We start from the raw sequence: 1,048,333 nt of genomic DNA on the forward strand, positions 1-1,048,333 counted from the left end.
CCCCTATAGAAAGCTCGGGCGTGAGTGCTGCCTATAGTCATTGAGAGTAGACGATAAAAAAATATAAAGTACACCTTAATTGATAATTCCAATAGAAAACAGAATAGGTATGACGCGATAAAAGTAAACAAATGACAATAGTATTGATCCAAGTCGCATCACGGCCCTCTGCGACACAAATAAAAAGACAAACACGTTATTATTTCTTAGAAAGATACATTTTTAATAAAAAAAACACTTAGGTTTCATTCGCGCTTCAATAACGCTTCAAATTCTATACCGGTGGCGTCACCTAGTGACAAATGTTCAAAACGTGACAACTGTATAACAGCTGCAAACACAGCATTTTACAGAAGTACGTCTTGAAAAGTACAGATGGCGCTGTTAAAGTTGTTTCTAGTGTACGATAGATGGCAGTATAAAAAAAGATTTCAAAAATGAATTGTGTATACTTTATTGTTTTTGTACGGTTTTATTACATTGTGCAATATTCTGTAGTTTTTTGTCAAAAAAACTTTTTTCGTTGTTAAAATCCTAGATAGATACTTAATTCAAAAAGTATTCTGTTCACTGTATTACGTATTTTGAAATAATTAAAATATTGCTCTACTCGACACTAGATGGCGATGAATTGAATAAAATGACGTCACCAAGCTTTTTACTTTTGAAATGAGTACAACAACAATATTTTTTTATATCATGAAAATTAAAAAAAAAACAACTATTTATAACAAATGAGTGTTTATTCCAATTACGGCTGGTAGGTATGCACTTATACCATCGTGTTATCTCCTATTGTTAGTTTTAGAGCTTATAGAAACAGATGAGTAATTAATTAGGGATTGACTTGAAAACTAAATATTATTATAATATTTTAGAATCTGCAAGAAAAAAAAAATTCAAAATAAATAACAGAAAATAATAAATCAACAACCAAGTCCGATCTTGCGCCATCTATCGTCGAGTAGGAGAACCAGTGTGACGTCACAGCAGAGCCGGCTGACTGGTCGGACGGGATTGCGGGGTACCGTTGGGGTCAATGCCCTAACACGGTTTGTTTACGCGGGAATAAATACGTGAAAAATTTGAGAATTCCGCCATTTTGAATTATGGCGGCAGTTGCAAAGTTAGATTGAAAATCGCATTTTAATATGTCGCGGTACAGAATAGACACCTCTTAGACGGAAAGAAGGTGGGAAGGGTTAGAGAGATGTCCAGGTTGGTTAAAAAGGCCACATCGGAGGAATTAATCTAAAAAAGCAATATTGCATTTTGACATTTGCGCGTATAAAAGTAAGTGCGCAATGCAAACAAATGTCAAATAGCAATATTGCTTTTTTAGATGAATTGGCCTTTTTAATCCCAGGATGCTTACGATATCGTCTCCAAGTGAAAACCACGTAAGTGCGTTTTTGAAAAATCACATTCGAAAGCCATTTTAGTTAACAAAACCACGCAACAGCATGACAAAACATTGAGGTACTTACTTATCAATTTTTGCCCTGATTGAAAATGTAGGTTTTATTGAAGAAAATAACAGAATGCGATTTAAAATAAATATAAGGCGACTTAGAGTATAGAGTGAAAAGAGATGGCAATAGTTTGGAGAGAGAGGAAAATATTTTGCAGCCTCTTTTTTGGCAGAAGGGGGGAGGGGGGGGGGGGTAAATAAAATTTGTACCGGTGCTTCTATAAGTAATTCAACAATATCTTCCTAGCTTCCCGTACTTCAAGGGTCCGCTTCGTCAGGTCCGGTTTTTTACAGAAGCGACTGCCTGTTTGACCTTCCAACAGTTTCAACCCGCGAAGGGAAAACGCACCTACCCCCGAAATGCATTTCTCGGGAACGTGCGGTATATAACCTTCTATATATATGTAGTTATTCAAGTTATATGGCAAAATCTTTTCGTTGATTTTTAAGCTACACCTACATGAATTTCGGCCAAATAATAATAAAAAAAAACAAAAAAAGCAGCTGATTGTTCCTATTTTATGTTTCTACTCCCAGTTCAACACCTCGCAATTTTATCTTACGTAAGGATTAAAATTCAAAAATATCTTTATTTCGTATGTAACACAGTTACACTTAAAATCATCATTTTTTACATAACGAACGTCTCATCCGCCTTAAACTACTATCGAAACTAGGAATAAAAAATAAAAAAATATTTTACAGTGGGTATATTAAGTTAATATTTTTAATTCTACATATTAACGTTCCAAATATGAAATTTAAGAAGTATAATAATAATGGCGGGAAAAGGTGAAAGAAAAATAATGGAAAAGGTGAATACTGTTTATAGAATGGAATATTATAACTTGTCATATTGTTAAAATTGGGTAGTTTCTAGGTCAAAGATAAATTATGAAATTCTGATTACTAAATAAAGACAGATCTAAAGGTGCAAAAAACGTTTTCTTTTTTATTTTTAACTTATTTATGAATTTTAATAATGAAAAATGAAGTTTTCCGTGAAAACTGGTTTCGCGTTGATGTCTTTTATATGAAGATCACAACTAAGTAGGGTTACTTTAAAACATATCATATCATAATCATATTTTTTTTAATTTTTTTATTTATATTTATTAATGAGGACCTCGGTGGCGCAGCGGTAAACGCGCTCGGTCTGCGATTGTTGAAGTTAAGCAACTTTCGCAAAGGCCATAGAATGGCCATAGGATGGGTGACCGCAAAAAAAAGTTTTCATTTCGAGCATTTCATTTTGGTCCCGGCTGCATTAGCAGTCGTTAATAACCACCAATCCGCACTGGGCCCGCGTGATGGTTTAAGACCCAATCTCCCTATCCATTCATAGGGAAGGCCCGTGCCCCAGCAGTGGGGACGTTAATGGGCTGATGATGATGATTTTATCGGGATCATATTTGTTAAATGTGTTGTGTTGTGTGCGTGAAATGTGATCATTAGTCTCAATAATCAGGGGGGCTAAAAAGTCTCATTAGTCCTGATGATATCATAGTCGCGCATATAAAAGTAAGTGCGTAATGCAAACAAATGTCAAATTGCAATATTGCTTTCTGAGATGAATTGCTTCGATGTGGCCATTTTAACCCCCCTGGTACTGTCACCGGATGGCATCGCAATTTTTCATATTACTCTTCGCCCGGCATCGATACTTCTCCCTCCGATGTGTGCCACTTTGGTCACATAAGATTTTTGTATCAAGTGTCCGGGTTGTGACTGTAACCAAAACGGTCTTTACAGCCTCTCGCAAACTGTTTCCAGGAAGACCTCTACAACCCGCAGACGCTATAGGCGGCTACTGATTCCATCAAAGCCGTCTTCAAGTTGAAGGACCGGCCTCTACTCCGTTACCAGTACGCGTATCACGAAAAAAAATTACAGTTAGGCTACGTTACTCGACGCTCAGCCGCGCGGGCACGAAAAAACACCTCGGCGTCTACCGCGCCAGACGTGCGCGCTTCGTTCGAAAACCGCGGGAAAACGGACGCCGTAATTGTCAATTTGACGTTTAAGAAACTTTTTAATCTGACAGTTTTTGTTTTTAATTCCTTAGAATTCGTAGTTTTTATTCCTTTTTCTTTTGACTGATTGGAAAACTTTTTAAAATTTTGAAATTTAGTTCGTTTTTCAAAAGTGACAGTGTGGAAGTGATAATGTCCGAGTTTGGATAATAGAGTGTAAAAGTGACATTGATGGATTTTTATTTTTTTATTGAAAAGAGCAAAGGGATTTCGACAAAATGCCTAGTACTATAAGAGGTAAGTTTATGAACATTTTCAAATATGAAGTAATTATTTATAAAGAGCTTTCAATTAATGAAAATAGGATTAGAAATATACTTTTAACTAAGTTAGGTTTTAATTAAGTTCATTTCAATACATAATTTATAGAAAATGAATATGAATATTAGGCAGAGGTTTTTACTATAATTATCTGCATTTCTTTAAAAAGACACAACTGCATCCTCAGGCCTGTTGTCTTAATCGTTGTACCGGGTTAGAGCCCTCAGCGCTCACCATTTGTCCAGCCAAGTAGTTACTGCCATCTCCGGCAAATCTGCAATAAGTACCGTCAAAAAAATCTAAGAAGACTTAAAATAAAAGTATATTCAGGCTATGCCAGTCCTAGTCCCTGTATAATACCTATTATGTAATGTACTCATTAAAAGAAGATGGAAAGACGATTTGGATGGCTTTGAAGGGACTGGCGAGAGGTCAGCCTGAATCAGGAATGGTGGAAAAGAGGAGAGGCCTTTTTTCATCCTAAATAGAGGGGAGGCCTTTGCTCAGTAGTAGGACACGATAGGCCGGGGAAAAAAAGTTAATGTACAGTCATGAGCAATATAATGTACCCACTTTAGGACTCTGTCGCACTAACATATTTGACATTTAGTGAGACTTACAGTTCAATTTGTCAAAAAAGTTAATGTGACATGGTACCAAAGTGTATACATATTAATGCTCGTGACCGTACTCATTCTCGCTAAAACTTTTTACACCGTTCCAGCACCTTAAGCCAGTGATGTGCCGTTTTCGGGAATATTCCCACTTTGGGAACGATCCCGGCAGTCAAATTTATGAATAAAGAGCTTTATTGATAAGAGAGATAAGACCAGAGTACAAGAAAGAACAATTTGAAAAAGAAAAGTAGCCAGTGTCCTTGCTATTATAGAGTTTATACAACGAGAACATTCCATTCAGTGATGTGTCGTTCCAGAAATATTTCCCCCTTTTTCTTTTTTTTTCTTTTTTTTTACTGCCTAAGACTGCTTGGAAGGAATTCCTTCAAATCAAACATACCTTACTCTACTGCACAAAACTCAACTTTATCATGCACACGTAACACTCGGGTGCGATACAATCAGGCGGACTTATTGCTCTAAAGTAATTTCTTCCAGGCAACCGCTGCTGTGATACAACTAACTAAATAAACAAATTTGGACGCGAGATAGTGTAATGAAAAGAAAAAAGAACAATTTCTTCTCAGCGATAAGGCCACCTTACTACGACTGGCAATCACCGCAATGCCAATCCTCTCTCTTTTGGTAACCGCGGAGGTCAATGACCGGCATAACAGCTTTTAGGCATTGCGTTGTCGTAAACAGCTTTTAAACTTCTACTGTCTATGAACAGTCATCACACATCACTAATTTAAAAGCTACTTTTCTAGGAAAATAGGGCAGTGGTTTCCCTCTTGCCTTCCGCCCCGCAGTACTCTGTCTGACGCGAGTGGGATGGTGCTCAGAACACCAAAAACTTACATACATACATACATAAACTCACGCTCGTAGTCCCCGAAGGGGTGGGCAGAACTACAAATAATCAAGAAACTATTTGCAGCCACGTTGGACGAATAGAAAGCTCGGTTAAGCGTGGGTAATTGTTTTTTTTATTAAGATGTTAACTCTTGACTTCGTTCTTCCTCGAGGAGAAGAAGAGATCGACGGTGGAACGAGCTTACCCAGAAAATGCCTATTCACCCGTGATTTAAAGGACCCCAGGTTATAAGACACAGGAAACACCGACGCCGGCAGCCCATTCCATTCCTTGGCTGTGCGCATTATGAAAGATGAAGCGAAGCGCTTGGTGCGGATTAGTGGTATGTCAACCAAGTAAGGATGGTACTTAGTTCATCTTGCGATGGATGACCTCTGACTACCGCAATTGGGAGAGTCGTGAGCTTCGGTTATGTACAGTCATGAGCAATATAATGTACCCACTTTAGGACTCTGTCGCACTAACATATTAGACATTTAGTGAGACTTACAGTTCAATTTGTCAAAAAAGTTAATGTGACATGGTACCAAAGTGTATACATATTAATGCTCGTGACCGTACTTCCCTCAATCAGAGCTTATCACTATCGACCCATTAGGGTCGATTAATTCTTTCAAATATTCTTCCTCTCAGACGACGCCCTGAGCCGAGGTTCGCGCCCAACTGGGCACCCTCAGGCCTTGTCTTAAACGTTGTACTGGAGAGTTTTAAGCGCTCCCCATTTGTCCAGCCAAGTAGTTAATGCCATCTGCGGCAAATCTACAATAAGTCACGTCAAAAAAAAAAGAAAAAAGTATGTTATGTAAATCACAAAGTTCAATATAACCTTCCAGGGTTGATGTTCTTAGTGTTGACGGAAACTGAAGTAAGAGAAGCCATTTAAATTTCATATGCTTTAAGATTTACATTTCGTCTGTATATAGTGTACGGTCACGAGCATTAATATGTATACACTTTGGTACCATGTCACATTAACTTTTTTGACAAATTGAACTGTAAGTCTCACTAAATGTCAAATGTGTTAGTGCGACAGAGTCCTAAAGTGGGTAAGTACATTATATTGCTCATGACTGTATTAACTGTATATCATGTAAGCGCCTTTACGAATAATCAAATCACATTTGATTCTCAACAAAACCTCCATTTCTTTCAACAAGGGACTTTCCAGGCTACGTTCTTCAAAAATAACATAGATGGCGCTGCACTGTCGAGATTTAACTAAATAATAATAAAAAAATATTTAAAAAAAAATAATTATTACCTATTTCCTCATTACTCGGGTACATACATACATAAACTCACGCCTATTTCCCAACAGGGTAAGCAGAGACTACGTATAGAATTCTATGAATTCAATTCTCGGTTTTTTTTTTAATAATAATATAATCATATGCGTGTATTAGCACGGACGGATGTACTTTTCATCATCCTTCTGCCCTTATCCCACTCCAGGTGTGGTCGTCACAACATGCATATGGTCACGAGCAATAATATGTATACACTTTGGTACCATGTCACATTAACTTTTTTGACAAATTGAACTGTAAGTCTCACTGAATGTCAAATGTGTTAGTGCGGCAGAGTCCTATAGTGGGTATATTATATTGCTCAAAGCTCTGAGGAGCTCGGTGGCGCAGCGGTAAACGCGCTCGGTCTGAGATTGTTGAAGTTAAGTAACTTTCGCAAAGGCCGGTCATAGGATGGGTGACCAAAAAAAAAGATTTCATCTCGAGCTCCTCCGTGCTTCGGAAGGCACGTTAAGCCGTTGGTCCCGGCTGCATTAGCAGTCGTTAATAACCACCAATCCGCACTGGGCCCGCGTGGTGGTTTAAGGTCCGATCTCCCTATCCATCCATAGGGAAGGCCCGTGCTCCAGCAGTGGGGACGTTAATGGGCTGATGATGATATATTGCTCATGACTGTACCTCTTCCATTCATTTCTATCAGTCGTCATTTCGGTACTTATACCTTCCACATACATATTCTTCTTCACACAGTACGGTCACGAGCATTAATATGTATACACTTTGGTACCAGGTCACATTAACTTTTTTGACAAATTGAACTGTAAGTCTCACTAAATGTCAAATTGTTAGTGCGACAGAGTCCTAAAGTGGGTACATTATATTGCTCATGACTGTACATCTAGTGTTTCCTGGGTCACCTCTTGGGTGACTACGCTAATTGGGATATTGGGATGGATATCGTGAGCTTAGAAAATTTAGAACGAGGTTTTGCCCAGCAGTGGGATCTTGTAGGCTGGATTAGTAATCGTGAGTTTATGTAACCATGTGTGTGTGAGAGCCGTGGTAGCCCAGTTGGTAGAACGCTAGCCTCTCACTTTGAGGTCGCAGGTTCGAATCCAGCACAGGCCTAAACCAATGATTGTCGAATTTGTTTTCGAATTCATGTTTGGATCATAAATGATTCATCGTGAGGAATCCCACATTCAATGCATTTTCGGAGGTATGTGACCTAACCTGTATTCTGGTTTTCGTTTCGCGGGTTGGAAGGTTAGACAGGCAGTCGCTGCTGTAAAAAACCGGACCTGTCAAATCTTCAGGTTAGGTAAGCGGACCCTGTGAAAAACGGGATAATGCTAGGGAGATGATGATCGTGAGCATGTGTTATGCGTCAGAATCCCATCTCCTGCGCCTGCGCACCCGCCGATTGAATCACAACTGCGTCCGTATAAAAGCGACAGTCTCACCGCTACCCGCCCTGTACCGTTGGCAATCCCTTTCTTCATGACGTAGTGTACGGTACTCCGCTAGTGATGTACCGTGTGCGCAAGAGTCGATGGATTGTCGATAACCTTGAGACTGGTTGATTGGGTTTGTAGGTTAGGTTTATTTATTTATTCTTCAGGTAATTAACAGCTTATATAGAATACATAGTGGTTATATGACATTTTAAGGATCAAGAAAGCCAGTTACAAGTTACCAAAACAAAAAAAACAAACACACGCTATCTCTTACGACTACTCTTACTACTTTAATAAATAAATAATAATAAAATAAAATATATTTATTTACCAAAAACATTTTTAACAAGTTACACAAAGAAACAATATATGTTGAAGTTATACATAGTCAATGCTTTCCTGCCTTCTAAACTAGGGGTACCTGTGCCTTAGGAGGCAGTGTTCATCCGTGAGCTTGTTATGCTCTGAGGACAAAGAGACCTGGGCATCAAAAAGGCCACATGGAAGCAATTCATCTACATAACATAAACAGCCTATATACGTCCCACTGCTAGGCACAGGCCTCCCCTCAATCAACCGGAGGGGGTATAGAGCATACTCCACCACGCTGCTCCAATGCGGGTTGGTGGAGGTGTTTTTACGGCTAATATCCGGGACTAACGGCTTAACGCCTTCCGGAGCACGGAATCATCTTACTTTTTCAGACAATCAGGAGCTGCCTGAAAAGTCCTTACCAAACAACACAGTCACATTCGACAACCCCCACCGGGAATCGAATCCGGACCTCCAGATCGTGAGCCTAACGCTTTGTATGAGCCTAAAATTTTGCCTTGCAGGTTAACAAGACTATCTTTTAATATATTATCGCGGAGCAAAGTTGAAGTATGAACAGAATGCTCATACTTGTATGGCGCGCGAGGCGCGCACTTTAGGCCCTTCTAATGTCTTTATTTTATTCCGTGGTGAAAACCTTTTATTTTTGGAAAATTTAAGATGACATAGTTTTGTTTTTTTGTCTTTCCGTGTTTTTTTTTAATAAAAAGTGCACAGCAAAGTCTGTATCGATCGTGACCTACATTTCCGCTTATCGATAGCGCTTTATCGACGCATCGTCCCATCACTAGTGCTAGTGACGCGCTAACGGTTCAAGTTCGCCTACATACTGCTAACTGTACACCGTTATGTGGTCGCGATACGTGGGATTGCGAGATGTGCGCCTTACGGTGTGAGCAGAGGTTAGTTGACAATGGTGAACTTTTTTCTCAATTACTGATGGGAATATTCAACGTTAATGTGGGTAAAGTGGCTTTATTTTACGTTATAACGTTGTTATTGTTAATAGCTGATCGTTTGTTGTTTCAAAAAACCTGTTAACACAACAGCATCACGCCTGCATCCCCGAAAGGGCAGGCAGAGGTATTTTTTACATACAGCCACTCCCCAGCTATGTTTAAGCCCCATGTAATAAGATCTCTGAACGTAATATGATCCCTGCTTGGGAAGGCAGGTTAAGCCATTGGTCCCGGGTACTACTTACTGATGTAAGTAAGTAGTCGTTACATGAGCCATGTCAGGGGTCTTTGGCGACTCAATAGTAACCCTGACACCAGGGTTGATGAGGTTGGTACTCCACCACACAACCCACACGATAGATAAGGTCTCCGTTGTACCTCTTCTGTCTTTTTTGTTTGAGTTCTTAGCGCTCCCCGTTTGTCCGGCCAAGTAGGTAATGCCGGTAGGCAAATCTAAAATAAGTAACGTTAAAAATATCTTTGTGAAATAAAATGTTTTTGATTTGATTTTGTCAATAGGCTAGTTTCTAACAAGTCAAATCAGGTACTTTTTACTAAACGTCAAAAACGTCGTCACGAAATTACTATGGAATTTGTTTGAAATAGCACACTGTGACGTCATAGAAAAAAGTGATAAAATGACGGACTTATTATTACGTTTTTCTTATTTAAAATTCATAAATAAGTTAAATAGAAAAATGAAGTTTTTTTCGTTACTTTTAGATGTGTCTTTATTTAGTAATCAGAATTTCATAATTTATCTTAAACCTAGTACACGACCCAATTTAAAGCCATTTATAAAACATCATTCTGATTTTGAATACCTAAGTCTCTGGCCAAGTAGATAGTTAATGTCATCTGCGGCAAATCTACAATAAGTCACGTCAAAAAACAACCTAAGTTTTCAAGTGAACCTACTTTTTTTGGTTTTCCCCGAAGGGTAAGGCAAAGAGAATTATGCCCAAACAGCCATGTCTTACGTATTTTTTTCTTGATGATTGATGAAATGATGAAAGATGATGATGATGAAACCTAAGCCCCCACACTTGGAGTAGACTCCTACTCCGAACCCCAAACGAATTAACTTAAAGGTCCGCATAAACTTTCGAGTTATGAAGCGGCTTCCTGGCACGAAGCGAAAATAGGCAGATACACTTTGTTTATTGAATACTCCTATATAATAACACTCGCGAATGTCTTCCGACTAACTTAATGCGATCATTAACCACAAAACACCACTTCGTATTAATTATTTAGATTATTCAATGAAGAAAGCAACTGTCCCGTTCCCGTTTCCCGCCAAAAAGCCAAGTGAACCTACTTTAAAAAAGAGCCATATCGTGGCTGACTTTTCAAACTGACGTATGTGCATTTTTTTGCTAAAATAATTTGTATCTTCTTGGCAATAGCAAAATGTGCAAATCAGATTCGCCAAAAATTTAAGAACGTCAGTTGCCGACGTCACCAACGATATTTTTTTTTTCTTTTGCCCATTTGTAGGTCAGGCTAAGATCATAAGAACATACTGCCTAGTCTTCAGTACATTTCCTTTGCTGTTCAATTTCAATATGAAAGGTCTTCCGTAGTAATTTATTTTCTTCAAACGTAACCTGACCGCCTGCGACATTTCCACTGAACGCTGGGAGGAACTTGCTGATTTAAGACCTGAGTGGCGTCACTGTGTCAAAACAGGGGTGGCCAACTTTGAGCAAAATCGTCTGAAAGAGCTCGACGAAAAACGCCAAACACGCAAGGATCGTCCCAAACCCATCTATAACTACACCTTCAACTCGGATGGACAGCTATTCTGCCTTCAATGTGACCGGGTTTTCAGTACAAAGTTTGGCTTTGCCAGTCACATTCGAGCGCACGAGAGAAGAGACTGAGGTCGCCGTTGTCGGATACGACAAGGAGGACTATATATTTTGTCCCTCAGCGTTACAGATTCCGATGTGGTAGTAGTTTTACAGCTAGTTATATAACATGTAATTTAATTTTTGACGTTCAAAAGGCGCTAACTTTGTAAGCCAATTTTGAAAAATAAATACTTTTGAGTTTGATTTTTTTGTCATCAGCAACGATACTTTTAATTTAAATCAAACTTTTTTTTAAATCAATTCACAACTTTTTTCGCACAGACTATAAAACCTTAACCATGGGAGAGCACATCATTAAGCCACAGATAAAATACGACGTAACGGTGTCCGGCGTAGAAGCTGGTTTTTTTTAATAAAAAAAAACTAACTGATCAGGGTCAACGTCCGCTTTCGGCACGCATTCCGTATTGCAATGAATATTTTGTATGGAGATTTTTGAGAGGAAATATTTGAATGGGACTTTTATGTTTTACATTTTTAAATTCGTTTTACGTTCTGTTAAATTGGTGATTTTATATACACAAACGTATACAGCCTATATATGTCCCACTACTGGGTAAACGACCTAGGTCCATTGGTTTGAGCGTTGGGCTCGCGATCCGGAATTCCTGGGATCATATCCCGATGGGGACATATCACAAAAATCACTTTGTGATCCTTAGTTTGGTTAGGACATTACAGGCTGATCACCTGATTGTCCGAACGAAGGATGATCTGTACTTCGGAAGGCATGGTAAGCCGTTGGTTCCGGTACATACTAATGTAAGTTAAAAGTCGTTTCATGAGTCATGTCGTGGGCCTTTGGCGGCTCAATAGTAACCCTGACAACAGGGTTGATGGCGTTGGTAATCCACCTCACAACCCACACGATAAAAGAAGGCTACTGGGACCACTCAAAAAACCATGTCGCTCCACTATGGGTTGGAGGTGTTTTACAGCTAACGAGCGGGCTTTATGTGCCTTCCGAACACTTTTTCGTACAATCAGATGGTCCAAGCAGATGGTGCTATTTGATTACTACTTTGGTTATTTTTTACTAAACATTACTAAACATAAATTATGAATTAACGGTGAGGTTCAATGCCCTCTCAAAGTTAACACGTCATGTTAATTGTCCAAAAGATGTAGTATAGCGATAGCAGTCTAGACTTTATTCAGACCTATCCATAAACACCTTTTTATTTTGGTAGACGAAACAAATAAAAAAAGAAAACATAGCTTACTCGGCCATAGAGTAAAATATTTCCAGCCAAGTAGTTAATGCCACACGTGTCTTCGAAGTAACTGGAATTCATGGTCTCTGCCTACCCCAACGGGATATAGTCGTGAACTTATGTAGCATCGGTCTTATTAATATTTGGATGAGATTAAAAAATATAATTAAGATGGTGGCTGTACGGCTTTACCTTTGCCTTTCCTCAAGGGGAAAAAAATAAATACGTTTTTTTCTAAAAGTAGCAAATGGCAAATCTACCAATAAGTTAAGAGTTGTTTTCTGACTTCGACACTGGCAGAATGATCGTAATCCTAAGCGACCTATTGCCATAAAAAAATGTAATAAAGATGATATTAATGAAGACACTGATTTTTAAAGACCAAGATCAGATTTGTCATCTCAAGAAAAAAAAGTCACGTCCAAAAAAAATTTAAAAAAAATATAAACTAACCATATTAAAAAGTTGCCGTCGTAATACGCACAAACGGTCCTAATAGAGAGATACCTAGGCAAAGTCTAAAATTGACAAAAAGGATGCAACCAGTCTTGTTCGCGTCATAAAATAGAAAAGATAATAAATAATTACAATACTTTTATATCACGAAAACGTATCCAAAACCAAAATTAAAAAATAAAACATCGAACATAACCTAACCTAACTCCCCTCTCAATAAAGACCGTGACTTGTTTAAGAAAAAAAATACAGTTCCCAATTTAAAATTCGCGCCACGGCCAAAAAGCACCGTAATTTTTTTATGCGCGTTGTGCAACCAAACGCCTTCGGAGGTGAACGAACGCTTTTGGACGCGTACCGTTACCCACGTGAGCCAAGTTTTACTTTTAGACTCGTAATTTAGTACCGCTATTCGATAACAGATGGCGCAGTCGAACGTAGATTAAATAACAAATAGGTAATAATGAAGTATGGCGTAATATTTTTTGTGTGATGTGAAAAGCAAGCGAGTCCTCACAGAGAGATTACATACAAATGCATCACCGTAACCCCTAATGGGGTGGGCAGAGTCACAAGTAATCACAAGACACCTGGGGCCTGTTTTATAAATCTTACAATTATAAATTACAATGACAATTTGATATACATTGCGGAGTATGTGATCACAGTGATCACAAATATTTTGCAGTTTCAAATTAGCTACGTAATGAACACCAAATTGTCATTGTAATTTACAATTGTAAGTTTTATAAAACAGGCCCCTGATCACCTGGGGGTTAAAAAGGCCACATCGAAGCAATTCATCTAAAAAAGCAATATTAAAATTTGACATTTGCGCATACAAAAGTAAGTGCGCACTGCAAACAAATGTTAAATAGCAGTTATGTTATTTTAAGTAAATTGCCTGGGTGTAGTTACAGGGGTCATCATTTATACCCAAAGACATAGATAAAAAATGCTGTTAACCATGTTAAAAGTTTTAACGAAAGAAAACCTGTACAACGCCATCTATATTGTTCTTGAGGAACGCAGCCTGGAAAGCTCCTCATTAAATTACACATGTCACAACGTAAACTCAATACTACATCCCAATAGGGTATTCAGAAATACATCCATCGCAAGATGAACTAAGTACCCACGCCTCACCGAGCTTTCTGTTAGACCAACGTGATAGGCGAGCCGTATCGCCGTCTATAATGTCTATCTAATTACAAATGTTATATAATTAATTTGGGTGTTTGAGTTCGTGTTTACTATTTCCCTTGTTTTGGTTATCATTGGTACCTAGTCTTACATAATCATTGTTTGGGTAAAGTCAGAAAAAAAGGTCTATTTATAAATTAAGGTAGGGTTGCTAAGAAAATATGGGGAGGAAATTGGATGAATTTTAAAAAGTGGCTATATCGCCGTCTAATTTGAAAATTTACCTTCCTCCCCAAACAGAGGCAGGAAAAGATTTTCCCTCTCTCTAAACAGAGCTAGCAAAATATTACCATATTTCTTCACTTTATACTCTATTCTGTTTTATGAGATAGGTTGCAATTTAATCATTACTTTTCGTAAGATTATAATAGGCAAGTATATATAATACCAAATAATTATTATTTTACAAACATTATAAAAACGTAAATAAGTACATATATTATGAGCATTAATACTGTCTATAAAAACTATATACAGGGTGTTAGTGACATAGTAACGAATACTAACGGGGATCATTCGACCATGATTCTGAGTTGATATCAAGTGCAATTTCCTGTCGGAAAATTTATGAACATTTTAAGTAGTATTTTTTAAATTATTTTCAGTTTCATACTTTTGCGACGGAAAATTCCACTTGATATCAACTCAGAATTATGTTCTGAATCGCCCCTCAAAGTTTTCGTTACGATTTCACCTGTATGTATTATTACATTTGTAACTAAATAAATAAATGCTAATGTAATTCTGAAATATCATAGAAGGGAAGCTACAAAGAAAGATAAGAAGGGAAGACCAAGAAGAACTTACATGGAATAGATTAAAGAGAAGGTGAACGTCGTGTCTTATAAAGTGAAAGAAATGGCCTTTTGATGGACAAAAATGGAGAATGCTACACCGACAAGAGCGTGGCTCTTAAATTAGATTTATGATATAAGTAGGTATATAAACTATTCACAGAAAAGTAGCTTGGAAGTCATCATCATTTCCCCAGCATTATCCCGTTTCACAGGGTCCGCTTACCTAACCTGAAGATTTGACAGGTCCGGTAAAACCGCTTGGCAGTACGCCTAGAAATACATGCTGGAACCCCAAAAATATCTAGACCTAAAACCTACATCCTAGAACTAAACCCGAAACTAGCTCAAGGCCATATTAGCTAGGTTTTTCTTCGAACCCTACACCCGATATCAACATAAATTTGATTATATACTTTCCGTCATAGTCGACGATCGAAGAGGAGTGACAGGGACGCCGCTATAGCGAAAACAGAGACAGATATATACGAAAGAAAGGGATGGGTGTATGCAGATGGAAAGGAGCGAAGAATGGCTGCGCTGCGCATGTCAAGGCACGTGTTTTAAAGGGATGGAAGAAGCACAAGGGATGTATATCCGAAGATAGTTGTTGGGATAATATTACGTCGTATTATGTCATCGGTCGTTGAAAGTAGTTTAGTAGGTGAAGTCGTGTTTTGGCGGGATTTTGACAGTTATGTTTTGTTTTTTTAATATGTGGTCATGGGTTTAGGCTTTGAGTGAAGGTCTATTTGCGTTATTTTGGGTTTGGATGAGTAGTGGCAATTTAATCGTAGTTTCGCGTTGTTCTAACAGAAAGCTCGGTGAGGTGTGGGTACTTAGTTCATCTCTGACTACCCTAATTGGGATATAGTCGTGAGCTTATGTAAAATGATAGTATGGTTTAAATGTTGTTATATTGTTCGACTAAATATTAACATAAGTAATTATTATGTAGTTTTCCAAAATATATAAATACGATACCTACCTCTGCTTACCCCGGTGGGAAATAGGCGTGGGTTTTTGTATATATGTATTTATAAATACGATATATATATAATGGGTTAAACAATTCTTGATTTTATTTTTTTTATCAATTGGAGTGTACATATATCGACACCCACCCCCCCTTTCCCTTTCCACCACGCTGTTCTAGTACAGGTTGGTGCCGAAAAAAAATCTTCTTTTTAATTAATAGTGTGTAGAAATAAGGCCGCCGATTGTCACTTGTCACTTTTGAATTTTTTTTCATGTTGTTTTTTTTGTGCTAAGTATAAAGCGTTTTTATATTGTATTTTATAGTCTATAATTTATGTTATGTTATGTTTAAATATTTACATATTACACCTCAAACAAATAACAATAAAATACAAAAACATAAACAGTTATGATCTTATGCCGACCCGATTATAACAAAGAATACTTAAATATATATTTATTTATCTATGCAATATTCATCCTTCAATTGTCTATGGTATATGCATTTTTGTATCAGAAGAATTAAACTTACTAATTAAAAAACACAATGTATAAAAAATATCCCATAATAAAAAACAAAAACAAAAATATCCAAGTTTACATATTAAAAAACCCAAAATATAAAAAAATATCTCATAATAAAAAACCAAAAACAAAAATATCTCCGGATATATCCCTAGACCGGTTACCGGAAGTCTGCTACGCCAAGCCTACGCTGCGTCGGCGTAGCACGTAGCTGGTAGGCTTTGCAGAGGCTACGTCCGTTACGTCGCGACGTCCCTATTAGGACAAAATGCCACTTTAGCACTCCCTTGTAAAAAAAAATAAACAATGTAAAAGCAAACCTTTCCAAAATCCACCACTGCCATAAAACGCACAAAAAATAAAATAAAAATAAAGTGACCTATATGTAGGCTAAAGTAATCCGCAGTGCACCAGGATGTTATCGGTATGTGTTCAACTAATTATTGTGTGTGATAAACAGTGTTCATTAGTATACTTAACTTAAAAATCCTCGACGTATTTTTAGTACTTAGCTTCTTGTGCAATAATTATTTCGACTGATCATTCAAAGTCTGACGTCTTAGTGTTAGTTTTAGTGCGCCAAAGTGGGACGTAAAGTGAAAGTGATCAGCTGAACAACAAAGCCGACCAGGATTGCTTGTAACAAACGTATAACAGCTGTGTGTTACAACAAAGCGGGATCGTCAACAACAAAGCAGACAACAACAGAATAGAAAATTCGAAATTCAAAATAGGAATGCGCAATTTTTATTCTCTTTAACTTCTCCAAATTTAAATCCCCCTTCGAAATTTAAATTACTTCTTGTACATATTTAAAAGTTCGTTCTAGAAAAACAAAAGAAAGTGAAAAACAAGATGGCGGGCAACAATAACAATACATTAGAAGGCCAACTGACTCACGTAATCCAACATAATATGTCTCAGCCGGGAACAGAAGCCCAGGTTAGCGTTCACCAGGTGCAAAGCCCTTCTGGCAGTGGAAAAAGACACCAGATCATCATTGACATCAAACAAGACATCGACATGGATGAAATGTCCACCAGATCCTTAGCAGAGAGTGTGATGGAAACTCTGGGTGCGCGTTCAGCGACCGTCTACATTGATGATACTCAGGTCGCTGGGGAGAATTCCGATTTGGAGTCACTGACCACAGTCAATGTGATAGTGGCCAATGAGCTACCAGCTCAAGCCAGTCCTCAAGTGGTGGAGGAGGAATCAGAGCCGGTGGAGAGCCCTGGTGGGAATAGGATCGCCGTGGACAGGATCGTGGAGATGAGTGCTGCTAGTGGAGATACTGCCGCTGCTCCACCGCCCACAGCATCAGGTAAGTAGAATATGGAATAAGATACAAAAGTTTAAAAAAGTCGTTGAATATCTCGTTGTCTGGAAGAGATTGCTCGAAGACGCAACGCTGCCTTCGGATGTTTTAGTATTAAGTTAAGATTCTGCAATAAGCGAGCAATAAAAAAAATACACCATTAACAAAACAGTTACAATACAGAAATAAACCACAGAAACAAAACAAAAAGACGAAGCCTGTGGTGGATGCCCAGTCATTTAATTTTTTTTTTACAAATTAAATACATTCGCATAATACCTCAAGTAATAAATACTTTATTTTTCTGTAAACAAAAATAATATTAAATAAAACTAAAATAATTAATCGAAACTAAAAATAAAACAAAAAATACACAATTAACTAAACTTATGCTTCTATGCTGTTCTGGGAGCAAATAAAAAACATAGAACACGTTCAGCTGCTTCTCTTCCCGGGCATGTCGTAAAAACCGACAGAGGGATTGTGTCCTCTAACATGATGGACTAATGTTATGGGCGATAGGCTGATCCCTTATCACCATAAGGTTCATCATATCCATCTTTGGACTTCGTATCAACAGTGGCTGCAAGTTGTCTTTGATTACTTGTGGCTCTGCCCACCCCATTAGGGATTACGGGCGTGAGTTTATGTATGTATGTATGTAACTAAACTTAAAAAGTCCGCCTCGAGCAATTGTCGAAAAAAAAATTATATCGTTAAGTTTATAATCACTTTGCTTGCAGTCCTACTTTTAGTAAAGGTAGCCTTATACCCAAAAACGATGTCTTCCAGTCCAAACAAACTGTAATGTAGAGCGCACGTTAAGCCGTTGGTCCCGGTTACTATTTACTGATGTAAGTGAGTAATCTTTACAGGGGCCTTTGGCGGCTCAATAATAACCCTGACACAAGGGTTGATGAGGCTGTGGTAAACTACCTAACAGCCCATACGATAGAAGAAGAAGATTATTTGTTATACAATTGTTGAACCTTTCGTGTATTCATTAATTATTAACCTGTATTGGGCTGGTTTTCCCTTCGCGGGTTGGATGGTCAGACAGGGAGTGCTTTCTGTAAAAAACCGGACCTGTCAAATCTTCAAGTTAGGTAAGCGGATCCTGTGAAAAACGAGATAATGTTAGGGAGAAGATGTACAGATTTAACGTGATAATTACATAATATTTTCTCATTACTCGGGTACATAATTATTCAAAAATACAATGTAATGGCAGAAGCATATATAAAAGTAATTGCTGCTTGATATATGGATCACTTTATGTATAGAATTATGTTGCTACCTATATTGCTTCTCTTTGTTTTGATCAGAATAATAATGGGTGGATGTGTTGTGCCTGGGTGTAATAAAAAGGGTCATAATTTATACTCAAAAACATATAAAAAAGATGCATACCTACGTCTGATTACCCGAAAATCTTTACAGTCATCTATATTGTTTTTTAATGTAACCTGGTAAGTCCTACATTGAATAATCATGTCGGATTCTGATTTAATCTTCTAATCCGATTGTTGAAGCTTGAATAATCAGATTATTACAGGCAAGTATTAATCCACAACTTGTTACCTACCTTGTACCTTATTTATAATGTTAAGGGTTGTATTGGTGCTAATTCCTGTAAACACCATCTAATTTTATTTTAAGTTATACCTGTCATTTTCTTATCCGCCGAAAAGGAATGGGACGGATAATCGACAGGCATAAATTTATGGAACGCACGTCAATTTTAAGCACAAATATAAAACAACCGTCTCAAAATTTAACATTTGCCAATAACCCGACAGAATTATGTTGACAGCACACGTCAAACGGTTTGCATACCAGCGAGATACTTTTCGATTCGCCCGGGTTATTCATTAATTTACTTATTCTTCCTAAAATTTAGAGCTGTCAATCATCCGCCCCTTTTCTTTTCGGCGGATAAGAAAATGACAGGTATAACTTAAAGTAAAATTAGGAGGTGTCTGCAGGAATCGGGACCATTAATAAATTAATTTCAGCTTCGAGACTCAAGATCATGTCAATGTGACAGTGCTTATTACAAAAACAGGGCCTTGAGCATGGTTTTGAGGGTAGTCTCAGCTGAGATTAGTTTATTAATACCATCCTAACAAAATTACCTAAAGAAATTGTGGTATCCGTGACGTCATTTTCATCTATAGGCTCTATGGATTCATTGGGTAGTTTCCTAGGTGGAAGATAAATTATGAAATTCTGATTACTAAATAAAGACAGATCTAAAGAGGACAAAAACCGTTTTCTTTTTTCTATTTAACTTATTTATGAATTTTAATGCAGAAAAGCGACATTTTGTCACGTTTTTCTTAGACGTCCCAGGTTGCTTTTTCATACAAATTCCATAGTAATTTCGTGTTTTGACGTTTAGTAAAAAGTAACTGATTTGACTAGTTGGAACCTAGCCTATAGCGTATTTGACCTTATTAAAATTTCGCAAATTAAATAGAAAAAAGAAACCGTTTAATGTCACCTTTAGATGTGTTTATTTAATTAATACACATAATAGCGGGTTCTTACCGAGTTTAAAGTAGGGATATGAGACTCCCGATATTTCGACACTGTTGCAAGTGCCATGATCACGGGATGACTGATGAGATTGGGTAGATGGGATTGGACTTGTAAACTTAAAACAATGTAAACGAACAATGTAAGAGATTTTTTGTAATTATTTCTTTATATTTTGGTGCAATAAAGTGTATTGTATTGTATTGTGTTTATTTAGTTATCAGAATTTCATAATTTATCTTTGACCTCGGAAACTACCCAACTGCCCATCATGTCAGAAAGGGCTCAGCTCTCCTGTCGGATTTTACGACATGCCCGGGAAGACAAGCATCTCTACGTCTTCTATGTTTATGCTAGCCACAAAATATGATTTTCCATTGAATAAATATGTCGACGCATATAGCAGTAAAAATATTTAACAGTTAATCCCTTTAGTAGGTTAGGTAACTGTTGGAAAACCAGTTATTACATGCAGTTAGGCATCCTAGTAATTAAGTATTACTAGCTAGATAACCTAGGTACCTGGCGGCAAATTGGCGGAGCTGGCATTGACATAAACCTGCATCGATTTTGTCAATGCCGTGATTGCATCCATGGTATAAGAAGACCAGATATGCTCAAAACTAACAGCTAACATTTCAAGGTTAGCCCAGCTGACGTCATCCCACCCTACGGTCAGGAGTACTAAGTATATACTTTGAAACCATGTCGCATTAACCTTTTTGACAAATTAAACCGTAAGTCACGTTAAATGTTAGATATGATAGTGCGACAGGGTTCTAAAGTGGGTACAAGATATTGCTCATGACTGTACGTTGCCATTTCGTAAAAAATACCCACGTCCAATATTTTTAATTTACTTTGCAAGGAAATTTTGTACTTTCATTAAAAGATTTACGTACAGTTTTAATGATTTTTATATATGTGACAAATAATAGTAATTAAACACATTAGTCAGTAATTCACTTAATTTTCAATAACAAAATTTACGTCCTTGGAATGTTGGAGATACCAATTTAATTTATTTATTTATTTTATTTATTTCTTTTATTCAGGTAGTCAACAGCTTACAATTACAAATGAGATATTAACAGTGTTTAGTTTACATCGTTAAGCCAATAACAGACTACCACAGTATTAATGTGTTCAGAGTGTAACAATCAGTAACTGGATGGACAAATTAACTTAAAGTGTTTCAACAATCGATTTCCGTAACCAAAGAATGATAAAAAAAAGGAAAAAGAGAACTTCGGTTAGACTAGGATAGAATATTTATACAAAATCTAGTAGGTATAATGAAAAGGCCAGCATGCTGGCTCAGACGAGTGAACGCACTTCAATTATTTTTACTTCATTAGTTAGATACCTATAATAATAATAACATGCCACGCATCTACGACACTCATATCATACGGTGTGCGAATACGAATTTGCGGGTGTCAGTAAGTTATGAAAATAATACGATAATTCGCTACATATGTTATTTACATAAGTATATATGGACAAAGTTGTAAAAAAGATATAATTAACTATGAACTACTCATACATACATACATACATAAACTCACGCCTATTTCCCACCGGGGTAAGCAGAGACTATAGAATTCCATTTGCTTCGATCCTGACACACTTCTCTTGCTTCCTCCACATTCATCAATCGCTTCATACACGCACGCCGGTTCAGAGTAGATCGTATTGAACCTTTTCTAAGGACATCTCCAATTTGGTCATCATAAGTCCTTCTCGGTCTTCCGGTTCCGGTTCTCGGTTTTTATGAACTACTCAAAACAAGTTAATGCGGTTTTCTTCAATAGACAAAAACTGATTGGTGACTAATGGTAACACTTACGTCGTCAAGGGCTAGCAAGGGCGGCTTGTCATAGGATTGAGCATACCGTGATCCATCGCAAAATTATAGAATTGTCAATTTAAAAAAAAAAACATAAATTATGCGACGGAAAATTCCAATTGATATTAACTCAGAATAATGGTCTGAATCATCCCCCTTAGTATTCGTTACGATGTCGCTAACACCCTTTATATAACTATATTATCTAATGTTTGTTTACTTGAATTCCAGAGAAAGGTATCTGATTAATGTTGTAGGTAAGTATATCAGAGTAAATATGTCATGTACGGTCACGAGCATTAATATGTATACACTTTGGTACCATGTCACATTAACTTTTTTGACAAATTGAACTGTAAGTCTCACTAAATGTCAAATATGTTAGTGCGACAGAGCCTTAAGTGGGTATATTATATTGCTCATGACTGTACGGTTAGCAACAAAGATCATACATCATTGGGACATAGTAACTAGACAGATATAACTTTTTAATATACTTAAATTGCTTAATGTGGTTGGTTGTCAACCTCATAACCCACACGGTAGAAGGGGACAGCATTTTTTTTTACATGTAAATATTCATTTTGAACACCGTATCGACTATCGATGCAACTTACTGTCTGTTATCAAAGAGTGACCTATTTAACAATTGTGCGTACTAAATTTCGAGTGCAATTATTGTCGTTTTGTGTTTGCATACTTATCAACTGAGTGCTAAAGTTGATTGATAATAATTATGAAAGTAATAAAAATATCTACTACTTTCCCGACGACCCGATTACTCTAGCCATAGAGGCGGCCAATCAGCTCGCGACACCAAACGCTTCAGAACCCCGATACCGACCAGGCGGCGTGGTCGACGATATCCCTCATTCAGTGCTTATCGCTATCGAACCACTAGGGTCGATTAATTCTTTCAAATATTCTTCCTCTCAGACAACTGGACACCCTCAGCGCCTGTTGTCTTAAATTTTGTACCGGGTGAGAGTCCTCAGCGCTCCCCATTTGTCCAGGCAAGTAGTTAATACCATCTGCGGCAAATATAATAATAAGTCACGTCAAAAAAGAAAAAAATACTAGTAATTCAATATTAGGTACTTTCAACTGCTCCACCAATCCGCAGTGGAGCAGCGTCGTGAAGTACGCTCCATTACTCCAAGTCCTGATTGATGGAGATTGAAAGATTGACTTCATTTAAAAAGCAATGTTGCAGTTTGACATTTTCGTATATAAAAACTAAGTGCGCTCAGGCCTAAACCAATGATTGTCGAATTTGTTTTCGAATTCATGTTTGGATCATAAATGGTTATCACGTGCTCAGCGGTGAAGAAAAACGTCGTGAGGAAACCCACATTCCCGAGAAATGCATTTTCGGAGGTATGTGACCTAACCTGTATTGGGTTGGTTTTCCCTTTGCGGGTTGGTAGGTCAGACAGGCAGACGCTTCTGTAAAAAATCGGACCTGTCAAATGTTCAGGTTAGGTAAGCGGACCCTGTGAAAAACGGGATAATGCTAGGGGGATGATGAAAATTAAGTGCGCAGTGTTAACAAATAGGTAGTTACCTAATATCTATTTGCTTTATAGATCAATACTTGTTTCAATGTGACCCTTTTATACCAATGCATTGGTCTAAAAAATGTTTGAAATATAAGACAGTTCACTTATAACAGTCATAAACATGAAACTAAGTACCTGTGTTATCCTACTTTTAGGAAATTCCTGTAAAATTACAGTGTAATCACTAAGAAGAATTTATCACAAAAAATCGTTTCACCGAACTTTGACATTGGCAGAATCATCGTTCATAAACAATGCAGCCGTAAACAACAAGAAGTGAAGTGAAGTGACTTAGTACCTACCTACATCCTAGTTTAAGTAATAAAGTTGTTATAATTTAAATTCATATATAAAATATAATAATATTTTCAAAACCAAAAATGCATCTGAAAAGCTTCGCTTACGGTATGCCAGCGCCATCTAGCGGCGAGTAGCGCAAGTTCATGCCAAGTACCGCTACACCGGTACGTTCGGCTGACATACATTCGGAATAAACAGCTGATGGTGGGTCGGCCATCTTACTGTAGGGCTGTGCTTTAAGTGCTTCACGCTCACACTCGTAGCGGGGTAGAAAAATGTTGTGAAAAAGGGATAGTTGATTGATTATTTCACCACTCGCAGAATGTATTAAAGAAACGCTGATTGTTTTGCCACTTCGCGTATAATTCAGTTTTTAGTAGGTAATTACAAAGGTTACAAACACGTCCGACAATAAGAGAAGATCGATGAATACAAAATTAATTTAAAAATAGTAAAGAATTAATATTTTTTATAATCTTTTTTTTAAAAGGTATTTTTATGTTGCAATTGTCAACAGATAGATGGTAGATAACATACATACGAGTATATAGTATTGGGATATAGTCAATCAATCAATCAATCATTTATTTGCAAGAACACAAAGTTAAAGATCTTATTCTAAGTAAAACAGTGCATGTATTCAACCTGCAAGCAGGTGTGCAAATATTTATACATATACCTATTTATATTATTATTAAGACTTATTCCTATAGTTAAAGAATTCGTTGACACTATAAAAACACATATGTAATAACCATTTCGTTAAATCATGCTTAAATTCTATCATATTTAATTCCTTTAAATTTTCAGGTAAATTGTTAAAAATTATGACACACATGTTATAAACATCGTCGTGAGCTTATGTGATTTAGTTTAGGTTCTTAGACCGGGTTTCCACTGACGCGGAGATGGGCGGAGATGAGCGGAGATGTGCGGAGAAGAGCGGAGATGTGCGGATTTGACCAATCACAGCGTTCGAGAGAGCGAAAAACGAAGACGCTCTGTCACTCTCTCCCTTGTGATTGGTCGATTTCTGCGCATCTCCGCTCATCTCCGCACAGCTCCGCGTCAATGGTTTTTTTTTTATTTTTTTTTATTTATGTTTATTGAGAAAACCAACAGCATTATAAAAACATATTTAACAACACTTATTCAAATGCAGCCTTACCGTGCTAAAATTAGGGATATGACGCGGTAAGAACCCGGTATTATCTGTTTTAATCAGGGACTTTCCAGGCTAAGTTCCCCAAAAACCGTATAGATGGCGCTGTACAGATTTAACGTGATAATTACCTATTTTCTCATTGCTCGGGTACATAATTATTCAAAAATATATTGTAATGGCAGAGGTTTTTTTTATTATTAAAGAATTGTTGCTTTATATTTGGATTAGATATGGTATATAATTATGTTGCTACATATATTGCTTCTCTTTATTTTGATCAGAATAATAATGGATGGAAGATGTGTTGTGCCTGGGTGTAACAAGGGTCATCATTTATACCCAAAAACAAAGATAAAAGATGCAAATGTCTGTTATCTATGAAATTACAAGGTTAAACGAATCTACTTTGACCAGCGCCATCTCTATTTTTTTTTGAGAACTTAGACTGGAACTTCCCTTATTATGTTATTTAGTACATACCATACATAAACTGCCTATATACGTCCCACTGCTGGGCACAGGCCTCCCCTCAATCAACCGGAAGGGGTATGGAGCACACTCCACCACGCTGCTCCGCTGCGGGTTGGTGGAGGTGTTTTTACGGCTAATAACCGGGACCAACGGCTTAACGTGCCCTTCGAAGCACGGAATCATCTTACTTTTTCAGACAATCAGGTGATTCAAGCCTGAAAAGTCCTTACCAAACAAAGGACAGTCTCACAAAGTGATTTCGACAATGTCCCCATCGGGAATCGAACCCGGACCTCCAGATCGTGAGCCTAACGCTCTAACCACTAGACCACGGAGGCTGTATGTCATTTAGTATTATGCGTTAAATGTCTAAGCTGGCAACCCTAAGCGTGGGAATTCAGTGTGCATGTGTGTACGCATCCTGGATACGTTCCGTTATAAGCACCTATTGCGAACCTGTTCTCTTCTCGTCTTTTTGTTGGAAGTTGGAATGGAACGGTAAATGAAATACGTCATCGTAGTAGGTACAAACTTAATCAAATTAGATACTTTTTACGAAACGTCAAAACGAAAGACAACCAATTGAATACTGCCTTGAATACCGGGTGAGAGCCTTCAGCGCTCCCCATTTGTCCGGCCAAGTACTTAATGCCATCTGCGGCAAACCTACAATAAGTCACGTCATAAAAAAAACGTTTTTCAAATTGTTATAGTATCTGCTTAAAGGCTACGTAACAAAACCTGTAATTATATTGTCATTATTTTTTTTTTCCAGGTAAGGATTTACGACGAAACTCTGAAAATGACCATTGGTAAGCTAATTAGACAAAGACAAAACACAACATAGTATGACGCCTGTATCCCTAAAGGGGTAGGCAGATGTGAATACTCTAAACACGTATTCCTCGGCAGCTATGTTTAAGTACTAGATTAAGAATAAGAATAAAATTTTATTATTATTTATTTGTTTTTTATTTATTTATTTTTTATTATTTTGTATTCAAATATATAACATTAATAATATGTAATGAAAAATGTTTTGTGTATTTAAAATATCTATTGTTTTTTTTTAAGACAGATTTATTAAAGATTAAATAAATTTATTGCCAGTAACAATTTACATTTGCTGTAAGAACTAGGTAATTATGAATATTACAAATACGGGCGAAAGGAAATGGCTGAGCTTGTGCTGCGATGGAGCCAGGCTATGGCGCCATCCAGCGCTGGTTTTCAGTCATTTCCTCTCTCTGGGATATTGTGCGGAAGTAATTGTCAACGACAACTGATGTCAATTACAACTAGATCACATAAACAGTCTATATACGTCCCACTGCTGGGCACAGGCCCCTCAATAAACTGGAGGGGGTATGGAGCATACTCCACCACGCTGCGCCACTGCGGGTTGGCGGAGGTGTTTTTGACGGCTAATATCAACGGCTTAACGTGTTCTCCGTTTGTCGTGTGCTGTCAACTTAAGTCAGTCGGGTTATTGGCTCATCATCATCAGCCCATTAACGTCCCCACAGCTGAGGCACGGGCCTTCCATTGATGGATAGAGAGATCGGGCCTTAAACCATCACGCGGGCCCAGTGCGGATTGATGGTTATTAACGACTGCTAATGCAGCCGGAACCAACGGCTTAACGTGCCTTCCGAAGCACGGAGGAGCTCGAGATGAAAACTTTTTTTTTTGTGGCCAGCCATCCTATGACCGGCCTTTGCGAAAGTTGCTTAACTTCAACAATAGCAGACCGAGCGCGTTTACCGCTGCGCCACCGAGCTCCTCCACCGATATCCAATGTAATTTTTTATAGGGTTGTTTTAGATTTGTGTATAAAATTGTGTTCCATTTTGATGCCTGTCGATTATCCGTCCCATTCCTTTTCGGCGGATAAGAAAATGACAGGTATAACTTAAAATAAAATTAGATGGTGTGTACTGGAATAAACTTGACCGGGCCAAAGAAAAAATATAAAATGTTAATCTAGAAATAGAAGCCAGAGTAAGTTGATCAAAAATCAATTACATTTTACTTTTCGACTTATTTTCTAATTTTATTTATTAATTAATTAATAATAAGTACATCACAGCAAAACAGTACAGTAAAATATAATGTACCCACTTTAGGACTCTGTCGCATTAACATATTTGACATTTAGTGAGACTTACAGTTCAATTTGTAAAAAAAGTTAATGTGACATGGTACCAAAGTGTATACATATTAATGCTCGTGACCGTACAACCTTTGACCGCTTTTATTGATGACGTCACAGGACAGTATTTCCATACAAACTCCAAAGAAAACTTTCGTTTTGACGTTTCGTAAAAAGTTTCTCATTTAACTAGGTTGTCAAGTAGCTTATTAGCACCAATAGGTACTTACACACACATACACATACATAAACTCAGTCCCGTATGTGTCTCTAAAGTTGTGAATGGACACGACCATTTTTAAATATTAATAATTATGATTACTTTATGTAATACAATACGATTGCGCGTAGGTGCTCAAATTATGCTAAGTAACGTTTTGTTATAACTTGAGCACCATTGATCGCTTTTACTACAAAGCAGGTTCGATTTACAATGTGTAATACATACATACATAAACTCACGCCTATTTCCCACCGGAGTAAGCAGAGACTATGGAATTCCATTTGCTTCTATCCTGACACACTTCTTTTGCTTCCTCTACATTCATCAATCGCTTCATACACGCACGCCGGTTCAGAGTAGATCGTACTTAAATCTTTTCTAATGACATCTCCAATTCGGTCAATATACGTCTCATATCCCTGATTTTGACGCGGTACGAACCCGGGCGCCTCTTGCTTCAGTACGCCGAAGTGAAATGGTGGCTGAGTTCGGATAGGGACCCAGACCTACGGGGTATAACGTAGAACACTTACGCAGCCTTAGAAGCCTTACCTCGACGGTTGCAGAGACGGAGATCTTCTTCTTATCGTGTGGGTTGTGAGGTGGATTACCAACCTCATCAACCCTGATGTCAGGGTTATTATTGAAGAGCCAAAGGCCCCTGACATGGCTCATGTAACGAATACATACTTACATCAGTAAGTAGTGACCGGGACCAACAGCTTAACGTGCCTTCCGAAGCACGAATCGTCTTACTTTCGGACAATCAGGTGATCAGCCGGTAATGTCCTAACCAAATTAGGGATCACAAAGTTATTTTTGTGATATGTCCCCACCGGGATTCGAACCCGGAGCCTCCGGATCGTGAGACCAACGCTCAACCACTGGACCACAGAGGCCGTGCGGAGATGGGAGCCATCGGTACGGCAATGCAGGACGGCACGAGCAAGTCACACTATAACTTTAAAAATAAATTCATTAATAAGTTAAATATAATTTCTTTTTATTGTTTTTTAGTTGTCTTTATTTAGTAATCAGAATTTCATAATTTATCTTTAACCTAGTACACGACCCAATTGTTTGTTTGTTTTCAAAAAATATTTCTTATAAGTTTTACAACACTAAGTGACTGACACACTCAAGTTCATAGTACTTATATTAAAATTTACGTTTCGCTGGTTGAACCTTAAGGAAACTTACTACACTAGTTTTACACTTCTAGATAATATATCAATAATGCTGATAACTTATTTATTTATACGTTATAATGTATGTACACTTTAGAAAAGGCATATTTTACACGACCCAATTGATATACCGTGGTTTCCAGGATTTAAGCCCTGTTAATGGCTATAGACTCGCCCCCTATTATATGGAACTTAAACTTAGCTGGCGAGGAAACTGAGCTGGATTTAAACTGTACACTTCTGCCCACCCCTTCGGGATATAAGCGTGATGTTCAGTCTGTTTAAAATCATATGATTTTCGCAACTAACGCCGCGGTGACCTACATTCTTCCAACGCCCTTGTTCTTGCAAAATAGACCCCTCTCTTTCATCCTGCCTACCCTGATTGACAGGGACACACAAACCCCATCCCAGCAACCCGCTTGACCGGTAGGGTGGAGTATGTGGGGTGACTTTTTTAAATGGACACTGGTTTTGAATTGTGCGAATTTTGTCAAAAGAATCTCTTTAAAAAAATAGCCGATTTAGCGTTCTTTGTGAGAGAGTTTTTGTTATTCTCAGGTTGCCTGAAGGATTGATTGCAATCTTCTTCTATCGTGTGGGTTGTGAGGTGGAGTACCAACCTCATCAACCCTGGTGTCAGGGTTACTATTGAGCCGCCAAAGTCCCCTGACATGGCTCATGTAACGACTACTTACTTACATCAGTAAGTAGTAACCGTGCTAACGTGCCTTCCGAAGCTCGGAGGAGCTCGAGATGAAAACTTTTTTTTTTGTGGTCACCCATCCTATGACCGGCCTTTGCGAGAGTTGCTTAACTTCAACGATCGCAGACCGAGCGCGTTTACCGCTGCGCCACCGAGCTCCTCAATATGTGACAAGTAATAGTAATTAAATACAATTAGTCAGTAATTCGCTTAATTTTCAATAATAAAATTTACGTCCTTTGAATGTTGGAGATACCAATTTAATGGTAACACTTACTTTTTTTTTGTTTTGGTTTTCCCCGAAGGGTAAGGCAAAGGGAACTATGCCCATACAGCCATGTCTTACGTATTTTTTTCTTGATGATTAATGAAATGATGAAAGGTGATGATGATGAAACCTAAGCCCCCACCCTCGGAGTAGACTCCTACTCCGAACCCCAAACGAATTAACTCAAAAGTCCGCATAAACTTTCGAGTTATGAAGCGGCTTCTTGGCACGAAGCGAAAATAGGCAGATACACTTTGTTTATTGAATACTTACTCCGATATAATAACACTCGTGAATGTCTTCCGACTAACTTAATGCAATCATTAACCACAAAACACCACTTCGTATTAATTATTTAGATTATTCAATGAAGAAAGCAACTGTCCCGTTCCCGTTTCCCGCCAAAAAGCCGGTAACATTTACGTCATCATAGGGCTAGCAATGGCGGCTTGTCATAGGATTGAGCATACCTGGTCTTCTTATGCCATGTTTGAGCGTATGCCGGAACGTTCTTTTGTTATGGCCACATTTGGTATCGGTCACTGACCCCGATAGCGCTGTGATTACAGTTATCATTAGAAATTAGGTTACTATATCTCTGTCACTCGGACACATCGCGACTTCAACTTCATACATACATACAGTCATGAGCAATATAATGTACCCACTTTAGGACACTGTCGCACTAACATATTTGACATTTAGTGAGACTTAACAGTTCAATGTGTCGAAAAAGTTAATGTGACATGGTACCAAAGTGAATACATATTAATGCTCGTGACCGTACATAAACAGTCTATATACGTCCCACTGCTGGGCACATGCCTCCCCTCAATCAGCCGGAGGGGGTATGGAGCATACTCCACCACTCTGCTCCACTGCGGGTTGGTGGAGGTGTTTTTACGTAGACCAACGGCGTGCCCTCCGAAGCACGGAATCATCTTACTTTTTCGGACAATCAGGTGATTCAAGCCTGAAAAGTCTTTATCAAACAAAGGACAGTCTCACAAAGTGATTTCGACAATGTCCCCATCGGGAATCGAACCCGGACCTCCAGATTGTGAGCCTAACGCTCTTACCACTAGACCACACAGTTATTTGTTGGCATACATACATAAGCCATACATTTATTAGTCGTCTGTAATATTGTGGTACGTAGAGTTATTCAGGTAGCCAGCGCAAGCAGTTTATTATTTTTTTTAAAGTAGCATTGGCCCCGATTCCTGCAGACACCGCCTAATTTTATTTTAAGTTATATCCGTCATTTTCATATCCGTCGAAAAGGAAAGGGACGGATGATTCAAAGCTCTTAATTTTAGGAAGAATGAGTAAATGAATGAATAACCCGGGCGAATCAAAAAGGTATGTCGCTGGTATGCAATCCGTTTGACGTGCTGTCTACTTACCTGTGTCGGGTTATTGACTGATGTAAAATTTTTAGACGGTTGTTTTAGATTTGTCCTTAAAATTGACGTGTGTTCCATAAATTTTATGCTTGTCGATTACCCGTCCTTTTCCTTTTCGGCGGATAAGAAAATGACAGATATAACTTAAAATAAAATTAGATGGTATTTACAGGAATTAGCACCATTGTGTAAGTAATCATAATGTTTCATAACAAAATATAACAATAAATTGAAAAATCGTCTCTACATTTTTGTGACCAGAAAAAACCTATTTTATTTATTCTAGAGTGAAAAGGACAGAGTGTAGCAACCATGATTGATGTTTTTAAAACAAAAACAATATTGTCGACAGCTTTTAACCCGTCACGACTAATTCTACACACCTGTTCTAAGAGTTAACTACGATTTGGCAGAATAGATTGAATACCTTTGCCATTAAACAGCGTATTTTCGATGAGTGTTTTTTTTCTTTGCACTGTTTTTAAAATAGGAATTCACCTTTGTATAATGTAATTAATGACACTAAAAATGCAAGGGTTTGAACTGAATCTGTGTCTACGTGGGACTGGGAGGCAAATCATATTAATATAACGGGTTTAAAGAGGCCACATTGAAGCAATTAATCTAAAAAACAATTTGACATTTGCGTATATAAAAGTAAATGCGCATAATAAACAATATTGCTTTTTTTAGATAAATTGCTTCAATGGAACTGTATTAGAAATTCATATTAAAGCAGCTGCAACTCTCCTAATGACTTGTGATTCTGCCCAACGCTTTAGTGATTACGGGCATGCTTTTATGGTAAGTATGTAAGTTATTTGTAATCAAAAGTGAAAATAATATTTAATTTCCGACATTTTAATATCCTTACATAATCGATTACGAAATAGAATGCTCGAAATTTAAATAAATTAAAAAAGTAAAAGGTATTTTTTACGGCGCGTGTGTGAGAATCTTTTTAAGTAAATGGTATTTAAAGAGATTTGTTGCAAAAAGTCTAGTATTCCCATTTTAAACCTTAAGTATATTTAAAATTATTTCGGTTAACCTGAGGTAAATAAAACCCGAACTGCCAATCACAAATAGGACAAAAAACGAAAGGATTACAATCGGTAGCCTCATTGCAAAACAGCAATTTCTTCCAGACAGTCTTAGGTTCCTACCTACCCCGTTTTGATCACGAGAAGCTTATGTATGTACGAATATTCCAGAAATTTTCCCAAGTGATTATGAAATAAAATGGATAACCTGTTTTGAAATAAACGGTCTTGCATTTATTATTATTATGTAATTTTTATAAGTTGTTTTTTTTTTTATTAATAAGTGTTAGGCTTAAATATATTACGTATTATCTAAACTTATATAGAGGAATATTAAATAAATTTTGCGCTCTCGACAGAATGGCCCGTCGTCCGCGGCGCGCCAAACCTTTCGTTTTGCGCTTACAAAATTCAGTTTGTGTTGCAGAACGCTTGCGCACGGCCGCCTTCGCGCCCAAATTTTCAAATTTGGAAGCTCCGCGAAACTTTGACAATTACTTTTTTAATTAGTGTCAGTTTTTGTTTTTTAATTTCCAATTTTCGGTTTTTGACTCGCGGCCAGTGTTGAATAGAAAAAATTGTTTTTTTATTTTAAATTATCTGTTAAGGCCATAAGTGCAAGTGCCCAGTTTGGATTGACAAATGCATTGCATTGGATGTGAGTAAGATCAAGTTTTGAGATTGTTCGTCCGTTTGTCATCGCCTTATAGAGTCCGCCGTTTCATTTAAATGTACTTGCCAACTATTTCTCAACTCTGAGAACCTGTACTGTATTATAATATAATATTAACACACATTTAAAATAATGATAAAACAGATTTTTAAAATACTTACCATTTTAGCTCATCTGAAAAACAATGATTAAATCAAAATCTGACTTAAGACAAATTAAAAAAAAAAAACAAAAATAAAGCAAAGACCACACCTCCATAAATCCCGAAATTAAAAAAAATAATTGTGTGATTGTGTGTGTGTGTGCGTAATTCAAATTACCCGTATAATAATTACCCGTATAGTAATTATCTATCACGAAACTTGCAATATTCAAGGTCTTAGTTGCATGAGATCTTATTGCATAGCGTGCGAGCGAGACAAATGTACAAGCGACCTTCAGACAGAAAGAGACAGCGGACATTAGGAAACTATTGGGAAATATTATTTTTCTCTTTCGGCTTCTGAAGGGCGTTTTTTAAGCGCCTATTTTTTTAACTGTGATATCTCCTATTTTTATTTACCTTGTTTTTGGGTCGATGTTAAAAAGATTAACAATGTGAGCATACGTTATCTAAGTTGATTTTCATTTAAGAATGGAATTTTATTTCATTTTGTGAACAGCAAAAATTTTGTATAAAAACAAACCGTTTTTATAAAAAGAAACCTAATATCAGATTAAGCTTATTAAAAAAAAATACCATACATATTTTTTATTTATTTTCGAATTAGAAGTAATAAATATTTCTCTTTGGCAACGATAACAAACTTACAGTTTACTTTTTTTACATTACCTTCGCCTAAAACATTTTTAAATTAATCTCCTAAAACCTGAAAGCACCTAGGCGTGGCGATAACAAAGCCGATAAGTTCCCACGCGAGTGAATCCGAATGCATTAGCTAGTCATCTTATTAAAGAGTAATAAAAACATGAATTATCAATTAATTTATACCTAAAAGGGCCTTGCTGCACGCACAGCCTTAGCACAATACTTGACTAAACACTAATGTATTTGAGCTAGAATTTACTCATACACACATACATACATACATACATCCATACATTTACACATGACAAGCCCTTAGCCCAGTGGCGTTCGATGTACTGGTTAAAGCAATGTCAGGAGAGGTCACTTATTGGATGGGTGACCGCGTTGTAGTTTTTATATTGGTATAAAAAAATCGATATGTCAAGTCGGAGGATTTTAGGCAGCTTGAAAATTCTGATGAAGTGGCTACTATTAGTCCAAACTCCAAACACATCCACCATCTAGCAATAATGGAGTAACAGAGGTGTATGCTCCATTCATTGGATTTTTTTGTTAAGGTTTCCACAAATTTTATTAAAAAAAGAACTTGCCTACGTTTACTACTATAAAACTGCTTAATTTAAAACTACGTGTAGGTATATTATGTACGACTGTTTCAATTCTAAATTCAAACTCTGCAGGGAGTCAAAACTATTGGCAAAAAAATATTTAAAAAGAATAAGTTTTATAAATTCAATTGAATATTGATTCAATCACACCCACCCGAATTGTTACCGAAAAAAGACCCAAAAATCTCAAAATGGCGGCGCGAGTTATTTCAGCATATAGTTTTTGGACATCCGGCTGTGTGTTAGCATATCTTTTATAAATGGTTAATAATAATTACAGCATCGATCAGCCACTTTCACTTTCACGAGAGATTTTGGCAGTCAGCTTTCACTGTCGGTGGTGCAAGTGTTGAGAGATCGCGTCGTCCTTTCTCCTTGACCGCTTTCGTTTTTTTTAGCGAAGTGTATTTATTGTTGATCCTTTTATTTATACACTAGTGACTGGCCCCAGCTTTGCATGGGTACAATTCTCACCCTTGAATAAAGAATAACCCCCTCCCCCGCGCCAAAAATCAAAATCAAAATTTCTTGAAAATTGGCTTACATAGATAGCGCTTTTTGAACGTCAAAAATTAAATTACGTATTATCTAACTGGCTGTAAGACTACTACCATATCGGAAGCTGTATCGCTGAGGGAAAGACGTGGCCAGAAAACCTCCCAGCACAGAGCCCTCCTACTGTTTCATGTAAATTCGTATCGGGCTCCAACTTCAGCCCCTCTAGGTCTTTTTAATCTTAAAAGGCCGTAACCAATCAAACAGTGAAGAGTATCCCTTCGGGTATGCAGGGGTGATGTTATGTTTAGTTAATATGTGTGTTCTTATTTTATCGTGTGGGTTGTGAGGATGGATGACCAACCCCATCAACCCTGGCGTCAGGGTTACTATTGAGCTGCCAAAGGCCCCTGACATACTTACACCAGTAAGTAGAAACCGGGACCAACGGCTTAACGTGCCTTCCGAAGCACGGATCATCTTACTTCTGTCATATGTCTAATGTGTCTAATCCCCACCGTGATTCGAACCCTGGACCTCCAGATAGTGAGCTCGACGCGGAGCCACAGGATCACTAACTTGGGCCTATTAATAGCTTGTCTTGTTAAAGATGACGCGATGACGTAATGAATAGTCGGACTTCTATTTTGCTATATATGACTGTGATAGTTCTCAGCATCTAACGACACGGCTATCAAAATTTTACTCTTTAACATAGACATGTTTTAGTTAATTTTTTCGAACGTTCAGGATAATTGTTATGGACAACAGGCTGAGCCTTGTGGTCTAAAAAAGCAATATTGCTTTTTTAGATGAATTGCTTCGATGTGGTTTTTTTAACCCCCCTTGTCACCATAAGTTCATCATATCCATCTTACGACACGTCAACAGTGGCTGCAGGTTGTCTTTGATTACTTGTGACTCTGCCTGTCCCATAACACAGACGTGAGAAGGAATGCTTCGTATATATATTTATATATTTATTTATAACTATGATTACAACTGTAAGTTAATTACATTCAAGGCTAGAGTGAATAGGTATTTTCTAGGTAAGTGTGAACCACCCTAGACACCGTCACTTACCATCAGGTGAGTTTGTGGTCAAACACGAGCCTATATTATATAAAACTAAATGAAATAAAATAATCGCTTTGTGATTCTTATTGCCGGTTTGATATGGTGCGTTAATTGTCATATTATTAATGTTAAAGAAAAAAAAAACAAAAAAAAATATCGATGGGCCTAATCTCGACTGATACATCACTATACTAATTAATGAACGTCACAACACTGGCTTCAGTACTTTCACAGATCTAACTCCTACCGCGCATTGAAGCTTTCTGTAAAACATTATATTTCAATATAATCTCTAATTGTACTGAAATCAGACGTTCTCTTTCATATTAACAATCATAATTATTTGCACCAACGCTACTAAGATACTAACACTGAAACAATAAACTGTTGTGTAACATAAACAACCAAAAACACCCGTACAAACATGTCAACTAAAATTATTTTCGAAACCATAGAAAACTCAATTTACATTGTATCTAAAACCAAAAACATACATGCACTAAATTTAAAAATACTACGAGTATCGTATAGTTCTATTTTTAAAATAAAGAAATATAAAAATAAGCAATCTATAAAATATACGTTGATCTATTTGGTCTATAATTGCACAATCTTTTCCAACATAGGACCAGATACACACTTCATCATACTCACAGCTTAAACCTTACTCACAGGGTTTGCTTACCTAATCTGAAGATTTGACAGGTCCGGTTTTTTACAGAAGCGACTGCCTGTCTCACCTTCCAACCCGCGAAGGGAAAACCAGCCCAATACAGGTTAGGTCACGTACCTCCGAAACGCATTTCTCGGGAATGTTGGTTTCCTCACGATGTTTTCTTTGACCGCTAATTATTTATGATATAACATAAATACGGAAACAAGAAAATCATTAGTTTAGGCTCGTGATGGATAAAATACTTACACAAAGCTTATGTTTTACAGACGCGAACAATCAAATTAGTAGCGCATGATAAATATTATTAAACATAACACAAGCTCATAACTATATCCCGATTGGGGTAATCAGAGATGCATCTATCGCAAGATGAACTAAATATCCACACTTCACCGCGATTCGTTCTAGACCAACGTGATAGGTGGTGGCGCCTTCTCTAATGGTCGACTCAACTGTTAAGTAGTCACTTAACACATTAAAAAAATAATAAGTAATATTGTCCAGTCTAGGATATAATGCCATATGCGGCAAGTCACGTTAAAAAAAAAAAGAAAAAAAACAGCGAATTAAATGTCATTCTGCCCGCTCCCGCCTCCGCTTGCGCTCATGTCTCGTAACTGTCAAAATGACCGTCGCCTCTTGTAGGTACGCGTAATACCGCTTGCGTAACGTCTTGGCTTACACGCATGCTGATTTACATGGAGGAAAATTCCTTTTTTAAACTCGCCTTGTTTTTTTTTTATTGACAGCTTTGTAAAAGGAATGTTTTAATAAACATAATTATAAAGTTTTTCTTTTTTTGATTTGTTTAGTTTTGGGTTTGGAATGTAGGAGTTTTGGTTACTCTGTGTTTGTACTTTAGAAAGTTTAGATTGTGTTATGATTTAGACGTTAATGTCTTGTTTAATATGATTTTTAACTAACTTCACAATACTAAAATTGCGGCATAAGAATGATTGATACCGATAGCAGTATATCATCACGTCTGTATCCCTAAAGGGGTAGGCGGACGTGAATAATATACAAGCTAGTGACACTGTAAAGAAAACTTTGAGAGATATTACAGACTATTATTCTGAGTTTTAGTCTTCTTCTTAAAGTCCCTATCGGGAATCGAATCCGGAGCTCCAGGTCATGAACTCAACGCTCTAGCTACTAGACCGTGAAGGTTGTTTTGAAAAAGATATTACTTACCAACAGCCCTTTCCCCATTTGTCCGGCCAAGTAACGTCGGCGTCCGCAGCCAGTTCTACAACAAAAAAAAAGTAGGTCAAAGAACTTCAGTTAGCACTGAACTTTGCTGTAGTAAGCAAAAGTTTATTATTAAATTAACTATAACAGTGGTATCGATTCCAGTATACATCATCATCATCCCCCTAACATTATCCCGTTTTCCACAGGGTCCGCTTACCTAACCTGAAGATTTGACAGGTCCGGTTTTTTACAAAAGCGACTGCGTGTCTAACCTTCCAACCCGCGAAGGGAAAACCAGCCCAATACAGGTTAGGTCACAAATCTCCGAAAATGCATTTCTCGGGAATGTGGGTTTTTTCACGTTGTTTTCTTTCACCGCTGAGCACGTGATAATCATTTATGATCCAAATGTGATCCTGCGGCTTCAAAGTGAGAGGCAAGCGTTCTACCAACTGAGCTATCACGGCTCAATAAGGAAACTATACTACGGTCTTCTATTATACTTTCTATAATATAAATACTACATTACTTTTAGAAGATATAATTAGGCGAAATAGTGGTCCCGATTCCTGCAGACACAAATTTTATTTTAAGTTACACGTTTCATATCTCATAACATAAAGAAAGAAAGAAAGAAAGAAAGAAAAAAACATTAATTAATTTCGGACGGGATACGATAGGGTCATAACATAGTATCATGTCTATATCCCCATAGGGATAGGCAGAAGTATAGCATACTATATACACTCAGTCCTCGCCAGCTATGTATAAGTCCCATGCAATAGGGGCCCAGCCTATTGCCAACAGGGCACAAATTCTGGAAACCACATGTACTTATTTAAAAAAAAATCTACCTATGTGACTAAGAAGAGCTTACATGGAACAGATTAAAGAAAAGGTTAACGTCGTGTCTTATAGGGAAGTCAAGGAATTGGCCTTTGATAGACTGGAATGGAAAATGCTACACCGACAAGAGCGTGGCTCTTAAATTGATGATGATGATGACCTATGTGACTGCAGTTTAGGGTTTAGAACTGTATCGTATTATAATATATAAGCCATTTAGTGAGACTTCAATATCTCAAATAAGTTAATGCGACATGATTCTAAACTTTTGTACGTACTTTGTCAGTAAGACATACTAACAAAAGCTACTGGACAAAAACATCCACACTTGTATACAACGTGGTAACAGTGCTGGGGTAACATCAAAAGGAATGACATAATACCGTTCTGTACATAGTAACCGCATAGGCAGTATAGGAAAGAAGTAGCGATACCTCAACGCCACGCGGGATCGATGCCGGGCCTGCGCAGTAGCCACCGGCGCTTCCTACCACCCCCCACCCCACCTTGGAGAAGCAGAACACCCCCATTGCAACTGCAATCCAGTGCATGTGACGCGGCTAAAAGAAAAACTCTAAAAATACTACGCAGTTCGCCACTAACCCTTTGCCTTTAAAATAAAATTAAGAAAAAAAAACAAAGAGAAAATCAGAAAGGAAGAGAATTCAAAAATTTTAAAATCCGAAAATGTTCGCGAGCGCGTGTGCATTTGTTTTGAGCGTGATTTGAAATCCTGGCACAAAAGGACAAATATCGACGTTTGAACGAACTATGAAGAAGAAAAAACGCTACCAAACTTTTTTCACAGACCACAGATTAAAATACAGACCGTGAAGCACCGTGACAATATTAAAAAAAAACTACAATATTACAATACTTTGCATTTAAAATTATCACAGTTTATTAAAAATTTATATACGCAATATTTAATCACAAAAATAGTTTTTAATAAAATAAAAATAATTTAATAATTTTTCACGACTAGTGATATCCACAGTAACTTCCCAAGCAAATAAACCTAACCTGACGATCGAAATTTTAGACTGATATTATCCGAATAACTTAGTCAAAATACAAATTATAGCGTATTTACATTAGTTGACCATTTGATAAAGTTTATATAAGAATTAATAATATAGCGAACAAATATTTATAAATAGTATTAAAATTATTAAAAAAAATCGCAATATAAAAAAAATATATAACAAAGTAATACAACATTATATAATTATATATTTAAACTTAAAAAACTAGTTTAAAAAAAGTTACAAAATAAAACCGGGGATCAGTGCGTAGCCTTAAGTTAAGTTTTTTACGGACGAACAATATCAAGACGAACAATTTTTTAGTCTGTGGCGATGAAGTGCATAGAGTAGTGAAGGAACAGACGGGACGTTAGGTACAATAAGTGATGTGCTAGCGACCGTAGGCGCCGAGGCGCGATGTTGAACATGTTTGACATGTGGAACTCAGTTAGCAGTAAGCTGGACCAGTCTCACCAACCGCAACAACCGCACACTTCAGGTGGGAGCATTAAAGGTAATTTCGGCTTTCTACATACATAACACATGCAAACATCATCATCTTCCTTAGCCTTGGTCCCATTTACTTGAAGTCGGGCTTCCCTATCCTTCTTTTCCATTGAACATGGTTCAGTGCTTATACCGGCTTCTTTCGGGGCACGTTGTACCGTTGTCAGCCAAGTGGCAATGGGTCTTCCAAATATAACACAAAAAATGCGTACACAAAGACCCCGATGTCCCTCATTCAGCGTTTATCGCCATCAACTCAGCAGGATCGATTAATTCTTTCAACTGGGCAACCTCAAATTTTGCGGTCTTACATTTTGAACCGGGTGAGCCCTCAACGCTCCCCATTTGTCCGGTATTTAATGCTTTTTCAAGCAAATCTACACTAAGGGACGTCAAAAAAAATCAATTGCGGTCACAAAAACCCACACAGAACGCCTTTGCCCACTTTAGTTTCAGTTTTAAATGTGTGTGAAATAAAACGCTATTTCATTTATTTCGTCATCTCAGCGTTGTTCCGTTTTCACGGGGTCCGTTTACCTAACCTGAAGATACAAAGCCGGTTTTACAGTAGCGACATTTATTCACGCAAAATCATTTTGCAAACATATTCCGTAATCCATTCGCTATCCTCGTGGCCTAGGCTGTAACTTCTATTAAGGGCTTATTACACTACCCAATCTATCGGACCCGATTCGGATCGGGCAGTGTAGCTCATCGGTGGGCGGGGCTACGATTTCGCCATACATTATACACTTACACCCGATGCATCGTGCCCGATCGATGGGGTAATATAAAAAGCCTTTTCGCTACATTGAAGGTCTATGATAAATTACTCGTAAGTACACGATTTATGTACGAATCGGGTGTATGTAATACTGCACTTATTTTATTCCGGAGTCGGCGAAATCGATAGACACCAGCTTCTGGCCTCTGACCTTTGAATTTGAACCCGAAGAGAAAACCGGCCATTACTGAATTAAAAATAAAATTAAGTTCGTCAAGTTATACTTTCGAGTTTGACTGAGTTCGCTGCTGAAGTTTCATCGTAGAGTATATTTGATTTGCTGCTAGACGCGACTTCGTATACGTGAAATCTTTTTTCACCCGTTGGGGGATGAATTCTCCAATACCCCTTCTGAGGGCTAACCCATATTTTAAAAGGTTTTTTTACATATTTTTCTTCTTCCAGTCCCAGTGGTTTTGATTGTACCCTTTTTTGACATGATCACTGTACCTAAATTTATACACAATAAAATCATTATCTTTGTCTTTAAAATATGTACGTCCTGAAAATTGGCGTATAGCACAGATCCTGTGATTATCTAAATACAACTTCAGCGCTATCTTCGTGGCTAGGCTGTGGCGTACGTCATAGAGCACGCATTGCTGTGCCGTGCAGTAATGAAATCTTGCCTACGTCAGTGGCTTCGAGAATCACACCCCTGATTATGAAAATTAATACCCCTGTTCCATTCATCCGATTTATTTTTTAAATCTTCTTCATTCCCCATAATAAGCTTGCTGTGCAATACAGGATTTTTACACACAATAACAAAATTACAAATACTTACACCACATCATTCATATAGAATGTGGTTTTACAGAGGGTAGCATTTTACACATGCACTTTCTTTCATAAAAGGCAACCAACAAAGGTCAATTAAAGTCTCTTTGCACGATACTCCTTTCAAAAAAGTATAAACTCTTCTTTTTTAATTTAAATGAAACTGCATTCGAAATTCGTCCACTTTCACAGAGTATATTTAAGATAATAAAGGCGGTAAGGACACTAGCCACTGCCATTTCGCATGCCAGTTTTAAGAAAGCACAGTAAAGAAATCAGGTTTCTTTTTTTAAATCACGTTCCGTTGCGCAATGTCGTATAGCGCAGAACCCGTTCTGTCATTATTTGAAACTGTAGTCGTGTGAATGGAACGCTCCTTTGAATTCGCTCAATAGTGCTATAGATAGATGCGTTTTTGTTTATTTTTAAATAGCGAATAAAGTAGCTTTGTCAACTTTTTTTCTCAGTTTAGTTGTTAAAAAATAAAAATAAATTTGATATTTCACAAAATTAAAATACTTTTATGAAATTTTATAGATTTTATATTTGAAGATTTTATAAGTATTATTTAATTTCCAAACAGAAAAAAGTTGATGCCTAAATATGTAGGCATATTTTAAATAAGTACCTATTAATAAAAGCAAACTTTATACCATAAACCATTTTTGTCTCATTAAAAATAAACCGTCAGCCATATTGAAAAAACTGAACGCGCGACAAAATAACCGTGTTTTAATTAATCGGAATCTTTTTAAAACTTACGTCATGTCATGAGACGCACAACAAACGGTTACCGAATTCATAATTGGCCACTTTCTTCTCTCTTGCGTAACCGAAAGAGAAACAATTATACATTAATAAACCGGAAAAGATGGCGGCTTTCTAGATATAAAAAAAAGTTCGTGAGATTTCGTTCACGCAAGTGTAATAGATGTGAGGGGTTAAAAAAGCCACATCGAAGCAATTCACATGAAAAGGCAATATTGCAATTTGACATTCGCGCATGTAAAAGTAAGTGCGCAATGCAAACAAATGTCAAATAGCAATATTGCTTTCTTAGATGAATTGCTTCGATGTGGCCATTTTATCCCCCCTGTTCTCGCGATTTTTTTTGTCTTACCTATCTAATCTAATCCAATCTAGCCTACAAGATCCCACTGCTGGGCAAAGGCCTCCCGTTCCTCTTTCCATTTTTCACGGTCCTGTGTGTACTCCGGCCAGTCCTTCAAGCGTCCAAGTCGTCACGCCATCTCTTTCGAGGTCTACCACGACGCCTGTACCCGTCATGGGACGAAAAGCCGCCAGACTTAAATGGGAGTGGGCCGGACATGTTTGTCGCATGCACCCGGAGCGCTGGGCACGGATCTTCACGCATTGGGTGTCTTGCCTAAAACATAGAATAAATATTTATTAAAAACAAAATAATAATATTTTTTTTATTATTTTTTTATTTATTTTTTTTATTTTCAGTAAGGACCGACATAGGGATTGTATCTTTTTTTAAATGATAGACCATTATAATGACTGATCATATGTCATCAACCATAATTAATAAGAAAGCACACACATGGACAGACGTTTAAAAAAACAATAATTCAGTGAACAAGTATTTTCAGTTACCTAACACTTGCATAAAAGTCATAGTTGAGTAGCCGCCTAGTATTTTTATGGGTGACTAAATGTAATACTTGTATTGTTAGTGCAACTGTTATATTTTACTAGATCTAACTGGTATGACAAGAACAATTGTGCACTTTACTTCCTAATATACATAACTCACGTCTATAATCCCGAATGGGGTGGGCAGAGCCACAAGTTATCAAAGGCAACTTGCAGCCACTGTTGATAAGAAGTCTTAAGATGGATATGTTGTGGCCAGATCTTAGAATTGATCATTTCATGAAATGGCCATATTTCATGAATGCAAGTGCTGAAAAAAAAATACAAGTTCCACTCTGTCGGTTGATAATTTATTTCCTAAGACATTTTCGATATTATTTCGTTTACTTTAACTTAATTTGCAATAGTTTCATAGATCAGTCGTAATGTTCAAAAAAATATCTAAAAAAAAATAATTTTGTTTAGAGATGAGCTTACCTGTACTATCTGTTTTCTTTGTATGCTCCTTATGTCTGTTTTATTGTGTACAAAAAAATAAATAAAAAAATAACGAAAAACAAAGCATTAAAACATGAAATTATGTGAATTGTAAAATTGTGTACTACTTATAAATGATTATGTCATTTGAATACTTTTTAAAAATAATTTTATAATCAATATTTTTATGTATTTTGTTGGTTACAAAACATAAATAAATAAATCATTTTATGCTCAATGAAATTATAACAAATAAAATTATGCCAAACATTAGTAAACCAAAATTTTCAGTCACTAATATAAATAAGTAGCGTCCGTCCCTTTCCTTTTCGGCGGATAATAAACTGACTGTATAACTTGAAATAAAATTAGAATGTGTCTCATCATCATCAGCCCATTAACGTCCCCACTGCTGGGGCACGGGCCTTCCCTATGGATGGATAGGGAGATCGGGCCTTAAACCACCACGCGGGCCCAGTGCGGATTGATGTTATTAACAACTGCTAATGCAGCCGGGACCAACGGCTTAACGTGCCTTCCGAAGCACTGAGGAGCTCGAGATGAAAACATATTTTTTTCACCCATCCTATGACCGGCCTTTGCGAAAGTTGCTTAACTTCAACAATCGCAGACCGAGCGCGTTTACCGCTGCGCCACCGAGCTCCTCCTCCAGCTCGAAAATGTGTCTACAGTTCAGTATTTTATTATAGATATCACATCACTAATTTAAGAGCCACGCTCTTGTCGGTGTAGCGTTCTCCATCCTTGTCTATCAAAGGCCAAATCTTTGACTTCCTTAAGACACGACGCTTCTTTAATCTGTTCCATGTTTAAACTCTTAGTCCTCCCTTCCTCTCTTTCCTTGTAGCTTCCCGTCTATGATGTTTTTAATAAATTCGTCGTGTCTTATTAAGTGTCCAATCATCTTGCCTTTTCTGACCTCAGTAACTCTCAATATTACAAATCTATTTGATTAAAAGAAAAAACTTCGACCTATTTTATCAAATACCGCGTTTTGAGGTGACCACAAATTATCTAGGACACTTTAAGGTTTTTCCTTATGAATCATTTAGTTTACGAGAACACGTGAACGTAGCTTGGACAACCGGGTGAGAGCCCTAAGCGCTCCCCATTTGTCCGGCCAGGTAGTTAATACCATTATTACGTATTTCTTGATTAAAATTCATAAATATTAGTTTTTTCATTGTTAAAGCCTGTGTGTTATTCTGATGCATAAGCTACATTATTGTAAAGTTTCATTAAAATCCATTCAGTAGTTTTTGCGTGAAAGAGTAACAAACATACATACTTAATTAAATTAAGTAAATTGCAATTACAAGTTAAATTTTAAATCTGCTAATTACAAGCTTATTTCTGTTAGACAAAATAATCAATATGAAACCAATATTGCGAACGTGCAATATCTCCGTCGCAGTCATTGTACAATTATGGTCATTTTTCAAAATGTCTTTTTAGCGTAACATTTAATACATATAGATGAGGAGATCCGCAGGAGAACTAAAGTCACCGACATAGCTCGGAGAATTGCAAAGCTGAAGTGGCAGTGAGCAGGACACATAGCGAGGAGAACCGATGGCCGCTGGGGCGGAAGGGTTCTGGAGTGGCAACCACGTGTCGGACGACGCTCAGTGGGCAGGCCCGCTACAAGGTGGACCGACGATCTGGTGAAGGTCGCGGGAAGCCGCTGGATGCGGGCAGCGCAGGACCGATCGTCGTGGAGATCCTTGGGGGAGGCCTATGCCCAGCAGTGGGCGTCGTACGGCTGATGATGAGGATGACTTAATACATAGGCAGAATTGTGTTACACCCACTCCTCACCAGAGGGCTTAGCACCGTAAGCACGCGACTCTTTCTCGCCGCGACAGAGATCATCTGTCTCTTTCTGTGCGGTACTGAGAGAGAGTGACGGGTGACGTATGTCAAATCGAGAAAGAGTCGCGCGTTTACGGTGGTAAACCCGGAGCTATGTTTAAGCATAGCATGCTTTAAGTCCCATGTAATAGAGGGCGAGCCTGTCGCCATTAACCTGACGCAAATCCTTCAAATCACTTATCTATGATTCAAACCTGAATTCAAACTTATACACAGGACGTTAGTGACATCGTAACGAAAACTTTGAGGGATGATTCAGAACATGATTTTGAGTTGATATCAAGAGGATTTTGATTTATCATTTTGCCTCATTATTCGTTATGATGCCACTAACACCCTGTAAACTCGAATTCGAGCCAGATATATAGATATACATAGAATATGTTATAGCTGTGTATTATGTTGATTTTGTAATTTTTAACATTGGCTACTTAGGAATATAGTAGTGAGCTTAAATATTGTTCCATTTTTAAATATTTTTTAATATTTATTACATCAAGGGGCGTGCATTCTTTTGGTTAGTTCTCCTTTCATTCTTTTGTTACAACTCCCTCTGAATATCTGGACATTCTGGAAAACGCCCTCCGCTTTTCACTTTGCCTGCGACATATCAGGTTCCATCCGGTCTTTTTTGAATAGTCAGAATTTATTCATTTATAATAATTATTATAATTCAGCTATATTAAGTGATGTGTTCGTACATTTTTGATTTTGGTAAATATTGCAGTTTTTATAATGTAAAAAAATAAGCTTATGTAACTTTTTAATTTAGTCGTATCATCAGTTCACAGGGTCCGCTTACCCAACCTGAATATTTGACAGGTCCAGTCTTTTACAGAGGCGACTGCATGTCTGACCTTCCAACCCGCAGGGAGAACCAGCCCAATACAGTCGACGAAATTCAAAATTCTTTCTTCACCATCACTAATTTAAGAGCCACGCTCTTGTCGCTGTAGCATTTTCCATGCTACTTTTTAGGGTAAAATAGGGCAGTGGTTTCCCTCTTGCCTTCCGCCCCGCAGTACTCTGTCTGACGCGAGTGGGGTGACTCCCAGAGTAGTCTATTTCAAAGCCGTACTAGGACTCCTGTCCTCCGCCTCTGATAGTACTGACAGTTACTGCTACCCTCTGTCAGGTTCAGGTTACAGTCCCTGTGACGCGCCCCTTTCGTCCCGCATTGCCGTACTGATGGCTCCCGTCTCCGCCTCTGCAACCGTTGAAAGCTTCACCCGTATCCCTGGGCAAGGGTTCTACGTTATACCCCGTAGGCCTGGGGGGTTAAAATGGCCACATCGAAGCAATTCATCTAAAAAGCAATATTGAAATTTGACATTTGCGCATATAAAAGTAAGTGCGCAATGCAAACAAATGTCAAATAGCACTATTGATTTCTTGGATGAATTGCATCGATGTGGCCATTTTAACCGCCCTGGTCAAAATTCTGTACATGTGTTAAAATTATAAAGTGTTCTCTGACTACCCCAATCGGGATGTAGTCGTGAGCTTTTTATGTCTTTATTTCACCCTCCAACACCTATGATTCGCCAACGAAAAGTACCAGGATAGCATATACATGTGACAAGTCTAGTACTAAAGCGTTCAAGAAAAAGTTGCCTGGCCAAGACCTATATAGCGCGCTGTACCGCGACCCACACCACTTGATATTTGCACCTGCTCGCTTCTGTTCTTGGTAGGTGAATAAATTATTTATTAATTCTAAACATATTAAATTGTAGTTAAATATTACAAAATGTCAAAATAACCTAACTTAAAATTACTTAACCTAGAACCCACTCCGTGTCAAACCTGGCCCAAAAGTGCCCATGACACTAACAGCGTTACCGCGCTGGATTGCCACGGACAACCTCTGAGCCAAGTAAGACCCGGAGCGGGGGTCAAAGCCCCAAGGTGAAATTGACAAGTAATTTTCTTTTTTTTAATATTTGACTTTTGATTTTGGAAAAGATATTGCGATTTATCAACTTACTCGACTCGTGCGATGCAGGACCTCCTATGATCACTGAAAAAGAAAACCTTTATTAAGTAATCATCATCCAATGGGTACCACAGGACGGACACCGTAGACGTGGTAGACCCCGGAAACGATGGCGCGATGATCTCGACGGTTATCGAAAAGACTGGATAGAGCTCGCACAGAACCGGAATACTTGGAAAGATATGGGGGAGGCCTTTGCTCAGCAGTAGGATCATACAGGCTAATAATAATAATAATTAATTATTAAATATATATCTTGTAATGATAAAAAATAGAAAATACATTCTTAAACTTTTTTATTATTATTATTATACACAAATCATCATCAACCTAGCTTTATTCACATTATTTCACAGGGTCCGTTTACCTCACCTAAATTAGACAGGTCCGGTTTTTTTACAGAAGCGACTGTCTGTTTGACCTTCCGACCCAAAAGGGAATTCTAGTTTAACAGGTTAGGTCATATACCTCTGAAACACATTTCTCGGGTAAAATGGATTTCTTCACGATGTTTTCCGTCACCGCTGAGCACGTGATAATAATTTATGATCCAAACATGAATTCGAAAACACATTCTAAAAAAGGTCAATGATGGGTTAAAGGAATAACGTCTGTAACACTATGCAATAACGCTTCATTACGCATAAAACAGAAGAAATTATACATTGACATAACACTCTTTGTCTTTCTATCATCAAAATACTATCAAGTATCAAGATCATATGGTCGCAGTGGTCACATACGCCGCGCATGCGTGCTGCACTCGGCTAGACTAGCTTATAGGAGCGATACACCGAGGTGCGTTTACACTAGGCAGGTACTAACTACAGTTACTATACTTGACGTCATCTTTAGTGAAAACTACTTAACATCATAACCGCGAGATTTCAAACAAAGCGTTTTGGATTTTAAAACAACTTTCGGTGTTACGACTACAATCGGATGTGATTTCCGTTAACAAAACCTCGTAATAGAACAGCCTCCGTGGTCTAGTGGTTAGAATGTTAGACTCACGATCTGGAGGTCCGGGTTCGATTCCCGATGGGGACATTGTCGAAATCCCTTTGTGAGACTGTCCTTTGTTTGGTAAGGACTTTTCAAGCTTGAATTACCTGATTGTCCGAAAAAGTAAGATGATTCCGTGTTTCGGAGGGCACGTTAAGCCGTTGGTCCCGGCTATTAGCCGTAAAAACACCTCCACCAACCCGCATTGGAGCAGCGTGGTAGAGTGTGCTCCATATCCCCTCCGGTTGATTGAGGGGAGGCCTGTGCCCAGCAGTGGGACGTATAATAGGCTGTTTATGTATGTATAACCTTACTAATGAGACTTAACTAAACAACCAAGCAACTAAACACTCCCCATACAAACGCAGCACCACGCATATAATGTTATTCGCTAGTTGCATGTAACTGCGCACGTTTGTTTCCATGCGTGCGCGTGCGACCATGACGTCATGAGGGGTGGGGCGGGGTACCTGATAATGGCAATGTGACGTCACTTTAACGGGGTATTATGGTACTTATATAACATATATAGATGATTTCCGAGAAATGCATTTTGGAGGTATGTAACCTAACGTGTATTGGGCTGGTTTTCCTTTCTCGGGTTGGAAGGTCAGACAGGCAGGCGCTTCTGTAAAAAACCGGACCTGTCAAATCTTCAGGTTAGGTAAGCGGACCCTGGGAAAAACGGGATAATGCTAGGGGGATGATACATATTCCATGAGCATTTATATGAGACAAATTAAATCATAATCATAAACTGCCTATATACGTCCCACTGCTGGGCACAGGCCTCCCCTCAATCAACCGGAGGGGGTATGGAGCATACTCCACCACGCTGCTCCACTGCGGGTAAATTAAATCATATTTACATAATATTTTATCATGCAATGGCTGTACTTCTGACTACCCCAATTGGGAGAATAGGCGTGAACTAACAAGTAATAAAAAATATAATTTAAAATCAAAAAATCCACGACCAGACAAAAGGTGGAAACAGCAGACCAGCTCAGTGGTTCCAGAAGACATTAGTGTTTCAAATGTCAGATCCCACATATGCTTGCACGCAAACTGGGCGTGTAACATTCCTATCACACCTAACAAACGACCTGATGACCTTGAAGACCTGAACCGATTTCCACCAAACGTAGCTAAGAACACTCTCGACTGATATGCCTTTCAAACAAAAAAAACCGCATTCAAATCGGATCATCCGTTTAGGAGCTACGATGCCACAGACAGACACATACACATTTACACAGACACGTCAAACTTATAACACCCCGTCGTTTTTGCGTCGGGGGTTAAAATATGAAATCTATACTAAATAAAGTTTCCATGTTAAATACACACACACAAATACAGTTGAGGCTTAATTCAAATTAATTGGTAAAATTGAATACACTTAAATTTACATTATCCAAGGTGAGCTAGGTAGGTAAATAGATTAGGTACCTATTAGAATCCATAAAACTTAAATAAATAAGTAAGTAGTTTTCTTTTTTTCTTATCAGCCTCCGTGGTCTAGTGGTTAGAGCGTTAGACTCGGGGGTCCGGGTTCGATTCCCGATGGGGACATTGTCAAAATCACTTTGTGAGACTGTCCTTTGTTTGGTAAGGACTTTAAAGGCTTGAATCACCTGATTGTCCGAAAAAGTAAAATTATTCCGTGCTTCGGAGGGCACGTTAAGCCGCTGGTCCCGGCTATTAGCCGTAAAAACACCTCCACCAACCCGCATTGGAGCAGCGTGGTGGAGTATGCTCCATACCCCCTCCGGTTAATTGAGGGGAGGCCTGTGCCCAGCAGTGGGACGTGTATAGGCTGTTTATGTTATGTTAAGTAGTTTTCTTATACATCTCTATGGTTCTGTTCTGTAGTCCACCGGGTGAGAGCATTCAGCGCTCCCCATTTGTTGTAGTTAAACAAAAACTTTACAAAAAAGGTTATTATAAAGTTAGTGATTATTTAGAAGATATGAATGCATGGGATTAACTGTCTGAGAACTGATATTAGGCAGCTAAATTACTGAATTGTATACCAATATTTTATGTTTATTTTTATTTTTTTAAAGAACGTCTAGGGCCCTGTGCCGAGGTTTTTCTTGCAGCTTCTTTTCCCCGGCTATACAGGTTGTGAGAAGCTGCAGTAGTTTTAGGCGGATAAGACGTTCGTTATGTAAAATTGACGATTCAAAGTGTAACTATGTTACCTACTGAATAAAGATATTTTTGAATTTGAATTTGAATTTGTCCGGCCAAGTAGTTAATGCCATCTGCGGCAAATCTACAATAAGTCACGTCAAAAAAGAAAGGCACACACCGTCTAATTTTATTTTAAGTTAAGAAAAGGAACGGGACGGATAATCAACCGGCATAAAATTTATGGAACAAACGTCAATTTTGGGCAGGAATTTTAAAAACCCTCACAAATTTATATATTGGCTAGTAACCCGACATAATTAAATTGATAGCACACGTCAAACGGGTGGCATACCAGATGCCTATTTTATTCGTCAATCATCCATCCCTTTCCTTTTCGGCGGATAAAAAATGACGGGTATAACTTAAAATAAAATTAGGAGATGTCTGCAGGGATCGGGGCCATTCTTACAGTTGTAAGCATACAAATAGAAGCGATAGTTACATAAGTCTAATCTAATCTACAAGATCCCACTGCTGAACAAAGGCCTCCCCTTCCTCTTTCCATTTTTCGCGGTCCTGTGCGTACTCCAGTCCCTCCGGCAAGCGTCCAAGTCGTCACGCCTACGGTGCCCAGACCTGGTCATTGACAGAACGTCAACAGTCCAGGCTCAAGGTCTGACAAAGAGCGATTAAGCGTAGTGTGTTAGGTGTCAAACGAATTGATCGAGTCCGAAACACAACACTGCGCTCAAAAACGTGGGACGAAAAGCCGCCAGATTCAAATGGGATTGGGCCGGACATGTTTGTCGCATGCACCCTGAGCGGTGGGCACGGATCGTCACGCTTTGGGTGCCTCATGACGGGTACAGGCATCGTGGTAGACCTCGAAAGAGTTACTTAAGTATTTGTCATTATTATAAAAGTGAAATTCGACCTTAGTACATTTCGAAAGCGGATTGTCACTTGTTTTTGTTCATTTTGCAACTTCCCCCAAGGTGATTGAATGATTGGTTTTTTTATGAGCTGATAGGTAGAACCGGGTCAGAGGCAAGGTCGGGAAAACTAATGGTGGAGGAAACTTGAATAACTTAACTAACGTTAAAACGGCCTCCGTGGTCCAGTTGAGCGTTGGGCTCACGATCCCGGGTTCGAATCCCTTTGGGGACATGGCACAAAAATCACTATGTGATACCTAGTTTGGTTAGGACATTGCAGGCTGATCACAGTCCCAGTTGGTAGACTGCTTGCTTCTCACTTCAAGGTTGTTCAAATCCAGCACAGACCTAAATCAATGATTGTCGAATTTGTTTTCGAATTCATGTTTGGATCATAAATGATTATCACGTACTCAGAGGCGAAGGAAAACATCGTGAGGAAACCCACATTCCCGATAAATGCATTTTCGGAGATATATGACCTAACTTGTATTGGGCTGGTTTTCCCTTCGCGGGTTGGAAGATCAGGCAGAGACGGAAAATTCCACTTGATATTAACTCAGAATCATGGTCTGAATTACCCTTAAAGTTTTCGTTACGATGTCACTAGCACCTTGTATTTTGTTTCACACTAGTATTCATCTAATTTCTAAAGAATTTGTTCGTGTATGTATGTCTATCTATAATATTATACGTTCAATATTTCGTCACGTAGGTCAGCTGGAAGAAATCTCTTTGTTTAGAGATAAGCTTACCTGTACCATAGAATGTGGAATAATACTACGTATAGAAAGGCTACTCGTCGCTCCCCACCAGCGTCTGAGCTAGGTTTACCTCACCCCCTCGAATATACTTTAGACTTGAATCGTATGGCGTCAGACGTCACACACACAGATGCGCGTGTACGATAACGTCAATGTGTAGTGTCTGTGTAAAACGAGCATGTTTGTATGAAGTGTCCGGAGTATGCATGTACTGTCTGTTTTCTTTGTATGTTCCTTTCGTCCGTTTTATTGAGTGTAAATATATAAATAAACTAGATGTCGCGTGGTTCGCTCGCAGCAAGCTGCTCGCGTGTCTTGTTTTCCCGCCATTTTTTTACCGCGATAGAATTTGACCAAGACTTAAATAGGTCTCGTGAAATCAAAAAAGTTCTAGGTGCTATAGTTTTGCCAGGCCGTAGGGTGACCCCTGATGCGGAGCAGTTTTCCAAATTGACGTTCCGATCACACCCCAATACATCATTTTTACCTCTGAGACATTTTCTGGAAAAACGAAAATTTTGTATGGCGGCCATCTTGATTTTCCGCCATTTTATTTTTTTTCACCGGCGATTGGATTTGACCAAGATTTAAATACGTTGTGCGAAAAAATCATTGTTCCAGGTGCGATAGGTTAGCCAGGCCGTAGGGTGTCTCCCTGATGTGGAGCAGTTTTTCAAGATCGAGCAGTTTTTCCATACTCAACTTGACGTTTCGATCACACCTCCCATACATCATTTTTACACCCGAGGCATTTTTTAAAAAATCAAAATTTTGTATGGCGGCCATCTTGTTTTTCCGCCATTTTGTTTTTTTTTCACCGGCGATTGAATTTGACCAAGATTTAAATAGGTTTTGCGAAAAAAAATTTGATCCAGGTATAATAGTTGCGCCAGACTGTAGGGTGTCTCCCTGATGCGGAGCAGTTTTCCAAGATCTGGAAGTTTTCCCATACTCACCGGAAGATCTTGGTCACACCCCCCATACATCATTTTTACCCCCCGACACTCCTTCTGGGAGAACAACCCTGTCAGTGAGTCAGTCAGTACATGGGTTTGTAGCTATATATATTATAATAATAATAATAAACAACTCAACTTATAACATTCCATCTGGTTATCTGGTCATATGTGCCTAGGTCTCACAAATTATGTCTAGGTCCTCTTATCTTAGTCTAAATTTACTACCGAAATAGATAAACCGTTTGCATTAGTTATGCTAATATGGTGCAAAACATATATTATGTACAGTCATGAGCAATATAATTTACCCACTTTAGGACTTTGTCGCACTAACATATTTGACATTTTTAAAACACATAATAACGGGTTCTTACCGCGTTTAAATGGGGATATGAGACTCCCGATATTTCGACACTGTTGCAAGTGCCATGATCACGGGATGACTGATGAGATTGGAGTGGAGAGTAGGTAGATCGAGAGAGAGAGATATTATGTGTTTTAATTATGATAATAACCGCGTAAACTTAAAACAATATATTTGACATTTAGTGAGACTTACAAGTTCAATTTGTCAAAAAAGTTAATGTGACATGGTACCAAAGTGTACACATATTAGTGCTCGTGACCGTACATATGTGGTCTAGTGGCTGAGTGCTGGGCTCACAGTGACCTGGATTCGATCTTCTTTTTCTATCGAATAGAATAGATATAGTTTATTATAAAATTTCGCCACACACAAAAACAAGACATTAACATCATATCAAATTTCCACTAAACAATTACTTATAAAAAAGCAAGACGGATTTTCGTCGAAATGATGGTGGATCGTGTGGGTTGTGAGGTGGAGTACCAACCTCACCAACCCTGGTGTCAGGGTTATTACTGAGCCGCCAAAGACCCCTGATATGGCGCATGTATAGTTGTCTGGAAGAAATCGCTTTAAGCGATAAGGCCACAATTTGCCGTGTACGATAAGGTGCAAAAGTCCGATCAGTTTCTTGCAAAGTAATAAATTAACTGGTTGCACTTAAGACCTCCTGGTTGCATGTCGTTTCTGTAATAGACCGAAAACACCTACAAAAACATAAATTTTATAATTATGACAACTAATGGTTCATAATTTCACCACTGTTTACATATAATTCGCTGGGGTCAGTGACTGCACTTTTGCTCCTTGATTGTATCTAGTTAAGAGTCTTGTAAATATTTCCTTTTATTTTGGTGCAATATAGTATATTTGTATTTGAGCTACTGGGAATTTCCTTCGACATCATCATCATAAGCCTATTGACGTCCCCACTGCTGGGGCACGGGCCTTCCCTATGCATGGATAGGGAGATCGGGCCTTAAACCATCACGCGGACCCAGTGCGGATAGATGGTTATTAACGACTGCTAATGCAGCCGGGACCAACGGCTTAACGTGCCTTCCGAAGCACGGAGGAGCTCGAGATGAAAACTTTTTTTTTGTGGTCACCCATCCTATGACCGGCCTTTGCGAAAGTTGCTTAACTTCAACAATCGCAGATCGAGCATGTTAACCGCTGCGCCACCGAGCTCCTCCTTCGACATAATGAGTTTGAATTCATATTTGGATCGTAGATAAATTGATATCACGTGTTTTCCAGGATTTGTGCCCGGTTAATAGGTCACATGGGTCAAAGGAAATTAGAAATTGAGCAGGTAAAAGTAACACCCGGCACGCTAAATTCGGTTCAACGTTATCAATGTTCGATTTACAGTTTATTTACCTTTTTTTAAACAACTTATCCTTCTTTAAAAACTTTCACTCATTACATGTCCATAACATGCTAACCTGTTGCTCTATAATCCCTTTACATACTATACTAGCTTTTGCCCGCGACTTCGTCCGCGTGGCGTGTTATAAAATAAAGATCTTTGTGTGTGTGGGAGTGCGCATGTCAAATTTCAAGCATCTAACTTATGCAGTTTACATTTTTTTGATACAACATTTTTTTCCCGCTAACTCCTATTTTTCAAAATACAGCCATAACTAAACTTTATATTTACTAAGGTATGCATGCATGCTAGATTGAAAACATCTACTCGTATCTTACGCGGTTTAGATTTTTTCATACAAATGATTTTTCCTGCTAACTCCCGTTCCCGTGGGAATTTTGCAATATCCTGTTGCAACTAAGCTTTAAGTTTACTAAGGTACCTGCATGCCAAATTTCAAGCCTCTAACTTAAGTGGTTTAGATTTTTCATACAAAAGGATTTTCCCGCTAATTCCCGTTCCCGTGGGAATTTCGGGAATTCCTTTCTTAGTGCACCTCTACGGTACCTAAGCTACGTCCCTTCCAAATTTCAAGTGCCGTTCAGGCTGTGCGTTGATATGTCAGTCAGTCAGTTTCTCCTTTTATATATTTAGATTCACGCCCGTAACCCCTAATGCGGTAGGCAGAGTTTATTCATTCCCGCAGCATAAAGTTGGAAGTCCCTTTCCCTCCTAAATTCAATAAGATAAAGCACATAGGCGGTTTTGTGCGCGCACAGATATGTCCTTGCTGTGTTGTTCAACTTGTGACACACATTCTGTTGGCTTCACGCCGTCCGCACTCACATTGAACACTACACTCTATTACTAGTAACACAAAGTTTATTTTCTAACGAAACAAACCGCTGATTGATGCCTAGACGGCGTTTGAGCGATTGTGAAGTTTATGAAGTGGGTTATAGAGTTCGGTTTGGATATGATAGTGCAGGGAATATAGTTTTAATTGAGAGCCAAGCGTCCTGTCGCAGAAATGACGAAATTCGAATTTTGAATTTCGCGCGTTTTTCTTTTATTTTTTTTGTGGATAGGCTGTTAACCCGGATTTTTGGCGGGAAACGGGAACGGGACGGTTGCTTTCTTCATTGAATAATCTAAATAATTAATACGAAGTGGTGTTTTGTGGTTAATGATCGCATTAAGTTAGCCGGAAGACATTCGCGAGTGTTATTATGTCGGAGTATTCAGTGAACAAAGTGTATCTGCCTATTTTCGCTTCGTGCCAAGAAGCCGCTTCATAACTCGATACCTCTATTTAATAATAATAAAAGAAAACACGTAGGTATGTAAGCTTCAGCCGTGGTAGCTCAGTTATAAGAACGTTTGACTCGCACTATAATAAGGTCGCAGGTTCGAATCCCTAAAGAATAATTTACGAAATATTTTCAAAATTCAGATCATAGATGATTATCACGTGCTCGACGGTGAAGGAAAACATCGTGAGGAAACCCACATACCCGTCAAATGCGTTTCGGAGTGTGACCTAACCTGTATTGGGCTAGTTTTCCCTTCGCGGATTGGAAGGTCAGACAGGCAGTCGCTTCTTTAAAAAGCCTGTCAAATCTTCAGGTTAGGTAAGCGGACCCTGTGAAAAACGGGATAATGCTAGGGAGATGATGATGACAGCTTTACGTGCCCTCCGAAGCACGCAAGTTTCGGAAAATCGGGTGATCAGTCTTCAACGTCCTTACCCAACTAGAGACGGTGTCACAAAAAGATTTTGTTAGATGTGTTGCCACCGGGATTCGAACCCGGGACCTCCAGAGCCCACCGCTCAACCTCTGGACCACTGATTCCGTTGTATGTATGGTATGTATGTCTGTACACATCATAGGCATAGAATGAGGAATATAATACGTATAGAACGGCAACTCTCTGCTCCCCACCAGCGTGTGAGCTAGGTTTACCTCACCCCCCCTCGGTCATAGTTTAGACTTAAATCGTATGGTGTCAGACGTCACACACACAGATGCGCGTGTACGATAATGTCAATGTGTAGTGTCTGTGTAAAACGAAGTTGTTTGTATGAAGTGTCTGGAGTGTGACATAAGTAGAGATATGCACAGTTGCACAACAAAAGTTATTTGCATTTACATCTTACTAACCACTGTTATGTGATGTTACGTCAAAGTTGTCAATGGTTCTGATTCAAGTACACAAGTTTATATTAAGTTTTATCTTTTTTTACGTGACTTATTGTAGATTTGCCGCAGATGGCATTAACTACTTGGCCGGACAAATGGGGAGCGCTGAAGGCACTCACCCGGTACAACGTTTAAGACAACAGGCCTGAGGGTGCCCAGTTGGGCGCGAACCTTGGCTCAGGGCGTCGTCTGGGAGGAAGAATATTGAAAGTATTCGACCCTAGTCGGATTAAGTTATACCTGTCATTTTCTTATCCGCCGAAAAGGAAAGGGACGGGTAATCGACAGGCATAAAATTCAAACACGACAATTTTAGGCAGAAATTTAAACAACCGTTACAAAATTTTTCATTGGCCAATAACCTGACAGAATTAAGTTGACAACATAGTGTTCATTTATGATTCAGACATGAATGCGATAACAAATTCGGCAATCATTGGTTTAGGCCTGTGCTGGATTCGAACCTGCGACCTCAAAGGGAGAGGCAAGCGTTTTACCTACTGGGCTACCACGGTTATTAGATTACATCAGAATTGACAATGACAAAATATTTTAAAACCAAACGTCTCCTCTCTATCCACCCCGCAAGTCTAACCTCGCTATCTACATGCAACCAAGTATAAACCGTCCTTATGCGCCGGCGCACGTGTCGTCGCTTGCGCAACCTCAGTTGTTTGCGCTCGCTATCAACCACTTGCTGGGAGATACTTGCGTAATGAAAGGGAGTATTTTCTTCTATATTTGTTTACCAGTAAGCTTGAGATTCTGCTCACCCCAGTTAGAATATCAGCGTGATTTTATTTACGTATGTTATGTATGTGTTTAACGTCTCTCTTCAGACAGTGTCTTCTCTCGTGTGGGTTGTGAGGTGGATTGCCAACCTCATCAACCCTGGTGTCAAGGGTTACTATTGAGCCGCCAAAGACCCCTGACATAGATAGTGTCGAAATAGTAAAATCACTTTGTGATCCTTAGTTTAGTTACATTGCTGGCAGTGTAGATAAGATCGGTCATCGACCCCTCAATACACGCGACAGAAGATATTTACAAACTAGACCATACTACTGCTTGGTCTTTGTGACTTTGTGGTCCCTAGTTTGGTTAGGACATTACAGGCTGATCACCGGATTGTCCGAAAGTAAGATGATCCGTGCTTCGGAAGGCACGTTAAGCTGTTGCTCCCGGTTATTTCTTGCTGATGTAAATGAGTAGTCGTTACATGAGCCATGTTAGAAGCCTTTGGCGGCTTAATAGTAACCCTGACACCAGGGTTGATGAGATTCACAACCCAAACGATAGAAGAAGAAAAAATATTGCTATTGTGGATTGTTAAAATTTAGTTCTGCGCAATAAAGTACTTATATTTGATTTTGAAGAGGATAATAATTACACATAACCTACTCACACACATTTTACCGGCGGCGGAGGCCGCAGTTGTTCACAGTTCCTCGCGGACGAACCAAATTGCTGGATAACACCCCTCTCACGCAAGTCATGCATGTGTTAAGTTATAAAATGAATATTTAGGAACAATAGTTAGGTACCTAATAAATTAGTAAGTGATGTCAAGTTAGAAAGAGAGAAAGAAAGAAACGTTTATTATAAAGGGACACCACAGTAACAAATACAAAACAAATATATAATTTAAAACACGGAGTAACACACAACTTACAATCAAACAAAGCACATAATAAAAACAACATACATAAGTTATGTTCCTACTCTATCGAATTGGTTATATAAACTGTAATGGTAGATGTAAGTGTTTTTAATAAATAAATAAAAAAATAAATAAACATTCACACACATTTTCCCATATTATATCCCACACTCACACACACAGACAGTCACACATTTTCCTTATATTGCGCCATGCTGACTATTTTCAAGGGAAAGTCACGATGACGCATAAAGACACTACGCTATCGACATCAGCGATTCGCGTTCCCGGGAATGTTCCCACTTCGGGAATATTCTCGGCAATTTTTTTGTTTTTGACGTGACTTATTGTAGATTGGCCGCAAATGGCGTTAACTACTTGGCCGGACAAATGGGGAGCGCTGAGGGCTCAAACCCGCCAGGAAAATGAGAAGTAGCCCCGGACACTTCATACAAACAACTTCGTTTTACACAGACACTACACATTGACATTATCGTACACGCGCATCTGTGTGTGTGACGTCTGACACCATACGATTTAAGTCTAAACTATGACCGAGGGGGGTGAGGTAAACTTAGCTCACACGCTGGTGGGGAGCGGAGAGTTGCCGTTCTATACGTAGTATACTCCTTATTCTATGCGTATGATGTGTTTACAGACGTACATACATACAACGGATTCAGTGGTCCAGTGGTTGAGCGGTAAGCTCTGGAGGTCCTGGGTTCGAATCCCGGTGGCAACACATCTAACAAAATCACTTTGTGACACCTTCTCTAGTTTGGTAAGGACGTTGCAGGCTGATCACCCGATTTTCCGAAACTTGCGTGCTTCGGAGGGCACGTAAAGCTGTCATCATCATCTCCCTAGCATTATCCCGTTTTTCACAGGGTCCGCTTACCTAACCTGAAGATTTGACCTCACAATCCACATGATAAAAGAAGACTCGTTATAATATGGGAGTCTTCAAGGCTAGAGTGAATAGGCATTTACTGGGTAAGCGTGATCCTAGACCACATCCTCATTTGCCATCAGGTGAGATTGTGGTCAAACGCGAGCCTATTTTATAAAGAAAAAAACAGTGGTTTAGAGCCTTAGCCGGGATTCGAACCCATGACACTACGGTACAAGTCACGCGACCTTCGAACAGGACTATCATAGATTCCCATGTATTTGAATTTCAAACGTTTTTGAATTGAGAAGCTTTGTAACGTCATCTGCTAGCGTGCGCGCGCAGCCTTGGAGGTTCCGCATAATGAGGTTCTATTCTAGCTAGTACTGCATTCTGATCTGCACCTTATACCATAGATTGTCTTAGAGGAGTGCAGGTTCGAACCCCGGTACCGGACTCAGGCGGCCAGTTCGCGACACCAAACACTTCAGAACACCGACACCGACCCCGCCGGCATGGTCGACGATTTCCCTTATTCAGCGCTTATAATTTTAACTTTCTTAGACGACGAGATTCGCGCCCAACTGGGCACCCTCAGTTATCTTAAACTTTGTATCGGGTGAGAGCTCTCAGCGCTCCCCATTTATCCGGCCAAGTAGTTAATGCCATCTGCGGCAAATTTACAATAAGTCACGAAAAGAAATAATAAGAAAAAGGTGCTCAGCGGCGAAGGAAAACATCATGAGAAATCCCACATTCCCGGGATAATACTTTCATGTGTACCTAACCTAACCTGAGGGGCTAATAAGGCCAAATCGAAGCAATTCATCTAAAAAAGCAATATTGCTATTTGACATTTTGGGCATACGAAAGTGAGTGCGCAATGCAAACAAATTTCAAATAGCAATATTAAATAAATAAATAAATAACAAAATTAAACAATTACTTAAATAATATATAAATATTTAATAAATAATTTTATAAATAAATATTTTATAATAAATTAATTATATAAATAAATAAATAAATAAATCTTTATTTCAAGTAACCATTGACTCATATGTGTTAGCAAATGACTTATTTCTAATGTTAGTATAAAATAAAAATAACACACAATATCAGAAGCTTATAATACATTTGGGCGCGTGCAGCCCACTGCAGCGACGCAAATAGGGGCTCTCATCCCCAATCGAACAGAGAGCAATTAAGGTTGGGTTAATATTGCTTTTTTAGATGAATTGTTTCGATATGGCCTTTTTTACCCCCCAGTACTGGGCTTGATTTTCCCTCGCACAGGCTGAGATGAAGCATCACCAGATGATGTCACAAATCACGCTTGCATTCGCGTGCAAATGCAACCTTGAGGCTGTATGAATAAGTACTATATTAGCTAGTTATGTAGTCGTGAAAAAAATGATTTAATTGAGCTTGTGGCTCCTCATCTATCGCCTGCCATAATGTGGGTTGTGAGGTGGATTACCAACATCATCAACCCTGGTGTCAGGGTTATTATTGAGCCGCCAAAGGCCCCTGAAACGGCTCATGTAACGACTACTTACTTACATCAGTAAGTAGTTGTATGAGCCACAGTTTATAGCCCATATATCGTAAAGTTGGTTAAGTTGAAGTTCGTTGTCGAGTGCACATAAAGTTAAAGTTGAGAAAGTAAACAAACGTATTGTCACTATGAAGTTTTATTGCACACTAATTATAGCTAATTTACAATATCGCGCGGCGCCTAAATGTAGGTCGCCGCCTCAGCATAAAGTTATGTTCGGACGTGTCCCGTACAGTAGTAACCGGGACCAACGGCTTAACGTCCCTGCCGGAGCAGGGATCATCTTACTTTTTGGACAATCAGGTGATCAGCCTGTAATGTCCTGTAATGACGAGATTGCTTGTATGAAGTGTCCGGGGTGTGATAATGTGTAATGGCGACTGCGCGCGTCGAAGGTATGTTTTTTGAAAGAATTCCAATAAGTAAGTAAAATGTTTATTTTTCATAAAAATACAGAAAATATTGGTACAATAAAAACCCCACGAAACCAATTCCTCGGATTTTCTGTGGGAGTGGAGTTCGCTTAGTTACGAGAAATTATTAATATTCATAGAAGGGAAATTTGAAGGGAAGAGAGGAAGGGGTAGACCTAGGAAAACATTTATGAAACAAATAAAAGAGAAGGTGCAGGTCGTGTCGTATCGGGAGGTGAAGGTTTTGGCGGGAAGAAGGAGGAATGGCGATTACTCCACCGACAAGAGCGCAGCTCTTAAATAAAGAGAGAATATTCAATATCTAGCCAGCGGCGGCAATTTGCTGAATATTTTTTTTTTACTTCAAGACGCGCTAATATAAATGCCTAAAGTACGTCTGTGAGTTGCGTGAGGGCTACCGAATACGGTGAAGGTCGGTTTAGGTATAAATAGTAAATTACCTGGCTGGTATTAAGGTGTGCTTACACGGTACTTGTCTGTTACCATAGAGTAAGGAATAATACTACGCATAGAACAATAACGGCCTCCGTGGTCCAGTGGCCGAGCGTTGGGCTCACGATCCGGAGGTCCCGGGTTCGAATCCCGGTGGGGACATATCACAAAAATCACTTTATAATACCTAGTTTGGTAAGGACATTACAGGCAGATCACTTGATTGTCCAAAATTAAGATGAACCGTGCTTCGGAAGTACGCTAAGCCATTGGTCTCGGTTACTACTTACTGATGTAAGTAAGTAGTCGTTACATGAGCCATGTTAGGGGCCTTTGGCGGCTCAATAATAACCCTGACACCATGCATGTATGTAGTACCAACTTAACTAACTTACCGTGCATGCATGTTATACCATCGTAACTAACTTACCACGCATGCACGTAGTGCCAACGTAACCAACTTACCATGCATGCATGTAGTGCCAACGTAACCAACTTACCATGCATGCATGTAGTGCCAACGTAACCAACTTACCACGCATGCACGTAGTGCCAACGTAACCAACTTACCATGCATGCATGTAGTGCCAACGTAACCAACTTACCATGCATGCATGTAGTGCCAACGTAACCAACTTACCATGCATGCATGTAGTGCCAACGTAACCAACTTACCGTGCATGCATGTATAACCACCTTAACGTCTAAAACATTTACAGTAGTCAAGTCTGGTAATAATAATCGTAAACACATAAAATAATTACTTAAAACTAACTTGTTACTTGAATACCTTAGTGCTTAGGTGTTTGACTGAGTACCTAGTTATGAATTTTAAGTTATTAATAAGCTGAAACTTCGAGGTTTGTGTGGTAGAATATTTTATTTACACTAACAGCTCGACCCGGCTTCGGTAACCTAGTATTTTTTTTGACGTGACTTATTGTTAATTTGCCGCAGATGGCATTAACTACTTGGCCGGACAAATGGGGAGCGCTGAAGGCTCACACCGGCTTAACGTGCCTTCCGAAGGATCATCTTTCTTTGAACAGCCTGTAATGTAGCTTTAAGCGATAAGGCCGCCATTTGCCACGTACAGTCATGAGCAATATAATGTACCCACTTTAGGACTCTGTCGCACTAACAAATTTGACATTTAGTGAGACTTACAGTTCAATTTGTCAAAAAAGTTAATGTGACATGGTACCAAAGTGTATACATATTAATGCTCGTGACCGTACTTATTTAAGAGTCTTTTTGTAATTATTTAAAGAAAGAAAGAGAGAAATGTTTATTATAAAGACTTTATTGCACCAAAATAAATTTCTTTTTATTTTGGTGCAATAAAGTGTATTTTATTGTATTGTATTGTAATGTCCTATAACCAAACTAGGGATTACAAACTGAGTTACAAACCTATTGTTTCTATACAACACTGGTGCTAATTCCTGTAAACACCATCTGATTTTAAGTTATATCTGTCATTTTCTTATCCGTATAAAAGGAAAGGGACGGGTAATTAACAAGCATAAAATTTATGGAACACACGTCAATTTGAAGCACAAATCTAAAACAACCGTCTAAAATGTTTGCATTGGCCAATAACCCGACAGAATTATGTTGACAGCACACGTCAAACGGTTTTCATACCAGCGAGATACCTTTTTGATTCGCCCGGGTTATTCATTCATTTACTCATTCTTCATAAAAGTAAGAGCTGTGAATCATCTGTCCCTTTCCTTTTCGGTGGATAAGAAAATGACAGGTATAATTTAAAGTAAAATTAGGAGGTGTCTGCAGGAATCGGGGCCACTATACGGGTTACCAATTCAAATTCAAAAATATCTTTATTCAGTAGGTAACATAGTTACACTTTGAATCGTCAATTTTTACATAACGAACGTCTCATCCGCGTAAAACTACTGCAGCTTCTCACAACCTGTATAGCCGGGGAAAAGAAGCTGCAAGAAAAACCTCGGCACAGGGCCCTAGACGTTCTTTAAAAAAAATAAATACTGGGTAACCAGTAATAAATACTAAACATTTAAATTGATCGCCCGTTTTCTCATACATAAACAGCCTGTATACGTCCCACTGCTGGGCACAGGCCTCCCCTCAATCAACCGGAGGGGATATGGAGCATACTCCACCACGCTGCTCCAATGCGGGTTGGTGGAGGTGTTTTTACGGCTAATAGCCGGCACCAACGGCTTAACGTGCCTTCCGAAGCACGGAATCATCTTACTCTTTCGCACAATCAGGTGATTCAAGCCTGAAAAGTCCTTACCAAACAAAGGACAGTCTCACAAAGTGATTTCGACAATGTCCCCATCGGGAATCGAACCCGGACCTACAGATCGTGAGCCTAACGCTCTAACCACTAGACCACGGAGGCTGTCATACATTTCATAATTTCTGCTAGACTTTCGGTAACAATGATGTTTTAAGTGAAAGTAACACGAGTTTCATCTCTTTCGTTTTTCGTTTCGTTTGAGCGTCGGGTTCACGATCCGGAGGTCCCGGCATCAAATCCCGGTGGAGACACATCACGAAAATCGCTTTGTGATCCCTAGTTTGGTTATAGGACATTACAAACTGATCAAAGAAAGATGATCCGTGCTTCGGAAGGCACGTTAAGCGTTGGTCCCGGTTAATACTTACTGATGTAAGTTAGTAGTCGTTATATGAGCCATGTCATGCCTTTGGCGGCTCAATAGTAAACCTGACACCAGGATTGATGGGGTTGGTAATCCACCTCACAACCCACACGATAGAAGAGAAGAAGGTTGGACGCCTCGTTAACACAGACATTTTTAACCGACTTCACTTCCGTGCTTCGGAAGGCGAGTTAAGCCGTTGGTCCCGGCTATTAGCCATAAAAAACACCTCCACCGCGCATTGGAGCAGCGTGGCGGAGTATGTGACATCTGACGCCATACGATTGAAGACTAAAGTAAGACCGAGGGGGGTGAGGTAAACTTAGCTCAGCCGCTGGTGGGGAGCGGGGAGTTGGCATTCTATACGTAGTATTATTCCTTATTCTACACAGCGTTTCCCCTCAGCGGTTCATTGGAGTATGCAACAAATTATAAAATCTTATTTACACAGCTACCTTAAAGATTACGCAAACCAACGTAACGAATATAACGCGTTATAATATAACTCGTTATTTTAAAAGCTTTCTTATAAAATGCGCCGAAATACCGACTCCGCGCAACTTTCCAATTGTGTAAGAGAAAGTAGGCGCCAAAATTTGTTCTGAACGTGTGCGCGTGCGCGTGTGTGTGTTTTTATCTATGTGTGTGTAAAAAAAACGGAAGTTATCTCATGTCGAGTTTCGGATGTGAGGAAACGATTATTTTGTTTTTAATAATATGTTATTTAATTCGTCACGTAACTTCATCTGATTTTGTTAGAAATACTTATGTACATATTATATATACCTACTTGCGTCAGACAGAGTACTGTGGGGCGGAAGGCAAGAGGGAAACCACTGCCCTATTTTTCCCTAAAAAGTAACATGGATAATGCTGCACCGACAAGAGCGTGGCTCTTAAATTGATGATGATATACCTACTTACATATAAACTCACGCGCGCAACCGTAATGGGGTGCGCAGAGTCACAAGTAATAAAGGACCAGACAACTTTGGGAATCACTGCCTTTACTTGTTTATTAAATAAAATATTTTTTTTTTCAAACAAAAAATGCTAAAATTGTATGATATAGTGCGTGCTACCCCTATCAGACTTTACAAATAGTGATGTGGCGTAATAATTCGCATAACCTATACATATATAAAGAACTTTATTACCTAACCTTTAGGCAAATAAGAACAGAGTACAAAAAAGAACAATTTGAAAAAGAGAGTTTTTAACATTGCCACTTTGGGAACTGTCCCAGGAACGGTTCAAACAGTGATGTAGCGTTGAAGAGAATTTACCCAAATGTTCCAATTTCAAAAACTCTTTTTTGTTATGGGTTCTACGCATTTAGCCAAATACAAAAATAAAAACTTTTTAATAGTAAGGACACTGGCTGTTTTCCTTTTTCAATTTCTTCTTTCTTGTGCCTAAAGGCTAGGTAATAAACCTCTTTTCACATAAACTTTTCGCGTTTTTACTTCTGCGAACGGCACATCACTGTTTGTGTGGTATCCCTATCGGGCATTACGAATTACGTAGCCTGCAACGACATATGTTCCGAACGCGCCCGAAGTTTGCCGAACGCGTTCGTAACTAGGTCACATCACACGGATGTACAAGCACGCACACACACGCACGCACGCGTAGATACACGCGCGTCGAGTCTCGTGAGGCATCGCGCGCGAATTTTTATTTCTTTCTTTGTTTTCTTTTAGGGTCGTTTCAGACTGAGGGATTTTTGGGTTCGGACTGTCGGGTTTTTGTCGGATGAGAGTAAAATGTTTGTGCCATGTTGCGGTTAGTACGAAAAGTGGACAGAGTAAAATACCCTTTCTAACTTATCAAAAATCGAATTAAATATAGGTACTCTTTTTTATTTCACTGAACTTAAATTAATTAAATTTTCCTGTACCCAAAGGTTGCCTGGAAGAAATTGCTGCGTGAGGCCGCCTGTCGTGCTTTTCTCTATATGTTGTCCTTATATCTGTATTTTGTGTCCATTGTGCTCAATAAAATATTATATCTATCTTAATTAACTAAACCTAACCTAACTTATCCTTACTAAATTTCTCTAATACAGTTGAGTGGACTTTATAGACAACGAGATTCATAATAGAAAGCTCGGTGAAGTGTGGGTATTTAGTTCATCGTGCGATGAATGCACCTATGACTACCCCAATTGGGATATGCTCGTGAGCTTCTGTTATGTTATGCATGTCTAACTTATCCAGGTTTTTAATTTACCAACATTTTTGTTTGTCCGAGAGATTCTGGAACCATATTCATCCTATGTTCGGAGTACTTAAGAGAAGTTATCTTCTTACATACGTTTAAAAAATACTCAAGTTACCTAATCTCAGTTCTAAAAATATCGGCAAGTAACCGGTAACCATCGGTTAAATAATCATGAAAACCGGTCCAGTAGTAGCAGACATGATAAACACACAGACACACTTTCCCTGTTTACAATATTCAATTTATAGATTAGCGTGTAATAAGGAAAATATCGGTTTTATCTAAGGTCGTCCACACACTGAGATACTTATAGTAATGTATTGGTACCAATACTTGTAGACACCATTTAATTTTATTTAAAGTTATACCTGTCATTTTCTTATCAACCGAAAAGGAAAGGGACGGATGATTGGCAGTTGTCAATTTATTATGTATTGATAACCCGGACAAATCAAATAGGTATCTCGCTGTTATGCAACCCGTTTGACGTGTGCAACTTACTTCTGTCTGGTTATTGGCAAATATAAAATTTTAGAGGGTTGTTTTAGATTTGTGCCTTAAATTGACGTGTGTTCCATGAATTTTATGACTTTCGGTTACCCGTCCCTTTTGGAAATTTTACTAGAGTTCTATGGCGTAAGCACGAAATAAACTTATGCAACCTAAATTCCAGCGTATTTTGCACTTGTCCGGTCAAGTAGAGAATATACGAGAAAATGCCATTGACTCGTCAAAAATCTTTAACATAACATAAATACAAAACAAAAGAGAAATAGAAATAGTACAAGAGGCTTTACGACTAATATTTTTCAACATTTTGTAGGAATCTCCTATCACGTTGGTCTCACAGAAAGCTCGGTGAGGTTTGAGTGCTTTGTTCATCTTGCGATGGATGCACGTATTTCTGACTACTCCATTGGGATAAACAGTTAATGTTACGTCGTAGGAATGGCTTCAATGTATAGAAAGGATGGTGTAGTGTGTCGTGGTGGAGTATGCTCCACACCCCCTCTGGTTTAGGGGAGGCCTGTGCCCAGCAGTGGGACGTATATAGACTGTACATGTACATACATACATAAACTCACGCCTATTTCCCAAGCAATTCCATTTGCTTCGATCCTGACACACTTCTCTTGCTTCCTCCACATTCAAAAATCGTTTCGGCTGTTTATGTTATGTGTTGTGTTATAGAAAGGATTGTTAAGAACTCTTCACAGATTTTATAGTCTTTTTACATGTTTTTTTTATATTTCTTCTTTTTTGACAACGTTCTGTATCTTGGTTTTGTGTTTTACTTATGTCTTGTTGGTGAAATACAATAAAAAGCTCTCTCTAAAGCTAAGTATTTCTTTATCATTCACATAAATGAAATGAAATTTATATGAATAAAAAATAAATTATTTATTTTTTTTTTTTTTTTTTTTATTAACACCTCCACCAATCCGCATTGGAGCAGCGTGGTGGAATATGCTCCATACCCCCTCCGGTTGATTGAGGGGAGGCCTGTGCCCAGCAGTGGGACGTATATAGGCTGTTGTTGTTTTTTTATTATTATTATTTTTTTATTTTTTTTTTAATTTATATGTACAGTTCACATTATATATATATCGTTTTTTTGACGTGACTTATTGTAGATTTGCTGCAAATGGCATTAATTACTCGGTCGAAATCATTATATATCAGCTATCATCGTAGCTGACAAGGATAATATGACGTCACGTCTTTTCTAGCATGATGGCCTAGTTATAATTATTAACGATACATCGACCTGATAACCTGTCACTGAACAGTTTATCGTATCTATTTTAAGACGCGAGTTGTCCAAACAAAAGTGTTTTATATTCTTCTTTGTTTAATGCTGACCACCGTTGGGCACTGACTGAAGGTGGTATAGAGCGTAGTGAAGAATGCTCAAAGAAGCATTCAGAATCGATGGTTACAGTTTCATAAATATTCTTTGAATGAGAAATTGCGGGAATACATGAGGTTCTTGTACATTTCAAGTGACATGTTTTATGAGCAGTTTGAATTTTAAATTTTTTTGGATCTGACTAGGATGGGAAATGAATCGTGAACCTTTGATTTAGTGGTCTGGTGAAGGTGTCTAGCTAATACACAACGGAAGAGGTCATCAAAGACATTTACAAAATAAACAGCCAGTTACATCCCACTGCTGGGCACAGGTCGTCCATCAATCAATCAGAGGGAGTATGCTATGGAGTATAGTCCACCATGCTGCTCCAGCGCAGATTTGGAGGTGTGTTGAAAATAAATAGTCTGTAAACCCCTAAAACTTGACCTGCCCCAACATTGTTCCCAATGCGACTAGTGATTACGTCGATGTTATGCGCAAGCGCAAGTAGAATATAGCATGAAACAAAGTATAGTGCAGCAATGAGTCATCTAAGCATCATCGGATCAATGAAACTCAAGGCGATGATAACTTATTATCTGATTTAAATATGTACATCATAATATAATATTTGCTTAGTTTTACCAAGGTCATCTTAGTCTAAAGATTGACTTGAGGTTCTTTTTTGTCTTGACGTGACTTATTGTAGATTTGCTGCAAATGGCATTTACTTCTTCCTCCAGGGATCGCTGAGGGCTCTCACCCGGTATAAAATTTAGGACAACAGACCAGTGAATGCCCAGTTGGGCGCGAACCTCGGCTCAGGGCGTCGTGTGAGAGGATTATACTCTCAGAACAGAATTATACTTATTTGAAAGAATTAATCGACCCTTGTGGGTGGGTAATCATCATCATCATCATCAGCCCATGAACGTCCCCACTGCTGGGGCACGGGCCTTCCCTATGGATGGATAGGGAGATCGGGCCTTAAACCATCGCGCGGGCCCAGTGCGGATTGATGGTTATTAACGACTGCTAATGCAGCCGGGACCAACGGCTTAACGTGCCTTCCGAAGCACGGAGGAGCTCGAGATGAAAACTTTTTTTTGTGGTCACCCATCCTATGACCGGCCTTTGCGAAAGTTGCTTAACTTCAACAATAGCAGACCAAGCGAGTTAACCGCTGCGCCACCGAGCTCCTGGAAGGTGGGTAATATACAGTTGTAATTGTCGCTGTGCCGCAAAAGAATTCCATTAAAAAAAACATGAATTTTTTGACGGAAAATTCCACTTGATATTAACTCAGAATCTTGACTTGAATCATCTCCCTCAGTATTCGTTACGATGTCATCTAACACCCCACATAATACCTATTTGGAATTTAGGATACAAAAGCTGAAAATGTCAACTAAATCCCATAGTTTACAGTAACTGCGATAACTTGATAATTTAACTTGAAAACACAATTATCTGGCAACACCGTTACAACCATTTATCTTGCACGCAAATAGTAAGGCTGGCTGTTCACTAGACGATGGAATAACGGGACATGTCTCCAATGTCGCGAAATGTACGTAATTATTTTTATAATAGGCTAGAGGATAACTTAGGCAAATAATATACTAAGAACAAACCAAACGTCAAAACGAAAAATCAATTAGGGGTTTTAGATATTTTCTGACACTAGATTTCACTTCGTATGCTCGATAAATCGATAGTCTAACTCATTTTCTCTTTAGACAGATAGAATTCACATCTTGTGATTGGTCGAAACTACCAAGACATTGACATTTTAACCAATAACATGATAGGATTCACCTGTCAAAAAAGAATTGAAAAATTCCTTCTTTTTAAATTTAATTTTCTTCATTTTCCAGTTGTTTGGATTATGCACTGAGTCTGTTAGTATTACTTTTTTTGTTTAGATGTCGTTTAGTCCCGTATTGAATGGCTCTGGTCAAATAAATAATGCTCAGGCCAAAAAGTTAATGCCATTTGCGGCAAATCTACAATAGATCAAGTAAGTTAGTGCAAGAGGACATACCTAAATTGCTTTCGAATTTTCTTTCAATTATATTTTTATTTCTGCCCTATTGTGTATTTTCTTCAAACGTGATACTGGCAGAATTGTGACCACACAGAAGCCATTCATCAAGAATTGAATTGAATTGAATCAAGTAAGTTAGTAAGTAAGATTGCCTTTATATTACCTCCTAATTTTATTTTAAGTTATACCCGTCATTTTCGTATCCGCATAAAAGGAAAGGGACGGATGATTGTAAACTGTTAATTTTAAAATTAATAATCCGGGCGAATAAAATAGTCTAATATGCAACCCGCTGTCATAGTCAACTTGATTCTGAGGGCCAATTAAAAAATTTGGAAGGATTTTTAAAATTCCTGCATATAATTGACGTGTGTTCTATAAATTTTATGCCTATCGATTATTCGTCGCTTTGAACTTAAAATAAAATTAGATTATGATTACTGGAATTTGGCACCAATAAACAGTTAAAACAAAATAAATTAATTAATAAGTCTCGTCAAAAAAAGCATTGTAAACGTGTCTTTAGTCTCAGCTATTGCGATGACGAATATCTTTGACTTCTGAACTTTCTACCGTAACATTCAATCGGTAGTGGTTCTTAGCACACTGTTATTTGGACGTTACTGGTTAAAATTATACATACAATAAAAAGAAACAAATAAAAAATAAAAAATAACAAAAGTCATAAAAGAGAATATACTTATTATATACCAAATAAACAATTATTTTTAGTTAGGTAGTACAACAGACAAAAAAGAAAGAAAGAAATAAGAAGAAAGAGAATGATGATTCCTAAGAGAAAAGCTTGCGTGGGGGATAAAAAGTCCATATCAAAGCAATTCACCTAAAAAGCAATATTGCTATTTGAAGAAAATGACAGATATAACTTCAAATAAATTTAATTGGTGTTTATAGGAATTAGCACCATTATAATAATAATATGGGACAAATAGAATATCGTTACCGTTATAATTTGTAATATCTTCCAGAAAAAAAGCCGAATGTTGTTGTGATTTCTGCATGGGTCATGGATGTATAATGGCTTACTGTTTTAATATATTATATTGTTTTAATATGTTATATAAACGTGTCACTGTCGAAATTATTGTTTAAAAAACAGGATCCTTTTTATATTATTTTCTTTAAAGCTATAAACATTACATCCCCGATTCGCAGGATAAAGAAAACATTATCTGTAACTAGGATATAATAAAAGAAGAGAAAGCATAAAAAACAGCTATGTTTGTCTAAGAAAACTGAATTTTTTTAGCATCAGTTTCGAGAAAGTAAGATTATCCAAGAACGTCGCCGGATTATTTGCTAAAAATAAATTACCACTTAGTCACAGTTTCGAAAAGCTAATGTGTCCATAAATACACACTCTTCCGCCGGATTTTGCTGTGATTTGCATACGGATACACCTACAGACTGACAGACCATAGATTTCATTCGAATAACGTATTCATTTATTCCTATAACGGTTGAAAAACAGTAAACATATTTTTTTAGATAAAATCCGTGAAAAGTTTTGAAACTTTTAGATAATTTTAAGTCATTTAAATATAAAACAGAACAGTTGGGACAGAAGGCAAGAGGGAAACCACTGCCCTATTTTTCCCTAAAAAGTAGCATGGAGAGGAATGCTACACCGACAAGAGCGTGGCTCTTAAATTAGTGATGATGAAATATAAAACAGATAACACTTGCAGTTACAACATAAGTAATATATATAATATTTATGTATATACTTAAGTATATATTCCCCTCATTCAACCGGAGGGGTATGGAGCATACTTCACCACCTGCTCCGCTGTAGCTCCCGTGGTCTAGTAGTTTGAACTTTAAGTTTAAAATCTGGAGGCCCAGGTTTGATTCCCGATGGGGACCTTGTGGAAAATCACTTTGTCACGATGCAGGCTTGAATCACCTGATTGACCGAAAAAGTAAGATGATTTTGTGTTTCGAAAGAGACGCGGCTATTTGTCTCAAAAACACCACCAAATAAATACCTAATAATTATATCGTTTCAAATTATATAACAGAAAGCTCGGTGAGGTGCGAGTACTTAGATCATCTTACGATAGATGTATCTCTGACTACCCCATTGGGATGTAGGCGGGAGCTTGTGTTATATCATTCCAAATTGATTTATAAAACAACACAACGAAGATGTATACTATGAACCTACACAGAACGTCATTGAAGCATCTTGATAAATCTAAACATAACTTACGTACCTACTTGAGGTACATTCTCAACTCAGCTAACATTATACTAAACATACTACGTTTCAAACCATTCACAGTACAAAAGTCCACTAACCCATAAACAACCTAATACTAACCACCCCATTTCAAAAACCTTTTCTAAACGCCAAAGCATTCCCTTTTTCAGTGCTTTTAAAAAAGTACTCATTAGAGGTACCAACCTGCATTCCTGCGAAGATTAGAACCCACACTAACACACCCTTTTAAACACACACACACATACAAGACACTGTGTGAAAGATTGTGCAGGTGTGAGCGACGTGTGTGTAAAAGTGCATGTGTGAAAGTGTGCGTGTGTGTTTATGTGTGGCCACGTGAGCCATGATGTAACGCCTTCGTTGACGCCTCGCAGACATTTTTTATAGTGTGTGACGCAACATTTTTTTTATTACTGTGTGCTTAGGGAGGTTTCATATGTTTTTGTTGCTTTGGTTGACAGGTTTATGAAAGGGTTGGCGGATTTGGTTTGGTGAATTTGTGTAGTTTTTATTTTAAAAAATGGAGATGGTTTTGTGCCTAGTTTCATTTTTATGCACTTTTTAAAATATAGCAAGGAGTTTGTGCCGTAAGAATGTTACTTAAAAACACGAAAAAGGAATATTTTGAAAATATTTTTATTTAATTTACATTTTAGTTAACGTAATATGTTAGTAACTAATACTTATTAGTTCAGTATAAAGAATAAGGAAGGATGATTTTTCTATTCATAATAATAATATGTAACAGTTACTAAATCATTTCTTTAGATTTGTCTAGAATGGCACATTTATTTTTACATTATGTTTGTTCTGTAAAAACACATACAATAACTCGCATTCAACATTGCCTAATACAATTACAAATTTTTCAAAGTATGTTAAGTTAACATTCATTAACATTAATATATATGCAAACCAAATACTAAAGTCCATTTTCTTTTTTAACAGGTAAGCCACAGCGACTGAATGGAGACTAAAAAAACTGCAGGTTTGCAACGTACAAAAAAGAATGACCTATTTATAAGCAAAACACAAAAACCGGGTTGGTGTGTAGCTATCCTTATACACACACATACACAATGTATAAATAACTGTACAGCAAGGCTGCACACAGACGCAGCAAGGACAGGTCAATGCACTCTGTTGCCTTGCACGAGCGGTGCAGACTTACACATGGTTACCTAAGTTAGAAAGAGACAAGAATATCGCCTTCAGCTCCTCCCGCCAAGTGTGCAACGCCACGAGTGCGACAAAGATGACGCCATATAGAGGAAACGAGATAGCTATACAAATATTATGACTGTTATTTCATTTCCTCCGCTGTGATGCAATATGACAGTACAAGACTTTTTAAGAGATAAAGTTAATTATTTTTATAATTTTAATTAAAATAATCATATTTATTCATTCATATTTTCTCTTATTTCGTAACAGTTACTCTATATAATAGTTATTTATATAATGTAAAATATTTTTATGAATAATGTTCTTATAATTTTGCATATACTGCTATTAGGCGACTAGAACAGGATTTTGGCGGGAAAAGGACTATTATATAAGTTTCCTTTTGTTTTTAACACGGAATTCATTTCCATTCTTCCTTTAAGAAATGTATCTTTTTATTTTCGTTATTCACATTTAGCCCAATAATTTTCAGGGATTTAATTTCCTTTTATCCGATATATGATTTTAGAATAACATAACTAAAACTATTTTAAATAGGTAGTTACAATGAATGACTTTCCAGACTACTTTCCCCAAAAATAATATAGATGGCGCTGTCGAGAATAAATTGTCAACCCATTTTTTGCAGTACTCGAGTAGATAATCGTTCAAAAATACAACGCAATGATAGATAGAAGCATATAGGTACCTAACTGTACCTGGGTACCTACCTAGGTAGGTACAAAATAATTATTCCTCGATATTTGGTTCACATTTAAATATAGAATTATGTTCCTACAGATATTGCTTCTCTTTATTTTGATCAGAATAATAATGGCTGGAAAACCTATACCTATAGGCGAAAACAAAGATAAAAGATACATAGGTACCTATGTCTGATATCCATGAAATTAGGAGGTTAAACGAAGGAATTTATTTACAGCGCCATATAAATTGTTTTTGTGGAACATAGCCTGGAAATTCCCTCATTAATGAAAACATTTTGAATAAAAAAATATGACACGATATTTGAAAAAATATGATAAGTTGGTAAACAAATGAAGGAAGAATTTCGCAACAGCGCCATCTGTCATCGAATAGCGGCACTATATTTATTGGTTTTATTACTCATCGAGATTGCCCTCATTTTCGGCCAGTTCTCGCTACAGACAATCATTATTCGAATTAAATCGAGAGAAAAATCCGCACACGCAATTAGTTGAAGAGGAAAATCGATTTTGAAAACACTTCGACTACGCATGCCCTAGTTATAATATCTGACTTCTTCACAGAAACTACATCGAATCATTAGGTAGGTAGTTGAGAGTATTTCTGAAGTGCCTTTTGGATTTCGAAACTTAAACGTAACGCGCAAAGTTGCGTTGCCAAATTCGGTAAAGATTTTTAGTCAGTTTTTTACCCGGACTTAGGCCGTTTTGTGAAAAGTAAAGTTGCCCCCACACTACCATACGCATTATAAAGAAAGTTGTCCATGTGAGCTTTCTCTGTGTTACACAACTGTTACTGTGTTTCTTACTCTTTCTCACGCGTTGGGTTAGTATATGTCCGTCTCGCTCTGGCAGACGGTTATGTAATAACGGTTGTTGAGATTTTAACGCCGTAACATTTTTCTCTCGAACCGCTATGTCGTGTCAGCGATTTTGTATTGAAGATTTTTTATTATTTAACAAGGAAAAAACCTACTTATTTATAATGACTTTCCTAATATCAAACAAAAGGCATTTCTAAATATCCTATAGGAATCTTACTAGAGAAAAGTAGTGACTCAACTTTGAAATAAGCTCGGAAAAACTGTACCGAAAAACTAAGCTAAATTATTCAAAAAAAAAATCAAAACATGAAAAAGACTTGCACACATGCACATGCCCGCATAGGCCTATAAATAACGTTGCATGCTGTCGATGCAACACGCATACATAGATGATGCGTGCGAAGCGTGTCTGTGTGGCGTTCGCCTGTTCATTTCCTAGTCGTCCCGCGGGTAGCACGCTTCAGTGTGAGCCAAGCTTAAAATCGGGCGCGGAAAACAAAAACCGAACGCTTTATTACATTTAAAAAAGTGCTAAAATGTGCAGTGAAAAGTGGCCAGTGTGTTATGTGAAATTTAAAAAATAAAGTGCTTTAACCTTTTTAATTTTTTAAAATTGGAATGTTTCCAGATTTGTACTGTTGTAAGTCCACAACTCGGTTCTTATTTTGAAAATGCTGGTTGGTTACGTTTGTGAATAAAGTTATTCACTTAATTAGCGTTATAACTTTATTTGGTTATAGCGCTGTAACATTATAATAGTACAATAGAGTTTTGCGAATAAATTTCACGTTATTAACGGTTATAAACTAACTGTTAATATAACTGTGCGAAATATAACTCTGTTGCAGTTATCTGATTATTTTTGAGAAGTTTTAATTACATAAATCATTGTTAACTTCGGAGAGGCTGAATAATTTAATGTCTTTGCTCTAACCATCATTAATTATGAATGCACAAGCGGTGTTTGAATACTTTACTTTTTAATTATATAAGTATAATACTTATTATCTCTATTGCATAAGATGTGCTTAGCAGACCTTATTGCTAATAAGAAATTTCTTTTAATCAACAGTAGGAGAGTTGGTAGGTAGAATAAATTACTATCAGAAAACGATATAATATTAGTAAACAATAACTAGGTAGGTACCAACCTGTTAAATTTCGAGCAGGTTTTTTTTTAAATGGATCTTCCTACTAACATAATAAAGGACAACATAATATACTATCACGCCTTGTTCTCGAAGGGGTAGGCAGGGGAATGTTATATACACCTACTATAACTCCTACTCACTTCTATTTATTTATATATTATATAAACACTTTAACACTCATGCTTGCCATTCCAATTGGGTTGGGCAGATGTACAAATTGTGGACATTTTGCTGCCAACGTTTTAAGCATCGGTGAAGCGTGAGTACTTTGTTCATCTTGTGATAGATTAATGATTACCTCTGACTACCCCAATTAGGAGTAAAGTCATCATCATCATCTTCATATCATTATTCCGTTTTTCACATGGTTCGCTTACCTAACCTGAAGATTTGACAGGTCTGGTTTTTAGTTTTTAGTAGTCTTTGAAATAGGTAATTAGAATATTATACATTTTATATTATATTTATTTTTTCTAGTGTGGTTAGGACATTACAGGCTGATCACCTGATTGTCCAAAAGTCAGATGCTCCGTGCTTCGGTAGGCACGTTAAGCCGTTGGTCACTAATTACTGATGTAAGTGCGTAGTCGTTACATGAGTCATGTCAGGGGCCTTTGGCGGCTCAATAGTAACCCTGAGGGTTGATGAGGTTGGTAATTCACCTCATAACCCACACGATAGGAGAAGATAAATTTTATACATAACATAATTTCGCGACTACATCCCAATTGGGGTAGTCAGAGGTACATCCATCGCTAGATGAACTAAGTACCCACGCCTCGCCGAGCTTTCTGTTAGACCAACGTGATAGGTGAGCCGTATCGCCGTCTATAATGGTCGAGCCAACTATGTTAGTGTTTTATCTATAACAGTACATTCTCTTGTGAAAACCACAAGAATTGATATTGACATTAGAGGGACAGATAATAAAATAAACAATGATAAAAAAAAAACTTTCAAAGTGAAGTTGCAAATGATGGTTGTCATTCAGTTTCTATCTGTATAAATATAAAGTGTGTTAGTGATATCGTAACGAAAACTTTGAGTGGATGATTCGACCATGCTTCTGAGTTGATATCAAGTGAAATTTTCCGTCGCTGTATGAAAAAACAAATTTAAAAAGAACACAATTTTTTTATGTACGTATTTCCCGACAGGGAATTCCGCTTGAAAATAATTTCACAAAACACAAAAAAAAATTCCGATGGTAAATTGTAATTATTAGTCCTGTACCGGGGTTCGAACCAGCGCTCTCCGTTTGAGAAGCAAGCCGGTGTAACACAATTATAATCAGAAACTGTTTATAACACTGTTTATAAATAATTCGCTGAGCTCAGTGACTGCATTTTCGCTCTTTGATTGTACCTGTATCAATTTTTTTTTATACATTGATAAGACAATTCGACAACGTTTGACGCCATTTCGTAACATATTTTGTTTGCTAACCGCACCGCTATCTATTACTAGAAAACCAATATGACACACCTTTAGTTAGACCGTAAACCACATTATTTCACACATATAAACTCACGCCGCGCTCCCTAACTGGGTAGGTAGAGTCGTTGTTGGCAACATCCAACAAATTATTATTTTTTACTTTTCAATACATAAAAATGGCAATACTTTTTTCCTTCTTCTTCTACGATCAACGAACTGTGAAATGACGCAAATCGTGTGTACCTAATTATTTAATAAAACAACGTGGTCAACTCAACAAAAAAAAAAGTTTTCATCTCGAGCTCCTCCGTGCTTCGGAAGGCACGCTAAGCCGTTGGTCCCGGCTGCATTAGCAGTCGTTAATAACCATCAATCCGCACTGGGCCCGCGTGATGGTTTAAGGCCCGATCTCCCTATCCATCCATAGGGAAGGGGGAAGGCCCGTGCCCTAGCAGTGGGGACGTTAATGGGCTGATGATGATGATGGTCAACTCAAAATCGCTGTATTCTTTACCATCTTCTACACATCAGGCTGAGCACAACAACATCCTGTGTGCGACAACAAGCAATCAGAATACAAGAGGATGATCAGCGACACGCGCCTAACTAAGCTACACTCCTTAGCACATCGGCAAAAAGTCGCCAGTATGTCTGTATTCTACAGAATGCACTTCGAGGAGCGTGCCCGCGATCTACACGAGCTCATTCCATCATCCCCCTATTATCTTCGGACTTCCAGACGTACCCCGTTATGTACGTACGAAAATTATGTTGTTTATAACTTTCAATTTGTGCATTTTTCACTTACACAGTTCAGTTGGCTTGACCATTATATACGGTGATACGACTCACCTGTCGCGTTGGTCTAACAGAAAGCTCGGTGAGGTGTGGGTACATCATCACCAGCCCATTAACGTCCCCACTGCTGGGGCACGGGCCTTCCCTAAGGGTGGATAGGAAGAACGGACCTTAAACCACCACGCGGGCCCAGTGCGGATTGATGGTTATTAACGACTGCTAATGCAGCCGGGACCAACGGTTTAACGTGCCTTCCGAAGAACGGAGGAGCTCGAGATGAAAACTTTTTTTTGTGGTCACCCATCCTATGACCGGCCTTTGCGAAAGTTGCTTAACTTCAACAATCGCAGCCCGAGCGCGTTAACCGCTGCGCCACCGAGCTTTTCTGTATATATTTTTTTATTTATTGTTAAATTTATGTTGTCCTTATCTCTGTATTTTGTGTCCATTGTGCTCAATAAAGTATTTTATCTATCTATATGTACCCACTTTAGGACTCTGTCGCACTAACATATTTGACATTTAGTGAGACTTACAGTTCAATTTGTCAAAAAAGTTAATGTGACATGGTACCAAAGTGTATACATAATAATGCTCGTGACCGTACTTAGTTCATCTTGCGATGGACGTACCTCTGGCTACCCCAATTGGCACGTAGTCGTGAGTATATGTTATGCTACTTTCAACAAAACTAGTACTTTCGCAGTTGAACTGTTATGAAATGTTAAGTAAAATAGGTCATTACAACAATGATATTTCTATCCCTGTCTTTCTTTTGTGATCATCATTGGTGTGAAAAGGACAGACGTACAAGGGGACCGTTGTATAGTTCTATTATTTTCATTAATGCTTAGAAATGATAGACAGAGAGAAATCATGTTGGAGTGAGAGAGACAAAAGATTGGTTGAAAGAATCATGAGTTGAAAAAATATCCCGATCATTTTCGCCAAAATTTCCCAAACATTTTTTTTGTTATGACAACTAATAATAAAATAATTATGACAACTAATGGTTCATAATTTCACCACTGTTTACAAACAATTCGCTGGGCTCAGTGACTGAACTTTTGCTCTTTGATTGTACATCCATCGCAAGATGAACTAAGTACCCACACCTCACCGAGCTTTCTGTTAGACCAACGTGATAGGTGAGCCGTATCGCCGTCTATAATGGTCGAGCTAACCATGTTAGTGAAATCTGCACTTTAGATTAATTAATTACTCATTGAAAAGTTCGGTACCGGGGTTCGAACTTGCACTCTCCGTTTGAGAACAAGTCGGTATAACACAATTATAATCAGAAACAAGAAGTCGTCGCAGAATTAGATGCGCTTAGGCAACCTTATTTCTCAATGAATGCACTCTTGACCTAACCGACTAAACGTGATAGGTACCTAAATACATTGGACAGCAAAATTAAGTAGGTACAGTTTTAAAATTGTAATATCATACACAAAGACCATGCCCCTAGCATTATCCCGTTTTTCACAAGGTCCGCTTACCTAACCTGAAGATTTGACAGGTCCGGTTTTTTACAGAAGCGACTGCCTGTCTGACCTTCCAACCTGCGAAGGGAAAACCAGTTCAGTGTAGGTTAGGTCACATACCTCCAAAAATGCATTTCTTAAGTACACAAAGATAAACTTTTGAAATAAAAAGGACTCGAAAAAGAGTTTAATTTTGTTTATAGGTTAAAAATCCATACTAATATTTTATAAATTTAAAAATTGAGGAGCTCGGTGGCGCAGCGGTTAACGCGCTCGGACTGCGATTGTTGAAGTTAAGCAACTTTCGCAAAGGCCGGTCATAGGATGGGTGACCACAAAAAAAAAAAGTTTTCATCTCGAGCTCCTCCGTGCTTCGGAAGGCACGGTAAGCCGTTGGTCCCGGCTGCATTAGCAGTCGTTAATAACCACCAATCTGCACTGGGCCCGCGTGGTGGTTTAAGGCCCGATCTCCCTATCCATCCATAGGGAAGGCCCGTGCCCCAGCAGTGGGGACGTTAATGGGCTGGTAATGATGATGATGATGATTTTATAAATGGGAAAGTGTATATGTGTCTGCGTGTTTGTTTGTCCGTCTTTCACGGCAAAACGGAGCAACAAAATGACGTGGTTTTTTAAGTGGAGATAGTAGAAGGGATGGAGAGTGACATAGGCTACAATTCGTCTCTTTCTAACCGCCCACTTCTCTAAAATGGGGGGTGGAAGTTTGTATGGAGCATTCTACAATTTTTGACGTAGAAAGCTAAACATTTGTATGCGGATTATTTGTGACTGACATATTTTTGTTATATAAATTGTCTACAAAAAAAAACAAGAGAAAAAAGAAAAAAGAGAAGAAGCCAGAGAAGTGTGTCAGGATCGAAGCAAATGTAATTCTATAGTCTCTGCTTACCCCGGTGAAAAATAGGCGTGAATTTATGTGTGTATGTAAATTGTCTACAGTACGATCCAATCTAGACAAGGGTTCTTTTAACGAAAGCGTGAATCTGAAAGAACTTAAACTTCAAAGCCAAAAAAACCTTAATGCCGTACAAAACTCATTTTAGACCTTTTGAGGACATTTTGTATAGCACTCAAGGGCCCTCTTCCCTCAGTACCTCATGACCTTGGGAGGGACCAAAAAGTGACCCTCCGCGTGCAAATACCTACTTGCCTACTTGTAGGTTTGAAAAAATCAATACTCATGTCTATGCGGATAACTATCTATATGATATAGCGTTTAGTGGGTAATTTTAAGGGGCAATGTATTTACGTTTTTACAATAAGATTCCCATTGACATTTAATTTATTTTTGAACAGTTTTGAGACAGTAACTAAACAGAAACTTTGTAAAAAAGGTTATTATAAGGTTAGTGATTATTTAGACGATATGAACGCATGGGATTAACTGTCTGAGAACTGATATTAGGCAGCCAAATTACTAAATCGTATACTTAACAATATTTTATGATTTTTTTAAAGAACGTCTAGGGCCTTGTGCCGAGGTTTTTCTTGCAGCTTCTCTTCCCCGGCTATACAGGTTGTGAGAAGCTGCAGTAGTTTTAGGCGGATGAGAGGTTCGTTATGTAAAAATTTACGGTTCAAAGTGTAACTATGTTACCTATTGAATGAAGACATTTTTGAATTTGAATTTGAATCAGCTCGCGACAACAAACACTTCAGGACCCCGATACAGCCCCCGCAGGCGTGGTCAGTCGATTAATTCTTTCCAATATTTTCCTCTCAGACGACGCCCTGAGCCGAGGTTCGCGCCGAACTGGGCACCCTCAGACCTGTTGTCTTAAATTTTGTACCGGGTGAGACCCCTCATCGCTCCCCATGTGTCCGGCCAAGTAGTTAATGCCATTTGCGGCAAATCTACAAGAAGTCAAAATAAAAAATAAACCCATAGTGACTTAGATATACGTAGGAAAAGTATAAATTCCGCATTTATTGATCTTCGCTAACCATACTAACGCGAGTCGCATGCTAACACTCGCTGCGTTACGTTAAACGCAGAAATTACGCGCATTGTGCGCTTACGCAATATTGACTGCTACATGAGAAATCAGTGGTCTAGTGGTTAGAGTATTGGGCTCACGATCTGGAGGTCCGGGTTCGCCATTATATGAGGGATGACCAGGTGGTTGTTACAAATTGTTCTTTGATTATTTGTTCTGCCTACCCCATTAGGAATTACGGGCGTGAGGTTATGTATAAAACGATATAAGTAAAACTTTATTAAAACTTTTTTATTTTAATATGTATCTAGGTTTCATACCAATACTACCACAGAATTCAGCATTAGCATTGTTGTATTTTTTGTTATGTCGCCATCTAGTGACGAGTAGCGGAACTTCCGCAAACGCTACTTCCATTCCTACGTTTTCAACATAGTTTTATTTACAAAAATCTGTGCATTATAATTTTGAAAGACTAAAACAAGCAGTAATCTAAGCGACACAAGTGTAAAATTGTATTTTTGATGCGTATTTCATTATTCGGTCAAAGGTCATTGGCCGTTAGTACGAAAGTTTACCAAAAGATGGCGCGAACAGAAACTTCCTTGTTCCGAGGTATTTTTAGCGTAATTCTTAAACATTATATCAAACGCAGTTTTAAAACGCGTGTACGCTGTATTTATAGACACTGATAGATAAAAATTACATTAAAAGCAATACTAAATTGAAGATGAGTCACCAAAAAAAGAAAAAGAAGAAAAAAATAAAGATTCTATCGAACAAAATGCTGCTCTGCCTACCCCGCGAGGGTACAGGCGTGGTGATGTTTATCTTCATGTTAAGTAAGCGAACACCTTGAACGGATTAAGTCTCTCATAAATGTAACAACATCATAAGCTCACGACTATATCCCAATGGGGTAGTCAGACCAACGGCTTAACGTGCCTTCCGAAGCACAGAGGAGCTCGAGATGAAAACTTTTTTTTTATTGCACACATACACAAAATACAAAAGAGAAATGGAAAGAGTACAATAGACGGCCTTATTGCTAAGTAGCAATCCAAGCAACCTTTGGTACATCCATCGCAAGATGAACTAAGTACCCACACCTCACCGAGCATCCTGTTAGACCGACGTGATAGGTGAGCCGTATCGCCGTCTATAATGGTCGAGCCAACTGTGGTAGTGAAAACTGCACTTAAGATAAATTAATAACTCATTGGTGCAAGTCCGGTACCGGGAATCGAACCGGCGCTCCCCGTTTGAGAAGCAAGCCCGTGTACAGTCATGAGCAATATAATGTACCCACTTTAGGACTCTGTCACACTAACATATTTGACATTTAGTGAGACTTACAGTTCAATTTGTCAAAAAAGTTAATGTGACATGGTCATCATCACCAGCCCATTAACGTCCCCACTGCAGGGGCACAGGCCTTCCCTATGGATGGATAGAGATCGGGCTTTAAACCACCACGCGGGCCCAGTGCAGATTGGTGGTTATTAACGACTGCTAATGCAGCATGTGACATGGTACCAAAGTGTATACATATTAATGCTTTAAGCGATAAGGCCGCCATTTGCCATGTACTTAGTTTTTATTTTGGTGCAATAAAGTGTATTTGTATTGTATTGTATTGTAATGCTCGTGACCGTACCACAGGGCCACAGTGACTCAGTACTGTATGTAACATAAAAGAATCATAAACAGCCTATATACGTCCCACTGCTGGGCACAGGCCTCCCCTCAATCAACCGGAGGGGGTATGGAGCATACTCCACCACGCTGCTCCACTGTGGGTTGTTGGAGGTGTTTTTACGAGTAACAGCCGGGACCAACGGCTTAATGTGCCTTCCAAAGTAGGGAATCATCTAACTTTTTCAGTCAATCAGGTGATTCAAGCCTGCAATGCCCTTGCCAAACAAAGGACAAACAAAGTGATTTCGACAATGTCCCCATCGGGGATCGAACTGTATATAATATGTATAAACCAATGACCTAATGAAAGTACTTTATCGTTCATCTGTGTTGGTTTTGGGTCTAGACGGAAGATAAAAATATTTTGATTATATCTGTATGTACAGCCTCCGTGGTCTAGTAGTTAGAGCGTTAGGCTCACGATCTAGAGGTCCGGGTTCGATTCCCGACGGGGACATTGTCGGATTCACTTTGTGAAACTGTCCTATGTTTGGTAAGGACTTTACAGGGTTGAATCACCTGATTGTCTGAAAAAATAAGTTGATTCCGTGCTTCAGAGGGCACGTTTGGCCGTGGGTCCCGGCTATTAGCCGTAAAAATACCTTCACCAACTCGTAGTGGAGCAGCGTGGTGGAGTATGCTCCATACCCCCTCCGGTTGATTGAAGGGAGGCCTGTGCCCAGCAGTGGGACGTATATAGGCTATTTATGTTTATATTTATGTATCCAGAACTTTCGCCAACTGTATAATACCCACTTGTGGGATGTGTACTGTTACTCGATTTGGGTATGTGATTAATAAAAATCGAATACATACAATCAATTATACTTTTTTTTCTAATCCTTTCTATTTTTTATCATTGCCATTCAATACAAATTTGATGGATTATCATTACTATATCTGCTATTTATAATTCGTCATACAATTCATTAGGTGTGGACAAAAAATCTGCATGACTCATATAACTTTAATATATATTTTTCATCATATGATAGTAACACATCACGCTTGTATCCCTAAAGGAGTAGGTAGAGGTAGAGGTGTGTATTGTTTATTCCTCAACGCTTTCTGAATAGCCCACACACGTCCCATTGTTGGGCACAAGCCTCTTTTCCTTGATTGGATATGGTACAAAATTACAAATGGCAACCTTATACCTAAGAAACAATCTCTGAAAACTCTCTAATTTACTTTACCTTTAACGGGATTAGGACATTACAGGCTGATCACCTGATTGTCCAAAAAGTAAGATAATCCGAGCCTCAGAAGGCACGTTAAGCCGTTGATCCCGGTTACTACGTACTGATGAAAGTAAGTAGTCGTTACATGAGCCATGTCAGTGGCCTTTGGCGGCTCAATAGTAACCCTGACACCAGGGTTGATGAGGTTGGGAATTCATCTCACAACCCACACGGTAGAAGAAGAAGCAGAGACTATGGAATTCCATTTGCTTCGATCCTGACAACATCTCTTGCTTTCTCCACATTCATCAACCGTTTCATACACGCACGCCGGTTCAGAGTAGATCTTACTGAAACTTTTCTAAGGATATCTCTAATTTGGTCAATGTTAATCCCTCTAGGTCTTCCTCTGCCAGCCCTACCACCAACCTTCGCTTTATATAGCGCTTTCGTAATCATTATTATGCTCCATCCGCTCTACGTGTCCAAACTATCTTAACATTCCCTTCTCAATCTTAGTTACTATATCGTCTTTTACACTACACTCTCTCTCTCTTATCACACTGTTTCTCACTCTATTACTCAAACCTAAACTCATCCAAAATGTTCCTACAATGTGCTAAGTCGATTTTATTACAAGTAGCTACAAGTTTGAAGTCTGTTTATATTTAAAACTATGCGTCATAGTCATACAATAATACAGTACTAGAACCATAATGGTGGCCAGATAAGCGGGGTCACTGACACGAGTTTGGCAATGCTTTGAACTTTAGTAACGCTACTGGATAATAGGTGGCGCTGTTACGGAAGTTACACGTTTCTTGGATATTTCAGTATAAAAAATCGGGCAAGTTAATCCAACGTTTAAAAATAACCTTCTTAAGGCAATCAGTATACATCGACATAACATAACATAGTATAGCATCACGCCTGTTTTCTAGAAGGGGTAGGCAGAGATGTATTGTACACACTTTTCGTCTACCCCAATAGGAATTACCGGCGTGAATAATGTTATATTAATTAAATATCATTTAAATACCAACAGCCTCTGTGGTCCAGTGGTTGAGCGTTGGATTCACGATCTGGAGGCCCCGGGTTTGAATCCCGATGGGGATATATCACAAAAAACACTTTGTGATCCCTAGTTTGGTTAGGACATTACAGGCTGATCACCTGATGGGCCGAAAGTAAGATGATCCGTTCTTCGAAAGGCACGTTAAGCCGTTGATCTCGATTACTATTTATTTACTGATGTAAGTGAGTAGTCGTTACATGAGCCATGTCAGGGGCCTTTGGCGGCTCAATCATAACCCTGACACCAGGGTTGATGAGTCTATAAGAAGAAGAATTAAATATCACATAAAATGATTTCTTATCTATTCTGCTCACCCTGTAACTCACACGTGAAGATATTTACCTTAATTATACTCTCTCTAACGTCTATTCGTCATTAATTCTTCGAAACCAAAAATTTCCTGCTTCACAAGGAAAACATATTTTCAAAGTCAATTAATTTGTTTTCAATCAATCAATAATACTTTATTGCACAACGACATATACAAAGGACATAAACATACGAATAAAAACATAAGTACAATAGGCGGCCTTATTGCTAAATAGCAATTTCTGCCAGGCAACCTTAGGGTGAAAGAAGTTAATGCATTGGAGCACGGGCTGGTTCAATAAACATATAATGACACGAACAATAATAAAAAGAAAAATAAAATAAAATAAGAAAATAGTAATATAATAATATAATAATAATAACAAAATATGTAATATATATATACACACACATATACATACATACAAATAGCCTATACAATATAATAATACATATAAGGAGAATAAGAAAAAAACACTTGTTTTCTAATAAGTATATCTCTGACATATTTATTTAGGTCATTGACCTACTTGCTCTGTGACTAAACAGGGTAGAATACGATGAATTTGCACATTATAACGACCTTATTTTAGTTTCCTGAATCGAAAATTTCCCGTTAAATTTAATTAGTTCTTCTATCGTGTGGGTTGTGAGGTGGATTACCAACCTCATCAACCCTGGTGTGAGGGTTACTATTGAGCCGCCAAAAGCCCTTGACATGGCTCATGTAACGACTACTAACTTACAACAGTAGTAGTAACTGGGACCAACGGCTTAACGTGCCTTCCGAAGCACGGATCATCTTTCACCGACATTCATTCTAAACACATATAGTGTACCAACTATTATTGCTATCGCTTCTTACCCGACTGAGGCGGGGTTAAAAAGGTGGATTATGTTTTTTGCTATTACGGGCCCGGGAACGAATAAAAACATGACCTTTTTTGTCATTATCCCGTTTTTCACAAGGTCCGCTTACCTAACCTGAAGATTTGACAGGTCCGGTTTTTTACAGAAGCGACTGCCTGTCTGACCTTCCAACCCGCGAAGGGAAAACCAGCCCAATACAGGTTAGGTCACATACCTCCAAAATGCATTTCACGGGAATGTGGGTTTCCTCATGATGTTTTCCTTCACCGTTGAGTTCGTGTTAATCATTTATGATCCAAACATGAGTTCGAAAACAAATTCTACAATCATTGGTTGGTTGGTTGCAAGACCCGTACCGGGGATCCAACCGGCACTCATCGTTTGAGAAGCAATTCCGTGATAGAACCACAGTGACTTTTGTTCGTGAGACTGTTTTTTTTATCTATTTTTTTTTCAAGGCTTGAGCCACTCTAAGACAGACTGTGTTAGTCTTAAACAGTATTGATTGGGGCCTAGGGAGACGGTTCAAGGCTGTATGTCTAGACATGTAGGCTTTCCTTCGAAAAACAGACTAAGAAAAAAAGTATTTTCTATAATCGTAAACAGAAGAGACCTGGCTCGGTTGACCGAGACTTGAAACTCTCTGCATGTCATGGGAGCAAGCTACAGGGGCTGCAAAAGTTCGCGAGGAGTGGAAATCTGTTATTCGAGCCATACATCCCAACAGGGGATAAAAATATTATAAGAAGAGGAGTAAACAGAAGTTCAAATTAAGTAGTAAAATGTACTATCATTGGCCTCGATTCCTGCAGACACCTCCTAATTTTGCTTTAAGTTATAGCTGTCATTTTCTTATTCGCCGAAAAGGAAAGGGACGGATGATTGACAGCTCTTAATTTTAGGAAGAATGAGTAAATGAACGAATAACCCGGGCGAATCAATAAGTTATGTGGCTGGTATGCAAACCGTTTGACGTGTGCTGTCAACATAATTTTGGCGGGTTATTGGCCAATGTAAAATTGTTAGACGGTTTTTTTAGATTTGTGCTTAAAATTGACATGTGTCCCATAAATTTTATGCTTGTCGATTACCCGTCCCTTTCCTTTTCGGCGGATAAGAAAATGACAGATATAACTAAAAATAAAATTAGATGGTGTTTACAGGAATTAGCACCATTGTAAACATTTGTTTTAAATATTTGGCTACTCTGGGCGCCATCCCACTCGCGTCAGTCAGAGTGCTGCGGGGGCGGAAGGCAAGAGGGAAACCACTGTCTTATTTTTCCTTAAAAAAGCAGCATGGAGAATGCTACACCGACAAGAGTGTGGCTCTTAAAATAGTGATGAATATTTACTTAAACAGTCAACATCATGTCATAAACATCCTTATACGTCCAACATAAACATACACTCAAGACCCTATCCCAATTAAGGTAGTCAGAGGTACATACATCGCACGATGAACTAAGTCCCCACACCACACCGAGCTTTCTGTTAGACCAACGTGATAGGTGAGCCGTATCTATAATGGTCGAGTCAACTGTTACTTATAAGTACATTGTTTTAAGTTTACGCGTTTATTATCATAATTAAAGCACATAATAACGGGTTCATACTGCGTTTAAATGGGGATATGAGACTCCCGATATTTCGACACTGTTGCAAGTGCCATGATCACGGGATGATCACGGGATGTGTTACTAATTTAAAAAATCTTAGATAAGTATTTGTTTAACCTCCTGTACAATAAAATGCACTACAAAGATAACTTTAATGTGTTTAAAACGAGGGACTTTCCAGGCTAAGTTTCTCAAAAACTATATAGATGGCGCTGTACAGTTTTTCGTTCGTTTAACCTTCTAATTTCATGGATAACAGACATATGCATCTTTTATCTTTGTTTTTGGGTATAAGTGATGACCCTTGTACACACCCAGGCACAATTACATATTCCACCCATTATTATTCTGATCAAAGTAAAGAAAAGCAATATAGGTAGCAACATAATTCTATACATAATGTGATCCAAATATCAAGCAACAAATATTTTTATATATGCTTCTGCCATTACATTGTATTTTGGAATAATGATGTACAGTCATGAGCAATACAATGTACCCACTTTAGGACTCTGTCGCACTAACATATTTGACATTAAGTGAGACTTCAGTTCAATTTGTCAAAAAAGTTAATGTGACATGGTACCAAAGTGTATACATATTAATGCTCGTGACCGTACTTACCCGAGTAATGAGAAAATAGGTAATTATCACGTTAAAGCTGTTCAACGCCATCGAATATTGTTTTTGTTGAAAGTAGCCGGTTACTAATTTGACAAACACTACGTCCCACTGCTGGGCATAGACCTCGTTATGCAGCTAATTATCATTATGAAATGATTAATATTTGAATAATTCCAATAAAATTTACCTTAGATACGCTATCAGTCGCATACAACATATGGCTGGCTATCTGTATGTTTGTAAAGGTCATTCAACTATAAAAACTACCTAAAGGTTGCTTATTTACTATTGTTATACGCTACTTCGAGGAGCTCGGTGGCGCAGTGGTAAACGCGCTCGGTCTGCGATTGTTGAAGTTAAGCAACTTTCGCAAAGGCCGGTCATATGATGGATGGCCACTAAAAAAAATCATCTCGAGCTCCTCCGTGCTTAGGAAGGCACGTTAAGCCGTTGGTCCCGGCTGCATCAGCAGTCGTTAATAACCATCAATCCGCACTGGGCCCGCGTGGTGGTTTAAGGCCCGATCTCCCTATCCATCCACAGGGAAGGCCCGTGCCCCAGCAGTGGGGACGTTAATGGGCTGATGATGATGATGATACGTTACTTGATAACCCAGTTAAATGAGATATTTTTACATACATATTTCTAAATATATAAAAGGAGAATTTGACTGACTCACTGACTGACATATAAACGCACAGCCTAAACGGCTAAACGTAGGCACTTGAAATTTGGAAGGGACGTAGCTTAGGTACCGTAGAGGTGCACTAAGAAATGAATTCCCGAAATTCCCACGGGAACGGGAGTTAGCGGGAAAAAACAATATGAAAAAATCTAAACCGCGTAAGATACGAGTAGATGTTTTCAATCTAGCATGCATGCACACCTTAGTAAAAAAATGTTGAATGAAAAAATCTAAACTGCATAAGTTAGATGCTTGAAATTAATGTGTCTACACTCAGCGGGATCCCCTGTCTGGGAGACATAAGAGTGATGCAGAGCATTAGATCTGGATTTGTTCTACTGAATTATGCTGAAAACAGAATTTGTTCCGTTAAAAAAACGGAAATACAAAGTTTTCTAACCGACCTCCAGCCAGCGGGATATTTACCAAAGTTATGTTTGATGAAGTATAAATTGGTATTAACTTTTAGATGTGTATTTATTCTGTTCAACAAAACAAAAAGAATACTTCTGACATCCTTACTTCAGCTACAATCAAGCTGCAATGAAACCTCCAGTCAGCGGACTTTTTCTCTCAATGACATTCTTTTGTAACTTTTACACTAAAATAATAAAAATTAACCTATTTACGACTATAATTTCACTTAAATTACCTATTCGTACATCTAGTGCTTAAATTAAAAAGTATAAAATTTGAAAGATATTATGTGGGTAGAATATAAAAGAGTCTGCATTATAAATTTAATAAATGCACATTTATACTATCAATATTATTATCAATATGCACCTCTGACCACCCCAATTGGGATGTAGTCGTTATGTGTGTATAAATGTGATAGAAAGAAGAAATATAAAGTATTCACGTGATCTTTCATAGCAGAATTAAATCAATGACTAATCGATTTGGTATAAAAAAAAACCGCATTTTCAGTAACCGTTTTGAGGTGAACGCCCCGATGTTAACGGTTTACTGAAAAATATTTTCAACGGATTGTAATTCAGACTTTGTATTGGATGATGGGCCATAATATGAGCGATGGTGACTTGTCACCATAAGGTCCATCATATCCATCTTTGGACTTCGTATCAAGAGTGGCTGCAAGTTGTCTTGTGGCTCTGCCCATCCCATTAGAGGCCCTCGTGGTCCAATGGTTGAGCGTTGGGCTCACGAACCGGAGGTCCCGGGAATCCCAGTGGGCACATATCACAAAAATCACTTTGGGATCCCTAGGACATTACAGGCTGATCACCTGATTGTCCTAAAAGTAAGATGATCCGTGCTTCGGAAGGCACGTTAAGCCGTTGGTCCCGGTTACTACTTACTGATGTAAGTAAGTAGTCGTTACATGAGCCTTTTCAGGGGCCTTTGGCGGCTCAATAGTGACCCTGACACCAGGGTTTATGAGGTTGGTACTCCACCTCACAACCCACACGATAGAAGAAGAAGATTAGAGGCTATGTATGGATGAATGTTTACTCTTAATATACTTAAATTAAAGCGATAAATTAAGTAGGCGATACGGCTCACCTATCACGTTGGTCTAACAGGAAGCTCGGTGAGGCGTGGGTACTTAGTTCATCTTGCGATGGATGTACCTCTGACTACCCCAATTGGGTTTATGTCTATCGTAGTTGTGAGATTATGTTATAAATACAGGTTGGCCGCTGCAAGGATAATCTCTGCAGGTGGGGATACCTGGTTGCTGGTTGCGATGATTGCGAGTGTGGAGTATCACCACAAACTATGGCTTACCTTTTGTGCTGTCCTAAGTGCCCTAACACCTGCACTATTAAAGACCTTTACGAAGCCACTGACAATGCCGTAAGCGTGGCCAATTATTGGTCAGCAAAAATTTTGTACCGATCGCCATCGACTCGCAAAGAAGATGTTATAAATTAAGAATAAATTACTGAACCAACTTCTTTAAGGAAAACGTCCGTAAATAACTCCCAAAAGTGTCAAAGACCAAAATAGTCTCGTAATATAAAAACACTCTTTATTATCCATCACGCCATTTCCAAAACGAGCTGAGCAGAACGCGCGTAGTATATATAACTTGTAATATATACGGGGGCGTCGTCCGGACGATGAACTCAAGAATTTTGGGAGGTCAATGAACGACCGCGGAAAGGTGAACGTACTGCGTACATATTGCGGTACTGCTAATTTTGTGGATTTTTCGGAAAAATAGACAAAATTAGGCGGATTTTTTTAATGCAATAAAAAGAGGGTTAAAAAAGGCGACTATTCGAAAAAAGAATGTAAAAAACGCTGTGATTTTTAAGCTGTTTTTGACGAAATATGTTTGGCTTTTTGTATTTTTGCAATATATTTTTTGATTTTCTGGAACTTTCTTTCTTTTTGTTTTCTTTCTTTTTCTATAGTCTCTGCTTACTACGGTGGGAAATATGCGTGAGTTTATGTATGTATGTTAAAAAACTTAGAAATACAACTTAATAAAGTCAACACTCAAGATTGTCTTTGGAAAAACGTATCTCAATGCTTTGTTTTCAAAGCTAGAAGAGAAAATAGCATTACCTTATTTTTAGATTAGCTATATATAAAATGGATACGATAGGAAAAAAACATCTACAATTAAGTATAATCAAATCTTATTTGTTATTGCTTCGAAAGATAAGAGTAAAATCTTAAATATTTATTATTAACAACAAATCGTTTCATAAACTCCAAATAATTTAAAGTAAAACTTACATACGTTTTCAATCGCTCATAACGCAAAAACTACTGGGCCGAATTTCATAAAATTTCCACCATTTTGAAGCTAAATAGATCGCTATTAAAATAGTATTCATAATCATCATACATGTTTTTTTTTAAACATGCATGGCAGGGTTGAAAAACTGTCATTGTTATTCCGCTCGGTCATTGACCTATCAATAACACATCTTACAATGACTCGCTTCGTACATTGTTTAAGTACTATAGAGGTACAAAATTCGATTCTCGGGTGACGTTATGAAACACGTGGCGCCAAGGTCGTCAACTCCACGCTTAGCTGATTCCGGGGCGGATAGGGCTTTGCGGGTGAACTTTAACGTTATTTTTTCAGTTTTAATATAGGCCGTTATTAATATAATATGCACTGTGTACCTCTACCTACCCCTTTGGGATACAAGCGTGAAGCTGTTATGTAATATGTGGTGATAAAATATAAGTAAATTTGGAATGACTTCGAGTAAAAATTATTATAAGAATATAACAAATACATAGAACCTGCCACCATGACTTCGTATCAAGATTCTCTGCCCACCCTATTAGTGTAACAAAATTTTCTGTATTTTTTATGAATAATAAATATTTTACTTACTTACTTACTTACATGGCATACGTCCCACTATTGGGACAGGCCTCCCCTCAATCAACCGTAAGGGGTGTGGAGCATACTCCACCACGCTGCTCCACTGCGGGTTGGTGGAGGTGATTTAGAATCATCAAACTTTTTTCAAGCCTGCAATGTCCTTAAAAACAAAGTATAGTCTCAAAAAAACATAGTGAATGGCCTCCGTGGTCCAGTGGTTGAGCGTTGGGCTCACGATCCGGAGGCCCTAGGTTCGAATTCCGATGGGGACATGTCACAAAAATCACTTTGTGATCCCTACTTTGGCTAGGACATTACAGATTGATCACCTGATTGTCTGAAAGTAATATGATCCGTGCTTCGGAAGGCACGTTAAGCCGTTGGTCCCGGCCACTATTTACTGATGTAAGAGAGTAATCGTTACATGAGCCATGTCAGGGGCCTTTGGCGGCTCAATAATAACCCTGACATGGTTGATGAGGTTGGTATTCCACCTCACAACCCACACGATAAGAAGACAAAGTAATTATAAGGATGACAATTTAAAAAGTATTTATAAAGATAAGGGGAAATTACATGATAATACAACCTATGACAATACAGTTTGAAATAAGGAAGCAAATTACACTGATGATGTGCAATACTTCGGTTTGTCTATACAGGGTGTTTGTGACATCGTAACCAATACTAATTATTTTCAATTCTATACTTTTGCGATGGAAAATTCCCCTTGATATTAACTCGGAATAATGAACTGAATCATCCCTCTCAGTATTCGTTACGATGTCACTAACACCATATATAGTAACTTCCGATCTTCGAGCTTTTTTTTGACGTGACTTATTGTAGATTTGCCGCAGATGGCATTAACTACTTGGCCAGACAAATGGGGAGCGCTGAAGGCTCTCACCCGGTAGATCTTCGAGTTGATTCTATGGCTAATGTGTTGGAATAAGCGCAAATCCACAACAATTAACCCAGGTCAATAAACACAGGAACTAACCGTAGTAACCCACTTGTCTGAACTCGGCGAGTTCGCAGATATTTGGGCGTTCACCCGGCCAAGTGCGTCGACCTCTCATTTCGGCCAGTGTTTGCCAGTGACGTATGGCGAGGCAAAAGTTTGACGCATTCATCATCTTTAGTCTTTAGGCGATCCGGAGGTCCCGGGTTCGAATCCCGGCGGGGACTAGTTTGATGAGGATATTGTGATCACCTGATTGTCCGAAAGTAAGATGATCAGTGTAAACCGTTTCGGTTACTTACTGATTGAAGTACGTCGATACATGAGCCATGTCAGGGGCCTTTGGCGGGTCAATTATAACCCAGCCACCAGGGTTGATGAGGTTGCTCATCCACCTTACAACCCACACGATAGAACCTGCCACCATGACTTCGTATCAAGAGTCTCTGCCCACCCTATTAGGGATTATTGGCATGAGTAAATGTATGTACAGTACAAAAATCAAAACGAACGCTATGGAAATTTGAAACTAAAAAAACACGCTTCGTTAATTGCGTCAACCGGGATTCGAACCCAGACCAAGGTCACGGATACCAGACACTCCAAAAATACGTTAAATACCAAAAATACGTTAATCTGTACCGAAGGCCGTCGTGCCCACAGGTTGATGACCTCTCGGATTTTTTGATGATTAACACATTACTGGAATGACGAAATTTTCAACTGATGATGACGTCATCAGACTTGATGATGACAAGTCGATTTTATTCAATCGATTGCAACATTTGATGACATTTGGGATATATTAATCATTTTAATCTTCAATTTTGAAATTGGTACCTCATTTTAATTTACAATTATTAATTTAATTTATTTATTTTTACAATTTATTTAAGTTTTTTGCAATGAAGTAAATAAATAATAAAAATAATATTTTTTGCGTGGTCAAGTGCGTTTCATACCATCTCCAGTTAATTGATGGGACTGTGCTCAGCTGTGGGACGTTTAAGGCTATTTATGTTGTGTTCTTTTTTTATTTATTTAATTGTTTTAATTTTTATTCGGAAGTTTGTTTGTATGGACATTGTACTGTACTGTAATGTCCTAACTCCTAACCCGATTAGGGATGGTTTTATTTTGACGTGACTTATTGTAGACGCTACTTATCTAGAAGGGATGTTCATAATGTATTTATAACAAACAAAATTTAAACGTAATTAGTGTAAAAATACTCAATGTTTTGGCTCGAAGGACGCTGTGTGATGGTGTGATGACCGATCATCGACCTCCGCGAGTCCAAGTCACACAAAATGACGTATCGTGACGTAAACGGGGTGCCACCCCCTCGGTACGTCAAAACGTCAGGGGTCAATGATTTGTACGCACGTGATACTTTTGTACTTTTCTCTATGAGTTGTCACAACTGGTGTAGAAAAAAATATACACATAGCTATTCATAAGCTATTCATAAGGGGGGGATCTTGTTTGACTAAGGGCCGATTTGTCATTAAGTCAGCGCGGCGTCTAATCGTCGATTTCAGTGTTCCGAATTTGAATTAATTTAAAACAATATTTGGCAATTCCATTGATAAATGTTTAAATAAATAATTTTAATCATTTATTAAAATCAGATGTAAACAGATTGCTTTTGGGTTTTAAATATTTATCTATGGAATTGCAAAATTTTGTTCACAATAATTCAAATTCGGAACACTCAAATCGACAAATAGACGCTATTTGAATAATGACAAATCGGCCCTTAGTCAAATAGCGTCTATTCGTCGATTTCAGTATTCCATATTTGAATTAATTTAAAACAAATTTTTGCAATTCCATTAATAAATATTTAAATATACAATTTTAATCGTTTATTAAAAATCAGACGTAAGCAGAAAATGTGTCTATTGGAATCAGCACCATAATCCCTTATGTTAGTGCCTAAATGTTGATGACGTCAACGCATTCTAAATTCAAAACTAAATAGCTTAACACTTTTTTTCTTATCAAATAGACACAGGAAAACGCTAGAGATGTACCAAGTTATTCATACCGTGTGTAGGTCAGTTCTCGGTCAGTGACTTGTACAGATCAGTTCATTGATCGGATGAATAACCCCGCGAAACGTGTTGAACCCTGTCTACCGTACATCGTCTAGAGGAAAACGTAAACTAAATTATATTTATATCATAAATTCACGCCTGTTATTGCTATTGAGGTAGGCAGTTTTACGGTCTAGGTATATTTTGCAGTCACTTCTGGTGCCTTAAAATGGGTAGAAAATATATTGTTTGGATCGAAAAATCGTTTAATTGTTACTATGTAGCTCATAATGTCCATCTCAGGACTTCGTATCAAAAGTGGCTGCAAGTTGTCTTCTGACTTATAGCTCTGCCCAACCCATTAGGAAATAGAGTCGTATGTTTCTTTTCTAGGTAGAAGTAGCGTTAATCAATAACATAGGTAAGTCGTTATCCATCCTCTTCTCTCGTGTGGGTTGTGAGGTGAATTACCAACCTCATCAACCCTGGTGTCAAGATTACTATTGAGCCGCCAATGGCCCCTGACATGACTCATGTAACGACTACTTACTTACATCAGTAGTAACCGGGACCAACGGCTTAACGTGCCTTCCGAAGCACGGATTAATACTTGCTTTCGGTCAATCAGGTGATCAGCCTGTAATGTCCTAACCAAACTAGGGATAAAAAAGTATGTTTTGTGATATTTCCGCACCGGGATTCGAACCCGGGACCTCTGGATCGTGACCCTAACGCTCAACCACTGGACCACGGAGGCCGTTATGGGTTTAGCTATTAAAATCCGTTTCCTCTGCCCAACCCGATACGGAAACGGTTTTATAATAGTGAAGTATTAATATGACACAGAGTACTAACCCCTAACCTTATGAACTTCGGGTCATTCGCTCTAGGAAGGCCATTTGCCCATAGAATGACGGACTATTAATGACCAATATAGTAACTAACCTTGTTGTCAGGCGGTCAAAATAAGGGTGATTCCATTTTTAATTTATTTAGGACTTGAACGCTTTTACAAAGTCACGTTTTTTTAAAAAAATAAACATATAAATAAGTCATATAAATTAAGTTAAAAACGTTAATATTAAAATAACTAAGTCATTTTGTTCATGAGTCACGGAAATATGATTTTATATTGTTCATTTAGCTTAAAACAGTTTTGAAAAAAATGCCATAAAATTGATTCCTAATTCAAAAGTTTTAAAATAATTTACAATTATATTAAGTTAATTGTTGTAATATAAAATAATATATGTATCAACTTGTGAACAATAATAGTAATTCCATCTACAAACAGAACACACACTTTCTAAACCTTCCATTATTTAGTGCCATAAAAAAAAACCTTCCATTATTCTTTCAAAGAAAATTCTTTCGTTTCTTTTAAAGCGGCTCTTTCAAAGTATCGGGAAGCTGCGCGCGATAACACGCCCCACGTGGCCGGGTCATCGGCTGCCCCAGTGCGCAGTAGAGTTGAACGCACTACAGCGCGCCGCGCAAGTTTCGCGTACATTGTGCGCGCAGGTGACGAGTGTTGTACTTTGTAAGCGATTTGAAATAGGAATTCTATGCATTCCTTTTACAATTATTTGAACGAAGGCATTTTATGGTTTATTTTATTATAATTGGGTACGTTCCTAGGTCAACGATAAATTATGATATTCCGATTACTAAATAAAGACAGATCTAAAGTTGACAAAAACGTTTACTTTTTCAATTTTACTTATTTATTAATTTTATTCAAGAAAATCGTTACATTAAGTACGACATTATGTTACGTTTTTTTATGACGTCAGTGTACTTTTACATACAAATTCCATAGTAATGTCGTGTTTTGACGTTTAGTAAAAAGTAACTGATTTGACTAGTTGGAAACTAGCCTATTTATTACGAATAGTGTTTTTAAGAAATATGAAATTGATTTTAAATTTTGATCGGAACTTTGTTAAATTTTAATTTATTTATTTTATATTTTATTTTGAATTTGAGAACTTGAATTTATTTCAAAAATGAAATAAAAATGTCTATAAAGTTAATTTGGTAACCATTAACCACAAAAATTAAAGTAAAATATGAATTCAAAAATAATTATGTTATTTATTAACCGATTACATGACACGATGGAAATAATTATTATAATTACAATGTACGATTAATACGATTATGTATTTAAATTTATCTTACGACTTAAAAAATTGGCTACTAAATATTAAGCCGACTTATGGCTGGTCATATTTAGGATTACAAGATTTAAGTAGTGAGTAGCAGAAACCTACGCGTTCTTTTTTTTATAAAAAAACATACATATATATTACAAGTACGTTAGAATGATGTCATAAACACACGCAATATCTCTAAATAGTGTGTGAGTCATTTTTTTAAGCATAGATTATAAAGTTCATACCTGAACTGACATTAATTATATGGCTATACAATTCGGCTTTTTATTTGATAAAAAAAGTCGGCTAAGATGAAATCGAACCTAAATGTTGGGGTTCTCAAATAAAACTGAAATACATTTGAAAATGACAACAGGGGGGTTGAAAAGGCCACATCAAAGCAATTCATCTAAAAAAGCAATATTGCTATTTGACATTTGTTTGCATTGCGCACTTACTTTTATATGAGCAAATGTCAAATTGCAATATTGCTTTTTTAAATTAATTGCAAAAATGTGGCTATTTTAGAGCCCCTGAAGTACAATCGGCGGGCTTAATGCTAACCAGGAATTTCTTCCTAGGGTGTAGCTTTGGTCGGAGATCAAATAGAAAAATTATATTGGTTTTTGTTCGGCTTAGACTGGCTACTTCTAGATTTTATAATTTATACTTTGACCCATTGAAATATGAGTACAAACAGTATTGTAAATATAATAGGTAAATTGTAAATATATTATGTAAATAAGGAAGTTGTTACAATAAATATATTTGTAAATTTGCTTTACACCGAATGTTATTGCGAACACGGTTGACCCGGTTATGTTTCCTTAACTGCGTTTTTATTACGAACACAACAAGTTTGCTCGTGCTACTTATAGACTAACTACTTGGCCGGACGAATGGGGAGCGCGGAAGGCTCTCACCCGGTACAACGTTTAAGACAACAGGCCTGAGGGTGCCCAGTTGGGCACGAACCTCGGCTCAGGGCGTCGTCTGAGAGGAAAAATATTTGAAAGAATTAATCGACCCTAGTGGGTCAAAGTGTAACTATGTTACCTATTGGATAAAGATATTTTTGAATTTGAATTTGGATACAAAATGATATTATAATGTTTCATATCCGTTTTAATGACTTCAAGTGCTGCCTTAAGTGTGGGTTTGCCCACCTCATTAGGAATTATCGACATGAGTCTTATATACAATTTCTACCGGTTGTCCATCTATCTTATTTTTTGTATTTGACGTGACTTATTGTAGACGTGATTTACAGTAGGTATATCGTACGGTAAGTCTGTGTACCTTATAGTGAAAGCCATGTAAACGCCATTTTGAAACAGAACCAGCTATTTTCGATCGCGGTAAAAATAGGGCATTTGACTAGATAAAAACTGTAAAATGCTGATCTAGAAATAGAAGCCAGTTTAAAGATAATCAAAAATCAACCTCATTTTACTTTTCGACTTATTTGCGAATTTTATTTACGAATCAAGTAACAATGAGTGCAAATTGACCGCTTTTACAGTTCAGTATTTCCATACAAACTACAAAGAAAACTTTTTTTGGCGTTTTGTAAAAAGTACCTATCTCATTTGACCAGGTTATCGTCACCTAGGCTATTATCCCTCTCCGCCCTGCTAGGAACGTTGCCGTGAAGGCGTCGAGCCTTGACACCTACCAGGAGTCCATAGGCGTGCAAGAGTCTAAGAGAATCGATATCTAGCGAGTGTTATCTCGTTCGATATCCGCGCGGGCATTCAACCCCGAATCAGAGGTTAACGCCTTGTCTATCCGGCCAGTTGCAATTTTTGAACTTCGTATGTTTATAAGTTCACAGGCAATTTTTATTTTTAATTGTTTTCTTTTTCTATTATTTTTATTTGTGAAAGGAGTGCGTGACAGAGAAGTATAAGAATGTAGAGGTCATTGGCTTTTGATTGACATGGAAATATTTTTTGCATTTTAAATGTTATATAATTTTATAAGTAATTCGCACACACATACACACTTTTTAAAGAGGAAAATTAATTAAATTACTCTTTGAGGGCAATGACTTGTCTATTCGGTTAGTTGTAATTCTGTAAACAGTATTGTTAATAATAGTTACTTAAATTTGTGCGCTCCCCATTTGTCCGTCCAAGTAGTCAATGCCATAGATAGAAATTCAGCAATTCAGCAATTTTTTCACTTTCATTGAAACTTGTTTGTCTATCGCAAGATTTTGTTAACAAAAATAGCATCCGCATGGGATCAAAAAGGCGGTTAGACGGTCTTCAATATAAGGCGACGATATACGGAAATATGTTTCTTTTTCATATTGTTATCTACTAAACTCCACCACGCTGCTCCACCATGTGGACGCCATTTTATAAAAAAAAAACAGACCGACCACCGTCCATAACTTTCGATTGTGAGTACGTTGCGAGTTTTTGTGACCCCCGAATCTAGAGTTCAATGGCTTCAGCGCTTGCAATTTTTGAAATTGGAATGTTCACGATTTATCTCTTAAATAATTACTTATTCTTTCCTATTTGCATGTTAGTCGTATTTATTTCTTATATTAAACTTATTAATATAAATTATAATTATATTAAAATAAATTCGTTTTTATTTTTAGTTTAATTATATTTTTTATAAAAAATTTAAACAATTCGAAATTTCAAATTAGGAGTGTTACCTTTCAAATTATTTAATAAAATTATGCTTTTAAAGGTAATATCCTTAAATTATAATTATTTAACTTTATTTTAAGTTACTTTATTTTTAATGTATTTTGCAAAATGATTTTTATTTATTTTTAAGTGCTCAAGTAGATTCTGGCCGGAATACGACAAAATTAAGCTGTATAATGTGGGGATGAAGGAATGAACTCTGAAATTCGGCCAAGCGCCTATAACCCCGAACTGTGGGGTCAATGGCTCGACTAGCCACCTCTATTGAGAATTTGAGACTGACTTACTTTGCTGAGGTCATGCGTTGCAATTCTTCCTTGAATTATTGTTTGAATATTTGGTAGGAAGTATTCAAAGCATTTTATATATACGTAAACTAATAATTATAATACGTAATATCGAAAATGTATTTTTCAAATCAAGTTAAATATATCAAACTACTTAAATGCACACAAACAGAACGTATAAAAATATCTTATGATTAATATAATAATTAAAATGTATTTTTCCTATCATTATTATTCATAATTAGCTTAAATAAACACAGTCTTTGTGAAGCATTCCAGCCAGGTATATATATACTTTATGTTACATTGTGTTTATATATTGTGTTAAAATAAAATACCGAGTAAGGGAACTTACAGGATTTCTTCCGTAGTTGTTATTTTCTGACCCCAGGGTAGACAGGTGCTCTGGACTGGAAGCCGTTGATGCACTTTTTAATATATTATTTAACTTTTAATTTAACTTTTGTTTCGGATTATTTATTCAAACACAACAAGAAGTGCACCAAAAAGTAGAACGGTTAAAAATGTCACATCAAAGCCATTCACCTAAAAAAGCAATATTGCTATTTGACATTAAAATTTGTTTGCATTACGCACTTACTTTTATTTTATTTTTTTTATATATGCATAAGTATATCAAATAGCAATGTTGCTATTTTAGTTAAATTGCTTTTAACCCGCCTGAAAGCTTGTTTTTTGAAGTGAAAAATATAATACGCTTTAATCACGATTTTAAAGTTCTTGCAAAGACACAAGCCGATAGTGGTGAGGCGACTAAATATTTTTTTAAAGGCGGGGGTAGATGGAGTTTTTGGCGGGAACCAAAGGAGTTTTTGACCGGGTATCTCTATTTAATAAATAATTATGACATGACAGAAATGTAATTAGTCGAGAAACTCTAGAAAATGGAAGAGTAAATTACCTATTTAAAAAATACAAGCAGCGTATGTAGGTACAACCTACCCAAAACCGAAAATATTTTTTTTTTTCCAGTGCCCCGCCTCAACAATATAAGGGTCACTAAGTTCAGCGCATAGTTCATAGTTCGATGTACGGCTGTTGGCGCCCAATTTGAAATTCGAATTCCGATTCCGAATTCGAACTGCCGTTTTCTTTTTTAAATGAACTGGAATATGTTTTATTTTTAAATAAGTTTTTCGACCAGGAAGTGTATAGTTTTAAATAGTAAATAAGTTTATATATAAGAATGACTGGTCTGGGAATTAATAAAAAGTTAAAAACTACAGAACGTTTTTATTCAGTGTCGTTCTGTGGTTCACCGATTTGCTTCTCAAATGCAAAGCGCTGGTTCGAACCCCGACTTGCACTGAGTTATTAATTTATCTTAAGTGCAGTTTTCACTAACACAGTTGGCTCGACCATTACAGACGGCGATACGGCTCACCTATCACGTTGGTCTAACAGAACGCTTAGTGAGGTGTGGGTACTTAGTTCATCTTGTGATGGATGTACCTCTGACTACCCCGATTGGGATATAGTCGTGGGCTGGTTCTTCCTGAGCATGTCGGAAAAACCGACAATGACTATGTCCTTCCTTACATAATGAACCATTATATATTTTTTAAAGAACGTCTAGGGCCCTGTGCCGAGGTTTTTCTTGCAGCTTCTTTTCCCCGGCTATACAGGTTGTGAGAAGCTGCAGTAGTTTTAGGCGGATGAGACGTTCGTTATGTAAAAATTGACGATTCAAAGTGTAACTATGTTACCTACTGAATAAAGATATTTTTGAATTTGAATTTTATGGGCGCGAGTTTATGTTTTTATGTATATCCTATTATGCTTATTTATATTTTTTAATCAACCAATCGACGTGAATTATTACAAAATACAATTTATTATTATTGTGTAATTTGCAATTTATTATGACTTATTACAAATGCGGACATTGACTTTTAATAAAAGTAATAAATGTAATTATTAACAGCCTCTAGGTGTGGTGGTTACAGTGTTAGGCTTACGAGTTGGAAGTCCAGCTTTGATTCCCGATGGGGACATTGTCGAAAACTCTTTGTGAGACTGCCCTTTGTTTTATAAGGACATTAGAGTCTTATAGAGGTTGGACCACCGGATTGTCTGTAAAAGTAAGGCGATTCCGTGCTTCGGAAGGCACGGTTAAGACGTTGGTCCCGGGCTACTAGCTCTGAACAACTCTACCAACTCGCAGTGGAGCAGCGTGATAGAGTACGATCTATACCCCCTCCGGTCGGTCTGGTAGTCGTTTCCTGAGTCACGTCAGGGGCCTTTGGCCGCTCAATAGTAACCCTGACACCAGGGTTGATGAGGTTGGTCATCCACCTCACAACCCACACGATAGAAGAAGACCACCCCCGGTTGATTGTGGGCCTGAGATAGCAGTAACTACTTGGCCGGACAAATGGGGAGCGCGGAGTTCTCAACATAGGCCTGAGGGTGCCTGTGGTACAATACAATACAAATACACTTTATTGCACCGAAATAAAAAAAAAATACAAAAAGACTCTTAACTACGTACATGGCAACTGGCGGCTTTATCGCTTAAAGCGGTTACGCTTAGCGGTTTTTTTAAGCGGTTTAGCGATATTTGAGTGGTAACGCCAAAACCGAATCTTAACTCGCTCAATGACAAAGCACCATCGTAATCAACCGACACACGTGGACAGATCGATAGGTCGACCACCGAGAGCGAGACGGAAGATCCGTGACGTCACGTCTTCCCTCCCTTTCCCTCAAGGTCGCCGGCTCCTCGGAGGTTATTTGCTTCGGCGTTTTGGAGGGAAAAAATTTCAAGTTTTCGGGGTGTATTCTGTCATTCAGCCTTGCCTACTGAAACTTTGTCGCTATGCGGGTTCAATCAAGGACTTTCCAGGCTACGATTACCAAAACCAATATAAATGGCGCTGTTCAAATTAAAGGTAATAATTACCTGGGTCGTTCTTCTTTTTTATCGACAATGATCTGTCCTTCGCTCTGCTATGTCTCTGCTGTTTTAGAATTTTATTTAATCTTTCCATTGTCCAAAAATATAGTTATCTTATTATACTTAAAATACTAGCGAAATACTAATCGGTTCCTCGATTAGTGATTAACGTAGCTTGGTTGTTTTTCACAAAATTCTGTGACAGAGTGGTAAATCGAAATGCTGTCTCCGATGAAAAGGGCCACTCTGGCACAATATATTTTGCAATGCGCCTGCAAGGAACAGTATATTACCAAGATAAAGAGAAACACTAAATACTCCTCTACAGACACATCTCTATATGATGTTTTTTTAAATATTTATTGCCGTTATAATGAAAGATGTTAAATCCGATATAACGAGAAAATGACTTCTTATTGTCGATAAAAAAGAAGAATGACCCACCTACTTTCTCATTGCTGGGGTAGGATCACGAGTATTTATATGTATACACTTTGAAAAGAGGAGCTCGGTGGCGCAGCGGTAAACGCGCTCGGTCTACGATTGTTGAAGTTAAGCAACCTTCGCAAAGCCCGGTCATAGGATGGGTGACCGCAAAAAAAAAGTTTTCATCTCGAGCTCCTCCGTGCTTCGGAAGGCACGTTAAGCCGTTGGTGCCGGCTGCATTAGCAGTCGTTAATAACCATCAATCCGCACTGGGCCCGCGTGATGGTTTAAGGCCCGATCTCCCTATCCATCCATAGGAAGGCCCGTGCCCCAGCAGTGGGGACGTTAATGGGCTGATGATGACACTTTGAAACCATGTCTCATTAACTTTTTTGCCAAATGAAACCGCAAGTCTCATTAAATGTCAAATATTATAGTGACATTACATTAACCAAATTGGAGATGTCCTTAGAAAAGATTCAGTACGATCTACTCTGAACCGGCCTGCGTGTATGAAGCGATTGATGAATGTGGAGGAAGCAAGAGATGTGTCAGGATCGAAGCAAATGGAATTCCATAGTCTCTGCCTACCCCGGTGGGGAATAGGCGTGGGTTTATGCACGTATGTGTCATGTGAAGTATGAAAAACAGGAAATCTTTTTTTTATAGATTATGAGAGAGGTTATTCGCGGTCATTTCTGTATCGTCACTACTAATCTTCACACTATATACCTTTACAGGGTAGAGAAAGAGAGGAATGATTGTAAAATTATTAACCGCACTTCACGAATATATAATGTACTTTCCGATTCACTGAAGTTACGTCGTTATGTAATTTTCCTTCACGTTATGAACTTTACGGGGTAAAAAATTATTTTTAGGATATTTTATACAGTATAATATACCTAATAGGTATTTGATAAATAGATGAATCTAATAAAACTATCTATATCTACCTAAAAAAACGAATTTAACATTTTTTTTGATGTGTGGTTTTTATTTTCTATTAGGTATTATTATTATTTGTAAAAGTATTTGTGAAAAGAAATAAATGTAGACACAATTTGTGTGAATAGAAATTAACAAGGAAAACTAAAAAAAAATCAAAGAAAACAATAACGTAACAGAGTATTGACATTTGAAACAAATGAATACCCAAGCGATGAATACGACAAAATAAAAATAACAAAATCGCATCGCATTCATTAGTTTACCGACACTTCGCGGGGTCATTGACCTTTTGACACTAGTTACATTTTTAATTCAGTGTAATTAGTGCAAAAATGACAGATAGCGTAGTGCCGAAAATGTGCCGAATTGCGCCAAAAAATTTGCATGGCACAGACGTAACCAACCGGCCGGGGGTCATTGACATTTAACCAAAATCCACTTTGTTTGGGTACGGGTCGTCGACCTGGCGTGACGAGTTTGTCCCTGTGTGCGTGCGGCCGTCCGCACACAAACGATTACGCACACAACCTCACACTTCCTATACACACTCACGCTACTAACCACAAATTTGTCACATATTAACTCTAATTAAACACATTTTTGTACTTCGTTCCTTACTTTTGTGACCTTTAGTCTCATATTAGCTTAATAGTAAAGAAAATTCCACTTAAGAGAGACCTTCCTGGGAGTTTCGGAAGGAAAATACGCCGGTCGGGGGTACTGAACTATCACTAGAGTTAGGCGATCCGGGCCGAATGAAAAAATATATAATTTTTTCGTAGCCCGGCCGAAGATTCGTCAATGCGACGTCAGTTACGGTCGGACCGTCTGAGAGTCGACATCTCGAGTCGTGGAACCAACAGTACAAAATATTAACGTACAAATTTTTCAATTTTTATTACTTTACCATAGTGACGTGACCTGTTGACAGTGCAAAAAACAAATGACAGTGCCTTCAAGTGAAGTGACAGCCCTGGATTTTCGAAAATGGAACGTGGTGTTTAAAACTAAATAGAAAAGTTATAAATTCAAAATTCCGAACGTAATTCTTTTCTGGATTTTAGATAATTGAACGCGGTTCGGTTAGCTAAAATCTCCTTTCAACTATCCGATTGGCGATTAAAAACTCTTTCTTAGATAAAATCTTTTTTCAAATTCTCCTGTCTGCTTTTCTTTTCTTTTTACAGATACGATTTCCTTTTTAATCAATTTTATTAGTGTACGGGAACAAGTGAACTACAATAAAATAAAAAAAATAGTGCCTTAATAATAATTTAAGAAGAAAGAGAAGTAAAAATCGCAATCACGGAGGCAAAATGCGAAAACATCTGTTACTTTTTAAAAAGTTAATACCTGAAATAAATTTCGCAAAAAGAAATCTTACTTCGCCTCTCGGTCGAATCATATACATCAGTTAAAACCGACCCAACCTAGTTGAAAAGTCGGTGCCATAAAAACTTCCCAAAAAAAAAAACAGTTGCCTTAAGACAAAGTCGAACTAAAATAGCAACACCAAAAAAGTGATACATTTTTTTAAAAAAGAGATGCGAATTCGATTCGCTAAGGAGTTATACTGGCCGAAAATAAAGATAACTTAATTTTCTTCGGAAATTTGAAAAGAGAAATTATGAATAACCAGTTTCACGAGCTGTTTGGTTCGCAATGGCCACCGGATCAGCATGGAGGGCATTCGAGTGCTTCCACCATGCTCCATCAGGGGCAGATGCCCCAAATGCAACTGAAGAGGGAGCCCCACCCCGAAGGACAGGGTATTATGCCCCATATGATGCAGGATATCACCTCAGGGTCTGTGGCAGACAGCACCTCACCACCTCCCGGCAACAATGAAGCTATGTTCGGATCGTCAATTGCATCTATGTTCATGGATAAGAAAGCTGCTAATTCGATTCGAGGTATTTATATTTAATTTATATTTAATTTAATTAAAGGCTATGACAGAATTATTCAACGTTGAGCTGGGAGTGAACAGTAAAAAGAAACAGATATTGAGAATCCATATTTTCAATCAATTTATAAATTTATAATAAAGAACATAAAACTTGTTCAGCTGCCTGTCTTGCCGGGCATGTCGGGAAAACCGACAAGAGGTATCCCTCCGTGTTCCGTCCGTGGCAGACCATGATATAGGCTGATAACTTATCACCACCATAAGGTTCATCACATCCCTCTCAGGACTTCGTACCAAAAACTGCTACAAGTTGTCCCTTGATTACTTGCAGCTCTGTCCACCCCACTAACGGATTAAGAGCGCGATTCATTAATTGTATTTTGTGCCAAAAATTTATCGGTCAAATAGGGCAATGACCTCTTATCGGTCGAATTGAACTAATAGGGGATTTGATGCTTATCTGTCATGTGCTTTTTTGCTATGAATGATCAATTTTGATTATCATTGTGCGATTATGCAAAATGCATCTATCTAGAACAAAAAAATACAGGAATGAAATAATTTTTTTATATGGTAAAGGTCACTGACACTATCATCGCAAAATCTCAGAAACTTCAAGTCTCTTTAGCATGGAGGTTCCTTTTAGGACGTAGGTGCTCACTAGGAAGGGATCGTGCGAATCCGCACTTATATTATAAATGGGTTAGGTTAGGTCAATTCGTTGCTCCGTTTCGCCGTAAAAGACGGAGAAACAAACAGACAGACACACATACACTTTCCCATTTATTTCTAATATTAGTATGGATTTTATCAGCTGTATTTTTAACTTATAAACAAAAAGAAGAGTAAAAATCAATACAAAAAATGAAGTCAAGAGTAAACCCATCTTAATAAAAAAATCTTTTTCGAGTCCTTTTATTTTAAATGATTATCTTTGTGTACTTAAAACCTACATTCCCGAGAAATGCATTTTCGGAGGTATGTGATCTATCTTGTATTGGGCTGGTTTCCCCTGGAAAACTGGTTTCCCCTGGCTGGGTCGGAAGGTCAGACAGACAGTCGCTTCTGTAAAAAACCGGACCTGTCAAAATCTTCAGGTTAGGTAAGCGGACCTTGTGAAAAACGGAATAATGACAAAAAGGATATGTTTTTATTCGTTCCCGGGCCCGAAATAGCAAAAAACATAATCCAGCTTTTAGCCTCGCGTCAGTCGGGTAAGAAGCGATATCAATAATAGTTGGTACACTATGTGTGTTTAGAATGTTTGACTGATCGCTTATGTAGTACATAAACATGTGATATTATATCTAAAACACACAATTTCACTCGAACATTTATCATACTCTCTTCCGAATTAATGTGATTTATCTTTTAGTAACATTAAACACACTATTTCGTGTGTCATCTTAAAATTTAAGTATTATTTGTATTAAATATATTTTACATCCATACTACTACACACAGGACAGGAGTCCTAGTACGGCTTTGAAATAGACTACTCTGGGCGCCATCCCACTCGCGTCAGACAGAGTACTGCGGGGCGGAAGGCAAGAGGGAAACCACTGCTCTATTTTTCCCTAAAAAGTAGCATGGAGGATGCTACACCGACAAGAGCGTGGCTTTTAAATTAGTGATGATGGCTCCTTATATAAGTGCAAAACTATGATGAAAATTGGTGAAAAGAATAAACTCGGTCTCTAAAATGCCATATTGAAACATATAATTCATCATCATCATCCCCCTAGCATTGTCACGTTTTTCGCAGCGTCAGCTTACCTAACCTGAAGATTTTACAGGTCCGGTTTTTCACATTTATAAGCGATTGCCTGTCTGACCTTTCAACCCGCGAAGGAAAAACCAGCCCAATACAAGTTAGGTCACATACCTCCGAAAGTGCATTTCTCGGGAATGTGGGTTTCCTCACGATGTCTTTCTTCACTGCTGAGCACGTGATAACCATTTATGAAAATACTGAAAACCTGAAAACCAGCGCTGGATGGCGCCATAGCATGGCTTCATCGCAGCACAAGCTGAGCCATTTCCTTTTGCCCGTATGCGCAATATTCATTAAATCAAATCAAATCAAATCATTTATTTGCAGTAAATGTGGTACACTGGTTGTTATATATGACTAAATTAAAGTTTCACACATTTAACCAAAACAATATTGGTATGCAAATGCAGAGAGGTCGTGCAACATACAATTAAAATCAACACTTACATCATAATATAAAACAATATAAATACATAATACAAATTATTATATAATTTAACATTGAATTAAATTTAAATAACATACATTAATAAAGAAATAACATAATTAAAAAAGAAAATACAGTTTTATATACAATTATTACATTTTGTGATCAAGAAATTCACTGACACTATAAAAGGGATTCTCGCTCAGTAGCTTAAACAAAGATCGTTTAAACACTCTTATAGGCAGGCCTCTGATACTTTCTGGCAGTTTATTAAAGATTTTTGTACACATAAACAAACAGTTCCTCTGATAGCACGTTGTCGTACCGGGGGGTGCTACTAATCTATTTGGATATCTGTATTATTACCTAGTTCATATAGCAAATGTAAATTTTTACAGGCAATAAACTTATTTTATTCTTATTCTTATGATCCAAACATTAATATCTTGAAATCTTATCTTAAAATCATCTAAAAAAGCAATGTTATTTGAAATTTTTGCGTAAATATCGAAATGCAATGAATATGCGTACAATTAGGTCCCGGCACTATTTGACTTATGATAATAATAAATACACAATGGTGCTGATTGCAGTACACGTCATCTAAGTTTATTTCAAGATATACCTGTCATTTTCTTACCCGCTGAAAAAGAAAGGGACGGGTAATCGACAGGCGTAAAATTTATGGAACACGCGACAATTTTAGCCGGAAAAAAAAGCCCTTCCAAAATGTTATATTGGCCAATAATTATAAACCAGTCAGAAGTAAGGTTGCATTTGAGCGACATGACTGTTTTATTCGGCCGGGTTATTCATTCATTTCAAAACAATCAGTTGTCAATCATCCGTCCCTTTCCTTATTGGCGTATAAGATAATGACAGGTATAAGTTAAAATAAAATTAGTATGTGTCTGCAGGAATCGGGGCTATTGGCTTTGTACTCTCTTTAAGCCAGTTTAGAACATTAGGCTCACGATCTGAAGGTCCAGGTTCGATTCCCGATGGGGACATTGTCGAAATCACTTTGTGAGACTGTCCTTTGTTTGGTAAGGACTTTTCAGGCTTGAATCACCTGATTGTCCGAAAATAGTAAGATGATTCCGTGCTTCGGGGGGCACGTTAAGCCGTTGGTCCCGGCTATTAGAAGTAAAAACACCTCCACCATCCCGCATTGGAGCAGCGTGGTGGAGTATGCTCAATACCCCCTCCGGTTGATTGAGGGGAGGCCTGTGCCAAGCAGTGGGACGTGTATAGGTAGTTTATATAAAGCCAGTTTGAAGCCGATACACCTATTAAGCCTACATTATTTTTTCGTCAAAGTTTGTGTCTTTGCTACTTGACCAAAATCAGTATTTATTTACAATTATCCATTATCAACAATGTCCCAATTGGTTTTAAATGTTTGTGCCCTGATTTTGCTATGTTTTCCGCTATTAGCTGAGGCCTGAAGGGGCGATTTTACGTATTCGTGTTAATTGCACAAATCTAGGTTAAACAATGTTTAACGTTAATTGTTCACTAGATTATGTTTACGTAAACCTTCAAAAAAGACAAAGACAGGCTTTGGGGAACTACGTCCTTTTAACTTTTTAAGGTTGGGCAATCTGTCAACCCACAATTAAGGGTTGTCGACCCATAGGTTGACGAGTTGACAAATTGCGAAGCAACCCACAAGATACAAGGTAAGGCAGCGTTTATACAACTCTGTGTATTTAAAGAAAGAAAGAAATATTTATTACTACCGGACACCACAGACAGAGACAGACAGGTACATTACATTCAACACAGGACAGAAACCACACGGAAATCAATCCACAGAAAACAAAAAGAAAACCTGTCGCAGTATTTGTTGCTGGTGATCTAGTGAGATAGGGCTCATAAACCTAACTCTAATTAAAACATACCCGGACGATAGCACTACGTATCGAACGGCAACTCTCCGCTCCCCACCAGCGGCTGAGCCATGTTTACCTCACCCCCCTTCGATTTTACTTTAGTCTTGAACCGTATGGGCGTCAGACGTCACACACACGTGACACAGACGTCAGAGGCACTCGTGAAAAAAAAAATGTTTTTCGTTAGTTTTTGAAACTAGTACACGACCCAATTAGGTTTCCTAGGTCATAGATAAATTATGAAATTCTGATTACTAAATAAATACAGATCTAAAGATGATAATTTTTTTCTATTTAACTTATTTATGAATTTTAATAAAGAAAAAATAAGTGCGCCATTTTGTCACTTATTCTATGACGTCATAGGTTACTTTTTCTTACAAATTCCATAGTTCTTTCGTGTTTTGACGTTTAGTAAAAAGTAAGTTAGACTAGTTGGTAACTAGACTATTACATTAACTGACAGAAAAGCACAAGAAAAACGCTTTAAAAAAGCAAAACAAAGACCGGCTTTTGTTGAAAAAACATCGCTACCAGTCAAAGTGCAGTCGACATGTGGAGGGCGTTGACCTGGACACGTGCTTGGCGGATGGAGGACAGAACGGCGTAAGCGACCCAAGGCGACTTCACCCTTCACCCAAATTATTCCTTACTAGCAACCCGCCCCGGCTTCGCTCGGGTGCAATGCTGAGGAAAAAATGTAATTATTTAGTTATAAAATCCTCAAAAATAACAGTATTATACAAATACAAAAATATTTATTCGTGAATGTTGCGTGTAAGATATTACAGTGTTGTCATCAGTCTTAGCACATTCAGCCAAGAATTGGCATACGAATTTAAAATTGTCATGCATAAAACAAACTAAATCAGTATTACTCCACTATTGAATGGATGTTATTATACATATAAACCTTCCTCTTGAATCACTCTATCTATTAAAAAAAACCGCATCAAAATCCGTTGCGTAGTTTTAAAGATTTAAGCGTACATAGGGACAGAAAAAGCGACTTTGTTTTATACTATGTAGTTTCTTATTCTATGCTTTGGGTACACATTTTTTTTTTTTGACGTGACTTATTGTAGATTTGCCGCAGATGGCATTAACTACTTGGCCGGACAAATGGGGAGCGCTGAAGGCTCTCACCCGGGTTTGGGTACACAAAAATGCTTTATAATATATCCATCTTATGACTTGTTTCAATTGAGTTATCTAATCAAACATGTCTCAATCCACCCAGAAAGGGATGATAGGCGTGAGTTATATTCAATATGTTCATCTTCTCTCGTGTGGCTTGGGGCAATGACCGACTTCATCATTATGTAATGTTCATAAGCCAGTGGAACTAAAGCTGGTGATGCTGTAAATTTCAGCCAGTTAAAAAGCAGTAAAAAGAATTCGGCGTAGTCGTACCAATTGCGTTGAAAAGATTAAACTGTTCATATTGTTAGCGCTTGCATTAATTTGACAGAATACCGGTTAATACCGGTATTTTACTTCTTCTATCGTGTGGGCTGTGAGGTGGATTACCAAACCTCATCAACCCTGGTGTCAGGGTTACTATTGAACCGCCAACGCCTGACATGACTCATGTCACGACTACATACTTACATCAGTTAGTGGTAACCGAGACCAACGGCTTAACGCGCCTTCCGAAGCACAGTGATTTTTGGGTTCGAATCCCGGTAGGAACATATCACAAAAAAACATTTTAAGATCCCTAGTTTGGTTAGGACATTACAGGCTGATCACTTCATTGTCCGAAAGTAAGATGATCCGTGCTTCGGAAGGCACGTTAAGCCCGGTTACTATTTACTGATATAAGTGAGTAATCGTTACAAGGGCCATGTCAGGGGCCTTTGGCGGCTCAATCATAACCCTGACACTAGGGTTGATGGGGTTGGTATTTCATCTCATAACTCACACGATAAGAAGAACCCTGTCCCATAAACATAGGTATTCGGTTATCCTACCGGTAATAAAAATACCTTTGCTGGTTTGTCATTTGCTGGTACCGTTACCGTTAACATCACTATAGACACAATAGACTCTACACCGGTTCAAGGCCGGGCACAGATTAAACAGTTTACTCGAGTCCAGGGGAATTTCGGGACCTGTACAGTCATGAGCAATGTAATGTACCCACTTTAGAACGCTGTCGCACTATCGTATTTGATATTTAATGAGACTTGCGGTTTAATTTGTTAAAAAAGTTAATGTGACATGGTTTCAAAGTGTATCATATTAGTACTCGTGTCCGTACCAATGATGTGTCGTTCCCAAATTGAAAATATTCTCGGCACAAGTTATACAGGGTGGCCCAGAAGTTCAGGATCAAAATGAAAAATTAGATAGAGGGGCTCATTAGCTACCAGAAACACCCCCATGTATGTTCAGCAATTATTTACGGTTTAGGAGATATGACCCATTTTGTACCTTTTTCTAGATTTTCTACCTTACTTCAGAAATAATCATTTTGTCGCTATCCCTTTCTTAATAATTATTTTATTTTACTTCACAACTATGCCTAAGGCTATGTACCGCTCAATCAAAGATAAATCAAAGTCAAATTAAGTATAAAAAAAAAATTATCGGAAGTCAAAGTGAGAATTCGACCAAAATTGTTACAGTTGTTAATACTTCGCCGAAGAATAATAAACACATGAGATTGTCATGGACCCCAAAAGTATTTCTAAAAACTGCTCCATTTAATAGGCTTTTAGAAACATCCAAAAAAGTACCCTTAATACGGGCAAAAACTAAGTAATTAGCCCTCAAAGGTTGCAAGACAGACAGATTTGAAGGAAAATTTGACATTCTCATACAATGTAGCTGCTACTTTCTAACGTTGTTAAAGGTGCTCAAAGACACATTTTATTTTAGTATCTAATAGTATGAATCACCAACAGTGTTTGGGGATAACTTTTTCCTTGAAATCTATGTACCTTCATTAAAATACGAATACCAAAAGTGACTGCAAGTTTTGTCTTCGGATTTTTGCTATGTCTACCCTGTTAGCGATTATAAGCGTGATTTTTATTTACTTTTAATTGAAAATGTGTCTTTGAGCACCTTTAACAACGTTAGAAAGAAGCAGCTACATTGTATGAGAATGTCAAATTTTGAAAATGATTATTTCTGAAGTAAGGTAGAAAATCTAGAAAAAGGTACAAAATGGGGCATATCTCCTAAACCGTAAATAATTACTGAACATACATGGGGGTATTTCTGGTAGCTAATGAGCCCCTCTATCTAATTTTTCATTTTGATCCTGAACTTCTGGGCCACCCTGTATAAAAAGAGCTTTATTATCAGAGTATATACCAGAACCGGGGATTAAAAATGCCACATCGAAGCAATTCATCTAAAAAGCAATATTGCAATTTGACATTTGCGCATAAGTATGTCAAATAGCAATATTGCTTTTTTAGGTGAATTGCTTTGATGTGGCATTTTTAACCCACGAATATGTAGGATTGCGAAGGCGAAGAAGAAGGCGATTGAGGCAACCACCGTTCTACATGCCCTATCTATGGAGTAATGAAGGTGATTACTCCACAGTTTCTCGTTAAGCGGAAATACCAGAATCAGAATCAGAAAGCAATTATTACAATTTGACATTTGCGCATATAAAAGTAAGACAAATAGGAATATTGCTCTTTTTAGATGAATTGCTTCTATGTGGCCATTTTAACCTCCCTGAAGAGAATCTTATTCTGCATCTGGTACTTTCGTCTAACTCAGCTGAATCTAAGCGTTGCCAGGCTGTGTGCTAATAAATTGAAGTATGTGTTTACATTGCAGTCAGCTGATTATATTTAGATTTGGCTCAGATCAGCTGTCGGCAGTCACGTAATATTGGGTCATTGACCTGTATAACATACATGCATAAGATCACGCGTATTTCCCCATTGGGGTGGACAGGGATCACGGAAACGATTTACTACGATCCTAACACTATACTTTTGTTTCTTCTACTCTCATCTTTGCCGTATACAAACATACACTTCTTCTTCTATCGTGTGGGTTGTGAGGTGAATTACCAACCTCATCAACCCTGGTGTCAAGGTTATTGAGCCGCCAAAGGCCCGTGACATGGCTCATGCAACGACTATTTACTTACATCAGTAAGTAGTAACCGGGACCAACGGCTTAACGTGCCTTTCGAAGCACGGATCATCTTACATCTTATATATATTATATTTCGTAAGAATTATAAAAAAAACTTATTAGGAATAAAAAATAAATGCAATTTCACAGTGAGTATTAAAAGGTTTTTATGTTTTAAATTCTAATAAGGCACATCATTTTTTTTAAATAACCATGTTAAATAAGCTCTAAAAGAGCAGGTTGGTAGATTATACTCTATACCCTCTCTAGTTGAGAGGCTGAGCCCATCATTGGGACGTTTGTATGCTATTTAATTTAATTATGTCAACATAATATAGAATCACGCCTCTATCCTGGAAGGGGAAGGTAGAGGTGTATAATAGGAAAAGTAGCTGCAAGAAAAACCATGGCACAGGGCCTTCGATGTTGGTAAAATATTGTAATTGGATAGTTTCCTAGGTCAAACAAAAATATAAAATTCTTATTACTAAATAAAAACATATTATTATCCAAAGGTGACAAAAAACGTTTTCTTTTTTCTATTTAAGTAACTTATTTATGAATTTTGAATAAAAAAAATAAAAACATATTATTATCCAAAGGTGACAAAAAACGTTTTCTTTTTTCTATTTAAGTAACTTATTTATGAATTTTGAATAAAAAAAATAAAAACATATTATCCAAAGGTGACAAAAAACGTTTTCTTTTTTCTATTTAAGTAACTTATTTATGAATTTTGAATAAAAAAAATAAAAACATATTATTATCCAAAGGTGACAAAAAACGTTTTCTTTTTTCTATTTAAGTAACTTATTTATGAATTTTGAATAAAAAAAATGTAATAATAAGTGCGACATTTTATCACGTTTTTCGATGACGTCTCCTCAGGTTGCTTTTCTAATTTCGTGTTATGGCGTTTAGTAAAAAGTAACCGATTTGACTAGTTGGAAACTACCCTATTACAATTAAAAAGAAAAAGTTTTTACTATTACAATTAAAGATAAATAAAAAAAAAACAAAAAAAAAAACCAAAAAATAAAGAGAGGAAAAATCAGAGGCGATCAAATAAAAGATTAAAAAAAAATCAAGACACACCCAGTGTATTCGAGAGCGACCGATAATATGGTTCTTATCGGTCAAAACAACGTATATGCGATACGTAATGCAAAACCGACTGATGTGACGTCACGAGGTCAATGGCCTCGTGGGAAACCACCTCTATATTAGTCATTGATATATAGTCTAGAGTGTAAAACTAATAAAAGTAAAAGTTTTTTTTTATACTTAGACCAGAATCACACCTGACAGGAAGGAAAGATTTGCCATAAACTGGTACGGTCACGAGCATTAATATGTATACACTTTGGTACCATGTCACATTAACTTTTTTGACAAATTGAACTGTAAGTCTCAATAAATTTCAAATATGTTAGTGTGACAGAGTCCTTAAGTGGGTACATCATATTGCTCATGACTGTACACAGTTACTTAGTCAAAAATTCAAAAGATCTTTATTCAGTAGGTAACATAGTTACATTTTGAATCGACAATTTTTTACTTAACGAACGTCTCATCCGCCTGAAACTACTGCAGCTTCACAACCTGTATAGCCGGGGAAAAGTTGCAAGAAAAACTTCGACACAGGGCTCTTGGCGTGATGTGTATGTTATTAGGGTAGGCAGGGCCTTATTAGGAACCAGTAAGGTTATTTTGAATCGATCTCAGCTTCAGTGGTCAATTGTGACTTGTCAAAAATCAAAATCAAATTCATTAGTGTAAAGTATTTCTCAGAGATTACCCCCTCCGATTGATTGAGGTGAGGCCTGTGCCCAGCAGTGGGACGTATGTACGATGTTTATATATATGTTATGTATTTGTAAATTTTATATATTGTAATGGTTTTGTGAAAATTTTAAGTGATGTTTATGTCCAGTTTTTTTCTGAGGAGACCTTTTCTAATAAACAATTTCTATTTTTTTTTTATATATGTTATGGACGGTGGGTTGGTAATCTGTCCCCATACTAAAAAGTCCATATAGAAAGAATTTATCTAAAAAAGCAACAATGCTATTTGACGTTTAAATAGGCATTGCGCATTTACTTTTATAAGCGCAATTGTCAATTTAATCGTCCATAATTGTTCAAAATTGATGACTTTAATTTAATATGAAATTAACAAAACGTAATATCAATTATCTGTGTTCCAAATATGAATTCAAATTCACAAGTTATTAGTTACTGTAAGCCTAAAGTACATAGCCGTGAAAGTATTTTTTAAAAGAAAAAGATAAATTATCTGTCATCAATCTATCATTCTCTATAAAGACAACCTCACACAAACACATTATAATTCAAAATCTATAGAATTCAAAATTTATAATTCGCAGATGTGTAACTGGCCAGAAATAAACAAAAGAACTCGACGAAAAAACAATTTCATATTTGAATTCCGACAAATTTGTCCTTGCAGTTGTTTGAAGTTATTAGTTTTTGAAAGTGATCTTTATTGTATTTGTAATAGGAACTAGTAATGGCTGGTATCTAGGAATGTAGGCGTAGCTTAGAGCGTGCGGTTCGGACAAGCGCGGTCGTTCACCCGTGACGTCGCCCGTTAGATTAAAATTCAAATTTGGAAGACGAGCATTACCGTGGCTGGTCTAGCATGTTTCAGCGTTTTGTGGCTAGCTTAGTGAAAAAATCTGGATATTTTTTTCTAGAAAAATCCTCTGTTGTAAAGAATACTGGGTAATAATTTAATAAATCAGGCACCTTAATACATTTTAGCATCATTTCATCACAGACAAGAGTCAGGAATTGTCATTGGAGAAAAAAAGGGGAAAAGGAAGGATTTTTAACTGACTGATCCAAATAACACGTTTTAACAAATAATCGCTTTAATTTAATTTATATTCAATACACAAAATTCACGCCTATTTCCCACCGGGGTAAGCAGACACTATTAAATTCCATTACCTAGTTTCGTCCCTGACGTAATAATCGTTTAATGTGTATTGAAGAAAAATGAATCCTATATATCTTAGAATACGGTTTGATTTTAGTAGATCCTCTCTATTTTTTTTATCATAATAGAGATCCCACCTTAGACATTTCCAGACTGACAGATTTGAATTTAAAAAAGAGATTTGGTCTTACGAATTTATTTAGCATTCACTGTTTGCCCAACTCCACCGAATCGCTAAGCAAAATATCGCAAAATCGCGACCCAAATACCTTACAAATCCACACCGCAATCACAATACAGTAGACATGCGCAAGATCATGTGAATCACAAATTTTGGAGGCAAAGCTCTCTGCGGTCGGGCGTTGACCCGTGACGTCGATGGGCGGGTCTGCCTTGATAACGTTCATCTCTCAGTGTGAATGATTCTTTATTTATTGTTATGTATAATTGCATTGTACTTATTCAATGCAACATAACCTCACGACTATATCCCGATCGGGGTAGTCAGAGCTACATACAGCAGGATGAACGAAGTACCCACACCTCATCGAGCTTTCTGTTAGACTAACGGGATAGGTTAGCCGTATTGATAATAACGATCGAGCCAACTGTGTTAGTCTTCTTCTTCTATCGTGTGGGTTGTGAGGTGGATTACCAACCCCATCAACCCTGGTGTCAGGGTTACTATTCAGCCATCAAAGGCCCCTGATATGGCTCATGTAACGACTACTAACTTACATCAGTAAGTAGTAACCGGGACCAACGGCTTATCGCCCAAATAATGGTCCATCATGTATGGTTACGCCAAATGTAACAACTATTTAGCTCAGAACTGTCAGCGCTTCTCATTTGTCCAGCCAAGTAGTGTCATCTGAGGTAAGTGAGGCCCTGACCACTCCATTAGGGATCACAGGCGTGAGTTTACGTATGCACCTAAGTTCCCTTGTCTGTCAAAATCGATACCATTAAGTTACAAAAAAAGTTAAAAAAGCAAGAACAAAACCGGAAAAAATAAAAAAAAGGAACGCCCACTTTTAACGTTAGATTCCGAATTAGCATTTCCCATAACGGTGCGACAACGAAACAGCCTGTGACGTCACGCGTACAACGCACAACGCAAGTTTGAAATAAGAACGGGTCGGTGACCCCTGACGTCACAATCAGCTGACCGGTGCAACGGGCTGCGCTCTATCTCGCTCTAACTTTCGCTGTCTCTTTCTAACGCGCTCCGGGAAAAGATGAGCATGTGTTATTTTAGTGGAATTATTTTTTTGATGTGTCATAATTTCTCATTTGCGTTTACTGGCGTGCCTTTTTTTTAATAAAGAGGAAAATATTCCGATAATAAAAATGAAACATTTTTTAAATACTGGACGTATAATATACGCACGCATTAATAAAGTAAAGTAGCAAAGTTCAGTTTTTTTTTAGTAAAGTTATACTTCTATATTAACCCGAACGAATATCGAATTTGGGACCTCTAGAAGTGTCTAGTCATTACACCACAGAAGTTTTTATATTTACACATTTTGCTAATTTTTCTGCCGATTCTACAGGGGGGATGTTACAAAACTTCCTACATTAACAAAATGGCGTACGGTCGCCAAAATAATTGCGTCTTGCCACATTGTCTTGTTAAACATTTTAAACAATTGTTGTTGCAATCCTTAAACAATTGTTCGAACGGGATACATTTCCTTTTAGTTTTGCAACTCCACTTGACCGATTTAGATGGAGTTTTCACTAGCTTTGAGGTGGAGTTTCATTGCCTTTCATCTCCTTAAAAGGAAAATATTGAGTGCGTTCAGCATTTTCATCCCGAATGTATCGTGTTGGCTAGTGGTAGCCCAGTTCAAACAAACTGGTGGGTTAAAAAAACCACATAGAAGCAATTCATCTAAAAAATGATGAATTGCTTCGATGTGGCCCTTTTAACCCCCTGATCCTTATAAAAAATATTAGATGTTTTGATATTTTTTTATATAGAGTATTATCACTAATTTAAGAGCCTCGCTCTTGTCGGTGTAGCATTCTACATTCTTGTCTATTAAAGACTAATTCCTTCACCTCCTTATAAGACACGACGTTCGCCTTCTCTTTAATTTTATTTTATTTTATAAAATAATATTAGAAGGAAATTTAATTTACAACAGTTTTGTGTCAATGTGTTAATGTCTAAAGCGATTCAATTAAATGGCGTAACTTGGAAATGAATTGTCCTTTAATGATCTATTTCATTAAATATTAATAACAGTCCACGTGTAAAATACTAGTTTTTATCAGCTATAACATGTATTTATCCTACAAGTTAAGTAGGTATTATATTTTAAGTTATACCTGTCATTTTCTTATCCGCCGAAAAGGAAAGCGACGGGTAATCGACATGCATAACATTTATGGAACACACATCAAATTTAGGCAAAAATTTATCAAAATATTAAATCAAATCCAAAATTTTATATTGACGAATAACCCGACAGAATCGAGTTGACAACACACGTTAAAATTTGATTCGCCGGGATCATTCATTTAAAAATTACCAGTTGTCAATCACCCCTCCCTTTCCTTTTCGGTGCGTAAGAAAATGTCAGGTATAATTTAAAATATATTAGGAGATGTTTGCAGGAATTAGGGTCCTAATAAATAAATAAATAAATCCTCGAAAATCCTCCTGGAGTGTCTTTACAGAGAGGATTCACAAATGTCTTAAGGTTCTCCCGTAGTAATGGTATCCCTATACTTACGCTGACGAGGTGAATGACCGCGCTTCGACCTTGCGGGGAGGTCGACGAACTCACCCACTCAATTCAAAATTACAATTGTCTTATTTATATTTAGTTTTCGATTAATAGCACCTACTGCCAATTATTTTTGTCGATGAGCGAATAAATCCGATTCTAAAAATAATATTATCTTTGAGACAGCAAATGATAATACTTTTCAAGGTATTTAATGTAACAAGGTGCGGCACGCTGGGTGGTGACGATATGGTATTACGACGTGCCGGCAGAGTAGGGGAATGATTGGTGATGACGATGATAAAGTAGAAGCAACAGCAAGCAGGAATATATACAGTTTATTAAAAACACTTCACAAACAGGATAGGAATATGTACATAGTTCACAATATACACACTTCAAAAAAGAATCAAGACTTAGGAATTAGAGGGCACGGCCCTAAACAGTATAATATACTTGTTGTTTTAATGAAGGTCGGAGATGCAGTGAGTCAAAAAAGAGTAAAATGAAAGGAAATGCGAATGGAATGGAATGAGAATTTCGTAATTTAAAATGATGATGGTCAGAACAAAAGGCCAGTATGTGCAGAGTTTGTACTCTGCTACAAAGGTATATTTAGACTCAAGTATAAAATAACTTATTTTCGTCTCATATTGGATATCATCCACACTACAATAATAGTTAGGGCGGAGAGTTACCGTTCTGTACCTATTCTTTACTCTATGACAAAATAATATTATATCTACATATTATTATGTACATAAACTTACGTCTATCTCCCACCGGGGTAAGCAGAGACTATGGAATTACATTTGCTTTGATCCTTACATATTTATCTTGTTTCTTCCAAATTCATCAAATGTTTCATACACGCACGCCGGTTTAGAGTAGATCTTACTGAACATATTCTAAGGACATCTCCAATTTGGTCAATGTGCTTCTAGGTCTTCCTCTGCCAGCCCTACCACCAACCTTCGCTTTATATACCGCTTTCGTAATCCTATTATCCTTCATCCACTCTACGTGTCCAAACCAACATAACATTCCCTTCTCAATCTTAGTCACTAATCATCTTTTTCACCACATCTCTTTCTTATCACATTGTTCAGAGTTTTTTTTTGACGTGACTTATGGTAGATTTGCCGCAGATGGCATTAACTACTTGGCCGGACAAACTTGTTCAGAGTAGATCGTACTAAACCTTATGTAAGGACAACTCCAATTTGAATGTACGTCCTTCTAGGTCTTCCTCTGCCAACTCTTTATACAACCTTCAATATTATATCTAACATAACATAAACAGCCTATATACGTCCCACTGCTGGGCACAGGCCTCCCCTCAATCAAACGGAGGGGGTATGGGGCATACTCTACCACGCTGCTCCAATGCGGCTTGGTGGAAGTGTTTTTACGGCTAATAGCCGGGACCAACGGCTTAACGTGCCCTCCGAAGCACGGAATCATCTTACTTTTTCGGACAATCAGGTGATTCAAGCCTGAAAAGTCCTTATCAAACAAAGGACAGTCTCACAAAGTGATTTCGACAATGTCCCTATCGGGAATCGAACCTGGACCTGCAGGTCGTGAGCCTAACGCTCTAACCACTAGACCACCGAGGCTGTTAATATTATATCTAACTTATTTTTTCTTCTTGTTGCAGCCCAAATCGAGATAATACCATGCAAGGTGTGTGGGGACAAGTCTTCAGGCGTCCATTACGGAGTGATCACCTGCGAAGGATGCAAGGGTTTCTTCAGGCGGTCCCAGAGCACAGGTCGGCTTCATTTATTCACCATCTTTTTTTTATTCACAGTGGGGACAAAGATTGGAAAGAAAATTAGGCTAAATATTAAGGGACGAAATAGTGATATGTAAGGGGACGAAATATTTAAAATTAGGCGAAATTTTAGGGGACGAAATAGTAAAAAATTAGGTTAAATATTTGGAAACAAAACAGTGAAAATAAGGTTAAATATTTGGGGACAAAACTGAAAATTAGGCTAAATATTAGGGGATATGATAGTCAAAATTAGGCTAATTATTAAGTGATGAAATAATGAAAATTAGGCAAAATGAGGGGATAAAACAGTGAAAATTAGGCGAAATGGTAGGGGACATAATAGTGTCAAAATTAGGCTAATTATTAAGGGATTAAATAATGAAAATTAGGCGAAATTTTAGGGGACGAAATAGTAAAAAAAAAGATATGGGGAGTTGGGGACAAAGGTGACCACAGAAATTGAGTTGGAAAAATATGGAGAGAAAAAAGAGACTTATGGGGACCATAGTTAAAAATGGAGTTAGAAAGACACGTGGAGAAAGGTAGTTAAAATAATGGAATACCTAACCTGACTATTTGACAGGCCTAAACCAATGATTGTCGAATTTGTTTTCGAATTCGTGTTTGGATTATAAATGATTATCACGTGCTCAGCGGTTAAGGAAAACATCGTGAGGAAACCCATATTCCCGAGAAATGCATTTTCGGCGGTATGGGACCTAACCTGTACTGGGCTGGTTTTCCCTTCACGGGTTGGAAGGTCAGACAGGCAGTCGCTTCTGTTAAAAAACCGGACCTGTCAAATCTTCAGGTTAGGTAAGAAGATGCTGTGAAGAAGGGTGACTAATTTCAGAGCCACGCTCTTGTCGGTGTAGCATTTTCCATGCTACTTTTTAGGAAAAAATAGGGTAGTGGTTTCCTTCTTGGCTTCTGCCTCAATAGTAATTATAATATGTGGTATTAATACAGTGTATTGTTTCAGTGGTGAACTACCAGTGCCCGCGCAACAAGGCTTGTGTCGTCGACAGGGTGAACAGAAACCGGTGCCAGTACTGCCGCCTGCAGAAATGCCTCAAACTCGGGATGAGCCGTGATGGTGAGTAACTTTGTACTTAATTCAAAACTCAAAATTCAAAACTAAGAATTCAAAACTAAGAATTCAAAACTCAAAACTAAGAATTCAAAACTCAAAATTTAAAACTCAAAATTCATAATTCCAACCAACGGCTTAACGTGTCCTCTGAAGCACGGAATCATCTTACTTTTTCGGACAATCAGGTAATTCAAAAATTCAAGCCTGAAAATCTTTATCAAACAAAGGACAGTCTCACAAAGTGATTTCGACGATGTCCCCATCGGGAATCGAACCCGGACCTCCAGATCGTTGAGCCTAACGCTCTAATCACCTCTTCCTCCTGTCCATGCGAAATTCTTTCGATCTACGTACCGTCACTAACCAAAAAATCATGATTATGATTTTGGAAGTTACATAATCATGAAACTCGCTGCATAAAAATAAGACTTTGTAGAAAATAAAAGAATTCATGATTACAAAAGGCATTGCGTATAGGTACAACTTTGTGATAACGTTATCGTACTGATAAGCGGTCGTTAACCCCGCTACTGCTTCCTCATACCAACATAGTTATATATACAATTATAATACTATGTATAATGATATATAATGTGAATGTTTATAAACAAATTGAAATGTGCTTGCTAAGTCCTTTTCAATATGATTCCCAATTATAATGGTGACGAACAGTGACTGTTTTAAGTTTACGCGGTTATTATCATAATTAAAACACATAATAACGGGTTCTTAACGCCCGTAGAAAATTATGGATCTACCTACTCCACCTACTCCACATTTTTATCATTTAGGTATTAATCATTAATCTTATAATAAGCTTTTTCACATAAAGTAAGCTTCACGTGAGCTTTAAATTTATTCTCTGATAAATTAAAAATATTATCTGGCATTTTATTGTAAAACAAATGACAACTTATCCAGCAAAAAGTCTGAATTCATAATTTGTCTGCGACAGTGCATCGTATGCACATAGCCGGTCGTCGACCAACCGTACCATTGCGCAACGCTACGTAACTGCTAGTGATGGGACACCGACTGTCGCGGTATCGATAAAAATACGATAGAAAAAAATTAAGAGAAAAATATTGAACCTTATGCACACCTCGGATACTCCATACAAAAATGTAGCCTAAGGGCGCGTTCAGCGGGCCTAGCACCATAAGAACGCGACTCTTTCTCGCCGCGACAGAGATCGTCTGTCTCTTTCTGTGCAGTACTGTGAGAGGGTGACGGGTGACGGATGTCGAGGCGAGAAAGAGTCCCGCGTTTACGGTGCTAAGCCCGTAGGTGACACACGTCGACCACGCGCAGGACTCGCACATGCGCTGTGCCCGCATTACACCCGCGCACGTCCCGCGCATGCATAAACTACTAGAGACTAGACTACTTCGTTCAGTAGACATAGTGCACAGCGCGGGCGCTGTGATTCTGCTCCTCACCACTCTAATCCCCTGGTAGTTGCGGCTTCCGAATACATCCCGCTTAGGGACAGTACTGAAAAGTATCGGCGTCCAAAGGACGTAATATACGATCCCGACGACCCGATTACTCTAGCTATAGAGGCGGCAAATCGGCTCGCGACACCAAACACTTCAGGACCCCGATACCGACCCCGCCGGCGTGGTCGACGTTTTCCCTCAATCAGCGCTTACCTTTCACTTGAGATAAATTAAAGTCATTGGTACAAGTCCAGTACCGAGGATCGAACCGGCGTTCCTCGTTAGAGAACCAAACCGGTGAATCAGAATCATTTATTCAACGTAATTATCATAGATAAACTTGTTGAAGGTCAATTTAACATTTTTGAATCTACGTCATTTCGCAAGGTGTTATGCCTGAGGAGATGAAATGACAAGAAACTGCAACAGCAACACATCTTTTAAACCAATGTAGATGTACATTACAAGTTATAATAACTAGAGGAATACATTTAATACCAGTCAATGGTGTTAATTCCTGTACACATCATCTACTTTTATTTTAAGTTAAACCTGTCATTTTTTAATCCGCTGTTGTTAGAAAAGCACGCAACTAACTTCTGATAAATGTATTTCCCTGAAAAATGCCACGAAATGTTCAGCCAATTAGTTCGTGCCATGTTCACACTTCGGTGAACTCAAAACATCTCATTCGAAACAAAATGTGTGTCGACCTGCCAACCCAAATTTTGGACTTTAACACACTTGTTTTTAGGAAATTTTGACTTTGATATATTACAATGTTTTATCATTGTTACACAAGTACTTACATCAGTAAATAGGACCCGAGGTTTACTATATATTTGGCATACAATTTATTAGACAAATATCATTTTACAAACAACATTTGTCAACGTTTCATTTGACAACTAATACTTTCTCAAAACATAATATTTGGATTACAACTCTAAACATTGATCAATAGAATTTTATTGATGGTATTATATAATTTACCAAATGTTCTGTTGCAAAGTAACAGTATACAAAACAAACACTTTGTGAGATGTAGGTTTGTATATCATTTTTATATGAAATGTTGAGTTCTCAAATTAGTCTTAAATTGGCTTTTCATACGAAAATTTGGTCAATAACTTAGTATTTAGATGGGTATTAAACAAAAAGAAATAGTAATCAAATCTTAAAATAATTAATTTTTATTTGTTCATAAATTTAATTGAATTTATTTGTTCATAAATTAAATTTAACTAAAACATTTTAAATTGTAATCAAATTGTCAAATAATCAATCGATGTCGACATTCCGATTCCCCTCACTACCCTATTGTGCAATGTAAGGCGTGAAGCATAACTACGATGCGCCACACCACACGTAACATACGTGATCGACACGTTAACGTTACGTTGTACGTTTACGTAATAGCATGAAAAACTGAAACTTATTGACCTACTGGCGTGCATAATCGAAGTTGGCGTGTGAACTGAGTTTAGCGACTTGCTATGTTTTAACGTGTTTTTCCAGTCGAATTAACTTAAAGAAGCTAATGGCCCCGATTCCTGCAGACACCTCCTATTTTTATTTAAAGTTACACCTGTCTTTTTCTTATCCGCCGAAAAGGAAAGGGACGGATGATTGACTTTTTTTTTTTTTTTCACCCATGGTTACTTATACATATGTCTGTTCCATGAAATTAGGAAGGTAAGGAAAGATGGAAGGTACGGATGTAAGTACGTAGTCGTTACATGAGTCATGTCAGGGGCCCTATAATAACCCTGACACCAGGGTTGATGGGGTGGGTAATCCACCTCACAAGCCACACGATAGAAGAAGAAGTTTAAACGAATACGAAGATTAAATCTTTATAGCGTTATCTATATTGTTAACGGCCTCCGTGGTCTAGTGGTTGAGCGTTGGGCTCACGATCCGGAGGTCCCGGGTTCGAATCCCGGTGGGGACATATCACAAAAATCACTTTGTGATCCCTAGTTTGGTTAGGACATTACAGGCTGATCACCTGATTGTCCAAAAAGTAAGATGATCCGTGCTTCGGAAGGCACGTTAAGCCGTTGGTCCCGGTTACTACTTACTGATGTAAGTAAGTAGTCGTTACATGAGCCATGTCAGGGGCCTCTGGCGGCTCAATAGTAACCCTGACACCAGGGTTGATGAGGTTGGTACTCCACCTCACAACCCACACGATAGAAGAAGAAGATCTATATTGTTTTAGAGGAACGTACCTTGGAAAGTCTCTCATTGGGGTAGTCAGAGGTCCATCCGTCGCAAGATGAACTAAGTACCCACAGCTCATCGAGCTTTCCAACCGAGATGTTTAAGTCCATTGTAATTTGTTACTTTTCTTTGTTCTTTATAACAATAACACTTCATCTTTGTATTTTTCACACTGAAACTATTTCTTTTTTAATTTAGTTTTAGAACAATGTCTTCTCTGTTTATAGATACAAAGAGCTTTAAGTCTTTTTACGAGAAGCTTCTAAACTGGTTTCGACCTTGTTGAATAGAGTAGTTTCTAACTAGTCAAATCAGTTACTTTTTACTAAACGTCAAAATACGAAATTATTATGGAATTTATATTAAAAAGTCATAGAAAAACATGCTAAAATATCGGTCTTATTATTACGATTTTCTTTATTAATATTCATAAATAAGTTAAATAGAAAAACAGAAAATGTTTTTGGCCGCTGACATGACATGTAACGACTACATACTTATATCAGTAAGTAGTAACCGGGACCAACGGCTTAACGTGCCTTACGAAGCACGGATCATCTTACTTTTTGGACAATCAGGTGATCAGCCTGTAATGTCCTAACGAAACTAAGGATCACAAAGTGATTTTTGCGATATGTCCCCACCGGGATTCGACCCGAGGACCTCCGGATCGTGAGCCCAACGCTCAACCACTGGACCACGGAGGCCGTTACTACGCTATGCTTTTTTTTTGACGTGACTTATTGTAGATTTGCCGCAGATGGCATTACCTACTTGGCCGGACAAATGGGGAGCGCTGAAGGCTCTCACCCGTACAACGTTTAAGACAACAGGCCTGAGGGTGCCCAGTTGGGCGCGAACCTCGGATCAGGGCATCGTCTGAGAGGAAAAATATTTGAAAGAATTAATCGACCCTAGTGGGTCGCGATAAGCGCTGAATGAGGGAAATCGTCGACCACGCCGGCGGGGTCGGTATCGGGGTCCTGAAGTGTTTGGTGTCGCGAGCTGATTGGCTGCCTCTATGGCTAGTACCATAAATAGCCTATATACGTCCCACTGGTGGGCACAGGCCTCCTCTCAATCAACCGGAGAGGGTATGGAGCATACTCCACCACGCTGCTCATGTGTACGTAGTATTATTCCTTATTCTGTGGCAATGCGCGGGAGGAAAATTCCAAGTTATATTGTAGGAATTATTTCTTTGAAAAGAAATAAAAGCTTAAGTTCATCGACCCGTCTATACAAAGGGCTCATAGAAAACGTTAACGGGTTAGAGTTTAACAAAAATATAATATCAATTGTTCTTTAAAAGTTTCATGTTACGAAATTAGTTACGGTTTTAAGCGCCTATAGTTCAGTGGTGTCTTTGAAGTCCAAGATTCGATTTCCTGTATTAATATTTTATAGGCATGACTTTATGGAATGTTCTTACATTTATCTTTCGACAGAATTTGACAAATATTTCTTTAACGAACCGCCGTGCGTGTTTGAAACGATTGATTAATGTGGAGGAAGCAAGAGAAGTACGTCAGTATCGAAGCGAATCGAATTCCATAGTCTCTGCTTACCCCGGTGGGAAATAGGCGTGAGTTAATGTATGTATGTGTGTTTTTTAATGAACCGTGCTTCGGAAGGCACGTTAAGCCGTTGGTCCCGGTTACTACTTACTGATGTAAGTAAGTTAGTCGTTACATGAGTCATGTCAGGGGCCTTTGGCGGCTCAATAGTAACCCTGACACCAGGGTTGATGAGGTTGGTATTTCACCTCACAACCCACACGATAGAAGAAGAAGAATGAAATCGCTACCTAATCGGCTATCAATGTAGCTCTGTCTACCCTGCTAAGAACAGAAACGTAATATTGTAAGGTGAAGCCAAACCCATATAACAGTAAATATTACGTAGGTACCTACACGTCACGTCACCCATACACACATGCTCACATACACACTCATACAACGAGCATAAACGCAGAGGTCATTGTTCCACTGGGCACTGTGCCAACAACCGATCGTGTCCTCACACACACATACATACACCCATACAACCAACACACAAACAAATCTCATACAATACACATACGGCAACTTACACAGAGTTATACCACTCACACGAACGCGCGACTTAGTTCTCTAACTCACTCATAGATGGCGCTAGAAGCTAATGTTTTGGTTTTGGGAAAATGAAAAGTACTTCGTAAGTATAGGGTTTCTGTTTCCTAGGGACGTGCAGGAAAAAAATAATAGATAGGTATGTTATTAAATCTAGGCCTAGGTGTAGTTTTGTTTTGTTTAATAGTGGAATTTTTGCTTCGAGCTTTTTGCTTTTACACATCACGTTTATATCTATTGAGGTAGGCAGATTTGTCGGAATAATATTATTCGTAAGCATACATTTTAGATATTCGCGTCCAAAGATAAATGGTTACGAAAGGTACCTTTGCTAATACATTTATCAGCATTTTGTCTATATTAAAATCGACTCAATTTATCTTAAACTATTATATACATTGGTTTTTACAACTAACTTAGTTAAGCTACCTCTAAATTTTATATTTATCTTCTTCTATCGTGTGGGTTGTGAGGTGGAATACTAACCTCAGCAACCCTGGTGTCAGGGTTATTACTGAGCCTCCAAAGGCCCCTTGGCGTGGTTCATGTAACGATTACTCATTTACATCAGTAAGTAGTAACCGAGACCAACGGCTTAACGTGCCTTTCGATTCACGGATCATCTTACTATCTCATATTTATCTCATCAGACGATAGATGCAATATAAAATTATTTTTTTACACCATGTTTTAGTCAAATAAAAAGTAATAGCGCTAACCTAATTACGTTAGTTCCGCTACTCGACACCTGTGGCGCTCATTCCCATACAACACTTCACACGAAAAAAGTACGCAGAAAAAACAGATACGCGTCTTCAATACGTAACAGACTTCAATGATACTGTTGCAACATACTGCACTGTGTTACAATGGCGGCGTATAGACTCAAATTACTTTGGTAACACGAACAAAAAGTAGGATTGTGTAATAATGAGCAGTGAGGATCAATGAGTAATCTTCTTATCATGTGGGTTGTGACGTGGATTACCAACCTCATCAACCCTGGTATCAGGGTTACTATTGAGCCGCTGACATGGCCCATGTAACTACTTCATCACCAGCCCATTAACGTCCCCACTGCTGGGGCACGGGCCTTCCCTATGGATGGATAGGGAGATCGGGCTTTAAACCACCACGCAGGCCCAATGCGGATTGGTGGTTATTAACGACTGCTAATGCAGCCGGGACCAACGACTTAACGTGCCTTCCGAAGCACGGAGGAGTTCGAGATGAAAACTTTTTTTTGTGGTCACCCATCCTATGACCGGCCTTTGCGAAAGTTGCTTAACTTCAACAATCGCAGACCGAGCGCGTTAACCGCTGCGCCACCGAGCTCCTCAACTATGTAACTACTTACTATACATCATAAGTAGTAACTGGGACCAACGGCTTAACGTGCCTTACAAAGGATCATCTTACTTTCGGACAATGGAGTGATCAGCCTGTAAAATCGTAATCAAACTAGGGCCCACAGAGTAATTTTTGTAATATGTCCCCGCCGGGATTCGAGTCTAGGACCTCTGGACCGTGAGCCCAATGCTCAAACACTGGACCACGGAGGCCGTTATAATGAGTAGCTATGACTAATAAACAAACACATACACTCATTAAAAAAAAAAAAAAAAATCTTGTAATAAACTAATCGAACCATATCTCTCTTTCCAGCCGTGAAATTTGGTCGGATGTCGAAGAAACAACGCGAGAAAGTGGAGGATGAGGTGAGGTTCCACCGAGCTCAGATGCGAGCCACCGCCGACTCCGCCCCTGACAGCGTCTACGATGCCCAGCAGCAGACACCTAGCTCCAGTGACCAATTCCACAGCCATTACAACGGGTAAGTTTCGAAACTTAAAAATCATTTCTCCAGACAAGTAGTTAATGTCAAAATAATAATCATTTATTAAATAAAAATACATAAAAAAGTACATTCCATTCAACTACAATTGTAAAAACACACATTATTAAAAACAAAATATAAAATAAGAATAAAAAGCTATAAATAAAAAATGTCCTCCAGCTCACCACATCGAGGCAAAGTCCCCAGAATACTGGCCACGTTGCCTCTCTGCACCGCCAAACTGACCCTTTGGGCAAAATAACTGCCTGCTTTAGCGTCTTCTGGACCCCATGGGCCCAACGTTTCATGTCAAAAGTAAAACATAAGACACTGTTCGATCCCCAATAGTCCCCGACTAACTCTTACCTCCAGTAACCAGTTCCACAGCCATTACAACGTATGAATTCAACAACTGAAAGGATCCCTTTGTTCGGACAAGTAATGCCATAAGTAAAAAAAAGACAAAAAGAAAAGAAAGGATCCTGTCCCATCCCCGATAGTATCGTGACTAACTCTTAAATGATGGCGGATCGACGCAGTTTTGCCCCTAACTTATTCCAGATCAAGCCTCATTTTACCCCTGGTCAAGCCCCGATGTACCCCAGACCCGCAGTACCCCTAATTTTCTAGCGACCAACCCCTGAGAAGCGAAATTAATAAAAATAAGTACAATTTATTTATTTTTTATATAAAAAAGAAAGAATGCAGGTTGCTACAACCACAATACACTTTTCACAAGTCCCAACGTAGATATTTTGTTGCAAAAAAAAAAATATAATCTTTTTGCCAATGTTGTTCAGAATCTTTAGCAAATTGATCCTTAAAACTTGCAAGGGTGAAAAACACCAAAACATTGAACTGATTTGAATGAAAATTGGCACATAGATCGAACCCCAAAACGGTCTTAAGTATCAGTGAAGAAGTTACATCATTTCTTTCCAGGGACACAGTTATTAATATAATTCCACGTTACATAAAGGTGCCTTATATTAAATAAGTCACCAAACTGTGGCCAAAATCCATGCAAATGAACAGCTAGGTACAGCAATATAACAGTGGACGTTAATATTCCTCACAATACTACATTAAAATCATTCAAACCATTCGCAGACAGTATAGAATTTGTGTCGTGTCGCGTGTTTGAAGGCACTAAGCGTTTATAAACTTCGCAATGCTAAAACTTACCTATAAAAAAGCATAGAAAATGACAGTAGAGAACCGTTGTTTCCCGTGATCGACTGCGTACCGGCAGTTATTTTAACGGAGTCGTGAGTTACTAACGGTACCGGCAGCGCCATCTCCCGCCGAGTAGCGGTACTAAGCGCTTCTTGTAAGCGATAACAGGTGGCGATGTTAATTACTGTGAACTGCATTGAGATTGAGATGGTATAGATAGCAGGAAAGTAAGAAAAAAAGAAAGATTTTGTTATTAGAACCTCTAGTGGTTAGAGCGTAGAGCGGGTTCGATTTCCGATGGGGCCATTGTCGAAATAACTTAGCGAGTCTGTCCTTTGTTTGGTAAGGACTTTGCAGGCTTAAATCACCCGATTGTTTGAAAAACTAAGATGATTCCTCGCTTCGGTTATTATTGAGCTGCCAAAGGCATGAAAGAAAAAGAGACATATGGGAGATTACAAGAGGCAACCTTATTCCCAAGTAGCAATTTCAAGTGTCTCGGTTTTTTTTATTTACTGGGTCATCTTGTCTGTTTCAGCTATCCCGGTTACAGCTCACCGTATAGTTATAACAGCGCCGGACCCGCGCTCTCAGACATGCCGATCCAACCGCCGCCTGCGCAGACCCAGCAGTACGACGTCACAGACTACCGCGTCGACTCGACCACGTATGAAACCAAGCCCACTGGTGGGTTCCTTGACGCTGATTTCATTGGGCATGGTGAGTTGACTTTGATGCTTTTATTTATTTAAATATCCCGAGAAATGAGTTCCGGAGGTAATTAAATTAAAGAGGAGGAGGAAATTGAAAAAATAAAATAAAAAGAAAATCCTCAACTGATAACAGTCTCCCCAAGCGTTCCTTTCCTTAAACTAACATAGCATACCATCCGAACTAACGGCCTCCGTGGTCCAGTGGTTGACCATTAGGCTCACGATGGTCCCGGGCTCGAATCCCGGTGGGGACATATCACAAAAATCACATTGTGATCCCTAGTTTGGTTAGAACATTTCAGGCTGATCACCTGATTGTCCAAAAGTAAGATGCGTGCTTCGGAAGGCACGTTAAGCCGTTGGTTCCGGTCGCTACTTACTGACGTAAGTTAGTAGTTGACATGAGCCATGTCAGGGGCCTTTGGCGGCTCAATAATAAGCCTGACACCAGGTTTGATGGGGTTATTAATCCACCTCGCAACCCACACGATAGAAGAAGTAATTTAGTAACTTAGAAGTAACTTAGTTAAGTTTAGTAAGTTAATAGTGTGTGGTATAAGTGAATTTTTAGTATTTTAGTGGGTGGAGGGTACTTGTTGTAAATGCTGGTAAACAAAATTAGGGAATGAGCGCGAGACGCCAACATACAACGGTTGTAGTTCGACGATAGTATTAAAGTGTATATGTATGTAATTTTGTTTATAAATAAATTAAAAAAAGGCCAGAACTAACACACGCCCTTCCCGTAGACGACCAGCAACAGAAAAGCACGACAATCGTCCGACCTTCAGGCTCAACATCAACCACGACATCCACATCAACAACCACCCTCAACACCATCGACATTTCCCGTACGAGATCTGTCCAGGAGTTCGACAGATATAAGGAAACGCGCATCCAGTCGCCAGCCTCTATGACCAGCGTGATTAACATCAAGCAAGAAATCAAACCGGAGACTTCGATTGGCGTCGACAACTTAGTCGCGAGCTATGTTGACTCTACGACATTCTTGCACAGTCCTTCCACTATCCAACACAGTCCAATGGACATACAAAATTCTGTGTTAGTCAGTGGGCAAAGCTCTGTATCCTTGACGAGCGACGAACTAAGCCCAGACGACCTGACCTCGAGTAGTGGACATTCACGATTAATGGACCCGTTAAACATGAATATGTCGGCTGCAATGGGTATGGTTAATCCAAACGCAGTGACGAACAGAAGACATCAGGGGTCGAGCCACAGTGGAAATGATGAGCTACCGTGTAAGTTTGCTGATCACTTCGGCTTAGCTGACGAGTTATATTTTTAGCTGACGAGTTATTTTTTTAGCCGACGAGTTATTTTTTTAGCTACCAAGTTATTTTTTAGCTAACGAATTAATTTGCTGATTTTTGTTTTTATAGCTAAATTTTTATTACTCGTACCTTTTTTTGTAGATATATTATTATTTTTATGTACATTTATGTTGTAATTTTAAGTAGGTAAGCAGTATTGAAATTTGAAAACTGGATTTAAAGATTTAATTGAAATATTACATTATAATCAACGAATAACAGAGTCAACAAATAATATAAAAATAAGTACTTAAAGAATTAAATAATATATTTTCAACGTCGTCTTATATTGAAAACTACGTAAGCGACTTTTATGTAAGCGAATCTCGCAATAGACAATCTAGGTTCAACCCAGGTAAAAAATTGTGGTCTCAATTTTTACCCGGATTGAAATTAATTACTGAAAATCTAATCCAAAAGTGATTTCTTAAAAACGCGCTTACGTGGTTTTCACATATACGGTCACGAGCATTAATATGTATACACTTTGGTACCATGTCACATTAACTTTTTTGACAAATTGAACTGTAAGTCTCACTAAATGTCAAATATGTTAGTACGACAGAGTCCTAAAGTGGGTACATTATATTGCTCATGACTGTACAATGTGACGATAAATTACCACTAAAATATTTGACATATTTATTAGTGATGCGGTGGGATTTTTTTCAACATTATACCATTTTTACCAATTGTTATATAGTAAAGCGGCTTCGAGGCGGGGGACTGAAAATAAAAAAATACCCGTCACGCTCACGTTCTTTTGGGTTGCACAGTGGAATATTCTTAAAAACTGATCACTATTTTTTGCAACAGTTTAAAACAAAGCTATTTATTCTTAACTGCTGGGCACATGTATATTTTATAAATATAAAATGTAACTTTACGTCTATGAACCCTATGGCGATAAACACTTGATAGATGATAAATTTTTGATTTCTAACTTAAAAACTGATGACGTTCACTACGTGGCCGGCCAAATGTGGAGCGCCTATATGGAACTATGTAGATATTATTTACCGTATCATCATTACCGATTGTCGGAAAGGATTATGCATTTGAGCAAATCTTTGTTGCTCATTGTGTGGCGTGTTCCCGAAGTTGTATAGATTGTCACCGTCCTCTTGTCTTTCGGGATTTCTCATTACTATAATGGGTATCGGCAGTGGAAACGCGAGGCAACACGGCAATATACAAGCTGGAAATGAAAAATATACTAAGTATATTCTCACAAATACTGAAAATACATTATTAAGTATTTTTATTAGCCCTATTTTTCCCTAAAAAAGTAGCATGGAGAATGCTACGCCGACAAGAGCGTGGCCCTTAAATTAGTGATGTGATGAGCTGAACATCCGATTATCCGAAAGTAAGATGATCCGTGTTTTGGAGGGCACATGAAGCAGTCGAGCCCGGCTATAGTCATTCCATGAGCCTTTGACTCAATAACAATTTTGACACCAGGGTTGATGAGGTCGGTTACTGATCTCACAACCCATAAGAGAGAAGGATAAGTGTGAGTTTTATATACTTTATATACTTACGCCAGCAAGCAACTAGACAGGACCCTAATAAAAATGCTGAGACGGGGTCTAATGCCATGTCTATCGAATTCCACTGTACAACATCTTCATAACCAACAAAGCTCCGGCAGTCGCTAATATAAACTGTTGCATCTGCCGCATCCTAAATGATTCATATTTAAAACTAATTTTATTATAAAATGTTTGTTTTTACGTAAAATCACGGTTGTAGAATTTTTATGTCATATTGACGTTGAGATATTGGCGAGTATGTTAAAGGAGATTTTCCAAAAAAGTTTTTTGTTACTAACCGTTGAAAAGTAGTTGGAATAGCTAAAATATAAAGGCTAGCTTCAAATAAAATTAAAATTAATTTTGCAATTTATAACGTAGCTTGTAGTATTTTTTTATTTTATTTGTTGTACTTAATTATGTATGATATACTTACGTGATATTTTTAGACTATTACGTTACCATTTTTATGTTGTTTTTGTGTTTTATATCTAGACACTATTTTTTTATGTATTTTTTGTTAAGTATACCATTTTAGTGTCTGTTTTTTATTTATGAATTAGTTTGTATGATAATTTAAGAATAATGGAATTTCTTCGGCATTTGGCGCCTTATTTCTGTGTTTATTTCCATCCTACTATATGTTATTTTAATCTGTCACTTCATATTTTAGTTTTTTAGAATTTTATTTTATTAAAAATATGTTTTTTTATTATTTTGCAGCGGAAGGCGACATCAGTAAGGTGTTGGTAAAGAGTCTGGCAGAGGCGCATGCAAATACCAACCCTAAGTTGGAATACATACATGAGATGTTCCGAAAGCCGCCTGATGTCTCCAAGTGAGTTTAGTTTTTTTTTATATTTAGTATTCAGGATCAATACTACAAATATTGAATACTAGTTATAATGAACAGATTTTTAACTTTTTAAATATTACCGCTCCAGATATTACTTAACATTGTTAATCAGTATAAATCCACAAGTACAACGGATCTACGGTTTCCACTTCAGTATAGAATAGAATGGAATAACTTTATTCCCAAAACAGTGAAGGTTACAAAAGCATTTCCATAAATTAAGATTAACAATTTGTGACTAGTAGCTAACACTGCCCAGGGAAATGGGACTGACTCAGCATATTGTTGCTAAGAGTATGGTACGAGTACCCACTCTCACCAACACTGATATAGTATAAGCTGAATCATATTTTGTTACTGGCAATAAAATTTGAACAGACAAAAAAGAAACATACAAAGATAACAAACCCCTATTCTCTTTTACTTATACAAGGCCCCTGGCGGGTTAATAATAGCCTTGACACCAAGGTTGTTGAGGTTGGTAATCCACCTCATAACCCCCATGATCACGATAGAAGAATGTATATATTTTAAGTAAAGCGCTTATACCCTGTCTCCTGTATTTGGATAACGAAATATGCAGATCGATGTGGAATCTTTCCACGGTTAAAAAGCGTGGTATTTATTTTGTGAGGAAACTTTTCGTTTTTGAGATTTTCAAAAGAACCCCGAAAGTCCGGATACAGGATTCTAAACAGCGTCCTTTTCTAAATCAAAATCTGTTTCGCCAGGCTGCTGTTTTACAACTCGATGAGCTACGAGGAAATGTGGCTGGACTGCGCAGACAAGCTGACAGGAATGATACAGAACATAATTGAGTTCGCCAAACTCATCCCTGGGTTCATGAAGCTCACGCAGGATGATCAGATCCTGCTGCTTAAGTCTGGTAAGTAATATTAACGATTAGTTCACTACAATTCGTGATTACATCTCAAAAGAGATCATCAGTGCTATGTTGTTATGCGTGGTGTTATATTGTCAAGTTACGTTATATTGAGGTTTTTGGTCTATAATTTCACCAGCTGCTGGTCCGAATTTTTGAAACCACTACGGGTTCGGGTCTCTGTACCATAAAAGTTTGCTTCATATTAATTTCTCAATCCATGGTGAAGTAAAAGTGGTGGAAAGCTCGAGAAAAAAATATTTTCCGGGGTTTATGCCTTAAACTTAACCTATGCTTTTTTAAATCTTATCTTAGAAGCTGGGTTTAGTTATAAAAAACTGGACCTGTCAAATTTTCAGGTTAGGTAAGCGGACCCTGTGAAAAACGGGATGTCGCTAGGGAGATGATGATTGGATTATGATAACATACTGTAAATGTTATGATGATATATACTATTTATTTATTATTTATTTACATTTCGCGACTTTACAGTGCAGAAGCGCCAATGCGCCGTGAAACTTTAAATATAAACTATATAAAACATATTTAATTTTCACACATCATTCATCATCTCGCAGAACCTCAGACACTCGCGACACACATACGTCCACTCACTCACAAACAGATCACACTCTGGTGCTGTTGCAAGGAGTGAGTGGAGTGTGTGACTATAAAAATAAATAAATATTATTGTGTTCAGGATCATTCGAGCTGGCAATTGTGAGGCTGTCGCGGCTGATAGACGTAAACAGAGACCAGGTGCTGTACGGAGACGTCGTGCTTCCCATCCGGGAGTGTGTTCATGCACGGTAAGATTAGTTTGTTATAATCTAAATGTTTTTTTTTATAGCGCTCATTGGGAAACTCAGAAAGAGAAAACTAAAAAAAATAAAATTTGGAAAATTAAGTCCCTTTCGAGTCAGATTTCTTTCGATTTAATTTTATCTTTGTAATATAATCTAGTATATAAAATTTTACAGCTGGGTATAGGTCACCGACAGAGTATTACAAGACCACGTAAAATGGAAAGAGGAAGATTTGTATGACACATTTTTGTTAACTCTAGTTATAGCCTATAGAAAATTACCCCAAGCTCGGTAGAAAAGAAACTTATCTCAAAATTCTCGTAAAATTATAATAAATAAATTAAAAAGGACGCGATCCCGAACTCAATGGCAGACGCATTATATTAATTTGCAATGTAATGTATTTTGTCTAAATAAATATTAGTGACTATGAAATTAAAAAATAAAACTTATGTAATTACCATAGCCTAATCTCCTATCAAGAGATCGAATTTCTTTTTTTGTTCATTCAAAACTTTCAGTTTGTCGGTGCTTTGAATTATTGTTTTTTCATTTATTGTAAAAAATTTTTCTTTTTTAAGTGATCCTCGCGACATGGCATTGGTGGTCGGCATCTTCGACGCGGCGAAGACCATCGCTCGGCTTAAGCTGACAGAGACTGAACTGGCTTTGTATCAGAGCCTGGTGTTACTGTGGCCAGGTAAGGGAAACTTATGATTTTATTATAATAATAATATTTTCTCTATAAAAAAAAAATGACGATCGAAATTGTACGGACACTTATTAATTTATTTCGTGATTATTGTAGAAAAAAAATCAATCATCTCATTTTTTTATTGCATCACTTTCTGCAAGGATATTTAATTACTTTTTGTTGACATATTATTTTATTTAAAACCGTATGAGTATTAAATATTTCCCCTTTGTGAGTATACTCAGAGTGGTTGAAAAGGCCACATTGAATCAATTCACTTAAAAAAGCAATATTATTACATTTGTAGACATTGCACTCTTATTAAAGATTTTGGATGAATTGCTTTGACGTAGCCTTTTTAGATCCTCAGGCCATAAAAACCACAGCAAAAATACACTATTTTTTTTTTCACACTACAGAACGGCACGGAGTCCGCGGCAACCCTGAGATTCAGTGTCTGTTCAACATGTCTATGGCGGCCATGCGTCACGAAATCGAGACCAACCACGCGCCGATCAAGGGTGACGTCACAGTACTAGATACCCTACTCGCTAAAATACCCACCTTCAGGTAAGTATACTTATGTATTTATTTATTTATTGTATTTTTAAGAATTGTCACAGTTGGCTCCACCATTATAGACGGCGATACGGATCACCTATCACGTTGGTCTAACAGAAAGCTCAGTGAGGCGTGGGTACTTAGTTCATCTTGCGACCGTTGTACCTTTTCCTACCCTAAATATAAACAGGCAAATACTTTTTTAGTGCTGGTGGTATAAGTTGGAAATGATGACTTACCCAGTCCGTTGGGCCACCTAGAACAAAACAATTTATTTTTAGAAAAAGCTGAATGTTTATACTATTACATAAGAGTAAATAGGCAGGGAGAAAGCAGTGGGGCGAGGTACACCAAGGCACTGTGATCGGCACATGCTCAACTGGTGGACCGAAACACCACATTGAAACAATTCATATAAAAAACATTGCTTCTTAGATTAATTGCTTCAATATGGCCTTTTAGGGCCTCCCGGTAGACCTGTCTCTCCCAGTAACTTCTCCAGACATGCGGGAACTCTAATTTGGTAGTTATTTAACATCATATTATTACACGAAAAGTTCAGTGTACAAGTAGAACAGAAGTACAATAGGCGGCGTTATTGCTAAATAGCAATTTTTTCCAGGCAATTTGAAGGCGAAATTAACTTAGTGATATAAACTGAAACTTTTATACTATTGTTGTTTATTTGCAGAGAACTATCGCTGATGCATTTGGAGGCCCTCTGCCGCTTCAAAGCGGCCCACCCACACCACGTGTTTCCAGCACTGTACAAGGAACTCTTCTCTTTAGACAGTGTATTAGACTACACTCACGGATAAACATTCAATGAAAGTATACATATATATCATATATTGTCCATGGACGTTACTTTCCCGAACTGTAGACTCTATAGTTCCCCTTTCGCCGATGATTTTTTCACCGCGCGAACTATATTTTTCAAAGACTCGACAGCTATTATTTTGTCAATATATAAATGGAATATATATATAAAAATAAAGACACTTATATTTGTTAATCTATTTATAATAATTGTATGTATGTACTCTGAGACTGTTAACGTATAAGTACGTACGTACAAGAGAATATTTAATGTTTTATTTAATTTGAATCTAAGGTTAGGTGTCTTTAGGTTTTATATGTATATTAATATACGTATTACACTGTTATATATTTTTTTGTTGAACAACAAAATTGTAGAGTGGTGGAAATACGTGTACATTGATTTCGCGTTGTATATATAAATATATAATCAAGTTTTTACGACTTTGTTGTATATGTGTATATGGACGCAGCGTAATTTAATAATTATCATAAAGTGTATCTAACTTTGATGAAAAAATAATAATTATTATTATATAAAGAATATAATAATAATAGAAATAGAGTTTTTATTAAGAAATAAATAAAGGAGTTATAAATGATGTAGCGTTATAAAGATCACACAATTCTTTTAAGCGAAACGTTAAAATAGGACATTTTTTTATAATTTTTAACAGATTTTTTTAAAGAATCGTAACTTGTTATTTATTTCAAATGATTATTATTATTGATGTTTTTCTTCAATGTAGATGTCGGTTAAGTTGTATTATAAGAATACAAAATACTGCCCAATTTTGTAAGTTTATGTTGGCTTATACAATACGGAGCGATGGATTTTTCAAAAAGTCTATTATGTAACGTATTAAATAAAGTAATATAAATAAGTTGACGTAACGTATTATGTGCGGTGCAGAACAAAATTACAGTCGAACATTTTGTTTATTTTAATGGAGTATCATTAGCAGGCAATTTTCTTCGTATGATGATTTGATCTCAATTATTTGCTCGGTCTATGCTTGGGTGCCATGTTCGTGATGTGCATAATAATTTAAAATATAAAGAGCAAGCAATGCATAATATAACAGTGTTGTATTTTTTATAATCAGTTGGAAAAATAAACTTTTTTAATTACAAAGAAGTTCTGACATCATCCTAAGCTTTGTATGAATCAGTCATCATTTATTTAATGATTTTTAAATAAACTTTTTCATAAGTACAATTTTTCAATGTAAAAACGCAATCGTACAATATATTAACAATTAAAAAAATAAAGAAAAGTACATAATGTGGTCATCAAGTGCATAAAATTACAAACCTATCGCTTTTGTATTTTGATTTTCGTTTTGAATATGTATATATTATTTTTATCAAAACTTAAGTTTTTGGTTCGTTTTTTTAATTGTTGTATGAGAATATGTTCATATCTTTTCAGTAATCCAATTGCCTGCTATATCAATTAGTTTTATCGGTAACAATCAAATTTTGCTAACACTTAAAATAAGTTTTGTCGAATAGCCTTTTACTATAGACTGGACTATTATTAATGTTTAAAAAGTATAAATCTTAACGTATTGTAAATAGCTATTAATCATTATGTATTTTATATTAAATACCATTATAAGGTTCAATGGGTTATTTTTAATTTTTACATTCTATTCTATAAAAAAAATAAAACAAGTTTTTCACTGAAACGATGAGATAATTATCTTTGAGAATCAAGTGTAAAATTTTGTGTTTATTTTCTATATAATATAGGTATATATTTTTTGTTAAATAAAGCAATCTGTTATTGTCTATTTTATTTTCGTTTTATTTTATTTTGCATTCCCATTTTTTATTTTTTTCACCCCATTCATGCATAAATATATTGCAGTTTCACACACATATTTTTATTTTCAAATATTTATATGCAGATTTAAATAAAATAGCGTTATTCATACATAAATAGTGAGATCGACATAGATTTAAAAAATATACGGGTGGTTCAAAATATATTATTTTTATTTATAAGCATAATACATGTTACATCAATATATATTTTGCAAACATTTTTATATTTTAAAGACAACACGGATTGTTGTCATTATGAAAGATGATTTTTTTAAATAACTTTTTGTTGTATTTTCTCTATGTGCACATTTAGACGACTTTAGACATCATTTTAGCTTGCAAACAGTTACGTATGATGACAAGAGTGTTAATCCCTCAGCTTTTACTTAAGTATCCTTATACAAATTTAAAGGAACTAAAAGTACATCTTATTACGCTGACCCATTTTGGTACCTATGTGAATAATATTGCAAAATTACATAATATTATTGATATACAATTAAAATTATAAATAAATAATGACGTAATGATATTATTTTGTTAAATGTCAGGTGAGTTTGAAACGAATGAGTGCAATGTGCAATATGAGACGAAAAGTAAATGAAAAAATGTGTATTGGAATTTCTCTTGTAATTTTTTAAATTTCGGTAAAAAACGTTTTAGAGCACTAAGACTGAAAATTTGGCTGAAACCGTAATCGCCTTTGCCTATAAACTATAAAAAAACAATGTCACGTTTCCATTTTCAGAGCATTATCAATTGTCGCCGTTTTCATATTTTTAACAAACTTTTTATGCACGTTATTAATGAACTGATAGCGGAAATTATCTCCTTTTTGTATACAACGCATAAAATTGAAGCCATATGTGACTGCATAAATAAGTTTGTTAAAAGATATATCTATCTATCTGTAACTACGAGTGAACCTGCGAGGAAATTATATGAAACCGCATCATATTTTATTTTATAAAATACTAGTGACTTGACTTGAGTTTGTTTTGGTACAATTTTTAACTTATTATCAGCATTTCTCTAATAACAGGTTGGTGGTAGGGCGGGTAGAAAAGAGCTAGAAGGACGTACATTGACCAAATTGGAGATGTCCTTAGAAAAGTTTCACTACGATTTAGTCTGAACTGACGTGCGTGTACGAAATGATTGATGAATAGAAGTGTGTCAGGATCGAAGCAGGTATGTTCTCTAATAATAAACTGCCCGAGCTACCTACTGTGTAGGTATTGATTTGCCAACATTCTAATGAATAATAATATCCCTTGATTTTATTGATGAGCAATTAATTTCGGTTATAACCAGCCTCCAGTCCAGGTGAAGCGTAGGTAATTCTTGCAACGGATGTACCTCTGAATAGTCCAATTGGGAATAGAAGAGAGCTTATGTTGTAACTTTATAACCAGCCTGAAAATTATATTTGACCATCTACGAGTTTTGGGGTTACCTAATTGTTCCACTTTATTTTATTGGTGTCCCTTGCACAGATACCAGAAGTATGAACGACAGATCAGGTTATTAATCAATCAATCAATAATACCTTATTGCACAACGACATATACAAAGGACATAAACATACGAATAAAAACATAAGCACAATAGGCGGCCTTATTGCTAAACAACAATTTCTGCCAGGCAACCTTAGGGTGAAAGAAGTTAATGCATTGGAGCACGGACTGGTGCAATAAACATATAATGATACACATATAAACATATATTAATAAAAGTATGCAACTACTTTTAAGGCAAGAGATTGCTTATTAAGCGCACTGACTGTATGTCTGTCACTCAGATTTTGATTTTACATTTATTTGGATCGCTGGTTCCATATATTTCTAACTGGGTTCACATTCATTGTTGTTTTAGTTAATAAAAGGCGATGAATTTCAAAATTGCTATGTCCATTCTTCTAAAACGTAGACTTTGCAATTGGTGCAGACTTGAAGTGATGTGAAAGACTGGACTTGGTACAATAAAACAATTTATTTTTAAAATTAATATCCTCATATCATGGCTGGGATTCGAATCTCGACCGCGCGACCTCACAATCAGAGTCAAGCGTTCTTCCAACTGTATGGCTAACATGGCTCTGGTATGGTATTTTTGACATATACAACTTGTGTGCATTTCTATTGAATACAGCTTTGTCCGGCTAAGTAGTTAATGCCATCTGCGGTTAATCTAAAATATGTCACGTCATGAAAAAAAGACAGTGGACATCTTCGAATTCAAAAGATAATCAGCTTAAAAGAGAAAAATATTCCAAACTGGTGTCAATTCGAGCAACCCCCAACTTAAGTAACTCAATTTAACAGGACTTAAACTAGCATGAACATATTGTAAGTGCAGGACAGCTCTAGTTTGAGGGCTGTCAAAATAAAATTGGGTTAAGTTTGTGTCCATCCGAATGGGAACTATTGTCAATGCTTTGATTGTACTGTGAAGTATCTTTCCTCTCTTCTTCAGATTTTGAATATCTGGGAAAAATACATTATGTAAGAAGACAATTGTTTTATTGTAGCACGGACAGAAAAGTTTGTCTCTTTCGCACACGTTTGTACGGAAGATAGAGCGATAGTGATAGATATAGGGTAATCGTTTACTTGCTGGGTAGTTTTGGTAGGATATTTCTAAAACTTTTGTACTATGTTTTGCTAAATTTTCACTACAACTAAATTATAAAAATATTGAAATGTATTTTTGCCTGTTAGTTCTTAAAAGGTAGATATGTATGAGACCTTGATCGTGTGAAAAATGCGGTACGAAAAAAATAAAATGTATTATGAGGACAGGAAAGGTATCACAAAGGATTAAGGTAAGGCAATATCTACCGTTTACGCAATTATGGCATAAAATGCATCATAAAATTATAATAAATGTTGGTGGTAAAATGTATATATGAGATTCTTTTTCGAAAACATAATTATACATATACAACATAAATCGCGTATAATATACCTCCTACTGGACACAGGATTTCCCTCAACCAAAAGCATAAATACATAAAATATATAAACAAAACATAATAGAAATGCGCGATGATGTTTTTAAATCGAATCCTATATACAATTTACACCTTTTAGTTTTGGACACGTAACGGTAGCGTATGATAAATATTACAAAAAGCAAGCAACGGGGATACGAAGTAAAATGTTTTGCATGTGTACTTGTCTCGGCCGCCATTTTGAATAATGCAAAAAAGTTACAAATAAATATATGAAAAACTAAACTAATTTGGAAATAAAAAATATATAAGTACGCAAGTAAAAATGTATTCGAATATTTTTGCAATATTCGATTTGGCAAAAAAAGTATACTTTTAAAATTATTTAGTTACAATTACCTAATTTTTTACAAGTTATTAAGAACTGGTATTTTGTATGGAGTACCACGATTACGGGTAACTCAGAAATATTAATAGTAAAATTTTGTAAGCCTTGTTTTTCTATGAGAAGATTTAATTTTATATTAACGAATAATATTTGTTTGTTAATGAAAAAAAATATTAAGTATTTTTACACATTACCTGAGAACAGAGTATAAAACTTAATATATATCTATGTATAAATCAGAATATATACGAACATATTATGGTGTACTGATTTATTTAAACTGCATTAGAATATACATAAATAATTAAAAAGTACAATATTATAGTAGTAGATATTTTTTTTTTATAAATAATAAAATAAAATTTTATTTTAAAGAACAAAATTAATTAATTTTAATTCAATTTTCGAAAATATTAAAAACTATTAATTTAAAAAGTAAAAGTTACTTTAACAAGTTCGAATAAAATACTAAATACAGAATTTATCGACCCTATTTCATTTCATTCTTTTATCGACTCTTCTTTTAAATATCATACTTTACTCCAAATACTTTGGTACAACTGTATTCACATTAGAAATATAACTTATTATTCGGAGCATAAATTTTATACACCATGCATATTCCCCTTATCAATTCTTAAAGCTGTTACAGAATTAGATTTCATGAAAGTATTGAAAATAATTCATATTCTTTTCTCTAATAATAGTAGCAACAGCAAATATAACACATTATCTCCCCGAACGGGCAGGCACAGGTGTATAATATACCCACTTCTCGCCAGCTATGTTTAAGTCCTATGTATAGGGCAGCTGGAAACCACTTAATAGTGTAAAATCAACTCTCTCTATTAACAATTCCATTTTTATTGAATTTTATGTGCTCTTTAATACAATATTGTATGTCTCAGTTTACTCCAAAATGTTAATTCCAAGTCATTTCACGTCTTCCATTGTCACAGCTACAGCTCATAGACCAGACACTCCATCAAAAAATTCAGACACTAAAATGTCGTTCTTACGGTGTGCCGCTTTACCCCGAGCGTCCGAGCGGGACAGATAATCTGCGCGTGCTCTCTTACTCCTTAACGGATTACGGCTTAAATAGACTAAAGTGGCAAATCATGCTCGCTCCAAGCTCGTACAGGTGGATTGTCCCGTCTATACGTAGTAAAGTTATTTGTTTTATTCTGTTAATCGTGTTACTCTTCTCACTCAAAAGTTTGCCTGGCATATATTGCTAATTAAAGACAATAATAGTCAAACACATCATTATTATTTATTTAACTTGTTTATTAAAAAAAAATGCCGGTTGACTACTGATAGGCTGCGCCGTAGAAAATTTTAAAAGAGATTTTTTAACTTAAAAAATAAATAACAAAAACTATTTTATCCAATGTAAAATTATTTTGTATGTATATTAATTAATATTTTTTAATGTAAAAACATGTTTTGGTCAGTTTAAAAGTGTTTTTTTAATATTAAAAAACATATATAAATATATTTTAATCAGTTTGAAATAAATCAGTGCACAGGCTTTGTTGTTTTATAAAACTCATTACAAAATATTGTACCTAAGTAGATAGAGAGGAGTTTGAGAACCAATAGATGATATGTTATTGTTTTATTATTCTCGAGTCACTTGCAAGGCGGAGTGTTTTATTTCATCATCCTTTATCCTATATCTCTTGGATTGGAGATGTCCTTAGAAAAGGTTCAGTACGATCTACTCTGAACCGGCGTGCGCGTATGAAACGATTGAGTGTGGAGGAAGCAAGAGAAGTGTGTCAGGATCGAAGCAAATGGTCACATAGTCTGCTTACCCCGGTGGGAAATAGGCGTGACTTTATGTATGTATTTTCCTGTACCCAAAACTAGTACAAATATATCCTAATTAGGGTAATCAGAGATACATCCGGTCCGGGAATCGAATCCGGGAATGGTCTGTAAAAGTGGTCATTACACCACAGAAGTTTTCAAAGCTACAATAAATTAGTATCAAAGAACATCCATCAGGAATAATTCTGAGTTTGTTTAAATTAATTATTTTTATATTATTCTCCTTGTAAGTACAAAACATAATTTTCAAAATGGTAAGCTTACAACGCCATCTACAAATTACTATCAGAAGTTATGAGAGTTCAAAATGCACAGCCAACAACGCCATCTACACATTAAAATAGGAAGTAGCACCTATCAATGGAACTACTAAAAACTAAAGTACTTTAGTTTACTAGCGCCATCTGTGATCGAGTAGCATCTGAAATTTATGTAGTTGGTGGAAAACGGTCGGCAGATGGCGGTAAAAGCATGTTTAAACATTTTTTAATGTTCTAAAGGGAACTTTATACAAATAATGTCTGCGAGTTTCTTTTGACTAAAAAAAAACTGCCCTATTAGGCAATACGGGGTGTGAGTATACAGGGTGTTAGTGACATCGTAACGAAAACTTTGAGGCATGAATCTGGTCATGATTCTGAGTTGATATTAAGTGGAATTAAATTTTTCGTCGTAAAACTATAGAACTGAAAATAATTAAAAAAAAAAACACTACAATTATTATTAATATTGCCCACCTTCTAATTTATAGGTTACAGGTCATACAAAAAAAGTTATAGGTCATTGTCTTATCCGCCGAAAAGAAAAGGGACGCCAATCGACAGGCATAAAATTTATGAAACACACGTCAATTTTAGGCAGAAACTTAAAAAGCCCTCCCAAAATTTTATATTGGCCAATAACCCGATAGAATAAAGTTGACAGCACACGCCAAACGTGTTTCATATTCGTTTTAAATTTAGCAGTTGTCACATCCGGTATAACTTAAATAAAATTACGAGGTCTATGCAGGAGTCGCCAATATCTACGATTTATATCTTTAGATGTATCCGACGTTACCGTTCCCTCGCACAGCAGACCGCTTCGTCGGTTCAAAGATTAAATTTGCTGAAATTGCCAGAGTTTATAGGTAGCAGTACAGTCCTGGAAGCAGGTTTGTTTCCACAATACGAAAGATATGGAAATGAATATTTTCTTTAAAGAAAGAAAGAAACATTTATTAATCACGGACCACAGACACAGACAGACGGGTACATTACATTCAACACAGGACAGAAACCACACGGAAATCAATACACAGAAAAAATAAACAAAAAAAAAAGAAAACCAAGATCAAAAAATCATTAACAAAAAAAAAAGAAAAACAAACCAAAATCATAAAAAGAACCAAGAATCTTACTGTTGCACTATGAGAAAAAAATAATAATATAAAAATACAGAAAACATTGAAAGAAATGAACTCAAAAACACACACAGTGGACTGTCGTACCGAGTAGGCAAAAAATCAGTTACTTAAACAGAAAAAACGGAATGCTTTTTGTCAGTTCTATCTTTATTTAGTAATCAGAATTTCATTTTTTTTGACCGAGGACACTACCTAATTCAATGAGAGACTTTCCAGGCTACGTTTCTCAAAAACAACATAGATGGCGCTGTACAAATTTCCTTCGTTTAACTTTCTAATTTCATGGATAACAGACGTATGCATCTTTTATCTTTATTTTTGAGTAATCATTTATACTCACATCTTCTAACATATTAGCTCCAACCTTCATCGACTCCAAAGGAACGGCAAAGGATTGGAACTGTCTACCGTCGTCTGTTATTCCAACTCGTTATAATCTGGGTTTCTTCAAGGCTAGAGTGAATATGCATTTGATAGGTAATTGTGATCTACCCTCGACCGCATCGTCAATTACCATCAGGTGAGATTGTGGTCGAAAGCGAGCCTATTTTAATTAAAAAAAAAAACTCAAATTAGATGGCTTTTCAACCTTAATTCGATATACGAAGAGAAACTGTTAAAATACATGTACAGTCATGAGCAATATAATGTACCCACTTTAGGACTCTGTCGCACTAACATATTTGACATTTAGTGAGACTTTCAGTTCAATTTGTCAAAAAAGTTAATGTGACATGGTACCAAAGTGTATACATATTAATGCTCGTGACCGTATGCATCTTTTATCTTTGTTTTTGGGTATTAATGACCCTTTCTATTGCACCCACGCACAATTACGTAGAGAAGCAATATAGGTAGCAACATAATTCTTTACATAATCTAATCCAAATATGAAACAACAATTATATTTAAAGTTAACTACATATTTAAAGAATGCCTGATTGTGCCGGATATTGACATGTGTTACTTATTTATTATTATTATGTATAATTATTACAATTTCAATTAATAATAATTTCAATTTAATTAATTATTTATTTAAGTGGACAAATTATGTAATAATAATGATATTATGGGTGGGTGTATTAATTGTGTTGTATAATTAATATTATTGCCTGAAATAAACATTTTTTTTTTATATATGCTTCTGTCATTGTCATTACATTGTATTTTTGAATTATGTACCAATGAGAAAATAGAAAGCGCCATTTATCTAACGAAAAGCTGTTTCGCCCTGTGTACGACACAACAAAATAATGTTCAATTATTAACGCCATTCTCCCTAGCGGGTGGCAGAGGTGCTAAGTGTGCTTACCCCACTTTTGTATGAATTTACAACTTCATTGCATCACGCCTTTATCCCCGTTGGGGTAGGTAGACGTGTTTAATATACCCAAGTATACACCCACAAACCTGAGGAGCTCGGTGCGATTGTTGAAGTTAAGCAACTTTCGCAAAGGATGGTCATAGGGTGGGTGACCACAAAAAAAAGTTTTCATCTCGAGCTCCTCCGTGCTTCGGAAGGCACGTTAAGCCGTTGGGCCCGGCTGCATTAGCAGTCGTTAATAACCATCAATCCGCACTGGGCCCGCTCTCCCTATCCATCCATAGGGAAGGCCCGTTCCCCAGCAGTGGGGACGTTAATGGGCTGATGATGATGATGATGAAGAAGAAAGAATAATCGTTTCCTTCATGCCCTATCCCACAATTTTTACATATCTGCCTACCCCTACAGGGATACAGGCGTGATGTTAAAGCAAGACACTCTTTAAAACATACGAGTCGATACGTACACTATCGAGCTTAATCCATGGGCACCCTACACCCTACCATCACTAATTTAAGAGCCACGCTCTTGTCGGTGCAGCATTCTCCATGCTACTTTTTTAGGGAAAAGTAGGGCAGTGGTTTCCCTCTTGCCTTCCGCCCCGCAGTACTCTGTCTGACGCGATTGGGATGGCCCCCAGAGTAGTCTATTTCAAAGCCGTACTAGGACTCCTGTCTTCCACCTCTGAATAGTACTGACAGTTCACCCTACACTATCAAGCTCAATTCATGGGTACCCTACACGATCAAGCAATTCGTTACCCCCTCCCCGAACCATTTATTACTGCATATCAGTTCATTCTATTAAAGATATACATCGCGCTATTATAGATATATATCTTATGCCGTATGATTAGAAAAGATATTTGGCAAACATCCAACATTAAGTTGCAACGCTTTTGTACAAATAGTTTGTTTATTTATTACTAATATGACATGCCTCATGTGACGACTGTGAGTCATGTCAGGGGCCTTTGGCGGCTCAATAGCAACCTTGACACCAGGGTTGATCGGGTTGGTAATCCACCTCACAACCCACACGATAGAAGAAGAAGACTCATATGACATCTACTTAGAAAAGTGTTTCAGGATCGAAGCAAATGGAATTTCTTAGTGTCTGCTTACTCCACTGGGTAATAGGCGTGGGTTTTTGTATGTATAATATTAATCAAGTTTTAAATATAATCGACACCAGCGCCACTACCGGTGGATAATGTTACTAATTTCATGATATGATTGCCAACGTTTGGCCATATCATGAAGTAATCATGCATTTAGTTGCTCATATCGTTAAACGTTTTGTGTTCATTGATCTGGCCAAACTACATCATGATGTGGCCAAAGAATGATATTCTATTTCATGAAATGATCGAGCACATCATGACATGATCAATTCTAAGATTTGGCCACGACACCTACGTCAATGGAGCACTGACAGAAATCAGAAATAAAAATCATACTCAACGTAATTATCATGGAGAAACTTGTTGAAGGTCAATGTAACATTTTTGAATTTACGTCATTTCACAAGGTGTTATGGCTGAGGAGAAGAAATGACAAGAAACTGCAACAGCAACACATCTTTTAAATCAACGGGTACATTACAAGTTATTTAATAACTAGAGGAACACATTCAAAACCAGACATTTTTATCATTTAGGTAATCATTAATCTTATAATAAACTTTTTCACATAAAGTAAGCTTCACGTGAGCTTTTTTAATTTCTGACAAATTTAAAATATTATCTGGTACTTTATTGTAAAAACGTATGCATAACCCCAAAAAAGATGAATTTAATTTACTTAATGTAGAATTTTGAATAGCAATTTTATTTTTATTCCTTGTATTGTAAGTAACCGTTTGTACGAAAACGTTTCGCCTTAAGTCGTGATGTATTCATTGTTTTTTGCTGATGTATGGGAGTGTATGGACGTTGTGAAGCGTATGGATGGGTTTATTATACTAGCATTTGATGGCTATAACTGTATTATGACGTTTTCTTGATTACTTTATAAGGGTGCGTTACCATGGATTTTCCTTAGTTCTAATGGTATTAGGGAATGACGTTCGTTATGTAAAAATTGACGATTCAAAGTGTACCTAACTATGTAACCTATTGAATAAAGATATTTTTGAATTTGAATGCAATCCCGATCTCGCGGGATCCCGTCTAATATTTCGGGATCAATCCCGAAGCGTAACATGACGAGATCCGATTCGAGACTGACGGGATTGGGCGAAATCAGAATCATTTATTCAACGTAATTATCATGGATAAACTTGTTGAAGGTCAATGTAACATTTTTGAATTTACGTCATTTCGCAAGGTGTTATGGCTGAGGAGAAGCAATGACAAGAAACTGCAACAGCAACACATCTTTTATATCAACGAATGTCCTTGAGTTATACTTTTTGTTTTGATTATGCTGATTACGAAAAAAAACTTAATTATTTAGTTAGTAATATTGAAGAATAAAGGTTTTTATTTTCTTTCAAAATATATTTTGTTTTGATGAACCTCAAACAAACAAACAAACAAACAGTTTTCATCGTTTTCAGCCATCCTAACATAACATTTTTTTATGAACTAGATGACATCCCGAAAATTTCGATATCTCGCGGAATTGATATTTCCAATCCCGCGGGATCTCGAAGTCGAGATCTCGAGTCGGGATTGCATTCCCAAAAGGGCTTACTCGCTAAACGGAAATTTCTCAAAATGGCCAAATTTAAAAAAAAAAACTATTTATTTTTTATTTTTAGAGGTCACCATAGTTTTCTTTTTTTTTACGTGTCTCATTGTAGATTTGCCGCAGATGGCGTTAACTACTTGGCCGGCCAAATGGGGGGCGCCACAGTAACAATACAAAACAGAAGGGAAACAAATTAAACTTATCCGCGCTAACTTGCTCAACATGTTGGTCATGTTGTTGTTGTAGGCAACATGTCGCTTTTTTTTCACGTGTCTCATTGTAGATTTGCCGCAGATGGCATTAACTACTTGGCCGGCCAAATGGGGAGCGCTGAAGGCTCTCACCCGGTACAACGTTTAAGACAACAGGCCTGAGGGTGCCCAGTTGGGCGCGAACCTCGGCTCAGGGCGTTGTCTGAGAGGAAAAATATTTAAAAAAATTAATCGACCCTAGTGGGTCGATAGCGATAAGCGCTGATTGAGGGAAATTGTCGACCACGCCGGTGATATATTTATTTATTTATTTATTTGCTGTCACATGGTGTCTTAAGGTCTAATTATAGTAAAGTGTCACATATGACGCCCTGGTAAGGGCACTGCAAATTGAGGGCATTTCGTTTAACGTTAAAAATTTCAAATATTAATCATTAAATTAATTAAAATCAAATTTAAAAGAAATAGACATCATTAAACTTGTCAGGAATTAAGATAAAAGTAACTTTTAACTCACATGGCAAAAATTCAAAAACTAAGATTTATAAGTAACAACCATAAAATAATGAATATCAACAATTTAAATAAACATTAAACATGTCAAGAATTAAAATTAAAATTAACATGTCAAGGATCTGGTTACATAATATAAAATTACATATTAATTTAAAATCGGTGGGGTCGGTATCGGGGTCCTGAAGTGTTTGGTGTCGCGAGCTGATCGGCCGCCTCTATGGCTAGAGTAATCGCGTCGTCAGGATCGTATATTACGTCCTTCGACAAAATGGCGCGCGCCAAGTTTTGCCAAGTGGAAACGCGCCTTTATCCCTATATCCTCCCTACACGCTTATCATTTATTACTTCCTTATCCATCTCAGAATGGATGGACAGTGTATTTGATATGAATACTCTATCATAATGTGAATATCCTTCAAATAGAAGATAAATACATTGTTTTAAGTTTACGCGGTTATTATCATAATTAAAACACATAATAATGGGTTCTTACAGCGTTTAAAGCAGAGATATGAGACTCCCGATAAATAAATAAATTATGGATCTACCTACTCCACTCCAATCTCATCAGTCATCCCGTGATCATGGCACTTGCAACAGTGTCGAAATATCGGGAGTCTCATAACCCTGCTTTAACGCGGTAAGAACCCGTTATTATGTGTTTTAATTAAGAAGATAAATATATCTACTAGGTACACAAAATTGCTGTTAAAAGTTTTTTTTTACCTGGTTTATTGTTGATTTGAAATGGCATTAACTACTTGAACGGACAAATGGGGAGTGCTGAGGGCTCTCATACATAACATAAGGATAATACGGATAAGACGTTCTTTTGAATTTACTAACGTAAATTCGACGAAAGTAATTTTTGACTTTCAATTGTATTTGAACGCAAGCAAACCCGTGTATGTCCACTAGCTAGCTAATAAAGAAGATTCCAGTTTTATTACGCCACGAACGGACAGACAGCTTTAATTAAGGTGGCTACACATTATCGTATAGCTTCAATGAACCTACTGATGAATTGCCCGGTAAGCGTGTCTACCTTTATACAGGATGGGTTGTCGTGAAAACGGTTAGAATAAAAAAATATATCTTTTGTAAAATTAGGTTTAAGTAGGTTAAAATTATAAATATACAGGGTGTTAGTGACATCGTAACGAATACTAAGGGGGATGATTTAGACCATGATTCTGAGTTGATAATCAAGTGAAATTTTCCGTCGCAAAATTCATGTCAATGTTTTTGGTTTTTTAAAATTATTTTCATTTCAATACTACAGACCGACGTTTTGAGTATCAGACCGATGGTTTCGAAGCGATCTTACGCAAAAAAACTGGCTCCCTGCTCACCAGGTTGGGAAACAGCCCCAACAGCATCCTGAAGACATTAGCTGATCGATACACATCGCCGCTTTGGAGATGTTTTGTGCGTAGGGTGACGATCACGGGAACTTACCCGTTCACGTGATGGTCATGAATGCGTGCAAAATATAATTTTCATTACTAACAATAGTTTCATAAGTCACTTCTTACTAACATAATATGGATGTATTTTTTTTGATCTGAAATAATCAATTTTATTTATTTTATTTTAATACTTTTGCTATGGAAAATTCTTCACTTGATAATCATAATGAGCTGGATCATCCCTTTTAGTATTCGTTACGATGTCACTTACACCCCGTACAAAGTACGTACAGGTAGCCTTACATGTAGACCGTATGGGTTGACACCGTAACGAATACTGATTGGGACGACTTAAACCATGATTATTAGTTAATATCTAGTGGAATTTTCCGTCGCAAAATTCATGTATTTTTTAATTATTTTCAGTTCCATACTTTTGCGACGGAAAATTCACATTGATATCTCATCACCATCATCAATTTAAGAGCCACGCTCTTGTCTGTGCAGCAATTTCCATGCTACTTTTTAGGGAAAAATAGGGCAGTGGTTTCCCTCTTGCCTTCCGCCGCGCAGTACTCTGTCTGACGCAGGTGGGGTGGCGCCCAGAGTAGTCCATTACAAAGCCATACTAGGACTCCTGTCCTCCGCCTCTGAATAGTACTAACAGTTACTGCTGTCCTCTGTCAGGTTCCAGGTTACAGTCCCTGTGACTTGCCCCGTCCGTCCTGCATTGCCGTACCGATGGCTCCTATCTTCGCCTCTGCAATCGTTGAGGTCTTCACCCGTATCCCTGGGCAAGGGTTCTACGTTATACCCTGTCGGTCTGGGTCCCTATTCGAACTCAGCCACCATCTCACTCCGGCCTACTGGAGTAAGAGGCGCTCACCTCCGCGGCAAGGACGCGCCAAACAGGAATTGCCCCAGTGGAGGGCAGAGAAAATGACTGTCACCCCTGGGGCCGGGTTAATGGTCTTGTATGGAACCAAGACCAAAGGAGACATTGATATCTACTCAGAATTTATTATGGTCTGAATTATCCATCAAAGTTTTCGTTACGATGTCACTCACTATCACCCTACGGATTTCCGAATTACGTACATACATACATACATAAACTCACGCCCGTAATCCCTAATGGGGTGGGCAGAGCCACAAGTAATCAAAGACAACTTGCAGCCACTGTTGATACGAATTCCAAAGATGGATATGATGAACCTTATGGTGATAAGGGATCAGCCTATCGCCCATAACATTAGTCCATCATGTTAGAGGACACAATCCCTCTGTCGGTTTTTACGACATGCCCGGGAAAAGAAGCAGCTGAACGTGTTCTATGTTTTTTATATGCTCCCAGAACAGCATAGAAGCAATCCGAATTACGTAATAATGAATTAAGAAACTGAAGTATTGTAAAATCCTACCTTCTTGGATATGGACGGATCCTCTTGTTGACGTCAGCTCTCGCCACCTCTCCGGCGGGGTACCGGCATGTAATCACATTAGTCCACTTTTGTACTTGATTATAATCTATTATTCACACACAAGAGAGTCACTGTCATTTTCTGCTTCTCAAGAGGGGAGAGCAGGTTCGATTCCCGGTAGGTACCGGATTTGCACTAATGAGTTATTAATTTATCATCATCATCAGCATTGTCCCGTTTCCACAGGGTCCACTTACCTAACCTGAAGATTTGACAGGTCCGGTAAGTTATTAATTTATCATAAGCACAATTTTCACTGTATTCTTCTTATCGTGTGGGTTATGGGGTAGATTACCAACCTCATCAACCCTGGTATCATGGTTATTGACCCGCCAAAGGCCCCTGACATGACTGACGTAGACTCGTCTCATGACTATCAAAGTTCGTTATACGAGTATCGTCTATTACAGAAGGCGATACGGCTCACTTTAGTATTAACAAAGGTCGGTGAAATGCGGGTAGTTTGATTTATCTTGCGCTGTACGACTACCCCATAAGTCAATATAGTCGTGTGCTTGTTGTTATTAGCTATTTATCTTTTAGACGTGAGATTATAATATTATTTACTATTATTGCAAACACTTTATCACTCGCGTTAGCGCAAAAAATTGCGTATTTTAAAAGTACTTAACACTTTTTTTCCCCGCGCAGAATGTTCTGCCTCCGAGACCTACAAAGGTACTAAACACCATCACCACGAGAAGCGCAACATCGCCGCAGCAAGCCATTCCTGGCTTGTGATTAGTCGGAGCGTTTGAGTGCGTCGATGACGCTCTGCTATTGGTCGAAATTCCAACAATAAGACAGTAAACTTAATCGTTGCGTATCGAAAGCCTACATGAGGAATGGCGCGAAAATTTTAAAAATGGAATAATGTATGTGGTTACGAAAATGTATGTTTATATCAATCCTGGCTTGTGATTGGTCGCAAAGTTTGAGTGCGTCGATAACGCTCTGCTATTGTTCGAAATTCCAACAACTTAACCGTTGCGTATCGAAAGCCTACATGAAGAATTTTTTTAAAATTGGAATAAAGTCAAATTATTAAAAAAATAAAATTATTCCAAATTCGGGTACATAATTATAGCTACGATTATGGTATGTATATGTTTACAACCAGTTCAGTGTGTATCGCATCTTTGTATGGAAGAAATTGCAAAAAAGCGATAAGCCTTCTTTAAAAAATAAACCTCGTAATGAGGTACTTTCCAGGCTACGTTCAACAAAAACAATATAGATGGCGTTGTAAAGCTTTAACTTGATAATTACCTAATTTTCCATTACCATACTACGAAATGATTTATATACATATATATAACAAAACATAACATAAACATAAACTGCCTATATACGTCCCACTGCTGGGCACAGGCCTCCCCTCAATCAACCGGAGGGGGTATGGAGCATATAACAAAACATTACAGTCAAAACAAAAATACACATTATATAAAATAGACAATGGTGCTAATTCCTGTAAATACCATCTAATTTTATTTTAAGTTATATCTGTCATTTTCTTATCCGCCGAAAAGGAAAGGGATAGGTAATCGACAAGCATAAAATTTATGGAACACACGTCAATTTTAAGCACAAATCTAAACCAACCGTCTAAAAATTTTACATCCGTCAATAACCCGACACAGTTAAGTAGACAGCACGTCAAACGGAATGCATACCAGCGACATACCTTTTGATTCGCCCGGGTTATTCATTCATTTACTCATTCTTCCTAAAATTAAGAGCTGTGTATGTGAATATGAAAATGACGGATATAACTTAAAATAAAATTAGGCGGTGTCTGCAGGAATCGGGGCCATTAACAATCTACTATTTATAAAAATCTAGGTATTTAAACTTAAAAAAAAGAAAAAAAAACATTTCGTAAATTTGTATGGTATTTGTCACGATGATAAAGGGTATTTAAATTTTCCATTATTGAGTCGGGTATGTATATAATTATTGCAAAATACAATGTAATGGCAGAAGCATATATAAAAGTAATTGTTGCTTGATATTTGGATCACATTATGTACCTATAGAATTATGTTGCTACCTATATTGCTTCTCTTTGTTTTCATCAGGATAATAATGGGTGGATGGACGTTGTAATTGTGCCTGGGTGTAATAACAAGGGTCATCATTTATACTCAAAAACAAAGACAAAATATGCATATTATGTCTGTTATCCATGAAATTAGAAGGTTACAAGAAGGCAAGTCTGTACAGTCATGAGCAATATAATGTACCCACTTTAGGACTCTGTCGCACTAACATATTTGACATTTAATGAGACTTACAGTTCAATTTGTCAAAAAAGTTAATGTGACATGGTACCAAAGTGTATACATATTAATGCTCGTGACCGTACAGCGCCATCTATTTTTTTTTTTGGGTAACGTAGCCTGGAAAGACCCTCATTATGATGTTTTTTTTTATGAAGGCTTACCGCTTTTTTGCAATTTCTTCCATACAAAGATGCGATGCACACTGAACTGGTTGTAAACATATACACACCATAATCATAGCCATAGTCATAGCATTTAGAGCACCCGCTATACAAACCAGCGGGAAAGAGATTTATCTATAGGGTGATCGTATTGATCGGGGATAAATTAATGTCCCCTACCTGCCAATTTGTGGGTAAATAATTACCGGCTAAGGGTGACTCGGAGTAGGTAGGGTGAAAAAAAAAAAAAACAGCACCACATGAGGCTAGAGTGATTAGGCATTTGCTAGGTAAACGTGATCCACCCTAGACCACATCGTCACTACCATTATGTGAGATTCGTGTTTTTTTTTGACGTGACTTATTGTAGATTTGCCGCAGATGGCATTAACTACTTGAACGGACAAATGGGGAGCTCTCGACGGAGATCATAACTGGCAAAACAGGAAGAAAAGTTTAATAAACCTTTGGACCTCATTATGATAAATGATAGATAAAGCTTTAATGTGTAGTATCGTATTTTCAATAATCGATAAATACATACCTATGTAATAATCCCTAGTGTCATTGGTCAACGGGTAAATAAAATTAACCGTGGACCCGGTAATGGGTCGATTCACCGGGACCACGGGTAAAGATTGGTACCTATAGATAATTGTGTCTATGATCCAAAAATGACTCCATGCCCACAAAGTCGAATTCAGTGGTTCAGAGCCCTAGCTGGGAGGTTTTCTGGCCACGTCTTTGCCTCAGCGTTACAGATTCCGATGTGGTAGTAGTTTTACAGCTAGTTACATAATATGTAATTAAATTTTTTGACGTTCATTTTTTTTTTTTTTTTTTTTTTTTTTTTTTTTTTTTTTTTTTTTTTTTTTTTTTTTTGACGTGACTTATTGTAGATTTGCCGCAGATGGCATTAACTACTTGGCCGGACAAATGGGGAGCGCTGAAGGCTCTCACCCGGTACAACGTTTAAGACAACAGGCCTGAGGGTGCCCAGTTGGGCGCGAACCTCGGCTCAGGGCGTCGTCTGAGAGGAAAAATATTTGAAAGAATTAATCGACCCTAGTGGGTCGATAGCGATAAGCGCTGAATGAGGGAAGTCGTCGACCACGCCGGCGGGGTCGGTATCGGGGTCCTGAAGTGTTTGGTGTCGCGAGCTGATTGGCTGCCTCTATGGCTAGGGTAATCGGGTCGTCGGGATTTGACGTTCAAAGAGCGCCAACTTTGTAAGCCAATTTTGAAAAATAAATATTTCTTTTTTTTATTTTTTTTTTAGCTGGGATTCAAAACCGTGACATTAACACGTAAGCCACACCTTCGAATAGGGGGGTTACAATCGCCACATCTAAGCAATTCATTTAAAAAAGCAATATTGCTATTTGACATTTGTTTGCATTGCGCACTTACTTTTATATGCGCAAATGTCAAATTGCAATATTGCTTTTTTAAATGAATTGCTTCGATGTGGCCATTTTAACCTCCATGGCTAATACAATTTAAGATTTGAATAAAGAAAGGCAATTTTGATAGTAATCATTTTATATTTGAAGTCACATGATCAGTTAACAAACACAACACGATAAAATTATCAAAAAACGATACAATCCAGTCTTGTACCGTTCCCGAGAATGTTTCCAATTTGGGAACGTTCTCTACAGTAAAAAGACGCAAAACTTATGTACTTAAAAACTTTATAAAGAACTTATAAAGAACTTTACAAAGAACTGTATAAAGAACTTTATTACCTAACATTTAAGCAGATACAAATCCGCGGAGGACTGTGTTGCTCTAAAGGTGGGTTCTGACCGGTGTCACGAGGCGTATTGTACCATTCGCAGCGATCATGATAATGTTACGTCATGTGCTTAAAATCAGTGTTGATGCTCGCTACGAGCGCCTTATTTCCCTGTACTGACAGCACGAACGCTCACTGTGTAACACATTTCACATTACATATCGCCGCGTAAGTCGTAACACCAGTCAGTAACCACCTTAAGATGCCTCTTACCGATAACATCGGAGTACAAGAAAGAACAAATTGAAAAAGAAAAGCGGCCAGTGTCCTTACTATTAAAGAGTTTTTACAAGGAAGCAATCCCACTTTGGGAACATTTTCGGGAACGGCACACCACTAATACAATCACAGAGGACAAAAGAGGATGATCATTCTCATCTCTCAAAAGACGTTCACAACATGGCCAGACAAGTGGGCTAGCTCTGAGGGTGCTTTCATAAAAAAAAGTATTTGCTGTTATACATTATAAAAAATATATAAAAAATTGAATAAACTTTTTTATAGGTAAGTACCTAAAAAAAAAAAGGAAAAGGACAGTTTCATGAAAAACAAATTGATGTAAAACTCTTTTTTAATGTTTTTTTTTCTTAATAAAAAATGGCGGTTTTATGCCAGTGTCGTCATTATTAATGTTTCGGGTTGAGATTCCGTATACCTATGAACTTACAAATATCGGCTTACATTGATTATAGTGAAGGACTTTCCAATCCTCGTACCCCAAAAAAAATACAGATGGCATTGCATAACTCCAACGTGATAATTTTATTAGACTACATAATTATACAAAAATTATACAAAAATGTAATGATATAGAAATGTGATTAATAAATTGTTGCTTGATACTTGGATCAAATATGGTATAGAATTATGTTGCTACCTATATTTCTTCTCTTTATTATGATCATAATAATAATGGGTGGAAGGTGTGTTGTGCCTGGGTGTAATAACAAGGGTCATCATTTATACCCAAAAACAAAGATAAAAGATGCATAATAATAATGTCTGTTATCTATGAAATGAGAAGGTTAAATGAAGGCAACATTTTACAACGCCATCTATAGTTTTTTCGGGGAACGAACGATGCTGGAAAGGCCTTTGTTATACTACTTGACACCTTACTCAAATGGGATACTTTTTGCGAAACGTGGAAACGAAGGTTTTCTTCAGAGTTTGTGTGGAAATACCTACTGTCCTATGACGTCATCACTAAAAGCGGTCAAACGTCGTACTCATTGTTACTTAATTCGTTACTAAAATTCGAAAATACGTCGAAAAGTAAAATGGAATTGATTTTTCATCATGTTAGACTGGCTTCTATTTCTAGATTAGCATTTTATAATTTATTTATGACCCGGTCAAATATCCTATTAGTATAAAAGAGAGGTTATAATGGCTGATGAACAAACTTAAGTATTCGTATTATGTGTTTTTGTCTTGACTCGAATTCTCGGCACCAATTTCGTACATACACAGCTCATAGGATCACTAAAAAATAAAATATTTTAAGAATCAGAATCAGATTTGATTTTTTTTAAAGAAAATTGAATTACCTACTTAAATGAAAAAAAAAAATTGGTTCGAAATAATACGAATAACACAGCAAATAAATACGCGGACAAATTACAGGGTGTTAGTGACATCGTAACGAATACTCAGGGCGGTGATTCGGACCATAATTCTAAATTAATATCAAGTAGAATTTTCCGTCGGAAAAGTATGGAAATAAAAATAATTAAAAAATCATGAATTTTGCGACGGAAAATTCCTCTTGATATTAACTCAGAATTATAAACTGAATCATCACCCTCAGTATTCGTTACGGCGTCTCTAGCACTCATACCTACTCGTATGGCTACCTGTACGTATTTCTACGGGGTGAAAATGACATCGTGACGAATACTGAGGGGAATGATTCAGCTCATGATTCTCATGAGTTAATATCGAGTGGAATTTTTCACTGCGACGGAAAATTTCACTTGATATTAACTCAGAATCATGAGCCGAATCATCCCCCTGAGTATTCGTTACGATGTCACTAACACCTTGTATTATTATTATGGAAAATGGCTACCACTCCTCACCACCGCCCGCTCTTTTTGTGTTTGGTGTCCGGCATACAGGCCAAGTCGCATGGTGCTGTTTCACCACTTTCTGGTGATGGTGATGAAGCTTGTCTGAAAAACAAATAGGCACATATCATCATCTCCTTAGCGTCATCTCGTTCTTTGCAGGATCCGCTTACCTAACCTGAAGATTTAACAGGTCGAGCTTTTCCAGACGCAACTGCCTGTCTGCCCTTGCAACACGCGAAGAGAAAACCAGCCCAATACAGATTAGGGCACACATAACCTCCGAATCGCATTTCTCGGGAATGTGGGTTTCTTCACGATGTTTTCCTTCAACGATGAGCATGTGATATTAATTTATGATCCAAACATGAATTAGAAAAGAAATTAGAAAATCATTGAACATTTCGGGATCTCCCGAATAGTGCTGTTATGGTGAGCCACTTGTCCCGACCAGTCTCTGCTTGGCGAGAGCGGCGGGTTCGAATACTGGCCGAGTCAGATTTTTCCTGTCTTTCCGATTTGCGAGATTTTTTCCAAATTTCATTAATTTGAGTACGAGAGGGAAACAAGACGAGAAAGAAGATTCATTTTCTGTTAGAAATAAGTTGTGTCTTTTGTCTCTTTTCTTGTTGTTAAATGTGTTTCTGTTGTTATTCTGTGTACAATGTTTAAATTCAACTTACTTGCGACCAAATCGTCCTTTGCGTCCTTTAGGGGGTTTCGCTGCACCGGCAGCGCCAGGGGCGCCTTCTGCACCAGCCGCTCCACCAACACCAGCGGATTCTGGCGCACCACCAACACCACCCTCGCCAGCAGCCCCTGCAATGGTCTTTCGCCCAAATCGTCCCCGTCTAGCAGCGGCGGGTCCTGCTGTTGGAGAGCCTCCCGCAGCACCGCCAACGCCTGGTGCACCAGCGAGTCCTGCAGGACCAGCCCCACCGGCAGCGGGTGGTGCAACAATGGCCCTTCTGCCAAATCGACTCCGTCTAGAAGCGGCAGCACCGCCAGGTCCCGCTAGACCAGCGGCTCCTGGACTTCCAGCTACTCCCGGGGCACCACCGACACCTGGTCTCCCAGCACCAGCAACTCCTGGAGCTCCGGCCACACCGACAGCGGCTGGTGCAACAATTGCCCTTCGACCAAATCGACTTCGTCTAGGAGGGCCAGCCACTCCGGGAACTCCAGCAGTTCCTGGAGTACCACCGACACCAGCAGCACCACCAGGTCCTACGGCACCAACTGGTCCGGCCACTCCGGCCGCAGCAGGTGCAGCAATGGCCCTTCGGCCAAATCTACTCCGTCTGGGAGCGGCAGCGCCGCCGGGGCCAACGGCGCCGGGGACAGTTCCTGGAGCACCAGCGACTCCTGGAGCTACCGGTCCACCAGCAGCACCACCGACTCCCGTAGCACCGGCAGGTCCCACCGCACCGCCAGCGGCGACAATGGTCCTTCGGCCAAATCGACCCCGTCTAGCAGCGGGCCCTGCGGCTCCTCCCGGACCGACACCTCCAGGTCCGGCCATACCACCAGGTCCGGCCATACCACCAGGTCCGGCCATACCGCCAGGTCCAACTGGACCAGCCTGTCCGCCAGTAACACCGGCTGTTGCCACCCTTCGACTGAATATGCTTCTCCTCCCTTTGGCACCACCGGCTTCTGCTGCTGCGGGACCTGAAATGACATATATGCTTAAAATATACGTATAGGTGGTATAGGTGGTGGTGTTTATATATAGGTGGTGTTGTATGTTTCAGTCCTTAGCTACGGCGCATGGCGTTAAAACATGGACTTTGACTGACATCCTAAATAAAAATATCCTTCATTCTGGCGGCCTTATTGCTAAGCAGCAACTTCTCCCAGGCAACCAGTGGCAAGAAAACATTTATCACAATTTGGTGCGGCAAAACAAAAGTCCAAAAGTCTGACATCCAAAAGTTCTGGCTCGAAGTTTGTCAACGCGACATGGAACTTACTTAGGTAAGTAGTATCATAGGAATTATGACATTCTGTTTAAGTACTAAATGAAGACAGATATCAAACTGACGAGAAACAAATTATTTTTTCTATTTAACTTATTCTTGCAAATTAATCAAGAAAAACGTAATAATAAGTCTGACATTTTGTGACGCTATTCATAAAAAAACAGTTGGAGAAAAACTTTAGAAAACGGCTCGAGGGTAAAAATACTGTATGAAGAGTGTGATTAGGACTTCCAGTGAGTATGGAAAAACTTTTCGATCTTCAAAAACTCCGCATTGGGGAGACACCCTACGGCCTGGCAAAACTATCGAACCTGGAGAGCTCCAGGTTTTGAAATTCTTTTGTCGTTGAAGTCAACAACCAAGGCATAGGTATATCATAACATTGAACTTGGCTTTCATTTCATATTTATGTTTTTGTTGGGATAGAATAAATTACTTTACCTGCTGGACTACCAGGTCTTCCGCTATCATCAGTATCAGAACCACTGCCAGGAGAATCTGCGGTAAAATAAGTTATACATAAAATAGGCGTGCTCATTTCCCACTTTTTTTTTGACGTGACTTATTGTTGATTTGCCGCAGATGGCATTAACTACTTGGCCGGACAAATGGGGAGCGCTGAAGGCTCTCACCCGGTACAACGTTTAAGACAACAGGCCTGCGGGTGCCCAGTTGGCCGCGAACCTCGGGTCAGGGCGTCGTCTGAGAGGAAGACTATTTGAAAGGATTAATCGACCCTAGTGGGTCGATAGCGATAAGCGCTGAATGAGGGAAATCGTCGACCACACCGGCGGGGTCGGTATCGGGGTCCTGATCATTTCCCACGGAGGTAAGCAGAGATTAGGAAATTCCAATCGCTTCGATCCTGACACACTTCTCTTGCGTCCTCCACATTCATCAATAGTTTCACACACGCACGCCGGTTCAGAGTAAATCGTACTGATCCTTTTCTAAGGACATCTCCAATTTGGTCAATGCACGTCTAGGCTTCTGGGTTCTTGGGGTAGAAGAATAAATAATAAAAAAAGAAAATGAAAATGATGTGACGGTTTTTAAGTTTTTATACTGCACTAATGCTCTATTAAATTATCTGCCAAATAAATCGACGACACTTTGGCCATCAAAAATATCTACATTATTTAAATGTTAATGTCCACTAACACCATATAGGGAAAGTCGCCAGGGGCTTAACGTGCCTTCCGAAGCACAGAGAAATACTTAAATATGTCTTTACGGTACCACACCCCGGTCTCTCTCTCCTTATTCAAGAGCTGCGCTCTTGTCGGTGGAGTAATCGCCATTCCTCTCGTCTTCCCGCCAAAACCTTCACCCCCTTATACGACACGACCTGCACTTTCTCTTTTATTTGTTTCATAAATGTTCTCCTAGGTCTACCCCAATCACTTCATACAAATCCCCTAGTTTTATACAGACATTATACATTGCCAGTATTGTACACGCGCAACTGCGTGTATGACGTCTGAGATCCATACGAGTTAAGACTAAAGTAAGATCGAGAGGGGGTGAGGTAAACCTAGCTCAGCCGCTGGCGGGGAGCGGAGAGTTGCTTGCTCCATGGCACCTACCTTCAGTGTCCGAGTCTGTTGTGGTATCAGATTCAAGTTCATCTTCGTCCTTCTTACTAAACCAATGCCAGAACTGCCAAAGGGGTCGTTTGCGTGGTTTCGGCTGATCACATGGGGCACAAGGCCGTCTGCAATTAAACCAAGCGATATATAGGTATTAGTAGGACAGATATGTCTGCCTGTAGAAAATTATGGATCTACCTACTCCACTCCAATCTCATCAGTCATCCCGTGATCATGGCACTTGCAACAGTGTCGAAATATCGGGAGTCTCATATCCCTATTTTAAACGCGGTAAGAACCCGTTATTATGTGTTTTAATTATTAGTAGGACTGGCAGAGAAAGACGTTGAAAGACGCCTGTCTTCTAACATATTAGCTCCAACCTTCCTCGACTCCAAAAGAACGGCAAAGGATTGGAACTGTCTACCGTCGTCTGTTATTCCAACTCGTTATAATCTGGGAGTCTTCAAGGCTAGAGTGAATAGGCACATACTAGGTAAGCGTAATCCACTCTAGACCACATCCTCAATTAAATAATCTGATCCAAATATCAAGCAACAATTCTGATATATGCTTCTGCTATTACAGTATATTATTGAATAATTATGTATCCAAGTAATAAGAAAATAGGTGATTTATCATCTCCAGCAGCATTATCCCGGTTTTTGACAGGGTCCAAACATAGGTAGTCCGAAAACAAATTCGACAATCATTGGTTTAGGCCTGTGCTGAATTTGAACCTGCGACCTCAAAGTGAGATTCAGGCGTTCTACCAACTGGGCTCCCACGTAGCCTGGAAAGACCCTCATTGGGACATAGTCGTGTGCTTCTATTATCATCATCATCATCATCAGCCGTAATGCCGTATGCCAAGCAGTGGGCGTAGGCCTCCCCCAAGGATCTCCACGACGATCGGTCCTGCGCTGCCCGCATCCATCCATTTATAATCAAAGGAAACTCTTACTCTCGGAACAGTGATATCCTGTTGAAGTTGATAGACTGGGGGATGTTGATGTTGGCTTTGACTGGACAGGTGCCCTGGGCGATCTTCGAAGCGGGCGGAGGCCTGCAGATATACGATAGTTTAGCTGCTAAGAAATCTAATTATACCTGGGGGACATAATAACGGGTTCTTACCGCGTTTAAGTGGGAATATGAGACTCCTGATATTTCGACACTGTTGCAAGTGCCATGATCACGGGTAAGAACCCGTTGGTACCCGTAGGGTACGGTAAGAACCCGTTATTATGTGCTTTCATTATGATAATAACCGCGTAAACTTAAAACTAAGTATACCTTAAAACAATTCATCTCAGAAAGCAATTTTGCTATTTGACATTTGTTTGCATTGCGCACTTACTTTTTTATGCGCAAATGTCAAATTGCAATATTGCTTTCTTAGATGAATTGCTTCGATGTGGCCATTTTAACCCCCCTGTTAGTAACATCGTAACGAAAACTTTTATGGATGATTCAGGCCATGATTCTAAGTTGATATTAAGTGGAATTTCCCGTCGCAAAAGTGTGGAACGGAAAATATAATTATAATATAATTATATAATTAAAAAAACACAAATATTGTAATGAATTCTCCGATAGGAAAATCCACTTGATATTAACTCAGAATCATGGTCTGAATCATCCCCCCTTAGTATTCATTACGATGTCACTAACACCCTGTATAAAAGTGGCGTCATAGGAACTTATTTGTAATTAGAAATATTAACTAAATATAAATTAAAATGGAGATGTCCTTAGAAAAGGTTTAATACGATCTACTCTGAACCGGCTTGCGTGTATGAAGCGATTGATGAATGTGGAGGAAGCAAGAGAAGTGTGTCAGGATCGAAGCAAATGGTATTCTATAGTCTCTGCTTACCCCGGTAGGAGATAGGCTTGAGTTTATGTATGTATGTATGTATGTAGAAATATTAATATAATAAGTAATAAGTAGCTATGTACGCCGTTACTATTGTCTACATCAGACCATTTTATAATTTTAAGATTAGAGATAAGTAAATGTTTAATTTATACCATGTGGCAGTAATTTATAAATAAATACTAAGAAATATTATCGCATTCTTACCATATAGGCTTCGGGCGCTTCTTCTTTTTCCTAAAAAAAGACGAAAAAAAAACAATTAAATTAAAAGAAAAGCAAATAAAAAAAACTAATAAAAAATAACGAAACAATAAAAATATTTTAGTAAATATTTTTTTATTTTAGTTCTGTAACTGTTTTGTTTATGGTGTAAATAAAGTTTTATTTCTGATTAAATATTATACTGTTAGGACGTCATAATAAAAAAAAAACTTAACCGGAGCAGAGTAGCTACGGGACTTTTTTATGAAAAAACTTGACTAGTTACTATATCTTGGCTCAATTATTATCACATACTTAATATAGAAAAAAAAATAAAAAAAAATATACGAATTACCCCCCTACCCCCATTCCTCTGCCTACCTCTTCGGGGATACAGGAATATTGCTATGTTAATATGCGGATGCTATGTTATGGGGGCATGTCTAAGCGTCGTAATTTTTATATTTTTATATTTATTTTAGAATAAAAAAAAACTTGAAAAAGGCTTACTCTTTCTTTCGCTCAATCTCTTCAAACTCCTTTTCTGACATTCTGAAAAAAAAACATATTTTTTTTAGAAAAAGGAAGTTCTTAATTCTTGTGTCCCTTTGTGTTAAAAATAGACAAGGTCAGCTGATTATCTTCCCGAAAATACTCCACCACGGAGTAGTATGTGGAGCAGCACTTGCGGGTTGGAGTGTTTGGACTAGTAGCCCGGGACCAACAGCTTATCGTGCCTTCCGAAGCACGGATCATCTTACTTTCGGACAATCGGGTGATCAGGAATCATCATTATATTTACGGACAATCAGGTGATTAAACCTGTAATGTTCTAGCCAAACAAGGGGCAGACTCACAAAGTGCTTTTTGAAAGTGTCACCGTCGGGTATCGAACCCGGACCTCCAGATCGTGAGCCCAATACTCTAACCACTGGACCAAGGAGGTTAGGCAACTATGAATATTGCTCACCTATAGTCGACGATGCTTCTTATGCACATTACAAAGATTGATAACATGGTGAAGAAAAAAGCAACTGTCATTCCGATAAAAAAGAAATTGCAGGTACTCTGAAAAAAAAAAAACAAAAAAAAAAAACAGTCGATGAAATAAGTATGTCTGGTCCTGTGGTACAGTCATGAGCAATATCTTGTACCCGCTGTAGAACCCTGTCGCGCTATCATATTTGACATTTAGTGAGACTCACAGTTCAATTTGTCAAAAAAGTTAATGTGACAGTTGATGTGTGTGTGTGTGTGTGTGATGTGAAGTTAATGTGTGTGTTTTCTATTTCTCTTTTGTTTTGTATTTTGTTTTTTCCTGTTTGTGCAATAAAGTATTTGTTATGTTATGTTATGTGACATGGTTCCAAAGTGTGTGTGTGTGTGTGTGCAAGCGTGCGTGCGTGCGTGCGTGCGCGCGCGCGTGTGTGTGTGTAAGTTAATTAAGTTCTTTACTAATAAAATCTCCCCGCAGACTTCGTTCGTGGCATTCCGAAAGAGGCTTTCACTCCATCCACAGTCCAAATTGAACACACTCTTGCAGGATGTCATCGCGAAGTTCAGGTACTGGTGGGTAGCAGCAGGCATCAAAGGAACTAGAACAAATAAGCAAGTAACACTCCACTTGAACGGCCTCTGTGGTCCAGTGGTTGAGCGTTGGGCTCACGATCCGGAGGCCCCGTGTTCGAATCCCGGTGGGGACATATCTCAAAAATAACTTTGTGATCCCTAGTTTGGTCAGGACATTACAGGCTGATCACCTGATTGTCCAAAAAAGTAAGATGATCCGTGCTTCGGAAGGCACGTTAAGCAAGTAAACTGATGTAAGTAAGTAGTCGTTACATGAGCCGTGTTAGGGGCCTTTGGCGGCTCAAAAATATACCGTGACACTAGGGTTGATGAGGTTGGTAATTCACCTCACAAACCCACACGATAGAAGAACTCAGAATAAGGAGCTGAATCATTCCCCTCAGTATTCGTTACGATGTCACTTACGCTCCGTACAAGTGCAGTCATGAGCAATATAATGTACCCACTTTAGGACTCTGTCGCACTAACATATTTGACATTTAGTGAGACTTACAGTTCAATTTGTCAAAAAAGTTAATGTGACATGGTACCAAAGTGTATACATATTAATGCTCGTGACCGTACCTACAGGTTGTCGTACAAGTACATAATAGTGACATCGTAACGAATACTGAGGGGGATGATTCGGCTTATGATTTTGTGTTACTTTCGAGTGGAATTATCCATCTCAAATGTGAAATGTGTGTACGATCACGAGTATTAATATGTATACACTTTGATACCATGTCACATTAAGTTTTTTGACAAATTAAACCGTAAGTGTCATTAAATGTCAAATATGATAGTGCGACAGGGTTCTAAAGTGGGTACATGATATTGCTCATGACTGTACTCTAATTCAGCGACGAAAAATTCCACTTGATATCAATCAATCATTTTTATTTGCCAGAATACAATTTACAAAAGATGTTATAGTATTATAGTATGTCATAGTATTCAACCTTAACTAGAAATGCAAATATTTTTAACAATTTGAAAACAAAACTTCCAAACATAATAAATTTAAAATTTTACATTTTAAAAGACAAATAATCATTTAAATAAATCATCATTTAAGAGACAAATTATCAGCTCAGGATCATGAGCCGAATCATCCCCCTCAGTAATTTCCTGTCGGAATGTTCATGAACATTTTAGTATTTCTTTTTAATTATTTTCAGTTTCAAACTTTAGCGACGGAAAACACTTAATGTCAACTCAGAATCATGGTCTGAATCATCCCTCAAACCGTTACGATGTCACTAACACCCTGTATTTAATAACGGCCTCGGACCAGTGGTTGAACGTTGGGCTTACGATCCGGAGGTCTCGGGTTCGAATCTCGGTGGGAGTGCTTGGTCAGGACATTACAGGCTGATCATCCGATCGTTCGAAAGTAAGACGAAGGAAGGCACTGATAGTAGTCAAGTTAGTCATGAATTATGTGTTTTTTACATTTTTCCCCTCACCTTATGGTTGTCTGGAAGAAATCGCTTTAAGCGATAAGGCCGCCATTTGCCATTTACTTATTTAAGAGTCTTTTTGTAATTATTTCTTTCTATTTTGGTGCAATAAAGTGTATTTGTATTGTATTGTTCACGTGAGTATATTGATGAAAAAAGAAAAAAGTGAAAAAAAATAAATACTTTTTTTTAGAATTTCAAATGCCGTACAGACAGCTGCGCCGTATGCAACAAGCGAACTTATTGTGTTACACTGTAGATAGTATTTGATTGTGCTAATTTTTGTCTCCGATAATTCTATGCCTTTCCATTTAATCTGTGGACAATAAAGTAGATATTAGCTCATTCAGCGCTTATCGCTATCGACTTGCTAGGGTCGATTAATTCTTTCAAACCCTCTCAGACGACGCGACGCCCTGAGCTGAGGTTCGCGCCCATCTGGACACCCTCAGGCCTGTTGTCTCAAATTTTGTACTGCGTGAGAGCTCTCAACGCTCCCCATTCGTTTTATTTAATGCCATTTGCGACAAATCTAAAATAAGTCAGGACAAAAAAAAGGTAGGCAAGCCGCTTTATGGACTTAGTCCATAGACTAAGGTGCAATTTTATCATTAATTTTCGTAAAATACTACATACAAGAGGAGCTCGGTGGCGCAGCGGTTAACGCGCTCGGTCTGCGATTGTTGAAGTTAAGCAACTTTCGCAACGGCCGGTCATAGGATGGGTGACCACAAAAAAAAAAAGTTTTCATCTCGAGCTCCTCCGTGCTTCGGAAGGCACGTTAAGACGTTGGTCCCGGCTGCATTAGCAGTCGTTAATAACCATCAATCCGCACTGGGCCCGCGTGATGGTTTAAGGCCCGATCTCCCTACCCATCCATAGGGAAGGCCCGTGCCCCAGTAGTGGGGATGTTAATGGGCTGATGACTAGCCGTTTGATAAATAGCCGATCATACGTACATACATACATAAACTCACGCCTATTTCCCACCGGGGTAAGCAGAGACTATGGAATTCCATTTGCTTCGATCCTGACACACTTCTCTTGCTTCCTCCACACTCATCAATCTCTTCCATTCCTTTCTTCTATTAGGCATGTACTTACAATTTCGAATATGGTATCCATTGGATAACTGCAGGTATCACCAAGGGCGAGGATAGCTGGTATGATAGCAGTTGCGATAGCGTAATGAATTATCATACATATCACTATTGGGCACTGAAAACATTTTATTCCACCAGAATCAGAATCAGAATCATTTAACGTAACAACGTAATTATCATGGATAAACTTGTTGAAGGTCAATGTAACATTTTTGAATTTACGTCATTTCGCAAGCTGTTAGGGCTGAGGAGAAGAAATGACAAGAAACTGCAACAGCAACACATCTTTTAAATCAATGAGGGTACATTACAAGTTATTTAATAACTAGAGGAACACATTCAATACCAGACATTTTTATCATTTAGGTAATCATTAATCTTATAATAGGCTTTTTTACATAAAATAAGCTTCACGTGAGCTTTAAATTTATTCTCTGACAAATTTAAAATATTATCTGGTATTTTATTGTAAAAACGTATACATAACCCCAAAAAAGATGAATTTAATTTACTTAATCTAGAATTTTGAATTTTGAATCACCTTTGATGGGTTTGCTCCTGGCCCAGACATAAAAACTACACATAAATTAAGACATATAAATTACTAGCGACCCGCCCCGGATTCGATCGGGTGCAATGCTTAGAAAAAAAATGAAATTATTTACGACATCACATTAAAAACCTCAAAAATAACAGTATTTCTCCACAATTTAATGGATGTTATTATTACATATAAACCTTCCTCTTGAATCACTCTATCTATTAAAAAAAACCGCATCAAAATCCGTTGCGTAGTTTTAAAGATTTAAGCGTACATAGGGATATAGGGACAGAAAAAGCGACTTTGTTTTATACTATGTAGTGAAGTGCCACGATCTGTGGTCCAGTGGTTTGAGCGTTCGGCTCGCGATCCGGAGGTCCCGGGTTCAAATCCGGGGACACATCACGAAAATCACTTTGTGATCTCTAGTTTGGTTAGGACATTACAGGCTGATCACCTGATTGAAAGTAAGATGATCCGTGCTTCGGAAGGCACGTTAAGCCCGCTGTGGTACAACGGCTTGCTTCTCAATCGGGGAACGTCGGTTCGAATCCCGGTACCGGACTTGCACTAATGAGTTATTCATTTATCTAAACTAAATCAGTCTATATGCGTCCCACTGCTGGATACAGGCCTCCCCTCAGTCAACCGGAGGGGGTTGGTACGATAGGACCCCGATACCGACCCCGCCGGCGTGGTCGACGATTGTCCTCAACCAGCGCTTATCGCTATCGACCCGCTAGGGTCGATTAATTCTTTCAAATATTTTTCCTCTCAGACGACGTCCTGAGCCGAGGTTCGCGCCCAACTGGGCACCCTCAGGCCTGTTGTCTTAAGCGTTGTACGGTCACGAGCATTAATATGTATACACTTTGGTACCATGTCACATTAACTTTTTTGACAAATTAAACTGTAAGTCTCACTAAATGTCAAATATGTTAGTGCGACAGAGTCCTAAAGTGGGTACATTATATTGCTCATGACTGTGCACCGGGTAGGGAGTTAATGCCATCTGCGGCAAATCTACAATAAGTCACGTCAAAAAAAAAAGGTAAGTACGTTACTTATATCAAAAGAAAAGAAAAAATAAACTTACACAGACTTTACACAATATAGATTTGTTACGCACCACGACAGCGTATATAGTAAACAAGCATATAATGACATTTATTATGTAGAATGACGTCCCTATAACAAACGCTAAGTCTAAACCAACCCACGGTACAAGCTGGAAACAAAAAAAACCGTTTATTTTTACAAAAATTAAAGGAGCAGTATGCAACGTGTTAAGCCAGGCGCGCACTACGAGTTTTTCGCCGCGCGGCAGAAAAAAGCTGCGGCATAATGTCGCACTGTAATACTGCGCCGCTGCGGCGACTCTGCCGTCAAGTACGCGCAATACAATTTAAAACTGTTTGGTACAGTTTTACAGTGCGACATTATGCCGCTGTTTTTTTCTGCCGCGCGGCGAAAAACTCGCAATGCGCGCCTGGCCTTAAGGTGCTGATAAACTTGAGCATTTGTGCGAATGTTACAATACGAGAAGTGGTCCAATGGTTGAGCGTTGGGCTCACGATCCGGAGGTCCCCGGTTCGAATCCGGCGGAAACATATCACAAAAATCACTTTGTGATCCCTAGTTTGGTTAGGACATTACAGGCTGATCACCTGATTGTCCGGAAGTAACATGATCCGTGCTTCGGAGGGCACGTTAAGCCGTTGGCCCCGGCTATTAGCCGTAAAAACATCTCCACCAACCCGAATTGGAGCAGCGTGGTGGAGTATGCTCCATACCCCCTCCGGTTGATTGAGGGGAGGCCTGTGCCCAGCAGTGGGACGTATATAGGCTGTTTATGTTATGTTATGTAAAACTTACTTCGAGTAGCTTTATCGCGTCATCGATTTCGTTAAAAAAATACCAAAGTTTATCGTAGGCTACATTAGCCGCCGGCAGTAGGAGAGGAAATTTCGCAACGCCATCTATGAGTGTTTTAAAGGATAATAGCTGAAAATAAAAAGTTAACCTTATGCCATACTCAGGACACTTCATACAGAAATGTCATTCGGCGACAAACGCGTATGTGCGAGCGAGACATAGCACGCGTGTTCTTCCTTTTATTCTTTATTCTATGACGTGGAGACCTTTGTGGGAATCGTGGTCCCGATACCGACCCCGCCGGCGTGGTCGACGATTTCCCTCAATCAGCGCTTATCGCTACCAACCCACTAGGGTCGTAGGTCAGACGCCCTGAGCCGAGGTTCGCGCCCAACTGGGCACCCTCAGGCCTGTTGTCTTAAACGTTGTATGAGAGCCTTCAGCGCTCCCCATTTGTCCGGCCAAGTAGTTAATGCCTCGGGAATCGTGTTAACCGCTCGTTCCCGTCTTCTTCTATCGTGTGGGTTGTGAGGTGGATTACCAATCCCATCAATACTATTGAGCCGCCAAAGGCCCAGGCACGGCTCATGTAACGACTACTTACTTACATCAGGAACCGGGACCAACAGTTTAACGTTTTTTTGTGGTCACCCATCCTATGACCGGCCTTTGCGAAAGTTGCTTAACTTCAACAATCGCAGACCGAGCGCGTTTACCGCTTCGCCACCGAGCTCCTCAGTATGTATGTACTATTTTGCAAATATTACCTGCTTCTTGACCCAAGTTAGCATTGTTACAGCTAAGCCGATATAATTTATCCGGATTCTTTGCAGGGACGAATGAAGCTGGATTAAAGGGTGCATGGCGGCCATGCTTAACATCATACAGATTAAGCCCCAAAGGATAATGGTCAGCTGAAAGAAATAATGGAGTTCCAGTCCAAGTTCCTCAAAATCGTTATAATCTGGGAGTCTCTGATCCGATCCCTAGGAACCTTGCGTCTCCGTAGGGCACACACACATTCTCTCTCACACACACATACACATACACTCATCCAAACACACACACACACACACACACACACACACACACACACACACACAGTCGCACACACAAACACACACGCATTTTAGAAGTTTTACTTTTAAGTAGTAAGTAAGTTATTTTTTCTACTCCTCTACTTTAATCTGGCATTTAAATAACCAAAAAGTCTAATATAAGTACATACATAATTAAACTCTTTGAAAAAGTGTACGCTCTATGGCCTATAAAAGCATTGTTTACAAAGTGTAACTGTACTATAATGTCGCCAAAAAAGCATTGTTGTTGTTTTTTTTTTGACCTGGAAACTGGCACCTTTACTTTGTTTGGTGCCATAGATATACTATAAAAAAAAAGTATACATTTGCCGCCATTTTCCCATACCATTCAAAATTTACATCTTCATTTTTATAAATAAAATTTTTCTTTGTACTTATAATTTTTGTTTCATTTAAAATTACGTCGTCGTAGAAAAAGTATTGTATGCAACGTTGTATAACTAGGTCAAAAAATGCTCGTGGCGTCTCTTATTGCGATGTTCGCCAAGGCTCACATCGCAACTCACGCCACTCGCATTTTTTGACCCTTGCATGAACTGTTGCATAAAATACTATTATTTACCTTTTCGTTTTATAAAGTGGGATAGGAGGAAGTTGCGAGTTTTTCCCAACACAAGTGAATTATTTTACTTACTGGGAAGGCTTATTTTAAGTATTACAATGTAATTAAGCAAATAAATGACTTTTCCTTTTTCAGTCTTCAAAGCTAGAGTGAACAGGCATTTTATTTTTAAGTTTTTATATATTGTAACCCTCGGAAGCAGCGTGGTCACTCCCAACACAAGCATATCAAATTGCTTACTGGGAGGTCCACAATTTCGATATTGTAAAATACTCGAGAAAAATAAAAATTATAAAAAAAAAATTAATTATAAATTTGCTAGGTAAGCGTAATCCATCCTAGACCACCTCGTCACTTACCATCAAAAAAAAAAATCAGAAATCAGAATCATTTATGCAACGTAATTATCATGGATAAACTTGTTGAAGGTCAATGTAACATTTTAGAATGTACGTCATTTCGCAAGGTGTTATGGCTGAGGAGAAGAAATGACAAGAAACTGCAACAGCAACACACCTTTTAAACCAATGAGGGTACATTACAAGTTATTTAATAACTAGAGGAACACATTCAATACCAAACATTTTTATCATTTAGGTAGTCATTAATCTTATAATAAGCTTTTTTACATAAAGTAAGCTTCACATGAGCTTTAAATTTATTTTCTGACAAATTTAAAATATTATCTGGTATTTTATTGTAAAAACGTATATATAACCCCAAAAAAGATTGACTTAATCTAGAATTTTGAATAGCAATTTTATTTTTGTTCCTTGTATCTGTATCAAATCTGAATCACTCTTAAGCTGATCATCATTACCTCTCTAGCATTCTCCCGTTTTTCTCAGGGTCCGCTTACCTAACCTAACCTGAAGATTTAACAAGTCCGGTTTGTTACAGAAGCGACTGCCCGCGATACTGACCCCGCCGGCGTGGTCGAGATTTTCTTTATGTAGCACCAGGGTCGATTCATTCCATCGAGTATTATTCTCTCAGACAACGCCCTGATCAGAGATCCACGCCCAAATGTCTTAAACTTTGTACAGTCATGAGCAATATAATGTACCCACTTTAGGACTCTGTCGCACTAACATATTTGACATTTAGTGCGACTTACAGTTCAATTTGTCAAAAAAGTTTATGTGACATGGTACCAAAGTGTATACATATTAATGCTCGTGACCGTACCGGGTGAGAGCAATCAGCGCTCACCATCTGTCCGGCCAAGTGGTGGAAATCATTAACATACCCGACAACAGCATATCTTGGAGGCTTTTGGAGGGTGTAACTCCCTATCTTTTTTACCGCAGGTGCATATGAAAAATACTATCACCACAAGTAAAAGAATCACAACGAGTAACGCCGCAAAACCCGCACTGTATGTGACCAGACTCTGAAAGCAAATCAAATAAGTACTTAATATTTAAAAAAAAAACATACACTTATGTTAATGTGAGGAGCTTAGTGGCGCAGCGGTTAATGCGCTCGGTCTGCGATTGTTCAAAATTAAGCAACTTTCGCAAAGGCCGGTCATAGGATGGCTGACCACAGAAAAAAAAGTTTTCATCTCGAGCTCCTCCGTGCTTCGGAAGGCACGTTAAGCCGTTGGGCCCGACTGCATTAGCAGTCGTTAATAACCATCAATCCGCACTGGGCCCGCGTGATGGTTTAGGCCCGATCTCCCTATCCATCCATAGGGAAGGCCCGTGCCCCAGCAGTGGGGACGTTAACGGGCTGATAATGATGATACCTATGTTATGTTAGGTTAGTAAAGAAGGAGTAGTATGCAGCGTGTTAAGGTGCTGATAAACTTAAGCATTCACATGTAATGAGCATTTCTACGAATGTTACCATACGAGAAAAATACGACAACGTTTTAGCGAGTAACGGTCTCCGTGGTCCAGTGGTTGAGCGTTGGGCTCACGATCCGGAGGGCCTGGGTTCGAACCCCGTCGGGACATGTCACAAAAATCACTTTGTGGTCCCTAGTTTCGCTAGGACATTATAAGCTGATCACCGGATTGTCCGAGAGTAAGATGATACGTGCTTCGGAAGTCACGTTAAGCCGTTGGTCCCGGTTACTACTTACTTATGTAAGTAAGTAATCGTTACGTGAGCCATGTCAGGGGCCTTTGGCGGCTCAATAGTAACCGTGACACCAGGGTTGATGGGGTTGGTAATCTACCTAACAACCCACACGATAGAAGAAGATTAAATTACATTTAAGTATGTAGAGTTACACAATTCATTTATAACAAACATCATAGAAGGAAAAATTGAAGGGAAGAGAAGTAGGGGTAGACCTAGGAGAACATTTATGAAACAAATAAAAGAGAAGGTGCAGGGCGTGTCGTATCAGGAGATGGCGATTGCTCCACCGACTAGAACGCTACTCTTAAAATAGAGAGAGAGATTTAGTGCTTACCTGTAAATATGTAGAGTTGAGTATTTTAACCTTTGGTTCTACCTCCTTGAATTTCCAATCGTATCTCGGTATATGCGTGATTATGTTTTCTTTTAGCCACAACCCCCATACTGTATAGTTGAATAACATTTCTACCCGAAATCATACCTGGGACAAAAATACATGAATAACTAAGTCGATAAAAACTATGACCAGCGGGGTCTTCATGACAACCGTGCCGCGTGCGGCGCGAATTATATCGAGCGCTTGGACCAATAAACGATACGAATGCTATCTACGTAGATGGACGTCAAACGGCTATTGGTCAAAGCGCTCAATATCATTCGCGCCGCGCGCGGCCCTGTAACCCTGACACCAGGGTTGATGAGGTTGGTACTCCACCTCACAACCCACACGATAGAAGAACAAAACGTACAAAAGGCGTTATTATTGCTAAAGTAGCAATAACTTTTCCTATGTGTATTTTATTTTGTGCTTGTGATGCACCATAAGAAATAAATAAATAATACCAATATCTACCAGGCAACTTAAACTATTTAAACTATTTAGGTGTATTATTATATATTTTATGTTTATTTTTATTTTCTTTAAAGAACGTCTAGTGCCCTTGCTGAGGTTTTTCTTGCAGCTTCTTTTCCCCGGCTATACAGGTTGTGAGAAGCTGCAGTAGTTTTAGGCGGATGAGACGTTCGTTATGTAAAATTGACGATTCAAAGTGTAACTATGTTACCTACTGAATAAAAATATTTTTGAATTTGAATTTGAATTGAATATCATACCTTGAACGGAAGGAGTGAAAACGACTTAAGTACGTTTACGTCATTGAAAATTATTTCTCGATCATCATTTCTTGAACTGTAATTTATCGAATACTATTTTATTAATTAACAAATGTGATGTAAATTATTATTGCGATGGAAACTTCCTATCGCCCTCATGTTAGATGTTATAATGGACTGTCATACTGTCAATCACTTCACTTCACTTTGACTTCACTTTTATAGTTTATGGCAATCGGATGTTATGCCAAAGTCAAAGAGAAACTTTCACGCCACGTTCTCGAGTAAAAATATAGGTCTACCAGAATCTGATGGCATAAAAAAAGTAAAAAAATATCGATTTCCCTATGGTAATGTTAAACTGTCTCCTGTCAAGTCAAAGTACATGTTTTGTCAACAATACTGAGATTTACGACCGGGCGGACAATACTGGACACGACAGGACAAAAAAATAGAACGTAAGCAAAAGAAAAAGAAAGAAAAAAAAAAGAAAGAAAGATGAAAGTGATGAAAGAAAGAAATGAAAGTGTTCACACACTTTCGTACTATTGCATACGCTTCCTCAAAATGACATTAGTAAGGATAAACAGTAGCACAAAACCATTGTACCTCTATAAAAAGTATTTTATAATATATAATGGTGCTAATTCCTGTAAATACTATCTTATTTTATTTTAAGTTATATCTGTCATTTTCTTATCCGCCGAAAAGGAAAGGGACGGGTAATCGACAAGCATAAAATTTATGGAACACACGTCAATTTTAAGCACAAATCTAAACCAACTGTCTAAAAATTTTACATCTGTCAATAACCCGACACAGTTAAGTAGACAGCACGTCAAACGGATTGCATACCAGCGACGTACCTTTTGATTCGCCCGGGTTATTCATTCATTTACTCATTCTTCCTAAAATTAAGAGCTGTGAATCATCCGTCCCTTTCCTTTTCGACGGATATGAAAATGACGGATATAACTTAAAATAAAATTAGGCGGTGTCTGCAGGAATCGGGGCCATTGTCCATATTGTCCGTCAATAGGTAAAAAATAAAAAGTATCAAGACGTTTTCATCCAATTACCCGAGTGTTGCTTACCATAGAAATTTTATTTCCCCTTTTGCCATGAGATTCTGGTACACCTATAGTGACATCGTAACGAATACGAAGGGGGTGATTCTTTTCTGTGTCCAGCAGTGGGACGTATATAGTCTGATTATGACATTGCGCATTCACTTTTACTTACTTGTTAACCGCCTGTGTGGTCCAGTGGTCGAAACCCAATGTATTTTAAAATAAATAAATAAAAAATAAGCATAATAATATCAATTATTTTTATTATATTTATATTTATTTACTAATATAATAACGTACACTAACTTAAAACGACGTCTTTTAATTTACAAAAAATGACTAACAAAACTTTTTTTATGTATTTAATAAAATAACAAATATAATGTGAAATAAATTATCTTAATTATTATGTAGATTTACCCTATTTACATATACACATTTTTACCCCAAGGGGTATCGCGGGTAATTTATACCCTACAATTTTGGAGAAGTCAATGCTGCCAAATATAAATACAAATTTGCTTTTGTTTTATTTTGAATACTGTTTGCTGTCCTTCACTTACAATATGTATTTGAAAGAGATAGTATTAGAACTATAAAACTAAAATAAAAATTAAACATGTGTGTAAAATTAAACAATATTAATTTCTTATTTTTATTATCTATTGCGCCAATTTTTACTTAATAAATAAGTAAGTACTTAAATAAGAAAATCTTTTCGTAACCATTAAAGTTACATTACATTTTAATGAAGTGGTATTTGTTATTTTTAATATCATAAGGTACAAAGTGATGTTGATTAATTATCATATTTTTTTAAATAAATATTTGGTCAAGACAATTAAGAATTAAATTTATGAATTGTATTTACAGATTTAAATTAAAATAAATCGTCGCCTATATAGTGAAAACCACATAAGCGCCTTTTTGAATAATGACGTTCGAATTTGTTTTTTTTTTAGAGAAAACGCGCAATAGACACGCTTGTTTCGATCCAAGTATGTATATACAATTGATATTTAAGTAGAAACCCAACTTCGTACTCCAATTATCCCTTCAATATACAACAAATAAAGCCAATTTTCACATAAACTTCTCTACCAGACTCTATCACCCGTATTCTAAGATGTTCAGTCGACTCTTTCTCCACTCCACTCTGCCTCAGCTGTGCATTTTGGTATTTTAAGTTGACATCTACATCCTCGACTTGAGGACTGCTCACTAGAGTCGAGCATATCATACTGCCAACATAATAATACGAAAATTATAACGTCATGACACTCAACCTGACTGGAGTAGACTCGGGGTAAGGTTGCGGCGACGTCTAAGGGTGGTATTAATAAATATTCTCAGGTGACCCTCAAGATCATGCTCAAGTCCCTGCTTTTTATAAAAGAACTGTCATGTTGATACTGTGGCGGACCCAACTAGCTGGCCAGCTAGTTCCGCCCACATGCAACAGATGGCGCCACATTCGATAATACAGTCAACAACCAGTCGTGAAACGCGATATCGAAGTTTACACAGCAAGACGCATATATATAATTTCCAACATAACACCGTTGGATCGTCAATCCCTAGTCACACTACTTACTTGTGACTCATCATCAGCAGCCGTACGACGCCCACTGCTGGGCATAGGCCTTCCAAGGATCTCATCCAGCGGCTTCCCGCGACCTTCACCAGATCGTCGATCCACCTTGTAGCGGGCCTACCCACTAAGCGTCGTCAGACACGTGGTCGCCACTCCAGAACCCTTCCGCCCCAGCGGCCATAGGTTCTCCTCGCTATGTGTCCTGCCCACTGCCACTTCAGCTTTGCAATTCTCCGAGCTATGTCGGTGACTTTAGTTTAGGGTGTTTAGACTTTACTTGTGACTAGCGGGGTTCTATGCTCTGTTCGGTACTTCGAAAAACATCCTTTGGCGGCAGCACACCCTCGCCGCCAAAATACGATCTTGAGGACAATTTCGAAGTTGAGATTACTTTATTTTCAGCTAAGTTCGAGGTCTTTCTTGAGGTCGCCTCAACACAGGATGGATCGAGAAAGCTTCGCGTTAACATCTCAGAATGCGGATATAATTATTATCACTCTAGCATTGTGTGAATGACAGCTGTCAGAACATTTCTTAATACAGACCCAGAAAGATCGTGTGACACTTGATGACATCGGTAACAACTGTCAAAAATTACGTTTTCTGTGGCGTTATACTCTATTTATATTAGAAGGACAGAGATCTAATACATTGCTAAGTGTGAAAGAGACGAGAGATGTCACTCTAATCGTACTATATTAAATAGGGTATAGTTTTGATTGTTCCGACCCAGCAGTGCGACAATCTAGGCTAGTAAAAAAATGTTCCGATTACAACGCGCCATAACACCCTTATCGCTCTATTTGTCCCTTTTCCACAAAGCCGAACGCTGGATTTCTGTCCCGTTTACACCATGCTAAACCGCTAATAGAGATACCAATTAATTGTAACCACCACATTGATATTTACAACTACTTATTTATCTACATTAATATTAAAATTCGAGTAAGCTGGTCTTACATCGGGGTTAACGGGTGAAGACGGGGTAGGGGGTAAATAGGGGTAACGCGGGTAAGGTGGGTAGGGGTACGGGTAACCCGCGGGCAAAAGCTGCGGGTTGTGAAAGGGTAAGGGTAATCCCGGGGAGGGGTAACCGTAGGGCAAGCCGACGGACGACGCGGCAGCCTGTAGTATGGAAGCCGCGAAAGCCGGATCGCTGTAGACGGCCGCGTAAGGCCATGCTACGGCTATTCTTTGTCTCTTATCCTTCATCCGACGGTTTTGGAACCATACCTGTTGGCAAAGAAAAAGTGCTATTAGTATTTGTGGGATCAATAACCGACCCCTGTAGACCCCTGATATAACTACATACTTTACATACTTACTTACTATATACTTATTTACTACATACTTACTTAAGTAAATAATAGAGACCGAGAGAATAATAGAGAATCAAATATCCTATCTATCCTGCACAGAAAAAAAACATACAAACATTTAGAGCAACAAAAAAATGTTTAAAGTGCCTTACGAAGCACGGATCATCTTGCTTTCAGACAATCAGGTGATCAGCGTGCAATGTCTTAACCAAATTAGCGATCACAAAGTGTTTTTGCCTCTACCGGGATTCGAACTGGGCGCTACAACTGAACCACGGAGGCCGTTACATCTAATAATGATGTCGGGTTACTCATTCGTTCAAATGGTGGAATGATTCGTCAATTAGATGGCCAATAATTCACAATGCGCATTTATGGAATTATCTACAGGCCGCTAACGAGCGAAACTATGAAACAAATGTGTTAGAACACAACTTGTGAAGTAGAAGAACGTGTAAGTACTGATTTGTATACAGAGTGTTAGTGACATCGTGCCCTAACACCTGCACTATTAAAGAACTGTACTGGCCAATTATTGGTCAGCAAAAATTTAGTTTCGATCGCCATCGACTCGCAAAGAAGAAGAAGAAGTGACATCGTAACGAAAACTTTGAGGGATAATTGAGTCCATGAGTCTGAGTTGATATCAAGTGTAATTTTCATCACAAAAGTATGAAAAGAAAAACAAAAAACATCCTGAATTTCACTTGATATTAGTAAAAAAAGGTCTGAATCATTCCCTTCAGTATTCGTTACGATGTCACTAACATAATTATACAAGTATAATTATAAATAAGTCTAGTAACGGAAAACTTTAATAAATAGTTACGTACAGTGCTTCTATTTTGTTAATGTCTTTCGACAATCATCATTTTTCCGAATACAAGAGAGTTTGAATGAATTTGAATTCAAAACGTTGAAACAATAAATTACTTTGTTCTGAATTCAAATTCTGATAGGACTTGTTCGTGTACTAAGTTTAAAATAAATTATGAAATTCTGATTACTAAATACAGACAGATCTAAAACTGACGAAAACCATCTTTTTTCTCTATTTATTAACTTATTTATGAAAATGACGAGGCCTACGATGGAGCTCGCCCAGAAGGTGCCTGTTCACTCTGGCCTTGAAAGCACCCGGGTTATATGCATTCGGAAATACAGAAGACGGCAGATGAATTGCATTGATGTGGCCTTTTGAAACCCCCTTGTAGCCTTGTTGATATGAAATCGTAAGATTGATGTGATGAATCGTATATATGGCAACGGTCATCGGCCATAAAGAAAAAGCAATGGTCATTGGCGCTTCGAAGAAAAAAAGAAATAAAAATAAAATTAAATTCCAATGCGTGGAATGCCGTGTTCTACGCCAATTTAAATTTAAATTCCTCGTTCGCGCGTAAACATGTATCTGTCCAGTCATAATCTCAATTATCACGTCCACTAAAAAAGAAAACCACCGTCGAACAAAAAGATAAAAAAACATGTGTTTTTATAGCACCATTCGAATTTTACATTCCCGCTAATTTGTCGATGTGCATTAATAAAAGAAACCGACCGAATTATTCAGTAGCTGTATGGTGCTAATGAACATTAATACCGAAAAGAACGAATGAACGAAACCCAGCCAGTTATAAAAGCTATCATTAGTGACTGGCTGTATCAAAGAGCGTTCTTTGCCTGGCATCTGTTTTATGACACTTTATACCAATTAAAAACTATTAAATTAAGCGGCGGCTACCATTTGATGCGTTATAAAATGGAGATTTTTTTTGTATGTTTGTTTATTGTGATGAATCTTTATTGGCGCGTCAATAAATGTGATAACTAATCAATGAACAGGCTTTTTATTTCGTGACACTAAAGCAGACACCTATATTTGGAATGTAAACGCTAATTCCTTTTATTGTCGAAGATAACTAACTTTCATAAAGTTTATTTAAAATACCTAACAGTATTAAGAATCATATTTCTGGCAACGTTAAACAAAATCTTCCTTGCAATAATTAAAAAAGAAAATAAACAAAAAGTAATAATCTTGTCTATGGTCCGCGCGGCCATTTTGAAACGCACTCAACCCAAATTCGCGCCAATTAGCACTGAGATAGCGCGCTCACCGAACAAAAGATGTTTTAAAGGGCCTTTAGGGCTTCTTAAGGGAAACCCTTTTGTATTTACATTGTTGTATGTATTTTGCGGCGGCCATAATACCGTGTTGATGAGTTTATACAGCTTTAATGTTTCTGGGCGATGTTTGAACTGGAGAAAATTAAATGTTTTTGAATTTCGAACTAAGAAACAGGTAAAGGTAAGCATATACTGCATGTCATGTAAAGCTGGGTCCACATGAGTAAAATAAGTACTGGCCTGGGAGTATAGAAAAAACATTCTGTTCAGTGGTCTAAAACGGCCACATTAAAGCTTTTTTTGTTGCATTTTAGATGAATTTCTTTTCATTCATCTAAAATTAATATTGCAATAATTTATCATTTTCGTATATAATATTAAGTGCGCAATGTCAACAAAAGTGTTTTAGAAAATCGCCATAATGTGGCCTTTTTATTACCATTATTAGTGCGATGAGCTGATTATCGGCCACTATACGGTCCATTATTTTCATGTTAAGGCTTGTATCAAAAGAGTCCGCAAATTGTCTTGTGATTACTTGTGGGTCTATCGCGAGTTTATGCACCTAACCTAAACTAAATAACTTAAGAAATACTTAATGGGGAGTGCCGGTTCGAACCCCGGTACTGGACTTGCAACAATGAGTTATTAATTTATCTCAAGTGCAATTTTCACTAACACAGTTGGCTCGACCATTATAGACGGCGATACGGCTCACCTATCACGTTGGTCTAATAGAAAGCTCGGTGAGGTGTGAGTACTTAGTTCATCGTACGATGGATGTAGCTCTGACAAGCTCAATGAAGTCGTGAACTTATGTAATGTTGTCATATTAAGAAATACTTAAATGCCCCCGATATGTCAATATGTTACTGAATGTGTGACTTTGTTCATATGAACGATATAATTGATACCAGAGGTCGTTGGAAGCAGGACAGCGTGCAGCGTGGGCAGTCAGATATGAATGAACTAAGTGACAAGCTTACGACAGTTACGACCCCATTTGGCTCAAATTTGGTGTTTTTCATTAACGCATGAAGCGATTTTCTTCACTGAACGCCTACTATAATTACGAAGGAGTTTTGTAACTGAAATTTTTTTTAGTACTCACGAGTTTACAACATACCCTTTAAACGCTACGTAACCGAATTCCTATTACAGTATCTTTTACCTATCTTGCTGGCTGGGTTACGTAAACTGACTGTTTTTATTCCTGGGAATTCGGCGATTCTAAAGAGGCCACATTGAAGCAATTCTTTGAAATAGCCCATAATATAACGGTACGAAAAGTCAAATAGTCGATTTTCCTCATTCAGCGTTTACTGGGTACCCCTCAGAGCTCCCAATTGACCGGCCTAGTAAAGGCAATAAATCACGTCTAATGAAAGAAATATTGTCGACGTCTGGTTATCCGAAAATGGAATGTTAGGGTGTAATTAATAAGCAGCCTACCTTGATAGTTGATTCTGGCAGTTGCAGCTGCGCTGCCAGCTCGCATCGGCGCGGGCGCGACACATAGTTCTCCTTCATAAACTCCTTCTCTAGACGGGCTAATTGCTCTCGTGTGAAAGCTGTTCTGTATCTCCTGCAATAAACAATATTAATGACAATTCGGTCGTGTACTAGATTTAAGATAATGAAATTCTGATTACTAAATAAAGACACGTCTAAAACTAACGACAAAATGTTGCACTTATCATAAAAGATAAATAGAAAAAGAAACCTGTTTTGTCAATTTTAGATCTGTCTTTATTAGTAATCAGAATGTCATAATTTATCTTTGACCTAGGAAACTACCCAATTGGGTCGTGTACTAGGTTCGAGATAAATTATGAAATTCTGATTACTAAATAAAGACACGTCCAAAACTAACGTAAAACAATTTCTGTTTCCTATTTAACTTATTTATGAATTTTAAACAAGAAAAACGTAATAATAAGTCCGATATTTTATCACGTTTTTCTATCACGTCACAGTGTGCTTTTTCATACAAATTAAATAGAAATTCCGTGTTTTGACGTTTAGTAAAAAGTAACATTAGACTAGTTGAAAATTAGCCTATTATTACTTATGTTGTGATATATCTTTTTAAAATTTTATATGTTCTGTACATGCAATAAAGTATTTGTTGCGTTATGTTATTTTAGAAGACATAACATAATTAACTAATTGGACAGGTTATTTGGTTTAGGTATTTATTGATTTATTATGTTACCTTATATTAGGATCTGGCGCCGCATTTGAGTTGGTCATTTGTTCCGACTGAGGACTTAGCGATTCTGTGGAAAAAGAAAAAAAAACATCATCATCCGGACACTCCATTTTAAACATTATTATATTCCATTAACTGCTCATTTTAGGCCTAAGTTGCAGAAACTCTAGAAACCTACTTTGATCAGAGGGTCTCAATTTGAAATAAATAAATAAAATTTATTTTAGCAAAAAAATAAATAAATAAAATTGCTTCAATGTGGCCTTTTTACCCACCCAAATGAGAAACTGTAAAATTCTCTAGCAGTTCGGTACTTATTGCTAATATTTTTTTTTTATATATATTATAGGGTTAGCGATCATTTGTATTCCGGGTGAGAGCCTTCAGCGCTCCCCATTTGTCCGGCCAAGTAGTTAATGCCATCTGCGGCAAATCTACAATAAGTCACGTCAAAAAAAAAAAAAAAAAAAAAACGATCATTTGTACGGCTAAGTACTTATAAGCGATCTACAATGAGCCATGTAGAAATAATTTCTGAATTTCACATTAGGTATACACCGCGCAAAGAATATAATTATTAATAATTCTTATTATTTTTGGTTTAAAAAGAAAAGAAAGAAAAAATATTTATTCGACATACTTATTGTAAAAAAAAATATACGGTCGAATTGAGAACCTCCTCCTTTTTGGAAGTCGGTAAAAACATACTTTTTTTTATTAAGAATTTTTTTTAAGTCGGTCTCTTTCAGAGCCGTTACAAGTAGTCAATACAAAACTAATTAAGATAATAACGTGCTTAAATCGAAAACCAGAAGCTCTAAACTGCGTACTTAAACCCTTTCAGGTAAAGCGGTGCCTTTAAATAGATAACTCATAATCGACCCTTCAAGCATGCTTTTGAATTTTGATAACGATATTTTTCGGACAAAAAGTTGTTGTTATGTTAAGTTTTTTTTAATTTTTTAAAATCATTTTAAAAATACTAATCGCAATGTCATATCTGCTTTCATATTATTGACAAGTCCGATTTTTCACAAAATGATAAGTTAGTATGCTCAGGGAGGTTAAAAAAGCCATATCAAAACAATTCATTTTAAAAAAGCAATATTGCTATTTAATATTTCTTGACATTGCGCACTTATTTTTACATGCGCAAATGTCAAATAGCAATATTGCTTCTGTGTGGCCTTATTAACACCCCTGATGCCTTTTAAAATCCAAATCCCTTTGTTAAACTATTGTATTCTTGAGAATAATATTAATAATATTAACTGAAATTAATTAGAACCGCTTATTTTTTCTCCTACCCTTTCATTTATTGGCGGGAACTTGTTATTAGCATTGTCTCATGCATATTTAGTCTGTAATTCTCCAAATAATATAAAATATAATATAATAATATAATATAAATAAGCAAATTATTACAAACACGTCAGGACAATTTCTCAAGGCGTACCGCTAATGATTAGGTACCTAGAAACCGAGATTGACTCGTCATAAAACCAAGCCGAACCCGTGTTTCAGTAGCCGAAGGTGTTAATTACACGCAGTCGCTTCAAAAGCAGTACATTAACACAAAACAAACACAAATAAGCTATCCCTAATTAGATATTTTCCCAACACTGGCCACAAAGACACCGAAACTCTTTCGGCGAGCAGAAAAAAAGTAAAAATTAAAAAGAAAAAACTTGCCTATAGCAGCCGACTTTACCAATCTGATTAGTCGCTGAAGTGGTTCTAAATTTAAAAAGGGCGCCGTTATTGACAGTGGTTTAAAAAAGGTATATTGAACGCTTTTAACGTGCATTGTCTATGGTTCTAATGGCGCGTAATAGAGATGCTTCAATTGTTTTTGGGCGGTAATTTTCAGCTATATTAGTTGTGAATGATAAAATAATATCTTATAGTCATTTCGGAAATCGGAAGTGGAAAACATCGGCGTACCATAATCAAATTCAGGATGGTTTTTTTATATAAGTACTTATATAAAAACCGGTTTAAAAAAGTATTTTAAGCCGGAGCACACGTAGGAAGATTTTGATGAGGATTGAAGAAGCCAAAGTGATATACCAGCAGTTGGAATGGCGTAGTTTCCTTAATCTAGCGCGGCACGCTATGATTGTCGTTTTTTAAAGAACGTCTAGGGCCCTGTGCCGAGGTATTTCTTGCAGCTTCTTTTCCCCGGCTATACAGGTTAGAAGCTGCAGTAGTTTTAGGCGGATGAGACGTTCGTTATGTAAAAATTGACGATTCAAAGTGTAACTATGTTACCTACTGAATAAAGATATTTTTGAATTTGAATTTTGACTTTAATTTATAACTATATTGACGGAGCGACTTGCTTGACTTCATTATGCCAAAACTGCCATCATAGTGCGCCGCTAGTTAAGGGGGGTTAAAAAGGCCACATCAAAGCAATTCATCTAAAAAAGCAATATTGCTATTTGATATTTGCTTGCATTGTCCACTAACTTTTACTTTTTTAGATGAATCCAGTTCATCACGTGATGTCTGTATCTTTGACTACCCAAATGGAGAATATAGAAAAATAAATAATAAATTATAGTCGTGAGCCTACATTATTACTGTATCACGCTAATATACTTCGCACGCATGTACTGGTTTCATTGTAGCTGACATTACTAAGTGACAATATTTAATTATCACCCAATATAACAGTTGAAGGCAATAATAAAACGTTTGCAAACATCAATAAGTCGTTATGGAAAATTTATTACGAGCATAAGTGCTTTGGGCGGAATAAAGACGTTTTTTTTTATCCTCCGGCGTCTATCGCACTTGAAACGTTCCCATACTGGGTGGCGACAGAACACTTAAACATCAATTTGCAGTCTAGTCAACCTCTTTTAACGATATACAAACTTTTTCAACCTTCAACCTCTTTGATGCTATTTTTTTTATTAGCTGTGCATAGTCTATGGTCGCCAGCTGCGCTCGTGCCGCCTTGGACTTTTCAAAAAAAGAACGAGGATGCGACAAGGAGTTTAAAAAGCTTCCGTCGTTCTATTTTCAAACGGAAGGAATTATGTTTTTTATTGGTGATGGGAAACATGAGTATGGTTTTACAAGGACTCGAGTTTTTTTTTTAGCAATTTGACATGCATGACATGTTAACGTATACAAATATTCATCAGTTTCAATTTTACGAAGCAAAATAGCAATTGCTGTTTAGTGATTAGATTTGAGCATTTATTAAATTACTTTATTAACATACATACATACATAAACTCACGCCCGTAATCCCAAATGGGGTGGGCAGAGCCACAAGTAATCAAAGACAACTTGCAGCCACTGTTGATACGAAGTCCTAAGTGCCCTAAGTGTCCTAAGTCCTAAATTACTTTATTAAATTAATATTTATTAAGATACCTTAGTCATCGATTATATGATCGATGTGGCGTTTAAACCCCCCTGATTTGACTATTTAGAAACTAGCCTATAGCGTCAAAATGACCATTTCATCGTTTCGCGAGTTTAGCAAATACCTATTAATAAGTAACTTTGAAGGTAACCATTTCAAATGACAATCTCATGTCATTAAGTATGTTAAAAGGCACCGAGTCACGGCTCGGAGATATGTCGAAACCGGCTTCTTTGTTTCAAAACACACGATAATTTGACAGGTAAATACGCGGGAACATCATAATGTGTAAAGGTGAAGACATATTGCGGTGTTTTCTTCTTCCATACACACAAGTTCATACATAAAGCCACGACTGTAATCCGTAATGTGGTGGGCACAGCATGTCATAGACAAGCGCCATCTTTAAATTTAGAAAAGCATAGAGAAAAAATGGAGTAACGATGAACGACGCTTTTTTGTTTTCCCGCTCCTTATATTCATTATATTCAACAAAGTTATACCACTTCTTTATTCAAATTTCTTCAAGTCAAAAGTAAATAAATGATAACTTGCAAATACTTTTTGTATACTTTTGATATGAACTCCTAAGATGGATTATAATAATGATCCGTATGGTGATGATATCAGTCATGAGTTTATATCAAGTGGAATTTTTCGTCGCAAAATTCATGATTTTTTTGTTTTTTTTTTTTAATTATTTTCAATTCTGAAGGGGATAACTCAGACCATGATTCTGAGTTGATATTCCGAGTCACATTTCCTGCCGGAAAATTCATGAAAATTTTAGTGTTTTTTCTAATAAATTTTCAGGTCATAGAACTCAAGGTGTTAGTGATATCGTAACGAAAACGATAGGGGTAAATTCAGACCATGATTCTGATTTGATATCAAGAGGAATTTCCTTTTTTTTATTAGTTTTAGTTCCATACTTTTGCGACGGAAAATTCCACTCGATATCAACTTAGAATCATGGTCTGAATCATCCCTCAAAGTTTTCGTTACGATGTCACTAACACCACAGTATACCACGCGCTTACAGCACTAATGTACTGCCTTGAACAACCAATAATTTCGAGAACCAACAAGAAGGTAGTACGTACATTATTGAAACGTTATGAAATGCATCGTGCAGATGAAGTTAGCGTGAAAATTTGAACGTGGCAGATCATTCGAGTAATGAGTGATATATGAAATGAAATGAAATTTATTCGCCTAGAGTGGTACAAAAGATCTTAAATGTATATTGTAACAAAAAAGTCCATCAATCAAACATATAGTTTGCGAATATTAATATTAAATCACTACAAAGTCGCTTTTTCTGTCCCTATATCCCTATGTAGGGGAGAGCGGGGCTGAAAGTGCCGATTTTGGCAAATCCTTTTAAGATTCGGATAAAACAAATACTATGTCTGAAAGTAGTGGTTCATCCTAAGCCAAATTTAATCTATTTTACGAATTTAACTTCAGATTTCGCACATTTTTAATAGTTTTTATGAAAATGCGATTTTTTTATACAGAGGCGGCAAGGCACTTCCAACCCCAATCTGGGGCAAGTTGTGCCGTAGCTGAGGTCGGTTGTGCCGTTGATAATGCTGGGAGTTTGAAAATTAATTAGGAAATTAAAACACATCAGTTTTATAATAATATATTTATTCGTTATATTTTTTAATATAAATCAACAGTTTTTAAAGTTTAATTGTATATACTAAGTATTATAATAAAAAAAAAACAAGGAACCTTCTTATGTAGTTATTCAAACATAAAAACGTATTTTTAATCAATAGTTTGTACTTATTTTTATGCAAATGAGATCAATTATTAAAAATATCAGTCTATCTGGACTAGTAAACTACCTGCTATAAACAGTAAAGATTTCTCTTTTATTACTTGGTTAGGGGTTGGTTGTGCCGCGGCACAAGCAGCCCACATGAACGGCACATTTTACCCCGTTTATGATAGTGTGATATTTTGTCTCACATATAAAAATCACTGTACACAAAGCATTAAAATTACACTGCATAACAAACTAGGATAAATAACAAACATTTTACAAAAACTCACATATTAAAAGCACGAAAAATGCTAGCTTGAGACCAAAAAGTATTGAAACGAAAATATTTACTTACGTGGCGCTGGAGGACCCTCACATGCAGTTCGACTCGGTCCGCGTCGCTGACGCAATTAAAATGGCAGCCGCGTGTGCGCGACTGTTAGGCCTTACGCGACACAATACGATCGTATATCTATCTCTTTCTGTTTTTGAGATATTTGCGTCGGCACAATTTACCCCCGGCACTTTCAGCCCCGCTCTCCCCTACGCTTAAATATTTAAAACTACGCAACGGATTTCGATGCGGTTTTTTTAAATAGATAGAGTGATTCAAGAGGAAGGTTTATATGTGTAATAAAATCGTAAATAATTTCATTTTTTCCTCAGCATTGCACCCGAGCTAAGCAGGAGCGGGTCGCTAGTAATTTATAATTAAAGGAACACGCTTTAAATATAATCATTAGTATGCGCGAGTCTATGCTGTTTTCAACAACAACAAGGAACTTTCTAGGGCACATAAAATATTGATGGCGCTGTCTAACCCCTACTCCTAATTAGTTACCTATTTTCACATTTCGCGGGTACATAATTATTCAAAAATATAATGTAATTCCAGAGGCATGTAGAAAATGTTGCTTTGTATTTGGATCAGGGGAATTAAAAAGGCCACATCGAAGTAAAGCATCTAAAAAAGCAATATTGCAATTTGACGCATAAAAAAGTAAGTGCGCAATGCAAACAAATGTCAAAACGCAATATTGTAACTCTGCAGATTTGTATTATAATTATGTTGTTAGACACTTATATTGTTGATAAGCAAGTGATTCGTTCAAAATAAAACAAAAAAACTATCGCGCACAATTTTCGCGCCATACCGCAAACCAATAAACAATATTATTATCTTTTTAAACGGCACGCGTACGAATCCCATTCAGCCGCACAATTACGGCGCTAAACGGTTAATTGATAGTGGCTGTCCAATTTGCAGGCGAATAGCCCTTGTTACCGAAACCGATCGCCATTCATTTGCCAATGGCATTATCGAAAATTGCCTTTGCCACCCTAGCAGCACGCGCGCGTAATCGTATTGTATCTAATACGTTTACTGTTTATTGTCTATGACATGCATTTGGATTTGGAATGCAATTAGTGACGTGCGTTTAGGTCTTTTATAAGGGCGATTAGGGCAAATGTCAATTGGCGGTAATAGGTTAAACTTTGTCCATCTGTGGTCAATGTTTCGAAGCTTTTGTTGCGAGATTAATGAGGTGGAGACTAAGTTATCGGTTTTCTTTATACTAATTAAGCGGAATATCGATTAACATGCAAAATTTTAGGGTCGGAAAATTAAAAAAAAATATTCAAGATTAAGTAAGTATATGCATATACGCCAACCTTATTTGTTCTATTACTAACACTAAATTAAGTTGTTTATTGTTAGTTACTACGGGTCATTTCCGAAATTTATAAACTCTTCTTTTATATTAATAATTATAAAAAAAATATTTAAAAAAATTGAAATAGAGTACCGTCGTTGAGTAGTGTAATTGAGTATTAAAATGTAAGATAATTCCGTGCTTCGGAAGGCACGCTAAGCCGTTGGTCCCGGGCTACTAGTCCAAACACCACCAACCCGCAGTGGAGCAGCGTGGTGGAGTATGCTCCATACCCCCTCCGGTCGATTGAGGGGAGGCCTGCGCCCAGCAGTGGGACGTGTATAGGCTGTTTATGTTATGTATGTTGAAATAGAGTAGGTATTTGACTGGGTCAATGAAAAAACGCTAATCTAGAAACAGAAGCCGGTCTAAGAAGATGAAAAATCAATCTCATTTTTCTTTTAGACTTATTTTTCGAATTTATGTATGAATTAAGTAACATTGAGGACGACGTTTAACCACTTTTATTAGTGACGTCACAGTCAGTCCATAGACAATTTTAGTTTTTACGCTTTGCAAAAAAGTATCTCATGGCCCCGATTCCTGCAGACACCGCCTAATTTTATTTTAAGTTATATCCGTCATTTTCATATCCGTCGAAAAGGAAAGCGAGGGATGATTCATAGCTCTTAATTTTAGGAAGAATGAGTAAATGAATGAATAACCCGGGCGAATCAAAAAGGTACGTCGCTGGTATGCAATCCGTTTGACGTGCTGTCTACTTAACTGATGTAAAATTTTTAGACGGTTGGTTTAGATTTGTGCTTAAAATTGACGTGTGTTCCATAAATTTTATACTTGTCGATTACCCGTCCCTTTCCTTTTCGGCGGATAAGAAAATGACAGATATAACTTAAAATAAAATTAGATGGTATTTACAGGAATAAGCACCATTGTATAAGTTACTTAATGGTCAAATAGCCTATTGTAAAGTGATACACAAAGGCTTCCAACTAACCCAACGCTCATATAAAACAAAATCATGCAAACAAAATTAACATTCTAATCTCAATTGCCTTGGAATAAACATAAGTGTGAGCGGTGCATCCTTAGGGACTTAAACAATTTACAAGCAAAGCAAAACATTTGCCGAGTAATTATCCAATATAGCTCGTATTACATGGTCACCCTCCCTTGTCTACGAGTCGGCGAAAAGTAATGAAGATAAATATCTCAGTAGGGAGTTGCCAGCAATAAAAATACAATCACGTAGAGCCCTATTGACAACACTACCCCTACGCTAGGGTGTTGCCAATTGTAAAGTAGTAACTAAATTATACTACTGTTATTTAATAGTTGTTATGACAAATGGATTGTGTTATGATTGAGATTTGTAAAGGAATTATCGTATTGTAGGGAGTTTTATTTTTTGATATTGAAGATACTGGTGGCATTCTGAGCATGTCATAAAAAATATTAGTGGGTTATGTCCACTCATAAAGCAACACGGACAGTGATTGCAATCCGGCGTCATTTTCAATCCGATTGATTGATTAAATCAAGATGATTTTCGATTTTTAGTACAAAATAAATGAGTTAATCAAGTGTCACTGCACTTATATGTAGGTAGTTTATAAAAAATAAATCACAAATATATAAAATCGAATTTATTTCCTAACTAATGCTAAGACAAATAGACAAGAAGTAAAACAATTAAAATTTAGTAATGTAGGTAACTAGTTAATTTTACGACGTAACGAGTAGCCCAGTCTTTCTAGATTTCACTTTCACAGATAGATCAATTTATAAGTAACAATATTAATTATCAAGTAAGTAACTATAATATCTAATAATGACAAAATAGCAGAATTATTTTAACGACCTCACTTATATTACACTATTCGCGAGAAATCAGAATCGATTGCGTTTTGAATCCCTAACAATGAAAATTAAACTGTCAATTTTGGCGGGAACGCCCACGCGTGACATTTTATTTTTTCTGACCACAGATAATACAAACAATAAATATACAGCCATGGACAATTAAACGTAGCATCCGTTAATTTTGGTAGATTACCAGCTGCGGATGAAATGCTAAAATTGACATTAATTAATGTTTTTAGTTCACTTTGGGAAGATTTATTAGCCATTTAGCAGTTTATCCAATTGAATTTATTTTAAGAATTAAACAATTATAGGTAGATATTGTACCTACATTTTAAAAACGTCAACGTTAAACGTTATTGATTTATCATATGATAATTTCTTGGAATTGTCTTTTTTTTACAATACGGACAAACTTTAAAATAACTCTGTTTAGTTTTTAGGAGAACATTTGTGAAACAAATAAAAGAAAAGGTGCAGGTCGTGTCGTATCGCGAGGTGAAGGATTTGGCGGGAAGAAGAGAGGAATGGAGATTACTCCACCGAGAAGAGCGCAGCTCTTAAATAAAGAGAGAGAGATTTTTAAATTACAAATTGTATCATTCCATAGAGATTTCATGAATTATCTGTGGAAACTGTTTTGTTGTTATGCTACTTATATGTACTTACTTATTTAAATCTGTTATAAAATACAACTTTAACTTTTGACGAAACTTTTGTGGATTTATGGTTTATTCTTGTCTTTAGTTCCTTTTTGACGAAGCCTGTGGTGGATTTAATTATGTGAATTTATTATTTATTGCCATTATAATTTGAATAAATAACAATTAAATGTTAAATACAACTATTTGTTTCCCAAATAAGTAAATTAAAATAAAACAAAAATAATTGCAGTTTTCACTAACATAATTGGTTCGACCATTATAAACGGCGATACGGCTCACCTATCACGTTGGTCTAACAGAAAGCTCGGTAAGGTGTGGATACTTAGTTCATCCTACAATGGATGACCTCTGTCTACCCCATTAGGATATAGTCGTGAGCTTATATTGTTTTGAAAACATCAACTCAAGAATGACGTCATCAATAAACTTGTAAGGAAAATCATAATTAAAAAATATAAATAAGTCAAAAGCAATAAATTAGGTAGGTTTTTTTCATTTTCAATTGTTATAGTTATGTCATTTAGAAGTTATAAGTTTTTTTTTTTATAATACATAACATAGCATCACGCTTGCATCCCCGAAAGGGGTAGGCAGAGGTGTGTATATAACACCCATTCCTCGCCAGCTATGTTTAAGTCCCATGTAATAGGAGTCCGTGGTCTAGTGGTTAGAGCGCTAGGCTCACGATCTGAGGTCCGGGTTCGATTCCCGATGGGAACATTGTAATCACTTTGTGAGACTTTCCGTTGGCAAGGACTTTTCAGGCTTGAATCACCTGATTGTCCGAAAAAGTAAGATGATTCCGTGCTTCGGAGGGCACGTTAAGCCGTTGGTCCCGGTCATTAGCCGTAAAAAAACACCTCCAGCAACCCGCAGTGGAGCAGCGTGGTGGAGTATGCTCCATACCCCCTCCGGTTGATTGAGGGGAGGCCTGTGCTCAGCAGTGGGACGTATATAGGCTGTTTATGTTTATGTATGTTATGTTGTTATGTAATAGGGGGCTAGTCTATCGCCATTAACCGGGCACAAATCCTGGAAACCAAGTGATATCAATTATCTATGATCGAAAGAATCCAAACATGAATTTAAACTCATAAAGTCGAATTACTATTTCTTTTGTCCTAATTGTAGTGAGTATTTTTTTTTCTAACTAACTGTACATACGTAGGTAAGTACGTGCGGTCACGAGCATTAATATGTATACACTTTGGCACCATGTCACATTAACTTTTTTGACAAATTGACAAGTCTCACTAAATGTCAAATATGTTAGTGAGACAGAGTCCTAAAGTGGGTACATTATATTGCTCATGACTGTATATAAACTCACGCCTATTTCCCACTGGGGTAAGCAACGACTATGGAATTCCATTTTCTTCGATCCTGACACACTAATTCTAACTGTAAGTTACTTAATTACAGATTATATTTGAACAACTATTTTGAAATGACTTCGTCGGTAAATCTTCAAAAAAGACGGTTATCACCTAACGGTAAACCACCTCAGACATTAACTCGAAATATTTAAACTCAACTCTAACAATAGCATAGAACCCGTCGGCATTTTACAAAGGTTCAGTTGTAAGACATCGTCACACGGTTAATTTGTTTATGGTTTAATGGTTTAACTGAGTTTTAAAACTGTTAATAATTAAAATATTTATTTTAAATGGCGTAAGGTCAGTTTTGTAAAGGATGTAATTAAGTACTTTATATTTTTGTTATATGGTGATTTCATTTGAAAGTACTTAAATATAAAATCAAATCTTAAATGTCATAACATTACATAAATTATATAACATAACATCACGCGCATATCCCCAAAAGGGTAAGCAGAGGTATATTATTTATAGTACAAACACAAATACCAAAAAAATATACATAAGAGATATACCTAAAAGCCACGCTCATAATCCCTATGGGGGCAGGCAGACGTACAAGTGATGACGTCGTATGAGAACTTTAAAATGTTCATACCAAGACCAAGAAGAGCTTACATTGAACAGATGAAAGAGATAGGCGAACGTCTTGTCTTAAAAAGAGGTGAAATAATTAGCCTTTGATAGACAAGAACGTTGGCGCAGCGGTAAACGCGCTCGGTCTGCGATTGTTGAAGTTAAGCAACTTTCGCAAAGGCCGATCATAGGACGGGTGACCACAAAAAAAAAAGTTTTCATCTCGAGCTCCTCCGTGCTTCGGAAGACACGTTAAGCCGTTGGTCCCGGCTGCATTAGCAGTCGTTAATAACCACCAATCCGCACTGGGCCCGCGTGATGGTTTAAGGCCCGATCTCCCTATCCATCCATAGGGAAGGCCCGTGCCCCAGCAGTGGGGACGTTAATGGGCTGATGATGAGACAAGAACGTCACAGGGACTGTAACCTGGAACCTGGCAGAGGGCAGCAGTAACTGTCAGTACTATTCAGAGGCGGAGGACAGGAGTCCTAGTACGGCTTTGTAATAGACTACTCTGGGCGCCATCCCACTCGCGTCAGACAGAGTACTGCGGGGCAGAAGGCAAGAGGGAAACCACTGCTCTATTTTTCTCTACAAAAGTAGCATGGAGAATGCTTCACCGACAAGAGCGTGGCTCTTTAAATAATGATGAAAATTCTCATATAAAAGACATCAACGTAAGCACTTTCTCTATTAAATATTTCACGCACCAAAACACACTAAGTATTGAAATTTGAAATTGGTCCCGATTCCTGCAGACACCTCCTTATTTTACTTCAAGTTATACCTGTCATTTTCTCATCCGCTGAAAAGGAAAGGGACGGTTGATTGACATTTGTAAACTTTAAAGTGAATGAATAACCCGGGCGTATAAAATAGGCATGTCGCTGTTATGCAACCAGTTTGATGTGTGCCAATATAACAATTTGGAAGGGTTTTTTAAACTTCTGCTTTAAATTGACGTGTGTTCCATAAATGGTATGCCTGTCGATCACCCGTCCCTTTCCTTTTCAGTGGATAGGAAAATGACAGGTATAAGTTAAAATAAAATTAAATGGTGTATACTGGAATTACCACCAATATCGATGTACTTAAATAAAACTTGAATTATTTTAATTAAATGACAGATTACCAGACAAACCAATCATTTTATTAATAGATGCATCTCTATTGAAGCTAAATTGATTGTAAAAATAAACTCTAAACAAATAATATAGGTATTCGGTTATCATAAAAGTTTATATTGAATGTTTCACAGCGCATTGGCGCTTCTGCACTGAAAAGTCGTTAAATTTAAATAGGTAAATAAAAAAAAATATTAAAAAAGTACAAAATACGCACCTTTGCTCTTAGGAGATGAAGAAGGTGAATTATGAACCATGTCACTAAAAACGTGACCCTCTTTCAAATCCACTGATAACTCCCTTATAGACTTAGGATCCAACGAATAATTCCCAAACGCTTCCATTTTACAACACAAAAAAAGAAAAAAGTATTTAAAAATGACACTGGCTAAATACCAGTGGCTGTATGTCCTTAGCCTTTGCCGCACGAAAAAGTAAACTGTCAGATTGCGCGCCGCCTCTGCAAGTAAAAATCTATAATGTGTCGACCAATAACGGAGCGCGGTTGTCCCCCTCCCACCCTCCTAATAGGGCGGGGCGATAATCTCTTCGTCTCTTTCACTCACTAGGGATCTTGTAACGAGGTAATTTCAGCGGGAATTGGTTAGGACTGTGGTACACTTGGAGCAATGGATTTTTTATAGAACCGTATTTGACAGTATTTTTTTAAGTGATTTTGTTCTTTAAAGGGGTCAGAATTAACGAATCATAAAACAAGTAATGACTATATCGGTTAATAATTTCACAAAAAACAAATGAGAATACTTTTTCTTTAAACAAAATACGCCGCAAAATTATTATACTTATCACTAAAAGTTTAGCATTGACATATCGAAGACAAAAACTTAATTGTCCAAGAACAAATAAGTAGATAAAGTTACATTTTTATTTTTAATAACAGCACTTTTGTCATTCCATCAATTCTTTTGACGATACAATATACTTATAGATTTTAAAACTTTCTATGCTTACTTATTGAACTAGCGGCAAGCTATGAAGGCCATTTGACATTTGACCAGCTCATTTCGTGCATTTATTTAGTTCATCTTGCGATGGGAGTATCTATTACTTATAAAACGCGTAACGGTCGTGTCGAAATAGACGTTTATTTTATTTGACACATACAAATTTTAATATACAAGACATGTACGTTATAGCTCAGTAGATGGCGTTAGTGGTAAAATATAGATTATTTAGGTAAATTAATTTTAACCACCCCAATACCCCGAATAGCGATATGGTCGGGAGTTTATATGATAACGTTCTTAACTAATCTAACCTACAAGTTGTCATGTTTTCTCTCCTAATCCTATTATCCCCTGTTGGGATGTAGGGTTCTAATGACAGAATTTCACTCCTCGCGGTCTTTTGCGGTCTCTTTAGCTTGCTTCCATAACATGCCAACGAAAAAGAAGATGAGAAGGAGATGAGGAAGAAGAAGAACACACAAAAGGATATAAAGATGTTATGTTAAAAATAAAAAAATATTTTGATTAAAATTTTCATAAAATGTTCTCTCGCTGTACCACCAGCCTTATCATTTAATATAGCTAGTTCAATTTACACGGTTTCAGCGGAGTATCATAGGACGTTATTACTCGCTGAAAGATATTAATACTTCATTATAACTTTAACACCCTCGCGCTTTATTACTTACAGGGTGGGCAGGCTGGATTGAAAGTGTCGGTTGATTTAAGTTACCGTGCTTATGAAGACAGGTCAAGCTGTTGGCACCCGGTACGATATATCAAATGTTTCACTGTTATGTACAAAGGTATTTAGCTATGTGATCCTTTTAAATGTTATTTTTTTAACCGACTTCATAAAAGGAGGTTCTTTTTTAATGCGACGTTTGTCGAGAAAACCTCTGTTGTTTAAATTTTAGTGTGATTCAAAGTGTACCTAACTGAGAAGATATCAAATGAATAATATTTTTGAGTTTCAGTACGTTACGTGTTGAATAAGAGTACTTATTGCTTAATATTTGTTTACTAAACCGATTTGCACATAAATGAAACAAAATTACAGAGAAAAATAACATAGAGTAGGTATATTTCAGAGACGACCTTAAAGGCCTTTGCCACAGACTACATAAATGCTTTATGAGATAGATAAAAGCTATTGTAATAACATATTATAGTAACTTACAAAATCCTATTCTGTGATTCGCTAAAATTCGAATAAATTGACAGGGCTTGTAATTTTTTTTTAATTGTATTTGCCCGTACTGGGTAGGCAAAGGAAACGTACCCCATACAGCCAAGTTGTAGGGAGGGATATGGATTGAAAGTAGGTTACACGGTTAGGCATTTTAAATGTACACAAAACCAATCATAAAACTTAAGCAACCTCAATTTTACCGCGTAACTTCACAGAAACATTAAGTACGTGTAAAAGAAAAATGTGGAAGCAATAAACCCAAGCTAAATAACCTATGACAAATTGCAAAAGGCGACAATAATAAAAGAGAAATTGTAAGAATTTCTGCGGCCACAATACATCAGTCTGTAATTGAGCAAAGACAAAAACTTTGTGTGCCAACACTGAAAAAAAGAAACAAACAAAAAAGGTTTTATTGTCAGACCCTTCTATAGTCTACGTTCTATTGTTTTGGCGGCAATTCCTTACAAAATGGCGGACAAGGGTTTTCATTGAACAAACACGGTAGCAGAATCGTTTCCCAATAAAGTGCTACTGTTAGAAGATAATTTGTCAAAATTAAAGCGTTACAAGTTGTGACATTTTTATGTGTGTAAGCTTTTTTTCTTTTGCGATGACGAGTCGGTGGAATATCTTGATTATAGTAACAGAATTGGGTAGTTTTCTAAGTCAAAGATAAATTATGAAGTTCTGCTTAAGTGAAAAAAGACAGATCTAAAGGTGACAAAAAATGATTTATTTTATGTACTTATTTAACTTCACTTACTCATGAATTTTCGAAACTTTCAAGAAATCGAAAATTCGAAATTCGAAGTTAAGTACTTATTGTTGTTTTGTTTTATAAGTAATAATAAAAATACCTTCAATGTACTACAGCGAGTATAATTACTATAGTACCTAAAAGTCCCAGATTTAGCAAATACCGGGATTTGATACTTAAAATCAATATTGCTATTTGAGATTTGTTGACATTAGGCTCTTACTTTGAAATGCGCAAATGTCAAATTGCAATATTGCTTTTTGTCCCAAGCCTCAAAAAAATCAATATTACGATGACCAGGATGCAGACAGTTCTTTTTTTTAAAACGAGCAGTTTACTATAAACAAATACATTAACGACAGTAATAAACTATTAAAAACATCTTTTACCTCACCACCCTAACTTTAAGTGTGGCCTTTGCAAAATACCACAGTTAAATAACAGTTACCTTGTCTATTTAACTGAAGGTTCAACTTTAACAAGAACAAAGGGACCGACAAACCGGCGGTACGGACAAAAGGTGTAATAAAATAATTATATTAGAGATTGTAAAGTAAGTACTGTTACTTTTTATCGTTAAATATAATAGGGCATTTGACTGGGTCAAAGATCTTATCTTAGCCTATACGATCCCACTGCTGGGCAAAGGCCTCCCCTTGATTTTCCCACTCCTCTCGACTTTGCGCGATCTCCGGCCAATCCTTCCGATAAGCGTTGAAGTCATCACACCATCTTTTACGCGGTCTTCCTCGACTTCTATGTCCTGAGGTATCCAGTGAGTAACGACCCGTGCCCATCGCTCAAACGTGTCCGGCCCAGTCCCACTTCAGTTTGGGTCAAAGATAAATTAGGTATAAAATGCTAATCTAGACATTGCGGGCAACAGGGATTGTAACCTGGAACCTGACAGAGGGCAGCAGTAACTGTCAGTACTATTCAGAAGCGAATAACAGGAGTCCTAGTACGGCTTTGAAATAGACTACTCTGGACGCCATCCCACTCGCGTCAGACGGAGTACTGCGGGGCGGAAGGCAAGAGGGAAACCACTGCACAATTTTTCCCTAAAAAAAGCAGCATGAAGAGTATTTTGAAAATGTAACACCGACAAGAGCGTGGCTCTTAAATTAGTGATAAATCTAGAAATAGAAGCCAGTCTAATATCAAAAATCTATCTCATTTTTCTTTTGGATTTACATAACATACACACATAAACAACCTATATACGTCCCACTGCTGGGCACAGGCCTTTCCTCAATCAACCGGAGGAGGTATGGAGCATACTCCACCATGCTGCTCCAATGCGGGTCTCCAATACGGCTAATGGCCGGGACCAACGGCTTAACGTGCCCTCCGAAGCACGGAATCATCTTACCATTTCGGACAATCAGGTGATTCAAGCCTGAAATGTCCTTGTGATTTCGACAATGTCCCTATTGGGAATCGAACTTGGACCTCCAGATCGTAAGTCCAACGCTCTAACCACTATACCACGAAGGCTATTCACCTACTAATAAAAAAAAATTTATAGTGGACGGATTTATTTCCGAATATTAATTAAGTAACAATGAGTACAATGTTTGGCTGCTTTTATTGATGACGTCATTTAAACAGTATTTCCATAGAAATTCAATAGCCAATTTTCGTTTCGACGTAAAACTAATCGAAGCCCATGCGATATTGCGCTCGAAAAGCTGTAAAATTAAAACAAAAAAACTTACCGTGAGGCCTGTCATCAACCCCGTCGCTGTCGACTTCGCTCCGGACACTCCCTGGACTCGCCCTCTTCAAGTCCTCTTGCCCCTGTCCTTCAGGAAACCCTCCCATCCTCTTTTCGTAGGACATGAAAAACGGAAAATTCGGCACGCGATTTTGGTACCCCCCGTTCCAATACCCCATTTTCCCGTCCCGTATTTTCACATCTTCGTCCTCAGAATGGTCTTGAGTCCCGGAAAAATCCTGGGAAATGCTGCTCTCGATGTCGATTTCCGGGGACCGGCGATCGATGCCGACTATCGACTCGATCGAAAAGTTTTTCGACGGCAATTTCGTTTGCATCTTGCTTATTTCCGATTCCATTTTTGAACTGAACTCACTTCATACAATACTAATAAACACAATTCCTTTTTCAAAATGCACTTTTGCGAAAATGTTTTTCTTTACAGTCACTGGTCGAAAATGTTGAAAGAAAACACTGGATTCGTGATTAGGGTATCTTGGCTTGGTTACGTCCGATAGTCGGCTCTTAACTGACTGTTGTTCGTATCTCGAATTGAGAGATCTTTGGCCACGCCTTTTCCAACAGAGGGTGGATACAACGCCATTTACCCTACACCATTCAACTTTCGACCTTTAAATACCAATATTTAAAAACCATTTTCGCGTAACTTTTTCTAACCATACGCAGTGGAACAGGATTTTCGACTCTGTAATAATACAGCTAAAGATATTTTTTGTGCTTTTGTGCTATTTGTGCGACAAATAACAATAATTGCAGATCATTTATACAGTATTATGGTCATTTATGACTATGGTCCTTATGCTTATAGACAGATGAATATAATACTTGTATGGAAATATTTGCGTTTTGTGAAAAAAATGTTTGGTCTGTGGCAAAAGGATAATCGGCTACTGATTTATTCAACGGGATAATAAATAAAAACGTATCACTAAATACCGTTTGCGTATAACTTCGCTTTACACTACGTATAGAACGGCGACTCTCCGCTCCCCACCAACGGCTGAGCTAGGTTTACCTCACCCCCGGTCTTACTTTAGTCTTCAATCGTATGGCGTCAGACGTCACACACACAGATGCGCGTGTACGATAGCGTCAATGTGTAGTGTCTGTGTAAAACGTGTTTTTTTTAATAGAATAGAATATAAATTATTATAAAAGGACGCCACACACAAAGACAAGACAATAACATCACTTAAAAATTTTCACAAAACAATTACAAAAACAACGAGAAATGCTTTTCGGAGTTAATGTGACTTCTTTTCCTTCGCAGATTGGAAGGTCAGCCAGGCAGTCGCTTGTGTAAAAAAACGGGACCTGTTAAATCTTCAGGTTAGGTAAGCGGACCCTGTGAAGAACGGGATAATTCAAATTCAAAAATATCTTTATTCAGTAGGTAACATAGTTACACTTTGAATAGTAAATTTTTACATAACGAACGTCTCATCCGCCTAAAACTACTGCAGCTTCTCACAACCTGTATAGCCGGGGAAATGATGATGATTCGATCTTATGACTACCTAATAATTATCAGGTAACTTCCTTTGAATATTTTAGATTTCCTTAGAAGATTTTTAGATGTCTTTATTTAGTACTTCATCAGAATTTAATAATTTATCTCTGACCTAAGATACTACCCAGTTACTTACAAAGCGATTGACAATATTATATGCATAATAGAAGGAGTAACATTAAGAACAATGCTGTAACGAGGCTATTTACGCTAAACTCCTTTCAACAATGGAAGCGAAGAATTATTTTGCTACTGGAACTATGACGAAATACTGGAATAGTCACCACGGGGGTCCGGGTTCGTAGCTCGGTTGGTAAAACAATGTTATTGTTGGCCAGACAAATCGATTTTAGGCGGTCACAGTTTTGTGAGGTATTAGTTTTAGGTTTGGTTTACGTTTGTTTGTAGTTTGCTGACCATTAATGGTTGCCTGGAAGAAAATATTCCACGACAATAGGCAGGTTTCCAGTAAGTACCTACGTATAGTAATTTTAGTTCTGTCATCGGCCTCCGTGGTCCAATGATGAATGATGTGTGACAATTAAATATGTTTATATATTGTTTACACTTAAGTTTCATGTGTTTAATTATATTACTAATTATTTATTATGAAAGTTTATATTGAACTGCAAGCTTTTTACTTGAAGCTTGTACGCTGTAAAGTCGTGAAATGTAATTAAATAAATAAATAACGCTAAGGAGATGACGATGATTCGGTTAACCCCGATACCGACCCCGCCGGCGTGGTCGACGATTTCCCTCATTCAGCGCTTATCGCTATCGACACACCAGGATCGATTAATCCCTTCAAATATTCTTCCTCTCAGACGACGCCCTGAGCCGAGGTTCGCGCCCAACTAGGCACCCTCAGGCCTGTTGTCTTAAACGTTGTACCGGGTGAGAGCATTCAGCGCTCCCCATTTTTCCGGCCAAGTAGTTAATGCCATCTGCGGCAAATGTACAATAATGTCACGTCAAAACAAAAAAGATGATTCGGTTTTGTGACTACCTAATAATTATCGGATAACTTCTTTTGACTATGGGAAAGTTATTTTTCATAATTTTCCTAAAGTAACGTGAACGCTGTTTCTGTTTATTTTTATTTTTACCTTTGATGGGTTTTATCTTGGCCCCAGACTTGCCCGAAGGCATTGAGGAGGCCTAAGATGGAGCTCGCCCAGAAGGTGCCTGTTCCCTCTGGCCTTGAAAGCACCCGGGTTATATGCATTCGGAAATACAGAAGACGGCAAAGAATTCTACTCCCTAGCAGTGCGCATAACGAAGGACGATGCGAAGCGCTTTGATAGTGATGGAACTGTGTAAAACTGCTCATTAGCAAATCCTTTAACTAAGATACTAAGTCAAATTCGAATAGATATGATTCGACATCGGTGTAACTAAGAGCAGGTAGGAAATACAACCAAAACCATAATAGCATTCAGTACCAAAAACCATTTAACACAGGCCGTTAAGAATTTTCAAATAAACGAATAATAAAGAGCATTACGGCAATTTGTTTCGACCAATCAGAAAACGCGTTCTTTTTTCGAATCAACCAATCGTGGGCGAAGATAAAAGCTATTTTCGCATGGCAGGAAAATCCAACCGTTTTTCCATACGGACTGCGAGTTGGAAAAGCGTTTAGGGAATTTCGACCTTACTGTATTGTATAATCAGCCATCATGGAAGCCAAGGGCGATTCATGAATGCGTTTTGACAGAAAAACAGCTTACTTCGCTCAGTTTTCCACTGTGAGCGCGAGGGAGACAGAAATATACGGTTTTAAAAGTTAGAAAGAGATGTACATTGTTGTCGGTTACATCCATTCGGAGTTGGTTGTCGGGAAAGTAATTTTCTCGATTTTATTCAGCTGTGTTGTTACAATGTTGTGTTAAAGAGGATAATCCATTGAAAAGAAAAATAAAGACATTTCTTTAAATGGTAGGTATATTATATGAGATAATAAGCTAGTTTCCAACTAGACAAATCAGTTACTTTTTAATAAACGTCAAAACACGAAATTACTTTAGAGTTTGTATGAAAAAGCACCATGTGACGTCATAGAAAAACGTGATAAAATGTCGGACTTATTATTACGCTTATCGTGATTAAAATTCATAAATAAGTTAAATAGAAAAAAGGAAATGATTTTCGTTAGCTTTAGACTTGTCTTTACTTAGTAATCAGTATTTCATTATTTATCTTGAACACGACCCAATTCTATGGTAACATAATTATCATTAATTTATTTTAAATAAGTATACTAGTCAGAATGACGACAGGACAGGAAGATAGGTCGTATACAGTCAGTTAAGTTGCAAATTGCAAGAGAAAAATATAAAACGAAAGCAACTTAGCAAAAATGTAAACAAATACTTTCACTCCATCAACTCCATTTAAAATCAATCGACTTAATAAACCTGACCTTGAATATATTCAGATTACAGTTTATACTTTTCGATCAAAATAATAATGGGTGGAAGATGTGTTGTGCCTGGGTGTAATAACAAGGGTCATCATTTATACCAAAAAAACAAAGATAAAAAATGTATGTCTGTTATCCATGAAATTAGATGGTTAAACGAAGGAAAATCTGTACAGCGCAATCTATATTTTTGATTAAGTCTGTACTCTGTATAGTAAAGCGCAATAAAGATTTAACTTTAAAAACATTAATGAAGGCTATTGAAGGAATATTTACCTTACAGTACCTAATATTTTTTTGAGGCATATCCCCTCTATTCTCTCGCCAACCTCTCTGTTTACAGTTTAATAGGATATCATAAAACAATCCGCCGCTCGCCCGGCACAATGATGCCTGTTTATCCACAGCCAGTTCTAAATTACGCTAATTTTGGCGCGAAACGACCAAATGCTGCCGCCATGATGGATCCCGGTTTTGTTTTTAAAAGGTTCTTTTTGGGTGAAAGGCTTTTGTTTAGTAAGAAAATGTTGGTGGTTATTTTTTATTTATAATAGATAGAACTTTGGACAGGATAACTCACGCCCGTAATCCCAATTGGTGTAAGTAGATCTATAAAGTATAAAATTAAGTTCTAATATTACGCTCATTTTGGCGCGAAACAGATGTTAAAAGGTTTTTTTAGATGAATGATATTTTTTGTATTGTTATGAAAATATGGGTGCCGTATTACCTTATTTTATTACGTGGGTTTTGTGTCTTGGGTTAATCGGGATCGACATAAATGTTTAGCAAGCTTATGTAATGTTTGGAATCATCTTAAGAACTAGTGAATGAACTTCCGTGCATTGCATGCGGTTGTTATCGATTTAATCTGTAATTCTCTAAAATTAAAATAGTTACCAGGCTAAGTCATAAGTTTTGTAACAGTGAAACTCAACATGGTAAGACACAGGTTAAGAAGTAGTGTCATTAAAAAAAATCGGTGCAATATTTCTACGTAGCGCGTTCTCTGTTTAAACAAAACTGACCCACAAAAATTAAAACGACAATTAAATTTAAAAATTCAAAAAAAGAAGAAAGCAATAGAATCACTGGCCAGCAATAATCAAGCTTCCAGAAGGTCGTCACACATATTTACGAGCTTACAACAGAATTGTTACAATTTCTCTTGACCATAAACAACTTTTACAACTTGCTTGGCATAATGAATTGTAAACAATGCCGCGGTTGAAAACAAAAAACATTTGGGCGGGAAACATTTTGACGTAAACGTCACTTTTATTGCGTTTCGACGGCTAATTCTAATAAAAGTTTTCATGTTGACAGTAGGTATTTCACTATAAGGTTGCCTGGCAGAAATTGCTGTTTAGCAATAAGGCCAATGCTTATTTTATCCGGTTATACCTGTCCTACATGTTATTTGTGCAATAAATATTTATTGATTGATTAATGGTTAATTACTTATTTATTTTATTATTTTAGTAGGAAAGAAAATATTTAAGAAAAAAGTATACTTAATAGAAATCTAATAGACAAAAAAAATACTTGATATGACTTAACTATTGCGGATTCTTGTTAATTTTATAAAAAAATAACATTGTTATGAGCAGATTTTCTTCTTGATTTTTATAATCAAAATTGACAGTACCTATTGCATAAATTATAAATTAACTATCTACAAACAGAACTCTGTCACACTTGAAAAAAATAATAGAACGTAAACTTACTGGTATTGGAATTGGCCATCCAAACTTCAATTGTCACAAAAAGGTTCTATTTTTAAAATAATAGTTTTTTTCTACCCCGCTGAGATGATGACAAACCAGTAGCAAATGATTAGTTTCGGTCGCCATTTTAATGCATTTTTTTCTTTTTATTTATACGCAAAGGACAATACTTATTGTGCCTATTAAGGTACTCAGCTTTTGTTGAAATTTATTCTTTACTTTTCTAGTGTTAACATTTCAGTCAGTATAACAAATTGAACTTTATCAAGTTCGAGACGCTTTAAGATATTGGTGAAGGTTATTTTATTATACCCGAGATATGGAAATGACATACAATGTGTACGATACAAATCATAATAATTTAATAAACTGTACCTAAAGAGTATTATTCATTATTCTATGCCCAAAGGCTGCCTGGAAGAAGTTGTTGCATGAGCAATAAGGCCGCTTATTGTTCCTTTCTGTATCTGTTGTCCTTATCTCTGTATCATGCGTCCATAAGTATTTTGTCTATCTGTGTATCTAATTAGCATTCGTTTTTATTCGAATAAGGGTGGGAGCGCAACGCCAAGCCAAGTGCTTCGGCCAAGTAGATAAAAAAGCACTGCAATAGTAGACAGGCATCTTTAGGTTCCGATTTTTTTTTTTGACGTGACTTATTGTAGATTTGCCGCAGATGGCATTAACTACTTGGCCGGACAAATGGGGAGCGCTGAAGGCTCTCACCCAGTACAACGTTTAAGACAACAGGCCTGAGGGTGCCCAGTTGGGCGCGAACCTCGGCTCAGGGCGTCGTCTGAGAGGAAAAATTTTTGAAAGAATTAATCGACCCTAGTGGGTCGATATCGATAAGCGCTGAATGAGGGAAATCGTCGACCACGCCGGCGGGGTCGGTATCGGGGTCCTGAAGTGTTTGGTGTCGCGAGCTGATTGGCTGCCTCTATGGCTAGAGTAATCAGGTCGTCGGGATCGTATATTACGTCCTTCGGACGCCGATACTTTTCATTACCATCCCTAAGCGGGATGTATTCGGAAGCCGCAACTACCAGGGGATTTGGGTGGTGCGGAGCAGAATCGAAAAAACGTTTGGAAGCTAATTTGAGCCATTGGGCAATGGTTGGCAGACCTAGGTCAATGTGCAGATTTTCGAAGAGAGATTGCGAAGGAACCACGGAGCTCCCGTGGCTTTCCGCATGAAACGATTCGAAAATTTACCTACCCCTGTTGATTTCTCAAGAAAGAGTGACACATCCCTCACCGGACTACCGGCAAATAATCCCGGCACGGTTACTTTTTAATCCGGGTCCGCTCGTAAATACCGGATAGGGATGGGTAACGATGTCGATAAATTATTGAAAGATGTTATTGTGAGTAAACGATTGTTTGTTAAAAATAACATTATAAACTATAAAAAAAACCCGCATAAAAAGCGTCATTTAAAAATACTTTTTATTTAATTAAGTATTACTTATCTCCCTGTCCATCCATAGGGAAGGCCCGTGCCCCAGCAGTGGGGACGTTAATGGGCTGATGATGATGATACCACACATATTGTAAAGTTAATAAAATTCAAATTTTAAGTTATTTTTTTAAGTCCCAATTGCAAGTACACACGGCATTCATAACATAACAAATACTTTATTGCACAAACAGGAAAAAACAAAATGCGAAACAAAAGAGAAATAGAATGAGTACAATAGGCGGCCTTATATTAACATGATTCTGAGCTGACATCAAGTGAAATTTTCCGTCCCAAAAGCATAGAACAGAAAATATATAATAGGAGATATTTTCTGTTCTATGCTTTTGGGACGAATTTCACTTGATGTCAGCTCAGAATCATGTTCTGAATCATCCCTCAAAGTTTTCGTTCATCATCATGGCGTCCAAGCCGTGTCCGGCGGACAGCGACTCCTAAATGTCTATCCCAGGTCGTTCCGATGTGACTAATACCTGTTCACTAAGTCGCATTAGGCAGACCGAATAATATTATCGATATCGTCAATTTCCGCGTTTTCCTAGCCACATCCCTAGTCGTAATACCCAGCGGCCGGGTATCACGGATATTCCGAGCAATCATCCGGCCATTCGCACTATTTTCCCGGGAAAATGTGGCCGAGGTCCCCAGGGTGAGCCCTGATGTATCTTTTATTTCGACACGTCCGGATCCTCTTCGGTTTCCCGGTCAAAATGGCGGATGAAAGGAAAAATTGTCGTTAAACACGTATTCTGTAGGTATGTCACTTAATTATTGTTGAATAAGTATGTAAGTATATTATTATTTTTTATTTGTATTTTTTTGTTAAGTTATATTTATATTTTTTTTAGCAATAAAGCCGCCATTTACCATGTAAGTACCTAGTTAAATCTCTTTTGTAGCTATTTTATTTATGATGATGCTGATGATGTGATCCCGCCGATTTTGGCTAAGGCGACTGCATCAACTCCGACGATTGAGATTTTTTTTTTTATTTATATAGGTGCAATAAAGTATTAATATATTATTTTAACTTGAAACAGAATCAAATTTTCCTCTTTTTAAATATCTTATCCATGGATAAATTAATTAAAAGAAAATACTTACTGAATCCTTCAAGTTAAAGGTTTTGCTCCAATATCGAGGTAGGTAGGTAAATTATGTATTCTACCCATTGATTTCCTTTGATCCAAAAAGAACCCTTTTTACATATAAAATTTAACACTGGTGACCGGCACGTCTCGCGATCGCCATTTGTCGCAATAAAAAAGAAAAAAAGGATTGTCTTTGTTTGATTCCAATTTTGAATTCAATCTGCGAGGGCGGCGCATGATTTTATTTTCATGACTGTCGTGGGACGTCGCGAAGGGATGAATTGTAGGGTTGCTGCTTCATAATGGTTCGTCTGACGCATCTTGTCCTTGTTAATCTTCACGCCCGTGGTCCGTAGTGGGGTGAAGAGTCACAAGTAACGAGAGACTTTCCAGGCTTTAACGTGATAATTACCTATTTTATTAAGCACTAAATTATTCCAAAATACAATGTAATGACAGAAACATCATCATCCCCAGCCCATTAACGTCCCCACTGCTGGGGCACGGGCCTTCCCTATGGATGGATAGGGAGATCGGGCCTTAAACCACCACGCGGGCCCAGTGCGGATTGATTAACGACTGCTAATGCCGCCGGGACCAACGGCTTAACGTGCCTTCCGAAGCACGGAGGAGCTCGAGATGAAAACTTTTTTTTTGTGGTCACCCATCCTATGACCGGCCTTTGCGAAAGTTGCTTAACTTCAACAATCGCAGACCGAGCGCGTTTACCGCTGCGCCACCGAGCTCCTCAGACAGAAACATATATAAAAATAATTGTTGCTTGGTATTTGGACCACGTTATGTATAGAAGTGTGTTGCTACCTATATTGATTTTCTTTATTATGATCAGAATAATAATGGGTGGAAGATGTAATTGTACCTGGTTGTAATAAAAAGGGTCATTATTTACACCCAAAAATAAAGATAAAAGACGCATATGTATGTTATTCATTAAATTAGAAGGTTAAACGAAGGAATTTTTTTTTGTTTTTATGTTGTGTGCAATAGTATATTTGATTTGATTTGATTTGAAAATCTGTACAGCGCCATCTATATTGTTTTTAAGGAATGATAAACCATATTGTAACTGGTGATCAAATCGTCTGTATGGTCCGTCATATTAGAAAGGACACAATCCCTCTGTCGGTTTTAACGACAGGTAAGCAGCTGAACGTGTTCTATATTTTTTATTCTTTGCCAAAAAAGCACGGAAAATAGGTAAGTACTTAGTTTTTTTTTTGTTTTGGTTTTCCCCGAAGGGTAAGGCAAAGGGAACTATGCCCATACAGCCATGTCTTACGTATTTTTTTCTTGATGATTAATGAAATGATGAAAGGTGATGATGATGAAACCTAAGCCCCCACCCTCGGAGTAGACTCCTACTCCGAACCCCAAACGAATTAACTCAAAAGTCCGCATAAACTTTCGAGTTATGAAGCGGCTTCCTGGCACGAAGCGAAAATAGGCAATACACTTTGTTTATTGAATACTCCGATATAATAACACTCGCGAATGTCTTCCGACTAACTTAATGCGATCATTAACCACAAAACACCACTTCGTATTAATTATTTAGATTATTCAATGAAGAAAGCAACTGTCCCGTTCCCGTTTCCCGCCAAAAAGCCCTAACCATAGACAACCTAATCAAATGAGTTACTTCTTTACGAAACGTCAAAACGAAAGTTTCCTTCCTAGTTTGTATGGAAATACTGTCCTGAGTCCTGTGACGTCATCAATAGAAGCGGTCAAAAGTCGTACTCATTGTTACTTACTTAATTCATAAATAAAATTCGAAAATAAGTCGAAAAGTAAAATGAGATCAATTTCGATCATCTTAGACTGGCTTCTATTTCTAGATTAGCATTTTATAATTTATCTTTGACTCAGTCAAATACTCTACTGCCTTGCTGATCCCTACTTTTCACAGCAAATCGGTTTTGCTTCACCCTTACCCATTATCTACCAATTGGCAACCCTATTTTTGTTATTAATAATTTATCCCATTATTATATTAAGCTTAGCACGGATGATAACCATTATTCTGTTTTGTTTGACAATATTTATGCGTGAATGGGCTTGCGTTATTATGTTTTGATGTAGTAGGTTCATTCGTCGTTGTTTAAAAGGGCCACATTGAAGCAATTCATCTCAAAAAGCTACGATGCTATTTTACGTTTTTGGAATTGCGCACTTACTTTTATATGCGCAAATGTCGTCATCATAACTAATTTAAAAGCCACGCTCTTGTCGGTGTAGCATTCTCCATGCTACTTTTTTAGGGAAAAATAGGGCAGTGGTTTCCCTCTTTCCTTCCGCCCCGCAGTACTCTGTCTGACGCGAGTGGGATGGCGCCCAGAGAAGTCTATTCCAAAGCGGTACTAGGACTCCTGTCCAAATGTTAAGTCGCCATATTGCTTTTTTAGATAAATAGCTTTCCCCCAGAATACATAGAATACATACATAGAAGCTAGCAGCGACTTTTGATTTCTTTTTGACATGACTTATTGTTGATTTGCCGCAGACGGCATTAATTACTTGGCCGGACAAATGGGGAGCGCTGAAGGCTCTCACCCGGTACAACGTTTAAGGCAACTGAGGGTGCCCAGTTGGGCGCGAACCTCGGCTCAGGGCGTCGTCTGAGAGGAAAAATATTTGAAAAAATTAATCGACCCTAGTGGGTTGATAGCGATAAGCGCTGATTGAGGGAAATCGTCGACCACGCTGGTTGGGTCGGTATAGGGGTAGGTAGACAGTTCTAAAAGGAGACTTTTAGAAAAATAACACAACCTTTTACTTACTGCGCCGTGTCAATTCTCTTACACTTAATGTTACGGTTAAGTATAACAAAATAACAATTACGTACTACCGTAAAAGTGGTTTCAATAAAGTAATAAAGCCATTTTCTTCCGTCCTTGGTTGCTGGGGCTTTTAGTGATCCGTAGGCTAAAAGGTTAATGCCTGTAATTTTAAGTATATTTATTTGTTTATTTCGTCAACAGCATACAAAATGAATAGAATAGAATAGAATAGAATAGAATAGAATAGAAAAAGTTTATTATAAAAGGACGCCACTCACAAAAAAAGACAACAACATCATATCAAATTTCCACTAAAACAATTACAAAAAAGCAAGACGGATGTTTGTCGAAATGACCATAAGGTGGTGGTGGACGTCCTGAGATAAAAGGGCCTCACTCAGCACAAGTCGCGGCGTGAACCACGACGCTGATATTATGTGGACCCTGTTGGGTGACGCACGAACATCGTATTTCATAAACATGTGTTAATGGTGTATATATTCCAATTCAATTCCAAAATATACATTATAATATATACCAAATTATTTTAATAGAATTAGAGTGTACATAGACAAATATTATCGCAAAGATGTTACGTAAATACTTAAGGTTAGAATAAAAAAGAAAGTTATTAATATAGGTAAAACTAGTAAACAAATGTAATAATATAAACAAATACGAATTCCATGAATGTGTATTGTGTAGTCTGTCTGTGTTAGAACCTATATGTATATCGCGCGCGCCGCACCCCGACTCTAGCTCGGTCGGTAAAGTAGTTTGGTTACTACTAGTACTTACAAACAAAATTTTTTTTTTCCATTCGACCGCCGCGCCGCCGAACGGGCACAACGTGTTCCTAAAGTAAAGCGAGATTATATATTTGTAATAGAATTGCGTATATTAATTAAAAAGAAAAAATAAAGTGAATCAAATAAAGCAAATATTATACATTAAGTAACCAAATTAGAAATGAATAAGTGATGATTGATTTTAAATTAGTGACGATTTATACGAATAAATAAAAACAAATTATTATTTTCTGCGTATTTTTGTTTTGTTTGTTTATACGAAACCAATTTCACAGATTGATCATCAGTAATTTAAGAGCCACGCTCTTGTCGGTGTAGCATTCTCCATGCTACTTTTTTTAGGGAAAAATAGGGCAGTGGTTTCCCTCTTGCCTTCCGCACAGATTATCCACCCAATAATTAAACACAGCTATATAATTGTTTTAGGTCGGGGATACATGCGTGTTGATCTGTTACCTATGTTATTAGTCTAACTAGAGTATGTCATAAGAGGAAAACAAAACTATGCGGAACCGTCTATCCCTATACTCAAAAAACACCTGACATATTTTTTTTTCAGAGGCCGAATACGTCGGAGTCCCTTGCCAACCCCCTATTATGAACGCATCCATTGTGACAGATGACAAAATATTTTCCCGCCTTTACAAATATTGTCAAAAGAGCGGCAAACGGCAAAGAGCTACTATTTTTTTTCTCAAAACAAAAATGTAAAGAAAGTTGTAACTTTTACAATTTTGTGGTAAAATGTGCAATTAATATTTATTGTGGTGATATTATTTGAGGTTATGGTTGGGATTATATTATTGCGGTTGTAAAATATTCCGTCCGTTTTTATTTTAACCATATTTTTTTGACATTATTGCCTTTAGTGGAGAAAAGAAAAATATAAGTAAATAATAATTTCTTTAACGAAGCAGGCGTAAGTTGATGTATTTATTAGGTATGTCATATTGACTAGCCATCATGAAGATATATTTTAATCTGCGTAAGTAGAATCAAAATCAGGATATATTAAATAATGCTCGATCAAGCTACCTTCTAAACCGGCGAGCATGTGTGAAAAGAGTGGAAGAAACGAAAACGGCAGCGGCCTGAAGAAAAAAAGGCCTGCCTGGAAGAACTTGCCACTTACAAAGAGATTTCTTCCAGCTGAATTACGTGACGAGAGATTTATCAACGTATGTATGTGAGCAGAATGTTTCCTCAACCTCCCCCGACACAATTAACGCTCAATTCCTCCAAATCAACAGAGTCACCTGTTAAACCTAGCACCCTACACGCGATAAACCACTTATAACCGGTTAAATCTGCCTTAATCCGCTTCGAACCGCCCAAATCCGGATTAATAGTCTGTCAAATTGCCGCCGGGGGGCGCTAAATGGCACCTGTGTCGCCCCTTTGTTTGTTTTTTTTTAACGTCAACATGGATAAATGGTGGATTATGTTGTTTATTATTTTGTTTATTTAATTATTATATAGGATTATAGCGACGCGCGATGAGCTCTTTTGAAAGGGTGTTTGGTAGATAATTGTTTTTTTGTTTTGTTTGTATTTTTGTTCAACTGATGATGATGATGTCCTCCCAGACGTATCCGTCGACGATGACACCCTTAGCTGGTGTTAGCATGGGCTCTTGCATGGGCGCGAGAGTGACTAGCAAAACCAAATTTGGTTTTGAAAGTCCTGTTGCAAGAAGCACAATAGAGAGTCCCATTTGAGTTATAAGTGTAGTGGTAGAAGGGCTTGGGTCGAGTTTTTTGTGCAAGTGGTTGTTGTCGGCAGAGGAAGACTTAGAAGGACATAGATTGACCAAATTGGAGATTTTCTTAGAAAAGGTTCAGTACGATCTACTCTGAACCGTTGTGCGTATGAAACGATTGATGAATGTAGAGGAAGCAAGAGAAGTATGTCAGGGTCGAAGCAAATGGAATTCCATAGTCTCTGCTTACCCCGATGGGAAATATACCATACCATGTGTGTACGTTATGCCAGTAAGTAGGTAAACTAAAAAAAAACCGATTACTCTAGCCATAGATGCGGCCAATCAGCTCGCGACAACAGACAGTTTAAGACCCCGATACCGACCCCGTCGACGTGGTCGACGATTCTTCTCATTCAGCGCTTATCGCTATCGACCCACTAGGGTTAATTCATTCCTTGAAATCTTCAAATACAATCCTCTAAGCTAAGACGACGCCCTGACCCGAGGTTCGCGCCCAACTGGGCAATCTCAGGTCTGTTGTTTTAATTTGTCCGGTCACGAGCATTAATATGTATACACTTTGGTACATTGTCACATTAACTTTTTTGACAAATTGAACTGTAAGTCTCACTAAATGTCAAATATGTTAGTGCGACAGAGTCCTAAAGTGGGTACATTATATTGCTCATGACTGTACCCGGTTAGAGCCCTCAGCACTCCTCATCTAGTTAACCATATGCAGCAAACTTACAATAAGTCGCGTCAAAAAAAAAGAAGTAGTTACTTAACAAAAGTGTCTGTAAGATCCGTTGTATCCTTTTATAATGAATAATTTATTTCTATTCAGATGTCTTCTGAATGCTCTACCCACCCTATTAAGGATAACGGCCGCGATTTTTTTTAAGTGACTTGACATTCACTACTTGGCCAGACAAATGGAGAGCGTTGAGGAGCTCGGTGGCGCAGCGGTTAACGCGCTCGGTCTGTGACTGTTGAAGTAAAGCAACTTTCGCAAAGGCCGGTCATAGGATGGGTCACCACAAAAAAAAAGTTTTCATTTCGAGCTCCTCCGTGATTCGGAAGGCACGTTAAGCCGTTGGTCCCGGCTGCATTAGCAGTCGTTAATAACCATCAATCCGCACTGGGCCCGCGTGGTGGTTTAAGGCCCGATCTCCTTATCCATCCATAGGGAAGGCCCGTGCCCCAGCAGTGGGGACGTTAATGGGCTGATGATGATGATGATGATGATGAGGGCGCTCACCCGGTACACAATATAAGACCAGTCCAGTGGAGTTAAAAAGACCAAATCAAAAAGCAATATTGCTATTTGACATTTGTTTACATTGCGCACTTACTTTTATATGCGCAAATGTCAAATTGCAACATTGCTTTTCTAGATGAATGTGGCCTTTTTAACCCCCAGTTGGGCATTTATATAAGAAGCTAAATATGCAGTGGTATTTAGTAAAATAACTATCTATAGACATCATTTTTTTTTTTTTTTTGGTTTTCCCCGAAGGGTAAGGCATAGGGAACTATGCCCATACAGCCATGTCTGACGTATTTTTTTTCTTGATGATTAATGAAATGATGAAAGGTGATGATGATGAAACCTAAGCCCCCACCCTCGGAGTAGACTCCTACTCCGAACCCCAAACGAATTAACTCAAAAGTCCGCATAAACTTTTGAGTTATGAAGCGGCTTCCTGACACGAAGCGAAAATAGGCAGATACACTTTGTTTATTGAATACTCCAATATAATAACACTCGCGAATGTCTTCCGACTAACTTAATGCGATCATTAACCACAAAACACCACTTCGTATTAATTATTTAGATTACTCAATGAAGAAAGCAACTGTCCCGTTCCCGTTTCCCGCCAAAAAGCCCTATAGACATCAATTAAAAAACATAAGAGTCTATATAAAAAATCAAAAGCAACCAATTAGGAACTTCATACATACTCATCCATTTAATTGAGTGCTGTGTCGTTTGAACACAAACAAGGATAAAACATTAGCTGCTGAGACTTCCCTCTTACAGGGAGGGACTTAGTATAGCGCCCTCACAGGCCCTCAGGCGCCGTATAACAATAATGCAATAATGTAATCTTCTTCTTATCGTGTGCGTTGTGAGGTGGAATACCAGCCTCATCAACCCTGGTGTCAGGGTTATGATTGAGCCGCCAAAGGCCCCTGACATGGCTCATGTGACGATTACTCACTTACATCAGTAAATAGTAACCGGGACCCACTGCTTAACGTGCCTTCCGAAGCACGGATCATCTTACTTTCGGACAATCAGGTGATCAGTCTGTAATGTCCTAACCAAACTAGGGATCACAAAGTGATTTTTGTGATATCTCCCCACCGGGATTCGAACCCGGGACCTCCGAATCGTGAGTCCAATGCTCAATCATGTTTTTATAAGTAAGATGTAAGATGAGAAAAGTAAGATGATCCGTCTTCGGAAGGCACGTTAAGCCGTTGGTCCCGGTTATTATTTACTGATGTAAGTATGTAGTCATTACATGAGCCATGTCAGGGGCCTTTGGCGACTCAATAGTAACCCTGACACCAGGGTTGATGAGGTTGGTATTCCACCTCACAACCCACACGATAAAAAGAAGAAGGACTTTATCGAGTCGCGTCGCGTCGCGCTTACATAAGCGTGTTAGGTCTGCAGGGCGCAAACACCCAACTTCACCCCACTGGGGGCGCTATTGGAACTACTTACAACCCCTCCAATATTTAAGTTTTTTAACAGCTAATTGTGGTTTTATTGAACTATACTTTTAGCTGTGACATATTAGAAGCATTTAGCTTTACACCGAGCCGAAAAAAAGATGGGATGTTAGAAAAAAACCCGTCTATTTTCGTCCCTAAATGCTTTGTTAGGCTTTTAATTTAATGGGAGTGTTATTTTGTGATGATTGTGTTGTATGTCCTTTGTATGGAAGTTAACATAACATAAACTCACAACTATATCCCAATTGGGGTAGTCAGAGGTACATCCATCGCAAGATGAACCAAGTACCCACACCTCACCGAGCTGTAATGGTCGAGCCAACTGTGTTAGTGAAACTGCACTTGAGATAAATTAATAACTCATTAGTGCAAGTTCGGGGTTCGAACCGGCGTTCCCCGTTTGAGAAGCAAACCCGGCTACCACAGGATTACAGTGACAAAATAAATAAAAAATTCGGGACGAGTTTGTTGACCAACCGTGCCCACACGTGTGATTTTCAGGTTATAAGTAAATACTTATAACTTGTAAGTAAAAACTTACAACTTGGAAGCAAATACTTACAACTTTTAAGTAAATACTTCCATTCTGTAAAGCAGCTAAACGCATTCTGTTTTAGTATTCTTTGCCAGTCCAGTATAGAAGTTTAAAAGCGCTGAAAATTCGCTCTCCGCAAGGTACGATCATCTTCCCCCCCCTCCCATTTTCCCCTCAAACTCCACCTCTTCCCCCCCGAGCCGTCCGCTAGATTATATTTTAATGCAATAATTTTACGTGATCATACAGCGTTTACGAGACGCTATCATGGTATACACGGGAGAATATACGTGGGACATGTCGGAAGGTAAAATGTTTTTATTTTTTTAATTTTTTATTTTATTATTTTATTTTTCTTTATTAAGGAAACAAACAGCTTGCGCAATAGATATATAAACTTATATCGATATATATTGTCTAACATATATATTGCCATCGGTACGGCAATGCAGGACGGAAGGGGCAAGTCACAGAGACTGTAACCTGGAACCTGACAGAGGGCAGCAGTAACTGTCAGTACTATTCAGAGGCGGAGGACAGGAGTCCTAGTACGGCTTTGAAATAGACTACTCTAGAGGCAAGAGGGAAACCACTGCCCTATTATTCCCTAAAAAAGTAGCATGGAGAATGCTACACCGACAAGAGCGTGGCTCTTAAATTAGTGATGTGATGTAGGTACCCAAGTCTTGATTATATTAATTTGAAATGTCGATTCCTTACGTGTACGTACGTACACACCTGTCTGGTTTTTGTTACACATTTTTTCTTTATGTGTTTTTGTATAATAATTTAAAAAAAAACTGACTCCTGAATCCCGCAACATACCTATTAGTAGTGTCTTCATTACTATTGATATTTTTGCTAGTACTCCGTACACAATCTCACGCCCACAGTTCTCTAGGACAAATTAGGACTGCTTCCGCCATCTATTATCAAGTAGCGTCTTTAAAAAAACATGCATATTGCTATAGCTACTCACTGTTAGATGGCGCTGTTTACAGAAACTGTTTCACATGACAGTTCGGTAGATGACTCTGATTTTTAAGTGAAAGTTGTAGTTGAAAATATATATATGTATAAATAAAATATATAATATATAAATAAAATAAATTAAAATTAATAATAAATTAACACATAAACTGTAATGGCAGAATGAAACTTCTTTCTTGGTTACCATTTTATCAAAACGTCAAAATATTTTGACAAGCGTCTGACATGGATTTGTTTTGCCTGTAATTTTATCTTATCGCAAATTCTGCCGTGATTTCCGCATTCAAATTCAAAAGTTACATTTTATAATGTCTTATTAAGTTCTTCTCAGTTCCCAGCCACGATGGAACAACTTTACGCGCTCGGTGTATCTGCCATAGAAGTGATACAAGTATGGTTAGTATCGTCACATATTTACACCTCAATTTCATTAATTTTATGAATAGTTTACGACAATTTAAGCTTAAATATAAAATATTTGCTATATTTCCTTAATATCTATTGTTTCTTGGTGCCGTTACGTTTACTAAATACGTGAGAAATAAGCTTATAAAATTACGTTTAAAAGCTCTGGGATTGGCTTTTGAAATCGTGATATAACATCAAAGGAATAATAGTCAGAGAGGCAGTCGCTTCTGTAAAAACCGGACCTGTCAAATCTTCAGGTTAGGGAAGCGGACCCTGTTAATAACGGGATAATGCTAGGGAGATGATGAATCGTGATATAACATTAATAGACATACATACATACATAAACTCACGCCCGTAATCCCAAATGGGGTGGGCAGAGCCACAAGTAATCAAAGACAACTTGCAGCCACTGTTGATACCATTAATAGAACGCTTCAATTACATGTTTTCTTTAATGGGTTTCATCGTCTCAAGTATACTAGTCTATAGTATAATCTATAGCTTAGATAACCTGTCGAAATATGGCATTGCTTTAAAGTCGCTAGTGGCAATTAGTTTTTTTAAAAATCGCGAGCCACCATGGTTTCGCACGAGTAGTATATTATGTGAGTTTGAAATTGATAGTTTTAAAAATAAAATATTTTACATACTAACTTACACCCCCTATTTCACACCTATGTAACGGTTGTCTAGAAAAATAATTAATATGTTTTAATTTCTATAAGAAGTATTTTATATTTTAGTAAGTATTTTCTCTTTTGTTTTGTATTTCCTGTTTTTGCTACAAATTATTTGTTATGTAATTTTCTAGTAATTTGGAAACTCTACTAATAAAATTACAGAAGTTTCATACAAATATTGCCAAATATTTTACCCACTTAGGGGTTGAATTACACAAAATTAATTATTATTGATTTTTAATTGCTGAGATTTCATGACGAGTCACCTTTCGTTTTTATATAGATAAACTCTAACTTGCGATCGGTTTTTCAACCATAAGCAGTTTTTTGCTAAGCAGTATTGGCGTGTAAGGCATGCCCGCCCATTGTTGGGATGCCTGCATGTAGATTACTGTAGATTGCTACAGGTTATTCTGTAGATTGCTACAGGTTATAAACTCCTTACATAACAAAGAAAAATAAACACTGCTCTACAAATTAAAAAAAAAATCTTCTTACTCATAAACGTTTGCTTCTTTTTCTAAATTCAAATTACCTTCCAATATTAGTTTATGTTGCAAAAATTGTACCTGGAAAGAAAAAAATACTAAAATAAAAAAGTATATTAACACCGGCAAGGACAGAACGTCTTCAGGCTATATCCCATTGATATATCACTACCGTAGATACAACACTTGATACAAAAATGCGGCGAAAACTTGGCGCTTGTTTAGCTATACATTCGTACACAGCGGTATATACATTTAATAAAACTGTGTCAAATTAAGAAAGTACCCATCGTCTTATTACTTATATTAGCACGTGATGCTTCGTAACGCGGTCGGGTTATACTGCGACTCGGATTGACCGGGAGTACTTGTTTTAGTGTATTTTATACTAAACTAATCATTTTGGTGGCTTTTACTGCGAAAATTAAAATGTTTATACTATGATAACATGCACAATGTCATTATTTATTAGAAATATTATGATGTTCAATCCTTCGCTTTGAGCTTCTATTTTTGCAAGTTGTTACCACGCACTTCCCCGTGTTGCCAGTTCGGCGCCTAATTGTGCACTGAGGCAAAGTACTGTCAACGTCGCTATATTAACAGTGACTTTTTGAGCGCTGATGTTCAATCTACGGTGGTAGTAAATCTATGCTATATCCTGATCGTAAGCATCACTCTTAAAAAAATAATAATTTTTTTTAAGCATCATACCATTATTAAATAAAGGTCAAATTACAGGTTCGCCGACTACGAAGGCTATCTAGAGATGGTGAATGACGTCTTCAACCCGAACCACATGCTGGAGATTCTATTTCCCGTTGTATCCATCGTGGACTCCGTATTCGCTGCCCAGCTGGTCCTGTGCATGGCCTTTGGAAACTGGCTTAACGCTGTCATGAAATGGTAAGCGTTGCTTCGTACCATCCACATACATACATACACTCACATCTATTGTTGTACCGACACACGACACAGTACTAGTTGTACCGGGTGAGTTCCTTCAGCGCTCCCCATTTGCCCGGCCAAGTAGTTAATGCTATCTACGGCAAATCTACAATAAGTCACGCCAAAAATAAAAACTCATCTATTTTCGACCAGGGTAACCAGAGATTGATATGATTGGCCACCTGATACGACACGATTCATTTATAACAAACATTATAGAAGGAAAAATTAAAGGGAAGAGAGGAAGGGGTAGACCTAGGATAACATTTATGAAACAAATAAAAGAGAAGATGTAGGTCGTGTCGTATCGGGAGGTGAAGGTTTTGGCGGGAAGAAGAGAGGAATGGCGGTTACTCCACCGACAAGAGTGCAGCTCTTAAATAGAGAGAGAGAAACCAGAGACTATGAAAACATAAAAAAATCAAAATTACAGCTCGACCATTATAGACGGCGACGACTAGGCCGTGCTTCGGAAGGCACGTTAAGCCGTTGGTCCCGGTTACTACTTACTGATGTATGTAGTCGTTACATGAGCCATGTCAGGGGCCTTTGGCGGCTCAGTAATAACCCTGACACCAGGGTTGATGAGGTTGGTATTCCACCTCACAACCCACACGATAAGAAGAAGAAGACGGCGATATGGTTCACAGCCTATTACATTAGTCTAACAGAGAGCTCGGTGAGGTTTGGATAGTGAGTTCATCTTATGTACCTCTGACTACCCCAATAGGGACATAGTCGTGGCCTTGTGTTACATTACGTGTTTATTATGAATTTAAACATAAAACGTTCAGCTGCTTGTCTTCCCGGGCATGTCGTAAAAACCGACAGAGGGATTGTGTCCTCTAACATGATGGACTAATTTAAATTACTCAATTGTAAACCAATATTTTATGTTTATTTTTATTTTTTTAAAGAACTTCTAGGGCCCTGTGCCGAGGTTTTTATTACAGCTTCTTTTCCCCGGCTATACAGGTTGTGAGAAGCTGCAGTAGTTTTACGCGGATGAGACGTTCGTTATGTAAAATTGACGATTCAAAGTGTAACTATGTTACCTACTGAATAAAGATATTTTTGAATTTGAATTTGTTATGGTCGATAGGCTGATCCCTTATCACCATAAGGTTTATCATATCCAGCTTACGACATCGTATCAACAGTGGCTGCAAGTTGTCTTTGATTACTTGTGGCTCTGCCCACCCCATTAGTGATTACGGGCGTGAGTTACATAAACATAAAAAATACCTACCTTATTAATTTAATTTCCTTCCACGGACACTATGACACTGATCGTAACTCCGGATACATCAGTTCAAGCAAAAGTACTGCTCATAAATGTAGTCAAGTGATTTTTAGTTAATTAAAATTAAAAGAAAATCACTTCCCCTCGCACACTAACCACACTTAAATTTCACTCACTCACTCCACTTCGCCTTAGCCACGTTGCAACGACTGTGGTCACGGGACTACTGGCGACGCGTGTGTTTGCCACTAACAAGATGTTGTTGGTGTAACTACCCTCATTTTGCTTATATTTGTAGGATGCCACAAAACACGCAGTATCTATTTGTCCACATGCATAAGCTCATGACTATAATCCCTGATAGGGTAGGCAGCGATTGAGGAGCTCGGTGGCGCAGTGGTAAACGCGCTCGGTCTGCGTTTGTTGAAGTTAAGCAACTTTCGCAAAGGCCGGTCATAGGATGGGTGACCACAAAAAAAAGTTTTCATCTCGAGCTCCTCCGTGCTTCGGAAGGCACGTTAAGCCGTTGGTCCCGGCTGCATTAGCAGTCGTTAATAACCACCAATCCGCACTGGGCCCGCGTGGTGGTTTAAGGCCCGATCTCCCTATCCATCCATAAGGAAGGCCCGTGCTCCAGCAGTGAATGAGCGCCACCGAGCTCCTCATAAGTAAGTAAGCCACATTAAATGTCAAATATGATAGTGCGACAGTGTTCTAAAGTGGGTACATAATATTGCTCATGACTGTACAATATCTTAGTTAACATCGTTTGGCTACCAAGAAGCAAAATCATACAAATGCTAGAAAAAAGTCAAAACAGGTTTGGTCGTTATTTATATAGGGTGTTACTGACATCGTAATCAAAACTTTGAGGGATTATTCAGGCCATGATTCTGAGTTGATACCAAGTGGAATTTTCCGTCGCAAAAGTACCCATGGAACGGAAAATAATTTAAAAAACACTAAAATTTCCATGAATTTTCCGATATTATGTACTCCTATAGAAATGAAAATAATTTAAAAAATACCTACATGAATTTTGCGACGGAATATTCCACTTGATATTAACTCAGAATCATGGTCTGAATCATCACTACCACATATGTAAATTAAGTAAACATTCTTCTTGCCAGGTGGCTGGTAGAAGACAGACCATACTGGTGGATCAGAGAGACAGACTTCTACACGGGGGGGCGGAGGCCTATCCTCAAACAGTTCAGGCAGACCTGCGAGACAGGGCCTGGGTGTCCGTCCGGTCACTCGGAGACTGCCGCCATACTGCTCATACTCACAATATGCTGGGTGTCTCATCTCATGAATGATAGGTGAGTATATAATTATGTACAGAATCATACTCCGGACTTCTTTGTCCACCCCTCTTCCCAGATTAGCTGGGGTCGGGTCTCCTTACACGTCTGCGCCAGAGAACTCTGTTCTGACTTGTCTTTGTACTCAGATTTTCCACTCGAATATTTTGATATTAATATATTTTTTTTATTTGATATTTGACCATTTGGTGTTCATTACGTAGCTAATATGAAGATCCAAAATATTTGTGATCACACACTCCGCAATGTACATCAAATTGTCCTTGTACTTTACAAATGTAAGTTTTAATAAACAGGCCCCAGGTGGTCAAATATCAATTAAAAATAAATAAATAAATAAAATATTAATAATTATTATTATTATTTATTATTAATTTTGATTTTTTTGAGGCCTACCCCTCATCCACGCGGTCGATCAGGTATGTTTAAAGCCTTCTTGACGGAGTGGTCGTCTTCGCGTCTCAGGATATGGCCATACCATCGCAACCGGCTTTCTTTCACCTTTTCCACAATTGATCATACTCCGGACACTTCATACAAAACACCTCGATTTACACAGACATTACATTGACCTTATCGTACACACGCATCTGTGTGTGAAGTCTGACGCTCATGCTGAAGACTAAAGTAATTATAATTAATTATAATTCTAGGTCTTCCTCTGCCAGCCCTACCATCAGCCATCATATACGTAGTATTATTCCCTATTCTATGCTTTTATGGACAAAACCCATGCTGTTATGGTTAGTGGCTAACATTCTTGTTGCCAGAAAGTGTTACGTGTGGTGGTGGAAGTACGTGATGTACCCTGTCTGCGCCGCATCGCTGCTGAGCGTGATGCTGGCGAGACTGTTCATAGCCGTGCACTTCCCACATCAGGTCCTCGCCGGCGCGCTAGTTGGTATGCCTTGTTCATTCTATACATAACGAGGCATCACGCCTGCATTCCCGATTAAAATAAAATAAAAATAAAATAGGCAGAGCTAACAATCCATAAACTTCTTTCACCCTAAGGTTGCCTGGCAGAAGTTGCTGTTTAGCAATAAGGCCGTCTCATCATCTCCCTAGCATTATCCCGTTTTTCCCGGGGTCCGCTTACCTAACCTGAAGATTTGACAGGGTTTTTTTACAGAAGCGACAGCCTTTCTGACCTTCCAACCAGCGAAGAAAAAACCAGCCCAAAACAGGATAGGTTATAAAATGCATTTCTCGGGAATGTTTTCCTTCACCGTTGAGCACGTGATAATAATTTATGATCCAAACATGAATTCGGCCTGCCGTCTATTGTGCTTATTTTATTCGTCCAACTTCACATAAATTCGGCCCACGCCACCTAAATTCGTCCCAATTCACCTACAGTCGTTCCAATTCACATAAATTCGTCCCACGCCACCTAAATTCATCCCGATGTTTCAATCTTTTCCCAGGCGGGTTCCTCGCCCCGGCGCTATGCATCTACGTGACTGACCCGTACATATGGCAGTACGGGGTCCACGTAGAGTACGGGGTGGGTAAGACCATGGCCTGGCATGTGGCCAGTGTGGTCACCATCATTGCCATCAGCGGGGTCACGTACTACGGTTTAGTGCTGTGCGGGTTTGATCCGCAATGGACTATTAAATTGGTGAGTAAACTTCTTCTATCGTGTGGGTTGTGATTACCAACCCCATCAACCCTGGTGCCAGGGTTATTACTGAGTCGCCATAGGCTCCTGACATGACCCATGTAACGACTACGTACTTACATCAGTAAGTAGTAACCAACGATTTAACGTGCCTTCCGAAGCTCGGATCATCAAATCAAAATCAAATCAAATATACTTTATTGCACACAACATACAAAACAAATTCACACAGATGAAGATCATCTTACTTTTGGACAATCAGGTGATCAGCCTGTAATGTCCTAACCAAACTAGGGACCACAAAGTTTTTTTTGTGATATGTCCCCACCGGGAATGGAACCACTGGACCACGGAGGTCGTTGAGGAGGTCGTTTTTTTTAGATGAATTGCTTTGATGTAACGACTACATATTTACATCAGTAAGTAGTAACCGAGACCAACGGTTTAACGTGCCTTCCGAAGCTCGGATCATCTTACTTTTGGACAATCAGGTGATCAGCCTGTAATGTCCTAACCAAACTAGGGATCACAAAGTGGTTTTTGTGATTTGTCCCCACCGGGATTCGACCCCGGGACCTCCGGATCGTGAGCACAACGCTCAACCACTGGACCACGGAAGCCGGTGAGTAAATTAGAAAAATGAGTCTTGACAGACAGACGAACGGACAACAAGATATTTCCCTTTGAAGGTCAAAAGTAAGTAGACACTTATATAATAAACAACCTTATAATGTCCTATGTATACAGGGTGTTAGTTAACTCAGAATCATGGTATGAATCAACCCCCTCAGTATTCGTTACGATGTCACTAACACCCAGTATGTGTGTTGAGGGAAACCACTGCCCTATTTTTCCCTAAAAAGTAGCACGGAGAATGCTACACCGACAAAGAGCATGGCTCTCAAATTAGTGATGCGATGTGAAGTGATATCTTTTAGAGATAGGCTCGCTTTTTCGTAACATGCTGTCTTTTTTCGGTTCTGTTGACAAGTGTACGACAATTTTTTTTTTAATTTGTGTTTGTTTTTAATTGCAGGCTTTCCGCTGGTGTGAGTCTCCACAAAACATCCATGTGACCACGACGCCCATGTTCGCCCTGGCCCACTCCACCGGTTACCTGCTGGGCTGGGCGCTCACTGTCACCCCCTCAGTCGCACAGTCAGTACCTATTATGATATTAATATTAAGCGCCTGGGCGAGGAACCCGCCTGGAAAAGATGAGAAAACGGGATGAATTTAGGTGAAGTGGGGAGAATTTAGGCGCAGTGGGATGAATCTAGATGAAGTGGGACGAATTTAGGTGAAGTGGGACGTAGTATTTTAAGGGTTGTATTAATAGACTAACCTCAGCTTCGAGACTGCTCTCAAGATCGTGTCAATGCGACAGTTCTCATATAAAAACAGGGACTTGAGCATGGCCTTGAGGGCAGTCTCAGCTGAGATTAGTTTATTAATACCACCCTAAATGTAATGGGAGGAATTTGAGGAGAGGCATGTGCCCAGCAGTGGGTAGCATATTGGCTATTTATGTATGATATCGTGACTTTCAAAACTAAATTTGGTTTTGCTAGTCACGCCCGCGCCTATGCAAGAGCCCAGGCTAACACTAGCTAAGGATGTCGCCGTCGATGGATACGTCTGGGAGGACATCATCGTCAAGATATCGTGAGGAAATCACTGAGTGTTATTAATTTATCTTACATGCAGTTTTCACTAAAACAGTTGGCTCAACCATTATAGACGGCGATACGGCTCACCTATCACGTTAGTTTAACAGAAAGCTCGGTGAGGCGTGGGTACTTAGTTCATCTTATATGCTCGCCCCCTAGTGCACAATTTCGATATTGTAAAATACTGGAGAAAAATAAAAATTATATATTTTTTTTAGTGATGTGCCGTCCCAGGAATGTTCCCACTTTGGGAATGTGCCCGGCAGTAAAAGGCACAAAAATTATCTAAAAAGAGCTTTATTATCTAACCTTTAAGCACATTAGACCAGAGTACAAGAAATAACAATTTGAAAAAGAAAGTGTCCTTACTATTAACGAGCTTTTAAAAGGGGAATATTCCCAGTTTGGGAACATTCCCGGGAACGCCACATCACGTACATTTCTGCCTGTGTCCACGGGGTTTTAGGCTGGTATACTTAAATTAATTGTAATTTTATTTATTTTTTTCAGGTACCGTCACTATACAAAGTCTCGATCGCTGATAATTTCAGCTTTCACAACTACCCTCATTTACTACACGTTTAAATGTCTTCAAGACAACGTGAACAAAGAACACGCGTTACTTTTCTACTTCCAAATATTTCTCCTCTGTGCTTTAAAGGTACCGTTTCTGCTGCGAGTGGGCCCTGCAGTTGCTATGCTACCGTATTCTAAGGTTAAAAAAGATTAGATAGATAATTTGATTAGACAAATTGCACAGTCTTATTTGATAAAAACATGGCCTCAAATTACGGTGATTGGGCCATAACCAATGAGGGCCTTTCCAGCTTCATCATCATCAGCCCCTTAACGTCCCCACTGCTGGGGCACGGGCCTTCCCTATAGATGGATGGATAGGTAGATCGGGCCTTAAACCACCACGCGGGCCCAGTGCGGATTGGTGGTTATTAACGACTGCTAATGCAGCCGGGACCAACGGCTTACCGTGCCTTCCGAAGCACGGAGGAGCTCGAGATGAAAACTTTTTTTTTGTGGTCACCCATCCTATGACCGGCCTCTGCGAAAGTTGCTTTACGTCAACAATCGCAGACCGAGCGCGTTTACCGCTGCGCCACCGAGCTCCTATATAACCGAATAACTCAATACTCAGTAATTAATACTATAACACAGCATTTAACAACATTTTATTACGTTTTTTTTTTGTAACATCTGTCACACTGCATTTATGGCAAATAACGAATCTTATCTTATCTTAAAAATATGCTGTCAATAAAAAGTTATGGCTAAATGAAAAAACTACATTTTTGACATTTTTGTACGGAAATATCTTCAACCATGTACAGTCACGAGCAATATAATGTACCCACTTTAGGACTCTGTCGCACTAACATATTTGACATTTAGTGAGGCTTACAGTTCAGTTTGTCAAAAAAGTTAATGTGACATGGTACCAAAGTGTATACATATTATTGCTCGTGACCGTACCATGGACCGCAGTTGAAAGAACGCTTGACTCTAACTGTGAGGTTACAGGTTCAAATCCCATTTTCGAATTCATTTTATAAATAAAAATCACATAGATGGCGTTGTCCAGTTTAGGAACTTGTATTGTTATAAACCATAGCCTTTTTTTTTCAATATTGTTTCTGTCCAACAGGCAAAGGGAACATAGCCCATACAGCCAGTAAACCATAGCCTAAAAAATAATCATAGCAAAAAAAACAGTTTGTAGCAGCGAGATCTTCATTTAGAGCGGTACATAGAGTTCAAAACTTACATACATACATACATACATACATAAACTCACGCCCATAATCCCAAATGGGGTGGGCAGAGCCACAAGTAATCAAAGACAACTTGCAGCCACTGTTGATACGAAGTCCTAAGATGGATATGATGAACCTTACGGTGATAAGGGATCAGCCTATCGCCCATAACATTAGTCCATTATGTTAGAGGACGCAATCCCTCTGTCGGTTTTTACGACATGCCCGGGAAGACAAGCAGCTGAACGTGTTCTATGTTTTTTATTTGCTCCCAGAACAGCATAGAAGCTCAAAACTTCAAAGTCCATAAAAAAAACTTTATGGCCGAAGAGAATATCAACACTTCATAGTTTTTTTAATGGTCCGCTAACAGTACTGTCAGCATTCTAAACTCCACAACGCCATCTATAACCGTTGGTCCCGGTTACTATTTACTGATGTAAGTGAGTTATCGTTACATGAGCCATGTCATGGGCCTTTGGCGGCTCAATCATAACCCTGACAACAGGGTTGATGGGGGTTGGTAATCCACCTCACAACCCACACGATAGAAGAAGATCTGGAATGTCGCTCATTGCTGGATTCATAGACTAAGTCTAACTTTTTATGCCTCAAATTAGGAGACAGGAAACAACTCGCCCATAAAACGTACTGGGGCAGGCAGGGCCTTATCATGCTCATAATTTATTTATTGCACACTGACAAATTGATTAAGTACGTAGTATTTTTTCACGTGATATTCGTACATGACAGGTTAATGGCCAAAAATATGATTTTAGTATTAAGTTTAACATTGTTTGAGGTTCACGCGGTTATAATTAATTATCATAATTAAAACATATAATGGTGCTGATTACTATAAAACATATATTGACGTGTGTTCCATAAATTTTATGCTTGTCGATTACCCGTCCCTTTCTTTTTCGGCGGATAAGAAAGTGACAAATATAACTTAAATAAAATTAGATGGTGTCTACAGGAATTAGCACCATGATGTGTTAAAATAGGTTTGTTTTTTTTTTCTAATAGGCATAGAATAATGAATACCTAAATGATAAAAATGTCCGGTATTGAATGTGTTCCTCTAGTTATTAAATAACTTGTAATGTACCCTTTGATTTAAAAGATGTGTTGCTGTTGCAGTTTCTTGTCATTTCTCCTCAGCCATAACACCTTGCGAAATGACGTAAATTCAAAAATGTAACATTGACCTTCAACAAGTTTATCCATGATAATTACGTTGAATAAAATGATTCTGATTTCTGTAACTCCCCGCCCCCCGCCATTTCGTACCGGGCGCCTACCTCACCCCCTCTGGGTCTTACTTTAGTCTTAAATGGCCGTAAACCATCAAGCTTACTCGTGTCGGTGCGGGGCGAGGAATGTCCCTTCTCTACGTAATTCTATGCCTGCTGCAGTGACGATGTGTTCTAAGGTGAGACACGCTTACCTACCAAATGCCTATAACCTATACGCACTAGCTTCGACCACCGTGATATTTTGCTATTATAAATCTTTACAAAACTAGTTACCAATTGTTTAAGTTTACGCGGTTATTATCATAATTAAAACACATACCTACCTACCCTACCTACTCCACTCCAATCTCATCAGTCATCCCGTGATCATGGCATTTGCAACAGTGTCGAAATATCGGGAGTCTCATATCGCCATTTTAAACGCGGTAAGAACCCGTTATTATGTGTTTTAATTAGTTAGCAATTGAGGGTAAAAAATAGAAGCTCAAATGTAGGTGGCAGCACTGTTGAGTGCTCCTAAATTTTGACAGTTCATCAACACCAGCCCATTAACGTCCCCACTGCAGGGGCACGGGCCTTCCCTATGGATGGATAGGGAGATCGGGCCTTAAACCACCACGCGGGCCCAGTGCGGATTGGTGGTTATTAACGACTGCTAATGCAGCCGAGACCAACGGCTTAACGTTCCTTCCGAAGCACGGAGGAGCTCGAGATGATAACTTTTTTTTTGTGGTCGCCCATCCTATGACCGGCCTTTGCGAAAGTTGCTTAACTTCGCAGACCGTTTACCGCTGCGCCACCGAGCTCCTCAATCAATCAATAATTCTTTATTGAACAAAGACATAAGTAAAGAACATGTACGAACGAATAAACTAAGCACAATAGGCGGCCTCATTGCTAAACAGGAATTTCTGCCAGGCAACCTTAGGGTTAAAGAACTTTGACAGTTGTCCATAGGCAACTAAAATTCGTGGTAATTGCTATAAAATGTGGAGCAACGTGGAGTGAATCCCGTCTGAAGGATGAGTTACGAAAAAGAAAAAGCATCAATTGGAAAAAAGCAGTTTTGGTTGAAAATAAGTTTCTCTAAGTTGTCTTCTTTCCTATCTTTAGGGAATAAATATACTTAACACTGTGATTTTGCAGTTAAACGCTGCGAAAAGGGTTATAGTGTAAAAATATAACCAAAACAATAATATGTGTTTGTTTAGTCAAATAGTACGGGGAACTGTCAAAATTTAAGAACACTCAACAGTAGCAACACCGGGGGGGTTAAAACATCGAAGCAATTCATCTAAAAAAGCAATATTGCAATTTGACATTTGCGATGTGGCATTTTTAACCCCCCTGGTGGGAGAAATAGACAGATTTATTCTTATTCTATTATACATACCAGCAATTCAAATAGATTATTAATATTTATTTATTTTTAAAATACATTAACACACTAACATACACACACACACACACACACACATATACATTTTACATTTTAGTTCTGTGCAATAAAGTATATTTGATTTGATTAAAAATGCGTTTTTTCGTCAAACCTGAAAATGTTTATACCATCATTTTGTTATTGCTCAGTTGATTATACAGGGTGTTAGTGACATCGTAACGAAAACTTTGAGGGATGACTCAGACCATGATTCTGAGTTGACATCAAGTGGAATTTTCCGTCGCAGAAGTTTGGAACTGCAATTAATTTAAAAAAAATATGAATTTTACTGATATAATTTTATGACTTCACTTACACCCCGTACAGGTACATACAGGTAGCCATACAAGTGTGTTTGGGTGTTAGTGACACCGTAACGAAAACTTTGAGGGATGATTCAGACCATGATTCAGAGTTGATATCAAGTGGAATGCCCATGAATTTATTAGTGTTTTTTTAAATTATTTTCAGTTCTATAATGCGATGGAAAATTCCACTTGATATCAACTTAGAATCATGGTCTGAATCATCCCTCAAAGTTTTCGTTACGATGTCACTTACACCCTGTATGTTAAGATAAGTTTAGAATCAGATTAATTTGGTTGTCATTACGCGAACATTCTGTGATAACTTTGCAATACTACCTACCTCTTAAGCAAGCCACTGTTTTTCGTAAACCGATTACGAAGTTCCTGGGTTCAGGTCCCGGTGGGGTCATGTGAAAAAAACCACTTTGCTTTGCTGTTCTTAGTGAGGTTTCACAGGCTGAAATCACATCATTTTCGAAAAGCATGTTAATATTTTACGAATAAAATTATATGAGTATCCTTATAACTGAACGTCCTCTGCACAGTGTGAAAAGGGTCGATTGCGGACATGTATATTTTATTCATCCATCGTATAGATCCAGTGACGACCTTCAACTTCTGGAAAGAAACTACATCTCTATTAATTTTAGTTTTGAAGTTATTTTAAAACTCGAGAAAACTCCATAGAAACCATAGAAATGAGCTATTTCGTTTAAAATACATGATTTTGCAATGTTATAAATGGAAACGTAAAAGGGTACGTTATTTCTATTATTTCAGTCGAAAAAGAAACGAAAAAATTCATAAACGAAAAGAAGAACCGCGATTTTCCGGAAAACTAAAATATTTTTTTTTCGGTTCATCTTACTGAATTAGCATTTTTTTTAAACTTGAATAGTTTTATAGCATAATAAGACATACTACAAAAAAGAATCAGACGTGAATAATGCAGGACTTCGGAAATATTGTATTTTTATTTTTGTGATTAGGGCTGTCACTTACTCGTCGATAACTTTTGACTGCCAATTTGTAATTTTTCTAATATGAGAATAAAAATGTAGTTTATCTCTTTAATTAATAATACGTTTTAAAATTATTATATTAGATAATAATTAAGGTTATGGTTTCGTACTGTGGTCAAACCCAAGGCCTCAGTCTTATAGATTTTGCCGTCCACTTAAAATACAATATCGTACAGAGTCCACAGCTTTAATATTCGACGAAAAAAATAGAGTTGAGGGGGAAATAAAGGATCTCACTACCATTTACGCCGAAATAAGTGTAGGAAATAATGTATTTGGTGATCCAAAATTATATTTAACTCTTATTGATGGAAAAGTATTTAATGTCATTACTGAAACCAGTTCGCAGTTACGATGCGCATGTTGTGGTGCTACATGCACGGAATTTAACAACCTTGACAATATTTCCCGTAGACCAGTTAACCCAGAAACGTTGCTTCACGGACTGAGCCCCTTGCATGCATGGATTAGGATATTTGAGTTCTTACTTCATTTAGGGTATAAAAACGATCCCGCAGTACAAACATGGAGAGTACCAAAAAAATCTATTAAAAGTAAGATTGTAGAAGAGCGGAAGAAAAATATCCAAAATGAAATAAGAACACAAATGGGTTTGTTAGTAGATGTTGTTCGTCCAAATTCTGGAACAACTAACGATGGCAATACAGCTCGTAAGGCGCTATCTGATTCACATCGTAAAACCTTAGCAAACATCCTAAGTATAGAGCAATGGCTAGTAGATGATTTGCACACAATATTGGTAGTGTTATCATGTGGCTTAGATATCGATGCCGATAAATTCCACGAATTCTGTGCAACACTAGCTGCAAAATACGTGGAAAAATACAGTTGGTGTTATATGTCGGTCACATTGCATAAGATATTAGCTCACGGGAGCGAAATTATAAAAGCAAATACCTTACCAATAGTATGCTTTCTGAGCAGGCTGGAGAATCCCGCAACAAGTTAATCCCGCAACAAATAGCGATCGGCACATTGTTAATACCAGGAATAAAAATAAACTTGCTTTACAAGTCAGTCGATTACATAAGATTACTAAATATTTTAAGGGGCAATGTATACGTTTTTACAATAAGATTCCCATTGACATTCAGAATTTACCTTTCAACTGTTTTAAGACAGTAGTTAAACAAAAACTTTACAAAAAAGGTTATTATAAAGTTAGTGATTATTTAGAAGATATGAATGCATGGGATTAACTGTCTGAGAACTGATATTAGGCAGCTAAATTACTCAATTGTATACCAATATTTTGTTTATTTTTATTTTTTAAAGAACGTCTAGGGCCCTGTGCCGAGGTTTTTCTTGCAGCTTCTTTTCCCCGGCTATACAGGTTGTGAGAAGCTGCAGTAGTTTTAGGCGGTTGAGACGTTCGTTATGTAAAATTGACGATTCAAAGTGTAACTATGTTACCTACTGAATAAAGATATTTTTGAATTTGAATTTGTATTTGAGTTCTGGCGGTATGACCGTGAACATCACACAAGAAAAATGGACCGAAAATCAACAATTATTGACCTTTTCCACCGCGCTTTAGAATCGTCCTATCCGTTTCTTTCAATAAGCTCGCTGAATATACATAACAAAAAACACAAACCTTTATTTCTTTCTGATAAAGTTGTTAATCTTTTAAAACCAACAGAAAATACACGGATTGATGACGACCTACAAAATGCTTTAGCAGAAACCATTAACCTTGATAATAGTGTACAAAATGTAAATTTAAAAACTGAAATGAAATTATATTCCTTATATTCCTTTAAAATGAAGTTGCAATTATATTAAAATGGCTTATATTGTTATAGAACTATTAAACCTATGCCAATCGATAGAAAATATTAATATAAACAACAAATGTTCTTTGACAAAATGTCGTAAATGTTATACTTTCTGAGTTATTTCCGTTTGAAACACTAAACAATTTTTTTTCTTCATTTATACATTGCAAGTTTAGGTATGAGTAGCTTCACACAAAAAAGGTCGACGTCTTTTATTTAATAAGTAATAGACAAACTACGACATTAAATACATTTAAGTAGGTAGCTTTATATTTTTAGTTACTTAATATGTGTCAACCCTATTTCCATAGAAAATTAAGAAATCCTTAGAAACGTAATATCTCCGAAGTCTAACTAGTTAGGTGAGCAATTTTTTGTGATATTATTAAGATATATTTTCCTAATGTTTGAAGCATTAAATTAACTGCTAAATCGAAGACACTCAAGAGAAATAACGGTTTTTCTGAAAAACACTTAAACTGCAATATTTATTTCTATGTAGTACGTACAAAGCTGTAATTTTGTGCATAGGTATATTTCAGGGTATTACATTATAAAAAAATTACAATGTGTAAATAACATTATTAGTTTTGAAGTAATTAACAATACCTATTTTTGATGACGTCAGCAAATATTTATATACCTCTATAACTGATACACATAGCCCCATGGTTACTTCCCCGAAGTTTTAGTCCTATCCTAGACCTATCGATTAGAAATCTTAGATAAACATGTCCGAAATCGACCCTAAATTTCACACTGTGCTCTGTGATCTCGTGGTTAGAGAGTTGGTCTCTCGATCTTGCGAGGTCCCGGGTTCGATTCCCGGTAGGGACATGTGATATTTAATTAGTAGCTAGTTTAGTTAGCAGATCACTCGATTGTCCGAAAGTAAGATGGTCCGTGCTTCAGACTAAGCAGTTGGTCCTGAGTCCTGAGATGTGTAGTCGTTACATGAGCCATGTCAGGGGCCTTTGGCGGCTCAATAGTAACCCTGAGACCAGGATGAGGTTGGTACTCCACCTCACAACCCACACAAAACGTACAAGAGGCGTTCTTTTTGCTAAGTAGCAATAACTTTTCCTATGTGTATTTTATTTTGTGTTTGTGATGCACCATAAGAAATAAATAGTAGCAATATCTACCACTTAAACTATAAACTAGGGGTATTGCATATCATACCTTGAGCGGAAGCAGTGAAAACGACGACTACAGTCACGAGCATTAATATGTATACACTTTGGTACCATGTCACATTAACTTTTTTGACAAATTGAACTGTAAATCTCACTAAATGTCAAATATGTTAGTGCGACAGAGTCCTAAAGTGGGTACATTATATTGCTCATGACTGTACGTTTAAGTCTTAAACAGTGGCTAGCTTCGGTACTGTATATTATTTATTACAATTTATTATTTTTAAATGACATTATTTTTTAAATTACAATTTATTATTTATTAATTTATTATTTATTACATGTTAAAGCTTTTTCAGAGAATAAAAACTTTTATTAATATTATTTATTTTGTAAAGCAATTTTGTTTTTTAACTAATCTAAATAAATAAAAGTTCTTTTTTACTAATTGTTTTATTTTATTGACTCTTATACTAAAAGACCTAAAGAAAATATTTTGCAGATAAATTCGGGTAACTAGATGTAGGCTCCTTGCCAACCCAGTCAAATGTACATTACGATAAAATTTGAAGTATTATTTTTTATATTTACCGATGGTTGTTCAACATAATTATAAATACTAGAAAAAAAACTGATTAAGCAATATTACTTCATAAAAAGAAAATATATTAGGCTACTTGAAAACCTAGTCAAATGAGATACTTTTTACGAAACGTCAAAACGAGGTTTCTCGGGAGTTTGTATGGAAATACTGTCCTGTGACGTCATCAATAAAAGCGGTCAAACGTCGTACTCATTGTTACTTAATTCAAAAATAAAATTCGAAAATAAGTCGAAATGTAAAATGACAATGGGCACTTTTGTATGAAACTTGGTCCAAGAACCTCCACTGATGAGACTTATATGTAATGAAAGCTTATGCTTTCCCTATGATTCTGGCAAAGTTCTATCAGATTCTGTCCCGGGGTTCTTTTTTTACGGCCATGTTTGTCCTGGCTAAAAATGTGATAAAATACAGTGGGAGCTAAAATCGGCTCAAGATTTGTTGCTGGATAACTAAGTCTACATAAATAATTATGTATCATATTGTATATCATTTTAAAGAGGATCTTTTCCAGAATCCGAAAAATAAAAAAAAAACAAAAAAAGTCTTTATGTAAGCGAATTATAGTCAATTTACATCTGCAGCGCCATTGTTTCTCGGTAGCTAAGTTCAAGTTTCATGCCTTTTACCCCTTCCAAAAGTATCTTACCGATTTTTTTATATTGCTTCCTGAATTTGATCTGAGTGATAATAACAAGAAAAATAAATAGACACCTCTCCGATAGAGACCGCCTAAGCTATTGCCTATTGCAAGAAATCGTCATCATTAGCAAGTCATTTACGGTATTGCATATAAGCTTATCAGCAACTTGTTAGTAGTATAATAGTTTTTCGACAACAAATCCTGAGGTGATTTTGCACTCCACTACTGTACACTTAGGACAAACATGGCCGTAAAAAAGCCCTAGGACAGAGTTTGATAGAACTTTGCCAGAATCATAGGACAAGTATAAGCTATCATTACAATACATGCAAGTCTCACCAGTGGAGGTTCTTGGACCAAGTTCCAAGTTGCTGATAAGCTTATATGCAATACCGTAATGACTTGCTAATGATGACGATTTCTTGCAATAGACAATAGCTTAGGCGGTCTCTATCGGAGAGGTGTCTATTTATTTTTCTTGTTATTATCACTCAGATCAAATTCAGGAAGCAATATAAAAAAATCGGTAAGATACTTTTGGAAGGGGTAAAAGGCATGAAACTTGAACTTAGCTACCGAGAAACAATGGCGCTGCAGATGTAAATTGACTATAATTCGCTTACATAAAGACTTTTTTTGTTTTTTTTTATTTTTCGGATTCTGGAAAAGATCCTCTTTAAAATGATATACAATATGATACATAATTATTTATGTAGACTTAGTTATCCAGCAACAAATCGTGAGCCGATTTTAGCTTCCACTGTATTTTATCACACTTTTAGCCAGGACAAACATGGCCGTAAAAAAAGAACCCCGGGACAGAATCTGATAGAACTTTGCCAGATTCATAGGGAAAGCATAAGCTTTCATTGCATATAAGTCTCATCAGTGGAGGTTCTTGGACCAGATTCGCCCATTCTCCTTTGATTGATTTTTGATCATCTTAGACTGGCTTCTATTTCTAGATTAGCATTTTATAATTTATCTTTGACCCTATTATACACGGCAGCCTCCGTGGTCTAGTGGTTAGAGCGTTCGCGAGCGTCCGGGTTCGATTCCCGAAAGGAACATTGTCGCAATCACTGTGAGACTGCCCTTTGTTTGGTAAGGACATTGCAGGCTTGAATCACCTGACTGTCTGAAAAAGTAAGAAGATTCCGTGCTTCGGAGGGCACGTTAAGACGTTGGTCCCAGCTGGGGTAAAAATACCACAAAATAAACGAATAAAGTAAAAAAGTCTATATACTTCTCTATGGTATACAGGGTGTTAGTGACATTGTAACAAAGACTTTGATATGTGATTCTGAATCGATATCAAGCGGAATTTTGCCACTTGATACTAACTCAGAATCATGGTGTGAATTATCATCATCTCCCGTTTTTCACAGGGTCCGCTTACCTAACCTGCAGATTTGACAGGTCCGGTTTTTTACAAAAGCGATTGTCATTCTGACCTTCCAACCCGCGAAGGGAAAACCACCATGGTCTGAATCATCCCCTCAGTATTTGGTACGATGTCATTCATCATCAATTTAAGAGCCACGCTCTTGTCGGTGCAGCATTTTCCATTCCAGTCTATCAAAGGCCAATTCCTTGACTTCCCTATAGACGACGTTAACCTTTTCTTTAATCTGTTCCATGTAAGCTCTTCTTGGTCTTCCCCTTCCTGACACTAACGATGTCACTAACAAACACCCTGTATTTTGGTTTTGTCTTTTCCGCCTATTTATCATTGTCACCTTGACTTTTTTTTTTGACGTGACTTATTGTAGATTTGCCGCAGATGGCATTAACTACTTGGCCGGACAAATGGGGAGCGCTGAAGGCTCTCACCCGGTTCACCTTGACTGCAAACTCCATCACTGAACTCTGTAAAACAAATAAAAAAATATACCTTCAGTAAGTCACTGTGATGCTGTGGCACAACGGCTTGCTTCTCATCGGGGATAACCGGTTCGAAACCTGGTATCTACCGGACTTGCACCAATGAGTTACCTACCTATTATAGTTGGCTCGACGTCAAAATTTAATAACATTTGTTGGCAACCCCAGCTTCGAAATACTTATTTTGAAGAAACGGAAGGACAACAGCGCCACCTGGTGCTGTCAATGAAACTATACCTGCATAAATATCGTGTGCAACCACGAGCGCACCCATTATTTTTCCGATTTTTGAACTGTAAAGTTTGAGTCTTAAAATAAAAGTCTTTACTTATAACTAAATTCATTTATTGTCGTCCAGGTTAGGGAAAATAAGTTTTCACATTCAACCATAGAATTGAGCCGTGCTATCCCAATTGGTAGAACGCTTGCCTCTCACTTTGAGGTCGCAGGATCGAGTTCAGTACAAGCCTAAACATGATTGTCGAATTCATATTTGAATTATAAATGATTATCACGTGTTCAGCGGTGAAGGAAAACATCGTGAGGAACCCCACATTCTTCAGACTTAACCTGTATTGGGCTGGTTTTCCCTTCGCGGGTTGGAAGGTTAGACTGGCAGTCGCTTCTGTAAAAAACCAGTGAAATCTTCAGGTTAGGTAAGCGGACCCTGTGGACAACGGGATAATGCTAGGAAGACGATGAACAGTAGCAATACCTGATGTGAGAAATGGGCAGTTTTTAAATTGTGATACTGTTTTAATCTTAAGTACTTATTAGTAGTTTATTTACATAATGCTTTTGTTGTTAAATTTTTATCAACTATTGGATGTTTTAAATTTTATTTTCACTATGAAATGACCTGTTTTTAGAAGAAATAGAAGCTCTACGTTGTCTAACCTAAGATATACTTAAAATAATATTCCAATAAATAAAAAAAAATAATAATAAATAATATTTAAATCTGTAATTTTTTTGTGGTGAGATAAAATACTTAATCATTTTTATTTATTAGGGAGAATATCAAAATGTCAAGTTTGGTGGCGAACTTTTTCATTTTATTTTTAATAATATGATAATTCGCCACCAAACTTGGCACATTTTGATATTCACCCACTTCATTATGGTTCACGACATACCCATTCCAAGTGTTGTAGATCTCGTTAAAGAAGTCGGAGACCCGTTTGCGGCCCGTCCTGGCGACCTGCGGCCCGTCCCCGGCCACGTTCACATTGTCCCCGGCAGTGGCTGTGGTGCTGGCCAGACTGTCCATGATAGATATTGTGCCGTCGATCGGAACACACTCCCCAGTGCATTTGTTCTCAACCTTGTAAAAGAAAAAACTATAGTTAATTGTTGTAGTTGTGTAGGGCGGTGAAGCCGCAGGGAGGGAGCGTTATAATGGAAACGTAATTTCACATGATTACACGGATTTATTTTGATTGTAAAAACAATAGGAAATTAATGTGCCATGCCTAGTGCAGTTGACAATAGAGAGAGAGGAATGACATTTGACAATGACATTAGCTGTCAGTGTTGCATGACGTAAAATATGACATTAATTATTAACACTTTAGCTGCTAGACCCATGTGACAAATATGACCATTTGGAACCTCGAGGCGCGGTACGCACACGCGTAGCTATCGCGAAAGCTGTACCAACGAATGTGCTACCAACACGCCAACTGAGTCTCGCTGTCCACACGAATGTGCGCACCGGTAACGCGAAGTGCGTTCATACAATGCATCGACGGACCGGCCGACGCGCCACGCCGATCCTAGCAATCTCGATACATAAACTGCCTATATACGTCCCACTGCTGGGCACAAGCCTCCCCTCAATCAACCGGAGGGGGTATGGAGCATACTCCACCACGCTGCTCCACTGCGGGTTGGTGGAGGTGTTTTTACGGCTAATAGCCGGGACCAACGGCTTAACGTGCCTTCCGAAGCACGGAATCATCTTACTTTTTCGAACAATCAGGTGATTCAAGCCTGAAAAGTCCTTACCAAACAAAGGACAGTCTCACAAAGTGATTTCGACAATGACCCCATCGGGAATCGAACCTGGACCTCTAGATCGTGAGCCTAACGCTCTAACCACTAGACCACGAAGGCTGTTGTGTGTTAGGCAATCTCGATACAATAGTAGGTAGGTAGATCCAAATCACTATTTTGCCGCCAGCTAACGGCACACTCCGAACATTTCATACAAATCGTTGTTTTACACAGACACTACACATTGACGCTATGGTACACGCGCATCTGTGTGTGTGACGTCTGACGCCATACGATTGAAGACTAAAGTAAGACCGAGGGGGTGAGGTAAACCTAGCTCAGCCGCTGGTGGGGAGCGGAGAGTTGCCGTGCTATACGTAGTGTTGTTCGTTATTCTATTCTAATTCGTTAAGCTTGCTGCGTTCCGTCTGTGCGCGGGTTCTGGGCGAGCTCCATCTTAGGCCTCGTCAATGCCTTCGGGCAAGTCTGGGGCCAAGAGCAAACCCATCAAAGGTAAAAAAATGGTGCAAAATGATTTAACATACCTTAACCTCTTCTTCGCCGTCGCTCTCTTCATTATTCCTTCTAGATTTTGACTTTTTGAACAGCATTTTGATTTTATTCTTCTTGTTTCTAACTCTTGATGGACAGCCTAAATACGGGTCCACAATTGGAGTTTCCGGTACTTCTAAACAGTCAAATGCTAATGGAGAAGGTATCTCCTCTTCAATAGAAGCCACGGAAGATATTCTTGGTATGTTAAACAGTATTCTTTTCTTGCTTATCTGTCGGCTCCTGTGAGTTCTACACACTTTCTTAGGCACAGGTATGCAGCACGTATATTTGACAGCCAAAAGTATCTTATTGTAAAAATCTTCCAAGATTCTCGTGAACCATTCTGGTTGGTTTATATCGGAACTCTTCGATTTGGATTTTTTGAAAGTCGACGTGCTAGATGGCCGGTAAAGCGGACTATAATTCATAAACATCTTTCGACGTTTGATTTGTCATGATGTTGTTTAAAATATCGCTTTTCAAGGGTTTATTTAATTGATGAAGTTGCCCATAGACCTTAACCCACAAAAGTTTTACAAAGAATTACTTTCGTTAGATATTGTTTTCGGAATATGTACTTATATAAGTGTTACATGAATATTTTGCGGATAGATATTGGTGGTTAGAAATAGTGTAAAACACGAAAGATTTTTACTATTCGATTGTAACCATGATTGACGGATTAATAATGACTTTAATGACAGATTTCATTTTTAATTCCTTAGGTTGAAAAAGAGGTTAAAAGAAGAAGATTACTTATCTAAGTAGTTATAGCTTCTATCCCTGTTCTGAGTCCGAATAAAAACAAAAAACGTCACACACACAGATGCGCGTGTACGATAACGTCAATGTGTAGTGTCTGTGTAAAACGAGGTTGTTTGTTAGAAGTGTCCGGGGTGTGACATAAGGTTCATTATATCCATCTTCGGACTTCGTATCAACAGTGACTGCAAGTTTGACTGTTGTGCCTGTGCTCATCCTTTAAGGGATTACGGGCGTGAGTTTATGTACATATGGGTAGGACAGGTACATAAAAATGCTCGTACCGACCCCGCCGGCGAAGTCGACGATACATCGCTATCGACCCACTAAGGTCGATTAATTCTTTCAAATACAATCCTCTCAGACGACGCCCTGAGCCGACGCACACATATGGAACGGCAACTCTCCGCTCCCCACCAGCGTCTGAGCTAGGTTTACCTCACCCCCTCTAGAACATAGTGAATCGTATGGCGTCAGACGTCACACACACAGATGCGCGTGTACGATAACATCAATGTTTGGTGTCTGTGTAAAACGAGGTTGTTGTCTTCAATTTTTGTACCGGGTGAGAGCCCTCAGTCCCCATGAGGCAAAACCACAATAAGTCACGGCAAAAAACACCCGCCAAGTACGAATCGGACTTGCGCACGAAGGGTTCCGTACCAACGACTAGGTAAACAACTAGGTATTGATTATAGAGCATAAAAGGGCAAAAAAATCAATTGTATCTTCTTCTTATCGTGTGGGTGGAATACCAGCCTCATCAACCCTGGTGTCAGGGTTATGATTGAGACGCCAAAAGCCCCTGACACACGATAGAAGAAGAGTAAAAGGGTTTGAATACGGAACCCTAAAAATGAACTGACCGACTGACTGTCTGTAATATTGAATAGGCAATAATGAATAATTATCGCTTGGAATGCAGGTTAGGCAAATATTTTTAATTAGTAAATACCTTACTTACAAAAGATCGACGAAACTGAATTTCTGATGTAATTTTATGTTGTACATTGCACTTGTTCGAACAATGTTTTTAGATCGATGACCATTCGTTACTATTGTGCCGCCAAAGACCCCTGACACGACATGACTCATGTAACGACTACGTACTTACGTCAGCAAGTAGTAACCGGGACCAACGGCTTAACGTACCTTCCGAAGCACGGATCGTCTTACTTTCGGACAATCAGGTAATCAGCCTGTAATGTCTTAACCAAGCTAGGGATCACAAAGTGATTTTTGCAATATGTCCTCATCAGGATTCGAACCCCGTACCTCCGGATCGTGAGCCCAACGCTCAAACTGGACCACAGAAGGTATTTTTTGACGGATTGTAAATTACTTACGTCACTTAATAAGACACGACGAATTTATTAAAAACATCAAAATCAAAATCAAAAATCAAAAGTGTTTTATTGCAATTGTACAGTCCAAAAAAAAAAAAGATGTCATAGTTACATTATAAAAAGAAAAAATACAGTTCTTAGGTACAATTTAACCCAATCGGGCGTGCAACATTACATAGGTATGTACTTAAATATTACAATATTAAAATTTAATTCATAGTCAATCGGGCGTGCATCATTACATAATTATATACAATATTAAAATTAATTTATTGTCAATCTAGTGTGCAAATTAATAACCCTAGCAAACAAAGAGTCTACATATTAAAAAAAAAAATAATAATAATAATAATACTATAATACAATGTCTCGTTTATTATATAATATTATATTTATTATTCCAATCAAAATATTCTTTCAGATTATAAAAACATTTTTGTATTAGCCATTTCTTAAGACACTTTTTAAACTGTATATTATTTTCTTTTCTAATATCTATAGGTAGATGATTGAATATTTTTATTGCTGAATGATATGTGCCTTGACTAGAAATTTTTGTCCTTTTACTTGTAATCATTAATGTTGCTTTGTGTCTTAAGTTACGGTTGTTAAATTGCCTGTTATCTATCGGGAAAAAATCGTTGTGTTTTCTTACGAAAGAACATAACTCTAGTATATAGATGCATGTCAGAGTTAACAATTCCCCCTCCCTAAACAGAGGTCTGCAGCTAGTCAGATAGTCCCTTTGATAAATGGCCCTTACACATTTTTTTTGCAATCTGAATATAAGTTCAACATCTGTAGAATTACCCCAAAACACGATTCCATAACAAAGAAGCGGATATACATAACCATAATAGGCCGTGATAACTGTCCCTCTAGATGACATTTTTGCTAAGGCTTTAATGGCGTAGAGGCTGCTTCCCAGTTTAGCCTGCAATTGTTCCACATGAGATTTCCAGTTCAGGTGACTGTCCATTATTATACCCAAGAATGACGCTCTTTTTACCTGCTCTAGGCTCATGGACTGGTACTGAATTTTTAAATTAAGCGGCTGAACCTGATGAGGATGAAACTGTATGAATTTGGTTTTACTTAGATTTACTTTTAAATTAATACTATCTAACCAAGAAATCAAACAACCCAGTGTTCTATTAATTTCCGCTTCATGTTCCAAAGCATTTAGTCTCTGTCCCCTAATAAGTACCGATGTATCATCAGCAAACAGCACACAACGATGATTCAAGTGAAGTGGCAGCTCGTTTATATATATAAGGAACAACAAGGGCCCTAGTATACTCCCTTGAGGCACACCCAATTTGATTTTTTCAAACGATGACCTATATGTTTCGATGGTATTTGAGTTCCTATTAAGGGACACCACCTCCGTTGACTGTAGTCTATTGTTCAGGTATGAACTAAACCATTCCAGAGCTTTTCCACGTATACCTATATATTGTAGCTGTGTAAGCAGTATAGGATATTTGACACAATCAAAAGCCTTGCTCAGATCCAGTAAAATCACTGTTGCAGATTCTTTACTGTCTATCGCTTCCCATATGCCTTGCAGCATTTTAAATAATGCAAGAGACGTGGAGTGACCTTTCCTGAATCCGTTTTGTGAACTACTTATTATTCTATACTTATCCATAAAATTAATTACCCTCGAATACATTACCTTTTCAAATACCTTTGAAAATACTGACAATAGTGCCACAGGCCTGTAATTATTTACATCCATTTTTGAACCCTTTTTATACAGTGGTTTAATCACGGTTTTTTTAAGTTCATCCGGAAAAACTCCAGTCTCAAGGGACAAATTTATAATGTACAGCAAAGGCTCCAAAATTAAAGGTGCTGAGTTTTTTAGCACTTTTGTATGCACTTGATCAAATCCCGTGCTCTGCTTATTTTTTAAGTCTTTAATTATTTTTATAAGCTCTGGCTTATATAACGGTTTCAAATATATTGAATTAAGACTTCGTTCGGTATGTGATTTATATTGATTGATTACATTTACATTTCTGATATTTAAGTTTATATAATGGGAATTTATTTTATCACAGATTGTTTGAGGGTCTTTTGTTACCTTATTGTCAACACATAAAGATTCTAAAAAAGAAGGTACCTTACCTATTTTATTTACTGTACTGTTTATAATTTTCCATGTCGATTTTGTTCTATTGTCGCTATTTTGTATTATATTGTCATTTGATTTAATTTTGCTATATTTAATTAGTCTTTTTAATGTTTTTGTATATTTTTTATAATAATTTTGTTTAATGGCAGTTTTATTTTTTATTAACTCATAATGTAATAGTCTCTTTTTTCTACATGCCTTTCTAATAGCCTTTGTTTTCCAGTTACAAGTAGAAAGATTACTCACTTTAATCTTTTTGATCGGAAAGCAAAGGTCATACAACAGTTTATAAACCGATATGAATGAATCAAAGGCTTGATTTACACACAATTTATTTAAGACGTCTGTGAATTTTATTTCCTTAAGATATTTATTGAATATTTTCATATTGTAGTTATTAAGGTCACGCTTAAAAACATGCCAGTATTTGATTTCATATTCGTTTCTGCTCGCAAAGGTGATGCTTTGTGCTGTATGATCGGATAAGCCAGTTTGATGAACTTTTGTAGAACATGACTTTATATTCGTCGCTATATTATCAATGCATGTCGCTGTGGTCATTGTTGTTCTGGTAGCTTCGTTTATTTGTAAAGATAGGTGAAAGGACCCTAGTACACTCTGTAAATGTGTAAGTACTGATGTCTCGACTAAATTATCTATGTTAAAATCTCCCATTATTATAATCTTCTTTTTTAATCTGGATTGAGCTACAAAGAGTCTTTCTAAAGTTAATTCTAATTTATCGGTGAATGTGTTTGCTGAGCTGTTTGGACTACGATATACGCATAACACTATAAGATTAATTTGTGGAATCTCTATGCCGCAACATTCGAATACTTTATCTACGCATAGTTCTGCTATCCAATCCAAATTTCTGTACTGTACGGTATTTCTAACACAGATGCAGACCCCACCACGGCTTCCTGTCCCCCTATTGTAATTTGCCGCTAATTTAAAGTTTTTAATTTTCAGTAGATTTATATTATTATTATTTAAGTTGGTTTCTCCGAAGCACAAGATGTGAAATTGTTTATTAAAATCCTCCAAAAGTAAATCCAGCTCGTCACATTTGCCTAAAAGGCCAGCAATGTTTTGATGTAGTAGCCTAAATTCATTTGCGTTGGGAACGAAAAAAAACTGTTTGAACACCACATGAAGCAAGAGATATCTCATCTGTTTGAGTACCCCTAGACACCATCACACTTGATGTAGCAAGAGTGTTGGTCGGTTCCGTGACGTGATTTTGTTTATTCCTGCGTTCGTACGTATCATAAGATATTTTATATCCTGTACGTAAAATCTCACGGACTATATTTCCGCCTATATATTTTTTCCTATTACCATAATATCCATCAGATGCAAAACCCATGTCCAAGAAAGTACAAAAGGAAAACTGAGAACACTGAGCCCGCATATTATAATTTAACATTTGTTCCCGTAAATAACGGTTTCTAATTACTTCTGAAACAATGACATTGGTGTGCTTCAGCTTGCTTACATAAAAATACAAGTTAATCAATAGGTCAGAAGGGTTATTATCATTTTGTCCTCCAATTATAACAATATAGTCATTCTTAGTCATGTCTTTACATTGCGAAATCACGGAGTCAAGAAGTTGTCCAAGGTTTGCTCCAGGTTTGTAAAAGCAGAATACTTCGTAGTTGGATCCTAATATATTCTGGATAATGTTACGAATTCCTGTTCCTTGGTTGTCTGAGAATATTATTACACGTCGTTTCTGTATATTTATGTCACTACTTTTCATTTTAATTGTTGCATTAATTATGTCATCTGATTGTCCCAAGTTCTTATCATCTGTTTGTCCATCCTCCTGTGTTGTTATATTATCCTTGAGTTCCCTGTCGATAGGTGATGAAGAGAAGTCTTTACGGTATACTATACGTGTTGGTGTGTCAATTATGTGTTCATCAATCGATGGAGTAGATAGCACTTTAGGTTGGGACGTCGGAGTTTCACTATCTTCTTCCGAGAAATTCAATTTGGTCACATTTAGGTCTGTTCGCCTTTTTCGTTTAGTGACATTTTTTGAACTTGAAGTCGATTTGCAGATAAGAGTTAATTTTTTTATTTTAGATTCGTGAACAGCAAGGAGCTTTTTTAATTTATAACTTTCTGATATGAGATTCTCTATTTCATTTTCAGCAATAACCAATTTTTCTTTTAAGTTATTATTTTGAATTTCTAACTCTTTTACCTTTTCTAACTCTTTTAACATCATAGAAGGTAAGCTACAAGGAAAGAGAGGAAGGGATAACCAAAAAGAGCTTACATGGAACAGATTAAAGAGAAGGCGAACGCCGTGTCTTATAAAGTGAAAGAAGTGGCCTTTGATAGACAAGAATTGAGAGTGCTACACGAAGTTCGTGGGTCTCCACACGATGTTTTCCTTCACCGCTGAGCACATGATAATCATTTTATGATCCAAACATTATATAAAAACAAATTCTTTTCAAATTCTTCCAAATACTTACATCTTTTTCTTTCTTTAAGGAACAAAACAATTACATCCACTTAAATTCGTAAGTGTTATTTACCATATTAACAAACTATGCACCTGCTTGTTAAATTATTATTTTAATTTTCCGAAAATCATCATAACCTCGACTGGACCAAAAATGATGAAAATTTCACTGCAATTAGTTTGATTGGCGGTTGAACCCATGTTTAAATATTCGGTGTTACGCCCATTATATCAGGTTGGACAATGCAAGGACGTACAATATCCTTTTATAGAGTCATAGACTAAGAGCTCGCGACAAATTACACTTTTTGGGTGAATGTGATTCCCTACTACAATATTTAATATTTACGCTTTTTGCGGCGAGGGTGTGCTGCCGCACACACACACACACGCACGCACGCACGCACGCACGCACGCATGCACGCACGAACCCACGCACGCACGCACGCACGCACGCACGCACGCACGCAAACTCATTCACTATCCCCTTACACATATTACTTGCTTTATACCTAATACTTCTATTGTTACATGTCCTTTTTATAACTTAAAATTTTGTTGTATTTTTATCTTGATCTCGATATCTTTTAAGATTGTTCTAAATGTTTTAGATTCTAAGGTTTGTTATGTCCTATTTTTTTTTTAATAATTTTTAACTGTATTATTCTACTAGTAAGTTAAGTTTCCACCGGACTTGATGTATAATTTTATTAATTTTAAGCGAAAATTGTATCTCATTAAGCCACTGCGATACAAGGTGATCCCTAGTGCAGGGCTCGCTGTTAACTGTTTTAATTTTACCTTGTTTGAGTAATATAGAATTTTGTTGTTGTTTGTTGTTGATTATCTTAACGGGCAAGACATTATTATCCTAAAACAAACATTATGACACCAATCTCTTCATCTATTCCACCGTTGCGTAGCTTGGCGGTTCGACTGCGAATTTGAATACAATAACATTGTTGGTTTATAGTAGGATATTAGAACAGTTGCATTCTTTGTTCAATTACAATATTTAATATGATTGGCAGCCTTCATTGTGCTATGGTTCCGGCGTTCAGCGCATAACCTCTTCAAATAACAATAGAATACAATACAAAAACGCTTTATTGCGTTTATATGCATAAACACAACACTAAAAACAATTACAAATGTGACAGGAGAAGTACAATCGGCGGCCTTATTGCTAAATAGCAATTTCTTCCAGGCAACCTTAGGGCAAATGACGTAGAACGATATACATAAAATCAAATATATTTTATTAACGCAAACAAAACATAAGAAATACTTTATTGCGTATATTTGCACCAATCCGCAGTGGAGCAGCGTGGTGGAGTATGCTCCATACCCCCTCCGGTTGATTGAGGATATAGGGCGTTCGGTAGTGACATCGTAACGATGATTCGAGCCATGATTCTGAGTTGATATCAAGTGGAATTTTCCGTCGCAATAGTATGAAACAGAAAATAAGTAAAAAAAACACACTAAAATTTTCATGAATTTTCCGACAGCAAAATACCACTTGATATCAACTCAGAATCATGGTCTGAATCATCCCCCTCAGTATTCGTTACGTGTTACTATTACCCTGTATAGGCTGTTTATGTTATGTATGTTATTCTATGATAGGTATTATGTAAATTATGCAATTATTTCCATCTAACAGATAATTATTGTAACGAGTACCACATGCATATTTCAATGTACTTAATAAGTGAGATATCAATGTCAAATTACTACAATTATTGAATAATCAAAAAACGGCCTCTGTGGTCCAGTGGTTGAGCGTTGGACTCACGATCCGGAGGCCCCGGGTTCGAATCCCGGTGGGGACATATCACAAAAATCACTTTGTGATCCCTAGTTTGGTTAGGACATTACAGGCTGATCACCTGATTGTCCGAAAGTAAGATGATCCGTGCTTCGGAAGGCACGTTAAGCCGTTGGTCCCGGTTACTACTTACTGATGTAAGTAAGTAGTCGTTACATGAGTCATGTCAGGGGCCTTTGGCGGCTCAATAGTAACCCTGACACCAAGGTTGATGAGGTTGGTACGTCACCTCACAACCCACACGATAAGAAGAAGAATTGAATAATTTTGTTCTATGAATAGTTTAGACTTGTGTGGTATGTCTTACGAAGGTAAATGCATTTATCTATCTACTATCTAATTAGATGGAACAATAAAAAAATATATTTTTTTTGACGTGACTTATTGTAGATTTGCCGCAGATGGCATTATCTACTTGCTAACACCCTACTTACCCTACTTATATATTTTCATCTAATACCTTATACATTCATACATATTTATGTTATGATTCGATTAAACATGATTCAAATTAAATGATTTCCGGATCTCTATGTGCTTTATAATTATCTATTTAGTATGCGTTACTTACCTACCTATTTTACATAATCTAACACATTGCCAACTAGATCAATTTGTATATTATTTATGCGTTTACGCATAAAATAACATAACTGCAGCTGGATACAGGTCTGATCTCCATCAACCGCAGGGGATATGGACCATACTCCACGCTTCTTCTTCTTCTTCTTCTTCTTCTTATCGTGTGGGATATGAGGTGGAATAGCAACCTCATCAACCCTGGTGTCAGGGTTATTACTGAGCCGCCAAAGGCCCCTGACATGGCTCATATAATGACTACATAATTACATCAGTAAGTAGTAACCAGGACCAACGGCTTAACGTGCCTTCCGAAGCACGGATCATCTTACTTTCGGACAATCAGGTGATCAGCGTGTAATGCCCTAACCAAACTAGTGATCACAAAGTGATTTTTGTGATATGTCTCCACCGGGATTCGAATCAGGGGCTTCCGGATCGTGAGCCCAAAAAAAAATTGACATGTACTTAGTTAAGTCTCTTTTGTGAATATTTTCTTTTATTTTCGTGCATACATAACATACATAACATAAACAGCCTATATACGTCCCACTATAGGCCTCCCCTCAATCAACCGGAGGGGGTATGGAGCATACTCCACCACGCTGCTCCAATGCGGGTTGGTGGAGGTGTTTTTTTTTACGGCTAATGGCCAACGGCTTAACGTGCCCTCCGAAACACAGAATCATCTTACTTCTTCGGACAATCAGATGATTCAAGCCTGACAAGTCTTTACCAAACAAAGGACAGTCTCACAAAGTGATTTCGACAATGTCCCCAACAGGAATCGAACCCGGACCTCCAGATCGTGAGCCTAACGCTCTAACCACTAGACCACGGAGGCTGCTAATTTCGTGCAATATAATAGTTTATTTGTATTATGTATTTGTTTTAGTCGAATTTAATGGTTTAGAGCCCCAGCCGGGATTCGATCCCGTTACACTAGAATGTAAGTCACGCGGTCTTACTAACTGGGCTGTCACATGTCATCATCATCAGCCCATTAACGTCCCCACTGCTGGGGCACGGGCCTTCCCTATGGATGGATAGGGAGATCGGGCCTTAAACCATCACGCGGGCCCAGTGCGGATTGATGGTTATTAACGACTGCTAATACAGCCGGGACCAACGGCTTAACGTGCCTTCCGAAGCACGGAGGAGCTCGAGATGAAAACTTTTTTTTGTAGTCACCCATCCTATGACCGGCCTTTGCGAAAGTTGCTTAACTTCATCAATCGCAGACCGAGCGCGTTTACCGCTGCGCCACCGAGCTCCTCATTAAAAAGCTTAATACGATAAAAAATAAACTTGTCAATATCTTATCTCAACTATGTAAAAGACAAAAAACATGAAAATCCTCCTTAATGAAAACAAAATTGTGAGCAAAGGGCGTCCGGTAAGAAATATGCAACCTTGTCTCACCTTGACATTCAGCGGTATTCGTATGTGGAGTACAGACCGGTCCAATTTAATATTGTGACAAGGTTCTATATAGAAGTGAACCAAGAATTAAATACTTAGTTTAAAAAAACACTTAAATTCAGAGCTCCCCATGTGTCTGGCCATGTAGTGAATGTAAAGACTTTATTTAACTCAAAACGGCTTCCCTAGTCCAGTGGTCGAGCGTTGGGCTCACGATCCGCAGGTCCCGAGTTCGAATCCCGGTGGGGACTTATCACAAAACTCACTTTGTGATCTCTAGTTTTGTTAATCATGCTAGTCACCTGATTGTGCAGATTTTCATTGCGAAGGAACTACGGAGCTCCCGTGGCTTTCCGCATGAAACGATTTTGTATTAGTTACAAAATTTATTTATTTATTTATTTATTTATTTTTACAGTTTTACATTCAGCCATTACAGTAAAAACCAATTCGACTGAAACAAACACATATAAGACATAACAATTATTATTATTTAACGTGAACAATAGCGAAATGCCACATCTGTGAATTTGGCCACCGAACAGCTGTACAGATCAACGTCCGGGTTGTCCTGGGCCAGGGCGTTAAGCATCCGCATCGCGCGAGTAACCGGCGAGTACCAACCAAGATTGGTTCTCGACAGCGGGACTTTAAACATTTGCGGTTGCCGTCGCACGTTGCAATAATTGTCCGGTACATAAAGACAATGCAATGACGCGTAAGTAAATAGAAAAAAAAAAAATACTTTATACGAAAACTCACACGAAATTGGTTCCTTATAGCTTGACCGCGACCATTGTCGGCACCTGCCATCTGTAATTGCCTCCCGCATCGCACTCGATACAGATCCATACAAGCTATATTGTAGGCCGGGAGTCATACCTGAAAAAAAAATACATTAATAAATAAAATTGATTTGATTAATTTATTCTTCTTCTTCTATCGTGTGGGTTTTGAGGCGAATTACTAACCTCATCAACCCTGGTGTCAGGGTTACTATTGAGCCGCCAAAGGCCCCTGACATGACTCATTTTTAAATTATAAATTGATTTGATTTATAACGACTACGTACTTACACAGTAAGTAGTAACCGGGACCAACGGCTTAACGTGCCTTCCGAAGCACGGATCGTCTTACTTTCGGACAATCAGGTGATCAGCCTGTAATGTCCTAACCAAACTAGGGACCACAAAGTAATTTTTGTGATATGTCCCCACTGGGAATCGAACCCAGGACCTCCGGATCGTGAGTCCAACGCTCAACCACTGGACCACGGAGGCCGTTTGATTAATTTATTTTTGTAATATCTAATTAAAACACATAATACCGGATTCTTACTGCGTTAATCAGGGATATAAGACTCCCGATATTTCAACACTGTTGCAAGTGCCATGATCACGGGACGACTGTTGAAATTGGAGTGGAGTAGGTAGGTCCATAATTATCTAAGGCCAAACATATCTGTATACCCTCTTTCTTTGCCGCTTGTTGCTACATTTGATGTGAGAATGTTACATTACATTTATTTTTGACCAAATTGGAGATGTCCTTAGAAAAGATTTAGTACGATCTACTCTGAACCGGCGAGGAAACAACAGAAGTGTGTCAGGATCGAAGCAAATTAAATTCCATTATCTCTACTTACCCCGGTGGGACATAGGCGTGAGTTTATGTATGTATGTGTGTATTACATATTATATTGATCATTCTTAATTCTAATATTCTCAAATTGGAAGCGCAAATTCGAACCCCGGTACCAGACATACACAAATGAGTCATTTTGTTATATTAAGTGAATTTTTCACGAACACTGTTGGCTCGACCATTATAGACGGCGATACGGCTCACCTGTCACGTTGGTCTAACAGAAAGCTCGGTGAGGTGTGGGTACTTAGTTCATCTTGCGATGAATGTATCTCTACATAACATAAACATCCAATATTCGTCCCATTGCAAGGCACAGGACTATGGAGCATACTCCACCACGCTGCTTTGGCTGGTAACTCAGGACTAACCGCTTAACGTACCTTCCAAAGCACGGAATTATCTTATTTTTTTCAGACAACCAGGTGATTCAGCCTGCAATGTGCTTGCAAAACAGAGGACAGTCTCACAAAGTGATTTTTGACATTGTCCCCGTCGGGAACCAAACCTGGACCTCCACATCGTGAGCCCAATGCTCTAACCACTAGACCACGGAGGCTGTTGCTGATGTACCTCTGACTACCCCAATTGGGATGTAATCATGAACTTATGTTATGCATGCACCCGGCCTATGCGCATACGCCTTGCTTCCTCAATCGGTGAATGAACGACATCATTTTTTAGATTTTTTATTTCATTCTCGAAATTCTCTTTTATTGTTGTTTTATGAACTGATGCGATGTGCGCAGGAGTCGGTCAGTAAAAATAAATAAACTCATTATTTTCTTAAATCTACTTATCTTCCTGCGCATGTCAGGAAAACCTACAGAGATTGTGGTCTGTATAATATTATGAATGATTCTTATTAATATGAAGACGTGGTAGCCCAGTTGGTAGAAGGCTTGTCTCTCACTTTGAGGTCGCAGGTTCGAATCCAGCACGTGCCTAAATCAATAATTTTCGGATTTGTTTTCGTATTCATGTTTGGATCACAAATGATTAACTTGTAACTTTCAACCCCTTTTTTAACCCCTTGGGGGTTGAATTTCACAAAATCCCTGTCTTAGTGAGCACCTTCATCTTAAAAACAACCCGCATGCAAAATTTGAGACTCCCAGTACTTGTAGTTTCTGAGATTTCGTGAGTAATAATTGAGTGGTCGCTTTTATGTGTCCGAGTAGATTCTAATATGCTATCTTCTATCATGTGGGTTGTGAGGTGGATTACCAACCCCATCAACCCTGGTATCAGGGTTATTATTGAGACGCCAAAGGCCCCTGACATGGCTCATGTAATGACTACATACTTACATCGGTAAGTAGTAACCGGGACCAACGGCTCAACGTGCCTTCCGAAGCACGGATCATACAATACAATACAAATTCACTTTATTGCACCAAAATAAAAATAAATAATAACAAAAAGACTCTTAAGTAAATGGCAAATGGCGGCCTTATCGCTTAAAGCGATTTCTTCCAGACAACCATAAGGTGAGGAAAAATATAAAAAAATTGAAATATTGCGGGTACAAACTATAAGTACATCTTACCAATAAATATATGCAAATAAATATATATTATGGGTACGTATTTGAATATCTAAAATTGAAATACTTTACGTAAAAATACCTACGTTCAGAATCCCTAAAATCATTATACCTAATGGTTTATAATACCTTAGCTTATAACGCCGACTTATAAAATACCTAAGTTTAAAAAAACTAATGGACTAAATGTCTAATGTAATAAAATATCTACAGTTATAACACCAACGTTTAAAATACCCAGTGGTCAAAATACCTAAATGAATTTTTGTTGGTTATTATCGTACTTTAGTGTACTGTATTATTTCTGTACCTTTGTATTACTAAGTAGAAAATTACACTTTTATTTTTGATAACCATTATGTTGATTAAAATTTAATACTGTAATAGGTCGTGTTTCTTTTTGCTTATACCTTTTGATCTTCACATACTAACAGTATTTTGAATTTAGGTCAATAAACTTTGAGGTACATCAATTTAAGGGATTTTAAACGTAGATATTTCAAGTTTTAGCTTTATGAACTTAGGTAGCATAATCCATTTGACATTTTAAACTTGCGGTATTTTGAATTTAATTAGAAAAACCATTAGGTATAATGATTTTAGGGATTCTGAACGTAGGTATTTTTACGTAAAGTATTTCAATTTTAGAATACGTACCCAAATATATAACATACTTACAAATATGCATGTATATCTAACCTATATACATAACCTAACATACTTCAACATCATCATGTTGTAGGTTAGTCTGGAGTTATACACACAAACACACACACGTACGCACGCATGCACTCACGCACGCGCACACACACACACACACACCAATTAAATTTCTTAGTTTAAAACTTAAACATGTATACATATAGGTAACTAATGTTAAGACATCCGGGAAGTACATCTGGAGCACTGGTGATCCCGAAACACAGGCTCTGGCTTATCTCGGGCGCCAGTCTCCACTCGTACATACCCTTCAATTGTGCATTATTTTGTGAAACCCATTTATGTACATTGTGGAGAACAAAATAAAAAGATCTTTATTTATTATTTATCATCTTACTTACGGACAATCAGGAGATCAGCCTGTGATGTCCTAACCAAATTAGGGATCACAAAGTAATTTGTGTGATTTCCCCAAAGGGATAAGAACCCAGGGCCCTCCGGATCGTGAGCCCAACGCTAAACCAGTATATGTAGTCGTTACACGAGTCATGTCAGGGCCCTTTAGCGGCCCAGTAATAACCCTGACACCAGGGTTGATGAGGTTGGTATTCCACCTCACAGCCATATTGATTTGGCTGGTAAGCAGGAAAATACGGTTCATAACCCTAGAGTGGGGAGTTGCATTTACCGCCGCCTCATTAGGAATATCTAGCATCATCGAGAATCGAACCTACGCCCAATAGAGGCACGCGGAAGACTAAGCTCACACCTAGTAATGAGACTATAAAATGCTTAAGGCAATGGTAATCATTAAATGTGTGATTTGTCAACGATTTACGAATATAGCGATGCGGCATAATAGAATTCCACACGTACAGCCATGACCAATATCATGTACCCTCTTTAGAACCAGTATAGCGTGGTAAGAACCCGGTATTATGTGTTTTAATATTCCTATTTTCTTGTTTCATACTTTATAGATGTAATGACTACATACTAACATCAGTAAGTAGTAACCGGGACCAACGGCTTAACGTACCTTCCGAAGCATGGGTCAACTTACTTACGGACAATCAGGAGATCAGCTTGTGATATTCTGACCAAATTAGGGATCACAAAGCAATTTTTGTGTGATTTCCCCACAGGGATTCGAACCCAGGGCCTCCGGATCGTGAGCCCAACGCTCAACCAGTATGTAGTCGTTACATGGGTTATTTTCAAATTACATAGGACCCCGATACCGACCCCGCCGGCGGTCGACGATTTCCCAAGCTTTTCGAAGGATGTCATATACGATCCCGACCGAACCGGGTATCAGGGTTATTATAGAGCCGCCAAAGGCCCCTGACATGACTCTTTGTACGTACTTACGTCAGTAAGTAGTAACCGGGACCAACGGCTTAACGTGCCTTCCGAAGCACGGACCATCTTACTTTCGGACAATCAGGTGATCGCAGCCTGTAATGTCTTAACCAAACTAGGGATCACAAAGTGATTTTTGTGACATTTGCTTGACAAGCGGGATTTGAACCCGGGGTCTTCAGTTCGTGAACCCAACGCTCAACCACTGGACCACGGAGGTCGTATAATGGAGTGAGAGCATAGAAGCTTTCGTACATCCAAGTTACCTGATAAGTAATTAAAAGTTTTTGTAAGTGATATGTAACTGCAGATGGTACAAAAAATAAAGAATTCTTAATAAAATTAAAATGTCACGATGTAGGTAGCAAGCAATGAAGGTTGCATAGAATAGCCACTTAATTTACCTTTGTAAAATAATGTTGTTTGTACGGTCACGAGCATTAATATGTGTTGGCAACCCCAACAAAATTATATTTCATATTTTTAAGTATGGCAATACTTGCCTTCTGAATCTAGAATCTAACTAACGTGTATCGTGTGTTAAAACTTTATAATATAAAAATTAATAAAAGTGCAGTCAACAACACTGTCCAGCTGTGTTATTCCCTATTCCATTCAGCAGAGCATCGACCACACCTAGATGCCCACAATATGTATATGTCGTGGCCAGATCATAGAATTGACCATTTCATGAAATGATCGACCATTTCATGAAATGGTCGTATTTCATGAAATGGCCAACTTCAACTGACCATATCGTTGAAACGTCAGCGTTTAATGATATTTCCATCCACGTTTGGCCATATCATTAATGTAGGGTGTCCATGATAAGTGGTGTAATAAAAACGCGAAATAAGATAGGAAATAATGTATTACTCTAGTACAAAGTACAAAAATGTTTAAACGTCAATTAAAAATTAAAAAGTCGTTTTCGATTAACGGAGTGTTGATGTAGTTGACATATACGCCGTAACTGCATCTCGCTTTGAAGTCGTCGTCATATTTTTTGACACTATTTCATGCCATTGGTCATCATTCAGTATACTTTTCGTGTGTAAGATAAACATACTGGCGGCGTAGGGGTGGCCCAAGGGCCACCCCCGCCGCACCCTAACCTACTGTTATGCCTTGTAAAAATTATAAAAAAAAGGTTTATGATAATTTAAGTAAAGATCGTAGTAGGATCGTCTATATTTTTCTTTTTTAAAATTAATATCTCTTCATTCGCAGTTTTAATTATATCATATTTTGAAATCCAATAATAGTCCATTGATTTACGTAGCGTGGTCACTCGACCTTCATTATTTGCCATATAACCTAAAAATAAAAATAAAGTTGCTGTCTACTGTTAATACGAGCTTTTCTTTTCACTTTAGTGTCAAAACATTGCTTCAATGCACTTTTATCTTGTATTTGCTCATTATTATTCGTATTATTCGCGTTCACACAAGAATAATTATTGTCCGCCGCCATTATGCAAAACATAAACAAAGCGACACCAGCGCCACTACCGGTGGATAATGTTACTATTTTACGATATGATCGCTAACGTTTGGCCATATCATGAAGTAATCATGCATTTAGTTGGTCATATCGTTAAACGTTTTGTGTTCATTGATCTGGCCAAACCACATTATGATGTGGCCAACGAATGTTGTTCTATTTCATGAAATACGACCATTTCATGAAATGGTCGATCATTTCATGAAATGATCAATTCTATGATATGGCCACGATATAATACACTTTGGTACCAAATTCAAATTCAAATTATTTATTTTCAGATTAGATTAGATAAATTAAAATTAAATTATATATAAAATCAAATAAAATTAATATTATTAATAAAAATGAAATAAAATACACGAAATAAAATAAACTACATTGGTGTCCATTCGGGTGCACACAAACTTAACGGCTCAGGCCGTCGTCTGAGAGGAAGAATATTTGAAAGAATTAATCGACCCTAGCGGGTCGGTGAATACGGGGTTTTAGACTTTAAACATCGGGGTTCTGAAGTGTTTGGTGTCGCAAGCTGATTGGCCGCCTCTATGGCTAGAGTAATCGGGTCGTCGGGATCGTATATTACGTCCTTCGAAAAGCTTCGCCTTTGGTTGGCGACCTTACTGAATGTGTTTCTTCCAGGCAACCACATTCCTTACTCTTTATAATAAGGAAGGTAGAAAAACTGATATATTTTTCCATTTTACGACATATTGTATCCGAGTTCAGTTCATAAATTGACCCAAATATGGTTTTAGACCCATAACGCTTATCTTTAGACTCTATACAATAATAAAAAGAAAAAAAATGTGCAATAAAACTTTGTTTATGACGTTACAGGCAATGGAATGGCTATATACTGCCAAGTGGTAACAATTGTAAAAAAAAAGTTATTTTAAACCTATATGGTTCGATGATATCTGAAATATGACAGGCGAGAAAATGTGTCGTTAAAGGCGTTTTAAAAATGGATGGGTTCAGTATCATATACACATACGTACATACATAAAGTTAAAGTTAAAAAAAGAGCATTACGTCGGTGAGGGAGGAGTTAATAAGTAGATATAAATATTGGCCCCGATTCCTGCAGACACCGCCTAATTTTATTTTAAGTTATATCCGTCATTTTCATATCCGTCGAAAAAGAAAGGGACGGATGATTCACAGCTCTTAATTTTAGGAAGAATGAGTAAATGAATGAATAACCCGGGCGAATCAAAAGGTACGTCGCTGGTATGCAATCCGTTTGACGTGCTGTCTACTTAACTGTGTCGGGTTATTGACGGATGTCAAATTTTTAGACGGTTGGTTTAGATTTGTGCTTACAATTGACGTGTGTTCCATAAATTTTATGCTTGTCGATTACCCGTCCCTTTCCTTTTCGGCGGATAAGAAAATGACAGATATAACTTAAAATAAAATTAGATGGTATTTACAGGAATTAGCACCATTGTAATGTAATGCTCAAAATTGAATCATAAATTATTACATTACAGGGCAATGCTCCCGGTGAAAGAGTACCTTTAATTGTTGCCTAGTGAATACGGGGCTTTAGACTTTAAACATAAATTAATTTTATGCAGTTTAGCTTAACGGTCGAATAAGTATTTATTTATTCCTTTCCTGTCTGAATGACAAATTGATTTAATTACATTAATTGTAACTCTACAACTATTACATAAACTACTTTATACGATTTCTGATAAAGCACAGATTCTATTAAACTTATTTTTTTTTTATCTTTTTACTCTTTTAATGTGGAACCCTAAAAGGGTTACAAACAAAGTTTATGCGAATTTGAATTGTAAGTTAAGTGTGTAAAAGGGTTATTTTTCTATAGTTAATAGAGTGTTAGTGATTAGTATGTAAGTATAATACCTTTTTCGGAAACTGTAACTATTTGTTTTTGTGTAGTCATTTGAAATTTAAATATGCCTGGTTATAGGAGGATCAAGGTGGCAACACTGATTTTAGAGATCCTTAGACGAATGAACATATTGGCCCCGATTCCTGCAGACACCTAATTTTATTTTAAGTTATACCTGTCATTTTCTTATCCGCCGAAAAGGAAAGTGACGAGTGATTGACAACTCTTAATTTTAAAATTAATGAATAACCCACGCGATTAAATAGGCTTCTCGCTGGTATGCAACCCATTTGACGTGTGCTCCTCTTAATTATGTCGAGTTATTGGCCAATATAACAATTAGGATGGTTTAAAATCCCTGCCTAAAATGGACGTGTGTTCCATAAATCCGTCGCTGACGTCGCAAACAGACTTATCTGAAATTTTTGGCGAATCTCATTTGCACCATTTGTAATTGTCAATAAGATACAAATTATTTTAGCAAGAAATTGCAGATACGTGTGTTTGCGACGTCAGCGACGAATTTTATGCCTGTCGATTACCCGTCCCTTTCCTTTTCGGTGGATAAAAAAACGACAGGTATAACTTAAAATGAAATTAGATGGTGTTTACAGGACTCAGCGCTATTAAAAATAAATAATAATTATATTGGTGCTAATTCCTGCAGATGCCATCTAATTTTATTTTAAGTTATATCTGTCATTTTCTTATCGGCTGAAAAAGAAATAGACGGGAAATCGACAGGCATAAAATTTATGGAACACACGTCAATTTTAAGCAGAAATCTAAAACAAACGTCTAAAAATTTTACATCAGCCAATAACCCGACAGATTTAAGTAGACAGCACGTCAAACGGATTGCATACCAGCGTGATGCCTATTTCATTCGCCCGGGTGAATCATTCGTTTTAAAATTAACTTGTCGACAATCATCCGCCGTCTCTTTCCTTTTCGGCGGATAAGAAAATGACGGGTATAATTTAAAATAAATTTAGGAGATGTCTGCAGGAATCGGGGCCAATACCAGACATCCTGGAAAGAGAGTGCCCAAAATCGGGAGAAGTGGAGGAAAGAAAGAGAGGAGAGGCCTGCAGTGGGATGATGTGGGCTAGTAATAATAATTGTCTTTGGGTGCACACCAATAGTGCATACAGGGAGGGAGGGAATTCCATCAGCTTCGACCCTGACACACTTCTCTTGCTTCCACTTTCATCAATCGTTTCATACACGCACGCCGGTTCAGAGTAGATCGTACTGGACCTTTTCTAAGGACATATCCAATTTGGTCAATATACGTCCTTATAGGACTTCCTAAAAAAAAGAAAAAAGTGAAAAGAACAAAAAAAACGAAAAATGAAAAGTGAAAGTGAGTGAAGTGTGTGGTGTGTGAAATTGACAGTGAAGTGTGAGTGAAAAGTGTGTAGTTAAGTGATTTTCCGAAATAATTTTACTTCAAGTTATTTATTTAACATACATAACATAAACAGCCTATATACGTCCCACTGCTGGGCACAGGCCTCCCCTCAATCAACCGGAGGGGGTATGGAGCATACTCCACCACGCTGCTCCAATGCGGGTTGGTGGAGGTGTTTTTACGGCTAATAGCCGGGACCAACGGCTTAACGTGCCCTCCGAAGCACGGAATCATCTTACTTTTTCGGACAATCAGGTGATTCAAGCCTGAAAAGTCCTTACCAAACAAAGGACAGTCTCACAAAGTGATTTCGACAATGTCCCCATCGGGAATCGAACCCGGACCTCCAGATCGTGAGCCTAACGCTCTAACCACTAGACCACGGAGGCTGTTATTTTCCGAAACAACTTTGCTTCAAGTTATTTATTTAGTTGTAATTAATTAAATAATAATAATCGAGTTGGCTTTCAACGACTGAGGTACCTACCTATTTTTTTATTATCGACTGAGTAGGAAACACATTAAGGTTTAACTTACAATGACAAAGGGTTATCAATTAAACACATCAATGATTTCTTCTTAAGGCGTTCCGTATTTAAAGGGCAAGTACAGTAAAAAAAAGAAAAGTAAGACGAATTGATTCCGTGCTTCGGAAGACACGTTAAGCCGTTGTCCCTGTTACCCAAACCCTTCCATCGACTCACAGTGAAGCAGCGTGGTGGAGTATGCTCTATACCCCCTCCGGTTGAGGGGAGGCCTGTGCCCAGCAATGGGACGCATACAGTGAAATGCCGTTCCTGGGAATATTCCCAAAGTGGGTAATGTTCCCTTTATCATCATCATCATCACCAGCCCATTAACGTCCCCACTGCTGGGGCACGGGCCTTCCCTATGGATGAACAGGGAGATCGGGCCTTAAACCACCACGCGGGCCCAGTGCGGATTGGTGGTTATTAACCACTGCTAATGCAGCCGGGACCAACGGTTTAAACGTGCCTTCCGCAGCACGGAGGAGCTCGAGATGAAAACTTTTTTTTTGTGGTCACCCATCCTATGACCGGCCTTTGCGAAAGTTGCTTAACTTCAACAATCGCAGACCGAGCGCGTTTACCGCTGCGCCACCGAGTTCTCTTTATAAAACTCTTCAATAGTAAGAACACTGGCTGCTTTTTTTTTCAAATTCTTCTTTCTTGTACTCTTGTCTTATCTGCCTAAAGGTTGGGTAATAAAGCTCTGTATACATAAGTTTCGCTCCTTTTTACTGCCGGGAACGTTCCCAAAATGGGAACATTCTTGAAAATGGCACATTAATGGACGTATAGGCTGTTTATACAGGGTGTTAGTGACATCGTAACGAATACTCAGGGGAACGATTCAGACCATGATTCTGAGTTAATATCAGGTGGAATTTTTCGTCGCAAAATTCATGTTTTTTTTTTTAGTTTTTTAAAAATATTTTCAATTCTATACTTTTGCGATGGAAAATTCCACTTGATATTAACTCAAAATAATCAGCTGAATCATTCACCTCAGTATTCGTTACGATGTCACTTACACCCCGCACAAGTACATACGGTAGCCATACAAGTAGGTATGGGTGTTAGTGACACCGTAACGAATACTGAGGGGGATGGTTCAGACCATGATTCTGAGTTAATATTAAGTGGAATTTTCAGTCTGAATATTCATGAAAATTTTTGTGTTTTTTTTAATTATTTTTAGTTCCATACTTTTGCGACGGAAAATTCCACTTGATATCATCTCAGAATCATGGCCTCAATCACCCCTCAAAGTTTTCGTTACGATGTCACTAACACCCTGTATATGTACGGTCGACAAAACACAATGTAACACAAAACTTGTTTAGCTTCTTATCTTCCGGGACATGTCGTAAAAACCGACAGAGTGATTGTGTCCTTTCTAACATGATGGGCCACTATACATATGGGCGATGGGGTGATTATCATAAGGTTCATCATTTCCATCTTGACTTCGTATCAAGAGCTGTAAGTTTTCTTCTGATTACTATTGGATCTGCCCACCCCAGTAGGAATTACGGGCGTGAAATAAGTTCACATTCTAGTACATGTGTTGTTTTGATATTGTAATTAAGTTGTTTCACAGTTGCTTTGCAGTTAATTGTTTTAAAGTGAGTATTGTTTGTAATAGCGTGCGTGCGCAAGCCCCATTAAGGATTTAGCTACGTAACTGTAATGTGAACTGTGTTTGAGCCACTTTATTATTATTATTTTTTTATTTTATTTATTATTATTAAGCCTTACTCTATCTTTTATATTTCGCTTAATAAGCCTAGCTACCCTGAGGAGCTCGGTGGCGCAGCGGTAAACGCGCTCGGTCTGCGATTGTTGAAGTTAAGCAACTTTCGCAAAGGCCGGTCATAGGATGGGTGACCACAAAAAAAAGTTTTCATCTCGAGCTCCTCCGTGTTCGAAAGGCACCTTAAGCCGTTGGTCCCGGCTGCATTAGCAGTTGTTAATAACCACAAATCCGCACTGGGCCCGCGTGGTGGTATAAGGCTCGATCTCCCTATCCATCCATAGGGAAGGCCCGTGCCCCAGCAGTGGGGACGTTAATGGGCTGATGATGGTGAAGCCTAGCTACCCAAGGGAAACACACCAAAAAGACTTTATTCATTTAAAAAACAAAATTGGGTTGTCCTCAATAGTAACCCTGACACCAGGGTTGATGATGAGGTTGGTAAATTAAGTAAATGGAAAAAGAAAACGTTTTTTTATCACCTTTAATATCATAATTAAAACACATAATAACGGGTTCTTACCGCGTTTAAACTTTAAAATTGGGATATGAGACTCCCGATATTATTATATCCCTAATTTAAACGCGGCAAGAACCCGTTATTATGTGTTTTAATTACCTTTAGATGTTTTTATTTAGTAATCATAACATACATACATACACAGCCTATATACGTCCCACTGCTGGGCACAGGCCTCCCCTCAATCAACTGGAGGGGGTATGGAGCATACTCCACCACGCTGTTATTTAGTAATCAGAATTTTATAATTTATCTTTGACCTAGGAAGATGCCCTTTTAAGTATTTGTCAGATTATGTTTTTATCTCGTTTTCGCTGTTGACTGTACATGTCACTATAATGACATGTCTTGATAGTTGACGCCAGGATTTTTCTGTATGAGTTTTTAATATTACCGAGAAAGGTGAGTGCTCAGTAAAAGGAACGCCTTGCAATCAGTTCACTTAGGTTCGATGCCAGGAGGACGAGCTCGGTGGCGCAGCGGTAAACGCGCTCGGTCTGCGATTGTTGAAGTTAAGCAACTTTCGCAAAGGCCGGTCATAGGATGGGTGACCACAAAAAGCTCCTCCGTGCTTCGGAAGGCACGTTAAGCCGTTGGTCCCGGCTGCATTAGCAGTCGTTAACAACCATCAATCCGCACTGGGCCCGCGTGATGGTTTAAGGCCAGTTCTCCCTATCCATCCATAGGGAAGGTCCGTGCCCCAGCAGTGGGGACGTTAATGGGCTGATGATGATGAGGTTCGATGCCAGATAGTTCACAGATTAAAGAGACTTTTGTTCCCTATTGGGGTAGGCAGTGCCTCTAATTTTTACAGCCACTTTAAGCATTATGCTTACCTGTTTGTTGGGCTCACGATCCGGAGGTTCCGGGTTCGAATCTCGGTGGGGAAATAATCACAAAAATCACTTTGTAATCAGTGATGTGCCGTTCCCGGGAATGTTCCCAATTCCCTTACATCATTAAGTAGTAACCGGGACTAACAGCTTAACGTGCTTTCCGAAGTACGGATCATCTTACTTTCGGATAATCAGTCTTTACTTTAGTGATGAGCCTGTAATGTCCTAACTAAACTAGGGATCACAAAGTAATTTTTGTGATATGTCCGGGATTTGAACCCGGGACTTCCGGATCGTGAGCCCAACGCTCAACCACTCGACCACGGAGGCCGTTAAACATAATGCTTATCTATTATTAAGATTTTAGTCCAAATCAAAGTTGTTCTACCATCTGACACTTGGTTAAAATATCATGTTTGTAGTAACGTGGGAAACTCGACTCCTTATATATTCAATTCTATGTTATTAGGTTATTGTTTGTGTCTGCGCCTGCGACTCCGTTGGTGTACAATAATTGTATATGATTTGATTTGATAACGACAACAGCCCTAACCCTTGGACTTGGGTTAACTTTCCTAATCAAATCAAATACAATTATTGTACACAAACAAAACATGTACAAATATCTATAAAACATTTAGTAAGTACATAACAGGAGGGTTAAAAAGGCCACATCGAAGCAATTCATATAAAAAAGCAACCAGTGACCAGTGTAACGCCATTCCGGTCTACGACGAGCTCGCTCCTGGACTCCCAACTATCAGGTGGAACATCACAAGCCACATGGTTGCGCTTGAGCACGTCTTTGTAACGCAGATATTGCCCGCCCTGCTTTCGTTTCCCGCTAGAAAGCTCGGAATAGAAAACTGCTTTCGGCAATCTGCTGTCATCCATTCGCAAGACGTGCCCACGTGCTCTTAATTATACAACACTAGCGACCCGTCCCGGCTTCGCTCGGGTGCAATGCTGAGGAAAAAATTAAATTGTTTACGACATCACATTAAAAACCTCAAAAATAACATTATTTCTTCACTATTTAATGAATGTTATTACACATATAAACCTTCCTCTTGAATCACTCTATCTATTTAAAAAACCGCATCAAAATCCGTTGCGTAGTTTTAAAGATTTAAGCGTACATAGGGATATAGGCAGAAGGCAAGAGGGAAACCACTGCCCTATTTTTTCCCTAAAAAAGTAGCACGGAGAGTATTTTAAATGCTACACCGACAAGAGCGTTGGCTCTTAAATTGATGATGACGAGGGATATAGGGAAAGAAAAAGCAAAAAAACATCATAGAAGGAAAGCTAGAAGGAAAGAGAGGAAGGGGAAGACCAAGAAGAGCTTACATGGAACAGATTAAAGAAAAGGTTAACGTCGTGTCTTATAAGGAAGTCAAGGAATTGGCCTTTGATAGACTGGAATGGAAAATGCTACACCGACAAGAACGTGGCTCTTAAATTGATGATGATGAATCCTAACCTATTAGGTGTGTCGAGGTTCTGATGAAGCAAAGAAACAGCCTCCATGGTGTAGTGGTCAGATCGTTGGACTCACGATCTGGAGGTCCGGGTACGATTCCCGATGGGACACTGTCGAAATCACTTTTTGAAACTGTCCCTTGTTTGGCAAGGACATTGCAGGCTGATTCACCTGATTGTCCGAAAAGGTAAGATGATTCCGCGACGTCTTGTTTCTCTGCCCACCCTTATTAGGATTGCGGGTGTGATATTAATATTACTTAGGCAAGAGAATCCGCGGGTAAAATATACTTATATTTAATGAATTTGATACTTCAAACCTTGAATAGGACCTGGCTTACTTCGAATGTCGTTTTACATAAGTACATAATAATAATATAACACTTTAGTGCACACGAATTTAGAAAACATTTACCGGATAAACTTATTCTAAAGCGGGCAAATGCGGCCTTATCGCTAAGAGAGATCTCTTCCAGACAACCTTCGGCGGAGGATATAGTACACTACTACTGCTGCAGGGTAGCGCGCAAAAAAAAGTAAAAGTACTTACTTTTTTTTTAATTTTTGAAATTGTATTCTTTTTTTTAGTGTTTTTCATGATATTTATAGTTTTTTTTTCATTCATTGTATATTTTTGTATATTAGTTTTTATTTTTTTTCTCGTCATATAGCGCATTGGGTTACATTGTAATGTTGTATTTACGACTTTTATAAATAAAAATAAATAAATCTATTGCCTAGAGCGACAGTTATTTTCTATATTACCTAAAACAGATTTATATTGCGACAATCAAACGCCTACGATATCAGTATTACTGAGCATTCTACAAATATCTGCACGCTACAACGCTTTTAGGGCAGACAGGGGAACGTTTTAAGTGGAAAAAAGATATGGTTTTAAGTTTTGAACAGCCTCTGTGGTCTAGTGGTTAGAGCGTCAAGTTCACGATCTGGAGGTCTGGGTTCGATTCCCGATGGAGACATTGTCGAAATTACTTTGTGAGACTGTCCTTTGTTTGGTAAGGACTTTTCAGGCTTGAATCACCTGATTGTCCGAAAAGTAAGATGATTCCGTGCTTTGGAGTGCACGTTAAGCCGTTGGTCCCGGCTATTAGCCGTAAAACACCTCCAACCCGCATTGGAGCAGCGTGGTGGAGTACGCTCCATACCCCCTCCGGTTGATTGAGGGGAGGCCTGTGCCCAGCAGTGGGACGTATATAGGCTGTTTATGTTATGTTATAGTTTTGACTGGTTCGATCTTTTAACATAACATCACGCCTGTATCCCCAAAGGGGTTGGCAGTGGTGTATATAATACCCACTCCTCGCCAGCTATGTTTAAGTCCCATGTAATATTGGGCGAGCCTATTGCCAGTAACGGGGCACATAATCATCATCATCATCCCCCTAGCATTATCCCGTTTTTCACAGGGTCCGCTTACCTAACCTGAAGATTTGACAGGTCCGGTTTTTTACACAAGCGACTGCCCGTCTGACCTTCCAACCCGCGAAGGGAAAACCAGCCCAATACAGGTCAGGTGACATACCTCCGAAAATGCATTTCTCGGGTATGTGGGTTTTCTCACGACGTTTTCCTTCACCGCTGAGCACGTGATAAGTAATCATTTATGATCCAAACATGAATTCGAAAACAATTTCGGCTGTCATTGGTTTAGGCCTGTGCTGGATTCGAACCTGCGACCTCAAACTGAGAGGCAAGCGTTTAAAATTAACAGATGTCAATCCGTCCCTTTCCTTTTCGGTGGGTAAGAAAATGACAGGTATAACTTTTCGTCATCAGATCCCGAATCAAGGTGGGACAAAATTAAATCACAATAATCACTTAGTGATCTCTAGTTTGGTTAGGACATAACAGGCTGATCACCTGATTGTCCGAAAGTAAGATGATCCGTGCTTCGGAAGGCTCGTTAAGCCGTTGGTCCCATTTATTACTTACTGATGTAGGTACGTAGTCGTTACACGAGGCATGTCAGGGGCCTATGGCGGCTCAGTAATAACCTTGACACCAGGGTTGATGGGGTTGGTAATCCACCTCACAACCCACACGATTTGTTCCAAAAGTGGCTGATGCAATTTGTCTACTGGTTACAAGTTGCTCTGCCCACCCCATCAGAGATTATGGGCGAGTGTTTATATATGTAAATACTACAAGTAAGTTCACGCCTATTTTCAGATAGGGTCGAATAAGTCAATTCTATTTACTTTAAAAAAAAAGAAAGGTCCTGTACTTTCATAGGATCACTTGAGTTGAGTGACCGAAAATAATATAAGTACTTACACATTTTTTAATTTCGATTATTTTTTAGCTTTTTTAATTTATTTTATTTTTAACCAATGAAAAAAAATATACCAAAGAACCTAGTAGAAGGAAGAGCCGACGTTCTACAAAGGCGTCGCAGTGATCGCGCAGTATATAATGCGCAGGCGCAACACAATCCGTATCAGTCTCACTTCGCAGTCGAGAGGATATACAACATGTTCGCTAAACTGGTAAGTGGATAAACATAAATACATAAACGTAAACACCCTATATACGTCCCACTGCTGGGCACAGGCAACCGGAGATGGTATGGAGCATACTCCACCACACTGCTCCACTGCGTATTTATTGGTGGAGGTATTTTTCATGGTTAATAGCAAACACTATAACGGCTTAACAAAACAACAAAACATACATAAATTCACGCCCTTAACCCTTCCGGGGTGAGCATTCCTATAGGTACCTAAATCCAAAATTTCGCATATTTCCCTTAGAGGTAGGTAGGTAGGTTCCCAAATCCCCTGGTAGTTGCGGCTTCCGAGTACATTCCGCTTAGGGACGGTACTGAAAAGTATCGGCGCCCGAAGGACGTAATATACGATCCCGACGACCCGATTACTCTAGCCATAGAGGCGGCCAATCAGCTCGCGACACCAAACACTTCAGGGCCCCGATACCGACCCCGCCGGCGTGGTCGACGATTTCCCTCATTCAGCGCTTATCGCTATCGACCCACTAGGGTCGATTAATTCTTTCAAATATTTTTCCTCTCAGACGACGACGCCCTGAGCCGAGGTTCGCGCCCAACTGGGCACTCTTATCGCATGCTCTCCAGTTTGGAGTACTCTTACCTATGCACTATTTTAATAATCAAATATCACATCATCAGCCCATGAACGTCCCCACTGCTGGGGCACGGACCTTCCCTATGGATGGATAAGGAGATCGGGCCTTAAACCATCACGCGGGCCCAGTGCGGATTGATGGTTATTAACGACTGCTAATGCAGCCGGGACCAACGGCTTAACGTGCCTTCCGAAGCACGGAGGAGCTCGAGATGAAAACTTTTTTTGTGGCCACCCATCCTATGATCGGCCTTTGCGAAAGTTGCTTAACTTCAACAATCGCAGACCGAGCGCGTTTACCGCTGCGCCACCGAGCCCCTCTACGAAATTACTTTAATAGAAATAGTCACTAATAGACTATCGATATTGATAATTTTAGACTTTTACTATCGATAATTTTAGAGTTATCCACCCCGATATGTACCAAAGCGTGAAGATAAATAACATGGCATAGCATCTGTAGGCGCAAGGCTGTACGGGGGAGTGACGAACAAACATGTCCTGCATATATAATACTAATTAAATCATTAAACATTGATCAATTTTATATAAATAATTCATATAAGTGTTAGTAATTGGTGCATATTCGGCTTGTCACGGTGTAAGTCACATAACATAATACAGCATCACGCCTGCATCCCCGAAGGGGTAGGCAGGGGTGTTTAAATGCAGGGTGTTAGTGACATCGTAACGAAAACTGAGGGGAATATAGGAAAATTCCACTTGATATCAACTCAGAATCATAGTCTGAATTATCCCCTTCCGTATTCGTTACGGTGTCGCTAACACCCATACGTACTTGTATGGCAACCTGTATGTACTTGTATGGGGTGTGAATGACATCGTAAAGAATATTGAGAGGGATGATTCGGCTTTTTATTCTGAGATAATATCAAGTGGAATTTTCCATTGCAAAAGTACAGAATTGAACATACATACATACATAAACTCACCCCTATTTCCCACCGGGGTAAGCAGAGACTATAGAATTCCATTTGCTTCGATCCTGACACACTTCTCTTGCTTCCTCCACATTCATCAATCGCTTCATACACGCACGCCGGGTCAGAGTAGATCGTATTGAACCTTTTCTAAGGACATCTCCAATTTGGTCATCGTAAGTCCTTCTCGGTGTTCCTCTGCCAGCCCTACCATCAACTTTTGCTTTATATACCGCTTTTGCAATTCTATTATCCTTCATCCGCTCTACGTGTCCAAACCAACCTAACATTCCCTTCTCAATCCTAGTCACTACTTATATCGTCTTTTACACCACATCTCTGTCTTATCACACTGTTTCTCACTCTACAGAATTGAAAAGAATTTAAAAAAAACATGAATTTTGCGACGGAAAATTCCACTTGATATTTACTCAGAATCAAGGTCTGAATCATCCCTCTCAGTATTCGTTACGATGTCACTATTACCCTGTATATATTAAATATACCATACACTTCCGCCTGCCCCTCCCAGGGCAACAGGAGTGATAATGCGTTATTAGAGCCGCAGCGCTCCCCATTTGTCCAGCCAAGTAGTTAATGCGATATGCCAACTATACCTACGCTAAGTTGCTAGTACTCTGAAGGTATAAATTAGTAAACGGATATTCGTGTAACCGGAATAACTTGTTGAAACAATAGTGTTACTATTACCAAATCGGAACTATGCGAGTTTGGGCGTAGCTGCATACCTGTTGCATAATGCATTAGGTTTCATAGTGAACCTTTCATCATCAGTTTAAGAGCCACGCTCTTGTCGGCGCAGCATTTTCCATGCTACCTTTTTAGGGAAAAATAGGGCAGTGGTTTCCCTCTTGCCTTCCGCAGTACTCTGTTTGACGCAAGTGGGATGGCGCCCAGAGTAGTCTATTACAAAGCCGTACTAGGACTCCTGTCCTCCGCCTCTGAATAGTACTGACAGTTACTGCTGCCCTCTGTCAGGTTCCAGGTGTAGTGAACATTTAAGGTACCTATGTAACTACCTCCGTGGTCCAGGGTAATATAATAGCTGGCGAAGAATGGGAGTTATATACACCTCTGCCATACCCTTTGGGGATACAGGCGTGATGTTAGAAGATTGAACCAGTCAAAACTCAAAACCATTTTTTTTCCGACTTAAAACCTTTCCCTGTCTGTCTTAAAAGCGTTGTGGCGTGCAGATATTTGTAGAATGCTCGGTAATAGCGATATCGTAGGCGTTTGAATGTCGCAATTTAAGTCTGTTTTATGTAGAAAATGACTTTCGCTGTAGGTAAGGTAATAGATAAACAAAAATCAGGTTAATAGAAGTAAGGACTTAGAATATGAGATCCTAAAATGGTTACTTTTGGTAAATGCTATTTACAATCAAATCAAATATACTTTATTGCACAGAACTAACTACTACTATTTACTTCCGTCTTATCAAAAAATGAAATAACACTAAGTACTGTAAGGAAAACGAATTTCGAGCGCTGGCAATACTGATGGCACCGACTGGAGGTCACGTGGTCTACCATAAAACGTCACTTTCAATTCTACTTCAGCTTTGGCGCAAAACGGAAGATATTTGTTATATTTACGTGTACTTGGTAAAAATATAACCTTATTGCGTTGAATCAGTGTTTTTCTGGGCCGTCTCCTTCAGCTCAGAAGCGGGATAAAGGACTTGTACCCACGTAAGTTGTTATTAATTGACTCTAATTCGTATTTTGGTGCTGTGTTGTGAAAACCGTTACGTGATATTTTTTGGTTTGAAATGGGCCGACATAAGAAGAATAAACGTAAACATAATGACGACGATGGTGACCGCGAATCTCGTTTGCGACGTAAATTATTAAAACATATTGAAACTCGACGATTAACGGAACGTTTGTTGCAATTAGAAAAAGAAGTTTTTCGTAATCGTAATTCAATTGTGAGCGAAGCTAAAGATGCATCCGCGGGCTATAACGATACGGATAATAGTGTACTTTCCGGTACTTTTACTCCGCCACTACCGCCATCAGTTACGGAAAATGTTCAAACCAAAGGTGAGGTCATAACGGCTATGCCGTCGGTTGACATTTCGGTCCCCGCCAATAATGTGTCGTCTAATATATGCAATTCAAACCTGGACTTGGATGTAAATAATTATCGGCTGGTATCGGACTCTGCCGCGCACGGTTCAAACGTGTCTAGTTGCGCCACGGGAGGTATCGCCGTGCCGAATATCACTGCGCCGAGTTGCGCCGCGCCGAGTTGTGCCGCGCCGGTTAGCGCCGCACCTAGTTGCGCCGCGCCCATGCATGCTACGCAGGTTAACACCACTTTCGGACGCGCTGCGCTTAAGAGCGCGAATTCTATGCCGCCACCCGCACCAGCGGTACTTGCATCGGCGCCCTCGTCAATTATAGGTGCAGACAGGAATTCTGTTATCATATCGCACATAGTGCCTCCGCAGTTAAATTCAGCGCCCCCTTCTATTGCTACTTCTGCTAATCCGGGTGGATCTCAGCCGGTGCTATCACCGTACTATTCTGACACGGTAACTAAACAACAACCGTCACACTCTTCGGTAAAATATGTAGGACGTAATGACCCCGTACCCGATTTTGATCCACAAACTTCAATGATTACGATGGAGCAATGGATTAGGAAAATTGAAGGAATTTCTAATATGTACGGTTGGGACGAAAAGACGGTTATATTCAATTGTTCATCGAAACTTAAAGGCTATGCCCGCAAGTGGTATGATCAACTCACTGATTTAAATTTAAACTGGCCCGAGTGGAAAATGCGTTTGCTGACTGCTTTTCCTTCCAACCGGAGTAAACTGACGATGATGCGTGATCTTGTTAATATTGTACGTCGTCCTGAACAAGATTATTTACAATTTTATTATGACAAGCTAGCTTTGGGTAACGCTTGTGGTATACCTGAGTCCCTGGTTACGGAAGCGATCATTGGAACTATCGGTGACAAACTCGTTGAAGTCGGTGCGATTTCTGCAGGCTGTCGTGACCCATCCAACCTTTTGCGGTACTTATCGTCACTGAGGCATCCCACGCTTGTTAACACATACCATAATAAAAATAGCGGTGGTTTTGATAATTCAAAAATTAAATGCAATATATGTAAACGTCGTGGTCACTTTGCAGCAAAGTGTACACAAAAGGTTCAAGCGAAACAAGATAAATCGGCATTGGTCTGCACTTTTTGCAATAAACGTGGTCATGATGAAAATGATTGTTATACCAAAAACAAAATATGTTCCTACTGTAGTAAAACCGGGCATATTAAAGATGAATGCTTCAAGCTTAAACAACGTAATGCAAAAAATGACAAGGCTCAAACTGTCCGCGTAATTAAAGATGCTTCAGGTAGTTCTAAATATTACATGGACATAAAAATTAATGACTTACCCACATATGCATTTGTTGACTTTGGCAGTTCATGTATAACAATAACGCATTCTATTGCTCAACAATTACATTTGAACATCCAACCCTGTGAATCTGGTAATGTTATTTGCGGCTTTGGTGGTTCGAAGATAACTCCGATCGGCGAGACATTGATAAAGGTTTGTGTTGACGAAGCTTCATGTGAAGCTAAGGCTTACATAGTTCCAGATGATGCTCAAGATATTGGAGTTATCGTCGGACAACCATTTACCGAATACCCGAACGTATATGTTATTAAAACACCTACCTCGTTAAAAATATATAACGATAACTATTTGGATGTCCTACCTACGGTATGTGAAGACATTGAACGCGTAAAGTTTATTACCGATGAAGATGATCCAATTATTTTGCAACCTGGGGTAAATAAAATCGTACTCTCGTGTGCCGAACCCGTATCTGGGCCCGTTTTAATACATGCCGCGGAATATGGAACACCTAGAGCTGAATGTGTTATTCCGCAATGTGAAACTGATGTTATGGACGGGAAGGCTACAGTACATGTGATTAACATCAGTAACAGTACGTTTACTTTGCCAAGTAGTCAGTGTGTCGCACGAGCGACAATTATAGACGGAAATAATGAGTATAAAATTGGTGACAATTTGGAACCTGATGTTGTATCTGATTTAAAAGCGATATTGCGAGAATATTCTGATTGTTTCTCTGGGGATGATAGTAAGATAGGCAAGTGTTCAGTTAAAATGCACATTGAGCTAACGGACAAAAAACCTATTTATTATCGTCCGTATAGGATGTCGGTTACCGATCGCGAGAAGGTTCGTAATATTGTAAATGATTTGATAGATAAAGGCATTGTAGAGCAATCAAATTCTCCATATGCGAGCCCAGTATTACTTGTGCCGAAGAAATCAGGCGAGCCACGCATGTGCGTAGACTACCGTGCGGTGAATAAGGTCACTAAAAAGGAACGGTATCCATTGCCGTTAATCCAAGACCAATTGAACAGGTTATCTAAACAACGTGTGTTTTCTTGCCTTGATATTAAATCTGCGTATCATTGCATCCAAATAGATGACAAAAGCAAACAATTTACCGCTTTTATAACCCCCGATGGTCATTTTCAATACACGCGCATGAGTTTCGGTCTCGTGAATGCACCGTCGGTGTTCCAACGTGCAATGGATGACATATTAGGTCCGCTAAGATTCAAGTTTGCTACTGCATACCTAGATGATGTACTCGTTTATGCTGAGAATCACTCTGATGCGTTAGAACGCCTCAGGACGGTTCTGGAACGGATAAGGGACGCAAATATGACTTTACGGCTAGACAAGTGTTCTTTTCTAGTTCCTCGTATTGAGTACTTGGGCCACGAAGTTTGTAATGGTGAAGTCAGGCCATCCAAGTACAAACTTGATGCTGTGCGTGATTTTAAAGTACCCCAGAATGTTCATCAGGCGCGACAATTCATGGGCCTGGCAAATTATTTTAGAAAATATGTGCCTGGTTTTGCGTCCATTGCCCGTCCCATAACAACTCTTACGAAAAAGGATCAACCCTGGATTTGGGGTCCGGAGCAGTCGCAAGCGTTTGAGCGTATAAAGTCAATTTTGATTGCACAACCTGTTTTGGCATTGTTTAACCCTGATTATGATACACAAATTCACACGGATGCGTCTAAAATGGGTTTAGGCGGAATTTTGATGCAAAAACAGCCTGACGGTGCGTGGAAACCCGTCGCGTACGCAAGTCGTCAGACTACACCGGCCGAGCAGAAATACCACAGCTTCGAATTCGAGACGTTAGCCGTGGTTATGAGCTTAGAGAAATTCAAGGTGTATGTCTCGGGATTGAAGTTTGTCATAGTGACTGACTGCAGCGCCTTGCGTTGGACATGGTCAAAACGCGACTTGTCTCCACGTATCGCCCGCTGGTGGTTAGATGTACAACATTTTGATTTTGAAGTAGAGTATCGTGCTGGTAGATCTATGGCTCACGTGGACGCATTGAGTCGTAATCCCGCGAACACAGAAAAAGATTTAATAGAAAGCATACAACAGGATGACGACTCAATTCGTTCCACCATGGTTCAATTAAAAGATGAAATCAGTAAAGGCAATTTGACCGGGCTAGACAAAGATTACTGTATCGAGAATAACATTCTATTTCGCAAAATAAATAAAGATAAAAAGGTTGTGGTGCCACGAATATGTCGTTGGTCTCTGGTACAAAGTTTTCATGATAATAACAGTCACGTTAATTTTAATAAGACTTACGAAGCAGTGAAAGCCAAATATTGGTTTAGTGGTATGCGACGATTTATACAAAAGTATGTGCAAGGCTGTATTTCATGCCAATACGCCAAAAAACCAACGGGACGCAAAGTAGGTCTATTACATCCCATCGAAAAGGTGGCAGTACCCTTCCACACGTTGCACGTAGACCACCTTGGTCCGTTTTGTAAAGGTTCTACTGGCAAAATGCATATACTGGCTGTAATCGATGCATTTACGAGGTTTATTTGGTTAGAGGCTGTGCGTGATGTGAGTTGCAAGTTTGTGCTGCAGACTTTTGACAATTTGATAAAAACTTTTGGTGTACCAAGCCGCATTATCAGCGATCGTGGCAAAGCTTTTAATTGCAAGGATTTTAAAGATTATTGTGTGCAACGCCAAAATTAAACACGTGATGACCGCTGTTGCAAGCCCTCGCGCGAACGGGCAGGTAGAACGGTTCAACCGAACTATACTCGATGCTTTAGTAGCCTATGTTGGTGATGACCAAAACGATTGGGAAAAATATTTACCCAGAGTTCAATTGGGATTGAACTCAAATATTAACAACACTACCGGCAAAACTCCATTGGAGTTACTTTTTGGTTTTCGACCGAGACTTGTGGGTGATATCGTTGCGCCCTCCAAATCAACAGACCTAGCAGAAATGAGAGAGGTTGCTTCTACACGTTCCTCTAAATTGTCCCAACAATCGAAACGAAGCTTTGACCAAAAGAGGCGTGATGAAGCCCCTTTTAAAATAGGGGATATGGTTCTTGCAGAAAGAAAAATTATCCGCAAGGGTTTACGAAGTGGTAAATTGATGCCCCGTTTTGATGGACCATTTACCATCATTAAGGTACTGCCTCATGATCGGTATGTTATTAAAAGTGACAAAGGTCGAAGCCGATCCTATGAGAACGTGCTAGCCAGGGACAAGTTAAAACCTTTCAGAGTTGACCGGAACACTCCTCCTGATTCCGATTAAGAATGGAATCTTGTTGAGGATGATTATTAGTGTACCTACTCTTGTATTTTTTTGTCATAAGGATATTATTTGTTCATTAAATAATTTCTTATTATGATCGATCTTTACATACTTGAGCGCTAAGCCTTAAGAGGCATGATCGTAATCTGTTTTGATGGATTGGAGCTGGTGGAAGAACCTTTAGAGGTTCTCAAGCACCGCTCATTGTAAACGGTCAATTTGATGCATGCAAACCTTAAGAGGTTGGAGTGATATGTCGCGACATTGTTCTAACAGATGTGTACCTTTCGTGGGAGACCATCTTGGTTGGCTTTAAGAGGCCGCTTGTATGATATGGCATTAAGAAGCCATTGATTGTTCAGCTTTAAGAGGCTGACTGTACGCTGTGGCATTAAGAAGTCATTGACGAGGCTGGTTGTACATTACCTAGTTATTATGACATTAAGAAGTCATTCTAGTTGTCTTTCAGAGGACTTGGAGTGATAGCATTAAGAAGCTTGATATCGTTTTATGGATCATTAAGAAGATTCATTTCTTTTTCTGACGTAAACCTTAAGAGGTTGTGACGTCACCAATAGTACTACTACATCGACGGCTCCGCGAGGCGCGCAGCAGCACCAGGACGGCCGACTGTAAGGAAAACGAATTTCGAGCGCTGGCAATACTGATGGCACCGACTGGAGGTCACGTGGTCTACCATAAAACGTCACTTTCAATTCTACTTCAGCTTTGGCGCAAAACGGAAGATATTTGTTATATTTACGTGTACTTGGTAAAAATATAACCTTATTGCGTTGAATCAGTGTTTTTCTGGGCCGTCTCCTTCAGTACTTATATTTTATATTTAACAGGCTGTGGTCTAGTGGTTAGAGCGATGGGTTCACGATCTGGAGGTCCGTGTTCAATTCCCGATGGGGACATGTCTCAAGTCGAAATCTACTGTCTATTGTGCTTGTTTTATTCGTATGTTTATGTCCTTTGTATATGTTGTTGTGCAATAAAGTATTATTGATTGATTGATTGAATTTAAAACTGTTTGGTACAGTATTACAGTGCGACATTATGCCGCTGTGGAGCTCGGTGGCGCAGCGGTAAACGCGCTCGGTCTGCGATTCTTGAAGTTAAGCAACTTTCACAAAGGCCGGTCATAGGATCGGGCGACCACAAAAAAAAAGAAAATAAGTTTTCATCTAGAGCTCCTCCGTGCTTCGGAAGGCACGTTAAGCCGTTGGTCCCGGCTGCATTAGCAGTCGTTAATAACCACCAATCCGCACTGGGCCCGCGTGATGGTTTAAGGCCCGATCTCCCTATCCATCCATAGGGAAGGCCCGTGCCTCAGCAGTGGGGACGTTAATGGGCTGATGGCGCTGCTTTTTTCTGCCGCGCGGCGCGGCTTCTATTAGCTGGTTTACATGAGGTAAATCAAGCGATGAATGAAACTCTCTTCCGCCCAAGACAGTGTCGTGTCCAAAACTAAAATACTTCCTGAATATATATCTGGTAACTATTATGAAATAACGCACAAACTTGTTTCAACCGGCATATCTTTCACTGCAAGCCAAATGAGTTGGTTTAAACTAGATAGTTATCAGTTTATTGTAGGCACAGTAACATTGTACCTATGCAAACAAAGCTTAAGGTAACAAATCATAAGCTCACAACTAGGTATATCCCAATTGGGGTAGTCAATGGTACAGTCATGAGCAATATAATGTACCCATTTTAGGACTCTGAATACTACAAATTGCGATCACAGGTGTCAAGGAGACCACTGAGGAATCAGTATGTCAACCTTTTGCACCAACCAAGCGCTAAGTCCTACTTATACAAACAGAATGTTTTTAACATGAGCATTGAGGTGTATAATAAGCTCCCTAACTCTCTAAAGTTATTAAACGGCAAAATATTCAAAACCGCTCTAACAAAATGGATAATTAATTTAGGGTTCTATAGTGATGGAGAGTTTTTAGACTATAAAGATAAATAATTGCCTATATTGTTATTAACTTATTATTAGTTATTAACCGTTGACTTTTCTTTTTTAAATTTTAATTTTGACCTGTTATAACATGACACGATATTTTGGAAATGTAAATTTTAATGTTGTTGATTTTAGAAAGTTTTATGTTTTGAGTGCATGTCAATTGTTTCAAGCTAAATTTGTATTACTTATACTTTTTATTGTAAATTAATATTTGCACGCCTGCAAGCAGGCTGAATACACTAAGGACATACATATTACTTATTAAGATCATTGTACTGTGTTCATGCAAATAAACGATCTATCTATCTGTCGCACTAACATATTTGACATTTAGTGAGACTTACAGTTCAATTTGTCAAAAAAGTTAATGTGACATGGTACCAAAGTGTATACTTTAATGCTCGTGACTGTACATCCATCGCAAGATGAACTAAGTACCCACACCTCACCGAGCTTTCTGTTAGACCAACGTGATAGGTGAGCCGTATCGCTGTCTATTATGATCTAGGATGTTACTTGATGTGACGGCCTCCGTGGTCCAGTGGTTGAGCGTTGGGCTCACGATCCGGAGGTCCCAGGTTCAAATCCCGGTGGGGACATATCACAAAAACCACTTTGTGATCCCTAGTTTGCTACCTAGTTTGGTTATACATTACATCCTGATCACCTGATTGTCCAAAAAACAAGATGATCCGTGCTTCGGAAGGCACGTTAAGCCGTTGGTCCAGTTACTACTGATGTAAGTAAGTAGTCGTTACATGAGCCATGTCAGGGGCCATTCTTCTACCTCTATCGTGTGGATTGTGAGGTGGATTACCAACCGCATCAACCCTGGTGTCAGGGTTTTTACTGAGCCGCCATAGACCCCTGACATGACTCATGTAACGACTACGTACTTACATCAGTAAGTAGTAACCGGGACCAACGGCTTAACGTGCGTGTTATTTGTCCCCACCGGGATTCGAACCCGGGACCTCCGGATCGTGAGCACAACGCTCAACCACTGGACCACGGAGACTCCAGTGAGTAAAGTCCTTAAGTCGAGGGCGTGAATGTTAACTTAAAGTACAGTCGAGTGAATATCTTAGAATACACCTCGAGGGGGTGAGGATTTTTGATTTGATTTGATTCCCTCCGCTTCCAGTTCATCGTGAGCGCCGTGCTGGCGGTAGCCCTTAGCCGCGAGTACCCCGCCGGCGTGCACCCGGCCATCTGTCCAAACTACCCATACTGTGATGCGGAGACCCTCGCCCGCCACACCCCTGACGGACAACCCATCCCCGAGTGGGTGCGCAACCCTAACCTGCTCCCTGTCGCGCCTGTTGCTGCGCCCCTAGCGTGAGTATTTCAGAATTAAAAAAAAAACAAATTTTTAATAGGTAGTTTTGTTTCTGTGATAGTTTCAATTTAAACGTTGTACCGGGTGAGAGCCTTCAGCGCTCCCCATTTGTCCGGCCAAGTAGTTAATGCCATCTGCGGCAAATCTACAATAAGTCACGTCAAAAAAAAATAAAAAAATGATAGTTTCAACGCGGTCAGAAAAAAGATATTGAAAATTGAAGTTTATACATGTATATTGGAAAAGATTAATTCGTATTTTTGAATAATTATTTACCCGAATAATGAGAAATTAGGTACCTAATTTTCACGTTAAATCTGAACAGCGCCATCTATATTATTTCTGGGGAACGTAACCTGGAAATGGATTCTGGTAGGGCTCTAGCTAGAACATCACGGATAGAGAAACTGGTCGGTGTACTGCGGAACGGAAGGCGATTGGGGCAACCACCGTTCTACACGCCCTATCTATGGAGTATTGAAGGCGATTAGTCCACCGACAAGAGCGCAGCTCTTAAATAAAGAGAGAGAGAGTTTTAACGCGGTCAGAAAAAAAATATTCAAAATTGAAGATTATAATATTGGCAAAGATTCAATTCATATTTTTAGAATAATTATGTACCCGAATAATGAGAAAGGTACCAAATTTTCACGTTAAATCTGAACAGCGCCTGTATTATTTTTAGGGAACGTAGCCTGGAAAGTGAATATTACTTTTTTTCTTATTATTCGGGTACAATACACAATACAATACAATACAAAAACTCTTTATTGCACTTGAATCACATTAAAAATACACGGGTACTTACATAATTATTCAAAAATATAAAGCAATGGCAGTAGCATAATAAAAATAATTGTTGCTTGATATTCGGATCATGTTATGTATAGAATTATGTTGCTACCTATATTGCTTCTCTTTATTTTGATCAGAATAATAAAGTCCCCACTGCTGGGGCACGGGCCTTCCCTATGAATGGATAGGGAGATCGGGCCTTAAACCATCACGCGGGCCCAGTGCGGATTGATGGTTATTAACGACTGCTCATGCAACCGGGACCAACGGCTTAACGTGCCTTCCGAAGCACGGAGGAGCTCGAGATGAAAACTTTTTTTTTGTGGTCAATCATCCTATGACCGGCCTTTGCGAAAGTTGCTTAACTTCAACAATCGAAGAACTAGCGCATTTACCGCTGCGCCACCGAGCTCCTCAATCGAGCTCGAGCAATATCATGTACCCACTTTAGAACCCTGTCTCACTATCGTATTTGACATGTAATGAGACTTACGGTTTAATTTGTCAAAAAAGTTAATGTGACTTGGTTTCAAAGTGTATACATATTAGTACTCGTGAGCGTACAGCTCATTCTATATTTTTTTGGGGAACGTAGCCTGAAGAGTCCTTGATTAAAGTAGTATGGATAAAAAAGATAAAATCTCACCTATTCTGGAACACACTCACTCACTGATTCTCACTAAAAGCGGGCTATGATGGCCGTTTACAGCAATAACTAGGCTAGTTTCCAACTAGTCAAATCAGTTACTTTTCACTAAACGTCAAAACACGAAATCACTATGGAATTTGTATGAAAAAAGCAACCTGTGACATCATAGAAAAACGTCATAAAATGTCGCTTTATTTATTACATTTTTCTTTATTAAAATTCATTAACGGCCATCGTAACATGTCGCCAGCTTTACTGACAGTCGTAAGGCGATGTCTGAGAGTAAAAAATCGCATCTACCCGCTTCTTAGCTACAAAATATTTTTTGTGTAAAGAACTATGGATACAAATATAATTTATTGCACCAAAATTAAAATAAATAATCACAAAAAACAATGCTAAAAAAAACCCAGAACCGTAATTGTAATCAATCAACCTGAAAATAGTGCCAATTAATGACTCATAATGGCCCCCATTCCTACAGTTCCCCCCTAATTTTATTTTAAGTTATACCCGTCATTCTTATTCACCGAAAAGGAAAGGGACGGATGATTGACAATTGTTAATTTTAAAATGAATGAATAACCCAGGCGAATAAATTAAGCATCTTGCTGATATGCAACTCGTTTGGACGCGTAATCGACAGGCATATTTATACAACAAACGTCAATTTTAAGCAGTAATCTAAAACATCCGTCTAAAAATTTTACATTGGCCAATAACCCGATAGGGTTAAGTAGACAGCACGTCAAACGAATTGCATACCAGCGAGATGCCTATTTTATTCGCCCAGGTTATTCATTCGTTTTAAAATCAACTTATTGACAATCATCCGTCCCTTTCCTTTTCGGTGGATATGAATAACAGGTATAACTTAAAATAAAATTAAGAGCTGTCTGCAGGAATCGGGGCCCTTATATATCCAAGTAATGAGAAAATAGGTAGATTATCATGTTAAATCTCTTACAGCGCCATCTATATTATTTTTAGGGAACGTAAACTGGAAAGCCCCTCATTATCAATGATACTTTTATCTTTGCAGGCCTGCTGCTGCTCTGCCCGCCGCCCCCCGCTACCCCGCCGACTTCCCCGCCGCCCTCTGCCCCAACTACCCTTACTGCTGGTAAAACGATGAACAGCTTAGCAAACGACTTAGCAAATGCCAGATTTGAAGAAAAAAATGCTATTCTCTGATGTCACGAACAAAATTTTGCAATGCAGTTTATTTTAAGACTTAAAGTGATACGTATAGTTTTTCATATCATCGAAAGTATTAACAAGCTACTGTAACCCTGTAACGTATACTTAAATGTTTGTTAAGTTTCAATGTGCCTATCAAAGGATTGGAACGCAAACTATGGGCAGAATAAGAGTCATCAGATAATTTGTCAATTGTACATCCTTATTGTAAAATGTAAACTCGACTTTTTCTCTACTCGATTCGACCTCTGCTGAGCATTTTGGTATTTTATGTTGACATTTTACGTCCTCGATTTGAGGACTCACTGGAGTCGAGCGTGTCATACTGCCAACATAATAATACGAAATGACGTCATACGTCACTGGAGTTAACTCCAGTTAAGGTTGAGGAGCCGTCTAAGAATATCTGAGTTCGAGGAAAGCCTGGAGGTCGCCTCAACGGAGAACGGAGTCGAGAAAAGTTCGAGTGAACATTTTAGAATACAGGTATCACGACTGCTAGGTTCTACAGCAAAAAAAAAAACATTTTTATAAAGATCTCAAAACGAACTTTATTTCATAAATACTCAAAAAAATAACGTGCTATTCTAAGGAAAGTGACGTTACATTTTTTTGCATTTAAAAATAATGAAAACAGCACCTTTTAAGTCATTTTCTTTTAAAAGGATTGATTTAAAGCGGATAATTTTACATTTACTCTAGCAACACCGTCTAATCGCTTCAACTGATTGGGCGAACTTCGCTAATGTTGCCACTTTTTATGAAATCCTTTTTTTATGAAATAAAGTTCGGAAAAAATGCAATTTGGATTTAATAATCCTTAATGCAATGTGCAGTATTTTAAAGCTTTTCTTCTAGAAAATTCTGGCATTTCTCTTAAAGATTTTCACTGCCATATTATAATTTTGTAAAAATGTATATATCAAGAATGTGAAATTCGAGTAAGACGATGAGATGAAATTGGAGTTATGTAAAGAAATGTGTAGAAATTGTAAATAAAAATAATATTTTTTTTTAACCTATATTTTTTATTTCCCTATAAATCATTTTCTTACTTTAAGTACATAATAAAAAAAATATTTAGAAATGATTCAATTATGTTAGTTTTTTGCTGGACTAGGGGTAGATACTTATATTTATTTTTTTTTAAATTAAGATGGGTTTACTCTTGACTTCTTTCTTCCACGAGAAGAAGAAGAGATCGACGTTGGAACGAGCTTACCCAGAAAATGCCTATTCACCCGTGATTTAAAGGACCCCAGGTTATAAGATTCAGGAAACACCGAGGCCGGCAGCCCATATGAATGAAAACATATCTAATAACTTATCATGTGCGCTGTCAAAAAACTGACAGAGGGATTGGCTCAAACAGTAACAGGCTATCAGATATTTACTAGACATGGGACGGGTACCCGGTTTGGATCCGGTACCCGGCGAATCCGGCACTTTTGTAAGGATCTGGCCGAATACCGGATAATACGCGTGGTATCCGGCACTGCCGGGTAATTTTTTCAAAACTACATTTTAAAAATAAGTTAAGTACTTACTTCAAAACTAACATTTGTTGCAATTACACGTGTATTTAAACTGTTATGTATTCGGGCAAATTCGAAGTACCTAGAGTCAATAATTATTATAGCGATAGAACTCTAAAAAAGAGACTTCCCTACTTACTGAATAGTTTGCCTGAGAACATGCGTCGCGAACCAAATAAAAGTAAATATAAAAAAGACTTAAACAATACCTTTTAGACTCGTGTTCTAGCTAATTTATGTAATTAATTGTTAAATTTTTTTTTTTAAATAATGTGATAGATACATTAATTGTGCTCCTGCTTACCAATTACTATTAGATATGATAGACTCTATCCTGCAGACAAACTGTTTAAACAGTCTTGCAGGGCATTGACAAATTGTATATTTAGTATTATTTAATAAATAAATAATAAAAACAAAAATGACAAGTTTGGTGGCGAACTTTCATATTATTTTTTCGTGAAAAATTGGGTTCCGACGTGAAAAGGGATAGTTCTAGCTACGAGGTAACTTGTTCCTTCCGGTTACTACTTACTGATGTAAGTGAGTAATCGTTACATGAGCCACGGCAGGGGCCTTTGGCGGCTCAATAACAACCCTGACACCAGGGTTGATACATACATACATAAACTCACGCCTATTTCCCACCGGGGTAAGCAGAGACTATAGAATTCCATTTGCTTCGATCCTGACACACTTCTCTTGCTTCCTCCACATTCATCAATCGCTTCATACACGCACGCCGGTTCAGAGTAGATCGTATTGAACCTTTTCTAAGGACATCTCCAATTTGGTCATCGTAAGTCCTTCTCGGTCTTCCTCTGCCAGCCCTACCATCAACTTTCGCTTTATATACCGTTTTTGCAATCCTCCACCACCAGGGTTGATGAGGTTGGTAATTCACCTCACAACCCACACGATAGAAGAAGAGAATTGTGGATTCGCCGCAAATGGCATTAACTACTTGGCCGGACAAATGGGGAGCCACGAACAGAGTCACGCCGGTATCGGTATCGGGGAGTCCGCATTAGAAGCCATATAGGCGTGGGCGCATAGAAAACATGAATTGATACCTAGAAATTGCTGGAAAGATGATGAAAAGCGTTATGCCCCGATAATCCGCTTAATATTTGAGAATTACCGTACGGCTACTGGTTGTAATAGTGAGACAGTGTTACTATGTAAAGTCATGCGTAAAATGGTTGCTTTATAATTGACTATTTGTTTACAAGGTGTGATTCAACATAATTATAACATAATTAAACAACAACACAACATAACACACACTCATAACAACATAATAACACTATTAACAAAAACACAAAACACAATTAATTAATTAATTAATTATTTTAATTATTTTTTTTTTATTATTTATTTTAACATAATTATAGCCGTTGGTCCCGGTTACTATTTACTGATGTAAGTGAGTAATCGTTACATGAGCCATGTCAGGGGCCTTTGGCGGCTCAATTATAACCCTGACACCAGGGTTGATGAGGTTGGTATTCTACCTCACGACCCACACGATAAGAAGAAGATTATAACATAAACACCCTATATACCTAACGACCTCCGTGGTCCAGTGGTTGAGCGTTGGGCTCACGATCCGGAGGTCTTGGGTTCGATTCCCGGTGGGGACATATCACAAAAGTTACTTTGTGGTCCCTAGTTTGGTTAGGACATTACTGGCCTATCACCAGATTGTCCGAAAGTAAAATGACCCGTGCTTCGGAAGGCACATTAAGCCGTTGGTCTCGGTTACAACTTACTGATTTTTAATGATTTTTGATGTAAGTAAGTAGTCTTTCCATTTTTAAAAATAAAACTGAAATTTGATAACCCATTTAATTCATTACATCTTAATTTCCCATTTTTAAAAATAAAACTCAATATAGATACCCTATTTAATTCATTACATCTTACTTTCCATTTTTAAAAATAAAACTGAAATTAGATAACCTATTTAATTCATTACATTTTACTTTCCACTATAAAAGACACGGTGGCTTGTCTACCCTTCAACTCTGGATGTACCTTATTCATTATCTTTCCCAATCTAACCTCTTTGGCTGCTCTGACGGTTCTGTCAATGTTTTGCATGCTGTCTCTTTCGTGCAACAGACTCTTTATAAGAGTGAGCAGGTCAGGTGTAGTGTAACCGCGTTCGCTTGTTAAGCTGTCAAGTTTAACAGCTATGGCGGCGCAACTTTCTGGTGACATCTGAGATAAAGAAAAACACATTAATATAACAAAACTGAACGACTTACCACAGAAAATATTATGTATTTATCAGAATAGAATATAACGGCCTCGGTGGTCCAATGGTTGAGCGTTGGGGTTACGATCCGGAGGTTCCAGGTTCGATTCCCGATGAGGACATATCACAAAAATCACTTTGTGTTCCCTAGTTTGCTTAAGACATTACAGGCTGATCACCTGATTGTCCGAAAGTAAGTTAAGCCGTTGGTCCCGGTTACTACTTACTGATGTAAGTGAGTAGTCGCTACATGAGTCATGTCAGAGGCCTTTGGTGGCTCAATAGTAACCCTGACACCAGGGTTGATGAGGTTGATAATCCACATCACAACCCACACGATAGAAGATCAGAATATACATGAAGCTATAAAAAAACAAGGATGATGACGTGTATAGGCTGTTTACGCTTTATGTTAATAATGCTCCGAACTTTTGCGGAAAATGTACAATAAGCTCATCATCATCAATTTAAGAGCCACGCTCTTGTCGGTGTAGCATTTTCCATTCCAGTCTATCAAAGGCCAATTCCTTGACTTCCCTATAAGACATGACGTTAACCTTTTCCTTAATATGTTCCATGTAAGATCTTCTTGGTCTTCCAATTCCTCTCCTTCCTTCTAGCTTTCCTTCTATGATAAATAAATAAAATAAAATAAAAAAGTTTATTGCAGTATCTTTTGGTAAGTACATAGTTTATACTTGGGTTTGGAGCCACCTTTTAAGCATAGATATGCTTGTATTAGGTGACTCCGTTCTTCCATAACCAAGTTCGTAATTGTACCTTACACTAATTGACAAAAAAACTAAAAAAAAAAGAAAAAAGAAAAATGAAAATGATTAAAAATGAAAAGATTAGGCATGCTTTGTATTTATATCAAAATTTTTGAAATGATGTTTTTAATAAATTCGTCGTGTCCTATTAGGTGTCCAATCATCTTGCCTCTTCTGTCCTCAATAATTCTCAGTATTTTTGTTTGTACAATAAGTTACATCAAAAAAAAGTTATTAATGCATACCTTACTGACGATAGGTCTAAGGTCGTCCAAGTAGTGGTCCGCAGGTGCTTCGTTCAGGGTCCTGGATCTGAGCCAGCCGTAGTGAGATGGTTCGCATCGACTATCATGTTGGATAGCTTCTTTCATCAGCGATTTTAGCTGTCGATATAAATACTAAGTTATTTTCATTTTGTATAGGTATTCTTATTTCCATATTGGACGCCACATTAACAAACTGGCTTACCTAATTTTATTTTAAGTTATACCTGTCATTTTCTTATTCGCTGAAAAAGAAAGGGACAGGTAATCGACAGACATAAAATTTAAGAAATACACGTCAATTTTAAGCAGTAATGTAAAACAACCGTCTAAAAATTTTACATCGGCCAATAACCCGACAGACTTAAGTAGACAGCACGTCAAACGGATTGCATACCAGCGAGATGCCTATTTTATTCGCCCGGGTTATTCATTTGTTTTAAAATAACTTGTTGACAATCATCTGTCCCTTTCCTTTTCGGCGGATAAGAAAATGACGGGTACTTATAACTTAAAATAAAATTAAGAGGTGTCTGCAGGGATCGGGGCCATTATTTAACTAGCTGTGAAACTAAGTCTACCACATCGGAAGGTGTGTACAGGAATTAGCACTAATATTATAAATAAACTCACATATTCAAATAAATCCTTTGATGAGAAACGCTTTTCAGTGCCAACGATTTTTTTCTCACCGAAGAACATTATTCATTACAATTAAACTTTGGTACTTAGGAATTAAACGAACTCTCGTTCGATTCCGTAAAACAACGCGTTAGTAAATAAAGTAAACTCTGTAGTCCAATAATGTGCCGTTCCCCGGAATGTTGCCAAAGTGGGAATTTTCCCGTTGTAAAAACTTTTTAATATTAAGTACACATACATACATAACATAAATAGCCAATATACGTCCCACTGCTGTGCACAGGCCTCCCCTCAATCAACCGGAGGGGGTATGGAGCATACTCCATCACGGTACTCCAGTGCGGATTGGTGGAGGTGTTTTAACGGCTAATAGTCGGGACCAACGGCTTAACGTGCCCTCCGAAGCACGGAATAAACTTATTTTTCAGACAATCGGGCGATTCAAGCCTGTAGACCTTACCAAACAAAGGACAGTTTCACAAAGTGATTTCGACAATGTCCTCATCGGGAATCGAACTTGGACTTCCAGATCGTGAGCCTAACGCTCTAACCACTAGACCACGGAGGCTGTTAATAGTAAGGAAACTGTCTGCCTTTCTTTTTCAAATTGTTCTTTCTTGTACTCTGGTCGTATCTGCCTAAAGGTTAGGTTTAAAGTTCTATTTACATAAGTTTATCTCCCTTTTTACTGCCGGGAACTTTCCCTTTTTTTTTGACGTGACTTATTGTAGATTTGCCGCAGATGGCATTAACTACTTGGCCGGACAAACCTCGGCTCAGGGCGTCGTCTGAGAGGAAGAATATTTGAAAGAATTAATCGACCCTAGTGGGTCGATAGCGATAAGCGCTGAATGAGGGAAATCGTCGACCACGCCGGCGGGGTCGGTATCGGCGTCCTGAGGGAACTATCCCAAAGTGGGAACATTCCTAAGAACAGCACATCACTGTTAGGTACTATATTTTAATAAACTGATATCTATAATGTTTAATATGGCTACCTAATATTAATATGAGACGGTTGAAGTGGTTTCAATTTAATTAATTTCCAGGAATTTATCTTATTTACTTATCTTGTAGGTACTTATGTATGGGTTGAGTAAACTTGGGTACTTATAAATCAATATTTTATCAAACTCGGACGTATGAACATAACATAATATATACATAAACAGCCTTCATATGTATTTAAAAAATTACAAACGCTTATGTAACAGAAAAAAATACATTTTTCCTCAATTATTTTAAATTTGGCGCGAAAAAGGCTGGTCACGTGACATTTTGCCCTATGACGTCATATTTCAACAAACAAAGAAACTGTCAGTATAGGATAGTTTTTGTTTATTTTGTGAAATGTGACGTCACACGAAGCTCAATCATGGCCGCCCGTGTTTCGGGTCTTGTAATACGCAGATAAAAAAAATCGCATTTTTATTTTGTAAAAATACTTATAATATTTAACAACGATCTTATTAAAAAATAACTATTGGATAATTATCGTTAAATGATAAACTACCATATCAGACATATTTTTTTTTACTTATACCTGTATTGCACCGGCATCGACTCTAATATGTAGCAAGTTCATTCAAGGCAATAAGGCCGCCGATTGTACTTCTCTTGTCACATTTGTAATTGTTTTTAGGTGTTGTGTTTATATGTGCAATAAAGCGTTTTTGTATTGTATTGTATATTTCATATTTTGTTATAACTTTCAAGTAGGCAATTATGAGATTCCAATACCAAGTCAACCCGTCCCGGTATGGGTTACAGTGTAACCCACACCACACCCACACAGTGTGTGTGTAGTGTGTGTGTGTGTGTGTGTGCGTGTGTGGGGTGGCTGTGTGTGTGGGTGGGTACTTTTGTGTATGGGAACACAATAAAACACGATCCTTGGTTTGAAATGCACATTTATATTTCATTACAATAATGTTTTAATAATGTAATATAATGTTATAGTAATATAATAATATTTCAAACAATAATAATAATTTATATTTAATTTCTTACACTATTAAAGCTGGCACAGATTTATAATTGTATTTCTTTGCAAATATACGCTATTTTTTTAATAAATGAATTTATCTAATAGACCTCTATCATAATGCAAATAAAAACCTATAATAAATAATAACATATCTCTTTAATAAATTTAATTTTCTAAGAATAATAATTAAATTTCAACTTATAATCGACAAAAATAAAGTTTGAAAATAATACTGTTAAAAATATCTCATAATAATAATTTTGGTTTTACTTAATCCGAAAATAATAATATACTTAATAATATTTTGTAAAGTCAACAGTATAGACAACGCTTCAAGCCTTACATTTACTGAACCCGATACTTTAATTCGATATTCACTTAATCACTAACTTTAAAACATGTAACATTAAGCATAAAATCATAAAAAATTTTAAAAACATGTATTTTATACTTTATAAATAAAAAAATGAACAAAAAACGTATACTTAACAAAATACTGTTTTTACAAATGCATTTGTATTTATGCAATATCTACATAAATACACATTTTTGTTAATCTTTTTGAAAACATAAAAATAATAAAAAATAAAAAAAGCAATTCCTACATTACCATAAAAATGAGGAACTCTAAAGCGTGCGTAATATTTTGCATGTATCTAAATATATATTTTCTTACTAAAATATTATATAAATAAACAGAAAGAGGCCCCGATTCCTGCAGACACCGCCTAATTTTATTTTAGGTTATATCCGTCATTTTCGTATCCGTCGAAAAGGAAAGGGACGGATGATTCACAGCTCTTAATTTTAGGAAGAATGAGTAAATTAATGTGTCGGGTTATTGACTGACGTAAAATTTTTAGACGGTTGGTTTAGATTTGTGCTTAAAATTGACGTGTGTTCCATAAATTTTATGCTTGTCGATTACCCGTCCCTTTCCTTTTCGGCGGATAAGAAAAGGACAGATATAACTTAAAATAAAATTAGATGGTATTTACAGGAATTAGCACCAGAGTCTATGATGTGGCCAGTGATGTGGCGTTCTTGGGAATGTTCTCACTTTGGGAACGTTCCCGGCATTTTTTTTGACGTGACTTGTTGTAGATTTGCCGCAGATGGCATTAACTACTTGGCCGGACAAATGGGGAGCGCTGAAGGTTCTCACCCGGGTCCCCGGCAGTAAAAAGGCGCAAAACTTATGTAAAAAAAGCTTCATTACTAACCTTTAGGCTGATAACACCAGAGAACAAGAAAGAACAATTTGAAAAATAAAAGCAGCCAGTGTTACTAACGGCCTCCGTGGTCCAGTGGTTGGGCGTTGTGCTCACGATCCGGAGGTCCCCGGTTCGAATCCCGGTGAAGACAAATCACAAATCTTTATGATCTCTAGTTTGGTTAGGACATTACAGGCTGATCACCTGATTGTCCAAAAAGTAAAAAGATCCGTGCTTAGGAAGGCACGTGAAGCCGTTGGTCCCGGTTATTTCTTACTGATGTCAGTACGTAGTCGTTACATGAGTCATGTCAGGGGCCTATGGCGGCTCAGTAATAACCCTGACACCAGGATTGATGGGGTTCGTAATTCACCTCACAATCCACACGATAGAAGAAGAAGCCAGTGTTACTATAAAGAGTTTTTACCATAGTGGGAATGTTCCTGAGAACGGCACAACACTGTATGTAGCCATGTGATAAATATCTATCTAATATAAGCACCGACACATTACACATACAACCAAACATATTAAATGGTATTGTATTAGGTACACATAGATTTACCACTACCGTAGATTGAACATCAGCGCTCGAAAAGTGGGACGCAAAGTTACTGTTAATATAGCGACGTTGACAGTACTTTAGCTCAGTGCGCGATTAGACGCCGAACTGGCAACACGGGGAAGTGCGTGGTAAAAACTTGCAAAAATAGAAGCTCAAAGCGAAAAAGGAAGGATGGAACATCATACTTCTAATAAGTCCATATTGTCCATGTTATCATAGTATAAACATTTAATCTAATATACGTAATAACACGATGCGTGCTTTCTTAATTTGACACGATTTTACTGAATGTATATGCCGTTGTGTACGAATGTATATCTAAACAAGCGCCAAGTTTTCGCCGCACTTTGTATCAAGCGCTGTATCTACGGTAGTGGTAATAAAGGTACATTTCAAAAGCTGGCAATATTTTCAGAGGTAATAAAAAACCCACGCTTTTGTCGGTGTAGCATTCTCCATGCTACTTGTTCAGGGAAAAACAGGGCAGTAGGAAAAAAAGGACGCGGCCCAAATAGACCTGGGGCCTGTTTAATAAAACTTACAATTGTAAATTACAATGACAATATGATGTACATTGCAGAGTGTGTGATCACGAATATTTTGCAGTTTCAAATTAGCTACGTAATGAACACCAAATTGTCGTTGTAATTTACAATTGTAAGTGATTAAACAGGCCCCTGATTGACCGAAAGTTGAAAACTCTTGGCATGTCATGGGAGCAAGCTACAGAGGCAAAAGTTTTCGAGGAGGCCGAGAAGAGTTCATCCCAAAAGGTGATAAAATTTTGGAATGATAGTGAAAAATAAAAACTTTTGTACTATATTGTAAATACATTGTTTTAAGTTTACGCGGTTATTATCATAATTAAAGCACATAATAACGGGTTCTTACCGCGTTTAAATTGGGATTTGAGACGGGATGACATCCCGTGATCATGGCACTTGCAACAGTGTCGAAATATCGGGAGTCTCATATCCCCATTTAAACGCGGTAAGAACCCGTTATTATGTGCTTTGTATTGTAAATGCCTTAAAATATCGCCAACTTAAAATAAAATACAAGATACAAAAAATGCGACGTACACTAATCAAGATATTTTAAATATTTGTAATAATAACAGGACTACCTTTATAAGGTTACCTTCTACATAAGTATTACATAAATAATTTAATATTTAATTAATGGAAAACACAGATAAGTTTTATAACTATAATAACATAAATTGTAATGTATTAAGGACATTTTTCTATTTAAAATACACATTAATCTATTAAAATACTTACTATTTTTTCTATAATAATGGATTTAAAAATCCGATAAAAAAATATTTACAAAAATGGTTGCCGGATTTCAGGACGTTCTTTTTTTAACATTTATTTTTTAAAATATTCGTTTACCAATCAGATCTTCTTGGTATTAAATTATTTATAGTTTTAAAATTTTATAAAGGATTATGCCTTAGTCGTTTCTACCCCATAGTTAACTCTTTATCGGATTTTTATTACTGTTTCGTCGGTCAGTTTAATTACAAAGTGATATAATATATTAACCCGAGCACAGTGCATGTTTTATTTAAAAAATCCGGAGAAATGATCATCGAAAATGTCCGGTCGGAAGCCCAAAAGGCAGGACATGTCCAAAATAAAACGATTGGTAACCTATTTATTATTTTGTGGATTAACTAAGTCCGCTTTCGTATCTGGATACCTACTTACTTTACTATTTATTACGGTTAAAATATTTCGCGATTTTATTAACGAAAATGTTTTGCATATTTTTTGGTATACATAAATGACATTTAAAAAACCTTTAGGCATGGTCCTTTACGACTTTAAGCTTTTTTTTAATAGGCATATAATTTTTGGACTTCATTTACGATAAAATCTAATCAAAATACTTAATAATTATCATTTTTAATAATAGGTATACTTAATAGGTGTTAAAAAAGTTTTTTTTTAGATTTTAACTGCAATATTTATTTATTTTTTCATTAAAAAACATTGGCAGTTTTCTTTGGTATTGGTACTGCGTATTTTTTATTAAAATCTTTTATAACACCCCACATAACATTTAACATTTAGTGCTTAATAACATTTGGACAATTATTATAATCTAAATTATTATTAATAATAATAATATAACTTACATAATTTTTGATATAATTTTATTAATATTATTAATAAAAACATAATTAATTTAGTTTCACTTGAAGGAGACATGAATGCATGGCGTTATTTTTTATGGACTTTTTTAAAATTTCGAATGTTTAGGTAACAATTTTCAAAAAAATATTAAAAATAACCGTCATTTCGCCAATATTTTTTCTTTGTTTTAAAATATATTCGAAAGAATATCAGATATATATTTTTCCAATATTCAAAAATATGTTCAGTTTACATGCTTTTATATTTTATATCGACTGAACGGAAACTAATCTGCTACTTACAACATAATAGGGTTACCATTTCGAAATAATGAAGGCGGACATTTCAAAAAGTTCCGCCGTTGGTACAAAATAAGAAAATATTCATGTTTATAATAAAATATTACTTATAATTTGAATTATACCATTTAGTGAAAAATACGGTCATATTAATAAGCCATACAAAGTCCGAACAAATCTGGATGGATGGTTACCCTAACTTCATAATAAACGGCCACAAAAGGGAGTCGTAATGGCGCTTAATAAAAATGGCGCCTAAATTCTATAAACGATATCGGGCCTAGCATTTGACGGTATTCGTATTTTTAAAATGGACGTCTTTATGCGTAGTCTATAGCGAAAACTCCTCTAAAAGAATATATCTATTCCGGCACACATTGGTACTGATTCCAGCACACACCATCTAAGTTTTTGTTTTAAGTTATACCTGTCATTCACTTATCCGTTGAAAAGGAAAGGGACGGGCAAACGACAGGCATAAAATTTATAGAACACACGCCAATTTTAAGCAGAAGCATGAAAACCCCTTCCAAAATTTTGTACTGGCCAATAACCCGACATGCCCATTTTATCCGTCCGTCCCTTTCCTTTTCGGCGAATAAGAAAATGACGGGTATAACTTAAAATACAATTAGGAGGTGTCTGCAGGAATCGCGGCCATTTTTTAATTTTAGTTCAACAGGTTTAAAAATAAAAAAATCTTTTGCTTACAAAATGTTGATGTTACATTTGTTTGTTGATGAACTAGACGAGATCCCGAAAATTTCGGGATCTTGAAAATTTCAGGATCTCGAAAATTTTGGGATCTCGACAATTTCAGGATCTCGAATTTGCGATCTCGAGTCGGGAGTGCATTTCTTACTTAGTACATCTTGCGGTGAGTGTAGTAGCTCTCACTACTTCAATTGGGACATAGTCGCGAGCTTATGTTAGACCCGAGTCGGGATTCGAACTAGAGGTCGGCGCCGACCCAAAATTTGCCGGCGGCGGCGCGCCGACCATTTCAGATCAGATCTTTTACAAGCGTATAAAAGCTCTTACAAATCATTATTACAATTACAAAATGGACGTTTGACATTTGGTTCGATAATCGTAAAGCACGACTTTGATAGAAGCAAGAGGTTTGGAGAAATTAGTTCTGTAAGAAGCAAGCTTAGAAACAAGGACGTGGTCATAGTCGAAATTAGGGTAGATCTTCGAAAACCGGCGGTCAATATCCTTTTTTTTAACCCCCGACGCAAAAACGACGCGGTTGTTATAAGTTTGACGTGTCTGTGTAAATGTATGTGTCTGTCTGTGGCATCGTAGCTCCTAAACGGATGATCCGATTTTAATGCGGTTTTTTTGTTTGAAAGGTACAGATGAGAGTGTTCTAAGCTATGTTTGGTGGAAATCGGTTCAGGTCTTCAAGGTCATCAGGTCGTTTGTTAAGTGTGATAGGAATGTTACACGCTCAGTTTGCTTGCAAGCATATATGTATATGTGGGATAAGGTTTTTTTTGCTTTTTATAGGCTTTAGCATTTTTAACCTTTTGTCATAATAATTAAGTACTTTTCTTGGTCGGGGTTTTTTTTTTAATATTAAATTTTTTAAGTCAAATATTATTTTATCTTTTGCTAACGACCTCCGTGGTCTAGTGGTTGAGCGTTGGGCTCACGATCCGGAGGTCCCGGGTTCGTATCCCGGTGGGGACATATCAGAAAAATTACTTTGTGAAACTAGTTTGATTAGGACATTACAAGCTGATCACCCTGATTGTCTGAAAGTAAGATGATCCGTGCTTTAAGCCGCTTGTCCCGGTTACTACTGACTGATGTAAGTACGCAGTCGTTACATGAGCCATGTCAGGGGCCTTTGGCGGCTCAATAATAACCCAGACACCAGGGTTGATGAGGTTGGTAATCCACCTCACAACCCACATTTAGGCGGCCTTATCGCTAAGTAGCAATCTCTTCCAGGAAACCTGTAAGTATAGGAAATATTATGTTATATTTTATTGACTAGCGGTGTTCGAAAATCTACCTATCCTATAATAATATTTTTAAAAGATTTATGAATGAAGATATTTTAGACAAAAACACAACAACCTTTTTAGAGACGAATTTTATGAAAAAAAAAACTATATTTTTTACAATACAATTTTTTTATATTTAATTTCTTTTTCTTTTTTAATTTTAAAATAGCCGTTTTAAAAAGATTGATGTAATTTTTGTTATAAATGTTTCTAAATTGTATATTTAGGTAGGTAACAATTTTTTTGCCACATGAAAAATATTGTAAATTTTTCTTTTTAATACAAAACCGGAATGTAGGCGGATTTTTAACCGACTTCACAAAGAAGGTTATTTTATTTTTACTTAGCACACTGTTTAATGTACTTTAAACACTACTACTAACAATATAACCCGGGTTCGTCTGGGTTATATTTTTAGCCTGTTACATACATACATACATAAACTCACGCCTGTTATCCCTAATGGGTTAGGCAGTTTTTATATTATCGTTATTTATTTTTTAATTTGCCGCCTGTGGCATTCACTACTTGGCCGGACAAATGGGGAGCGCTGAGGGCTCTCACCCAATGGGGTAGGCAGAGAGACGTTTTGTATGTATGTATGAAGAAGCGTGGCCCGGGAGTGCTTATAGGCCAGATTATAGAAAACATTGTGCTAAGTTGACCAGCGGTTTAAAGAGGCCACATTAATGAATTTGTGAAATTGTGGGCAATAAAGTGTTTTTTTTTAAACTATAGTTTATCTCCTCTTTCGGAGGGTATTTACCAGAGACACGGGTCACAGACCAAGTGCCACTGGAAGGAGGGTTTAATAATTATGTATCTGTGCGTTCAGTCATGATGTCAATGTCGGAGGATAGGAATTTGCGTACTATCCGACAGGTGTTAAGGATGGCTGCTTTCTGCATGATTATTAATGCAACCCAGCTTAAAAACAGTATTTTGATTTGATATTTGCGGGATATTTAGGGTCCGCTTACCTAATCTGAAGATTTGACAGATCCTAGTTCCGGGGAAGGGAAAACCAGCCGGGAATGTGGGTTTTTCTCACGATATTTTCCTTCATCGCTGAGCATCTAAACGCATATTGGAAAAAAAATTGATAATATCATTGGTATATGCTGGGTTTCGAACCTGCGACCTCACAATGGGAGTCAAGCGTTCTTTCAACTGGGCTACCGTCAATTAACAATTTTTCGTTTTTAGATGAATTTGCTTCAATATGGCCTCTTTGACCCCCCTGATTGAGACTTGGACTTGTGTAGTTAGCAGTGGGTGAACAGCTTGAAGAACCCCCGGCCTTTCTCCGGGGCTGGGCACATCAGCATCGGCACCTGGTTCTTGTGGGTTATCGTGATCTGGAAATGCAATACAATATTATAATGAATCTGTGATAACCTGTTCGGAGAACGAGTGACTTATATGTATATGTGTGTGTGCGTGTGTGTGTGTGTGTGTGTGTGTGTGCGTGTGTGTGTGTGTGCGTATGTGTGTGTGTGCGTATGTGTGTGTGTGTGCGTATGTGTGTGTGTGTGTGCGTATGTGTGTGTGTGCGTGCATACGCGTGTGTGTGTGAAAGAGAGTGTGTGTGTGTGACACCCCTCAGCCCCTTAAAATACAAAAGTATACGATTAATTTATTTTTATTAATTTATGACTAAATTTTGATAAATTATTAATTGTTTGTGTTTGCTATGTGGGTAAAATTGTGTTATATTATATACCTATTATCTACATTAAGATCTGTATCACACAATTTAAGGCAATAAATGAAATTATATGAAACCTAGCACCGGTGTCAGGGTTATTACTGAGCCGCCAAAGGCCCCTGACATGACTCATGTATCGACAACTTACTTACGTCAGTAAGTAGTAACCGGGACCAACGGCTTAATGATAATCTTACTATAATGAATCATCTTACTTTCGGACAATCGGGTGATCAGCCTGTAATGTCCTAACCAAACATGGGACCACAAAGTATTTTTTGTGATATGTCCCCGGAATCGAACCCAGGTCCTCCGGATCGTGAGGCCAACGCCCAATTTCTGGACTACGGAGGTCGTTAGGGCCGCCACTGACTAAGTTTTACCTTGGAAGGCGGCTGCATCCAGGGCTCGCCGTCGATCTGCATGGGGAAGGTCCGCCTGGTGGTGATGGTGATGGAGCTGCACTGCGCGAGGCGGCGGCCCGACGCCCGCAGCCCAGTGCGGACCTGCCCCATGTGCAGACAATTCTCCAGCCCTATGACCTCTATTAACTTGTCGCCGATATCTGCAATGACATGAAAACGACAAAAATATTATTTAAAAAAATGTTATAATCATCTCCACAGCGTTATATACAGGTTGTTAGTGACATCACGAATGATTACAAGTTAATCATCATCATCATCATCATCAGCCCATTAACGTCCCCACTGCTGGGGCACGGGCCTTCCCTATGGATGAATAGGGAGATCGGGCCTTACCATCACGTGGGCCCAATGCGGATTGATGGTTATTAACGACTGTTAATGCAGCCGGGACCAACGTGCCTCCCGAAGCACGGAGGAGCTCGAGATGAAAACTTTTTTTGTGGTCACCCATCCTATGACCGGCCTTTTCGAAAGTTGCTTAACTTTAACGATCGCTGACCGTGCGCGTTTACCGCTGCGCCACCGAGCTCCTATCAAGTGAAATTTTCCGTCGCAAAAGTAGGTATATAGCTGAAAATAATCATCATCCATCTCGGATCATATCTCAAAGTTTTCGTTACGAACAATACTAGGTACGTATGGAACACCAACTCTCCGCTCCCCACTATAGGCTAGGTTTGCCCTGCTTGAATGGCGATTTCGTGCAATTTACCTGGTTAAAACACCGATTTAGACGATTTGCCAGGCTGGAAAGGCGATTTTAGTAAAATTGCTTCGCCAAATAGCCGATTCAGGCGATATACCTGTCGGGAAAGACGATTTAGGGCTATTTACCTTGCTGCAAAGGCAATTTCCGAGAAGTTACTTGGCTAAAAATCCGATTTAGGCGATTTACCTGGCTGGAAAGGCGATTTTATTTTGTTTTATTAATTCATTAATTCGGTTTCGTGACGAGACCCACATTTCCGAGAAATGCATTTTCGCAGGTAAGTGACCTAACCTGTACTGGGCTGGTCTTCCCTTCGCGGGTTGGAAGGTCAGACAGGCAGTCGCTTCTGTAAAAACCGGACCTGTCAAATCTTCAGGTTAGGTAGGCTAGGTTTGCCCTGCTTGAATGGCGATTTCAGGCGATTTACCAGCCTGGAAAGGCGATTTTGGTAAAATTACTTAGCCAAATAGCCGATTCAGGCGATATACCTGTCGGGAAAGGCGATTTAGGGCAATGCTAAGGAGATGATGAATTCATTAATTAGCTGACCTTGTTGTGCGTTGGGGAAGCGTCCCCGGCGGTGCGCTCCGCTGGCGCCCCACAGGTTGGACCCGCCGTGAGCGTACGGGATGTTCAGGAGAGCCACACCCTGCAGCGCTGGGCCTTTGTTCAACTCCAGCGAGTGACCATCACACTGAAATAATATTATAAAATTCACCAGCTTGCTTTTTAAATGCGAAGCGCCGGTTCGCACCCCGGTACCGGACTTGCACCAATGAGTTATTAATTTATCTTGAGTAAGTACAGTTTTCACTAAGTCGGCTCGACCACAGCCAGCGATACGGCTCAGCACCTATCACGTTTGTCTAACAGAAACAGCTCGGTGAAGTGTGGTACTGTAGCAGAGTACAAACTCTGCACATACTGGCCTTTCGTTCTGACCGTCAATCACTATAAATTACGAAATTCTCATTCTATTCCGCATTTCCTTTCATTTTACACTGACTCATTGCATCCCCGACCTTCATAAGAACAACATAAAGATATTACACTGTGTAGCTCTAGCCGTGCCCTCTTATTCTGGATTTGTTTGTGAAGTGTTATTAATAAACTGTATATATTCCTGCTTGCTGCTTGCCTCTAATTTATCATCGTTGTCACCAATCATTCCTCTACTCTGCCAGCACGCCGAGATACCATCCTCACCACCCATCGTGCCGCAATACTTAGTGCATCTTGCGATGGATGTAGCTTTGACTACCCCATTGGGATATACTCGTGAGTTTATGTTTGTTTTTATTTCAAGCAATACCCATAAAAATTTAAAGTTAAATACATACAATTAAAAAGCAGTGCCATGTTTTTGAAAATGATAATAACACGATTAATACAACCCAGCTGCGACACATACGTCAAAGGAAAAAAGAAAGAGAAAATTGCTATGCTGATTACCGTCAATATTAAAAATCTCTGTCCTTTGTTTGGCTAGGACAGTGCAGGCCGAGTCACATGGATATCCGAAAAATGATAAAAAATATTTAGGCGATTTACCTAGCGGGAAAACAGATTTCTGAATCGGTTTTTTTACCAAGTACATGGCCCAATTTACCTGGTTAAAAAACCGATTCGGGCGATTGACCTGGCTGGAAAGGCGAATTCGGATTTTATAGGTCTCAGTGATACAATGCAGAAAATAAAGTACTAACTTAAAAAACAAAGGAAAATATGCTCATACGCACCACAATATCCATATTTTCATGTAGGTTCTTGCAGCTGGCCGCGAACTGCTCCGAGGTGGCGAACTCGAAATACCACAGCTTGTTCTTCATACGAGAACTGAACTTGTCCGGGTTGCGCTCACGCTCCGTGTGGAACTTCACGCAGATCGCCGCGTCCTTGAGAAAGAAATTATAATAAGCCCCCTTCTTCTATCGAAGGACTTACATTGATAAAACACACACACACACACAAACGCACACTTACACTCGGACACACACTACTCCCAATCTAATATTATTATTATTTTTGGGTACTAGGCTTAAACTATGCTAAGATGTTTCATATTTTTATTTTCATTGATACTTTCCTTTTCAAAAAATAATTTTCTGGCCTCTTTCGTTTAGCTTCGCTTTTAAAATACAGGGTGTTAGTGACATCGTAACGAAAAAAAAAATGGAACGCCTATTTTATTGTACTAAAAACGATGGTGGGTGTTTTTCTTGTCGCAAATGTTTAATTAAGATTTTCAATTTTTACTGTGCCGCAATGTAAGTCGAACAACGCGCCACACAGACGCTAAACTTACGCGCGGCTACGTTACGCGTGCGAGATACGATGTTGATATCTAGGTAGGAGTTTTCATTCTCTTGTATTTAGATGCTTAGTAGTGGTTCAACGTTTAAAAATGTTGTTTGTTGAAGTAGAACACCTACTGCCACGATTTTTCACGCACGGTACCTACCTACCAGTTATTAAAACGTTCCTAACTTATTAACAATAAAAACCCTACTCTTGCCTTACCTTAATTGTTATTCCTTCGGATGAAGTACCTAGGTAGGTACCCTAGAACATGTCACGTCACGTAGGTATGCAACATCGCGTTTCCTCCGCGGTAGGTAGGTATGACACGCACTCACAAACACAACACCTTGCTCTTTAATAAACATCAACAATCTTCCATACTTTTGCGCAGTAAATGGTCTATGATCTATCATCATAGTCGACACTACTCATTTACAGAATGAAACAAACACTCACAAACACGAAAAAAATATCCTCGAAAAACATCACGCGATTCGGGTCAAGCTTAGTATTCGACTGAGCGGAAGCGCGCGGCGGCGTTAGCGCAAAGCATCAAAGGCGCGCCGACGACGCGCCGGCCGCGGCCGAGTCGAGCCGACGACTAGACAGAGAGAGAGAAGTATGTTTATGGTGCAAGTGACAGAGAAAGAAATAGTTTCTGTTCGTATGCCTACTTTATTGGCGAGCGTTGCCCTTGACCCGTGCGCCGGCTATTCACCTGCGCATAGCTGAAGTTGTAGATACGTTATTATTATTATTGATGACATTGATAAAATTTAATAATTAGTAATTTTTATTTGTTTATTTTAAATGTGCGTTCTATGCAGCTTAAAACACAATATGGGACTGAAAAAAATCTATTTTTTTTATGAATTTGGCGACAGGAAACTTCACTTGATACCTATCAACTCAAAGAAATACCTAGTATCTGTTCGTAATGCCTACTTTATTGGCGCGCGTTGCCCTTGATCCGTGAGGCTATTCACGTCCGAGTATCCATCAAGACAGATCAAACAAGCCCTAACTCGGAGGTCTTGCGTCCCAGGATCCTTTAATTATGTCTTAGAACCTTCTTGGCCTATGTGGTCCAGTGGTTGAGCGATGGGATGCGGAGGGTCCGAGTTCGTATTCCGGTGGGGACATATCACAAAAATCTGTTTATAAGGCCTTTGGTTGGGACGTTACAGGCTGATCACCTGATTGTCCGAAAGTAAAATGATCCGTGCTTCGGAAGGTACGTTAAGTCGTTGCTCCCGTCTACTAGGTACTTATGTAAGCACGTAGCCGTTACATGAATATTGTACACAGAACAGGATAGGTTTAATTAGTTCTTTACTGATGATTTAACAATGAGATTTAAAACCACGAATAACTTAGTACTTAGTACCTCGGTACCAACATGTAACAAGAAAAATAAGATCACTCCTCTCGGACAATTTTTTTCTTTGAACATGCCGACATTGCCTACGCGGCGGAGTTGCCGAACTATCGATAGGTAGATTATCAATTGTTGAACTTGAAAATTGTCTAAACTATCGAAAGTAGTGATAGTACATTTAGATCGATACTAGCGATAGTACCGATAGGTCTTGCTTTGTAACAATAATGGGTATTGATCTAAAAGATCTATCGATAGGTACCTACTATTGTTTTTTTTTTACCTAGGTATCGATAGAATATCGATAGGCAACACTCTGGCGGAGTGTCCGCCCAATTCTAGACGCGATCTCGCTCGATTTTTGTGTAGCGAGGTTTTGCGTAGGTACTTACATACTAAGTTGGTGGATGGTTGACATAGTAGGTAACTAATTACCTAATCTGTGGTGGTTGTGTTAGTTGGTTGTTAGTTATTCTAATGACAACAAAGAATACAATTATTTACTGTTTCAACTGTTTTAGGTAGATAATGGCCCTGATTCCTATGAGTAAATGAATGAATAACCCGGTCGAATCAAAAAGGTATCTCGCTGGTAACTTAATTCTGTCGGTTGTTTTAGATTTCTGCTTAAAATTGACGTGTATTCCATAAATTTTATGCCTGTTGATTATCCGTCCATTTAAGAATAAGAATAAAATAAATTTATAATTTACGATAGACAGAGAAAGAAATAGGATCGGTTCGTAGTGCCTACTTTGTAGGCCGCGCCGCCGCCGCGCCGCCGGCGCGCGGCGCGGGGCGCGCGGAGCGGGGCGTGCGGAGCGGGGCGCGCGGCGCGGTGCGTGTGGCCGTTGACCCGTTCGAGCAGCTGTTGTCTCCATTACATCGAAAATTTTCGATAATTTGTCATTATTGTTTTTTTTATTGAAATTTGGGTTCTATGCAGCTAAAAGCACAATATGGAATTGAAAATAATTAAAAACAAAACTCAAAATTTCATGAATTTTGCGACGGAAAATTCCACTAGATATTAACTCAGAATCATGGTCTGAATCATCCCTCTCAGTATTCGTTACGATGTCACTAACACCCAGTATATAACGGTGTTCTAGAACTCTATGGAAACCTATAAATAGCTTAAGTTTAGATAATCATCATCATCAGCCCATTAACGTCCCCACTGCTGGGGCACGGTCCTTCCCTATGGAAGGATAGGGAGATCGGGCCTTAAACCACCACGCGGGCCCAGTGCGGATTGATGGTTGTTAATGACTGCTAATGCGGCCGGGACCAACGGCTTAACGTGCCTTCCGAAGCACGGAGGAGCTCGAGATGAAAACTTTTTTTTGTGGTCACCCATCCTATGACCGGCCTTTGCGAAAGTTGCTTAACTTCAACAATCGCAGACCGAGCACGTATACCGCTGCGCCACCGAGCTCCTCAATTAGTTTAGATAATAAGTATTGTTAAATATGTTTTTATAAAGCTGTTGGTTTTCTCAATAAACATAAAATAAAATAAAATAAATTGGAGATGTCCTTAGAAAAGGTTCAGTACGAACTACTCTGAACCAGCGTGCGTGTATGAAATTATTGATGAATGTGGATGTTTTTTGACGTGACTTATTGTTGTAGATTTGCCGCAGATGGCATTAACTACCTGGGCGGACAAATGGGGAACGCACCCGGGTTATATGCATTCGGAAATACAGAAGACGGCAAAGAATTCCACTCCTAAGCAGTGCGCATAATGAAGGACGATGCGAAGCGCTTTGTGCGAATAGTTGGGATATCCACCAAATAGGGATGGAACCCGGCCGTACGTCTGGAAGTCCGAAGATAAAAGGGGGATGGTGGAATGAGCTCGTGTAGATCGCGGGCACATGCCCCGAAGTGAATATTACCTACTTTAAATCTACAATAAGTAAGCACACGATAAAACCTGGTTCCAGATTCTAGCCGACAAGCACGAGAGGCGACACAGAAGTGAGAGGGCTGATTTACCACCTATACCGTCTAATAACCCTCGACTACAATGCCAGTCGTGCGGCCGCTACTGTTGCTCTCGCATCGGACTTTACAGCCATTTTAAAAGCTGCCACAGAAACGCTGTTTGAATCATCTGATAAAGATGTAAATGTCTGTGATGATGATGATGACAATAAGTAAGGTCGAAATAGGCTGTTCAGACTTCATGATACTTACAACGCCTATAGAGAAGTAGTTGTTGATAATATTGTAAGGGACGGAGGTGGGGTGCGGCGCAGACTCCGGCATCTGGGGCTGGTCACACTGTAAAAATACAGGGTGTTTATTTATTTATTGAGTACAACTACATCATATATATATATATATATATATATATATATATATATATATATATATGAAACATTATACGAAACATATATATGAAACACATATACAGGGTGTTAGTGACATCGTAACGAATACTGCGTGATACTGATTCAGACCATGATTCTGAGTTAATATCAAGTGGAATTTTCCGTCGCAAAATTCATGATTTTTTTTAATTACCTTCAATTCTATACTTTTGCGATTGAAAATTCTTTTTGATATTAACTCAGAATAATGAGGTAAATCAGCCCCTTCAGTATTCGTTACGATGTCACTTACACCCCTTACCAGTACATACAGGTAGCCATACAAGTAGGTATGGGTGTTAGTGACACCGTAATACTGAGGGGGATGATTCAGACCATGATTCTGAGTTGATATTAAGTGGAATTTCCAGCCAGAAAATTTATGATTTTTTTATGTTTTTTAAATTATTTTCCGTTCCATACTTTTGCGACGGAAAATTCCACTTGATATCAGCTCAGAATCATGGCCTGAATAATCCCTCAAAGTTTTCGTTACGATGTCACTAACACCCTGTATGTTTATATATCAAACATATATATAAAAGATTATATATATGATGTAGTTGTATCATACTAAAATTAAGACTTATATATATGACAATTACAGTGTACATAGCATCTACAAATTAGTAATAAAATTAACACAGCAGCAGGGTGTTAGTGACATCGTAACGAAAACTCTTGAGGGATGATTCAGACCATTGTTCCGAGTAGTTATCGAGTGGATTTTTCGCTAAAGTATAAAACTGAAAATAATTTAAAAAAACACTAAAATATTCCGACATGAAGCTCCACTTGATATCAACTCAGAATCATGGTCTGAATCATACCCCTTAGTATTTGTTACGGTGTCACTATTACGCACTTGGGGTTACCTGTACGTACTTGTACAGGGTGTAAGTGACATTGTAACTAATACTTACTAAGAAATCTATCATTAGAAAATTAAGTGAATTACTGTATTTAATTCCTCCACCAACCCGCATTGGAGCAGCGTGGTGGAATATGCTCCATACCCCCTCCGGTTGATTGAGGGAAGGCCTGTGCCCAGCAGTGGGACGTATATAGGCTGTTTATGTTATGTGGAATTTTCCATCGCAAAAGTATAAAATCGAAAATAATTTAAAAAGAACACAAAAAATATCATGGATTTTGCAACCGAAAATTCCACTTGATAGGTTAAGTCACATACATACCTCCGAAAATGCATTTCTCGGGTATGTGGGTTTCCTCACGATGTTTTCCTTCACCGCTGAGCACGTGATAATCATTTATGATCTAAACATGAATTCTGGTTTAGGCCCGTGCTGGATTCGACCCTGCGACATCAAAGTGAGAGGCAACTGGGCTACCACGGGTCCTGCTATCCCGGGATTGTCAATGTAAAATCCCGAAATACCGGGATCAGAAATGAGTCTTGGGATTGAACCCACTATACCCACCTCTGTTGTTGTGTTTTCAACGAGTATCTGCCACCTATCCATCATGACGGTGCTTGCGTTGGCTATCTTGTCCAAAATCTTGTGGATCGACTCCCCTTCATACCTGAAACAGAAACGTACAGGGTGATAGTGACACCATAACGAAATCTTTACGACTTTCGAGACTATAGGTGCTGTGTACCTATCTATTTTCGCTTGGCGCCAAGAAGACGCTTCATAACTCGAAAGATTATGCGGTCTTTTGAGTTAATTCGTTTGGGGTTCGGAGTAGGAGCCTGCTCCAGAGTGGCTTAGGTTTCATCATTCATCGTCTCCACCAATTATCATTTCATAAATCATCATCAAGAAAAAAATACATAAGACTTGGCTGTATGGGCATAGTTTCCTTTGCCTTGCCTTCGGGGAAAACCAAAAACGTTATCATCATCATTTCCCTAGCATTATGGCGCTTTCCACAGGTCCTTTGACAGGTCCGGTTTTTACAGAACCAACTGCCTGTCTGGAAGGTCAGACAGCGAAGGGAAAACCAGCCCATTACAGGTTAGGTCACATACGTCCGAAAATGCATTTGGGGGATGTCGGTTTCCTCGCGATGTTATTCCTTCACCAAGCGCGTGACCCAAAAACAAAAGTGACAACTCAAAAATATGCATTCTTCAAAATTGGCTTACATAGTTAGCGCTTTATGAATGTCAAACCTTAAATTACATAATAGTGCTAATTCCTGTAAATACCATCTAATTTTATTTTAAGTTATATCTGTCATTTTCTTATCCGCCGAAAAGGAAAAGGACGGGTAATCGACAAGCATAAAATTTATGGAACACACGTCAATTTTAAGGACAAATCTAAAACATCCGTCTAAAAATTTTACATCAGTCAATAACCCGACACAGGTAAGTAGACAGCACGTTAAACGGATTGCATACCAGCGACATATCTTTTTGATTCGCCCGGGTTATTCATTCATTTACTCATTCTTCCTAAAATTAAGAGCTGTGAATCATCCGTCCCTTTCCTTTTCGACGGATATGAAAATGGCGGATATAACTTAAAATAAAATTAGGCGGTGTCTGCAGGAATCGGGGCCAATATTATGTAACTGGCTGTTAAACTACTACCACATCGGAAGCTGTATCGCTGAGGGAAAGACGTGGCCAGAAAACCTCCCAGCACAGAGCCCTCCTACTGTTTCATGTTTCATTTTTTTTTGTATATCCACTCACCCTCCGCCCCACCGCAGGCAGCGAGCCAGGTCGTTGCCTGTCCCCAGCGGCAGCACACCCACCGCCGGCTGGGCTTCCATTTGCACTTTATCTGGTATAAAAATAAAATATTATCATTAACACATTGTTTTAAGTTTACGCGGTTATTATCATAATTAAAGCACATAATAACGGGTTCTTAACCGCAAAGAAAGCGGCAAAGAAAGAGGGTAGACAGACATGTCTGCCCGTAGAAAATTATGGATCTACCTACTCCACTCCAATCTCATCAGTTATCCCGTGATCATGGCACTTGCAACAGTGTCGAAATATCGGGAGTCTCATATCCCCATTTAAACGTGGTAAGAACCCGTTATTATGTGCTTTAATTATTAACACATTCACTAATTATAAAATAAATAAAAACCATAGCTGGAAACCAAAATTCAGGTTAGGTAAGCGGACCCTGTGGAAAACGGGATAATGATAGGGAGGTGATGACGATGATGATATCAGGCAACAAGTCATCATTGCTTTTTTATTCATACCCATAGTCTCCAGGACCCAGCCCACGGTGCCGTCACCTCCGCAGCATATCACACGATAATTCTTCACGTCCTTGAACATCTGCAGACCTGCAAAACGACAAAATTACGGCATTAACTACTTGGCCGGACAAATGGGGAGCGCTGAAGGCTCTCACCCGTACAACGTTTAAGACAACAGGCCTGAGGGTGCCCAGTTGGGCGCGAACCTCGGCTCAGGGCGTCGTCTGAGAGGAAAAATATTTTAAAGAATTAGTTGACCCTAGTGGGTCAATAGTGATAAGCGCTGATTGAGGGAAATCGTCGACCACGCCGGCGGGGTCGGTATCGGGGTCCTGAAGTGTTTGGTGTCGCGAGCTGATTGGCTGCCTCTATGGCTAGAGTAATCGGGTCGTCGGGATCGTATAATACGACCTTTGGACGCCGATACTTTTCAGTACCGTCCCTAAGCGGGATGTATTCGGAAGCCGCAACTACCAGGGGATTCGGGTGGTGCGGAGCAGAATCGAAAAAACGTTTTAAAGCTAATTGAAGCCACTGGGCAATGGTTGGCAGACCTAGGTCAATGAGCAGATTTTCATTGCGAAGGAACCACGGAGCTCCCGTGGCTTTCCGCATGAAACGATTTTGTATTACCTGTAGACGGTGGATTTGAGTGGGACTCGCGAGAGCGAAAACTATCCCTGCATAGGTCATGATTGGACGGATTTATCTGCTCCTTTATGTATAAGAAGATATCAAAAACATCAATGGCCCCGATTCCTGCAGACACCTCCTAATTTTACTTTAAGTTATACCTGTCATTTTCTTATCCGCCGAAAAGGAAAGGGACGGATGATTGACAGCTCTTAATTTTAGGAAGAATGAGTAAATGAATGAATAACCCGGGCGAATCAAAAAGGCATCTCGCTGGTATGCAAACCGTTTGACGTGTGCTGTCAACATAATTCTGTCGGGTTATTGTCCAATGTTGTTGTTTCAGATTTGTGCTTAAAATTGACGTGTGTTCCATAAATTTTATGCTTGTCAATTACCCGTCCCTTTCTTTTTCAGCGGATAAGAGAATGACAGGTATAACTTGAAGTAAAATTAGATGGCGTCTGCAGGAATTAGCAGCAATATGGTAGTAAAACCAACCTTGCATAGGTCCGCCTTTAGCAATATCATGGACCTGTCTTGGATTTAAAATATACTGCAGCTTCCTCAAAACTCTTGCGCCTTGTCTGCCACCAGACTTGGGATTTATAAACACTAGTAAAGGACAACATCCGTCTGGTGGAGTGATTTGGAAGGAGATGGGGGGAGCTCTATGCTCTTTTCTGTCTTCCTTCTTCTCTTTCTCCCTCTCCTCTTTGTCTGCTGAGGCCGCGATTGAGATCGGGAGGGAGATTGAGACTGGTAAGGTTTGCTGGAAGAAAAGAAAGTTGGTTAATGGTAAAGTCCAAATGTTTGAGGTTCTGTTATATGATGAATGATGGGTGAGAATTAAATATGTTTTTATATTGTTTACACTTAAGTTTCATATGTCTAATTATATTATTGTTTATATTGAAAGGGAGGAGCTCGGTGGCGCAGCGGTTAACGCGCTCGGTCTGCGATTGTTGAAGTTAAGCAACTTTCGCAAAGGCCGGTCATAGGATGGGTGACCACAAAAAAAAAAGTTTTCATCTCGAGCTCCTCCGTGTTTCGGAAGGCACGTTAAGCCGTTGGGCCCGGCTGCATTAGCAGTCGTTAATAACCATCAATCCGCACTGTGCCCGGGGTTACTATTGAGCCGCCAATAGCCCCTGACATGGTTCATGTAACCGGGACCAACGCCACGTAACGTTACGGTCACGTTATAGTGAATGATAATGAGAAACCAGTCTGTGTTACCTGGTCAGGCTGGGGTCTGTGCGGCAGAGACCTCTGACGGTCCAGCACCAGGGGTCTGATGGCGGTGGGCGGCAGGATGTGCTTGGCGTGCCGGCCCAGGGTGCACGCGCCGCCCGCGCTGCCAACGCAGCGGTTGTGGAGCTGGGGGGGGGGGGGGGGCAATAATTAACTTCTTATTGTAACACATTCATCATCATCATCTCCCTAGCATTATCCCGCTTTCCACAGGGTTCGCTTACCTAACCTGAAGATTTGACGGGTCCGGTTTTTTTACAGAAGCGACTGCCTGTATGACTATAATCACGCGCATGTGCGTCAGGGATGTTTGCGGCGGCGCGTGTTGATGGCTTTCACGCCATCATTCGCAAACGAATCGCTTCCCTGATGTGCAGAGTGAGATGTAGCCCGAACGGCATTCTGAAGGCATTATCAGATAAGCCAGATTATCCTTTTTGGAGGCACTGGAATGCGATCTACGTGGCCTTTTAATTCTTTTAATTGTTTGTTTTTCTTAATTGGTGTGTTTTTTTTTTGTCCGTGTGTAATGTAATTATGTTGTCTGTGTGTAACTTTTTTATGGGCATAGCCTGAAATAAATGCTTTTTTTTTTTATTTTTTTTATTTTTTTATAATTGCCGTACCGATGGCTCCCATTTCGACTTTAATAAATAAAACAAATAAATACTCACCGTAATGTGACACCATCGACAATGCAAGCCAGTAATACCGTTGTATCCTTTGATCTTTTTCCGACACCGCGCGCATTTCCCGTGGCAGTTACCTGTTAAAAAATAAATACGAAAATTAAAGCCAAAATCTTTCAGATGGGTTATTTTATTTTTATAATCTACGCGTCTTCATGGCTATACAGGTTGTGGGTATCGGCGTCCGAAGGACGTAATATACGATCCCGACGACTCGATTACTCTAGCCATAGAGGCAGCCAATCAGCTCACGACATCAAACACTTCAGGACCCCGATACCGACCCCGCCGGCGTGGTCGACGATTTCCCTCATTCAGCGCTTATCGCTATCGACCCCCTAGGATCGATTAATTCTTTCAAATATTTTTCCTGTCAGACGACGCCCTGAGCCGAGGTTCGCGCCTAACTGGGCACCCTCAGGCATGTTTTATTTATTTTTATTTATTTATTTATTTATCTGTTGTCCTAAACGTTGTACCGGGTGAGAGCCTTCAGCGCTCACCATTTGTCCGTCAAATAGTTAATGCCATCTGCGGCAAATCTACAATAAGTCACGTCAAAACAAAAAAAAAACAAAAAAAAACAAGTTGTGAGAAGCTGCAGTAGTTTTAGGCGGATGAGACGTTCGTTATGTAAAAATTGACTATTCCAAGTGTAACTATGTTACCTACTGATTAAAGATATTATTGAATTTGAATTAGAGTGAATAGGCATTTGCTATGTAAGCCTGATCCACTTCAACCACATTGTCACTTACCATCGGAGATTGTGGTCAAGCGTGAGCCTATACTAATTAAAAAAAATAATTATGTAGATGATAGATCACCTTCGACCCAGTGATGCGCCAGCGCGGCGGAGGCGCGGCGCGACTTGGAGTACGTGGCGATGCACGACGCCGGCGCACGCTGCACGCAGCGCTCGTGCACCGTGAACTTGCAGACTGGAACCACATGCACAAACATACAACATAAACAGCCTATATGAACAGGGGGGTTAAAATGGCCACATCGAAGCCATTCATCTAAGAAAGCAATATTGCAATTTGACATTTGCACATATAAAAGTAAGTGCGCAATGCAAACAAATGTCAAATAATCGCAAAAGTATGGAACGGAAAATAATTTTTAAAAAAAACACAAAAATTTTCATGAATTTTCCGGCAGGAAATCTGAGGAAATTTCTGACGGAAAATTCCACTTGATATTAACACAGAATCATCGTCTGAAGCATCCCCCTGAGACGTCGCAAAATTCATGTTATTTTTTTAGTTTTTTAAAATTATTTTCAATTCTATACTTTTGCGATGGAAAATTCCACTTGATATTAACTCAGAATAATCAGCTGAATCATCCCTCTCAGTATTCGTTACGATGTCACTTACATCCCATACAAGTACATACAGTAGCCATACAAGTAGCTATGGGTGTTAGTGACACTGTAACGAATACTGAAGGGGATGATTCAGACCATGATTCTGAGTCGATATCAAGTGGAATTTCCTATCGGAGAAGTCATGAAAATTTTAGAGCTTATTTAAATTATTTTCCGTTCAATACTTTTGCGACGGAAAATTCCACTTGATATTAACTCAGAATCATGGTCTGAATCATCCGTCAAAGTTTTCGTTACGATGTCACTAACACCCTGTATATGACGCCTGCATTTTTGTCGAAAAAAAAACTTGCATTTATTTATTACAGCTGCTGATGTAAGCACAAGAAGCCAACAAAATCACCATAGACTGATTTTTTTTTATGTACCTTTGACAGAAAAATATAACCGTAATTGTTTGTGTATGTGTATAAGATTATATAATAAACTAGCTTTTACCCGCGACTTCGTCCGCGTGGATGGATTTTCCCGCTCATTCCCGTTCCCGTGGGAATTCCGGGAATTCCTTTCTTAGTGCACCTCTACGGTACCTAAGCTACGTCCATTCCAAATTTCAAGTGCCTACGTTTAGCCGTTCAGGCTGTGCGTTTTTATATGTCAGTCAGTCAGATTCTCCTTTTATATATTTAGATTACCAACTGACATATAAAAATTACCTCTAACTTAATTTAAGACTATATTTTATAAATGGCACAATGAAAAAAAAATATTATAAAATTGAAGAATGTATAAGATAAATCTGTTTAAGATTACCCGTCGTGCTACCAATATTGCATGCCTATTTTTATAAGCAAAACATGACGTACTTATTTACACTTGTTACCATGTTAAAAGTTTAGATTATGGACAATGAATACTTACAGGTTGGTATTCCACCTGTTAGGGTTCGTAATGTTTATTTTATTATTTAATTATTATTAGATTATATAACTTAATAACAGACGGAATAAAGTCGTGACTCTGTGTCACGACTTTATTATTTTTAATTTGGAACTGGCATATTATTTCATTTGTTTTTATTTTGATTTCTTCTTTTTCGAACGGGAACGTTTTCCCGCCTTTTTAAAAGGCGGTGACGTGGAATTTTGTTCGGTTGCGGTAATCTGTTATGAAGAGTTGGAGAGTTAACATTGTTTATGAATAAAACACATAATAACGGGTTCTTACCGCGTTTAAATGGGGATATGAGACTCCCGATATTTAAATGGGGATATGGTTCCGAACATTCCGATATAAAAAAAGAGGGTGGACAGATATGTCTGCCCGTAGAAAATTATGGATCTACCTACTCCACTCCAATCTCTGATCATGGCACTTGCAACAGTGTCGAAATATCGGGAGTCTCATATCCCCATTTAAACTCGGTAAGAACCCGTTATTATGTGTTTTAATTATGATAATAACCGCGTAAACTTAAAACAATGTATTGTTTATGAAAATATAACATTATTCAAGAGAATTGCTGAATTGTTCGATTACGACGAGCACCTCCCCACCTGAGAGCAGTAGTATTATCACACACCTCACAACCCACACGATAAGAAAGACTACTTACAAATACAACACAAGCCCTTCTTGCCGAGCCCGACCAGCATGTTAAGGCAGAGGTTGCAGTAGGCCGGTCTGCTGAAGTGTTTCAGTCTCCACGCGTGTTCACCATCCTCTTTGACATTCGTGTCCAACCCCAACAGGACTAGGAGCGGGATGGTTGTCATTCTGGAAATATATTATACAGGGTGTTAGTGACATCGTAACGAATACTAAGGGGGATAACTCAGACCATGATTCTGAGTTAATATCAAGTAGAATTTTCCGTGTATTGTCCCAATTACTTGGTGCATTGTCCCAAATACTTTGAATAGAATAGAATTGAATAGAAATTGTTTATTATAAAAGGACGCCACACACAAAGACAATAACTTATATTACTTATATATTTTTTTTTACAAAAGAATTACAAAAAGCATATCATCATCAATTTAAGAGCCACGCTCTTGTCGGTGTAGCATTTTCCATTCCAGTCTATCAAAGGCCAATTCCTTGACTTCCCTATAAGACACGACGTTAACCTTTTCTTTAATCTGTCCCATGTAAGCTCTTCTTGGTCTTCCCCTTCCTCTCTTTCCAAAAAGCATAGGAGAATGTTAATTACAATGATCATAAGGTGGTGGTGGACGTCCTGAGATAAAAGGGCCTCACTCAGCACAAGTCGCGGCGTGAACCACGACGCTGGTATTATGTGGACCCTGTTGGGTGAGGCACGAACGTCGTGTTTCATAAATATACGTTCGTACTTAGATTAAATATGAAATTACTTAAAATAGAATGTAGGTACACATACATACATACACATACATACATAAACTCACGCCCGTAATCCCAAATGGGGTGGGCAGAGCCACAAGTAATCAAAGACAACTTGCAGCCACTGTTGATACGAAGTCCTAAGATGGACATATAATATATTATATGTAGGTGTACATATAATATATTATACTATATATATTTTATATATTTATCACAAAAACGTATACATAAATACTTAATGTTAGTATTATAATAATAATTAATGCAAGCGGACATAGTACGCACCTGATATAAACAAATACGAATGCATAGAACATAATATATAGGAATTATATTATGTAAGACAGCCTCCGTGGTCTAGTGGTTAGAGCGTTAGGCTCACGATCTGGAGGTCCGAGTTCGATTCCCGATGGGGACATTGTCGAAATCACTTTGTGAGACTGTCCTCTGTTTGGTAAGGACTTTTCAGGCTTGAATCACCTGATTGTCCGAAAAAGTAAGATGATTCCGTGCTTCGGAGGGCACGTTAAGCCGTTGGTCCCGGCTATTAGCCGTAAAAACACCTCCACCAACCCGCAGTGGAGCAGCGTGGTGGAGTATGCTCCATACCCCCTCCGGTTGATTGAGGGGAGGCCTGTGCCCAGCAGTGGGACGTATATAGGCAGTTTATGTATTTATGTTATATTATGTAAGTATGTGTATTGTGTAGTCTGTTTGTGTTAGTATCTATCGCGCGCGCAGCTCCTCGAGTCAGCTCGGTCGGCAAAGTACCTAGTCCAATTTCTGCCAGTATAATACTTATTGATATGATATTTTTCCCATTCGACCGTCGCGCCTCCGACAGGCACGACGCATTCCGAAGAAAAAGAAACGAAATTATAATAAATTGTAATAAAATTGCACATTAAATCAAATAATAGTGAATAGTAGTAAAGCAAAAATACATATTTAAATAGGAGACAACAAATTTCGTCAAAAGCTTTGTGCGTTGTACCAAGTACTTCTTATGATATTTTAATATTCTTACCCTCCTCTCTTCCACTCATCCAAGGATACTGTCCCGTCTGCATCATAGTCGATCTCAACCATCATATCTTGAAGAATCTGAAAAAAAAAAACATCTTCAAACACACCATCACGCCGAAGGGTTAGCTTACGACTACCAATTGGTAGTCAGAGTTACCTCCGTCGCAAGATGAACTATGTACCCACGCCTAATCGAGCTTTCTGTTAGACCAACGTAATAAAAAATAAAGTTCGAGCCGTATCGATGTCTAGATAATGGTCGAGCCCAACTAAAAAAAGAATTTTTTTTTTTTTTTTTTCAAAAAAAATTATCGTGCACTATACTTACAGGCCTCAGCTCGGAAGTCTCCCAGCCCAGGTATTCCGCCACTGTCATCATCTGATTGACGATACAATCCATCTCATTGGTGTCCAGGACCCCGTTGCCATCAGTGTCGTACAGCCGAAACATGACTGGAAGAAATTGCTTTGTTACACAACTGACTTTCTTATATAAATAGCTTCGATGTGGCCATTTTAAAGGCCAAGGCTTTTTCTAGGGACCATAAAGTAATTTTTGTGATGTGTCCCCACCGGGAATCGAACCCGGGGCCTCCGGATCGTCAGAACAACGCCCAGTGGTTCACCACGGAGGTCGTTAAACTTAGTGTATATTCTTTATTCTATGCTCACATTCGAGTTTGTCCTCTGGTCTTCCAGCTTCCAGCAGTGAGAGGTAGCAGACGATGTCCTTGAGAGACACTCTCGCCGTGTGCACCTCAACTGTCGACGACCGGCGCATGAGGTGTTTGAAGTCTGAAACACAATTCATCATCATCATCAATGTAAGAGCTACGCTCTTGTCGGTGCAGCATTTTCCATGCTACTTGTTTAGACAAAATAGGGCAGTGGTTTCCCTCTTGCCTTCCGCCCCAACACAATTACCATGGCCATTTTTGACACATACATACATAGATCCCACTGCTGGGCACAATCCCTCAATCTGGTGGGTGGAGGTATGGAATACACTCCACCACGCTGCTCCACTGCGGGTTGGTGGTGGTCCTTAGGACACTAGGGATCACAGAGTTATTTTTATGATGTCTCCACCGAGATTCGAACCCGAAACCTCCGGATCGCAAGTCCAACGCTCAACCACTGGACCACAGATAACGTACTAGCCCTGCTGACACGCAACGGGGCATGAATAGCTGACCGTTGAAAAACCAAACACATTGACAATATCCTTGGATTCGTGGGGATGTTTCGGTCTTTTCTCTCTTCGTGGGGTCCTTAAGTCTTTGCTCACCTTCGATCTTAGTGTTGTGGTTGACGCGCAAGGAGTTGCTGGACTTCCTGCTGGAGTTGCGGGACACCTGGCTGTGGCTGGGGCTGGTCTCCGCGCGGCCAAGACACAGCTCGTGCGCCGAGTACGACGGGTGGGTTGTCACCGTGAACATCGGGTGAACGCTGCCTGCGAAGCAAAAGACCAACAATATAACATAAACCCACGAGTATATCTGAAATTGTGGTCGCCAACGGTACATCTATCGCAAGATGAACTAAGTACGGTCACGAGCATTAATATCCGGTAACGATACGGCTCACCTATCACGTTGGTCTAACAAAAAGCTTGGTGAGGTGTGGGTACAGTCATGAGCAATATAATGTACCCACTTTAGAACTCTGTCGCACTAACATATTTGACATTTAGTGAGACTTACAGTTCAATTTTTCAAAAAAGTAAATATGACATGGTACCAAAGTGTATACATATTAATGCTCGTGACCGTACATGGATTTTAAATTTTAACTTTTGTTTTTGTTTTAAAAATACCATGGTAGCCCAGTTGGTAGAACGCTTGCCTCTCACTTTTCAGACAGATTCGAATCCAGCACAGGCCTAAACCAATGATTGTCAAACTTGTTTTCGAATTCATGTTTGGATCTTGCATGATTATCACGTGCTCAGCGGTGAAGGAAAACATCGTGAGGAAACCCACATTCCCGAGAAATGCATTTTCGGAGGTATGTGACCTAACCTGTATAGGGCTAGCTTTCCCTTCGCGGGCTGGAAGGTCAGACAGGCAGTCGCTTTTGTAAAAAAACCGGACCTGTCAAATCTTCAGGTTAGGTAAGCGGACCCGGGATAATGCTAAGAAGATGATGACAGAGGAGCCCTACCAGTTCTACTCCGGGAGCCCTTGTCCCCGTCCACTGAATCCCCGGAGCCTTTCCCGAGCTGCTGCAGCCGCTCCGCCAGGCCATGGATCTTGGAAGCCAGGCTCAGCTTACCCTGGAAGTGTATAATTTCTTATTTATTTACACACATTTATTGCACTGACAGTTATACATCAAAAGTATGTGTTTGTGTGTAGAGGGTACAAGTGCTTGTACAGGGTGCGGGCGTGTGTATTAGGGTGCGTATGTCTGCACTGTATTTGTCCGTGCGTGTGCTTGTGCGTGCGAGTATGTGAGTGTGTGTGCGTGAGAGTGAGGGTGAAGGTGAGTGTGTGTGAACAGGGTGCGTGCGTGTGTATTAGGGTGCGTATGTCTGCACTGTATTTGTCCGTGCGTGTGCTTGTGCGTGCGAGTATGTGTGTGTGCGTGAGAGTGAGGGTGAAGGTGAGTGTGTGTGAACAGGGTGCGTGCGTGTGTATTAGGGTGCGTATGTCTGTACTGTATTTGTCCGTACGTGTGCTTGTCCGTGCGAGTATGTGAGTGAGTGTGTGTGTGAGGGTGAAGGTGAGTGTGTGTGAACAGGGTGCGGGCGTGTGTATTAGGGTGCGTGTGCCTGTATTTGTCCGTGCATGTGCTTGTGCATGCGATGGTGAGTGAGAGTGTGTGTGTGTGCATGTGAGGGCGAAATAGGGTGTGTTTGCCTGCGGCTTAATATACGTGTGCGTGTGCTTGTGTGTGTGGGCTAGTGCGTGTAAATACGTATATACGTAATGTTAGTCAGTAACCTTCATCATCTGGTGGTCTGCGTGCGCAGTGACGGCTGCGCAGCCGGCGTGGGAACTAGCCGCCGCCATCTCCCGTAACGCAGGACGCTCGCGACGCACGAACGACAGGAATAGGTGCCTGTGGGATGGAGATATCATTTAACACTGGTGCTAATTCCTGTAAATACCATCTAATTTTATTTTAAGTTATATCTGTCATTTTCTTATCCGCCGAAAAGGAAAGGGACGGGTAATCGACAAGCTTAAAATTTATGGAACACACGTCAATTTTAAGCACAAATCTAAACCAACCGTCTAAAAATTTTACGTCTGTCAATAACCCGACACAGTTAAGTAGACAGCACGTCAAACGGATTGCATACCAGCGACGTACCTTTTGATTCGCCCGGGTTATTCATTCATTTACTCATTCTTCCTAAAATTAAGAGCTGTGAATCATCCGTCCCTTTCCTTTTCGACGGATATGAAAATGACGGATATAACTTAAAATAAAATTAGGCGGTGTCTGCAGGAATCGGGGCCGTTATTTAACTATACAGGGTGTAAGTGACCCCGTCTTGCTGTTTAATAAAAGATTTACTTACAGTTTTAATGATTTTTATTATATGTGACAAGTAATAGCAATTAAATACATGAGTCAGTAATTCAATTAATTTTCAATAATAACATTTACGTCATGAAAGGGCTAGCAATGGTGGCTTCTCCTAGGATTGAGCATAGCTGGTTTTCTCATACCATGACCGTTACCAAAGAGTAAAAGAAGTAAGTTTTTTTTACCTTGAGAGCTCATCTGGCGTGGAGACCTCAAGAAACGTGTCCAGGAACCAGCGGAAACCTTCATAGTCGATATCCTGAAACAAACGCGTTACGTATATGAATAAAAAAATACATGAATACATTTAACGGGCTCTGCTGACCAGTGGTTGAGCGTTCTGCTCGCGATCCGGAAGTCCCGGGTTCGAATTCCGGTGGGGAAAATTCACTTTGTGATCCCTAGTTTGGTTATGACTATCCCTAGGCTGATCACCTGATTGTCCAGAAGATGATCCGTGCTTCGGAATGCACGAACCAGGGATTACAAAGTGATTTTTGTGATATGTCCCCACCGGGATTTGAACCCGGGGCCTCCGGATCGTGAGCCCAACGCTCAACCACTGAACCACGGAGGCCGTTCCCCTCCGGTTGATTATTCGCTCTCCATCCCTTCAACTATCGTCACTTAAAAAAACACGTCACACACACACACACACACACACACACACACACACACACACACACACGGTCACGCACACGCACACACACACACACGGTCACGCACACGCACACACACACACACACACACACACTTTCCCATTTATAATATTATTATCTATTATGGATAGGTACCTACTTACGTTACGATGTCACTAACACCCTCTATACTTCTGTCTAATTCTTCCGCGATAAAGGCGTGATGTTAAATTACGATACTGGAAGCAAGTACCTTTTATTTTTGAGTAAAAGCTTGAGGACAAGCGATTCTAAGAAGATTAGATCCAATATGGCGGAACGGCGGCGCGTTGCCTAGCAACCGAAAGAGGATTATTTACTACACAGGACATGGAGCCACAAGTTGTTTTTCGTACCGAATATTAAGTATTTAATATAAATATTAAATATGAATATTTAATCTTTTATCGTGTGGGTTGTGAGTAGAGGATTCGATCATTCTATTACCGGGTTCCGGGATCCCGGGATCCCGGTCATATTCTAGTCCCGAAATCGGGATTGAATTTAACAAATACCGGAATTTTCGGGATTATTTATTTCTCATATAAGTCAACAAAATGTGCGTGTAACGAATGTGTAAACGTGTGTAAAATATCTGCTTCTCGTCGTGTAAGTATTGATAGTTTTTTTTTCTTAACAAAAGTGCAATAATTTGTCTGAATAAATAGAGATGAAACCCAACGAGTGTCATTGTCTGTAGCTTAAGGCTATGCTTAAGCATAGACTTAAATGTTTTAGCATATAGTCTTTTTGTTGCTACTTTCTATTACCAATACAATCCCGGGACTATCCCGGGATCCCGAGATTAACTTTAGATAATCCCGAAATCCCGGGATTAGAAAACATGACCGGGAGCGAATCCTCTAGTTGTGAGGTGGATTACCAACCCCATCAACCCTGGTGTCATGGTTACTATTGAGCCGCCAAAGGCCGCTGACAACACTAATCTATATTTAATATTTACAAACAGAAGCTAAGCAAACAGAATAATAATGAGACAGGACGGAACAGGACAGGTCGCTGACATTTCGAAATGAAAGGGGTTGGCAAAACCACTAAGTAACAGAAAACGAACTGTCCGTTCGCTGCCAGTTTTGTTACGAAGTCATTTTCAAATAAAGAGTCCCACGAAAAGCATTTTCCTGTTAAATATTGCCAAGACGCGATCATGTCGCAGCGACTTACACCGAAAAGGAAAGGGACGGGTAATCGACAAGCAAAAAATTCATGGAACACACGTCAATTTTAAGCACAAATCTAAAACAACCGTCTAAAAATTTTACATTGGCCAATAACCCGATAGAATTAAGTTGACAGCACACGTCAAACGGTTTGCATACCAGCGAGATACCTTTCTGATTCGCCCGGGTTATTCATTCAATTACTCATTCTTTCTATAGTTAAGAGCTGTCAATCATCCGTCCCTTTCCTTTTCGGCGGATAAGAAAATGACAGGTATAACTTAAAGTAAAATTAGGAGGTGTCTGCCGGAATCGGGGTCAATATGTAACTGGTTATAAAACCCGGAAGCTGTATCGCTGAGGGAAAGACGTTCAAAAAAAAATATAATTCAAAAATATTCATTTTTCAAAATTGGCTTAGGTACAAAGTTAGCGCTTTTTGACCGTCAAAAAATTAAATTACATATTATGTAACTAGCTGTAAAACTACTACCACATCGGAATCTGTAACGCTGAGGGAAAGACGTGGCCAGAAAACCTCCCAGCACAGGGCCCTAGTCCTACTGTTTCATGTTTTCCTTTCTTTTCTTTTTTTTAATCCAGTTTGTATTACATAATTTATAGACTTAAATACAATGCTATTCCAATTACAGTCGGTGGAAGGAAAGTGAAAAATAAAGAGTTTATGTGACTTTATCACAGAAACAGTGTTTTATGAGCTCCCTGACAGAAGCAGGCCTGTCCACATACGCAGCACGTGGACAGCAGGACGTGGCCAGAAAACCTCTCAGCACAGGGCCCTGCTCCTACTGTTTCATTTTGTTTCATTATGTGTGTAATATGTATGTGCCGCCTCTACTTGCGGTCGGGCTTTATTGCATTCACCGCGACTTATGCTGAGCGAGGTCCTTTTATTCCGGACTCCACCGCAGATGATCGGGCCGTCAGTGCGTTGCATTTAGAATACTTAGTTTTATTATTATTGTTTTTATGATTTTGGTTTGCTTTTCTTTTTGTTTTTGATATTATTTTTTTTGTCTGTGTACTTATTGATTGGTTTCTGTCCTGTGTTAAATGTAATGTACCTGTCTGTCTGTGTCTGTGATGTCCGGAAGTAATAAATGTTTCTTTCTTTCTTTCTTTCATTCCGTGCTCTGCGTTTCGAACGTTAAACAAAAACACGGCCTTCCCGGTTTGTCAGGCGCCCATTCACTTTAACGACCTAGCTAGTGGCTTGGGCCTCCAGGGGTGGAGCGGGGCGCCTTCGGGGCTTAGCCCTGATCAGTGATGTATCGGCCCCAAATGGAACATTCCCGGCATTAAAAAGGCGCAGAACTTATGTAAAAGGAACTTTATTACCTAACCTTTCAGCAGAAGACCAGAGTACAAGAAAGAGAGAGATACAATTATCGTAGGGCTAGGTAGGTAGAGAAACTTCATATGCACAAACACGCACACTTAGACACAAACATATATACAGGCACACGACACACACACACACACACACACATACACACACACACACACACACACACACTGGGCTAACCTTGAAATGTTAGCTGTCACTTTTGAGCATATTTGGTCTTCTTATACCTTGGTCCCGTGATCATGGCACTTGCAACAGTGTTGAATTATCGGGAGTATCATATCCCTGATTAACGTATGTTATATGTATAAATAGTACACACAAAATGCCAAATAAAGCAATTCAAGAGCCACAGAATATAAATAACACTACAACACACTTCATTTAAAAAACAGAACCATTAAATCAAATCAAATCAAATATACTTTATTGCACACAACATACAAAACAAATTAACACAGATGATGATAGATACAGTACAATCTGGCGGCCTTATTGCTAAGCAGCAATTTCTTCCAGGCAACCAGTGGATAGGAAACATTATTACAATTTGGTGCGGGACAGTGCAACATCTTGTATAAAATAATAAATACTATAAATAAAAAAAAACAAATAAAAGTAAAATAAATAAATAAAAATAAAATAACAATTAACAATTTTAAAAAAGGAAAAGAGGAAGTGTGTACGGGTAAATGGGGGTTCCGTGGTGTTCAGGTCTCAGGGTCCTCTCTCTGGTTACATCCCTGCCCCTCGCAAGTCGCATAAAATAGCAATTCCAACTAATAGTAAGTAATGCCAAACGTTTGGTAACCAATCTCAATTATGGGCTCGCTTCGAAACGGCATTCGAACAATAAATAAAATACTTTTTTGTTTGTACTATTTTAGATCGCATTATCAAATCCACGATAGGAATACATACAGGATTTGAAACACCGTACAGTCATGAGCAATATAATGTACCCACTTTAGGACTCTGTCGCACTAACATATTTGACATTTAGTGAGACTTACAGTTCAATTTGTCAAAAAAGTTAATGTGACATGGTACCAAAGTGTATACATATTAATGCTCGTGACCGTACCGAATACTGAAGGGGATGATTCGGGTTATGATTCTGAGTTAATATCAAGTGGAATTTTCCGTCGCAAACTGAAAATTAAATCTAAAAATACAAACCATTTTCAAGAGTTTTGCGACGGAAAATTCCACCTGATAATAACTCAGAATAATGGTTTGAGTCATCCCTAATTAGCAAAGGCTTTTTTTACTACCTCGTTATATAATAAAGTAAAAAATTCGTATTTAAAGAGACAAATACTGAGAATTATTGAGGGCAGAAGAGGCAAGATGATTGGACACCTAATAAGACACGACGAATTTATTAAAAACATTATAGAAGGAAAGCTAGAAGTATGAGGAAGGGGAAGACCAAGAAGAGCTTACATGGAACAGATTAAAGAAAAGGTTAACGTCGTGTCTTATAGGGAAGTCAAGGAATTGGCCTATGATAGACTGGAATGGAAAACGCTACACTGACAAGAGCGTGGCTCTTAAATTGATGATGTTTACTCATTCAACTTAGTCCACACCTAGTTTAAACCTGGACTAAATTATTATAATAACTGCCTGTCTGACCTTCCAACCCGCTAAGGGAAAACCCAATACAAGTTAGATCACATACCTCCGAAAATGCATTTCTTGGGAATGTGGGTTTCCACACGATGTTTTCCTTCACATAATCATTTATGATCCAAACATGAATTCGAAAACAAATTCGACACTATTGGTTTAGGCCTGTGCTGGATTCGAACCTGCCACCTTAAAGTGAGCTTCTATATCTACGTAGTATTATTCTTTGTACTGAAGTGGTATCTAAATAGGTTTCGCGAATTATAATATGGGTTTGATAACATAGTTCATATTTCTTATCATATCGTGTTGATATTTGATTGCCACTTTACTGCATTTGATTTGATTACATTAATATAATTAATAACGCTTAAGCGAAGAATGGGATTGGGCCGGACATGTTTGTCGCATGCGCCCTGAGCGGTAGGCACGGATCGTCACGCATTGGGTGCCTCATGACTCATGACGAGTACAGGCGTCGTGGTAGACCTCGAAAGAGATGGCGTGACGACTTGGACGTTTGCCTGAGGGACTGGCTGGAGTACGCACAGGACTGCGAAAAATGGTAAGAGGAAGGGGAGGCCTTTGCCCAGCAGTGGGATCTTGTAGGCTAGATTAGACATATCATGACATAAGCTCACGACTATATCCCAATTGGGGTAGTCAGAGGTACATCCATCACAAGATGAACTAAGTACCCACGCCTCACCGAGCTTTCTGTTAGACCAACGTGATAGGTGAGCCGTATCGCCGTCTATAATGGTCGAGCCAACTGTGTTAGTGAAAACTGCATTTAGGATAAATTAATAACTCATTGGTGTAAATCTAGTGCCGGGGTTCGAAGCTGGTATACCTTCCACAGGACCACAGTCTCTTCTTCTTTTCTTGTCGATGGCAGACTTATATGGTCGTAAGACCCAGATGCCTTTCAAAAACCCAAATCCCATTGTTTAACTATTGTGTAGGGGTAGACCTAGGATAACATTTATAAAACAAATAAAAGAGAAGGTGCAGGTCGTGTCGTATCGGGAGGTGAAGGTTTTGGCGGGAAGAAGAGAGGAATGGCGGTTACTCCACCGACAAGAGCGCAGCTCTTAAATAGAGAGAGAGAACTATTGTGTCTGGAAATCCGGGCCTTACGAGGATATACCCTCCCAGAAATTGGCTAATGTATAGCATTGTTAGTAGCCAGCATCAAGTCCTTCTTCTATCGTGTGGGCTTTGAGGTGGATTACCAACCTCATCAACCCTGGTGTCAGGGTTATTATTGACCCGCCAAAGGCCCCCTGACATGGCTCATGTAACGACTACTAACTTGCATCAGTGAGTAATAACCGGGACCAACGGCTTAACGTGCTTCTGAACTACGGATCATCTGACTTTCGGACAATCAGGTGATCAGTCTGTAATGTCTTAATCAAACTAGGGATCGTAAACAGTAAATTTTGTGTTAAGTCCCCACCGGGATTCAAACCCGGGACCTCCGGATCGTGAGCCCAACGCTCAACCACTGGACCATGGAGGTCGTTAGCATCAAGTCTATAATAGTCAATATTTTCTTGTTTTATATTTTTTTAGAGCGCGATTTTTTCGTAATCTGCGTTTAGTTTGTAAACTTTTTTTTGAGTACCTACAAAAGGGCAGCCTTATTGCTCAGCCAGCAATCATTTCCAGGCAACTTATCGGTACAGGAAAACAGGATTCCCGGGATGATAAACGCGACAAAACAATATCTGTCTACTCTTAACATATTAAAACTTTTTTATTATGTACCTAGTATGTACTATTATTAGCCATCAGTACAAAAACAACTTTACAGCAAACAATATAAGCCTGAAAATAGCCCAACACAATGCCTTCGCATCTGAAAACGAATGCGTCATAGAATTTTCAAATAAAAACTTTCGATCAAGCGAATGTGGACTTTAACGAAGTAAAACAAAGTGCTAAGTCGAACGGTGGCCATTATTAGGGCCATCGATTGTGAAGAGTTCGTGACGTCATGCGGAAGCGAGAGGGGAGATGTGACGTCACATAGCTCTGTCTCTTTCTTGCAAATGAAGTTGTGAAAACGTTATCTTTGTTTTTAACTAAACGTATACAATACAGCCCATGGCATAAGAAGACCTGGAGTCTGATGTAATAAAACTTACAATTGTAAATTACAATGACAATTTGATGTACATTGCGGAGTTAGTGATCACAAATATTTTGCAGTTTCATATTAGCTACGTAATGAACACCAATTTTCGTTTTGAACGCGAAATTGTCGTTGTAATTTACAATTGTAAGTTTTATTAAACAGGCCCCTGGTATGCACAAAACTGACAGCTAGCATTTTCAAGGTTAGCCCAGCTGACGTCATCCGTACCCTGCGTTGCCATTTCGTAAAAAAAATTACCCACGTCCAATGTTTTTAATTTACTTTACAAGGAAATTTTGTACTTTTAACAAAAGATTTTATGATTTTTGTATACGTGACAAATATTAGTAATTAAATACACATAAACAGCCTATATACGTCCCACTGCTGGGCACAGGCCTCCCCTCGGTCAATCGGAGGGGGTATGGAGCATACTCCACCACGCTGCTCCAATGCGGGTTGGTGGAGGAATTAAATACAGTAATTCACTTAATTTTCAATAATGAAAACAGTTTCAGTTGATGGTAGGGCTGGCAGAGGAAGACCGAGAAGGACTTATGATGACCAAATTGGAGATGTCCTTAGAAAAGGTTCAATACGATCTACTCTGAACCGGCGTGCGTGTATGAAGCGATTGATGAATGTGGAGGAAGCAAGAGAAGTGTGTCAGGATCGAAGCAAATGGAATTCTATAGTCTCTGCTTACCCCGGTGGGAAATAGGCGTGAGTTTATGTATGTATGAAATTCGCGTCCTTGGTATGTTGGAGATACCAATTGAATGGTAACTTACGTCATCAATGGGCTAGCAATGGCGGCTTGTCATAGGATTGAGCATACCTGCGGGCTTAGCACCGTAAGCGCGCGACTCTTTCTCGCCTCGACATGCATCACCCGTCACTCTCTCACAGTACTGCACAGAAAGAGACAGACGATCTCTTCCTCTCTGTCGGGGTAAGAAAGAGTCGCGTGCTTACGGCGCCCGCTGATTGTCCAGAAGTAAGATGATCCATGCTGTAGTGTATTCGTCTCAATATAATTATATAAATAAATATCGGCTCGTTGCCACACACTACGTCTTCACTCCACCCCTGTACATACCCGTACAGTTTACTTTTTAATTGTGGCCACCGCGTAGTGCATTGCCCGAGACGACAGAATATATATGTGAATCGATTATATCGATTCAAGTATTTTATAATATATTACATATGCCTGCAGTGGGACACTGGGTGTTACTAATAATAATTACATATTTATTTATATATTTAATTATACCTACGTGTATTACAATAAGATGTGTTTATGTACTTATGTAAACACTACACATGCTTCGGAAGGCGTTAAGCTGTTGGTCCCGGTAACTACTTACTGATGTAAATAAGTAGTCGTAAGATGAGTAATGTCAGGGGCCTTTGGCGGCTCAATAGTAACTCTGAGACCAGGGTTCATGGGGTTGGTAATCCACCTCACAACCCACACGATAGAAGAACAAGGCTGTCCCCCAAAGCTTTCGTTGCGTCACTAACACCTTATATGTAGGTATGTATGTACTTTTAGATTGGGGCAGAGTCATACATACATACGTAGATACATATAGAACGGCCATGAATACAGATTGCTTATTGGGCTTTGACGGTTCCAATATTATGGTTTATTATGTCATAAAGTGAGGAGCTCGGTGGCGCAGCGGTTAACGCGCTCGGTCTGCGATTGTTGAAGTTAAGCAACTTTCGCAAAGGCCGGTCATAGGATGGGTGACCACAGAAAAAAAAAAACATCTCGAGCTTCTTTCGAAGCACGTTAAGCCGTTGGTCCCGGCTGCATTAGCAGTCGTTAATAACCATCAATCCGCACTGGGCCCGCGTGATGGTTTAAGGCCCGATCTCCCTATCCATCCATAGGGATGGCCCGTGCGCCAGCAGTGGGGACGTTAATGGGCTGGTGATGATGATGTCATGAAATAGAACACCACTTATTTACCCACCCGTCGCTGAGGTCTGTAGCCACAACCGTGACCGTATGTGGCCGCGGTGTGGTCGTGGTGTCGTGCGCATCATCATCATCAGCCCATTAACGTCCCCACTGCTGGGGCACGGGCCTTCCCTATGGATGGATAGGGAGATCGGGCCTTAAATCATCACGCGGGCCCAGTGCAGATTGATGGTTATTAACGACTGCTAATGCAGCCGGGACCAACGGCTTAACATGCCTTCCGAAGCACGGAGGAGCTCGAGATGATTTTTTTTTGTGCTCACCCATCCTATGACCGGCCTTTGCGAAAGTTGCTTAACTTCAACAATCGCAGAGCGAGCGCGTTTACCGCTGCGCCACCGAGCTCCTCAAAGGGTGTGGTGCCCAGTTGTCTCTCAAATGAGGTGTCCCGGTTCGATGCCCGATACCGAACTTGCACTAATGGGTTATTTATAGCTGACTATCGACACAGCTGTGGTTCACTAACACAGTTAGCTCGACCATTATAGACGGCGATACGACTCACCTATCACGTTGGTCTAACAGAAAGCTCGGTGAGGTGTGGTACTTACTTCATCTTCATCACACAATGTGATATTTACAGTCGTACGGCTAATCTACCACGATGGTCGATTACCCCACTGATCAATCAAATATTTTTTAACCCCGCCGGTATGGCCAACGATATCCCTCAGCGCTTATCGCTATCGGCTCACTAAAGTCGATTAATTCTTTCAAATATTCTTCCTCTCGGACGACGCCCTGAGCCGAGATCGCGCCCAACTGGGCAACCTCAGGCCTAATGTCTTAAATTTTGTACCGGGTGAGAGCCCTCGGCTCTCCAAAATTTGTCCGGCCAAGTAGTTAATGCGATCTGCGGCAAATCTACAATAAGTCAAAAAAAAATAAAAGCAGTTGCTAACGGACGTATCAGTATTTTTTTGCTACAACTGATTTTTTACTGTCTTATTGAAAATTGCAAAAAGTGCAAATCAGTTTCGCCAAAAAATGCAGATACGTCAATTCGCAATATTAGCGACGGAGTGTCAACCAACACTCATCACGAAATATCCGAATTTGAGGGAAGAAGTTTTGCGGAATCCGACCCCTTAAAGAAGTTTTTTTTTTTATAACACACTTATACACTATCATTACAGGTGATCCCCAATGCGATAGTGAAGAACATAACTAGTTAAAGGGGGTGGCAAATAATAATAATATAAAAATACTTTATTGCACACAAATTTACAAAACATTACAAACACACATACAACATACATTTTAGTAAAGTTTGTATGAAGCTGCTATATTTAATAGTAGGCTTTCCAAATTAGTAGAAAATACTCATTCATCATCTCCCTAGCATTGTCTAGCTTTTCCCACGATCCGCTTACCTAAACTGAAGATTTGACAGGTCCGGTTTCATACAGAAGCGACTGCCTGTCTGACCTTTCAACCCACGAAGGGAAAACCAGCCCAATACAGGTTAAGTCACATACGAAAATGCATTTGCAACCACATAATATAAACTAAAAGCCTTACATGACAGTGGCTCTGCCAACCATCCGACTTCTCCGTTGCCAAGGGAATTCACACCATGAGAGTGATAAACCCTTCTTCTCATCATCATCATCATCATCAGCCCATTAACGTCCCCACTGCTGGGGCACGGGCCTTCCCTATGGATGGATAGGGAGATCGGGCCTTAAACCACTGGATTGGTGGTTATTAACGACTGCTAATACAGCCGGGACCAACGGCTTAACGTGCCTTCCGAAGCACGGAGGAGCTCGAGATGAAAACTTTTTTTTTGTGGTCACCCATCCTATGACCATCCTTTGCGAAAGTTGCTTAACTTCAACAATCGCAGACCGAGCGCGTTTACCGCTGCGCCACCGAGCTCCTCAACCCTTCTTCCCAACCCTTCTTCTCACATCCAAATAATTTTTAATTTGCATTATTTTTTTTAAAACTACGCTTTCATTGTGAAAGGGGGGGTGTTTGTTTGTATGGAATTTATTTTATTTTCAAAGCTATCGACTCCAAACTAACAATATACTACCCGAGCGAAGCCAGGGCGGGTCGCACATATATAAAGTAATCTTCTATATAGGTCATGTAAATATCACTAGGTCGACCCTATTCCATTGAAAAGTGAACGTTAACAAGTGGACAATTAAGCCGAGAATCCTCCAAGACCCTCTTTCCTTGTTTACTAAGATTGAGATCCGCTAACTACATACACATAGGTAACTGACGTCACCACGAGTTGGTCTAACAGAAAGCTCGGTGAGGTGTTTCTTTTTTTTGGATTCTGCTCCGCAGCACCCAAATCCTCACCCAAATGCCCGGTGCGGTGGTACCCACCTCGCGGGGCACCGCCCTAGGGCCGCCACTGGACGACAGTTCCAAAAATTAAATAAATAAAATATTCCAACTTACCCCATCCGGGCTCTGCTTTTTGACGTCACAAAACTCTTTGAGCACATTTTGAAGTTTTTTCGTTGAGTCTGTAAAAGGAAAAGGGATATTAAAAACACGTAGGACATCAGCCATAGGTTGCCTGGAAGAAATAGTCACTTTAGCAATAAGATCGCCTCTTGTACGTTTGTTTAACTTGTAATCCTGTGTCATAATAATATTATGTTCATTTTGTGCAATAATGAATTGTATATCACTACATAGTATAAAACAAAGTCGCTTTTTCTGTCCCTTTATCCCTATGTACGCTTAAATCTTTAAAACTTCGCAACGGATTTTATTGTGGTTTTTTTCATAGATAGATTGATTCAAGACGATGGTTTATATGTATAATAACATCCATTAAATAGTGGGGCAATACAGTTATTTTTGAGGTTTTTAATATGATGTCGTAAGTATATTTTTTTTCAACATTGCACCCGAGCATTGCATAGGACCTCCGAACGCTCAAGCACTAGACCTCATCTTGTAAATAACCATCATTATAGGTACAGCTTAGGCCATCTGTCGGTTTTTACGACACGCACGTAACAATAAGCAGGTGAACGTGTTCGGTTTCAATTCACTTCCCGTCCATAATAGGAAAGTTATTATTAAATTAAATTAATGTTTAATTTGCTAATCGGTCCCTCCCCTGGCACTCTGGTATCATGTCCAATTACTTAATGCCACACAGTTAGCAGAGGGTAGGTAGTAGGTATACAAGATGTTAGTGACATCGTAACAAAACTATGAAGATATCAAATACATAAACAAGCGGCAAAGAAAGAGGGTAGACAGATAATGTCTACCCGTAGAAATTTATGGATCTCCACTCCAATCTCATCAGTCATCCCGTGATCATGGCACTTGCAAGTGTCGAAATATCGGGAGTCTCATATCCCTACTTTAAAAGCAGTAAGAACCTGTTATTATGTGTTTTAATTAAAACTATGAAGGATGATTCAGACCATGATTCTGAGTCGCGTCAGAGCCTTCAGCGCTCCCCATTTATCGGGTGAGAGCCTTCAGCGCTCCCCATTTATCAGTCGGATGAGAGCCTTCAGCGCTCCCCATTTGTCCGGCCAAGTAGTTAATGCCATCTGCGGCAAATTTACAATAAACCACGTCAAAAAAAAATGATTCTGAGTCGATATCAAGTGGAAACTTCCGCCGCAAAAGTATGGAAAGGAAAATAATTTAAAAATACACTAGAATTTTCCGACAGGAAATCCCACTTAATATCAACTCAGAAGCATGGTCTGAATCATCCCCCTTAGTATTCGTTACGATGTCGCTAACAACCTGTATACATAAAATATGCATACATATGTGCAGTTACTAGTTACCCATACAAATTAGTTCAAATTAGCTTCCAAACGTTTTTTCGATTCTGCTCCGCACCACCCAAATCCCCTGGTAGTTGCGGCTTCCGAGTACATTCCGCTTAGGGACGGTACTGAAAAGTATCGGCGCCCGAAGGACGTAATATACGATCCCGACGACCCGATTACTCTAGCCATAGAGGCAGCTAATCAGCTCACGACACCAAACACTTCAGAGCCCCGATATCGAACCCGCCGGCGTGGTCGACGATTTCCCTCATTCAGCGCTTATCGCTATCGACCCACTAGGGTCGATTAATTCTTTCAAATATTTTTCCTCTCAGACGACGCCCTGAGCCGAGGTTCGCGCCCAACTGGGCACCCTCAGGCCTGTTGTCTTAAACGTTGTACCGGGTGAGAGCCTTCAGCGCTCCCCATTTGTCCGGCCAAGTAGTTAATGCCATCTGCGGCAAATCTACAATAAGTCACGTAAAAAAAAAAAAGTTACCCATACAATACAAAATTATATGATGATAAAATGCTCTGGTAAGATCCTTCGTGGTCTAGTGCTTAGAGCGTTGCGCTCACGATGTAGACGTCCGGGTTCGATTCCCGATGGGAACATCGTCGAAATCACTTTGTGAGACTGTCCTTTGTTTGGTAACGACATTGCAGGCTTGAATCACATGACTGACCGAAAAAGTAAGATGATTCCGTGCTTCGGCGAGCACGATAAGCTGTTGGTCGCTGCATGCTGTTAGCAGTAAAAACCTCCGCAGTGGAGCATCGTAGGCGATGGTGATGATGTAAGTTATTAAGATACGGTACTCTCCGTAGCAAAGATACTTACACGAGGCTAACTCCTGTAACTGCTGGAACTCCGCTGGAGAAAGCTTGTCCCACTGAAACCCGGTGTTGGAGTTTGTCATCCCCACTGGAACAAAAAAAAGAACATTATGCTCCATACCCCTCCGGTTGATGGAAGCCTGTGCCCAGCAGTGGGACGTATTAGGTTGTTTATGACTGTGTATGTTTTAACCTTACCTATTCATTAACTAGAATCTAACCGTAATAGGGTGACCAGAGCAAGGGTAGGAGAGGGGTTGGTAGAGAGGGGAAGGGGGGGTCGGCATTAATACCATGTTAAGTGCATAAAAGTATGAATTTCTGCAGTAGTTTTTGGCGGATGAGACGTTCGTTATGTAAAAATTGACGATCCAAAATGTAACTATGTTTATTTAATTTATTTTCTTTATTAAGTATATTGAGGAGCAAGTATTGAGGAGCTCGGTGGCGCAGCGGTAAACGCGCTCGGTCTGCGATTGTTGAAGTTAAGCAACTTTCGCAAAGGCCGGTCATAGGATGGGTGACCACAAAAAAGTTTTCATCTCGAGCTCCTCCGTGCTTCGGAAGGCACGTTAAGCCGTTGGTCCCGGCTGCATTAGCAGTCGTTAATAACCATCAATCCGCACTGGGCCCACGTGGTGGTTTAAGGCCCGATCTCCCTATCCATCCATAGGGAAGGCCCGTGCCCCAGCAGTGGGGACGTTAATGGGCTGGTGATGATGATATAGGTAGTTACAATGTGCAACTTCATCATTAAGCAATTCTTCCCGCCATTTGGACGCTAATGCCTTTTTGGGAACATTTTCGTGAGCGACTCACCACTGATCATGTCCATATTTCACCATAATATCGAATGTCGGTCCGATGGTCATCCATCATCATTTTGCGTGGAAATTTTGACACATCAATAAGGTTGCTTATCTTTGACGGTATGTCGGGCCAGGAGCGAAACCAGAGGTCTATGTGCATTAAAAAGAAATCATCTTTATTTTTTTTACTGTTACTGGTTTATCTGTGGCCGCTTTTTCATGCCAAAAGTCGTTCGAGTTTCAGTAAATAGGTTCGGGCCTAGCACCGTAAGCACGTGACTCTCTCGCCGCGACAGAGATCGTCTGTCTCTTTCTGTGCAGTACTGTGAGAGAGTGACGGGTGACGTATGTCGAGGCGAGAGAGTCGCGCGCTTACGGTGCCAAGCCCGCAGGTTGTTATCGACTGTTAGGGTTCGTAATGTTTATTTTATTATTATCAGATAATATAACTTAATAACAGACGGAATAAAGTCGTGAATCTGTGCCGCGACTTTATTATTTCTAATTTAGAACTGGTATACTATTTCTTTTGTTTTTATTTTTGATTTCTTCTTTTTCGAACGGGAACGTTTTCCCGCCTTTTTGAAAGGCGATGGCGGGAATTTTGTTCGGTTGCGGCAATCTGCTATGAAGAGTTGGAGAATTGGGTCGTGTACTAGGTTCAAGATAAATTATGAAATTCTGATTACTAAATAAAGACACATCTAAAACTAACGAAAAACATTTTCTTTTTTCTATTAAACTTATTTATGAATTTTAATCAAGAAAAACGTAATAATAAGTCCGACATTTTGTCACGTTTTTCTATGACGTCACAGAGTGCTTTTTCATACAAATTCCATAGTAATTTCGTGTTTTGACGTTTAGTAAAAAGTAACTGATTTGACTAGTTGGAAACTAGCCTATTAACATTGTTTATGAAAATATAACATTATTCAAGAGAATTGCTGAATTTATTGTTTGATTAGGAGCACCTCCCCACCTGAGAGCAGTATTATCACGTGACATCGTAAATCAGTGTAGTTATTAAGTATTAGCCCATAGTTTCTTAATTTTATTTATTTGGGAAATTTACAGCGTCTTAATAGTATTACAAAAACTCATCATCATCATCAGCCCATTATCGTCCCCACTGCTGGGGCACGGGCCTTCCCTATGGATAGATAGGGAGATCGGGCCTTAAACCACCACGCGGGCCCAGTACGGATTGGTGGTTATTAACGACTGCTAATGCAGCCGGGACCAACGGCTTAACGTGCCTTCCGAAGCACGGAGGAGCTCGAGATGAAAACTTTTTTTTTTGTGGTCACCCATCCTATGACCTATATACAATTTATATTACAAAAACTAAAGTATATAAATTGGAAGGCCATTACAAACTTCCACATACAATTATAAATGTAAACAGTTTTAGCAAAGAACGGAAGATGCGCCGTATATCGATGCATCAGTATGCATAAATTGTGTTTATGTGTGTGTGTGTGTGTGTGTGCGTGAGTGCGTGCGTGCGTGCGTGCGTGCGTGCGTGCGTGCGTGTGTGCGTGCGTGCGTGCGTGTGTGCGTGCGTGCGTGCGTGCTTGTTTGTGTGTGTGTGAAAGACAGCGATGACCCCCCCAGCCCTCCGATTAGTTATAAGTTTGTTTATTTTACGTTGTTGTGAGTGGGGGCATGAATTAAATATGATTTTCTAACAGTTTTAGTCAGTCTTGACCGATGGGGCTGGCATAACAAAATTTATTAAAAGCCCTTAAGTAAATAAAAGACTAAAAAAACAAAATATGATTGTGTATACTGGTGCTAATTCCTGTAAACACCATCTAATTTTATTTTAAATTATACCTGTCATATTCTTATCCGCCGAAAAGGAAAGGGACGGGTAATCGACAAGCATAAAATTTATGGAACACACGTGAATTTTAAGCACAAATCTAAAACAGCCGTCTAAAAATTTTACATTGGCCTAGTAACCCGACATTATGTTGACAGCACACGTCAAACGGTTTGCATACCAGCGAGATACCTCTTTAATTCGCCCGGGTTATTCATTTACTCATTCTTCCTAAAATTAAGAGCTGTCAATCGGATGATTGACAGTCCCTACACAAACTGACAAATGTGCTTAAAATTGACGTGTGTTCCATAAATTTTATGCTTGTCGATTACCCGTCCCTCTCCTTTTCGGCGGATAAGAAAATGATAGGTATAACTTAAAGTAAAATTAGGAGGCGTCTGCAGGAATCGGGGCCAGTGTCCGCGATGATCCCCGCTCCGTCCCTGTGTCCATACCACTAGAATGCTACTCACGTCCCACGGTATACATAACACACATACGAACCACGCCTGTAATCCCTACAGGTATGGGCAGAATCGCAACTCGCAAGGAGACACACTTTACAAAAAAGGTTATTAGATACATATGCATGTATCTAAATTCACGCCCGTATGTATGTATGTATGTAAATTCACGCCCGTAATCCCTAATGGGGTGGGCAGAGCCACAAGTAATCAAAGACAACTTGCAGCCACTGTTGATACGATGTAAAAAAAAAAGGTTATTAACTTTACAAAAAATGTTATTATAAAGTTAGTGATTATTTAGAAGATATGAATGCAAGGGATTAACTGTCTGAGAACTGATATTAGGCAGCGAAATTACTCAATTGTATACCAATATTTTATGTTTATTTTTTTTAAAGATCGTCTAGGGCCCTGTGCCGAGGTTTTTCTTGCAGCTTCTTTTCCCCGGCTATACAGGTTGTGAGAAGCTGCAGTAGTTTTAGGCGGGTGAGACGTTCGTTATGTAAAATTGACGATTCAAAGTGTAACTATGTTAACTACTGAATAAAGATATTTTTGAATTTGAATAGTTTCTTACGTTTGCTAGTATGATACTGTGTGGTGGACACAGGGCTTTAGGCGACGAAATAATAGGTTCGTATGCCTAAAATAGAACATACTTAATATAGAGCACATACCAGGCTCTGCTCGTGTTTCTCTTAAACCCGTAATCTTCTTTTATAAGGTCTGGGAAGATATGAAATTCCTTCGCGAGCGGTCCAATATACGAGCGGACGAGATAAATTATTTTAGAAATAGAAATAGAAATGTTTTATTGCGACCATATTGTTTTATTGCTTTTGTTTTATTGTGAGGTGTGGGTAGTCGTTACATGAGCCATGTCAGGGGCCTTTGGCGGCTCAATAGTAACCCTGACACCAGTGTTGATGAGGTTAGTAATCCACCTCACAACCCACACGGTAGAAGAAGATTGATGGTTATTAACGACTGCTAATGCAGCCGGGACCAACGGCTTAACGTGCCTTCCGAAGCACGGAGGAACTCGAGATAAAAACTTTTTTTTTTGGTCACCCATCCTATGACCGGCCTTTGCGAAAGTTGCTTCAACAATCGCAGACCGAGCACGTTTACCGCTGCGCCACCGAGCTCCTCAATCCTATGCATTCATATCTTCTAAATAACCACTAACTTACAAGCACAAGCTCTACGATTTCTTGTGAATAAGTCTTTGATTTGGACCACGCGAAGACATTTGCACTTAGCTATACCGATCCCTACTGTAGGGTCAGCGAAGAGTAGCCGAGAGATCCCAGCCCTGTTGCCTTAAATTTTGTACCGGGTGAAAGCCCTCAGCGCTTTCTATTTTTCGATAAACACATTGGGATGGGTGGAATATGTAATTGTGCCTGGGTATAAAAAAGGGTCATCATTTATACCCAAAAACAAAGATAAAAGATGCGTCTATTATCCATGATAGAAGGTTGAACGAAGGAAAATCTGTACAGCGCCGTTTTTGAGGAACGTAGCCTGACATAATTATATCGTCAGAATCGATAAAATGACCGTGACAAAGTTTTACCACGTTGCGCATGGTAGCCGTACTGGTAAGAACGTGAGTTTTGTACGGACCATCCGGGGTGTGTCTCTAGATACGAGTAGATAGATCTCTCTCTCTTTATTTAAGAGCTGCGCTCTTGTCGGTGGAGTTGTTTGTTTGTTTAAAAATATCTTTATTCATAGAAAGTAAGGTATACAAATAGTTTAGATCTAGTACTAGCCTAGAATAAACAGATAAATGAGACTTACATATGTTTTGCAGGTTGTAAACACCTTTATAACACATTTCAGCACTAAACATACACTATTTTTATATCATAAAACATGCTTGTTACGTAGAATAAATTACGTTGGTAGATTTAATAAGGTATTGTGGACACTTAGCACTGAGTACACATTGTAGAATTATGAATTAATTGGAGAAATAACATTGTTAAGTAATAAAATATAAATTATATAAATAAAAACAAGGTAGCAATTAAAATATGGTCAGCGCACGGAACAAAACAACGGACCGAACCGGTCACTACGCGCAGAGCCAATAGTGTCGGTGGAGTAATCGCCTTCAATACTCCATAGAGAGGGCGTGTAGAACGGTGGTTGCCCCAATCGCCTTCCGTTCCGCAGTACACCGACCAATTTCTCAATCGGTGATGTTCTAGCTAGAGCCCTACCAGAATCCATTTCCTCGGCCTCCAACCAGTACTGATACCGCTGCTGCCCGTCATCAGGGGTGCGCTTTTGAAGTAGCGGCGCCTACTCGCTACGTCACAAGATCGTCATAGAACCTAAGTAGCATTTTATAGGTTAGCCCGTCCCAGTGAGCTACCCACTACAAAAACACAGCGACAGGATAGATAAAATACTTTATTGAGCACAATGGACACAAAGTACAGAGATCAGGACAGCATATACAGGGTGTTACTGACATCGTAACGAAAACTTTGAGCGGTGATTGAGGCCATGATTCTGAGATGGTATCAAGTGGAATTTTCCGTCGCAAAAGTATGGAACGAAAAAGACACAAAAATTTTCATGAATATTCAGACAGAAAATTCCACTTGATATCAACTCAGAATCATGGTCTGAACCATCCCCCTCAGTATTCGTTACGTTGTCACTAATACCTATACCTACTACTATGGCTACTGTATGTACTTGTGTGGGGTGTAAGTGACATCGTAACGAATACTGAGGGGGATGATTCAGCTGATTATTCTGAATTAATATCAAGTGGAATTTTCCATCGCAAAAGTATAGAATTGAAAATAATTTTAAAAAACTAAAAAAAACATGAATTTTGCGACGAAAAATTCAACCTGATATTAACTCAGAATCATGGTCTGAATCATCCCCCTGAGTATTCGTTACGATGTCACTAACACCCGTATAGAAAAGCACAACAGGCTCTAGGTTGGTGCTGACCCTAAACCTTGTGTTTAGTTCTCGCATTCTCTCTTTAGATTTACGACCCTCGTAATGAGAAACGGGCCTTCGCGTTAAGATATCTTTACAGGGTATATAGAGCACTCCTGAATAGAATTACATTGCTACTTATATTGCTTCTCTTTATTTTGATCAGAATAATAATGGGTGGATGGACAGACAAATACTGAGAATTACTGAGGACAGAAGAGGCATGATTGGACACCTAATAAAACACGACGAATTTATTAAAAACATCATAGAAGGAAAGAGAGGAATTGGAAGACCAAGAGAGCTTACATGGAACATATTAAAGAAAAGGTTAACGTCGTGTCTTATAGGGAAGTCAAGGAATTGGCCTTTGATAGACTGGAATGGAAACCGCTACACCGACAAGAGCGTGGCTCTTAAATTGATACATACATACATACATAAACTCACGCCTATTTCCCACCGGGGTAAGCAGAGACTATAGAATTCCATTTGCTTCGATCCTGACACACTTCTCTTGCTTCCTCCACATTCATCAATCGCTTCATACACGCACGCCGGTTCAGAGTAGATCGTATTGAACCTTTTCTAAGGACATCTCCAATTTGGTCATCGTAAGTCCTTCTCGGTCTTCCTCTGCCAGCCCTACCATCAACTTTCGCTTTATATACCGCTTTTGCAATCCTATTATCCTTCATCCGCTCTACGTCTCCAAACCAACCTAACATTCCCTTCTCAATCCTAGTCACTATATCGTCTTTTACACCACATCTCTGTCTTATCACAATGTTTCTCACTCTATCACTCAACTTCACACCGCAGATGCTACGCAAAGACCTCATTTCTACGGCATTGATCCTACTTTCTTAAATTGATGATGATGAATAATGGATGGGAGATGTGTTGCAATAACAAAAGTCATCATTTATACCCAAAAACATAGATAAAAGATGCATATGTCTGTTATCCGTGAATTTAGAAGGTTAAACGAAGGAAAATCTGTACAGCGCCATCTATATTGTTTTATTATTATTATTACATTTATTTCAGATTGTACTCCATATTATTGTTAGTAAGAAAAAAGGCGCTTATAAAACTATGTTAGTAAAGTAACACTAGGTAATGTCTATTTCTCGTAGGCACCAGAATTAGGCATAATAAGTACCTTCATCCAGTGTACTACGATAGGGCAGTCAACCCTCTCGGTTAACGCGCTCAGGTACATGTTGTCGCTGCCCCGCACCCTGCGCCTCAGGGAGAAGATCCGCTTGCGCACTATGGTCTCAAAACTATCCGTGCGTGCCTCAGCAAACATGCCAGATGCGCTGCAAAAGCGCGGCAGCCCCAACACTACCCTGAACGCGTTATTGTATTGGACGCGGAGAGCTCTGTATACCTTCTGAGTGTAATTGGTCCATAGACTGCACGTGTACATTGACTGGCAATAAGCCTTGAACAACATTATTTTTACTTGTTTGGTACAGCGTGCGAACCTACGAGCCAGCATATTACACCTTACGGCCAGAGCCCTACGCTCCCTCTCTATGTCCGTATCATCTGACAAGGTGTCTGTGACCCAGAGTTGTGTTTTAGAGGAACGTAGCCTGGAAAGTCCCTCATTATTTCAGCTATCAGGCATTTTTTTGTCTTCTTTTCCTGGTCTATAATCCTGTGGGTGTATCTCACCTCTGCCTACCCCTTCGAGGACACAGGCGTGATGCCATCTTATGTTAATCTGTCGGTATGTAGGTCGCAAGAACGCAAGACAAAACGTAACTTTAATTACATCCAAAAATAACTGCTTTGATCTTAATATTAAATGAAGCTGTATAAAGATTTATGGCGGCGTAAAATTAACATTGCCTTTCGTTTTGGTTTCATACAAGACCATCAACCCGGCCCAGGACAGTCATCTTCACTGCCATGAGATTCCCATTGACATTCAGAATTTACCTTTCAAATGTTTTAATAATAATAGTCCACCTTGTCGTATACGACAACGGCGACCCCAGTCTCTTCTCTCGTGCGCTCGATTGTGACTGGCAAAGCCAAACTTTGTTCTGAAAACCCGGTCACATTGGAGGCAGAATAGCTGTCCATCCGAGTTGAAGGTTCCTATAGCTACACCTTCAAATGTTTTAAGACAGTAGTTAAACAGAAACTTTACAAAAAAGGTTATTATAAAGTTAGTGATTATTTAGAAGATAATGAATGCATGGGATTAACTGTCTGAGAACTGATATTAGGCAGCTAAATTACTCAATTTTATAAAAATATTTTGTTCATTTATTTTTTTAAAGAACGTCTAGGGCCCTGTGCCGAGTTTTTTCTTGCAGCTTCTTTTCCCCGGCTATACAGGTTGTGAGAAGCTGTAGTTTTAAGCGGATGAGACGTTCGTTATGTAAAAAATGACGATTCAAAGTGTAACTATGTTACCTACAGAATAAAGATATTTTTGAATTTGAATTTGCCCTCCACTGAGGCAATTCCTGTTCGGCGCATCCTTGCCTCAGTAGACCGGAGTGAAATGGTGGCTGAGTTCAAATAGGGACCCAGACCTACGAGGTATAACATAGAACCGTGGTCCAGTGGTTGAGCGTTGGGCTCACAATCCGGAGGTCCCAGGTTCGAATCCCGGTGGGGACATATCACAAAAATCACACTTTGGTCCCTAGTTTGGTTAGGATATTACAGGCTGATCACCCGATTGTCCGAAAGGAAGATGATCCGTGCTTCGGAAGGCACGTTAAGCCGTTTGTCCCGGTTACTACTCACTGATGTAAGTATGTAGTCGTTACATGAGCCATGTCAGGGGCCTTTGGCGGCTCAGTAATAACCCTGACACCAGGGTTGATGAGGTTGTTATTCCACCTCACAACCCACACGATAAGTAGAACCCTTGCCCATGGATACGGTTTAAGACCTCAACGGTTGCAGACGCGGAAATGGAAGCCATGGGTACGGTAAATCAGGAAGGAACCTGCCTCCTTGCCGCGGCCTTAGAATAAGGAATAATACTACGTATAGAAAGGCAACTCTCCGCTTTATTTTGATCAGAATAATAAATGGGTGGGTGGATGGGTGGTATAAGCAGTCCCCGACCAAACAGCGGCAGGATTAGCAGAACGTAGTGGGTAGCTCACTGGGACGGGCTAACCTATAAAATGCTACTTAGGTTCTATGACGATCTTGTGACGTAGCGAGTAGGCGCCGCTACTTCAAAAGCGCACCCCTGATGCCGGGCAGCAGCGACAACCAGTGTTGGAGGCCGAGGAAATGGATTCTGTTAGGGCTCTAGCTAGAACATCACCGATTGAGAAATTGGTCGGTGTACTGCGGATAAAAAAACCACGGGTATATGTATAACTTAAAATAAAATTAGGAGGTGTCTGCAGGAATCGGGGCCAATTTAAGTTTACAACCTTTTTTTTTCTTATGTGTTTGCATTTTAATTGTAATTTTATGGGTCTGAGCCTAAAATAAAGATATTATTATTATTCTAAATCTATGTACTTGGCTATAGAAACATTTCTGGGTTATAGATCGTAAATAACGATCGGATCGGTAACATGTGCCAGGTATTGGGTTCGATGTCCGGTCGGACAGACTGAAAATAGCATCGTCCTATATATAGAGGCAAGCTTGTTGTTTGATTTAGGGCCCTATCTTACTAGGACACCATGATGACTCCACCAAGGTTGCGCATGTAAAAGTAAGTGCGCATTGTCAACAAAAATGTCAAAGCAACAAAGATTAAAAAGGCCACATACAGAGACTTTCCACACGACGTTCCCCAGTAAAAATATAGAGGTCGCTGAATAGATTCCGATGAGGAGCTCGGTGGCGCAGCGGTTAACGCGCTCGGTCTGCGATTGTTGAAGTTAAGCAACTTTCGCAAAGGCCGGTCATAGGATGGGTGACCACAAAAAAAAAGTTTTCATCTCGAGCTCCTCCGTGCTTCGGAAGGCACGTTAAGCCGTTGGTCCCGGCTGCATTAGCAGTCGTTAATAACCATCAATTCGCACTGGGCCCGCGTGATGGTTTAAGGCCCGATCTCCCTAGCCATCCATAGGGAAGGCCCGTGCCTCAGCAGTGGGGACGTTAATGGGCTGATGATGATGATGTATAGATTCCCCTTCGTTTAACCTTCTAATTTCATGGATAACAGACATGCAGGTTTTATCTTTAAGAGTATAAATGATGACCCTTGTTATTTCACCCAGACACAATACATCTTCCACCCATTATTATTCAGGTCAAAATAAAGAGAAGCAATACAGGTAGCAACATAATTCCAAATAAATTAACATTGCTTTTGGTTTGCCATAATAACATTGTATATGTGTGTCGTAGATTTTACCTAAATAAACTTTATTATTATTATTAACAATGAATTTGCTGTGTAATTTTAATTTTACTTTATTTTTAACCCCCGACGCAAAAACGACGGGGTGTTATAAGTTTGACGTGTCTGCAACGTGGTAGAGTATGCTCCATACCCCCCTCCGGTTTATTGAGGGGAGATCTGTGCCCAGCATTGGGACGAATATAGGCTGTTACGGATATGTTTTTACATCGGATATCCGAGTTACGAAGAGAAGAAGAGAGGAATGGCGATTACTCCACCGACAAGAGCGCAGCTCTTAAATAGAGAGAGAGAGAGAGAGAGAGAGAGAGAGAGAGATCCGAGTTACCGTTACGGAGCTCCCTAACACCCCTGCTATCTCGCTTACACTTACGCTGTAAGGCAACCTACAATAAAAATAAGTTAAGACTTTTTTATATTGTTTCGGGCTTTTTGGCGGGAAACGGGAACAGGACAGTTGCTTTCTTCATTGAATAATCTAAATAATTAATACGAAGTGGTGTTTTGTGGTTAATGATCGCATTAAGTTAGTCGGAAGACATTCGCGAGTGTTACTAGATCGGAGTATTCAATAAACAAAGTGTATCTGCCTATTTTCGCTTCGTGCCAGGAAGCCGCTTCATAACTTGAAAGTTTATGCGGACTTTTGAGTTAATTCGTTCTGGGTTCGGAGTAGGAGTCTACTCCGAGGGTGGGGGCTTAGGTTTCATCATCATCACCTTTCATCATTTCATTAATCATCAAGAAAAAAATACGTAAGACATGGCTGTATGGGCATAGTTCCCTTTGCCTTACCCTTCGGGGAAAACCAAAACAAAAAAAATATATATTGTTTCGGGGTGTGGTAAAGTGACATGAGATGTGACATGTTTCTGCTCAACCCGTTAAGGTAACGGGCGTGAGCGCACTAATAGCAACTCTGTTGTTCGTTGGGCCCCAAAATAGACCGCAACAGTTGTGGCTATTACCAACATAAACATTATGAAGTTGAGGTTATTTCTGCGTGCCTTGTCGGGCCATTAAACCGGCGGTCGGCAAATATTGTTGCTGACTTTTGTTTTTATAACACTTACCTGTGCCTTCGTGGTCTAGCGGTTAGAGCGTTAGGCTCACGATCTGGAGGTCCGGGTTCGATTCCCGATGGGGACATTGTCGAAATCACTTTGTGAGACTGTCCTTTGTTTGGTAAGGACTTTTCAGGCTTGAATCACCTGATTGTCCGAAAAAGTAAGATGATTCCGTGCTTCGGAGGGCACGTTAAGCCGTTAATTCCGGCTATTAGCTGTAAAAACACCTCCACCGACCCGCACTGGAGTAGCGCGGTGGAGTATGCTCCATACCCCCTCCGGTTGATTGAGGGGAGGCCTATGCCCAGCAGTGGGACGTATATAGGCTGTTTATGTATGTATGTTATGTTGTTTTTTTTTAATGATTTTTTATTTATTTCAACTAATATTGAGGCGGTATCAAATAACTGAGAGACCAAAAATATTATCAGCGCTATCCTCATAATACTCCACTGCAGGTTGGTGGGTGTTACCTGGCTTATAGCCGGGACTGACGGCTTAACGTGCCCTCCGAAGCACGGAAGCAAGGCTTATTTCGGGGCCCCAATCTATTGTTACACAGTATGTAACGTTCTAATACAATCTAGAGTCAAACAGGAACGGCCATATTGAAATATTCATTACTGATTTTAATCATTAAAATAGAATTTATAAGAAAATGACTGAGGAGCTCGTTGGCGCAGCGGTTAACGCGCTCGGTCTGCGATTGTTGAAGTAAAGCAACTTTCGCAAAGGCCGGCCATAGGATGGGTGACCACAAAAAGCTCCTCCGTGCTTCGGAAGGCACGTTAAGCCGTTGGTCCCGGCTGCATTAGCAGTCGTTAATAACCATCAATCCGCACTGGGCCCGCGTGATGGTTTAAGGCCCGATCTCCCTATCCATCCATAGGGAAGGCCCGTGCCCCAGCAGTGGGGACGTTAATGGGCTGATGATGATGATTATAAGAAAATTAATGAATGAATGAATGTTTCTCGCTTTGAGGTCGCAGGTTCGATCCTGCACAGACCTAAACCATTCAAACCTGTTTTAAATTCAAGTTTGGGCCCGGCTATTAACCGTAAAAACACCTCCACCAACCCGCATTGGAGCAGCGTGGTGGAGGATGCTCCATACCCCCTCCGGTTGGTTGAGGGGAGGCCTGTGCCCAGCAGTGGGACGTATATAGGCTGTTTATGTATGTTACACACAAATCCAACCTTATGATCTTAATGATAAAGGGTCTGCGAGGGTATTTAATGGTACCACAGGATCCTGACTTGTAAACTTAATGACACTTGTTTAAATTAAGTGTTTGAACGAGCTCTCAGCTAATTTAATTAAAACGATGAATGACAAACGTTGTTTCATGATTCGACAGCATTATGCATATACAGGGTGTTAGTGACTAGTGATGTTCCGAATATCCGTATCCGCGGATATTCGAGATAAAAGAAAAATCCGTATCCGTGTCCGTTACTTTTCACGCGGATCTTTTACGCATCTTTTTCAGGTGATTAAGTAGAATTATTAAATAAAAAACTATAAAATTCCACAGTGTCACACTAAACCATAACCAAAACAAAAGTACTACCCGCGCAACGAAAGTTAAAACGTGTCCAGCCTGACGTTGCGGCGAGCGAAGACGTCAACTATCGTTTCAAGGTCGCGGGCGCCGACACCAATCGAATAATATCGAATAAGAAAATAAAGATCCGTATCCGTATCCGCGGATCTTTACACTAAATATCCGTATTCCGATCCGTATCCGCGGATATACGTACATTTTTAACGATCCGGCACATCACTATTAGTGACATCGAAACGAAAACTTAGAGGGATGACTCAGACCGAATTGTAACGTTGACAGCGACTCCCCGAACGCCGACTGCTTGACATCACATCTGACATTTGCATGTACAGTTTATTAACATACAAAAATCATGTTTATTTGTTCTTATTTAACCAGTTTATTGTCAAATAAATTCAGTTTAACAATGGTCTGCCTAAACCGACGCTATAAAAGATGTAATTGCTGAACACTGCTTCCTGAGATACAGGTCTCCTAGTTTAGGTAGCAGGGTTATACTTCTGTAGCATTTGTGTGTCCTAGCTGTAGTATCCAATGTTGTGTCGATCTTTTTCTATGACAATAAACAATATTATTTTTATTTATTTATTTACATTCCACGACTTTTTACTGTGCAGAAGCGCCAATGTGCCGTGAAAATTTAAATATAAACAATATAATTAAACATATGAAACTTAGGTTTAAACAATATAAAAACATATTTAATTGTCACACATCATTCACCATCTCTCAGAACCTCAGACACTCGCGACACACATACGTCCACTCACTCACAAACAGATCATACTCTGGTCAGTTCAAAACACAATTTTAATCACACTACATAATGATTTCTGAGTTGACATAAAGTGGAATTTTCCGTCGCAAAATTAATGTTCTTTTTGCGATTTTTTAAATTATTTTCAATTCCTCATTTTGCTGAATGATGTCAACTTAGAATCATGGTCTGAATCATCCCTCTAAGTTTTCCTTACGATGTCACTAACACACTACATAAGTTAAGCACACGACTATATCCCAATTGGGGTAGTCAGACGTACATCCATGACGAACTAAGGATTGCCCGTCCCTTTCTTTTTCAGCGGATAAGAAAATGTCAAGTGTAACTTAAAATAAAATTAGATGGTGTGTAGTCATTAGCAATATCATATACCCACTTTAGAACCCTGTCGCACTATCATATTTGACATTGAATGAGACTCGCGGTTTAATTTGACAAAAAAGTTAATGTGACATGGTTTCAAAGTCTATACATATTAGTACTCGTGACCGTACAGGAATCAGTACCAATATGACAACAACTTTTTACCCGACTACAACAAAGCAAAAAGAAGATGTATGATCTATACAGTACAATTAAGGAAAAAGCAGCATAAAATACTTATTAAAATAATTAATAAAAGACAGGGAAAACAACGCAAACGCAGAACATTTAAAATTAAGTTTTACGTAAATGAGGAAAATCATTTTTGTTTTCATAGCAATCACCCGCGCGTAGCGAAACCCACAAAGAAAATGAAACCACGACATTAAAAAAATGATTATTTCAGTAACTTACACAGTAATCTATAGGCTAGGGCTAAGACCGTGTTTCCACTGACGCGAAGATGGCCGGAGAAGAGCGGAGATGTGCGGATTTGACCAATCACAGTGTTCGAGAGAGCGAAAAACGAAGACGCTCTGTCACTCTCTCCCTCACGGTGATTGGTCGATTCCTGCACATCTCCGCTCAGCTCCGCGTCAATGGAAACGCAGCCTAAGACCTACCTGGAAGGTACGCAAGATACCTGTGCCTGGTCGCCTCAAAATTCAAAATTCAAAAATATTTATTTTTCAAAATTGGCTTACAAAGTTAGCGCTTTTTGAACGTCAAAACCTAAATTACATATTATGTAACTAGCTGTAAGACTACTGTCACATCGGAATCTGTAACCTCGTATCGTCTGTAACCTTCTATGTCTATTAACAATATAAAGTGCGGGCGATCTTATGTTAACAAGAAAGGCGCTTTAACCATAAATACTGATGAAATAAGAAAGGTATAATGTAAATGTGCGTGTGCGTGTGTTCCACTAAATATACACAGACATGGATCGAAGAATATCGCATGGACAGGAGGAGTGGAATTCTCTGCCGTCTTCAGTATTTCCGAATGCATATAACCCGGGTGCTTTCAAGGCCAGAGTGAACAAGCGCCTTCTGGGCGAGCTCCATCTTAGGCCTCGTCAATGCCTTCGGGCAAGTCTGGGGCCAAGAGCAAACCCATCAAAGGTAAAAAAGGACGGTGGTGTAACGGTTACCACTATCGTCCCGGCTTCACAAGAGCTGCTACAAGTCCCGTCCGAGTCAGATTTTTTTGGACTTATTTTTTTCTTTGTAAGGAAAGGTTATTTACATTGAAATTTACTTTAAAACAGCAATTTAAACAATTCAGAAATATAATCTCCCTAGCGTTATCCCTAAAAAGAGCAAAAAAGCAAGCGGGATCAATGCCCTATTTTTCCCTAAAAAAATACCATTAAGAATGCTACACCAATCTGAAGTAACCTGAATCATAGAATAAGGAAGGCACGTTAAGCCCCCAACAACTACTTACTGATGTAAGTAAGTACTTACTGATGTAAGTAAGTACTTACTGATGTAAGTAAGTAGTTGTTACATGAGTCTAGGGTTGACACCAAGGTTGATGAAGTTGGTAATCCACCTCACAACCCACACGACAAGAAGAATGATGAAAGCGACGATATTATAGTAGGTGATCAAATAACAGGATAACAGAAGCAGTATATAAAGCGAGGGTTGGCAGAGGAAGACCTAGAACGACGTACATTGACTAAATTGGAGATGTCCGTAGAAAAGGTTCAGTACTCTGAACCGGCGTGCGTGTATGAAACGATTGATGAATGTGGAGGAGGCAAGAGAAGTGTGTCAGGATCGAAGCAAATGGAAGTCTCTGCTTACCCGGGTGGGTAATAGGCGTGAGTTTTTTTTTTTTTTTTAATTAAGATGGGTTTGCTCTTGACTTCGTTCTTCCACAAGAAGAAGAGATCGACGTTTATCGAGAGAGTTTAGGTATGTATGATCAGACTAATCAGGTTTATCATCTCCGATGTAGGTACAGTCATGAGCAATATATGTATAATGTACCCAGTTTAGGACTCTGTCGCACTAACATATTTGACATTTAGTGAGATTTACAGTTCAATTTGTCAAAAAAGTTAATGTGATATGGTACCAAAGTGTCTTAATGCTCGTGACCGTACGTACTATCGATAATGGTTTATCATGTTCGACACACAAATCCCCGTTTTCTGAAATAATGCTATTGAATTTCTTACGCTATAGGTTCATAGTTAGAGCTATGAAGGCCGTATCAACTGCCTGTATAATTGGGTGTCATTTTCACACGACACGCCTCCGTGGTCTAGTGGTTAGAGCGTCAGGCTCACAATCTGGAGGTCTGGGTTCGATTCCCGATGGGGACATGGTCGAAATCACTTTGTGAGACTGTCCTTTGTTTGGTAAGGACTTTTCAGGCTTGAATCACCTGATTGTCCGAAAAAGTAAGATGATTCCGTGCTTCGGAGGGCACGTTAAGCTGTTGGTCCCGGCTATTAGCCGTAAAAACACCTTCACCAACCCGCAGTGGAGCAGCGTGGTGGAGTATGCTCCATATCCCCTCCGGTTGATTGAGGGGAGGCCTGTGCCCAGCAGTGGGTCGTATATAGGCTGTTTGTGTGTGTGTGTGTGTGTGTGTGTTCCACACGACATCTTAATAAAGCGTAAGTAGAGTGTTAGGATCGTGGTAAGTGGAATTTCATGGTCTCTGCCGTCCCATTTGTTGAATAAACATTTTCTCTCTCTCTCACTCTCTCCCAACGGGAAATATGCGTAATCTTATGTATGTGTTAAGATGAGTGGTTTAATAGACTAGTTTCCAAGTAGTCAAATCAGTTCATCATCGTCATCATCAGCCCATTAACGTCCCCACTGCTGGGGCACGGGCCTTCCCTATGGATGGATAGGGAGATCGGGCCTTAAACCACCACGCGGGCCCAGTGCGGAGTGATGGTTATTAACGACTGCTAATGCAGCCGGGACTAGCGGCTTAACGTGCCTTCCGAAGCACGGAGGAGCTCGAGATGAACATTTTTTTTTTGTGGTCACCCATCCTATGACCGGCCTTTGCTTAACTTCAACAATCGCAGACCGAGCGCGTTTAACGCTGCGCCACCGAGCTCTTCAAAAAATCAGTTACTTTTTAATAAACGTCAAAACACGATGGAATTTGTATGAAAAAGCTCACTGGGACGTCATATACGTCTGTTATATTTATACTACATAATAAAATGTCTGTTATCCATGAAATTAGAAGTATAACTAAGGAAAATCTTTACAATGTCATCTATATTGCTTTTAAGAAACGTACAATACAATACAAATACACTTTATTGCACCAAAATAAAAAGAAATAATTACAAAAAGTCTATTAAAGTCTTATCGCTTAAAGCGATTTCTTCCAGACAACCATAAGGTGAGGAAAAAGGTAAAAAAAAATTGAAAGATTGCGGGTACAAACTATACATACAACTTAACAACAAATACATGCAAATAAATATATAACATACTTACAAATATAACATATACCTAACCTATATACATGAGGGATGGCGGAAATAAAACTTAGGTTTGCAAATAATCGTCTTTTTCTATTTTTAAAAGAATTAAAAATCCGACCCCGCACGCACACTCATCTCCAACCGCCATCACCCTCCCCGTCCCTTTCACACACACCTCTCTTTCTTCCCCATTCCATTCAGCTTACGTTCCGTTCCCACATTCGGCCGTCCTGTTACAATGACTGTCCTCAGTCATTCGTCCACACTTTCATAATGTTTCATATCTTTCAATACAATACATCACACAAACACTCTTCATACCTTCAGTCATACCTAACAAACCATCTTTGAACCTTAAATATTACAAAACATCTTATAGAAAAATTAAACATGTTACAAAACATCGTATGTAAATCATCAACACCTTAAACATCTACTTTTAAACATTTTTACTAACATCTTATGTAACAAAACATTTTATGTGAAAAACAACTTAAAAACACTTTAATTTAAATTTACAGACAGACAGCCTTACGTTATGCCTCTTGAATATATTTAGTACTTATTTGCTTACTTACATAAACTTAATACCTTTCAGACTAAACTGTAAACTAGACAAAACAAACTAAAACCATGCTAACTTCTAACTCCAAATATTCAAACACTAATAATAAAATATAAACCTTCTTTTAGTAAATTAAGACCATTTGGCCACAAAACAACAAAAAATAAAATAAAAACTGCATCCTCTTCCTGCAACAAAAATAAAAATATTACAACAATTAAATAAGAATCTTACCAAAACTCTATTCTTCTGGCCACTTCTTCATGTTATCTGCAGATGTTGAAGTCTTGACAGGACCTTCTGTACAGCTGTCAAGCTTCTCAACGTCATACCTATCATGGCCTTTATACTTTAAGATCTTGTAGGGTCCTAGGAACTTAGGCTTCAATTTAAGTCCTGTACCAAATTGTGTGCGTTTTATAGCAACAATGTCTCCAGTTTTATAAGGTAAGTGCTCCTTCCTTTTCCTATTAAAGCTCTTTGTATTTTCTTCTTGAATTCTATAAATCTGTTCTTTAGCTTGTCTTCTTAGATCTTCTCTACTTTCATTAAACATCTGTATGTATTCTTCCTGTAGTAACTCTTGTATCTTTACATCTTCTTTTACTCTCATCTTTGTACCTAAAAGCAATTCACAAGGTGTACAGTTTATGCTCCTTTGAAAAGTGCTATTGATGGCTCTCTGCACTCTACTGACATGCTTATACCAAAGGCTTGAGTTCTCTATACACAACTTGGTAAGTAATGGGATCAATATTCTATGTATTCTTTCGACTTGCCCATTGGCACGTGGAACTCCAGTGGTTATGGTTATATGCTGTATATTCTCTTCTTGACAATAGTTTGTAAACTCATGACTTGTAAATGCAGTTCCTCTATCTGTTATTATCCGTCGTGGGTTTCCAAAAGTCTGTTGGTGGATCTCTAGCTTGTTTAGAGTCTCTCGGCTTGACGTGCTTTTTGTAGGGAATAGCCAAACAAACTTAGTGAAAGCATCTACCACTGTCAGTATGTAGTTGTACTGTTTACTGGTTTGCGTCAAGGGTCCAACATGGTCCAGATGGATAGTATCCAACGGTACACTCTCCTTTTCAATAGGATGTAATAATCCATCTAGTTTTCCTTCCCTTTTAGTAGCTAGTAAACATGGAATGCATGTTACTATGAACTCTTCTAGTTTCTTATCCAATCCTGGTATGTAGTAATCTCTTTCAATCACTTCCTTCATCTTCTTCTTTGAAAAATGTCCATTGCTATGCACCTGTTTAATTACTTCTTTTTCCATCGTCTTAGGTATAACAAGTAGCTTATCTCCTTTATATAAAATGTCATTCTGTGTCCAATAATCTTTATATGTCTTTTCTTGTAGAATCTCTTTAATAGCCATGATGCCTTCATCTTGCTCCTGCGCTTGCTTTACTTTATCGTGTAATGTGGTAACTCCAACATATGGGTAACGGCTTAATGCATCAACGTGTCTCATCTTCGTTCCAGCACGGTGTTCTATCTCGAAGTCGTACTCATTGAGGAATAACACCCAACGGGCAATCTTGGCAGACAGGTCTTTCTTTTTCAATGTCAATTCAAACGCCTTGCAATCCGTGACAATCGTGAAGTGTATCCCATACAGGTACTGTCTGAACTTCCTTATGCCTTCAATGATAGCAGTTGCCTCCAGCTCATAGCTTGAATATCTGGACTGAGCTTCACTCGTCTTTCTGCTCATGTAGTGCACTGGGTGGAGACCTGTATCTGGATGATGTTGCATGAGTATAGCAGAATAGGCAATACTAGACGCATCAGTGTGTAATTCAGTCTTTAACTTTGGATTGAAAATCTTTAAAACAGGGCCTGAAGATAATCTCTCCTTTAAAATATTAAATGCTAGTCTTTGTTCGTCTTCAAATAAAAATTCTTTTTCTTTCTTTAATAAATCCGTGAGCGACTTTGATATTAAGGCATAGTTCTCAATGTACTTTCGAAAGTAGGATGTCAGCCCAACAAAACTGTGTAGTTGTTTAGTGTTTCGTGGTTCAGGGTACTTACGTACAGCTTCCGTCTTCTCTGGGCTTGGCTTTATCTCTCCATTACTGATTACGTGGCCTAGATATTCAATTTCAGGTTTGATCAAGTTTGCCTTCTTCCAGTTTATCTTAAGTCCATATTCTGCAGCCACCTTTAACACAAGCTGAAGTCGTTCGACTGCTTGTTTTTCGTCTTCTGCTGTAATTAGAATGTCATCAATAAAAATCATCATGATGCCTTGGGAAATCAAGTCCCTAAAGATAATGCTCACAAATCGCATGAAATACTTCGGGCATATGGACAGACCAAACGGAGCTCGCAGGAATTCGAACTGGCCGTGATGTGTCACAAAAGATGTATAGGGGACAGACTCTTTAGACACCTTTAAATGAAAGAAACCATTCTTAAGATCCAAAACACTAAATATCTTGGCTTCACACAGCTTATCAATCATGTCATCGATCACAGGTAGTGGAAATTCATCTTTAACTATTTTCCGGTTCAGCATTCTATAATCCACACATACCCGTACATTGCCATCTTTTTTTTTGACTAACACCAAAGGACTTGAATACTCAGAAAAACTTACTTGAATAACACCATCCTCCAGCCACTCCTTTACCTGTTGTTCAACAATCTTTTGCTCCATCAAAGACAAGCGTCGTGGTCTTTGAGCTACAGGCACGTCGTCTTTTAAAACAATCTTCAACTCAATGGGTGCATCTTTAATTTGGGTTGGATTATAATCTTCAATACACTGAAGGACTTTCCCTCTCACTGCAGGATTGACAATATGATCCACTTCTACTGTTGAATCTGAAAAACAACACAACTTAGACATCCATTCATCCCTTTCAGACAAAAACTTAACTTTGTAACCACTCATAATCATGGTAAGTTTTTGAAGTAATTCCTGGCCTAAAATCATATCAAAAGGCATAGCGTCGCTGTTTACAATATGAAATAACACATTATTATAGTTTTTGCCGTCGATCGTAATGTCCAAGTACACTTTTCCCAATGAATTCACTATCGTGCGTCCAAGTCCGGTTAAATTTAGGTTATCTTCATATTTCTCCGCTCCAATGGCAACAAAACACTGGTGAGACATCAAATTGAAGTCGCTGCCGGAGTCTATAAGCGCGTTCACTGATAAATTTTCAATTTTCACCATAATCATCGGCTTCGTAGATGAATTTCTGCCTTTGTTTTCGATTTGCATAACCTCATTTCTTTCGTGTGACGTTTGGTTGTCAAAATCAACACTGTCACTTGTCACGTCCATGTTGAAGTTCGCTGAGCGCTGTTTTACCGACGGTGTACGTGCAGTGGCGCCCTCTGAAGGTAACATTTTTGAGTGCTGTTTTACCGACGCAACTTGGTCGTTAATTTTCGGACACTGCTTTCCTATGTGTCCATAATTATTGCACCGAAAACACTTGATTCCTTTTCTGCATTTATTAGCCACATGATCCGTTTCGCCGCAATTGTAACACCTGTTCATTCGTTGCTGCAGTTGTGGCTTACTTTTCTTAGCTTGAGTTTCACTCGTAGTCTTAGCTTTATTCTTCATTTTCTCATATAGTTGTAATCTTTCCTTCAACACTGGGAACGTCGTAGCTCCATATAGAATAGACTTGTTAGGTTCATAATCGATGATTCCATCTATGACGTATTGTACAATAACATAGTCGGGAAATTTAGCTTTGCGCCCCAACTCTCTCATGATTAGCATATACTCGTAAAACGTCTCATTTCTTTGCTTCTTTCGCGCAGACATGATTTCGTGTACTTCTTTTGTGTTCATCGTGTCTGGAAACTCTTTTAAAACAGCCGTCTTCAACTCGTCGTATGTTCTGAAAACCTTCTCGCTTTTCAGCCATAGACCAGCCGTGCCAGTCAATGATCTCCGAGCGAAAACGAGCTTCTGCTGGGGTGTCCAGTCGAAGATCGCAGCGTTGTCCTCCAAGTCTTGCGCCCATTTTGAGGATGATTCGGTGTCGTCGCCGCTAAACTTTGTAATGCCGTCTAGGTATAATCCACCCATCGCCGTAGTTAGCTCGATTCCTTTATTTTCGCTCGCAGCCATTGTTCGTCGTCGTAAAAATCGTTGTTCCGTCTTGGAAATACTCTTCGTGTCGTCGTTATTATAAAATACTCGTCGTTTCGTCGTAGATTGCAAAAATACTCGTCGTATTCGTCGTAGATTGCAAAAATACTCGTCGTTTTCGTCGTAGATTTTCGAGCACGTGGCGGCGTGGTCGGCCCGCGCACCGTCTTGTAGTAATCGTCGTATTTACGCGTCGTAGCACTGGTTTTTTTTTATCCCGGACGAGCCCCCAAATTGAGGGATGGCGGAAATAAAACTTAGGTTTGCAAATAATCGTCTTTTTCTATTTTTAAAAGAATTAAAAATCCGACCCCGCACGCACACTCATCTCCAACCGCCATCACCCTCCCCGTCCCTTTCACACACACCTCTCTTTCTTCCCCATTCCATTCAGCTTACGTTCCGTTCCCACATACATAACCTAGCATATATACCTACTTATATAAATAGTACACACAAAATACCTAATAATAAGCAACTCAAGAGATTCAGACGATGACACGTAACCAGGAAAGTACCTAATTTCTTTTTTGACGTGACTTATTGTAGATTTGCCGCAGATGGCACTAACTACTTGGCCGAACCGTGTTAATTACCCGAATCTAACGCGAGCGAAGCCGCAGGCAATAGCTAGTGTTTCTATAAAAATAAAAAGAGAGAAGCTATGGAAACGAACGGCCTATGCCATGTGTGCAAAGCGTTATCTAAACCTTGAAAAAAAATTAAACAAATACACTCATCACGATATCAAATAAGAAGCTGTTATAAATATCGTAAATACCTATGGACTTAACAGGTTTTAAAAGTGGCTCAAAACGCGCATAGCAAGTACGTAACTTACTTAGGTATTTGTACTTTTTTTTGACGGTAATACGGCTAGTGGTGTGCCGTTCCCGGAAATGTTTCCAAAGCGGGAATTTTCCCGTTGTAAAAACTCATTATGATTGGCCACCTGATACGACACGATTCATTTATAACAAACATTATAGAAGGAAAAATTGAAGGGAAGAGAGGAAGGGGTAGACCTAGGATAACATTTATGAAACAAATAAAAGAGAAGGTGCAGGTCGTGTCGTATCGGGAGGTGAAGGTTTTGGCGGGAAGAAGAGAGGAATGGCGGTTACTCCACCGACAAGAGCGCAGCTCTTAAATAGAGAGAGAGAGAGAGAAAAACTCATTAATAGTAAGGACACTGCCTGCTTTTTTGTTTTAGATTGTTCTTTCTTGTACACTCTGGTCTTATTTGCCTTAAAAGTTAGGTAATCAAGTTTTTTTACATCAGTTTTACGCCTCCATATTGCCGCCCGGAACGTTCCCAAAGTGGGAAAATTCATTGGCACATCATTGGTCTAACAGAAAGCTCGGTGACGCGTGAGTACTTAGTCTGTCTTCTGATAGATGTACCTCTGACTACCCCAATTGCGATGTAGTCGCGAATTAAAATGCAATAATAATCATTGTGATCCTGTGGTACAGTCATGAGCAATATAATGTACCCACTTTAGGACTCTGTCGCACTAACATATTTGACATTTAATGAGACTTACGGTGTAATTTATCAAAAAAGTTAATGTGACATGGTTTCAAAGTGTATACATATTAGTACTCGTGACTGTACACCTTGCTTCTCAATCGGGGAGCGCCGCGCTGGTTCGAACTTCATTAACGGACATGAGATAGAAGGAAAGAGAGGAAGGGGAATCAAGAAGAGCTTACATGGAACAGATTAAAGAGAAGGCGAACGTCGTGTCTTATAAGAAAGTGAAGGAATTTGCCATTAAAGTTATTGTTCTTTAGACACCGGATGAGAGCCCTCAGCGCTCCCCATTTGTCCGGCCAAGTAGTTAATTATATAATACCATTTTCTGCAAATCTATAAAATAAGTCGTGTTAAAAAATAAAGAAGAATTCCTAGGTATTCTTTAGAAATTAGTCTAAAATCCCACCTAGGTAACTTAGCTACACAGGTACCTACCTACCTATAAAACTCGTGACCATAATCCGAAATGGGGTAGGCAGAGACAAGACAACTAGCAGCCATTCTTGGTACGCAGTCTTAGGATGGATATGATGAACTTTTTGGTGATAGGTAGGTAATTACCTAACAGCCTCCGTGGTCTAGTGGTTAGAGCGTTAGGCTCACGATCTGGAGGTCCGGGTTCGGTTCCCGATGGGGACATTGTCGAAATCACTTTGCGAGACAGTCCTTTGTTTGGTAACGACTTCAGGCTTGAATCACCTGATTGTCCCAAAAAGTAAGATGATTCCGTGCTTCGGAGGGCACGTTAAGCCGTTGGTCCCGGCTATTAGCCATAAAAACACCTCCACCAACCCGCAGTGGAGCAGCGTGGTGGAGTATGTTCCATACCCCCTCCGGTTGATTGAGGGGAGGCCTGTGCCCAGGAGTGGGACGTATATAGGCAGTTTATATTAGGTGATTACCTACCTACCTAGCTCGTCGCCCATATTATAGACAAATAGTATTTTAGAAAGAACACAGTTCCTCTTGTCAGTTTTACGAAGGTAAATTACCTACTTACATAGTGCATAGGTGCATACCTACCTACCTACATAAGATTACGCCTATTTCCCATTGGGGAAGGCAGAAACCACGGAATTTCACTACGATCTTGACACACCACTTTCGCTTCTTTCACTGTCATTAAAGACTTCATGATTCTAGGTGGGTGCCCACCTGAATTATATTTAGAAAAAATCCTTACCTTTTTCGGTGCTCCTCAAAATCGAATTTCAAATTTCAAATCCTCGGAAATAACATTGCACTTTTTTTAAACTATTTATTTTCAAGCACATGCGTTCAATATAAAAAGCCTGCCTAGAAATACTAACGTTGCAATTCACACAATCCTTTATAAATCGACAGATTTATTATCGAACTAATCTGTGGCTCGCTTTACCCACTACATTATGTAAAAATAGCATTGAATACGATAATTTAAAACTGCGATACTCCCAAAGGGGAGTTGAGAACGCTTCTTTTGATAAATCACATAGGAAAAACGGAAAATTTGCGCGGGAAAAACGAACGAACACGTCCCTTCCTTACAACGGCCGCGGCGGTACTGAACGAACCAAAACGAACGAAGTGAACTGAATTTGCTTCGAAGCTTTCAGCAAATCTATAAAGAGAAAATACACAATCGCTTCTTCTCTTTCGCTCTATCATTTTTAGTATATAGCCGTCTCCCTCGGATTCATTATCCTGTTCATTACAAAACCCGAAAACGTTCAGGAATAAAACATGAACACAAACTTCAGTTAGTCTAGTGTTAAATATTGGCAATTTCAGGCGTTTTCTTTGTATCAGTGGATATTGGGCTAAGGGGCTGGGCCAGCACGTTGGCCCAATGTCATAGAAAAATATCAATATTAGGTACGTAGGTAGGTACGTACTAAGTACAAATAGGTATCATACATTAAACTGCAAATCGGTACTGCACTTCGATGTCTTGTGAAACCAATGATCGACCTTATCAACCTTGGTTTATGCGACAACATTATGCGGAATCGTCTTAAAGGCGGCTGAAGTTCTCGAAGTTCCCCTCCAAAAGCAGGAAATAGGTAAGTGACATCTTTCGCACTAAAGGCAAAACTGGACCCGGTTCCATAATAGTGAAATTGGGGAGTGTGATAACCAAAGAGAAAATTGTTAAAAAAGCACGGTACTATAACGTAAAAAACCCTGGCAATAAATTGAACACCTCACATCTCCAACTAAAAGGCCCGGTCAAACCATTTTATATCTCAGAATGCCTGTCGCCCCAAGCCAAACGGCTTAATTACCTTGCACGTACATTTGCACAAGAGAACGGGTACAGATTTTGCTGGACCTCTTTTGGGAGTACCTACTTGCGTCAGGATGAGGGTAAACCATATGTAAAAGTCGTTTGTGAGGCGGACCTGGCTAAATTGCGTTTAGAAAAGTGACTCCCTGTAGTAATGGCTGTGCTCTTTCTGTGCTGGTTCGGGCGTTCATCATTAGTAACTACTGTTCTCTCTATGTACTCTTCCTATATACTAAAATGTTATATATATTCACTTATAAACTATCATTACAAACTTACACATATCAATTCCTACACTTATGAATGTTTAATGAAATATTTTTACTGTTTCACAAACGTATCGCAAATACTTACATTTCATATTATATTCATGGCTATGTCTCCTTTACACTATGATTGTTCATACCATTACATACACTTAATAAAAATTGAGCTTTTCAGTCTGTGTGCGCTTCCGGCTTTCTCAGGGCTAAATAGCTGTGAAATTAAGTCTATATTCTGTCTAAATGCTTGGGTTACTTGATATAATAAATACAGATATTGATAACATCTCGGTGGCATCTGCTTACAGATGTGACACTGAAGCTTGCAATGACATAATAAAAGCATCACATTATACTTTTAATATTATTACACAAAATATATGTAGCGTATATAAAAATTTTGATGGATTTATGGCTAGTATTGCACGATTGGCTTTTGTGCCAGACTGCATAATATTGACCGAATGCTGGCTTAATGAGAATAAGTCAATACCTATCCCTAGTGACTATGCCTGTCATTTTTCGAGGAAATGCCTTAACCAGAATGATGGCATTATAATATACGTGAAGCAGTCCATAGACTGCACTGTTGAAGAGCCAGAGCCTAGAGGTGCAACTTTCTTACTATTAAAAGTTAATCCAGAGATTGCCATCCTGGCTGTTTACAGATCACCATCCTTCTATAACATTGACAGTTTTCTACTCTCATTGGAAAATATTGTAAAAACTATTAAGTCCAAAAATGTTTATATTATTGGTGACATTAATATTGACATAAAAAATGAAAATTGCGACAGAAAAAGTAGTTCTTACTTAAACTTAACTAGCGAACTTGGGTTTTTACCAGGTCATACATATCCGACAAGACTCAAAAACTGTTTAGATCACGTAATGGTGAAATCTGTGTTATGCACCAAAATAGTTGTTATGGATTCCACAGTCACAGATCATGCCTCAATATTGACAAGTATAATCTTAAAAGAAAAACAAATCAAGATTCTAGATCGTATTACTATTGAGAAAATTAATTACGCTAATGCTGTCAAATGTATTGAAACTGCTGATTTCTCATTTGTTACCAGTTTATGTGATGTTGAAATGATTGCAAATCGTTTCGTAGAAATTCTATCATCTGCCATACTAACAAACTCCCACAAAACACAGGTGCCAAGGCGTAAGAAACTTCTAAAACCTTGGATTACACCTGGTTTACTTCGTTGTATCCGCCATCGTGATAAGCTGCACATTAAAGCAAAAAGGAACCAGCAAAATGAAATACTTCAAATAACATACAGACGTTACAGAAATTACTGTAATTCGCTCCTGAGAAGGCTGAAGCGACAACATGAAAAATTGCTCTTGAAATGTGCCAAAAATAATAAGGAAACTTGGAATGCCATCAAGTGTATAGCGGATATAAACCGAAATAAGTCTTCTGCTGAGAAACTAGTTTCTGGCGAGGAACCCCTCAAATCAGTAGAATATATAAATAAATATTTTTCTAACATCGGCAGAGAGTTAGCTGATAAAATTATTAATGCGGGAGGACAACCACATCATACTCATCAAGTAAAAACCAGTATGCCAAATTCCTTTGGACTTATACCACCTGACGAGTCTGAGATAGAATCCCTCATCTTAAACCTTAAAAATGATTGTGCCACTGGTTGGGACTCTATCCCTGCCCGATTTCTCAAAATGGTGAGTCACGTGATTATTCCTCCGCTAACTGTGCTATTCCAAAAATGCTTTGAACAAGGCCGATTCCCAAAAGCATTCAAAATTGCTCTTATTACTCCAGTTCACAAGGGTGGAGATCGAGACGTTATCACTAACTACAGGCCTATAGCTGTGCTCACTGCCCTTTCAAAAATTTTGGAAAAAATGTTAAATAACAGGTTACAAAAATATCTAAACCAATATAATATTCTTTCAAAGTCTCAGTACGGTTTTAGACCAGGCATAAGTGCAGAGAATGCCGTTAGTAATTTGGTAAAATGCGTGACTGATAAGTTAGATAACAAACAAAAATGTCTAGGGGTCTTTCTCGACCTAGCTAAAGCCTTCGATACCGTCTCGATACCTACGCTTGTGAACAAACTCGAGAGTATTGGATTAAGAAACTCTGCCCTACAAATTTATAAGGATTTTCTTATTGACCGGTTGCAAAGGGTTAAAATAAATGGTCTTGTCAGTTCGGATGCTAAAGTCACATTCGGGGTTCCGCAAGGAAGTGTTCTTGGTCCAAGTCTCTTTCTTATTTACATTAATGACTTATGTCAAATGTCATTTAGTAAGGGTGAATGTTTTACATACGCCGACGATACGGCTTTGATATTTTATGGGCAGACTTGGAGAGAAGCACAAAAAGCTGCCGAATCAGGCCTCGAACGGGTGTCCGACTGGCTTCACAGAAACCTACTTACCTTAAATATATTGAAATCTACATATATACAATTCCACACTGTTAAATCCCCCCCAGAAGACATAGAGCTTAGAGTCCACTCATGTGAACATAAACAACATGGTCAGTGTGCATGTCTTAAAATAAGTATATTCGATTCAGTTAGATACCTCGGCATTATTTTAGATAATCGACTTGACTGGAAACCTCACATTGTAATGACTACAGCCCGTACGCGGAAACTTATTTGGACGTTTAAAAAGCTCCGACATGTTGGAGAACTGGAACTGCTACGTACGGTGTATTTTGCCCTAGTCCAATCTATACTGGGATACTGTATAGTAGCATGGGGAGGAGCTTGTAAAACTACTTTAATACAACTAGAAAGAGCCCAAAGGTCTTTGTTAAAAACGATGACCTTCAAACCATTCAGGTATCCAACTAAATTGCTTTATGAATTTTGTGAATTGTTAACGGTTAGACAGTTATTTATTCTTAATCTAATTGTGCAAAAGCATTCAGGAACTTTATATGACCCAGAAATATGTCGTGGCAAACGTAAAATTCCAAATGTACTTCCCCTTTATTTGACTCGCACTGCCTTTGCTAGACGACAATGTGAATATCTATCGATATACTTGTACAATAAAATCAATAAAAATCTTAATATATATCCACTATCAAGAAATGAATGTAAGTCTAAATTGAAAAAATGGTTGTTATCCTTAAGTTACCACGATACTGAGGACTTGTTCGTTTGAATGTATAAAGCCGGTGCGTAATTAATTTTGAATTATAATTACTAAATAGTAATAATTACTAAAGAGTTTTGTGAGGAAAAATGATTTATATATTATGTACCTTTATATTATTATGGTTATTATATATATTGTATTATGTTTGTGTAGGTTTACATAAAACTGTATGTAAGTATGTTTAGGTTTAAAATATGATATCGTATTAATAATTACTAGCAACATATATTACTAACCTACCCCCTATGAATGTAAGTTTAATTTAATTTAGTTTTAGATTCTGTTTTTGACTTTCTGTTTTGTATATTTAAATGGGAGAAGCCACTGACCCTTGAAATACAGGTTCTTAGCCTAGTTTAGGGGTCAGAGCCTTCAAAAAATGTATTTTCTATAAGGTCAATAAAGAATTATTATTATTATTATTATTATTAGTATTGGTGCCAAGTGGCTGATGTAACGACATTATTCTTTTTTTTTTGACGTGACTTATTGTAGATTTGCCGCAAATGGCATTAACTACTTGGCCGGACAAATGGGGAGCGCTGAGGGCTCTCACCCGGTACAAAATTTAAGACAACAGGCCTAAGGTTACCCAGTTGGGCGCGAACGTCGGCTCGGCAATATTTGAAAAAAAATATCTACTCTAGGGGGTCGATAGTGATAAGCGCTGAATGAGGGAAATCGTCGACCACGCCGGGGGGGTCGGTATCGGGGTGGTGAAGTGTTTGGAGCTGATTGGCCGCCTTGAAACGGCGTCCGTGGTCCAGCGTTGGGCTCACGATCCGGAGGCCCCGGGTTCGAATCCCGGTGGGGACATATCACAAAAATCACTTTGCGATCCCTAGTTTGGTTAGGACATTACAGGGTGATGTTCGAGGGGGGAGTCGAGATAAACCTAGCTCAGCCGCTGGTGGGGGGCGGAGAGTTGCTGTTCTATACGTAGTGTTATTCCTTACTCTATGCTTAGGGTTAAACCATATTTGACAGACAGAGAGCGGCAGAAGCGATATTATCGACGAGGCGATAGCGGTTGCTCTCGCTCTAACAAATGACAGTTCTGAGTAAGAGAAGGGGTTGAGGTAAACCTAGCTCAGCCGCCAGGGGCGGAGAGTTGCCGTTCTATGTCCTAAGCTTCCAGTTTTAAAAAAATGTACGAATGCACAACGGTGTACTGGAGTTGCGCTCGCAATTAAAATTCGGCACTCGTAACAAAAGTGGCCCACGGTTCCTGGACAGTCGGTTTATTTTCGTCCTCTTGTTGTACATTTTTAATTTGACACGACCCCGTTCTTTGGCGTTTTTGGGATAAGTACAACGCAAATCGAGTTCCTTATTTAGATAGGGCAATTGACGTAGAGGATCATCCTTTTATAACACACACGACTATAGACTATTAGGCTCATTGATATACAATTGAAAATATACAAAAAAATGTGCGGCGAAAACTTGGCCCTTCTTTAGCTATACATTCGTACACAGCGGTATTCAGGGTGTTAGTGACATCGTAACGAAAACTTTGAGGGATTTATTTATTATTTATTTATTTATTTACACATACCAAAATATTATTATTACAGACATATCTCCCAATACAATAATATTTAAATGGCAATAAACAAAAAAATAAAACTATCTTACGTCAATTTAAGAATAAAAATAACATTCATAGCCATTTACTTAAAATTTAAAGGAGTAGTTAAAATAATATAAAATAATTAACACTTAACACTGATTCAGGCCATGATTCTGAGTTGATATCAAAAAGTATGGAACGGAAAATAAATTAAAAAAGCACAATAATTTTCATGAATTTTCTGACAGGAAATTCCACTTGATATCAACTCAGAATCATGGTCTGAATCATCCCCCTCAGTATTCGTTACGATGTCACTAACACCCTGTATATAGACTCAATAAAATCGTGTCAAATTAAGGAAGTACGCCATCGTCTTATTACGTATTAGCGCGTGGTGCTTGGTAACGCGCTCGGGTTTTACTACGACTCGGATTGACCGATTTCGGAACTATTCGGAACACGAAAATAATGGAGTAGACCTAAAACTTATTTTGCCCCTATTTTAGAATAGTCGTAGTCTTACTAGTTGAACTACTGGGAATTTCCTTCCCAAGGAACAGCCTCCGTGATCTAGTGGTTAGAGGTCCGGGTTCTATTCCTGATGGGGACATGGTCGAAATCACTCTGTGAGACTGTCCTTTGTTTGGTAAGGACTTTTCAGGCTTGAATCACCTGATTGTCCGAAAAAGTAAGATGATTCCGTACTTCGGAAGGCACGTTAAGCCGTTGGTCCCGGCTATTAGCCGTAAAAACACCTCCACAGTGGAGCAGCGTGGTGGAGTATGCTCCATACCCCCTCCGGTTGATTGAGGGGACACCTGTGCCCGGCAGTGGGACGTATATAAGCTGTTTATGTTATGTAGCTGAAAACTAAGTATAGACTACCCAAGCGGATTTGATACTTGATAAAAAGAAATCCTAATTATCTAGTATCAACTCCACTTGGGCAGTGTATACAGTGATGTGGCGTTCCCGCGAAAGTTTCCAAAGTGGGAATGTTCGCGTTGCAAACTCTTTAATAGGCACACTGGCTGCTTTTCTTTTTCAAATTGTTCTTTATTTGGTCCTTGTTCTTTTTTGTACTCTGGTCTATGGTAAAAGTTAAGTAATAACTCTTTTTACACAAGTTTCGCGCCTTTTTTGGAACGACATATCACTGAGTGACATATCACCTTCTTACCCACGACGGAACGGAGCAGGTATATGCGTTTAGGGTGAGAGATGTTTGTGTGTACACTTGTACAGTCATGCATGAGCAATATAATGTCCCCACTTTAGGACTCTGTCGCACTAACATATTGACATTAAGTGACACTTACAGTTCAATTTGTCAAAAAAGTTAATGTGACATGGTACCAAAGTGTATACATATTAATGCTCGTGACCGTACGTTTGTGCCATAGACTCTTATGGTTTGTGCAAAGTAATGTTCCCACCTATCTTCTAATTATTTTTTTTATTATACACATACGTAGGTACATAAACTCACGCCCGTGATCCGTTTATTATACAATCAAAGAGCAGTCACTGAGCCCAGCGAATTATTTGTAAAACAGTGGTGAAATTATGAATCAATTAGTTGTCATAATTATAAAATTTGTGTTTGTAGGTGTTTTTGGTCTATTACAGAAACGACATGTAACCAGGAGGTTTTAAATGCAACCCATTAATTAATTACTTTGCAAGAAACTGATTGGACTTTGCAGCTTATCATTTCTGCTATAGGGGGGGTTTAAAATGCCTCGATTTATTTTTAAATAACCTCCGTTTCTCTTAGACAGCTTTCATTAGCCAGGGGTCAAATAATTAATGAAACAAATAGCACTTTTATTTATTATTTTTATGTATCAAACTTTCTTGTAAATCCTAAAGTAATATTTAATGTCTCCTTCGACTTGTGCTTCCGTTGGTATCCCATCCTCCTCCACCAGCTGGTAATGCTGCTTATCAAAGGAAGGGAAGTAAGTGTCACACTGAAAGTTATTTTGTATCTCAGTTAAATAGATTTTGTCGCATTTCTCGTGGTCCATCGCCTCCTGAAATCAATAAAATCAAAAATCAAATCAATATCTAACATGGCGAAGAAAGACAGAAACTCGAGGCTTTTGAAATATGGTGTTGGAGGAGGATGGAAAGAATAAGTTGGACCGAATCCCGGTGGGGGCATATCACAAAAATCACTTTGTGATCCCTAGTTCGGTTAGGACATTACAGGCTGATCACCTGATTGTCCGAAAGTAAGACGATACGTGCTTCGGAAGGCACGTTAAGCCGTTGGTCCCGTAAAATGTAAGTACGTAGTCGCTACATGAGCCATGTCAGGGGCCTTTGGCGGCGCAATAGTTACACTGACACCAGGGTTGATGAGGTAATCCACCTCACAACCCACACGATAGAAGAAGAATGGAAGTAATTGTCAAGTCATAATAATTCTATAACACAGCCTCCGTGGTCTAGTGGTTAGAGCGTTAGGCTCACGATCTGGAGGTCCGGGTTCGATTCCCGATGGGGACATTGTCAAAATCACTTTGTGAGACTGTCGTTTGTTCGGTAAGGACTTTTCAGGCTTGAATCACCTGATTGTCCAAAAAAGTAAGATGATTCCGTGTTTCGGAGGGCACGTTAAGCCGTTGGTCCCGGCTATTAGCCGTAAAAACACCTCCACCAACCCGCAGTGGAGCAGCGTGGTGGAGTATGCTCCATACCCCCTCCGGTTGATTGAGGGGAGGCCTGTGCCCAGCAGTGGGACGTATATAGGCTGTTTATTGTTATGTAATAATTCTATGCAAAAATCTGCGACACGAGCGCCGCGGCCGTGGGAAAGTGTTCAAAATCAGAATACTTGTGCAACGTAAACTCGTCAGTATTTTTAAAGAGGTTCCGGCAGGAGCCTGGAGCTACCTTGTAAATAGCGGAGCCTCCAATGACCCATGTAGACTCTATATCGTCTCGACTCTCAATATATTTCACAGCCTCATCAAGACTTGAGAATACCAGCACTCCTTGTGGTACCTGCAACAACAATCAGAGGTTGGAGTCTTTCACATCCACACATTCAAGGTAGGTTTTCTTCTTGCAATTCCCTCAATCAGCGCTTATCGCTATCGACCCACTAGGGTCGATTAATTCTTTCAAATATTTTTCCTCTCAGACGACGCCCTGAGCCGAGGCTCGCGTCCAACTGGGCACCCTCAGGCCTGTTGTTTTTATCGTTGTACCGGGTGAGAGCCTTCAGCGCTCCCCATTTGTCTGGCGAAGTGGTTAATGCCACCTAAACCTAAACATAAGTCACGTCAAAAAAGAAAATATCTTCTTTTAACTTTTTTTTTAGGAGCTCGGTGGCGCAGCGGTTAACGCGCTCGGTCTGCGATTGTTGAAGTAAAGCAACTTTCGCAAAGGCCGGTCATAGGATGGGTGACCACAAAAAAGTTTTCATCTCGAGCTCCTCCTTGCTTCGGAAGGCACGTTAAGCCGTTGGTCCCGGCTGCATTAGCAGTCGTTAATAACCATCAATCCGCACTGGGCCCGCGTGATGGTTTCAGGCCCGATCTCCCTATCCATCCATAGGGAAGGCCCGTGCCCCAGCAGTGGGGACGTTAATGGGCTGATGATGATGACACCCTGAGTGATCATGCTAGCCTCATAGGTGATTTCGTGTACCTACCCCTTAGGCAACTTCAACTTTATGATTTATGGCAACCGTTCGTCATAGAGTAGAGAGATAGATAGATAGAATCTTTATTTAGGTTTAAGACGTTACATAAACTTATTATTATTAAAATTTGAACATATATGAATTGTAAGCTTTAAAACTAAAAAGGGTACTAGCTGGACAACCCTTAGGGTAGTAGCTACAAAACAATTGCTGCTTTTCCTTGGGGTTTTTGGCCTAGTTGCAAAGACCTTGTTATTTTATGTTAGTGGGCTCTGTTTTCCGCATTTAGACTCTAAGATGGCCCATTATGCATGTAATTGTTGACTACGTAAGCCAACCTAACTGCTTCCAGAAGCTCAGATGCCTCCTGGGGTTTTCACAGGCTTCGCGGAGCGACCCCATTCCTTTGATAATTTTTACCCATTGTGCTAACACTCCCGTGCATTCCAGGGTTACGTGGGGGGCAGTTTCTTTTGCTTCCAGACAGCCTCTGCAAAGTGGGCTGTCCGTTATCCCTAAATTAAATTGGTTGCAAAGACCTTTAGGCCATGTCTTCATTAGTCAGGGGCGGGCTTTTTGACGAGTACAGTAAATAGCACAGACTCGTGTAAATTTATTGTGCAAATTGTTTTTGATTAATTTTTTTATATGCTAATTTCAATTTTTTAAAAGCTATGTCACTGTAATTGTTCTTAACACCTACTTACTCGTTGTTCAATTTGCTGAACGTTCCGTGTAAGAACAATATTGACTCTGTTAACTAAAGGCCGATAGTTCTCCGGGATACAGTCCCATGATCTACGTCCCATAATGACAGCATTCTTCTTGTTCAAGTCTTTCACGCCCGAAGTCATTTTTGTAAAAAAAGCCATCTCTTTTCTGTAAAAGTACCATAAAATAAAAATAAATAAGTTAGATGGTCAGCCAGTTAATTTTTGAGTATTGAATAAAAAATAATTATCTATTATTATAATGCCTCCAACCCGGAGTGGAGCAGCGTGGTGGATTATGCTCCATATCCCCTCCGGTTGATAGAGGGGAGACCTGTGCCCAGCAGTGAGATGTATATAGGCTGTTTATGTTATGTATTATTATAATGACTTCTGTAACAAGATGGTCTAAGATGCAAAATAAGGCCATAGAAAACATAGAACAAAAAAAAACAAATATCCAACCAGTCTTACATTATATTAAGACTTTTTGTTTTATATTGCAAGATAAAAGTTTAAAGGTGACAGATAAGACGATAAACTTAATAAATACCTCATGAACCCTTTATGCTCCGTTCATGAGATATAGTACTCATAATCCACAAATCCCTGTTATATTTGTTGATAGTTACCTACTAGAGAACAATGTTTAGCAAAACCAGGGCTAGTCAGTCATTGGATGGGTTGTCTTTAAAGACTGCTGACTGACCGCGCTCTATGTTTTTGATCGCGCACTCTAATGTAGAAACAAAACATAAAAAACTTACTTCAATCGCCATGGAAGTGTCCCATTTACACCGATACCCATATTCTCACACGCTGCAGCAATCAGATTCAGCTTCACATTTGCCATTTTAAAGTGCCACAAAATATTATAACTTATAAACTAACAATGTTGACTGCTTACTAACTCAAATTATTTCTTATCTTATCGCGTTTGAAATTTAAAACTCAACTATTTTAGTTGTAAAACAACCCACTACTTATAAATTCCGAGCCTTATAATAATTATCTAAATAATTGTTTCGTTTTTAATGGTTTTTAATATAAATAGAGTTTCGAGGCACCCACTAACCAAAAACCAAATCAACGAATGACAGATGAAGAGCGCCAAAAGTTTTTTTTTATATTTATATCATATGGGAAAGGAACTACAATTAATTCATACAGCCTAGTATAGCGTCATATCAAGAATGTAGGAATATAAGATTGATTTATTTCTACAAAGTACGTACGACAAATAGAACAATCGAGCAGTGGGCAGTGTCCGATATTCCTTTTTCTAATTTTAAACAAGGCTGTATGTGTCTTTGTCTGTCAACATACAATTTGGATTATTTGATATTATAACCTGGGCTTTTTGGCGGCAACGGGAACGGGACAGTTGCTTTCTTCTTTGAATAATCTAAATAATTAATACGAAGTGGTGTTTTGTGGTTAATGATCGCATTAAGTTAATCGGAAAACATTCGCGACGTTGTTTTGTTATTATATCGGAATATTCAATAAACAAAGTGTTATCTATCTATTTTCGCTTCACAACTCGAAAGTTAATGCGGACTTTTGAGTTAATTCGTTTGGGGTTCGGAGTCTGCTCCGAGGGTGGGGGCTTAAGTTTCATCATTCATCGTCATCACCTTTCATCATTTCATTAATCACCAAGAAAAAAAAAACGTAATACATTGCTGTATGGGCATAGTTCCCTTTGCCTTCGAGGAAAACCAAAACAAAAAAAAATGATATAACCTGTGGTTTGAAGCGCGCGCGCGGTTTTTTGTAAAAGTGTGACTCATATCGCGGACCAAGCGGACAGATATAGTTACTGTGTTTACTTATTATGTGTTGGAAACTTGTTTTGTTGTTAAATTATTCGTGATGGAGAAACAATGACTATTTAAAATGTTATTCATGCCATATGACCGTGGACACAGGTACTTATTTACTATACTTATTAATAATTTCCTATTATATATAAAGTTTATTTAGATAACCTAAAATTGCACTTGTTGCACCATGATAACAAGTTATATTTAATCACTCAGAACCACCCAGGGGTTTCAAGAGTAAACCTACGGCCGTGAGCGACTCCAACCCCCTTTCGGGGACTGAGGACTCCTATTACGCATTTATAGTGATATAGATATTATACGTCCTTTCCTGCATGACGAACTTTATTTATTATATTATGATTCATGGCCTGGTAATCAGTCACCAGTTAACCATTATAATTCATTAACTCAACACAAGGACTACGACTCTATTCAAGCACTTGGTATGTTTCATACATTTCAGTTTTCTTCTGATAACTAGTGAAGTGGTTTCTGATAATTGTAATGTTATCATTCTCACTCACATTTCCTTCGTTTGCATTTTATGTTTATATGCTCAAGGTCAAAATAAAACAATTATTTATAACGCCGTGTTTAGGTAGGTAGAGTTCGCGGCACGAAAAAAGTTCCGCGGCCGTGGCGCTAGCGTCGCAGTATCTGTATGGAATGAGAGACTTTCTAGGCTACGTTCCTCAAAAACATGAATATAGATGGCGCTGTACAGATTTTCCTATCATCATATCGAAGTAGAAGGCTGGAGTACATGTACACTCGTCATAATTATCTGTTCCAGTTGAAGACAGAGCTGGAAATACAGCGAGTACAAGCAAGCAGCGCAGACTGCAGGAGGCTCGGGGTCCAGAGCGGACCACGAACCAATGGCCGCGGAGAAGAAAATAAAGTACAAAGGAACATCGAACAAACCAGCACCACTCGGCCATGACTACGAAATAAACATCATGATGCTCTCCTACTTACACGCTTGGAATAAAATGAAACAAACCGACACAGGCGCTAGTTACGCAACGAACGCCCCTGAATCGTACATCGCAACTGAAGTACAAGAAGCGGGATCATGTGAAGATGTGGTTCACATTGAAATCCAACACGACAAAGCTTATCTATACTTCCTGCAAGCCAAGCACAGCTGTCAGAAAAACAAACCCATAAAGCTCAAAGACTTACTTAACGAGAAAAATGGTGACTTTAGTCTGCTGAAATATTTCACATCTATCAGAGATGTAAAGAAGAAATTCGATCCACTTGGTAAAATTACACAGGGGAGACGTATAGATGCTAGTCACAGATTTATTATAATTACAAATATGATATTGGATAAGGAAGTGACAGGGCTCAAAGAGATCACGGAAGACTTTCTGTTTTTCGAACACGAGAAACAGGAGGGCAAACTGTATCGTGTAGGAATAAGTGATGAACCAGATAGCCTGTTCCAAAGGTTTAAGGCATTACTTAAGAGCAGAGAAGAAAAAGTTACATGCAAGACTACTAGCCCAAGCTTAAATGTCACTCACTTCAGTCCATCGCCGCTCTCTGCGTTACCCTGTCTACTGTTATCTTTATACAAGGCAACGATTGGAAAAGTGATGCAGCAGCCAACAGTTACAACCTTCTTGACCTCACTACAAATTCCACCGTGGTCACAACAGCCGCTTCCATTGAAACCATCGATGAAGTCTGACAATGAAAACGAATTAAAAGAGTTTTTTGAAGAATTCATCTTCGCTGTTAACCAACCTAATGTGAATCAATGCCGTTTTAAAGTTGAAGAAGAGTTACGAAAAATAACGGGTTTAGATGACACAATGTGGATAGCGAGGACACTAGCTGGAGAACTGAGCCACTGGGCGCATCAAAAAGATGGATGGTTCCTTACCAATCGAGACCGCAAGAATTTTTTTGAATATGTTAACCAACATTTAGCAAGTTGGGGGCAGGCAACTCTCACTATGAATAAAGTAGCAAACATTTTAAAGAAGGGCATCAGATTCAATCAAACGGAAGTTATTCAGGCTTTAAGAGGGTTTCTTAGCTGCAAAACTGCAAGTACGTCGTCGCTATGTATCGTATATTATGAACATTTGGGACTCACTGAAATTAAAGTAGCCCAGGCAATTAAAGAAAGTAAAAAAACAATATTTTCCGATCTTGATAATCTGCGCGATGAAACAAGTGATTCTAGCATAAATCCTGTTAATGCTTTTGAATCGAAGAGCATGAACTGTTTAATAATAACGGTAAAGACTGAGTCGGAACTGAATAGGAATATACGTTTAATTAAGTTATTTTTAGACATTGTTAAAAAAACAAATGATAAAAAAATTATTCTAATAGCTCCATCAGACCTGCGAAATTCTTTTGCTGTTTTAGGAATGAATTATGAAACAATTGAAGACAATGAAAACTGTTTAGCTGACCTTTCGAGGGAGTCGCAAGCAAAATTGGCTAAAGAGAGAGCGGTTGTGTTCCAAGATCAAAAAATAAATTTGGGGTTGCTTATGGATAACGAACTTAAGAAAAAAATGAGTGGTGAAATTCTTGAAAATTTCTTTGTGAAAGATTATGTAGTGAACCAAGTACATTCTTTTAATAACTACGAGCATGTTAAGAATTATTATGTTGACCGTGAATTATATCAACGAGACACATATATTGGAAACGAAATAATTAAAGCTGTTAATGAATTTATTATTACTGATGAAGATTATATTAATGACACAGACATTACAGACAAAGACATTTTGTTGACCACGCTAAATTATTATGACGATAATTATTTTCGCTCCCTATGTGTAAAGTTTAAACATCAGAACATTCATTGGTTGGTTAAGAATAACAATGGTAAACTTATATGGCGCAGAACTCACGGTTCGTTTACAAAGATACGGAAATTTGTAAATAATGACGAGTATCAGAATGTTAGCCCAAACACTGTTAAACATATAAAGGTTGAAGATTTACAGGATAGAGTAGTGATCATAACTGCTGAACCTGGGATGGGCAAGTCTACTGCGCTGTCTCATCTTGCTGCGAAATCTAAATCAGCTCTAATGTCCGAAAGTGAACCTCTATGCATTATTAAAACTAACTTAGAGGATCATTCTACTCAGTTTGATAACCTCGTCAAAGGGAAAGTAACAACCAAAGACGCTATAAAATTCATTTACAAAGCTATGAATTTGGAGCCCAGAAGTTCAAGATCGTTGATTTTCTGGAAGAGGACGACGAGGGCAAATTATTTTTTAAAGTAAATGAAAGTTGCTGCCAATTAGACGTCTTACTTTTAAAGCTTTTTGTATATTTGTACAACAAAGGAAATATTGTGATCTTACTTGATGGCTTTGACGAGACAGCTCCGAATTACAACAACAAAGTCCTTGATTTATTGGCTGCTGTGAAAAAGACGAGAGTGCACAAAATGTGGATCACCACCAGACCTTACAACATCGCGAGTGATCTAGAAGATAAACTGGACACTTTGGCGTATTCCCTTACTCCTTTGACCGAAGGAGAACAGCGAAAATTTCTTAGAAAGTTTTGGAGCTTTGAACTAGCCTTAAACACAGAAATTAAAGAAAAGGATCTTCGTAAATTTGTAACGGAATTAATGGAATTACTCCCTCAAGGTGATAAAGGTTCAAAAAAAATGAATATGAACGAATTTATGGCTATACCTCTCCTTATCGAGATGGTGGCTACTGTATATATGAAGCAATTTAAAGATTTTCTCGACACTGGTACCTGTAAGGACATGAACAGGGTATATACTATATATGAATTATATAACCAATTTTTTGAAATTCAATTCCTTCGACATCACAGCGTTTCTAAAAAAGCGAAAGACTTAGGTAATCACGAAATATTAAAGGAAATTGCAAGAAAAAAGAATGGGCGATTAGCTCTTTTAGAATTGTTTGAAGAATCTCACTTAGAAGGTTTAGTTTCAAAAGAAGAGAGGAGCCAATTAAAACGTTCAGTCATGGACGGTAGTGAAAAGACGGGGATTGCAGATAGATTGGTTGGAGGCAAGCCTCGGTTTGTTCACCGCACGTTCGCCGAATATTTTGCAGCTGATCTATTAGGAGACGTCATTCTGTCCAGGAGTACAGATCCTCAGAAGTACGAAGTAGCTAGAGATTTCGTATACGACATGATGACAGCACCTAAGTCACCGTTTCGTCTCGTATTCATATTCTTAAATTACAAACTCGTGTCATTTGAAAAACACAATCAAGAAATATTTTATGCGGCATTGAACGGAGAAATGGGAAAATTGGAAGAAATGCACGAGTGGCAAGACACTTTAGATTCCCACGGCAGAACTCCTTTGCATTTAATTTTATGTTGTGGGGACTCTAATATCCTTTCACCACTGTCCTATATGTTGAAGGATTTTGAATCGATCATGTTTTGGCGTGATGAACTCTTTAAATGGACTCCTTTACATTATTTAGCAGTGTGTCACAAATGTCCCTTAAAGTTAACTATAGATGCGGAAGATTTGGAAGATAAAGCGTCTGATTTACTAGACATGAGAGATCAATCACCGCTTTCTTTAGCGTTCCAACGAGACTGTAATTACCTGTGCAGCGTCAGGCTTCTATTTGAACTGGAAATAACAAAAGATTTAGAATGGGGCCGTGAATTGGCTACACGAATCATTACTACTAATCAAAGGATAGGACGTATCATTTTTAAACGAAACGTTGTTGCAAAGGATTGGGTGGATCATGATGGGAAAACCGAATTGCATTATTTTGTAATCCATGGTGGACTAAGTGACATATATTTATTGTTAAATAGAAATACACCAGACGTTTATAAAAGTGACAATAACAATAAAATACCTGCTCAATATTTTATTGAAACAGATTATTCAAATTGGTTTCGGGATGACCATCAGTTATTTCTGCTAGTGTATGTAAAGTTGTGTGAACCCTTACTAAGGACTGTGACTCCATATACAGAAAACATATCCGATTTGGTTTTTGTTTTAAAAACATATTACGATGTGTCTTACTTGCTTCTCGAGAATAACTTAGTTGACGTCAATGTACAAGATCAGAATGGAAAGACTGCTTTACACTATGCCGCAGCTGAGAAAAAACAGAGCATGGTAAAATTTTTGCTAAAATACAACGCAGACAAGCGCAAACGTGACAAATACGGTAACACTCCCGAACTTCACACCGAATCAATGGGTGAATTAAAACAACAAAATAGTCATTCAAACTTGTATGTAGGAGCGTATCGACGCTTAGAAAGGTCATTTCTACAAGGAGTAACGTATCATGTAAAATTGGCGATTCTGTTTCTAAAACAAAGCCTAGACCTTGGATACGCGGTGTTTATATATAAAGAACACGCAGGATTCTTTAACAATTTTAGTTATATATACAAAGATCAAAATAAATGGCGAACGACACTAAAACATGTTATTGTCAAATACAGACAAAAGGAATTTGGAAAGATTACCGAATACGATTTGATATGTCTCCAAGGCGATTTCTCCATATATACGCATTATCAAACGTACTGCCAGATAGATCGTGCTACAGGAAAAAAAGAAATAAACCAATACATCATTTACACAAACAGCGGCCTGGATCATAGCATCATTAACAATTTTTATGAAATTTCTTCACCAGGTGGTGCTTCGGATCCGAAGCGATTCAAACTGGGAAAACTATCAACTTTGTACAGAGAGTGTTTGAAAATGTGTCAGCGTAATCCTTTATTTGCAATATTAAGTAAAGAAAAATATGAAAAGAAATCCTCTATGGAAGCGAAAGATGAATGCATACGCAGATTCCTAGATAAACTTGTATTTGCTGTAAACCAGCCTAACGACAATGACTTACATAAAATCGTTCTTGAAGAAATGAATAAAGTAATTAAGGTGAATCTTGTTAATCCTGAACACTGGAAAACAAATCAGGTGGAGGAATATGTGAGAGACTGGTTCAAAGATAAGCAGGGGTGTTGGCTAGAACGTCATCACATTAAGAATTTCTTTACTGAATTCTTAGATCATTCATTTCCATCGTCAGATGCTGTGCCTCCTGTATATTATATGCGAGAATAGTATCTTTACGGCCATTTGAGTTATTGTCAAATAATACATCATCTTCAGCATCACCAACATGGTCAAATGATACATCGTCCTCAACATCGTCTAACGAAGAAAATTTGGCATAGTCAATCTCACCTGTCTATGTAAGTGACGATGTGATGATATGGCCTAAGTTGGGATGGGACACACTTATCTGTTCACTCTAGTTGAAAGCTCCAAGATTATGGTTTGGAAACACAAATTGCTTCTACTGCTAAGATTAGAACTCAGTATTTTTACTTTTAGAAATGAGCCTATATGGCATCGCTTCGTCTATTTTAAGTGTTTCTTTGTTCCATCTGAAAAAACCTTGCGTAGGCTCGAACATCCTCTCGACTGTTCGAAAATATCGGCGCAGTGGGTAGTTCTTCGAACACCGGAAGTCGATATACAGTAAACGCCAAAATATTTTAGAATCTTTTGTCTATTTGCAAATATTCTGTCAGTTAGAGTCAGAACATGTATTAGTTCTAACTAGATATTTGCAAAAACGTAACATATTACATAGTTCTAACTAACTGGATAAATGCAAATCTTATACTTACCAAATATTCTAGGATTTTTTGCGTTGATTTGATTTTTGATTGACTTCCGTCATAAGTATTGCCATTTTTTATACTTAAATATGTAGTTCTTTTTTGTTTAGAGTTTATAAAACGCGGCCAGTATATAACTAGTTCAAAGGTGCCCACCTTTGAACCAGTTACGAGAGGGGGCGGTATTTTAGACCGACCTGCAGTGTTTATGCAATAATTTAAAATGATTTTTTTTATATAATCGTAATTTTAATTTATAAGTGACAAATTGTATTTAATTTACTATTAAAAATAATAATTTATGTTAATAAAATGCTGCTCAAACTTGGAAAATAAAGACTAGCAACTTTTAAACATTCACGTATTGATAGACCCGACTAAAATAGTTTTGAGACTTTTTTTGTAAGTTGTAGATTTATTGCAGATGGCATTAATTACTTGGCTAGATACTTTGAGTATGTTTTTTTTCAATAACTCACAGTTATTTATTTTTGGACAGGAAACGTCTCATTATTAGCTAGTTTTATATGTATAAGTTATTAGTACTTAAGTCAATAATGCATTTTGATACTTACCACAAATGTTATTTTTTATTTGTTAAGCGAAGCTAGTGTTAAAATAGCATTAAAAACATTGTCATCTGGGGTTAAACACATCGGCACATCGAAGAAATTCATCTAAAAAAGCAATATTGCTATTTGACATTTGTTTGCATAGCGCACTTACTTTTGTATGCGCAAATGTCAAATTGCAATATATTTTTTTAGATGAATTGCTTCGATGTCGCCTTTTTAGCCCCTATGAAAGAAGTTCCGCGATTTCAAAGTCAGATACCTACTGCGACGTCACCGCTGCGGAGAGCGGCCGCGGGACTACTTTAATGGTGCAGACTATAGGTACCTACTTATTTGCGTTATAGAATGGTGCGGTGCGGATGACAGCTGTCAGAACAGGGGGGTTAAAATGGCCACATCGAAACAATTAATCTAAGAAAGCAATATTGCTATTTGACATTTGTTCGCATTGCGCACTTACTTTTATATGCCAAATATCAAATTGCGACATGGCTTTCTTAGATGAATTGCTTCGATGTGGCCATTTTAACCCCTCAGTTCTCTTTTGCACTAGGCTGTAAGCGTACATATTCTTTGTCCTGCTGTCATCCGCTCCATGCTAGTGGTAGTTAAGGTAAAACATATCCAGAGATGAAAAGGTGCGATTACGTCGCATTTAAACTCCTTTTGGTTTGGAGGTTTTGTATTTTTCTGTCTGCCATGTACTTAGATAATAGTTAACTTACACCTAGTTATTTTAAGAAGAATTTTGATCGTATATTTAGCGAATGCTGTCCGAGTTTTATTATAAATTGCCGTCGATTCTCGCGGAAAGCTTTCTCTAGCCAGACTATCAAGGAAACATATTTTGTTAATATTATGTTAGGACGCAGAGGATAATTATTATTTTCGGCTTGTACATATTTCAACTACTTATATAATTTAAATAGTTTTTTCCTTTCACTTATGCCTTTTTAATTAATTTACAAGGCCGAAATCTTCAAATCTTTGTAATTAAATATTGGTCTTTTTTGCTTAGCTATAAGGTTCTTATTTTTTTTAATAATACATTAAATATTTATTAAGTGAAGTTTGTTTTATTTTATCGGAGTTCGATTGAAAACTTGAGACAACTGGGGGGTTAAAATGGCCACACCGAAGCAATTCATCCAAAATTCATCTAAGAAAGCTTGTCCCGAACGTCTTATAGTCGCACGCAGTATTTGCATAAACAATTATTATATGCTTCTCCCATTACATTATTTAGTGTGCACCCGAGTCAAAGATCCGAGTAATGAGAAAATAGGTAATTATCACGTTAACGCTGTACAACGCCATCTATATTGTTTTTGAAGGTAGCCTGGAAACTCCTCCATCCGTCATGCCCACCAGGGTGGCGTCTATAGTAACAAAATAAATAATTCTATTTTGTAATTTTCGCGCTATTATTGGCACAGCCTGGTCTGAGTGTAATATAATGTATTTCTTGAGTATTCTTTAAAGTATTAAATGTCTGTGGTCAACACAAGACGTAAAAAAATATATAATAATATATAGTCTGTGCATTCGCCGCTCAAAAAAAAAGTCAATGTCAAAGTGATCAACCCCGTAGAGAGAGAGACGTGCGTGCGTGATAGAGACATGGTAGAGACACGAATTGAATTGAATTGACATCCTCTCTCGTAGCATCTCTACTTGGTCTGTGACCCAAAGGATCAACCGGAGTCAAAGATCAGTGGATAATACCGTGATAATACGTAATTTGTGTGGTTACATCCTCTTTGATTCGTGTGAATAAATTGTCGAGTGTTATCGTGAATTTATTAACAAAACTCTGTTTCTTCAAAGCAAAATATGAATTCTATTATTCTTAGTAAGCCTTATATAGTGGGGTACATGAGCGTTGATATTTCACGTAAATATCGCTCGGATTTATCAGAGCTCAAATATGTTACTGCTATACCTAGAGGACGCGTTTCATTTGATCTCAACCATAATATTGACAATGCGATCAAAAGAACTAGCGTAGATAATGTTGAAAAGATTGATTTACTTTTAAAATTTGTGTTAGATAAGAATGAAGCTGTAGACCCCAGTATACATTTCATTACATATAGAAGAACTCTAATTGCTGGTTTGTGCAGCGCTTTCGGTTTGGACCCCATAATTGTTGTAGCAACCCTTTTCAACGGCCACATATATTTATGCTCCCTCAATACACCGGATGAAGTATACAGAAAAGAACATAGAACAGGACAAGATAAAAAGTTCCTCGCTTGGGGCTATAAGTTTGAGCAGTACATGAATGCAGGTAAAATGTGATCTACTTATATAAAAATAAATTGCTATTCAAACTCTTGCTAAAACTCGTGATCGGCCATGCTGATTTAGCAGATTTTTGTTTTGAAATGTTAATTGGTATTAAACCGTCACCTCTGTGCCATGTGAGTCATAAGATCGCTGACCTTTACCATATTTTGTTGGAATGTGCCCGGAATTTAGACGTGAGAAGAAAGGTTTTTCCCTCTCAGGGTTTGATTTCTCTTGGCAACGGAAAAGTCAATTGCTGGTTGGCAGAGCCACTATTATGTAAGGCTTTTAGTTTATATTATCTGGTTGACCAATCCTTTGCCTAAGGGATAGGTACACAAAAGCACCTATGAGCCTGGCTTGATTACTATGGTGTTCAGAGCCTCATCAAAAATTTGAAAAAAGAAAAAAAAATGTTTGTTGTAGTCAAGGGAAGGTTTACTGAAAATCTGAGCCCACTAAGACATAAAGAACTAAGTTAAGTACGCCGTAATTGTCATATAATATTAGTCACAATACCGCAACCTTCTAAATGGCTCTACTTTATAAATAAATATATAAAGATGACTATATCCCAATTGGCCTCCATCACAAGATGAACTAAGCACCCACACCTCACCGAGCTTTGTGTTCAATCAACAAAAAATGGTAGTTTCTGTAAATAAAGCCTATTTTTAGTAGGTATTTTATGCTGGTTTTGTGTATCACCTTACAAACTTTTTTCTACAGATCTTCCGAGCCTCCAACCTGATATAGAGAAGCCGGTTGTAGAAAATGCAGAGTTTTCTCTTTTTTACCGAGCTACTTTGGGTAGCCATGAACTTTTATATGGTGCACAAATTGATGGTATGCTAGCCACCAGTGGCAAGGTGTCCGACCCTCCAGTAAATGCTGACCACGAAACAAATTTAAACTACCTTCGTAACAACGACTATGTGGAATTAAAAACGAATAGAGAAATTGAATATAGAAGGCAGGAAGAAAATTTTAAGTAACTATCATTTTATTTTATATTATTAAAAAAACACTTTATATATTTATTTTTTATATACCTATTCACTTGAAAACAAATAAAAATATATTGACATTTAAAGAGCAATGGCTCATTTTATAATTTTAATACTTTTAATACTATATACTTTTAATTATCATCATCATCAACATCATCTCCCTAGCCCCTAGATGATCCGTGCTTCGGAAGGCATGTTAAGATGTTGGTTCTGATTACTACTTACTGATGTAAGTAGTTGTTTCTTGCCCATGTCAGGGGCCTTTGGCAGCTCTAGTAACCTTGACACCAGGGTTGATGGGGTTGGTACTCCACCTCACAACCCACACATTAGAAGATCATTATCTCCCTAGCGTTATCCCGTTTTTCACAGGGTCCGCTTACCTAACCCGAAGATTTGACAGATCCGGTTTTCGGTTTTAGTTATCTCAATATAAGTATATATTCTATTATATATTTTTTTCTACTAATGTTATTCATACTAAGATTGGCAACTTTTTTGATTTCAGGAGAAATAAAATGCTTAAATGTTGGTGTCAGTGCTATTTAGCAGGCTTGAAAGGATTAATAGTGGGCTACAGAAACGATTTTGGTATAATTCAACGGTTACAATGGTTTGATACCAATGATATAGTCAGATACTGCCACGTAAGTTAACTTTTTACTGGTTCTTTGTTTTCGTTATTAAAAAGAATTTTAGTGTCTGCACTTAAGATAACTTAATTGCACTTTTCACTCAACCATTATAGATGGCGATACGGCTTACCTCTCACGTTGGTCTAACAGAAAGCTCGGTGACGTGTGGTTACTTAGTACATCATGCGATGGATGTACCTATGACTACCCCAGTGAGGGACTTTCCAGGCTAGGTTCCACAACAAAAATAGATGGCGCTGTATAACTCTATTTTCTGCCTTCGTTTAAGCTTTCTAATTTCATGGATAACGGACTTTCACTAACACAGTGAAGGCCTCCGTCTAGTGCAGTGGTTGAGCGTTGGGCTCATGATCCGGAGGCCCCGGGTTCGAATCCCGGTGGGGACATATAACAAAAACCACTTTGTGATCCCTAGTTTGGTTAGGACATTACAGGCTGATCACCTGATTGTCCGAATGTAAGATGATCCGTGCTTCGGAAGGCACGTTAAGCCGTTGGTCCCGGTTACTACTTACTGATGTAAGTAAGTAGTCGCTACATGAGTCATGTCAGGGGCCTTTGGCGGCTCAATAATAACCCTGACACCAGGGTTGATGAGGTTGGTATTCCAACTCACTATCCACACGATAAGAAGACTGACACAGTTGGCTCGACCCTTTCGGCGATGCGGCTCACCATCTAATAGACAACATTTTTTTTTTTCAGAACGTTTGGAGTCCTAGAACAGCCATAGAGTTTTTAGATTACTTTTTATCATTCATAAAGAAGAGTTTCAAGGACCATGTACAACAAGTTTTAGGAATTAATAGTAACTTCAGGGAAATAGGCCCTATTACTTTGAGATTCGACGTTGATGTTAACAAAAGAATCAACGTGAGTGAGACAACAGAGACCATCCTGCCTGACTGGTTTGTGGAAGCTAGAAAGAAAGGTAACTGAACGAATTCACGGCCCCGATTGCTGTAATTCGGAAGGCACGTTAAGATGTTGGTTCCGGTTACTACTTACTGATGTAAGTAGTCGTTACTTGATGGGGTTGGTAATCCACTTCACAACCCACAAGATAGAAGAAGACCTCTTCGGGGATGCTCTGTTATGTTATATGTATGACTGTAAATAAATAGAATAGTTTCGATTCGTTACTTTTGTATTGATGAGTTTTAATTCAACCCATTAAATAATTATATTACCTATGTCTGACGTGATTCAATTCTTGATGAATGGATTTTGCCAGTGTCACGTTTGAAGAAAATGCACAATAGGGCAGGAATAAAAAATTGGTAGAAAATTCGATAGTTATCTTGCAAGATGTTCAGTGATGCCGTTCCCGGGAATGAAATTTTGGGTACGTTCCCGGTAGTAAGAAGGCGCAGAATTCATGTAAAAAGAGCTTTATTACCTAATCATTAAGCAAATTTAGACCCTGAGCATAGCATAAGGAATAATACTACCTCTGCGTCTGATAAAATTATTTTTTGCGTCAAGACGAACCCATGTCGGGTTTAGCAATGCTTCTTAGCGTTATGTAAGTTATTAGGTTACTGTTTACATTATTTTTATCAATATTAAAAAAATGTACAAACAGAACAATTTGATAAACGAAAGCAGCCTGAGGATTTTGGCTGCTATAAAAGCTGTTTTTAAAAGGGGAAAATTCCCACTTTGGGAACATTGATAAGGAATTTCTGAAGGAAAATAAAAAATTCTCCGAAGTGATTAAGATAACTTTAATCAATTCTTAATACATTAAAATTACAGTAATAGCTATGGAGTCCCAAATATTTCTCATTTCAACGATTAATTTTCGGATTCCTAATACATATTCGTACTTTTGTCTAAAGAAACATTAATTTTTGATGAAAAATAATTAAATGTGTCAAGCTCGCTTCAAATTCGCGCCAAAATCCATAAATGAATCGTTGAAATTATATTTTTTTTACAAAAATCAAAAAGGCATAATACTTTGGGAAAGAAATACTGAACGTAAGTTGGGACTCCTAACCAAATTAAAATCTAGTTTCTAAAATTACATTTACGATTCAAATACATACAACTATATTCCAATCGAGATGATTTAGTGATTCCGAAAGTTTAAATCGATTTTGGTGATAGTTGATTATTTGTTTACTTTTTGTGGAAACAAACTTTTAGACGAACATAACCTTTTTCCCGCATTTTTTTATAAGTTTACCTCAACCACCATAGATTATATAAATTCACGTCAAAACAGCGATCTCAATCACAAATCTTGACGACTATTTGTAGAATGTTCTAGGGTTTACTCGTTTTAACGGTTCATAATAAAGCACTCATCGTAAATATTAAAAATATATAAATGTAGTTGTATGTAAGTTAATCGCGTGCAAAATATAGTACTGATTAAACTAAAGAAAAAAAAAGTAAGTTCACTTAGATATAGCAACATTGCAAAAGATCCTATTTGACATTGAAAAATTGTATTTTGGCCAGGTTTCATGCAGTTTTGGCTCAGATTTTTATTATTCCGATTTATGGGCACGTGCTTAAAAATCGTCAGCCTATTTTATTTAGATGAGGAAAAATGTATGGTTATGGCAAAAGTTCGTTAATCTTACAACTTGGGAGTACTTAGTTGTTTTTTTTAATTAACCAATGTCAAATAGCATCTAGTGTAATTGACTTACAAACTAGATATAATAGGTAAGATTACAATAGAGGGTGTACCGTGAAAAATTATATTCTCCTAAATCGTTTTTGCGAATTTCTGTTGCTGTTTCGTTAACTTTCTGAACACTGAATAAAAATTTAAGTTGCTGTTGCCTGGAAGACAACGTTGTTGCTACTTGAGCAACAAGGCCGCCAATTCTGGACTTTATTTCTGTATTTATCGTTGTTTTTAAGTTGTTCCATCAGATTAAGTAAAAAAATAATTTTATGATTAGAGTCAAAATGTAACATTCACGGTACATAAAAAATAATAGTAAAACAAAACTTCTTTACTGCTCTTGTGAGTGAAAAGAAAATCCACAAGTGTATTGATGAAGTGATATAATAGCCCGTAATATTTTACAAACATTTTTTTTTGTTTTAATTTTTGTTATTTTTTTTTATTTTTCTTGTTTTTTTCGCTCTATCCCGGAGGGGGTGAATAATGATTTCAATACACGACGACATATATACGTAATTTTTATATTAAAGATATGATAGATAATAGTTAAAAAATAAATGTCTTAATAAATTTCTACCGTACCAGTTTGGATATAAAACAATTATTGTTATTGAAAACACGTAAGCGCGTTATTTCCAAAGCTGAAATTGTAGAAATAATATTTCTTGTAACATTTCATTGATTTCTTGCTATTTTCACAAAGGACTAAATGTGTTTCAATTATATATTTACTACATAAATGTTCTGTCAAATTCTCAAATAGCTAATGTCTATGGTCGTTAAAAAAAACAAGATGTCCGCCTTATAAAAATAGAAAGAAATCCTAATACATAATAAGAATAAAAAAGTACTAAACGTCTAAAATCTACTAGACTTGTCGAGGTCTTACTAAGCATGTGTTTATTTTAATTAGGAGAAAAGTGCTTTTTGAATACTGATCTATGTTTTTATAATTCTTGCAACTCTCGAACGTTCCCGCCTTTTTTTGTGGCTTTGAATAATCAAATAATACTACATATAGAAGGGACACTCCTCGCCCCGCACCTATGAGAGCTTGGAGCGAGTTTGAATTACTTCACCCCCTCTACGGGGGCTACTTTAGTCTAGTTCATAGTATTACAAAACCAGGTATGCTCAAGTGACAGCTAACATTTCAAGGTTAGCCGCGCCGTCGCCTCACCTCCGTTTTGCCTCCATTTTGTAAAAAAATAAGTTATCCAATGTTTTTAATTTCCTTTGCAAAGCAATTTTGAACTTTTAGTAAAATATTTACTTAGTTTCATGATTTTTGTATAAAAGTGACAGTAATTAAGTACGTTAGTGAGTGATTCGCTTTTTCGATAATAAAATTTAAGTCCTTGGAATGTTGGAGATACCAATTTAATGGTGGGGAGCGGAGAGTTGCCGTTCTTTACGTAGTGTTATTCCTTATTCTATGGTTAACGTAGCAGATTTCGCGTGCGCATTGTCAGGTCGACTGCGTTCGTGAGTTGCAAAAGCAATAATAATAAAATTGCTACTTCATCGAAATCACATTTCAACAAATAACTACGCGAAATTTCAGATGTCGATTTGTGTAGCTTCATAAAAAAGAGTGACGTCACTAAACTGTCTACGAAATCCCGTGACAATTTGGCTGGGAAACATTTGCAAGAACTATCAAATGCTGATTTTCAAGGTCAACTGTCGATAGCTTCGGGTTTCATCAGGTGAAGTTGTGGTCAAACGCGAGCCTATTTTATAAAAAAAAGTTTGCTACCATAGAGAAGGCCTTACGTTCTTAGCCGGTCTCTTAAACGGCCAAAGAAAAACAAATAGAACGTCCACAGATTAATGCGTCACGAGATTTTGTCAGTTAGACACATTGACATACTATAAACAAATGGACTCACAATCGCTTCGATGTGGTCATTTTAACCCCCAAGAGGCACCGTGGACGCTTTTTTACAGATTGTATGTCTATTTGTTTATATACGAGGCCAATGGTCCGACAGTTTAGTGTTTACTGCATGTTGTAGTGGAGGAAAACGTATTCTGGGTTGGATATTTCTGGTGGCATTGCGGGCGAGTTTGGCGGGAGCAATTGGAACCCCATGAACATGAATGTGCGGAGCAGAGTGGCGCGGTCAGGCCTGGTCTTCAGCACGCAAATGATGCAGCTGGACAAACAAAAACACATTAACATGGTAGTATCGGAATCAGAATAATTCATTCAATGCAATAGGCAAGTTTCCAACTAGTCAAATCAGTTACTTTTTACTAAACGTCAAAATACGAAATTACTATGGAATTTGTATGAAAAAGCAAACTGTGACGTCATAGAAAAATTTGATAAAATGTCAGACTTAAGAGTTTTCTTGATTATAATTCGTAAATAAGTTAAATAGAAAAAAGGAAAAGCTTTTCGTTAGTTTTAGATCTTTCTGTATTGAGTAATTAGAATTTCATAATTTATCTTGAACCTATTACACGACCCAATTATCATGGATAAACGTGTTGAAGGTTATTGGCGATTTACCAATAATAAAAACGGTTCTCGTTCAAACAGGAATATAATATATTTTCAATAACAAAAGACAGAAGTCATAAAAACAAAGACAATAAAACAATAAAAATCTATATAAAAGAGGTTAAATTCTGTAAAAAGTTGTGCTATCTTGCACGAAGGTCAATGTAACACTTTTGAATTTACGTCATTTCGCAAGGTGTTATGGCTGAGGAGAAGAAATGACAAGAAACTGCAACACATCTTTTAAATCAATGAGGGTATACAATACATATATTACAAGTTACTTAATAACTAGAGGGAAACATTTAATAGAATTTAGGTAATCAAATCATTAATCTTATAATTATATTTTACATAAAATAAGTTCCATCTAGTCAAATCAGTTACTTTTTATTAAACGTGAAAACACGAAAAGAATGTGTATGGTGGCACTAAAACCCTAGCGGCCTCTGTGGTCCAGTGGTTGAGCGTTGGGCTCACGATCCGGAGGGCCCGGATTCGAATCACGGTGGGGACATTACACAATAATCACTTTGTGATCCCTAGTTTGGTTAGGACATTACAGGCTGATCACCTGATTGTCCAAAAGTAAGATGATCCGTGCTTCGGAAGGCACGTTAAGCCGTTGGTTCCGGTTGTTACTTATGTATGTAAGTGCGTAGTCGTTGCATGAGTCATGTCAGGGGCCTATGGCGGCTCAATAATAACCCTGACATCAGGGTTGATAATCCACCTCATAACCCACACGGTAGAAGAGAGACATATCACAAAAATCATCTTTGTGATGGGGAAACTGGGAAGTTTGGTTAGGACATTACAGGCTGATCACCTGATTGTCCGAAAGTAAGATGATCCGTGCTTCGAAAGGCATGTTAAGCCGTTGGTCCCGGTTACTACTTACTAATGTAAGTTAGTCGTTACATGAGCCATGTCAGGGGCCTTTGGCGGGTCAATAATAATCCTGTTACCAGGGTTGATGGGGTTGGTAATCCACCTCACAACCCACAGGATAGGCAGACTAAACTTACTTGGCGCAACGTAGACGCTCCTCGGCGAAGTCGAGGAGCAGCATGAAGCTCTCCTTGCTGCCGGACTGCAGGACTCCTGGCACGCGGAGGTAGATGGTGTTCGCGCTCACCACCTGGAAAAAAAAGAAGTCCAGTTGGAAGAACGCTTAACTCTCACTGTGAGGTCTTTCCATTATTTATTTATTATTATTTATTTTCTTATAAAAACAATGTTACAAACACTGGAATACAGACATCGGTAAACCTGCAAAAGTTTGTCTCGATGCCTGCTCCTTGCACCACGAAAAAAAAAAAAACTAGAAAAACTAAGTAAGTAGTAGTAAGATTGCAAAAGTATAGAATTGAAAATACTTTAAGATCATGAATTTTGCGACGGAAAATTCCACTTTATATTAACTCAGAATCATGGTCTGAATCATCCCCCTCAGTATTAGTTACGATGTCACTAACATCCTGTTTATCTATAGTTTCACACACGCACAAAAATAAAATGTTTACTATTCGAATACACCACAAACAAAAACAAATGAATTACGAATTACTTCAAAACACGAAATGACTATGGAATTTGTATAAAAAAGCAACCTTTGACGTCATAGAGAAACGTGCACAAAATGACGTACTTATTATTATTATTTTAAATAAAATTCCTAAATAAGTTAAATACTAAAAAGAAAACTTTTTTGTCACCTTTAGATCTATCTTTATTTAGTAAATCAGAATTTCATAATTCATCTTTGACCTAGGAAAGATACATACATACATAAACTGACGCCTATTTCCCACCGGGGTAAGCAGAGACTATAGAATTCCATATGTTTCGATCCTGACACACTCGTCGTGTCTACCAAAGATTCCCTTCTATGTTTTTAATAAATTCGTCGTGTCTTATTAAGTGTTCACCCATTATTATTCTGATCAAAATAAAGAGAAGCAATATAGGTAACAACATGATTCTATACATAATGTGATCCAAATATCAAGCGACATTATATTATATTTTGGAATAATTATGTAGGTACCTGAGTAATGAGAAAATAGGTAATTATCACGTTAAATCTGTACAACGCCATCTATATTGTGTTTGGGGAACGTAGCCTGGAAAGTACCTTATTTAAAGTCATTGCTCTTAGAAATTTATCATCTCGATAACGCTAATTATTGTAAACAACTATTATTAGTTATATTACTATATTACATAATGGTGTACATATCGACATAATGGCCCCGATTCCTGCAGACATCTCTTAATTTTACTTTAAGTTATACCTGTCATTTTCTTATCCGCCGAAAAGGAAAGGGACGGATGATTGACAGCTCTTAATTTTAGGAAGAATGAGTAAATAAATGAATAACCCGGGCGAATTTTTAGACGGTTGTTTTAGATTTGTGCTTAAAATTGACGTGTGTTCCATAAATTTTATGCTTGTCGATTACCCGTCCCTTTCCTTTTCGGCGGATAAGAAAATGACAGATATAACCTAAAATAAAATTAGATGGTATTTACAGGAATTAGCACCAATATACTCATAAACAATTAATTTATCACTCCATTTTCCTTCTACGCTAGACTTGACGCGAGTTAAAAACATTTATAACAATGGCCCCCGGACCTCCAGATCGTGAGCCTTACGCTCTAACCACTAGACCACGGAGGCCGATGGGGACATTGTCGAAATCACTTTGTGAGACTGTCCTTTGTTTGGTAAGGACTTTTCAGGCTTGAATCACCTGATTGTCCGAAAAAGTAAGATGATTCCGTGCTTTACGTTAAGCCGTTGGTCCCGGCTATTAGCCGTAAAAACACCTCCACCAACCCGCATTGGAGCAGCGTGGTGGAGTACGCTCCATACCCCCTCCGGTTGATTGAGGGGAGGCCTGTGCCCAGCAGTGGGACGTATATAGGCTGTTTATGTGTATGTGTATAACAATGGTCCCGATTCCTGAAGACACCTAATTTTATTTTAAGTTATACCCGTCATATGCTTATCCGCCGAGTTTACTCAATATTTTGTCTATGGTGTAAATACAGGGTGTTAGTGACATCGTAACGAATACTCAGGGGGATGAATCAGACCATGATTCTGAGTTAATATCAAGTGGAATTTTTCGTCGCAAAATTCATGATTTTTTTTACTTTTTTTTAAATTATTTTCAATTCTTTACTTTTGCGACGGAAAATTCCACTTGATATTAACTCAGAATAATCAGCTGAATCATCCCCCTCAGTATTCGTTACGATGTCACTTACACCCCACACAAGTAGGTACATACGGTAGCCATACAAGTATGGGTGTTAGTGACACCGTAACGAATACTGAGGGGGATGTTTCAGACCATGATTCTGAGTTGATATCAAGTGGAATTTTCAGTCTGAATCATCCTGAAAATTTTTGTGTTTTTTTAATTATTTCCAATTCCATACTTTTGCGACGGAAAATTCCACTTGATATCATCTCAGAATCATGGCCTCAATCACCCCTCAAAGTTTTCGTTACGATGTCACTAACAGCCTGTATAAAAAGAAAACTTACTGCTTCCCAGCGAGTGGAGGTGTTCTCTGTGAGATAGATCTTGAACTCAACTTTCACTGGCTGACGGTCTTTGCGTTCCAGAATTTGGGCGATCACCTGAAAAAAAAAAATTTTTTTTATTTTCACGAAGCACTGATTTGCTGGGGGCGAGGGTTTTATTTTTTTTTTCAAATCAGCGTCAGTCTAGGCTATGGCATTATGCTGAGGTGGAACCGTTTCGGCATACATTCGTAATTGTATTATTTTGTTTTAATTTGTGAAAACAATAAGTGTGTCTAATAAATATTTATTTCTTTCTTTTTCTTTTCTTTTTAACGTGTCCCATTGTAAGTTTGCCGCAAATGGCATTGACAACTCGGGCGGACAAATGGGGAGCGCCGAGGGGTCTCACAGGGTATTGGGGAGCTCTGAGGGGGGCGAGGAGTGATCATTCTTTATGTAGACATTATATATCGTAATATACCTACTATAGCATATTAACAGCCTCCGTCTAAATTATTCTAAGGCATATTTTTTGTTAAATAAATAAGTTAGCTATGTTTGTGCTGTTGCTATACAGGGGGTGTGTGTGTGCGCGTGTGTGTGTGTGTGTGTGTGTGTGTACGCGCGTGCGCGTGTGTGTATGCGTGTATGTGTGCGCGTGTGTGCGTGCGTGCGTGCGCGTGTGTGTGTGCACGCGTGCGCGTGTGTGCACGCGCGTGTGTGTGTACGCGCGTGCGCGCGTGTGTGTGTGTGTGAGTGCGCGTATGCGCGCGCCTGCGCGTGTTTGTGTTTTTGCAGCTTGTCGTACCTCCTCGCGTTGCTCCAGTTGCAAGGCGGGGCGGGGTGGCTCCGAGAGGCTCTCCGCGCTGCCACACAGCGAGCTTGCACTCGCCCATAGTAAAGCACTCAACAAGTCACCTGTAACAGAACACAATAACAACATATCTCTTACCCGTTTTCTTTTTTGACGTGTCTTATTGTATATTTCGGAGCGCTGAAGGCTCTCACCCGATAATCTCTTAGCCGATAAACCAAAATGTCGGACTTATTAAGTTGTTCTTGATTAACCCTTTCACGGACAGCGACCGTGGGTCATTGATGGTTCATAACAGGTAGTAAGTATGAGAGTATGACAACTTGGAATCGGAACGTCATTAGACGTTCTGTTCTTGAACGTGTTAAAATTCACAAATAAATTAAATAGAAAAAAGAAAATGAAAAGTCTTTGTCAACTTGGTCAGAATTTCATAATTTATCTTGAACCTAGTGTACACGACCCAATTATTTTGATGTGGCCTTTTTAACCCCCCTGTTATGACATGGTCCCCCAATGGGCACCTCCTCCGCGGTCCAGTGGTTGACCGTTGGACTCACGATCCGCAGGTCCCGGGTTCGAATCCCGGTGGGGACATATCACAAAAAATACTTTCCCTAGTTTGGTAAGGACATTACAGGCTGATCACCTGATTGTCCAAAAGCAAGATGATCCGTGCTTCGGAAGGCAAGTTAAGCCTTTGGTCCCGGTTACTACTTACTAAGTATGTAATCGTTACATGAGCCATGTCAGGGGCCTTTGGCGGCTCAATAATAACTCTGACACCAGGGTAGATGAGGTATTACACCTCACAACTCACACGATAGAAGAATGGGCACTCATTGGTGGAGACATGAGCTCATTTGCAATTTACCACGAGACATGGGAGGAGCTCGCCGATGATCGAGACCTGTGGAAGAAGCGTGTGCTCGATAGACGCGACACTCATGATCACACCTGGTTTGACACTGGCGAGCAGGAGAATGAAACGCCATCAAACCGACAACAATCCACCAGTTGGAGACTTCTCCTGCAGAGTGTGCGGTAGTTTGCCGCTCTAGAATTGCACGCAAAAAATTTTCTGACAATGGGACTGCATTCGTGGGTGCCAACAAGACGCTGAATAGCCAACCATTACTTGACTACGCGCTGAACTTAAAGATCGTGTGGTCCTTTATCCCTCCGTCGGCTCCTTTTATGGGTGGTTGTTGGGAGCGCTTAGTGGGGAGTGTCAAGAGAGCACTCTCATCATCATCATCATCATCATCAACAGCCTATATACGTCCCACTGCTGGGCACAGGCCTCCCCTCAATCAACCGGAGGGGGTATGGAGCATACTCCACCACGCTGCTCCAATGCGGATTGGTGGAGGTGTTTTTACGGCTAATAGCCGGGACCAACGGCTTAACGTGCCCTCCGAAGCACGGAATCATCTTACTTTTTCGGACAATCAGGTGATTCAAGCCTGAAAAGTCCTTACCAAACAAAGGACAGTCTCACAAAGTGATTTCGACCATGTCCCCATCGGGAATCGAACCCGGACCTCCAGATCGTGAGCCTAAGGAGGACATTTACAAGCGATTCCGCTTCCAGCACAGCCATGAAAGAAAGTGCATTTCTTCGAGGCAATGACGTCATAAATCGTTTGAAACAGATGTGTAAGGCCAATGATGATGATGGTGAGGTGGTGTACTTACGGTTGTCGTCGTGTATGGGAGTGTTGGGGGCTGGTGTGGCGGGGCTCGCAGCCCCGCCGCGCGCCCCTCCGGGCGGCGCCGAGCCTGCTGCAGGGACATCAGGACCACCTGGGGGACAACGACCTTTATTGGAATCATAAACATAACATAAACAGCCTATATACGTCCCACTGCTGGGCACAGGCCTCCCCTCAATCAACCGGAGGGTGTATGGAGCATACTCCACCACGCTGCTCCACTGCGGGTTGGTGGAGGTGTTTTTACGGCTAATAGCCGGGACCAACGGCTTAACGTGCCCTCCGAAGCACGGAATCATCTTACTTTACTTTTTTATTGGAATCATTGAGAAAAAAAAATCCACCAGTAGTTAAGGCTGCTTCAACTGTTTTAAGACTTAAACAAAAACTTTACAAAAAAGGTTATTATAAAGTTAGTGACTATTTAGAAGATATGAATGCATGGGATTAACTGTCTGAGAACTGATATTGGTGCTAATTCCTGTAAATACCATCTAATTTTATTTTAGGTTATATCTGTCATTTTCTTATCCGCCGAAAAGGAAAGGGACGGGTAATCGACAAGCATAAAATTTATGGAACACACGTCAATTTTAAGCACAAATCTAAAACAACCGTCTAAAAATTCGCCCGGGTTATTCATTTATTTACTCATTCTTCCTAAAATTAAGAGCTGTCAATCATCCGTCCCTTTCCTTTTCGGCGGATAAGAAAATGACAGGTATAACTTAAAGTAAAATTAAGAGATGTCTGCAGGAATCGGGGCCATTAGGCAGCTAAATTAATCAATTGTATACCAATATTTTATGTTTTATGTTTATTTTTATTTTTTTAAAGAACGTCTAGGGCCCTGTGCCGAGGTTTTTCTTGCAGCTTCTTTTCCCCGGCTATACAGGTTGTGAGAAGCTGCAGTAGTTTTAGGCGGATGAGACGTTCGTTATGTAAAATTGACGATTCAAAGTGTAACTATGTTACCTACTGAATAAAGATATTTTTGAATTTGAATTTGGCTTTACTGGATCATCATCAGCCGTACGACGCCCACTGCTGGGCATAGGCCTCCCCCAAGGATCTCCACGACGATCGGTCCTGCGCTGCTCGCATCCAGCAGCTTTAATGGATACCAGATATTTTAAATTTTCAGAGAATAAATTTAAAGCTCACGTGAAGCTTACTTTATGTAAAAAAGCTTATTATAAGATTAATGATTACCTAAATGATAAAAATGTGTGGTATTGAATGTGTTCCTCTAGTTATTAAATAACTTGTATACCCTCAGGACAACAACAGCACTCGACTCAACAGCCTTCGTGGTCTAGTGGTTAGAGCGTTAGCGTTTAGCGTTTAGGTTAGAGCGTTCGAAATCACTTTGTGAGACTGTCCTTTGTTTGGTAAGGACTTTTCAGGCTTGAATCACCTGATTGTCCGAAAAAAGTAAGATGATTCCGTGCTTCGGAGGGCACGTTAAGCCGTAAAAAAAACACCTCCAGCAACCCGCATTGGAGCAGCGTGGTGGAATATGCTACATACCCCCTCCGGTTGATTGAGGGGAGGCCTGTACCCAGCAGTGGGACGTGTATAGGCTGTTTGTTTATGTTATTCTATTTTTTTTACTCACCACAGAGGCCCGGCGCCCAGGCACAGCGAAAAGCACTCGGCGTCCGAAGCCGAGACGGCCGACCGCTTGCTGCCGGCCGCGCTCAGAGACGCGCCATCACCACTAAACGAAAAAATAAAATTGATATCACAAAAATATTCAAAGGAATGGTAGTGCGTAAAGGAATGGGAGTGGTAGTGCGTTGGGCTCACGATCCGGAGGTCCCGGGTTCGAATCCCGGTGGGGACATTTCACATAAATCACTTTGTGATCCCTAGTTTGGTTAGGACATTACAGGCTGATCACCTTATTGTCCAAAAAGTAAGATGATCCGTGCTTCGGAAGGCACGTTAAGACGTTGGTCCCGGTTACTACTCACTGATGTAAATAAGTAGTCGTTACATGAGCCATGTCAGGGGCCTTTGGCGGCTCAAAAATAACCCTGATACTAGGATTGTGAGGTGGATTACCAACCTCATCAACCCTAGTATCAGGGTTATTACACACAATCACAATAGATCATCCACATGAACGCGCGTGGATGCATTTTCTGTGTGTTAGACCGTGCGTGGTTTCTATACAAACGGAGATACTTACAAGCAACGGAAGAACACGCATCCACGCGCTACGCTGCATCATGCGGGGCAGTGTGAGAATCGTCTAAGTAAGGCACCAGCGGCTAAGCTAGGTTTACACCCCCGACCCCCCTCCCCCCCTCGGTGTTACTTTAGTCTTCAATCGTATGGGCGTCACACACACAGTTACGCGTGTACGATAACGTCAATGTCTGATGTCTGTGTAAAACGAGGTGTTTTGTATGAAGTGTCTGGGGTGTGCTTAACCTTTCGAACGCCGGAACGCGGATCTCGACCAGACACAATGTAAAATCTATTGTGTCTGGTATCTCGGCATATGAGAGGTTAAGCCATCAAATTAAGAACGGGAATTCTCCGATAACAGTGTTACTGACTGCCTACATCCATAGGGATATGGCGTTGAGAGACAAGCATGAAAATATAGGTAAACTCACCAGTGCAGAATCACAACCATTTTTTTTTTAATTAAAAATAAAACGCCTGTACACAACAACAAAATAGAGCTCAAAAACAACAATTCCGAGTAACAAAATTATCACAACGCATGGAATGTCTCCTTTACAGACTATTTAAAAAAAAAAACAAAAAAAATTATTAAAAAACTTTCAACCGACTTTTCAATGGTATCTTATTGAAGAATATTTTTATGCTGCAACTAAACAGCATATTATTTTTTAGTAGGACTATTTTTGATTTTAATTTGTTTTTTTTAATGCGTCCGAATTGTTTAGGATGCCAATGCCGACTGGGAGAAAACAAACACGATCGCTGCATCCAAATATAGAACTCGCCAAAAACGAAAATAGCATGCGGCATAATGTACAAACATAATAGGGTGAATAGGCTACTTGGGGGCCGCCCATTAATCATGTGATGTTTTTTTGGCATTTTTAACCCCCCCCCCCCCCGGTGAGGTTCAAGACTACCCCCCCCCCCCTATCCTATATCACGTGTATTTTTTAGTACCTACCAAAATAATTGCACGAAACGCCGCTTCTCGGTTCAGTATCGCGCGTTTGCCGAAAAATAAATACTCGTGATGTATTACTACACCCCCCCTCTATATTTCGTGATTTTTTTCCTCCCCCCTCTCGAAGCTCGCATGATTAAAGGACGGCCCCTTGACAACCTAGTCAAATGAGATACTTTTTACGAAACGTCAAAACGAAAGTTTTCTTTGGAGTTTGTATGGAAATACTGTCCTGTGACGTCATCAATAAAAGCGGTCAAACGTCGTACTCATTGTTGCTAAATTCGTAAATAAAATTCGAAAATAAGTGGAAAAGTAAAATGATGAGTTTTGATCACTGACTTCTATTTCTAGATTAGCATTTTATAATTTATCTTTGACCCAGTCAATTACCCAATTGTACATTTACCACCCTAACAGCATGAACCAAACAAAAAGAAGCGACGGAGAGCGAGTCGGATTCTGACAAATTACGAATACTTTTATTGTGTGGGTTGTGAGGTGGATGACCAACCTCATCAACCCTGGTGTCAGGGTTATTATTGAGCCGCCAGTTTGTTTGAGGTAAACCTAGCTCAGACGTTGGGGAGCGGAGAGCTGCCGTTCTATACGAAGTATTATTGCTTCTTTGGCACTGTGCAAAACTAGCGCCATTCACCTCACAAAAACAAAATGAAATATTTTTAAGGAACGCTGCCAAAAATGTCACCGTAATCTTTCTACGCATTACAATTACTTTCTTTACGTTATCGGGTTCTTATTATAGATATTTTGGCGCATATTTTTATTTCAATAAATTATAAAAATACATTTATTAAAGATTTAAAAAAATATTTACATTTCGCCACCGGACACGTCACACAAAACAGCTCGCTTTACACAGACACTACACATTGACGTTATCGTACACGCGCATCTGTGTGTGTGACGTCTGACGCCATACGATTGAAGACTAAAGTAAGACCGAGGGGGTGAGGTAAACCTAGCTCAGCCGCTGGTGGGGAGCGGAGATTTGCCATTCTATAGTTAGTATTATTCCTTATTCTTTGACTTCGCATAAATAAAAGAGAAGCACCAAACAAGTTTATGTTTGGTAAGGCTTATCAGAAGAATATTAAATACCCTCTTCTTCTATCGTGTGGATTGTGAGTTGGAGTACCAACCTCATCAACCCTGGTGTCAGGGTTACTATTGAGCCGCCAAAGGCCCCTGACATGACTCATGTAACGACTACGTACTTACACCAGTAAGTATTAACCGGGACCAACGGCTTAACGTGCCTTCTGAAGTACGGATTGTCTTACTTTCGGATATTCAGGTGATGAGCCTGTAATGTCCTAACCAAACTCCCCAGTTTCCCCATCACAAAGATGATTTTTGTGATATGTCCCCACCGTGATTCGAATCCGGGCCCTCCGGATCGTGAGCCCAACGCTCAACCACTGGACCACCGAGGCCGTTTTTACTTATTAGGTACTATTGTAGATATGCCTCGTATGGCTATAACTACTTAGCCGTATAATTATGTAGAATAATAATGCACAGGAAAGATAAAGGGAAAAAATAAGTTTTATGTTGGCTGACGCATATTAATTGCACAACCTATCATGTTGAACTTCCTCAAACGGATTTTCCACTTCTAAGTCGTAACTTAGTTACTAGTGCGGTTGATATGATTAGTTTTTCTTAAGTATTTCCAAGTGTAAGTAAGTCTTGTAACAGCCTCCGTGGTCTAGTGGTTAGGCTTACGATCTGGAGGTCCGGGTTCGATTCCCGATGGGGACATTGTCGAAATCACTTTGTGAGACTGTCCTTTGTTTGGTAAGGACTTTTCAGGCTTGAATCACCTGATTGGCCGAAAAAGTAAGATGATTCCGTGCTTCGGAAGGCACGTTAAGCCGTTGGTCCCGGCTATTAGCCGTAAAAATCACCCCCACCAACCCGCAGTGGAGCAGCGTGGTGGAGTATGCTCCATACCCCCTCCGGTTGATTAAAGGGAGACCTGTGCCCTGTGCCCAGTAGTGGGACGTTATATAGGCTGGTTATGTAAGTATTTCCTACCTACGTGCCTACATATCGTTGCTTTAAAGCGTAGAATAAAGCATAATACGTATAGAATGCCAACTCCCCGCTCCCCACCAGCGTCTGAGCTAGGTTTACCTCACCCTCTCGGTCTTACTTCAGTCTTCAATCGTATGGCGTCAAACGTCACACACACAGATGCGCGTGTACGATAACGTCAATGTGTAGTGTCTGTGTAAAACGAGGTGTTTTGTATGAAGTGTCTGGGGTCTGTCTTATAGCGAAAACTATGTAAGCACCCTTTTGAAAAATCACATATTGATGTGATTTTAGTTAAGAAAACCTCGCAAGAGGCAAGCTAGTTTCAATGGATTGTTTCTTGCAAAGTAATAAATTAACTGGTTGCGCTTAAGACCTCCTGGTTACATGTCGTTTCTGTATTAGACCAAAAACACCTACAAAAACATAAATTTTATATTTATGACAAGTAATGGTTCATAATTTCACCACTGTTTACAAATAATTCGGTGGGCTTAGTGACTGCACTTTTGCTCTTTGATTGTACAGTCATGAGCAATATAATGTACTCTGTCGCACTAACATATTTGACATTTAGTGAGACTTACAGTTCAATTTATCAAAAAGGTTAATGTGACATAGTACCAAAGTGTATACATATTAATGCTCGTGACCGTACCTGGAGGTAAAAATTTGTAATCAGAATTCTTGTTTGGCGTTTACGCAATTTTGCTTATCCAGTGACGACAAGTAGTATTATATCATTGGTCTCGACTAATAAAATCGTTTGACGTCATTAGTTTGAAACGCTGCCATATACCTAGACGAAAAACGCCTTTATTGTTATGGACTTGTCGGCAAGCATTAGGCTACCAATTTCACAGACAAGAGATATGTTGTTTTAAGTTTACGCGGTTATTATCATAATTAAAACACATAATAACGGGTTCTTACCGCGTTTAAATGGGGCACTTGCAACAGTGTCGAAATATCGGGAGTCTCATATCGCCATTTAAACGCGGTAAGAACCCGTTATTATGTGTTTTAATTAAGAGATTATGTTTATTTATTTTATTGTTTATCACACTTTGTTTTATTTACTTGTCTATGCTCAACTAGTGATGTGCCATTCCTCGGACTGTTTTCTTTGTAAAAACTCTTTAATAGTATAGAGACACTGTCTGCTTTTCTTTTTCAAATTGTTCTTTCCTATAGTCATGAGCAATAGCAATATCATGTACCCACTTTAGAACCCTGTCGCACTAACGTATTTGAAATTTAGTGAGACTTACAGTTCAAAAAAGTTAATGTGACATGGTACCAAAGTGTATACATATTAATGCTCGTGACCGTACTAAGGTCTTATCTGCCTAAAGGTTAGGTAATAAAGCTCTTTTTACGCATTTTTTGCGCCTTATTTCTGCCGCGAACGTTCCCTTTCTTGCGTGAGTTTATCAATCTTCTTCTTATCGTGTGGGTGGATTACCAGGCTCATCAACCCTGGTGTCAGGGTTATGATTGAGCCAAGGCTCATGTAAAGATTACTCACTTACATCAGTAAATAGTAACCGGAACAGCTTAACGTGCCTTCCGAAGCACGGATCATCTTACTTTCGGACAATCAGGTGATCAGCCTGTAATGTCCTAACCAAACTAGGGATCACAAAGTGATTTTTGTGATATGTCCCCACCGGGATTCGAACCCGGAGCCTCCGGATCGTGAGCACACCCCGGACACTTCAAAGAACCTCGTTTGACACAGACACTACAAATTGACATTATCGTACACGCGCATCTGTGTGTGTGACGTCTGTCTAAACTATGTTCGCGGGGGTGAGGTAAACCTAGCTCAGACGCAGGTGGGGAGCGGAGAGTTACTGTTCTACGTAGTATTATTCCTTATTCTATATCGTGAGTCCAACGCTCAACCATTGGCCCACAGAGGAGGATGAAGTTTATGAATGTATTGGAGAAAGTAAATAACTAGGTAGGTAGGTAAAATTAATAAAAAATGTCCACATTGTACTGAGCAAAACAAGACACTAAAGATAACATTGAAACCTAGATATATATTTGCTGTGTGATTACTGAGTGTACTTATACTATTTGTCTTGTTGTTAAATTGTCAACTGATAAAACGTTTATTACGGAACAAACAAACAATAAAATCATATTCATTTTGTCTAATGTAACATCATTAACTAACTATAGATTGGACCGTAACTTGTCACTTTATGGTGTGCTGTCAACTTAATTCTGTCGGGTTATTGGCCAATAATAAAATTTTGGGAGGGTATTTAAAATTTCTAACGAATATTGATGTGTGTTCCATAAATTTTATGCCTGTAGATTGTCAGCACAACTGGTAAAAATCCTCAAAGGAATGGGGTCGCTCCGTGAAGCCTGTGAAAACCCCAGGAGGCTTCTGAGCTTCTGGAAGGAGTTAGGTTGGCTTACGTAGTCAACATTAGTACCTACGCATAATGGGCCATCTTAGTCTAAATGCGGAAAACAGAGCCCACTAACAAACTAACTATGCCTGTCGATTATCAAATGACAAAAAAAAATGACAGGTATAATTTAAATTTAAATTAGGTGGTGTGTCTCGGTTGCCATAAAACCATAAAGTTCAAGTTGAAGATGGTGTGTATTGGAATCAGCACCAATATCTACGCTAGGAAAAAACCATAGTCCATTTAATCAAGGCAATCAAGGTCAGTTTGTCAATTGGTACAAGTATCACTAATAATTTGTACTTATAAAACTGATAGGTCTTGCGTTATTCTCTGTTGTACGTACACATACATAACATACATAAACTCATGTCTGTAATCCCTAATGAAGTAGGCACGGCCACAAGTCTTCTATCGGTTGGGTTGTGAGGTGAATTACCAACCTCATCAACCCTAGTGTCAGGGTTATTATTGAGCCACCAAAGGCCTCTGACATTGCTAATGTGATGACTACTTACTTACATCAGTAAGTAGTAACCGAGACCAACGGCTGAACGTGCCTGCCGAAGCATGGATCATCTTACTTTCATCACAAGATGAACTAAGTAATCATATCTGCTGTTAGGCCAATGTGATAGGTACTGAGCTGTACCACCGTCTATAACGGTTAAGCCAACAGTGTTAGTGAAAATTGCATGTTAAATAGACTAATACCTCATTGGTGCAGGACCCTAACCAAACCATTTTCATTTGATAAGCAAGCTGGGGCCACACATGACCTTTGACAAAATGAGTATGACTATGTTTAATTTTCTTTTTTCTGTACAGTGTATAATGTACTAGGCAGCATGGTCTTATGATCTTAGCCTGACCCACAAATGGGCAAAAGAAAAAAGTGTATAATGTACAAGTAGTACAATGTTTGAATGATTACATTAGTTGCCAAGTAAGTGTGCCAAATTTTCATTTAACCTCATTGATAAGAACATTTAATTTAATATTTTTATGTGTGTACCTACCCTTAATTAAGTAGTTTCAGATAACCCAATACCTTCTAAAACTGCACTTGGAAATAGGTACTTGCATATCATAAATTATTTCATAAAACTCAAGGTATTTACACAATTGCTAATATTTTTTCTGCCCACTTTTTTTATGAAATAATAAATTTTTTATAGATGAAATTTGGTGCGCCATTATAAAATATTATTTATTTTTTCGTTTCACACGAAGCCAAGCAATGTAATCGAATAACATTCAGTCGAGTCACAGCGATCGTGAATCGTGATGACGTAGAAACGACGTAAAGGCCACGGGAAACGATTGCATTTTACCTACGTAATTTTTAACCACGCTAATATGAATTAAATTATTTGATGTTTTTCCTCATGAAAACAAAAATTGTACGATAAAATACCCATAATAATAAAGGGAAATTAAAAAAATACTCACTAGAAGTGCTTTTCCTTGGCAGGGTTAGGTTCAACAGAAGTAGCTTCGTAAGGGTAATTACTACTACTAAAATTTAACTGTTGTATTAACTTCGTCATCTTGGCAAATCGTAGTTAAGCCTTGTAAAAACTTGCGAACAAAACTCACGGTAGCAACCGTAAAATTAGCAACGAAATTGCGCAGCGCAGAGCGCACGGCAGGGATTTCACAACAAAAGTGAAGTTTTTGAGTGAATCAACTGAATGAAAGTATAATTCAGTTTTGCTAGTGCTGCGCCGCGTAGCAACAATACGTCTCAGTCGGATTTGATCATTTCAAATAATATTTTTTTTTAGAACGAAATCATTCAGCCAGTGTTCAAATCAGCAAGAGATGAATCAGATAATTTATTTACTTATTTACAAAAGATGAATTTTGTTTTACAAACATTCAAGTGCGAAATTGCCATCTTACTATTATATAAGGTATACCTACAACATTTTTAATTAAATATTAAGGCACAAATTACTGATATACAATAACATTTCTTTTCTAATTAAAGTGAATGCTTTTTGGTTTTCACATTACATTTCATTTTAAAATGATGCATGCAATGCATGTTTCTATAACAACTCAATCACTGCAAACTTTTCGAGTAGGTAACAACTTTCCTTAGTGCAACACTATAGAGCGAATGACATGTCTTACGGCTAATCTACCAAGTTGTGAAAATAAATATTTCCTTACAAATGACAAAGGAACAGCAACTTCTTAAATAAGTCGTGTTATACAAATTTTCCACGATGCCACCGATTCAGAATGTGACATTTATTCATTCAATTCTTTTACGTTCCGTTTTGTCAGATTTTTACAATACTTCAGTAAGTAGTAGGTACCTATTTTTATTATTTAATAATAAAATAATGATTCTAATTAAACAAATAATACTTCTAAAGGTAAAGTGTGTGAGTATGTTTGTAGGAAGGAATCTCTGGAACTAGTGAACCGATTTTGAAAATTCTGCAAGTTCGTCAGTAGAAAACTACTTTATAGTACCTATTTACCTAGTCTGCGAGTGATCTAAGCTCTATTTTAATAAATAACCAAATACCACGCGGACGGAAAGCTAGTGAATTATAAAATAATATTCTATGTAACTACAGATGCATTTCCGTGAAACTTTTATATAACTTTAAAAGTTAAGTCGAAGCGCCTTATAAAATATGACGCGCAATACACAAGAAACAATTTTTGCCGGGCGATTCTCTGCTGGGGTTTTGCGTTAAGTAGGTATTTTCGAGTGGGCAGTACCTACGAAGTAGTTATTAATATTTTATTCTATGTTACATTATAATATAACTTGCAGTGACACTTGCACGTAACCTGAGATTTACCTGAGTCATAGAATAATACCTACTACATATAGGCTTAGAATAAGGAATACTAGCTTGTCTTGTCTTGGCTACTAGCTTGAAAACTCGCACTAGAGTAGGGCGGTGAACAGTGATGTTCCGTTCTCGGGAACTTTCCCAAACCGGGAATGTTCCTGTTGTTAAAAAAAACTCTTTAATAGTAAGGACACTGGCTGCTTTTCTTTTGCAAATTGTTCTTTCTTGTACTCTTGTGTTATCTGCCTAAAGGTTAGGTAATAAAGTTATTTTTTCATAAGTTTTGCGCTTTTTTACTGCCGGAACTGGTGGTGAAGCAACCGTATCCCCTCCGGTTGATTAAGGGGAGGCCTGTGCTCAGCAGTGTGACGTATACACATAGGCTGTTGAATGCACCTTTTTATGTTTATGACCAATTCAAATTCAAAAATATCTTTAAACATTAGGTAACATACGATTTCCGGTGGGGACATACCACAAAAATTACTTTGTGGTCCCCAGTTTGGTTAGAACATTACAGGCTGATCACTTGATTGTCCGAAAGTAAGATGTTCCGTGCTTCGGAAGGCACGTTAAGCCGTTGGTCCCGGTTACTACTTACTGTTGTAAGTAAGTAGTCGTTACATGAGCCATGTCAGGGGCCTTTGGCGGCTCAATAGTAACTCTGACACCAGGATTGATGGGGTTGATACTCCACCTCACAACCCACGCGATAGAAGAAGATCTGGTCAAATTACCTAGTTACTTTTTACTTAACGTGAAAACACGAAATTACTATGGAATTCGTATGAAAAAGCACACTGTGACGTCATAGAAAAATGTGATAAAATGTCGGACTTATTATTACGTTTTCCTTGATTACAATTCATAAAAAAGTTAAATAGAAAAAAGAAAATGATTTTCGTTCATTTTAGATCTGTTTTTATTTAGTAATCAGAATTTCATAATTTATCTTGAAACTAGTACACGACCCAAAGCATATATCACTAATAACAGTTGGTACGTATTTTGGAGTTGTCTGTATTTCTCATTCCCAAATATTATGACACAAATCCGTGTCACAGAACAGAAAAATAGAATAGTAACATGTTGTTCTTTCAAATGAATTATAATCTGTATTTTCTTTTTCTTAAACCAAACCTCAGACCATATAACGAAACTAAACGCCTGTTCAAAGAAGCACGCAAAAATCGATCGACAAAACTTACCGATTTCGAAAAATTAAAGAAGGCATAGTGATCGTTGTAGAATCAATACTTTTAAACTTTTGTTCTTTCAACATGGAAGCCGGTAAGGCAAATAACGTCATAATAACTTCACTTAACACTTAACACAGCACAAAAAAACAAACGATTAGTTTTAATACGTTTTTGTACATCAATCCAAACACGGCTTTGGTAATTTCTCGAACGTTCAAACGTGGAAAACGACATTCAGGATTCGCGGTTCAATGTCGACTGTACTGCAGTGCTCTATAGTAACACCACCCTATTTTTAGGGGTGTATTTGAACGTGGCCGCTCGACACACGGATGGGAAATTAGAAACACATTTTTTTTTAACGGGTCACGATCCGGAGGTCCCGGTTTCGATTCCCGGTAGGGACATATCACAAAAATTACTTTGTGGTCGATAATGAAAATACCCAACACAAGGTGGAGGGCCACCTTTGCTAACTACTACAATTTATAAAAAATACTTTTTATAATTAACTTTAGGCAAGCTTCTTAAAACTAAATTAGAACCAATTTCTTTACCCAATTCTCTATAATTAATTATACTTTATGGACCACAAAGAAGTTACATAGCGCAACTAGGGAATGCAATCCCGACTCGAGATCGCAAATTCGAGATCCCACGGGATTGGAAATATCAATCCCGCGAGATCTCGAAATTTTCGGGTCCTCGTCTGGTTCATAAAAAATGTGAAGTTTTGATGGCTGAAAACGATGAAAACTGCTTGTTTTTGATAGTGAAGTTAATTAAAACAAAATATTTTTTGAAAGAAAACAAAATACCTTTGTTCTTCAATATTACTAACTAAATAATTAAGTTTTCTTTGGATATCAGCATAATCAAAACAAAAAGTGTAACTCAAGGAGATTCGCTCTATCCCGTCAATCTCGAATGGGATCTCGTCATAATTATGCTTCGGGATTGATCCCGAAAAATTACACGGGATCGGAATCTTGCGAGAAAACGTGATAAAATGTCGGACTTATTATTACGTTTTTCTTGGTTAAAATTCATAAATAAGTTTTAAGTAGAAAAAAAAATGTTTTTTGTTAGTTTTAGATCTGTCTTTATTTAGTAATCAGAATTTCATAATTTATCTTGAACCTAGTTCACGACCCAATTCACCCCGTGTAGACTCGCACTGTTAAGTACGCATGCGTGCAAAAGGGGCCATGTTGATGACGTCACGTTGTTTACTCGTTCCTCGACACGTAGGCATTCGATTGTTTTGTGTCCTTCCCAAGTACGCCGACTTGGGATCAATGTCAGAAAATCGAATTTCGTATGTTTACCTAGGTACGGTCACGAGTACTAAATACACTTTGAAACCATGTCGCATTAACTGTTTTGACAAATTAAACCGTGAGTCTTGTCAAATGTCAAAATATCGACGGAGAAGAAGCAAATACTCCTATCTTACAGTTAGGTCTGTGTAAGATAGGAGTATTTGCTTCTTCCCCGTCGATATAATAGTGCGACAGGGTTCTAAAGTAGGTACATGATTGGTTTTAATGACTTATGTATGTGACAAGTAATAGTAATTAAATACATTAGTCAGTAATTTACCTAATTTTCAATTATAAAATTTACGTCCTTGGAATGTTGGAGATACAAATTTAATGGTAACACAGTGGTAACACTTACGTCATCAAAGGATTGAGCATACCAGTAGGCTCTACACGGTAATCACGCCGCGCGCGGCGCGTATTATATCGAGGCCTTCGACCAATAGCCGTTTGACGTCCATCTACGTAGATAGCAGTCGTATCGTTTATTGGTCGAGGCGCTCAATAAAATTCGTGGAATAAAATTCCGCGGCGCGGTTGTCATGCAGACCCTGCTGGCGTGGCTACGTAGCTACATTATAATTAAAAAACGCATGAAAAGGTAAAAATGAGTAATAATTTATTAAGTATAATGTATAAATACTTGACCCTATAAACTATACAGGATGTTAGTGACATCGTAACGAATACTCAGAGGGATGATTCAGACCATGATCTTGAGTTAATATCAATTGGAATTTTCCGTCGCAAAATTAATGTTATTTTTTTAGTTTTTTTAAATTATTTTCAATTCTATACTTTTGCGATGGAAAATTCCACTTGATATTAACTCAGAATAATCAGCTGAATCATCCCTCTCAGTATTCGTTACGATGTCACTTACACCCCATACAAGTACATACAGTAGCCATACAAAGTAGGTATGGGTGTTAATGACACTGTAACGAATACTGAAGGGGATGATTCAGACCATGATTCTGAGTCGATATCAAGTGGAATTTCCTGTCGGAGAAGTCATGAAAATTTTAGAGCTTATTTAAATTATTTTCCGTTCCATACTTTTGCGACGGAAAATTCAACTTGATATCAACTCAGAATCATGGCCTGAATCATCCCTGAAAGTTTTCGTTACGATGTCACTAACACCCTGTATAATAACTAATTATAGGTACTTTTGGGTAGGCCCGCTACAAGGTGGACCGACGATCTGATGAAGGCCGCAGGAAGCCGCTGGATGCGGGCGGCGCAGGCCCGATCGTCGTGGAGATCCTTGGGGGAGGCCTAGTAATGTGAGAGAGAGACGGGTGATGTATGTCGAAGCAAGAAAGAGTCGCGTGCTTACGGTGGTAAGCCCACTGTACTATCTGTTTTCTTTGTATGTTCCTTGTGTCTCTTTTATTGTGTACAAATAAATAAATAATAATTAAACTTTCGAGATATGAAGCAGCTTCTTGCCATGAAGCGAAGTTGGTTTTGTTTATTGAATATTTCGATATAATAACACCATCCAACTAACTTAATGCGAATTAACCACAAAACACCACTTCGTATTAATTATTTAGATTACTCAATGAAGAAAGCAACCGTTCCGTTCCCGTTCCCGCCAAAAAGTCCTCTATATGGCGATGGCTCACTCCAGGGTTCTTCTGTCAATGTCATTCAAACGCCGCAAGACCCTTGCCGATATTATACATTTAATTTCGACGAGTACATAGGTACTAGAACAGTCATTGTAACCTTTTTCAAAAGATCTCCATCTACGTTCATTAGATCTATTGTTTCAGGTTTAAAAAATACTAAATTCGCATCTTTTGTCGCCTCTGAACACTTTGCTGGTTTTACACTTTCTATATTTGGTTTTGGTAGTAAGTTTACATTGTTTGAAGGTACGTGAGATATTGTGTTTATGGTTAAAGAATTAGACGGTGCTTTCATAGTTTTCATATTTGCAGGTTCTCTTAAAGAATTGATCGATGTAGATGCGACATTTACAGGATATTTGTTACAACAAATTCTATCCACTTTTAATGCAGGTTTGGTGTTACCATTATTGATAAACTGTACAACAAGATCTTTACTTTCTTTACGGTCAACTTCATTTAAGTTACCAAATACTTGATTGCAGTTTTCTTTTGCATTTTCAGCTTTTACTTGATTACCACTAGTAATAAAATGTACAACAACGTTTTTGTTTCTTTTTCTATCGTCTGAATTTAAGTTGCCAGCTACAAAATTTAAATTTTCAGGTATTTTGTTCAAATTAGTTATTGCATTGTTTTCTATTAAAACCTCTTTGGGTTTAGCTACGTATTTAATTTTAGGTTTGAAAATTGGAATGTAATTTGGTAGCGTGTCTATTGAAGCACTTTTTGGGTAAGGTGAAGTATTGTCACCTTCTGCAGTGTCAATTTTTCCACTTCTATCAATGTCTTCAGTAATCCCATTCCAATCTTCATTCGTTCCATTATTTTCTAGTTCTACAGCTTGTAGTTCAACAACATTATCTTCACATCCCGTTTTGTTCTCGTTTTTAACTATTTCTAGAAGTTGTGAGTATGGTATTGTTCTGGGTCTTGATGCTAGATCTTGTATCGCTGGCTTCAGGTCTTCCCAGGTAGGTACAGATGGGCATTTAGGTCTAGAGGTGATGAGTGATGGCCAGGTCGCTATTGAAACTGTTGGTGGAGGTTTAGCGGCAAAACACTGGAAAAATAAATTGTTACTTTTGTAAATATAAAAAATTACATAACATAGCATCAGCCTGTACCCCCGAAGAGGTAGACAGAGGTGTATAGTATACAGGGTGTTAGTGACATCGTAACATATACTGAGGGGGATGATTCAGAGTTAATATCAAGTGGAATTTTCTTTTACAAAATTCATGATTTTTTTGTCTTTCTTTTAATTATTTTCAATTCTAAACTTATGTGATGGAAAATTCTTCTTGATATTAACTCAGAATAATGAGCTAAGTCACTTAAGATTGCGCCCACATATAACTCTTACCGGGTGGCCGTAAACAATATTTTTAAAAGATTTAAATTGGTAGATTCTGTGGTCGTAAATTAATTGAAAATTTTTGTATTTTAAGGGAATGAGGGGTGCCTCTATGAGGACACGCAACACCTAAATATTTTGCTAGGGCCGCCATTGTAGTCAAGAAATATTTTTGAAAAAAATAACTTACTGTTTTGAGTACAACGAAGATGATAATCCATAATTTAGTGTTCCGTAACATGATATTGGTTATTTTGCAATTAATTTTGAAATGTCACTGGTATGCCCTAAACATTTAGTACGTGGTTAGTTGTTTCACTCTTTCACAAGACGAAATTATCACTAAATCAGTTTGTAAATGATCACATATTTAAGTATGCGTGATATTTCATAATCAGAGTTGCGATAGATCGTAGATAAACATTTATAGTTATCTATGTATTATGTTTGTTATCTGATCAATCATCCAATGTGACTATAGTTGTGAATATTTTAAAAATAATAATAATACACATTTAGATTAAATTGTCTTAAGAGGCCTCTACGTGTTGGCTTCGGCCCCACGCTTGCCTTCCAAAAGTCCGGGACTCCATAGGCCCGAGATATGGAAACGACATACAAATAATAATAATTAATGTGTTTATTATCGGCCCAATTGTTAGTAATACAAAAAAAAAATCACTTAAATACCTACTAAGGTTAGTAAAACTTAACGAAAAACAATATAATTCATAGACAAACACAAAAACATTTTAATGGGAAGCAAAAAGAAAGTAAGTAGTCGTTATATGAATGTCAGGGGTATTTGGCGGCTCAATAGTAACCCTGATATCAGGGTTCATGAGGTTGGTACTCTACCTCACAACCCACACGACACGAAACATCACCAGACCGCTATAGGCACGTCTGGTAAATCGTTGGAGAAGCTTGCCAATCAGAGATGCCAATCTGGCGATCTGCCCTCAAATGGGGATCAGAAAACTTTGAACGTGCCCGTATTTTCTATATTTAGATACCTAACCTGAAAATTTGACAGATCCGGTTCTTTACAGAAGCGACTGCCTGTCTGACCTTCCAACCCGCGAAGGGAAAACCAGCCCACAGGTTAGGTTAGGTTAAGAATCAATGGGCTGTGGTCGGGGGACCGAAGTCCACAAGTTAGGTCCCGTACTGTAGGGCTCCCCAAGTGTTCCGGGGAGCCCTCGGCGGAGGGGGTGGCGCTCGACGCGCTCCCATGGGCGCTGGGCCCAAAGGGCATCCGCAGGCGGGGACGCGGTTGTGTGCAATTGCGTTCCCGTATCCCCGCCACACGGCGGCAAGGAAAAACAGCGTTGGGTTTTAGTGGGTATACCGGGTGGCGACACCCAATGTGGGACCACAACGTAAAAAAATATATAAAAAAAGGTTAAGATTCAATGAAGGGTTTCACTTCTCACTTGCCAGGGAGAGGTAATCAGAAAAGTACTATAGGTAAATCTACTTTTTAAGAAACATATTTTTTTATTTGATCGAATTATTTATTTGCGACAATCAAGATGTTTCTGATTATAAATGATGTACTACAAATGAATAAATCATCAAAATCGGACCTGCTCCTGGCAAATTAGAAGTTAGTTAGGAAGGTCTGGCTTTATTGAGTCCACTAAGATATCTATTTCACTTATCAAATCGTGTTACATCAATTTTCAACGAAATTATGTTTCCGACACAACTATATTTCTGAAATAAAGTTTCGATAAGCATCGTTGCTATGTATTTACAAAATTATTGTGTAATTTTCCATTATATATAGAGCGATTTTTTAATTCTAATACATTAGAACACTCGATTCTGAAGTTTAAAAAAACCCCAAAAAAATGAAGTTGTTCATCTGCGCAATTTTAGTGGCTCAAGCTGTCATTTACCAGGTAAGGATATCTTTGTGTCACAATAACTTACTATCGATCCTGGACACATCACTTTGGCTTTTTCCATATATCATATCCGCCGATGCAACCGCTGAGGTCTTCACCAGTATTTCTAGGCAAGGGTTCTACGTTATACCCCGTTGCTTATATGGATATACATACATACCTAGCTATTTCCCACCGGGATCTTTAAATTTCAATTTTTAAATTTTTCCTCACCTCACGGTTGTCTGGAAGAAATCGCTTTAAGCGATAAGGCCGCCATTTGCCGTGTACCTTGTTAAGAATCTTCTGTAATTGTTTATTTTTATTTTGGTGCAGTAAAGTATATTTGTATTTGTAATAACAGCCTCCGTGGTCTAGTGGTTAGAGCGTTAGTCTCACGATCTGGAGGTCCGGGTTCGATTCCCGATGGGGACATTGTCGAAATCACTTTGTGAGACTGTCCTTTATTTGGTAAGGACTTTTCAGGCTTGAATCACCTAATTGTCCAAAAAAGAAAGATGATTCCGTGCTTCGGAGGGCACGTTAAGCCGTTGGTCCCGGCTGTTAGCCGTAAAAACATCTCCACCAACCCGCATTGGAGCAGCGTGGTGGAGTATGCTCCATACCCCCTCCGGTTGATTGAGGGGAGGCCTGTGCCCAGCAGTGGGACGTATATAGGCTGTTTATGTTGTGTATTTGTAATGTTTCTTTCTCTTCACAGGCCAACTCACAAGTGATAAGAACCTGTGGGCCCAACATTCTGGCGCCCTCGCTCATCGCTGGGCCCCAGATTCTGGCCCCAACTCTGCTGGCCCCACAACTAATCAAGGCTCCAGCCCCAGTCATCGCTCAGACAGTCGTTCAGCCTAACACTGTGGCTAACAGTCTTGCTGATACACTGTCACTGTTGACAGTCAGCAGTCTCTTGGCTGAGACTTTGCCTGTGCAGGTGCCAGTAATACCTGGCTGCGGATGCGGCTGTGGTTACCCTATCCTCGTTTAAGAGTTTCGAAAATACCTTTTCAACACACTTGCTCGTAAAATATAAACTATTAAATCGCCTCATCATTAGTCCATTAACGTCCCCACTGCTGGGGTACGGGCCTTCCCTATGGATGGATAGGGAGATCGGGCCTTAAACCACCACGCGGGCCCAGTGCGGACTCTTGGTTATTAACGACTGCTAATGCAGCCGGGACCAACAGCTTAACGTGCCTTCCGAAGCACGGAGGAGCTCGAGATGAAAACTTTTTTTTTGTGGTCACCCATCCTATGACCGGCCTTTGCTAAAGTTGCTTAACTTCAACAATCGCAGCCAGAGCGCGTTTACCGCTGCGCCACCGAGCTCCTCAATTACCTATCCGTGCTGTAATCACTGAAGTTCCGTTTTCGAGAATGTTCTCAAAGCCGGAATGTTCCTGTTGTAAAAACTCTTTATAATAATGACACTGGCTTCTTTTTTTCTTTTTTTTCTTTCTTGTCCTCTGATCCTATAAGCCTAAAGGTAATAAAGTCCTTTTTACGTAACTATTCAGCCTTCTTATTTCCCAAAGCAAGGACGGTACGGTCACGAGTACTAATATGACATACACTTTGAAACCATGTCAAATTAACTTGTTTGAAAAAAAAAACCGTAAGTCTCATTAAATGTCAAATATGATAGTGCGACAGGGTTCTAAAGTGGGTACATAATATTGCTCATGACTGTACTTACTGAAAAACCCGAAGGATGTGATATACGATCCCGACGACCCGATTACCTTAGCCATAGAGGCGGCCAATCAACTCGCGACAACAAACACTTCAAGGCGATACTGACTCCGCTGGCGTGGTCGACGATTTCCCTCATTCAGCGCTTATCGCTATCGATCCACTAGGGTCGATTAATTCTTTCAAATATGATCCCCTCAGATGACGCCCTGAGCCGAGGTTCGCGCCCAACTGGGCGCCCTCAGGCCTGTAGTCTCAAATTTTAGCCCTCAGACCTGTTGTCTTAAATTTTATACCGGGCGAGAGCCCTCAGCGCTCCCCATTTGTCCGGCCAAGTAGTTAATGCCATTTGTCAAAGTGGGAACATTCCTGTCAACAGCACATCACTGGCTGAAATGTAACATGAATACCTATTAAGTACAATTTCTTTTTAAATTTCCACCAAATTTTTGTAAAGAAAAATGTAAATTAAGTGCGACATTTTGTCACGTTTTTCTATGACGTCACAGGTTGCTTTTTCATAAAAATTCATTGTAATTTTGTGTTTTGACGTTTAGTAAAAAGTTACCGATCTGATCTCCAAATTGGAGATGACGCACGCCGGTTCAGAGTATCAATATACGATCTACTCTGAACCGGTGTGCGTGTATGAAGCGATTGATGAATGTGGAGGAAGCAAGAGAAGTGTGTCAGGATCGAAGCAAATGGAATTCTATAGTCTCTGCTTACCCCGGTGGGAAATAGGCGTGAGTTTATGTATGTATGTATGTTACTGATCTGACTATATACTTATATTTTTACCAATGCTACTGTTGGTCGTCATAATCTTTTACAATTTGGCTCCTTCTATCGTGTAAGTTGTGAGATGGAGTACCAACCTCATCAACCCTGTTGTCAGGGTTATTATTGAGCCGCCTAAGGCCCCTGACGTGACTCATGCAAGTAACTTACATCAGTTCAGTAATAACCGGGATCCAAAGATCAACGTACCTTCTAAAGCACGGATCATCTTAGTTTCGGACATTCAGGCGATCAGCCTGCAATGTCCTGACCAAACTAGGGATCACAAAGTGATTTTTGTGATTTGTCCCTACCGGGAATCGAACCCGGGACCTCCAGATCGTGAGCACAACTTAAAATTGGAATGTGTCTGGCTGGAATTAGTACCATTGTGTAGATTTTATTTTAGAATATGAACACGTGTAATTTTCAATTGTGATTTATTTTGCAATAATTGTCAGGAATCAATAAACATTATGGAACTTGTATATTGGCTATTATTCATCGTATTTATTTTCCCTTCTCTGACAACAACTTTGTGGCACCCTGAGTCTCTATCGTGTGTGTTGTGAGGTGGAGTACCAACCTCATCAACCCTGGTGTCAGGGTTACTATTGAGCCGCCAAAGGCCCCTGACACGGCTCTTGTAACGACTACTTACTTAAGTACATCAGTAAGTAGTAACCGGGACCAACGGCTTAACGTGCCTTCCGAAGCACGGATCATCTTACTTTCGGACAATTTGGTGATCAGCAGCCTGTAATGTCCTAATCAAACTAGGGACCACAAAGTGAATTTTGTGATATGTCCCCACCGGGATTCGAACCAAGGACCTCCGGGTCGTGAGCCCAACGCTCAACCACTGGACCACGGAGGTCGTCGGTACCCGGAGTAAAGAATAGCTAATCCGGAACCGACCATGTACCATGCCACCAAAGAATAGAATATAATAGAAGTAGTTTAAATATTATAAAAGGGTGCCACACATAAAAAAGACAATAACATCATATCGTCACTGGAAAGGCAAAATTACGTAAGCGCCAAAATAGGTATTTTGGGTTTTTTATATATTCGGAATCAGCGTTTCATTCTGCGTCGATTTGTCTGGGTAGCATTGCGATACGAGCACTTTTTTGGCGCTTACGTAAATTTAAAAATAGTTGAATTTTTTCAATTTCAGCTTCTTAAACGACAAGATTTTGGTGTTTTTTTCGTGACTGGTGTATAAGTAATATTGTGTTCCTATATAATAACTACATATTAACTTTAAGTAAATTTGGCATTCTATAGTTTGAAAAGTATCATTTTATTAGTAATTTTGGACTACTGAAAATAAAAAATAGACTATGTATAAGTCATTTTTATTTACAGCTTTTAAAATAAGTAAGGCGTATAAGAAAAAAATGTCTTAGCATGTTTATGCAGTGAATGGCGTATAAGTAATTTTGACTTACAGTATTTAGAATAAGTAAGGCGTGTACGTAAATTTGCCTTCGCATTTTTATGCTGTTATTAAGCAAGTTTGTGGGCTAGCAGTAAGTTTCCCAGGAAGTTATTTTTTAACAATAGGTCTAAAAGTAAAACTATTTTAGAATTGATTTTATAATTTATTAGCGACCCGCCCGGCTTCGCTCGGATGCAATGCTGAGGAAAAATGAAATTATTTACGACATCACATTAAAATCCTCAAAAATAACAGTATTTCTACACTATTTATTGGATGTTATTATACATACCTATAAACTTTCCTCTTGAATCACTCTATCTACTAAAGAAAATTGCATCAAAATCCGTTGCGCAATTTTAAAGATTTAAGCGTACATAGGGATATAGGGACAGAAAAAGCGACTTTGTTATACTTTTTAAGTTCTGTCGTTTGCATATTTAGCCTATTTTGAATCGAGAACTCAAAATTCAAATTTGTTGGAATTTCGAATATCAAAACAATTGAAAGCATTAGGATTAATGCAATTGTTTAGTCACAGCGTTGGTTTGAATCTGTCAGGTCACGTCCGAAAATGAATCTTACAAAGAAAAAAAATCTATAACTTTCGAAGAGGCCTACCGCGACTTCAGTGTTTCAAACAGTTAAAATCTCTATTCCACGATGAAGTGCCATGTCTGCGAACCATCGAACGCTGGTATTTAGAATTCGAGCGTGGACATCCGCCTTCACTGAAGATAATATCGTTGCTGTGAGACAACTAATCCTCAAAAATCGTCATGTGACATACCGAGAATAGAGGCGTTATTAGGCATTTCAGGGACAACCATTTAAACGATATTGCATGAGGCACTTGGTGTGAGAAAACTAGTTTGCCGTTGCATCCCGCATTTTCTGACGATCATAAGGTAGCCCGCGTCAGATGGTGTAAGGAAACTCTTCAGAGGTTCAACCGAGGAGAGTCAAATCACGTGTACGACATCATCAGTGGTGACGAATCTTGGATTTATGCTATTATCCTGATTCCAAACAACAATCCACAGTTTGGGTCTTCCAAAACGAGTCAAAGCCGACTAAAGTTGTTCGCTCTCGAAGCACTTCAAAGAAGATGGTGGCTACCTTCGTGGAGAAAATCGGTCATGTTGAGACAATTGCACTTGAAGATCGTAGGACGGTTAATGCGGATTGGTATACCACAATTTGTTTACCACAAGTCATCGCCGTACTTCGAAAATCTAACCCAAAGCGACGCATGATGATGCGCAGGGGTGCAGGATGCTGCACCATGACAACGCAAGCTCACACACCGCTCGTCAAACGATTATTTGAAGCAGGAAAACGTAGAAATTCTTGACCATCCTCCATACAGTCCTGACCTAAGCTCCAATGATTTCTTTACATTTCCTAAAATTAAAAAAGAAACTCTTCGCGGTCAAAGGTTCCAGTGCGGTGAAGAAGCGGCCAACGCTTTCAAGTCAGCCATTTTGAACACTTCTACTTTGGAGTGGAATAAATGTTAAATAATACCTGGTTCGAGCGAATGGAAAAGTGTATTAAACTTCGTGGTAAATACTCTGAAAAACAATAAGGGGAATTATTGAGGAATTAGAAATTATTGAGGAATTAAAAAGACTTGACCCTTCCAGAGACTTGACTCGACTTAGAGCCACGTATGCTTGTCCTAATTCAAACAATTTTGAGCCCAAATATACTACTGCATGGTCAACTGTGCTGCCCTGCATATGTTATGTTATGTTAGTGGGCTCTGTTTTCCGCATTTAGACTCTAAGGTGGCCCATTATGCGTGTAATTGTTGACTACGTGAGCCAACCTATCTCCTTCCAGAAGCTCAGAAGCCTCCTGGGGATTTCACAGGCTTCGCGGAGCGACCCCATTCCTTTGAGGATTTTTACCCGTTGCGCTGACACTCCCGTGCATTCCAGAATTACATGGGGGGCAGTTTCTTCTGCGTCCAGACAGCCTCTGCAAAGTGGGCTGTCCGTTATCCCTAAGTTAAATAGGTGCTTATTGAGTGGGCAGTGACCCGTTATACTGCCCACTACTATTCGGAGGTCATTGCGGTTTAAGCGAAGCAGTCGGCGAGTGAATTGGATATCATAGACATGATATCCTTCGACTGTCTGCATGTGGGCAGCTGTGCCCATCTGTCGTTGTGTAGTTGCTGGGTATGGTCCCTTACCCACGAGCGTAACTGACTGAAAGGTATCGGCAGGATTGGTTCGGGTCCATATACCTTGGTGTCTGATCCTCTCCTTGCCAGTTCGTCGGCGGCATCATTACCCAGCGATCCACTGTGCTGCACTGCATATTATGGACGGTGGATGCCAATGACAAAATTAAGGGCAACATCCTTCTTTCAGTCATTTTGTAATATCGTCCATCTTGGATTTGAAATTTTGACATAATGACAGTATTCTACTAGTGTAGTCCTATCATTTGATACCCATATTGAGGGGGTTGTGGAAAAATATGTACCTAGTCCGCTATTTTGGAACGGCGGCCATTTTGGATTTTAAATTTTGACATAATCACAGTATTCTACTTGTGTAGCTATTTCATTTGATACCCATATTGAGGGGGTTTGGAAAAATATGTAATCCCCCATTATGTACCGGCTGCCATCTTAGATTTATAATGTTATTGATTTTATTATATTGTATTGACATCGGAATTAAAGGTGCGTACCAAATTTCAGATCAATCTGACAACAGGAAGGTACTTAAATTGCAATATCTAATTTTGATACAAATATACCGTACGGGTTTAGCTAAATAAAACCGTTTAACCCTTTCACGAACAGAGACCATGGGTCATTGGTGGTTCATAATAGGTAGTATGACACCTTGGAATCGGAACGTCCGTATACGTTCTGTCTTTGAAAGTGTTAAAAAGAAACTTTTACAAACAGATAACGGGTTGTACGCTATTATTTATATTTTATGAAACTTTATTTCTGGCACTTCAGTATTTTAATAGCTATTTTTATAAATCAATTGAAGTAATAAGTAATTTAAGGAGGTATTAAGAATAATTATTTGTCTCTTACGTCTTTTTACCCATGTAAGATATTACAAAAACTTACTTTAAAGAATCTTTGGTGAACTGACATAATCAATCGATCACTTTTTAGGCAATTTTCACATAATGAAAGCAGATGTGTAAAAGTCGTTACAGTAACTTTTACTCCGCTAACATTAGAGTATTATTATATTTAAAGAAATATTGTCGTTCTCGTATGCATTGTCGTAGGAGCTGTAAGTAATTTTGCTTCCAAATAATATTTTAACCAGATGGCGGTTAAGTAAATTTGCTTTACTGTAAACTGAAGTCATTTTTACGTAAGCGCCACTATATCCTAAAATAGCAATCCAACTGTTATGATATGTATTGCTGGACATAGAAAATTAAAAAACAATGTAACCTTACATTGACATCATCTAAATTGGATAATTGGGTAAAAAGTTATGATAAAAAAACGAAAAAATGAAACTTTAAACGGCTTTTTCTCGAAATGGCCTTTTGGCGCTTACGTAATTTTGCCTTTCCAGTGACGATATCAAATTTCCACTAAACAATTACTTACAAAAAAAAATCAAGACGGATGTTTGCCGAAATGACCATAAGGTGGTAGTGGACGTCCTGAGATGAATCATTTTACATCCGGACAATCAGGAAGATAAAAAGTCCACATAGAAGCAATTCATTTACAAAGCAATTTTGCTATTTGACGCAATTAAGACAGTAGTTAAACAAAAACTTTACAAAAAAGGTTATTATAAAGTTAGTGATTATTTAGGAGATATGAATGCATGGGATTAACTGTCTGAGAACTGATATTAGGCAGCTGAATTACGCAATTGTATAAAAATATTTTATGTTTATTTTTTTTAAAAGAACGTCTAGGGCCCTGTGCCGAGGTTTTTCTTGCAACTTCTTTTCCCCGGCTATACAGGTTGTGAGAAGCTACGTAGTTTTAGGCGGATGAGACGTTCGTTATGTAAAAATTGAAGATTCAAAGTGTAACTATGTTACCAACTGAATAAAGATATTTTTGAATTAGGATTTGAATAAAGTATTAACCCCTTCATCAATAAAGATTTAACGCCATCTGTCGTGTTTTTTTTGGGTTTGGGGAACACCGATTGGAAAGTCTCTCATTACCACAGATATTTAATATTAAATTAAAGTTTATTAATATTATATTTAGTATTAAATGTCTGTGGAAATTACGTATAACTACGAAAAACTTAGTATATAGTAAATAATAATATTATCTACGTTTTTTTTTGTTATCGTTTGTTTCGTACAATCAGGTGATTCGAGCCTGAAAGTCCTTACCAAACAAAGGACAGTCTCACAAAGACGAATAAAACCACAAAATGTTCAATAGAAACTAGTTTATTAATATTAAGTATTTCTATTTGGCGCAATATTGCTGTGGGATGTTATTCGGGGATCCACAGCCGGTGTTGACAACAGCCGACCCGGCGGATGGCACCACACCATCGACCGCCACCATGCCGTAAACTGGGAAACAACCACTCACTTTGATCGTGCCACCAATAGGCAAATCCCCAGTTAGAGACACATCGCCAAACTGCAGGTTTGGCACCGTAGCCTGGATACTAGGGCCTGGCAAGCCAGCCTGATTGGCCACGCTGTTAGTTAATGGCGTAAATGTTGCGCTGGTAACGGTTAGTGGCGTTTGGCCTAGGCAGCCGCTTGGCAGGTTTGCCAGCGATAGAGTCTGCGCGTTTGCGTTGCATGGCAGTTGTTGGCCAAACGCGTTCTGGAAGAAAAAAACTTCTTATATCGTGTGGGTTGTGAAGTAGATTATCTACGACATAGCGAAATGTTGTAGATTCAAAAATTTTAAATAAGAGATGCTCTGTAACATAATGCACACCAATGCAGCTGACAGTATTGATAATTAGTTTATTAGCTTACGATGCTTACTAAAATAATACCTTGTAAGTTGAAACTTTTTAGTCTTTAAGAGTTCAGAAATCAGAAATCAGTAACCAAACCACCTGCAATATCCTAACGAAACCAGAGATCACAAAGTGATTTTTGTGATATATCCCCACCGGGATTCGAACCTCGGACCGTCGGATCGTGTACCTAAAGCTCAACCACTGGACAGCAGAGGTTGTTCTCGGCATGATAAGCAACTTAAAGAGTATCGATAAAAAGATAACTTACATGGATTAGAAAAGCTTGAAGACACATAAAAATGATTCCAAAAGACGCCATTTTGATTTAAACGCTTATTCAAATGTCAGGTGCAAAAAGAAAGGTTTCCTTTTATACCGATTAGATTCCATTTTGTGTTACACGTAATATTTTTTTCGTAACTAAAATTTCATGTAATTTAATGTAATATTTTTTTGATAATTATTTTCCTTGTTACATTACATAAGAGCTCTAATGTGAAATTTTGATAAAACATTCCATGAAATTACACATTCATATAATATATATTTAAATTCACGCTCACAATCTCTGATGGGGTAGAAGCTCTGTAACACAATTCACATCTATGTAGCAGACAGCATTGATAAGTAAACTATTAGCTTATTATGATGCTTACTAAAATAATACCTTGTAAGTTGTCATTTTTTAGTCTTTACAAGTTCTTCTATCGTGTGGGTTATGAAGTGGATTACTAGCCTCATCAACCCTGATGACAGGGTTACTATTGAGCCGCCAAAGGCCACTGACATGGCTCATGTAACGACTACGTATATACATCAGTAAGTAGTAACCGGGACCAACGGCTTAACATAACATAACATAACATAACATAACAAATACTTTATTGCACAAACAGGAAAAAACAAAATACAAAAAGAGAAATAGAATTAGTACAATAGGCGGCCTTATTGCTAAGTAGCAATCTCTTCCAGGCAACCTTTAAGTATAGGAGATATTGAATATTAGGTAATATAGCGGGAACGTGCCTTCCGAAGCACGGATTGTCTTACTTTCGGACAATCAGGTGATCAAGCTGCAATGTCCTAAACTAGGGATCACAAAGTGATTTTTGTGATATGTCTCCACCGGGATTCGAACCCAGGACCTCCGGATCGTGAGCCCAACGCTCAAACACTGGACCACGGAGGCCGTTATTATGTGTGATGAACCGTATTCGTCATTATTCATTTTAGGACTTTTTATCAGTTGTCTGCCCACCTTGTTAGGAATCACGCATAAGTTCAATACAATACAATTTTATAATTTCACGTTATCTGATTTTCTACGTGGTATATGTTTGATCATAATGCAGGTATAACTATTACATCATGTAAATTGTTTATCACAAATTACTAAATATAATTTTGCAATTTAACAAAAGCACTTATGTATAAAGAGAGAAATTGTTGTCGATTAAATCATTCGATAGTCAACACTTGTTTAAAGACAACAAAAAATATAAAATAAGCAACATTTTTTAAAGCAATCTACTAAAATGTCTTTCAAAAAAGTCGTCTTCTGCGCTTCAGTTCTTGTTATTCAGGTAAATAATGTAAACTAGTTTTTCCCTGCGACTTCGTTCGTTACGGGGTTCTTCTCAGCTAAGACTTAACGTGCCCTCGGAAGTACGGAGCTGGTAGTCTTCACTGCCGTAAGCCTCGAGGATAGCGCTAAAGTTGCTTTAAGAAAACCAAAGATGCCTTTATTCGATCAAATGGATTTAAACTATTTTTTTTCATTTCCAGACCATAACAGCTCAATGCATCAACAACCAAGCTTCCGCAAACGGCCTCATAGCGAATAACATTGGCTTAGGCTACGGCGCCAACCAAAACTTGGGCTACTCCGCCAATCAAAACTTAGGCTATGCCGCCAACCAAGCCACAAGTAATGGCGGCGCGTTTGTCGTCACCAGCCAATCACCAATCGCACCTACAGGCTTGTCCGTGTTGGCTGAGAACTTGGCCATAGAAGGTGTCTTGGCTGTCGATGGCCAATTACCCCTACTTGGAACTGTTGCTGTGGAAGGCGCAATACCGACTGGCGGCCAAGCCGGGACGAGCTATTCCTGCGGGAATGGCAATGTTGGCATCACTAACGAGATTGGCGGATCTGTCCTTGGCAATAATTTAGGCGCAGGCTCGCCCAATATTGGCGCCAATGTTGGCCCGAAGATAGGCTCAGGGATCGGTTTGGGCGCAGGACTTGGCGGCTGCGGAAGAATTTTGTAAATTGTTCTTTAATACTTTGTTGCTAAATATATAAGGTTTTTATTTATAATATTTGTTTTTAATTACCCTGACACAATATTATATGTTATGCAGACGAACTTAGCCCAGGTCAGTTCGTGCTACCCCAGTTCGTAGAACGCTTCTCGCTGCCGGCCATGGTTAGGGCCATGATCGACAGCGAGCAGGCCTGGAGAGCGGTCGCCACCTTCGCGGACATAGTCATGTCTGCGAAGGAAGTGGTGGAGAGGGAACGGGAAGACTCTGTCGACTCGCTCCCGATTCGCCGCAGGCGACCGGGAAGGCGGCGACAGGCGCACTTGGTCGCGATCGACCGAGCGCCGCCTTGACGGGGACCTGTTGACGGTGGTCGGGGGACCGCCGTCCACAACATAGGTCCTGTGCCGTAGGGCTCCCAAGTGTTCCGGGCAGCCCTCGGCGGAGGGGGAGGCGCTTGACGCACTCCCATGGGCGCTGGGCCCGCAAGGGCATCCGCCGGCGGGGTCGCGGTTGTGTGCGTTCCCGTATCCCCGCCACACGGCGACAAGGAGGAACACCGTTGTGTTTTAGTGGGTATACCGGGTGGCAACACCCGAGGAGTCCCACATAACGTAATGCATTCACCAAATAAAAAAAAAAGTTCGTAGAACGCTTGCCTCTCACTTTGAAGTCGCAGTTTCGAATCCAGCACAGGTCCAACCAAGTTTTTATCGAATTTGTTTTCGAATTCAAGTTTGGATCATAAATGATTATCACGTGCTCAGTGGTGAAGGAAAACATAGTGAGGAAACCCATATTCCCGAGAAATTAATTTTCGGAGGTATGTGACCTAACCTGTATTGGGCTGGCTTTCCCTTCGCGGGTTGGAAAGTCAGACAGGCAGTCGTTTCTGTAAAAGACTGGACCAATCAAATCGTCAGGAAAAATGGAATAATGCTAGGGAGAAAGAAAATTACAGGTTTACTAATTACATCATTCCGCCTAGCATTAGCATATCGACTAATAAAAGTAATAAAAATGTTAAATAGGCCGCCTATTGTGCTTATGTTTTATTCGTATGTTTATGTCCTTTGTATTTATATGTTGTTGTGCAATAAAGTATTATTGATTGATTGATTGATTAAATGTAAACTTTCAATCAATCAATATAAATAAATAAATAAATAAATTGATTGATTAAATGTAAACTTTTTAAAAGAATAATTCAAAAATAGAACATCATCATCATCATCAGCCGTATGACGCCCACTGCTGGGCATAGGCCTCCCCCAAGGATCTCCACGACGATCGGTCCTGCGCTGCCCGCATCCAGCGGCTTCCCGCGACCTTCACCAGATCGTCGGTCCACCTTGCAGCGGGCCTACCCACTGAGCGTCGTCCGACACGTGAAAAATAGAACATATGACGTTGAAACTAATGGATTACTTGTAACTCTGCCCAGTCTATTAGGGATTCCAGGCGTGATTGTGGGTATGTTAATGCTCTTAGCGCCATCTATCAATTTGTAAGAGAAGTTTTGAAATAAATGTATTACCATAATGTTACAGATAACAGTCGATTATTCAATCATACAATGCTCTATCTGTATGCTCTAATTCCTTGAAATCACGTAAGATGTCTCTGTCAGTATAAATCATTGTTCTCCATGGTCCAGTGATTCAGCGTTGGGCTCTCGATCCGGAGGTCCCGGTTCGAAACCCGGTTAGGATATATAGGGTGTCAGTGACGTAACGAAGGGGATGGGTCAGACCATGATTCCGAGTTGATATCAAGTGGAATTTTCCGTCGCATGGAACAGAAAATAAGTTAAAGAACACAAAAATTTTCATAAATTTTCCGACAGGAAATTCCACTTGATATCAACTCAGAATCATGGTCTGAACCATCCCAACTAGGTACATTATTTGAAAATGTGATACTGGCAGTTAAGTTCTTTTGTTTTACTTTTGATTACTTCTTTTTGAAACAACGTTTATGCGCCTTTTTCGGTCGGTTGTCGGTTGTCGTGATATGCTATGAGGTGTTGAATAGCTTTTTAAAAATATAATAATATTCAATACAATTGCCGAGCACCTTACCACAGCAGCACCTAAGTATCTTAAGACTTCTTCTATGTATTAAAATATTTAAAATAGAGTAAATCATTGCTTTTGATTTAATCAATTTGAAATTTTAGAATTTTTTACTTGTCAATTCTTTTGTGTGAACTCCTCTGCTGGACTGGGAGTAAAGAAAAAACATAGAATGCGTTCAGCTGCCTGTCTTCCCGTGCATGTCGTAAAAGGCGACAAAGCGACAGCGTCCTGTCGAACATGATGGATCATCCTGTAAGAGCGATAGGCTGATCCCCTATCATCATACGGTTTATCATTATCCACTTTAGGACTATGTATCAAAAGTGGCTGCAAATAGTTTCTTGATTATTTGTGGTTCTGCCCACCCCTTCGGGGAATACGACCGTGAGTTTAAGTATGTATGTATGCATTCTTTTGTGATGTATGTGCTTAAGTAGGTACTAGTTACGTGGGTTTAATTTTATGATATTCTTGTTATACTTTGTTTCAAGTTTACGCGGTTATTATCATAATTAAAACACATAATAACGGGTTCTTACCGCGTTTAAAGTAGGGTCGGGAGTATCATATCCTTACTTTAAACGCGGTAAGAACCCGTTATTATGTGTTTTAATTATGATAATAACCGCGTAAACTTGAAACAAAGTATAACAAGAATATCATAAAATTAAACCCACGTAACTAGTACCTACTTAAGCACATACATCACAAAAGAATGCATACATACATACTTAAACTCACGGTCGTATTCCCCGAAGGGGTGGGCAGAACCACAAATAATCAAGAAACTATTTGCAGCCACTTTTGATTATTCTTGTTATGATGTGTTTTAATTATTCTTGTTATATCACGCACGGAGCAATGAATATAAATAAAAGTATGTATGATATTTTACCAATTATCAAATTTATTTATAAAGATTCTAAGACAACTGTTATTTTAGTAGATGGAGCTACAGCCGCATGATCCACCCAATCTGAGGCCACCAGCGTTGGCCAAGCCAATATTGCCGTAACCAGCACCAGCAGAGTTGGAGGCGCTGATACCAGCAGCGGAGAGACTCTGGCTTGAGATGCCGACGTTGCTGTCACCGCAGCTGTAAGAGGTGCCCGCTGAGCCACAGGTCGGCAGTTGTGCGTCTAGAGCCACAGCCGCGAGGACTGGCAGCTGGCCGTTGATGGCGAGAGCACCTTCGATGTTGTTGTTGGACACAACAGAGATGGTGCTGGGAGCGATAGAGGAGCTGGTAGTGACAGGAAGGCCACCGCCGTTAGCAGAAGCGGCGCTGGCTGAGATGATGTTTCCCAAACCAGCGTTGTTAAGTCCTGCACCGCAGCCGCCGTACCCGAGACCAGAGGAGGCGAGCCCGATGGAGGGGCCGGAGTATCCACCACAGCCGCACTGGCTGACAGCGCTCTGTAATCAAAAGCATCATCATCGATTAGCAAAGTTGGTCTTGCTAATCATTATCCTGCTAGCATTATCCTGTTTTTCACAGGATCAGCTTTCCTAACCTGAAGATTTGACAGGTTCGGCAGCAAAATCAAATATTTAAAAGGGAAGATATCTAGCAAATAGTCAAAGGGTATCTGATGATTGTGTTTTGTTATTTTTTATTTATTTTAAAGCGTTGAATATGCCTGTAAATCTGTTTGAACCTCACCTGGACGAAGAGCGCAGAAGCGCAGAGAACAAGGAAGAATTTGGCGGCCATTGCAATGTATTCAGCGACTGTTGACTCGAGAATGATTTCCTAAGTTTCCACTTGTGCTTTTATACTCAACGCCCCATTATCCAATGGACATTTTGCAAATAGAAAATTTAACATAGAAGTTAATTGTGAATCCGTACGTGATCATATTGTATTTTGAAAAATTCTGAATATGTTTCATTAGATCGTCTTATGTAACCATTGATAACGCTTCATTTTGAAATACGTATTAATCAATATTGTTATGTAGGTTAGTAAATAACCATATCTTCACGTTTTGCATAATTATGAAATATCTGGACGAATGACGGAAACGAGCCTGTATAAAATGTCAACAACGAACTGAAAAACTTATTCTGGAATCATCTTTCCGTTGAATACAATCAAACAAACATGTCTACCTTCGCCTTCTTGTTGCTCTGCATCCAGGCTTGCCTGATCCAGGTATATTACTTATAATATATTAATAATTTTGTATTTTGTTATTTGAGTATTATTAATATGCCTTTTCAACCCCGTCGATTCTCGTATCTTTCACATTTAATTAATTAATATAACCGTTCGCCTGGACTTTTTCAAGTTCTATTTAATATTAATCAATAAACAATTATTAACAGATTTTTACATCTATCACAAAAAAGTTATAACCTCTAATAGTATCTTAACTATGAATTTTGTTAACAGAATGTAATGAGCCAGTGTGGTTGTGGCGGTATTGCCGCCGCTCCTGCTGCCATTTCCTACGGCGGCTGCGGCGCGGGTCTGGGCGGTCTGGGCGCGGGATACGGCGCGGGTCTGGGCGCGGGATACGGTGCGGGATATGGTGCTGCTGGCGAAGGAAACGTGGCCGTTGCCGGTAACTTGGACGTGGCTGGTAACACGCTGGTCACGGGCGCGGTGCCAGTGCTCGGCTCTGTGTCTTATGGCGGTTCTATCCCGGCTGCGGGCTCCGTCACCATCTCGGGCTCCTGCGGCTGCGGATGCGGATACTAAGACATAAACATAAACAACTAAGAAGTTTTTAATTTTTAATAAATACTTCAATCTAGCAACATTATGACCTTTTTTATTTTGTTCAATAGTTGTCACTAATCATTTGAGCATAGATCTCCTTTGGCAAACCTAATGTGTATGCAGGACACCAATGTTGCAATAATGCTATTTGTTTTTTTTTTTTAACAAATATATAGAAAATGAATTTCGCCGAGAATCCGTGAATTTCGCTCCATTAATTTGAAACGTTTTAGTCCTAATTAGTTTGTAAAGTAGAAATAAACTTGTTTTCGCTATTAAAAGGGTTAAAAGGCCACATCGAAATGATTCATCTAAAAAAGCAATATTGCTATTTGACATCTCTTCAACTTCTCGTTAGCGATTTTCGCCAGCTATGTTCAACTTCCAAGTAAAAGGGGGCGAACCTATTACTATTTATTGTCTATTACTATTATGAGAAAAATATTTATCTACCGTATTGTAAAGCTTGTCTGTCATCATCACTAATTTAAGAGCCACACTCTTGTCGGTGTAGCATTCTCCATCCTCGTCTATCAAAAGCCAATTCCTTCACTTCCTTATAAGACACGACGTTCGCCTTCTCTTTGATTTGTTCCATGTAAACTCTTCTTGGTCTTCCTCTTCCTCTCTTTTTTCTTTTCTGTGTATAACATAATTATTTATTTATTTAAAAAACTTGCAAGCAGATGGAAATAGGTACTTGGCCAAACAAATGGGGAGAGCTGAGTGCTCTCACCCGGTACAGTATGAGCAATATAGTATACCCACTTTAGGACTCTGTCGCACTAACATATTTGACATTTAGTGAGACTTAAAGTTCAATTTGTCAAAAAGTTACTGGTACCAAAGTGTATACATACATATTAATGCTCGTGACCGTACAAAATTTAAGACAACGGGCATAAGGGTGCCCAGTTGAGCACAAACCTCGGCTCGGTTAGTGGAACGTCTTAAACCTAAATAAAGATTTTATCTATCTATCAACGCGTCGTCTGAGAACAGTCAAACCCGATGCGATAGCGCACTATGTAAATACAGCGTCAAGTATTCAAGTATAGCACAATATTTATAAGGGGAGTTAAAATTGCCACATTGAAACAATTCATGTAAAAAGTAACATAGCAATTTGACTTTTGCGGATATAAAAGTAACTGTACAAAATGACAACAAAATGTCAAATAGCAATATTATGCATTAACTTCTTTCACCCTAAGGTTGCCTGGCAGAAATTGCTATTTAGCAATAAGGCCGCCTATTGTACTTATGTTTTTATTCGTATGTTTATGTCCTTTGTATATGTCGTTGTGCAATAAAGTATTATTGATTGATTGATTGATTGAATATCATAATCTCTGTGTGTAACTTCATTGATTACACATCAAATGTTTCTGTTATAAAAATAAAAATAAAATAAAATAATTTTATTAAAGTTATACATTTGATTAAAAAATTGATCATGACCAGGGGGTTAAAAAGGCCACAACTAAAAAAGCAACATTGCAATTTGCGCCTATAAAATTAAGTGCACAATGCAAACAAATGTCAAATAGCGATATTGCTTTTCTAGATGAATTGCTTCGATGCGGCCTTTTTAACCCCACAGATATAAAAGAAGATTTTATCCCGCTATGTTTCATTATCCTATTTTGCAAGAAGAAGCCTATCTACAGGATGTTAGTGACATCGTACTGAATACTGACAAGGGTGATTCATACCATTGCATGATTCTGAGTTGATATCAAGTGGAATTTCTAATCTGAGAATTGTTGTCTGCCGATGCAAATTATAATAGTCTTCTGTTTGATCATCAAAACTTTTACAACATACATACATACATAAACTCACGCCTATTTCCCACCAGGGTAAGCAGAGACTATAGAATTCCATTTGCCTCGATTCTGACACACTTCTCTTGCTTCCTCCACATTCATCAATCGCTTCATACACGCACGCCGGTTCAGAGTAAATCGTATTAATCCTTTTCTAAGGACATCTCCAATTTGGTCATCGTAAGACCTTCTCGGTCTTCTACTAAGCAATGATAAATAAGAAGAGAGATAGTATCTTACGTACTAGGAAAGGCCACACCCTAATAAGGATTACGTGTGTATGTACGATGTATGTTCGTAAGAAGGTACAAGTTACGTGGGCTTATTTTTCATAAATAGAAATCAAAGTATTGTGTTTTATCAATCATCAAATTTATTTATACAAATTACATGACGACCGCTCTTAACTTAGTAAATTCCACAGCCGCATGATCCACCCAACCTGAGGCCACCAGCGTTAGCCAAGCCAATGTTGCCGTAACCAGCACCAGCAGAGTTGGAGGCGCTGATACCAGCAGCGGAGAGACTCTGGCTCGAGATGCCGACGTTGTTGTCACCGCAGCTGTAGGAGGTGCCCGCTGAGCCACAGGTCGGCAGTTGTGCGTCTAGAGCCACAGCAGCGAGGACTGGCAGCTGGCCGTTGACGGCGAGAGCACCTTCGATGTTGTTGTTGGACACCACAGAGATGGTGCTGGGAGCGATAGAAGAGCTGGTAGTGACAGGAAGGCCACCGCCGTTAGCAGAAGCAGCGCTGGCTGAGATAATGTTACCCAAACCAGCGTTGTTCAGTCCTGCACCGCAGCCGCCGTACCCGAGACCAGAGGAGGCGAGCCCGATGGAGGGTGCGGAGTATCCACCACAGCCGCACTGGCTGACAGCGCTCTGTAAGCAAAAACATCATCATCATATAAGTTAAGTTTAATTATTATGAAAGAGAGATTTTTTTGGAAAATGGTCAACAGATATGTGGTAAATTATTTTCTGTCAAATCCCTTTATGAACTCACCTGAACGAAGAGCGCAGAAGCGCAGAGAACAAGGAAGAATTTGGCGGCCATTGCAATGTATTCAGCAACTGTTGACTCGAGAATGATTTCATGCGCTTTCACCTGCCCTTTTATACATAATTAGTTGACTATTGCAAAAATGCTAAAATTAACACATAACATTTTTTTAAACTTTCTACGTGCTTTTGTAAGGTACCTAGGTTACAATCAGCTTATTATTATGAAACGATATATGAAAACGTATTATCAAACATAATTTTGCAAGTGGGTTAGTAAGCGTTTTGTTTGATGACGAAACTTCTAGACAAATGGATTAGTATAAAATGTCTACAATAATTTGAAAACATCATTCTGGAATCAGCTTTCCGTTGAATACAATCAAACAAACATGTCTACCTTCGCCTTCTTGTTGCTCTGCATCCAGGCTTGCCTGATCCAGGTAAGAGTTAACCCTTGAAGTATTGTATTTAAATATTTTTTTAACTTGAGCACGATCTGTCTCTATTTGGTTCATCACATCCAACCTCGGACTACAAAACCAAATGTCTTCTAATGACCAGGGGGGTTAAAATGGCCACATAGAAGCAATTCATTTAAGAAAGCAATATTGCTATTTGACATTTGTTTGCATTGCTCACTTACTTTTACATGCGTAAATGTCAAATTGCAATGTTGCTTTTTTAGATGATTTTTTTTAATAAATAAAAAAAAAATATTTTATTAGCGAACAACTAGATCCATTTGGTTAGTAACAAACTTAAGAACTATGTTAGTAAATTATCTTAAATATCGATAAGGTTTTATTAATCAAACAGCCGATCAGTGGACAATCCCCACTGTCGGCTACCGCCCTCAGGACGCTGTTGCTGCTGTCGCGCAGTCTGCGCATCAATGATGCTGACTTCTTGAGTACAATAGCTTCAAAGCTGTCGATATCCGCTAGCGCAAACATTGCCGATGCACTGCAGAAACGCGGCAGCCGCAACAACCGCCTGAATGCGTTATTATATTGAATTCGTAGGGCACTGTAGGCCTTCTTTTTTTTGCCTTTTTAACCCCCTGTAACTCTACCCATTTTAATAGGGAGGAAGGGCATGATTTTGTATAAATATATCTGTCATCTGACATAACACTCACGACTCATCTGGCATATGATAGAGATAAAATTTTACCAATGCATGCCTGTTTTTTTCTAATATGTGGATTTTTTAGGCAAGTTTGTCCTACACTATAAAATTATAAGTCAGCATGTTATATAATCTTTATACTTTGCTTCAACAGAATGTGATGAGCCAGTGTGGTTGTGGCGGTATTGCCGTCGCTCCCGCCGCCATTTCCTACGGCGGCTGCGGCGCGGGTCTGGGCGGTCTGGGCGCGGGATACGGTGCAGGACTGGGCGCTGGATACGGTGCAGGATACGGCGCCGTGGGCGAAGGAAACGTGGCCGTTGCTGGTAACTTGGACGTGGCTGGTAACACGCTGGTCACGGGTGCTGTACCAGTGCTCGGCTCTGTGTCGTATGGCGGTTCTATCCCGGCTGCGGGCTCCGTCACCATCTCGGGCTCCTGTGGCTGCGGATGCGGATACTAAGAAGTTTCAGATTTTTGAAATAATAAATTACCTAACATCAATATTATTACTTTTTTTTTCAAATACTTCGGACTAATCCTTTGGACAAATGGTAGACTTCTTTCATCAGCCGTGATATGTATACAGGGGTCTCTACCACGCTACTTAGCAGCATACACGAACAATACAACACACACACACATACACACACACACACACACAGAAACACACTTAAGCGGCGGAATAATAACCCTTAAGTAAAGGACGTAATATACGATCTCGACGACCCGATTACTCTAGCCATAGAGGCGGCCAATCAGCTCGTGATAACAAACTCTTCAGAATCCCAATACCGACCCCGCCGGCGTGGTCGACGATTTCCCTCAATCAGCGCTTATCGCTATCGACCCACTAGTGTCGATTAATTCTTTCAAATATTTTTCCTGTCAGACGACGCCCTGAGCCGAGGTTCGCGCCTAACTGGGCACCCTCAGGCCTGTTGTCTTAAACGTTGTACCGGGTGAGAGCCTTCAGCGCTCCCTATTTGTCCGGCCAAGTACTTAATACCATCTGCGGCAAATCAACAATAAGTCACGTTAAAAAACAACCTTTAAGTAATATAAGGTTTGATAACCTTATCCACACTACAGATAAGACGGAACGTGGCTGGTAACACGCTGTTGCCAGGGTCGGTGCCAGTGCTCGTCTCTGTGTCTTATGGCAGTACTATCATGGCTCCAGCTAGTCACCATCTCGGGCACTTGTAGCTGTGGATGCGTATATACTAAAAAGTTTCCAGCTGCTTCATTTTTAATAAGTAAGGTTGCCCTAATGTTGCCTGGCTTAAATGTCTGTTTAGCAATAAGGCCGCTTATTGTGATAATTTAATTCGTTTGTACTTGTCCTTTACTGATAAAATAAATAAATAAATGTCTTTGTGCAATAAAAAAATATTGTTGATTGATTGATTGGTAAATAACCTGTTTTCTTTTTGTTCAACAGTTATCTTTATTATTTCGCGAGACTTTTTTCCATGCTACTTTACAACAACCACATACTTGAGCTTTCATTAGCCGTACGACGCCCACTGCTGGGCATAGGCCTCCCCCAAGGATCTCCACGACGATCAGTCCTGCGCTGCCCGCATCCAGCGGCTTCCCGCGACCTTCACCAGATCGTCGGTCCACCTTGTAGCGGGCCTACCCACTGAGCGTCGTCCGACACGTGGTCGCCATTCTAGAACCTTTCCGCCCCATCGGCCATCGGTTAGCTTTAGCAGCTCAATACTAACCCTTAAGTAATATAAGATTTGATAACCTTATCGTCACTACAGAAGTCGACGGCACATACATTTATTGATGTGCATAAGCATATCCATATTGATATAATGAAATCGATGGTCTCAAACGGCCACATTAAATCAATTCATGTAAAAAGCCATCTTGTAATTTGACAGTTAAGTACTCATCATCATCATCATCACCAGCCCATTAACGTCCCCACTGCTGGGGCACGGGCCTTCCCTATGGATGGATAGGGAGATCGGGCCTTAAACCACCACGCGGGCCCAGTGCGGATTGGTGGTTATTAACGACTGCTAATGCAGCCGGGACCAGCGGCTTAACGTTCCTTCCGAAGCACGGAGGAGCTCGAGATGAAAACTTTTTTTTGTGGTCACCCATCCTATGACCGGCCTTTGCGAAAGTTGCTTAACTTCAACAATCGCAGACCAGCGCGTTTACCGCTGCGCCACCGAGCTCCTCAAACAGTTACTCATATAAAATAGGAATATTGACGAATTGCTTCAATGTGGCCTTTTTAACCTCCAAGTAGACTTGCAGACTACAAGTTATCCCCTGGTAGTTGCGGCTTCCGAATACATCCCGCTTGGAACGGCACTGAAAAGTATCGGCGTCCGAAGGACGGAATATACGATCTAGACGACCCGATTACTCTAGCCATAGACGCGGCCAATCAGCTCGAGACACCAAACACTTCAGACTCCGCCAGCGTGGTCGACGATTTCCCTCATTCAGCGCTTATCGATATCGACCCACTAGGGAGGCAGAATATTTTTTCCAATATTCTTCTTCTCAGACGACGCCCTGAGCCGAGGTTCGCGCCCAACTGGGCACCCTCAGGCCTGTTGTCTTAAATTTTGTACCGGGTGAGAGCCCTCAGCACTCCCCATTTGTCCGGCCAAGTAGTTAATGCCATCAAATTTGACTAATTTTAACATTCTAAGTTCTATTTTGATTGTAAGTAAGTATTATTTTAAAGGGCTTATCTAAAGTTTTCATAATAATTTTCTTCAAGTAGGACAGCTTTATGATGTACGCAGTCACACGCTTTGCAAACGTCACAAAAACAAGCACATTAAATTTACCTCTAATAGCTTTTTGATCGGACAGATGGAGGGCGGGGCAGCCTGTAAAAAGTTTAGATACGTGTCTGAAGATACCCAGGTTCCCAAGATCATTGCATTTCCTAAGAAGGCATGATAGAGAGAAGCGTCCTGAGGGCCATATTGTTGTAATTCATCTATAAAGCAATATTGCAATTTGACATTTGCGCATATGAGTAAGTAAGTATTTGTAAGTGCGCCATGTCAACAAATTTAATATGAAATAGCAAAATTGATGAATTGCAGCAGACAAAGAAAGAAAGAAAGAAACATTTATTACTTCGACAACCTACAGACTAGATAGATTGCGAGTATAATTGAATTATTGAACCATTTGTCGTGCAGATGAGGGCACGCCTTAACCCTGTGGTCACGTTAAGTTGGAATAATCGTGCGGGGATTGTAAAGTGTTTTTGTTGTGTCAGGCTACGAATGAAGCTGAATAAATAGAAATAAAATTATCTTATTTTTGATATTATTAAATTTATTTATAAAGAATCTAAGACGACCGCTCCTGACTTAGTAGATGGAGCCACAGCCGCAAGAAGAGCCACCCAACCCGAGGCCACCAGCGTTGGTTAAGCCGATGTTGCCGTAACCAGCACCAATGGAGTTGGAGGGGGTAACCCCAGCAGCAGAGAGACTCTGGCCCGAGATGCCGACGTTGTTGTCACCGCAGCTGTACGTGGTGCCCGCTGAGCCAGCGGTCGGCAGTTGTCCCTCCACACCTACAGCCGCCAGGACTGGCAGCTCGCCGTTGACGCTGAGGACGCCTTCGATGTTGTTGTTGGACACGACGGAGATGCCGGTGGGGGCGATCGGGGAGCTGGTCGAGACGGGAAAGCCGCCACCGTTGGCAGAGGCTACTCCTGACGAGACGATGCCGCCCAGTCCCGCGCCGCAGCCACCATAGCCAGCAGCGTTATTGACAGCTAAGTTAGCCGGGGCGGGGTAGCCGACGCACTGACCAGAGATGCTCTGTAACAATTCACATCAATGTAGCTGAGAGTGCTGACTGTAGTGACAACTATTTACGTGATTAAAGAGATTTTACGTACTAGTTGGTTGGTTAGGTGGTTGCTTCAACTTCAACAATAGGGATCGTTTAAAAAAATCTGTCATAGGTTAGGTAAGCGGACCCTGTGAAAAAGGGATAACGATAGGAAGATGGTGATGACTTGTTGTTGAAGCAGTTTCAATTATTAACAGGTTAATAATGTTAACATTTCGGTTTTCTGTACCAGAAACGAGGTTTATTATAAAGATGATATTCAAATGAAGAACTTACGTTGACAAAGAGCGCAGAAGCGCAGAGAACGAAGAAGAATTTGGCGGCCATTGCTGTGTGTGTTGCGAGGGTTGACTCGAGAATATGTCTGTGATTCCTTCGACTCGTGTTTTATAGGCAGTAACAACTTTATCGCTATTACAAAGCTGAAATAATCAAATTTTGTAATTTACTTATATGTGAAAATTGTGTTTAGTGATAAAAGCGTTATGAATACGTAATTATTTAAAATTTTCTGTTAAGACATCGCGTTATTGTCCAATGTTGCTTTGGTAATACTTTTATGATAATACAATTAAATATTTTGTAATAATAAATAATAATAACGGACTTCGCTGTATACACCTCTGCGTACCCCTTTCAATACAATACAAAACAAATACACTTAAAAAATGATAAAATAATATAAATGTACTTAAAAAATAAAAATAAATAAAAAAAGCTAAAAAAATGTGATGATGTGTGTGTGTGTGTGATGTGATGTGATGTGATGTGAGTGTGTGTTAAATGTGATGCTATGTATGTATATGTAAGAATCATACACACACACAGTCCATTGGTGCTGGTTACGACAACATCGGTTTTTTAACACGTTTAGCAATTAAGGTTAGAAGTATGGGTAAAAACCGGATTGAAACCCAAAACGTACATACCCGGTAACATCATTAATTTAAGAGCCACGCTCTTGTCTGTGTAGCATTCTCCATTCTTGTCTATCAAATTCTTCACTTCCTTATAAGACACGACGTTCGCCTTCTCTTTAATCTGTTCCATGTAAGCTTTTCTTGGTCTTCCCCTTCCTCTATGTATGTATGTAGTATGTTTCTTGTATGCCGAATAAATATTTTTTCTTGCTTCTTTCTTTTTTTCTCTATTTTATTGTAGCTTCCCTTCTGTGATCTTTTGATACATTCGTCGCGTCTGCCCAACAGACGGTGTGTCTATCGTGCGTATGTGTGTGTGTGTGTGTGTTGTGTATACCCAGTGTCCATAAAAAAATTAAGTTATTAGGTTCATCATCATCAGCCCTTTAACGTCCCCACTGCTGGGGCACGGGCCTTCCCTATGGATGGATAGGGAGATCGGGCCTTAAACCATCACGCGGGCCCAGTGCGGATTGATGGTTATTAACGATTGCTAATGCAGCCGGGACCAACGGCTTAACGTGCCTTCCCAAGCACGGCGACCTCGAGATGTAAACTTTTTTTTGTGGTCACCCATCCTATGACCGGCCTTTGCGAAAGTTGCTTAACTTCAACAATCGCAGAACGAGCGCGTTTACCGCTGCGCCACCGAGCTCCTTAAGTTATTAGTTGCTAAATGATAAGTTGGAGTAGTAAACTCTTTTTTGATGTGACTTATTGTAGATTAGGTATTGTAGATGTATTTTTTTCGGAAACTGGGCGAATACCTACTAAAAAAAAATATAAATTATATTTAATGCCATTGCTTTTGTTTAACTGATAAATTATTAAAATAGTGTGAAAAGAATAACTGAGTCGATTTTAACTATGATAACGTTTTGGAACTTGTCTTAGTAAAAAATATATATATATATATTAACTCGACTTCTGGAACCCATTTTAAATCAATCTCTCCGTTGAATGCAATCAAACATGAATCGCCTTCTTGTTGCATCTAGGCTTGCTTGATCCAGGTAAGTAAGGGTAATTTTATTTTTACCCGACTTCGCCGAAACACAAAATGAGGGTTATGTGTTTATGTATGTATGTATGTGTGTATGCAAGTCTGTTCCAACTAAACTTCTAAACCACATGTCAGAATTTAACAAATGAGGTGTCGTTAGAAGCGCCTTGACTGCTTTTTAGATGAATCGCTATAAGGATCATTTAAAAAGGCTCATTGAACCCCACAGGCTTGTTCATATCCACCTCGAAGACCAATGTGGGCATCTAGGTGCTGGTGATGCTCTTCTCGGTAGAATAATACAGCTGGTAAATGTTATTAACGACACTTTTTATTAATTTTATATTATAAAGTTTAACCCACGATACACGTTATTACGCAGATTGTAGAAGAAGAAGAAAGGCAAGTATTGCCATACTTAAATATAAAATATAATTTTGATGGGGATGCTAACACCATCTATAAGTATTGTGTGTTTAGAATTACTTAAGTGTTTTATTGGTGTTTGTATAAATAAGAATAAGTACATCATTTTTATTTTATATTTTAAGGTAAGTAACAGAAGGATTACTTATTATGAAAATGAAGCATTGTATTTAAAGAGTTTTTTGTTTTTAAAGCACTGACCCATGCTTAGGGAGCGAGCTAGTTAACTATTACTAGACCATTTTATAGATCGAAGAATTTCTCATAGACACGCTCATCCCGGTTTGACAAGAGCTGCGGGTTCATGTTCCGTCCGAATCAGAATTTTTCGATTTAAGTTTTCTCTTTGTGGGTTTATATTTACTTATTTTCCAGTAGTAAGCTGTGGGAAATTAATATGGAAGAAAAATACAAAGATAACGTTTCAATCTTATTTATTTAAACAGTCTGTTCTTGCCCAAACCACCGATACCACCGATACCACCAATCCCACCAATCCCGCCGAAACCGCCGATACTTCCTAAACCACCAATGCCCCCGATGCCGCCAATACCACCAATCCCACCAATCCCTCCGATCCCACCGATCCCACCGATCCCGCCGATCCCACCAAACCCGCCGATCCCACCGATGCCGCCTAATCCGCCAATCCCACCCAAACTTAGACTGGAGATTGTCTGTAAATCAATGAAAAAAAATACAAAATATTAGTCAATAATAATCGATCATCTTGGATTCATTTACTTTTAGCGTTAAAATCGCGGAATTACCAGTTCATGTTAATATCTCTGATATTTCCTAATGTAATTAAAATCTGATGATAGTTTTAGAAGGTACTGGATAGGTATTAAATATGTAAGTATGTAGAATTTATCTAGCTCTGGTTCGCAGTTTCAAGATGGCGGGAACACAGTTTAACGTGTATATCTTTTGATTATTATAGGATTATTTGCAAAAAATAGCGATCGGCACATTGTTAATACCCGGAATAAAAATAAACTTGCTTTACAAGTCAGTCGATTACATAAGATTACTAAATCTTTTAAGGGGCAATGTATACGTTTTTACAATAAGATTCCCATTGACATTCAGAATTTGCCTTTCAACTGCTTTAAGACAGTAGTTAAACAAAAACTTTACAAAAAAGGTTATTATAAAGTTAGTGATTATTTAGAAGATATGAATGCATGGGATTAACTGTCTGAGAACTGATATTAGGCAGCTAAATTACTCAATTGTATATCAATATTTTATGTTTATTTTTTTTTATTTTTTTTTAAAGAACGTCTAGGGCCCTGTGCCGAGGTTTTTCTTGCAGCTTCTTTTCCCCGGCTATACAGGTTGTGAGAAGCTGCAGTAGTTTTAGGCGGATGAGACGTTCGTTATGTAAAATTGACGATTCAAAGTGTAACTATGTTACCTACTGAATAAAGATATTTTTGAATTTGAATTTGAATGAGAAAAGTATTAGATTTTTTAGTTTAGGTATCAAATAGTACTAAATGAGTACTAATTTAATATATGGAATTTCAACATTAACCTTGGTCCCGCCATTTTGACGCTATCCTTAGTCTTTTTTTATAATAATGGCCAAGTATGTTGACTCGACTATGCTTGATGGTAAGCATAGAGAAGCCTTAATTGCAGTAGCAACTGATAAGCAACTGGTCTAGTATGCTTATGAATATTATGAGAATGAGTTTCGTCTCCAACTTACCTGAAAAATTAAACTTAGAACGCTAAGTGTCCAGAGAATAAACTTAGTCATAATTATGATTCAACTTTGGTATTTTTATTCAGGTATTCAAAATCGATTGATTGTAAAGCCCCATTAACCTTATTGATATTGAATTTATATATTAATTTTATCGGTTTTTGGAATGCAGTCAGTTGGGTATGAGTTACATGTCACGTATAAGAACATGATATTAGTTATCGAACAGTTGCATAAAACTGATCCAGGAATTTCGGATGACAACATCGTTAACTCTTGAAGGGATACATACGTACACAAGGCTAAGGAATAATACTATGCAGAACGGCAACTCTCCGCTCCCCACCAGCGTCTGAACTAGGTGTACCTCACCCCCCTCGAACATAGTTTAGACTTGAATCGTATGGCGTCAGACGTCACACACACAGATGCGCGTGTACGATAACGTCAATGTGTAGTGTCTGTGTAAAACGAGGTTGTTTGTATGAAGTGCCCGGGGTGTGGTTAGACAGAGAATGCTCATTACGATCCTGTCACACCACTTTTGAAAGAAAGAAGAAAGTGGGGTGGTTTTATGAAGGGATAACCATGAACAAAATAAAAGATTATAATAAGAAATAAGATCCATTTTCCAAACAATTTTTTTTCACTTTGTGAGACTGTCCTTTATACATTGTTTTAAGTTTACGCGGTTATTGTCATAATTAAAACACATAATAACGGGTTCTTACCGCGTTCACCCCGCGGCGCGCCGCGCCGCGTGCCGCGTCATCCCGTGATCATGGCACTTGCAACAGTGTCGAAATATCGGGAGTCTCATATCCCCATTTAAACGCGGTAAGAACCCGTTATTATGTGTTTTAATTAAGACTGTCCTTTGTTTGGTAAGGACTTTTCAGGCTTGAATCACCTGATTGTTCGAAAAAGTAAGATGATTCCGTGCTTCGGAGGGCACGTTAAGCCGTTGATCCCGGCTATTAGCCGTAAAAACACCTCCACCAACCCTCAGTGGAGCAGCGTGGTAGAGTATGCTCTATACCCCCTCTGGTTGATTGAGGGGAGACCTGTGCCCAGCAGTGGGACGTATATAGGCTATTTATGTTATGTATGTTATGTTCCAAACAAAAAATATGAAAAAAACGAAGCACCCTCGCGAAAAGGGCGCACCGAACAGGATTTCTCCAGTGCAGGGCAGAGAAGATGACTCCCAAAACCAAAGGCATTCATATCACGTAATATAAGTAATGATAAAAATAGGTATATAATAGTTAATACAATATTATCTATGAATTTATGTTTCACAATTTATGATTACACGCATTAATTATGTAAGTTTTCCTAATATAATGATATGATTAGGTTGATTATTTTGTGGTAACTTTTACGTATAAATAGTCAAGTTTAATTTATTAAAATCACTCTCAATTGTAATTCACCAGTTTATAGTATATATAAGATAATATATTATAAAATTGATTAAAAAATGAACGCTAAAACAATTTTGTTTGTCTGTGCTCAAGCGCTCTTGGCCCATGTAAGTATTTAAAGGAAAAGTACTTCAAGGAAGTGGAGAACTACTCTTAACAGAACCAAGGAGCTGTGTTTAATTTATATTAATGTTCTAGTCAATAAAAATATCCTTTTCACAATAACCTGTTCTACATAATTAAATAAATCGTTTATTTACAGAGCATATACGGTCAATGCCCGGGAAACGCTATTTACCCTGGAGTTGGCTTAAACAACCAAATCGGCCTGGGCAACCAAATCGGCTTAGGTTGCAACGGCTTGAACATCGCCGCTGGGGTCAACAGCGCTTCAACAAATGGTGGTGGCTTTTTCGTAACCAGCTCTTCACCAATCGCTCCCAGTGGAGTCTCAGTGAAGTCTGACTTCGTCATCGAAGGTCCTTTGAAGGTCGATGGTGAACTGCCGGTGTTGGCAGCTGTGTCCGTGGACGGAAAACTACCTACAGGAGGAAACGCCGGTACCTCTTACAGTTGTGGTAACGGCAATGTGGGTATTACTAGTGGAATCGGCAATTCCCTCGGCCTGGGTGGAGCGAATCTGGGCTCGGGATACGGCGCTAACCTGGGCGCGGGATGCGGAGGAGTCGGACTCAACCGCGTGAGAGGATGCGGTACTGGATATTAAGTCTTAGTTGTAAATTAAATTAGTTGACAATGTTTTCTTTAGTGTTATTTGAATAAAGTTTATTTTATTTAATAATGTTTTTGTGTTATTTGCACTTACTTGTAACAAGTCAAAATTAACTTTTACAGTCCAAATTACATAACATAAACAGCCTATGTACACTCCACTGCGCCATAGAGGCAGCCAATCAGCTCGCGACACCAAACACTTCAGAGCCCCGATATCGACCCCGCCGGCGTGGTCGACGATTTCCCTCATTCAGCGCTTATCGCTATCGACCCACTAGGGTCGATTAATTCTTTCAAATATTTTTCCTCTCAGACGACGCCCTGAGCCGAGGTTCGCGCCCAACTGGGCACCCTCAGGCCTGTTGTCTTAAACGTTGTACCGGGTGAGAGCCTTCAGCGCTCCCCATTTGTCCGGCCAAGTAGTTAATGCCATCTGCGGCAAATCTACAATAAGTCAAAAAAAAAAACACACTCCACTGCTGGGCTCAGGCCTCCCTCACTCTTCTCCCCCATACTCCACCACGCTGCTCCACTGCGGGTTGGTGGCTAATAGCCGGGACCAACAACATATTGAAAAACAGTTTTCAGATTAAAGATCTTCAGCATATTCACATGTAACGTGCAATACATACATACATACACTCAAACCTATTTCCCACCGGCGTAAGCAGAGACTATGGAATTCCATTTGCTTCGATCCTGACACACTTCTTTTGCTTCCTCCACATTCATCAATCGCTTCATACACGCACGCCGGTTCAGAGTAGATCGTACTGAACCTTTTCTAAGGATATCTCCAATTTGGTCAATGTAAGTCCTTCTAGGGTCTTCCTGTGCCAGTCCTACCATCAACTTTCGCTTTATATACCGCTTTTGCAATTGTATTATCCTTCATCCGCTCTACGTGTCCAAACCAACCTAACATTCCCTTCTCAATCTTAGACACTATATTTAAAATTAATAACAAAATTAGAATAACTAATAAACTTAATAAGAAAACAGAGATAGAGACAAGTTTGTTGGATAGCCATTTATTACATTGTTGAAGTTTAAAACAAAATACTAGCCAAGCAATAAACAAATCTCTTTCTAGTACATGATATTTTGTGTGATTCTTACAAATAATAAATAAAACGTGGTTGAGAAATATTGTTGTTATTGTATTTTTATAATTCAGAGATTTAAAAAAATAGTATCGGCAGCCGCAGGTGCCCGAGATGAGCCCGGAGCCGGAGCCCGCAGCCGGCACGCTGCCGCTGTACGACACAGCGCCGAGCACTGGCACCGCGCCCGTGTCCAGCGAGTTACCAGCCACGTCCAAGTTACCGGCAACGGCCACGTTTCCTTGGCCAGCGGCGCCGTATCCCGCGCCCAGACCGCCCAGACCCGCGCTGCAGCCACCGTAGGACGGCGCAATGACAATGGCGGTGGGAGCAGTGGGACAGCTCAGAACACTCCATAAAAAAAACTATAATCATACGTCCTTGAAATACATAATGACAATTGTAGAAGTTATGTAACTAAAAGTAGGTTTAATGCCGTAGAAATGAGGTCTTTGCGTAGCATCTGCGGTGTGAAGTTGAGTGATAGAGTGAGAAACAGTGTGATAAGACAGAGATGTGGTGTAAAAGACGTTAAAGTAACTAAGATTGAGTAGGGAATGTTAGGTTGGTTTGGACACGTAGAGCGGATGAAGGATAATGAATTGCAAAAGCGGTATATAAAGCGAAAGTTGATGGTAGGGCTGGACCGAGAAGGACTTACATTGACCAAATCGGAGATGTCCTTAGAAAATTGAAGTGTATGAAGCGATTGATGAATGTGGAGGAAGCAAGAGAAGTGTGTCTGGATCGAAGCAAATGGAATTCTATAGTCTCTGCTTACCCCGGTGGGAAATAGGCGTGAGTTTATGTATGTATGTAACTAACCTGGATCAGGCAAGCCTGGATGCAGAGCAATAAGAAGTCGAAGGTAGACATGTTTGTTTGATTGTATTCAACAGGCAGCCGAATTCAGAAAGATTTCTTTTCAAGTTAATCCGCTTTGTTAGCCGTAAAACACTTCCCGCAGTGGAGCACTGTGGTGGAGTATGCTCAATCCTCCTTCCGGTTGATTGAGGGGAGGCCTGTGCTCAGCAGTGGAATGTAGGTATATTTGTTTGTAATTCTTATGTTATGTAGGTACAGACCAAAGAACTAAAAAAATTGGAGCAAGTTTGAAATTTCATCATCATCATCATCATGGCGTAATATGCAGGAGTCATCTGCGCGTGAGTGTATTATAGTGAACAAGTAGTTGCGCTGGTACAAGTCCACTCTCTCCTCCTCAACCTCCCGGTGCCGATGGACCGGACAGCCGGTACGACCGGCAGGAGGCAGAGGCCGCAGGAGATTGGCCGCGCGCCACTAAAAGGATCCAGACGTGCGCCTTTTGAGGCATTTCCCCTTTGCCTTGCCCCACCGCTGTAGAAGCCGGATGCGTTAGACTATTGAATTTAATAAGCGACCAAATCGATACTTTGTGAGGAACGGAAAATGTGTCAATAGTCCAAAATAGGTACTTACTTAACAATAAATTATGATTCCATACTAAGTAGGTACTTTGTGAGACTGTCCTTTGTTTGGTAAGGACTTTTCAGGCTTGAATCACCTGATTGTCCGAAAAAGTAAGATGATTCCGTGCTTCGGAGGGCACGTTAAGCCGTTGGTCCCGGCTATTAGCCGTAAAAACACCTCCACCAACCCGCATTGGAGCTGCGTGGTGGAGTACGCTCCATACCCACTCCGGTTGATTGAGAGGAGGCCTGTGCCCAGCAGTGGGACGTATATAGGTAGTTTATGACTAAGTAGGCACCCACTGCTTCTATAAAAAAGTAAAGTTAAAGTTTTCCAAAGAAAATCACGTTTTTCAAACAGTCTTATCAATTAGCACGATTTTTACAAATTACCTAATTTCCAAACTTTCACTTGCTAGTCGATAAGATTATGACTATGAAACAACATTATTGAAAGAATAAGTCGATGTCATAACGAATTTCTAATAGAAATTACGTATTTTAAACACTTATGTCACTCAACTTATGTTTCATAATTATACTTGATGATAAAGTTATTGCTCCCTATAAAACACGAGTCAAAGGAATCACAGACATATTCTCGAGTCAACCCTCGCAACACACACAGCAATGGCCGCCAAATTCTTCTTCGTTCTCTGCGCTTCCGCGCTCTTTGTCAACGTAAGTTCTTCATTTGAATATCATCTTTATAATAAACCTCGTTTCTGGTACAAAAAAAAAAATACAAAATATTAGCATTATTAAGTTGTCAATAATTGAAACTGCTTTAACAACAAGTCATCATCGTCTTCCTAGCGTTATCCCTTTTTTGACAGGGTCCGCTTACCTAATCTGAAGATATGACAGTTTTTTAAACGATCGCAATTACTTTTAGGTTGTAACGATGAACTTAACCAACCAACTAGCACTTTAAAATCTCTTTAATCACGTAAATAGTTGTCACTACAGTCAGCACTCTCAGCTACATTGATGTGAATTGTTACAGAGCATCTCTGGTCAGTGCGTCGGCTACCCCGCCCCGGCTAACTTAGCTGTCAATAACGCTGCTGGCTATGGTGGCTGCGGTGCGGGACTGGGCGGCATCGTCTCCTCAGGAGTAGCCTCTGCCAACGGTGGCGGCTTTCCCGTCTCGACCAGCTCCCCCATCGCCCCCACCGGCATCTCCGTCGTGTCCAACAACAACATCGAAGGCGTCCTCAGCGTCAACGGCGAGCTGCCAGTCCTGGCGGCTGTAGGTGTGGAGGGACAACTGCCGACGTCTGGCTCAGCGGGCACCACGTACAGCTGCGGTGACAACAACGTCGGCATCTCGGGCCAGAGTCTCTCTGCTGCTGGGGTTACCCCCTCCAACTCCATTGGTGCTGGTTACGGCAACATCGGTTTAGCCAACGCTGGTGGCCTCGGGTTGGGCGGCTCTTCTTGCGGCTGTGGCTCCATCTACTAAGTCAGGAGCGGTCGTCTTAGATTCTTTATAAATAAATTTAGTAATATCAAAAATAAGATACTTTTATTTCTATTTATTCAGCTTCATTCGTAGCCTGACACAACAAAAAAACTTTACAATCCTCGCACGATTATTCCAACTTAACGTGACCACAGGGTTTATGTTTATGTTAGTGGGCTCTGTTTTCCGCATTTAGACTCTAAGATGGCCCATTATGCGTGAAATTGTTGACTACGTAAGCCAACCTATCTCCTTCCAGAAGCTCAGAAGCCTCCTGGGGTTTTCACAGGCTTCGCGGAGCGACCCCATTCCTTTGAGGATTTTAACCCGTTGTGCTGACACTCCCGTGCATTCCAGGATTACATGGGGGGCAGTTTCTTCTGCATCCAGACAGCCTCTGCAAAGCGGGCTGTCCGTTATCCCTAAGTTAAATAGGTGCTTGTTGAGTGGACAGTGACCCGTAATACTGCCCACTACTATTCGAAGGTCATTGCGGTTTAAACGAAGCAGTCGGCGAGTGAAGCTCTTGGATATCATAGGCATGATATCCTTCGACTGTCTGCATGTGGGCAGCTGTGCCCATCTGTCGTTGTGTAGTTGCTGGGTATGGTCCCGTACCCACGAGCGTAACTGACTGAAAGGTATCGGCAGGATTGGTTCGGGTCCATATACCCTGGTGTCTGATCCTCTCCTTGCCAGTTCGTCGGCGGCATCATTACCCAGCGATCCACTGTGCCCTTTAATCCACTGCAGGGTAACCTTGTTGGTTAAAGCCATCTTCTGCAGTTCTCTGTGGCACTCGTATATTAGCCCTGAGGTTAAGTTGTCACTATTTAGGGCTTGTAAGACAGCTGCGCTGTCTGAGAGGATTCTGATGTCATAACCCTTGACCTTTCTCTTCCTCACTGTGCTGGCGGCTTGAATTATGGCTACACATTCACATTGAAAAATGGAACTGTATTTTCCCAGAGCCACTGATTTTTGAATGTTTAAGTCGAGTGAGAAAACTCCGGCACCCGTCCCTGAGGACATTTTGGAACCATCTGTGTAGATGCGGAGTTCCCTGATGCCGGATTGATCTCGCTCTGTTTCCTGCAGACTTATCACCACAGGGTTAAGGTGTGTCCTCATCTGCACGAGAAATGGTTTAATAATACAATTATACTCGCAATTTATCTAATCTGTAGGTTGTCTGCTGCAATTCATCAATTTTGCTATTCGATATTTGTTGACATTGCACACTTACAAATAAGTAAACACTTACAAGTACAAGTAAAGTAAGTAATTACTTATATACGCAAATGTCAAATTGCAATATTGCTTTTTAGATATTTTTTTACCTTTGAGGGGTTTACTCTTGGCCCCAGACTTGCCCGGAGGCATGGACGATGCCTAAGATGGGGCGAGCTCGCCCAGAAGGTGCCTGTTCACTCTTGCCTTGAAAGTACCCGGGTTATATGCATTCAGAAATACATAAGACGGCAGAGCATTCTACTCCTTAGCAGTGCGCATAATGAAGGACGATGCGAAGCGCTTTGTTCGAATAGTTGGGATATCCACCAAATAGGGATGGAACCAGGCCGTACGTCTGGAAGTCCGAAGATAAAAGGGGGATGGTGGAATGAGCTCGTGTAGATCGCGGCACATCCCCAAAGTGCATTGCAAGAATGTGGCTTTTTCAGACCCTCAGGACGCTTCTCTCTATCACACCTTCTTTGGAAATGCAATGATCTTGGGAACCTCGGTATCTTCAGAAACGTATCTAAACTTTTTACAGGCTGCCCCGCCCTCCATCTGTTCGAACAAAAAGCTATTGGAGATGAATTTAATGTGCTTGTTTTTGTGACGTATGCAAAGCGTTTGACTGCGTACATCATAGAGCTTTGCTACTTGATGAAAATTATTATAAAAACAAATTTGGATAAGCCTTTTAAAATAATACTTAGAATCAAAATAGAACTTATAACGTTAAGATTAGTCAAGTAAGTTCACGGATTCTTTTGTTAACTTGAGTGTTTCCCAGGGTTTTATATTAGGTATTTTACAATTTCTTGAATATTTCATTAAAATTATTATAATATTGATTAGGAAAAGGTAAAAAAGTTGAATTCTAAAGCCTATACGGGTTTTTTGTTATGTACTTCTTTTTTTCTGTTTTTTGCATATTTTAAAAATGCGTTTTTTTGCCGCGTCCTCCAATCTTAGCGAGTATTCATCTTGATAATATACTCTGCGATATCGTACACTCGCATATGCATACATTTTAGATTAAATAATCAGAGGGTGTAAATAGGTCAACTTAAAGAAAATTCATCTAAAAAGCAATATTACAGTTTCACATTTGCGCATAAGAATGTAGATACCTACATACGTAATTTCAATCAATGTCCAATAGTAATTTAATGCTTTTTAGATGAATTGCTTCAATGTAAACAAACGGCAGGTCCTATCGGTTATTATAATTGAGACGTTTATTAATACCTATCATAAGTGTGTTTACATGAATGGATCTCATCACCCAAGCGAAAAGAGAATATAAATATCTATCTAGTCTGCAAGTTGTCTACTGGGATGTTAAAAAAGGCCACATTGGAACAATTTGTCAATATTGCTATTTAACATTTGCTAACATTGCGCACTTATTTTTTTTATTGAATCTACCTTTTGCACCTCTGGTGTCATGTAAGTATCCATCTATGCGATAGTGAAGATATGGTTATCAAACCTAATATTACTTAAGGGTTATTATTGATCCGCTAAAGTGGGTTTCTGTATGTGTGTGTGTGTGTGTTGTATTATTTATAGCGTGGTAGAGACACCTGCATTCATATCGGGGTTGATGAAAGAGGTCTATCATAAGAATTAGTCCGAAATATTTCAACAAAAAAAGAGGTTATAATATTGATGTAAGGTAATTTATTATTTCAAAAATCTGAAACTTCTTAGTATCCGCATCCGCAGCCACAGGAGCCCGAGATGGTGACGGAGCCCGCAGCCGGGATAGAACCGCCATACGACACAGAGCCGAGCACTGGTACAGCACCCGTGACCAGCGTGTTACCAGCCACGTCCAAGTTACCAGCAACGGCCACGTTTCCTTCGCCCACGGCGCCGTACCCTGCACCGTATCCCGCGCCCAGACCGCCCAGACCCGCGCCGCAGCCGCCGTAGGAAATGGCGGCGGGAGCGGCAGCAATACCGCCACAACCACACTGGCTCATTACGTTCTGTTGAAGAAAAGTATTAAGATTATATAACATGCTTACTTATATTTCATATAGTGTACGACAAATTTGACTTGACTTGAGTACCATTCAGACGCAGAGGACAGGAGTCCTAGTACGGCTTTGAAATAGACTACTCTGGGCGCCATTCCACTCGCGTCAGAGTACAGCGGGGCAGAAGGCAAGAGCGAAACCACTGCTCTATTTTTCCCTAAAAAGTAGCACGGAGGATGCTACACTGACAAGAGCGTGGCTCTTAAATTAGTGATGTGAGGACAAACTTGCCTATAAATCCACGTATTAGAATAAAACAGGCATGTAGAGTCATGAGTGTTATGTCAGATGACAGACATACAAAATCATGCTATCAAAATGGGTATAGTTACAGGTCTCTAGAAGACAACTTGCAGCCACGTTTGGTTTTTTAGTCCTAGGTTGGATATGACGCACCATATAGAGACTGACTGTGCTCAAGTTGAAACAATATTTAAATATAATACTTTAAGGGTCAACCCTTACCTGGATCAGGCAAGCCTGGATGCAGAGCAACAAGAAGGCGAAGGTAGACATGTTTGTTTGATTGTTTTCAACGGAAAGATGATTCCAGAATGATGTAGTCAATTAATTGTAGACATTTTATACTAATTGTCTTGATATTGCATCATCGATCAATATGCTTACTAACCCACTTGCAAAATTATGCTATTATAAAACTTTATCATTACATTGCTTCATAATAAGATGATTGCAACCTGGCTACCTCATGTACTAAAAAGGTTACGTTTGTGATAAAACACGCACAAAGTTTAAAAGAAAGTTATGTGTTAGTAATAACATTTTTTGCAATAATCAAATGAACTATTTGTATAAAAGGGCAGGTGAAAGCTCATGAAATCATTCTCGAGTCAACAGTCGCTGAATACATTGCAATGGCCGCCAAATTCTTCCTTGTTCTCTGCGCTTCTGCGCTCTTCGTACAGGTGAGATCATAACAGGATTTGAACTCATGATAAAATAATTAAGCACATATTCCGTCGACCATTTTCCTTCGATCTTTTATATACTTAAGTAAGAAAGACTTAACTCATATAGGTTAACTCGTATAGGTCACTGTAGGTAGTTTCAAAAAAAGTTTAAAGAACCATTATTTAAGTCTGATCTGAGTTGCATTAGTTGTATATATTATATATATATATTTATATATTATAGGCATATATATATTGATTGTTGTAGTATTTTTATATAATATGTAAGTCTACTTAAATTTATTGTTTATATTTTTATTGTGTTATTTATTTATTTTTTTTGTCTTTATATTAGTAAGTATAATTGTTCTTGTAATTTCATAAGATTTGTACGCGTATGTAGGTATGTCTATCTGTAGTATTATACACTGCATGTATCCTTATCGTAGTAGAAATCTCTTTTTTAGAGATAAGCTTACCTGTACTGTCTGATTTCTTTGTGTGTTTCTTTCTGTGTTCTATTGTGTACAAATAAATAAATAAATAAATAAACAATTTTGATCACAGAACGCTGTCAGCCAGTGCGGTTGTGGTGGATACTCCGCCCCCTCCATCGGGGTCCTCTCCTCTGGTCTCGGGTACGGCGGCTGCGGTGCAGGACTGAACAACGCTGGTTTGGGAAATATCATCTCAGCTAGCGCCGCTTCTGCTAACGGTGGTGGCCTTCCTGTCACTACCAGCTCCTCTATCGCTCCCAGCACCATCTCTGTGATGTCCAACAATAACATCGAAGGTGCTCTCGCCGTCAACGGCCAGCTGCCAGTCCTCGCGGCTGTGGCTCTAGACGCACAACTGCCGACCGCTGGCTCAGCGGGCACCTCTTACAGCTGCGGTGACGGTAACGTCGGCATCTCGAGCCAGAGTCTCTCCGCTGCTGGTGTCAGCGCCTCCAACTCTGCTGGTGCTGGTTACGGCAACATTGGCTTGGCCAATGCTGGTGGCCTCAGATTGGGTGGATCATGCGGCTGTGGAATTTACTAAGTTAAGAGCGGTCGTCATGGAATCAATATGAATAAACTTGATGATTGATAAAACATAAAACCTACTTAACGGATTTTATTGATTTTCTACCAACACGTACTAACTGTGTTATTGAAAAATTTATGACTAATTGGTGCAAGTCCGGAGCTGTGGCAGCCCAGTTGGTAGAACGCTTGCATCTCATTTTGAGGTCGCAGGTTCGAATCCAACACAGGCCTAAACCAATGATTGTCGAATTTGTTTTCGAATTCATGTTTGGATTATAAATGATTATCACGTGCTCAGCGGTGAAGAAAAACATCGTGAGGAAACCCACATTCCCGAGAAATGCATTTTCGGAGGTATGTATGACCTAACGTGTATTGGGTTGATTTTCCTTCGCGGGTTGGAAGGTCACGCAGTCGCTTTTGTAAAAAACCGGACCTGTGAAATCTTCAGATTAGTTAAGCGGACCTTGTAAAAATCGGGATAATGCTAGGAGGATGATAATTGGGGGCAAGTCCATCACCGGGGTACGAACGGCGGTCTTTGATTGAGAAGCAACCCGGTGTACTACAGGACCACAGTGGCCATCTCTATATACAGAGGGCCCGTCGCCTCGAGGGTGAGCAGTCATCTATTATGCTGATCTAAGTTGGCAGACGTTCAGGGGGGATAAAATGGCCACATCGAAGCAATTCATCTAAGAAAGCAATATTGCAATTTGACATTTGTTTGCATTGCGCACTTACTTTTATATGCGGAAATGTCAAATTGCAATATTGCTTTCTTGGATGAATTGCTTCGATGTGGCCATTTTAACCCCCCAGATGTGCACTCGTGTAGCTGCACGCCTAGCACACTAACGGCGCGAGTAGAGCGAGTAAATGTCAAAGCGCGATTTGTCAAATTTGACAGACGAGTTAAGGTTCATCATGCATCATGTGACAGTGTTTATTTTTACTTTACATGCCTCATCATCATCAGCCCATTAACGTCCCCACTACTGGGGCACGGGCCTTCCCTATGGATGGATAGGGAGATCGGGCCTTAAACCATCACGCGGGCCCAGTGCGGATTGGTGGTTATTAACGACTGCTAATGCAACCGGGACCAACGGCTTAACGTGCCTTCCGAAGCACGAAAGAGGTCGAGATGAAAACTTTTCTTTTTGTGGTCACCCATCCTATGACCGGCCTTTGCGAAAGTTGCTTAACTTCAACAATCGCAGACCGAGCGCGTTTACCGCTGCGCCACCGAGCTCCTCCTTTACATGCCCATTCTGGCGAAATATGCTGTACCTAAATGTAATATTGTGAACTTTACCACCATGTTTCCTGTAAGTAAATAAATGATTGATTGATTGATTGAAGGTTCCTCGTTCACGCATCCAATTGACTTGAATATGCAAAGTGTGTCACACAAAATAAATGATGTTACAAACTATAAATTTTCTGATTTCTTATGAAAATTGGTGGCTGTTTTTTTCTGTATCTTGGCTCTTCTATAAACAATATACAATAATAAGATAGTTTCTTTGGAGTGCGACATCTTGAAAAAATGGCGGATGTTTCGGTAGTCTCGTGTACCAAGGACCTTAGTTTAGCGTGCTAGGCTTGTAAGTTCTTATCACCCCTCAAAGTTTTCGTTACGATGTCACTAACACTCTGTATATGTTTAATAAATTCTTTATGTAATTATTTTTGTTCATTCATTTTTCTTCATTACTGTTATATTTCTGTGTAATTTGTTTGTTAATGGTAAGAATAAAATATAACATATTTACTTCCAAAAATATTCTTCCTACCGAACAGTACGTACTTACTTTTAGTTCTTCTTTAGTTTTCAGTCCCGTCTAGTTTAGGTGAATCAAAAAGTTATAATTCTCAGCTCAGTCGTAACCACTAATACATTGCCTTCCTCATCTCGCTAGCATTATCCCGTTTTTCACAGGGTCCGCTTACCGAACCTGAAGATTTGACAGGTCCAGTTTTTAACAGAATCGACAGCCTGTCTGACCTTCCAACCCGCGAAGTGAAAACTAGCTCTATACAGGTTAAGACATAACCTAAGACATTAGACTAAGACATTGCCTTGAAATGTGAAATTCTCACCCCATGAAAGTCTACTGCGCTCTTCAAATAACTGGCCGAATAGTGATTGGAAATTGGAAACAATTCTAATATAAGTATTCAAAAAATTTTTAGTTTATAAATAAAATAGAACATAAAACTTTTAAATTAAAGGAGTGAAATTCATGGATTATTTTGCTAACATAAGGTGTGCCCCAAGGTTTAATACTAGGTCTTTTTCTGTATATTGTTAAAAAGTGACAAATTGCAAGCATGGTCGAGTGCCCTTTGTACCAAATGATTGAGACGAAAAGAAAAGAAAAAAAATAATACTGTTGTTAGGTCATTTATTATGAAGTACTCTAAAAATCTAAAAGATTGAAACTTCTTAGTATCCGCATCCGCAGCCGCAGGAGCCCGAGATAGTGACGGAACCCGCAGCCGGGATAGAACCGCCGTACGACACAGAGCCGAGAACTGGAACCGAGCCTGACACCAGCGTGTTACCAGCCACGTCCAAGTTACCGGCAACGGCCACGTTGCCTTCGCCAGCAGCACCATATCCCGCACCGTATCCCGCACCCAGACCGCCCAGACCCGCGCCGCAGCCGCCATAGGAAATGGCGGCGGGAGCGGCGGCAATACCGCCACAACCACACTGGCTCATTACGTTCTGTTAACAACAATTCATAGTTAAGATGCAGATTAGGAGTAATAACATATTGTCAGCGAAAGTCTGAGCAAGTTCATACTCGTTAAAATTAATATAGAGATGCCAAAATCTAATTAGTCAATGCCTGAGACTTATCATTTGAATATGGAACATATCTCCACGCAAGAGTTACATTTCTTATGTAAATATTCTAAGTTTATTGAGATATATTTTAATCATTAAGTACCTGAATCAGGCAGGCCTGGATGCAGAGCAACAAGAAGGCGAAGGTAGACATGTTTGTTTGATTGTATTCAAAGGAAAGATGATTCCTGAATAAGTTATTCAGTTCGTTGTAGACATTTTATAGAGACTCGTTTCCGTCACTTGTCCAGATATTTCATAATTATGCAAAACGTGAAGATATGGTTATTTACTAACCTACATAAATGTATTGAATCATACTTATTTCGAAATGAACTATTATCAATTGTTACATAACACAATCTAATGAAACATATTCTGTGTTCTTCAAAATACAATTAAAGCACGTACAAATAATTATAAAATTAATATTACTACTATATTGCTACTATATTACTAGTATATTACTACTATATACTATTATATACTATATTGTTACTATGTAAATTGTTGTATTGCAATTTTTCTATTTGATAGGAAGAGTTGAGTATAAAAGCACAAGTGAAAACTCAGAAAATCATTCTCGAGTCAACAGTCGTTGAATACATTGCAATGGCCGCCAAATTCTTCCTTGTTCTCTGCGCTTCTGCGCTCTTCGTCCAGGTAAGATTAAAAAAGATTGAAAGACATGTGAAACGCTTTACAACAAATAAAAAAGAACAAATCACAATCATCAAATACCTTTTCACTATTTGTTAGATATTTTTTCTTTTACACATTCGATTTAGCTGGGATTAGCAAAACCAATTTAGTTAATCGATGGTATTGTTTTTGATTACAGAGCGCTGTCAGCCAGTGCGGCTGTGGTGGATACTCCGCACCCTCCATCGGGTTCGCCTCCTCTGGTCTCGGGTATGGCGGCTGCGGTGCAGGACTGAACAACGCTGGTTTGGGAAACATCATCTCAGCCAGTGCCGCTTCTGCTAACGGCGGTGGCCTTCCTGTCACTACCAGCTCTTCTATCGCTCCCAGCACCATCTCTGTTGTGTCCAACAACAACATTGAAGGTATTCTCGCCGTCAACGGCCAGCTGCCAGTCCTCGCTGCTGTGGCTCTAGACGCACAACTGCCGACCGCTGGCTCAGCGGGCACCTCGTACAGCTGCGGTGACAACAACGTCGGCATCTCGAGCCAGAGTCTCTCTGCTGCTGGTATCAGCGCTTCCAACTCTGCTGGTGCTGGTTACGGCAACATTGGCTTGGCCAACGCTGGAGGCCTCAGATTGGGGGGCTCTGCATGCGGCTGTGGCTCCATATACTAAATTTAGGGCACTCGTCTTATAGTCTTTATAAATAAACTTGATGATTGCAAAAATAACAACTTTTATTTCTTTTTATTGTTCCATGTATGATATACACAAAGAAGTATATAATGAAGAATAACCCCGCGCCATTATTTGAAAATTTTTTGAACTTATGGACATGCCTCGTGGTATTTACTTACGTAATGAAGCATGTCAGGACAAAATCAGGAGCCTATCAATACAATATCAACTCCCTAGCATTTTCATAGGGTCCGCTTACCTAACCTGAAGATATGATGAGTCCGGTTTTTGATACTGTACTGACTGCCTGTCTGAACCTTCCAACCCGCTAAGGGAAAACCAGCCCAATACAGGTTAGGTCACGTATTTCCGAAACGCATTTCTCGGTTATGTGGGTTCACGATGTTTTCCTTCGCCGCTGAGCATGTCATCAGGAAAAATCTTTTTTTTTCTTATTACAATATTAATATTCTTCTTTGGGCGTGCAACGGCTTGAAAAAATCGCGGATATTCTGGTCGCGTGTACCAAGGACTTTATTTGATGTCGCGTCACATCGCGCTGATATAGCCTGCTGTCTAAACTTATAACTCACCTATCCCAAGAATCTGTCGGTTGTACAATGATTGCTATGAAATAACCGACTTACCGTGAAATAACCAATTGTTTTTAGGGAACGTAGCCTGGAAGTCCCGCATTCGGGAAGTCACAGGTACACCCATTGTAAGATGAACTAAGTACCCATAGCTCACCGAGCTTTCTGTTGTTGTATTTCTACTCAAGTATTTTAAAAAATATGATATTTACAAAGCATTTGACTTTGTAAGTCAAGAAAACTATTTACTTTAAATAGTAAAGTAGTTAGAACAACGGCAAAAAGTGAGTTAATTATTGCTTACAAACAAAATAGGACTCAAAGCTTTCAAATTAATCGAGTAAAATCACGGAGTCCTTTGCTAACAAAAGTGTACCACAGGGTTTAATATTAGGTCTTTTTCTTTTTCTGGTATATTTATAAAATAATATTTATTTTATTAGACGTCTGATTTTCTATTCTATTTGAACAATTGCTTTCGCTTTTACTACGTGACTTATTGTAGATTTGCGCCAATGGCATTAACTACTTGGCTGTATATCTAGGCCGGATGTTATCATTATGGTGTGCAATAAAACTCTTACTTTGACAGATTACTTTCATACCTATCCTCACTTCCTCCCTTATAAATACAAATATACTTATTTGCACCAAAATAATAAGAAATAATTACAAAAAGACTCTTAACTATGTACACGGCAAATGGCGGCCTTATCGTTAATGCGAGGATAAATGTAAAAATTTAAATTGAAAGATTGCGGGTACATTTCTTGCAGCTTCTTTTCCCCGGCTATACAGGTTGTGAGAAGCTGCAGTAGTTTTAGGCGGATGAGACGTTCGTTATGTGAAAATTGACGATTCAAAGTGTAACTATGTTACCTACTGAATAAAGATATTTTTGAATTTGACATACTATAAGTACAACTTACCAATAAATAAATATACATGCAAATAAATATATAACATATATACCTAACCTATATGCCTATATATATGTTACGGCTAATACCCGAAGTGCGGCTACACCTAGTTATAGCCGGTTAGAACTAGGTCAGTGCTTGACTAACTAAACACTGACTGACTTCACTAAACATTTAGCTGCAATTGAGAGCTGCGTTTAGACATCTCAAACATTTATTTTCCAGTTCAGACTATGAAATACCTCTATTAAATGCAAATATTACAGTTAAATGTTAAAAAAATAACTAATACAAGGAATAAAAAGACGATTTTGCTATAGTCAGTACATTTATTGTTGAGAAACTCTCAAATAGGAACTATCAGCCTATATCCAATGGCTAAATGAAAAAAAAAAGATGCTGTGTTTGGGTCATTTATTATCAGACATCGGAGTTTTGAAAACATTTCAGTATCCACATCCGCAGCCGCAGCCGCAGTTGCCCGAGATGGTGACGGAGCCCGCAGCCGGCACGCTGCCGCTGTACGACACAGCGCCGAGCACTGGCACCGCACCCGTGACCAGCGTGTTACCAGCCACGTCCAAGCTGCCGGCAACGGCCACGTTTCCTTGGCCAGCGGCGCCGTATCCCACGCCGCAGCCGCCGTAGGAAATGGCGGCGGGAGCGGCGGCAATACCGCCACAACCACACTGGCTCATTACGTTCTGTTAACGCAAAACATAAAAAATATTATATATAACGAGGTGTATCAAATAGTCAAAGAAATTAAGTAATAATGAACTAAATTAATAATAGTGGTGACAAAACTTATTTTTATAAACACAAACCCTTACCTGGATCAGGCAAGCCTGGATGCAGAGCAACAAGAAGGCGAAGGTAGACATGTTTGTTTGATTGTATTCAACGGAAAGCTGATTCCAGAATGATGTGTCATGCCACTCACAGCCATTTTATACTGAGTCTGTTCACTTATTTGTCTAAAATTTCATAATAATTGTTCAAAACGTGATAATAATGCTAACCCATTTGTAAAATTTTATTCATGTCTCTCAAAAGTAAATGATGTTAGCTATATTATTTCAAAATAATAAAACTATTGAAACCTACTTAAACTAAATTTGTGCACGTACTTACATTTCAAAAGTGATTTGTTAATATGTACATATTTTTCATTCGATAAAGATTTTTTTTAATATAAAAGCACAAATGAAAACTTAAAAATTCATTCTCGAGTCAGTCGCTGAATACATTGCAATGGCCGCCAAATTCTTCCTTGTTCTCTGCGCTTCTGCTCTTTTCATTCAGGTAAGACTGTCAACATTATTTTTTAATTTAAGTACCAGTGTAAACTTAGGTCATACATTCTTGACGACGTATTTTTGGCAGTTCCACGACGATGATAATCAATGATGATATTTTTGATTATAGAGCGCTGTCAGCCAGTGTGGTTGTGGTGGATACTCCGCCCCCTCCATCGGGGTCCTCTCCTCTGGTCTCGGGTACGGCGGCTGCGGTGCAGGACTAAACAACGCTGGTTTGGGAAACATCATCTCAGCCAGCGCCGCTTCTGCCAACGGTGGCGGTCTCCCCGTCACTACCAACTCCGCTATTGCTCCTAGCGCCATCACTGTTTTGTCTAACAATGACATCATTGGTAACCTCGCCGTCAGCGGCCAGCTGCCAGTCCTCGCGGCTGTGGCTCTAGATGGACAACTACCGACCTGTGGCTCAGCGGGAACCTCATACAGCTGCGGTGACAGCAACGTCGGCATCTCGAGCCAGAGTCTCTCTGGAGCTGGCATTACTGCCTCCAATGCTGCGGGTTATGGCGCTGGTATCGGCGGCCTTGGTTTGGGTGGCTGTTCATGCGGCTGTGGAATCTACTGAAGCTGTGTAGATTGACACAGTTACTTCGAATTTAACCAACAACTAATAAAGTAAAAATATATAGCAAAAAGTCTATTCGTTTAATTTTAACCCAGTATACCTAATACTCACCCTAAAGATTTTGCAAATCAGTTAAAAAAACATACGTACTTGCAATACGTTTTTGATGAAGCATTTGATAATGTTATTATCACTGAAATAAAATACGTTACAGTATTTAAAATACTCTTTTTGTGCCTCATCACTAATTTAGAGCCACGCCCTTGTCGCTGTAGCATTCTCTATACTACTTTTTAGGGAAAAATAGGGCAGTGGTTTTCCTTTTGCCCTCTTCTTTTAGTTTTTGTGACTACTTTTTTAATTATCGCAAAGTCAATGTCAAAATTAAAAGCTTTGTATTTCACTTGACCCATGATTGTGTAGTGTTCTCTATCTAAAATATTTTTATTGCTTCCTATTATTCTTGTGGAAATTTATATTTACTTATAGCTTAGAAACACAGTTTTCTGTAGTAAGAATATTTGAACGTTTGGTCATTTAAAGTAATAAAAGACCTAGAATAGCTCCCTCAAAACTCTATCTCAGTTGAACTTGATGTAGGTATTATTGTCTTATCCTAGTAGGAAGGAAATATGATTGGCCACCTGATACGACACGATTCATTTATAATAAACATTATAGAAGGAAAAATTGAAGGGAAGAGAGGAAGGGGTAGACCTAGGATAACATTTATGAAACAAATAAAAGAGAAGGTGCAGGTCGTGTGGTATCGGGAGGTGAAGGTTTTGACGGGAAGAAGAGAGGAATGGCGATTACTCCACCGACAAGAGCGCAGCTCTTAAATAGAGAGAGAGAGAGTAGGAAGTACGTTTGTTATTCATTCCAATTGGGTTTTTAAATCAAGGTCGTTTCACTAAGCTGGATCATGACCAACGAACCAAAGGCCTTAAAGAAATCAGTTGTATACTTACTAAAATTAAAACGGTTGATCGACAGTCGATTCTCTGTAGAATCATCGACAGAACTTTTTTCTTTAAGGGCTTCTACAACATGCGTTTATTTTTCAATTGGCAACGATTTGTTTTAAATATATTGCAACTGTTGAACCTTTTGATTCGGAACTGTTCGTGTATTTATTACAATGTACGGAGATTGCAAATAAAATTACTTTTAAAATCAAATATTATACTTGATATTAACTCAGAATGATGAGCTGAATCATCCCCCTCAGTATTCTTTATGATGTCACCTACACCCCGTACAAGTACGTACAGGTAGCCATACAAGTACGTACGGGTGCTAGTGACACCGTAACAAATACTACTGAAAAGAAAATAAAAAATAAATAAGTACTGAAATTCCACTTGATATCAACTCAGAGTCATACTCTAGTTATCACTCTGAATCACCCTTCAAAGTATTCGTTACGATATCACTGACATCCTGTATTTATTTAACAAGATATTTAACTGACTAGATGCAAAGCAACAAAAAAGTATACGCAGACATCATTTGTAAAATAAAAAAAATCATAAGTACTTCAACACAACATAACATAACAAATACTTTATTGCACAACAGGAAATACAAAATCCAAAACAAAGAGAAAAATAGAAAGACTACAATAGGGAGTCTTATTGCTAAGTAGCAATCTCTTCCAGACGACCAAATTCTTTAAGAAAGAAAGACGATCTGTTGCCGTGCACGAAACTGGAAATATAGAAGAAAATGTCTTCGCTCAGTGAGATTCGAAAGGCAAGAGAAAAAAAAACAACGGAATCCAAAGATCAGAATGAGGGTAATAAACGAAGTAGTTATAATGTATTATGGAGGGTAGTAAAGTGTTGTATAAGTTTTATGCATAGTAAATACACTGTGCAACATAAAAGAACATACAAATTCCTCAAACGTGACTATCTGAGAAAGAGATAATTATGACCTGTAACTATAAACTGACTTTGCAAGACGTTTAATCATAATGACATAATTTTTACTTTTATCAATCTTGACACGTATTTTAGTTCATAGCTTACATAACTGATAAGGTAAAGAAATACCTGTTGTAATTTGTTAGAAAATCGTAAAACGTAAGCTTTAATATTAAAACAGCAATATAAAAGGCGATTTCAGTTTTAAACAATCACTCTTGAATTTAATCAGGAAGAAGTAACTTCAAAATGGTCGCCAAGGCAGTATTTGTTCTTTGCGCTTCGGCTCTATTATTACAGAACGTCTCTGGCCAGTGTGGTGGCTACGCCAGCAACGCGGGCGGGCTCGGATATGGCAGCCAGCTGGCTGGCATCGGCGGCTGCGGCACGGGCCTGGGCAGCGCCCTCTCGTCTGGAGTCGCGTCGGCCAGCGGCGGTGGTCTCACCGTCACTAGCACCTCCCCCATCGCTCCCAGCGGCATCTACGTCGTGTCCGAGAACGCGATCGAGGGCGCCCTCAACGTCAATGGCCAGTTGCCAGTCCTCGCGACTGTGGCTGTAGAGGGACAACTGCCGACCTCTGGCTCAGCCGGCACCTCGTACAGCTGCGGTGACAACAACGTTGGCATCTCGAGCCAGAGTCTCTCTGCTGCTGGAGTTGCTGCCTCCAATGGTCTCGCTGGCCTGGCTGGCATTAACTCTGGACTGGCGGGGTATGGCGGCATCGGCGGCTGTAACTCTATCCACTAAATTTAATATCAGTATATGTAAATTATAGTTTTAAATAAAATGTTAAATGTTGATTACTGAAGTGTAACTGTTTTTATTTCCGAATATTTCACTTCACTTCCAACCCACATTTTTATTTACGAAAAGGAAAGTTCGTAGCTAAGCATGTGTTACCCTTACTGAAAAATTCATCTACCATGGTGTCTAAAATGATTAATGTAAGAATAAGCAAGTAAGTTATCATCAATTCTAAAAGAATTGCCAATATTCTATGGTGATAGAACAATTAATACATTCAATTTGACCAAAACAAAAATACTTACTTATGTCAATTTATATTGGCTTGTGTTTGTTTCTGAACAGAGCACAATGGTTTTCTAACGATTCTTACAGCTATTTTGCTACCATTAAACAAACAAATTGAAAATTCATATCTAATTTACTTTAAAATTTGAATAAAACAAATGTTTTGCTATTGCCAGGTCATTTATTAACTTTTTGATAGTCATATAGCTGAGAACTTCTTAGTATCAGCAACCGCAGCCACAGCCGCAGTTGCCCGAGATGGTGACGGAGCCTGAAGCCGGCACGCTGCCGCTGTACGACACAGCGCCGAGCACTGGCACCGCGCCCGTGACCAGCGTGTTACCAGCCACGTCCAAGCTGCCGGCAACGGCAACGTTTCCTTGGCCAGCGGCGCCGTATCCCGCGCCGTATCCCGCGCCCAGACCGCCCAGACCCACGCCGCAGCCGCCGTAGGAAATGGCGGCGGGAGCGGCGGCAATACCGCCACAACCACACTGGCTCATTACATTCTGTTAAAGCAAAACATAAAAAATATAACACATAGTAAGGGGTGCATCAAATAGTCAAAAAGAAATGATATAGCGATGCCTTGTTTTGTACAAGTTGTAAAAGCAATTTTAAAAACACCAACATCCTTACCTGGATCAGGCAAGCCTGGATGCAGAGCAACAAGAAGGCGAAGGTAGACATGTTTGTTTGATTATATTCAACGGAAGGCTGATTCCAGAATGATGTTTCAAGCCATTAACAGCCATTATATACTGAGTGTGTTCCCTCATTCGTCTAATATTTCGTCATTAGTCAAAACGTGATGAAAATGAATTTTGTGTTCGTGAGTTTTAAAAATAAATGTTATAGGTATATTGGTTCATAATAATTAATCCACTTAACCTATATAAATTAAAATTATGCACGTACAGTATTTCAAAATAGTTAAGTATTTGTTACTTAATACATACATATTTTTCATTCGATAAAGATTTTTTTTAATATAAAAGCACAAGTGAAAACTCAGAATATCATTCTCGAGTCAACAATCGTTGAATACATTGCAATGGCCGCCAAATTCTTCCTTGTTCTCTGCGCTTCTGCGCTCTTCGTCCAGGTAAGACTGTAATCTTCATTTCAAAATTTACCAGTGACATATTAAACTGAAGTCATAATATTCTTGTTAAGAATTAACGTTACATTATTAACAAGAATTGTAGTTCCTCGAACAACTTAATTAATTGATGATGACATTTTTGATTATAGAACGCTGTCAGCCTGTGTGGTTGTGGTGGATACTCCGCGCCTTCCATCGGGGTTCTCTCCTCTGGTCTCGGGTACGGCGGCTGTGGTGCTGGACTGAACAATGCTGGTATAGGTGACATCGTCTCAGGCAACATCGCTTCTTCCAACGGTGGCGGTTTTCCCGTCACTATCAGCTCCGCTATTGCTCCCAGCGCCATCTCTGTTGTGTCCAACAATGAAATCATTGGTGCCCTCGCTATCAACGGCCAGCTCCCAGTCCTCGCGGCTGTGGCTCTAGATGGACAACTGCCGACCTGTGGCTCAGCGGGCACCTCGTATGGATGCGGTGATGGCGACGTCGGCATCTCCAGCCAGAGTCTCTCTGCTGCTGGTATTACTGCCTCCAATGCTGCGGGTTATGGCGCTGGTATCGGCGGCCTTGGTTTGGGTGGCTGTTCATGTGGCTGTGGAATCTACTAAAAACACAATAACTTCGAAAGAAACCAACTTCTAATAAAGATGAAAATATGGCAACAAGACTTTTATAATTTTATTTAAACCTAATATATTTTTTTTTTTGACGTGACTTATTGTAGATTTGCCGCAGATGGCATTAACTACTTGGCCGGAAAACCTAATATAAACCCAGTCAATTACTAAGTACAATACTGTGAAAAAATATGCAAGGTTTTTATCGTAATAAGAATTATGTTACAGTATTAAAGCATTTTTGTTACAAATTTCACTTTCACAACATTTGCAAACAATGAAATAGATTACTTAAAGCAAACCCAGTAAATTCTTAAACGTAACAATTACAAATAATTAAAACTATACAAACTATAGTTAAGGCCCAATTAAAAATGCTCCTTTTTATATTTTATATTTAGGTACTCGTTTTGTCAGTTTAATAATCATAGCATAATAAATGTTAATATTAAAAGTTTTGTCTTTTACTTAAGACACTTTTACTTAAGAAGCTACACTTTTCCGTCCAAGGAAAAGCCCTCATTTCCATAAGACTATTTAAAATAAATATTACCTGCCTGGAAGAGATTGCTACTTAGCAATAAGGCCGCCTATTGTACTAATTCTATTTCTCTTTTGTTTTGTATTTTGTTTTTTCCTGTTTGTGCAATAAAGTATTTGTTATGTTATGTTATTAATAAATAAATAAATATTCATATAAATAAACAAATATTAATATTTTTTGCTTCTATGCTGTTCTGGGAGCATATAAAAAACATAGAACACGTTCAGCTGCTTCTCTTCCCGGGCATGTCGTAAAAACCGACAGCGGGATTGTGTCCTCTAAAATGATGGACTAATGTTATGGGCGATAGGCTGATCCCTTATCACCATAAGGTTCGTCATATCCATCTTTGGACTTCGTATCAACAGTGGCTGCAAGTTGTCTTTGATTACTTGTGGCTCTGCCCACCCCATTAGGGATTACGGGCGTGAGTTTATGTATGTATGTATGTATGTATTAATATTTTATTATTTACTTACACCTACTTTTGGTGTTATTAAATCATATATTTGGAACATTGCACTCTATAGAAGTGAAACGTGGACTATGACACAGAGAGACAGAGAGAGGTTGAAAGCGTTTGAGACATGGTGTTTATTTATTTATTTATTTATTTATTGAGGATATCCAACTGCTTATTAATTAACTAAGAATAATTACAGTAAGTACAATGTTTGTTCGCCAATCACAGGATACCACAAATAAAACAAATTGTAGAACTTGATGAGAACAGTAAACAAAACTAACGATACAATGCTAGGCTTAAAGTATAGTGTTGGCGAAGGATGGAGTGTATAAGCTGGACTGAAATGGTGTCAAATGAAAAAGTGCTGGAAAGAGTTGAAGAAAAGAGAACCATATTGAAGACTATAGAGAACCGGAGAGGAAATATGATTGGCCACCTGATACGACACGATTCATTTATAACAAACATTATAGAAGGAAAAATTGAAGGGAAGAGAGGAAGGGGTAGACCTAAGATAACATTTATGAAACAAATAAAAGAGAAGGTGCAGGTCGTGTCGTATCGGGAGGTGAAGGTTTTGGCGGGAAGAAGAGAGGAATGGCGATTACTCCACCGACAAGAGCGCAGCTCTTAAATAAAGAGAGATACTTTTTTGTGTGTCGTAAGGCAAGAGGGAAACCACTGCCATATTTTTCCGTAAAAAGTAGCATGGGGATTGCTACACCTACAAGAGCGTGGCTCTTATATTAGTGATGATCTAGAATGCAGCTGATTCAAAATCAAGAGTGGTTTAGTCAGTCTTCTTTTAACTTGTTTGCCTCAGAAGCTAATTTGTGCCAATTAAGCAGAAATTAATTACTTTTTCACAATATTTGATGTTAAATGTCAAATTTTGCATTCTACGTACAATATATATAGCATTGTAGTATCGAAACAAGTATATAATACATTACACGAACTATTCTATCAGCGAACGTACTCTCCTGAATTAAAAGTTCGTTGAAATATTCAAAACATATCGTTCCCAGTTGAAAGTCTCGAAACACTAAGATCGTTAAAATACTTACTTAAAGAAAAAAGTTCTGTCAATGTACAATTCTATCGAGCACCTTTGTTTTCAACCGTTTCAATTCCAGTATATTAGTCAACAGATTGTTATAAGGCATTTGATTCGTTCGGTCATGACCCAGCTTTCTGAAACGACATTGTTTTAAAAAAACCAATAATAATAGAATGAATAACAAATTTTACGTAAGTAGATTATATTTTTAGATACTTATAAGAAATTCGAATTAATGACGCTTCTAGTTCTAGTCAGAAACCTCTATGATAAAGAGTTTTCTAGGGCGCTATTCTAGGTCCTTTGCTACTTTTACCGAACATACGTTCATATATTCTTACTATAGAAAGTCAAGCTTTTATACATAAACATACATAAGTTCACGCCATTTTCTCACCAGGGTAAGCAGAGGCTATGGAATTCCATTTGCTTCGACTCTGTCCTGACTCACTTTTCTTGCTACGTTTGCGATTAATACTTACATACACGCCGGATCAGAGCAGATTGTACACCTTTTTTAAGGACATCTCCAATTTGGTGTGGAATTTGGTGTGTGTTTTTAAGTCTTTAAAAATACACTTGACAAAATGTTTACTGCAACATCGCTTCTATAGTGTAAATTTAAAAATTAATTTCAAATTCGGACTTTAACATTTTTTTATTTAATTTTAATTGTATTATCATTGTTATTATTGTTATAAATTTTTTTATATATATATATTGGCGACGATTTGATTTTTGCATGCTTGCGTGTAAGCTGAAAACACTGGACATAAAATTGTAACAACATCTTATTGTACTGTTTTCTGGCAAATAAACTATTCTATTCTATTCTATTAAAAAAAAAATCATTTCCAAAACCATAAGAAAAAAATGTCTTTAGACAAAGTGAAAGAAAACTTTAGATTTTAAACTGGTATAATTATTTTAATTATATACTGTATGTAATTATTTTATTTTATAAAAACCATATCAAATGTTTAACTCAAATACTGTGAGTAAGTATTTTCTTATATATTTTTTACAATGTCGTATTTATTGATTGGTGAAAATTCCAGGGTAGGTATTAAGTATATAAGTTTGAATTAAATGAATAAAGTCTTGTTGCTATTATTTTATCTTTATTAGGAGTCAGTTTCTTTCAAGTTGCTTGTGTCAGTATAAACAGTTTCAGTAGATTCCACAGCCACATGAACGGCCACCCAAACCAAGGCCGCCGATACCAGCGCCATAACCCGCAGCATTGGAGGCAGTAATACCAGCGGCAGAGAGACTCTGGCTGGAGATGCCGACGTCGCCATCACCGCATCCATACGAGGTGCCCGCTGAGCCACAGGTCGGCAGTTGTCCGTCTAGAGCCACAGCCGCGAGGACTGGCAGCTGGCCGTTGATAGCGAGAGCGCCAATGATTTCATTGTTGGACACAACAGAGATGGCGCTGGGAGCAATAGCGGAGCTGATAGTGACGGGAAAACCTCCACCGTTGGAAGAAGCGATGTTGCCTGAGACGATGTCACCTATACCAGCGTTGTTCAGTCCTGCACCACAGCCACCGTACCCGAGACCAGAGGAGAGAACCCCGATGGAGGGCGCAGAGTATCCTCCACAACCACACAGGCTGACAGCGTTCTATAAAAAAAATGTCATCATCAATTAATTAAGTTGGTCGAGGAACTACATGTAACATTAATTATTAACAAGAATTTATGCCTTCAGTTTAATATGTCACTGGTAAATTTTGAAATGAAGATTACAGTCTTACCTGGACGAAGAGCGCAGAAGCGCAGAGAAAAAGGAAGAATTTGGCGGCCATTGCAATGTATTCAGCGACTGTTCACTCGAGAATGATATTATGAGTTTTCACTTGTGCTTTTATATTAAAAATTTTCTTTATCGAATGAAAAATATGTATGTATTAAGTAACAAATACCTAAGTAACTATTTTGAAATAATGTACGTGCAAAATTTTAATTTATATAGGTTAAGTGGATTAATTATTATGAACCAATATACCTATAACATTTATTTTTAAAACTCACGAACACAAAATTCATTTCCATCACGTTTTGACTAATGACGAAATATTAGACAAATGAGGGAACATACTCTGTATAAAATGACTGTAAATGGCTTGAAACATCATTCTGGAATCAGCCTTCCTTTGAATACAATCAAACAAACATGTCTACCTTCGCCTTCCTGTTGCTCTGCATCCAGGCTTGCCTGATCCAGGTAAGGGTTTTGGTGTTTTTAAAATTGCTTTTACAACTTGTACAAAACAAGATACTGCTATATAATAATAATAATAAAAAAGTTTATTTTGGTAAAATCTACGACACACATATACATTTATTTTTGATTATTTGATGCACTCCTTACTATGTATTATATTTTTTATGTTTTGCTTTAACAGAATGTAATGAGCCAGTGTGGTTGTGGTGGTATTGCCGCCGCTCCCGCCGCCATTTCCTACGGCGGCTGCGGCGCGGGTCTGGGCGGTCTGGGCGCGGGATACGGTGCGGGATACGGCGCCTCTGGCCAAGGAAACGTGGCCGTTGCCGGTAACTTGGACGTGGCTGGTAACACGCTGGTCACGGGCGCGGTGCCAGTGCTCGGCGCTGTGTCGTACAGCGGCAGCGTGCCGGCTGCGGGCTCCGTCACCATCTCGGGCACCTGCGGCTGCGGCTGCGGTTGCTGATACTAACAAGTTCTCAGCTATATGACTGTCAAAAATTAAATAAATGACCTGGCAATAGAAAAACTTGTTTTTTATTCGAATTTAAAATTAAATTAAACATGATTTTTTAATTTGTTTGTTTAACAGTAGCAAAATAGCTGTAAGAATTGTAAGAAAACTTTAGTGCTCTGTTCAGAAACAAACACAAGCCAATATAAGTTGACATAAGTATTTTTATTTTGATCATATTGAATGTCTTTCTGCATAGAATATTGGCAATTATTTTAGAATTGACGATAACTTACTTGCTTATTCTTATATTAATCATTTTAGACACCATGGTAGATGAATTTTTCGATAAGGGTATCACTTGCTTAGCTTTCCTTTTCGTAGGTAACTAAAAATGTGGGTTGGAAGTGAAGTGAAATATTCGGAAATAAAAATGGTTACACTTCAGTAATCAACATTTAACATTTTATTTAAAACTATAATTTACATATACTGTTATTAAGTTTAGTAGATAGAGCCACAGCCGCCGATGCCGCCATACCCCGCCAGTCCAGAGTTAATGCCAGCCAGGCCAGCGAGACCATTGGAGGCACCAACTCCAGCCGCAGAGAGACTCTGGCTCGAGATGCCGACGTTGCTATCACCGCAGCTGTACGAGGTGCCGGCTGAGCCAGCGGTCGGCAGTTGCCCCTCCACAGCTACAGTCGCGAGGACTGGCAGTTGGCCGTTGACGTTGAGGGCGCCCTCGATCGCGTTCTCGGACACGACGTAGATGCCGCTGGGAGCGATGGGGGAGGTGCTGGTGACGGTGAGACCGCCGCCGCTGGCCGACGCAACTCCAGACGAGAGGGCACCGCCCAGGCCCGCGCCGCAGCCACCGATGCCAGCCAGCTGGCTGCCATATCCGAGCCCGCCCACGTTGTTGGCGTAGCCACCACACTGGCCAGAGACGTTCTGTAATAATAGAGCCGAAGCGCAAAGAATAAATACTGCCTTGGCGACCATTTTGAAGTTGCTTCTACCTGATTAAATTCAAGAGTGATTGTTTAAAACTGAAAACGCTTTTTATATTGCTGTTAATAATATAGATAACACAAATTATTACGATGTACGATTTTTAAATCAGTTATGTAAGCCATGAACTAAAATACGTGTCTATGTTTATATTGGATTGCACCTTGACTGATAAAAGTAAAAATTATGTCATCAAAGAATTATCTTTGATTTTTACTACGTTTATTTGTCATTGTCGTTAAAAGTTTTGCAAAGAATTTGTTGTCAAAGTTCAATGATATTAACCATTAAAGGCGCAATACTCTTACTTTTTGCATCAAAAAAAAAACGTGCCATGAATGACGAAATTTAAAAAAAGTAGATGAAGGAACGGAAGAATCGTAACCACTTGCGCTGTCCCTACAGACCTGAAAATAGTTCACATTGATGAATAATAGGGAAACGCTGACGGATCAGCTTTCTTTTGTTCTTCTCACGAGGCTTGTTTTTATTGTCAGCATAAGCAGCAGCATGGCACGTACCTACTATTGACGAGGCATGTCCGTCCGTTCCTGCGTCCCGCAGCAGAGTGAGCCCAAAATGTTGTTATAACGGTCGTAAGACGGCGCAATATTGGTCCATTGCATTCTGTAAAATAAGTATTTATGTTAAAAATAATTCATGTTCTATGTTACATATTAAACCAGTCATGTTTTATTGACTGGATCAGGTATTGACTATATCAGGGTACAAACAACAAATATCTTATGTACAGGGTGTTAGTGACATCGTAACGAAAACTTTAAGGGATGATTCAGGCCATGATTCTAAGTTGATATCAAGTGGAATTTTCTGTCGCAAAAGTTTCATCATCATCATCATTAGCCCATAAACGTCCCCACTGCTGGGGCACGGGCCTTCCCTATCGATGGATAGGGAGATCGGGCCTTAAACCACCACGCGGGCGCAAAAGTTTGGAAAGGAAAATAATTTAAAAACACTATAATTTTCATGAATTTTCCGACAGGAAAATCTACTTGATATCAACTCAGAATCATGGTCTGAATCATCGCCCTCAGTATTCGTTACGATGTCACTAACAACCTGTATGTTGTGTCTTGTACGCATTTACCTAGTAGTCCCAGTACTCTGTGTAACATAATAATTAGTGAGTTCTTCAAGCGTGATTGTACAGAGTAGTTGGTAAGTTTGCTTTTTTGGTCTTATGGTAATTCTCAATGACCTATGACAAAAAAAGTCTTTGCAAAACTTTTAATGATAATGACATAGAAACGAACTTAGTGATAATATTCTCTTTGATGACATAATTTTTACTTTTATCAGTCAAGGTGCAATCCACTCTACAAACATTTTCACGGTAGACACGTATTTTAGTTCATAGCTTACATAACTGATAAGTTAAAGTGAGATCTGTTGTAACTTGTTAGAAAATCGTGAATCGCAAGCTTTTGTGTTATCTATATTAAAACAGCTATCTTTATCAAATATAAAAGGCGATTTTAGTTTTAAACAATCACTCTTGAATTCACTCAGGTAGAAGCAACTTCAAAATGGTCGCCAAGACAGTATTTGTTCTTTGCGCTTCGGCTCTATTATTACAGAACGTTTCTGGCCAATGTGGTGGCTACGCCAGCAACGCGGGTGGGCTCGGATACGGCAGCCAGCTGGCTGGCATCGGTGGCTGCGGCTGCGGCGCGGGCCTGGGCGGCGCCCTCTCGTCTGGAGTCGCGTCAGCCAACGGCGGCAGTCTCACCGTCACCAGCACCTCCCCCATCGCTCCCAGCGGCATCTACGTCGTGTCCGAGAACGCGATCGAGGGCGCCCTCAACGTCAACGGCCAGCTGCCAGTCCTCGCGACTGTGGCTGTTGAGGGACAACTGCCGACCGCTGGCTCAGCGGGCACCTCGTACAGCTGCGGTGACAGTAACGTCGGCATCTCGAGCCAGAGCCTCTCTGCCGCTGGAGTTGGTGCCTCCAATGGTCTCGCTGGCCTGGCTGGCATTAACTCTGGACTGGCGGGGTATGGTGGCATCGGCGGGTGTGGCTGTATGAACTAAATATAAGTATATCTAAATATAGTTTTAAATAAAATGTTGTATGTTGATAACTGAAGTATAACCATTTTATTTCCAAACATTTCACTTTGTACCTACATTTTTTCCTTATTCTTGTTGAAAAAAATCATCAACCATGGTGTCAATGATGATAATAACCTTATTTAATTTCTGGCTGCATCTGTCTGCTTAGATATTTAAAATGTTTTATGTTCACTTGTGGTAGCTTTTAATGAGGGACTATCCACGCTACATTCCCCAAAAGCAATATAGATGGCGCTGTACGGTTACGAGCATTTATGTATACACTTTGGTACCATGTCACATTAACTTTTCTGACAAATTGAACTGTAAGTCTCACTAGATGTCTAATTATTAACACGTTCACGTAAACAGGCCTTGTATTGACGACTAAGCACATACTTTTTTCATACAAATATGATTAACGTCTAACAACGATGTACCACACCAATTTCAAAATAAAGTTATGATAGTAGCACTATCGTCATCATACGTCGACGTTAGAATACGTGTTCAGTTGTATTATATCAATCAAATCCTATACAATTGGTAACAACGTTTAATCACGGCGACGTTCTATGATGTTGTTTGCTATTGAGTGAAATAAATCGAACATATTATTGAACAACGTTTATTCACGGCGACGTTAAATGACGTTCTGTCACGGAATATAGATATGATCGGAAAGAACAGAAAACAGCGTATACTCACGTCAACGTTCAGTAACGTTCAGCCTTAGTCGATATGGTAATAATTACAAACCAGGGAATAACATTAATAATACATAAGCAAGGAATACTTAATAAAAAAAAGTTTTGCTATTGCCAGGTCATTTATTTTACTTTTATGTCATATAGCTGAGAACTTTTTAGTATCAGCAACCGCAGCCGCAGCCGCAGGTGCCCGAGATGGTGACGGAGCCCGCAGCCGGCACGCTGCCGCTGTACGACACAGAGCCGAGCACTGGCACCGCGCCTGTGACCAGCGTGTTACCAGCCACGTCCAAGCTGCCGGCAACGGCCACGTTTCCTTGGCCAGCGGCGCCGTATCCCGCACCGTATCCCGCACCGTAACCCGCACCGTATCCCACGCCGCAGCCGCCGTAGGAAATGGCGGCGGGAGCGGCGGCAATACCGCCACAACCACACTGGCTCATCACATTCTGTTAACGAAAAACATAAAAAATATAACACATATTAAGGGGTGCATCAAATAGTCAAAGAACTGTAGTAATAGTGAAGCGAATTAATAGTGATGACTTGTTTTTTAAACACAAAAACCCTTACCTGGATCAGGCAAGCCTGGACGCAGAGCAATAAGAAGGCGAAGGTAGACATGTTTATTTGATTGTATTCAACGGAAGGCTGATTCCAGAATGATGTTTCAAGCAAGTAACAGCCATTATATACTGAGTCTGCATCAGTTGTCTAGTATTTCATCATTGGACGAAACGTGATAATAAAATTTTTTATGTTTTAAAAATGAACGTTATCAAATTGTTTCTTCATAATGTTAATAAATAAAAATCCTTCGAACTTTTAACTTAAAAGAACAAATATATGCCTAGACACGTGCAGCACTTTGAAATAGGTAAAGTAATTTAATTTCGAAATAAAGTATTCTTCGATAAAGAAAATTTTCAATATAAAAGCACAAGTGAAAATTTTGGAAATCATTCTCGAGTCAACAGTCGCTGAATACATTGCAATGGCCGCCAAATTCTTCCTTGTTCTCTGCGCTTCTGCGCTCTTCGTCCAGGTAAGTTCATATAATTATATAGTTTCATAGCACTATTTACGACACTCAAATCACCTTTTTTAAGCTTAGGTACCAGAGACGTAAATAATATTATAATCATTCTGACATGAAGTTAATAAAAAAACTATCATGAGCTATTGCCCAATTCAGCAACTTAGAATTGTTCTCAATGCTATCATTTCTAGGAGCAACGTAGATAATCGATTGTAATGCATCACATTACAGAATGCTGTCAGCCAGTGTGGTTGTGGTAGATACTCAGCGCCCGCCATCGGTCTCGGGTACGGTGGCTGCGGAACAGGACTGGGATATGCTGGTTTGGGAAATATCGTCACATCGAGAGTCGCTACGTCCAACGGTGGCGGCCTTCCCATCGCTAGCCGCTCCTCTATTGCTCCCAGCAGCGTCGCTGTTTCGTCCAACAATGACATTGATGGCGAACTCGACGTCGACGGCGAGCTGCCGTTCCTCGCGGCTGTTGGTTTTGATGGAGAAGTGCCGTCCTCTGGCTCAGCGGGCACCTCGTACAGCTGCGGTGACAGCACTGTCGGCATGACGAGCCAGAGTCTCGCTGCCGCTGGAGTTGGTGCCGCTGATGCTGCAGGTTACGGCAGCAGCGCTGGTGTCTGTGGTCGCAGATTGGGAGGCTGCGGCTGTGGAATCTACTAACCGTGTTAAGATTGACACAAGCATTTCGAACGAAACAAACAACTAAATAAAGATAACAATGCAGCAACAAGACTTTATTGATTTAATTTAAACCAAATTAACCCTGATGTCTAACGGGATGGGCAGAGCCACAAGTAATCAATGACGATTCGCGGCCACTGTTAAAGATATTGATTTTTATTGTGTTGATAAGAAGACCTTTGCATTTTGAAGCAATAAAGAGTTTATAAACAAAAAAACAAGTCCTAAGATGGATGGATGGTTTTGTATTTATGAACAAAATGTTTAAATTGTTTTTGAGTAAGCATTTGATAAGGATACAAGGGGTCCCGTAAATAATGGATCAAAGGGAAATGGCAGATAGCTTATGTAATTATCTAAAACTAACATAACAAAGTATACAGGCGGAGATCATGTACCCACTTTAGAACCCTGTCGCACTATCATATTTGACATTTAATGAGACTTACGGTTAATTTGTCATAAAAGTTAATGTGACATGGTTTCAAAGTGTATACATATTAGTACTCATGACCGTACCTCCAAAGGTGTTGGCAGAAATGTACTTATAAATTATACACCGTGTCCTCGGCAGCTGTGTGTAAGTCCCACACAATAGGGTGCGAGCCTATGGGATTTTATTTTTTTTTAATTTTTGTTTTGTCGAGGCCATATTTTATACTGTAACTACAATTGCGGATATTTTTCGGATCGATTTCTTGTGAATTGAATAGCTTCCTAGGTGAAAGATAAATTATGAAATTCTGATTACTAAATTAATAAAGACAGATAGATGGCTCAATTATCTAAAATTATCAAAAACTACAGCATACAGGCGGAGATAGGTACCTCCAAAGGTGTTGGCAGAAATGTACTTATAAATTATACACCGTGTCCTCGGCAGCTATGTGTACGGTCACGAGCATTAATATGTATACACTTTGGTACCATGTCACATTAACTTCTTTGACAAATTGAACTGTAAGTCTCACTAAATGTCAAATATGTTAGTGCGACAGAGTCCTAAAGTGGGTACATTATATTGCTCATGACTGTAAGTCCCACACAATAGGGTGCGAGCCTATGGGATTTTTAACTTTTTTTAATTTTTATTTTGTCGAGTCCATATTTTATACTGTAACTACAATTGCGGATATTTTTCGGATCGATTTCTTATGAATTGAGTAGCTTCCTAGGTCAAAGATAAATTATGAAATTCTGATTACTAAATTAATAAAGACAAATCTAAAGGTGACAAAACACGTTTCTTTTTTTTCTATTTAACTTATTTATGAAGTTTAGTAAAGAAAAATGTAATAATAGGTGCGACATTTTGTCACGTTCTTCTTTGACGTCACAGGTTGCTTGGTTGCTTGGTAGGTTGATTAAATATCTCCTATATTTAAAGGTTGCCTGGAAGAGATTGCTACTTAGCAATAAGGCCGCCTATTGTACTCATTCCATTTCTCTTTTGTTTTGTATTTTGTTTTTCCTGTTTGTGCGATAAAGTATTTTTGTTATGTTATGTAATATGTTGCTTTTGCTGCACAAATTCCATAGTCATTTCGTGTTTTGAAGTTTAGTAACAACTAGTATATATTTTAACAAGCAACTGATTTGACTAGTTGGAATTTACACTATTATTGTAGAATAATGTATGTAATTAAGTAATAAGTTCCCACCAATAAAAATGGGGTAACATTTTTTCTTTCTATCTATTCGGGCAATTTTTAATAAACCCCGATGCTGACCCCGCCGGCGTGGTCGACGATTCCTTATTCAATGCCTATCGCTATCGGACCACTGGGATCAATCACCTAATTCTCTTAGATAATGCCCGGAGCCAAGGTTCGCGCCCAACTGGGCACTGTCAGGCCTGTTGTCTTAAATTTTGTACGGATTGAGAGCCCTCAGCGTTTCACATTTGCCAAACTTTTTTTAATTTACGACACCAAAAAAAGAACAACTCCATCAGGGATATACGGTTCAATGAGCAAACGGAAAATAATCATGTCTGGATACTAACTTCCTTAACATAAGGAATAAAAAAGAGGACTTATTTTGCTATTGCCAGGTCATTTATTTTATTGTTTTGTAGCTGAGAACTTCTTAGTATCAGCAACCGCAGCCGCAGCCGCAGGTGCCCGAGATGGTGACGGAGCCTGAAGCCGGCACGCTGCCGCTGTACGACACAGCGCCGAGCACTGGCACCGCGCCCGTGACCAGCGTGTTACCAGCCACGTCCAAGCTGCCGGCAACGGCCACGTTTCCTTGGCCAGCGGCGCCGTATCCCGCACCGTATCCCGCGCCCAGACCCGCGCCGCAGCCGCCGTAGGAAATGGCGGCGGGAGCGGCGGCATAACCGCCACAACCACACTGGCTCATCACATTCTGTTAACGCAAAATATAAGAAATATAACACATATCAAGGGGTGCATCAAATAGTCATAGAACTGAAGTAATAGTGAAGTAAATTTATAGTGGTGACTTGTTTTGTAAACACAAAAACCCTTACCTGGATCAGGCAAGCCTGGATGCAGAGCAACAAGAAGGCGAAGGTAGACATGTTTGTTTGATTGTATTCAACGGAAGGCTGATTCCAGAATGATGTTTCAATCCATTAACAATCATTTTATACCGAGTCTGTTCATCATTTGTCTAGTATTTCATCATTGGACAAAACGTGAGAATAATGTTTCTTTTTTTTGTATTAAAAATAAATGTTATCATATTGTTTCTTCATAACGATAAATAAAATTCCTTCTAACTTTTAACTAAAAAGAACAAAAATGTGCCATGCACGTGCAGCATAATGAAATAAGTAAATAAATTAATTTTTAAATGAAGTATTCTTGTATTCATTTGATAAGAAAGTTTTGAGTATAAAAAGCACAAGCGAAAATTCAGGAAATCATTCTCGAGTCAACAGTCGCTGAATACATTGCAATGGCCGCCAAATTCTTCGTTGTTCTCTGCGCTTCTGTGCTCTTCGTCCAGGCAAGTTCTTGTATATTTTTATTTATTATATTTACATTTTTAAATTAAGTCAGTAAGTACTTTACTTTTTTACAGTAAGTTTTATCATAGGATTCCTTTTTTATATTTTTTATTTATCAATAGATTTCTTGACTTAACAAATAAATATAAAAAAGGCCCCTGCATCATTTTTTAGACTTGCCAGGGACATAAAAATGTATAATATGTAAATACGTCACTCTGAGATCAAATTATTGAAAAATCGAAAGCTAATATTTACTATTGAAAAAATCAGTAACTTGGAATTTTGAACAATGCCGTTCTAAAACCAATATAATGTTTTCATTACAGAATGCTGTCAGCCAGTGCGGTTGTGGTAGATACTCAGCGCCCGCCATCGGTCTCGGGTACGGTGGCTGCGGCGCAGGACTGGGATATGCTGGTTTGGGAAACATCGTCACATCGAGAGTCGCTACGTCCAACGGTGGCGGCCTTCCCATCGCTAGCCGCTCCTCTATTGCTCCCAGCAGCGTCGCTGTTTCGTCCAACAATGACATTGATGGCGAACTCGACGTCGACGGCGAGCTGCCGTTCCTCGCAGCTGTTGGTTTTGATGGAGAAGTGCCGTCCTCTGGCTCAGCGGGCACCTCGTACAGCTGCGGTGACAGCACCGTCGGCATGACGAGCCAGAGTCTCGCTGCCGCTGGAGTTGGTGCCGCTGATGCTGCAGGTTACGGCAGCAGCGCTGGTGTCTGTGGTCGCAGATTGGGAGGCTGCGGCTGTGGAATCTACTAACCGTGTTAAGACTGACACAAGCATTTCTAACGAACAAACAACTAATAAAGATAACAATGCAGCAACAAGACTTTATTGATTTAATTTTAACCAAATCAACCCTGAACTTTCTACGCTGTGTAGGCCCGCCGCACATTTTGTCTTCAAAAAAAAAAATAATTCGCGAAAATGAAGTAATAGAAATAGAAATATTATATTGCGACCATGTGTTCGTACAAATTCTGGTGTTTTATAAATACAGAAGTAAGTATTATAGTATCAATATGGACCCGGTAAGGGTTCTTTGTCATACAGACTGTCGACTTGTAGAAGGTGGCTGGAAGCACCTGGGCTTGGGAGTTTGGGAGAAGCCTATGTCCAGCAGTGGACTGAAGTGGTATTTTTTTCATTTATAAACAAAATTACATACATATACATTTTAATACTATCGCCAAACTACAACCGCAGTTTGTTGGCTTCGCGCTCATTCCCAGCATTTACAACAACTACCTTCCACCCACTAAAATACTACAAAATGACTTGTACCACACACAATTAACTTACTAAACTTAACTACACTCATTATTTAAAACTATATACACACGGGTGCGTGTACAAATACTACTGTTTATTCACTTTTTGACGTGACTTATTGTAGATTTGCCGCAGATGGCATTAACTACTTGGCCGGACAAATGGGGAGCGTTGAAGGCTCTGACCCGGTACAAATTTTAAGACAACAGACCTGATAGTGCCCAGTAGGGCGCGAACCTCTGCTCAGAGCGTTGTCTAAGAGGAAGAATATTCGAAAAAATTGATCCACCCTATTGGGCCAATAGTGATAAGCACTGAATGATGAAAATCGTCGACTACGCCGGTGGGGTCGGTATCGGGGTTCTGAAGTGTTTGGTGTCGCGAGCTGATTGGCCGCCTCTATGGCTAGAGACTGCAGTGGACTGATGATGATGATATATTAATTAGCACTGTCGCTAGTAAACAAGACAAAAATCAAATATGGAACATCAAAAAATAGAAAGTTTAAAAAAAAAGTTTTAATTACCAAACACCCTCGTCTAGTCAATGACAAATTGCGGCCACTGTTGATTTGAAGTCCTGAGATGGATGAAGACCAAATGAGTCCCAAAAGATGGATGAGTACGGATGGTTTTGCATTTGAAGTGGGGTAGGGGTAGGCAGATGTATACATGAAACACCCATTCTTTGCCAGCTTTGTTTAAGTCCCATGTATGACATGGCGATGCAATTGCCATTACCCGGCAAAAAAAATATCTTTGATATTAATTATCAAATGTCGCTTATCATGACATGCATTTTAATATTAATCATCTTCTCCCTAGCATCATCCCGTTTTTCACAGCGTCCGCTTACCTTAAATCTACAGCTACGTAGCAAAATCTCCCTATCCATCCATAGGGAAGGCCCGTGCCCCAGCAGTGGGGACGTTAATGGGCTGATGATGATGACGTAGCAAAAAATGTACCTAGGCACGTTCAAAAATACAAAATGTATTGACCTATCAAAAATAATTATGACAATAACAGAGCGGTTTAGAAAAGCAGATTTATTACTATTTACACAGCTATAGGTATCTGAATTAATAAAATTAGTTAAATAATATTATTTAATAGAGGTAATAAAAAGATGAGATTTTTGCTATTGCCAGGTCATTTATTTCATTGTTTTATAGCTGAGAACTTGTTAGTATCAGCAACCGCAGCCGCAGCCGCAGGAGCCCGAGATGGTGACGGAGCCCGCAGCCGGCACGCTGCCGCTGTACGACACAGCGCCGAGCACTGGCACCGCGCCCGTGACCAGCGTGTTACCAGCCACGTCCAAGCTGCCGGCAACGGCCACGTTGCCTTGGCCAGCGGCGCCGTATCCCGCACCGTATCCCGCGCCCAGACCGCCCAGACCCGCGCCGCAGCCGCCGTAGGAAATGGCGGCGGGAGCGGCCGCATAACCACCACAGCCACACTGGCTCATTACAGTCTGCAAAACATAAAAACATTAAATAAACAATATTAAACTTAAACATATTAAGGGGTGCATCAAATCGTCATATAACTGAAGTAATAGTGAAGTAAATTTATAGTGGTGACTTGTTTCGTAAACATAAAAACCCTTACCTGGATCAGGCAAGCCTGGATGCAGAGCAATAAGAAGGCGAAGGTAGACATGTTTGTTTGATTGTGTTCAACGGAAAGATGATTCCAGAATGATGTTTCAAGCCTATAACAGCCATTATATACTGAGTGTGTTCCCTCATTTGTCTAGTATTTCGCCATTGGACAACACGTGAGAATAATGTTTTTATGTTTCAAAAATAATTGTTATCATTATATTTCTTCACAATGTTAAATAAAAGCCCTTGTAACTTATTACTGAAAAGAATAAAAATGTGCCAAGACACGTGCAGTACTTTGAGATAAGTAATTTAATTTGTACTTAAATAAAGTATTCATAAAGAAAGTTTTGAGTATAAAAGCACAAGTGAAAATTAAGGAAATCATTCTCGAATTAACAGTCGCTGAATACATTGCAATGGCCGCCAAATTCTTCCTTGTTCTCTGCGCTTCTGCGCTCTTCGTCCAGGTAAGTTCATATATTTTTATTGGACTATTTATAACCCTTGTATCATTTTTTTTAAAAAGCGTAATCTTTCATTAGCTATTGAACAAATATTTATCGTATTCTGCAATATTGAATTTTCGACACTACCAGTTACTCTTTGACAATTTTAGTTGTGTTTCTTCCATAATCAACGTAGCTAATCGATTGTAATGCTTCTCATTACAGAATGCTGTCAGCCAATGCGGTTGTGGTAGATACTCAGCGCCCGCCATCGGTCTCGGGTACGGTGGCTGCGGAGCAGGACTGGGATATGCTGGTTTGGGAAACATCGTCACATCGAGAGTCGCTACGTCCAACGGTGGCGGCCTTCCCATCGCTAGCCGCTCCTCTATTGCTCCCAGCAGCGTCGCTGTTTCGTCCAACAATGACATTGATGGAGAACTTGACGTGAACGGTGACCTGCCGTTCCTTGCGGCTGTTGGTTTTGATGGAGAAGTGCCGTCCTCTGGCTCAGCGGGCACCTCGTACAGCTGCGGTAACGGCCCCGTCGGCATGACGAGCCAGAGTCTTGCTGCCGCTGGAGTTGGTGCCGCTGATGCTGCAGGTTACAGCAGCAGCGCTGGTGTCTGTGGTCGCAGATTGGGAGGTTGCGGCTGTGGAATCTACTAACATTGTGAAGACTGACACAAGCATTTCGAATGAACCCAACAATTAATAAAAATAACAATGCAGCAACAAGACTTTATTGGTTTAATTTAAATCCTAAAGCATTTACCAAGCGATAACGAAATCTATGATAAAATAAATGAACAAATGTACATATCTTTTTTGAGTAAGCATTTGACAAGATTTACTATTAACGGAGTATTAGTTAATATTACGGTTCGTAACGTTAAAATTTATTGACGGAATAAAGTCGTCAATCTGTGTCCCGTCTATATTACTTTTAATTTGACACTGGCAGTTACTTTATTTTGTTTTTACTTTTGATTTTTTTTGTTTGGAACCAGAACGTTTCGCGCCATTTTGAAAGGCGGTGGCGGTAATTTTTTTCGATTGCCAGAATCTGCTAGTTGGAAAGTTAACATTTGCTTATGAAAATATAACATAATTCAATAGAAATGCATAATTGAGTCGTGTACTAGGTTCGGTTTCGAGGCCTTTGAAATGTGGTGTTGGAGGAGGATGGAAAGAATAAGTTGGACAGAAAGGGTTACAAATGAGGAAGTGCTGCTAGTAAGAGTAAGGGAAAAGAGACAAATACTGAGAATTATTGAGGACAGAAGAGGCAAGATGATTGGACACCTAATAAGACACGACGAATTCATTAAAAACATCATAGAAGGAAAGCTAGAAGGAAAGAGAGGAAGGGGAAGACCAAGAAGAGCTTACATGGAACAGATTAAAGAAAAGGTTAACGTCGTGTCTTATAGAGAAGTCAAGGAATTGGCCTTTGATAGACTGGAATGGAAAATGCTACACCGACAAGAGCGTGGCTCTTAAATTGATGATGATGTACTAGGTTCAAGATAAATTATGAAATTCTAATAACTAAATAAAGACAGATCTAAAACTAACGAAGAACATTTTCTTTTTGAATTTTAATCAAGATAGACGTAATAATAAGTCCGACATTTTATCACGTTTTTCTATGACGTCACAGTGTGCTTTTTCATACAAATTCCATAGCAATTTTGTGTTTGACGTTTAGTAAAAAATTTGATTTGACTAGTTGGACATTGGCCCCGATTCCTGCAGACACCGCCTAATTTTATTTTAGGTTATATCCGTCATTTTCGTATCCGTCGAAAAGGAAAGGGACGGATGATTCACAGCTCTTAATTTTAGGAAGAATGAGTAAATTAATGTGTCGGGTTATTGACTGACGTAAAATTTTTAGACGGTTGGTTTAGATTTGTGCTTAAAATTGACGTGTGTTCCATAAATTTTATGCTTGTCGATTACCCGTCCCTTTCCTTTTCGGCGGATAAGAAAAGGACAGATATAACTTAAAATAAAATTAGATGGTATTTACAGGAATTAGCACCATTAGCAAATTGTTTGTTTATGACGAGCACCTTCCCATCTGAGAGCAGTAGTATTCATTTAGCACATTCAGTAAATACTTACTTACATTTTGGTACAAGATTGAAGCTGGCTTTGGTGCTGAGAGTGTAATTGGGTCGTGTACTAGGTTCAAGATAAATTATGAAATTCTGATTACTAAATAAAGACACATCTAAAACTAACGAAAAACATTTTCTTTTTTCTATTAAACTTATTTATGAATTTTAATCAAGAAAAACGTAATAATAAGTCCGACATTTTGTCACGTTTTTCTATGACGTCACAGAGTGCTTTTTCATACAAATTCCATAGTAATTTCGTGTTTTGACGTTTAGTAAAAAGTAACTGATTTGACTAGTTGGAAACTAGCCTATTAACAATGGTGCGAAGGTTATGTGACATTTTTCAACACATTTGCGAGGAAAAAATCAATACAATGAGGGACTTTCCAGCCTATGTTCACCAAAAACAATATAGATGGCGTTGTTCAGTTTTAACGTGATAATTACCTATTTTCTCATTACTCGGGTAAGTACATAATTATTCCAAAATACAATGTAATCACAGAAGCATATATAAAAATAATTGTTGCTTTATATTCGGATCACATTATGTACAGAACTAACTTTTGCCCGCGACTTCGTCCGCTTGGCGTATTATAAAAGAGAGATCTTTGTGTGTGTGGGAGTGCATATCAAATTTCAAGCATCTAACTTATGCAGTTAAGATTTTTTCATACATTTTTTTCCCCGATAACTCCCATTTTTCAAAATACAGCCATAACTAAACTTTATATTTACTAAGGTATGCATGCATGCTAGATTGAAAACATCTATCTTACGCGGTTTCGATTTTTTCATACAAATGTTTTTTCCCGCTAACTCCCGTTTCCGTGGGAATTTTGCAATATCCTGTTGCAATTAAGCTTTAAGTTAACTAAGGTACCTGCATGCCAAATTTCAAGCGTCTAACGTAAGCGGTTTAGATTTTTCATATAAAAGGATTTTCCCGCTAATTCCCGTTCCCGTGGGAATTCCGGGAATTCCTTTCTTAGTGCACCTCTACGGTATCTAAGCTACGTCCCTTCCAAATTTCAAGTGCCTACGTTTAGCCGTTGTGCGTTGATATGTCAGTCAGTCAGTTTCTCCTTTTATGTATTTAGAAGATTAAGATTATGTTGCTACCTATATTGCTTGTCTTTATTTTAATTAGAATAATAATGGGTGGAGGATTTAATTGAGCCTGGGCGAAATAAAAAGGGTCATCATTTATACCCAAAAACAAAGATTGAAAGATGCATAATATTATGTCTGTTATAAGTACATAAAATTACTTAAAAGGTTAAAAAAAGAAAACTGTACAGCGCCATCTACATTGATTTAGATGTTACTATATTGATTTATTACTGACTCTGGAAAGTCCCTAATGTAAAAAACCGGACCTGTCAAATCTTCAGGTTAGATAAGTGCACCCTGTGAAAAACGGGATAATGCTAGGCAAATTCGATAATCATTGGTTTAGATTGGGTTTAGAAATATTTTCAAGAAATTATATGTTTATTTATCATTTTATTTGGTCACAGAAATATTTACTATTTTCGTAACTTGTTTTCTGGGTGGAAGAACTCTATGGTAGGATTAAAAAACCGTAACAAAAAGGCACTAGTGTGATAATGTTACATTACAGCACGGGTGTATTAATGCTGTATTGGGCTGGTTTTCCCTTCGCGTGTTGGAAGGTCAGAGAGACAGTCGCTTTTGTAAAAAACCGGAGCTGTCAAATCTTCAGGTTAGGTAAGCGGACCCTGTGAAAAACGGGATAATGCTAGGGAGGTGATGCCTTGATTGGCTGTCAGATTCTATTTTCTTTGTATAATGCCTTTCTTTCCAAATAAAAATACCAAATTACTATCAGCATATTCCAATGGCTAAATGAAAAAAAAAAGATGCTGTTGTTGGGTCATTTATTATAAGACATCGAAGTTTTAAAACAATTTAGTATCCACATCCACATCCGCAGCCGCAGGAGCCGGAGATGGTGACGGAGCCCGCAGCCGGCACGCTGCCGCTGTACGACACAGCGCCGAGCACTGGCACCGCGCCTGTGACCAGCGTGTTACCAGCCACGTCCAAGTTACCGGCAACGGCCACGTTTCCTTGGCCAGCGGCGCCGTATCCCGCGCCCAGACCGCCCAGACCCGCGCCGCAGCCGCCGTAGGAAATGGCGGCGGGAGCGGCGGCATAACCGCCACAACCACACTGGCTCATTACAGTCTGTTAACAGAAATTAATTAAAAATTAATATAAGTATACTCAGGTGACTGTATTGTAGCAAGTTGTATTCTACAAGTTATAAAATGTGAAAATCACCAAAACCCTTACCTGGATCAGGCAAGCCTGGATGCAGAGCAACAAGAAGGCGAAGGTAGACATGTTTGTGTGATTGTATTCAACGGAAGGCTGATTCCAGAATGATTTTTCCCGTTGACTGTAACCTTTTATACTACTTCAATTCCGAAATAAGACAATACGTGGAATACGTGTAATTATGCTTACTAACCTACTTAGGAACTATTATCAATCAATGTTTCATAATAAGAAATCGCATGAAAGTTTCGCTAAACTATTTAATTTAAAGTAAAATATAAGCACGTACAGCTAATGAAATGTTAGATATACTTACATATAAGTATTTTTTACGCAACCTGTAGTAAGTGACGAGTATAAAAGCGGAATGAAAAAGGCAGAAAATCATTCTCGAGTCAACAGTCGCTGAATACATTGCAATGGCCGCCAAATTCTTCCTCGTTCTCTGCGCTTCTGCGCTCTTCGTCCAGGTAATAAACAGTTTTACTATTCATCTAACATAATGAAGGCAGGAAAGATCTTACCATACAAACTACAACTTCACGCGGTTGCCTGTAGTCGTGTGAAGCAGATGAAAATATCGACTGCACGTTGTATTCTTGGGTTGTTGCGGCGCCGTCTGTCTGATTGTAGCTTAACAAGTATAAGTACATAAATGATATTTTGTATTTGCAGAGTGCTGTCAGCCAGTGCGGCTGTGGTGGATACTCCGCCCCTTCCATCGGGGTCCTCTCCTCTGGTCTCGGGTACGGCGGCTGCGGTGCAGGACTGAACAACGCTGGTTTGGGAAACATCATCTCAGCCAGCGCTGCCTCTGGTAGCGGTGGCGGCCTTCCCGTCTCTACCAGCTCCCCTATTGCTCCCAGCAGCATCGCTGTCTTGTCCAACAATGACATCAATGGTGCCCTCGCCGTCAACGGCCAGCTGCCTCTCCTCGCGGCTGTTGGTTTCGAGGGACAAGTGCCGACTTATGGCTCAGCGGGCACCTCGTACAGCTGCGGTGACAGCAGCGTCGGCATCTCGAGCCAGAGCCTCTCTGCCGCTGGCATCAGCGCCTCCAATGCTGGTTACGGCAGCGCTGGTATCGGTGGTCTCCGATTGGGTGGCTCTTCATGCGGCTGTGGAATCTACTAAGTAGGTTGACATTTCAAACGAAACCTATGACCAATAAAAATAATATAGCAACAAGATTTTTTAATTTTACAACCCAATTCATAAAACCGCTTATTATCAATTATACAGGCTGTTAGTGACATCGTAACGAAAACTTTAAGGGATGATTCAGACCATGATTCTCTGATGAAATGGTCGACCATTTCATGAAATAGAACAACATTCGTTGGCCACATCATGATGTAACGTGGCCAGATCAATGAACACAAAACGTTTAACGATTGACCAACGAAATGCATGATTACTTCATGATATGGCCAAACGTTAGCGATCATATCGTAAAATAGTAACATTATCCACCGGTAGTGGCGCTGGTGTCGCTTTGTTTTTGTTTTGCATAATGGCGGCGGACAATAATCATTGTTTTGTGAACGCGAATAATACGAATAATAATGAGCAAATACAAGATAAAAGTGCAGTGAAGCAATGTTTTGACACTAAGGTGAAAAGAAAAACTCGTATTAACAGTAGACAGCAACTTTATTTTTATATTTAGGTTATATGGCAAATAATGAAGGTCGAGTGACCACGCTACGTAAATCAATGGACTATAATTGGATTTCAAAATATGATATAATTAAAACTGCGAATGAAGAGATATTAATTTAAAAAAAGAAAAATATAGACGATCCTACTGTCCGTATAGTTTCTTTTTTTTTGACGTGTCTTACCTATTGTAGATTTGCCGCAGATGGCATTAACTACTTGAAACTTGATTCTATTAAAACGCATAAATGTTTTTGTCATAATTTAAATTATCATAATCCTTTTTGCATAAAGTTTTTTATCATAATAGTACTTTCCCATAATAACATCTAGGAATAGGTACTGGTTTGTTAGGTATAACTTATTTTTGGACTAATATTTGTTGGTATAAATTTGATTCGCATATAAATAGGTATCCATAATTCTTTTTTAGAATAATAGTCTTTTGTTATAATTTTTACAAGGCATAACAGTCGGTTAGGGTGCGGCGGGGGTGGCCCTTGGGCCACCCCTACGCCGCCAGCATGTTTATCTTACACACGAAAAGTATACTGAACGATGACCAACAGCATGAAATCGTGTCAAAAAATATGACGACGACTTCAAAGCGAGATGCAGTTACGGAGCAGGGTTCATGTTTTGAAGCTTATGTTTTTAAGTTTTTAATCTATTGTCCTAAGTTTGTTGTTCTTATGGTCAAATAAATATTTTTATTAATATTTTATTATTATTATATGTCAACTACATCAACACTCCGTTAATCGAAAATGACTTTTTAATTTTTATTTGACTTTTAAACATTTTTGTACTTTGTACTAGAGTAATACATTATTTCCTACCTTATTTCGCGTTTTTATTACACCACTTATCATGGACACCCTACATTAATGATATGGCCAAACGTGGATGGAAATATCATTAAACGCTGACGTTTAAACGATATGGTCAGTTGAAGTTGGCCATTTCATGAAATGCGACCATTTCATGAAATGGTCAATTCTATGATCTGGCCACGACATTAATAAACTAATCTCATCTAAGACTGCTCAAGTCCCTGTTTTTATATAAGAACTGTCACATTGACATGATCTTGAGGGCAGTCTCGAAGCTGAGATTAGTTTATTAATACCAGCCTAGGTTTAATTAGGTAAATATGTGTTATGTCTTTTTAACAGTTGTTGTTTCCTCGTAGACAGTGGTTGCCTGGAATAAATTGCATTACAGTGATACGTTGACGTTCAAAAAGCGTTAACTATGTAAGCCAATTTTGAAGAATTTTTTTTATTTAGAATTTTTGAATTTTAATAAGGCCCCTATTGTTTCTATATCCATGTGTTATGTTTTTATGATAAAATTATGTTTTGTGCAATAAAGTATATTCGATTAGATTTTTAGTAGGATAAAATGTAACTAACACCATTTCTGACAGCCATCATCATCACAGGCGTCAAGCATCTGTTTCAGACGACAAATGACATCAAAAAATATAAATAAAAGAATATATTTATGCTGTTGTTCAGTCATTTATTGACAGTAATCACAGAAGGTATTAAAACTTCTTAGTATCCACATCCACAGCCGCAGGAGCCGGAGATGGTGACGGAGCCCGCAGTCGGCACGCTGCCGCTGTACGACACAGCGCCGAGCACTGGCACCGCGCCCGTGACCAGCGTGTTACCAGCCACGTCCAAGCTGCCAGCAACGGCCACGTTTCCTTGGCCAGCGGCGCCGTATCCCGCACCGTATCCCGCGCCCAGACCGCCCAGACCCGCGCCGCAGCCGCCGTAGGAAATGGCGGCGGGCGCGGCGGCAATACCGCCACAACCACACTGGCTCATCACATTCTGTTAACAGAAAACAAACAAAATATTAGATATCATCGAGTGGTCTAAAGTACATTATATTGTTCTGACAAACTTAAAAAGAAACACCAAAACCCTTACCTGGATCAGGCAAGCCTGGATGCAAAGCAACAAGAAGGCGAAGGTAGACATGTTTGTGTGATTGTATTCAACGGAAAGCTGATTCCAGAATGATTTTTGACTTCATTTTTCGCCCTATTTATATTAATTAATGTACCTTGATTTTTCTGCATATTTCACAACGAAAACGTGGAATTATGGTTATTTACTAACCTACTTTATAAATATTGGTACATATTTCAAAACGAAATGTTATCTACCGTTTCGTTAGCGAACCGAATGTAAGTAATTTCTATTTTAAATTATACACACTTTATATCACGTACAATTTTTAAATTAACTAAGTAATACCTACTATGTAAGTATTGCAACTTGTCTATTTTCATAACGGAACTTTTGAGTAAGTATAAAAGCAAAAGTGAAAATTCAGGAAATCATTCTCAAGTCAACAGTCGCTGAATACATTGCAATGGCCGCCAAATTCTTCCTTGTTCTCTGCGCTTCTGCGCTCTTCGTTCAGGTAGATTTATTTTTATTTTCATCTTTTTTGGGGTTATGTATACGTTTTTACAATAAAATACGAGTACCAGATAGTGTTTTAAATGTGTCAGAAAATAAATTTAAAGCTCATGTGAAGCTTACTTTATATAAAAAAGCTTATTATAAGATTAATGATTACTTACCTAAATGATAAAATACCTAGTATGAAATGTGTTTCTCTAGTTATTAAATAACTTGTAATATATACCCTCATTGATTTAAAAGATGTGTTGCTGTTGCAGTTTCTTGTCATTTCTTCTCCTCAGCCATAACACCTTGCGAAATTGACGTAGATTCAAAAATGTTAAAATGACCACGACAAGTTTATCCATGATAATTACAATGCATAAATGATTCTGATTTCTGCACACACTGCTTATTGTAAGCTTATTGTTTTTAATTTTGATTACAGAGCGCTGTCAGCCAGTGCGGCTGTGGTGGATACTCCGCGCCGTCCATCGGGCTCGCCTCCTCTGGTCTCGGGTACGGCGGCTGCGGTGCAGGACTGAACAACGCTGGTTTGGGAAACATCATCTCAGCCAGCGCCGCTTCTGCTAACGGCGGTGGCCTGCCTGTCACTACCAGCTCAGCTATAGCACCCAGCGCCATCTCTGTGGTGTCCAACAACAACATTGAAGGTGTTCTCGCCGTCAACGGCCAGCTACCAGTCCTCGCAGCTGTGGCTCTAGACGGACAACTGCCGACCTCTGGCTCAGCGGGCACCTCGTACAGCTGCGGTGACAGCAACGTCGGCATCTCGGGCCAGAGTCTCTCCGCTGCTGGTATCAGCGCCTCCAACTCCGCCGGTGCTGGTTACGGCAACATTGGCCTGGGCAATGCTGGTCTCTTGTTGGGTGGCTCTTCATGCGGATGTGGTGTTTACTAAAACGGCATAATTCACTTTTTTCTAATTGAAAAAATAAAGCTTACATTACAGTAATTTGATAGTTTTAATTTCTAAACCAATATATATGTTCTATTATGTTTTATTGTGAAAACCGTCCAAAAATTCTAAGTCTAAAAATTTAAAAGAATAAAATATAAAAAGGGGTCTTAAGGGGCCTACGTGTTGGCTTCGGCCCCACACACGCCTTCCAAAAGTCCGGGACTCCATAGGCCCGAGATATGAAAACGACATACATAATAATAATAATCATTAGTCGGAGTTAGTTATGAATTAAGAAGAGAAATTGATCAAATTGTAAATAAAAAGAAGTTACAACACTTCCGTCATGAAGTGGCAATGCTCCGACGATAGGTGGCGTACGGCCAGAGCTGGGTGAAGTCGAGTCAGTCACTACAGAGTTGTTGTGTCGAGCGGACGTGCTCTACCGTTTTAGTCGGGCAGTCTACCGCGAACCTTCGTCAAGAACGGACGTGCCGAATAATTAAGATCGGATAGTGGAGTGCAATAGCCTATAACTTGTAGGGACTTCAAGAAAGTGTAATCGGAAAAGAGCACCTAGCAAGTACGTTTACATGTCCGATGATTCGGTTCGAATATAGGAAATAGGAACCATGGGTGGTGGAGGGCCCCCTCCCGCTAACGTCCTTAGACGCGCTAGATTACGAAATACTGTGTAATCGTTACGAATAACGTGACGTTGTCGTGAGCGTGGACCTTATGCTGTGACTTTATCTAATCGTGATACTAAAACTATTGTAGCAGAGTACAAACTCTGCACATACTTACTGGCCTTTTGTTCGGACCATCATCATTTTAAATTACGAAATTCTCATTCCATTCCATTCGCATTTCCTTTCATTCTACTCACTTTTGACTCACTGCATCCCCGACCTTCATTAAAACAACAAGTATATTATACTATTTAGGGCCGTGCCCTCTAATTCCTAAGTCTTGATTCTTTTGTGAAGTGTGTAATATTGTGAACTATATACATTCCTATCCTGTTTGTGAAATGTTTTTAATAAACTGTATATATTCCTGTTGCTGTTGCTTCTACTTTATCATCGTCATCACCAATCATTCCCCTACTCTGCCGGCACGTCGGGATACCATATCCTCACCTCTCAGCGTGCCGCACTATGTGGAAGTAAATAAAGTGATTGTGATACTAATGATTGAGGAGCTCGGTGGCGCAGCGGTTAACGCGCTCGGTCTGCGATTGTTGAAGTTAAGCAACTTGCAAAGGCATCATAGGATGGGTGACCACAAAAAAAAGTTTTCATCTCAAGCTCCTCCGTGCTTCGAAAGGCACGTTAAGCCGTTGTTCCCGGCTGCATTAGCAGTCGTTAATAACCACCAATCCGCACTGGGCCCGCGTGATGGGTTAAGGCCCGATCTCCCTATCCATCCATAGGGAAGGCCCGTGCCCCAGCAGTGGGGACGTTAATGGGCTGGTGATGATGATGATGATACAAATGATTGCCATTATTGACTTCTAACGCCCACACTGAAGAAGGAAAATCATACGATAATGAATGGAGTTTAGTTAGACCATCTTGCTCAGTATAAATTCCCTCCTCCTTCCTCTTGATGAACCGACAAACAATTAATTTAAAAAAAATAGTACTGACTACGCACTGTATTAGTCGTTACATGAGGGTCATTCACCTCAAAACCCACACGATAGAAGAAGAAAGAAACTGTCAAATTTCTGCTAGTTTCAAGAGCCCCTGTCGAGACCTTTTTTTTGACATGACTCAAAGATTACCACAAAAAAGACATTAACTACTTTTCCGGATATGGAATTAAGTACTAGATTCCATATAGATACAGGGTATTAGGTGACATCGCATCGAATACTGAGAGGGATGATTCAGCTCAAGATTCTGAGTTAATATCAAATGGAATTTTCAGTCATTTCCGTTTTATTTTATTAATTAATTAATAAATAATAAATAAATTACTATTAATTATTTAATAAATTATTATGATCCGCGGAATAATATCGAATAAGGACACGTAGAAATATTCGAAAAACATAATATATTATTAGTGTTAGAAATATTGAATAACCATCATTACAAATAAATAATCACCGCGCTTCAACCACCATTAGGAAGGCAGATGTTCAATGACAAAGATAATCTACCTTTTTTAGAGGAGATACGCTTTAGATTACTTAGTTACTGGGGGATTAAAATGGCCATATCGAAGCAATTCATCTAAGAAAGCAATATTGCTATTTGACATTTGTTTGCATTGCGCACTTACTTTTATATGCGCAAATGTCAAATTGCAATATTGCTTTCTTAGATGAATTGCTTCTATTGATGGATTACTCCATTCCATTCACAGATAAAGAAAAATAATGACGTAAATAATTCAAGGAATTTATTTATTGAATAATGTTGTTTATATATTAATTATCAAATTTCGAAATTAGTATCCGCATCCGCAGCCGCAGGTGCCCGAGATGGTGACGGAGCCCGCAGCCGGGATAGTACCGCTGTACGACACACCACCGAGCACTGGCACCGAGCCAGATACAAGCGTGTTACCAGCCACGTTCAACTCGCCGGCAACGGCCACGTTCCCTTCGCCCGCAGCACCGTATCCCGCGCCCAGTCCCGCGCCGTATCCCGCGCCCAGACCCGCGCCGCAGCCGCCGTAGGACGGCGCAATGGCGGCGGGAGCGGCGGCAATACCGCCACAACCACACTGGCTCATCACATTCTGTAACATAACAATGTTAAAATATGCATAATTGCAAAACATTTTGTGGATTGAATACACTTCGAAATGTTTCGGTTTTTCCTTACCTGGATCAGGCAAGCCTGGATGCAGAGCAACAAGATAGCAAAGGTTGACATTTTATTAAGTATTTGGTATCTAAAAACGGAATGATAAATGTTTATGCTAAGTTATATTTATATAGCTACTTACTTAAGGTTTATCTTTAGCGTCTGTAATATAATATTTGAAATAAACTTATTATCACAGCAACATAAATTAATTTCAAGATAATAGTAATTTCTATTTGCGACACAATTTCAATTCGTAATATTAAATTGCCTTTAAGTAAGTACTTTCATTTTCCACAAGTCTAACGAAAAATCACGTATTTTAGATCACGCAAATTTTACGTAATTTCATTCGTTACAGGTCAGTTACTGATAAGGACGTGAGTATAATATAAATGAGGTTGTATTCAAGACATTATTAAGTGTGTTCTCGCTGTATTCACAATTACTGAAACAAAATGGCCGCCAAGACTCTCTTTGTTCTTTGCGCTTCTGTGCTCCTGGTCAAGGTGAATATTTAACATTGTATTCATGGAAGAATAGTTTTTTTTATTTCTTTTTTAATTAAGATGAGTTTGCTCTTGACTTCGTTCTTCCACGAGGAGAAGAATAGTGTTATTACAAAAGGATGACTAAAGATAAACTAGTTTTAAAATAACAATCCGCGCCACAATAGAAGTCTATGGATTGTAATGAAACTACCCCGTGTTTCGGAAGGCACGTCTAGCCGTCTCCCGGTTACTACTTACTGATGTAAGTGTGTCATGTCAGCTGCCTTTGGCGGCTCAATAATAACCCTGACACCAGGGTTGATGAGGTTGGTATTCCGCTTCACAACCCACACGATGAGAAGAGAAGAATGAAACTACTTCTATGCAGAATCTGCGACAGTGACACTATATTTGAAACTTAGTTTATCTTTTAGTCTTTGTTTTGTAATAACACTGAAATAGTAGGTATTTAGGTAATGTACTAGTTTTTATCACTGCCTTATTTATCCTTAAAAAGTAGCACCGAGAATGCTACACCGACAAGAGCGTGGCTCTGAAATAGTAATTTCAAAACTTCCAGACCATCTCCGCCCAGTGCATCGGTTACGGCAACGCGGCGAACGTCGGGAACAACAATCTGGCGTGCGGCTGCGGGCCGGCTTCAGCCACCACCCTCGCCACTAACGGCGGCGGCCTCACCGTAACCAGCACCTCACCCATCGCCCCCACCGGGCTCACCGTCGTTTCCGACAACGTCATCGAAGGCCCAGTCGAAGTCAGCGGTCAACTACCTCTATTATCAGCTGTGAATGTAAACGGGAAGATCCCCACGGGCGGCGAAGCTGGTACTCAGTACAGCTGCGGTGACAGCAACGTCGGCATTTCCAGCCAGAGTTTGAGTGCTGCTGGTATCGGAGCCTCAGCCGGTCTGGCTGGCAACGCACTGATTGGCAACGGGCTCGTGGGCAATGCGATCGGTGCCAACAGGCTAGGTCGTCCGTGCGGGTCTGGAGGCGTCTATTAAACACCATTTTAGTTTAAGGAAAAAATAAATTTATTGTTAAGTATTCGTATTTCGTTGTTTCATTAACAGTTGTGTAAAACTGAGGTAAACATTTGTTTTTGTGTTTAGCACCGACTTAGTAATTTTTTGAATGTTGGCAACCTCTACCAAAAACAAGGTCTCGTGCTTATTGACATTAAGAGTCAGCTTGGTCGACCCTTAAAACCCTTGAAAATAATTTATTGTTTGCTTATTACTGGTGAGGGTGATGGGGAGATGCTGCCGCTGCTGGTGCTGGTGGCGAGGGTAGCGAGGGTGGCGGGTGAAGCAAGCCAAGAGAACGCCAGCCCACAGCCACACGCCAGGTTATTTTTCCCGACACTGGCCGCGGTGCCGTAGCCATGCACTATCGGTAGAAATTTAATTATAAAATAACTTTTTTTTTGACGTGACTTATTGTAGATTTGCCGCAGGTGGCATTAACTACTTGGCCGGACAAATGGGAAGCGCTGAAGGCTCTCACCCGGTACAACGTTTAAGACAACAGGCCTGAGGGTGCCCAGTTGGGCGCGAACCTCGGCTCAAGGCGTCGTCTAAGAGGAAAAAATATTTGAAAGAATTAATCGACCCTAGTGGGTCCAAAGCGATAAGCGCGTGTGCGTTACCCCAACAAGAAAGTATCTCCTAGAGTTTTATGAGTAGAACGTATAGTTGGTGCCTTATCTGCTGTAAATGTGCCCCCACATAAAAAATGTGTGCCCCCTGTCGTTTCGAAAAAAAATCGAAAAAACGATTCTTGCTGGGGTAACGTTTTTCTAGCAGGAAAATTCTAAACGAATGATCGGAGAGAGAAAAACTGTGCATGGCCAGATAGCTTATATGTGTGCCAAAATGTGCCCCCAAAAATAAAATCTGTGCCCCTTCAGATTTTCGAGATATTGCATTTCCTGCTGGAGTAACGTTTTGATGAATAGTATATCTCTAAAACCATTGCATGTGCCCCTGTAGAATAAACATACGCGAGTAGTTCTTAATGTGTGCCCCTTTGTGCCCCAATTAGATTTTAGAAAATATTTATAGTTTTCAAGTTATCGCGGTTTTATGAAAACCCGAAAAAACATCGCAGCGCCTAAATGAGACAAGGCATAACTTCGCTGAAAACTGTATTCGGTCTTTCTTGACGCTAATAATAACCATACAAAGTTTCAAAAATGTTCATGCATGCGTTTTTGAATAATCTTGCTAAAAGTAAAAACGATGGTGTCATAACTTTGACGGCAAAATACAAGGAACTGGCACAATCCCAGATGTGTAGGTGTAAACCAAAATCTTGTGCCTTTAGTCAAAAATATATGGTGAAAATATTGAGCTTCAAATGTTACGCATTAAGTAAATATAAACAAAAAACCAAAATATGTAAACAACGGCTGGTTATCCGACCAAATCTGAATGACTACTAAAAAGCGACGGATTCATACATATCGATGACCTTCTTTACTTTACTCACTAACCGGTTCACACGTGTTGTGCCTGAGTACACTGAAGTAGAAAAGTAATAACTAATAAAATAAAGTTGTTATTGGATTATATTTTAATAGCTGTTTCTATGACCTTACACATGATTAATACATTTATAAGAGCCATTTTCAAATAAAATGTACATGTGACTAACATGCTCAAAATCGTGACCAAACTGTTTTGTGACATACCTGTATTTTTATACTAATGTAAATAATAATTTCCACATCAACAAGCTGTTTCATTTATATAGTCACAAGGTGCATTTAATATATTTTTTAATTAGCCCTCAAAACTTTTGAACGCGACTGTAAGGACAACAGCTTAGGTATAATACGTCCAATAAAGAAGGTCCTCGTTAAGTATGAATCCGTCGCTTTTTAGTAGTCATTCAGATTTGGTCGGATAACCAGCCGTTGTTTACATATTTTGGTTTTTTGTTTATATTTACTTAATGCGTAACATTTGAAGCTCAATATTTTCACCATATATTTTTGACTAAAGGCACAAGATTTTGGTTTACACCTACACATCTGGGATTGTGCCAGTTCCTTGTATTTTGCCGTCAAAGTTATGACACCATCGTTTTTACTTTTAGCAAGATTATTATTCAAAAACGCATGCATGAACATTTTTGAAACTTTGTATGGTTATTATTAGCGTCAAGAAAGACCGAATACAGTTTTCAGCGAAGTTATGCCTTGTCTCATTTAGGCGCTGCGATGTTTTTTCGGGTTTTCATAAAACCGCGATAACTTGAAAACTATAAATATTTTCTAAAATCTAATTGGGGCACAAAGGGGCACACATTAAGAACTACTCGCGTATGTTTATTCTACAGGGGCACATGCAATGGTTTTAGAGATATACTATTCATCAAAACGTTACTCCAGCAGGAAATGCAATATCTCGAAAATCTGAAGGGGCACAGATTTTATTTTTGGGGGCACATTTTGGCACACATATAAGCTATCTGGCCATGCACAGTTTTTCTCTCTCCGATCATTCGTTTAGAATTTTCCTGCTAGAAAAACGTTACCCCAGCAAGAATCGTTTTTTCGATTTTTTTTCGAAACGACAGGGGGCACACATTTTTTATGTGGGGGCACATTTACAGCAGATAAGGCACCAACTATACGTTCTACTCATAAAACTCTAGGAGATACTTTCTTGTTGGGGTAACGCACACGATAAGCGCTGATTGAGGGAAATATTAAGTAGTGTATAATTTTTAAGTAGTTTACAATTAAGTAGAAATTTTATTATAAAATAACAAATACCGAAATGTATTTAAGAAAATTAAAAGAATAGAACTATAAATTAAAAACATAAACGACAATAGCCGTCTATTGCCTCACCATAGTAATAATTATTTTACCTATAATGATTTTTTGTATGAAAATGATTAGTAAGTATTGAAAACATCCTAAATATTTCCGTTTACGTTAAAAGTACTATGTATCTCGTACAAATCGCAACATGCGTTTATATAAGTCCTTGGCTATATACACGCTTATTGATAGTCGGTCACTTAATGCATTGGTGATCAATGTACGTATTATTATTGTATTTAAGTAACAGCATATAATGAGCCAGTGTGATTCTGGCGACATTGCCACCGTCATTATTGCGCCGTCCTTACATGGCTGCGGCGCGGGATACGGCGCGGGACTGGGCGCGGGGTACGGTTCGGGATACGACGCCGTGGGCGGTGGTAACGTGGCCCTTGCCAACCAGTTGGACGTGGATGGTAACACGCTGGTCACGGTGCCAGCGCTCGGTGCTGTGTCGTTCGGTTCTGTCACCATCTCCGGCAGCTGCAGTTGAGAATGCAGTTATATTTTTTTTTATCTTTAACAGTAATAAAATATCCGATAGGTGTGTGTTATTTTCTTAGTTTTTTTTTGACGTGACTTATTCTAGATTTGCCGCAGATGGCATTAACTACTTGGCCGGACAAATGGGGAGCGCTGAGGTCTCTCACCCGGTACAAAATTTAACACAACGGGCCTGAGGGTGCCCAGTTGGGTGTGAACCTCGTCTCAGTGCTTCATCTGAGAGGAAGAATATTTGAAAGAATTAATCGAACCTAGGGGGTCGATAGCGATAAGCGCTGAATGTGGGAAATCGTCGACCACGCCGGCGGAGTCGATATCGGGATCCTGAAATGTTTCGTGTCGCGAGCTGATTGGCCGCCTCTATGGCTAGAGTAATCGGGTCGTCGGGATCGTATATTACGTCATTCGGACGCCGATACTTTTCAGTACCGTCCCTAAGCGGGATGTATTCGGAAGCCGCAACTACCAGGGGATTCGGGTGGTGCAGAACAGAATTGACACGAAGAGTAAAAGTAAGTAGTAGTAAAAATAACGTATCTAAGCAAAAATCAAGAGTACCTTCCAGTTATATTCTTAATTTACGTGACTCTCCCAGTTATGATATTTATTATCATAACGCGCATTTCTCATAGGGTCTGCTTACCTGGAAACTTGACATGTCCAGTTTTTAGAGGAGCGACTGCCCTTCCAACCCAGACAGTTACACGGCCAATTTACAGGTTAAGTCACATACTTACAGAGTGGGATATCTATGTGATCAATCGGAGATTTAATTCTGTAGGCATAAGTGAAACTCTTTCTGTCAAGTGAGCTATCCAATGAAGAGGAACACCGTTGAGTTTTAGTGCGAACATTTTAAATTTCAAAAATATATTTATTTAGTAGGTAATATAGTTACACTTTGAATCGTCATTTTTACATAACGAGCGTCTCATCCGCCTAAAAATACTGCAGTGTCGCTATCGCCGTGTCTTCGCCTGAGGAGTCCCACATAATCACGCATTTTTTTTGTTTTCTTTTGTCTGGTATATTATAATATGAACCTTATCAAATGCTTACTCAAAAACGACTCCAAAAATTTAAATTAATACGGCAAAGTTAATAAATTATTTATTGGGTTGTGAAATAATTAATACTATTGTCTTGTTACATTGTTTCTTTATTTGTAGTTGATTTCAATCGAAATGTCAGCCTACAAAATCTTAGTAGATTCCACAGCCGCATGAAGAGCCACCCAATCGGAGACCACCGATACCAGCGCTGCCGTAACCAGCATTGGAGGCGCTGATGCCAGCGGCAGAGAGGCTCTGGCTCGAGATGCCGACGTTGCCGTCACCGCAGCTGTACGAGGTGCCCGCTGAACCATAAGTCGGTACTTGTCCCTCAAAACCAACAGCCGCGAGGAGAGGCAGCTGACCGTTGACGGCGAGGGCACCATTGATGTCATTGTTGGATAAGACAGCGATGCTGCTGGGAGCAATAGGGGAGCTGGTAGAGACGGGAAGACCGCCACCGCTACCAGAGGCAGCGCTGGCTGAGATGATGTTTCCCAAACCAGCGTTGTTCAGTCCTGCACCGCAGCCGCCGTAGCCGAGACCAGAGGAGAGGACTCCACCACAGGGTGCGGAGTATCCACCACATCCGCACTGGCTGACAGCACTCTGTAATTAGAAAACCAAGCATTAGCTTAGTAGGTCATGTGATTATGGGACACACTTTAAAACCGAATATTAAATAGTAGTTCGTAGGAAGTACTGGCTAATGTTAAGAAGACCGAAAAATGAGAGGGAATAAGTAACTAGAATATATTCTTACCTGGACTAAGAGCGCAGAAGCGCAGAGAACAAGGAAGAATTTGGCGGCCATTGCAATGTATTCAGCGACTGTTGAATCGAGAATGATTTGTACCTTTACTATTACGTTTTTATATGAAAATTTTCCTATATGTTGTGACAGAATAATCATCGTACATTGCTTTAGTTGTAAATACGTGCTTAAATTGTCCTTTGAAACTTTCATACAATTATTTATTATGAAATAAAGCAACGATTGATAACACACTTTCTTTTGTAGGTTAGCAATCACAATTACACGTATAGTATTTGCGAAATATCTAGACTTACAAGGGAATAGATGGATTATAAAAGGTTACAGTGAATTGGAAACATCATTCTGGAATCAGCCTTCCGTTGAATACAATCAAACAAACATGTCTACCTTCGCCTTCTTGTTGCTCTGCATCCAGGCTTGCCTGATCCAGGTAAGGGATTCGGTGTTTTAAACTTTTTATAAATTGTACAAATAACTTAAATCTTTGATTATTTGATGCAACCAGTAATATATAATATTTTTTTTTATGTTTCGTGTTAACAGAATGTGATGAGCCAGTGTGGTTGTGGCGGTATTGCCGCCGCTCCCGCCGCCATTTCCTACGGCGGCTGCGGCGCGGGTCTGGGCGGTCTGGGCGCGGGATACGGCGCAGGATATGGTGCTGCGGGCGAAGGCAACGTGGCCGTTGCCGGTAACTTGGACGTGGCTGGTAACACGCTGGTCACGGGCGCGGTGCCAGTGCTCGGCGCTGTGTCGTACAGCGGCAGCGTGCCGGCTGCGGGTTCTGTCACCATCTCGGGCTCCTGCGGCTGTGGATGCGGATACTAAAATGTTTTCAACACTCTGATTACTGATAATAAATGACATACTTATCAGCATTTATTCCTTTCATTCAGTCTTTGAGCATAAATCTTACGTAATTATATTATATAGGTATACATACCCACATTTAAGCAACAGGAAAGGGAAGGGAATTGTATACTTAATTAAATTGTAACAACGATAAATAAATGAGTAAATAATATGATTTAGGGTGTCAATGTATAATGGTAACCTTTGAACCAGGTACGAGAAAGGGGGGGATTTTATATTGACATGCATTGTTTGTGCATAGTTTGAAATGTTCTAATTAATTGTGTAATTTTTAAAATAAAAAAGAAAAAAAAAATACATATATGTGACTAAAAGTAATCAAATTCCTAAGATTATCCAGAGTCATTATGGTCCAGTAGTACATCGGTTTGCCTCTCAAACGGGAAGCGCCGGTTCGAGGCCCGAAACCGGATTTGCACCAATGAGTTATTTTGTTTCGAGTCCACAGAACAGCCTCCGTGGTCTAGTGGTTAGAGCGTTAGGCTCACGATCTGGAGGTCCGGGTTCGATTCGCGATGGGGACATTGTCGAAATTACTTTGTGAGACTGTCCTTTGTTTGGTAAGGACTTTTCAGGCTTGAATCACCTGATTGTCCGAAAAAGTAAGATGATTCCGTGTTTCGGAGGGCACGTTAAGCCGTTGGTCCCGGCTATTAGCCGTAAAAACACCTCCACCAACCCGCAGTGGAGCAGCGTGGTGGAGTATGCTCCATACCCCCTCCGGTTGATTGAGGGGAGGCCTGTGCTCAGCAGTGGGACGTATATAGGCTGTGTATGTGTTGTTTTGAGTGCACTAAAGAGTTTCGTATTGTATTAAGTGTATTATTAACACAGTCACATACCATCATAAACGTCAACACGGCTCACCTTTGGTCTAGCAGAAGGTGTGGGACCCCGATATCGACCCCGCCGGCGTGGTCGACGATTTCCCTCAATCAGCGCTTATCGTTATCGAACCTCTCAGACCTGAGCCGAGGTTCGCGCCCAACTGAGCACCCTCAGGCCTGTTGTCTTAAACGTTGTACCGAGTCAGCGCTCCCCTTTTGTCCGGCTAAATAGTTAATGCTATCTGCGGCAAATCTACAATAAGTCATGTCAAAAAAAAGCACTTTACGGCACTAATAGGCCAAGTAGTTCACATCTACAATAAATACATATTTTAAAGAATTAATCGACCCTAGTGGGTCGATAGCAGCGTGGTGGAGTATGCTCCATACCCTCTCCGGTTGATTGAGAGGAGGCCTGTGCCCAGCAGTGGGACGTATATAGGCTATTTATGTGTGTGGGTCGATAGCGATAAGCGCTGATTGAGGGAAATCGTCGACCACCCCGGCGGGGTCGGTATCGAGGTCCTGAAGTGTTTCGTGTCGCGAGCTGATTGGCCGCCTCTATAGCTAGAGTAATCGGGTCGTCGGGATCGTATTTTACGTCCTGCGGACGCCGATACTTTTCAGTAGCCGTTAAGTGCCTATTAGCAGACATTTGCATTAAAACTATTTTCATAACATGAAGTAACTCAAGCTCACTTTGAACATAACAGAATTGGTTCCCTTTTTTCTTTAAACTGGGCTATTTTCATCAGAAATCAGAATCATTTATTCAACGTAATTATCATGGATAAACTTGTTGAAGGTCAATGTAACATTTTTGAATTTACGTCATTTCGCAAGGTGTTATGGCTGAGGAGAAGAAATGACAAGAAACTGGAACAGCAATACATCTTTTAAAAACCAATGAGGATATACATTACAAGTTATTTAATAACTAGAGGAACACATTCAATACCAGACATTTTTATCATTTAGGTAGTCATTATCTTATAATAAGCTTTTTTACATAAAGTAAGCTTCACGTGAGCTTTAAATTTATTTTCTGACAAATTTAAAATATTATCTGGTATTTTATTGTAAAAACGTATACATAACCCCAAAAAAGATGAATTTAATTTACTTAATCTAGAATTTTGAATAGCAATTTTATGTTTATTTCTTGTATTTTAAGTATTCAGGTATATCGGGACCAGAGCTGCAAGTGCTTAGGATTCTTCCTTTCCTTCATCTTTTTTTACCGACTTCAAAAAAGGAGGAGGTTCTCAATTCGACCGTATATATATTTTTTTATGTTTGTTCGGTGATAACTTCGTCGTGTATGAACCGATTGTGATAATTCTTTTTTTTATATATTTGTTTCTTCTTATTTTACATTTTGCTATTAATGTGTATCATACACATAAGATCCCAATTCCCATTGGAGGTAGTCACAGGTACATCCACCGCAAGATGAATTGATCACAATCCATCGAGCTTTCGTTAGACCAACGTGATAGGTGGTGAGCCGTATCGCCGTCTATAATGGTCAAACCATCTATGTCAAAATTATTTTAATTATAAATAAAATCAAAGTCAAATATCGCTTAGGCACTTCCCACAATCAATCAATAATTCTTTATTGCACAGAGACAGGACATGTACAAACAGACAAAAAAAGCACAATAGGCGGTCTTATTGCTAAACAGCTATTCTTGGCAGACAACCTTAGGGTGAAAGAACTCCCTCAAAAACCCTCCCTCAAGTATAAGTCATTACTAATTTAAGAGCCACGCTCTTGTCGGTGTAGCATTCTCCTAACTCTCCATGCTACTTTTTTAGGGAAAAATAGGGCAGTGGTTTCCCTCTTGCCTTCCGCCCAACCTATAAGTAACCCGTTAAAAAACATTTCACGAAAGATTTGTAGGTACTTACTACTTTTTACTTTACTCAGTGTTTTTCATCTCGTTCGCACTATTAAGGGGTGTTTCCCATTCGACCGATAAATCTACCAACCGTCGATCGGAAGGAAAAATAAAACTCATAATAACGGGTTCTTACCGCGTTTAAAGTAGGGATATGAGACTCCCGATATATCGACACTGTTGCAAGTGCCATGATCACGTGCCATGATCTTATACCCCTATTTTAAACGCGGTAAGAACCCTTTATTATGTGTTATAATTATGATAATAACCGCGTAAACTTAAAACAAAGGAAAAATAAATCTCATAAGGCCAATTGACAGGTTAATTCATCGGACGAACGGAAAACACCCCAATCTTCAGGGTAAGTAGTTAACAATGATAATAAATCACGTACTTAATTAGTTAACAAAAATAAACAATTTATACTATTTTAGATTATACTTAATAAACTAATGTAGATTTGCTATCATTAACCTATCTTGTCGCTATTTAAATAAAAATAGCAAGTTGTGGTTTAAAATGAAAAAAAATAATGCTGTTGATAAGTCATTTATTATCAGTAGTCAGAGTGTTGGAAACATTTTAGTATCCGCAGCCGCAGCCGCAGCCGCAGTTGCCCGAGATGGTGACGGAGCCCGCAGCCGGCACGCTGCCGCTGTACGACACAGCGCCGAGCACTGGCACCGCGCCCGTGACCAGCGTGTTACCAGCCACGTCCAAGCTGCCGGCAACGGCCACGTTCCCTTGGCCAGCGGCGCCGTATCCCGCACCGTATCCCGCGCCCAGACCGCCCAGACCCGCGCCGCACCCGCCGTAGGAAATGGCGGCGGGAGCGGCGGCAATACCGCCACAACCACACTGGCTCATTACGTTCTGTTAAGACGAAACATAAACATTATTATCCTATATTACGGGTTGCATCAAATAGTCAAAGGTAAGTTATTTGTACAATTTACAAAATGTTAAAAACACCAAAACCCTTACCTGGATCAGGCAAGCCTGGATGCAGAGCAACAAGAAGGCGAAGGTAGACATGTTTGTTTGATTGTATTCAACGGAAAGCTGAGTCCAGAATGATGTTTCTAATTCACCGTAACCTTTTATACTCCATCTATTCCCTTATACGTCTAGATATTACGCAAATACAATAAGTACGTGTAATTGTGATTGCTAACCTACAAAAGAAAGTGTGTTATTATCAATCGTTGCTTTCTTTCATAATAAATAATCGTGTGAAAGTTTCAAAGGACAGTTTAAGCACGTATTTACAACTAAAGCAATGTTCGACGATTATTCTGTCTCAATATGTAGGAAATTTTACATATAAAAGCGCAATAGTAAAGGTACAAAACATTCTCGATTCAACAGTCGCTGAATACATTGCAATGGCCGCCAAATTCTTCCTTGTTCTCTGCGCTTCTGCGTTCTTTGTCCAGGTAAGAATATATTTTAGCTTCTTATCCTCTCTCATTTTTTGGTCTTCTTAACATTAGCCAGTACTTCCTACGAACTACTATTTAATAATCACTTTTTAAGTGTATCCCATAATCACATGACCTACTAAGCTAATGCTTGGTTTTTTAATTACAGAGCGCTGTCAGCCAGTGCGGATGTGGTGGATACTCCGCACCCTCCATCGGAGTCCTCTCCTCTGGTATCGAGTACAGCGGCTGCGGCGCAGGACTGAACAACGCTGGTTTGGGAAACATCATCTTAGCCAGCGCTGCCTCTGGTAGCGGTGGCGGTCTTCCCGTCTCTACCAGCTCCCCTATTGCTCCCAGCAGTATCGCTGTCTTGTCCAACAATGACATCAATGGTGCCCTCGCCGTCAACGGCCAGCTGCCTCTCCTCGCAGCTGTTGGTTTTGAAGGACAAGTACCGACTTATGGGTCAGCGGGCACCTCGTACAGCTGCGGTGACGGCAGCGTCGGCATCTCGAGCCAGAGCCTCTCTGCAGCTGGCATCAGTGCCTCCAATGCTGCAGGTTACGGCAACGCTGGTATCGGTGGTCTCCGATTGGGTGGCTCCTCATGCGGCTGTGGAATCTACTAAGATTCTGTAGACTGGCACTTTGATTGGAACAAATAAATATTACAAAATAGCTAAAGCATCGTATTAATTATGATTGAACCCAATGACTACATAAATGAAATAATGAATAATGTTGCAATGACGAAATTGTAAATTTTACTACAGTTATAATCGTTCTTAAGTAAGCATTTGATAAGGTTCATATTTTAAAATACTGAATTACTTTCTTGAAATCAGAAGTTACAAATAATTGAATCAACTTTACGGGGAATAAGTACAATGATGCATTGTTTTCCTAAATTCTAGATTAAAGAAGTGAAATTCATCTCTTTTGGGCTTTACTTATACTTAATAACATAAACTGCCTATATACGTCCCACTGCTGGGCACAGGCCTCCCCTCAATCAACCGGAGGGGGTATGGAGCATACTCCACCACGCTGCTCCACTGCGGGTTGGTGGGGGTGTTTTTACGGTTAATAGCCGGGACCAACGGTTTAACGTGCCCTCCGAAGCACGGAATAATCTTACTTTTTCGGAAAATCAGGTGATTCAAGCCTGAAAAGTCCTTACCAAACAAAGGACAATCTCACAAAGTGATTTCGACAATGTCCGCTAACGCTCTAACCACTAGACCACGGAGGCTGTTATTTATACTTATTACAATAAAATACCAGACAATATTTTGATTTTGTCAGAAAATAAATTTAAAGCTTACTTTATTTATTTATTTAATATAATAAAAAAAAAAAAACATTTTATAACATAAATGATCACGATGTGTTCCTCTAGTTATAAAATAACTTGTAATGTATACCTACATTGAGTTAATAGATGTGTTGCTGTAGCAACGGGGACCTGTGGGCGGTGGTCCCCCGACCGCCAGTGTTCCGGGGCAGCCCTCGGCGGAGGGGGAGGCGCTAGACGCGCTCCCATGGGCGTTGGGCCCTAACGGGCATCCGCCGGCGGGGACGCGGTTGTGTGCAACTGCGTTCCCGTGTCCTCGCCACATGGCGGCAAGGAGGAACACCGTTGGTTTTTAGTGGGTATACCGGGTGGCGACACCCGGGGAGTCCCACATAACCACGTCGTCCCCCCGGGCGGCGTGGTATGCGTAACGCATTTTCCAACGAAAAAAAAAAAGTGTTGCTGTAGCAGTTTCTAGCTTGCATTTCTTCGAAATGATATACTTAGATTCAAAAATGTTAAATTGACCTTCAACAAGTTTATCTGCGATACATACGTTGACTAGATTTTCTGAACCCAAGACAACATTTAAGTCATAGGGCTAACGCAAGCACTCACACAGTTACACACAAACACACACACACTAATATATACACATACACACAAACACAATTAACATACAAAATGCATGTTTATTTGTTTAACCAGTTTATTGTCAAATAAATTCAGTTTAACAATGGTCTGCCTAAACCGACGTTATAAAAAATGTATTGCTGAACACTGCTCCCTGAGATACAGGTCTCCTAGTTCTGGTAGCAGGGTTATACTTCTGTAGCATTTGTGTGTCCTAGCTGTAGTACCCAATGTTGTGTTGATCTTTTTCTATGACAATAAACATTTATTTTATTTTTATTTTATTTAAACATCAATTTTCAGTTTATTCAAATCATAAATATTATATTATAAATCTTCAATAAAAAAAAATACATCATTAAATCCACCAGAGGCCTCGTCAAAAAGGAACTAAAAACAAGAATAAACCATAAATCCACAAATGTTTCGTCAATATACAAACCGAAATCAGCAACAAGCTTCGTCATTATTCGTTCGTTTCGTTTTATTTATAGATCATTCCGATTTCACATTTCTGAATTTGTAGGAACTTTGTGTACTTGATGGCCCCGATACCTGCCCTGTCCCTTTCCTGTTCGTCCGATAAAAAAATGACAGCTATAACTTAAAATAAAATTAGATGGTGTTTACAGGAATTAGCACCATTGTAAACAAATAATGATATTATATTTAAAGGCGCAGGAGGGCCTTCATCGGAATCAGTCATTTTTCTGATGTAGCACTGGGCGTAGGTAGTTAAAACAATTTAATAGTTACTTAATCACAAGTTATTTAATTTAAAGTACTTTGAAACAAAATGAACTTCTAAATTATTATATCACACTATTAAGGCACATAAATCACTATTAATCAACATAAATGGTTATGGATTCCTCGGATTTAAAGCGATCCGTCGCGGGTACGGTGCGCAGGCGGCTGTCCCTCGAACTGTCACACTGACAAGACGACCGCCCCGCCACCATATGCAAACGACGTTCCGCTAGAGCGAATGTCAGCGTAGTTCACTCTAATCCGTACAGATGGCGCTCTATGATGCGCCGTCATATTAAACGTAAAAATGAAAGGGTCGCTTTTGTCTGTGTCTTTGACTTTGTTACTTACGAATTTGGTGAAATATAAAATGATCACGATTAATTACAACATTGATTTTACAACATACATAAACAGCCTATATACGCCCACTGATGGGCACAGGCCTCCCCTCAATGAAATCGGAGGGGGTATGGAGCATACTCTGGCACGCTGATCCAATGTGGGTTGGTAAAATTGCTAAAAAACAATCAATGTAAATTATAATATTACAATAATATATTATAATATATAATATATATAATATATTATAATATAATAATATAATAAAATTAATAATAATAAATAATAATATATTATAATATATAGTATATTATTGTAGTACCTACCTTTATTTTAACAACCTTATCAAATGCTTTGTATAAATATTTTATTTATTTGTACCATACATTTCGTTATTGATTAGTAAGTAACAACATCTGTGTATTGGGTTTAAGGAAATTAAAATAAATATTTGTTGCTCAGTATATTGCTTTATTAGTAGTTGGTTTCGTTCGAAATGCTTGTGTTAATCTTCGCATATTAGTAGACTCCACAGCCGCAGCCTCCCAATCTGCGACCACAGACACCAGCGCTGCTGCCGTAACCTGCAGCATCGGGGGTACCAACTCCAGCAGCAGCGAGACTCTGGCTCGTCATGCCGACGGGGCCGTCACCGCAGCTGTACGAGGTGCCCGCTGAGCCGGAGGACGGCACTTCTCCATCAAAATCAACAGCCGCGAGGAACGGCAGCTCGCCGTCGACGTCGAGGTCGCCTTCGATGTCATTGTTGGACGAAACAGCGACGCTGCTGGGAGCAATAGAGGAGCGGCTAGCGATGGGAAGGCCGCCACCGTTGGACGTAGCGACTCTCGATGTGACGATGTTTCCCAAACCAGCATATCCGAGTCCTGCTCCGCAGCCACCGTACCCGAGACCGATGGCGGGCGCTGAGTATCTACCACAACCACACTGGCTGACAGCATTCTGTAATGAAGAACATAAGATTTATGAATGCTTTATGATGAAAAGGGGTAAACATAGACAGAAGTGGGAGAGTTTTTATAACACTAGTAAAAATATTTCTTACCTGGACGAAGAGCGCAGAAGCGCAAAGAACAAGGAAGAATCTGGCGGCCATTGCAATGTATTCAGCGACTGTTGACTCGAGAATGATTTTCTGTCTTTTTCAATGCCCTTTTATACTCACCATCTATATGTTGCGTAAAAATAAACATGGGACATTTCTTTCGTCGTGAGTACGTGCTTAAAATATCCATTCAACAATTTATTAGAGCTTTCTTGTTATTTGGTATTATGAAACAAAATACCGATTGATAACACCTTCATAAGTAGGTTAGTAAGGACAATCTCACGTATTATTTTATTGCGAAATATCTAGACGAATAAGGGAATAGATGTAGTATAAAATGCCACAGTGAACTGGAAAAATCATTCTGGAATCAGCCTTCCGTTGAACACAATCAATCAATCATGTCTACCTTCGGCTTCTTGTTGCTCTGCATTCAGGCTTGCCTGATCCAGGTAAGGGTTTTGGTGATTTTAAAATCGTTGTTTAACTTGTACAAAACAAGTCATCTCTATAAGTACGTATATAACTTCGACTATTTGATGCAATATGTGATATTTTTTTTATTTTGCGTTAACAGAACGTAATGAGCCAGTGTGGTTGTGGCGGTATTGCCGCCGCTCCCGCCGCCATTTCCTACGGCGGCTGCGGCGCGGGTCTAGGCGGTCTGGGCGCGGGATACGGTGCGGGATACGGCGCCGCTGGCCAAGGAAACGTGGCCGTTGCTGGCAGCTTGGACGTGGCTGGTAACACGCTGGTCACGGGCGCGGTGCCAGTGCTCGGCGCTGTGTCGTACAGCGGCAGCGTGCCGGCTTCAGGCTCCGTCACCATCTCGGGCACCTGCGGCTGTGGCTGCGGTTGCTGATACTAAAAAGTTCTCAGCTATAAAACAATGAAATAAATGACCTGGCAATAGCAAAATTATATTTTTAATTTCTTCTAAAAATCTATCTACAGCATACGAGGTGCCTTTAATCGGAAACTTTCTAAGACAGTAGTAACTATGTAGTTCAACTGGTAGTACAAAGAGGATGAAGACAAGGACTTTAATCCTGCAAAATTTACAACCATAGTCTGAACATGGAGCAGGAAAGTGGTTAAAGGACTTTTGTTAATAAAACCAAGCAACGTTATCTGTGCTCCTTTGGTTTGTCATAGCGAGTACTCTGATGCTATATGGTTACCGGTATCATAACCGCATAACCGCTAACAATACCTAGCTAGTATTGGGTTTCACTCACAGTCAGAATTTATTTGTACCAACTCGTTAGTTAGTTTTGGGTAGTGCACAGTTGTGAACTTTTCTGGCCACGGAACCCTCAGTGCGAAAGTCCGTCTAGCATTTGCCCGACTTTGAAAAAATCTCGAGGATACTACATCGCTCCACTCATACCAGCCAATACTCTGCGTGTTCCGTTGTTCAGTGTATATTTGTATTTACCATACCTCAAAGGGAAACATGTGTAAATAAAAATGGAATTTAACTGCCAACACGTAACATTTTATTCATGATAATTATAACGTTTACATCTAGAATAGGTATACCACAGTTTAGTAAACAGAGCTACATCCGCAGGGAGCGCCAGCCAATGAGAGGCCGCCGATGCCGCCATACCCCGCCAGACCAGCAGAGTTAATGCCACCCAGGCTAGCCAGACCTGCAACATTGGAGGCACTGACTCCAGCAGCAGAGAGACTCTGGCCCGAGATGCCGACGTTGCTGTCACCGCAGCTGTACGAGGTGCCCGCTGAGCCAGAGGACGGCACTTGTCCCTCCACAGCAACAGTGGCGAGGACTGGCAGCTGGCCGTTGACGTTGAGGGCGCCCTCGATCGCGTTCTCGGACACCACGTAGATGCCGCTGGGAGCGATGGGGGAGGTGCTGGAGACGGTGAGACCGCCGCCGCTGGCTGATGCGACTCCAGACGAGAGGGTGCCACCCAGACCCGCGCCGCAGCCGCAGCCGCCGATGCCAGCCAGTTGGCTGCCGTACCCAAGCCCGCCCACGTTGCTGGCGTAGCCAACACATTGCCCAGAGATCATCTGTGATAAAATTGGCATTTAAATATGAGTATATTTTCAATCATATCTTTACACATCAAATAACTTATGATGGATTTTATCGTCAATCCGTTTTTGTGTCACGTATTATAATAATTACATAAATGCTTAAATGAAGCTTGCTGTTACCTGGACTAAGAGAGCAGAAGTGCAAAGAATGAATAGTGCTTTAGCCACCATTTTGAAGAAATTAATTGATTGTCTTGATTGAATTCAAATTCAAGTGTGAACGCTGAAATGTTTAAAGCCCTATTTATATGCCTTATTTTTTAAACAATAATAACTTGCGTCAGCTATGAACTAAAATACGTGCCATTTATCAAATTGCATTGTTAGTTACTATTTTAAACTGATAAAAGTAAACTTCGTGTAAATACTTTGCAATTATTTACAAACACACTAATATTTGTAAATTTCCTAAAAAATCGATAAAGCTCACTTTTCGATTGTCTTACAACATAAACTATCGTATACATTCATACTAAGTAGCTATAAGAAGCCGAAACATTTGTACTACCATCATTCTGGACTCAGGTTTCCGTTGAATACAATTAAACAAACATGTCTACCTTCGCCTTCTTGTTGCTCTGCATCCAGGCTTGCCTGATCCAGGTAAGTAAACTTTCTATACATTTAAGACATATTTACTTTTAATTAATGGTATTATTTCAAGTATTTTATTTTTAACAGAATGTAATGAGCCAGTGTGGTTGTGGCGGTATTACCGCCGCTCCCACCGCCTTTTCTTACGGCGACTGCGGCGCGGGTCTGGGCGGTCTGGGCGCGGGATACGGTGCGGGATACGGCGCCGCTGGCCAAGGAAACGTGGCCGTTGCCGGTAACTTGGACGTGGCTGGTAACACGCTGGTCACGGGCGCGGTGCCAGTGCTCGGCGCTGTGTCGTACAGCGGCAGCGTGCCGGCTGCGGGCTCCGTCACCATTTCGGGCAACTGCGGCTGCGGTTGTGAATACGGCGGATATTAAATTGTACAAATAATTTTATTCCGAATTGTCAATAAAATAAGTTTATGAAATATTTGATTGTTACTTATATTTAACAAAACGAAAACTCACGAATATATTGGACATGTCTTAGGTACATCCATCGCAAGTTGAACTGAGTACCTAAGCTTATTTTTTATACATCTCTTCTTACTTAATCTAAAACGTAACAATTTAAAGTAAGTTCATCTTTTTGGGCTGTACTGTAGGTTATGTAGTAATGACTACGCAATAAATCTCGTCAATAATCGGGATAGTAAAACATTATTACCCTTGCTGAAATAGTAACCCTGACACCAGGGTTAATGGGGTTCGTATTCCTCCCCACAACCCACACGATAGAAGAAGACTTGCTGAAATAGAGAAAATTCAAAAAAAAATTGCTGCAGTATATTGCAAAATACTCAATACTTATCAAATGCTCACTCAGAAACGATTTCAACATTTTGTTCATAAGTCGTAACTCATTTTCTTTATTCGTTAATGATGATTAACAACATCGGGGGGTATTGGGTTTAAATTAAAATAAATATTTGTTGCTCAGTATATTACTTTATTAGTTGTTGGTTTTGTTCGAAATGCTTGTGTCAGTCTTCACAATGTTAGTAGATACCACAGCCGCAGCCTCCCAATCTGCGACCACAGACACCAGCGCTGCTGCCGTAACCTGCAGCATCAGCGGCACCAACTCCAGCGGCAGCGAGACTCTGGCTCGTCATGCCGACGGTGCTGTCACCGCAGCTGTACGAGGTGCCCGCTGAGCCAGAGGACGGCACTTCTCCATCAAAACCAACAGCCGCGAGGAACGGCAGCTCGCCGTCGACGTCGAGTTCGCCATCAATGTCATTGTTGGACGAAACAGCGACGCTGCTGGGAGCAATAGAGGAGCGGCTAGCGATGGGAAGGCCGCCACCGTTGGACGTAGCGACTCTCGATGTGACGATGTTTCCCAAACCAGCATATCCCAGTCCTGCTCCGCAGCCACCGTACCCGAGACCGATGGCGGGCGCTGAGTATCTACCACAACCACACTGGCTGACAGCATTCTGTAATGAAAATCATTACAATCGATTAGCTACGTTGGTCCTAGAACTTATCGCATTGACAAAAATTCGAAGTTGCTAATTTGGGTAATAGTTAACGATAGTTTTTTTTTATTAAATTCATATCAGAATGGTTATAATATGGAAATATTATTTATATCCCTGGTAAGCTTATAAAAGATGATGTTAATGTCGTAGAAAGTGCTATAAAACTACATATACGAACTTACCTGGACGAAGAGCGCAGAAGCGCAGAGAACAAGGAAGAATTTGGCGGCCATTGCAATGTATTCAGCGACTGTTGACTCGAGAATGATTTCCTTAATTTTCACTTGTGCTTTTATACTCAAAACTTTCTTTATCGAATGAATGTTTTAAGAATATTTCATTTATAAATTAGATTAAGTACTCTACTTACCTATTTCAAAATGCTGCACGTGTTTTGACGCACTTTTTGTTCTTTTCAGACAAAAGTTAGATTTTTTATTTAACATTATGGTGAAACAATTTGATAATATTTATTTTTTAAACTTAAAAACTGTATTCTCACGTTTTGACCAATGATGAAATACTAGACAAATGATGAACAGACTCAGTATATATAATGGCTGTGAATGGCTCGAAACATCATTCTGGAATCATCTTTCCGTTGAATACAATCAAACAAACATGTCTACCTTCGCTTTCTTGTTGCTCTGCGTCCAGGCTTGCCTGATCCAGGTAAGGGTTTTGGTTTTTCAAAACAAGTCATCACTACTAATTCGCTTCACTATTACTTCAGTTCTTTGACTATTTGATGCACCCTTAATATGTGTTATATTTTTTATGTTTTGCGTTAACAGAATGTAATGAGCCAGTGTGGTTGTGGCGGTTATGCCGCCGCTCCCGCCGCCATTTCCTACGGCGGCTGTGGCGCGGGCCTGGGCGGTCTGGGCGCGGGATACGGTGCGGGATACGGCGCCGCTGGCCAAGGAAATGTGAACGTTGCCGGCAGCTTGGACGTGGCTGGTAACACGCTGGTCACAGGTGCGGTGCCAGTGCTCGGCGCTGTGTCGTACAGCGGCAGCGTGCCGGCTGCGGGCTCCGTCACTATCTCGGGCACCTGCGGCTGCGGTTGCGGTTGCTGATACTAGAAGCTTTTAACCCCACATTTGTCAAAAATGCAATAAATGACCTGGCAATAGCAAAACATCTCATTTTTTTATTCCTGGTGATATGTTATTTTAGTATTGTACATACTAATTTCCACTTGTTTGTTGAGCGGTAGCAATATGGCTGTATTTTTTTTTTTGGTGCCGTAACTTATACCATTGTTTTTTGCCGCATATGGCATTTACTACTTGGCCAGACAAATGCGGAGCGCTGAGGGCTCTCAGTCGATCTATTTAAGACAACAGGCCTGAGGGTGCGCAGTTGGGCGCGAACGTCGGCTCGGAGCGTTGTCTGAGAGAAGCAGACGTTGAAAGGGGACGTCGATTTAAATACCAAAATAGTTTTTATAGTGTATAATTTCGCTAAGTATTATTTTAACAACTTCTCACAATACGGTTGTTTCTAACTAGTCAAATCTGTTACTTTTTTCTAAACGTCAAAACACGAAATTACTAAAGAATTTTTATGAAAAAGCAAGCTGCTATGACGTCTTAGGTTTTATCAATATTTAGACATTTTTCCCAGTTAAATATTATAACGGACAAAAATCATTTGATAAACGGCACGTATTTTAGTTCTTTGTACCTAAGTTTATAAACTTAAGTTATAAAAAAGGGGTTACTACACTTTGTTCTACATATTCGAGCAATTTTTACTGGACCTCGATACGGACCCCGCCGGCGTGGTGGACGATTTCCCTCATTCAGTGCTTATCGCTATCGACCCACTAGGGTCGATTAATTCTTTCATATATTCTTCCTCTCAGAGGACGCCCTGAGCCGAGGTTCGCGCTCAACTGTGCAACCTCAGGCCTGTTGTCTTAAATTTTGTACCGGGTTAAAGCCTTCAGCGCTGCCCATTTGTCTATTATTTTAATGCCATCTGCGGCAATTCTACAATAAGTAAAAAAAAAGTATTAAATACTTACATTATTCTAAATAATTCACAAATATCCGATCTGAAAAATGTCCTGAGATGTTTTACAGCATTGAAATATTTAAATTGCGTCGAAAAAATTATATATTTTTTTAACGTGACTTATTGTAGATTTGCCGCAGATGGCATTAACTACTTGGCCGGACAAATAGGGAGCGCTAACTCTCACCCGGTACAACGTTTAAGACAACAGCCTGAGGGTGCCCAGTTGGGCGCGAACCTCGGCTCAGGGCGTCGTCTGAGAGGAAAAATATTTGAAGGAATTAATCGATCCTAGCGGGTCGATAGCGATAAGCGCTGAATGAGGGAAATCGTCGACCACGCCGGCGGGGTCGGTATCGGGGTCCTCAAGTACCTGAAGGGACTTAAACGAAGCTGGCAAGGAATGGGTGTTTAATGTAGGTATACACAGATCATCATCATCACACCGATACACTTCTGCCTACCTTTCCAGGGATATAGGAGTGGACGTTATGTTAGTTTTAGATAATTAGATGAGCTATCTGCCACTTCAAATGCAAAATCATCCATCCTCAATAATTCTTATCCATCCATCTCTTAGGACTCATTTGGTCTTCATCCATCTCAGGACTTCATATCAACAGTGGCCGCAAGTTGTCATTAAGTAGTGGAGGATGTTGGCGACAACCTGTTTTATAATCCTTTCAGTTCTTTTACTTTTTTTTTGTCCCTTTTTTGTTTTTATTTAAATTGTATATTATCAGATAAAACAGCATTAAATCCACCACAGGCTTAGTCAAAAAGGTACTTAAACAAGAATAAACCATAAATCCACAAAAGTTTCGTCATAGTTTTTTTTTTTTGATGTTTCATATAAGACCTTTTGTCTGGCCTTATTAGCGACAGTGCTAATAAATATAATCATCATCATCATCATCAGCCCATTGCAGTCCACTGCTGGACATAGGCCTCTCCCAAGACGCGCCACAAAGCCCTATCCTCGGCCTTCCGCATCCAGGCGCTTCCAGCCACATTCTGCAAGTTGAAAGACTGTATTTTTTTTTTTGAAAACAATGTCTGCGGCGGACCTGTTCTACGTTTCGTCGTGAACAGTGGGATTACAGCCGTGAGTTATGTGTTTGTGTGTGTGTGTTATAAATAAAGCTATATATTTCGTTATCGATTGCTAAAAACATCAGGGTTGATTTGGTTTAAATGAAATCAATAAAGTCTTGTTGCTGCATTGTTATCTTTATTAGTTGTTTGTTCGTTCGAAATGCTTATGTCAGTCTTCACAATCTTAGTAGAGTCCACAGCCGCAGCCTCCCAATCTGCGACCACAGACACCAGCGCTGCTGCCGTAACCTGCAGCATCAGCGGCACCAACTCCAGCAGCAGCGAGACTCTGGCTCGTCATGCCGACGGTGCTGTCACCGCAGCTGTAAGAGGTGCCCGCTGAGCCAGAGGACGGCACTTCTCCATCAAAACCAACAGCCGCGAGGAACGGCAGCTCGCCGTCGACGTCGAGTTCGCCATCAATGTCATTGTTGGACGAAACAGCGACGCTGCTGGGAGCAATAGAGGAGCGGCTAGCGATGGGAAGGCCGCCACCATTGGAAGTAGCGACTCTCGATGTGACGATGTTTCCCAAACCAGCATATCCGAGTCCTGCTCCGCAGCCACCGTACCCGAGACCGATGGCGGGCGCTGAGTATCTACCACAACCGCACTGGCTGACAGCATTCTGCAATGAAATGCATTACAATCGATTAGCTACGTTAAACCTAGAACAGATAGCATTGTCAAAAATTTCATAGGATATTTTTTTTAATGTTCTTAAATGTTAAAATTATTAAATAATTTAAAATGGCAAATATTTATGCCACTGTTGCATTAAAAATATGTATAACATGTATGAACTTACCTGAACGAAGAGCGCAGAAGCGCAGAGTACAAGGAAGAATTTGGCGGCCATTGCAATGTATTCAGCGACTGTTGACTCGAGAATGATTTCCTTAATTTTCACTTGTGCTTTTATACTCAAAACTTTATTTATCGAGCGCATAGTTCAAAAATACTTTATTTACAAATTAAATTAATTGCTTTATTTCAAAACGCTGCACGTGTCTTGGCACATTTTTTTTATTTTTATTTAAAAGTTGGAAGGTTTTTTATTTAAAATTCTGAGGAAACAATATGATAAGATTTATTTTTAAAACAAAAAAAAACATTAAGTATTCTCACGTTTTGTCCAATGATGAAATACTAGACAAATGATGAACAGACTCAGTATATAATGGCTGTGAATGGATTGACACATCATTCTGGAATCAGCCTTCCGTTGAATACAATCAAACAAACATGTCTACCTTCGCCTTCTTGTTGCTCTGCATCCAGGCTTGCCTGATCCAGGTAAGGGTTTTGGTTTTTCAAACCAAGTCACCACTATTAATTCACTTCACCATTAATTCGTTTCTTTCGCTATTTTATGCACCTCTTAATGTGTTATATTTTTTATGTCTTGCGTTAACAGAATGTGATGAGCCAGTGTGGTTGTGGTGGTTATGCCGCTGCTCCCGCTGCCATTTCCTACGGCGGCTGCGGCGCGGGTCTGGGCGGTCTGGGCGCGGGATACGGTGCGGGATACGGCGCCGCTGGCCAAGGAAACGTGGCCGTTGCCGGCAGCTTGGACGTGGCTGGTAACACGCTGGTCACGGGCGCGGTGCCAGTGCTCGGCGCTGTGTCGTACAGCGGCAGCGTGCCGGCTGCGGGCTCCGTCACCATCTCGGGCACCTGCGGCTGCGGCTGCGGTTGCTGATACTAAGTTCTCAGCTCAAGCAATCAAAAATAAAATAAATGACCTGGCACTAGCAAAATTGTCGTTTTAATTTCTTGTGATATGTAATTGAATAATGATTAAGCTATCTACAACTCGAGACTTCCTAGTAAGTAACTTAAGTACTTGTGTTGGGAATGACTAGCAACTCCACTTTGGCTTACTCACATACGATTTTTGAAACATACTTAGTATAATATGAGTGTGAGTGTATGAGTAAGTGTAACATGCGTGTGTGTGTGTGTGAGTGTGGGTGTGTGTGTGCGTGCGTGTGTCTGTATATGTGTGTGTTTGGGTGAGTGCGTGCGTACGTGTGCGTGTGTGGTGTGTGAGTGTGTGTGTGTCACCTAGCGTCTGTCAATTCTCCTTCTACCTTTTTTATATGACGTGACTATACTGATATGACGGGACGTGATACGCCGCAAATGTCATTCGCTACATGGCGCGCGAGACAAATGGAGAGCACTGAGGGCTCTCACCTCGTACAAAAAATTAAGATAACTGCCTCAGGGTACCCAGTTGAGCGCGAACCTCACCTAAGAGAAATATATTAGAAAAAAAAATAACGAAATGAAACGAAACACAATCCGCGCGCTCTCTCCATTACTACATTGGAACTTACAGCCATTCAAGACTAAAGTAAGATGACCTAGGGGGGGTTAGATCGGCGCCCGATACGATATGGTGTGGGGCGAAGAGTTACCGTTCTGTACGTAGTCATTCATCATTCATCACCAGCCCATTAACGTCCCCACTGCTGGGGCACGGGCCTTCCCTATGGATGGATAGGGAGATCGGGCCTTAAACCACCACGCGGGCCCAGTACGGATTGGTGGTTATTAACGACTGCTAATGCAGCCGGGACCAACGGCCTTCCGAAGCAAGGAGGAGCTCGAGATGAAAACTTCTTTTTTGTGGTCACCCATCCTATGACCGGCCTTTGCGAAAGTTGCTTAACTTCAACAATCGCAGACCGAGCGCGTTTACCGCTGCGCCACCGAGCTCCTCCACGTACTGTACGGAGTATTGTTCCTTATTCTATGCTTCAATTAAAGAGTCGACATAAACCCTGAGGATATTGCAAGAATCACATAATGTCACTACTTTCTTACTTTATGGTTATTATATGAGTCATGGCAGGGGCCTTTGGCGGCTCAATAGTAACCCTGACACCAGGGTTGATGAGGTTGGTAATTCACCTCACAACCCACACGATAGAAGAAGACTACTTCCCATCCCCGTACCTACAAAATGTATCATGTACACGTCAAAAATACTATGTCGCTTTTATTCAAAATCCTGTGGAACTTGGCTAACCCACAGGGCACGGATATCGAAAGAAAAGAAAAAGTTTAAATTTCTACAACACAATTTTATTTTCCAAATTAAAAAAAAGTAAATTAGTATCCGCAGCCGCAGCCGCAGGTGCCCGAGATGGTGACGGAGCCCGCAGCCGGGATAGTACCGCTGTACGACACACCACCGAGCACTGGCACTGAGCCAGATACGAGCGTGTTACCAACCACGTCCAAGTTACCGGCAACGGCCACGTTCCCTTCGCCCGCAGCACCGTACCCCGCGCCGTATCCCGCGCCCAGGCCCGCGCCGCAGCCGCCGTAGGACGGCGCAATAGCGGCGGGAGCGGCGGCAATACCGCCACAACCATACTGGCTCATCACATTCTGTAATAAATAAAATATTTAAGTCTTTGTTGCATATTAAAAATAGAGAGAGAGAGAGACTCGAGGCCTTTGAAATGTGGTGTTGGAGGAGGATGGAAAGGATAAGTTGGACAGAAAGGGTTACAAATGAGGAAGTGCTAGTAAGAGTAAGGAAAAAGAGACAAATACTGAGAATTAGTTTAGGACAGAAGAGGCAAGATGATTGGACACCTAATAAGACACGACGAATTCATTAAAAACATCATAGAAGGAAAGCTAGAAGGAAAGAGAGGAAGGGGAAGACCAAGAAGAGCTTACATGGAACAGATTAAAGAAAAGGTTAACGTCGTGTCTTATAGGGAAGTCAAGGAATTGGCCTTTGATAGACTGGAATGGAAAATGCTACACCGACAAGAGCGTGGCTCTTAAATTGATCTTGAAAAGAGAAGAAAATAGAAAGAAAATAGAAATAAGCGTATAGGACAACATTATGCTAACAGCGTAGCGGAATGTACGGTACAAACAATTATAATAAGTACACCGATATAAACTATACTAAGATGCTATACATAAAAGACCGTTTGATCGTCTAATTGTAAATAACTAGATAACGAAGTATAACCCTTACCTGGATCAGGCAAGCCTGGATGCAGAGCAACAAGAAGGCGAAGGTAGACATGTTTGTTTGATTGTATTCAACGGAAAGATGATTCCAGAATGTTAGACCGATATAACATGTGCCTTTTTATACCAATATCATTACAGTTTTCAAATATTACATAATTTGCACGACATCCAAGTAACCTAAAGAAATGTAATGTCCAATTTTGCATGATAACAAAGACATTACAAGAATTGTAACTATATTACAAAACAATTAAGTAACTAAGTATTCTGTCATTTTCATACTTTATAATAGTATTAAAGAAATAGATAAACCACAATAAATTTTGTGTAATATAAAAGAGTTTGATAACGATAAAGAATGATGTTTTTATATAAAAGCACCGGTTAACACAAAGGAAATCATTCTCGAGTCAACAGTCGCTGAATACATTGCAATGGCCGCCAAATTCTTCCTTGTTATCTGCGCTTCTGCGCTTTTCATCCAGGTAAGCTTACAATACTTTAATAAAATCACCTGTCTCTCATTAATATTTAGTTTTGGAGCAGTCATGAAAAGATATAATCTTCGTCTATCGTGTGGGTTGTGAGGTGGATTACCAACCCCATCAACCCTGGTGTCAGGGTTATTATTGAGCCGCGATAGGCCCCTGACATGACTCATGTAACGACTACGTACTTACATCAGTAGTAACAACCAGGACCAACGGCTTAACGTGCCTTACGAAGCACGGATCATCTTACTTTTTGGACATTCAGGTGATCAGCCTGTAATGTCCTAACCAAACTAGGGGTCACAAAGTGATTTTTATGATTTGTCTCTACCGGTATTCGAACCCGGGACCTCCGGATCGTGAGCACAAAAAACAAAGAATCAAAAGATACTTCAGTAAAACTGAGGTACTAAGTATTTTACCTACACAATTTTTATTTACAGAGCGCTGTCAGCCAGTGCGGCTGCGGCGGATACTCAGCGCCCTCCTCTCTTGGCCTCGCTCCCTCCAGTCTTGGTGGATGCTCAGGTGCTGGCTACTCAGGATTGAACAGCGGCATCGTCTCATCAGGACTCGCTTCCTCCACCGGTGGCAGTTTCCCCATCTCCAGCGGCTCCCCCGTCGCCCCCAGTGGTATCACCATCGTATCTAACAACGCTATCGAAGGCGCTCTCACCGTCAACGGCCAGCTGCCAATCCTCGCGGCTGTGGCTGTGGAGGGACAACTACCGTCCTCTGGCTCAGCAGGCACCTCGTACAGCTGCGGTGACAGCAACGTCGGCATCTCGAGCCAGAGTCTCTCCGCTGCTGGTATCAGCGCTTCCAACTCTGCTGGTGCTGGTTATGGCAACATTGGCCTGGCCAACGCCGGTTATGGCAACATTGGTGGTTCATGCGGCTGCGGCACCTATTAAGACTGACTTTGAATTTTAGTATCGAAACGTACAATAAATAAAATTTTATAACATAGTTTCTTCCTATTATTTTCACCATCGTAACCTACTTCTCAATGTTAGTCTTGTAAACAGTGATGTATTATGAAAACCAAGGGAATTAAAAAGGCCACATACAATGTGGCTTTTTTAACCCCACAGGATTCTCTCTAGGAACACTTCCAAAGGACGTAATATCCTGACGACTCGATTTCCCTAGCTATAGAGGCGCCCAATCAGCTCGCAACAACAAACACTTCAGGACTCCGATACCGACCCCGCCGGCGTGGTCGACGATTTCCCTCATACATAGCTATCGGGCTACCGGAATCGATTTAAAATATAATTCCCTCAAACGATGTCCTCAGCATTTTGTCCGGCCAAGTAGTTAATGCCATCTGCGGCAAATCTACAATAAAACACGTCAAAAAATTTACTTTGGAATCATTACTTTCAAAGTCCGTCTTGGTTTTAATTCATAGTACTTACATTTCTTTATAATAAAAAAGGTACAGTTTGCAAATGGTCATCATTTAACATTGGATCTAAATTTTTAGGTTACTTACTTATTAAAATAATACTACTAAATAATACTACTAATAATACTACTAAATTAATGTCACAGCACTTTATTATTTTTCAGAAGAATATTTGAAAATAATTTGAAAATACAATTTGAAAATTAGTTGAGATAAGTAATACAGAAATTCATAATTATTGCATTTGTAATTAAATTATTGAAAACATCAGAATCTATGTAGGATTACGCAACGGATAAACCTCAAGATCTTAGTAGATTCCACGGCCGCATGAACAGCCTCCCAATCTGCGAGCACCGAAAGCGCTGCCGTAACCTGCATTGGAGGCACTGATGCCAGCAGCAGAGAGAGTCTGGCCCGAGATGCCGATGTTGCTGTCACCGCAGCTGTACGAGGTGCCCGCTGAGCCAGAGGACGGCACTTGTCCCTTCAAAGCCACGGCCGCGAGGAACGGCATCTCACCGGAGGCATATAAATTGCCGCTGATCGAGTTCTGCGACAGGAGGGAGATGCCACTGGGAGTGGTGGGGGAGCTGATGGAGACGGGGAGACCGCCGCCGCTGGCGGACGCGACTCCTGAGGAGACGATGCCGCCGCTCAGTGCTGAGTAGCCCCGCCCCCCGCACAGGGGCAGAGGTGCTCCCGGGCACGCCAACACCACGCTCTACGAGAACACAACTAATAGCAATCACACATAACATAACATTACGCCTGTATCCCCGAAAGGCTAGGCAGAGGTTTATGATATAGTATATGTATACACGCACTCTTTAAAAGGCGTGTTAGCCCAGTTGATAAAACGCTTGCCTCTCACTATAAGGTCGCAGGTTCGAATCCAGCGCAGGCCTAAGCCAATGATTGTCGAATTTGTTTTCGAATCGAATTCATATTTGGATAATAAATTCTTATCACGTGCTCAGCGGTGAAGGAAAACATCGTGAGGAAACCCACATCCCCGAGAAATGCATTTTCGGAAGTATGTGACCTAACCTGTATTGGGCTGGTTTTCCCTTCGCGGGTTGGAAGGTCAGACAGGCGGTCGCTTCTGTAAAAAACCCGGACCTGTCAAATGTTCAGGTTAGGTAAGTGGGCCCTGTGAAAAACGGAATATTGCCAGAGAGAAGATGCTATGACCAGCCATGTTTAAGTCCCATGTAATAGAAGGAGAGCCTATTGCTATTAACCGGGCATAAATCCTGGAAACGACATGATCCAAACATGAGTTCGAACCTCTGACACAACGCTGTAAGTCACGCGTTTGCCCAACAGAGTTATTACGAAATTTACAATCAGTATTAAGTGTGTTTATAACAACATATCATAAGCTTACGATTATATCCCAATTGGGGTAGTCAGAGTGAAATCCCCAACTGGGCACCCTTAGCCCGTTGTCTTAAACGTTGTACCGGGTGAGAGCCTTCAGCGCTCCCCATTTGTCCGGCCAAGTAGTTAATGCCATCTGCGGAAAATCTACACGTCAAAAGAAAGAGGTCAATTCTTCGCAAGATGAACTAAGTACCCACACTTTACAGAGTTTCCTGCTCTATGTTAGACCGACGTGATAGGTGGTGAACCGTATCGCCGTAAATAATGATCTAAATTTATAACAAATGAGCTAAAATAGGTTTATAAAACTCACCTGGACAAGAAGCGCAGCGCAAACGACGAAAAAAGTCTTGGCCGACATGTTTCTGTAGGGTACGAGTGATACGTCTCGAGAATAATTTTCATTTTCATTCAGCTGCTTATATACGAAAATGATCCTTTATCCTGCAAGCACCTGCAGCACAAAGACACATCGCAGATCACGTTCAAAACTCATTTTCGTTTTTGTTTCGAAACATTTGATGATAATAGACAACACGTGCTTTTAATCAATATCTTTGCCTCCAATAACACGAGTGATTAGAAAATCGTATTTAAATAGGTCAACATGAGTTTGTGACATCATTCTGGAATCAGCCTTCCGTTGAATACAATCAAACAAACATGTCTACCTTCGCCTTCTTGTTGCTCTGCGTCCAGGCTTGCCTGATCCAGGTAAGGGTTATACTTCCATATCAAGTTATTTACAATTAGATTATCTTTTGTATTTTATGTATTGCATCTTAGTATAGTTTATATCGGTATACTTATATACATTGTTTGTAACGTACATTCCGCTACGCTGTTATTATCATGTTGTCCTTCAAGTTAAAGGTTGCCTGGAAAGGATTGCTAATTTGCTACCTTAGCAATAAGGCCAACTTTTGTACCACTTATTTTGTTATAAAGTTTATGTTTATTTACTTTATGTTCCTCTTGTGCAATACTTCTATCGTGTGGGTTGTGAGATGGATTACCCATTAATTGTGGTATAAGGTTTATTGTTGAGTCGCCAAAGGCCCCTGATTTGAGGTATGCAATATAGTATTTCATTATTATTTTCAACCTTTTCTAATTGTATAGTGACTTATTTCAATTGTTTGTTTTTCAAAGGATGTGCTGAGCTGTCCTCCCCGAGGCATAGCACCGTCCGCCTGCGGCTGCGGCACAGGTCTGAGCGGTTTGGGTGGTCTGGGCGGTCTGGGCGCGGGATACGGCGCCGTGGGCGAAGGAAGAACGTCCATTAGCGGCACAGTGGGCGTGACCGGGGAGACGAGGGTCACGGGCGCGGTGCCAGTGCTCGGCGCTGTGAGCTTCAGCGGCACCGTGCCCGCTCGTGGCTCCTGCACCATCACGGGCAGCTGCGCCCAGTCCTGCGGCTGCGGAGGATACTAACCTGGGACGCACTTCTTCAGTTAACGTCTGGTCGCCTGGAAGAAATTGCTGCACATCAATGAGCCCGTCAATTGTGTTGTAAAATGTTTCATGTGTGAACAGAATCGATGAGCCCAATATCACATCACTATGCTAATGGACGACACAACATTGGCTAACTCGTACCGCACATTGAAGCTATTGTAAAACATTATCTACGTTGAAATATAATCACTAATTGTACTGAACTAAATGTTCTGTTCAATACTATACTATACATACATAAGATCACGCCTATATCCCGTTGGGGGTAGGCAGATACCACAGAATTGTACCTACTACGATCCAAATACACCACTTTCGTTTTTTCCACTCTCGTCAAAGACTTCATGCATGCTCACTTCATGAACGAAAAAAATAAATAAAACGATATGCAATTTTATTTACTTCTTTATTTTTATCGTATTAAGGCGCATAAACATAGCGCCATTGAACAAAAAAATAAATATTTTTTTAATTGAAATATTTATTTGCCCCACTCAAGACGTTCTGATTTTAAATTATATAAAACACTACAAAAGAAAAAATCATCAAAATCGGACCTATCTCTGGCAAAAAAGAAATTAGGAAGTTCCGGCTTTGTTGACTCCACTAAATGTATCAATTCTGGGTGTAAAAACTCTATGTGCCTAATACGGCGCTACGGAATTAAAAAAAAATGCAATAAATAAGCACTAATGCGGTAATTTTACATTAAAGCTAGTAAGATGGTTTAAGTACCTAAATGCGGTGCAATAAAAGCTATTTTACCAGCAGTTGTGTTAACAAAATTTTCTATATTTGCTAAATGCTTTTCCGAATTTAAATATTTCATGATCGTAAATAATGGCTGGCGTTTCATATTCAAGTGTAATTGCTACTAACATACTCGTAAGCTAAAGTTTTATAGTGACTTACAAAAGATTTTATTATTTATTTATTAAATTATAAGTATAATATAATATTTATATATATTTTGTAATTATCTAAGTAAAATAAATAATCTCTTTTGACGAAGCCTGTGGTGGATTTAATGATGTGTTTTAATAAGTACTTTATAATATTATACTTTGTATTTAATGAAAATAAATAAATATAGTGAAATTTTGTGTCAAAAAATAAGAAATAAAATATAATATTATCTAAGTATTTCATCAAATATTATTAATGATGATTTCAATGTCCATTAATATTTATATTTATCGTGTATCAAAGTTTGAATTCAGAACTATTATTACATATATATTTATTTATTTCACGGAACATGACTCATATGTGTAATAAGCTTATTCTATGAAGGCACACGAAATTGCTACGGAATTTCTATGAAAAGCACACTGGGATAAAATGCCGGACTTATTATTAAGTATTTTTGATTAAAATTCATAAATAAATTAAATAAGAAAAAAGAAAATGTTTTTCGTTAGTTTTGGATCTGTCTTTATTTAGTTTTTATTAGTTTTATTCTGATTACTAATCAGAATTTCATAATTTATCTGGAGTCTAGTACACGACCAAATTACTTGGTAGGACCAATGCAAAGCACTAATGACTCTCATCCGGTACAAAAAATGAAGACAAGAGAACCTAGAAGGCCGATAGGATATCGATAAGCGGTGAATGAAAGAAATCGTCGACCACGCCAGGGTAGATCATGAAATATTCAAATTAAAAATATTCAAATTCGGAAAAGCGTTTAGCAAATATTCGATACTCGATTCCTGCAAGCACTTCCTAATTTTATTTTAAGTTATACCTGTCATTTTCTTATCCGCCTAAATGGAAAGGGACGGATGATTGACAACTGTTATTTTAAAATGAATGCATAACCCAGGCAAATAAAATAGGCATTTCGCTGATATGTAATCCGTTTGGCGTGTGCTGTCTGTCGGGTTATTGGTGGAGGTCCGTGTTGTTCTATGGGTTATTGGGAAATATAAATTCAGTTATTATTTTATATTATAAGGAGTGAAATTCTCTGCCGTCTTCTGTATTTTCGAATGCATATAACCCGGGTGCTTTCAAGGCCAGAGTCAACAGGCACCTTCTGGGCTCCATCTTAGGCCTCGTCAATGCCTTCGGGGAAATCTGAGGCCAAGAGTAAACCCATCAAAGGTAAAAAAAAATACTTTTGCACTACTATGTCACAAAGTTTGACGCTGTTTGATATAAAAAAATTAAAAAAACATCAAATTTTTGTTGCCCAATGTGTGCTGTTGCTATATGTTTTAGAAATGTTTTAGAAAGGTCCGATTTTGATGATTTTTTCTTTTGTAGTGTTTTATATAATTTAAAATCAGAACGTCTTGAGTGGGGCAAATAAATATTTCAATTAAAAAAAAATTTTTTTTTGTTCAATGGCGCTATGTTGAATGGAGCCTTAATACGATAAAAATAAAAAAGTAATTATCATATCGTTTTAATTTTTTTTCGTTCATGAAGTGAGCATGCATGAAGTCTTTGACGAGAGTTGAAAAAGCGAAAGAGTATCAGGATCGTAGTAGGTACAATTCTGTGGTCTCTGCCTACCCCCAACGGGATATAGGCGTGATCTTATGTATGTACTTATAGTATAGTATTGAACAGAACATTTAGTTCAGTACAATTAGTGATTATATTTCAACGTAGATAATGTTTTACAATAGCTTCAATGTGCGGTACGAGTTAGCCAATGTTGTGTCGTTCATTAGGATAGTGATGCGATATTGGACTTATCCATTCTATTCACACATGAAACATTTTACAACACAATTGATGGGCTCATTCATGTGCAGCAATTTCTTCCAGACGACGAGACGTTAGTTGAAGTGCGTCCCAGGTTAGTATCCTCCGCAGCCGCAGGACTGGGCGCAGCTACCCGTGATGGTGCAGGAGCCGTAAGCGGGCACGCTGCCGCTGAAGCTCACAGCGCCGAGCACTGGCACCGCGCCCGTAACCCTCGTCTCCCCGGTCACGCCCATTGTGCCACTAATGGACGTTCTTCCTTCGCCCACGGCGCCGTATCCCGCGCCCAGACCGCCCAGACCACCCAAACCGCTCAGACCGCTCAGACCTGCGCCGCAGCCGCAGGCGGACGGTGCTATGGCTCTGGGAGGACAGCTCAGCACATCCTTTGAAAAACAAACAATTTAAATAAGTCACTATACAATTAGGAAAGATTGATAAAATACTATATTGCATACCTCAAATCGGGGCCTTTGGCGGCTCAATAATAAACCTTACACCAGAAATAATGAGTTTGGTAATCCATCTCACAACCCACACGATAGAAGTATTGCACAAGAGGAACATAAAGTAAATAAACATAAACTTTATAAGAAAATAAGTGGTACAAAAGTTGGCCATATTGCTAAGGTAGCTTAGCAATCCTTTCCAGGCAACCTTTACGCATAGGACAACATTATAATAACAACGTAGCGAAATGTACGGTACAAACTATGTATATATGAGTAAATAAGTATACCGATAGAAACTACACTAAAAAACAATAGATAATCTAATTGTAAATAACTAGAAATAAAAGAATAATCCTTACCTGGATCAGGCAAGCCTGGATGCAGAGCAACAAGAAGGCGAAGGTAGACATGTTTGTTTGATTGTATTCAATGGAAAGATGATTCCAGAATAATGTCACAAACTCATATTGACCTATTTAAATACGATTTTCTAATCACTCGTGTTATTGGAGACAAAGATATTGATTAAAAGCACGTGTAGCCTATTATCATCAAATGTTTCGAAACAAAAACGAAAATGAGTTTTGAACGTGATCTGCGATGTGTCTTTGTGCTGCAGGTGCTTGCAGGATAACGGATCATTTTCGTATATAAGCAGCTGAATGAAAATGAAAATTATTCTCGAGACATATCACTCGTACCCTACAGAAACATGTCGGCCAAGACTTTTTCCGTCGTTTGCGCTGCGCTTCTTGTCCAGGTGAGTTTTATAAACCTATTTTAGCTCATTTGTTATAAGTTTAGATCATTATATACGGCGATACGGTTCACCACCTATCACGTTGGTCTAAGAGAGCAGAAAACTCGGTGAAGTGCGGGTACTTAGTTCATCTTGCAAAGAATTGACCTCTTTCTTTTGACGTGTAGATTTGCCGCAGATGGCATTAACTACTTGGCCGGACAAATGGGGAGTGCTGAAGGCTCTCACCCGGTACAACGTTTAAGATAACAGGCTGAGAGTGCCCAGTTGGGGATTTAACTCTGACTACCCCAATTGGGATATAGTCATAAGCTTATGATATGTTGTTATAAATACACTTAATACTGATTGTAAATTTCGTAATAACTCTGTTGGGAAAACGCGTGACTTACAGCGTTGTGTCAGAGGTTCGAACTCATGTTTGGATCATGTCGTTTTCAAGATTTGTGCCCGGTTAATGGCAATAGGCTCTCCTTCTATTACAGGAGACTTAAACATGGCTGGTAAAGAGTGCGTATATACACCTCTGCCTAGCCTTGCGGGGATACAGGCATGATGTTATGTTATGTGTGATTGCTATTAGTTGTGTTCTCGTAGAGCGTGGTGTTGGCGTGCCCGGGTGCACCTCTGCCCCTGTGCGGAGGGCGGGGCTACTCAGCACTGAGCGGCGGCATCGTCTCCTCAGGAGTCGCGTCCGCCAGCGGCGGCGGTCTCCCCGTCTCCATCAGCTCCCCCACCACTCCCAGTGGCATCTCCCTCCTGTCGCAGAACTCGATCAGCGGCAATTTATATGCCTCCGGTGAGATGCCGTTCCTCGCGGCTGTGGCTTTGAAGGGACAAGTGCCATCCTCTGGCTCAGCGGGCACCTCGTACAGCTGCGGTGACAGCAACGTCGGCATCTCGAGTCAGAGTCTCTCTGCTGCTGGCATCAGTGCCTCCAATGCAGGTTACGGCAGCGCTTTCGGTGCTCGCAGATTAGGAGGCTGTTCATGCGGCCGTGGAATCTACTAAGATCTTGAGGTTTATCCGTTGCGTAATCCTACATTGATAATGAAACTTGATAATTATAAATACCAGTACGGCTCATCGCAAGTCATTCTCAAATAGAAAGAAAAAAATATAATTATATATATAAATACAGACTTAAAACGAAAATAAAAAGGAAAATAGATAAATTGTATCATATCAGTACAAAAAAAAACAACACTCAGCGTAATACCACAGCACGGGCCACAGCGGCGCTATAATCATTATGAAACCTATTTTTAGTAAATCATGTATATTCCAAACCCTAAAATTATAAATAAGTACATAAGGTATTTACATTTTAAGAATACAATATGTCTTAGCTCCTTAAGAATAAAGAAATAAAAAATGGTTTAGTAATATTCCGTATAGAGAGGGTTAACAGGAGCAAATTGTACTTTCAAATATTTTTTTGTAAATACAAGTTTTAAAAATATATAAGTTTCACTGGAATTTAGTACTTTTATTTCAAACCTCGAATCTGAGATGAACTTTTAAAGGAATGATAGGTAATAAAAATACGCTTTAGTAAGACGTTGTTTAAATCATACAATAATATAAGAGAACCCAGAGTCGACCCCTGAGGTACGCTCAATAATTTTATTAATTAACTTTATTTGAAAGCTGTCTCTTTCTTTATAATGTTTATCTTCTATTTTGAATAAGTAAGTAACCGACAAATTATATCATATATTAGGTATTTGCCTAATTTTAACAACATTATACTGTACTCGAGTTTATCAAATGCCTTATGTTGACCACAGAAGACACTAGTGGGCTAACTAGTATAATTCTTTTTAAGTTTTAGTAGGGACTCACTTGCTGTAGCACCAATGCGAGTTAACCTATAGTATACAGTGTGTCGTAATTTTTCGGACCCGACAAACTTTAAGGGTGGATTCTACGAGTAATTTCATCGAAAAAACACCCCCATATGTGGGATGAAATCTCAATATCTCTCACCCGGTACAACGTTTAAGACAACAGGCCTGAGGGTGCCCAGTTGGGCGCGAACCTCGGCTCAGGGCGTCGTCTGAGAGGAAAAAATATTTGAAAGAATTAATCGACCCTAGTGGGTCGATAGCGATAAGCGCTGATTTAGGGAAGTCGTCGTCCACGCCGGCGGGGTCGGTATCGGAGTCCTAAAGTGTTTGGTGTCGCGAGCTGATTGGCTGCCTCTATGGCTAAAGTAATCGGGTCTACGGGATCGTATATTACTTTCCTTCGGACGCCGACACTTTTCAGTACCGTCCCTAAGCGGGATGTATTCGGAAGATGTAAAATTTTCCCGTCTTCGTCTTGAAGTTCATCTCCTGTCCCATGTCGTTTTCGTGCTTGATGTTCATCGGTTTCACCAGTTGCATCCACCATTCCTGCGAGTTCTTCTTCAGGTGACTTGCTTTCATAGCAAAATATTGAATCTCCCCTTTCGGCACACTCAATCTCGTAGTTTTGCGTCTTCCACCAACTGATGCCGTCCATTCCACATGTATGGTTTGCGCACTTACAAGCTTCAATATGTTCGTTGCCGAGAATATCTTGTAGCACTTGACGACCATTGCCGGAATAAAGATACTCGCGTAGACAAGACAGGCAGCTAACGCTTGTATTTTTGTAGGCTCCCTCTCGAATAATTCGTCCCAGTCTAGAGTTAAATCCCCACTGTCGATTGCTAGATATGTAGATGAGGTGCCAATGCCGTCTTCTTGTTCCTTGATGGACAGTGATGAGTTTATAAGGTCCGTTATAAACTGCTGGCAGTATACCTTCTGTGCCTGCGATATACGTACCGACTTGAGATATTCTTCCCATGCTTCCTTCGTGATCATTAATTCTTTCTGCGCTTCCTGTTCCGACGGAATACCTTCTTCTTCTTCCATTTCTCCATCTGACTCCAATGCTGCCATCTCCTTCAGGTTCGATAATCCCCTCTGGTCCAGCACATAATTTCGTATCGTTATGTTCGCACTCGTTATTATGTGATATACGTACTGTTGCTTGGTCGCCATTGATGATTTTCGTACCGTGCACCCGTTTATATATTCGTCCCTCAGTTAATTTACATATTACATCCAGTTCATTGCATATTGATGATACGGTTGTGTCGGGTATTGAGTGCATTTGTGATAATTATGCAAATTCAATCTAATTTGCATTAAGTGCATTTTTATCTACCCCTTTTTACATTCTGATAATTATGTTAATACGAACTTATTTTCTTATCAGAGCGATAGTGTGCATGTTTTGCTAATGCATCCTGCATGTTAGTGCATTTTTATCTACTCGTATTTGTTACATTCCGGTTAACATGTTAATACGAACTTGTTTTCTTATCAGAGTGATAATGTACATGTTTTGCTATTGCAACCTGCCTATATTAAGCGTTGTTTGAGGTGTCTGTTTAGTTCAGTCTTCAATTTCTGTAGTGTTCGGTTGTGTTGTCGTCATGTCTACTAACGCTGAGAGGTCTGCCGCGCCCGCGCCCCGCTTCATTGACCGTTTGATTTTCGAGGACGACGACGTTGACCTCGTGTCTACGCCTACGCCTCGTGTTAAGGCGTGGCAGACCTCTCAGCGTTAGTAGACATGACGACAACACAACCGAACACTACAGAAATTGAAGACTGAACTAAACAGACACGGGCGAAGTTCAGGAAGGAGAAGATACGAAATTATGTGCTGGACCAGAGGGGATTATCGAACCTGAAGGAGATGGCAGCATTGGAGTCAGATGGAGAAATGGAAGAAGAAGAAGGTATTCCGTCGGAACAGGAAGCGCAGAAAGAATTAACGATCACGAAGGAAGCATGGGAAGAATATCCCAAGTCGGTACGTATATCGCAGGCACAGAAGGTATACTGCCAGCAGTTTATAACGGACCTTATAAACTCATCACTGTCCATCAAGGAACAAGAAGACGGCATTGGCACCTCATCTACATATCTAGCAATCGACAGTGGGGATTTAACTCTAGACTGGGACGAATCATTCGAGAGGGAGCCTACAAAAATACAAGCGTTAGCTGCCTGTCTTGTCTACGCGAGTATCTTTATTCCGGCAATGGTCGTCAAGTGCTACAAGATATTCTCGGCAACGAACATATTGAAGCTTGTAAGTGCGCAAACCATACATGTGGAATGGACGGCATCAGTTGGTGGAAGACGCAAAACTACGAGATTGAGTGTGCCGAAGGGGGAGATTCAATATTTTGCTATGAAAGCAAGTCACCTGAAGAAGAACTCGCAGGAATGGTGGATGCAACTGGTGAAACCGATGAACATCAAGTACGAAAACGACATGGGACAGGAGATGAACTTCAAGACGAAGACGGGAAAATTTTACATCTTCCGAATACATCCCGCTTAGGGACGGTACTGAAAAGTGTCGGCGTCCGAAGGAAAGTAATATACGATCCCGTAGACCCGATTACTTTAGCCATAGAGGCAGCCAATCAGCTCGCGACACCAAACACTTTAGGACTCCGATACCGACCCCGCCGGCGTGGACGACGACTTCCCTAAATCAGCGCTTATCGCTATCGACCCACTGGGGTCGATTAATTCTTTCAAATATTTTTTCCTCTCAGACGACGCCCTGAGCCGAGGTTCGCGCCCAACTGGGCACCCTCAGGCCTGTTGTCTTAAACGTTGTACCGGGTGAGAGATATTGAGATGATTTCATCCCACATATGGGGGTGTTTTTTCGATGAAATTACTCGTAGAATCCACCCTTAAAGTTTGTCGGGTCCGAAAAATTACGACACACTGTATACTGGGTGTTAGTGACATCGTAACGAATACTGAGAGGGATGATTCAGACCATGATTCTGAGTTAATATCTAGTGGAATTTTCCGTCGCAAAATTCATGAAATTTTGAGTTTTGTTTTTAATTATTTTCAATTCCATATTGTGCTTTTAGCTGCATAGAACCCAAATTTCAATAAAAAAACAATAATGACAAATTATCGAAAATTTTCGATGTAATGGAGACAACAGCTGCTCGAACGGGTCAACGGCCACACGCACCGCGCGCCGCGCGCCCCGCTCCGCACGCCCCGCTCCGCGCGCCCCGCGCCGCACGCCGGCGGCGGCGCGGCGGCGGCGCGGCCTACAAAGTAGGCACTACGAACCGATCCTATTTCTTTCTCTGTCTATCGTAAATTATAAATTTACGACTCCTATTTCTTTCTCTGTCTATCGTAAATTTATAATTTACGCGCCGCCGCCGGCGTGCGGCGTAGACCTACGCCTCGTGTTAAGGCGTAGACACGAGGTCAACGTCGTCGTCCTCGAAAATCAAACGGTCAATGAAGCGGGGTGCGGGCGCGGCAGACCTCTCAGCGTTAGTAGACATGACGACAACACAACCGAACACTACAGAAATTGAAGACTGAACTAAACAGACACCTCAAACAACGCTTAATATAGGCAGGTTGCAATAGCAAAACATGTACATTATCACTCTGATAAGAAAACAAGTTCGTATTAACATGTTAACCGGAATGTAACAAATACGAGTAGATAAAAATGCACTAACATGCAGGATGCATTAGCAAAACATGCACACTATCGCTCTGATAAGAAAATAAGTTCGTATTAACATAATTATCAGAATGTAAAAAGGGGTAGTTAAAATTTCACTTAATGCAAATTAGATTGAATTTGCATAATTATCACAAATGCACTCAATACCCGACACAACCGTATTATCAATATGCAATGAACTGGATGTAGTATGTAAATTAACTGAGGGACGAATATATAAACGGGTGCACGGTACGAAAATATAACGAGTGCGAACATAACGATACGAAATTATGTGCTGGACCAGAGGGGATTATCGAACCTGAAGGAGATGGCAGCATTGGAGTCAGATGGAGAAATGGAAGAAGAAGAAGGTATTCCGTCGGAACAGGAAGCGCAGAAAGAATTAATGATCACGAAGGAAGCATGGGAAGAATATCTCAAGTCGGTACGTATATCGCAGGCACAGAAGGTATACTGCCAGCAGTTTATAACGGACCTTATAAACTCATCACTGTCCATCAAGGAACAAGAAGACGGCATTGGCACCTCATCTACATATCTAGCAATCGACAGTGGGGATTTAACTCTAGACTGGGACGAATTATTCGAGAGGGAGCCTACAAAAATACAAGCGTTAGCTGCCTGTCTTGTCTACGCGAGTATCTTTATTCCGGCAATGGTCGTCAAGTGCTACAAGATATTCTCGGCAACGAACATATTGAAGCTTGTAAGTGCGCAAACCATACATGTGGAATGGACGGCATCAGTTGGTGGAAGACGCAAAACTACGAGATTGAGTGTGCCGAAAGGGGAGATTCAATATTTTGCTATGAAAGCAAGTCACCTGAAGAAGAACTCGCAGGAATGGTGGATGCAACTGGTGAAACCGATGAACATCAAGCACGAAAACGACATGGGACAGGAGATGAACTTCAAGACGAAGACGGGAAAATTTTACATCTTCCGAATACATCCCGCTTAGGGACGGTACTGAAAAGTGTCGGCGTCCGAAGGAAAGTAATATACGATCCCGTAGACCCGATTACTTTAGCCATAGAGGCAGCCAATCAGCTCGCGACACCAAACACTTTAGGACTCCGATACCGACCCCGCCGGCGTGGACGACGACTTCCCTAAATCAGCGCTTATCGCTATCGACCCACTAGGGTCGATTAATTCTTTCAAATATTTTTTCCTCTCAGACGACGCCCTGAGCCGAGGTTCGCGCCCAACTGGGCACCCTCAGGCCTGTTGTCTTAAACGTTGTACCGGGTGAGAGATATTGAGATTTCATCCCACATATGGGGGTGTTTTTTCGATGAAATTACTCGTAGAATCCACCCTTAAAGTTTGTCGGGTCCGAAAAATTACGACACACTGTATACTGGGTGTTAGTGACATCGTAACGAATACTGAGAGGGATGATTCAGACCATGATTCTGAGTTAATATCTAGTGGAATTTTCCGTCGCAAAATTCATGAAATTTTGAGTTTTGTTTTTAATTATTTTCAATTCCATATTGTGCTTTTAGCTGCATAGAACCCAAATTTCAATAAAAAAAACAATAATGACAAATTATCGAAAATTTCCGCGCGCCCCGCTCCGCACGCCCCGCTCCGCGCGCCCCGCGCCGCACGCCGGCGGCGGCGCAGCGGCGGCGCGGCCTACAAAGTAGGCACTACGAACCGATCCTATTTCTTTCTCTGTCTATCGTAAATTATAAATTTATTTTATTCTTATTCTTAAATGGACGGATAATCAACAGGCATAAAATTTATGGAATACACGTCAATTTTAAGCAGAAATCTAAAACAACCGACAGAATTAAGTTGACAGCACACGTCAAACGGTTTGCATACCAGCGAGATACCTTTTTAATTCGACCGGGATATTCATTCATTTACTCATAGGTATCGGGGCCATTATCTACCTAAAACAGTTGAAACAGTAAATAATTGTATTCTTTGTTGTCATTAGAATAACTAACAACCAACTAACACAACCACCACAGATTAGGTAATTAGTTACCTACTATGTCAACCATCCACCAACTTAGTATGTAAGTACCTACGCAAAACCTCGCTACACAAAAATCGAGCGAGATCGCGTCTAGAATTGGGCGGACACTCCGCCAGAGTGTTGCCTATCGATATTCTATCGATACCTAGTTAAAAAAAAACCAATAGTAGGTACCTATCGATAGATCTTTTAGATCAATACCTATTATTGTTACAAAGCAAGACCTATCGGTACTATCTCTAGTATCGATCTAAATGTACTATCACTACTTTCGATAGTTTAGACAATTTTCAAGTTCAACAATTGATAATCTACCTATCGATAGTTCGGCAACTCCGCCGCGTATGCAATGTCGGCATGTTCAAAGAAAAAAATTGTCCGAGAGGAGTGATCTTATTTTTCTTGTTACATGTTGGTACCGAGGTACTAAGTACTAAGTTATTCGTGGTTTTAAATCTCATTGTTAAATCATCAGTAAAGAACTAATTAAACCTATCCTGTTCTGTGTACAATATTCATGTAACGGCTACGTGCTTACATAAGTACCTAGTAGACGGGAGCAACGACTTAACGTACCTTCCGAAGCACGGATCATTTTACTTTCGGACAATCAGGTGATCAGCCTGTAACGTCCCAACCAAAGGCCTTATAAACAGATTTTTGTGATATGTCCCCATCGGAATACGAACCCGGACCCTCCGCATCCCATCGCTCAACCACTGGACCACATAGGCCAAGAAGGTTCTAAGACATAATTAAAGGATCCTGGGACGCAAGACCTCCGAGTTAGGGCTTGTTTGATCTGTCTTGATGGATACTCGGACGTGAATAGCCTCACGGATCAAGGGCAACGCGCGCCAATAAAGTAGGCATTACGAACAGATACTAGGTATTTCTTTGAGTTGATAGGTATCAAGTGAAGTTTCCTGTCGCAAAATTCATAAAATAATTAGATTTTTTTCAGTCCCATATTGTGTTTTAAGCTGCATAGAACGCACATTTAAAATAAACAAATAAAAATTACTAATTATTAAATTTTATCAATGTCATCAATAATAATAATAACGTATCTACAACTTCAGCTATGCGCAGGTGAATAGCCGGCGCACGGGTCAAGGGCAACGCTCGCCAATAAAGTAGGCATACGAACAGATACTATTTCTTTCTCTGTCACTTGCACCATAAACATACTTCTCTCTCTCTCTAGTCGTCGGTCGGCTCGACTCGGCCGCGGCCGGTGCGTCGTCGGCGCCCTTAGTCGGCGCCTTTAATGCTTTGAGCTAACGCCGCCGCGCGCTTCCGCTCAGTCGAATACTAAGCTTGACCCGAATCGCGTGATGTTTTTCGAGGATATTTTTTTCGTGTTTGTGAGTGTTTGTTTCATTCTGTAAATGAGTAGTGTCGACTATGATGATAGATCATAGACCATTTACTGCGCAAAAGTATGGAAGATTGTTGATGTTTATTAAAGAGCAAGGTGTTGTGTTTGTGAGTGCGTGTGATACCTACCTACCGCGGAGGAAACGCGATGTTGCATACCTACGTGACGTGACATGTTCTAGGGTACCTACCTAGGTACTTCGTACGAAGGAATAACAATTAAGGTAAGGCAAGAGTAGGGTTTTTATTGTCTGTACCCAGCAGTTCGGCCACACTCAATACACTTCCCCCCCCCCCCAGACCCAGAGGGGGTGAAGTCGACGCCCGATACGAAATGGTGCGGGGAGGAAAGTTAACGTTCCATGCATCGTGTTATTATTTATTCTGTGGCGGACCCAACTAGTTGGCCAGCTAGTTCCGCCCACATGCAACAGATGGCGCCACATTCAATAATGCAGTCTTGAAGCAGTCGTGAAACGCGATATCGAAGTTTACACCGCGAGACGCAATATACAACTTCCAACATGACACCGTTGGATCGTCGATCCTTAGTTACACTACCTACCAGCTTTTGACTAGCGGGGTACTATGCTCTGTACCCTGAAAAACATCCTTTGGCGGCAGCACATCCTCGCCGCCAAACTGGTAACCCCGACGTGATTCTATGGAGATTCGATTCGATTAGTCCCCGATACCGACCCCGCCGGCATGGTAGAAGATTTCTTTTTCAAATTTCCTCTCAATCGACGCCCTGAGCCGAGGTTCGGGCCCAACTGGGCACCCTCAGGCCTGTTGTCTTAAACGTTGTACCGGGTGAGAGCCTTCAGCGCTCTCCATTTGCCCGGCCAAGTAGTTAATGCCATCTGCGGCAAATCTACAATAAGTCACGTCATAAAAAAAGGATTCGATTAGATTTTTTGGAATTTTTCATGAAATTCATGGTTTGGCTACACCTTCACCAGAAAAGATTATCGTAAGATAATATAAGATAAAGTTATGCAACATTTTCACATGCATAAAATATTCTTGCTCAAATAATGATAAATTAAGACGATCACGTACATCTTTATTATCGAAGATTCAATGATTGATAAAATAAGAAATTAATGTATAAAAGAAATGTATGAATGTAATTTTGTAACAGTGTATATTCGTTTTTATTATGATAATGTACTGTATTCGAGTAGTTGGCTTTATTAGTGTTGCTATTTTACACGTAAAACTTTTAAAGGTACTTTTTTATTACGGAATTTTCAACGCAATCGAAATAGAGTAAGATTTTTTCTTTACTAGAAGCCTTGGCATCGCACAGGCCTAACCAATGATAGTCGAATTTGTTTTCGAATTCATTTTTGGATCATTAATGATTATCACGTGCTCAGCGGCGAAGGAAAACGTCGTGAGGAAACCCACATTCCCGAGAAATGCGTTTTCGGAGGTATGTGACCTAATCTGTATTGGGCTGGTTTTCCCTTCGCGGGTTGGAAGGTTTCACAGGCAGTCGCTTCTGTCAACAATCGGACCTGTCAAATCTTCAGGTTAGGTAAGCGGACCCTGTGAAAAAGGGGATGACGCTAGGGAAATGATGACGATGGTGATATGCAATTTTTTTTTGACGTGACTTATTGTAGATTTGCCGCAGATGGCATTAACTACTTGGCCGGACAAATGGGGAGCGCTGAAGGCTCAGTGCCCAGTTGGGCGCGAACCTTGGCTCAGGGCGTCGTCTGAGAGGAAGAATATTTGAAAGAATTAATTGACCCTAGCGGGTCGATAGCGATAAGCGCTGAATGAGGGCAATCGTCGACCACGCCGGCGGGGTCGGTATCGGGGTCCTGAAGTGTTTGGTGTCGCGAGCTGATTGGCTGCCTCTATGGCTAGAGTTATCGGGTCGTCGGGAAAACAATTTTATGTATTTACTTACTTCTTTATTTTCATCGTGAAATAAGTATTTACTCTTCACGTATGATGATGTTTTTGTCTTTAATCCACTTAATTACGTATAAATGTGTAGGTACTAATTTAACACTTTTTCCAGGGAGTCTCATCACAAATCTTATCTTATGGCATATCAAGAAATGGCATTGGCACGCCAGTCTTAGCTAATATTGGCGCAAGCACCAATATTGCCAATGGCAACTTAGCCAGTAGAAATGTTCCTGCCAATTGCTTAAACACCAATGGCAATTCAGCCAATTTCCAATCCATAAATCTACAGTCACTTATAAACGGAGCCGCAATTAACAGTGGAAAAATTGGCTTGGCAAATGGAATTGCCAACAACCTGCATGGAAGCAACCTAGCCAACAGCTTGGCTAGTTCAGGCAACTTGAGGAATTACGGCAATGCAGTGACGTCGTTTGGCAAACAAGCATCTCTCCCAAATGGTTCTGGCAACCAAGCATTACTGTTGGCAAACGGTAGCAACCAAGCGTTTGGCATACAAATCATAGCTGCTGATTTAGAAGTGGGAGGGCAGTTACAAGTAGCTGGTAAGTTGCCATTTTATGGAACAGTTGAGGTCAATGGCCAGCTACCATCTGCTGGATCTGCGTCAGTTAGGTATAGTTGTGGGACTGTTAACGTGTAAAAAATACCTGCATAATAGCTGTATGATTGTATCTTCTTCTATCGTGTGGTTGTGAGGTAGATTACCAACCCCATCAACCCTGGTGTCAGGGTTACTATTGAGCAGCCAAAGGCCCCTGATATGGCTCATGTAACGACTACTAACTTATATCAGTAAGTAGTAACCGGGACCAACGGCTTAACGTGTATAATTCTATAAAAGCAAGCAAATTAATCGAACTGACAATACACTGTCTGATACTTTTCTTCAGTGCTGAACTAAAGATTATTAGCGTTGCCCTAGGGCCCGGTTACATCTACCAATCTTTCGTCAGTCATGTCTTGATTTATGCTTTAAAGAATTAGTTTACTTAGTTATTTGTATGGGTCAAATACTGTTCGATAAAAGATTGATAACAGACGACAATTACGCGCCGATTGCTATCATTCGTAGTCGTTTATGATTACTGAATCATAAGGTATATTTTTCTACGAATGATAGCAACAATGATAGCTTATCTTTATCTTTTCTACTATTGTACTGCACTGTTTTGGGAATAAAGTTATTCTATTCTATTCTATTCAACATAAAGATCATAGTACAGTTACTGTGATCTTTATTTGTAAGGGCTATATTCCGATTGTCAAAATACCGTGGCTTTGTAGAATCACATTCCTTAATCGTGAACGCAACAATATACTTACGGATACCTTTGGTTATTACATCGGTAACTATTAACTAACCGGATAGCGTAATGTGTTCTTAGTAATATATTTTATTTATTCTTAGTGTGACTTAAGGCCCCGATTCCTGCAGAAGCTGATTCCTGAGATTCCTGTAGTTTCCCTAAGCACGGATAAGTGCTATAAAAACAAAAAATAATTTAAATTAATAATGGTGCTAATTCCTGTAAAAACCATCTAATTTTACTTTAAGTTATACCTGTCATTTTCTTATCCACCGAAAATGAGAGGGACGGATGATTGACCGCTCTTCATTTTAGGAAGAATGAGTAAATAAATGGATAACCCGGGCGAGTCAAAAAGGTATCTCGCTGGTATGCAAACCGTTTGACGTATGTTGTCAACATAATTCTGTCGGGTTATTGGCCAGTGTAAGATTTTTAGACTGTTGCTTTAGATTTGTGCTTAAAATTCACGTGTGTTCCATAAATTTTATGCTTGTCGATTACCCGTCCCTTTCCTTTTCGGCGGATAAGAAAATGACAGATATAACTTAAAATAAAATTAGATGGTTTTTACAGGAATTAGCACCATTATTAATTTAAATTATAACTACCAGGGGAGTAGGTAGTACCCACTCTATAGGTATCTTCTAACAATTACATAAGTTCAGTTTTGTAATATTTTCCACATTGCTTACAATAATTATCAATGTTTGCAATCATTATCAATTATTTCACTTAAATATACTTACTTACATAACTTTACGAGTATATAATAATGAAAATGTATTTTCATTCCATAGTTCAGTTTAGTATTCGGTTTAAAAAATATCGTTTAATTTAGAAAAAAAATATTTAAAAAAATGGCAAGAACAAGTGTTTATTTTCTCTTCATAAGTGTTGCCATCTGTCTGGTTCAGGTAAGGCAAAATATCGATTCTAAAGTATCTTATAAAAGTATTAACTACTTGACCGAACAAGAGGCTAGTTTCCAACTAGTCAAATCAGTTACTTTTTTAAAACGTCAAAACGCGAAATTACTATGGAATTTGTATGAAAAAGCACACTGTGACGTCATAGACAAAGTGATAAAATGTCTGACTTATTATTACGTCTTTATTCTTCTTATCTTTATTGATTAAAATTCATAAATAATTTAAATAGAAATATTAGATATTATATTATTTTATTAGATTATTTTAGATTTTAATAAATAATTATGAATTATTATATTCATTATTATTATTGTATGTCTTTTTCATATCTCGGGCCTATTATTATTATTATTATTAGAAAAAAGGAAATGTTTTTCGTTACTTTTAGATTTGTCTTTATTTAGTAATCAGAATTTATATTGAACTTAGTACATGACCCAATTAGGAAGAGCTGCGACAATGATAAAAATGTAAGAAATTGACTAAAGGTGACTGACATAAAGTGACATTCCAAATATAATTTTATCACTGACATTGTCACAATCGCTTGCAACTTGCCTATGGAGCCAAGGGTCGTTAAGGAAAGAAAGGAAAACATGAAACAGTAGGAGTAGGGCCCTGTGCCGGGAGGTTTTCTGGCCACATCTTTCCCTCAGCGATACAGCTTCCGATGTGGTAGTAGTTTTAGTTAGTCACATAATTATGTACTTAATTTAATTTTTGACGTTCAAAAAGCGCTAAATAAATATTTTTGTTATATTTTTCTTGAATTTTGAAAGATAAGGCAGTCTTTCCTAACACATATTTTTTTATTACAGAACGCTATTTCACAAGTCATTGCCAATGGCTGTGGTAACAACGGCTTTGGCAACTTAGCCCTTAACAACGGGTTGGCACTCAACGGAATCAACGGCATGAACGTACCAGGCAATAACTTGCCATGCAACAACTTGGCTAACAATTTAGCTATTGGCGGAGGCGCTCAGAGCACGGGCTACGGCGACTTGTCACTGATAGGAGAGTTGCCAGTCGGTGGCCAGACAGCCGTCACTGGCAATGTGCCAGTCATTGGCTACGTAACCTTCGAAGGTACAGTGCCTGCTGGCGGACTGGTCTCACTCGCCAACTGTAACTGTAACTGCAATAGCCGCTAAATTATTGAAATAAAGTTAACAACACAATTCCAAACATTTTATTTAAACAAGGTTCACTATAAGTTAATATTTTTAATATTAAAACAACTAAAGAAGTATAAACGATGTAAGGACACCACCAAGAAACCTTGGGATATTTTTCGCCGAGTAGTTTTATAATGTACAAAATATTGTCATGTATAAGGTTTCGTGAAAAACATAAGCTATCCCAATCAGTCAGACGTACAGCCAACGCAAGATGAACTTAGTACCTAAATAAAACGTCACGTTTTACAACAGAAACTTTATTACAACAGACATTTCACAATTTGCTATTAAAAAGTTTTTTTCGATTTATTTTTCTCTTTGTTAGTTTCCCTGAGCACGGATAAGTGTTATAAAAAACAAAGAATAATTTAAATTAATAATGGTGCTAATTCCTGTAAAAACCATCTAATTTTGTTTTAAGTTATATATGTCATTTTCTTATCCGCCGAAAAGGAAAGGGACGGGTAATCGACAAGCATAAACACACGTCAATTTTTAGCACAAATCTAAAGCAACAGTCTAAAAATCTTACACTGGCCAATAACCCGACAGAATTATGGTGACAGCACACGTCAAACGGTTTGCATACCAGCGAGATACCTTTTCGACTCGCCCAGGTTATCCATTCATTTACTCATTCTTCCTAAAATTAAGAGTGGTCAATCATCCGTCCCTTTCCTTTTCGGTGGATAATAAAATAAGAGGTATAACTTAAAGTAAAATTAGGAGGTGTCTGCAGGAATCGGGGCCATTGCCTTAAGTCACACTAAGAATAAATAAAATAAATTACTAAGAACACATTACGCCATCCGGTTAGTTAATAGTTACCGATGCAATAACCAATGCTATCCGCAAGGATATTGTTGCGTTTACGAGTAATGAATGTGATTGTACAAAGCCACGGTTTTTTGACAATCGGAATATAGCCCTTACAAATAAAGATCACAGTACAGTAATCATAAGGTATTTTTTTTCTACGAATGATAGCAATCGGCGCGTAATTGTCGTCTGTTATCAATCTTTTATCGAACAGTATATGACCCATACAAATAACTAACAAAGTACAGTATTAAGGTTAATTTTTCTTTAAAGCATAAATCTAGACACGACTGACGAAAGATTGGTAGATGTAACCGGGCCCTAGGGCAACGCTAATAATCGTTAGTTCAGCACTAAATAAAAGTGTCAGACAGTGTATTGTCAGTTCGATTGATTGAAAAGCAAGCGCTTTTATAGAATTATACACGTTAAGCCGTTGGTCCCGGTTACTACTTACTGATATAAGTTAGTAGTCGTTACATGAGCCATATCAGGTGCCTTTGGCTGCTCAATAGTAACCCTGACACAAGGGTTGATGGGGTTGGTAATCTCACAAACCACACGATAGAAGAAGACAGAATCATACAGCTATTATGCAGGTATTTTTTACACGTTAACAGTCCCACAACTATAACTAACGGACGCAGATCCAGCAGATGGTAGCTGGCCATTGACTTCAACTGTTCCATAAAATGGTAACTTACCAGCTACTTGTAACTGCCCTCCCACTTCTAAATCAGCAGCTAGGATTTGTATGCCAAACGCTTGGTTGCTACCGTTTGCCAACAGTAATGCTTGGTTGCCAGAACCATTTGGGAAAGATGCTTGCTTGCCACACGACGTCACTGCATTACCGTAATTCCTCAAGTTGCCTGAACTAGCCAAGCTATTGGCTAGGTTGCTTCCGTACAGGTTGTTGGCAATTCCATTTGCTAAGCCAATTTTTCCACTGTTAATTGCGGCTCCGTTTATAAGTGACTGTAGATTTACGGATTGGAAATTGGCTAGATTTCCATTGGTGTTTAAGCAATTGGCGGGAATATTTCTATTGGCTAAGTTGCCATTGGCAATATTGGTGCTTGCGCCAATATTAGCTAAGACTGGCGTGCCAATGCCATTTCTTGATATGCCATAAGATAAGATTTGTGATGAGACTCCCTGGAAAAAGTGTTAAATAAGTACATATTTATACGTAATTAAATGGAGTTAACAGCCTCCGTGGTCTAGTGGTTAGAGCGTTAGGCTTAGGCGTTAGGCGTTAGGGGACATTGTCGAAATCACTTTGTGAGACTGTCCTTTGTTTGGTAAGGACTTTTCAGGCTTGAATCACCTGATTGTCCGAAAAAGTAAGATGATTCCGTGCTTCGGAGGGCACGTTAAGCCGTTGGTCCTGGCTAAGCCGTAAAAACACCTCCACCAACCCGCAGTGGAGCAGCGTGGTGGAGTATGCTCCATACCCCCTCCGGTTGATTGAGGGGAGGCCTGTGCCCAGCAGTGGGACATATATAGGCAGTTTATGTAAGTGGAGTAAAGACAAAAACATCATCATACGTGAAGAGTTAATACTTATTTCACGATGAAAATAAAGAAGTAAATAAAATTGCATATCATCATCGTCATCATTTCCCTAGCGTCATCCCCTTTTTTACAAGATCCGCTTACCTAACCTGAAGATTTGACAGGTCCGGTTCTTTACAGAAGCGACTGCCTGTGTAACCTTCCAACCCGCGAAGGGAAAACCAGCCCAATACAGATTAGGTCACATACCTCCGAAAATGCATTTCTCGGGAATGTGGGCTTCCTCACGATGTTTTCCTTCGCCGCTGAGCACGTGATAATCATTTATGATCCAAAAATGAATTCGAAAACAAATTTGACTATCATTGGTTAGGCCTGTGCGATGCCAAGGCTTCTAGTAAAGAAAAAATCTTACTCTATTTCGATTGCGTTGAAAATTTCGCAATAAAAAAGTACCTTTAAAAGTTTTTAAGTATAATTACCTGTAAAATGGCAACACTAATAAAGCCAACTACTCGAATACAGTACATCGTCATAATAAAAACGAATATACACTGTTACAAAATTACATTCATACATTTCTTTTATACATTAATTTCTTATTTTATCAATCATTGAATCTTCGATAATAAAGATGTACGTGACCATCTTAATTTATCATTATTTGAGCAAGAATATGCATGTGAAAATGTTGCATAACTTCATCTTATATTATCTTACGATAATCTTTTCTGGTGAAGGTGTAGCCAAACCATGAAATTTCATGAAAAATTCCAAAAAATCTAATCGAATCCTTTTTTATGACGTGACTTATTGTAGATTTGCCGCAGATGGCATTAAATACTTGGCCGGGCAAATGGAGAGCGCTGAAGGCTCTCACCCGGTACAACGTTTAAGACAACAGGCCTGAGGGTGCCCAGTTGGGCCCGAACCTTGGCTCAGGGCGTCAATTGAGAGGAATAATATTTGAAAAAGAAATCTTCTACCATGCCGGCGGGGTCGGTATCGGGGACTAATCGAATCGAATCTCCATAGAATCACGTCGGGATCACCAGTTTGGCGGCGAGGATGTGCTGCCGCCAAAGGATGTTTTTCAGGGTACCGAAAAGAGCATAGTACTCCGCTAGTCACAAGTTGGTAGAGTGACTAGGGATCGACGATCCAACGGTGTCATGTTGGACCACGCTGCTCCACTGCGGATTGACGGAGGATAATAAAAAAAAAAACAAGTTATTTATTTTATATTTCATTTATTAGTCAGTAATTAGATTCTTATTTCCTTTTAAATTTTCATGCAGGGGTGTGATTCTTCAAGACAATGGCGTTGTTTATACATTGTTTTGGGAGTCTCATATCCCCATTTAAACGCGGTAAGAACCCGTTATTATGTGTTTTAATGGCGTTGTTGATATACTGTACTTAGAACGTCAGTCCAGGGGGTTCAAAAGACCACATTGAAGCAACTTGTCCAAAAAGTCAATATTGCTATTTGAGATGTATTGACATTGCGCACTTACTTTTTAAATGCGCAAATGTCAAGTTGCTTTTTAGACGAATTGCATCGATGTGGCATTTTTAACACACCCTGCATATTGAAGCAATTCATCTAAAAAGCAATATTACTATTCGATACGCATACTATAAAAGTAAGTCCAATAGCAAAAAAAAAAAAAAAGCAATAGCTTTTTCAGATCAATTGCGAATCAGTCCTTATGAGAATAAAGGGGAAAATCCAGCCCTAAGACAAGACAAGACATACTATTTAGTGTTGGTTATTGTGGTAGACAAAGTACCTACATATAGGTATAGCTTGTAATTTCTATTAAATAAAGACAACCATTGTGACGTGGTGCGCGGAGCAGGCAACGAGACAAACTTTTGCGGGTTTACCGATGTCTATATTCCAGTGGTGTCAAATGTAAAAGTGCTGGAAAGAGTTGAAGAAAAGAGAACCATATTGAAGACTATAGAGAACCGGAGAGGAAATATGATTGGCCACCTGATACGACACGATTCATTTATAACAAACATTATAGAAGGAAAAATTTAAGGGAAGAGAGGAAGGGGTAGACCTAGGATAACATTTATGAAACAAATAAAAGAGAAGGTGCAGGTCGTGTCGTATCGGGAGGTGAAGGTTTTGGCGGGAAGAAGAGAGGAATGGCGGTTACTCCACCGTCAAGAGCGCAGCTCTTAAATAGAGAGAGAGAGAGAGAGAGATATTCCAGTGTTTGTAACATTGGTTTTATAAGAAAAAAAGAAGAAACAGTCAGTTGGTAGGACGTGATAATTTCTAAAACTGAGTAGTTATAGTCACTTGTCCGTGGGCAGGCACTTTGCCGCGTACTTCAATTGACGGTACCACTGCTATATTCTGGTCTTTCGTCACAATTGAGCTCACAGGAACTTCAGGTGATTGAAGGCACCTAAAACATCAAAAATATCTTCATTCAGTAAGTAACATACACACGCTTTCAATCGTCAATTTTTACATAACGAACGTCACATCCGCCTAAAACTACTTCAGCTCATAACCTGTATAGCCGGGGAAAAGCTGCAAGAAAGCTGCGACTACTAATATTATACACTTTGAAACCATATCACATTAACATAAGTCTCATTAAATGTCAAATATGATAGTGCGACAGGATTCTAAGTAAGTAAGTAATAAGTAAGTAATATATTTATTTCCTCTACAAATAACATTGTTCTTATACTAGTTTACAATCATTTTATAACATGAACATTAATAATATTTGTAGAGGCTGGAGCCTAAACTAGGGTACCCTGTGTTTATAGGTCTCCAGGCCTCCACCTCCAGGAATACGGTCATTAATAATGTTATAAATAGAGCAATACAAAGAAAGTAAATAATAAAAAAAAAAACGTAAGAAATATGAGAAAAGTAATTTAAAAATACTGTTACAAAAAGGTTGTGTGTGTGTGTGTGTGTGTGTGTGTGTGTGTGTGTGTGTGTGTGTGTGTGTGTGTGTGTGTGTGTGTGTGTGTATTCTAAAGTGGGTACCTATGATATTGCTCACGACTGTACTGTACACCGAAGGGCTAGGCTTCGGGGACACAGAAGTGTGTTTCCTTTGCCAATTTAATACTTACATTGCCCCACATTCGTCAAAAGCAGCAGAGATGGTGACTTGTCCCGTCACTGGTGCTACCACACTGTCCTCTGGACCTGATCCATCACAACATGGTGGTTCTGAAACTTCTGAAGATAGCGCAGGGAAGTTGCTGTAATCAAAGACAACTACTGATATCGTGTGGGTTGTGGGATGACCAACCTCAGCAACCAATGTCATGGTTACTATTGAGCCGCCAAAGGCCCCTGACCCATGTAACGACTACGTAATTACAACAGTAAATAGTAATCCGGACTAACAGCCTAACATAACATAACAAATACTTTATTTAAAACACAGGAAATACCGAACACATAACAAAAAAAAATAATAATGAGAAATGCCATGCCATGACGGAAGGCAAGAGAGAAACCACTGCCCTATTTTTCCCTAAAAAAGTAGCATGGAGAATGCTACGCCGACAAGAGCGTGGCTCTTAAATTATTGATGATTTGAATTTGAATTAACCTTAAAAAAAGATTTAGGTTAATAATGTCACTTACATTACTCCATCACCATACGTGGCAGTAACGGTGAATTGACCTGATACAGGAGTCACCGCACTAATTGGTACATTTCCATCACATCCATTATCATCATTTCCATCACCACATGCAGTAACTGAGACCAGGTCATCAATGATGTCCACAGGACATACGTCTTGGAGATTACTGGAAAAATAAAATTTATTTTTATTAGTTTCTTTTGGGGCGGAAGGCAATAGGGCAACCACTGACCTATTTTTCCCTAAAAAAGTAGCATGGAGAATGCTACACTGGCAAGAGCGTGGCTCTTAAATTAATGATGATATATTTTTTTAATAATATATCGGGCGAGAACCATAGAGGAACGCAGACCTCCAGAGCGAGAACTTATAAAAATACCACGTCGCAAAAGTATAGAAATTAAAATAATTTTAAAAACAAACATAAAAATCACTCAATCATCCATTGTATATTAACTCACAATCATGAACTGAATCATCCCCCTCAGTATTCGGTATGAAGTCACTAACAACCTGTATACAGAATGAAATGAAATGAATAAAAAAAAATGAAAATAACATGAAAATAAAAATGAAAATAACATGAAAATAAAAATGAAAATAACATGAAAAATTGCGACGAAAAATTCCACTTGATATTAACTCAGAATCATGGTCTGAATCATCCCCCTGAGTATTCGTTACGATGTCACTAACACCCTGTAGATATTCATAGGTTAGATTCGTAGATACTTACAAACAGCCACCAGTGAAGGTTCTAGCGATAGTGACTTCTCCTTTGACAGGAATGACTTGCTGAACTGGCACCAAACATTCCCCAGAGACTCCCTGAGCTGGAACCGCCAGAGGGACGACTTCAGGGTAATAAGTTATCGGTGTATAGGTCCGTGGGTAATACGGGTACACGGGATAATAATATGGAACGTAGTCTGAGAAGTAGTGGAAAGAAAACAAAAATCTTTTATTTTCGTAATTTACATTATAATTTCTTCTCCTATCGTCTAGGTTGTGAGGTGAATTCCCAACCTCATCAAGCCTGGTGTCAGGGTTATTATTGAGCCGCCAAAAGCCCCTGACATGGCTCATGTAACGACCGGGACCAACGGCTTAACGTGCCTTCCGAAGCATGGATCATCTTACTTTTTGGACAATCAGGTGATCAGCCTGTAATTTCCTAACCAAACTAGGGATCACAAAGTGATTTTTGTGATATGTCCCCACCGGGATTCGAACCCGGGACCTCCGGATCGTATGCCCAACGCTCAACTACTGGACCACGGAGGCTGTACATTATAATGATGTTTTGTGAAGACGTGGTAGCCCAGTTCAGATCAATGCTCCAAACATGAATTCGAAAACAAATTCGACAATCATTGGTTTAGGCCTGTGCTGCGTTCGAACCAACGACCTCAAAGTGAGAGGCCAGCATTCTACCAACCGGCCTACCACGGTGCCCTTAATGATGCAAATTAATAAAAAAAAAACTTACATTCATATTCCAAGGCGCGAGAGGTTCTTTCATATTCATCATCATAATCTCCTTTATCATTTAACATTTCTGGACGCAAATCATGAGAAGAACCATCTGTGCCCGTTTCGAGACATTTTTCCTGTCCATTTTCTCCCGTATCGAGACTTTCATCCTGGTCTATTAGTCCTTCGAGACTTTTGCCCACATTCTCGACACCAATGTTCAGGATTTCGTCAATTTCTGTAGTAATGCCACCAAGAGCCTCTGTTAAATCGGTTTTAGCTTCACTAATCCAATCGAATACAGGAGGTAAATAGTCATTTAGCTTTTCTTTCTGCTGTAAAACGTGTATTAAAAAAAATAAGTGAGTAACGTTGTTGATTCCAGTTAGTACCATCTAATTTTAAGTCACACCTGTCATTTTCTTATCCATCGAAAAGGTAAGGGTCAAAATCGACAGGCAAAAAAATTATGGAACGCACGGTAATTTTATCGATACTGACGATAGATAAATAAAATACTTTATTGAGCACAATGGACACAAAATACAGAGATAAGGACAACATATACAGAAAAGCACAACAGGCGGCCTTATTGCTCATGCAGCAATTTGATATAATTATGTCGTTTTGTCGATTGGTGCTAATATAATATGAACCCAAATAAGTCATGTCGTTTTTTAAAATTTGTTGCATCGATCGATAATTTTATCACGTCGCGCATGTTAGCCCTACAGGACTCATCATCATCATCATCAGCCCATTAACGTGCCCACTGCTGGGGCACGGGCCTTCCCTATGGATGGATAGGGAGATCGGGCGTTAAACCACCACGCAGGCCCAATGCGGATTGGTGGTTATTAACGACTGCTAATGCAGCCGGGACCAACGGCTTAACGTGCCTTCCGAAGCACGGAGGAGTTCGAGATGAAAACTTTTTTTTTGTGGTCACCCATCCTATGACCGGCCTTTGCGAAAGTTGCTTAACTTCAACAATCGCAGACCGAGCGCGTTTACCGCTGCGCCAGCGAGCTCCTACAGGACTAGTGATTGCAAAATTTTACATTCAAAAGAGAATGGGCAAGTCAAAGTAGTAGAACATTAAACGAAGGAAAATGTTAACAGCACCATCTGTTTCATTTAATGAAACAATTTAAGAGCCACGCTCTAGTCCGTGCAGCATTTTCTATGCTACTTTTTTAGGGAGAAAATAGGAGTTTTTTTCTGTACCTTTACTAAAAAAAAATCGTCTTTTTTCTCACCTGATCAAGATATTCGTATTCCTTATTTAAAAGAGACAAATAGTCATCATAGTCTGGCGAGGATCCCTCCGATTCTGACAATTTGAGGTTTGGATCCCCTTCCGCTCCATTGACAAGAGATTGCTAAAAGAAAATAATAATTTAACAAATATTTGCATATAAAAAAAACAAACATAAACCTAAACAAAAAATATATAAGAAAAATCTAAAATAAAATTGTTAAAACGGATCGTAGTCGATAGATTCAGAACATCACTAATTTTAACATTTTTTTTCTCTATTCGGAAGCATTAAAAAAAATGTAAGTAAAAAACTTATTTAAATTTTTATAAAAGTTAAATAAAAATACTTAATTATACCGTTAATTAAGATATTTTGAGTTTTATCAATGAGACCCCAGGACCGATTTTCGGACCTGACACAGTTAATGAGATCAGTCATCGACCTCACAACACGCGATACAAGAAAAATAAAGTTTTTTTTTAATTCTTACCCAACACAGCAAGACAGGTGCGCACGCGTAAAAAAGCAACATTGTTATGATAAAAAAAATATATAAATTCAAATATTGTTTCAAAATCAAACGTGACCTATATTCAAAATTATTATCATATTATTTTTATATTTTTTTAAAGAAACAAAGTAAAATTATTTTTAAGTATTTTATTTTTTTGGTTTATCACACGTATTTTGCGGCACTTAACTGACATTAATAGAGGGCGCTGGGGTGCTCCATTACATAGATTCTTAATTTATAACAACAAAATTTTAAGCTCACGAATATAACCCAATTGGGGTAGTCAGAGGTACATCCATCGCAAGATGAACTAAGTGGCCACACCTCACCGACCTTTCTGTTAGACCAACGTGATAGGTGGTGAGCCGTATCGCCGTCTATAATGGTCGAGTCAACTGTGTTAGTGAAAACAATAACTCATTGCTGCCAGTATTTCTCCACAGTGTGCATTACCCCAACAAGAAAGTATCTCCTAGAGTTATATGAGTAAAACGTATAGTTGGTGCCTTAAAAACGTATCGGTGGTGTAGACAGTGACAATAACGTAGTTTAATATCGTGTTTAGTTTGTATTACTTGTGGTCAAAGAGTGTTGAAAATTATGAATTAACTTTTTTTATGTTTTTGGCAAAATTCAATATATATCTTTTTCGTATTTTTCACGTAATATAAAAGTATAAATATATTTTTCGTAAATTTTCCGTATATTTTGGCAAATATTTTTTTCCTGTGTTTTCGTCTCTATAAAGTTATCCTTATTGTCTTAAGGATTATATTACATAAGACTTAAATACGTTAATCCTATTATTGTTCCTTGAAGAAAAAAAAGGAGTGACTATGTAGCGAAAAAATATCTGTGTTGTGATTGTGTTGTCTGTTAAGATCGATAATAATCTAGCGAAAATAATAATACTTGCTTTGGCAGGACAATAATACAGAAACAACTTCAATAAAATACCTGTAATACGTATAGACAGTAACAATGAACTTTTTATCTATGTTGTTGTGAAATTAATTACAATTTAGACATTCTTTTTTATTAAAATCAATAATTACAATTTAATTTAAAAACTTTAAATATATGCTACAAAAAGTTGGATTTAGTTTTAATGCCATTGCCATGTTAGTGACTTTAATTTAAAAACAAATAAGGCGGGAATTGGACGACAAAATGGACGTGAATTGGAGTTTTCCCCTCCACACGGGACTCCGGTCTCCGAATCTGACGAACTCCACAGTCAATCTTCAACAGAACTTCGAAATAGACTTAGAAGACACGAATTGGATATTAACTTCTTCGTTCATCATCTTTACTATGCAAACTGGTGAGTTATGTTATCATTTGATTCATATCATTCAAGAACTGTGGCAATTAAGAATCGGCAATTTAGTGCTTATACAAGATACACCAACAGCTTATAAATAAAACATTAAATACTTAAAATAAAAGTCACCTCATAGAGGTTGGTGCGACGAACTTTGGACTGACTGATAACTGTGGACTGTAAACTGCTGACTGAGGACTAATGACTGTGAACTGATGACTGTGGACTGATGACTGTGGCCTGATGACTGTGAAATGTAAACTAATAACTGTGGACTGCTGACTGAAGATTTAATGACTGTGAACTGATGACTGTGGACTGATGACTGTGAAATGTGAACTGATGACTGTGGACTGATAACTGTGTACTGACGACTGTGGACTGATGACTGTGGACCGATGACTGTTGACTGATGACTGCGTACTGATGACTGTGGACTGATGACTGTGAAATGTGAACTGATGACTGTGGACCGATAAATGATTTCCGATGACATATGATTAATGACCGACGACCGATGACTGATAACTGGACTGAGGACTGATGACTGTGCCTGATATCTGTTGACTGTTGTCTGTAGACTGACGATTAGATTGGATTTTGTGGATTGATAACTGTGGAACTATTGACAGGCCGTTGCTTTAGAATAAATAGTCATTTATTTACTTTCTTTCGTGGGCAGTTTTCAATTTTGGTGGTTCCACTTCATTTTAAACTCTTATATTTCTAGATATAATCAAGATATTATTTAGCCTTCTGCAGTTTCTGATAGTTCTAACTATCCTTTTCAATATCGGAACTTAATTTTTCACGAAAACATAATATGAATCTTCGCCACCAAAATTGAGAAAAAACTACACTTGTTGATACCACACTCATCTCTAAAAAATCATAGCAACCTTGTAAAACACGTAAGTTTTATCTGGTTTCCCTATATCCGTCGTTAAACTCGTGAAATCTGTTTCTCTCTCTTTATTTAAGAGCTGCGCTCTTGTCGGTGGAGTAATCGCCACTTCTCTCTTCTTCCCGCCAAATCCTTCACCTCCTGATACGACACGACCTGCATCTTCTCTTTTATTTGTTTCATAAATGTTCTCCTACCCCTTTCTCTCTTCCCTTCAATTTTTCCTTCTATGATGTTTGTTGTAAATGAATCGTGTCGTATCAGGTGGCCAATTATATTTCCTCTCCGGTTCTCTATAGTCTTCAATATCTATAGAAATCTGTTTATGGCCCATAAATACATAAATACATCACGTGAAACAGCTAAACGATAATTTGTACTTAAACAAAATGTAAGTAAACGTGACAGTAATAATAATCAAATTAAATTCATTGTCAATTTGTAAAATTGTAACTTAGTAGTAAGTAGTTTTCGTTTTTAAACAGTTTTTGTGTTTTTATTATGGTTATTCTGTCGGCGATAAAGATTACAATACTATGCTAGCTATATTTCTGTGTGTGGAATTTTCCGTCGCAAAGTATGGAACGGAAAATAATAAAAAAAAAAAAAACAAAAATTTACTTTTAAGTAAGTACCATTGTGACGGAAAATTCCACTTGACATCAACTAAGTAAGAAGGCCTGAATCTTCCCTCAAAGTTTTCGTTACGATGTCACTAACACGCTGTATATACGATAATGGGGTGAGCAGAGCTGCAAGTGACTTTGGGTCCTCGCGGAAGCACTTTTTTCTCACGTACTTAATTACTTTTTTTTAGGTTTCGGCATGTTGGAGTCTGGTTGTGTCTCCGTAAAGAATGAAGCAAACATTATGATGAAGAATCTGGCGGATATTTCTCTTGGTGGTAAGCAGCGATGTACCGTTTTCGGGAATGTACTCACTTTGGGAATGTTCTTAGCAGTAAAAAGGCGCGAAAGTTATGTTAAAAGAGCTCTATTACCTAACCTTTAGGCAGATAAGACCCTGAGTACAAATAAAAACAATTTGAAAAAGAAAAGCAGCCAGCTGTGTCCTTATTAAAGCGTTTTTACAACGGAAACATTCCCATTTTGGGAATATCAGCAGGGTAAGGCCAGGCGCGCACTACGAGTTTTTCCCCGCGCGGCAGAAAAGAGCAGCGGCATATTGTCGCACTGTTCTGACAGAGGACAGCAGTAACTGTCAGGACATTCAGAATAAAAGCACCATTTAATGCTACTTCCTCCGCAGGCCTCACTTACTGGATCTTCGGTTACGGCATGTCTTTCGGTCAGGGCCCCCTGACCAACTCGTTCGTGGGCACGGGGGACTTCCTTGTGGACCCGCCAGTGGGGGACGCCCTAATGGGCCCTGTGTTCGCGTCTTTCCTGTTCCAGCTGTCCTTTGCCACTACTGCTACTACCATCGTTAGCGGCGCTATGGCTGAGAGGTGAGTTTTTGTCACAAATGTATCAGATATCAACCGGAGGGGGTATGGAGCATACTCCACCACGCTGCTCCAATGCGGGTTGTTTTTACGGCTAAAAAACACGGCCTCCGAAACACGGAATCATCTTACTTTTTCAGACAATCAGGTGTTTCAAGCCTGAAAAGTCCTTACCAAACAAAGGACAATCTCACAGTGATTTCGACAATGTCCCCATCGGGAATCGAACCCGGATCTCCAGATCGTGAGCCTAACGCTCTAACCACTACCACGGAGGCTGTTAACATAACTGGAGATCTAAAACGGCCAAATTGAAGCAATGTATTAGGTATAACACAACTAGCGGGTCTAAATGGGCCACATTAAAGCAATGTAGTATGTATTACATAGCAGGGAGTCTTAATGGGCCACATTGAAGCAATGTATTAGGTAGATATAAAATGTCAGACAATTTAATCTAAATGTTGTCTAAACCAACCGGCAATTATCCCTGTATGCACTATGGAAGAGCACCCAAAGACGATCCCCGGTTCGTGTAGGACTATTGCAGATTATGGGAACAAAGGGAACTGGGTTATTGGGTTGGGGGTTAGTGGACCGGGATACTGGGGCTATAGGGGACTATGGCGCCTGCTCGACCAATTTTAATAACAAAGATATAATGACCAAGCCGTGACTCGCCACTCACTGGATGGGCCGTCTATCTAGCCGACGCGACTGGACGGCAAGGCAACAACATGGTTGTAAGCAGCTCAGGGTGTCGAGAGGTGTACACCGCTTGTTAATAGACCTGGGTGTCCCACTGCAGGGCAAAGGCCTCTCTTCCCTTCTTCCACTCCTCCCTGTCCCCATCTTGTTCGTGCCACCGTTTCAAAAAGCGGTCTAGCTTGTCGCGCTATCTAAAGATTTTTAATAAGATTCCCATTGACCTTCAGAGTTTGCCTTTCAACTGTTTTAAGACAGTAGTTAAACAGAAACTTTACAAAAAAGGTTATTATAAAGTTAGTAATTATTTAGAAGATATGAATGCATGGGATTAACTGTCTGAGAACTGATATTAGGCAGCTAAATTACTCAATTGTATAAAAATATTTTATGATTTTTATTTTTTTAAAGAACGTCTAGGGCCCTGTGCCGAGGTTTTTCTTGCAGCTTCTTTTCCCCGGCTATACAGGTTGTGAGAAGCTGCAGTACTTTTAGGCGGATGAGACGTTCGTTATGTAAAAATTGACGATTCAAAGTGTAACTATGTTACCTACTGAATAAAGATATTTTTGAATTTGAATTTGGAGTCAGGAATATTATGTTATTTTTCTTTTGTTTGTTACAGGACCAACTTTAAAGCATACTGTCTTTTCTCGTTCCTCAACACCATAGTGTATTGTGTGCCAGCGGGGTGGGTGTGGGGGGAGCATGGGTTCCTCAATAAACTGGGGGCGGTAGACATCGCTGGATCCGGCCCTGTGCACCTTATTGGTACGCACCTAAAATTGATATAGAGAGAAAGAGAGAGAAAATGTTTATTCAACATTCTGCAATTAATGCAATTAATGCTTGCTTTACAAGTCAGTCGATTACATGAGATTACTAAATCTTTTAAGTGGCAATGTATACGTTTTTACAATAAGATTCCCATTGACATTCATAATTTGCCTTTCAACTGTTTTAAGACAGTAGTTAAACAAAAACTTTACAAAAAAGGTTATTATAAAGTTAGTGATTATTTAGAAGATATGAATGCATGGGATTAACTGTCTGAGAACTGATATTAGGCAGCTAAATTACTCAATTGTATACCAATATTTTATGTTTATTTTTATTTTTTTAAAGATCGTCTAGGGCCCTGTGCCGAGGTTTTTCTTGCAGCTTCTTTTCCCCGGCTATACAGGTTGTGAGAAGCTGCAGTAGTTTTAGGCGGATGAGACGTTCGTTATGTAAAACTGACGATTCAAAGTGTAACTATGTTACCTACTGAATTAATTTCTTTCCAATGCTCATAACTTGTTTCCATATACCTATTGTCGTATTTTTCATGATGCAACTATTTATATAGACAAAATACTAGGTACTTAAAAATTTGTGCGCCGCAAGGCAAATATGAGCTACGGTGGAAGCTGATGAATATGTTGTGGACTGTATAACTAAATGAAACGAAGGAATAACAAATACTTAGCTTTGAGAGATATTTTAATATATTTTCACCAGTCACCAAAAAAGCAAACGACAAGAAGAAAACAAAACCAACATACAATACGTCAAAAAAGAATAAATATAAAAAACATAAAAAATATTATAAAACTTGCGAAGAGTTCGCAACAGCAAACTCTTCGCAATGTGAATACTGTCATCTGTATTGATATCACTACTCTGACTCCTAATTTTTAGTTGTTTAATTTTTTTGTTGTTGGTAATCCGCCGCACAACCCAAACGATAGAAGAAGAAGATGACAAAGCACTAAAAGATTATGAACAAACAGGAGGAGCGTCAGCCTTCGCATCAGCCCTCATGCTGGGCCCACGGCTGGGGCGCTATGCCCACGGCACTGGTCCACTACCGCTGGGCAATCCAGTCAATGCCGTCATGGGGACCTTCGTGCTCTGGTGGGGGTGGCTGGCCTTCAACTCTGGAAGCACTTATGGGGTAAGTTACATAAGCTCAGGATATTACAGTACGATGGTAGGGCTGGCAGAGGAAGACCGAGAAGGACTTACGATGACCAAATTGGAGATGTCCTTAGAAAAGGTTTAATACGATCTACTCTGAACCGGCGTGCGTGAAGCGATTGATGAATGTGGAGGAAGCAAGAGAAGTGTGTCAGGATCGAAGCAAATGAAATTCTATTGTCTCTGCTTACCCCGGTGGGAAATAGGCGTGAGTTTATGTATGTATTACAGTACGTGTTAGTAACTTGAGCTATGCAGACGACATGGTGCTGCTGAGCGCATCGGTATGTATGCGGCTTAAGGACTCTGCTTCTTCTTCTTCTATCGTGTGGGTTGTGAAGTGAATTACCAACCTCATCCACCCTGGATTATTATTGAGCCACCGAAAATTTCGGGATCTCGCGGGATTGATGTTTCCAATCGCGCGGGATCTCGAATTTACGATTTCGAGTCGAGATTGCATTCCACCTCCGACCTCAAAGACAATGTAGTCATGGAGCGAGAACCTTGTCTTTTTGCAAACATCCAGTTAGAACATGCATGCATGAATATTAGATGAATATGCATAAAAGAAATGCATGAAATATGTGCATTGAATTATAAAATAATTTGCCACTGACTGGAAATAGGTTCAACATTAACTTAACCGAAATGGCTTACGAATTAGTGTTACTGGTATGTAAATCATTATTATATATTACGTATATTTTACCACCTTTTTGTATTTTTATGTGTTCTCGCAAATAAACATACATACATACATACATAAACTCACGCCCGTAATCCCTAATGCAAATAAACTGATTTGATTAAGATAAGATAAGATATTTATTGCATTCCTGATGTTTTACAGAGGTCTTAAAAGTATAGGAAAGTACAAACAAGAACCCTTAACAGCACCACAACAACAACTTAAAATTTGATTTGATATATATGTCGCCAACTTACTATAAGCATAGAATAAGGAATCTCAACTCAATACTCAATTCAAATTCAAAGTATCTTTATTCAATAGGTAACATATACATAGTTACACTTTGAATTGTCATTTTTTACAATGCATGCGGTAAATTGACGCCATTTTGTGTAACGAGTTTAATTTCAAAATGTCCGCCGTTTAACGGAATGACAACGCTAATGCACAGTAATTTGCTACTAATAGGTTGATGTAAATAGAAATCTAGTTAAACTGATTGCCTTGTTTGTCTGAGTCCTTGGCAACCTTGAACAAGACCGTTGGATTTGCATAAATAATGGAGTAAGAAAAACTTAGAAGCCAATAAAGAGGGGCTTTCCAGTTTTTGTATTTTAAACATATATTATGCGGTATATCTATCTATGGAGTAATGGCGATTACTCCACCGACAAGAGCGCAGTTCTTAAACAAAGAGAGAGAGAGAGAGAGAGCGGTATATCAACAATAAATCACGTCAAAAAAAGTTAAAATACTTTGACACATTTCGGATGTAATTTAGGTATGTTTATACAGGGTGTTAGTGACACCGGAACGACAATGTTGAGTGTAATTCATACCATTATTCTGAGTTGATATCAAATGGAATTTTCCGCATAAGTATGGAACTGGAAATAATTTAAAAAACACAAACAATTTCATGAATTTTCCGACAGGAAATTCCACTTGAAATCAACTCAGAATCGTGAGCTGAATCATCCCCCTCAGTATTCGCTACACCGAATACACCATAGCGAGGTATATTATAATGGTAGCATAAGTATTATGTATTAAATAATTAGGTAACAATATTTAAAAAATCAAAATCCCTAGCCACAGGTATCCTTAAAAGTAAGTATTCTTAATCTATGTATATGCTTAATGTTTCTTTTAATAAGTAATCTTATATATGTCACCGTAAAATTGTAAATAACGTTAGATTATAATCTATCTCGCGAGATTGTGAACTGTCGAATAATTATGAATCGTATCATATTGCTTACAATTTAACGTATTATTTTTCGGTAGATTATAATTTATCGAAGTGAAACCGTCAAATTGTGATACGAAACGCACCTCGCGTGCTATACCATAGAGTTACAAAACTATTAGAGTGAGCATAATGTTAATTTGGGATTGTCTTAAAATGCATAAATGTTTTTGTCATAATTTTAATTATCATAATCCTTTTTGCATAACGTTTTTAGCATAATAGTTTTACTTTCCCATAATAACATCTAGGAATACTGGTTTGTTAGGTATAACTTATTTTTGGGATTAATAAATAGATATCCATAATTCTTTTTTAGAATAATAGTGTTTTGTCATAATTTTTACAAGGCATAACAGTAGGTTAGGGTGCGGCGGGGGTGGCCCTTGGGCCACCCCTATGCCGCCAGCATGTTTATCTTACACACGAAAAGTATACTGAATGATACGTTTCAGATTTTACATTCTTCTTAAAGGTCAGTGGAGCTAAATGGCAGTACGCGGCCCGGGCGGCCGTGATGACGATGATGGGGTCCTTCGGTGGCGGCTGCTTCGGACTGATCTTCACGCTCATCAAGAATAAAGGGCGGGCAGACGTCATGGAGCTCATCAACAGCATTCTAGGAGCGCTTGTGTCTATCACTGGTAAGTTTTTTTTTTATTCATATAGTTTTTTGGAAGCCATAGTAGCCCAGTTGGTAGAAAGCTTGCCTCTCACTTTGAGGTCGCAGTTTCGAATCCATCAGAGGCCTAAAACGACTGTCGAATTTGTTTTCGAATTCATGTGATCATAAGCGATTATCACGTGCTCAGCGGTGAAGGAAAAAAGCCGATCCTTGGGAGGAGCACGTGAAATATCTCGGCGTATTCTTAGATAGACGTCTAAAACTCAAGCCAATGACATAAACGTCACCTAAAAATACCGAAATATTCAGCTAAGACCGAATCGAGTGGAGGAATAGTCGAGTGTAGGAAGAGTCGAGTGGAGGAAGAGTCGAGTGGAGGAAGAGTCGAGTGGATGAAGATTCGAGTGGAGGAAGAGTCGAGTGGAGGAATAGTCGAGTGTAGGAAGAGTCGTGTGGAGGAAGAGTCGATTGGAGGAATAGTCGAGTGTAGGAAGAGTCGGGTGGAGGAAGAGTCGAGTGGAGGAAGAGTCGGGTGGAGGAAGAGTCGAGTGAAGGAAGAGTCGTGTGGAGGGAGAGTCGGATGGAGGAAGAGTCGAGTGGAGGAAGAGTCGGGTGGAGGAAGAGTCGAGTGGAGGAATAGTCGAATGGAGGAAGAGTCGAGTGGAGGAAGAGTCGAATGGAGGAAAAGTCGAGTGAACATCTGAGAATACGAGTGTTAGTCTTTGTTTTGTAATAACACTGATAAATTTCAGCTGGTTGTTTCCTCTACCGAGCTTGGGAAGCGCTGGTCATAGGACTGATCGGAGCTGGGATAGCGTCGGTGACTTCGCCCCTCTTCGACAGACTTCGCGTAGACGACCCCGTCGGCGCCTCCGCTGTGCACGGCGCTTGTGGACTTTGGGGTAAGAACGGGGAGAATTGGTATAAATTGGTTTGTAATAATGTAATCAAGAGCGGAAAATAAAAGCTGTGTTTCGTAGTCACTTCATCGTGGTAATCTTATTTCTTGGCGTCAGCAATAAACGATTTTTTTGGTTACTACGTTACATATCTTTGACATTGACATCGTAAGCGAACTAACTGGCGTTAATGGCGCTTGTGTGACAAGGATGTTCAAGAAATGCCAGCACTCGCGGCTTCTCCACCGCTCCGCGCGCTCTGCGGATTCTATCGAGCGCTTTGGCCAATAGCCGTACGTTGTCTATCTATGTAGATAGCATACACTGCGTCTATTGGTCGAAGCCCTTGATATATTCGTGCCGCGCGCGGAGCTATGATAAGATAATGACAGCTATAACTTAGAACTAAATTAGGTGTCTGCTGAAATCTGGGCAAATACTTACTTATATCAATTTCTTTACATTTAAGGAGTGATCGCAGTAGGCCTGTTTGCTGATAACCCTGTACCGATGGACACCACTAATGGGCGATCTGGTCTTTTCAAAGGTTTGTTTGGAGTTTCACCAAAATACATACTTGCTTACATTAATTTTATTATTCCCTTTTTCACAAGGTCCGCTAACCAAACCTGAAGATTTGACAGGTCCGATTTTTTACAGAAGCGACTGCCTGTCTGACCTTCCAACCCGCGAAGGGAAAGGCAGGCCAAATTAGATTAGGTCACATACCTCAATTTCTCGGGAATGTGGGTTTGCTCACTATGTTTTCCTTCACCGCTGACCACGTGATAGTCATTTATGACCCAAATATGAATTCGAAAATCACAGGGGTTCGAACCTGCGACCTCAATGTGAGAGTCAAGCGTTCTACCAGCTGGGCTACCACGGCTGACATTACAAGTTATTAGTTTCATCACTACGAGGCACGCTCTTGTCGGTGTAGCATTCTCCATGCTACTTTTTAGGGAAAAATAGGGTAGTGGTTTCCCTCTTGCCTTCCCACAGTACTCTGTCTGACGCGAGTGGGATGGCAGAGTAGTCTATTACAAAGCCGTACTAGGTCTCCTGTCCTATGAATAGTACTGACAGTTACTGCTGCCCTCTGCCAGGTAACAGGTTACAGTCCCTGTGACTTGCCCCTTCCGTCCTGCATTGCCGTACCGATGGCGTTGAGGTCTTCACCCGTATCCCTGGGCAAGTCACGTTATACACCGTAGGTCCACATCATATACTTACGCTTACGGTTATTTCCCACCGAGGCAAGCAGAGACTTTATAACATCATCACCAGCCTATTAACGTCCCCACTGCTGGGGCACGGGCCTTCCCTATGGATGGATAGGGAGATCGGGCCTTAAACCACCACGCGGGCCCAGTGCGGATTGGTGGTTATTAACGACTGCTAATGCAGCCGGGACCAACGGCTTAACGTGCCTTCCGAAGCACGGAGGAGCTCGAGATGAAAACTTTTTTTTTGTGGTCACCCATCCTATGACCGGCCTTTGCGAAAGTTGCTTAACTTCAACAATAGCAGGCCGAGCGCGTTTACCGCTGCGCCATCGAGCTCCTCAACTTTATAACAAAATTATCGAAATATGTTCAGTAGTTTCTGCATGAAAGAGTAGTGAATAGCCTCGCAAACTTTCGCAATAGACCTTTATCCGGAACACACAGCTTTTTATGAACCCGCGACAAAAACTAGTAGGTAAATGGTTACTTCTTTTTTTTAATTGATCAATCTGAATCACGGTTGATTAATCTTGTGTATCGGAACAAATTATCTATCTTTTTTACGTACTTAACGACGTGGAAGAATGCTTAACTCCCACTGTGAGGTCGCAGGTTTTAATCCCAGCACGTGCTTAAACCAATGAATTTCGAATTTGTTTTCGAATTCGTGTTTGGGTCATATCACGTGCTCAGCAGTGAAGGAAAACATCGTAAGGAAACCCACATTTCTTAAAATGCGTTTCGGAGGTATGTGACCTAATCTGTATTGGGCTGGTTTTCCCTTCGCGGGTTGGAAGGTCAGACAGGCAGTCGCTTCTGTAAAAAACCGGACCTGTCAAATCTTCATGTTAGGTAAGCGGACCCTGTGAAATACGGGATAGGAAATGCTAGAGGTTTTTTATTATTTTTTAATTTATATCAGGCGGTGGCTGGTACCTCCTGGGCGTGCAGAGTCTGACGGCAGTATGTCTGATGTCGTGGGGAGTGGTCGTGACTATGTCGCTCCTGTGGGCCATAGACAAGGTGTTGCCAATCAGGATGGACCCTTACGAGGAGCTGCTGGGGGCTGATCTGTGTGAACACCGGATTAGGCATGGCCAGGTAAGACCAGTACCACAGCCCGGGTTCATACAACTTACCTACATACATACATAAACAGCCTTCCCACTTCTGGGCACAGGCCTCCCCTCAATCAACCGGAGGGAGTATAGAGCATATTCCACCACGCTGCTCCAATGGGAGTTGGTGGAGGTGTTTTTACGGCTAATAGCCGGCACCAACGGCTTAACGTGCCCTCCGAAGCACGGAATCATCTTACTTTTTCGGACAAACAGGTGATTCAAGCCTGAAAAATCCTTACCAAACAAAGGACAGCCTCACAAAGTGATTTCAACAATGTCCCCCATCGGGAATCGAACCCGGACTTCCAGATCGTGAGCCTAACGCTCTAACCACTAGACCACGGAGGCTGTTATCTATTACTGTACCTGTAAATCTATTTAAAATTAAATCTATTTACAGGTGGGGGTATCGCGAGCGGTGTCTGCACTAAGGCCGTACCATCGCTCCAACAGCATAGAGGAGGTCGGAGGTATCGGCGTCAATACGGGACATAGTCATGTCATAGATAAAATTTATGAGGTAAAAATATATATTTTTTTACTTACTTTTTACGTGACTTACTGTAGATTTGCGGACACCAGGACACTACATACAATGTCTCGTTCTTATACCAGCGGGCCTAGCACCGTAAGCACGCGACTCTTTCTCGCCGCGACAGAGATCGTCTGTCTCTTTCTGTGCAGTACTGTGTGAGAGTGACGGGTGACGTATGTCGACGCGAGAAAGAGTCGCGCGCTTGCAGTGCTAAGCCCGCAGGTACTATTTAACAGAGCGACACGTTCAATAGGTAAAATAATTGATTATATTTCAATAACATTTTACAATCGTCTCAATGCGCGGTAAGAATTAAATCTGTCAAAATACCTAAGTTAGTGTTGTGACGTTTGTGAGCATAGTGATGACAGTCGATCGATTATTTTCTATCGAACAATACCATGCTATGTGTGAGTGTCACAGGCAGTGTCCCCTACTCCTCAGCGGCTTACAGCCATTTAGACTAAAGTAAAACACAGAGGGGGTGAGGTAAATCGAACTCGGCGCCCAGTACGAATTGGAGCGGGGTGGATCGTACCGTTCTATGCGTAGTATTATTTTTCAATCTATGCTAACATGCCATCTGTCTTATGACCATGCCAGATAACAATTATATACTTACTCAGTCTTAAGCCAGTAGAAATTAGGTAAAAAGCCAAAAAAAGCAGCGTGGTAGAGAATGCTCTATACCCCTTCCGGTTGATTGAGGGGTGGCCTATGTTCAGCAGAGGGATGTACCTACTTAGGTTATGTTATGTAATTATGTTTTACCTCTTACAGGCTCACAAGAAGAAACAAGAAAACAAATCCAATTTACCAATGAATATGTTTAAAAACAAAGCATTTGAAGAGAAAGAAGTGGACTCGTCAAGTTTTAGAAACAATGGATTTTTGAACAAACGCCCTGGCAACCCAGAGAACGAACTTCACGCGACCATAGACTCGATTTCACAAGAAATGAACAAAAATGGCGGGAACAAAACGTCAAAAATTAAAGTTATACCAGATATTAAAGGGAAAAAGTTGAAAGAACTATCTGTTACTGAATTAGAAGAGGTTAATGATATTATTGCTCACGAAGACAGGTTCAGGCATAGATTTAATGAAAGTGATTACGAAAATGATATAGCTCGGAGCGGGGTAAGATGGATTGACTAGTCGATAGCGTTGTACCGGTGTTGATTCCAGTAAAAACATCCAATATTATTTTAAATTATACCTGTCATTTTCTTATCCGCCGCAAAGGAAAGGGACGGGGAAGCGACAGGCATAAAAATATGGAATACACTTTTATGGAATAGCCATCTCACTGAAATGCATCCCGTTTGACACGTGCTGACAACTTAATTCCGACTGTTTAATTTTGTGGTTTTTTAAATTTCTGCGTGTGTTCCGTAAATTTTGTCAGTCGTTCACCCGTCCCGTTCCTTTTCGGCGGATAAGAAAAAGACAGGTATAACTTAAAATAAAATTAGATGGTGTGTGTATTGGTACTGGAATCAGCACCGAACTACTACGCGGCGCGCGATTAAGAACTACACGAGGGGCATATCTATTATAACGCCTTGATTTGACGGTGCCATATTTTATCGGCAACAGTGCATCTGCTTGATGGAATCATGTCAGAGATAGGTATTCATGATTTTCGCACTTTTTGATGATAATTAGTATTAGTGTTTTATTTTAGTGTCACTTTAATAAGAGATTTTCCAGGCTACGTTCTCCAAAAAAATATAGATGGCGCTGTCCAGATTTAACGTGATGGATACCTAATTTCTCATTGTTCAGATACATAATTAGTCAAAACTATTATATTTCTTTTATTATTATAATGCTGCCATTACAAATAAAAATAATTGTTGCTTGATATTTCGATCAGATTATGTATAGAATTATATTGCTAGGTAGCAACATAATTCTTAATTCTATAGCTTTTGCCCGCGACGTCGTCCGCGTAGCGTGTTATAAAAGAGAGATCTTTGTGTGTGTGGGAGTGCATATCAAATTTCAAGCATCTAACTTATGTAGTTTAGATTTTTTCATACAATTTTTTCCCAATAACTCCCATTTTTCAAAATACAGCCATAACTAAACTTTATATTTACTAAGGTATGCATGCATGCTAGATTTAAAACATCTGTCTTACGCGGTTTCGATTTGTTTTTTCCCGCTAACTCCCGTTTCCGTGGGAATTTTGCAATATCCTGTTGCAACTAAGCTTTAAGTTAATTAAGGCATGCCAAATTTCAAGCGTCTAACTTAAGCGGTTTAGATTTTTCATACAAAAGGATTTTCCCGCTAATTCCCGTTCCCGTGGGAATTCCTTTCTTAGTGCACCTCTACGGTACCTAAGCTACGTCCCTTCCAAATTTCAAGTGCCTACGTTTAGCCGTTTAGGCTGTGCGTTGATATGTCAGTCAGTCAGTTTCTCCTTTTATATATTTAGATTATCATTCTGCAATATTTGTTTCTTTTGTTTTTTTTATTGCTTCTCTTTATTTTGATCAGAATAATAATGGGCGGAAGGTGGAGATGCATGGGTGTACTAACAAGAGTCATCATTTATACTTACCCAAAAACAAAGATAAAAGATGCATAATAATATGTCTGTTTTCCATGAAATTAGAAGGTTAAACGAAGGCAACTCTTACAGCCAGGCTATGCCATTTGCTGAGCTGCAGCTGTTTCGGTTTTATAATTCTATTGTTAATTACTAACCACCACTTAACAATATGTAATTATGTATTTGTTGCCGAATAAATGTTTTCACATTCAAATTCAAAAATATCTTTATTCATTAGGTAACATAGTTACACTTTGAATCGTCAATTTTTACATAACGAACGTCTCATCCGCCTAAAACTACTGCAGCTTCTCACAACCTGTATAGCCGGGGAAAAGAAGCTGCAAGAAAAACCTCGGCACAGGGCCCTAGACGTTCTTTAAAAAAATAAAATTTTATTTCTTTCTTTTTTACAGCGCCATCTATATATTTTTTTTTTTTTGAACATAGCCTGGAAAGTCCCTCATATAATTAAACTATTGTGATAAACAGTATTATAGTATTTTAGTCTCACTTCAATTATTGTAAGAATCATGGTACAACAAAACCAGCTATGCTCAATCCTATGAAACGCTGCCATTGCTAGCCGTTCGATGATTTGGCGGCAAAGGTGTGCTGCCGCCAAAGGATGTTATCGGGGTATCGAACAGAGCATAGTACCCCGCTAGTCACAAGATGGTAGTGTGACTAGGGATCGCTGATCCACTTGAGTCATATTGAATAGAATAACTTTATTCCCAAAACAGTGAAGTCATTTACATAAATTAATATTAACAATTTGTGACTAGTAGCTAACACTGCCCAGGGAAATGGGACTGACTCAGCATATTGTTGCTAAGAGTATGGTACGAGTACCCACTCTCACCAACACTGATATTCTGCCAGTACCCAAATTACGCTTATCAATTAGTAATAAATGAATTGAACGTTGTATATAATGCGTCACGCTTTGTAAACTTCAATATCGCGTTTCAGGATTGCATTATAGAATGGTAGCGCCATCTGTTGCATGTGAGCGGAACTAGCTGGCCAATTAGTTAGCTTCGCCACAATGACGTAACTGTTACATGAGTGTTACCATTAATTTGGTATCTCGAACATTCCAAGGACATAAATTATATTGTTGAAAATTAAGCGAATTACTGACTGACCTGCTTAATTCCTATCACTTGTCACATAATATGTATAAAATAATTAAAAGTATTAGTAAATCATTTACAAAAAAGGCCAAAATTGCTTTCGCAAGAAAGTAAATTAAAAACTCGTGGGTATTTTTTTACAAAGTGTCAACGGAGGGTGAGATGACGTCAGCGCGGCTAAAATTGAAATACTAGCTGTCACTTTTGAACATACCTAGTATTGTTGTACCATGGTAAGGACATTTATTTTTAAATCTTAGTTAGGTTAAGTTAAATTGAATGTATCAAAATATCATTATCACTGCATAGTGTAAAACAAAGTCGCTTTTTCTGTCCCTATATCCCTATGTACACTTAAATCTTTAAAACTACGCAACGGATTTTGATGCGGTTTTTTTAATAGATAAGAGTGATTCAAGAGGAAGGTTTATATGTATAATAACATCTATTAAATAGTGGAGAAATACTGTTATTTTTGAGGTTTTTAATGTGATGTCGAAAATAATTTCATTTTTCCTCAGCATTGCACCTGAGCGAAGCCAGGGCGGGTCGCTAGTTAATAATAAATTAATAAAAAAGTGTAAAGTAGTAAAAACAGATCGTTTATTTTAAATTAACAAAAGTCAGTCTTACATTACAATAATTTTAGGCTTAACAAGTTAACACAGGCGATGGACACGACAACCGCGTGTCCATTGCAATTTTTTTTTATATTAAACTTATTTATGAATTTTAATCAAGAAAAACGTAATAATAAGTCCGACATTTTAAAACGCTTTTCTATGACGTCACAGTGTGTTTTTTCATACAAAATCCATATTAATTTCTTGTTTTGACGTTTAGTAAAATGTAACTGATTTGACTAGTTAGAAACTAGCCTATTCATAAATAAAATCCGAAAATAAGTCGAACAGCATAATGAGATTGTTTTTTGATCATGTTAGAACGGCCACATCTAACGAATTCATCTAAAAAAATAATATTGCTATTTGACATTATGAGCATTTACTTTTATAGGTGTGAGCTAATGTCAAGTTGCTTCGATGTGGCCTTTGAACACCCTGCTCACTACATGGCCGGACCAGTGTCGACCGCCGGGTAACTACAAAACGGAGTGATCGAGGCAATGCAACAACTCGGTAGGAATCATCTTGGCTGTATTCACAGCGGTCCTAATGTCCTCCACCGGAGCCGCCAGCGCATACAGGCGGTGCTCACCACATGTCTGGCCAAGTGATCTGCCAGCTACCACCAGTTCTAACGCCTGAAGATGCTCAAATGCTTTCAAGATCACTGGCCGAGGGACTGATTGCGTTGAGGAGTTCAGTTGTGCGAATTTCTGATATCTGAAAGAGTGGACATGTTGTTTAAAGCAATTTAATTCATACATAAATATACTCAATCGGGTAATAAATTGAGAATATAATATATATGCTAGTAACCCGGTTGGTAGAACGCTTGCCTCTCACTTTGAGGTCGCAGGTTCGAACCCAGCACAGGCCCAAACCAATGATTGTCGAATTTGTTTTCGAATTCATGTTTGGATCATTGATCTGAACTGGGCTACCACGGCTTCACAAAACATCATTATGATGTACAGCCTCCGTGGTCCAGTGGTTGAGCGTTGGGCATACGATCCGGAGGTCCCGGGTTCGAATCCCGGTGGGGACATATCACAAAAATCACGTTGTGATCCCTAGTTTGGGTAGGAAATTACAGGCTGATCACCTGATTGTCCGAAAGTAAGATGATCCGTGATTCGGAAGAAGTTGGTCCCGGTTACTACTTACTGATGTAAGTATGTAGTCGTTACATGATTTATATCAGGGGCCTTTGGCCGCTCAATAGTAACCCTGACACCAGGGTTGATGAGGTTGGTAATCCACCTCATGTAGTGTTTTGCGGTAGTGAGGGTGACTCCCATTGCCCGCTGACGCCCATTACCCTACTCTCCCCTAAGTGAGTAGTCGTTACATGAGCCATGTCAGGGGCCTTTGGCGGCTCAATAATAACCCTGACACCAGGGTTTATGAAGCTGGTACTCCACCTCACAACCCACACGATAAGAAGAATTGATTGTTCTATCAGAATTAATATAATTCTTTTCTTACCTGTGCAAAACCATTTCGAAGTTAAGCGGTTGACCGTCCAACAACTGTGTTCCATGCATCATCGCTATGATCAGAGACAGCTCTACTATAGACAAGGATTGCAGCATTTTTACTCTATGCTCCGAACACACAGTCTTGTCTATTAAAGAGCATAGTTCTGGCGGCTCTATGTACGGTTTTGTGGGCTTCAATTTTGACACTAATTGAAACTGGAAAGAATTTTAATAATACCACTTTTTTATTATTATTAATAATATATTGTTAGGAGAGATGTACTACCCCCACCCCTAAGTAAAGGAGAAAGCATATTGCCGCCTGGCTGGAGTCGCTCACAGGGCCTTCCTCAACAGGGTCTCATCTGGTGGGCAGACTCGCCGGCGGCAACACCGGACATGACATAGTAAATAAGTAAGTAAATAAATAAGTAAATAAACTTTATTACCTCCACAAAACTTACATTGGTACTTAATAATATAACAATGTTGTTACACAATACAGGTATTGTAGAGGCTGGAGCCTAAACTAGGATAACCTGTATTTTAGGACTCCAGGTCTCCACCTCCGGAAAACAATAATGGCAAGTAACATTATTAACGATTCCCAAGTATTTGCAGAAGGTATACAAAATTAAAAAAAGGGAAATAACAATAAAAACAGCTGCAACTGAAGTGTGTGTGTGTGTGTGTGTGTCTATGTGTATGTGAGTGTGCGTGTGTGTGTGAGTGTGTGTGCGACTAAGTGCAAATTCGGTGGGAACCAGAGATAGCCCTACGTTAGGTCTCTACATAGGGCTCACGGAGAGGCGAATCTCGCCCGCCGTAGCCCGCCCCCGTGCCCCGCCCGTATTTGCGGGCGGCGAAAGCGCCAACACCAAGGGGGCACTGCCCCGAAGGTGTCCCCCCGTCGCGGGCTGCGCCACCACACGGAGAATGCATAAAAGCAACACGCGCTACGAGCGCGACTCACTTGTTGGAGAACCTCCGCACCGGCAACAGCCCTGCGACGACGTGCTTTGCTCCAGAAATCGGGTTCGAATCTTGTCGGTACAACTTATTTACTTACTATTCTTTGATATCTCGTTGATTTGTTAAAATTGTTAATTCGGAGGTAAAGTAAAATTGTTTTAGGTTATGTTACACTTGTTTTTTTTTTAATTAAATACTACTTTTAATGATAAGAATAATTATATTATAGACAGTGTGATCCAGTGGTTGAGCGTTGGGCTCACGATCCGGAGGTCCTGGGTTCGATTCCCGGTGGGGAACATATCACAAAAATTCCTTTGTGGTCCCTAGTTTGGTTAGTTTGGCTGATCACCTGATTGTCCGAAAGTAAGACGATCCGTGCTTCGGAAGGCACGTTAAGCCGTTGGTCCCGGTTACTACTTACTGATGTAAGTACGTAGTCGTTATATGAGTCATGTCAGGGGCCTTTGGCGGCTCAATAGTAACCCTGACACCAGGGTTGACGAGGTTGGTGATTCGCCTCACGACCCACACGGTACCGGGGTTCGAACCGGTACTCCCCGTTTGAGAAGCAAGCCGGTGTACCACAGAACCACAGTGACTTTAAATAGCATAAAAACCTTACCAATATGTTCCTGAACACCTGTTCATTGGCCTTATAGTAGCAGAACTTCTCAATAGCATCAATTACTTTCTCATTCTCAGCTAGACTTCCTACGTGGGCGTTCCAATCTTCCACAAACATGGGGTCTAATGTCATCTCTTTAGGGTCAATTTTACATTTTAATAATACTTCCTCTGGTACTGGTTGGATTTTCTCGTCTGAGTCCATTGCCTCTTCTGAAGCTGAAGATTAAAAAAAATTTAAAAACCTAGCTGATTTCGTGCTTCGGAGGCACGCTAAGCCGTTGGTCCAGGCTATTAGAAGTAAAAATCACTTCCCTTCACTCTATACTCCTTCCGGATGAGTGAAGAGAGATCTGTGCTCAGCAGTGGGACGTATGCACGCTGTTTATGTTATGTTATTATATGAGGAGCTCGGTGGCGCAGCGTTAACCGTGCTCGGTCTGCGATTGTTGAAGTTAAGCAACTTTCGCAAAGGCCGGTCATAGGATGGGTGACCACAAAAAAAAAGTTTTCATCTCGAGCTCCTCCGTGCTTCGGAAGGCACGTTAAGCCGTTGGTCCCGGCTGCATTAGCAGTCGTTAATAACCACCAATCCGCGCTGGGCCCGCGTGATGGTTTAAGGCCCGATCTCCCTATCCATCCATAGGGAAGGCCCGTGCCCCAGCAGTGGGGACGTTAATGGGCTGGTGATGATGATGTTATTATTACAAAATAAGACAACAAGAATGCATGGCTCAGCCGGTGGTAGGGAGCGGAGAGTTGCCGTTCCATACGTAGTACACAATACAATACAAATATACTTTATTGCACCAAAGTAAAAGGAAATATTTTGGATTCTTCCCGTCCCGCATCCAAGTTTTTTGTAGCTGATTTCTGGTTTTTCGCCTGGAAATTGCTTCAGAGCAATAAGTCCGCCCATTTGTACTGTTGCTAAATGTTTATATGTTCTGTTTGTGTGCTATATAAAGTATATTTAATTTGAATTGATTATATCGCCTGTATTATTTTTTTGACATGACTTATTGTAGGTTTGCCGCAGATGGCATTAACTACTTGGCCGGACAAATGGGGAGCGCTGAAGGCTCTCACTCGGTACAACGTTTAAGACAACAGGCCTGAGGGTGCCCAGTTGGGCGCGAACCTCGGGTCAGAGCGTCGCCTGAGAAGAAAAATATTTGAAAGAATTAATCGACCTTAGTGGGTCGATAGCGATAAGCGCTGATTGAGGGAAATCGTCGACCACGCCGGCGGGGTCGGTATCGGGGATATCGCCTGTAGTCAGCCCATCTCTAATATAAAATAAGCAGGAAAACTCACCGTTAGACTTCTTCCTTCCTCTCTTCTTAACCTCCTTCTTCGCCACAGGTAAGCTAAGTAACTCTACCATAACCCCCATATAGTTGTTTAAGGGGGTACTGGGGGGAGTGGAGTCTCCCTCTAACACTTCGTTGGGAAATATGAAGATGTGACGATGAGAGAAACGGGATTTGACGCGTTTTTCCAATAAGTCCATCACATCTATGCGGTTTGTTATTCCTTGTAATGGAAAAAACAGGTTTTATTATTAAAATATTTGTTAATAATAGGATAGTCCAGGATAGATAGAACAGCCTCGGTGGTTTAGTGGTTAGAGTGTTAGGCTCACGATCTGGAGGTCCGGGTTCGATTCCCGATGGGGACATTGTCGAAATCACTTTGTGAGACTGTCCTTTGTTTGGTAAGGACTTTTCAGGCTTGAATCACCTGATTTTCCGAAAAAGAAAGATGATTCCGTGCTTCGGAGGGCACGTTAAGCCGTTGGTCCCGGCTATTAGCCCTAAAAACACCTCCACCAACCCGCATTGGAGCAGCGTGGTGTAGTATGCTCCATACCCCTCCGGTTGATTGAGGGGAGGCCTGTGCCCAGCAGTGGGACATATAGGCAGTTTATGTTATGTTAATAAGATAGTCATTGCAGATTCGTAGTATCGACACAAACCTACTCGGGTACAACGATGCTTGTTAATACATGTTTGAAACCTACATATATATATATATATATATATATATTTTATAGTATACTCATTTTAGATGTTATTTGCGTATATAAAAATCAATCATAAAATGAAGTATATCAGGATCGAAGCAAATAGAACTCCATTCGGTGGGAAATAAGCGTGGGTTTATGTATGTGTGTAGGATACAAACAGGGGAGAGACAGTGTAGAGACAGGGGAGAGACACTGTAGAGACAGGGGAGAGACAGTGTAGAGACAGGGGAGAGACATTATAGACACAGGGGAGAGACATTATAGACAGGGAAGAGACACTGTAGAGATGGGGGAGAGACATTGTAGACAGGGAAGAGACAATGTAGAGACAGGGGAGAGACACTGTAGAGACAGGGGAGAGACATTATAGACAGGGAAGAGACAATGTAGAGACAGGGGAGGGACACTGTAGACAGGGAAGAGACATGAAAGAGACAGGAGACTCACCAGCAACGCACATCGGCGCGCTCCTCGCGTGCGTGATATCGAACAGGTTGTAGAGCAGGCTCTGAACGCGTCCCACTCGGCAAAACATGTCACATTGCTCTAACAGGAACACCATGCTACGACTCCTCGCAGACTGCGCTGTCAGGCAGCTGAGAAGGAATGACAGTTGCTCCGCGAAGGTGCCAAACACTTTGCCATCCACTGCGTTTTCAAGTTGTAACTATTAAGGAAAGAAATTATTCACCATCCATATTCCATAAAGTTAATGGCAAAAGTCAAAATCAAAATATTTTTTCTGCATAATTATAAATAGAAGAGATCTTGTCAATTTTTTTTAATCTAGAAAAAATTACATGTCAATTTTTTATCGAGAAGAAATGACAAAAACTGCAACAGCAACACACCTTTTAAATCAGTAGCTGCCGACAGACACCTATTTTTTCTTTATTATTTCGTTTTCATCTGTACAATGAAGGATTATTTAAAATGTTAAACTTACCTGTGCAGTGATAGATTTAAGAGCCACCTTCTCATCGTGGTGCACCAGACCGTCCAGCCTGACGATGATAGCATCGTCAGCCAAATCCACCTCCTTCGATAACTGGTGGAGTACCGAGTTTATAAGCTGGAATAATGAGGACAAAGTATAAATATTCAAGATAATTATATAAACCAAAGTCAAAAATATCTTTATTTAGTAGATAACATAACCACAAACACACACCCTCTCTAACATATGTATAAATACACACACACCCTAACACACAACCTCACATACACACACATACCCTCACAGACACCCTCACACACCCACCCTCACACACACACACACACACCCTCGCACACACACACACACCACACACCCATCCTTACACACACATACCCACCCTCACACACACAACCTCACGCACCCACACAAATAGTTCCAGGACCATCATCCTAATAGTGCAAAATTCCTCATCCTAAAAGTAAATTGTTGGTTTACTATCACCAGAATTCCTCAAAAGTAAAGTGGGGTTCCTTAGCAGAGATTGCCTGCACTTTGAAATTTTAGTTTGAATGTGTTTTATTCATATGTGTAAAGTGTCTGTATTATAGTAAATAATCAGAAGTCACAGTGACTACAGAAAAAAACATTGTCCCTAAAAATTGAGAAAACCTCCAGCCCCCATATCCAAAATTTCCAATTTATTTTTTATGTCCCACAACATTATACCCCCATTGCTACACTCTGACCCCTGGCGTTTACACTCAGCAAGTACGTTGTCCCACTAGACGACAAGCCTTTCGAATTTATTCATACCACCGCTTTATAAGTTGCCAATAAACAAATCCTAACCTATAAAAAGTTAAACAAAACTTACATAAAAAGTGGTTAAAATTTATTACTTACGGTAGTCTTTCCACATCCTCTAGGACCTATTATAAGTGCTGAATGCGATTCACCATGAACAACGGTACGTTTAACTAAATCATAAACATGATTCCTTGCTTGTATATGATTTCTGAAAGTTACGTTATCTTCTTGAATTTTCACTTTTAAATACTTCTTAACTTGTCTAATTTGCGTTGATAACGAATTTTCTGTAGGATTTTCACGCATTTTAGGATAGTATAATGAAATAAACTGTAAAAATAAAAGTAAACAATGTTAACGAGCAAACAGCTGGCTGGATTTCTCGCGCCTTTTTTAAGAAAATTTGACATTGACGTATTCGTTCATGAATTATTTTAAAAAAATAGTAGGTTTTTTTGACCTAGTATCGATATCGAGGAGATATTGCGATAGTGGTGAGTACAAGGTGAGTGAGTGTAATTTTTAGTCAACTTGAATGAATGAACGAATTTAATATTTTAGTGCTTCCAAAAATATTTGTATTATTTTGTTATCTAAAAATATTTTATTCAAAGTAATAAACAATGGTACTGTAAACAAAAAATAACTTCTGCGCATGTGCTGACACTCCTTGACAATCCTTTCTGCGCAATGCGTGAACACGTAATCGATATAAGTCAACACAAATGAGATAAAAATCTTGGAATTTTGTTGTTGATAATTCATAAAAGACATGGCATAGATAGCTTGATTTCAATGTAATTAGTATTTTTAACCGTTATCTTGAAATATGGCATGAAAATATAGAAAGCTATTAAAATATATATTTTTTTTATTTTAATCTCGAGACCAAATACCATTTATATTGCCTTGATCTTCACATTCGTCTGTCTCTTTCTAATTCATAATGCAACCTAATACTGTTTCTTTCTTGACCTTAAACTCCTATGTGATATATTCGTTCTACACGAGATATTAATAATAAGGATTGCGATGTTAACCGATACACATTCGCAAAAGTTTACGGAAATGCAATTCAAATGGTGAAAGATCAAATGAAAAAACCGTAGTATGTCTAAAGTTTTGGTTCTTAAAAAATAAACAATGAGTAGGTAGTTGTTCTAAAAATATCCTACTTCCGCAATCTCGTCTGTGACTGCTGTTGCAAAACTGGGTGAAATGTTGTCTGCAGAATATGTTTCAAAAACGTTTTCTTTTTAAACATGTAGTAATGGACTAATTGTGCATATAAGAAACTGTAAACTAAATAAAATGTGGTGTCATAAACTGTGTTGCAGGTTCTAAACACTCCAAATTATTTTATTGCAAAATTTGCACACAACACCAGCGAAATCCTATCACAATGTAATTTTTGTACAAAATATTTTTATGATACACCTGTGTTGCACGGCTTTTATATACAGAAAATAATAAATGCTGAAAATCGTGAGTGATAGATTGGCATGCTTTTTGTAAAATTTATTTGCTTTTGTACTTAATCGAACTTTAGTCTGATAAAGAATATTTTGGTAAAATTATTGATTTTATGAGTATCGATTATTAAAGAATTTTAATAGCTATAGTTCAAGGTCTTTACTTGCTGTCGAATGATGTCACTACTGTTATTATGCGGCGTCTTCGCTTATCACGTTTTAGAATATGGCATATTTATTTTTTGTTTGTTAACTGTATTTAATCGATATATTTCCATGGAATCAAAATCAATAAACTACAACACTATTATTTAAAAATAACTTTCGTAATTCCGTTCAAAAATTTACTCATTCAATATGATCCGGCTAATTTGCATGGCTTTACTTTATAGACGTTCGTCTCTCAAAAACGCATGTCGTAAATAGGGATCGATGATATTTTGTGTATTTTTAATTTATTAACGTAATATTCATAATTGTTACATTGGTAGTACCTATTTGAAGTCAAGATACTTGTCAATCTGTCATATTCGTATTTTTATTTATTTTATTCTATACGTTTTTTGGCGGGAGGCGGGAACGGGACAGTTGCTTTCTTCATTGAATAATCTAAATAATTAATACGAAGTGGTGTTTTGTGGTTAATGATCGCATTAAGTTAGTCGGAAGACATTCGCGAGTGTTATTATATTGGAGTATTCAATAAACAAAGTGTATCTGCCTATTTTCGCTTCGTGTCAGGAAGCCGCTTCATAACTCAAAAGTTTATGCGGACTTTTGAGTTAATTCGTTTGGGGTTCGGAGTAGGAGTCTACTCCGAGGGTGGGGGCTTAGGTTTCATCATCATCACCTTTCATCATTTCATTAATCATCAAGAAAAAAAATACGTCAGACATGGCTGTATGGGCATAGTTCCCTTTGCCTTACCCTTCGGGGAAAACCAAACCAAAAAAAAAAAAAATTTTATTCTATACATTGCAATCACAAGTATTTCGATTTAAAATTGCTTTAAAGTTGTGATATTGTATTGAATTTGAGACATAATTTCCGATAATTTACCCAACGTAAGTGTTTTAAAACTTGATTATTGTGAAGTGTTTCTTATCATTTGTTATCGCGACATAAAAAAAATCAATTTTAACCAGTGTTTATTGTGTTTACTGTAATAACAAGTTAACTTATTGCTTTTAAATCCATTATTGCCCTTTATTTTGTTAAATTAATGTGGATGTATAACGAAATTCAGAGCGCAAAAAGAGCGCATATAAATGCGATAATGGAGCATTTATCATCCCCCGCGCGGTTTAAATTGACTAATCATGTTTAACAAGATTTGTAACGCCTCATAGTTCATAAATTGCGCGTCATATAAACTACAGTCGCTTTAGTCTTTGTGTTTTTAGTGGCAGTAGCATGAAAGTAAAGTCAGTAGTATTATAAAATATGATGATGATGATGATAATCAGGGACTTTCCAGGCTACATTCCCCTAAAAATATATATGGTGCTGTATAGAGTTGCCTTTGTTTAACATTCTCATTTAATGAATAACAGACATTATGTCTTCGTTTAGCCTTATTACACCCAGGCACAACGCATCTTCAACTAAATAATTAAGTTTTCTTAGGAAATAAGCATAATCAAAACAAAAAGTATAGGTAACTCTAGGAGATTCCAATCCCGTCAATCTCGGGATCTCGTTCTATTATGCTTCGGGATGGATCCCGAAAAATTAGATGAGATCCCGTGAGATCAGGATTGCATTCCCTACTGCTATCATATTGGATCTCTTTCTCCAAGCAAGAACTATACATAGACTTTCTTTCCTCATAGATGTGTGGGCCAAGTAGCGTAAGCAGAGGTCATGGAAGAGGCAGCGTGGTTGGTGGGCCGCTCCGTCTCTGAGGGCTCAGCGCGGCCTGGCTTCGGCACCATGACCTACACCGAAGATAGGCTTGCTGGTATGTTGTCTTTTTGTGTTTATTTTTCTATTAATTTTTCCTGTCATAACAAAATATTTTATTCAAATTATGAATTAATTCCGAATTTTTTTGATCCGGAGGTCCATGTCGAAATCACTTTGTGAGACTGACCTTTGTTTGCTAAGGACTTTGCAGGCTTGAATCACGTGATTGTCCAAAAAGTAAGATGATTCCGTGCTTCGGAGGGCACGTTAAGTCGTTGGTCCCGGCTAGTGGCCGTAAAAACACCCCCACCAACTACGTAAATGAAATCCACGCCGGCTTCGTCACAAATTTTATGCCTGTCGATTACCTGTCCCTTTCGTTTTCGGCGGATAAGAAAATGACAGGTATAACTTCAAATAAAATTAGATGGTATGTACTGGAATCAGCACCATTGCTTAACTTGATTGTGGCTATCTTCACTTCATTAACTGAATAAATGAAATCAGGCACAGAAGGCGCGGGCGAGCCGGGATCCGCGTCGGCGAGCGGCCCGCCTGACAACCCACCTGACAACGAGAGCGGCGAGCTGCTGGACGGCGGCGACGCATCCGCCCTCGAGCAGTTCCACGAACAGGCGCTCAGGCAGGTGAGGGACCCAGAAATCACGAGGTAGCTACATCGCGGAACCTGTCATAGTCAACACCAGAGCAATCTGCGCCTACGCCGCGTGAAATGCAAACCCGAAAATAAAGTTTGGAAACATAGATCACCATCATTATTATCATTGTGATAATTGCCATCACTATCATAGTTACCACCATCATAATAATTACCTTCAGTATCGTAATTATCATCACCACTATCATAATTACCATCACTATCATAATAACCATCACCGGCATAATTACCTATATCCGAGCCAGTAACAAAGACGTCTTCAAAATAATAAGATGCACAAAAAAGAGTACACTCTACATGACTTAATCCAAGATGTAACAACAACGCTTTCACTGACAGGCGGGTTGTGGGCTATCCCAAGTGCGGGTGGTGGTGGCATGTGGTCTGGCGGTGGCCGGCGCTTCACTGGAGCTCTCAGCCATACCCTTCATACTGCCGTCTGCTGAGATCGAGCTCTGCATACTGCCGCATGAAAAGAATTGGCTCGGTGAGTGAAGATATCAAAATATCATACACATTTGTAATGCATTTGGTTATCTACCTAAACGGTTACGTTGTCTTACACTGCAAATGTTGTGTGCACCTATAATTGGTATATGTAACAGTGTAATTCCTGATGAAACTTTTATTTTATTTAATGTTTTATTAAACCGTAAGCTAGATTGTAATATTATGAAGCATATACTTTATTCTAATTCTTTATTTAAATAAAAAAAATATAAAAGCCCTACTCAGAATACGTCCTTTTCCTTTTTAAAAAGGAAGCTGAAAATATGACGTTACTGCCATAAAAATAAGTGATACAAAAAAGTATATGAAAATCCAATATGCATGTTTACTTTTTAATATTTTGTCAACATGGCAAAAGACAACTTTTTTTTATTTATTTCAAAAATTAAGTGCAAACAGTGATTATGCTAACTAGCATCGTTAAACCATGGTTTGTGTCGGTGCTAGGTATCTACGATGTCCGTCTTACATTATACATAGATAAGTAGGTAACAAAAACCTGTGGGTAAGCAATAGGTAAACAAACATTTTGTGCAGTTTGTGTCTAGGCTACGCATCGATGACGTTTCTATATCCAAGTTTGCTAAATATTACTAGTGATATATAAAGGATAAAGAACTAAAATTATACTGCACTGTAGGTGTAGTAACCGTAGGCTTGTACGATAAATCACTATACACATAGAGTTGATATTGATGTCTGATGTTATGGACAACCATCAAGTTTAGGTAAATATGCCTCCAAAAATCCGACCTGTACTTACGATAGTTCCTTTAAAAAAAATAGCCATGCCATGTGAAAATGCTCTCATTTTTCTCGTCCCATTATAGTGCTAATCAGCTTAGTGGGCGGCGCGCTGGGCGGTGCGTTCTGGGGCTCGCTGGGTGGGCGGCTGGGGGCGCGGCGAGCGCTGCTGTCGGCGCTCGCCGTCAATGCGGTATTCGCCGCCGTCGCCGCCTTCATGCCCACCTACGGCACCTTCATGATGGCCAGGTCAGTGGACCATCACTCGCCTAGTTAGCATCACGATAAGATACAATTTCCGACGCGATTATAAACCCCGTCACAAATAACATCACCATCATAAATACCATGATCGTTGTAATTAATATCGCCATCATAATTACCATCACTGTAACAATGAATACCGCGTTCATAGTTACCATCGAACGTCTTCATTATCATCATAATTACCTTTGATAATCATACTTAATTATAAAGTTGAAATTTCGTAAATATTTGAAAGTAACTATTCGATTGACTTGATCATTTCTAAAGAAGACTGACCATGATATGATAATAAAATATTTAAAAAGAAAAAGCCTATCGTGTAGGTTTAATATTTCATCTTGCGATGGGTGTACATCTGACTATCCCAATGGAGAATAACTCAAATATCATAGACTGGCTTAGTTTTCTAGATAAGTTGTTTATCTCATGATCGAGTGTGACACACATGTCCCGCGCCAGGTTCAGCTCGGCGCTGGGGTCGGGCGGCGTGGTGCCGTCGTCGTACACGTACGTGGGCGCCATGTCCCCGCGCGGGTCCCGCGGGCGCGCGCTGGCGGCGCTGCCGGCGGCGGCGGGCGCGGGCTGCCTGGCCGCCGCCGCGCTGGCCCGCGCCGCGCTGCCACTCACCGGCGCCTCCACGCTCACGCAGAACAACGACCACTTCAGCGCCTGGCACCGGTGAGATACACCTTTTTAAATAACGATTAACTTTTCCTTTTTTTACATTTTATTTCTTTTCTTTATCTCGACTGTTTTTGCGGCGAATATCGTACTCGGGACAGATTTACGAAACGCTGTTTATTTTGTTATTCACTTAGTCATTTATCCATGTTTGCTGTTGTAACTTAGGACCACTACAGCGACTGGCACCGGTGAGATATACATATCTTCTCAAATGTCACCATTATCCCGTTTTTCACAGGGTCCGCTTACCTAAACTGAAGATTTGACAGGTGTCCGGTTTTTCACAGAAGTGACTGTCTATCTTAACCTTCCAACCCGCGATGGGAAAACCAGACCAATAAAGACTAGGTCACATACCACCGAAAATACATTTGAAATTGCAAATGATTGCCGCTTCTGTCAAAAACGGGACCTGTAAAATCTTCAGATTAGGTAAGCGGACCCTGTGAAAAACGGGATAACGCTCGGCGGATGATGACGTTCGATTAAAAAGTGTAAATCTATACTCTATACTAATATTATAAAAAGGAAAGATTTGTATTTTTGTTTGTATTGAATAAATTCAAATTTTGTATCGATCGCCATCGACTCGCAAAGAAGAAGAATTCAAAAAATACTGGACTGAAAATCTGGACTGGACTCAAAATATCTTTCACCATTAGAATGCTACATTATCCCTGAGTACCCTGAGTAACATAGGATATGTTTATTACTAGAAAAAATAGGAATCTCCTCTAAAATTTACACTTTAAAAATACATGTCCACCCGTGCGAAGTCGGGAAGGAGTATATAAATGACATAATTTTTTACAGATACTTGCTTCTATGCACGCTACCGATCCTGGCTTCACTGGTCAGTCTTATCTGGACACAGGAGTCGCCGAGGTTCCTTCTCGAAGTGGGGCGAGAAGTCGACGCGATGACAGTTTATCAGGTAAGTCGCCCAAAAGCAAAACACAGTAACCCACATTTGTAAAATTTTACAGGACAAGCTGATATGTGAGTTTTTGCTGTTTTATGAGTACAAAGTGTTAGTGACCATAACCAATACTGATTCAGTACATGATTCTGTCGCAAAAGTATGGAACTGAAAATAATGAAAAAAAAGTTACATTTTTCCATGAGTTTTTCGACAGAAAATTCCGCTTGATATTAACTCAGATTCACGGTCTGAACTAACACAGTACGGTGTCACTAACACCCTGTATTAATTCTGTCTTAACCTCCCAAGGCCGAGATTTCCAGACACAATAGTTAAACAATGGAGTTTGGATTTTAAAAGGACATTCGGTCTTATGACGACCACACCCTGGACACTTCATACAGAAATCTCATTCGTACTGTGTGCCGTTTAACTGCCGTTTAGACTAAAGTAAGATCCAGAGGAGCGGTATATTGGTGCGGGGCAGAGAGTTACCGTTCTAAGTAATATAATAATAATCTTTATTTCAGACACAGGTCCATATAAAACGTATACACAAATACTAGTTGGGTATCATACAATAAAATAATACAATTAAAAATTAAAAGGAGAATGGGCGAATCTGGTCCAAGAACCTCCACTGATGAGACTTATATGTAATGAAAGCTTATGCTTTCTCTATGAATCTGGCAAAGTTCTATCAGATTCTGTCCCGGGGTTCTTTTTTTACGGCCATGTTTGTCCTGGCTAAAAATGTGATAAAATACAGCGGGAGCTAAAGTCGGCTCAAGATTTGTTGCTGGATAACTAAGTCTACATAAATAATTATGTATCATATTGTATATCATTTTAAAGAGGATCTTTTCCAGAATCTGAAACATAAAAAAAAAAAACAAAAAAAAATCTTTTTGTAAGCGAATTATAGTCAATTTATATCTGCAGCGCCATTGTTTCTCGGTAGCTAAGTTCAAGTTTCATGCCTTTTACCCCTTCCAAAAGTATCTTATCGATTTTTTTGTATATTCTTTCCGGAATTTGATCTGAGTGATAATAACAAGAAAAATAAATAGACACCTCTCCGATAGAGGCCGCGTAAGCTATGGACCTATTGCAAGATAACGTACTCAAAGGCTAGTCATTATAATCCAACAGACGTAACATGATTAGAATGCGGGAGGACGCAAATGTAGTATGTTTTCTTTCACCACAATCTTGTTTTATTAATCCAGGCTTATATCTTGTATTATAAACAATGCCGAATGGTACAACAAACGTATCGTAAACGTAAGGTTGCCTGGTAGTAATTGCTACCTTGGCAACAAAGCCGCCTTTTGCACCAGTTATTGCCTGAACTTGTTTAATAAATGTGTTTCTTTTGTATACAATAGAGTCATTGTATTGCATCTTGATTAGAATGACTTATTTCTTGTTTCTCTCGTACTAAGCTGTATACTGTTAGTGTTAAAGAGACACATATTTCGTCTCTTTCGCATAAGGCGATGTACTACATTTCCGTCCCGCCGCATTCTAATCATGTTACGTCTGTTGGATTATAATGACTAGCCTTTGAGTACGTTATCTTGCAATAGGTCCATAGCTTACGCGGCCTCTATCGGAATGGTATCTATTTTATTTCTTGTTGTTGTCACTTGTCAGGTTAAGAATGCAATATCAGAAGAAGGAAAAAATGATTGGGCTTCTTTGGAAAGGTTGGAAGGCGCGAAACTCGTACGTAGCTGCTGAGAAAAATGGTGCTACGGACGTGCGTTGGCTAAAAGTCGCTTACATACTTAATGCATTTTTTTATTTGTGTTTCTGATTCTGATAACCTTCCCCTTTAAAATTGATATACATTATGATATATAATTATGTATATAGACTTAGTTAAATAGTTTTTCGATAACAAATCCTGAGGTGATTTTGCAGTCCACTATTGTACACTCAGGACAAACATGGCCGTAAAAAAACCCTAGGACAGAGTTTGATAGAACTTTGCCAGAATCATAGGACATGTATAAGCTATCATTACATGCAAGTCTCACCAGTGGAGGTTCCAAGTTGCTGATAAGCTTATATGCAATACCGCAATGACTTGCTAATGATGACGATTTCTTGCAAAAGGCAATAGCTTAGGCGGTCTCTATCGGAGAGGTGTCTATTTATTTTTCTTGTTATTATCACTCAGATCAAATTCCGGAAGCAATATACAAAAAAATCGGTAAGATACTTTTGGAAGGGGTAAAGGGCATGAAACTTGAACTTAGCTACCGAGAAACAATGGCGCTGCAGATATAAATTGACTATAATTCGCTTACAAAAAGATTTTTTTTTGTTTTTTTTTTATGTTTCGGATTCTGGAAAAGATCCTCTTTAAAATGATATACAATATGATACATAATTATTTATGTAGACTTAGTTATCCAGCAACAAATCTTGAGTCGATTTTAGCTCCCACTGTATTTTATCACATTTTTAGCCAGGACAAACATGGCCGTAAAAAAAGAACCCCGGGACAGAATCTGATAGAACTTTGCCAGAATCATAGGGAAAGCATAAGCTTTCATTACATATAAGTCTCATCAGTGGAGGTTCTTGGACCAAGTTTCATACAAAAGTGCCCATTGTCATTTGGATACAAGTCTTAACCACTTCTTATACATAAGGGATGACCAGGACATGCCAGATTGCTCAGTAACAATCGAGTTCTCGGATGTACGGATATTATTCTGTCTATGCTACGACTTAAAAAGAAAACTTGATCTAATAATATTCAAATAAATATATATATTTTAATAATATTTTATAATATTCTTGTTAAGATACTTTTTGTAATTATTTCTTTTTTATTTTGGTTCAATAAAGTGTATTTGTATTGTATTGTATTCCTTCAATTTCAGAACATCCACAGCGGCAATCAGATCCGTTTCTGCGGGAAGGCGAACGTGGCGGCCGCTAACAGCCGCGCGCCGACATACCACCTCGGCGAACTCTCCCTGCCGGGCAAGCGACGACCGCCTGTCCGGTGCAATAGCGTCGAGATGGTGAGTACTCCACGAGTATGCAAAGCTACATCGATGGCACTTTAATCGTTGGAACCTAACCTATCCAACCACTTTATTTAGAAAGATAGAAATGTTAGTTCCTAAAGAAAAAAAAGAAAAAAAAAGTAAGCAATTAAAAAAAAGATTAAAGGAACGAAGGAAGAAAGTATAGGTGGGGGGTAGTAGTAGGAGGAGGGAGGTAGTATGCAAATAAAGAATATTGAATATTGAAGAACGCTACAAATAGCATAAAACACAATATTTAACATGTGGGCGGACCCAACTAGTTGACCAGCTAGTTCCGCCCGTAAGCAACAGATGGCGCCACATTCAATAATGCAGTCCTGAAACGCGATATTGAAGTTTACACAGCGAGATGCATATATACAACATCTGGCATGACTCAAATGGATTGTTGATCCCTAGTCACACTACCAACTTGTGACTAGCGGGGTACTATGCTCAGTTCGGTACCCCGAACCCATCCTTAGGCGGAAGGACACCCTCGCCGCCAAAAATACTATGCCTGTCATATCCGAGATAAAAACTATCCTATGTTCTATCTTCATGCCAAATTTCATGTATATCGGTTCTGCGTTTTTAGTGACGTGGCGGTAATGGTGATGATGTTGACGGTAATGATGATGATGCCCGTAACTATGATGATGATGGTAATTATGAAGCTCTAACATGAAATTTTTTGTATTACAGTTCTGGGTGACGATATTCCAGCTGTTTTCAACCACATATCGTCGTACCACGCTCTGTCTCGGCGGTATACTGCTATTTACCACAGCCCTACAGGTAATTATAACGAAAAACAAAGAAAATTAATGTAATTCAGATAAGTGCCCACCTCAGACCGTAAACCACTGAGTTCGACTTTGAGTTTGAAATCATGTTTGTATTTTTGATATTCAAATCAAATCAAAATCAAATCAAATTTACTTAATATAAAATAACTGTAAAAAAGAAAAAAGAAGAAAAGTAGTAAAGAACAAAAATACATAGCTAAAGTTATAAAGTATATATTTACCATCGTCGCACCGCCCCACCGCCGCCGTACCGCGCCTGCGCACCACAACCTGCGCCCGCGCGCCTCTTCCCGCTGGTTCCCTACATGGCCAGTTGTCATCCAGTGCCCGTTGTAACCATTGTTTTGTATTGTCAAGAGTTATTATAATCGTTTTGAAAACTTATTTTTGGAGTTATTTAATAACCCAGCAAATAGGAAGGTACTTAACAGGACCAATCCTTTAATTTCCAGTTCTACCTGTCATCCTATGTACCATCGACAGTCATAAACACTTCGAGTGACCTCTTCGAGGCGTCCAAGATAATAATAGAGAATACAACGTACCACAACGAACATTATAACAGGACGTTGGAGAATGTCCATTATAGCAATGTCAGCTTCACTAACTGCACCTTCAGGTAAGTTTTTTAGTGGTTTTTATTGTTTTCAAATGTCACCAGTGTAATGTCATCGGTAACGATTGAACGGGACCTGAATTCAAAAATATCTTTATTCAGTAGGTGACATAGTTACACTTTGAATCGTCAACTTTTACACAACGAACGTCTCATCCGCCTAAAACTTCTGCAGCTTCTCACAACCTGTATAGCCGGGGAAAAGAAGCTGCAAGAAAAGCCTCGGCACAGGGCCCTAGACGTTCTTTATAAAAAAAAAAACATTAAAAAATTGTTATACAATGGAGTGATTTAGGTGCCTAATATCAGTTCTCTGGCAGTTAATCCCATGCATTCATATCTTTTAAATAATCACTAACCTTATAATAACCTTTTTTGCCAAGTTTCTGTTTAACTACTGTAAACCCGCGGTTTGTCAAGTCGGGGCAGGCGTGTTAACCATTACACACTAGTCCTGCTCCTGTCCATTCGAAATAAAACCCACACGAGAAAAGATAAATATACTACAACGTTAGCTTCTACCAGTTGCATTCATATGCAACAGATGGCGCCACATTCAATAATGCAATGTGTTTATTTCATGATCATCATCATCATAGTTACCATCACCAGTATCATATTTACCATTATCATAATTATCATACTGCTTGCCAGTATAATATTTTAGCCAACTGCGGTAAATACAAGTTAAGTGTTTGACCCCTTATGTATGTGTACACTTTGATACCATGTCACATTAACTTTTTTGAGAAATTAAACGTTAAGACTCATTAAATGTCAAATATGATAGTGCGACAGGGTTCTAAAGTGGGTACATGATATTGTTCATGACTGTATGTTCCGTCTAAACTTCTGAACTGCTTATCAAATATAACAAATGAGGTGTCGCTAGAAGCGTCTTGATCGTCTTGGTTGTGTGAAGTTTCAACGTTTTCTATTACAGAGACATGCTACTGTCCCACGTGGCGTTCAGGAATTGCTCGTTCTATGATGTCGCCTTCCTCAATATCAAGACATCATACACTTTCTTCGGGGGATGTCTGTTTGTAAACAGCACGTGAGTAAACTGTTTGACCTTTTCCTTAAGAGCTTCATACGGGAATAGATCTTATAACCGTAGAATAAAAAATGTATAAAACCCGGCATAGCGTTCAGCGTTCGAATCCAGCACAGGCCTAAACCAATGATTGTCGAGTTTGTTTTCGAATTCATGTTTGAATCATAAATGATTATCACGTGCTCAACGGTGAAGGAACACATCGTGAGGAAACCCACATTCCCGAGAAATGCTTTTTCGGAGGTATCTGACCTAACCTGTATTGGGCTGGTTTTTCCTTCGCGGGATGGAAGGTCAGACAGGCAGTCGCTTCTGTAAAAAACCGGACCTGTCAAATCTTTAGGTTAGGTAAGCGACCCTGTGAACCCCGGTGGGAATTAGGCGTGAGTTTATGTATGTCCTGGCCTTTTTTGGTGAGCTGCGGCACCCATATACCTTTATGTTTTCCAACTAAATATGTGTATATTTTAATGTGTTAAATGTATGTGTCGTAGGTTTTACCTAAATAAACTTTTTTATTATTTATTTTTTGTATGTATATTATTTGTCGACAGTATAATAGACACAGACATGGAGCTGGGCCGCGAGCTGGACGAGTGGTGCGTGTTCAACTCCACAGTGCTGCGCGGCATGCAGCGCGGATGCAGCAGACATGCAGATCTGACGTCGAGGCTGCACCCGCTCGCCGCTGAACAGGTATACATATTTATTTATTTATAAAACGGTACACCAACAGCTTATATAATAAAACATTAAATAAAATAAAAGTTACATTAGAAATTAGACTTGTTACATAAGCCAATTATAGGTGTACACAACATTTCCATTTGTCGTAAAATCAGACAGAGGGACTCGGACAATATCTTCCCGGACATGTCGTAAAAACCGACAGAGGGATTCTGACAATTGTTTTGGGCAATAGGCCGATTCCTTGTCATTGTCACCATAAGGTTCATCATATCCATCTTAAACCTTCGTATCAACAGTGGCTGCAGGTTGTCTTTGAGTTTATGTATTATAATTACCATCGTCATCATCTTTACCGCCATCGTCATAATTACCAGCACCATCATAATTACCATTACTATCATCTAGACCGGCATCATCACAATTACCAAGATCGTCGTAATTGCCATCATCGTCATCTTTATCTCCGTCGTTCCCTCACTGTTAAGGATCGCACACTTGGTACTGTTATATGCTGCGTGGACCGCTCTCTACATGCTGCCACCCGCCATCATCTTCAGGGTGTCAGACCACCTCGTAGGTGCCGCGTAGGTGGTGCTTTGCTTCTCCAGACCGTGTTTTGGGGACCGCATAATATGTCCATCATCATCATAATTACCATCACCACCATCTTAACCGGCATCATCACAATTTCCAAGATCGTCATAATTACCACCATCATCATAATTACCAGCATTATCATAATTACCATCATCATAAAAAAATAAATACTTACCACCAACATTAATCAACAACACTGTCACCGTCGGACCACCAGTAAAAATGAGTATTTTTTTTTCAGAGTTACGTAGCACACGCCATGCTGGCAGCAGCTGTGTTAGCGCTTCTACCACAAAAACTGAGACCGATGGGTGAGTTAGGATCTGTTTCCATTAATCTTATCAGTATTATACAGGGTGTTAGTGACATTGTAACGAAAACTTTGAGGGATGATTCAGGCCATGATTCTGAGTTGATATCAAGTGGAAAAGTATAGAATTGAAAATAACTTAAAAAGCTAAAAAATATCATTAATTTTGCGACGGAAAAATTCCACTTGATATTAACTCAGAATCATGGTCTGAAATAGTCTGAATCATCCCCCTCAGTATTCGTTACAATGTCACTAATACCCTGTCTATTTATTTAAATCCATAATGGCCCCGATTCCTGCAGACACCTCCTAATTTTACTTTAAGTTATACCTGTCATTTTCTTATCCGCCGAAAAGGGAAGGAACATTAAGATTGACAGCTGTTAATTTTAAAACAAATGAGCGAATGAATGGTCAATAATTTTAAGAGGTTAGCCCGATGCCCGTAATGTATGCCCGTAAAACCTTAACCCCTTACACCCTATGTTCGTTCCAGTGGCGTTGTGCGGCGTGTGTGTGCTGCTATCTCCGTCTATCTACCTGGCGAAGAGCGAGACGGCGCTATACATAGTGGAGGCTGTATACCGGGTGTTCCTCACTCTAATATACTTCACAGTCGGCTACGAGGTCGTTGAACACTACCCTGCTAATGTCAGGTAGGTAAAATCATGAGCAATATCATGTACCCACTTTAGAACCCTGTCGCACTATCATATTTGACATTTAATGAGACTTACGGTTTAATTTGTCAAAAAAGTTAATGTGACATGGTTTCAAAGTGTATACATATTTAAACTCTTTATTGTACACAATAATTAAATTAATGACAAAAAAAAATAGGTACGAAAGGCTGACTTATCTCTAAAAGAGATCACTTCCAGCCAACCCCGCATGGTGTGAGAGGTCAATAAAATCATACATAGAACATAACTTAGATTGTTTTAAATTTACGCGGTTATTATCATAATTAAAACACATAATAACGGGTTCTTACCGCGTTTGTAATAGGGATATGAGACTCCCGATATTTCGACACTGTTGCAAGTGCCATGATCACGAGTGAGATTGGAGTGGAGTAGGTAGATCCATAACTTTTTACGGGCAGACATATCTGTCTACCCTCTTTCTTTGCCGCTTATTTATGTATTTGAAATCGGAATGTTCGGAACCATCTGAACTCGCACAATTATCAAGTATGTGGAATCCAGTAGTAGGTGTTGTAAAAAGCTTAAAACGGCCTGATGCGGTGACAAAACGGAAGGACACAGTGAGTGCGGATTGTCGTAGTGAGTTTTGTGCGAGTTTTTAAATCATCGAATCAATAAAAAAACACTAAAATTTTCATGAATTTTCCAACAGGAAATTAATTCCACTTGATATCAACTCAACTCTGAGGAGCTCGGTGGCGCAGCGGTAAACGCGCTCGGTTTGCGATTGTTGAAGTAAAGCAACTTTCGCAGAGGCTGGTAATAGGATGGGTGACCACAAAAAAAAAAAAGTTTTCATCTCGAGCTCCTCCGTGCTTCGGAAGGCACGTTAAGCCGTTGGTCCCGGCTGCATTAGCAGTCGTTAATAACCACCAATCCGCACTGGGCCCGCGTGGTGGTTTAAGGCCCGATCTCCCTATCCATCCATAGGGAAGGCCCGTGCCCCAGCAGTGGGGACGTAATGGGCTGATGATGATGATATCAACTCAGATTCATGGTCTGAATGATTCCGATCATTATTCGTTAGTGTCACTAACACCCTGTATAAGTACGGACAGGTAGCCATACGGGTACGTCTGGGTGTCAGTGACATGGTAACGAATACTGAGTCGAATTCCCGTTATGCTGATTATGTATATTTTATTTTCAGGACGACAGCGCACGGGCTGATGCTGAGCATATCGTACGCGGGCGGCGCCCTGGTGCGCGGGCTGGGCAACGGCGGCACCATCGTCAGCACCGTCACGTGCGCCGCGCTGGCCGCCGCCGCCACCGGCCTCGCCGTGCGGGCGCGGTAGGCAACCAGTGAGTTCATTACATAATTAGTTCCGCCCATACAACACAGATGCCGCTTATCGTTGCGGTTACATAATAATTAACCTGCCTTGCGAAGCAAGCTTCTTCCAGATCCATTGAAAGGATATATCTTTCTTTTCAGATTTCTTCGACGCTCTCAAGAGTGATAAGTATTTTTCTTTTTACACGGCGACATTCTGTGAACAGCAACTTCACATCATTCATTGTAAAAAAAAAGACATTAGATTAAGAAATTATACATAAACAGCCTATATACTGCTGGATACAGGCCTGCCCTCAATCAACCGGAGGGGGTATGGAGCATACTCCACCATACTCCACTGCGGGTTGGCATATATGTATAAAGGTATAGTTACATTTTTGCAAATACATTGATAATGTACATGTGATACATTGATGTGTCTTGCCAGATTAATACCAAAGGTCGTAACATAGGGTAACTAATATACCACGCAGGAGCGGATCAAAAATAAATTAAATAAAAATGAAAAAATAAAATGAAATTGAATTGAAATTGATCCAGCTTTTATATCGGGGGTCTCACCAGCAGTATATGCTTAACGTGCCTTCCGAAGCACGGATCATTTTAATTTCGGATTCACCAGGACACCAGGGTTGATGAGGTTGGTAATTCACCTCACAACCCACAGGATACACTATCTCTAAAACGTGCAAAGCCACAAGTAATCAAAGAAAATAAACAGACAACTTTCAGTAATTCTTAATATGAAGTCCATGGGCTGATGTCGGTTTTAACGACACGCCCGCTTCAAAAGATATTCTGTCAAATAAATTGCATATGAACGAAGCAATAAATAACTCAATTTAAAGCAATGATACTAATATCAAAATGATAATAACATTTAAAATAATGACATTATTTACCTGAATGCGACAATGTTTATAATGACTGGCTTTCCAGGTTACGCGCCCCTAAAAAAATACAGAAGGCGCTGTTCAGGTTAAACAAGATAACTACCTATTTTCTTATCACTCGGGTACATAATTAGTCAAAAATATAATCTAATTGTAGAGGCATAGATAAAAATTAACGTTCCTTGATATTTGAATCAGATACGGTATAGAATTATGTTGCTACCTATATTGCTTCTCTATATTTTGATCAGAATAATAATGGGTGGAAGATGTAATTGTGCCTGGGTGTAAAATCAAGGGTCATCATTATAAACCTCTGTGGTCCAGTGGTTGAGCGTTGGACTCACGATCCGGAGGCCCCGGGTTCGAATCCCGGTGGGGACATATCACAAAATTCACTTTGTGATCCCTAGTTTGGTTAGGACATTACAGGCTGATCACCTGACTGTCCGAAAGTAAGATGATCCGTGCTTCGGAAGGCACGTTAAGCCGTTGGTCCCGGTTACTACTTACTGATGTAAGTAAGTAGTCGTTACATGAGCTATGTCAGGGGCCTTTGGCGGCTCAATAGTAACCCTGACACCAGGGTTGATGAGGCAAGTATTCCACCTCACAACCCACACGATAAGAAGAAGATCATTATAAACCCAAAAAAAAAAACAAAGATAAAAGATGCATATGTCTGAAAAAGGTTAAACGAAGGCGTTATATAACGCCATCTATTTTTATATTAAAAACAAAAAAATGTGACGGTGCTGTATAGAGTTGCCTTCGCTTAGCCTTCTAATTTCATGGATAACAGACATATGCATCTTTTATCTTTGTTTTTGGGTATAAATGATGACCCATCCAGCACAACACATCATCCACCCATTATTATTCTGATCAAAATAAAGAGAAGCAATGTAGGTAGCAACACAATTCTATACCGTTTCTGATCCAAATATCAAGCAATATTTATTTTTATGTATCACTAATTTAAGAGCCACGCTCTTGTCCGTGTAGCATTCTCCGTGCTACTTTTTTAGGGAAAAATAGGGCAGTGGTTTCCCTCTTGCCTTCCGCCCAAATTTTTATTAATGCCTCGGTCATGTTTTTTTTTTTTTTTTTTTTTTTTTAATAATTATGGTACCCCCAGCAATGAGATAATGACTAATTATCACGTCGGAGTTGCAGAGCGCCCTCTATATTGTGTTTTGGGGAACTTGCCCTGGGAAGTTCCTTATTATATGATGGATGAGATGTAATTTAATGTAAATAAATTATTATTAATAATTAATTATTATAGCTATAGTTAAATTTATATAAACAGCTACCCGATGAGTTTATTTAGAATTTGACGTATAAAAAGGCTACATTGAAGCATTAGGGCTAATTTTAACATAAGTAACTGTCATTGCGCACTTACTTTTACAGGCGCAAATGTCAAACGCTTCTTTTAAGACGAATAGCTCCAATGTGGCCGCTTTCGGAATAACGGCCACATTTTGGCAATTCATCTAAATAGCAATATTGCTATTTGACATTTGTTGAAATTAAGTATTTACATTCTTTAGGTGAATAGCTTCAATGTGGCCTTTATAATAGACCATGTGTTCATTTTAGTTTCACAAAAGCATATTAAAGGGATATTTTAAGGTTGTTGAGGTTGGTAAATTTCGGATAATCCAGTGATTCAGCCTGTAATATCCGAACGAACGACAGACTCACTTATTTTCGATAATGTCTCCATCGGGAATCGAACCCGGGCCTCCAGATCGTGAGTCCAAAGCTCCATCTAGACTAGTGAGCTAGATTTCATACTCGAAACTTAAATAAGCTTTTGTGAAATAAATGTTGCCATATATAGAATTATAATTATTTTTCCTTGCCAACACTAAAATAACTGATTGACATAAATATATGGAAACTTCACGCCTAGCACGCCAACGGCGCGAGTAGAGCAAGTGAATGTCAAAGCGCGAGTTGTCAAATTTGACAGACGAGTTAAGGTTCCTCGATCCTCGTTCACGCGTCGACTTGCTCGCGACTTGAATATGGAAAGTGCGTCACACAATTTCACACTAATGAAGTTAAAAACTATCAATTTTCTCATTTATTTTTCATGGCTCTTCTTTAGGCAATATACAATAACTAGCTTTTGCCCGCGACTTCGTCCGCGTGGAAGGATTTTCCCGCTAATTCCCGTTCCCATGGGAATTTCGGGAATTCCGTTCTTAGTGCACCTCTACGGTACCTAAGCTACGTCCCTTCCAAATTTCAAGTACCTACGTTTAGCCGTTTAGGCTGTGCGTTGATATGTCAGTCAGTGAGTCAGTCAGTTTCTCCTTTTATATATTTAGATAAGATGTTTCCTTTGGAGTGTGACGTCTTGAAAAAATCACGGATGGTTCGGTAGACGCGTGTACCAAAGACCTTATTTTATGTCGCGTCGCGCTTACATAGCGTGCTAGGCCTGAAGTTAGATAACTAGAAAATACATACAGAAACACACATGTAATCCTTAATAGCCTAGGCGGTAATCAAAAGGGAACTTGCAGCCGCTTGATACGAATCCCCTGAGTTGGATAAAAGGATCTACATGATAATATAAACTCACGACTTTATCCCAATTGGGGTAGTCAGAGGTACATTCATCGCAGGATGAACTAAGTACCCACACCTCACCGAGCTTTCTGTTAGACCAACGCGATAGTCACCCACGATGGCAGTATATAATTTCTTCCATATATTTCACGTCACAAATAAAATGATTAAATAGTTATTATTATTAAAATTAAATAATTATTATTATCATAAAGTACAGGCGCTTTAAGGCTGAACATATCTTAGAAAAACGTCGAGAAATGGTTGTAACTGACATTCTTTTTTTATAATAGTGATAAATTTAAATCCTAGAGTGTGCTATAGTATAATTTATTATAGTATAGTAAATACGTTAGTCTAGAATATTGTAAAGGAAACTTAACTATTTTAAACCGAACTCTGAAGAAAAATTAAAAAAAAAAACCCCTTCTTCTAATTACCATAATGTGGAAAATATTAGTACTGGTACTAACATAACATAAGCTCACGACTATATCCCAATTGGGGTGGCCAGAGGTACATCGCAAAATGAACTAACTACCCACACCTCGAGCTTTCTGTTAGACCGACACAGACTTAATTCTAATTAGTTCGACAGTTCTCAAGCTAGGTCTATTATGAGAGCACTATTTTTAGTACTATCAACTTTAGTTGGGCTTTACAACTATACATAAAAAAAAATATTCCTTGTACCCGCATGAAAGCAATCTCCTTTCTTTGTGAAATCCAAATAAACCATAGACATAAATCCTGGACAACACTGGACTTCAATTATCTATGTTCGTATTCGTGTGTCATCAATTGTCTATGTTTGGATCATCGAATTTAGTGATCTAAATCCCGAGCTGGGATTCGCATCCGTGACACTACTATGTAAATCACGCGTTCTCCGAAGATAGATTATTTTTTTAATTTTTTTTCCAGGTTTGGTTTAAATTATTTAAATCCTAACGTCATTTATAGCATAAACATGCGTTAGTGTTGCCATATATTTAATTTCGAGTGATGCCATCATAGACTGCTTAATTTAAAAAGACATTTCTATTCCCTACGAATTATTTTTATTTTAAAATTACCATATCTTTATTTTAGTGAATTATATTATTGTAGAATTATTATATTATATTAAAACGATTTTTCCTATACTTTATTACGCTATTATAGAAATGAATTAGTTATACAGGGTGTTAGTGACATCGTAACGAAAACTTTGAGGGGTGGTTCAGGCCATGATTCTGAGTTGATATCAAGTAGAAATTTCCGTCGCAAAAGTATGGATTGGAAAATAATTAAAAAGAAAAGAAAAATTTTCATGAATTTTTTGACACGAAACTCCACTTGATATCAACTCAGAATCATGGTCTGAACCACCCCCCTCAGTATTCGTTACGGTGTCACTAACACCCATACCTACTTATATGGCTACCGTATGTACTTGTACGGGGTGTAAGTGTCATCGTAACGAATACTGAGAGGGATGATTCATCAGATTATTCTGAGTTAATATCAAGTGGAATTTTCCTTCGCAAAAGTATAGAATTGAAAATAATTTTAAAAAACTAAAAAAAAATCATGAATTTTGCGACGGAAAATTCCACTTGATTTTAACTCAGAATCATGGTCTGAATCAACCCCCTTAGTATTCGTTACGATGTCACTAACACCCAGTATAAAGTTAGTATACTATTTACTCTGTACTGTGTATAGTGCTGTAAATGGGTATGAGCATAGACTAAAGAATAAAACTACGTATAGGACAGTAACTCCTCCCCGCACCAATTCAGAGACCTCACTCCCTCTGGGTCTTTAGTCACACCCTGGACACTTCATACAAAAATTTCATTCTGTGCGCCGCCTTTTGCGCACGTGCGAACGAGACAGACATTTCGCGCGCTCTCCCTTACTCCTTATCGCATTACGGCCATTTAGACTCAAGTAAGACCCAGAGGGGGTGAGGTTGGCCCCCGATACGAACTGGGGGGTTAAAAAGGCCACACCGAAGCAATTCATCTATAAGAAGCAATATTGCAATTTGACATTTGCGCATATAAAAGTAAAAAAGTAAGTGCGCAATGCAAACAAATGTCAAATAGCAGTATTGCTTTTTTAGATGAATTGCTTTGGTGTGGCCTTTTTAACCCCTCTGGTGCGGGGATGTACCGTTCTGTACGCATTATTCTTTATTCTATGCCCTAACACCCGTATTCTTAAGATGTTCCCTCGACTCGTCCTCTACTCGACTCGGCGTCAAATCAAATCAATATTTTTTTGGTCACTGAGCATTTTGGTATTTTAAATTGACATTTATGTCCTTCTTCAGAACTTTACTCACTGGAGTCGAGCATATCATACTGCCAACATACTCCAGCAAACTCCAGCTAAGGTTGTGGCGCCGTCTAAAAATACCTATTTTGAGCTGAGTTCGAGGAAGACCTGGAGGTCGCCTCAACTGAGAACGGAGTCGAGAAAGATTGGAGAATATCTTGGAATACGAGTACTAGCCATCGTCTCCTGCAACTTTTTAGCAGCTATAAAACTAAAACAAAATATCAATATGACCCACCTGAGACGACTATCTGAAATTAATTTATTAGTCGATTTCACTTGCTATTTTTTGTTTAGAAGTAATGGTTATTTTATTCCAAAAAATACATCTTTAGATAAAAAATATGTATTCATAATTTGTAATAATGAATACGGTTCTGTAAATGTACCACACACTGAATAACTTTAACTGCGAAGGTTTTGTCAAGACTATAGACAGACATACATACCACAAACATAGGTTGCCTGGAAGAGATTTCCACTTGGCAAGAAGGCCGCCTCACTCTTCCTGCTTCTCTTTCGTTTTGGAATTGTTCACGTAGGTAATTTATAAATAAAAACACGCTTGTAAACCCTAATGGGGTAGGCAGAATCACACCAAATCGCTATAATTATTATAGAAACAATAGAGTTTATGTTTAAAGCTATTTTCCGCGTTCATTTTTACCAACTCGCAATATTTCGCATATCATCGCAAGATGTATCTTGGTCGCAAAATGTAAATTTAGCAAAATATCCCGTTTGCATTTGCAACACTTTAGGAATGGGGACATAGAAAAATATGTTTTAAATTATAAAAGCGAAACCTGCAGCCACCATTTAACCCTTATTTTTTTATCATAAGAGTTTGCATTTGACACCATTATCCCTCTTAAAAAAGGAAGATCCCCCTAGCAAAATATCCCTTTTGCGACTACGATACATTATGCGAAAATGTTGAAATGAAATTATGTTAAAGTTATTGAAGTGTGCCAATGGCGCCGGCAGAATAATTAATTTTAGCCGGGTCAAAACGGCCACATTGAAGCAACTCGTCTAAAAAGCAATATTGCTATTTGACATTTGTTGTCATTGCGCACTTATTTTTATATGCGCAAATGTCAAACAGTACCTAATATTGCTTTTTAGATGAGTTGCTTCAATGTGGCCTTTTTAACCCCCCAGAAGGTTTTAGCAAAGTAGAGACTGATTGTAACCAGAGTCGGGTGCCTGTAAATAATGTGTGGGAATAAATATGTTGACATTTGCAATATCATAGTGCGTTTTATTTATTTATTGAACTACCCTCAAACTATAAGTACAATCAAAGAGCAAAAGTTCAGTCACCGAGCCCAGCGAATTATTTGTAAATAGTAGTGAAATAATAAACTATTTGTTGTCATAATTATTAAATTTATGTTTTTGTAGATGTTTTTGGTCTATTACAGAAACGATATGTAACCAGGAGGTCTTAAGTGCAACTAGTTTATTTATTACTTTGCAAGAAACTGATTGGACTTTTGCACCTTTTCGTACATATCAACTGATGCGAGTAACCGAGCAGAAGTGCAGTTCCTTGTGAGGTGCTGTGCTTTATTTTTAATAAGCCGTAAAACAACTCCACAAATCCGCATTGTAGCAGTGTGGTGGAGTATGCTCTATACCCCGTCAGGGTGATTGATTGGAGGCCTGTGCCCAGCAACAGGGCGTATACAAGGTGTTAGTGACAATATAACGAAGACTGAGGAATAATTCAGCTCACGATTCCGAGTTGATATATAGTGGAATTTTCCGTGGCAACCGTATGAAACTGATAATATGTAAAAAAAAACAAAACATGAATTCAGCGACGGAAAATTTCACTTCAACTCAGAAACGTGCTAAATCATCCCTCAAAGTTTTGGTTATGTTGTCACTAACACCCATGAATGCATTTACAACACGGGCTTCATGTCGAAGCTGTGGGCTAACCGTCCATGAAGTTACCGATCAGTATACCCTCATCTCAAGATAAAGATCTGCGTACTTAGTATTCTCACTATGAAAGAGCATTATCATGATACAATCTCGATTTACAACGAAATAGGGGACCAATCGAAAGTATAAACCAACTATAAATACTCTTTCGAAAACTTGAAGTTTATCAGTCAGTTGCAAACCTTTCTAGTGCTACACGTCAAAAAAAGTCAACTTTCGCGCTGTTTTTGTTCAAAACGTTCAAAAAGTTTACATTCGCGCTTTTTTTTTAAAGTTACCGTCATAGTTGACAGTTATTTTTCTTAAATTTAGAAAATGAAGTTGCTCGTGCTATTCTGCCTGTTTTATTTCTTATTTGAAATCCGCGGGTCTTTTATAAAGCCAAATAATATTCCGAGGGTTGGTCGTAGCAATGAGGCGGATGGACCGTTCGATCAGAATTCAATGGGCTACGTTATCAAAACGATTCCTAATAAAAACATACCCCGTATGGGTAGAAGGAATTACGATTCGGTAAGTGAAATGCTCTTAATAAAACCTTCTCCTGTGAAATGACGGGAGATTTGAGACCAGCAATGAGTCATAGTTTTGTTCATTATTAAAATAAATTGTTCCTCTTTTTATAGGAAAATAGCTTTGATATACCGAAACTGTATCAAGTACCTGTCGAAAGTGAAGTATACAGAGGTAAGTACATATACGATTTACATAAATATACTTAAAGTTCTTATATTTTATTATATCGCCGCCTCGTAGAGAAAACTATGTAAACGCCTTTTTTAAAAAACAATCAGATGTGTTTTTTTGTTAACAAAACCGCCGGCTAAGTAGTTAATGCCATTTGCAGCAATGGGTAAATGGGTAATAGGTCAAGTAAAAAAAAGTTAACGAAACCTTGCAATGGTCAAGTTAGTTTCAATCTAAGTCAATTTGTAGTCTAGCCTTAAAAAGTAATCGAGGTTTGTTCACATCTGAGTGTGATTTTTTTAAATGGCTTTTATGTGGTTTTCTATTTATAGCGACGAAAATATAAAACAGCAAGCCAAAATAGCAAGTTGTTGCTGCTTTAATATTTTGTAGTAAATAAGGAAAAGCATAAAACTACTTTAGGATAATCACATTAGAACTAAAAGTTGTAGGTCTGTATTAAGTTGCCAAAAAAAAAGTTGAAAATATCTTTACATAACATTTTTATTTATTTTGTTTTGTAGATGAGGGACAATTAGAAGCTTATTATGGAAACCAGTACGAAAACTTAAAAAGATAATAAAGCTTCAAAATAAAGCTCGTCAGCAAGTCTAAACCACGGTGATGCATTTTGTAAAAGGACTCATTTCTCATTAATATATTATTGAAGGCATATCATCTTGTTGTTTTATTTTTATGATTTTCTAATAATTATTCACGCAAACTTTTGTTTGTAATATGAGTTTCTAAAGTAATAAAACAGATAAGACTACCGATAATATAGTTCTCCTTTTCTCAAAATCTTCTTAGCGCAAAAACTGTTCTAAACAAACGCAACTACTGTGCACAACTGTCAATGCCAAATTATTACGCTAACAAATCAAAATGTCACGTTTCAACATGTCTGTCTCTTTCGTTCATTAATAAGTACATATATCTATCTCAACTAATCTATCCTTCATAAAACTTCACAAAAGATCGTGTCACACTCAATAATTTCTTCCACGGGTTCTGTGGAAGAAATTCCCTTATTTATTTTCGTAAATCAATTCAAAATTTTCCGTGGTGTGAAAATAAAATAAAATGGTGTTGACTGCCGACATTCATTTGCCTGAAGAGTCTGAATTGACCGTTCCTGAGATCAATTTATCTACAGCAACTTTGAGAGCTGGATCGTTTCATCTCGGAAAATATTGTGAACATGCTAATAATGTAAGTAATGTCTTTATTATAACCTTTAGATGCTTAAATATAATATTTAACCCTTTGCAATGGTGTAAATATTTAGTTGCGGGTACTAAATTGATTGCATAATCACAAAAAAAGAGGTTATGTTTTTGTATCGTATTTTCTGTTTTTTTTTTTATCCTTACTAGAGTAGTAGGTCATATTATAAAAACAGTCTAAATATATCTATGTACTTTTAATTATATCTTTGTGTAGTAAACCTTAGTCATGTCACACACAAAAATGATATAATAATTTTTTCTTATATCATTTTCTGATTGGTCTAACACTGGTCTTTAAGATACAAGAGATAAATCTTAGTTTAATCAACAGGGTCAAAATATACCTAGATTTTAAATCTATATACATAAATAGTAAACTTATTTTAAATTATTTTTGGTCACAAACAATTTTTTTTTAGTTTTTACAATTTTCTTTTTTCTTCTGGCTTCCGCGGCTAGTGATGCGCCAATGAGTTTTTACATTTATTTATGAAAAGAAAATATGGATTCTTATATCAAAAGAATTAGTTATAATTCTGGAATGACACTTATTAGACAATTTTCAACAAGTGTCGAAGTGAAGTGACCAAGATTCATTCTGGATTTATAATTGCTTGGATCTTTGATTTTTCAAATGGATTCATTATGGTAATATTCTTTTTTATCTGTAGTGAGGATTTTTTAACACAAATTAATCACATCCTTTTGTATTATAGATAAGTATATTCTAATATTATTATTCGAGTTTCCTGTTTAATTTTAAATCCTATTCTGTTTTGTGATATTATATTTTCCTTTCTTTTGCTAAATGATATTAAACTATAGCAGATACCTATTTACAACATCCTATTTATTATATTCATTTTTATTTTTTTAGACTCTCATATTTATTTTTTATTCCATTTACCTGATCCTATTTTTCTATAAATTTCCTTTCCCGAATGTTATTTACTTCCTTTTAGTTTCCCAATCTTTTAAAACTTGACATTGGCACAAAGCAACACTAGTGCCATTACAAAAAAAAAAAATATTATTATTTTGTATTTTTTTTAAAACAATTGAGTGTACCTTATTCATGGTCAATACAAGGTGTTAGTAACATCGTAACAAATACTGAAGGGGATGATTCAGACCATGTTTCTGAGTTGATACCAAGTGGAATTTTCTGTCGCAAAATATGGAACTAAAATTTTCATGAATTTTCTGTATGTATAACCTTGTTTCATTTAACATAATATTATCAGAAAAAAATGGATCTATTAAAGTTTTTTATACTATTTATTATTATTTGCAACAATCATTTATCAATTGTTGAATAACGAAATGGGTCGTAATTATAGTAATCTTTTTTTAATTGAATCTATTGTCGGAAATCTTTCAGGAATTCATGCTCTGCCGCTTCGAGGAGCAGGACCCTCGCAAGTGCCTCAACGAGGGCAAGGTGGTTACGGCATGCACAATGGAGTTCTTCCAGAAAGTCAAGAGGGCCTGCCTCGACGAGTTCAACCAGTATGCCAACTGCGTAGATAAGAGCTCCGGAGACTATAGTTTTAAATTGTAAGTTGTAAGATTAACCAAATCAGTTGTCTTAAAAGATGGCTTCTTCTTTTTTTTGACGTTACTTAGTGTAGATTTAGAAATTTGTTTTGTTAGAATTTTTTTTTCTCTCTCTAACTTGCGAGCGGTCTAAGCCTCTATCGTCGGTTAGAAAATATCCTATTTTGTTTAAAACGTCAAGGATATATCCATTGGTCAGAGTTTATCTATTAAAATGATTGAATGTTTCCAGCTGCCGCAAAACCCAGGGCACCTACGACAAATGCATGCTAGAGAAGTTGAACCTGGAGAGGCCTGGCTTCGGATACTTCACTGAGGCTCGCGTGCACAGCACTAACAGGTAACATAAAATAGCCTATATACGTCCCACTGCTGGGCACAAGCCTCCCCTTAACCGGAGAAGGTATGGGCCATACTCCACCACACTGCTCCACTGCGGGTTGGTGGAAGTGTTTTTCCAGCTCTCCGAAGCACGGAATCATTTTACTTTTTCGTACAAGCCGGTGATTCAAGCCTGCAATGTCCTGACCAAACAGAGGACACATACACACACCAACAACTCACACACATCTCATACACACACACACACAACCCACACACACTCACGCGCGCGCACACACCCACAAACACACACACAGACGCGCGCGCACGCCCATTATATTGTATTATAGAATTTGCTTCGGAAGGCTCGTTAAGGCGTTGGTCCCAGTTGATGAGGTTGGTACTCCACCTCACAACCCACACAATAGTAGAAAAAAATAGAAAAACTCTTGTATTTCAGACCCAAGCCCCTGGAAGAACCAAAGGCGGTCTACCCGGATGCGACCCCGGCCATCCCAGAAGACGCCGAGAAGAAACCGCCGAGGTTCGGGTCTCGCTTCTACTGGATAACGGAGTAACGCGCGCGTCCGCGTTTGCGTTACAATTTCCATCGGGACTCGGTACTGATTTCGAGTGATTCATTCGACAAGTTCCGTTTTTTATGCTTTTTACTTTATTTAAAAAGTGTTTACTGTTTTCTATTGAAGTTTGGATTAAAACCCGGCCCTATTGTAGGAATTTCGCAATTTACGCATAAACCAGGCAAATAGTATTTTTATGTTGAAATTACTTGAATCGTGTTATAAAAGAATGACTTAAAACTACTGTTAGTATAAGCGCAACTTGTCTAATGTTTTACTTCGTATCAACATAATATTTAAAGATTTGTAGATTAATAAATTGTTAAATTTATTTTCGGATTCTCATTTTATCGTCCCTCTTTCCATGGTATAAAATAATAAAACCATGACTCTTTCTCGCCGCGACAGAGATCATCTGTCTCTTTCTGTGCAGTACTGTGAGAGAGACTCAATTGTATATCAATATTTTATGTTTATTTTTTATTTTTTTTTTAAAAGAACGTCTAGGGCCCTGTGCCGAGGTTTTTCTTGCAGCTTCTTTTCCCCGGCTATACAGGTTGTGAGAAGCTGCAGTAGTTTTAGGCGGATGAGACGTTCGTTATGTAAAAATTGACGATTCAAAGTGTAACTATGTTACCTACTGAATAAAGATATTTTTGAATTTGAAAAGTGACGGGTGACGTATGTCGAGGCGAGAAAGAGTCGCAGGCTTACGGTGCTAAGCCCGCAGGTATGCTCAATCCTATGACAAGCCGCCATTGCTAGCCATTTGATGACGTAAGTGTTACATGAGTGTTACCATTAAATTGGGATCTCCAACATTCTAAGGACTTAAATATTACTGAATTAAGCGAATTATTGACTAACGCACTTAATTACGATCACTTGTCACATTTCCGTAATTTTATCTTTCTAGAGACGTCTTCTATCGTGTGGGTTGTGAGGTGAATTACCAATCACATGAACCCTGGTGTCAGGGTTACTATTTTGCCAAAGGCCCCTGACATGACTCATGTAACCACTAGGTACTTACATCAGTAAATAGTAACCGGGACCAACGGCCTAACGTGCCTTTCGAAGCACGGATCGTTTTACTTTCGGTGACAATCAGGTGATCACCGTGTAATGTCCTAACCAAATTAGAGATCACAAAGTGATTTTTGTGATACGTCCCAACCGGGATTCGAACCCGGGACTTCCGGATCGTGAGCCCAACGCTCAACCACTGGACCACAGAGGTCGTTAACGACCTCCAGAGATGTTAAAAAAGAAACAAGAAATGATTGATAAGTATTTATTTTCTCTACAAAATAACTTATAAAATTAGTCCCAGATAATACTAAACTGAACTTTATCTATACCGGCGTATAGAGAAAAACAATTTTCACAAATATAATTGTAGGAATGTTTATCTAAGCCTATCTTATATAAGGAAAAACCTTCTTCTATTTTTTCACTGACTACTATCCAACCACTAGTTTTTAACTTTGGGTTGTACAATTCTAACATCGAAAAGCATTTCTGCAAATCCACTTTGATAAAACTATTAATTTTCATTGCCATTTTACGGATATTCCAGTCTAAATAGTCTGTATCTACAATTTTTACGCTGGCAACACCGATAACTTTTTTCAGCCAGATAAAACTTTTTTCGCTGTGGCAACTGTAGATTAACCCGCCATTTTTAACGCCATGACACTTTAGAAGCGGCAAGGCGTTTTCGTTAATACTATTTGAGATCAATGTTTGTACTTGTTTTACTAAATCTAATGTTATTTCTCTGTTGTCCACGGAGATAATACTAATATATTTTTCGTATTTACATTTTTTGGGTTTTTGGCTGCATGTGGAGCCGGAGCGAGATCGCTTGCTTGAAGTGAAACTACCGTTATTTTCCCCATTTTCTGAATCAGATTCGCTCATAAGCTTGACTAGATCTTGCAAAGAAAGCGTAAGTCCGTTTCTATCTTTAATGACATCATGGTTATTATTCACTTCAACTTTATCTACGCCATTATCATCCGTAAGTTCTTGACCATCATTATTATCATCCATAAGTGTTTGTTTAACATTCTCTATGTGTAAATATGTAGTTAATTCGCTAGCATTTTCTTGCTCAAGCATATTCAGCAACATAGAATCATTGCTAACATCTAAAGATAAACTATCTTTGGTAGTTTCATGGTCTTGCATGATGTCATCTAAACGACTATCTTTCTCAGTCTCTTGCGTTTTGTTAGTGATAGGTTCATCATCACCATTTATAGAAATGATATCATGATTCTCTGATATGATGAGGACGTCGTCGTCACTATCACCAATATCACCATCACGGTTGAGAATATCATCACCGTTGATATTTTCATTACTATGTACAATTCTTTCAACAATATCATCATCATGGTTGAGAATATTATCACCGTTGATATTTTCATTACTATGTACAATTCTTTCACCAATATCATCATCATGGTTGAGAATATTATCACCAGTGGTGATATTTTCATCACAATGTACAATGCTATCATGGACGTTACCATCACTATGCATTACATCATCAACATCGTTATCACGATTGAGAATATTATCACCGTTGATATTTCCATCACCAATATTATCATAATCGAGATTCGCGGCGTCACCTTGGAACATGATGACATTATTTTTGTATATTATAGTGTTTTTAATGTCTGCTGACTTTGGTGGAGGGAGGCTTAAAGCAGAGTTGATGAATCGTTTCCGATAGAACTTCTTCTGAAGGGTGACTTTCCTGGAAAAGGATATGATAAGAACATCACAATATAAGCTCACGACTATACTCCAATTGGGGTAGTCACAGGTACATTCATCGCAAGGACTACGTACCCACCTACGTACCCACACCTCACGGAGCTTTCTGTTAGAGATAGTGAGATAGGTGGTGAGCCGTATCGCCGACCGCGGCTTATGCTGAGTGAGGCCCTTTTATAAAGGACACCACCACCATCGTTGACCAGTCCATACACTCAATTATTTGTATTTCTCGTGTAAGTTGTTTTTATTATGTGTTTTGATTGTAAGTTATGTGTTGCCTCCGTGTTTTATATTATTTGTTTTATATTTGTTACTGTGGTGTCCCTTTATAATAAGCGTTTCTTTCTTTCTTTTCTTTCTTAATGGTCGAGACAACTGTGTTAGTGAAAACTGGGGGATTAAAAAGGCCGCGAATTCATCTAAGAAAGCAATTGGACATTTGATTTGATTTTGTCTGATTGTTGAATTTTTAGTTCTGTGCAATAAAGTATATTTGATCTTTGATCTTTGACATTTGCGTATATAAATGTAAGTGCGCAGTGTCAAGTTTTCAGCATAGCTGGGCATTAACTCGTTAATCCGTTAATCGTTAATTAACGAAGTTAACATTTTGATTAACGGATTAACTTTTAAGTTAACTTTTAAAAATGTTAACGGACACGTTAACTTCCGTTAATATGCAGAAGTCCGTTAATCGTTAATCCAATGCCTACTATTTACCACACGGCACCACGGCGCGGCGCGAAATACAGGTTCAGACAAGTATGAAACGAAACGTATGACAGCCAGCAGTTGAGTGGACGCAGTAAAAAAGTGTATGAAAAAAAAGTAGAAGATACCTTACGACAAGAAGCAGTGGAAAATTCGAAAGACAGAGATAGTTTAAGTGGCGGTGGGAGCAATGCGAGTAACAACGATGATGACGACGAAGACTTTTTCAGTTCTGTCACTCAGTCTAAGGAAAACCCAAAGAGCTCCAACTCTTTACAGAGTAAAGCGTAATGTCCATGGACATGGAATCAAAAGACTCGTTCAACGAACAGATATTCATAAATGTATTCATTAAATACAATACTGCTCAAGCACTAATACTGTTCAAGCGCTGCAGTTGAACGTCTGTTTTCCACGGACATTTTAACACCAAAAAGAGCCTCAGATGTCTTCGACATGTCATGAAGGGGAATATGCACCTTATGCCCGACAAAGTACTTTGTTTTATTTCTAACCTGTTAACTTCCAGAACCTAAACCAACAAGTTTTATAAGTTCACTAACGCAACGCAATAAATATGCAATTTTACACATACCTATTAACGGATTAACGATTAACGTTAACTTGCGTTAATTCTTCCGAAATGTAACGTTTTAACGTTTAACGAAGCTAACTTTTTTTGTAGCGGATTAACGATTAACGAAGTTAACTATTTGATTAACGGTGCCCAGCTATGCTTTTCAGCCGCCCAGTTTTCACTAACACAGTTGGCTCGACTGTTATAGATAGCGATACGGCTCAACACCTATTACCGGGGTTGTTCTCTATGGAGATAGGCAGTCTGCGACCTGATTACCAAAACACATTACTAAATCTATCTCTTCTATCGTGTGGGTTCAGCGCAGTCTTAAACTAGGCTGGGGCCCTTGGGCACACAAGAATTTGAGGCCCTTTTTGAAAGTAAAAAAGCGACTTGGAAAGTAAAAAAACGAAAAACACTTACATATTTTACTAAGTACCTATGAACCCATTAATCAAATACAGCCATGGGTTTTTTGGTTTTTGGAAAAGTCGCAGTCATCGATAATATAATGGCGTTGTATATGATATGCCTTGTAAATCTAACCTTCTGATAAGATTCCTGATTTGTGAAAAAAGTGTAATGTGTCCGACAAAAATGTTTTGAGAATACATGCGTGAGAGAAATTGTGGATCCTTCGGGGCCCAACGAGAATGGGGGCTCTGGGCACGGGCCCCGTGTGCCCTTATGGTGTGGGTTGTGAGGTGGAGTACCAACCTCATCAACCCTGGTGTCAGGGTTACCAAGGACCCCCAAAGGTTAAATCTATAAAAATCTATTAGTAATTCATTGCGATTGATGTACAGTCATGAGCAATATAATGTACCCACTTTAGGACTCTGTCGCACTAACATATTTGACATTTAGTGAGACTTACAGTTCAATTAGTCAAAAAAGTTAATGTGACATGGTACCAAAGTGTATACATATTAATGCTCGTGACCGTACCTCAGGCCACACTTAAGAACTTTACTCACTGTCCATTGATGTCCACAATCAAGAAGCAGTCTGCCATCTGCCTGATCTCATTGAACAACTTGTCTTCGACGCCGCCATATTTGCTCTTCACCACCCTCTGGTTCACGTCCAATATTACATTCTGTATAAAAGCCCTTTGCTTTGTGTTCAAAACGTAATCGAATTGGTATTCCGCTGGAAAATAAAATGGGATATTCACAAGTATTTATACTACCTGAGTACTCAGTGGCGCAGCGGTAAACGCGCTCGGTCTGCGATTGTTGAAGTTAAGCAACTTTCGCAAAGGCCGGTCATAGGACGGGTGACCACAAAAAAAAAATCATCTCGAGCTCCTCCGTGCTTCGGAAGGCACGTTAAGCCGTTGGTCCCGGCTGCATTAGCAGTCGTTAATAACCATCAATCCGCACTGGGCCCGCGTGGTGGTTTAAGGCCTAATCTCCCTATCCATCCATAGGGAAGGCCCGCGCCCCAGCAGTGGCGACGTTAATGGGCTGATGATGATACTACACCTACTAAAATGCCTTAGGAGCGTCGGTAGCCGAGTTGGCAGAACGCTTGCCTCTCTCTTTGAGGTTGCAAGTTCGAATCCAGCACAGGCCTAAACCGATGATTGCCGAATTTGTTTTCTAATTCATGTTTGGATCATAAATGATTATCACGTGCTCAGCGGTGAAGGGAATCATCGTGAGGAAACCCACTCGCTCCCTTTTCAAAACCCTGCGTCGTATGTGTCTACACTCAGCGGGATCCCCTGTCTGGGAGACATAAGAGTGATGCAGAGAATTAGATCTTCGTTGTTCCCTTTTCATACAATTTGAGGTTTTCAAGGCAAGAGTGAATAGGCACTATTTGAGTTTTTGTGTTACCCTATACAGCTTCTTAACTTCACGCGGGATCGCAGTAGTTATACGCACAAATATAATAAAAAAATAATCACCCCAGCCTAACCTGAAGATTTGACAGGTCCGATTTTTTTACAGAAGCGACTGCCTGCAGCCCAATACAGGTTAGGTCACATACCGCCGAAAATGCATTTCTAGGGAATGTGGGTTTCCTCACGATGTTTTCCTTCACCGCTGAGCACGTGATAATCATTTATGCTCCAAACAAATTCGACAATCATTGGTTTTGGTATGTGCTGGATTTTGGTATGACAATAAATAAATAAAAAAAGTATATACAAACCTATATTCTTCTCTGAAGCCACGAACTCTTTAATCTTTTCCAGATATATTATTCTGTAAGATTTGGCTTGTTTTTTCGATGTCGGCCATGTTTGTTCGCATTTGTTGAGTTGCGTTATAAGATCCGTGTTGTGATCGTATGCGTCGGATTCGATGAACAATTCCAATTTTGACTTCTTTTTTTTCTTCCCGGTTTGTATCACGACGACCTTCTTCTTTTTAAAGAGTAGCTCTCTGAAAATGTAAGATATATATCCTCGTAAGGCCCGGATTTCCAGACACAATAGTGACAATGGGATTTGGATTTTAAAAGGACTTTGGGCCTTACGACCTTATAGGGTGTTAGTGACATCATAACGAATACTGAGGGTGAATTTTCCATCGCTAAAGTGTAAATAATTTAAAAAACATAAAAAAATATGAGTTTAATTTAATAATTATGAATAATGAGCTAAAACATCCCCCTCACCTCAGTATTCGTTACGATGTCACTTACACCCCGTAAAAGTATGTACAGTCATGAGCAATATCATGTACCCACTTTAGAACCCTGTCGCACTACTATATTTGACATTTAATGAGGCTTACGGTTTAATTTATTAAAAAAGTTAATGTGACACGGTTTCAAAGTGTATATGTCACCGTAAAATTGTAAATAACGTTAGATTATAATCTATCTCGCGAGATTGTGAACTGTCGAAAAATTGTGAAACGTAATATACTGCTTACAATTTAACGTATTATTTATTCGTCAGATTATAATCTATCGAAGTGAAACCGTCAAATTGTGATACGAAACGCACCTCGCGTGCTATACCATAGAGTTACAAAACTATTAGAGTGAGCATAATGTTAATTTGGGATTCTCTTAAAATGCATAAATGTTTTTGTCATAATTTTAATTATCATAATCCTTTTTGCATAACGTTTTTTAGCATAATAGTTTTACTTTCCCATAATAACATCTAGGAATACTGGTTTGTTAGGTATAACTTATTTTTGGGATTAATAAATAGATATCTGTAGCGGCGCGCTCCGCGCACGTCCGCTAGATTATAATCTAACGTTATTTACAATTTTACGGTGACATATACATATTAGTACTCGTAACCGTAAAGGTAGCCATATATGGGTCTTAGTGACACTGTTACAAATACCGAGTGGGATGATTCAGACCATGATTCTGAGTTGATATCAAATTCATGAAAAAGTTGGTGTTTTTTTTTTAATTATTTACAGTTCCACACTTTTGCGACGGAAAATTCTACTTGATATCAACTCAGAATTATGGTCCGAAACATCCCTCAAAGTTTTCGTTACGATATCACTAACAACCTGTATATTTTACTTCAGTTAATTTTGTTTTTTTTTTTGTATTTTTTTTATGTTTTATGTATGTATGTCATCACTAAATTAAGAGCCACGCTTCTCCATTCCAGTCTATCAAAGGCCAATTCCTTCACTTCCCTATAAGACACGACGTTCACCTTCTCTTTAATCTGTTCCATGTAAACTCTTGGCCTTCCCCTTCCTCTCTTTCTTTACAATAACATAACATAAACTGCCTATATACGTCCCACTGCTGGGCACAGGCCTCCCCTCAATCAACCGGAGGGGGTATGGAGAATATTCCACCACGCTGCTCCAATGCGGGTTGGTGGAGGTGTTTTTACGGCTAATAGCCGGGACCAACGGCTTAACGTGCCCTCCGAAGCACGGAATCATCTTACTTTTTCGGACAATCAGGTGATTCAAGCCTGAAAAATCTTTACCAAACAAAGGACAGTCTCACAAAGTGATTTCGACAATGTCCCCATCGGGAATCGAACCCGGACCTCCAGATCGTGAGCCTAACAGCCTCCGTGGTCTTTACAATACAATACAAATATATTTTATTGCACCAAACTAAAAAAGAATAATTTAAAAAGACTCTTAACTAGGTACATGGCAAATGGCGGCCATATCGCTCCACTTGGTTTTTTTGTTTTTATTTGTGCATGTATGAGACATTTTATGTCTGTAACCTGTTGTGTATCATCATCACCAGCCCATTAACGTCCCCACTGCTGGGGCACGGGCCTCCCCTATGGATGGATAGGGAGATCGGGCCTGAAACCACCACGCGGGCCCAGTGCGGATTGATGGTTATTAACGACTGCTAATGCAGCCGGGACCAACGGCTTAACGTGCCCTCCGAAGCACGGAGGAGCTCGAGATGAAAACTTTTTTTTTGTGGTCACCCATCCTATGACCGGCCTTTGCGAAAGTTGCTTAACTTCAACAATCGCAGACCGAGCGCGTTTACCGCTGCGCCACCGAGCTCCTCAAGCTTGTGTATACTTATAAATATATTTTTTTAAACTACTCACTTCCCGTCCTCACTAACTTGATGTCTGAGTTGCGTGTGAGGATCCCGGATCAGCTCGAGCATGATATAGTTTACCAGCGCCATCTCCTCCGGGATCGTCAAACCGATGTTTTTCCTTTTATTAAACGCCTCCTCAGCGCCCTGAAATGATAAAAACAATAACATTCCCGGGAACGCACGTCACCGCTCATGGTACGGTCACGAGCATTAATATGTTACACTTTGGTACCATGTCACATTAACTTTTTTGACAAATTGAACTGTAACTCTCACTAAATGTCAAATATGTTAGTGCGACAGAGTCGTAAAGTGGGTACATTATATACTATACAGTAATATTCTCTTCTATCGTGTGGGTTGTGAGGTGAATTACCAACCTCATCAACCCTGGTGTCAGGGTTACTATTGAGCCGCCAAAGGCCCCTGACATGGCTCATGTAACGACTACTTACTTACATATCTAAGTAGTAACCGGAACCAACGGCTTAACGTGATTTCCGAAGCACGGATCATCTTACTTTCGGACGATCTGGTGATCAGCCAATGTCCTAACCAAACTAGGGACCACAAAGTAATTTTTGTGATATTACCCCACCGGGAATCAAACCCGGGACCTCCGGATCGTGAGCCCAGCGCAGTTATACGAGGTCTATGGACATTACCTTGACAAAGCTGCCTTCATTCTTGGTGAGGGGAGCCGGGAAAGTTATCGTGGTCTCCGATAATTCCGGTGTCCGAATGAAGGTTAACAGCTCTTGCAGAAATTTCAGCCGGAAGACCGGCCCTGACTTCTCCTTTCTTTCCTTTTTGGACGCCGGCAGAGGCTTTATGTGGCCTAACCCTGCTCCTGGGGCCTGCAAGAAATTATAATTATAAAAATACTAGCAACCCGCCCCGGCTTCGCTCGTGTGCAATGCTGAGGAAAAAAATGAAATTATTTACATCACATTAAAAACCTCAAAAATAACAGTATTTGTCCACTATTTAATGGATAATTAAAACACATAATAACGGGTTCTTACCGCGTTTAAAGCAGGGATATGAGACTCCCGATATTTCGACATTGTTGCAAGTGCCATGATCACGGGATGACAGTGGGAATCTCATATCCCTGTTTTAAACGCGGTAAGAACCCGGTATTATGTGTTTTAATTATGATAATAACCGCGTAAACTTAAAACAATAAATACATTGTTTTGTCTCCACCGGGATTCGAACCCGGGGCTTCGGGATCGTAATCCAGACGTACGGCGGGCTACCATCCTTACTTGGTTGACATACCACTAAGCGCACCAAGCGCTTCGCTTCATCCTTCATAATACGCACAGCCAAGGAATGGAATGGGCTGCCGGCGTCGGTATTTCCTGAATCTTATAACCTGGGGTCCTTTAAATCACGGGTGATTAGGCATTTTCTGGGTAAGCTCGTTCCAACGTCGATATCTTCTTCTCCTCGTGGAAGAACGAAGTCAAGAGCAAACCCATCTTAATTAAAAAAAAAAAACAGGTCTCAACCACTGGACCACAGAGGCCGTTAGTTTTTGTACTCACAAGATGTAAAGCTGGTATGATAGGTTCGATGATGCCTTCTCCACGAACGCCCAGCGCGCCACCGTCCCACCCCATACGACGCATCATTCTGGAACAACCATAATTTGTATGAAAAAGCACAGCTGTGACGTTATAGAAATTATTATTTTTCATCATTATGAAAACGGGATAACGCTAGGGAGATTTTTTTTTTTACTCAATGTAATATTACTTCAATTCGCCAGAAAAAAATAGCAGTGTTAAAAAGTATGAAAATTCCAAAAATCTTGTACTTAAATAGAAAACCATCCAAAATAATCATCTCCCTAGGCGTTATCCCGTTTTCATAATGACCAAAAAAAATAATTTCTATGACGTCACAGTGTGCTTTTTCATACAATTTCAGTAATTTCGTGTTTTGACGTTTAGTAAGAAGTAACTGATTTGACTAGTTGGAAACTAAACAATACGGATAGAAAAATACTTTAATGCACCAAAATAAAAACAATGACAAAAGACTCTTAACTAGGTACATGGCAAATGGCGGCCTTATCGCTTAAAGCGATTTGTTCCAGACATTTTTTCCCGTGACTTATTGTAGATTTGCCGCAGATGTCATTAACTATTTGGCCGGACTTCAAAACAACCATAAGTCTATTTATACATTGTTTTAAGCTTACGCGGTTATTGGCCCCGATTCCTGCAGATACCGCCTAATTTTATTTTAAGTTATATCCGTCATTTTCATATCCTTCGAAAAGGAAAGGGACGGATGATTCACAGCTCTTAATTTTAGGAAGAATGAGTAAATGAATGAATAACCCGGGCGAGTCAAAAGGTACGTCGCTGGTATGCAATCCGTTTGACGTGCTGTCTACTTAACTGTGTCGGGTTATTGACGGATGTAAAATTTTTAGACGGTTGGTTTAGATTTGTGCTTAAAATTGACGTGTGTTCCATAAATTTTATGCTTGTCGATTACCCGTCCCTTTCCTTTTCGGCGGATAAGAAAATGACAGATATAACTTAAAATAAAATTAGATGGTATTTACAGGAATTAGCACCATTATCATAATTAAAACACATAATAACTGGTTCTTACCGCGTTTAAAGTAGGGATATGAGACTCCCGATATTTCGACACATCTCGACATATATTCCGATATATCGGGAGTCTCATATCCCTATTTTAAACGCGGTAAAACCCGTTGTGTGTTTTAATAAAAAAAAAGTCAGTTTTTTTTTTTTAATAAATAAGTCTATTTAGTCAGAAAAAACTGTCTTCGATGTACTGACCTTTCAGCGCGGTCGCTCTCCAGCGGGGTAGACATGGCCTCCAGCAGCCTCCCCTTCCTCCCCGCCACCTTTTTCTTCGCCCCTCCCCCCGCGTCCGTGACGTCACTGTCCACCACCATTGCATTGTCGATCACTTGTGACCCCGCGCTTTGGAACGCTATACTTTTCGTTGGACGATTCCTGTAAGGGGTTCCGTTCCGTTCATTTTTTTATTTTATTTATTTATTTATTTGTACACAATGAAACAGACACAAGAAACATACAAAGAAAACAGATAGTACAGGCAAGCTTATCTCTAAATAAAGAGATTTCTTCCAGCTGACCTACGTGACAAAAGAGACTTTCAACGTATAATATTATATAGATAGACATACATACGCGTACAAATTATTTAGAAATCACTTAATTACTTATACTAATATAAGACACAATATTAACCTAAACCTACAAACCACATTTAAATAAATTATAATATAATATACGTATATATTTCATAAATATATGAACATATTATAAACCATCTATATTGGTTTATACAAATACACACTAATCATTCATTAATCATGTGATGTTTTTTTTGGCATTTTTATCCACATAGGCACGACATACAAATAATAATATGAATTTTAATACACATAACAAGCTCACGACTATATCCCAATGGGGTAGTCAGAGGTACATCCATCGCCAGATAAACTAACCTACACCACCTAGCTTTCTGTTACACCAACGTCATAGAATACGTCAACTCTCCGCTCCCCACCAACGGCTGAGCTAGGTTTACCTCACCCCCTCGGTCTTACTTTAGTCTTCAATCGTAAACAAACTAGGGATCACAAAGTGATTTTTGTGATATGTCCCTACCGGGATTTGAACCCGGGACCTCCACAAACCACTAGACCACGGAGGCCTTTACCCCTACTGGACATGTGCGTGTATACCTAATAAACTAAGTTATGTTTACTTACTTCGCATCACTGCTTACTGATCTCTGCCTAACAACCCTTTTCTCTTGAGGGGGTTCACTGAAAAAAAACAAACAAAATTAAAAAAATGCACGGTCAAACCAGAACAGAACATAATGATCCCGATTCCCGCAGACACCTCCTAATTTTATTTTAAGTTATACGCGTCATTTTCTTATCCGCCGAAAAGGAAAGGGACAGATTGACAGCTGTTAATATTAAAATGAATGAGTGAATGAATGAATAACGCGGGCGTATCAAATAGGCATCTCGCTGGTATGCAACCCGCTTGACGTGTGCTGTTAACTGAATTCTGTCGAATAATTGGGCAACGTAAAATTTTGAGAGGGTTGTTTAAATTTCAGCCTAAAATTGACGTGTGTTCCATAAAGTTTATGCTTGTCGATTACCCGTCCCTTTCCTTTTCAGCGGATAGGAAAATGACAGGTATAACTTAAAATAAAATCAGATGGAGTGCACTGTATTGAGTACCAATAATCATAATAATATTTACCCTGGAGAATCCTTAAATATCTCATTATTTGCTGTCTTATTCTCATCAACAGTTTTTCTGTAAATTAATATAAAACATATTAATTTAATATTGGTGCTAATTCCTGTAGACAACATCCTAATTTTATTTTAAGTTACACCTGTCATTTTATTATCCACCGAAAAGGAGAGGGACGGATGATTGACAGCTGTTAATTTTAAAATGAATGAGTGAATGAATGAATAACCCGGGCGAATAAAATACGTATCTCGATGTCATTCAACCCGTATGACGTGTGCAGTCAACTTAATTCTCTCGGAATGGCCAATATAACATTTTTACAGGGCTGATTTTTAGTGCTTAAAATTGACGTGTGTTCCATAAAGTCTATGCTTGTCGATTACCCGTCCCTTTCCTTTTCGGCGGGAAAGAAAGTGACAGGTATAAGTTAAAAATAAAATTAGATGGTGTGTACAGTCATAAGCAATATAATGGGGGCTTTAGGACTCTGTCGCACTAACATATTTAACATTTAGTGAGACTTACAGTTCAATTTGTCAAAAAAGTTAATGTGACATGGTACCAAAGTGTATACATATTAATGCTCGTGACCACACTGGAATTAGCACCTCTATTACCATAATTCGCCGATCAAATTGGCTACTTGACATTTTCCGATAAATATTTAAAAAATTACAGACATTTATTTTACCTTTAAAATTACCTTTTAAAATATTTTACTTTCTCGAATAAGCTTTATATAATAGAATAAAACATTATTTTTCGCGCGAAAACGTTTGGTCGCGCCACATTTCAACAGACAAAGAAATTGTCAAACCTTATGAAACTTTTTGCCGCAGATGGCATTAACTACTTGGCCGGACAAATGGGGAGCGCTGAAGGCTCTCACCCGGTACAACGTTTAAGACAAAAGGCCTGAGGGTGCCCAGTTGGGTCGATAGCGATAAGCGCTGATTGAGGGAAGTCGTCGACCACGGTAGCGGGGTCGGTTTCGGGGTACCTATACTTGAAACGAACTACGTAATTTTGTACTCACTTTAATTGTTCGTTACATTTTACAGTAAAAGTTGGTGTCTTGAAGAATGTTATGGTCCTGAAAGGTAAGGAATGGAACTGATCAAACACAAAATCTTTATTGCTCATATGCACAAGATACAAAACACACATAAACAGCCTATATACGTCCCACTGCTGGGCACAGGCCTCCCGTCAAATCAACCGGAGGGGGTGTGGAGCATACTCCACCACGCTGCTCCACTGCGGGTTGGTGGAGGTGTTTTTACGGCTAATAGCCGGGACCAACGGCTTAACATGCCCTCCGAAGCACGGAATCATCTTACTTTTTCGGACGATCAGGTGATTCAAGTCTGAAAAGTCCTTACCAAACAAAGGACAGTCTTACAAAGTGATTTCGACAATGTCCCCATCGGGAATCGAACCCGGACCTCCAGATCGTGAGCCTAACGCTCTAACCACTAGACCACGGGGGCTGTCTAGTGGTTACAAGGCTGCAATAGCAGCGGTATTATATAGAAAGAAAGAAACATTTATTACTCCCGGACACCACAGACACAGACAGACAGGTACATTACATTCAACACAGGACAGAAACCACACGGAAATCAATACACAGAAAAAAAATACAAAACAAAAAGAAAAACCAACCAAAATCATAAATATAATAATAACATATATAATAATAACAACAACATATAAAACATATATATATATGTCGGAGTTAGTTATGAATTAAGAAGAGAAATTGATCAAATCGGAAAATAAAATGAAGTTACATCACTACCGTCATGAAGTTGCATCGCTCCGACGTCAGGTGGCCTACGGCCAGAGCCGAGTGAAGTCAGGGAGTCACTACAGAGTCGTCGTGTCGAGCGGACGTGTACTGCCGTTCTAGTCGGGCAGTCTGCCGCGAACCATCGTCTTGAGCGGACGTGTCGAATAATTACGATCGGAACGTGGAGTGCTATAGTCGCTCACCTATAACTTGTAGGGACGTCAAGAAAGTGTGATCGGAAAAGAGCACCTAGCAAGTACGTTCACATGTCCCGATGATTCGGTCCGAATATAGGAACCATGGGTGGTGGAGGGCCCCTTCGCGCTAACGTCCTTATGCGCGCTAGATAACGAGAGACTGTATAACCGTTACGAATACCGTGACGTTGCCGTGAGTGTGTACCTTATGCTGTGACTTTATTTAATCGTGATACAAAAACTATGTGGAAGTAAATAAAATGATTGTGATACTATTGACGGCCATTATTGTCTTCTAACGCCCACCCTCCATTCCGATGATGATGTTACGACACCGACACACCCACTGTTACGACATCAGAAGCGGGATTAGTGGACTTGGATGAAGACAACGTGATGCGACGTTCACAACAAGACAATGCAAGTTTCGATTATCACAATCAGAAGGTGATTAAAGTTGTATTTTCTCAATCCAAGCAAAAAGAAATTAATCATGACACGATAATTAAGTCTCGTTAAATAACGTGTTTTGTAATCTACCGTCGTTCATCGAATCTTTTTAAACCGATTGAAAGAAAGTCGTGTGAATACGATAATACAGTGAATTCTTTTGTTTCATGTTATAACTTGCCACGTGGTTCGGCAACTGGTGGATTGCAAGCGGCGATGCAAGTGGCGCGGGCTGAGCTGTAGTCGTGTAAAGTGACTACATCACAGCAACGGCGTTATATACCAGCCGGACTTGCTGCGCCGGTGTTGTTGAAGACCTAAACCATGTCACAAGACCAGTGGTTGATCTTTTATTGGAAATTATTATAAGTCCTGGTGAGTCGTATCTGTTTTACCTGATTTGAAATATGGGAAGTTTTAATAGGATACAAACGAATATAGTGGTCGGGGTGTCGCAAAAAGGGTCCCATACAAAATTAGGACTTAGAAAATTGAAAAGAAAGTTGTCTTTTGTTAAATTTAGTTAAATTGGAAATCGTAATGAAGTGAAGTGAACATTGCGAAGTAAAATGATTTGGATTATGATTAAATGAAATAGGCTTAGAAAAAGCCCGAAACAGAGTAAATCATTAGTGAGAAAATTGGAGCAAAACATTCTAAATGATGTTCATACCAAATCAGTAATTGTGTAAGTGCGGTAATATTTCCTCAAGGTGTTGGTCGTTACATTGTGACTTTATGACTTGTGTGTGTGTGAGAGAGCCAGGGAGCTCTGTCGTTTTGTGGTCGTGGACCATGGTGGCCATCCCGGGAGGGGATGTTGTGACTCATGACTGTTTTGTAGCGTAACCGCAGTTGGGGGAGGAATATTACAGCCTGTTGTGCTTTGCAGTAGATGTGTAATGTTGGTTGATTTAATTGAGCAATGACAGCTATGATTGACCTGTTTCGGAGCAACTCTGATAGGAAGCTGCGCACTTGTAGTGTTCGGGGCTGCAGCCACTTTTGTGCTGCTCGTCTTAGAAACTACAGGTATGCGGTCGAGGCCTGGATGTCATGTTGACTTTGTATTTGGTCATGACATTGTACCTGAATCTAAGTCAAGTTGACCTCCGGTAGAATTAGTCGAACTGCACAAATTAGAAATTAGTGATATAGAAGAAATTGTGTAACGCATTGACCACTATTCTACCAACTAAAATGTAAAGTTTGTGTGCTAGCTGTGTTGAGATATCGTCACTTGGTGTAAGTGGCATGAGTTGCTGTCGCTCGATTTAGGTGGCAGCAACGACTGTGTTGAGATATCGTCACTTGGTGTAAGTGGCATGAGTTGCTGTCGCTCGATTTAGGTGGCAGTAACGACTGTGTTGGGATATCGTCACTTGGTGTAAGTGGCATGAGTTGCTGTCGCTCGATTTAGGTGGCAGCAACGACTGTGTTGAGATATCGTCACTTGGTGTAAGTGGCATGAGTTGCTACCGCTCGATTTAGGTGGTAGTGACGCCTGGTTGTGAGATATCGTCACTCAGTAGAGTGGCATGAGTTGCTACCGCTCGATTTAGGTGGTAGTGACGCCTGGTTGTGAGATATCGTCACTCAGTAGAGTGGCATGAGTTACTATCGCTCGTTTAGGTGATAGTAACGACAGACGTGTAAAGAGTAATTGGATTTTCAAGTTTGGTTGTTTATAGTGTGTGAATACTGGTCAATGGTCCGTGTATTGTTAGTTGATGATTTATCATGATGTAATGTGAGCTCATGTAGAGTCACAAGTAGAGCTCGTGTAGAGTCACAAGTAGAGCTCGTGTAGAGTCACAAGTAGAGCTCGTGTAGAGTCACGAGTAGAGCTCATGTAGAGTCACGAGTAGAGCTCGTGTAGAGTCACGAGTAGAGCTCATGTAGAGTCACAAGTAGAGCTCATGTAGAGTCCTTTATAGAGTCTCATGTTAGGTCAGGAATGACCGAGCGAACTTGGATACTGTGCTGTGGTATATTGTTTCAGATTAACACACGAGGACGTGTGTCACGCAGGATGGCCGTGTCGGAGTTAGTTATGAATTAAGAAGAGAAATTGATCAAATCGGAAAATAAAATGAAGTTACATCACTACCGTCATGAAGTTGCATCGCTCCGACGTCAGGTGGCCTACGGCCAGAGCCGAGTGAAGTCAGGGAGTCACTACAGAGTCGTCGTGTCGAGCGGACGTGTACTGCCGTTCTAGTCGGGCAGTCTGCCGCGAACCATCGTCTTGAGCGGACGTGTCGAATAATTACGATCGGAACGTGGAGTGCTATAGTCGCTCACCTATAACTTGTAGGGACGTCAAGAAAGTGTGATCGGAAAAGAGCACCTAGCAAGTACGTTCACATGTCCCGATGATTCGGTCCGAATATAGGAACCATGGGTGGTGGAGGGCCCCTTCGCGCTAACGTCCTTATGCGCGCTAGATAACGAGAGACTGTATAACCGTTACGAATACCGTGACGTTGCCGTGAGTGTGTACCTTATGCTGTGACTTTATTTAATCGTGATACAAAAACTATGTGGAAGTAAATAAAATGATTGTGATACTATTGACGGCCATTATTGTCTTCTAACGCCCACCCTCCATTCCGATGATGATGTTACGACACCGACACACCCACTGTTACGACATATATATATATTCAAATTCAAAATTCAAAAATATCTTTATTCAATAGGTAACATAGTTACACTTTGAATCTTCAATTTTACATAACGAACGTCTCATCCGCCTAAAACTATAACATTACCTGAGTCCAGTGGCCTTGTCGATCCTGCCCATGTTGAGTCTGAGCTTCCACGTCGAGGGTGACGTGTTGGCCCGAGCCAGCCTCTTCAGCAGCACCACACATGGTTCACTAAAGTACCTATACAGCTCCGAACACCGGGCTATCGCGGAGACCATCTCTAGGAACCTGTAAATATCATATTCATCATCATCATCACCAGCTTATTAACGTCCCCACTGCTGGGACATGGGCCTTCCCTATGGATGGATAGGGAGATCGAGCCTTAAATCATCACGCGGGCCCAGTGCTGATTGATGGTTATTAACGACTGCTAATGCAGCCGGGACCAACGGCTTAACGTGCCTTCCGAAGCACGGAAGAGCTCGAGATGAAAACTACCATTCAGACCATTATTCTGAGTTAATATCAAATGGAATTTTCCGTCGCATAATTTATGTTTGTTTAATTATTGTCAATTCTATACTTTTGCGATGGATCATGGTATGCTCAATCCTATGACAAGCCGCCATTGCTAGCCCATTGATGACGTAAGAGTTACCATTCAATTGGTATCTCCAACACTCCAAGGACGTAAATTTTATTATTGAAAATAAAGTGAATTACTGACTAATGTATTTAATTACTATTATTTGTCACATATACAAAAATAATTAAAACTAATCTTTTACTAAAAGTACTAAATTTCCTTGCAAAGTAAATTAAAAACATTGAACGTGGGAAATTGTTTTTTTACGAAATGGCAACGCGGGGTGGATGACATCAGCTGGGTTTATACAGCGATCTACACGAGCTCATTCCACCATCCCCCTTTTATCTTCGGACTTACAGACGGGTTCCATCCCTATTTGGTGGATATCCCAACTATTCGCACAAAGCGCTTCGCATCGTCCTTCATTATGCGCACTGTTAAGGAGTGGAATTCTCTGCCGTCTTCTGTATTTCCGAAAGCATATAACCCGGGTGCTTTCAAGGCCAGAGTGAACAGGCACCTTCTGGGCGAGCTCGCTCCATTTTAGGCCTCGTCAATGCCTTCGGGCAAGTCTGGGGCCAAGAGCAAACCCATCAAAAGTAAAAAATAACAGGGTAAGAACCCGGTATTATGATTTTTTATTTAATGTACTTACTTTCCAGCATTCTGCTGCACTTTGGGGAACTCTAAGCTGGCTGTGAGAGGATCCTTCAGGAAGTCCACTAGCTTCTGCAAAACTTCTTTCGCGAATTCATCTGTTACGGACTCTATGAGACGCTGCTTGCTTAACAGGTCCTTCTGGGCTTTGGCAGTGCGCCTCGACTCTGAGGATGTAGAGGCTGCTGATACGTTCGAGGAGTTGAGGTCCATTCTGGAAGAAGAATAAAGGCATTGTTTGGAGTTTACGCTGGTGAATTAGTTACATAACATACATTAACAGCCTATACATGTCCCACTGCTGGGCACAGGCCTCCCCTCATCAACCGGAGGAACTTCTGACATCATAACGAAAACTTTGAGGGTGACTCAGACATGATTCTGAGTTCACTGTTTGGTCAATATTACTTTAACTAACGGCTTCCGTGGTTCAGTGGTTGAGCGTTGGGCTCACGATCTGGAGGTCCCGGGTTCGAATCCCAGTGGGGACATATCACAAAAATCACTTTGTGATCCCTTGTTTGTATAGGACATTACAGGCTGATCACCTGATTGTCCAAAAGTAAGATCGTGCTTCGGCAGGCACGTTAAGCCGTTGGTCCCGGTTACTACTTACCCATGTAAGTAAGTAGTTGTTACATGAGCCATGTCAGGGGCCTTTCGCGGCTCGATAATAGCCCTGACACCAGGGTTGGTAATTCACCTCATAACCCACACGATAGAAGAGAACTGTATATTATGCTTACTGTTTCTCACTCAAAATACTGCTGTCTGTTTCAGTCCTTGGTACTTTTTGTATCGACATTCGACTGAAAAGTGAAAATATATCCTCAATACACAGTTGTTAAGTTTTAATTTATTTATTTTGTAACATTACATCTACCAACCGTAAGTTATAAAATAAAATGAATTACTTTACAGCAATAAGCGTGCCCTTATGAAAATGCGAAACAAAACGGTGCAAATGAAAAAAAAAACAACACGAAAAATCTAGTTCTAATTTTAAAAATATTATTATTCAATAAAAGAATATCATTTTTATTCATGCATTTTATTTAACTTTTTTTTATTATTGACACTGGCAGGTAAAATAACACCATCTATTAAAAAAAGGTGAACATTAAAAAATAGAAAAAAAAACCAAGCCAAACTTACACAGCCAACCTGTCCATAGTTTCAACAAAAGAGATTTTAAACTCAAACTTCTCTTTCAAGCATGCCATAACATCCTTCAATGGCGCACATAAAGACTTAAATCCAAAACCCACATTGCCATCACCATTATCCTCAGCAATTAAAGAGTAAACATATTGTGCGTGATCAAAACTCATTGCGGGGTATTCTAAATTTAGCTGGGTGTCATCTTTGAAGAATTTGAGCGTTGTGTTAAGCATTGTTAGTTTGAAGCTTGGCGCAATGTCTTGCTTTTCCCGAGATAAACTCATGTCTTCGAGCCCCGAAGCTATTGATATAGGAGAAGGAGAACCTGAGCTGCAAATATTTATTGAAAAAAAAAAAACAAATATGAAAAAAAAAATTTAAAAAAAAACCTTTTTATAGGGATTTCCAGATACAATAAACAAATGGGTGTTGAGACAAAACTCATAGTAGCATTCAAACCATGTATTAGAATAAGGTTTTAATGTAAAGTGACAAATAATTTAAAAATAAAAAAAATATTCTGTTCCTTTGAGAATTTGACTTTTTAAGAAAAAAACTTAAAACGACTTTAACGGAACTATATAGTTTTTTTTTTTAAAAAGCATAATTTAATATTACTAAACCCATCCATCTTTCCTTTTTGTCCCATTTGCGGTTGAAACGATAGGTCCTTGGGGTCCAGAAGCAAAAATGTTAAGGATCTCTCAATGCGTCTTATCGGGGCTTCGGGGGATGCTAGGGCTGGTAGTTATTTCTGTCAGAGAATTAGTCTGGCGATTCAGAGGGGTAATGCTGCCAGCCTGTTGGGCACCTTGCCCCGATGTGACGATATGTTGAGGAGCTCGGTGGCGTGAGGAGCTCGGTGGCGTGAGGAGCTCGGTGGCGTGAGGAGCTCGGTGGCGTGAGGAGCTCGGTGGCGTGAGGAGCTCGGTGGCGTAGCGGTAAACGCGCTTGGTCTGCGATTGTTGAAGTTAAGCAACTTTCGCAAAGGCCGGTCATAGGATGGGTGACCATAAAAAAAAAGTTTACATCTCGAGTTCCTCCGTGCTTCGGAAGGCACGTTAAGCCGTTGGTCCCGGCTGCATTAGCAGTCGTTAATAACCACCAATCCGCACTGGGCCCGCGTGGTGGTTTAAGGCCCGATCTCCCTATCCATCCTTGGGGAAGGCCCGTGCCCCAGCAGTGGGGACGTTAATGGGCTGGTGATGATGTTTATTAAATGATATAATATTACTGAATATAATTTAATATTTAATAAGATGGAACTCTCGGCATGTCATGGGAGAGAGCTGCAAAAGATCGCGAGGACTGGAAATCTGTTATTCAAGCTCTACATCCCAACAGGAGATAAAAGGATTAGAAGAGAGAAGAGATTAGTAAGATGGCACTCAAAAATAAGCACCAATTGCCTTGACCTAATCAAACAATCAATCAATAATTTTTATTTGCCAGAATACAATTTTATTTTGAACATTGCTCCTAATGAAAATAATAAAAAAATGCACTTGTCAAAATGAAATAAGAGTGTATTAATTTCGAGTTATTTTTACCTAAAGATGAAGAATGCTTTTTTTTTTAAGTTTTTTACATGTAGATGTCTGTTAATAATGACTTTTTATTGAGGTTATAATATGTTACTATGGATTAATTTATAACCAAAAAAAAAAAATGTTTTTACCAAGAGCTAGAAAATATAAATACTAAAATAAACTAACAGAGGTAGTTACAAATATTTATTTATGTTTTTTTTTTTGTTTGTGATCTTATGTACTTTCGAGTTAACATAGCAAATTTTGTTTTATATGTACATATGTATAGACTAAAGACATAATAATGGTTTTAATGCAAATGTGCCTCTATCTACCAAGCACAATCATAAACACTCAAAAAAATCTACATGACTTTAAAGCAAAAAGTTTCAATATTTAAAGTTTTAAATCTACATAACTTTAAAGCAAAAACTTTCAATATTTAAAGTTTAAATCAACATAACTTTAAATTTTGCTTTAATAATTAAAAATAATGCTTACCACGGCACCTTAAACTGATCACCTTGCTCTTTACTAAGATTCAGCTTTTTGTACACCAAGACACTGAAAAAAAATATATTTATTTTAGTTTATTTGGGAAACAAAAAGTTGTGTTTTCAAATAATTAAAAACTTTATTTGCTATGAATAAAAAAACAAAAAAAAGTTGAATAAAGTTGTGTTTTATAACAGATTTAAATAAGTACATTTAAGTAGCTTGACAACAAAACAGTTTCCACAGATAATTCATGCATAATATATATTTGCACATATTATTATTATTGTGCATATTTTTTTAATTTTTATACACCAAGAGTCCAAGATACTGAAAAAAATCTGGAAATTATTGTGTTTGGAAATCTGTTATACTAGCCCTACATACTAGGATTAGAAAAAGAAAGAAGTTATCCCCGAACAAACATAAAAAATGAGATATATGGTCGAATTGAGAACCTCCTCCTTTTTTGAAGTCGGTAAAATACTGAAAAAGAATATTAAAAAAATTGCAAATTTTAATTATCTATACTACCTATAACCGGTGATGTGCAGTTCCCAGAAATATTTCCTCTTTAGTAACTTTTAATTTGAAAAAAGAAGCAGCCCATATCCTTACTACTAAAGAGATTTTACAACAAGAAAATTTTCACTTTGGGAACATTCCCAAGAACTGGTTCCCCAAGATACAGGCTTAGTTTGGGAACCTCTGCTCATAAATGTCACTATTTTGCTGTATATTGTCAGATTATATATATTTTTTTTAAATTTTTTGCTGTATATTGGTGCCGATTCCTGCAAACACCAACTTAAATCTAAATTTATCTTAGAAAACCTAATTTTAATTTAGTTTAGCAAAAAGTGCAATTCTGGCTTTCTGGTCGTCTAAATTTAAAATATTTTAACAGGATTTTTGACACGCCTAAATTTAATAGAACGTCTACGAGGTCTATGGTCAACCAGCTGGTGCCGTTTTTTTCGTAAAGAATTGGTAAAGAAGAATGAATGGAAGTGAGTGAATGAAATCGTCATTTGAACAAAAAAAATACATGTTTTTCTTATAATTTTGTACGAAGGAATACAAAATCATAATTTATGTGTGTTTTAGCAGCAAATACAATAAATAAATGTAATAAAACATTTTTCTATGAATTTTAAAACATACATCTGGCATTATTCTAAACCATAAAAACACAGCGTTAAGATCATACTTAAAAAAAAACGTGTTGAGATTAGGTATCGTTAGGTTTTCAAATCAAAAATACTTAATAAAACACAAAAATGACTAAATAAAAGGACGTCGATGAAGAGGAAGACCAAGGCGGAACTAGTAAAAGCGGAAGTTGTGTTGTATCAGAACGACGGAACTCGCTGTGAATGCATATTAAAAGTCCTCAACCAACAAGACTTCTATCTTCTTCTTCGTCGTTCCCTCACTGCTGAGGATCGCGACCACAGGTTATGGTTTTCCACTCGGTACGGCTATATGCTGCGTGCACCGCCCTCTGTATGCTGCCGCACACCGTCTTCTTCACGATGTCAGACCACCTCGTAGGCGCCCTGCCCTTCCTCGCGCACGTTTGCCATCCATTTGCCCAACGATGATCTGCTTCTCCAGACTGTGCTTCGGAGACCGCATAATATGTCCGGAGAAGCTTAGGGCACGATTTCGGCATATTGAGGAGAGCCGCGTCGTGATCTTGAGTTCTTTTAATATGGACTCATTCGTACACGTAAATAGCCTTAAATTACCAAGTAGAGAAAGTCCAGAATGAGGTGAGCACGAAGTTTTGAAGACAGGAGTGATTGTATTAGATTTCCTCCTGAGCAGTTGCACTACAAATTTAGTGATGAAGAGGTGAGTGATCGAAAAAATATATCATGGAAGAACTTGTAGACATCATATTAATCTGAGTTACTTGTATTAATCAGATTTTTTACTAATTTTCAGGCAATACTTGACAGAAACCGTAAGTGGGATGACATAATTATAAAGAAAATCAATAAGAGGATGAACTCTTTTAATGTTTATAAAACAATAGTATGGAAGAATTTTGATGCATTCAAATTCAATTCAAAAATATCTTTATTCAGTAGGTAACATAGTTACACTTTGAATCGTCAATTTTTACATAACGAACGTCTCATCCGCCTAAAACTACTGCAGCTTCTCACAACCTGTATAGCCGGGGAAAAGAAGCGGCAAAAAAAACCTCGGCACAGGGCCCTAGACGTTCTTTAAAAAAATAAAAATAAACATAAAATATTGATATACAATTGAGTAATTTAGCTGCCTAATATCAGTTCTCAGACAGTTAATCCCATGCATTCATATCTTCTAAATAATCACTAACTTTATAATAACCTTTTTTGTAAAGTTTTTGTTTAACTACTGTCTTAAAGCAGTTGAAAGGCAAATTCAGAATGTCAATGGGAATCTTATTGTAAAAACGTATACATTGCCCCTTAAAAGATTTAGTAATCTTATGTAATCGACTGACTTGTAAAGCAAGTTTATTTTTATTCCGGGTATTAACAATGTGCCGATCGCTATTTTTTGCAAATAATCCTATATGTTTTTTTACTTATATTAAGTTTTCATAGATATATTGTGATGCCAAAGTTAAAATATTAATTTCTTTAAATTTATTTCTAAGTGACATCTTGGGTCCCAATTTATAAATCGCCCGAATGGCTCGCTTTTGCAGAACAAAAATGCTGTTCACATCTGCAGCATGACCCCACAGCAAGATGCCGTACGACATTAGACTGTGGAAGTAGGCAAAATAAACTAATCGCGCGGTTTCTACATCGGTTATTAAACGAACTTTTTTGACCGCGAATGCTGCTGAGCTGAGCCTTTTGGACAACTTATCAATATGGGGACTCCATTGCAGCTTAGCGTCCAAAGTAATTCCCAAAAATACAGCAGTATCCGTGAGGTCCAATTCCTTATTTTTTACAATAATAGAATCGAGCGGCCTACTAACATTCGATAACGTAAAATAAACATATTTTGTTTTATTTTCATTAAGTAGCAGGTTGTTTACAGTAAACCAATCCACTACCTCCGAAATGGCGTTGTTTACATCGTCAAAGGAATCTTGTCGTCTCTTTACTTTAAAAAGTAAGGAGGTATCATCTGCAAACAGCACCACCTCATGTTTTACAAGACTAGGTAGGTCGTTTATGTAAACTAGGAATAGAAATGGACCTAGAATTGAGCCCTGCGGGACGCCTATAGTGACGTTAGATCCACACGATCTGGAGCCATGCACATCAACCCTCTGAACGCGGCCACTAAGGTACGACCCCAAAAGAGCGATGGCATTATCAGTTATTCCATAGTGGCGAAGTTTCGCGATCAAGATATCATGACAAACGCAATCGAAGGCTTTGGAAAGGTCACAAAAGACACCAATAGCATCTTTAGACTCCTCCCAAGCCTGAAAAACATGATTTATTAACTCAACACCAGCATCGGTTGTAGAGCGACCCTTTGAGAAACCAAATTGTTTATTAGACATTAAATTGTTTAAATTGAAATGTTGAAGTAATTGCAGTAATAAATTTTTTTCAAATATTTTACTAAGCGTGGGTAGTATTGGTCTAAAATTAGTAGGGTCAGAAGTACTACCAGCTTTAAACAATGGAATGACTTTACTGTGCTTCATTAAATCTGGAAACACACCATTGTCTACACATTTATTAAATATACATGATAGATAGGGAGCTATGCAATCAATCACGGAGTTAATGACTTTAACAGAGAGACCATGAAGATCTGCAGTCTTTTTGATTTCTAAAGATTTAAAAGCTCTTAAGACGTCCCTAGGACTCACGTGTGTAAAAATGTTAGTTTATCTACTTTGGACGTATCTATGTGCTCCCTTACAAGTGATTGAGCGAGTGCAGGAGATGACTTCAAGTCCTTGGTAGTCGAAAATGGAATGTCTTGGAGCAATGGCGACATGTAAGCATATTCCTAGTTAAAAATATATTTAAGTGAGTGTTGCTCGTTGTAAGTGGATTTCCTTTACGGCTGATTAGGCTCAGGCCTAGGACGGCCAGATATGAGGAACGGCTAATCCTGTTTTTTTCTCTAATGTCGTTTGTAAGATCAATGACCAACCTCATCAACCTGCTGCTGTGACTATTCAGGTGTCCCAGACTAGAGGCCCTTGACGTAGCTTACTTATCTAATGAAATGCCTATGTAGGTACTTAAGTAATTAGTAACGGAGTCAAGACTCTCTCTTTGTGAATTTGCCTCTTATGTATGAAACCGTTTATCATGCCAGTCATAGTAACTAAACACATAACCGGGTTCGAATCCTGGTGGAGAAAAATCACTTTGTATTCCTTGTTTTGCTAGGACATTACAGGCTGAACACCTGATTGTCCAAGTGTAAGATGATCAGAAGGCATGTTAAGCTGTTGGCCTTGGTTACTACTTACTAGTGTAAGTATGTAGTTGTTACATGAGTCATGCCCTTGGCGGCTCAATAATAACCCAGACACCAGGGTTGATGAGGTTGGTAATCCATCTCATAACTCACATGATAGAAGAAGAGTAGTAACTAAAGAAGGAATCTTCTTCAGTATTATAATGGGCTAGGTAATGGACTCCAATGCGGGTTGGTGGAGGTGTTTTTACGGTGTTTTTCTTTTTTGGAGCAGCATGGTGGAGTATGCTCCATACCCCCTCTGGTTGATTGAGGGGAGGCCTGTGCCCAGCAGTGGGATGTATATAGGCTGTTTATGTAGGTAACGGACTGGTATCTATCGTAAAAAACTGACTGCATGTTGTCTTGATTTATTAAAGTTTAGAGAGATGGAAGTGTATACAGCATTTATAATATTTGTTTTCTCTTCAGATTTGGGAGTTGTGAGTGACAACAAGCAGATTACATAACAATGGGAGGATAACAAGGGCCTTAACTGAAAAAATCAAATCAAATCAAATATACTTTATTGCACAGAACTAAAATACTGGTGAAAAACTGGTGAATGTTCCCAAATAAACCTCACAGATGTGACAAAATAAATTTGTTTATTTATTTTATTTCTGTTCCCTACTAAACTAGTAATAAAACATACTTGTTACAAATACTTTTTGATTTTATTTTATTTATAACATCAAAACTTGCACAGAAAAAAGAAATATTTATATTTGTGATGGGTTGCTTATCTGTCACCACTCTGGTCATTATGTCCATCACAAGAGGCTGCAGTTGGTCTTCTTGGTAGTGCTCGGCTCAGTCCATCCTGGTATGGTGGTGTGACTATGTATGTATGTACAGCACCACAATGGTAGGTATGTATGTAAGTATTTTTTTATACTCCTGGGTTCTTCTTTCTTTATTCGTCACCATCTAAAACAAGTATAATGCTTAGATAATTATTCTAATAAGAAACAAACATAAATAGCTTATTTATTATGTCCCACTGCTGGGCATAGGCATCCCTTAAATCAACTGGAGGGGGTATGAAGCATACTATATGCTGCTCGACTGCAGATTAGTGACGGTGTTTGGGCTAAATAGCCCAGGAATAACTGCTTGACGTGCCTTCTGAAGCACAGAATCATCTGACTTCTTTAGACAATTGGATGATTCAAGCCTGCAATTTTCTATCCATACAAAGGACCTTGACAGCCTCAAAGTGATTTTGACTATGTCTCCATCGGGTATCAGACCCGGATCTCCAGATTGTGAGCTATGGTTAGAGAACCATTAGACCAAGGAGGCTGTTATATATATAACTCATAGGTAGACAGATTTGCATTCATATTTAATGTACTTACATACCTGAGAGAACATTAGGGATCCATGTCACAGACATCTTTTTTGTTATTGGTGGCTCATAATTACAATTCAGGATGCAGTGGCTATTAGGACTACTTGCAAATGTCAAAGGCAAAGATTTATCACCTGAAATAAAAAAGGATTATTTAGAATACATACATACATCAATTCATGCTTACATTTCCTAACGGGTTGGACAGAAACAAATATAATGATCAGAAGGATGTAAAGAAAAAATGTGGGTTCCGTCACATTCCCAGTACATTTAGCATGCCATGATATTCGTGGAAACTGAGATAAAGCAGTAAAGAGCTTGTAAAAGAAGTTTTTTAGCCCACCTTTTGTTACTGCTAACTGGTGATTTTGTTTGGTTCACATCATAAAGTATTTTGAAATCATCCAAAGGAATAAACCAACAAGTAAGGTGTCTACCCAGAGCGGGATCAAGTGTGTTAGTAATTTGACTTGGGCAATAAACTGTTTGGTTGCTGCCATGTTATTTATACCTGATAACATTTACCTTGCTGTGGAGGCCTTCCTTCAGTGTACTTCTGTAGTTCCATTCCATAGATAGGTACATTACTTTTGTAGTAATTTTAAGTCCTTCAGGTCAAAAGGATAAGAAGAAGCAGGCAGTGCAGCCTGCACTGCGCGCCTGGTAGGAGTCATTACAGTTTTGACACACACAGAGCTAGGTATGTGTTGATGTTACACGTTAATCGTTAATATCACTGGCACTGCATTGTTTCAAGCATCCACCACACGGTCCAGTTGAAAGTAGTGTTTAAGATTGACACAATTAGATTGTCCTCTTAGATAAATGTTTGGATTAACTTTGAAGATGATACTCATGCCAGAGACATCATCATACCAGCTAAGAGTCTTTTGTTTCGATGGGGCCTCCTCGCCGTCTTCTTTCTTTTACTGGTCTTGGGCGGTAAACGATGTAAAACAAATATTTCTCGTTGATCCTTCTATTCGTATATTTAGAAGTTCTTTATCGCTATTTAAGCTATTTTGAGAGCGGCAAGGTCTTCCTAATGATCTGCAGGTGAAATCAGTGGCCGGAATTCACAAAAAGCGCCCAAAAAGTGCCGAAAAACTGATTCATGTACTTAATTTTAAGAAGTTTAATTTTATCCGGCAAGTTTAGAAAACCGTATAAAATTAATTTAGAATAAGAGTTTAACGTCAAATTAATGTTCGCTAGAATAGCTTTTTGTCGCCTAAACCTAAATTGAGTAATTTTGAAACGTCATTCCTAAATTTAAGATTAGGCGTCAACTAAAATGTGCCGCCAGAATACAAATCCAGTTTTTGACATTTAAACCGTAATCTTAGCTTATTTAAATTTAAGTTTGCCTGCCGGAATCGGCACCATTGTCAGATTATAAATATTTTTTTTAAATTTGATACTAATTTTTTTTTTTAAGTCTCTTAAACACACATTTAGAGATGTACCTAAGTCTATTTTTTCTTTTTTTTTTTCAATTAGATAATTGATAAAGTAAAAAATAATATAACTTACTTTTTTGTCAATAATCCATCTTCATAGGCATGGATCCATTTGTAAACATTTTTATTCCTCTCCACAACATCAATGATCTGCCTGGCGACCACAACACTTGCTTCGTTGAACACTCTAGACCTCAAATGCTTGTTGTCTTGAACAAGTTTCACCAGAAATGCTTCCTTGTACGGCGCAATGCGAGGAAAACATAATTCCCTCTGATTACTTTTTAAGAAATGCAATATCTTATGAAGGTAGTCGTAAATAAAAGTAGGATGCAGGAATTCTGCTAGAGTATCGAATTCCATCGTCTTCGGATCCAACTCTTCAAATTTACGATCCATGGTAGCGTTGTTAGACGCCTGTGATACTGCATTTTTGGGATCAAAGTCAGGATTCAATCGCGCACTTAAAAAGGAATATTTCGACTTATTTTTACGAGATCTCTTTCTAATCTTCACTTGATCGCTTGTCGGACGGCCGCAGCTACCATTTTTCATGTTTTCCATCATAATGCAACGCAAATTAACTGAAACACATGTTATAATACTTTTCTCTACGTTTGCACTAATTTACTTTATATTTAATACACAAATTAAAGCCTATTAATGAGTAAAAGGGGAAAACCAATCAAAGTCCAACAATTACCCGGTTAATCACCATCCAGTAGTCACAAGAACAAACGCCAGAATCTTTACTCTTCAATAAAATTTTCAAAAAATCCCTGAAAACGTTGACGAGCAAGAAAAGCACTTTTCTGTTTTTTTTTATTTTTTGACACATAGGTTTTTTAAAGTGAACTTATTCACTCTTTGTATTCACTACATGCTGCATAATTTGTCCTTTAAAAAACCTTAATACCCACATTTTTTTCGAATCAAGATGATATTCATTTCGTATACATTTACCTTATTTTATATCAAAATATAAAAAAATACAATACCGAAATAATTTGCAACGCAACTGCAAATAAACTGCAGTAAACGTGCAGTGCAGTGCAGTTATAAACATTGTCAAAACTACCACTAAAGCAGAATTGTCGTTTTTGGCAACACTGTTGGTAAAAACGTCAGATTGACGTTAACTTAACCCTCTCCCGCCTCGTCCCCGCTCGGCCTTTTCCTAGTTTTCCTTATCGTGTTTGTTTTGGTGTCTCGAATTTCTCCTTCAGAATATTATCTGAATTTTACATTATTATGAATACACCTAGAAGTGGAATGGTGCAGGATTATTGGAAGGATGGGTGGGACATTAACAGATATAGAGAAGACAATGAGAGTGAGGATCATTGGGAATTAAGGAGGTTATTCATAGAACGGTGGAAAACTGTTTATCCTGAAGAAAGACTCTTGTGTTTGGCGGAAGTATTCGCTAACATGGAATGGCTGGGATGCCAATATCCTACCGAAGTCATGAAAGAAGTAGCTGGGCTGTCCCATGAAGTAAATATAACCAACTTTTTTTATAAAATAATATTTTTTAAGAGGCAGAATGAAGTCAATAGCAAACCCATAAAATATAATTGTTTGAAGATTGTTTCCTTTGTACATGGAATTTCCTGTAGAATTTTTGTTTTATGCACTTTATGATGCCTAATAGTGGTAGTATTATTAGTAATACTAAGTAGTTTCGTATTGTAAAAAAATATAAATATATTTTATTTTTTTCTCATTACCCTCAATATTCTCAAAACATAAAAAAAAAATGGTTGTAATAATTACTAGAAAGTGACTTTTTTAAGCAATAAATATATTGTTATTTTTTTTTATACTGTTCACAGATAATTGAAGCCTACAGAAGTTCCCGTTCAGATAAATTAAAGAAAACCTTAGTTACTGCTGCAGATTCATACAAACCTATGGATGGAACCATACCATCAACAGCTCCTATGGCAGCATATACTTTCTCACACAGCGAAGATACCACACAACTGGTGTCTTTGCCCCTACACTCTACCGATGTTGGTTGCCCTTCAAGCGTAATACCAACAGAGGTATTACCACCGAGTAGCATGGTTCTGGATGAGACTAGCAAGACGTCTTGTAGCTCGGTCCAGTCCAAGCTCTCGCATTTGAATATGATGCTGGGTATCACCAGTACATTATTTCAATCTGACACAGAAGTCATTAACAAGTTATGCAAGTTGCCTATAAAGGATAGGGAGCCACAAAAGCCGAAGCCGTGTGGCTCTGCCCAACTTATGATTCCAATTGCCAAAATTGCACTCCCAACTGCTTCAGAAGTTACCGACTATCTCCAACCTGATCCTATTAATAAACAGAAAGAAAACCCGAATCAAAATGGGAAACCCTGTAGCTTCATCCAAACCATACAGTCTTCTTATAAGCTGACCTCCAATACTTCAATCCCAACTGATTCTCAAAGTGCTTCCTGCCAAAATCTACCTGTTGATCAATATACATCCTGGAAACTACCTCCACGGAATAGCAAGTATCAAAACCCGAAATCCTGGGGCTTAACTCAACCCATGCTTAGTAAAATCAGTATATCATACCCATCGTACACTTCACAAGTGGGTACCAACGAGCTTTCCACCGGCTCCATTGGTGTCTCATGGCAGATAGTCCCGCAGGAGAAGAGCAAGGCTCAAAACACCGATATTATCTCAGCTGTTGACACCGAAACAGCTATAAATGAAGCTTTGGATAAAAATACAGCAAGAGAAGGGAAAAAAAAGACAATAAAAAAGAATAAGAAACAGCGACGTAAAGCGCGGTTACTCCGTGAAGCCGCTGCAACTGCTACGATGGCTACAACCGTTGGCTCCGATTCGCATATTCCCGTACAACCTGGAAAAACCACTGCAAACCTGAAAAAAACTATAGTTAGTACTGCGACGAACACTGTCATCGTATACCAACCGACCAACGAATGCCCCCAATCCATCAAAGGAACTGCAATCGTAAATCCGGCAAAGAGGGCCAAAAAGAAGGCTAAGCGCCTTGACAAGCTGTCCCAGCCTACGATGGCCTGCCTTAATAAGATTTTTACGACTAGTGAGCTTAATCAAGTAAGACATGAGCCATCATCCATGGTCAAGTCAACCCACCCCAAGGCTATTCATGCTCAAGTCGCTGAGAAAAGGACAGGCTCAAACGAAATTGTTACACCTAAAGAGGAAGCGCGCATAGAACCACCATTTGAGATGGTAGCTACCACCTACAAGGAGGCAGCCGCAGCGAACTTAGTGGCAGCCGTTACCACCGACATCTACGCCCCTTTGGACGCTGCATCAGCAACTTACGTCTTGGAGGCCTTAACAAACCAGATAGTTAAAGAAGCCATGACAGTTCCTTGGGACACGATTGATAATAGTCCGAAATTCGTGGCGGAACCCCGTCACACCCACGGCCAACTGAGGGTATGCTGTGCAAACGAAAACACCCTCGCGTGGCTTAAAGAACAAGTGGCAAAACTACGCCTGCCGTCTGGCGAAAGACTTATCGCCACGCGCCTTTCTGAGATACCAGCACGCAGACGAATTCGCTGTGGGATACTTGTCCCTGGCAGGTGGGATGACGCAAAGGAGATCGAGAAAACACTGCGGTTCCAAAATCCCTGGGCACAAGTAGACAGATGGTGGTTTCACGGTTCAGACATTCAAGAGAAGCGCAAAGAGTTGTCGACTTTCGTTGTAGTAACGATGCCGGAGGACATTATTCCTACTATAATGAAGGAGCAACGCCGATTGGCGTTTTGTTTAGGATCGATCTACGTTAAATTCTTTGATGGGCCCAAGCTTGTGAAGAGACTTCCGCTACCGACGGCACCACTGAAGGCCTCCACTTCCAAAATAGCTACTCCCGCACTGAAACAAGAAGCCCCGACGATGGTCGTGCTGGATGCCTTATCAACGGAGTCCGATGGGACCGATTGGGCAGCCGATAACTATGGCGGGCACTACGCTAATCAGAACCTGTAGATTCAGATACAGATGCTGTCCATAGATAGCATGACCTTTTTACTGCTGATGTAAGTCAGCATAAACACAGTCCACTACCCCAGAGGAACATCAAGGGTTCTAATGGGAAAATGCGTGGATAACACACAGCCACTAACGGTCTACGTGGTCTAGTCGTTAGAGCGTTTAGCTCTCGGTCTGGAGGTCCAGGATTTGAGTCCCGGACCTAACATACGGCACGTTAAGGTTGCTCTTGGCTACTATTTACTTAATAAGGTATGAAGTTGTTACAAGAGGCATGTCAAGGGATTTGCGTTGGCGGCACAATAATAACATTTGGATTGATGAGGCTGGACATCTATTTTGACCCAAGGGTTTAGTCAGAAATCAGCGGCTACTTTAACTTGAGAGGTAAGCTGTTATTTTGTGATGATCTTGTATCATAAATGAGGTAAATGCACAGCCTTTAATTGACTTTTTTTTCTTTTTTCAGAAAATAAGAGTGCTATAATCATCTTGGTAGGTTTTGCTACAAGGAATGGTACACGTTCACGCAGAAACATCGTCTGAGGAGGAAGCACCACAGTGGCGAGAATTATAATGAGTTACTCACGCCCCTGATCACTATAATGAGCAGAAGGGTAGAATCAGAAGTAATCGGAGGACGATTTGACTGAAACGGAGTCCTAAGATTATAAATAACCGTCGATATCAACCGGCATGACGAAAGCGTGTATACTCGTAGATTGAGTTTTTTTTGGAAAATAAAGTCTTTTTTTTTTTATTAAGAATTTTTTTTATAAACTTATCCTTTATATGGGGTATGGGCAAAAAATTAATACAAGATTATAGGAGTGAGTGGGTATGGAATATATCACACGCTGGTCTTATCCACTGCGGATTAGTAACATAAAAGTAGTTTTATTATGACAGACTGCTGATTATACTAGTTTTCTATTATGCATGAAATACGTAAGGCTTTTAAATCAGGCCAAAAACTAAAAATAATCCAAAATGGTAGAATTTTATTTTGTCCTAGCAAGACTTATAATGTCAAATTTATTTGGTGATTTTGGAGCGAATTCGGCTTTTTAGCGGGAAACGGGAACGGGACAGTTGCTTTCTTCATTGAATAATCTAAATAATTAATACGAAGTGGTGTTTTGTGGTTAATGATCGCATTAAGTTAGTCGGAAGACATTCGCGAGTGTTATTACATTGGAGTATTCAATAAACAAAGTGTATCTGCCTATTTTCGCTTCGTGCTAGGAAGCCGCTTCATAGCTCAAAAGTTTATGCGGACTTTTGAGTTAATTTGTTTGGGGTTCGGAGTAGGAGTCTACTCCGAGGGTGGGGGCTTAGGTTTCATCATCATCATTCATCACCTTTCACCATTTCATTAATCATTAAGAAAAAAAATACGTCAGACATGGCTGTATGGGCATAGTTCCCTTTGCCTTACCCTTCGGGGAAAACCAAACCAAAAAAAAAAAATTGGAGCGAATTCAAACAACGGTACGATACCTACAATACATAAAATAATTCGGCTCGATCGCAATTTTACTATATCAAAGTCCGCTCAAAAATGTGTTTTAATGGCTACTGGAGTATCGAAAAATGCAAAGAACAGAACGAGAGCGACGATCATTGGGAATTACGAAGGCGGTTCATGGAACGATGGAGGAATCATTATCCAGAAAGCAAGCTGATGTGTTTGGCTAAAGTCTTTGCGAATATGGAGTGGCTGGGGTGCCGGTACCCTACTGAAATCATGAAAGAAGTAGCCGCGCTCTCCTATGACGTAAATATTTTTTATTTGTTATTATTTTAGGGATTCCAGTTCATACGGCTTATCATCTATTACCTTGGTCTAACAGAAGGCTCGGTGATGTGTGGGTACTTAGTTCATCTTGCGATGGATGTAGCTCTGACTATTCCAATTGGGATATATTCGTGAGTTTATGTACATAACATACCATACCAGCTGATTCCATATAAGATGGTGTGATGACCTCAACTTTTATCAGAGGTTGGCTGAAGATTGCGCATAGTCGAGAAGAGTGGAGGAATCAAGGGGAGGCCTTTGCCCAGCAGTTGAATCAAGGAGGCTGGATAAGATATCTATTCCCGCTTGTGTTATGCTGTTGGTCTGGGCTACTGGCTCAAACACCACAGTATTGTGAAGTATGCTTCATACCCCCAGTATATAGGTTGCCACTATTGCCAGCAGTGGGACGTTTTTTTATTCTTACTATAATTTCTTCTAACGGATAGTACTGTGCTGTGATGTCATTTTGTTTTATAATTGTTTAGATACATTCATTTTATAAAAATCTTTGTTTTTTTTTTAATTTAAGCGTTTATGTAATAGAGTAAGCAAGAGAAGTATGTTGGGATTGAAGTAATTTAAATTCCATAGTATCTGCTTACCCCAGTGGAAAATTTGATTGATCACATGTTTGGGCACAGAAATAAAAAAAAATCTTCTCCTCAGGTACTCGAGGACTACAGAAGTGCTTGTGCAGACAAAATAAAACGTACATTTGTTCCGGCTTGGGATTACCCCTCAGAACCTTCTGGTAACCTGGAGACATATGAGGATTGGTTCGAATCAGAAGAGGAAGCGGTTGCACCTTTGCAGGAAGGTGAAAATTTACAAACTGCCGAGAAAAAGAGACATCGGTCCGGGGCTGAGAAGCGGCGGTACGCCTTTTGGGTCAAGCTTGGCTACTCTAAAAAGGAGGCTGCTGCACGCTGCCCACGCCCATTAGCAGATTTCCCCGAGTATAAACGAGAGGATTATCCCACAGAACCTTCTAGAAACCTGGAGACACCATGTGAGGATTGGTCCGAAGCAGAAGGAGTAATCACTTTTACTTCGGGTGCGATTACACCCGATTCATGGGAAGATCAGGGCTCACAAAATTCCGAGAAAAAGAAACATCGCTCTGGGGCTGCGAAGCGGCGGTACGCTTTGTGGCTCAGACGTGGGTACACTAAGGAGGAAGCTGCCGCTCGCTCCCTACGCCCAATGGCGGATTGCCCTGAGCTTAAACCAAAGCATGCTGGGGAAGGATCAGGGCTCCAACCGCGAGCGAAAAAAAGGCCCAGAGATGAAACATCCTCACTGGAAGAACCTCACAGGAAGACAGCTAGAAGTGAGACTGTTGGCAGACCTACCCCCCCAAAGTTCACGGCAGTCGCCGAGTCCATTAAAGTCGGTATTGTGGACGATAAAGGACCCATGACTGAAGCACAAATAGGGCTGGTCCAAGATGCCATCATAGACAGGATCCACAAGGGTACTACAGTGCCACAATTCTTAGGTTCATGTGTCAACCCAGGTTGGCTGAGCCTGATCTGCCAGAACAAAGAAACCAAGGAATGGTTAATGACCACCATCAGGTCAATCGAGCTTTGGGACGGAGCTTCATTACGCGTGGTCACTAACTTTCCCAAGCCCACCATCATAACATGTACTGTCAAGGATGTTAGAACCGACCCTAAAGTATTATGTTCAAGGTTGGCAATACAAAATCAAGACATGGAAAAAGATATTTCGCGCTGGAGACTCCTTAATGCTGTTGTCAAAAAAGATAGACGTATTCTCTGCTTCCGTATTGATGATGTGTCGTTGAAGAAGCTTCAGAAGCGTGGGTTCAAGTTATGCCTCAATTTGTCAATGGTCACATTTCGACATCATTCTAAAGCCAAAATGGTAGAAGATAGTGGGCCAGCTGAACCCGATAGTGCAACTGAGGCCTCGGACGGTGAATGCTTTCAACAGCCTTCTTCAACCCAAACTGCTTCCACATCCACCATATCCAGACCCTCGTTTCACCCTCAACCAGGGAGTAGCAAAGTTCCTTTCAACATTGACGAATGGAACGCAAAGAAGTGGCAAGACCCAACTCAATCATCTGTGGATTACTCACAGTGGAGGTTTCTACCGCGTCTACCCATAGAATCACAAGACTTAACCCAAACGGGTAATAAATATCCAGTCATGCAGCGGAGTAGCAAAAATCCTTTCGAATGGAACAACCCAAAGGTCCCCCAATACCGAATGTCTTCATCGTTCACGGGTTGCACACAGTGGAAGCTAGGACCACCAGTACAAGACCATATACAACCGAACAGTCAGATCACAGAACGGCAACCACTTCGAACATTCAGTGCTGGGTCAAGGGGGCACTTTAAGACCCATGGCACTAGAGGTCGGGGCGCTTCTGTCAGGGGCAGACCGGTACAACTGCTTGACTGAAAAGTTTCCCAGAAACCCAGTGGCAGACTTAGTAAAATATTTAGGTGGTGCGACACCTCAAAGTGGTACCCCTCAGCTCCTTAAATACGAAATTTTTCGATTAGTTTACGGCCACCGAAATTTACCTATTTTAATCATTTAAAAATGTTGTTTATTGCCAGCCGGTATGAGTTTTATGTGGGCGCAATCTAACCCGATGAAGTGTTAGTTTCAGGGTGGACCAGTCTTGGTTGATTCCCCCCCCCCCTTTCGGCGACCGGTGCGGTGGTACACCTCGCACCGTCCTAGGGCCGCCACTGCAGAAACCTCTCTAATTTCTTTCCTCTAAGACAGTGATGCAGAGTTGAAACAGTCAAGGCTTGCATACCGTGGCTGTTACCTTAAAGCAAAGGAAGACAAGCTGTCGGATTGTTTGGCTGTGTGTTGATAGTATTTTGTTTTTTTTTTACCTTTGATTTGGGTTTGCTTTTGGCCCCCAGACTTGCCCGAAGGCTTGACGAGACCTAAGGTGGAGTGAGCTCGCCCAAAGGTGCCTAATCACTCTGGTCTTGAAAGCACCCGGGTTATATGCATTCGGAAATACAGAAGACGGCAGAGAATCCCACTCCTTAGCTTATTTGTAATGAAAGTATGATCTAAATGTGCTATCAATAGTATAGATGATTTTCAAGGTCAACTGGCGATAGTGCGACAACATAGTATGCTTTATGATGGCTTGTATAGCCAATATGACCTACATAACCTAAGATCATTAATAAAACGACAATCGGTGATTTAATAATTATTTATTTAAAAGATCGGGTGCCTAAAATGGCCGCATCGAAGCAATTCATCTAAAAAAACAATATTGCTATTTAATACTTGCGCATATAAAAGTAAGTGCGCAAAGTCAACAAATGTAAAATAGCTATATTGCTTTTTAAATGAATCGTTCACAATGTGGCTTTTTTAACCTCTCATATATGAATATTTGCACGTACGTTTGTACTGTAATTCCATTTTGAATATGTTAGTTATTTCTTGTATGCAATATTTGAATTTAGTCTTGTCTATCAATAGACCATTATCCATAGACTATCCATAGTTTAAAAAAAAAATCAATATAGCTTGCGACTATTTCAAGAACAATCAATAGTTATCAATCATATTGATATTATCAATAATATCAATAGTTAATATACGTACAAATATACTATTGCAGCCAAATTGTATAACAATTTTATGTTTTTTTTTTATACAGGTTGTGAGAAGCTGCAAGCTGTTTTTGGGGAACGCCGATTGGAAAGTCGCACATTTGAATTTGATTCTTCGATAGTTCTTGCAATAGTCAACTATCATATATTATAAGTTAGGCAACAGTACTAAGTTGGATTTTGTTCATCGTCTGCCAAGCGCTGGTGGTATGAATACTTCATACTTGGGTGTGCTGCCTCCCTGCTCGACGACGGCGCGGACTAGCGAGAACGGATCTAACTTCTTCTTCACCACCAGAAATCTGTTGACATCAAATCAATTTGCGATAACACATAAAAACACAAAAAGGTGTATATTGTATATATGTATTAGCGCTATCTATTTATTTTGTGATCAGTCTGTAATGAAATGATTTGCAATATTTTGCCATCGGGATTCGAACCCGGGACATCTGCTTCCATGATAGTGTCCTATGAGACTCATGTCGTATACAAGCTCGATCGTTAGTCCCTGTTACTATTTACTGATGTAAGTCAGTAATCGTTACATGAGCCACGTCAAAACCTTTGGCGACTCAATCACAACCCAGGCTGGTTTTCCACCTCACAACCTACACAATAAGAAGAAGAACTATCGATAGTCTTAACGATAGGCATCACTAGTCTAGTCCCTACCGGTCTTTGTCTCCGTAGCTGCGTGAGGCGAGGCCAGCTCTCTGCGCCAGCTGGTGCAGCTGGCTGCGCTCCTCCTTGGAGAACTCGCTGCTGAACACGAGGTCCACGTCCAGCGAGGAGGACGCCACGTAGCGCTGCATTAGCGCTTGCGCGGCGCGCCGCAGGTGCCGGATATCCGCGTTGCTGCCTAAGCCAGCGCGGTTCACCTGGATTTCCAGGTGAGACATAAATAACGTAACGTGGGAACCGTGGTAGTCCAGTTGGTAGAACGCTTGCCTCTCACTTTGAGGTCGCAGATTCGAAACCAGCACAGGCCTAAACCAATGATTGTCGAATTTGTTTTCGAATTCATAAACAATTATTACGTGCTCAGCGGTGAAGGAAAAACATCGTGAGGAAACCCACATTCCCGAGAAATGCATTTTCGGAGGTATGTCACCTAACCTGTATTGGGCTGGTTTTCCCTTTGCGGGTTGGAAGGTCAGAGGCAGTCGCTTTTGCGAAAAACCGCACCTGTCAAATAGGTTAGCTTACCTAACCCTGTGAAAAACGGGATAATACTAGGGAGATGATGACATAGATAACGTAACATAAACAGCCTATATACGTCCCATTGCTTGGCACAGGCGTCCCCTTAAATACAGAAATACTCTCATAAGAATAATCATAATAAAATAAGGAATTCCCAATACTTACCATTTGCAGATTAGGTTTGATGGGTTCCGCGATGCCTTGCGCCTCGGCCCCCAGGCCTCCGCCCTTCCAACCCATCAGTTTCATCATCCTATGAACAGATACAATTGTATAAACCCTGATAATTATGTCTAACTCGATACCAATATCGATAGTATAAGACGACCAGCCGGGTCTGCATGACAACCGCGCCGCGAATTATATCGACGATCGAACTAATGAAATCGAACTAGTGAGAACAAATGTGAATATCAGCGGGATGCCTATTTCATTCGCCCGAGTTATTTATTCAATTACTCATTCATTTCAAAATTAACAGTTGTCAATTATCCGTCCCTTTCTTTTTCGGCGGATAAGAAAATGACAGGTATAACTTAATATATAATTAGGAGGTGTCTGCAGGGATCGGGGGCAATATCGAGCTATTGATACTATTGATGGCTCGATGAATTCAAATTCAAAAATATCTTTATTCAGTAGTATCGTTATTCAGTAGTAGGTAACATAGTTACACTTTGAATCGTCAATTTTTACATAAGGAACGTCTCATCCGCCTAAAACTACTGCAGCTTCTCACAACCTGTATAGCATGATTATATTTATGAGAGCACTGAGGGACTTTCCGGCTGATGTGCGCCGAGCCGCGAGGATTGGCCTACAGTTTCCACTCACTTCAGAGCAACGCTATTCTCGACCGGCGTCCCGAACTCCTCCTGCCTGCCAGTGACGTCACTCACGGATATCCGGGCGTCGCCATGCGCTATCCACTGCTCCTTCACAACCACGCATATCACCGACTCCTTTAATCTCTGTAATTTTAAATTCAAATTAGCTTGAACACCTGATTGTCAAAGTAACATGATCCGTGCTTCGGAAGGCACGTTAAGCCGTGGGTCGCGGTTACTACTTACTGATGTAAGTGAGTAGTTGTTACATGAGTCATGTCAGGGGCCTTTGGCGGCTCAATAGTAACCCTGACACCAGGGTTGATCAGGTTGGTAATCCACCTCACAACCCACACGAGAGAAGATTATTCTCTTTACTCAATGGTGTAATCGTCCCAACAACTGAATCATAATGGGCCCAGTTACCCATTATCAATTTAGAAAAGGGCTAACTCGCCCCTGAGCCCAGTTTAAAACTGGGACGAGATGTCCCCTAAGTCAAAATAAGAAATATCTTTCTGACAGTATACAATTTATTCCAATTTTATTATAATTCCTATAACTCTCCCATCGTAAAGAATTAGAATATACTTAATGCTTACATTCCATGCCAGCGTTTCGACTATACTCTTTGCCTCAGCTTTGCTCGCCCCCTGTGCGCTGGCCAGCAGTTTACCGCCCAACATCAGAGAGAAACAACCGTTCTCATACGTGTTTGTCAGTGGTATGTGGCATACTTGACAACTACCTGCAACACAGTTAAATGGGTGTTTTAGTCAAATCAGTTACCTTTTGTCACCATAGAGCAACACAGGAGGAGCCATACGCAGACATTCCCCTCTGCGAACTGCAACCGCACAGGAAGTCTGACACCCAGCTACAAAAGTCCGCAGGTATGCCATAAGCCGGAAGCTTGCTGAAGAGACTAGCGTGCTAAACCCTGTCTAAAGCCTTTGAGATGTCAAGTGAAACAGCGAGCTTCACCGTTTTTCTCAATGTCTACGCCACAGCAGTGGACCGGCCCCATTTTTATCTTATTTATGCTTTTGACTTTTTTTTGAGGTTGTTTGTTTTTTATTTTTTTTTAAAACTGACTTCACATTTATAGTCTATGGCAATGAGTCATTGTACCAGTGGAATACTGACAAATAAAACTAATGTATAGTAAAAAAATTGAGAATTTTATAAGGGTACCTGAACCAAGGAGGTTATTAAAATTAATCTATTAATTAAAAATAATGATAAAACAAAACAAACACATAAATTATAGGGAAACATATTGAGCAACTTACTTTGTATATTACTTAATTTATTTGTCCACGGTCTGATAAGTAGTACCATTCGTCCAAAATATGTTTGAAACATTCTATCATTAAAACACCTCACATCTAAACAGTTCATATTCTGCATTTCCTTCATATATTCATTTGGATCTGATGTCTTGACATCTTCTCTACCGTTGTTCTCTTCCACATCCTTCAACGATTTAGTATTATCATTATCACTTGTGTCGTTATCATTAACAGGTTCTTCGTTATCTGACATATTAGTGTCATCACTCTGACCTGGTCGCACAAATTGTATTTTTGCAGATTTCTTTGTGGGACCATCAACTATCACTCCTCCTTCTCTCTTTACGCCTTTAGCTCTATCCTCTGCTGCGTCCGAAGCAGAAACAAATGTTCTTTTTAATTTATCTTTACGTGAACTCCTGTATGCTTGTGCTACCTGTAATGAGACAATATTAAATTTCATTATAAATGAGAGACTTGCCTCATTAAAAATCTGCTCACAGTCCTAGCTCACGTTAGAAGAAATACAGATATTGCAAACATAAAAAAAAACTTCAAAAGAGCATTTGTTCAATTGCTAATCATCTACTATATAAATCAATGACGATGGACTATAAACAATAACCTATCACCGTCGGTTTATCATTAAGTTGGAAGTAGTATAAAAAACATAGAAAATGTAATGTTAGAAAATAGATTATAGTATTTACATCATGGGCGAGCCTAGCGACTTCTTGCATGACTTCAACGGGATACCGGCAGCCCAGCAGCTCCATATTAGCGAAAACCCTCGCCAGACAAACCAGCCTTTCTTCAGAATAGTCACTTTTCCACCGTTCCATAAAACGTCTTCGTAATTCCCAATGATCATCGCTCTCATGCTCTTCTCTGTATTTGTCGATATCCCAATTAACGTCAAAAGACATTTTTGTGTTAATAATGCTAATTTACAGTAAGATTCTATTCAATTTTCTAGAATTTTGATTGAAAAAATAAATACGCGCTTTGCTTGCGTTACGGCGATGACATTTTGATTTAAGTCTTGCTAGAATAAAATTAAAAAAATCTACCATTTTGTGGTAATTTTTTGGCGTCATTCCACAGTAACAGGTCTTTAGTTCGTATTTATTTATGAATCTCAATTTTAATATTATAATAAGTATACATTGGCAAAGTGGAGTTGATATATATTTTTCCGCAGCATCTAGTATCGATTCCACCCTTATAACACGTTTCTGACGGCTGACATTAAGGTCTATTGGAACTGCATTTCCAAAGAATCTGCAGTTTTGTTATCTTCCTGTGTTATTTATGTGGTTCTGCCCTCCCCATTAGCGAATTTACGTATCCTCACACAATGGCCGTCAACTTACAATAAATGAAACAAATAAGCAAAAAGAATTTATTTAAAATTATGCTTACACTTTCTAACAATACAGTCAAAATCTGCAATCTTGTTTACAGACTTAAGGAACGTAGCCTGGAAAGTCTCATTGGAACTAACTTAATTATACAGTCGCCTTATTGTTTAAACCACGTAAATGCCATTTTGAAAAACCACATTCGGATGTGATTTTTGTTAACAAAACCTCGCAAGACAAGCTTTTCAAACCAGCGGGCCTAGCACCGTAAGCACGCGACTCTTTCTCGCCGCGACAGAGATCGTCTGTCTCTGGCTAAGCGCGCATTACGAAAAAAATCGTTGCGAGTTTTTTAGTGCGAAATAAAATCGCAAACTACAATAATTCGCTTCATAGGGTACAAAATACACATACGAATTCGCATCTGCAATTTTAAATCGCAAACGATTTATTTTCGCAGTGCGCGGATTGTAGTGTATTTCTGTGGTTGACAGATTTGCGATAATTTTTCGCAACGATTTTTTATCGTAATGCGCGCTTAGCCTCTTTCTGTGCAGTACTGTGAGAGAGTGACGGGTGACGTATGTCGAGGCGAGAAAGAGTCGCGCGCTTACGGTGCTAAGCCCGCTGGTTGAAATTTATTAGCGAGGTTTAATGGTTGAATTTCCAATCGGCGTTCCCCAAAAATACCAGCAAAGTCTGAGGCTGCTTGTTCTCACTTAACCTCAACAGAACCTGAATCCCACTTCTCAGGATATGATCCTGCAAATGATCCTTTTCTTTAAGATCCTAATCTTCCTATCAGCAGACAAGAAGAAGAAGCTATCATGAGAAAGCTCCAACAAGGACAAAGAGTTCAGACTCTACAGGATGACATTATTAAATTATTGACCTCATCTGATACAACTCCATCAAGTACTGATTTATTGGAATTAATTGAAGCCTGGGACAACCAATATAATTTGCCTAAACATGATGCATTAAAAGACAGATACCTAAAAATGATCCATTATGTGGGAAAAGATTCTGTCCCTTATATGGACAATTTTATTACATCAATTCACTATGGTTATTATGCCGCTATATCATATGTTACAGCGGTTGCTCTCACCAGTCAACATTATAAAGCCACACAATTTAATAAGATAGTAGACAATTTGGGAGTCCTCACCGACGATCTCAAGAGAGAGAATGAACTTTCACACCAACGCAACTTAGATCATAAGCTATTTTTGGAGCAAGTGGCAGTGCAACAAAATAGTAGCAACACTTGAGACATTGTCACTTCAAGCTTCAACACCTAAGTAATATATCAAACAATAAAATATCAAACAACAATTAGTTTTATATATGCTTCTGCCATTATATTACATTTTTGAATAATTATGTACCCCAGCAATGAGAAAATAGGTGATTATCACAAAAGTGAACAACGCCATCTATCGCGTGTTTGGGGAACGTCGATTGGAATGTCCCTCATTCGAATGTACATACATACATAAACTCACGCCTATTTCCCACCGGGGTAAGCAGAGACTATAGAATTCCATTTGCTTCGATCCTGACACACTTCTCTTGCCTCCTCCACACTCATCAATCGCTTCATACACGCACGCCGGTTCAGAGTAGATGGTATTGAACCTTTTCTAAGGACACCTCCAATTTGATCATCGTTAGTCCTTCTCGGTCTTCCTCTGCCAGCCAACTTTCGCTTTATATACCGCTTTTGCAATTCTATTATCCTTCATCCGCTCAACGTGTCCAAACCAACTTAACATTCCCTTCTCAATCCTAGTCACTATATCGTCTTTTACACCACATGTCTGTCTTATCACACTGTTTAAAAAAAAAAATAATAATAATAAAGTTTATTTAGGTAAAATCTACGACACACATATACATTTACAACATTAAAATATACACACATTAACATTAATATTTAAGTAGTTGGAAAACATAAAGGTATATGGGTGCCGCAGTTCACCAAAAAAGGCCAGGGTTCAGTGAAAATTTACCCAGAGGGCAACACTGATTTTCAACCCACGCCGATCGGTGAAACGCGAGTACCCGCACAATAAATTTTAAAAAATAAATAAAGAGTACAAAAAAAAAACGACAGTGTTACACATAGAAAGCAGAAACAAAACAATAAAAGAAAGAAATATTATACTAAAAGAAGGATCTATAAGTGAGTAGTGAAAGCAGTGTGTAGCTATGGTGCATGTGATGTGAGTGCGATAATTAAATAAACGTAATAATATACATATAAAATTTCATAATCATAATAACAAAACGAAACGAAAACGGACATCCAGGAGCACCCAGATGTGATCTAAAGAGGCAGCAACCGCTATCCCAAGTACATCGCAGGTATATCTAACCTCTGTATTTCTAGTAGGTGATTCTTTAAATACTTTTTGAATGTAACCTTAGAGCTCCGGTTCCTGTTTCTCACTCTATCACTCAACTTCACACCGCAGATGCTACGCAAAGACCTCATTTCTACGGCATTGATCCTACTTTCATGCTTCTTCTGCCATACCCAACATTCACTACCGTACTTCAGCGTAGGGACAAGCACTGCATTGTGAACAGCCATCCTCGCATCTTGCGAGATACATTGGCTACTAACAACTGCATGCATTGCCCCATTCACTGAATTACCCAATCTCACTCTCCTTTCTATATCTAATTATTATTATTATTATATTCGACTGTGATTTTTCTAAATGACGCTAACGTGGATTTTACAAGACGCTGATAGATAAGTATGTTAAATATTTGTATAAAATTTATATGAAATTCACTATTTAAGTACCTTATAAAAAACGTAACATGACATATCTCTCGTCTCCTTCACACTAGGCGACGTAATATATCTCTGTCCTGCTCTAATTCTTGTTTACACTTATACTTGTTTTATCGCAATAACAAATTGTTGTCATTGAGTGAACCTTATGAATGTTATACGCGTATTCAAAGATGTTAACTCCTACGTATAGAACGGCAACTCTCCGCTCCCCACCAACGGCTGAGCTAGGTTTACCTCACCCCCCGGTCTTACTTTAGTCTTCAATCGTATGGCGTCAGACGTCACACACACAGATGCGCGTGTACGATAACGTCAATGTGTAGTGTATGTATAAAACGAGGATTTTTCAATTTTTGTTTTTATATAGTAAGTGTCAGGGGGTGTACGGTCACGAGCATTAATATTTATACACTTTGGTACCATGTCACATTAACTTTTTTGACAAATTGAACTGTAAGTCTCACTAAATGTCAAATATGTTAGTGCGACAGTCCTAAAGTGGGTACATTATATTGCTCATGACTGTACTCAAGGTCTTCTTAAAACTCAGCTCAAAATTGGTATTCTTAGATGGCGCCACAGCCTTAACTCGAGATTACTCCAATAAGTCATGACGTCATTAATTTCGTATTATTATGTTGGCAGTATGATATGCTCAACTCCAGTGAGTAAAGTCCTCGAGTCGAGAACGTAAATGTCAACTTGAAATACCAAAATGCTCAGCTGAGGCGGAGTCAAGTGGAGGAAGAGTGGAGTGAACATCTTAGAATACATGTTACATTTATTAATTGATACATAAAATAGTGCCAATTCGAGTGCACACAAACTAGTGCTGGCCTTCACTTAGGCCAGGTTTCCACAGACGCGGAGATGGGCGGAGAAGAGCGGAGATGAGCGGAGAAGGGTGGAGATGAGCGGATTTGACCAATCACAGCCTTCTTTAGAGCGAAAAACGAAGACGCTCTGTCACTCTCTCCCTCACGGTGACTGGCCGATTCCTGCACATCTCCGCTCAGCTCCGCGTCAATGGAAACGCAGCCTTACAATAAGTGCAAGAAACAGATAGAGCTGTCAAATTAAGTTGCAATTAAGTTAATGGCCCGAATCGGCATAAGGGAATTTATTTATATTTTAAGTATTTCGCATTAGAACAAATAATAGATTGTACTAGTTTTGGTATTGTTTATATTCTAAGTAAACTAATTTAGATGTCTGCTTATTATACAGGGTGTTAGTGACATCGTAACGAACTGAGGGGGATGATTCTGAGATGCCAAGTGGAAATTTCCGATGTAGCGGACCCAACTAGTTGGCCACCTAGTTCCGCTCACATGCAACAGATGGCGCCACATTCAATAATGCAGTCTTCAAGCGGTCGTGAAACGCGGTATCGAAGTTTTCACGGCAAGACGCATATATACAACTTCCAACACAACACTGTTGGATCGTCGATCCCTAGTCATACTACCTACTTGTGGCTAGCGGGGTACTATGCTCAGTTCGGTACCACGAAAACATCCTTTGGCGGCAGCACACCCTCGCCGCCAAACCGTCACCAAATTCATGATTATTTTTGAGTTTTTTAAAAATTAATTTCAATTGTATACTTTTGCGATGGGAAGTTCCACTTGATATTAAATCAGAATAATGAGCAGAGTCATCCCCCTCAGTATTTATCACGACTTACGGTCACTTACACCCTGTACAAGTACGTATGAGTGTTAGCGACATCGTAACGAATACTGAGGGAGATGATTCAGACCATGATTCTGAGTTGATATCAAGTGGAAAGTCCTGTCGGAAATTTCATGAAAATTTTAGTGTTTTTTTTATAATAAAAAAAATTAACGAATAATGTCCTACTAACACTAGTTTATAAGTCGTTTGTATACTAACATTCTATGGACTTTGTCTGAGATAAACGATTTTTATTTATTTATTTATATTAATTTCCGTTCCATACTTTTGCGCTGGAAACATCATGGTCTGAATTATCCGTCAAAGTTTTCGTTAAGATGTCACTAACACCCTGTATTAACTATTTATTTAAGTGCACAATGTTTAGAATCTAGTTTTGCTATTGTTTAGAACTTTATTGCTTTTGCTATACCCGAAAATGGTGATGGATGTGCCTCTGACTACCCCAATTGGGATATAGTCGGAACAGTGATGTGCCATTCCCAGGAATGTCCCAAAAGTGGGAATATTCTCGCTGTAAAAACTATTTAATAGTAAGGACTCAAAAAAATACAAAGTTTTCATCTCGAGTTCCTCCGTGCTTCGGAAGGCACGTTAAGCCGTTGGTCCCGGCTGCATTAGCAGTCGTTAATAACCACCAATCCGCACTAGGCCCGCGTGGTGATTTAAGGCCCGATCTCCCTATCCATCCATAGGGAAGGCCCGTGCCCCAGCAGTGGGGACGTTAATGGGCTGGTGATGATGAGTAAGGACTCTGGCTGCTTTCTTTTTTCAAATTGTTCTTTCTTGTACTCTGATCTTATCTGCCTAAAGGTTAGGTAATAAAGCTCTGTTAAGTGTCGAGAATGTTCCCACCGTGGTAGCCCAGTTGGTAGAACGCTTGCCTCTCACTTTGGGTCGCAGGTTCGAATCCAGCACAGGCCTAAACCAATGATAGCCGAAATTGTTTTCGAATTCATCTTTGGAATTATTATCACAGAAAGGAAAACATCGTGAGGAAACCTACATTCCCGAAAAATACATTTTCGGAGGAATGTGACCTAACCTGTATTGGGCTGGATTTCCCTTCGCGGGTTGGAAGAGACAGGCAGTCGCTTCTGTAAAAAACCGGACCTGTCAAATCTGCAGGTTAGGTAAGCGGACCCCGTGAGAAACGGGATAATGGGTGATGATGAAGCGCCGGGAAAATTCCCACTTTGGGAACGGCACATCAGAGGTCGTGGACTTCTGTTATATTACGTTAAGCTGTATCCAGTAAAGAATGTATCGCACTGTGGTATGAACCCCACCAGGCCTTGCCAATCCCACCACTACGAAACAGTCAAGTCAGATAGGAGTTACGAGGCTGGTGTCTCCTCCTCCGTATTCCTCGGCAGTAGACCTCTGATACTCAGGTCGTACACCACCTCCTCAATCTTCTTGACGTCGTACTTCAAAGCGTCGAAGCGCTTGCGCAGGTGGTCGTTCTTAAGGTTCAGGAGCCTGTTGGAAGAAAAATTAAAATTAGTCATTGACATTGTTTTTTGGCAAATGCAAATGGAATTCTATAGTCTCTGCTTACCCCGGTGGGAAATAGGCGTGAGTTTATGTATGTATGTAACATTGTTTTTCGGCACACTTTTTTGATTAAGCATAAAATGAAAAGTTATAGTAATTAAATACATTAGTCAGTACAAACACTGCAGGCCAGTCTAAAATACCGCCAACTTAAAAAAAAAAAATATTGTACCGCCTCTGACTATTCCAAGTGGTAGTCAGAGGCGGTACAATACGGCGGTAGTCCTAGCAAGTTCATTAACCCTAAGGTTGCCTGGAAGAAATTGCTATTTAGCAATAAGGCCGCCGATTGTACTTCTCTTGTCACATTTGTAATTGTTTTGAGTGTTGTGTTTGATGATGATCTCCGACCGATTTCGGCCATGGCGACCACTTCGACTCCTAGTCAGCACGAGGCTGATGCGCCCGAAGATGGCTTATGTAGCCTATCTTGTTGTGTTTATATGTGCAATAAAGCGTTTTTGTATTATATTGTATAGTCGTGGGCTTATGGCGGTAATACACACCTGAATCCAGCATTGAGCTCCATGACAAACTTGGAGATCTGCTGCGGCTTATGGTAGTCGGCGCGCGTGACGCAGTTGACAGCCAGCCGCGACTGCAACAAGCACACGAGCTTGGTGCAAGGGTGTGCAACAACAACTGACGCGTTTTGGTACACCCTAACAACTGACGAGTTTGGTACACCCTAACAACTGATGAGTTTGGTACACCTTAACAATTGACGAGTTTGGTACACCTTAACAATTGACGAGTTTGGTACACTCTAACAAATGACGAGTATGGCACACCCTAACAACTGACGAATTTGGTACATCCTAACAATTGACTAGTTTGGTACACCCTAACAATTGACGAGTTTGGTACACCCTGACAAATGACGAGTATGGTACACCTTAATAATTGACGAGTTTAGTACACCTTAACAATTGACGAGTTTGGTACACCCTGACAAATGACGAGTATGGTACACCTTAATAATTGACGAGTTTAGTACACCTTAACAATTGACGAGTTTGGTACACCTTAACAATTGACGAGTTTGGTATACCCTAACAACTGAGGAGTTTGATACAACTTCTGCCTAGTAGCGACTACACTATTCGCAAACGCTTCAGTACAGTTAGATATTTATAAATTAACAATTAACGACTCTGTATCTCTCTGTCGCGTGGATTCAGTTATCGCGCGCGACATGTTTATTCCACCATTAAATAATATAAAAACTATCATATGTTCAGTTTATCTCTGTATCATATCATCAATATTGCTGGTTGGCAGAGCCACTATCATGTAAGACTTTTAGTTTATATTATCTGGTTGACTAATCCTTTGCCTAAGGGATAGGTATACGAAAGCACCTATGAGTGTCTGAGAACTGATATTAGGCAGCAAAATTACTCAATTGTATAACAATATTTTATGTTTATTTATTTTTTTAAAGAACGTCTAGGGCCCTGTGCCGAGGTTTTTCTTGCAGCTTCTTTTCCCCGGCTATACAGGTTGTTAGAAGCTGCAGTAGTTTTAGGCGGATGAGACGTTCGTTATGTAAAAATTGACGATTCAAAGTGTAACTATGCTACCTACTGAATAAAGCTATTTTTGAATTTTGTATTTGAATTTTGAGGCTAGCATGATTACTAAGGGTGTTCATAGCTTTATCAAAAATTTGAAAAAATAAATACCTTAACAGTTACATTCGCATTTAAGTAGGGATAACATAAGTCCACTTACCAACTCTGTGCACAAATGTAGCAGTCCCACCAGGTAATCTTCTATATCAAGGTGGAATCCCTCCTTCTGCTCCAAAAGGTTTACTGAAATTCAAAAGTGTAAGTTGAATTAGAGACTTCCCAGGATACGTTCCTCAAAATCAATATAGATGGCGCTGTATAGTTTCTTCATCGTTTAACCTTCCAATTTCATGGATAACAGACATAATGCATCTTTCATCTTTGTTTTTGGGTTTAAATGTTTGTAGGAATGGTAGGCTGAATGAAACGTTACTGTTCGGTTCACGAACAAAATATAAAAATATCTATGGGTTTTGTTACTATAAAAAAGGTATTGTCATAGACAAAAGAGAGACTTCATTTTTGGTATCAAAAATGGATGTATATTTTACTTGTGTTAAAAAAATAATTCAACCAATACTAAAAACATGGTGTTTTCTCTCTCTCTATCTCTATTTAAGAGCTGCGCTCTTGTCGGTGGAGTAACCGCCATTCCTCTCTTCTTCCCGCCAAAACCTTCACCTCCCGATACGACACGACCTGCACCTTCTCTTTTATTTGTTTCATAAATGTTATCCTAGGTCTACCCCTTCCTTTCTTCCCTTCAATTTTTCCTTCTATAATGTTTGTTATAAATGAATCGTGTCGTATCAGGTGGCCAATCATATTTCCTCCCCGGTTCTCTATAGTCTTCAACGTTGTATAGTCTTCAAAGTTGGTGTTTTATAAAACATTAATAATAATAAGAGTGTAAAATGTGTGAATAAGTGAGAAAACAATAAACTTTAAAAAATTACTTTATGTGGTCGTTTAAATACCAGCACACCACTCAACCATCACAACTAGAACGCGACAGTTACGTAAAGGTGTGTGAAAGAGAGCGAGGAGTGAGCGAGAGAGAAAAGAGAATTGCGGAATGACAGGGAAATGGCGGACGGTTGTTCGAACAAGAGAAAAGGTACAAAATTATACAACGTTTAAAATAAAGAAAGTAAAAGAAATAATAATCGTTTCCTTCATGACCTGTCCTACAATTGACCCTTATTATTACACCCAGGCACAATTACATCTTCCACCTATTATTATTCTGATCAAAATAAAGAGTAGCAATATAGGTAGCAACATAATTCCATACATAATGTGATCCAAATATCAAGCAACAATTATTTTTTATATATGCTTCTGCCATTACATTGTATTTTGGGTGCTTTTTCATACAAATTCCATAGTAATTTCGTGTTTTGACGTTTAGTAAAAAGTAACTGATTTGACTTGTTGGAAACTAGCCTATTGTAATAGTGTCTTCGATATACTCACTTCCTAGAATACTGGCAACAGTGTGTAATGACGTCAACGTGCCGATCTCCAGCCAGATGGTGAGTGAGATCAGGAAACAGTACCGCTGAGTCACGAACCGCCAGTGGTCGTGGTATCTAGACAAAAATACGTAATGTGAACATAATACCACACCCCGGACACTTCAAACAACCTCGTTTTACACAGACACTACAAATTGGCATTACCGTACACGCGCATCTGAGTGTGTGACGTCTGACATATGATTCAAATCTAAACTATGTTCGAGGGGGGTGAGTTAAACCTAGTTCAGACGCTGGTGGGGAGCGGAGAGTTGCCATTCTATACATAGTATTATTCCTTATTCTATGACTACGTATAGAAAGGTAACTCTCCGACCCGCGCTAGTGGCAATGGAGGTCCCAGGTTTAAATCCCGGTGACAACATATCACAAAAATCACTTTGTGATCCCTAGTTTGATTAGGACATTACAGGCTCACCCGATTGTCCGAAAGTAAGATGATCTGTGCTTCGGAAGGCACGTTAAGCCGTTGGTCCCACACGGCTACGACACCAGGCTTGATAGGGTTGGTAATCCACCTCACAACCAACACGATAGAAGAAGAACGTAAATAATAATTTACTTAAGATTTGAACTATCATTTTAGTTTATTGAACAAGTTGAATAAATTCATATTTTTATTAAACCCTCGTCGTGAACCATAATTATCCTCATCCAAGCCGTGTCCGGCGACGGCGACTCCTAAATGTCTATCCCAGGTCGATGTTATGATAGGCTCTAATATGACTAGCAAAACCGAACTTCGATTTGAAGATTCGGCCACATGGCGCACAGAATAACTGGCATACCAACCATAATTAATCATGTAAGGTCACGAATTATCTGAATTCTGAATCACATTCCAAAACTTAAATGTGTCATAGTTATATGAAATACCTATGGGGCAAAATACCCACAAATGGGCAATTTGCCCATAGCTGACTAAATATAGGGTAAAAAACCCACGATGTTAGAATATGGGGTGAAGTCACTTCAGCCTTCAAACAGGTGGACAGTAGCATTCATTCCGTGCTTCGGAAGGTACGTTAAGCCATTGGTCCCGGTTATTACTTACTGATGTAAGTATGTAGTTGTTACATGAGCCATGTCAGGGGCCTATGGCAGCTCAGTAATAACCCGACACCAGGGTTGATAGGGTTGGTAATCCACCTCACAACCCACATGATAGAAGAAATAGCATTCATCAGACATACTGTTATACAAACCTTTGCTAAGTTACCCGGGATCCAAGTGGAGCACCCGCCCTTAGTGCATATACCTGTAGGGCTAACATGTCATGGTCATTTATTGATTCTGACAATTCTGACGATTGGTGCCAATCGTCATCATCAGCCCATTAACGTCCCCACTGCTGGGGCACGGGCCTTCCCTATGGATGGATAGGGAGAACGGGCCTTAAACCATCACGCGGGCCCAGTGCGGATTGATGGTTATTAACGACTGCTAATGCAGCCGGGACCAACGGCTTAACGAGCCTTCCGAAGCACGGAGGAGCTTGAGATGAAAATATTTTTTTTTGTGGTCACCCATCTTATGACCGGCCTTTGCGAAAGTTGCTTAACTTCAACAATCGCAGACCGAGCGCCGAGCTCCTTGGTGCCAATATGTGAATCCAAATAAGTCATGTCGTTCTGTCAAAATACGAACAAAACGGCGTGGCACACAAGTTAGGGGAAAAAACAAACTTATCAGTTTGGACAAAATTTATTTAATCGATCGATAATTTTATCATGTTGCACATGTTAGCCCTGCTGGTCGCTTTTTCGTGACCCATATATGGCCCACGGACTTATGGAGCTAATCTGCCATGACCCGTATATGGGCCACTGGACTGTCAACGTGTTAAAGCTGGACACCTGGCAACCCTTTTTATAATAAAAGACATGAAACGAAGACTTGGCCCAAAGGACTTGAGTCCAGGCCATAACCTTTATAAACAAAAAAAATAAGCATTTCATAATAACAAAAACAACCTACTTGTAGTAGTCTGTACTGGGCACCACATCTTTCAGCTTTGCATAACCCTCCCTTGCTTTCTCAAACAGCTCTCTTGCACGCATACATGCCGGCCCAACTAAAAGTAATACATTATTTTAATTCCATTTTATTAAGAGTCCAAAGGTGAAAATAAAAAAAACACATTTAAAAATCTTATAGAATTCTATAGTCTCTGCTTACCCCGGTGGGAAATAGGCGTGAGTTTATGTATGTTAAAAATCTTATAAAAATTGTGGTTAGTGGTAAAAATCTTATATCCTGCCTCTGGATTTTCGGAAAACGAATCATATAGATCGACGGGGAATCTTGTCACGGTTCAAAATCTGGTATTTAGGTATTTTATGAGGAAACTTTTAGTTTATTTAGATAATCACTTTTATTTTGTTATTTTTAGGTTGGCAGAGGCTGCAAAAGATCGCGAGGAGTGGAAATCTGTTATTCGAGCCCTCCCAACAAGGGATAAAGATAAAAGGATTAAAAGAAGAAAAGTGTGGACCAATTTTTGACAAAAAAAAAAAACAATATTAAATATCATTAGATTGATGTCTGTGATGCTTACTTGCAGCCTCATTATGGTGAATAACTTGTAAAACAGTAGTCGCCTCTCTGGACGTGTGATCAATTTCTTTGCAGATGTTGCGAATCGCCTGAAAATTACAACACATTCTTTTTATATCTCTTGTAATTAATTAAAAAGTTAGATATGAGAAAATTCTCAATGCGTAAGAACTTTTGAAGTATTTTCTCAATTTTTAATAATGATTAATCAGTAGATAAAAACCGGGGTAAAAAATGTGGAAAAGTAGGGTACTAACCTCCCGAAGCTGTTGTTCTTCGTCGAGATTAGTTTGAAATTCGCTGAATATAGAAGTAATTAACGGATTTTCACTCATTTTTACGCTTCTATCTTTGACTTTTGTACAAATCCTATAGCTTTGGTTTTGATCAGGGATTACACTGAGCTGAGCTATCCAATCCAATCGAACTTGAATCCAACCAAAATCCAACCTAATGAAACTGAAGTGAAAGATATAAAAAAACAAAACAGACTCCTCCGTTTTGTATGCGCAAAGTTGTCACTATCAAAAACAAAGTAAACAAAGCAAATATCGTATTTATTGACAACACTAGATTTAAGAAACAAAAATAGTGAATCGAAAAAAGATCGATTAAATCTTGGATTAAATTAATGAAAAAAGTAATCAATCATAAAATATAATGAATTAAATATTAATTTACTGAATTAAAGATCAAAAATCTCCTGGGATTTATTGCTTACATTTATGTCTATTTTTTTTAATTTTTCATAACGATTTAGAATCGATTTTTTGTTGAAGTTTTTATGCCGATCTTTTAAAGCCGACGGGTGCCTACACTATTTATCTGCATTGGTACAGTTGACGGCGAAAATCTGTATCACCCATATTATAACAACGTTCTTAACTTAATCGTTACATAAAAACAAGTTAGATAAATAAAATATCATTCTTTGTATTTCTATTGTGACAGCAAAATTACTTTAAATTAAATGCACCAAAAAAAAAGAATGAACAAGAAAACGCTTTATTATTTTTACGTAATTAACAACATTAACTTAACCAGGTGGCCAGTGCATCTGACGGCCACCTAGGATGTGAATATGAAGATGATAGACGCTCTGTGCTCCATTCTTTCCGTCGTTAATGACTAGACGAAAGCCGCTCTTATCTAGCCCTTCCTGATGCGCTACCTTGCGGGCAGCGATAAGAAGATGACCTACAAAAAAGTCAACATATTAGTGACGTTATAAAGTATCTGGAAGATAGTTATATAGCAGTATAGGTAATCAAGTTCCTGTTTGTCAGAATCGGAAGCAATACCTCGTTTATGTTTAACATGTAGCTGTCTATAGACAGCTACCGAAACTACTCACGCGAAAGCAGTAAAGAAAAATAAAAAAATCTCTTCCTTACCAAGCAGTTTCTCATCGCCATCTTCAGCCTTCGAGAGCTGAGAAATTGGTTTACGCGGAATCACCAGGATATGCGTAGGAGCTTGGGGATTAACATCATGGAAAGCAACGCACTGAAATAATTAAAATAAAATTATAACAAAACTCATTTTTACAAATAAACGTTTAGTAATTTTAATAATTTTTATTCCTCTCTGAAAGTTGTATATCCAAGAATATAATAGATGCGAAAAATTTACAAAAACCACTATAATTGCAGGTAACAAAGGCGACAATATATTTTTGCAGTAGACTGTACCTCTGCATGAAGCAACCTTATTCCAAACAAATTCTGCATTTTCCAGTACTAATTTTCAAAAGTAGCTCTTTTAAAAGCTTTTATATTATTCTCTGTGCGAGTAATACATCTTCAATGTTAAATAAAATCGAAAAATATGACCAGCTGATCGTATTATTGTTACCGGCCGGTTTAAAATGTTCCGCAAGGCAAGTACGAAATAAACATTTTCACACTTACTTGGTCATCTTCGTAGACGAATTTCGCTGGTATTTCCTTCCTTAGTATCTTCCCGAATATAGTATCGCCGCCAGGAGCGGCGGACTGCGCCTTCTCAACTTCACCTCCCGCCATCTTTGTTTTATCTTTTACTTTTTTTTTCATTCTACATTTACATTCTTGCACGGTTGACAGTGACGTTTTTGACATAGGATTCATAGGGTTTGACAAATCCATATCAGGAGAATCGATAGCGTCTATAGAGTATTTGTGAGAATAAGCGCAATGAAATAAACAAATCGAGAGAAAGATAAATATTGTAGTGGTATTCATTTTCTTGAACATGATGGATGAAATGATTTTTATAATTGTCGAAATCAACATGGTATAGATTTGATTACTTTAAATACTTTAAAAAATCAGCAGAGGATTAAAAATAAAAGTAACCAACTGGCCATGCTATAAGTTGGCCATGTAAGAAGGTACTGATTCCCGTTTGGAAGTGCCTCTATAATATAAAAGATGCTGCATAAAAAATGCAAAAGGAATGCGATGATATAATGTTTTGAGTGAATAATACCACTGTTATTAAAATAATCGCATTGGTATGAAAATATGTGTATCCACATTATACATAGATGGATAAGAAAATGTTTACCAGTAACACAATGACTTAATATTCCACACACATCCATTTATATGAATTTCCATAGTTTAGCTATTATCTTAATCAGCACCAACTACCGAGTATGACTGCAATTTGGCTTCTAACGACTTGTAGTTCTGCCCACCCTGACAAGGATTATACGCGTGAGTTTTGTATGTGTCTAGCTATATATTGAGTGGTTTAAGCTCGCAGTCATTATAATTTTCATTACGTCTAGTACGCCATAAGTTATCTATCAATTATCATAAAAAGGACTTAGGAAAACGAGTCGATAACAATGAACCATAACTCGTTTTTACCAATCTTTTATCTATCTAGCCTAGATTTTTTAATAAGACCCCATTGCAGGGCTTCCCTTTCTGCGATTCAGGATCTTGAATCTTTTGCCAATGACAAAATCTATCCTCTGCTATAGTTTATCAACGGCTATTATTATAATTTGTAACTTTTAGGTGGTATTTAATTATCTTTTTTACTGCAAAAAAATAATCTCGCTCTGTTTGCCCCTTAAATAGGCGTCAGTTTATGTGCATGTAAAACGAAATAGCGAAAGTAACTTTTTTTAACTTTTTATGACTAAACCGTTGAAACTATATTGATGAAAATTGCCACAAGATAGATTGAAACCTAGAAAGGGACAGAAACTTTCTAGGGATGGATTTCGAATGCCTCTTGCCGAGCCAGTACACGCTGACGAAGTTAGGAGTAGAAATATACGCAAAAAAGAAGCAAGTTTGTAATTAAATATATTTGCAATTAAAAATTTTTGTTATAATCTTTCACACTGCATTCATGACAAACAAATATTATCTTAATGGCGCTACAAAGGTGCAACCAAGCACTTTTAATTAACATATTACACTTACTTACTACTTGGGGCTTAAAAAGGCCATAATAAAGCAATTCGTCTAAAAAGCAATATTGTGATTTGACATTTGCGTGTAAGTGCGCAATGTTAACAGATGTAAAATTTACAGCAATATTGTTTTTTAGATTAATTGATTCATATGTGGTGTTTTTTTGCCCTCAGTTACATTAATTACTTATTTAGCCTAAGTAATCCGATTTACATCTAAAGCTTAGCCCCCGGTCCAACAGGCCATAACATATGATGCAAGGCTCTACCAAAGACATGAATTCCACGAAGCCTCACTGCCCTGTGATCCTCGTCCACTATGACATGGTAGCCGCTTCTATCCAACCCCCTTTGTAATGCTATGGTGCGAGCTACTAATAACATATGTCCTGGAACAAAATATTTATTTGTACAGCTGGGCATTACAATGAAACCTTAAAACGGGGACATGACTGTGATATATATAACTATAACAATTTAGCGTGTTTTCGCAAACATCCAATCCGAGTCCGTGAATGGCGGATCCGATGTGGTCGTAGAACTATTTGTGTGGTAGCTTACTCACTACATCCAATATCGCAGTAACATCCACATTCACGGATCCACAACAGATTCAGATTGGATTTGGATTCGATTTCTACATCCGTCATTCACGGATCGAATGTAGAATGACGCCCTTACTGTAGTGTAGGTATAAAGTATAGATAGATAGACCATAAAGAGAGAACAGTTTAACACAGAGAGAGAAGGAGAGCGAGACAGAGAGATATTAGGAATATACGAAGTAAAAATAAAAAAGAAGTAGTTACATAGACAGGTGCTTATGTTACAAAAGTAGGTTTTTTAAATAATAAAACACAAAACTAAGTAGTATTCGAGGATTTATTTTCCTTTTTAAAGCTTCTTTTTCTATGTAAAATTAGAATATATTAATTATCTGTAACTGTGGCGTCTGTACATTATTTAATATGACTTGATTTTGACAGCAGGATAAGGGAGATAGAATACATGATAATGCGAAAGAGGCCACATTGAAGCAATTCGTCCCAAATTAAAAAAATTTTTGCAATATGATATTTGCGTATATAAAAGTAAGTTCTCAATGTCAACAAATTTGAAATAGTAATAATGCTTTTTTTGAATAAGTTGCTTCAATGTGGCCTTAAACCCCCCCCCCCCCTCCCCTTTTCACAGCTGCCATTCTGATCTAATCAATCAACGTATTTCTAATGGAACAGACATTTTTGATTTTAACTTGACTATCACGAGAACGGCCAGCCCATCTGCCGACCGCCCATAACTTGTACACAGATCTGTTTGACCACCTGACACGCGTGGTCACCATCATTTATGACCACGCGAAAGCCATCATCGTTTAACCCTTTATCCTTAGCAGTGCGGCGAGCTACGTTCAGTAAATGCCCTGTAGATGCAATAAATTGTTTGTATGATTATGTGTCGGGCTTAGTCGGCTTAGTTTATGTTTTGTTTGCTTATTTATCTTTCTTTCTTATTATATTTTTCTTTCTTTCTTTCTTTCTGTTTTTTTTGTCTTTTTATTTTGTTACGCCAGTCATTAAAAACTTTTGTATTTCTTTGTTTTGGAAACATAAGTGCGTAAACTAGCTAGCTTAAGTAACATAATTATCCAGGAGAGAGGCATCATAGGCTGTAATACAAGTATTTATATACTTAGTCAGCTATGGTACCTACCTATTTATACCTGTGTCCAAGAATAAGCTATTTTAAGGAAAAAAATTGTACCTACTTTTTTGGCAATAAATTATTATTATTATTATAAATTATTATTATTATTATTTGTGTTAGTTTGTTTAGGAGTTACAGTTCAATAATTACGTATAAGTTGGTTAGTTTCGAAACTTCGATTATACTACACTCTCTCTCTCTCTTTCACTATCGCTTTCTTTCATATCCACCATATGTCAGTGGAGTAGTATGATGGAATACACATTGTAGAGAGGCGAGCGATTAAAAAGGCCACGTTACGTCATCTACGTGAAAAATGACTCAAATTGTAATATTACTCTTTTTAGATTAATTGCTTCGATGTGGCCTTTTTCGTCCCTAGGCTAGAAGGCTTTAGCCTTAAGGCAACATAGACTTCTGAACGCCTGTGTTACTTTATAGTTCACTACCTGGAGGTAAGCAAAGCACATGGAGGTCTAAAAAGGAATTTCTTCAATATGGAAGCTATTCGTGTAAAAAAATAATAGTACAATTTTGAGCGACTTTTCACGTGAGTGACGTAACGTGGCCTTTTTAAACGCCTATCTCTCTACATTTCGCAATCCCTCGTAAAATTCTACCTATCTAAGCGAATAAAATAAATGAATATGGGAATAAATGAATTTTGATGACCAATGATTTTATTACCTAATAACTGCTCTTCATCGTCTGTCACATGACACAGTCTTGGAATGATCTTCCGTGGAACAATCACGAAGTGCACCGGCGCCTGCGGACTTAATTCTTCGTCAAATACAACGCACTGGAATACAAAAAGAAACAAAGTCAAACATTGTGACCCTAATATGGGTGATTATATACGTAGATAAGTCACTATGTCCCTGTGGCACTTCGGCTTGCTTCTCAAATGGGGAATGCTGGCTCAAACTTCGGTACCGGACTTGCACCAATGAGTCATTAATTTATCTCAAGTGCAGATTTACTTGAGATAAGTTGGCTCGACCATTAAAGACGGCGATACGGCTTACCACCAGGTTAATCTAACAAAAAGCTTGAGGTGCTTAGTTCATCTTTCGATGGAAGTACCGCTGTCTACCCTATTGGGATATAGTCGTGAGCTTATGTTATAGATGATGGACTAATCACCTGCCACCATACGGTTTATTAATATCGTCTTAAGACTTCAGTTTAAACATTTGATTCTGTTTTCCCCATTAGGAATCACAAGCGTAAGTGTTTATGCTCAAGGTCAGAGAGGAACTAGTAAGTATTCTAGTGACGTTGAATAGGTACCCCATGGTAAAAGATTAAGTCCTGATGGACACTATAATATAAAAAAAAACCCTCTTTGACAATGAGCGACAGTGTAGATGCTATAGCATTTTCGCGTTTTCAATAACACTAACGACAGAACTAAATAAAGTTTTAAATTTATGACTTAATGATTTTAGATTTAAATAATAATAATAAAGATTTATTTTCAGACATTACATTCCATAGATGCTATTCTATTGTTAGTAAACATACAACATTTTAAAATACAATTATAAAATTCAGCTGCCACTACCACCTGTGTGCAACCGCATCCAATGCGCAAACATAGGCGCATCCCTGCCGACCAGCACACTCAGGATACTGTTCGAACTCGTGCGCAATTGATCTAGCATTGAAGCGCATCTCTTCCTTATTATTGCGAAGAAGCAGTTTATTTTCGATTCGGCAAACATTAGAGACATTAGAAACATTAGAGAGGCGCTTTAAAAAAATTCAAGATTATTTTTAAGATTCTATCTATCTACATAAATATGCTGCTTCAAGTATCTAAATGTTAAACCATTAAAACAATACATACCTGTTCATCTTCGAAAATAAATCTTGGTGGCGCTTTTCCGCCAAAAAAGTCACTGAAATTCGTTTGTGCCACTACAGGAGCCATTTCCTAAAACATTTGTAGGTGTCACGTTGTGTAATAAATAATAAAATAATTTGTTTTAATATATTTTGATACAACATCAGCGCTCAATGTTGCATTAAGGACTAACTGCTGATAATAAGGAAAATTATCTTTAAAAATTGCTTGTCACGTTAAGGCGAGTGTGTATGACTCATCAGTTTTTTGTTTCAATTATTATATTGTACATCATCATGGTGGGTGATAAGATGGTGATAAGATTTTTAAAAACAAATATAAAACACATTATCAGTAATTTAAATATATAGATCAATTATTGTTGTGTTTTGTCCTTTTCTTATTTATAATTTTCTACATGCCCTAAATTCCTAGTATCATTATAAAATATGATGTAATTTGGCAATAAACCACGAATTTAATGAATATTTGATATTTATTGAAAACATTTTTTTATTCTTTTTAAACTGTTTTTCAAAATCAAATAATGCTATCTGAGCTATCTGTTTCATATTGATCTACTTTCGTTTCAATCTTTGAAACAACCAATTTGTCAAAAGATCGATTTCTATTTAATAAGTACAAATCGAAAGAAAGCGGTACATCACTAATTCATTGACATGTCATGCCAGCAAGAATTTTAGGTTATAATCCGTTTAAGCTATTGTGAATTTTATTTATTTACTTATTTTAAGACTGAAAAGTGTATTAAAATGAAGATATACACGAATGAAAATAATACGTCTACCCTAAAGTTGCTTGTGGCGGCATGTTTAAGTGGGAAAAAGGTGGAATTACAAAAATCTACGTTTGTAGGTAAGTTATGTATTTTTCGCGTTTTTCGAATGGGAATATTGGGAATTGAATTAAAAAATATTGGTTTTGAATTCTTTATCTCTTTAGTTATGAAAAACTTAAAGTTCGTGCTTATCGTGTACAGTTTTTACAAGTTATAAACGACAAAGTGTTGCACCAGTAAATATTTTGCATTTACCTTAATAAGGTAAAAAAGTGCTTACGCTGCAGGGTGTTTGCACAAGTAATCGGCTGACGCAATTTTCGTATTTTATTAAGTTCTTGTTTGATTTTGTATGGGTTTGAGTAAATCCCTGATCCATACTAATTTCACTTGAATTTTTTTTTTCTCTGCCAGCCCTACCAACAACCTCCGCCTTATGTACCGTTTCCATAAATGACTATGTAAATAATAAATACTTACCTATACCTATAGTTGTTTTTTAGTAGTCAGAGGCCTTTGGCAGCTCAATAGTAACCCTGACCAGGGTAGATGGGGTTGGTAATCCACCTCACAACCCACACAATAGATGAAGAATTGCCATGAATTTCAGATGGAGTATTTGCCGGCCCCCGCAGCCTACCACTGCTGGTGGTCGACGACCAGCTCCGCTTCTTTTCCAGCAACGCCGCTTTGCAGTATCTGTACCCCACTGACATATCTATCAATGGACACTGGTATATGCACAATAAATTGAATCAATACAATACACAATACAATAAAAAAACCATGCCAGAGGCTGTTGGCAGCTCAATAATAACCCCCGACACCAGGGTTGTTGAGGTTGGTAATCCACCTCACAACCAACACGATAGAAGAAGAGAAGAATAAAAAAAAAACAATAATATACAATACAGAATACAATACAAAATACAAATAAAAGAAGTAGAATATGTAGCCTCCACTCCCCACCCACAACTGAGATAGGTTTACCTCATCCCCCCTCGGTCTTACTTTAGTCTTCAATTCAGACTTTAGGCGTCAGACGTCACACACAGATGCGCGTGTACTATAATGTCAATGAGTAGTATCTGTGTAATAGTCCTCAGAATAAGAATAATATCTGCCTTAATGTAAAAAATTATAAAAAATAACATATTTCCATCATCAGTCAACAGTTGTTAGAATGGGAGTCAACTCGCCTCCAGCCCACAGTGGGAGTAGTGGTGAGCAGCAAGTCCACCCCCCCAGATCTGAAGCAAGCGCTGCAGGCCCTCTTGCAAACCTTGGAGTCAGGGTTGAAGGCTCACAAGTTTGTTGTTGGGGTAAGTTTCCTATAGAAGCTATAAAAGTTTTAAGCAAATATCTTCTATATACAGGGTGTTAGAGACATCGTAACGAATACTGAGGGGGATGATTTAGACCATGATACTAAGTGGATTCTTCCGTCGCAAAATTAATGATACTTTTTGTTTTTTATTAATTGTTTTCAAATCTATACTTTTGCAATGGAAAATTCCACTTGATATTAACTCAGTTTAATGAGCTGAATCATCCCCCTCTGTATTCATTAAGATGTCATTTACACCCCATACTAGTATGTACAGGGGCCTGCTTAATAAAACTTACAATTGTAAATTTCAACGTCAATTTGGTGTTCATTACGTAGCTAATATGAAACTGCAAAATATTCGTGATCACACACTCTGCAATGTACATCAAATTGTCATTGTAATTTACAATTGTAAGTTTTGTTAAACAGGCCCCAGGTAGCCATACAGGTATGGGTATTAGTGACAACTTATTGAATACTGAGGGGCATGATTCAGACATAGTATGCAAATAAAAAATATTGAATATTGAATTGATATAAAGATGATGTGTTGTGTCTGGGCTTTATAAGAAGGATCACCATTACGGCCTCTGTGGTCCAGTGGTTGAGCGTTGGACTCACGATCCGGAGGCCCCGGGTTCGAATCCCGGTGGGAAAATATCACAAAAATCACTTTGTGATCCCTAGTTTGGTTAGGACATTACAGGCTGATCACCTGATTGTCCGAAAGTAAGATGATCCGTGCTTCGGAAGGCACGTTAAGCCGTTGGTCCCGGTCACTATTTACTGATGTAAACTAAGTACGTAGTCGTTACATGAGCCATGTCAGGGGCCTTTGGCGGCTCAATAATAACCCGGACACCAGGGTTGATGGGATTGGTATTCCACCTCACAATCCACACGATAAGAAGAAGACCATTATATACCCGAAATCAAAGATACAAGATGCATTTGTCTGAAATACATACAGTCATGAGCTGTATAATGTACCCACTTTAGGACTCTGTCGCACTAACATATTTGACATTTTGTGAGACTTACAGTTCAATTTGTCAAAAAAGTTAATGTGATATGGTACCAAAGTGTATACATATTAATGCTCGTGACTGTACATACATAAACTCACGCCTATTTCCCACTGGAGCTAGCAAAGACTATGGAATCCATAAAACAAACCCATGAAGTCAGAAGGTTAAACGAAGGCAGCGTTGTGCAGCGCTATCTATATTTTTATTACGGAATGTGGCCTGAAAATTATCTCATTTCAAAGAGAATTTCACCATAAAACAGAGAAAGGAAAACACAACTAAATAGCCGAATACAGGCACTTATCAGTGAAAACTGCCTGCCTGAGTTAATAATAATAATAATCTCACTTAACTACATAAACAGCCTATACACGTGCCACTGCTGGGCACAGGCCTCCCCTCAATCAACCGGAGGAGGTATGGAGCATACTCCACCACGCTGCTCCACTGCGGGTTGGTGGAGGTGTTTGGTCTAGTAGCCCGGGACCAACGGCTTAGCGTACGTAATCATCTTACTTTATCGGACAATCAGGTGATTCAAGCCTGCAATGTCCTTACCAAAGAAAGGACAGTCCCATTGGGAATCGAACCCGGGCCTCCAGATCGTGAGCTCAGCGCTCTAACCACTAGACCAGGGAGGCTGTTCTAGACCACAGAGGCTGTTCTAGACCATGGAGGCTGTTCTAGACCACGGAGGCTGTTCTACACCAAGGAGGCTGTTCTAGACCAGGGAGGCTGTTCTAGACCACAGAGGCTGTTCTAGACCACGGAGGCCGTTTTAGACCACGGAGGCTGTTACGTGGCACGGAGCTTGTTACATGGTCTATTATTTCCTTTCAGGATAAACTGTCGCCGGCAGACATAGCCATATGGAGTACATTGTACCCAGTTTACAACATGGAGGATCTCAAACAACAGTATACTGCTGATTTACCAGCCGTGGCCAGGTGGTACAGTGAACTTGCGGGGACAAAAGCTGTTCAGGTATGTCATTTTAGGTCGGGAATTCGGTGGCGTATTATAACTTGACGATTGTCCATAATAGAGTTGATATTACCGTCAAACTTGATGGTAGTACATAATATAGAGATGATATTACCGTTACACTTATTTATTTATTTTATTTAATGGATTACTTACAGCTATGCACATTGTAACATTTATTTAAATTTTAAAAAAGAGTACTAATGTGTAAGCTAATTACAAGTGAACACAATATTCATCATAAAAAACAATATCTAGAATATAATATAAACAATTTAAATAAATAAATTTACGCCTTAAATCTTTAAACTTCTATAATAATCTTCTTTCATTTTTTAATTTTCTTTTTATGTTTATTTTTTTCTTTAATCTTTGTTTGTTTTATTTTTTTTTATTTATAGGAGGCGCTAAAACAGTGGGGAGGCTCAACTAGCGCCCCCTTGGGGGCGACGTCGGTACTTGGCGCACCCCAGCTGCCCAGCCAGCTGTCTCCAGCTGGGTAAGTCGGTACTCGGCACATAATGGTTGTGACATTTAAACCCACCCGGACTTACGAGCGGCATAAGAGTTGCAACGCGCCTGCGCGCCTTTTCAACATTACAGCAACGGGTCTGCGCGCCGCTACAAAGACACTGCGACGATCTCGGCGGAACAGCTGACAACGCCCTTTTTTTCTCTTATTATCTCAAGTTAATAATTACCAGTTTTTACTGGCTGGTGAGGCTGATGAGGATGTGCTCAATAAAGTATTTTATCTATCTATCTACAGCAGTCCAGACGAGGCCGGGGAAGCGGGCGTGTCCCCGGACGAGCTGGCGGCCGCCCGAGACACCTGGCTGAATGGACACACAGCCATACACAAAGCCACGCCGCCGCAGAAGCTTGTGTAAGTACTGAAAGAAACATTGATTACTTCCTTACAGTCATGAGCAATATAATGTACCCACTTTAGGACTCTGTCGCACTAACATATTTGACATTTAGTGAGACTTACAGTTCAATTTGTCAAAAATGATAATGTGACATGGTACCAAAGTGTATACATATTAATGCTCGTGACCGTACACCTTATTATTTTTTTATGTTGATGTGATTGGTGTATTGTAGATTTGCCGCAGATGGCCTTAAATGGGGAGCGACGAGTAATTATAAATTTATTGACTTGCGATTTTATAACCGCGACCGTCATAGTATATTTATTTAAACAGCTCCCTTAGGGAGTCCCGACGACGCAGATTATAAAAAGCGCGAACAGGGGGTTTAAAATGGCCACATCGAAGCAATTATTTGCAAAATTATTAGTTTATTATTTTTTATTAGCGATTATTTGTAAAATTTATATTATTATTTGTTATTGTTTTTAAATAATCTGTGTGTATGCCTGAAATGGCAGTATTTGGTGATACTCAATGAAAAACAACAGCTGTTTGTAACCTAAATACCATGCACAGAATAAATTTCATTTCATTTCATTGCTATTTGACATTTGTTTGCATTGCGCACTTACTTTTACATGCGCGAATGTCACATTGCAATATTGCTTTCTTAGATGAATTGCTTCGATTTGGCCTTCTTAACCCCCTCTGCTCTTTTTTGAATGATGAAAAGAGAGAAGTCGTACACTCTAGGTTCTAAAGTTTTATATTGTTTTTTCTGTTAACAGATTGCCCGTAAAAGGTCGTAAGAACGTGTTGATAACTTCAGCGCTACCGTACGTCAACAACGTACCGCACCTCGGGAACATTATAGGTTGTGTGCTCTCCGCTGATATATTCGCCAGGTATGTCCAGTCATAAGCAATATCATGTACCCACTTTAGAACCCTGTAGCAATATCATATTTGTTATTTACATACATACATGGGTCGTTCTTCTTTTTTATCGACAATGATCTGTCCTTCGTTCTGCTTCTGATAAGTTATGTTTTAGAATTTTATTTCATGTTTTGATTGTCCAAAAATATAGTTATCTTATTATACTCAAAATACAAGCAAAATACTAATCGGTTCCTCAATTAGTTATTAACGTAGCTTGATCGTTTTTCACAAAATTCCGTGACAGAGTGGTAAATTGAAATGCTGTCTCCGATGAAAAGGGCCACTCTGTCACAATATTTTTTGGAATGCGCCTGCAAAGAAAAGTATGTTACCAAGATAAAGAGAACCACTAAATAGTCCTCTACGGACACATCTTTATATGATGTTTTAAAATATTTATTGCCGTTATAATTTTAAAGATGTTAAATCCGATAAATCGAGAAAATGTCTTTTTATTGTCGATAAAAAAGAAGAACGACCCACATACATAAACTCACGCCCGTAATCCCTAATGGGGTGGGCAGAGCCACAAGTAATCAAAGACAACTTGCAGCCACTGTTAATACGAAGTCCAAAGATGGATATGACGAACCTTATGATGATAAGGGATCAGCCTATCGCCCATAACATTAGTCCATCATGTTAGAGGACACAATCCCTCAATATTTGTTATTTAATTTGTTTTATTCGGTTTGTTAGGACTTATGATGACCAAATTGGAGATGTCCTTAGAAAAGGTTCAATACGATCTACTCTGAACCGGCGTGCGTGTATGAAGCGATTGATGAATGTGGAGGAAGCAAGAGAAGTGTGTCAGGATCGAAGCAAATGGAATTCTATAGTCTCTGCTTACCCCGGTGGGAAATAGGCGTGAGTTTATGTATGTATGTATGTATGTTTATTCGGTTTGTTCCGTGCACTATAATATTTCCTGCGCAAATGGCTCGGCTTCTGATAATGGACTCCGATTATGGCCGAATACAGTCAGGAAGGAAGGAGGTTATTTAATGAGACTTACGGTTGAATTTGTCAAAAAAGTTAATATGACATGGTTTCAAAGCGTATTCATATTAGTACTCGGTGTGTATTATTGTATTTTTTTTTGTTTTTTGACATTTGTTATTTCTATTTTCACATTGTTTCGCGTGGACATTGCTGTATTATTATTTATTTTTTATGTCTTAATATTGTTGACATTGAAGTATCATAAACTGCCTATATACGTCCCACTGCTGGGCACAGGCCTCCCCTCAATCAACCGGAGGGGGTTTGGAGCATACTCCACCACGCTGCTCCAATGCGGGTTGGTAGAGGTGTTTTTACGGCTAATAGCCGGGACCAACGGCTTAACGTGCCCTCCGAAGCACGGAATCATCTTACCTTTTCGGACAATCACCCACCCACTTTAGAACCCTGTCGCAATATCATATTTGACATTTAATGAAATTTAATTTCTAATTTTATTTTAAGTTATACCTGTCATTTTCTTACCCGCCGAAAAGGAAAGGGACGGATAATCGACAAGCATAAAATATATGGAACACAAGTCACTTTTAAGCACAAATCTAAAACAATCCTATAAAAAAATTGCATTGGCTAATAACCCGACAGAATTAAGTTGACCACACGTCTAACGGTTTGCATATCAGCGAGGTACCTTTTTGATTCGCCCGGGTTATTCATTAATTTACTCATCATCAGCCCATTAACGTCCCCACTGCTGAGGCACGGGCCTTCCCTAGGGATGGATAGGGAGATCGGGCCTTAAACCACCACGCGGGCCCAGTGCGGATTGAGGGTTATTAACGACTGCTAATGCAGCCGGGACCAACGGCTTAACGTGCCTTCCGAAGCACGGAGGGGCTCGAGGTGAAAACTTTTTTTTTGTGGTCACCCATCCTATGACCGGCCTTTGCGAAAGTTGCTTAACTTCAACAATCGCAGACCGAGCGCGTTTACCGCTGCGCCACCGAGCTCCTCTCATTAATTTACTCATTCTTCCTAAAATCAAGAGCTGTCAATCATCCGTCCATCATCCGTCCATTTCCTCTTCGGCGGATAAGAAAATGACAGGTATAACTTAAAGTAAAATTAGGAGGTGTCTGCGGGAATCGGGGCCATTGTGAAACTAGAGTGTGTTCCAGTTTTTATTTTTTTTGTGTTGTAAGTATATTTGCCAGAGAGGTATGGAACGCAGCATCCTTGGTGTTAAATTGATCGATCGGATCCGAAACACCACGCTGCGTTCCAAAACAAAAATAGCAGACGTAGCGAGAAAGGCTGCCTGCTTGAAGTGGGACTGGGCTGGACATGTTGCCCGAATGCCCGATGACCTCTGGGCCAAAAAAGCTACAGAGTGGGTTCCTGCAAGTGCTGTTAGACGTCGGGGAACGCCACGGAAAAGATGACGCGACGAGTTAGACCGCTTCTCGAAACGGTGGCGCGAGCAAGCTGGGGACAGGGAGGAGTGGAAGAAGGGAAGAGAGGCCTTTGCCCTGTAGTGGGACATTGAGGGCTATTAATAATAATATAATAATAGGTATATTTATATTTCTTTTCCAGATATTGTCGCATGTGTGATTACAACACGCTGTATGTGTGTGGCACGGACGAGTACGGAACTGCTACTGAGACTAAGGTAACTATTACATACATAAACTCCATTTAAGTATTGTTAGCAAACTCTACAATAAAACGTAAATATTAGTAACATACCCAGTTTTAATCAGTAAAATGTTAAGTACCACAAATATCACTCTTATTACGGAAACCAAATATTATTACTACAAATTATAATAAGAAATATTAATACAAAATAATACAACAAATAGTCTTTCAGTTTTTCGCTTCTCTCCACCATCATCGTCTTCACTTGTTTTTTCTTCTTCGTAGTCCCAGACGGAACACCCGCCAAAAACGTTTTTCTCTTAAAAAGTGACGAGACGTTCCTTTTTTGAAATTGCCAACAGTATTTATTTATTTTTATAAAGTACAGCCATAATCACATACATTAAAACGTTTTTTACATTTAGAAGGTTACGGTATCGGTATTGTGACTAATATATATGACAATTACGGCGTACATAACTTATACAAGTATTTAAAAATAAAGTAAAATTAAAATTACACTTTCTAACAAATTATGTTAAAATGGCCACATCGAAGCAATTCATCTAAAAAAAGCAATATTGCTATTTGACATTTGTTTGCATTGCGCACTTACTTTTATATGCGCAATTGTCAAATTGCAATATTGCTTTTTTAGATGAATCGCTTCGATGTCACTTTTTAACCCTGTAGTAAATTTTGTTTCAGGCGCTAGAAGAAGGCATAACCCCCAAAGAGATTTGCGACAAGTACTTCGCTATACACAACGCGGTGTATCGCTGGTTCAACATTGGATTCGACTACTTCGGACGAACCAGCACCCCCGAACAGACGGAGTGAGCTTATACTTATATATTATTATTAAAAAGAAAAATATAATAATAAAAAATATATATAATAATGAGGAGCTCGGTGGCGCAGCGGTAAACGCGCTCGGTCTGCGATTGTTGTAGTTAAGCAACTTTCGCAAAGGCCGGTCATAGGATGGGTGACCACAAAAAAAAAGTTTTAATCTCGAGCTCCTCCGTGCTTCGGAAGGCACGTTAAGACGTTGGTCCCGGCTGCATTAGCAGACGTTAATAACCATCAATCCGCACTGGGCCCGCGTGATGGTTTAAGGCCCGATCTCCCTATCCATCCATAGGGAAGGCCCGTGCCCCAGCAGTGGGGACGTTAATGGGCTAGTGATGATGATATAATAATATATAAATAATATAAAAATACTATGGCTTTATTGGCTGAAATAAATGAGTATTATTATATTATTTATTATTATATTTGACGTGACTTCTTGCATTAACTCATCATCTATCCCAAGAACCAAGTACCCACACCTTGCCGAGCTCAATGGAGGCCCTAGCGAAATATTAGGCTGTGTTTCAATTGACGCGGAGCTGTGCGGAGATGAGCGGAGATGTGCAGGAATCCACCAATCACCGTGAGGGAGAGAGTGACAGAGCGTCTTCGTTTTTTGTCCTGCCGAACACTGTGATTGGACAAATCCGCACATCTCCGCCCATCTCCGCTCTTCTCCGCCCATCTTCGCGTCAGTGGAAACCCGGCCTTAAGGTGGTGCGAGACCTCACAGTGGCTAAATATACTTAATTAAAACCATAAACAGCCTATACACGTCCCACTCCCACTGCTGGGCACAGGCCTCCCCTCAATCAACCGGAGGGGGTATGGAGCATACTCCACCACGCTGCTCCACTGCGGGTTGGTGGAGGTGTTTTTACGGCTAATAGCCGGGACCAACGGCTTAACGTGCCCTGCGAAGCACGGAATCATCTTATTTTTTTGGGCAATCAGGTGATTCAAGCCTGAAAAGCCCTTACTAAACAAAGGACAGTCTCACAAAGTGATCTCGACAATGTCCCCAACGGGAATCGAACCCGGTCCTCCAGATCGTGAGCCTAACGCTCTAACCACTAGACCACGGAGGCTGTTAAACAGAGAACAGCATTTAATTTAAATTAATAACTCATTGGTACAAGTCCGGTACCGGGGTTCGGTGCCAGTCATGAGCAATATAATGTACCCACTTTAGGACTCTGTCGCACTAACATATTTGACATTTAGTGAGACTTACAGTTCAATTTGTCAAAAAAGTTAATGTGACATGGTACCAAAGTGATACATATTAATACTCGTGACCGTACAGTCATGAGCAATATCATGTACCCTTTAGAACCCTGTCGCACTATCATATTTGACATTTAATGAGACTTCGGGTTTAATTTGTCAAAGAAGTTAATGTGACATGGTTTCAAAGTCTTTATGTTCAACAGAATAGCCCAGAGGCTGTTCCTCAAGCTGAAGGACAACGGGTTCGTGAGCTCGCAGTCCGTCGATCAGTTGTTATGCCAGAACTGCGACAGATTCCTCGCGGACAGGTGAGGAATTAAAATCCTATAACATAAACCCATCCCAAATAATAATAATAATAGCTCCAGTATCCCGGTCCACTAACCCCCAACCCAATAGCCCTTCCCTTTGTTCCCATAATCTGCAATAGTCCTACACGAACCGGGGATTGTCTTTGGGTGCACTCCCATAGTGCATACAGGGATAATCGCCGGTTGGTGTCACACCACATTTAGATTATTTTATTTTATTTTATTTTATTCATAAGATATCCAACAGCAGTTTTACAGGTAAAGTTAAAGTATCTAAATTACATAGTGTGTCTTAGCCAATAACAGGATATCATAGATTGCGTTAACTATTGAACCGAAATTAACAGAAAACAATAACAAAACTTAAATGAACAATACGCTAGTGTACAAACGAGTTACATACAATGGTTTAAAAAGTTAAGAATAATATATTTAAATTATAATTATTTTAACTACAGCATTAGAGTAATAAGCGAGTGAATTGCAAGACATAAATCAATCTGAAACAACGAGCAGTAATACAGCTTCGCGGTAATGAGATGAATACGTGAAAATAGTAATGAAACGAAAGTTTACGGCGGCATGCATTGTTTGAACTGATTAAACTGTCTTAAGGGGCCTCTACGTGTTGGCTTCGGCCCCACGCACGCCTTCCAAAAGTCCGGGCCTCCATAGGCCCGAGATATGAAAAAGACATACAATAATAATATAGTTTATTTAGGTAAAACCTACCACACACATATACATTTACAACATTAAAATATACACACATTACGTTAATGTTAAGTTGGAAAACATAAAGGTATACGGGTGCTGCAGTTCACCAAAAAAGGCCAGGGTTCAGTGAAAATTTACCCAGAGGGCAACACAAATTTTCAACCCACACCGATCGGTGAAACGCGAGTACCCGCACAATAAATTAAAAAATAAATAAAGAGTACAAAAAAAAACGACTTAGTGTTACACATGGAAAGCAAAAACATACATACATAAACTCACGCCCGTAATCCCTAATGGGGTGGGCAGAGCCACAAGTAATCAAAGACAACTTGCAGCCACTGTTGATACGAAGTCCAAAGATGGATATGATGCACCTTATGGTGATAAGGGATCAGCCTATCGCCCATAACATTAGTCCATCATGTTAGAGGACACAATCCCTCTGTCGGTTTTTACGACATGCCCGGGAAGAGAAGCAGCTGAACGTGTTCTATGTTTTTTATATGCTCCCAGAACAGCATAGAAGCAAAAACAAAACAATAAAAGAAATAAATATTACACTAAAAGAAGGACCTATAAGTGAGTAGTGAATGCAGTGTGTAGCTATGGTGCATGTAGATAAATAGATAGATAGATAGATAAATGGTTTATTTGGTCTACAGACACACATGCATACAATACAAAACAACAAAAATACACACCACATACAAAATGTTTAACACACGCCAGGTATGTATGTGTGCTGCAGCAGCGCAAAGCGGTCATAGCTCAGCGCAATTATTTGCCCTTTCGAGCAAATCGCTGATTTTCAGCTACAACCCGGATAGAGGAAACCGCGGATACGGTAACCGAACTAATTGACGTTCTTTACAATTAATAATTAATGCATGCAGAAGATAATCGTAAAAATGCGTTGTAAAATTACTGATATACCTACGTACATAATAAAAAGATACTTGTTTGATATTTTATAGGTACTTATATAATAACAATCTAAATGCATAGACAAAATAACTATAAGTAAAGCAGTGTTCGCCACCTATGCAAGAAGATGTGAATTTTCTTGTTTCTGACAATATAGAAGTATTTTTTTTACTTTTTCCTTAAAAGATAATTTTGATGTGATGTGAGTGCGATAATTAAATGAACGTCATAATATACATATAGAATAGCAACTCTCCGCTCCCCACCTGCGGCTGAGTACCTCGTTAGGTTTTATTAAAAGGTGTAAGTGACATCGTAACAAATATTGAGGGGAATGATTCAGTTCATTATCCTGAGTTAGTATCAAGTGGAATTTTCTATCGCAAAAACACAAAAAAAAAAACACGAATTTTGCGACAGAAAATTCCACTTGATATCAACTCAGGATAATGAGCTGAATCATCCCCCTCAGTATTCGACCCACGTATACGACCCACTATTATGTTTTTTTCATACGTAATAGGGTATTTGACTGGGTCAAATAACTTTTTTTTTTAACGTTGGGTAATGCATTACGCATACCACGCCGCCCGGGGGGCGCGACGTGCACTAAAACCCAACGGTGTTCCTCCTTGCCGCCCTGTGGCGGGGATACGGGAACGCAATTGCACACAACCGCGTTCCCGCCGGCGGATGCCTTTTGGGGCCCAGCACCCATGGGAGCGCGTCAAGCGCCTCCCCCTCCGCCGAGGGCTGCCCGGAACACTTGGGGAGCCCTACAGCACGAGACCTATGTTGTGGACGGCGGTCCCCCGACCACCGTCCACAGGTCCCCCTGGGTCAAATACCTAAAATATAAAATGCTAACCCAGAAATAGAAGCCAATCTAAGATGATAAAAAAGCCAATCGCGTTTTACTTTTTGACTTATTTTCGAATTTTATTTGTGAGTTAAGTATAATTGATTACGACGTTTGACCTTCTTTGTTGATGACGTCACAGGACAGTATTTCCATACTATAAGATTAATGACTACCTAAATGATAAAAATGTCTGGTATTGAATGTGTTCCTCTAGTTATTAAATAACTTGTTATGTATACCCTCATTGGTTTTTAAAAGATGTGTTGCTGTTGCAGTTTCTTGTCATTTCTTCTCAGCCATAACATCTTGCGAAATGACGTAAATTCAAAAATGTTATGTTGACCCTCAACAAGTTTATCCATGATAATTACGTTGATTAAATGATTCTGATTTCTGAATACAACTCCAAAGAAAACTTTCGTTTTGATACATACATACATACATAAACTCACGCCCGTAATCCCTAATGGGGTGGGCAGAGCCACAAGTAATCAAAGACAACTTGCAGCCACTGTTGATACGAAGTCCAAAGATGGATATGATGTTTCGTTTTGATGTTTCGTAAAAAGTATCTCGTTTGCCTAGGTCGTCAAGTAGCCTATTTCGTAGTTTGTAGTTTAGTAAAAAGTAAATGATTTGACTAGTCCGGAGGCCCCGGTTCGAATCCCGGTAGGGACATATATCACAAAATTCACTTTGTGATCCCTAGTTTGGTTAGAACATTACAGGCTGATCACCTGATTGTCCGAAAGTAAGATGATCCGTGCTTCGGAAGGCACGTTAAGCCGTTGGTCCCGGTTACTACTTACTGATGTAAGTAAGTAGTCGTTACATGAGCCATGTCAGGGGCCTTTGGCGGCTCAATAGTAACCCTGACACCAGGGTTGATGAGGCTAGTATTCCACCTCACAACCCACACGGAAACTAGCGCCTTAGCACGGTTGTTTTGTGTGAAGGTTCGTGGAGGGCACGTGTCCGCACCCAGGGTGCCTGTACGAGGGCGCCCGCGGGGACCAGTGCGACAAGTGCGGGAAGCTGATCAACGCTGTCGAACTCATACAACCCAGGTAACTATGGTGATGGAAACTGTAACCCGACGACCCGATTACTCTGCACTCTCCATACAGGGTGAATAGGAATTCATCGGGATTAAATGAAAAACGATGAAACGATTATGAGGAGCTCGGTGGCGCAGCGGTAAACGCGCTCGGTCTGCGATTGTTGAAGTTAAGCAACTTTGGCAAAGGCCGGTCATAGGATGGGTGATCACAAAAAAAAAGAAATCATCTCGAGCTCCTCCGTGCTTCGGAAGGCACGTTAAGCCGTTGGTCCCGGCTGCATTAGCAGTCGTTAATAGCCACCAATCCGCACTGGGCCCGCGTGGAGGTTTAAGGCCCGATCTCCCTATCCATCCATAGGGAAGGCCCGTGCCCCAGCAGTGGGGACGTTAATGGGCTGGTGATGATGATGATGATGACATGAAAGACGATGTTGATCGTTGCCAGTTCAGCTTGTAATATAAAAGGGAAACTCCCTTCCTGGACACATATAGGAACGCCTGACATAAAAGTCAAAGCAACCACAAATATCAATGTTTTGCGTGAAAACAAAAGGTTTAGGCGTTTAATGTAACTAAATATTTTATGTGATCTTCAACACAGGGTGTTAGTGACATCGTAACGAAAACTTTGAGGAATGATTCAGACCATGATTCTAAGGTCGCAAAAATATGGAATTGGAAATAATTAAAAAAAATTGAAAATAAAAACAAAACTAAAAAAAAACCTTAATTTTGCGACGGAAAATTCCACTTGATATCAACTCAGAATCATGGTCTGAATCATCTCCCTCAGTATTCGTTACGGCGTCACTAAAACCCATACGCACTCGTATAGCTACCTGTATGCACTTGTACGGGGTGTAAGTGACATCGTAACGAATACTGAGGGGGATGATTCAGCTCATTATTCTGAGTTAATATCATGTGGAATTTTCCGTCGCAAAGTATGGTAAATTATTTTTAAAAAACATTAAAAATTTTATGAATTTTCCGACAGGAAATTCCGCTTGGTGTTAACTCAGAATCATGGTCTGAATCATCCCTCTCAGTATTCGTTACGATGTCACTAACACCCTGTATGTGAAATTGACTCTAACTTACAAATTCGTTTCAGATGTAAAGTATGCGGCCATCCACCAACAATAAAACCTAGTGAACAACTGTTCATAGAACTTGGGCAAGTAAGTAGACTCTAACACTCTCATTCTAAGATGTTCACTCATTGATATACCACTGCCGTAGATACAGTCCTCAAGTCGAGGATGTTAATGGCCCCGATTCCTGCAGCCACATTTAAGTTATACCTGTCATTTTCTTATCTAAATATATAAAAGGAGAAACTGACTGACTGACATATCAACGCACAGCCTAAACCGCTAAACGTAGGCACTTGAAATTTGGAAGGGATGTAGCTTAGGTACCGTAGAGGTGCACTAAGAAAGGAATTCCCGAAATTCCCATAGGACCGGGAATTAGCGGAACATCCTTTTGTATGAATAATCTAAACTGCTTAAGTTATACGCTTGAAATTTGGCATGCAGGTACCATAGTAAACTTAAAGCTTAGTTGCAACAGGATATTGCAAAATTCCCACGGGAACGGGAGTTAGCGGGAAAAAACATTTGTATGAAAAAATCTAAACTGCATAAGTTATGCAGTTTAGATTTTGACATGCACTCCCACACACACAAAGATCTCTCTTCTATAACACGCCACGCGGACGAAGTCGCGGGCAAAAGCTAGTCCTTGAATAAATAAATATGTTCCCCTCCCCCAGCTCGAACCCCCCCTCCGCACGTGGATATCGGGCGCGTCCGCGAACTGGTCGGCCCCGGCACGTGCCGTCACCCGCGCGTGGCTGCGCGAGCCGCTGCGGGCACGTGCCGTCACGCGCGACCTCAAGTGGGGCGTGCCCGTGCCGCTGCCGCAGTACGGGAATAAGGTACGCATTCAATATAAGCTCACAATTTTACCCCTATGACGAACTTTCCAGGCTACCTTCCTCAAAAACAATATAGATGGCGCTGTAACGGTTTTGAAAGGAAGAAAAATAATTTATTTCTATATTGGCAACACCCCCGCTCCGGGTCTTACTTGGCTCAGAGGTTGTCCGTGGCAATCCAGCGCGGTAACGCTGCTAGTGTCATGGGCACTTTTGGGCCAGGTTTGACGCGGAGTGGGTTCTAGGTTAAGTAATTTTAAGTTTGGCCACATTAACAAATTTAAATTTACTTAAAAAACAATAAAACAAAAATAATTAAAAATATATCAATCATCTAAACTACACATTGTGGAGGGCGTCCAAAAAAAGGATCTCCTACAGCATAATGCCGTGACACTTGCTTAGCACGTGAGATTTTCCGTCGTTTAACCTTCTAATATTCATGGATAACAGACATATGCATCTTTTACCTTTTTTTTGGGTATAAATGATGACCCTTTTTATTACACCCAGACACAATTACATCTTCGACCCATTATTATTCTGATCAAAATAAAGAGAAGCAATGTATGTGGCAACGTTAAGTAAAAAGTAACTGATTTGACTAGTTGGAAACTTGCGTATTATTAAAACACACAATAACGGGTTCTTACCGCGTTAATCAGGGATATGAGACTCCTGACTCAGGGATGGGAGTCTCATATCCCTGATTAACGCGGTAAGAACCCGTGTGTGTTTTAATTATGACAATAACCGCGTAAACCTCAAATTCGCGTAACATGTTGAATGATTCTGATTTGTATGATTGCAGGTGTTCTACGTGTGGTTCGACGCGCCCATTGGCTACTTCAGCATCACCCAGTGTCTCACCAAGCAGTATGAGGCGTGGTGGAAACCTGATAAGGAATATGACGTAAGATTATGAATAACTAACATAACAGTATAGAACTGAATTTTTTTATTAATTTTACGACAGGAAATCCCACTTGATATCAACTCGGAATCATGGTCTGACTCATCCTCTTCAGTACTTGTTACGGTGTCACTAACACCGATACCTACTTGTATGACTACCTATATGTACTTGTACGGGGTGTAAGTGACATCGAAGCGAATACTGTAGGGGAAGATTTAACTCATTATTCTGAGTTAATATCAAGTGGAATTATCCATTGCAAAAGTATAGAATTGAAAAAAATATAAATAAGAACATAAATTTTGCGACGGTAAATTCCGCTTTATATCAACTCAGAATCATTGTCTGAATCATCCCCCTCAGTATTCGTTACGATGTCACTAACACCCTGTATAGTAACGAGACACTTTCACAATGAAGACTCAAGCAAAAACTGCTTCTTGAGGTTGCCCTAACATTTTCACATCACTAATTTAAGAGACACGCTCTTGTCGGTGTAGCATTCTCCATTCTTGTCTATCAAAGACTAATTCCTTCACCTGCAGAACTTTATGCTGTTAAAGAAAACAACATACATACATACATAAACTCACGCCTATTTCCCACCGGGGTAAGCAGAGACTATAGAATTCCATTTGCTCCGATCCTGACACACTTCTCTTGCTTCCTCCACATATATCAATCGCTTCATACACGCACGCCGGTTTAAAGAAAACAAGAAATATATTTTTTCTAACGTTCCGTTACAGGTAAAGCTGTACCAGTTCATGGCGAAAGACAACGTTCCGTTCCACGTGATAATGTTCCCGGCCACGTTGATCGGAGTCAACGAGGGGCACCATTTGGTCGACCACATCTTTGCTACCGGTACGAATCAATTTATCTAATATAGCCCTAGGTGGCTAAAAAGGCCACATTAAAGCAATGAAGATTTTTAAGCTCAAATGTTCTTCAAATGTGCTCACTGTTGAGTGTTCCTTACTGTCCAGCTAAAATACACGATCATCATCAACCCATTAACGTCCCCACTGCTGGGGCACGGGCCTTCCCTATGGATGGATAGGGAGATCGGGCCTTAAACCACCACGCGGGCCCAGTGCGGATTGATAGTTATTAACGACTGCTAATGCAGCCGGGACCAACGGATTGCTTTACTTCAACAATCGCAGACCGAGCGCGTTAACCGCTGCGCCACCGAGCTACTCAAATACACGATGAATTGCTGTAAAATATGGAGCAACGTGGAGTGTATCCCGTCTGAAGGATGAGTTACGAAAGAGAAATGCAGCCAGTTGGAAAAAGGCAGTTTTGATTGAAAATAAGTTTTTTTAAGTTTTTTTCATTCCGATCTTTAGGGAATAAATCTACTATCCGCTGCGGGTTGGTGGAGGTGTTTTACGGCTGATAGCCGGGACCAACTGGTTAATATGCCCTCCGAAGTACTGAATCACCTTTTCCAGAGAATCATTATTCAACCCTGCAAACTTACACATTTAATGGTAAAAATATTTCTTTTTTCATCGTGAGGAAACCCACATACCCGAGAAATGCGTTTCGGAGGTATGTGACCTAACCTGTATTGGGCTGGTTTTCCCTTCGCGGGTTGGAAGGTCAGACAGGCAGTCGCTTCTGTAAAAAACCGGACCTGTCAAATCAGGTTAGGTTAGCGGACCCTGTGAAAACAAGATAACGCTAAGGAGATGTTTTTTTTTTCAGAATATCTGAATTACGAAGAAGGGAAATTTTCTAAATCAAGAGGTGTCGGGGTCTTCGGTACTGATGCCCAGGTAAGGAACTTGTTACTGTTATGAGGTCGATGACCTATCTCATCAGCTACGGTTGGCCTCCGTGGTCCAGTGGTTGAGCGTTAAGCTCACGATCCGGAGGCCCCGGGTTCGAATCCCGGTGGGGACATATCACAAAATTCACTTTGTGATCCCTAGTTTCGTTAGGACACTACACGCTGATCACATGATTGTATCTACAGGACACGGGAATCCCGTCGGACGTGTGGCGGTTCTACCTGGCCAGCATACGGCCTGAAACCTCCGACTCCAGCTTCAGTTGGGTGGAACTCGGCACCAGGTATGTTGCGTTACCTTACATACATAAACTCCCGCCCATTTCCCACCGGGATAAGCAGAGACTGCAAATCCACTTGCTTCGATCCTGACACTTCTCTTGCCTCTACATTCAGTTACTAAACAAAAAATGATACTGAACCTTTCCTAAGGACATCTCCAATTTGGCCAATATTCGTCCTTCTAGGTCTTCCCCGGGCTACTAGCCCAAATCCCTCCTCCAAACCGCAGTGGAGCAGCATGGTGGATGCTCCATACCACCTCCGGTTGATTGCAGCGAGGCCTGTGCCCAGTAGTGGGACGTATACAGGGTGTTAGTGACATCGTAATGAATACTGAGATTCTGAGTTGATATCAAGTCGATTTTCCTTCGTTAAAATTTTAGTGTTTTGTTAAATTATTTTCCATTCCATATTTTTGCGACGGAAAATTCTACTTGATATAAACTCAGAATCATGGTCTGCGCCATCCCTCAAAGTTTTCGTTTCGATGTCACTAACACCCTGTATAGGCTGTTATGGTAACTAATTCATCACAATTCCCCTCTAGAAATAATTCGGAGCTGCTCAACAACCTGGGCAACTTCTGCCATCGCTCCCTCAGCTTCTGCGCCAACTCGTTCAAGGGCGTCCTGCCGGAGATGACGCTCACTGCCCAGGACCTCGAGCTGGTCGCTCTTGTCAACAGGGATGTACTAGGTAAGCGCATTCATAAGGACAACTCTTTCATAAAGTTTTCTACTAGGTAAGTCCATAGTCCTTTTGGCTTCCCAAAGGTCCATCTTCTCAAAAGCTCAGTTACTCAAACTTTCCCAAAAATGCCGTTTTCCCAAAAGCCCATCTTTCCAAAAGTGCATCTCCTCAAAAGTTTTGCTTCGTAAAAGACCATATTCTCAAAAGACTTATGTTCTTAAAAGACCTACGTTCTTAAAAGACTTATCTTGTCAGGTTCATCATATCTATCTTAGGACTTCGTATCAACAGTGGCTGCAAGTTGTCTTTGATTACTTGTGGCTCTGCCCACCCCATTTGGGATTACGGGCGTGAGTTTATGTATGTATGTATGTTATCTTGCCAAAAGCTCAGTTACTAAAAATTTCCCAAAAATTACATCTTCCCAAAAGACCACATCCTCAAAAGCCCAGCTTCGTAAAAGACCATTTTGCCAAAATCTTTATTAAGATGAATGCGGCCATTTTAAACTCCTGGGAGTCCACGGGTCCCATGCAATTCATGGTCATGGTTAATGACTTCTCATGCGACACTTGCCAAAGTCTCAACTAACGTCATGAGGTGTGTCCAGCGTACGTGCAGCACATGGAGCGCGGGCGGCTGCGGGAGGCGCTGCGCGCGGTGCTGGGTGTGGCGCGGCGCGGGAACCAGCACATGCAGGCCGCGCAGCCCTGGGTGCTGCTCAAGGGGACTGACGACGACAAGTGAGATACACACAAACATACATAAACAACAAACCCTGACACCAGCGCTGATGCTGTTGGTAATCCACCTCATAACCCACACGATAAGAAGAAGAACAACAAACATTATCTCCCTAGCATTATCCCGTTTTTCACAGGGTCTGCTCACCTAACCAGATTTGACAGGTCCGGTTTTTTTTAAAAGTGACTGCCTGTCTGACCTTCCAACTCGCGAAGGGGAAACCAGCCCAATACAGGTTAGGTCACATACCTCCTGCATTTCTCGGGAATGTGGGTTTCCTCACGATGTTTCCCTTCACCGCTGAGCACGTGATAATCATTTATGATCCAAACATGAATTCGAAAACAAATTCGACAACTGTTCGACACCTGCGACATTAAAGTGAGAGGCGTTCTACCAAGTGGGCTACTACGGTTCCCACAAACTACTGCGGGCTGCATCCAAGTGGTAAAGTTGGAAGAGGAGAAGAGGAAGACCTAGGCGTATGTACCAGATCAGATCCAGGATATTTTAAGAAAAGACCAGGTCAAGAGTACTGCTCTAAACCGGCGACCATGCATGAAGTGTTTGATGAGAGTGGAAAAAGCGTGGTGTGAAGTGGATATCCGTGGTGTCTGTACCCCAACGGGAATTCGTGGTTCACAATTAAAGCACATAATAACGGGTTCTTACCGCCGCGACTTGTGCTGAGTGAGGCCCTTTTATCTCAGGACGTCCACCACCACCTTGTGATCATTTCGACTAACAACCGTTTTGCTTTTCTGTTATTGTTTTAGTGGAAATTTCATATGATGTTGTTGTCTTTTTTTTTTGTGTGTGGCGTCCTTTCATAATAAACTATTTCTATTCTATTCTAATTTCGTATCCGCAGGGAACGCGGCAGGACAACAATAGGTCTCTGCTGCCAGCTGGTGGCGCTGCTGCTGGCGCTGATCTCCCCGTACATGCCCGACACGGCGCGCCGGCTGCGGGACCAGCTTGGGCTGAAGGACATGCCGCTGTTGAACCCAGAGTAAGTTAAGTGTCGGCGCATCTCCTCCCCCACCTCTACGAGTCCCCAACTACGTGAACCCTCCCCCCCCTCGTATCCTCCGGACTTGTCCCCAACGGGAATCGAACCCGGACTTCCAGATCGTGAGCCTAACGCTCTAACCACTAGACCACGGAGGCTGTGTTGTATGTATACTTGTTCACACTTATTATGTTTAAGCCTAAAAATATGCTGTAACTATCCTTTAAATTGCTGTGTACAATCCGGGTCCATACGTGTTACTCACCTTATATTACCAACCTCCTACCATGTGGAACGCAATAAATTATATGATTATGATATGGCATTGTATTGTATTGTAATACCTCATTGCAGTAAACCGGGTTTTTGTATTGTATTGTAATACCGCATTGCAGTAAACCGGGTCTGATCCAGTACCTCCCCGCTGGTCACGTGATCGGCAAGCCGGAGCCCCTGTTCAGCAAACTGGAGCCCGAGAGACTCGAGGAGCTGAAGAAGAAGTACGCCGGCACGCAAAACGAACGAGCACAGGTTGGTTCACAACAAAATAAAAGGAGTGATTGACTAACAGAAACTTTACAAAAAAGGTTATTACAAAGTTAATGATTATTTAGAAGATATGAATGCATGGGATTAACTGTCTGAGAACTGATATTAGGCAGCTAAATTACTCAATTGTACAACAATATTTTATGTTTATTTATTTTTTTAAAGAACGTCTAGGGCCCTGTGCCGAGGTTTTTCTTGCAGCTTCTTTTCCCCGGCTATACAGGTTGTGAGAAGCTGCAGTAGTTTTAGGCGGATGAGACGTTCGTTATGTAAAAATTTACGAATCAAAGTGTAATTATGTTACCTACTGAATAAAGATATTTTTGAATTTGAATTCCTACTACAAGGAATACAAATAAAATTGCCTTTCAAAATTCAAGATTAAGTAAATTAAATGCATCTTTTTTTGGGGTTATGTATACGTTTTTACAATGAAATACCAGATAATATTTTGCATTTGTCAAAATATCTGTTCATGTGCTCATGCTTACTTTATGTAAAAAAAACATTTCTTTCCCGACTTACTTACGGGTGTAAGCCTAACCCTTATTTCCCGACTTACGGGTGTAAGCCTAGACCTTTTTTACCGAATTACTTACACGTGTAAGCCTAGGACTTCCTTTTCCGACTTACTTACGGGTATAATTCTAGGCCTGTCTTTACAGACTTACTTACGTGTGTAAGTCTAGGCCTTTTCCGACTTACTTACGGGAGTAAGCCTAGGTTTTATTTTTCTTTTTAAGGCGAACATACCGCGATCAAATTCATGATGTTGTTGATAAATGTGCATTAAAAATTCTAAAATGTCGGTATTGCATTTTTACAGCAAAACGGTGATGTGGAGTCAAATGCTAACGTCGCCGAGTTGGAGGCCGCTGTAGCGGCACAGGTAAGCCCAGTAACTATTACGTTGTTATTTCACTATTAGCCATACCCCGGACACTTCATACAAATAAATAAAACACCTCGTTTTACACAGACACTACAGAATATCGTACACGCGCATCTGTGTGTGTGACGTCTGAAGCTATACGATTTAAGACTAAAGTAAGACCGAGGGGATGAGGTTGAACCTAGCTCAGCCGCTGGTGAGTGCTATTTAAAAAAAAAAACAACATACATACATAAACAGCCTATATACGTCCCACTGCTGGGCACAGGCCTCCCCTCAATCAACCAGAGGGGTTATGGAGCATACTCCACCACGCTGCTCCACTGCGGGTTGGTGGAAGTGTTTTTTACGGCTAATAGCCGGGACCGACGGCTTAACGTGCCCTCCGAAGCACGGAATCATCTTACTTTTTCGGTCAATCAGGTGATTCAAGCCTGAAAAGTCCTTACCAAACAAAGGACAGTCTCACAAAGTGATTTCGACAATGTCCCCATCGGGAATCGAACCCGGACCTCCAGATCGTGAGCCTAACGCTCTAACCACTAGACCACGGAGGCTGTTACAAAAAACCAAAAACAAATAAAAAAAACACACATAAAAACAGATATTATTATTATTAATATTTATAGGGCGAAAAAGTCCGCCAACTAAAAGCATCAACGAAGGACAAATCAGTGTGGCAGCCAGAGGTAGCCAAGCTGCTGGAGTTAAAGAAGCAACTAACGGCGGCGCAAGCGCAGCCTGGCCCCCCTGCAGCGGCGGCCGGGGATGTAGCTGGCTTAGAGAAGGCTATTGCTGAACAGGTAATTTTAATGAACCATTTATTTCATGGTAGAAATATCTATACATAACATATTAAGGACACGAACACAAAAACAAAAAAAAAATGTAAAAAAAAAATTATACAATGCCCGGTCATTATTGACAATGACTGTACTTAAGACATGATTAATCACTTTGACTGGTAATTATTCACAATGCCCGGTCATTGTTCATAATGCCCGGTCAATGTTCAAAATGACCGGTCAATGTTCAAAATACCCTCAGGAAGTGGTCAATGCATTTATGAGGGAATGTTTAATCACTTTGACCGGCAATGTTCACAATGACCGGTCGATGTTCAAAATTATCAGTCAATGTTCAAAATGCCCGCAGGAAGTAGTCAATGTATTTATGACGGAATGATTAATCACTTTGACCGGCCATTATTCACTTTGACCGGTCAATGTTCATAATGCCTGGTCAATGTTCAAAATGACCGGTCAATGTTCAAAATGACCGGTCAATGTTCAAAATGACCGGTCAATGTTCAAAATGACTAATCACTTTGACCGGTCATTATTCACTCTGACCGGTTAATGTTCAAAATGCCCTCAGGACCAACTTATTCATAATGACCGGTCAATGTTCACAATGCCTGGTCAATGTTCAAAATGACCGGTCAATGTTCAAAATACCCTCAAGACCAACTTATTCACTTTGACCAGTCAATGTTCATAATGCCTGGTCAATGTTCATAATGCCCGATCAATGTTCAAAATGACCGGTCAATGTTCACAATGCCTGGTCAATGTTCAAAATGACCGGTCAATGTTCAAAATGCCCTCAGGACCAACTTATTCACTTTGACCGGTCAATGTTCACAATGCCTGGTCAATGTTCAAAATGACCGGTCAATGTTCAAAATGCCCTCAGGAATTGGTCAACGTACTTAAGACGGAATGATTAATCACTTTGACTGGTCATTATTCACTTTGACCGGTCAATGTTCATAATGCCTGGTCAATGTTCAAAATGACCGGTCAATGTTCAAAATGACTAATCACTTTGACCGGTCATTATTCACTCTGACCGGTCAATGTTCAAAATGCCCTCAGGACCAACCTATTCACAATGACCGGTCAATGTTCACAATGCCTGGTCAATGTTCAAAATGCCTGGTCAATGTTCAAAATGACCGGTCAATGTTCGAAATGCCCTCAGGAAGTGGTCAATGTATTTATGAGGGCATGACTAATCACTTTGACCGGTCAGTATTCACTTTGACCGGTCAATGTTCGTAATGCCTGGTCAATGTTCAAAATGACCGGTCAATGTTCAAAATGCCTGGTCAATGTTCATAATGCCCGATCAATGTTCAAAATGACCGGTCAATGTTCAAAATGACCGGTCAATGTTTAAAATGCCCTCAGGACCAACTTATTCACTTTGACCGGTCAATGTTCACAATGCCTGGTCAATGTTCAAAATGACCGGTCAATGTTCAAAATGCCCTCAGGAATTGGTCAACGTACTTAAGACGGAATGATTAATCACTTTGACCGGTCATTATTCACTTTGACCGGTCAATGTTCACAATGCCTGGTTAATGTTCAAAATGCCCTCAGGAATTGGTCAATGTATTTAAGACCGAATGATTAATCACTTTGACCGGTCATTATTCACTTTGACCGGTCAATGTTCAAAATGACTAATCACTTTGACCGGTCATTATTCACTCTGACCGGTCAATGTTCAAAATGCCCTCAGGACCAACTTATTCACTTTGACCGGTCAATGTTCACAATGCCTGGTCAATGTTCATAATGCCCGATCAATGTTCAAAATGACCGGTCAATGTTCACAATGCCTGGTCAATGTTCAAAATGACCGGTCAATGTTCAAAATGCCCTCAGGAATTGGTCAACGTACTTAAGACGGAATGATTAACCACTTTGACCGGTCATTATTCACTTTGACCGGTCAATGTTCACAATGCCTGGTCAATGTTCAAAATGCCCTCAGGAATTGGTCACTGTATTTAAGACCGAATGATTAATCACTTTGCCGGTCATTATTCACTTTGACCGGTCAATGTTCATAATGCCTGGTCAATGTTCAAAATGACCGGTCAATGTTCAAAATGACTAATCACTTTGACCGGTCATTATTCACTCTGACCGGTCAATGTTCAAAATGCCCTCAGGACCAACCTATTCACAATGACCGGTCAATGTTCACAATGCCTGGTCAATGTTCAAAATGCCTGGTCAATGTTCAAAATGACCGGTCAATGTTCGAAATGCCCTCAGGAAGTGGTCAATGTATTTATGAGGGCATGACTAATCACTTTGACCGGTCAGTATTCACTTTGACCGGTCAATGTTCGTAATGCCTGGTCAATGTTCAAATTGACCGGTCAATGTTCAAAATGCCTGGTCAATGTTCATAATGCCCGATCAATGTTCAAAATGACCGGTCAATGTTCAAAATGACCGGTCAATGTTCAAAATGCCCTCAGGACCAACTTATTCACTTTGACCGGTCAATGTTCACAATGCCTGGTCAATGTTCAAAATGACCGGTCAATGTTCAAAATGCCCTCAGGAGTTGGTCAACGTACTTAAGACGGAATGATTAATCACTTTGACCGGTCATTATTCACTTTGACCGGTCAATGTTCACAATGCCTGGTTAATGTTCAAAATGCCCTCAGGAATTGGTCAATGTATTTAAGACCGAATGATTAATCACTTTGACCGGTCATTATTCACTTTGACCGGTCAATGTTCATAATGCCTGGTCAATGTTCAAAATGACCGGTCAATGTTCAAAATGACTAATCACTTTGACCGGTCATTATTCACTCTGACCGGTCAATGTTCAAAATGCCCTCAGGACCAACTTATTCACTTTGACCGGTCAATGTTCACAATGCCTGGTCAATGTTCAAAATGACCGGTCAATGTTCAAAATGCCCTCAGGAATTGGTCAACGTACTTAAGACGGAATGATTAATCACTTTGACTGGTCATTATTCACTTTGACCGGTCAATGTTCACAATGCCTGGTCAATGTTCAAAATGACCGGTCAATGTTCAAAATGCCCTCAGGAATTGGTCAACGTACTTAAGACGGAATGATTAATCACTTTGACCGGTCATTATTCACTTTGACCGGTCAATGTTCACAATGCCTGGTCAATGTTCAAAATGCCCTCAGGAATTGGTCACTGTATTTAAGACCGAATGATTAATCACTTTGACCGGTCATTATTCACTTTGACCGGTCAATGTTCATAATGCCTGGTCAATGTTCAAAATGACCGGTCAATGTTCAAAATGACTAATCACTTTGACCGGTCATTATTCACTCTGACCGGTCAATGTTCAAAATGCCCTCAGGACCAACCTATTCACAATGACCGGTCAATGTTCACAATGCCTGGTCAATGTTCAAAATGCCTGGTCAATGTTCAAAATGACCGGTCAATGTTCGAAATGCCCTCAGGAAGTGGTCAATGTATTTATGAGGGCATGACTAATCACTTTGACCGGTCAGTATTCACTTTGACCGGTCAATGTTCGTAATGCCTGGTCAATGTTCAAAATGACCGGTCAATGTTCAAAATGCCTGGTCAATGTTCATAATGCCCGATCAATGTTCAAAATGACCGGTCAATGTTCAAAATGCCCTCAGAACCAACTTATTCACTTTGACCGGTCAATGTTCACAATGCCTGGTCAATGTTCAAAATGACCGGTCAATGTTCAAAATGCCCTCAGGAATTGGTCAATGTATTTAAGACCGAATGATTAATCACTTTGACCGGTCATTATTCACTTTGACCGGTCAATGTTCATAATGCCTGGTCAATGTTCAAAATGACCGGTCAGTGTTCAAAATGACTAATCACTTTGACCGGTCATTATTCACTCTGACCGGTCAATGTTCAAAATGCCCTCAGGACCAACTTATTCACTTTGACCGGTCAATGTTCACAATGCCTGGTCAATGTTCAAAATGACCGGTCAATGTTCAAAATGCCCTCAGGAATTGGTCAACGTACTTAAGACGGAATGATTAATCACTTTGACCGGTCATTATTCACTTTGACCGGTCAATGTTCACAATGCCTGGTCAATGTTCAAAATGCCCTCAGGAATTAGTCACTGTATTTAAGACCGAATGATTAATCACTTTGACCGGTCATTATTCACTTTGACCGGTCAATGTTCATAATGCCTCGTCAATGTTCAAAATGACCGGTCAATGTTCAAAATGACTAATCACTTTGACCGGTCATTATTCACTCTGACCGGTCAATGTTCAAAATGCCCTCAGGACCAACTTATTCACTTTGACCGGTCAATGTTCACAATGCCTGGTCAATGTTTAAAATGACCGGTCAATGTTCAAAATGCCCTCAGGAATTGGTCAACGTACTTAAGACGGAATGATTAATCACTTTGACTGGTCATTATTCACTTTGACCGGTCAATGTTCACAATGCCTGGTCAATGTTCAAAATGACCGGTCAATGTTCAAAATGCCCTCAGGAATTGGTCAACGTACTTAAGACGGAATGATTAATCACTTTGACCGGTCATTATTCACTTTGACCGGTCAATGTTCATAATGCCTGGTCAATGTTCAAAATGACCGGTCAATGTTCAAAATGACTAATCACTTTGACCGGTCATTATTCACTCTGACCGGTCAATCTTCAAAATGCCCTCAGGACCAAACTATTCACAATGACCGGTCAATGTTCACAATGCCTGGTCAATGTTCAAAATGACCGGTCAATGTTCAAAATGCCCTCAGGAATTGGTCAACGTACTTAAGACGGAATGATTAATCACTTTGACTGGTCATTATTCACTTTGACCGGTCAATGTTCACAATGCCTGGTCAATGTTCAAAATGACCGGTCAATGTTCAAAATGCCCTCAGGAATTGGTCAACGTACTTAAGACGGAATGATTAATCACTTTGACCGGTCATTATTCACTTTGACCGGTCAATGTTCATAATGCCTGGTCAATGTTCAAAATGACCGGTCAATGTTCAAAATGACTAATCACTTTGACCGGTCATTATTCACTCTGACCGGTCAATCTTCAAAATGCCCTCAGGACCAAACTATTCACAATGACCGGTCAATGTTCACAATGCCTGGTCAATGTTCAAAATGACCGGTCAATGTTCAAAATGCCCTCAGGAATTGGTCAACGTACTTAAGACGGAATGATTAATCACTTTGACCGGTCATTATTCACTTTGACCGGTCAATGTTCATAATGCCTGGTCAATGTTCAAAATGACCGGTCAATGTTCAAAATGACTAATCACTTTGACCGGTCATTATTCACTCTGACCGGTCAATGTTCAAAATGCCCTCAGGACCAACTTATTCACTTTGACCGGTCAATGTTCACAATGCCTGGTCAATGTTCAAAATGACCGGTCAATCTTCAAAATGCCCTCCGGAATTGGTCAACGTACTTAAGACGGAATGATTAATCACTTTGACTGGTCATTATTCACTTTGACCGGTCAATGTTCACAATGCCTGGTCAATGTTCAAAATGACCGGTCAATGTTCAAAATGACTAATCACTTTGACCGGTCATTATTCACTCTGACCGGTCAATCTTCAAAATGCCCTCAGGACCAAACTATTCACAATGACCGGTCAATGTTCACAATGCCTGGTCAATGTTCAAAATGACCGGTCAATGTTCAAAATGCCCTCAGGAATTGGTCAACGTACTTAAGACGGAATGATTAATCACTTTGACCGGTCATTATTCACTTTGACCGGTCAATGTTCATAATGCGTGGTCAATGTTCAAAATGACCGGTCAATGTTCAAAATGACTAATCACTTTGACCGGTCATTATTCACTCTGACCGGTCAATGTTCAAAATGCCCTCAGGACCAACTTATTCACTTTGACCGGTCAATGTTCACAATGCCTGGTCAATGTTCAAAATGACCGGTCAATCTTCAAAATGCCCTCAGGAATTGGTCAACGTACTTAAGACGGAATGATTAATCACTTTGACCGGTCATTATTCACTTTGACCGGTCAATGTTCACAATGCCTGGTCAATGTTCAAAATGCCCTCAGGAATTAGTCACTGTATTTAGAAAGAAAGAAGAAAGAAAGAAAGAAACGTTTATTATAAAGGGACACCACAGTAACAAATATAAAATAAATAACAAATATATAATATAAAACACGGAGTAACACATAACTTACAATCAAACACATAATAAAAAAAAAAAAAAAAAAATTAAAAGACAACATACACGAGAAATACAAATAATTGTGTGTATGGACTGGTCAACGATGGTGGTGGTGTCCTTTATAAAAGGGCCTCACTCAGCATAAGCCGCGGCGCGAGCCACGACGCTGGTATTCTGTGGACCCTGCTAAGTGAGGCACGGAAGCCGTGTCTCCCACAAATACAACTTGAATGAATACATAATAATATTTACTTATAAAATAAAGTACTTAGTTTACAAAAACATATATTAAAAGCGTGTGTGTGTGCAGTGTATCTACAAATACATGAAAGAAATACAATAATACTTACAAAACAATGCGTATAAAACGATAAAATAAACAAATAATTAAAGTTAGAAATGTTAGAATGTGACAAGTTAGTGTGCGTGCGGATTTGAACGAAAGAACGTAGTGTACGTTGCAACTCAAACTGGTTTGGCCGGAGTAAAACTACCGTTAGCAGGCTTACTACGTCAACATTTTTATCAAACGCATTACGTCAGTTTCAACCGCCACTGCCGTCCGAGTGCAACGTTTATTATGTAATCAGCTTGTACAAAAAACCCGTCGCGAAAGTTATTTTGTGTTTTTAAAAGTGTTGGGAATAAAAAATATAAATAATTGATTGATAATAAAAAACATTTAACGAATCAGTGACCATAGTTACAATAAAAAAATAACAAATAACCCCCAATGAACAGACTAGACGCATATTTGTGTACCGCCTACTAGTGTATTTTCAATGAGTAGCTGTGTGCCTGTTAGAGCTATATTGCCGTCGCATCCGCGTCGCAAGTTAGACTCCGCCATCGTGTCGTGTCTGGACCACAGAGGTAGGTTTAAGTGGTTTTGTTTATTAAGAACTCTTTTGTAGTCGCAGAAGATGTTGCTTAAAATGAAGTTTAAAATTATTGATTGTTTTCAGACTACGAATTGGTGGCGGCAGATCATTCCAACACTTGGATGCGGCGAACCGGAAACTTCCGCGAAAGGCAACAGTACGATGGCGCGGCACTGCTAGTGAGTAGATCGTCGAGCGTGTTTGATATGACTGAACGTCACGGGACCACACCAGTTTTTTTGCAAGATAGGATGGTATACTATATTTTACAACTCCGAATAGAAGTGTAGCGAGATGCAGATGTCTTCGAGCATTCATTTTTACAATACTTGCATTATTTAAGAACGGCGTAACGTGCGTGCGGGGAGGTATTTTAAAACAAAATCTTGCACACGCATTTTGAACCCTCTGAATCAACTTCCGTGACCGTGCAAGGAGCCGAGGACCGTAAACGACATCCATATAATTGAATTTGGACAGTACAAGGGAATCGCAGAGCTTTATACGAGTGCCAGTATTGATGAACTGTCTAATTAGATATAAGGTTTTGAGCCGATAGAAGCAATTAGCAGCTGTATTAACTATGTATTTTTCAAATCTCAATTCCTCATCCATAAGAAGACCAAGATTTCGTGCCTCTGTAACCCGCTCCACTGTTTCGCCCCTGATGTTCACATTCACCCCGTAACTTGATATTCTGTTTATCTGCTGTTTTGACCCTAATATCATATATTTGGTTTTACTTCCGTTGAGAACTAGTGAATTTTTCTCAGACCAGGAAGTAATACGCTCAAGATCATTATTCAATTTGGCCACAGCGAAATGAGTCTCACTTGGTTTACAAGAAATGTAAACTTGTAAATCGTCGGCATATATATGATACTTGCAATCATGGATGTGTGTTACTACATCGGCACTATATATAATAAAAAGCAGTGGGCCCAGTATAGATCCTTGTGGGACCCCACGAGTAACGGTTTTAGATTGGGAAACCTGAGATTCGCCCCTCTCATTTTGCATTTCAACAAATTGGCTCCGATACGCAAAGTAACTATTAAACCATTTGATGGCAGATGCGCTAAACCCGTAATAATGTAACTTTGCTAAAAGTAAGGGTACGTCTATGCAATCGAATGCCCGGGAAAAATCGAGAAGCGCCAATATCGTGCCCTGTCCTACGTCCTGTGCAGCCAAAATGTCATCAACCACGTTCAAAAGAGCAGTTGTTGTGCTGTGAGATTTCCTAAATCCGGACTGTAATACGGGGAGTATTTCATTCTGCTCCAAATAGGTTCTCATCTGCTTGGCAACGATCTTTTCCAAAATTTTCGATAGGCACGGCAAAATACTTATTGGGCGAAGATCCTTTAAAGTAGCTGGACAAGATTTTTTCGGCAGCGGTTTGACAATTGCGCTCTGCCATATGCGGGGAAAGGTACAAGTCTCGATAGATTTGTTTATAATAGAGGTGATTACAGGCGCAATATGGGAAAGTGTTAGTATCAACATATCTAAGGAGATACCGTCTATGCCGATGGCGTTAGAACTAAGGGAGTTAATTTCCTTTAGAACTTCATCCTCTGAAACCCCACCCAGCACGAAAGTTGAAGTGACCTTACATTGATCGCGAAAGAAGCATAGATTTGAGAATGGCACATTTCCAGCACTAGGAACGTCCAAGAAGTGATCGTTTATAACATCAGGATCGTTAAATATATTTGATGGTACTTCTAGTTGTGGTTTGATTCTGACATTTTTCTTTATATGAGACCAGAGTGTGCGAGGATCATTACAGTTTCTATTGACGTAGTGGTCGTAATAAGCCTGTTTTTCACTGGTCAGAGCCTTTTCCACTAAGTGCTTTAAATCCTTATAATACTCCTTATGGGAATCTAAACCAGTTATACGTGCTCGCTTGTGAGCATCATCGCGTTTTTTTATCATAATTTTGATATTATAAGTTATCCAAGGATACTGCTGATGCTTTACTGTGAACGTCTCCAATGGGGCATGCAGATCAAAAAGGGCAAGTAAAGCATTATTAAACATTAAGACTGAGTCATCCACATCTGAAACTGCCGCAATTTTACTCCACTCCACCAAATCTAGATGTTCCCTAAACGTGTCCCTGTCTATGTCCCGCAGTCCCCGACGGGTGACCCTCACAGGAGATGGTTTAAACTTGGGAATATTCAATAAACAAGTAACGAACGCATGCTTACCAAGATCGGGTATATAATCTACAGTTGTAGTGCAACCTCGTATATCCGTACATACTACGTCTATCATAGTTTGACTATGCGAAGTGAAATGCGTGAAATCTGTTACCAATTGTGTAAGTTTAAAGCAAGTCAAGAATTCATTGAACTTTTTTACCTCCGGATTTAATGTGTCCACGACGTTAATATTAAAATCGCCCAACAATATGACATTGCTGCACCAAGCAAACGCTTCCAGAGACGATGAAAGGGCATCCATAAGTGAGTCGACAGTTACCCAATCGGGTCTATAGGCCGTGCCTATCACCAACTTACAACCACAGATAGTAACTGCTAGCCACATTTGCTCAACCGGTGGAGTTGGTGGGTGGGCCAGCACGCGCACGGCGATACCGCGCCGGATGTAATATCCGACACCGCCACCGCGCAGGAAGCGCCCGGGCGGGCGCGGTATGTGCCGTAGCCGGTATCCCGGCACGGCGGGCGCGCGCCCCTCCTGACCGTCGTGTAACCAAGTCTCGTTAATGGCTAATACATCCACATTATGGCGATCCATCGCCACGAGAAATTCGTCATGTTTTGTCCCCAACGAACCCGCATTAAATAAACCAACTTTGAATTTGCGCAAATTATTGAATTATAGAAGAATAAAATGAGCATATGTGTGGGTGTATATGTGTGTGTATGTATATAATAATATCCTTAAGTAAAAGGGCAATGTAAATATTTATGAAATAATGTGATAAAATGTTAGAGTACGAATGTTGCGTTGTGAATGTTATAATGTAGTTTATGTAAGGTGAACTTATATGCGACTTAATATTGTTATTTTGTTTATATTCTTTATTATAATAATATACCATATATATACACATATTAATAACGGCTTGCACGATCCACCACTGATGACCAAGCCACACGGCAAATAACAACAATATAAACAAACGACAGAAAACAAACAGACAATAGATACAAGCTACAGTGATACGTATAGGTACATTCAAATCAGGCCGAGTTATTGCCCTCGACTGCTGCGGGGGCGGGACAAACTTGAGTCGGACCAAAAACCCTATCAAGATCTTTTTCGGATCTAATCCGGTTAGCCGGGTCTCCCTGGTCTCGGCGGGTGAAAATTTTGCCATCTCGTGTCCAAACGTACCGCCAATTAGTGGAACCCGCCAACTTACGAGCACGGCCGAACAACAAGCGGTTGTTCTTGGTTAGGCGCTCGTTTACATAGAAGCGTCTAGGTTCGGCGCGTAGTCCTATCCCCTCTGTAGTGACGGTGCGGCGCACGCGCGCCTCGCGCAGGAACCGGTCGCGTGTGGTGCGGCGAGCGCGCCGCACGGCGATGTTGCGCGGACGAGGGACGCCCTCGCTCCCCGCGCGCACTCCGCCTACACGCACACAGCTGACCATATCGCGCTCGTCGACGGTCACTCCGAGCTTCGCGGCGCACGCCGCAACGAGGTGGGCGACATTCTCCCCACTCTCCTCGGGAATTCCGGAGATCTCGATGTCGTTCAGGAGTAGCTCCTGGTCGCGATCATCGAGATCCTGCTTCAGTTGCGCGACCGTCGACTCCAACGCGCTGATGAGCCCACCTTGGGCACCGTCTCCCCCGACACTCGTAGTCTGCTCCACTGCATCGACCCTTGCCTCCAGCTTGCTGAGCCGTGCGTCACAGGAGGACACCATGGCACGCAGGTCCTGCATGTCCTGGCGGAACGCGCGGATCTCCTCCCTAGTCTGCCTCATCTCCTCACGGAGCTCTTCTCGGTTCTGCCGCATCTCCTCGCGAAACTTTCGCATTTCCGCAGACAAGATGGCCTCCGGCTCTTGGTACTCGACAGTGACGTCGAGCGCTGTTGTGTTGAGCGAGGCAGCGACCTCACGCGCGTCACCAAGCTCGATGCTGGCTGGCTGGGTGGCAGCCGAAGACTCGGACATTGAGTCGTCCAGTAAATAGGCGTTACCTACACCGCGTATGGGCGTGCTATTGTCATTTTTTGTAGGCATTCTGGCTCTACAGCTCGGGCAACGCCAAGACTCGTGTATCTGTGTATCCCTAGGTACATTGACACACGACCTATGGCTTGCCCCTTTGCAGCCAGGACACACGATGCCGTCTGGTAGGGACATGAATTTACAGCACGCACTGCACTTCACCGGCATAGTTGTAACAGCTCGATCGATCCGTTTGTTATTTAAAACAAAAGTTCACAACAAACCTAACAGATGGCGTTAGTGTGATGTAAATATTCGTACAATTTTTGTAGTGACACTTTTTAAGTTTGTTTAGTATAATAATATAACTTGTGTAAAATTTTACTACAAATATATGTGTTATATGCACTGTACGAATTTTATTTGCCACTTTGCTCCAGTAATTATTTATGTGGGTACACTTTAGGTTTACGAGTCGCGAGTGGATTTTTTATTTTAAGTTTAGCACCGTAATCCTGGCACTTCACTGAAATCCCACAATGTATATTGCTCACTAGGGTCTTCTTAAGCTTTTTGTATATGTGACGCACTGTAATTACTAAGGTAAATATTTTTTATCGAGGCAACGAGATGTCGTACCGTCAGTAAACACGACGTCCGTGACGTCACCCGTCGTTACGTCACCGTATTTAAGACCGAATGATTAATCACTTTGACCGGTCATTATTCACTTTGACCGGTCAATGTTCATAATGCCTGGTCAATGTTCAAAATGACCGGTCAATGTTCAAAATGACTAATCACTTTGACCGGTCATTATTCACTCTGACCGGTCAATGTTCAAAATGCCCTCAGGACCAACTTATTCACTTTGACCGGTCAATGTTCACAATGCCTGGTCAATGTTTACAATGACCGGTCAATGTTCAAAATGCCCCCAGGAATTGGTCAACGTACTTAAGACGGAATGATTAATCACTTTGACTGGTCATTATTCACTTTGACCGGTCAATGTTCACAATGCCTGGTCAATGTTCAAAATGACCGGTCAATGTTCAAAATGCCCTCAGGAATTGGTCAACGTACTTAAGACGGAATGATTAATCACTTTGACCGGTCATTATTCACTTTGACCGGTCAATGTTCATAATGCCTGGTCAATGTTCAAAATGACCGGTCAATGTTCAAAATGACTAATCACTTTGACCGGTCATTATTCACTCTGACCGGTCAATCTTCAAAATGCCCTCAGGACCAAACTATTCACAATGACCGGTCAATGTTCACAATGCCTGGTCAATGTTCAAAATGACCGGTCAATGTTCAAAATGCCCTCAGGAATTGGTCAACGTACTTAAGACGGAATGATTAATCACTTTGACCGGTCATTATTCACTTTGACCGGTCAATGTTCATAATGCCTGGTCAATGTTCAAAATGACCGGTCAATGTTCAAAATGACTAATCACTTTGACCGGTCATTATTCACTCTGACCGGTCAATGTTCAAAATGCCCTCAGGACCAACTTATTCACTTTGACCGGTCAATGTTCACAATGCCTGGTCAATGTTCAAAATGGCTGGTCAATGTTCAAAATGACCGGTCAATGTTCGAAATGCCCTCAGGAAGTGGTCAATGTATTTATGAGGGCATGACTAATCACTTTGACTGGTCAGTATTCACTTTGACCGGTCAATGTTCGTAATGCCTGGTCAATGTTCAAAATGACCGGTCAATGTTCAAAATGCCTGGTCAATGTTCATAATGCCCGATCAATGTTCAAAATGACCGGTCAATGTTCAAAATGACCGGTCAATGTTCAAAATGCCCTCAGGACCAACTTATTCACTTTGACCGGTCAATGTTCACAATGCCTGGTCAATGTTCAAAATGACCGGTCAATGTTCAAAATGCCCTCAGGAATTGGTCAACGTACTTAAGACGGAATGATTAATCACTTTGACCGGTCATTATTCACTTTGACCGGTCAATGTTCACAATGCCTGGTTAATGTTCAAAATGCCCTCAGGAATTGGTCAATGTATTTAAGACCGAATGATTAATCACTTTGACCGGTCATTATTCACTTTGACCGGTCAATGTTCATAATGCCTGGTCAATGTTCAAAATGACCGGTCAATGTTCAAAATGACTAATCACTTTGACCGGTCATTATTCACTCTGACCGGTCAATGTTCAAAATGCCCTCAGGACCAACTTATTCACTTTGACCGGTCAATGTTCACAATGCCTGGTCAATGTTCAAAATGACCGGTCAATCTTCAAAATGCCCTCCGGAATTGGTCAACGTACTTAAGACGGAATGATTAATCACTTTGACTGGTCATTATTCACTTTGACCGGTCAATGTTCACAATGCCTGGTCAATGTTCAAAATGACCGGTCAATGTTCAAAATGACTAATCACTTTGACCGGTCATTATTCACTCTGACCGGTCAATCTTCAAAATGCCCTCAGGACCAAACTATTCACAATGACCGGTCAATGTTCACAATGCCTGGTCAATGTTCAAAATGACCGGTCAATGTTCAAAATGCCCTCAGGAATTGGTCAACGTACTTAAGACGGAATGATTAATCACTTTGACCGGTCATTATTCACTTTGACCGGTCAATGTTCATAATGCGTGGTCAATGTTCAAAATGACCGGTCAATGTTCAAAATGACTAATCACTTTGACCGGTCATTATTCACTCTGACCGGTCAATGTTCAAAATGCCCTCAGGACCAACTTATTCACTTTGACCGGTCAATGTTCACAATGCCTGGTCAATGTTCAAAATGACCGGTCAATCTTCAAAATGCCCTCAGGAATTGGTCAACGTACTTAAGACGGAATGATTAATCACTTTGACCGGTCATTATTCACTTTGACCGGTCAATGTTCACAATGCCTGGTCAATGTTCAAAATGCCCTCAGGAATTAGTCACTGTATTTAGAAAGAAAGAAGAAAGAAAGAAAGAAACGTTTATTATAAAGGGACACCACAGTAACAAATATAAAATAAATAACAAATATATAATATAAAACACGGAGTAACACATAACTTACAATCAAACACATAATAAAAAAAAAAAAAAAAAAATTAAAAGACAACATACACGAGAAATACAAATAATTGTGTGTATGGACTGGTCAACGATGGTGGTGGTGTCCTTTATAAAAGGGCCTCACTCAGCATAAGCCGCGGCGCGAGCCACGACGCTGGTATTCTGTGGACCCTGCTAAGTGAGGCACGGAAGCCGTGTCTCCCACAAATACAACTTGAATGAATACATAATAATATTTACTTATAAAATAAAGTACTTAGTTTACAAAAACATATATTAAAAGCGTGTGTGTGTGCAGTGTATCTACAAATACATGAAAGAAATACAATAATACTTACAAAACAATGCGTATAAAACGATAAAATAAACAAATAATTAAAGTTAGAAATGTTAGAATGTGACAAGTTAGTGTGCGTGCGGATTTGAACGAAAGAACGTAGTGTACGTTGCAACTCAAACTGGTTTGGCCGGAGTAAAACTACCGTTAGCAGGCTTACTACGTCAACATTTTTATCAAACGCATTACGTCAGTTTCAACCGCCACTGCCGTCCGAGTGCAACGTTTATTATGTAATCAGCTTGTACAAAAAACCCGTCGCGAAAGTTATTTTGTGTTTTTAAAAGTGTTGGGAATAAAAAATATAAATAATTGATTGATAATAAAAAACATTTAACGAATCAGTGACCATAGTTACAATAAAAAAATAACAAATAACCCCCAATGAACAGACTAGACGCATATTTGTGTACCGCCTACTAGTGTATTTTCAATGAGTAGCTGTGTGCCTGTTAGAGCTATATTGCCGTCGCATCCGCGTCGCAAGTTAGACTCCGCCATCGTGTCGTGTCTGGACCACAGAGGTAGGTTTAAGTGGTTTTGTTTATTAAGAACTCTTTTGTAGTCGCAGAAGATGTTGCTTAAAATGAAGTTTAAAATTATTGATTGTTTTCAGACTACGAATTGGTGGCGGCAGATCATTCCAACACTTGGATGCGGCGAACCGGAAACTTCCGCGAAAGGCAACAGTACGATGGCGCGGCACTGCTAGTGAGTAGATCGTCGAGCGTGTTTGATATGACTGAACGTCACGGGACCACACCAGTTTTTTTGCAAGATAGGATGGTATACTATATTTTACAACTCCGAATAGAAGTGTAGCGAGATGCAGATGTCTTCGAGCATTCATTTTTACAATACTTGCATTATTTAAGAACGGCGTAACGTGCGTGCGGGGAGGTATTTTAAAACAAAATCTTGCACACGCATTTTGAACCCTCTGAATCAACTTCCGTGACCGTGCAAGGAGCCGAGGACCGTAAACGACATCCATATAATTGAATTTGGACAGTACAAGGGAATCGCAGAGCTTTATACGAGTGCCAGTATTGATGAACTGTCTAATTAGATATAAGGTTTTGAGCCGATAGAAGCAATTAGCAGCTGTATTAACTATGTATTTTTCAAATCTCAATTCCTCATCCATAAGAAGACCAAGATTTCGTGCCTCTGTAACCCGCTCCACTGTTTCGCCCCTGATGTTCACATTCACCCCGTAACTTGATATTCTGTTTATCTGCTGTTTTGACCCTAATATCATATATTTGGTTTTACTTCCGTTGAGAACTAGTGAATTTTTCTCAGACCAGGAAGTAATACGCTCAAGATCATTATTCAATTTGGCCACAGCGAAATGAGTCTCACTTGGTTTACAAGAAATGTAAACTTGTAAATCGTCGGCATATATATGATACTTGCAATCATGGATGTGTGTTACTACATCGGCACTATATATAATAAAAAGCAGTGGGCCCAGTATAGATCCTTGTGGGACCCCACGAGTAACGGTTTTAGATTGGGAAACCTGAGATTCGCCCCTCTCATTTTGCATTTCAACAAATTGGCTCCGATACGCAAAGTAACTATTAAACCATTTGATGGCAGATGCGCTAAACCCGTAATAATGTAACTTTGCTAAAAGTAAGGGTACGTCTATGCAATCGAATGCCCGGGAAAAATCGAGAAGCGCCAATATCGTGCCCTGTCCTACGTCCTGTGCAGCCAAAATGTCATCAACCACGTTCAAAAGAGCAGTTGTTGTGCTGTGAGATTTCCTAAATCCGGACTGTAATACGGGGAGTATTTCATTCTGCTCCAAATAGGTTCTCATCTGCTTGGCAACGATCTTTTCCAAAATTTTCGATAGGCACGGCAAAATACTTATTGGGCGAAGATCCTTTAAAGTAGCTGGACAAGATTTTTTCGGCAGCGGTTTGACAATTGCGCTCTGCCATATGCGGGGAAAGGTACAAGTCTCGATAGATTTGTTTATAATAGAGGTGATTACAGGCGCAATATGGGAAAGTGTTAGTATCAACATATCTAAGGAGATACCGTCTATGCCGATGGCGTTAGAACTAAGGGAGTTAATTTCCTTTAGAACTTCATCCTCTGAAACCCCACCCAGCACGAAAGTTGAAGTGACCTTACATTGATCGCAAAAGAAGCATAGATTTGAGAATGGCACATTTCCAGCACTAGGAACGTCCAAGAAGTGATCGTTTATAACATCAGGATCGTTAAATATATTTGATGGTACTTCTAGTTGTGGTTTGATTCTGACATTTTTCTTTATATGAGACCAGAGTGTGCGAGGATCATTACAGTTTCTATTGACGTAGTGGTCGTAATAAGCCTGTTTTTCACTGGTCAGAGCCTTTTCCACTAAGTGCTTTAAATCCTTATAATACTCCTTATGGGAATCTAAACCAGTTATACGTGCTCGCTTGTGAGCATCATCGCGTTTTTTTATCATAATTTTGATATTATAAGTTATCCAAGGATACTGCTGATGCTTTACTGTGAACGTCTCCAATGGGGCATGCAGATCAAAAAGGGCAAGTAAAGCATTATTAAACATTAAGACTGAGTCATCCACATCTGAAACTGCCGCAATTTTACTCCACTCCACCAAATCTAGATGTTCCCTAAACGTGTCCCTGTCTATGTCCCGCAGTCCCCGACGGGTGACCCTCACAGGAGATGGTTTAAACTTGGGAATATTCAATAAACAAGTAACGAACGCATGCTTACCAAGATCGGGTATATAATCTACAGTTGTAGTGCAACCTCGTATATCCGTACATACTACGTCTATCATAGTTTGACTATGCGAAGTGAAATGCGTGAAATCTGTTACCAATTGTGTAAGTTTAAAGCAAGTCAAGAATTCATTGAACTTTTTTACCTCCGGATTTAATGTGTCCACGACGTTAATATTAAAATCGCCCAACAATATGACATTGCTGCACCAAGCAAACGCTTCCAGAGACGATGAAAGGGCATCCATAAGTGAGTCGACAGTTACCCAATCGGGTCTATAGGCCGTGCCTATCACCAACTTACAACCACAGATAGTAACTGCTAGCCACATTTGCTCAACCGGTGGAGTTGGTGGGTGGGCCAGCACGCGCACGGCGATACCGCGCCGGATGTAATATCCGACACCGCCACCGCGCAGGAAGCGCCCGGGCGGGCGCGGTATGTGCCGTAGCCGGTATCCCGGCACGGCGGGCGCGCGCCCCTCCTGACCGTCGTGTAACCAAGTCTCGTTAATGGCTAATACATCCACATTATGGCGATCCATCGCCACGAGAAATTCGTCATGTTTTGTCCCCAACGAACCCGCATTAAATAAACCAACTTTGAATTTGCGCAAATTATTGAATTATAGAAGAATAAAATGAGCATATGTGTGGGTGTATATGTGTGTGTATGTATATAATAATATCCTTAAGTAAAAGGGCAATGTAAATATTTATGAAATAATGTGATAAAATGTTAGAGTACGAATGTTGCGTTGTGAATGTTATAATGTAGTTTATGTAAGGTGAACTTATATGCGACTTAATATTGTTATTTTGTTTATATTCTTTATTATAATAATATACCATATATATACACATATTAATAACGGCTTGCACGATCCACCACTGATGACCAAGCCACACGGCAAATAACAACAATATAAACAAACGACAGAAAACAAACAGACAATAGATACAAGCTACAGTGATACGTATAGGTACATTCAAATCAGGCCGAGTTATTGCCCTCGACTGCTGCGGGGGCGGGACAAACTTGAGTCGGACCAAAAACCCTATCAAGATCTTTTTCGGATCTAATCCGGTTAGCCGGGTCTCCCTGGTCTCGGCGGGTGAAAATTTTGCCATCTCGTGTCCAAACGTACCGCCAATTAGTGGAACCCGCCAACTTACGAGCACGGCCGAACAACAAGCGGTTGTTCTTGGTTAGGCGCTCGTTTACATAGAAGCGTCTAGGTTCGGCGCGTAGTCCTATCCCCTCTGTAGTGCCGGTGCGGCGCCCGCGCGCCTCGCGCAGGACCGGGTCGCGTGTGGGGCGGCGCGCGCGCCCCACGGCGATGTTGCGCGGACGAGGGACGCCCTCGCTCCCCGCGCGCACTCCGCCTACACGCACACAGCTGACCATATCGCGCTCGTCGACGGTCACTCCGAGCTTCGCGGCGCACGCCGCAACGAGGTGGGCGACATTCTCCCCACTCTCCTCGGGAATTCCGGAGATCTCGATGTCGTTCAGGAGTAGCTCCTGGTCGCGATCATCGAGATCCTGCTTCAGTTGCGCGACCGTCGACTCCAACGCGCTGATGAGCCCACCTTGGGCACCGTCTCCCCCGACACTCGTAGTCTGCTCCACTGCATCGACCCTTGCCTCCAGCTTGCTGAGCCGTGCGTCACAGGAGGACACCATGGCACGCAGGTCCTGCATGTCCTGGCGGAACGCGCGGATCTCCTCCCTAGTCTGCCTCATCTCCTCACGGAGCTCTTCTCGGTTCTGCCGCATCTCCTCGCGAAACTTTCGCATTTCCGCAGACAAGATGGCCTCCGGCTCTTGGTACTCGACAGTGACGTCGAGCGCTGTTGTGTTGAGCGAGGCAGCGACCTCACGCGCGTCACCAAGCTCGATGCTGGCTGGCTGGGTGGCAGCCGAAGACTCGGACATTGAGTCGTCCAGTAAATAGGCGTTACCTACACCGCGTATGGGCGTGCTATTGTCATTTTTTGTAGGCATTCTGGCTCTACAGCTCGGGCAACGCCAAGACTCGTGTATCTGTGTATCCCTAGGTACATTGACACACGACCTATGGCTTGCCCCTTTGCAGCCAGGACACACGATGCCGTCTGGTAGGGACATGAATTTACAGCACGCACTGCACTTCACCGGCATAGTTGTAACAGCTCGATCGATCCGTTTGTTATTTAAAACAAAAGTTCACAACAAACCTAACAGATGGCGTTAGTGTGATGTAAATATTCGTACAATTTTTGTAGTGACACTTTTTAAGTTTGTTTAGTATAATAATATAACTTGTGTAAAATTTTACTACAAATATATGTGTTATATGCACTGTACGAATTTTATTTGCCACTTTGCTCCAGTAATTATTTATGTGGGTACACTTTAGGTTTACGAGTCGCGAGTGGATTTTTTATTTTAAGTTTAGCACCGTAATCCTGGCACTTCACTGAAATCCCACAATGTATATTGCTCACTAGGGTCTTCTTAAGCTTTTTGTATATGTGACGCACTGTAATTACTAAGGTAAATATTTTTTATCGAGGCAACGAGATGTCGTACCGTCAGTAAACACGACGTCCGTGACGTCACCCGTCGTTACGTCACCGTATTTAAGACCGAATGATTAATCACTTTGACCGGTCATTATTCACTTTGACCGGTCAATGTTCATAATGCCTGGTCAATGTTCAAAATGACCGGTCAATGTTCAAAATGACTAATCACTTTGACCGGTCATTATTCACTCTGACCGGTCAATGTTCAAAATGCCCTCAGGACCAACTTATTCACTTTGACCGGTCAATGTTCACAATGCCTGGTCAATGTTTACAATGACCGGTCAATGTTCAAAATGCCCCCAGGAATTGGTCAACGTACTTAAGACGGAATGATTAATCACTTTGACTGGTCATTATTCACTTTGACCGGTCAATGTTCACAATGCCTGGTCAATGTTCAAAATGACCGGTCAATGTTCAAAATGCCCTCAGGAATTGGTCAACGTACTTAAGACGGAATGATTAATCACTTTGACCGGTCATTATTCACTTTGACCGGTCAATGTTCATAATGCCTGGTCAATGTTCAAAATGACCGGTCAATGTTCAAAATGACTAATCACTTTGACCGGTCATTATTCACTCTGACCGGTCAATCTTCAAAATGCCCTCAGGACCAAACTATTCACAATGACCGGTCAATGTTCACAATGCCTGGTCAATGTTCAAAATGACCGGTCAATGTTCAAAATGCCCTCAGGAATTGGTCAACGTACTTAAGACGGAATGATTAATCACTTTGACCGGTCATTATTCACTTTGACCGGTCAATGTTCATAATGCCTGGTCAATGTTCAAAATGACCGGTCAATGTTCAAAATGACTAATCACTTTGACCGGTCATTATTCACTCTGACCGGTCAATGTTCAAAATGCCCTCAGGACCAACTTATTCACTTTGACCGGTCAATGTTCACAATGCCTGGTCAATGTTCAAAATGGCTGGTCAATGTTCAAAATGACCGGTCAATGTTCGAAATGCCCTCAGGAAGTGGTCAATGTATTTATGAGGGCATGACTAATCACTTTGACTGGTCAGTATTCACTTTGACCGGTCAATGTTCGTAATGCCTGGTCAATGTTCAAAATGACCGGTCAATGTTCAAAATGCCTGGTCAATGTTCATAATGCCCGATCAATGTTCAAAATGACCGGTCAATGTTCAAAATGACCGGTCAATGTTCAAAATGCCCTCAGGACCAACTTATTCACTTTGACCGGTCAATGTTCACAATGCCTGGTCAATGTTCAAAATGACCGGTCAATGTTCAAAATGCCCTCAGGAATTGGTCAACGTACTTAAGACGGAATGATTAATCACTTTGACCGGTCATTATTCACTTTGACCGGTCAATGTTCACAATGCCTGGTTAATGTTCAAAATGCCCTCAGGAATTGGTCAATGTATTTAAGACCGAATGATTAATCACTTTGACCGGTCATTATTCACTTTGACCGGTCAATGTTCATAATGCCTGGTCAATGTTCAAAATGACCGGTCAGTGTTCAAAATGACTAATCACTTTGACCGGTCATTATTCACTCTGACCGGTCAATGTTCAAAATGCCCTCAGGACCAACTTATTCACTTTGACCGGTCAATGTTCACAATGCCTGGTCAATGTTCAAAATGACCGGTCAATGTTCAAAATGCCCTCAGGAATTGGTCAACGTACTTAAGACGGAATGATTAATCACTTTGACCGGTCATTATTCACTTTGACCGGTCAATGTTCATAATGCCTGGTCAATGTTCAAAATGACCGGTCAATGTTCAAAATGACTAATCACTTTGACCGGTCATTATTCACTCTGACCGGTCAATCTTCAAAATGCCCTCAGGACCAAACTATTCACAATGACCGGTCAATGTTCACAATGCCTGGTCAATGTTCAAAATGACCGGTCAATGTTCAAAATGCCCTCAGGAATTGGTCAACGTACTTAAGACGGAATGATTAATCACTTTGACCGGTCATTATTCACTTTGACCGGTCAATGTTCATAATGCCTGGTCAATGTTCAAAATGACCGGTCAATGTTCAAAATGACTAATCACTTTGACCGGTCATTATTCACTCTGACCGGTCAATGTTCAAAATGCCCTCAGGACCAACTTATTCACTTTGACCGGTCAATGTTCACAATGCCTGGTCAATGTTCAAAATGACCGGTCAATCTTCAAAATGCCCTCAGGAATTGGTCAACGTACTTAAGACGGAATGATTAATCACTTTGACTGGTCATTATTCACTTTGACCGGTCAATGTTCACAATGCCTGGTCAATGTTCAAAATGACCGGTCAATGTTCAAAATGCCCTCAGGAATTGGTCAACGTACTTAAGACGGAATGATTAATCACTTTGACCGGTCATTATTCACTTTGACCGGTCAATGTTCATAATGCCTGGTCAATGTTCAAAATGACCGGTCAATGTTCAAAATGACTAATCACTTTGACCGGTCATTATTCACTCTGACCGGTCAATCTTCAAAATGCCCTCAGGACCAACCTATTCACAATGACCGGTCAATGTTCACAATGCCTGGTCAATGTTCAAAATGACCGGTCAATGTTCAAAATGCCCTCAGGAATTGGTCAACGTACTTAAGACGGAATGATTAATCACTTTGACCGGTCATTATTCACTTTGACCGGTCAATGTTCATAATGCCTGGTCAATGTTCAAAATGACCGGTCAATGTTCAAAATGACTAATCACTTTGACCGGTCATTATTCACTCTGACCGGTCAATGTTCAAAATGCCCTCAGGACCAACCTATTCACAATGACCGGTCAATGTTCACAATGCCTGGTCAATGTTCAAAATGACCGGTCAATGTTCAAAATGCCCTCAGGAATTGGTCAACGTACTTAAGACGGAATGATTAATCACTTTGACTGGTCATTATTCACTTTGACCGGTCAATGTTCACAATGCCTGGTCAATGTTCAAAATGCCCTCAGGACCAACTTATTCACTTTGACCGGTCAATGTTCACAATGCCTGGTCAATGTTCATAATGCCCGATCAATGTTCAAAATGACCGGTCAATGTTCACAATGCCTGGTCAATGTTCAAAATGACCGGGCAATGTTCAAAATGCCCTCAGGAATTGGTCAACGTACTTAAGACGGAATGATTAATCACTTTGACCGGTCATTATTCACTTTGACCGGTCAATGTTCAAAATGCCCTCAGGAATTGGTCACTGTATTTAAGACCGAATGATTAATCACTTTGACCGGTCATTATTCACTTTGACCGGTCAATGTTCATAATGCCTGGTCAATGTTCAAAATGACCGGTCAATGTTCAAAATGACTAATCACTTTGACCGGTCATTATTCACTCTGACCGGTCAATGTTCAAAATGCCCTCAGGACCAACTTATTCACTTTGACCGGTCAATGTTCACAATGCCTGGTCAATGTTCAAAATGACCGGTCAATGTTCAAAATGCCCTCAGGAATTGGTCAACGTACTTAAGACGGAATGATTAATCACTTTGACTGGTCATTATTCACTTTGACCGGTCAATGTTCACAATGCCTGGTCAATGTTCAAAATGCCCTCAGGACCAACTTATTCACTTTGACCGGTCAATGTTCACAATGTCTGGTCAATGTTCATAATGCCCGATCAATGTTCAAAATGACCGGTCAATGTTCACAATGCCTGGTCAATGTTCAAAATGACCGGTCAATGTTCAAAATGCCCTCAGGAATTGGTCAATGTATTTAAGACCGAATGATTAATCACTTTGACCGGTCATTATTCACTTTGACCGGTCAATGTTCATAATGCCTGGTCAATGTTCAAAATGACCGGTCAATGTTCAAAATGACTAATCACTTTGACCGGTCATTATTCACTCTGACCGGTCAATGTTCAAAATGCCCTCAGGACCAACTTATTCACTTTGACCGGTCAATGTTCACAATGCCTGGTCAATGTTCAAAATGACCGGTCAATGTTCAAAATGCCCTCAGGAATTGGTCAACGTACTTAAGACGGAATGATTAATCACTTTGACTGGTCATTATTCACTTTGACCGGTCAATGTTCACAATGCCTGGTTAATGTTCAAAATGCCCTCAGGACCAACTTATTCACTTTGACCGGTCAATGTTCACAATGCCTGGTCAATGTTCATAATGCCCGATCAATGTTCAAAATGACCGGTCAATGTTCACAATGCCTGGTCAATGTTCAAAATGACCGGTCAATGTTCAAAATGCCCTCAGGAATTGGTCAACGTACTTAAGACGGAATGATTAATCACTTTGACCGGTCATTATTCACTTTGACCGGTCAATGTTCAAAATGCCCTCAGGAATTGGTCACTGTATTTAAGACCGAATGATTAATCACTTTGACCGGTCATTATTCACTTTGACCGGTCAATGTTCATAATGCCTGGTCAATGTTCAAAATGACCGGTCAATGTTCAAAATGACTAATCACTTTGACCGGTCATTATTCACTCTGACCGGTCAATGTTCAAAATGCCCTCAGGACCAACTTATTCACTTTGACCGGTCAATGTTCACAATGCCTGGTCAATGTTCAAAATGACCGGTCAATGTTCAAAATGCCCTCAGGAATTGGTCAACGTACTTAAGACGGAATGATTAATCACTTTGACTGGTCATTATTCACTTTGACCGGTCAATGTTCACAATGCCTGGTCAATGTTCAAAATGCCCTCAGGACCAACTTATTCACTTTGACCGGTCAATGTTCACAATGTCTGGTCAATGTTCATAATGCCCGATCAATGTTCAAAATGACCGGTCAATGTTCACAATGCCTGGTCAATGTTCAAAATGACCGGTCAATGTTCAAAATGCCCTCAGGAATTGGTCAATGTATTTAAGACCGAATGATTAATCACTTTGACCGGTCATTATTCACTTTGACCGGTCAATGTTCATAATGCCTGGTCAATGTTCAAAATGACCGGTCAATGTTCAAAATGACTAATCACTTTGACCGGTCATTATTCACTCTGACCGGTCAATGTTCAAAATGCCCTCAGGACCAACTTATTCACTTTGACCGGTCAATGTTCACAATGCCTGGTCAATGTTCAAAATGACCGGTCAATGTTCAAAATGCCCTCAGGAATTGGTCAACGTACTTAAGACGGAATGATTAATCACTTTGACTGGTCATTATTCACTTTGACCGGTCAATGTTCACAATGCCTGGTCAATGTTCAAAATGCCCTCAGGACCAACTTATTCACTTTGACCGGTCAATGTTCACAATGCCTGGTCAATGTTCATAATGCCCGATCAATGTTCAAAATGACCGGTCAATGTTCACAATGCCTGGTCAATGTTCAAAATGACCGGTCAATGTTCAAAATGCCCTCAGGAATTGGTCAATGTATTTAAGACCGAATGATTAATCACTTTGACCGGTCATTATTCACTTTGACCGGTCAATGTTCATAATGCCTGGTCAATGTTCAAAATGACCGGTCAATGTTCAAAATGACTAATCACTTTGACCGGTCATTATTCACTCTGACCGGTCAATGTTCAAAATGCCCTCAGGACCAACTTATTCACTTTGACCGGTCAATGTTCAAAATGCCTGGTCAATGTTCAAAATGACCGGTCAATGTTCAAAATGCCCTCAGGAATTGGTCAACGTACTTAAGACGGAATGATTAATCACTTTGACTGGCAAAATATTCGTGATCACACACTCCGCAATGTACATCAAATTGTCATTGTAATTAACAATTGTAAGTTTTATTAAACGGGGCCTGTTTAGGTCTTCTTATACTATAGTCGTAAGTTTATGTCATATTGTTTATTTACTTTATTTTTATTCAGGGAGACAAGGTTCGTCAGTTGAAGGCGCAAACGAAAGACAAATCAGTCTGGCAGCCGGAGGTGGCTAAGCTGTTAGAACTAAAGAAGCAGCTCACCGCCGCTCAGGCTGCCCACCCTGTACAGGCCGGCAAGCCTGTAGTAGACGCAGCTGGCTTGGAGAAGGCTATTGCTGAACAGGTAACATTATCATCATCATCATCATCACCAGCCCATTAACGTCCCCACTGCTGGGGCACGGGCCTTCCCTATGGATGGATAGGGAGATCGGGCCGTAAACCATCACGCGGGCCCAGTGCGGATTGCTGGTTATTAACTCCTAATACAGCCGGGACCAACGGCTTAACGTGCCTTCCGAAGCACGGAGGAGCTAGAGATGTTTTTTTTTGTAGTCACCCATCCTATGACCGGCCTTTGCGAAAGTTGCTTAACTTCAACAATCGCAGACCGAGCGCGTTTACCGCTGCGCCACCGAGCTCCTCCGTAACATTATACCGTGGTGCAACTAATACATACATAAACAGCCTATACACGTCCCACTGCTGGGCACAGGCCTCCCCTCAATCAACCGGAGGGGGTATGGAGCATACTCCACCACGCTGCTCCACTGGGTGGTGGAGGTGTTTTTACGGCTAATAGCCGGGACCAACAGCTTAACGTGCCCTCCGAAGCACGGAATCATCTTACTTATTCAATCAGGTGATTCAAGCCTGGAAAGGCCTTACAAAACAAAGGACAGTTTCACAAAGTGATTTCGACATTGTCCCCATCGGGAATCGAACCCGGACCTCCAGATCGTGAGCCCAACGCTCAACCACTGGACTACAGAGGCCGTTTATGCTATAACTTACATATTATCTGTTTTACTGAGACGAGTGGTGGGGAGCGGAGAGTTGCCTTCTATCTTCAGTTTATCTTCAGAGTTACCATTCTCTCTGAGCCGGTGCCGTAAAGGGGGTTCTAAATGGATTTTATTATTTTACATTTTTTTTTTAATTCAACATTCATTCATTTTTGATTTTAATAAGTTTAGAAATATGATTTTAATTTTGAGTACATTTAAATCATCATTCATCATCATTCAAAATATATATTTATTCATTTTTCATTTATTTTTTTAATAATTTTTAACTATATTTTTTTTTATTGTAATAACTTTTAATTTTAAAGTGACATAATTGTATCTTACAATATGACTACCCGAAATAAATGCATTGTATTTTTATTTATTTTTTATTATTTCTATATTCAAATTCAAAAATATCTTTATTGAATTTGAATATATTCGTAGTATTGCTTGTTCTCTATAATTTTATTTTCTTGAACAGGGCGATAAGGTCCGCAAACTGAAGGCCTCGACGAAGGACAAGGCGGTGTGGCAGCCGGAGGTCAACATATTACTGGACCTCAAGAAACAACTCGCGGCCCTCACCACCAAGTAGAACTTAACCCCACACGCGTCCAACAGCATGTGCTGTTTCCGGGAATGTTGCCAATTTGGGAACATTCCATACATAAACTCCTGACGACATGCACACAGCACTTCTCCCGCAGTCTCAAAGGTCGAGCAAAATCTAGGTTGAAAAGAATGCATATACAGGGTGTTAGTGACATCGTAACGAATACTGAGGGGGATGATTTAGACCATGATTCTGAGTTAATATCAAGTGGAAATTTCCGTCGAAAAAGTCATGACCTTATTTATTTTTTAATTATTTTCAATTCTATACTTTTGCGATGGAAAATTCCAATTGATATTAACTCAGAATAATGAGCTGAATCATCCCTCTCAGTATTCGTTACGATGTCACTTCACCCCGTACAAGTACATACACATAGGTGCATGTAGATATGGGTGTTAGTGACACCGTAACGAATACTGAGGGGGATGATTCAGACCATGATTCTGTGTTGATATTAAGTGGAATTTCCTGTCGGAAAATTTATTAAAATTTTACTGTTTTTTTAATTACTTTCAGTTCCATACGTTTGCGACGGAAAATTCCACTTGATATTAACTCGGAATCATGGTCTGAATCATCCCTCAAAGTGTTCGTTACGATGTCACTAACACCCTGTATATTGTACATTATCTCAAACTAGGTCGAAACTAATGTCCTTTGTAAAATGTTTATACCAGGAACATTTCCGGGACGGCATATCACTGCTTCCAAACAATTCCCTGAATCTTACAATTAAAATTTATTTATTACGAAGTTAAGACTTTTATTACTCCACTGCGGCGAAGCAAGATGGACAAAGGTATGAAATTGAAAATAATAAAAAAAAAACAGTTTTCCATCGCAAAAGTATATGAATTGAATCATCATCAACTCGATCAATATTTTAGACTCAAGGTTGCCTGGAAGATATTGTTACCTGAGCAATAAGGCCGTCTGTTGTGCCTACCTGATTATAATTGTTTAAGTGCAATAAAGATTTTTTGTATTGTATTGTAATTTTGCGACGGAAAATTCCTTGAGTTGAATAATCTAACTATTCGGTACGGTTTCACTAACACCCTGTATACTGTACGGTCACGAGTACTAATATGTATATACTTTGAAACCATGTCACATTAACTTTTTTGACAAATTAAACCGTAAGTCTCATTAAATGTCAAATATGATAGTGCGACAGGGTTCTGAAGTGGGTACATGATATTGCTCATGACTGTACTCTGCCTACCCCTTCGAGGATACAGGCGTGATGTATGTTATTATCTCTCCAACCTCCAAATTTTCTCCCCGTCTATAATATCTCGGAGTCGAAATGAAAACAAAATAAAACCAGAAAGTCTACGAAACATTTTATTTTGTAAAAATTAATTCATTTTCTTTCTAACAATCCTACACTTAAGACTCTTATCTGATCTTGGAATAACTTATCACTTATACAATAAAAATGCATTTTAAACATTTTCCTCTCAAAAAAATTATACCGTCAGGTACTTTGGTGTACGAGTTGTGTCCTGTTTATCAAAGCTTACAAGCCCTGTACACGCGTTACACGGAATTGTTTTGTAAAAATTTTCATTATTACAAGAACGTGTTTACCAAAACTACACATGTAAATTGCGTTACAATTGTCAATATTTATTTCACAAGTATATTTTACAATGCCTCTACCTTTTTCATTGATAAAACGTAATATAGAATAATTATAAATTGTTTATTGTAAAAGGACATCAAATAAAAAAATCACAAAACAATTACAAAAAGCATAGAGAATGTTCATTAGAATGATCATAAGGTGGTGGTGGACGTCCTGAGATAAAAGGGCCTCACTCAGCACAAGTCGCGGCGAATTTGCACGTACGTGTGAGTAACTTGTAGCCTGTGACCTTACAAGTTGACTTGTAAGACTACTTGTAGACTTGTAAGTTTTGATAAACACGGCACTGGTCGCCTAGTGTTGCCAGACTATCGACAGTCGTATTATCCCAATATCGATCATAATATAAATTTCCTCCAAAATTCTTAAAAAAAATGCCCAGTTTGAAATCAAAAATTATAAATCCAAATGGCCCTCCATTTTGGTGGACAGTAAATTGTATTAGATTAAGGTTGTTATTTTTATTTAATAAAAGAAAAAAAAATCAGAATTATTTAATTTTTCGCGTTTCAAGGTCGTTCTAACTGTCTACCCCCCAGCGGTAGACTATCTATAACCATGCAACACTAGTGAAGAAAAAAACAATATTAACAAAAATGTTGAATTTCATTCAAAGCCAATGGAATTTACTTATTAATAGGTTGATCAGAAATATTAACGCACATAAGGTCACGACTATACCCCAATCGGGGTAGTCAGAGGTACATCGCAAGATGAACTAAGTACCCATAGCACACTGAGTTTTCTGTTAAACTAACGTGTAAAGGAGACGACTACCACACGAACTAGCAAGGGACTACTGTCCAAAAACTACACTTTGTTTAGAAAGTCCTCATAACATGTACATAAAAGTATACAATAAGATACCTGATAAATTTAAAAACGGACCCACTAAAGTTATGGCTTTTAAATTACGCGAATAGCTTATTACTAATAGTTTTTATAGTATTAGAGAATTTTTGAATTTTCGACATTTGCATGCTGCTGTAACACTGCCTTATACCATATTGTGACTCTGTACCTACCTATCCTAAGCGAATAAATGATTTCTGATTTCTGTTAGGTAAAAACTGCACTTAAGATAAGTCAATATAACTCGTTGGTGCAAATCCGGTACTATAGGGTTCGAACTGGCGCTCCCCGTTTGAGAAGCAAGCCGATGTACCACAGGGCCATAGTGACTCTGTAACATTTCTAATCAACCCGTACAACTCTAGTAAACCTTAAAACAAAATGTGTACTTAACAACTTAATTACATAAACGGTTTCACTTTAAAATGCACATCGGCGATATTGTAGAAAAAATATCTGGTGATAAGTGGTTCTGCCCACCCGTATAGGGATTGCGGGCGTGAGTTTTAAATCTGAAGAATTAAAGTCTGGGTAAAAATTGAGACCGCAATTGTTTATTTGGATTGAAACTAACGTGTCTATTGTGAGGTATTGTTAATCTTCTATCGTGTGGGTTGTGAGGTGGAGTACCAACCTCATCAACCCTGGTGTCAGGGTTATTATTGAGCCGCCAAAGGCCCCTGACATGGCTCATGTAACGACTTACTTACATCAGTAAGTAGTAACCGGGACCAACGGCTTAACGTGCCTTCCGAAGTACGGATCATCTTACTTTATGGACAATCAGGTGATCAGTAATGCCCTAACCAAACTAGGGATCACAAAGTGATTTTTGTGATATGTCCCCACCGGGATTCGAACCCCGAACCGGGGGTCCGGGGTTTTGTTAATAAAAATCACACGCTAATGTGGTTATTCCAAAAGGCGGTTATGTACTTTTAAGCTTATAACGACGGTCACACTAACATAACATATTCGACAAAGTTGAAGTACCAACATAGCCGATGCGCATATAACATAAAACCCACTTCTGATTATAATTTATAAACAAAACATAAAACTACGTAAACTGAGTATCAGATAATGTTACCCAAATTCAGTTTGTATCACAATTTTCCCGCGCACACCCCCCAAACATGAGTTTTTATAAAACTCGAAATTAAATTATTACAATAAATAAAGGTAATCTCGCCAAATTATGTTAGAAATAAATTGGCCCCGATTCGTGCTTATAATTCGAAGTTATAAAAGTTAAAATAAAATTAAGTGGTGTTTACTGTCATTTTCTTATCCGCCCAAAAGGAAAGAGACGAATGATTGACAGCTGTCAGTTTTAAAATGAATGAATAACGCGAGCGAATCAAAGAAACATCTCGCTGTTATGCAATCACTTTGACGTGTGCTGTTCACTCAATTCCGTCGGGTTTTTGGTCAATTGAAATTTAGAGAGGGTTATTCAAATTTCCATCTAGAATTGACGTGTGTTCTATAAACTTTACGCGTGTCGACGGATAAGAAAATGACAGGTATAACTTAAAATAAAATTAGATGTTGTGTACTGGAATCAGGACCGATATTAATATTAAATTCCGATTCCAGCTGATTAAACTTTATTTTAATTTGACAGCTATAAAAATTGTGTCGTTTTAGCTTATCACAAGAAATTATTAAAAGTATAGTCCGCGCCACGAAAGAAATTCCGCGCTACGGCGCTACTGTCGTAGATTCTGCATAGAATTACTATGACTTGTCAATTAGTTCCATAAAAATCCGCGACTTCTTTCGTGGCGCGGACAACACTGGGGCCTCAGCCAAATTGCATTGCAAACGATTATGACAATTGACAGTGACAAAAAATTCTTCCAGCGGGCTTAGCACCGTAAGCGCGCGACTTTCTCGCCTCGACATACGTCACCCGTCACTCTCTCACAGTACCGCACAGAAAGAGACAGATGATCTCTGTCGCGGCGAGATAGAGTCGCGTGCTTACGGTGCTAGGCCCGCTGGTTTCTTTACGTACTTTAAAGCATGTTAGTGACATCGTAACGAATACTGATAGGGATGATTCAGACCATGATTCCCAAAAGTATGGAAAACAATGACGACGGAAAATTCCACTTGTTACTCAGAATCATGGTCTGAATTAACCTTCAAAGTTTTCGTTACGATGTCACTAACAGCCTGTATAGTTGTGTAGAATTGTCAAAATTAAATAGAGTTCGCCTCAGCCGAAGTCAACAACTTTGTTTTAATAAATATTTTTCTTAATTCCATTCGTATACAGCTGAAACTCGTAAACGTATTTGGCAAAATGATTTTAAGTTTTTAAGCGGCGATTTTTTAAAAGAATTAAGTGTTCCAAAATTGAATTTATTCATACAATTTTTTTAATTCCATTTATGAATAATTTAAGTAAAAGTCTGCATTTTCGAATTACAAATACTATTTTACAGGCACAAAATTAAGCTTCCTTATAATTATTGGCACATATACTGGTCTCGAACTTTCTTGATTTTCTATCCCTTTCTATCATATGCCTGTTAAACAATATTTCCATCCAAAAATGCTTTTTTTGCGCATATTATTAGACTTTTTTATAAACATAATAAATATAATTTTTAATCTGCGCTTTTATCACAAAAAAGTCAAGTCATTCCGCCATTTTTCATGTATGACATTTAAGAATTTTATTTTTTAAGATTACATAAGTAGACAAGGATCTTGTGGTACTAAGAAGATCGAGAGGTCGTGGTGGCCCAGTTATAAGAACCCCTAACTCGCACTGTGTGGTCGCAGGTTCGAATCGTTTTTTTTAAAGAACGTCAAGGGCCCTGTGCCGAGGTTTTTCTTGCAGCTTCTTTTCCCCGGCTATACAGGTTGTGAGAAGCTGCAGTAGTTTTAGGCGGATGAGACGTTCGTTATGTAAAAATTGACGATTCAAAGTGTAACTATGTTACCTACTGAATAAAGATATTTTTGAATTCGAATCTATAACAGTTCAAGACTAATTCCCAAATTGGGGTAGTCAGAGGTACATATGATAAGTACCCACACCACAGTTTACTGTTAGACCAACGTGATATGTGAGCCGTATCGCCGTCTATAATGGTCGAGACAACTGTGTTAGTGAAAACTGCACTTAAGGTAAATTAATAACTCATTGGTGCAAGTTCGGGGTTCGAAACCGGTGATTCCATTGCAAAAGTATAGATTAGAAAATAATTTTAAAAAATCACGAATTTTGTGTCAACTCGGAATCATGGTCTGAATCATCCCTCAAAGTTTTCGTTACGATGTCACTAACACCCTGTATACTGAAAAATATACCGAGTAGGTATGTCACATAACTATATGTTATTACATTTATGATATTACAGTTTAATTAAAAAATATATTAAGAAAATAATCCTTATAAAATAAAATCGTTTACCCTACTGTACATTTGGTGATATATTTTTTTTTTCTACAAATATGATATTATTTCTTATGTTAACGTTGTTAAATAGTGGCTATGCCTACCCCAAACGGATTGCAGGCGTGAATTTAAGTAGTATCCCACTCGTAACATGATTTATTTAATGTCATAGAAATGTGCGAAAAAGTGTACTATATGTTCTGTCTCACTCACTCGTTAGTACTATAGATGACTGTTAGAGAGAGATGTCTAATAATGCAATAATAAAACTGATTTATCCTTTTTTGATACTATACACTAACATCTAATACTTAATACTAAATATACTTCGAGACTGAAGTCTGTAAAGATTGTCTGTCCTGTTCTTTCTTGGGAAAAAGAGGACTATATTATCTTTTATCTCACTCACACATTACTTAACCTTATAATGTGTGAGAGAAATATTTTTTATCTTTCTAAAGAGAAATAGAGCTAAGGACTCCATAGCTCATTCATCACAAAACATCTGTTGACTCGCTCACACCTATTTAATACACTTAGTGCAACAAGGACAGCTATAGGTAAGCAATATTTCTGATTCTATCTATAAACCATTATGGTTTTTAATTCGAGTATTTCGAGTCTTAGGCTGCGTTTCCATTGACGCAGAGCGGAGATAAGAACGGATTTGACCAATCACAGCGTTCGAGAGAGCGAAAAACGAAGACGCTCTGTCACTCTCTCCCTCACGGTGATTGGTCGATTCACGTCTCCGCTCATCTCCGCACAGCTCCGCGTCAATGGAAACGCAGCCTAAATTGGATGACAATTCGTCGTTTTATTGAAGATTTCGTAAGAAAACGTCGCTGATTTAAACAGTTTGTCTAAGATACACAAAATTAGCCATAACATCGGGGGAAAAAATCAGAAAAATCCTGCACTAGTTGTAGAAAGACACGTGGAAATTGCTTTCAGGTATAAGGCGTTCTTAATCAAACTAAATTTCGGTTGTATAGAATCAAAACCGCTGTCTTATCACCATGAGGTCTAGACGGCCACATTGAAGCAATAGGCTATTGCGCAAACTAGTCAAATAAAAAAAAACGAAAATCATAAATCTTCTCACAACAGCGTGATAAAAAATTGTCCCGGTCATTTTATCGATTCTGACGATATAATTATGTCGTTTTGTCGATTGGTGCTAATATGTGACACCAAATAAGTCATGTCCTTCTGTCAAAATACGAACAAAATCACGTGGCACGCATGTTAGGGGAAAAAAAAGATGCCAGAGTCTATTGTAGACTGCTTCATTTCGAATATCCTATTGCTAACAATGTGGTCTGTTTAGACCGTCACATTTAGCCGAGGATGCCAGTCTACTGTAGGCTATGCTTCATTTCGAATACCCTATTGTGTCAATATGGCCTATTTAGACCGTCACAACTAGCCTATTACCTATGATACCAGAGCCTACTGTAGGCTGTGCGTTATCTCGGAGTCAGTCTTATGTTTGCCGCGACATTTGCTCTGCGATATGACTGCCGTGTTGGTGTTCCCGGACCAGTCGCCCAGCTGCGGCGCCGGCCGGTAGAACTTCGACGAGGTCCGGTTGAACACTGGGAGCAGCTCGTTCGCTTCGTTTGATAGAGCCTGTTGGGAGAGAATATCGGCTTTATAAATAGGCTGGTTTCTAACTAGTCAATACAGTTAGATTTTACTAAACGTCAAAACACGAAATTACTATGGAATTTTTATTGTAAAAGGACGTTCAATCCTACGACAAGTCGCCATTGCTAGCCCTTTGACTACGTAAGTGATACCACTGTGTTACCATTAAATTGGTATCTCCAACATTCCAAGCAAGTAAATTTTATTATTGAAAATTAAATGAATTACTGACTAATGTATTTAATTACTTGTCACATATATAAAAATCATTAAAACTGTTAGTAAATCTTTTGCTATAAGTTCAAAATTGCCTTGCAAAGTAAATTAAAAACATTGGTCGTGGGTAATGTATTTTTTACGAAATGGCAACGCAGGGTGCGATGACGTCAGGTGGGCTAACTGTGAAATGTTGTTAACTGTCACTTTTAAGGCTACCTGGTTTTCTTATACCATGTGGAAAAGTAACCTGGGACGTCAGATAAAAACGAGACAAAATATGGGGAGGATGATTCCCTGTGATTGATGGATAGTCTAACTATTCACGTGTGGGTTGTGGGGTGCATTACCAACCTCATCAACCCTGGGGTCAGGGTGGTTATACGTACCTTGAGATATATAACGGCGTCAGTGCCGTAACCCTCGCAGGACATGAGGTGCAGGTCTCCGTGGAAGTAGCGCGCGTACAGCCGGGAGATCGGAAGACCATAGCCGTATCCTGGGATGAAGATAAACTTGTTGAAGGTCAATGTAACATTTTTGAGTTTACGTCATTTCGCAAGGTGTTACGGCTGAGGAGAAGAAATGACAAGAAACTGCAACAGCGACACATCTTTTAAATCAATGAGGACATTACAAGTTATTTAATAACTAAAGGAACACATTTAATACCAGTCATTTTTATCATTTAGGTAATCATGAATCCTATAATAAGTTTTTTTACATAAAGCTTCACATGAGCTTTAAATTTATTTTCTGACAAATTTCATACAGGCCTGAAACCTTCAGGCCTGTTGGGTACCTGCCCAGTTATGCGCGTACCGCGGTTCAGGGCGTCGTCTGAGAGGAAGAATATTTGAATTAAACGACCCTAGCGGGTCGATAGCGATAAGCGCTGAATGAGGGAAATCATCGACCACGCTAGCTTGTTCGGTATCGGGGTTCTGAAGTGTTTGGTGTCGCGAGCTGATTGGCCGCCTCTATGGCTAGAGTAATCGGGTCGTCGGTATCGTATATTACGTCCTTCGGACGCCGATACTTTCCAGTACCGTCCCTGAGCGGGATGTATTCGGAAGCCGCAACTACCAGGAGATTTGGGTGATGCGGAGCTAATTTGAGCCATTGGGCAATGGTTGGCAGAAGTGGGTACAGCTCATATTGCCAACCTTCTACCATGTGGAACGCAATAAAAAATTTAATAACGAATGGAATGGGCTGCCGGCGTCGGTGTTTCCTGAATCTTATAACCTGGGGTCCTTTAAATCACGGGTGAATAGGCATTTTCTGGGTAAGCTCATTCCAACGTCGATCTCTTCTTCTCCTCGTGGAAGAACGAAGTCAAGAGCAAGCCCAACTTAATTAAAAAAAAAAAAATTTCAGGCATGTAACCCATATTTACATTTACATTATAAAATTAAAATTCAAAAATTAAAATTCCCAAATCAATAAAACAAAATAGTAAAATTAAAAACATTCAAAACAAAACATTAATTAAAAACATTATAGAAGCAAAGCTAGAAGGAAAGAGAGGAAGGGGAAGACCAAGAAGAGCTTACATGGAACAGATTAAAGAAAAGGTTAATGTCGTGTCTTATAGGGAAGTCAAGGAATTGGCCTTTGATAGACTGGAATGGAAAACGCTACACCGACAAGAGCGTGGCTCTTAAATTGATGATGAGTAAAATTAAAATTATAAAAATAAAAATACTCAAATAGATGATATGATTATGATATGGACTCACCAGCGAGTGGTACGGTGTGGGAGTCTGAGCGGCTGGGCTGCGGCGCGGTGCTGTACATGTACTTGAACAGCAGGTCCGACACGCTGCGAGGGATGCCGCCTCCACGATCCGACAGCTGGAACAAACAATTAATCATATCATTTATTGCGTTCCACATGGTAGGACTTTGGTAATAACATAACAAATACTTTATTGCACAAACAGGAAAAAACAAAAAACAAAACAAATGAGAAATAGAATTAGTACAATAGGCGGCCTTATTGCTAAGTAGCAATCTCTTCCAGGCAACCTTTAAGTATATGAGATATTGAATATAAGGTGAGTAACACATATGGACCCGGATTGGGCAAGTTACAGCATATTTTTTAGGCTTAAACATAATAAATGTGAAAGTATACATAATTTAGACATAAAAGTAAAAGAAAACTACTTATCATTAAAAAAACTCCTGCAGAGTATAAAAACTTTTGTCAATTAGGTACTGTTTTAAGCATCTTTTGAAATCATTTAAATTGCTGATGTCAAACATAATTATTCTATGCAGAAACATACTCCCTAGTATCCATATTTATTCTGGAGGTGGAGGCCTGGAGCCTATAGTACAGGGTAACCTAGTTTACGCTCCAGCCTCCACAAACATATGTTAAATAAGTCAAAATGTAACTTATTACTATTATGTGGTGGAGGTAATAAACGATTTTTTTTTCTTGCAAGGCTTTTGGAATCTTATTATATATTTTAACAGACATAGCGAATGGACCTGAATTCGTAATATTAAACATTAAAAAGGCAGAACATTTATCCATACGGGCGAGTACGTTAGTTTCCAACCATACAAATCAGTTACCTTTTATACATACAACATAAACAGCCTACACAGGTCCCGTTAAGCCGTTGGTCCCGGTTACTACTTACTGATACAAGTTAGTAGACGTTACATGAGAGGCAGGGGCCTTAGGCGGTTCAATAATAACCTTGACACCAGGGTTGATGGGGTTGGTAATCCACATCACAACCCACACGATAGAAGAATGTGTAGTGTCTTTGTAAAAGGTGTTATGTAGGAAGTGTCCAGGGTGTTCTTATGTCCATAGATGTGTCTTTCCTGGGAATATTCCCGTTGTAAAATCTCTTTCAAATTGTTCTTTCTTGTACGGTCACGAGCATTAATAGTATACACTTTGGTACCATGTCACATTAACTTTTTTGACAAATTGAACTGTAAGTCTCACTAAATGTCAAATATGTTAGTGCGACAGAGTCCTAAAGTGGGTACATTATATTGCTCATGACTGTACTCTAGTCTTATCTGCCTAAAGGTTAAGTAATAAAGTCCTTTTTACACAAGTCTTGCGTCTTTTTCTGCCGTGTACTCTGCCCTGCCAGTTATGCCTCACCTTAACAGATATGTCTTCTTTCCCCTCAACCAGGTTGACCTGTATTGGCGGCGGGTTGTTCTCATGATGCTCCATCACCGCCCGCATGGCGTTCTTGAACAGCTCGAACAGCATGTGGTACAGATGAGACGGAACATATACCACCAGCAAAGGTCGCTCGCTTGGCACTGTCAACAAAAAGAAATTCAGAAAGACCATCCCGTGATCATGGCACTTGCAACAGTCGAAATATCGGGAGTCTTATATCCCTATTTCAAACGCGGTAAGAACCCGTTATTATGTGTTTTAATTATGATAATAACCGCGATCATGGCACTTGCAACAGTCGAAATATCGGGAGTCTTATATCCCTATTTCAAACGCGGTAAGAACCCGTTATTATGTGTTTTAATTATGATAATAACCGCGATCATGGCACTTGCAACAGTCGAAATATCGGGAGTCTTATATCCCTATTTCAAACGCGGTAAGAACCCGTTATTATGTGTTTTAATTATGATAATAACCGCGCTCATGGCACTTGCAACAGTCGAAATATCGGGGGTCTTATATCCCCATTTCAAACGCGGTAAGAACCCGTTATTATGTGTTTTAATTATGATAATAACCGCGATCATGGCACTTGCAACAGTCGAAATATCGGGAGTCTTATATACCTATTTCAAACGCGGTAAGAACCCGTTATTATGTGTTTTAATTATGATAATAACCGCGATCATGGCACTTGCAACAGTCGAAATATCGGGAGTCTTATATCCCTATTTCAAACGCGGTAAGAACCCGTTATTATGTGTTTTAATTATGATAATAACCGCGTAAACTTAAAACAATTGAGAAAGATTTAAAAAAGAACATGAACAGCCTATGCAGGATGTTACTGACATCGTAACGAATGCTGAGGGGGATGATTTGGTGACACTTACACCCTGTATAGATGGTCGAGAATGTTCTAGTCTTCCATTGCCTCCTTTCTGCAACCTGGCATTCTCATACGCGTCTCAAATCACACTATACGAGCTTATAGAATAGTCGAGAATGTTCTGGAATGTTCTAGAAACTCCCTAACCTCCTTTCTGCAACAGCAGCAGCTAGGAGATATATAATATCTGTCGCAGAGGAACTTGGCGTTCTCATACGCGTCTCAAACCACACTATATCTATAGATAGTCGAGAATGTTCTGGAATGTTCTAGAAACTCCCTAACCTCCTTTCTGCAACAGCTGCACCTAGGAGAGGTATAATATCTGTCGCAGAGGAACCTGGCGTTCTCATACGCTTGACGAACCACTGTATATAGTTAGGAATGTGCTGGAATGTTCTAGAATCTTCCTTACCTCCTTTCTGCAGTAGTTGCAGCTCCGGCGAGGCGAGGTAATATCTGTCGCAGAGGAACCTGGCGTTCTCATACGCGTCACGCACCACCGCCACAACGTCACACGCCGGGTCGATGGAGCCTATATGCCGACCGCCCGCGTCTATACCGCTGACTGACGCCGGCTTACCGATCTGTTCGCCGAAGAGTAGTGCTGAAACAAGGGAATAGATAGTCAGAAAATCTGAATTATCCACTCAAATTCAGAAATATCTTTATTCAGTAGGTAACATAGTTACACTTTGAATCGTCAATATTTACATAACGAACGTCTCATTCGCCTAAAACTACTGCAGCTTCTCACAACCTGTATAGCCGGGGAAAAGAAGCTGCAAGAAAAACCTCGGCACAGGGCCCTAGACGTTCTTTAAAAAAATAAAAATAAACAATAAAATATTGGTATAAAATTGAGTAATTTAACTACCTAATATCAGTTCTCAGCAGACAGTTAATCCCATGCATCCATATATCACTAACTTTATCACTTTTTTTGTAAAGTTTTTGTTTAACTACAGTCTTAAAACAGTTGAACACTGGGACTGAGTTTTTTAAAGTTGAACACTGGGATCCCGAAGCATCCACACCTCACCGAGGTTTCTATTAGACCAATAGGACTTGCACCAATGAGTTATGAATTTATCTTAAGTGCAGTTTTCACCAGACACAGTTGGCTCGACCATAATAGAAGGCGATATGGCTCCGCTATCACGTTGGTCTAACAGAAAGGTCGGTGAGGTGTGGGCACTTAGTTCATCTCGCGATGGATGTACCCCTGACTATCCCAATTGGAATATAGTCGTGAGCTTGTTATGTATCCCGACATGGCCGGATCGTGAATTTGTGGGGCCCTGGGCTGAAACTACTTGGGGGCCTATATTAATACTCAACTAATAGCAAAAAATATTTTAACAGATATTTGTTTTTTCAAATTATGGTCTACTTTTTAGCGGGATCTGGGGGCCCCTTGTAACCCCGGGGCCCTGGGCTGCAGCCCAATCAGCCCATAGGTAGATCCGGTCATGGATCCCGAAATACTGGGGTTTTCGTAAGGAAATTCTTCTTTCGGAAAGTTGATCCTTTGGAAGTGTCGTATTAGGAAGAAACTTATCAACTATATAATCAACCCTCTATCGTTCTGTTCTGTTGTGTACCCAGGGTCCGCTTACCTAAGCTGAAGATTTGACAGCGACTGCCTGTCTAACCTTCCAACCCGCGAAGGGAAATCCAGCCGAATACTGGTTAGGGCACATACCTCCGAAACGCATTTCTTGGGTATGCGTTTCTTAGGTTTCTTCACGAAGTTTTCCTTAACCGCTGAGCACATGACAGGCCTGCTGGATTCGAACCTGCGGCCTTACAGCGAGAAAGAAGCGGTCTTCCGACTGGGCTACCACGGTTACTTAGACACGACACATCGACGGAAGAAACCTGTCAACCAAAGGGGTCAAAACCAGGATTAGTAAGATTGGCAACTCACTGTGCTGGTTGATGAGCATCCGTATGGAGATGCGGCTCATGTAGAACCTGTCGAGGAAGTACTGTATGGAGTTTTCGGTGCCGGGGTCCACCTCATGCGACTCCTTCAGCTCGAGCACCCCCTGTGCCATGGTCTGGACCACGTCCGCGTGGCGGTTGCGGATGTGAACCAGCCGCTCGCAGAACCTGTCGGATAGACATTTTCAAAAACTGCTCCGCATCAGGGAAACACTATACGGCCTGATGAAACTATGATACTTGTCCTAGTTTAGAGGCATTCGGGGAGCGTCCGGGGAAGGTTTCATTTGTAAACCGGGTTTAAAAAAAAAAATAGGACCGCCCGAGACATGCACTATGCTCGCACGCACACCACGATCAACCGACCAAGTATATTTATATGTTTTTGTTAAATATTTTTATAAGGTTTTGTTTTCTTATTTCAAGAATTAAAAAAGCTGATTTGTGTAAACAATTTGTAACAAATTGTAATATGATTCTGTTTTGTTAAAATAATGAATGAATAAAACAGGTGATTTATGGCATTTTCAACTGTTTTTTATTACATTGAATGTGTTTAAAAGGTCTTGTTGACGTGTCCGGCTTTCGGACTCTAAAATCCGGGGTTTTCACGAGTCTTGTCCTATTTTCCAAATTTTAGAGATGGCAACCCTAGGTATATTGTATGTGTAGTGTGTGTGTGACACTCACTTCGTCAGGACCATCTGCTCGGGCTCCATCTTCTCGAAGTGTATGATCTCCTCGAACGAGCGCTCGTACCACTGGTTCACCAGGCCCACAGACGGCATCCGCAGCAGGTTCTCCGGCAGCAGCGCTATCTCTTTCATTATGTTCGCTAGCCTACAAGTGGGAGAGGGACGGCGTTATTTTCGTCAGCAACTGTTTTGATTACTATTGCGTGCTGTACAGTCATGAGCAATATAATGTACCCACTTTAGGACTCTGTCGCACTAACATATTTGACATTTAGTGAGACTTACAGTTCAATTTGTCAAAAAAGTTAATGTGACATGGTACCAAATTGTATACATATTAATGCTCGTGACTGTACGGTCACGAGTACTAATATGATACACTTTACGATACCACGTCACATTAACTTTTCTGAAAAATTAAACCGTAAGTCTTAAAATTTGTCAGAAAATAAATTTAAAGCTCATGTGAAGCTTACTTTATGTAAAAAAGCTTATTATAAGATTAATGACTACCTAAATGATAAAAATGTTTGGTATTGAATGTGTTCCTCTAGTTATTAAATAACTTGTAATGTATACCCTCATTGGTTTTTAAAAGATGTGTCGCTGTTGCAGTTTCTTGTCATTTCTTCTCCTCAGCCATAACACCTTGCGAAATGATGTAAATTCAAAAATGTTACATTGACCTTCAACAAGTTTATCCATGATAATTACGTTGAATAAATGATACTGATTTCTGATTATTAAATGTCAAATATGATAGTGCGACAGGGTTCGAAAGTAGGTGCTTGATATTACTCATGACTGTACGTACATACATACATACATAAACTCACGCCCGTAATCCCTAATGGGGTGGGCAGAGCCACAAGTAATCAAAGACAACTTGCAGCCACTGTTGATACGATGTCGTAAGCTGGATATGATGAACCTTATGACTGTACGTGTATGCCTTTAAAACACATAAAACATGACCATACGTCCCACTGCTGGGCATAGGCCTCCCCGCAATCAACCGGAGGGGATACTCCACCACGCTGCTCCACTGCGGGTTGGTGGAGGTGTTTTTACGGCTAATAGCCGGGACCAACAGGTCAACGTGCCCTCGAAGCACGGAATCATCTTATTTTTTCGGACAATAAGGTTGTACAACTCACCACCCCTAAAAAGTGTCAGAAAAAAAATAATGTAAAACTAGCCCAAAGAAAAGTACCGTCTATAAGAAGAAAGAAAGAAAATTATTTTAGAAATAAGTATACCAACTTACTTTAGTACACAGAATAGTGAACAAAATAATCCCTACCCCACCTACCCCCCTGTCCCTATACCTTATCTCTAAAAAGGGACGTAACTTCATATATAATTGATATCCCGTGGTTTCCACGACTTAACGTGATAATTACCTATTTTCTCATTACCCGGGCACATAAATATTAAGAAATATAATGTAAATAGCAGAAGCATACAGGGTGTTAGTGACATCGTAACGAAAACTTTGAGGTATGATTCTGAGTTGGCTAGTGGTTGCCTGGAAGAAATTGCTCTACGGCAATAAGGCCGCCCAAATTGTACTGTGTTCGTGTGTTATGTCTGATTGTAGAAATTTAGTTCTGTGCAATAAAGTTTTCTCTCTCTCTTTATTTAAGAGCTGCGCTCTTGTCGGTGGAGTAATCGCCTTCATTACTCCATAGATAGGGCGTGTAGAACGGTGGTTGCCCCAATCGCCTTCCGTTCCGCAGCACACCACCAATTTCTCAATCGGTGATGTTCTAGCTAGAGCCCTACCAGAATCCATTTCCTCGGCCTTCAACCAGTACTGATACCGCTGCTGCCCGGCATCAGGGGTGCGCTTTTGAAGTAGCGGCGCCTACTCGCTACGTCACAAGATCGTCATAGAACCCTAGTCCCAGTAAAAAGTAAAGTTTTTATAGAATAGAATATAATAGAATAGAAATAGTTTATTATGAAAGGACGCCACACACAAAAAGAAAGACAACAATATCATATCAAATTTCCACTAAAACAATTACAAAAAAGCAAGAAGGATGTTAGTCGAAATGGTCATAAGGTGGTGGTGGACGTCCTGAGATAAACGTGGACGTCCTTTTTTTCAATGATACCTTTACGTGTAGAGCAACGCAATAAAGTATATTTGATTTGATTTATGTTGTCCAAAACCCGAGGCCATAACAGTAAAGTTCTGACGAACTTGTTTACCATTTACAATATTATTAGTAGATGCACCTGATTGGTCGAGCGTGTCTTGGTGATGTGCCGTCCCTAGGAATGTTCCCAAAGCGGGAATGTTCTCGTTGTAAAAACTCTTTAACAAGAAGACACTGGCTTTTCTTTTTCAAGTCGGGTCAGAATAGTCGGGAAAGATAAAGATTTTTATTGTTTTTACAGTTATAGTTATAGATAATATTTGCAGTTATAGTTGCAAATAAATAAATAAATAAAAAAAAAGAAAAATAAAAAAAAGGAAAAAAATAAATAAATAAAAATAAAATAAAAATATAATCAAGATAAATAATGAAATGATTACTAAATAAAGACACATCTAAAACTAACGAAAAACGTTTTCTATTTTTCTATTTAACTTATTTATGAATTTTAAACAAGAAAAACGTAATAATAAGTAGATAAGAAGGAAAAAGTGCCTGACTAAATTATAAAGGCAAATACCTAATATTGCAGCGCAAGCGGATCAACAGGCGGTTGTTTTTAATTGTTATATATGTTAAGTTAGTAAGTGGATATTAGCGCACATTAAAAGGGTATTGACCAATTCGTAGCAACGATCAAACTTACATTCGGTTGCCAGAGCCTAAAAATATTGTTCAGCTTGCGCTGCATAATTAGGTATTTGCCTTTATAATTTTGTCAGGCACTTTTTCCTTGGACAAATTCAAATTAAAGCTGTCTTTTTATTTAATGTACGTATAAGGCTACAACTAAAATATATAAATGAAGTAAATATGTAGCAATTATAGGCACAACACGTTTTGGGAAACTCCGTATGCTTGACCTTAAACTAGGAGGCCACCAGCTAACCAAACGTCAGTATGGCTGGTCAAAAAAAAAATCTTGTTTCGAAATATATATCATATGTAGCAATTATCTAAACTATGTAGCAAATATGTAGCAATTCTTGAATCAACTCTCATTGGGCAACGGTTCAGACAACCAGCGATTCTGACGCTCACAACTGATTTGACTAGTTGGAAACTAGCCTATTGTTCTTTCAAATCAAATCAAATATACTTTATTGCACAGAACTAAAATTTCAACAATTAGACATAACACATGAATACAGAAAATAATGTATAATGTTCTTTCTTGTACTCTGGTGTTATCTGCCCTAACAATTGGGTAATAAAGGTCTTTTTACATAAATTTTCCACCTTTTTACTTCTTCTACATCCACACGTTGTGAGGTGAATTACCAACCTCATCAACCCTGGTGTGAGGGTTACTATTGAGCCGCCAAAAGCCCCTGACTCATGTAACGACTACGTACTTACAACAATAAGTAATCACCGGGATCAACGGCTTAACGTGCGTTCCGAAGCACGGATCGTCTTTCTTTCGGACAATCAGGTGTTCAGCCTGTAATGTCCTGTGAGATCACAGTGATTTTTGTGATACGTCCCCACCGGGATTCGAACCACTGGACCACGGAGGCAGCCCATGTTCTCACTGATGTATGTCACTGCGGTCATGTCGTGCACCGGCTTGCTTCTCAATCGGGAAGCGCCGGTTCGAACCCCGGTACCGGACTTGCACCAATGAGTTATTAATTTATCTTAAGTGCAGTTGTCACTAACACAGTTAACTCGAAAATTATAGACGGCGATACGGTTCACCATCTATCACATTGGTCAGAAAACTCGGTGAGGTGTGGGTACTTAGTTCATCTTGCGATAGATGTACCTCTGGCTGGAAGTGAAAGAATTGGCCTTTTCTATCAAAAGACTTTGAGAATTCAAAGTGGGAATATTCCCGGGAACAGCGCCTCACTGGTCTTGATGACGTCATTTGACCCTCGATAATGATATCAGAGGTCTAGAGCATCATTCGTGTGTTATTTGTGGACTGCAGTGGTGCTGTATAATGATTAAACTCTTTGCCTTCTTCGCTTTTGGTGTGGCGGTGAGTTTTATTTTGCCGCATTTGGCGTTAACTACTTGGCCGGACAAATGGGCGCTGCTCTCACCAGGTATAAAATTTAAGACAACAAGCCTGAGAGCCCTGAGCGCGAAACTCGGCGCAGGCCGTCGTTTGAGAGGATATTTGAAAGAATTAATTGACTCTAACAAGAAATACTTTTGATTTTTTGTCCAAAATTGTGTCGTGTGTACTTGAACATGAAATTCATCATCATCATCAATTTAAGAGGAACGCTCTTGTCGGTATAGAATTTTCCATTCCAGTCTATCAAAGGCCAATTCCTTGACTTTCCTATAAGACACAACGTTAACCTTTTCTTTAATCTGTTCCATGTAAGCTCTTCTTGGTCTTCCCCTTCCTCTCTTTCCTTCTAGCTTTCCTTCTACGATGTTTTTAATAAATTCGTCATAGTTATTAGGTGTCCATTTTGCCACAAAAATTAAACTTAATAAATACATTTTTGAATATCAATATTAAGAATTAAAAAACTTTATAACACCTACAGTAAAATATTTTATTAATGAGTTAATTTTTTTCCTTGTATTTAATATTTTTTCTGATAATCCTTACGAAACATAAACTTAGGTGTTTCGGGTGAGAGCCCTCAGCACTCCCCATTTGTCCGGCCAAGTAGTTAATGCCATTTGCGGCAAATCTACAATAAGTCACGTCAAAAAAAGATTAGTTTTGATTAGAAGTGTGTTAAGCGCTTCTTTAAAAATAAACTTGACAAAATGGTTACTGCAACATCGCTTCTATAGTGTAAATGAATTTTTAAATTTCAAATTCGGACTTTAACATTATTTTTTTAATTTTATTTAATTTTAATTGTATTATTACTATTTTTATATTAACGTCAATTTTATTTTTTGCATGCTTGCGTGTAAGCTGAAAACACTGGTCATAAAATTGTAACAACGTCTTATTGTACTGTTTTCTGGCAAATAGACTATTCTATTCTATAGTTAATTACATTTATACTACATTTCAGGTATGCGCGGCTGACGCGCCAGTATCGCCACCAGTCCCACCACCAGTGTTATGCGGGGAAATACCCAAGAGTGTAAGTAGACAGCTACTAAATATTATGAATTATACCCCATAATAACCTCCTTCTTTTATGAAGTCGGTTTAAAAGTAACCTGGAAGAAATTGCTCTAGAGCAATAAGGCCGCCAAATTGTACTGTATTCATGTATTAAACCCCACACAAATAATTGAATGAACTGTATTACTTAGGATATTAAATTAAATTACAAGATCCAAACATTGAGACGCGTTGGTTTGCTCGCGCTATAGATGTGACTGACCATAAATGGTAGACTATTAGGTATGTCCCATACATTCTGTACAATAAAGTATATTTGATATGATTATAGTATTTTATGCAACAGTTGTATAAGAAGGGTCAAAAAATGCGAGTGGCGTGAGTTGCGATGTGAGCCTTGGCGAACATCGCAATAAGAGACGCCACGAGCATTTTTTGACCTAGTTATACAACGTTGCATACAATACTTTTTCTACGACGACGTAATTTTAAACGAAACACAAAAATTTTCCAATTTATTTTCCAACGCGCGGGAAAATGGCGGCAAATGTATACTTTTTTTTTATAGTATATCTATGGCACCAAACAAAGTAAAGGTGCCAGTTTCCAGGTCAAAAAAAAAAAACAACAACAATGCTTTTTTGGCGACATTATAGTACAGTTACACTTTGTAAACAATGCTTTTATAGGCCATAGAGCGTACACTTTTTCAAAGAGTTTAATTATGTATGTACTTATATTAGACTTTTTGGTTATTTAAATGCCAGATTAAAGTAGAGGAGTAGAAAAAATTAATTAATGTGGCTCTTTCGTTCGCCCGCTCAACCTAAGTGCTCAACCACTGAACTATGGGCTTAGTATTATTCCTTATTCTATGCTGGGCCATCAAAAAATCATCATCATCAATTTAAGAGCCACGCTCTTGTCGGTGTAGCATTTTCCATTCCAGTCTATCAAAGGCCAATTCCTCGACTTCCCTATAAGACACGACGTTAACCTTTTCTTTAATCTGTTCCATGTAAGCTCTTCTTGATCTTCCCCTTCCTCTTTTTTCCTTCTAGCTTTCCTTCTATGATGTTTTGAATAAATACGTCGTGTCTTATTAGGTGTCCAATCAACTTGCCTCGTTAATTAGTTCTGCCCCTTTTAATACAGTTTCTTATAGTATAGAACGGCAACTCTCCGCTCCCCACCAGCGGCTGAGCTAGGTTTACCTCACCCCCTATCTTACTTTAGTCTTCAAACGTATGGCGTCAAACGTCACACACACAGATGCGCGTGTACGATAACGTCAATGTGTAGTGGTTGTGTAAAACGAGGTGTTTTGTATGAAGTGTCCGGGGTATGGTATAAGGGAAAAATTGCGCCCGCCGAGCAATCTGACACTCGAACTTTTAGCGCAATAAAGGGTTTTGATTAAAAAAATAGTCTAACGCTCTGTGCCGAGGTTTTTCTTGCAGCTTTTTTTCCCCGGCTGTACAGGTTGCGAGAAGCTGCAGTAGTTTTAGGCGGATGAGACGTTCGTTATGTAACCGACGATTCAAAGTGTAACTGTGTTACCTACTGAATAAAGATATTTTTGAATTTGAATTAATTTCAGATATTTTCTTGTCTCGGTATTCCGACAGTGATAGCTGCCAGCGCCGGGTATCAATGCAGACTACATGCATCAGAAGTGAGTAACCATAGTATACACATTATTTTTTTATGTGGAAACCACGTTTTAAGCAGGAATCAAACTTCAATTCAACTCAACTCTGCCCGAGCCGGCATTCGAACCCGTGAAGCTACGATATAACAGGCTATCACTTATTTTTTATTTTATTGTTATCCGTGTTATTCGTTCATTTTCAAATTAACAGTTGTCAGTTATCCGTCCCTTTCCTTTTCGGCGGATAAGAAAATGACAGGTGTAACTTAAAATAAATTTAAGAGGTGTCTTAAATTTATTTTAAGTTACACCACCAGGAATCGGGGCCAATGTCTTCATTATTATTTAAATGGTTTTTTTTTTAATTTCAGTGTGACAAAATGAAATGCATCTTCGAGAAGTCCGGTTGGATGGACGGTGACAAGGTGAACAAGCAAAAGGTGATAGACCATTTCAACAAGTTCGCTAATGACCACCCCGCCTGGTCTACTGCTGTAGGTACGTATTACATTAATAGACCACCAAAAGAAGACCAAAAATGCTTGATAGGTGAAATAATTGGGTAGTTTCCTAGGTCAAAGATAAATAAACTTATATACATACTATGTTAGTGGCAACAAAACAAATCAAATCAAACAAATCAAAATTAAAAATTTGATAAATTGTAAAATAAAATAACCTCACCTCCGTATGTGTAGCTGCACCCAATGACGCGGCATTATTTTATTTTATTGTATTTTAAAATTTATCCAATTTTATACATTGTTTTAAGTTTACGCGGTTATTATCATAATTAAAACACATAATAACGGGTTCTTACCGCGTTCAAAATAGGGATATGAGACTCCCTCATATCCGCCCGTGCCCCAGCAGTGGGGACGTTAATGGGCTGATGATGATGAATATTCCAGAGCAAGTGAAGACTGCATGTCTGAGCGGCACGCTGCCTGCTCAAGGCGTGTACCTCGACTGTCCAGCGTATGACGTCATGAACTGCGCGTTAGCTTCCTTCATTAAGGTAAGTAAATCATAAATAGCTAGTATTGATATCTCTCTTAGAGATAAGTCCACCCTAGTAAACGTCCATTTCTTGTTTGTGATGTAACTAGTTGTTAAGTGCAATAAAGTAAAGTATATTTTATTTTGATAAATCTTTTAGGGTTCAGCCTGCGTTAGCAATATATAAGCGGAAAAAATGAAATTATTTACGACATCACATTAAAACATTGTTTTAAGTTTACGCGGTTGTTATCATAATTAAAACACATAATAACGGGTTCTTACCGCTTTTCTAATAGGGATATGAGACTCCCGATATTTCGACACTTGCAAGTGCCATGATCACGGGATGACTGATGAGATTGGAGTGGAGTAGGTAAGTCCATAATTTTCTACGGGCAGACATATCTGTCTATCTCTGTGTGTGTGTGTTGTGTGGCACTTGCAACAGTGTCGAAATATCGGGAGTCTCATATCCCTATTTCAAACGCGGTAAGAACCCGTTATTATGTGTTTTAATTATCACATTAAAAACTTCAAAAATAACAGTATTTCTCCACTATTTAATGTATGTTATTATACATATAAACCTTCCCCTTGAATCACTCTTATCAATAAAAAAAACCGGATCAAAATCCGTTGTGTAGTTTTAAAGATTTAAGCGTACATAAAATAAAATAAATAAAATAGGGACAGAAAAAGCGACTTTGTTTTATACTATGTAGTGATTAATTAAATTAAGTTTGCGGACGGGCGGAATTGTTGTATGTATTGATTGAGTGTGTGTGTATTGGAGTATTTGCTCATATTTGTATGGCGCGCGTTTCGCGCTCACATGGACCTTGAAACTATTTCTTCTATTGCGTGGTGAAATGTTTGTTTGATGATATCTTTTGTTCCTCCCAGAGTGCTCGTCCGTCCCAGTGGGCGAGTATACCGGAATGCAAGTACCCGCAGGACTTCGCCCGCGCATGCCCTATATGTCCGAACGACTGCTTCGCGCCACAGGTGCCTTACGGTTCGTGCAACGCATGCGTACTACTGCCGCGGACGCCATAGATTTGACACATCGACTAAACAGCCAAATATATTTTAAAGCCCACATTTTAATGTTTAATTTCACCCTGCTCTGTAAATGGTCGGTATTTTTCATTCTCCCTCAATCAGCGCTTATCCACGTACAGTCACGGGTACTAATATGTATACACTTTGATACCATGTAAGTAGTCGTTACGTGAGCCATGTAAGTAAGTAAAAAAATATTTCCTTCACAAAAAAAGAATCCATAACAAAATACATTTGGTTTGTACATACAATTTTTGAGAAGAGGCTGGTGCCTAAACTAGGTAAAACCTGTCATATAGGACACCAGGTCTCCACCTCCAGATATAAAACCGTTAAATTTACAATTATGAAAAATTTGCAGAGCAGCTAGTAAATAATATAGTAAAAAAGTAAAATTAAAGAAAGTAAAATAATAAATTTCAACGTGTATCTATGTGTGTGTATGTTAGAGGCCTTTGGCGGCTCAATAATAACCCTGACACCAGGGTTGATGAGGTTGGTACTCCACCTCACAACCCACACGATAAAAGTAGAAGATACCATGTCACATTAACTTTTTGACAAATTAAACCGTAAGTCTCATTAAATGTCAAATATGATAGTGCGACAGGGTTCCAAAGTGGGTACATGATATTGACTCATGACTGTGCAGCATACGGAGTGAAGTGTTGCTGGCAAACCCCCGACACCGACCCCGCCGGCGTGGTCGACAATTTGCCTCAATCACTAGGGTCGATTAATTCTTTCAAATATTTTTTTCCTCTCAGACGACGCCCTGATCCGAGGTTCGCGCCCAACTGGGCACCCTCAGGCCTGTTGTCTTAAACGTTGTCCCGTTGACCGTTTGGCCGGCCAAGTAGTTAATGCCATCTGCGGCAAATCTACAATAAGTCACGATAAAAAAAAAGCTGTAGCATTACTCTGACGCGAGTGGGATGGCGCCCAGAGTAGTCTATTTCAAAGCCGTCTCTCCGCCTCTGAATAGTGCTGACAGTTACTGCTGTCGAGTTCCAGGTTACAGTCCCTGTGACTTGCCCCTTGAACAGCCTCCGTGGTCTAGTGGTAAGAGCGTTAGGCTCACGATCTGGAGGTCCGGGTTCGATTCCCGATGGGGACATTGTCGAAATCACTTTGTGAGACTGGCCTTTGTTTGTTAAGGACTTTTTCAGGCTTGAATCACCTGATTGTCCGAAAAATTAAGTTGATTCCGTGCTTTGGAGGGCACGTTAAGCCGTTGGTCCCGGCTATTAGCCGTAAAAACACCTCCACCAACCCGCAGTGGAGCAGCGTGGTGGAGTATGCTCCATACCCTCTCCGGTTGATTGAGAGGAGGCCTGAGCCCAGCACGTATGGGACGTATATAGGCTATTTATGTTATGTATGTTATGTTATGACTTGCCCCTTCCGTCCTGCATTTCCGTACAGGTGGCTATCAACCGTAGAGGTCTTATACCACCGCATGGACAGGAGGACCCGGTGGTGTAATGGTTAATACGCTCGTCCCGGTTTGACAAGAGCCGCGGGTTCAAGTCCCGTCCGAGTCAAAACAAAATCGATTTAAACGATTTATTACTGATGTTACAATTTGAAGCAGCGTGCGCAGTGGAGCAGCGTGGTGGAGTATGCTCCATACCCTCTCCGGTTGATTGAGAGGAGGCCTGTGCCCAGCAGTGGGACGTATATAGGCTATTTATGTTTATGTTATGTATGTATGTTACAATTTGAAAAGCTTCCTTCTCTCTTGTACTTCTATTTTGTTGTGCCCGAAAGGGTCTATGATGTGAAACTCATTTTTTTTTTTTGTTATTGCATTTATTTATTAACAAATTAATCTTTCTAATTTCTATGGATAAAATAAATTACTATTTTGTGGAAACGGTAAAAATACTTCGGGTCAACTAAAAAGTCATATATTATGTAACTTACAAACTTGTACACCATCATAGTATGCAAATAAAGAATATTAAATATTGATTTAATTTTCCAAAATCATGAGGGTGTCGCCAACACCCTGTATTTGATATATCCTCTATTCAACCTTATTGTTTACTTCATTAACATGTCATCATCACCATGAACTTGGAAACTACACGCGTAATTACAACAAATTAATATTAATTATAACATCCGGGAAAAAGTTCATTTTAATCTCTCTCTCTCTCTATTTAAGAGCTGCGCTCTTGTCGGTGGAGTAATCACCATTCCTCTTTTCTTCCCGCCAAAACCTTCACCTCCCGATACGACACGACCTGCACCTTCTCTTTTATTTGTTTCATAAATGTTATCCTAGGTCTACCCCTTCCTCTCTTCCCTTCAATGTTTTCTTCTATAATGTTTGTTATAAATGAATCGTGTCGTATCAGGTGGCCAATCATATTTCCTCTCCGGTTCTCGATAGTCTTCAATATGTTCTCTTCGGTCAATCGGTTCTCTTTAATCATATCATATCATCAAATCAAATCAAATATACTTTATTGCACACAACATACAAAACAAATTAACACAGATGATGATAGATACAGTACAATCTGGCGGCCTTATTGCTAAGCAGCAATTTCTTCCAGGCAACCAGTGGATAGGAAACATTATTACAATTTAGTGCGGGACAGTGCAACATCTTGTATAAAATAATATATACTATAAATAAATAAAAAAAATAAAAGTAAAATAAATAAATAAAAATAAAATAGAAATATATAAATATAAATACATGCATACATATAAATACATACCCATTTATATCAGACGTATATATTTTAATTAAATATGACATTACATGTAGATATGACAATAGTTTCCTGTAACTACTAAAGGATAAAATACGTTTCATTAATTATTTAATTATCATTTAATTATTTTAATATTTTTTTTATATCATTTTAATCGACACTGAAAAAAGTTTATCATTTTTTTCTAACACTGTTTAAAGCTCAAGTCCGATCATGTATGGAGTATTGCAGTCATGTATGGGACGGCTCAGCTAAATACCAACTTGCCGTTTTGGACTCAGTGGAGCGCAGAGCCAAGAGGATGATCAGCGACACCCGGCTAACACCTAAGAGCAGCTACACTCCTTAGCACATCGGCGAAAAGTCGTCAGAATGTCGGTATTCTACAGACTGCACTTCGGGGCGTGTGCCCGCGATCTACACGAGCTCATTCCACCATCCCCCTTTTATCTCCGGACTTCCAGACGTACGGGTTCCATCCCTATTTGGTGGATATCCCAACTATTCGCACAAAGCGTTTCGCATCGTCCTTCATTATGCGCACTGCTAAGGAGTGGAATTCTCTGCCGTCTTCTGTATTTCCGAAAGCATATAACCCGGGTGCTTTCAAGGCCAGAGTGAACAGGCACCTTCTGGGCGAGCTCCATCGTAGGCCTCGTCAATGCCTTCGGGCAAGTCTGGGGTCAAGAGCAAACTCATAAAAAAAAAAGATTGTTTATGACAATAGGCTGTCACATGGGACTTGTCACCTCTGCCTACCCCTTCGGAGAATCAGGCGTGATGCTACGTTCAGACCATATCACTCGACCTACAATTTCTGAGAATCCTTGACATGTTTATCAAAATAAACGCGTGAGTCAGTCGTTCACTGCAACGCGTGTTGTAAGGGTATTGTTATTAAAAATGTTTAAACAAGTTTGAAAATAAAAAGCTGGTCAAGTGGAAGTCCGAATCGCGTACTGGGGGTTCTATACATACATAAGTAATTGTGTAAACGCAAAAACAATTATTATATAATGTTTTATAATATAAGCTGGGTTCATACATTTGCATGGCATGACATCATAACGAATACTGAGGGGGATGATCCAGACCATGATTCTGAATTGATATCAAGCGAAATTCTCCGTCGCAAAATTCATGATCTTTTTTGTTTTTTTTTTTTAGTTATTTTCAGTTCCACATTTTTGCGACGGAAAATTCCACTTGACATCAACTCAGAATCATGGCCTGAATCATCTCTCAAAGTTTTCGTTACGATGTCACTAAAACCTGTATACAGGGTTGAAAATAATTAAAAAAAAACATAAACAGTACATTAATTTTGCAACGAAAAATACCACCTGATATTAACTCAGAATCATGGCCTGAATCATCCCCCTCAGTATTCCTTACGACTTCACTAACACCCTGCATACTATACATAATTGAAAATAATTAAAAAAAAAAACAAAAATATACATTAATTTTACGACGGAAAATTTCACTTGATATTAACTCAGAATCATGGTCTGAATCACCCCCCCCTCAGTATTCATTACGAAGTTACTAACACTGCATATAACCTCTGGCAACAGATATAAATTTCTACATGATATGTAAACTCGTTAATGCGTTACAAATACCATATCGAATTGCTGTTGCGACTTGAAAATATAATGTGCATATCAACGAGCATGAAGCTTACTAAATTTTATTTAAATTATAATCATAACAGTGAAGGTATGAGTCGCGAACAGCCTCCGTGTTCTAGTGGTTAGAGCGTTAGGCTCACGATCTGGAGGTCCGGGTTCGATTCCCGATGGGGACATTGTCGAAATCACTTTGTGAGACTGCCCATTGTTTGGTACTTTTCAGGCTTGAATCACCTGATTGTCTTTTTTCAGACAATCAGGTGATTCAAGTAAGATGATTCCGTGCTTCGGAGGGCACGTTAAGTCGTTGGTCCCGGCTATTAGCCGTAAAAACACCTCCACCAACCCGCATTGGAGCAGCGTCGTGGAGTATGCTCCATACCCCCTCCTGTTGATTGAGGGGAGGCATGTGCCCAGCAGTGGGACGTATTTATTTTATTTATTTATTTACATTTCACGACTTTACAGTGCAGAGGCGCCAATGCGCCGTGAAAATTTAAATATAAAAAATAGTATAATTAAGCATTATGAAAATTAGGTGTAAACAACATTTAAACATATTTAATTTTCACACATCATTCATCTTCTCGCAGAACCTCAGACACTCGCGACACACATACGTCCACTCACTCACAAACAGATCACACTCTGGTGCTGATGCAAGGAGTGCATTAAGCATGTGCACGGCACGGAGGAGTGGCGAGTGTGTGCGTGCCACAGTGCGCGCCGCCGACATGGCCAGCAGCGGGTGGCTGCGCGGCCGCAGGTTGTGTGTGGGCACGTTGGGGACGTACAGTCTCACCAGCTGCGTCACCAACTCCGGGCAGTCCGAACCACCGCGTAACGTGCGGCAGGCATTTGTTAATAGAGTGTAATTACGCCTCACCTCTAGAGAATTAAACCCTAAAGTATATAGGCTGTTTATGTAGGAGTCGCTCACGTCCGTAGGTTTACCCTCGAGCATAGAGTAAGGAATAACACTACGTATAGATCGGCAACTCTCCGCTCCCCACCAGCGGCTGAGCTTGGTTTACCTCACCCCTCGTCTTACTTTAGTCTCCAATCAGACACAGATGCGCGTGTACGATAATGTGTAAATTTGTATTTTTAAATCATTATGTAGGTATTCGAGTAATGACAAAATAGGTAATAAATAGGTAGTAATGATAATATGGAGGAGCTCGGTGGCGCAGCGGTTAACGCGCTCGGTCTGCGATTGTTGAAGTAAAGCAACTTTCGCAAAGGCCGGTCATTGGATGGGTGACCACAAAAAAAAAAGTTTTCATCTCGAGCTCCTCCGTGCTTCGGAAGGCACGTTAAGCCGTTGGTCCCGGCTGCATTAGCAGTCGTTAATAACCATCAATCCGCACTGGGCCCGCGTGATGGCTTAAGGCCCGATCTCCCTACCCATCCATAGGGAAGGCCCGTGCCCCAGCAGTGGGGACGATAATGGGCTGATGATGATGAATGACAATATATATAACTGCCTGATTATAACTATATAGTTCTGTCTATGAATGAGGGGCTGGCCATTGTATAACGAAAAACCTATATTTTTTATACTTGTCAACGATCATACTATAGTTGTAAACAACATAAAACAAACAATACATAGGAGTATCTGTTAGAAACATCTAGTGCTATGATTAATGTTTGTGACGCGGCAATCTGTGACCGTGACCAGATCCGCTATAATTACGACCTTCGATAAAAAAAAACAGTTACACATACATACAATGCAAGTCAATATATTTATGTAAACATTATGTATGTATGTAAAAATGGATCCCTCCTTCAGAGAAACTGTGAAAGGCATACTTACAATACAAGAAATAAAAATAAAATCTCTATTCAAAATTCTAGATTAAGTAAATTAAATTAATTGTTTTAAGTTTACGCGGTTATTATTATAATTAAAACACATAATAACGGGTTCTTACCGCGTTTGACAATGTTGCAAGTGCCGAAATATCGGGAGACTCATATCCCTATTTCAAACGCGGTAAGAACCCGTTATTATGTGTTTTAATTAAATTACATTCATCTTTTTTGGGGTCATGTTTTTACTGGGCACAGCCCTCAATCAGCCGAAAGGAATGGAGCATACTCCACGCAGCTCCACAGCGGGTTGGTGAAGGTTTATTACTTATAATTAATAAATCATCATCATTAATTTAAGAGCCACGCTCTTGTCGGTGTAGCATTTTCCATTCCAGTCTATCAAAGGCCAATTCCTTGACTTCCCTATAAGACACGACGTTAACCGTTTCTTTAATCTGTTCCATGTAAGCTCTTCTTGGTCTTCCCCTTCCTCTCTTTCCTTCTAGCTTTCTTTATATGATGTTTTTAATAAATTCGTCGTGTCTTATTATAAAAATAAATAAGTAATGTGAGTAATGATGATGGACATTACAGGCTGATCACCTAATTGTCCAAAAAGTATGATGATCCGTGCTTCGGAAGGCACGTTAAGCCGTTGGTCCCGGTTATTACTTACTGATGTAAGTAAGTAGTCGTTATATGAGTCATGTCAGGGGCCATAGGCGGCTCAATAATAACCCTGACACCAGGGTTCATGGGGTTGGTATTCCACCTCACAACCCACACGATAAGAAGAATAAGTAGTGTATAATAAGTGTCTTATTAATAAATATTAAAAAAAAAAATAACCTGACTGGCAGCTCCTTTCGTAGAAACAGGAATGATTTTCTTTCGCACGCGTTCAATCCTGTAACAATCGAGAACATAATATTACACAGGGTATTTTGGCCTCATACACTGAGGTTTCCGTAATGTGGTCGTATACAAATTTGTCCTAAGAGTTTACGAGCACGGCTAAAATCACTGGTCGGAAGAATAAGGGAGTTTCCAAGCAGAAAATTTAGATGCAGGAAAGTTCGATGCAGGAAAGGTCGATGAGGTGTGGGTACTTAGCAATTGGGATATTAGCCGTGATCTTATGTTCTTCTTCTTATCGTGTGGGTTGCGAGGTGGATTACCAACATCAACCCTGGTATCAGGGTTATTATTGAGCCGCACAATAAAAATCTTTATCTTTTAACTCTGCCTACCCCGATCTGCCTAGCAGGGTTTAATATACTATGTCGGTGTGAAAATAACCATGTAATACCAATAAGTATTCGAAATTTCAAGCCAATTTGCGCGTAGTATGTGCTTTAATGCGTTCAACCATTTTCCAAGCCAACGGCTTAGAAAACCGCCAATTTTATAAGCCACTTGTACGCCGATTACGGTCTCTATGGGCCAGTGGTTGAGCGTTAGGCTCACGACCCGGAGGTCCCGGGTTCGAATCCCGGTAGGGACATTACACAAAAATCACTTTGTGACCCCTAGTTTGGTTAGGACATTACAGGCTGATCACCTGATTGTCCAAAAAGTAAGATGATCCGTGCTTCGGAAGGCACGTTAAGCCGTTGCCGGCTGCATTAGCAGTCGTTAATAACCATCAATCCACACTGGGCCCGCGTGGTGGTTTAAGGCCCGATCTCCCTATCCATCCATAGGGAAGGCCCGTGCCCCAGCAGTGGGGACGTTAATGGGCTGGTGATGATGAGTAAGTGGAATTCTCGAAGTTTCGACTGCAACCCGACCCCACCAACAACTGAGCCGCCGACACACACTGTATAAATAAAGATGTAATTACATGCAGCGCCTTGATCTCATATCGCGGTAAACAATTCCGACCTCACGTCACATGACTTCCTTAGGTGTATCTGCACTAGGGTTGCCATCTCTGTGGAAAACAGGACAAGACGCGTGAAAACCCCGGATTTTAGAGTCCGAAAGCCGGACATGTCAACAGGATCTTTTAAACACATTCAATGTAATAAAAAAACAGTTGAAGTTGAAATTTAGAAGATATGAATGCTTGGGATTAACTGTCTGAGAACTGATATTAGGCAGCTAAATTACTCAATTGTATAGAATATTTTATGTTTATTTTTATTTTTTTAAAGAACGTCTAGGGCCCTGTGCCGAGGTTTTTCTTGCAGCTTCTTTTCCCCGGCTATACAGGTTGTGAGAAGCTGCAGTAGTTTTAGGCGGATGAGACGTTCGTTATGTAAAATTGACGATTCAAAGTGTAACTATGTTACCTACTGAATAAAGATATTTTTGAATTTGAATTTGAATTTGAATGTTGAAAATTTCATAAATCACCTGTTTTATTCATTCATTATTTTGACAAAACAGAATCATATTACAATTTGTTACAAATCAGCTCTTTTAATTCTTGAAATAAAAAAACAAAACCTTATTAAAATATTAAACAAAAACATAATAAATATACTTGGTTCGTCGGTTGATCGTGGTGTGCGTGCGAGCATAGTGCGTGTCTCGCGGGCGGCCCAAATTTTTTTATTTATTAATTTTTTAAAACTCGGTCTACAAATGAAACCTTCCCCGGACGCTGCCCGGATGCCATCTAAACTAGGACAAATCCGGGGAAACCCGGACGGATGGCAACCCTAATCTACGCCTATCTATTTATACCTACTTTTATACTAAAGTACACTTATTTATGCTAACACGTACATATCCGTTTTCCTGACACATTCATCTTGTTAATGTTAATTGACTATCAAGATCATTTTTGATAAAATACTAACCCCACTCATTATATTACTGTTAAAATAGTTTACTTCTGACATATATATTCATTCAAACACAATCTAACCCAACAAACACGCTTACACACGCGCGCGCACACGCACACACACACACACACACACACACACACACGCATACGCATACACACTCAAGAGTACCTACTTATAATTTTAATTGATTGCCTTTTTATTGTTTCTTTTTTCTACCTAAAGCTACTGTATAATTCTATTTAATATCCTGTAGCCCTCGTTGACAATTACTTCCGCACAATATCTCAGGAAGAGGAAATGACTGAAAACCAGCGCTGGATGGCGCCATAACATGGCTCCATGGCAGCACAAGCTGGGCCATTTCCTTTTGCCCGTATTCGCAATATTCATAATTAAGTACTTAGTTTATATAGCAAATGTAAATTGTTACTGGCAATAAATTTATTTTATTCTTTATTCTTATTCTTAAGTTCTTTATGTGCAAATGTTTCTTGATAGTCATATCAGGGGCTTAGGGGGCTCAATAATAACTCTTCTAATAATGCTTCTATGCTGTTCTGGGAGCAAACAAAAAACACAGAAAACGTTCAGCTGCTAGTCTTCCCGGGCATGTCGTAAAAACCGACAGAGGGATTGTGTCCTCTAACATGATGGACTAATGTTATGGGCGATAGGCTGATCGGTTATCACCATAAGGTTCATCATATCCAGCTTACGACATCGCATCAACAGTGGCTGCAAGTTGTCTTTGATTACTTGTGGCTCTGCCTACCCCATTAGGGATTACTAGCGTGAGTTTATCTATGTATGTAACAATAACCCTGACACCGAGGTTGATGAGGTTGGTTATTCACCTCACAACCCACACGATAGGAAAGAAAAAGTGGTACCGTGGAAACGGCAAACAATAAACAAATTCGACCTTGGTCGACGTCAATGACACGTGGTACTCGACACGAGGAGACGTCCAAAGTCCAAAACACTAATAGCTCGGCTGCCGAATAAGATATTTGACTAGGCCAAAGATAAATTTGGTAGTTTCCAAAGCCAAAGATAAATAAAAAGAATCTGATTACTAATTAAAGCACATAATAACGGGTTCTTACCGCGTTTAAATGGGGATATGAGACTCCCGATATTTCGACACTGTTCTCATCAGTCATCCCGTGATCATGGCACTTGCAACAGTGTCGAAATATCGGGAGTCTCATATCCCCATTTAAACGCGGTAAGAACCCGTTATTATGTGCTTTAATTATGATAATAACCGCGTAAACTTAAAACAATGTATAATCTGATTACTAAATCACTCACTCACTTTGTGAGACTGTCCTTTGTTTGGTAAGGACTTTTTACAGGCTTGAATCCTGTGCCTGTGCCTAACAGTGGGACGTATATAATATATAGGCTGTTTATGTTATGTAGTACACTAATAAAGTATGCCTATGTTATTACCAAATATGATGTCATCATCATCATCAGCCCATTAACGTCCCCACTGCTGGGGCACGGGCCTTCCCTATGGATGGATAGGGAGATCGGGCCTTAAACCATCACGCGGGCCCAGTGCGGATTGATGGTTATTAACGACTGCTAATGCAGCCGGGAGGAGCTCGAGATGAAAACTTTTTTTTTTTGTGGTCACCCATCCTATGACCGGCCTTTGCGAAAGTTGCTTTACTTCAACAATCGCAGACCGAGCGCGTTAACCGCTGCGCAACCGAGCTCCTCGAATAAATATGGTGTACTTAAATATTATTGTTACCACCTAAAATACCGTATTTGTGCAATAAATTTATTTGACTTGAATAAAAATATGGCGTAGCGCTAGTGATGCGCCTCTATTATTGTTCAAACGACCGAAGTCCGGTGATTGACTCGCGTCCAAACTGACATGACTCATCATTTGGCCGGCAAAAACAGACGTAGAGACGGTAAATAATATTGTATCTATGTAGGTATCAACGTCATTATTACAAAGAAAGAAAGAAAGAATACAATATATATCCACATTCTCCACCTACCCACAGTGGAGCAGCGTGGTGGAGTATGCTCCATACCCCCTCCGGTTGATTGAGGGGAGGCCTGTGCCCAGCAGTGGGACGTATATAGGCAGTTTATGTATGTTATATTTCCACATTGGACGTTACATTAACAAACTTAAATTTACTTAAAGGACAGAAATAATTTTAAAAAATTCAATCGCCATTATTTAACTAGAACAATAGCGAAATGCCACATCTGTGAATTTGGCCACCGAACAGCTGTACAGGTCAACGCCCGGGTTGTCCTGGGCCAGGGCGTTAAGCATGATGAGCTCGGAGGCGCAGCGGTAAACGCGCTCGGTCTGCGATTGTTGAAGTTAAGCAACTTTCGCAAAGGCCGGTCATAGGATGGGTGACCACAGAAAAAAAAAAGTTTTCACCTCGAGCTCCTCCGTTCTTCGGAAGGCACGTTAAGCCGTTGGTCCCGGCTGCATTAGCAGTCGTTAATAACCATCAATCCGCACTGGGCCCGCGTGATGGTTTAAGGCCCAATCTCCCTATCCATCCATAGGGAAGGCCCGTGCTCCAGCAGTGGGCTGGTGATGATGATTGGTCGAAGCGCTCAATATAGATAAGATTCCCATTGACATTCAGAATTTGCCTTTCAACTGTTTTAAGACAGTAGTTAAACAAAAACTTTACAAAAAAGGTTATTATAAAGTTAGTGACTATTTAGAAGATATGAATGCATGGGATTAACTGTCTGAGAACCGATATTAGGCAGCTAAATTACTCAATTGTATACCAATATTTTATGTTTATTTTTTTAAAGAACGTCTAGGGCCCTGTGCCGAGGTTTTTCTTGCAGCTTCTTTTCCCCGGCTATACAGGTTGTGAGAAGCTGCAGTAGTTTTTGGCGGATGAGACGTTCGTTATGTAAAATTGACGATTCAAAGTGTAACTATGTTACCTACTGAATAAAGATATTTTTGAATTTGAATTAGAGGAAAATCGCGGCGCGGTTGTTGTGCAGACCCGGCTGGTTTATCTAATACAATTCTTATCGTATCTTTTATCAATATTGCGTACAAATAGTATTTCAACCTCACACGGCGTAGTTATGATAGATAAAACAAGATTAACTTCTAAAATCAACAATATTAGTATAGAATAGAAACTTTATTTGCGTCAAACATGGTGAATAAGGTGACAAGTGGGTATTAGAAGTAGGTACAATACATGTTTCGCCATAACAATGTTGGCATGCAAATATCATATGTAGACAAAGGTATACTTATTTACACTACTTTTATGTAATAACAAAAAATTACATTACTGCAGAAATTCCCTGACAGAAGAATGTATGTAGAATTAGATCTAACTATGGCATCAAGGTGTATATACAGGGTGTTAGTAACATCGTAACGAAAACTTTGAGGGATGATTCAGGCCATAATTCTGAGTTGATATCAAGTGGAATTTTTCGTCGCAAAAGTATGGAACGGAAAATAATTTAAATAAGCTCTAAAATTTTCATGACTTCTCCGACAGGAAATTCCACTTGATATCGACTCAGAATCATGGTCTGAATCATCCCCTTCAGTATTCGTTACAGTGTCACTAACACCCATACCTACTTGTATGGCTACTGTATGTACTTGTATGGGGTGTAAGTGACATCGTAACGAATACTGAGAGGGATGATTCAGCTGATTATTCTGAGTTAATATCAAGTGGAATTTTCCATCGCAAAAGTATAGAATTGAAAATAATTAAAAAAAACTAAAAAAATAACATGAATTTTGCGACGGAAAATTCCACTTGATATTAACTCAGAATCATGGTCTGAATCTACCCTCTGAGTATTCGTTACCATGTCACTAACACCCTGTATTTACAGTCGAATTGGTCTTTACTGTTATGGCTGAATGTAAAACTGTAAAAAAAACATAATGTGTCGTGGCCAGATCGTAGAATTGATCATTTCATGATGTGTTTAACCATTTCATGAGATGATCATATTTCATGAAATAGCCAACTTAAGTTGACCATATCGTTGAAACGTCAACGTTTAATGATATTCCAATCAATGTTTGGGCATATCGTTAATGTAGGCGGTTTCCATGCTATAAGTATAATAAAAAAAAAATATGCGAATAGTATGTACCTATTCGATATGGAAAATTGTACAATTACATTGATTCGTCGTTTATAATATCGATCAAGTTTTAAATATTATCGACACCCGATGCCAATTGTAGTAAGTGGAATTCCGTGGTGTCTGCCTACCCCAATGGGGAACAGACGTGTTTTTATGTATGTGGGTATGTACCTCAAAATTATGTACCTATTCGATATGGAAAATTGTACAATTACATTGATTCATGGATTATCGATCAAGTTTTAAATATTATCGACACCCGATGCCAATTGTAGTAAGTGGAATTCCGTGGTGTCGGCCTACCCCAATGGGGAACAGACGTGTTCTTATGTATGTGGGTATGTACCTAGTATTAATATTAATATACGGGCATACAGCGACCTGCGCGTCCAGTACAATAACGCGCTCAGAGTGCTGTTGGGGCGACCGTGGCGCTGCAGTGCGTCGGGCATGTTTGCGGAGGCGCGCATTGATGACTTCTATGCCATTATGCGGAAGCGCAGCGCCTCCTTGCTGTCGCGGCTCCGCGGCGCTACCAACACCATTCTGAGTGTGTTTGCTGATAAGTGGGACTCCCCATTGCTGCGCCGATGGGTGAAGCTCCACCTCTCTTAAGTTTTCATTTGCTCTGTTTTATACTAACCCTAGCTTTAAGTTTGCATTGTTACTAACATCTATGGACCTGTGTCTGAAAATAAATAATTTGAATTGAATTTGAATATTACTATAGACAGGATAGAACAAAGAATCATAAATTAATAGAGACATAACATTAAACAAGGTATATGATCGTGGCAAAAATAAATAAATAATAGTTTAAGACTTCCTCTTCAGTCTTCTAATCAATTAATATCCCATAGGATCACGTCACAGCTACCGTGGTCTAGCGGTTAGAGCGCTAGGCTCACGATCTGGAAGTCCGGGTTCGATTCCCGATGGGGACATTGTCGAAATCACTTTGTGAGACTGTCCTTTGTTTGGTAAGGACTTTTCAGGCTTGAATCACCTGATTGTCCGAAAAAGTAAGATGATTCCGTGCTTCGGAGGGCACGTTAAGCCGTTGGTCCCGGCTATTAGCCGTAAAAACACCTCCACCAACCCGCAGTGGAGCAGCGTGGTGGAGTATGCTCCATACCCTCTCCGGTTGATTGAGAGGAGGCCTGTGCCCAGCAGTGGGACGTATATAGGCAGTTTATGTTATGTTTATGTTAGGATCACGTCTGTATACCCGAAGGGGTAGGCAGAGGTGTATATAACACCTCGCCAGTTATGTTTAAGTCCCATGTAATAGGATGCTCACGCGTACTCCGAATATTTGGCACCAATCAAATCAAATCAAATATACTTTATTGCACAAAACTAAAATTTCAACAATCAGACATAACACACGAATACAGTACAATTTGGGCGGCCTTTACCAATGTGTTTAATGTTTAGAATAGAATAGAATAACTTTATTCCCAAAACAGTGCAGTACAATAGTAGAGAAAATAAAGATAAGTATAGAAATCAAAAATACACTGCCAGGGAAAAGGGACTGACTCAGCATGTTGTTGCGAAGAATAGTAGAAATACCACTCTTAGCAACACTGATATTCTGCCTGAAAACTTGTTTATTTATTTAACAAAACATACATCAGTCAGTTTGTCATGTGGTAAAGAATACACGAAGAGTGGAGTGGAGTAGAGTGTGGTAAGAGTAAGGGAAAAGAGACAAATACTGAGAATTATTGAGGACAGAAGAGGCAAGATGATTGGACACCTAATAAGACACGACGAATTCATTAAAAACATCATAGAAGGAAAGCTAGAAGGAAAGAGAGGAAGGGGAAGACCAAGAAGAGCTTACATGGAACAGATTAAAGAAAAGGTTAACGTCGTGTCTTATAGGGAAGTCAAGGAATTGGCCTTTGATAGACTGGAATGGAAAATGCTACACCGACAAGAGCGTGGCTCTTAAATTGATGATGATGAAAGAATACACACTTTGTCGAAATTCGTCACATCATAGCGTAGCATCATAGTACAAAGTCCTAGTACAGTCAGAAGCAAATAGTGACAGTCAACGTATACATATAGTTAGCAACATTCAGAATGTCCAATAATTAGGAACGTTCAAGGTGGCCGTATAGATAGTAACACTCTAAGTGAGCAAAAACATCGGCACAACATGCGTGTTCAAAAAGTTGGCAACAACGTCATCATCATCAGCCCATTACCGTCCCCACTGCTGGGGCACGGGCCTTCCCTATGGATGGATAGGGGAGATCGGGCCTTAAACCATCACGCGGGCTCAGTGCGGATTGGTGGTTATTAACGACTGCTAATGCAGCCGGGACCAACGGCTTAACGTGCCTTCCGAAGCACGGAGGAGCTCGAGATGAAAACTTTTTTTTTGTGGTCACCCATCCTATGACCGGCCTTTGCGAAAGTTGCTTAACTTCAACAATCGCAGACAGAGCGCGTTTACCGCTGCGCCACCGAGCTCCTTTCAGCTCAGCCCACTTAATATTTACTCAGAATAATTACCTGAATGGTCCCCTTCAGTATTGGTTACGATATCACTTACACTCCGTACAAGTAAGTACGTACAGGTAGCCATACAAGTACGTATGGGTGTTAGTGACACCGTAACGAATACTGAGGGGGATGAGTTGATATGAAGTGAAATTTCCTGTCGGATTTTTTTTTGTTTTTTAATTATTATTTTCAGTTTCATACTTTTGCGACGAAAAATTCCACTTGATATCAACTCAGTATCAGCTCCTCCGTGTTTCGGAAGGCACGTTAAGCCGTTGGTCCGGCTGCATTAGCAGTCGTTAATAACAAAAAGAAACAAAAGTAAACGCAAGTAACTATTAAAAAGCTCAATTAAAAATGCTCCCTTTCCTCTCGACGGAATGTGCCCATCACGAAGATAATTGATATTTACGTACGAGAGAGTTTGTACGGAATGTTTTAGTAGCAAAATACTATTCGATCCTGACAAAAAATAAATAGGGTGAGGGCGACACATAAGATCTTTTTTTTGAAATTTTGAGAAAAAAAAAAAAAAAAGAAATTGGCAACGACTAAATACTGGTAATTGGTAGATATGTAAGTGTGTGTTAGGGTTCGTAATGTTTATTTTATTATTAATTTATAAAGAAAGACAATTGCAAACGCCATTAAAGATAATTAAGACTTTCATTTATTCAACAGTTTAATGGAGGGGACGGCGCGTACGCAGTCCCCACTACCAAAAATAACGCACCCGAGTTATCCACATTAGGGATAATCGCAGGGGTCAACCCGTCCGCAGTGCAATGGACAGGCCTCGCCCTGGGGGAACCGCCTTCTTGATCACGGTGTCCCCTGTGCCAGGTAAGTATGCTTTCTAGAGCTCAACTCAAACTATTTACGCGTTAGCCGGCGAATCTTAACACCGCGATGTAGAAAATGTAGTGAACGGAACAGCGACATCCAGCGGATTCTTAGGGAACTAATTTTGTAATTATTGGTAAAGTTTTTTTTCTATTTTAATAATTTTTACGCATAGAAAAATGTTTAATAAATAGTACACACATAATATTATTAAACTGTATTTGTAAAGGAGTATTTTCTTTAGTTTTAGGAAATTATCCACCTCAATAAGGAAAATCTTTGTGTATGTTGTGTTTCTAGTTAGATTATATAACAGAGACGGAATAAAGTCGTGAATCTGTGCCAGGACTTTATTATTTTTAATTTGGAACTGGCATATTATTTCTTTTGTTTTTATTTTTGATTTATTTTTCGAACGGGAACGTTTTCCCGCCTTTTTAAAAGGCGGTCGCGGGAATTTTGTACGGTCGCGGTAATGTGCTATGAATAATTGAAGAGTTGGAGAGTTAACATTGTTTATAAAAATATAATATTATTCAAGAGAATTGCTGAATTGTTTGATTACGACGAGCACCTCCCCACCTGAGAGCAGTAGTATTAACACATGTGTAATGAATGTTGGATGTCAATATAAATGTTCTTTAATAGGACATAGCCGTGAGCTCACAATAGCCCCGATTCCTGAAGATACCTCCTAATTTTACTTCTATGCTGTTCTGGGAGCAAATAAAAAAACATAGAACACGTTCAGCTGCCTGTCTTCCCGGGCATGTCGTAAAATCCGACAGAGGGATTGTGTCCTCTAAATGACGGGCTAATGTTATGGGCGATAGGCTGATCCCTTATCACCATAAGGTTCATCGTAATCCATCTTAGGACTTCGTATCAACAGTGGCTTCAAGTTGTCTTTGAGTACTTGTGGCTCTGCCCACCCCATTAGGGATTACGGGCGTCAGTTTATGTATGTATGTATGTACCTCCTAATTTTACTTTAAGTTATACCTGTCATTTTCTTACCCGCCGAAAAGGAAAGGGACAGAAAGGGAAAGGAAAGAGACTGACAGCTCTTAATTTTAGGAAAAATGAGTAAATTAATGAATAACACGGGCGAATCAAAAAGATATCTCGCTGATATGCAAACCGTTTGACGTGTGCTGTCAACATAATTCTGTCGGGTTATTGGCCAATGTAAAATTTTTAGACGGTTGTTTTAGATTTGTGCTTAAAATTGACGTGTGTTCTATAAACTTTATGCTTGTCGATTACCCGTCCCTTTCCTTTTCGGCGGATAAGAAAATGACAGATATAACTTAAAATAAAATTAGATGGTGTTTACAGGAATTAGCACCATTATGGTATTTATTACGTAACAAAATACGTAAGCAGTGTACATAATTGTAACCACAAGTGATAACTTATAAATTACATAAACAATGTGTGATTGACATACGACGCGATAAGTTTGACTTTCAAATGACGATAATTGACGCTATTCAGATTATATTAGATGTGCTAATTCATTGGACTATAATGTACGTTTATATTCTTCTATAGTGTGGGTTGTGAGGTGGATTACCAACCCCATCAACCCTGGTGTCAGGGTTACTATTGAGCCGCCAAACGCCTGACATGGCTCATGTAACGACTACTTACTTACATCAGTAAGTAGTAACCGGGACCAACGGCTCAACGTGCCTTCCGAAGCACGGATCATCTTTCTTTCGGACAATCACGAATCAAAAGTTCACGCTTTTTGAACGTCAAAAAATTATATTACATATTATGTAACTAGCTGTAAAACTACTACCACATCGGAATCTGTAACGCTGAGGGAAAGACGTGACCTGAAAACCTCCCAGCACAGGGCCCCAATCCTACTGTTTCATGTTTTCCTTTCTTTTCTTTTTTTTTAAATCCAGTTTGTATTACATAATTTATAAATAAAATGGTATTCCAATTACAGTCGGTTGAAGGAAAGTGAAAAATAAAGAGTTTATGTGACTTTATCACAGAAACAGTGTTTCATGAGCTCCCTGACAGAAGCAGGCCTGTCAACATACGCAGCACCCGATCACGAGTTGACGCGAAATTATCTTTACTTAGACTGTATTTTTTATCAATATACTTAACCCTGAATTTGTTTGTTTTCTAATCATAAAACGGAACGTGAGCAATTGACATACAATACTGATAATCTTCAAGACTAATCCTGAACCTTATCGACGAGTGTTTTTATTATATTATCATTTATTTACATTGTCCTCTATAAAAATACATTGTCCTTTATAAAAAAAAAAAACAATTGTGCTAAAATCAATTCAGCACTTCACTAGTATGCAGTTTGACACAGATACGAAATATCGGCAGCCATATTTGTTTACCTTTTTAACCCCCGACGCAAAAATTGCGCAAAAACGACGCGGTTTAGCATTTTTAACCTTTTGTCATAATAATTGAGTACTTTTTTTGGTCGGGTTTTTTTTTTAATTTTTAATTTAATTTGTAATATGAAGATCATTCTTGAACGAACTTTATATCTATTATGATATTTTATATGATTTGTCATTAGCTTATATAGAGTAAGCGATATCGTAACGAAAACTTTGATGGATGATTCAGGCCATTATTCTGAGTTAATATCAAGTTGAATTTTCTGTGGTAAAACTATGGAACGGAAAATAATTTAAAAAAACACTAAAATTTTCATGAATTTTCCGACGGGAAAATCCACTTGATATCAACTCAGAATCATAGTCTGAATCATAGCCCTCATTATTGTTACGATGTCACTAACACCCTATCTACTTGTATGTGCTACTTGTATGTACTTTTTACTTTTTTATTATATGTTCTTCTATCGTGTGGGTTGTGAGGTGGCTAACGCCATCAACCCTGGTGTCAGGGTTACTATTGAACCGCCAAAAGCCCCTGACCCCTAACCGGGACCAACGGCTAATGTTTACGAAGTAGCTAAAGTTCAAGTGCAGTTTTCACCAACACTTAAATCCGTTTTTCTTTCACCTGTTTTTTATTTAGCTGATATCAAAATTGTGACAAGTAACCGTTGCTCAAAGTCCAACAAAACACTCTTATCATTTTATAGTACAAGTGTTTATTAAATTATTTTGATAATATCTAAAATACTTTGGGAAATTATTGTTTACGAAAATATATTCTCCAATCTCATCAGTCATCCCGTGATCATGGCACTTGCAGTGTCGAAATATCGGGAGTCTCATATCCCTGATTTAAACGCGGTAAGAACCCGTTATTATGTGTTTTACTCTTTACACTGTTGAACAAAAGTTAGAATAGAATAGAATAGAAGTTTATTGCAAGTCACAAGTTATACAAGGTGTTGTAATAAATATGCGTACATGTGACGCCCTGCTGGGGCACAGCAAACAATAGGGGCAACTAGTTGCCGATTACTTAAAAATAATAACAATAAAAAAGGAATCTATAACTAACATATCTTAAATCTACTCTTTAGGAACTTTACACTTAAATTAATAACCTATAATAGCTATTTATTTAGAGCAATTGAAGCATAACTACCTACTATATATATTTATTTATATCATCATTAAAAAATTCTGTAATATTATAATAACATTTACTAATAAGGAATGTTTTTAGACTATTAGAGAATAAATTAACTTTTTCAGTACTTTTTATTTTATTCGGTAGATGGTTGTATATTTTTATTAGCATGTGATGGGGATTATTAGATACTAGTTTCATACTTGTTGCCGGTTTTATCAATTTATATTTGTTGCGATCATTTATTTTTTTACTACTATCCATTGGTGTGTATAAGTCTGGGTTATTTCTAATAAATTTGCATGACTCGAGTATGTAGATAGAAGTAAGTTCTCGGAGTGTTACGTTTTTTTTTTTAATGAGAAGTACAAGTCGATTTATTTTAAACTTGGACTTTGAACATTAGTCTGACTTTCACACGAGCTGTAATCCTATTTATATTCTAGACTTCGAACCTACCCACGCTTGGGACAAAGTAATTTTCCGTAAATACGGAGGGCGGTCGTTATGACAATGACAACGGAAATGACTAAACAAAAGTATTACATATTACAAAGTGGGCAAAGTCCACATTTCTCCGTATGGAGACTTCAGGGGCGTGAAAAAGGCCGCATCTAAGCAATTCAACTAAAAAAGCAATATTGCTATTTGATATTTGTGTGCATTGCGCACTTTACTTTTATATGCGCAAATGTCAAATAGCAAAATTGCTTTTTTAGTTTTTAACCCCCTGGTGTAACGACTACTAACTTACATCTGTAAGTCGTAACCGGGACCAACGGCATAACGTGCCTTCCGAAGCACGGATCATCTTACTTTTTGGACAATCAGGTGATTAGTCTGTAATGTCCAAACCAAACTAGGGATCGCAAAGTGATTGTTGTGATATGTCCCCACCGGGATTCGAACCCGGGACCTCTGGATCGTTATTAGGTAATTATTGGATTATTAGGTAATTCATCTTGCTTGAGAACAAATTCGCGCGTTTTGTCAACGATTTGGCATAGTTCCATTATTTGTTGACAAACAATCTATATTGGACCAGTTGCTAGTTGGAATTCTGCGTTTAAAAAAATATAACATAAGCTTCAGGGCCCTTATTAAAAGAGCCGTGATAGCCCAGTTGGTAGAACGCTTGCCTCTCACTTTGAGATCGCAGGTTCGAACCCAGCATAGGCCTAAACCAATGATTGTCGAATTTGTATTCGAATTCATGTTTCAGAACAAAAATATTTGAAAAATATGAAACAAAACAAAAATTAAATTTAAATAAAACTAAAACAAATAAACAGAATTCAAAATAAAATAAATTATGTACAATTAACACTTAAAGTAAACACGTAAAGTAAGTAAGTTTGACGAAGCCTGTGGTGGATTTAATTATGTGAATTTATTATTTATTGCCATTATAATTTGCTTAAAGTAAACTATATTAATTATTGTTTATTCATGTTTGGATTAATAAATAATTATCACGTGCTCAGCGGTGAAAGAAAACATCGTGACGAAACCCGCATTCCCGAGAAATGCATTTTCGGAGGTATGTGACTTAACCTGTATTGGGCTGGTTTTCCCTTCGCGGGTTGGAAGGTCAGACAGGCAGTCGCTTCTGTAAAAGACCGGACCTGTCAAATCTTCAGGTTAGGTAAGCGGACCCTGTGGAAAACGGGGTAAAGATGTTGATATAAGGTATCTGTCTATTCAATTTACAACCGAATGTTATTCAAAGATAAGTATTATTGTTTTAAACTATAAATAGTTTTAATAATAACAATGAATACAGCAAATTACACAATGGCTTATCAATTATTATTATAAAAGATTCTCTGTAGAGGTTGTACATACACGTATTATGTGTTGTTTAAAAACGACAGTTTTTATCTTTGTTTATATTATACAATAAAATTCAAAGTCATGCTGGGGGTATGGAGCATACTCCACCACGCTGCTCCAATGCGGGTTGGTGGAGGTGATTTTTACGGCTAATAGCCGGGACCACGGCTTAACGTGCCCTCCGAAGCACGGAATCATATTACTTTTTTCGGACAATCAGGTGATTCAAGCCTGAAAAGTCCTTACCAAACAAAGGACAGTCTCACAAAGTGCTTTCGACAATGTCCCCATCGGGAATCGAACCCGGACCTCCAGATCGTGAGCCTAACGCTCTTACCACTAGACCGCGGAGGCTGTTGGATAATCTAAAACTGGTGGATAATTATGGAATATTCCAGCCAGTTCTTGATCCTAAAGATGTATTTCCGTACCACATGATACATGAATCGTAGGTTAACCTCGAGTTGTCTACAGTGGTTCCTGGTCACAGAGTACATTATACAGTTTAACCACTATCACATCTTTATAATGACGGCCTCTGTGGTCCAGTGGTTTGAGCGTTAGGCTCACGATCCGGAGGTCCCGGGACATATCACAAAAATCACATTGCCTAGTTTGGTTAGGATATTATAGACTGTTCACCTGATTGTCCGAAAGTAAGATTATCCGTGCTTCGGAAGGCACGTTAAGCTGTTGGTCCCGGTTACTACTTACTTGATGTAAGTAGTCGTTACATGAACCATGTCAGGGGCCTTTGGCGGCTCAATAGTAATCCTGACACCAGGGTTGATGGGGTTGGTAATCCACCTCACATGATAGAAGACATCTTTATTATGCTTTTATTTTTCTTAATACTACGGTTTTTTGTGATGCTATTACCCCGATACCGACCCCGTCGGCGTGGTCGACGGTTTCCCTTATTCAGCGCTTATCGCTATCGACCCACTAGGGTCGATTAATTCTTTCAAATATTTTTCCTCTCAGACGACGCCCTGAGCCGAGGTTCGCGGGCTTCCTTAGGCTGTTGTCTTAAACGTAGTACCGGGTGAGAGCCTTCAGCGCTCCCCATTTGTCCGGCCAAGTAGTTAATGCCAATACAATACAATAAGTCACGTCAAAAAAAATGTGATGCTATTGTTATGGAAGTGGGTTTCGGGTTTGACAGGCACAGATGTGACGTTGTCAATCCGTCACACTATGTTTTTTTTTCGATTGGTGAATGTGGAGGAAGCAAGACAAGTGTGCCAGGTGTGTGACCTGATAGGATCAGTATGATAGATACAATATGATATAGAAGAAACATGATAGAGATGATATGGAATTCTATAGTCTCTGCTTACCCCGGTAGGAAATAGACGTGAGTTTATGTATGTATGTAGTATGCTGTACTGTTTACACTGTGGCAATCACGTGCACTTGCAATCTGCTAGAGTGGAGCGCATTATATTTTTAGACATGTCGGGGAGTGAGTTGTTATACACTTCTATATCATGTTGTATCTATCATACTGATCCTATCATTGGAATACCATTGTATTTAAGTCTATGAATTATGTAATACAAACTGGATTTAAAAAAAGAAAGGAAAACATGAAACAGTAGGACTGGGGCCCTGTGCTGGGAGGTTTTCTGGCCACGTCTTTCCCTCAGCGTTACAGATTCCGATGTGGTAGTAGTTTTACAGCTAGTTACATAATATGTAATTTAATTTTTTGACGTTCAAAAAGCGCTAACTATGTAAGCCGATTTTGAAAAATAAATATTTTTGAATTTTTGAATTTTGAATCAAGTCAGCGCTCCATGTGTTAGGATTGGGGTGTAAAATTCCTAATGGCTGTGAGGGCTGGTTATCTGAGGCTAAGGCTGAGATGAAAACGTCCAGCGAATTGCAAAACTCACTTCTACTATCGTGTGGGTTTGTGAGGTCAATTTTACCAACCTCATCAACCCACCAGGGTTATTAATGAGCCGCCAAAGGCCCCTGGCATGGCTCATGTAACGACTACTTACATCAGTAAGTAGTAACCGGGACCAACAGCTTAACGTGCCGTCCGAAGCAATAGGAGACGAGCTAATTACCGGGCACACAACCTGGAAACCACTTGGAAATTCAATCTCATAAAAGACAGAGTCAAATTGGAGATGTCCTTAGAAAAGGTTTAGTACGATCTACTGAACCGGCGTGCGCGTATGAAGCGATTGATGAATGTGGAGGAAGCAAGATAAGTGTGTCAGGATCGAAGCAAATGTCACGCTCTTGTCGGTGTAGCATTCTCCATGCTACTTTTTAGGGAAAAATAAGTCTGTGGTTGGTTAGTGGTAGTAGTAAGGTTTTTTAATTTAATTAACAGTAAGTGTCGGTTTTTTCTTTGTTTACTAAAAGCCTTGGCCTTCGTCCTTTCGGCCTTTTTTGGCCTTTGTTTTCTTGAAGTGTGTCAGGATTGATAGATAGATAGATAAATGATTTATTTGGTCTACAGACACACATGCATACAATACAAATCAACAAAAATACACACCACATACAAAATGTTTAACACACGCCAGGTATGTATGTGTGCTGCAGCAGCGCAAAACGGTCATAGCTCAGCGCAATTATTTGCCCTTTCGAGCAAATCGCTGATTTTCAGCTACAACCCGGATAGAGGAAACCGCGGATACGGTAACCGAACTAATTGACGTTGTTTACAATTAATAATTAATGCATGCAGAAGATAATCGTAAAAATGCGTTGTAAAATTACTGATATACCTACGTACATAATAAAAAGATACTTGTTTGATAATGGGAAATGGGATTCAAATGGGATTCTGTCTCTGCTTACACCGATGGGAAATAGGCGTGAGTATGTAGTATAAAATCCGAGTCGGGATTCGAACTTGTGACTGGACGATGTAAGTTACGAGTTCAAAAAATTCAACTATTTACAGTAATGGGTGAATATCAAAATGTGTCAAGTTTGGTGGCGAACTGTCGTACAATTTTTTCGTGAAAAATTGGGGAAATTGGAAAAATTGCGAATTGAAAAATTCCTTTTTCATGTCGGAACCGAGGATCCTTTTGGATCTTTTTCATGTCGGAACCCAATTTTTCACGAAAAAACAATATGAAATTTCGCCACCAAACTTGAATTTTTAAGATTCACCCTAATAAAGGTGATTGGAGTCTCCTTTTAAGCGTAGTGCCGAAGTTTTTAACGAGCCCGAAAGTTTTTTTTTTTTGACGTGACTTATTGTAGATTTGCCGCAGGTGGCATTAACTACTTGGCCGGCAAACGTCCGAACGGAATTTTCTTTGTATCAATGGAAACCTTGGCAGTATCGTCCAAAGTCTAACACTGACCTAGCAATGGCACTCCGCCAAATATTGTTGCGGGAAATACCGTTTTACAAACGACACAATAATATACAAGATCACGATAAAAATATACCGAGTGAGACTTTGAGGTCGCAGGTTCGAATCCAGCACAGGCCTAAACCAATGATAGTCGAATTTGTTTTCGAATTCACGTTTGCATCATAAATGATTCACTTGCTTCACGTGAATGAAAACATCGTGAGGAAACCCACATTCCCGAGAAATGCATTTTCGGATGTATGTGACCTAACCTGTATTGGGCTGGTTTTCTCTTCGCGGGTTGGAAAGTCAGACAGGCAGTCGCTTCTGTAAAAAACCGGACCTGTCAAATCTTCAGGTTAGGTAAGCGGACCCTGTGAAAAACGGGATAATGCTACGGAGATGATGACGATAAATATATACCGGCTTCTATAGAAAAGAGTTCAGTGGTTAATGTGCGCGGATTGAGAGTAGGAAGTATTGGTGTCGAATCCCGGGTTTTTAAAAAAAGAACTTCATGACTGGCTTTCGTATCATGTTCGTCTAACAGTAAGCTCAGTAAATCGTGGGTGCTTACTTATTTCTTGTCAAAAAATAGAAGTTTATGTTTCGTAAAGATTATCAGAAAAAAAATTAATTCAAATATTAGGAATAAAAAATAAATTGTAAAGAGGATGGAAAGGCCCTAAGGCTCTAGACAGACGGACCGCATTTCAACTGCAATAGAACTGCAAATCAAACGGGCAGTCCGATTGCAGTTCAAATGCGGTCCGTCTGTCTAAGCCTATGACGACCTTCTAATATACTGCTGCGGAGCTCCTTGCTTCCTTAAGAGAACCGGTGTCCATGTAGGCAGTAAATATATTAATAAGATTGGTAGAAGCGAATGTGGTGTCCTCTGCCCACCCCCATTACATTAACTTCACGCCACACCTTCCATCGTAGATAGGACAGAGTCCACAGCGTTATAAATACGCGCGTTACTTGTTGGCTCAAAAGTCTAGTTGCTAATACGTAAACTCTAAAATATTACAAAATTTTCCACATACTTCGCTATTTTGGCAACATTTTGAAATTTTAATTACGTGGTTAGAGCCAATTTTACCGGATATATTGAGCTGTGCTCTAAATAATCGGACTTTTTAAGGGTCAGATCAAGAGTACTCTTAACCGGCGAGCATGCATGAAGTCTTTGATGAGAGTGGTAGAAGCCTGGAGTGTCAGGATCGTAGTAAGTGGAACTTCGGAGTTCTCTGCCTACCCCAACGGGAAATAGGCGTGATTTATAACGAAACGAATTTATTATATAAAAAAAACTAAATAAAAAATATTTTATAAATTATTATTACGCTGTAAAAAACGGCGTATCTAAAGACAGTACTTATTTCAATAAACATTCCCGAAATTTCACAAGTACCCCTAATGAGAAGAAGTGAGAAGTAGCCCTAATCAGAAGTAGCCCTAATCAGAAGTAGCTCTAATCAGAAGTAGCCCTGATCAGAAGTAGCCCTAATCAAAAGTAGCCCTGATCAGAAGTAGCCCTAATCAGAAGTAGCCCTAATCAGAAGTAGCTCTAATCAGAAGTAGCCCTGATCAGAAGTAGCCCTAATCAGAAGTAGCCCTAATCAGAAGTAGCCCTAATCAGAAGTAGTCCATTTGCGAGCCGGTTGCCATAATGAGAATTAGCCCTAATGCGCCTAAAACGGATAATGCTAAGAACACACTAGCCAGAGTACAACATAATATGTGTACGAACATCTAACATAACAAAGAGTACAAACTGCAATTCAAACTAAACTAGCGCTATGACTAAGCAGTAACAAACACATTATGTGCTCTGTGCATTTAGGTCACATTCGTCAAACAAAATGTAACTTAATATTCTACTGTACGCATTGAATTACATAGTTAGAAAACAGCATAACATAATATAAACAGCCTACATACGTCCCACTACCACAGACCTCGCAATCAACCGAGGGGATATGGAGCATACTCCACTACGCTGCTCCACTGCGGGTTGGTGGGTGTGCGTGTAGAATACAGCTTCATACAAAACACCTCGTTTCACACAGACACTACACATTGACGTTATCGTACACGCGCATCTGTGTGTGTGACGTGTGACGCCATACGATTGCAGACTAAAGTAAGACTGAGGGGGGTGACCGGCCTTTGCGAAAGTTGCTTAACTTCAACAATCGCAGACCGAGCGCGTTTACCGCTGCGCCACCGAGCTCCTCAAGTTTACTTACCGCCCTAGGGCTGCCACTGCTTTACTAATCTAATCTCGTTACGATGTCACTTACATCCCGTATCCATCATCAGGGAGCCGCGCGGACACACCTCGGTGACTTCATACAAAAGTCCTCGTTTTACACAGACATTACTCCAATCCCGATGGGGACATATCACAAAAATCAGGCACGTTAAGCCGTTGGTTCCGGTTACTACTTACTGATGTAGGTAAGTAGTCGTTACATGAGCCATGTCAGGGGCCTTTGACGGCTCAATAGTAACCCTGACACCAGGGTTGATGAGGTTGGTAATTCACCTTACAACCCACACGATAGAAGATTCTCCATGCTACTTTTTAGAAAAGAATTGGGCAGTGGTTTCCCTCTTGCCTTCCGCCCCGCAGTACTCTGTCTGACGCGAGTGGGATGGCGCCCAGAGTATGCTATTTCAAAGCCGTACTAGGACTCCTGTCCTCCGCCTCTGAATATTGACAGTTACTGGTCAAAGTTGAGTAAAGATATCATAGAGTAAAGAATAATACTTATAGAACGGTAACTCTTCGCCCCCCACCAATTCGTATCGGGCGCCGAGCTGGATTTACCTCACCCCCTCTGGGTCTTTAGCCTAAACGGCCGTAAGCAACTAAGGAGTAAGAGAGAGCGCGAACTGCCTCTCACTCGCACTTACTCGTTACTCGCCACACCGGAGTGTCCATCTTCTTCTATCGTGTGGGTTGTGAGGTGAATTACCAACCTCATCAACCCTGGTGTCAGGAGTGTCCATTGCACTCATTAATCAATAAGCCACTGTGGCCCTGTGGTACACTGGTTTGCTTCTCAAATGCTTCGCCGGTTCGAACCCTTCCGGCCAAGTAGTTAATGCAAACCTAATAAATAAATAAATAAATAAATCTACAATAAGTCACGTCAAAAAAAATGGTTCGAACCCTGGTACCGGACTTGCACAGAGTTATAAATTTTAAGTGCAGTTATCACTAACACACTTGGCTCGAGCATTACAGACGGCGATACGGCTCACTTATCACGTTGGTCTAACAGAAATCTTGTAATGAATGTTTATCTGTCTACCCCGATTGGGATATAGTCGTGAGCTTATGTTATTTTACCATACGCTATTAATTTGATATTCAATGTAAAATTACTTCAAAGTAAAAGTGATTAAATAAGAAATAGATAATGGAAAAAGATATAAATGTTAATTGGTTTTAGATAAATAAAATCATTATTTGATAGTAATAAACGCTTGCATAATTTTATTTAATATGACGGACATAAAACTGTACAAAACCTATATTCGTCCACTATTGGAATACGCATTTCAAATATGGTGTCCGTACTTTAAAAAGGACATAATTACACTTGAAAAGGTTCAGAGACGAGCAACTAAGATGGTCAGTTCACTGCGTGACAAAACTTACGAAGAAAGACTCTCACTTCTAAACCTTACTACACTTGAGCAACGCAGAAAGCGAGGCGATCTTATAGAGACATATAAAATATTACATGACCATTACGATGTGCAACAATTAAAGGATATCTTTAAACTCAGCAAAAATGTGAATCTGAGAGGACATTCATTAAAGCTGTACAAGCCTTTGTGTGCTAGTAACCCAAAACATAATTTCCTGCCAAATCGCGTTGTGGACTCTTGGAATAAGCTCCCAGAATCAATAGTTAGTGCACCATCAGTGAACTCCTTTAAACACAGACTAGACATTTACAATAGAAAATAACAATCTTAAAAACAAGTGCAGTGAAGTACACGCATCAGCTCTGAGCTGCTAGTGTACATAAACAAATATAATAATAATAATAATACATTACATCCCTTACCCGTGAAGTGTAATGGGGTAGGCAGATCCACAAGAGATCAAGAGACAACTTGCAGTCACCATTAAAATCTATGGATGCACCTCTTGACTACCCCAATTGGGATATAGCCGTCAGCTCATGTTATTTATTTATTTAATAATTTATTATACATTTAATAACACAGAAACACGATATATACATATGTTATGCTTATGATTAATATTTTTTTTATTCAAAGGTGCAATACAAAACCTAGTCTATTATATTAGTGCAGTTTTTCTATTCTAAGGTCAAAATAAAAACCAAAAAATGTTGTAAAGGAAGCAAAAATGTAAGATCACAGCTTGCTTGAACAAAAAAAAAATATTTTTTTAATTAGTGCTGGCTATCTATTGTTTAATAATGCATGATCCACACTTCACATGTCAATTTATTATACCTATCACTTTACCATTTAGTGCTGTAGGCGTACCTTTAATAAATAGAAAATAATAAATATATTTTATTATGAGTAGGATAATAATGACACTACACACTACACTACACTACACTGCTGCATTGTAACTTGTCATTATACTCTCACACTTGTCTTTATAAATATGTTATTGTTCAATTTCAATTATTCTTTGACAAATGAATGTATAAGGATTTGAATTTATTAAGTGTATTAAATTTAAATTGAATAAATTGTATTTTTCATTTTATTTTGTATTTACACCAACACTGTAACTACTTTAACTATTTTATATTTTTTTATTCTTATTGGAATCATTTCAGATGTTGGGATATATTTTTACTTATTTAAAGTAAAAAAAAAATATATACTTAGCATGATTTCAGATCGAATACGAGACACTGACAAGGCCAAATTTTCATATTTGGTAGGTAATAATGAAATTAGCTGTGCCAAATATACAAGTGCAGCAATGCACTGAAAAAAACAGGTTTTTATTGTAAAACAACAGATCGCTTATACACCGGTAAGTCGGTGCAGCCCAGTTAACAAATTCAACGCATAATTTATAACGTATTGCGTTTGTAAATAAAATACTTATACAGAAAATACACGCCGACCTTGGAAAGATCAAATCAACATGTCTATGCAGAAAGTCAATAAAAACATCGTATAAACTAATTAAATTAATACAAATAGACTTACCAAAGTCTATAAATTGTTTTATAGACAACGGGGAAGGATTAAATTGCGAATAAAAGTCCAACATTTTGGTTACATTGGAAAAAATTGCACCCGCCAGCCTCATTTTTGTTTAAAGTTATTTCACCGTGTAATAAACAAACTTTTAGTTCAAGAATAAATTCAGAGTATTTCAGAGTCACTAAAGGCCGACGACACACATAACAGCACGGGCCTACGGCGGTTATTCTAATTTTATTATCAAAAAATAAAATTATTCGTCCCGCAAAAACACCTTACGTGAACGCGCAGAATTTTCTACTGACTAGTGACGCGATGCGACCTTCAGTTTTATTGACTCGAGTTGTGTACAGAATATTCTTCAATAAGTTCTTTTAATTTGAAAACCTATTCTACAAAAAATAATTGCGTATAATCAAAATATAACTAGGAAAATAAAGCATTGCTTTTGTAAATTCAAAGTATTTAAATAGTATTTCAATTGAAATGAGTGAGCGAGTCAGTTCTAAGTAATCTGTTCTTTATGGAGGGTCTCTAATTTTTACTTTTTTTACTAATTTGATGCGTTTTATTTTGTAGGACTTTTGCTTTAAATTATATTGAAAGATGAAAGCGTTTCAAATAATATTATTCTATCACTTTTTATAATTTTGCTTAGTGATAAATTAAACGAAAAAAGTGTAAGTCAGCTGACATTTTGACAGGTCAATTCAGGTCATTGGCCAGTGTCAGGCAAAAGTTAATTTGTTTTAGAATTTGCAATTCGTTGTTCACCTCCAAATTTATCTTATCAGAAACTTATCGTTCAATAAATACATGTTGACGTTTACGAGTTTATTATTTCGTCATTTTCGGATCAGTTACGTGCATATTTTCAGAGGAGTAAGTTATAACTATAACTTTTTTTTTTTGTTTCACTGAGATTTCCACAAATAAAATATAATATGTTTATATAATTTAATTTGAACTCTTTATATATACCTACTTTAAACAATCAAGGACTTCTGGTAAACAAGCAAGGACTTTTTTTAAGATTTTTTTTATTTTTATTTATACTTCCAATTTAATAACATAGCTACTTAATTATTATTTTTCTGTGATATTTTATTTTCAAGATGAATCACAAAGTGTTTGTCTACGGCACGTTGAAGCGTGATCAACCGAACCACCACTGGTTAACAGATCCTGAAAATGGATTTGGCAAGTTTTTAACAGAGGGTAAGCAATTTTACATTACAATAAAATATATAATAAAAATAATAAATTTAACATTTTTTTCTAAATAAAAAATGGTGGTAGAAGGAAGAACCAAAAAAAAAAAAAAAAGAAAATGAAAGACTTTTCATGAAAAAGATTTTTAATTTATTTATTAAAGAAACTGTATGGATGGTTCTGATTAAGATATTTTGATTCAGGATATCCACCATAATAACCCTTTTATATTTATTATATTTTTTATTATTCTTCTCATTTTTTATTTGTGTATTATTTAATTAAATACCAAATTAATTCTTACGATGGATGTACCTATGACTAGCTCTGTTGACTAGCCCAATTAGGAACAGTGTTACAAATTATATTATTTACCTAATTAAATTGTCCACAAATAATAAAAAAATTTTTTTTATAAAAATTGTCTAAAAAATAAAGATAAAAAATATTTTTTTTTCCTATTTCCTATCCCATAATACAGTAATGTTTATTTATTTATTTATCTAATAATTACAATTATAAATTACCATACAGGCACGTGCCCATGGCGGTAACTTAGACACATAAATTATTATATGTATAAATATTAACACAGGTACTAAACTAAAATGTTATGCGGCAAGTATACACATATGTAGTAAAAAAAAATACAATAGAAGGTTTATTCTGAAGTTTTGAAGTGGTGAAAAAATGATGTTGCTATCAAATCAAAAATCATTTATTTCAGACATGATGGTCCATATTACATTAATTAATTAATTACACACTTAAAAAATAAAAAAAAAATTAAAATCAAAATTAAAATACAATAAAATTTAAATTACTAGTAGTTTTTGTTTGTCAGTAAATGCTTCATACAACAATGGCGCATGTACTGACAGTCAAACCTACTCGCTATGTTCATACAGTTTTGAAGTGTTGCTTCTATGCTGTTCTGGGAGCATATAAAAAACATAGAACACGTTCAGCTGCTTCTCTTCCCGGGCATGTCGTAAAAACCGACAGAGGGATTGTGTCCTCTAACATGATGGACTAATGTTATGGGCGATAGGCTGATCCCTTATCACCATAAGGTTCATCATATCCATCTTTGGACTTCGTATCAACAGTGGCTGCAAGTTGTCTTTGATTACTTGTGGCTCTGCCCACCCCATTAGGGATTACGGGCGTGAGTTTATGTATGTATGTATGTATGTATGAAGTGGTGAAAATGATGTTGCTATGTTCATACATAGCAACATTATTTTCACGACTTCAAAACTTAATGGGATCATTCCCATTAATAGTCTTCTTTGTTACAGGTAAAACTAAAAATAAATATCCATTAATAATAGCTACAAAATACAACATTCCATTTGTATTACACAGTCCAGGCGATGGACTTAATGTGAAAGGTAATTCTTTCAAACTTTTGCTAATTATTTATATCATCACTAATTTAAGAACCACACTCTTATCGGTGTAGCATTCTCTATTCTTGTCTATCAAAGACCAATTCCTTCACTTCCTTATAAGACCTGACATTCGCTTTCTTTTTAATTATTTATATACATAACATAAAATAGCAAGTATCATGCTTTTAATATTAATATACACCCATTCTTTGCCGGCTGTGTTTAAGTTCCATGTCTTGTAATAGGGGACCCTGTCTATGAACCAAACGTTAATTCAATCTTATTTTTCTCTCATGTGGTCTGTGAGTGATGACCAAGCTCATCAACCCTGGTGTCAGGGTTATTGTTAATTCAAATTCATAAAGTCATAGAGCAACACGGACCTCCGCGCATAGATGAATTCAGTGGCTTGAGGAATCAAGGAAGTGGGATGAGCTAACAGCGTTTTGGCTTGTCCTACTTCTGAAAAAGCAAAAGCTTTGTATAAAATAGTAAAACAAAAAAAAACAAATAAAAATAAAAAAAATAAAAATAAAAAAAATAAAAAATAAATTAAAAAATAAAAACAAAGTAAATAAACTAGTATACTAGTAACTAGTACAGTAGTAAGTAGTAGTAAATAGTTAAGTGCTTTAAGAAGAAGATAGCTAAGTTCAGGATTTGTTTATGTACTCATTTGTACCGAGTATTTCATCGGGGGTAGCATAAAACCCCCTGTAATAATAGAAAGATTAAAAAAAAAGCCCGATCCGAATTTGATTTTTTATACATTTACATAACATAAACTCATACTGATAATTCTTATAAAGTAACTCTGTATGTGTTTTATAATACACTTCTCATCAAAAAAATCGAAACACTTCCGTTTTCATTGTTTCTGTCCGAATTTAACACAAAAAAGAATTCATACGATGAAAAAAAATACATAAATGTATAGCTGGCAGTTTGGCCATTACAGTAATAAGCGAAAATTCTAAATTCAAAATTAGAATTTCATTTGTTTATCTTATAAACGAAATGAATCACTGTTTTGAGACAAATGTGTGTTTAGGGTTGGAGTACATTTAGCGTTTAAAAACTAAAAATTGGCGCCTATCCTTAAACTTTTTGTTTTTTATTTCAATACTGTGACTTTGGGACGTCTGAAAAAAGGTTTTTTTTCTAAAACGTATGGATACTTCGCCCACAGAAGCCGCCCAAGTTGTGGCATTGCTGGATTCTGGCCTTAGTCAGCGTGTTGTGGCTGCAAGACTGCATCTAAGCCTGTCATCTGTTCATAGAGTCTATAAACGTTATCGGGAGACTGGTTTGTTCACGCGCCGTTCAGGATCTGGCAGGAATCGGGTCACTTCTGAGCGAGATGATCGATTTATTGTAACAACTTCTTTAAGAAATCGACGCCTTAACGCTTTTCAACTGCAGCAGCGGCTTCGTGTTGTACGAAGGGTGGCTGTAAGTGGCTCTACAATTAGAAGAAGGTTGAAGGATCGTGGACTGGTACCGCATAAGCCAGCAAATGGGCCGAAATTAACTGCAGACCATCGAAGAGCGCGCCTTAACTTTGCACGTGAGCACCTAAATTGGTCATACCTACAGTGGAGCAAAGTTCTCTTTTCTGATGAGTGTAAAATTATGCTGTATGGTAACGACGGAAGGAACAAGGTCTACAGAAGAGACGGAGAACGCTATGCACAATGCTGCATTGAAGAAAAGGTCAGCTATGGTGGCGGTTCGTGGACGGTTTGGGGAGGAATCAGCGCCGACGGTAAGACAGAGCTTGCTTTCGTGTCTGGGCCACGTCTGCCTGCACTAAACTGTAATCGGTACGTCGAAGAGTGTCTCGAGCCTCATGTGATGCCCTATGCACATTTTATTGGCAACGGCTTCATATTCATGCACGACAATGCTAGGGCTCACACCACGGGCGTCGTACGAGATTATCTTAACGAAGTCGATATCTCTATTATGGAATGGCCAGCAAGAAGCCCGGACATGAATCCCATTGAACATCTGTGGGATGAATTAAAGAGACGAATTCGAGCAAGAGATCCTGCCCCAGAAACACTTAGCCAGCTGCAAGATGCAATCCAAGAGGAATGGGACAATATCTCACAGCATGTGATCGTGACTCTCATCCGATCGATGAAGAACCGTATGGAAGCAGTAATTAGAGCTCGGGGAGGGAATACAAGTTATTAAATAAACGTTTTTTAGCTTTTTTTTTCATTTACGTGTGTTGTTTTATCCATTTCCTTTATACTCCATACGGAATAAAAATGACTCATTTAACAAAATACGAAACCTATGAAAAATTCATTTAAATTTAGAACATTAACATTAAGATTTGATAAGCTCATATTACTCACTATTAAACGACATTTAACATTTATTCCTAAATGTACACATTTTTCTGATAATCCTGACAAAACGTAAACTTGCAAGGTGTTTAGATTTTTTTGATGAGAAGTGTATAATTGTAGCCTTAGTCAATTCATTTCAATTTCATTTATTCCATCAACAATATACATTCTTTCTTTCATTTTTTCATTCCTTTTCTTTTTTCTTTTTTTTTTGTTCTTTATTATTAATTTTTCTGTTGCTTAGTTTAGTAGGTATACTTCAGCGTAGATTAGATTAGCACACATCATTATTTATTGGCTATGTTACCATGCCCTATAGCAGATAAATGCGGATAAGTATAATATTTATTATACTTTTTATTATATCTTATTTTTTAATAGTACTATATATTTTTATTTATTTAATTACTGAACCGGCGCGTATGAAACGATTGATGAAAGCAAATGGATTTCCATTGTCTCTGCTTACACCCGTCGGGAATAGGCGTTAGTTTATGTATGTATGTTATTTAATTATAATTTCAAAATGCACTAGCGCACGTTTGCTTTCTTAACTCTGTCCATTCGGATAATTTCCATACTCTGTGATTCGCCGCCATCTTTATATATTTAGGTTTTGTTTTATTTAAACCTTGTTATCCCCTGCTAAACTACCCCTTAAAAAGGAGAATAGAAAATATACTATAATAGTAAATAAATAATAATAATAATTAGCCTCCATAGGCCCGAGATATGGAAACGAACGACATACGAAATAATAATTATAAATCGAATCACAATTTACTTATAAAAATCTTTACTTTTTCTAGGTGAAGTCTATGAAGTAGACAACGTAATGTTGGGGAGGTTGGATATTTTAGAAGACCATCCTAATTACTACGAGAGGGAGGTTGATGACATCATAATAACATCTGAAAAGTAAGTCTTAAGTCTGATGCCGGGCAGCAGCGGTATCAGTACTGGAGGAAATGGATTCTGGTAGGGCTCTAGCTAGAACATCACCGATTGAGAAATTGGTCGGTGTACTGCGGAACGGAAGGCGATTGAGGCAACCACCGTTCTACACGCCCTATCTATGGAGTATTGAAGGCGATTACTCCACCGACAAGAGCGCAGCTCTTAAATAAAGAGAGTGGAGCCTGGAAAGTCCCTCAATGTTTGAATGTGGCCTCTATAACTCCACAGTTCGGAGAAAAGAAGAAAATTGCTTTCTTAGATGAATTGCTTCGGTGTGGCCTTTTTAACGCCGTTGGGTTATCACAGACTAAAACACGGATCCCTTCAATATTTTCAGGGGTGAACAACAGACGATAAAATGCTGGATATATTTCCTCAAGAAATTCAAGAAGGAGCTGCTGAAGCGGCCCATGATGGACTCCTACTCGTCGAGGGGGAGCCACGGCCTGCCCTACCTCGAGAGGTCTAAGCGAGATCCTTCTTACGATCTTAAACATGCAGTTAAAGACGACCGGGTGAGAAGTAGCGTCGTCATCAGCAGTTTTGTGGCCAATGCTGGGTGTAGGGCCTACTATATGCCTACTACTAATATGATGCACTCATAACTGACATCTCGCTTAGTTAGAGCCTAATGAGACGCTGATTTCTCGTTCAAATAAACGAATATTTTAGAAATCTTGGAAGCACCCAAGAATTCTAGAATGGCGTGTTTGGCGCCATCCGATTGGAGACAGCGGATCGCGAGCAGGGAGGATTATAAAACAATCCGGAAAGTCGTTTACCAAAATTTAAAATCTTGTGACTAAAAGCCGCACATTTAAAAAAAATACCGGATAATTGACACGCACGAAATTGAACAATAAGTCCCACGTACAGAGATTAACAATCAAAATTTTATATACGTAAATATTTTACGACAAATATCAATCTTATCTGGACGATTGGTAATTTGGTTGGCAACCCTAATTCAATGGCATTAAAATTTTGAGAGACTTATGCCCAGCAGTGAGCTAATACTGGCTGGTGACGACTGCTATAAAATGTACCTAATTGTTTTTTTCTTTGTTTTTTTTCAAGTCCTTTTTAATGGGTTGTTTTTTTTATTTCGATTAGAGGGTAAAGATTTTTGTATGTATGTTAATAGTTTTTTTTTCGTCAAAAACAGTTTTTTTTTGTTTTATTTGCAGCAATGAAAAATCTGCAAGTGCAGAAGATTACAACGATATTATAGATAAAAATAAAAAATGATTGTAATTATTAAAAATAACTGCTACGGTATTTATAAGGGAAAGTTTATTAATAAGGACTTTATAGGTTTTCGTAATATTTATACATAAAAAAATGTTAAATTTAAAATGAAATTCTTGAGTAGGTACGTAGACAGTTACTGTTGAAGTTTATATTTTATTTTCTCCCCGGAAAAAAGGAATTTAGGTAGTTACTTCTATTTTCTTTTGCAGTAATGAACTTCCGACTTATGAGGATTTTTACAAAGTCATACGGGACGAGTTTTGACGGAAAGGAGAGATGTAACGATACCCGATATCTACGTTACGTGACGTGATAAATAAAATATTGAAATTATTGCTTTTTGCTGCAAAATTCCGCGCGGTTTTTTTTTAAACTCGTTTTTATCTTCTTTTTACAAGACACAGTAGAAAGCTGTACTAAGGTAGAAAGCAAATATTTATGATTTTTAGGCATTTTTTTAATTATTTTTTTTAATATTTTTTTTCAGTAACAACGAGTCATCAGTTGACGATCTAGATGAAGTTATAGAAAAATAAGTTTAGGTAGTTTTATTTATTATGTTTATATTTTGCTTGCATACATAATGTTACCAATAATTGTTATTTAATTTTATATTTTTATAATATAATTAAATAATTGTGGACCAATTAATACAATATACCTACTGTTAAAGTTGTTTTATTATATCGTACTTTTTACCCGACTGTGGCGAAACAAAAAGGAGGGCTATAGCGTAATTTTTCTGCTGGCCTAAACAATATTAACTAATTGCATGAACTTTAAAGGCTCGCCGAATATAATCGAATTGCAGAAAGTAGTTTTCTATACATATATTTACTACCAAACTGCGTTTATTACCGACGAACCGAAGCTCACCAAACCACTTTTAAATGTATTTATTGTAAAAGTTCCTAAAATCATGATTATTATTTTTGTTGAGTATTTTATTTGAAATGAATATATTTCTTCATCCGAGCGATAGCGAAAAAAATAAAGGAATAATGCATGAATAAATGACCATTCGATATCAGGCCAAGCTATAAAAGACGCATTATGGAAATGGAAACCATAGACATATAAGAGTATGGACTGGAAATACCTACAAAAAAAACGTGCCACTTCGTCGCATAAAATGGCGGCCTTTACTAGGGCTGCAAGCTGTTTCAATACTAGGATTACCATACTCGTATCTACTAGGTATAGCATCTTCTTCTTTGCGAGTCGATGGCGATCGATACTAAATTTTTGCTGACCAATAATAGGTATAGCATTATAAAAATAAGTACTCATAAGAGAACAGAAAGGGAAGGTAAAGGGTAATTAGGTGGTGTACTGTATTTTTCGTGTATGTTTTGTGTAAAACTTGTTCTTTTTGGTATGTTGTGTGCAATAAAGTATATTTGTATTTGTAAAGGGTTTAGTCAAGATTTATCTAAGTAGTTTCCTTAACAACTCTATAACATTGATTACATTCTTTATTGCGCACAATTCGAATCCACCTGGAGTGTATAATGAAACGTAAATCTGTTTATTAGCAAGTATTCATTTCACACATTATTTATTATGTAACTACATTATATTTACAATAAATACAAATCTAAACAGTGTCAATTTGTTTAGAAATTGCCTTTGTGACACCCTGTCACATTGCATATATAATTATTATACGCTTTCGGAGAAAGAAAATGTAAAGTTAAAGCAAACTTTCTTATTTCTTGGGAATACTTCTTTGGCAAAGGTAAACCTTGAAATTTGTTTACCTGCCTTTTCAAAAAGTCTTGCGGTCCTGCCAATTCTTCCATCAATACACTTTGCCCTTTATTATTTGATTTTTATTCTGCAGATCTTCCATAATATTCTTCAAATTGGCTATCTTTTAATTTTTTCATCGCGTCTTCTTGAACAGACTGAAATAAAGTTTAATAATAATGTTAAAACAGTGTATGTACTAAAATATATCTGATTTAAGTGCATTGTGTACCTGGTTGAATTATACTATATCATGTTAAAAATATAAAATTATTTGATAAATACCTTTTCATGTACTGACTTATGAGACAGACGTACGGGCAATGGCAGCACAGACGACGTTGCAGCTGTGGATTAGTTTTCCAATATCACCTGTTTCAGTAAATCCAGTCGACAATTTTGGATTGAAAGATGGCCTGAAATGAAAGATAACATTCATTTATTTATATAATAATTGTTTCGACATATAATAGTTACAGACTAAGTATATTAAGTACATAATAATATGTAGTTGAATGATAGATAGTATAAACATGTTGTGATAACATGATACAAATATGTTATCTATCTAGCCAGTAGTGAGATGATGCAAGCTAGGCTGAAATTTAAATATAAATTTAAACACCAACAGCCTCTCTCTAACCATCGTCTTCTCAAGCTTTTATTTCTTGGAAACCTGTTAACGTAAAAGTAATAACTAGTATTCTTAGCCAGTATTATTGGCGCAACACTAATTTGACTATGACGAATAAAGATATTGGAAAACAAAGAAAAATACGGTTTGTAGTATGACAATTACTCAAAATATATAAAGGTTTAATGCAAATTCATGGCTCAGTTGCGTTGTAACATCAAAATCTATAGGATTGTTTGTATTATTCAATGAATACGGGGTACTAACCTATGAAGTGACAAATACGGTTGATTTCTGTCCTTTCTGGCTCCACACTGTACAATACAATACACGGACATGTTGAATAACACTTTTTTCAACTTCAACTTCGATTTAGCAAATCAAATCCTTGTAATTTATCCGCAAAACACAAAATACGATCTCATAAACAGCTACTTGACAGCAGAAGTACCACAAAACACAGCGCATAAAATGGCGAAAAATGGCACGTAGCCACGTACCTACAGCTGTTGTGACGTCATCACAAAATGTTGCCATAACTAGAAATAACAAATATATATTTATCTCTTTTACCAAATGAAATTTTGTACTAGTAAAAAAGAGACAAAACGATTATTGACGACCTGTTTCATAAACTACTCATATTTGTATAAGATGATGTTTATATAGTAGAACAGGGCGCCTCCATATAATTTCCTATCTCTATGATGGAAACTGATATTTAAATACTTGTTACTTTAGTGAGTATTATATGCGCCTCTCTATTTATACTGCAGCTAATTCTTATAACTGGTAAACACATTTGTTTAGTGAGAATTTTGTATACATTACTGAGTTTCCATCTCTGCTCTTTAACAAACAATGAATAATTTAACAATTTCTCTGTGTAAATAGTTAGTAGAATCAGTTTACTTTGACACGTTACTTTTGTAGGTTATATTTTTGCAATACGCAATATAAATAACATTATAAAAACCATTATTTAAAGCGGATTTATTAATAATTTAAACATAAATGGATTTTGCTCGAAAACAGCTAGAAAAATACGGGTGGACTGATGGTAATTTTGTTGTAATCTGTGTAAAATTCAATATTTATTTGTGCTTTTCTAAATGAAGATTTTTTTTCAGGCAAAGGTTTGGGAAAAAATGAGAATGGAATATCGGAGGCTTTGAAGCCGAAACTAAAACGTAGTGTGACAGGCATAGGTCATGATCCCGCGGCGGACTTCACGGAACATTGGTGGAGTGCTCTTTACGATAAAGCTGCTAAAAATGTAGAGGTTAGTCCCTAATATTAGATGGACAATCTATCCGATTTTTTTTTACAGACATACACACATTCGTATGATCACGTATACTCCCGAATTTTCTTTTAATTAAGAATTGAATTTAAACGTGACCTTAACTTCCTAATCTAATCTATAGAACATTAACATATTGTTTATTAACATAAGTGATTGAATTAGTTACATTATTTTGATATAGGTGAACTTTCTTCCATGAAATCTCTCTAAGAATCATAATAATTATTCGACATCAATTTATAGATATTACAACTATTTTTAATTGCAACATTTGCAACTCATAAAAAAGAAAAAAATATACTAATAGTCATCATACTTTTAAAGGTAGAAGAAAAAGATGGAAAAACAAAAAAAATCAAGACAAAAGATGATCAATTCAAAATAACAAGCAGCACATACCAATTGAACAAGAAACCAGGTGCAACCGACAAAGAGGAGTATTCGGAGTTCTTCATTCGAAAAGCAGTGTTGACCGGTGAGAGCCAAGAGAAGGTAGGAGAGTCAGAGTCGGAAGAAGAAAATGAAAAAAGAGACGTATTTAAGTTGACCGATGAAGAGCTGTTTGCAGCTTGTGAAGGACGAACGGCTCATAAGTATGTTATTTTTTTTATACTTATATGTTTCTATTAGGCTTTAGGGTGTTGGCCGTATTTTCTTTAAAGAAACATTTATGTAAAACTTATAATGTTACTGTTTTCTACATCGAATTTTATACATAATCAAAATAATTAATATTTTTTCTTTTTTTTTGTAGAGGAGCTCGTCATGGATTAAAAGCTACAGGAAAACTGGCGAGGATAGCACAGCAAGAACAAATGCTGCTAAACCAACCACAATATGAAGGATACTCTCATGCAAAGAAACTTAAGAAGGACAAGAATACTCTACAACATGACAATGTTGTTGAAGACGCAAACCTAAACAACGAAGAATATTGCATACAAAATAAGAAAAAGAAGAAGAAAAAGCGAAAGCGTTGTTTGAGCAATGAAAACGTAGATAATGTGGCTGAATCCACTGAGCCTTTGCCTGTAGAAAAAGATACAGAAATGGCGGGAGACAATATTTCAATAAATAAAAAATGCAAGAAATCTAAAAGGAAACAAAAATACGATCAGGATGAAGAATGTTCTACAAACTCTAAAAAGAATAAAAAACAACAAATAAATGCAATGGAAGTCGACCCTAGTCATACACAAATAGAAGAATCTGAGCCAAAAGTAAAGAAATGTAAGAAGAAAAAGAAAAAAGACAGTGATATGTAAATTAATCTAATTTTACACAATAAATACTAGCCATGTCTTATATTCATTTTATTAAATGAATTTTATCTAAAATATATGGATATTAAGATATTCTTACCTATTTGAAGTGATCGAAAATATCTGAAAAATCTGATTATAAAACAAGTTAAAAAAGCCATCTACCTGCTACGTTTTTGTTTAATCAATCTGTAAATATTTTACTATTTTCCGAATACTTCGACACTTGCAGATATGGCTGTAAGATTAAGCGACCCATTGCACTTACCTAAAAAAAAAGTAACAGCTACTACTTATGTGATATTTACTAGTACTAATAGCTCACCTCTAGTAATAAAAAAGTAGAACTGTCAATTTTGACGTTGACAGTGGGAGTCCGTCAATATTTTTCGGAAATTGGGGAACTAATTTTGTAAAAAAATGTCTATCGGGAAGATATTAGGGCTCGATAAAGTAGCCACATTCTTCAATATCATCCGCCAGAATGGAGGCATTCGGAGTTCTTTATACAAACTGTACAGGTAAATAAACAAAAATGTTATTATGTAATTTTCAATAGGTTATGTTTTCTATATTAAATTATTTCTCCCAGAAAACACAGTTTCTTTATGATTTACTTTGATATATTCGTGTTATAGACATAAGCCAGTAAAACGTAAAAATAAAATAAAATGGAATATTGAATATATTGTTTGTGCTGTAATCTTTTTTATAATGTTATAAAATGTTTCTTGTATATGTGACAACAAATAAAGAATGATTTTATTTTTAATAATATGACTAATTGTATTGTTGTAAAAAAACAATAACAATAAGATTGTTATGATTTATTTTTGTTTTTATTTAGGGTATTAACAACCATTAGATAATTCAACTACCTGTGCTGGAATCGAACCTGCAACCTCAAAGTGTGAGGCAAGCATTCTACCAACGAGGCTACCACAGATCACCTTAAAATGTCTAAATATTGGGCTGTCCTGGGACATAGGCTTACTCCAAATTGCGCCAGTTCTGTTGCGTTGTGCCCTGTCTATTTATTTATAGTCTTATCAGACATAGAAGTAACATTTTAAAGTTATTCCTTAATCTACAATCTACAATAACCAATCTGTGTGCCTTCAGGCAAAGGCCTTCCTTAATTTTTCTCCATTCTTTTTTGTTGTGCACGAATCTGGTCCAGGTCTTAGTGTTTCCAGCCGTTGACATTATTGACCTGTGTATAATAATTAATAATTCCGCACTAAACAGGCAGGATGAGTTGAAAGACGGCACGCTGGTCGGGGAGGACAGGTTCGGCAACAAATACTACACCAACCCGCGCTACTTCTACGGCAGGAACCGCTGGGTCGAATATTCAGACAACTTCAACATGAACTATGACGGTAGTCAGGTCAGTACAAGTGATATTTTTATCTATGTTAGCTCCCATGGTATAAGAACAAATAATTTACGTCCCTGGAATGTTGGAGATACTTATAGAATAAGAAAATGTTTTTCGTCAGTTTTAGATCTGTATTTATTTAGTACCTAAATATAACTTACTACTAATAGAATAAGAAAATGTTTTTCGTCAGTTTTAGATCTGTATTTATTTAGTACCTAAATATAACTTTATCTCTTTCACCTAGGATACTACCCAATTGTTATTTCAGGTTCCCCCTGAATGGTTTGGATGGCTGCATTACAAAACCGATCTACCTCCACACCAGGTAAATATTATTTTAATACTATTTTTATAAATCATCATCATCAATTTAAGAACCACACTCTTGTCGGTGCAGCATTTTCCATGCTACTTGTTTAGGGAAAAATAGGGCAGTGGTTTCCCTCTTGCCTTCCGCAGTACTCTGTTTGACGCGAGTGGGATGGCGCCCAGAGTAGTCTATTACAAAGCCGTACTAGGACTCCTGTCCTCCACCTCTGAATAGTACTGACTGCTGATATTTATAACTAAAAGAAAAATCCACCAGTGCCGTGTTTATCAAAACTTACAAGTCTACATGTTCACAAGCTACAAGTTACTCACAAATACTTGTAAATTACGATCAAAAAAGTAGTAATTGTAAAATATAACTTGTGAAATAAATATTGACACTTGTAACATGTAATTTACATGTGTATTTTGATAAACACATTCTTGTAATAATGAAATTTTTTAGCTTGTATAGTCCCTCATTGTACTTTGTATGATATTTTTTTTCTGTAGCCTAATTAATGTCCCACTGCTGGGCAAAGGCTTCCCCCTTTTCTTTCCGACTATCCCTGTCTTGGGCATCGTTCTGCCAAGTGTGCCGGAAGGCGTCCAGCTCGTCCCTCCACCGTCGTCGTGGTCTGCCTGGACGTCGACGACCCTGTGGGGACCAATCAGATGTAATTTTGGCCCACTTTTCCGTATGCATACGGCAGACATGTCCCGCCCATTCCCACTTCAGTTTAGCAGATTTTTCTCCAACATGTGCTACTTGAGTTCTGAAGCGCAGTGTCGTGTTTCTAACGAGATCGATCAGTTTAACACCTAACATACTGCGCTCCATAGCTCGCTGGCAAATCTTGAGTTTGGACTTTTGATGTTTGGTCATGTTTGCGCACCATAGGTGAGGATGAGCAATATGCACATGTCAATGTGTTTGTTTCATTAATAATTTTAAAATTATTATTATTAATAAATTATTATTATTATTGTTTAATTTTAAACATAACAAACAAGTAGGTACTTTATTGCACACATAGGAAATACAAAACAAAAGAGGAATAGAAATAGAAATACTCTTTATTTGCTTTTGAAAAGGGTACATTAATAGATGGATGCTCATAAAAGTCTCTCCTTATCAGCTATCAACAATAGCATGCAAATATCGAAAGAAAGAGTACAAAAGTAGCAATCTCTTCCACGCAACCTTTGATCATGGGAGATATTCACAATGAATGGGATTAACTGTCTGGGAATTAATAATAGGCAGCCAAATTACTAAATTGTATAATAATATTTCGAATAGGAAAGTCTAGGCTCCTGTGCCGAGGTTTTTCTTGCTTCTTTTCCCCGGCTATACAGGTTGTGAGAAGCTGCAGAAGTTTTAGGCGGATGAGACGTTTGTAAAAAATTACGATTCAAAGTGTTGACTGAGTAAAGATATTTTTGAATTTGAATATGAAATAGATAGATAAAATACTACTACTACTTACACACTACACTACACACTACTACACTACACTACACTATACACACTACACTATTATACTTACACTACACTATTATACTTTTTTGTAATCTCTTTTTTTATTTACATTTTCTGTTCACAGGATCCCCACCGCCCCAAATACCCGTGGATGTTGGAGCCACAAGAGAACATGTCCGGGACAACAGGCCAGTACACCCCATACAGCACCACCCGGCCGAAGGTGGAGCCCTGGGTGCCTCCGCGCAAGAACTCCCTATAAAACAGTGTTGCCAGCAAAATAATGGCATTATTCCGATGCTGACCTTACTAAACGGCTTAAAAAAAACTAAACTAAGAATCATCTGAAATTTTGTCGAAACTAAATTACAATGCATAAATTATAAAATAATCTAAAAGCTAGTGTAAGATGATCAAAACCTCATTTTTCGTTTTACTTTTTTTTTCATAATAAGTACCAACGTCGTACATATACCAAACGCGTAGTAGAGATCAGCAAGGAATAAGAATGAGCCATTTAAGGTCAAATAATAATTTAAAAAAAAAACTAAAAAGGCGCCAAAACAGTTTTGTTTGGCTCGAAGTCACTACAATCAGTTCGAAAATCAAAAGAGCTGAACGGCACGGCACACCTATAATTTGTACATTGCTTAGTTTTAAGTAGAAAAATGAAATAAATCTATTTAAACAATTAATTGTCTTTGAGTTGACTATTGAAAGACTTGTCTTTTGTCGTTTCAAATACTTGAACGAACACCTAAGTGGCAAACGTATTTTAGGTTACGCTGAAATTAGCTTCAAAACGTTTTTTAGTTTCTGCTCCGCACCACCCAAATCCCCTGGTAGTTGCGGCTTCCAAATACATCTCGCTCAGAGATGGTATTGAAAAGTATATCCCGACGACCCGATTAGTCTAGCCATAGAGGCATCCCATCAGCTCGCGATACCAAACTCTTCAGAACCCCGATACCGAACCCGCCGGCGTGGTCGACGATTTCCCTCATTCACTAAGGTCGATTAATTCTTTCAAAGATTATCCTCTCAGACGACGCCCTGAGCCGAGATTCGCGCCCAACTGGGCACCCGCAGGCCTGTTGTCTTAAACGTTGTACCGGGTGAGAGCCCTGAGCGCTCCCTATTTGTCCGGCCAAGTAGTTAATGCCATCTTCGGCAAATCTACAATAAGTCACGTAAAAAAAATGACATCGAGATTCGAACCCGCACCTCCAGATCGTCAACAACAGTGTCAGTGAGCAACAACAGAACAACTGTTGTTTCATGTTTCGAACTCCGAATCCGCGATAACGGACTGTAATGGTTTAATTCATATCTGGCTGTATGTTATTATTGCTTTGGTCGAAACTGGTTTCGTCGCGCGCCGTACTAGTGGCTCTCAAACTTTACGTTGTCGGGTCGAAAAGATTTAAGTACTTAAGAGTGTTGGGACCTTATCTATACGTTTCGGATATAATAGCGTAGGAACATCATTCGGTGATTGAAATTATTATTTTTGTCATAGATGAACTAAGCTAAATGAGCTCTAAGTACAACTTTTTGCCACTACTTGAAAATCTAGAGAATCTACCAACAAAGCCTTCCTATTTTCTTCGGGTTTACTCTGGGTCTGAAGTTATTGACAACTTCCCATTTAAATTATTAATTTTATTGCTTATTATTATAAACTACATATTAAAAAAATTAATCGTTTTTGAGACTGTTCTTTGTTTGATTAGGGACGTTGCAGGCTGAATACCTGGTTCTTTGAGACTGCATTTTTAGCCCGATTACTAGCCCAAACATCTGCACGAACTCGCACTGGAACAGTATAGTGGAGTATTGCTATGAATATAATTATAGGTTGTTTAAATTACGTCATAAGTCATATGTCCCTTTAAGAGGTACCTAGGTAAGTATTCTGTGATTTGAAGTTTGTGAAATAAAACGTTTAATGGTTTTGAATTTCGAACAAACGAACGTTGTAAACGAACTTTTTTAAATTGTTTCGGTAGTATATAACCGTAGGTTATTTGTCCAATATCTTAGGATCGACTTTTAGAATGAAATAAATAAAGTTATTATTTTTTGATTCCAAAAGTTTAGAAAGCGCTGCACGTGACCAACTGCCTACTACATAACTAACTATGCAGTCTTGAGCTTTTTGGAGACACCGTTATAGAACTTTCAACTTTAAAACTTGGTTTAAAACTTTAAATTCCTTTACAACTTACTGCGGCTACTTTCAGAGCAATAATAGAAATATTGTTAAGACATTTTGACGGTTAACGATAGAACAAAAAGTGTATTTTACTTTGAGCGAGATACAAAGGAGCTTTTTTGCTTTTCTCAGGTAAAAATATCTTTCGGACCAACTTCAGAGCAGTTGCACTGCGACGCTGTTGGCAGATGAACGTGTTTCGATAGATTGTAGTTTAGTTTCTAAGTTTTAGTGACTAAAAAGTAGTTTTATAAACTTAAATCTGTATGGACAGTTACTTTTTAAGTGATTCTAATGTGTAAAATCAACTCAAAATGTGTTATTGAACTTAAAAGTGTGGGTTACTACCCGATTTGAGTTTTGTAATAGTTCACTGTGCGTGCAAAAAGGATGTTAACTTTTTAAAACAGGATTTCGTCAGGAATTTTGTATGGTAAGTTAGGTTTTTTATAGTCCAAGCTTGTAAACAATAAATGTAGTATTATTTCTTTAATTGGATGCTACGTGTGCGAGATTTTTGATTATGGACGGCCGGTGTAGAACAAAGAGCCATCAAGATAAACTAGTTTCGAAAGTAGGCGGTTTTTAGACTGTAATTTGTTGCTTGTTAAGTTTGAAAGGATGTTTGGTGAAGGATCCGTGGCCTTTTTTGTTTTCGAAAAAAGTTCGCGTGGGTGGAAATAGTGATGGGATGCTGTTTATAGTTGATATCGATATATGAATTAAATAATTACTTTTATATTATTATTGAAAAACAAAACGGGATTTTAAAGTTAATACACACTGCAAACGGTTCAAACTCATACATTAGATACAGAGTAGAAATAAGACATCAGTTAATGAGAGACTTTCCAAGCTACGTTCCTCGAAAACAATATAGATGGCGCTGTACAGATTTACCCTCGTTTAACCTTCTAATTTCATGGATAACAGACATATAGGTAATATGCATGTTTTATCTTTGTTTTTGGGTAAGTAAACGATGAACCTTTTTCTTACACCCAGGCACAATTACATCTTCCACCCATTATTATTCTGATCAAAATAAATAGAAGCAACATAATTATGTACCTCATCATCATCAGCCCATTAACGTCCCCACTGCTGGGGCACGGGCCTACCCTATGGATGGATAGGCAGATCGGGCCTTAAACCACCACGCGGGCCCAGTGCGGATTGGTGGTTATGAACGACTGCTAATGCAGCCGGGACCAACGGCTTAACGTGCCTTCCGAAGCACGGAGGAGCTCGAGATGAAAACTTTTTTCTTTTTTTTTTGTGGTCACCCATCCTATGACCGGCCTTTGCGAAAGTTGCTTAACTTCAACAATCGCAGACCGAGCGCGTTTACCGCTGCGCCACCGAGCTCCTCATGTGAATTATGTACCTAATGTGATCCAAATATCAAGCAACAATTATTTTTATATATGCTTCCGCCATTACATAGGTTTTTGGAATAGTTATGTGCCCGAGTAATGAGAAAATAGGTAATTATCACGTGTAATTGTCACGTGTAGGTGTACATCGCCATCTATCCTTTTTTTGGTGTACGTAGTCTGGATATAGTCCCTCATTAAAAGAGCATTGTCCTTTTGATTAGCAACAATCTCGTTATTTTTTGCCGCCATAATAGGTATACACTTCGGTACCATGTCACATTAACTTTTTTAATAAATTGAACTGTAAGTCTCACTAAATGTCAAATGTGTTAGTGCGACAGAGTCCTAAAGTGGGTAAATTATATGGCTCATGACTGTACACCTGCTAAGAGCATAAGGCTACGACCGGGCGACCTAAGCATTAAAAAAAAGGACGGTTAAAAAAAACCGGCTGTATTTATGTCCATCTGGACATAGGACCCGTACAACAGGATGTGAAGGCATACTATTCGATTATTAGGGTCAGTGGATTTGCAAATTGAGAGAGAGAGAGAGAGAGAGAGAGAGAGAGAGTGAGAGAGAGAGAGAGAGAGAGAGAAAACGTAATAAAAATCATAATAATTGATGGACTTCATGTTTGATTATATTTCTTATGTTGTTAAACCAGCTAGTAGGTATATATCTAATAGTAATTTTAACAACATACTATTTAATAACATAACAAATACTTATACTTATAAACAGGCCAAGTTTCTATAGTTAATAGCATTTGAGGTAAACCTACAGTAAGTCATGTTAAAAAAAACCAGATCGACAATGTCCTCAGACGCAAGGTTTACGATTTTCTGTTTTAATTTTTTTTATCAACTGCTTCCCATCTGACCGGTGAAGTGGTCATTGCTGTTTGAAATAATTTTAAAAAGTAGGTACCTACTTCGTCGTTAAAAAAAGTTCGGAAAACCCCCTATTTTCTACAGGGTCCGCAAATTAACTTAATATATTACCTAAAAAGTGAAAAATAGATACATCTTGGTGGCAAAAATGCCAAATAGACGCACTACAAACCAGAGAAATAGGACAAATAAAATATTACAATTGTAATCTACTGACACGTAACCTTCAAAGTTAATTATTTCACGCAGCACAATGTCAGTGGACTGTGCAATACGTTATTGCACACGAAGTAACTGACGTTAGGCTGACAAATACTTTAGAGAAATCTGGTGTAACATGCGTTTAAACTTTAAAACTAAGAAAATAATTCCGTGAACTCTACCTTAATGCGAAATATGTGTGGTTTTACGTATTTTTTTTTCAATATAATAAGCTCGCGTTTGACCACAATCTCACCTGATGTTAAGTGACGATGTGGTCTAGGGTGGATCACGCTTACCTAGCAAATGCCTATTCACTCTAGCCTTGAAGACTCCTAGATTATAACGAGTCGGAAAAACAGACGACGGCAGACAGTTCCAGATCTTAATTATTATAAACCCATAAAAATATACAGCTGAATTGATTGATTGAATATGGAGGAAGCAAGATAAGTGTGTTAGGATCGTAGCAAATGAAATTCCATAGTCTCTGCTTACCTCGGTGGGATATAGGTGGGTCTATGTATGTATGTATATACAGCAGCAAATCATTAGCAGACAATACATAGCGTACGGTATCCCCTTTCACAATGAGTGAGTCTGAGAGCCCTTAGCGCTCCCCATTTGTCTCACCAAGTAATGAACGCCGAGGAAAATCTTTATAACACAAAAAGCTGATTGAAGACCCCTTGCCTTACCTTCTATTTTTGAGAGAGTTAAGGCAATTATGGTTGTCGAAACAAAATCTCCCATCGTCACGAAATCCAAAGAAAAATACTATAATATATCATATTCTAATATTTTGTATTTTATAAAAAAATACCAAATAAAAATGCGCATTATTTTACCAAAATTAAAATGTGTACTATCCATTTGGGCAATATTCTGATCATCAGCATTGGTATCAATATATCCATCTCCGATCTCCCGTAATCGGAATGGGAAGAGTTACAAGCAATCAAAACCGACTCAGATCTCCTATTAAAGAGGAAACACTACTACTATTACTAGACACAAATACCTCAAACGCAAATCATCATCATCATCAGTAAGAACCACGCTCTTGTCGGTGTAGCATTCTCCGTGCTATTCTTTAGGAAAAAATAGAGCAGTGGTTTCCCTCTTGCCTTCTACCCAAACGCAAATGGGTGAATATCAAAATTTCAAGTTTGGTGGCGAACATTTCATATTATGTTTTCGTGAAAAATTGGGTTGAAATTTTGATATTCACCCAAATACATCAACGTTATCCACACAAGCGTGAGAGTATTGTGGTGTGAAATGTAGTGACGAGAATTGAGAAAGGGATGCTCCAACGGTTCGGTGCTTGTAGATTTCTCTACATCATAAATTAAAGTACTTCAGACTTACAAAAAAGATTTGTCATACGGGTAAGTGGTGGTAAGTGGTGTAAGTGGTGGTAAGTGGTGTAAGTGGTGGTAAGTGGTGTAAGTGGTGGTAAGTGGTGGTAAGTGGTGTAAGTGGTGGTAAGTGGTGTAAGTGGTAGGGTAAGAGTTGGCCTGGGCGTTCATACCGCTATTAGATCAAGGATGTTTTAAAGAAAGGTCAGGTCAAGTCAAGAGTAATCTAAACCGGCGAGTACGCATGAAGTACTCCAACGGGAAATAGGTGTGATCTTATGCATGGTATGTGTCAACACAAGGTACATCAAAAGTACCTAAGAATAATTTACATGGCTGCGTAGACTAGCAGCTGACATTATAGACATATCGCTACGCGGCGGCGGCGGCGTTTCTCACAGATATCAAATTCTCTCGACTGTAGTATAAAATTGAGTCTTACATACTTATCATATATATCAGAGTTTTTATTTTTTGTGTTTTTTTGTGAGTGTTTTATCTATCTATCTTCAATCAGCTGTATTGACTTAAAGATGACATAGAATCACGCCTGTACACAAGGGGTAGGCAGAGTCCTTGCCAGCTATATTTAAGTCCTACGTAATAGATAGTGTGGGTGGAAGAGAGAGTCTATTGCCAATCATCGGATACAAATCCTGGAAATCACGTGATATCAATTATCTATGTCCAAATATGAATTCAAACTCTATAAAGTTGAATTCAGTGGTTAAGAGCCCGCTCCGGATTCAAACCCGTGACAGTGCGATGTACTTCCGTTCTCCGAATTTTCGAACGCCTTTTTTTTTGCCTATTAATTTACTAGAAGAACGTACATTGACCAAATTGAAGATGTCCTTAGAAAAGGTTTAGTACGATCTAATCTAAACCGGCGTGCGTGTATGAAGCGATTGATGAATGTGGAGGAAGCAAGAGAAGTGTGTCAGGATTTAAGCATATGGAATTCCATAGCCTCTGCGTACCCCGGTAGGAAATAGGCGCAAGTTTATGTATGTATGTAATCTACTACCCATTGGGAAAATTATATATCACCTGGCCGTATTCTCATATTGTTTTAATTACCGCGACCCCTCTCCGCTTCTCATTTTGTTTGCCAACTGAGGACACATCTGCGGCACACGTCAACAAACAGCTGCATGCATCTTTTTATTATACTTACTTACAGGCTGGCCCAGAGGTTCACGTTCAAAGTGAAAAATTTGATAGAGGGCTGCTTGACTACCAGAAACACCTCCATGTTCAGTGATTCAAAATTCAAAAAATTCAAATTCATTTATTCGTCAACATAGGTAAAAGAGTTGTTACAATATAATATATGTCGCACTATGTCGCACCTTTCGGTATACGAATTTAAAACATAACAGATTATTAAATTACAAATAAAATTATTAAATAAATTACAATAGCATTCAATATAATCAAAATAGAAATAGAAATGATTATTTACGGATTAGGAAACATGACCCATTTTGTACCTTTTTCTAGATTCCTGTTTTCTAGTTGCCGGGACTGACTTGCAAATTAGTGACCATACGAGGCAAATCTATGTAGGAATGTAAGCAGAACCACAGGCAGAACGGAACGTAAGAATGATAAGAAAATAAGAGAGAATACTATAGAAGGATAATTAATGAGGATATGGTTGTTTATGGTATGAATTTAAAAAGGGTAGACAGGGTTGTCTATGATTATTGGGGTCGGAGTGTAAAGGTGTACTGTTTTTTTGTATAAAAAGAGAAAATAAAAGAAGTGAAGATAAATAAAATATCCCTTTTAATTCTCTATCCCACATCTATGTTACCTATGACAGGAAAAAAAGCCATAACGTTTTGATTATTCAAGAAAGTCTTTCCAGCGAAGATTAACATAGGAGCACTTTAAATCGTATCTGAGTGAGAATAATGACGCCGGGAAGGAAGTCATTTTCCGTCTATCATTTCACTAAATTACTAGCGTGGGATGGATCATCCATAGCAAGGCAATAAAACAAAACAACATACTTACTGAACTATTTACTGCTTTTTATCCGATTTTGATGGTCCCGTTGGCTTACAAAGCCAGAGTTGTTTTAGACAGGGAATTCCAGGATAGTTATTGTAGTATCTACCTAAATGCAGTACCGGGCAAATCTCCAATAAGTAATTAAAAAAAAAAAAAACTTTTCCAGAGTATGAATTTCTTATCTGCATTTTTGTAATGAAAACAGTCAAACCTCAGTCAGTCCTTTTTTAGGGTTCCGAAACTCAATAGGAGAAACTTTAAAAGTTATAGGATAACTTTAATATCGGCCCGTTTGTCAAGCCAAGTTGATTTAAAAGATGTGTTGCTGTTGTAGCTTCTTGTCATTTCTTCTCCTCAGCTATAACACCTTGCGAAATGACGTAGATTCAAAAACGTTAAGTTAACCTTCAACAAATATTATAATTACGTTTAGATTCTGATTGATTTCTGAATCATTCAGATTCTGATTTCTGACCCTTTTCCAAGTTGAAACTAACATGTAATACTTATGACTGCAACCCTTTAATAAAAACAAGTTTCGCTTGGTTGAAGCTGTAAAAAAATCAAGCGTCTAAAACAACGCAATCCAAATTTTCTTACTCTGCACACCACGTGTAGCAGCTTCACCTTCACCCTATAATTATTAGGTCGTTGCCTTAACCACGTATTCGAGTAGTCATGTTGATTATCGATACAATTATCGACTTTTGTCGGCACTAACCGAAAGTCATTGGATGTTATGTTAAAAATTGTATGAGTTGGTAAGTACTCGTAACATAGATGTTTGTTTTGATTTAAGAATTGTAATATCATGTCGCATGATCTATCCTTCTTATACAAATGTAGAGTTCTTCTCATGTGGGCTGTGAAATCAATAACCGACCTCATCAACCTCATCAACGTCGTCAACCCTGGTGTTAGGTTTATGGCTCATGTGACGACTACATACATAATTAAGGAAATAGTCGCCCCGATTCCTGCAGACACATCCAAATTTTATTTTAACTTTTTTAAATTTCTGCCTAAAATTGACGTGTGTGTGTTCCATAAATTTTGTGCCTGTCGATTATCCGTCCCTTTCTTTCTAACCAAACCAGGGACAAAATGTATATTGAAAATACAATAGCCTTATTGATATAGCGATAGCGATATGGCCTCCGTGGCCCAGTGGATGAGCGTTGGCCTCACGACCCGGAGGTCCTGGGTTCCCGGTGGGGACATATCACAAAAATCACTTTGTGATCCCTAGTTTGGTTAGGACTTTACAGGCTGATCACCTGATTGTCCGAAAGTAAGACGATCTGTGCTTCGGAAGGCACGTTAAGCCGTTGGCCCCGGTTACTCCTACTGATGTAAGTAGGTACGGTACGTAGTCGTTACATGATTCATGTAAGGGGCCTTTAGCGGCAATAGTAACCCTGACACCAGGGTTGATGGGATTGGTAATCCAACTCACAACCTGCACGATAGAAGAAGAACCTGAATTATTTTAAGACGGAATGAAGAGAGATTTTGAGGACATAACAGTTCCTTTCCCGCATTAAGAACAGTTATTAATCAAATACGTAGGTACGTTATTTTTTAAGTTCCGTTGAAAGCCGATAGCCGTGTCTACAACCAAAATACACTTTCCATGACCCCTGACACCAATTTCGGCAAAACTACCATTATAACCACAACCACAAGCATTGTGTTGTGAAAAACGACCGTCCATTACCCACGGTAAGCCCACGGCTGGGAGAATGAGCGATGTAACATTACTTTCACTAGAAGCTAATATATTTATTCACAAAGACTGAATTTACCAAAACAAACTTCAATACTTTCTTCTTGTAGGTGCCGACGACCAACCTGGATTAGTTTCAAGCTAAAAAGCTGGTAGAGAGCTGAACATTGTGACTAATAAAAATCGCGCATATTTTTTTTTAAATCTGCCCCCAATTGCAAAGAGGGGGTGAAGTTTTATATGGGACTTTTCGCAGTTTTCAATGAAGGAAGCAAACAATTGGTAAATCAGGAAAGGGGTCGATAGGAATCGTGTTACCGCAAATTTAACGTCTGTAATAAATAAATGAAACAAAACAGTGCTGTGTTGTATTGCGGACACTGGCTCGTTGAGCGATCTAAATTGGTATTTGTTCTCGTTATGTCTATTATTGAGACATGTGCCGGATATTGCGTGAGGAAGATGTCTTGATACTGAATTCACACGTACAAATCTACTAAATTCATGTCGTAGCAATTATATTCCAACGCTTATTTACCTAATCGATTTACATGGACATCGCTTTTCTCTTCTTCTATCGTGTGGGTTGTGAGGTGGATTACCAATCCCATCAACCTTGGAGTCAGGGTTATTATTGAGCCGCCAAAGGCCCCTGACATGGCTCATGTAACGACTACGTACTTACATCGGTAAATAGTAGCCGGGACCAATGGCTTAATGTGCCTTACGAAGCACGGATCATCTTGCTTTCGGACAATCAGGTGATCAGCCTGTAATGTCCTAACCAAACTAGGGATCACAAAGTGATTTTTGTGATATGTCCCCACCGGGATTTGAACCCGGGACCTCCGGATCGTGAGCCCAACGCTAAAACCAGTGGACCACGAAGGCCGTTGGTTGGATAAGTACCTAATCTTTAAATACCTATACGGACCAGGCCAGGGCCAATTCGAACAATCAATCAATCAATTTCAATTCGATTCATTTTTTGGAGATTATGACAGTGAAGAAAGTATTTACTTAAATTATATTGCAGGCTGATCACCCAATCGTCCTCTTTTTTTGACGTGACTTATTGTAGATTTGCCGCAAATGGCATTAACTACTTGGCCGGACAAATGGGGAGCGCTGAGGGATCTTACACGGTACAAAATTTAAGACAACAGGCGTGAGGGTGCCCTGTTGGGCGCAAACCTCGGCTTAGGGCGGCGTCTGAGATGATATTTGAAAGGATTAATCGACTCTTGCGGGTCGATAGCGATAAGCGCTGAATGAGGGAAATCGTCGACCACGCCGGCGGGTTTAGTATCGGGGTTCTGTAGTGTTTGTTGTCGCGATCTGATTGGCGGCCTCTATGACTATCTGAGTCCCAAGAAGTGTCCACAAACAATCAAATGAAAAAAGAAAACCGTTTACGATAATTTTAAGTGTAAGTAAATATATTTCTAGTACGCATATTTATACAAGGATTGCGCGTTGAGATAATTAATTACAATACTATCGATACTATTGATCAGCACTACAGGAGTTGTACATCACTAGTGTAGATATTTAGATGAGTAATATTCGAATCACGTGATTTGGTACGATGAAACGAGGATTGTATCAGGAAAATAAAAAAAAATAATAAAAAAAATGAAAATAATTTATTTCAGACGATATTCACCCATATTGTGTTAAAATGATACAATCAAATCAGCAAAATGGTGACCCATCCAAAATTTGTTTTTGTAGTTTCGCATTCCACTAGACGAATTAATTATGATCTAAATTTAATATTAACAAAGTAAACTACAGTTACATAGTTATTGCATCACGTCATTCACAACGGGGAACATCGTGACTATGCGCCGTTCCCGGGAATGTTCCCGTTGTAAACACTTTAATGGCAAAGGCTGCTTTTCTTTTTTAAATTGTACTTTTTTATACTCTGGTTCAATCTGCCTAAAGGTTAGGCAATAAAGCTCTTTTTACCTAAGTTTTGCGCCTTTTTACTGCCGGGAACGTTCCCAAAGTGGAAACATTCCATGGAACAGCACATTACTGATCGTGACAGACGCAGTCAGGGGTCAATTAAAAGCATTAAAGTCATTTGCTGCAATAGGCGAAATTATGTCACGCACACTTTCTACTACTGTATTTAACTTTTAGTACAGTCATATTTTAGTACCATGTCGCATTAATATATTTGACAAATTTTATCCTGTGCCTTACTAAATGACAAGAGTATAATGAATCAGGGTCCTTATCTTTAATTGTGGTATCAATTACGTATTTATATGTGCTAATGTGTCAAAACATGTACTGTTGATTATCATGTTGATAACCTATAATAAATAAATAAATAAAGTACTAAGACGATCCGTGCTTCGGAAGGCACGTTAAGCCGTTGGTCCCGGTAACTACTTATTGATGTAAGTACGTAGTCGTTACATGAGTCATGTCAGGGGCCTTTGGCGGCTCAATAGTAACCCTGACACCAGGGTTGATGACGTTGGTAATTCACCTCACAACCCACACGATAGAAGAAGAGAAGAATAAAGTACTTACTATGCATGAACACATAGGGCTTCTATGTTGGGCCGGAAGCGAAAAAAAATCATAGAACGCGTGCAACTGTTTGTCTTTCCGGGCGTGTCGTAAAAATCGCAGAGATATTGAGTCCTTTATTAAATGATGGACCTTTATAGGCGATCAGCTGTTCACCTGCCCATCTTAGATTAGCTGGATTTGATTACAGATAAAAAAATGATGCGTAAGGCATCCATGAAATTAGAAGGTTAAACGAAGACAAAGCTGTACAGCGCCATCTATAGTGTTTTTGGGGAACGTAGTCTGGAAAGTCCCTTGTTGTCATCAAAAAAAAATTGTACTTATAAAGTCATATGTATAATATTTAAATAAACTAAATAACCCTGTAGTAAGTAAATAATAGCAATCGTAATTATTACGAACTAGCTTTTGCCCGTGACTTCGTCCGCGTGGCGTTATAAAAGAGAGGTCTTTGTGTGTGTGAGAGTGCATGTCAAATTTCAAGCATCTAACAGTTTAGATTTTTCATACAAAAGGATTTTCCCGCTAACTCCCGTTCCCTTGGGAATTTTGCAATATCTTGTTGCAACTAAGCTTTAAGTTTACTAAGGTATCGGCATGCCAAATTTCAAGCGTCTTACTTAAGTAGGTTAGATTTTTCATACAAAAGGATTTTCCCGCTAATTCCCGTTCCCGTGGGAATTTCGGGAATTCCTTTCTTAGTGCATCTCTACGGTACCTAAGCTACGTCCTTTCCAAATTTCAAGTGCCTACGTTTAGCCGTTTAGGCTGTGCGTTTATATATCAGTCAGTCAGTTTCTCCTTTTATATATTTAGATTTCTAAAAGAAACTTAGGTACCTATAATAAAAATAAAGTGCCTTGAAGAATTTTATGATTCTCTAATATTTTATTGATCAGTTATGTAGTTAAAAACATACGTCGTAATTTATTTTTAAATCCATAACGAATTTTAGAATTGTTATAGGTAAGTACTTTACTTAAATGGTTGTAATTTCAGTATACTAATATCGATTGTCAAACATCGACATGTCCCCTTCCCTATTTTTGTTTTTCGAATTTAGAAACTTTGCTAAAGGCCGTGCGACCGGGCCATTAAATTAAAAAAAAAAGAAATATATTGAAATATGTTGTAGTTTCAAAACATTTTTATATTCGTGATATTATTTACTTTGATGGAAGAAGGTTATTTAATAATGTTAATACTATAGGTATTTAAGTAACATTGGTAAATATAGTTACGTAGGTATTATATTAACAGGAAGTATTGACCCTCAAATACTCCATTTACTCTGTTAAAAGTTTAAACTTGATCACGAATTTCTACGTCACGATTTGTTACGAAATAACTTTTTTTTAATGCTAGGGCTGTAACTGTCGAGAAATTTTATGGATCATTTTTATATTCGTTATTTACTTAAAAGTATAAAATGTATTCACCTTCTTGTATCGTTGGTGCTATGTACGAGGTGGATTACCAATCTCGTCAACCCTGCTGTCATGAGCCAATAATGACCCCTGACATGCCTCGTGTAACGGCTACGTACTTCCGAATCACGAATGATCTTACTTTCGGACAAACAGGTGATCAGCCTTCAATGTCCTGATCAAACCAGAGCCCACAAAGTGATATTTGTAACATGTCCCCACCGGGATTCGAACCCGGGACCTTCGGATCGTGAGCCCAACGTTCAACCACTGGACCGTGGAGGCGGTTATAGTATAGGTGCGTAAAACATACTTTTTGTTTAATAAAAGCAAAGGTCAGTCAGCATTTTAGGGATACCAGCTATCTCATAATAATTATGTTATAGCCTGTAACTACTTACATACTTATAAATGTTAACATTTAAGGCTTATACGAGTAAAAATAAAGATATTATCCATGAAATGGGAAGCATTATGTGAAATCCTCAACGCTCCCCGTTTAATCAACAAACATGGTTTTAACAAACATGGCCGCCAATTGTTGTCTGTTTTTATCTTTTGTTTCTGTATCTTGTATATTTCGTTCGTGTATGCAATAAAGTATTGGTTATAATATTCTATCAACTTCAAATAACTTGATAACTTTGAATGGCAACGATAGATTTTGGTTCGCAATTTGCATGAATATTCACCAGTATTGCCATAGCAAAAAAATTAAACAAAAAGAAAAATACTTTCCTACCTTACGGCAACCCTGGGCAGGTAAGGCGGATCATTCGAAGCAAAAAAAAACCCATTGAAAACTTACTTTTTGTGAGAAATGGGCGAAACGGTAACGCACGAGTTACTTCTTTTCCAAAATGAGATGTGAAATGAGACTCAAACAGATTCATTCACGCTCATCGCGGGCGTGAGTTTTATACATATGTGTGGATAGAAAAGAATCGATCGACCCAATATCGACTGATCATCACTATGCTAATGAACGTCACAACACTAGCTGACGTAGTTTGATAGATCTAATTCTTACCGAGGTTTTTGGCGGGAACGGGACAGTTACTTTTTACATTGAATAAGCTAAATAATTAATACGAAGTGGTGTTTTGTGGTTAATGATCGCATTAAGTTAGTCGGAAAACATTCGCGACAGTGTTATTATATCGGAATATTCAATAAACAAAGTGTATCTACCTATCTGTTTTTGCTTCGTGCCAACAAGCCGCTTCATAACTCGAAAGTTTATGCGGACTTTTGAGTTAATTAGTTTGGGGTTCGGAGTAGGAGTCTGCTCCGAGGGGGCTTAGGTTTCATCATTCATCGTCATCACCTTTCATCATTTCATTAATCATCAAGAAAAAAAATACGTAAGACATGGCTGTATGGGCATAGTTCCCTTTCATCGGATCATCTTAGACAGATGCCGTGGGAGCATAGCGGGTGGGACCGAAATATGCACAAAACGATCATATTAGAGGTATATGGAGCAATGACCCGAGCTCTTGTATTGTAAAAATAGACTTTTAAAGCATCATCATTATTATCTCCCTAGCATTATCCCGTTTTCACAGGGTCCGCTTACCTAATACGAAGATTTGACAGGTTTGGTTTTTACAGAAGCGACTGCCTGTCTGACCTTCCAACCCGCGAAGGGAAAACCAGCCCAATACAGGTTAGGTCACATACCTCCGAAAAATGCATCTCTCGGGAATGTGGGTTTCCTCACGATGTTTTCCTTCACCGCTGAGCACGTGACAATCATTTATGATCCAAACATGAATTCGGAAACAAATTCGACAATCATTGGTTTAGGCCTGTTCTGGATATCTACTCAATCAATCAATCACATTTTTTTTGCCAGAATACAATATACAATAGATACGAGGTAGTATTATAATATTATAGTATTCAACAACCTTATAGTATTTAACTAGGCATGCAAATATTAATTACAATTTAAAAACAAAACTTTTAAACATAATAAATTAAAAATTGTATGGTTTAAAAGTCAAAATAATCATTTAAATCATAAAAACAATTCTCTAACAACCAATTTGTCAATGTTTTCTTAAAACAGTTTCCTTCTAATGACTTCAGAACAGATTCATACATTTCGGTAAAAAGCAAATAAACATATTTATTTTATACATAATAGCGCCGGTCTGTCAGTATGTATTAAGTTTATAAATAGCGCTTAAGATGAGAGATTAGCAATGAAGTAGGACCACTTGAGACAATGAGGCGTGTTGTCATGTTAGGCCGGGTCAATGACCGAGCCAGTCATCTCAATCACTTGTTGTGTATAGTAGTCATATAATAAGGAATAATACTACCATAGTGGCGGCTTGTCATAGGATTGAGCATACCTGGTTATCTTCTCTCTATTTAAGAGCTGCGCTCTTGTCGGTGGAGTAATCGCCATTCCTCTCTTCTTCCCGCCAAAACCTTCACCTCTCGATACGACACGACCTGCACCTTTTCTTTTCTTAGACCATGAATATTACGTATAGAACGCTGCTCCACTGTGGATTGGTGGAGTAGAGATTTTTTACGGCTAGGAGCCGGGACCATTGGCTTAGCATTGTCTTTCGGACAATCGGGTAAACAGCCTGCAATGTGCTAATCAAAAGGATCATTCCCACCGGGATTCGAACCCGGGACCTTTTGTCGGGAGCCTAACGCTCAACCACTGGGTCACTGAGGTCGTATTAGGAGTTTCCCGAGTAGGGTCATAGATTAAACTATTACCTATATACATATATCATATATGATTCAGTATAAAACCATATTTATTTAACTTGCATTGTCTTGCAGTGTAACAAAGATGGCGGACCCGGATGTGACGTCAGCGCCGAGCTCACCGGCGCCGGAACCGGAAGCAGACGCCTGCCCCGAGTGCGACACTAGCGCCAGTGTTACTTCCGATTTGCACAAAGTTAGTATAATTAATATAAGAGCTTTTAATAAAAAAAAAAGTTGTAAATCTTCAAAAGCATGATATATGTATAAAAATAATTGTTGCTTGATATTTGGAATAATTTGAATGAGATTATGTATAGAATTATATGTATGTACGGTCACGAGCATTAATATGTATACACTTTGGTACCATGTCACATTAACTTTTTTGACAAATTGAACTGTAAGTCTCACTAAATGTCAAATATGTTAGTGCGACAGAGTCCTAAAGTGGGTACATTATATTGCTCATGACTGTACCTACTTACATTGCATCTCTTAATTTTGATCAGAATAATAATGGGTGGAAGATGTGTTGTGCCTGAGTGTAATTACAAGGGTCATCATTTCTACCCAAGAACAAAGATAAAAGATGCATATGTCTGTTCTGTTATGAAGGTTAAACGAAGGCAAATTTGTACAGCGCCATCTATATTGTTTTTTGGGAACGTAGCCTGGAAAGTCCTTCATTCTGAGAGTACGGATATACCTAGGGTACGGATATGAAATTTCGGATACGGATTGGATACGGATTTAAGAATGATTATTATACCGGATACGGTTACGGATACGGATAATAAATTATTTCGGATTAACCGTTAATTTCGGATAATTTCGGTTACGGATATATTATTCTTTTAAGGAATTTCTGGAATTGGTTGGAAGGATTTTTTTTAATAATTTCGGTTTGGATTTCTTTTTCTGTAGCCTAATTGATGTCCCACTGATTTTTTTTATAAAAGTAAAATACAAATAGGTAATATAGTGGTTTTATTTATAACGACAAAAATTGTAACGACTACGGTACGACTACGGTTATGACGACAAAAGAAGAAAAAACAAACAATACGCACGGCTTGTGTGTCGGCAGTTCGGCACTGGCAGCGGCCGGCCGATTAAAACAACTTGTCATAACGTGTCTCAATTAGGCTCCATCCCTATCCGATATTATCCGAAACTTTTATTTCAGATTCGGTTAAGGTTACGGGAGATTTTTTATATGTATTTATATCGGATATCCGATAGTTTCGGTTACGGTTACGGAGCTCCCTAACATCCTTGCTACAGACGTTCTACAGACGCACAGTCATGAGCAATATAAAGTACCCACTTTAGGACTCTGTCGCACTAACATATTTGGCATTTAGTGAGACTTACAGTTCAATGAGGCAAAAAAGTTAATGTGACATGGTACCAAAGTGTATACATATTAATGCTCGTGACCGTACTTGGGTGTAAAATTTACTAAAATGGCCGACACTAATGCTGTTTAACGGTATAACGCACTTAACGGTAAACGCAAAAGTCTTTTATTTTTCTAAGTTAATGTTCTTTTACTATTTGCCGATATCCGACAGTTAATTAACCGTAACTATTTAAAACCATGGTGGAGGTTTAGAAAGGGAATTCGAGGTCTTTTCCCAATATCGGAACTAAAGAATTCAAAAATATAAAAGTAAGAAAGAATACAAATTTTATATCTGCTCACCCCGGTGGGAAATAGGCGTGAGTTTATGTATGTAAGTAATATATGAGGGTAGTTTCCAACTAGTCAATTCAGTTACTTTTTACTAACGTCAAAACACGAATGACTATGGAATTTGTATGAAAAAGCACACCATGACGTCATAGAAAACGTGATAAAATGTCGCACTTATTATTACATTTTTCTTTATTCAAATTCATAAATAAATAGAGAAAAATAAAACATTTTTTGTCACCTTTAGATCTGTCTCCTATTTCCAGTTGGAATTGAAATTACTCCTGACCCGCCAACTTCGCTTCCTCCACTCAAAGTCTTGCAAACTCTCCGGTTCCACTTATACCCGCATAATAAATGTTTAATAATCATTATCATTTTGCCCTAAAATTCCAGTACCAAGTGGCATGCACATGCAAACCGGCGTCGGTGCAGTACGCATGCGCGGTGGAGCCCGGGCCAGCGCCCCCGGCTAAGACTGACACGCCGCCCGCGCTGCCGCCGCGCCCGCCCGCCACCGTGCTCGCTACTAACCGGAGGAATAATGGTAAGTCACTAACGGTCTCCGTGGTCCAGTGGTTGAGCATTAAACTCACGTTCTGGAGGTCCCCGGTTCGAATTCCGGTGGGGAAATATCACAAAAAATACTTTGTGATCCCTAGTTTGGTTAGGACATTACTGGCTGATCACCTGATCTTCCGAAAGTAAGATGATCCGTGCATCGGAAGGCACGTTAAACCGTTGGTTCCGGTTACTATTTACTGATGTACCTAAATAGCGGGTCAATAATAACCTTGACACCAAGGTTGATGAGGTTGGTAATCCATCTCACAACCCACACGATAGAAGAAGAACTAAGAAGGGATAGTAAGTGGAGGAAGAATGGCAAGTCAGTTGACATTGAGTACCTTCTGATTGTATAAATTAATAATAATAAACAGGTTTCTTAGTTCAAGTAACAATAAGATATTGTAGGAATAGTGGTAAGTTGAAAAGGAATAATGGTAAGTCGTGTATCTAAGTAAGCAAGCCAGGCAAGATGGTCGATTTATAATTATGTTGTATATCAAAACGGCAAACCACAAGTTTCATTATTTTAAACATTTAATTATTTAATACATTAGTGTAATTATACTGAATTAACAAAGTAACTAGGTACCTAATATTTATTTACGGTTTCCGCATGTAACATTTATCTTGTCTAAAAGTACCTATTTAACTTACTTACACAAAAATATCACTATTCAATATTAAAAACTGACAATGGAGTTTGAGACATATTGAATGCAATGCATTAAATAATTTATTACAGAACTCAAAAAAGCAGGTGCCTAGCAAAAAATATTCTCACAAACTTAAATATTGCAATCTTAAAAGACGTCGCCATTCAAACATTCGACCTGCATGTAACGAAAACTTAACCAAAAGAATACCTATTTAAGAAAAAAAAAAACTACCTGTTCTGTTACTAAAGAGATTTTATTCAAAAACCTTTTTTTTTTTCAAAGGTTACATTACATCTCTCACCCGCATTCGGGCTTTCAATGAGAGGTCTTTTATAATACCCCTATTATGCGTATGTGTATAGGTATGGTTTACGCGGTAAAATCTATAAATTCTCGTTCGGTTAATGCAATATTACCTGATGGGGTCCGTACTGCTTCTGCGCGGCAAACGCCATTGTTAAACGTTAACACATAACCTAGTCTCGTAAACGAATTCAATAATGCAATCAAAAACATATTATTTGAAATAAAAACAGTATAAAAACATTTATTTTTAAAGTTGGTGTTGACAGTGTTATTAAAAACGATATGTGTCATTCTTAATTTGGTGTTTTATGAATATAAACAAATGACGGAGGGAAAAAATGTAATACAATGTGCAATAAATAAGTAAAAGAAATATAAAATGGTACTTTTTTGTGGCAAATGCAAAGTGCAATTTATACAGTGATTGAAATGTAGTAAACAAACAAAATATATTTGTGAAAGGGTCATTGTTCCTTACGACGCTTCGCGCGCGGTGTAAATATCGATTTGTGAGAATGGCGCGAGATTTAAAACTTTGTTTCGAATTTTTCCTTTTTGTTTTTTAAAAGTTTTATCGGGCAATGAGTTTTGTTTTAATTTTAAGTGTTATAATATCAAATGGCGCGGAATTGAATGGTGTTTTTATGAATAGTTTTATGGTGAATAGCGCGTTATAGTCTTAATTTGTGTACAAATGCAAGCGTGTGGTGTTATGCAAGTGGTGCAGTATCAAGTGTCGACTCCACAGTCCACGATAACTGCCGATGTGCCCCCAAATTATGTCCCGCCGCCGCCATACTTTGGTAATCTCGCAAAACTTAATATTGCCTAACCTAATACAAATCCTTAGAAATCAATAACATCACTACATGTCACAATATTATACATAGACATCACATTTTATTGTTTAGCACTGTCCGCCCAGCTATTAATATTTCATTAATTATATTGAAATAAAGATAACATTTTACAATAGTTTCAATGCGCGGTAAGAATTAGATCTGTCAAAGTACGTAAGCTAGTGTTCTGACGTTCATTAGGTCGATTGATTCTTTTTTATCTAACGTTAGCAAAACTGTTCCCCCCAGCGGCAGTGGGGTGCCCGCGCAGCGAGGCGGTGTGCCGGCGCCGCAAGTACGCGTGGTGGTGCTGCGGCTGCGGCGCGCTGGCGGCGGCGCTGGGCGGGCTGCTGGCCGCGCAGCACATCCTGGTGCGCGCCTACACCGCCAGCCCGCATCACCTCGAGACCGTGCCCGCCGCCGTACCCGCTGCCATGGTACCACAATTCCATCGGAATATACCTGCATCCCACCCCACTCACACCCGCACCGACACAGACACCGACACCAATACTGACACCGACACGGACCCCGCCATCCACATCGACACTGACACCGATACTGATTTGGCACCCATCTCGACACCGGCCGTGTCACCGACACCGACATCGACACAGACAATGACACCGACATCGACATCGACAGCAACACCGACACTGATCCCGAAATCCATAGCGATACAGACACTGACACCGACATCGACACAGACACTGACACCGATCTCGACACCGACACTGATCCCGAAATTTACACCGACACAGACACTGACACCGACATAACAATGAGTACGACGTTTGACCGTTTTTATTGATGACGTCACACGACCCTATTTCCATACAAATTGAATAGAAAATCGTGAAAGAGATTTCACGTTTCGTAAAAAGTATCTCATCTGACTAGGTTGTCAAGTAGTGTAGTATTGTTTATTTTTTTAACTAAAACTTATGGAACGTTCCCCACAGCTGGTCCTGACTGGCGTCTGCATCATGAGCCTCGCGCGCCGGCGCAATCGATACAGCTATATGGTAAGAAAAGTATGTCTGCCACCATTAAATATCACATCATGGAATAACACACACAGACACTATACAACCTCATGATCTGGAGGTCAATGTCACCATCGGGAATCGAACTCGCACCTCCAGATCGTGAGCCTAACGCTCTAACCACTAGCCTCATCACTAATTTAAGAGCCACGCTCTTGTCGGTGTAGCATTCTCCACGCTACTTTTTTAAGGAAAAATAGAGCAGTGGTTTCCCTCTTGCCTTCCGCGCCGCAGCACTCTGTCTGACGTGTCTGAAGTACTCTGTCAAAGTCTATTTCAAAGCCGTACTAGGACTCCTGTCCTTAGCTGAATAGTACTGACAGTTACTGCTGCCCTCTGTCAGGTTCCAGGTTACAGTCTCCGTGACTCGCCTCTTCCGTCCTGCTTTACCACACCGATGACTCCCATATTCGTCTCTGCAACCGTTGAGGTCTTCACCCGTATCCCTGGGCAAGGGTTCCACACACTAGCCTTGGAAGCTGTTACATTTTGTTTGTATAATTTTCAGATAAAGGTGGTGGGTGCTTGCTGTCTGGTCTGCGCGCTGACGTGTGTGCTGGTCACCATTACCACCACAGTCATTCACATGAACAAGTGGGTAACTTATTGATCTTAATTCCATATAACATTTCATCACGCCTGAAGGGGTAAGCAGGGGGGTTAAAATGGCTACATCGAAGCAATTCATCTAAGAAAGCAATGTTGCAATTTGACATTTGCGCAAACAAAAGTAAGTGCGCAATGCAAACAAATGTCAAATGGCAATACTGCTTTCTTAGATGAATTGCTTTGATGTGGCCATTTTAACCCCCCAGAGGTGTAAAGTATATGAATTATATTAGTATACTGTTGACGTCCATATATAATAGGGGGCGAATCTATGCCATTAACCGGGCACAAATCCTGGAAATTACATATCAATTATCTATGTAATTAAAACAAATAATAACGGGTTCTTACCGCGTTTAAATCAGGGATATGAGACTCCCGATCAGAGAGAGAGAGTTCAGATGATTCCGAACATTCCGATATCAAATACATAAACAAGCGGCAAAGAAAGAGGGTAGACAGATATGTCTGCCCGTAGAAAGTTATGGATCTACGTACTCCACTCCAATCTCATCAGTCATCCCGTGATCATGGCACTTGCAAAAGTGTCGAAATATCGGGGGTCTCATATCCCTGATTGACCCGTTATTATGTGTTTTAATTATGATAATAACCGCGTAAATCTAAAACAATTATCTATGTTCCAAACGTGAATCTAACCGAAGTCGAAATAAAGGTTTAGAGTCGAAGCCAGGATTCGGGATTCGCACCTGTGACAACCATAAATATGTATTTGCATGTATTCCCTCATTAACCATCCTCCTTTCACACCATAAACAATCAAATTCCCATTCATTATCCTTCCATAGTATTCTCACTTTCCTACAGCTCCTGCAATCTTTCAATTTTTACATTTTTCCTCACCTTATGGTTGTCTGGAAGGAATCGCTTTAAGCGATAAGGCCGCCAATTGCCATGTACATAGTTAAGAGTCTTTTTGTAATTATTTATTTTTTTATTTTGATGCAATAAAGTGTATTTGTATTGTATTGTATTGTTTCAGACTACAAACCCTCAAGTTCTGTGAATACACGAAGTTGACGAGGACCTGCACGTGTTTCTCCATGCCTCCTGATACGCAGCACAGCGGCACAGACGACGAAGGTAATAAAAAAATACATACAAGGTGTTAGTGACACCGTAACGAACACTTTGAGTGATGATTCTGAGTTAATATCACGCGGAATTTTCCGTCGCAAAATTCATGATATTTCCTTGTGTTTGTTAAAATCTTCTATCGTGTGGGTGGTAAGGTAGATTACCAACCTCATCAACCCTGGTGTCAGGGTTATTATTGAGCCGCCAAAGGCCCAAAAAAAAAAATAATAATATTTTTTTAAAATTATTTTCAATGAATAATGAGCTGAATTATCCCCCCCCTATTCGTTACGATGTCACTTTCACCCCAAATACGTACAGGTAGCCAATACAAGTACGTATGGGTGCTAGTGACAGTAAAAAATACTGAAGGGGATGATTCAGGCCATGATTCCGAGTTGATATCAAGTGGAATTTCCTGTCGGAAAATACATGAAAATTTTAGCATTTTTTTTTAATTATTTACAGTTCCATACTTTTGCGACGATGTCACTTACACCCTGTATACATTTACTTATACAATTAAACAAAATTAATTACTTAACCTAAGAATAAAAATAAAATGTACGGTCACGAGCATTAATATGTATACACTTTGGTACCATGTCACATTAACTTTTTTGACAAATTGAACTGTAAGTCTCACTAAATGTCAAATGTGTTAGTGCGACAGAGTCCTAAAGTGGGTACATTATATTGCTCATGACTGTACATGGGTGCCGCAGTCCACTGAAAAAAGGCCAGGGTTCAGTGGTTATTTGCCCAGGGGGCAACACTGGTTTTCAACCCTCGCCTATTATCGGAGAAATAAAGGTACCTTGACAAAATATCATCCTGCAGATGATCGGCGACAGGCTGGACTGTCCTTATCTCCGGCATTGCTGCGACAGACAAATTCAAATTCAAAAATATCTTTATTCAGTAGGTAACATAGTTACACTTTGAATCGTCAATTTTTACATAACGAACGTCTCATCCGCCTAAAACTACTGCAGCTTCTCACAACCTCGGTTATTAAACAAATTTTTTTGACCGCGAATGCTGCTGAGTTGAGCCTTTTGGACAACTCAACAACATCAATATGTGGACTCCATTGCAGCTTAGCCTCCAAAGTAATTCCCAAAAATACAGCAGTATCCGTGAGGTCCAGTTCCTTATTTTTTACAATAATAGAATCGAGACATGTGCCTGTATTGATGCCGATGAGAAGGTACTCATATACGTAAAGTATAAATTTAGAAGATGTGAATGCATGGGATAAACTGTCAGAGAACTGATATTAGGCAGCTAAATTACTCAATTGTATAACAATATTTTATGTTTATTTTTATTTTTTTAAAGAACGTCTAGGGCCCTGTGCCGAGGTTTTTCTTGCAGCTTCTTTTCCCCGGCTATACAGGTTGTGAGAAGCTGCAGTAGTTTTAGGTGGATGAGACGTTCGTTATGTAAAAATTGACGATTCAAAGTGTAATTATGTTGCCTACTGAATAAAGATATTTTTGAATTTAATATTATTTTACAGTTTTATTTGATTTGATTTTATTATTTTAATTTCTTTGATGGTTTTATTATGTAAATTATGGATCATCGTAATCTGGAAAAGGAAGAAAAGGAAAGAAGGTTCTGGAAGGAAGGTTCTTCTTTTTTTTTAATATTGTTTTTTTTCCTAATCCTCCTTTCTCCTCGCGTATCCGAAGGTGTCCGCTGCGTATTCGAAGGCGTCACCGACTGCGGAGTAGTTCACGGAGCTCTATACTGGTGTCTGCGAGGAGTCTTCGCCCTGTCTGTCAGCGCTGTGTTGGTGTGCATCTTCAGCTGCATGCTGGCGTACCAGCTGCTCAGGTGAGTCACTAGTCTGGCCTAGTGGTGACCTCATGACCATAATTATATATAACTGTGACTCTCCGCCTCACACCAATAAGAACTTAGAGTGAGCTCGATTACCTCTTACCTTTATATTTAATTTACTTTGCAAGGAAATTCTGAACTTTTTTTATATATGTGACAAATAATAGTAAATAAATACATTATTCAGTTATTCACTTAATTTTTAATAATAAAATTTGCGTCCTTGGAATGTTGGAGATACCAATTGAACGGTAACACTTACGTCATCAAAAGGCTAGCAATGGCGGCTTATAGCCGGGCGTGCACGTCAACCGAGTCGCGCGCGGCGTTAATTATATCGAGCGCTTGGACCAATAAACGATACGAATGCTGTCTACGTAGATGGACGTCAAACGGCTATTGGTCGAAGGCCTCGATATAATTCGCCATTCGGACGTCAAAGCCTACTGGGGGGTTAAAATAGCCACATCGAAGCAATTCACCTAAGAAAGCAATATTGCTATTTGACATTTGTTTGCATTGCGCACGTGCCTTTATATGCGCAAATGTCAAATTGCATGCATTGCATGCAATTCGATGTGGGCTTTTAACCCCCCTGGTCTTTTCCATGGTCGAAATAAAACAATACAGATAATATATTATTCAAAATAAACGTTTATTACAATATTTAAGACTATTGCTTGTAACCCAAGTGTTCCTTTACTCGAAGAACATAGAATGCAACTTCCTATTGAGGGACTTGAGCGCTATCTGCTGGACGTGGAACCTGGTAACATGAAAGCATTTAGTTGGACGTGCCAGTTGGTCTTCTATAGTATGGGTTGTGAGGTGGAGTACCAACCTCACAACCCTGGCGTCGTTAGTCGTTGGGTTAAAATGGCCACACGGAAGCAATTCATCTAAGAAAGCAATATTGCAATTTGACATTTGCGCATATACAAGTAAGTGCGCAAAGCGATTGCTACCTTAGATAGATAGATAGATAGATAAAATACTTTCCCGGCTGCATTAGCAGTCGTTAATAACCACCAATCCGCACTGGGCCGGCATAGTGGTTTAAGGCCCGATCTCCCTATCCATCCATAGGAAAAGGCCCGTGCCCCAGCAGTGGGGACGGTAATGGGCTGGTGGTGAAGTGCAATAAAGAGATATTGTATTGTATTGTGCGCAATGCAAACAAATGTCAAATAGCAATATTGCTTTCTCAAATGAATTGCTTCCATGTGGCCATTTTAACCCCCCAGGTAGCCACCTAAACCTGGGGGGGTAGTATCGGATGGTGGTGGGTTCGGAACCCTATACCTGTTGTCCAACATCTTGACCACATGCCGTAGATCCGCCACTTCAGATTTGACCCTCACGTATTCCATTATGTCCGGGACCTCATACGCCAGACGGACCTGGAAAATATTCAAAACAAGCTGTCATCCTTACCCGTGACTTCCTTCTGGAAACGCTACTGCATAGAATAAGGAATAAATCTTCTTCTATTGTGTGGGTTGTGAAGTGGACTACAACCCCATCAACCCTGGTGTCAGGGTTACTATCGAGCCGCCAAACGCCCCTGACATGGCTCATGTAAACATTACTTACTTACATCGGTAAATAGTAACCAGGACCAACGGCTTAACGTGCCTTCCTTCAATAGTAACCCTGACAACAGGGTTGATGAGGTTGGTACTGCACCTCACAACCCACACGATAGAAGAAGATATATCCTACAAGATCCCACATTATCCCACAGCAGGTCAAAGGCCTCCCCTTCTTCTTTCCATTTTTCCTTGGTTCTGTGCGTACTCTGGCCAGTCCCTCCAGCAAGCGAAACAAATATACAAGCAGGTACATTACCTTCTTCACGTCATTATACTTGTCCTGCAACGTGTCGGCCTGGTCCTCAATCTTCTCCCGTTCCTTGTCCAGATTGATCACTAGTTGTTTCTTCTGCAGAATGTCCTTCTGGACCTGTAAGAAAAAAGACATCCTATTGCAAGTCTCTCTTGGACACGCATAATGGGCCATCTATGTGTCTAAATGAGGAAAATAAAGCCTACTGCCAAGTTTCTCTTCTTTCGTGTCGTTTGTGAGATCAATGTCCATGTAAGTTGACAGCACACGCCAAACGGTTGGCATATCACCGAGACCTATTCAAATTGTCCGGGTTATTAATTCTAAAAGTAACAGCCGGCTCTGCACGGAAACCGCGCCGCGCGCGACGCGAATTGCTTCGTGGGCTTTGACCAATAGCCATAAGATGACTATCTAACGTAGATAGCATTCCCTGCGTTTGAGACTCTCAATATAATTCGCGGTTGTCATGCAGACCCTACAGGTGTCAATCATCCGTCCCTTTCCTCTTCGGAGGATGAGAAAATGACAGGTGTAACTTAAAATGAAATGATGAGGTGTCTGAAGGAATCGGGGCCTCTGATGTCTAGTGGTTGGGCGTTGGGCTCATGATCCGGAGATCCCGGGTTCGAATCCCGGACCACAAAAAATACTTTTTGATCCCTAGTTTGTTTACGACATTACAGGCTGATCACCTGATTGTCTGAAAGTAAGATGATCCGTGCTTCGCAAGACACGTTAAGTTGTTGGTCCAGGTTCCTACTTACTGATGTGAGTGGGTAATCGTTACATGAGTCACGTCAGAGGCCTTTGGCGGCTTAATAATAACCCTGACACCAGGGTTGATGAGGTTGGTAATCCAGCTCAACCCACACAATAGAAGAAGGGTCTATTAACCTTCATCAGATAAGCGTTCTGTTCCATCATTAGTTTCTTGTGGATCGCCAGGTTGAGGTTCGCATCTCCCGTCATCTTCTTCAGCTCGGCCAGTTGGTGCAACTTGCTCTCAATCAGTTCCAAACACTGCTGGTTCTCAATCTTCAACTTCTCGAAGTCAACGGGCCTCAAACTCTCGCTCAGTTCCGCTTTGACCTTGATTTGACCTTTACAAATATAAATATACTTTATTGCACCAAAAAGTAACGATTACAGTGGAAAAAAAATATTGAATAATTACGTTTAAAGCGAATTCTTTCAAGGCTACCATACATTAGTATAAGAGCCACGTTCTTTTGGTGTAGCATTCTCCATGCTATTTTTTTAGGGAAAAATAAGGCAGTGGTTTCCCTCTTGCCTTCCTTCCCGCAGTATTCTGTCTGACGCGAGTGTGATGGCTCTCAGAGTAGTTTATTTCAAAGCCGTACTAGGACTCCTGTCCTGCTGCCTTCAAACCACCTAAAAGGCTACCATACTCACAGAAAGCTCAGTGAGGTGTGGGTACTTAGTTCATCTTGCGATGGATGTACTTCTGACTACCCCTATGAAAAAATGTTCTGACCCCTATGACTTCTGACTACCAATATGAAAAAAAGTTCAACGAGATTGGTGGTGAACGAAAAGATATTGTAATACAATTTCAGTAATTTGGCTGCCTAACAGTTATTCCCATGCATTCCTATCTTCAAAATAGTCAGTAACCATACAAAGCTTCCAACAGCCCAGCAGTGGGCGTCGCACGGCTGATGATGATGATACAAAGTTTCTGATAAACATACCTTTGAGTTTAGTGTACTGAGTATTCAGGGTACTAGTCCTGAGTCTCAGTTTCCCAATTTCCTTATCGCTGACTCTGAACCAATCTGTCATGTACCGAATCCACACTTCAGCTGGGATCCTTTGCGCTATCTTATCCCATCCCTCGATTATCACCTGCTGGTTGAACGCCTCAGTAGCTTTCTCAATCTCAACAGATCTCAGACCCAGTTCTTCTAGCTGCGCTTTGAGCAGGGCCTGTTGTCTTGCCGCTTTCGCTCTAGAACGTTCTAGACGCCGAACCAGTATTTCCATCTCCATGGAAACGAGTTCTGACCGTTCTAGAACATTGATCTTCGGACCGGCGGCGAATATGCCCGTACCTGCAATGGTGGTATTCGTACATTATTATTGAGGAACGCCGGCTTCGACCAGCAGCCATACGTCATTTGTTTGCGTAGATAGCATTCGCTACGTCTGTTGGTCTTCTTCTTCCAAGTCTTCGATAAAATTCGCGGTTGCTGTGCTAGGGGGGGGGGGGAGAGTGTCGTTTGCGGCAGTAAAAGCCGATCGACCTCGACGCTTTTTATGTAGTATCTCAATTGAGGCAGTCAGTAATACATACATCGCAAGATGAACCAAGTACCCACACCTCACCGAACTATTTTTTGGACTTATTATCTCTAAGAAAGATCTCTTCCAGCCACCACAGAGGTAGTATAAGAATATGTATGTGTAAAATATTACCCATCCTAGCTGAGGATTCCACCCGCCTGGTGGATATCCTGGAAGGGCTGGTCAATAGGCGAGACGGGCTGGCTAGGGACTCGAGCATCCCAAACTTTGAGGTGGACTTGGCGAAGCTGCCCAGGTTCAGAGATGAGGAGCTTCCATGTAGTTTGAAGGCGTACTCTAGAGCCTGGTGGAAGATTATTGGTTTAAATCATTCATACACGGAATAACGGCCTCTGTGGTCCAGTGCTTGACCGTTGGCACACCCTGGGCACTTTATACAAAACACCTCGTTTTACACAGACACTACACATTGACGTTATTGTACACGCGCATCTGTGTGTGTGACGTCTGACGCCCTTACGATTGAAGACTAAAGTAAGACCGGGGTGAGGTTAACCTAGCTCAGCCGCTGGTGGGGAGCCGAGAAATGACATGCTATACGTAGTATCATTCCTATTCCATGCCGTTGGGCTTGATTTTTATGATTATGAACACCTACGTCATAAAAGGAACCCCCATGCAAAATTTCTGACTCCCAGCACTTGTATCTTCTTAGATTTCGTGAGGAGTGAGTCAGTCAGTGACCTTTCGTTTTCCATCTCAAAAGAATGGAATCGAAAATAATATACAAAAAAAAATCCACTTGATGTTAACTCAGAATCATAAGCTGAATCATCTCCCTCAGTATTCGGTACGATGTCACTAACATCCTGTATATCAATTATAAGCACTTTTAGTTTCTGAGACTTCGTGATCAGTCAACAGTCAGTCAGTCAGTCAGTGAGTGTGAGTGTGACCTGTAGCTTTTATACAGGGTGTTAGTAACATCGTAACAAATACAGAGGGGGATGATTCAGACCGTGATTCTGAGTAAACGACAAGTAGAATTTTCCGCCGTAAAATTCATATATTTTTCAATTCTATACTTTTGCGACGGAAAATTCTACTTGCTATCAACTTAGAATCACGGCCTGAATCATCCCTCAAAGTTTTACTAACACTCTGTGTGTAGGTTGGAAATTAGAACTCTGTGGTTTTAGCCCTTACCTGTAGGATTCCATGCATGAGCGAGGGGTCGATTCTCATGATGCACTTCTCTAGAATCTCATTCTCCAGGGTCAGTATCTTGATCTGGTGTTTCAGTTCGTTGACCTGGGTATTAGATTAAAATATTATCTATATTTAGTATTTTATTGTGAAAACGTATCATCATTAACTGCCTATATACGTCCCACTGCTGGGCACAGGCCTCCCCTCAATCAACCGGAGGGGGTATGGAGCATACTCCACCACGCTGCTCCACTGCGAGTTGGTGGAGAGTTGGTGGAGTTGGTGAAAACGTATACTAGAATTTTGAATACCAATTTTATTTTTTATTTTTTGTAGGTATTTTAAGTATGCCTTTCACAGTTTCAGTGTTTTAATGTATTACTATACCTGTTTAACAAGTTCGTCGTCAGTCAATTCATCTGCGTCACTTGTGCTGATGTATTGACTTATCGATCTCGAATGTTGGCTTATACTTGATCTGGAAAATCATTTCAATATTAACATCAGATATCATTCTGCTATATCTCTCAGGAAATATCGTTTAATTCTTCTTCTATCGTGTGGGTTGTGAGGTGGATTACCAACCCCATCAACCCTGGTGTCAGGGTTATTATTGAGCCGCCAAAGGCCCCTGACGTGACTCTAGTAACGACTACGTACTTATATCAGTAAGTAGTAACCGGGATCAACGGCTTAACATGCCTTCCGAAGCACGGATCATCTTACTTCTGGACAAGAAGATAATAAAATCGCACACCTACCTAAAAAAAAAAGCAGGATCTATTATTAAAAACAAGAAAAGCAAGATAAGTGTGTCAGGATCAAAGCAAATTGAAGTCCATAGTCTCTGCCTACCCCGGTGGGAAATAGGCGTGAGTTTACGTGTGTATTAAATACAAGATAAAGTAAAGTAATTACCTTCCTCTACTCGTCATTGTGACAAAACTATTCTACAAAAAATATTCAATTCGAAAACTTATACTTCAGCTTTGACAGTAGTGGTGTGTCAAGTTATTCAAATGATTGGTTCTAAAAAGATCAGATCACTAAGTTGAAAAAGATTAAAACGAATAAATAGGTATAGGTGTACCAGAATCTCATGGAAAATGGGGAAATAAAATTTCTATAGTAAGCAACACTCGGGTAATTGGATATAACGTCTTGATACTTTTTATTTTTCACTTTTTACTTTTTTTATGCCATCAGATTCTGGTACGATTTAGGCTTCAACAACCCGATAAATCTATACGACGTTTTCCAAAACGTTTTTGGTATTCACATCGCTACATCGTCATTTAAATCCAGGGACCAACGGTTTAACATGCCTTCCGAAGCACGCAATCATTTCATAACAGACAATTCGGTGATTCAATCTGCAATGTCCTATCCTAGCACAACTAAGGACAGTCTCACAAGTGATTTCGACAATGTCCCCATCGGGAATCGAATCCGGACTCCTAGATCGTGATTTTAACACTAACCACTAGACCATGGAGGCTGGTAACTTGGGCACACCCGGACTATTCATAGAAAAAACCTCGTATCACACAGACACTACACATTGACGTTATCGTACACGCGCATCTGTGTGTATGATGTGTGACGCCCATACGATTGAAGACTAAAGTAAGACCGAGGGGGTGAGGTAAACCTAGCTCAGCCGCTGGTGGGGCGCGGAGAGTTGCCGTTCTAAACGTATCTACTTCTATCGTGAGGGTTGTGAGGTGGATTACCAACCTCATCAACCCTGGTGTCAGGGTTACTATTGAGCCGCCAAAAGCCCCCGACATGACTCATATAACGACTACGTACTTATATCAGTAAGTTACTACTTACTTACCTAGTCCTAACCAAACTAGGGATCACAAAGTGATTTTGGTGATATGTCCCACCGGGATTCGAATCCGGAACCTTCGGATCGTGAGCACAACGCTCAACCACTGGACCACGGAGGCCGTCTAAACGTATTACGTAGTGTTATTCCTTAGTCTATGCCTTCGGGAACATTCCAGATGCGCTGCAGTATCGCAAATCTATCGAAACCCGGAATGCGTTATTATATTGCACCCTTAACACACAAATGACTTTTTGTGGGTGATAAATTAAGTAGGTATTTTACCTTCCAAGCGCTGTTCTGCTCTGGTGTTGACTATTCATGATAAAACAATTAATAAATCAAAAAGTGTGGAAATAATCCGGTAAATACAAAAATATGTAAAAATAATAATGCTACATAAATATTACAAAAACTTGTCACTGTACATTTGACAGTAGAGTTGGGTCGACATAGTCGATTGATTGGTTCCGATTGAATCGGATAAGTGAGTCGAATCAGCTGAATTTTGTTCACAGAATTTGACCAAAGTACACATAAACAGCCTCTATACGTCCCACTGCTGGGCACAGGCCTCTCCTCAATCAACCGGAGGGGGTATGGAGTCACCACGCTGCTCCAATGCGGGTCGGTGGAGGTATTTTTACGGCTAATAGCCAGGACCAACGGCTTAACGTGCCCTCCAAAAATCACTTTGTGAGACTGTCCTTTGTTTGGTAAGGACTTTTCAGGCTTGAATCACCTGATTGTCCGAAAAAGTAAGATGATTCCGTGCTTCGGACCAAAGTACATTCAGAAAAAATACCCTCTAAAATTTTTACATTGCCCAATAATCCGACATAATTAAGTTGACAGCACACATCAAACGGGTTGCATACCACCAAGATACCTATCGACTTAACGTATCTTCTGAAAGACGGAATCATCTTCATCATTGACTATCAGCTGGTGATTTTGGCTGCTTTTTATGACTTGCCTTAATGTAGGTTTGCCGCAAATGGCATTAACTACTTGGCCGGACAATTGGGGAGCGCTGATTTAGACTTCAACACCCGAGTACTAGTTTTCATTAAAACAGTTGGCTCGACCATTACAGACATTACAAAATTAGCATGTGTCGAATACCCGTCCCTTTCCTTTTCGGCGGATAATAAAGTGACAGGTATGACTTAAAAATCATCAATGTGCAGTTGGCTCGACCATTATAAACGGCGATACGGCTCACCTATCACGTTGGTCTAACAGACAGTTCGGTGAGGTGTGGGTACTTGTTCATCTAGCGATAAGTACCTCTGACTACCCCATAAGGATATAGTCGTGAGCTTATGTTATGTTACTGTTGAATAAATAAAGTGAGTCATGAGTCATGTCCAGTTATGTGCCGTTCCCGGGAATATTCCCGCTAGTTAGTTCATCATGCGATGGATTTACCTCTGACTACTAGTGATGTTCCGAATATCCGTATCCGTATCCGCGGATATCCGAGATAAAAGAAAAATCCGTATCCATGTCCGTTACTTTTCACGCGGATCTTTTACGGATCCTTTTCAGGTAATTAAATCAAATATTTGACACCTTTATATTGCAAAAATTTAGATAGATAGATCTTTATAATGAAAGGAAGATAAAATATCACTTTTATAACAATGAAATAACTAAAACTTTAATCTTTTTTTTTAAGAAAATAAAGATCCGTATCCGTATCCGCGGATCTTTACACTAAATATCCGTATTCAGATCCGTATCCGCGGATATACATTTTTAACGATCCGGCACATCACTACTGACTACCCCAATTGGGATACAGTCGTGAGCTTATGTATTTTGTAATATGAGTAGTTCGTCTCACTCATATCATTTTATCGAACATCCCTATTCTCAACCTTATAATAACGGACAAACTTGCACCTACCGTCTCAAAACTGACACCTCTCCTTATGCCTCACACTTTAAGGTGTGAAATAGCGAAGTAGATATAATTTATGCCTGTATATGTAACCTGGTTCGGCCTTAAACAAGTCGGTTACTTAGGCAACGTGGTTTTACTTCTTTATTCGCGAAGGGTGTTAACGATTTCTATTGTCAAATAGTCAATAGTGCGACCTCTTTAGAAGGGTGTTATTGGCGCAACTCCATAGTGGATTTTGGAAGGAATTAAAGAAATATGTAGGTAATAAGTAATAGTACATATACATAAACAGCCTATATACGTCCCGCTGCCGGGCACAGGCCTCTCCTCAATCAACCGGAGGGGGTATGGAGCATACTACACCACGCTGCTCCGATGCGGGTTGGTGGAGGTATTTTTACGGCTAATAGCCGGGACCAACGGCTTAGTGTGCCCTCCGAAGCACGGAATCATCTTACTTTTTCGGACAATCAGGTGATTCAAGCCTGAAAAGTCCTAATAAGTAATAGTAATTTAGTAATAATAAAGTCTTCTATCGTGTGGCTTGTGAGGTGGAGTACCAACCTCATCAACCCTGGTGTGAGGGTTACTAATGAGCCGCTAAAGGTCCCAAAAAGACCAAATAGAGTAAAATGAACACAAGTTAATAGCGGGTCCTGCACTAGGGTTTCCCCTGTATCGCAGATGTTAGAAAGTATAATCAGCGTGTTAGTGACATCGTAACGAAAACTTGAGGGATGATTCAGACCACGATTCAGTGTTCAAATTCAAAATTCAAAAATATCTTTATTCAATAGGTAACAAAGCGCTTCGCATCGTCCTTAATTATGCGCACCGTTAAGGAGTGGAATTCTTTGCCGTCTTTTGTATTTCCGAATGCATATAACCCGGGTGCTTTCAAGGCCAGAGTGAACAGGCACCTTCTGGGCGAGCTCGCTCCATTTTAGGCCTCGCCAATGCCTTCGGGCAAGTCTGGGGCTAAGTGCAAACCCATAAATGGGTACAAAAAAGTTTATGCTTTTTTCCGGGTATTACCGATCACTATGTTTTTTCTCGTTGCAGCCACGAGCGTAAGAAGATGTACTGGGAACAACTGGAGCTCCGCTGCCGGTCTCTGTACCGGCCATCGACGGGGCAGAGCACCCAGGCTGCTGGGAGACCTGTGCAGGTGACTTATAATATTTTGTTTATAATACAGGGTGTTAGTGACATCGGAACGAAAACTTTGAGGGATGATTCAGACCATGATTCTGATAGCCTCATCGGATAGCCGGGCGAGTTGTTGAAGTACAAATCGTAGGTCTGTGCACCTACCTATTTACTCGTTTTAATCTTTTTCAACTTAGTGATCCGATCTTTTTAGAACTAATCATTATTATAATTAAAACACATAATAACGGGTTCTTACCGCGTTTAAATGGGGATATTAGACTCCCGATATTTCGACACTGTTGCAAGTGCCATGATCACGGGATGACTGATGAGATTGGAGTGGAGTAGGTAGATATGTCTGCCCGTAGAATATTATGGATCTACCTACTCCACTCCAATCTCATCAGTCATCCCGTGATCATGGCACTTGCAACAGTGTCGAAATATCGGGAGTCTCATATCCCCATTTAAACGCGGTAAGAACCCGTTATTATGTGTTTTAATTATGATAATAACCGCGTAAACTTAAAACAATCTAATCATTATTGTTTTTCGTGAACGTAGCCTGAAAAGTCCCTCATTGGTTTCATAAAGTAGAGTCGGAAGAAAAAAAGTAAGGTTTTTTTATTGTGTTATATTTTTGTCATATTTTCTCCAGAGCAACTGCAGCTGTTGTGCCCAGTGTCACCCCTCGCAGCCGGCTTGGGACATCAGTCTACAGCATCGATTCTGGGCTCCAGGTAAGGCATTTTCTATTTTTTTTCTTCCGTTCAGGACTTACATTGACCACATTGGAGATGTCCTTAGAAAAGGTTCAGTACGATCTGCTCTGAACCGGCGTGCGTGTATGAAGCGATTGATGAATGTGGAGGAAGCAGGAGAAGTGTGTCGGGATCGGAGCAAATGGAATTCTATGGTCTCTGCTTACCCCGGTGGGAAATAGGCGTGAGTTTATGTATGTATGTGTATGTGTCTTCCGTTTAACTTTGAACTTCTGCTCGATTTTATTCTCAACCTGGGATGGGAAATAGCGAGGTCCTCATTTAAAATTAAAATTAGCGTATATTGGGCAAATAAATAAAAAAAAAAACACACAAAAAACATAACATAACATAAACTGCCTATATACGTCCCACTGCTGGGCACAGGCCTCTCCTCAATCAACCGGAGGGGGTATGGAGCATACTCCACCACGCTGCTCCACTGCGGGTTGGTGGTGTTTTTACGGCTAGTAGCCGGGACCAACGGCTAAACCAAACCGGCGGCGGGCAAATAAATTATAGTATTTTATTTTTATTTATTATAAAAATATTTAATAAGAACATAAGCTCACAACCACAACTATATCCCGATAGGCTAGTTTCCAACTAGTCAAATCAGTTACTTTTTACTAAACGTCAAAACACGAAATTACTATGGAATTTGTATGAAAAAGCAACATGTGACGTCATAGAAAAACGTGACAGAATGCCGCACTTATAATTATTTCTTTCTAAAATAATATATAAATTAATAATTTTTATATTATTATTAATTAATTATTATATTTTTTTATTATTTGGTTTTTTTGTTATTATTTTTATATTATTTCTTTTTTATAAGTAATTCATAAATAAGTTAAATAGAATAAGAAAAAGATTATTGTCACTTTAAGATCTGTTTTTATTTAGTAAACAGAATTTCATAGTTTATCTTTGACCTAGGAAACTACCCGATTGGGTTAGTCAGAAGTACATCCATCGCAAGACACCTCACAGGCCTCAAAATATTAATAATACACATTAAATAAATATCTCTTTGTTTTTTCAAAAACATTTAACTTTTCTTTTACTTTTTTTATTATATAATTGAAATGATTGTATTTATTATTCAGTAAATAAAAACTAAAAATTAAAAATAATAAAGATTTTAAAACTATAAAAAATAAACAGGTCACAATTTTATTATAATAATACAATTTTATAAATTTTTTCTTCATCCTGTTTTGTCGTTTTTCCAACCGTTTCCACTAAACATGTATGATATTTGCAGGTCGCATAGGCAACCTGTACTCTCCGAACCCCGGCACCGGCCGCAAGACTTCTGCATGGAGCTGGTTTCCTTGGCCGAGGAGTAACAGTCAGAAGTGAGTGCAATAGTTTAGCACTATCCCTTTTTTCACAGGGTCCGCTCACCTAACCTGCAGATTTGACAGGTCCGGTTTTTTTACAAAAGCGACTGCCTGTCTGACTTTCCAACCCGCGAAGTAATACCAGCCGAATACAGGTTAGGTCACATACGAAATACATTTCTCGGGAATGTGGGTTTCCTCATGACGTTTTCCTTCACCGCTCAGCACGTGATAATCATTTATGATCCGAACATGAATTCGAAAACCAATTGGAAAAGCATAGGTTTAGGCCTATGCTGGGATTCGAAGCTGCGACCTCAAACTGAGAGTCAAGCGTTCTACTAACTGGGCTACCATGGCTAGAAAAATCCATCTTCGGAGATAAAAAGGCCGCAGTGAAATTCACAAATGTCAAGCAGCAATATTGCTATCATTAAAGCAATCAATTCGACTTTATGAGTTTGGATTGTGTGGGTACTCAGTTCATACCTCTGACGACCCCAATTGGGATGAAAACGTGAGATTTTTGTTATGTATACCTTACATATTAGGTGTTATGTTAGGTACTGAAAATATTTTCTCTTCCACAGTTCCCGTTGCCGTATGGGCGGCGTCCCCCAGTCAGGCGACAGCGCTTACGGTTTCTGCGACACAGACTCTCCTCCTCAGAACGCGCCCCAAACCCCCTACGAAGACCGCACCTACCCTCCAAACATAAACCCCTTCCAACGCGCTCAAAACTCCGGCACGTTCACTCAAAACTTCGCTCAGAACTCGGCGTCGTTTGCTCAGAATCCTGCCTCCTTTGCTCAGAATCCTGCTTCGTTTGCTCAGACTGCTAGCGCGTTTGCTCAGAGCACTGGGTTCGCTCAGACTGGGTTCCAAGAGGGGTTTGGGGAGGCTAGTGGTAGTTTTGACGCTCAGACCGGCGTCTGGGGCCCACCGCCACCGTACAGTCCTCAGGGAAGGAGTGGTAGCAGGTAAGACATTAGTATTTTCCCGATTGCGGCGAAAAAAGGAGGGTTATATGTGACCGCTATGTATGTGTGTATGTACGTCTGTTCCCTCCTAAATCGCTTGTCAGAAGTCAACATTGATTGTCCGGTGGTAGAAAGCGCCCTCTAGAGGACATAAGCTGAGGAAGAATAGAATTATGCGTGAAGGTCGATGCAAACCCTGGTGGGAGCCCTCAGCGCTCCCCATTCGTCCGGCCAAGTAGCTGATGCCAATGCGAAATCTACAATAAGTGAGTGGGTATAAGTAGGCGGGACCGGGACCAACGGCTTAACGTGCCTTCCGAAACTGGGATCATCTTACTTCTGGACAATCGGGTGATCAGCCTGTAATGTCCTAACTAAATTAGGGGTCACAAAGTGATTTTTGTGATATGCCCCCACTGGGATTCAAACCCGGGACCTCTCTGAACGACTGGACCATAGAGTTACACGTACAAGATGAGATGTATCTTTATAATTAAGTAATCTCTATTTTTCTCCATTTCCAGACACCATCTCCACCAAGACCCAGCAGCGGCCACGCTTCTCCACCACCATCACATCGACGTCCACAGAAACTCCATACCCATACACGACCACAACATACAACCCCACTCTTGCCGCAACTCATACATGCTACAACACAACCTACAACAAACCTTACCTGACATGCGTCTCAACCCGGAATTGACTCGTCTCAACCCGGAACTAACTCGTCTCAACCCGGAATTAACTCGTCTCAACCCAGAATTAACTCGTCTCAACCCAGAACTAACTCGTCTCAACCCGGAATTAACTCGTCTAAACCCGGAATTAACTCATCTAAACCCGGAGCTAGGTCATCTGAGCCCTGAATTGGCTCATTTAGCTCAGATGTATACTCCGGATGAGCTAGCTCGTTTGCAAGCTGAAATGGGCCATATAGCTCAAGAGGGGAGGTTTAATACGCTTAGGGGTCACCTGGTCCCCTACAGGGGATGTCAGAGGTCCCTGGGCATGAGTGCTGGGAACCTTCACCGGGATTGTCGTATGGATGACGCTATGGGCATCGAGTGCTTGCATCAGAAAAGTGTTAGCAAAGGTAAGAAAACGATGTTGTAATTTATTTCGTTATCGGCATAACAAAATACTTAAAGACGCATTTGCAATTGGCAACATGATTCTCGAATTCATAATTATTTTAAATTCGATACTTTTACGATGGAAAATTCCACTTGATATCAACTCTTTCTACTCTCTACTCAACTAAGCTTTCGTTACGATGTCACTAACATCCTGTATATATTTTTTATTTATATAATAAATTTGGCTAATACGGCTTTGAAATAGACTACTCTGGGCGCCATCCCACTCGCGTCATACAGAGTACTGCGGGGCGGAAGGCAAGAGGGAAACCACTGCCCTATTTTTCACTAAAAAAGTAGCATGGAGAATGCTATTTAAACCGACAAGAGTGTGGCTCTTAAATAAGTGTTTTTTTTTATACTGTCCAAGTATGTTGGCTCAACTATGCCTGTTGGTAAACATAGATAAGTCCTAATTGCAGTAGAAACAAAAGCAACGCAATGAGTCAGTTTCGAATCAGTTGCGACTACCATACCTATGATGTGATGATGATGATTATATTTGAATTAAATTCCAGTGTCAGAGCAAGCCGAGCACCAGAAGCTGGGCAAAGAGAACCTGGGCTTCCAGAACGACAAGAGCTCCCCGGTGCGGGCGTGTGCGCAGGACTGCCACCGCCACGCCGAGTCCGAGGTGTACTTCGCCGATGTGTCCAGCTGCTGCAACGTCTCCGTCAAGGTACACATCCTAACGGCCTTCGTGGAGGTTCAGGGTTCGAATCCCAGTGGGGACATATCACAAAAATCACTTTGTGACCCATGGCTTGGTTAGGACATTACAGGCTGATCACCCTGTCTTCGGAAGGCACGCTGAGCCATTCTCGGTTACTACTCGCTGATGTATGTACAATAAGGTACAATAAGATTACAACTCTGTTAAAACACTTACACCAACCCGCAGTGGAGCAGCGTGATGGAGTATGCTCCATACCCCCTCCGGTTGGTTGACGGCAGGGAGGCTGTATCCAGCAGTGGGACGTTAGGCTGTGTATGTTAACTCTGTTAAAAAATAATCGCAAAGCTAACTGTGAAATTTCTTTCCAGGCGGAATGCTGCATGAATCCAAACGTCTCAGCCTTAGTCGGAACAATCGAGAATCATCCAGAATCAACCTCGGAATCCGACACGGGGTCGTTCACGCTAACTCGCCAACAGCGCCCACAACCCCAAGTGGGCTCCAAACGACGCCCACGTCAAGAAAAACACGCCCAACACCTCAAGAACCAAGAAAAACTACGCCAAGACCTGAACAACTCCCTCAGATTGACAGAACAACAGATTGAACAGCTAAACAACTCAATGAGAATGAGTGAGCGGATTGAACGAATGGAAGGAAGGTTGAATGATTCGAGAGACCGCTTGAATGAGCGATGTGTTATTGATCGATTGAACGAACGGATTGATAATAGGATGGAGCCGAGGATGGAAAGAATGAATGATTCGAGAATAAGTGAGAGGATGAACGACTCTCGTGTGAGCGAGAGAATGAATGAGTCGAGAATCATTGAGAGAATGAATGAATCTCGCATTAGTGAGAGGATGAACGAGTCAAGACTCGGTGAGAGAATGAATGAATCTCGTATTAGCGAGAGAATGAACGAGTCACGACTCGGTGAGAGAATGAACGAATCTCGCATTAGTGAGAGGATGAACGAGTCAAGACTCGGCGAGAGAATGAACGAATCTCGCATTAGTGAGAGGATGAACGAGTCAAGAATCTCAGACCGAGTAAACGATAGAAGCGACCGGATGGTTGAACGAATGAACGATTCCCGCCTCAGCGACCGATTTGAAGACAGGCGAATGTCGGATTTGAATTCTAGCATCAGAAATGATAGTCCCTTGCGTATGCCTCGGTCTAGCCCTAAAATACTGTCTAAGGAACATCCCAGACAATCGAGCTCGGACTCTAAAGAGTTCTTTGTAGCTCCAGCAATATCACCACTATCGCCTAAGACTGAAGAGTCCCTACTTTCAGACGATGATAGGCAAGACCAAGTATATTCCAACGAGCCAGAGACATCGAAATGCCTCGGCCCCGACGCACAATACGAACCAGTGCGGGAAGAAAAGGAAGAGATACTAAAAACAAACCATCATCATTGCTATAGTGATACTAATACCATGGACTCAGGGTGGCAAAGTGGCTCAGAGAAGCAAGTTACAGATTAAACTGTAACTAAACTGTGACGAAACTGTAACTAAACTGTAATGTGACTGTAAGTGAACTTTGAAGGTATTGTACGTGGTTACGAATTTCTAGGCGAATGAATTATTTTTGTAGTGAATTTGAATTCTAATTAACTGAGATACAATTGAATTCTTATAAATGATTCGACGGGTAATTCTGCATTATACGAAAACGAATGGGATTAGTTCCGCAGTATTTTATTACGGTAATATAACTCATAATTTTGAATTCATAAAATGTGAATACTAGTTTTGAATTTCAAATTAGTAATAATAATTATGTTTGAAATTTTATTTACACAAAATTCAAATGTTGAATTGAATTTGTTTCCGTGACTGTGACATTTTAAGTACCTAGTTGATTAAAAGTTAGTGCATTATATTTGGAATTAATATTATACAGGGTGTTAGAGACACCGCACCGAATACTGAGGGGGATGATTCTGATTTAATATCAAGTGGAATTTTCCGTCGCATAAGTATAGAACAGAAAACATTTTCATGAGTTTTGCGACAGATAATTCCACTTGATATTATCTCAGAATCGTGAGCTGAATCATCCCCCTCAGTATTCGTAACGATGTCACTAACACCCTGTATATTTACTTATGTAAATAAAAATGAATTTAATAATAAATGCTCATTTCTCAAGAAAGACTCCACTGCCAAAATAAGGTACTTTTAATAATAATACTCTTAAAAATATTAATTATTTTTCTATTTATTGTCCTTCTTGCCAATGGTCATTGAAAACAGTTCTCTATTTTATTAAATTAAAAATAGCATTTTTCATTTCATTTAATAACATTGATGTTTACGTAATATTCAAATGACACTAAAATTAATAAATATTTAATGGTACCGATTTTAGGAGCCGCTTAAAATTATTTTAATTCATTTTCACAGTTCTACAACTTTGTATGAAATATAATGAAAGGATTATTTAAGTATTTTTGGATCTCGTGAATGTCCACTTATATTGTTATTAGGTAAAAGGTATGTCGTTATATTGTATGTGATCCCTCAGGCTTGCCAATATTCCAGTAATCTGTTAATGTTGTAGTAATGTGCCAAGTATCTGTCTAACTAGGAATTTAGGGGGTTTATAAGAAAATGACATGTATAACTTAAAGTAAAATTAGGAGGTGTCTGCAGGAATCGGGGCCATTGTGCTTCTCTTGTCACTTCTGTTTTTAATGTTTATTTTATTATTTATTTATTAAAAATAAGTACAGTATTTAATACATTTTTTTACAATTGACATACATACATACATACATAAACTCACGCCCGTAATCCCTAATGGGGTGGGCAGAGCCACAAGTAATCAAAGACAGACAACTTGCAGCCACTGTTGATACGAAGTCCTAAGCTGGATATGATGAACCTTATGGTGATAAGGGATCAGCCTATCGCCCATAACATTACACAACAACAATCACAATTACAATTGACTGTGCAACAAAAACCAACTTTGGTTTGTCCGTACACCGACATTCACCATCGTCGCTTCCAATTTGCAACATAATATCATGCTCGAACAAATAGGTACAATAAATAAAGAACATGTAGGTAGGAATTTATACACTTGCAAGCGAAGTACACAAAAACTAGTTCGCTGCATCAGCTTCACCCCGCGCGTTACACGTAAGTACCGGACAGCGCGACACACCTTGTTGTTGTGCCTATATGTGCAATAAAGCGTTTTTGTATTGTATTGTACTGTACTATCATTGAGAGATAGACAAGCCGTTTAGAAAGATATCCCCCTTTTATTTCTTGTTAGGATTTAGACGTACAGTCATGAGCAATATCATGTACCCACTTTAGAACCTTGTCGCACTATCATATTTGACATTTAATGAGGATTACGGTTTAATTTGTCAAAAAAGTTAATGTGACACGGTTTCAAAGTGTATACATATTAGTACTCGTGACCGTACAAGTAGATGTTTGTATTGTATTAATTAACGAAAGACCAAACTAGAATTTATCTTGTACGTGACGAGTGGAAGTTACATATTTTTTAAATTAATTACTACTTATTTGGGGCAACCACTAATTCAACTTAATTTTGCCATTTTCATATTTTTTATATAATTTCAACATTTCCATCCCTTTCTTGAACTTATTGTAAGTGAAAAATGGCACTGGTAGAGCTGTCGAGCTAAATTAGATGAAGTTTTCGTACTTGTACCCGAGCTATGAGAATTGGGTCGTGTACTAGGTTCAAGATAAATTATTAAATTCTGATTACTAAATAAAGACACATCTAAAAGTAACGAAAAACGTTTTCTTTTTTCAATTTTACTCATTTTTGAATTTTAAACAAGAAAAACGTAATAATATTTCCGACAATTTATCACGTTTTTCTATGACGTCACAAAGTGCTTTTTCAAACAAATTCTATAGTAATTTCGTGTTTTGACGTTTAGTAAAAAGTAACTGATTTGACTAGTTGGAAACTAGCCTATTAAGGTAATAATTATCACGTTACAGCTGTATAACTCTTTAATTGGTGCCTCGTTCAACATAACTTTATAATACAGCATTATTTTCTTGCCTACGTTTACTATTGTTTTTTAAATTAATTTTTGTATAGGAAAACTTTTGTATTGTAAAATACATGTATGTATTTTTAATATAATCTTCCATATTAAGCAATATATTTTGTAAATAATAAATGTTAGAAGTTACTTTTTAAGATGTTTGTAATCGGCATTTTATACTTGTCTCAATTTTTTATTTTATCATCAAGCATCATACATATTTTCTAGATGATTTATAGTGTCTTAAAGGCACTTTTTTCATTATATTTTATTTTATTAAATCAAATGAAAATAAAATCTTAATTCAATGAGGATAAGAACTAATAACTTAAATTCATAAATAACAGTACTGATGCCGCTCCTTATTTGTTAATAAAATAAAAATAATTCAAGTATACAAAAATATTGTAACTGTTCATATTTTTGTCTGTAGGAAATGTAGTATTAATTAATAATGTATATTAAGTAAATTACTATTGGCTAAAGATAACGATTAAAATAGAATCGATTTTTCTGCTACAAATTATCAATTTTAAATTTTCTGTGAAAATGTATTCAGAATATTCAGATTCGTAAAAAAATAAATTTTAAAGCTTTGGAGATCCAAAGCGTTAAAATTAAAAATAATTCAAAAATAATAATTTTGAAATAAATAATTTGAATTTCATATTAAAAATAAAAAATATAATAATAATTCTATTTTTCATTGTCTGTTCATGTTTTAATTGTTGTATAACTGAATTGTCTCGCATTATTATTTTCGCTTTTAAATGTATTTTAATGTTAAAGTAAGTATTTGAATAGGTAATGTTTTTGTATTAAACAGTATGATGTATTGTATATTGTTAGATCAATCAGTTGTAATAATGGTTCTATTAAAAGACTGAAACGTTAGTTTGGCTTTTTACTTATTATCCTTTTGACAGTAGTTAAGGGGATTAAATAGGCCACATTGAAGCAATTTATCTAAAAAAGAAATTTTGCAATTTCACATTTGTTGATATTGCGCCGTTACCTATATGCGCAATGTCAAATTGCAATATCGCTTTTTAGATTAATAAGGGACTTTCCAATCGGTGTTCCCCAAAAACACGATAGATGGCGTTGATAAGTTTTTTCTTCGTTTAAACTTCTAATTTCATGGATAACAGACATATGCATCTTTTATCTTTGTTTTTGGATATAAATTATGACCCTTTTTATTACACCAAGAATTACAAGTTCCACATATTATTATTCTGAAAGATTTCTAGACATAATGTGATCCAAATATCAAGCAACAATTAGTTTTATAGTATGTGTTCTACATTACATTCCTGAATAATTATGTACCCCAGCAATGAGAAAATAGGTAATTATCACGTTAAAAGTGAACAACGCCATCTATCGTGTATTTGAGGAACGTCGATTGGAACGTACCCCATTGCTTCAATGTGGCCTTTTTGGAACTACTAGTCACAAACCAGACTTGGAAGGTGGTGAAGATGATAAAAAATAAAACTAAATAATAAAAATTAATTTTATTTATTTTCGTTTAATCTCGTTAATCTTTTCTTTCTAAATGTACAAAAAGCATTGTAAATGTAATTCAAAAAGGACAATTAAAAACATTTACTTATGAAGCACCAGAAATAAATAAATCTAAGTTTTTAGAAATTAATTCACATTGAAGTATGGTAAGGCATATTTCACAACGATCGAAGAGGACCGAATAGAATTTCTTATAATCTTACGCTTCGGTTACTTACTATCGGTGTGAGAAAGGCGTTAGAACTCGGTATAAGTAATGGTAAATTAAAAATACTACAAAAGACACCCAATTAAGACTTTATCATACTAGTTGTACTTACATTCGGTAAAATATAGCATATTTGAGACGTTTTAAAAATATACACGGTGTTCGGTGCACGAAAACTTTGAGGGATGATTCAGACCATGATTCTAAGTTAATCAAGTGGAATTTTTCATCACAAAAGTATAGAATTGAAATTATAAAAAAAAAAACAAAAAAGAAATCATGCATTTTGCGACGGAAAATTCCACTTAATATTAACTCAGGATCATGGTCCGAAACGTCTGCCTCAGTATTCGTTACGATGTCACTCTCTCTCTATTTAAGAGCTGCGCTCTTGTCGGTGGAGTAACCGCCATTCCTCTCTTCTTCTCGCCAAAACCTTCACCTCCCATGACGATTTCACTAACTGTAGGTATATTATTCTTAATTGATAGAACAAGTCAAATTTGTCTTCATTTCACAACTAATACAAGAAAGTCTTATTTATACACCAAAATATCTTAAAAGTAATATCTAAAAAGACGTATGGCCAATATAAATACTTTCAATTTCATCAGATGGGTGAAGAACCACGAAAATAAGTTCATATTCGGTATTTTTAAGGAAATACTTGTAAAGTTCATTTGTCTCTTTCTGTCTATGACAAATCGTGTAAGTGGGAGTGAGATAGCATTGACTTATTTTCGCGATGAACGCTTAACTATCATTTGTTTCTATTTCTTAAGTGTAAAGTATTTTATCATAAGACTAGCGGGTTGGAATGCGTTAGCATTTTATTTTTATTAGTGCCAAAATGGTGCCAAAACAGAATTGGTGCTAAAGTGACGTAAGTTAGGGGGAGAAAAAAAGGCCATATTGAAGCAATTCCTCAATGAATATTGCCATTTTTAACCTCCAAAAAATTGGTCGTTAAGGTCACAAAATTACATTGTATTTTATGCACCTTATAGTATGCTACTTATAGAATAAATTGTTGATACTGTTGTAGAAGAAGATTGCATAATTATGTAAGATACTGCATACTACTTACAAAAGTATTTTTTGATATTTAGCCGAGCTCGGTGGCGCAGCGGTAAACGCGCTCGGTCTGCGATTGTTGAACTTAAGCAACTTTCGTAAAGGCCGGTCATAGGATGGGTGACCACAAAAAAAAAGTTTTCATCTCGAGCTCTTCCGTGCTTCGGAAGGCAAGTTAAGCCGTTGGTCCCGGCTGCATTAGCAGTCGTTAATAACCATCAATCCGCACTGGGCCTGCGTGATGGTTTAAGGCCCGATCTCCCTATCCATCCATAGGGAAGGCCCGTGCCCCAGCAGTGGGGACGTTTATGGGCTGATGATGATGACTAAAATTTTAGCTTTCAGGAGTAGTGATAAGGAGAGATCTCCTTGCACGATAGTCGATATTTGATGTTTTGCCCTGCAGGTGAAAATGCACAAGACCTTAATATACTATAGCAGAGCTCCGTGCGTCGTAAAGTTTGCGGACGATTGGAGTGCCAAGTAGAAGTATGAATTATTTGTTCACACATGGCCCTTCCAACCTTTTTCTTATATTCCGTGGTTATTACAGTAATATATTTTTCGTTAATATTTAAAAAGATGTCTGTCTGTTTTGGCTTCACAGTTAAAACAAAAGGCACTTATATCATAGTTAATTAATTATACATCACTTTGAATTAAAACTAATATTAATCTAAATACAGTTAGTACTTAAGTAAATATTATATTTTTGATCTGGTAAGAATAACTCCAAATAGGTACTTTTGAAATTTTGAGATCTTCGCGCTATGTCCCTTTCGAGGTAGTCTGGGAGAATAGAGCGCTAAGTTTTAAATATTAAATTTATGATTTTATTCAAATTAGAAGTTAAGGGCGCCTGTAAAATGAGTTATGATACAAAGAAGTTTACCTAATTAAAATATGGTATGGAAGGTATGGAAGTAATTGCATATTTATAGTTGGGTAGTTTCCGAGGTCAAAGATAAATTATGAAATTCTGATTACTAAATAAAGACAGATCTAAAGCTGACAAATCGTTTTCTTTTTTCTATTCAACTTATTTATGAGTTTTAACAAAGAAAAAATTAATAATAATTGCGACATTTTGTCACGTTTTTTTATGACGTCAGTGGTTCTTTTTTCGTACAAATTTCGTGTTTTGACGTTTAGTAAAAAGTAACTGATTTGACTAGTTGGAAACTACCAATTTCATTAAGTATTCTAAAATATTTTTCGTCACGCATCTGTTGTGTAGAAATATTCTTATTTTTAAATTCTTTTATTTATTAGTATTTGGAGAGTAATTAATATTGTATTAGGATTATAAAAAAATATAATTCATTATAAAAAATTGGTAATGAAAACTGGAGTTTTAAAGCTTTCTTAAAATCCTATTGTATATTTTTTTTCATTTAATATTGTGTACTTAAATAATAAGCCACTATTTGTATGCCTACTAACAGGCTGAATACAGAGATTGTAATAATTTTATGTAACATCCTTTTGTATACCTGTAGGCTCTGCACGGTAACCGCGCCGCGCGCGACGCGATTTATATTGAGGCCTTCGACCAATAGCCGTTTGACGTCCATCTACGTAGATAACATTCGTATCGTTATTGGTAAAAGCGCTCAATATAATTCGCGCCATGCGCGGCTCGGTTGTCATGCAGACCCACCCGGCTGTATTCACAAATAAAGATTTTGATTTGATTTATTAACAAACCGCTGCGGTATAAGACGTTTCTTATTAATATCTTATTATTGTTTATGTAGCTATTTTTTTGTTTTTTTTTTTTTGGTGAACAGGGCCGCGGGAGCCCCGTTTTGTTATATGTGTAAAGTCGTTCGTTTTAACGTTATAAAAGCTTTAAAACAAAACTCCAATTTTAATTGTCAATTTTTAACTCAAGTCATCCGACTAAAATTTCATTAAACTGTAAATTATGAATTTTGTAGAAAACTGTTCAATTTGCTATTCAAATTTAGAAAAATCAACTGCTTGTTTATCGATATTAGTTTGTCGCGCAGGACGCGACTCGAATACCGTACCGCGACGGCAGGTTATTATACATGCAGATGCTTTTGCTGGTTTTGATTTCAATTATTGTGAAATCAGTTAAAAAGTGTCATAATTATAATATTCAGCGGTTTGCCTATAATAATATTTTCGTTTACATTAAAAAAAAAGTTCGATGTTTTCAGTTCACTTTGTTTTTTTTAGACAAATGTCAGTCATTTGGAAAATATGTATTTTTTTGTCCGATTTTTTTTTAATTTACTTGACCAAGGCAAGTGTTAAGCAAGCAATCAGAGCCAGTAGACTAATTGTGGTGGTATGCGCTTGGCTTATGGGCTCCTGCACAGCTGGTTTGATATTCTGCGTGGTCTCAGCAACCGTAGCAACCGTGCCATCGGCATCGCCGAGCCTCTGGTTGGCTACCTTCAGGTTCTTGAGGAGACCCAGTACATCTTCTGTTGAAACAAAGAGATGGGTTAACACATAACGTAAACACACGATTATAACCCAATTGGGGTAGTCAGAGGTACGGTCACGAGCATTAATATGTATACACTTTGGTACCATGTAACATTAACTATTTTGACAAATTGAACTGTAAGTCTCACTAAATGTCAAATATGTTAGTGCGACAGAGTCCTAAAGTGGGTACATTATATTGCTCATGACTGTACATCCATCGCAAGATGAACTAAGTACCCACGCCTCACCGAGCTTTCTGTTAGATCAACGTGATAGGTGAGCCGTATCGCCGTCTATAATGGTCGAGCCAACTGTGTTAGTGAAAACTGCACTTGAGATAAATTAATAACTCATTGGAGCAAGTCCGGTACCGGGGTTCGAACTGGCGCTCCCCGTTTGAGAACCAAGCCGGTGTACGGTCACGAGCATTAATATGTATACACTTTGGTACCATATCACATTAACTTTTTTGACAAATTGAACTGTAAGTCTCACTAAATGTCAAACATGTTAGTGCGACAGAGTCCTAAAGTGGGTACATTATATTGCTCATGACTGTACCACAGGGCCACTGTGGCTCTAATGTTTTAGCAGCTGTCAAATCCACAAGCTATAAAGGGTGTTATGTAGTGACCTCGTAACGAAAACGTGTAATTTTCCGTCGCAAAAGTATGGCGCTGGAAATTTTTAGAGGAAGCACTAAAATTTTCATGAATTTTCACACAGAAAATTCCACTTGATATCAACTCAGAATAATGAGCTGAATCATCTCCCTCAGTATTTGTTACGAAGTCACTAACACCCTCACGTGCTTGTGGCCTGAATAAATAAATAAACTTTTATACAATAAATAAATATAAAATAAAATAAATAAATAAAAAACTGTAAGTGTAATTAATACATACATACATAAACTCACGCCCGTAATCCCTAATGGGGTGGGCAGAGCCACAAGTAATCAAAGACAACTTGCAGCCACTGTTGATACGAAGTCCAAAGATGGATATGATGAACCTTATGGTGATAAGGGATCAGCCTATCGCCCATAACATTAGTCCATCATGTTAGAGGACACAATCCCTCTGTCGGTTTTTACGACATGCCCGGGAAGAGAAGCAGCTGAACGTGTTCTATGTTTTTTATATGCTCCCAGAACAGCATAGAAGCAATTGTGTAATTAATATCTAGTTTTTAAGCAATGACATGTGTTTTTTGTAACACTTTATTTATTTATGACAATAAATTGCAATCAAGTTTATCTAGGTATAATTATAAAAATATAAATAATAAAATAATAAATAAAAATAAATAAATATATAAATTTTAGGTGTATTAATGATAGCGATGAGCCAATGTTGCTTTTAAGAGACTCAAATACTAACCGGCTTCTCTGTCCCCATCGGTCCAATCGACCTTGATGAAGGTGGTCAGTGACACTTCATACACCTTGTTGGTGTCGGCCCCGGTCGCGATGGCTCGCCGCCGCCTGCCGTACCCCGTGGCGCCATTGCTGCATTGTACCTGGACAAAATAAAAAATGATAAAAAAACGTATACAGAAACAGCCTATATACATCCCGGGTGAGAGCCTTAGTAGTTAATGCCATCTGCGGCAAATCTACAATAAGTCACGTCAAAAAAAGGGCTGATGACTTACCCCCTGGCATTTATCCAGACATACAGTAACAGTTCCCTTGAACTGAACGTAGGTGGTGTCTGGGAACTTAAACGCGCGGAATTTGGCCGACAGCACATCCCCGTCGGTTGTTACGAAGTTGTCGAACAAATACGGGTCCACTGAGCATCTGAGGAGGCAATAAATGGATTATCATTTGCATAATAACGTCTGTTGGTTATTATCACGGAAAAGAAGAATGAGGTCGGAAGAAACTTGCGCCATAGAAGTATGAGCAAATAGTTCATACTTCAACTTTGCGAAACTGTTCGAATCTTTAAGGAAGTATAAGACATATATTATATTTGCCATATTCTTCATAGATTTACTACTACCGTAGATTGGACATCAGCGCTCAATAAGTGGGACGCAAAGTTACTGTCAATATAGCAACGTTGTGTGCAATGTATAGCTAAACAACCGCCAAGTTTTCGCTGCATTTTTGTATCAAACGCTGTATCTACGGTAGTGGTGAATCAATTATATTCTTTCTCGAAACGAATAGATTAGTTTTTCAGGTTATTTTTTTTTCATAAGTCTAATTTGTCAGTTTTCAAGTACGACTTACAACTTACCCGTTAAATATGATAGTCTCCTGCTGCTTGCCAGTGTCAGTGACGTGCATGTAGCTGACTTGAAGCCCGTACACCGGAGCTGACGCGTTGTCCAGGAAGATCTCCATCGACAGAGGAGTTCCGGGACTAACTGAGATCTCGCCAGACACCCTTGAAGACAGAAATCATATTAAATAAGTTGGGAAGCTTTGCAAGTCGTTCGGGAAACATTGCAAGTCGGTCGGGAAACATTGCAAGCCGGTCGGGAAACATTGTAAGTCGGCCGGGAAACTTTGCAAGTAGACCAGAAAAAAGGTTGAATTATAAATGTGTACCATCAGCCTATCGACTAAATAACATGATTGTAAACTTACTGTTTTCCATTTTGTTTCACGACAGCACCAAGGATTGGCTCCGGGGCTTTTCCTTCTTCATATCTCGTGATGTTTAGAGTTCTGCAAGAAAAAGACAAAGTTAAAAAAAAAACAATAAATTTTTACTTTTTTCGGATTTTTCCTTTCCGATGAGGTGAGGTAAAGGCTTTAGTTATTCATTGCAATCTACACCACACAATTTATTTCCCGAAAATTTCGGGATCTCGCGGGATTGATATTTCTAATCCCGCGGGATCTCAAATTTGCGATCTCGAGTCGGGAATGCATTCTTTAGCTGTGACCAATAGCCGTACGACGTCTATCCACGTACAGACGTCCCGCCAAAATCGGGACGTCTGGCAACGCTGCTAACATCCCTGGTTCATATTGTAGCGGACCCAACTAGTTGGCCACCTAGTTCCGCTCACATGCAACAGATGGCGCCACATTCAATAATGCAGACTTCAAGCGGTCGTGAAACGCGATATCGAAGTTTACACAGCGGCACATTATACAACTTCCAACACAACACTGTTGGATCGTCGATCCCTAGTCACACTACCAACTTGTGGCTAGCGGGGTACTATGCTCAGTTCGGTATCCCGAAAACATCCTTTGGCGGCAGCACATCCTCGCCGCCAAAATATCATTCCTTCGATACTCACTCAGGTTCATTGAAGTCTAATGGGAAGCTGTCAACAGCTCTCCTCGCCAGCGCTCGCAGCTTGCCTGTCACTACACATCGCACCGTCACTGTCTCGCGCCCGCCAGCCGTATCTTCTATCACTATCTTGTGGTAGAACGTCCTCTTGCCCTGGAGAAGAGCATTCAAAGTAAAAAAAAAAAAACAAAAAAAAAAAAAAATTACATTAACATGTTGAACGCCATGGTGTACGGTCACGAACATTACTATGTATACACTTTGGTACCACGTCACATTAACTTTTTTGACAAGTTGAACTGTAAGTCTCACTAAATGTCAAATATGTTAGTGCGACAGAGTCCTAAAGTGGGTACATTATATTGCTCATGACTGTACGGTCACGAGCATTACTATGTATACACTTTGGTACCATGTCACATTAACTTTTCTGACAAATTGAACTGTAAGTCTTACTAAATGTCAAATATGTTAGTGCGACAGAGTCCTAAAGTGGGTACATTACATTATTATTATTGCTCATGACTGCACATTAAGTGTCCAACGGCCACACCAAAAATGTCCAAAAATCGTAAAGACTTTTATTGCGAATAATGTCTTGAAGGAACTCGTTTGTTTTTGAATTCATGTTTGGATCATAAATGATTATCACGTGCTCAGCGGTGAAGGAAAACATCGCGAGGAAACCCAAATTCCCGAGAAATGTATTTTCGGAGATATAAATAAATAATAAATAAATAAATAATCATTTATTTCGGAATCATAATCTTCCATAGTTTGTTAGTATTGACAAAGAAAAATGGCTTAGGGGACATCTCGTCCCAGTCTTAAACTGGGCCCATGGACGAATTTGCCCTTTTCTAATTTGATAGTGGGTAACTGGGCCCACTATGATTCAGTTGTTGGGACGATTACACCATTGATTATTTTCTAGTGTTAGTAAAGCATAATGTTAGTGAAGATATGTGACCTAAGCTGTATTGGGCTGGTTTTCCCTTCGCGGACTGGAAAGGTTAGACAGGCAGTCGCTTCTGTAAAAAACCTATCAAATCTTTAGGTTAGGTAAGCGGACCGTGTGAAAAACGGGACAATGCTGGGGAGATGATGTTGTTGTTGTTGTTATTGTTGTTGTTGTTATTGTTGTTGTTGATGTTGATGTTGTTTTTTCCTGTTTGTGCAATAAAGTATTTGTTATGTTATGATGATGATTGTCTGGATATAACTAAAATATAATAGACAAAACGGTTTACTCATTATTTTCCGATACTTAATAATATCTTGTTCCCTATTAATTGGGTCGAAGATAAATTAACGTCGAAACCAAATTACACGAGAAGCAAATGGTATTAACTACTTGGCCGGACAAATGGGGAGCGCTGAGGGGTCTCACCCGGTACAAAATTTAAGACAGCAGACCTGAGGGCTTTTGGCGAACCTCGGCTCGGGGCGTCGTCTGACAGGATTATAAGTATTTCAAAGATTTAATCGACCCTAGAGGGTCGATAGCGATAATCGCTGTGAGGGAAATTATCGACCACGCCGGCGGGGTCGGTATCAGCGTCCTTGGAAACGGAAAAAAACCCTAGAAATGTAGGAAAACAAAATACAATTTTCGGAAGTATGTGACCTAACTTGTATTGGGCTGGTTTTCCCTTTGCGGGTTGGAAGGTCAGACGGGCAGTCGCTTCTGTAAAAAACCGGACCTGTCAAATCCTCAGAGTAGGTAAGCGGACCCTGTGGAAACGGAATAACGCTAGAGAGATGATGATATAAGCACTTGATTGTTTTTTTTTACGGTAAGATTAGTTATAAAAAAATAAATGGAAAGAGGAAGGGGAGGCCTTTGCCCAGCAGTGGGATCTTGTAGGCTAGATTAGATTAGATTTAGATTAGAAGATTACTTATATCAACTATCAACTAATAACTATTGGTAAAATAAAGGTTATCAATTTTCAGGGAAATCATCGACCACGCCGGCGGGGTCGGGAAAAAACAATTGAAACTACCTACGAGTATTAACCTAACGAATGGTGCATTTAATAACTAATGTAGGTGTTACGATCGATACCACCTGCCTGTTCTCAGTTATTTTCATTTTAAACTTAACTAGCATCACGCTTGAAACCCCGAAGAGGTGGGCAGAGTTGTGTAGTATACAGGGTGTTAGTGACATCGTAACGAAAACTTTGAGGGATAATTCAGACCATCATTCTGAGTTGGTATCAAGTGGAATTTTCCGTCGTTTATTATTTTTAATTCTATACTTTTGCGACGGAAGATTCCACTTGATATCAATTCAGAATCATGGTCTGAATCATCCCTAAAATTTTTCGTCATTAACACCCTGTAAACATAGATGAGATACTGTCTGTCTGAACTTCCAACCCGCGAAGGGAAAGCCAGTCCAATACAGGTTAGTTCATATACCTGCGAAAATGCATTTCTCGGGAATGTGGGTTTCCTCAAGATGTTTGCCTTCACCGCTGAATGATCCAAACATGAATTCGACAATCATTGGTTTAGGCCTGTACTGGATTCGAACCTGCGACCTCAAAGTGAGAGGCAAGCTACCAACAGGGCTACCACGGCTTTGTACACATTAGTACAGTTATCAATGACAAAAAAGGTACAAAAGGCGGGCTTATTTTTAAAAGAGATCTCTTTCAAGTAACTTTAAGTGTAAGAGGAAAATGAAAATAAACAAAAAAGGAAATGTTGATACATACATAAACTCACGCCCGTAATCCCTAATGGGGTGGGCAGAGCCACAAGTAATCAAAGACAACTTGCAGCCACTGTTGATACGATGTCGTAAGCTGGATATGATGAACCTTATGGTGATAAGGGATCAGCCTATCGCCCATAACATGAAATGTTGATACTTACAGTAATCTTATTAAGCACCCTGGTCACCCCACATTTGTGAGGGTCTTGAAGGTCGAGCATGAAGGTCGCGGCGTTGTCTTCCATGTACGGCATGCACGGCTTGTAGTCTGAAAGGAGTGGACAGAGGAACATTTATTACACAACTAATAAATACATGTTGTTAGTCACATCGTAACGAAAACTTTGAGGGATGATTCAGACCATGATTCTGAGTTGATATCAAGTGGAATTTTCCGTCGAAAAAGTATGGAATTAAAAATAATTAAAAAATAAACACTAAAATTTTCACATTGTTTTAAGTTTACGCGGTTATTATCATAATTAAAACACATAATAACGGGTTCTTACCGCGTTTAAATGCGCGTCGAAATATCGGGAGTCTCATATCCCCATTTAAACGCGGTAAGAACCCGTTATTATGTGCTTTAATTACTAAAATTTTCATGAATTTTCCGTCAGGAAATTCCACTTGATATCAACTCAGAATCATGGTCTGATTCATCCCCTTCAGTATTCGTTACAGTGTTGCTAACACTCTGTATAAGGATAAGTTGCTTGATATTTGGATCAGATAGGTATGTATAGAATTATGTAATTATCAATATTGCTTCTCTTTATTTTGATCAGAATAATAATGGGTGGAAAATGCTTGGGTGTAATAACAAGGGTCATCATTTATACTAGTCTTGCCGAGAAATCGATAGTTTTACTATCGATAGTAAACAGCCAAAATCTACCCAACCGATAGGCCGATAGTATCGATAGTATCAATAGTTTTTCATTTTTTAACTATCGATAGTATCATTACTTATCAATAGTATCGCTAAAAAATTGCAATCGATACTATCGATAGAGTCGATACTGTCGATTAATTATCGATATTATCGTGTTTTGGTAAACTATCGATAGGGCGCTATCGAGCGGCAACACTAATTTATACCCAAAACAATGATAAAAAGATGCATATAGCTGCTATAGAATGAAATTCGAAGGTTCCAGCGCTATCTATATTGTTTGTGAAGAAGGTTGCCTGGAAAGTTCCTTTACGTTGCTTTTTGTTGTGTTTATGTGAAATAAAGTGTTCCATATTATTATGTCAAGGAATTATATAATATAAGAGGTATGTTATAGAGAAGTCAAGGAATTGGCCTTTGATAGACTGGAATGGAAAATGCTACACCGACATGAGCGTGGCTCTTAACCCTTTCATGGACAGAGACCATGGGTCATTGATGATTCATAATAGTATGTCACCTTGGAATCGGAACGTCCGTAGACGTTCTGTCCTTGAAAGTGTTAAATAAGTATGTAACTACTTGGCCGACCAAGTGATGAGCGCTGATTATCGTTACAGACGAGCCCGGCCGGTGTAAATATGTCGACAAACACGGGAGAACGTTCGCGCATGCGCCTTACTTGCGTGCAAGCCATCTTGCGTAGTGAGTTACTATGGTGGCTGTGATGTGGTAGGATTTGTACTGTTATGTTATCTACACCTATTACAACACATAACATAAGCTTAAGGATATATACAGGGTGTTAGTGACACCGTAACGAATACTCAGGGAGATGATTCAGACCACGATTCTGAGTTAATATCAAGTGGAATTTTCCGTCGCAAGATTCATGATTTGTTTTTTAAATTATTTTCTATTCTATACTTTTGCGTACGTATTTTTTTTTGCCCTGCAGGTTATAATGCACAAGACGACCTCTTAATATACTAATGCGGAGCTCCGTGCGTCGTAAAGTTTGCGGACGAGTGGAGTGCAAAGTTGAAGTATGAACTATTTGCTTATACTTGTATGGCGCGAGTTTGTCGCTCACTTGGTCATTCTAGACTCTTTTTTCTATTCCGTGGGTACATCCGTCGCAAGATAACCTAAGTACCCGCACGTCACCGAGCTTTCTGTTAGACCAACGCGATAGGTGGTGAGCTGTGCAGCAGTATCGCTTCTATAATGGTCGAGCGACGATTTTTGTCAGCGATTTCTTATCATTTATACACACATCATTGTCACTAATTTAAGAGCCACGCTCTTGTCGGTGTAGCATCCAGTCCATTCTTGTCTATCAAAGACGAATTCCTTCACCTCCTTATAAGACACGACGTTCGCCTTCTCTTTAATCTGTACTATGTAAGCTCTTCTTGGTCTTCCCCTTCCTCTCTTTCTATAGATAATGTTTTTAATAAATTCGTCGTGCCTTATTAAGTGTTATAATCATCTTGCCTCTTCTGGCCTCAACTAACTCTTTTCCCTTACTCTTACTAGCACTTCCTCATTAGTAACTCTTTCAGTCCAACTTATTCTTTCCATCCTCCTCCAACACCACATCATACATATCTGCAAAAGTTCTGCCATTCTGATCGACACAAAACAGCCGAACAAATCTCCCCTTCATTTCAGCGCAGAATCCAACAGCTTTTACGTCTGCGCGGCCAGCCCACCCCGACAGAACTATATGCATGCAATCCAGTTGCTTTTCAGATAGCATACAGTGAAGTGTGCCCGTTATCAATCAATTGCCCATTAAAAATCCATAAAAAACAACATTAAACTGTCATAAACATTTAAAAAAATGCAAATTTTAAGTTATTTTCGTGGCTGAAGAAAGTATTTACGAGGAAAAAGATGAAAAATTGCAACATTTTATCGTAAAGGTGCGTAATAGAATGTTTAGTTCCGTTGCGATGAACTAGATGGCGCTAATCAAAAGCGTCGTTTGCATAAAGTTGTAACGTTCAACTGTATGTGCAGTGTTTAGAGTTGGTTTTACTGTAATTTTGTTTGTAGGGTTTTACTTTTAATTTGAACTTGTGATGGTTTAGCTAGTTCGCTGTGAACTGCCTTTGATGAATTATAAATCAAAGTTAAGCTGTTGAACATAGGTACTTTGGAGTCAATAGCCGATTTAAAAGGTAAGTCTCGCTGGAAAGCGGGAATCATTTCCGGTACCTATCAGTTTTAGTTTTGTTTTAAATACTTAATTTCCGGATGGTATTCAATGAGAGACTTTGCGGGCTACGTTCCCCAAAAATAAAATAAATGGCGTTGTACAGATTTAACGTTATAATTGCCTATTATCTCATTGATCGAGTAGGTACATAATTAGTCAAAAACATAAAGTAATGGCAGAGGCGTACAAACAAATAACTGTTGCTTGATATTTAGATCAGACTAGCTTTTGTCCGCGACTTCTGGCGTTATAAAAGAGAGGACTTTGTGTGTGTGGGAGCGCATGTCAAATTTCAAGCATCTAACTTAGTTTAGATTTTTTCATACAACATTTTTCTCAAAAATTCTTCAACTCCCATTTTTCAAAACACACAGCCATAACTAAACTTTATATTTACTAATTTATGCATGAATGCTAGATTGAAAACTCGTATCTTACGCGGTTTAGATTTTTTCATACAAATGTTTTTCCCGCTAACTCCCGTTCCCTTGGGAATTTTGCAATATCCTGTTGCAACTAAGCTTTAAGTTTACTAGGGTACCTTAGTTTGGCGCATGCCAAATTTCAAGCGTCTTACTTAAGTGGGTTAGATTTTTCATACAAAAGGATTTTCCCGCTAATTCCCGTTCCCGTGGGAATTTCGGGAATTCCTTTCTTAGTGCACCTCCACGGTACCTAAGCTACGTCCCTTCCAAATTTCAAGTGCCTACGTTTAGCCGTTTAGGCTGTGCGTTGATATGTCAGTCATTCAGTCAGTCAGTTTCTCCTTTTATATATTTAGAGAAGATATGTGCCACAGAATTATATTGCATCTCTTTATTTTGATCAGTATAATAATGATTGAAAGATGTGTTGTGTCTGGGTGTAACAACTAGAGTTATCATTTACACCCAAAAACAAAGATAAAAGATGCATTAAATAAATAAATAAATAAAATTGTTTATTTTGGATCAAAAAATTACATCCATATTATGTTAGTAAGATGTGAATTATGAAACTATTGTTAGTAACGAAAATTATATTACTATATTATTATTATTTGGTACTAATTCCTGCAAATACAATCTAATTTTATTTTAAGTTATATCTGTCATTTTCTTATCCGCCGAAAAGGAAAGGGACGGGTAAGCATAAAATTTATGGAACACACGTAAATTTTAAGCACAAATCTAAAAAAATCGTCAAAAATTTTTACATTGGCCAATAACCCGACAGAATTAAGTCGACAGCACACGTCAAACGGTTTGCATACCAGCGAGATACCTTTTTGATTCGCCCGGGTTATTATTCATTAATTTACTCATTCTTCCTAAAATTAGGAGCTGTCAATCATCCGTCCCTTTCCTTTTCGGCGGATAAGAAAATGACAGGTATAACTTAAAGTAAAATTAGGAGGTGTCTGCAGGAATCGGGGACAATAACGGGTTCTTACCGCGTTTAAATTAGGGATATGAAACTCCCGATATTTCGACACTGTTGCAAGTGCCATGATCACGGGATGACTGATGAGATTGGAGTGGATTATGGATTTATCTTTTCCACTCCAATCTCATGCAACAGTGTCGAAATATCGCGAGTCTCATATCCCTGATTTAAACGCGGTAAGAACCCGTTATAAGTGTTTTAATAGTTAGTTATCCATGAAATTAGAAGGTTAAGGTGATGCGTTTCAGTCAGCTAGGTAGCGTTGCGTCAGTAGGTGGCGTTACTTCTGAAGGGAAATCTGTAGAGCGCCATCTGCGTTTTTTTTTGGAACGTAGCTTGGAGAGTCCCTAATTAATTATATTGATTTTGTATTTGTAAATATTGCTATACAGAGAAGTATCAATCTAAGTATAAAAACGAACTTCTCTTCTTGTGGGTTGTGAAGTGGAATACCAACCTCATCAACCCTGGTGTCAGGATTACTATTGAGCCGCCAAAGGCCCTTGACGAGGCTCATGTAACGATTACTCGTGCCTTCCGAAGCACGGATCATCTTGCTTTCGGACAATCGGGTGATCAACCTGCAATGTCCTAACCAAACTAAATGTTGTTGTATGTACTTGTTATTTTTACTCCTTATTTGCGATGTTCGACAGTATCACAATAATTGGAACTTATAAAAATAAGTAGATATATCATTTAACATTTACAGCAACATTTGTTTATATTTAAATTACAGATCGGAACGCTGGAAATCACACTAACCATTTCATCTATATCTGAAACTAAACGACGAACCGTGACAGACCATGCTCACAGCTATAAATCAAATCCCCTTCTCTTAAAAAGAAGAAGAATCTCCTTTTGAAAAAGGAAAAGAAGGCGAAACAATTGACAATAGAAGAAAAATCGAATTCTACTTTTAAAAAGGAAAAGGAGGCGAAACAATTGACAATAGAAGAAGAATCGAATTCTACTTTTAAAAAGGTAAAGAAGGCGAAACAATTGACAATAGAAGAAGAATCGAATTCCTTTTTTAAAAAGGAAAAGAAGGCAAAATAATTGATTACCACGATCATTCTCTATCGTTTACCCTGGACGCGTCAAGAGATACCAGTATAGAAGAGAGGAGTTTACTCCTGAAGTTTAAGAGGAAGAAAAAGCGAAATATGACATACAAATGGGGAACGGAGCAGACGAGGTTCTTCATAGAAGAATATGGCAGACAGGCTTGCTTATGGGACTTGAAACACGCGGATTATAAGAACAGAGAGGCTAGAAATAACGCTTATAAGAACATCATACAGAGTATGGAATCGAAAAGCATTTATATGACTGAGAATGACGTGAAGAATAAAATAAGGTAGATATCCACTTTACATTGGCCCTGATCCCTGCAGACATGTCGAATTGATTTGATGTGGATTTAGTGAATTTGTTTTGTTTACCTGTTTGCTCCTTTTCTGGGTTGTGAGTTAAATGCCCGATCTTACCAGCCATGTATATGCTAATAAAGAGTTTTACTTGTATTGTCTAAGGTCCCTTCGTTGCACGTATTTCGGAGTGCTGGCCAAGGTGGAAAGGTCCAAGATTTTAGAGGAAGTCCAGGAGTACCCGTACGTGCCGAAACTTGGTTGGTTTGATGCCATGCATTTCCTGAGAGGAGTCTCTGATCCGAACGATATTGATGATTCCGTGGTGAGTAACTACCTTCGTGGTCTAGTGGTTGAGCGTTGGGTTCACGGGTGCGAATCCCGGTGGGAAAATTTCACAAGAATCACTTTGTGATCCCTAATATTGTTAGAACATTAAAGGCTGATCACCCGAGTGTCTGAAAGTAAGATGATCCATGATTCGCAAGGCATACTTACTGATGTGAGTACGTAGTCGTTAGATGAGCCATGTCAGGGCCTTTGGCGGCTCAATAGTAACCCTGACACCAGGCGTTGCTGGAAGCCGGAACTGCATTTCGAAAATCCATCGATCGATAACAAATAGTAGACAAATAGTGCTAAGCACGTATTTATGTGTGCTGTCGCAAAGTAGTGTAATCCGCGAACGAAGCTACCGGCGACCCATGATAGCGACGAATAAAACTTTCGTCAATTACATCGGTGAATGGTTTTTCGGGTTTTGACAGTTCCGGCTTTGGGTCGTGAGGTTGGTAATCCACCACATAACCCACCCGATAGAAGAAGACTACATTGGTAAATCTACACGTGCCAGATCAGGGCAGCGGTTAAGTTTAGTATGATTTACTCTGAACTGGCGTGTATGAATCGATTGATGAGTAAGGAGGAAGCAAAAAAGTATTCAGGATCGATGTAAATGAAATTCCATAGTCTCTGCTTACCCCAGTAACTAGGCGTGAGTTTATGTATGTATGTATGTAAATACTTAATCATTCCAACTGTCTTTTCCAGATGTCCGGTCCTGAGACCTCAAACGACACCGAACAGAACTACACGCACAACCAGCTGCCACCATCTTTCTGGAACACTCCTTACAAACTCAAAGCGACCAGACAACCCACACCTCGCCTCGATCCGATCAGCAAAGACCACCAGAAGAAACCTGAAGAGAACCCTGGAGTCTTACAATCCTTTGGCATCCAGGAAGATATGTATCCACAGATATCCGTGGCAGAAGACGATCTGAGATCAAGCACGGAGACACCCCAAATGACGGATATAAGGAAAGAACTGCGGCAGATTATCGGGGGTGATGAAAAAGATGAGTTTGACGTTTTTGGTCAGAATGTCAGCTTGCAGTTAAAACAACTGCCTTTGGAGTACGCTCTGGAGTCTCAGGAGATGATAATGAGGATGCTGAAAGAGCAGAGAGTGAAGTGTATGAGGCACTGTTCCGTACAGCAGGAGAACCAGTATCCTAACTTGGTGAAGTCGGAGTTGCTATGACTATTAACGTAAGTTGGAACGGTGCTGAGGTGCCGTCATTTTCTTATCCGCTGAAAAGGAAAGGGACGAGTAATCGACAGGCATAAATAGACGTAAAAATTAAGTTGACAGCACATGTCAACCGAGATGCATACTAGCAAGATGCCTATTTGATTCGCCCGGTTTATTAATTCATTCATTCTCACGTTCATTTTAATATTATCAGATGTCAATCATCCGTCCCTTTCCTTTTTGGCGGGTAACAAAATGATAGGTATAAGTTAACATAAAATATGTTGGTATCAGCAGGAAACAGGGCTATTAGGTTATTTTTTTCTGTAGGGTTAAAAAACCCACATCGAAGCAATGAGGGACTTTCCAATGGGCTTTCCCCAAACACACGATAGATGGCGTTGTTAAGTTTTTCTTCGTTTAAACTTCTAATTTCATGGATAACAGACATATGCATCTTTTATCTTTGTTTTTGGGTAAGTGGGTCATTCTTCTTTTTTATCGACAATAAGAAGTCATTTTCTCGTTATATCGGATGTAACATCTTTCATTATAACGGCAATAAATATTTAAAAAAACATCATATAGAGATGTGTCTGTAGAGGAGTATTTAGTGTTTCTCTTTATCTTGGTAATATACTGTTCCTTGCAGGCGCATTGTAAAATAGATTGTGACAGAGTGGCCCTTTTCATCGGAGACAGCATTTCGATTTACCACTCTGTCACAGAATTTTGTGAAAAACAACCAAGCTACGTTAATCACTAATCGAGGAACCGATTAGTATTTCGCTAGTATTTTAAGTATAATAAGATAACTATATTTTTGGACAATGGAAAGATTAAATAAAATTCTAAAACATATAACATAGCAGAGCGAAGGACAGATCATTGTCGATAAAAAAGAAGAACGACCCAAGTAAGTATAAATAATGACCCTTTTTATTACACCAAGGTACAATTACAACTTCCACCCATTATTATTCTGATCAAAATAAAGAGAAGCAATATAAGTAGCAACATCATTCTATACAAATATCAAGCAACAAATATTTTTTGCATCTGCCATTACTTACATTACTTTTTTGAATAATTATGTACCCCAGCAATGAGAAAATAGGTAATTATCACGTTAAAAGTGAACAACGTCATCTATCGTGTGTTTGGGGAACGTTGATTGGACAATGGGACTTTGCAATTTGATATTTGCGCATATTTTTTCATTTTTATAGTAAGTGCGTAATGTCAAGAAATGCCAAATAGCAATATTGCTTTTTTAGATGAATGTGGGACTTCAATCGACGTTCCCAAACACACGATAGATGGCGTTGTTAAGGTTTTTCTTCGTTTAAACTTCTAATTTTATGGATAACAGACATATGCATATTTTATCTTTGTTTTTGGGTATAAATGATGACCCTTGATAGCTATAAATTGCTTCGATGTGGCCTTTTTAACGTCCCTAATAACTGTACAAGTAGAAATTAAGTAGAAATCAAATACAGGGTGTTAGTGACATCGTAACGAATACTCAGGGGGATGATTCAGACCATGATTCTGAGTTAATATCAAGTGGAATTTTTCGTCGCAAAATTCATGATATTTTTTTAGTTTTTTGAATTATTTTCAATTCTATACTTTTGCGATGGAAAATTCCACTTAATATTAACTCAGAATAATCAGCTGAATCATCCCTCTCAGTATTCGTTACGATGTCACTTACACCCCGTACAACTTCATACAGTAGCCATACAAGTAGGTATGGGTGTTAATGACACCGTAACGAATACTGAGGGGGATGGTTCAGACCATGATTCTGAGTTGATATCAAGTGGAATTTTCAGTCTGAATATTCATATATTTTTTTGTGTTTTTTTAAATCATTTTCAGTTCCATACTTTTGCGACGGAAAATTCCACTTGATATCAACTCAGAATCATGGCCTCAATCACCCCTCAAAATTTTCGTTACGATGTCACTAACACCCTGTATATTAGCTTGGGGGTTAAAATGGCCACATCGAAGCAATTCATCTAAGAAAGCAATATTGCATTTTGACATTCGTTTGCATTGCGCACTTACTTTTACATGCGCAAATGTCAAATTGCAACATTGCTTTCTTAGATGAATTGCGTCGATGTGGCCTTTTTAACCCCCCTTTTCTTTTACAACATGTTTTATCAGGCGTACGGGCCAAAAGTATGGAACAGAAAATATAAAAAAAAAAACAAAAAAATTCATGAATTTTCCGACAGGAAATTCCACTTGATATTTACTCAGAATCATGGTCTGAACCATCCCACTCAGTATTCGTTAGGGTGTCACTAACACCCATACCTACTTGTATGGCTATCTGTATGTACTTGTATGGGGTGTAAGTGACATGGTAACGAATACTGAGAGGGATGATTCAGCTGATTATTCTGAGTTAATATCAAGTAGAATTTTCCATCGCAAAAAGTATAGAATATAATTTTTTTAATATAATTTTGCGACGAAAAATTCCACTTGATATTAACTCAGAATCATGGTCTGAATCATCCCTATGAGTATTCGTTACGATGTCACTAACACTCTGTATACTATTAAGGGTGTTATCCACAGATCAGAGAAACACAAGAGACATCAGCACTAGGCATCACACGCTGTTGGCGTGTGAAGCGGCCGCACTAAGACATTCCTGGCTGGACCGCTACATCGAAATACCCGCCGTTCATTGCGTAACAACACAAGCGCGATATCAAACAAGCAATGAAAATGTTAATATAAAGTAGAATTTTCCGTCGCAAATGTATTGAACTGAAAATAATTTAAAAAGCTATGGAAAATTCCACTTGATATTAACTCAGAACCATTTGCTGGGGGGTTAAAACGGCCACATCGAAGCAAGCAAAAGAAAGCAATATTGCAATTTGACATTTGCCCATATAAAAGTAAGTGGGCAATGCAAACAAATGTCAAATAGCAATATTGCTTTCTTAGATGAATTGCTTCGATGTGGCCATTTTAACCCCCCTGAAGGCTCTGAAGCTGAATCATCGTTCAATCAATCATTGAAAGACTCTTTTAATATAAATAGTAGGTACCTATATGTACATTGAATTGTTTATACTAAATAACAGCCGATATACATCCCACTCAGCCTCCGTGGTCTAGTGGTTAGAGCGTTAGGCTCACGATCTGGAGGTCCGGGTTCGATTCCCGGTGGGGATATTGTCGAAATCACTTTGTGAGACTGTCCTTTGTTTGGTAAGGACTTTTCAGGCTTGAATCGCCTGATTGTCCGAAAAAGTAAGATGATTCCGTGCTTCGGAGGGCACGTTAGGCCGTTGGTCCCGGCTATTAGCCGTAAAAACACCTCCACCAACCCGCATTGGAGCAGCGTGGTGGAGTATGCTCCATACCCCCTCCGGTTGGTTGAGGGGAGGCCTGTGCCCAGCAGTGGGACGTATATAGGCAGTTTATGTATACATCCCACTCAGTTACGAGTATGTACCGTTCCCGGGACTGTTACTAAAATGGGAAAGTTCCCGTTGTAAAAAATCTTTACGTCCTTAAGTAAGGACACTGGCTGCTTTTCTTTTTAGAATTGTTCTTTCTTGTACTCTGGTTTTATCTGCGTAAAGGTTAGGTAATCATCATCATCAGCCCATTAACGTCCCCACTGCTGGGGCACGGGCCTTCCCTATGGATAGGGAGTTCGGGCCTTAAACCACCACGCGGGCCCAGTGCGGATTGGTGGTTATTAACGACTGCTAATGCGACAGCCGGGACCAACGGCTTAACGTGGCTTAAGCACGGAGGAGCTCGAGACGAAAACTTTTTTTTTGTGGTCACCCATCCTATGACCGGCCTTTGCGAAAGTTGCTTAACTTCAACAATCAGACCGAGCGCGTTTACCGCTGCGCCACCGAGCTCCTCGCGGTTAGGTAATAATGCTCTTTTTACATAAGTTGTGAGCTTTTTTACTTCAGGGAATGTTTCCAAAGTGAGAACATTAGCGGGAACGGCACATCACTGGTCCCACTGCTGGGCACACGCCCTCAATCTACCGAGGGGTGGGGGGGGATTGCATACTCCACCGTATGGTCACGAGCATTAATATGTATACACTTTGGTACCTTGTCACATTAACTTTTTTGACAAATTGAACTGTATCTCTCACTAAATGTCAAATAATATGTTAGTGCGACAGAGTCCTAAAGTGGGTACATTATATTGCTCATGACTGTACATCTCCACTGATTACTTATTGCTCTGCCCCTTTTCAAACACTTTTTTTTCTTTTTGATGAGTGGAGGAAGTGAAGGTGGTGTGTCAGGATCGAAAGTGGTCTCTGCCTACCCTAAAGGGAAATAGGCGTGATCTTTATTTGTTTGTGTATAGTTTTTAGTGTGCTGCCGCCAAAGGACGTTTGGAAGAAAAGGTGTGTTAAAATGGCCACATCGAATCAATTCATCTAAGAAAGCAATATTGCTATTTGACATTTGTTTGCATTGCTCACTTGTACATCCCGCAAATGTCATATTGCAATAATGCTTTTTCAGATGAATTTCTTAGATGGGTCATTCTTCTTTTTTATCGACAATAAGAAGTCATTTTCTCGTTATATCGGATTTAACATCTTTCATTATATCGGCAATAAATATTTAAAAAACATCATAATAGAGATGTGTCTGTAGAGGAGTATTTAGTGTTTCTCTTTATCTTGGTAATATACTGTTCCTTGCAGGCGCATTGCAAAATATATTGTGACAGAGTGGCCCTTTTCATCGGAGACAGCATTTCGATTTACCACTCTGTCACAGAATTTTGTGAAAAACAACCAAGCTACTTCAATCACTAATCGAGGAACCGATTAGTATTTCGCTAGTATTTTAAGTATAATAAGATAACTATATTTTTGGACAATGGAAAGATTAAATAAAATTCTAAAACATATAACATAGCAGAGCGAAGGACAGATCATTGTCGATAAAAAAGAAGAACGACCCAGATGTGGCCCTTTTTAACCCCCCAGAGCATCACACCCATACCTATTATACTCCGCTAGCCAAAAGTTGGTAGTGTCACTGGGGATTAACGATCCAACAGTGTTATGTTGGAAGTTGTATATATGCGTCGCGCTGTGTAAACTTCGATAGCGGTTTCAGGACTGCATTATTGAATGGCGGCGCCATCTGTTGCATGTTGGCGGAACTAGGTGGTCAACTAGTTATCTATCTAATAATATGTAAAATTAATATACGTTTTTCAAAGATAAAATCTAGTTTAATAATGTATTGAAATACCTAGTTGTGATTGTATTTGTATGCTATAAATAAAATTTTGGGTATTTGTAAATATAGCAAAATTATTAGTAGTTGAGTAACGAATTTATTTTAGTACGTAAATAAAATGTTCAGTGTTAATTCGTGTTTTATTTCTTCACTTTTTTAGCGTGACTTATTGTAGATTTGCCGCAAATAACATTAACTACTTGGCCGGACAAATGGGGAGCGCTGAGGGCTCTCACCCAGTACAACGTTTAAGACAACAGGCCTGAGGGTGCCCACTGTGCCTAGTTGGGCGCGAACCTCGGCTCAGGGCGTCGCTCGTCTGAGGGGATTATTGAAAGAATTAATCGACCCTAGCCGGCCGACGACCCATATATATCGTCGACCACGCTGGCGGGGTCCGGTATCGGGGTCCTGAAGTGTTTGTGGTAGTGAGCTTCTTCTTATCGTGTGGGTTGTGAGGTGGAATACCAGTCTCATCAATCCTACTGTCAGGGTTATGATTGAGCCGACAATGGCCCCTGACATGGCTCATGTCACGATTAGTGCCTTCCGAAGCACGGATCATCTTACTTTCGGACAATCAGGTGATCAGCCTTTAATGTCCTAACCAAACTAGGGATCACAAAATGTTATTTTTGTAAATGTCCCCATCGGGATTCGAACCCGGGACCTCCGGATCGTGAGCCCAACGCCCAACCAGTGGACCACAGAGGCCGTGAGCTTATGTTATGTTTATTTAGCGTTGGTCCTGGGTTACTACTGACTTGTATATGCGCTAAAGTAAAATTGCAATATGGTTTTGATGTAGCCTTTTGAGACCTCCAGATCTGATCTGACTCTTCAATTAACCAGGGTTATTGAGGATACTCCACCACGCTGCTCCACTCCGGGTTGGTGGAGGTGTTTTGTGGGACCAATGACCAAACTCATCAAGACCAAATCTAACCAGTGCACCCTAGAAGCTGTCAATCTATTAAAACAAAAGTATACGCACCAAAAAGAATACAGTAAAAACTACACAACTCAGAATTTTCATTTTATTAATTTAATTTAAATTTTTGTGGTGTGTCCCAACTCATCGGATCCTGAGTCCAACGCTCAACCACAGGATCACAGTGGCCGTTGTGAGCTGATTGGCCGCCTCTTTAGCTAGTCATTTCTGCACAGTTTGATTATTCAAATTCAAAAATATCTATATTCAATAGGTAACGTAGTTACTAATATCAGCTGCCTAATATCAGTTCTCAGATAGTTAATCCCAAGCATTCATATCTTCTAAATAATCACTAACTTTATAAAAAGTAACCTTTTTTGCAAAGTTTCTGTTTAACTACTGTACATTATATGATCTGTGACTGTACTGTCTTAAAACAGTTGAACGGCAAAATCTTATTATTTACTTATTACTTACTTACCTCTTTTTTATACTTAATTAAATAATTAATTATAATTAATGCTTCGGAAGGCACGTTAAGCCGTTGGTCCCGGTTACTACTTACTAATGTATACGTAAGTAAGTAGTCGTTACATTACAAGCCTTTGGCGGCTCAATTATAACCCTGACACCAGGGTTGGTGAGGTTGGTAATTCACCTCGCTACCCACGCGATAGAAGAAGAAGACCTATTCCAACATAACCTGTTAACCTAACCTACCCGACATTAAAATGTCGCCACATTTTACACAACAATAATTATAAACTTTACAAAGTGTTTTTCTTTGTTTCTTTGGCTTTGTTTTCGTAACTAGTGTGCGAAGTTCACTCATTATGTGAACGAGAGTTACTTATACTTTACTTTCACTCAGGATTGCGGTTACCATGAGCCATCATCATAAGTTACTTGACAATCTCGTTCAATGAGAAACTTTTTACGAAACGTCTTTTTTTTGACTGACTGTAGATTTGCCGCAGATGACATTAACTACTTGGCTGGATAAATGGGGAGCGCTGAAGGCTCTCACCCAGTACAACGTTGAAGACAACAGGCCTGAGGGTGCCCAGTTGGGCGCGAACCTCGCGTCACTAACACCCATACCTACTACTTTTGTTTTCCTTTCACGTTTGATGGTAATATTGTGACCTAAAATTGTAAAATTACTTATGACTACTTATTCTGTGGCATTTTTATCTTATATTCTTCTAAATTTTTATTATGTTAAGTTCATTTATTTTTTGATTACTTGTTAAACTTATTTTTTACCATTCTTTTTCAGTATTTCGAACACAATTTTTGTAATTGTTATGCGAATAACTCATACTAATACTTGTGCGGGGTGTAAGTGACATCGTAACGAATAATGAGAGGATTGAGAGGGATGATTCAGCTCATTATTCTGAGTTAATATCAAGTGGAATTTTCCATTGCTAAAGTACTTATAGAGTTGAAAATAATATAAAAAAAAAAACTAAAAAAAATCATGAATTTTGCGACGGAAAAATTCACTTGATATTAACACAGAATCATGGTCTGAATCATCCTCTTTACTATTCGTTACGATGTCACTAACACCCCGCACAAGTACATACAGGTAGCCATTCAAGTAGGTATGGGTGTTAGTGACACCGTAACGAATACTGAGGGGGATGATTCTGAGTTGATATTAAGTGGATATTCCTGTCGGAAAATTCATGAAAATTTTTGTTTTTTTTTAAATTATTTTCATTTCCATACTTTTGCGACGGAAAATTTCACTTGATTGATATCAATTGAGTTGATACTCAGAATCATGGTCTGAATCATCCCTCTCATTATTCGTTACGATGTCACTAGCACTCTGTATTTTTTTTAACTAGGTGTCTCCGCCTCACAGCAGACGTACACTTGTCAACAATGCTTGTCTCTCGTAACATATGACACTAGAATTTCTCTTCTCACAACCCGCTTCATTAGCTGATTCTGTACAAACTGGGGAAAATATGAAAGTTCCCGCTTTCTTTTACAAACAAAAAAAACTCACGAAAAATGAAAAAAGGCTGTCGAAAATTCTTGATAATGGAGTTCGATCTTGACCTAACCTTTATTTTACCAATAGTTATTAGTTGATAGTTGATATAAGTAATCTTACCGTTAAAAAAAAAAACAATTAAGTGCTTATCAGCATCTCCTTAGCGTTATCCCGTTTTTCACAGGGTCCGCTTACCTACTCTGAGGATTTGACAGGTCCGGTTTTTTTACTGAAGCGACTGCCTGTCTGACCTTCCAACCCGCGAAGGGAAACCTAGCCCAATACAAGTTAGGTCACATACCTGCGAAAATTGCATTTTGTTTTCCTACATTTCTAGGGTTTTTTCCTATTTCCAAGGACCCCGATACCGACCCCGCCGGCGTGGCCGACGATTTTCCTCAATCAGCGCTTATCGCTATCGACCCACTAGGGTCGATTAATTCTTTCAAATATTCTTCCTCTCAGACGACGCCCTGAGCCGAGGTTCGCGCCCAACTGGGCACTCTCACGCCTGTTGTTTTAAACTTTATACCGGGTGAGAGCATTCAGTGCTCTCCATTTGTTCGGCCAAGTAGTTAATGCCATCTGCGGCAAATCTACAATAAGTCACGTCAAAAAAAAACTATTTGAATTTTTTATTTTGCTGGGGAGATGATGGTATTTGAAATAAAAAGGGAGCCAGCTCAAGATGACCTTAAGCGCTTACCTTTCAACTGGTCGAGGTATGACATCCGCCTGTCTCCATCCATAGGGACAGTCACCTTCATCACCTCCGGCGTGCATTGTATCGCCGACTCCGAACCTGAAACAAAACGCGTCACGATTATTATTATTATTATAAGGTTGCCTGGCAGAAATTGCTGTTTAGCAATAAGGCCGCCTATTGTGCTTATTTTTATTCGTATGTTTATGTCCTGTGTATATGTCGTTGTGCAATAATATATTATTGGTGGATTGATTGATTGATTATTATTTTTTATTTTTACAATTTTACATTCAGCCATTACAGTAAAAACCAATTCAATACAATACAAAAACGCTTTATTGCACATGTAAATACAAAACTATAAACAATTACAAATGTGACAAGAGAAATACAATCGACGGCCTTATTGCTAAATAGCAATAAGCCAATTCGACTGAAACAAACACAATATCAATAGAATAGCAATAAAATTATATTAATAATAAAAAAACAAAAGAATATGTTTGAAACATGGAACTTTAAAAAAATATTTTAATTGCATTATTTTCGGTCTTTTGCTGCTAAATGACGACTCTGCTCCGCACCACCCAAATCCCCTGGCAGTGTGAGAGCCCCCATTGGTCCGGCCAAGTAGTTAACGTCAGAGTGAAGTGTGAATAAACAGTTTAATATGTTCACTTGGTTAGATCATACTAGGTAATATCTCTACCCTTGACCGTTTTATATTTTATACAATACATGTTTAAGATGATGTAAGACGCTGTCGTCATAATAGTAAGGTCGTATGTATATTATATTCGGTTTTGTGAATAAAAAACCGGTTAAGAAAGAGTCTAGGTTGGTTGGTGTTCCGTAGCAGTACAAAAGTGTTAGAAAGTATTGGAATAGAATATGCGCTATTATACCATTGATGAATATTTGAATGATAAATAAACGGTGAATAATAAGCGATTGAGGAGCTCGGTGGCGCAGCGGTAAACGCGCTCGGTCTGCGATTGTTGAAGTTAAGCAACTTTCGCAAAGGCCGGTCATAGGATGGGTGACCACAAAAAAATTATCTCGAGCTCCTCCGTGCTTCGGAAGGCACGTTAAGCCGTTGGTCCCGGCTGCATTAGCAGTCGTTAATAACCATCGATCCGTACTGGGCCCGCGTGATGGTTTAAGGCCCGATCTCCCTATCCATCCATAGGGAAGGCCCGTGCCCCAGCAGTGGGGACGTTAATGGGCTGATGATGATGATGACACCATTAGAATTATTATTTTAAATATCAAATATGTTTATTTTTTTATCTTGGTATTATCTTAAGTCTTCGTTATGTATGTTTCATTTCATTTTAATGGCATTAGGCTCGCTCCCTATCACATATGATTTAAACATAGCTTACCCTGTGAGAAATTGGCGTGAGTTTATGAATGTATGTATGTATGAGTATTAACTGAATATTCTAACATACACACAACAAAAACATAAGCAGCCTATATACATCCCACTGCTGTGCACAGGTCTCCCCTCAATCAACCTGAAGCAAGAGAAGTGTCTCAAGAATGATGCTAAACGGAATTCCATAGTCTCTACTTACCCCGGTGAAAAATAAGCGTGAATGTAGGGATATTTGGGTTGTAAACACAATTTTCCCTGCCTACCCCTTTAGGAATAGCGTGGTAATCAATAACAGTGATTAGACTCCGTTAAGATGGCCCATTTGCTGTCCATCCTGTGAGTCTGTGTACAGGATGTTCTCAGCGCGGAAGGCGTTTTTGTCGAAGCCAAGGTAAGGTGCGAATGTTAGCGGTACAGTTAATCTAATCATGATCTAATCTAGCCTACAATATCCCTCTGCTCGGCAAAAGCTTCCCCTTCCTTATATGGAAAAGAAAATAATTAAAAAAAAACAAAAATGATCATGAATATTCAGACTGAAAATTATCTTGATATCAACTCAGAATCGTGGTCTGAATCATCCCCCTCAGTATCCGTTACGGAGTCACTAACACCCATACCTACTTGTATGGCTACCGTATGTACTTGTGCGAGGTGTAAGTGACATCGTAACGAATACTGAGGGGAATGATTTAGCTCAGTATTCTGAGTTAATATCAAGTGGCATCATCGCAAAAGTATAGAATTGAAAATAATTTCAAAAAAACTAAAAGAAACATGAATTTTGCGACGAAAAATTCCACTTGATATTAACTCAGAATCATGGTCTGAATCATCCCCCTGAGTATTCGTTACGATGTCACACACCCTGTATTATTATACTAAACCGATGTTCGATTTGCTCCAATCTGAATCGGTAGACCCCTTTTCCCCGCTACCCGCTCACACTACGCACACACCCCGCGTCACAGTTCACGGACTAGTCACGCCCGGTGGGTTCACTCGTCGGATGTTCTAACATCGACTGGCGTTTAGCTAATTGTACGCCTTGATTGTTTTGTTTTGAATTTTTAATTGAAATATGCTGTGTTGGAGGGAGCTGGGTTTGTCTTGAAGACGTGTAGAGCTAACATACACCACGTGATAAAATTATCGATTAATTCAATTTTGTATCGTGTGGGTTGTGAGGACAATTACCACCCTCATCAACCCCGGTGTCAGGGGTATTATTGAGCCGCCAAAGGCTCCTGACATGGCTCATGTAACGACTTACTTACATCAGTAAATAGTAATCCGGACCAACGGCTTAACGTGCCTTCCGAAGCACAGATCATCTTACTTCTGGACAATAAAAAAAAAATAGGTTGGTTTGTTGGTAGGTTGTCTGGAAGTGATCGCTCTTAGCGATAAGGCCGCCTTTGCCCACCTTAGAATAAGTTTATCCTGTAAATGTATGTGCAATAAAGTGTTTTGTTATTATTATTTACATGAACTAAGATTGAACCCATTTACTTCTGGTCATTTGCCAGTTTTCGAAACGATTTCACACGCGAGCTCCCCAGGGCGGAACGGGCATCGAACCCACACTAATCACGACGTCTGCCATCCGAGACGACTCAACCAACTTATGGGGTACCATGGAACATTCTACATACTTCCATGACATAATATCACGCCTATTTCCTATAGGGGCAGGCAGAAACCAAATTCCACTTACAAAGGTCCTGACAAACCTCTGAACCGGCGTGCGTGTATGAAACGATTGATGAATGTGGAGGAAGCAAGAGAAGTGTGTCAGGATCGAAGCAAATGGAATTCCATAGTGTCTGCTTACCTAGGTGGGAAATAGGCGTGAGTTTATGTATGTATGTACGATCCTGACCACCACTATCGCTTCCCTCACTCATCAAGACATTGAAGAATTAAATTAGGTACTTAAGTCCACATTCATCAATCGCTTCATACACGCACGCCGGTTCAGAGTAGATCGTATTAAACCTTTTCTAAGGATATCTCCGATTTGGTCATCGTTAAGTCGTTCTCGGTCTTCCTCTGCCAGCCCTACCATCAACTTTCGCTTTATATACCGCTTTTGCAATTCTATTATCCTTCATCCGCTCTACGTGTCCAAACCAACCTAACATTCCCTTCTCAATCTTAGTCACTATATCGTCTTTTACACCACATCTCTGTCTTATCACACTGTTTCTCACTCTATCACTCAACTTCACACCGCAGATGCTACGCAAAGACCTCATTTCTACGGCATTGATCCTACTTTCATGCTTCTACATTCACTACCGTACTTCAGCGTAGGGACAAGCACTGCGTTGTGAACAGCCATCCTCGCATCTTGCGAGATACATTGGCTAATCTGTGTCTTCTGTATCTCATTTAATCTGTGTCTTCTGATCCAACACCCATAAGTATGATAAAATAAGTAGGTAGCCATATTGGCTTGCATTGTCAATAATCTTCTGATTTCTTATGTGCTGTCCATATTACAAGTTGAAGCGTGTCAACAAATAGCGAATGGCGTAAAGAAAAAAATCCATAACATAAGATATATAAACAGTTTATATACGTCCCACTGCTGAGCACAGGCCTCCTCTCAACCAACCGGAAGGGTTATGGAGCATACTCCACCACGCTGCTCCACTGCGGGTCGGTGGAGGTGTTTTTACGGCTAATAGCCGGGACCAACGGCTCAGACAATCAGGTGATTCAAGTCTGAAAAGTCCTTACCAAACAAAGGACAGTCTCAAAAAGAGAACCTGGACCTCCAGATCGTGAGCCCAACGCTCTAACCACTAGACCACGGAGGCTGTTAACACCCGTAATGCAGCTAGAAATTAGCAGAAGCCTTAATGGCTTCCATGGTCTAGATTTCATGAAAATGTTTGTGTAATTTTAATTATTTTCAGTTCCATACTTTTGCGACGGAAAATTCCACTTGATATCAACTCAGAATCATGGTCTGAATCATCCCTCAAAGTCTTCGTTACGATGTCACTAACACCATATAAGTATGTGCAATAAAGCGTTTTGTGTTGTATTTTTGTATAGTATTGTAAAAATAAATTAAAAATATTAATTTTCACCAAACAGAAAAGTTATAAATCATTGAAGTTGTATTTGTGGGAGACACGGCTTCCGTGCCTCACTTAGCAGGGTCCACAGAATACCAGCGTCGTGGCTCGCGCCTCGGCTTGTGCTGAGTGAGGCCCTTTTATAAAGGTCACCACCACCATCGTTGACCAGTCCATACACTCAATTATTTGTATTTCTCGTGTAAGTTGTTTTTCTTATGTGTTTTGATTGTAAGTTATGTGTTACTCCGTGTTTTATATTATATATTTGTTATTTGTTTTATATTCGTTACTGTGGTGTCCCTTTATAATAAACGTTTCTTTCTTTTCTTTCTTTCTGAATCTCTTATAATTTATACCACATAACAGTAAAGTTTTAACAAACCAAGTAAACAGTTGAGCAGTGCATAGTCTTCGATAGATTTATTAGATTTGTGCGAATTAGAGATGGGCGCTCTTTAGATATACTCACTAGTACTTTCAGAAGTATTTTGTAACTGTTAATAGAATAGAATAGTTTATTTGCCAGAAAACAGTACAGTAATATGTTACAATTTTATGACCAGTGTTTTCAGCTTACACGTAAGCATGCAAAAATAAAATTGCCGTCAATAATAATAAAAAAAAAATACAATTAAAATTAAATAAAATTAAAAATGTTAACGTCCGAATTTGAAATTTAAAAATTCGTTTACACTATAGAAGCGATGTTGCAGTAACCATTTTGTTAAGTGTATTTTTAAAGAAGCGCTTGTCTATAACTTAAAATTATCACGAAGTTTATTATACAATACAATGCATACGTTAAATATGTTCCTCCTATAGATGTATTTATAGGCGTAAATACATATATACATAACCATACATGTTACGTGCATACATACATAAACTTGCGCCTTTTTCCCACCGGGGTAAGCAGAGACTATGAAACTATGGGACTATGGATTATAACTGCTACTATTACCGTTTAAGGCTTGTTTTTCCACATTGTGTTACATTATCTATCCGAGTATCTGATACCAGAGAGGTTGAAAAGGCTACATGGAAGCAATTAAGCCTCCTCTCTTTCACGCCATCCTTTCCGTTCCTGTGCAAGTCTCATACATTGCTTTCCGATTATAGATACTAGTTACAAAATACCAGCGACATCCCAACACTAGCGGGGCGTGTTTCTATAAATCTCCGGCTCTTTATAAGTCTATGACCATTTATGTGAATAGAATTAATTTTAAGATGGTCGTGATTGTTGTAAATAATTGGAATTTATTGGATAAAATTATTTGGGTCCTTTTGAAGTCATTTTACGAATAGGCCTTTACAAGAATAAGCCATTTTGAGAATAGATCCTTTTTTAGGGGTAAGACGTTTTGCGAATAAGTCCTTTGTCCACTAAACCAATAAACCTAATGAATGAATTATTTTTATTTCAGATCTAAATCCATATTTGTTAGTAACGATGTGAACTTAAACTATGTTAGTACCTATCCACAACCAATCAACCAATCTAATGCACAACCTCGCAGCGTAGAATAACAAGAAATACTATGAAGGGACACTCAGCCTCAGTCTAGTGGCTAGAGCGTTGGGCTCACGACCTGGAGGCCCGGCTTCGATTCCCGTTGGGGGCGTTGTTGAAATTACTTTGTGAGACTCTCCTTTGTTTGCCAAGCACATTGCAGGTTGAATTAAAATTTAATTATCCGGAAAAGTAAGATGAAAGCAATGTCCTAACCAAAGCAGGGCTCACAAAGTGATTTGTGATATGTCCCTATTGGGATTCAAACGCGAGACTTCCGGATCGTGAGTCCAACGCTCAACCACTGGACCTCAGAGGCAGTTCAAAACAATAATGGAATGCAAATGTGATGAATCGAACAATGACTGCGTTATTGCTGGAATTCGCGCAATTATTGAACGAGCGGCGTTTCTGTAGAATAAAACCAAAGCGTCGACCGCGCGACCGGCAACGCAGGGTTACCACAAATCAGAATAATTTATTCAACGCAATAGGATATTTGACTGGGTCAAAGATAAATTCATCATCATCATCAGCCCATTATTTTGTTATTAATCAATTTCAGTGAAAAGTATTATAGGATAATTAAAAATCTTAACTTAGGAAGAAATTAGGCTTCAATCTAAGGTCATCATCATCATCATCATCATCAGCCCATTAACGTCCCCACTGCTGGGGCATGGATGGATAGTGAGACCGGACCTTAAACCATCACGCGGGCCCAGTGCGGATTGATGGTTATTAACGACTGCTAATGCAGCCGGGACTAACGGCTTAACGTGCCTTCCGAAGCACGGAGGAGCTCGAGATGTTTTTTTTGTGGTCACCTATCCTATGACCGGCCTTTGCGAAAGTGGCTTAACTTCAACAATCGCAGACCGAGCGCGTTTACCGCTGCGCCACCGAGCTCCTCAAAGTCTCCTTTGTTAAGAATAAGTTCTGTAAAATGGCAACCCTACGTATATATTCCGTTGCAGCGTCCGGTCGGCAAAAAGCGCCGTGTGACGTGACCGGCGTTCGAAAATCGAACGCGTCTGACGTCACCTGTGCGAACCATTTGAATATAGAACATAATCTATAAATAATGGCCCCGATTCCTGGAGACACCGCCTAATTTTATTTTAAGTTATATCCGTCATTTTCATATCCGTCGAAAAGGAAAGGGACGGATGATTCACAGCTCTTAATTTTAAGACGGGTAAAATTTTTAGACGGTTGGTTTAGATTTGTGCTTAAAATTGACGTGTGTTCCATAAATTTTATGCTTGTCGATTACCCGTCCCTTTCCTTTTCGGCGGATAAGAAAATGACAGATATAACTTAAAATAAAATTAGATGGTATTTACAGGAATTAGCACCATTGTTTTCTTTTATTTATTTATTTTTTGGGTTTTGGTTCTATCGTGTTTAAGTCAACTAGTTAGTGTGGTCCTGTGGTACAGTCATGAGCAGTATAATGTACCCACTTTAGGACTCTGTCGCACTAACATATTTGACATTTAGTGAGACTTACAGTTCAATTTGTCAAAAAAGTTAATGTGACATGGTACCAAAGTGTATGCATATTAATGCTCGTGACCGTACTACACGGCTACACTGACTACTTATTTATAACAAGCTCTCGAGTATAAATAAAAAAAAAACTTGATACTAAAAATAGATGGGAGGATTCCACGGAGGAATATGGGCCGATAATTAGAGACCATTAATTCAAAAAGATATCGATATAAAAAATAAAAGACAGGTGCATTGTGAAGGTAAACTGTCGAGGAATCGCTAGGGTTGGGATGATGGTCGATATTTTTATCGATTTTTTGAGTTCAAGTCCCCTCACGTTGATTGAGGCATCCCTGTACCGACTCCGCCGGCGTAGTCGACGATTTCCCTCAATCAGCCCTTATCGCTATCGACCCACTAGGGTCGATTAACTCTTCAAATATTTTTCCTCTCAGACGACGCCCTGAGCCGAGGTTCGCGCCCAACTGGGCACCCTCAGGCCTGTTGTTTTAAACGTTGTACCGGGTGAGAGCCTTCAGCGCTCCCCATTTGTCCGGCCAAGCAGTGACAAAATTTCACCACGTTGCGCATGTTAGCCCTACAGGTGGTGAAACGTGAGCCTATATTATTAAAAAAATATAAGTATCGATAAAACTATCGATATCCTTTCGTCTATCATCCCATCACTATCCTTGTAACAGTTACCTCGTGAGCCACATTTTTCCCGCCATTCCTGTGTCTGAATATAGCAAAAAGAATAATGCATAGAACCGTATATTTATTTTCGAATTCATGTTTGGATCATAAATGACTATCACGTGCTCAGCGGTGAAGGAAAACATCGTGAGGAAACCCACATTCCCGAGAAATGTTCGGAGGTATGTGACCTGACCTGTATTGAGGTGGTTTTCCCTTCGCGGGTTGGAGGGTCGGACAGGCAGTCGCTTCTGTAAAAAACCGGACCTGTCAAATCTTCAGGTTAGGTAAGCGGACCCTGTGAGAAAAGGGATAATGTTAGAGGGATGATGACTGCGTAGATCTGTGAGCCCTGTTCGGTTCCCGGTGCGAGCTCTAAACCAGTGAAATCGAATTTTTAAGTTTCAAGTCATGTTTGGATCAAAGGTAATTTACATCACGTGGTTTCCAGGATGTGTTCCCGGTTAATGGCAATAGGTTCGCCTCCTATTACAAGGGACTTAGCTGACGCGGTGTGTGTGTAATACTATAGACCTCTGCCTACCCTTTTGGGGATCTAGGCGTGATGCTCTGTTATGTTAGGTATAGAACTTTTAGCCGGTGACTTTAAAAATGAAATATCTATTTAGGTTGGCCCGTCGAGTTCGACTATCGCGCGCGACGTTCTCCATCCCCTCATCATCCCCTTAGGGGATGATTTCCGGGATAAAATCTATTCTATGCCCTTCCCTAAGTCTCAAACTACCTACAAACCAATTTTCATCAAAATCGGTCCAGTGGATTAAGCGTGAACAGGGAACAGACAGAGTTACATTCGCATTCTCTTTTTCTATCGTGTGGGTTGTGAGGTGGAAAACCAACCCCATCAACCCTGGTGTCATGGTTACTATTGAGCCGCCAACGGCCCCTGACATGACTCATGTAACGACTACGTAATTATATCAGTAAGTAGTAACCGGGACCAACGGCTTAACGTGCCTTCCGAAGCACGGATCACATTCACGGATTATTCAATTTAATTGTGGTTTTACCGTATTCTGAATATTAAACACAGAATGAACCGTTATAATAAATAATGTTGTCTTTGGTAAACGGTATTTGAGATTTGCATAATTATAAATGAAATTTAAGAGGTTCCCGTGCTTCGGAAAGCACGTGAAGCTGTCAATTTATCTTATTGCTATCGACCCGCTAGGATTGATTAATTCTTTCAAATATTTTTTCCTCTTAGACGACGCCCTGAGCCGAGGTTCGCGCTCAACTGGGCACTCTCAGGCCTGTTGTCTTAAACGTTGTACCGGGTGAGAGCCTTCAGCGCTCCCCATTCGTCCGGCCAAGTAGTTAATGCCATCTGCGGCAAATCTACATTAAGTCAAGACAAAAAAATAACGTAAACTTGGCTAAGGACCTTGTTGTGGGCATAAACTACCCCTTAAAAGTGAGATAAAGAAATAATAATAATAATAATTACTACTGGACCGATTTTGATGAAAAGTCCTACACGAACCGGGGATTGTCTTTGGGTGCACTCCCATAGTGCATACAGGGATAATCGCCGGTTGGTGTCACACCACATTTAGATTAAACTGTCTTAAGGGGCCTCTACGTGTTGGCTTCGGCCCCACGCACGCCCGGGACTCCATAGGCCCGAGATATGGAAACGACGTAATGATATATAACTCGGTTCTAGGCCCTACAGTAATGCGCGGGCGCAGGTCACTCGAGGTCCGGTCCATATGTGTGTTTGTATGTTACCTACTTAGTACAGACCAGTCCGTCTACTATCTAGTACTAGTTTAGCACTACCTGTCCGTCTTGTGCAACGTCGGGCTCACGATCTGGAGGTCCTGGGTTCGAATCCCGGTGGAGGAATAATCACAATAGCACTTATAGAATAGGATAGAAATTATTTATTTTAGATGTAAGTAGGTTTAGGTACACAGTAGGTATGGACATAATAATTAAACCTTCTAAAAAGGGACGTCAGCTCAGCGGTTCTCTATTTTTACGCATAATTTTTTATGTAATAATTTACCATGGCATAATGTTACTTGTCCTATTATTAGTTACGCATAATATTAATTTGTCATAACTTTTTAATCATAATTTTGAAACTCATAACTACCATAAGCATAATAATTAATGACAATAATGACATATAAGCATAAGTATTATAAGCATAAAAACTATACTCCGAATAAGAAAAGTTTTGGCACAACTTTGAACATTTCCGAAACTTACTTTTTCCTTGGTTGCATTTGATTCATGATTGTGACTTTTTATATTTTTAACTCTATTTCATGCTGTTGGTGATCATTCACTATACTTTTCGTGTGTAAGATAAACATACTGGCGGCGTAGGGGTGGCCCAAGGGCCACCCCCGCCGCACCCTAACCTACTGTTAACTGTTATGCCTTGTAAAAATTATGACAAAACACTATTATTCTAAAAATGAATTATGGATACCTTTTTATATGCGAATCAAATTTATACCAACAAATATTAGTCCAAAAATAAGTTATACCTAACAAACCAGTATTCTTAGATGTTATTATGGGAAAGTACTATTATGCTTTAAAACGTTATGCGAAAAGGATTATGATAATTAAAATTATGACAAAAAAAATTATGCATTTTAAGAGAATCCCCAGCTCAGCAGCTTTCGTGCATCGGAAGGCACATTAAGCCGTTGGTCCCGGTTACTACTTACTGATGTAAGTAGTCGTTACATGAGCCATGTCAGGGGCCTTCGGCTCAATAGTTACCCTGACACCAGGGTTGATGGGGTTGGTACTCCAATCTCACAACCCACGCGATAGAAGATAAAAAAAATAGTGAAACAATTATTCATTATGAACCATGACAAATACATGTCAATAAAAAAGTCAAGACAATAAAAATGACATTAATTTTAATATTTTTAACACACCCAATCAGATCCCGTTGTTATCGTAAACTCAACCTAATTATGATGTAAATAAGATAAAGAGTTTCTCATCCACGCCCCCCGATGGCCGTTGTAGATAAATATGTAATTGTAAACGCAGACGAGCGGTTAAATAAACGCTTGAAATTGTGTTTTTATATCGCGTGTTTTTTTGAATACTGAGACATTTTATTTATTTATTTTATTTATTAAATATAGATAGATAGATAAAATACTTTATTGAGCACAATGGACACAAAAAACAGAGATAAGGACAATATATACAGAAAAGCATATAGGAGCTCGATGGCGCAGCGGTAAACGCGCTCGGTCCGCGATTGTTGAAGTAAAGCAACTTTCGCAGAGGCCGGTCATAGGATGGGTGACCACAAAAAAAAGTTTTCATCTCGAGCTCCTCCGTGCTTCGGAAGGCACGTTAAGCCGTTGGTCCCGGCTGCATTAGCAGTCGTTAATAACCACCAATCCGCACTGGGCCCGCGTGGTGGTTTAAGGCCCGATCTCCCTATCCATCCATAGGGAAGGCCCGTGCCCCAGCAGTGGGGACGTTTATGGGCTGATGATGATGATGATGATGATACAGAAAAGCACAACAATCAAATATACTTTATTGCACAGAACTAAAATTTCAACAATTGCAGCAATTTGCTCATGCAGCAATTTCTAAAATAAGAACAGTACTTAATGCATTTTTTTACAGTTGACGGTGTAACAAAAACCAAATTTGGTTTGTCCGTACACCGGCATTCGTTGCTAAAATTTGCAACATAATATCATGCTCGAACAAATACAATAAATAAAGAACATGTAGCTAGGAATTTATACACTTGCAAGCGAAGTAAACAAAAACTGGTTCGTTGCATCAGCTTCACTTCGCACATGCGGACTCGTGTAGTTTAGTGCTGAGGGCATATCTCCCTTTGCTTCTATTGGGGGGTTAAAAAGGCCGCATCGAAGCAATTCATTTAAAAAAGCAATGTTGCTATTTGACATTTGTTGATGTCGGTGCTGATTCCAGTACACCATCTAATTTTATTTTAAGTTATACCTGTCATTTTCTTATCCGCCGAAAAGGAAAGGGACGCGTAATCGACAGACATAAAAGTTATGGAACACACGTCAATTTTAGGCAGATTTGAAGACCCTCCCAAAATTGTATATTGGCCAATAATCCGAATTATAAAGTTGATAGCACACGTGAAACGGGTTGGATATCAGCGAGATGCCTATTTTACTCGCCCGGGTTATTCATTCATTTTAAAATTAACATACTTAAAGCACATAATAACGGGTTCTTACCGCGTTTAAATGGGGATATGAAAGATCAGTCATCCCGTGATCATGGCTCTTGCAACAGTGTCGAAATATCGGGAGTCTCATATCCCCATTTAAACGCGGTAAGAACCCGTTATTATGTGCTTTAATTAAAATTAACAGTTGTCAATATTCCGTCCCTTTCCTTTTCGGTGGTTTAAATAATGATGGGTATAACTTAAAATAAATATAGGACGTGTCTGAAGGAGTCGGATCCATTGCACACTTATTTTTGTACGTGCAAATATCAAATAGCAATATTGCTTTTATAGATGAATAGCTTCGATGTCGCTTGTTAGTAGCACGACTAACCGCCGCGTTTACCCGCCCGTCTCTACCATTTAGACAAAGTATGTTCAACCGTGGGATATCGTGTAAAGGGAATTACGAGAAATTGTAGTATTAAAAGCTAATCTATTTGAGATACACATCTGTAGCATTGTTCTTTCATACAGATGTCGTGAAAAAAAAAACTTTAAAAGTTTGTAATCATAGACAACTGAGCTTTTACCGACTTCGAAGGAGATTCGTTTCGGTCCACGCGCAATTTCATCATCATCAGCCCATTAACGTCCCCACTGCTGGGGCACGGGCCTTCCCTATGGATGGATAGGGAGATCGGGCCTTAAACCATCACGCGGGCCCAGTGCGGATTGATGGTTATTAACGACTGCTAATGCAGCCGGGACCAACGGCTTAACGTGCCTTCCGAAGCACGGAGGAGCTCGAGATGAAAACTTTTTTTTGTGGTCACCCATCCTATGACCGGCCTTTGCGAAAGTTGCTTAACTTCAACAATCGCAGACCGAGCGCGTTTACCGCTGCGCCACCGAGCTCCTCAGAACGCGCAATTTAAAAGAACATATCTTAAGCTCACGCCTATATTCCCAATTGGGGGAGTCAGAGTAAGTAAGTAAGTACCCACACCTCACCGAGCTTTCTGTTAGATCAACGTGATAGGTGAGCCGTATCGTCGTCTATAATGGTCGAGCCAACTGTCTTCTTATATCGTGTGGGTTGTGCGGAGTACCAACCTCATCAACCCTGTCAGGGTTACTATTGAGCCGCCAAAGGCCCCTGACGTGACTCATGTAACGACTACGTATTTACATCAGTAAGTAGTAACCGGGACCAACGGCTTAACGTGCTTGCTTCTATGCTGTTCTGGGAGCAAATAAAAAACATAGAAAACGTTCAGCTGCTAGTCTTCCCGGCCATGTCGTAAAAACCGACAGAGGGATTGTGTCCTTTAACATGATGGGCTAATGTTATGGGCGATAGGCTGATCCCTTATCACCATAAGGTTCATCATATCCAGCTTTCGACATCGTATCAACAGTGGCTGCAAGTTGTCTTTGATTACTTGTGGCTCTGCACACCCCATTAGGGATTACGGGCGTGAGTTTATGTATGTATGTATGGGACTTCTGGATCTGAACTCATTGGTGCAAGTCCGGTACCGGGATTCGAACCGACGCTTCCCTGTTGAGAAGCAAGCCAATTTACCACATGACCACAGTGACTTCATTCTAGTATACCTACTGTATTTCCCATAACTTATTGAATCCATGTCACAAGATATTAATCTATTCGCACGACCTGCTCACGCCCCTAAGTGGTATAGCGTGATGATTTAATGCCTATTGTTTTTTTTTTGCTTCTTTTTTTAATTAGATGAGAATTCTTGTTTTATGCCTGATTGATATCTTGTATTGAACTGAAGACTTCAAGTGTAATTTAATGTTTCAACTGTTTTGTGTTTTGGTACGAATCCTAGCATGCAAACAAATAATAATAATAAAATAAATAAAAATAATTTTATTTTTCTCCAGTATTTTACAATATTAAACAATCAATAAAAATAATAATAAAAAAAAAAAATAAAATTTCACGGCGCATTGGCGCTTCTGCACTGTAAAGTCGTGAAATATAAATAAATAATAAAAAAATGCATATAAAAACATTGCACTGTATTTTTTAATATATTTTTTTAATATAGCTTATATCTTGTTTTTCTTGTTCACTTGATTGTGCATGCTGTGACTACTTGAAATTGAGCTGGCTCTTAATCTTTTTTTATTGTCTGTAACTTTGCATAATTTTATTTTAAATGTTATAATTATATTTAAAATAATTAAGTGTTACAAAAAACAGTTGTCATTGCTTAAAAACTAGATATTAATTACACTTAAAGTTAGTCAAAGAGCCCGCCTCGGAGCCTACCCGACTCAAATGTACCCATCACGCTGGCCGCGTTGCCACGTTGGATGACCAGCGAGATGTGCTGAGCCAGGTATGATCCGGAGCGGGAGTCGCCACCACGATCTCGCAGACGTCGCCCTAGTTCTTTAACGAACTTTTTAGCTTCCTCGCACCATGGTCCACCCGTCTCCACCGCAAAAGGGACAAACGAATATTGCTGCTGCAAGTCAGCGTACTTAATTCCCTTTTGCCTTGCAGCATTTTCAGCGGCGGAACCTGCCTTCCTCATAGTGTGTGGGGTGTGGGATGCTGCAAAAGTAACTGATTCTGAATACTACTGACAGTTACTGCTGCCCTCTGTCAGGTTCCAGGTTACAGTCCCTGTGACTTGATCCTTCCGCCCTGCAATGCCGTACCGATGGCTCCCATCTCCGCCTCTGCAACCGATGAACCGCATCGACCCTAGTGGGCCGATATAGCGTATATGTTATATTATGTGTTCAGCATAAAACGAACAGCCATATCTACTTTTATATTAACCACAAAACCGCAAAAAAGTACGTGAGAAAAAACTTCGCGGCCATTTTAAAAATAGCAGAGAAAAACAAAGGACTCAAAACATGTATGTTTCGTTTTTATTTTTTATTTTTACCTGTGCTCGTTAAGGCATATTTCACGTAGTAGGCTCTTAAGGCGATGATCGCGTTTTTAACTTCTTTCAAGTCTTTTTTAAGGTGACTTCATCCCTAGTGTCCGGGTTATTGAGCTGCTATAGGTCCCTGACATGAGTCATATAACAACTACATACATACTTATTTAAGTAAGTAAATAGTACCCGGGACTCAATGCTTAATGTGCTCTTCTATTTAATGCGGGTTATATCGCCGCCTGCGAAGACGGGCGCGGCACGGGCTGGGTTACGGTAGGCGAAGTTCATCCCTCCGTGAGGCCGGTCAAATCCGGTGTTGCCGCCGGCAAGTCTGTCCACCAGGTAAGACCCTGTTGAGGGAGGCCCGGTGAGCGACTCCAGTCAGACGGTAAGTGTCTGGTGAGAGTAGGTGGCCGGTGAGCTTGACCCGAAGTTTCCGGAGTCAGCTCGAGCCGGCGGGGTCAATCCAGTGAAGTCAAACAGGTGAGTCCGCCGGCAAGGCCGAAACCGTCAACAATGACGGTTGGGTAGGTATCCTCGTCGAGCTCCTCCACATCAGCCAGCTCGCGATGATACGGCTTCCAGCCGGAGGGCGCGCGTGGTATGAACCCAGATTTCGTAGGTGCACGAAGTCTGACTCGTCCGCGCGCGCGAACATCCAAGTCGAGAGCCTGGAGATGAACTTATCCAAGGTCTCGACTTTTAGGTCCCTCCGAATTATTTCGTTGCGGAAGAATCTCGGCGCGTCCGCGATGGTGCGCAACGCCTTGGACTGCTGTGCCCGCAGTCTTTGGCGATGGGTCTCAGAGACCAATGCGTACCACGCGGGGGCGGCATAGGTAAGCCGTGTCCTGATGTACGCTTTATACACGCCGAGCTTCATGCGCAACGGGAGACTAGAGCAAAGAATGGGCCGGAGCAGAGCAGTGGCAGCACCTGCCTGTCCGATCACATTCCTCGCATGCTGGGCCATGGTGAGGTGGCGGTCTATGGTCACACCCAAGTATTTAGCCTGCGAGGACCACCCGATCTCCTCATCATGCAGCGTCAGATTCGGAGAGTGTAGCCGACCACGTCCTACAATGATCGCTTGGGTTTTCCCCACGTTCACCGTCAATCTCCAAGAGGGCATCGAAGGCTGACTCGTCCGCGCGCGCGAAATCTTCTTATTAGAATCTAATACAATGTCGATACCGCGTTCTAATAGACTACTAACGCCATCTATTGGAGTGCTGCATGTACTAATTTTATAGTTTAGTTTTATAGCGGCGCTCCCCGTTTGTGAATCAAGCGTAGAAGTCTTTGCCTTAAGAAATATCCCAACAAAACTGTGTTGAATCTCGCATAGTCTTTTATGCCGGGTCCTTGTTTAATTACCCGCCCTTCTGAGAACCAGTCCACATACTTTGTATGCTTACCTACTCATTGTTCATTAGTACTTAAATAACGACAACCTCTGTGGTACAGTGGTTGAGCGCTGGGCTCACGGTCCGGAGGTCCCGGGTTCGAATTCCGATGCGGGACATATCACAAAAGTCACTTTGCCCATACAACCATGTCTTACGTATTTTTTTTTCTTGATGATTAATGAAATGATGAAAGGTGATGACGATGAATGATGAAACCTAAGCCCCCACCGTAGCAGACTCCTACTCCGAACCCCAAACGAATGAACTCAAAAGTCCGCATAAACCTTCGAGTTATGAAACGGATTGTTGTCACGAAACGAAAATCTGTTTTCGTTACACTTTATTTATTGCATATTCCGATATAATAACACTGTCGCGAATGTTTTCCGACTAACTTAATGCGATCATTAACCACAAAACACCACTTCGTATTAATTATTTAGATTATTCAATGAAAAAAGCAACTGTCCCGTTCCCGCCAAAAAGCCGACGTCAGCTGGGCTAACTTTGTAATGTCGCTGTCAGTTTTGAGCATATCTGGTTTTATTATACCATGGTTACACTGACAAGAGCGTGGCTCTTAAATTAGTGATGATGTGAAGTTTACACTAATTTAGTTACCGTCATATCATAGAGAACATTTGGTATCGCCTGAGGCTATAACAGTATTAAAACACGTATAATACGATAACCTTATTAAATGTTCACCTCTATAATGTTATCCGTATAAAAAACTAAAATAGATCTTCGTAATTATTTTGTAATCTGTGCAGCGCTCCAGGCCATACAAATTCTAATTCAAAATATCTCTTTCAGACCACCTTACACCATAATACTTTTTTTTCTTTTTTGTTTTGGTTTTCCCCGAAGGGTAAGGCAAAGGGAACTATGCCCATACAGCCATGTCTTACGTATTTTTTTTCTTGATGATTAATGAAATGATGAAAGGTGATGATGATGAAACCTAAGCCCCCACACTCGGAGCAGACTCATACTCCGAACCCCAAACGAATTAACTAAAAAAAAAATAGCACTATCGCGAATGTTTTCCGTCTAACTTAATGCGATCATTAACCACAAAAACCACTTCGTATTAATTATTTAGATTATTCAATGAAGAAAGCAAAAAGCTTTGAAAGTTTTCAGGTCGTAGGTTCGAATCCAGTACAGGCCTAAACCAATCATTGTCGAACTTGTTTTCGAATTCATGTTTGGATCATAAATGAGCGGTGACGGAAAACATCGGGAGGAAACCCACATTCCCGAGAAATGCATTTTCGGAGGTATGTGACCTAACCTGTATTGGGCTGGTTTTCCCTTCACGGGTTGGAAGGTCAGACAGGCAGTCGCTTCTGTAAAATACCTGTCAAATCTTCAGGTTAGGTAAGCGGACCCTGTGGAAAGCAAGATGATGATGAGGTATACATTTTGCGAAGACCCTAGCAGATCACTCGCTTTGTATGGGTTTCCGATGTTTCCGAGGTGTCGTAAGGACCCTTATAAAACTGAGTTTAATATTCAAAGTGTGTTGTACAGAATCACGGTCGATCAATTATGTTCGACTCAATGCGTGACTGGCGACCCGGGAATGTTTCCAAAGGGCGAATGTTCCTGTTGTAAAGCCTCTTTAGGCAATGGCGGCCATAGGGCGCTGCCATACCAGCCTTATTATCCCTGGTGTCAGGGTTATGATTGAGCCGCCAAAGGCCCCTGACATGACTCGTGTCACGACTAAGTACATACTTCATCAGTAAGTAGTAACCAGGACCAACGGCTTAAAGCCTATTATTATTATTTGAAAATTGTGAGGGTCGGACTGAAAAACAGCCCTATTGTGACCTAAATCCCTACATTTAAAAATCCTCCTCTAGACCGATCCGTTCGAAGAGATCCAACATCTTTTTGGGAGAAAGCTCCATGACTACCTTGGGCTTAAAGCCTAGGTAAAAAGAAAAACTTTTTAAGTAAGTACAAAACTTTTGCGCATTTTTACTGCCGGGAAAATTCCCACTTTGGGAATATTCCTGGGAACGGCACGTCACTAGTTGTGGCACATTAGACTTCATAAGTTAAGTTCATTTGTAACCTTTGAAGTCAACATGATAATCAAGTGTTCTTCCAACTTGGTTACTACATAGCTCGGGCATAGAATAAGCAACTCTCCGCTCCCCACCAGCGGCTGAGCTAGGTTTACCTCACCCCCTCGGTCTTACTTTAGTCTTCAATCGTATGGGCGTCAGACGTCATACACACAGATGCGCGTGTACGATAACGTCAGTGTGTAGTGTCTGTGTAAAACGAGGTGTTTTGTGTGAAATATCCGGGATGTTTACCGAGTTTCCTCACAATGTTTTTCATACACGAATTCGAAAAACATTGGTTTAGGACTCTGCTGGGAATTGACCCTGCGAACTCACATTGAGAGTCTACTGGGCTGCCACGTCTCTATCACTGTTCACGACTCTATCATCATCACTAAGAGCCACGCTCTTGTCGGTGTAGCATTCTCCATGCTATTTTTTTACCCCGCAGTACTCTGTCTGGCGCGAGTGGGATGGCGCTTAGAATAGTCTATTTCAAAGCCGTACTAGGACTCCTGTCCTCCGCCTCTGAATAGTACTGACAGTTACTGCTGCTCTCTGTCAGGTTACAGTCTCCGTAACTCGCCTCTTCCGTCCTGCATTGCCTTACTAATGGTTCCCATCAGTATCCAAGGGTTTTACGTTACACCCCTGTAGGTCACTATCCGAACTCGGCCACCATGTCACTCCGGCCTATTGAAGTAAGAGGCGCCCACCCCCGCGGTAAGGACGCGCCGAACAGGAATAGCCCCAGTGGAGGGCAGAGAAGATGACTCTCCCCCTGGGGCCGGGGTAATGGTCTTCATGAAACGAAACCAAAGGTACTATCATTTTACTGGTTACGGACGCCGTCCGTGGTCCAGTGGTTGAGCATTGGGCTCACGATCCGGAGGTCCCGGGTTCGAATCCCGGTGGGGATATATCACAAAAATCACTTTGTGATCCCTAGTTTGGTTAGGACATTACAGGCTGATCACCTGATTGTCCAATAAGTAAGATGATCCGTGCTTCGGAAGGCACGTTAAGCCGTTGGTCCCGGTTACTACTTGCTGATGTAAGTAAGTAGTCGTTACATGAGCCATGTCAGGGGCTTTTGGCGGCTCAATTATAACCCTGACACCAGGGTTGATGAGGTTGGTAATTCACTTCACAACCCACACGATAGAAGAAGATTTGACTGTATCCCGAATGGGGTAGTCAGAGGTACATCCATCGCGAGATGAACTAAGTACCCACACCTCACCGAGCTTTCTGTTAGACCAACGTGATAGGTGGTTACTTTATAAAAATGTTTCTTTAAAAACATTTCTCATGTAATCTGACTCATATCACGCGTCATTATACGAAGCCCACGCGTGGGCTGTGGCCTTAGGCTTCCCAAAAAGGACATACAGCCTCCGTAAAAATATAATTATATGAAATAATACCCTATTCTTTGTGTATAAAGCGTATAATCGGTTGAAATACTCTGGTTGGTAATGTATGAAGAGATAACAAAAGTTAATTTAGATTTCTGATCCAGTATGAGCGATAGTGTGGTAGCTCAGTGGGACGAAATGCTCGACTCTTCCTGTGAGGTCGCAGGTTCGAATTTAGTGCCAACTTAAACCGAAGATTTTCGAATTTGCTTTCGAATTCATATTTGGATTATAAATGATTAAGTACTTAAGTACCACGTGTTTAGCGATGAAGGAAACTATCGTGAGGAAACCCACATACCCGAGAAATACGTTTCGGAGGTAAGTATGTGATCTAACCTGTATTGGGCTAGGAGTCACATTGGTAACGTCCTTACCAAACAATGGGCACACACAATGATTCCGACACTGTCTCCACTGGGAATCGAACCTGGACCTCCAGCTCGTGAGCCCTACACTCTAACCACTAGACCATGAATGCTGTTAAATAATTTACCTAGGTAAAAAAAACTTTTTATCGCTCATCGCTGTCGCTAACACTAGAGTAAGGGTTTTGCTTGATAATGCAATAGTTGTATAAAGGTTGGTCAACCCACACTTCCTACCCACATAGTAGAACTAAAGATATTCATGTTAAAGAACTAATCATAAATGTAATTTTTCAAATGAGACACATTCTATTCACATTCGTAAACTCACGCCTATTTCCCATCGATGTAAGCAGAGACTATGGAATTCCATTTGCTTCGATCCTGACACACTTCTCTTGCTTCCTCCACATTCACCAATCGCTTCATACAAACCGGTTCAGAGTAGATCGTAAACCATGGAAATGCCCTTAGAAAAGATTTAGTACGATCTACCCTTCTTCTGGCAAGAGGGAAACCATTTAGCGCGGAAGGCAAGAGGGTAACCACTGCCCTATTTTTCCCTAAAAACGTAGCATGGAAAATGCTGCACCGACAAGAGCGTGGCTCTTAAATTGATGATGTGACTCTTCTTCTAATATCGTGGAGGTTGTGAGATGGATTACCAACCTCATCAACCCTGGTGGCAGGGTTACTATAGAGCCGCCAAAGGCCTCTGACATGGCTCATGTAACGACTACGTACTTACATCAGTAAGCAGTAACCGGGACCAACGGCTTAACGTGCCTTCCGGACCACGGATCATCTTACTTTCGGACAATCGGGTGAGCCTGCAATGTCCCCACCGGGATTCGAACGCAATGACATCCAAAAGACAAAGAATCCAAGGCATTTAGATTCATAGTCAGTTGTGTGATTCAGAAGATATAAGTGATTGCAAATTTCGTAAATTTTCCGCCACCCACGCTATAGACGCGAAGAGTGACCTGATTGAAGCCGTTATGTATCTTTATATGGACATCATATATGACGATGATTAGTCACTAACGGCCTCTGTGGTCCAGTGGTTGAGCGTTAGGCTCACGATCCGGAGGTCCCGGGTTCGAATCCCGATGGTGACATATCACAAAAAATCACACTGTGATCTCTAGTTTGGTTCGGCCGTTACAGGCCGATCACCTGATTGTCCGAAAATAAGATGATCCGTGCTTCGGAAGGCACGTTAAGCCGTTGGTCCCGGTTACTAGTACGTAGTCGTTATATGGGCCTTTGGCGGCTCAATAATAACCCGTGACACCATTGTTGGTAATCCACCACACAACTCATACGATAGAAGAAGATTGCGAAAAAATTAAGCGCTTTTATTGAATCGATACTGTTGCACAGTGGGTTCATTGTACCTTGTTAGTGTGTTTTTTTGCCAACTGTGATCGACCCTGGCACAGTGGGCTGCTAAAAAACCGATGACGGGCCTCTGTCGTATTGAGCATCGACTTACCACTTACTAGACCTGAAGTTTTTTTTTTATATTACAGTATTTTAACAGCTTCTCTCTCCCTAAGATTGACTGGTAGAAATAGCTATTTACCAATAAGGCCGCTTATTGTACTATTTGTAATTGTTATTTGTTCTTGTGTGTTCCTATACAGAACGACATAGTTGCTGTTTGTGATTAAGCTCTAAAAAATAAAAAAAAATGCAAGCCGAGGTGTCTAGTACACAGTTGGTCTATATCCCGTCGGATCGTGACCGACCCACTGTGCAGTTTGATCAGCAGGAGTGCGACGCGACAAAAATTGTGTTTTTTGCCAGTTTTTAAAGAGTAACTGTCATTTAATTGATGTAAAAAAGCCTTTTGCACGTCTTTAATGTCAATTGGACAGTAAAAGCATGTTTAGGAGACTGTCACAGCCTCCGTGGTCTAGTGGTTAGAGCGTTAGGCTCACGATCTGGAGGTCCAGGTTCGATTCCCGATGGGGACATTGTCGAAATCGCTTTGTGATACTGTCCTTTGTTTGGTAAGGACTTTTCAGGCTTGAATCACCTGATTGTTCGAAAAAGTAAGATGATTCCGTGCTTCGGAGGGCACGTTAAGCCGTTGGTCCCGGCAATTGGCCGTAAAAACACCTCCACCAGGCCGCATTGGAGCAGCGTGGTGGAGTATGCTCCATATAGATTTAAGTATACAACTCCTGACTTGCAGAGCCTGGAAGAACGCCGGGATCAGAGAGATGTGATATTTTTGTATAAAATTTTACATAATCGAGTAGAATCTCCATACCTTTTAAGCAAAATCTCACTTAGCTGTCCAAGAGCCAACCTCCGTTTGTCAATTAGACCAACATTCGTCTTGCCACGTTTCCGTACTAATTTCACTAGTAACCGCTTTATTAGACGTTCTTGCCATGTTTTTAATTCTAAATTTAACGATGTAGACATTTTCCCCCTTAACTTTCAGAAATTTGCTTCCTCTATCAAAAGAAAAAAAAAAACTTAATAGGTAGAAAAAACAACATAAAAAATAGATAAGTAATTTAAAAGAAGAAATTGTAAAATCTTTACGTTAGAGCACTATACGCTTGTCATAAATTTTCGTCTTTATTGCTTTTCTTTGAATACCCAATAGCAGGTATTATTCTTTGGTGAAAACTTGATTGGCTATTGTACTACATATATGTGTTATATTTATAATGTGTTATAAAAGCTGCATGTTTTCCTTAAATAAATAAAATAAAATAAATAAATACCCCCTCCGGTTGATTGAGGGGAGGCCTGTGCCCAGCAGTGGGACGTGTATAGGCAGTTTATGTTTATGTAGGAGACCGTACCTTTATAAAAAAAGAAGTGTATAGTTCTCCCACTCTTCGAAAGCTATGTTTTAAGTCCAATGTAATACGGGGCGAGCCTATTGCCAGTAACCGGACACAAAAAATAATAAATAAAAATAAAAAATAATAATAAATAATATAATAATAAATGAGGAGCTCGGTGGCGCAGCGGTTAACGCGCTCGGTCTGCGATTGTTGAAGTAAAGCAACTTTCGCAAAGGCCAGTCATTAGATGGGTGACCACAAAAAAAGTTTTCATCTCGAGCTCCTCCATGCTTCGGAAGGCACGTTAAGCCGTTGGTCCCGGCTGCATTAGCAGTCTGGGCCCGCGTGATGGTTTAAGGCCCGATCTCCCTACCCATCCATAGGGAAGGCCCGTGCCCCAGCAGTGGGGACGTTAATGGGCTGATGATGATGAATAAATAATAATAATTTATAGTATTTATTACTTTATACAAGATGTTGCACTGTCCCGCACCAAATTGTAATAATGTTTCCTATCCACTGGTTGCCTGGAAGAAATTGCTGCTTAGCAATAAGGCCGCCAGATTGTACTGTATCTATCATCATCTGTGTTAATTTGTTTTGTATGTTGTGTGCAATAAAGTATATTTGATTTGATTTGAAAAAATATATTTATCATTATCTCCCTAGCATGCACAGTTTTTCACAGGGTGCCCTGAAGATTTTTCAAATCCGGTTTATACAGAAGCGACTGCCTGTCTGTCCTACTCGCGAATGGAAAACCAGCCCAATACAGGTTAGGTCACATACCTCCGAAAATGCATTGCTCGGGAATGTGGGTTTCCTTACGATGTTATCCTTTACCGCTGACGTGATAATCATTTATGATCCAAACATGAATTCGAAAACAAATTCGACAATCATTGGTTTAGGCCTATGTTGGATACTTATCTAACCTGAAGATTTTCAAATCCGGTTTTTACAGAAGCGACTGCCTGTCTGACTTACCCGCGAAGGGAAACCAGCCCAATAGAGGTTAGGTCACATACCGCCGAAAATGCATTTCTCGGGAATGTGGGTTTCCTCACGATGTTTTCCTTCACCGCTGACGTGATAATCATTTATGATCCAAACATGAATTCGAAAACAAATTCGACAATATTGGTTTAGGCATATACTGGATTCGAAACTGCGACCTCAAAGTGAGAGGCAAGCGTTCTACCAACTAGGCTACTAGACAAAGTTTTATTGAATCGATTGATAATTTGATCACATTGCGCATGGTATCCCGACTGACCAATCAATAATTCATTTTTAAAATTAACAATTGTCAATCATCCGTCCCTTTCATTTTCAGTGGATAAGAAAATGACAGGTATTATGACGAAACAGAGAATCTTTTAGACATAATTAAATAGAAGTGAGACGCACACACGCACGCATACACGCACACACACACACGCACACACGCTCGCACACACACAAGCATTTATAAATTTGATATTTTCTTTTTAAGAAATATTTCATGATTTAGTCTAACAATTTAAAAAAAAAAAACTTAACTTAATTTTTCTTAATTTTTTTTATATTTTGTTATTTTTTCTTGACCATGACTTTTTGGGGGTGGAGGCCTGGAGTCCTAAAACACAGGGTATCCTAGTTTAGGCTCCAGCCTCTACAAATATTGTATTTTTGTATGTAATTATGTATCCATGTGTTTTATAATTTGTAGAGGAAATAAAGATTTTACTTACTTACTTACTTACTTACAGGTATAACTGGAAATAAAATTAGGAGGTGTTTGCAGGAATCGGGGCCAATAACGACCTCCGTGGTCCAGTGGTTGAGCGTTGTGCTCACGATCCGGAGGTCTCGGGTTCGATTCCCGGTGGGGACATATCACAAAAGTTACTTTGTGTTCCCTAGTTTGGTTAGGACATTACTGGCTGATCACCAGATTGTCCGACAGTAAGATGATCCGTGCTTCGGAAGGCACGTTAAGCCGTCGGTCCCGGTTACTACTTACTGATGTAAGTACGTAGTCGTTACATGAGTCATGTCAGGGGCCTTTGGCGGTTCAATAGTAACCCTGACACCAGGGTTGATGCGGCTGGTATTCCTCACAACCTACACGATAGAAGAAGAAGGGACCAATAAGTATGTAAGTACTACTGTTATTAATGAAGTTTTTTGACACCAGGTTATAGTACTCTGCCCACTGTGTGTGGGTGGAAGGTTACTTTAGGTCAACCTTTGTTAGTGAATAAACAGATTAAGTAGGTACTTAATTAAATACATAAAGCCACGCCTGTGTGGCCAACTGGGTGGGCAGAGCGAAGACGATTTGCAAATTATTTTGATACGAAGTCCTAAGGTGGACATGACGAGCCGTATGGTGATAGATGATCAGCTGATCGGCCATATAATGGTCCATATTAATTATACCTCTACATTGCGGTTAATTAGCTTCTGTGTGAAGTTATGTGTGTGTGTGTGTGTGTGTAGGAGAGAGAGGTAAGGTCTTTGCGTGTGTGTGTGTGTGTGTGTATGTGGGTGTGTGTGTATGTGTGTGTGTGTGTGTATGTGGGTGTGTGTGTGTGTATGTGTGTGTGTGTGTGTGTGTGTGTGTGTTGTTAGAACTTCGTATCAAAAGTGGCTGCAAAAGTTGTCTTGTGATTATTAGTGGCTCTGCCGACCCCGTTAGGGTTGACCGGCAACGAGTTTATGTTTGTTGAATTTTTTTTTATTGTTGTATGAACGCGTTATACTCTTGCCAATTTGTATGGTTCTCATACAGAATGGTTCGTTGAACTGTTTGTCAAATGTAACGGAACTATCGTCTTCATAAATGTTTATTTAAATAATTAATGCGAATATTCATGTGCGATTAGTTATGGACTTATGGTGTAAATACTACATAGTATAAAACAAAGTCGTTTTTTCTGTCCCTATATCCCTATGTATTAGAGGAGCTCGGTGGCGCAGCGGTAAACGCGCTCGGTCTGCGATTGTTGAAGTTAAGCAACTTTCGCAAAGGCCGGTCATAGGATGGGTGACCACAAAAAAAAAGTTTTCATCTCGAACTCCTCCGTGCTTCGGAAGGCACGTTAAGCCGTTGGTCCCGGCTGCATTAGCAGTCGTTAATAACCACCAATCCGCACTGGGTCCGCGTGGTGGTTTAAGGCCCGATCTCCCTATCCATCCATCCATAGGGAAGGCCCGTGCTCCAGCAGTGGGGACGTTAATGGGCTGGGATGATCCTTATGTAGGTACGCTTAAATCTTTACAACTAGGCAACGGATTTTAATAGATGGAGTGATTCAAGAGGAAAGTTTATATGTATAAGAACATCCATGAAATAGTGGAGAAATACTGTTATTTCTGAGGTTTTTAATGTGGTGTCGTAAATAATTTCATTTTTTCCCCAGCATTGCACCCGAGCGAAGCCGGGGCGGGTCGCTAGTATTCCAATATAACATTCACAAAGTTCACGACTATATCCCAATTGGGGTAGTCAGAGGTACATTCATCGCAAGATGAACTAAGTACCCACAGCTCACCGAGCTTTCTGTTAGACCAATGGTGATAGGTGAGCCGTATCGCCGTCTATAATGATCGCGGCAACTGTATTGAAAACTGTATTTAAGATCTTCAACAAGTTTATCTATGACAATTACGTTAAATAAATGATTCTGATTTCTGAAATTTATGACAGTTTGATGTGTATTACCAACCTCATCAACCATGGTGATCAACCATGGTGGTGTCAGGGTTACTATTGAGCCGCCAAAGGCCCCTGACATGGCTCGTGTAACGATTACTCACTTACATCAGTAAATAGTAACCGGGACCAACGGCTTAACGTGCCTTCCGCCGACGCACGGATCGTCTTACTTTCGGACAATCAGGTGATCAGCCTGTAATGTCCTAACCAAACTAGGGATCACAAAGTGGTGTTTGTGATATGTCCCCACCGGGATTCGAACCTAGGACCTCTAGATAGTGAGCCCAATGCTCAACCACTGGACCACAGAGGCCGTTAAGCGTTACATAACATTGTTATTTGTAATTATTTCTTTTTATTTTGGTGCAATAAAGTGTATTTGTATTGTATTGTTTTTAAATTATTTACCTTTTTGTATTTTACATATTCTCGCAAATAAATTCTTCTTCTATCGTGTGGATTGTGAGGTGAATTACCAACCCCATCAACCCTGGTGCCAGGGTTATTACTGAGCCGCCATAGGCCCCTGACATGACTCTTGTAACGACTACGTACTTACATCAGTAAGTAATAACCGGCAAATACTTAAATTGATTTGATTTGATTCGTATTGTGTTGTGAAAAAAGTAACACTCAAAAGTTGTAAAATCGTGGCCGCAATTATTTCATATTGGGCCCAAATTTTCCGGCCTGAATGGTTATTGTACTGATACTGTGTTATACTGGCCAACTTAGGTCGAATTAGATTTGGTTCGCCAATAAAAATAGTGAACCAAAAGATTGATTCGTTTCGGTAAAGAACCAGTTAGTTTTGGACGTGATGTCACGGCGCACCCTGTATAGTCCACACAATTATCTCTTTCTTACTGTGCCGCTAAAAGCCTCTGACATGGCTCATGTAACGACTATTCAATTCCAAATTCCAAAATATCTTTATTCAGTTGGTAACATAGTTACACTTTGAATCGTCAATTTTTACATAACGAACGTCTTATCCGCCTAAAACTACTGCAGCTTCTCACAACCTGTGTAGCCGGGGAAAAGAAGCTGCAAGGAAAACCTCGGCACAGGGCCCTAGACGTTCTTTAAAAAAAAATCATAAAATATTGGTAGAATAGAATATAAACATAAAGATTGGATTGGTAGGTGGTAAATAAACATAAATAATTAACTTGCATCAGTAAGTAGTAACTGGGACCAACGGCTTAACGTCGCTTGCGAAGCATGGATTATCTTACTTTCGGGCCATCTGGTGATCAGCCTGTAATGTCCTAAACAAGCTAGGGATCATAAAGTGATTTTCGTGATATGTCCCCACCGGGATTCAAAATCGGAACCTCCGGCTCGTGAGCACAACGCTCAACCACTGGACCACACAGGCCGTTGTTGTGGATATAGGCGTGTGGTTATGAACATACGCGTTAGGCAGAGAAGAGCGGAGATGTGCGGAGAAGAGCGGACATGTGCGGAGAAGAGCGGAGATGTGCGGAGAAGAGCGGAGATGTGCGAAGAAGAGCGGAGTTGTGCGAAATTGACCAATCACAGCGTTCGGGAGAGCGAAAAACGAAGACGCTCTGTCACTCTCTCCCTCACGGTGATTGGTCGATTCCTACACATCTCCGGTCAGCTCCGCGTCAATGGAAACGCAGCCTTACGTGTATGTGTGAGCGGGACACATACATTACACGCCTATTTCCGCAGCAACGGCCCCTGTGGTCCAGTGGTTGAGCGTCGTGCTCACGAGCTGGAGGTTCCAGGTTCGAATCCCGGTGGGGACATCACGAAAATCACTTTGTGATCCTTAGTTTGGTTAGGACATACAGGCTGATCACCTGATTGTCCATAAGATGATACGTGCTTCGCAAGCCACGTTAAGCCGGTGGTCCCGGTTGCTACTTACTGATGAAAGTTAGTAGTCGTTAGAGAGCCATGTCAGGGACCTTTGGCGACTTAGTAATCCTTGTCAGGATTGATAGGGTTGGTAATCTACGTCACAATCCATATGATAGAAGAATGGTTGTACAGTCATGAGCAATATAATGTACCCACTTTAGGACTCTGTCGCACTAACATATTTGACATTTAGTGAGACTTACAGGTCAATTTGTCAAAAAAGTTAATGTGACATGGTACCAAAGTGTATACATATTAATGCTCGTGACCGTAAGTTATTGATTTTTAAGCACTTACCTTTTCCATAAACAGCTTGAAGTAAACTTAAACACAGCAGCAACTTGAAACCCGCCATTTTCTTTATTTCACTATATTATCACTTGACACTTAAATCACTTTGATCTGAAACAAAAAAAGATCGTGTTTTAGTTTTGTTATTAACGAAATGTGAGTCCTAGTAACTTGAATAAATAATTGAATTATTATTATTATTTGTATGTCGTTTCCATATCTCGGGTCTATGGAGTCCCGGACTTTTGAAAGACGTGCGTGGGGCCGAAGCCAACACATACACGTAGAGGCCCATTCATCATCATCATCAGCCCATTAACGTCCCCACTGCTGGGGCACGGGCCTTCCCTATGGATGGATAGGGAGATCGGGCCTTAAACCATCACGCGGGCCCAGTGCGGATTGATGGTTATTAACGACTGCTAATGCAGCCGGGACCAACGGCTTAACGTGTCTTCCGAAGCACGGAGGAGCTCGAGATAAAAACTTTTTTTTTGTGGTCACCCATCCAATGACCGGGCTTTGCGAAATTTGCTTAACTCCAACAATCGCAGACCGAGCGCGTTTACCGCTGCGCCACCGAGCTCTTCTAGAGGCCCATTAAGACAGTTTAATCTAAATATGGTGTGACACCAACCGGCGATTATCCCTGTATACACTATGGGGGTGCACCCAAAGACAATCCCCGGTTCGTGTAGGTCTATTGCAGTTTATGGGAACAAAGGGGACTGGGCTGGGCATAGAATAAGGAATAATAGTGCATAGTGTATTAATAGTGTAATGGAAACGTAGACAAGTTGTCAAACAAGTCAATACACGCAGCTAAAATGCGCCGCTTGTCCGTGCACAGCTTGCGCCGCGTGGCCGTGCACAGCATGCGCCGCGTGGCCGTGCATAGCATTCGCCGCGTGGCCGTGCATAGCATGGGCCACGGTACGCCCGCGCCTTTTGTGCTAGACGTATAAAATACCTTTCAAGAGCACCCCAGGGATTGTCTAACACGATAAGTCATTATGATTTAGGTTTTACACAATTGAGCTCTAAACAGTCGTTAGGAGACCTTATAATGACTTTTTTATCGCAAATTATACCCAAAGGTACGTGAAGGTAGCGACTTCGTAACAAATAGTGTCAAAGAGTAGGCTACATAACATAACATAACAAATACTTTATTGCACAAACAGGAAAAAACAAAATACAAAACAAACGAGAAATAGAATTAGTACAATAGGCGGCCTTATTGCTAAGTAGCAATCTCTCCACTACTTTCCATACAAGCAAAATAGATAGCGCTGTACAGATTTAACACGATTTTCTTCTATCATGTGGGTTGTGAGGTGGATTACCAACCTCATCACCCATGGTGTCAGGGTTACTATTGAGCCGCCAAAGGCCCCTGACATGGCTCATGTAACGACTACATACTTACATCAGTAAGTAGTAACCGGGAACGGCTTAACGTGCCCTCCGAAGCACGGATCGTCTTACTTTTAGACAATCAGTTGATCAGCCTGTAATGTCCTAACCAAACTAGGGATCACAATGTGATTTTTGTGATATGTCCCCACCGGGATTCGAACTCAGGATCTCCAGATCGTGAGCCCAAAGCTCAACCACTGGACCACGGAGGCTGTTTAACAATACATAAACTTACGACTTTATCCCAATTGGGGTAGCCAGAGGTACCATCGCAAGATCAGAATCAGAATCATTTATTCAACGTAATTATCATGGATAAACTTGTTGAAGGTCAATGTAACATTTTTGAATTTACGTCATTTCGCAAGGTGTTATGGCTGAGGAGAAGAAATGACAAGAAACTGCACATTACAAGTTATTTAATAACTAGAGGAACACATTCAATACCAGACATTTTTATCATTTAGGTAATCATTAATCTTATAATAAGCTTATTTATATAAAGTAAGCTACACGTGAGCTTTAAATTTATTCTCTGACAAATTTAAAATATTACCTGGTATTTTATTGTATAAACCCCATAACCCCAAAAAAGATGAATTTAATTTACTTAATCTAGAATTTTGAATAGCGATTTTATTTTTATTCCTTGTATTGTAAGTAGGTATGCCTTTCACAGATGAACTAAGTACCGACACCTCACCGAGCTTTCTGTTCGATCAGCGTGATAGGTGAGCCGTATCGCCGTCTGTAATGGTCGAGACAACTGTGTTAGTGAAACTGCACGAGACAAATGGTGCAAGTTCCTCGAATCTGCTCCGCACCACCCAAATCCCCTGGTAGTTGCGGCTTCCGAGTACATTCCGCTTAGGGACGGTACTGAAAAGTATCGGCGCCCGAAGGACGTAATATACGATCCCGACGACCCGATTACTCTAGCCATAGAGGCAGCCAATCAGCTCGCGACACCAAACACTTCAGAGCCCCGATATCGACCCCGCCGGCGTGGTCGACGATTTTCCTCATTCAGCGCTTATCGCTATCGACCTACTAGGGTCGATTAATTCTTTCAAATATTTTTCCTCTCAGACGACGCCCTGAGCCGAGGTTCGCGCCCAACTGGGCACCCTCAGGCCTGTTGTCTTAAACGTTGTACCGGGTGAGAGCCTTCAGCGCTCCCCATTTGTCCGGTCAAGTAGTAAATGCCATCTGCGGCTAATCTACAATAAATCACGTCAAAAAAAAAAAAAAAAAAAGGTGCAAGTTCGGTACCGGCGTTCGAACCGGCGATTCCCGTTTAAGGAGCCAGCCGGTACACCACAGGACCACAGTGAGCTTTAATTTTAAATAATATTTTATTAAAACTAAAACCGTTTTATGTTTATGTGGACAGTATTTCTATTAAGTTAATCTGAGGTTATATCGAGTTGAACTTTTAATATAAACTGGCAGTAATATCTACTATAAAGTTTAATTTTATTTGACCATATAGAGCGTAGTTCTTATTGCATCTGTCGCCTGTGTAAAGGTCTCAGGTTTGAGTCATGGTTATGCTATTTATTTAGCTTAGGGCTGGATGTGTTTACAGGGTGTTAGTGACATCGTAACGAAAACTTTGAGGGATGATTCAGACCATGATTCTGAGTTGATATCAAGTGGAATTTTCCGTCGCACCCACCCGCGAAGGGAAACCCAAAATAAATAAACAAGATATTTAGAAATGAATTAAAAGCTTTGTGCAAAAGTCAATATTGTAAATATGAAAATAAAGACCATGGTCTATTAGCTCAGTTGTTAGTGCAGCTGCATGTTGTACAAATAGTACCGGATTCGATGCCCAGCTGAGTAAACGGTTGTAAATATAGACAGCCTTTTAATGTCCTACTTCTGGGCACGAGCCAGTTTTTATTGTAGGGATATTGTTGTTAATCATCTCTGTAGCGTTTTTAGACAGAAATCTAAAATAACCCCTTTTTTACATTGGTCAATAGCCAATAGCCGCGGGCGCGGCTCCGCGGCGCTACCAACACCATTCTGAGTGTGTTTGCTGATAAGTGGGACTCCCCATTGCTGCGCCGATGGGTGAAGCTCCACCTCTCTTAAGTTTTCATTTGCTCTGTTTTATACTAACCCTAGCTTTAAGTTTGCATTGTTACTAACATCTATGGACCTGTGTCTGAAAATAAATAATTTGAATTTGAATAACCCGACAGAATTAAGTCGACAGCACACGTCGAACGTGATGCATATCAGCGAGATGCCTATTTTATTCGCTGGGGTTATTCATTGATTTTAAAATTAATAGTTTTCAACCATCCGTCTCGTTCCTTTTCGGCGGATAAGGAAAAATATATTAAATAATAATATAAAAAAATGTTGCTTGATATTAGGATAACATTATATTATATAGAATTATGTGGTTACCTATATTGCATCTATTTATTTTGATCAGAATAATAAATATTCATATTCTGTGGCGCTTGAGTTGCTTATTATTAGGTATTTTGTGTGTACTATTTATATAAGTAGGTATATAGGTATATAGGTTAGGCATGTATTTATTGGTAAGTTGTACTTATAGTTTGTACCCATAAGCCATCTTTGGGCGCATCAGCGTCGTGCCGACTAGGAGTCGAAGTGGTCGCCATGGCCGAAATCGGTCGGAGAGAGATCAGTTTGTACCCGCAATCTTTCAATTTTTACATCTTCCCCCACCTTATTTTCTCGGTGGAGCTCGGTGGCGCAGCGGTAAACGCGCTCGGTTTGCGATTGTTGAAGTAAAGCAACTTTCGCAGAGGCCGGTCATAGGATGGGTGACCACAAAAAAAAAAGTTTTCATCTCGAGCTCCTCCGTGCTTCGGAAGGCACGTTAAGCCGTTGGTCCCGGCTGCATTAGCAGTCGTTAATAACCACCAATCCGCACTGGGCCCGCGTGGTGGTTTAAGGCCCGATCTCCCTATCCATCCATAGGGAAGGCCCGTGCCCCATCAGTGGGGACGTTAATGGGCTGGTGATGATGATGATGATGATTTTAGTTTAAAATACACTAAAATACTTATAGTTGAGTACTTGACTCCCGGTCAATCCGAGTCGCAGTATAACCCGACCGCGTTACGAAGCACCACGCGCTAATATACGTAAAAAGACGATGCGTACTTTCTTAATTTGACACGATTTTAATGAATGTATATACCGCTGTGTACGAATGTATAGCTAAACAAGCGCCAAGTTTTCGCCGCATTTTTGTATCATGCGCCGTATCTACGGTAGTGGTAAATGATTTAACTACTTGCCCGGACAAATGGGGAGCGCTGAGAGCTCTGACCCGGTACAGGTATTCCCATGGCATGTATTGCTTCGGTGGAGTGATATGGTCTGATATTTCTCCTTAAGTACACTTAATGGTAATACATGGTACCGTATAGCTCAGTGCACGGTCGGTCGGCTGCCCATCAGAGCGTGCCGGTTCGATTCCCGCTCATTAGTAATTCGAATTAATTATTTTACTGTACACTGACCTAGGAGTTTCATGCTTGGATGCTTATTTATTTTTTAAAGTTATCTGGAATGTTCCATGGTGTTTGTCATCACAGATATTACCGAGAGCCTTCAGCGCTCCCCATTTGTCCGGCCAAGTAGTTAATGCCATCTGCGGCAAATCTGCAATAAGTCACGTCAAAAAAAAAGTCATCACAGATAAGGTACAATCAAAGAGCAAAAGTGCAGTCACTGACCCCAGCGAATTATTTGTAAACAGTGGTGAAATTATGAACCATTCATTATCACTAATTTCAGAGCCACGCACTTGTCGGTGCAGCTATATCCATGCTACTTTTTAGGGACAAATAGGGCAGTGGTTTCCCTCTTGCCTTCCGCCCCGCAGTACTCTGAACCATTAGTAGTCATAATTATAAAATTTATGTTTTTGTACGTGTTTTTGGTCTATTACAGAAACGACATGTAACCAGGAGGTTTTAAGTGCAACCAGTTAATTTATTACTTTGCAAGAAACTGATTGGACTTTTGCACCTTATCGTATGTGTCATAACATTGTAGGTATATAAAAGTATGATTATTAATAAAAAAAGGAAGAAAATAAAATATAATATATATTAATTATGGTTATATTATTAAGACATATTAAATAATTATTTTGTATATTACCTATATATATTTTGTTAGGTTGATCACCTGATTATCGGAAAGTAAGATGCTCTGTGCTTCGGAAGGCACGTTAGAAAGCGCCTGCAGGAAAAGTTACATGAGCCATGTCAGGGGCTTTGGCGACTGATGAGGTTGGTAATCTCCACCTCACAACCACGATAGAAGATTATTATTATTACCACATATCACACATCCTAATCCCGAAAATTTCGGGATTTCGCCGGATTGATATCTCCAATCCCGCGGGATCTCGAATTTGCAATCTCGAGACGGGATTGTGTTCTCTAACTACATCTCTGTGGTCCTGAGCTATGAGCTTACAAAATGAAGTAATAATACCTCGTTCAACAGTTTAAAGGTCAGCCAGTTTTTTTTAAACTTAGCTTCATCATTGACCTTACAATGATAAAATCTGAGAATTGTTTGACTAAACAATACAAATAGATATACTTACAAAACACAATTCAATCTTGAATTCACGACGGCCATTATCGTACGTAACGTTATGTACGTATAGTATAGAGTATTTATTACTTATATTAACTTTAGTTTTACTTTTAGGTATATTTTTTTTTATTGTACCATCCCGCATCCAAGTTGTTTGTAAATGTTTGTTTCCTTTTGGTGGTTGCCTGGAAGAAATTGCTCTAGAGCAATAAGGCCGCCCAAATTGTACTGTATTCATGTGTTATGTCTGATTGTTGAAATTTTAGTTCTGTGCAATAAAGTATATTTGATTTGATTTGATTAACAGGGGGGTTAAAATGGCCACATCGAAGCAATTCATCTTGGAAAGCAATATTGCAATTTGACATTTGCGCATGTAAAAGTAAGTGCGCAATGCAAACAAAATGTCAAATAGCAATATTGCTTTCTTAGATGAATTGCTTCGATGTGGCCATTTTAACCCCCAAGTTCTATATTCAGTGCTGGTTTCAGTTGGTGCCGATTCCAGTACCTACGCACCATCTAATTTTATTTCAAGTTATACCTGTCATTTTCTTATCCGCCGAAAAGGAAAGGGACATTTATGGAATTCAAATTCAAATTCAAAAATATCTTTATTCAGTAGCTAACATAGTTACACTTTGAATCGTCAATTTTTACATAACGAACGCCTCATCCGCCTAAAACTACTGCAGCTTCTCACAACCTGTATAGCCGGGGAAAAGAAGCTACAAGAAAAACCTCGGCGCAGGGCCTTAGACGTTCTTTAAAAAAAAATCGGAACCATAACACATCGGCGGAAAGTCGCCAGTATGTTGGTATTCTGCAGACTGCACTTCGGGGAGTGTGCCCGCGATCTACACGAGCTCATTCCACCATCCCCCTTTTATCTTCGGACTTCCAGACAGGTTTCATCCCTATTTCCCGCTTTGGGAACATTCCTGGCAATAAAAAGGCGCTAAACTTATGTAAAAAGAGCTATTTAATGAATGAATGAATGAATGAATTTAAACGTCTTATTCAATTCAATTCAAAATCTTTATTTTCAGACTATTGTCCATATCTCGTAATAACTAAGCGAACTCCACTCCCACAGACAAACCGAGGAATTGGTTTCGTGGGATTTTATTGTAACATAATTTTATGTATTTTTTTATGAAAAATAAACATTTTACTTACTTACTTACTTACTATATTACTTAACCTTTAGCTGATAACACCAGAGTACAAAAAAGAACAATTTAAAAAACAAAAGCAGTTTTATTTACTATTAAAAAGGTTTCACGCATTCCTACTTTTGGAACAATCCAGGCAATGGCATATTACTGGTTGGTACTACCTATCTAACATATCTACCTATAATTATACAGCCTATAAACCTATAGCCTTCATAAGACCTTAAAGCGTATAATTTTAACATCGTTTCTAAGTTTTCCGCATCAAATGTACATCCAAAATCACTTTTCGAATTAAAAAACTTAAGGAATTTAACAAACGACATGAAAAAATTCAACTTAGTATGCGTTAAGCTTTGTTATCAACTCAATAACTTAACATAACCTTAAAACAAGTTGAAATACTAACTTACCTAAAAAGCACCTTTGAACATATCCAATGACAACCTCAAAATTGACAGCTGTTAACACAAAATAGCGGTGGATTGACAAATACAAAACTTTTTTACACTTAAAACATTTGTAATTACGGAATAATTGTTTTTATTTTAAAATTTTGGTTGCGCGACGCGACCGACCGGTTGTGAAGTTGGACGAAGACTGGCATGGCTTGCTTGAGAATTGTAAAGCTGCGTGCGCATGAGCATAGGACGTTCACCCATGTTGGAAAAGGAGGGTTTGATGACTGATTTTTACTTTAACACTAGTTGCTGTTGCCGATGTTTGTACGGTCACGAGCATTAATATGTATACACTTTGGTACCATGTCACATTAACTTTTTTAACAAATTAAAATGTAAGTCTCACTAAATGTCAAATATGTTAGTGCGACAGAGTCCTAAAGTGGTTACATAATATTGCTCATGACTGTACATGTTTCAAACTCGCGGAAAAATAACGATCACAGTACAGTAATGATAAGGTTGGTTTTTGTTTTAATTCTGTCATGATTGATGAATGACTGCTAGCTGTAACATCGTCGTTGATGTAAGTAAGTGCTCTCCACTTCGTCCCTATTTCAAGATTGTCTGTCTTACAACCTATGTGCCTCAAGTCCAAATCTGGGAGGTTAAAAAGGCCACATCATCATCATCAGCCCATTAACGTCCCCGCTGCTGGGGCACGGGCCTTCCCTATAGATGGATAGGGAGATCGGGCCTTAAACCACCACGCGGGCCCAGTGCGGATTGGTGGTTATTAACGACTGCTAATGCAGCCGGGACTTACGGCTTAACGTGCCTTCCGAAGCACGGAGGAGCTCGAGATGAAAACTTTTTTGTTTTGTGTTCACCCATCCTATGACCGGCCTTTGCGAAAGTTGCTTAACTTCAACAATCGCAGACCGAGCGCGTTTACCGCTGCGCCACCGAGCTCCTCAAAAAGGCCACATCAAAGCCTTTTATCTAAGAAAGCAATATTGCTATTTGACATTTGTTTGCATTGCGCACTTACTTTTACATATGCAAATGTCAAATTGAAAATCTGTAAGATTTACACCGTTTTTCATACAATCTGTTTAGGTACTTTGTAGAAAAACTTAAAGTTCAGTCAATTAGTTAATGCGATTTGCGACAAATCTACAATAAGTCACATTCAAAAAAATATAGAAAAACTTAAAGATAAAATTTTAATATTACTTAAAAATACATTACTTCTTAGTAATATTATCATCATCATCAATTTAAGAGCCACGCTCTTGTCGGTGCAGCATTTCCATGCTACTTTTTTAGGGAACAATAGGGCAGTGGTTTCCCTTTTTCCTTCCGCCCCGCAGTACTCTGTCTGACGCAAGTGGGATGGCGCCCAGAGTAGTCTATTACAAAGCCATACTAGGACTCCTGTCCTCCGCCTCTGAATAGTACTGACGGTTACTGCTGCCCTCTGTCAGGTTCCAGGTTACAGTCTCTGTGACTTGTCCCTTCCTTTCTGCAATGCCGTACCGATGGCTCCCCTCTTCGCCTCTGCAACCGTTGAGGTCTTCACCCGTATCCCTGGGCAAGGGTTAGAACCCTTTATACCCCGTAGGTCTGGGTCCCTATTCGAACTCAGCCACCATCTCACTCCGGCCTACTGAAGTAAGAAACGCCCACCCCCGCGGCAAGGACGCGCCGAACAGAAATACCTACCTCTACCTTGCCACCTATCTCGGATTTATTCGAATTCATGTTTGTTTTTGTTATTATCACTTCAAATGCCGACGCTGTTTGTTGTTCTACCCCGTGGGGGCCCATCTGTGATTTTCAATATCGCATAAATTATTCTACTCAGCCTGTAATCCCTGACAGGGTGGGTTTTAAGTTTACGCGATTATCATTATAATTAAGACACATAATAAAGGGTTCTTATTGCGTTTAAATCAGGGATATGAGACTCCCGATATTGCGACACTCATATCCCCCATATCATTCATATCCCTGATTTAAACGCGATAAGAACCCGTTATTACGTTATCCCACATACGCTTGCAAGCAAACTGAGCGTGTAACATTCCTATCACACTTAGCAAACGACCTGATGACCTTGAAGATCTGAACCGATTTCCACCAAACATAGCTAAGAACACTCTCGATTGATATACCTTTCAAACAAAAAAAACCGCATTAAAATCAGAGCATTCGTTTGGGAGCTACGATGCCACAGACAGACACATACACATTTACACAGACGTTTTTGCGTCGGGGGTTAAAAATACGTACATACACTCGAAAAATCTTCTCCTCCAAATTCAAAAATGTCTTTATTCCGTAGGTAACATAGTTACACTTTGAATCGTCAATTATTACATAACGAACGTCTCATCCGCCTAAAACTACTGCAGTTTTTCACAACCTGTATAGCCGGGGAAAAGAAGCTACAAGAAAAACCTCGGCACAGGCCCCTAGACGTTTTTTAAAAAAATTACCTTTGGCAGTCGGGTAGAAAGTAAATATCTGCTCGGAATTGCTTCAACCGAAGTCGCAGTGCGTCACAAATTCACAATTCTCAATGTGTACTCGCCTTTAGACAGTCAATATTGCGAAGTGAAAGACATTGAAGGCTGCTCTACCCTGTTCACTTCATAACGAAGTAACTCTACTTCTAACTGCCATTCTAAAACCACACTTAACTATTATAACTTTGAACACATTTTGGTTTAACTTTCATTCCGGTTAGGCTGCATATTGCTTAGTCCTGTGACCAAAATTGGTTTAAGTTTAACTGCTTGCATCACATATTATGTAATTTTATTGTGTATATAAGTATATACATAAATCCACGCCCGAAATCTCTAATAGGCTTGACAGAGCCCTAAGTAATCAACTTAGATAGATAGATAAAATCTTTATTTAAGTTCAAGACGTTACATTAACTTCTTATTATATTAAAACTGTGAACTTGTAGCCGCTGTGGACACAAAGTCCTAAGATGAAGGGCCTTTGGCGGCTCAATAGTAACCCTGACACCAGGGTTGATGGGGTTGGTAATCCACCTCACAACCCACACGATAGAAGAAGATTCACCCCGCATCGCATCGTGGGTAAATAGGGAAAGCAACATTTTTACGTTTTTCTCTTAAATCTCAATATTTTGATTATTTTTACTCAATCTATCGCCGATACGACATCAAGACTCAATTTTTGACATTAGTTTTATATCGATAATCTCAAGGTTTCAAAATTCACCCCATTTTACGGTAATTAGCTACTTGACAGTGGTAACAATAAGTGGTAAAATATGAAATATGGCGGATAAGTATGTTAGTTTATTATTTAACGATAATTATAGTTTATTTATATCCAATAGTCTTTTTTATTAAAATCATTTTTAAATATTTACTTTTTCAAAATGAGAATGTGTTTTTTTTATCTGTGCATTACAAGATCCAAGACTAACCGTTTTCGCGCGAAATTTGAAATGAATGAAGAAAAATAATTATGTTTTTTCTATTATATAAATCTTTTTCGAGAAAATAAAATAAGCAATTGGCTAGTTGACAGTTTTCAGATAAGTATTTTAAATTATACAGACGCCTATTTTATGCCTCTTAAAATATTTTATTTTCTCGAAATAGCTTTATATAATAGAAAAAATACATACGTTTCTTCGTTAATTTCAAATTTCTCACGAAAACTGTTGGTCACGTGACATTTTCCCCAGTGACTCAGTGACGAGTTAATGTGACATGGTACCAAAGTGTATACACATTAATACTCGTGACCGTACATAGGGATGAAGGGAAAGGGAAAACGACTTTGGTTTGTACCATAGAGTGATTGTTACAACTGTCAACTCCGGCCAAATAGTTAATGCCATCTGCGGCAAATTTACAACTAGCCACGTCAAAAAAAAAAAAAAAAAACCAGTGTCAAGTAGGTGGCCAATTAAAATATGCACGAAATTCTTTAACTGAATGCACTGGTCTTACTGCTTTCGTGGTGTGAATGACCCCGGACAACTTTTTAGGATGGTCCCAAACGGTGACCGTACTTGGACAGGATCGAGACAGCTTTCCAACGAATCCTGTTTTGTTATCAACGGCCGCTGCGGTCCAGTGGTTGAGCATTGCGCTCACGGTCCGGAAGTCCAAATTTCGATTCCCGGTGGGGACGTCTACAAACCGGTCAAGTGAGTCGGACTCTCACTGGTTGCCTGGAAGGATTGCTGCTTTGCAATAAGGCCGCCAGATTGTACTGCATCTTTCGTCCATGTGTATAAAACTTGTTTTGTATGTTGTGTGCAATAAAGTGTATTCTAGTGTACCCTTCGTGGTCCAGTGGTGGAGCGATGGGCTCACGATCCAGAGGTCCCGCGTTCGAATCCCGGTGGGGACATACCACAAAAATACTTTGTTATCCCTAGTTTGGTTAGGACATTACAGGCACCTGATTGTCCGAAAGTAACATGACCTTACCTTCGGAAGTTAGGACTTTAAGTCGGTCCTGGCGACTATTAATTTAAATATTTTAGTATGTAGTCGTTACATGAACCATGTCAGGGGACAATTTATTACAAGCCACCATTAATTATTGTTTTGTCTATTTAAATAGCACTCGATAATTACAGTACTCTCCCAGTGATATTTTACCCTTTATAAAGTCAAAAACAACAATTACCGCCTACACTTTGTGTAATAGCAATTATTAGTAACAACACCGTTTATTACCACGCCTGCACATTTTTTAATAGCAAACGCGCAGGACGGAAAATTAGTAGTATTATCTTGTCAGGCGTTTAAATAATGGCGTAGCGTAGATACATTATGTTTAATGGGCTTGCTTTAATTACTTAGGTATTATTTTAAGTTATACTAGTCAGTTCTTTATCCGCCGAAAAGAAAAGGGACAGATGACTGACAATTGTAATTTTAAAATGATGGATTAACCCGGGCGAATCAAATAGGTATATTTCTGGTATGCAACCAGTTTGACGTGTGCTGACATCTTAATTGTGTCGGGTTATTGGCCAATTTAAAATTTTAGAGGGTTGTTGTTGAGTAAGTAGTCGTTACATGAGCCATGTCATCCCGTTTTTCACAGGGTCCGCTTACCTAACCTGAAGATATGACAGGTCCGGTTTTTCACAGACGCGACTGCCTGTCTGACCTTCCAACCCGCGAAGGAAAACCAAGCCAGTACATGTTAGGTCACATACCTCCGAAAATGTATTTCTGGGAATGTGGGTTTCCTCACGATGTTTTCCTTCACCGCTGAGCACGTGATAATCATTATGATCCAAACATAAATTCGAAAACAAATTCGATAATCATTGGTTTAAGCCTGTGCTGGATTCGAACCTGCGACCTCAAATAGGCAAGCGTTCTACCAACTGGACTACCACGGCTTCAGTTACTACCGCATCCAAGTCTGTAAATGTATGTCTCCTGGTAGTGGTTGCCTGAGAGAAATTGCTCTAGAGCAATAAGGCCGCTCAAGTTGTACTGTATTCACGTGTTAAGTCTGATTGTTAAAATTAATATTAAGCTCTGTGCAATGAAGTGTATTTGATTTGATCAGTAGGTTTCCTCACCTTATGGTTGTCTGGAAGAAATCGCTTTAAGCGATAAGGCCGCCATTTGAAATGTATCTAGTTAAGAGTCTTTTTGCAATAAATTCTTTTTTTTTTGGTGCAATAAACTATATTTGTATTTTGCCTTCCGTTCCGCAGTACACCGACCAATTTCTCAATCGGTGATGTTCTAGCTAGAGTCCTACCAGAGTCCATTTCCTCGGCCTCCAACCAGTACTGATACCGCTGCTGCCCGGCATTAGGGGAAAGAGGAAGAAGAAGGGAAGAGGGGGAAGGCATCCGTTCTACACGCCTTATCTTTGGAGTAATGGCGATTACTCCACCGACAAGAGCGCAGCTCTTAAATAAAGAGAGAGAAGTTGCCTTCAGATAACTCGTTGTTCTGCCCACCCCACTAGGGAATAAGGGCGTGAATTTAGTTATGCAGAACTGTAATAGGATGGGAGAATAGTCCTTCATAATTGATAGACGCTTGGAACAGTTAACTAGGGAAATTTTGCCCCAGTTGGAATTTATATTGTTTGCGCACCATTTGACCTTTATGTTAAGGCGCTGTGGGCTATATTCGCGTAGCAAACTAGGATTAGATAGTTACCTAACATAGGTCAAGTACGTTTCTGACGCAAGAGGAAATAGGATCTGTAGTGATGGTACACTTAGAGTATCGATATGCATCACTTCCCTAGCGTTATCCCGCTGTGAAAACTCACAGGGTCCGCTTACCTATGACACTTCCAATGGGAATCGGCTTCAGACGCAGAACTTCGATTTCTTCGCCGGTTTTTTACTGAAGCGAATGCCTGTCTGACCTTTCAACCCGCGAAGGGAAAACCAACCCAACACTGTCGATTAATTCTTTCAATTACCATTATTCTTTCAGACGACGCCCTGAGCCGAGGTTCGCGCCCAACTGTGCACACTCAGGCCTGTTGTCTTAAACGTTGTACCGGGTGAGAGCCTTCAGCGCTCCCCATTTGTCCGGCCAAGTAGTTAATGCCATCTGCGGCAAATCTACAATAAGTCACGTCAAAAAAAAAAAATCTAGCCTTGAAGACTCCCAAATTATAACGAGATTATTGTTTAATCATTGTAATCGAGAAAATGATTCAATAAATTCATCGATATAGTTCAATCCGAGGTCAGGTACATCACTAGCTCCCGGGGAGCGCATCTGCGCATCGTTGCAGGTCGATGCAGCCACCCACTCATACCCATCCGTACATGTATTCTAAGTATTACTTGGTATAGCTTGGTATGGCTTGAGCCCGGGAGTCTATTTTTGGACCTAAACCACACCCCGACCAGTACATAGTTAAATACAGGATGTTAGTGACATCGTAACGAATACTCAGGGGGATGATTCAGACCATGATTCTGGGTTAATATCAAGTGGAATTTACTGTCGCAAAAGTTTAAATAATTATATATTATGTAGTTCAACCATGACCAATCCTTTTCGCTCCCGATCGTCAACTGTCTGTTCTTGTTTTCTTTTTAAAAATGTTCGCCATTATTTTTTTTTTTAAAGGACTTGACCATAGAGTTTTGGCCAAAGGAGTAATTACTTCGTTTGGAGACAACATTCACTAACAGGGTAATAACAACAGTCCGAAGACAAATTCAATTTTAATATTCGCATTTAACAATTGCGTAAAACTTTTTTATAATTATAACAATTAAATTGCGACTGATTTTTTTAGTTTTTATTCAATTATTTTCAATTATATACTTTTGCGATCGAAAATTCCATTTGATATTAACTCAGAATAATGAGCTGAATCATCCCTCTCAGTATTCGTTACGATGTCACTAACACCCTGTACACGTACTTTCAGGTAGCCATACAAGTAGGTATGTAGGTAGCAGGTAGAGGTAGGTAGGTACAGCTTAACATAACAAAGGCTTAGCTTAACTTAACAGCTTAACATCACGCCTGTATCCCCGAAGGGGGTAGGCAGAGATTTGAATTCCATCTGCGGACACCTAGACGTGGGCAGGCATTTCATCCTTATGTTGTGGATATACCACCAATCCGCACTAAACGTTTTGCCTCGTCCTTTTTGATGCGAACAGCAAAGGACTGGAACTGTCTGCCGTCGTCTGATTTTCCAACTCGTTATAATCTGGGAGTCTTCAAGCCTTGCTTCTATGCTGTTCTGGGAGCAAATAAAAAACATAGAACACGTTCAGCTGCTTGTCTTCCCGGGCATGTCGTAAAAACCGACAGAGGGATTGCGTCCTCTTACATGATGGACTGATGTTATGGGCGATGGGCTGATCCCTTATCACCATAAGGTTCATCATATCCATCTTAGGACTTCGTATCAACAGTGGCTGCAAGTTGTCTTTGATTGCTTGTGGCTCTGCCCACCCCATTTGGGATTGCGGGCGTGAGTTTATGTATGTATGTATGTATGTCTTCAAGCCTAGAGGGAATAGGTATTTGCTAGGTACATCCACCTTAGACCAAATCGTCATTTACCATCAGGTGAGATTGTGGTCAAACGCGACCCTATTTTATTAAAAAAAAAACTCTGCTGGGCCCAGGCCTCCCCTCAATCAACCGGAGGATCCAAATTAGTACCTAGGAGGCATTCCCCTAGACCAAACCCGATGAAAATTTGTACCTAGAAGGCATTCTCCTAGACCTAACACGATGAAACCTATTGAACCTATTGTTGTATTGTTGTTTTTGCCTATTGTACTACTTATGTTTTTATTCGTATGTTTATGTCCTTTGTATATGTCGTTGTGCAATAAAGTATTATTGATTGATTGATTGATGAAATTTAGTACCTAGGAGGTATTCCCCTAGACCAAACACGATGAAAATTAGCACCTAGATGACATTCTCCTAGACCAACACGATAATAATTAGTACCTAGAAGGCATTCTCCTAGACCTAACACGATGAAATTTAGTACCTTGGAGGTATTCCCCTAGACCAAACACGATGAAAATTTTCCAAGGTTGCCGAACTCATTTTAGATGTGTAATGCTAAATATTAGCGTTTACACTATGAATCGATGGAATTATATTTACTTGGACATATTTACTGAAGGTTTTAGGAATCCGTTGTTAAAATTGTTAACCCATTTGCCTAAACTAATCTAATGTAGCCATCAATACCCCACTGCTGGGCAAAGGCCTCCCCTTCATACACATACATACATTAACTTGTCAGGGTCAGGGCAGAGAAAATAATAAATCACCACATCACAAATAAAATAGTTATAAAACAGGGTGTTAGTGACATCGTAACAAAAACTTTGAGGGAACCATGATTCTGAGTTGAAAGTATGTAACGGAAAATAATTTAAAAAACACTAAAATTTTCATGAATTTTCCAACAAGCATTTCTACTTGATATCAATTCAGAATCATGGTCTGAATCATCCCCCTGAGTATTCGTTACGATGTTACTAACACCCTGTATAGAAGAGAAAATTAGTATGTGTATGTCGTGGCCAGATCGTAGAATTGATTATTTCATGATGTGCTCGACCATTTCATGAAATAGAATATCATTCGTTGGCCACATCATGATGTGGTTTGGCCAGATCAATGAACACAAAACGTTTAACGATATGAGCAACTAAATGCATGATTACTTCATGATATGGCCAAACGTTGGCAATCATATCGTAAAATTAGTAACATTATCCACCGGTAGTGGCGCTGGTCTCGATTTTATATTAAAAACTTGATTGATATTATAATCGATGAATCGATGTAATTTTACAATTTTCCACATCGATTAGGTAAATAATTTTGAACCTAAGAAATTAATCGACTATTCGCATTTTTATTACACCACATAACATTAACACCGCCTGCATTAACGATATGGCCAAACGTTGATTGAAATATCATTAAACGCTGACGTTTCAACGATATGGTCAACTTAAGTTGGCCATTTCATGAAATATGACCATTTCTTGAAATGGTTGAACGCATCATGAAATGATCAATTCTAAGATCTGGCCACGACATGTATACTTACTAAGTTAGACAATGGAAGAATAGTAAGTCAATAAAGAACATGCCACTGTCATACATAGACACATAAATAAAACAGCCAGCAAGAAACCTTGCTTGTTTTTTTTTTTGACGTGACTTATTGTAGATTTGCCGCAGATGGCATTAACTACTTGGCCGGACAAATGGGAAGCGCTGAAGGCTCTCAGCCTCTCACCCAGTACAACGTTTAAGACAACAGGCCTGAGGGTGCCCAGTTGGGCGCGAACCTCGGCTCAGGGCGTCGTCTGAGAGGAGAAATATTTGAAAGAATTAATCAACCCTAGTGGGTCGATAGCGATAAGCGCTGAATGAGGGAAATCGTCGACCACGCCGGCGGGGTCGGTATCGGGGACCTGAAGTGTTTGGTGTCGCGAGCTGATTGGCTGCCTCTATGGCTAGACTAATCGCGTCGTCGGGATCGTATATTACGTCCTTCGGACGCCGATACTTTTCAGTACCGTCTCTAAGCGGAAAGAAACCTTGCTTTTCATATACCTAAACCTCAATAAAACTCACGTTTATTTCCCACCGGGGTAAGCAGAGACTCCATTCCATTTGTTTCGATCTTGTCACACTTCTCTTGCTTCTTTCACATTTATAAATCGTTTCATACAAGCACGCCGATTCAGAGCCTCCCCTTCCTTTTTCCATTTTTCGCGGTCCTGTGCGTACTCTGGCCAGTTCCTCCGGCGTCCATGTCGTCACGCCATCTCTTCCGAAGTCTACCACGACGCCTGTACCCGTCCACACGTTATCGTCAGTTGATTTGAGTGGAAGCCCTAGACGCTCCCCATTGGTCTGGCCAAATAGTGAATGCCATTTAAAGAAAATCTACAACAAATCACATTAAAAGAGTGTAATTTATGTATTTTTAGCTGTATACAGGGTGTTAGTGGCATCGTAACAAAAACTTTGAGGGATGATTCGGGCCAAGATTCTGTGTTGATATCAAGTGGAATTTTCCGTCGCAAAAGTATGGAATGGAAAATAATTAAAAAAATTCATGAATTTTCCGACAGAAAATTCCACTTAATATCTACTCAGAATCATGGTCTGAATCATCCCGATCAGTACCTATTCGTTACGGTGTGTCTAACACCCAGTATAGAGTCATACGGAACCACTAAATAAAAATAAAAGATTCACTTAGCCGCTTAGTAATTACTTGTCATATGTTTGCGAAAATGATTTTCAAGAAAACGAATAATTATTTATTCAAGTATTTGCCGCTAAAACTAATATTATTATGATAATTTATACCCTAATTCAATAGCGATAAAGATTATTATGTTTTGATGGAGGTGAAAACATATCTTGGTCATTCTGTGTTAAATGTTTGTAGGTATATATAAAGATCTTCTGTTTTTTGTTTTTAGTATATATTATTAAGAGCAAGTGAATAATAGAATACTGAGCATAAATTATTTTGGATCAATACCCTAATATTAAAAAGAAAAAAGTGAAGTGAAAAACAAATATGGCGTATTTTAAAAGATTATTTTTTTTCGTGTGCCTTTTATTGTTTGTTGAGGTATGTAATTAATTATAATATTTTTTAATCAGAAATCAGAATCATTTATTCAACGTAATTATCATGGATAAACTTGTTGAAGGTCAATGTAACATTTTTGAATTTACGTCATTTCGCAAGGTGTTATGGCTGAGGAGAAGAAATGTCAAGAAACTGCAACAGCAACACATCTTTTAAATCAATGAGGGTACATTACAAGTCATTTAACAATATTAGGGAGTTTAAAAAGGCCACATCGAAACAATTCATCTAAAAAAATCAATAGTGCTACTTGACAATTCACTACAATAACAAATATAAATTATTTATTAAACAATATATTCAATATTCTTTATTTGCATACTTACTATGATGGTGTACAAGTTTGTACCGGGTGAGAGCCTTCAGCGCTCCCCATTTGTCCGGCCAAGTAGTTAAGGCCATCTGCGGCAAATCTACAATAAGTCACGTCAAAAAAGAAACAAGTTTGTAAGTTCATCATCTTAAATTTTAGAGCCACGCTCTTGTCAGTGTAGCATTTTCCATTCCAGTCTATCAAAGGCCGATTCCTTGACTTCCCTATAAGACACGACGTTAACCTTTTCTTTAAACTGTTCCATGTAATCTCTTCTTGGTCTTACCCTTCTTCTCTTTCCTTCTATTATGTTTGTAAGTTACTTACATATTATTATGACATATGTAACACAAAACAACATACAGTTATTTACAAAAAGAAGAACTCCTCCAAAGCTTCACACCGACGCAAAGTGCAAAGTTAGGTCACATACCTCCGCCGTTTCCGCACGATGTTTTCCTTCACCGCTGAGCATGCGATAACATGAAAACGAAAATAAATTCGACAATCATTGGTTTAGGCGTGTGCTGGATTCGAACCTGCGACCCCAAAGTGAGAGGCAAGCATTCTACGAACTGGGCTACCACGGCTTTTTTTTTTCAGATCGCAACATCTCACTGGATAGGCGGATACGGAAGGCCGGTTATAGTGGGTGGCTTTGGAGGCTTTGGCGCAGTGGGCTACGGCTACGGTGGTTATGGCTATGGGGGGTACGGCGGCTATGGAGGGTGGAGACGGTGGGGGCCCCCTCCCCCGCCGCCCCCGCCCCCATTTTGGGGGTGAAGATTAAATAAAGGACCAGATTATGACGCCTATTAGTCAGGACGTTTGTGTTTGTGACGGTTTTATAAATCTTACTAATATTATAAATGTGAAAGTTTGTGAGTATGGATGTTTGGATGTTTGTTACTCTTTCACGCAAAAACTGCTGAACCGATTTTGATGAAATTTGGTCATTATCATCAATTTAAGAGCCACGCTCTTGTCGGTGCAGCATTTTCCATGCTACTTTTTTAGGGAAAAATAGGGCAGTGGTTTCCCTCTTGCCTTCCGCCCCGCAGTACTCTGTCTGACGCAAGTGGGATGGCGCTCAGAGTAGTCTATTACAAAGCCATACTAGGACTGCTGTCCTTCGCCTCTGAATAGTACTACCAGTTAAGACTTACCAGTAAAGATAAATTAGACTGGTTTTATATTATTTTGGGTTGGATTAAAATGGCGCATAACAATCGATGCTACTTAATATTTACTTACCATTTGTTTTTTTTTTGTCTTACCATTTTTTTTTCTTTAGTTCGATTTGCTACCACACCATTCACTATATGGCCGAGCAAGTGGGAACGGATAAAAGGAAAGGGGAGGGTACTAAATAACGACATTGCAGACAAAAATGATATAATGTAACATGAAATATATTTAGTACAAGTTATATAGTAGGTAGTTATCCATATACTAACATAACGTATGTATACATATATATGTGAAATATATATTTTTAATATATATTCTGAGATCAACCGGTAACGACGCTATTTTGAAGCCGCCTCACAAAGTTTTTTAGGCCATAACAGTTTTTATTCCTTTTTTCAAAAAATAAAGATGGCGAATAAAAAATTAAGAAGATATTTGATATCTTTAACAGTAGAAGAAATCTTTGGCAGAAAAATATGTTTTTATATATTTCATATATTTTCAGAAAATATTTAGACATCATCACAATTCTTAGGCTAAAGTTTTTGTTAACTATTTTTTTTTAATTCAACAGAGTAATGAAAAAAGTGATATGTTGTCAAAAGTGATTTTTTAATTACACCTAGTTAAAAAAAAAACTTTTATTAACCATATTGATATGTTTTTTTATCACCTAGCATATTGGAATCAAAAAATTGTTTTCTTAAACTTATTACAATATAATATATAGAAAATATAAAGCGAAAAAAATTATGTTACACTTAATTCTAAAGAGTTAATCTAAGACTACAATAATGATATGCATTACAATTATTTAAGATTTTTAACATCAATATTTTTTTTAAAACTATGTTAAATGCCCCAGCCAGATGGATATGTATTCGTTTCAAAGTTCGAAGACTTATTTTTAATTAATTACTAATTATAATTTTATTTTTAATTAAAGATAGACATTAAAATGTAACTATAAATGCGACTATGATACTCGCATTATGAAACATTCATAAGTGTGGATTAATACGATTAAACACTCATTTATTATATTAATTAATATTTTTAATCTACAATCTACACATTAAAACTAAATTGAGAACTAAAAAAACTTCTTGTCTATGCAATTCTTTTTGTTTTTTTTCTAAGCTTCAAAAATTTACGAAATAAAAATATTTAAATCGTTTAACCGTTTTTCAAAGCAATATTTCCGTTGGGTTCATTCCATTTTGAAAATTATGTTAATTAAAAAGTAGTTTGTTTAATGACACTGTTGTTTTTCTTTTCTTTCACACTTTGGCTCAAAATTCAATTCCTTTTTCTAACAATTTTCAACTTCTTTTTAATCAACATAATATCAAGTTTATTTGAAATTAAAATAAGAAAATATTAGAAGCTATTTAATAAAAAAATATATATCGGCAATTTAATTTTCAATATATTTCTTTGAAAATATTGTATATTTATTAAAAAGCTTCTAATATTTCGTAATATATATTTTAATAGAGCTGGAAATATTTCCGTCGCGTGAAATTATTTTTATTTATATAGAAACTTAATTTACCCCCATTTCCTTGTACCTATTTATTTCCTCACTTGATAAAAATATATATATTATGTTAGATGACAATTTTTTAAATTGAAAAACATTTTTATAAAAAATTATATCACGCGATGCAAATATTTTGTTTTTAAATTAAATTATAAAATTAATGGAGACGGTATACGCCGACCCGTTTCTCGCCCGCCGTGTGCTGTACAAACTCGCGGATTTGGTCCGTCGCTACTGGTCCGATGCACACGAGGGGTTCCTTGAAGTAACCGCAGCTCTGAAATAAAAGAAAATAAATAAATATTAAAGAACAATCAACTCCCGTTGGGGTAGGCGGAGACCTTTTTTTTTTTGTTTTGGTTTTCCCCGAAGGGTAAGGCAAAGGGAACTATGCCCATACAGGCATGTCTTACGTATTTTTTTTCTTGATGAATAATGAAATGATGAAAGGTGATGATGATGAAACCTAAGCCCCCACCCTCGGAGTAGACTCCTACTCCGAACCCCAAACGAATTAACTCAAAAGTCCGCATAAACTTTCGAGTTATAAAGCGGCTTATTGGCACGAAGCGAAAATAGATTGATACACTTTGTTTATTGAATATTCCGATATAATAACACTGTCGCGAATGTTTACCGACTAACTTATGCGATCATTAACCACAAAACACCACTTCGTATTAATTATTTAGATTATTCAGTGAAGAAAGCAACTGTCCCGTACCCGCCAAAAAGTCCGTATACAGTTTTGTCCGGCCAAGTAGTTAATGCCATCTGCGGCAAATCTACAAAAAGTCACGTCAAAAAAAAAACGGTGTTCCACTTCTTATCTAGTCTATTCGATATCACTGCTGGGTAAAGGCCTCAATGCTTATCAGAGAGATTGGCCGGAGATCGCGCAAAGTCGAGAGGAGTAGAAAAATCAAAGGTCAGTTCCACTTCCGACAAAAAATGTGGGTACTTAGTGGCAACAGGGAAACCACTGCCCTATTTTGCCCTAAAAAAATGCTGCACCGACAAGAGCGTGGCTCTTCAATTAGTGATGATGGGTACTTAGTTCATCTCGCGATGGATGTACCTCTGATTACCCCAATTGGGATATAGTTATGAGCTTGTGTTATGTTATGTAGTGTTGAAATGATATTAGGTGAAAAAAGTAGGATAAACGAGAATTCATCATCATCATCACCAGCCCATTAACGTCCCCACTGCTGGGGCACGGGCCTTCCCTATGGATGGATAGGGAGATCGGGCCTTAAACCACCACGCGGGCCCAGTGCGGATTGGTGGTTATTAACGACTGCTAATGCAGCCGGGACCAACGGCTTAACGTGCCTTCCGAAGCACGGAGGAGCTCGAGATGAAAACTTTTTTTTTTATGGTCACCCATCCTATGACCGGCCTCTGCGAAAGTTGCTTTACTTCAACAATCGCAAACCGAGCGCGTTTACCGCTGCGCCACCGAGCTCCTCAACGAGAATTACCCCACCCCAATTACTCAGAAACAAATACCCCAATTTTTTATTGGGATTATTATTAATTGTATGTCGTTTCCATATCTCGGGCCTATGGAGTCCCGGACTTACATAAACTGCCTACATACGTCCCACTGCTGGGCACAAGCCTCCCCTCAATCAACCGGAGGGGGTATGGAGCATACCACCACGCTGCTCCAATGCGGGTTGGTGGAGGTGTTTTTACGGCTAATAGCCGGGACCAACGGCTTAACGTGCCCTCCGAAGCACGGAATCATCTTACTTTTTTCGGACAATCAGGTGATTCAAGCCTGAAAAGTCCTTACCAAACAAAGGACAGTCTCACAAAATCGATTTCGACAATGTCCCCATCGTGAATCGAACCCGGACCTCCAGATCGTGAGTCTAACGCTCTAACCACTAGACCACGGAGGCTGTTAATCCCGGACTTATTATTAATTATTATTGAACGAATAAATGAATTTGAATTGTGCTATACAAATTTAGATGAATCAAAACTGAAGACATTTCATTAGTAAATATGTATAATTTTATTATAAAGCACCTATTTTATGTTAAAAACAAATTATTTTGAATTGAAATCAGGACGCGAGTCACGGCGACACTAATTCAATCTTTCTGCTTTCAGACAATTTCATTTGGGGCCACAAAACTAGGGGGACAAAACCGCTCCGCTTATGCCTATGTTCAAAGTTCAAACATTGGAAAGAGGGTTCTCTATTATTACTTTTAATTTTCACAGAATTTTATGCACATTTAAGAGCGAAAATGAATCCTTAAAAATGTTTTACAGTTCTTCTTCTATCGTGTGTGTTATGAGGTGGATTACTTTTCTCATCATCCTTGGTATCAGGGTTATTATTGAGCCGCCAAAGGCCCCTGACATGACTCATGTAACGACTACGATCTTTAGATTAGTAATTAGTAACCAAGACCAACGGCTTAACGTGCCTTCCGAAGCACGGAACATGTTACTTGTGGACAATCAGGTGATCAGCCTATAATATCCTAACCAAACTAGGGATCATAAAGTGATTTTCGTGATATGTCGCCACCGGGATTTGAACTCGGGACCTCCGGATCGTTAGCTCAACGCTCAAACCAATGGACCATGGTGGCCGTTTATCCGACCAATGACAGAATTCGTAATAATTTATTTAAATCATTATTTTTTTTGTGGAACGTAGCCTATCCCCCATTTAACTGGCAGGTAACTTGTGGATACTTTTGATACTAGGTTGATATAGATAGGTAGGATGATATATAATAATCGCTGTCAAGTAAGCGACTCTTCCCGCTGATTTCGTAGCCCCAAGTTAATTTTGGTTTATATTCATGAAAGTGTGCGCGTGATTGTTCAATAGAAACTTAGTAATTGGGATCCCGTGGAATTACACACGGGTGGGGGAGGTAACTGCGTCTAGAGAAGTTTGATAACGGGAAAATATCTAAAAAATACATTTTCCTCCAAGCTGGACTCGTCCACGAGTTCAGCTGCTTCTCTTCCCGGGCATATAGTAGAAGACAGGGGAAGAGAAATAATTTCTATGACAATCGTGTATGATGAATCGTGTAGATGTTGTTGTTATAATAGAAATTGTTGTTACAACATATATTGTTGTTACAACAGATTTTGTTGTTATAACAGATGTTATTCTTGTAACAGATATTGTTATTACAACAGATTTTGCTGTTGTAACAGACGTTATTCTTGTTACAGATATTATTGCCACACGTATTGTTTTCCGTTTGTCTGTCTTGTGTTATTCGAATTGCTTTTATATTCTATTCTGTGTACAATAAACTGTTAAATAAATAAATAAATAAAATATTGTTGTTATAACAGATGTTACTCTTCTAACATATATTGCTATTACAACAGATCTTGTTGTTACAACATAATGTTGTTATCACAGCGTGCTGGACGGGGGCGTATTGGAATGGGTGCCTAATGGAAACCCCCGTATTGTTTCCCGTAAACCGTTTGTCCGTCTTGTGTCAGTCAAATTGTTTTTATATTTGTGTACAATAAACTGTTAAAATAAATAAAATATTCTTGTTATAATAGATATTGGTGTCGTATTCGCCGGAAAGGTTACTGTCCTCCTTGTAATGTAAAAACAGGCAGAGATAGAAAGAGAGGGAGGGTGTGAGAGAGAGATAGAGAAAGGACTCACCTTCCGTGGCTTCTGTCGGTGTCTGCGCTGCATGATGCAGCAGAGGCCTCGCGTGATATCACACTCGCTGGATACGTTGCAGTCTTCGTTATATTGCTTGCGACCGGCGGATGGCGGGCGGCAGACATGCATTTCTCCTGGGGGAAGACAATACAGTTAATGAATATATAAATCTATTAAAATGAATAATTTTATTTTATTTGGGTAGCTTACAGCCTTTTTTACAAAATGAATACTTATAAATACAAACAAATGCCAATGAAAAGCTACCACAAGTGAACATAAAACATTTTAAAATGTCCATACAGACTCAGATACAGCCAGAAATTAAATTAGGTTCCTTGGTCAGCAAGGTTTTAACACTTCGAATGCTACTGGAAAATAGGTCAAAGCGAGTATCAGTATTAAGCAGTATCAGTATTAATGAAAATTAATAATTTTCATTATCATTTTATAAGTTAAATTATATCATAATAAACATATAAAACAATACTTAAAATATAAGTGCAATAATATTGTTAAAATATAGTAAGTATGATAAATACAAATTGTATCGCTGACTAATAATTAAGTATGTTGTCCTCTCTACCAGTTGCAGTGCCCTTACCGGGTCCATGTTGATACTACGTATAATACTTACTTCTATATTTTTAGAACACCACAATTTTTACGAACACATTGTCGCAATAAAACATTTCTATTCTATTCCATCATCATCATCATCTTCCTAGCCTCCGCCGACACATCACAATAATCACTTTATGATTCCTAGTTTGGTGAGGACATAACAGGCTGATCACCTGATTGTCTAAAAGTTTTTTTTGTGACTTATTGCAAATTTTTAATAGCAATTAGTTGCTTTTGACAGAGTGCAAAAAGAAAAAAAAAATAAGTAAATAAGTTATATTCATGATGCATACATGATGGGAACGGAAGGCGCTGTCTGTGAGGGCCAACATGACAGCTCCCGGGTTCAAATCCCGGTGGGAACATATCACGAAAATCACTTTGTAATCCCGAGTTTGTTTGGGACATTACAGGCTGATCACCTGATTGTCCAAAAGTAAGATGATCCGTGCTTTGGAAGGCGCGTTAAGCTGTTGGTCCTGGTTAAGTAGTAACCTACTTACTGATGTAAGTACGTAGTCGTTACATGATTCATGTCAGGGGCCTTTGGTGGTTCAATAGTAATTATGACACCAAGGTTGATGGGGTTGGTAATCCACCTCACAACCCACACGATAGAAGAAGAAGATCTCCCTAGCATTATCCCGTTTTGTTTTGTGAGAAAGGATATGTTGTTTTAGGTTTACGCGGTTATTATTATAATTATTAAAACACATAAGTAATTACGGGTTCTTACCGCGTTTAAATGAGGAATATGAGACTCCTATCCCTGTTTTGTTAGGACAGTTTCGGTTAGTTTCGGGAGTCTCATATTCCTGATTTAAACGCGGTAAGAACCCGTTATTATGTGTTTTAATTAGGAAGGTTATTGCAGGCTGAATCACCCGATTGTCCGAAAGTAAGACGATTCTGTGCTTCGGAAGGCATTGTTAACTCGTTGGTGCCAAATGGACTGTTGGTTATTCAAATTCAAAAATATCTTTATTCAGTAGGTAACATAGTTAAGTTACACTTTGAATCGTCATTTTTACATAACTATTTTACTTTGAATGTGGAATTGAAATACAGATTTGGAAAAAACATAAATTGGAATAGAGTTGTGTTCCGCGTGGTGGATGGGATCAGACTATTAACTAGATTGCGTGGGAAGAGGAGGCTAGGAGGATAAGGTGCTGACTATTACAATTAAGATGAAATACAGAATTAGTGGTTTTTGGGTAAAGGTAAGCATTTCTACTAGCAATTGCATTCTATAACAGAACGTATCGACCGTCTAAAACTACTGCAGCTTCTCACAGCCTGTGTGGCCGGGGAAAAGAAGCCACAGGGAAACCTCGGCACAGATGACCTGGTTTTTTGACCTATTACCTGGTACGACTTCCTCGCAGACCAGCCCGGCGTCACACTGGTTTTCGCGGCTGCAAATCTCTCCAAGCTTCCTGCCTGCGAATGCTGGGAGGCAACGACCACCATCCTCTGTTGACAATAAAATATTATGCTTTAACAACAGAAAGATTTTAAGATTTATTTATAAGGATTTGAAAACGATAAAACAGCTTAAATTAATTGCTAATCATACTCACAACTACGGTGTTACATTGTCGTTTTTTTAGTGTTGATTGCTATCCTATTTTTTGACATTTATTAAGTCTATTTTCACATGGACATTGCTGCATTTTTTTATGTTTTAATATTGTTGACTATGTCCCCACCGTGATTCGAACCTGGGACCTCCGGATCATGAGCCCAACGCTGGCAACAGAGGCCGTTAAAAGTGGAATTTCTGCGACTTTTCGTTTATACAGGCTGTTAGCGACATCGTAACGAATACTCAGGGGGATGATCCAGACCATGATTCTGAGTTGATATCAAGTGGAATTTTCAGTCTGAATATTCATGAACATTTTTGTTTTTTTTTTAATTATTTTTAATTCCATACTTTTGCGACGGAAAATTCCACTTGGTATCAACTCAGAATCATGGCCTCAATCACCCCTCAAAGTTTTCGTTACGATGTCACTAACACCCTGTATATTTTCATGTTAATGTAAAGTATGTAGGTGCCCAATGTGTAAATCGAGTTTTCCATTACAGAATCACAAGTAGGTAAATCTCGTAAGCATATTTCATTTCAGGAACATGAAATTATTCAGAAAGGTGATTTGCATAAAAATTCAACCGCGGAGAACACCATATTTTCGTGGATAAAAGGAAATTGGGTTGTTAAGTAGGGTAACCACGCCGATGGGATAACAGGCTTTCATTAATCAGTATCCTGAAGACGTTATGTGATAGGTGGGACTCCCCCCTTCTAAAAAGGTGGATGGAGCTTCACACCCTATAATTTGATTTTATGATCGCCCGAATAATGTCCTACTAACACTAGTTTATAAGTCGTTTGTATACTAACATTCTATGGACTTTGTCTGAAATAAACGATTTTATTAATTTATTATTTATTAATGGAAATACGACCTCCGTGGTCCAGTGGTTGAGTGTTGGGCTCAAGATCCGGAGTTCCTGGGTTCGATTCAAAATTACGTGTCCCTAGTTTGGTTAGGACATTACAAGCTGATCAACCGATTGTCCGAACGTAAGATGATCCGTGTTTCGGAAGGCACGTAAAGCCGTTGGTTGGACTGTTATTTGGTGAGACCTAATTTGATTTGTTTTTTTTTTAACTCTGTAGTTGTGCAAGCCGGTACGTGTCTGTCCGATTTGTTGCGAATAAGGTACCGGGAATGTCCCAAATTCCGTAGAACACGATGGCCACCCTAGGGACAGACAAAATGGCGCAGAAAATTAATGAAATGTCAAATTTAAAAGCTCAAAGTGGGTAGTAATTTACGGCAGGTTGTAAAAGTATAAAATGATTTATTTTATTTTACAACACAGGTAATTTTACACGAATTTTATGACTTTGATGTATATTTTGACAAAGAGATTTTCTAATGGTCGTATTTTTTGCGTATTTGCTTATGACATTTTTTTTTGACGTGACTTATTGTAGATTTGCCGCAGATGGCATTAACTACTTGGCCGGACAAATGGGGAGCGCTGAAGGCTCTCACCCGGTAGGCTTGCTTATGACAGATGGTACTCTTTTTATATAACCCTCAGTTACTGGAATCGTTACACTTGGAGTGCCCAGAGACGCGAGAGAACCAAGGCGGAGACCGCAAATGTTTCGGGTGCAGCCCTCGAGAACGAACATGGGGGACTGTGCTCCTGTCACTAGGGCCTTGGACTACATTAATGATATAGCGGAACGTAACTACGAGGTTGACTTATTTACTTGTTCGGTGGTGAAATTCACAGAACGGTCTCTAAATTATTTCAGTGGGTACTAGATGTTATGTTGTGTGTGTGTTCATACTTTGTTTTATAAAATATTTAATCGCATTTATGCATCGATATCGCATTGGGTATACCTGTAAAGATATTGTTTAAGAATTATGGAAATAAATAAATCAATAAATATATTATAACATAACATAAGCTCACGAGTATATCCTAATTTGGGTAGTCAGAGATCTGGGGGCACGGCAGGGCAAAGCGAAGCGCAAAGGCAGGCACTACCTACCTTTTCTCGAAACGTTTCGCCGATGTTTTGAACCCTCATAACCCAAGTTTGGATACATTAATCGCAAAATGAAAGTACCCACGCCTCACCGAGCTTTCTGTTATACCAACATGATAGAAAACGTGGTAGTATTGTTAAATAGATAATTGTTTATAGCTTATTGTATGAATGTAAATACCGACCACTAAACAAATGTTATGCTTAAGTTGCTAACATTGCGTTGTTAACATTTGTTTAATGGTCAGTAGTTGTTTAACATAACAATTGAATCACCCCGGTCACCGGTAAGAGTTGAATCACCCCGATCATCGGTAACAATTGAGTCACCGCGGTCACCGCTAATAGTTGAATCACCCCGGTCTACGGTAACAATTGAATCACCCTGATCACCGCTAATAGTTGAATCACCCCGGTCTACGGTAACAATTGAATAACCACGGTAACAATTGAATCACCCTGATCACCGGTTAGAGTTGAATCACCCCGGTCTCCGGTAATAGTTGAATCACCCTGGTCTTCGGTTACCCTTGAATCACCCCGGTCTCGGGTAGCAGTTGAATGAGAGTCAATAATGTTAAAATAATATCAAGTGAAATTTTCCGTTGTAAAACTCATGAAAATAGAAGTGTTTTTTAAAATTATTTTCAGTTCTTTGTGTTACAAATTTAAACTCAGAAACATGAGCTGTATCATCTGAGAGGGCTCAGTTTTCGGTACGGTATCAGTAACACCCTGTAGACTGTACCAATTGACAACATTTCATTTTTACTAAGGTGCCTTTAATCGAAAACCATTTCGAGATATTTCTATGATTTACACAAAACACATTTTTTCAGATTTTTTAATTCAGTAATAATAGAAATATATTGAAAAATCCACGAGGTCAGAAGAGGAAGGCATAATAAGTTCAGACCTTTACATAAAAATTATAAAAAAAGTAAATGTCATACATAACATGACACTTTGTTTGCGACTTGTTTTAAATACGCATGCAAAGGTACATTACATTATACTGCCTTCATTCTATCAATGGCAGAATCCAATTTTCAAAAAATATTTTTTGTAACTTCTAGTGGAAAAATCTTGAAAAGAAAAAATACGTGTCTTCTATTTAAATAAGTACTTTCGAAATAGCACAAAAAAACCACGGCTTAAAAATTTGAAATGTTGTCAATTATACAGAGTGGCGCGACGGACTATGTACTTAAGACGTCCGTCTACAAAAAGCGTAAATATTTAATCATTTAAAAGCAGGTTGGTAATAAGTAATGAAGTAAGAAATATTATCACATACTTATAACCACGCTCGTATCTCTAAGGGGTGAGCAGAGGTGAATATAATATGCACTGTTTTACTTAGAATAAGATCTTTAACTTTATGTTCTTGCAAAGAAATGATTGATTATGATTATGATTAATGCTGTCTGTAAAAGTTTAACATGTATTGCTGTATGTGTCATCATCATCATCAATTTAAGAGCCACGCTCTTGTCGGTGCAGCATTTTCCATGCTACTTTTTTAGGGGGTGCTTCTATGCTGTTCTGGGAGCAAATAAAAAACATAGAACACGTTCAGCTGCTTGTCTTCCCGGGCATGTCGTAAAAACCGACAGAGGGATTGTGTCCTCTAACATGGTGGACTAATGTTATGGGCGATAGGCTGATTCCTTATCACCATAAGGTTCATCATATCCAGCTTACGACATCGTATCAACAGTGGCTGCATGGCTCTGCCCACCCCGTTAGGGATTACGGGCGTGAGTTTATGTATGTATGTATGTATGTACTTTTTTAGGGAAAAATAGGGCAGTGGTTTCCCTCTTGCCTTCATCATCATCATCATCAGCCCATTAACGTCCCCACTGCTGGAGCACGGGCCTTCCCTTTGGATGGATAGGGAGATCGGGCCTTAAACCATCACGCGGGCCCAGTGCGGATTGATGGTTATTAACGACTGCTAATGCAGCCGGGACCAACGGCTTAACGTGCCTTCCGAAGCACGGAGGAGCTGGAGATGATTTTTTTGTGGTCACCCATTCTATGACCGGCCTTTGCCGAAGTTGCTTAAGTTCAACAATCGCACACCGAGCGCGTTTACCGCTGCGGCACCGAGCTCCTCATGTGTACCTAAATAAATATAAATTGCTAAACCTTAAAACTAGGCTGAGTAATTAAATCATTATCCTAAATTAACATAGTTCAAAGCTTTGTAATTTGTGTAATTATTCTCCAGTCGAGTTTGCAAGTTTTCCTTTGTTCTTGATTGCAGGCAACGGCTCATTTAATATACAGTTTTAGCTAAATTTTAGCCGTATTTAAGTTTTGTGGTTTTTAGTTGGCTTGACTAAGAGATAGTCACTTTTTTCATTATTTTCATTTCAATACTTTTGCGACGGAAAATTCCACTTGATATCAGCATGGAACGGAAAATAATAAAAAAACTAAAATTTTCGTGAGTTTTCCGACAGGAATATCCATCATTATCAGCCGTACGACGCCCACTGCTGGGCATAGGCCTCCCCCAGGGATCTTCACGACAATCGGTCCTGCGCTGCCCGCATCCAGCGGCTTCCTGCAACCTTATTTATTTATTTGTACACAATAAAACAGATACAAGAAACATACAAAGAAAACAGATACCCTTCACCAGATCGTCGGTCCACCTTGTAGCGGGCCTACCCACTGAGCGTCGTCCGACACGTGGTCACCATTCGAGAACCTTTCCGCCCCAGCGGCCATCGGTTCTCCTCGCTAGGTGTACTGCCCACTGCCACTTCAGCTTGGCAATTCTCCGAGCTATGTAGGTGACTTTAGTTCTCCTGCGGGTCTCCTCATTTTTGAATCGATCGAGCAGGGAAATACCGAGCATAGCTCTCTCCATTGCCCGCTGAGCGACACAGGAATATCCACTTGATATCAACTCAAAATCGTGGTCTGAATCATCCCCATCAGTATTTGTTACGATGTCACTAACACCCTGTTATAATTTGTAAATAGGCACTAAGTATTTGAATTTGCATGCACCATCTGCTGCTTAAGACAAGCCTGGATCCTGGATCATCATCATCAGCCCATTACTGTCCCCACCGCTGGGGCACGGGCCTTCCCTATGGATGGATAGGGAGATCGGGCCTTAAACCATCACGCGGGCCCAGTGCGGATTGATGGTTATTAACGACTGCTAATGCAGCCGGGACCAACGGCTTAACGTGCCTTCCGAAACACGGAGGAGCTCGAGATGAAAACTTTTTTTCTGTGGTCACCCATCCTATGACCGGCCTTTGCCGAAGTTGCTTAACTTCAACAATCTGCTGCTGCTGCTGCGCCACCGAGCTCCTCCGGATCGTGGATAAACACACTCAAATATTTTTATAAAAAAAATAAGTTTCTTTTGTCTGTGCTATCACGTACAAAAAAATTAAAACTACCCCTTAATGCTCAAGTGTGCGCGCGCCATTAGATACCAGTGCTTCACGCTCCTTTAACCACTTTCTTTACTTAGTCCAAAACTTAAAGCATTCTCGAGGTTTTCACAGACAATTTCGCTAATGCATCGCAATAAAACTCCTATGTTTATTGCGTCTGGGTCGCTTTTTACGTGGCAAATAAACGTTAGTTAGTTTAAGGGGATGAAGTGTGAGATTGACGACATTTTAAGGGCGTTAGAAAGAGACAGAGTTACGCTTGCGTCTTACAATAAAGAATAATACTACGTATAGATAGTCTCCGTGGTCTAACAGCCACCGTGGTCTAGTGGTTAGAGCGTTAGGCTCACGATCTGGAGGTCCGGGTTCCGTGCTTCGGAGGGCACGTTAAGCCGTTGGTCACGGCTATTAGCCGTAAAAACACCTCCACCAATCCGCATTGGAGCAGCGTGGTGGAGTATGCTCCTTACCCCCTCCTGTTGATTGAGGGGAGGCCTGTGCCCAGCAGTGGGACGTATATAGGCTGTTTATGTATGTAAGTAGAGAACGGTAACTCTCCGCCCCGGACCGATCCGTATCAGCCCCCGACCCTCGGTTTTACTTTAGTCCTCAAACATATGGGCATCAGACGTCACACACACAGATGCGCGTGTACGATAACGTCAATGTGTGGTGTCTGTGTAAAACAAGGTTGCTTCTATGAAGTGTAACGTGTGTGAAGTGTGTACTAAAACCTTGGTTTCCTTTCGACGTCAACAAATGGAAGGTTTATAGAGACCTATTTCAGTCCTTAATTTTCCTTAAAAAGTTCTTTTTTAGTGCAATCACTAACACAGTTGGCTTGACAATTTTGAAGAACGCTTGATTATACATAGATAGATCGAAATTCGAAATAGAATAATTTCGAATGGACAGGAGGACAGCCTCCGTGGTCTAGTGGTTAGAGCGTTAGGCTCACGATCTGGAGGTTCGGGTTCGATTCCCGTGGGGACATTGTCGAAATCACTTTGTGAGACTGTCCTTTGTTTGGTAAGGACTTTTCAGGCTTGAATCACCTGATTGTCCGAAAAAGTAAGATGATTCCGTGCTTCGGAGGGCACGTTAAGCCGTTGGTCCCGGCTATTAGCCGTAAAAAACACCTCCACCAACCCGCAGTGGAGTAGCGTGGTGGAGTATGCTCCATACCCCCTCCGGTTGATTGAGGGGAGGCCTGTGCCCAGCAGTGGGACGTATATAGGCAGTTTATTATTATGATAGGACAGGAGGAGGACCCGGTGGTGTAGTGGTTAACACGCTCGTCCCGGCTTGACAAGAGCTGCGGGTTCAAGTCCCGTCCGAGTCAGAATTTTTCGATTTAATTTTTTTTGTGAGTTACCTTAAGCTTGCTTAAGGCAAATCCCTTTTTCTCAACATTTTGCTGAGTTGACGTCCCTTTTTAGAAATAAGGTTTAATTATTACGTTCACTCCTACTGTGTACCTACTAAATAAATGATTTCCATTCTATTCTATTCTAAAAACCAAAAATATTTTAAAAGTAGTGATATAGTCACATATAACATAACATAAACAGCCTATATACGTCCCACTGCTGGGGACACCTTCCCTCACCGGAGAGGGTATGGAGCATACTCCACCACGCTGCTCCAACGCGGGTTGGTGGAGGTGTTTTTACGGCTAATAGGGGACCAACGGCTTCACGTGCCCTCCGAACCACGGAATATCACATTAAAACACACACACTTCAGCACTTTAACCATCCATTTTTTTTTATATTTCGTACGACAACATTGGACGCCTAAAAGCAAAACAGGCTGCACCCTAGCAAATGAATTAATAATTATGAATCACCTCGACCTAAATTGCGGCCTCACAATCCAACTATCACAAACCGAAATTTGCCCGTAACTTCTAACACATCGGTGAAAACCCACGGAAACCCACATTCCCGAGAAATGCATTTTCGGAGGTATGTGACCTAACCTGTATTGGGCTGGTTTCCCCTTCGCGGGTTGGAAGGTCGGACAGGCAGTCACTTCTGTAAAAAACCGGACCTGTCATATATTCAGGTTAGGTAAGCAGACCCTGTGAAAAGCGGGATAATGCAGACCATTTAAATCACCACCACCATACTATTACCATTTCTTTTTTGCCAATTGTTTTTCTATTTTTTCAACCACTGGACCACGGAGGCAAAATTCATGTTTTTTTGGTGTTTGTTTTTTTTTTTAAGTTATTTTCCGTTCCATACTTTTGCGACGGAAAATTCCACTTGATAACTATGTACTTACTCAGAAAAATGGTCTGAATCATCCCCCTCTGTATTCGTTACGATGTCACTAACACCCTGTATACTGTATAGTCAGTTTATGTTATTTATACTTATTTATGACTCTGTGCACTACATAAATAAAGTGACTAACATATAGTTATGAAAATTGGTAAAATATATTACTTTAATAATCGCTTTGAAGTTTGGAACGGAACAGGTGGAAAATTTCATTAATTATAGTGCCGACGTTAGGTAAGTATACAAAATTAAATTACGACCTTTCGGTAACTACGTTGTTTCAACCACATTTATACAGGGTGTTAGTGACATCGCAACGAAAACTTTGAGGGATGATTCAGACCATGATTTCGAGTTGATATCAAGTGGAATTTTTTGTCGCAAAACCATGGAAGTGAAAAAAAAAAAAACACTAAGGTTTGCATGAATTTTCCCCTCAGCATTCGTTACGGTGTCACTAACACCCATGCCTACTTGTATGGCTACCTTGTACGGGGTGTAAGTGACGTCATAACGAAAACTGAGGGGGATGATTCAGCTCATTATTCTGAGATAATATCAAGTGGAATTTTCCATCGCAAAAGTACAGAATTGAGAGGAGAGAGGCCCCAACGAGATATGAATTCGTGATCTCCTGTTTACCAAACAGTTAGACATTGGCCCCGATTCCTGCAGACACCTAATTTTATTTTAAATTATACCCGTCATTTTCTTATCCGCCGAAAAGGAAAGGGACGGATGATTGTCAACAAGTATAATTTTAAAACGAATGAATAACCCGGGCGAATAAAATAGGCATCTCGCTAGTATGTAACCCGTTTCACGTGTAGTGTACTTAACTCTGTCGGGTTATTGGCCGATGTTAAATTTTTAGACGGTTGTTTTAGATTTCTGCTTAAAATTGACATGCATAAATATATATATATTTATTGTTTATGAATAAATTATGAATTATTATTATTATGCATTCTATAAATTTTATGCCTGTCGATTACCCGTCCCTTTCATTTTCAACGGATAAGAAAATGACAGGTATAACTTAAAATAAAATTAGATGGCGTCTGCAGGAATTCCACTATGTCTGCCTAAGACAAACTATTTTCTCATACTTTTATGACGCGGGTTTTGCGCTCACTTGGCCCTTCAAACTATTTTCTTCTATTCCGTAATAATATTAGCGTTTCCGTCATTCTATAAGTATAATCAGGAACTTTAAAACCAATCTTGGATTTTTTAGCGTTGTACCTAGAATGTGTCGTGAACATAATAACTTTTATAAGGAATCCAAAGTCGATTTGCTATCCTGTTCCTTACCTAAGTTTAAAAAAATATTAAATAATTTTGTGAATGTTCGTTTGGCCGAGTGATCTTTAAGTGATGTTTTATTCTTTTTAAGATTTATTTCTCTGTTGTTTCTTTATTTTATGTAGATTGTCGTCCTTTGTAGCGTTAATAAAGTAGCATGTTGTGTTTGCCTATAATTGGACGAGCACTAGTCCAGTATTTGTAAATAGGTTAAGTTACATGTAAAAGTGTTTTTGTCTGTTGGCAAACCTAATAAATAAATAAATAAATAAATACAAGTTACACATAATAGCCCTTTTATTTCAGTACTTAACAAATGTATGCAAAAACCTTGGAATATGCATAAGGTTATTTTTTGCGCATTTCCACGGAAAGTAAACGTTTTCAACTAAGTACTTTGAATTCTATTGTTAGGCACTGTTCAAGTGTTCACGTTATGTTTGTATGGAGTTGTAATTATTGTTTTTATAATTTAAATATAACTATAGGTGTAAGTTTCTTTTGTATAATGGTATACATTCGTCATTCCAATATACACATACAGAAATCAGAAATCAAAACCATTGATTCAACGTAATTATCATGGATAAACTTGTTGAAGGTCAATGTAACATTTATGAATTTGCGTCATCTCTTTAAGAAACTGCAACAGCAACACATCTTTTTAATTCAGTGTAGGTATGCATTACCGTCCGAATATACACATATATTATTAAACATACATACTGTTAGATAGAAAAGAATCATTCCACTTAAACTCGACTGATACATCACTAGTGTTAGGCTGAATAGTTCGTTGACAGTTATAAGACATTTTTCTATAAATGGCAACACAAGAATGGGGTTGTCAAATCCGGACGGATTGATACACGCTCTCTTGCGTTGGGGACCTTGTCGACATCGGACGTGTTTACCAAGTTAAGTGTTATTTTCTTGATACCAGAATAAATATGTGTGATTACTGTTCTTCCGTGTTTTACTACACTATGCTATTGAACGTCACAACACTATCTGACGTGTGACAGATTTAATTCTTACCGCGCATTGAGACTATTGTAAAAAGTTATCTTTATTGAAATACAGTGTTTTAGTGATATTTAAGGGTCAATTAAATTAGTGACGGTACTGAAAAGTATCGAAGGACGCAATATACGATCCCGACGACCCGATTACTGTAGCCATAGAGGCGGCCAATCAGCTCGCGACACTAAATGTGGGATAATGAAATAACTCGGATATTTTTTAAATATCTTTACTCCTTTTTATACACACACACCCTATATTATAGGCCGACCCGAAATCCTCCCTCCAGTCCGACATCGCACCAAAGACTCTCCTTTCTTACTTTTAAAAACTCACCACGCCCCATTCATTAACCATCCCCCTTTCATACCATAAACAATCAAATTCCCATTCATTATCCTTACATAGCATTCTTACTTTCCTATAAAAATACTTCAAACCCCCGATACCGACCCCGCCGGCCTAGTCGACGATTTCCCTCATTCAGCGCTTATCGCTATCAATCCACTAAGGTCGATTAATTCCTTCAAATATAATACTCTCACACGCTTTGAGCCGAGGTTCGTACGCAACTGGACAACCTCAGGCCTGGTGTCTATAATTTTGTGCCGGGTAAAAGCCCTTAGCGCTCTCCATTTGTCCGGCCCAGTAGTTAATGCCATTAGCAGCATATTTAATGCACGCCAAAAAAATGCTATCTATTGGTAACACTACTCAGTCAATGTTGCGAATTCCTATGTAATCTCAGGGCTCCCCATTTGTCCGGCCATGTAATGAATGCCACTCACCAGTATCCAAACAGAGCAGTCCTCGGCAGCAGTCACCGTTGGTAGCGCAGGGGGCGGAGTAGCAGTGAGCTGGTTCGTCGATCACGTCGTCAATGCGGTTGCCTTCAAGAGCCTCGGCGTATACCTCCTCTGGCTCCACCTGATGAGGACCATTAGGAGTTAGCTGATGGCAAGAATATTGATAGATTTGTTTAATAGCTATCGCTACCCATCATCATCCCCCTAGAATCATCCCGAATTTTACAAAGTCCGCTTACCTAACCTGAAGATTTGACAGGTCCGGTTTTTACAGAAGCAACTGCCTGTCTGTCTGACCCTAAAACCCGGGAAGGGAAAATTCGTAACATTATTCTGCCTTGTCTTCTTCTTTGCGAGTCGATGGCGATCGAAGCTAAATTTTTGCTGACCAATAATTGGCCACGCTTACGGCATTCTGCCTTGTATCGAGTGGGTTGTGAGGTGAAATACTAACCTCATCAACCCTGGTCTCAGGGTTACTGTTAAGTACTCATTTAGATCAGTAAGTAGTAACCGGAAACAACGACTTAACGTGCCTTCCCGAGCACGGATCATTATACTTTCAGACAATCAGGTGATCAGCCTGTAATGTCCTAACCAAACCAGGGATCACAATGTGATTTTTGTGATATGTCCCCACCGGGATTTAAACCCGGGACCTACGGATCGTGAGCCCAATTCTCAAGCCACTGGACCACGGAGGCCGTGCGTTTTTAGCATTAAACCTTTCCTATGTTTAACTTGACCTCTTCCAGGTTATTCTTGGAGAGGTCAAAGTTGGACCTACGGTCACGAGCATTAATATGTATACACTTTGGTACCATGTCACATTAACTTTTTTGACAAATTGAACTGTAAGTCTCACTAAATGTCAAATATGTTAGTGCGACAGAGTCCTAAAGTGGGTACATTATATTGCTCATGACTGCACACCGATCACGCGCATCGATCATATCTGCTGACCGCAAATAACGATATAACGTCTGAGATATGACGTCGTATGGAAATGACGTTACATGGTAATGACGTCATCGAGAAATGACGTTGAAATCCGGCCAAGTGCAAGTCGGAATCGCACGCGATTGGTTCTTATTTTAGACAGCTCCCTTAGTCCCTTAAGGTCTACAGTCATGAGATATAATGTACCCACTTTAGGACTCTGTTCATATTTTACATTTAGTGAGACTTAAGTCAAAAAAGTTAATGTGACATGGTACCAAAGTGTATACATATTAATGCTCGTGACTGTACCATTATGTTTGGGAGCCAGCCATTATGCTTAAATGTTAATAAAATTTTAATTCAAGAAGGACTTTCCAGGGTACGTCCCTCAAAAACGTACTCCACCTCCACCAACCCGCATTGGAGCAGTGTGGTGGAGTATGCTCCATACCCCCTCCAGTTGATTGAGGGGCCTGTGCCCAGCAGTGGGACGTATATAGGCTGTTTATGTTATGTTATGTTATGTTATAGCGGTAATAAAAATATATCATCTGTGAAAATTTCAATTGTCTGACTATTACGGTTCGTGAGATACAGCCTGGTGACAGACGGACGGACGGACTTAATAATAATCTCCAGTATCCCGGTCCACTAACCACCAACCCAATAGCCCAGTTCCCTTTGTTCCCATAATCTGCAATAGTCCTACACGAACCGGGGATTGTCTTTGGGTGCACTCCCATAGTGCATACAGGGATAATCGCCGGTTGGTGTCACACCACATTTAGATTAAACTGTCTTAAGGGGCCTCTACGTGTTGGCTTCGGCCCCACGCACGCCTTCCAAAAGTCCGGGCCTCCATAGGACCGAGATATGAAAAAGACATACAAATAATAATAATAAAAAAAAACTTTATTTCGGACATTTGTACATCCATAGTGGTCTTAGTAGTAGTAGTTCCGTTTGTAACCCTTGCGGACGGAACCCTAAAAATGGATAGGATCGACGGTTAAAATAAATTATTGGACGAGCATATTATGGGTGTGACCTGGTATTAAAGGTCAGGGTAGGGTTTTGTAATTATTATTAAAAGCCGTTGGCTTCTATGCTGGATTAAGAGCAAATAAAAACATAAAATGTACTGTCCCTACGACAAGCGTCCAAGTAGTCGCGCCATCTCTTTTGTGGTCTACCACGTCTGTACCGTCATTTAGAGGTACCTCTACCTAACGGTACCTCTAAGTAAGTTGTGTTAATTTATGTTATACCGAATAAATATTTTTTCTTTCTTTTCTTTCTTTTCTTTCTTTTCTTTCTTTTCTTTCTTTTCTTTCTTTTCTTTCTTTTCTTTCTTTTCTTTCTTTTCTTTCTTTTCTTTCTTTTCTTTCTTTTCTTTCTTTTCTTTCTTTTCTTTCTTTTCTTTCTTTTCTTTCTTTTCTTTCTTTTCTTTCTTTTCTTTCTTTTCTTTCTTTTCTTTCTTTTCTTTCTTTTCTTTCTTTTCTTTCTTTTCTTTCTTTTCTTTCTTTTCTTTCTTTTCTTTCTTTTCTTTAAAAATGGAAAGAGGAAGGGCCTTTACCCAGCAGAGGGATCTTATTATTTTATTTATTTATTTATTTATACATAATGAAACAGTAGAACTAAAAGTAGCGCCGGTCACTCAGAAATTGAGGAGCAACAGGTTAGCATGTAATGAGCATGTGATTAGGAGGGATGAAAGGCATATAACGAGGAAAGTTATGAGTGTGAATGTGGATAGATATAGGGGTAGGGGACGACCCAATAAAGTGTGGATGGATGGATATGTGTGTGAAAAGTGTGAGTACTTACTGAGATAACGACTGACTGAGATGAATGGAAAAGGAATACACGTTGTGCCGACGTTTTTTTTATTTTTTATTTTTATGTTTGTTATGTTTTTTATTATTTTTTTGTTGTGGTTTTGCCGCAGGTGGCATTAACTACTTGGCCGGACAAATGGGGAGCGCTGAAGGCTCTCACCCGGTACCACGTTTAAGACAACAGGCCTGAGGGTGCCCAGTTGGGCGCGAACCTCGGCTCAGGGCGTCGTCTGAGAGGAAAAATATGTTGTGCCGTCCACACTTATACGTAGTGTGGGATAAGGACAGGAGAATGATGATTATTGGTGTTGGCAGCAATGTGTACGTACTTGTCCGTAGGGGTAGTGGCGGTATGGCCCGCGACCGTACCCCAGGTTGGCCAACATGTCAGAGCTGAACCGGTTGAAGAGCCCGCCCCACGCATGCGCCGACGCCAGGCATGTCAGCACCACGATCGCGCTTAGGGCCATGTTTAAGCTGTGGACGAAGTTTGAAATAAGAATTCCGTAGAATTTTTATTAGTTAGGTTTACGGCCGGGATCAAAGCTTAACAATACAATAGAATAGAATAGTTTATTTGCCACAAAACAGTACAATAAGATTTTGTTACAATTTTATGACCAGTGTTTTCAGCTTACACGCAAGCAAGCAAAAATCAATATGTCAATTAAAATTAAATAAAAAAATATTAAATTAAACAAAAATAAATTATTAAAATAAAATTAAGTAATTAAATAAAAATGTTAAATTTAACAATAAAAAAGTTAAAAATACAATACAAAAACTTTTTTTGCACTTAAATAGACCAATATATAAATTAACGGGTTATTACCCGCCAGAATTAAGTTGACAGCACACGTCAACAGGTTGCACGAGATGCCCATTTTATTCACCCGGGTTGTTCATACATTTTACAGATAAAAGTTGTCAATCTTTCGTCCCTTTCCTTTTAGGTGGATAAGAAAATGACGGGTATAACTTAAAATAAAATTAGGAGGTGTCTGCAGGAATCGCGGCCATTATGTGTACTGTTGGTATAGTTACTTATTTAAATAAATAAATAATTCAAAATAACAGTACCTATATATAATACTATAATTATATTCAAATATAATAAAATATATCTACGAGATATCGGATATCGGATGATCCGGGATAATCCGGGATCGGACGAACTTCAGCCAAACAACCAATAATACAAATAGATTGCAATAATTCCGAAACGGAAATCCGGTATTTGATTTACCCGATATTTTCGAGATTTTTTTTTTATGTAAGTGTAGTTATGCATACGGGATGAGCAGAGACTATGGAATTCCATTTATTTATTTATTACTTGGAAAACAAACAGCTTACAAAACAAATCAATATCCATCCCGCATCCAAATTGTAAATGTTTGTTTCCTTTTGTTGGTTGCCTGGAAGAAATTGCTCTAGAGCAATAAGGCCGCTCAAATTGTACTGTTCATCATCATCATCTTCTTCCCTATGGATGGATAGGGAGATCGGGCCTTAAACCATCACGCGGGCCCAGTGCGGATTGATGGTTATTAACGACTTCTAATGCAGCCGGGACCAACGGCTTAACGTGCCTTCCGAAGCACGGAGGAGCTCGAGATGAAACTTTTTTTTTTGTGGTCACCCATCCTATGAGCGGCCTTTGCGAAAGTTGGTTAACTTCAACAATTATTTATTTATAAATTATTAATTATTTATATATTGGTAAGTTGTACTTAGTTTGCATTCGCGTTTTTTTTCTTCATATTATTATTTCCTTGCCTTATGGTTGTTTGGAAGAAATCGCTTCAAGCGATAAGGCTGCCATTTGCCGTGTACCTAGTTAAGTCTCTTTTGTAACTATTTTCTTTTATTGCAATAAAGTATATTTGTATTTATCTCTGCCTACCCTAAAGGTTATGTAAAAACATACATCACAAAAGTATGGCTAACTAAAATAAAATACTATTTGAAAAAAGAAAACAACTGAAAATCACCTTTAAGTTCTCAATATCAAATTACATTACTTTTTATAAAAATAATTGTCTTTAATTTAAGTATAAATCTTTAATTTAATTAAAAATACATAAATACATTCTATTCAATTACTAGTACTTATAAAAATATACACATTATTAAAAACAATTTTAAAATAATAATAATTATCTATAAATAAATAAAAAAAACACTTTATTCCATCTGTAAAAGTATTTCTAAAATAAAATGCCAATTAAAGGTTAGTTCTAAAAACCCCTTAAAATGTTCCTAAAATTCTCAACTCCATTCATCGCATTACATTGACCACGCGGTCAATAAAATATATTTAAGTAAATATTATATAAAAATATTTTATAAATTCTAAAAGGGCCGATTTCTTAATAGTCCGATAGCGAATAAAATGTTCCAAATTTGAATATTTTCAAATAAAATTGTGGTAAGTATTCCATTCTGAAATAACAGACTAGTTCCAACTAGTAAATTCAGTTACTTTTTACTAAACGTCAAAACACGAAATTACTATGGAATTTATATGAAAAAGCACACTGTGACGTCATAGAAAAACGTTAAAAAATGTCGGACTTATTATTGCGTTTTCTTGATTCGTAAATAAGTTAAATAGAAAAAAAGAAAAAGTTTTTCATTAGTTTAAGATCTGTCTTTATTTAGTTAATTAGATTTTTAAAATTTATCTTGAACTTGGTACACGACCCAATTCGTTTGTTGAAAAACCAGCCCTAATGCCCAAGTAAAATAAAATGCTTTTTAAAGGTGATTCCTACTCACCGCCACATGGTCCTTCTGCCACCGTGGTCCGTCCTCGACTGACTTCGTCGACGATCCATACGCAGGGTCCCATTGCGCATGGATCGGTAAAAAGGGGTGGGGGTGCATGGGAGGGATGGGGCGTGCGATCGCAGCGATTTTGCGGTTGCGATTTTGCGACTTTTTTCGTGTTCGTAGAATGTTGTCTCGAAGAAATTGCTACGTTAGCAATAAGATCGGCTATTGTGCCCATTTGTTTTATGTGATTGTTTATGTAATGTTCTTTCGTGTGCACAAAAGAGTTATTGTATTGTAGAAGGAGGATTCGTTTTTTGTAGCAGTGTGGTCAAGTCCAAAATCCGTGATACGAGTAACTGTGTTAGATGTTGAAATTAAAAATCTTTTAATCACTTCCACCAACCCGCAGTGGAGCAGCGTGATGGAGTTATGCTACGAAGGCGCTATGAAGAGAGTGATGCTGTGTTATGCATATGTTATACAGGGTGTTAGTGACATCGTAACGAATACTGAGGAGGACGATTCAGACTATGATTCTGAGTTGATATCAAGTGGAATTTTCCGTCACAAAATTCATGTTTTATTGCGTTTTTTTTTAATTATTTTTATTTCTATACACTTGCAGTGGAAAATTCCACTTGATAAAGCGATAAAGCCAACGTTACTAACACCCCGTATAAATACGTATGGGTGTTAGTGACTCTGAGTTGATATCAAGTGGAAATTTCTGTCGGAAAATCCAAGTAAATGTTACTGTTTTTAATTATTTTCTGTTCCACTTGATGTCAACTCAGAATCATGGTCTGAATGATCCCTCAAAGTTTTCGTTACAATTTCACTAACACCCTGTATGTCTTTTAATTAACTTCACAAAAAGGAGGAGAGGTTCTCAATTCGACTGTAAGTATGTATAACATTTGTTTATTTTTTTTATATAAATTCTCAACACCAAAATTTAAAAATTTAGTAGAATATATTATAGATTTAATTATTTTTTAGATAAAATGATAAACTTTTTCATATTATACCTACCTAAAGTTTTTTTATTTATATTTTTTTTTATGTACTTATGTTCACCAATATTTCCGACAATTATAGACGGATTTTAAAACCTTACTCTTAACGACTTTTCAGACGATACCAAAGACAATTAGCCGCACATACCGACGTTCCTAATGGACGCACCTTTACATATTGAGTGGGCAGAAGGTATCTATTCACCGGAAGCTTGTAATTACGTATCAAAATAGTTCGCTCTATGCTATTAGATGGAAAATTCTATTTTCTGATGGAAAAATACTAAGGTATTCTAGGTACTTGATTGTCCGAAAGTAAAATATACACATTACACACATTAGAATAGAAATCATTTATTTTACATATAAGTAGGTATTGGTACACAGTAGGAGTGAACATAGTAATTAAACCTTATTTCTAAAAAGGGACGTCAGCTCAGCAATATGTTGTGCATGACACTCCGACATTAGATAACTGAGAGTGAAACGAACTCAACAGTATAAAATAATATTTTTAAATAAATAAAAAAAATATAAAAAAAATATTAATATTAAATTATATTTAATAATTAATTAATATCTTTCAAAATTAAATTATATTAATTAATTGGAATTATATTATTTACTTATTTTATTTATTTTGAATGTGAATGTTGGTACTGATTAAGTCGGTGGTGGATTTTTTTATTATTATTATTGTACGTACGTACGTAAACAGCCTATATACGTCCCACTGCTGGGCACAGGCCCAGCAGTATTATTATTAGGATTATTATTGTATCTGAATAAATATTATTTTTAATTATTTAATTATATATTTAATTTTATTTTTGTTTTTGTTTCATATTTTTTGTTCTGTAACTGTTTTGTTTATGGTGTATATTGTAAATAGTCGACTTCACCTACCTACTTCGTTTAGCAAAGCAACACATACTTGTTACGACGTGCACAATCAGAAAGTATTAGGTATTTTATTCAACAGTATTATGTTGCATGTAAATAATCTTTAGGTATACTTTTAAGATTCAGAATGTAACCTTAAAATGTACCCAATTTTTTTTCAAATAAACTGATTTTTTTTTAGATGATCCGTGCTTCTTACTGATGTAAGTAAGTAGTCGTTACATGAGCCATGTCAGGGACCTTTGGCGGTTCAATAGTAACCCTGACACCAGGGTTGATGAAGTTGCTACTTCACCTCACAACCCACACGATATAAGAAGAAGAAGACCGGCAATTTTATACGAAACTGATCAAAATATCAAGCAACAATAATTATATTATATATTTTATATATGTCTCTGCCATTAATTAGCATTACGTTTCATTTTGTATAATTATGAACCTCGAGCAATGAGAAAACAGGAACATCACGTTAAATCTGAACAGCGCCATCTATATTGTTATTTTTTATTTATTTTTTTTAATTAAGATGGGTTTGCTCTTGACTTCGTTCTTCCACAAGGAGAAGAAGAGATCGACGTTGGAATGAGTTTACCCAGAAAATGCCTATTCACCCGTGATTTAAAGGACCCCAGGAACGTAACCTGTAGCGTTTTGGGGAGCGTAGTCCCTCATTAGAGTTGTCAAAGTACGTCAGCTAGTGATGTGACGTTGATTAGCATAGTGATGTATCAGGCGATATTATGCCGATCGATTATTCTCTATCTAACATTACTTTAATATGACTATTCACTCCTAGCTTTTATTTACAAACATTCTACAGAACTTCTAAACATCTCCAAACTATTCTTATCTTATCCCCTTAGGGCATGCGAACGTTTCGGAAACTATTTCACGGAAAATAAAACATAAAACAAAACCTTTTACCTCAAACTTATTCTCATAAACGTCCGCATAAGTGGGCAAAACCAAAAGTGTCTTAGAAAAGGTCGTGAATGGGGCATTGTCACCCTTTTCAAGGGGTATCTCTACTCCCCCTTCCACTGCCTTACCCCACTCGCCCAGTGGCGTATTGCCAAAACCTCAACAGCTCTCTGAAAGTGGAAGAATGCAAAATCTTTTGTTCTTCATAAGGGCTCTCGTTTAAGTATCTTGTGTTCTTTTTTAAATAGGAATTCTTTTGTTTTCCTTCTCGAATATTCTTTAGGAAGTTTGTATAGTATAGTTTCTATGTTGTAGCTCTTTGTAGGTTGGTTTATATACACGCAATGACAGAATAAATGAATAAAAATGGGTATTTATTCGCATATAATTACATTGTTTTTTTGACGTGACTTATTGGAGATTTGCCGCAGATGGCATTAACTACTTGGCTGGACAAATAGGGAGCGCTGAAGGCTCTCACCCGGTAGCATATAATTACAGGAATTATATTCGAAATAGTTCGCTCTGTGCTATTAGATGGAAAATTCTATTTTCTGGTGGAAAAATACTAAGGTACTATAGGCTGCTCACCTGATTGTCCGAAAGTAAGATGATCCGTGGTTCGGTAATTTTGATTTGTTTTTTTTTTGAGCCAGAATAGTAAAAAAGCTAACTTTCACACTCTGGCCGGCACTTTCACATTTGGGCCGAACGAGGTATGGAAAGGAAGACTTTATTCTTCAAGTTTTTATTATAATAATAAACGCTATCTAGTCAGATGTAGTTAATTATAAAAAAAATATATAAATAATAATAATATTATTATCCTAATGACTATTAGGAAATCTATCTATTTATTTAAGTATTTATAATTACAACTTCTTACACCACTATCCAAAACAGATCCAAAAGAACTTTAATGCGATAAATTGTTTTTAATACAGTGTTACAGAAGCAACTTAAAAAAAAAACAAATCGGTCGTATATTTTGCCTGTACGCCTCTCAGCTTGTGACGCACTTCATTCAGTACGTCGATACTCTCTGTTTTGTTATATTATCTGTATTACGTAGTTATTCGGCCATTTTTCTAAAGGAATTACAGAGAATGGGTTTATCTCCTTCCCGAGAATGTTTAACGAAGTTAATACTTATATAAGATCACGCCTATTTTCCTAGCTGGGATAGGCAGAGTCCACGGAATTCCACTTACTATGTTCCAGACCATGATATAACTAAACTAGGTACTTACTTAATACTTATGCTAAAAAAAGTGACAGCTAACATTTCAAGGTTAGCCCAGCTGACGTCTTCCCGCCCTGCGTTGCCATTTCGTAAAAAATAAACTACCCACGACCAACGTTTTTACAATTTACTTTGCAAGGAAATTTTGAACTTTTAGTAAAAGATTTACTTAAATTTTGTCTTTGATTACTTGTGGCTCTGCCCACCCCATTTGGGATTACGGGCGTGAGTTTATGTATGTATGTATTTACTTAAATTTTAATGTTTTTTTTTATATATGTGACTAATAAAAGTAATGAACTCAATTGAATAACAATATTTTATGTTTATTTATTTATTTTTGAAGAAGAAGACGTCTAGGGCCATGTGTCGGGATTTTTCACAGCTTCTTTTCCCCGGCTATATAGGTTGTGAGAAGCTGCAGTAGTTATAGGCGAATGAGACGTTCGTTAAATAAAAAATTACGATACAAAGTGTAACTATGTTACCTATTGAATAAAGATATTTTTGAATTTGAATCTTAATCTGAATCTGAATTTGTGTTACCACTCGATAGTCTGATAATAAACAGCAGCTCAATAATAACCCTCTTCTATCGTGTGGGTTGTGAGGTAGATGACCAACCTCATCAACCCTGGTGTCAGGGTTATTATTGAGCCGTCTAAGGCCCCTGACATAATTCATGTAACGACTACGTACTTACATCAGTAAGTAGTATCCGGGACCAACGGCTTAACGTGCCCTGTGATAAGCCTGTAATGTCCTAACCAAACTAGGGATCACAAAGTAATTTTTGTGATATGTCCCCACCGGGAATCGAACCCAGGACCTCCGGATCGTGAGCCCAACAAACATTCACTAGACCACGGAGGCTGTTAATCGTTAATCAACCCTGGTGTCAGAGTTACTACTGAGCCGTCTAAGGCCCCTGACATGGCTCATGTAACGACTACGCGCTTACATCGAGGCACGGATCATCTTACTTAAGGACAATCAGATGATCAGATTTAATATCCTAACTGAGGACTACAAAGTGATTTTTGTGATATGTCCTCACCGGAATTCGAACGCGGGACCTTCGGATCGTGAGCTTCACGCTCAACCACTGGACCACGGAGGCCGTTAATAAATGCGAAGGGTTGTTGAGGTTGGTCATTTACCAACCCACAACAGAAAAGTAAAAAAAAAACAAAAATACATTGTCAAGTGTTTTATTTACAAGTGACTAACGGTTTATCGTCTCTACAGCGAAAAACACTTCGGCGCCATTTTGAAAAATCACATTTGGAACTGTTATCTTTTTTTTTGTTAACAAACTCTCGCTATAAGTAGACAAGCTAGTTCTTACCGCGTTTAAATGGGGATATGAGTTTGGTGCGAGTTCAGATGGTTCCGAACATTCCGATATCAAAAACATAAACAAGCGGCAAAGAAAGAGGGTAGACAGATATGTCTGCCCGTAGAAAATTATGGATCTACCTACTCCACTCCAATCTCATCAGTCATCCCGTGATCATGGCACTTGCAACAGTGTCGAAATATCGGGAGTCTCATATCCCCATTTAAACGCGGTAAGAACCCGTTATTATGTGTTTTAATTATGATAATAACCGCGTAAACTTAAAACAATGGATAGACAAGCTAGTGTTAATAACTGACTTTCCAGACTACGTTTGCAAAACACAATACAGATGGCGCTGTAAAGATATTCCTTCGTTTAACCTTCTAATTTCATGGATAACAGACATATGCATCTTTTATCTTTTCCCCTCTCTTTCCCCTCTAGTTATAAGATACTATCATCATCATCACCAGCCCGTTAACGTCCCCACTGCTGGGGCACGGGCCTTCCCTGTGGATGGATTAGGGAGATCGGGCCTTAAACCACCACGCGGGCCCAGTGCTGATTGGTGGTTATTAACGACTGCTAATGCAGCCGGGACCAACGGCTTAACGTGCCTTCCGAAGCACGGAGGAGTTCGAGATGAAAACTTTTTTTTGTGGTCACCCATCCTATGACCGGCCTTTGCGAAAGTTGCTTAACTTCAACAATCGCAGACCGCGTTAACCGCTGCGCCACCGAGCTCTTCAAATACTCAAGATACTATCATAAAGTAAGTGAATTGTACTTAGAATTAAATGGATCTGTGGTGTCTTTAATAAATAAAATTATTATTATCTTTTACCTTTGTTTTTGGGTATAAATGATGACCCTTGTTATTACACCCAAGCATTTTCCACTCATTATTATTCTGATCTAAATAAAGAGAAGCAATATAGGTAGCAACAGAATTCTATGTCATATCTGATCCAAACATCAAGCAACGATTATATGTATTTATGCCTCTGTTATTACATTATATTTTTGAATAATTATGTACCCGAGTAATAAGGGAATAGGTAATTATCACGTTAAATCTGTACAACGACATTTATATTGTTTTAAGGCTACGTTTTCTTGCCTGGAAAGTTCGTGATTGAAATTAAAAAAAAGATCATAATTTTTACCCGGATTGAAATTCTTCTTTTGGGTGAATCTCAAAATTTCAAGTTTGGTGGCGAAATTTCATATTATTTTTTCGTGAAGAATTGGGTTCCGACATGAAAAAGATCCAAAAGGATCCTCGGTTCCGACATGAAAAAGGAATTTTTCAATTACTATTACTTTTTTTTATTATTATTTTTTTTATTTGTATGTTTTGATTTAGTTTAATTTAATTAAGTTTAATTACCTTTCTGCTACTGTTAAATTTGTAAATTAGTTTATGCATTGTGAGTGCTATGTACACCGTTATTGTTACACATATCAGTCAGAATACCTAGTTAAGTTATGGAATAAGCTCAATATGTGTGATGTGGTTGTACTTTTTTAAATAAATAAATAATTACCAATTTTCCCAATTTCCCCAATTTTTCACGAAAAAATTATACGACAGTTCGCCACCAAACTTGACACATTTTGATATTCACCCTTTTAATCCTTTTATTGGGGTGTTTTCGAACAACAGGGGTGTTAAAAAGGTCACATCATAGCAATTATTTTAATTAATCGCTAGTGTAATGGGTTCGTTTGGACTAAGAGGTATAAAATCCACAGACCGCAACGAAGCAATTCATCTAAGAAAGCAACATTGCTATTTGACATTTGATTGCATTTTTTTTTTACGTGACTTGTTGTAGATTTGCCGCAGATGGCATTAACTACTTGGCCGGACAAATGGGGAGCGCTGAAGGCTCTCACCCGGTACAACGTTTAAGACAACAGGCCTGAGGGTGCCCAGTTGAGCGCGAACCTCGGCTCAGGGCGTCGTCTGAGAGGAAGAATATTGAAAAGGATTAATCGACCCTAGTGGGTCGATGGCGATAACCGCTGAATGAGGGAAATCGTCGACCACGCCGGCGGGGTCGGTATCGGGGTTCTGAAGTGTTTGGTGTCGCGAGCTGATTGGCTGCCTCTATGGCTAGAGTAATCGGGTCGTCGGGATCGTATATTACGTCCTTCGGAAGCCGATACTTGTCAGTACCGTCCCTTAGCGGGATGTATTCGGAAGCCGCAACTACCAGGGGATTTGGGTGGTGCGGAGCAGAATCGAAAAAACGCTAGGCAGCTAATTTGAGCCATTGGGCAATGGTTGGCAGACCTAGGTCAATGTGCAGATTTTCATCACGAAGGAACCACGGAGCTCCCGTGGCTTTCCGCATGAAACGATTTTGAATTTGATTGCATGGCGCACTTACTTTTATATGCGCAAATGTCAAAGTGCAATCAATCAATTCAATTCAATTCTTTCAACTTATTTATTTTTACATTTTTCCTCACCTTATGGTTGTCTGGAAGAAATCGCTTTAAGCGATAAGGCCGCCATTTGCCATGTACTTAGTTAAGAGACTTTTTGTAATTATTTCTTTTTTATTTTGGTGCAATAAAGTGTATTTGTATTGTATTGTGCAAATATTGCTTTCTTAGATAAATTGCTTCGATGTGGCCCTTTTAACCCCCCACTAACTCAGAACACTTAAGCGTCTATTTGGGTGTGACGAAGTTACGTATGTTTCTGATTATTTGACAAATTGTATGACAACTAATACAAACATTTAGTAATTTTAAAATAATAATACTTATTTAAAAAAAGCAATATTGCAAATATTGAATATTGCTTTTTTAGATGTATTGCTTCGACGTGGCCTTCTTATCTTCCCTGATCGCCGAATAAGGAATAATACTACGTATAGAACGGTAACTCTCCGCTCCCCACCAGCGGCTGAGCTAGGTTTACCTCACCCCCTCGGACTTTAGTCTGCAATCGTATGGCGTCAGACGTCACAAACACAGATGCGCGTGTACGTTAACGTCTCTATGTAGTGTCTGTGTAAAACGAGGTGTTTTAAACTGGTCCGTGACCTTGGCGCATGGGGAAGGATGGATTGGCAAGTGTAATTACCGCTTTAGACATCACTTATATCAATATTTGCAGCAGAGCGTTTACTACACAGACCACAAGCTGCAACAGGCCGGGTAACAGTCCACCACCAACTCCTACCAACAGGTCCTCGGCCAGGTCAGTGATGGCAGTCACCAGGGACGTCAGCAGGCCTTGGAGGTTCTTCATATTGTCTGGAGGAGTGTTTGGGTTAGCGCCCGCCGCGTATTCTGGGAGAGATCTGGAAATAATTGTTAGGTTAGGTTAGGTTCATTATCAGTCGTGGTCGAGGCCATGGTCAAAGAGGTGAGACCGTGGAGGGCAATGATCTCATTCTGTGACCAAGTGATGCTACAAGAGGAGACGGCGGAGAGGGAACGGGAGGCAACCTCCGATAACCGATCCGCGCCCGGCGTCCAGTTCATAGTAAGATCCGTGCTTCGGAAGGCACGTTAAGCCGTTGGTCCCGGTTACTACTTACTTTGGCGGCTCAATAATAACCCTAACACCAGGGTTGATGAGGTTGGTACTCACCTCACAACCCACACGATCAGAAGAAGATGTTTGCTCTGAATTATCCATCACGATTCGTTACGTTGTCATTGACACCCTGTACAGTGTATCTATTTCATTTGAAAATTGTCCAAATGCTCTTACCTCAAGAAGTTGACGATAGCCAAAGCCTGAGAGTACAACTTCAGGAGTGAGGTCTCCAAGGCACCCAGGTCCACAGGGATCATGCAGCTGATGGAGGAAGGGAGGGTGTCGAAGATGGACAAGAGAGACAATAGGAGGTTGTACACGTTGTTCAGGAGGGGGAGGAGGATGTTCACGAGAGGGTAGACCGCTGGAAGCTGGACGTTCGTTGCTGTTACCGGTGGCTGTAAATGAGGGTAGTTACAATTAATATAACATAAACATAAACAGCCTATATACGTCCCACTTCTGGGCACAGATCTCCCCTTAATCTACTGGAAGGGGTATGGAGCATACTCCGCCACGCTGCTCCACTGCTGCTGCTGCAGTTGGAGTGTTTGGACTAGTGTCTTCTAAAGCACGGAATCATCTCACTATTTCGGACAATCAGGTGATTCAGCCTGCAATGTCCTTGCCAAACAGGGTCCAAAGAAAAGGACATGTCTCCATCGGGAATTAAACCCGGAGCTCCAAATCGTGAGCACAACGCTCTAACCACTAGACCTTTTTTTTTGACGTGACTTATTGTAGATTTACCGCAGATGGCATTAACTACTTGGCCGGACAAATGGGGAGCGCTGAAGGCTCTCACCCGGTACAACGTTTGAGACAACGTGCCTGAGGGTGCCCAGTTGGGCGCGGCTCAGGGCGTCGTCTGAGAGGAAAAATATTTGAAAGAATTAATCGACCCTAGTGGGTCGATAGCGATAAGCGCTGAATGAGGGAAATCGTCGACCACGCCGGCGGGGTCGGTATCGGGGTCCTGAAGTGTTTGGTGTCGCGAGCGTATTGGCTGCCTCTATGGCTAGAGTAATCGGGTCGTCGGGATCGTATATTATCTACGTCCTTCAGACGCATGAAGGCTGTCGTGTGTGACTTGCTGTGCAACTGACATTAACAACTTGGCCGGACAAATGGGGAGCATGAAGGCTGTAGTGTGTGAGTTGCTGTGCAACTGACATTAACAACTTGGCCGGACAAATGGGGAGCGCTGAGGACACTCACCGGGTGCAAACAATTAAGATAACAGGCCTGAGGGTGCCCAGTTGGTGATGAACCTCGGCTCAGGGCGGCGTCCAAGAAGATTATATTTTCAAGAAGCTAATAGGATATTTGTCTAGCTCAAAGATAAATTATAAAATGGTATTTTAGAAATAGAAGGCAGTCTAAGACGATCAAAAATCAATCGCATTTTACTTTTCGACTTATTTTCGAATTTTATTTATGTACTAGCTTTTGCCCGCGACTTCGTCCGCGTAGCGTGTTATCAAAAAGAGATCTTTGTGTGTGTGGGAGAAAGGTTAAAAAATGCTTAATTTTATTATTTTTAAATGAGGTTAGAGTATAAGTAGCTCAGTTAAATAATTAATTGTTATTAATTTTTAGATTATTAGTTTATGATAATTTGGTTTAATATAAATTTAAGAAAATACGATCAGAGGAGGCTAACCCTAAAGTACCTATAAGCTTTCGTCTGGAATACAGAGATGAGAATGTTTTTTTTTCATACAAATGTTTTTTCCCGCTAACTCCCGTTCCCGTGGGAATTTCGAGAATTCCTTTCTTAGTGCACCTCTACGGTTCCTAAGCTACGTCCCTTCCAAATTTCAAGTGCCTACGTTTAGCCGTTTAGGCTGTGCGTTGATATGTCAGTCAGTCAGTTTCTCCTTTTATATATTTAGATTAAGTTACAATGAGTACAACGTTTGACAGGACAGTATTTCAATACAGACTCTAAACTTTCGTTTTGACATTTCGTAAAAAGTATCTCATTTGACTATGTTGTCACGTAGCCTATTACTTATGTCTGATCGTTTATTGACAAAACTAAACAACTCACCGTTATAAGACAAACAGCAACTACGAAAATTAGCGCAAAAGTAACTTTCGACGCCATCTTGTTTTAACTATTTTTATTTTATTTTTAAAATTTCTTTTTTTTAAACACTGGACAGTGAAAGTCTGCGATGACTGTATTTCACAAAAACGAGTAAAAAGTTTTTATATGTTATGAATTTCAAAATAAAATAAGGTATTATTAAATTATGCCATTTCAAATGGCGTTTGGTATTTTTTGATAAGATCGTTATCTGCGTTTTGTAAGGCATTATTACATTATTATATAATAGAAATTATGATAAGCATTGACCTGTGGTTACATTAGAGTAAAATCACATCTATAATCCCGAAGGAGTTGGCAGACGAATGTTACTACATCATGGATATTATATATACTTATCATGGATAAACTTGTTGAAGGAGCTCGTTGGCGCAGCGGTATACGCGCTCGGTCTGCGATTGTTGAAGTTAAGCAACTTTCGCAAAGGCCGGTCATAGGATGAGTGACCACAAAAAAAAAGTTTTCATCTCGAGCTCCTCCGTGCTTCGGAAGGCACGTTAAGCCGTTGGTCCCGGCTGCATTAGCAGTCGTTAATAACCATCAATCCGCACTGGGCCCGCGTAATGGTTTAAGGCCCGATCTCCCTATCCATCCATAGGGAAGGCCCGTGCCCCAGCAGTGGGGACGTTAATGGGCTGACGATGATGAAACTTGTTGAAGGTCAATGTAACATTTTTGAATTTACGTCATTTCGCAAGGTGTTATGGCTGAGGAGAAGAAATGACAAGAAACTGCAACAGCAACACATCTTTTAAATCAATGAGGGTACATTACAAGTTATTTAATAACTAGAGGAACACATTCAATGACAATTGTTCTATGGACAATAGTCTGAAAATAAAGAATTTGAATTTGAATACCAGACATTTTTATCATTTAGGTAATCAATAATCTTATAATAAGCTTTTTTACTTAAAGTAAGCTTCACGTGAGCTTTAAATTTATTTTCTGACAAATTTCAAATATTTTCTGGTATTTTATTATAAAAACGTATACATAACCCCAAAAAAGATGAATTTAATTTACTTAATCTAGAATTTTGAATAGCAATTTTATTTTTATTCCTTGTATTGTAAGTATGCCTTTTACAGTTTCTCGGAAGAAGAGAACTGCCCTTGAGATAAATTAATTACTCATTGGTGCAAGTCCGGTACCAGGGTTCGAACCGGCGCTCCACGTTTGAGAAGCAAGCTGGTAAACCACAGAAATCAGGTGAGATCCTACTTGTGGCTCTGCCCACCCCATTAGGGATTACAGGCGTGAGTTCATGTGTGTAAGAACTTAAGAATGCATGCCTTGATTACTTTATTAAATGAACTTATCAATTACTGAATATAGTAACAATAATTATCATAAGAGATAAGAATTATCCATACCTAATAAGTACATAACCTATTTTGTAAGAATTTGTACTTAAATTGTTACCTAACAGTTATTAATAAAAAGAAACTTTCGTTTTAAATTACAACAATATCTATTTCAGTTTAGATTTAAACTTACTAATCCACATTTTGTATTTAAGAAAATTAAATTAAAATAAAAAAATGAAAATTCTGAGTTGTGTAGTTTTCGCTGTATTCTTTTTGGTACGTATACTTTAACAAATAACGGGTTCTTACCGCGTTTAAATGGGGATATGAGACTCCCGATATTTCGACACTGTTGCAAGTGCCATGATCACGGGATGACTGATGAGATTGGAGTGGAGTAGATAGATCCATAACTTTCTACGGGCAGACATATCTGTCTACCCTCTTTCTTTGCCGCTTGTTTATGTTTTTGATATCGGAACGCGCAACAACCGGTTCATCGGTTCATTTAAACGCGGTAAGAACCCGTTATTATGTGCTTTAATTATGATAATAACCGCGTAAACTTAAAACAACGTATACTTTTGTTTTAATAGACAGTTTATGTGGTGTAATGGTTAGATTTGGTCCCGATGAGTTTAGTCATTGGTCCCACAAAACACCTCCATCAACCTGCAGTGGAGCACCGTGGTGGAGTACGCTCAATACCCCTGGTTAATTGAAGAGTCAGATCAAATCTGGAGGTCTCAAAAGGCTACTTCAAAACCATATTGCAATTTTAATTAAAGCACATAATAACGGGGTCTTACCGCGTTTAAATGGGGATACGAGACTCCCGATATTTCGACACTGTTTCAAGTGCCATGATCACGGGATGACTGATGAAATTGGAGTGGAGTAGGTAGATCTATAATTTAAGCTTAACAATCCACAAATATTATCGACAGAACGTCATTACATCCTCAGACTCGTAAAAGAGGCTATTGAAATCAGAAAACATAAAAAAGCGGTAAGAACCCGTTATTATGTGCTTTAATTATGATAATAACCGCGTAAACTTAAAAAATATTGCAATTTTACTTTTGCGCATATAAAAGTCAGTAAGTAGTAACCCAGGACCAACGCCTAAATAAACATAACATAAGCTCACGGCCTCTGTGGTTGGTTTGTGGTTTGGTTGTCTAGTTGGGCATTGGGCTCACGATCCAGAGGTCCTGGATTCGAAACCCGATGGGGACATTTACAAAAATCACTTTGAGACCTCTTGTATGGTTAGGATATTACAGGCTGATCACCCGATTGTCCGAAAGTAAGATGATCCGTGCTTCGGAAGGCACGTTAAGCCGTTAATCCCACTTACTGATGTAAGGCCTTTGGCGGCTCAATAATAACGCTGACACCAGGGTTGATCTCTTCACCAGGTTGACCAGGTTGAGGTTGGTAATTCACCTCACAACCTACACGGTTGAAGAAGTTCCCGACTATATGCAAATCCCAGAGCGGCTAAATAAAAAAAAATGTGTTACAGGTTCAAAGCAGCGAAGCGATGATCCCAGCCTATTCTATCTCGGCTCTGCGTCTTGCCTTCGACGAGATAGCGACCGTCCTGCCCATCGCAAACCAGCTGGCTTGCCTGCTCATCCCGTTCCTCATCAACCTCATCAACAACCTGAACAACCTCTCCAACATTGTCCAGAATTTGACCCCAGCTCTGTTACCTTACTTCGGTTGCACCTTACCACTTCTGTACGCAACATTGACTGACCTTGCTTCCGTATTGTTCCTGTATATTAGTGTCCTAATTTCCCTGTTCAGGTCTAACGTCCTAGCAGCCCCAGGACTGCTCCTAAGTCTTGTAGTGCAAATCCTAAACCTGGTGTTAGGACTCCTAACAGGACTGACCGATGGGACAGGGTTGTTGACTGCCCTGATTAAACTGATCACTAGCATTGTTGTTGAGTTGGAAAAATTGTTGTAAAGGAATACAAGGGTCTGCATGACAACCGCGCCCCACGCGACGCGAATTATATTCAGCGCTTCGACCAATAAACGATACGAATGCTATCTACGTAGATGGATGTCAATCGGCTACTGGTCGAAGGCCTCGATATAATTCGCGCGGCGTTCGGTGCGGTTGCCGTGCAGAGCCTACTGGATAGGATAAGGGATGTAAATAAATGGTTAAAAGAAATAACATGTTTTTTTAATTATGGTTGTAATACTGTATGATTTTTGTTTCTATAGCATTCACTTAGGGAAACTCACAAAGAGAAAATTAAATCGATTTTTTTTCTGACTCGAACGGGACTTGACTCCCCAGCTGTTCAGCTCGTCATTAATGACATGTCTTATTGTAGATTTGCCGCAGATGGCATTTGTCCGGACAAATGGGGAGCGCTGAAGGCTCTCACCCGGTACCACGTTTAAGACAACAGGCCTGAGGGTGCTCAGTTGGGCGCGAACCTCGGCTCAGGGCGTCGTCTGACAGGAAAAATATTTAGCAATGCGATTCAATTGTATCTTTATGTAAAATGTTTTCAACAATAAAAAAAAAAAAAAAAAAAAAAAAAATCGACCCTAGCTGGTCGATAGCGATAAGCGCTAAGTGAGGGAAATCGTCTACCACGCCGTCGGGGTCCTGAAGTGTTTGGTATCGCGAGCTGATTGGCTGCCTCTATGGCTAGAGTAATCGGGTCGTCGGGATCGTATATTACGTTCTTCGGACGCCGATACTTTTCAGTACCGTCCCTAAGCGGAATGTATTTGGAAGCCGCAACTACCAGGGGATTTGGGTGGTGCGGAGCAGAATCGAAAAAACGTCGCGTGAGCGAAAACTACCCCTGCATAGGTCATGGACGGATGCAAGTCGTGTAGATTTTCACCTTATTCCTAAGGGACAATTTACTACGCTTGTTAAGGAGACAATGAAGACGGCCCATTACAAACGCGGCGCGATCGCGCACACGTTTGATATGGGCCTTGAAAGTAAGACGTCTATCTAAGACTACGCCGAGATATTTGACTTGCTCCTCCCAAGGGATCGGCTTGCCAAACATCTTGATGACTTTAAGTTGACGGCGTGACCGTGGCGTGTTATAATAGCCCTTTGAAAAGTACACCGCTGCACTTTTCTCCGGGTTTACCTCGATTCTCCATTTGCGAAACCACTTGGCCAAGGCATTGGCCGCGCGTTGGAGCATTCCGGTCATCATAACTCGACTGCTCGGCTGTATCATCCGCAAATATAGGTCGAAAGAATTTCGCATGGACAGAAGGAGGACCCGGTGGTGTAATGGTTAACACGCTCGTCCCGGCTTGACATGAGCTGCGGGTTCAAGTCCCGTCCGAGTCAGATTTTTTTTCAATTTAATTTTTTTCTTTGTGAGTTCTCTAGTTACTACGCATAGCCTCCAAGGTTCAGTGATTAGAGCGTTGAGTTCACGATCAGGTTCAATTCCCAATGGGTACATTTTCGAAATCACTTTGTGAGACTGTCCTTTGTTTGGTAAGGACATCGCAGGCTTGAATCACCCGATTGTCTGAAAAATTAAGATGATTCCGTGCTTCGGAGGGCACGTTAAGCCGTTGGTCTCGGTCGGCTATAAGCCATAACAACACCACCAAACCGCAGTGAAGCGTATACACTTCTCATCAAAAAAATCGAAACACTTCCGTTTTCATTGTTTCTGTCCGAATTTAACACAAAAAAGAATTCATACGATGAAAAAAAATACATAAATGTATAGCTGGCAGTTTGGCCATTACAGTAATAAGCGAAAATTCAAAATTCAAAATTAGAATTTCATTTGTTTATCTTATAAACGAAATGAATCACTGTTTTGAGACAAATGTGTGTTTAGGGTTGGAGTACATTTAGCGTTTAAAAACTAAAAATTGGCGCCTATCCTTAAACTTTTTGTTTTTTATTTCAATACTGTGACTTTGGGACGTCTGAAAAAAGGTTTTTTTTCTAAAACGTATGGATACTTCGCCCACAGAAGCCGCCCAAGTTGTGCCATTGCTGGATTCTGGCCTTAGTCAGCGTGTTGTGGCTGCAAGACTGCATCTAAGCCTGTCATCTGTTCATAGAGTCTATAAACGTTATCGGGAGACTGGTTTGTTCACGCGCCGTTCAGGATCTGGCAGGAATCGGGTCACTTCTGAGCGAGATGATCGATTTATTGTAACAACTTCTTTAAGAAATCGACGCCTTAACGCTTTTCAACTGCAGCAGCGGCTTCGTGTTGTACGAAGGGTGGCTGTAAGTGACTCTACAATTAGAAGAAGGTTAAAGGATCGTGGACTGGTACTGCATAAGCCAGCAAATGGGCCGAAATTAACTGCAGACCATCGAAGAGCGCGCCTTAACTTTGCACGTGAGCACCTAAATTGGTCATACCTACAGTGGAGCAAAGTTCTCTTTTCTGATGAGTGTAAAATTATGCTGTATGGTAACGACGGAAGGAACAAGGTCTACAGAAGAGACGGAGAACGCTATGCACAATGCTGCATTGAAGAAAAGGTCAGCTATGGTGGCGGTTCGTGGACGGTTTGGGGAGGAATCAGCGCCGACGGTAAGACAGAGCTTGCTTTCGTGTCTGGGCCACGTCTGCCTGCACTAAACTGTCATCGGTACGTCGAAGAGTGTCTCGAGCCTCATGTGATGCCCTATGCACATTTTATTGGCAACGGCTTCATATTCATGCACGACAATGCTAGGGCTCACACCGCGGGCGTCGTACGAGATTATCTTAACGAAGTCGATATCTCTATTATGGAATGGCCAGCAAGAAGCCCGGACATGAATCCCATTGAACATCTGTGGGATGAATTAAAGAGACGAATTCGAGCAAGAGATCCTGCCCCAGAAACACTTAGCCAGCTGCAAGATGCAATCCAAGAGGAATGGGACAATATACCACAGCATGTGATCGTGACTCTCATCCGATCGATGAAGAACCGTATGGAAGCAGTAATTAGAGCTCGGGGAGGGAATACAAGTTATTAAAAAAACGTTTTTTAGCTTTTTTTTTCATTTACGTGTGTTGTTTTATCCATTTCCTTTATACTCCATACGGAATAAAAATGACTCATTTAACAAAATACGAAACCTATGAAAAATTCATTTAAATTTAGAACATTAACATTAAGATTTGATAAGCTCATATTACTCACTATTAAACGACATTTAACATTTATTCCTAAATGTACACATTTTTCTGATAATCCTGACAAAACGTAAACTTGCAAGGTGTTTCGATTTTTTTGATGAGAAGTGTATTATCTCTTCTAGTTGATTGAGGGGAAGCCTGTGCCCAGCAGTGGGACGTATATAGGGTGATTTATGCGTTTTAAAGGGAAACCAGAGTTACCTAGTTGCTAAAACTGCAGGTGTTGCCTGCGTTATACGAAAATTTACCTAAAGAACACAGTGTTGCTATGGTAAAAAAATATACATCAAAAGTATAAATACTTCATTTATTCGCCTTAAAAATGGTAGGTACAGTCAAGTAACGACTACTTACATCAGTAAGTAGTAACTGGGACCAACGGCTTAACGTGCCTTCCGAAGCACGGATCATCTTACTTCATAACAATAATAATAAAAATTATACATTAAATATAATTATTAACAGTTATTATTATTACACATAACAGTACCGCACACAGCAGTAACAATTATTATTTTGTTAGTGTAGTTAATATTTATTATACTATAGTTTAAATTATTACTATTTTAATTTTACATTATTTTAATTATTAATTGGCCCCGATTCCTGCAGACACCTCCTAATTTTATTTTAAGTTATACCCGTCATTTTTTTATCCGCCGAAAATGAAAGGGACGGATGATTGTCAAAAGTTAATTTTAAAACGAATGAATAACCCGGGCGAATAAAATAGGCATCTTGCTGGTATACGTACAATCCGTTTGACGTGCTGTCTACTTAACTCTGTCGGGTTATTGGCCGATGTAAAATTTTTAGACGGTTGTTTTAGATTTCTGCTTAAAATTGACGTGTGTTCCATAAATTTTATGCTTGTCGATTACCCGTCCCTTTCCTTTTCGGCGGATAAGTAAATGACAGATATAACTTAAAATAAAATTAGATGGCGTCTCTAGGAATTAGCACCATTATTTACTTAAAACCAACTTAAAAGATTACACAGCGTTAAGCGTGGGCAATCAATTTGTTTCTTATCAAAAAGTATCTGAATTACATCGTTTATCAGTATATTAGATATTATTATGATAAATGTATAAACCTCACGTATTTAAATTTACTTATCATTGAATCCTAAAGTACCTATATAATTAAAGAAAATGATTGTCTAATGTTTTTTACATTTTTATCTCGTGTGGGCTTGTCTTATTTAAATATTTTTGGAACAATTTTATTAAGTATTTAAATTGTTTTAAATATTTTTTAAACAATTTTATTTTTATTTTATTTTTTAAATTGTTTTAGGTGAAGGTCTTTTGTTGTAAGGATTAATGTAATGAATTTTATAAAAAGTAATGTGAGGAATGTATAAAAATGCATTCGATTGTATTTTTGTTGTGTTTAGCTCTTACGGTTTGTGTGGTAAGCATTATTTTTGTTTATTTTGCTTGTATTGCAATGTTAAGTTTATTTTTTATTATGTAAGTGAGTACATTAATATCTAGGTCGATGGTATTTTTGATTGACAAACTTTTGTGACTTTAGCAGAGAATAAGGAATAGGACATTTGCACGGCATAGTTTAAAGGTAGAGCATGATGGAGACCAGAGGCCGCCAGGGTGGTGTGAGCAGGCCGACGGCAAAATCATTTATTTTGGATTTCGATTATTTACGGCTTAGGAGATATGACCCATTTTCAATGTGAACCTCTGGGCCACCGTATAAACTCTAATGTAGTTACATATATTTATTTAGTGTTAATATATATTTTTTAATATATTAAGTGTAGAAAAGAAATCGAGAATGCATCGCTCTGTCATGTCTTCTGAAAAGTACATACATACATACGTAAACTCACGCCCCTAATCCCTAATGGGGTGGGCTGAGCCACAAGTAATCAAAGCAACTTGCAGCCACTGTTGATACGATGTCATAAGCTGGATATGATGAACCTTATGGTGATAAGGGATCAGCCTATCGCCCATAACAAAAGAAAAGAAAATAAGAAAAGTAAAAAAAAAAACAAAAAAAAACAAAGAAAAAAAAGAAAAGTAAAAAAAAGAAAAGTATCCAGTTAATATCTCCTTCTGTATGTTATAAATCTTAAATTGCATTTTTAATTTCGTTACAGATAACAGCAAATCCACTGCTTCAGGCGTTGGCACAAACATGTCCAATCTGCCATAACCAGCCATACTCACTGTCACCGGCAACGAACATCCCACCTTACGCCCAAATGCTTATGACTCAAAATTCCCCAGCACCCCAAACATGCAGAAATCCGTCACCATATAACCCGTGTCAAAAGCCTCTGTCAAATCCAAATGATCAATTAACTCCTGCTTTAGTAAAGAAAATTCTATCAAATCCTGCCTTAAAATCTATTTTAGACCCCAACTCTAAACTTTTGAACGAAAACGGCGCTGAGGTACCTAGAAATGCACCCTGCGGTAATGGTGCACCTAATATCGTCAATAACTACTTTATAGTACCACCTGAATTCTTTCTAGAAGATGCTAAGTGCAGTAACAAAGACGACAGAAGAGTTGCTAATGATAAAAGAGTTAAAAACAGAGGGAATGATGTGAGAAAGAGAGCGAAAGAAGAAGTTACTAATCGACCAGCGCAAAGAAGTACAGTGCCAACAGAAAAAAGACATCATAAGAGAGTAAAAGACGTAGAAGCTAACAGAAATAATGGTGGAGTAGAAAGAAGACGTAAGACAAGAAGAAGACCTAGTAAAAATAGAACTGCAGACGTTAAAGTAAAAGTGCTAAATGAAAATAGTACTACCGTAGCTGCTAATCAAATAGAATTACCGCAACTAAAAGTTGAGGAGCAAATCAAAGATGTTGTACCGCCAGAGAATAAACTAAAAGTGATAAATGAAGTTAATAGCAATAATAAGACACAGGGAGAAGAGAAAAACAAACAAGTTACTATTTTGCTGGAAGTGAAAAATACTACACCGACTCCGGCACAAAATCAAGTAGATACGACTAGTTCTTTAGCTGATGAAACTACTCAGATTAATGATGAACAAGTTACAACTACAGAAAATGAAGAATTAGTTGAAAAACTAAATGTGACAGATGAACCTGAAAATAAGAATGAAAATGTAAATACAAAAGCAACGCCTGTACTAGTTGAAGAAACTACTACACCTTTACCAACTGTTAAAATAGAAGTAAATGAAAAGAAGGAGTCAGCAAATATCAATTCAAATAGACAAAATCAGCGAGGCAAACCAAGACAGAGACGACCCAGTAAAACAAATAATAGAGGTGTCAAAACGGTTACATCGTCACGAAACCCAAGAGAAGAAGCTATCATTCAAGACTTTCTCCAGAAATTTCCGAACATACCCGAAGACGTTGTACGTAAGCTTTTACAGCACATGAAACGACAAATAGAGAAAGAGCACCTCGGTCCTCCTGTGTTCCCTTACACTCAAATTCCTATAACTTATGAGCAGCTGTACAGGAACCAGTTTTCGAATCCTGCTAATAATCAGGCTCCCACTATAAATGCAAGGTTGAACAAGAAACCAAGAAGAAGAAACCACAGAAGAAGAAAGCAGAGGAAACAAAAAGTTATAAACCAACCAGAATCTTGTACAACTGTTGTAGAAATCACACCTACTGTTGTAGCTGATGTAGAAACCTCTACAGTTGATACAACTACTCCTAGTACTACTACAACAACAACAGAGAGACCTTTCACTGTTGAAGAAATTACATTAAAGCCTATGAAAGTAACGTTAGCAGCTGAATTTGTAACTGAAGCAGATGACACTGAGGTTACTACACCTAAAACTGCTGAAAAAGGTAACATTCGTGATTATACATACTTAGATGGGAAAAATGAAAAAGAAGAAATCGAAAGTCCAAATGATAATGAACAAGATGGAAAAATAGAGAAGCAGAGTGCAAGCGCTAATGAAGAAGAAGAAACAAAACCATCATGTACAGATGCCAATGATGGACAAATCAAGAAATCATCTGAGGAAACAGATACAGATTACTATTCAAATGATCGCATAATAGAACTGGGTTCTGAAGACGCTGTATCAATGATGTATGTGAACGGTTTAGTGGACGATTATTACCCGGACTTTACTAATGACAATCAATATTGGAGCAGTGAAGACTATCCATTACCTCTAATTTATTGGGAAGATGATAGATACCATTATACTACTGACAAAAATTACGAACTTGAAGAACTAAATCGCGAGAGAAGAACCGATGTGGGTAAAGACGTCAAAAATACTGCAAACAGATACGTTTTTAGACTTAAAGGTAACAAAGGACAAATGCCTAGAAGAAATTTGTTAAGAAGACGACCGATGCCTAGAGTTAGAGTAACCAGTACTGCAAATCCTATTATATTGGAATCTACAACACCTAGAAATGCTAAAATTGTAGGCAATGACGCTGTTAGTAACGACATCAATCTCAACACTAAACCACAAGATAATGAAATGGAAAAATCTGAAGTAGAAAATTCATCAGAAAATACAATACCACAAACAATAGAGGAAATACAATTCCGTACACCACCTACGTTAGAAATCATTGACTTTGAAACCAAACAGATTAACAAAGACAAAAATTATCTAAACGACGATAAAACATCAACATATTCAGATTTTAAGACACCTCAATACAATGTTAATGAAAAAGGAGATGTGAAAACGAAATCGCGCGAGAAAAACAAACATTTGCCTGAAATAGAAACTGTTTTTGCTCAGTCAAAAGTTGCTACTTACTCCAGTCCGGTATATAAACCCGAACCAATAATTAAAGAAGACTTCGATGAAAATCATTCAGTATCAGAGAACCTTAGTTTTCTAGTTCCTCAGTTTTCTAATGATGATTATAGTGATGGCGATAAAATGGTTGTTTTTGCAAAATCTTTACCTGATCAATTTTGGTGATAAATTATATGACAAACAGGGCAGTTTCCAACCAGTTAAATCAGTTACTTTTTACTAAAGTTCAACACACAAAATTACATAGAATCACGTGGCAAAATCCAGCTTACGACATCGTATCAACAGTGGCTGAGAGAGAGAGAGAGAGAGAGAGAGAGAGAAAATGTTTATTCAACAAATTGTGACACATTACATACGAAGCAAGTTGTCTTTGATTACTTGTGGCTCTGCCCACCCCATTAGGGATTACGGGCGTGAGTTTATGCATGTGTGTACGTGGCAAAATGTCGCACTTATTATTACATTTCTCTTTATTAAAATTCATAAATAAGTTAAGTAAGTACTTAAATAGATAAAAGAAAATGTTTTTGTGACTTTTAGATCTGTCTTTATTTAGTACTTAATCAGAATTTCATAACTTATCTTCGACCTAGTAAACTACCCAATTCTTTCATTATATTGAGCGTAGGCATACTTATTCTCATTTTGATAAAATGTTAAGTCGTGAATATGGTTGACTAAGTTATTTATTGGTAATAAATTATAAATTTGACTTACTTGTGTTTCATTTTTAATATTATTATTCGACTGTACGTCAGCATGACGCCGCCTACACCCCTTTTCTAAGACGTCGTAAGAATTTCTCCATTTTGTGTATTTTATTTTCAAACGACCTTTCCGAAGTTTGGAATTATTTTCCTTGCAAATAAGCATTTTACAAAAACATCTCCTTTTCTTTTGAACATAAAAGTATTTGAATTTTCTTTGGCTGCAATTCTAATAACGGTTTCTTTATTAAGATAATTAACTTAAACAAGGCGAGAAATAAGTCTTCTTCTTATCTTGTGGATTGTGAGGTGGAATACCAGTCTCACCAACCCTGGTGTCAGGGTTATGATTGAGCCGCCAAAGGCCCCTGACATGGCTCACGTAACGATAACTCACTTACATTAGTAAATAGTAACCGGGACCAACGACTTAACGTGCCTTCCGAAGCACGGATCATCTTCTTTCGGACAATCATGTGATCACTACCCACGTCTTGGGTTCGAATTCTGGTGGAGACATATCACAAAAATCACTTTGTGATCCCTAGTTTGGTTAGGACATTACAGGCTTATAATCTGATTGTCCTAAAGTAAGACGATCCATGCTTCGGAAGGTACGTTAAGCCGTTGGTCCCGGTTACTACTAACTGATGTATGTACGTAGTCGTTACATGAGCCATGTGGGGCCTTTGGCGGGTTAATAGTAACCCTGACACCAGGGTTGATGAGGTTGGTAATCCACCTCACAACCCACGCGATAGAAGAAGGAGAAGAAGTACTTACAAATAAATGCATCGTATGTAAACCGAAATGAGAATCAGATGCTTAAGTTTTTCTAAAGAAACTCATTTATCGTTGATGAAAGAAAACCCTTCTTTTATCAAATCTGTGGCTCAAATTAACATTGTAAGGGCGTCAAATTGATATTCTAAGAAATTTCAACAGACGCGTAGGTATTTATTATTTAAGTACTGCTTTTTATAACGTGACTTATTGTAGATTTGCCGCAGATGGCATTAACTACTTGGCCGGACAAATGGGGAGCGCTGAAGGCTCTCACCCGGTACAACTTTTAAGACAACAGGCCTGAGGGTGCCCAGTTGGATGCGAACCTCGGCTCAGGGTGTCGTCTGAGAGGAAAAAAATATTGAAAGAATTAAACGGCCCTAGTGGGTCGATAGTGATAAGCGCTGAATGAGGGAAATCGCCGACCACGCTGGCGGGGTCGGTATCGGGGTACTATTATTTACTGCGTATGTCAGGGGCCTATGGCCGCTCAGTAATAACCCTGACACCAGGGTTGATGGGGTTAGTAATCCACCTCACAATCCACACGATAGAAGAAGAAGACTGCGTAGGAACCTAAGTCTGAAAGACATCCCCAACTCAAGCATTAACCTTGCTTCCTGGGGTTGCCTCATAACTTTATGCTGCTTGAAAACAAGAAATAAACACTTTTTTATTTTATTTATTTATTTATTAAGTCTTGTCTTCAAAAAAGAATAATCTAGTGAGACGTAATTTGCAATTATAACTACAAGATTTATTTATAACTCTACCTAAATTCATACACAAGATTTTTTTTTTCTTTTTATCTTTGTTTTTAGCCCCTTGATCCAACTGCTGGGCAAAGGAATCGCTTTCATTCCGCCACTCTTCTCGACTCTTCTACGACGCGATCCCCAGGCTACCTCCGATAAGCGTTCATCTCACAATCGTTAACATTACGGGGTATTCGTCTTGACATAGAATAAGGAATAATACTAAGTACTTATAGAACGGCAACTCTCCGCTCCCCGCCAGCGGCTGAGTTAGGTTTACCTCACCCTCCTCGGTCTTACTTTAGTCTTCAATCGTATGGCGTCAGACGTCACACACACAGTTGTATAGCTGTGTGAAACGAGGTGTTTAACATAGTATAGTAACATAGTAGACCCCGATGATGGTGTAGGATACCAGCTCTTCGATATACATAGTCCATTTTGTTGAAGACGATAAAAACCTTCAGTTAACGTTAACGAGATACCTACTTACCTACCTGGAATTAGTTTTGCCGGCTAATTCAATATCGTTAATCGATTATATACCCCTAAATAATCTTAATATCGTTATGCCTATCGATAGTGTTGATACTATCGATTAAATAGATACTATTGATATTAAAAGTTCTACAATTATTTATTTATTTATTTATTAAGGTACATACAACATTACAGTATGGCCCAATGCGCTGTATGACGAGGAAACAATATACAAACTAATACAACAAAAATAAACATTGAATGAAAAAAAGAAACAAAAAAAATAAGACTATAAATAACATGAAAAACACTAAAAGAAATTACAATTTCAAAATTAAAAAGTAAACTATCACACAAAAATAAAAATAATAATATAAAAAACAAAACAGTAAATCATATTCATATTCATATATTCATATTCATATATTTATTTGTATTTATCATACATTGTCATTATTTATCTATCATACATTATTAACATTAAGTTTAGTTGAACATCATTATTTTATAAAAAAAACAATTTAAATTATATACTTAATTGACAACATTTCAAATTTTTAAGCCGTGGTTTTTTTGTGCTATTTCGAAAGTACTTGTTTAAATAGAAGACACGTATTTTTTCTTTTCAAGATTTTTCCACTAGAAGTTACAAAAAATATTTTTTGAAAATTGGATTCTGCCATTGATAGAATGAAGGCAGTATAATGTAATGTACCTTTGTATGCGTATTTAAAACAAGTCGCAAACAAAGTGTCATGTTATGTATGACATTTACTTCTTTTATAATTTTTATGTAAAGGTCTGAACTTATTATGCCTTCCTCTTCTGACCTCGTGGATTTTCAATATATTTCTATTATTACTGAATTAAAAAATCTGAAAAAATGTGTTTTGTGTAAATCATACAAATATCTCGAAATGGTTTTCGATTTAAGGCACCTTAGTAAAAATGAAATGTTGTCAATTCAAGATATTTTGTGTAACAATAAGAACTAGATCAGAACACTTCACTATTCATTCATCAATGAACTCCTTAACGCTATAGTAAGCTTTTTGTGTGAGTAGCACTTTTAATTTACCAATGAAACTTGCATCAGTAGGTACATCCTTCAGATCCTTCGGTAACTTATTGTAGATGCGCGGCCCCATAACACGCAATGAGTGAGCAGTGCGTTCCAGCTTATGTATTGGGGTTACAAGTTGACATCCTCTCCTGTCAGACTGCCGAGGCGCGACAATAAACTCCGACATATTTCTCTGCACATGTTTGGCCACCACAAATACAAACAGTGACGGGACGGTCATTATGCCCAGATCTATGAATAGCTGTCGAGCTGGCTCATCCGAGGGCACGCGGGACACCATCCGAACCGCTTTCTTTTGCAAAATAAACGGACGGTCCCTGTCAGCCGCGAGTCCCCACAAGTCGATTCCATACGATAGATGGGAATGAAAGTACCCATAATAAGTGGTAAGTAAATTACACTTTGAAAGTGTGCGCGAGAGTCGAAAGATGGCGTAGTAAGCCGAGTTCAATTTGGAGCATAATGTGTCAATATGACTCGCCCACTGCAGTCCTCTATCCAAGGTGAAGCCAACAAATCGAGCACATTCAGTCGATTTTATTTCAACATTGCCTGCTGTGACAACCAGCTCAGTACACGATCTCAGCGAGAATTTGATCAAATTCGTCTTTTCGACATTTAGCTGCATACCATTTGCTGAAAACCAGCCGGATAGTCTGCGCAAAACATATAAAACATTTTTGTGCAATGTTTGCTCGTCAGGTGCCTTAACTATGGCACAAATGTCATCAGCATACATCACAAACTCTGCGAATGAAGAATGAAAAGGCAAATCATTCATTAGTATGTTAAAAACCGTGTTACCAACATTGGAGCCTTGGGGGACCGATCTGTTTCCTATAGCGCCCTCCTCAGAGCATAAGCTTCCGACCTGCGTTGCTTGGTACCGATTTGTCAGGAAGGATTTGATGATATTATATCGATTATTAGTTACATATTATGTTATTATATTATAATAAGCGATTGTATCGATATTATCGATTGTAAAATAATCGAATCTCAAATATATTGCAATAATATATTTCATAGATTTTTAAGATTCGATTCGATTCATTGCAAGTAAGTACCTATTCTGTTTTTATGGAATATTAATTGTGTAAATGAGACAATACGGTATAAGATAAATATACTTTATTACTTATTATTGAGCACAGGGTACAGAAAATAGGAAAAAGAATACAAATATTTAGTAGCTGGTTAGAGCAGTTTAAAAAAACAAAAACTTCCTATAAGTTAATGAAAACAATTTAAATATAAATTACTATACAATTTCACCGCATAAATTCCACCTGTTATATTAGAAATATTATTTATTTTCACTAACACAGTTGGCTCGACCATCATAGACGGCGATACGGCTCACCTATCACGTTGGTCTAACAGAAAGATCGGTGAGGCGAGGGTACTTAGTTCATCTTGTGATGGATGTACTACTGCCTACCTCAATTGGGATATAGTCGTGAGATTATGTTAGAATTACCTACCCACCTACTGTGTCTAATGTATGGTTAGATGGAGTAGTATGTAACGGATTTAAATCACCGGAATCAGTTGAATTTTCAGTTCTATCTGAAGTAGGTGGCTCAGAAAACGTAGGACTAACCTCTGAAGCGGAAGCATACATAGAATCTGTTAAGTACTGCCGCTTTTTAGCAGACGTTCTTGATCGACATCTAGAGTTTCTATTACAAACTTTTTTCTCTGGAAGAGATACTGTAGGTACCCGCTGTATTGAAGGACAGTTTGGTTCCAAATATAATGCTGTCAAGTTCGATAAAGCAGAAGATATAAATGTTTTTGTCAGTTGTGAAGCTAAATTGTTTATAGACAGCGATGGTGTTAATGAAGATAAAGAATTTTGGTAATCTGTATTAGATGCAGGAGCTGCAAAATATACGTTTGGCAGCGAAGATCCCGGTGAAATCGAATTTGAAGTTAAGTATGGAGAATCAAGAGGACACAACATAGTATCATCTAGGATAAAAACTTCAGATACAGAAGGTCCTAAAACAGAATCTGACACAAAAGATGGCATAACAGATGGTAAACTGTTCAAAGCTAGATGTATATTATTCGGTACAGAAATACCATTGTTTGGGCAAAGTAAATCAAGCAAAACAGTATTTTGGTAATTCGAACCTAATATTGGGATGGCTATTTCTTGAAATGGGAATGTAGTTTCTATATTGGTGGTAGATTGAGTTGGCGGATAGCAAGCCGGTAACAAAGATGGCGGTAAGCAAGCAGATATATAGCTATTATCTAGAATTGTTAGCTGATTACAAGAATCTATATTCTGAGGAGCTATTGGTATATCTACTAAACAGTAATGGACATCTGCTTCTTTGCATGTAGGTGGTGAATAATATGATGAAACAGAGCCTTCAGTATCTGGTAAATTAATGATTGGTAAAGATGATTCAGATATTAAAACTGGTTCATACTGGATATTGCTAGAACACGCATCGTATGGTACTAAGATTTCTGAAACAGGTTTGGAGACACTGGCTGTTGATTGTGGTATTTGGATCGGTATATCAGCAAATACAAGAGGTTGGTTATAAGACACTGAAGGAGGATTTAGCAGAGGTTGTGTGTTGAATACAATGGGAGCACAAGATGTTTCTTTAGTACGTATAGTTTTGTCTGATGAAGAAGTAACAACGGGTGTCATTTTTGGGCATTGAAGACTTGGATCAGTAGGATATAACAAAGGTAAGTTAACATCAGCTAAGGGTAGCATAGAAGAGCAAAGGTCTATTAATTTTGGTTGCATTATAGGAGATAAAACATCTTGAAAAGAAAATGGTGTAGAACACTGGGTGGTTGGAATGTTTGAAGGATCATTTCTTAAAGGAGACAAAACAGGAATATCAATATATTTTGGAGAAATGTTATTAACTAAAGTCATACGATTTGGGTTCAGTACTTGAGGAGGTAACGGGCAAGTATTGAAACACGTAGGTGATTGGTTTATGGTAAGACCACACGGAGTATTAACAACTTCAGGGGTCTCTAAAATAGGTGACATCTTCAAAAACGGCTGTTGTAGTAACCGTGATAAATCATTCAGGGGTAACATAGTAGATGACGTTTGAAGAGGAGTCAATTTATTGGGACATTTTAGGCCTAATGATTGTAATTTTGTATTAGGATTTGAAGCCAGAGTAGGTACTAAAGGTTCACAATTAAGAGTTACTAACGGTAAAGTATTAACTTGTGGATTTTGTATGTATTGAACATTTACATCCATTAAAGGCTTGACTTTTAATGAGTCAATCTGAGATTGTAATAGATTGGAAGGCATAGTGTATGCTGTTTCTGGTGTCACGAAGAATGCTGAAGGTAAAGTTTCACATGATTGTTTAAGTAAGTTTGGAGTTTGTGGTGGGGATATATTATAACAACTTGTTGATGATGGCAAGCATTGTGACCCAGTTGGTGTTTTACTAGGAATCGTTATGCGTTCTACCGTTGGACAAATACTTGGTTCTTGTAGAGAACTTGGTAAAATTGTTGTAGATAAAAAGGGGTTAGTAGCCGATATTGAACATTGAGGTGAATTAAACGATAATGCTTGCGCATTTGAAGCCAATGCAGAAGGACTAAAGGGACATGATGTTTTCGGCAGTAGTGTTGGACAAGATAAAGATAATGGAGACGTTATTTGGCTTGATGCTTCTATATTGAATGGTGAACTGGCACACATTAGTAAACTAATAGGTGGTTGCGATAAAATATCAATTGAAGTATCAGGTAATGACTTTATTTCAAAAGATGATTCTTTAGTCGTAGGCAAATTTAGATTTGCAACTGCCTGAGTGGATGGGACAATTGGAATTGTTTGACTATTAGTCATAGGTGATGGAGACGTTTGACAATAACTTGATTCTAACGGTGAGTTTGATAGATAAGGTAAGGTAGGTGAAGTAGCTATGATTGATTGTGCCTGTTGATTAGTAATTGTAGGCCCAAGACATGGTAATTGTAAATCTGATTGGACATTTGGTATTTGAGTTAAAGATGGTACTCCAAAACTAGGGCCATTTGTAATTGGCGTTTGTTGATTAAGTGCTATTGTACATGTTGATCCTACTCCAGCATTAAAAGCGGATGGTGTCAGATTGCACGTGGTCGGAGTTAACAAAGGAACTCCGCAGTCAGATCCTAAGTTTTTAGAAATTTGTTCAACTGGACTTGATGATGAAGTTACAAATTGAATATTTGGTATTTGAGACAAAGATGGAACTCCGAAATTAGGTGCATTTGTAAATGACATTTGCTGATTGGAGTCTATTGTACTTAACGATCTATCTAGAGGATTTAAAGTTATTGGATTTAATAATGGAACTTGACAATCAGGCTTAACATTGTTGGGGAATTGTTGGATAGGTACTGTGGTTGGTGATGAACTTACAATTTGACAATTTATATTTGTCGTTGGCGGTGGTGAAGGCATTAATGATTGGAATGTTAAAGCATTTAACGATGTTTTATCGTTATTAATTGATTTCGCTGTGCCTTGCAGGAAGTTACCATCACATACAGGTGGTGTTATTGGCGTGATCTTTAAATCTAGCATTTCTGGCTTAGTATTAGACTCGACATTAGATGTCAACAAAGGATTAGATAAGTCTAAAGGTCTAATTTCTGGGACTGACTGTAATGATTGACAATTTTGTACAGATGGAGTCAATTTCAAAGGCTTTAATGCAATTGAAGACGGTAAAGCATTGCACACATAAGGAGAGCAGCTAGATATAAAACTTGATGATGGGGAGAATTGGTTTACAAATTCAACAGGTACATTGACACTGTGTAAAGTTGGTGTCATATTTAAGTATGACAAACCACAGTCTTGGGGTATGAACTCTTGCAAAGGAGGAGTTACAGAGTTAAAAGATGGAATTGTGTTCAAGGAAGACACAGGTGGTGACGTCACAGTACAAGCTCTTTGGTCATAAATTAATGAATTTACATTAGGGTTTAAGCTATTAATATTTGCTTGTAATATAGAACCGGAATCTCTTAAAGAAAATGGCACGTTATCACAATTTGAAGTCACAAAATTTAAGTTTTGAGAAGGTGACAAGAAATTACTTTGGAACGTCGGATCTGGTAATCCAAATTTAGCATTAAGAATAGGCAATGAATTTTGTTTCGTAACAGAATCTAATGTTTTGGGTGAAACTGAATTTAAATTCATTGATGGCAATATGTTTGGAACACAACTGCCGGTCGTGGGTGCAAAATTAAGAGATAAATTTCTGTTGCTGCTTATTTCATTTGCAACATTTCTGTTTAACTTATTTGCGTTAGATGATATAGTAATAAAATTATTATCAGCGGTAAAAGGTACAAATATGCTGCTTGATTTTGGAGTTGCCGTTTGTGCCTTTTGGAGAAGTCTTTCAAAATGTTCATCACGTGAAGATGTATTTATTGACGAAGGTTTACAATGATTTACTGTAATCATTGACGGTTGAGGCTCAATTTTACTTGAATCAACAACTGAGTTAGCTATACCTGCTGACAATGACGGAGTTTGTATAATATTGGACGGAAGAACAGTTTCTGGAAATTCATTTCTATTTATTAAAAAATGTGGCTCAGTTTTGATCACAGATCCTATCGATGAAGCTTTTGTGACACCAGGAAACGCAGTGCCTGTTGAAGTTGATATAACAGGTGGAATTTTACAACAGTCAATAATTAGAGCATCTATTGGGACGGTATCTGACAATGAACGGCCAGATAGTGTCGAAGAGGATATTACTGTTGAAGAAGGAGTCAAACAAGATTGAACATTATTACTTGGTGACCTAAGTTCATTTTTAACCGGTGAATCTTTTGATACGTCTAAAATGTTTATTGATGAAGGTGATGAAGGAAAATTGATATCTACACACGAAGGTACTGCATTAAAGACTGACGATGATTGAATTCCTGACATAAAATCTTTATCGCTTTCACGGAGACAGTCTATTGGTGTAACTTGCAAATTATTTAATGGTGAAGTACTAGCCAATTGTTGTAAATTATTAAAATTATACATAGATAATACCGTAGATTCAGACGCTATCGAATCTGAAATAATATCGGCAGAATTTTCACTACACGGTAAAGTAGAATTAGACTCAGTTGAAATGACATCAGCAGATGATCCATTGTTAAGACCGTGAGGTTTATTCTTTGCGAAGCGTTGCTGATGTGAACTTGTGTTATTGAAAGTAGATACACTTGGTATAGTTACTGGAGGCAAAGTTGAATTCGATAATATTCGCGGCAGAACGTGTGCGTGGAGGCTTGAGAATGGCAGCGTAAATCCATCGGTTGAAGTTATCTGTAAAGCAAATAAAATTTCTATAATTATTGAACCAATCACACAGATATTTAGTTCAGAACTGGGGGGGTTAAAATGGCCACATCGAAGCAATTCATCTAAGAAACCAATATTGCTACTTGACATTTGTTTGCATTGCGCACTTGTTTTTATATGCGCAAATGTCAAATAGCAATATTGCTTTCATAGATGAATTGCTTCGATGTGGCCATTTTAACCCCCCTGGTAAGAACCATATAAGTAGGGTGTTAGTGACATAGTAACGAAAACTTTAGAAAAAGCTTTGATTTAGACCATGATTCTGAGTTGATGAACAAACAGTGGAATTTTACGTCGCAAAAAAAACATGAAAACTTACCTTACCAATAAGGCCGCCTTTTGTACTACCTATCTAATTATAATAATATATTTTTAATCTGTTTTAAGTGCAATAAAGAGTTATTGTATTGTATTGTATGAGAAATAAATATTTATAGGGGCTACGCAGGCGTGCCGGCGCGGCGCGGTTAATTATTGTGAGATCAAAAATATTCGAATCTGACAAAAGAACGGCTTAGGCTCTAGACAGACGGACCGCATTTCAACTGCAATCCAACCGCAAATTGCAGTTCAGCTGCAGTTTGAATACAGTTGACACGACTGCAATAGAACTGCAAACCAACTGTGCAGTACGACAGCACGCCGACTGCAATTGAGCTGCAATCTGTAGTCTGTCTATAGCCTTATTAGCCGCTTCACTATAATATAACGAAGCGACGAGGGGTTATGATATTATTAAAATTAAATTAAGTAATGAAATATTTTATGATATTATTAAAAATAAATTAAGTAATGAAATATTTTACCTTATTTGTCAAATAACACAATAATATAGTATACGCTCGCACCATCCACATTATTAAACAAAATGTCGGCCGAAGTAATGAAGCATAATATATAACTTTCGTTTATGTAATAATGATAAGAAATACTATCTACATATTGTTGCTTTTAATCAATCAATAATTCTTTATTGCACAAAGACATAAGTAAAGGACACGTATAAACTAATAAAATAAGCACAATAGGCGCCCTTATTGCTAAACAGAAATTTCTGCCAGGCAACCTTAGGGTGAGGGTTAGGGTTTTGCCTTCAAAAACTGTTTCATAATGGCGCTGACTCCAGTTCATAGCATCTAATTTTATTTTAAGTTATATCTGTCATTTTCTTATCCGCCGAAAAGGAAAGGGACGGGTAATCGACAAGCATAAAATTTATGGAACACACGTCAATTTTAGGCATGAATTTAAATAACCCTCCCAAAATTTTATATTGGCCAATAACTCGATAGAATTAAGTTAACAGCACGCGTCAAACGGGTTGCATGCAAGTGAGACACCTATTTTAGGTGCAATCTCCTTACCAAACAAAGAACAGTCTCAAAAAGTGACAAACATTTATCATAAATATTACTTAACAAATTATTACAAAAATAATTATACAATTAATAATTTCATTTTTTTACGGCCTCCGTGGTCCAGTGGTTAAGCGTCGGGGATCCAGAGGCCCCGGGTTCGAATCCCGGTGGGGACATATCACAAAAATCACATTGTGATCCCTAGTTAGGTTATGACATTACAGGCTGATCACCTGATTGTCCGAAAGTAAGATGATCCGTGCTTCGGAAGGAACGTTAAGCCATTGGTCCCGGTTACTACTTACTGATGTAAATAAGTAGTCGTTACATGAGTCATGTCGGGGGCCTTTGGCGGCTCAATAGTAACCCTGACACCAGGGTTGACGAGATTGGTATTCAACCTTACAACCCACACGATAAGAAGAAGAAGAATTTCATTTACTACCCGTGATGAAACCTAACGTTTGCAATAATCTTTTCAATCATAAAAAGGTTTCATAATAATGATTAGTGATTGATAACCTACTATTACAAAATAAATTATTATAAGCAAATTCTTCATAATCTTTTATTAAATAACAATTATTATTTAATTCTTTATTAAGAAAGTATTTTATCTATTGTTGCAATAAATACTTTAAAATCAAAGATAACTGTAATTTTCTTTATCTGGTATATAAAGGCTTATAATTTAACAATAGTATCATTAACATTATTAACTTCGTTTTGAAATATAATAATTTATTATTTAATTTTCAATAAATAATTCATTATTATTTTAAAATGGCGCATAAGCTTGTTGTTTTCATCTGCCTTCAAGGACTTATTTTACAGGTAAGTAACACATATTTTTTTTAATATCAACATCACGACTATATCCCAATTGGGGTAGTCAGAGGTACCTCCATCGCAAGATGAACTAAGTTCCCACGCATCACCGAGTAAAAAAAAAACACCTTACCCACGTTTTGATTACCTCTGGCTACCCCAATAGGGATATAGTCGCTTATAAGTAGTTTTTATACTGTTCGCATCACTGTCCATCTGCGGCAAATCTACAATAAGTCACGTCAAAAAAAAAAGGTGCAATGGGTACATGCTTTAAGTACTAACTATTTAAGTACGTTGTTTTCTTCTCAGTTGGCATATGGCCAAGTGCTGGGCCGCTTCGCAGCTCCTGGTTGCGGTTGTGGCTGCTCCAACATACTTCCCGTCACTGAACAGATCCTGCCGTCATACCTGCCGACCACACCAACCACTGTCATACAGGTAATCCTTATGCACTATTCTGGAAGCTAATTCTTCCATCGTGTGGGTTGTGAGGTGGATTAACAACCCCATCAACCCTGGTGTCAGGGTTATTATTGAGCCACCAAAGGCCCCATGGCTCATGCAACGACTAAATACTCACATCAGTAAGTAGTAACCAGCACCAACAGCTTAAAGTGCCTTCCGAAGCACGGATCATCTTACATTCGGACAGTCAGCTGATCAGTAATGTCCCCACCGGGATTCGAACCATCCATCGCAAGATGAACTAAGTACCCACCTCTGAGCTTTCTGTTAGACCAGCGTGATAGGTGAGCCGTATCGCCATCTATAATGGTCGAGGCAACTGTGTTAGTGAAAACTGCACTTGAGATAAATTAATAACTCATTGGTGCAAGTCCGGTACGGGTTCGAGCCGGTTCTTCCTGTTTGAGAAGCAAGCGGGGACCCACCTACAAGAAATATGTGTCTATGTCTAAAGGCTTTTTGGCGGGAAACGGGAACGGGACAGTTACTTTCTTCATTGAATAATCTAAATAATTAATACGAAGTGGTGTTTTGTGGTTAATGATCGCAATAAGTTAGTCGGAAGACAGTCGCGAGTGTTATTATATCGGAGTATTCAATAAACAAAGTATACATACATACATACATAAACTCACGCCCGTAATCCCAAATGGGGTGGGCAGAGCCACAAGTAATCAAAGACAACTTGCAGCCACTGTTGATACGAAGTCCTAAGATGGATATGATGAACCTTATGGTGATAAGGGATCAGCCTATCGCCCATAACATTAGTCCATCATGTTAGAGGACGCAATCCCTCTGTCGGTTTTTACGACAAACAAACAAACAAACCAAGTATATCTGCCTATTTTCGCTTCGTGCCAAGAAGCCGCTTCATAACTCGAAAGTTTATGCGGACTTTTGAGTTAATTCGTTTGGGGTTCGGAGTAGGAGTCTACTCCGAGGGTGGGGGCTTAGGTTTCATCATCATCACCTTTCATCATTTCATCAATCATCAAGAAAAAAAATACGTAAGACATGGCTGTATGGGCATAGTTCCCTTTGCCTTACCCTTCGGGGAAAACAAAAAAAAAATGTCTATGTCTAAAATATAAATATTCTTCTTATAGGACAGCTCAGTCGCCAACAACCTGGTTAACGCAATGCAACTTCTAGTCGTCAGCAACTTACTGGGCAACACCTTGCCATTGGACCCGTGTGGTTGCTCGCAACCACTTGTCACCGTGCCCAGTGCTTACCCCGCTGCGCTTCCAGCAATATCTGCCCCGCTGGCAGTCAATGCCCCGTTGGCAATCAGTGCCCCGTTGTCGTTGTCTGCCCCACTGTCGCTCGCCCCTTGCGCATGCGGTGGATGTAGCGGCGGATGCGGTGGCTGCGGCGCATGCGGTGGTTGCGGCGCATGCGGTGGTTGTGGCGCATGCGGTGGTTGTGGCGCGTGCGGCGGGCTTAACCCTTACAGCATTATCTTCTAAATTGTGTTGATGATTTATATTATATGTAAATAAATATTTAATTAGATTATTTTTTTATTTTATTTTTTTAAATCAAATGTGGAGTTCTTGTACTTTCCATACTATATAAAAAAGCGATAGAAAAGTGGTTGTTACAAGAGTTAAATTATGACGAAACAGAGGATCTAATGCCAAGAAACAGGTACTGTTCCATCTGACCCTCTTACACACTTACACACACACACCCTTCTCACATATAAACATACACACACGCATATTTACTCCGAGAAGGAGGAGGATGTAGCTCAATTGGAAGAATGCTTTCCACTCACTTTGAGGTCGCAGGTTCGAATCCAGTACAGGCATTAACCAATGATTGTCGAATTTGTTTTCGAATTCATGTTAGGATCACAAATGATTATCAGCTCAGCGGTGAAGAAAAGCCTCATTCCCGAGAAATGCATTTTGGGAGGTATGTGACGTAATCTGTCTTGGGCTGGTTAAAAACGGGGTAATTCTAGGGAGATGACACGCATATTTACTCCAAACCTAGATGTTTTCTTGTTACTTTTAAATATTTTAATGACAGGTATAACTTTTTAAAGTTATACCCTCTTACACACTTACACACACACACACACACACACACACACACACCCTTCTCACATACGAGTATAAACAAACGGGGCACAATTTTATTTAAAAATAAAATTAGGAGGTGTGTACAGAAATCGGGGACAATTTTAAAATAAATAAATGAATTTTGTAAGTATTATTATGATTTACTTATAAAATAACCCTGCAACCCTGACACCAGGGTTGATGATGTTAGTAATCCACCTCACAACCCACACGATAGAAGATTTACTTGTACAGAATATAAGTCCCCAATAAGTATGTTAATAAGCTAAGCAATACCTAAAAGACATATAAAAATATATATTTTTTTATGTTCAAAAACAATATACTAGCTTAATATAAACCAAATCACAAATATTTGAAGCGAGACGTAATATAAATCCACTTCATACTTAATTTAAAAAATATATGTTTGCGTATCTACGAAAATTCAAATTCAATCATATCTTTATTTATTAGGTAACATAGTAACACTTTCGATCGACAATTTTTACATAACGAACGTCTCATCCGCCTAAAACTACTGCAGCTTAACACAACCTGTATAGCCGGGGAAAAGAAGATGCAAGAAAAACCTCAGCACAGGGCCCTAGACGTTCTTTAAAAAAAAAAGATGACATTTACGTTAGAAAGTACTCGTGCCTAATTGCCTCGCGAATGAAATCGGAAGAGGAATGTACGTCCTTCAGGTGTTTAAGGAAAATCCACAGAAATTTCCTTGTTTACTAAGATACAGCTAAGCAAAGTAACTCGCGCGAAACGTCTCGTTGGGTCATTCTTCTTTTTTATCGACAATAAAAATACATTTTCTCGATATATCGGATTTAACACCTTTAAAATTATAACGACAATAAGTACTTTAAAACATCATATAAAAATGTGTCTATAGAGGACTATTTAGAGTTTCTCTTTATCTTGTTAACATACTTTTCTTTGCAGGGGCATTAAAAAAAATATTGTGACAGAGTGGCCCTTTTCATCGGAGACAGCATTTTGATTTACCACTCTGTCACAGAATTTTGTGAAAAACAATCAAGCTAAGTTAATCACTAATCAAGGTACCGATTAGTATTTTGCTAGTATTTTGAGTATAATAAGATTACCTATATTTTTGGACAATGGAAAGGTTAAATAAAATTCTAAAACATATAACCTATCAGAACTAAGTACAGATCATTGTCGATAAAAAAGAAGAACGACCCCGTTATCCCGTTTTTAGTCGTACGTTTGGCTTTTTTTGGCAAGAAATAAAAATATAAATAACAATAAAATACTGTATTGCACAAAACGAACAAAACTTATTCTAAGATAGTAGGCAAAGGCGGCCTTTTCGCTAAGAGCTTCTAGACAACCTTCTGCGAAGGATGCAGTGTTCGGCTTTTGTTTTGTGTGGACTGTATATGTAGATGGTGAGAGGTCGAGGGTTCTAAATCCAACTGCAGCAAAACACCAAATTGTTACTTTTCACTATATAATTAAATTGTTAATAAAAATAAGTACACTTTTACACTTTCGCGGGAGGCGTCGGCCATTCGAGACTTTTTTATTGCCATACCAAAAAATATTAATTAAATATTTTTATACTTGTGTTAACTGTAGTTAACTTATGTGTAGTTAAATTCATTGTCTGTTCCTTTCCCTGGGCCGCAGTATGTTGCTGGCAACACAAGTATAAAAATATTTAATTAATATTTTTTGGTATGGCAATAAAAAAGTCTCGAATGGCCGACGCCTCCCGCGAAAGTGTAAAAGTGTATTTTTATTAACAATTTAATTATATAGTGAAAAGTAACAATTTGGTGTTTTGCTGCAGTTGGATTTAGAACCCTCGACCTCTCACCATCTACATATACAGTCCACACAAATCAAGAGCCGAACATGCAGTACACTTGTACAGCTGAAGTGTAGCGTGCAGAAAAAAGTAAAACTAAAAAAAGCCTTACATAGATATATATAAATACAGAATATTATATTATCGTCATTTATTAATTTTATCGTGCGTGTAGTTTTGACTATCACAGTTGGCTCGACCATTACAGACGGCGATACGGCTCACCTATCACGTTGGTCTAACAGAAAGCTCGGTTACGTGTGGGTACTCAGTTCATCTTGCGATGGACTACCCCAATTGAGATTTACCCAGTCGTGAGCTTCTGCGCATAAGTTAAGCATCAAGGGCGACCCTAGCAAAATATCCAATCTAATAATACAAAAAGTGACGTTATCGGCCTCCGTGGTCCAGTGGTTGAGCGTTAGGCCCGCAATCCTGAGGTCTAGGGTTCGAATCTCAGTGGAGCAATATCACAAAAATTACTTTGCGATCCCTAGTTTGGTTATGACATTATAAGCTGATCACCTGATTGTCCGAAAGTAACATGATCCGTGTTTCGGAAGGCACGTTAAGCCGTTGGTCCCGGTTACTATTTACGTGAGTAATCGTTACATGAGCCATGTCAGGGGCCTTTGGCGGCTCAATGATAAACCTGACACCAGGGTTGATGAGGATGGTAATCCACCTTACAACCCACACGAGAGAAGAGTGGAAAGGTGTACAGAGCATGAATAAAAAATAAAATTAATTTGACAATACATTTATTTATTTCATCTACTTAGGTACTATAAGTTAATACATCATTTAGAAGAAAATGCTGTACGGGTTAAGCCCTCCGCACGCGTTACACCCGCCGCAACCACATCCACCGCATGCGCCACCACAACCACCGCATACGCCACCACACCCGCATGGGGCAGGCAACGACAACGGGGCATTGATTGCTAGCGGGGTATTAATTGCCAGCGGCGCATTAGGGCAACCAGAGGGCACGCCGACCAGTTCAATTGGTTGTTCTAAAGGTAATGTGTTGCTTAGAAGGTTGCTTACGATCAACAGTTGAAGAGCATTCGCCAGGTTGTTGGCGACTGTGCTGTCCTGTTGAAGATGTTTCATGGTTAGGTCTAGTAATTGTTGCTGAAGATACAAGTAATGTGTTTCGGCCTTTGGTGTCCAGATTACATTGATCAGGGGGGTTAAAATGGCCACAGTAAAGCAATTCATCTAAGAAAGCGATATTGCTTCGCTTCAATCGCTTTAAGCGATAAGGCCGCCATTTGCCATGTACTTAGTTAAGATACTTTTTGTAATTATTTATTTTTATTTTGGTGCAATAAAGTGTATTTGTATTGTATTGTATTGCTATTTGACATTTGTTTGCATTGCACACTGACATATATATGCGCAAATGTCAAACTGCATTATTGCTTTCTTAGATGAATCGCTTCCATGTGGCCATTTTAACCCATAGGAATGTGATTTTTCACTATAATATAACAGATGTGTGTCTGGTTGCCTGGAAGAAATTGCTGCTTAGCAATAAGGCCGCCAGATTGTACTGCATCTTTTGTGTAACTCAAAGTAACTCGCGATAACGTCTCATTGTCCCATCTTCGTTGTCGTTCGTAAGGCTTTATTGACAAGACTAGACAAAACGAATGAAACTTATTCTAAGATAGGCAAAGGCGGCCTTGTCGCTAAGAGCAATCTCTTCCAGACAACTTTGGTGTATGTTTTTTGTAAAACTTGTTTTGTCTGTTGTGTCCAATAAAGTATATTTGCAATTGTGTGTGTATGTGTGTGTACGGTCACGATCATTAATATATGTATACACTTTGGTACCATGTCACATTAACTTTTTTGACAAATTGAACTGTAAGTCTCACTAAATGTCAAATATGTTAGTGCGACAGAGTCCTAAAGTGGGTGCATTATATTGCTCATGACTAGAGTCCTAAAGTGGGTACATTATATTGCTCATGACTGTACCTGGATAACGGTGGTTGGTTGATCGTAAATAAGCTGTTGAGGAGGCAGGTATGACGGCAGGATCTGTTCAGTGACGGGAAGTATGTTGGAGCAGCCACAACCGCAACCAGGAGCTGTGAAGCGGCTTAACACTTGGCCATACGCCAACTGTGGAGATAGAAGATTATGTTAGAATGAGGAATTATTTATTTTTACTCTCCTTTTTTTGACGTGACTTATTGTAGATTTGCCACAGACGGCATTAACTACTTGGCCGGATAAATGGGGAGGGTAGCGTACAACGTTTAAGACAACAGGCCTGAGGGTGCCCAGTTGGGCGCGAACCTTAGCTCAGGGCGTCGTCTGAGAGGAAAAAATATTTGAAAGAATTAATCGACCCTAGGGACGATAGCGATAAGCGCTTTATACAATTTGCGGCAAATCTACAATAAGTCACGTCAAAAAAAAATAAGGTAGTTAGTGCATCTTGCGATGAATGTACCTCTGACTACCCCGATTGGGATATAGTAGTCTCTTCTATCGTGTGGTTTATTACTGAGACGCCATAGCCCCCTGACATGACTCATGTAACGACTACTAACTTACATCAGTAAGTAATAACCGGGTCCAACGGTTAACGTGCCTTCTAAAGCACGGATCATCTTACTTTTTGGACAATCAGGTGATCATCCTGTAATGTCCTAACTAAACTAGGGATCACAGAGTGATTTTTGTGATTTGTCCACACCGGGATTCGAACCCGGGACCTCCGGATCGTGAGCACAACGCTCAACCACTGGACCACAGGGGCCGTTATAGCTATAGTAGTAAGCTTATGTAATGTTTACTTACATTGAATAACACCATCTGAACACAAACGGCGACGAACAATTTGGAAGCCATTTTGAAAATATTAAAATTAATTTAATAAAATATTAAATTATTGAAATATTTACTTCACTTATGTGTTCTTCGTAATAACAATAAATGTTATTTGATATCCGATATCAAATTAATTAACGTTTTATACTTAAGTTTATCGTTTAAGTTATCTAAAAACTTGCAATAAGTTTTGATAATACTAATATTTCTATGAAAGTATATTACTTAGAAGATAAAATAATATTGCAAAAATACAATGAAATAAGTTCACATACTTGTGTTGTGATAAGCAACCTTTAAGCAACCTGAGGAGCTCGGTGGCGCAGCGGTAAACGCGCTCGGTCAGCGATTGTTGAAGTTAAGCAACTTTCGCAAAGGCACCGGCTTTTGCGAAAGTTGCTTAACATAGGATGGGTGACCACAAAAACAAAGTTTTCATCTCGAGCTCCTCCGTGCTCCGGAAGGCACGTTAAGCCGTTGGTCCCGGCTGCATTAGCAGTCGTTAATAACCATCACTGGGCCCGCGTGATGGTTTAAGGCCCGATCTCCCTATCCATCCATAGGGAAGGCCCGTGCCCCAGCAGTGGGGACGTTAATGGGCTGATGATGATGATGAAGCAACCTATAAAGAAGCGTGTTACTGGTAGTAATATCATAATTACGTAACATGCCCATATAGTGGTGCCAATTCCTGCAACATAGGTAGGTATCTAAATATATGTATATAAGGAGAAACTGACTGACTGACATATCAACGCACAGCCTAAACGGCTAAACGTAGGCACTTGAAATTTGGAAGGGACGTAACTTAGGTACCGTAGAGGTGCACTAAGAAAGGAATTCCCGGAATTCCCATAGGAACGGAAATTAGCGGAAAAATCCTTTTATATGAAAAATCTAAACTACAAATTTCAATCGTCTAACTTAAGCGAAGTTAGACGATTGAAATTTGGCATGCAGGTACCTTAGTTAACTTAAAGCTTAGTTGCAACAGGATATTGCAAAATTCCCACGGGAACGGAAGTAAGCGGGAAAAAACATTTGTATGAAAAAAATCTAAACTGCATAAGTTAGATGATTGAAATTTGACATGCACTCCCCCACACCCAAAGATCTCTCTTTTATAACACGCCACGCGGACGAAGTCGCGGGCAAAAGCTAGTAGCAACATAATTATATACATTATCTGATCCGAATATCCAGCAACAATTATTTTTATATGCCTTTGCCATTAGATGAGAAAATAGGTAATGCATTGCGCACTCACTTTTATAATCGACGGCCTGCAATTCACCTAAAAAAAGCAATATTGCTATTTGACATTTGTTTGCATTTTTTTTTGACGTGACTTATTGTAGATTTGCCGCAGATGGCATTAACTACTTGGCCGGAAATTTGTTTGCGTTGCGCACTTACTTTTATATGCGCAAATGTCAAATTGTAATATTGCTTTTCTAGATGAATTGTTTCGATGTGGCCTTTTTCACACCCCTGTTCATCTGTCGTTCGAAGTCGATTATTAATGACAAGCGAATGTTCCCGATGAAAACGCGGCAATTCATCTAAGAAAGCAATATTGCTATTTGACATTTGTTTGCATTGACTTAGATATAATCTTCTATTACTAACAAAATATGGATAAATATCTGAAAATAAAATATTTCATTCAATCATTCATTCATTCATTCATTCATTCATTCATTGCGCACTTACTTTTATATGCGCAAATGTCAAATTGTAATATTGCTTTTTTAGACGAATTGTTTCGATGTGGTGTGGATCTTTTTCACTCCCCTGTTCATCTGTCGTTCGAAGTCGATTATTAATGACACGCGAATGTTCCCGATGAAAACGCGACTTGGTCGAAGTCCTTTAAAGTCCTGTGCTCATTAAAAACTTCGGAGAAAAAGAAAAGTTTTGGTTAATCGCATTTTTGGGTTACATAAACTAAGGTACGCAATTAACGGGTTATTTGTTAAGCTCCAAGATTTTAAAAATAGAGTTATTATTTTATTACACAACTTTAATACCAAATACAGTTGGTTCCACCATTATGGACAGCGCTACGGCTCACCGCCTATCATGTTGGTCTAACAGAAAGCTCGGTGAGGTGTGGATATTTGGTTTCCCTCATTCAGTGCTTATCGCTATCGACCCTTTAGGGTTGATTAATTCTTTCAAATATTTTTCCTCTCAGACGACGCCCTGAGCCGAGGCTCGCGCACAACTGGGCACCCTCAGGCCTGTTGTCTTAAACGTTGTACCGGGTGAGAGCCTTCATCGCTCCCCATTTGTACGGCCAAGTAGTTAATGCCATCTGCGGCAAATCTACAATAAGTCGGTCGATAGATAGGAAATCGTCGACCACGCCGGCGGGGTCGGTATCGGTGTCCTGACCTTAATACCTAACGCTTATTACGAGGTGATTTAAGATATTTAGGATAAAAACTGTCTATTAGAAGAAATTTCTCCCATCAGGTGTCGCTACTGTTAAGTGTTCTTAAGTTTTGACATTTCCCCATACTATTTGAGTAAAAGGCAAAAGATTTATGCGTTTTGAAGGGAAACCAGAGTAGTGCAATTATCATCAGAAATCCTTACTCTCACTAGCAGGTTAGGATTTTGATACGGGCCCTCACGGGGCATTGTAGACTCAATAAGCACCTACACAGAATGGATCTGACCGAGTCTCCTCCATGCAGATTCTGCTTAGGGGAAGATGAGACGCCACTACATCTGCTATGCAGCTGTGAGGCTCTCATACATATAGAAGCCGTACACTTGGGGGCCACATAATGGACCCCCAGGAAGTCATGAAGCTTTCTCCCAAAAAGACGTTGGATCTCTTCGAACGGATCGGTCTAGAGGAGGATATCTAAATGTAGGGATTTAAGGTCACAATAGATCTGTCAAGGTCGCAGTGATCTCGCGGGCTGCATTTAGCCCGGCCCTCACAACTTTCAAATATTAATAATAATACTATTTGAGTAAACAAACATAATTGTTTTGGTTATATTTTTCACTATAACCGTTTGCGCAGCGTTTAACTATGTATTTATCTAAAGATTGGAAAGTATGGCGAAGATATCTGCCTTAGTATATTTTATCAAGATTATGACCAGGGGGTCTAAAAACGCCACATTGAAGCAATTCATGTAAAAATGCAATATCGCAAAGTATTTCACTAAGTATTTCAACAATGCGCACTTACTTTTATATGCGAGAATGTCAAATCGCAGTTTTGATTTTTAGATGAAATGCTATTATGCGGCCTTTTTAACACCCCAATTTATCAAAATCAAGACCAATAGGCCACGTTGAAGCAATTCACAAATTCAACTTAAAAGCATTCGTTGACATTGCGCACTAACGTTTATATTATATGCAAATGCCAAATTGCATTATTTTTTTTAGATGAATTGCTTCAATGTGGCCTTTTTTATGCTAAAAATGATAATAAAGAGAAATATATATTTCACAATAATTTATTAAATAACAAAACTTACATTGTACGTAAAAGAAATCATTTTAAAAATCATTCATAGAAAATATATCACTTTCCATCATGGCATAAGGCGATTGAAAATCTTTTTTAGATGTTATTATAGACCCGTATGGAGATTGCAAAATAGGGTCCGAATACGGTGAATTAGGGCTCAAAGCTTCATAAGGAGACATTAACTGGTAGTTATTTCGAACATTTTGCTTAGTGTATGGGTCCCCAACAACCGCTAAATCTGAAAAACTTGAAGTTCCAACGAAATTCAAGTTAGGAATCGGTTGGTAGCTAACTTCATTGTAATCGTCAATGTATTGCGTTGGAGCAGGGCGGCTGTTAGTTTTCTGCGTAGGACTAAGCGGGAGAGGCATATTTTTGACAGTTTCGACTATTTCATATATTGGGTTTTCACCGTTTTCTGGTAAAGGTGAATTTAGAATATTACTAACAATTAACAATTGCAATGCTATTGCCAAGTTGTTTATGATACTCGGGTCTAAGCCTCCATTTTGTACGTTGGCGGGAGGCGTGTTCGGTCGTGATGTTGGCACTACTGGGGTCGGTGGTGGCGCTGGTTGTGTTTTCAATGCTGGCAGGCCTGCGTACTGTTGAGTTGGCGCTACTGCTGCTAATGCTGAAAATTATAAAACTTTTTTTAAAGGTTTTATAACATTATAAACACTAATATATTACAAGTTGGCTATTGACCATTACGACGTTGGTCTAAAAAGCTCGGTGAAACATGGGTATTAAGTAAGGCTTGTATGTATTTATTTAATTTTTATGTAGCATAATATTATAGTCGCTATATCTATTACTACATTTGGCAGAACACAAGAGGGAAACCACTGCCCTATTTGTCCCTTAAAAGTAGCATGGAGAGGAATGCTACACCGATAAGAGAGTGACTCTTTAATTAGTGATGATAATGATTAATACATGTACGAGCTAGTCTCGAAAACTTAAATGAATTTCTATGTTTTTTTTTTGCATAATCTGCGTATTTGTAAGAATACTAATGGTATATAAAGTTGAAGGCTAAAAAGGCCACATTGAAGCAATTCACCTTAAAACCAATATTGCTATTTAACATTTCTTGACATTACACACTTACTTTTATATGTGTAAATGTCACATTACATTATTGCTTCTATTGATGAATTGCTTTAATATGGCCTTTTTAGCCTTTGTACGGTCACGAGCATTAATATGTATACACTTTGGTACCATGTCACATTAACTTTTTTGACAAATTGAACTGTAAGTCTCACTAAATGTCAAATACGTTAGTGCGACAGAGTCCTAAAGTGGGTACATTATATTGCTCATGACTGTACTCATTATATATTATAGATAATGAATTATTGACATATAAATCATTACCGGAAATCAGAGCAGGCAACGATAAACCCGACAATGCCGAAAGCCCAGGGTTGGGGACAGACTGGCGTGGGGTAACCCCAACATTGGGCAAGCTGGAGAGCCCAGCAGAGTGGGCACTGGGCCCTACTCCTGTTAAGTGTAGATATTGCTTTAGAGATGGATGAAGGGCTGATGTGAAAACCTGAAATTTTACAAAAAAAGACCATATTTAAGCAATTTATCTTTTTAGATCAATTGCAAAAGCAACATTGCAACTTGACATTTGCACATATAAAAGCAAAATATTACATGAATTACTTGAATGGGACCTTTAAACATTTTAAGATTAAATTAACCTAGGTAGGTTAAAAACGGGGTCTAAAGAAGGCCATATTGAAGCAATTCACTTCAAAAAGCTGCAACGTTTTCGCATAAAAAAATAATGTCACTAAAATGACAAAGGGCAATATTGAATCAATTGCCTGTGTTTTTTTTTTATAGAAAAATATCTTTACTGGCTCAGTATGAATCAAGCTAATTAAAAAAAAATACACAATGACGATGTATTTAGTGTTAGTAAGTACGTTGTAATTTTTTTTAATAAGTGCCTATAATAAAAAAAATTACGTAAGTACTTGCTTACCTTTAAAACAATAACATTAAAAATAAAAACTTTACTTAATTTAAGAGCCATATCGCTCCAAATAAATCTAACAAAAAAATAAATAAATATCAAATTGCATTCTCATACTTATAGACTTTTTGTTATCAATTTTACGATAACATATTTTATGTTTTTGTAATAATTTCTTATTCGTTTTAATCAGAGTTAAGTAATTATAGTGACATAATTCTTAGTATAGTAGGACATATCGTAACGTTCGTGTAGACTGTTTTTTTTTGTTTTTAATGTGGCTTCTAGTTTTGTTTTTTTTTTTGTTTGGTTTTCCCCGAAGGGTAAGGCAAAGGGAACTATGCCCATACAGCCATGTCTTACGTATTTTTTTTCTTGATGATTGATGAAGTGATGAAAGATGATGATGATGAAACCTAAGCCCCCACCCTCGGAGTAGACTCCTACTCCGAACCCCAAACGAATTAACTCAAAAGTCCGCATAAATTTTCGAGTTATGAAGCGGCTTCCTGGCACGAAGCGAAAATAGGCAGATACACTTTGTTTATTGAATAAGTACTCCGATATAATAACACTCGCGAATGTCTTCCGACTAACTTAATGCGATCATTAACCACAAAACACCACTTCGTATTAATTATTTAGATTACTCAATGAAGAAAGCAACTGTCCCGTTCCCGTTTCCCGCCAAAAAGCCTCAAATCAGTTAAGTACTTACTTTTTATTAAACGTCAAAACACGAAATTACTATGGAGTTTGTATGAAAAAGCAACCTGTGACGTCATAGAAAAACGTGACAAAATGTCGCACTTATTATTACATTTTTCTTTACTAAAATTCATAAATAAGTTAACACGTTGAATGCCATGACGGACACCATATGCCCGGCGATGGACACAAAAATGTGAGAATTGTCCAAAAATCGTAGAGACCTTTTTGTGAATATTGTTTGGAAATATGAAATAACTAAAAAATAATAGACCGCTTAAGGAAAACGCGATCTACTCATTATTTTCCGAGATGTCAAACACCAGGCACTGGCTTAAATTGGATATTGAAAACTGAAGACAAGGCTTAGGTCTATTTTGATCGTGATTTTTGAATATTAAATTACTAAAGTCAAGGCTGTATGGTCCTCAGATCTTTGCCTGCCTTATATAAGGCGAATTTAAACAACAACAACCAGTGTCTACCATTTGACATCTGTCCCGCACCTCACTCGGCTAGACCATGAATTTTAGTCAGGCGTTCAACGTGTTAAACAGAAACAAGAAAACGGTTTTTGTCAGTTTTAGACCTGACTTTATTTAGTAATCATTATTTCATAATTTATTTTTGACCTAAGAAACTATTCAATATAAATATATTTCTCTATGTATTTGTTATTTTTTTTATATTTGTTACTGTGGTGTCCCTTTATAATACACATACATACATACATACATAAACTCACGCCCGTAATCCCTAATGGGGTGGGCAGAGCTACAAGTAATCAAAGACAACTTGCAGCCACTGTTGATACGATGTCGTAAGCTGGATATGATGAACCTTATGGTGATAAGGGATCAGCCTATCGCCCATAACATTAGTCCATCATGTTAGAGGACACAATCTCTCTGTCGGTTTTTACGACATGCCCGGGAAGACAAGCAGCTGAACGTTTTCTATGTTTTTTATTTGCTCCCAGAACAGCATAGAAGCAATAACCCCTTTATAATAAACGTTTCTTTCTTTCTTTCAATATTATTATCCGTTTTAAGACTTCGTTTAATTTGCCCATTAAGTGTAGGTACCTCATCAGAAATTACGAACTTAGGTGATATATTCGAACTGCGTTTTGAAATTAGCTACAAGATGTGAATTTATGAGTCAGTGTGAAATATGTTTAATCTCAATCTTATCTGATCATTTTAAACTTACTTTATTAGTAAATCTAAAATAATAATGAATGGAATTTGTATTTCCTAATGCTATTTCTAGAATACCTGTTCTCGATAAGTATCAAGATTACGAAGATAAACTATCCGATAATTACTTAATACATATTATCAGTTTTATATAAAAGAGACCATTAAGTTAATATAGTTATCCAAACTCATTAGGTATTTATCCAAAGCTTGACAAAAAGTTTAAGAAACAAATATAATAAAGTCTCCTTATCACGTAGGTCAGCTGGAAGAAATCTCTTTTTTAGAGATAAGCTTACCTGTACTGTCTGATTTCTTTGTGTGTTTCTTTCTGTGTTCTATTGTGCACAAATAAATAAATAAATAAATAATAATAATAATAATAAAGTGAATCAAGAAAAAACAAAACTCCTAAGCGGCCCATTGCCATAATAAAAAAAAAACAAAAAACAAAATGGCGATTATTAATGCAGTAACGAAAAGTTTACTGTTTGTGACAATACTAATACAGGTAATTATCATTAAAATTACGTACTTCTTCTTCTTTCCTGGTGTCAGGGTTACTATTGAGCCGCCAAAGTCCCCTGAAATGGCTCATGTAACGATTACTCACTTACATCAGTAAATAGTAACCGGGACCAACGGCTTAACGTGCCTTCCGAAGCACGGATCTTCTTACATTCGGACAATCAGGTGATCAGCCTGTAATGTCCTAACCAAACTAGGGACATAAAGTCATAAACATAACCAAGTAAATTATCTATCGTACTCGACCATATGACTTGGTCTACAAATAATATATTCTTAATAAATCCAGTCAAACTCATATTTTTTAACTGTATGCCGGTCTTCCCCACATTGACCTTATAATAATAAAATAGTAAACTGCCTATATACGTCCCACTGCTGGGCACAGGCCTCCCCTCAATCAACCGGAGGGGATATGGAGCATACTCCACCACGCTGCTCCAATGCGGGTTGGTGGAAGTGTTTTACGGCTAATAGCCAACCAACGGCTTAACGTGCCCTCCGAAGCACGGAATCAACTTACTTTTTCGGAAAATCAGGTGATTCAAGCCTGAAAAGTCCTTACCAAACAAAGGACAGTCTCACAAAGTGATTTCTACAGTGTCTCCATCGGGAATCGAACCCGGACTTCCAGATCGTGAGCGTAACACTCTAACCACTAGACCACGGAGGCTGCATTGACCTTAACCATTTCTTTTTTCAGATGTCCTCTTCACAGTCATTCTATCCTATAACAGGATTTCCGGATTCTTCACAACCTTTGGAAACCGAGATTCTATGCAAGGACCTAGCCTCAGCTATACAAGGCGTTATAATATCTAAAATGAAAAGGAATGCTTTGAAAGCACCTGTTATCTCACCTTGCGCGACTGAAGTTACAAATTCTGGCTGTCAGTGTCCCTTCTGTGCTAATAAATATAAGAATTCCTTGACAAGAATCCTTGGAATGCCTAATTCTGTCAACAATTACGCGCAATCACCAAATAGTGCAGTAATCACAGTCAATCAAGCCACAAATTTGAATAACAACGTCTCTCCCGTGGCAGCTAATGTTGTAAACACAGGTTTAGGTCAAATCATTGACCGTAACGGGTGTCCTTACGCTGGTCAAAGTATTTTACAGGCGATGGGGACAAACCAGGATGTTTACAAAGTATCTAATGCGGTTTCGAATCAAATGGTTGCCAGAAACGCATGTCCTTTTGCTGGCCAAAGTATTTTACAGGCTCTAGGATCAAATCAGAATGTATATAAAGTATCTGATTTAGGTCTAACTAATGCTGGTTTAGGTAACCTAGGACAAAGATCTGTGCCTAGTAATACCAGTAATAAGATAGTTGAATATGTTATTGTTAAAGGAACGCCTACAGGCAACGGATATAATACAAATGCATTAGTATCGTAACTTAAAGGTGAATAAGAAAATATTAATTTACGTAAATTATATAATTTATTGCTAAAATATAATGGTGAAATTGTATAGTTCGTTTCATTTATTCATGTTTAGATCGTAGATAATTGATATCACATGGTAGCCAGGATTTGTGCCTGTTGGCAATAGGCTCGCCCTATAGCAATATTGCTATTTGACAAAGTAATAGCAATATTGCTATTTGACATAGTAATAGTAATAGAGAGCGAGCCTGTTTTACCCCCTGACCTGTCTTTCAAATATCCTGGATTTGATCGCGGTATGTAAGTATCCCTATGCCTTCCTCTTCCAACTTTACCACTTAGGTACAGTCATGAGCAATATAATGTACCCACTTTAGGACTCCGTCGCACTAACATATGTATTTGACATTTAGTGAGACTTACAGTTCAATTTGACAGAAAAGTTAATGTGACATGGTACCAAAGTGTATACATATTAATGCTCGTGGCCGTACACCCACATCATATTTTTTTCTAATTTTCAATATTTTATCAAGCATATAAACTAAAAATCTCCTTTTAGACAGTCTCATAGTATGTCATCATCATCAGCCCATTAACGTCCCCACTGCTGGGGCACGGGCCTTCCCTATGGACGGATAGGGAGATCGGGCCTTAAACCACCACGCGGGCCCAGTGCGGATTGGTGGTTATTAACGACTGCTAATGCAGCCAGGACCAAAGGCTTAACGTGCCTTCCGAAGCACGGAGGAGCTCGAGATGAAAACTTACACTACGTTGAGGTACTTATATTTGTTTCTTTTTAGATTAACAACTTAAAAGCCAAACCCACATTCCCGAGAAGTGCATTTTCGGAGGTATGTGACCTAACCTGTATTGGGCTGGTTTTCCCTTCGCGGGTTGGAAGGTCAGACAGGCATTCGCTTGTGTAAAAAACCGGACCTGTCAAATCTTCAGGTTAGGTAAGCGGACCCTTTGCAAAACGGGATAATGTTAAGGAGATGATGGATATTAACAATTTAAAAGATGCAGACGTCAAATAAATGACGGCAGATGTTAATTGTTACTGGCAATAAAGGGCATTGAACATTTCACTATGGAGGCTGGCATAGCCTGGTGGCGCCACCTAGCGGATTTTTTAAAACTGCGGCGCACGATGAAACCTGTGCATATCGATAGGGGGCACTTTTCTGAACAAAAAAGCTTTAATGAACCTATGCTCTAAAGCGTCACGTTTTCAAGATATTTAGCTTGAAAGTTCCGAAAAGTGTTGTATGAACAAATCGATTTTACTTTTATATGCAATTGGAATATAGTGACTAAGTGATTATGCATGGAATATTAGTGTTTAATATACCACATATTTACTTTATTGAAAAATAAATAAATAGAAAATAGGTAAAATAAATATCTATAACTTACTTTTATGTGTAACTTAAAAGAAATCCAGAAACACGTCGTGAGATGTACAGCTCATGACTTATTCTCGTGGTAATCACGCTCAAAGTTATTTGCTATGATTGTCTAACAATTTCACACTTTTTGAGTTTTTATGTTTATTCAATGAAAGGCAGCTTAAATGTCTAATCACAGTGAAAGCAGGTGGGGTGTGAAAATTCGCTTTTAGGACTACTTTACTTTACAGCAGTGTATGGAACATACCTAGTTCGTATAGACACACCAACGGGGTGTGTGCCTTCAATGCAACGGGACCTTAAGCTGTTTAGTTCATAACAATCATATTACATGAACACATTGTTCAATTATTCATCGATTTTCTTAGTTGTGTTTTTATAAGTATGAAATAAAACATCGTAAAAGTAGTCATATAGTTATTTATATTTTGCTTAAAATGAAATCAATACTAATTGTTATTGAATACATACAGTGATACTTATAACAAATAGGCTTTTTTTATACAAATTCGTACCTATTAGGATAATGAATATCAGTCTTCTTGAATAATCAATCTTCTTCTTCATCAGAAATAATAACTTGATCTAAAAAGGCAGCAGGGGGTTGAATTTCTTGGTGCCGAGCCCATCCCATATACCAAACTATGCACATGACATGAGCACAGCACCCGAGTGTCCGTTTTCCAACTATACAGCTGCAATAGTGACCGACAAGTTTATTTCTGTTTTTCAAACTATTATTTAGCAAGATATATACAAAATAAATTCTGTTGCTCTGGTGCCTCGAGAGTATTTTAGCTCTTGTCAGCCAAGGATCACAAACTACTAAGTTGTATTGATTTAAATTATAGTCAACTTCAAAATCTTCATACACTTCAATGAAAAACGTTCCGTTTTCTTTTAGGTGTTCGCCATAGTAGCTTCTTGCCTGCGTCACTTGATACGGCCCCAGAGACATTATCAACAGATCCTCATATGATAAGATGGGAAACTGTTGAAAGCCTTCACTTGAGTTCATAGCTTGGAAAGCGTCTCTGCGTTGATTTAAATTGTTTTGTATTACAAACTCGCACAGATAGTTTGGGGCGTCGTGCTTAAGGTATATATCGTTGCTTATTTCATTTACGAGTGGGTGATCTGTCACCCGTTTTCCGAAGGCATTTATTAGGGCGCAAGCAATCCTCACTTCCTCTTTTAAATGTGGCATATTCGGTATTGCGTAGTTAGCTGGAAACGATAAGAATACTGTTCCATCAATAATGAAGTAAGTACGTCACATTTAGACTGCGTTTCCACCAGTAACATGCTAGATGCTACGTTGCATACCCTACAATCGGGTTCATTGTGCCGATCAGAATCAGACCCAATTATCTGATTGGTGGATATTAAACCTAGCAACGTAGCACATGTCAGATGAAAAAACAGCCTTACCGTTGTGCTTGCATTAATATGAACTGATTACTCTCTACTGTTACAAAAAATGCAAATATCATTTATTATACATAATTAAGTGGTAATAGTTGGCTATAAAATCTATTGAAAGCGTAAGTCTGGTACACAAGTGATACGCTTGGCGTAAGAGCTATCTCTGGCTAATTATAATAGAGATAAGTTGACGACTTTCTGTTAAAAATGTTTTGCGTTGATTACACTCCGTCTAAGACGCTACATAATGAGAGCTTCGATAAAGTAGGATATATATTATTTTCATACACGAATTTTTTTTCATATGACATTTCGATTATGAAAAGCACGATTGAGAAACGAGCCGAATTATACATTGTCATTTTATGTATTATACTGACCAGGGACTATAATATAGATACCAGATACACTGCATACTGAGATTTTTAATTTTTGCAATGTTCAAATAAGATTACTTAGCTCTCGATCGTCAAATAAGTGGCGAGCATAATTCAGGATGTTGGGGTGCCTAGCAATATAATCTTCAGTTGTCAAGTAAGACTATATAGGACGCCAAGATCTTCGGCGCGGGCCACGAACAGTGCTTACACCACAACAAAAAACATTGCTTGGCACCAACATGACTGGACATCTTGCCAAGACAACAACAACAAATTCAACAATAACACTAACAAAGTCAACAAAAATACTAACAAACTCAAGAGCAATATTAACAAACTCAACAGTGGTAACAAATACAACAGAATGAACAGGATAGAGTCTCAGAACAGAGAAAAGCGCGTGCGCACGTTGAAGATGAAAGTGGCAAACTGACTGAAAGTTCACCCGGCTGCCAATCGTCCTATTGTATTTATTGTATGATGTTGTCTCACTCACACTTATTGTATGGCTATTCGCTATCCTTGTTGATTCCGCCGAAATAATAGAAATTCGTGCAACTTTAAACAAAGGACCTCCATTTTCGTAGTTCCTGGAATTAAACGAGAAAGCAAAATGGCAGTTAATAAGTACACCATTTTGTTTCTCTTACACAGATTTCTTAAACTTCGAGAATTCTGCTTTTTAACGAGTACTAATGATGCCGCACTAAACGCATTGCGTTTATAAAAATGTAAACTTTATTTTATATTTCATTAGATCCTATCGTTGTGTCAAGTAAAATCAAGTTAAGGAGTAAATGACGCCTATATCATACATAACACAAACTGATAAACTCAGTTTGCAATTAGTAACCTTAGATAAGGTGTGCACAGTTAAGTACCTATGTACTTCCTATATAATGTAGCAAAGACAAAAACCATTAATGTTGTTGCAAGTATTTATTAATTTCATTTTTTCAATAAGATAAATATGTTGTATATTAAATAATGTTTCATGTATAATCAATCACTTTGTCACTATATTACGATTGTATATAGATAAATAGTAAAATCGATTTATCCATACGACACTTTTCGTAACTTTCAAGCTAGATATCTTGAAAACGTGACACTTTAGAGCATAGGTCCATTAAAGCTTTTTTGTTCAGACAAGTGTCCCCTATCGATTTGCATAGGTTTCATCGTGCGCCGCAGTTTTAAAAAATCCGCTAGGTGGCGCCACTGAGATATGCCAGAAAGGTTCATAGCCCTTTATTTTATTCTTATTCTTAAATACAACTTCAAATTTCTTGTAAATGTATTAATTACTACACTACGATTTCACTATTTTATCGTAATTTACGAAATACATGTTTCAAAATTACACGTGTCCAGAAAATGTATATAAAGTGAAGAAAGTAGGTCAGTTTGTTTTGTTTAGTTTTTTATGGTGTTGCGTGTTGGAGTCTGGTCTTCATCATTCGCTGAAGATGGCCGGCAAGCTGGCTGTGGTGATCGTGGCCTTAATTTATGAGGTAAGCGCATTACTAAGGGGCTTGACCAAAACGCTTTTGGTTGACGCTGGCGAATAGACAGAAAAAAAAACTGGGCACCCTCAGGTCTGTTGTCTTAAATTTTGTACCGGGTGAGAGCCCTCAGCGCTCTCCATTTGTCCGGCCAAGTAGTTGCCATCTGCAAATCTAAAATAAATCACGTCAAAAAATAGGGTGTTCCTAAATTTTGACAGTTCTCCATACTGTCCAGCTAAAGTACGTGATAAATTGCTATAAAATGTGAAGCAACGTGGAGTGGTCCCGTTCTCGCCCCGTCTGAAGGATGAATTATGAAAAAGAAAAGCGGCCAGTTGGAAAAAGGCAAATAGTGTAAAAATATAAACAAAACAATATGTTTGGTTACTCAAATCGGGACCCCGATACCGACCCCGTCGGCGTGGTCGACGACTTCCCTCAATCAGCGCTTATAGCTATCGACCCACTAGGATCGATTAATTCTTTCAAATATTTTTCCTCTCAGACGACGCCCTGAGCCGAGGTTCGCGCCCAACTGGGCACCCTCAGGCCTGTTGTCTTAAACGTTGTACAGGGTGAGAGCCTTCAACGCTCCCCATTGGTCCGGCCAAGTAGTTAATGCCATAATGGTTACTCAAATAGTATGGGGAACTGTCAATATTTAAGAACACTCAACGGTAGTGACACCTATGGGGGTTAAAAAGGCCACATTGAATCAATTCATCTAAAAAAGCAATATTGCTATTTGACATGTTTGCGTTGCTTACTTACTTTTATATGCGCAAATTGCAATATTGCTTTTTATAGATGATTTGATTCAATATGGCCTTTTTAGCCCCCTGAAATCAGAAATCAGAATCATTTATTCAACGTAACTATCATGGATAAACTTGTTGAAGGTCAATGTAACATTTTTTGTAACATTTTTGATGGGTATTCTCTATCCTCTGGAAAACTATTGGGCATTGACATGCCTTCTAACTCTACACATATATACCTACCATACATGCATAAACTCACGCCTATTTCCCACCTTTTTTTTTGACGTGACTTATTGTAGATTTGCCGCAGATGGCATTAACTACTTGGCCGGAACCTATTTCCCACCGGAGTAAGCAGAGATTATAAAAATCTATAAAAAGTGTCGTCAAAAAAAGAGTTTACTCGATGGCATAAGGAATAATACTACGTATAGAACGGCAAATCTCCGCTCCGCACCAGTAGCTGAGCTAGATTTACCTCACCTGCCCTCGAACATAGTTTAGATTTAAGAATCGTATGGCATCAGACGTCACACACACAGTTACGCGTGTACGATAATGTCAATGTGTAGTGTCTGTGTAAAACGAGGTTGTTTTGGGGTGTGTCGATGGTGTTTTAAGTGTTCTGTTTGTAATAATTTAATCTTTTACAGGCCCACGCCCGAAACTACAACGGCGGAATCTTCCCGACAACGTCCTCATCGACCGTTGGATTATGTCCAGTTGTCCAAGTAGAGCCTACGTTAAAATGCTCACCGAAAATACCTTCAAACGGCTGCGCGCAAACACCAATTTCAACAAATTGCCCAAATCTTCCGACTGATGCAAGTTCCTGTATACCTGTTGTACCAAACTTTGGTCCTCAAGGATTTCAAGTTGGGTCAAGCACGTCGAATATACGCGGTGTACTCTTTCCAGTACCTATTACAGATACTTCTTGCTCGGCATTGTCGCCATCCGTACCTGCGTTAGCAATTCAACCACAATGCGGAGTTATAACACCTACAAAGCCTTCGACAGTAACTCTACCTTGTTCTATCCCAAGAGTGAATGCACCTTGTGTACCGAATCAACCATCTACACCTATCGTTCCATGCAATCCAACCTTAATTATCGATAATAGTATTGCAGATAGCTTAGCTGATTCTTTACAGCTATTAATACTGAACGATTTGATAGAATCGACTTCAAACTGTCAATCTACTGGGACTGCAGCTACTACTCAGTCAATGTCTACTTCTATTAGTTCCTCCACTGCGTCAACAGCTGCTTCGAGCGCCCAAGCATTAAACTTTGGCTCTGTTGCTTCACCGATGTCTAATGTAATAAACCTAGGTCTACCTAATGCACCTGCTATAAACTTAGGTGGAGGTCAAGGTAACCTGGCTATATCAAAATCATCATCTGTAAGTGTATCAGGAACGTCGAGTCCAGATTGTGTTGAGCCGTGCAGAGGATGCGCTCCTAATAATTGTGGTTGTCTTCCAATAAATCCTTCTTGTGGCTGCCAAAATATTTTGCTACCTGTTAACATAGAACCATGCAGAAGCGTAACTCCGTCTTGTGGAAATCTTAACGTGTTGAGTAATACAATACCTACTTTAAGCATCTCAGAAAGGACATGTTCTTGTAATAAAGTGCCAACTCGAACTCCTAATAAATGTGGTGAATGTACTCTTAGCAATTCAGTTAGTGCTCCGCAAATGGTTGGTATAACAGAAGTTTGTAAACCCATTTTACAGACATTATCTGTGTCACAACCAAGCCCTTGTTCTTGTAATACTATACAGCCAAATTCTGGATTATTTTCGTCGGTTGTAAATCCTATTGCATCAAGTTTGAATGAACTTTCGGACTTCCTTACAACCGTAGCTCCTATAGTTGACATTGTAAGCCCTGATGTATCAGATGTATGTGGTTCTCCAGAATTCATAGTTCCAACGACGGGTTGTACTTATGCTCGGCCTTGTCCAAGTAGACCTGCAACTTCCCAAACGTCATCTTACAGTGTCTCTGAATCATCAAGTACTTCTTCTTCTTTAGGAGCACTATCAAGCGCTTCTTCTTCATCAGTTGCTGTTTCTGGTAGTGGCAATCTTGCGTCGTCATCGGGTATAGTTCCAGTCACTCCTTGCACATGTGCTGTAGTGGACCCCTGTAGCTACGTACCTCAACCTTGTTCAAACAGACCATTAACTTCTCAAAGTTCATCTTACAGTGTATCTGAATCATCAAGTACTTCTTCTTCTTCAGGAGCATTGTCAAGCGCTTCTTCATCATCAGTTGCTGTTTCTGAAAGCGGCAATCTTGCGACGTCACCGTGTATAGTTCCAACCACATCTTCATGTGTAGTGGACCCATGCAGCCGTTTCCCTCAACCTTGCTCGAACAGTCCGGTACCTTCGCAAACGTCATCGTACAGTGTCACTGAATCTTCAAGTGTTTCTTCTTCGGAAAACAATAACGGAGCGTCCGTATCTTCCTCATCAGCTTTAGCTGCTTCAGCAGCAGGCAGTGTCTCTTCTCCAATATCTTCGGCTATATCTAATTCAGTATCGTCAAGTGTAGCTCTCGAAAGTATAACTTTACCAGTGGTTTTACCATCGACCTTCTGTACATCTATTCCAATTTCAGAATGTGGCAGCTTGGTAGGGTCGGGACAGCCAGTTGTGTATGAATTGGAACTACCCGCAGCTATACCAGTTGAGCTGCAGTGTAGTTTTGCATGTTGACCTTCATCTACTCACAAAATAAAGCCGTTGACTAAGTCCCTATCAATGCTGATGTTAGCCCTTCTTCTTCTCTTCTATCGTGTGGGTTTTGAGGCGGAGTACCAACCTCATCAACCCTGGTGTCAGAGTTACTATTGAGCCGCCAAAGGCCCCTGACATGGCTCATGTATCGACTACTTACTTACATCAGTATGTAGTAACCGAGACCAACGACTTAACGTGTCTTCTGAAGGACAGATCATGTTACTTTCGGACAATCAGGTGATCAGCCAAACTAGGGACCACAAAGTAATTTTTGTGATATGTCCCCGCTGAGAATCGAACCCAGGACCTCCGGATCGTGAGCCCGACGCTCAACCTCTGGACCACGGAGGTCGTTATGATGTAAGCCCTGCTGGGCTAACATGCCCGATGTGATAAAATTATCGATCGAGTCGAAGTCTGTCATTTTCCCTAATATGTGTAACGATCGATAAAATTATCGTCTCGATAAACGTTTATCACGTCAAGAAACCGATGCAGCCATTTTGTAAAAAACAAATATTTTAGTGTTACAGAGAATAAATAAGAATTTACATTATATTTATAAGGTGTTTTATTCAATACAAAGTACCTAACTCAATATTAACCTTGATTGTGTTATTAAATATGGATAGAATGAGGGATTTTCCAGAACACAATATAGATGGCGTTGTACAGTTTTAACGTGATAATTACTCTTTTGCTCATTACTCGGGTACATAAATATTCAAAATACAATGTAATGCAGAATCATTAGAAATAAATGGTGCTTGATATTGTGATCAGATTATGTAAGTATATAATTACGTTGCCACCTATGTTGCTCCTTTTTTCGCTTTGAGCTTTTATTTTTTACAAGTTTTTACCACGCACTTCCGTGTTGCCAGTTCGGCGCCTAATCGCGCACTGAGGTAAAGTACTGTCAACGTCGTTATATTAACAGTAACTTTGCGTCCCACTTTTTGAGCGCTGATGTTCAATCTACGGTAGTAAGTAGTAAATCTGTTAGAATCAGCACCGTTTCCATAGTATGCAAATAAAATGTTAATACTCAAATCAAATACAGGGTGTTAGTGACATCGTAACTGAAGTATATTATCATAGTTGCGGGTAATTGTATTTATATAGATTTCGTGTGTACCTTCGCTAATAATTTAATGAGTAATATGTAATAATATTACCCTTGGTATATCGGTGTTTTTGCCTATTGACAATGTTTATCTTTTTGTAATTGACTTGTAACGACATGTTATTCATAAAGTTCTGTATTCTGTATAAAAAGTTAGTAAGTATCGTATTACGTGAGTTTCATTGTGCGTTGGTTCCTACTACATTAATACATACCAGTAGCGAATACTGAAGGAGATGATTCAGACCACGATTCTGAGTTAATATCAAGTGGAATTTTCCGTCGCAAATGTTTTTTTTTTATTATTTTCAATTCTATACTTTCGCGATAGAAGATTCCACTTGATATCAACTCAGAATCGTGGTCTGAATCATCCTTCAGTTTTCGTTACGATGCCACTAACACCCTGTATACTTTATTGGACACAAACAAAACATACAAACATTTAATAAAACATTATACTCATACTTGTTAAATAATCTCTTTTTTATTAAGCTTTAAAAATACCTATGAATAATTAAATTAAGTAAATGATCGTCGTGGGGATCCTTGGGGGAGGCCTATGCCCAGCAGTGGGCGTCTTACGACTGATGATGATGATGATGATGAAATGACTTTTGTCGACTTAATGACGAAGATCGAAAAAAATTCGCATGGAGAGTAGGCCCCGGTGGTGTAATGGTTAACACGCTCGTCCCGGCTTGACAAAAGCTACGGGTTCAAATCCGTCCGAGTCAGAATTTTCTTCGATTTTTCTCTTTGGGATTAAACGTAGTTTAAAAGACCTTGTATTAAGGGATTACTCGCACAACCACAGTTACAGGGCCCATTTTGAATTTGATTTAGGACCGGTATTGCATTGGCCAAATTATTAGGACAAGGAGGATTGATAGCGGCCAAATTATTAGGACAAGGAGAGTTGACAACGGCCAATTTATTAGGACAAGGAGAATTGACAGGGGCCAAAGTTGGAGATATGACACTTGGTGCTAAATTAGGATTAAAAACAGGATTCGGACATCCACAAGTCAAAGCGGGCGATGATATTAGCTGGTTGATAACAGGGCCAGCTAATTGCAACGCCAAATTTTTACCTCCTGGAGTATTCTGGAGTAGATTACAAACTATCATAAGCTGTAAAGTGTCTGCTAGATTTTGGCAAGAAGCTGGTGAGCAGTCTGTTATGAGGATAGTGTTTGAGGTTGAAGGGGAGGTAATAGGGATGAGGTTATTACAGGGGGGGTCGCTTATGATGGTTGGTATAGGCAGTTGAGGTGTAAAGGACTGGCAAGGATTGCGGACGATTTGTTCGACGAACTCTACGGGACGGTTGATGAGCTGTGAGCCGGTGTACTGGGAAGCGGCGAGCTGCAATCGTAAACAGCAGATTAGTTGAAGGTAAAGTTATAAATATAATCACTCCTAGCACCGTAAGCACACGACTCTTTCTCGCCGCGACAGAGATCGTCTGTCTCTTTCTGTGCAGTACTGTGAGAGAGTGACGGGTGACGTATGTCGACGCGAGAAAGAGTCGCGCGCTTACGGTGCTAAGCCCGCAGAATAAATATAAACTTTTTATAGCCTAAAAAAGTAAAATTAAGATTGAATTACGAATGAATGACTGAATGACGGACTTCCCATGCTATGTTCCCCAGAAAAAATGTAGATGGCTCTGTACAATGGTGCCTTCGTTTAACCTCCTAATTTCATGGGTAAATCTTTGTTTTTTTTTGGGTATAAAACTATAAATGATGACCCTTGTTATTACACTCAGGCACAACACATCTTCCACCCATCATTATTCTGATCAAGATAAAGAGAATCAATGTAAATAGCAACATAATTATTTCCATAATCTGATCCAAATATCATCATCACCAGCCCTTAACGTCCCCACTGCTGGGGTACGGGCCTTCCCTATGGATGGATAGGGAGATCGGGCCTCAAACCACCACGCGGGCCCAGTGCGGATTGGTGGTTATTAACGACTGCTAATGCAGCCGGGACCAACGGCTTAACGTGCCTTCCGAAGCACTGAGGAGCTCGAGATGAAAACTTTTTTTTTCTGTGGTCACCCATCCTATGACCGGCCTTTGCGAAAGTTGCTTAACTTGAACAATCGCAGACCGAGCGCGTTAACCGCTGCGCCACCGAGCTCCTCCAAATATCAGGCATCCAAATATGATCCAAATATCAGGCAACAATTATTTTTATATATGCGTCTGCCATTACATTATATTTTTGAATAATTATGTACCCGAGCAATGTTAAAATAGGTAATTATCACGTTAAACCTGAACAACCGAGAAGGACTTATGATGACCAAATTGGAGATGTCCTTAGAAAAGGTTCAATACGATCTACTCTGAACCGGCGTGCGTGTATGAAGCGATTGATGAATGTGGAGGAAGCAAGAGAAGTGTGTCAGGATCGAAGCAAATGGAATTCTATAGTCTCTGCTTACCCCGGTGGGAAATAGGCGTGAGTTTATGTATGTATGTATGTATGTATTGTAGACGGCGATACGGCTCACCTATCACGTTGGTCTAACAGGAGGATCTGATGAGCGCTGCAGATAGCGCCATACTTGTTGCCAAGTTTTGGGCCGATACTATTTAGTTTGTCATCGACACAATAAGAAGAACAGAAAGCTCGGTGAGGTGTGGATACGTAGTTCATCTTGTGATGGATGTACCTCTGACTACCCCAATAGGGATATAGTCGTGAGCTTATGTTACGTGTCATGCTATTAAATAATAAATAATTAAATGAAATTACCTGATAATTAACAATGGCTGAACAAAATACCAAGAAAACTTTTCGCGCCATTTTATTAAAATATTTTTTTTACTTTTTTCTTTAAGATATTTTTTTCAATATCTTGTAAAATTTGTCCCTATAATAAATTGAACATGAAAATAAATGTATTATAAACATTTATATGGTATTTTATCACAAAATCGTGATTTATCGCTTGATGGATTGACAATTCTGTCGATTATGTTATTTATATAATTATGTTATTGTTAAATTGCATAAGAGTGAGATATTATGAATGATTGCAAAAATAATGCATAGTCGAGTTAATTAACGAAATAATATCATACGTAATAATTATTATTTAATAGTGAAATACGTAATAATCAAAGGTATATAACGGGTAGATACTTTATAGGTACTTAATTTGCAAAAATACATTAGGCAGAATGTAAGCAGAAAACTTACTCTGAAGAAAATATAATTATGTTTTAAGAAAAATATAAGTTCATAAATATTACCTATGTACTTCAATTTTAATAAAAAAGAAATACGCGTAACTCTATACATATTCTGTTTTTAGGGTTTTTAAATTATTTATTAATGTAAAAGAGGGCGTTCAATTATATACCAAATAGTTATTATTTATTTAACAACTTTTCACAATTGCCGCCAAAAAATATAACAACAGAGAATCTACTCTTTTCTTCATAAAACCACAGACTAAAAACGTACCGAACGTATCAAGTTTAAATTATGCCTGTATCAATTTATTATTGAGCCTCCTTGGAGATGACTCAAATCCACCAAGGAGTATTTCATAATAATAAAATTTGTAATAAAATAACAGTTCAGCTCATCTTATACTCTACGTACCTCTGAGTACCTACCATGGTTTATATTATATTATGATAATCTTGTGTGGCTTAGCGTTTATCATTATTATCTCCCATTATCCCGTTTAATAACTAATAATAATATATAACTTGCTATAAAAAAACGCTTGATTGTCACTGGTTCGCAGGTGAGGTCGCAGTTTCGAATCTCACCACAGGCTTAAACCAATGATTTTCGAATTTGTTTTCGAATTCATGTTTGGATCTTGAATGTTTATCACATGCTCGGCGGTGAAGGAAATCTTCGTGAGGAATCCCACATTCCCGAGAAATGCGTTTCGCAGGTAAATGACCTAACCTGTATTGGGCTGGTTTTCCCTTAGGGTTGTAAGGTCAGACAGGCAAGCGGTTTTGTAAAACGCCAGACCTTTCAAATCTTCAGGTTAGGTGAGTGGACCCTATGATAACGGGATAACGCTATGGAGATGATTCTTCAAAAAATAAATCATTAAAGTACTTTTGATATTACTAAACTAAGCCAATTATGAAAAAAAAAACTTCATTTCGTTATATTGACACGTTTTTAGTCAAAGACCTAAAAACGTGTCAATATATCGAAATGAAGTTTTTTTTTTTTTTTAGTTCATGACCCAATCATTCATTACATTACTACTTACTTATTTCAAAACCATGGATATCGTTTTGCAACTTCTTAGGCTATTCTATTATTTTTTTTTACTTATAATAATAATAAAAAAAAAACTTTAGCAATTTCACAATTTTCAAGTACAGGGTGTTAGTGACATCGTAACATCGATTTCCGTTGCAAAAGTATTCAACTCAAAATCCGAATTTAATTTTATTCAACTTACCGAATTTAACAAAAAACCTTCAAGGAAATTCCATATGACATCAATTCAGAATCATGGTCTGAATCATCCCCCTCAGTATTCGTTACAGTGTTACTAACACTCATACGTACTTGTATGGGTCTGTACATATAAGTACTTGTACCTACGGGATGTAAGTGAAATCGTAACGAATACTGAGGGGATGATCCGGCTTATTATTCTGAGTTAATATCATGTGGAATTTTCCATCGCAAAAGTATAGAATCTAATTGAATTTAAAAACAAAAGAACATAAAAATTGCGACGGAAAATTGCACTAGATATTAACTCAGAATCATGAACTGAATCACTCACTCAGTATTCGTTACGAGTTACGATGTTACTTACATCCTGTATATTAGGTACCTATTAGGTATATAGGTCATTAAAAGTGATAGGAAGCATACTTATGATTAAACTAAACCTATTTATTGTAATAAAATTCAAATCACCATTCATATTGTTGCTCATTATTAACTCAATAACCATGAAAATGATGATTTTCTTGTGCGTCGTCATTTTTGTTGGCGTAAGTACCTACTATTTTTTACATACCTACATACATAAACTCACGCCTATTTCCTATTGGGCTAAGCAGAAACCATGGAAATCGTTTCGATCCTGACACACTTTTCTGGCTTCCTCCACTTTAAGTGTGGTTACTCATAAATTATTGTTTACTGTTTTTTATAAGTATTTCTTTTTTTTGTCTTGAATGTACTCGACGGTACTTATTCTTTTCTTTTTTAAATTGTAAATGCTTCTCTTTTTGTAATGAAGTGTGTTGTGGTGATGTTTATATTCTGTGGCTGTTGAGTTGCTTATTATTAGGTATTTTGTGTGTACCTACTGTTTATTTATTTATTTATTTTTGTATGTATGTATGTATTTATTCCCGCAATCTTTCAATTTCAACTTTTACATTTTCCTCGCCTTATGGTTGTCTGAAAGGAATCGCTTTAAGCGATAGGGCCGCCAATTGCCATGTACAAAGAGAAAAAAATGATGATGTTAGAGTCTTTTGTAATTATTTTTTATTTTGGTGCAATAAAGTATATTTGTATTTGTAAAGCTGGGTGATGTGTGGGTACTTAGTTAATCTGTTGATGGACGTACCTCTGACCCCAATTGGAATATAGTCGAAAAGTTATGTTATGTTGTTATATCAGCATAAATCATAAACTGCCTATATACGTCCCACTGCTGGGCACAGGCCTCCCCTCAACCAACCGGAGGGGGTATGGAGCATACTCCACCACGCTGCTCCACTGCGGGTTGGTGGAGGTGTTTTTTACGGCTAATAGCCGGAACCAACGGCTTAACGTGCCCTCCGAAGCACGGAATCATCTTACTTTTTCGGACAATCAGGTGATTCAAGCCTGAAAAGTCCTTACCAAACAAAGGACAGTCTCACAAAGTGATTTCGACAATGTCCCCATCGGGAATCGAACCCGGACCTCCAGATCGTGAGCCTAACGCTCTAACCACTAGACCACGGAGGCTGTTGTTATATAAAAATCATAATTCATCCCCAGGCGTCTTCAGCACTGTCAATTCTAGCGCCAACCATCCCACCATGCGGTTGCGCACCCATACAACTTTGCATGGCAGACGTCCCATGCAACAAGCAACTCATACAACCGCCGCCATGCGTAGAGTTGCCCAAAGGTCTCGGCTACGTTGCCGCTGGTGTTCCAATAGTAGCTGCTACGTACGGTAACTGCTGCGCAGGGCCCTGTTCCGCTGTATCTGCTACTTGTGTCACAGGTAAAAAAACTGCATTTTTTACACTAAATAAGTGGTGACTAGGCCCAAGGCTTATAAGTGCCTTCTGAAGCACGGATCATCTTACTTTCTGAAATCCAGATGGCCAGCTTGTAATGTCCTATCCAAACTAAGGATTACAAAGTGGTTTTTGTGATATGTCTCCATTGGAATTCGAAACGGAGACCTTGGGAATGTGAGTTCAACGCCACTGGACCACAGGGGCCTGGCCGGAAGCCTATGCGCGTTAGTGCCGCTATATCCCAATTGGGGTAGTCAGAGGTAGAACCATCGCAAGATGAACTAAGTAGGTACCCACGCCTCACCGAGCTTTCTGTTAGACCAACGTGATAGGTGAGCTGTATCGCCGTTTTTAATGATCGAGCCAACTGTGTTAGTGAAACATAACATAACATAAACAGCCTATATACGTCCCACTGCTGGGCACAGGCCTCCCCTCAATCAACCGGTGGGAGTATGAAGCATACTCCACCACGCTGCTCCAATGCGGGTTAGTGGAGGTGTTTTTACGACTAATAGCCGGGACCAACGGCTTAACGTGCTCTCCGAAGCACGGAATCATCTTTTTCGGCCAATCAGATGATTCAAGCCTGAAAAGTCCTTACCAAACAAAGGACAGTCTCACAAAGTGATTTCGACAATGTCCCCATCGGGAATCGAACCCGGACCTCCAGATCGTGAGCCTAACGCTCTAACCACTAGACCACGGACGCTGTTAGTGAAAAAACTGTTAGTGTTCTGCAAGATTGAGTAGCAAGCCAGTGAACCACCGGACTATTGGAATACGTATATAGTCTGATTATTTTATTTAAAACAATATTTATTTTCAGATACCTGTGGCTGTTCGCAGTGTTGTTCGCCGGTCGTGCCTATAGCTTCGCCATGCGCAAGCGCAGTCTTAGCTACGCCAATTTGCCCCAATATTAAGGGCCTAGTTAAACCGATTTTGTTGTAAATTTTCCCGTCTATTGTTAAGTAAGTATATTTTAGTACTATGGCAAAAATAATAAACAGTGTTAATAAAAAGAAAAAAAAAATGGTTTGATTTAAGCAATTTCATTATCGCTTTCAGCTAAGATTAAGGATATAGGACGGCACTGGGCCGGTAAGTACCACGGAGTTGAAGAAAGAGGTAGGAGGACCAAGTAAGTGACCGCGAAACGCGCGCCATACAAGTATGAGCAAATAGTTCATAAGTACTTTAATCTTGCATCTGCGGTGTTAAATTGAGTGATAGAGTGAGAAACAGTATGATAAGAGAGAGATGTAGTATCATCACCAGCCCATTACCGTCCCCACTGCTGGGGCACGGGCCTTCCCTATGGATGGCTAGGGAGATCGAGCCTTAAACCACCACGCGGGCCCAGTGCGGATTGGTGGTTATTAACGACTGCTAATGCAGCCGGGACCAACGGCTTAACGTGCCTTCCGAAGCACGGAGGAGGTCGAAATGAAAACTTTTTTTTTGTGGTCACCCATCCTATGACCGGCCTTTGCGAAAGTTGATTAACTTCAACAATCGCAGACCGGGCGCGTTTACCGCTGCGCCACCGAGCTCCTGAATGCTCCTCAATGACGTCATAAATCGTCTGAAACAGACGTAGGTATAAGGCCAATGATGATGATAATAAAGCGGAGGTTGGTGGGTGGGCTGGCAGAGGAAGACCAAATTTTAAATATCCTGAGAAAATGTTCAGTAAGGTCTACTGAGAACCGGCGTGCGTGTATGACACGATTGATGAATGTGGAAGAAGCAAGAGAAGTATGTCAGGGTAGAAGCAAATGAAATTCCATAGACTCTGCTTACCCCGGTGAGAAATAGGCGTGAGTTTATGTATGTATGTACTTTAAATTTGCACTTCACTCGTCCGCAAAACTTTACGACGCACGGAGCTCCATGATAGTATATTAAAAGTTTGCCTTGTACATTATAAAAGAAGAAGAGAAAAAAAAGACTGTGTATAGATTTCAGAGACCTGAACAAAATTATCATCCCAGAATCACAGCCGTTGCAAGGAGATACCTATCACAGGAAAGCTAAAAACCTTAGTACGATCGGTTCTTTATATTAAAAATGCTTTGTATTCAATATCTTAGGAAAAGTAATGGTAAAATTGCAGCCTATCACATAAAATATACATTACCGGTAAAGTGGCTATGGAATTTGAGAAGCAGTAGAGCTATCGTAGTTATTTGTTTGCAGGAGTGTGGCAGGAGTAGTAGTAAAAGACAGCGGGGTTGAACCGGCGACAGCGGTTCTCATACAAAATGCGCGTTAGGGCCTTTCCAACCTCTGTCTTTTATTCCGTGGTAGTGGTAGATACCTACTAGGAAGTAGATATACCTACTTAGCAAGCCCATCAGAGGCAAGAAAGCAATGCCTACTCTAGAATCTATCTCAAATAATACAGAAAAATACATTCTTACAATAAAAGGAATATATTTAATCAATATTATATTATTGTACGCCCTACACCATCTCAGTGTTAAATTTTGAAAAACTTCCGGTACCTACGCCATCTAGCGTGAGTCGGCGCCGGGCAGGGCGGCTCGCAGGTCTAGCGATGGATCAGAGCACCCAAATTGCAAAATACCTATGTAATTGATCAACAGATAAATATGTAAATGAGCTAGAGGTTAACTGAACGGATAAATTAAATAAATAAATAACAACAAAATCCGTTAATAATTTTTATTGTATTACTTCAAGTGACTCGTGATTCGATTCAATTTTTATGTGTTCGCAGCTCTACAAACAAATTTTGACAGTTGTGAAAAAAAATAATTAGGGAATCGTAGCTTTTGTTGTAAATTATCGTAAAAATCTCGTTAAACATTAAATAATAAAATGGAAACATTACGGAAATTGTGCGTAACAAAAATTTGCAGGACATGTTTGTGTGAATCGAGTCAAATGAGGTCTCTAAGTGCAAAAATTAATGGTGAAAACAGGACACTTATCGATGTTCTTAGTTTTGTTACAAATATGAATATTACAATCGAAAATAGATATCCAAAACAGGTTTGCAGTGATTGTGAGTCAATAATGTGTAAATTCGATGCATTTAAACGTCGGTGTATAGACTCTGAGATGATTTTAAACCACCAAATAGACCTTACAATGGAGTGCCATATTGATCAAAATATACCGACTAACAGCCTTATAAAGGACGAACATGCTTTTAAAATAGACAAAAATGACTTTGATCCACCTCTTCAATCTTCAATTACGCTGGGAAAGTCATCTGATTCTTCAATAAATTACTTTTACGATAATTTATCAGGCAATGATGATAAGGTGAAAACTTACGTTGAAATTTCGCCTTCTGAGCATAATGATATCGTCAGAAACGAATCTAAACCTTCGGCAGCTGAACGGAAGGTCGTAAAACTGCTTAAAGAGGAGGAAAATATAGAGTTTGACACCCACTCGGTTGATGTTTCATTTGACTTTGATGATACTGAAACGTTCGAAGCAATGCCAAACGAATTCAAACAAGAACTGTTGACCGTTAAAGAACTGAAAGTTTTCTCCTGCAGTTGTGGGACAGTTTTAAATAACCACGAAGAATACAAAAGCCACAGCTGTAAAGGCAACAAAAAGTCCGTTAAAATCAAAATGGAAACGAAGACCAACATAAATGGGAGTCGGAGTATAACTATTAAGAAACAAATTGTATGCCCGGAATGTAACACCGAATTTGCAACGATCAAAGCATGCAACCGTCATAAAAAGAATCATTGCAAAAAGAGTGAAACGAGGAGTAATTATGAATGTACCATGTGCATGAGAAAGTTCCACCGACAGTCTTCGTTCACAAACCATATGAACCAACATGATTTAAAATCAAACATAAAATATACATGTGAAACGTGCAAACGTCAGTTCCAACACAAAGCGCATTTAGATAACCACATTCTTGCTTTGCACACTCGGGACAAGGGTTATTTGTGTGATATATGTATGACAAACTTCGCTACACCGGAGAGCTTAGAAACCCATAAGGATAGCCATAAAGTTGATAAGAAACATAAGTGCAAGTTCTGTAAAAAAGGGTTCTATATGTTATCGACTTTGAATGATCATCTGCGAACACACACAGGAGAGAAACCATATCTATGTAGTATATGCGGACGAGGGTTCAGCCAGAAGACGAATTTGGCTCAGCATATGCGAAGGCATAAGGGGGAGAAGCCGTTTAAATGTGAAGAATGCGACAGAGGGTATGTTCTTACTAGTACTTACTACTATAACTGATACTAACTAGTATGTATAACTAACTACAGACTAACTTAACTTCATCATCATCATCACCAACCCATTGACGTCCCCACTGCTGGGCCTTCCCTATAGATGCATAGGGAGTTCGGGCCTTCAAACAGTGCAGATTGGTGGTTATTAATGACTGCTAATGCAGCTGGGACCAACGGCTTAACATGCCTTCCGAAGCATGGATCTTTTTACTTTATGGACAATCAGGTGATCAGCCTGTAATGTCCTAAACAAACTAGGGATCACAAAGTGATTTTTGTGGGATTCGAACCCGGGATCTCCGGATCGTGAGCATATCGCTCAACCACTGGACCACGGAGGCTGTTATATGACCCAATTACATAGTCACTGCTTACCCCGTGAAATAAATAGGTGTGAGATGTGTTTATGTATCTCTTCCAGGTTCGTGTCCAAAGGCGAGTTAGTCGCTCACACCCGCAAGCACAGTGGAGCACACCCGTTCGTCTGCGATGACTGTGGCAGTGGGTTCACCACATCCAGTTCACTGGTCAAACACAGACGGGTGCACACTGGGGAGAGGCCTTATGCCTGTGACCTGTGCCCTATGCGGTTTGCTGCTTCAGGTACGTTCTGCCTGTCTCTTATCAGGATAAAAACTGCCTATTTCTCCCACCAGGGGCCTGTTTAATAAAACTTACAATTGTAAATTACAATGACAATTTGATGTACATTGCGGAGTGTGTGATCACGAATATTTTGCAGTTTCATATTAGCTACGTAATGAACAAATTATCCTTGTAATTTACAACTGTAAGTTTTATTAAACAGGCCCCAGTAGTGTGTCGGGACTGGCAGCGGCCGGCCGATCAGAACAACTTGTCATAACGTGTTTCAATTAGGACTTCGTATCAACAGTGGCTGCAAGTTGTCTTTGAGTACTTGTGGCTCTGCCCACCCCATTAGGGATTACGGGCGTGAGTTTATGTTTATGTATGTTTCAATTAGGCTCTGATATCCGATATTATCCGAAACTTTTATTTCGGATTCGGTTACGGTTACGGATGATTTAAACGAAGGACGTAATATACGATCCCGACGACCCGATTACTCTAGCCCAGTGTTTTTCAACCTTTTTCATGATGCGACCCCCCTGGTATAAAAAAATATTTCGCGACCCCCTTGACCCTTCGGTTTTTTTTATCATTTATGTGTGTATGTTACTGAATTACCAATATTCATTCCATACAACGTATTTATGGTCTCCATGATTAGGTTATAAGTACATACTTATCGGATATAAAAACACTTACAATTACGTACATCGGATACATCGAATTCAAGTCTTCTAATTTGGATACCTTTTGGCTAATGAGAAAAACAGAATACCCGGAATTGACAACTGAGGCTTTGAAATGTTTGATTCCATTTGCCACCTCGTACTTATGCGAGTTGACATTTTCATCGATCACCCAGATAAAAAGTAAGCAAAGAAATCGCTTAAATTTGGAAAACGATTTAATTCTATGTGTCGCAAAAACAGATCCACGATGGGATAAATTAATCAATAAAAAACAAGCTCAACCTTCGCATTAACGCGCGTCGTCGTATTTTTTGTTTAAAAGATATTAAAATGTTTACGAGTTTGTTTTGTTATGTTGTTTGTTATATCCTTTTGTTATAATTATCTTACAGTTAGAGTAATTTGAAAGTTAGAGTCTTACTTAATAAATAAATATTAATTGTCTTTATTGATTTTTTTTTCTAAAGTACCCGACCTCTGGCGACCCCCCTACAGAAGCTTCGCGACCCCCCAGGGGGTCGCGACCCACAGGTTGAAAAACACTGCTCTAGCCGTAGAGGCAGCCAATCAGCCCGCGACACCAAACACTTCAGGACTCCGATACCGACCCCGCCGGCGTGGTCGACGACTTCCCTCAATCAGCGCTTATCGCTATCGACCCACTAGGGTCGATTAGTTCTTTCAAATATTTTTCCCTCCCAGACGACGCCCTGAGCCGAGGTTCGCGCCCAACTGGGCACCCTCAGGCCTGTTGTCTTAAACGTTGTACAGTCATGAGCAATATAATGTACCCACTTTAGGACTCTGTCGCACTAACATATTTGACATATAGTGAGACTTACAGTTCAATTTGTCAAAAAAGTTAATGTGACATGGTACCAAAGTGTATGTATACATATTAATGCTCGTGACCGTACATTTGAGCTTCTAGTTTCATTCCTCATTTTTTAACCCCAACAGGTACCTTAAAGAACCACAGGCGAACCCATACTGGTGAGAAGCCGTTCCAGTGTTCCTACTGTGAGAAGGCATTCGTGCAGCGTCAGGACCTGGTGTCACACATCCGGGGACACACCGGGGAACGACCATACGCCTGCGGCTGCGGACAGGCTTTCAGGTGCATAGTGTTACTGTGATCCTTAGTTTGTTTAAATTATGTAATACAAACTGGATTTAAAAAAAAAGACAAAGGCATATGGTATAGATCTATACAAAACCTGCCAAATATCAAACCTTGGTTTAATGGTGCTGGTCTGTCGAGGGGCACTTTAATTTCGGCATTTAGAGTTCGTTCTGGTCACATGCCACTTAATAAATTTTACTTTTTAATGAGGAAGAGGGACTCGCCCAATTGTACACGCTGTGGGACTGTCGAGGATCTTATGCATTTCTTGGTGGAGTGTGACCGGAACAAACAGATTAGAAGGAAATTATTCCACCAAAATCTTCATGGAGGAGAGATTGTGTGCCTCTTGGCAGATCCAGTGTCCGTAGCGGCAAGGCTGGTATATAAATATTGTACAGTGTCTCTTAGGAGTAACAATCCCTGAACAGCATGGTGTAGTGCTGTAATGGTATTCTTTTGTAAATTGATGATTTGATCATCATTAAACGCTTTAAACTATGAGGCTGGCATAACCACCAAGAGTGGCTCAAGCCATGAAAAAAATTAGATAAAAAAAAAGAAAGGAAAACACCTTCTTCTTTGCGAGTCGATGGCGATCGATACAAAATTTTTGCTGACCAATAAATGGTCACGCTTACGGCATTGTCAGTGGCTTCGTAAAGGTCTTTAATAGTGCAGGTGTTAGGGCACTTAGGACAGCACAAAAGGTGAGCCATAGTTTGTGGTGATACTCCACACTCGCAATCATCGCAACCATCAACCAGATATCCCCACCTGCAGAGATTATCCTTGCAGCGGCCAACCTGTGTCCGGAGCCTATTAGCTGGAGCCTGTGTAAGGAAAACATGAAACAGTAGGACTAGGGCCCTGTGCTGGGAGGTTCTCTGGCCACGTCTTTCCCTCAGCGTTACAGATTCCGGTGTGGTAGTAGTTTTACAGCTAGTTACATAATATGTAATTTAATTTTTTGACGTTCAAAAAGCGCTAACTTTGTAAGCCAATTTTGAAAAATAAATATTTTTGATTTTTTTTTTAATTTTTGGTCAGGACATTACAGGCTGATCACCTGATTGGCCGAAAGTAAGATGATCCGTGCTTCGGCACGTTAAGCCGTTAGTCCCGGTTACTACTTACTGATGTAAGTACGTAGTCGTTGCATGAGTCATGTCAGGGGCCTTTGGCGGCTCAATAGTAATCCTGACGCCATGGTTGATGGGGTTGGTAATCCACCTCTCAACCTACACGAGAGAAGATGTTACTGTCAAAAGCATCATCATCATCATAACCTGAAGATGATGACAACGATGTGGCGGGAATTTCCACTTGATATCAACTACTCCTCTTTTTCAAATTTTTTAATTATTTTCTATTCTATACTTTTGCCATGAAAAATTCCACTTGATATTATTAACTCAGAATAATGGTCTGAATCAACCCACTCAGTATTCGTTACAATGTCACTTACACCCCGTACAAGTGCGTATGAGTGTTTTGTCTACTTGTGCCACAGCATAGCTCCGTCACAGCACAAGCTGAGCCATTTCCCTTTGCCCGTATTCGTAATATTCATAATCACCTAGTTCTTATAGCGAAATGTAAATTGTTACTGGCAATAAATTTATTCTACTTTTCAGGAAAGCGTCTGCCCTCAAAGCCCACGTCAGAGTTCACGAAAAGGACCCACAACGGGAGCTGACGCTGCTTCAGCCCACGGCCCTGCTGCTTACTCTACCTGCTGGGACACTGCCCATTGCTGGGGTCGTGCCCACCGCTGGGACGTTACCAGCAGCTGGGCCGCCGTAAGAGAACCTTCAGCATTTAAAATTTCTTTTGAATAAAATCTTTTAGACGGAAATATACGCGTAAAAAACCAAACTTGTACAGTGATGTGTCGTTCCCGGGAATGTTCCCGGTTAGGGAATATAAACAGGGAGTCAATATCAATACCGTAGACGCAAAGATATCGTAGAATATGTTGTCGTTTTGCAAATATCCAGTTAGAACAGGCACCTTCTGGGCGAGCGAGGTCACTGGGTAGTAGACAGAAGTAATAAACTAATAATTAACAATAACTGAGTAATGACTGAAGAATTGAGACTAAGTATAACGCTGCGGCCCCGTCAATGCCTTCAGGCAAGTCTGGGGCCAAGAGCAAACCCATCAAAGGCAAAAAAAACTTATGTATGTCGCCAACTCACGTAACTTCCAACTGGATATTTGCAAAAATACCAAACATTCTTGAATATCTTTACAGATCTGTGCGGTGAAAAAATGCCACATCGCAGCAATTCACCTAAAAAGCAATATTGCTATTTGACACTTGCGCATATAAAAGTATGTGCGCTATGCAAACAAATGACAAATAGCAATATTGCTTTTTAGGTGAAATAGAAATAGAAATACTCTTTTTTTTCTTTTTTTTTTTGAATTGCATCGTTGTGGCCTTTTTAACACCCCTGATCCTGTCCTTCCTTAATAAATGTATGTAATAATGTATGTAAATGTTAAGCGAAGAAATTCTTATGATATAAAGTTGTTTGATCCAAGGATTTTTATTATCAAAATATTCCATACTTTCACAGTATTTTATGAAATTGTAAATCTAAATAAGCGTCCTAATATCCGATCCGATTTATGTTGAAAAGAAAAAGAATATGAATTATTAATTATTTATTTTTGATTGCTACATTAGACAGCACCAGACTCATAACAAACGGGAGCTAGGTAAAATAAAGCTTTTAACTATGAAGTTAAGGAAACGTCAAATGGTCTATGATTGCCTCTTATATTGGCCCTATTATAACTTTGAATCGCTGATCTTTAAGGTTTATGATAACAATTTTTGTGTGTAAGTGGCGTAGAATTTCCGGTTCGTATTAAGAATTTCATATGGTGTTTTTATTCAATATCTCAGTATAAATTATAGACGGGAATTGCCCTTTGGGATAGCTTCACACCATGGAATAACAAAACCATGTATGCTTCTTCTTCTTCTATCGTGTGGGTTGTGAGGTGAATTACCAACCTCATCTACCCTGGTGTCAGGGTTACTATTGAGCCGCCAAAGGCCCCTGACATGACTCATATAACGACTACGTACTTATATCAGTAAGTAGTAACCGGGACCAACGGCTTAACGTGCCTTCCGAAGCACGGATCGTCTTACTTTCGGACAATCAGGTGATCAGCCTGTAACGTCCTAACCAAACTAGGGACCACAAAGTAATTTTTATGATATGTCCCCACCGGGAATCGAACCCAGGACCTCCGGATCGGGTCATGTATGCTCAAAAGTGACAGATAAAATTTCAAGCCCAGCTGACGTCATCCCACCCCGCGTTGCCATTTTGTAAAAAATAAATTATCCACGACCATCATCATCATCATCAATTTAAGAGCCACGCTCTTGTCGGTGCAGCATTTTCCATGCTACTTTTTTAGGGAAAAATAGGGCGGTGGTTTCACTCTTGCCTTCCGATCCACGACCAATGTTTTTAATTTACTTTGCGCGTGTTTAGATCTGCTGGTGGTCGTTATATGAGCCATGTCAGGGGTCTTTGGCGGCTCAATAGTGACCCTTGACAGCAGGATCAATGGGGTTGGTAGTCCACCTCATAATCCACACGATAGAAGAAGAAGAAGACCTGCTGGTTTTGTTATACCATGCTTTATAAATCAAATCAAATCAAAATCAAATCAAATCATTTATTCGCATAGGATTCATGGTTTTATATAACAGTTGATGTACATTTTTTGACACTTTTTGCGGGGGGTGAGGTAAACACGTACAGCACACATCCACTCACTGCCGCACACTCATAAGAAAAAATCAACGTCTCATAGACGCATATTTAACGATATGACTATTTATTTATTATTTATTTACATTCACGACTTTGCAGTGCAGAAGCGCCAATGCGCCGTGAAACTTTCAATATATACAATAATATAATTAGACAATATAAACAATATAAAAATATATTTAATTTTCACACATCATTCATCATCTCGCAGAACCTCAGACACTCGCGACACACATACAAACTAAAAAAAAACTGTCAGATAACAAAATATGAACCTATTGTTTATATTATATACCTACTTCAGCAGAGGGGAAAGCCTGCGCTTGACAACTCCCATCTATAATTTCTGTTTTAATATCAAATCATGTATACATTTTACTAATAATATTTTACTAAGATTTTGTGTAGTTAATAATCATGTACATAAGTTTAACTTTGACAAGTTCACTGTGTAAATGAAAATGAGATATCGACCGCTCAGGTGCAATGTTATTTTTCGATAAACACATTGGAATTAATGTACATAGACACACTACGGCAAGAAAAAAAATCTGTAAAGACTCCCGTCGGATTTGTCCATTTTCCTTAGTGCCCCACATATGGGACATGCACGTATGAGTTTCAAATTTGCCTCATATGTGGTTCATACACAGTGAACGTGTTAACTTAGCCGGTTATTACATTGGCCCCGAATCCTGCACACACCTCCTAATTTTATTTTAAGTTATACCCGTTATGTTCTTATCCGCCGAAAAGGAAAGGGACGGATGATTTTCAATAAATTAAATGAATAACCCGGGCGAATAAACTAGGCATCACACTGGTATTCAATCCGTTTGACGTGCTGTCTACTTAAATCTGTCGGGTTATTGGCCGATGTAAAATTTTTAAACGGTTGTTTTAGATTTCTGCTTAAAATTGACGTGTGTTCCATAAATTTTATGCCTGTCAATTACCCGACCCTGTTTTTTCAGCGGATAAGAAAATGACAGGTATAACTTAAAATAAAATTAGGAGATGTCTGCAGCAATCGGGGCCAATAACCGTTTGAATATTAAAAGTGGACTGTATTGGGAAAATTGCGATATACTAAATTTGGGTAAAAAATTGATACGAAAGTGCAACATACAAAATACGACAATAGACGAGAAAATGCCATTAAAAGAGAAAGACTCACCTAGATGACCTGCTGTGACATACGCAGGCTCGAGAACCTGTTGGTTGGTTGGCTGGCTGTTGCCAGGGAGGCTCCTGCAGTACCTTCAGCTCGCCGACTTACCTCAGATTACCGAGTTACCTATAACTGTGGCAAAACACTCGAGCGATGGATTGTCTTCCCAATCTAAAGGCACTGTTGCACTAGGAATATTTTCGGCAATTAAGACAATGATTCGAAAGATTCAAAAATTATTCGAGGGTCACACGTCTGACCTCTATAACGACACGAAAGCAAGAGAGTGAGAGAGACGTTCCAAAACTAAATTTTCAAAAAGTTATTTTTTTTTTTAAAGTTATGTTTGTGATGTTGCCAGGCGAAATATAGTACAATTCTGAACACCGTTTTAATATAAATGTTGTGATCTCATTATATTATTATATATTCTTCTACCTACTTAATTGTAAATACTATATTAACTATCTTTTCCATTATTATTTGGGACCACGACTGCTTGATTATACGTGACTTTAATGTAATATTAGGGGCCTAAAAAGGACATATTTAATCATTGAGGGATTTCCCAGGCTTCGTTCCCCAAAAACAATATAGGTGGCGTTGTACAGATTTAACGTGATAATTACCTATTTCAGGTACGGTCACGAGCATTAATATGTATACACTTTGGTACCATGTCACATTAACTATTTTGACAAATTGAACTGTAAGTCTCACTAAATGTCAAATATGTTAGTGCGACAGAGTCCTAAAGTGGGTACATTATATTGCTCATGACGACATAATAGGTTAGTTTCCAAATAGTCAAATCAGTTACTTTTTACTAAGTAAACGTTAAAACACGAAATTACTACGGAATTTGTATGATAAAACACACTGTGACGTCATAGAAAATGTGATAAAATGTCGCACTTATTACAGAGAAACTTGGTTAAGTGGGACCTGGATAAGTGAGAAACCTCCATAACTGGAACTCATGCTGAGGTCCCAACACTTTGGCACTGAATTACCTCTGTTAGTGGGACGAGGTAAGCCTCTATATCTGGGATTCGTTCTTTCGATTTATCATCATAGTTACCTCTATAACTGAGACAGCGAGTAAATTTTATATGCATATACCTCTGTAACTGAGATAACATTGTTTGTTTACTCATTCTTATTCTACCCACAAATTCCACACATAATTCCAAGTACGGAAGTACAAATTTTGAGCTTCAATTACCTTCATTTTTAGTTTCGCTTTACTATCATACAGATGTTTATTTGAAAAATACATAACACGTTATTTTATTTAATGATCGCACCTGTATAACTGAAATAACCTGTATTCTCACCTCTATTAATGGAACCCTCTGTAAATGAGACAGATATTTATTTATACCTGTATATCTGAGACACTGGGTAAGTGGAATACCTCTATAAGTGAAACGACATTGCAGGTCCCTTGATGTCTCACTTAACCAGGTTTCACTGTATTACATTTTTCTTTACTAAAATTCATAAATAAGTAAAATAGAAAAATGTTAACTTTTCGTTGGTTTTAGATTTGTGTTTAATTAGTAATCAGAATTTAATAATTTATTTTGAACCTAGCACACGACCAATTCAAAAATATAATGCAATAACATGCTTGATATTTGGATCACATTACGTATATAATTATGTTGCTACCTATATTGCTTCTCTTTATTTTGATCAGAATAATTATGGGTGGAAGATGTGTTGTGCCTGGGTGTAATAACAAGGGTCATCATTTTACACTCCAAAACAAAGATTAAAGATCCATATGTCTGTTATCCAGGAAATCAGAAGGTTAAACGAAGGCAACTCTGTACAGCGCCATCTATATATTTTTTTGGGGAACGTGGGATATTCCCTCATTCATATAAAAAAGCAATTTGACTTTATAAAAAGTAAGAGCGCAATGTTAATGTCAAATAGCGATATTGCTTTCTTAGATGAATTGATTCAATGTGGCCTATTTTAGCCCCCTGTACTCCTACTGACTGACTCTTCCTGTATACCCTGATAGTGATAATGGGTGTTAGTTTGTGTAAACTCAAATTGTGACAGACAGTAGAATAGACGAACTATAATATACATATATAGGTTGTTAGTGATATCGTAACGAAAACTTTGAGGGATGAATCAACCCATGATTCTGAGATGATATCAAGTGAAATTTTCCGTCGCATAAGTATGGAACTGAAAATAATTTAAAAAAACAAAAATTTTCTTGTATTTGCCGACAGGAAATTCCACTTGATATTAACTCAGAATCATGGTTTGATTCATCCCTCAAAGTTTTCGTTACGGGGTCACTAACACCCATACCTACTTGTATGGCTACCTGTATGTACTTGTATGGGGTGTAAGTGACATCGTAACGAATACTGAGGGGGATGATTCAGCTGATTATTCTGAGTTGATATCAAGTGGAATTTTGCATCGCATAAGTATACAATTGAAAATTGGAGAATTGTTTTTATGATTTAAATGATTATTTGTCTTTTAAAAAGTAAAATTTTAATTGGAAGTTTTGTTTTCAAATTGTTAAAATATTTACATGCCTAGTTAAGGTTGAATACTATGACATACTGTAATACTATACCATCTTTTGTAAATTGTATTCTGGCAAATAAAAAAATGATAATAATTTATTGAAACTAAAAAAAAAAATCATTAATTTTGCGACGGAAAATTCCACTTGATATTAATTCAGAATCATGGTCTGAATCATCCCCGTCGGTATTCGTTACGATGTCACTAACACCCTGTATATGTCGTGGCCAGATCTTTATTTCCGTAACTTTGGCGCCTATTTTTTTGCCTTTCCAGTGAAGATATGGCTATGGTGCACTTCAGCGCCATCTGTCGTTGGTGATCTATAATCGTAATTGATTTCCATTTGTTTATGAGGAGTTTTCCGGTAGGTGTAGTAATTTTAGTTCTCCCAGTAATAAGAGATGGCGCTCAAATCACTTTTGGAAGTTTATTCAAGCAAAAAAATTAAAACGGGTGTGAGTGACATCGTAACTAAAACTAAAGGGGATGATTCGGCTCATTATTCTGAGTTAATATCAAGTGGAATTTTAGTTTTTTTTTTTCGCGATATATCGCAAAATTGTAGCATTTAAAAAAAACCACAAAAAGAAACCAAGAATTTTGCGACAAGTACGTATGGATGTTAGTGACACCGTAACGAATACTGAGGGGAATGATTTAGACCACAATTCTGAGTTGATATCAAGTAGAATTTCCTCTCGGAAGATTCTTGAAATTGTTTGTTTTTTTAATTATTTTGCGATGGAAAATTCCACTTGATATCAACTCAGAATCGTGGGCTCAGTCATCCCTCGTTACGATGTCACTAATACCCTGTATAATTTAGTAGATAGTTTAAAATTGTTACTATATCCTCTTCCGGGCGAGCTTTCTAGGGTGGTATTAATAAACTAATCTCAGCTTCGAGACTGCCCTCAAGATCATGTCAATGTGACAGTTCTCATATAAAAACAGAGACTTGAGCATGATCTTGAGGGCAGTCTCAGCTGAGATTCGTTTGTTAATACCACCCATGAGATTTAGATTTTAAAAGGACATTTAGTATTACTACTATATTATCGGATTACTTTCCCTGAATATGAGATGGTTAAATAATTATCCCATATGATGTTTTCCTAAAGTGATATCAACGCCATCTCTGTATTGTGATGGAACTAACTGGAAAACTCCCCATTCTATTCACCGTCTGTCAAGTTGTAGTACATAAAGGTTGTCAATTTTAGTCTCTGTTAGACTGTCAATAAGTGTTTTTTGAATACCTAACGGCCTGGGCAGACGACGGGGCGGGTCGGACAATTAGGATAAAAACTGGCCATTTCCCCCATATTCCCAAATAAACAGAATTTATCTAGTTGGGAATATGTTTGCAAATCTAGTAACATAGTGAGATATTATGCCTTGTCACGTTACATACAGGAATACGTATTGGTAGCCTGTCGCGCTTCTGCTTCCGCAATACAGGTTAGATCCTAGTGCGAATGTGGGCCGTGGTCGGCCGTCCGGTATGTTCACGGTAGTACTACAGGCATACCTGTAGTACTACCGTGAACATGCTGTATCTTATTATTGTACTTCTACTATAGTGTTACAACGCAAATAAAGAATTTTTACTTTTACTTTTTTTAAAGGTGCCGCCGCTACTGTTGAATGTTCTTAAATTTTGACAGTTCCCCATACTATTTGAGTAAAAAATATATTCTTTTGGTTATATTTTTACACTATAACCCTTTGCGCAGCGTTTAACAGAATCGTAGTGTTATGTTTATTCCCTAAATATCGGAAAGAAGAAAAGTTAGAAAAACTTATTTTCAAGCAAACTGCCTTTTTCCGAGTGGCTGCTTTTTTTCGTAAGTCATACTTCAGACGGGATACACTCCACGTTGCTCCACATTTTACCACGAATTTTAGCTGGACAGTATGGAGAACTGTCAAAATTTCGGAACACTCAACAGTGCTGCCACCTACGTTTGAACTTCTAGTTTTTATCCTAATTTCTCCGCGAACTATAGAACAAGGGAATCAATCGTATACTTTCAACGCACACGCAGCGGTCATGACCCAACGCGTTGTTTGCGCAGGCCCTAAATGTCCGAATATATGTGTATGGTAATAATAATTGTATTTCATCCGATTTTAATACTCAAAATATACTTTTTTGTCCGAAAAGTTTTTTTTATTTACCTTTTACATACAAAGTTTGGTGAGGCGTAACGGTCACGAATACTAATATGTACACACACACACTTTGGTACCATGTCACATTAACTTTTTTGACAAATTAAACCGTAAGTCTCATTAAATGTCAAGTATGATAGTGCGACAGGGTTCTGAAGCGGGTACATGATATTTCTCATGACCGTGTATATGTTATGTATACATTTCACCTATGTTATGTATATATTTTAACTAAACTTGTAGCGTCGCGTCAAAGAACGATCTCATCGGATATTATATCCACCGAAATCGAACCCGGGACCGCTGGATCGAGAGACCTGGAAGGTTAAAAAGGCCACATCAAAGCGATTCATCTGGAAAAACAATAATGCTATTTGACATAATTTGTTTGTATTCCCCACTTTTACTTATATGCGCAAACGTCAAATAGCATTATTGCTTTTTTAGATGATATGCTTCGATGTGGTTTTTTAACCCCGCACAACTTTAACCGCTAGACCACGAAGGTAGTGTCGGGGGCTATGGTCTAGTCACCGTACACTTTTTTTCTTCAGTTTTCAGTTAACGTTTTATGATATATTTTATATAATATATATTCTTCGACCCACCCCAATAGAGACTATAGGTGTGAAGTGAATTGAAATACATCGGAACAGAAAATAAATTCTTTATTTAATATCAATAATATCCAATTACATCAGATTAACATAAACATTGTTCCAAATAAAAATATTCTTTTTACTAAGTATATACTCATAAATTCAAATATATTTATTTTATTTTTAAATTAACACTGAAAGGAGGTTTTTATAGGTAAAACTTATTATTTTAAACCTGAACTGAGATCTTAGGTACAAAACATCACATTATTAAATTGCTATTTTATTTTAATAACATTGTGCGAATATTGCCACCAAAAATTTTGTTTGAAGAACTTACACCTACTCTTAAGAATGACTTCTTATTGACATTTTGCGAAAGTCCATAAAAAAGTAAGAAACACCCGTGTACATAATAGCAGCCATATTTAAAAAGTAACACATTAATTAAATATACATTTGACGGTTTGAATTCATCAAAGTGGCGCCAAAATTGAAAATTTTAGTTTTTAAGTTATTGTGGTCGTTTTTGGCCTGGCTATATGTTCTTAGGCAAAATTTTTGGTAGGTGTTTTTGTTATTTATGTATGTATGCGAACTTGATTGAAATGCCTAGTAATATACACCAGTGTTTCTTTACATTTTCAAATATTGCAAGGACATAATATTCAGAGCTTATAATAATTATTATTCATTATATAATAGTTTTTATTGAATTTTGGCAGTTATTATTATAGTCTAAAGTACTAGATGGCACTCTAACCCTTTATTATTGCTATTCGAATGATCAACGATTTTTTTTGACCTTATGTGCATTTTTCATAGAGACTTCACGACAAATAAACATATTTTTAAATATCTTTTTTGGCAGCCATTTTAATTTTACTTTTTAATATTTTAACGTCTAGGTGTAAGTCACTCCGTGTAAAATGTCTTCTAAAAACTTTTTTATAACTATATATACTACTATTTATTTACACAATACTCTGTTTAAACTTGAGGTAATATTTTATTAAACTTTTGTACTGTTATATTATTAATTCTCCTTTTCCTCTACTTTTATGGCTAAAATATTTATTATTTAATAATAATAATATCATACTGTATTGAATTTTTTCTCATAATAATAATATTTGTCTACGTTTTTTACGTATTTTCTTTATTTTTATAGTATCGTAACTATGTACTTATACATGTAGTAACTATTTTTAACTATTTTTTTTATTTATTAACAATGTTTTCGTTATTGGCACGTCACTGACTTAATAGTTCGAAGTTTGATGAAGCAGTTACTTATTTATTTTTTAATGGCAGGTTTTTATACTATTTTTGAATGGCAACCGCATCAAAATATACTTATCTATTGCGTTAAAATAATTATATCAATGGATATAACTCAAACGCACGTTTCTTATTTCTATAATAAACAATACTGTAACATCACATGCCAAAAAATGGCGCCAAAATTATACTCACTAAGCAATTTTTCATGCGGTTTTAAATTTTGTAGACATACTTTTTTAATAAGTAACTGCTTCATATAACGACAAAACTAATTATATAGACTAGTTTTTCAATAGCGTTTTGCCAACTAGACGCGACCGGTCGAAAAAAACCGACTCGGCCCCATGAAAAAAAAAAGTTTTTCAACATGTAACTTTAACGCCGAAGAGGCATCTTACCTAAGTACCTACATAACTAAAAAAAATTCACAAATTCTTACGTATGGCAGTATTCTTTTTTCATAAAAAAAAAATAATCTTTAGAGCTGCCATTTTGAAAATCTGTTAAAATATAATACTATAAAAAATAACTTTCCGCCTTGATTATGGCGGTAAAATAAAAAAAACTTAAGCACGTTATATGTCGCTAAACTAAAAAAAAATACAAAATAAGCTACGAAAAAATAACGGTTACAAAAATAATAACTCTTGAATCACATGTTACGTATCCCCCTTTGGTACACCCGTTCAAAATATTTAAAAAATAATTGTTTGCGTCGGTCGGTGTACCAAAAAATACCTAATGATATTAACGATCCACAGACTATCATTGCATTTTTCTAACTCAGGCAAAGGCATTCCCTTTTCCTTCCATAAAATATTATTTATCATTCCTTGCGTTTTAGGGTAACTAAATATAAAATGGCACTTTAAAACTAGATAAAAATTACTCATTAGTCGATAGGGAAATAACGTTATTCCCTGTAAAAAAACTGAATGTACAATAAGCATGTCTTCTGTCTCTTTCACACACGTGGGATAAGACAAATGTGTCAGAGAGACAAAAAAAGTCCGTGTTAAAACCTCCATGTCGATTTGAGCATAGCAACTTTTCAGTCAACTTATTTCGTATTATCGAAACATTTTATATCTGTCCGCGTCATTCTCAAAATTTGCCGTTTTGATTTATTTAAGAAAACTTAGATTAGAACATTTTTTTATTACTGCATATTTGTATAAAATGAAAAACGTGTGATTATTACTTGGCGAAAGAAACAAAAAACTTATTTAGTCAAATGATACCTTTTTGTTTTAATCTAAGTTTCCAAAAACATTGATTTTTAATTTGAACAGCCGAACTAACATTACATTCAAAATGGCGTCTTGAAAATGACATCTCGTTTCCCGCCTAAAAGTCCCTTCTACTTTTGAATTCACTAAGCCCTCTCGACCTTACAGCCTATTTCGCGCTGGCTTTCTCTAAAAAATCCATTTTTAACCTCAACTCGATTAGAAAAAGCTGTTTTTGGAGTGAGAAAATCTCTTCTTTCTGCCTTAATTCCATGTTTAGTATTTTCATTTTGGCTTCATGTTCCCATATAGCGTGTTGTCGCTTCGCTGAGAAGTATAGTCTTTCTTCTTCTGTTGCTGATGAGCAATCGTGTTTAATTTGCTCGTCGTTTTGCTGACTTTTGTCGTGGCCATTTTGTCGCTTATCCTCATCTAAGTGGCTTAAATTTAGGGGTACGTTCGAAAGTTCGTTTAGTTTCTGGAAGAAGTTCTGCTGCAGTCGCGCTTGTTCGATCGCTTGTAGGGGATTGGAGAGCATGGGGACGGGGATGATGGGGTTCATTGTGGGGATGGGTTTGAGGGGGGGAGTGGGGGACGATTGGGGGATTATTTGTACGTGGGGCTCGAGTACGTTCGGCATCGCGTCGTCGCTGTCGTTCGTGCTGGACAGTCGGCCGTTTGACATCTGGAAACAGAAACAGTTTAGTTTAGCAAAAGATGGAGACATATGGAGGGACCTAGAGGAGGCCTATGTCATGAGACGACCTGACTGTTAAGGATGCGGATTTAAGTAAATAAATATTAATATAAAACTTTAGATAGCTATTGTACTTACTAACAATTAATCGTAAGAAAATCTAATACTAACTACTTTGTAACTTTTGAAGTCAGTGAATAAAGGCTATTTTCATTCATTCATTCATTCATTCATTCAAAAACAGTTTCTCCACGCATGCGTGCAAAGAGAATGCTGAATTTTCATTCGACCGATTCGATTCGATTTTTTTCGACGCTCTGGCCCTTAAATTAGTGATGATGAAAAACAGTTTCATCTTTGCAGAAGCTAATTGCGTAGAATAGAATAGAACAGAAATAGTTTATTATATAAGGGCGCCACACAAAAAAAAAGACAACAACATCATATCAAATTTCCACTAAAACAGTTAAAAAGCAAGACGGATGTTTGTCGACATGATCATAAGGTGGTGGTGGGCGTCCTAAGATAAAAGGGCCTCAATCAGCACAAGTCGCGGCGTGAACCACGACGCTGATATTATGTGGACCCTGTTGACGAAGTATCCTAGGTCAAAGATAAATTATGAAATACTCGTTACTAAATAAAGACAAGAAAGGAAAACATGAAACAGTAGGACTAGGACCCTGTGCTGGGAGGTTTTCTGGCCACGTCTTTCCCTCAGCGTTACAGATTCCGATATGGTAGTAGTTTTACAGCTAGTTACATAATATGTAATATAATTTTTTGACGTTCAAAAAGCGTTTAACTTTATAAGCCAATTTTGAAAAATAAATATTTTTGAATTTTGAATTTGAGACAGATCTAAAACTGACAAAAACTTTTCCTTTTTTTCATTTAACTTATTTATGGATTTTAAACAAGAAACACGTAATAAGTCCGATATTTTATCACGTTTTTATATGACGTCACAATGTGCTTTTTCATACAAATTCCGTAAGAATTTCGTGTTGTGACGTTTAGTAAAAACTAACTTATTTGACTAGCTGTTTTAGATTAATTATGTATGTTCTTTTAGAATTGTGCTGGGAGATTTTCTGGCCACGTCTTTCCCTCAGCGATATTAGTTTTAAAGCCAGTTACGTAATATGTAATTTAATTTTTGACGCTCAAAAAGCGTCTATGTAAGGCAATTTTGAAGAATATATATTTTTTATTTTTGTGTTTAAAATTGACGTGTGTTCCGTAAATTTTATGCCAGTCGATTACCCGTCCCTTTCCTTTTCGGCAGATAAGAAAGTGACAGGTATAAAAAAAATAATAATTAAAAGGTGTGTACAGGAATTAGCATCATTGTCTTAAAAATATATTTTTAGTATGAACTTACATTGACCGGACCACAGTCGTCGTCTTTGCCACTATGTGCGCCTTCTGCACTGGTGGCTGCCTCACCATCCTCATCTGAAATAATTGGATAGTTTCCCAGGTCAAAGATAAATTGTGAAATTCTGATTACTAAATAAAGACAGATCTAAAGGTGACAAAAGACGTTTACTTTTTTATTTAACTTAACTTATGATTTTTTATAAAGACAATAATGTAATGTAATTTAATGTTGTGTATTCCATAATCTAAAGAAAGAGAGAAAGAAAGAAAGAAAGGAAGAAAGAAAGAAACATTTATTACTTCCGGGCACCACAGACAGACAGGCAGGTAATCTCTGCTTACCCTGGTGGGAAATAGGCGTGAGTTTATGTGTATGTTATGGTTATGTGTACAGATTTGACTAGTTGGAAACTAGTTCTCACCTTTGACGTCCAGAGGGTGCAAACTCTGCCAGAGCATCCCGTCGAGCAGCCCCGGCGTGTCTGAAGGCGGTTGCTGATGCTAAAACAACATAGCATACAGGGTGTTAGTGACATCATAACAAAAACTTTGAGGGATGATTCAGAACAGAAAATAATTTAAAAATAATTCAATTAATTCATTAATAAAATAATTTAAGAACAGAAATTCCACTTGATATCAAATCAGAATCATGGTCTGAACCATCCCGCTCAATACGATTTCACTAACATCCTATATTGCCTAACGTATAAACCTTTAATGGTATCACCAGTTTAAAAAAATTATATTCATAATCCCCCTAGCATTATCCCGTTTTTCACAGGGTCCGCTTATCTAACCTGAAGATTTGTCAGGTCCGGTTTTTTACAGAAGCGACTGCCTGTCTGACCTTCCAACCCGCGAAGGGAAAACCAGCCCAATACAGGTTAGGTCACATACCCCCGAAAATGCATTTCTCGGGAATGTGGGATGTTTTTCCTTCAGCGCTGAGCACGTGATAATCATTTATGATCCAAACACGAATTCGAAAATATATTCGACAATCATTGGTAGGTCTTTGCTGGATTCGAACCTGCGACCTCAAAGTGAGAGGCAAGCCAGTGGCGGCCCCAGGCACCCCTCAGCCCCTTAAAATAAAAAATGTTGTTTACGGCCACCCGGTATAAGCCATCTATCCCGATAAAGTTAGCTTGCGGCCAGGGTGAACCAGTCTTTTAAGTTGGTTGGTTCCAGCGAACGCCTCCCCCGCAACTGGGCACCCTCAGGCCTGTTGTCTTAAACGTTGTACCGGGTGAGAGCCTTCAGCGCTCCCCATTTGTCCGGCCAAGTGGTTAATGCCATCTGCGGCAAATCTACAATAAGTCACGTCAAAAAAAAAAGAACGCCCCCTGTGTGCGGCGGCACACGTCGCACCGCCCTAGGGCCACTATGTTAACTGGCGTGCCACAGCTTAAAAATAATATATTATTTTAAAGACACTACTTTTGTTTTGGTACTGACGAAGCCTGTGGTGGATTTACATTCTGTTTTTTATTATTATTATTATTTCTGAATAAATTATGATTTTTTTTATTAAAAATAAAATAAAGAATTATGATATTTGAATTTGGAAACTAAAATAAAGAGATCTTCGTCTAACAGTGTGCCCACCTGTTCGTGCGCACGCATCTTGCACTTCTTCTTGTAGTTCTCGTACCACATCTTGACCTGCGCCGGAGTGCGCGGCCGCTCGCCGCCGCACCGTTTGTTCACCTCCTCGCATATCGTCGACCACACCAACTGGGGTAGGCAAAAATAAATCCAAGTTAATCATAGAATAAAAAGAGAACAAATATGAAAGATGACCCGACGAAAGTGAGATGATCCGTGCTTCGGAAGGCACGTTAAGCCGTTGGTTCCGGTTACTACTTACTGATGTAAATCAGTCATAGTCACTAATACTGAGGGCGATGATTCAGACCATGATTCTGATAATAAAATGGAATTTTCCGTCCCAAAATTAATGATTTTTTTTTTAGTATTTTTAAATTATTTACAATTCTATATTTTTCGTTACGGTACCACTAACACCCTATCTACTTGTACTCGTATGGATACCTGTATGTACTACTTGAACGGGGTGTTAGTGACATTGTAACGAATACCGATAGGGATGATTCAGACCATGATTCTGAGTTGATATCAAGTGGAATTTTCAGTCGGTAAATTCATGAAAATATTTTTGTGGTTTTTTAAATTATTTTCAGTTTCACACTTTTGCGACGGAAAATTCCACTTGATATCAACTCAGAATCATGGTCTGAATCATCATTCAAAGTTTTCGTTACGATGTCACTAACACCCTGTATACTATATTGCTCTGCTTACCCCTTCGGTGATACAAACGTGATGTTATAACCACAGAAATACCAATTCAACAAACGTAAAAAAGCCGGCCTTATTGCTTAGGAAGCAATTTCTTCCAGGCAACCTTCAACTACCGGTCAAAAATTCAAATTAAAAAATATCTTTATTTAGTAAGTAACTTAGTTACACTTTGAATCGTCATTTTTTACATAACGAACGTGTCATCCGCCTAAAACTAGTGCAGCTTCTCACAACCTGTATAGCTGGAGAAAAGAAGCTGCAAGAAAAATCTCGGCACAGGGCCCTAGACGTTCTTTTTTTAACAAAAAAAGACGTAAAATATTATTATACTAATAGCAAATTTGAAACAATATTCGTAATAACTTCAGACACATTTTGCTATTTCTAGATTAATTATAGTTCTATACTGGAGCGAACATAAAGACGCGGCCAGCTTATTAATTTATATATTTTATTGCACTTAACTAGTTACATCACAAACATGAAATGGACGTTTACAAGGGTGGACTTATCTCTAAAAGAGATCTCTTCCAGCCAACCCAGAGGTAGTATAAGAATATCTGCGAGAGAATAAAAAGAGCTGCAATATATGCAATAATTATATCTACGTATAAAACCGTTTAAAAATAATAATAATAAATATATAAAAAAACAGACTATGGGAACAGAAATATATGCCTAAGCCTTTATAAATATATACACATATAGAGTATACTAAACCTACATACAAACCTATTATACAGGGTGTTAGTGACATCGTAACGAAAACTTTGAGGGGTGGTTCAGGCCATGATTCTGAGTTGATATCAAGTAGAAATTTCCGTCGCAAAAGTATGGATTGGAAAATAATTAAAAAGAAAAGAAAAATTTTCATGAATTTTTTGACACGAAATTCCACTTGATATCAACTCAGAATCATGGTCTGAACCATCCCCCTCAGTATTCGTTACGGTGTCACTAACACCCATACCTACTTATATGGCTACCGTATGTACTTGTACGGGGTGTAAGTGTCATCGTAACGAATACTGAGAGGGATGATTCATCTGATTATTCTGAGTTAATATCAAGTGGAATTTTCCATCGCAAAAGTATAGAATTGAAAATATTTTAAAAAATCTAAAAAAAAAACATGAATTTTGCGACGGAAAATTCCACTTGATTTTAACTCAGAATCATGGTCTGAATCAACCCCCTCAGTATTCGTTACGATGTCACTAACACCCAGTATATACCTTATATTACCTTCCAGGGTATGTCGTAAAAACCGACAGATAGATCGTGTTGAAGAGATAGAAATTATTTTAAACTTACATAATTGTACAGTTGACTTTGGGCGTCCATTGAAGTGTAATGAATACTGTTAAATGTGTCAAAAATGTATCGTAACTTCGTTTGTGGTCTAAACGAAAGCCGTGGACGGTTTTATAGTTTATTTTGTAAGGAGTGACTGACACACGCTACGTCCCTCAAAAACAAAAATGGCGCTGTGAAAAAAGTTAAAATACTAATTTCTTTAATTTCTATGTTTTTTTTTGCTATTTGACATTTGTTAACATTGCGCATTTACTTTTACATGCGCAAATAAGTTACGCATTTACCTCTGTAAAAACATCAGAAATGCAATAAATATATATACATAGTACAGCGCTTAGGGACAGCCACTACTCAAGAGAAACAAATTATAGTAAATAGTCGTTTTAATTTGAGAATGAGAATGTGAAATTGAGGAGCTCGGTGGCGCAGCGGTAAACGCGCTCGGCCTGCGATTGTTGAAGTTAAGCCAGTTTCGCAAAGGCCGGTCATAGGATGGGTGACCACAAAAAAAAAAGTTTTCATCTCGAGCTCCTCCGTGCTTCGGAAGGCACGTTAAGCCGTTGGTCCCGGCTGCATTAGCAGTCGTTAATAACCACCAATCGGTACTAGGCCCGCGTGGTGGTTTAAGGCCCGATCTCCCTATCCATCCATAGGGAAGGCCCGTGCCCCAGCAGTGGGGACGTTATTGGGCTGGTGATGATGATGAATTTGGGAACAGCTCGTGCGGTCTTACCGTCCGTACACATCTGAAGCCCTGCAGCATGACCACACAGCAAGATACCGTATAACATTGGGCTGTGGAATTCAAATTCGCTATCGCTTATGGCCTAAGGCAATCCCTAACACGAGTTATAGTCAACGCTAAATCATCAGTTTGTAACATAAACAAGTGTTGAATTTCAGTTTGATTCTCAGCTTGATCATATTATAGTACACGTAACATACGACTATATCCCAATTGGGGTAGTCAGAGGTACAAAGAGAAAAAGTGCAGTCATCACTGACTGCACCCAGCGAATTATTTGTAAACAGTGGTGAAATTATGAACCATTAGTTGTCATAATTATAAAATTTATGTTTATGTAGGTGTTTTCGGTCTGTTACAGAAACGACATGTAACCAGGATGTCATTTTACTCTGTAAGTAATTGATTGAATAAATAAAAAAATTGTTTAAAATTGATTGAACTTTTGCACATAATCATACATCCATCACAAGATGAACTAAGTACTAACACCTGGAAAGTAGCTCAAAAACAATGACTTTATAATCTTAACTATCTGCTTAAATCGTTTAAATACACTAAAATCGATGAGGTTCATAAAATACCTGATAACAGTTAAAATTCACTGATATAATAACCGATTACTTATTATTAAACGTTTAAAAACGACCTTCGTATTAACAATAATCTTTTTATCGACTAGTTACTTTTTCAAACATGATTATCTGTATAGATGAGGGCTGACGACAGTACATAGGTATTTATTGACGGATACGGATAAACCTAAGATACAAACATCGTGCGATGTTATGTTGTAAACCGTTATAACTACAAAAGTGATCCCTAGTTTAGTTATGACATTGCACAGTGATCCCTAGTATAGTTACGAAATTGCATAGTGATCCCTAGTTTAGTTACAAAATTGCATAGTGATCCCTAGTTTAGTTACAAAATTGCATAGTGATCCCTAGTTTAGTTAGGACATTAATTTGTGATCCCCATTTGGGTTATTTTGTGAATCCTAAAATATTGAGTGATGAAAAGAGGAGGAAAAATGGCCTCCATGGTCCAGTTGTTGAACGTTGGGCTCGCGAACCAGAGGTCTCGGGTTCGAATACAAAATCATTTTGCGATCTCTTGTTTGTATTTAGGGTTATTGTTGAACCGCCCCTGACACGGCCCGGCCCCTGTGTGTTATGAGGTGGATTATCAAAGGTAGTGGTGGTTCCGTGCTTAGGAAGGCACGTTAAGCCGTTGGTCCCGGCTACTACATTCTGATGTATGTAGTGACATGAGTCATGCCTAAAGCCTTTGGCAGCTCAATAATAACCCTGACGCCAGGGTTGATGAGGTTGATAATCTACCTCTCGATAGAAGAAGTGTGGTGTACCTGCTTGCTGCGGTTGGTGGCGGTGTTGGAGCGACCCTGGCGCAGCACGTCGCGGTGGCGCGCTATCAGTTCCAGCACGGTCCGTTTCTCCAGTTCTGTGAAGTTCTTGGAGCGCTCCTTGTGGCCGCGGCGCGCGCGGATCGCTGTTGACGCGCTTCTCGTTGACATTTCAGTCTGGAATTCAAAAATGAACTGGTGAACTATCATTCCCATCTGCCCCCTTTGGGCTTGCCACCGGGGTGGTGGTTGGAGAGCCAACCAAAGGGGTGCCGGTGGCAAGCCCAAAGGGGAGCCAAACCTAGGTAGAGACCTAGGCGCCGTTTACCACCCCGGTGGTCGATGGCACTTAATTAGTTTTATCTGCCCCCTTTACAGTTATAGTACGGGGGTTCATTCTCATGTCGTACTGGACATTAAATAAAAAAAACGTTCAAAATGATAATATTTTCAAAAAAATATATGTAAATTTACAATAATGGACTAGTTTAATACTTACATAAAAAATAAAATAATCGATTGGTTTTCATAACAATGTACCTAACACTAGTTAACGAAAATCTAACCAAGATTTTTTTTTAAGTTTTAAAAAGTATTTTTCAATTATCTACTAAGATCACAGTTTCATCTCCCTAGCATTATCCCGTTTTTCACTGAAGATTTGACACAAAGATTTGACGGGAATTTCCACTTGATATCAACTTCTCTTCTTCTGTCGTGTGGGTTGTGGGGTGGATTACCAACCCCATCAACCCTGGTGTCAGGGTTGTTATAATTGTTTACTTACCTAACATTCGCATACAATGATATTGTTTATGAATAAATTATGAAATGAATGAATGACCCGCCATAGGCCCCTGACAAGAGTCATGTAACGACTACGTACTTACTCGTACATCAGTAAATAGTAAACAGGACCAACGGTTTAACGTGCCTTCCGAAGCACGGATCATCTTACTTTTGGACAGAATCAGAATCATTTATTCAACGTAATTATCATGGATAAACTTGTTGAAGGTCAATATGAGATTTTTGAATTTACGTCATTTCGCAAGGTGTGATGGCTGAGGAGAAGAAATGACAAGAAACTGCAACAGCAACACTTCTTTTAAATCAATGAGGGTACATTACAAGTTATTTAATAACTAGAGGAACACATTTAATACCTAACATTTTTTATCGTTTAGGTAATTATTAATCTTAGGTATATCATTAGTCAATTTTAGGCAGAAATTTAAAAAGCCATTCCAAAATATTATATTGGCAGATAACCCGACAGATTTAAGCTGACAGCACACGTGAAACGGATTGCAAATGGGCGAGACGCCCACTTTATTCGCCCGGCTTATTAAAATTAACAATTGTCAATCATCCGTTGTTATAGCAATATCAAATATCATAACATTACATAAGCTTACGACTATATTCCAATCGCGGTAGCCAGAGGTACAAACATCGCAAGATTTTTTCGAATTTTTTCGTATTTTTCAATAATTTTTTTTATAAATTTTAATAGTTTTTTCATTTATTTATTTACTAAGATCACAAACACATTATCATGACAGGTAAAATCCCAAGTCGATAATGCTTGAAAAATGTCATGTCATTCATATGAAACAATGTCAAATCCTTAAATTATTGTAAACTAATATTACGAATTAAATCAAATTAGATATAATATTAGATACAATTTTCTTTTATTACAACTATCAAAGACTTTTACATAAATAGGATAATGTGGTTTCTGCTAATCTCGTGTACGACCAATCAAACAAATCAATCTCCCTATTATTGGATATGTCCTTAGAAAAGGTTCAGTACGATCTACTATGAACCGGCGTGCGTGTATGAAACGATTGATGAATGTGGAGGAAGCAAGAGAAGTGTGTCAGGATCGAAGCAAATGGAATTCCATAGTTTTTGCTTACCCCGGTGGGAAATAGGCGTGAGTTTATGTATGTACGTATTTATTTCGTCTTTCGAACGTCTTTCCCTCAGCGTTACAGATTCCGATGTGGTACCTAGTAGTTTTTACACCTAGTAACATTATATGTAATTTAGTTTTTGACGTTCAAAAAGCGCTAACTTTGTAAGCCAATTTTGAAAAATAAATATTTTGAATTTTATTTTAATTTTTATTATTTTTGTAATATTTCGTTTTCATTTATAGTCCTATTTTTCTTCATTTTATATTAATTGTTCATTTTGTATATTAGTTTATTATATATTGTTTTTTACGTCATAAAACCGGACCTGTCAAATCTTCAGATTAGGTAAGCGGACCCTGTGAAAACGGGATAATGCTAGGTGGATAAATTTATTTTAAGCGCAGTTTTCACTAACACAGTCGGTTCGACCATTATAGACGGCGATACGGCTCACCACCCATCACGTTGGTCTAACAGAAAGCTCGGCGATAGGGAGGGTACTTAGTTCATTTTATGTATTTATTTATAAAGGCACTACAGCATTAGAGTGTAACTCAATGCGCTGTATGACGTAAAAAACTAATCATCATCATCATCTCCCTGGTATTATCCGTTTTTCACAGGAGCCGTATACCCAACCTGGACATGACATGTCCGGCTTTTTACAGAAGCGACTAACTGTCTGAGCTTCCAACCCGCGAAGGGAAAACCAGCCCAACACAGGTTAGGTCACATACCTCCGAAACGCATTTCTCGAGTATGTGGGTTTCCTCACGACGTTTTCCTTCACCGCTGAGCACGTGATCCAAACATGAATTTGAAAACGATTCGACAATCATTCGTTTAGGAATGTGCTGGATTCCAACCTGCGACGTTAAAGAGAGAGGCAAGCGTTGTACCAATTGGCCTACCACGACTCCGCTAAGATAAATTAACAACTCAAATATCTACCTTAATTACGTTCGGAACACTTTGAGCAATTTGCGAATACATTCCACTTAGATTTTGGGATCGTAACACGACATAACAAGGCAAAAATCTATTACATAAGACATAATAGCGATCCAAATAATATAATTGAGTTGATAAATAAACGAACAGTTGCTAATTTAACCCTTTATAGACATAATTAGTATAAAAAAAACCTAATGAAACCTGAAACCAAACGAACGGTTTATGTTACGTAATTACTGCGTAAACATGATAGGTAGTTATAATAATTAAAACACCGCCCCTGTGGTCGAGTGGTTGTGCGTTGGGCACACGATCCGAATGTCCCGGGTTTGAATGCCGCAAATCACAAAATCACCTTTAAATAATAATAACAATAAAAATCCAATGAATAATCTTCTTTCACCCTAAGGTTGCCCAGCAGAAATTGCTGTTTAGCAACAAGGCCGCCTATTGTGCTTATGTTTTATTTGGTATGGTTATATCCTTTGTATATGTTGTTGTGCAATAAAGTATTATTGATTGATTGATTGAATAAAATGATATACCTTATAAATGTATTGCCAGTAACAATTTATATTTGCTATAAGAACTAGGTAATCTAAATATATAAAAGGAGAAACTGACTGACTGACATACCAGCGCACAGCCTAAACGGCTGAACGTAGACACTTGAAATTTGGAAGGGATGTAGCTTAGGTACCGTAGAGGTGCACTAAGAAACGAATTTCCGGTATTCCCACGGGAACGGGAATTAGCGGAAAAATCCTTTTGTATGAAAAATCTAAAACGCTTAAGATAGACGCTTGAAATTTGGCATGCAGGTACCTTAGTTAACTTAAAGCTTAGTTGCAACAGGATATTGCAAAATTCTCACGGGAACGGGAGTTGGCGGGAAAAAACATTTTTATGAAAAAATCGAAACCGCGTAAGATAGATGTTTTCAATCTAGCATGCATGAATACCTTAGTAAATACATAAAAAGTTTAGTTATGGCTATATTTTGAAAAATGGGAGTTAGCGGGAAAAAATATGTATGAAAAAGTCTAAACTGCATAAGTTAAATGCTTGAAATTTGACATGCACTCCCACACACACAAAGATCTCTCTTTTATAACACACCACGCGGACGAAGTCGCGGGCAAAAGCTAGTTATGAATATTTCGAATACGGGCAAAAGGAAATGGCTTAGCATGTGCTGTGATGGAGGCATGCCATGGCGCCATCCAGCGCTGGTTTTCAGTCATTTCCTATTCCTGGGATATACTTTTGTAATCCCTAGTTTGGTTTGGTTGTTTAGAGCCGTGGTAGCCCAGTTGGAAGAACGCTAGACTCTCACTGCCAGGTCGCAGGTTCGAATCCAGCACAGGCCTAAACCAATGATTGTCAAATTTGTTTTCGATCATAAATGAATCAAAGATCAATTTGAAAAAGAAATGCAGCCAGGGTCCTTACTAGAGAATGCAATCCCGATCTCGTGAGATGCCGTCTAATATTTCGGGATCCATCCCGAAGCACAATATGACGAGATCCCATTCGTGATTGACGGGATTCGGCGAATCTATTTGAGTTATACTTTTTGTTTTAATTATGCTGATTTTCAAAGGAAATTTAATTATTTAGTTTATTAATATTGAAGGATAAAGGTTTTTGTAAAATCATTATCACAAACAAAGCTGTTTTCATCGTTTTCAGACATCCTAATTTTACACTTTTTTTATGAACAAGACATTTCCAATCCCGCGGGATCTCGAATTTGCGATCTTGAGTCGGGATTGCATTCTCCAGTCCTTTACTATTAAAGAGTTTTTGCAATGGGAACATTCTCTCTCTGGGAACATTCCTGAGAACAGCACATCATTCTTCTTATCGTGTGGGTTGTGAGGTGGAATACCAGCCTCATCAATCCTGGTGTCAGGGTTATGATTGAGCCACCAAAGGCCCCTGACATGGCTCATGTAACGATTACTCACTTACATCAGTAAATAGTAACCGGGACCAACGCACACACACACACACACACACACACACACATAATTATTACTAGTCGATATAAATGTGCAAGTTGACAAGATATGACTAAATACCTAAATAATATAAACCTAAAAAAATATTGCGACCGAAGCTTAAACTGTACCATAGAATAAGTAATAATACTACGTATAGAACGGCAACTCTCCGCTCCCCACCAGCGGCTGAGCTAGGTTTACCTCACCCCCTCGTACATGATAGAAGATGCGTATGTCTGTTATCCATGAAATTAGAAGGTCTCCTATTCTTATCGTGTGGGTTGTGAGGTGGATTACCAACCCCATCAACCCTGGTGTCAGGGTTATTATTGAGCCGCCAAAGGCCCCTGACATAGCTCATGTAACGACTACAAAAAATGTGAAAGTGTGTGTAAATGTGATTTAATAAAAAATGCGCTCATCTGATTTTCACTATAACACGACGCTTAGGTTCAAGACTAGTATTTTTACATAAATTCAACTAACACTTAACCGAACTGACCGGTTTACTCGTGTTCTCAAGGACTCATTTCTAGTTAGACTTTAATAAAATGCCTGTACGGTCACGAGCATTAACATGTATACACTTTGGTACCATGTCACATTAACTTTCTTGACAAATTGAACTGTAAGTCTAACTAAATGTCAAATATGTTAGTGCGATAGAGTCCTAAAGTGGGTACATTATATTGCTCATGACTGTACGTATTAGATACTTGTTTATAGGTAATAAGATAGTTCTAGGCATAATAATAGCCCTCAGCGCTCCCCATTTGTCCGGCCAAGTACTTAATGCCGTCTGCGGCAAATCTACAATAAGTCACGTAAAAAAAACTGACGCGAGTGGGATGGCGCCCAGGGTAGTCTATTTCAAAGCCACACTAGGACTCCTGTCCTCCGCCTCTGAATAGTACTGACAGTTACTGCTTTTTTTTTGTTTTGGTTTTCCCCGAAGGGTAAGGCAAAGGAAACTAAGCCCATACAGCCATGTCTTACGTATGTTTTTTCTTGATGATTGATGAAATGGTGAAAGATGATGATGATGAAACCTAAGCCCCCACCCTCGGAGTAGACTCCTACTCCGAACCCCAAACGAATTAACTCAAAAGACCGCATAAACTTTTGAGTTATGAAGCGGCTTCCTGGCACGAAGCGAAAATAGGCAGATACACTTTGTTCATTGAATACTCCGATATAATAACACTTGCGAATGTCTTCCGACTAACTGAATGCGATCATTAACCACAAAACACCACTTCGTATTAATTATTTAGATTATTCAATGAAGAAAGCAACTGTCCCGTTCCCGTTTCCCGCCAAAAAGCGTGACAGTTACTGCTGCCCGTTCCGTCCTGCATTGGCGTACCGATGGTTCTCCGAATACCTGGGCAAGGGTTCTACGAGACTAAAGAGTTCCAACCAAGGAGTTATTCCATTTGCGGTAAATCTACAATAAGCCACGTAAAAAAAATGTGGTAAATGTCCTAACTGCTTCAATGACCATTCATTTCTTAAGATTTACTCTATTTATTTATTTATTTATTTACATTTCACGACTCTATATATCAAAATCTCATTGATCCGTGTGCCGCAGAAATCTCTTTGTAATCCCTAGTTTGGTTAGGACACCTGATTGTCCAGAAGATGATCCGTGCTTCGGAAGGCACGTTAAGCCGTTGGTCCCGGCTCAATAATAACCCAGACACCAGGGTTGATGAGGTTGGTCATCCAACCTCTCAACCCACACGATAAGAAAAGAAGATTTCCTTATCCGCCGAAATCGAAATGCCTCCTTCTTTATAAAGTCGGTTAAAAATAATAACTGACCATACTAAACGTCGTTTATTTTAAACTTATTATATCGAATATGTTAATACCGAGGGCGGACTAACCAGTTTCAGATTATTATTGACTGAGAACTTTGACATTTTGTGACGAAAAAAAGAACAGACACTCGCCAAATGCGCATGTTTAGGCGAAACAAATCTCCGTGAAGCTCACTGGAGTGAGCTTTGAGCTCGCGATCCGGAGGTCCCGGGTTCGAATCCCGGTGGGGACATATCCACCCCACATACGCTCTACGGGTCTAATATAATAATGTGTTTACAGCACTGTTGAGGCTTCCACGTTACTGGAGTGCGTCTGGGATGTTTGCTGATGCGCTTACTGATGGCTTCCATGCTATCGTTCGCAAGCGAGTCAGCTCTCTGATGACGAGAGTGCGTGGAAGCACCAACAGTCTTCCAAGAACTTTAGCAGAGAGAAGTGAAGTGAAGTGAAGGTGAGATAAACCTAGCTCAGCCGCTGGTGTGGAGCGGAGAGTTGCCGTTCTATACGTAGTCATCATCATCACCAGCCCATTAACGTCCCCACTGCTGGGGCACGGGCCTTCCCTATGGATGAATAGGGAGATCGGACCTTAAACCATCACGCGGGCCCAGTGCGGATTGGTGGTTATTAACGACTGCTAATGCAGCCGGGACCAACGGCTTAACGTGCCTTCCGAAGCACGGAGGAGCTCGAGATAAAAACTTTTTTTTTGTGGTCACCAATCCTATGACCGGCCTTTGCGAAAGTTGCTTAACTTCAACAATCGCTGACCGAGCGCGTTTACCGCTGCGCCACCGAGCTCCTCCTATACGTAGTATATTATTCCTTATTCTATGACTGATATTAGGCAGCTAAATTACTCAATTGTGTACCAATATTTTATGTTTTTTTTTTAAAGAACGTCTAGGGCCCTGTGCCGAGGTTTTTCTTGCAGCTTTTCCCCGGCTATACAGGTTGTGAGAAGCTGCAATAGTTTTAGGCGGATGAGACGTTCGTTATGTAAAAATTGACGATTCAAAGTGTAACTATGTTACCTACTGAATAAAGATATTTTGAATTTGAATATGTCATTGGTTAAGGCCCACCTGCCCGTTCTGGGTTTCGAACCTGCGACCTCATAGCTACAGTCGAGCGTTCTTCCAACTGGGCTACTGCAAACCAAGGATATTTTTATTACCAAATTCAATACCTAAGCGCCAGTCCCATTGCGCCATTTTGGTTTTATTAATTTGGAAAACCAGTTAGGCATATGTGTTTCTAATGTTAACTTTAAATTGACTGGTTTTCAACTAGGTACCAGTATATTTAAGTAGAACATAATATTTTCAAGAAATATATACAATTCTAGATGCTTCTAGATTAATATTGATTCTCTGCTGGATTTAACAACCTGGACCTGAAGTCAGGTCCAGTGGTTAAGCGTTGGGCTCAAGATGCTTAGGTCCCAGGGTCGATTCCCCAAAACATGTCACAAAAATCACTTTGCGATCTCTAGTTTATTTAGGACTTTGCAGATTGATCACCTGATTGTTCGAAAGTTAGATGATCCGTGCTGCAGAAGGCACATTAAGCTGTTAGTCCCGGTTATTACTTACTGATGTAAGTACGTAATCATTATAATATAAATAATCTACGTAAATATATAAAAGGAGATACTGACTGACTGACATATCAACGCACAGCCTAAACGGCTAAACATAGGCACTTGAAATTTGGAAGGGACGTAGCTTAGGTACCGTAGAGGTGCACTAAGAAACGAATTCCCGAAATTCCCACGGGAACGGGAATTAGTGGGAAAAATCCTTCCACGCGGACGAAGTCGCGGGCAAAAGCTAGTTGAGTAATAAAGTAAAACTATGTAATAATGTCGGTGAATAAAGGCTACTTCTAATTTATTTTATTTATTTATTTTATTAGAATGTAAGATGACTATGTTGTCTTCTAATTAGTGATGTCTCTGCCCACTCTATTAAATGTTACAGGCGTGATTTTGTGTGTCTATGAAAATGAAAATTAATCATTGATAGTTTAGTTAATTAAATACTTAACTAAATTGGCTGTGTATATATGGTAGAGACTATTATTTTAAAGCATATTATTATTTTATTTAGCAGTTGGGGCTTAGGTATGATATTAAACTGTACAGATTATATACCTATCTAAAAAGAAAAAAAAATATATTTAAAAAAAAATAGTAGTTCATCAGTTCATCTCCCTAGAATTATCCCATTTTCACACAGTCCGCTTACCTAACCTGAAGATTTGAGGTTTTTTACAGAACCAACTGCCTGTCTAACCTTCCAATCCCTAGGGGAAAACCGGGCCAATTACAGACTAGGTGACATACATTGTCCTGATTTAAGTAAGTAATGTTTTAAAGTTTTTAAACACAGTAAATAATTTAAAAAAAAAAGAATTGTCATACACTTTTTTTATACAAACATCTGTAGTCTCTACACTATATTACTCGAGTTTACTTTAACATAGAGCTGTAAAATATTATAGTTTCTATGTAATAACTTTTAAAAACTACTTTATTTAAACTAGGCAATTGTTCCAGTATTATTAGAAATAAGATTTTATCATCACTCTTTTAAATATATATAAATATAAATTTCAAATTCAAATAGTTTCATTCAAATATAATATATTTAAATATCTCTAAATTTGCACTAGGAAAAATAGGAATTGATTTTAAAGTTACTGATAATGCCTAAGGATATAGTTTAATAAGTATTTTGTAGAGATTATGTAGAGACTAGAGTTAAACATACCTTCAGCTTGTTTTAAAAAAATAGTACTTCCCACCAAAACAGCATCTTCAACTTTCAGCCACTGAATTTAAAAAAAAACTGAACTAGTTATTTTTTCAACTATCAACTGTACACTATAAAAAACCAGATTAAAACTTCACAAATAGATAATAAACCACACACTGCAGTTATTTTATCGTAAAGTTTACACCGAATCAAAGAGTTTGAATGTAAATTCGTACAGTAACAGATAACAAAACAATTATGTATGATAAAAGACCGATTATTTAGCTGTTTTTCAGCATTCAATGCCGACACAACATAAGCGTCAACGGACTAAATCGTAATAAAATTATACACGGCGAGCGTCAAATTACGCCTCTCTAGCTTTAGTTAAAAGGTTAACAGCCAATTGACTACAGTTTTTTTTAATCAGTTAAAAATAAGGACATCGGAATGGAATTTTGAGTTGATATTAAGTGCTTACCGTTGCTAGCGAGCCGCATTCCACCTTTCAAAATATGCGTGGGATCTTATTTTCATCATGTTCACGTAATACCACTTACGAATAACTTATATTTTGGTATCAAAATGCAAGGAGGCAAAAAATTAGATGACCACTGGTTACATTACAACTGTCAAACTGAAGTTCACGGCTAAGGATGTCACTGCGCTATTAGATAATATTTAAATAATATAAGTAAAGTAGCTGATTGTTAGAGGCTATTTATTATTATTAAATTATTAAATCTTTTGCAGTAAGATCAGTGTTTTTTCTTTATTAATATTTGCGACAAATATTAGCAGGTAGGTACTACCTACTTATTACAATATTACCAATGTAATGATTATAATTGTATTTAATGTTATTGTAAAAAACTTCCCTTCACGCTGTACTGCTTTGGAGATTAGGTAGTGAAAGGGCATTGAACATTTCACTATGGAGGCTGGCATAGCCTGGTGGCGCCACCTAGCGGATTTTTCAAAACTGCGGCGCACGATGAAACCTGTGCATATCGATAGGGGGAACTTTTCTGCACAAAAAAGCTTTAATGAACCTATGCTCTAAAGCGTCACGTTTTCAAGATATTTAGCTTGAAAGTTCCGAAAAGTGTTGTATGAACAAATCGATTTTACTTTTATATGCAATTGGAATATAGTGACTAAGTGATTATGCATGGAATATTAGTGTTTAATATACCACATATTTATTTTATTGAAAAATAAATAAATAGAAAATAGATAAAATAAATATCTATAACTTACTTTTATGTGTAACTTAAAAGAAATCCAGAAACGAGTCGTGAGATGTACAGCTCATGACTTATTCTCGTGGTAATCACGCTCAAAGTTATTTGCTATGATTGTCTAACAATTTCACACTTTTTGAGTTTTTATGTTTATTCAATGAAAGGCAGCTTAAATGTCTAATCACAGTGAAAGCAGGTGGGGTGTGAAAATTCGCTTTTAGGACTACTTTACTTTACAGCAGTGTATGGAACATACCTAGTTCGTATAGACACACCAATGGGGTGTGTGCCTTCAATGCAACGGGACCTTAAGCTGTTTAATTCATAACAATCATATTACATGAACACATTGTTCAATTATTCATCGATTTTCTTAGTTGTGTTTTTATAAGTATGAAATAAAACATCGTAAAAGTAGTCATATAGTTATTTATATTTTGCTTAAAAATGTAATCAATACTAATTGTTATTGAATACATACAGTGTATATACTTATAACGAATAGGCTTTTTTTATACAAATTCGTACCTATTAGGATAATGAATATCAGTCTTCTTGAATAATCAATCTTCTTATTCATCAGAAATAATAACTTGATCTAAAAAGGCAGCAGGGGGTTGAATTTCTTGGTGCCGAGCCCATCCCATATACCAAACTATGCACATGACATGAGCACAGCACCCGAGTGTCCGTTTTCCAACTATACAGCTGCAATAGTGACCGACAAGTTTATTTCTGTTTTTCAAACTATTATTTAGCAAGATATATACAAAATAAAAATTGCTCTGGTGCCTCGAGAGTATTTTAGCTCTTGTCAGCCAAGGATCACAAACTACTATGTTGTATTGATTTAAATTATAGTCAACTTCAAAATCTTCATACACTTCAATGAAAAACGTTCCGTTTTCTTTTAGGTGTTCGCCATAGTAGCTTCTTGCCTGCGTCACTTGATACGGCCCCAGAGACATTATCAACAGATCCTCATATGATAAGATGGGAAACTGTTGAAAGCCTTCACATGAGTTTATAGCTTGGAAAGCGGCTCTGCGTTGATTTAAATTGTTTTGTATTACAAACTCACACAGATAGTTTGGGGCGTCGTGCTTAAGGTATATATCGTTGATTATTTCATTTATGAGTGGGTGATCTGTCACCCGTTTTCCGAAGGCATTTATTAGGGCGCAAGTAATCCTCACTTCCTCTTTTAAATATGGCATATTCGGTATTGCGTAGTTAGCTGGAAACGATAAGAATACTGTTCCATCAATAATGAAGTAAGTACATCACATTTAGACTGCGTTTCCACCAGTAACATGCTAGATGCTACGTTGCATACCCTACAATCGGGTTCATTGTGCCGATCAGAATCTTATCTGATTGGTGGATATTAAACCTAGCAACGTAGCACATGTCAGATGAAAAAACAGCCTTACCGTTGTGCTTGCATTAACATGAACTGATTACTCTCTACTGTTACAAAAAAATGCAAATATCATTTATTATACATAATTAAGTGGTAATAGTTGGCTATAAAATCTATTGAAAGCGTAAGTCTGGTACACAAGTGATACGCTTGGCGTAAGAGCTATCTCTGGCTAATTATAATAGAGATAAGTTGACGACTTTCTGTTAAAAATGTTTTGCGTTGATTACACTTCGTCTAAGACGCTACATAATGAGAGCTTCGATAAAGTAGGATATATTATTTCCATACACGAATTTTTTTCATATGACATTTCGATTATGAAAAGCACGATTGAGAAACGAGCCGAATTATACATTGTCATTTTATGTATTATACTGACCAGGGACTATAATATAGATACCAGATACACTGCATCCTGAGATTTTTAATTTTTGCAATGTTCAAATAAGATTACTTAGCTCTCGATCGTCAAATAAGTGGCGAGCATAATTCAGGATGTTGGGGTGCCTAGCAATATAAAATCAGTTGTCAAGTAAGACTGTATAGGACGCCGAGATCTTCGGCGCGGGCCACGAACAGTGCTTACACCACAACAAAAAACATTGCCTGGCACCAACATGACTGGACATCTTGCCAAGACAACAACAACAAATTCAACAATAACACTAACAAAGTCAACAAAAATACTAACAAACTCAAGAGGAATATTAACAAACTCAACAGTGGTAACAAATACAACAGAATGAAGAGGATAGAGTCTCAGAACAGAGAAAAGCGCGTGCGCACGTTGAAGATGAAAGTGGCAAACTGACTGAAAGTTCACCCGGCTGCCAATCGTCCTATTGTATTTATTGTATGATGTTGTCTCACTCACACTTATTGTATGGCTATTCGCTATCCTTGTTGATTCCGCCGAAATAATAGAAATTCGTGCAACTTTAAACAAAGGACCTCCATTTTCGTAGTTCCTGGAATTGAACGAGAAAGCAAAATGGCAGTTAATAAGTACACCATTTTGTTTCTCTTACACAGATTTCTTAAACTTCGATAATTCTGCTTTTTAACGAGTACTAATGATGCCGCACTAAACGCATTGCGTATATAAAAATGTAAACTTTATTTTATATTTCATTAGATCCTGTCGTTGTGTCAAGTAAAATCAAGTTAAGGAGTAAATGACGCCTATATCATACATAACACAAACTGATAAACTCAGTTTGCAATTAGTAACCTTAGATAAGGTGTGCACAGTTAAGTACCTATGTACTTCCTATATAATGTAGCAAAGACAAAAACCATTAATGTTGTTGCAAGTATTTATTAATTTCATTTTTTCAATAAGATAAATATGTTGTATATTAAATAATGTTTCATGTATAATCAATCACTTTGTCACTATATTACGATTGTATATAGATAAAGAGTAAAATCGATTAATCCATACGACACTTTTCGTAACTTTCAAGCTAGATATCTTGAAAACGTGACACTTTAGAGCATAGGTCCATTAAAGCTTTTTTGTTCAGACAAGTGTCCCCTATCGATTTGCACAGCTTTCATCGTGCGCCGCAGTTTTAAAAAATCCGCTAGGTGGCGCCACTGAGATATGCCAGAAAGGTTCATAGCCCTTTATATCTATTCAGTTCTTGAAAATATCTATTCGATTTAAAACTTTTATTAATATTTTTATAAACTTCTTAATCATTTAATGGCTTCGACGTTACAAAATATTCTTTCTAAAACATAATAAAACGATACTTTAATTCTGATACAAAAATGATACTCATATGTATGTATCATTGATACAAAAATGATAATATTTTCTAATTATTAATAATAGGAGCCAAAATATTAATTCGTCCCAACCCTATTTGTCAAGTGCTGTGTGCCAAAAACCATAAACAAAGAGGTTATGTTTTAAAAATAGATTGTTAATGTCGCTACTCCACGCTAGATGCCAGGATTAAAATAATAATTCTATTGCACGCTAGATGGCGGAATGTTATATTAAATTGTATTGTTGGCTCAGATTGATTTTTCCTAACTATTCTGTGCTACAGTGAGCACATAAAACTATCAGGCCTCGAAATCAAGCGCATGTCAGTAATAATCTATACTGTAATAAAATTACGCTTGAGAACCTTATGGGATGACCTAGCTTTTTTTTGACGTGACTTATTGTAGATTTGCCGCAGATGGCATTAACTACTTGGCCGGACAAATGGGGAGCGCTGATGGCTTTCACCCGGTACCTAATTTAAGACAACAGGTCTGAGGGTGCCCAGTTGGGCGCGAACCTCGGCTCAGGGCGTCGTCTGAGAGGAAAAATATTTGAAAGAATTAATCGACCCCAGTGGGTCGATAGCGATGAGCGGTGAATGAGGGATCGTCGACCACGCCGGCGGGGTCGGTATCCGGGTCCTGAAGTATTTATTGGCCGCCTCTATGGCTAGTAATCGGGTCGTCAGGATCGTATATTACGTCCTTCGGGTGTCGATACTTTTCATTACCGCTCATTAACTATACGAAACATCAGTTATCAATATCAATGTTAATTTTACGCAGTTTTCTAAGAACAGACGAAAAGATTTCGTCGAAACATAAAACAATAGACTTTTGTAGAACATAGTTGCTCTATTGTTAAGACGTTTTAATACTAACAATTCGTTTTTTATTTCTTTCGCAGAACTCTATCCATCATCATCATTTACCTAATTTAAGAGCCACGCTCTTGTCAGTTTTTGGGTCTCCATGCTACTTTTTAGGGAAAAATAGGGCTGTGGTTTCCCTCTTGCCATGCGCTTCACAACACACACACACACACACACACACACACACACACA

At 38.9% G+C, this 1,048,333-nt stretch overlaps 49 protein-coding genes, 4 long non-coding RNA genes and 1 other non-coding gene across 93 annotated transcripts; 25 read left to right on the plus strand and 29 right to left on the minus strand.

The window, feature by feature from the left end:
* The first annotated feature begins 17,389 nt into the window (after positions 1-17,389).
* LOC126378371 (probable nuclear hormone receptor HR3) lies at positions 17,390-143,542 on the plus strand. 8 transcript variants are annotated; one of them, XM_050026670.1, is made up of 13 exons: positions 33,031-33,145; positions 40,214-40,403; positions 124,493-124,606; positions 125,595-125,708; positions 133,147-133,315; positions 135,033-135,214; positions 135,957-136,469; positions 138,800-138,914; positions 139,664-139,818; positions 140,516-140,624; positions 141,203-141,321; positions 141,735-141,885; positions 142,568-143,542. In XM_050026670.1, exons 2-13 carry the CDS (start codon positions 40,307-40,309, stop codon positions 142,692-142,694), a joined length of 1,965 nt encoding a protein of 654 aa, XP_049882627.1. In that variant the 5' UTR covers positions 33,031-33,145; positions 40,214-40,306; the 3' UTR covers positions 142,695-143,542. The 8 variants fall into 8 exon arrangements, with proteins under 8 accessions (XP_049882629.1, XP_049882627.1, XP_049882628.1 ...); XM_050026671.1 differs by having other exon boundaries at positions 40,214-40,388; XM_050026669.1 differs by lacking the exons at positions 33,031-33,145; positions 40,214-40,403 and adding exons at positions 76,895-76,983; positions 108,205-108,930.
* LOC126378600 (uncharacterized) lies at positions 47,944-159,407 on the minus strand. The gene is made up of 3 exons (XR_007568125.1): positions 158,686-159,407; positions 142,116-142,132; positions 47,944-47,970 (listed from the first exon to the last, which is right to left on the minus strand). It is a non-coding gene; the product is annotated as an uncharacterized LOC126378600 (long non-coding RNA).
* Positions 159,408-166,099: 6,692 nt separating this feature from the next.
* On the minus strand, positions 166,100-171,712 carry LOC126378305 (uncharacterized). The gene is made up of 8 exons (XM_050026498.1): positions 171,683-171,712; positions 171,223-171,264; positions 170,716-170,745; positions 169,594-169,695; positions 168,627-168,754; positions 167,482-167,538; positions 166,563-166,729; positions 166,100-166,285 (listed from the first exon to the last, which is right to left on the minus strand). The coding sequence occupies exons 1-8, from the start codon at positions 171,709-171,711 to the stop codon at positions 166,100-166,102; spliced, it is 741 nt and encodes a 246-aa protein (XP_049882455.1). The 5' UTR covers position 171,712.
* A 12,362-nt stretch (positions 171,713-184,074) lies between these two features.
* Positions 184,075-208,067, minus strand: LOC126378487 (segmentation protein even-skipped-like). The gene is made up of 4 exons (XM_050026889.1): positions 207,529-208,067; positions 190,455-190,518; positions 189,692-189,824; positions 184,075-186,026 (listed from the first exon to the last, which is right to left on the minus strand). Exons 1-4 carry the CDS (start codon positions 207,884-207,886, stop codon positions 185,709-185,711), a joined length of 873 nt encoding a protein of 290 aa, XP_049882846.1. The 5' UTR covers positions 207,887-208,067; the 3' UTR covers positions 184,075-185,708.
* Positions 208,068-225,590: 17,523 nt separating this feature from the next.
* LOC126378465 (glucose-6-phosphatase catalytic subunit 1) lies at positions 225,591-440,489 on the plus strand. 5 transcript variants are annotated; one of them, XR_007568082.1, is made up of 8 exons: positions 225,591-225,762; positions 227,687-227,851; positions 230,270-230,461; positions 231,235-231,365; positions 231,892-232,088; positions 233,125-233,246; positions 234,269-234,655; positions 440,422-440,489. XR_007568082.1 is itself a non-coding variant. In XM_050026845.1 (7 exons), exons 1-7 carry the CDS (start codon positions 225,710-225,712, stop codon positions 234,486-234,488), a joined length of 1,080 nt encoding a protein of 359 aa, XP_049882802.1. In that variant the 5' UTR covers positions 225,591-225,709; the 3' UTR covers positions 234,489-239,063. The 5 variants fall into 5 exon arrangements, 1 of the variants encoding a protein (XP_049882802.1); XR_007568083.1 differs by lacking the exon at positions 440,422-440,489 and adding an exon at positions 419,647-421,091; XR_007568084.1 differs by lacking the exon at positions 440,422-440,489 and adding an exon at positions 342,792-342,931.
* On the minus strand, positions 246,022-289,617 carry LOC126378306 (uncharacterized). Its single transcript, XM_050026499.1, has 4 exons — positions 289,375-289,617; positions 259,492-259,611; positions 246,754-246,941; positions 246,022-246,085 (listed from the first exon to the last, which is right to left on the minus strand). Exons 2-4 carry the CDS (start codon positions 259,579-259,581, stop codon positions 246,022-246,024), a joined length of 342 nt encoding a protein of 113 aa, XP_049882456.1. The 5' UTR covers positions 259,582-259,611; positions 289,375-289,617.
* On the plus strand, positions 276,252-291,140 carry LOC126378558 (cuticle protein 1). Its single transcript, XM_050026998.1, has 3 exons — positions 276,252-276,350; positions 287,739-287,932; positions 290,420-291,140. The coding sequence occupies exons 1-3, from the start codon at positions 276,336-276,338 to the stop codon at positions 290,502-290,504; spliced, it is 294 nt and encodes a 97-aa protein (XP_049882955.1). The 5' UTR covers positions 276,252-276,335; the 3' UTR covers positions 290,505-291,140.
* Positions 294,028-296,174, minus strand: LOC126378541 (uncharacterized). The gene is made up of 3 exons (XM_050026976.1): positions 296,039-296,174; positions 295,388-295,525; positions 294,028-294,335 (listed from the first exon to the last, which is right to left on the minus strand). The coding sequence occupies exons 1-3, from the start codon at positions 296,105-296,107 to the stop codon at positions 294,087-294,089; spliced, it is 456 nt and encodes a 151-aa protein (XP_049882933.1). The 5' UTR covers positions 296,108-296,174; the 3' UTR covers positions 294,028-294,086.
* On the minus strand, positions 304,784-366,278 carry LOC126378352 (diacylglycerol kinase 1). The gene is made up of 23 exons (XM_050026626.1): positions 365,935-366,278; positions 340,816-340,899; positions 338,623-338,690; positions 327,395-327,468; positions 326,618-326,735; positions 325,836-325,947; positions 324,961-325,125; positions 324,345-324,467; positions 324,001-324,125; positions 323,674-323,750; positions 321,895-322,055; positions 319,774-319,887; positions 318,932-319,023; positions 318,243-318,383; positions 317,505-317,775; positions 316,371-316,457; positions 315,844-315,934; positions 314,618-314,720; positions 313,000-313,086; positions 308,856-309,011; positions 307,666-307,810; positions 306,363-306,544; positions 304,784-305,629 (listed from the first exon to the last, which is right to left on the minus strand). Exons 2-23 carry the CDS (start codon positions 340,892-340,894, stop codon positions 305,537-305,539), a joined length of 2,664 nt encoding a protein of 887 aa, XP_049882583.1. The 5' UTR covers positions 340,895-340,899; positions 365,935-366,278; the 3' UTR covers positions 304,784-305,536.
* LOC126378416 (uncharacterized) lies at positions 361,159-363,539 on the minus strand. The gene is made up of 2 exons (XM_050026765.1): positions 361,691-363,539; positions 361,159-361,299 (listed from the first exon to the last, which is right to left on the minus strand). Exons 1-2 carry the CDS (start codon positions 363,188-363,190, stop codon positions 361,255-361,257), a joined length of 1,545 nt encoding a protein of 514 aa, XP_049882722.1. The 5' UTR covers positions 363,191-363,539; the 3' UTR covers positions 361,159-361,254.
* On the minus strand, positions 373,829-377,474 carry LOC126378528 (dihydrofolate reductase). 2 transcript variants are annotated; one of them, XM_050026951.1, is made up of 4 exons: positions 377,148-377,474; positions 376,378-376,549; positions 374,917-375,027; positions 373,829-374,051 (listed from the first exon to the last, which is right to left on the minus strand). In XM_050026951.1, the coding sequence occupies exons 1-4, from the start codon at positions 377,231-377,233 to the stop codon at positions 373,863-373,865; spliced, it is 558 nt and encodes a 185-aa protein (XP_049882908.1). In that variant the 5' UTR covers positions 377,234-377,474; the 3' UTR covers positions 373,829-373,862. The 2 variants fall into 2 exon arrangements, with proteins under 2 accessions (XP_049882908.1, XP_049882909.1); XM_050026952.1 differs by lacking the exon at positions 377,148-377,474 and adding an exon at positions 376,934-377,044.
* LOC126378361 (decapping and exoribonuclease protein-like) lies at positions 378,156-390,555 on the plus strand. Of its 3 annotated transcripts, none has more exons than XM_050026645.1 (4): positions 378,170-378,311; positions 388,469-388,730; positions 389,258-389,396; positions 390,111-390,555. In XM_050026645.1, exons 1-4 carry the CDS (start codon positions 378,296-378,298, stop codon positions 390,342-390,344), a joined length of 651 nt encoding a protein of 216 aa, XP_049882602.1. In that variant the 5' UTR covers positions 378,170-378,295; the 3' UTR covers positions 390,345-390,555. The 3 variants fall into 3 exon arrangements, with proteins under 3 accessions (XP_049882599.1, XP_049882602.1, XP_049882600.1); XM_050026643.1 differs by lacking the exon at positions 378,170-378,311 and adding an exon at positions 387,014-387,740; XM_050026642.1 differs by lacking the exons at positions 388,469-388,730; positions 389,258-389,396; positions 390,111-390,555 and adding an exon at positions 379,003-381,492 and having other exon boundaries at positions 378,156-378,311.
* On the minus strand, positions 391,115-409,976 carry LOC126378495 (ornithine decarboxylase antizyme 2). The gene is given in 8 exon segments (XM_050026898.1): positions 391,115-394,211; positions 395,590-395,702; positions 398,124-398,219; positions 398,914-399,023; positions 400,618-400,717; positions 400,719-400,725; positions 402,253-402,354; positions 409,743-409,976. Coding segments are annotated over 8 exon segments (783 nt in total). The 5' UTR covers positions 409,841-409,976; the 3' UTR covers positions 391,115-394,054.
* On the plus strand, positions 428,944-430,026 carry LOC126378307 (chorion class CB protein M5H4-like). Its single transcript, XM_050026500.1, has 3 exons — positions 428,944-428,991; positions 429,185-429,638; positions 429,773-430,026. The coding sequence occupies exons 1-3, from the start codon at positions 428,944-428,946 to the stop codon at positions 430,024-430,026; spliced, it is 756 nt and encodes a 251-aa protein (XP_049882457.1).
* Positions 432,691-433,511, minus strand: LOC126378309 (chorion class B protein M2410-like). Its single transcript, XM_050026501.1, has 2 exons — positions 433,415-433,511; positions 432,691-433,167 (listed from the first exon to the last, which is right to left on the minus strand). The coding sequence occupies exons 1-2, from the start codon at positions 433,463-433,465 to the stop codon at positions 432,691-432,693; spliced, it is 528 nt and encodes a 175-aa protein (XP_049882458.1). The 5' UTR covers positions 433,466-433,511.
* On the plus strand, positions 433,856-434,455 carry LOC126378310 (chorion class A protein L11-like). Its single transcript, XM_050026502.1, has 2 exons — positions 433,856-433,906; positions 434,147-434,455. The coding sequence occupies exons 1-2, from the start codon at positions 433,856-433,858 to the stop codon at positions 434,453-434,455; spliced, it is 360 nt and encodes a 119-aa protein (XP_049882459.1).
* On the minus strand, positions 436,714-437,362 carry LOC126378311 (chorion class B protein L11-like). The gene is made up of 2 exons (XM_050026503.1): positions 437,312-437,362; positions 436,714-437,187 (listed from the first exon to the last, which is right to left on the minus strand). The coding sequence occupies exons 1-2, from the start codon at positions 437,360-437,362 to the stop codon at positions 436,714-436,716; spliced, it is 525 nt and encodes a 174-aa protein (XP_049882460.1).
* Positions 437,677-531,119, plus strand: LOC126378552 (chorion class A protein L11-like). Of its 5 annotated transcripts, none has more exons than XM_050026993.1 (2): positions 437,677-437,750; positions 530,417-531,119. In XM_050026993.1, exons 1-2 carry the CDS (start codon positions 437,700-437,702, stop codon positions 530,696-530,698), a joined length of 333 nt encoding a protein of 110 aa, XP_049882950.1. In that variant the 5' UTR covers positions 437,677-437,699; the 3' UTR covers positions 530,699-531,119. The 5 variants fall into 5 exon arrangements, with proteins under 5 accessions (XP_049882950.1, XP_049882948.1, XP_049882949.1 ...); XM_050026991.1 differs by lacking the exon at positions 437,677-437,750 and adding an exon at positions 505,936-506,012; XM_050026992.1 differs by lacking the exon at positions 437,677-437,750 and adding an exon at positions 519,447-519,523.
* LOC126378551 (chorion class A protein Ld2/Ld41-like) lies at positions 478,746-479,208 on the minus strand. The gene is made up of 2 exons (XM_050026987.1): positions 479,158-479,208; positions 478,746-479,033 (listed from the first exon to the last, which is right to left on the minus strand). Exons 1-2 carry the CDS (start codon positions 479,206-479,208, stop codon positions 478,746-478,748), a joined length of 339 nt encoding a protein of 112 aa, XP_049882944.1.
* LOC126378539 (chorion class B protein M2410-like) lies at positions 528,087-529,799 on the minus strand. The gene is made up of 2 exons (XM_050026974.1): positions 529,578-529,799; positions 528,087-528,602 (listed from the first exon to the last, which is right to left on the minus strand). The coding sequence occupies exons 1-2, from the start codon at positions 529,623-529,625 to the stop codon at positions 528,189-528,191; spliced, it is 462 nt and encodes a 153-aa protein (XP_049882931.1). The 5' UTR covers positions 529,626-529,799; the 3' UTR covers positions 528,087-528,188.
* A 2,020-nt stretch (positions 531,120-533,139) lies between the features above and the next one.
* Positions 533,140-538,043, minus strand: LOC126378532 (chorion class A protein L11-like). Of its 2 annotated transcripts, XM_050026958.1 has the most exons (3): positions 537,469-537,977; positions 534,252-534,434; positions 533,140-533,826 (listed from the first exon to the last, which is right to left on the minus strand). In XM_050026958.1, exons 2-3 carry the CDS (start codon positions 534,300-534,302, stop codon positions 533,536-533,538), a joined length of 342 nt encoding a protein of 113 aa, XP_049882915.1. In that variant the 5' UTR covers positions 534,303-534,434; positions 537,469-537,977; the 3' UTR covers positions 533,140-533,535. The 2 variants fall into 2 exon arrangements, with proteins under 2 accessions (XP_049882915.1, XP_049882914.1); XM_050026957.1 differs by lacking the exon at positions 534,252-534,434 and having other exon boundaries at positions 537,469-538,043.
* Positions 534,588-536,131, plus strand: LOC126378540 (chorion class B protein PC401-like). Its single transcript, XM_050026975.1, has 2 exons — positions 534,588-534,652; positions 535,250-536,131. The coding sequence occupies exons 1-2, from the start codon at positions 534,605-534,607 to the stop codon at positions 535,661-535,663; spliced, it is 462 nt and encodes a 153-aa protein (XP_049882932.1). The 5' UTR covers positions 534,588-534,604; the 3' UTR covers positions 535,664-536,131.
* On the plus strand, positions 538,019-548,781 carry LOC126378519 (uncharacterized). Of its 5 annotated transcripts, none has more exons than XM_050026933.1 (3): positions 538,255-538,507; positions 545,644-546,097; positions 548,613-548,781. In XM_050026933.1, exons 1-3 carry the CDS (start codon positions 538,391-538,393, stop codon positions 548,648-548,650), a joined length of 609 nt encoding a protein of 202 aa, XP_049882890.1. In that variant the 5' UTR covers positions 538,255-538,390; the 3' UTR covers positions 548,651-548,781. The 5 variants fall into 5 exon arrangements, with proteins under 5 accessions (XP_049882889.1, XP_049882888.1, XP_049882890.1 ...); XM_050026934.1 differs by having other exon boundaries at positions 538,255-538,433; XM_050026935.1 differs by lacking the exon at positions 538,255-538,507 and adding an exon at positions 540,465-540,576.
* A 3,796-nt stretch (positions 548,782-552,577) lies between these two features.
* Positions 552,578-558,269, minus strand: LOC126378461 (uncharacterized). Of its 2 annotated transcripts, none has more exons than XM_050026839.1 (7): positions 558,177-558,269; positions 557,684-557,806; positions 556,441-556,759; positions 555,688-555,880; positions 554,950-555,117; positions 554,427-554,558; positions 552,578-553,738 (listed from the first exon to the last, which is right to left on the minus strand). In XM_050026839.1, exons 1-7 carry the CDS (start codon positions 558,216-558,218, stop codon positions 553,606-553,608), a joined length of 1,110 nt encoding a protein of 369 aa, XP_049882796.1. In that variant the 5' UTR covers positions 558,219-558,269; the 3' UTR covers positions 552,578-553,605. The 2 variants fall into 2 exon arrangements, with proteins under 2 accessions (XP_049882796.1, XP_049882798.1); XM_050026841.1 differs by having other exon boundaries at positions 555,688-555,784; positions 558,177-558,268.
* Positions 558,270-558,692: 423 nt separating this feature from the next.
* LOC126378388 (putative ammonium transporter 2) lies at positions 558,693-572,225 on the plus strand. 3 transcript variants are annotated; one of them, XM_050026709.1, is made up of 11 exons: positions 558,693-559,524; positions 561,246-561,332; positions 561,698-561,896; positions 563,224-563,369; positions 564,329-564,534; positions 566,976-567,144; positions 567,878-568,027; positions 568,494-568,571; positions 570,176-570,354; positions 570,775-570,894; positions 571,690-572,225. In XM_050026709.1, the coding sequence occupies exons 1-11, from the start codon at positions 559,371-559,373 to the stop codon at positions 572,065-572,067; spliced, it is 1,866 nt and encodes a 621-aa protein (XP_049882666.1). In that variant the 5' UTR covers positions 558,693-559,370; the 3' UTR covers positions 572,068-572,225. The 3 variants fall into 3 exon arrangements, with proteins under 3 accessions (XP_049882666.1, XP_049882667.1, XP_049882668.1); XM_050026710.1 differs by having other exon boundaries at positions 558,695-559,524; positions 564,371-564,534; XM_050026711.1 differs by lacking the exon at positions 558,693-559,524 and adding an exon at positions 561,014-561,170.
* Positions 572,226-575,404: 3,179 nt separating this feature from the next.
* Positions 575,405-582,467, minus strand: LOC126378423 (origin recognition complex subunit 4). The gene is made up of 7 exons (XM_050026778.1): positions 582,184-582,467; positions 581,290-581,415; positions 580,791-581,010; positions 579,632-579,850; positions 578,313-578,533; positions 576,723-576,931; positions 575,405-575,957 (listed from the first exon to the last, which is right to left on the minus strand). The coding sequence occupies exons 1-7, from the start codon at positions 582,391-582,393 to the stop codon at positions 575,714-575,716; spliced, it is 1,449 nt and encodes a 482-aa protein (XP_049882735.1). The 5' UTR covers positions 582,394-582,467; the 3' UTR covers positions 575,405-575,713.
* An 842-nt stretch (positions 582,468-583,309) lies between these two features.
* Positions 583,310-600,411, plus strand: LOC126378383 (synaptic vesicle glycoprotein 2A-like). Of its 3 annotated transcripts, none has more exons than XM_050026694.1 (16): positions 583,310-583,424; positions 585,392-585,519; positions 585,972-586,111; positions 586,483-586,630; positions 587,484-587,646; positions 588,124-588,342; positions 589,162-589,282; positions 592,168-592,311; positions 593,023-593,115; positions 593,579-593,745; positions 594,686-594,799; positions 595,354-595,495; positions 596,328-596,397; positions 596,896-597,055; positions 598,257-598,411; positions 598,545-600,411. In XM_050026694.1, the coding sequence occupies exons 2-15, from the start codon at positions 585,423-585,425 to the stop codon at positions 598,402-598,404; spliced, it is 1,926 nt and encodes a 641-aa protein (XP_049882651.1). In that variant the 5' UTR covers positions 583,310-583,424; positions 585,392-585,422; the 3' UTR covers positions 598,405-598,411; positions 598,545-600,411. The 3 variants fall into 3 exon arrangements, with proteins under 3 accessions (XP_049882651.1, XP_049882653.1, XP_049882652.1); XM_050026696.1 differs by having other exon boundaries at positions 583,406-583,491; XM_050026695.1 differs by lacking the exon at positions 583,310-583,424 and adding an exon at positions 584,520-584,623.
* Positions 600,412-606,166: 5,755 nt separating this feature from the next.
* On the plus strand, positions 606,167-607,531 carry LOC126378555 (uncharacterized). The gene is made up of 3 exons (XM_050026996.1): positions 606,167-606,679; positions 606,793-606,853; positions 607,378-607,531. Exons 1-3 carry the CDS (start codon positions 606,482-606,484, stop codon positions 607,431-607,433), a joined length of 315 nt encoding a protein of 104 aa, XP_049882953.1. The 5' UTR covers positions 606,167-606,481; the 3' UTR covers positions 607,434-607,531.
* A 286-nt stretch (positions 607,532-607,817) lies between these two features.
* On the plus strand, positions 607,818-610,872 carry LOC126378531 (NADH dehydrogenase [ubiquinone] 1 alpha subcomplex subunit 8). The gene is made up of 4 exons (XM_050026955.1): positions 607,818-608,065; positions 609,464-609,639; positions 609,872-609,979; positions 610,421-610,872. Exons 1-4 carry the CDS (start codon positions 607,937-607,939, stop codon positions 610,536-610,538), a joined length of 531 nt encoding a protein of 176 aa, XP_049882912.1. The 5' UTR covers positions 607,818-607,936; the 3' UTR covers positions 610,539-610,872.
* Positions 610,873-611,821: 949 nt separating this feature from the next.
* LOC126378337 (uncharacterized) lies at positions 611,822-641,105 on the minus strand. Of its 3 annotated transcripts, XM_050026590.1 has the most exons (17): positions 640,947-641,105; positions 640,317-640,827; positions 632,990-633,052; positions 630,954-631,289; positions 630,545-630,607; positions 629,797-630,012; positions 628,673-628,837; positions 624,496-624,552; positions 623,460-623,516; positions 622,949-623,005; positions 621,981-622,160; positions 620,706-620,793; positions 619,818-620,009; positions 619,157-619,296; positions 616,789-617,021; positions 615,603-615,777; positions 611,822-613,311 (listed from the first exon to the last, which is right to left on the minus strand). In XM_050026590.1, exons 2-17 carry the CDS (start codon positions 640,808-640,810, stop codon positions 611,865-611,867), a joined length of 3,963 nt encoding a protein of 1,320 aa, XP_049882547.1. In that variant the 5' UTR covers positions 640,811-640,827; positions 640,947-641,105; the 3' UTR covers positions 611,822-611,864. The 3 variants fall into 3 exon arrangements, with proteins under 3 accessions (XP_049882547.1, XP_049882548.1, XP_049882549.1); XM_050026591.1 differs by lacking the exon at positions 623,460-623,516; XM_050026592.1 differs by lacking the exon at positions 630,954-631,289 and having other exon boundaries at positions 640,947-641,104.
* Positions 638,140-639,714, minus strand: LOC126378586 (uncharacterized). Its single transcript, XR_007568110.1, has 3 exons — positions 639,309-639,714; positions 638,792-638,914; positions 638,140-638,356 (listed from the first exon to the last, which is right to left on the minus strand). It is a non-coding gene; the product is annotated as an uncharacterized LOC126378586 (long non-coding RNA).
* Positions 641,106-641,430: 325 nt separating the features above from the next.
* On the plus strand, positions 641,431-644,956 carry LOC126378358 (uncharacterized). Its single transcript, XM_050026639.1, has 3 exons — positions 641,431-641,740; positions 642,079-644,631; positions 644,714-644,956. The coding sequence occupies exons 1-2, from the start codon at positions 641,495-641,497 to the stop codon at positions 644,239-644,241; spliced, it is 2,409 nt and encodes an 802-aa protein (XP_049882596.1). The 5' UTR covers positions 641,431-641,494; the 3' UTR covers positions 644,242-644,631; positions 644,714-644,956.
* A 764-nt stretch (positions 644,957-645,720) lies between these two features.
* Positions 645,721-648,502, plus strand: LOC126378379 (uncharacterized). Its single transcript, XM_050026689.1, has 2 exons — positions 645,721-646,021; positions 646,715-648,502. The coding sequence occupies exons 1-2, from the start codon at positions 645,806-645,808 to the stop codon at positions 648,482-648,484; spliced, it is 1,986 nt and encodes a 661-aa protein (XP_049882646.1). The 5' UTR covers positions 645,721-645,805; the 3' UTR covers positions 648,485-648,502.
* Positions 648,503-649,252: 750 nt separating this feature from the next.
* On the minus strand, positions 649,253-654,021 carry LOC126378432 (uncharacterized). The gene is made up of 7 exons (XM_050026789.1): positions 653,713-654,021; positions 653,003-653,438; positions 652,313-652,458; positions 651,718-651,854; positions 651,049-651,136; positions 650,353-650,558; positions 649,253-649,979 (listed from the first exon to the last, which is right to left on the minus strand). The coding sequence occupies exons 1-7, from the start codon at positions 653,926-653,928 to the stop codon at positions 649,862-649,864; spliced, it is 1,347 nt and encodes a 448-aa protein (XP_049882746.1). The 5' UTR covers positions 653,929-654,021; the 3' UTR covers positions 649,253-649,861.
* A 4,322-nt stretch (positions 654,022-658,343) lies between these two features.
* On the minus strand, positions 658,344-666,569 carry LOC126378509 (translin). The gene is made up of 7 exons (XM_050026919.1): positions 666,356-666,569; positions 666,100-666,187; positions 665,520-665,616; positions 663,481-663,596; positions 662,165-662,247; positions 660,937-661,028; positions 658,344-660,355 (listed from the first exon to the last, which is right to left on the minus strand). Exons 1-7 carry the CDS (start codon positions 666,431-666,433, stop codon positions 660,211-660,213), a joined length of 699 nt encoding a protein of 232 aa, XP_049882876.1. The 5' UTR covers positions 666,434-666,569; the 3' UTR covers positions 658,344-660,210.
* LOC126378458 (uncharacterized) lies at positions 662,650-902,755 on the minus strand. Of its 3 annotated transcripts, none has more exons than XR_007568080.1 (11): positions 902,580-902,755; positions 894,968-895,072; positions 865,697-865,792; positions 849,478-849,584; positions 846,596-846,744; positions 845,931-846,011; positions 845,578-845,727; positions 844,985-845,132; positions 844,711-844,849; positions 840,228-843,321; positions 662,650-662,679 (listed from the first exon to the last, which is right to left on the minus strand). XR_007568080.1 is itself a non-coding variant. In XM_050026833.1 (10 exons), the coding sequence occupies exons 2-10, from the start codon at positions 895,023-895,025 to the stop codon at positions 843,125-843,127; spliced, it is 1,125 nt and encodes a 374-aa protein (XP_049882790.1). In that variant the 5' UTR covers positions 895,026-895,072; positions 902,580-902,755; the 3' UTR covers positions 839,562-843,124. The 3 variants fall into 3 exon arrangements, 1 of the variants encoding a protein (XP_049882790.1); XR_007568079.1 differs by lacking the exon at positions 662,650-662,679 and adding an exon at positions 809,835-809,903; XM_050026833.1 differs by lacking the exon at positions 662,650-662,679 and having other exon boundaries at positions 839,562-843,321.
* On the minus strand, positions 667,088-668,169 carry LOC126378535 (adenosine 5'-monophosphoramidase HINT1). The gene is made up of 3 exons (XM_050026961.1): positions 668,009-668,169; positions 667,493-667,604; positions 667,088-667,295 (listed from the first exon to the last, which is right to left on the minus strand). The coding sequence occupies exons 1-3, from the start codon at positions 668,150-668,152 to the stop codon at positions 667,135-667,137; spliced, it is 417 nt and encodes a 138-aa protein (XP_049882918.1). The 5' UTR covers positions 668,153-668,169; the 3' UTR covers positions 667,088-667,134.
* On the minus strand, positions 669,384-673,338 carry LOC126378549 (adenosine 5'-monophosphoramidase HINT2-like). Of its 2 annotated transcripts, none has more exons than XM_050026984.1 (3): positions 673,070-673,327; positions 671,905-672,019; positions 669,384-669,899 (listed from the first exon to the last, which is right to left on the minus strand). In XM_050026984.1, exons 1-3 carry the CDS (start codon positions 673,151-673,153, stop codon positions 669,727-669,729), a joined length of 372 nt encoding a protein of 123 aa, XP_049882941.1. In that variant the 5' UTR covers positions 673,154-673,327; the 3' UTR covers positions 669,384-669,726. The 2 variants fall into 2 exon arrangements, with proteins under 2 accessions (XP_049882941.1, XP_049882942.1); XM_050026985.1 differs by lacking the exon at positions 669,384-669,899 and adding an exon at positions 670,707-670,933 and having other exon boundaries at positions 673,070-673,338.
* LOC126378348 (methionine--tRNA ligase, cytoplasmic) lies at positions 673,753-725,295 on the plus strand. The gene is made up of 25 exons (XM_050026615.1): positions 673,753-673,942; positions 674,476-674,599; positions 675,034-675,187; positions 677,064-677,207; positions 677,609-677,706; positions 677,977-678,093; positions 678,871-678,987; positions 681,586-681,661; positions 682,339-682,466; positions 683,919-684,023; positions 687,489-687,599; positions 688,707-688,773; positions 689,370-689,534; positions 690,346-690,447; positions 691,200-691,317; positions 692,167-692,237; positions 692,438-692,535; positions 693,081-693,229; positions 693,834-693,966; positions 694,839-694,979; positions 695,375-695,510; positions 696,355-696,417; positions 697,050-697,223; positions 723,083-723,259; positions 724,408-725,295. The coding sequence occupies exons 1-25, from the start codon at positions 673,840-673,842 to the stop codon at positions 724,519-724,521; spliced, it is 2,985 nt and encodes a 994-aa protein (XP_049882572.1). The 5' UTR covers positions 673,753-673,839; the 3' UTR covers positions 724,522-725,295.
* Positions 725,877-778,678, minus strand: LOC126378443 (pyruvate dehydrogenase (acetyl-transferring) kinase, mitochondrial). Of its 2 annotated transcripts, XM_050026808.1 has the most exons (10): positions 778,390-778,678; positions 777,682-777,702; positions 754,992-755,049; positions 739,022-739,171; positions 738,315-738,499; positions 736,800-736,991; positions 735,466-735,632; positions 734,069-734,183; positions 732,716-732,825; positions 725,877-732,092 (listed from the first exon to the last, which is right to left on the minus strand). In XM_050026808.1, the coding sequence occupies exons 1-10, from the start codon at positions 778,490-778,492 to the stop codon at positions 731,913-731,915; spliced, it is 1,281 nt and encodes a 426-aa protein (XP_049882765.1). In that variant the 5' UTR covers positions 778,493-778,678; the 3' UTR covers positions 725,877-731,912. The 2 variants fall into 2 exon arrangements, with proteins under 2 accessions (XP_049882765.1, XP_049882766.1); XM_050026809.1 differs by lacking the exon at positions 777,682-777,702.
* Positions 743,079-747,995, plus strand: LOC126378527 (uncharacterized). The gene is made up of 6 exons (XM_050026950.1): positions 743,079-743,178; positions 744,188-744,259; positions 745,844-745,918; positions 746,266-746,392; positions 746,806-746,912; positions 747,800-747,995. Exons 1-6 carry the CDS (start codon positions 743,140-743,142, stop codon positions 747,950-747,952), a joined length of 573 nt encoding a protein of 190 aa, XP_049882907.1. The 5' UTR covers positions 743,079-743,139; the 3' UTR covers positions 747,953-747,995.
* LOC126378604 (U1 spliceosomal RNA) lies at positions 764,295-764,457 on the minus strand. The gene has a single exon (XR_007568127.1). It is a non-coding gene; the product is annotated as a U1 spliceosomal RNA (small nuclear RNA).
* Positions 779,081-786,232, plus strand: LOC126378521 (putative gamma-glutamylcyclotransferase CG2811). Of its 5 annotated transcripts, none has more exons than XM_050026938.1 (6): positions 779,083-779,268; positions 779,502-779,604; positions 780,900-780,992; positions 784,162-784,270; positions 784,647-784,824; positions 786,048-786,232. In XM_050026938.1, the coding sequence occupies exons 1-6, from the start codon at positions 779,203-779,205 to the stop codon at positions 786,048-786,050; spliced, it is 552 nt and encodes a 183-aa protein (XP_049882895.1). In that variant the 5' UTR covers positions 779,083-779,202; the 3' UTR covers positions 786,051-786,232. The 5 variants fall into 5 exon arrangements, with proteins under 5 accessions (XP_049882898.1, XP_049882894.1, XP_049882895.1 ...); XM_050026940.1 differs by having other exon boundaries at positions 784,647-784,772; XM_050026939.1 differs by lacking the exon at positions 786,048-786,232 and adding an exon at positions 785,770-786,035 and having other exon boundaries at positions 784,647-784,772.
* On the plus strand, positions 788,842-790,592 carry LOC126378482 (G patch domain-containing protein 4). The gene is made up of 4 exons (XM_050026883.1): positions 788,842-789,003; positions 789,074-789,225; positions 789,574-789,842; positions 790,004-790,592. Exons 1-4 carry the CDS (start codon positions 788,958-788,960, stop codon positions 790,512-790,514), a joined length of 978 nt encoding a protein of 325 aa, XP_049882840.1. The 5' UTR covers positions 788,842-788,957; the 3' UTR covers positions 790,515-790,592.
* LOC126378545 (probable NADH dehydrogenase [ubiquinone] 1 alpha subcomplex subunit 12) lies at positions 790,855-794,382 on the plus strand. The gene is made up of 4 exons (XM_050026979.1): positions 790,855-791,032; positions 791,760-791,901; positions 792,164-792,220; positions 793,812-794,382. Exons 1-4 carry the CDS (start codon positions 790,932-790,934, stop codon positions 793,947-793,949), a joined length of 438 nt encoding a protein of 145 aa, XP_049882936.1. The 5' UTR covers positions 790,855-790,931; the 3' UTR covers positions 793,950-794,382.
* On the plus strand, positions 795,917-836,760 carry LOC126378343 (uncharacterized). Its single transcript, XM_050026610.1, has 15 exons — positions 795,917-796,335; positions 810,273-810,393; positions 812,293-812,443; positions 814,517-814,704; positions 815,230-815,292; positions 815,822-815,907; positions 816,926-817,026; positions 818,718-818,862; positions 828,996-829,101; positions 829,744-829,825; positions 831,117-831,210; positions 831,786-832,175; positions 832,700-833,271; positions 833,833-833,993; positions 834,359-836,760. Exons 2-15 carry the CDS (start codon positions 810,283-810,285, stop codon positions 835,484-835,486), a joined length of 3,378 nt encoding a protein of 1,125 aa, XP_049882567.1. The 5' UTR covers positions 795,917-796,335; positions 810,273-810,282; the 3' UTR covers positions 835,487-836,760.
* On the minus strand, positions 819,556-825,165 carry LOC126378445 (coiled-coil domain-containing protein 113-like). The gene is made up of 9 exons (XM_050026811.1): positions 825,109-825,165; positions 824,578-824,668; positions 824,188-824,292; positions 823,153-823,324; positions 822,429-822,788; positions 821,611-821,816; positions 820,717-820,830; positions 820,171-820,268; positions 819,556-819,634 (listed from the first exon to the last, which is right to left on the minus strand). The coding sequence occupies exons 1-9, from the start codon at positions 825,123-825,125 to the stop codon at positions 819,568-819,570; spliced, it is 1,230 nt and encodes a 409-aa protein (XP_049882768.1). The 5' UTR covers positions 825,126-825,165; the 3' UTR covers positions 819,556-819,567.
* On the plus strand, positions 851,983-860,264 carry LOC126378491 (uncharacterized). The gene is made up of 5 exons (XM_050026892.1): positions 851,983-852,139; positions 854,600-855,223; positions 855,399-855,558; positions 856,284-856,786; positions 859,371-860,264. Exons 2-4 carry the CDS (start codon positions 855,030-855,032, stop codon positions 856,776-856,778), a joined length of 849 nt encoding a protein of 282 aa, XP_049882849.1. The 5' UTR covers positions 851,983-852,139; positions 854,600-855,029; the 3' UTR covers positions 856,779-856,786; positions 859,371-860,264.
* Positions 902,756-913,588: 10,833 nt separating the features above from the next.
* On the plus strand, positions 913,589-916,367 carry LOC126378580 (uncharacterized). Its single transcript, XR_007568104.1, has 2 exons — positions 913,589-913,724; positions 914,662-916,367. It is a non-coding gene; the product is annotated as an uncharacterized LOC126378580 (long non-coding RNA).
* Positions 916,368-916,435: 68 nt separating this feature from the next.
* Positions 916,436-939,129, minus strand: LOC126378518 (ITG-like peptide). The gene is made up of 6 exons (XM_050026930.1): positions 939,084-939,129; positions 936,632-936,779; positions 933,505-933,643; positions 922,461-922,568; positions 920,466-920,602; positions 916,436-917,069 (listed from the first exon to the last, which is right to left on the minus strand). The coding sequence occupies exons 1-6, from the start codon at positions 939,089-939,091 to the stop codon at positions 916,950-916,952; spliced, it is 660 nt and encodes a 219-aa protein (XP_049882887.1). The 5' UTR covers positions 939,092-939,129; the 3' UTR covers positions 916,436-916,949.
* An 8,256-nt stretch (positions 939,130-947,385) lies between these two features.
* On the minus strand, positions 947,386-950,180 carry LOC126378312 (uncharacterized). Its single transcript, XM_050026505.1, has 3 exons — positions 950,124-950,180; positions 948,245-948,468; positions 947,386-947,828 (listed from the first exon to the last, which is right to left on the minus strand). Exons 1-3 carry the CDS (start codon positions 950,178-950,180, stop codon positions 947,624-947,626), a joined length of 486 nt encoding a protein of 161 aa, XP_049882462.1. The 3' UTR covers positions 947,386-947,623.
* Positions 950,181-1,004,626: 54,446 nt separating this feature from the next.
* On the plus strand, positions 1,004,627-1,007,024 carry LOC126378575 (uncharacterized). Its single transcript, XR_007568098.1, has 3 exons — positions 1,004,627-1,004,762; positions 1,005,769-1,006,000; positions 1,006,849-1,007,024. It is a non-coding gene; the product is annotated as an uncharacterized LOC126378575 (long non-coding RNA).
* Positions 1,007,025-1,008,803: 1,779 nt separating this feature from the next.
* On the plus strand, positions 1,008,804-1,022,386 carry LOC126378385 (zinc finger protein 34-like). Its single transcript, XM_050026698.1, has 4 exons — positions 1,008,804-1,010,242; positions 1,010,694-1,010,875; positions 1,012,513-1,012,669; positions 1,014,313-1,022,386. The coding sequence occupies exons 1-4, from the start codon at positions 1,008,867-1,008,869 to the stop codon at positions 1,014,479-1,014,481; spliced, it is 1,884 nt and encodes a 627-aa protein (XP_049882655.1). The 5' UTR covers positions 1,008,804-1,008,866; the 3' UTR covers positions 1,014,482-1,022,386.
* Positions 1,022,387-1,023,045: 659 nt separating this feature from the next.
* LOC126378483 (uncharacterized) lies at positions 1,023,046-1,043,462 on the minus strand. Of its 2 annotated transcripts, none has more exons than XM_050026884.1 (6): positions 1,043,302-1,043,462; positions 1,033,347-1,033,520; positions 1,029,199-1,029,327; positions 1,028,010-1,028,088; positions 1,027,589-1,027,662; positions 1,023,046-1,026,192 (listed from the first exon to the last, which is right to left on the minus strand). In XM_050026884.1, exons 2-6 carry the CDS (start codon positions 1,033,512-1,033,514, stop codon positions 1,025,677-1,025,679), a joined length of 966 nt encoding a protein of 321 aa, XP_049882841.1. In that variant the 5' UTR covers positions 1,033,515-1,033,520; positions 1,043,302-1,043,462; the 3' UTR covers positions 1,023,046-1,025,676. The 2 variants fall into 2 exon arrangements, with proteins under 2 accessions (XP_049882841.1, XP_049882842.1); XM_050026885.1 differs by lacking the exon at positions 1,043,302-1,043,462 and adding an exon at positions 1,042,836-1,042,948.
* Positions 1,043,463-1,048,333: the final 4,871 nt, after the last annotated feature.

This window comes from Pectinophora gossypiella, chromosome 26 (genome assembly GCF_024362695.1).
Source record: "Pectinophora gossypiella chromosome 26, ilPecGoss1.1, whole genome shotgun sequence".
NCBI lineage: Eukaryota > Metazoa > Arthropoda > Insecta > Lepidoptera > Gelechiidae > Pectinophora > Pectinophora gossypiella.

Excerpts from the sequence above, each read along its gene's own strand:
- LOC126378361 (XM_050026642.1), top strand. The coding sequence starts at position 379,088 with ATGGCCGCGGAGAAGAAAATAAAGTACAAAGGAACATCGAACAAACCA.
- LOC126378518 (XM_050026930.1), bottom strand. Across the intron at positions 920,603-922,460 it reads CTGCGAGGAAGTCGTACCAG|GAGAAATGCATGTCTGCCGC; the intron begins GTAATAGGTCAA and ends GTCTTCCCCCAG. Across the intron at positions 917,070-920,465 it reads ACCGACAGAAGCCACGGAAG|AGCTGCGGTTACTTCAAGGA; the intron begins GTGAGTCCTTTC and ends CTTTTATTTCAG.
- LOC126378337 (XM_050026590.1), bottom strand. The coding sequence starts at position 640,810 with ATGATGGAAAACATGAAAAATGGTAGCTGCGGCCGTCCGACAAGCGAT. Across the intron at positions 623,517-624,495 it reads AAATGTAACGAACAATTAAA|AAAAACTGTTGATGAGAATA; the intron begins GTGAGTACAAAA and ends ATTAATTTACAG. Across the intron at positions 620,010-620,705 it reads TCATACCAGCTTTACATCTT|GCCCCAGGAGCAGGGTTAGG; the intron begins GTGAGTACAAAA and ends AATTTCTTGCAG.
- LOC126378528 (XM_050026951.1), bottom strand. The coding sequence starts at position 377,233 with ATGGCAAATGTGAAGCTGAATCTGATTGCTGCAGCGTGTGAGAATATG. Across the intron at positions 376,550-377,147 it reads ACACTTCCATGGCGATTGAA|AAAAGAGATGGCTTTTTTTA; the intron begins GTAAGTTTTTTA and ends GTACTTTTACAG. Across the intron at positions 375,028-376,377 it reads TTCAGCAAATTGAACAACGA|GTACCACAAGGAGTGCTGGT; the intron begins GTAAGTAGGTGT and ends TTGTTGTTGCAG.
- LOC126378307 (XM_050026500.1), top strand. The coding sequence starts at position 428,944 with ATGTCTTTCAAAAAAGTCGTCTTCTGCGCTTCAGTTCTTGTTATTCAG. Across the intron at positions 428,992-429,184 it reads CTTCAGTTCTTGTTATTCAG|CATTTCCAGACCATAACAGC; the intron begins GTAAATAATGTA and ends ACTATTTTTTTT. Across the intron at positions 429,639-429,772 it reads GAAGATAGGCTCAGGGATCG|ACGAACTTAGCCCAGGTCAG; the intron begins GTTTGGGCGCAG and ends TATGTTATGCAG.
- LOC126378348 (XM_050026615.1), top strand. The coding sequence starts at position 673,840 with ATGAAGATATACACGAATGAAAATAATACGTCTACCCTAAAGTTGCTT. Across the intron at positions 681,662-682,338 it reads GAACTGCTACTGAGACTAAG|GCGCTAGAAGAAGGCATAAC; the intron begins GTAACTATTACA and ends ATTTTGTTTCAG. Across the intron at positions 692,238-692,437 it reads TCTTCGGTACTGATGCCCAG|GACACGGGAATCCCGTCGGA; the intron begins GTAAGGAACTTG and ends TTGTATCTACAG.
- LOC126378509 (XM_050026919.1), bottom strand. The coding sequence starts at position 666,433 with ATGAGTGAAAATCCGTTAATTACTTCTATATTCAGCGAATTTCAAACT. Across the intron at positions 666,188-666,355 it reads AAGAACAACAGCTTCGGGAG|GCGATTCGCAACATCTGCAA; the intron begins GTTAGTACCCTA and ends TGTAATTTTCAG. Across the intron at positions 665,617-666,099 it reads TCACCATAATGAGGCTGCAA|TTGGGCCGGCATGTATGCGT; the intron begins GTAAGCATCACA and ends TATTACTTTTAG.
- LOC126378310 (XM_050026502.1), top strand. The coding sequence starts at position 433,856 with ATGTCTACCTTCGCCTTCTTGTTGCTCTGCATCCAGGCTTGCCTGATC. Across the intron at positions 433,907-434,146 it reads TCCAGGCTTGCCTGATCCAG|AATGTAATGAGCCAGTGTGG; the intron begins GTATATTACTTA and ends TTTTGTTAACAG.
- LOC126378483 (XM_050026884.1), bottom strand. The coding sequence starts at position 1,033,514 with ATGTCAACGAGAAGCGCGTCAACAGCGATCCGCGCGCGCCGCGGCCAC. Across the intron at positions 1,029,328-1,033,346 it reads CCACCAACCGCAGCAAGCAG|TTGGTGTGGTCGACGATATG; the intron begins GTACACCACACT and ends TGCCTACCCCAG. Across the intron at positions 1,027,663-1,028,009 it reads GCACCCTCTGGACGTCAAAG|ATGAGGATGGTGAGGCAGCC; the intron begins GTGAGAACTAGT and ends CAATTATTTCAG.
- LOC126378521 (XM_050026937.1), top strand. The coding sequence starts at position 779,203 with ATGTTGACGTTTACGAGTTTATTATTTCGTCATTTTCGGATCAGTTAC. Across the intron at positions 780,993-784,161 it reads CGATGGACTTAATGTGAAAG|GTGAAGTCTATGAAGTAGAC; the intron begins GTAATTCTTTCA and ends TACTTTTTCTAG. Across the intron at positions 784,271-784,646 it reads ATCATAATAACATCTGAAAA|GGGTGAACAACAGACGATAA; the intron begins GTAAGTCTTAAG and ends CAATATTTTCAG.
- LOC126378311 (XM_050026503.1), bottom strand. The coding sequence starts at position 437,362 with ATGGCCGCCAAATTCTTCCTTGTTCTCTGCGCTTCTGCGCTCTTCGTT. Across the intron at positions 437,188-437,311 it reads CTTCTGCGCTCTTCGTTCAG|AGCGCTGTCAGCCAGTGCGG; the intron begins GTGAGTTCATAA and ends TTTTGCTTACAG.
- LOC126378379 (XM_050026689.1), top strand. The coding sequence starts at position 645,806 with ATGTGTTTTAATGGCTACTGGAGTATCGAAAAATGCAAAGAACAGAAC. Across the intron at positions 646,022-646,714 it reads TAGCCGCGCTCTCCTATGAC|GTACTCGAGGACTACAGAAG; the intron begins GTAAATATTTTT and ends TCTTCTCCTCAG.
- LOC126378461 (XM_050026839.1), bottom strand. The coding sequence starts at position 558,218 with ATGTTGCTTTTTTACGCGTGCGCACCTGTCTTGCTGTGTTGG. Across the intron at positions 557,807-558,176 it reads CACCTGTCTTGCTGTGTTGG|CAATCTCTTGTCAATGGAGC; the intron begins GTAAGAATTAAA and ends ATTTTCTTTTAG. Across the intron at positions 555,118-555,687 it reads ACCTTCACTGGTGGCTGTTT|TAATCTCCAAGACGTATGTC; the intron begins GTAAGTATCTAC and ends TTATTTTTCCAG.
- LOC126378491 (XM_050026892.1), top strand. The coding sequence starts at position 855,030 with ATGACATACAAATGGGGAACGGAGCAGACGAGGTTCTTCATAGAAGAA. Across the intron at positions 855,224-855,398 it reads GACGTGAAGAATAAAATAAG|GTCCCTTCGTTGCACGTATT; the intron begins GTAGATATCCAC and ends GTATTGTCTAAG. Across the intron at positions 855,559-856,283 it reads ACGATATTGATGATTCCGTG|ATGTCCGGTCCTGAGACCTC; the intron begins GTGAGTAACTAC and ends TGTCTTTTCCAG.
- LOC126378545 (XM_050026979.1), top strand. The coding sequence starts at position 790,932 with ATGTCTATCGGGAAGATATTAGGGCTCGATAAAGTAGCCACATTCTTC. Across the intron at positions 791,033-791,759 it reads TCTTTATACAAACTGTACAG|GCAGGATGAGTTGAAAGACG; the intron begins GTAAATAAACAA and ends CGCACTAAACAG. Across the intron at positions 792,221-793,811 it reads CCGATCTACCTCCACACCAG|GATCCCCACCGCCCCAAATA; the intron begins GTAAATATTATT and ends TTCTGTTCACAG.
- LOC126378352 (XM_050026626.1), bottom strand. The coding sequence starts at position 340,894 with ATGACAAACTCCAACACCGGGTTTCAGTGGGACAAGCTTTCTCCAGCG. Across the intron at positions 316,458-317,504 it reads TAAAGGCGGACCTATGCAAG|GTCTGCAGATGTTCAAGGAC; the intron begins GTTGGTTTTACT and ends GTCGTTTTGCAG. Across the intron at positions 309,012-312,999 it reads ACTACTTCTCTATAGGCGTT|GACGCGGCGATCTGCGTGAA; the intron begins GTAAGTATCATG and ends TTCTTTCTCAAG.
- LOC126378541 (XM_050026976.1), bottom strand. The coding sequence starts at position 296,107 with ATGTTCTTCGGTGAGAAAAAAATCGTTGGCACTGAAAAGCGTTTCTCA. Across the intron at positions 295,526-296,038 it reads CAAAGGATTTATTTGAATAT|CTAAAATCGCTGATGAAAGA; the intron begins GTGAGTTTATTT and ends TTATATCGACAG. Across the intron at positions 294,336-295,387 it reads TTAGACCTATCGTCAGTAAG|ATGTCACCAGAAAGTTGCGC; the intron begins GTATGCATTAAT and ends TCTTTATCTCAG.
- LOC126378305 (XM_050026498.1), bottom strand. The coding sequence starts at position 171,711 with ATGTGCATAAGAAGCATCGTCGACTATAG. Across the intron at positions 169,696-170,715 it reads AAGCGCCCGAAGCCTATATG|GCCTCCGCCCGCTTCGAAGA; the intron begins GTAAGAATGCGA and ends GTATATCTGCAG. Across the intron at positions 167,539-168,626 it reads AACAGACTCGGACACTGAAG|ATTCTCCTGGCAGTGGTTCT; the intron begins GTAGGTGCCATG and ends ATTTTACCGCAG.
- LOC126378443 (XM_050026808.1), bottom strand. The coding sequence starts at position 778,492 with ATGAGGCTGGCGGGTGCAATTTTTTCCAATGTAACCAAAATGTTGGAC. Across the intron at positions 739,172-754,991 it reads CGAAAGGAGCTGCCAGTCAG|GCTAGCGAACATAATGAAAG; the intron begins GTTATTTTTTTT and ends TCCCACTTGTAG. Across the intron at positions 732,093-732,715 it reads ACGCCGTTATATATCTCAAG|GCTCTATCAAACGAAGCGAA; the intron begins GTACGTATAACC and ends CTCTCCCAACAG.
- LOC126378539 (XM_050026974.1), bottom strand. The coding sequence starts at position 529,625 with ATGTCGGCCAAGACTTTTTTCGTCGTTTGCGCTGCGCTTCTTGTCCAG. Across the intron at positions 528,603-529,577 it reads GCGCTGCGCTTCTTGTCCAG|AGCGTGGTGTTGGCGTGCCC; the intron begins GTGAGTTTTATA and ends GTGTTCTCGTAG.
- LOC126378312 (XM_050026505.1), bottom strand. The coding sequence starts at position 950,180 with ATGGCGTCGAAAGTTACTTTTGCGCTAATTTTCGTAGTTGCTGTTTGT. Across the intron at positions 948,469-950,123 it reads TTGCTGTTTGTCTTATAACG|CCACCGGTAACAGCAACGAA; the intron begins GTGAGTTGTTTA and ends CCTCATTTACAG. Across the intron at positions 947,829-948,244 it reads GCTATCGTCAACTTCTTGAG|ATCTCTCCCAGAATACGCGG; the intron begins GTAAGAGCATTT and ends AATTATTTCCAG.
- LOC126378432 (XM_050026789.1), bottom strand. The coding sequence starts at position 653,928 with ATGTCTTTTGACGTTAATTGGGATATCGACAAATACAGAGAAGAGCAT. Across the intron at positions 652,459-653,002 it reads TAAATTAAGTAATATACAAA|GTAGTTGTCAAGTATGCCAC; the intron begins GTAAGTTGCTCA and ends ACTGTGTTGCAG. Across the intron at positions 650,559-651,048 it reads TCAAACCTAATCTGCAAATG|GTGAACCGCGCTGGCTTAGG; the intron begins GTAAGTATTGGG and ends CTGGAAATCCAG.
- LOC126378551 (XM_050026987.1), bottom strand. The coding sequence starts at position 479,208 with ATGTCTACCTTCGCCTTCTTATTGCTCTGCGTCCAGGCTTGCCTGATC. Across the intron at positions 479,034-479,157 it reads TCCAGGCTTGCCTGATCCAG|AATGTGATGAGCCAGTGTGG; the intron begins GTAAGGGTTTTT and ends TTTCGTTAACAG.
- LOC126378540 (XM_050026975.1), top strand. The coding sequence starts at position 534,605 with ATGTCGGCCAAGACTTTTTCCGTCGTTTGCGCTGCGCTTCTTGTCCAG. Across the intron at positions 534,653-535,249 it reads GCGCTGCGCTTCTTGTCCAG|AGCGTGGTGTTGGCGTGCCC; the intron begins GTGAGTTTTATA and ends GTGTTCTCGTAG.
- LOC126378309 (XM_050026501.1), bottom strand. The coding sequence starts at position 433,465 with ATGGCCGCCAAATTCTTCCTTGTTCTCTGCGCTTCTGCGCTCTTCGTC. Across the intron at positions 433,168-433,414 it reads CTTCTGCGCTCTTCGTCCAG|AGCGCTGTCAGCCAGTGCGG; the intron begins GTGAGGTTCAAA and ends TTTTGATTACAG.
- LOC126378519 (XM_050026932.1), top strand. The coding sequence starts at position 538,391 with ATGGCAGCATTGGAGTCAGATGGAGAAATGGAAGAAGAAGAAGGTATT.
- LOC126378388 (XM_050026709.1), top strand. The coding sequence starts at position 559,371 with ATGGACGTGAATTGGAGTTTTCCCCTCCACACGGGACTCCGGTCTCCG. Across the intron at positions 567,145-567,877 it reads AGCGCTTGTGTCTATCACTG|CTGGTTGTTTCCTCTACCGA; the intron begins GTAAGTTTTTTT and ends GATAAATTTCAG. Across the intron at positions 568,028-568,493 it reads CGGCGCTTGTGGACTTTGGG|GAGTGATCGCAGTAGGCCTG; the intron begins GTAAGAACGGGG and ends TTTACATTTAAG.
- LOC126378343 (XM_050026610.1), top strand. The coding sequence starts at position 810,283 with ATGGCGGACCCGGATGTGACGTCAGCGCCGAGCTCACCGGCGCCGGAA. Across the intron at positions 817,027-818,717 it reads CAGCGGCACAGACGACGAAG|GTGTCCGCTGCGTATTCGAA; the intron begins GTAATAAAAAAA and ends GCGTATCCGAAG. Across the intron at positions 832,176-832,699 it reads CAGGGAAGGAGTGGTAGCAG|ACACCATCTCCACCAAGACC; the intron begins GTAAGACATTAG and ends CTCCATTTCCAG.
- LOC126378555 (XM_050026996.1), top strand. The coding sequence starts at position 606,482 with ATGAAGTTGCTCGTGCTATTCTGCCTGTTTTATTTCTTATTTGAAATC. Across the intron at positions 606,680-606,792 it reads GTAGAAGGAATTACGATTCG|GAAAATAGCTTTGATATACC; the intron begins GTAAGTGAAATG and ends CTCTTTTTATAG. Across the intron at positions 606,854-607,377 it reads CGAAAGTGAAGTATACAGAG|ATGAGGGACAATTAGAAGCT; the intron begins GTAAGTACATAT and ends TTTGTTTTGTAG.
- LOC126378371 (XM_050026669.1), top strand. The coding sequence starts at position 108,645 with ATGAATAACCAGTTTCACGAGCTGTTTGGTTCGCAATGGCCACCGGAT. Across the intron at positions 108,931-124,492 it reads AGCTGCTAATTCGATTCGAG|CCCAAATCGAGATAATACCA; the intron begins GTATTTATATTT and ends TTCTTGTTGCAG. Across the intron at positions 135,215-135,956 it reads CGCTGATTTCATTGGGCATG|ACGACCAGCAACAGAAAAGC; the intron begins GTGAGTTGACTT and ends CCCTTCCCGTAG.
- LOC126378358 (XM_050026639.1), top strand. The coding sequence starts at position 641,495 with ATGAATACACCTAGAAGTGGAATGGTGCAGGATTATTGGAAGGATGGG. Across the intron at positions 641,741-642,078 it reads TAGCTGGGCTGTCCCATGAA|ATAATTGAAGCCTACAGAAG; the intron begins GTAAATATAACC and ends TACTGTTCACAG.
- LOC126378482 (XM_050026883.1), top strand. The coding sequence starts at position 788,958 with ATGGATTTTGCTCGAAAACAGCTAGAAAAATACGGGTGGACTGATG. Across the intron at positions 789,004-789,073 it reads AAAATACGGGTGGACTGATG|GCAAAGGTTTGGGAAAAAAT; the intron begins GTAATTTTGTTG and ends ATTTTTTTTCAG. Across the intron at positions 789,226-789,573 it reads AAGCTGCTAAAAATGTAGAG|GTAGAAGAAAAAGATGGAAA; the intron begins GTTAGTCCCTAA and ends ATACTTTTAAAG.
- LOC126378383 (XM_050026694.1), top strand. The coding sequence starts at position 585,423 with ATGGAAGAGGCAGCGTGGTTGGTGGGCCGCTCCGTCTCTGAGGGCTCA. Across the intron at positions 587,647-588,123 it reads GGCACCTTCATGATGGCCAG|GTTCAGCTCGGCGCTGGGGT; the intron begins GTCAGTGGACCA and ends GTCCCGCGCCAG. Across the intron at positions 588,343-589,161 it reads CACTTCAGCGCCTGGCACCG|ATACTTGCTTCTATGCACGC; the intron begins GTGAGATACACC and ends AATTTTTTACAG.
- LOC126378487 (XM_050026889.1), bottom strand. The coding sequence starts at position 207,886 with ATGGAATCGGAAATAAGCAAGATGCAAACGAAATTGCCGTCGAAAAAC. Across the intron at positions 189,825-190,454 it reads GCGCCAGATCCTAATATAAG|GAGATACAGAACAGCTTTCA; the intron begins GTAACATAATAA and ends TGTTTATTGCAG. Across the intron at positions 186,027-189,691 it reads TGCCAGAATCAACTATCAAG|GTATGGTTCCAAAACCGTCG; the intron begins GTAGGCTGCTTA and ends CTTTGCCAACAG.
- LOC126378527 (XM_050026950.1), top strand. The coding sequence starts at position 743,140 with ATGATTAAACTCTTTGCCTTCTTCGCTTTTGGTGTGGCG. Across the intron at positions 743,179-744,187 it reads TCTTCGCTTTTGGTGTGGCG|GTATGCGCGGCTGACGCGCC; the intron begins GTGAGTTTTATT and ends ACTACATTTCAG. Across the intron at positions 746,913-747,799 it reads CGTTAGCTTCCTTCATTAAG|AGTGCTCGTCCGTCCCAGTG; the intron begins GTAAGTAAATCA and ends TGTTCCTCCCAG.
- LOC126378416 (XM_050026765.1), bottom strand. The coding sequence starts at position 363,190 with ATGGCTGCGAGCGAAAATAAAGGAATCGAGCTAACTACGGCGATGGGT. Across the intron at positions 361,300-361,690 it reads TGGAGGATGGTGTTATTCAA|CAGAAGACGAAAAACAAGCA; the intron begins GTAAGTTTTTCT and ends TTCTAATTACAG.
- LOC126378558 (XM_050026998.1), top strand. Across the intron at positions 287,933-290,419 it reads CCTGTTGCTGCGCCCCTAGC|GCCTGCTGCTGCTCTGCCCG; the intron begins GTGAGTATTTCA and ends TTATCTTTGCAG.
- LOC126378552 (XM_050026993.1), top strand. The coding sequence starts at position 437,700 with ATGTCTACCTTCGCCTTCTTGTTGCTCTGCATCCAGGCTTGCCTGATC. Across the intron at positions 437,751-530,416 it reads TCCAGGCTTGCCTGATCCAG|GATGTGCTGAGCTGTCCTCC; the intron begins GTAAGAGTTAAC and ends TGTTTTTCAAAG.
- LOC126378535 (XM_050026961.1), bottom strand. The coding sequence starts at position 668,152 with ATGAAAAAAAAAGTAAAAGATAAAACAAAGATGGCGGGAGGTGAAGTT. Across the intron at positions 667,605-668,008 it reads TCGTCTACGAAGATGACCAA|TGCGTTGCTTTCCATGATGT; the intron begins GTAAGTGTGAAA and ends TAATTATTTCAG. Across the intron at positions 667,296-667,492 it reads TGGCGATGAGAAACTGCTTG|GTCATCTTCTTATCGCTGCC; the intron begins GTAAGGAAGAGA and ends ACTTTTTTGTAG.
- LOC126378531 (XM_050026955.1), top strand. The coding sequence starts at position 607,937 with ATGGTGTTGACTGCCGACATTCATTTGCCTGAAGAGTCTGAATTGACC. Across the intron at positions 609,640-609,871 it reads GGAGACTATAGTTTTAAATT|CTGCCGCAAAACCCAGGGCA; the intron begins GTAAGTTGTAAG and ends GAATGTTTCCAG. Across the intron at positions 609,980-610,420 it reads CGCGTGCACAGCACTAACAG|ACCCAAGCCCCTGGAAGAAC; the intron begins GTAACATAAAAT and ends CTTGTATTTCAG.
- LOC126378458 (XM_050026833.1), bottom strand. The coding sequence starts at position 895,025 with ATGGCGGGTTTCAAGTTGCTGCTGTGTTTAAGTTTACTTCAAGCTGTT. Across the intron at positions 845,728-845,930 it reads GTGAAACAAAATGGAAAACA|GGTGTCTGGCGAGATCTCAG; the intron begins GTAAGTTTACAA and ends TCTGTCTTCAAG. Across the intron at positions 844,850-844,984 it reads GTCTGGATAAATGCCAGGGG|GTACAATGCAGCAATGGCGC; the intron begins GTAAGTCATCAG and ends TATTTTGTCCAG.
- LOC126378445 (XM_050026811.1), bottom strand. Across the intron at positions 824,293-824,577 it reads ACGACGAACTTGTTAAACAG|GTCAACGAACTGAAACACCA; the intron begins GTATAGTAATAC and ends TCTAATACCCAG. Across the intron at positions 822,789-823,152 it reads GGAATCCTCAGCTAGGATGG|GTACGGGCATATTCGCCGCC; the intron begins GTAATATTTTAC and ends CCACCATTGCAG.
- LOC126378465 (XM_050026845.1), top strand. The coding sequence starts at position 225,710 with ATGGAACAACTTTACGCGCTCGGTGTATCTGCCATAGAAGTGATACAA. Across the intron at positions 225,763-227,686 it reads ATAGAAGTGATACAAGTATG|GTTCGCCGACTACGAAGGCT; the intron begins GTTAGTATCGTC and ends GTCAAATTACAG. Across the intron at positions 230,462-231,234 it reads TCTCATCTCATGAATGATAG|AAAGTGTTACGTGTGGTGGT; the intron begins GTGAGTATATAA and ends TCTTGTTGCCAG.
- LOC126378423 (XM_050026778.1), bottom strand. The coding sequence starts at position 582,393 with ATGCGTGAAAATCCTACAGAAAATTCGTTATCAACGCAAATTAGACAA. Across the intron at positions 579,851-580,790 it reads CGCGCCGATGTGCGTTGCTG|GAATAACAAACCGCATAGAT; the intron begins GTGAGTCTCCTG and ends TTCCATTACAAG. Across the intron at positions 576,932-578,312 it reads AGGTGTTCAGGAACATATTG|TTTCAATTAGTGTCAAAATT; the intron begins GTAAGGTTTTTA and ends AATTCTTTCCAG.
- LOC126378549 (XM_050026984.1), bottom strand. The coding sequence starts at position 673,153 with ATGGCTCCTGTAGTGGCACAAACGAATTTCAGTGACTTTTTTGGCGGA. Across the intron at positions 672,020-673,069 it reads TTATTTTCGAAGATGAACAG|TGCGTTGTATTTGACGAAGA; the intron begins GTATGTATTGTT and ends TTTGTATTCCAG. Across the intron at positions 669,900-671,904 it reads CGATGAAGAGCAGTTATTAG|GACATATGTTATTAGTAGCT; the intron begins GTAATAAAATCA and ends ATTTTGTTCCAG.
- LOC126378306 (XM_050026499.1), bottom strand. The coding sequence starts at position 259,581 with ATGGATCTGTATCGAGTGCGATGCGGGAGGCAATTACAGATGGCAGGT. Across the intron at positions 246,942-259,491 it reads CTATAAGGAACCAATTTCGT|GTTGAGAACAAATGCACTGG; the intron begins GTGAGTTTTCGT and ends TTCTTTTACAAG. Across the intron at positions 246,086-246,753 it reads ATCTACAACACTTGGAATGG|GCTTGTACTGAACTCGATCC; the intron begins GTATGTCGTGAA and ends AATCATGTTTAG.
- LOC126378532 (XM_050026957.1), bottom strand. The coding sequence starts at position 537,687 with ATGGCGACCAAGCAACAGTACGTATATCACATAATAACGAGTGCGAAC. Across the intron at positions 533,827-537,468 it reads GGGAAGAATATCTCAAGTCG|GATGTGCTGAGCTGTCCTCC; the intron begins GTACGTATATCG and ends TGTTTTTCAAAG.
- LOC126378385 (XM_050026698.1), top strand. The coding sequence starts at position 1,008,867 with ATGGAAACATTACGGAAATTGTGCGTAACAAAAATTTGCAGGACATGT. Across the intron at positions 1,010,243-1,010,693 it reads TGTGAAGAATGCGACAGAGG|GTTCGTGTCCAAAGGCGAGT; the intron begins GTATGTTCTTAC and ends TATCTCTTCCAG. Across the intron at positions 1,012,670-1,014,312 it reads GGCTGCGGACAGGCTTTCAG|GAAAGCGTCTGCCCTCAAAG; the intron begins GTGCATAGTGTT and ends TCTACTTTTCAG.